This window comes from Hesperophylax consimilis, chromosome 14 (genome assembly GCF_061612785.1).
Source record: "Hesperophylax consimilis isolate HC1 chromosome 14, BYU_Hcon_1.0, whole genome shotgun sequence".
Taxonomy (NCBI): Eukaryota; Metazoa; Arthropoda; class Insecta; order Trichoptera; family Limnephilidae; genus Hesperophylax; species Hesperophylax consimilis.
The window spans coordinates 7,108,881-8,208,714 of record NC_142849.1 but is presented as its reverse complement, the minus strand read 5'-3'; the positions used below and the strand labels follow the sequence as shown (position 1 = coordinate 8,208,714).

General features: G+C 34.3%; 15 protein-coding genes, 2 long non-coding RNA genes and 1 other non-coding gene across 24 annotated transcripts; 9 read left to right on the top strand and 9 right to left on the bottom strand.

Moving 5' to 3' along the window:
• Positions 1-21,248: 21,248 nt before the first annotated feature.
• On the top strand, positions 21,249-22,377 carry mRpS24 (mitochondrial ribosomal protein S24). Its single transcript, XM_089639481.1, has 3 exons — positions 21,249-21,390; positions 21,515-21,707; positions 22,066-22,377. The coding sequence occupies exons 1-3, from the start codon at positions 21,358-21,360 to the stop codon at positions 22,353-22,355; spliced, it is 516 nt and encodes a 171-aa protein (XP_089495607.1). The 5' UTR covers positions 21,249-21,357; the 3' UTR covers positions 22,356-22,377.
• Positions 22,378-22,403: 26 nt separating this feature from the next.
• On the bottom strand, positions 22,404-500,472 carry twin (CCR4-NOT transcription complex subunit 6-like twin). The gene is made up of 11 exons (XM_089639480.1): positions 500,356-500,472; positions 494,507-494,816; positions 493,873-494,048; positions 44,003-44,071; positions 38,265-38,422; positions 35,738-35,892; positions 35,426-35,577; positions 34,656-34,904; positions 33,325-33,502; positions 31,621-31,760; positions 22,404-30,603 (listed from the first exon to the last, which is right to left on the bottom strand). The coding sequence occupies exons 2-11, from the start codon at positions 494,806-494,808 to the stop codon at positions 30,527-30,529; spliced, it is 1,656 nt and encodes a 551-aa protein (XP_089495606.1). The 5' UTR covers positions 494,809-494,816; positions 500,356-500,472; the 3' UTR covers positions 22,404-30,526.
• On the bottom strand, positions 188,678-189,421 carry LOC149417852 (uncharacterized). Its single transcript, XR_016303108.1, has 2 exons — positions 189,202-189,421; positions 188,678-188,997 (listed from the first exon to the last, which is right to left on the bottom strand). It is a non-coding gene; the product is annotated as an uncharacterized LOC149417852 (long non-coding RNA).
• On the top strand, positions 221,159-222,172 carry LOC149417851 (uncharacterized). The gene is made up of 3 exons (XR_016303107.1): positions 221,159-221,191; positions 221,508-221,729; positions 221,822-222,172. It is a non-coding gene; the product is annotated as an uncharacterized LOC149417851 (long non-coding RNA).
• Positions 402,939-408,975, bottom strand: LOC149417850 (uncharacterized). Its single transcript, XM_089639479.1, has one exon. The coding sequence runs from the start codon at positions 408,564-408,566 to the stop codon at positions 406,758-406,760; it is 1,809 nt and encodes a 602-aa protein (XP_089495605.1). The 5' UTR covers positions 408,567-408,975; the 3' UTR covers positions 402,939-406,757.
• A 10,620-nt stretch (positions 500,473-511,092) lies between the features above and the next one.
• EMC8-9 (ER membrane protein complex subunit 8/9) lies at positions 511,093-516,780 on the bottom strand. The gene is made up of 4 exons (XM_089639204.1): positions 516,349-516,780; positions 515,156-515,305; positions 512,692-512,797; positions 511,093-511,306 (listed from the first exon to the last, which is right to left on the bottom strand). The coding sequence occupies exons 1-4, from the start codon at positions 516,559-516,561 to the stop codon at positions 511,152-511,154; spliced, it is 624 nt and encodes a 207-aa protein (XP_089495330.1). The 5' UTR covers positions 516,562-516,780; the 3' UTR covers positions 511,093-511,151.
• Positions 516,781-518,505: 1,725 nt separating this feature from the next.
• Positions 518,506-523,035, top strand: LOC149417847 (leukocyte receptor cluster member 1 homolog). Its single transcript, XM_089639203.1, has 3 exons — positions 518,506-518,655; positions 521,500-521,592; positions 522,119-523,035. Exons 2-3 carry the CDS (start codon positions 521,570-521,572, stop codon positions 522,882-522,884), a joined length of 789 nt encoding a protein of 262 aa, XP_089495329.1. The 5' UTR covers positions 518,506-518,655; positions 521,500-521,569; the 3' UTR covers positions 522,885-523,035.
• Positions 523,036-530,199: 7,164 nt separating this feature from the next.
• Positions 530,200-539,978, bottom strand: mRpL1 (mitochondrial ribosomal protein L1). Its single transcript, XM_089639202.1, has 8 exons — positions 539,868-539,978; positions 539,679-539,743; positions 539,446-539,573; positions 538,594-538,807; positions 534,736-534,903; positions 532,840-533,073; positions 532,386-532,483; positions 530,200-530,445 (listed from the first exon to the last, which is right to left on the bottom strand). Exons 1-8 carry the CDS (start codon positions 539,884-539,886, stop codon positions 530,292-530,294), a joined length of 1,080 nt encoding a protein of 359 aa, XP_089495328.1. The 5' UTR covers positions 539,887-539,978; the 3' UTR covers positions 530,200-530,291.
• Positions 539,979-540,885: 907 nt separating this feature from the next.
• Bet5 (blocked early in transport 5) lies at positions 540,886-542,791 on the top strand. The gene is made up of 2 exons (XM_089639201.1): positions 540,886-541,099; positions 542,347-542,791. Exons 1-2 carry the CDS (start codon positions 541,001-541,003, stop codon positions 542,683-542,685), a joined length of 438 nt encoding a protein of 145 aa, XP_089495327.1. The 5' UTR covers positions 540,886-541,000; the 3' UTR covers positions 542,686-542,791.
• An 11,833-nt stretch (positions 542,792-554,624) lies between these two features.
• LOC149417841 (uncharacterized) lies at positions 554,625-965,569 on the top strand. Its single transcript, XM_089639478.1, has 5 exons — positions 554,625-554,742; positions 780,374-780,459; positions 955,189-955,539; positions 961,097-961,184; positions 962,482-965,569. Exons 2-5 carry the CDS (start codon positions 780,405-780,407, stop codon positions 962,642-962,644), a joined length of 657 nt encoding a protein of 218 aa, XP_089495604.1. The 5' UTR covers positions 554,625-554,742; positions 780,374-780,404; the 3' UTR covers positions 962,645-965,569.
• Positions 626,146-626,218, bottom strand: TRNAR-ACG (transfer RNA arginine (anticodon ACG)). Its single transcript has one exon. It is a non-coding gene; the product is annotated as a tRNA-Arg (tRNA).
• Positions 707,129-713,365, top strand: LOC149417843 (uncharacterized). The gene is made up of 2 exons (XM_089639857.1): positions 707,129-707,801; positions 708,150-713,365. Exons 1-2 carry the CDS (start codon positions 707,129-707,131, stop codon positions 713,363-713,365), a joined length of 5,889 nt encoding a protein of 1,962 aa, XP_089495983.1.
• LOC149417842 (vesicle transport protein SFT2B) lies at positions 956,164-959,965 on the top strand. The gene is made up of 3 exons (XM_089639199.1): positions 956,164-956,444; positions 956,563-956,714; positions 957,703-959,965. Exons 1-3 carry the CDS (start codon positions 956,262-956,264, stop codon positions 957,971-957,973), a joined length of 606 nt encoding a protein of 201 aa, XP_089495325.1. The 5' UTR covers positions 956,164-956,261; the 3' UTR covers positions 957,974-959,965.
• A 42-nt stretch (positions 965,570-965,611) lies between the features above and the next one.
• Positions 965,612-1,014,892, bottom strand: Fmr1 (synaptic functional regulator FMR1). 7 transcript variants are annotated; one of them, XM_089639471.1, is made up of 16 exons: positions 1,014,803-1,014,892; positions 1,014,364-1,014,416; positions 1,014,122-1,014,272; positions 997,581-997,747; positions 996,852-997,010; positions 996,318-996,407; positions 996,048-996,195; positions 989,867-990,019; positions 987,375-987,512; positions 980,357-980,564; positions 978,905-979,055; positions 976,579-976,729; positions 974,062-974,158; positions 972,689-972,775; positions 969,652-969,861; positions 965,612-967,281 (listed from the first exon to the last, which is right to left on the bottom strand). In XM_089639471.1, the coding sequence occupies exons 1-16, from the start codon at positions 1,014,851-1,014,853 to the stop codon at positions 967,199-967,201; spliced, it is 2,097 nt and encodes a 698-aa protein (XP_089495597.1). In that variant the 5' UTR covers positions 1,014,854-1,014,892; the 3' UTR covers positions 965,612-967,198. The 7 variants fall into 7 exon arrangements, with proteins under 7 accessions (XP_089495597.1, XP_089495598.1, XP_089495599.1 ...); XM_089639472.1 differs by having other exon boundaries at positions 976,579-976,726; XM_089639473.1 differs by having other exon boundaries at positions 989,876-990,019.
• A 932-nt stretch (positions 1,014,893-1,015,824) lies between these two features.
• Cnb (centriole duplication and spindle assembly protein centrobin) lies at positions 1,015,825-1,031,363 on the top strand. The gene is made up of 9 exons (XM_089639470.1): positions 1,015,825-1,018,130; positions 1,022,519-1,022,752; positions 1,024,643-1,024,897; positions 1,025,131-1,025,334; positions 1,027,576-1,027,802; positions 1,027,903-1,028,005; positions 1,028,784-1,028,928; positions 1,029,108-1,029,370; positions 1,029,611-1,031,363. Exons 1-9 carry the CDS (start codon positions 1,015,974-1,015,976, stop codon positions 1,029,794-1,029,796), a joined length of 3,774 nt encoding a protein of 1,257 aa, XP_089495596.1. The 5' UTR covers positions 1,015,825-1,015,973; the 3' UTR covers positions 1,029,797-1,031,363.
• Positions 1,031,364-1,039,896: 8,533 nt separating this feature from the next.
• On the bottom strand, positions 1,039,897-1,077,332 carry LOC149417838 (WD repeat-containing protein 44). The gene is made up of 17 exons (XM_089639469.1): positions 1,077,168-1,077,332; positions 1,076,923-1,077,088; positions 1,076,628-1,076,782; positions 1,075,074-1,075,162; positions 1,074,752-1,074,871; positions 1,073,621-1,073,907; positions 1,071,748-1,071,877; positions 1,068,455-1,068,667; positions 1,063,653-1,063,833; positions 1,063,305-1,063,465; positions 1,059,771-1,059,900; positions 1,055,487-1,055,627; positions 1,051,515-1,051,716; positions 1,044,453-1,044,584; positions 1,043,360-1,043,758; positions 1,042,169-1,042,756; positions 1,039,897-1,041,928 (listed from the first exon to the last, which is right to left on the bottom strand). Exons 1-17 carry the CDS (start codon positions 1,077,233-1,077,235, stop codon positions 1,041,785-1,041,787), a joined length of 3,306 nt encoding a protein of 1,101 aa, XP_089495595.1. The 5' UTR covers positions 1,077,236-1,077,332; the 3' UTR covers positions 1,039,897-1,041,784.
• Positions 1,077,333-1,077,535: 203 nt separating this feature from the next.
• On the top strand, positions 1,077,536-1,089,223 carry LOC149417837 (RING finger and transmembrane domain-containing protein 2). Its single transcript, XM_089639198.1, has 5 exons — positions 1,077,536-1,078,020; positions 1,078,767-1,079,120; positions 1,085,702-1,086,127; positions 1,087,602-1,087,817; positions 1,088,523-1,089,223. Exons 1-5 carry the CDS (start codon positions 1,077,820-1,077,822, stop codon positions 1,088,754-1,088,756), a joined length of 1,431 nt encoding a protein of 476 aa, XP_089495324.1. The 5' UTR covers positions 1,077,536-1,077,819; the 3' UTR covers positions 1,088,757-1,089,223.
• A 2,095-nt stretch (positions 1,089,224-1,091,318) lies between these two features.
• LOC149417836 (uncharacterized) lies at positions 1,091,319-1,095,929 on the bottom strand. Its single transcript, XM_089639197.1, has 3 exons — positions 1,095,400-1,095,929; positions 1,094,851-1,094,956; positions 1,091,319-1,092,201 (listed from the first exon to the last, which is right to left on the bottom strand). Exons 1-3 carry the CDS (start codon positions 1,095,737-1,095,739, stop codon positions 1,092,072-1,092,074), a joined length of 576 nt encoding a protein of 191 aa, XP_089495323.1. The 5' UTR covers positions 1,095,740-1,095,929; the 3' UTR covers positions 1,091,319-1,092,071.
• Positions 1,095,930-1,099,834: the final 3,905 nt, after the last annotated feature.

Genomic DNA, 1,099,834 nt, shown 5'->3' with positions numbered 1-1,099,834 from the left:
ATTCTGCGTATTTACATGAGAAAATCGCATGACCCGAGTAGATTCTGTTGGTTCTGTGTGTGTTTTCATTTTATTATAAGTTTTTTTTATACCTAAGTTCATCCTAATATTATTTAAAAAAAATATGAGTTATCGGGTGTTTAAACATAAACCCCCTTACTTATAAACGCGGTGTAAATATTACGCGACGCGTAACGTAAGAATAGTGAAAATCTTGACTCGAAAACGGTCTTGAACCATGCTCAAGGCCGGCTTTATCACACCAATGTTGAACCGGCGGTTAAGAATCTAATTATTTAGACGGAATAAATATTTTTAAAAAAACATTATCTCCCCACACCACACTAACCCATGAAAATAAACTGACGCCAAACAAACAATACGCCAAAAAAATAATTGACAACTTGAACACAAAAACGACATAATTTTTACTAATTAATCCTCTCTCTGTCTTTTTTAATAAACGTATTACTCTCTTATTGCGATTTTTCTGTAGGTACCTAAACTATAAATACATAATTTCATTCAAATAAATAAATGATTATCAAAGATCCAATCGAAATGGATCTGTGGTCGGCCCCTGTCCCAGTTGGTCGCCTGGTCTTGTTGGTAGACATTTGGTAGTTGACTGGTTGCTAGTTTTACCTTCCGCCTTCAGAGCTCTCAGCTCTCGGCTCTCAGATTCCCGCTCTCAACTCTCAGGTGTCAGCTCTCAAACCAGCGCAGGAGATGTGGATTGACTCCCACAGGGTAAGTCGGCTACACCGGCTGTACCAGAGTTTCCAAAAGTGAGTGTCTATAAATTAAAAAAAAAAAACAATTACACAAAGTGTGGGTATCACCCTCAAGTGAAGTAATATTATGTTAACACTGTAGCTCAATCACCAATCAATCAATCAGGTAAGCAAATGAAATAGAATAATGTACCTATAGTAAATTTGACACGTTTCGGAGTGGAAGATACTCTCAGTATCGATCTGGTATAAGACCACTATTCAGAATTGAAACGTTGCTTGAAATGGCTTTAGCCGTGTTTGGTGACCAGATCTGAACAGCCAGATACTTCCCCACCTTCCTCTTCCTTATCTCTCTCCCCTCCCACTACATTCAGCCTCACAACATACTCGATTGGGGATGCCATAGTGTCACTTTCTCTTGTGCAATACTCACTTTTATTTTTAAAAGGTTATATCTGGGAAAAATATTTCCAGTTTTTTCGCCGAGAAATCGACTTTGGTTTAATTTTTATTTAGTTATATGTATATTTTAGTCTACGTTTTATATTTTGATAGAACTATCAACCAATGTCATGTTAGTTCAATAAATAAATAATTCTACGTATCCTTCAAACTATTTTTAATGAACGCCCCTTTCAAGGTATGCTAGTGTCCCTTCTAAATGGTGTTTATGAAAGTTTTTTTATTCAAATGCGGTTTTTGAAGCATTTGTGATACATAATGAATATTTATTGCTTAAATGTATCATAGATTAAAATAAAGTTGACTTTTCCCAATTTACCTTTGACACAAAAATTATGAAGGTTAACAGAAAAATGTCCCTTTCATAGGAATCCTCCGCAAAAAAATTTAATTTTCGCAACTCTACCTACAAATATATAAAATTTACCTACCGAGGTATTTAAAACATAAAGCAAGTGTTTGTTAAATTGATCGATAAAACATCAGTTTTATTTTGCATATATTTTGTTATCAGATAAACACCGCGACTGATCGTACATATATGGTTATTTGTAAACTATCTTGTATTTGTCTCGATACAAGACATCCCTAGGGAAACAGGCGTACTAAAACTATGTATAATCCCTTCTTTACCTTTAAATGAATACGCAGATTTTGCGCGTAACACCATTTGACATTCTCTGGGAAGTAGGTACGGTTTATATCAAAGTAGTATTGAGAATTGTGAAATGAGAATGCACATGATATTACGACAGTTTAATTGGAAAATAGCATTTTTTGCGTAATATTGATTGTTCCGCCAATACAATAAGTAGGTACCTACTCGGCGCAAGTGCGTGCAATGTGCAATGCACTTAGGGGGCAATTCACAGATAAATGTTTTGATAAGTATCGTTAAACAGTCCTGACATTTAAGAAGATAACTTATTTAAAGGTCTGAAGGAAGATATTTACTAAAACGTGTCTCTAAAGACCTGCATTTCGTCATTAAAAATTGCGTTACTATTAAAATGATTTTTTCAATGTTTTTAAATTCAACTTATAAACAAAATAATTTTCCCTGTTCCCCATAAAAATTGAAATTATTCCTTGTGCGCGGTTCAATATGTTTTTTGGCCTTCCAGTGCTGTTAAAACACTTATTGGGTTATGAAATTGGACAGCCGCTTTATTCTCTGTATTTTATTCAATCTACCACATTAATAAAAAAAAGTGAAATCGTTAATCGTTATCTTTGAAGTTTGCCAGAGGGCTGTCAATAAAATTACGTTAAATCATCTTTGAAGTTTCTCAGAGGGCTGTCAATAAAATTACGTTAAATCATCTTTGAAGTTTTTCAGAGGGCTGATAATAAAATTACGTTAAATCATCTTTGAAGTTTGCCAGAGGGCTGTCAATAAAATTACGTTAAATCATCTTTGAAGTTTGCCAGAGGGCTGTCAATAAAATTACGTTAAATCATCTTTGAAGTTTTTCAGAGGGCTGATAATAAAATTACGTTAAATCATCTTTGAAGTTTGCCAGAGGGCTGTCAATAAAATTACGTTAAATCATCTTTGAAGTTTGCCAGAGGGCTGTCAATAAAATTACGTTAAATCATCTTTGAAGTTTTTCAGAGGGCTGTCAATAAAATTACATTATATCATCTTTGTAGTTTTTCAGAGGGCTGTCAATAAAATTACGTTATTTATCTTTGAAGTTTTGTCAGAGGGCTGTCAATAAAATTACGTTATATCATCTCTGAAGTTTTATCAGAGGGCTGTCAATAAAATTACGTTATATCATCTTTGAAGTTTTGTCAGAGGGCTATCAATAAAATTACGACATCTAATCAGGAATATTTGCTGCTTTGAAATCCGATTAGTTCAATTATCATTTAATGGTCGTTTAAGTGCCGGATAGAGCTAATCAAAGGTGAAGAAATACAGTCTGTATCTGTAGCAATAAACAAGTGCCTGTCTCAGTTTTTGCTAATTTGATTTAGGTTCCAGAAAGTACTCTAAGACAGTGCCTTATTTTTGAAAGATATGAATACCTTCCAGATGCTCTAGATTAATAAAAATGTTGGTCAAGAAATCGATAAAAAATTGTCATTCCTGTGTGATTCAAAAATTTAACACAATAGCTAATTCCGGCTTAGTGCCACAGGCGTTATTTATTAGTGAAAATAGCGAAGGATCATTGCAAATCGGGACCTTAATGGGATTTAAATAAATATTCCCAAAGTATAAAGTATGAATATGGGATTGGGATTAGGGGTTCAACCCTCCCTCACCCACCCATCGGCCGTATTTCGTTTGAAAAAATATAGATTCCTAAAAAATATAATAATATTATAAGCACCTTATTCTTTTTGTAATGTGTTTTTTCTACATTAAGTCAATACAGGAGATCCTGGGAAAAATAATTTCTAACGGAGCCTATGTTATCTTTGAGGACGCTGTGTGGAGGATCGTTTTAAGGAAAGGAAGGAGAGGAAGTTCTGGGAAGGAAAGGGGAATGAATGATTTGTAGGAACCTGTTGCTGAACGTTCTCCAATAAATGATTCGATGATGTGGTGTTGTAATGATAGATGAATAGAGGTCTCAAAAACTTTCTGTAAAATGTTCCCCATGTACCATTTGGATAGGCAGTCAATAGTTCAATTTCGATTATTAATCAATAGGTTTCTATTCATCTGCCGTGGTAAGCGAGATTCAATCGCAGAGTCAGCATTAAGTAGCCAATTATATTAATTATTTTTACATAAGAAGTCTCTTAGTAAAGCGAGTTCATCTTCCCCTGAAAAACATAGGCATGTATAAAAAACGTATCTAAAAGGGATGACTCGAAAAATTGAAGTCATTCCCCCGATGCAGTGAATAATACCCAGTAATTGACTGGTGCGGAAAAAACGAATCATTCTTCTTTTCGTATAATTTTCATTTTTTGCGAAGGTACAATCCATGTGATAATTGCGAATTCACCAAAACAGGAAAAACATTGCAAAATCTTGGCTCGTCAGAATCTTGGTGAAACTGAAAAATAATTCGTGAATCCGAAATTGAGGATAAATACATTTACAGTATTGTTTTTAAACATTATTTAAAAACTCCTAGTTTTAACGGTAATTAATCGACGAAAACGTTACAAACCATGACAGCTAATATAATATCAACAGTGAATCCTTTGAGGAGGCCTGTAAGAGGAAGAATTAATATTACCTTTTAGACTTTAAGCTGTCAAAATTCGGTAGGATATAATTATTGTATGCGCAAATAGTTCCGCGGATTGACTGGATTGACTGTATGTAGTAGCATTAGCACTGATTTTCAACGTACACTATTATGTTTTCTACTCCCATCTATACTACGCAATAAAAAAACGATAAGCGTAGGTATGATCCTGTTCGGTGGATACAGAATATTATTAAGTCGTCATATGTGTCTAACATCACCGGTCAGATTTAAAAACCGGTTTTCCTGTAAATCAACTGTCGTAAAATTGAGGCTAATTTTCTGTCAAGTGTTGTATGGCTTTCGAGGGTGTGCGCTGTACAAATATTCCTCAAATGTACATATTTAGTTTATTCAACCTGTCTGCACTCGCGGTTGTTATGCAAACTACATATTTTCTGATAACTATCTATCTATCTATAACATAAAGAAGGGCCTCTATTGATGTATTTCTTTTGTTACACAAATCTACATCTTTATTACGAGATTGGTGACATTTTGCACACTTGATCTTCAAAAGAAGAGTGTTGTAATGATTGTAGGCTGTACCACTATTTTATTAAAGTTCCGGGATTATTCATAGAATGGTACTTAATATTTGGTTTATTGGTAACAGGCTACTAACTGCAAGCTGGGGTGGGAGAGAGATCAAACTAATACATGGGCTTTTACACTACTATAATATATCTGTCTCGCTCTACATTTACGGAGTCAAACACCTGACCTTATGATCCCACAAAGAAGATCGCACTTTCTATCACCAACACTTTTCCCACCCCTTGCTCCTAATGAAATGTTGCACACTTGACATTCAAAATAAGAGAAAATAACCGTCTACATCAGATTCAGTAAAACCGGGCATGATGGAGATTTCAGCAATGATATACAAATGTGTATATTTAATTAAAGATTTTGAATTACAAATCGCAAATATTAATTCTAAACAAAAGTGTGTAGACCATAGTAAAAGGTTTCCGAAAAAACTATAGTAATTACCTTTGACACCATCTAAGTTTGCGATCTAGAATCTCCATACCGAGTTCTCTCTTATAGAAAAATAAATATGGATGGTAAATTGAAACTATACCTATTAGTGATTTTCGAGAAAAATGTGATAGATAAACGCGACACCATGAGGTTCGGTAAAAATGTGATAGATAAACGCGACAACATGAGGTTCGGTAAAAATGTGATAGATAAACGCGACACCATGAGGTTCGGTAAAAATATGATAGATAAACGCGACACCATGAGGTTCGGTAAAAATATGATAGATAAACGCGACACCATGAGGTTCGGTAAAAATGTGATAGATAAACGCGACACCATGAGGTTCGGTAAAAATGTGATAGATAAACGCGACACCATGAGGTTCGGTAAAAATGTGATAGATAAACGCGACACCATGAGGTTCGGTAAAAATGTGATAGATAAATTATAAATTATATTAATATGATTTGACTGTCCTAGAACGGGAGACCTTCCTAGTTGGACAGTCAAAATCTATGCTGTAATATTTTTGTAACAAACAAATAAATAAATAAATAAATAAAATTAAATAAACGCGACAACATGAGGTTCGGTAAAAATGTGATAGATAAACGCGACACCATGAGGTTCGGTAAAAATGTGATAGATAAACGCGACACCATGAGGTTCGGTAAAAATGTGATAGATAAATTATAAATTATATTAATATGATTTGACTGTCCTAGAACGGGAGACCTTCCTAGTTGGACAGTCAAAATCTATGCTGTAATATTTTTGTAACAAACAAATAAATAAATAAATAAAAATAAATAAACGCGACAACATGAGGTTCGGTAAAAATGTGATAGATAAACGCGACAACATGAGGTTCGGTAAAAATTTGATAGATAAACGCGACACCATGAGGTTCGGTAAAAATATGATAGATAAACGCGACACCATGAGGTTCGGTAAAAATGTGATAGATAAACGCGACACCATGAGGTTCGGTAAAAATGTGATAGATAAACGCGACACCATGAGGTTCGGTAAAAATGTGATAGATAAACGCGACACCATGAGGTTCGGTAAAAATGGTAGCACCCGCTTAGTAAGCGGATTGTTCCGGGTTGGATATTTTTGATAATTTTCACCTTTCTTCCGCACATCGAAAATCAACATGTTCTGTTTGTCTAAAATCCGCAAATAACTACGCTTTAAAACATAATCATATAAATGAATTCCCTTATTTCGTAACGATATAAATTAGTCAATAATTCAAGACAGGTATATTAAACGCTTTGTGATTGGCCGTCGTTAATCGATAGTATCCATGGATAAACATAATAATATCCGGACATTCACCGTCTCGTTACGGTGAGGTTGATATTACCTACAAAGTAGTCGATAAAGGTTTAACCGACTGCTATACCTAAGATTATGTAGTTTTAACAGCTTGAAGGGAATGATTTCAACAGTTTGGGATACGAAACGACTGTGTGAAGAGAAGTAAAACAAGATTTACGAGAGTTCATCTATTATTATCCATTAATATCTGCTTATCGCCGACAAATATATATTTTTTATTCAAAAACAGGCTCCAGAAAACATTTTCTTTAATATCTTGAGTAAAACCTCAAATTGTAATATTTAATTATTGAAGACAATATTAGAGACACTCAAAACGAATATTTGGAACAGAAAAAAAAGATTCGGTCGCATCTAGGGATTGAACCAAGAGCAAAGCCCCGGCAAATATGAGGTTCGATTCTTATCTTTTTCTGTTTCAAATTTTCGGAAGAATCACTCAATACATAAAAATAAAAATTGATGCATTTATCGAAGACACTATCTAGATTACAATTTATTCACTAAAAGATCTTGCTAATATAAAAAATGTTAGCAGCCATTAAAAATATGCGTAAAGAAAATGAATATGTCTGATACAGTTAAATATGACCGAAGGGGATTGGTTAGATTAGCTTAGTGGTTGCTGGTTCTGGGTTGAATTTCTAGATGCTACCGAATCTTTTTCTAATTTTTCTTTTTCAAATTTTCGTTTGAGAGTCGCTAATATTGCATTTATTTATTAATTGATTCTTATAGAATATAAAGCATAAATTTTCGCAAAATAAACAACCTAACTAGGGGTACACATTTGAGTGAAGCATTTGACAGGAACCTTTCAACTGTCAAAAAACAAATGCCATTTGACGACTTTGGCACACGTGAATTTCTGCGAAAGAACCAGGAACTTATTACTTTATAGTATTTATTATTTATTGCACTTATTACCTACTTTATAGTATTCACATTATGATGTTTTGATTATGTTTTCCTTTAATCACGGTCTTTAATTAGCATATTACCTACATTAACTGACTTCTATAATTTTTACGAAATAATGAAACGTAATAGGTGAGCGACTTGCAACTACGAGTACCTTCTTATAATTTTTTTAAAACTTTTGTATTATTTCCACGGAGGGATACTATGTGGGTAAAAAATGTACTTTCTTTGTCCTTTGTGTAATGGCCCTTTATTATTGGACTAGCGGAATAATAATCAAGAGAATTTTAATTAACATTGCAGTGCATTTAACCAAAATATTTTGATTTATTTCGATTGGCAGGAGATAATAAAGGGAGGCCGAACAACAATATAATAAAATACATACCATACAATGGTTATCAGGCTTTACACATTCTCTCTCGTAAAAAAACCTTTAAATTGGCCCATTGAGGAAAACATTGTTACCAATAACAAAAAATATGTTTTTCGACACTTTCATAATCTTCGTAAAATCGGAAAGGACCATAGACATATGAATATTAGTAGACCTGCCCTAAGTGATTAAAAGCGTATTATTCCCCACTCCCCATACCGGTTCCATTGGAGCCGGCTGGGCTCGCGTATGGCTTCCCGTGAATCTTGAGAATGTGACGTCATCATTCTTGTTTGAACTAGCGTCGAGCTATGGTCGAGGCATTTTATGAAATAACACGGCAAAATAGTGGCTTGTGATATGAAAACTTGTAAAAATATATGTGAAAAAGAGAATAAACCCAATTGTCGTATTACATTCCATATGTAAGCATCATTTTAAGCTTATTCACGTCGTATAATATGAATCAGTTGTAGAAACATATACTATCACATCGAGCCAACATTGGTCGAATGTAGCGATTCTCAAGTGTGCGCATCGTTGTTACTGGGAAGTAAATTATGAACACTTATAAAAGTGTCTTAACTAAATACGTAAACAAAATATTCGACTCTGAAAATAGAAGAAATTTTTTTTTGCCGAATTTGGACTTCGCAAATTTGTTCATAACGTGGCGAGTAATTTGCGCTCCCATGTAAAAATGTCTATTCATTCAAAAGCAGATTTTACTTTTAAGAACTAAATGGTGATATTATAATGCGAGATACCTATATACTGTCAGATTGATATATTGACGAATCAGAGTCAGCTTTACCCCCTTCGTTCTTCAACAGTTGATTTTACCCATCACCTTTAATTTCTAGTCTATATATTCATATGTCTGTGGAAAGGACTAATTAATCACTGTCAATAATTTACTGATTAAATTTTAGCAGAGTAAGGTGCAAAATTAATTTTGTGGAAGATAGAAGAAGTCAGGGATGTCTCGGGTAGATATTGCCTTGTGTAACTGAGTTGGCATCGTGTCTGCGTTCCACCCTGGCGTCGTGAGTTCAATTCCTCATAAGCAACATTTTCTGCCTGTTTGTGCATGTAGAACAGATGAACGAAGAAAGGAGTGTAAGGAGAATATATGACACAAATGTGAATAGCAGAAGAAGTCATGGCAGGATGAAGTGAACTACTTGAGTCGATGCTTGACGTCAAGATGAATAGAACAGAATAATAGAAGAGTATGTATTATACGATGTATGTATGTGAATGAGGCAAGGAGTGTGTGCCAAGACCGAGTGTGCCTACCCCTGCGGGGAAACGGCGTGATGTGACGTTAGTTCGTAGGATATTTTCAAATTTTTGCCAGGTTATTCGGGAATGTTTTTCTTTCTTAAAAAAACATTTGAATCTGATCGTGTCAAAATTATAAATGTAAATCTAAGGATAGATATCTATATAGAAATCTGGATGAAACAAATAGTCAATTTCAGGATTGTACACTAGTATGTGAAGTTCAATCCTTTCGAAATAAAGAATTTAATATTTTTTGGTTTTCATAATATTGAACGTAACAAACATGCAATATCTATGTAATTAATAACGCATCATCTGAACAAATTATTTAGATAGTTTTCTGTATTAAGTCAAATCATTCAACGTTTCATACGTAATAATGATCAAAATCATTAATTATCATGATATAAAATATATTGGCATACTTTTCTGTTGCCTTCCTGAACGAACGTGTCAGTTTTTTGGTAGACACTTTACCTTTACATTTCTTCTACGCTACATCTAAAAACTGTACTAACGGGTTTTCTCCGATTCAATAATTAGATATGTTTTAAACGGATTAAATAATATTTAATTTAATGACTACTATATATTATTATGTGTGAGATGGAAACTCAGTGGGTAGACTTTTAGACTCATTTCCTTAGATTACACCAAACAGATTGTGGTCGTGTGAATTTGTGGGTGGAATCATTTATCATTTAGATGTTCACATTGTTTGCAATTCCAACTGCGAAACTCGACGAACGGAACACCCGTTCCCAATAAACCGATGCCGACTTCCTGGAACTGGTCGTTTCTCTAATCTTTTTGGGTCACACATGATATTAATGTTACATATACTATCGTTTTCATTACGAACATTGTGGTACCTATTGACTGCATTTGAAAGTTCGTGGTTCTTGAAATTCGTTCCTCCCACTGGTGTGCACAAGATAACAAAGGAAAAAATCTTAATTTTCTTTCTTTTTCCTTTTCTTACAGATTTGCAATTTTATTTTATTTATTTATTAAAATTCTTATTTCAGTTTTTTAACTAAATTTTCTGGTTTTGTATATCAGAGTGTCCTTTGTTAGCGCATAGTTATATTTGATTGTTCTCTGTATAGTTATCAGTAAAATTAATAAATCAATTTTTAAAAATTATAAAGTAAATCAACTGTTCCAGACGATTCGGCTCGACTCTGACATCATCCGATACCGTTTACAATGAACGAGATGACTTAGAGATGTGACGTCATCTGATTCCTAAATATCACTTCAAATCATAGAGATTTAATGATCAATGCTTAAAATAGAACCCGTTTTATGGTTATTTTCTTTAAATCCACCTGAAAACGTGTTGCGGTGTGTTTCATTTGAACAAAATTAACACAAATTACCGGAATACCCGGTATCTTCTTCAAACTCATCCCACTATTATCATATTTCAGACTTTTTCATTTAAAATTCTTGTTAGATATGATCTGGTAGGTTGTTAGTACATAGATATTGCATACAATAACACACTACGGGTGTAAAGTGTCCTACTTGAGAGGCTCAAAGACGATACTGTGGTTTTACCTATTGACAGCAGAATAACACTTACGGCCGTTGTTCCCAATCCTACTGATCAACAGTTGAACCGAAATTTTGGCTCAACACTGCTCATACGCACAACTACGCCTCTTTCCAACGGAAAAGTGACGACTGAGCGATCACCCAATTTAAGGAAGCCAAACTACTGGATTTAGTCTGGCTCAGTAAATGAATCGTTATAAAAAGTGTCGACAGAGTGAAAAATATTCGCGACGCCTTGGCGTCGCGAATATTTTTATCCCGTGTCTTGACACGGTGGCATTAAAGTCAAACTAACACTTTATTTTGAACACATTACATAAGTATGTTTAAAAAATATAAAATAACGGGTAATGTATTATAGTATTTAAAAAATATATATGCATTTATAATAAATACAATAATTAATTCGTCAATATTAATTTAAAATTCAAAGTTTTTACTTTGATGTCATTTTATTGTCTATGAAAGTGGGCAGGGCTACTTAAGATAATCAACCGTAAAGATGTTTGGAAAGAGGCGAATTCAACGTTACTGTACAAATCACTTGGCTGATCGGAGCCCGAGATTGATCGTTCCGAAAGTTGGGAACAACGGCCGTTAATCTCAAAACATGCGAACACCTCAGCACAGGTTCTCCGAGTGAGGCGTTCACAAAATACAACTACCAACCTATTTACATTCAGTTACTGATTTTTTTATTACTGGAACTCACTATGTACGTAAACTGTAATAATTTGTAAAATGTATGTACCTACCAGTATTTGAAATTTACGAGTAACAGTTTGTTGTCAAAAATAAATGCGTTGTTATGAGTAGGTACTTAAGCTTACTATTTAGGTAGTAAAATATGATTGGTTCGTGTTAGATTTATTTAATAATAAAAATAAAAAAATAATAATTTTTCCGATTTTATGTCCGGGTTAAATCTTCCCCACAGGCTAAACTAAACCCTTCCATACACTTTTCCACAAATGATCATCTAGTCCAGGGGTCCCCAAACTACGGCCCGCGGGCCGTATCCGGCCCGCCAGTGTCTTCCATCCGGCCCGCGACATCTTATGACCAGTGTCATCAAGGACCCACGACAGCTAATGGCTAAGACCTTGCTCAGAAGGGGCGAAAACTCCGCGAATTTTTTCGTGCGAATAAATAAATATGCTCGTTGGCGAGGTACTTGGCACCAATACATTGCGTCCACAAGTATCGCGCGAATATATCAAGAGGATTTTTTTGAAAAATCTTTATTTGATTCGCAATGATATCAAGGTCTAAGAAACGAGTATCAAAAATTATCTTCAAAGCTACGTTATCTAAAGCTATATTTTCATCCCTGAAAATTCTATTGTCTGCCCCCCCCCCCCCCTAGGACAGAAAATATGGGTGTCTAGAAATTAAAACGGTTTTGGCCCTCCGAACTCACTGGAGTAGTCAATGTGGCCCTCCGGCTGAAAAGTTTGGAGACCCCTGATCTAGTCAATTCACACTATGAAAGTGCATTATATAAGCATAATAAATACAAGAGAACAACACGTCAACTCACCAGAGATCAAATGGGAAAATAATTCACCACTCCAGATGTTTTCATATCAGAGGGTTCGGATCGATTATTAATATAACAATAATTTTGTTTATTTATATAGCGCCTTTTTCGAGAAAAATAGCCTTAAAGGCGCTTTACAAATATATATTTTTTTATTACACATAATGCAAAGTGCCTTAAGTGTGATTTTTTTTAAAAACACCAATGATAAAATGATTATAATAATATTGTTATTATTCTGGTTGATTAGTCATACAATGATCCAGATCTATCCAAAAACCTAATATGGATATCGCTACACTAAAATCATAGATTTACATACTTGCAAAACGCAACCGGTTTGCTACCGTTAAAATCACTCGTACAACGCGACGTTATTTATCTACATAGCTGCAGACGTTGCAATAGAACTAAATGCAAATATTCATATTATTGAAAGTTACATGTAGTGTTCATGTTCCGTTATTCCAAAATGAATCAGGATATATTTGAAACCTATTCAGATTTGGGGCAAGCCGACAATCACTTCCTTTTAGTGGTTTAAGAGTTGACTTTTGGTCGGGTTTCGTATTTGCGGGTCGGGTTCCCACCATGTACCATCATGAATTAAATTTTTGTTATTTGTTTTTGGGGTGTTATGCTGTGTTGCGCTAACTCCTTCTTTAGCCAACGTTTCGGACAGCATTGCAGTGTCCATCATCAGGGCAGATGTGTTATTTGGATGGATTCAGATGTGTTTTTTTAAATAACACATCTGCCCTGATGATGGACACTGCAATGCTGTCCGAAACGTTGGCTAAAGAAGGAGTTAGCGCAACACGGCATAACACCCCAAAAACAAAAAACAAAAATACTTTTGGCCGTGAAAATCTTAGATCATATTTGATGAATTAAATTGTTGATATTTTTGTCAAAAGTACGAAAATGATAAATAAACGTGGGGTTTATTTGGGTCAGTAGTCATACAACACAAATCTAACCTAACATAAAATGACATTTTTTTCGAAATGGTTATAATAATAATAATAAATGTTTCACACTCTTCCTCTTTTGTAACAAATAGAGATAGTGATATCCTAACTGGGATCTCCCGTGCTGAGGATTTAATTTAAAAATTATTAAAATTAGTACAATGTATGGACAATATGAAATAATTATAAATATTTTATTTATAATTATTAGTGTTTTTTTCTAAAATAACTATAAATATATTACACGGTGTTTTAGCGCAGTTTTGTGTTTTCGGTTTCGGTCTATAATTGGTGTCAGTGTATTTTCAATTACTAATATGTTGTGTATCCAGCTTTTTATTAGAGATTTAAATGTTATAATATTGTTGTAAGTTTTGAATGAGAGTGGGATTTTGTTGTAGAGTTTAGTACCGTAGTATAGGAGGCTTTTTTGCTCAAATGATGTATTTGTAGTTGCTCGTTGGATATGTTTATGTAAGACCCTGAGATCTCGTGTTTCTAATATACGAGTTAGTTTTTTTTCTTGTATTTTGTATTTATGGATATGAAGGAGTATCGTTTTAGAACAGGGTTGTTTATTTGACATGAATTTAAGATTGTTGAAAAATTCTTCAGTGCACTAGCACTGATTATTATAAAAACAATCTTACGGGGACTTTCAGAATAATTTTCATTTTGGCTTTTTGGGTTAGTGGTCAAGAGTATATTATAAAATATTTTAAAAGTCCGAAAAAAACAATAAAAGCTTTCGTATGTATAATGATATATTATATTACGTCCTTGAGAAGGAACTATCGTGTTGTCACTGGCGGTGAACGAAACAAACCAGATCCAATAATCGTGCGAAGCTCAAAATGATAATTATTTTCAAAGTCCACTTTTTTAACGGACGGTTTCCGCTAGACGAAATTGGGTGATAGTAATTGGGCTAGCATTTTTTGTCTCAGCGGCCACACCTCGAAAGAAATTCCCGCAAAAAAAGGTCTGACGACCATCTCAGAGAATCTCGAACGAGGGCAGTGGCTGTAAAATCCATGTAAGAAGTAGCCAGGTGTGTTCATAATCACTAAAACAAGGTAGGTACTACTCAGTGGCGGAACTGAATGGGGGGAAGGGCAAGGGACCATTTAAAAATAAATGCATTTTTAACATATACATATATATTATTAAATGAAATTATAAAGCAAAGATACACATTAATGTTATGTTACATAATATGAATAATTAACTAATTACCCAGTTACTAGAAAAATGTTATGTTACATTATATGAATAATTAACTAATTACCCAGTTAGTAGAAAAAATATTCTCGGGTCGAACTGGAGAGTTTGCATATTTTTAATACTTAAAAATAAAGGTATAATATAATCTAGCTATAGTTACAAACATTTTCCAGTAAATTTCTAAAATATTTGAAGCATTGGACAATTAATAAATAAGTGACAAGTAAATCATTTAAATATTCAAATACAATGCATTAAAACATTTTAAAAAGTACAATGCAGGTAGCTATGTGTCACTTCTTTAATGATCACAAATTCACTTCGTGGCGTCGTTTTAATACTCACTTTGAAAACATCACTATTTTATCTAAATAATCGAAGTGTGAATAATGCAAATTATTCGTTCCAAATTTCTAACGGTTTATAACACTTTAAGTTTTAAAGTTCCTTAAAAATATATGTTATTTTTTAAGATAATATGTACACATTGTAAAGCCCTGACTTTAATTATATGAAATAACGTCGATAGAAAAAAACATCGCAAACTAAGCTCCGAAAATTATGAAAACACGTTTTGTTTTCTTATCTAATATGTTGTAGGTATAAAAAAATCACATTGTGTCTTTAAATGCAACTTAAGAATTTGTCGAGAGGTTTTTACTCTATTTCAAACTAGCATTAAGGCGAAGGTTAATGCCAAATCACTATTTTGATTAATCTTTATAACGAATTGGTGTACATTATGAATACCAAAGCTTTAGATAAATTGAAGGTTTTCCTATCTTTTCGCTTGAGAAGAATACAAATAAAAAAATAAATTACTCAATAAAAAATATAAATGTAAGCTACTAAAAAAAAATTTTTTTCATTAGAAATGTACGAACCCATAAATGAAACAATTTTTTTTTTAAATAACGTATTATAGCTAGGATTATCTGTGACAGCTTCACTTAATTAACTTTTCTGTTTTCTTATAAAATTATTTATAAAATAAATAAAAACCAGTTTTGTGCTTGAAATCTAACGTTTGTAGACTCCGTTTGTCAAGCGATTTTAATATCTATTACCTACAATATAAGGTATAGGTACCAAGAATATACACATTTTTGGCTTGTAGCTTCCTCTTAAGCCTGTGACAGACCACGCTATATTCTCGTGGTTTGGCCTATTTCAGTATATCGCTCGCCATACATTCCCATTGGGATTGGGATCATTGGGATTGTATGGCGAGCAATACTGTGAAATGGGCAAAGCCATGATATGTGTAGAGTGTAATCTGTCAGCCCCATTATCCTAACGAAAACATGTCAATTATTTTGATTAAATAGTGTTTACAGAGTGGTTTATTTTCATTAAAAGCTATTTATCAGCCCGTCAAAATGCTTATTATATTGTTTGGGTTAATTTTACCAGAAAAGACTAAGCTAATTGACTGATTGGAGCGAGGTCCTATTATAACTCGACCATTTGTTTCTTACTTACCGTTTCAGGTTTCGGTTCTATACTACCTTTTTATCCCGCCAGAGTTCGCATGATAGTGGTTCCTACTACGAGCTGTCATCGGAATAGTGATAATTAGTGGTCAAAAGCATCGAATTTACACGCAGACGTCGCTGGTGCAAGTCCTCTACTGGTGAATCTACATCACATTTGGAGTCGATTTTGTAGTATATTTTTTTTTAATTTGAGCTTTCGTTATCGAGTAAATCGAGTTTGAAGTTGATTTTTTTTTTTTTTTTTAATCAAATTCTTATAAATTATTACTGAATATCAAAGTACCCAACTAATTAAAACTATTTGAAAGTAAAACAAATGAAGAAACTCGGATTTGAAGCATTATTTTGAAATCACCCTTCATTTAACCCGGTGTAATCATAAAATATTTCTGCTCTGCAGGGTTAAAACATCTGTTATTCAACCCTAAACACCAGAAAAAACTTTAACCCTAAAATAGCCGAAAAATATTTTTTTTTTTTTGAAAATGCTCAAATCAAAAAACTTTATGTTTTTTTGGGTTCCCCATGTGGTGTAGATTCTCCAGTTTCCCGCTTGTACTACGAGTTTCCGGACACCGTGTATATACTTTTGTTATGTATAACTAGCGAATTTTCTGTTGGGTTGTATAATAAAAAAGAAATACAGTCCTTCTGGAGTATGCAAAACGTACTACATATTTAAAAAAAAAAGTTTTGTGTCAAGAGAAGCAAATTTTTGAGTTCCGCCACTGGCAACTGACCACAGAGTATATAGACAGATCGGTACCAAACTCATAAAATAAAACTCTTCACAGGTAGTTAGATAGACATGTACCTCTCATACAGTAAACGAAGTAGGTACCCACCTGTTACAGGTTACAGATGGCTAGACATTCTGATGTGTGATTTGATTTATCCGATAATTAATACCAGAATAATTTGGCCCCGACTTGTTTATGGTACCTCATTCCGTATTTATGGCTGCCGGATAAATCCTTTTCGTTATATATTTTTCAAAGTACTCGAAATTACGGGTTATCAGTCCTAAAAAGTGCAGCGTTTCTTAATTAATCTTCGGAAATAAAATTGAATATTAAAGACATTCATTTAAGTGTCGTGAGACTAATGTCCCATGATCTCACGACAATAATTCATGGCTGAGCTGTGGGATATGTTACGCCTTAGCTTAATAATGTTACTATAAATATATAAAATTGTAGGCTCGGAAGAATAAAAGGTATAATCCGATAATGAAAAAAAACATCGATTTACCCTCGGTGCCACACCCACTAAACCGTATAGGCTACAAAAAATATGACCTTGCCCCGAAATCTAAAATATATATGAGATTTATAAATATGATTGTAGATAATACATAATAAAAGAAGCTAGGGTTCGCTGGTTCAGATGTAGGTAAAAAGATTCAGCGATGAGATTTTTTTGACAAGGGTGTATCGTAAACTCACTTTCAGTTTACATTTTAATATCTAATTAATCTAATTATGAATAAACTAAAAGTAGGTATAGCATTACAACGTTGATTCCCTACGCATCTTTGCGCTAGTGGAAAACTCTGGACAAGAGAGGAATATTCGCTCATATTTGATGTCGGTAGTCCAGGAAAGAGTCGTTTCTCCGACATCGTTAGTTATACACTCGATCCGCAGCTAACGTCCGCATTTAGCAACAATAGACTGGAAATATTACTGAGAGTTCCATAAAAACCACAATGCCAAAATTGCATCGCGTTACTACATTGTGAATGAGACTTTAGGGTTTTTTGTCACGCCGTCTCCAAATTAAATAACCATCTTAACTAACCATCATGCTGTGTCTGCAGGGGTAGGCAGAGATGGCGGACGCCAAATAACTCGATCGTGGCACACACTTCTTGTCTCATTCACATTCATACATACTCTTCTATTATTCTGACTTTTGACATGGCCCATCTTGTTGCCTTAAAAAATACAAAAGTCCTACCCAGCTATGCAGTAAAAAAACCATGTCAACCAATTTTGATCAATCAATAATAATTCATATTCCCCACAAGAGTCACGCTGCACGCCCAGTATCCGTGCTAGCGTGTTTGTAAAAACTTGCAAATCGTCATTTTTCTGAGCCTCCCATTTAGACGACTGACGCTTTATCACTGGGCTGTATCTATATTTACTTATTTTCCAATATTTACCTTTTGTTTGAAAGCTGTGTTTGTTCTACTGGTATTTCAAGATAAAGTTCTTCGACGAAACCTCCCAAGAGCATGCCAAAATAATAATAAACTGATTAAAAATGGGTTGTTTTAACGACTACCCACTTGAGATACCACCAACAGGTCGGCTGTGAAACGACATGAATTTTTATGGCAACTTGCCACATGGTATCGCCATAAACATCCAAATCGATAGACTTGCCCGAACATGAAATCTAGGTATCGTTTCGACACGCTGGAAGCAAACCACGTGACCGTATTGTTGGCACCAGGAGGTACCTTACTGTTCTCATCTCCTTCCCCTCTCCACTACCTTCGACCTCACAACATACCCCAGTTGGGGATGCCATAGTCTAACTGGCTCCAGGTGGTTGGGAGCAGTTGGGACTCTTGTGCGATATTCACACAAAAAACTGCTTTAATTAAATCTTGGAAACCTCTTTGACAGCAAAAGGACATTCAACCAAGACGTTAGGTAAGACAAGAGTTACTAAGCTTTAAAAAATCCAAGCAGCCTCATTATTCTGTACAATTCACTGGTTCGCACCATTTTGGAATACGGAACAATTGTTTGGACTCCACCAAGGGCGTATATAAGAAAGAGGGGTTTAGGAAATTCAACACCTCCCCCCCCTCTCACTCAAAAACATAAAATACTACTCGTAGATTATATTAGTGGAAAATACTATTTGCACCATTTATTTTTAACAATGTGATGTAAATAATAAGTTCTGGTAAGTCCCAAAAATCCTTCTGATAAATTTTCCAACGAGATACGACAATCGATTTTCCAAGAAAAATCTATTGTCTATGACAATCAGCGTTGCCAGGTCCAGATTGCAATATTTCCCTAGATTGGGAGTCGAAATTTCCCTAATTTTCCCTAGATTCCGGGGGTACCACCTTGGCAAGTTAAAAACGTCTGTCCGTCGGGGGGGGGGGAGCTTTGAAAAAAAGTACTTGGTTTTTGTTGATAACTTTCATATATTATTTGTAGTAATAAAAATACACGAATACCCAAATACGCCACATATACACCAGTACGTAGTCACTGTTGTTTTTTATTCTCTTTCTTATATGGCAATTTTTCTTATATGGCAACAGTGGCCGACAGTGGCAACACTGACACAACAAATTTGACATTGACATTTGAATTGATAATTATAAAATACTTATCATTTAAAATGATGATTATAAAATACATGATATTTACAAAGATCAGGTAATTATGGACTATTCCGACACACAAAATATCTACTATTTAACATGAATTTATTCATTATCCCATTCACATATTCATTATTTCTTAATTCAATTGAATCGAAGTATTGTTTTCGATAAGTGTGACGGAATAGGCAATATTTACGAAAATACATGTGCATGGAGTAAATTGTTAAGGTCAAATAATAATAGCAATGCCTTAATCTGAAATTTTGTGTTTTACCGGGTAAGTAGAAGATTACAACGCCAATAATAATTTGTCAAATAACATATTTTAATGATAATAATATTTGGATAATTTGTAAGGCGCTGTTTTTGTGAAAAAACACCTCCAAACTTTGGAAATGTACGCTTTGCACCTGAACCTGTACTATTACATGCCGAACAAAACCCAGAAGTTTAGTTAAAATCATAAATAGTAGTATCCAATTTGTCAACCAATGTTTTCTCTATTTTAAAATTCAAGCAAGTACTTGAAGACATTGATGTTTTGGAATGCAATATTCCGGATAATGTTTTGGTTGACAAACGGTTTCGGATTTTAGTTTTATTTAGATTAATTGCTGAAAACAATCTCTCCGCTGTTGCACTTGAGTGTGGCAAACACAGGATTGTTAAAATAAATTTTGAAAGCCTAGGAAATTTAAGGGTGTCGCCGCCCAATGTAGTGTGACTGATTCTCAACCAAAATTGTAGTATTGAATGGTCTATGGGCGACGGGTCAAAATCAAAACATTTCAACTCTCTCCACTCTCTATCAAGGTCATTTAAATCTCTCTCTCTTACCAGATTTGGAAATTGGAAATAACATTGCCAGAGGAGCGATCGAGCTGCATTGTTTCGACTTGACATTAACTGGATCTATTACTTTTAAATGTTTTAATATTTGAACTGTTCTATCTCTAAAATTAAATCTTTTAAAAATTTTACTAACACCTTCAATATAAAATTCTAAACATCGTCTTCTTAAATCATCTAGGCTTTCAGAATCTATTTCAACCAGTCCGTTTGCTATTTTACCAGTCAGCACACCACCCAAGTACACATCTTCTAATCTAAGAAAAAAGCGGGGATTATTATGTTCAACGTCTACTAGCTGGGTCCGGCTTAAATAATTCGGTTCAATATGACAAACTAAAATGGTTTTTAAAGTTGATTCTACTCGGCTATATAGGAGATGCATTTTATTTTTTTCTGACTGCATCTCTAAATTGAGATCGTAGAAAAAAGGTAAAGTCAATCCCAATAATATTGTCATGTAAAAAATTTTTTTTGCCAAAAAGTACGAAATTTCCCTAGATTTGTGCTGATTTCGTGAAAATTTCCCTTTTCCCTAGATTTTTTTTTCTCCCCTAGATCTAGGGAAATTTCCCTAGACCTGGCAACGCTGATGACAATGAAATATTCGATTGTCGAAATATTTAGATTGTCAAAAAGATCGAGCGAATCGTCGATTATTCATCGATTGTGCCAATCGCTACTCGAAACCGAATTCGTAAAACAAACTCTTCCTATGAAGGGGATAAAAAATAAAAGTCGAATTTTATAGATAATCGCGAAACTAGGTTAGTAAAAACGAGTTTTGATTACGAATGATTTTATAATATATGCATTATCATTTCAAACAAATAAGTAGGTACCTATTTCCTAACGGTTCTTTTTTAAATTATTCATTTTTCGAAAGTAGCAACACAGTCCGTGTTGTTTGACACTTCAATTTTTAGGTTAAGGCGCTGTGATATTTTACAAGTTGGATTGTACATAAAAGCGTTTTAACACTGAAAACCAATTACATATAATAATTTATACTTTAGAAGTTAATATGTCACTTCTACTATCCAACCTCACAAAGGCTGTAAGTAAAACGACCGAATTGACAAAAGTTTGTTTGAAATATGTAGAATTGAAAGTATCGTTGAAGTGGAACATAAAGTTCCATCATATACATCAGTCATATCAACATTTGTGCTTATTTACAGGCGTTAATGTCACAGATGGTTTCACATTATGCAGAACCCTTAAAGTGTGCAATTCACACAACGGCAGTTTCCTGCAGAGTTACTTCGGGCAAATACCGAATTACCCCAAAGCGAAACAGGCCTCTCACTTACGAAATGGCCAACCCACCGCATTTTATCGCCCATAGAAAGTCTTGGAACTCATGGAATACTAGTAAGTAAAAAAACAATTGTATCTTCTTACTCGCCGTTTCTTATTTGCTGTATACTTTCAATGGCATTATCTTCTCGGACAAATCAAATAGTCTAATCTAGAAGTGCCTTCCATACAAATTTAGATGGAAATAAATGTTCGATTTATCCCAATAGCTCAGTGCTGTCTCACTTACGTGGTTAGTCTCCATCCCATTAGAATTTCCTAAACACAGTTTTGTATTGGGAATTTAAGCCCGGTTAGGAAAATATGCCTAAATCATGAAAAATTCCCACAAGGTACATCTTGATTGATTCTATATTCTTACCGAATGCAGTGAAGTGTTCAGTAGTAAGTTATTTATTTGTTATTATTTTAGCAAATATGACTGGAGGCTTGCGCCGCTCAGAAATAGCTTGTGAAGATGTATTCATCAGAAGGTTTGTAACTGGAACATGGCACAACCTGTGCTTGTCTGAAATCATTATCAAAAGGCAGCACAATCACATCAGAGTGGCTTCCATCATCAAGCGAGGAATTAGCCCCAGTAAGATGTATTTCCTCATCGGGTACACGGAGGAGCTACTCTCCAACTGGCTGCAATGCCCTGTAACGCTGGAGCTTCAAACCATCGAGAACCCCAAGGACGTCATCTTCAAATATGTTTAGTCATAGGTATAGGTGTAGGTTGTTTCATAGTAGAATAAAGCGAGTCAATTGAATTCATCCATATTATTTTATTTTTCCTTTCATATGAGAGATGTAAGTGTACATAATGGTTACCAACACGTCGACACATGAGAGTGCATAAAACTTGTTTGTTTGTATTGTGACAAAACACAGGTAAAAGAAAAGCACCACTATAATGGTTGTTCAGAGACAAGTCATAAAGGAGGCCAACATACATGCTAGGAATCAGGAATCACAGACAGTTTTCAGCATCCCACGATAACATTCTCTTACTCTAATTGGAATTATTATTAAGAAAGAAAGAGCATTTCTACATTAAACGTCGGCCAGACACCTATTAAAAGTATAATTATTTTGTACTTTTTGGTAGATGAAAAGTTAATTAGATGATTTAGACAAAATACAAATAGTAAGTTTTTTTTTGTTTTATCACTTTTTGATTAAATTTAATATGGTGTGTATTCAGGTAATCGTGTATATTGTCTTTATCACAGTGGTCTAAAGCATTTTCTCATGCGCCCCTTTAGGACACTACTCATTTACATTATGTATTAAGGTTGTGCAGTCTTATTCTTGAGCTAACTTATGAACGTCCCTGGAATATGTTATGTTAACTGTTCAGAAAACCCTGGCATGTTCGCCCAATGTTGCCGTTACCAATATGTAATAATACCCCTATCTTTTAATGAACATTAATTTAACTAATATACACCTTTATAAGTTGAATGGCCAAAATGCTGTGTTAACATTATTGAAATAATCACAGATGTCTGGTCGACTTACAACATAACTTCAAATAATACAGGATTTATAATTAATCTTTTGTTATACACTATTTTTTTCCAGTTATTTTTTTTACAAATTTGAAGTGATATTTAAAAGAAATGTTTTACAATTAAAATATTCTAGAATATTAAGTTAACCAAACTATAGAGAACATAATTATTACCCTGCTTTTTTGTTAGATTTGTTAGATTGACCATCTAAAGCATATATGGAGTCTTTGTGCAGCCGGAATTAACTTAAACAAACAGGACATTCATAGTTTGTGCAATGACTCCCTATTAGATTAATCTAAAATGTAACCATGAGATCCTTTTCAAATATGCAACGGTAAGTTAATATTCGAGTAGTAATAAATTAAAAGTATGTTATATTAGAAAGAAGCAGTGGTAAATAAAAGAATCTTTACAAGTTGGTCAATGAAAGATGAGAGAACAGGATACTAGAATAATTCCAAACATTGACAGAGCAGTAACAATTCATTGGTACGAGAACAAGCACTAAGACGAGACGTAAAGTCTATATTATTTAAAAGTACAAGTACAATACAATATAATTATTTGAGTGCATAACAGTCTGTTTATAAACCTATCAAAAATAGAATCTTATTCCGCTCAAGTAAGTTTATTCACAGATATTTTGCTAAGGGAGGTAAATTCGTTAACGAAGTCCATATATATTATTCCTGATTCATCATTATGTGGCATTTTTATGAGATTTAATATAATTCAACGTTTCGATCTACTATTCTATTTTACCAAAATATACGCGCTAAGATTAAAAGGTAGGTATATATTCTGTGCACGTTTCAACGATTTGTGAGTTATCATGTAAGGCGAAACAGGTCTTTTAAACCTAAGTAGGTACTACTAGATTTATTCCATTCATTATATAATACTTGTCAGTGGTACTTTGGGAACAAACACCTCATACTGGATAAACCAAATCTATTATGACTCTTTCTGCCGAGTTCAACATCAAATTGCACTAATTATTTATTCAATTGCGGTGTACACACATTATATGATCATTTATATTTTTCAATTAAAGCCTCGAGGTTTTGCCTGGTCAATACGTTAAGTGCAGTCAACATAAACACCCAGTGAAAGGTCCACGCAATACTGTAAAGTAACAAGTTTTTAATTCAGTTCCAGAAAAGTTGATTTCATATATTGATAATACCAGTACATATTGTATTTCACTGAGCATTTGATAAAATTTAACAATATAAGAATATTTTGCACCCCGTGTGAGAGTTTCCTTGTGGAAGTAACCATTACATTCATATAATATTTATACATCAACATTTTCCATTATAAACACTTAATAAGCACATTTTCCGAGTTATTTTACAACTAAGACCAATCATAATAACTAATCTTCTCTAAATGAATATTCGTCGTGCAACATGTAGGTAATTTAATTAATACACATTATATTTCATTTCAAACGTCCAACAAATCCTCCTCATTCAAATGAAGTCAATCTCTTTTGAACATTGTACGTCACTAGTTACTAAACATCTTTGAAGTACAATTGTAAAATTGTGCAAGAGACCTCAAGAAGTTAAGGACTAATCTCAACGCATAGATTTCTATTTAAAAACCGTCAAGGAATTAACCAAATTTATTGTTATTTCAAGACAGTATCACAATTTTTTTTTTAAATATTCGAGTCTCTGAATGCAACTTTAACGATTAAATTAACTCCCCGAAAGTGATTTTCACAAATTGAAAGGATTTGCAGTATTGCATTAACATCTAAGTAGCTATCTCGTGCGAAAACCATTGAATTTGACAACACAATCATAATTTATTGTAAGTAACCAACCTACAACTGCACATTGATCATCAAACGTCCCGCCACGGCCTGCTACTCGTGTCTTGCCTCGACAAGTGAGAGTAAGTGGCCTTGCACCATATCACATATATCCTTCTGTAACAAACATGTTCATCGTAACAGGAGGTTTGGTGAATTGTGTTCAAATCTTATCATAAACGATTATTTACAGATGACTAAACATTGTCTTTTGGACTAACACAATACTGACATTAAATATTAAATTCACAAAATTAATCACAACTATTTGTCAATTATTGAATATGGCCGAAAATTTTACAGTTTTAATAAATTAGTGATATGCACATAAAGTGAAATAAGTTGATACAATATCATTTGCGAGAAAATAACAGTTAACGAAATCTATGTCTACCAAGGCAAGGAAATTCAAAAATTTATCTAAACAGAGTCAAATTGTGCACACGAATATTTTACAAGATTTATTGTAACGATTTATCACACAGATTTCACTACAATCAAACAGCATTTCACTTGACGGATACAGGAAAAAGAAAGTTGATGGAAAAATTCAATAGTAATCAATGTTATAACCAAAAATGACTGAATGAAAAATATTATTAGATTAGAAATAAAATGACCAAAACTGTGTCTTTATTTGCCACTGTTTGTTGATGTCCAAGGACAGAGGCGGGTTTTTTAAATGTTGGGGATAGAGGGTTAGTGTAAAATCATAAAAAAGATTAGTTTGCAAGATATTATTAAATTTGATAAGAATCGAATCAAGTGAAATGAATTTTACAAATTTTTTAATGGTCGTTAGCAGCAATAAATAATTAACGTGATGCAATGAGAATATTAATTATTAACATTCTCCAAACGTAGACGTAATTCAGTGAAGATGTAAAGGTAAGACTTAACCATTTCAAATGCAGGATATGATCTTAGTAAATGTACATAATAATTAGCATACATCACAGGTGACCTACATCATATTACTTCATTTATTAATTACTCTCTTATAAATAACAAAAATATCCAATATTTCTCCATGTAATTCATATAATGTTATCATATAATCAAAAAGACTTAAAACAATTTATTACGGAAACTTTAATTCATTAATTTAGTAAATAAAGCATTATTAAGTTATCTAACGGATGCATTGTTTTAAATGATTAAATTTACAATTTCAATTAAAACAATTATTTTCAATAATTTGTCCTGTTTTCCGAATATTGTTTAAATTATAAATAGGCTCTGTGATCAAAAATTTAAAAAAAAAAACTGATTTTATAACAAAATTGGCAAAAAATAATTTAACATCGAGTTTTAATCTGAAAATTTTAAGTGAATCAGCACCGTTATTATTTACAAAATTTTTGTTAATCAGTAGTGTTTTATTGTAATAACTATGTATATCTAAGATGAAAACAATTTCCAACTTGAAACAAAATCAGTCTTTTTTTCTTAATTTTCCTCAGTAAATGGAAACATAATATTAAAAGTAGTATTATGCAACATAAAAAATTTTAGCCTCTCTGCCATAATTTTGACATCAATATATCAAAGAAACTATTAAAGTAGATATCCAATTATACATAAATTATGTTACTATTTGATTTTTAATACATAACCAATAATTTGGACAAATTAGACAGGCATTAATATATTGCAACAAACGAGAAGGAGTGAAAATACCATTATAAACTAATTTTTGCAATTGGCAAATCACCCACATAAATAATTGCACAATGAAATCATATAATTTTGATTGCGTTAAAAATTGCTTCCAAATAAAAAGCTAGATTATTAACCCTCTGGATTCAAACACATTAACATTCAAGAATTTTATCCAAATATGCACAGTACACAATGAATTTTATTGTGCTTTTTCTGTAATGTTAGTAACTACCAGGCACATACTGTTACTGTTACTGTCACGAGTTGATTTAATGTAATTTAGGAAAATTGTTATGATGTTTCTAGAGATAAAATATATTTACTTTAAATGTCGTGGTTATCAACAAAGGAATTAATTTGGTTCACAGATGGTTAAGATTTGTTATAAATACCTCAATTTACAGCAAAGGTATTGAAATTATATTACGAACAGTAATAATCTCAACACCGTAATATTAGGAATGACACAGACTATTAATTGTAAATGTTATCTTCATTTCTGGAATAACTTAATGAGTAAAACCTCAAATTGTAATATTTAATTACTGAAGACAATATAAGTCATTTTTAAACAAAAATTTGAAACAGAAAAATCAGAAAAAGATATTTCCACATCTAGGACTTGAACCCAAGACCCTGGAATTGTCGGGGAGCGCCATTTTCCTGTTTCAAATTTTCGTTTAAAAATCACTAATTTTGTCTTCAATAAGTAAATGTAATCTTTAAAAAGGATTGGCAAATGATTTTTTCTAACAGATTCAAAGTTGTTGAAGTTAATAATTACTTCCGCTAGTGATCTAATCTTGTTAGTAGGGAATCTAAATAAATTCCTGATAAATAAATAGAGTTACATCATTAATCTGTAGATACATTATAAAGTATGTATTGAAATTGTATTTGGCACTATAATTTTGGTTTTTCATCTCAAAACAGTGAAAATAAAAATTGACATTCTGTGAATTTAGATTTTAAATTTATATTAGAAGAATATGAAACATTTTGTTAATTAATTAATTATTACAGAGAGTAACAAATTGAATAACCCGTAAATTTAATGTTAGATTAATTCACTCTTAAAATATTGAACGTTAAATTGCTGAAACACCAGCATTAAATATATCCTACACAGATTTATACAATATCCAATTCTAAGTGTTTTTATATAACTCGTTGATTTCGCACGCCATTAAAATAACATGTAAATTTTTTTACGTTATTGTTTTTTTTATTATTAAAAATACATTTGATTTATGTTTGGTTTATTTTTGAGTCACAAAATATTGATGGTAAATATATTTTGGCCGGATCAGATAATTTACTATGTATAATAATATATTTATTTGTAGGAGACGTCCAAGTCTACCTTCGCTTTACGTATCACATCTACATTTGATTACACCACCAAATCGTCAATTGTACGCAAAATCAGGATTTCTAACATTTACTGTTCTTTTCCTTACCTAAAAACCATAAACATCTAAATTATACGGGGAGATAATAGGGCACATCATGGGGGCCACTACTTAATATGTGACGACTGGACAGTGGACAGTGGGCAGCGAATTGACCGTGTGAATTCAATGAAATATAAATGAGATAACAAAATAACATAACTAATTTAAATTAAATACATTAGATTATTACAAAATATTATTATACTATTCCAAAGACAACGATCAAATGATTAAATAACTAACTAGCTTTTTAAATTTTCTTCTTCAACTGGTGAAATAAAGAATGGATAATAATATCAGTGAACACATTTTTAAAAGTGAAAAAATTACTCTATTCCGATATTGAAAAAATTATAAATAAGGAAGGAATTTATTATAACATCAACACACCCTGCGTAAAAACAACTCTGTCTGCAAAACTGTACATCACAGGAGTGTACTTGGAAGTTTCAATTCATAATTTCGGCAATGATCACCCTGAACTAAGTGTTATTTAAAATAGTATTGCATTTTCTTAAATTACCATAAATTTTAATTTTTCAGGAGAATGGCCAAACATAAAAAAAAGTTAGTTTGCTGATGTAAAGATACAGAATTGCTAGAGTATTCAACATAGGGTATGTACATTGATATTTTAAAAATATTTGTTTCATAATTGACATTACTTGAAAAGTTGCATAAGATATGTAAATGATAATTTTATTCAATCGGGAAAATTGATAGAAAAATATAAAATTGTGAAATGTCAAAAGATAGCAGCACTCTAATGGTTGTATTGTATTTCTTCATTTTAAGCAGTTTTTCAATGATATTTTTTCTTAGTTATAAAAAACCAAATAAAAAATGAGATATAAATTACCAAAATACCTTTGTTGTTGAAAGAAGGGTTTTAAATGAATTACATATGCATGTATTATATTATTATGCAAGATTGGTATAGGTAGATTTAACATTTAACTGTTCCTAATCCGGGAAGCTAAGTGTTATGTATTAAAATATATATTATTAAAAAGACTACTTACTCCCATATGAAAAAAAATACAAAATGTCAAATGGATGAAACAATTGTATGAGAGGTGAATAAATCGCCTATTCTAAAAATCTTATACATTAAAATCAATAAACTACAATGCGAATCCTAGTTAAAAAATTCAAAGAGATTTCGCGTGCGCAAAAAATAACAATTTGCGCACAAAATAATTAAGAAAGGGTCAGTATTTCATCGCCCTTAATTTTCCTCCAAAACATGATTTAGTTTTAAATAAACATTTATAAAATCGAATCATAGTTCTGAGTAGAAAATGGATTTACATAAAAAGACACAAAAAATAAGAGAACACAATTACCACAATGACAGCTTCACACCGCCGAGGAAATGGGGAGGGGGAAGGGGGTATGCACGCATCTCTGTCAAGCTTATCATTTAATATAATAATAATAATATCCTTATCAAATTCATTTAAATACCGATTATATTACTATGTTTATTCATAAAAATATATGTTACTATCTCGGGAGCATTATTTATTACTTCACGGGTGTTTATTTTTGTACCAGTTTCTTACATTTACAACTTGAAACAATTCCAACCAAATTATAATCTGCACAAATTTACAAGAGCAAAAGTAAAATCACGCAGTGACCGATAAAATCAGTAAACATTTTCATATAAATTCATTTAAAACAATTCAGTAAAATTACAATTTCATTTAAAATTCATATCAAACCAAACAACCACAGTCCCAAATGAAACTGTGATTTAAAAAATATATATTTACATACAAATAAAGGATGAGAGCAGAAAAAGACATTCAATCTCTGGTGGGGAACTCAACTGAGCTACTGAGTTGAGTTGACTAAATCAAGATACGAGTCATATTGAAGAAACATAATACATATGATAATGAAACATAGTAATACGGCAGCATTCACAATATACATTAAAAAAAATACAAACATATATATATACAAATCATACGATGTATACTTTAAAAAGACCTATTAAATGCAGAGTCAAACACATTTCAAAATAAAGATATACATATTAAAAAATGTATATCAAATATTGAATAAATTGGATGCAAAGCATACGTTGTTCCCCTTCTCGTCTGTATCCGATGGACGGGGATATGACGCGGGAGTTGTTGTTCAACAGAAACCAAGTGTTCTGTTAGCGGGTGACATCTTTCACAATAATTAACCGAGAGTCCTTAAATGTTCTCCTACCACTGACGCTCCTTGCTCCTCACCTCACTACTGCACTGATCGGAACCACCTTGCATACCCATCTAAAGAACTAACACGCAGCCATTAGTGGTATCGCCCAAGTGGGTGTATCTGGTGCAGCGTGGAGACGCAGCGTGTGAGATCAGGGGGGAGCGAGGGGGGCTTCTGGGGCCGGGGGGGAGAGCTGGGGGGAGGGGCGAGGCTCTGCTACCGCCGGGAGATGAGTCCATTGGAGGGAGAGCTGCCGGGGGCCATTTCCAGCTCCACCAGCAACGGGAAGTGATCTGGAAACAACAAATTTACTATTTAACAAATGTGGCTCGAGTAGGACTACCCCGAACTCTCTCGGGCATATATTATTGTACCTTGTATGGTCGAGACAGTGTGAAAGAGAGATAACAATATAGGTAGGTACATATATAAGAGCCTGCACTGCATGTCCAGTGTCTCTTCATTACCACCTGTCGCCTATCATTCCAACACATACCACAGTAACAAATGTAGAATGCCATTATACAAAAGGCAAAGACCATCGATGCATAATAATAATACATTGGCCCTCTTATACCTAATTCCAATCTAAAAATAACACAAACTAAGAGTAATTTCATAATACAACTCCCTATCGTAATCCAATGCCTCGCTTTCAAGGTCTAGATATAAATGCAAGTTCTCTACAATATAAAACAGCGCACAAAGTTATTGCTCAATCCCGTGTTGTAATTTGTTAATGTTAATGCTAAAAGGCATCGAGTCACAAGATATAGAAATGAACTTCAACCCAATATGATATAAACTTATAGTTCAAGCTTCTAAAAACGTATGCGAAACCAGCAAAGATCATTCATTTTGTGGTTAAAGTGTTTTCATTTGTCGTCATTTGTTACGTGACGTAGTTGTTTTGCTAGAAAGAAATGTAAGATTTATACATATCTATTGTTAATGCAATCGATATGCCGCCTCAAAGCTATCTATGAAGCATTTATATATTTTTTAATTATTCGTGTAGTTGATTAAAATGTTAATAACAAAGACTGCGAAAGCCCCGATCAAAAATATTGTTAACAGCCTCAAATTCGTGTTTGAAAAGTTATTTTCACAACACTCATGGGATGAACTCGCTGGAAGACGAATTAGCTCCGTTCAGACCAACAGAACAAAAAAAGCAATGCTTCTTTCGACTGCGAGATGCACTTTCTTTTTGCTAAACATTTTGTTTCGGTGTAAATTTTAAGGTTCACACTCGCCGTCTAGATAATACTTGGTTGACGTCAAGTGAACCGTGAGGGAGGGAGTGTTACCTGAGGGAATGTGCGGATGCGGGCAGCCAACAATCTTGTGTTCCCGGAACCAGTCCGCCGACAGCGGCCCCAGCAGGCCCAGGGGGGTCATGCTCTGCTTCGAGTAGAATATGTAGTCTATTATCCCTTTGAAATCAAACCTGCAAACAAAAAATAACATTATTGATAACAATTTCACTTAGTTGTCAGGTGTTAGTATAATATTATATGGTGACGAAATGATGAACTAAAGAAATAATAAATCAAGAAAGTGTAGAATTAAAAAGAAGGGTGCTGCAATCGTTTTAAACTTTTCAAGGTTTAATTTTAAGATATTTCAAGGAAAAATAACGCAACATTAAAAAAGCACTCTGATCCAAGTGAATTTTTTCGTAACAATATTTTTTCGTAGATATTGATGAAGGACTTTCAGAAAATGGTACTTCCTGAGAGGAGACGAGTTTTTCGTATTTTTGAAATTTTATGTATTAAAGAAGTCACATATTAGATACATGTGTCATGGGAGTGACAGATTACGCCATAAGATCAAGCGTTTTATATAACTATATATCGCTTGCCATACAATCCCATACAGACCTGTCACATCTGAAAGGTGTGTTATAAGTGTGGGCGTGGCGACGATGATGCGCTGTGATTTGCTAGCCAGGCGATATTTGAAAATTATGTAACCCCCTCTTCTGCCTACGGCAGGGTCAGAACAATTTACAGAGCGCCGTAATTACGCGGCTGTCATCTGTCAAGGTGACAAGATCCCATACAAATAAATGGTATTCCGTGGCAGTTCCCCAGTTTATCTGACCTCCTCTCCTGAGGAAGATTATAGTGTAGTGTGATACCTCAGAATGCAATACGTGTAGGCCATGCCCAAACTATGCGTTATGCATGTAGCGGAATGTGTCTAAGGCTTAAATCAAAATATATACTATTTGGATAGAACGCACACTGTAAGCAAATTTTATCAAAAAAAAAAAAAATGTTGGAATATACCATTTTTCCTGTTCACTATCAAACTTGTAACACCTGCAATTTCCGTCCCATACCTATCAATAATTACTGTTAAATCTCATTTTGAATATTGATATCTACACTCGGCCTAGCTTTTCATAGCAAACAAAAGAAATGCGATCCAAAATATAAGAACTTCAGTCTTTATTTAGTATCCAGTGCATTGATGATAGGGACGTTGTGCCTATTTTTACGGGCACGATAGAATGGCGACTTCTTCTTCTGACTTCTGCAGAGATTCACGGACATTGAACAGAAGATATACTTTATAGATTAATGGTTACCACTGTAAACTCATTGATTTGCAGTAATTTAGATTAATAATGTGCACAAGCAATTAATAAGGTTTTTAAACTCATGAACTTAAGATGTCGCTTATCTATATAATACTTGCATTTACTCTCAGAGTGATCCACATGCTTTGTGTTATTAAATTAGTGTCTCTTGTTATAAATTTGAATAACATAATTGAATGATGAAATTAAATATGCATAAATACATATTTATTATTTGACTAATTTACTTTTCAAGTTGATGTTCTTTTGTTTATCAACTTGTTTTGTTTTTCTTCATTTGTATCATTCCTGAGGTTAGTAATGGAATTGAAGATGCCACACTGTTACAATCCCTCTTATTCTGGAGTCAATCTTATTTAATCTGTTTGAAGATGACGTGTAATTGGTGAAATAATGATCCTACGTGTAGTTGGTGTAAGGCATGATGTCTTCACTGTAGGCCGAGGCTAGCTTGAAGGGGTGTGTGAACTCGTTGGGCCTCTCGGTGCCGGAGATGCGCTGCAGACTGGAGGCATATCCCAGCTCCTTGAAGTCCCGGTGGTCTGTGGGCACGCGTCCAGATGACAGATATTCTATAACACCTGGAAGACAGAACAAATGTAAGTAAATGATTAACAACGGCCCGGAGCCAATGGGATAGTGGAACCCCCAAACGGGGAATTTCGTAAGAGAGATGTTGGGAAGTGCCTGTCAAGTCACTGGTTAAAATAAGCCAAGTACGTTCCTGTAATTACCTGAATTTCTGAACTGAAATAAATCCCAACTTCTAGTATTACTTATTTACTCGAGCGATTAGTTGTATACAGGGTGTTAAGGGACGCACTTGACATAATTAACCAGTGATTCCTGACATTATTTGGAGTCAAAAATGTGAATGAATTTTGGTTTCCGGCGACTCTATTTATGTTTTCTCTACAAAAATAGAAAATCAGTAGGAATTGGACAGCTAGTGTCGATGTGAGGGGTTGGGATGTTACTCGACTGAGTGACCGGTATTGACATGTGGAAGAATTTTTAGAATATATATATTTTTTTAATTTTTACATTTTTTATCCCAAATAATGTCAGGAATCACTGGTTAAAGAAAGTCAAGTATGTCCGTTAACACCCTGTATAAATACTATTACAAATTTATTTAATTAATATAATTCTTCAAAATATTAATATGGAAACAACATATTAACTGCTTTAAAGCCAATGAATCCACCTAGATTTCGTTATTTATCCCCTATTTTTAGGTTCTATAAATTTGGCTAATTATGACAAACAATTCTCTCAAAACGTTTTTGCAAATTTGCCATAATATGCAAAAAATCGCTTGAGTGGATAATGGAATCCGAAAACTTAGCAATTCAAGTGATTCTGGACTACCAAATGGATCATTTAGAAATACCAAGTCAGTGAAAATTTTTCTGTCTGACAATTAAACATATTCAGATCATTTATGTAAAAGTGTTTTAGTTAACAAAATTGCTTGAATACCCATTTTAAAACTTTTAAAGCAGAATTCATTTTGTATTGTTTCAAAGCTCGTACATGAATATTGTAATATGGGTTCCAGATGAAACCACAGCTGTGTCAGTACATTAATCTGGGGCAGTGAGAACTCAGGCTTCTGTCTCTCAGTAGGGTCTTCTGGAGTGAGATCCAACCGTATAATTCTCTCCCTTCAGCAAAGGTGGATTTTTAGGATATACATAATACATAATATATGATAGGGCTACATGTACTGACCACTGTCGGGCAGAGAGTTGAAGTCCCCGCAGAGCAGCAGCTGCACAGGCGGGCTGGACTCGTGTCCCCCGCCGCCGGGCCCCTTGCCGCTGCGGGTCAGCTGCACCGCCTCGTCTAGGATGGACTTGAGCTCGTTGCTGAGCATCATGGTCTGTATGAGCTTCACGTCGCAGTACTCGGGGTCCCAGTGGATGTGCGCCGTACACACCAGCAGGGGCTGGTTCACTTGCCCCGGTTCCGTTGGTAGACCTGCAAATTTATAACAACCATGGTAAATTTGATGAACATATTATGTCAGTTTTCTTTTTGAAAATTTGTTCTTTCATAAAATCGGCAAAGGCACTCGTTTACTGTGAAATGAATAAGGTGAACAATGGACAATAGCACAATCGGCCTATAGCCTTGAGTGCTGCTTACAGGAGCTTTCAAAAATAAGTATTATTTCTAAATACATAACAACTGTGAATGTGGAATGATTTTCCAGCCTCTGTGTTTCCTCCTTCATAAAATATGGACCTCTTCAGTACCCAGGTCCACTCATTCCTTTCCTCAAATTCCTTCCTTTTAGTTTTGCAAGTAAACGTTGTAGAAATTTATTTAGTGACGATTTACATGACATACCAAAACAAGTTTACTTTTGGTATAGTAAGTAAATTCTGTTTTTCTTCATTTCCCTTTCTGCAAAAAGAGGATGCTATAATATTTTAAAAATAGTCATTGCCTGATTAGCGATTAGTTGTGATTTTACTATGAAAAAATGTGAATAATACCATTTTCCCACGCAGCTTCCTTAGTTTTGAGCAGAGCAGCCAATCCGATGTTGTCCTTGGGCATGACTCTGTTAAGCATGTTGTCTGATCCTTCCGAATTCGCCATCGCCAACTGGTTGAACTCTATGAGTTGTTCCTTTATCAACGCAAACCTGGAATATGTTCATACTAAATTAGGTATCTACATGTAGATGTATCAATGCCATATAATTCTGCAATTCAAGCCAAAATGCATTTAAAAAAAAGATAGAACTATCTGAACAAGAAGTTGGCTAAGACTTTATAAACATGGGATTGGTTGTGGATACTTACTTTGCTGACCGAAAAAAAATAGCACAGCCATCAACGTATTTCCTCTCATTCTCAGCCATAGTCTTTGCTCGGGACTTGGGGGAGAAAATTCCGTCATAGCCATCTTGCTTCAACTCGGGGAGGAAGAAATTATAAAACTGGTCCGTCTCCACTTCCTGCAAAAGAAAATAAATCATTAATCTCCTAGATCTAATAAAAGTGTGTTCTTTGAGTTTCTATTCAATCACTGTGCATTCTTTCACCCCTCTCTCTCTCTCTCTCTCTTGGTAAAAACCAAGTGTTAACCAAAAGTTAAGGTGTAAGTAATCAGGTGCCCTATTCTGGATATGTGATTGGTTGAATTCATATAAATTATAATTCTTGAATGGACAAATTTTTATCACTGGATACCAACATGAAAATTGAATTTTAGGAAAGCTATATCAGTAGACCTGTCGCTAATATCAGATACCATAGAATATGCTTGTTTTAAATCAATAATTAATAGAATATGCTCAACATGTTTTTTCATAGTCAATTTGTTTTCACATTATTCGTAGTTTAAAAATATTAATTCAAGTCAAACAAAGCCTAACCAACAAAAGTGACAGATGACAGAAACTAGGGGAATTATATCGATGAATACTGAATACATTAAAAAAAATTATATATTATGTTTTGCCGTCTTTTTCATTCAAAGAATATGAAAACTAAAATTAACAGAAAGCTGAGTTTGTATGTGGGAAATATTAACAAAATCTGAGGAGGAAAAAGGATATTTTTTATTTTATCAGTAAATATGTAAACTTTGTGAACTATTTAAGCATTTGCTTGTAACAGAGGAAAATAAATAATAAAAAATTTACTGGACAAGATCAATTATAATTGTTGTTTCCATAATGATGGTGTTTGAGGTCATAATGACATCATCATATTATGAAAATTTATTATTACAGGGTAAAGGAACAATTGTTGCTGTTGAAATATCAAGCAGATACTTGCGTGTGGTTTGGAGCTTGTGGTCACAGGACATGACCCGCATACTAGTTGCCTGAAAAGGGCAGTGACTCCATCAGGATGGGCCACATGGCCGGGCATTTGGCCATTCGGTCCCAGTCACCAAGAGCCGATTCCCAGAAAGTGTCTCAAACCTTGTGACTTTTCAATGCCAAATGTGTCCGGAATCACAAACATTTTTTTCATTGAAAAATTCAACGGACACGACATGTGAAAAAATTGTTGAGGTAAGGAAGGCATTTACTATCTTGTAAATTTTGCGTATATATTTTATCGGGTAAAACTATTTTGGACATTGTGGTGGAAACCACAAACTTAGTATCGGTTTTGCCAAAGTAAATAAAAATGGTTCTGGTGAACCGGAATGTGCATTTATGAAAACAGAGTAAAAGGTGAAAAAGTATTAAGTGTCCTTGAGGTGATTTTTTTACAAAACGCTTTAACCTTTGGCAGGTACAATGTTAAATAATTAATAGAAGAATTAACTATTCGTTTTTAGACAACCGTTGTGGCAGAGAAGAAAGTCCCTTCGCTCTGGACTAATAAGTAGGTATTTGGGTGATTTTTCACATTTTTTTTAGTAAACCAAAATATAGGAAATACCAGAAGAAGACTACAGGGAACAAATTATCAGACTGGTCATGTCGACAAATGATAGATGATAATGTTGAATAGGATCTTAACGAAATGTTGACAAAATCCAAGTAGTCCAATTCAGAATGCAGCTGTTGGCGCTGGTGTAATCGGATATCCTATACAATGGCGAAATTTTAATAATAAAAGAAATTAAAATGTCTTAATGTTGAACTATGCCTTTATGCTCATCGAGAAGGTCTGGGCAAAGACATCCAAGTGAAGAAGAGTTAAGAAAAAAGAGGATTGTGCCTTAAAAATACATAATATAAACCAATAAAAATTCTCATATAATTGGCAATAAACATTTTGTTCCATCAGACTGTGATGGCTCTGACATCTGTTATAATCGCAAGTATAGGCTAATAATTGCAATAGAAATATAAATAACCACTATTTCAAAACTTGAATTAACCTTACTTTCCAACATTTTGGCTCAGAAAATTGTCTGAATATTGTTATTTCTTTCGTAAGCCGCCAATTTAAAACTAAACAGCAAAACTTATTTCTCACCTTACTTTGTTAAACCTACGTATAGGTACATACACATACACTCACACAAATAGGCTGTGGTTAATAAACATAACAATTCTTTCTTTTTCCCAATTACTTTTGAATTTATATTTCTCAATACATTTTATTTTATTTGACACTCCAACCACCAAACTTGTAAAGGTTTTTTTTTTAATTTTGTATATGTATATTCATGACTAGAGTGATTCTAGAATATATCTATTATTAACATTAAGCTGCGAGCACTTCAAGTGTCACCAAAATCGTTAACCCGTACTTCTGCAAAACGCACTCCCCGCCTACAGTCGGTACGCTTCAACGCCGCATGTCTATTTGTTTCTACTATCTATAGTTGGCCTCTTCACTTGAGTGATTCTGTACATACCTGCAGGCTGATGATGTCCGCAGCATAGTGCCTGATCTCGTCCAGGATGCCCTTCTTCCTGTACTCCCAATCGAGGGCCCAGCTTGGGCAGTAGCCGTACATTTGCCGGGTGGCATACTTGTCGCACAGCACGTTGTAACACATCACCGTGAAAATGCCTGCAACAATGCATAAAATAATCATTTGATATATAAATTTTTATATATTCAAGTTTAATCCACTTTTACAAAAAGAAGTATCCTGCTGACCAACTACATAAGTAGTTTAGCAGGTTTAAATATTAACAAATAAATAAAAAAAAAAAAAATTAAAAAAATAAATAAAAAAAAAAATTAAAATCTGAGCCTCAAAGAAAAAAATTCAATAATATTTTTTTTTATGTGAAACCGCACAAATTCCCAACTGCTCCCAACCATCTGGAGCCAGCGAGACTATGGCATCCCCAATAAGAGTACGTAATGAGGAAATCGAAGAAAAAAAGTTTGTATTATCTGTGGGATATATTATTATAGTCAAGGTTTCAACACCTAAAAAGTTTGTATTATCTGTGGGAGATATTAGTATAGTCAAGGTTTCAACACCTAAAAAGTTTGTATTATCTGTGGGAGATATTAGTATAGTCAAGGTTTCGACACCTAAAAAGTTTGTATTATCTGTGGGAGATATTATTATAGTCAAGGTTTCAACACCTAAAAAGATTGTTTTATCTGTGGGAGATATTATTATAGTCAAGGTTTCAACACCTAAAAAGTTTGAATTATCTGTGGGAGATATTATTATAGTCAATGTTTCAACACCTAAAAAGTTTGTATTATCTGTGGGAGATATTATTATAGTCAAGGTTTCAACACATAAAAAGATAGATTCAATACAAGCCATATTTTATAATTTTTAGGAAGTTGAATAAACATTTCAAAGCGCCATAACTTTTTATGGAAATGATATTCGGAGTTGAAAATAGTAGGGTTGATTGAAAATTTCACGACTGATTAAATATTCTTTTTTCTATATTTTGGAGGTCCATTATTATTACACAACCATTTAAAAAAAATTAAAATAATAGATTACTATAAAAATAGACGCAGCTACATTAAGATTTTGCAAACTCATTTTCAAAGACCACCATGCTATCTATATACAGTCACCCTCCCGAACCCAGGACCGGCCCTATTCGGGCGCAATTGGAGCAGTTCGCTCCGAGCGCCGAATTAACCAGGCGTTGAGGCGCTGATAATACCTAACGCCTAACAGTCCTAATACGTCGCTCTTGAAAATATTTTTCATAAAAACGGCGCTACCCAAAAATACAAGTCATCCGAATATTATTGATTACAGTGATCCAACTACCTAGGCGTCTACTTGTTTTGACAGGGGCGCCAAATTTTTTCTCGCGCCAGGCGCCGTTTGGCTCAGGACCGGTAATACACATACCCAAAGGAGAGTTTTGTGCGATATCTAATTTGTTTTTACTTCACATACTATAATTTTGGATTACAGCAAGGGTAAATAAGAAGGGTAAGTAAGAGACACGATCCCTCCGCGATATATGAGGGACCTAGTGACTCCCCTTCGGGTGATACGTGATTTTTACCTTCGGGTAAGTAAAGGTTAACAATGTTATACTTACTAAATTCCGCACCAATGCGTTAAAAGGCGCCGATAAACATGAGACCACTACAACAAAACACTGTTGTTAACAACAAAAATCCCAATAAGTATAAAATAAATTTATTGGCAGCAATGAAAATATTTTATTAAATTCATTTACATAATAAATTGGAGTTGTCGTAATAAAAAAAATGCTGACGAAATATTCCAACGAATTATATTATAAGGACCTAATAATGAAAATAAGGATAACCTTTATCAGACAATATTAAAAGCTAGCTGGAGACATCAAGGACATTCATAAATTATGTTGTGTTGAAAATAATAAATCGTATTAATGAAAAAAATACTGAAATTAATCTATTAAAGTAAAAAAGTTTTTCCCAAAATCAGCTCAACCGATTGATGAATTTCCATTGCCGGGTGTGTGTTGTTATTCAAATAAGTAAATCAGCTTAGAAACAACATAAAACTGATTTAATAACCTACATATTTCAAAGTATTCCACACCGTCTTTCAAATATATTTTAATAGGACTTATATAAGAAAAGTCAAGATTTCAGACAGCAAATCGGAACGGTCTATTGAATTCAATGCCAATGAATGCCGGATTATTAAAAATCAGAGTCGGAGAACAAATTCGGAAATGAAATATATTTTATTGAAATCATTTTTATTATTTGGTGCTCGGAAACAAAAATAACAAGCAGAAAACTATAAACAATATACAATAAGTCCATTGCAGCACAAATCGGAAATTAAAAATAATAATAATAATAAAAACGATTTTTATTCATTACGTCATTCAATAATTGTGTTTTATGGCCATAAAAAACAAAGCAAAAACATACGTACTTACCGTAAAATTTGTAATAATTTGAATTAGAAAAACAAGTACGTCATCTAAAAAAGTGTTGTTCTGAGATTAGGTACGATCTATAAAAAAGTTCCCTGCAGAATTTAGGAAAGCGATGGATCAGGAAAAACATTGGAAGGTCACGAAATGTAGGCAATGAAGGCAATTTTCAATTTCTTTTAAATGCTATAACGTTACATGGTCAAAATACCTCACCAAACAGATTGAAAACAAAACTCATGCTTTAGAAAGACAAAAATGATTGATTATTTATTCTAATAATTAGATTACGGTCCTGGCAGCGGCTCGATAAATAATGGCTGTTATAAAATTACGTATAGCTTGTACGAAATTCCGTGAAGTTGAACAAACAAAAAAACTACTTTCGTATGCAAGCATTCTGGCCGGTGATAAACTCTCGGATGAACAAGGCACAAGGCAAGGCGTTATCCCGGTGATATTACCATTTACCAGCCGATTCAATAGATATTGATCATAAAGCTGCCTGTCTTGGAATATCTCATAAATATTATGTAGATTCGCTGGCGAATCGCAGTTCGTGAACTTGGTGTTGCCAATGTCAGACAAAAATGATAAATGACATTGAAATAGATTGTTATTGCAATGAAAATAATTATAATTAGCAATTCTTTTGTAAATATTGATAGTTACTTGGGAGCTATTTCAATAACATGATATTATTTACCTGCAATGGGTTAACTTGTGTCCAACAGTTGTCAAAGCCAAAATATTTACCCATCAATTTAATTCGTATTTAAGAAGGAATTTTACACTTCATTCAAACAAAGCGTTAGTAACAACACTTGGTTCACTAGACTAGTAGCATAAATGAATTCATTCTCAAGTTCAGAACGAAAAGGTTACATTTTGATTGAATTGATTGATTTGATTGCATCAATCGATTTGATTGCATTCAAAGGAAATTGAGACTTCACTAGTATTATTTCAGCTGTTTTTCAATTTCCTCTCAAATACGTCTATAAATAATTAGTGCTTCAGCTTAGTGCTCGAATGTTTTATATTACAAATAATAATAATTTAGAATCAAAAAGTTTCTTGAAACGGCTGTAGCTACCCATCTTTCCTACATCCCCCAATAATTTGCGGGTTCCATAATTATTCTAAAGGCAAAGAGAATAAGCGACCAGTAATCACACATCTATATAAAGGCAAAGAGAATAAGCGACCAGTAATCACACATCTATATAAAGGCAAAGAGAATAAGCGACCAGTAATCACACATCTATATAAAGGCAAAGAGAATAAGCGACCAGTAATCACACATCTATATAAATAAAAATGTTAATAAATCTTAAATCTCAAAAAGTTGTTCCCCGATTGCTTTGAAATGTTACATTCGAATACGCGTGTGTTTTTATATACCTATATTATACAGATGTCACCTGTGACAGGTAAACAATATCTGTTGTGGAAAAACAGCGCCATATGTTGGACTAATCTGTTGTTTATCTATCTGCACAGACAGACTGAGTCACTGAAACGCATGGTGGGGTACAGCTAGTATTACATAAAAATGAAACATTATTTGAACAAAATTTATGTAATTAATAAGTAATGTTTGCATAATTGAATGACTATGAATTACATCCCCGGAAAATCGTCAATAATCCACGTAACAGGCTAATGATGGGATAATAATGAAGAGAGGCATTCCAACGCCAGAAAAGCCGATCAAACAAATAATGGGCTTTTGTTGTCCTCAGTGAATAGCCAATACGTGTTACGCGCTAATTGTATTGATCATGAGCAATCGCTACACTATTCATGGCTAATGGAACAACTAAACAGTTCGTTCAGTGAGCATCACACAATGGCGATTATATCGACTAACAAACAATTTCTTACTTATATTATGAAAATGTACAAGATACGTAAGCACTACACCGTACGGTCAAATTAATAGAGCCACTGTGCAAAATTCGTATACTTTAGTTTATGATGAAATTAAGATAAAGATGCTCCCCCAGACTCGGGAGTGGCTTCTGGATGGGGACTACACATTTATGCACGCCTCGGTAACTTGCCACAAAGCGAAAAGTGTGACGAAATTCATCCAGGACCAACAAGTGAATGATCTTGACTGGCCTGGAAATTCGCCAGACCCTAACACAATAGAGAACCTATGGTAGCTGATGAAAGGGGGATCATATACAAGCGCTATCTGATCGAGCGCTTGGTAGAGGTCTGACGGTCTGACCAACAAGTGAATGATCTTGACTGGCCTGGAAATTCGCCAGACCCTAACCCAATAGAGAACCTATTTTAGCTCATGAAAAGATGATCATATACAAGCGCTATCTGATAGAGCGCTTGGTAGAGGTCTGCCATAGAAGGGAAAATATAAGAAAACTTCGAAAAATGCGTAGAAAGCATGCCAAGAAGAATCGGGGCACGCATGTGTTATTAGGCATTTTTTTTTAAAGAAAGACAAACATTCCCGGGATACGAATAACCTGACAATATTTGAAAATCTCCTACTACCACCACAGTAAGCTGAAAATGTTGCTTGTGTTGTGACGGAGGACTTAGCCAGCTGAGAAATTGAACACACTACGCCTGGGTGGGACCCAAACGCGATGTCAACTCGGCCACCGACCGGTCAAAACATTTGAACTTTAGTTTTTTTTTAAAGTAGTAAATGTAAATAAAATTACATTTCTTAATCTTTCTAAAATATTTAATGCAAAAATAAAATAAAGTAAAATGTGGCTCTAATAATTGGAACACCGTTGTATGCACCTAAAAAAACTACTTTTGAAAACAATGATTGCTAGTAAGAAACAATATAATATTCATTCTTCATCTTGAAGAGATTACATATTATGTAGTAGTATATCTAAGTACGGATTTAAATTGAAATTGAAATGGATTTATTAAAAAAAATGTACATCCATTCTGTTCATAATAAACATACGGAACGCTGTTCACGATATTCAGTAACAATATTTATTTTACAAGATAAAAGTCAACATATACATATAACTACTTAACTCCATTCGCATATCAGTTTCATGGAGGCTAAAAGGTACAGGGTTGAAGTTTAACTTTTCCTATTCTCGACGAATAAGGGGACAGATGTTATTTTATTGATTTTAATATTACGAATTGATATTCAGAATCCGTCCCTAAGGGTGAATGTTCACTTAACTTGGCGTTGGCACATGTTAGCTGATGAACGTGGCCGTTAGAGTACCAATACGATGAGGTTAATGAGAAGAGTGATGTAACTTACATGTTGGTCTTGTCCTGTTGGGTCTGGTGAGGGGGATCCAGGGGCGTTGGGGCGGGTGGGCAGCCGTTACTGAAACAAATAAATAATACTTTAGATAAGACATAGTCACACAAACCCTGCAGAAAATTACATAATTATTGATCCATAGGTACCTATTATATTTTTGTCGAATTCGATTTGACCAACTTATTACCTATATAGTTTCAATGTCACATGGAGATTTGTTTACCTCAATGCCAGACCCTTCTTTATTCCTCTATGCTTTTACATTTAGGTTCTTTTTTTGGTTCGACAAATCTTGGTTTTCAGTGGCGCATAAAAATAACCAAACCACGAGAACTCAAGGCCGCCCTCGTTACATCAAACAGACAATTTTACCATGGAAACACGTGGCATCGAAAAAACAGAGAACTTACTATTTGCTATATATTTTGTAGAAAACTTTATCGGCATGACAAAACAATTATTTATTTAAGCGTTGAAATGTGACAGTATCTTAATACGGTAACTGACGATAAACACATGTATTTAATTTAAAATAAATAAAATATAAAGATAAGTCCCGTGTTAGGGTTAACGATTTTTTTAAGTTCTACAAAATAAACCTAAACGCTGTTAAAAACATATTGTTTTCGAACACCCGGTTGACGTCTTCTGGCCACCAAAGCTGCTGTCATGGTCAGATATTTCGTAGAAGCTCGTTATAAATTACAACTTCTTCTTCTGGTGTTCCACCCACAGCATATTTCGACTTACCGAGGAAATACGTGTTTTCATACGGATTAGAATCTGCAAATGTCAAAAAAGCTATGCAACCAAATGGCATTAAATATCAAATTAATCATGGTGGCTCTCACTTTCGTTTTTTGTGTCAAAACCCCATCTCTGCATCATCGTACATATTATTACTCACCATACTTACGTGGTAGTGGGTACCTATTATTTCACAGTCGTTATTGTATCTAAGAAATCAAGTTAATTTCATTCATTCGGAGATGAACAAAAAACCGACAGAAATGCGAATATATTACAATGAAGGATGTCAAAACATGTTTTAAACCTGATTTTACTATAAGAAGTCGCCTTCCGCTTCAAAGTTACTACAAACTATCATTTCATTGGAATGAATATAGTGGATTTTCATTTATTATTATTACTGTACAATTCCATGGTCCGAAGAAGTTTGTAGTTTTGCAGTAGAGCTGTTTAAAGTATGGTTTCTGTATTTTACTGTTTTTGAGATCAAAATATAAATTTATACTGTTTAATATTTTGCATTAACCCCTATTTATTTGGAGAAATATATTATCAAAAACAGTTAAAATGCAGAAACGAAACTTTAAACAGCTCTGCTGCAAAACTACAAATTTGCACATCCGACATTGTTCTTCGAGACCGTCGATTGATAGAGAAAATTGTAAGTTACAGAATCAGGCCAAATAAGGTATTCATGCATATTGGATATATGCACAATTATATGTAATAATAAGAAAAGTAGATGTACGTCGAGGATAGGCTGCAAAACAGATGTGATTACATGATGGACGAGTCAACATTAGTTTGTAACTAGGCAGTGCCTGTTCTAAGAAACTATCACGATATCAATATTTGTTGTTTGGTACGTAATATCAAATTTAAATATTTATAAAAAATTTATTTGTATAGGTTTATTTAATTTTAACAGAAAATAATTAAAGGCCAATATACAAGAAGGTGCGCAATAAATTATCAAATGACATTTTTTTTATTAATAATTCAGAATCTGTCCTGCCGAAATAAATCTAATAACCATTTTACTATTTTTGGACCGAAGGATGAGAATTCATACACGAATCGCAAAATTTAATAATGTCACCAAATATAAGGCATAATATTATCAGTCAAAATTAATTTGTAAATGGCTTATTAGTTTCCAATGCCGGAGTACGTATTTTTATTTATCCATAATAAGAAGCTAAAAAGAAATAAAATGTTAATTTATACTATTTCTAAATTATGAAACCATTTTCGCAATTCTTCAATCAACTTTTCGGTCAAAAAATGCAAAGCACTCGAGGGTAAAAAAACCTACATCAAATTAAAACTTGAAGATTTTCAAGTTATTTTTTGAATAATAACATTGTTGATACCAGAAAAGAATTCTTTGGAATAACTTATTTAAAAAAAAAGGAAAAGTTTTATTTTCCGAGGGATAATAAATGGAAATAAGAGAAAAAATAAATGGCCGCTAAAATATTATTTAAAAATTGTTTGGTTTAGAGAAGCTTTAGCTATCCGCGAATTTGATGATAACTTTTTCAAATGTTGTAATAAATTACAATGGGATTAATTCAGGCTTTATCATATATTCTGTTTATCAACAGACGTTGCAAGAACAGATCAAGGATGTAGATAGCCGGTTCCCAACTTTTGGGAGTTACAAATCTATAACCCTCTTTTATAATAGCCACGTGACCTGCGATCCCAATATAATAGAAACTGAATTTAATAAGGTAAAAAAAACATTGAAAATAGATTTATTTATTTATTAAAAAAATGTATAACAAAAGCAAAAACAAAGTCGCTAATCTCAGTGGACCAGATAGTTAGTTCTATAGAAGATAATTCTACATTTAGTATTAGTGTTGTTTTGAAATAAGCAAGCGTTGCAAATATGCAAACGAAAAATCGCAGAGTATGTAGAAGCAAGTGGAAGACAAACAAGAAAGATAAACATGGAGACCGTATACATCCAAATTGATAGAGCTGCTAAAAAAATTTAATCATTTCGACGAGGTGACGGGGCATACTATGTGACCATATTTTTGGCACCAGGAGGAGAGTTCAAATGTTCAACTTTGGAAATAAGCCCGAACTTTTGATAACCCAATTTGGAATTGGTAGTTAAGTTTTTGCCGCAGTCGGCAATTTGCGCGCCATTGTGAAAAGGACCAGAAATTCTTAGGCAGATTTTATTTTCGAGGACTAAATAGTGATTATTACAATGCGAGTAACCTGTATACTACCAGATTAATTTATGAACAAATCACGGGAAGAGAGACGATAAAGCCGCCTTCCCGCAACTCAACTCGTTTACCTTTCCCTGATGGGCTGATCTATGTCTACGATGAAGACATTCAAACCTCAAGATACTGACTAAAAACCAAAATTAGAACGTAGTCAATTGAGCCAATGGGGTTGCCACCTGTAATCATAAATCACATCATTCATATTTGGTAACCATATAAAAATAAACGGTACAAAATACTTGTAGATAGGTCATGAATCGTGAAGCAACTTGTGTTTCAATTTTCGCGAACACTTGAACTCAAATTTGGCGTGTAATTCAAAAACACGGATCGTGATTCTAGCTAAACAAAAGGACGTGAGTTCGTAGCTAAACGCAGACAATTTTTATTTGTTCATTTTCAATTTACTGCACGGAATGCCCCAGGGCCCGTGGCGGTACCACAGCCTGGAGAAGAAAATGCACTTTTAAAAGTCAAGGATTACGGCTAAAACACGCGGAACGACGTTCACAGACAAATTATTACTATTTTACCGATACCTAATACCACCGAACAGAGAATCCCAAGAAGAGTATTGTATGTATTTATAAGTGCATTTACTTTATATTTTATTTTATTATTATTTTACAAATGTTGAAAAGAATATGACCTTACCCCGTTCTAAGGTCACATGGTTTTGTGGGTGAATTGTAAATTAGGTAAAGTATTTTTGTAAATGTGTTCATTTTTTAAATTATTTTTTTGTGAGTGTGATGGAATATTACAAGAGAAAAATTATAAGGCAGTATCTAGAAGAAAAACATAACAAAGCGGTAATCTTTGTTATGTTTTTTAAGGTAAGGTTGCAACATTTTATCTACATTCTTCCTTCCCGTGTCCATAATTCATATCTTAATACTTATTTTGAAGTCGGTAATTGTTTGTATGGTTATATTGCAAGATAGAGGATTATAAATAATTTCGTACAGAAATATTGCAAATTTCTTTGTCCAAAGGTCGTTTTTGTTGTAGGTTGGTGGAATGTACGTTGTAATGAGGATCTTGTGAATCGACTCGAGTTTGTATGTGCAAAGTTATTCTGGTTTTTTAATATAAAAATGAAGTGAAATAACTTTTGAATATAATTGTTTCAGAGACATTAAATTCAGGACTTTAAAAACATAGTATGTAGGGGTTCTGATGGAGACTTTAAGTATAATTTAAAAAATTGCTTTTTGTGCTGTGAGGACTGGTTTTAGGGTGGAGACGTCATGATACATGGTTCCACGACAAAACAGAACAATGGCAAAACAAAACATACAACAATAGTGATTCTTTTTTGTAATTGTTCTGTTTTATCGGGTTGCGTTGCGAGGGAAACAATAATTTAAAACAAAACAATAACTTTGTAAACATCAATAATAACTAATGTAGCGTTGTGTGAATTTAAAATACTTTTTTTTTTCTAAAATACGACTGGAAACATCACTAAAGAGACAAACTGAACAGAAATTTTTTGTCGGTGTAACAAAAGAAAGGTCAAATTTATTTCACATTTTTCTTTCTTTTACAGCTGATCAAATTAATTATTTCACAATGTCTACATAAATAAAACCTCAAAATGAAGGTAATTACCATTAAACTATACCGATTTGAAAGAAAGTTGATGTGGCCGATTTGCATAAGACTTTTCGAAAGAAAGTTTCGATCACACACTGGCCAATGAAATTTGTTATTTATTTAAGAAAGAATGTCGATATTTGAATTCGTTATCAATTTCGCCAGTTGAAAATTGAGCTAACTTCGGTAACACGGACACGCTCATAACACACTTCTATCAGTTTACCTCATCAGTGCCTAATACATAATAATTGACTCACCATAATTATAATAATAACGTATAAGTATCCGAACATGTTCGCTAATAAAATTTAACCAGGTTTAAACCATCAACACGAGATGTTTGATTTATTGGGTAACCAGTTTTAAAATCATGTAAAACTGGTAGTTTTGTACACACACCCATGTAAATAATACTAATTATAAGTAGGTACGTAATTACTTCTATCTATACTGCCAAAAAGAAAACCATATGAACCCTTCAAATAAAACAGCTCGACCAAATCTCGCTTCCTACTGTATTCTGGGTTACTGTGCCGTTATGTATTTCCTATTTAAACTATTTTTATTTGGACCTGATAATAAACCTGTCTGGATAGGAAATAGATTCACGCCTTTTCGGAAGGTCCTCTTTTGTACAGAAAACAAATTTAATTCGGTCACAGAAACATGTGATTTATCCGGAAGCCTTTTATTTATGTACGAATAGATGAAATTCTAAATAAAGAAAACAATTTCAATCGGCAAAAAGTTTTTTTCCAGATTTCTTAAAGTTAGTATTCGGTTCCTAAACATTCTACCAAAAATTTTATAATATAATATGGGATGATCAAGAAAGGTAGAATAACTCGTAAATTGCTGACAAAAATTTCGTGCTCAAATAATATTTTTGGTAGCAAAAGATACCTAAAATTTTGGGCATCAAATCACTATTGATTTGGTGTTCGATTTAATAAATCGATAAGCAAATATCCACGTTGCGCAGATCTGAATAATGAAATCGTCTCATGTAGGAAAACGTGTTCATTTATAATGTTCAAGCAATCTGAAATGTATATTTTCCCCGTTGAACACTGGTGTGCTCTAGAAATCGCAGTAAACTCTCGATTAAACAAATTTGTCGGTTAATTAAAATGATATTATATAGAAATCTAAACCCACATAAAAACCTTAAAGACGATTATTCCTTGATTTATGTGCCAGAAGATTTGCTTTAATGAGATCATCGTACAAGAGTTCTGCTTGCCCGGAGCCAGTGGGGCTACGGCATGATGTGAGGCTTCATCGGAAGATGAATGTTGGAAACTATCTAGTTATTCGAGTACCTGCCTATCTACCACTCACATAAATGCACATTTTCGCAAATCTCCACAGAAATTTTTTTTTTTTAAAACTCCATAAATGATCAAGTCACAGTCATAAACTTCCTTCAAGTCACAGATATAAAGGAAGTCGAATATTTATATAATTTACAAAATTATTTTTATCAGTACAATTTTATTCTTTTAAAAATATGTTTTGGGTATTTGAAACCTCCCGGTTAAGCCACATCCCGGTTAAACCGAACCTGACAAGACGAGATTCAGCCACATTTGTACCAAATTCCTCCAAGTCACGACTTTGGCTCATCTCTTAGCCTAAAAAGCCACACGTACCACATCGGAGGTTTTTTTGCATTAGCCAATAGCCCTAACAGTAAAATGTTCCGCGTCCCGATATTATTCTATAAATCACCATTATTACGATACCATCACTAATCATAACGCAAACATGAAACTTTGGGCGCTATTCTTGACGAAATTACCTACACCAAACGTGACGGGGATTCGTAACGCTATTTGAGAAATTGAAAAATTAGCAATGCTAACTATAATTTAATTTTTCAATTATGATTTGATATAAACTCCATGTTATCTTGAAAAACAAACGATTATTATGTCAATCAGTAGGTCCCTAGTTTTTATAATTTTGTGGATCGAGAGAAAGCTTGATTGGTTAAAATGAAGAATATGGAACACACCATTTACATAATGCCTTGTCAGCTCATGGCGGAAGTTAAAACGTGAGATTGTTATTTAGAGTTAAATGGAAATGGATAGGTAATTTTATTAATTATGTTCTGTTGTGGCTTACCATGAATATAATATAAAATCATGCACGCTAAAGATAATTTTTTATCTGATTCTCAAATCATAACCTCAAAAATGCGGATTGGGATTTTCAATTACACGGAAAAATGGAATCGATTGCGCATTATATTTACACTTCGGTACACTGCAGAACAAAAGTGAGGAGAAGCCGACATTTTACATTGTATTCTTCAAATAAAAGCAGTTAAATTTATGAATAAAAAGCGTCTCGAATTTGGCACACAAAATCCAGTAGGTACTGAGTATAACATATATATATAATATCGATTTTCAAAAAAAAAGTACTGGACCTTATTGAAATTATTAAACAACATCGAATTTTGTCCTTGCAAAACTTTTCGATGATCCATGGGGAACAGAATGACTAACCCACAGTCGAATGTTTGGTGACTAACGAAAACTTTGTATTCCAGATATTTTGTTGACTCAATACTGATTCATGAGAGCATAATAAGATCACGTAACTACAAAAACATACAGAACTACATTATACATAAATAAAAATGCATTAACAATGGGAACGCGAATGAGTCATATACGAAAACGTGGAACAAATATTAAAAAACATATAGTTTTCCTTTTATGCCATTTATTCGTTTATTGAAGTTATGAAAATCTATACCAGGAGAATTTTAGAGTTAAGACCTATTTTTACAAACATTTCTAGATGACACAGTGGTGTGTACACAGTCTCCTGTCAGTATCGCCTTCGTGAAAGAACACCATTTTTCCTAGGTATCGCACACCTCTAATTTACAACCCGGCTAGCGGCTGTTGCAGATTTAATTCAAAACTATGTGATTAAAAGCAAGACTAAAATTCGTTAAAATACTTATAAAAATTTTCCGGCTGTTCAAAAATTTGGCGACATAACGACATGACGATTGCGCAAATCGATGTGCAATGAGAACTTTAAGTGTCGATTAGTTTATCCGTTAATTAACGATGATATACCTACGTGCCGGATGATTTATTTTGGGACAACTATTAATCGAACCACTAATGAAACTTCAGAAAAGCTTCGAAACAAGCTCCAAATAAAGTTCAATTGTATTTACAGGTACACAAAATATTTGCTATACAAAATTTTGTTTAAATCATTATAAAAATGTAACTTGTACATTAACTAGAAACGTGAGCACGATAGCATTACAATATTTTTTTTATGTAAACGACAGATAGGAGCTTTTTTATTAGACATTAGATCAGAAGTACCGTTATGTTTGAAATTCTTGAGAACGGAATTCGAGAACCTTGCGAACAATTAGTTGACGTAAATAGTAAAACCTGCGATGCATTTATGGAAGATGCGGTAAAAATAATCACGAAAAAATTTATTGAAGATGCAAATTTAAAAAAATCTGCAATAATTTTTTTTTCTCTTGTTTACCGTTGTCTCAAGTTGTTGGAACTAAATTAGTTTTGATGGGTACAAGTTCGCTAGTAATAAATTATATAGCTTGAGCACAAATATTACATTTAAATAGTTTGGAAACAATAATTTAAATATGAAAAAATTAGGGAAGCCAAATTTGTAAATAGTTAATGATTGGATTATTTGTATAGCGCCATTTTCGTGAGAAAATCACTTCAAGGGCGCTTAATTAGTTATATAATTAAAACAAGTCTTTTAACATACCGAGGGGAAAAATAATCTGTTCAACGTTTTGTTATTAATTAATCTAAAAGAAAATCCAAATGACGTGCTAAGCCGGGTAATAAAACTGGTAAACACATACAGATACAACAGAATTACAACAAAACGTGAGTCAACTACTTAGTAATGAACACATCTTTACCGATTCTGGTCAAACTGTTATACATGTAAGCACCTTTGCCGCATCGATTCCTCGTACTGAAGAATAATAAGGATCATCGCCTAATAAATAATGATTGCGCTGCACACGGCAAGAAATGGCGCCCGTAGTCCCTATCGATCCTGGGCTCGATTCTCGACGAAGTCATTCCACTCGAAGAACGAGTGGTTCGAACCACTCGTTGTTCGAGTGGAATGACTTTTGACGTTTGGCGTATGTAAATATATACCGTCGACGAGACTCAAGAATAAGAATGTCGACCAATGTATGTACTTTCGACGGCGATTGCGAGCGGCGCGGTTTGGAGAATCGCTACCCTGGGCCGACCAAAGTGGTCGTCTAGTCTAGGAATCAATAGAACCGCACAACTGGTATCACTCTGAATAATGAATTGATTGCCAGTGATATTATGCAGTATGCAATGAGACCGATGGCAATTATTGGAAAAGCGGAACCATTTCCTCGGATAACTAAATTAAAGCTTAGAAAATGTACATGTGTTTGGTTTTACAATTTTCCATGATTATTGTGTAGGAGAATGGATGGCGTCCCCGATATAAAGGATTCGATGTACCAGTAAACCCACTAGTCATATATACATAAGTATAAAAACTTCAATGATATCGTTTGGTATGGGCGGTTTGGCCTTATTCCTGGCACGTTAGATTGAAAAGTATAAAAGAATTTGGACATTTGATTTCAATATGTAAATATACTCCGAGTAACAGCGACATGTCTATATTACTACAATGCATGTCGCGTGAATAAACTTTATCGGCTTGTACCTTATTGGATTTGAACATCCACCTTGAGTAGTAAACACACAAAATGAAAATTGAATTTCAAATGGGATGGCCGAACAAGTCTATGAAATGTTAAACATGCTATATTCGTATTGCGATTCATGTAAAATGGAAACTATAGTGGCGTAGCTAGCGCTCGGGCACATAAAAGGAAAATAAATACGGAATAACGCGGAAAAATAAGTGTTTATGTTCAAATAATACATTTAGGAACTCTTCTTTCTACGGTTGACCGAAAATAAGGATGCAAGAACAATGGCTATTATCACATCCACGTGTGTTTCTGTATAAATATATCTAGCTTATTCTAGACCTTTATTTCTTTATATCGAAGTCAGGAAAGGGGGTAATATGTCTCAACTTCTCTTACACTATTTAATGTCTACATAGACGACCTTACACGGATAAATAAAGTCAACTACGCGAATGACACGATACTGCTGGTAACCTCGATTAAAGAGTTCTCAAACTCACATAACCTATTGTACAATTCTAAAAACCAATCATCGTCGTATTCAAATACAACAAGGGGCCACTAAATATTCCACCAATCTGATTTTAAGGAAATAAACTGCTTATGGCCTCACGGGTTAAATGCGTGGGACACATCCTTACAGAAGATTGGAAATATATATTAAATACGGAACGACAAAGAAGAGCCACCAATATAAGGGCTGAAATGCTCCCAAGGCGATTACTTTTAAATACTTTTAAAAACATAATGCACTGCCATGTACCCGTCTGAGTTGTGGACACAATATCCAGCAGCGCAATGGTACAAGCAGAGACGAGAGGGTGTGCTACAACAATGCATACACGCAACTTTCCAACTTCACCACCTTACTTCGGCACCGACTAGCCTAGCTTCTGGGGCAGGACATGGAAGTCAAACTATGTCACTGTGGTGGCTGCATTCGAATGGCTCAGCTCCCTACTCAATGAGAGATGGCTGCAAATAATGTGGCGACCTACCTGATAGACGATCCTTTAATTTAAATTAAATTAAAATTGTAATTTGACTTATTTATACGATATTTTTATCTTATGTTATTATTAGGTACCTAAAAACGTCTTTAATTTTTTTTCTCTCTTTGAATTTAATAATTGTGAATATATCTGATACACCCTCCCAGTCTTGTTGGATTAAAAACTTAATAAAAATAACAAATGTTTTATTAATTAACAGAAAAAGACTATTGGGATGGGCAAATTTTACAACCACAAAAATACAGATGATGAACACGTTTGTTTTAAGAATACATCATGCCAAAAGTCATTTGGAACGAAAATCATTTTTTATAACCATATGACAAAAAACGCATGTTAGGCGTCTCCTTGCGATACTGTCAAAACGAGCGAGTGAATTAAAAACAAGGCGAAGCAAGTAAAATGGTCCCATTAACGGACAGGTGGAATTAAAAACCTTTTAAGGGTTCCGTATTGGAGTAAGCGAAACGGGGATCAAACGAAGGAGACAAATAAAATGGACTGATAGCGCAAAGAAAACTGCAAAACATCTGAGAAAGAGCTCTGAAGCCTAACGGCGAAGAAAAAGAATATGATTAAAACATCGTATGTGCAAAAGGTTTGTTTTTCGCCCGGGTCCGGAATATCTCTCCCTACGCCATTTGGCAATATACGTGAGCATGTATTGGTGTCAGGTCATTAAATAAATATAGCCTTTGCGACCCCGAGAATAAGTAAAGATTGCAAAGGCTGCAGGTCCCGTTTTGTATTGTCTAACACAAATATAGTAAGATGCACACGACAATCTGTAACGCCCCCTCCTTCCGATTTCACATCCAAAGTTGGCAATGACGACATCCTTTGAACTATGTTAAAACCTGCTCTGTAGTACTCGATTTACCGAGAAGACATCTTGTTATAATATGGCTAAATAGATAAATAATACAGAAAGTGCATTGAATAATATCGGAAATATAACTTTACTACAAAACAAACAAACGATTGGGTAAAAAAATCACCAAACCAACTTTTTTTGATAATAACATTGATATTGAAAAGCAGGATTTCATGGCTCGTAGTGGGAGAGCTGAAGTTGTTGCGTTCACCTAAAAATTCGAGACAGATTAATCTATATAAGCTTCTCGTCGCTAGAGCTCGCGGTGTGTTGATGTTTCAGACAAAACAGAAATTTCTGCTTTGAATTAATTAGTGGTATTAATAAATTCTGCACTAATTCATTGTTGGTCCCTATTATCCTACTGGCATTTATAATGAGTTATAATAATAGAATATTACCTTATAAAATGGTTGCAAGAGCCAGTTGGGGGTGCACGATAAAATTAATCGAAGTGAAAAACAGAAGTAGGTGCAAGATAGATTCTAAAGTTTCGAGTTTTGGGTGAGAGTTTCCGAAACCTCGTTTAACATATTCTATAGGTAATCATTTCAGGAATAGGGATATAAAATAATAAAACTCAGCTGCGGTTCGAGCGGTGATCATAATGTTGAGAAATTTGCATGGAAAATGGAGCTATTCAACGCGCCGCAGGTCCACTTATACTTGGGTCATAACTATATTTTATAACATTATTGAAATTCCTCGTCGCGGAAAATTTAATTAAACCCTTACTGATACAATTTTAGTATTCAATAACTATAAGGACGAGTACAATTCATCTATCAATAAATGCAAAATTGCGACTCTTGATGTTATTTTCGTTTATTGGATTTCGTCTCATACATGTTATTTTGTAATAACGACACATGTCATAACTCAAATGATTAACTTGAATTTGGCGCTCCTTTCTCCACCTGTCATCTCTACATGTCTAAAACGTTTAAGGATGCTGTGATGTGATGCTGCCCCCCTCCCCATTCATAATAGCTCTACCATGGCTTTTTACCACACAGTCCGATTTACAAGCGTCCCTTTTAATCCAATTAATTTAACTCACAGAGCCTTGCATTATCTTCATATTTCCTCACTCAAAATCTGATATTCCCCTAGTCAGAATATACGAGTGATATATTATCTTTCGAAGAGCTTCATCCCGTAGGTATATAATGTAACTTGTATAAAATAAGTGGTGCTATGTCCGATGACGTCCTGAGGTCCCAGGTGTCGCGACGTCACGAGGAGTGATTTAGCCAGTGGTTCTGGTCAATCCCATATTCATATCCCGCATCTACAGCGCGCAGTGTCACGTCCATAAAATAGTTAAATAAAATTTTAGAAAACCACGAAATGCCCTCGGCGGCCGGTGGATATTTCCAGGCAAAATTACCATTTATAATTAACGGGAAACGCTTTCCGGAAAGTCTAGTGTGTTAACTAAGTCCTGTAAAGTTAACTGGATATAATTCATGGGAATTATGCATTAGAACAGTTTAGTGGGGCTAACATGTCATAGACATAAAGTTCATTGACACAATAAAAGTTTACGCTTTACGCTTATTTATCTATATTTTTTAACGTAAAAGGAAAAAATCATGCAACATACTTAATGTTTTATGTTTACAAATTATTATTTTATACCATAATTGGACAGTTAGTAATTATCATTTGCATTTTTTCAATGTTAACCCCATTTGTCCCTTGTGTAGGTACATAAACTAAAAAAAATAATATAAAAACCCTCCAATATAACTAAAACAATGACAGACAACATACGTCAAATATCGTCCGCCATATTTCAATAACTGTATCAAAATCGGTACAAAAACAGAAGATTTCATTTTTTTCCACCCCGATTACATAAGATTCCAAAAGATGACCCACATGGAAATTGGACGACAAAATTACCGTGTAAAACGGTAACCGGACAACTCAGGACAGTGACTATTCAACATACTTTTGAAAAGTGATATAAAGTCATGAAAAGTGATGAAAAAAATAGGTTACGTAAGGTTAGGTTTATATGGTAGTTTTTTTTCATCGCTTAATGACTTTGTATCACTATTCAAAAGTGTGTTGATTTGTCACTGTCCCGAATTGTCATAGAACCGTGTTTAGCTTCACGGAATTTAGATACAAGAAGGCAATAATAAGAAAACCCATAAATACATATTATTTTACTTTTGTTATTATTTTGCATATTTTATTTTATAATTTCTTAAACAAAATTTACTTCTTTAATAATGTTCCACTAAATTATTATATACATATATCACGTGTTTGTAAGAGCCCGTATGGGAGTATAATGTAAATAAATATGTAATAGTTGTACACAATGGAAAACAAGTACGAAAAAGTTTGAGAATCACAGCTTGAAAAATGGTAAGTGAGTAAAAATGCTACACGTTTTTATTTTTATTTTATCATTTAGTCGAATGCGCAGATTGCAGATTGCAGATTGCAGATTGCAGATTGCACACCGCACACCCCAACAGCGAGACTTTAAATAAGCATTTAGGATCGGTTTCGCCTACTTGGAGAGGCTTATATTGTCACTGCATTGTCGGGCGAGCTTTGAGCTTAGAGCCTTCCTCCCTGGCAGAAAAGACCGGGAGAAAAAGAATGAGACTACCGGAAGATAAAGCCGTGGTTTATAGGTCAACGGGAGATTTGCCGCACCCTCTTCCTCGAACCAACAGGAACAGAGTACGTCCCATTTCCTATCTTAAATGAGATCTCGAAGTGGCGGCTGAAGAATTGCTTTGAATACCGGGAATATTATAATCAACTCGGGAATAACAATCAGAAAATATGTCTCGCTATAATTATAGCGGAGGGTAATGGGAGGAGGAATATTATGATACGATGGAAATTTTGTTGACGTTAAGATTGTGGCTTTCAATTTGATTATGCATTATTCAACAAAATGACATATTATTAAATGAAAATTGCTGGTTGGTTCTTAAACATTTTTTGAATCTTTATTATTAAAAAGTGTGTTTTTTTATATGTGTAGGTCGTGCACAAGTGTCCCAACAGCTACCAATAGGGAAATGTTGTGATTCTTAAGGTAGTGGGGAGGGGCAGGTGAGACCTGGCTATTCAGAGATGGTCACCAAATACGGCTAAAGCCTTTGAAATGTAACAACGCTTCGATTCTGAATTGTGGCATTTCTTCGGGGCGACACTGAAAGAATATACCACTCTCGAACAATTTAATATTAAACCAACAATTACAAAAATACTAAGTATTATTTTTAATGATTAAATTGTGAAATAATACGAATTAATTAAATAAAATGTACTTGGCATCTATTATCATAATTAAAATGGAGCCATACAGTTATTTTACAATGTGGTTATCAAACACATATTATTTTTCACAAAAGAAATGCCTCATTCATTATGTAAATATAAATTAAAAATCAACCCGTCATTAGGTTTACCTAATTTTTTTTTTTTGGTTTGACTGACGATTGAACCTTCCTTCCCAGGGACTGGAGTCAACTGCGCAAACAACAGTGTGAAATCCCAATTGGGTAAGACAGACATTTGCTTCTTATATTAACTGCTGTAATGCCATCCAATTTCAGAGAAAACATAGTCGTCGACAGCGAGTCTATCTGCCGAGTTCCAGCTCGCTCGGATGTCGGAAAGTGGGTTAATTTCCACTTCCAATATTTGCTTGCGTTCATTCCCGAAAACAAATTCTAAATTGAAATAGGATGACATACATGATGCATAACATACACGACATACATGTATACATAACACTAGATGTATTTAATAAAAATATGTACATTTTGTTTCCCATTTAATTAATTTACACGTACTTACAACGTGATTACTTGCTTAAAATAAGAAATGGATATTAACAAGTCAGAATACATAAGTAGAAAACTCGAACGGAGAGTTGTGGCATCTCTTCCAGGTCAAGTGAGGTTTTCAGAAAGGAGTGTATTTTCCAACATTAATTATGAAGTTTTGAAATATCGGTGTGGCAATATTTGTTTCATACTTTTCAATCCAAATTTCGGACGAAGACGGGTAGTAAAGTTGTCATAAGATAATCCCAACGTTGTAATAATATACATAAGAATAAGAAAAAAGTGCCTATATACAGAATATAAATAATATCTTCTTGATCATCATCCGAAGAAGTGTGCGTTGGAAGATGAAAACGTGCTGGTAACGCAATACTGGATCAAAACGAAACGCAATAAGCCTTCAGATTACACAACTGTATCACTGACATAATGAAATCATATTATCCGATAATAATTCAAGGGTGATTGGTTTTGGTACACATGTGGTGTTAATTGGAAATACGATATTGTGACGGACCAGCCCACTTGTAGCTGGGGCAAGGCAACATTTCCAAGGCGCTTCCACTCGCATGACAGCTTGTGCCCGGCGTTAATAGTGCCAAACAGATTAAGTCGCTGTGGGCTCTAATATATATGCCCAAAATTGCCAAACAAATCCACGGCGAGGACGAGGTCCTGAGTTCATTTCCTAGATGCGTCCGATTTTTTTATGATTTTTTTCTGTCAAATTTTGGTTTGAGAGTCGCTAATATTATCGTCAATGATTAAATATAACATTTTGAGGTTTTACTCATTAAATTAATACGAAAAAAAATTATAGATTGGTCAGTTTAAAAAAAAGGCGTACAGTACAACTCTCAAAATCCGAGATGAGGTGGGTCGGGCATACCCAGGACACAAGCAGGACGATTGCCGTACATAAATCTATGTATCGGATACTGCAGAGGGAAGACGGAAGACCTCTAGTTGGTTGCCCCAGATACTGCTGGGGAAACAAATGCAGAGGCTGAATGAGAAATGAGAATGTGTCTGAGAGATAGAGAACGATGTAAATGACATAGATCAATGATTAACTTGGGTCATTTTCCCTTTACAACTACATTGCGCATTTTGCTTTTTGAAGAATTGATGCACGTAAGGATAAATGGTGCAAATCATTAATCGATCAAATAATTTTTAAAAAATTAGTTAAGTGTAGCTAATTTTTTAACTTAATTCACAAAAATATAGTTTTCCTTGGAAGAATTTAAAAAATAAACGCTAACGATTGAGGGCAGTAAAAATCTTAAGCAAATTTTCATACAAATATATAAATGATAATTTATTTGTAAAACTCTTACAGGAAATTCAAAACCTCGAGATAAGAGGAATATTGAATCCATCAAATGATATATTATACCTACTATGAATTCTTAACCATTAAGGAGTGACCTGGTACCCGGAAAGGCTCCGTTTTCTATTGTATAAATAATATTCATTATTGTACCATAATAAAAATGGACATAGGAAATGGCGAATGGGGCAAGATAGCATCAAAGTATAAACTTAGCTTAATGGTAATATTCGGATTAAACGTCATGATTTATTGGATGATATTCAAACCCAAGAACGAGGCTTATCCTCCCACGCTTTGAAAGTCTCTACTAGAATGTTTTGTTCGTCTCAACTTGCAGTTCCAATAAAACAATATTACGAAGGACTTCTTGTCGTTTCCCATTGAAAAGCTCACATAAAATTCGAACCACTTTACTAAAATGGTAAAACTAGTTGTATGATGATCGCAATGCTTAGTATAAATACAAATCATTTTTGAGGAATTGGACTCTGTTTTAAAGTATCAGAGATCGATCACGTTCCATTGTGAATCGGCACTTGCTCCTGAAGCTAGTCGTGATAAAGCCGCACCTAATTCCAATTGGCCGAGGATAAGATTACACAATCACGTTCAATATCATTAAGAAATCATTGATAAAGAATGCAAAGATATATCGCTTTAAGTTGTGAGGGGCTCTGGGCTCTGGGTCAGGTGCGGTTTGGTGATTCGATCTGATTAATGTATGTACGGGATACGAAACAATCCTAACATTCTTGTCGATGGTAAACGGCAACAAACTGGTCCAACAAAACAAAAAGTTTCAAGGATGCTGGAGATTGGAGTCGGGTTACAGTCAGTACTGAATACTGAACCACCATCGTGAGAATTATTGTAGAATTCTTACCATGCCTAGCATAGGTACAACTGCTGGTACTTGGTAAAGCAAACGTTTCACGTAATGATATGTACAAAGATTGATTGTTTTATACACGCGAATAATAAGCCATACGATTAAATGTCAAATGTTTAGTCCTAGATTATTCTGAAGTATCAATTACTCACTAGACACAAAACAATGGATGTATTTTTATAATAATATTTATTATTATAGATTCCAATTTGAAAGCTATAATATAGGGCACCGGTGAGAATCATTGTTTTTTTATCCATCCTAGGCTTAAATATTAAATTTCGTAATTATTGTTTTTTTAAATATTTTTTCTTTTACAAAATTAGACTAGGTTCAATAACTTATTGAAGACTTATTCCAATGTCCCGAGGGCAAGATTACTCAATCACGCGATCATGCTATGTAATCCTCATTGTAATATTCATAATCGACGAAAATAAAATTTTCAACAACTCCCAATGAAAATATGAAACAGATAGGCACCTTAAAAATCTTTTTTCTTCTTTGATATTTTCATCGAGAGTTATTGACACGTAAGGTTACATCTGACAGAATACATAGATTTTAATAATATAATGTAGTAGGTATATTGCGATGAGTACTTATAAATTAAATACAATTTCCACAAGTATTGGACACATAACTAGATAACTGTATAATAACTAGATAATATAAATAATAATAGATAACTGTCTTGACGTTACAGAGATCTTAATAAACAAATAATTTAAATAAAGGACTGATTTAGGCGCATTAAATTTATTTTAGATTTTTAGACAACAGACGTATTTACTATTTCCTTTCATTAAACAGACTCTCCGGACAACATCTCCAAATATGGCTCTACGACTTTACGTTCTCATCATGAAGTCAGTATCATTTTTTTTTTTAATCAGCTAAAACGAAGGTGGGCACATAATGCTGCGTATAGACAGAAAAACGCGCGAGTCGGGTCACGAATTACGGGAAAGGAACAAATCAACCGCAAGCGACGTTTCGCGCCATCAGCATTTGTTTCATTCCTTTCACATGAGTCGTGATTCAGCTCGGCAGTTCGGCTCGTGTGTTTATACGCACTCTAATATATAATGCTTACTGATATAAAGTATTGCTGATTTATTAAAAATCTTGCCAAACCATTCGTATTCCTGTTAAAAACGGGACTTAAGGCCTTTAACGAATGAAGTGGCAGATTTCCTAACAAGCTGTCGGTAAATAACGAATATGTTATTAAGATGTCGGAACACGTGTTCCGATATATTCTGAATGTAATAATATTTTACTAGGAAATGGATTTTAATCACGTTTTTAACAGTATTTTAATAAATCAGCCATACTCATTTTTCTCCGTATGTACCTACACGTTAAAAGAAACTATATAAATAATCGCTATATACAGAATTCATGTATAAAAAAAGAGACCTTTAAAAAAAAATCTTTGATGGATACCGAAATGGTTACCAATAAGGAAGCGTATGGAGAACGTGAACGATGAATTCATTTCCCCTGCACCTTGCGGTAGGTATTTGTATCAAGGACTCGTTGGCCGTGCGATTATGGGCATATTCCGTTTCACATAATAAATATAAATAAATAAAAACAACTGGTTAATTCAGCTGCCGGCCTGACGGCCGGCGTGGTCTAGTGGTATACGCTTTTGACTACAGATCCGAAGGTCGCGGGTTCGAACCCGGCGTGCGCAAATAAATTTTATTTGATTAATTTGTGTTATTTCACAATTAATTAATTAAAAATAATATATAGTATATTTGCGGCACGTTCCAGAGTGGAAGATACTCTCAGTATCGCCCTGGTGTAAGACCACCATTCAGAATTGAAACGTTGCTTGAAATGGCTTTAGCCGTGTTTGGTGACCAGATCTGAATAGCCAGGTACTTCCCCACCTTCCTCTTCCCCATCTCCCTCCCCTCCCCAATACCCTCAGCCTCACAACATACCCCAATTGGGGATGCCATAGTCTCACTGGCTCCAGACGGGAGCAGTTGGGACTCTTGTGCGGTAATACTGTAAAAAAAAAAAAAAAAAAAAAAAGCTAATGCACGTATCTAATACATGCATGTAATACGTTTTAATATATGTAATATGTATTTTTATATGTAAGTAGGTTCGTCTGATATTAATTTGAAGAAAACCTTGGAATATCACGCACACTGTAATGTGAACACTAATGATAAAAAGTAGGAATCAGGTTGTTTGTTAAACGTACTTATGAGGTTAGATACTAGCTATTATTCCGACGAGGTATTCCTCGTCGGAATAATAGCTTCAATTGAAAAATCTGCCCGAGGTTATCGGTTATCAAACGTAACAATTAACATCATACAATATGTATATATTTTTTTTTTTTTTAATATTTTAATTTTTATTTAATATTAAATTTACAATTACATGTTATTACATTACATTAAGTTTATTTTCTTTTTATTACAGTACATCGTGATACACCTTTTTTTAGAGCAAATGCTCGTGTTAAAAAGGCGGAGAAACGCGTGTAAATAGTAATTTAACATATTTTTTCAGAGAGTGTAATGATAATGAAAAGAATTTTTATTTTTTAATATAACAAAATAAAAATTTTATATGTAACAAAATTTTATCAAATAGAAAAGAGAAAAGGATGTAAAAGAAAGAAAGAGATAAGAATAAGAAATAAGAGAAAAGGATTTCAATATAATAATAATTGAGAGATTATATTGTCTTTATTAAACATAAACGATTTTAATATGCTATTGATATAGTGCTTTTATTGAGCTTTTGAATTTTTTATAATTCATTTCCAATCTTAAGTTAAGAGGTAATTGATTAAACCATTTGACACCAAAATATTTATAAAATTGTTGGGCTGTGGTGGTGTTACAGCGCGGAGTAGTTATAGAGCCAAGAATACTTTGTCTATTGCTGTTCGAAAAAGTTATTGAGTTGTCAATGTTGAAACAATATTAATATACTTGCGTTGTGGCGGGAACCGATCTCCAGACTAAAGATCAAATATGTGGACAGTAGGTAATTAATTAACGAGGATCAGGTTCGATTGAATTTGATTGGATATCTTGGAACAAACATATGTTTATTAAAATTGGTAATGATAGTAAACACAAAAGCTAGATAATAAATAAACAGTAAATTAATCTAAAAAACCGAGGTAAATTATGTCTACTCGTAATAACCAAATAATTAGAAATTCATTTAAGAAGAATGTAATACTAATAAATCTAAAGAAAACAGGAATCTCTGTTTTACCGGGACAACGCCTCACTCGCCATTAGGACCTAATTGTTTTACGTCATTATTGTTGGTCTCATTTCTAACTAACTAACCATCACGCCATTTCCCCGCAGGGGTAGGCAGAGAGGACGGATCGCCAAACAACTCGGTCTTGGCACACACTCCTTGCCTCACTCACATTCATACATCGTCTCGTACATACTATTATTCTGACTGTTCACATGGCCCGAATCAAGTATCTGATTCACTTGGTCGTGCAAAGTCTTCCTCGGGCGTCTCCGACTTCTGCTACCATTCACATTTGCGTCATATATTCTCCTTACACTCCTTTATTCGCTCATTCGCTCTACATGCCCTCTACATGTCCCTTTCTTAATCTTACTCATTACGCTTACATCAGCCTTGCATGATCATACATGGTTTTACTTCAGAATGAACGATATAGTGTTCGACTAATTTTTGGCATTTTTCCGAGTGGTTTCCGAAAGTCAGAGATGATGGGTTCGATTACCAGTTGAGACCGTTACCTTTATATTTTTCTATGTCTTGTTCATGTTCATGTTTAGATTTAGTTGTATTATCTTCTTCTTCACTGATAAATTACATAGATGATATAACCTTCAAAAGTTAAAAGAAGTTATTCCAAAAAAATCAAATCAGCTGTGAAACACTACAAGGCAACGAAGATGGGAAATTCAGATAATTGTAATAAACTCATTGAATACCCCCACCGTCAAAAAAGTTTAAAATTGTTTAATATATCACAAAAGCCAGAATTTCTCAGCCAGCGAAGCTTTTACTTCGTACGAATAAAATTCTAGAAACGTTCTTCCAATAAATAAGACACCGAGTTGATCAGGATCAATCGATCAGATCGCGAGAACTCGGAATAAGTGTATTTATAAATTCTCTTTCGTAACCGAATGGTTTCTTCTCAAAGATTGCTTTTGTAAAACTTCTTCTAGCCCGCCGAGATTAATGGTGGAAATATTAGATTAACAGAAATCAAAGAAATGATAACTTTCACGTTGGTGCTGGCATACAAATCAAAATGTTTTGACGAATGTATTGATGGAATATAAATCGAATTTCGACCGTGAATGGAATTACTTTTTCTTGAGTTTTCACTTTTTTTCGCAAACCGCGCAAAACTTTAATATAAATTTCCCTTCAAACACACAGGTACGATTGAGATAAGACTAAAAAATAAGGGAACAGGTATATATTTAAATACCACCCACACACAATAAATCGGTAAAAAATACAGCACAAGCAAATGTAGACTAAAATAACATAGGGGTTACACCATCTTGAGATTTAAAAAAAATAGTTTTCTTTGCTACATAAATTGTTTATACTTTTAATAATATTTTAGATGTTTAATCATTTCAAAATTCGGACTATTTACAAAGTTATAGCAATAAGAATTGAGAGCGGCAGAGTCGGTCCAAAACTGAAAAAAACCAAAGGTAGCGATCGGTCGAATTTCTATAGCCAACATGAGACTAAAGAGGCCAGGAAATTGAAAAGAGCTGCTTAAAAGAAGTCGGAGACCCCATGTTCTTCCGCGTTTTATTCGAAACTACTTTTTTCAAAGTGATATATAAGATATCTCAAGATCTACTTAACCGATTTAAACATCTAAGATGTTTCGTAGGATTTTGTGATTGAATGAAACCATCATTCATCAGCCATCTAGTGACCAGATTTGAATAGCCAGGTACTTCCCCTCAATCACTTTATCCTCACAATAAACCACAAGCGGTAGTCGGCATAGACACACTGGCTCCAGATGGTTGGGTCTTTTGTTCGATTTACACATAAAAAATCGATAAATGTATTTATATGATGTTGTGGTTTATTATATTTATACATTAGGTAGTACTTAACTAGAACTACCTTTAGGTAGTTGGTAGGCGGCCTCCGGCGGCTTCGTCGGAACTCACTGAACACATACCAACGAGACGCCCATTTCAATAACTTACAGGCTAATGAATGAAAGGTTGCCTTGACGAGTAATTCATTATTTTATCGAAATTTTCTCTATTTTGAAAATCTAACACCGGTCTACCACGCTATAGCACAATCAAATCACCAATACGCTGTAGTCAGCTGGGGAGCTGCATACAAAACAAATCTACTAACTGTTGAATTTGTTCAACGTCTAATTATAAAAACAATATTGAAAAAACCAAGAGATTATCCAACACACCTATTTTTTAAAGAATTTAAAGTATTTAAATTTAATGATCTTGTCCGAAAAAATATAATAATTCAAATAATAAAAGATAAACAAAATCACAGCTTTTTAACTGAAAGTCATACTCGTCAAAAACATATATTTCCAACACAAAAATGTAATACCACTTTTGCTCAACATCATTACATATATCCAGGGAAAAAATACTTCAACAGCCTACCCGAAAATATCAGAACAATCGAAAACGATAAACAACTACTAAAAGCGATTAAAGAGAAGTTCAATGTAAAAATACGAAAATGACGAAACTTATCTTCTTAATAAATTTTAATTTGTTTAATCACATATATTTTTTAATATTCACATTTCCTTAAATCATTATTACAAACACTAAGGACGGGATGTTTCGGAGAATTTGAAAAATTCATCAAATTTCAACTTTCATTTTCGGGTTCTGTGAAAGTCCTATTCAAGTTCTGTTATTATATCATTGTAGGCTAGTTGCTTGAAAAAACTGAAATAAAAACAGAACTTGAAAAAATCATTCACAGAACTTGAAAATGAACTTTGAAATTTGATGAATTGTTCAAATTCTCCGAAACAACCCGTCCTAAATATTCTGCATATGATACTCACCACTCTTTTAAACACAAGCGACAACTTCTATGTAAGAGAAACATTAAATACCTAATCAAAAGCAGTGAAAACCGATTTTATGAACTATTTTAGTTAACATAAATGATTATACTCTGTAAATTGAAAAAAAAATAGTAATTATTTTTTGTAATTATTGAATATAAACAGTAAAAATGATTGCCTGATTACTTTCGCCGTCGCTACAGCCAAGAATCCCTTACTAACAGAAAGACGTCAAAGCCTTTCCTGTTCTAATAAGCCCTTGGGTAAACAACCCTCTAGAAAAGCAAAAGCTTCGCAATCGCCCAATCTAAACAGAACCTCCCTTCGTGAATAATTAAGGAAATGACAAATAACATTAAATTACCCACCCTTGGTTCGGTGATATTTTTATAGGTTTTCAGCCACTGAATGGATTGTAGACACACACCTTCATAGAAATGCGTTCCATGCAGGTTTAAATGGAAATCAATGTCGCCACTGACTTAGTTTTCCCAATTTGAGAGGTGGGTTTGGGTACCGCCGCCCCGGGAACCATCTATCGGATAACCAACACTTCTGTCATAGATCAACCCAAGTGGTAGGCTATGTTTGGTGACTTATCAGGGGTGCCCGAGTTCATGTGGTGAGGTTTTTCCGGGTCTTGGTGGCAGATGTGTCAACCCACAAACTGCATGACAGGCCAGATCGCGAGATACTAGTTGAGGGAGACCTTTTGACCTCTCCAACAGAACTCTCATACGCCCGTCACTCCTTTGAACACTGACCCCCCAGCTTCCTACCCACCCCTCATGCCTCTATCCTTCCCGGAACTTCCTCCTTCTTTCCCTAAAAATACCCCCACACAGCATCCCAAAAGAGGAATTCTTTTTCTTAAGACCTCATGTGTGGAGCTAATGTAAAAAGTATTTTTTGACTATTAAATCAAGACAGTCAATCAACATTGCGTGCTCTGTCTCTCTTACACTGCATGACCATATAATATCGCCATTTTATTTGATTTTGAATTTGTACTTAGAGACCGAATTTCTGATTTTGAATTCACATCCGATCAATAATCATTGAAGACAATATTAACGACTCTCAAACGTATGTTGACTGGGTAGAATTAGGTCAGTGGTCAAAGCACTACCCCGACAAGAGAGAGGTTCTGGGTTCAATTCCTAGATGCGATTGAATTTATTTCTGTCTTTTCTGTTTGAAATCTTTCGTTTGAGAGTCGTTAATATTGTCTTCATTGATTAAAAATATATACGTTTTTAACAATGAGTGAGTTAATGACCAGATTGACACAAAACAATATTTATTATAAAGGTTTGAAAATGTTCAATGAACTCCCTTTAAATGTTAAGGAAGTCAAAAAGTTTTACGTGGATTATGTCTCAATGTTGTGAAGTTCAAATATTAGTACGTAGGTAATGGAATATTTTTATAGTAGTTTTAGAATAGATGTAAAATGTAAAATTTTATGACTAAATAAAATATACCGTTTAATAAAATCTCGGAAACGAAGTTGCCTTATATTCTAATTTTTGAGGTGTTATTATGTCATTATCAGCATAATAATACAATACATAAATATAATTTCAAATATTCAACACACTTAGATGCGAATGAATCACATTCCAAGAAAACAAACAGAAGGCGTGATTTTACGGAAACCTAAGATATGAGAACGCCATAATAATAATTTATGTTCCAAGAGTTGTTATATTTCAATCAAAATAAAAGTCAAAGGAAAATGCAATAATCTTCTCTGTCTGCTTGAGTTAGAGAAACAAATAATAAAACACAGAGAAGCTTTATTAACTAGTAACTGGAGATACTGACATTTATTTCGATTTGATCGTAAAATCACAGAAAGGAATTGTTTGAGAAATACGGATATTTAATAGTATCGTAGACGCTGCTCGCAAAAACATTAGCTAAAATTAATATTGCAGAAAGACTCTTCATAATCGTTATTGTTAACTTATGTAGATAACATCTAGAAAATACATTCGAAATCGTTCACAATTTAAATGAAGCTTGAATAAATAAATAAAGTATAGAAAGTAAACCAGATACTTCGCAACTTTCCTCTTCCCGGTCCTTTTCGTCTGGTCACTACCGGCCTCAGAACATACCCCAATTGGGAATGCCGTAGTGTCATTGGTTTCAGACGGTTGGGAACAGTTGGGACTCTTGTGCGGTATTCACATAAAAAAGTAGATTTTACACATGTTTTCGGAAAAGGATGTTAGGTTAGGTTAGGCTAGGTTTGGTTGGATTAGATGTTAGACCGATGTTGATCAAGTAGCAACTTGTACATTTTGTTAGACGACATCATGGCTAAAAAAACATTTTTTTTAGAATCTCTCTAAAACGAACTAAATATACGCATCAGGGGGTCTAGCACGGCAATATTCACAAAGGTTTTATCGATAATGTCTGGAACTTGTCATCGATGCAAAGCACGATTGCAGATCGCCAACGAACAAATAACAGTAAACGTCGATTTAATTAGGCAGTCTTAGTAAACCTTTATCAATCAATGACTTGACCAAGTGCTAGGGTGTCAGATTTTGGAACAAAGGAAGCAATGAATTCATTTGATTAGTAACTAACTACCTACAATATAATACACCCTAGTCACTAGTGACTAGTCACCGTGTGATATATGCCCGCGCGGCATCGGATTCCCGCCCTTGAGCGGCCGGGGCCGAGTGGGGGACGCGGTGTCGGGTGACTCGAACGCGACACCGTCCCACGGTGTCCGGTGTCCGGTGATCGGTGTCCGGCCGTAACCAAACTACCCGCATGGACAAGGACTACGGACTACGCAGGCTGCGCAGATTCCTAAACATTAGTTGATAATAATCACGTAATTAAAAATGCAAGGGCTTATCTAAATACTGTATTATATCCCGTAAATCAGTTGGTCAACCCTAACACATGCCCAATACAAGGGTCTAGCTAGACAACCAACCAAGAGCTGCAATGGGCGGTGTGGCTTGTGTAGATTTGATGGATTCAAAAATCAATATATTTAAAAAAAATGTTTTTAGTACCTTCTTTGGCGGCTTTCAAATATGCCCAGTTGTACATGGTGGGATTCTTATCTGTAATATATTTAATAATTTATTATTTGTAAGAATGAAACACTCCAGGGTTACGAATAACTTGATCATATTTCAATTCTTCCTACTTTTGAAGCGGAAAATACTGCTTGATGATGGAGGACTTCGGGGATTGAACTCGCAACACGACGCCTAATTGGGATGGTGAGACGCATTGCTCACTCGGCTACTAACCCATAAGGCGTCTGGGGGAAAAGTGCACTAAGTTCGGGAGGTGATTCTACATAGTAGGTACAATGTTTAAAGGTAGTTTTCACACGGAGAAAACTTACCGATATAAAAGATTGCTAATTTATTAAAAATATGGTGAAATTATTCGTATTCCTGTTAAAAACGGGACAGCAGACTTTTAACGAATGAAGTGACCGATTTCCTAACAAACTATCAGTAAAACACGTATATGTTATGATGCTGTCGGAACACGTATTCATATATTTTCGCTATTCGTTATTATATTTTACCAGGATAAGCGCGCCTGCATGGACACGTGTTCCGATGTATTCTGAATGTGCTAATATCTTTTTAGGAAACGCCCTACAATCAAATTTTTAACGGGATTTAAAAAAATCAGTCATACTCATTTTTCTCCGTGCAGGTTAGAAAAAAGTTTGTAATTGGTTTGAAACACAAAAAAAAAATTCTCACAGGAACAAATATTTTTGTACGGAAAAAACAATGGAATTTCTAAAAAAGTATTTCACCTTTTTTACTTCTACCATCATATAGAATCACTTTCCGAAGTTAGTGCACTTTACCCCCGGACATACTGTAATACAGCAGCTAAATGTGGGAATTTATTTTTAAAAATCAGTTAAATCGAAAATGTTTTGTAATATTTTCAAATGTTTTGGTTTGATTAAGGAATGAACCCAGGAAATGGAGTCGACAATTCTACCAACCTCGCCAAAAGCAGATCGGGTAGGGCCGACATTTATTTCGTATATAAACTACTGTAATGTCATCCGGTTTCAGATAAATGCGTATATGTCCGCATGTATTTACGTGATTGCAACCAAAATTTGATCGACAACGAATCTGTAGATTTTCAGTTCGATCGGTTGTCGAGAAATGTGTTAATTTTCGCTTCCAAGATTTGCTTCATTCATGTACGAGTATTTAACAAAACAACTACACATTGATAAAACAAATGCTAAAGGTAATTTAAATTTATGAATTCGAACAAGCTAAGCTACCGCTGGAGACGCTGTCAGTTTTCAGGCATTTACAAAGAAAGGCGTTTGTTACACGGGCAACCTGAATTTAGCAGATTTTCTGGAACTTTTAGTTTCAATAATATATATATACACATTCTAGCATCATCAAGTGCATTGTATATATGGCTTTGTATTGGTGATGACGACGAAACGGTGGATGCAGTCTGTAATTGATAATAATAATGATTTGATTGAAGTCAAAAATTGATAATAGTTTGATAAGAGTTAGTAATGACATTTAGGTTGTTTTGCACAAAAACGCCGCTATACAAATATTATTAATTATTATTTCCCTTACTGGCTTTTATTTATGATAAATACATATTTTAGTTCATTTACACCTTCCATTAAGTTCCCATTCCTGATCACGGCTTGTATATATGGCTTGTATATAAGGCTTTGTATTGGTGATGACGACAAAACGGTGGATGCAGTCTGTAATTGATAATAATTATTATTTGATTGAAGTCAAAAATTGATAATAGTTTGATAAGAGTTAGTAATGAGATAGATAATTGTAGAAATGTATCATTTATTTGTACACAGCCCTTTAGGTTGTTTTGCACAAAAACGGCGCTATACAAATATTATTAATTATTATTTCCCTTTTTGGATTTTATTTATGATAAATACATATTTTAGTTCATTTACACCTTCCATTAAGTACCCATTCCTGATCTCCAACTCGTCAATATAATAGATGATTACATAACAGAGCTTCGTTATTATAATTCCCAAGTAATCAGTCGAATAAATCATCGTGAACAATTAATCAGTGTCTTAAGATCAAATATATTGTTCCAACCTATTGTTCGCCACCGTCGAGACGATTTGAGAGACAAGGACATGCCTCACGGGCAAAACCTTGCAGCCTCGAGGAAGAGTGATATTAATTACTTGGCTAATTTCTAAAGTGCTAACTTTTAGAACTATCTATTACTTCAGGGGCGATGTATAAATAAAGTGGAATTAAAAAACAATTAAATTATGTGAAACCGCACAAGAGTCCCGACTGCTCCCAACCGTCTGAAGCAAGTGAGTCCATGGCATCCTAATTAGTGTATGTTCTAAGGCTGAAGATAGCGGGGAGGGGAAGGAAATGGGGAAGAGGAAGTAGCTAACTATTCAGATCTGGTCACCAAACACGACCAAAGCCATTTCAAACAAAATTTCAATTTTGAATGGTGGTCTTACTACACCAGGGCGATACTGAGAGTATATTCCCCTCTGGTATTTACCGTAAATATAATATATATAATAATTTGTGAAATAACACAAATTAATAAATAAAATTTATTTGCGCACGCCGGGATTTGAACCAGCGACCTCCCGCTTGCTAGTCGAGAACTTTACCCTTCGACCACGGAGGTTGGAATAATAATAATAAGTAAAGTAAAATGATGATGAAAACGAAATTTCACGAATTAAATAACATTGAAAAGTTCAGACTAGCGGAAAAAATAAAAACTGAGAGAATCAAATTTTTAATATGCCAAAGGTTTTTTATATAACTCTGAAGTTTGGAGGGCAAGCTTTGAAATTTAAAAAAAGGTTTACTATTTATTGAAGAATATGTGACTTTGTGAAGAGACTTTTGAGTTTGAATTTTGAGTTTATCCGTTCTAGCTCTTGTGGAAATTTATTTAAAGTTCTAATTGTAAATATAAATAAGTATGTTTAGTCGTTAATCTTAAGTTTTAAGCGATAATTATAAGTCACAAACTATCAATCTTAGTTATAAGCCACCAGTAACAAATCGAAGGTATAAGTGAAAGAGTGTAGGATAAATGTATAAATTGTCATGCTGTGCTTAAGTGATTTTCCCAATAAAACGACGCTATATAAATGATCCAAGCATGATTATTATTATTACTAACTGATGTTCCGGAAGCGCGATCTGTTACTATTTTTGTATAAAAAGATGGTTTAATATTATTTATAAATAATTATTTATTAAACAAGCTTTTTACACAAGAAATAATACCGGCCATTTTTTGAGGAACGCTAAGGATAAAGACCGTAAACTGACTAACTCCGATACACTTAAACTAAAAGTAATGACTGTTCCCCATTTTAAGGTAAGATTTTAATTGCTAAGATAACTTTGAAGTCTTAAAAATTAAGAAATCCGTTTATAATAATGAGTATAATCTTACAGCCCATCTCAGGTATGTTCCCATTCACCGACCGTTCTATCTCCTCCCCTACTCTTAATAAGTCCCTAGCCATGCCACCACCCCCACTTCAACACCTAATAATATTTATTCACTCGTTAATAATAATATGCCCTGAAGAAGGAACGGTTGTTCCGAAACCGGTCGGCGTTGATATAAAATAATATAATGGTTCAAACAAAGTTGTATTGCTACATTAATTGATAATAATAAGTTATAGCTACATTCAAAAATATATCTGAATAGTATTCTTCATAACATTTCTCCATCCTTTGAACCGATGACTCAAAAAACGTTGTTTTAAAGATGGATACCAAAAACAAAATTTTCCACATTTTAGAATGAAAAATTAAAATTCATTAATATTATTTTTGTAATACTAAAATGTTTTTTTTTCAACAGATTTTTCTGGCCCTGTATCTCCTGCTGCTAGTCCCGGTGGTGTCATTTTATACACGGGGGCGCGCGGGACGCCGCACTCGATCTAGTTACTGTTGCGGCTTCGCGGTGTGGACCCCGGCCCAAAAACTACATTTATATTATAATACATTTAATTATATATTATAATACATTTCAAACTCGAGAAGTCGAGCGTAAACTTATCTAAACATTAATCGCTTGCTGCAAGTAGTTTCGCTAGTTTATATGACCCTACTTATGGCGCGGTGTGGGCATAAAGAAATTTTTTTTTTTTTTTTTTTATATTTACTCCACACAGGAGGCCCTGAAGAGAATAATTTCCCTCAGGGCCTATGTCATCTTTGGGGATGCTGTGTGGAGGGTCTTTTTGTGGAGAGGAAGGAGTGAACATGGGTCTTGAAGAGTCCCATGTTGTAGGAGGGAGGAAACACAGAGGCCGGCAGTTCGTTCCACAGCCGAGCTGTTGAACTTAAGAACGAATCGTAGAAGCGACCCGTTCTCATGTGACAAGTGTCAACTGTGTACAAATGTTGGGCGCGCGTTTGGCGTGTATCCCGACTACGCACCGGTGCCGAAGGGATCAATGACGCTAGTTCCTCAGAGCATCTTCCATTGTAATACCGATAGAACAAGGACAGCATACCTACCTGACGCCTGTGCTCTAAAGATTGCAGTCCGTTTGTTAAGATTGGGGAATCTATCAAACGGACCGCCCGTTTCTGCACAGAGTCAAGGGTTTTTTTTCAGGTATTTTGGGGCTCCAGACCAGAGATGGCTGCCAAATTCGACAGTAGGGCGCACTTGCGATTTGTACAGGGTGAGCAGTTGTGTACTATTAAAGTATCTGCGGGCCCTGTACAGTACGCCCAGCTTCTGAGAGGCCAACTTTACTCTAGCTTCGATGGAGCCCCCGTACCTGAGCTGGTCACTTATAGTTACACCAAGCATATCAATGGAAGGCCTGTTCGGAAGATTGCTTCCGTTGAAGGAGACTAGATTATCATTTGGATCCCTTTTAGACGTAATCAGACAGGATTGGGTCTTTGAAACATTAAATTCGACGAGATTATTTTTACCCCAGGAGGAAATACTCTCGAGATAACCGTCCATTCTCTGCTTCAAAGCCCTCCGAGCCGTTGGAGTTTGTGTGCCCTTTGGGGGCTTGTCAAACAAAAAGCTATCATGAACTGTACTGTCATCCGCGTAACAATGAATCGGTGCACATGTCAAAAGGTCATTGATCTGCAACAAAAACAAAGTCGGAGACAGAACCGATCCCTGTGGGACGCCAGCATTTATGGAGTGCGAGGAAGAGGTGAAACCGTCAGCAACCGCCTGAATCGACCTATCCCTTAAAAAGTCAGCAATCCACGTACACAGGGATGCGGGAAGTCCGTAAGAATGCAATTTGTTGACAAGTCCTCGGTGCCAGACCCGGTCAAAGGCCTTGGATATGTCTAGTGCGACCGTTTGGGTCTCACCGTGACGTTCCAGGCACCGCCCCCAAACATGCGTCACATACGCGAGAAGATCACTGCACGAGCACGAGAAATAATATAATTATCTTGAATCAATTACAGTTCAAAAATATAGAGATAACAGAATCATTCACGATGTGGGCGTTGTTATAACTGTAGTCAACAGCGAGGTTGTTACGCCACACTAGTAACTGGTTACCCTCTAGCTGGAACTAATGCAACTATTGAGTATTTTGTGTAAGGGAATGAATGCGAGAGGAGAAGAGTGAGGGCAAAATAAGGTTAATAAAGATTTTCCTGGTAACAAATCTCCTCCACAGGATCCTTTTCCCAGCTATTATTCTACAGTCCTCAGGCCTTCCTGCTTCAATCTTCTTCCACGCTATCAGTGATGAACGACCACACGGAGAGAAATTTTCGACGATTTTTTCCCTCACGATAAATTAACAGACCTTATTAAGAAAACAAAAATTTAAGAATGTTTAATCGATTTGTCTTGCTATCATGACGATACAAGTTTTTGAAGTGAAACTTCTTTACGCGCGTTATGCATTTTCGAGGACCGGAGTAAAACCGACGCATGACCGTCACGAAAAACCGTGATCATTTCGCTATAGGAGCCTAGCTAATATTATATACCTAGTTTAGGTCACTCTCCAAACTCAGCTTCGCGGTCTAGAGGCAGAGCGCCCGACTCTCGTCGTGAAGAACCGAGGTTCGATCCCCGCTATAACAATTTTTTTTTTCTTTTTGTGATTTTTTTAATACGAGAAAAAGTGATAAAATGCTCTCGTGCTGCGACTTTGTCAAGCATACATATAAGAAGATATCTACATGATTGTTGTCAAAAATGCACTTTTATATTTTTTTTATTGAGTAATTTATTTTTTAGAATTTTTGCGATCGAACCTTCTAATTCTGTTTGAAACGATCGATTGAAGGAAGCGAATTTTGTATCGTAATATAATATCATATACAAACTCCGTTATAAAAATAAGCGCGGGACAAGTCAATTGAGGAGTACACGTTGTATACGCGGTTCTCGTCGCGCGAGATACCTCTCCTCGCGGTCTAGAGGGAGAGCGTTCGACACTCGTTATGCAGGACCCGGGTTCGAATCCCATATTTTTATAACTTTTAATTTTTTTTATCACATGCTACTTATAAATATGTCAATATTAGGAATCTAGTTAAGCGTTCATTTGTTAACAACACGCCTATAAATAAATTTATGCTTTTTAAAACTATAATGTACAGCATTCTGAATAATAATAATATGAAATGAAAAGAGAGAGAGAAGAATACTAAAAGTTTCACTTCCGTCGTGCGTAGGCTTGCCACACACTGTATTTTTTTTTGTTGTAATGCAAAAATATTCGGATTTTTATGTTCCAACATCAAAATTCATTCGTAAGGCCTGAAATTCCATTTTTAACCGGAAGAACGAATAATTTGAAGAGATTTTTAGTAAATTAGCAATAGCATTCTTCTCCGTGCACAATTCAGAATCGAAACGTCAACGGAAACAAGGAGAAAACTTACTGATATGAAATATTGTTAATTTATTAAATATCTGGTCAAATTATTTGATTTCCTGTTCAAAACGTGACTAGAGGCCTACAACGAATGATTTCACAAATTTCATAACAAACTAACAGTAAAGCGCGAATGTGTTATGAGGACGTCATTGTATTTATTCGGACAAGGCCACCTGCGTTGAACACTTGTTCAGATATATTCTGAATGAGCAATATTTTATCAGGATATGGTCATGCAGTCATATTTTTAAAAGTTTCTTGACAAAAAAGCCGAACTAATTTTTCTCCGTGTACTTGGAATGGCAAATAGTCGTGTTTATCAACAGTCAGATTCTTTCAACCTGCCTCTTCCCACTCTCTTCAGCATCACACCATACTCCAATTGAAGATGCTTGGACTTGTTGTGAATACTGTGCGGAATTCACATGAAAAAGTCCTCATGATTTTCTTTGCCCAGCCATCTGGCATTATTTCCACATAACAAGCGCATCCAAGTCTTTGAGACCATCAGAATCTTGAATTTTCATCCACAGTTAGAATCTCTAGTTTATGGTTCATCTTCTAGCCTATGCAGATATGATGATTGAAGGGTAAATATTAAAATAAGTCCTGTCGTGAGCAAAACGTCATTGCAGATATAAGGGAAATTTTCTGCGACGCAGAGAAGGATTGATCAATCAGGGATATTTTTATTTGTGAAACACGCAGAAGCACGTGAAATGACTGCGACACGCGCCCCATCCCACTATCTAACCACCACACAATCCTACTAACATAAATTGTGCTCAAAGACAACTAGTATATACCTATCTGAAGGGGATTTGGAGAGGAAGTGGATGACTTCAACGCTTCAGCCGCAATTGAGTAGATACCTAATTAAAAAACTCCACGAAACTAAGCACTTCACTAACCTAACCTAACCTAACTGTTATTATTGGACCTAAAAGTACATGGCGCTAAATAATAAAAACTAATGCCTCACTAACAACCCTTGAACTGTGAGCTCTTGTATCACGAAAACTGCAATTTTTTTTTTTTTTAATTTCAAACAAATATTTTCACCTGGCAACGTAATTTATATTGGAAATACTTAGTGAACTGTAAAAAAGTCAAGTATTGTTTGTTCTATACACGGTGTCCGGAAACTCGAAGTACAAATGGGAAACTGGTGAATCTACATCGCATAGCCCAAAGATATATTTTTTCGACCCGAGCATTTCGATTTTTTTTAAATCTTTATCCATTTTTTTCGGAAACTAAAGCGACAAAAAACTTTTTGAGCAGGATCGACGCAATTTTAAAAGACGTTAAGCAGCTGATATTAACCGCGAGCTACCGATTTATTTCTAATTTTATAATCTGACCTAAAATCTAATCTTTAGAATTTGACCTAACAAATACGACCTAATTAAAACAAAAAGTAAAAAAGTAGGTACCACAAAATCGACTCCAAATGTGATGTACATACAAGAGTTTCCCGCTTGTACTACAAGTTTCCGAACACCGTGTATTTATGATGTTCAAATATGTTTTTCAGGCTCCTTGCATTCCATAGCAAAATTGTGGCATGAAATGGTTTTAAATATGTTTAGCAACCAGATCTGAATAGCCAGGAATGTTCCAGACGTCCTCTTATTCAAGCACACTTCCTTAAGCCACATAACAAATAAGGGAAATGTTATGAGGGATGTTAATGTTAATTACAGGGATGATCCGACGCCCCGTTGGAAACCCGCTTACACATCGCAGGTGTAAACTATGCGCCCCAAAGTTAACGTTTAGACTTACAGAATTTAATACTTCTGTGCCATAAAATACTTTGGCTTCTCATGGTCAAGGGGTAAGGCTTTTGCCTAGCAATCCACAGGTCGCGGGTTCAAATCTCAGCGGGCAAAAGCATTTTTTATTTGATTAATTTGTGTTATTTGACAATTTATTCAATTAAAATTAAATATATATAGTATATTTGTGGCACGTTACAGATTAGAAGACACTACCAGTATCGCCCTGGTGTAAGAGTGCCATTGAAATGTTGCTTTATTAAAGTGAGGGACTCTTGCACGGTATTCTTATAAAAAAAGAGCTATGAAACAGTGCATGATTAAATAGGGATGTGATAATCCCACTGGCTCCGGGCAGACTCTTGTGAGGTATCACAAAAAACAAACAACCTCCATATCATCATTTCTCCGTGTATAGTTGTACGAATGTTGTATAGATATACGAATTTATCATTTCTTTCGTAAACAAGTCGAAGGTAATGTTTGGGCCGATAAGAAAGGGGAGTTGGATGAGAGGGGGTTAAGGATGAAGGTACCACCAAAGGGAGGAAGAGAAGCATTTATTTAACGTGATTCATTGAACTATCAACAACAACAGCAGATACGCAGTTAAAGGTTCACGTGCCGAACTTGGGGACCCGATAGGCCGGATATAGCTATTTGTTAGGCCGCTCGCCCCTCGACCCCAGCCGGCTGTGGAGGGTGAGGATTTTTTGTATTATGTGAATACCGCACAAGAGTTCCAACTGCTCCCAACTGTCTGGAGCCAGTAAAACTACGGCATCTCCTATTGAGGTATGCAGTGAGGCTGAAGAAAGAGAGGATGGGAGGGAAATGGATAAGTTTGGAAGTACTTGGCTGGTCAGATCTGGTCACTAAACACGGCTATTGCCATTTCAAGCAACGTGTTAATTCTGAATGGGGACTTTCACGAGAGCGATACTGAGAGTATCTTCCACTCTGGATGGTACAGGAAGGTTTCAATATGAAGGTTTTTGCAAAGTTTACGATTGTTTTTTTTTAATTTTTTTTTTAAAGCGACTATTTAAACATTGCCCTAATATCATCGGGCACCAACAAAATGACATCTTCATTTTTTACTGCAAATAGGCTCACGAATCGCTGGTTAAAATACTTCGGGTATGTGCTGTCACACCCTGTACAGGGCAATACAGTTTTTATTTTTAAGCAGTTTAGATGTATGAGCAGGAAATAAGATGTATACAAAGGGAGTCGTGGTGTTAATTATTGAGTATGGCGGACCTAAGTGTCCATAAAAATGGCATTGCAGCTGTGGTGAGGAACAATAATTAAATATATATATATTTTTTTTTTTTTTATTCATTCATTTAAATTTACACACAGTACAATATGTTATATACAAGATATAATGAAAATATATTTTGTGATTATTGATTATTGTACCTTATCAGGTCGAAATTATTGGTTCCTAACTAGGCAAATTGCCCGTTCCAAGAAACCAAAAAATATGTGAAAGTAAGTGTGTGATTTGTCTATGTCTATAATATATCTCATTAATGTTTTAATTTGTGATGTTTAATCGTTACAATCTTATGATAGAGTCGAACTTGAGCTGTTGTGTATGTTTCGAATGTGTATGAGCAATAATTAGAATAATTAGAATAATGGGAGATATATATAGTGTGTGATTAGTCTATTTATTACGTGACGTTTTTTAACATTTTTTCACATTCTCCTCTGCCCAGTCCAATCAACCATTTAGTTATTATTGGGCCTATGTATGAAATATTACAAGTTTTTATGTTTAATTCAGGGGGGATTTTGTTGTACAATTTAGGTCCCAAGTATGTGTGTGTCTTTTGGTACTTTGCCGTATTGCTCGTTGGGATCATAAGGTCATTTCTGGTGTGGCTTCTTGTGATGTGTTTATGGTCAATTTTATTAAAATTGTCTAGATTTTTATGTACATGGATAATAATCTTTTTTATATAGTTTTGACGAACATCAAGTACATTAAATTGTTTAAAGAGCTCATCGCTAGAGAACCTATATGGTTTGCGCATTATGACTTTAATTATTGATTTCTGGGCCTTCATAAGCGGATCTAGAATTGTTCTTCCTGATGCTCCCCAGCCAATGCAACCATACATTAAGAGGGGGTTGCACAGTCCGAAATATATTTTTCTTAGATCTACTTGTCTAATTATGTTTCGCACTGCAAAGAAAATGTGAGTAAGTTTTCTTACCCTAGTTGTAAGATTGTCGATGTGATAATTCCACTTAAGATGATTGTCTATTATGACACCTAGGTACTTGATGTTTTTCACACATTCAAGATCTTCACAATTGCAGTTAGGTTCAGTATTATAGGAGTTACAGTCATGATTATGTGTTTTTATTGTGTGTGTTGTACTAGGTTGTCCCTTTATGGTTGAGCTGAATCTCATGTATTTGGTTTTAGAAGTGTTCAGTGTTAGTAGATTTTTGTTGAGCCATTGTTTTATCACGTTAATTCCACTTTCAGCAAGTTTGTGTGTGTCAGTCCAGTCATCTCCTTCAAAGATAGCTACCGTATCATCTGCGAATGTAATAATTTTACCACCGATTGGTAGCTCGCACAACTCATTGATATAGATTATAAATAGAAGGGGTCCCAATGTGCTTCCTTGTGGTACACCAAAGTTAGTGCCTAGTGAGTTACTCAAAGTTTTACCAGTTTTGAGTTGCTGGCTTCTACCTGCTAGGTAATTCTTTAGCCATTCGTATGGCATACCTACAATTCCAATATTTTGTAGTCTTTTGAGGAGTATTTTGTGAGAAATCGTGTCAAAAGCCTTGGCTAGGTCTAAGAATATTGCGATGTTTTTCTTTCCACGATCTATATTATTAGAAATATGTTCTGTGAGTTGTGCTATGGCGTCGTCCGTACCTCTCCCCGATCGAAAGCCGAACTGATTTTTGCTTAAAAGTTTTCTGTTCTCTATGTAATTACTTAATCTATTTTTAAAGATTTTTTCAATAATTTTTGAGATAGCGCTCAACAGAGATATTGGTCTATAATTGTTAACTTGGTTTTTGGGTCCACTTTTGTGGATTGGTACTACTATAGATTTTTTAAGATGATCGGGAAAAATCCCAGAGGAAAAGCTTTTATTGATAATGTTTGAAAGAGGCGTTGCTACATTGTGTTTAATGATTTTAAGTATAAATGTGTTTAGATTGTCAGGACCTTTAGAGTGTGTAGTGTTAAGACTGTCAATGATTTTTAAAACCTCTTCGTTTGTCGTAGGTGTGAGTTTAAATGAAAAAGGATTTTGTTTTGATTCTATTGACAATGCCAGTGAGTCTTCAGTTTCCTTGGTGACACTTAAGATGTTTTCTGCAAGCTTAGACCCAACCATCGTAAAGTATTGGTTTGTGTGGCACGCAATTATGTCCGAATCAATGATGGATGTATTCCCAATTTGTAATTTGTTAATATTGAGTTCAGTTTTATGTTTAGTGTATGTAATTTGTTTAACGATTTTCCACATATTTTTGCTAGATGTATCTCGGTCGAGTTGTTGCTTATAGTACCGTTCTTTAGCATTACGCATAACATTTTTACAAATGTTACGGTACCTACGGTAAATCTGTTGTTTGAGAGTATCCTGTGGGTCTTTTGTCGCCAGTCTGTGTAAGTGATTTCTTTTGTGTATGGCTTTTACAATACCCCTGCTGATCCAAGGAGTAAGTTGTTTTTTTTTATGTGCAGTGAGATTATCTGTTAAATTTTTAGTTATGTACTTGTCGATTTTGTTAATAAATAAATTGAGTGCACTGTTAACTTCAGTCATTTCACACAAATCTTGCCATGTTTCACCATTCAGATCTTTAATTAGTCCCTCATAACAGATAGTTGATATACAGTGGTTATTTTTTACTTGGTTTTTATGGGATGTGTCCGGAATGCTTATTGCTGTTGTGTAGTGATCGGTTATTGTATTGTGGATAATAAATGCGGTGGAGTCCGTAATATTTCTGGTATTTATGTGGTCTAAACATGACCTGCTATTACCTTGAATCCTGGTAGGAGCTTTAATATTTAATGCGAAGTTGTTTTCTGCCATGGCGCATAGGTAATCGTGACATTGTCTGTGTATATTTCCGTAGGTGTTGATGTTTATATCCCCCATTACTATTTGTTGTTTGAATTCGCTACATTTTTTAAGTTCAGATACGAGATTATCCAGAAATTCCTGAATGTCAGTGAATGATGGTGATCTGTAAATGGCTAAAATACAAAGATGTCCATTAATTACTATTTTTAGACAGTTTGATTGACTGATATGAATTTCTTGAACTTGAGAGTGAATATCATCGCTAATGTAGGCTACCACTCCACTGTTTTGATTCAAATGTTGTGTTGTGTGGTATTCATGATAACCCTATTACATTCGCTATTACGAACGCGCCCATTTAGAATACATTTTATAACGCTAACAAATTATTAGATATTCTGGTTTCTGTAATGTGTTTAGCCATATCCATAAATGAACCTGTCCACAATGAACGTGCGCAATTGCAATTTTTCAAGTGACATCAAATTTGCACGGGAATTAAATTTGCAACAGAACATCAATTTTCTCTTTGGCGGCTCGGTTCGATACCTTTATACATTTTGATTAGAACCTTATCTAATACTGCACACATACCAAACAAGATTAAAGGATAATAGTTAAAAGAGATAGATACACATGAACACAGAATCTATAAATGTGGCAACGCGTAAGATTCGCCACTTTTTATGGAGCTACGCATTAGAGAAGGCAAAAAGACACCCAATATCTATGAAAATCTATGAAAGTTAAAAGTTGTTATTTTTGTTAGAGGGTACATAATTTGCTATCTGACCGTTTGATTATGTTGATACCTTACGCCATCTTCCGGGCAAGGCATTACCTATGTTAAATGTGAAAGTTCCTCACGAAGTACGGAAGGTAGTTTAGATTGTGGGTAGTTTTAGCGAGGGTGAAATACCACTAAAGTTTCACAATACTTACCCTACAGTTACAGGAGACAAAGTAAATTGGCAAAAAGAGACTCAAAGTAAAATAATTTCATAATTCATAATATCCAGGATATAACAGAACCACAAAGGAGATAATCATTTTTCTCTCGTCATCGATTTGACCGACTTTTCAGGCTGTGGTTTTGAGGTCAACGTAATGACATTTTCATCAGGAGCTTGGAGGTTTGAAATACGCTTTAAAATTAAAAAAGAGATATATTATTTGTTATTTTTTTTTCTTAATTATTAATAAAGATTTCGAAAAAGATCTGAAAAAAGTCGTATAGCAAAGCTCGTAATATTATAAAACGTAAGCAAACACAGAATTAAACCAAGAGAAAGCAGTTTTCTAAACAGCAAAGCGACTGAAAGGAGCGTTGAAATCTACGTTAAAAGCTTTGAACTGAACCTGCGGTGTTTACCTACATTTCAACCCCTTCTGATGTAAACACCGGTCTGATGTGTTTGAACTTCTTTAGCGTTCACCCATTGATGAAGATGTTTGTTCAAAAGCAATACTAGTGGAAAAAACAGTATAACGACGTTTCACAAATGGTTTTTATCTCACATTAATTATTATTATATTAAAAAAAAAAAAACAAAGGTATTTTAAATGCTTATTTTCATTTCGCGATCCAGGGCGGAAAATCTGATTTTGTTAAAATATAAATTAAAGATGTAATCTGAGTATATAATAAATAATGTAAACAAGTGATAAAGTGATTCTATTTCAGTAACCATTTCGCAAAAATACTTTTAAGGCCCCGCAGTAAGCGTTCAAAGCTAGTTTGAAAGGGAGATATGTAAATACGAATATTAGAGGGAGCGGCTAATATTAAAAAAAACTAATAATAATTCAGTGGTGAAAATATTTAATAAAACACGACTCGTTTGAATTAGAGCAAATATCTCTCGACAAATGATTAAGTTGCATTTAAAAATACACTGTGTAATTTTTCACGCCTATAACATATTAAATAACGGAACAAAATGTGTTTTTAATAATTTTCGGAGCTTACTTTGAGATTGTTTTAGTATAAAGGGAATTTCGTGTAATTAACGTTTTTGCATAACAAATGTCTAGATATTATCTTCAAAAATAACATAAATGTACTCTTTAACATAAAAGTTTAAAGAGTTAATGAGAAACTTATTATAAACCGGTAGAAATTGGATATGCAGGGCTTAAAGTTCAAATTGAGGAACGCTTTCACAATATCTACTCCAAACAGAATTTTTATTTTATTTTTATTCTCTATGTAGGTGTCTACGAAATGGCTGATTAGGATTTTCAAAAAAGAATATATTTACCTGCTTCATGTTTAATAAACATCTACACGCAAAAATGTATGTAAATGTGAAATTACTAGGTAGGTACATAATGTATATAATTATTGTTTCGGTGTAAGTAAGTAGGTACTTTGAAAGACAAAGCAAACAAACACTTTTTATTAAAAACAATGATCTTATTGTAGAACTGAAATACATTGGTATTTCGCTTTCTTTCATATTGATACTCTTGTCAAAATTCGCAATTTTCTACTTTTTAAAATAAAGATAGCTTTTCACAAATGAATTGAGTTTTCTTATTATCCATCATGTCTAACCGTTAATCGAATTTGCATTAAAAAAAATCAAGAAATATTTAATTTCAATATTTATATAGCGACTAATTATTCATCTAAAAGTGTGTTTTTGTGAAGTCTCCTTGATTATTCCACCTGCAATTTGCAAAAAGGGCGACATTTAATAAAATTAAGAGTCTTTTGCTACTACGTACTGTACACAGCACAGACACAGACGCAGTGTACGCCCGAGCAATTTGTGGGATGCGCAGCGCGGGGACGGGCATTGACGCAAGCAGAGCTTACCAGGCCAGGGGCTGGGGGTGGTAAGAAGATCGGGGGCATAGGGCAAGGAAAGTCATTCAATGGATTACTGGGAGACTCGTAAAGAGTGGGGAGAAACAGCAGTCGGTTTATTATGACTCACGGCTGCTAAGACGCATTGAACTAAATTAACTCTGGGCTCTAAGCTATGAACCTAAAAGGCCATGGACGGAGCTATTCGAGAAAAAATTGAAGCAGCGGGGTGAGGGGAAAATGTAATGCCTACTTAATTTTTTTAATGACATCCCATTCCCTGTCTCACCAAATACCCAAAAAATATAAACCGTTATAAATTAGCGATATGAAAATAAAATTTAAATAGTACCAATTATACCAATTATTCAACAAATCATTCCAATAGTTTTGTCATGATGGCTGCCAGTGAATATAAATGTCATTCATACAAAATCGCTAATTCTTATTCGTTATAGTTGTATTAATAATATGAAAATAAAATTAAGAAAATACTCAACAATACCACTTTGTATACAAATCATTTTATATTTATCGTACAAGGCAAATTCTCCTCACCCTAGATTTTAATTCAACGTCTGTTGACGCAACTATATGCACCTCCCTTTAACATATGTTCCTAAATTCCTCCACTCATTGAATTGCCTTTCCTGTCCGACAGTGTGGAGAAAATACCTACGTCAGTGACATTGCAACCGTTTATCGTACAAACGAGTCAGTTAAGTGATCCCTTAGTGTGTACAATATCGAATCTATTACGGAAACTTGTGCAGTGATTACCACCCGCGGTTTTCCCCAGGGCCATAATATCGATTCGTAACAAGACGTGTATCAGTGGTAAGTCAGAATCCCTTCCCCATTCTAACCATTGTTAACCAGCCATTCTAAAATAGTTGGGACAATTTATTGATTATGGTCAACTTTATTAATAGCACCACAAATTGATTCGCAGACAATATTTGTCATTAGTATAAAATTGTACTAATGCTCTGTCCAGGGCTTTGTAGTTTCATGCTCTAAACAAATTGATCATAGAAAGGCGAATTCTTAATGTGAAAGTAACAAAAAGAAAATGCACGACTAGGGGCTCAGGACAAAAACAATGTTGTATTTTCAGTGTGTTACACACAAAAGTAAAAAAATTAAAAGAATGCCGAGAAAATTTGTCGAGAAAAGATGCATTACTATAGTTTCTCACAATTCACGGCAGAAACTATCTCGCAGATTTTCGGAGAAAGATAACAATTATATTTGTAAGAAAATTTATGTGAACTTACCAAGGCAGGTACCATTATTCGAATTGAAGCCAAATTATGAGGGAGCTTACCTGCAAAAAGGAAAAAGCATACATTGCAAAAAAACTCTATTTGAGTAAACACTCAGGGCTTTACTAACAAACGTGTTAATGTAATAAATAACCAATTGAAAATAATATTAGCGATTCTTAAAACGAAAATCTGAAACAGAAAAATCAGAAAAAGATACAGTCACATCTAGGACTTCAATCCAGGACCCTCGTCTTAGCGGGACGCAGCTTTACCAACTGAGCTAATGAGACCCTAATCTCCTTCCGTTTAAGAATCGCCAATATCGTTTTCAACAATTAAATATTATACTCATTAAGTTATTCCAAAAAATATAAATAATAATTAACCATTAATGTACATATTATCGCAATTGATTGATTGTTTATAAGTCGTGTAAAATTTAAAACACGTTCATTAGTAAGGCGGTTATTCTTTAATTTACATTCGTACACCATCTAATGGAGCGTTACTCGATACGAAAGTTTACATATAATAGCTGTATTTGCATTCCAGGATGTGCAATATTAAAAAAATCCCAATAAGTACCATAGTCATTGTGTGCTGATGAGATTATTCAAATGTTTTATGTTAACAGAATATTTTATGTCTATTGAGTGAACGCTCACTCAAAAACATCCCAGTGAAAAGAAAAAGAGTAACACCAAGTGTTTAGGGCTAAAGTTCAAATTACAGCAAACAATATAAAACATTCACTAAAGCATGGGAAGAAGGAGATGAAAACTACAGAAAAGAGATTTGAAAAAGTGATATGTTCTAGTCGACAATATTTTAGTAAATAATACACTTTCGAGAACACAATAAAGTACGTGGTAACCAGCTTTTTTTACCCCTTTTAGTCCATATTTCTTTAAATAAAAGAGGTAGGTATTTTCTTTTGGGTTCCAAATTCTTTTATTTTTACGTAATGTAAGATAATATATTTCAAATTTAGTCGTGCTTACTTTTATTCTGTTGAAATTGGCCACCTTATGTTGTTATCGTGATCAAACCAATAACGAAACAAGGTATCTATTATTCAAAAACTAATCCAAGCATCGAGGAAAAAGAAAATGTTACCAAGCAAACATTTTTTAATAAATTTAATATGCAAAAGAATTCAAATGGTATTCAGAATTTTCCGATGGCCGTGGTGGAGAATCTTGAAATATCTTTAATTGAACAGAAATTATCATATTATGCCTTCTAACGTGAGCGTGCGCAGCAAAAAACAGATCCATTATGTGATCATTGAACTTTGGGAGATTTAATACGCCGTGATGACGATATTTTTTGTTTACATAAGAAATTTGAGGAATCCACGATAACAATGAAGCAAGTCATTAAAATGTAGAAATTCGCAAGAAAAACTTATGTGTCGACTAAATTATGTATATCAAATTTATTTACCAAATCATTCACAGTATTTAAGATCTCTTATATATATATATATTTTCAAAATTGTTCAAGATATACGGTATTTAAATGATCAATTGATATTATTTTGTCCGTTATTATTCAGAGGTTTTCTTATGTGGGTTGCGTAGGCACGACAGTGTATGGTCAAGTTCATGGGCACACGCGAAGATCCTTTTGTAAGATAAATCCATTGAAGATTGTTTGACTCCTCAGATCTAAGCCTCGCGTTATGCGAATAAGAATATTAATACTACCTAAATGGAGGACAAGTCATATTTAGTTTATAAGGTATTCAATCACAGTTCATTATCATTACATGTCACGATGGTATTTTTTTTAATATCATACTGCGGGTCTTAATCAATGATGACCCACGGAAAATAGTGAGGATTTCTTAGTGCATTATATAAAAAAACAGGTATTGTTTGAAAATGTTGTGTTTGATAAGTTGTTGGGACGTCCTGGTATATTAGGTACCTGGAGTACGAAATAAGTACGAAATAAAACGTATCCCGCAGCAATGACCAGAATGACCACACGCCACTGATACTGGAATTACAATAATTGAAAATATACTACTATTAATATATCGAAATATACCGCAAATCAAAAATCAACGTGGTGGTTGAACTAAAAGTAGAATGACACACTTACACAAATATTTATAATTTCAATATTCAATATCTAATTTAATTACAACGATTATCCATGGCTTGCATAATAATGCCTAGACAAATAGAAAATATAAAAAGGACAATACCGAATTAGATTCATTCTAATTCAAGAAAGCCTAAAGGCTGAGTAATGCAATTATACTAATTATTACGTTCTGCGAATTTCGATAAGCACTAGAAACTAGAGCATTTATTCATATTTGAGATTGGTTTGACAGTAATTATGATTTTTTGCGGGCCAATTACATGCATGAAAAAAACCTTGAGTTAAATCCTTGATTAAAATTTAAAACTCAATATTCTGTATGTTTTAAATGATTTCAATTGGGTCACTTTGTACCACAGAAGAGATAAGAGTATTGTTGGCGTGTCTGTGTGCTCGAAATAAACTCACCTTTTTCTTACTTTAGGTGAAATTGATCAAAAACTCTGTCTTATCAGGATAATCAATTCAATGTATTGGCCTATCCTTGGCCCAGGAGTCGACAATCATAATCGTATAAAAAATATACTTTATTCGAAATGGGTTTTAAGTTGGTTTTAACGAGGGTTCTTCAAATTGAAAAGCATATTTTTACATTCACAAGTCATTCAATAGTTAACATTTTTAATTTAATTCTTAGATTCAATAGTTGCAGTAAAGGCCACCAACGTGCTGCGTATGCTCAAACATTTTTAAAATGAAGCCAATAAAAGAGCCGATTACATCATGCAGTTAAAGACCTGTTATTGGTTTGCCATTTTAATTCTATGATTTTGATCTGTATCGGGCAATTACGTTTCCATTCGCATATGCAAGAAGTAATGAGCCGCTTACATTAATTTTCAATTAGCTTATAAAAAGCAAAAGAGAAAAACATTTAGGGTATTCATTTTAAAAAAAAGGTCACACTATTATTAAATCCATAAAATGTTCTTTTGAAATACTAATACAGAAATATTTCAAATTTGATAATAATATTGACAATTTTAGGTAGAGCGCATGTTGTTTTAACGAAATCTCATTATTTGATTTATTAATAAAAAAATAAGGATATTAGATTTAATAATTTGGCAGATGGTAGAGCAAAAAAAGAGCTCACGTAGACTGGTAAAAAAAACTTACGTGGCTATTCAAATTCTGTCAAAACAACAGGGAGGTTTCCGTATATATGTGATTTCTAAAATCTCTGTGTTAAGTCCGGGCCACGCCGGAACTTCAGCTAGTATTTATATACATTCCTGTAATACCGTCATAGGTTTAAAGTAATACTTACCAGCGGAATGCCAAAGAATCATTCTGATTGTAAAAAAATTCACCTTGCAAGTGGCTCATTCAAGAACAGAAGAGCGATACGACACACATTCTAAAAAGACTATGAAACCAGAGGTACAAAATACTATTTTGCGCACGGCCATGATGATGTCACCAACTAGCCATTGCCGAAACGTAGAACATTAGATATCAGAATCTACACTAATTTATCAGCAGTTTTGTGGTTAAAACAAGATGGATGTGCACGTAAAAAAACATAAGGCAAAATAAAGAATGTCATGAGATGACTGCTGCCACATAAAGACGTGATTAAATTACAATTTGGTAAAAAAAATACAAACTTGTTTCTTTACAAATTATTCGGTAGGTAACCAGAAAAATCAGAACAGTGACAAATCAGAAGACTTGAGAAAAAATGGTAAAAAGTCAGGGAGTCATTTAAAAAAAACTAGACTAACTAGGTTAAGTTACGATTTTAGGATGGTTTTTCAGGGCACTTTTTTCTGACAGCCTTCATGGTCGAGGGGTAAGGCTTTCGACTAGCAAGCCAGAGGTCGAGGGTTCAAATCCCGTCGTGCGCAAGTAAATTTCATTTTTTTATTTTTTATATATACAATACAATATATACAAAAAAAAAAAAAAAAAAAAAAAAAAAAAAAATGGAGTTCTACAAATTAAACTTAATAACAATAAATAAATTTCATTTGATTAACTTGTGTTATTTTACAATTTACCTATTTGAAATAATATACAGGATGTCCGGGGGTAAGGTGCGCTAACTTCGGGGGGTGATTCTTCATAATTTTAGAATTAAAAAAGATAAATAACTTTTTTCGAAATTACAGTGTTTTATGGTAGTCTCAAAATAAAAAAGTTGTATTCTTTAATAATAATGATTTCGATGATTTGTATAGCGCCGTTTTTGTGCAAAATCACATCAAAGGCGCTGTACAAATTTATAATACATTTCTACAATGATCTATATTATTACTAACTATAGGTATATGGAGGTAATATACAGTACGATACTTACCTGGCAAGTCACTTGAGATTAAAATATAATTAAGATTAACTAATTGTTTATTAGAGAAATTTATTTACAAGATTTATGACATAATTGGAAAATTGGATATAATTGGACTCTCTCTCAGGAATGGTATATTTAATTTAAGGGTATTTGTACTGTTTTATTTTTATTTTTTTTTATTTTTTTTGTAAGAAACAAACAGCTTTTATATAATATACAATGATAGATATAAATATACAAGTTAACTGAAGCCAAGCCACAGAAGTTTCTTATGTTAAAGTTCATTAGAAGTGAAGTTTTAGTATCTTAAAATTAATTTGGTGTTAAAAGAAGGGGAGAGGACGAGGAAAATAGGAAGAGGATAGGAGATGCTGCCGATACATTCCATACTCTCATATTAATAATTATAATCGATCGTACACATTACTTCATATCGATATTTCTTTAGGTTATTACCAAAAATGTCAATGCTGTAAAATTTTGTATTATATTGTGCACATATACGAGGAATTGGGGATTTTTTTCGAATGTTTGTTCTGCACGAGGGTAGATAAAATAAATCAGATTGTCGGGTTGATCTAGACGGAATATGAAGATTTATTAAATTGGTAAGTTCTGGTGAGTCCAAACCATTATTTCGGATTTTAAATAATAAAATTTGATCAAAAATTAGACGTCGTGTTTGGAGGGAGTTAAAATTATGAAATTTAATGGATTCGGTATAATAAAGTGTAAGTTTAGCTTATAATTTATGTGTTTAAATTTTTTTTTTTGAATTCTTTCTATTCTTTCGATATGGGCTTGGTATAAAGGAGTCCAGATCGGTGTACAGTGTTCCAGGTGCGGGCGAATATATGAGGTGTAAAGGGAATATAGAGTGTTTATGTTGTGGAAGGGTTTTGCTATGCGAATTATAAATCCCAGCATTTTATTGGCTTTGTTAATGATGTCATCAGTGTGTTGGATAAAGTTTAATTTAACATCCAGTGTTACCCCAAGGTCCCTGATATATTTTACTTCATTGATGTGTGTGCCGTTTAGTGTATATAAAAGGTATATTTTATTTTTATTACGTGTAAATGTTAATTTATTGCATTTTGCGATGTTAATAACAAGTTTGTTTAATTCGCAATAGACAAAGAGACGATTGAGGTCCTCTTGAAGTTTAATGCAGTCGTTGATTGATTTAATAACTAAGTATATTTTTTTATCATCTGCATATGCTAGGTAATTAGCATGTAAAAAACATTTGTGAATATCGTATAAATATATACACATTAAATAATAATGGGCCTAAATGAGAATCTTGAGGTACACCGGAGGGCACAGAGAAGAAGCTGGACTTTGTTCCCTCAACTAAGACACTTTTAAGTCTACTCAAAAGGTATGAAGTGAGCCACCGGAGTAAGTAACCATGGATGCCTAATTATTTTAATTTTTTAATTAGAATGAATGGTTTACCTTATCGAAGGCCTTAGAGTAATCAGTGTAGATTACATTTACTTGGTATACCTGTTATGGATCTTAGTTCCTGAGGAAGATTATTCCAAGCCTTCGGCCCAGATGCTCCGAAAATGCAATCACCAAACTTAGTATTTGGCTTGCGCTTAGGTTCCATCAGTCTGCCTACCGCTGATGATGTTGCTGATCTAAGAGTTGACTGCCTCGGACCAGTGTTTTCCGGGACGCATAGTTCAGAGATGTAGGGTGGGGCCATTTCATTGATGGATTTAAACACCATCCAACACAATTTGTACTGGATTCTTTCAGGGCACTTGAGCCAAGGCTCTTTGTACCATTTCTATAGAAAAATATTTTTTATATGGGAAAATAAACATTGGAATTGGAGTTGATTCACAGAACTTGTAGTTAATTAAGTTGTGTGAAAGTTCTAATCAAGTTCTGTTTTTATTCAAGTACTGAAACAACTGGTCCATAACGGAATAATAACAAAACTTGAATAGAACTTTCACAGAACTTGACATAAACTTTTGACATTTTATGAATCGTTCTGTGAACTAACTGGCCCTTAATATCACTTTTCGAAAGTGTTCTGATTTGTCATGGAACCGGATAATTCTACACCTCCTTTGTATGGTGACGTGTGATTAATTGGTCACAGACAAGCTTAATCCGAGTAATCAAGAGCAACATGACTTGGTAATTAATACGAAAGAAGCAGTGTTTTATCGTATGGCAGATGAAACATCCGTCACAGTCAGAAAATATGTTATTATTGTGATAACCTTCGTACTTTGAGGGCAATAAGACCTTCATTAAAAATTAAAAGCCGTCGCGTCAGTTTGGCATGAAAGGGTTTAAAAATATCAACGAATTTTAAAAGAAACTCGGATTCAGATGCCGGGTACCCGTATAAAAGAAAATGCTGTGCACATGAACAAAATTATGAACATTCTTTCTATTCAACAGCCAATGGAACTCACTTATAAAGACTATACCGTCTTGCTAATTAGATTCTTGCACGCCCGTTCAACGTTGTAAAGCCGACCTAGAGCCTGGTTTACGGCCGTTTAAACCAAACAAACGTGGCAACAACTACTACTACCACTGAGCAATAACTGTTTATAATAATAACCAAATGGAATATATCATTATATTTCTGAGCTCCTGGTATTTTGTTCTTATCGGCAGGTTCACGTTAAATTTATTATAATTTTGAAGTTGAAAAGTTAATTATAATTTTGTACATTATATATAATTGTGACAAAGGCGTCATTGCGGAAATTAAAACAATTCATTCAAACTTCATGACATATCTGTGCTCCAGGTATTTTTTTTGCTGATAACAGGTTCACGTTTTGACATTTATTGCGCAGAACCGTAAAAAATCACGGATAGTCTAATTATCTTCCCATCTGTTAAGAGTGTAAGAATGAGACGGTTGTACTGTAATTGGATTAACAATCTGCTGAGACAGTAGTTATAGGCCTTAGTCGTAAGTCACTATATATAAGTCTTAGATGTAAGTCACTAGTTTTAAGTGAGCCTTAGTCGTAAGTCAATAGAAATAAAACTAAGATATAAGTTACTAGTTAATATCCTAGTCGTAGGCCAGCTGTATTCATTATTAAATAAATATATTTGTACAGCACCCTTGTGGTGATTTTTCACGAAAACAGCGCTATATAAATTAGGCAAATATTATATGTATTTTTTATTGTACTACAGATTGTATGCATACATACTGTTTCTGAAAGTTATATATGGGTTATTTATGGCTCGACTAAATTCTCCACACAAACAATTGGAAATGACACTAAAATTCTAATGCATCCAAGTTCTAGAGTTCATTGAACCGGAGTTGTAGACAGTCACAATGGAAATTAGTAGTTTTAATAACTAAAGCAGTTTAAAAAAACGACTTTTTTATATGATATATAGGTCCTAGGTCGAAAGACTGCTTTCTTTTTATTATATCACTCTTAAGATGGGGTACAATGGTAGAATTTTACGCCCCCCATATACATATAATATCTCATCGTTATAGCGAACGAAAAATAAACTGAAAATAATAAAGTAAAAAAAGTTAAATAAACGGTTTCAGGTTCAACAGATGGACATAAATCTGCATTAAAAATCAACATTTTTGAATATTCGGTACAGTTCGTGCAGCAATCCAATCTGTGATAATTTATATCAATGGTACGAAGTCAAGCAGTATCAGTTTCATTAAAACTGACGAAATGTGCTATCACAAGCTGCTCTGAAAAATCTAATTAGGTTCTACGCAATAAGATTAAGGGGCTCGTGTTTTTGAAATGGGACTTATTTGTAGGAGACTGACGATTTGATTCCTGACTTAAATTATATTCGTGCCAGTAGCGCAGCGACGCCCCCCCGGGCCAGGATTTATTTCTTATATATAGTAACAAAAAGTTTCTAACCATTTATCTACCTAGGAAAGAAAAAGAGAGTCACCTCAAGCGAAAGAGACTTTATCAGAATCAAATGACTTTATTTCAATGTATTTTTTTTTATTTTTAAATTACCCTATTCCAATTTAATGCATCCATGGAAAAAACGGATTGGCACAAAGTTATAGGATTGCTTATAAATAGATAGATAATTGGAATAACTGGGAGTTTTTCTGTGATGCAGTCTGCAGGGTGGATATTTTATTTATTAATTTTACAGAAATTAAATTATTATGTAAACAGAAATTTTTTAACATCGTAGCTCTGATAATAGCCAACTTCGATAAGAGAGGCACTAAAAGAAGTATAAAAAATTGAATTAATACTATCTTCCTACATATAACTATTTATTGGCATTATGCCTAATTCGTAGACCTCAATATAATATATTTTTTTAAGTAAATGTATTTTAATAATGTTAATATTAAACTCTGCATTCATTTATTTTATTTATTTAAAAAATAATTACATAGAAAAAAGCGTTTTCGTAAATAATAATATAGATTTCTTCAATAACGCTAACTCACTCTGTGGTATTATTTTAATTGAATGAAAATAAAACACTTTCTCCTGCTTACTAATAAACGTGTTATTTACACAACGGATAAACAGCCATTTATGTACGGTAAACAGTTGTTCACCAATTATGTAAAAAAAAAATAAAAAATAAACTAATTAGTAAAGCCCTCGGCGTACACCACTATTTAATCAAAATAATAATAATAACTACTACACGATGTATTCATTATTTTGATTAAATATTGGTGTGCACAAAGTGTTTTATTTTAATTAAATTTTAGTTTTATTTGAGATAAATTAAAATAATATTTATTTTTTGGAATAACTTTATTGAGTAAAACCTCAAATTTTAGTATTTAATTATTGAAGACAATATTAGCGATTTCTAAACGAAAATTTAAAACATAAAAATCAGAATCTTGCGATCATACATAAAGATGGTTGCCAGTAAAAATGTGCGGTGAAAAAATGAAGACAATGTGGTAGTTCTTATTCGAAGTATGATACAGTTAAAAGTGACCGAAGGGGATAGGGTCCCATTAGCTCAGTGGTAGAGCGGTGCCCCGGCAAGGCAAGGGTCCTGGGTTCGAGTCCTAGATGTGACCGTATCCTTTTCCGATTTTTCAGTTTCAAATTTTCGTTTAGAAATCGCTAATATTGTCTTCAATAATTGAAATAAGATAGATGTTTTTCAAGGCGTGGGTCCAAGGACACCGAGGACAGAACCTCCTGGCGGCTGTCCGGCCGGCCGCTAAGCCACTGGTAAAAACGCTTTTATCTTGGATACAAATGAACTACCCACTCAGCAAAAGTCACGTCATGCTTTCAAACACCAATCGCGAATTACATTTATTTTTAAACAAAGAAAGAAGCCACATTCTTCGCCTTTATTTGGGTCAGCCCATGATATTCGGATTGCGGATGTTTTATGATACATAGTAAAATTAGATTTTGTCGGCATCGAAGCATTACATTTCGATATAAAAACAATATATTTATTTAAGTAATCATACTATCGTCGAACAAAATTGACTCTCTGATAAGTAATCTGAACCGCCCAGGCAATAAAAAACTAAGTAGCTTGCCGGTAACAATATCTGAAGCAAAGAAAAATTAGGTCCACGATACTGTTATTTAACAATTTTCTGCTTACATTATATCACTGCTAAATTGTTTCTGACATCGATATACTTTGCGACAGTAAGGAGAGATTCAAAAGATAAATTATTTTGCTTATTGAAAGAGCCTCTCACACTCAATCAATCTAGATAGTCTTGTCATATTGACACGAGACACGACCTTTACTGCTGCTTGCAAGTGTTCCGAGTTTAAAAAAAAATCATTATTATTATTTTTTTAAGTATTTACTTATACTCGTATGTCCATTGGGCTTTTAAATACATATGATACAAAAATAATATAAGTATATATTAGTTATAATAATCATACAATCATAATTACAAACAAAAGGGTACAGTTTTCTTGCAAATTTGCATGAATAAACATGCATTGAATGTTTGAAAAAAGAAATCAATATTCATGTTCGTAATGCACTTGAACCCATTATAATTATGGACCTATTTATAGTTATTCGTGGTACTTTCATTATTCCGATCAATCTAAACAAAAATAACGATCTATATGTATAATATTGTAAATTGTTTATTCTCGTCTCATTTTATAAACAGAAAAATGAGCATATAGGACTCAAACTACCTTCTATGGCTATATAAAATATAATCTCTCAAAATCACATTAAATTTAGCAAAGATGCTTTGTTCGTTATAAATACTTAAACCTACATACATTCAGGTAGCGCACAGATACCTAATACATTAATCGATTTTATGTAAGCTACCCTTAAGATAATAAACTCTCGAAAGCTACCCTTACATAAAACACTTCGATAGTATAAAGTGTACAAAAAAAATCGAACAAAGGTCAGAACATTTAAGCCCCCACATTCCCAATTTCTATCGATTTATAACACATTTCTCTTAACACTTGAGTTCATAAAAAAATGTATGTTATTTTTTAAGATAATATCTATACATTTGTAATGCCGAAGCGGTAATTATAATAAATTTGTTCGATAGAAAAAAAATTGAAGTAAACTACGAAAATTATTTAATATGTCATAGGCATGAACAAATTCACAGTGTATCTTTAAATCCAAGTTAAGCATTTGTCATTATTTCAAACAAGTCGTGTTTTATTAAATATTACCATTTTCGCTTAATGATAATCGTTTTTTTTTAAATTAGCGCGGTTCGTCTAACATTCGTATTTACATATCTATCTTTCAAACCATCATATACGCATAATATCTACTCGTGAGGAAAGGAAATCATCCATTTTCTAAGTATTGACGTCTGGAGTTCAAACAATATCTCTTCGCGACGATCAAAGTGAAATGGGGATCAACCCGTAAGCCGGGGATAAGATGAGACGCTGACACAAATTGATCCGAAAGCATTTTCAAAAATCCCTCGCTGCGAGAGTAGGAAGCCGGCTTTCAGAACCAATCACAATATGAAAACTCGATATTGAGTTATTTGCCAAAATACATTGAATTGGATTCATTTTACACACATATATTTATGAAATTTAAATATATTTATAGTGACGTTTCTTACGACAGTTTTCGCGCCATTTTTTGTCTACGTCTATCATATATTATTATAAAGTATTATTGTGACAATTATACTATGGTTTCAGGCTGCAATTGTGTTATTATAGATTACACACAACTCTTATGCTATGTGTTAGCTGATGTTTTAATATGCCTCTATTGAAGTTTAAAGCTGAAATAATTATTTAATACTTTAACGAGATCACCGCATAACAGTTTTTTGTCTTGGTTTTTGTTTCTTCATTTCTTCCATTAACTTTTTATAATTTATAATAATCTTATAATTTTTATTTTCTCTCTATATTGTACTATCACTGTCAATAAATATCGCGTATGTAATTTATTCTAAATAAAAAATAATAATTTCTATATTGCGCGAGAATAAGGAAAAATGACTCAAAAGATAAATGCGTAGACCAATAATATATAGAATATGGAAGTCGCGCGTTAGCAGAATTGAATAATTATTCTCAACAGATTCAATGCATTTCAAACATTTGCTCAAGTCTCTGTTTGCTCGCAGAGGATATTTGAAATGCAATTGGCAAACTGAAAGAAAACTAAATGCAGTAGAATTGAGATTCCCAAAACCCAATACGACTGAAAATGGTAATCATAAAAATGTAAGGCCGATGAACAAAATTAAAAATAATACGCTTTGGTGGTAAGGGAGGAGTGTCAGAAAAACGGCGAACAAAGGGATTGAAGGAGTCAGTGACGTCCCAAGAAGTAGAAAACAAAAAAAACATTAATGGAATGCAGGACAGAATTGTGTGACACTATCCAGCATCCATAATAATCATAATAATTCGATAATTTGTACAGCACCATTTTTGTAAAAAAAATCACCTCAAGGGTGCTGTGTACCCATACGTTCTTATGGCACCTCTACCATGAGAATTTTGTTTGAAATGAAAAAAAAAACAGTGCGATATTTTAAGAAGCTACTGAGTCTTCAACCTTGGATCTTATTAAGTAAAAACATACCTGTTTAGTTTTAACGTAAACACACATCATGAACATCATTATTTGTCTAAAATGGCTACACCAAAGTCATTAGTCACAAGAAACTATTCGGTTCAGTTGAGACATTTTAGCATGATAATACAATGACATTATTTGGTCTTGACATTGAAAAAACAAAACACACCTCGCAGGTGACATTGACACGGAGATGAATAGCGAATAGTGAATAACTCAATGCGCCATTAGCTGTCTCAGGCTCCGCTCGGCCAGAAGCGAAGAGTAAACAAATCAAAGAGGAAATTTGTATGACAATATGTATATCTGCTAACGCGCATTATATTGTATCTCATCGTTGTATTGTAGACTTGCAGAAGTATGCTCAAATGGATTCATTTGTGTAAGAGAAGTAAATGACAAAAACAATCATCAGATTTTAGGTAGGTACATTCATTTGACGTTATTCATTTTTACACAGTGTTTCAGGCTGGAAACGCATAAATAAACTTCAGGGGGTAATTAAAAATAGGTTCAAAGTTTATTTTATTTTTTTAAATGAAAACTCTTTTCATCTGACCTTCTAGATATTTTGCGAACACGTGCTAATAATGCAAGGTTAACACGCGCAACCTTAGTATGAAAAAAAGTTAATCGCGGCTCAACACATTTGTTTTACAATTTACAACATAATAGGAATTTTTGAATAAAAAACATTAATAACTTATGTTATTTTTTCTTATAAAAAAACATTAATAGTAGTAGTTTCGCGGTACTAGCGTAAACTGCGTATTATATCCACATAAACAGGACTATAAATTACGGGAATTACGAAATTAACATATTAATAATAAAAAATATGTTAAATTTGATTAAATCATTTTATGCACTCCTCCTCGATCCCTCAGGTTAATTTATACGCTTTTGGGAACAGCTCATATAGGTCTCGTAGAAATCGTCATATCTCCCTCACTATCGTGGTGAGAAATGGTGAAAAAAGTTATGGTGTTAGAAAGAGAAAACACCACGCTTTATATTCAAATTTAAAAGTTATAATACATTTGTCTAATAAAATGAGAGCGGGTTGTTTTTGTTATCAGTAATTTAAGGAAAGAAAAACATTAAAAAAACATGTTTGCATGAAAGAATGTTAAATTTCAAAAACATTTATTTTTTAAATAATAAAACTTGAAATCGTATTTCACCACCTTTCAAAAACAGTTCTCAGTTTTCGGATACGTTCAGATATATTATCTTCATTTGGATTTTATTGCAAAGCGGAAATACTCTGACTTTCCTGCAGAATATGCCAGAGGCCTGGGGGGTTAATTAAGATGAAGAACTCCAACCCTGTAGCTTTATTGATTCTAATGATTGCTAAATCCACAAAATGCCAAGCCAGCTAAATAAACGCAAAATTATCCAGAAATAGGTGTTTTTTCTTGAAACTAATCTTCGGCAAACATTTAGGCTGTGCCCTAATGTAAAACGCCTTTGGTCCAATCATCACCGGCTAACAGCTAGCAGCTAACGCGCCTAATGTATCTCATCTCGTTAGCGACATCACAAGTGGCCGTCGCACGTCCGCGTCGGCCACTCGCTCGTTAATAGTCCCGGCAAATATTAACCTAGCCGAAACAATGTTTTCCAACTCATTTGCGCCCACTGAACACTAAATCCAAAGACGTGTGATTTGAAAGAAAACCTATGTCACCAATTTACACAAGACCTTTCGACTCCTGGGAGGCTAGAGTCTAGCACAGCTGGCTTCATGACAAAGCAGAACATTTAAGAAACGTGAAGAGAAAAAAACATGGATTTTTTTTCGGAAGTTCGGATTTTTGTACAAAGATTTTCAAGAAACCGGTGCGGCGCACCGCCAAACTGAAATTTCCTGAAAATCTTCATAAAAAATAGAATTTTTGAAAAAAAATTAAAAAATCGTTTCGGAATAGACAACATGAAAAATTCTTTAAACTTAGCACTCTATCACACTCAAAAGTCACACGTCGCCACTGAATGTAAGTGATGTTATTCAATTATGCTGTTATTTAATTATGCTGTTATTCAAACATATTTTATTCAATTCAAACAGAAATCAAAACAGGCAAAAAAAGGGAAAAAAATATCCATAAAATAATAAGTTTTCTGGCATACTCAATCAAATGTTAATTTTTTAAAAATGTTATGAATTTAGAGAGTTCGTTTTAAACGCGGTGGGCGATTTGTGGTCGTGCTAGTAAGTGTTGACTAAGCAGGAATGTTCGTGCTCGGTCCCTGGGCCTCGGACAGGCTAACTAACTAACTAGCTATCACGCCGTTTCTACGCAGGGGTAGGCAGAGATGACGGACTGCAAAACAATTCGGTCTTGGCACACACTCCTTGCTTCATTAATATTGATACATCGTCTCATACATACTGTTCTGTTATTCCGACTCTTGACATGGCCCGACTCAAGTAGGTATCTGGTTCACTTGATCGTGTCGTGTCTTCCTTGGATATCCCCGACATTTCTACCATTCGCATTCGGAACATATATTCTCCTTACAATGCTTTCTTCGTTCATTCGCTTTAGATGCCCAAACCGTCTAAGCATCCCGTTCTTAATCTTATACTACTCATTACATCATCATTGCATTCTTTGCGAATTTCCACATTTCTCATACACGGTTTTACCACTCTCATTTTCTGATTTCGTCCTTCCTCTTCTAGTTCTATGCCTCATGGACTGCTAGATTCGCTTCTTTGGACAAGAAAATCACATTTTTACTAGCCGTTCATCAATTTAACCAGAAACGAGAAAAAAAATAGTTTCCTTCGGACACACAGATACGCCCACAACACACTTCTACCGGTTTATCTCTTCAGTGTTTGCGCCACTTGCGGCGTGGATCGCAATATAATTACGGCCCTGCGAACTGTTCGCAGTGTTCACCTAGGAATAACATCGTTCAGTTCGGTTTACACGTGCAAAATAGTTGAGGAGTAAACAACGTGATAATAATAATATGAAATGTGTTAAAAGGTAGAGCACACGGCGGTAGGGTAGAAGCCTTCAAGGTATGTTGTTACCATGAAGGCTCCGTACTCAGTGCTTTGAAGTTATATTAAATGGAATGTCGAGATTACATTTAAATTAAAGTAATTAGATTCACCACAACATTAAGAACTCAAGTACATGAGGTAGGCGAAAAAGGTTTACAATTTTACGCAATTAAACATTGTAAAAAATATATTTTGTAACACCGTATACTACGGTCCCAATCGATAGCGCGTAGTCTATATGAAGGCTGAATAGATTTGATTATCCTAATAATAAAAAAATAACAAGTTATAACTGTCTGAATATAAGTAGATACCTACCCCTGGCCGCAAGAAACAAAGCAAGGTCATAAAAATATAAGACATTTTCAAATATTCAACGCACAACTAATAATTAATTCGTACCCGAAAATAAGGAGCTGAAGACAGGCAGGGGGAATCACTAAATATCGATTAACGATTAACGAGGTCGTCTCTCACCCTGCATGCAGTTTGAAGTCCGGAAACCCTTCTCAATGGAAGGAGAGAGGCTCCTCCGATTATCTCTCCATAAATGTGAATTTTTGAATGCGGTGCAGACCACCTAACGTGTGGTCAACGAATGCCCGCTACATTCATTCCCAGGCGGGATTGATGAGGTTCACAGGGCGACGCCTCAGACCCTAGACTGGCTCACTGGGATAGATGTTCCCATCTGATCCCCCTAACATACGAAAGAAGAAGACCTGAACTTGAAAACTACGTACCTTTCCTTTGGTCATAGAGCAATACATGCCACTGGTCCAGTGGAATATGGCATCTCCAATTAGAGAAATGTTGTGATAAATTATGAAAGCGAACTATCTCTTTCACACATTCCAGGCATCGTATATCGCCATCTCATTGGAATTTCATAATGACCGTGAAACACAGTAGTTGTTCCGCATTTACGAAATTTAAGCAATTAATGGTCAGACTTTTGGATCACGAACCACGCCCGCATGGTATTTCAGTATGCCAACATTGAAATATTTAATAATATAATCAGTAATCACGATCTCAATGGACAATCTCTCTATCGAATCTCTATCAATGAAATCAATAATTGGTTGGAAAAAGGACTATAAAAAAGCGACAGTCTAATTAAAAATTGACGATACAATATTATTTCATAGTGCTATTAATTAAATCAACACTCAAAGAGTTGCAAATAAACATGTGCTTGTATAAATAAAACGTAAATTTAGTTAGATAGTATTTTTGTTATGACAGCACGGGTTTAAAGTCTAGCAAACGAAATAGACGTGTTTTTCTCGTCTTTCACGCAGAGACTCGTAAAAAAAACTTAAGAAGTAGTTTCGAGCGTTTTCATGTTACTTTACCTTCTCAGTTTATAGCAAGGCAAATAATAAACGCAAACAATGCCATTCCCGGAGCAATTCACGGAATAGGCAAATACATATTTGCATTCATTGTTTCCGTATAGTTGGAGCGGATAGAATGCTGTTGTACATTGTGGTGTGATGTTGTTTGGTTTCCAACGTATACAGTCACATCCTCTCGCAGGCTTTGAGTTTGTCTATCATCCATTTTTTATAAACTAAAAAACCATCACGCCATTCCTCGAAGGGATATGCAAAAATAATGAATTGAATAGCCGCACAACTTCAAGACCATACAATAAATCGCACTACATATAAGGTACAGTGCACAAACCTTAACATTCAACTAGTGCTTTATTATGGATAATTTTTTTACAGTTAGTATTGGTCGACTGGTTAGACTGGTGAAGTACGTTTTTTTTTTTAAAATAAACTTCACGCACGAGGCCCTGAGGAGAGGAAGGAGTGAACATGGGGTTTGAAGAGATCCATATTGTAAACAAATAAATATATGATAGACAAGGATCAAGGGATGCATTTTTTCTTCTGTCTTCTTCCACAGCTAAATTGCACATTGTTTTAGTATTTAAATAACATTTCAACATTCTTGGGATAATAATTTTTCCTCGTATCCCTACACATCTATATAAACAAACGCAGCGCGATACGGACAATATCACATTCAGCTGTAGACATAGCCGCGCGCAGTTATGGTTGCACCGAGCCGCCCTGCGATACGAATCATGCATCTCGAACACCTCGATGCTTCGAACAACAGACGTCTTATGATAAATGATGCATTATCATGGCAGCGTTCGCGGAAGAGTTAAAGTGACCCGGCCGTAGATGGCGGCAAGGTGGCTGAATGTCATACCCGCCAAGCTAACCCCTCACTGATCGATGGGCAATGGGAAAATAATAAATACTCCATTTTTAACAGCGTCCAATGAGCAAAAGCCGAGAATATTTTACATGCTACAACATTTCATCATAGTTTCAATTTTAAACATAGACATATTTCAGAAAACTGTAGTAAGAGGTTCAAAATTCAAAAAGACGAAGCCAGAAAACCAAATAAATTCTAGTGTTTTGGGTGGAAAATGCGAGAAATAATATTATTTGTAAAACTAGAATATATTAAATTCTAAATAAAGTAAAATTTAATTGTTTTTAAGATAAATAAACAATAATTGTTGTAATTTACTGTAAAAGTTTGCGTTGCGAGGTAAAATATAAAAATTGAAGTACGTACACAGAAAATCCATAATTTTCACATAAGCGCCAAAAGAAAATGTAATATTATTATGAATTATACGTAGGTACTTAGAAAAATTGGAATGGTGTACAACTATTTTATCTCTGATAACTCTTTTATTATCTCTTTCTCCATTATTTTTTGTATGGTCTCCACACAACAGTTGTACACCGAACGAACAGTTGTACAACAGATAAGATTCAGAAGACATAAAGGTACAGGTAAAAAATATATATTAACAAGTAGTAGACGTAAGTAAATGACATGTGTATATTGAAAGATTTAATAATATATATGATAATATCAAATGAACATGCAAGAAGTGACAATGTTTTGTTATGTTACGGTGGTACAACTAGAAAAGGTTGTTGGAAATAAAGAAAAGTAGAAGAATAAAAATGTCATGATGGCAGTTTTAATATTTTGTGACATGCGTCAAAATGCTAAAAAAAAGTGCACGACATCACCCACGGGTGTATTTGTTTTTTCCTATTATTTCCGAGGAGACAAGTTTTGGATTTTATGCCTCTGTGAGATAGTATAATAATTTAAAAGAATAAGCGATATCACTTGATCTTCGCTTAAACACCGATGACTGACGGATCGCTGACTAAGCACATGGACAAAAATGAGTACGGCGATTTTTTTTATCAAGTTAACTGTTAAAAATGTGACTGCATGACCATCATCTACTAAAATATTTGTGATTCAGAATATATCTGAACACTTGTTCACGCAGGTGCCCTTGTCCGAATAAATATAATGGACGAGATGCGAAAATATTATTATTTTGAAGAACACTGGTTCCGACTTCCTCATAATTTTTCCTCAACATTTTCTTGCTTTACTGATAGTTTGTTATGAAATTTTTCAAATCATTCGCTATATGCTTCCTCCAACCCGTTTTTAATAGGAAAACGAATAATTCGACCAGATTTTTAATAAATTAACGTTTTATAATAAATTTTCTCCGTGTACTATTCTTTTTACGAAAGAAAACGTCAAAAAGTGTAAACAAGCCATGAACTATCAACGTTAAAACTTGGTTGCAATGCCGCTTCTACCCTCCCTGTGACCTTTAATAGCCTACGTGCAAACGCAAATACCCAGTATTTTTTATGAAATTTTATCAATCATAACTTTGAAAAGCCCTGGTCTCAGATCCATCATACTCTGACAGATCTATTATTATTTGATGAAAACATTCCTGAAAATACTCGCTGAAAATGTATCGGAAAACCCCCACGTCTTTGTCATAAATGGGAATAACATATTTGTTAGACACGCACGAGTGCCCGATAAATCTGATCAAAAAGACTTAATTCGGATCGGTTGAATAATAACTACGGAGTTAGCTGGAAAACCTAAACTTAGAAGATTACGTGGACATATTTTGATGAAATTATTCTTCATTAACGTAAAATAAAATAAGGAAACTGTAATCGAAAAGTTCTCCCAAGAACTAGGAGTCGTTATTGATCCTATAGGCCCAGTCTGAATAAGCCAAACGTCTGCCCAACAAAGTAGAGACTTTATAAATATTACATTTATTGGGATTAACTTATGGAAGCTTATAAACCTCATTTTATATATGAAAATATTTTAAAAACGTAACGGTCGAAACACAAAAAAGGTAGCGTACAAAAATATGGAAAATAATTGAAGATAATGTTAGTAATCTGAAAAAAAAGTATGACTTTGATAAAAAAATTATGGAATGTAATTAGGTGGCAATAGCTCAATTGGTGGAGACGCTAATTCCAGAAAGACTAACTGGGTTCGAGTCCCGTCGACCGTTTTATCTCTGTCATATTTTCAATGAGAGTTGTTTATATTATTTTCTTCAATTTTCAAATTTTATTAAGGTTAAATAATTGTTGTAGTTTGTTTAAGTCTAGGACCAGCTGTTTCACGGAATATCACGTGTGACAAAGTCATCAAATGTTATAATTGTTGTATTTTGTGAAAGAGTAGACCAAGTTGTTTCGAAGATATTCACGAGTGACAAAGTCATCAAATGCCCACTCAGCGATATGATAACTATGATAACTATATGATAACTCTTCTGCTGATCACAATTTGTTCAAAAGCTGAAACGGACTTTTTAATGATAACGATTGAATCAAAAGCTGACTTTGTTTTGCATTTCCCACCTCGATGACCTCAACCTCACTAGTTTTACCACATCTTTTCCTCAGAGCCTCACACAGCATCCACAAAAATGACAAAGAGCTTGTGCGTGAAAACATAAAAATAATAAACTTCGAATAATTACTAGGTACCTGAAAATTGTAGTTATTTTCATGCTGAGTACATCCCCCCTCCACCTCCCAATCCGTTTTAGGAAAAGGGGGGAATATTGACAGTAGACTTCCGCAACAACTCACGGAGAAAAATAACTTTTGCTAATTTATTAATAATCTCTTCGAGTTATTGCTAATTCGAGTTAAAAACAGGATTGCAGCCTTTACGAATGAATTAACAGGTTTCCTGATAAACTTTTAGCAAATTGAAAATATTATCATGATTTCGGAACACGTGTTCATGAAGATACGAATAATTTTGCATTACAACGAAAATTTTTTGTATTTTTATGATATATTTATAATCGAGGAAACTCGATTAAACATTTTTAAATTGATGTTTTATTACTAAGGCTCGTTAATTTATAGTGAGGGAAAAATCGATGTCTCTCGGTACACTAAAATTGACTATAATATAACTATTAAAAACTAATTATTGAGTGTCTTTTTGAAGTAATTTACCTACTCCCACGCCTAAAGGTAAAGAGGAAGGACATTAGAATGAAATAATAATGTTCGTGTATTTATAATGATTACGGCTGGTTGAGTCAGTGGTACTGGGAAGGTGAGGTGTTAACGTGTGTTTGTTTACCCACCCACAATGTCACAGAGTACGGCCGTGTAAAGCGATACGGGACCGTGTAACGCCGGTCATTTGCAAATCGGCCGCAGGATCCGATCTGGACACGGGTTGTGGTAGCTGTTTCAAACTAACATACCCATGATGAGGAATTGTAGGCAATGGCATTGTATTGACGGTCGACGTGCTTTATTGACGCGCATTAATGTCCTATCGAGGCGATCAGTCATGCGATACGCAAGAAAATACAAACCAACCTCATTCAGGGACTAAATCGAAAATTATTTATTTATTTACTTGACTTTGTGCGATATCTATCTACATATCTATTAATAGAAAGATTGTATGTGGCGGCAAATGGGCACACCGGGCGAGCGGCCTAGATTTGGTTTGCATACAAATCTACAGTTTTATTCCGAGATTTTCGCAAACTTGATCTTCAAAATAAGAGGAAGGTCACTGTCTATGTTTATTAAATTTCGGAAAATTCTGCGTAAAACGCTGGGAACTTCAGCTAGTTTTTTTAAAATTTTATTTATTAATTAATTGTATTTTTTAATGTGAAACCGCACAGGGGTCCCAAATGCTCCCAACCAGTGAGGAACCAACCAAGGGAAGGGAAGCAGATGAGCTAGAGGAAGGTGGGAAATAATTACAAAGTGATTTTTTAGCACTCGTTTTTATTAGAATGTGTCATACTTGCAGTATTCGTAATTTTGATATTGCTAAGTAATATGGGAAAAAAGTCGATTGTATTTTTTGTATAAATCTGGCTACTCTTTCATATCCATATGAAGCTTTTGCTTGTGTGTAGGTAGATAAAAAATAACGTGTATGAAAGTGGTTTACACGTAGATATTCAGAATAGATATTGTTAACAAGCGTAAAAGATACTCTCGATGAAAGACGAGGAGGTTTCAAGTACATTATATCCATGAAACCGGTTTAATTGCAAGTAATTTAGAACGGAATTATGGATGGTTATTAGTATTGTGGATACTAAGGCGGCAATTTTCGTAAAAAATAGAAACGTGCTGGGGATTAGATCTCAGGCAAATACTTAGACAAGCGGGTCCATTAATCAATACGAATTCGGCAAACAATCTTCCTATCTTCTATATACATTTCTGGAGCCAAAAAGCATGTGGTCCAAATTTTCTCATCAAATGGACATTGGCTTGGGCATTACAAAAGTTTATTGATATTAGTTTTTAAATATCTATCTCTGCCTCTTCGGCTCTATAGAGAGGAAACCGGTTGGCATGTTCGTACATAAAAGTAGTAAAATGCTTTGCAAAAATTTTCAAAATTTCTAATGTCCTATCACCGAATTACTAATAAATTAAAAATAGTGCTAATGTTCAAATAATATAGGTACATCAGTCACCGAAGACACAAACCGAGAGAAGTATGATCTACAGTGGTTTGCAAGGAAACTGTCGTCGCCAATTTGCATAAACTTTTCGGCTCCTAGGTCACAGATAAACCAAGGAAACTGATTATCTGTTAAATACTTCGTACACAGAGATGCTTACAAGACACCGACTGTGATGCAACCACAAGTAGCCTGCACGGAGAAAAATGAGTACGGCTTTTTTTATCAAGATTAAAAATGTCACTACATGATCATTTCCCAGTAAAATCGGTCGGTGGCCGAGTTGACATCGCGCTTGGGTCCCACTCAGGCGTAGTGTGTTCAATTCCTCGGCTGGCTAAGTCCTCCATCACAACACAAGCATCATTTTCAGCTTACTGTGGTGGTAGTAGGAGATTTTTAAATATTGTCAGTTTATTCGTAACCCGGGAATGTTTGTATTTCTTTAAAAAAAACACGTGTTCACGCAGATTGTCTAAATAAATATAATGAACGAGATGCGAAACTATTATTATTTTAAAGAACACGTGTTCCGATTTCCTCATTACATATTCGTGCTTTACTGATAGTTTGTTGTGAAAATTTTCAAATTATTCGTTACAGGCCTCCAGTTGTATTTTCAACTTGAAAACGAATAATATGAGCAGTTTTTTTATAAGGTTTCCCATACACAGCGCTACCCGAAATATACTGAACTATCATTCAATTCTATCAAAGATCATTATTTAAAGTGCAGTCGTGGAATTAATACGATCTCAAGTGACTCTAGCTACGAAGACAACTATATTGTTGTAGTGGTACGCCACTACTTCATTCGAACGGAATTCTAGAAGTTTCGATTTTTCCAAACAAGCTTCTTGGATGTTCTTTTATCTTTTATTTATTTGTTTGGAAAATTCTACATAGCAACCAAATTGTTCCAGAAGCTTCTTCACCTTTTTAAATCGACAGCATGAAGAAGTCAGTCAGTCATCAATCTGCCATCAGTTAACAAGGTGCTCAACGAGTGATAATCCGCGCACCTCACTTGCGCGAAGGACATTCTTCCCGGCTCTCATCATGGACTCCATCGGGACATCATCATAGCGCTTTGACCCAGATCGCCGTTCCTGGCCAACGCTACGTGGATTACAGCGCCCTGGTTCCAGCGTCTCTGACCAGCGCTTCATCCACTCACCATGACCACCACGAGGACACGCAGCATCCTCACTGGTCTACTCAGTTCCCGTTCAACCGCCTAAAAGGTCCACCGTACCTTCGGCCTTCTCGTCAGCACTGGAGTACTGATTGCCAAGATCGCCAGTGCCTGACAGTCGACGAGTCTGGTCACTAGCGCCCGGCGTCGACTCACAGACCCGCGCTTGACCAGCCATCACAGCCAGCATCCGGAGAATACAACATCAGTCCTACGCCCACTCTCATCACGGCCCTGACTCACAAAATAAACACTCTGACCTTCACAACATCTTTCATTCCGTGCCTCCTCACCAGATCACCAAAGTGGTGACCCCGACGTGATTGTGTTACCCCGACTCACCGGTAACCCCGTCTCAAAATGGGTGATCGGTTGAGGAACCATGGAGCTGCGTGCACCAGACTATCTTCGCACCAGCGCGGATAATAGTGCCCACCATGGTTACCTTGAGTGTATCCTCAGCTTGTGTTGTGAACAGTGTTTGTAATTTATAATAATTTTGTTTTTCTAACCATTTTTCTTTGATTATATAAATGTCTAGATTGAGCGTTCGAGCGACGAAACGCCAAAAAAAAGATCAGCCAACTGTTGGCTGACAAGCTCGTTCAGTCCGCTCAGTTGCGAAACTATCGCTGTGCGGTAAACACGTGTTGTGTGACATTTGAAAATGACGATTTGCGCTATAAAAGTGTGCAGAAATTACAAAGGACGATTGAAAACAACTAAAAAGGTTACTTATCATAGGTAAATTACCTTTTCAAAGCCATATAATAACCATTTACTTAAAGAAACAATTCAGTTTTAATAGTGTAATTTAGTCTTACCGTAGTCTTGACAACGCCATATTTTGACGCATTGTTTACAGGGTTGCCTGTTCTTCAAATTAAAATACCCACATAAGGTAAAAATTGCAAGGCGCAAATGACGCCGTTCTTTTTATAAAGAACATTAACTTTAAATTCAGTAAATTTAAATGATTCATCCCTTTAAGAAATATAAGAATCTAGTAAATAAAAAAATTTCCCATGAGTGCGTTGTTAATTTTAAAATAGGTTTTAATAATTACCCAAAGTACACTATATATAATAATATTATAAATGTGAAAGTTTGTCTTTGTGTTTAAGTGTTTGTAAATTCTTCGCGTTGACACTATATTTTAAAAAGTTATGAATTCGAAATTTGTTTATCCAGAGTGGAAGATACTACCAGTATCGCCCTGGTGTAAGACCACCATTCAGAATTGAAACGTTGCTCCAAATGATTTTATAATGACGCCCATAACTTATGCAAAAATAGTATCCGCTGTTATGAAACAATTTGTTGGAGGTGATAATTATTTCGAAGTAAAAACTGAACATATTTGCGGTCTTCTGCATCAAGTTAATTTGATAAGATTGGTCGTGGAAAAATATTTGACCTTAAGATATCACTATAAGACAAAATTGGAAAATATTAACCGGAATGTAAAATCTAAACGAAATCTGTTTAAAAAACAAATTCAAAGGGAAGGTCATTAAGAATAAATAATAACTATCGATAGATTTAGTTTTAAAAAGTTGCACTGTCTTTTTTAGTGTGACATGTTTTATTATTATTTTGTACAACAGACAGGTAGGTCCAATATTGGTACAATTTTCTTACAACTAACAATACATATACATAATTTATTTTAAACATGGTATAGTGATATTAAACACATCTATATTTGCTGGTAGGGCATTAAGCAATGTCATACCTCTTGTCATGCTATGTTGAGCCATGACATCTGTGCGGTATGCAGAATAGGGCGTGGCTACGAGTTCGACAGTGTTTATCAGGAGCGAATAAGCCACAGCATGACAGGAGATATGGACAATCGATAAGATGTTTTAATAACTTTAATTCAAATACCATGAGTCCGGCATTACGCATGGTCTCCAGGCTTTGATAATTTGTCTCCTTTAGCATTTCCACGTGATGCATGAATTTCGGATATATTCCGTATGATCACATGTAAACGTACCTTAGGAATTTTTTTTGAATTTGGTCGATCATATTTATGTATTTAAGTTGATAAGGTATCCAGACACTACTTTTTAGGTAGGTATAGATTTACCTGGTTGTGGGCCACCTTCTTTAATTGATGATGATAAAAATTTAAATTTAGACACAGCGATACCTGCCGGCCTTTTGGCAGCGTCTAGGAATGTATCTTTCTTATTTTCCGTATTTCTTGTTTATTTGTTAAAAATAATCAAATAAAAATAAATCTCTTTTAACAATGATTTTCTTTTCATTTATACTTTCATTTATATCATTATATTTATGTAGAAAACTATCTTACTTAAATGAATTCAAAATTAAACGAATTATAGGTCCCGCAAAATCGAAACATATTTTTTCCCAACTTTTTTGGGAAATACTAGGTAGCTGGTATCACTCAATACGCCTACAGTGACGTTAAGCGCTTACGTCAACGATATAATTTGCGTATACTTGTGTGCGTGACACGCACACAAGTATTTCAAATCTGGCCTGTTCTTTCTGTCGGAATAACAGTGCGACACTCTATCTAGACATTTATATAATCAAAGCCATTTTTATATATATATATATATATATTTAAAAAAAAAAATAAAAAAAAAAATATATATATAAAAATTATAAAAAAAATATATATATATATATATAAAAATGGTTAGAAAAACAAAATTATTATAAATTACAAACACTGTTCACAACACAAGCTGAGGATACACTCAAGGTAACCATGGTGGGCACTATTATCCGCGCTGGTGCGAAGATAGTCTGGTGCACGCAGCTCCATGGTGCCTCAACCGATCACCCATTTTGAGACGGGGTTACCGGTGAGTCGGGGTAACACAATCACGTCGGGGTCACCACTTTGGTGATCTGGTGAGGAGGCACGGAATGAAAGATGTTGTGAAGGTCAGAGTGTTTATTTTGTGAGTCAGGGCCGTGATGAGAGTGGGCGTAGGACTGATGTTGTATTCTCCGGATGCTGGCTGTGATGGCTGGTCAAGCGCGGGTCTGTGAGTCGACGCCGGGCGCTAGTGACCAGACTCGTCGACTGTCAGGCACTGGCGATCTTGGCAATCAGTACTCCAGTGCTGACGAGAAGGCCGAAGGTACGGTGGACCTTTTAGGCGGTTGAACGGGAACTGAGTAGACCAGTGAGGATGCTGCGTGTCCTCGTGGTGGTCATGGTGAGTGGATGAAGCGCTGGTCAGAGACGCTGGAACCAGGGCGCTGTAATCCACGTAGCGTTGGCCAGGAACGGCGATCTGGGTCAAAGCGCTATGATGATGTCCCGATGGAGTCCATGATGAGAGCCGGGAAGAATGTCCTTCGCGCAAGTGAGGTGCGCGGATTATCACTCGTTGAGCACCTTGTTAACTGATGGCAGATTGATGACTGACTGACTTCTTCATGCTGTCGATTTAAAAAGGTGAAGAAGCTTCTGGAACAATTTGGTTGCTATGTAGAATTTTCCAAACAAATAAATAAAAGATAAAAGAACATCCAAGAAGCTTGTTTGGAAAAATCGAAACTTCTAGAATTCCGTTCGAATGAAGTAGTGGCGTACCACTACATTGTTATTCATTATACTTTTAAGCATAAAAACACTAGCAAAATAGTATGGCGGATACTCACAAGCGGCGCGTTTTTCGCGAACCAAACTTGAGTCGCTTGTAAGTATCTCCATGTACGAATGGCCCTAAAGAAGAAATTGTATTTTTAAATTTTATTTATTTATTATCCGAAGAAAAGTAAAATTGACCTTTCTTCGGGCACATAGACAAGCCCGCAATACAATCAGTTTATTAGTTCAAAGATCACAGTCGACGATATTACAAGAAGGTACCGACGCCATTCCTTTAAAACTTTCATAAAAGACAAATAATAGTTGTAATAATTAACTCTCGCTGAGCATAAATCATTTTACGATTTGAAATATAATGATCTTGAATATTTACATTGCCAGATTTATCGCACACAAAAACACTAGCAGTAAAAAGAAAGCAAAAAGACTTGAATGGACTTCTTAAAATAGAAAAGGCTCCCGGCCCGCGACTGTTTCCTTTGTAAGCGTTCCTTTATTCAGACTGAAAATAATATACCCACCGCGAAAGCTTTACATCCGTGACATCGATCGAGTGTGAAATACTTTCCTTTCTACGTCCGCAAAAAGATTAAATGCCCTCTCACGTAGGAGTATTCACGTGGTAACGTGGTACAGTATGTCAACAAACTTTTAAACTTAAGTCCGTTTTGGCTTTTGAACAAATTGTGAAGCAGCAAAAGAGGATAACCGTAATTTTGTTAAGTTTGTCAGCTTATTAAAATTTGCAGCTAGAATCGACGTTTAACGGGGACCTTTCAAATGTAAAAAAAACAACAAGGCGCTAAATGGCTATTCGATAAAAATTTTACGTTTGATTTTCTAGGAAAAAACTGGGCCATAGAGAGATAATTGCATCAGAAAGTGTTTTTTTTTGTATTTTGAAATGTACATATTTTATCAAATAACTTATTTGAATGAGCCATTTATAAAAACTACGTGGAAGAATCCGCGCTATTTTTAAGTGATCTACAGAGATATGATAGGAAATTGTCGTCTCCAATTTGCATAATTCTTTCGACTTCTAGGCCCCAGATAAACATATGAATTTAAGAAATTGGATGTATGAATAAAAATGTTAAAAATAATTATCGATTTTCTCAACCAAGCCAACCTGTTAGATTCGGAACTCAAACATAGCCTCACATTTGAATCTTCCACTCTTTTGTTCTAAAATCGGTGTTTCTCGATGTTGCCATATTAAAGAAAAACGTTAGTTTCATTTTATTAAATTTCTAGCATTTGTTGACAAGTTGTAGGTACCTACACGGTGTTTGTTAAAAGTCTCTCCCACATATGCCTTTCCGCTGATGCGCAGTGTGGACCTACCAATCCTACCTACCTGCCTGCTACGTGTGGCTGACAAATTACACGGCAATTATTTACCAACTTCGGCAGGTACTCGTGTTTTAAAGGTATGCTTATATGGAAATAAAATATCCGAACTGTGGGTTGATGTATACGCAATGACCGGGAATCACCAATATAAGAAGATACAACGCAGTGTCATCCGAAATATATATTTTTATTATTATTAAAACGAGTTGCCTTCTGACATCGAAAAAAAAAACAAAAAGTTTTTTAAAACAATGTGTACGGAAAAAGTTCTACCTTCTGACAGGCATAAGTTTAGAAAACATAAATTAAAAACAAAACTTTAGATGCCCCAAACTCTAACAATTCGAAAATTGTATGAAAAAGTGATAAATATAAAAGCAATTTGCCAAAAGATTTTCATTATAAGTATTTACATAGAAAAAATATAAATATCTCCTCTGTAAATGGCTTCAGCACAGATAATGACTTCTGAAGTCGACAAAACTGGTGTGCGTAATAAATAATAAATGACGAATAAAAAATAAATTATGCGTAGGAACCCAGGGCCGGCCCTGTGCAGGTGCAACTGGACCAGTCCGCTCCGGGCGCCAACTTGTCAAGCTGACTAGCCAAGGAGCCTACGAGGGGACTCTCTCGACTAGGAAGCTGGAGGTCACGAATTCATATCCCGTCGTGCGCAAGAAAAATTTAATTAATAAATTTGTGTAATTTCACAAATTACTTATTTAAAATCATATATAGTGTATTTGCGGCACGATCCAGAGTGGAAAGATACTTTCAGTACCGCCCTGGTTTAAGAAAACCTTTCAAAATTGAAACATTGCTTTAAATGGCTTTGGCCGTGTTTGATGACCAGATCTACATAGTCAAGTACTTTCCCACCTTCCTCTTCCCCATTTCCTTCCTATCTCCGCTATCTTCATCCTTACAACATACCCCAATTGGGGGTGCCGTAGTCTCACTGGCTCCAGGCGATTGGGAGCGGCCAACTCTTGTGCGGTTTCACATTTAAAAAAAGGCGCTGATAGTGCACACCACCTAATACAAAGCCCTAGAGGTTTCACTAGCGCCAGGCGGCTTTTGAGGTTTGAACCACATATTTCATATAAATAATATCAACTAACTAACCATCACGCCGTTTCCCCGCAGGAGTGGGCAGATAACTCGGTCTTGGCACACACTTCTTGCCTCATTCACATTCATACATCGTCTCATACATACTCTTCTATTATTCTGACTCTTGACATAATAATATCAATAATGATAATAAATAAAATAACCTATTCCCGTAGCGAGGAATTGTTAAAATCGAACCCAGCCAACGCGAATCCTCTAACACCGTTATCATCAATAATATTGATGAGTTCGACCATTCGGTGGTTACATTATGAAGGATGACCCCAAAATAATACGGATCGTATCGCGCGCGCAAGACAATCTTCTCAATTCGCAAAACAAGACAATAGTCTCAGAATAGCCAAATGCGAACGTTTGGACGTGACAAAAAAAGGCTTCCTCGTCAAAAAAACACGGTCAACCATTGTCGCAAGTTACCGTCAAGCGTGACCGTTTTTTCCCATTCGATAATTCAAGGTAAATAGAGAATAACAATGATAATAATGTGTTCAGGCTATATTATTAGTTAACGTTAGATGAAATTTATTTGTACTGCTCTATATTATAAACTAGCTAACTTGTACCCGTCAATGCTCGGGGACTTATAAATGGTTTGGGGAAATATGTTTTGAGGTTGTGAGTACCTGACAACTGGGTGCATTTGTAAGATGGAAATAATATTATTGTATTGTAATAAATATTTTTTTTCACCTGATGGTGTTATATCTTCCTCTTCAACCATTCACTTTCGTGTAAAACATTCTCCGTACACCTCTTTCTTCGTTCATCATTTATGTCTTGATTCATGTCTTCCTCAAGCATCCCCAACCTTTTCTACCATTCACTTAATGTAGTGAAATCATGAAATCCACATTGTTAGTGTTGAAAAACTAGTTAGTTCGACTCCATAACTCATTCCAGTGCAGAGATAATGCGTTAAGTCTTTATCGAGCGTCCCCGACTTATTCTACCATTAATTGACCATTAACATTGAAATTTTCAACGAAATCGGATGAATGGTATAGGAACGCGATCAGGACAAACAAAGAAACATTCTTTTATATATATATATATACAGGGTATATCGGCACGTACCCGACAAACTTTAACCAGCTATTCCTTAGCACATTTGGAGTAAAAAATGTTATGGGCACTTTGCTGTCCGGTAACATTTTTTTTAATAAAAAATTTATTATTCATATTTTCACCACATGTCACCAATGTTTTATCCTTTGTCAAAGTTTGAAAACCCGTCTGGCAATATTTTGTTCGAGTTTCGTTGAATAATGCACGTACGTACCTACGTTGGCGCGCTTTTACAATCACAACGAAATGGCACGGCACCATTCGTCTCATTTTTAACTATTATTATTTAGTGTGTACGAAAGAGCGAGGACACTTTTTGACACACTTGCTAATGACAGTGACGGAGTGTGGATTTTTTATTTATTTTTTGTTTTTAATGGAAAAAAAAGTTACCAGACAGCAAAGCGCAAATAACATTTTTTTACTCCAAATGTGCTGAGGAATAGCTGGTTAAAGTTTGTCGGGTACGTGCCGATACACCCTGTATATAGATAATACAAAATGCAATGCTATTTTTGCATTTTGATTTAGGAATTCGACAACGGCCCAGTAGTAAGAGTTCAAAGATGGTTTGAAAGGAAGATATGTAAAAGGTAAATATGTTAGAGGGAGTGCGCTAATATTAAAAAAACGATAATAATCAAGCGAAAATATTTAATAAAATACGACTCGTTTGAAATAGAGCTTTTCATGCTTACAATAGAACAAAACGTGTGTTAATAATTTTCGGAGCTTACTTTGGGATTTTTTTTCTATCAAGGGAATTTTATATAATTAACGTTACGGCATAACAAATGTATAGATCTTAGGAAAATATATATTTTTAAACTTGATAAATCGGTAGAAATCGCGTATGACGATCGCGAAATGGCCGTAATGACGATCGCGAAATGGCCGTAATGACGATCGCGAAATGGCCGTAATGACTATTATATGCTATATTTGATTGAAAAACTTCACGAATATTTTTTTAATTTTGCAGATATCTTCGTACAATTTTTCGCTTCATTTAGGTACAAATGTTTATATTTCATACGGCGATAAAATAACTATAGTAACGGAAAACTAATCATAATTACTTCCTATTATTGGAGGTAATAAATATTGTCCATTCAAGTGACTAATTCATGATACCTATCACAAGATATGTCTAATGTATTGAATGAATCGGAAATCGTGTCACAATTTATTAATTTGTCATACGTTGACATGAGTCAAGCAGTCAAGGTATTCAGCGTGTAGCAAAGATATAAAACACGCTAGAAGAAATATTGTAAAGAAAATCGAATAAATTAAGTCGGCTGATATTTATTCATCAATCAAATACAAAAAAAAACATGTAGGTGACATCAATTAAGTTGACATCTAATTAATAATTATGAACTTTAGTAACTACAACGGTATTAAATTTGTAAACGTAGCATACATCATGGTTTCAATTTTATTCAATAAAATAGCCTGAAGCTGTAAGAAATTTTTCTCATAAATTATATTATTTAGACATATTGGCTGTAGACTTCATCGAAACAGTTTCAGAAACTTTCGTATATTTCTTCAAACGTGGTATCATTCTCATTGGTTTTTCTTTTCTTTGTATTCGGCGCTTCGGCCGAGAGCGCTGCTGACGCAGGGTCGGCCCTACGCGGGCGCAGTTGAAGCAGTTCGCTCCGGGCGCCGATTTGCCTAGGCGCCAAGGCTCTGATAATACCTAACACCTAACACATCGCCCTTAAGAATATTTTTTCATAAAAAACGGCGCTAAACAAAAATACAAATTATTTAAATTTTTTTTAATACAGTGATCAACTGCATAGGTTTTCAAAAGGTGTGTCAAAATTTTATTCGCGCCAGGCACCGCGGAATTTGGCTCAGGACTGGCTCTGGGTATTCGGCCAAATCACTATTCATTGCATCTCTAGTATATTTTTTTATTGAAGAACTGTAAGTTAGAAGCTTTAGGTTAACTAATAAACAATTTTATGTAATTAATTAGGAATTTGCTAAAAGTTTATCAGGAAACGGCCTGCAATCCCGTTTTTAACGAGATTTCCAATAAATTGAAGCGATTCCTAATAAATTAGCAATACTATTTTTTCTCTTTGCAGAGGCCAATGTTGCGTTTTCTATAGCAATGAGTTTTTGTCATAAATAACACTAATTAACCGTAGGTGTAAGCTCTTACGTTATATTATATTCAGCGTTTTGCGTATTACAATCTTAATAATGAAACTGAAAGCTAGCACATTCAATTGGCACCGGAGTTTAACATTATTTATCGGATGATATTCAGACTAAAGCTTTGTTTACGTCACAAATGATATTACGCACCGGTTGTTTCATATTGTATATAAATTCGCAATAATTTACATACGTACCGTAAAACCGGGATATTTTGTCGCTTAGGGTGTTACTTTGGCCAACCCCGATAAAATGATTTCGTGAATTATGCAAAATAGCCGTAATAGTTTCTACTTTAGTGATCGTTGATAATCGGCATTGATAGTTTTATATACTGTCCATCATTTTAGAGCAAACAACGGCTGTTTGTTTATAATATTGGTTTTTACAGATTGTTGACATGAGAAAAATCTAATTGTTGTGAGTGAGAAAAATCCAATTATAAAATCGGTTAAAAGAATCATGTTATTATTCAGGTACTTGAAGAGTGGGTGGTGTTTTCTTTCCATTTTTTGCTCTCAAGACGTGAAACTTAACCTTAAATCACTGGTGGCGTTAGTATAAAGCATTAAAACTGTCTGAGAGAATAAAGTAGCCCAGTACTTCGTCCCATTTAAATACGATTCTTAGAAAAAGATTCTCATACAGAAAAAATAATACTCAAGGAAACACAGGCATGAATGAATCAAAAAAAAAATTGAACATTTTGGACAAAAGAAACCCTGGTCTACGGTACTGAACCAAATAAATTATTATTACTGTTACTTCCCCTGTCAAAGTTATCAAGATATCTAAATAATATAAATTATTGTAATGATGTCGATAAATTTGTTTGGTAACGGAACAATAGGCGATATTTCATTGCGCTATCAAAACAATATAATAATCGTTCAGCTTGCTTCAACCTAAGAGATAAATAGACATTCATAGATTGGGGTAAACACGAGAGAATTATTAATTCATTTCTGAGAATGTTTTATATATTAAACGATGAGCATGCATTTGTGTGATTCTGGTGTTGACCTGTTCGAAAGTATTAAAAATAAAATCACTAGATATAAACCGACACGACACGACTGTCATAGAAAAAGTTAAGAATCGAACAATTAAGCATTAATTATTAATCATTTAGATCTACTTTATTAAGCAATGAATCATTTAGATCTACTTGTCCATCTCGGCTTTCGAAGACCACCCGGTGCTTTTTCTAGTCGAAGTTGAAGTATTTCAGCTTTGCATTATAATTTAAATAATGGAATATTCATGAACGTATGCGAAAACAAAAAAAAAACTTTTTTGAAATGTGATAAAATACGCTTTCAAATTTTAAACTTTATTATAAATAAAAATATAATTTTTGATATACTAAAATTTTTAATGCGAACATACAAATGGCTCACAAATTTTTTTGTAATTAAAATTTCTAAACAAAAATCTAAGAACCCATGTATTTTATAAGAGAAACGTATTACAAACGATAACGTTACCTTACTTTTTTATCGTTTTATATGAAAATAATTAGTAAGAAATCAAAATAATTTTTATTTCAAGTTGCGTTCGAAACTTTTGGTTTCGTAAAAGAGCACATTTAATAATAATAACATAGTCTTCGCTTTCTAATCTCGTTTAGATCACATGTCTCACCATGGCAGCAAGGGAGATACAACGATTTCTGTGATACTATATGAGTTGTTCCCAAAAGCGAACAAATAAGCCTGAAAGGTTAAGAGGTCGTTTATTATTGTGACAATACCGAAAAAGGGTTATATTTGAGGTAAAGAAAATTGTTCATCCATCTAGTAATAGTAATCCATCGGTGCATAGTAGGGAAACACGCCAAACGCGCGGCCAACATATGTACACGGTTGCCATTTGTCACATGAGAACGGCTGGCTTCTACGATTCGTTCTGAGTTCAACAGCTCGGCTGTGGAACGATTTGTCGGCGTCTGTTTCCTCCCTCCTACAATATGGGTCTCTTCAAGAACCATGTTCACTCCTTCTTCTCCTCGAAAAGACCCTCCACACAGCATACCCTAAGATGACATAGGCCGAGAGTTAATGTAAAAAAAGTAATATGCACCCGGGAATATTCCCCGACCTAATATGAATTCCCCAAAGTAGAGAATTTTTTGTTTGTTTGAGAAAGTTATTCCCAAAAAAGTATTTTTTGATGAAATGCATTAAAGAGGTAATAACGACAGGAAAATTAGGTTTTGATATCTGCAAACCTTTTAAGTGAACTCGGGTAAAAATGTTAACAAACGTGACTCGTGACCCTACACGAGCTACAATTCATGAATCGTGACATCACAAACTTATCGGCCGGTCGCAAATATGACATTTTGTATAATAAAACTAATGAATTTAAATTCTGATGATTACTTTAGAAGAAAATTACATTAAAAATGTATTAGCTAACATCGAGGAAATCTCCACCCCGCAGGCTCCAGACGTAACGATTCTGCTGAACAACACTCGTACCAGTAAAGTAGATTTTGAAATGCAAAGAAGTGCAGCTTTTTCTTTTGCCACGTCTAAGAATCATTTACTGATGTAAAACCCATCGACATTCGTAGACCACCCTTCTACTTCTCCGTCAGTAATTTATTTATTTGCCTATTTTTTCATATTTTTTACTACGGGGCACAAAAAAAGCATTGTTGTAATTGTACTAGAATGGTTTCTAGTAGTTTTTCATTCGTTGTAAAAACTTGCTTAAGTTACGAATGCGGCCTAGTAGGTAGTTGGTTAGTTGTGATTTTAAATCACATATTCATCGCAGTTCGAGTGTCACGTCCGAGTCGTGACGGCTTTTGATCAATGGTGATTTTGTGAGGGCAGTGATGACTGAACCAGAATCGTAAATCAATCATCGCGCAAGACCCGCGCGTGCTTTTTATTGAGTAACCATCCATAAATCAAATTGCCCGATTCTGCTTTCGAACAGTCTCTCGCCAATCAAAAAGCAGTAGTAATATTTAAATCTATCAATAAGTTTGTGAAAGTTCTGACGACTATGTAGGACTTTGATGAAAAAAAAATATTTTGCCTTTAAGTTGTATCGAAACTAGTTAGAAAGTGATGCAGGTAAACAAAGTTATAGTGTTTCATTTAAATAATAATAAACAAACAAAAAACTTACTGACAATAAAGCGGTCGAACGTACCAACAGGAAGAAAGCAGCACGAACTTACCTGCAAAGAAAGGGAAAAAAATGTTAATGAATTATTACAAATAAAAAAAATCTTTTTAAATTACAGTGTAATTTCTGAATCAAAAAAAATAATTAAAAATATATGGTGGAAAAAACTGTTCACACCATGACGAATAACAAGATAACCCAAGTGAAAATAAGAGAATAAGGAATACAAGGAAAATACAATGAAGAAATAGAAGGACGCCGCACCTCAAGGCATCGAAACATACATATTATGTGATTGGCATGAGTGCAGTTTCCTTGACTTTTGTTGCGTAGTCTGCGGTAGAGAAAATACTGTCCAAATGTTATCCAACATCCGAAAGGAGAAGGCGATGGAAAATTCTGATGATCTGAATTCGGGTTAGCGATAGCACAAATTTTTAGGCGAAATTCATATTTTTTACGCGAATTTTGCTATTCCCACGAATAATAAAAGGTAAAAGAATGTTCTATAACTTCTGGGATTTTAAAGTAAAATATTAATATTACACATTCTAAATATTTCATTGTACATATATGGTTTTGACTAACTTGAATAGTAATAAAATGGAAAACAGCTAAATTCATGTTGAAAACTTCGTTCCGCCACTTTTTGGTGCAAAATAGCAAAAAGTTAACATATTATTATCATTTTTATTGCAAAATACCACGGCTTTTGCAGGAAAATAACACCGCTTTTACAAAAACAAATAACGCATATTTCGCCAAAATAATTTTCAGGTCCCTATGAATTTGATATAAAAAACCGTTGTTAATATATATTTATTTTGCAGATATTTATTGGAAGATATAAGAATTCATTTTAAGACTGCTTCAAACGATGCGGTTGCTTAAGAATGTTGGCCGAGCCCGGAACGTATTGTTTGATCATGGCTTTAAATTTGGCAGAAAATCGGCGGAACTAATTCGTCAATTCATTCAAGGGGATTAATGGTGTTCGTTAAAACCAAAGAGTATGGATACTAGAGAGACAGCATGTGAAGTGTGCCCGCGCGCTCCAAGTGTGAATTTTGTGGAATTTTACGGAGACGGCTGACATTAGCTTTTACACCTCGGTCGCGTATTGAGCTCCTAGTAAAACGTTGATAAAACATAGAAAAATGGTCAACTGCGCCGTAAAATTGTGTAAAAGCAATTCTGTGAAGAAAATTAAGAAGAAAGACGGCCTTACCTTTCACATATAAGTATTTAAACACCGCTCAATTAGACATTTTATAGTTAATTTTTTGACGAGTTCATTTCAACCGCCATCACACCAGCACGGCCATCTCGGAATCACGCGGCGGACGAATGTCAATGGGCCGAATCAGTCAACTTATTTTATAATAATTAAAAATTACCAACAAACCTTTATTTTTTATTAATTATAACACACGTTTATAATGATTTGTCTTGTATGGTGACCTGATAAATCAACACATCGACGATTCAACACGAATTTTAAAAGTGGTATAAAGTCATGGAAAGTGATGAAACAAAAACTTTATTAACTGGGTTAAGTAGGTTAGGTTAGGTTTTTTTTCCTTCCTTTTTAATGACTTTATAATGTACTTTTAAAATGTGTGTTGAATTGTCGATGTGTTGATCAGGGAACCGTCTGTATATATAAATACCTAGGTCGTACTTTAAATCCTAGTTTTGTGAACAATCGCGCATGTGCGCGCGTCGGTACGACGAGATGTGTGTCACTATTTTAGGTTTTCGATAAATAACTCTTAAAAGTTCACTCGTATCACATTTTATTTTTTTCCGGTGTAGATAAATATTCTAAGATATTCCGTGTTTTTTTATCGTATTTTTGGAACCATGGCTTGATGTTTATATTTATTCATTTTGTATCATGCATATAAATTGTCTTTATAACATAATATTTTATTAATAAATTTAAAATTGTTATTCATATCTCCTGTACTTATCTTTAATTTGATTTTTTTTTTCTTCTTTTTTTTTGTTATCACTGTAAAACTGTAGAGTTGTTTTCTTATATTATTTACGACCACTCCTTTCCTTAAAGTCAAGCACCAGCTTCCATAGGGAAATAATAATGCACAAAATTGTACTATGCAAATCTGTTGACTAAATAAAATAATACTACCTAACTCTATATTATCAAGTTATTCGTAATCCGGAAATTTTTGTCTTTCTTTGAAAATAAATCTTTATATATGTATATATAAGAAATCTCGTGTCATGGTGTTTGTGGTCGCACTCCTCCGAAACGGCTCGACCGATTTTTATGAAATTTTGTATGTATATTTTTTAGGTATGAGAATAGGTCGTAAAGTATATTTCTTACCAATAGGTGATTATGTGTCCCTATTCAGAAAAAATAGGGTGTCCCTATCTAAAAATAATTTATATGGCAGAACAACGTTTCCGGGTCAGCTAGTATATATATAGTTGATACACTGTAAAACTGTAAAGTTATTTAATTTGACTTTTATGTCGTTTTTAGTGTTTTTATTAGAGTTTTTTCATCGAACTCTTTCAGCCAGATTTTTATTTTTGATTTGTATTCATGAAACTTTTCCAATATTTTTTTTTATCTGGAGGAAGGATGTTGTCAATTTTTGTTACAAAATAAATTAAGTTTCTTCATCGCAATATGGGTTTATAACTTGCAATGTTTTCTGTCTTTTTGATTCGTCTAGTGTGATGGATGAGTTTTAAGTTTTTTCTTATATTATTAACGACAACTCCTTTCCTAAAAGTCAAGCACCAGTTTACATAAAAAAAGAATATAATAATGCACAAAATTGTACTCTGCAAATCTGTTGATTATTTAAAATAATTCTACCTAATACAAAAAAAAATCTATTCAAACTGATGAATTGCGCAATATTAGCACCAAGTAATGGCGCTGCGAGTTTCAGCAAGTTCATAACATTAGTTTTTCACCCAATTGCACTTGCTATACATTCCCTGAAGATTGATACCGATTTATTTGGACGCGCACTACACGATTCGATCATAATCTTGATTTGGCAAAAAAAAAGTTACGTGAAATCAGATTTAGGTAATTTACAATAACATGTATGGTACAATAAATAAATAAACAATATGTATGTCTTTTTTTACTTCCCTTTCTGCACTAGTTAATTTTATATTTTTACCACCATTCTTTGTTTGGCAAATAATGCGTAATGCGCTGTATGCCCAAAATGTGATAAAAAATTAAGGATGTTTTTTTAATAAAAAATAAATAAAATAATGTGCAGCCCGTTCACAGTTCGGCCCTTAACTCTGGCCCACGGCCCCCTCCGCGCTCGCTTACCGCTCTTCCCCGTCTCTATCCCCTCCCACAAGGGCGTTGACAATTATGGGAGCTTCATTGGTTTTGCGTATTATTTAATACATCTCGACAAATTATGCCGCTTCCATTGATCCTAGTTCCATGGTTAAAACAAACGATCATCAATTTGTCGTACCTCTTTTGGTTTAGAAACGATAACAAAATGTTTTCTGCGGGCTACAGGTACAGAGGTTGACAACCTTTAAAAAAAACAAGGATGCTTGTTGAGGCCTTCATTATATTAATGAAAATGGCGCGAAATTGATTTGTCTTAAGAAAAATTACCCTAAACTTATTAAAAGCATATTTGTAAATATTTGTTTATATGTCCTGTACCAATACCAACCCGATTTAATCTTATCAAATATTAAAAATTAAATTAAACTCATATAATGTTGAGACAGACAACACTGTGACACAAGCACAGAAAAAAAATGTATGTAAACCTTACTCACATAGATGAATCTAATTAATAAATAGTATCAGGTCCAGGATAGTGGAGTTATGAGTTTTGAAACGAATGTTGTGATCGGTTTGCAGGCTATTTTTTCAATTTACTTTTGTCAATTTTGCCCATCGACCGGGTAATGATGATGAAGAAATGTTTATAATCAATTCGAAACACGAAGCATTAGAAATCATTAAATAATCACCGAATGAGAGATGGTTACCACCCGACTGAAGATTTAAAAAAACTGTTACAAAATTAATTTATACTTATGATTGTAAAGTAAACGATTAAATATAAACCCACAATAATTGATTTATAACGAATTTACAGCCAAGCCGAAGTTTGTGCAAAAACGCAATAACTTACTAAATAACTAACCATCATACAAATCGGCAGGGGAAGCCAGATATAATGGAATGCCGTATAAATCTGTATTGGACACTCATCCACATTAATAATAATAATAATAACATGGCATTTATATAGCGCAGTTTAGTGTCATTTCACTTCAAGTGCGCTTTACTATAACAAACTTAAAAATGGTAATTCAGTATTAATGGTTCTTAAAATTATTCCTACAGGGTGCCTCACCCAATACAGATCTAATATTATAACACTAAATACACTGTTATACACACTGTTCTTTAATTCTGACTAGTATGATGTGTCCGACTTGGCGTCGTACATTATTGCCACAACTATCATTCGCTCTACATTTTCAAAACATCTAAGCATTCCTTTCTTATTCTTGTTCACTACGCTAAAATACGGTACCTACACATGGTTTCTTAAGACAAACGCTCAGGAGCAAGGTCAGCCATGAGCCAAACGGCGCCTGGCGCTAGTAAAAACCGAAAGGGCGCTGAATAACGTGTCAGGTATTATCAGCGCCTTGACTTCTTGGCAGCTTTGCGCCTTAGCGAGTCAGCGACTGGAGCCGACTGCTCCAATTGCGCCAGCATTAAGCCGGCCATGCTCAGGAGTATCATTTATTCTGCATTCCGTTTTTGTATTTCTGCACTTTCTTTGCCAGTTTAATGTGTCACAACCCATACCTTACTAATAATAATATTAATATTTGGCTAATTTGTATAGCGCCGTTAGCGTTAAAAATTACCTCAAGGGCACTGTACAAATATATTTCTTACCTTATGTATATTTCAAGATTGGAATCAGAAATCCATTATGAACGAATTTCTAAAAATACAACGAAAATAAACCGACAAAATTAGCCATTGCTCTAAAAATACAGCCGCACAACCTAATCGGACTTCCTAACGAGGCTTTATTCTAGAAAAACCCAAGTAGGCCACTTGTAAAAGCTGCCAAACTAACAAGGAACCAGCGGTGAGGTGTTTGTTTACTTACCAGTCGATTTGTCACACGGAAAGCATAATGAAAAGTGTGAAAGGTTCACGTAACCCGAAGTATTGATTTACGCGTACGCCGGTTCCCACTACAATAGATACTCGCTAATATGAACAATCCACACGGAACAAGTTACACGCTCGTGGGCTCGTGTGCCAACAGCCTTTTTGCACAAACAGCGGGTATTTTGAAGTGCGCAGAGCTAAATATAAGCAATATAAGGCGTGTTTGATCTGTACGTGTTTTCACGGTGTCTTTTCACTGAGTAAAGTGGAGTATCGGCTTTGTGATGAGGCGAATAATTGGCTGGTAAGAAAACTTGTACTATTTATAATAGAATTGTATTATGCCGTGCCATTTTGAGATAAGGTTTTTTTTTGAGAGTAAAAAAACAATATTCGTATTCAAAAAAGATTAACTTACGTCGTCATGTAACGTAAGTTGTTTGGATTAAAATAAGTTATGTCTAGGATAATAGATAAACACAGAAGCATTTTATGATTAATTTAAGTCCAACAAAGCCATGACATTTGAAGAGAGGATAGTAAAAATCTGTGCACTATAGGTGTGTTCTTGGGAAGTATGTGGACTAAAAAGGGAAGGCTGATACGGACATTGACAGAAGGCTAAACGCAGGAAACGCTCTGAAAGGTGAACTAAATGCAGTAGCAGCTAGCAAAAAGTTGTCAAAGGAAGCAAAGCTAGCAGTCCATAATAAACCATGACCTATAAGGAATGAGAAGATACCGATACAAGCGCAAAGAACACGGGAAGAGTCGCTTAGATGATTCAGAACAATACATAGTAAAATAAGCGCCAGGGGAGTATTAAGACGAACAAGTCTATAAAATAAATAAAAAATCGGGGAGGCACTGGAAAGACATGGCAAAATTTGATTAATCAAATTTTTGTGTAGTGTCATGTCAAGAATCGATAAAACAAAGTATGGATTATGCAAGGTATGATGCTAAAATATGAGTTGTGTTGCGTTGCTGGTTAGTTCAGTTTCAAAATAAGCTCGTCAGTTTTCACAATAAATATTGAATTTCAAAGTGTCGATAACGTGGCACAAAATCAATACAAATATGTAGATTTTGAGGACAATTCGGGTACTGACACTTTCAGAATATTTTCGCCGTGTCGTGATAATTGGAACAACACGAGAGATTGCACCAACCTCAACACCTAACGTGAGATAAACAAGACAGACAGGGGCCTGCTAACATACACACATACATACATACCGCATAAGTTCGGCCTTCCGGTTCAATATTGACAAGGCTATTTCAACCGTGTCAATCAAATGAGATGAAAATTAACAAAGTTTCTATTTTATCCGACGATCTGTATTCAGTTTCGAACTCGGCAACAGTATAAAAACATTTCTCGGTTTACTCACGTTACATGCTTTGATGTTTTTTAGAACTGAATGTCAATAGGCATGGCGTCAAATGCTGTCATTAAATTATTTGTCCATATAGAAATGCATATTTCATCACATTAATATGTTCATGGTGACGTTGTGCAATCATGACAAAGAGATATTTTTTATTATTTCCAATCGTCTTCTGGATTATTGATTGGGTCATCTTGTATTGTAGTCCCTCATGATGTGACCAAGGATTGAAGTCTCACGGGTTGTTTCGGAGAATTTGAACAACTCTTCAAATTTCAAGTTCTGTGAAAGATGTTTTTAAGTGCTATTATTATTTTTATTCTATAATGATATATTAACAGAACTTGAATAGGACTTTCACAGAACCTGAAAATGAACGTTGAAATTTTATAAATTGTTCAAATTCTTCGAAACAACCCGTCCATAGTATTTTTTTTTTAATTAAGTGCGTCTACAACAGTTCGTGCAAAAGTTTGCGGCTAAAACGCGGTACACCGTGCGGCGTCCATACGACAGCAATTTTCATGCCGAAATCATTGGAAGTGCATGTTTTGCCATCTTAACGTAGATGCTTACTTGTACAAAATAGAGCAAATTTAGTTTGCGCAGATTAACGATTGTGCAAGCCGTTTGCGCGGTATAACCTTTTGCCGTCTTAAAGTACATGCTTACTAGTGCAAATTAGAGATTGTGGAAATGAGATTGAGCGTGTAGACGGAGCTGTAGTTACTTATCTTTATAGGGTCTAGGGTATTTTGAAGATGTATCTAGATAGATCTACACCAGATCTCCGAAACCGTCAAAACATTATTTTAAAATTCCTAATAAATTTTAAGAAACAAACTCGAAACCCCTCGCCTTAAAGGCAAATATTTAGACCACTACTGTGTAGAAATCATGATGAATTTTTAAAGTGAAACTGAAACTAAATGTATTTCTTTGAACCTATCGGTAGACGGGAATCGTTTCCGCGATCTCTGGATCGAATTGAACACCGATTTGATCTGCTAGACCACATACGAAGCTGAACAAATATAGGAAATAGAAAGGAAGCGATCGAAATGCTCACAAATTATAAATCCTACTACCTACTACATATTACTGGCGCTCTCCTAGAACCGTGAACCTGTATTATTATTGATGGTCGGTGTTTTCCTGATGTGGTAAATAATAATAGCAATTAATTTGTACAGCGCAATTAAGTGATATTTCACGTCAAAGCCGATTTACTCTAATTGTTAGAGTAATAAGTCGTTGAAGTCTAGAACCTAAACCCATATTAAACAATACATTTTCTGAAGTAATAATCTATTCAGTGTCGGTGCTCCCCGTGCTTTAATTTAATACGACGGATAATGAAAGCAACATTACATATGAAAGTTTAGATCAAATTAAACAATAAAAGAAGAAAAAAAATAATAATACACGGAGAAAACTTAATGATAAAAATATTGCTAATTTATTAAGAATATCTTAAAATTATTCGTTGTCCGGTTGAAAAAATACCAATAAATTGAGAGGACATCGGAACACGTCATATTATATTATTATATATTAAGACAAACGCATAGGCATGAACACGTGTTCTGATATTTTTATGAATTTACTAAAAGTTTATCGGGAAGCGGGATGCAGTCCCGTTTTTAACTCATTCTTCCGTCATACTCATTTTTCTCCGTGTAGTTAGTTCGATTGCAGATTTTAATATAGATTATTTTGTTATAAAAATTAAAGTAAATAGGTTGGAATTAAAGCAATTATTAATACACAGGAAAATAAAATAATACCCTACGCAGTAAATAAAACCAATAAATTCAAAATAATTGAAATACCTAACTAAAACAGCGTTCCACAAAACATGCACAATAAATAAGATATAAAAGACGTAAAACAAAAACTCTTTCAATATAATGAATTTCAATTTGACAGTAGGACCCAAAGATTAGACAGCTATCAATATGCGCAATATCACTGTTAATTATTCTGCTTGCTTCATCAAATTAATTTGAAATTAATACGAAATGACACCTAACAATACCATTGTTCGTCGGGTCCATAGACAGCCAAATTGATAGACTTGCCCTAACATGAAATCTGGATATCATTTCGACAAGCTGGTGACAAACCACGTGATAATATTTGTGACACCAGGAGGGTTCGATAATGCTTTGAATAATCTGAGTGCATTGAAATAACCAGATACTGCGCAGAAAAGTAAAATTCGGTTAGAAAGACAACGGTTTGCAGCGCAATCCATTGTGGAACTTTACTGCGCAGGATCGGAATGTTCGTCAAAACTGTTAAAAAACCGAACCGCTTTCACGTCGGGTTGCGTAGCGACCCTAAAAATGGATGAGGTGGGCAAATTATAAGACATTTGTAAAAGTGGATAGCTAAATAGTGTAACAAAATATTCAGCTTTGGAAACAAGCCCGATATTTTGTTCACCCGATTCGGGATTTGTAGTTTTTTACAGTCAGCGATTTGCGCGACTTTGTAAAAAGGACTAGTAATTAGTGAGCATATTTTATTTTCGCGGATTAAAAGGTGATATTGCAATGCGAGATGCCTGTATATTGTCATATTCATTTATTGACAACTTACAGAAAGGGAGACGGTCACGCCCCCTCCGCGCTCCGTGCAACTTTGTTCCTTTTTCCATTGTGGGCTAGTCTATCAATTTGGATGTCTATGGTCGGGTCTCAAGTAAGGACGGGTGATTTCTCCACCCTCATGTGCGTGGATCTCTCTGAAAATCAAATAAAATAACACCCAGCTTCACATATTTACATTAAATAATAATCTAATGGTTTCTGAGAAATCAAGACCAATTTCCGCAGGAGGACCGATAAACATCCTAATGGGGATACGCCTAGTAACCTCAATTGTAATATATCAAGAACGGAAAGTGAATAGCTTTGCCTTTAGTTCTGTCTTTTATGCGTTTTCCTTTGATAACAGACACCGAGTAGAAGTTATAGATATATTTATAATTATTAAATATGTGAGTAAAAAATAACAGTTAATTAACGTTTCAAGTTTTTTTTTAAATAAAACAATACGAACAATACGAAAATATAAATATTATTTTGACATAATTCACATAAGAGTAAGTCAGTATTAAACCTGGGGAGAGATTATCATTCAGAATCGAAAGGTTGATTGAACTCGCTTCAGATTTATATAAACATATATATATAGTTAAACACAGCACAAAAGCCCCAACTGCCCGAAGCCATTGTGGAATCCTCACTCGCGGAATGTCACGAGGCTAAATAGGGTGGGAGGGGAAGAAGGTGAGTAAAGAGAGGTTGGGATGTCTATTCAGATCGGGTCACTTAACACGGCTAAAGCCATTTCAAGCAACGTTTCGATTCGGATAGTGGTCTTATACCAGAGAGATTAAAGTTGTGTTATTTTAGGTTTAATTCCTATCACACAAACCCTAAAAACTGAAGAATTTAAATACATTTAATGATAAATTATAAGGAAATGAGATATTTATCTCTAAGATAATCCATCACTTGGTAAGGTGTTTTCCCGTGTAATGCCAGAGTGCGACGCGGCCCGGTGGTGCGCAGAGTGCAGACACAGACTGCGCAGTGCGCGTGGGCCGCCCCATTGTCAAGGTATATAACATCTCCGCCCACGGGGATCAGTGGAATCCGATTGCGCTCAGTCCGACACATTTCCTTGATTTGTTTTTAGAGCGTCAATTCTTCCGGAAATTAACGTATGAATACGAAACGAAAATACCTAATTGAATAGCGTCGGAGCCTGAATTTAGGAAAGTGAATTTATTATGAAATGGCATAATTTATTTGAATATGGCCCAACTTTTGTGTGTTAAAGTCGAGTCTATGAAAGTAGATGGGAAAATTAATAAAGACTTTCTGCAAAATTGCAAGTTAAACAAATATCCTATTTGGACACGTTTATCTTGCCGGAAGCAAAATGGCAGGTAGACGAAATTGTATTTTTATTGAAAATATTTTTTTGTATGAAGAAGAGTATGAAAAGTTGAATAAGAAGGATTCGGTGGAGACCTACAAATAACGTTAGAAAGATATAAGGCTCTCTACGGCTTTGCTATCTACACGGACTAAAATGAACCTGTTCAAAAAGTTATAGCATGCCAATTTCCCGATAAAATATCAATCATTCAGAATATATCGAAATACGTGTTCACGCACGTGATTTTTCCTGTTAAATATAATGACGGAATGCGACGATGTCAGTATTTGTATGAACCCGTATTCCGCCGTCCTCATAAAACATTCGCTTTTAACTGATACTTTGTGAGGAACTCTTTCAATTCTTTCATTAAAAGCCTGCAGTCCCGTTTTTAGCAGTAAAACGAATAATTTCATCAGATTTTTAATAAATGAACAGTATTTTATGTAAAGTTTTCTCCGTGTAGACATTGCGGTGCGGGTTTATCATATTTGTATTGAATTCCACAACCTAAGGGGTCCGAAGAGTGAACATGAAAGGGCGAACATTTAAGTACGTACCGCGTCTGTTTTACCCAGCGATTCTATCCCATGAGAGAATGGGAAGAATACGAGAAGTGTATCAATATCGACGCGAAATCCGACGCCGAATCAACCCCTATCAAAAATAATAACTGGCAGGTTAGGTATACCAAATACTTCCCTTAGATCAAAACAGATTTATGCTAATTCACGTTCGTTGATAGCGTTACGCTTTCCCCGTCACGCGCAGCACGTCTAACTATATATTATAAAGGCAAAAGTATATCTACATTTCTTTGTAGATTTCCAGGAAGAATATTTAACCCACTTTAACCCACGGCGAGCCAATTCTACCCACCTTATGCGGAATGGATATTATACACTTTATTCGGGTCGATACTTTGTCTACAGAATTGAGTAAACACACTACAAATCTAAAACGATTACGTAATGTAATATTTTAGCAAAGTGAGTTTACTGAATCTAATTTTATGGTACGAAAATATAAGTTGACCGGCACGTCGCGTCACCTCGATTCAAGAGAAATAAATAATCATGATTCTCCTAGTGGTTTACTAATTTGACTGTCAGAGAGTTGGCGGATCCTATAGAAACCCAAAAAAATATAATGCTAAAGCATTTTAAAAATAATTTTGAAATGCAGGAAAGATAATATGTAAATCTACGATGATTCACACTTCATTAATTTAATATCTAATGTGTGTTGACTACTTTAAAAAAAATTCAGGCGAAATGCCATTTAAATAAAATAAAAACTTTGAGCACATGAAAAAGTTATAAAGATTTTTGATAAAAAAAGTAAAATTAATGTTCGTTTGAAAAAAATACAAATTACAAATTTACAAGCAATACCTTGAAGTTGCGTTTTAATTGGATAGGTAGAGACTTTGAAAAAATATATTTTGCTATAAATGAAATTCACCATGTATGCATCTATACCCAAACTTTCAAAATTAAACTTACCAAGTTCTAAAGAAAAAAAATGTTCTTTATAAGGGCTAGGCATACAACCTAATGAGCGATAATGAGGGAAATACAATTTTACCATCGCTATGATTATATTCCTTTCAAGTCAACGTAAAACTGGAGTTTACCTAATTCTCTTACTTTCATGGTTATTTTCTTTACTTTTCTCTAACACATCCCAACGAATCTCAAAATTCCCCTCCGAAAATTCTACTTTCCTTCCGATAATCCATTTGTCAAAACAACTTCTTTGCTTTTCTTGAGTACACTTCAAAAGTGGAAGGGATTCAAATGTGAAGTAAATTTTACAATAAATTCTCCAAACTTTGTTAGTCTACGAAAGCACCAGAGTGAATATGAGATTTAAAAGCAGCAACATTTACATAGAAATTAATTATTTTAGAATGATAAACAGCCATGACGAGCTCACTTCACTATTTTAGTTTATTTTTGTAGTTGTACATCTAAAAAATCGCACAGAAAAGTCTAGCTTAAAAATAAACACTTTAGAAATCTAGTAATACCCATGAAAGAAGAAAGAAGATAATTGCGTTTTTCAATGAAAACATCTAGCACGGTATTATGTTGGCTTAGCTCCGAAGTGCAGCACGAGTGAGGGGAAGTGGAAACTTCTAGGTAATTTGCAGAGGAAAATATTAGATGGTAGACTTAAATTATTATGATGAGAAATACATTGGAGCTTTCATGCTAGGCTTTTATGAGTGACGGGTTTTATTACAAAGGCAAGTGAAATTTTATACAACTTGATACCTACTCTTCTTTACAATTTTATAGAACTTGATAAATACTCTTCTTTACAATTTTTTACCTTCTTTATAATAGGTGAAACGATTTTATTTTGTGATAGAAAATTAAGATCGTGCTCAAACTGTCGACGGAGTTATTCTAGTAACAATTATTAGGGAATGAAGAGGGTTAGTTTATTTCAACAAGTTGAAGTCACAGTTCAACCCGTTCAAAACAATAGTCTTGGTCTCTTGAGACATCTCAAAAGTGGCCTCTTAAGGTCATCTGATTTAACCTTACAACTTTTACGTCTGGAAGAAAAATAATAAGCGACCAACATGGTGAAAGTCGAGTATCATATTATAGAGATTAATGCTACTTGCAAAATGTCGTGCAGAATGTAGGTACAGTGAGATAAATAAGTAGCTGATTTACTAAAATCCTGTTAAAAACGTGATGGTAAGCAGTTTCCTAATAAAATATTAGTCCATTCAGAATGTATCGGAATATATGTTCATGTATCTGCGCTTTTCCTGATAAATATAATGACGAAATGCGGCAATATTAGATTTTTTATGAACACGTGTTTTGACATCCTCATAACACATTCGTGTATAATTGATAGTTTGTTAGGATTTCTGTCAATTAATTCAATAAAGGCCTGCAGTCCCGTTTTTAACAGGAATACGAATAATTTCACAAGATTTTAAATAAATTAGCGATATTTCTCAAGAAAACAAGAATTTACCCACGCGCAATGTGGGTTAATGAAAACAATAAATTTTTCCGTACATAGTTTAAAAAAACACAGTGCATTAAACTAAAAAAATAAATAGTTACTACATGGCTTCGCTGGAATTTCAACAACCTTTCAGAGAATCTAATTTCTTATTGAACAAACGGAACGGCATCAGATCATACAGTTAAATTAATAATTCGAAACTGCATTGAAAATAGTTAGGTAAGTTAACTGCTCACAAATACCAAACTGGCAGGAAAAGCGGTGCAAATGTTCCGGAGTCTTTATTGTTTTTATGCCCATAGAATATCTACATTAAAATTAAGAAAACGTAAACGTTTTTCGTCGCACCCTGTATTGAGAGTGTGTTGTGTGATATTTTTCAATTTGTCACAGATTACTTCGTATCCCGGCGAAGCGGGAACAGAAATAACACGGAGACGACTTATTTCCAAATCCAGCCATCAAGGAGCGTCACTCCCGCAGTACAATATACCCCCAATGCCCCGATAGGTTGGAGATAGCAACCCCGAACGTAATTGGACGAAGTAGGGGTGTACGAAGAACGGCCGAGAACCGAACACGTCTTGTTACATCAATAGGGATGACGGTCGAATCACTCCTCGCCTTTATTTGCTCCTGGTAATCTGACTCTGAAGAGACGTTATGTGCTCCCTTCGTATTAGAGACAAAGGATTTTTTAGGACGTAACCCAAATCTGTAGAGAAAATCGGCAAATTAACTTTTATCACTTAAAACAAGTTTTGAAAGACTTGGTTTCAGATGGTGCTGCTTTTTGAATGCATTATAAACACACTAGCTGACGTGTACCCGGCGTTTCTGGGGGTTATTATTAGAAGATGGACAAATACCACGGGGCACCACGGCAGACTTTTCTGTAGTCCTTTTTAAGATATACAATTCCGTAGAACATTATGTTGATGTATCTCATGAGGTTAGCTGTTAAAATATTTTTTTACAACAATTTTTTGATAAAAAAATATCGACTTTTCTCTACTTTCTAAAATCTTATCAACATCCATTTCGTAGTTTAGGTGAACTAAGCGCACAAACGGACAGGCGCATAAAACAAGCTTATATTTATTATGCACTAGCTGACGAGAAGCCGGCCTTACTCGGGGACTTATGAATGGTTTGGGGTATAATTTTGAGGTTGTGAATTTTAGTGTACCTGTGAACTGAGTGCATTTTAAAGAAATGTGGAAAATACTATTATTATTCCAGCTCAAAATAACATTAATATCTGTGAGGTAATCCACGAAATGAACGAAATTACGGAGGGGTCGAAAAACATAATTTTGTGCAATGTACCTGAAAGTGAAAAGGCTACTGACAAAATCTTGGATGACCAAACTGCAGTAACGGAAATGATTTCCAATATAGATATACTCACAAAAAATAAAATTATTGAAGTTTACCGATTTGGTAATAATAACAATAACAAACCAATACCAATTAAAATCCAGTTTGAAGACTCCCAGACAGCTAGAATACTACAAGGAAAAAAACATCTCTTAAAGAATGATGTACGCATTTACTCTGGCTCGACCCCGGCACAGCAAAAGCACCTAATGGACTTACGGACAGAACTTGAAAAACGAAAAGCCAACGGAGAAACGGACATAACTATAAAGTATATAAATTCGTCACCTAAAATAGTCAAAACCGAGTATAACGAAACTGAAAATATTCTACCAAAACATCCGTGGACTACGAACAAAACTAGACGATCTACACGCAGCTCTTCCGTCCCATCATCATGACGTATATGCGCCTACGGAAACCTGGCTTGACCCCGCAATAAAGTCATCTGAACTTGGACTCACTAAGTTAGTGAGTCCAAGTTGTTTTGTAGTTAGTGACACTAACTACAAAATTTTTCGTTGTGACAGAAATGCCAGATCAAGTTTGAAGTCAAGGAAGGGGTGGAGGAGTTTTAAAGCAACTAAACGAAAGTACTCATCTAGGAAGTTACAGACGAAAAATCACAACATTGAACATTTATTTTTGCAAATATCTACTGGACTGGAAAAAATATTATTGGAACCTACCACCACTCTCTGACATTCAAACATATAGAAACCATTGTGAAGACGTTGAACACCTCCTGTCAAAATATCCAAACTCAAAACTTATTAATCTGAGACTACAACCTTCCAAATCTAAAATGAGAATCCAACGACAGCGGCTATATCACAAACGAAAGCGAAAATGACCGGGCACGAGAAATCTTGGACACAGCAATTTTTTTAAACCTGTACCAGCACAGTTTCATCTATAATAATAACGATAGCTTACTAGACTTGGTACTATCAAACATCCCTAAAATATCTGTAGAACTGTCTAATGATCCGCTCCTACCTGCCGACAATCACCATCCTCCCCTATACACGAAATTAAACATACTATGTGATAACGAAACCAAACCTGAACAAAAAACTCTGAACTTTAAACAAGCAGACTTTGACTCAATTGACTGCAATCTCTCAAATATAGACTGGTATTTTTTGTCTGATGAAAATATTGATAAATCTTTAGATATCCTTTATTTTACATTTTCTAAGACTATTAAATCATATGTACCATTTTACACGCCGAAAAAGTATACTTACCCAGTTTGGTTCTAATCGGAGCTAACTGCCTCTCTTCAGCAAAAAAAGGTCAACACAAAAAATACAAACAAAGCAAATCCATAGCTGATTATATAAACTTTAGGGAAACTAGGAAAAAATGTCAAGATCTTTCTAAACATTGCTACAAAATGTACATAACTACCATTGAGAATAATGTTTTTAAATCCAAAAATCTATGGAAATTTCTTAAAAAAATAAACAATGAAAACACGGATTACCCACCAATAATGCAAATGAATGGAATCAGTGACAACAATACACAGGACATTGTAAACTTTTTTTCAGATTTCTTCAAAAACGTATACGATGACGAAACCCCCGATGATAAAATACCCGAATACAAATTTAGTAATACTACACACTTAACAAATTGCCATATCACACAAAAATCTTGCGAACAGAAATTACTTTCCTTAGACACTGACAAATCTGCTGGCCCAGACAACATTCCACCAATATTTCATTAAGCTTCATTACACCTATCCTCAAAAAGGAGACGACACTGACATAGTCAATTATCGCCCCATTTGTATACAGTCAGTACTTCCTAAGCTTTTTGAATCACTGGTCCATGATGAAATCTATCCCAAATTAATAAAACTAATTTACCAAAAACAACACGGTTTCATCAAAGGTAGATCAACCGCAACTAACGTAACAATATTTCAAAACTGTATATTAGAATCTTTTGCAAAAAATAAACAAGTCGACTGCATATATACAGACTTTTTGAAAGCATTCGACCAAGTATCCCATAAACTACTAACCCGAAAACTATTTGCCCTAGGAGTAAGAGATAATATGCTAAAATGGTTTACTAGCTATTTATCAAATCGTAAACTATTTGTTAAAATAAAATCTTTGCTATCGAAAGCTTTCTGTGCGACCAGTGGCCTACCGCAAGGTAGTCACCTTGGTCCGGTTTTGTTTCTCATTTTCATTAACGATATAACAAATTGCTTCGACGATGTAGAGGTATTGCTCTTTGCTGATGACATCAAGCTATACAAAAAAATAACTGATGTAAATCATGCCAAATAAAGTTTAAAGATTGGTGTGTACAAAATAATCTGTTTTTAAATGCAGACAAATGCAAAACCCTGACTTTCTGCCGAAAAAAAAATCCTGTTTTATTTGAATATTTCATTAACAATACAGCTTTAGAAAGAGTCACGGAAATGAGAGATATCGGAATTATTTTGGATGAAAAACTAAGTTTCGCCAATCATATCCACAAAATTGTAAACAAAGGCATGAAAACACTAGGCTTCGTATTAAGAACAAATAAAAACTTTAACTCCATACAAGCCATTAAACTGTTATAGATATCTCTAGTTAGAAGCATAATTGAATACAACTCAGTAGTTTGGTCTCCCTCTTACAAAATTCACATTAATAACATTGAGTGAATGCAAAAAAAATGTCCACGTTTTATAAATTTGAAATTAAATATCCCACTAGAAGACTTACAATATCATTTCTTATTAAATACTCTAAAAATACACACATTGGAAGACAAGCCTAAAATAAACGAATCAACTTTTTTATTCAAGATTCTAAACTCTACATTCGACTGTTGCGAACTTCTGCAACTCATAAACTTACGAATACCTACAATAACAACACGACAAAATACACTATTCCACTGCAAACACATAAGCGCAATTACTTTGCGAACTCCCCAATACAACGGTTTCACACTATGGGAAACCAATACTTAGGTGATGTCGATATATTTAATATTAACTTTGCGAATTTTGTGGATTACGTAAACGACTTATTTCAACACTATTCCTAAATGGAAGTTATATTTTTGTAAACTAGTCAAAACGCTGTTTAAATTTATGTTCTTGTTATTATAGACGGCCGGCATAGTCCAGTGGTAACGCATTGGACTGCCATTCCGAAGGTCGCGGGTTCGAACCCGGCGTGCGCAAATAAATTTTATTTGATTGATTTGTGTTATTTCACAATTAATTAATTAAAATAATATATAGTATATTTGCGGCACGTTCCAGAGTGGAAGATACTACCAGTATCGCCCTGGTGTAAGACCACCATTCAGAATTGAAACGTTGCTCCAAATGGCTTAGCCGTGTTTAGTGACTAGATCTGAATAGCCAGGTACTTCCCCACCTTCCTCTTCCCCTTCCCCACTTACCTTCAGCCTCACAACATCCCCCAATTGGGGATGCCAGTCTCACTGGCTCCAGACGGGAGCAGTTGGGACTCTTGTGAGGTATTAACTATAAAAAAAAAAATAATAATTTTTAATTTTGTTTCTTGCATATATTATTTTTTAAAGTAATTTTATTTTTATTATTTTTTTCTCATGTTTCAAAACTGTCTGTCATTAAAATTGTACCGTCTACATGTAAAAGCCCTCTGGGCGTTAAATAAATAAATAAATAACGAGTATTTTGTTTCACTTAATCGTACCATGTTTTCCTTGGGTGTCTACGACTTCTTTCTTCGTTCATCGCTTACGCCTCGTATTATCACAAAAATATTTAATTCGTTTCTTTTCTTCCATTTTATTCACGTAATGTCATGAAATCTACATTTTACTATTAAAAACTACATCATTACGACATAATATATATCATTTCAGTGCAGAAATAGGAGTTAAGTCCCCGACTTTCTACCATTCCTGTATACAACATGGTTGCTTTAGAAAATGTACATTATATCGCCTTTAATTCGACTCTCTATTCATTCCAGTGCAGAGATAATGCGGTTAGTCTTCCTTGGGCGTCACCGACTTCTTCTACAATTCACTAACTACTCTCTAAACACTGGCAAGAGATTTCAAATAAATTTTACAAACAAAGAAAAAATCATTTATATAATTACATATTTATAGAATATATATAATTAATTGCAATGTCAACGCAAATTATCATTAATTATATTAAAACACCCCCTTAATTACATTCAAATAAAGCAATCAAAAAGAAAAATAATAATATTTTGCCTTTTTTTCGTAAAAGGTATATTAAGAAAACCGTTTGTGCCTTGAAAAAAAAATATTTAAAATTAATGTAACCAAACAATTACCAAGATCTCCTAGAACTCAGGCTAACAAAAAAACCTATCAAGTAGAACGCCCGAAAACATAACGCTGTTTTACGGGTTATTTAGCGACCGCGTGTTCCACCTTGTATTATACACAAGAACCAAATTACACGCTTCTTGTTAATTCATTTGTTAATACAAAAAATAAATAAATAATTACACACTTCCACGCGCCATAAATCAGTATGCGGCGGCCTGTGCCTGTGGCGGGTAAAGGTTTTTATTTGCGGCTAGCTTTTTGCGCAGCCAAAACTACCAAGTGAAACAACTGAAGACGGCTGCTGACAGCTTTATCGCCGCCTAACAAGGTGATAACTCTTTATACTACGTACAGCTTGACACAGTTAACTTTTCAGATAATCAAAAAGGGGACTACGGATGCCATGTTTTTTTTTGTTTTGTAATTTGGATACCAAAAAAAAAATCACTGGACTTCTTCAATTTTTGTTTGTTTTTTTTCCGGAGGCTACCAAATTAGGAGGCGGGTATGGGTACCACCGCCCCAGGAACCATTTATTGGATAACCAACACCTCTGCCATAAGTCGCCCCAAGTGGTGCGCCACTTTTGGTGACTTAGCAGCGGTGCCCGGGTCCGTGGAGGTGAGGTTTGTCCAGGTCTTGACGGCGGATGCATCTGCCCACCAACTGCGCGACGGGTTGAATTCATAAATCACTCCTTGACATACTAACCCCATATTCCAACCCAACCCTCATATCTTTTTCCTTCCCAGAACTACCTGTACCTATCTTCCCTAAAAAGACCTACCACACAGCATCCCCAAAGATGACAGGTCCTGGGGGAACAAAAATTCCTAAGGGCCTCATGTGTGGGGTTAATGTAAAAAAAAGTTTTCATGAAAGCGATACGGATGGAGATACCAATGAAAAGTGATGAACGATCCTTTAATTTCAGGGTTTTGGAAATCGTTTTGTAAAAGCATAAAAATATCCGATTGTTGCCGGAAATTTAAATATTGTTGTCAACTTCGTAGAATTACCCATGATAAAATAATTATTGTAACCTAACTCAAGAACACATTTATTAACACATTTATGAACAAAATTTAAACTAACAGTGAGCAAGGAATAAATAATAAGTATTATTTTTTTAAAGTTATAATTAAATCAAAATATAAAGAAAATAATAATTTAGTTCCAGGAGTTATTTAGCACCAACAACATAATACCCACGGGACGCCACCGACTGCAAAGTTAAGCATGTCAATCAGTAGCTTTTATTTTCGAACCTGCTTTTGAAACGTCAAGCAAGACAAAGGGAAAAATTACGAACGAACAAAAACAAAATACCCACTACCTACGTCATAGCTGATGAATTGTTATATTATATTATAATATTTTACCCATCACTCCCCCGAATTCGGAACGTCTAAAAGAATAAATTGGTTCAGATATGTTGTGATGAAAAATAAATTTCCAAATTGTTTCCGGTAAAGTGAGGTTTTGACGGCAGTGCCGACATTTGCTTCCGCTCTAACAAATGTCACTGCTGACTGCGTGTGTTTGACTTTTTAGCCGAACTTCACGTGGCATTTGGCCCGACGATTTACCAAACTGAAGCCTCCACGTGCTGGGAAGTAGGTACAAATAAATTTCAGGACGCTGAAATAGACGGGCAATCACGTGTGCTTATACTGAGAATGTCAATTTCAAATGTGTTAACAATAACGTGACATATAAATAGAGTAATTAAGCGTAAATTCACCTCCAGTGAGTTTTAACATAAACCTATCCATAATATCACTCCCATTCAAGGGAATTTAAAATACTCTCAGTGAGTTTACATAGTATAACGACCTCTATCTACAACTATATTAATAATCAACCAAACCACGCCGCAACATCTAAAAACAATTGTCATTGTTACCATGTCTACGAAAATAAATAAAATATACAAAAGCAAAAGATCTTAAGTTATTATTAAAGCACTTTTATTAGAAAGGCCAATTAGGTACGTTTACCCAATAATAATAATAATAACATGGCATTTATATAGCGCAGTTTAGTGTCATTTCACTTCAAGTGCGCTTAACTATAACAAACTTAAAAACGGTAATTCAGTATTAGTGGCTATGTTCTTAATATTATTTATACAGTGTGCCTTACCCAATACAGATCTAATATTATAACACTAAATATAATGTTTATACAAAGTGATGACAAAGCTTAGAATAACAATAACAGCAGGACAGGACAAAACAAGAATATTAAAACTAAAACATAATATAAAACAGGAGGCAACCGAAACTAAACAATTACCGGAAGTTTTAGAATATGGTTTGTTTTAAAATATTGTATAGAAATTAAGATTTAATGGTAAGATTTATTAAATAATTTTGTTTTTAAAGCTCGTTTAGATTCAGCCAAATTCTGGAGATTAGTAAGAACTGAGGGACGTCTATTTCAGATGAGCGGGCCTGTTACACTAAAAGAGCGATCACAGTAAACGGCTCGATTTGACCTAGAAAGTTCGATTAGACGATTACTAACTTCTAGATCTGCTGACCTCAGAGAAAGCTGTCTATTGCTTAAGTTTTGTCGGACACATAGTTCCGATATATAGGCTGGCGCCATTCCTTGCAATGCTTTGAAGGTCATTAAACAGATCTTAAACTCTATTCTTTCAGGCCATTGAATCCAGTGAAGACGATCCCTTAGAAGTGGGGTTAAAATAATAAGTAAATAGAACAAATAAATAATAAGAGCACAAGAGCTACTATTCATAATAAAATAATTATATGAATACGTTCAGATTCATTAAAAAGTTTTTTGATTGGAAAACGAACAACGTTTTTTACCTACGCTTTATATCTGGTTATCAAGTTGCAATCTATAGGGCGATCATATAATTTTATAAATCTAAATGACTGCACATCCACTGACGTAACATGAATATTCGACGCAGACTAATAACACCGGCATAATAAATTGAAGAATTCAATCTAAATGTACGAGTAGGTGCCACGAAATGTCAGCTTCGATAGACTTCTTGAATTTTTAAATAATCATTCTGACGAAGTATGATTGTAACGAATAATTAGGCTTGACAAGTTAATTGATCCAAGGAAAGATTAAGTAACTCTAAAAGAAACTACGATGTTATTTTACCTCTAGGTTCCGATTGCTTGTCCATTTCTTTCATTATCAAAAACTTTTAAACGATTTACGGTACCATTTGCAGTTTTAACTGGAATAGAAATTTCAACCTTGAAAGGTTTAAGCTGTTTTCTTCATCTTGCAGCGTCATTTAAAATTTTTATTTGAAATATTCATGAAAAATAAATAGTCAAAAAATTAAATAGCGCGTCTGTTTATTTGAATTATAATTTCATATTTCCGGTGATACGGTACCACTACTACACAAATCAACTTACATTTTTCTACACTATACACATCATCCCTGCTGGTGCTGATGCCCTGATTATTACACTGAAACGCGGTACGAAAATAATATGGTCCAAGGAGAAGGAAACAAAAAAGTTCCTCGTATTAAAAGAGAACAGCTGGGCGGCCTTTTTCAAACAAAACTTACATTTTGATTTGAGGCCAAAATCTCAAACCAAAATGAATATAATTATTTTTAATTGAAAGATATAGAAAATATCTACGGATATTCTCTGTTTTATTTATTTATTTTTTTTAATTATAAAATTTGGTCATTAAAGAAGTTAAGTTTTAACAATTATTTGTGGGTTGCGATATGTATTTAAAATAAGTTAGCTATATTTACTAAGTACACAAATGATAAAGGATTTTGGATGGGTGTAAACATACATTACAAACGACTGAATTACGTTGAAACACAAATTTGTCGAATATAAATTAAAATGTCTACAACAAAAACGCTTCTTCACGATATTAACAAAGGGTAGAGCAAGATTATTTTTTAATAATTACGAATAACTAACTCTATAGCTAAAATTCAAATGTTGTCGCTAAAACCATGCAAAATTGAATTCTTTAATGGCCCATATAGTATATAAAATAGCACATAGGTACAAGTGAACTTTATTTGCTTTCCTTTTGATTATAACAAATAATAATTTCAATTTCCAAATATAAGTTTGTACAAATAAGGCCTGTATAAGGTTTGTACAGTTAATTGTCACGGTTTGCCAGGGCAACTCAGTTTATTGAATATTGTCAGTATTGGAACTAATAGACGCTGCGGTTACTGCACCATGTCATCTAGTGGTACCTGATGGTACGTATACACCTGCGAACCAAAACGCGAGTCGAACTACGAATAACGGGAAAGGAACGAAGCAACTTCAAGCGGCGTTTCGCGCCATTTGCGGTTGATTCGTCCCCTTTCCCATAAGTTAAGGTTCAGCTCGGCAGTTCGGTTCGCGTACATATACGTAGCATAATACCGCGCGTGTGGCCCGCCGTTACTACTGGAACCTGCCCGTGCAAATTATGTTGTCAATCTTCATCAAATCACCATAATTCAAGTATCGGCGATGCGATGGATACATTCTTTATTAATTAATAATGTAAATCACTGCGCCTATACAACCCAACCATGCTATCGCTCATGCACGCTTCAAACTGAACTAATGGTGGAACCTAACATTAAACTTGTCGGCCTCCGTGATTGAGTGGTTACGATCCTGGCTACGAATCCGGAGATGGCGGGTTCAAATAAAGTTAAATTATGCGCAAGTAAAGTTTATTTGATTTATTTGTAATATCACAACTTTTAAATAATATATATTACAGTACTTTCGCGGCACGTTCCAGAGTGGTAAAAAACTTTCAGTGTCGCCCTGGTGAAAGAGCATCATTCAGAATCGAAACGAGATGGTATTACCGTATTCGGTGACCAGATCTAAACAGCCAGTTACTTCCCCACTCACGGAACGAGTGAGTGGGGAAGTTAAGTTAAGGAGTTAAGGTGAAAGAGAAAGGAACGATTTATCTTTGCAGGTGAGAACGAGTAGGTTTATAGGATGTTGACTTACTTTAACCAGTAATTCCTAACATTACTTGGAGTGAAAAATATAAATTAAATTTTGGTCTCTGGAGTATTTATTTTTTCTCAAAAACGAACAATTTTTTCTTCTACGTGTCGTCACTGGTCAGTTAACGGAGGCATTTTTCAAAAAATTCCATTTATATTTTTTACCCAAAATAATGTCAGCAATACCTGGTTCAAGTAAGACAAGTATGTCCTTTAGCACCCTGTATTATATGTCTCCGCATCTGGAAAAAGTTGTTTCTTAGTTTTCATAGAATTTTTTAATCTGAAGTGGATGGAGCTAGTGAAACTTTTGCATCCCCTTTTGCAGAGTGTCGTAAGACTGATGGGGACAGAGGATTCTTGCTGCAGAGTCTCCATCTTCTATATTCGTGTCACCTGTTCCTGTAATTCATTTTAATTAAATTAACTTCACTTTATTCTTCAATAAATAAATAAATAAATAATGGATAAGGAGTGTAACACAATTGGGAAACAGCCTGTAATCACTGAACAGGTCGAATGCTATTTAAAACTACCGCGGCGAAATTCAGGCAAAGAACCAAATTGTCAAAACTAAAAAAGTTGAATAAAATTTACGCATCTTTTGTGGACAAGGAAAACATATTGATGGGTTTAAGACCACTTCAAGAATATTAAACAGTATCTAACAAAGTAGATTTTATAGCAACCGAATTCGATTTCCTGATAATCTTTCCGGGCAACAAAACATCTAAATATTATTAATATAAATTAACATTTGATAATAATAAAAAATAAAATAAGTTTATTTTTAGAATAACGTAATTTTAGAGTTAAACCTTATTGTAATATTTAAACACCGAATATACTAATTTCGTCTTACTAACTAGATTCTTACACGCCGGTTCAACGTTGGTGCGGTAATAACGGTCTTGAGCCTGGTTTAAGACCGTTAACGCCAAGTCAAGTTTTTCACTGTTCTGAACTAAGCGCCGCGTAATATTTACACCACGTTTATAAGTAAGATGGTTTCAGTTTTACCCATTAAGTTATTCCAAAAATATATTTTTTTAAATCATCCCAGAAAAGTCAGTAAATGTAACAAATACAGTTAAAATAAAAAAATGCACATATTTATCCAAGACACTATCTAGATTACATTTAGTTCGGGAAGAATCTTGGAAACATAAATAAAGATAGCAGTTAATAAAAATTTGCGTTGAGAAAATGAAGATAATGTCGGTAGTTCTTTTAGTAGGTCGAAGGGGGTAGGGGTAGGTCTTTGGGTAGGTCGAAGTATAAGGTTAAATATGACCGAAGGGGGTAGGGTCGAATTAGCAAAGTGGTAGATCAAAGCCCCGGCAAGGCTGAAGTCCCGGGTTCAATTCCTAGATGCGACCGAAACTTCTTCTGAATTTTGTCTTTAAAATTTTCAATAAAAACACATAAATTTGTTTTTGACCACTATTGTTTTATTTTCACTCTACCGGTTTCGGAAGAACCCTTCCTTCGTCAGGAGAATATTAAAAACATCAATTTTTAATAATAAATAAATATTTAATTTCAAAATATCAGTTTTTAATATTCTCCTGACGATGGAAGGGTTCTTCCGAAACCGGTAGAGTGAAAATAAAACAATAGTGGTCAAAAACAAATTTATGTGTTTTTATTGTAAATTATGATGAGCCAGAAAGTGAATGCTTTTTACAATTAAAATTTAAAATTTTCGTTCAAGTCTCAAATATTGTCTTCAATGATTAAAAATGTAATGCCTTAACATATCAAAATCCTTGACTTATCAAACAAAACAAATACGTCAAACAGTAACGTAATTCGGCGAAAGCGAACACACTGTGTAAAATGATATTGAACAAATGTTGTGAATCGCATCATTAGTAGTATAGTAGCGGCACCGTACAATGTGGTGTAAGAAATTAAATTACTCTCCGGTAACTAAGCAAAGTTACGTGAACTCGAATAATATAATTTAACTTCTCACTGTGTTCGGTAGACATCCGAGTAGTAACAACCTGCGCCTAATGAACTTTCTAAAATTAATTCTAACTTATAGGTTTAACATGTAACCCACTACCTTCTGGTATAAATTAAAAATGGAACATGAATCCACTAGAATCACCAAAATTCAACTAAAAGAAAAATACACCCTAAATTTGAGAATATTGAATATATGGGACAGTAATTTATATTAAAAGAAGAAGCTTAATACACTAATCTGTCTATTTATATATTCATCTAGAGAAGTTGTTTGTCGGTCCGTGCTCTTTGCTTACCCGTGTGTTAGATAGTTATGTATAGAAGATTGTCTATGACGGACGGGCGGACGGACATAGAGCGGGAGGCGTTTGTTTGATTTGTACATAAATCTACAGTTCTATTTCGAGATTGATGAAATTTTGAACACTTGACCTTCAAAATAGAGATGTCCGGGCTTTACACGGTGTTTTTACCGCGTAAAGCTCGAGCAACGCCAGCTATTACTAAATGTACGTTGTAAGCCTAGCTTTACTTTTTTTAAACTTTATTTACTAAAGTTATGCTCGTCAAACGTTATACAGTGTTATAGGAGGTTTGGAAACGTTCATATAAACTTTTTACTAATATAAAATAAATAAAAAAGTTACCATGTCTTTTACCTTAGTAGTTCCTTAAATTCTTATGAATGATCGTCACCCCTTGGAGTGCACAACAATCTAGCAATTAGAAAGGTATCAAAGTCAGAATGTAACACAATGATTACTGAAATGATATTTAAAAATGTATCGCTCATCCCCGCACTGTTCGATCCTATCAGAGAGTGGAAGGGGAGTGAGAACTAGCGTCGAAAGGCTGTGAACTCTGCCCGGGGAGCAAAAGAGCGTCCGGGTGCTTCAACTAATACCTGAAGGATGTCGGACAATGTCGGTGCTGCGTAAAGTATATAATAATGCCATACTTCGGTGGGACGCTTAACCGCCCACTGCTCAGCGATAATAATTACACGCTGTCAGGTGACGGGACACGCTCGGTAAACGCTCTCATCTCGGAGCACCTTTCATATTTTAACGTAAACAACCAACCAACCCTCGGACGTTCCCTATTCAGTCTGATCATTTCAGGCTTGTGGTAAATGCGTTGCACGCTTCGATATATAATAACAATAGATTAGCCCTCTCATACCTAATTTCATTCTAAAAATAAAACCTCCTAAGAGTTATTCATAATACAATTCCACATCGAATTCCTATGCCTCGTTTCGAAAACCTAGATTTAAATGCAAGTTCTCTACAATATAAAACAGCGCAAAGTTATAGCTAAAATCCCAAATAATAAATGATAAATATTTTCTTAAACTAATATTTTTGTTTTCTGTGTAAATTTTAAGGTTCGCACGTCTTGTCTAGATAATGCTTGGTCGATGGTTGCAGGGTATACAGAAGGTGGTCACTTAATTAGGAAAGTCATTAGTGATTATTCTTATCGCAACGTATGTATGTAACTAATAATTATAAGAATTAGTTGAAATAACGTCAATATTGACGGGAACCTCAAGTGAACATGATCATGGATGATTAATGAATTCCAAATCTGCTTGGATACGACTCATATGCAAGGGATTATAAAAATGATGACACGTCGTGTGCAAGAACGTTCAGAAAAAAACACGATGCTTAAAAATGCCGGTGGGTGAAAAAAATACGATACTCTGCTTCAAGAATTTTTGAGTAAAGCAAGGAAGATCTTAAGTAATTCTTCACATTTGAACTAACAAACCCTTTACCGCTCCCTTGTCTATTTTCGTACATTTTGCATTCTTTGATCGTTTACAATTTTCAAACTGTTAATTCGTGTTGGAATTCCAGATCATTATGACTTTAAAAAAATTAAAAACCGTAAACTTTTTTCTACTTGTTTATTTTTGACCGGACCCGTTTCATCTTACAACTGGCAAATTCTGATGATCGTTGTAAGTAATTGTTCTTTTGAAACGTAGGTATTTGTTTAATTAAGTCTAATGATAGTAAGCCACAATGCTTAACTTAACTGCTTATTATGAACAGGCATTACTTTAAACATTACCAGGAACATTTAATTAATGATAAAATATGCGAAAAGTTAAACCTACAATTAGCAGACAAGCAAACATGGGTTGAAGCTAATTTGTTCGTTGTTATTGCGCAGGCAACGAAAACCTCCTCAAACAACTTACCCTGATAAATTCACACTCCTGCATCAACAAGCTCAAACTGAACTTCTAATAATTACTTCTGGTTGCAAGTTATCCAATGGCCATTGCCTGTACGCCCAGCAACCATAATTCTTCGTCTCCCGAGACAGACGTATTGATGATTTGGAAGATTTATAATAATTATTGTTGCAAACAAAGCCAACTCTGGGAGATGCTGATACTAAAGTAATAGAAATAGTAATAATGCGAACACGCTCGGATGCGCGAAGTTTCCCCGGGGGTATTGAACTGGCGTGAAAACATCTCCAAGCAGATTACGCTCTAGGAGGGCGATACGGGAGGTCAAAGGCCTGACTGGCTATCGACAAAGTAAACATGTCAGTATTTTCCTGCGAATATATCAGTGAATGAACCAAAAGCTATACAGCATGGGGTCAGGGCAGAATGACTCATTTATGCAATATCTAAGAACGCTGAATCAAGGGGTACAAACTATGACTGTTTAATGATTATATCAAGTTGATCGGGTAAACAAAAAAAACATTCGCTCAGGTCATTAAAATAAGTACGTAAATGTATGTACATCGTCAAAGGAGAGCAAGGGCGCTGTAATAGAGAAAACATGCCAACTTGTAGTACTTTAACATTTAAAGTAGATTTCAATAAAATTATACATAACCAACTGAAGTACCCGGCGTCCCCCGGGCCTTATTCTGCTCTAAGGGGTGGGAAAAGGGGATGGATGGTTTTTCTAAATCTTACGAAGACAGAGACCTTCCTCTCGTTTGGAAGTGTCAAATAAAAAAAAACATTTGTTCAGGACTTTTAGATCGTAAAAATATGATATATTTTTATACGTTTGTACATCGCCGAGAGCAAAGGTGATGAAATAGCGAAAGCACGCGTTTTACACAAAGGTAAAAGAACTTGTGTTACTTTAATTAACATTTAAAAAGTAGATTTCAATAAATATATACATAACTAGCTGGAGTACTCGGCGTTGCCCAGGCAATATTCTGCGTCAAGGGGTGGAAAGGGGGAATGGGGGTGGTTTTTCGAAATCACACGTAAGTGACAAATGTCCAAAATGTCTTTAATGAGAGTTACCGTTTATCACAAGAGAGAACTATAGAATTATAGGGTTACTAGTCACGGTAAAGCGCAGTAAAAGAGGAGAAGACCCTCGGGGTTGGCTACTAAACTGAATATAAGTGATGTGAGATGTCATTATAACTTCGCACTACGATAGATCAACTTTCTAGATTAATGTCAACTGTGTTAGAGCTAGCCCGGAACACCAAAAACTAGTTTCACGAACTCATACATAAATATGTATATACCTACCGCTCATTTCATTAAAATAACATGCGACTGAGTAATTTATAAGCCATTTTCCAACACCTCGTAAACATGCGAGCTAACTATGTTCAATAAAGCTTGTCACTTTTTAATTATGTGTTTAAATAACTTACGGAAATGGTAAGCTACAGATTTAAAATATAAAGAGGAAAAGCTGTTCACACAGCAAAAACTATCGAACAGCGAACAGCGCAGCAATTTCTGCCTGGAACTTCTAGTTCAACGAAATAAAAGTAAGTTCTAACTTTTGGAAATAGAAACCTAAAGATTAGAGATAGGAATAATCGAACGTTATCTTATTGATGGCCTCCGTGGTTGAGGGGTGAGGCTCTTGACTAGCAAGCCGAAGGTTGCGGGTTCAAATCCCGGCGGGCGCAAGTAAATTTTATGTAATTAATTTGTGTTATTTCACAATTTATTGGTTAAAAATAATATATATAGTATACTTTCAGCACGTTCCATAGTGGAAGATACTCTCAGTATTGCCCTGGTATAAGACCACCATTAAGTACTGAAACTTTGCTTGCAATGTCTTCAGCCGTGTTCGGTGACCAGATTTGAATAACCATATACTCCCCCGCCTTCTACTTCTTCATCTCCTTCCCCTCCCCACTTCCTTCAGCCTCACAACATACCCCAATTGGGGATGCCATAGTCTCACTGGCTCCAGATGGTTGGGAGCAGTCGACTCTTGTGCGGTATTCATATTTTTTTTAAATATGTGAGGTAAGCCTCTGAATCGATGTGCATAATAAATTTTGCACGAACAGTTTGAAGGTACGTTATAAATGGTGTAGGTAAATAAAATAGCCTCGTATCTTCTATCATACATCTTCAGGGCGTCACACAACGAAATAATACTATTAAAGAGTAGATAATAATTGGGTAAGTAATTTTAAAAATAACTATGTTGCAAATTTTTTTGGGAAAATCTAAAATATTTTGGAAATGACCGGCTGTGTTATGAAACTTTTATACCTGCCTTGACGAAGGTATTACTGACCCGAAACCGGTTAGCGAACGCTTATAAAATAAAGCGTTGTACACAAAGTTTCAAAATATTTTAGCGAAATATTTTCTTGAGGTCTCACCATTCAATTAGGGGATTCGAATAACATATAACTCCCATTACAAATTTAATATGCAGGATACATTTTTTAAACAGACATAAACCGATTATAATCACCGTTGTCTTATTTAAATGGTCATGCGTACCCAATGTCGTCTTTAAATTCAGGCAGATACATCTTCATCTCAAATTATAAATCTACGATATCTTCCACAGGTAAGATTTCTCATTCGTCTTGGCTTCTATTATTTTTGTGATTTTGATTGACGTGCCGATTAATTAAATTAGGCATCAACGAATAAAAATAAAATGTGCTGAACGATCATTAATAATTAAATAATTACCTATTACTTCTGTTGGAATCAAATCCGGTTGCTGTGTACAAAGTAATAAAGTGATCAGTTCTTCTGATTTTGATATCGATTTATGAAGGGTAATCTTTCATTTAGTTACCGAAGAACTAATCAATTAAGGTTATCCAAACACGCTTTTCCAATTTTGCTGTCATCGGATTAACAAAATAAGTCAATTATTGCTTGAACAACCACTTTCTGCGGGGGAATTTTCTATTGCATTTTTTTTATTTATTTATTTATTCAAACGCCATAAAATGACTTTTGCAATACAGTGATAATCGAATTACAAGCGTACAGTGGGTAAACAGGATAATAATAACAATTAATTAAAGAACAATTAATGCTTTTTTTTTTTTTTTGCATAGTTAAATCATATTTAACAATTAATGCGTACACAAAAACTCAATTGCAAGTGCAGTAAGACAAGGCATAATTCAAAACAAATATATACCAGCGTAACAGTAGTTATAGTATGAGGTGTTTATGATAATAATCAGTAGTGAGTTTATTGTTACCCACAAAATTAATTGTACTTGGAATAGCTGAATAGGCATCGCAACTTAGCCTTAACAATTCAGGGCTGTCAGCGATTGAATGATACTTATGGATAAGAAATAATATTTGTTTAATAAAATAATACATATGTTAGCTAACACCATAAGATATCTGAAGTAAATAGTTTAGATGTAGTAAAATATGATATAGGAGCCATGCAGAAGAATATTATCATTCCTAACATTGATTACTTTGTTTGAGGTATGTTATTATAGCCTTCTTATAACTATATTCCGTGCAGTTGAACACATATTTTTTTTAATTTTTTATTTTTTTTATAGTGAATACCTCACAAGAGTCCCAACTGCTACCGTCTGGAGCCAGTGAGACTATGGCATCCCCAATTGGGGGATGTTGTGAGGCTGAAGGTAAGTGGGGAAGGGAAAGAGGAAGGTGGGGAAGTACCTGGCTATTCAGATCTAGTCACTAAACACGGCTAAAGCCATTTGGAGCAACGTTTCAATTCTGAATGGTGGTCTTACACCAGGGCGATACTGGTAGTATCTTCCACTCTGGAACGTGCCGCAAATATACTATATATTATTTTAATTAATTAATTGTGAAATAACACAAATTAATCAAATAAAATTTATTTGCGCATGCCGGGTTCGAACCCGCGACCTTCGGAATGGCAGTCCAATGCGTTACCACTGGACTATGCCGGCCGTCATATACATATACTACTTCTGAGAAAACATTGCCTGCAATGTTGCAATGTTTGCAAACTGCATGCAATCTAGGTAAAAGCGAGTATCTAAATGACTCAGTCCTGATATTGTTGTTGCAATTAAAAAGAGTTTTGGATCGACTAGTTCTTATAGGTATATGGAATGTAATTAGACTTAATAAATCAGGGCTGTCTCTAATACTTCTATATTATCTTAGAAGAATAAATTATCTTTAAAAAGTAAACATAGAATCTTGAATTACGCAGGATGGATAAAAGAAACATTGTGATAGTAATAAGGTAAAATAATTCATTTTGGTTTAAAATGTGTTAAGTATGAGTCTATACATGATTGCTAAATGTATAATTAAATGGAATTAAAGTTGGAAGATTAATAAATCAATTGCCACTATCACGCCTTGCAAATTATCACATATCCATCGCAAAGCCCTGTCCAGATGTATTGCCAGGTAATCAATTAAAACAGAGCTAAAAAACTGGCGTCACGACAAGAAGAAAGGTGATAAATTAATGTTTTTGCAACCGCTTAACTTATTTTACTCTGTGCAGAACTGCAGAGTCAACAACACTAGGTATAATAAGTGAACGTAAGGCATACAAAAGGAAAGGTACCGCCGATTTTCAAAATCAAAATACATATCTATACAAAAATGTAAAAAAAGTTTTGTAAAAAAAGCTAGTAAATTACACACATTAATAGTAGAAAATAAATACAGGTAGAGTATAATAATTAAAATGGGGACGCCCGAGGAAGACATGGCACGATCAAGTGAATCAGAGTCTTAATACTTGAGTCGGGCCATGTCAAGAGTCAGAATAATATAAGAGTATATATGAGACGATGTATGAATGTGAATCAGGCAAGGAGTGAATGCCAAGACCGAGTTGTTTGGCGGTCCGTCTTCTCTTCCTACCCTTGCGGAGAAACGGTGTGATAGTTAGTTAGTTAGTTAGTTGCGAAGGAGGTTTTGTGTAAATCTTGTTTCGTGTTGACGTTGTCAGTATTTTAACGGAGAGCACTCAAAAATATACATTTTATAGTCTGCTAATTAATAATGATGTCCGTAAATTATATAAGGGTAGTTAGGAAAATGTATAAGGTTTCCACTGAAAAAACTTCTTACTGTAAGCTTTTAAGTTCTATATTATATGAAATATGTACCGTAATTTTAGGTAAAACGTTCAAACGAACATTCACTGTTTTTTTTAAATTGCATCTATTACAAAAAATTTGGTATGTACACTTCCTAGAATTCACAAGATAACAGATTGAGGATTTTTGTCACTGGAGACATCATTTTCCAAACTATCGGTATAGGATTTACATATAAATAATTTATAGTACCTATTGCCCGATTACATTGTAATGATTAGGGCCAGTATTTAGTGCTGAATCGTAAGAGGATTTTTTAAATATCACAAAACAACGCATTTATCAGAAAAAAAGACAGGTTACGACGGAGCTCTCAGCGGCAAGGCTACGGTATGCTGAAATCAACAAGGCAATCTGTTCAAGCGACGAAAAGAAGAAAGATTGTTTAAATATAATAAATGAGGTATCCCTAAAGTCTACAGTAGCGATACCCGACTGCATAGATAAGTAGGTACTGTTAGTGGGTATTTTGTTTAGTGATCTTGCAGCCGGGTTGATTACTGATGACTTTGTGTTGTATGTTGTCATGCTGGCGATGGCGGATGACTTTAGTTGGTGTGCCTTTGACACCGGAGGAGGCTATTAATCTCAGGGCGTGATGTATGCGGCGGGACCGCGCCCCCAGAGGAATGCGACCAGTCCGAGGGGGCGTGGAGGGGTGTACCATGATTGTACACTCCACCCAACAAACTGTACATTTTTTTTATTTTTATTTTTTATTTTTTTTATTTATTAAGTTAAAAGAAATTTACATTTCACTTTCTTAACTTAAATATATAACATTAAATAAATAGTATTCTAATATTGTTCTAATAACTTAAGATTAAAAAGTTTTTTTTTAAATACATTTATACTCTCCGTTTTAAGTTTATCTGGAAGGAGATTGTATATTTGTACACCCTCGTGGCCAATGCCTCTTTTGCCACTTTCAGTCCTTACAGCATGTGTGCACAATTTGTTATGTTGCCTAGTATAATGTTCGTGTACTTGTGACGTTTGTTTAAATGTTGTGTTTGTGTGTATAAGTCCATTTTGGATTTTGTAGATTAGGAGGCATATGTTGTATTCGTACAATTTTCTTATTTTCAAAAGTTTCATTTCCTGATACAGTTTTTTTGTGGGAGTGTCCGGGTTATAATTGAAGAGTTTTTTAATAACTTTGTTCTGTATTGTTTGTAAATCATTTAGGTATGTAATGTATGTGTTTCCCCATATTTCTATTAAATAATTTAGATGGGACTGGATTAAACTAAAATATAAGCCCCTCTTTACCACCGTTGGTAGGAGATGGGCAATTCTACCAAATACACCAATTAATGGGATGATTTTTGCTTTTAATTTTTCTACGTGTTGTTTAAATGTCAGATGTTTATCAATATGTAAGACAAGGTATTTTTCGCTGTCTAGAATAAGCAAGTCCCTTTCTTCTATTTGTAGAGGTTTATGCGACGGTATTATTATTTTAGGTGAGCTTAGGATCATGTAGCCGGTTTTATTAATATTTATTGTTAATATATTTTTTATTAGCCAACTGTTTAGAATATTAAGATCCTCTTGAGATTGTTCTAATAGAGTTTCTAAGTTTTTTCCGAAGTAAAATATTGCAGTGTCATCTGCGTATAGAAATATTTCACCATGTAGTTTCAACTGGCAGATGTCATTTATATATATTTGGAATAGGAGGGGCCCCAGTATAGATCCTTGCGGAACTCCATAGTTTATACTCTCTAACTGACTGTTATTATCTTCTATGCTAACATATTGTTTTCTGTTTGATAGATATGATTTAATTAATTTGATAGCTGGACCAGTTACTCCTGTTTTTTCTATTTTTTTAATCAGTATTTCATGACTTACGGTGTCAAAGGCTTTTTGAAGGTCTACAAGAATTGCTATGACATAGTTTCTATTATCTATGCTAGCTCTAAGTTTACATTGAGGTAGACTATTGAACATTGTACATTGTTCACAGGGAGGGTGAAATTTATTTCATGTAAAACAAAAATTAAAAATTTCATTAACCTATATACCTATACCTATCCTTGCTGTTTCACACCATCATTTGATACTTGTACACTCTACTGTACCTTTCTACATTGATGTAGACCGTACACTGCATGTACCTACATTGTACATATGTTGTTCACAAGGAATGTAAATAACAATGACGTGGAAATGTTTTGAGAATTACAAAGAATCAAAGGACGGAAAAGCGAAAAGGGAGTCAAGAGTGGAAATTACTCCAACGAGTATTTGGCAAAAGCCGTGGTTATGTAATGAAAATTTACCAAATTTACAACGTTCAAAGAACCTTTCACAATTGCTACTCTTGGCAATATTCAGTGACTCTAATTTTCCCATAAACATTGCAGCAACTGAGAGTATGGATAGGCGGCATTATAGTAATATTATTCGAAGTGACTAACCGGTTTCGCCCGACTTACAAAACTCATTTTTACTATGGAAAAATTACTTGTATTTTTGACAGATAAATTGTCTTTCAAATGTCTATAGCTCACGGTGGGTTTAACTGTGCGAGCTGACAATAGTCGCGCGTGCCCAATCCTAGCTGAAAAAGATGTAAGAATTTCACGACGCCAGTCCTCAGTGTTAAATAATTTTCTTCAACTTTACAGTTATAATTTCTTAAAGTCGTAATCTTTCAAAATTTCTAAACGAAAGATTAAATAAAATCGACTAATCTAATGAAGGAATTTAAAATAAATCCGGCTTAAATATACATTTCACGGTAAAAAAAGGTTTAGGATTTGAAGTCGAAATCGTCAATCAGTATTAAATAACTATGCCCATAAATCTAGATTATGCACAACCTCCAATTACTGCATAATGAAATTGATTTCAAATCCCTTTACATTATTATTTAATATTATACAGGGTGGCCACAAAAAACGGATTTCAAAATTCCCTGATAATTCCAGGTTTTCCAGGGCAGTTTCTATATTTTTCCCTGATATGTTTTATTAGGTATAAGGACATACCGGTCAAAATTTTATTTTTGAAACAAGATTTTCATCTACGACAGAATATTAGAACAGATACATAAATAAAGGGAATTCCGTCATCTAAAGCATTTATTATTTCCTTGCACCACAATGATCTATTCAAAACAAAATACACTTATTACAAATTTATGATATTTCGCCTGAAGACAATTTGTGTACAAATGAAAAGACCAGACAAAAATAGACAAATAAACAAAAGTAAGTACAGTAGAACCCCGATAATTCGAAAAAACGCGTAATTCGAAATTTTCGCCAAAAAAAATTTCCGCAGAAAAAATTTTTCATACAAATTTTTTTTAAATTCGAAATTCGTTAATTCGTAATTCGAAATTTATTTTTGTCCGCGCACGAAAATTTGTTCGTGAAATTCGAAAAAAATTGATTTTTGCGAAAATAAATCATAATATTTCGTAAATCTGAATCTAAAAGTCAGCCGTGGCGGTAAAACGCCGAAAAATGTATTTTTACGTGGTTATACATCGTCCTAATTAGTATTATTATTTTGTAAATCTGAATCGATTTACACTGGAATGTTGTATTTTTTCAAATTTATTTCGAATATCCGAGTTTGAAGGGCCGAGAAAATACGTTTTACGCGGATATATGTCGTAGTTTTACGAGTTTACACCAAATATCTGAATTTAAAGGGTCGGCCGCGATGAAACTCGGCCGCGAAATTTCGATTTACGCGTAAATGTATCGTATATTTACGAATTTATTTCGAATATTTGAATTTAAATAGCCCGCTGCGACGGAAATCGGCCGCGAAATCTCGATTTACGCGTAAATATATCGTATTTTTACCAATTTATTTCGAATATCTGAATTTTAAAGGGCCCGCCGCGACGGAAATCGGACGCGAAATTTCAATTTACGCGGAAATATATCGTATTTTTACTAACTTTACTTCGAATATCCGAGTTAAAAAATACGGCGCGACGGAAATCGGCCGAAAAATTTCGATTCACACCGAAATATGACATATTTTTACGAATTTACTTCAAATATCTGAACTTAAAAGGCCGACCGCGACGAAAAACTACCGATAAAATTCGATTTACACGGAAATATTTCATGTTTTTACGAATTTACATCAAATATCTTAATTTAAAGAGTCGGCCGCGACGGAAATCGGCCGCGCATTCTCGATTTACACGGAAATATATCATATTTTTGCGATTTTTTTTCGAATCTGAATTTTAAGAGCCGGCCGCGACGGAATACGGCCGCGAATTTTCGTTTAACGCGGAAATATATCGTATTTTTACCAATTTAAATTCAGATATTTGAAATAATGGGCCGGCTGCGACGGAAAATTACCGCGAAATCTCGATTTACGCGGAAATATATCGTATTTTTACGAATATCTCAATTTAAAGGGTAGGCCGCGGCCGAAATCAGAAGCGAAATCTCGATATACGGGTAAATATATAGCATTTTTACGAATTTATTGCGAATATCTGAATTTAAAGGGCCCGCCGCTACGGTAATCGGCTGCGAAAATAAAGAAATAATTGGTATTAATACGAAATTACAACTAAAATACCACCCGGATTTGAAGAGGCGGCCGAGAAAATCGATTTTCGGCGTATTTTTTTTTTTTCATAAAAATTCGAATTACGTGGGAATTCGTTAATTCGAAATTTGATTTTTGATGTCCCGTGGATTTCGAATTAACGAGGTTCTACTGTATTGACACTTTGTAAAAATGTTGATAATGATGATCTTTAAATTTTATTACGACCGTACTGGGTGTCCGACCCTTTTGACACTTTGTTGTAACTTTGCTAGCTTTATCTTTACAGATTTCGCACCTACATAGTATAGGGGAAAAACCAAGGCGGGTGGTTTAGGACATGATTGTGTTGCAAGGGCTATTTACGAAAATAATAATAAAAAAATACCTACTTATCTAGTTTGTCTTTGTCGGCATATCTTTTGTTACACACGCCGCAAGTAAAAGTAATAAAACACAACTTTGGGACTTCACAAATCGTAAATAACGAATTTCGTTTTATTTTTGGAATTCCCTGATATTTTAAGAATATTTTAAAATTCCCTGACATTTCCCTGATAATTCCCGGTTTTCCCGGTTTTCCAGGTCTGTGGCCACCCTGAATAAATAGAGGCATATGAACGGAAAGTACAGATAAAATTGACATAATTGGAAAAACACTAAATTACGCGCTAAAAAATCATTCAATATAAGATATATTTCACGTTTAAGACACAAGACTAATCAATATTATTACGAAGAAAAATTATTTTAGGTAATGTACCACCTAATATCGGAATAATCTAAAGATTCCTCCATCCTATCAAAATTTAAGTCATAAAAATCCCAAAAACACAAAAGAATAAAGTATTTAATATTAAATCAAATAAAACACTTTGTTTATTAACCACGACTTTTTTATTATTACATCTACCGGTTTCGCTATAGTCGAGCTTAGTCGAGTCGAGTTATATTTCACATCCTGATGAAGCTCGACTGTAGCGAAACCGGTAGATGTAATAGTAAAAAAGTCGTGGTTAATAAACAATGTGTTTTATTTGATTTAATATATAATGTCTAACCACAAAGTGATTGCTTCCTACGAAAAAAAAAGTATTTAATAAATTAGTAAAAAAAAAAAATAAAAGAAGAAAAACAAGTAACCAAAAGATTTCAAGAGGTAGCAAGCACAAATTATAACCAATACAAATTAAAGAAAAAATAGCAATTAAAAAGTTAGCAATTTGAAAATACATTTAGCAGGGATTTTGCGACGCGCTTTTCACAGAAAATAAATAATTTTGCAAATGACAAAACGACGAGCTAGAATAATATTAAAAACGTAATTTCCTTGCCAACCGAATAAAATTTATTTTAGTATGCTGGAGAATTTTTCCTAGCATATACTCAACGGATTCGCTGGCATTACAAGGGTTAAGAAGCAAAACGCTGTATGTTCCGTTAGGGGCCACCTCCTACCGAAGGCACACACACAGTGTATGTCGTGGTACAAACAGCCCGCGTGTGATTATCCTTGTGTTTACCTATTGAAATGAACGCAGAATCCGCATCATCTGCTATCAGTCACGTCCCTCCCCTGATTGGCTGCAGACTGGCTGTGTTATAATACACTGCTCCACGGATTAATTGATGTGAACTGTTGTTATCAGCAGAGAGGATGATATTTATTTCATCTAAATAAAAATTAAATTAAATTTTAATGAAATTCTACTTAACACACATCATTATATAGAAGAATGATGTCCTTCGTGGTGATACTACATAATCTCAATAAAATGGGTACATTTTAAAAAGACCAAGCACTACTCAGTAATAGAAAAACATGTGTTTTTTGTTTGAAAATTTGATGGCTTAGAAATATTGTAGATGCTTTAATTAAATAATGCGAGTAGAATGCATCTTGGCCATTGAAATAATTGGGAATTTTTTTGTCTTTTTATAAGCCCAGAAAAATTAAAGCATCAGGTCTTTAAAAACTGTTTTAATTGTATAACGTGTTGAATCAAGTTCTTTAGAAAATGATCGTAAAACATTTAAATATTTGTGTACGAAATTCGCACAGTAAAGTAAAACACACTTTTCGGAGATGTTTTTTATTGCATAAATGAAAACCGGCGGCTGGTGTTAATCTGGAATTTAAACCATTTCGCTATTTACATGAGGAACATTTAGCAACAACCGCAACGCCCATACGCTCTGGAGGAATAAAATGGTACCATCAAAAACGGAGGCCATCTTGACACGGAACACACAAACAAATTTACAGACAGACGGAATGGAAAGTGGTCAGGTCAAACAGGACTTGGCCACGCTCAGTCAATTAGCAAACAGTTCAAAGGTGGGTTCTAGTGAACATTTGAGTGGATGCTGGTTAAAGGTTCGTTATCAACCGACCACATAAAGGTAGGTATACATTATCTATTCTATGCCATTGCGGTTAACTAATTAATATAAATTATACGAATTTGGTTTAGCATTTTAATTATTGCGTTGTATAAAGCTCACATTGAACAGGATAATAATCAATTCTACCCGATTATTTGGACGTCATTTTAATTATAAATATGTAGGCTCATCCGTTCACAAATCGCATCCATTTTTTAATTATTGAAATCCACCTTATTTAAAAAATACGACAAGTTAAATAATTGGAAGTATTTGAAGTGGAAACTTCGAAATTTTATTTTAAATTAGTTTGTTCTCTTTTGTCAACAGTTGACGAAAGAGAACTTTTAATAAGTGAGCTGTCGGAAAAAAGCAAGCGTATAATCTAAACCCATTGCACATAATTTTTTTACAGCTACTAAAAATACTTTAACTAAAATATTTGTGTTGACCTAGAAAGTCCATACAAAATGCTTTGCAAATTTCATGACATCAGAGCCCACGGTTCGAGAGATTTGATTGCTTCACATATCATACAAACAGATTTTCTACTGTACAGTGAATGAATGATATTCAATGTGACCTTATAATTATTCCTTAGAATAGCTATTATCGTCCATAAAAAATATTTAAAGCCGCAACAAAAAAGACTAAAGGAATTAGGCTTAGCGATCTCGCTACGACGACAAACGAGAGGCAGAGGGCGTGCTGTCTGGTTGAAAGCGATGTTTATTGTTATGTTTATTACTAAATCCATGTTTATATTTTTGTGTGAGATTCGATACCAATCTCGTGACTGAGAAGCTGAATACCACTGAAGAGATAAATAGATAGAAGTATGTTGTGAGCGTATCCGTGTGCCAGGAGTAAGAACTTTTGGATTAATTAATTAGTAAGCTTGAAATTAAATCAATTTAATCATTAAGACAATATTAGCGACCCTCAAAAGAAAATTAGAAACAGAAAAAGATTCAGTCACATCTAGAAATTAAACCCAGGACCCCAGCCCTGCCTGGGGGTTTGCTCTACAACTGAGCTTATTCGAACCTATCCCATTCGGTCATATTTAACTGTATCATACTTCGACTAAGAACTAACTAACATTATCTATATTTTTTAACGCATATTTTTATTGGCGGCTTTCAGATTATATTTTTTCATACTTCTGGTGAAATTGAACATACCTTTTGAAATATCGAAAATCTTTCTTGAACGGATTTTATCGATTTTATTGGTATTGGGGTCGAAAGGTCTCTCTGTCGGTATAAATCAGTCGGTATACTTCTTGGGATTATCTGTTCGGTGCTGGACACAAACAATAATAATTATTGAATATAACAAGTAAAAATATGAGTATAAATTATTTTTTAGTAAACTTAATAGATTCGCGATAGTGCGGGCAGTTTTCGTAAGGCGATTAAAATTCCTTAGTCGGCCCAGCGCCCAAGGAAGATCGTTAAAACTGATTTAGATTGGAAGAATTCTTTACAGCTTGAAAGACAGCTCCCCTCCCTGTCAATTAAGAGTGAAGTGTAGTTCAATTAATTGGAGTGTTCCGGGAAGGTCCTTTGAATGAAGGGATGTGGGTAACACAGCGGGTAACGGATGTCCTTGCGTAACATTTCCACTTTCCTCGTCCTTTTATTTACTCTCTTTTACAATTTATCCCCCGGGGAGAAGAGAGAGAGAGAGTAGTGTACAGACTACAGACGTACAGAACATGCCTCTACATAATAATCGCTATAAGAATATAAGATGCGGGGACGCGAGTTTGACACGCTTCAAAGAGAAGCGGGTTGCGTGACCTAGACAAATATTTGATGTGTATTTTTTTTATCATGTATTTTTATAAAATTTGGTTTATTTAGAAAATCTAACTAACTTTATGAATGCGGAAGTCTTTTTGTTTATTTGTTTCACCTTCTTTCACGTCGCAACGGAGCGACCGATCGACTTCGATTCTTTGAATAGGGATAGTTGGAGGATCGGGAAGTAACATAGGATAACTTTAATCCCAGAAAAACATTTAATTCGCTTGGAAAAATTCATTGTAGATCAATGTACCTATGCCTAATACCACGCAAGCGAAGCCGCGGGTTAAAGCTACTATAAAAATAAGTGATGTAAACAAAGTCATTTGTATTTTTTTATAAAATTTTTATTATTTAAAAAATTAAAGAAGTAAGGCGATACAAGACTCTAATAAAGGGGGTTTGTACGAAGCTCACATTTTAAATAATTCCGACGAATTCGAAACAATATTATCCTTTTTTCCAGATCAATTACCCACGGATATAAGTTATTTATATTGATGATTAATAAAAACAGTACCTGGCCATTACAATATTTTACATGAAAGGTTTGAAACATTTAGAAAACGTTTTTTAACCATAAAATTAGCGGTAAGCACCAGATTTAATTTTTGTAGAAAATGAAGTAGTAACTTCCCGAGGCAATTATTTAGAAATATCATAATTTTTTGTAATAAGTTTATCAGAAATAATTTAAATAAAACCCGCGGAAAGATCAAGACATTGATTTTTTATGGCCGGAATTGGATGGTATTGATCTGGACAACGTTTACTTTCATCAAGACGGCGCTACGTGCCACACAAGCAACGAAAGCATTGATCTTTTACGATTGAACATCAAAATAACACCTCTTATTGGAAAACCCTGAATAACATAATTAATGAAAAGCTCTTATAGTAACTGTAAAGCCACGATTGTAAGGTTTATCACATTCAACAATCAATATCGAAACAGCCAGAAAGAAGCGTTCATATACCTAAGAAAAAAAAATCTAGCGAAAAAAATCGGACGAGCAACTTCTTGAAGTCACTGAACTTTCTAGTTAAATGCATAGAGCTTTGAGTTACACTAAGGTCGGTGTAGTAAAATTTTCCATATTACTATTAAATTATTGGTATCACATTATTGTACACATACACGGAGCCATCTGCAACTCGGATATATATTACATTTGAAAAATTCCCCTCGATGAATAAATGTATGAAATGACATCAACAGATGATGAAGTAAATGCACCGCGATAAGGCGCCACGAATAACAGGCCCCGCCGTAATTGGCTCCTGCCTGAAAAGCGGATCACCACAAATATCATTAGCTGCATTCAGCGGGACCACCGGGATTACCATTTAGATGGAGTGTTCCGTCTTTGGCGGCGGATCTCCCCGCTACCCGATCAGGGGCGCGGAAATCGCACAAGCCAGTGGGGAAACATATCAGTAAATTTCATTTTTGGCGCATCCCTAAATTTCAACTTACAGAAAGTATACAGCTGGATCTGATGTTAAGGACTGTCAGATAATCCGTGAATAGAACGCAAATTCCTTTGCTTTGCGGTTTTATTAGTTTTACTGATAATGGGCACTGTAAAGCTGTCCGAAACGTTGGATAAAGAAGTAGGTAGCGCAACACGGCATAATAACCCAAAGTAAATCACTATAATACTTTTGGCTGTGAAAATCTCAAATCATATCACATATTTATTGAGTTTGTGAGGTAGTGCATTGTTATGTAATTTAGAACATATAGATACGGCACTGTGCCATCCGCTTTCAGGTCATCTCATCGATGAGATACCGCTATGCACTCCAAATCCAGACATTACAGGTATCAAAAATACGAACATGGAAACTAAAATGGATATTGGAAATCCGTAGCGTACAGATTTTTTTTATTACGAATTTAAAATATATATATATATTATTTTATTTTATTTTATTGGGCGAATCGATACTGTAACGTACTACAGTTGACGGGTATGTACGAAAATAAAATGAAATGAATATTAGGGTATTTTTAATATCGTAATTTAATATTTAATATCATTAGGTTGTATGTTGGCAATCGGGATACGAAAAATAAGCAATCCTAGGTGTATATACAGCTGAGCAGTTGCCCTTTTGACAATATAATCATCTAAATGTATGTGTACAAACTATATGCAAACATGTAAAAAATTATTGTCAAATAAACGTTTTTATTATTATTATTATTATTATATATATATATAGACTTATATTGCTACCAGAAACATTATTTCATACCAAACGATAAGTTTGGCATAAGAATACCCATCTTAAACCTTTTGCTATGGAAAATTGGATATAATGCACGCCACTGCCAGAGAATCATTACTACAGAATTGCCCGGAGAATGTAAAATACTCACACTCGTCAACACCACGTAGGAAGTCTTATTAGACCACAGATTATTGGAGCCGAGGCATCAACGAGGAGAGAAAATCCTATTTTGTATGCAGCCAGCACTGCACATGCTATGTTCAAGTAAACACTGCGAAGACGACAATCCAAAATGTAATTTAAGCAGCGCTTTAAAACCGCACGATCCTCCAAATATCTTTTCAACTAGACAATATTTATGTGCAGAATCGATAACATGTCGCAATGCACGGGCCAGCTACGTGCTGTGTTGTGACATTGAGAATCCTTGAACACAAATGATGATCAAAAGAAAAGAATGGCGTAATTTATTCATCAACACATCACAACACGTGCTTTATGTTAGACAGAACACACGCCATGTCATAATAAAACGTCATTATCGATTTGTATTGTGCCGCTTTGGTGGTTGGATACAAGTGCATTATTAACAACTCCTATGCCATCAATATTTCAAGGGTTTAAGCTGTACGTGCACAATGTAGCCAATTACCAACCAGAAAAGGTTCACTGAAGGAAATATTCATGAATGACTAATTCCTAGGGATTATCTGCTACTAAATCCACGAATTTACCGACGTGAAGCAGAAGGGATAAACATTCGTGGAAGCGGTTTAACTTGGATCAATTTTATTAATTATTCCCAACTGAAATGTCTAATTTCCTAAGAAAAAAGCTTCCAAAACTCGGTCGATTTTAAAAGGGCGCTTGACTGATTCGAGCAATGTTGGGAAAGTACCCTCCTAACTACCCTGGGATACTTAAGCCTCTGTTATCGACGGTAGAAGGTTTTGTGTTCTAATCTTAATCTTGCGAACCGCAAAAGGTCAAAGACATTCTAAAAATAGCTACTTGCGCTATGGCCAAAGCTCATAAAATTGCTGGCGGAAATTGGACAATCGCCGGTCTATTTTCGAACATCTATTTATACACCCCTATTTTGGACGGAAAGTCGGAAGCGATGGCATGTCATAATCCCGTCGGGATTAGTGGTTTAGGCTTAAAAACAGCAAAGCTCAAAAGAGGCTTAAAGTCTCATCATTAAGAGTTAGAATTGCAGCGAATGAAGATGTTCCTTTAGTCGCCGGGACACGTTATTCACTCGTTGTAATCCCCCGCTCCTATGAACGATAGTTCCCCCAACAAGATTTTCAAGAATGATAAACGAACAAAGCGGTGCCAGTCGCGCTGTCAGTTCTGGTTCATCAGACAGAAGGCCAAAGAAAAAAAGCAGAGTGAAACGAAGTTGTAAAATAGGAAGGGAAAGCTTTTGGGGTTACCTAATGATCGATGAATATAATTAGTGAAATTAAAATGTGCGGCAACGAACAACGGACTAAAATCCTAGCATGATTCATTATTTTCAGACTATTAACTAAAAGCTAAATTGAATAGTGACAAACTACTGGAGACAATATTTTATTATCACTGTGAGTTTGGCATCACTCAACCTTGGCTTAAGGATGAACATGAACATGTAGCATATTTCACCGCTTTCCCCACAGCTTGGGCGAATCGATACTGTAACGTACTACAGTTGACGGGTATGTACGAAAATAAAATGAAATGAATATTAGGGTATTTTTAATATCGTAATGTATCGCTGCCCCACCGCATTAGGTTGTATGTTGGCAATAGGGATACGAAAAATAAGCAATCCTAGGTATCCGTAACTAGCGCTATCAAATTATACCCAAGGCATCATAAAGTATTATGACTTTTACTGCGTTCGAAGAGCTTTTTATAGTACTGAAATATACGTAATACAATATGTTATTAGGCATTGGATTAAACGCAATTGCGTATTACGTAATCTATTATTATATTTGAGACCTTTTATTAATATTTCAGCTTTTTGTGATAAAATAATGTATGTGAGTTGTTCAAATTAGAGATGGTCGATATTCCTGTCCGGTTAAATAAATTTAAAAATTCGAACCCAAAAGTGCAAAGAGAAATAAAAGAATTTCTCACATTTAATTTTGTTCAAATATATTTACCTAGTAGAATCACTTTAAAGAGATTCTTGCTTTATTAGTGGTGTACTATATCGTAAGACCACTACGGGGTAAGAGGGGACTGCGGGCGGTTTTTTACCAACTAGTTCGAATAAATTTGAACCATTATCTGAGAACACAAACACATTCAAACATTGACTCAAAATTATTTGCATGCACCTACTTGAGTAGGTACCTACAGAATTCCCATAGTACGAAGGGTGGTGTATTGTGTATTGCACATTTAACGAATAAATTGTTTACTGTATTAAGACCGGCAAAGAAAACATTTTATTACCACAAAATAAAGAGAAAACATAACATACCGTATTGCAAAGGCATTAGTCGTGGCTCAAATGTGTCCGAATAATCCATAGTGAACAAATTTGAACTATTTTAGAATTGTTGTCCTGTGCGCGAATAGGCGAGAAGGAAACAAACTTACTAAGGAAACACTATGGGGCTTAGAGACTCGAGTACTGAAATAATTCAAAGGATTAATAATAATTTTTATTATTATGGTAGTCGAGACAAAACACATGACAATATGTCATATGTACAGAGCGCGACGAATGATCGGTCTGAATGCACGACAACTTTCATACTGAGGTGCGCGCAGTGGTTCTTTTATATATTTAAAAAACAATAATACAAAAAACAATAATACTGATAATGTCTCTGCACTAACTGCACGAAGTATTTATCCACAAAGGAAAACAAATGACGTTTGTCCACGTAGGATAAATATTATGATAAAACTATGCAATATTTTTGCAAGCTCAGTGGTGGTGTTATATGCATGGAGATAATAAAGACTATCTTATTAGAGTTCACATAATAAATAAACTCGCAAAAAATTATGTTTTTTTTACCATAATACAAATATTTTGAAATGTCTTTTAAAAATTAAAAAATAAATTTGGCTTGGCTGAGGAATGAACTGTCCTTCCCAGAGACCGGAGTCAACCGCGCTACCGACCTTGCAAAATACCGATCGTGTAAGACCGACATTTATTGTGTATATTAACTGCTGTAATGTTATCGAATTTCAGGTGCGTTTATGTCCGCATGTGTATGCATGATTGCCACAATCAGTTTCATTGTCATCGACAACGAGTATATTTGCAGAGATTCAGCTCTATCGGATGTCGGGAAGTTGGTTAATTTCCGCTCCCAAGATTGGCATACAGGGAAATTCAAATAGATGTATTCAATTTTTTTTGCCTTTTACTACATAGGTATTAGTAAAATAAATGAATGAATAATTTTAAAATAATAATTAAGAGACTATATTATCCATTCGTCGATTCCGAATGTCTTATCCAGATAATTCATTCTCACATGAGAGCACACATAATAGAAATATAATTTATTATCGTGACGTTTCGGACAGTGTTACAGTGTCCTTTATCAGGGCTTGACGTTGGCTAAAGAAGGAGAAGGCGCATCAAGGCATAGTAATCCAAAACAAATCAGGATAATGCTTCAGGCAGTGAAAATCTAAAATGATATACCTAACATAATATCATAATGTAATCGACAAAAACCGAGTGCTGTCAGGAAGCGGTATATCGAGAGCCCACCGATCCATACATTGTGTTGGGACCTGCAAACGGGTCGGGGCGAAGGCGGGAGCAATGCGACGTACTGCTAGCTAGCAGGTTCGCGGTTTCAGTGGACGATCGATAACTATCGCGTCACCTCCGATATGACTTATAGAATTTCTAATTATCATTTTTATCAATAAAATTTGTGTTAGTTGCAAAATGGTTTTAAAATATTCTAACAAGTTCATTAATTAGACACTTCAACAATATTACAAAAAAATTCCACGACCTCATCGTCAGTTGATGACTGACTGAACACACAGACATTTATTATTGTTTACATGTTTATCAGTCTTCTGTCAAATTACAATTTATATACGTATATTAAATTTTCGGTTATAAAAGTACCCATAATAATAGTAGACGTGAATCAATTTGATAGATGATACGATAATGTCATTCAGCATAAAGGCGGCAAATGCGAAAACTTATATCTGCAATACCGAAAATTTACTGGGCTACAATCCGCAAAAGAACAATTAGTAGAATACGTAACTCTTAATCACGTGCATGCTTCCTGCATGTACAGGCCTTAATACGAAAGTATTACAAGTTGACAGTTAATTTGACAAAAATCGATCGGTCGCGCAATGAAAATGTAAAAAGGCAGTAATACCCATTTTACCCAGCACAATCAAAGGTATATTTTAAATCGAAATATCGATTTATCAAAGCAAATACGAACGCGTAATCTGAAGAAACGTGAAGTTGGCAACTAAACGCGAAATGCGAATATGACCGTGTTTTTGAGGATTGGAAATGCCAGTCTAAAAAAATCTTGTATGAATATTATTATAGGTAAAGATTTTAACCTGAGCAGTACACGGCCGTCTTCAACGTATAGCTATATACCAACGCTGCAGCCGTGTATTAGGAAATCTTTATAAGTAAGACTACTTTTGTTTAGTTTGTTTATTATGCGTGAAAATAATTTAGATAGTATCACTGATCCGTTTTGGCTACCAATAATAATTAGTGATCGAGCTCGACAACCCAAGAACGGCAGGCATCCGTCATTCCATCTGACTGCAGCGCGCATTAAATCCTCAAGTCATTCAGTTGTTGAACCCGCGCTCATGTTCATGTAGGATGCATGCCAACTTTGAACATTTCATTTGCATAATTCAGCGTTATATTAGCATCAAACTGTCATGGACAGTCGGGCGAGATAAGGTGCCAGGCAAACATGAAATCACGTCGGATTTGATACACGGCCTAACAGGTAATCACGTTGTACCGATATACGAAAACAATGAAAGATGCCTTTCCATTGTTCCCCATGTACAGTTGTTGTTTTTAATCCTGAATGTCTCTTCGGAGGATTATTCGATACCAGACTTGGCTCTTGCGTGAATTAAAACGTTACTTGTATTCGAGGCAGATATTGGATGATGCAAATCGTTAGCGAGAAATGGTTACATTTAATCTTTGAATATTATCGAATGTTAATAAATAACATACATAATATGAACACAAGGACACGGTACAGCGGTAGGATACTGCAGATAAAAATCACGGGATCATCATTGAGTTACACAGGACACACAGACAGACAAAAATAGTATTTTTAAAGAATCACGGGATAATCTGATTTCTCGACATATCTGTTTCAATTTTTAAAATGCCAATTAAAATAATTTTCTGGTCAAATATTATAGTTTAGGTAAGTACCTACTTTAACGCTTGTTTGAATTCATCAAACAATCAGTTACAAAAATTTTAAAACGACACATAAATTCAAATCAACAAGGTCAGACAATCGTTATTAGTATGTTTGATTATATTATTGATATCTAAATTGCATGTGATACCACAAGAGAAATCCAGTTGCCCAATGCCATTGAAACTACGATCCCCATATGCCGGGATAAATTTTAAGGCTGAATGAAATGGTTGTAAATTATCTACCGGTTCAGGTCTAGTGCACAGCTAAAGCCAATCTCAGAAAAAATGATTTTGGTGGTCTTACAGAGACCGATTAAATAATTTGCCTGCGTCAGGATTTCAACCCTCGCCCCGTTGGTCCGGGATACAGGAGTCTACCGTTGCCATAGAGGTAATAAAAATGTGAATGTAAAAGAAGACCGAGAAGATTTTCTGGATGTGATATCCAAGATATTGAAGATTACCCATGGATGGCACATAACTGTAGGTAATGCAGGGATTGAGACATTAACAAATACGATTGCAACCTCAAGGTCGAGGCCCAGAACGATTCCTACCGCCTGCTAATAATAATCCGAGCTAAGTTTTCTATCGCAAATAAAGTCCATGGTGTAAGCTGAAAGTGTTTTGCTGACCCCGGAGTTTTTGTTTAAAGAGTTTGTGAGACAAACCCGGAGTTACAACAATATCTATGTCTGATATTCACAGCAGTTCTCCTGTAGCCTGTAGGTTTTCCGAGAAATAATACAACAATGAACAATTGTTTTTGTAAGGAACTTACCAAGCTGGATGCAATTATTCGAAGTGAAGTCTATTATGAGGAAACTTACCTGCAAAAAGAGAAAACATGCATTATAATTAATGGATGGCAAATTAAAAATACAGACGATTTTTAAGCAATCAACACTAAAATAATATAAAATAAAACACTGTAACTATGTGACAATCATCGCAAAGGAATAAAGATCGAAATGTACAAGTCGCAGTGTTTAATGTGAAATTGTGCGATGTGGCTGTCGTTCATGATCTAAAAGTCTGACCATTCTTTGGTTAAATTTCTAATACAAAAAAAAAGTTTTATCATAAGAATTTTTAATTTAGATTCAATAGAATGGCTATATAAGATGTCAGGCAGTGTATAGATAAGGCTAGAACCAAAAAGAACTAAGTCAGTGGCGATATTTCATTCAAATCTAGGTGGAAGGAATTTCTGTAATGTATTATCTATTCATTACTTATTGCATAATACGAGGCGTATCCAGAAAGTAAGTGTACTGAATTTTTGTAGGTTACAAATTTTTTTATTTAAACAAAAAAATTACATGGTTACCGTAGTACATATGTAAGCTATTTTTCGACATAGTCGCCATTCCTCTCAATGCAGGTGGTGAAGCGGGGGATCAACTTTTTGATGCCTTCCTCGAAGTAGTGTCCCGCCAACCCCTTCGTCCACTTTTCCACCTCCTCCTTTACCTCCTCGTCGGTTGAAAACCTTTTTCCACCCATGTACAGCTTCAGGAAGGTAAAGAGATAATAATCTGAAGGTGCTAGGTTAGGGGAATGCGCGGGGTGGTTCAGGACATCCCATTTAAACGAAGCAAGCAGTTCCTTCGTGGCGTTGGCCGTGTGTGGTCTGGCATTGTCGTTCAGCAGGCTGACTCCCTTTATCAGCATGCCTCTCCTCTTGTTATGAATCGCCTTCCGCAATTTTTTTAGGGTCTCACAGTATTTTGCAGAGTTGATGGTCTCCCCTTGAGGCAGATATTCAATCAAAATTATGCCTTGACAGTCCCAAAACACGGATGCCACGATTTTCTTGGCTGAAATTGTGGTTTTGAACTTTTTGACGGAGGGTGAAGAGGTGAGAACCGTTTTTAAACTCGCGATACCACTTGTGCACACTCGTACAATTGGTAGCTTTATCACCATATGCAGTTTTAACCTCATTATAAACCTCGAACGGAGGTTTTTCCTTCCAAACGAGATAACGGATGACGCCGCGTATTTCGCACTTGGCGGGAGATTGGATTGACATTTTTTACGAAACGCGTTGTCGCGTCGACACTTCTCAACGTACTGACCTTGAACAGGTCTCGTTTCGGAGGGGAAGAGCCAGGCTACACGTAAGTGTAGCCAACATATCGAAAATAAAATTCATTCGGTCGTGAGAGCCTCAGTACACTTACTTTCTGGATACGCCTCGTATATACAAATTCAATGAAGAATATTTTAACTGATATAATGTTTTTTCCGAAAAACAGACGTCAGTCGGATTTTTATTTGTATGAAGATGTGGGTTTATCGACCTGCGATGATAGAATGAACCACCGATGTAATTGTTGAATTGATTTCAAATTTAAATTGTATACCATGTCACCATACAAAGTTAATAAATTATGCGTGCGTGGGTAATCAACGATGGGTTCAACTACTTGATCGCTAGACCGGTGATGAAGGGAGTTGGCTGAAATCCAGAAAACCAAGGAATATCTAAGCAGAGTCTTGCCGAAGAAAATCATTTCAAAATAATAGCGTGTAAGTTTAACGTACGGATTCCAAGTTTAAAATTGAAATTTATTATATCTGGTTTGCGATATGTAAATCATGTCAACGTACCGTATGCGTGCGGTTGTCAGATATTTACTAAACGAACCAGACTGACAAATTATTAAAACGAAAAATGTTACCATAGATTCTTATAAGAAATGTATGGATTAGATACTTACAAAAATAGACAATTTTACCGTAGAAAGGAGGAATAGGTATTTAAGTTTCATACATTTGGCAAGAAGGCTGAGGTAAAAGACGCAATTCTCCTTCTTAAGTTTTAACTACGTTGATTTTAATACGTGTTCATCATCTTCTCTCAGCATATATCCAGAGTAACTATTACCTTGCGTGCAACATTGCAGCTATTCGAGACAATTGAACTGCCGACATATGCCATTTTCTTCACTTTGGTGGGACAGGGTTCTAACGTCCCTTTACCTTGTTCTGAGATGTGAGTGTCAAATAAATCAAAGTTTGCAAGACGATTTCTCATAATCTATTTACCGATTTCTGATTTTGAGGTTGTAACTTGTAAAGTAATTTTGTTTAATATATTTTAAAGGAAAGTATTTAAATAGGACGTATACTTAGAACATATTTAAACATGTGAATAGAACCATATGCAACTAACTAGGGTATAATAATTAATTTCATAAGATTCTAACCTATTTCCCTAATGCCATACCAAGATAGGGCCAGGTTCTAAAGAAAAATTAAGACGAAGCTTAGTGCCAAATCACTATTTTATAACGAATTGGTGTACATTATGAATACAAAAAATATGATTTGGATAAATTGATGGTTTTGCTATCGTTTCGCTTGAGTAGAATACAAATAAATAAAAAAATTACTAGATAAAAAATATAAATGTAAACTACTAATTTTTTTTTCAATAGAAATGTATGAACGCATAAAGGAAACAACTTTTTAAAAATACAGTATTATAGCTATGATTATCTGTGACAGTTTCACTTAATTAACTTTTTTGTTTTCATATTTATTTTATTTTATTTTATTTTGTTTATTGCAGAAACAAACAGTACATAATTACATAGATGACAATAGTTACAAAGTTATAAAAGTTAGTATAATAATTGGTACCAATGACATGTCGCTGAGATATATACATAGGAGGAATATTATACATTTACGGTTAAGTTACATTTTTAAGTTAAGTTAATTAGTGTGCTGGGGAAGGAGAGAGGTGTGTGTGAGTGTTTGTGTGTGTGTACGTGTGCGTGTGTGTCTGTGTGTGGTTGTATGTGTTATGTTGGCGAATTTAGTGTGCTAAAAAAGTTTTTCTTAAATAGAGGGAGAGAATCAAAAAATATATCGGTACTTGTGCTTGTTTGAATTGAGTTGAATGTTTGAAGGATGCGAGAAATAGGGGAATTGGCTGCAGCGTTTGTATTATTACTAGTTGTGTAAAAAAGGTTGGTATAAATTTATTTCAAAAATAAATAATTCCAGTTTTGTGCATTAAATTGAACGTTTCTAGACTCCTTTTGCTAAGCAATTTTAATGCCTTCAATATAATGTAAACCAAGAATATACACATTTTTGGCTTGTAGCTTCCTCTTAAGCAGAAATATGTTTTTTTCTGAAGTAGCATAAACTCTCAAACGGTAAGCCCTTCCATCATAAAATTACGTAGAGTAAGATTTTGCAGAGTATGTTTATGATTTTCTAAAACACACGGAGAAAAATGACTATTGCTAATTTATTAAGAATCTCTTCAAATTATTGGTAATTCCGGTGTAAAATCGAATAGCAGGCCTTACGAACGAATTAATAGGTTTCCTGATAAACCTTTTAGTAAATTACGAATATATTATCATGATGTCGGAACACGTGTTCATGAAAATCCGAATATTTTTGCATTACAACCAAAATTCTTTGAATCGTCATGATATATCAAGGCAAATCGATAAAACCATTTCTCAAATTATTTGTTTATTAATAAGGCCAGTTAATTTATCGTGAGGGTTAAAATCGATTACTCTCCGTGTACTATTTTTAGCACGCGACATCATTTATCCTCATGAGATTTGGACCTTTGAAATTTCAAACCAAACCTGATATTACAGTTATTTAGTGAATAAATAATAAAAATAATCATGTACTAGCTGTACCCCATCACACGTTGTAATGGCTCAGTCTGTCTGTGCAAATAACAAATAATAATAATTCCAGATTCTGAATTCTGGGACTAACTACCATTAGTATTCCTCTTTGCCCAGAATACTAATGGAGGAAAACAATTATACCAAGTCAGTGGACATCTTCAATTTATCTTTAAACAAATATAAAATGTTGTTAATGAAGCAATTCAGTTATGTACAATAAATAATGTATATTTCTTAATATTCACATGACAAAAGTCCCGAAAAAGGGGAGGAAATTAATAATAAATAGAGAAACAATAGCGCGTGTTGCTTTTACGTCCAAGAGATGGCGGTTTTTTTTAAAATATATATTTAACCTCTGTATAATATATCTTAATAAAAAAAATCACGTGTCACTGTAATCGTACACAATAATCTCCGAAACCGCCCAACCGATTTCAATGAAATTTTGTGAATGTGTATGGTTGATTCCAGTTTGAAATATATGATAGTTTTAGACCTGATAGGTGGCGCTGTTGTTGATGTATAAAAAAAATAACGATTTCATCAACAGATCATTTCCGTTGTAAAGAGCATGTAAGGGGTTGTAAAACCGTGGCCATTGCAAGAAATACAACCAGGAGAAATCAAATAGTTTTTACAAATTTTTACAATAGAATAATTTACAATTTGGGAGGCGGGTTTGGGTACTGACGCCCCGAGAACTATTTATTGGATAACCAACACCTCTGCCATATGTCACCCCAAGTGGTTTACTACGTTTGGTGATTTAGTAGGGGTGCCCGGGTTCATCTGGTGAGGTGTGTTCAGGATTCGCCTGCCCACCCTGATATATTTATACGTCACTCCTGGACACATTGATCCCTAGATTCTTACCCTCACCTCATACCCTTTTCCTTCCCAACTTCTTCACCTTAAAATAACCTCCACAAAGCATCCCCAGAGATGACATAGGCCCTGAGGGAAATTATTTTCCTCAGGGCCTCCTGTGTGGGATTAATGTAAAAAAATAGGTTCTCACTTCTTGGCAAACCGCTAAACCCTTGGTTATTTCTAATAAGAACAGAGGTAACAGAGGAGCTCTCAGTGGTAAGACTTTATCAACGTGTGGCTGACGCAACTCACTTCGAGGCACGTGCAAACATCCTTCGAAGTTGATAGAGCACGTGAACAGACGATCCGCGAATGCTAATACAAGTAGTTGTTGATGCAATTCAGATTGTTTATGCTCAGCGCCATAATTAAGATGGAACGAACAAAGGGATAACTTCTCAGGCAACAATAACAGCGTTACTTCATAAATTACATTACAGATTTCTTCAAGTGAAATTTTTAAGACTCTCGCTTTAATTCTTACGTAAAATGATAAGTTTAAAGCCGAGGAGAAAATATTATATTACAAAAGTAAACAAAAGAAAATTCTGTGAAGGTTTATGAAGGTACAGAGAAGATGATATACCGGTAAGGAGTTAACAACACAACTTAGAACAGGATATTTATATTAAGTACCAATTTATGGAATATTGTGAAGGTAAATTAGGGTAATTTGAGTCACCTAAATAATTTTTTATAAAAGCGAGATCATTCACATTAAAATAATCGACAAACGAAATCGTGTTCCTGGCATTGATGTAGGGGAGAGAAGGGCTAGTTGTAACATTTTTACCCTCTTTCGATTTAGTGACTAAACTATTGAGTATTTTAATTGAAAAAAGCTTTTAAATGAGAAATCATATATTTGAAAATATATTCCCCCTATATTTTTTCCTGAATCTATAGTAAATTTGTATTTATAACACTTTTTGTGGAAAGAGTCGCTTGTTACAACTTACCCCGTTTTTGGGGCAAGTTGTAACTAGTGTGGGGCAAGTAGTAACGTCATATTAAAACAACAGGTTTCATTATTTGAGGCTTGTATTATAAAACCAACGAACACACAGTAAGACAATTGTATTTCTTACGAACTAATGAGGTGAATACTTATCGTTTTCTTTAACAACAATAGTCATCTTTGGACTCGTATAGCATATACTTAGGTTAATTAAACTTATTAATAAACTCAATCATCAGTGAAAACATTTTTAATAAATTGCACTTATAATCGACATTAAACAACTTTTTATAAGAATTCTTTAATTTTTGTATTTACTCAACTATCACAATCGGCATGCTACCTGGGCTTAAAAAATGAAAACAAACAAATCTTACATTATTTTTGGTCAAAAGTTTAAAGAAATTAATTCAAACAACCAATTTCCTCATCCTTCGCTGCTTATGCTTCGTCTTCATCAGATTCACAGTTTATACAAATGTACGAAACAGGATCACCTCTTACACATTTAACGTGTGACCACAGTTTACAGATCATACAATCGACCCAATCTTCTTTGTCTGATTTGCTATATTCTTCTCCGCAAATCAAACATAACCACTCTTCTTCTTTAGAATCTGAGTCTTCATTGAAAACTTTTTTCTTCACTTTATTAATCTTGGTCTTTTCAGGTCTATTCGCCTTTGCTTTACCTTTGCCCTTTCCTGTTCCTTTATTAACTGCTTTAGCTTCTTGTTTCTGTTTTTTTATCATTTTTTCTTCAAATTCTTTCTCCAGAGCTTCCTTCTCTGGAGTGAAAAACATTAATGTGCAGGCTTGGGGCAAGTTGTAACAGGTTACTACTTGCCCCTTAAATTTTGCTACAACTAGCCCCAAACGGAAATTACTGAAATTTGTATTTATAAAAAAAAAATGATTGGCTTAGGTTATGTGAAAGTACCACTACACGATGGCTTAATAAATGCTTAACAAAATTTAATAGAAATATTTTTCAATTTGACACAGTGTGATCTTGAAATCAAAATTTACGAAATCATATTTTTTAGGTTACCTGTAAAAAAAACGCACTCCTGCAGAAACCGGTCACGGCGCTCTCCCGCACTGTACTGACTACGCTTACGTCGTAAACCGTATCTTAAAGGGCACGTTGAGTTCAAAATCGAAACAAAATATTTGAAACCGGCTGAGTTATTAAGCTGTTACTACTTACCCCCGTTACAACAAGCCCCTGGCTCCCCTACTATATTTAGATTGGACATGAATCGAAAAAATTGGTTCCGCTTTTTAACCGCCAACTGACCTCCAACTCTCCCAACGCTTTAACTACTAAAACTAGCGAATACGGTCTACGCGCACTGCTTATCGCGGTCTAATAGTGAAACAAGTTTCGAAGAGATATTGTATGCGGTAGCGCCTCTATTTGTCGCTCTATGGTTCCAGACAAAGATATTAGAAGAACGAGATGTGCTATGCGCAGTTCGTACTGAGTGGAATTGTTTTGCCGAGTGTCGCCGGTTTTGTTCACCAATACTACTGCACACCTTCGCTTGCGCTAAGGTATCCGCACTAATACATAGAATAGATTTCTGTGCGTACACGTCCCGATACCGTTCAAAGTACCCTAATTAGGTAGTACTCCGGCTACGGTCCGGCGGCCAACATAGCATATCTCGTTCTTCTAATATCTTTGGTTCCAGAGGACTGACAATATTACAATTTTTCATAAAAATATGCAAGTGTTCAGTTTTGAATCGGCAGTATTGCAATATTGTTTTAAAGGGTTCATACAATATTTCTAAATAGGATAAAATAGTGTATGTCTGTTTGTGCGCTTAGTCCTTCTAAAGTACGCAACGGATCTTAATAGGGGTTTCACTAACATTTAGAGAGTTTCTTCCGGAAGGGTTATATTATTTTATAAATTTTAAATTAAATATCCCTGTCGAAGACTTAAAATACAATTTCTTATAAAATACTCTAAAAATACATACATTAGAAGATAGACGTAAAATAAATGATTTAACGTTCTCTATATGGAATGTGTGGGACTGCACTAACCTCCCCACATACCGGAATAAACACTTTATTATTATTATTATTCAAAATACTTAACTCTAAATTCGAGTGTTGTGAACTCCTGCAACTTATAAACATACATACACCCACAGTAACAACACGACAAAATACAATATTCTACAGCAGCACACATAAGCGTAACTACATTGCCCACTCTCCGATACAACGACTTCACACCATGGGAAATCATTACTTGGGTGATGTTGACATATTCAATACCAACTTGGCAAGTTTTGTGGATCATTTAAAACATTTATTTCAACAATACTCCTAAACACATCATGTAAACCTACAAATAGCTGTAGTTTTCTGTTTTTGTTTCTTGTGTTTGTATGACTTGTTGCATAGCTTTTATCAAATGTAATTTTATTCTTATTTTTTATGTTTCAAAGTATTTGTCAAATTAAAATTATACTACCAACCATGTAAAAGCCCTCTGGGCGTTAAATAAATAAATTATATAGAAAGTAGAAAAAATCAAGGTGGTAAAATAAATATTTTTGAGCGCTTACATTGCTAACGCTGGCTAAGCCTACATTAGGAAATATATCAAAATAATGTATTACGGAATTGTATATGTTGAAAAGGCTATCCGAAGGATAACTAAATAATGTATTACGGAATTGTATATCTTGAAAAGGCTATCCGAAGGATAACTAAATAATGTATTACGGAATTGTATATCTTGAAAAGGCTATCCGAAGGATAACTAAATAATGTATTACGGAATTGTATATGTTGAAAAGGCTATCCGAAGGATAACTAAATAATGTATTACGGAATTGTATATCTTGAAAAGGCTATCCGAAGGATAACTAAATAATGTATTACGGAATTGTATATCTTGAAAAGGCTATCCGAAGGATAACTAAATAATGTATTACGGAATTGTATATCTTGAAAAGGCTATCCGAAGGATAACTAAATAATGTATTACGGAATTGTATATCTCGAAAAGGCTATCCGAAGGATAACTAAAATAATAAGGATAATTCCCAGCAACGCCGGGTACACGTCATAACAATATAAGTTTTTTACGATAATTTGATTTACTTCACTAGGTGTAACATGTTTAGAGGTATTTAGGTACATTTAATTATTTAAGAAAAAAATCTAAATAAAGTATAAACAATAGCAAAACTAATTCTTACCAAAATTCAAAATCTCCGATTTGACTTAATCTCGCTAGTCAATGTTCGAACCACTCTCGATGATATTATTTATGCATCAAATTAAATTAAAAGAATTTTTTAAATTCTGTAATGCTACGTATACATACGCAAGCTGAACTGCCGAACTGAATCTCAACTTATGGGAAAAGAACTAAGCAACCGCAATGGCGCGAAACGCCGCTTGCAGTTACTTTGTTCCTTTCTCGTAATTCGAGGCTCGGTTCGCGTTTCGGATCGCAAATGTATACGTACCATAAGATAATGATATCTCTGTGGGAATATCCAATACCGAATGTTGTACTGTACAATTTTCTAATCAAAATGTGTTTTTGTTATAATTATCTCTTAAGCCTCGTTTTACCACACATAATTATTTTGTTCATTTTTTTCCTTTTATTCACTATTTATTTACTTCAAGTTGTATAATGAAATTCACAATTTTAACGTTAAAAACAACGTTAAAACGATTTTTATTCGACTACGTATCTCATTCCAGTGTGGAGAATGAAGCTTTTATGATACTACATGAAGTGAATGGTAGAAAAAGTCTTGGATGCTTGAGGAAGACGGAATCAAATAATTATTTGTGGTAAAATAAGACGTAAATGATGAACAAGGAAATGGGTGTAAAGAGGATGTATGACTTGGAAGTGAGAGATCGAGGACGCCCGAGGAAGACATGGCACGATCAGGTGAAACAAATATTTATTTCAATATAATAAATTTATTTCCACCTTAAAATGCTTTAAAAGAACCAAAAATAAACGATATTAGCCCTTTCAGAAGTAATACTGTACAAAAATGGCCATCATAAGGCATTTGGATAAATAAAATAATTTGTAAGAGATCTGTATTTAGGTTTTATAATAATAATAATTTGATTGTTTGCGATAGCTCGGGAGGGTAATTTATCAAAAATTAAAATTATAGCAGTTTTGATGAATGGCTGCCAGACATAAATAATTAAAGATGAGTTACTAGTTTACACATACTGGTAGTTACCGACGGAAATAATATTAGCTTGTCTTGCAGGTGTTCAAATTGGCGGGACTCGTCGGTAGATAAATATAAACGAGCTGTACATTGGGAAGACATCATGTTGTGCTGGACCACGTAAAGTTGGCAAAATTATGAAGTGTATTTTATACGTAAATCTCTGCTAAGCACCACAGTCTTTCTTCTTATTATTATTATACTCGTAGGTATACCTGATTTTTATTAATCTTTTTATCTCTGTTTTTTACAACCCTAATTTAGTAAAGGAATTTCTTAAAAACGCATTGAAATGTTTAATTTTTGTAATGTTTTAAAAATAATAAAAAAAAAATACATGTGACAATTATTACTTCGACGCAAGAAAAACTTACAGTAAAATAATATCTAACTTCTTCATCTGGTGCGGGGTCGACTACCCTCACAGAAATTTATTAGTATAAACTATTTATTTCTTGAAATGTCTCTTTTTCATGTGAGTCCAAGAGACCCTACTGCCCCCAACCATCTGGAGCCAGCGAGTCTAGCATCTCCAATTGGGGTATGTTTGAGGCTAAATGTAATGGGAAGGGGAAGGAGATGGGGGAGAGGAGAGTGGGGTTGTACACAGCTATTTATATGTGGTCACAAAATACGTCTAAAGCCATTTCAGACAACGTTTCGATTCTGAATGGTGGTCGGGCGTTTACTGAACCAAAAACCTCGCGCTTTGTCTCTTCGAAATTGACGTGACTGGTACGAGTGCAGTTCCGCATAGTTCTTCCGGAGACTGCAGGGTGAAGATTGCCCTGAAGATAGTCAACCTCATACAGCAGACACTACCAGAAGAAGGGGAATATTAATAGATACGTAGATCGAGGAGGTATACAAGCTCAGTGGAAGAATTTGGGAAAGCTTTCATTCAGCATTGGATATACAATACCCGATGATGATGATGATGACTTAATTAGTTACATCCATAGACATATGAATATTAGTAGACCTGCCCTAAGTGATTAAAAGCGTATTATCCCCACTCCCCATACCGGTTCCATTGGAGCCGGCTGGGCTCGCGTATGGCCTCAAGTGAAATTTGAAAACGTGACGTCATCATTCTTGTGCGAACTATGGTCGAGGCATCATCGGTTCATTTTACGAAATAACACGGCAAAATGTTGACTTGTGATATGAAAACTTGTAAAAATAGATGTGAAAAAGAGAATAAACCCAATTGTCGTATTACATTCCATAAGTAAGCATTATTTTACTTTATTTTAAGCTTATTCACACCGTATTATATGGATCAGTTTTAGAAACATATACTATCACATCACAATGTAGCGATTCTCAAGTGTGCTCATCGTTGTTTACTGGGGTAAGTAAATTATGAAACATTTGTAAAAGTGTCTTAACTAAATACTCTGAAACTAACTACGACTCTGCAAACAGAAGAAATTTACTTTGCCGAATTTGGACTTCGCAAATTAGTTCATAACGTGGCGAGTAATTTGCGCTCCCATGTAAAAATGTCTATTCATTCAAAAGCAGATTTTACTTTTAAGAACTAAATGGTGATATTATAATGCGAGATGCCTATTTACTGTCAGATTGATTTATTGACGAATCACAGTCAGCTTAACCCCCTTCGTTCTTCAACAGTTGATTTTACCCCTCGCCATTATCTTCTCGTCTATTAATTCCTATATCTGTGGTTACATCTATTAAGATGTAGGTACATGTTATTACTCTGCTAAATCCATCGCGTTTCATTAAACTAGACCAATAGACCTACCAATCCACGTAAATACCTGATTTGCAGGTATGTGTATTTGATAAGTAAAGTGGCATATTCTTGCATAATCTAATAACGGTTCACTGGCATTTTACTTGTAGTATTTGTAAAACAGCGCACGCTGGCGTATTGCAATTTTAGAAATAAACGCAGGAAATTAAACGCATTCTCATGATAAGTGGCTGCATACAACGTTGCGATCAAGCGAATTCCAGTGCGGATATAAAATAAGTACGGTCAGGCAAAAACGTAACATAAATAGCAAATCAAACCATAAACTTAATAATTAATGCACACGCCTACCAGTGGCGGCCGGTGACTTTTTGTAGAAGGGATGCTGGACATCAAATGATTATACTCGTACTTACTACGTACTTGACATCAAATATGCACATCTATACGCTAGCCCACGAACAAGATACAATTAGGTACCGTCTAAAATTATCTCCATAAATCCATTAAGCTCCATAAATCCATTAAGCTCCATAACTGATAATTGTTTTGTATTTATTTTGCTTATATAATGCACTTGCATAATGTTGATTAACTAGATGATCATTTGTGGAAAAGTGTGTGGAAGGGTTTAGTTTTTCCTATGGGGAAGAAATAACAAGGACATAAAATCGGAAAGAAGTAAATAAAGTAAATAATAATGTATTATTCCCAGCTGCATGAACGGGATTTGCAATTCAATTTTTACATTTTGGCATTATGTAGGTACAGCAACAAAATATTATATAAAAAATAAGATAGGACAAAATTAACTAACGTAATATACATCAATACAACAAATACAAAAAAGAGAGAAAAAATGTATTCATGTTATTTTTTTATTATTAACTAGGTACGTAACCATATAACGGTTTTAATAAAACATTAATTTTTTAAATAATTGGTAATAACAATTATTTTAACTTCAGTAGGCGATAATGTCTGGTTGAAATTTCATTACCATGAAGGTTTTGCAATACGATTATAAATGATATCCGCGAAGATGGGTAATAAATTTGGTCCGCATTCTTTAACTCCTTGAGGTACGAACTTTTTTTTCTTATTTTTTACCTTTTTTTTTTTTTTAATCAATTGATGTAACTTATAATAACGAGGAAAAAATATTTAAAAAAAAATTGGACTGAAGGCTTTTCAGGAATGAGGTGGTCAAAATTTTATACCACAGTACACATGGGAAAAAAATATTAGGTTCAAATCAAAAGTTTATTAGAAATAAAAAAAGGCCATTTTATATGACTAATTGTGGAAATTTTATTAAAAAGATAAAACAGTTTTTATCTTTTTTTACACAAATGGGTACTTTGCAAACACAACATATCCAGTTGGAATGTATGGGCCTGTCTTTTGTACTACAATTCGCACAACGACGTGAAGTAGTATGTTCTGGCCGGTGGGCGCTATTTTTCAGACGTATTTCAGGGTCCACGTAAGGCTTATGTCTCTTAATTTCCACCACCTCCGATGTGGACCCACGCTTTTTGGTGCATTTCAGCTCCTCTTCAGCCAAAAGTCCTCTGTAAACTTGCCTCCGGAAATCTTTGAGCCTCAATGGATTGTCTTTGTCAGCCTTACCCAACTTGCAGAGCTCTGTGTAAACAATGTAAGAATTTACAATTGTTGCATCTAAAAAGTGGAAAAATAAACGATGCCACCATTTTTTAGACTTTCTGTTTATCGAGTAAACCGCCTTCTTTTGATCAAACTTGTCCACATAATTCATGCAGTTGTTATAATAAATAATAATAATAATGTTATAATAAATTCTTAAATTATAAAATGGGGGCCTCAGCACGGGTAAAAGTTTGAAAGGAGGTGTACAGCTCTTCTATCTCTCCATTTTATCATGGAAATTCCAGTATCACTCACGTACCAGTCATATTCACCTCTTTTTAGGTTTTTATCATCCTTCATCTTAGGCAAATATTTTCTGGTTGATTGGACAGTTCCACATGAGCGAATATTCATATCTTTCAGCTGTTTTTGTAGGGGGTAGCAATTAAAATAATTATCAAAGTAAACTGTGTAGTTACGACCTTGAATAGATTGACAAAAATTTAAGACAACTCTTGGCCCTAAGTTAGACTCAGCGTAGTCACCAATTTTTCCTGTGTATATTTCAAATTTTAAGTTGTATCCATTTTCTGCACACATCATCCAGATCTTATAGCCTCTTTTAATGGGTTTTTTGGGCATGTATTGCTTCAATGTGCTGCGGCCTTTGAATTTGACCATGCTCTCGTCAATTGCCAAAGTAGGTGATGGCTTGTAATTTCGATCAAAGGTGTCTGACAAGCAGTTCAACAAAGGCCTTATTTTATATAATTTATCGAAATTAAGTTGACCTCTAGCAGGCATCAATGAATTGTCGTTGAGATGAAGGTTTGACAACAGCCAGCCAAACCTATGGACTGTCATAAATCTTGAAATATAGGGGTCGTGTAAATCAGGGGACGATGACCAATAGTCTCTATAACTGGGGGATTTTTTAATTCCCATTACTAAATTTAGTGCAATGAATTTTTTAATTTCCTGAACGGTTGTGGGTTGGTGATTTTTCCCGACTTGTTGTGCGTATAGATTGGTCTGGAAGCAGATATTTTCAATCAAACTAGGAGTCCAAAATTTCAGAAAAATTTCCAAAGGTGTGGGATTTTCCATCGTAAGAAAGTCATTATGTAGTCCTGTTTCTTCACGGAATTCACCAGGGAGGGCGGTATTGAACGTACGGCTCCATTTAGGCACGACTATAATCGCAGGTATGACAGGTGTAGATGCAGTTGTGCCTGGAACAGCAGCGGTGGATGACAAAACGGACATTGAGATATTAGGACTATACTGGGCAGATGGAGAAGACGATACTGGTCGGTTACGCGTACGCGAAAGATGAACATCAAAAGTAGATGGTGATTGTGAACCAGAAGGGCTGGATGTGCCTGCTATAGGGTGATCGAGTGTGGTAGATGAAGAAGACGCCGGGATTTGATTCCTCACACAAGATAGAGGCAGTTCATCATCATCATCGTCCGAAGAGGCGCTAACTGTGACATTTGCTAGATGCTCCTCCTGTAGATCCTCTTCCTCATTGTCTGAGCACCCATAACAACTGTCATCATCAGAAGGTATCTCTTCTAAAAGTATTCCTGCGATTTCTTCTTGGCGAAGACCTTTCTTCGGCATGGTGTATCTGTAAAATTATAAAATCAGAATAACCATGTTGTAAGACTAAAAAAATTACCTCAAGTACGGTGGTCGAAAAGCAAAACCACCAAAAAATTTCGATTTTACAAAAAAATATTATATTTATAGACATTTCTTATTGATAATTCAACAAATGAAATACAAGGGCACTAGAATTCATAAGAAATGGACAAAAATTCGAAATACATACCGTTATATTTCACTTTAAAGTCGGAGATCACAAAAAACCACAATTCGCTGGCAATTGTCAAACACATAACCAAACCGTGCAAAGCCACCTATTATCGCTATTGGAAACTAAATAGTAGAGAATCTATGTCTCACATGGCATTTAAAAAACTTGTCAATAGATGGCCGTTTTAGCATAATTATTTATTTTCAAGGTGGCCGAATTTTGAAACCACAGTACTTCAAAGAGTTAAAAACTCGTGATGAACAATAATACAATCATAAACAGGTATTCCTCGGCACTTAGTAAAAATGGTAACTCGTTTGCAGGAGTACTATAGAAATAGTATAAAAATGAATAACCCCTTTGTAGCGGTGATTGAGTTTTACCAATATAGTAATGGCGTTGTGTTCTGGCGGAGCTGAACAGAGCGCGCCATGCTGTCTGTCGTGAAAATATGGCTCCATTTTTCTGAACGTTTCTGACAACAGTATTTGTTTGATTATTTGAAAACAAAATGAATTATACAAATTTGGAAGGCGAGTATAGGTACCGCCGCCCGGGAAGTATTTATTGGTTAACCAACACCTCTGCTATTGGTCATTAGGGCAGATGTGGATTGTAGAAAAACGTAAGTTTATACGTTTAGTAGCATAGACTAAAAATACAACCATGTCTAGCAGTGATATCGTGTCACGTTAGTCAATCTTCGTTGCGAACATTAGTTTGGTGATGTGGAATGTGAGTTACAGCCAAAGATATTAGAAGAACGAGATATGCTATGTTGGCCGCCGGACCGTAGCCGGAGTACTACCTAATTAGGGTACTTTGAACGGTATCGGGACGTGTACGCACAGAAATCTGTTCTATGTATTAGTGCGGATACCTTAGCGCAAGCGAAGGTGTGCAGTAGTATTGGTGAACAAAACCGGCGACACTGGGCAAAACAATTCCACTCAGTACGAACTGCGCATAGCACATCTCGTTCTTCTAATATCTTTGGTTACAGCGGTTACCTCTGGAAATACTCTCTAAAGGGGTTCCTAACCCGTATTCGAACGATTCGTACGTGCCAGCCACTATTCGACGGTGAAATAATTTTTTCATAAAGATTAATTAAAAATGTGAATTATTTTTATTTATTTGTTAGAGTTGTAATTTTGAGTGCCAAGGTTTATTACATACGTTCGCATGTTTGTAATATTGTATGTATGAGTGGTTCCTTTGCTGACAGTACTTGTCGCGACCTGTCTGGCGACGAGCCAGACTGCACTCTTCACGCTAGCCTGGAACGGAGAGTTCTATTTACACATCACTCCTTGTACACGCAGAAAACCCGAAGTGAACGAACGCCACTAACTGAGCCGATGAACGCCGAAGGCGCCAAAACACATGGCACATGACTCTGCCAGAGCTGTCTGTCAGTGAAAGCAATAAGCATGACCCCGACAGCCAAACTGACAGTAGTCACGTGCTCGTACCGTCCCGATCGGTTCGGCGATCATCGGCTCACTTCGGGTTTTCGGCGTGTACAAGGAGTGATATGCAAATAGCATTCCCCGCCTGGAACCGCGTTGTTGTCATTTTGATTGCGATTGCTGCCCCGAGTTTGTCGATTAAAAATAGACGGTGCCCGCCACCCTACCGATATTTTAAAATATGCTCTAAGGTACAAAAAGGTTGGGAACCCCTGCTCTAAAGCATACAGATACACAAACATGTTAAAACCCCGCATTCCCAATTTATACCGATTTACAACATATTTCTCTTAAAATATTTAAGTTTTAAGTTCCCAAAAAATTTAAAAAAAATATATTTTTTAAGATAATATCTATACATTTGTCGAAACATTAATTATATGAAATTCTCTCGATGGAAAAAAATTCGGAAAGTAAGCTCCGAAATTATAAAAACACGTTGTGTTCAGTTATTTAATATGTTATAGGTATGAAAAAATGTAGTGTATCGTTAAATGCAACTAAAGCATTTGTCGAGAGATTTTTGCTCTATTTCAAACGAGTCGTGTTTTACATTTACCATTTTCGCTTAGTGATTATAGTTTTTTTAATATTAGCGCGGTCCCTCTAACATTCGTATTTACATATCTCCCTTTCAAACCATCTTTGAACGCTTACTACGGGGCCTGTTCCGATTAATGTGGATTCACGATAAACTTGTTAAAATGTTTGAAACGTGTAGTGCCTACACACACTTGTTTTTAGGTTTATTTTGAAGGTCAGAACCTCCAGAGAATATACCGACGCCCACCTTACGTAAGAAAACTAGCAATGTTTCCTTGCATTACTCCCGGCCAAAAAAGAGTGCTCCAAGTCCGTTCTTGCGTGACGGACCCAACGACAGTTAGTCGGCTATTTAAGGGTTCCTCCCCAACCAAACGGCCCAAGTCTATTTATACACCCACGCAACTCCCACACTTACGCAAACCGAATAAGGCTCAGAATGGCCCGCCCGGAAAAGTAAAGAACGACGTAAGCCGTCTTACATTTACAGAGGGTTTATTTTTTGCGTTCGATACTTTTTCTACGTCATTAAATTGTAATAAATCCATCAAATCCACTCTAGAGGCGTATCCTTCAACGGCAAAGCTAAGGGAGGGATTGGGTTTATGAGAAGAGGTCTGTAGTAAGATGTAGAAAATACTAGATGAGCCCTCAAGTGAAATAGGTCAGTTTTATTAAAAATACATTCAATAAATCGACTAAATTATTTTGCCGTCATTCTTGGATTTTTGTTTTGAAAAGCATGAAGCGATGATATTCTCCTGTTTTTTTTAAACTTATTTTTTATCAATTTTGAGAAACGTAATGGTTCTATAAATATTATTAAGTTTATGCAATATTTCAACGAAGCTTTGAGGGTCAAGAAATTTTACAAACTATGATGGAAAGAGTTATTTTATAAAAGGGGAAAATAATACAAAGGTTAACAAAGAAAACTAATTGTGCAGAGCAGTATTTACAAAATGGTCTGATATTTTAAATTTCTCCTTTAAAAAATGGTATTAACATTCCATGAATTACAAACTGCCTTCTGGGTAAAATAAATACGAATAAAAAAAAATCGTTAATTTTTATAAGATATCAAGGTCAAAGTTCATGGAGAAAAAATAACGTTGGATAAAGAAACGCAGAAATTACGAATAACGAATTATTTTTGGTTTATATATTTTTAACTATACCAACGGGTCGCAATTTTAAGATCATGTAATTAACATTATTATTAAATTTCCACGGTACGTGGCAGCTTAAATTGGGTACACCATACAAATAGTTAACACTAGTGAAAAATCACGGGATGGTATGAATTCTTCACAAATCAGTTCCAGTTTGAAAGCGAATTATTAATTTTGATGATAATTTAATTACATAGCAGGCTTCTCGGTGTTTGCTGTCATTTTCAGCGCTACACATGCCAATCGTGTTTATTTTTTATCAATGCTATTTTGCTACCTTCGTAATATAATAAAATATAATGGGAGAGTTAGGAAACAATTATTGTTATGTAAGGGGCTGGTGGCGGGTTGGTTGCAAGGAGAAAAGTTTTTTTCATTATGAGCCTCCCGCCGCGGCGGGGGGGAAATAACTTTTCCCTTCCGTTAAAGTTTCACTTCAAAGAAAAATTCTCTTACAAAACACTTAACCTAACCCGATTACGTAAAAGTCAAAATCCTTTTTTTAAGCAGAGGGATGGATGCATCCTCTAAAAAGCGGGCAGTTGTTCCAAAAAATAAAAGCTTTTGATTAATGAGTTCTTTGTGAGAAGGTGACCTTTTATTATTTAAATAATCTATTATTGAATATCATAAGTAAGATTTTTTTCAAATTCCTTTTTATTCCGAAAGCTATTTTAAAATCTCCGTATGAAGAATCTCGAACTAAAACTTGCATTAAAGTTTTTTTTTCATTTTTCAAGAATTTTATTATCTCGTGATAAAATCTGGAATAAAAACTTTTAATCGTAGCATAAAAAATGGTTCTAACTAAAACGAAGTTCTCGTGATTCTTTTGACTACTAGGAACTGGCGATCCGAACTACGAAGATACGATAAACTTATTGCAGGATGGCGGTGTTAGCACTGAACCCGCGACCTTTGAAAACATAAACTTACTAACAAATCTGCTACAAAGTTTATTCGATACCCGTAATCGTAAAAGGGATTCTAACAATGAAACGGTATAGACGATATTAAAGCTGGTGCCGACTCATTAATAAAAATACAATTGGAAAGAAGGCAATAAAATTTTATTGATCTGTTATGTTCGCAATAGTATAACACTGTATTAAAATTCAAGGAAATCTCAGATTTAAATATCAAAATCGGATTATATTCGTAATATTATCCTATTCGAAAGAACGATGGCATCAGGAACGTGTCGTAGAAATAAAAACCTTGACAAAATGAACAAACAAGTTTTTCAGGTTTGACGAGATACGCGACAGAATTGAAAAGTAAAATCGTTTCCGAATAGTAAATAGGGATATTTGCTCTGAAAAGGAGCTGCGAAAAATATTTAACACGAAACTGTTAAAAACACGAATTGTGTGATTTTATTTAGTCAATTGATATTATAGAAACAAACAGTAGATGAGTTACAGTGATGAAACAATTTACAGATATTAAATATTTGGTGTTGGGTACCTACCTATGATATGTTTCCTTGTAATGTCTTTTATGTGGTATGTATATTACTTAATTACCAGTTGACTTATGTTGTGTATACGGTGTGCGTGTATTTATATGTGAGTGTGTGTATATGTATGCGCATTAAACAGTTTATATTATTGACATGATGCCACGTTTGAATTTGAGAAGTGAGTCCGAAAAAATGTCAATGTTTTAGTTTAGACCAATATTATTGAGAGTATGAAGAGCACGGTTAATTGGCGAATTAGATGCTGAATTGTTTTGTAATTAAGCGCACTAATTACAAAACAAATGCAATTAATAGCACTGTATCTCGTGTACGTCTCAGGTATGTTAAAATTAATAAGTGACAGAAGTTCGGTACAGTCGATGTTATTGTTTAAAATTCTATGTATAAATGTTACATCAGCCTTTGCTGCAAAGTTTGAAATGTGCGTTCAAAGTTATTGTTGAATTTGGAGGTAAAGATATTTTATAAATTTGTTTTGAATACGTTCTATACCATCTATGTAAAGTTTATATTGTGATGTTTAAATATTACCATATTTTAGAGGAATAATACCTAGTTATGAATATAAGCTACTTGAATAATACTAACTTTGCAATTCAAATAGATTCACGAATCTACAATAAATTCCGCCGCAAAGGTTGTGTTCTCGGAAGATTCGCATTTTTTAAACTGTTTAAAGTCGTGGAGTAGTTAGTCCGCTAACCTCGAGAATAGAGTGTAAATGTAATCTGATTTATGCCATAAATATAGTAATAATTCAATACGCGCCAAACGTACAAGTCGAAATAAATTACGTTTTATTGTTCTTGGGATTGATTTTATAAGTATAGTACATAGGTATTATAATTTGCAATTAATTTCCCAGAGACTGGGGATTACCCATTCTTATGGAGTAATAGATTGTGGATAAACACTGCGGATATATTTCTTGTTCCATTTTTTTTAAAATATTATTTTATACATACATATGGACCCCTCAGGCTAATATGTTCGCATTTGTTTCGCAGCACTTATGGTCTCACAGAAATTGTTGAATCTCCCTTACTGTCATAGTTATAAATATGATCGAAAAGGTGTTAGAAAGAGAAAACACCACGCTTTATATTAAAATCTAAAGTTAACCACAGAATAATTCAAATAAACCAAATGAAACCAAAAGATCCGAACACAATTTGAAAAAAATTAAAGAAACGGAAAAAATGAGGTACTGATAATGTTTATTTATTTATTAATTAACGCCCTTTTTCGGGGCTTTTACATATGATTATTAAGAAATATACATTATTTATTGTACATAACTGAATTGTTTATAATATATTTTTCTAATAAAATGTGTCTTTTTAAATAAAAAAATCAGTAATTTTGGTTCAGTGTTTAGATGATCAAAACGTAAGGTGAGCAATTTAACTAAATTATGTTTGCGTTAAAAATGTTTAAAAAATTATATGTATTTTTCTAATAATAAAATCTGTAAGCGTATTTCATCACCTTTTAAGAACAGTTTTTAACTTTTCAAAATCTTTGGATTCTATTGCAAAGCGGAAATACCCCGATTTTTTAACAGAATATGCCAGAGGCCTGAGTGGTTAATAACAATGAAATACTTTAACACCTTTGTGATTTCAGCCACGTTTTTTAGGTCAGAAAAAAATATCCTTGTGCTACGAGGATATTATGAGCAGCACAAACTAAATACTGGGTCTATAAATAGACAAGGTATAAAAAAATATGTCAATTGCATTCAAAAAAATATTAAGAAGTCAATGATCTTTGAGTAGAGCGAATTGGCTCACTACAAGAGCGTAATTGGAAAAAAAAACTGACTGGTTAATTTGAATTAGAATTTGAGAAAAAAAAATCACCTTTGATATTTTTAAGAAAAAATAATTCGTTTTAGATTGCAGGACATAACTGATTGTGCCACTGATTTCTGACATTACTAGGAGTAAAATTGTAAATGCAATTTTGGTCTCCGGTGACATTTTTGATATTTATATTTTTTAAAACAAACAAAAACAATTTTTTTCACATGCCGTCACCTCGACTCGTCTACTGTTTTTGGTTGAAAACAAAATTCACAGGGGACCAAAATATCACCTACATTTTTTGCTCCCAAATAACAAATAATAATAATATTTGGATGATATCTATCATAACTATCAAAATCACCTCAAGGGCGCTGTACAAATATGTAATAAATTTCTACAAATGTACATATGTTATTATTCTTATTTATTTATATTTTGTACAGGAAGATAATATACAATACCATACTTAACTGGTAGGTCACATGAGATTAACACTGTTTATTCTTTATTATAAAGACTTAGACACGGTTCGCACGCACAGGACATAATTGACTTTACGGTATTTATTTTAATAATATGTATTTATGTTCTTTAATGAGCGTGTTTAGGAAAGGAAAAGCAAATGTTATGCTAGGCGGTACTACAGTACAAGGTTTTGATCAGTATTAATCTTCCTATACGTGATTAGTCCCTCGGTATAAGACAGATTTCAATAATGTAAATCCAATAAGAAAAGTGTGATTAGGATGTATTATAGGCAATACAAGAATACTACTCTCAGATGTATATTTTATTTAAGGGTATGAGAGCTTGAAGAGGTAAGTTTTAGTTTAGATCTGAATTCTGTTGGAATCACCTCGGCAATCATTGGTTAAAGTAAGTCAGGTGCGTCTCTCAATACCCTCTATAGAAAAACATGTTTGTTTAGTTTCTGAAGTGGCAAAACAGTACAGTGTACAGTGAGCAGAAGCGTCAAAATATTCGCCTTGCATTTTCGGTAGCCACCGAATTTCGGGTCAGTGAAAAATATTTTTCAATAGCTTTTACAAAGCACTGGCATCAATTTAATATTCAAAAGATATATCGCCGAAATGCGAGTGCCATAATTTTTTGTATCCGAATATCGAACGAATTCGGGAGGTGTTAAACAATAATATACGACAACAGCCATAAACTAGAAGTGCAAAAAAAATACTGAATTCTAACTCGCAATAACCGGATTCAAAACGAAAGGCTATACGACAAATAGTAACAATCTGTGTAATTAAGTTTTTGTCGAACACAAAAACAGACAGATTTATCACATGTTACTACTTGATAAATGAATACTAGCAGTTCTATGAACAGTAGACCTCCCGTTCAAATAAGTTATGTTTCCAATTTTCTCTTATTTAATAAATCAAAATTTCCTGTGAAATCAAAAGATTTGCAAGTAGGTACTTAAATACCAACCCACATAACTATACACCATTGAATATTTAATGTAACATTTAATTAATTAATAATTATTTAACTGTCCAAAGAAACGTCACTATTTTAATGACAATTATTTTTTCAAATAATAATATAAAAAAATGCGAAAAAGCCCAAATAAGTATGACGATTTCACATTTGAAAAAATAATCATTACTGAACCATTAAAACGGCCTTTATCTTGAAACGGAAACGGGGCGTACAAATAAATTTACAGACAGACGAAATTCAAAAAGATCGAGATAAAACATCGCTCAGTCAATTAATAGGGGACACCTGTTTACAGTTGATGCTTGAAATTTGATTGAAATTTAATGGATTCGATGTATTTTAAGTGTAAGTTAAGTTTATAATTTATGAGTCGAAACATTTTTTTAAATTAACAAAAATACTGTAATCTCCTGGCGTGGTTGGTTGGTAGGGCAAGAAAAATTGGTTAAGACAGTAATATGGTGGAGTTACTTTTTGCGAGCGATATCACAGTTTCTTCGGCGGCAGTTGCGGACATCGGGGACCAATAAGAAATGAATAGGCTATTTTTCTCGCGGCGCAAGGCTAATGGCCGATTTCAAGAACAAACCACTTTGGTGGCTTAGGAAGGCTTTGAACGAAGATAATGAAGAAAATAAAGAAAACTATGTTCTTTTTTTCGAAATTTAAAAGGGTTAAGGGCGTCAAGGGTACCGAAATTTAATCACATGCACGGAGAAAAATGATCCTTAAAAAAGTGACAGCATGCCAACTTCCTGATAAAATATTAGTAATTCAGAATATATCGAGAGCACGTGTTCTTTTTCTAATACATATCACGATGGAATGCGACAATATCAGTATTTGTATGAACACGTGCTCCGCCGTCCTCATAAAACATTTGCCTTTGAGTGAGACTTTGTTAGAAACTCTTTCAATTCATTCGTTATAGACCTGCAGTCCCATTTTTACCAGGAAATGAATAATTCGACCAGATTTTTAATTAATTAACATTATTTCATATCAGTAAGTTTTCTCCGCGTGTACTGACAAATAAATAACATTGCCGCTCTTATGTAACATCAACCTCGAACAGTTGAACAGTTATATAACTGAATACTATGAAATTGTTATAGGCCTAAATGTACATAAAGATTCCAAAATATCAACAGCTATAATGGTTAAATGAACCAAAGCGCAGTCCAGATACTAAATTTAGAGACAAAAGCTTTCGGAGTAGCAGGCCCTAAAGGCCTTGCATGTGCACGGAATAAATTGCCAAGTGAAAACAAAACAGTTCAAAACGGAAATCATAACAACCTAAATTCTACATAATACAAAAATTTCTTTTGGCACTATGTATACACAATTTGGTTCTTCTGTGTCTTTTTCTTTATCTCATTCTCGACAGATCACAAATCCAAATCTCACAGTCCGCTGTAAATATCAGTTATCGGTTCGATTTATTAATTAACGTAAATAAACTGAGATGATATTCCACAAAAAAATCCTACAGATCCTACATTTTGTTCATCGCAGTTCCATATTCTCTACGGGGATACAATCCAAGCTTACTAACGGGTGGCGCAGATGGATCGGGTGGTTTTAAAATACTTGTCAAACTGTCAATTTTAAAGGTATTGGATTGAAATAAAGTGCAAAACGTGTAGTTACAATGGAAATTTATTAAAAAAAATTGTAAAGTTAGATTTTAAAAATTACATCCATCAAATGCCCTCCTTCTCAAGCGACGCATTCTTGGAGTCGGTCCTTAACGTTCCGCATTGCCCGCTCAAGCACATTACCAGGAATTAATGTGATTTCGTTGTGAATTGCTGCCTTCAACTCCAGGAGTTGAAGGCAGCAATTGAAGCAAATTGAAGCAAGAGGCAGGAGTTGAAGGCAGCAATTGAAGCAAATTGAAGCAAGAGGCAGGAGTTGAAGGCAGCAATTGAAGCAAATTGAAGCAAGAGGCAGGAGTTGAAGGCAGCAATTGAAGCAAATTGAAGCAAGAGGCAGGAGTTGAAGGCAGCAATTGAAGCAAATTGAAGCAAGAGGCAGGAGTTGAAGGCAGCAATTGAAGCAAATTGAAGCAAGAGGCAGGAGTTGAAGGCAGCAATTGAAGCAAATTGAAGCAAGAGGCAGGAGTTGAAGGCAGCAATTGAAGCAAATTGAAGCAAGAGGCAGGAGTTGAAGGCAGCAATTGAAGCAAATTGAAGCAAGAGGCAGGAGTTGAAGGCAGCAATTGAAGCAAATTGAAGCAAGAGGCAGGAGTTGAAGGCAGCAATTGAAGCAAATTGAAGCAAGAGGCAGGAGTTGAAGGCAGCAATTGAAGCAAATTGAAGCAAGAGGCAGGAGTTGAAGGCAGCAATTGAAGCAAATTGAAGCAAGAGGCAGGAGTTGAAGGCAGCAATTGAAGCAAATTGAAGCAAGAGGCAGGAGTTGAAGGCAGCAATTGAAGCAAATTGAAGCAAGAGGCAGGAGTTGAAGGCAGCAATTGAAGCAAATTGAAGCAAGAGGCAGGAGTTGAAGGCAGCAATTGAAGCAAATTGAAGCAAGAGGCAGGAGTTGAAGGCAGCAATTGAAGCAAATTGAAGCAAGAGGCAGGAGTTGAAGGCAGCAATTGAAGCAAATTGAAGCAAGAGGCAGGAGTTGAAGGCAGCAATTGAAGCAAATTGAAGCAAGAGGCAGGAGTTGAAGGCAGCAATTGAAGCAAATTGAAGCAAGAGGCAGGAGTTGAAGGCAGCAATTGAAGCAAATTGAAGCAAGAGGCAAGAGTTGAAGGCAGCAATTCACAACGAAATCACATTAATTCCTGGTGATGTGCTTGAGCGGGCAATGCGGAACGTTAAGGACCGACTCCAAGAATGCGTCGCTTGAGAAGGAGGGCATTTGATGGATGTAATTTTTAAAATCTAACTTTACAATTTTTTTTTAATAAATTTCCATTGTAACTACACGTTTTGCACTTTATCTCAATCCAATACCTTTAAAATTGACAGTTTGACAAGTATTTTAAAACCACCCGATCCATCTGCGCCACCCGTTACATTGTAGCACCGAACACGCCTGTCATAATAGCACTTGTGTCCTGCGCGTTTGGACCAATTAGATCGAAGGACGAAGGGGTTCGGCTGGCCAGGTTCATCGCTTCGAACCCGCGGCTAATCTCTGCCGAGGTCGGCACGAGCTTCGATATTTGACATAACTAACTACCGATGTATATCGCATGTTCTACATCTCGGTAGGTATACCGACAACAGTTTATGAACCCAACACGTTCAAATTGATGGTAACGTGTAATGGCTCTATCGTATAACATTATCTCCGGGCGAATGGAGATATGAACAAGGCGTGTTTTGACCTGGGAATTGAAAGATGATGGGCTTTAATGTAATTTGTCTTGTGGGCTTACACCGTTTATTATTAATGGGTTCCTTATTTAATTGTAAAGTTAACAGAATTTTTTATTATATTAAAACATAAATAACTTGGTGTACATCACTTTAATATACCTACGGATTGAGATTCGGCAAATTTATCGCAGAAAAAAAATGAATCAATAAAATTTTACAGGCTTATTAACGTTTTTAATGAATTTTATTAGGCATTTAATTCTCAGTGTGTTTTAATATAATAAATAATGTCATCACAAAGTGATAGCTTTAAGAAGAAATTTTCTTCGAAAAATTGAATTTATTAAGACATACACAGTAGATTATAGTATAAGGTTAACCTATTACGTAGGTAATAGGTCCATACAATATCAGCAATGTTGCCTAGGATGAGAACGGTTCTTAATCTTAAGCAATGAATACAAACATTAAAATCGCTAATATATATTTTGAGTCAATCGATCTGCGTATGACAGCGTAAAGGGATAGCGCCACTGTGGGGGAAAAGTTTTGTAATACTGTGGTACGGACGAATTTTATGCCATTAAAATGAATAAAGATTTTAAAGACCGGTCGGTGGCCGAGTTGACATTGATATTGGAGTTTGGGTCCCACACAGGCGTAGTGTGTTCAATTCCTCGGCTGGCTAAGTCCTCCATCGCAACACAAGCAACATTTTCAGCTTACTGTGGTGGTAGTAGGAGATTTTCAAATATTGTCAGGTTATTCCGTAACCTGGGAATGTTTGACTATCTTTTAAAAAAAAGTCAATAAATGTCGAAAAATAAAATTATTTATTTATCATTTTGGCTACAAGTCGAGTTTGGGCTCCTTTTCGAAGTGGTTAGTAAGGTTAAAATTTCGTAGAAAAATCAGTGTAGACAATCCACAAAATACTGCTTTTTACTATTGAATAGGCCCATATTTATATAGCTACTACGAATTCCTGTTTACGCAAACTGGTTAAAATTCTCTTTCGAAATTGAGAATTAAATACGTAATAAAATTCATTAAGAACGTTAATAAGCCCGTATAATTTAATTGATTAATTTTTTTACTGCGAAAAATTTGCTGAATCTCACTCCGTTTATCGTGAACACCATTAAACATTTATACACATTAAAAGACGATATAATAACTATAATTCAGAGATTACCCAGCATCTGTATTGTTATACCAATCAACGATCGCATAAATCGTGTCTATAGATTCCATCACTTACAATGTTAAAACAACTAGTTAAAATAATAACAGGTTTGTGTTTAATTTATAGAAACGTGTATTTCTTACAAATAAATTAATATAAACTCTTTTCTGCTATTCAAATCTACATTATCAGTACGCTTTATTTTTGTTTCGCCTTTTGAACCGTTTCGTCTTTTGAACCGTTTCGTCTTTTGAACTGTTTCGTCTTTTGAACCGTTTTGTTTTTTGAACCGTTTCGCTTTTGAAGAAGAACGACTGCGAGGCCTTTTCATATAAAACTTAAATTTTGAGGCCAAAATACTAAAATACAAAATCAAACTGAATAATATAATATAATGTGCTACTTTGGAACCCGACGCATTTTTCACAAGATTTGTAATGCGTGTTTACATAAGACCTTTTGAGTCTGAGACCCCAGACAGGTCAATGAAATTGATTATCTAGTAAAGAAATATTTAAAAATCTAGTAAAGAAATATCTAAACTTGATTCAATTCACAATTTCAGCGCCTGAGGTGATACAAGTTATCCAATTATTATTATGTAAGGAAAATTGAGCTTACTTTGGGGAAACGGATACGCCCGTTTTCAACACATTTTCATCGATTTATCTCTGCGAAATAATGACAAGCGGAAAAGTTGAACATTATAATTACGCAGGTAATAAGAGGAAAAACAGTACGAGGACAAGATACACACAAACGCAGCATAAACAAGCCTGTTCTTCAGAGTTAACGAAGGTGTGTCGGAAGGAGGGCGATGGGCGACTCATCGGCGATTCTGCCCGCTCCGCCGCATCTGCTGGCTACTCTCACTTTTCCAATGACACCTGTGTGCTTCCAGCATGTCTTCTATAATGACACACGTAACTCACGTGCTCGGCCGCAGAACTGAGAGGATGCCAGAAGGCAGGGTTTTTAATTCAAGTTTCCGTAATCACGACACATTCATTTTTACTCATTAACTCCTCAAACTATTTTTTTCGGGTTTGGAACAAACAGTTACTACCCGTAGAGTCAATTTGTTTGTTTTTTGGAACAGCTCATATGGTCTCACAGACATCGTTGTTTCTCCCTTACCATCATAGTTAGAAATATAAACTGAACGGTGTTAGAAAGAATAAACACCAAGCTTTATATTAGAATATAGAAGTTAACCACAGAACAATTAAAATGTACACCTCTAAACAAATTCTCCGACTTTCTGAAAGCATTAAAAAATATATATATAACGGTCATGGCAGAGACCTAAAGGGTTAACATATAAATAGCAGACACTCTTTCACAATTTTTTATGCTTGTTTCATGAGAAAGGGTCGTTTTTTCGACTCGTTTTATGTGAAAGTCGGTTGAATGTTGAACGAGCTACCGGCATGTGTTGTTCCTCCTTCATGTAATTCGTTAAATAGTTGAGTGGTACAAAGCATCGGGTTCTCGCAACAAACCGCAATCGGGGTCAAGTAGTAAACCGTTAGTTATATCACGGAGGTCGTTTGTAAAGTTATTCAAGTTAATAATAATGAAAAGAAAAGCACTCAAGTTGGCAAATAAAACAATGTAGTTTCTGATATTTACAGCAGTTGTCCTGCAGTTTTTCCGAGAAATGAGAAAACAATGACAATGATTTTACAAGGAACTTACCAAGAAGGGTCCATTACTCAAGTGAAGTTAAATTATGAGGGAGCTTACCTGCAAAAAAGAGAAAATGAGAATTTTTTTTTTATTTTTTTTTTATTGTTGATACATTTTTTTTACAATATTTCATATTTCAATTTAGTAATGTTGGCCTCACTGGGTTGTTTACCCGTGCTGAGGCCCCCATTTTATAATTTAAGAATTTATACATTTAAAAAAATAAAAGAAAAACAACATTAAAATAAAGATAAATTAAAAATAAAAAATAAAGATTAAAAATTAAAATATAATTATAACACTAAAAGAAAAATATCAAAAGAGAGTGTAAATCGGCATTTATAATGATATATGTGTTTGTGCGTGTTGCGTGTTTTTTTTTTTTTTTTTTGTGTTGCGTGTATATGTTTTATTCTTTTATGTTATAGTATTTTGGTAATATTGTCTTTTTGTTCTTTAATCCATTTTTTTATTTTGTGTTTGAATTTATTTTTATTTTCCTCAATTTTTGTTTCAAGTGGAAGACTGTTGAATGCTTTAATAGCGTGGTATTTATGGTGTCTTTGTCCAAAGGTAGTGTTTACCGTCGGAGTTTTTATGTTTTCTTTGTACGCTTGTCTGACCGGTCTATTAGTGATATTTTGTGTTTGTTGGGGTTTGTTTTTTTGGTCGAAAATGTAGTTTAGTAGTGTTTTAACATATAATAAAATTAATAAAATATAAAATCAATGTTTAATCAAAAAAAAATTCTGATGCCAGAGTCAAGGAGCTCATCTCTCCGCAGGTCGTCAAATAGCTTTAGGTTAGTATTAGGTGTGCAAATTTCTATAAACTTATTGATCAAGAGACTGATAAACCTTTGTGGCTATTTCAAATATAAAATTACGTGTTAATATAGCGTAAATCCTATCGATTCCACGAAAATCCAGTGAATCATTTAAAATGTTATGAACTTGATTTGGCTTATAAGCTAAAAACAGATAATTTTAAAAAAATCAATATATACTATACAGGTAGGTGAGACATACGAGATGATATTTTAATAAAATAGGATTAAATATAATGGTTCTCAATTACCTACCTAAGACATCGATGAAGATAATGTTATAGTTAGGACATTAATCACATTTTGGCCATGGTCTTTAATTAACGAGGTAAATTCTAGCTCCAGATCGAGGGTACTTTTTATCTATGGTGCGTAATTGTACATAATCTAACGACATAATCACTGACCGCCGAAGTGTTCATGGCCATATATATTTTTAGTTGCCCCTATAAAACTATAATAAGAGTTGTGATCTTGTGACATGTTATAATATGTTGTAACCTTGTGTTAAAGCAAAAACTAAAATGACAAGAGCACCTCTAACGGCAGGTATCTACGTAGCCATCTTGTTCGAATTGAAACATTTGCATAACGTTTCGTAGGTATTTTACCAACGCAAAATTCGATATTTATGTTCTAGATCAGAGGTTCCCAAAGTGGTCTAAATAGGCCCCCGGGGGTCGATATCGGCTTGATGGGGGTTTATGTCAGCGAGAAAAAAATTTGGGGGTCCACGAGATTCAAATGGGGGTACATACGAGCGGACCCCCATTTACCTTAAGTCAACATTTAGGAGTTCCGTAGAAGACCCAATACACCTAACACAAATAACACAGTTTACGTAATACTAAAAATAGACTGAGAAATTACTTATTTGATATTTGTATTTTTATATTTCGTTAAGTTGTTTATTGAGGTATATAAATAAAATTTTAAGTTTCTTTTCTCGTCAGTATTAATATATTGAAGCAAAACATTGCACATCGGAAGCCGAGAATTTTCCTAAATTCCCAACTTGTTTTTGAAAAACGTCCAGTGTAATAATGACGTTCAACATTTAAATGTACTTCACACAGACTTCAAAACTAAGTTTGAGGACATTTTGACTGTGGAAGTGGAATGTTGAAGAATCGGATATCATATGACAAGAAGAACCAATCGGAATAAGCGCTAAAAAAGAACTTAAGGAGCAGTTCTGTAGGGCCAGCTACAGAAAGAAATTCCCGATGCTGATCTTGCTCCATTTTCATTTGGTGTAATACCTCACAAGGGCGTCCCTGTATGCACAATGTAAAGACAGAGGAACTATACCGCCACCGGGTTGTTAGGACAGGCAAGGGAAGTTAATAAGGACGTTAATAGTTTTAGGAAAATTCAATATTCGGCAGGCAGGGGGTCTACGGAAAATAATATATTTGGCAAGTGGTCTATGGGGCAAAAAAGTTTGGGAACCTCTGTTCTAGATGCTACTAGGTTGTATTAAATGTGGTAAAGATTTACTACTAGGTTCGAAATTGATTGATTATAATAAAAATAAACTAATACAGAAAATTGCTTACGACAACAATGCTAATTTATTGAAACATGAACAGAGATGCCCTTTTTTGTTTAGAAGTTTGAAATGATGACCATCTCACTCACAGCTTAATTTTTCGAAGAATAGTTCTTCTGGAGGTAGGTTTTTACTTTGTGATGATATAATCTATTTTACTAAGGAGAGTGTCCATGTGTTCGTGGCGGCGGACATCGGGCGGGCCTTTTGGGACATTTGATTTGTACACAAATCTATAGTTTTATTCTGAGACTAACGAAATTTTGCACACTTGACCTTCAAAACAAAAGGAAGGTCACTGATTTTTAAAAACTATGCTTAAAGCCCGGGTAACATCGGGGACTTCGTTTAGTTATACAAAGTAATTTGATTTTCTTCAATAATTGCAAATTCACATTGTGGCGTCATTAAATTTTTGTTCTGGATTGATTAAAAAAATACTTGGTGTATACAATGTTATTTATATAATTTTTGATTAAATAGTGGTGTATACAAAATTAGTTATTTTTTAATTTTATTTAAAGTAAATTTACTTTAATTCATCTCTCACAGTTAATGTGTGTTCAAGCATGCAGCATATAATTAAGTTACTAATAACGGTTAAAATATGGATATAAAATTAAGTATGGACATTAAAAAATAGATTGTAAAGATCGGCGGCCATTTTGGCTATAAATTTCTAGACATTATTATGGGAAGATTTTGGTTCAAGACGCAAAAATTATATAACTCTATTTGTAAAACGCGTCTTTCCAAGATTGAAGTACTCAAAGGTGTTGGTAAATACCAGGCAGTGTGGAAACGTGCAGGGCAATTTATGGTACGATAACCGCTCAGTCCGCCCTCCACGAAACATATCGCCTATAAACTCTCCCCCTCGCGCTTCTGCCGCCCCAATACTCCTGGCATCTCTCGTAGGTACGCTTTACTCATCTGGAGGAGAACTACTCGCCCACGAGGACACGACACGAGGGATCAATTACCAACACATAACGAGGTGGGACACTCTTAGAAATAAGTTAATATGTACTTACCTAGTTGATGATTGAAGACGTTTTTGTAAGCGTAAATAGGACATATAATGAGAATTGGTCATTAAAGGTGTAAAGCTCTGTGCAAAAACGGGCGGTCCGTTTGATAGATTCCCCAATCTTAACAAACGGACTGCAATCTTTAGAGCACAGGCGTCAGGTAGGTATGCTGTCCTTGTTCTATCGGTATTACAATGGAAGATGCTCTGGGGAACTAGCGTCATTGATCCCTTCGGCACCGGTGCGTAGTCGGGATACACGCCAAACGCGCGCCCAACATTTGTACACGGTTGACATTTGTCACATGAGAACGGGTCGCTTCTACGATTCGTTCTTAAGTTCAACAGCTCGGCTGTAGAACGAACTGCCTCTGTGTTTCCTCCCTCCTACAACATGGGACTCTTCAAGACCCATGTTCACTCCTTCTTCTCCACAAAAAGACCCACCACACAGCATCCCCAAAGATGACATAGGCCCTGAGGGAAATTATTTTCTTCAGGGCCTCCTGTATGGAGTTAATATAAAAAAAAGCCCCTAGAACACGTTGGGCCAAAATTGGAGCCAATCCGTTAACGTTTCAACGCTCTTGGCGGGTTGGCAACAAGATCCAATGATGAATGCACGAAAAACCGACAATAATCGGGTTGGTCGGCCAAAGTTGGCAGCAAACGCTTGCAACGGCCAATATACGCTAAGTGGTCCTGTAGACATTAGGCCAGAGTGTATTGGCAGCATTACGAATGTTACGTGATTTGAAATAAAAAAAACCATAATTGCATTTATCAGAAAAAATGATTGTATGAAAGCAAAAAAAATCTTAAAATTACAGCCCTGTCGTCATAAAATATGCCTTAATTTTTCTTTATGGAAATTCTAGTGCAACGCAGTTTTAAGCTCATAGTGTAATTTCTATCATGCCACTAGGTTTCGCTACAACCGAAGAAGTATCGTCAGGGCGGTATAATACTTTGCTAAAAGCTACAAGTAACATGTGTTATAAACATTTTATGCTCCTATGGAGGAGACAGGGGTAGGTGGACGATTGGAATGAGTTCTCTTTGTAAAATCACAATCTTGTTTGCTCTGCTCATATCAAGTATTTGCTTCACATGAACAGGAGACCTTGTTTTTTCCTATATAAAAAAAAATCTATTTGGCGAAACCGGGTATAAAAGGTGGTAGTTTCGTAAAAGTTTGTTTTGAATGTCTTTGCAAAGATGTTTTCGTAGTAGATATGCAATTATAAAGAGAACAATATAACAATTCGCTTACGTAAATAGATAAAACATGAGTGTCATAAGTCGTTTCTCTTGGAAAAAAACATGTTCGATTACCTGTAAAATACTACAAATGAAGCCATTCTCTATCTATTAATATTAACGTGCGTAATATAATACAAACAAAATAAACTGAATAATAAAAACCCACGATATTATGTAAATCAGCAATAAGAATAACGAAATTATAAATAAGAGGCGTACATAAAAATGTTTGAATAACATAAATGAACGAAACTGAAGACGCTTGAATGACTCTACAAGAAGTGTGTTTCAAAGGTCGGCTCATTCTTACTAAAACGTGGTAAAAAGTCAAACCGATCATAGATATGTTGTAACCTCTCATTCTTTCTCATAAATAGCGCACGTAAAAGACAGCAGTCCTCTCATTGGAAGAACCACAATAATATATGCATAATATATGAATTAGCCAAACGATAAAAGGAACATATGTAGTAGGGTGGGTCCTTGAGGTTTTTTCGTATGTTGATATTAAAGGTATGTACCTTTAATTGCATTCGGATAACGATAACATAAAACAAATCTCAAAGTAGTAGAGGCCTATATTTTCAAAACAATACTTTTTTTTTGTAAGCAATAATTATTAGCCTGAAACACTCACCCACATGCTTATTAATTTCAACTAAATAAAAAGTAAAATTTCAATTTGATAAACTCACATGTCAATAATTTTTTACTATATAGCTATTTTTGAATTATCATATTTGAATATTCTTTTAGTCTATTCTCTACGTTTATATTATTTAAAATTTGTATTATTTAAAATATATAGTTAGCAACTTCTTGTATCAACCAAGAAAACTTTTCAAATCATTTATAAAGAGCAATAATTAAGTAAAAGTCAATACACTAGACAAAACAAGAATCGCATTTAATAAATCTGCCTATTTCTGACTGTCCTAAAACAGGTTAATCTCCTAATTGGACAGCCAAAGATCACTGTAATATGTAATGTTTTTTTTTTTTAAATTAATAAATAAACTTTGAAAAATCTCCTGATAAAAGATACATGACGCCAACGGGACTTGAACCCGTGTCCTTTCGATTTCCGGTCGACAGCTCTGACCACTGAGCTATGGCGGCTTATCTCTTATCCGCGAAATAATTCAATATATACTAGTGTTTCATTCAACAATTACTGCTTGTTACATTTTTTCACTAAACAACCAACTTTATTTTATTTTTATCAGGAGATTTTTCAATGTGGATGAGTGTTTCAGGCTAATAATTATTGCTTATAAAAATAATTGTTACCCTTTGTGCTATGCATAAAAAATCTTGTCTTAAACATTAGTTTACCAAAAAAATAATAATTAATACATTTTTGTTTGACAGACCCAAGTTAATAAGAGATATGTGCTGGGTTCAAGTCCTATGATGCGACTTAATCTATTTTTCTGTCTTTTGTGTTTCACATCTTGTTTGAGAGTCATTAATATATATATATATATATATATATATATATATATATATATATATATATACAACGATTACATAATATATAAGGAATAGCATGTACTACTTCCTTGTCTTTTTAAGTACATTCGATCGCATTGTCAGTCCTTTGACCTTTGATTACAGCTAGCAACTAGAGTTTTTGAACGGAACCGAGGAAATATGGGGAAAAACGACTGTGTGTCACACTCGAGTCAAACGGCCGAAAATGAAAACTTTATTTATTAAATCACACAAATTGCCCCACTAGCCACATGGGCCAAACATAATATAATATGGTTTTAATACATCGTGTCTAGAGAGTTCTACTTTAGAGTTCATTGTAGCGTAACATTGACTAGTCAGATGAAACCTTAGGCACGATATGTAGTCATTCGCATCTTTTTAGACCCCCCGCCCCCCTGAAAGATCGACATCTCAAACAAAATATCGTCGATACATTGAGGGCCAACCCTAATGTGTAGGCAATATTATTTGATATGCGTAAATATTTAAATGTCAAATTCATATACATACGAATTCCGCATACGGTGTGAAGATTCTTAACAGGTATGTTCAAGAGTATTATGGCGATCGTTCAAATTACAGGTGTGCCAAGGTTAGGGGAATGCCAAAAGGCCACAATCAAAAGCAAATAGGTACTTAGTTTTAGCTCAACCATTTATTCTATGTGTACACTAATTGATTTACTAATAAAGCTTCTAGCATGTTCTCTGTCCACTGTTAAGCATTCAACGCAAAAGTAATGCTTTGTTACGAGGCACGAAGGTTATTTACCAGCGCTAGGATCCGTTGACAGGATTAATTAACACAAATTAATATACTGCCGCCATAATAGTAATAAATTAACAGAGATTCCTAGAAGAATAAATATGGGCTAGTCATATTGAATTACTTTGATTGACGAGCGGTGTTGGACGTGGAACTATTAACAGCCCGGAAAAAATAATATTTGCAGAAACAAAGTAAATACTATACTAAAATTAGCTACATGCTACATCACTTACGACCGCTTACATCAATCAAAACTAAGCGAATGCTAAGCTTTAATTACTGAGCGTTTGTTCAACAACAAACATATTTCCGAAGTAAAACTTTTCAATACTAAACTACTGTGTAAAGAAGGTGGCGGATCATATGATGTGGATTTTTATAAGTTCTTCTTTCGTATGGTGGGGGGTCAGGCGGGAACACCCTTCTGGATGGAAGGAGAAAGGCTCCTCCTATTTTTGTAAGTGAAACATAACATCATAATATAAATAACACAATGACATAACTATAAAATATAAAAATACAAAAACAGTTTCAGGTTAACCCTTTTACCAGGCCAACTGCTTTCGTAGTCAATTAAATGATATAATGCAAATGTTACGACGCACTGCATATTATGCAGTGCTGGAATCAATACATTAAGAAATAAAGTTAATTATTTGTGTTCTTTTTTATTCTTGGAAAGAAAACAACAAAATAATGTTGGAGAAGCAAGTTTTATATTTATATTATTTGTGAGTAGGGCTGAAGGAAGAAAATATCAGACAGGATGTGTACGATCTCACGGATAGCGATTCCCTATTCCAGCACCTCGCGTTTAGTTATTTATTGAGATATTGACACCAAGTGGGCGAGTGGAACTGAAGATGTACGGACATCGGACATAAATACATGTATACGTATCATATCTAAATCAATAGGCCTATACGCTCATAGGCCTATTGATTTAGCAACCTTTCAAATATCCAAGTGCAATGAAAGGGGGAAATAAATCACTGCAACAGTAATGGAAATTTGAGTTCATTTATTATCTTTGATTTATACAGGTCTCGGTGCTGATGTATTGAATACGAATGAAGTGTTGAAATAAATTCTAAAGGTACACAAAGTTGTGTGATAGTTGTTAAACGTATAGGCATGGAAATCAGGTGTTTATTATACTTCAATCAGATGAGGGAAAACCACAAAGCGGAAAATAACTCTAATATTTGTATGTGTTTTTTTAACTTCCTCGTGTAAACCATAAGCGGGTAAATGTCTAGAAAATATCAAAAGTCGGTTGATACCTATAAATAGGCACGTTTTTTAGATATAACACTAGCTTCTTAACTAGAATAAGGGAATTTTTGAATTCATAGAAATATACAAACAGATTCATTAATCTGATAATCGGAAAATGTTAGAAGGTTATTTATTGATATTCATTATTTTAACCGGCTAAACAGGAAACAGCACTAAAACACGCGGTCAAGGCCAATTGATCTCACGGTCAATTTAATGTTTGCAGTGTCACGAAGGAGGCCTCCATAACGCTTACAAATTCTTGAAAAAAAAACACTCTTCGCCCTATGGTCAGGTGTTGAAGGATTAGGATAACGTTAGAACCTTTGTCAAAATAAATGAAAATTAAAAGTGTCTGATGTTAGAACTTTAAACTTCAAAATTATTTTGAATGTAGATATAAGTTAAACAAAAGGTTTCGCATTCAAAGGTCATTTTGGACTAAAATGTCAGTTACAACCTTGTCAAACCAAAGTAACGATTAGTTAGGATATCTATCGAGGATGTTAGCAGTAGATTATATTATTACCTAAATGAAATAAATAACTTCCCCTTTTGAGGGGCCCGTTCTAGTTTATTTGACACCAACGGCTAAGAAGAAATAATAAACCAATTCTAGTGTCTACCAGCGAGCATTGTGTTAAGGTAGTCAACGTGCCTATTTACCCAGGATTTCTAAGATTTCCCTTCTCCGGATTCGAGAGTGGTCGTGCCCACGTGGTTTAATTATCTTAAGGACATAATCAATAAATTGATTAAGACGGGGAAGAAGTTGATGGGGGTAAAGCAGGGTCGGGACAAGCAGGCACGTGGAGAATTGATTGCTATTTCACAAGAACCGGGCACTGTTTAATTAAGAAGGTTTCATCGGTGAAAAACAATTATTTGTTTTTTTCTGTGTTTTGCGTAGGGCCGTCGAAGTTAGCGCTCTTCTTGATGCGAAGATCGATGTATGGCGAAGATAGTTTCGTAAAAGAGATCACAAATCACGTTCAATTTGATGATTGATGACAGAATTTTGAATCTTAGTTCTTCGGTTAAAATCCAGGGAGTAGCGAAAACTCTGGACTGATAAGCTCTAGCTTCTTAAAATCTGCACTTGTTTTACTGTCTGGAATTTGTAAGTCGACGTAAAACAACACTAAGTACCGTACGTATTATTTCGTATTTTTCAAATGGATTTCATAAGATTTTCTTTCGATTAACGAATGTTAAAGATTGGGCGAAGCCGGGTAGGAAAACTAGTATGTAGGTAGGTACGGTACGATATGTTGGGTTAGGTTAGATAGAAAAACTAGTATGCAAATAGGTACGGTTCGATATGTTGGGTTCTGTAGACAATTCAGATAATATATTAAATTTATAACATCGTATTCAAATCAGAGTGGACTGTTTCTATTTTTTTGGAAATCTTAGTTTTTATTCGTTTTGTAACCACTCTGAGCTGATATATCTCAAAAATGGCACTATTCAAATTATGCAAGCATTATTATTATCATTATTCGGAATCTATTGAGAGGAGATATCACCACCTTTGTTGAGGGTTTGCACGAGGCTCACATTCATTCCGACTAATTCGTAACTACATTATCTGAAACAAAACTAATGCACATGGGATGGAATTTATTGATATTTGATTAGTAAAAAACAGTATACACATACCTTATATAAATATTTTAGTAATATATTCATCAAAATTAATTAAAACATACCCCTCAGAAACATCTATTTTTTGGGCATGCTAGGGCAAATTGACCGTAGGTTCGTCCAATACGACGGGGCCGCTTACGTAGTTAAGATTCCGACTTTATTTTAGAATATTGTGCCATCTTAAGTACATTATGATAAAAAAAAGTATCATTCGGTCAGCAGAGCATAAAATCAGTTAACCTGCCACGTATGCATTTAGTTGCGTAAATCACATTAACATGTTATGAGAGCCAGTAATAAGCACCAACAAGAGAATGAAAAACATTTATTTACTCACGGAGCACATTAGCAAGCCGGGGCCTTCCCTGCAAACTGCAAAACTTGGCCAATTTTCAACAAACACAAAACATAAACATAAACACGACTGCGCGCTAATTTAATGCGCGAGAAAAGTTGTTCAGCGGCAGCTTTCTTTACAACTATGTTGCGAGCAAAACATTCATACTAAGTTGATGCTGAGTACTTTAAAATTATTTTAAGAATGGTTTAGACTCCGTAATATGAGAAAGTTTCAATAACATCAACTCAAGTTATATAGACAAAACTAGAGAACTCTACTAATTTTAAAGTAAAATTTAATAATAATAATAAGAGAAAAAAGTAAAAAAAATAAAAATACCTTTGAAAAGTATAAAATACAAATTAGAAATAATCTATCGATTAACGAGTACTTTTGTGATTGTGAGCAAAAAATTTCAAATTTTTAATAAGTGACCACATCAGAAGAGCTAGTTATTTAATACTTCCCTCAGCTTCAACAACATCATCCAAAATAATGTGTTGGTTTCAAGCATTTCGGACTCATGTGCACCACACAAAAAATAAATTAACTAACCAACAACTATGCAGGTACTTAAAAACGAAACGAAACATCCTAAAGGTAATAAATTAATTTGAACATCGATCCAACATTATTTCCATTAAGGGTTCATCAAGAGTTTAGTAAGCCGTGTGCTAGTCTGCAATTTTATTATGAAGAAGTGCACATTCACACGTTCTAATCCAGAAATACTCACTGTTTACGCACCAATTACTTATTCACACCCCTCGAACTCGTATTATTCACAGTGAGAGGAAGGCGTTCCGTTGCTATGGACGTGTCATTATCGGTTCACACCTCTCTTATCTCGAACATGATGTGAAGGAGTGCAAAGAGTGTACAAATAGGAGGCTGGTTGTGTGGCTGTGGCACGCTAGCAGGATAGAAGGCTACGTTCGCGGGGGTCGGCTGCGAGAGAAACTAGTTCTGACTTTATAATCATCGTAACTTTCACAGCCTGATAAGATTAATGTGCCGTCATAAATTTAAACTGAATCACTGCATGCTTTCAACAACATGCGAGGGTGTGAACTGCGAATATTATGATAATGTATTTAAAGGATTAAAAAAATACACAGCGCGTTGGAAAACAGCGTTTGGAGGGGGACCTTCAGTTTTAATGGCAGCTAATTTAACAAACTTTCATGAAAATTTAATAAATCCACATGAATACATTGCTAATTCACTACGAAAATAAAAGCTTGTTTCATCGTGTTGATTTTTTAAGCATACATATATTATTTTCTTAATGATTGCAGCACTTTACAAGGCAACAATTAATTAACACATTTCGATTTTGGAAGGCCATAACAATTGACAATGAGAATAAGAATGAAAATAAAATACAGATATAAATGAACTGAGAAATGATACATTTCTGCAAAACAAGAAACAACCTTCAATAAATTTACAATGAAAAGTTTCACGAGCTGAAACTAATAAATTGTACGAAACTTTTCGTATCATTTTTATTCAGAAACTTCTACTAAGGATTTTCTATCGAGATAAGAAAAATCGACGCAAACACAGAAAGAACACGCAATAAATAATTGTGTGTTCTATCTGTAAATATAATTGTGTAAATATCTTTAATTCTATCACATAAATCACCTAGATAAGTTATAAAGAGCTGGATGTGAATACAATGCATCATTTCCAATTGGCTAAGAGCGCAATATCACCCAATATGGCTATTGATAGCACCTAGGTAAGAAGCCACAACATGACGACGACAAACTAATTGGCCACTAATAAGGCCTGCATACTCATTGGAGCCTAAGAGCGCACTTTCACTGATGTGCGATCAGCGTTGTTTGCACTTACTAACTAGACCTATGACTAAGCACTGGGCAGGTACTCTATTCGCGCTGACTCCGCTGTGGACTAAGAATTAAGGCGATGCACCCAGTGTTACCAGCTCCTTTAGAGCTAGTTTTAGCTCTAAATTGAAGTTGTTAGCTCCAAAAAGTGGTTTAGCTTCTCAGCTTGTTTTTTTCTAGCTCTCTTTTTCACACAAACGTGGTAGTCATCAACGAAAAGTGACAATTTAAGAGTTATTCTATTATGAGCCGAAATATTTTAAATTTTCAATTTTCTGAATGCACCACGTCGTGTAACATTTGGAATCGGTCCGTTAACGATAACAATCTTTATGTAGATGGCGATAAGGTTTAAATTCCCGCTTAACCAATCGCCTGTTTTGATTTATGCAAGTAAAAAACATCGCCAAAAAGTGTATTTTATTTTGTTTTGCGAAGTTCAGGCACAAATATTAAGTGTATTACGATCATTTTCTAAAGAACCTCATTTGCCACATTATACAATAAAATCATAACCAAAAAGGGGTTTGTAAGCAGGTGATTTATTTACTGCAGTTTTCATAGGCCTGACACTCATTTTTTTCTGAGCTTATAAGGCCAAGGTGTATTCCAATAACAGCATTTAATTAAAGCATCTAAAATCCAAGCGATCAAATTTTCAAACCAAAAACGATTTTGATGATTTTGCATTACTTCGTGGTGATTCGCCTATTTAAAGTTAAGCGAGGAATATAGAAAAAGCAATCCCTGCATACCCCAGATCGTAGGTATAGAATGAATCATTATTATTATGTTTCCTGTTGTATGGAAGATCTACAGTCGTCTAGGATTAACGAAGTAGGTACGAAGAATTTGTTAATGATGAGTGTAAGTCAGACTAACATCATTGTGATTGAAAGAGAGAATACGAAGAGATCGAGTCGTAAGTGTATAATTTGATGAAATACTAATAAGATTTAGGACTAATAACCACGCGATGATGAATGACTAACTGACGAAATGTGAAAATAATTTTTAAAATCCCCGCAAACAGGATCATCATTATTTATGACCGCAAATGAGACCCCTCTGCCGCCATCAAAAAATCCTATGCATTTAAAATGGTAGATATGTGCAAACGAAACCGAAAGTGCGACGCCATTTGCGCAATACGTTATTATTTACGATACACGCGAATGGTGACGCGGCACGAAGAAAGTTGTTTATTTTTTAGAGCGACCCCTAATTAGCAGGCTCATTAATCTGATTCGGCATTCAATCAATACTTCAGCAGAACTCCAACACGTAACAACACTGAATCTGAAAGGCCAGGGTCAGAGGAGTTACGAATTCAATCATTACGGCCGAGTTGGTACGTGGAAGCACCTTCTTGATAGATCTATATTGTTGTGATGGAGCATAAATGGAAAACAATAATTCAATTCGCAGAACTGTTTATCTATCAATAAAACCATATAATCAGAAGTAAGCACATTGTTCGAATATTAGTTTCTTAGTAATATTTTTATTATTGGGTTCGGACTAGCGATGGACAAAATCGATAAAAAAAATAGATAATCATTCGAAATAATTGATTATTTAACCTCTGGAAAACCGTTCGTGCACCAGTGACAAGAATTTTCCCGCAGACAAACCGATTGTGCGCTGGTGGCTTTGGAATTTAGCACTAGCTGATTTAAACCGCTAGGCCATGAGAAAAGCATAAACATTTTTTACAGAATCATTTTTGATTTCACGGATCTAGTCCCTCAGAAAGGGTCTGGTGTTCCAAAGGTTAATAAGAAATGTGTAGCCGTCTAAAACATAGAAATTTTCAACGCAAGCGATAGTAAAACAAAACAGTTTTCTTTGGGGGAAGGGTAAGATAAAAAAGCGTCAATCCCACAGACATATGAATATTAATAGACGAGAAGATAATGGCGAGGGGTAAAATCAACTGTTGAAGAACGAAGGGGGTAAAGCTGACTGTGATTCGTCAATAAATCAATCTGACAGTAAATAGGCATCTCGCATTATGATATCACCATTTAGTTCTTAAAAGTAAAATCTGCTTTTGAATGAATAGACATTTTTACATGGGAGCGCAAATTACTCGCCACGTTATGAACAAATTTGCGAAGCCCAAATTCGGCAAAAAAAAAACTTCTATTTTCAGAGTCGAATATTTTGTTTCCTTATTGAGTCAAGACACTTTTACGAATGTTCATAATTTACTTACCCCAGTAAACAGCGACAAGCACACTTGACAGTATATTTGATAGTATATGTTTCTAAAACTGATCCATATTATACGATGTGAATCAGCTTACAACAAATTAAAATAATGCTTACCTATGGAATGTAATACGACAATTGGGTTTATTCTCTTTTTCACTTCTATTTTTATAAGTTTTCATAGCGCAAGCCACTATTTTGCCGTGTTATTTCGTAAAATGAACCGATGATGCCTCGACCATAGTTCGCACAAGAATGATGACGTCACGTTTTCTAAATTCACTTGAGGCCATACGCGAGCCCAGCCGGCTCCAATGGAACCGGTATGGGGAGTGGGGAATAATACGCTTTTAATCACTTAGGGCAGGTCTACTAATATTCATATGTCTATGGTCAATCCTTTTTTTATTTTCTTTGATCTATTAAATCATTTTTTATTATTTATTTTCTTTATTGTATTTAATTTAATTCAAAGAACTTCATTTAGTTTTAAATAAATTTATAGTAAATAAAATTTAATAATGTACATAAACTAAATGCACCAACGCAATTGCAACAATGCGCTTGCGCTTTAACTAAGTAACACTTCCAAATTTAAAGAAAGAATTATCAGGGACTTTTTACTATCGAAACAAATTAAGATAAATACTACAATAATGAAGGTGTTTTTTTTTAATTTTTACATTGCCGTATAAATTTTCTATAACTATTTTTTTAATAATTATAGAAAAATGTTCAAAACAACATGTTAGTTTTTATTCGTGAATTCAGCGGCGTTGCGTCATGCCGGGCGACGTTGGTGGCAGCCGTCTACAAGACAATGACGTTTGATGTCATAATGACGTTGTAGGTAGTTGGAACCGTTTCGGATGAGCGGTTTAAGATCGTTTTTGAATTCATTAATTATGAATGAAAATATTAAAAATAAATATTTTTAGTACGATAATCATATTCAGAAAATCAAACTTTATCTTCTTTGTATTTATTTCTTCGATATATTTTTATTCATAGTTCGTGAAAATAGCCAATTCTATTCAAACATTTAGTTTCTGTCATATTTGTATACTTCTATTTGTATACTAATACTTCACCTTTTGTAGGGCAAAACTTCCAATGACTGGACTAGCTCCACGATCAATCGAAATATACCCCATATATAAGTAGTCCCACGATGCATAAACCACTACACAACCAAAAATCTCTTAAATGATTCTACTGTAGTAACCAATAATTTTTAAATTTTTTAAGAGTATAATAACAAGACTGAATAAATCGTTAGGTGTAAAAATTATTGGGAATTATATGACAGAGAACGTTATTTATGTCTGCTTTCATATCATACAAATGATTAGAAAATAGAGTAAAACAAATAAAAAAGATTCAACACATATTATTTATTCCCGGAAACTGCCTGTCTGTCCGTCTGGTTTATGAATGAAATAATTATTGATAAAATCCGGCAATACCGGAAGGCGTGACTCGAACACTGCTGTAAAAAAATACAATATCGGGTGAAATTCGTCCAAAAAAACCGGTTCCATTATTTAAAAATGCCCGTATATATTGACACATAACGGAGCAGGCTCACCCAGAATCATCGCCCATTGTTTAGTTTTGCCAGCCGTTGTTTATAATTTAATTAGGTACCTACCTAAAAACAATAGGCACGCTGATGACAAAGGACGTAACAATACATAGGCGAATTATAACATGTGAGAATGGGTGTCTGAAATTCGGGAATCGAATTGTTGGAATGTGGTGTAGAATACATACTTGGTGACGCTTGGCACTGAAGAGACAGGCCGATAGTGTGTGGTGGGCGTGTCTAGTGAGCCCGAAGTATGCTCAAGTTTTGCTTAACTAACTAAAAATTACACTGATTCCCGGCAGGGGTAGGTAGAGAACGGATCGACAAACAACTCGGTCTTCACACACACTTACAACATTCACATTCGTACATCGTTTCACACATACTCTTCTATTATCCTGACTCCTGACTCCTGACATGGCCCAACTCAAGTATCTCGTACGCTTGTTCGTGCCATATCTTGATCGAGCAGATTGACTTCTTCTGCCATTTGCGTCATATATTGTCCTTACACTCATTTATTCGTTTATTCGCTCTACATGCCCAAACCATATGAGCGTCCCTTTATTACTCATTACGCTTACATAGTCTTGCATTCTTTGCGGATCTCTACATGATCGTACATGGTTTTACCACATTCGCCTCAGGGATCCCATTTCTACAGCATTCGGTCATTTTACTGTCACTTTAGCCATAGCTGTATACATTTTACCAATGTTTACTTCGAAAGCTCATAACTTCGTTATTTTTTGATATATCTAAAAACTAATTTTAATGTCATTATTAATTCATTAAAGATAATAAATTTTCATTACAAAAACATTACAAGACAACCTCATTGGGGTTATTTTTATTTCAAATCTGTGTAAATCTCACTTCTAGGGAATGTCTATTCGGAGGCGTTTTCTAACAGGTATGGCGGTCTAATTAGACATTGTGTACGGACTGGTTTGCCAATCATGTTTATTATTAGTGTTTGCAAGTCAACTGTCATCATTATCTCGTGAAATAACAATGTACGTAGATGGAATATATTGACCTGTTCGAATTGATTTTGAGTTCATCAATAATTTATTCAAGGCGCAAATATGAATGACAAAGTATCTAAATTACGCGAAGGAACTTAAATAATGCAATCAAAACAATCTAGACTAAGGTTCTCAAACTTTGGAACACCTCTACCCACTCGTTTGTTAAATTACTCAATACATTGTAGACGTTCGCGAAATGTTTGGATGTTGATATTTTCTAACCACTCTTATACTAACCGTTGCTTTAAGTTCATGTTAATTTAACTATAAAGCATAAATCTGATTGGGAAAACAATCATATGATGAGCTCTGGAGGCTTGAAATTTTTCCAGCATTTTCTGGCTGGAATTTTCAAAAACATCGTGAATCGTAAAGTCAGTTTAAAAACCATATTAACAGTTTAAAAAGTATCACGCCTATAATAAGAAATAAGTGACGAATTCAGGTATCTACCAGATCTAAATATAAAGAAGATTACGTAATTCGTTATTGCAACAAACAGATTTAGAACCCCTGATCGTACAGGAATTATTCTTAACCCTATCGGACCGTGTGTATATTTGAAAATAAATTTATAAAGAATTTTTTTCTTCCTCTCTAGAGCGAATAAAAAATGGTGGTTTACGTTATTTTGAAAATCAAAAAGCTGTCAGATTTTTCAAGTGCATTTAATAATATAACATTATCGAAGAAAACTTTGTACGTGCGGGTGAGGCAGATTTCCCCATAACTCGGGTATTTTTTTCTACCAATATACTGGGCCTAGGTTACTTCATAATTGAAGAACCTAGGTAGAGTCACGTGGGGTAACCGTACGCGGAGTGTAAGTGTTCGCAGTGATGTTTCCGACAAGATTGTGCCTGTTAAGCGCCCGCGCGTTCCTTAATTCAGTAGCCTTCTGGATCGCGCCGAAGCGGGACATGTGTACAGTGGATGCTGATTTGTCAATAAAAACTGGTAGGTAAATTACTTTTTTTCGGGCTTTTCTTAAATTTTTCATCTCTGTTACCGATGTGTGCTATTGTGTAACCAGCTGTGTCAGAGTGACGTGGTCTATGATAATTATTAGTGAAATATTGTTAGTTAGACGGGTGCAAAGTGATAATTCTAATAAAGATAACCACTAATCTGATTTTTAAAGTTTATTGAATTTTGGTGTGATGGGGTAAGTGTGCTGGGGTAAGCGTTCGCAGTTGGACGAGTGCGAACACTTACCCCGATAGATAAAATTGATTTTATAGCATAATATTTCAACTCTCGTTATTTTTTACAGTGAAATATGCCACGTGTGTACGTGAGAAAGCACCCGGAGAGGTCGGTTTGCACTCAAGAGCAAAAATAAACTGCAAAAAGGCTTATGAAAGAGGGGAAGAGTCAGCGGGCTGCTGCAGATATTGTTGGGATCAGTGAAGCCACTCTGCGTAAACGCCTAAAACTAAAATTAATAGCAACTTCAATTTGGAGATATCGTCCGACATTTACACCAGATAAAGAAGTAGATTTTTAAATAAATAGATACTCAATTTATCGTGCATATGTCATTTTTTTGTGAAACTATTGATCTAATAATTATTCATTTATTTTCAGGCCGAAATCGTTGATTATTGTAAAAAAAACTGACTTAATGTTCTACGGCCTGACTATGCAGACAATGAGAAAAATTGTTTACGAGTATGCTGAAATCAACAAGATCGAGAACAGATTTGACAACATTACAAAAACGGCTGGCAAGGATTGGGTGTATGGATTTCTAAAACGTAACCCTGTTTTAGCTTTAAGACAGACTACTCCCACAAGTATTGCGAGAGCTATTGGGTTTAACGTTGTTCAAGTTCGGCGGTTTTACGCAAACTGAAAAATGCTTGCAAGTCTGAAATAATTATCTCTAGTCCCTATAAAAAGAAACTTCAGCAGAAGCAGACAGATGCAGATGCAAAAATCGTCCGAAAGCCAATATTTAAAACTATGGAAACCAGACGACCACCTCTTTTCAAGAAAGTCACACCACAAAGCGTAATGCGGGAAATTCCAGCGTGCATAACTGTTTAAAGAGCGCACAAAAACAGGCTTCTAAGGACTATTTTTGCCCACAATGCAAGGAGAAATATCGAGATCCACCAACAGAAGATTGGATAGAATGTACCTATTGTGTAAAGCATGGTGGCATGAGAACTGCACAGACTACGATAAGGGGCAATTTAAGTGTGATAATTGCAATGGGGGGTTACTCTTCGCAGTGCGAACACTTACCCTACGGTATGCGTATACTTACCCCGCACACGGGGTAAGTATACGCAATCGACATGCATGTAAACTTTTTTATATAACTGTTTGATTTATGAACCATATGAGGTTTTTATGGTTGTTTGAGATGCCTTAACAATCGATCATATTAATAAACGAAAAAATTGAGTAAAATACCTAAAGCTTTTTAATACAAAAATCCCAATGTAAAAATTGCGCACGGTTACCCCACGTGACTCTACGCTGCTTACTACATAGGAATGAAAGTACACACAAATAAAGGTGTACCGCTGATAGCACCGCCGCAACCTTCCGCTATTACTCATAAACGATGCGTGTAATATAACGAGAGGTTACAACGAATCTGTTGATACCTTTTTACAACATGATCAACATGAGGTATATGTTGTTGTAACCTCACTTTCCGTGACATGCCTCGTATATGGGAAAGAGGTGGGTAATACAATGAATCCCTCTGGAGCATGTGAATGTGTCATAAGATCCGTTGTAGCCCCTCTTTCCGATATATCCCCCGTTTATGAGAAAGAGGGAGAAGTTAAAGTGGATCTGATGATACCTCCGCTGATACGGATAGATATGTAAAATATATTTTCGTGGCAAACCTCGTTTGTGAAAAAGAGGTACAAGTTTACGGATCTCTCAGTATATTATTAAGGTAGCCAGGAACATAATAAGGAAAGGAGAGAGGGGAGGAAGAAGGAATAATGATATAAACTTCTGACTTTATGGATAATATCACACTATCCATGATCGGAGTGGATTGAAAAGCACACGCAGGTCTAGATAAGGGAGACTGCTTTATGTGGTCGTATTATGGGAGGATTCCGCCGGAGAAGACAGGAACACGTAGAGATGTAAAGAAACCGATTTAACATGGAATACTTATTAATGTAATGGCATTTCGCGATTCTAAAATAGATTAAATTGGTTACGAATGGCGTGAAAGACATGATGTATTTCGTAGAGCTTATTTAAACGGAGTAAAATAAAGTTTTTCAGTAAAAAATAAAATAAAATCTAAGAAACACAAATCCAGTAAATTTTATTGTTTACCACGATTATTCGAGGCACAAAACTGGCTAAAATTGAAACAAGATTTGATGGTTTGTATTTAACCCCAAACGACCATTGCCAGAAGCGATCGGGATCCCGAAGGGGGATGAGGTAGGAAAAGGAGAAAGGGGCAGTGACATGGCAATTCAGCTCTAGACACAAATGACAGCAAGTTTTTGATTCTGAATGGGGCTTTACCAGAGTGATGTGAAAAATACTTGGGCCAGTTTCACAGAACTTGAACAATTCATCAAATTTCAAAGTTAATGTTGAAATTCTGTGTATTATAACATAACTCGAATATTAACTATGTAATTTGATGAATTGTTCAAGTTTTGTGACACAAATGGCCCTTAATATATGCCATGTATGTATATGCCATGTCTGGGTTTACATTTATGACCTCCGTGGCATTACAAGAACCTGAATTTCCGCGGAAAGCGTAAAACGTATTTTGACAGTATTACCGTTATTGATAGGTATGATTGCCTGATATTCATGCATTTCCCCGACTATGAACTTCAAATGTGATCTGGATAAGGCTGACATACGACCGAATGATTTGCATAATATTCAATTATTTTTCGCTCAGCCGTCATGAACGTGGTTAGAATTGCATGCGAATTCATCATGACGAAATGGATAGTGATACAATATCTCCCATGTTGCGGTCAAATGTGGAAACAACGTGGGAACCAGTCACTACCAGTATCTGGGAGTTGCAACAGAATGGACATTAATTAGCCGCCCGGGAAGATAAGAAATATGCAACGCAAATGTCGGCTGAAATATTATCATATTTCATCCGACCTACGGAGTGAAGTGGATACATGTTGTTGCAATAACATTAATCATGAACCTCAAAAAATTAACAACCAAACACCATGTGTAAAAATACTCAAGAGCGTGTCATCATTAACGTGTAAAATAATACTATTATCATAACTTTTATCATTTAAAATTCGTAAAAAGTGAGCTTTGAGATTTGAGAATTAAATAAGCTGTAGAAGATCATGCAAGCACGCTTAATATGAAATTGAATTTTCAATAAACATGATGGTGAGGTTAGGTTAAGTCAGGTTTAATTTAGCATAAAAAAGAATTCCCGAAAGTAATTTCATTTAAACAAATTATATTCAAAAACATTAACAATAATTTGGTTGGTATAAATGAAATCTTTTGCATGCTTATAAAAAAAATAGATGATACTAAAATCAGAGAAGAATATGAATTTACTATAAATTAGTCAACGGTATTACAAAAAAACTAAAAGGTTTAATTTATAATGAAAAAAGAATGTTATCTAAACACTTTAAATCCACGAAGCCACGAGAAATATCAATGAAAATATCAAAATTCATTTTCAACGATATCAAAGTTTTTCGAAACTTTTCCAAGCTTTTGCAATTTTCAACACCCCGTACAAAGCGTCAGACTGCACGCGCAACTGTCATACAAATACCTTAAATTATTTACCATCGATAAAACATGTGACTACCGGAACGATTCAAGTAGCTGCTACTAAAACAAGCATGAATTCAGAATATCCATATTTAGGGCTGCGTAGGACACAACTACTGCCCACTTAAAGCTGCCACATGCGATAATGGTTTGAAAAGCTCCGTTTCCCCTTCGAATATTTGCTTTCCCAATAGCTTCCTTTTACGAGTGTTGCCAGCATTAAGTTTCAGGGGACTTATTCAGAACATCTCGATAAAAAAAATAACCCTCAACCTATTGCGAAGGCACGCGGGACCCGTTCTATTTTATGGAAATTTATAGTACAGTATTGCGTCGTAACGCGGCTGCATGTTGTTTATAACGTAATTGGAATAAGACCGCTGCAGTCTGTAATGGATGCACCCTACCCAGCTGAACTCCACTGTAAGTAGAATTTCACGACGATGCAGGTGTTAAGGGCTTTTTAATGAGAGGTCTAAAGTAAAGTGAATTATGATACACTATCACTAAAATAACAGGTTAATAATAAACTTTAATTTTTATGTGTAATGTGACCGATAAAGATTTTATCCTGGGTGTTGTAATCCAAGATATCTCACAACATTACCCACGACTGTGAGACATGTGAGCTTTCATAAAAAATGTCTTTCTTACTAGAAGCTCGTATAAATGATTAAATAGTAAAGAGAAGCATTTTGAGTACAACACGAAAAATATCAAAAAAAGTTATATTTATGTCTGTTAGGGAATTCATTATAATAAATTATAGACTAATGTGAAGATTTTAATTGACATACATTATCTGGTTACGCATCCAACAAGTGGACCAGTTCGATTGTTGGGAATAATCAAAAACCGGTTTGACATTAAATTGAATCCCATCCACACCAACAATTGAATTACCTTTATAGGTAGGCAAGCTTTCGGTTGAAGGGAGAAGAGATTCTGCAGACATTTAAATAATTAATAGTTCATTAAGGACAATCGTTCGATCGATTAAGTGTTTATTGGATTCTCGGAGAATTAAAACTATGAGAAAAGTAATTCAGCAAAGTCAATAGAATTTAAGGGGAGTCTTCCATATTTGGCACATAGGTTCGATGAATTCCTGTCAGATGTTAAAATCGTTGTTTTAATCGAAACGAATCAAATCATAATGGCTAATTTTGTATCAATAGAACTATTATTACTAAAAGGTAGACCTTTGGGATATATTACGAATGTGCCTATAAATAAATTCAATTTCCGTGAAACTATTCACCATCAATTTTTTTTTTCTCGTAATTTTGCGTTTTATCATTTCGACAATGTTCTTTGTTTTCTTACGCCCAACTGAGCTTTTACAATTAAACGCTAATAATGAAATCATTGAGAGCTAAGACATACCTATATAAAATGTATATACGCAACAGAGATATTATGTTCACTGACACATTGTAAATGGTAAATGGACAACTCAACACAGTGACAACTCAACATACCTTTAAAAAAAAAAAAATTTGGATGATTTATATAGCGCCGTTTTTGTGTGAAATCACCTCAAGGGCGCTGTACAAATATAAGTGAACATTGATGAAACAAAATCTAGGTAAATTTTTTTATGACTATATCACCTCTTAAAGGTCGTTGTCATTGTGTTTAGTTATCATGGAACCATTTTAAATATGCAAAAAGAAAAAAGGACTCCAGATAAGTGAGTTCATAATGTATTACCAGCTAGTTCTAAAGAGTCTTAGATGAATGGAGTTGGCGAAACGGTATCATATCTACATAAAAAGCACACACTTCACCACAATTTTTATACATCTGCCCTGATGATGGACACTGTAATGCTGTTCGAAATGTTGGCTAAAGGAGGTAGCGCAACAAGGCATAATACCCCAAAATAAATCATTACAATACTTTTAGCCCTGAAAATCTCTAATCATATAAGATGTGATATATTCTTTAATAAATGCAATAATTATAACATCCTGTGAATTTTCACGGGTCTATGATTATTATAAAGAAGCAAAAAAAATTCCAGAACACCGGATTAATTTCCATTCCGTATCTCTGTTTTATCTTTTAATTTATAATGTCACACCAAAAAGTGTTTGCTTTGACGAAATAAAACAAGAACATGTTTTAAAGGGTGTGCAAATTTTAATTGCTCCATAGAATTATTGGAGTATTGAGCAAAAGAGTTATCGTAATTTTATAAAACCATATAAACAAGAACTAAGCAAATTAATAAAAAAAACATAAACTGTCAGTAGGATACGCAATATTAATTAAATACACACGTCATTAAGGAGTGTTCTCACATTATAACAGATTGCAGAATACGTTCTCTCGGCAATGGCGGTTAAGAGCATATTTGCGAGAGCCAGGACATAGGACTTCAATCCACTTAAGATTCCACATTCCTCTAGCGAATATCATCCCGGGATGCTGCGGCAGGGAGAGATCTGCATAGGATTTCAATGCCCATTCCGCGTGTAAATGCAACGCCACCGGAGACGCCATTAGCGCAGAGTGACTGAAATAGAAAAGGCACGATGGGCTACCTAAGAATAAGTTGTTGAATTAGTGCCACTGAGCTATTTTGAAAAATTGATTGGATAATTTATAGTAATGCTTTCATCGATTAACAACACTCTGACGTTAGAATTTTATAGTTGGCAGTAATGATTGTGAAGCAAAGTGAGGGAGTGAGTAAGCGATTGCTAATAAGGGGGTAAAGGTAGTCTACATAATCGTGTATTATCAAATAAAAATATTATATCAAACTGCTAAACAACTAGTTAGGGGGTATTAACTAAGGGCCAGATGACTGGAGGACAATAGGGTATTTTCACTGTTTTTTTTAAACTGGAAAAAAAATAAGGAAAATTACGACAACGAAGGTATTTTTATAATATTTTATAACGATTTAAAATGTGTCATTTTCGCTTTGCAGCCAAAACGACTGTGACGGCCGTCTTCCCAGTCAGGTGCGTTTTCCATATCATAATGACATTGTAGCCAGACGGAACCGTTTCGGGATGTGCGGTTTTTCCAAATCAATAATTATGAATGAAAATAATATATTTAAATTACACATTTTTAGTACAATGATAAGAATCAGAATCAGAAAAATAAACTTAAAATCTTCCGCACATTTTTAACGGTATTTATATTTGGTAAATACCCAATTGACCTGATAAGTTAACAGCCTTGTTTAAATACTAATAGATTTACACAGTTGACAGTTTTATCAATCAACATAAGCGATTGTAGAGCACCAACGCACAAACTGAGAATCGCAAAGCGACTGAGAGTTATTTTCGCTGATCGGCAAACTAAACTTCAAGAGTCAAGCCATCTAAAAATTGAATTTGAATGAATTGACACCCGCTTAGCGTTGAACTATCACAGTGTCGTTTTTACGCCATGGACGAAGAATGAATGATATGTAAAACACATTTTTTGATCACATTTTTATTGCGTAAACTCAGAAACACAACATTTTAATATATATTCTTGCGTAACATAACTTTCAATCAGTTAGGTTTGGTGAAAGCCACTGGATTGCCGGTAAGGCCATTCTAGTTTAATATCTGTCGATAGAAACCCTCAAGTAGCTCGTTACGGCAGTAAACATAGTAAATTTGTAACATAAATATTTTGTGGCGAGCTGTTAACACCACCGTGGAGGCGGAACCCTATCGTTAAACGGACGTAATGGAAAATAGATTACACGAAGTACTGAATTATATTATATGGAAGGTTGAACCATAACACACTTCAGATAATATGTTGCAGAAGGCGCATTCTAAGTAACACGCCCTAAAACTACCTCCTAAACTATAAACAGACCAAAAAAACTAGAATTATTTTCGAGGAAAAATAAAAAATATTCTCTTGGGTATACTGGGTATACCTACTTTTCCGATAACCCATTATACTTTTTTTATATACTGAATGGTTGGTCGTTATCGTATTATTGAAAATATACGAATTTCGATTGTGACTCCGTCTGTCTGTGTGTAAGTCTCGTTCAATGAATTAAAAACTTTTGCTTTGAATTTAAGTGCCATTTTTAAAGAAAATAATTCCCATTTTCAAAATTGGAAGTGTATTATGGAGAATTCAGACAAGCGATAGAGTACCTACCTATAAATTGATTCAGCTATGTTTAGTCATATTACCGATTGATTTTCAAATAACGATTCGTTCTCTTTATCTTCCACACCACCAAGTCCTCTAATTAAGGGGTGCCAAAATCGTTCTTCCTTTTTTCAAGGGGACAGTGTTTGCGATGTTTTCCATCGACAAATGATGTTTACGATGCAACATTCATCCTTATTAGCCTTCTTCTCACATTGCGCTGCATGCATTGCGTGCATTCTCGCTTTTCATCAAAACAACACTACTAAAGAAATGTAAATGCACATTGTTCTTAAATCGTATGCTTGTATCTTTTATCGGTTCCATGGCAACATAGACAGTTGCAATTCAACACACTTTGTGATAAAAAGTTATTAAAAGTGAAGAAAAAAATCTGTGTTATAAACCTAACCTAACGTAACCTAGTTATGTTTTCATGATTATTTATCACTTTGAAGGTACACCCACCCTGTCCCACCCCGGTATAGGTGACTTATGGTCACCCCTTCGGAGCTCTCGCATGAATCTAATTTTTTTGAATAAAAGGCTCTACAATTTATATAAATGAAGCTAGGCCTTCAAAGTCCCCGCATACGGTGTTATGAAGCGGTATGCAAGCGCTTACAAGTACTAAACTAAGGACAACACAGAAAAATAAACAACAAAAAAATCAAGATTAAGTGTCAGGCAGATAGTTGGTGGAGGGGACCCACACTCCAGTACCTGTAAACACATAAAAGTAAAATAAACAATAGAGTGAAGGGGGAGTTTCGCCGAACCACGACTGGCAGTCCTGTTGAGAAATTGGTGGTGGTTGGGGCGACTGGTGCAGGTCAGGACTTCCACACCCCTTAGCCGACCACCCGGTGGTGCCCTGAAGATAAGTATTGGAAAAAGAGGGATAAAACCCTAAAGAACCTAGGGGAAAGAAGCGTCAGGAGGTCGGAGGCAGGGTGGAGGTTACCCCAGCCCGCACAGTCACCCCTCTGACCACCAACGCTCATCAGGGGTGGCGCAGGTGATTGGCGGAGTCCCCCGGTAAGAAAGAATAATAAGAAGCTCCAGCCGTGCATGCGGGGACGAGGCCCGTTATCCAACCCCTAATGGGGAAAATAAACAAAACAAAACAGACAACGGAGTTCAGTTCTCGCCTGTAAACTCGTTGCTGTTACTAAAAAAAAAAGAAAAGAGAACCGGAAAAAATACATGTAAAAAGAAGAGAAAATAAGAGGAAAAATGAAAAACAATAATCAATCCAAAAAGTGCCACATAAGGGCAACGGTAAATAAGTAAAAACAAAAGTAAAGGTGTAAAAAATAAGATCTGCATGGTCTGTAAAGAGGACAGTAAGTATTGAATAAGATAACAAAATAAAGTAAGAGAGATAATCAAATTATGAAACACAGATATATAAGAGTGCTTACAGTGTCTGTAAAAAGAAAAACAGTGTGTTAACCTTAGATAGGGAAAAAGAAACATATGAAAAGAAAACAGAAAATAAGAATTAAAAAGTACAAGACAAGTTAATTAAAAAAAAAAAAAACAAAATATAAACGAATGGAAATCATCTGCAACAGCTGGTACAGTAAAAAAAAAGAAATAAGATAAGAATAATAAAATAAGAAAAACAGAATAGCATATACAATAATGAAAGAGTTGTAAAATAATAAGTCATGGAGCAGGAGCAGTACACCGGGGGTTCCCAATTATTACACTAGTCAACGACTCTAAGCACAGGCCATCTCTCAACCCAGATCCTAGTAAACTTCCTCAAACATTCGAAATTCACACTGTTAGAAACAAGATCGGTGTTCCACACCGGTCTAATGGGGACATTCAGACCGTCTATCATTTCGTCTCTGGCATCCTTCAAAATCTCACAGTGCCACAGAATGTGCTCGGCCGACTGGTAATTATTGCCACAAGCGCAATTGGGGTGGGTGGACAGGGCAAGGCTGTGAAGCCTTCCCCTGAATTCCCCATGTCCTGAAAGGAGCTGCGTAACGTGATGGTCCAGTTTGAGGAAGGCCCCTTCTATTCTGAGTTTAACTGAAGGGAAGAAGGAGAAGGTCCATCTTCCCTTGCTCGACCTATCCCAACGGACCTGCCACTCTTTGAGCGACAGGTCCCTCATCGTTCGGAGCAGTCCTGGGAGAGTTCCTGGTCCACCCGGTGTCAGGACGACACCAAGGTGGTTGGCCGGGGATCCACGGATTAATCGCTGCTTCGTTAACACCTCCCTAATTTCTAGATCGATTGGTAATATACCAGCCAAAATTGGCAAAGCGTCCGAAGCAACGGTTCGATATGCCCCAGATAGTGCCAGCAGGGGAGTGCGCTGACCCCTAGTGAGAGCAAGAAGTATTAAACAGTTATCCAGGCGATGCTCCCAAACAGAGGCGGCATATGCGACTTGCGCAACATATACCCCCTTGTAGAGAGCGTGCAAAGCCGGTCTGCGAAGTCCCCACTCTGCCGTGGAGATTCTTCGAAGCTTCAGAAACAGCGACTGAGCCCTGCAGGATACATCTTTGACATGAGCCAGAAAGGAGGACGAACGATCTAGAGTGACACCTAAATATTTAACGTTATCCACAAATTTGATATTAGTGTCTCCCATACGGATGGTAGGGTTTCTTGTCTTATTGAAAGAACCCTTCATCAGGAGGCCCATAGTCTTCTGGGGAGCGAAGGTCATTTTATTCCTCTCCCCCCATTTAAGGAGGGTGTCCAAACCTTCACCAGCCTTACATTCGACTTCTCTTCTACTGTCCCCAGAGACAAGATACATTTTATCATCCGCATAGTCGATCATGATACATCCTTCAGGTAAGGGTAACCTAGAGGAGTCATCGAAGGTTATATTCCAAAATTTAGGAGCTAGGACGGAGCCTTGAGGACACCCCATATCGGTCTCGCGTTCAATAACAGTGTCACCATGAGAAATAATGACAGTTCGGCCCGATAAATAGTTGTCTACTGATTTAAATAGGGTTTTTGGGCAGTTCCTATTTTTAACCTTGATACGTATCATGTCCCACCATGCGTAGTCGAAGGCACCAGTAATATCGAGGAAGATTGCAACTACATACCTCTTTGTACAAACCTTCACCCAGTTAAGCGCAAACGAAATGGCGTGCACGGTGGATCTACCGGAGACGAAGCCAAATTGGAGATCACTAGACGGGGAGAGTGATTGTTGTAGCCTATGCCGGATAAGTTTTTCCAGGATCTTGCCAAGCACTGGAAGTAAGGTGATGGGCCGATAGGCCTTGACATCAGTTAGTGGCTTACCATTCCCCTTTGGTATGACCCTGAGCACGCCTCTCTTCCATTCAGAAGGGAAAATTCCTCTTCTCAAACACGTTTCCATCACTTGGAAGAGCTCCTCCCTAGCGTGGATCCAGACTTGCTTCGCTATCACGCCATTAAGTCTGTCATGCCCTGGTGCCTTCTTAGGACCCAAACCCTTAATTATTTGGTCGATTTCTGCTCTAGTGACTGGAATGACTCTATCCTCTTGGGCGAGGTCTCTAGGTGGAAGCCGTGCCAGGAGTCTAACCTGTTTATGGTGGTCACTTTCCCCAATTACTGATTCTACAGGAACTAACTTGCCCAAAAGTGTATTGAGAGTAGAGGCCACATCTATCGTCTCAGCATTCCTACCTTCTGTGATCCCAATGAGACTAGACAAAAACCGATCCGATCCTTTCCCGGATTTTTCAATTGCGCTGTGGATTTCCCACGGGTTGGCGTTTCCCACATTATTAACCCAGTCATGCCAAGCAGCTCGTTTCGCAAGGAGAACCGCCTGTTTGAAAGTTGCCCTGGATCTCCTGAGAGCTGCCTGAAGGGTAGCTGTCTCCTCCTCCGTACAGCATCCCCTCCTGGACAGTCCCAAGGCCCTATAGGCTCCTTTATAGGCCCCCTTTAGCGAAGTCAGCTCAGGTGACCACCACGGCGTTCTAATTTTCGTCTTTGGGTTTGATCTGCCCAGAGAGGAATCAGCCGCAGATACAACGGCAGAATTGAAAAAGTTCCCCAAATTGTCCGGATCACTAGCTGCTACGTGATGAAAATCCCTTAATGTATCTCGTAGCGCCTCCTCAAAGTTATCCCAATTCGCCCTAGAGGTGTTGAAATTCCAGGAGGATCTCGGAGTTTCAGTTTTCTTAACACCTATTGTAAATGTGATTAATCTATGATCCGAGACTATTGCGCATTCATGGACCCTCCATTTAGATATCCTGGCCGCAACTGATCCAGAGCAAAGAGTTAGATCAATGTTGCTCTCTCCCATTGTGTTTGAAAAGGTAAAGAACGAACTCTGTTCCATTAAATTATTTATCACTATTCAAAATTATGTTGAAGTGTGTTGAATTGTGATGCTCTATCTATGCTAACAGGGCAGTCGAAGTGACCCAGCGATTTCCGGCCCTTTTTTAAGAAACAGGGGTTACTCTTCCAGGGCGCTCTCAAGTTTTTTCTCAATAGTTTTGTTAGGAAACTACATTTATATGGAAAGAATCTAAATCCTCGAGTGTCGCACGGCCGGAAATAGTAGTACGGAAGATGAATTAGTACTTGTACAGGATCAAAGAATAAAGTAGAAAACTGGCAAGTGCAAAAACTTTAAAGTAAACAAACGTAGACACTGATTGGTACCTTTTGATACTAAAGCATTTAACACCCGATTGGTCAAATATTTGGATCACGAAACACGTGCACAAGGTATTTTTTGTGTTCCTGTTTATTCTACGGTAGAGATCATCACTGATGGATGAAGGTAGACAAATTAATGAAAGAAATATAATAATATAGAAATATACTCCAGAAAATTTAAGGCTGAAAAAAGGAAAACATACATAATATGAATATAATAAAAATAAAATCAACTCAGGTGGTGGAGAAAAGGTCAACATGGCAACTTAACCCCGCAGAAACAACTCTTCGGAACTGCATTCGTACCAGTCGTGTAGAATACGAAACAATGAAGTGCGCCGTCAAAGTTTTCTGCCGGAAGAGGGACGATGTTGTATTATTTTGAACAATTATTAAAACCACACCCATTATAATATAGCAGAGGCTTTAATAAGTTTCGCTCGCGGTTCCCTATTATACTACCTTCTGGAAAGTTTATTATTACGTTTCGAGTTCAAAGGTTTCGCTTCTGATCCGACATTTCACGACGGTCGAGACCCGGAGAGGAGCAGGAGAGAATAAACGAGCGTGAATTTGTACTTGTCCATACAAGTAGGTATAATAAATACTATTATACGGTATCAGTGCCCGGGCTAGGAGTTGATCACGAGGTTCGCTAATTTAGAGTCTTCTGTTTGATCGGTATTGAAACTGAGAGTAGTGAAACTGTAAAGGGGATTTAAAGAATGATTTTTATTGAAGGAAATGAAAATGAAAGTCAAAAAGAGAGGGCAAAATCATTGTTTTATTATTATTAAAATATAAACAATATTTACAAATCAAAAATACATACATTTATACAATGTGGTTAAATAGAATCGTCAGATATACCGTAAACGAATCATTTTTCAACAAGAAATACTACAATTTACTAGAAAAAATATTGATGATTTTTGTGAAAATATGGATATTGAAGAAAGCCTTACTGCACAACAACAAATTTTACTTTGGAATCAAGAAAAATATTTGGGAATAGTTCTATGGAAACGAGACAACTCCCAAAGTTTGCTCTTCGATGAGACGACCCCGAAGAGGCATGAGCGTCTTGCCACTCTTTCTACGCAAAAGTCGATTTCATCCCCCCTAGGCGAACAAAAAGATGTTTCACATACAAAATTCAAACTTACGCCCATTGGTTGCATCGAGATTGAGCTCAATTTTGATTTTTTTTTAATATTAACTCCACACAGAACTCTCCAGCCGGATTCTCTCGACCCATCGCCTGACATCGCAGTAGGGGGATGGATTCATACATCGTCACTCCTGGACACACTGAGTCCCAGACTCCTACCCACCCTTCATACTTTTCCTTCCCAGAATTTCACTGAAAAGACTCTTCGCATAGCATTCCTAAAGATGACAGGCCCTGAGAAAAAATATTTTCCTCTACGCCTCCACTCCAGTTTGGAGTTAATGTAAAAAAAAAATCATCGAAGAAAGCAAAAACTTTGTGGCTTGACATTATAAAAATGAAATTTTAAACTTTCTTTCAGTTTTACACAGTTATATTTCCATTGTCCTCTGACCGTCGACTGGTCGACCTACATAATATATAACTCAAATAAAGTGGTTTATAACAAAGTTAAAAAAAATATATTTTTAAAAAAAAACATTCGCTCCGATTGATTGACGAAAAGGGCAAAAAGTATCGATTGTTTGAAAGCCAACGAGGAATTTTCATATTTTTCTAAGAAGTTGGGGCGGGCGTCACGAAAATGCAATTATGTCCATTACCAATCACCATTTCAAGCACAGATAAATTCATATTGCAGACTACCTTACTAAGCATTAAACATTGCCCGGCCCAAGCGAATCGTGCGTAACTGTTTGAGGTTCCGAAAATTTAAGATTTCCAATTGATCAATTTATAAATTTTCACAATTAATTACAAAATCTGGATAATTCATATTAATCTCGCCCAAAATCACATCGACACCGTAATAACGCGAAGGCGGGCCGCTCCAATCTCAGCATTGTAGTATTTTCATTGCTGGCTTGAGCAACTACCACTAACTTGAATAGTACAGGGTTTTTCAATAAGAGGTGTTATTTTGATATTAAATCGTAAAAGATCAATGTTTTCGTTGCTTGTGTGGCACGTAGCGCCGTCTTGTTGAAAATAAACGTTGTCCAGATCAATACTATCCAATTCCGGCCATGAAAATCATTAATCATCTCTCGATAGCTCAATCCATTCACCGTAACTGTTGCTCCAGCCTCATTTTGAAAAAGTAAGGTCCAATGACTCCGCCGGACCATAAACAGCACCAAACAGTCACACGTTGAGGATAGAGAGGCTTTTCAACAATAACTCTTGGGTTTTCCGAGCCAGAGATGCGACAATTTTGCTTGTTGACGAAGCCACCGAGGTGGAAATGGGCCTCATCACTCAAGATGATTTGCATTTGATTCACTCAAGTGAATTTTAATAATTTCAATGCGTTGTTGAAGCGTGTATCGTTCCATTTTTATTAATGGCGTAGTTTCTACTTGTCAAATGTCAAAAAATGACAGCTTTAAAAGTAACATCTACCGAAATAGCGGGCTATTCAAAATAACACCTCTTATTGGAAAACCCTGTATAGTCCTGCCAACGAAAATCTTCCTTTACCTCCTGCCAATTAGAGGCGCTACTATGGCGTGAGATCTAACGCAGTTGACGTAGTGAACAGGTCCGTAATTATACGGTCTGTCGAGACCTCATCTGACCCGATTAGAGAACCCTGCCCAGAATTCCAAGCATTTCCTTTTCTTACCCACGTCAGTAGCAGTGACGTGCAGTCCATAAATGCTAAAAAATCTGTACCTACCCTAAGAAAAACGAATCATGTAAAGAAATTAATTTAAAAAAAAACAAACAAAATTTTGACCTAAATGATTTTTTCCATGCATTTGAAGTACAAGGTGCAGCAAAACAAACAGTGCAGTTATGAAGGTCCGGTACATCCGGTGTAGTGGGGGTAGGAATCTGTGTCGGGAGGGTCGTGTCGTTTTTAGTCGTTATAATAATTTGGTCCGGACAACACTGGGGCTTCGCCGTCGGCATACTTCTTGAAAAATTACGTTTTTTTCAAGAAAGCCTTCTTCCTGTGGGGCCAATCTGAAGAAAAATGTTTTTAAAATCGGCCTCACATCTGGATCGAATTCGGGGGGAAATCGCGGCCATACCTGCCGAGATACGCGAGTATGCGAAAATGCGGCCGAAAACTTCAGAAATCGCCTTCATCGATGTATCGCCTGCTGGGGGGCATTATTTTTCTGATCTTCAGGACTATATGCATAAAACGGCATCATTTAATAATCGGAAAATAATTTCCCTCAGGGCCTATAAAATCTTAGAAGACGCTGTGTGGAGAGCCTTTTAAGGAAAGGAAAGGGAGGAAGTTCTGGGAAGGAAAAGGTTTTGAGGGGTGGGTAGGAATCTGGGGTCAATGTGTCCAGGAGTGACTGATGTATGAATCCATCCCTCACACTGAGGGCAAGGCGATGGGTGGAGAGAACGGGTGGAAAGGTCAAAAGGTCTCCCGAAACCAGTCTCTACCGATCCGAACGGCCACGCAGTAGCAGGGCAAACTCATCAGCCGCAAAGACCTAGACAAACTTCATCCCATGAACCCGGGCACCCTTGCTAAGTCACCAAATTTAGCGACTCACTTGGGGTGAGTAAGGGTGTTGGTTATATAATAAATAGTTCCCGGGGTGGCGGCACTCATATCCGCCTCCCAAATTGATAACTTACAACATTTCATAAATGTTAGCGGTTGGACCATAATATTATATATTGCCGTGCCTTCCGTGAACTTAAATAATACACAAAAAAGAGTAGACACCTACTTTACCCTAACATGTTAGAGCTAAAATGCTACGAACATTTTAGTTGAAAGACATTAGAAATTTAAAACGACTTAACAATATTGAATATTTTAGCGTCGGACGTATCTCTCAGTAGTAAGGTTCTACCTGTTGTACGCCATTCACGAGTGCACCACGACCAGTGACCAGTGACCACGCCCGATTGCTTACAAGTCCCGCGGCTTCCATGAAGCGTGTTATTTCAGAATTCGTTCGAATTATCTTAACACATAATAATAAACAGCTTTCATCCCGGCACGGCCATGTTACATTATTTTCAGCAAATATATAATTCGTATACTTACATCTTACAGCACGGAATACAGCATCTAAAAGCGGGGTTTATCAAACCTTTCGACTCTCAGTTTGCGCCGAGGAGCTTTAGCGCCGTTGACTTAAGCCCCCGAATACCCAATTTCTACTGATTTATAAAAAGTTTCTTGTAAACTCCTTAAGTTTTCCAAAAAATATATTTATTTTTGAAGATAATATCTATACGTTTGTTATGCCGAAACGTTAATTATAAGAAATTTCCTCGATAGAATAAAATCGCAAAGTAAGCTCCAAAATTTAAAAAACACGTTTTGTTCTGTTAATTAATGTTACAGGCATGAAAAAAATCACAGTATATCTTTAAATGCAACTACAGCATTTGTCGAGAGATTTTCGCTCCAATTCAAAAGTCGTGTTTTATAAAACATTATCACCATTTTCGCTTAAATATAATAGTTTTTAAATATTAGCGCGCTCCCTCTAACATTTGTATTTACGTATTTCCCTTTCAAACAACCTTGGAACGCTAACTATGTGGCCTTAACGTTACACTGGCACTCATAAACTAGATGAACTCGTTAATTTGTTTTCAAAAAATTTAATTTATTCAAAAATATAATATAATTGATTCAAATAATATTTAAAGAAATATTATTACGTTTATTTATATATTATAAAAATGTAAATACAGAAACAGAGTATAATTAATTGCATATTTATTTATTTATTAATTTTCAGGAATCGACAGTTTACATTTATATCAGTTTGTACATAAGTATTATACAGCCAAAATAAAACCATTTATGGATTTCGTCCTTTGATTAATTGATTTGATTTAATCATTTTGGCAATAAATTTGGGAATATTGTAGACATGCTTAAAGATTCCGTATTAGTTATAAAACGAAATCTTTTCAATCATTTTACTGAGATGTATGAATTCACAACTCCGTAGTGAATACACTTTTGTTTTTATATATGTACCTTAATACATATTTAGCTTTCCGTAATCCACACTATTAATTTGAATTTACCTTAATTAATCAAAAATAATAATTTATTGTAAACTATGTAACACAACTGTATTACTTGTTAACTACTTTTGTAAAAGCCCATTAGGGCGTAAATAAATAAAGTAGATACTAGAAAAAGTTAAGCGTGTTTGTATGGGGGGTGCTATTTATAAGAAGCTTTTTACTATTTTTTTCAAGTTCTCAATATACTTATTAGTTATGTTGACCAAAAACTTTGTACGTATCGTAATTAGTAAGCATTTATTTGACGGCCTCCGTGATCGAGGGGTAAATCTTTCGACTAGCAAGCTGGAGGTGTGTGCAAATAAATTTGATTTGATTAATTTGTGTTATTCCACAAATTGGGTCAAGACGGTTAGGAGCAGTTGGAACTCTTGCGCGGTTTCACATAAAAAATGTGTATATTTTTTTATATAGAAATTAATAAATATGTACAAGAGCGCCAAATAGGGCAGGGTACCAAAACGTCATACACACAGACATGGTGACTTTCCACAAAACCAAATATGTATGGTTTTCCCAAAATACCTCATGTTATAACACATATAACACGCGGTTTGCGCGAACCGTCCGGGAGACATTTGCCGCATCGCGTCCACCGGCGTCTTCACCATATTTGCTGACATGATTTGTATTCGACTTTTTTCGCAATGATATTATTTATTGTACTATCTCGAACTCGCATCTAATACACGTTGGGTAATACCGCAGAGATCCGATGTGACTTTACGCTTAATGGTAGATAACTAGATACTTCTTCTCATGTTTACGTCATCTCAAAACGAAACTATGGTCCGGTCATATTTAGACCTATGTGTGTGGTATTATGATTACCTAACTAAATTAACTTGTTTGTATATCTCGGCAATAAAATTGATAGGAATTTCTAGGTAAATGCAACAACGAGAGCAGCAAATGACTTATATATTCATTTAGTACTCAAAAACGTTTCTATTCGTTAGGTATTAATTTAATACTAAAAAAAACAATAAAAGTGAACGAAACTCCGGCAAATCCCTTGAAGTAAAAAATAAATAATATATATATATCTACTGTTCAAATATTAAAAAGAATATTTTTACGCCTTTTAAAGTAGAGGAAGTTTCGCGAAGGAAAAATAAAGTGGGAAAATGTAGTACGAAAAAGGAGTAAGAAAAAGGGGTGGGGGTAAGTTGGTCCAGGAGTGGTTGACCTATGAATCCATCCTGTTGGAGAGGTCTAAAGGCCTCCCTCAACCAGTCTCTCTTGATCCGGCCCGCCACGCATCAGGTGGGCAGACGTATCAGCCCCCAAGACCTAGACAAACCTCACCCCATGAATACGGGCATCCCTGCTAAGTAACCAAACGTAGCGAACCACTTGTGGTGACTATGGTAGAGGTGTTAGTTATCCAATAAATGGTTCCAGGGGCAGCGCTACCCGTACCCGTCTCCCGCAGAAAAAAAACATTGATACCCTACGTTAGCTAAATCTGTGATTTTTCAGGCGTGAACCCCTGAAGAAATTAATTTCAAACTTGTAGCGTAAAAATATCATAGAAATTCGATTTTCGAAACTAATTTCGAATATTATTTAATAAATATACTGATATATTATACGCACCTATGCCATAAGCACGAACATTACTATACAGTTCGTGTAGCAATTTACAGATAAAATACTGTACGTATTGTAATACTAGTATCTACATACAAGCTGCCGAAATGTTTCTAAAAAAGAAAAAAAAAGATTCTGGCTTCACTAAAACATAAATCCTAAAAATATTACAGAATTTCTAAAATAAAGCTACTTTTTCTGCGAAATATCTTCATGTTGCCATGTTTTTCTCATTCAAGACATATTAATTTTCGGCTTTAACAGACACCTAAGATAGATATGTAATTTTAAATGTAGGCTGCAAAAATAGGCAAAGCAATTGTGTTATATCTCCATTATCAGATCGGCAAGTGAAGCAAGAGTGTGGGAGATTAAACGTTTGGTAACCAACCTGCTTCTTCTAATCTCAAATCAAATCGCGCTTGAAGAGGTGGTGTGGCAATCTGCGAAACAATCTAAATTAGATTTATTTCCCTCAAAAATATTAAGAATGAGTCGGCTAAGGGTTTACGTTTCCGTTGAGCGGATTATATTTTTTCACTTACTAAAAGGAAATTTCATTTAGTAAAATTCTCACAAAACATTCTATATTTTAATATTTATTGGAGCAATTTTTTCTTTTAAAATCGACAATATGATAATAATTAGGTCCCATTGGTCGAGTGATTAAAACATTGTCCCGGTAAGACAGAGATCCCGAATTCGTTATCTTTTTCTGCGTCTTGTTCGGAGTAACAAAGCGAGTGACATATTTGGCCATAAAAGCAATACACGCTATTGTTTCTCTACCTCCACAGCAACGCGTGTACAGCTATTGCCAAATAAAAACACGAGTTCCAAACTCTTTAGCTATTAAAAGAATCTATTTCTTTATGGGAATAGCTTCTTAGCAAAATAGTCCTAACTTCCAGGAGGAATCAGTGGGGATTATTCCATCCCCAAATCGAATATGTTGCGGGGCTCAAAGGAGTGGGGAGAGAAATGAGATAAGGAAAAGGAAGGTTGAGAAGTACCTGGCTATTCGGATTCACTTGACCCATCTTTGGTGATGTGTAAAAATAATTTTAATGTATTTATATTGTAAAGGGACGGCAACTCAACGGCGCTAGTTCTTGAAATGCCGGTAAAACAAACACAACATTCCCAACTGATTACAAAATATGATGCTACAAAAATATCAATGTATCCGTTAAAACAAAGGGCAAAAAAGTAGATAAAACATCGGCCAAAACAACAACCAATCAATTTTGTGAAACTAAATACACGTTTGGCAATAATAATTATTTTGCCATGCAAATAATCTTGGTTTGGGATTTTCCCAAATATCAAAAAGAGTAGAGTGCCTGTTTTTAGTGGGATTTATAGACCGCATGAAGACCTGTCGCCCGGACTTCGGGCTTTGTCGTTACCTAAAACCATTGCCTCAAACAAATAGTTATACCGTAGTATTTTAGAGTATGGTAGAAGATTACCGCAAAGCCCTAGATTAAAATGATTTAACTACGAAGGAAAAGTAGGATATAGAAATGAAATAGGAGCATTTTTCCAGCTTAGTAAACCTAAACATTGTTATCTCGTGTACATCGTTTTATTCATATAAATAAATAAGCAGATATTGTTTTATATCTGCCCAGATGAGCTACAATTGAGCCGAAACTATTAGGCTTGTGCATATAAATAAATTGATTTGCACATCTACCCTGTAGAACACTGCAAACACTGCGAACACTGCTGTCCGAAACGTTAGCAAAGAGAAAAGGAATCGCACCACGGCTTAGTAACCCCAAAATACCACAGTACTTTATAAATATCTAATGTTCACAAATTTACAAGGTTTTATTAAAAAGTTTTCATCACAAAGATACTAATTTTACACAGTACATCCGTGTCCTCCTTCTCCGTAGTAAAGTTTTGTTTATTGTCACTGTGTTTATTTCGTAGAAATCTATTTAATTTAAAGTAAATAACATTTTAATAATGTTCCGCAACTATTTTCGTTTTTGTTATTGTGACAGCTGTTTCGGCATTCGAGGCCATTATCAAATTGTGGTTATTGTCACATCACTGTGTTAATGCCATCACTATTATTATTGTCAGGTGTATATAGTGAATCTCCGTGTGTATTGTCAGCGAACAAGCTCGCATCTCTAAAATGTCTCCTGTATAACAAACAAGTCTAAATAAAGTCATTAAACAGTGCCAAGTGTTTAATATAAAGACCAAAGATCACATGAAACAGTTATGTCCCATTGAGACATCTTATTTCCAATACGATTTAATTTATCGCTACCCTGTTTTTATTTGCATGATTCATTAAAAAAAAAAGTTTTACATTTTTGTATTAAAATAACTTGTAGGGTAACGAAAAAGATCAAACGCGATTCCGCCGGATATTTGTACGATCCTGTTAAAAAAGTTATGCCCATTTCCTGATAAAATATTAGTCATTCAGAATATATTGAGAACACGTGTTATTTTCCTAATAAATAGCATGATGGAAGGCGACAATATCAGTAATTGTATGAACACGTATTGTCAGTCAGTTTTCTCCGTGAGGGTGAAACTATAACTCCACCAATTCCGCCTGGGTATTTTTTAGGTTATTTTGCGAAACAGGCGCTATCGCTATCCATTTCAATAATAAGATTTTTTCGTTGGTCACGCACAATTACAGGGTTTGTATATATTCACGGACGGCACGAACGTGACTGACTAGATAGGCGAAAATCAACAAAGTTTCGGTACCCATAGGAGAAGCGAAATCCGCCTAGGTTTGAAAAGTGAGAATACCGCAAATTTACTTGGTTTTCGCTGACAACAGCGGTAGCGAATATCGCCTGTATGTGAATAGGTCTTTACTTTGAACTTTATAATGTGATTTTAATAGATCAAATGCGAAAAAAAAAAAATTTTATAAATTTTGAGGCATAACAAAGATGTGGATATATTGTTAAGTATGATTTTTTATTACATGTGTGGTTCCCAGATGAATGTATGATGGTTATCACACAGTGCGTAGGAACAATAAACAGCGTCGGAGTAAGAATGCTTGTTTCAGCGAGATCAACAATGAAAATCATGTTCGCAGCGCGGGCAAGATAAAGCAGGTTAATAAAGCCTCTTGGGAATGGGGGGCGCGGAGGTAGTAATCGACAAAGCCTTTTTTCGTCATAGCCAAGCGTTCACCACTCACCAGCGGGACAGTGAACTTTAGTTGTAGCCGAAACTAATACATAGTGATGTACAGATTTGAAAGAGAACTGATGTCGCCAATTATATAAGCCATACGACATTTTCACTTCTAGGCTATAGGCAGACAATGAAATCTGTTGAAGAAAAACTTTCGATATTTGCACATTGATTTAACATTTAATGTCGAATCAATTTCACTCAGTTTTATGATTTCTGTGTTTAAATACTTGCAGAACTTAATAATAATATTATAAAATTCATATAACTTATATTTTTTTTAAATCTATCAGTGTTAGATAAAATTGGCCTTACTTTGGGCATACAACACACTTCCGCCATTTATCTCTTCAGTGGGTACCGTGGATCCAATTTCTGGAGATGGTCCTGGTGACTTTTGAGGAGAGGGGGATTTCATAAGCAAAAAAAAATTAGAATTTTCACCCCACCCCCCGCATCTCTACCAATGTCTCGTTTTAAAGTAACACCTCAGCACAGGTTCTCCTAGTGAAGTGTTCACGAAACATACAATATTACTCACATACAGTTTCACCTTCTCAAACCTACCTTACACCCAGCATATTATAGTTATAAGTTTGAAATATATCATGTACAAATATAAATAATTATGTGACACTGTAAATATTATATAGAAATAAATAAAAAATATATATAAAAAGTCAAAAATCTGGTCACCTTACAGATAACCCCAAAGAGGACAATACTGTAAAAATTTCGACGTCATTTACGCCAACAATACAAATATGCCTGTACTCCATAGACTAAAAATGCACCTAGCTTATCTCAACTTGACGAAGATAATATCAACAACTCTCAAAGAAAGTATGAAAATATGAAAAAATAAAACGAAAACGGTCGCAACTGGTACTCGAACTGAGGTCTAGACTTACCGGGACTGACACTCTACCAACTGCCAACTAATTACATTCTGTCATTTTCATTACTCTTAGGACGGGTTGTTTCGGAGAATTTGAACAATTCATCAAATTTCAACGTTCATTTTCGGGTTCTGTGAAAGACTTATTCAAGTTCTGTTTTTATATCATTGTAGGCTAGTTGCTTGAAAAAACCGAAATAAAAACAGAACTTGAAAAAATCTTTCACAGAACTTGAAAATGAACGTTGAAATTTGATGAATTGTTCAGATTCTCCGAAACAACCCGTCCTAATACTTCCAATTTTGAATTACTAAGATATTCAATTTTTTCCCATATTTTTGTTATGGATGATATTATTACTAAATGATTAAATATTACAATGAGGTTTATAAGCTTCAACAAGTAATCACTAAAAAAGGTAAGAAATAATGTTGGCCCCACTTTGCACATATTTGAATGTTGCATAAAATAACCATCGAACTATAAAAGTAATAAAAAAAGTTTTTGTGGTGGAAAAATATTGGTTGAAAAATTACGAATTTCGGAGGAACAAATTGAAAAACACCGAAAATATTAAATTTGGACTTCTTGGATTCAGTGACAAATAATTAGCCTGAAACACAAATATAAATTTAAACTTGTTTTATATTTGTGTTTCAGTCTAATAATTATTGCTTATAATAATATGTTATCCTTTGTGCTTTGCATAAAACCTTGTCTTGTAAACATATGTTTACTTTTAATAAATGTTAACAAATAATATACTAGTAGGTATCGAAACGTGCATTTTTTACGAAGTTTTAAGCCCTAGACCTTTTTAAAACGTTTTTGTGAAAAGCAACACAAAAAACTTTGGTATCTTGTGGTGTTGATGAAAAGTGGGTGTTCGTTCTTGCTCAGGTAATAATGAATCCCGCTGTATGAACTAGGCTTGGTGTCGATCCCATTATCATGATATTTGCGTGGAGCGTTTCGCGTGAATAAATAAACTGCATTCACAATAGAGCGCTAAGTGCAAGCAACGCAGTGGGAGTGGCTTAATGGACGTACTAGAAATTCTCCGAGGGAACGGGCGTACTAAAGCGACATAATATCATACTAATATTGTTTACCGGGTTCGTTCTGTGGTGATAATCGCGGTTATGGGAGGTGTATAGTAGGGTGGGTCGTCAGAGCCGTTTTTTTCACTTGATTGTCATTTCGTCCCATATTCAAGCCACAATAGAGAAACAAAATAATCATAGAAAAAATGTTATAATCTATATAGACTTTGCAGCTTTTGACACCCCCGAGAGAATAATATCCAATTAAAATTCAACCTACATTGGACGGCCCACCCTAGTGAATAATGCGGACAATGTGAACTCGCCGGGATTGATGTATCAATGAATGGGAAACGGATCGTGTAATAGTTCTGACGGCTTAGAATGTCTCGGGAGTGCTTATCTGGAACAAGGGTGTGCATAGTGCGGATTTGCGTGGATGTTGGAACCTACATGGCATGGAATAGATGAAGATATTTGGAGTTGAAGTTGATAATAAGGTATTTATGACGATCAATATCATACGGATAGAGCCAAAATTTCAGTTGTTTTTCAGAAATTCAAATGTAACATTATCATCAAACTGCATTTCAGCGCAGTTTCGTTTTTTTACATTTGAAAGGTCCCCGTTAAACGCCGAATCTAGGTGCGTTTCAGCTCTCTATCAAAATATAATAAGCCGAAAAGCTTAACAACAGTATTGTTGTCGTTCGATCTGATGATCAAAATTCGTCCAAAAGCGGAAACTTACTTAGATTCAGCATTTAACGGGACTCTTTCGACTGTCAAAAACGAAATGGTGCTGAACGGCCATTTAATGACTTTGTTTCACCATATGCATTTCTGCGAAACAACTTGGCCTAACTAACGCTCGACTGTGATGTAGATATTTCAATACTAAATTCATATAAAACCTACATAGTGCAAGAGGCAATGAAATAATAACAAGATTATTTTTCTAAATTGTTGAACTCCCTGTAGTGAGTGAAATCTCTAAAGTATAAATATAAAGCCTGATTGTTCAGGAGAGACAAAAAAGAGATTTGGTGAAAGGAAATCGTCTCCTACAATACATGCATTTTTTTAGAAATGTATCATTGATTGGTGAATGGAGGACAGTGCTTTTTGGTTATTTGTAAAATACCCAATATTACACGCAGACAAATGAGTGCGGCTTTTTTTTAAGATACTGTTAAAAATTTGACTGCATGACCATTTTCTCATAAAATATTAGTCATTCAGAATATATCTGAAAACGTATTCACGCAGGCGGCCTTGTTCAAATATATATATAGGCATATTATAGGTTTATCGTTTGTTGAATTTACATTCGTATTATTATTTTTCATATTTGCTGCTTTATTCTGTTTTTTTTTTCTTTCTATTTTTATTAAATATTCTAGTTTACAGGTTATTTTTATGTTTCTGAATATCTATCTGTGAACATTAATAATTGGTCTGTTTTTTTGTTATCCTCTTATGTGTATTGTATTACTAAGACTGTTTATGTTCCTCAAATAAATAAAAAAATAAAAAATATAATGGACGAGATGTGAAAATGTTATAACACGATATAAACACGTGTTCCGTCTTCCTCATGCATTCGTACTTCACATACATTTTGCCAAAGTTCAATAATTTGTCATTTTTCGAGATACGACACACCAATTTTTTGCCGTTATGACTCTTTGAATGTTCAGTTTAGCTCAGTTCATTTTCATCAAAATACAAAGGAATAAATTAGGAGACGATGTCATTCTTAGTAGATCAGTGGTTATACTAATCTTAACTAGCATTCTTACCCAAAAATGTTAATTGGCGGTTACGCCCATCGAAAAATAAAAATATATTTAATATATACATTTTTATAATTTGGTAAATTTTTTTTTGTAATTATTGGGCTCGGTTTCAGGTATTTATGGCGTGACAACCGTTTCGCCTGATTTGACTACATTTTAAATCGATTTGATATAGTGCATAGTATGTATGTACCCACTCATAATATAAAGTGAGAGTCGATCGCAATGCGAGCGATCCATTTATGTCAATCACGAACGGTCCCAAAACGCAGCCGTTTCAATTGTCAAAACGTGAGCTATAAATTGAAAAATCGTCCATTAAAATCATGTCGATTAACACACGATTGACAATTCGACCAGGGGTCCGGATTGCTTTCCATTATCCCAGAGTTTCACTACACGATAAACATGATTCGCTGATTTTGGCATACAATAAGTCAGGAATATATTATTCAAAATAATGTTTAAAAAAATTGTAGGTAAGAAATCATCTTTTTTGTGGTGAAATTAACCGCGGATTAAAATCCAACAAGGAATGGGCCGAAGACAATCAAATCTACAAATCAATACATACCTACCTACCATGCATAAAATAAATAAAAATAAAAAATATAAGAAATTTGAAATGAAATAAAGATGTTAAGCGCCCCTGATTTCACATAAAACTGTGTTATACACGGTGTCCGGAAAGTTGTGGTACATGCTGGAAACTGGTGAATCTTCATCACATTTCTGTCGATTTTGTGGTATAACATTTTTTCATTAAACGTTTCGTTTTAGGGAAATGTAGAAGGACGTCGGAAATTTTAAGTCAACATTGAAAATATCGATCGCTTGACTGTAGCGTGGAAGATTAGACCCGGCTCCAAAAGTTTTTTTAACCATTTTGTTGTTGCACACCGTGAATGATATTGATATAAATATTAATAACATGCAAAGATAAGAACAGCGAAAATTTTCGAAAATACCGCAAGGCGAAACTATACTTGATTTAATCTCTCAAAAGCAATAACTAATTAGTTTAGTTAGTATCGAAATTACGCAATAAAAGGAATATTTATAAAAAAAGGTGTAAAAGATTCCACCTATGTCCGTGTAAAATGAAAGGGAAATGCCTCGGTTGAATGTCCTTTCCCCACGTTTATCTCATAACTGAATAAAATATTCATAACAGAAGTTACCTAAAGAAGGTTTGTAACCTTTGAATAAGTCTATATTTACGGGTTAAGGAACGTGATCACAATACGAAAACAAGCGTTTTGGCCTTACAGTTCTTGATATCGTACGATTTTTACGGCGATAAAATACGCGCGAAGGCTGGATATAAGTATTGTATTTTCAATTTTCCGAGAATTCAAGACGTGCCATACATTCAGAGTGGAATACAGAGAAATATGTTCAGATTAGGCACGCATCAAAAACAAAAACACAGGAGAGACGGGCACCACCAATCCCACAAATAATGAAGCACAAATCTGACGAGAAAAATATCTTATCGTGGCGTTGTTCGGAATGCAAATTAGCAAATAATGTGACATATTAATCAAATTGTTTAAGAGAGTTTCAAAACTAAATACAATGTAAATTACTCCTACAATGTACTCCTCATTGCCTAATAGAAAGTAATAAAGTGGATTCTTCAGTGGACAACTTCAATTTATCACTTTCGTAATATAATTGTACATAATTTTATAAACTATTCCTATGTAAAAGCCCTTAAAAGGGCCGTAAAAAGTAAATGTGGTCACGTAATGGAACTAGAACCAGATGTGTTGAACTATTTTTTTTTTCAAATTTATGTAAGAACTGTATATTTAAAATATATAAATTATGCAAGCTATTTAAGAAGCCACAAAATGAATCTTAGAGATCTAAAATACAAATCAGACTTTGTTTAATTGAATGTAGAAATGGGACTTGGTAAAACCGTACCTCCTTTTGGTCTATGTATTTAGATCAAAATGAAGAGTTTTGTTTATCATGTCTTATTAATATTCAATCAACTAAAAATATCAACTGACTGAATAAAGTAAAATATATATAAGTTTTAAATATATTATATAATACCTAAGCATGAAAAACCAATAAAAACCGTGGGACATGACAAAAACGAAACGTACAAATTTTGGCGAAAATGCCCATTTACTGGAAGCAGGAACTTAAGCAGAAACCTAATTGTCTAGGATAAAATAAAGATAAAATACTCTAACGATGAACTTTGGCGTCATGAAATTTTAACTTGTTCTGCATATATCGGTATAAAGCAATGTTTTTTTTAGATCGCAGTCTTGTGAGCCGCCAACCTTAATTAAACTAGTTCTTCGTAAACCAACATCTTTCTTTAGTAGATTTGTAGTTTAATTTAAGTTTCAAGCAAGACGACAGAGGTAAAGAAAATAATACAAACACAGTGGAAAACAAGGAGCAAAAAATACAAGACACTAATTTGAAAAAGTCGCAGCCGAGACAAGCAAGTAAATAAAAACGAAGGTTGCGAAAGATTCTTTGCAGAGGTAAAGAATGTAAGGGTTTATTTATTATTTACGGGGAACGATTTTGGAAAATTGCCAACACATATAAAATTTGGTGAATTTTCGGATGCTCTGTTACGAAATCAGTTGGTAAATAACACAGCACAAATCACTTATTTAGGTACAAGTTACAAGTGCTGCCTGGTTCACTGGAGCTCTGTCGTAATGCTGCTGACGAAATCGCACTTAACGACAATCAGCCGAAAAATCACCAACGGCATCACGAAAATTCAGTAATACTTACGCCCGAGAATGCGTCATTATAATTTATAGCAGTAGGTACTGTCCATTGATATAGAACAAGATTGGCCTATGCTCAAGAAACCAAGAAATAGTGTGCCCATCTCAGATGATCCGCAAGAGCCAGTTAGACTATGGCACTATCGATTGACAAAAGTTGTGACGTGAGAGAGGTAAAGAAAGGAATGGGCAAGACCGAAGGAGAGAGAATAATGTAAAATCTAGTTACTAAACAAAACTAAGTCATGTTAAGCACCGCTGCAAATCTGAAAGGTTTCTGACTTTTGTAATGTGGAATATTGACAAAAGCACTACTATCCATACTATACGAGGGGGTACCCAAAAGAAATCGAACTGATGTTGCGGGGGGCTTAGTTTTTGTATTACCGGCTGGTAGAGCCGTGTTCACCTACCTAGTATTCCAAGCACTGCGATTTCGGGGTCCTTTCGGCTGGTGTGATTTTTTTTTGGTAATGGTCGTTTTATGTGCTCTTCGTTTGGCGATGACTGATTCTCGACAATAGCGCGCGGCAATTTTGAAAACTGGCATAGAAACTCTTGAAATATTAAAAACGGTGAACCACAAATTTTCGTTCCCTAATTTAGAACAAGCTCTGAATGGATGACTCTTCTCACATCGAAATAAACAAATCAGCATTGTCTTGATGTTTAATCTCACATAACTTTTTTGGGGCGAGGCGAATTTGGAGTCTTCCATTGGATTGATTGATTTGGAGTCTTCCGTTGGATTGTCGCTTTGTTTCAGGTTCTTATCCATGATTCGTCACCTGACGACCTTGGATACAAAGTTTGGGTCATTTGGAACTCTGTTCACAAAAATCGCATCACAAAACGAAGAGCACACAACACAACAATCGCCAAAAAAACTTCTCCAGCGTAGTGCTTGGCATACTGACTGGGAAAAGGTAGATGTACACGGTTCTACAGGCAAAATCCGGTACTACAAAAACTAAGCCCCCAACAACATCAGTTCGGTTTCTTTTGGGCACCCCCTTGTACAATGTTCAACCAAGAGAACTACAAGTAAGTGTATCGCCAGGAAGGAGTTGTAGGAAGGAATTTGGTAATAAGGGTCTTGAAGAGGCCCAGATCACAAGAACCATGTTCCACTTGAAATATTATGATACTCAATTTGAGCACTACCAGTGTTTATATTACAATGATCCAAACAATAAAGTAATGACAAAACTTACCTTAAGTTCTTAACGACCGTGGGAATCACAATAGCCAAAAAATATTGTGAACTTACCTGAAACAACAAAAAATACAAAATTAGACGAGAATTAATCTTCCTAAGTCCAAACGACACACAAATAATAACATAGTTTGATATAAGTCGACAAAGAACCAAAAGGTTTTAAAATGATTTAAACATGCACAAAGTTTGTGTGGCATAATATCTACGTAAGAATTACAACGTGTAATAAAGTTCCCACACGTACAATTTCAGTCTTAATGATTTCATTGTTTGGTAAAGTTGTTGCCTTGATGGTGTAAATTGCCATACCTTGGTAATAAACTCAAATCAAGGTGGGTATAGTAGTGTTAAAACGAATAATAATTATGTTGCCAGCAGGTTTTAAGTTGTGTCCATAATGAAACTTCAACTTAATTACAACCAAAGAATCAAAGGTTGAAATTTGTTATGTCAAAGCCTAAAGCGAAACTGTGCGACGGAATGGTGTCATTATTTACCTTGAAAATAAAATACCTTTCAAATGGCCACTAATTATAATAATTAGCGAATACTTGTGAATCGATCAATGACTTAATTGTGTTATCATCATCATACCAACAGTGTCAGATACTTTGGGTCCAGTTTCGGACCAAACGAGGGTCACGCCAAGTCTCCCAATGAAAATATAAGTAGGTATAGTAAGGTAGTTTTAAGAGGAACTGCTACGCGGCCTTCTTCATACAAAACTTAAATTTGGATTTGAGGCAAAAATACTTGACTGAACTGAATAATTTTTTTTGATAAATAGGTGTAGAAAATATCTAGTACTGTTATGTGCTGTTTTATTTATTTGTGTTTTGAATTAGCAAATATAGGCCATTAAAGTATTCAATTTTTCACAATTTTAGAGGCAACTTGACAATTTTTTGCGAGTTAATGATAATTATTTTTAAAAATAACAATAAAATATAAATTAAAAAATAAAACATCGTAAAAGAAGCGTTTTTTGGCGGAATTTATTTACGACATATTTGTGTTTCAACGTAAATCGATCGTTTGAAATTTAAATCTATAAAAAGATTTTTTTAAAATTCATATTTTATTATATTTACATAGCAAAAATTAAAAGATTTTTTTTTAATACCATAAAATCACAAATAATTGCTAAACTTGCCTCTAAAATCATTAAAAATCGTTCTTTAACAAATAAAAAAGTAGCACATTTCCGTACTAGTTTTTAGCAACACCCTTCGAATAAAAAATATAATTACTAAGTTTGGTTAGGTTTTTTGGCATCAAATCCAAATTTAAGTTTGTATGAAAAAGGCCGCTCAGCCGTTCCTCTTAAGAAATTCACCCTTTGCAGGGCCCACTGAAGGGGGTCCAAAGAAACGAATTACGATTTTTTAAAAATAGCACATAACAAGTTGTCGGTGTGATTATGAAACTTGTCCATTTGGCTTCCTTATTGCCATACTAATATGTATGCTAATTCATTGTATTTCACCGGCATCACAGAAAAGGTTAATAAACAAACCGCAAGTCAATACAAAGTGTAAGAAAGGGTAGGTACAACTATGAACACAAAACCCTCTGCGACCCGGGAAACAGAAATGCGGTGGGACTTTAGTGTTACTTAGGGTTAGGGGTCACATCGCTCTGAATCTCAGAACCGACATCTCAGAATATTAAAGACTCAAATTGTTCATTTCACAAGTACGGAAAAGCGACACTAGCGTGGCGTCACGTAAATATCGTTCGGCCGTCACGTACGCAAACATATAAAAAAAACTGGATACAGCAGGCACAGCACGATAAAATAATACAATAATTATATTTTTATGAAGCCTTATTATGTCAAAAACGTAACCTGCTGCCCAGGTAGTAGATACTTCATTAAAATAACTACAATTTGTAGCACGAATAAAATTAGCATGTAAAACATACTGATTTGAGAACAGGTTTGTTTATATTTAAAGTGGTTGCATTTTGAGACGGTTTAGTCGAATCAATTCGTAATAGTAGTCGGTGTAAAACGTGTACCTATTTTGATACGCCGTTTTTTCGGTACAAGTAATGTATGAATGATTCCATCAACATCAGGTACTTCCACTCCATGGACTCGTATAAATGTAGGTACAACATTTTTACGGATTTATGTTAATTAACGTGACAGTGCTAAGGCCCCCATTTTACAATTTTATAAGACATGGTAAGTTTTTAGATTTTCACGGTCAAAAGCATTTTTGTTGTTTGTTTTTGGGGTGTTATGCCGTGTTGCGCTAACTCCTTCAAAGATGTGGATCTTCGGATCTACCGGATCTGCCCTGATGATGGACACTGCAACGCTGTCCGAAACGTCGGCTAAAGAAGGAGTTAGCGCAACACAGCATAACACCCCAAAAACAAACAACAAAAAAGACATAATATATGTATGTAAATAAAATGGACGTATTGAAATTAAATCAACTTAATGAAATATACAGATATAAAATAATAAAGGCAGTAATAAAAAAGACAAAATGTGTATAATTATGAGATATTGTGAAAAATAAGTCTAAGTGGTACTACGTATCTGTTTTATTTTTGTAATATCGCTTTTTGTTCTCCAACCCACATCTTAATTTTGTATGTTAAATGTTTTTGTTTACCTCACTTTGGAATCAAGTGTAAGATTGTTGAACGTTTTTTTTATTGCTTGGTGATATCAACAGGTATACAATTACAACGACAGTGTATGTACAGTGACGTAGATTCTACCTATTGACGTTTAAAATTAACATCGTATTATTTATACATATCCTCTCCGAATTACCTTGGTGGGAAACGTGAAAATGTACGCTGAAAATCACAGCCAAGAAAATGCATCGCTTATCAAACTGTGAGACATACTTACTTACAGATAAGGGTCATGATAGTATCTAAACAATAGTAAGGCGGCATAACAACCTTTTACGTTTATAATTAAAGAGAAAACGTGTGCTACAGGACAATAGAGCCATCAAAATTCAGTTAAAGGAAGGTTAAAAAATGTCGAGAGAAAGACGGTCACGCGCAGCGTCTGCGAGTACTGAACTCTCGGAGGGTAATAAAAGTTTTATGAGTTCTCTGGTGAGTTCACAGAAAGGGCTTCTTCAGCTAATGAAGGCCGAAATGTATTTGGATGTTTAACCCTTCGCATGCCAAAACAAAATTTTGAAAACAATTTTTTTTAAAGATTTGCCAAAAATGGTAAGAAAGAGACGAAAGCTTAAAATCGTCCAGTAAATGACAGGATAGGTCATGTTGGCACACGATTTTACTCTCAACCCACCAAAACAATGCCAGGTTGTTGCACAAACGTGATGTGATAAGTTTCGTGGGCAAACTTCTGAAGCTATAATTTATAAGACCGGATCTTTACAGTTGCGCTCTTAATTATGAGGTTTGCTGCGTTAAATCTCGAAACAATGATCATACGAGGGGCAGAAGGTAGACAAATACCAAGAGGTCACGGTAAGCTTAAATCAAGACACTGCAGTTCCAAAGTATCTTGCATGTGCCACTTAACCTGTTTCTGCGTACAATAGACGATTTGAATTATTTTATTATCTTTTTGAAAAGCCTTTCGGTGTCTATCAACATGGTTCAATAAAAGTCAACATCAACAAGTTCACAAGTCCTTCATAAAACTGAGCGTGAGAATCTTAAAATATACATAATTCACAAAAGTTTAAATACTGAGAACGGGAAATGTATGGCACAAATCGTGGGCGTTGTAGACGATCACGACAAAACGCAATGACCATTTTAATAGTAAAATCAGAACACAGAAGTTCAGCGATCGCTGTTCGTCAGATTAAATCTCCTGAAAGTGCCGGGGCATGATAATGAACACTTAATTATAAAGTACCCGCAGCAAGAAGCGTAGAAATGTACTATTTCATTATAATATGAAGAGTTATAAACTGAGCGACGGGCATGGGAAGTATGCAACAGGTTAGGCTATTCATTCTTCAGTCGCAGAGCGGCAGCATGTCTAAATAGGCCACGTAACAGATAATAAAAAGACGACAATTCCGAGATTTGAGGGGGTGATAGCTTTGCTTTGGGTTTCTCACGCGCATTCGGTGCATCCTACTGCATACTGCACACTGCACTACAGCCAGCGGCTTAGATCGTGCGCAGGAATGGGCTAGAACCAACGGACCAGAAATATATCTACTTTACGTGCATTTTTATTTGGTATTGTAATAGAAAGTTTAAATTATCAACTTAATTAGGTAAAAGCTTTCTTCATAACTTGTTTTTATCTAGTGGTTTTTAGGTATCACTATGTATAACCAATTCAAGCAGAAGTTTATGGTATATTTATACCGTTGATATTAAATAAATAAATGTATCAGTTCTCGTAGCCTAAACGTCTGTTAAAACTAGTATTTCTGTTACAAATGGCTTATGTAAAAAGTAGAGTAATAATAATAGTAATAAATTTTGTGAAATATCGCCTAAAGGGAGCATAACAAAGCAGGAAATCGACTAAAAACTATAGCTAAATTACAATAAATATATTGTAACACTTCGCCCAGATTTAAATACGATAGTATTAAAATAATAACTACTGCAGAGAAAGTTAACTTTTAAAAACTTACGCGCTTTTAGATTTAAAGGTGAAATAATAATAATACGAGAGAATTATTAGGTAATTTAGATTGTTAACAAATGTCGCGGGATATGAAGTTTCCTTTTGGAATAAGAGTAGCCTCAGAATTAGCGCATTACTAAAAATAAAATAGATAAGTGAATATTTAGGTACAAGCGAGCTAAACTAGCTATGAAAATGGGTTTGCTATTCTATTACCTACCCATTTATGGATACGACTTTCAGTTTCGGCAAGACTTTGGGAGGTCCTCAAAGGTTTTAATTAAAATTAAGATCATTTACAGATACAATTGTAAGAACGACATACAGAAAAGGAAATTGAAAACAATCACAGAACCCGAGGAACTAAACCTTCTAGAAATAGAGTACAGTAATACATTTGCATAAAAGGCTAGAAAAGACGCCACGAGCATTTTCACTTATAATATGAGCAGAGAAATAATAAAACGCTAGAATTATTGCTCTATTGCCTCAATTTATTGGCTTGTATAAGACACAACTGTAAAGGCTGTTATTGGCTTGTGTAAGATAAAACGGTAAACATAACCCTTTTTATTACGTATTGTCCAATACCCTTATGGCCTTCAATATGAAAAGCGTCCACTTGTTAAAACAAACAAGATACCGACATAAACCAGAGATCATTACTTGAACCTTCAATGGCATTTGGATAAGGACACTAAAATAATATGAGTACCGCACGATGATTTGATTTACCGGTGGAAATCAGAAAGCTATGATAAAAGTTTGAAAGAACCAATTTTTGGAGATAAAACTCATGACTAAAATAGAGACCATTTAAGAAACATGTTCGTCAAAGTTTTTGGTAATCCATGTTCCGACATCGGAACACGTGCATTTTCATTGAGCATTGACGAAATCATGACGAAATGCGAAAATATTCGGATTTTCATGAAAACGTGTTCCGACATCGTGATAATATACATATATATGTATTTTACTCAAAATTATAACAACAAACATGTTATTTCACTCGTAAGGCCTGCAATCCCGTTTTTAACTGAATTTCCAATAATTTTAAGAGATTCTCAATAAATTAGTAGTACTCATTTTTCTCTGTGCAGAGGTAACAAGATACCAAAAAGGCCCGTAACGCTGTTTGTATACTATATTTTATTTTAGATGATATTGAAGAGTCTAACGCTGTTTGACAGGGGGAATCCACTCTCTATCCGTATTATGAATCCACGTATGGTATTAACAGTTCACAGGTCACAGAGATAAATTAGCCGAACCATAAACTGTAAAGTTTACCGGACAAGCAAACAATTAAGCTGATTTAATATTTCACGGCGGAATGAAGTATCGGCTATTAATTATGACGCTTAATGAATGGGAACGAATCGACGAACCCTTTGATTAAATCCTATAGAAAGCTAACCGTAAAGTTAACAATTTAGAAAATTGAGATTTTAACGTTATATGGACATAGACACTAATCACATTTAGCTATTTATGTAAATCGTTAGGTCCTACATACCTATGGGTTTTTACTTTGAAACGTGAGTATATTTACTTGCTTTGAGTTGGTGCCGCGTTGATATAAGTGGGTAAAGCAACATTAAAGGGTGTTAATTGGTAAAAAAATTTCCGACAAATCACGCGGAAGTAGGAATCATAATAATGGTAAATAAAAGATATTGCTGAATTTATTGATACGTGTACTTTGTATTCTATTATGTTAGCTCAGTAATTTAACAGCGTTCAATTACTACGCGACATTTATATCGAATTCGTGCTGCAACCGGCTCTACGTTAAACATTATTTAATGTGTACCTTAAAATAAATAATGGAACAATTTCGATAATTAAGAAGATTACAGAAATTGTAACAAAATAACAATCACGTAATTTCCCACCTCATATGCATTGATTCATCCACATACATAAATCGCTCACGACCTCCGAGGTCGAGGGGTAAGGCTATCGACTAGCAATCCGAAGGTCGCGGGTTCAAATCCAGGGGTGCGCAAGTAAATTTTAAATGATGAATTTGTGTTATTTAACTAAAAATAATGTATAGTATACTTGCGATACGTTCCATAGAGGAAGTTACTCTCAGTATCGCACTGGTGTGAGACCATTCAGAATTGAAACGTTGCTTGAAATGGCTTTAGCCGTGCTTGGTGATCTAATCTAAATTGCCTCACTGCCTTCAGCCTTACTACAAACCCCAATTGGGGATGCCATAGTTTCACTGGCTCCAGACGGTTAGGAGGATTCTTATGCGGTTTACGATATTTTAAAAATGAAGAAACATATGGAACATTTAAAATACCTTGGAAATTCGATGAGAAATTATTATTATTTGAAGTTTACACCACAGATAAACTACCCCCTGTGACTGGATAAGCAATTTATCCATGAAGTATTTTATGTCAGTTTCTATTTTACTTTTCATTAAGTAAGATTTTCACATAACGGTCGTTTATCAATTGAATAAAATTTTCACCACGTTATTTAGTAAAACGGAATAATGCTTTTGTATATTTTATTCTGCTATATATTTTTTTACATTTCACCAGTAGTGCACATCTTTTCTAAGACTACTATAATAATATTATTCAATGTAAATTAATTTGACAGTTGAATGCCAAGCAACTCTTTCACATTAATTCATCATTTCTGTTATTTAGATTCTTAACATGACCCGATTCAATTGATCGTGCTATGTTTACATGGGATATCCGAGACTTCTTCTAACTATTTTGGCGTTGGATTCTCCCGACACTCCCGTCTGTAGGTATTTGTCTGTAAATCTGAAGCCATAAAAGCCGAATCGCCAAGTATATATCAACATTTTGAGGCACCAAATAATTAAATGAAAATCCGGTGAATTAGAGACAATCACGACTTCAGAGGGAGAGCGTTTCAAAAGATCTTAAAAATGTAACAGATTAGTTTCAAAACAACATGTCAAGTTTCAACAAAGAAACACTAGGCTGGTAACAACACTTGGTTGAAGTGATTTTGAGAAAGTTAATTACTAACAAAATGATAAAATCATCTTCTATTAGGCAATTCCGTTGTTACATTGCGAAAATATTATCTGCAGGGACTAAGGAAAATAACGGACGGCACGAATAAATAATTAAAAATAATTTATATATTTAAATTTTTTATATAAAAAAATAAGTGTTTCTGTTTCCCATCGTCTTGAGATCGGGTTTATTGGTTAGTTCAAAGTTTTCGAACTAGTTTGAAATATTAGAATATTAAAAGTGTCCTTATTAAAACAAACGTGTATTTCTTAAAAAGGCTCTTTACTAAAATTAACACGAATAAAAAGTAAATAAAAGTTTGTAATTGTTTAGATGAATCATGAATTTGCTGATTGCTTGTAGATATTATTATAATTTACGTATTTCAAATCATATCATTAATTCAACATTAAACGCCTTCGAGGTTATTTTTACAAAGCAGCTCTATTAAAGTGAATTATTCTAATTTTAAATATTCATAGATATGAATCTTGCAAAACTCATATTTTTTTCATTCGACCTCAGTTGTGCCATTCAACCCATCTCCAGCGTCCCCAAGGAAGCCAGGTAAATCGACCACTGTTTTGAATCATAGGTTTACAATATGTAATATTTTTTTGACATTGGGAATCGCGTGAGCACTACTAGAAAACACCAAGTCACTTAGAACCTCGCGCAATGCAACGCAATTGTAATAATTTCTATTTAATTTGGCTGTTAGCGCAAGCTTCGTGCAACTAGGAAGTAGTGCTCATCGGAGTATTAAAATCGGATTTAGTGAACAAATTGCAGATGGAGTTTTGCAATAGTCACACTCGGCGGCTGCGGCAGCCAGCTTGCGTAAGCAGGATGGGTAAGATACTACACGAGATATGATTTTCTACTATTGGGTAAGCCACTTATGGCACGATGACTGCGGTTCCCTCGCAATTTCGTGTATTACCGAAGACGGAATTACATGAAATTGGTAATCTTTAGCCCGTGTTTACACAAAATACTGTGTAATCATTGAAACAGACTTGTAAATTGAAAATAAATACGATTCAATTAAATCCGTAGGATGCCGAGTCTTTTTAGGGTAACCTTTAGGCAGAAGCTTTTTCCATCATTTATAAATAACGGCTGTCCACTTTCAAAAGCTGGCACATTCGACACACATTCGCTTTTCATTATTATTCAACCTTACCCTTAAACGAATATATTTCATACAAAATTTCAACAGCAATATATGGATTGTCACATAATAACCACGGAATAGCAAAATAAATGGTAATTCAAATATTAGTCCCTTACTATGTTTTGAAATTGGACAGCAGATATGGCTGCCTTGGCCAATTTTAAAAGGTACATAAGCGTAGTTTCGACTAATTTCCTACGAAACCCAATATTTTGATTCGATACTTATTACGTAAACTTCCAGCATTGCATTACGTTAAAGATTAACGATTATTAACAGAAACGTGTAACGTGATTACTTCGCCCTACGCATATAATACACGATGCATCAGAATGAGAAATCTGCCTACTTAGGTTAGAATATATATATACCAAAGACAGCGTACCGTAAAATATTTGACAATGTATCTTGTGAGCTACCTAACCTTATGTTGATAAATTGATGTCATCTTGCACACTTTTTGGCCTTATTCAAAAATAAGAAGCAACCAGATTTGGTGTCCACAATATATTTAAGTACTTAGCTAAAGTCTACCTAAACGCGTCATTATTGACGTTTCTAGACAGTACCTAATACAAACGACGATTAATCAATTCTTGGCATTCTAAGGTTAGGTAACATTTGAAATATATCAGCATGCAAACATCAAACTCTTTACGACTATTTAAAGCAATACTGTTATTACCCGTATAACTAGCTACAGACGTCCCGAATGTTTCCTTTCACTTTCCGAGCGATAGTACAACAAGTAGCTAAGAATAACCGTGTGAATGTGAATATATCCAACGAGTACAATCATAAAAACAACATTTATTATTACATGTTTAACTTCGCCTCCAACAAGGAGAGCGTTCATTGATTAACGCAGTCGTGTTATTTTGCCGCGAACGATTACTGCGTAATGAAGAGCGTTGCCGTCGTAAAGCATTAATGACAAGCAAATTTAACACACAAATTGAAATAATTATTATTTGTACACAGACGATTCTGGTCCGTGGCGGCTGTGGGTCGAAATCGATTAAATTTCACCGGGGAACAAAACGCAGCGATTATAAAATTAATTAACTCCGCGCCCAACGACGGAGAGAACAAAACAACGTTAAAACTATTTGCGTGTGAAAAGCTGCGAGATTGTGTTGCTATTGTGAGAGTGAAGCCCTTCGTTACGGCAGAGATGTCGACAAGGCAAAGGGGGGATAATATTAAATAAATCATAAATGTCATTAATTTAAAAGCCGAGTGAAAGTTTTCATGGAGCCAAAGGTCAAAAGTCTTCATTACGTTATTAAATTTAATCAACAGAAGAGACCTAGGTTGTCTCGTAGGTTTTAAGTCATCTATGGGGGGTGTAGTGTTTGGGATCTTTTTAAAATACGATGTTGAAGCAGGGAGGAAACGCAAGATCTGGCAGGTTCTTCCTCGAAAGGGCTATTATGCATAATAAGTCGTAAAATCATGCGGAATATCAACCGTGTATAGGTTTTGGGCAAGCCTCCAGATAATACCAGTGCCCTAAGTGTACACGAAGTCAGTTTCTCAGAGGGTCTTTCAATGAAATACCAGTAAAACAAACACGACATTCCTACTTGTCGCCTGTGTTGGTAGAGCGTCAAATTACGCGTGCTAAACAGGGCGCACTAAATACACGGCTCAATTAAAAAAAATGCAAATTTGACTAACAATCCTTACATAAAATCACTGTAAAAGATTTGAAGAAATGGTACAATGCGATAAAAATAATCTAAACAACTCAAAATTATTTAAAATCGAAGGCGTGAATTTGGGTTTTCTATTGTCTTAGTATTCAACAAAACGGATATTGGATAAGAAAACAAAATCGAGGCTTCTTGGTGAAAACCTTGGAAAAGCAAAATCAATCAGAATTTTCCACATAATCATCCTTGCATCCTGTTTGTCCAAAGGCGGACGCAGATACAACAACCAGTCAATCAATCGATTGTCTTCAATAATCGCAGAAAAAAGTCAATAAAAACGCTAATTCAACAAGATATTCTTGCTCAATGCGGAGAAAACTGCAAACATCGATTTGCGAAATTGAGGCATTTCAATAAATAATGATCGTTTAATAAAATAAACAAAAACACAATAAAGGCACAAAATGTAACCCAATAATTAATCAAGATGAAATAAATGACGCAGATCGAATATCTTTCAGTACCCGGGTAAGGTTACGAAGCGGCAAATGAAAAACGAGATTTACATTTGTGGTCCCTTTCATAGGTATACATAAAATTTGCATACACACGGAAGGATTAAATAATTTGAAAAACTTTCCATAAATAACACGGCCTCTCCCCAATTTAAAAATCGAAAAGCCTTCAATCGATAATATTGCTTCGCGCACTGAACACGACACGTAAAACCTGTCATAAACACGAACAAATTTAATCTACGAACTCATTGTTCAGCGCCTTTCCAAACAGTGTAAAATATCGTAGGTACTGTCGAATTAATATTCATTTGTGCAAATGCTTTTACCTACGGGTAGTACTATGAATACTCCGTTTAAGTGATAAGGTAAACGGTGCTGGAGATCGCCGTAAATGGTGAGCATTTAACCTTATGCCGGTGAGACAGCAAAACGTAAGCGCGCTGTAATAAGCGCTATCTATTATACTAGACATTCAGGCAGACCATCACTCTTCTGGTGGGCATATTATCATTTGCCGGCCGCTTAAATGGTATAAATAATTCTCAACTATCTAAATGCATGCTTTGTAAGCTATTGTGGTGGTTTGGAGTCTGCACCAGGTGAGAAGGTTCAGAATTTTTTTTGAGATTTCTCTACCTGAGGGAGTATGGCTACTACCCGTGGCTCTATCCTAGTAACTTTCTCTTGGGTGTACTCGGAATGAACCATATACGGGATAGAAGGGACGTGCACATTGCATCACATTTCTTAAGACAGATTCGTGAATTGTTCGAAAACTCTATCATGGCTATATAGCGTGTGCAGTGTGTGCACCTCAGGGTAGATTTTAGAACGGTATTAATTATTGTGCCAATTATTAGAAAAAATAAACACGATGCGGTCGGTTATAAACAATTGGGAGGTAATAGGATTCAACAACCAAATAAAAAATATAACATTTAAAAAATAAAACTCCACAAATCAAAAGAAGATTTTGCATAACGTAATGAACTATTGTCGACATACATTATATATAATATACTTCCATATTGTTTTATATTATACAAGCCAAGGGTTTAACAATACCGATGTAAGGGAGAAAATTTTTGAGCTACATAAATGAATTGAATGCGGAATGTGCTGGATTAATCAATCAAAATAATAAAATTCAATTCTAAATGAAAAGGAAAGTAAGACCACAATTCAGAATTGAAACGTTGCTTGAAATTAATTTGGACAGATCTGAACAGCCAGGTACTTCCTCATCTCCTTCCCCTCCCCACGACCCTCGGGCCTCACAACACACCCTAATTGGGGATGCCATAGTCTCACTGGCTCCAGACGGTTGGAGTAGTTGGGACTCTTGTGCGGCTTCCCATAAAAAAGTAAAGTAACAACTACAAACTTAGCGAAGGCATGAAATTAACATAATTTGTAACTCTAGAAAAGCAAACAACATTTAACATCAGATTTCAACATTACAAGCAAAATTCTCACCTCTCACGCGAGCTATCGAAAATATCAACTCAAGCTACTGACACGACATTTTCGTCCGCCGATTAAAATATTAAAGGATAGAATCACTGCACCGAGGTAGCGGTATTGTCATCCCATCATGTCAATGCATTCTATTCAGAAAAGTGAACGAATAGTGAAGTTGACATGAGAAACGAACGAAACAAAGTGTGCGCGTTGTTGGTAGCGCAATTTAACAATTAGTTAATAAACGCAGTTTGCGACACAAAGGGACACAATGAATGACAAACATAACGCAATTATCGCAACAAGGAATTCCGGAATGCAACCGAACGAGGAAAATGCATATCATTTAATTGAATTGAAAGCTGCATTTAGTAAACATTACAAAATAGCTCTTCTACATATGTATCGAGATGAGGAACTATGCAGCGTTTTTATACGCATTTTAGATTTAGATTAACGCAGTGTAGAAAAATTATATTGTAGAATTGGTACTGGTCTTACCATAGCGGGATTTTAAGGACATACTAAATGAGATTCCAAACACTTATATGGCATGCAATTTTCAATTTAGTACATAAAACAACTTGCACCAAAAATAATGTTACTCAATTGGTAGCACTGGTAACTGGAATTCTAGAAATTTGGTTCCTAGAAAATAGATTCGCTTGTTCAAGGTCAGTCAAACATTTCGCAAGTGCAGAAATTAACAATCGCAAAAGCCGTTAAAATTTGCATAAAAATTGGAGCATGTTTGTATCGGACAGCTAATATAAAGATTGTGATAAGAATAAGACTGGGGAAAAGGCACTTACGATGAATCTTTGTTGTTCCGCTTCTCACGAAGATGGGAGATGGGAAACCATTACGCCGGCCGGTTCACTTAGGAACGCACAATGGCTGTGGCTGATAGACAGATATGGGTGAACAGAAACGAACAGCGCTCCAGATCCACTGTAACTTCTGTTTCGCCAATACAATACATACTGGATGCACATAATTAGACAAATAAGGAAGTAAAAAGTCCTCATCGAAGATAGCAATCCACCTTAAACGCGGAGATATAAAACGCTGGGTGCCACTGCCGACTTTAAGATCATCAATTAAAATTGAAAGAGTATTGGATGGCTGTCAATTAACCGGTAATGCAAGATGTTGGCGGAGAAAAGTTGCAGACACATTACGGCCTATTATGTGTAGATAAAGGAAGTTTTATTGAGAATATAACATTCAGATAGAGATTGATAATTACCGATTTAGTAATCGATGATGTTTCGGTCAGTAGTGATTAAACTAAATACAGAATGTAGTTAAATCGATGACTTTGGGACTACAGTTGACCATTGGATGATGTTGATGCGACCAAATATATCGCTTCCGTATCTGGCAGAACTAAGATTATGGTGTCGCTTAATGATGGGGTCTAATCAATACTTTGACGACTTTATCAATGGTTGTGGTGGATTCGGACGATACAGGTGTCTAAATGAAGGAATTGTTAAAATAGGTACACATTACGCGGCGCGTAGGGTCAGAACAATAAAAAACTTGACTTATTACCAGGTCTTAAACCAAGCTCGAGGACGGCTTTACCAAACCAACATTGAACGGACGTGTAAGATTCTAATTAGTAAGACGGATATACTAATCTATACACTATCCGCGAAAAAGTCAGAGGTTAAAATTTATATTTTACTTAAGGAGAAAGATAACATAAGTTTTCTGCGTTTACGGAGTGCAGAATGTCATGATTTCTCTTGAACCATGTACATTGAAGGTGAAAATTTACTAGGCAGGCGATCATGGTAAACGGAAGATCAGATCCGAGAGAGGTGGAGGGGGAAATGGTGACGATTCGTACAATGATGCTGCAGAAACAAGCACTGACGTTTCTATCAATGCCGGAGATTGGACAAGTCCCTTTCTAAATGCGATTCTGCTTATCAATCTGAGTATCAATGGAAGCAATTAACTTGTAATTACGTGTCTAACAGAATATGCAACAAGGTAACCAACATACGTCCATATCTGCCGTATGGACGACTGTTTCCACCGGGAGAGAAAGCGTGAGACGCAGCATGTTTGGTTCAGCCACTGAACTATAGTGTACTACTCCATAGCGAGGTACTGAGTACAGTACATGGTCACATTGTATATTACAGGCATGATAATTACCCCACCGGCCGTAAGCAAGAGAGCCAGCAAGAAGTGAGGCCCATTCCCACACGATCTCTAACGAGCTGGATAACATTGTCATTAATCTTGTATGCGCTTATTGTGTACATAGGAACGTATTTTATTCATGTTGTTTACGTAGACCATGCAATAGGCATACTCCATCGACAATGCAACAAAGGGACTTTGCGAATAATTAATCGCACACAAACACAATCTGATAGAAAATGTCAATCACTCGATCGCTTGAAAATTAAGAAGGCTATTTATCATAAAAGCTGGACAACATGAAGAATAAAAACAAAACTTACAGAAGATACGGTCTGCATAGCTCAAGTAAGGACTCGGGAAATATTTATTTACTCCTTTCTTACGCCCATGTGGTTTTTACTTTCGGTAGGTACATTGAAATGTTTACAATTTTTTACATAAGGGTTACAAACAATGGTTCCAAAAAATAGTTTCTTACATTACAGTGGTTTACAACTGGATAAGATAAAAATAAAATTTCAAAAATAATATTTTGACATAATTTTTTTTTGTAGAGGTATCGAATTTGTACATTAAAAAATTTGATATCATTGGTGTATTCATTTGCTTAAACTATGTAGGCGAGCAAACGGCGAGTTTGCTCCTTTTTTTTGTAAATGGTGACGTTTCAAAAGGTCCTTACGCCTAGTTTGTCGAGTAGGTACTCTTAAATTGACTAGTCCCAGAAGTTTAGAAGCAATAGTCGAGCTCCGAATTTACCATTTAAAAAACCAATCATAGATCGCTTATCCTACGCCGATCCTAAAGTGTATGAATGTTTAATGTATTTAATACAAAAAATGTAGTTAATTTGTTATATGGATGTATTAAACTTTAAATTAATAAATTTACATATTCTTCGATAATTGCAATATATAAATTATTAATTTAAATAAAATAAATAAATTTGTAAACACCATTATTTAATCAATAAGGATCGACATGCTTCAAAACCAATGGTTTCTTCGTCGGAACAAACGTATTAGTATACCTATATAAAAATGTCTCCATTACACTTTTATCTTGACGAAGAAACCATTGGTTTTGAAACATGTCGATCCTGATTGATTAAATAGCGGTGTTTACAAAGTTATTTATTTTATTTAAATTAGTATATGCCTATACTGTGCTTTCTCCCATATTTCGTCAAAAATAAATTAACCACAGTGAAAGGGCAGTAATAAAACCCCTGTAAATTCGCAAAATAATAATTCCTCAACAGAAAACAACTAGACGCACTGAATAAATAATACACACTAGAAATGCCTTCCACATAGATCAGAACGGAAACAAATGTCCTTTTGGTCCTAGCCCATTTAGCAAGCGCTCAATCTCTCACACTTGCCTGACATGGTGACATGATATTATATTACTATCCAATTTGATCGTAATGAAAATTTCACAATGATGATGAAACACAGTTTAGTTCAATTAAGTAAGATTTGTCAGAATTTTGTATCACGAAACACGGCAAAATTGCATTCATTGTGTTTTTTTTATTCTAGGATTAGGCGCCTAAAATTGCTTAAATTAATTACTTAATAGTATTTTCTGGAGATTTTTTATAACAGTGCATTCCTTATTAAATCAAAGTACCTACCTAATAAAATAGAATACTTTCCTCAATTTGAAATACGCATGCCAAATTTATTTGAGAGTTAAAATTAAGGCCAAAGAGGAAGTAAAATCAGCGTAGCGGAAGGAAAATTCACTTTCAGTCGATTATTCAGTACGAAATTAATATCCGGTTTCTTTCAACCCTCCGAAGGTTTCTGTCCGTTGCACGACTAACGGAACACCCCCCAAATGGTCGCAATATCCACACTACCCTGGTAACAGTCTACCTCCTGAGAGGAAGCAGGAATCGCAGTCAGCCCATCTTGGTGCGGTTATAATTACTTTAATTAACATTAGAAGCGGTTATTTGTGTTCATAATTGATAACTACGTGATTATTCCCCCTTGTAAAAGTGCATCTGAAAAGAATCCTTAAAAAAGAGATTCATCAATTGACTGTGGGCGGAATGCGATCTCTGAATCACGTGTTTCAGGCGGGAGATCTGTGTTTGTCCTACCAGTATTTCAAAGAAGGCGGTGCTTTGAAGAACTAGAGTCATTCATTCTCTCGGCGCCGACGTATAGTTGGGAGACACGCCAAACGGCTCATTTTTCCTTGTTCTTAGTTTCTTGTTACTCAGCAGGTAACGACTTGCCGAATTTTGTCTCCTCTTCTTCCAATATGGGTATTTTTTTAGGAACCAGGTTCAATTTTGTTAATCTTCAAACAGCAACCCCAGAAAATATATAGTTTCATGAATAATACAGCCGTCGTAAAGTCGTAGACTAAAAAACGTTCTACAAACATCAAAGTGACATTTTTTATCTTCACAATCAACACAGCTGTTTTACTGGATATTTGATAGCCAGGTAGGTGCCTACTCGGTTAGCACCTGCGGCCCGGATCTGTTGATTGATTTCAATATTAGATGTCGGCATGATTATCTTTTGCTAAAAATGCTCGTATTACAGGACAGGGACAAAATGGGGATAAGGCATATTTGCAATAAGAAGAGAATTAACATAAAAAATTATTCGAAGTAATGCTTTGCATTATGTGATGATTCGTGCAAACATTGATCCGGTGATTTCCTCCCGTCCAGCAGTATTTTTAATCGAGGACATTTCAGTTTCCGTTCTGTATTTTAATAAGGTTATTTCCTTTCATAAATCTACCCAAACAATGAATTTCCTTCTAACAATAATAATAAAATTTGTGTAGCGCAGTTTTGTGTTATTTTACTTCATGTGTGTTTTATATCCATTAACATAAAGCAAAGTGAATGCGGCGGTCGGAAACCTGGCGAGCGGCTGATTTTAATACAAAACCACAGTTTTATCCCGAGATTGATGAAATTTTGCACACATGTCCTTCAAACCAAGTAGAAGGTCATTGTCTACATCAGATTTTTTTTTTTTTTTTTAAATAGGGACTAACATTTCCGGGTCACGAATAACCTGGTAATATTTGAAAATATCGAACTACTACCATAATAAGCGGAAAATGTTGCTTGTGTAGTGATGGAGGACTTAGTCAGCCGAGGAATTGAACTCACAACTCCTGGGTGGGATCCAAACGCGATGTCAACTCAGCCAATACCCTTCAATTAAAAATCTCTGTGTAAAACCAGGGCAACGCCGAGGACTTATTAAACATTAAAATAATGATTTAGTAACCCTACTCCAATGGTCATGTTCTTAAAATGTCTTCCACAGGATTGATAAAATAAAATGACATAATATAAAGAACATACAAAGCAATAAGAAGAGAACAAATCAGCAATAACAGTACTATTATTATTATGGCACAGGAGAAAACAACAACGTTAAAATTTACAGGTGTCCGGGGGTACAGGGCGCTAACTGCGGGGGGTGATTCAAGAAACAAGTAAAAATGTTAAATAACTTAAAATGTAATTTTCCAACGTTTTAAGGTAGATTTTAAGTAAAAAAAAAGATGGATTTTTTTGTATGTGAAAATAAATGTTCTATTAAAAAATATTTTTGTACGGGAAAATATATTTTTTTCTTTTTTTACTACTTCCAACATGCAGAATCACCTCTTGAAGAGCGTACTTTACCCGCGGACATAAAACTAGAGTCAGTTTATAACCAGCCTTTTATTGTGCAAGGACAATAATTTAGGGCACAGAGTAATTCAAATATTAGGCTTCACTAGTAGCATTAAAAGTTATATTTACGAATCGTCTTCAAACTGTAAAATACAATTTTTTTAACATATTCTGACTCAAGGAGTAAGAAGAGGTAAATAACTTGTACCTCTGAAGCAAAATGAATGCTTAGTCGCGTTGGTGATACCGAGAGTGCGATTGAGCAAAATTTCCACCAAGCTGTACGTACCTACCTCAGTTTGATTAGTAAAAGGGGCCGTTAGAGACTGAATAAATAAAAAATCCTAAATACATAGATCTGAACCATCTGATTCAAAACTTGACAAGACTTGAAAAAATGTTTATTTTTCGGTAGGTTATATATATAGTATATTTTATAATTTAAGACATTTGTATTAGAGACAGAATCAGAGTGTCCCTGGGACTGTTGCTAAGCGTAATGGTTATTAGTTTAGTAGAAACCGATGACACAGAATTCACTAGTTTGTCTGAACGGGTTTAAAGATGATGATCGAAAGTGATATTGTATCAGTGGCATTATGGTTATAATAATAATACTCTTATCAGTTTCCAGAGCTCACAGATTTTATTACTCTCGCATAAAAGGTAATTATTACGTGATATTAAATATCAAGTGGAAAAAACACATTAAGAATAGTTGAAGTACTGTAAGTTTGGTAGGATGAACATAAAACAAAAAAGCAAAAAAAAATTGCCGAGTTTCAGCTCGATCAAATGCCGTGAAGTCATTTATGAAAAAAAAGTGAATTTCAAATAGATGTACTTAAAAATTCATTCTCTGATCATTTCTTTGATTATCATTTTGTATTTTAATTAACACCCAGGTTCGTTTATAACGAAATTGATAGTAAACAAAGTTGTTATGGGTGAATGTAGTAATAAGCGCGAAAAAATAATTAGCCGCCAGTAGTACCTAAATGCTATCGGCGGAATAAAATTCTTAAGCGTCTCTTCGGTATATTATTTTTACGCGTGTTGGCAGCTAAACAAAAACCTGTTATTTTTAAACAACACGAGGATGCCTTAAGAAGGCCAAACTATTACATTATGTAAAGGTAACAACCATAAAGAATTTTATTTAGAAACTTAATAAAAATAATGTAAAACACTACAAATATTATGTCAAAATCCAGAAAACAGATTCATTTGATTTGTGCAGAGGAGGGTTACTCTAGCATAATTCATTTTCATGGCGGGCCACTTAGGCGGTATTTATTTTCCCGGTAAGTTATTTGCATAAGCGAGCGTTGTCACTTAACTAAGCAGAGGGTAGGGCCTCTGCCTCTGCCTACCGCGGTAAGGTAAAGCGTAAACCTGTGCGAACTCTGCCTTTATCGCGTACCTTGCACGTGCCTGTCTGCACACCGTACACCCTACGTCCATCATCTACGTGACGTAACGCTAAGTAGACGTGAGGCTTTAAGCTGAAATCTACGTGAGAGTGGCAAATTTTCACGGGAATAAAGACAGACAATTTTTCAAAGAGACCAAACAGCTGTTTAAAATCTTAACTAAAAATTATCGAACGGTGAGGTTGCCGATGACGTCATCAAATTTACAGCTTCGTAACTTGATAAGTTTGACGAGTACATATTCAATTATACAGGATTTTCCAATAAGAGGTGTTATTTTGAATAGCCCGCTATTTCGGTAGATGTTACTTTTGAAGCTGTACATTTTTGACATTTGACAAGTAGAAACTACGCCATTAATAAAAATGGAACGATACACGCTTCAACAACGCATTGAAATTATTAAAATTCACTTGAGTGAATCAAATGCAAATCATCTTGAGTGATGAGGCCCATTTCCACCTCGGTGGCTTCGTCAACAAGCAAAATTGTCGCATCTGGGGCTCGGAAAACCCAAGAGTTATTGTTGAAAAGCCTCTCTATCCTCAACGTGTGACTGTTTGGTGCGGTTTATGGTGCGGTTTATGGTCCGGCGGAGTCATTGGACCTTACTTTTTCGAAAATGAGGCTGGAGCAACAGTTACAGTGAATGGATTGCGCTATCGAGAGACGATTAATGATTTTTTTATGGCCGGAATTGGATGGTATTGATCTGGACAACGTTTACTTTCAACAAGACGGCGCTATGTGCCACACAAGCAACGAAACCATCGACCTTTTACGATTGGATATCAAAATAACACATCTTATTAGAAAACCATATATTAATGGTGTTTTAACTATAGAGCACTCCTTCTGTTTGTCGCCAGCACTCTATCTCAGTTGGGGCAGGGAAATCACGTCATGAAATGTACACAGTTTTTCTAGGCCAACAGCTACCAATTTCAGGTCCCAATCTGTCAAGAGTGATAAAGTATCGAAACATCCATCTGACTGTAACCAATATTACCTTTATTTTTTATTAATTAAAATTTCACACTATGCAAATAAATTATTTTACATACTAGTTACCCGTGTACTCGGCGTTATTCAGGGACTTATAAATGGTTTGGGGTAAAGTTTTGAGGATGTGAACTGTGGGTGCATTTTAAAGGTGGAAATAATATTATTGTATTGTAATTAGTATTTGTTTCACTTGATCGTACCGTGTTTTCCTCGGGCATTCCCAACCTCTTCAACCATTCACATACAATTCATATATTCTCTTTGGTGACCGGGTATCTCATCAAAATGACAGTTAAACACACTTTTAAAATGTGATATAGAGTCATGAAAAATGATGAAACAAAAACTAGGTTAAATAGGTAACTATTTAACCTAGTTTTTGTTTCATCACTTTTAATGAATCTATATCACTTTTTAAATTAAAAAAAAAAACTTTGAAATTCTCAGCGAAATCAGATGAATGGTATAGGAGCGCGTACGGGAAAACAAAGAAGCATTCATTTTTATATATAGATATATAAGAGGCGGTTTAATTTCCGGGTGAAAGTGTCTTGAAACCGACCCATCTGTTTGTCGAAATTGTCTTCTTTCGAATAATAAGACCTACTAAATTCCAAAGCAATAAAGTCGATAGTATAAAGGTAAGTTGGGCGATGTAGCCAGCCCTAGTCCGAACCTGTCTGTAATGAAAGCACTCTTAAATTTTATAGACGCAATGTGAATTTGATTGAGAGGGAATACTCGATAATTTCCTGCGATCGGAATGCCGGATTCAATTATTTTTAATTGAAATTTTGTTGAAGTTAAAAGAATCACAACATGCCTACTTTCAGCATTACAAATTAAATAAAAACATATCACATTACTGATTTTCGCAAGAAAAATAAATAGATATTAGAGTGCGGAAAGATTGTGTTATTTTGTTTTTTTTTTTAAATTGACTACTGCACAAGGGTCCCAACTGATCCCAACCGTCTGATGCCAGTGAGACTGCGGCATCCCCAATTGTGGTACGTTGGCAGGCTGAAGGCTGGAGGTAGTGGGGAGGGGAAGGAGATGGGGAAGAGGAAGGTAGGGGAGTACCTGGCTATTCAGATCTGCTCACAAAACACGGCTAAAGCTATTTGAAGTAACGTTTCAAATCTGGTAGTCTTACACAAGGGCTATACTAAGGATGGGTTGTTTCATAGAATTTTAACAGTTCATAAAATTTCATCGTTTATTTTCTGGGTTCTGTGAAAATCCTATTCAAGTTCTGTTATTATATCATTCTAGGCCAGTTACTCGACAGAACTGAAATAATAACAGAACTTAAAAATTAACTTTTAAATTTGAAGAATTGTTTAAATTCCCTGAAACAACCCGTCTTAGGAGTATCTTCCACTCTGGAACGAGCCGCAAGCATACTCTATATTATTTTAAATTAATAAATTGTGAAATAACACAAATTCAACAAATAAAATTTATTTGCGCACCCCAGGATACACGCAAGTCAAGAGCCTTACTCCCCACGGAGGCCGTCAAAGTGGTATGTTTATGTTTAAATTGATATTTTCTTTAAAATTTCAAATGTAATTACAGGAAATTAAGACAAATAATAAAATTGTCGTTACAAAGAGTGGATGGTAAAAACTTCACATATGGGAAAAACATAAATAAATAATAGTGGTGAATGCCTAGTTCACAAGAGGACAGGACAATATTATCGTAATGTCCTAGCTCCGGACCAATTGTCCTCGTGTAAAAGAAGTTCGGAGGACGTAACAACGAACCGAGACATTGTCCTATAGATAGACAGGCAGGCTATCTCCGAAGGCCAATGTCTTACACCCTCCACAGAGTCCGACAGCATTATCCGCGTGTAAACCCGCTTGGACAATAGACAATCACTCACCGCGTACGTATCTCGGCTCTCGTATTTTGTTTATTAATATTTAGTTCGTGCTCCGAAAATTGTAATACATCTTGGTATAAAATACCAAATATTTATCGTGAATTCGCTCGTAACGCACGTCGCCGTGTATCCATTTTCGCAGCGTTCCACGGTCGAATTTTTATATTGTCCCATTGTCCTGTTCTGCGCAGTTGAGGCTATTCACGAAGCTGGGACAATATTGTTTTATTCTCATGTGAACTCGACATAACAAAAATCATAAAGTATCTATTCAACCGCCACAATTTATTAGATAAGATTTATGCAAAAAAACATTTTTTACTTATGGTGTTAAGTGAATTTCAAGAGGACGACTAATGCTTGTCTTTGCCTCTACTAACAGCCAGTTTAATTAAATTAACAACGGAATAAATCCTTCAAGCTTACCTAAAAAATATGAGAAAAACAGATTGCGTACGTATTACATGAGGATTTCCTACGTACGTTTCGTATCACTAGAATAAACTTTTATTCGTTTCGATGTTTCCCTTTTATGTGTAAAACAGAAATAATATTTATTATAAATGGATTGGAAAGTTCATAGTTGGACTGAAATAACGTTAAAATGTATTACATACCGGTAAAAACACGTCCTGGAAAGATGATATGTAATTTTAAACTAAAAAACTCATCATGAGGAAGAATGTTACAATTTGCGAGGCGGGAAATGGTACCGCCGCCCCGGGAATCATTTATTGGATAACCAACACTCCTGCCATAGGTCATCCCAAGTGCTTGGCTACGTTTGGTGACTTAGCAGGGATGCTCGGGCTCATGGGTAAGGTTTGAGTAGGTTTTGGCGGCGGATACGTTTACCCACCTAGAGACTGGTTGAGGGAGACCTTTTGACCTCTCCCGCGGGACTCTCATCGCCTTGCACCGCAGTGGGAGGGATGGATTCATATGTCCGTTACTCCTGGACACATTTATGCCCAGAATCCTACCGAACCTTCGTACCTTTTACTATCCCAGAACTTCCTATCCGCCTTTCCTTAAAAAAGACCCTCCACACAGCAAAATTGGACATAGGCCATTTTCCTCGGAGCCTTCTGTGTGGGGTGAACAAATTGTTTAAAAATGCAGAATTAACTAATATCTGAAATTAAAGTTTACTTTTTTCCATTTACTCATTTAACCGGTTTGTCATTTACCTTTGCGTAACTTTTACTAAGCTTATTCTTGTTGTTTAGTATACACATTAATTATTATTATTCTTTAAACATTGATGGTAAAACCATGTACGATCGTGTGAGAAATGTGGAGATTGGGTGAATAATGTAAGCGTAATGAGTAAGTTTAAGAAAGGGACGCTCAAATTGTTGGGCATGTAGAGCGAATGAACAAAGGAAGGAGCGTTAAGAGAATATATGACGAAGTATATGGAATGTAGAATTCGGGGACGCCTGAAGAAGACATGGCACAATCGAATGAACCTGCCTACCCTTAAACATTTGCGTATGTAAATTTTGGACATCATGCCTGTTTTATGTTACTTATCTTACTAAAAAAAAATCTCGTTTTGTAAATTAGGTTAAATCAAAACTAGGCTATTATGGTGTAAGTAAGTACTTACACATTTTAAAATTAAAACGTCCTTTCATATTAATATTGTGCATTACTCTAATTCTAAAAAGATGATGTACATGTTCATGTTATTTCCAAGTACTTAAAATAGATGCTAAACACCGCATCTAGCACTCCCAGCGACTTGTTAGGTAATAAAGGGAAAGTCAGGTATTTGAAATATGACCTCGGCGAGTTCGCGTTTCGTTTCAATAGCGGAGCCGGCAACTGAATTCGCGTCACTCGGAAAGGCTGAAGTTGTAGTAAGGCAAGTATTATTATTGACTAGACGTGGTACAAAAATGCATTCAATTCGATAAAGCTAACATTTTATAAGGTTACTCATTGTTCAAAGAAAATCTCTTGGTAATAAATGCATAACAATGCTATAAAATATGATTAAAAAGTCAGCGATCTAAAGATTTTATAGCAAACATAAACCATAATAGAAAATCAAGAAATATAAAACGCGCAAAAATAATAGTAAGAAAATTCAAAAAAAAATGTCGATCTTTGTAGCAAAACGGTAAACTAATTGCATTGGTCTCGAATCCATGGTGGCAAATAATAATTACATACTGTTTATGGGTTATTTTAAACATAATATATAAATTTAATAAGACGTTGTAAATTTGCATCTCATACCGGTGTGAAAGATACTATCAGTATCGCCCTAAAAATATTCTACTTTCGATCGCCGACGTGGAGAACAAGCACCTTGCTGTGGATTGTGGATCCCATTATTTAAACGCTGCACTGTGCGATGTACAAACCCAAAAGATTCTGAATTGTGTGAATGAGAATAAATTCAAACAACAGACTCATCATAGACCTCAATTCTTAAAACTGTATACTACGCTCTCTGCCAATCCCTACTAGCTTACGGCATTATAATCTGGGGTGGCTGTGCACAATCTACCATCGAACCTCTTCTAAAAGCCCAAAATATGGTAATACATGTCATTAACAAGCGACCGATAAGATACCCTTCCACTCGACCTCTCATAGAGTATAAGGTCTTAAACATACGACAACTCCACCTAAAATTTTCGCTAATACATTTCCTGTTAAAATATAAAAACAAAACTCTTTTACAACACAACATCGCCACCAGAACAATAACCAACGGTCACTACAAAGTACCTTCACTACAAACCACGTCAGCTCAAAGACAATTTTTCTTCCTAGCTCCTAAAATCTTTAATCTTATCCCTGAAAACCTAGAAACCGCGAGTCAACCCCATTCCTTTAAAAAACAAATTACGATGTACATAATTAATTTGTGTGATCTATTTACTAATAATTTCTCAAATTTTTCATCTTCTTATAATTCTCTAACTGCTCAATTCTCTTCTTGCAACCCAAACTAGCTTTACATCATTTTTCTTTTTCATATTATAGTAATGTATAGATTCTGTACAAACTGTAAAATTCACCAGCCATAACACAGGGTTATCCCTAGCATGGAGGGTGAAATATCACAAAAACCATATGTACCCTCTAAATCGTGTAGTAATAAAATAAAAATAAATAAATAGAAAAATGTCGCCTTCGTGAATTAGTTTCCCGGAAGTTGCGACCGGCTGAATAACTTCAGCATCCCAGATTGACCTCCGTCAACTTTCTTTTACCATACAAAGCGGTGAGAGGCCATTATGTAGAAATGTGGCTTGAAATGGCTTTAATAATATTGTATTCAGTGATCATACCAAATCTGACGGTATTTCCCAGCCGTCATTTTCCTCTTCCACACTTTTCTACTCTCTGTAACTTCACAACACTCCACCTATAAGGATGCTTGCTATAGTTGCTCCATGATTTTTTTAATAACTCTCTGGAGCCTGTGGTGCAATTTAAAGTACTAAAGTAACACTAGTAAAACCTCAATACGAAACGCCTGAACCTACGTAATAACTAAGTTCTAACAAAGTATTGCAGTAAAGTAATTACAGTAAATCTTTTAATTGGCATTTGCAAGAAATCCTTTTGCGCAGAATGTGAAGGCGAAATAATAATAGGTAATAAAGCAGGTGGCGCAAAAGTCTTCACCCGATTTCCGAATTTATTTGTAAACGAAAATAAAAAAGAATTGGTTTGACACAATTATTCGGCGTTCTTGAGGAGTACAGCGATTCATGGTTTGTCAACGTTTATTCTGCTTCTGTTTTCTTTAGAAACATGAAATTCGTGATAGCAAGATTTCATTTGCAAAAATGAGAGCATCTCCCGATAGCGTTATGACTTTTGCGCCACCTGTTAGGTGTTTAAGTTAAATAGACAGTATAAACACAATAGACATCGACGTTTAATGTGTAATGACTCCGCAGAGAGAGAGAGAAAGGGAAATTCGATCCGGCCAGTAACGGCGGAGGAGAGAGTTGATGATGGTGGTGCTTCCATCTCGAATTGGTTTGATCGCGGCTCTTCTCGGAATGGCTAAATTGTCTCGATCATTGTGGCTTAACGATATTACTGTTGGCAACCGGCATCGGGGTTATAAGGGTCAATGAATGAGAAGAAATCGTAGAGACGAAGAAGAATTTGATGATGTGGAATTGTTGAAAATTATTATTTACTTATATGGGAGACCATAGAATAAAGAATAATATAAGAAGTGCCTTGTGAGCGTGACCCAAATATAAACCCAATTTGGGCCCATATTTCCATAGAAAACAGTGTTTCACCATGATTAGAAATTCAAATTGGGATTGGGATGACGGTATACAATTTTAGGCAAGTGTAAGACCGCGTGCTAAATGGTCTAGAGACAAAAGAACTAAGTCAGTGGCACATTTCTTTCCATTAAAATTTGTATAATTTCTAGTTTTTCTTTCTTATTATTTGTAATTCTTCTAGTTTTCTTCTTTATCCTAGGTGGGAGAGCAACGGAATAATGATAAGTTTAAGTACATTAAAGAAACAAATAAAATGGAACAAATTAACGGTCCCGCTTTTCTAAATACCATAAAACAACGTCACTATCCGCGTATGTCTGTTTGTGCGCTTAGTTCTTCTAAACTATGCAACGGAGTTGTAAAGGGTTTTCACTATTGTTGTTTCGACTTCCATAATACGGACATGTGTCTGTGGTAGTCGAAAAGCATGTAAAAAAAACTGTATACAAATATATTTGACGAATAAAGGAAAGAAAAAAAAACATTTAGAAAATTTTATCCGGAAGGTTTATATATATTATAAATGGATATTACATTTATTGAAAGTAAAGTCGAGTAACGCCGGGTACACGTCAGCTTGTAAAAAATAAAGTAATTAAAAAATTACCACTAATTGGTTTCATCAATTAGATAGAAAGGAGGATGAACTTTTACTACACATAAAATGTAATCAAACACAAACCAAAAACAACAACAAAAACTCCAACAAAAAATAAACCATGTAAAAGAGACCTTTATGTTCTAATCTTTATCATTAGTGTATATATGTACCTACCTAGTACTTTTAAATTAGAATGCTACCCAAGCAGCAGTTAATCTTATGTTTAATTGGATATTTTATTTTATTCTATTTCTTCTCTTTATAATAATAATAACATCGCATTTATATAGCGCAGTTTTGTGTTGTTTCACTTCAAGTGCTTTGTTATTCATATTTATACAAAATATGTTAGTAGGCTTAGGCACCAGTTAAAAGTACATATACCTATTATTTCATTATTATTTTAATACTATACTTATCAAACAACTTATCAAAATGTTAATACTCATCCTAATTTGACTGTCCTAAAACGGGAATCCTCCTAGTTGGGCGGTCAAAACATTTCTTAAATAATGTATATAAATGTATAATCTTTTTACTAAATAAAAAGTAAATAAATAAAACAAAATTTAAAAATAAAAACACCCCCTAAACAACGGCGTGCTAGCGAAGAGCTCCAGAGAACATTTTCATAGCCTTCACTCTCTGGAATACATAAACATTTCTCTGTCTTGGAGCGTCCATATTCATCAACGTTGGATCCTTGAAATATTAATTTTAAATACATAAATGTATTTATTTTTTTGAATAATGTTCATCCTTCATATTTAAGAATATTATCCAAAAATAAAGTTCCACAATATGATACCGAATTTATTAAGTGCTGTAACAGTCTGCCACGCGGAATAATTAGGCAGCAGCGCTTAATTATCAACGAAATTATAAATATGATAAATTGCTTAACAGTTTCAAGTATTATTAAAATGAGTATTCCATGGCGGAACTAAAAATCTTTAAATTTATTAAAATGTTCTCATTCGCCGCATTCTTTTCAGATTCCAGTTATTATCAATCAGGTATCATAGGCGCCCTTCTAACGATTGTACACGTTATAAAAATACGTAAGCAATATTAAAAATTACTACTGCTGATGATAAATTATATTTATTTTCAACGGATCTTTTTTACACCTTTGATATTATCTTGATTAAAGCTATAAATCAGACTTCAATGCAACCCAGCATGTATTCAACTCCAATATTTTAAAAAACCTGAGGCAAAATGGTAATGTTTAACCTTACAACGTGCCTACATAGGCAGGTATTAGATAAGTACCCATGCGGTAGGTATTGGTTGGTTATTTATTATACTCTGTTCATCGAGAAGAAATCAATTTTTAAAAACAAAGAATTTAATAAATAACAAGTTTTTGCAACGTCAAGAGAATCATCACATCAAGTTATATAAAGTCATGGAAAGTGATGAAACAAAAACTTTATTAACTGGGTTAAGTAGGTTAGGTTAGGTTAAAAAAATGTTTTTTCATCGTTTTTAATGACTTTATATCACTTTTTAAAAGTGTGTTGAATAGTCACTGTGTTGAGTTAGCATGGAACCATCTGGCATATCTTATCAAGAAATAAAAGAATCTTATTTATGTGAAAGAAGCACAATGTGTGTAAGTATTAGGACACGATGCCTACCCGTAGTGTGAAATAGCTTGATGGTAGGTTATTTTATTACTTTGTTGTAAAAGTAATTAGAAAGATAGTAAATAAATTTCAAGACGGCAACATAATTGCCAGATAAAGTTCCAACATGAAGTGGGTAATAAAATTAATACTAACTCCTTCTTTAGCCAAGGTAACGTAACGTTGTTACGTTGTAGACACTGTAACGTTGTCCGACACGTTGGCTAAAGGAGTTAGCGCAACACGGCATAACACCCCAAAAACAAATAACAACAATACTTTTGGCCGTGAAAATTTAAATCATTATTGGTAATCAGGTTAAAAACGGGATTGATAAAATTTTAGTAAATTCGTAAGATTATCATAACACGTGTTCATGCTTCTGCGTTTGTCTTAATAATACATAATGACGAAATGTGCAAATTTTAGGATTTGCATGAATACTAATGTATTGTCACGACAATACATTAGTATTTTAGTAAAAGTTTATCAGGAAACAAATTCATTCGTTAAGAGTCTGCAATCCCGTTTTTAACAGGATACCGAATAATTTGAAGAGATTCTTAATATATTAGCAATATTTTTCATAGTATTTTTTCTCGGTGTATGTACGTATATAGCCCCTGAACAGAGAATCCTTAGAAATGTGATATATCTATTCGAAAGGAAGCGGATGTCGGCAGTTTACAATTTTACAAGACCTCCGACTCCTAGGACCCAGACAGGCCGTAGAAATTGGTTTTACGTTTAAGGAAGAAATTCTATGCATAAACGTGTTTGATTTATTTTGATAGTACTTCAACAGTAATAAAACAAGAAATTTGTACAAATGGTCTTCACAGTTCCTTAGTTAAGTTTATGGTCTACAATCGTTCTAAAAATGACACCTTTCAAACGAACAGAGTACAATAAATTGGCCGTAATATTATGATATAGTATCCACTTATTTTCATAATATAACCTGTTAGTATTTTATACAATCATGCGTCTGATATTCTCACTCGAGATGCACTGAGCTGTTCGTGCGGAATTTGTACGTTTGCCTAGGTCACTTCACAATGGCGGTAAACACACATAGGTAATAGTTACCGACATATATAATCGCAGATAAATAATTAATAAAGAACCAACCTTCGATAATGGCCAAACAACAAACTGCATGGCATAATAATTAAAACCCATAGACATATGAATATTAGTAGACCTGCCCTAAGTGATTAAAAGCGTATTATCCCCACTCCCCATACCGGTTCCATTGGAGCCGGCTGGGCTCGCGTATGGCCTCAAGTGAAATTTGAAAACGTGACGTCATCATTCTTGTGCGAACTATGGTCGAGGCATCATCGGTTCATTTTACGAAATAACACGGCAAAATGTTGACTTGTGATATGAAAACTTGTAAAAATAGATGTGAAAAAGAGAATAAACCCAATTGTAGTATTACATTCCATAAGTAAGCATTATTTTACTTTATTTTAAGCTTATTCACACCGTATTATATGGATCAGTTTTAGAAACATATACTATCACATCACAATGTAGCGATTCTCAAGTGTGCTCATCGTTGTTTACTGGGGTAAGTAAATTATGAAACATTTGTAAAAGTGTCTTAAATAAATACTCTGAAACTAACTACGACTCTGCAAACAGAAGAAATTTACTTTGCCGAATTTGGACTTCGCAAATTAGTTCATAACGTGGCGAGTAATTTGCGCTCCCATGTAAAAATGTCTATTCATTCAAAAGCAGATTTTACTTTTAAGAACTAAATGGTGATATTATAATGCGAGATGCCTATTTACTGTCAGATTGATTTATTGACGAATCACAGTCAGCTTTACCCCCTACGTTCTTCAACAGTTGATTTTACCCCTCGCCATTATCTTCTCGTCTATTAATTCCTATGTCTGTGTTAAAACCGTACCTGGCTGCATAGAGATATGGTGGGAAATAAATTCTTGGGGAATAGAGAAGAATTCGTTGACATGTAAATGTGGATATTAACAGAATATTTCTCGATCACTCGAGGTTGGAGACAGTCGTCAAATGGCAGGGAGGGAAACATGCAAGCCATTTGCAAGTATCGCACAAGTTATAAAGATACGTAATTGGAAAGTACTAACGACAATGATTTAAAACAGTACGTACGAGTAGGTAGGTATATGTATAGAATTTCGCAAGAAAAACAAAATACGTGCTCTTGAGATAGAAATGAACCTTCTGCCATTTGTATGAAACTGAGATATTGAGGTTCAAATCCCTAATGAAATACTAAATATGGGTTGTTTCGAAAAATTTGATCAATTCATCAAATTTCAACGTTAATTTTCGGGTTCTGTGAAAGTCTTATCCAAGTTCTGTTATTATATCACTATAGGCTAGTAGCTTTACAGAACTGAAATAATAACAGAAATAAAAAAAAATCTTTCACAGAACTTAAAAAATTAACTTTTAAATTTGAAGAATTGTTCAAATTCTCCAAAACAACCCGTCCTTTAACACAACATTTTTGAAAAGTGAATATGAAGAACTAATCGTAATTTAATTTTCATCATGTTTAAATACATTCTATGTAAAAAAACACGTCGCATTTAGCCAAAAAACTGAGTAAAAAAAAACAAATAGAACCTTGAGGCTTTGAAAATCGACCGAAAGGAACAGATCTGACACGTATTCCGATATCGTGATGATATATTTGGCGTTGGCTGAAATTTTATCAGGAAACCAGTTAATTCAATCGTAAAAACCTGCAATCTCGTTTTTAATCGGATTACCAATTATTTGAAGACATTTTAATAAATTAGTATATAAATCAATCATTAGTAAAAAACATTCATTTTTTCCGAGTACTGATCAAAAACTGAACCGGCTAAGGACGGGTTGTTTTAGAAAATTTGAACAATTCATCAAATTTCAAAGTTGATTTTTAAGTTCTGTGTAAGTCCTATTGAAGTTCTGTTATTATATCAACATGGGCCAGTTACTTCACAGTACTGAAATGACAATAGAACTTGAATAGAACTTTCACAGTCCTTGAAAATTAACTGTAAAATTTGATGAATTGTTCGAATTTTCTGAAACGACATGTCCTAAGAATCAGTATTCAACGGGAACCTTTCAGCGGTCAATAAAACAAAATGGCGCAGATTGGCCATTCGATGACAATGTTACATTTATTTTTTTTGTGAAACAACCCGTCCTAAGACATGCGAGAAGCCGTCCAGAAGGAAAAAGGCAAAGAAGAGTCTATGTAGGAAGACACTATAGCAAAGTGTAGTACTACTATAGTAGTACTGTACTACTGTACACTGCTGTACTACACAGGAGGTTTAAGAACAGTTAAGTTTTGTATGATATTCAAAATATCTCTTTTTCATGCAGTAAAATGTTTAAACCTATAAATTTGTTTTAGTAGTTTTTATGGATGTCCCTGTGATATGAAGGACGTAGTTCGCATGTACTATAAGAGAATTATTACATAGTCGTTGTGAAAAATAAACGATTATAATAATTGATTAATCTATTTTGATTTGAATGATTTCGTAGATCGTCTAACTAAACCACGCTTGGCCAATCTCACACAAGAACCGAAAAACATCAAAAGTGCCAATGCGATTTCCATTTAATACCGGTAATTTGCCGGCAATTCTATTTGGTATTAATATACATCACAGCTGAAAGAAATGGAATAAAAAACGGTATATAGATGCGCCGACTAATAATTGTAGTTCTCGAGACATGAACGCTTTGAGTAGTAATTCCAATTGAGATAAGTAGTAGTCAGTCAGCGAGGTATGAATACCGTAATGTCGTTGGAAAGAATGGATTGAATCGTTCGAAGAATGCGTGTGGCGCTGTGGACAAGAACTGAGCACTGACCGGGTGACGAAGGAGGATATCTATAAGGATGCGATGCAAGGTCACTGGTATACTGGTCGACATTGAGAAAGGGAATCTCTCAAGGTAAAGAAACTAATAATAATAATAATAAGCCTTTTATTCTGAACTTCTGTTAGGTACATTAATATTAGAAATATTTTGTTTGTTATAATATATCCCGAAGCTCAGTTTGCCTCTTGGCATAGGCCTCCTCTAACAATTTCCATTGGGACCTGTCACGCGCTACTCTTCTCCATTGATGTCCAGCCGTGAGTTTTAGGTCGTCTTCCCATCTCATGTGTTGACGTCCTCTACTTCTCTTGCCATCTCTGGGATACCAGTCAGTGACATTTTTACACCATTTCTCTTGTGGGTCTCGGATCATATGACCTGTCCATCTCCATTTTTGTTGGTCTATTCGGGTAACTATATCGGCAACATTAGTTATCTCCCTTATTTTGCTACATCTCACTCTGTCCTGTTTTCTTATTCCTGTCAAACTTCTCTCCATGGCTCTCTGGCAGCGTTCCAAATTTTCTCTGTGGCGTTTGGTGAGTGCCCAAGTTTCGCATCCATAGGTGATGACTGGAATTATACACGTGTTGAAGAATTTCCTTTTTATTTGCATACTTAGTTCCTTGGATTTCAAGACTTCTTTCAAAGACCAGTATTTCTTCCATCCATTTGCTAGAAATTTTAAAGAAACTAACTGTTCCTTAATTGATCGATGTTATCAATGTTTAGAAATACCACATAAGAGACGTAGGTACAGCCCAAATCCAGAGACCTACAGCACCTCAAATATAATTGTGAGATTGAGGGGGGGGGAAAAGAGAGTGGTTTGGAGAGCCGGGTTAATCAAATAAATTAAACAGAAAGAGGGGAAGACAACGGCTAGGAAGTACTTGGTACTTTACGATGTACAGGTAAATGCCCTCGAGTTGATTTTCACACTAAAACGGCGCTATAGAAATGATCTCAACAATATTATTATCATTACCAACGTAGATACCTAAGCGCTATGGAAATGATTCCAACAATATTATTATTATTATCTATTATTATTGATACCTAATAACAATGTCTTCAAGCAATCAATGTCTCTCGTAAAACCTCTACTGTGGTACCTGCATCATAAACCCTGGAACAAAACACAGATGTAACTGGTACTAATTAATTATAATGGATGAAAGAACAAAAAAGGCTATACTACAAAATAAATTTATTTTAAAAGAATAAAAAATATAGCTGCATAGTACACATATTATACACAAACGACCATCAATTATATACATACCGCAAAGTTTTAATAACTGCCTTAATTATTTTATTTTTATTACGTTACTTTATTTTATTTCTTAATATTTCATTTAAATTCGTTTAATTAACATAATTTCAATACAGTAAATTTTTATTTACCTACATAATTTTTCACTTAAAATTGTAAAATGGGGGCCTCAGCACGGGTAAAGCACCCCGGTGAGGCTCATATTACAAAATCATATTTATTAAAAACATATATTCTAAGGTATCAATAAAAAAACAAGTTTCGGTCATGTCACGTATTTATTGTTTTGGATTTAATTCGTACAACTCAATTTAATCAAAAAACATACATAAATAAAAAAGAACATTTTATTTGGGTAGGTACATTTATCTACAAAAGTCATTGTTTATTTTTGGGGACACATGCCACAGCAGAAAGGATTTTTTAAATCTTTAAAAAATTTATGATTTAATTTTAATTTAGATTATGAAAAGTGAATCGGCTTGATAAGGTAAATTAAGCTTACAACTCAGAACCACCAATAGATATCACCTGGCCTGATGATGGACACTGTAATGCTGTCCAAAACGTGGAGTGTAGAAGGAGGAAGCATAATCAATCACCCTATAAGGAATAGATACCTATGTAGAAACAGTTTGAAACCAAATAAATTTTATACATTTTAAATAAAATATCCCGGTATACTCAGATAAATTATTATAGTTTTTATTAAATACTTTGAAAATCAATATACATTGGAGTGATTAGAGGATAGCCGTAAAAGAAACAATTAAACTTTTAAAGTACTAAATTTAAATAAAAATACTTAACTACAAATTCGACTGTTCCGAACACCTGTATGTATAAACCTAAGGATTTCCACAAGACTAACCAGACAAAATACACAATTCTGCTGCAGCATGCCTAAGCTCAACTACATTGCTCATTCCCCGATACTATGGGAAACCAGTACTAACGTTCATTTGGTGAATTTAGTGCACCATACAAAATACTTATTCCAACCCTAGTCCTAAACTTTCTTTCTGTAAACCTCTACGTGATCACTTTATTTTTAAAATATATTTATTCAAAAAAGTAATTTTACAGCATAAAAATAACTTTATATAATGCATATAGTATCAAATAATATAAGTCCCATAATTAATCTGAGCTTTTGTGTATGGGAGTATGTTAAGTATGTATAGCATCGTTATTTGTTCATTTATATGTTACGAGTATTCAGTTTACATTTTCAGTGTATTTTTTAAGGTGAATTAAAAAATATTTAAAAATGTTATTTATATTTCTGAATCTTACTGATAATGAATTAAAAAAAACTAATAAGATATTTATAATTGTGTTTCTTGTTTTTTGTCAATTTCATTTTTATTATTTTCTTTTCTTATGTTCAAACTTATTATTTCTCGCGTTAAAGATGTAAAAGCTCACTGGGCGTGAAATAAATAAAATGGCATTGTATTATCGATCGTTAAATTTGACGAACCTTTCAAAAATGGCGTATAGATCATTGAAAATCAAAATGATTAATGCAATAACTGAGAATCGAACCCTCGACTTGCACAGCCGCAAGCGGCCGAGGCATCCATCTGTATCGTTCAGTTTGCGATGTTTCCGGTCCACGACCCTCACCGGTTATTTAGAGTCCCACAAACACCGGCGAGCATTAGTTAATTGGATACAATATTATTATGTAGTACCAAAGAAAATATTAAAAATTTATCCACAACTGGTGGAACCGTTGCGGGCCGGTTTTGAGAGAGAGACGGAGAGATCGGAGGAGGGAGATGGCGTATGGTGTTGAAGTTAGGTGTCCCTTGCCGGAGATGCTCCGTCTTCGGCGATGACACCGTAATGTTTATCAGTAGGGTGACCAGATGTCAAATTTAATGATTGATGCGAAGTACGAGAATTACAAATGCGGATATATTATAAAATATTCATAGCAAATAGGTAGGTACCTATCAACATAAAAAAATACATTATTACCGTGAGACAAGGAAAATGTATAAAAATGTATATATATAAAATTAATGTTTTTGTACAGTTTTAAATGTAAATTATTGATTTGTAAACGCCATGGAACTTAGAAAAGAGGAAAAGGTAACTATGGTATAGAAAGAAACATCAAGTACCTACCTGCCTACCATTGGCGGTCGGTAATTTTTTGTACAAGGGATGCTGAAGTATATAGGTACCTACTATCAAATATACAAATCTATCGGCGATACCACGAACAAGATGCAATTACTGACAAAAACTGTATATCATATCAGCTCTATAAATCCTTTATGCTCCACATCACCAATTACAGATCCAAAATTAAATAGGTAGATGATGAAAAGATATTTAATGTTTCAATCGGTTTCAGTTAATCGAGCCAAACTGTCAACAATCATCACGTGGAGAAAATTATAATCGTACTAAAAATAATTCACAATTCAACATTAAAAAAGTTTAAAAAATGGCTCATCTTACGTTCGTCTCTAAACACTGAACAAAAATTACTAATGAAAAAATCACATATTTTATTAGACAAATGTACTATAAACATTAGAGTCACGTGGGGTAACCGTGCGTAATTTTTACATTGGGATTTTTGTATTAAAAAGCTTTATGTATTTTACTCAATTTTTTTGTTTATTAATATGATCGATTATTAGGGCATCTCAAACAACCATAAAAACCTCATATGGTTCATAAATCAAACAGTTATATAAAAAAGTTTACATGCATGTCGATTGCGTACACTTACCCCGTATGCGGGGTAAGTATACGCATACCGTAGGGTAAGTGTTCGCACCGCGAAGAGTTACCCCCCATTGCAATTATCACACTTAAATTTCCCCTTATCGTAGTCTGTGCAGTTCTCATGCCACCATGCTTTACACACAATACATTCTATCCAATCTTCTTTTGGTGGATCTCGATATTTCTCCTTGCATTGTAGGCAAAAATAGTCCATAGAAGCCTGTTTTTGTGTTCTCTCTAAACAGTTATGCACGCTGGAATCTCCCGCCTTACGCTTTGTGGTGATTCTTTGTGGTGCGACTTTCTTGAAAAGAGGTGGTCGTCCGATTTCCATGGTTTTAATTATTGCTTTTCGGACCATTTTTGCATCTGCATCTCTCTGTTTCTGTTGAAGTTTCTTTTTATGGGGACTTGAGGTAATTATTTCAGACTTGCAAGCATTTTTTCGTCGTTTTTGTGTATGTGTTGCTTTTGACAGAGGACTTATAACAAATATTGGGACGTGAAGGACTGATGTTGCATCTTGTGGTGGGGAGCTGGCCTGAACTTCAATTACATCTTCAATCGGAGTAGTAAGAAGCTGACGAATAATATTTTTATCAGGTCTGACAGACGTTTGTGGGTTGCTCGGTGCCGCATGTATTTCGGCATAGCAAGAGATCTGAGTGTTCAGAATATCTGTGCTAATTATTGATCCTATGTCACTTTGATTTTGATTAGCTAATGAAGAGATAATGGATATGTCAGGTTGGGGCTCGAACATATCAGTAACAGAAGCAGCTGCAAAATCAGTTTCGGTGAAGAATTCATTGTCTAAAGGATGTATTCCGCTTACTTTAAAACCTGATACCGCATTCCCCACAATTGCAACTTTCTTGAAGGCTTTATCGAAAATCGAGATAACTTGGTATTGGTTGATTGCTCTCCCAGGATGCTGACCCATCCATCTTTTGCATTCCACTGCATATTGACCTTTAAAAGGACTTAAAAATGCCCTGTCTAGTAGCTGCATTTTATGGCTACTATGAGGCGGTAATGTCAGGACTACTATTCCGTGGTCCCTACAAAATGTGATTGCTTCAAAACTGATATGAGATAAATGGTTATCAATAATCAAAAGGTCAGGGTTGTTGGGACTTGCCCCTACATTGTCTTTAAAATGCATATTTCACTGTAAAAAAATAACGAGAGTTGAAATATTATGCTATAAAATCAATTTCACCAATCGGGGTAAGTGTTCGCACTCGTCCAACTGCGAACGCTTACCCCAGCACACTTACCCCATCACACCAAAATTCAATAAATTTTAAAAATCAGATTAGTGGTTATCTTTATTAGAATTATCACTTTGCACCCGTCTAACTAACAATATTTCACTAAAAATTATCGTAGACCACGTTGCTCTGACACAGCTGGTTACATAATAGCACACATCGGTAACGGAGATGAAAATTTTAAGAAAAGCACGAAAAAAAGTAATTTACGTACCATTTTTTATTGACAAATCAGCATCCACTGTATACATGTCCTGCTTCGGCGCGATCCAGAACGCTAATGAATTAAGGAACGCGCGGGCGCTTAACAGGCACAATCTTGTCGGAAACATCACTGCGAACACTTACACTCCGCGTACGGTTACCCCACGTGACTCTACAGCCCCTTTTTTTGTCGTTTTATATAAGAATAATTATTAAAATACTGACAAGTTTCATGTTTTTTTCTCAAATTGCGGTCGGAACTTTTGGTTTCATAGAGGTGTACATTTTGATTGTTCTGTGGTTAACTTCTATATTTGAATATAAAGCTTGGTATTTTCTCTTTCTAACGCCGTTTAGTTCATATTTCTAACGATGACGGTAAGAGAGACACAACGATTTTTATGAGAAGATATGAGCTGTTTCAAAAAGCGAACAAATTGACAGGGAATTTGCTCCACGGACCGGTACCGAACCGCGGACCGGGGGTTGGGGACCACTGTACTAGAGAACTAATATTACAAAAAATGGCATTATTGATGTTGTTGTAGCTAAAAACGTGTTCTTTTTTTCGGTTTTTTATGAAGTTTTCAGGAAATTTAAGTTTGGCTTGATGATTTCCTGAAAATACAAATAATCGAATTTCCTAAAAAAAAGGTTTTTGACTAATAACATAAAAATGAAGAATTTTTCAAACTTAGCACTCTATCACACTTAAAAGTCACGAGTCGATACTGCTGTCGAGTTGAATATTTTCTCATGTGAACAATTTCATATTAAAAATGGCTTCGTTATTTAAATATTAGAAAGAGTTCCGTAATCTCTCCTCCGACGTTGTCACCCCTTGCGGGTATCGCTCTGTGAAGACGATCTGCCCCACTGACACACTAACCCTGCGAGGTTTCCTACTCTACCGCGCGTCGGAGTCTCCGCGGTCTTATCCGCCGGTCCGGCCCGCTCTACCATTATACCATACTAAACCAACCGGTGTAATTACCTTCAATCTTTATTATTGAGACTATTTAAATAAATTATTTTTTTGTCACCTAATAGCTGAAAATTAATTTAGTAATCCGTCACCTAAATGGTGAAAATAAGTGCACTCGCTGCCGATATTTCACAATTCAATAACCATTCACACTACATACAACATTCATTGGACGCGCACAATATACAATAACATCTTTTCAGACACTGATATTTTACATTTATCCAAGGGTCAATTTACTAAATGCAAGTACTAGAAAAAATTTCATCAAAAAGTTAATTAGATCGTATTGTTTGCGGCACGTTCCAGACTCCAGAGTGGAAGACACTCTCAGTATCGACCGTAACCAGTAACCGAAAACATTTCCGAATTCTTTCAACATTCTGTAAATGGAGATATATAGTCCTACTAATTCCGGACTGACGAAACTCTTGTACTCGCCCAAAAAGCGCGTGAGATGATTTTTACAAAAAACAACCATATAAAAAGATAAAGAAAGATGGATTATACTAAATTATTATAAGCAATAATTAGTCTTCTGAAATAACAATACAAATTTAAAATATCTCCCGAGTAAAAATAAGTGCCCCCAATGGGAATTGAACCCGCACCTTCCGATGTCCGGTCAGATGCTCTGGACCATTGAGCCACGTCGGCTATTTCCAATACGCCAAATAATTCAATATGTACTAGTACTTCAATCAACAATTACTGCTTATTATATTTTTTCCACCTGTAAACAACCAACTTTATTTTTGTAGGAAAGGTTTAAACATAAGCAGGCTGAATTTTTATTTCTTAAGATTACTTTGTGATTCGATTGAACAAATTAAGCCTCAATGTTAAAAAAAAACCAATTACCTTACTTTCGGAAAAAAAGATAACATGGGTATGAATATCATTCTTGGAAATGAAAAGCCACAACATGTTCAAGTAACAAAATATTTGGGGTTACTCATAGACTCTAACCTTTCGTGGAACTCCCATGTTGAGAATGTAAAATCCAAAATTTCCCCTATAACCGGTGTATTCTTTCGACTCCAAGGTGTGCTCCCCACATCTTTACTGCGTGCAACATATTATGCTATGATCTACTCCCACCTGAGTTATCTAGTTAGTATCTGGGGCACCATTACCAAAAAAAAGTTCCGAAACACAAGTCATTCAAAATAGAGCCGTACGTAATATACATAATCTGCCATGGGATAAACATGTAAAAGATATATACTCACAGACACAAATACTTCCTTTTACGGTCCTGCCAAAGTATAACATCACAACTGCCATTCTACAAATAATTCAACACTCCTTACACACCAACACTAAACCAGTTTTTAATTCTGACATACACCAGCACAAAACACGATCACAAAATCAAGTACACTCGTCATCTACATACACGACTAAATTTGAAATTAACTCCTTACAATACATTGCACATAAGCAATATAACGCATTACCTAGTAATTTAAAACTTAAGGCAAAGAACCAAAAATCATTGGCAAAAGCTCTTAAAAGCTATTTCCTCAGCAGTTTCATTAATGACTAACACAATCTTTCTCTGGAACTCCATAATAACATCTGCGTCTATTTATTTTAATGTATTTATGTTGTCTTGTCCTTAATCTAATTTTGTCTTTCACGAAATGAGTTTTGTAAACTCACTGGGAATAATACATTATAACTTTGTTATCATTTTGTAATTTATTATCTTGTAATACTTTTTTTTAAATGTCTAACTAATGTACCTACTCCCATTTTTGCCTTATTTTTGTTTCATATGAGGTAATATGTTTGTAAAGGCCCTACAGGCGTTCAATAAATTAATATTTAAAAGGGTCATATAAAGATCAATCGGTATGATTGGATGTAATTTTCATAAGCTGATGCGGATAGCATAAATAACTTTGATATAAAGTTCCTATACAATAGCATTACGCATTTGTTAGAAGGTAATATATAAAAGATAATGGCAGCTTCTTTGCGATGCCTCCGTAATAGTACCTAATTGGTGTTGATATCCAAGAGACGAAGAGTAATCAACGTGATTATTTTTAAGTTCTTGGCGGAAAAGCACTACCTACTCGTTTATCGTGTTACATGGGAGTTATTTTAATATTACCACAGTGTTTAGCGAGTTGTTAAAGTCATTATTTTAAATTAAAGTTGATTGAAACCTCGGTAGGTGCAGCAAAAACGGATTCCAGTTTAGAAGGTATCTAACATCATATTATTTAACTCAAACCAGGAAATAGCAATAGCGCACGTAACTGCCATAAAAAGTATAATACTTACTTACTTAATTGAATTATTATAAAAGGTGCCTAAATTCGAACAGAACTCTTTAATCTATCTACTTATAAATAAAGAAGAGTGTTCGTGGGTGGGAGGATGTTTTTTTACACGAATTTCAATTTTATTCCGAGATTGATGAAATTTGGCACACTTGGCCTTACCGATCAAGCGACAACATATTAAAAAAATACTCCACAATAAGCGAACAGACCAGAGGAAGTGGGACTATGACACCTCCAAAATTAACCTAAGAACAAATTAATGGAGGGGCTGAAGCAAATTGGGAAAGGTTGGCAAAACCTGTTTTTTTTTCAGATCCTGTTCTTCCAGGAGTAAAGCAACCTACCTATCAAATGCCACAAAACTTTCTTAAAGAATGTCGATATTCGAAGCGATTTGGTTCAATAATAGTCTACCTAGGCTAGTCCTGCAGTCAGAGAGATTTATTTATTTAATAAACCTACTAGGTTTTTCCAAACTGTTCACACGTGGATAATGATACAAAGGAAATAAATAATAGTTGAATAATACAGAGGAAAGATAAAATAAATAGCAGAATAGAATGCAAGACAATACAAGAAGATACAACTAAGCAGAAGAAAAATACAAGCAAATAGCAGAATATAATATAAGCAAGCAGAGATAATGCAACAAAATATCACAAAAGGATACGAACAAGCGGTAGGAGAATATAAACAAATAGTAGAGCAAGCGAAAGAGAATACAAGAAAATTTCAGAAGAGGGAACAAGCAAGCAGAGAATAATATAAGGAAATAGAAAAGAATACAAATATAATTCGCAACAACAAATGTTAAATAGCGGAAGATTTTTCTGAATCATCGATTTATACGCAGCAGAAGTAGAACTTATATTTTATTTATTTTTCTTTTATACAAAATATAACATATTAAAGCACATTTTATACACTCTCCTACAAAAGCTGATGCTTATGGTTAGGAGAGGACAACTTATTAATAACTTAAAAAACTTAAGAATTTAACATATTACAGATTTAGACAAAATATTTTTAAGATTATAAAGGTAATTAAAACATGAAATGTATATAGGATGTACATAAAACATTAGGAATAACAAAACAGTCAAGAATATATCTAAGAGGAAGTTAAAATTATATGGTGGTGCTACAAAAATATGATTTAATTTTTTATTTATATTTGTCGTATTTTTTTCTGTTCGCATATCAGTGGGTAATTGATTGAATAATTTTATTCCTTTATATACGTAGTGATTCTGTTCTGTTGTGGATCGTACGGGTGGTACACTTGGTCCACCAACAGAAGTATTCCTTATGCTAATATTTAGCAGTGGGGTATTATTTTCATTCTCTCCCTCTATTTAAGAAAAACTTTTTTAGCACACTGAATTCGCCCACATAACACACATAACCACACACAGACACACATGCACACGTACACACACACACACACAAACACTCACACACACCTCTCTCCTTCCCCAGCACACTAATTTAACTTAACTTAAAAATGTAACTTAACCGTAAAATGTATAATATACCTCATATGCATATATGTCAGCGACATGTCATTGGTACCAATTATTGTGCTAACTTTTATAATTTTCTAACTATTGTCATCTATGTAATTATGTACTGTTTGTTTCTGCAATAAACAAAAATAAATAAATTAAAAATATCTTTGTGTAGCTGAAGTAGTGCAATTTTGTAGTAAATTTTTGTAAGTGGGGGAACAGCGAATTCTTGGAACTTATTTTTAAAAGAGTATAATGCAGCTGATCAAATAGATATAACAGTCGTAAGCAAACAAACATCGGAGGTAAGGCAAATATTTATTGCATGCATCAATATGATCATCTTAACTTTTGTAAGGGCCTTCAAACATAACAAATCATAATACTGCATCCAGATCTGCAGGTACGAAAATAATTATTCATATGAGTTTTTCTCCGCGCGGGAATCAAACCCGCAACCTTCCATCGAATAGCTAATAAGCAGAGCAATAATTAATCAGTAGAGTAATGTTGTTAATACAATGAATCTCGGAACAAAATAACAATTGTTTTAAAACTAACGCATAAAGTTCATAATTTTAAATCGTAATAAACGTCTTCGCGCGCTGTAATTAACATCAATAAAAAAACTCCAGAAAACTAAAAACTCTTGTTATATTAATATTAAGTGTTATTCACCACGACACCGCATTAAATCGTAACGTTAAGGCAGAAAATCTGTTTGTTTGCGTCTCACTAAAAACTCTCGAACAGTGAGCTCATGGGTAATGAAATGAATAACTGTGCTTTCTATCAGGAGTTTCTACAACGACGTAATGTTAAGCCAAAAAATTATTTCCATCATAAGCTGTGAAGTTCTGAAATGGCAATTAAATTGTTAAAATAGGTTAGTTTGTCACTTGTAATGAAAGATTGTTGAAATGAAATGAAATGAAATTCCGGGTGAAGGCGGGTCGAAAAGCTATTTAATTATAAATTGTGAAATACATAATGCGATAATAATTTAAAACAGCCAAGACCCCAATCATGAAACAAACAGGAATTATAAAATATGCGCATAATAAGAGTAGGTACGTTTAAAAGGCAATAATTAACATTTTTACCGATACGTATTCGTTATAATATAGTCCTCACTTGGGCTTATTTCTAATTGAAAAAATATGAATTGGCAATATCATTCACTACGCGGTAATCCGGAGGAAGTATTATAACTCATTTTGGGTATATTTTTTAAAATGAGAATACCGCACTAGAGTCCCAACTGCTCCCAACCGTCTGGAGCCAGTGAGACTATGGCATACCCGATTGGGGTTGTTATGAGGCCAAATGTAGTGGGAAAGGGAAGGAGATGAAGGAAGAGGAAGGTGGGGAAGTACCTGGCTATCAGATCTGGTCACCAAACACGGTCAAAGCCATTTCAAGGAATGTTTCAATAATTAACGGTGCTCTTGCACCTTTCAATTCAGGGCGATACTGCGAATATCTTTCTCTCTGGAACGTGGCGCAAATATACTACTACCACAATAACAACGCACAATATCACAGGTATCCATCAGATATGCTAATTGAATCAACCGCACGCAAAACTTATGGACTGTGCCAGAACACAACTCCCTGTTTATTGAGAATCACGTTTCTTCTTATTAAATCGCATATGGAGAAATACACATCCTTACAAAAACAAAAAAATCTCAAAATATGATAAAAACATTTTTAATTCTTAAAACTACTTCACCATTGCAAAAAAATCACAGAAAAGCAAAAGGGATTTAGTCGAAAAACACTGTTGTGATGATGCATTTTGCGATAAGATGGGTCATTTAGATTATAATGTTTTTTATTCAAAGAACTCATAACAATAAACAGAAATAGTTATATGTATCACAAATCACAAGTTGTGTTTTATTCACCGCAAACGAAAATAAAAACTAATCTTACCTCTCCATTTAAAAAAGGCGTGAACAATAAATAAAACCCCAAGAGTTTATTTAAGTGATAAATAAATAATATGTTTTATTCATATGGAAGTCAATGGTTTTACTCCACTCGATGCGAAAAGTATTAATTTTCAGAAAGCACAGCTACACATAAGATCGTTATTGCTAAAAGCCTTTGAAGTAATCAATAAAGCATAATAGCTTCCTTTACAATTCAATGTGAAATCCTTTATAGTTGTCCCGGTGTAAGGGTATGGAACGAACATGACATATCACGCTCCGTCACGCGAATACCGAGACGTAATAACAGCATAAACTTTCGATAAAGCGAGCTTTGCAAAATCAACAACAGTCGGTTGCATTCACCGTAGGAACGTACCATTGTACCCGTAGCCGTATATCCCGCCGTATCGGGCCCACCGAGCTGGTGAGCTTTACAGAACCACTCGTGATATTCTCCAAATGTAATTCGTGTTCGTATTTCAAGCGAAATAAAGGCGCCGGACTTTAATACTACCCAGGTCGACGATACAAAACGTACAGAGTATAAAGACGGTAGGTAATAGCATTATAGGATACTTGTCAAATGATTTATTAGAGTGGAGCTTAGTGTGGTAAGGAGCTTAAAATAGATTTGTAAATAATGTGAGTTAGGTGGTTTTAGTTCTGTAAGTAATAAGTTTTGTATAAAATTGTGAGGGCTCCATTGGATAGGAGTAGAAAGGTTGAGTGATCAAAAAATGACATAATATTTCCTAAAAATATCTGCATGACCAAGGAAACATGTTGGGGAAAAGTGGCTGTACTTAGGACGGTGAGGAGGCGAAAAAGTCCCTTAGGTATAAGAAACTGGAGGGAGACAACGGAATACCGGTAAGAACGAAATAGTTTCTTAAACTCAGTCAAGACTCTTGGAAAAGAGAGGAATATTGTTGTAGTTCCGATGATGGTGAAAATTTCAGGAGCAATTTACATGAGAACGACTACCGAAAAATAACTTTAAATAATAAATATTCAATTACAGACATGCACTTTTAGAGGATAAATACACCTGCAAACTTAAGTGCTATTTTATTTTACGTGAGAAATTTGTAGTTGTAAGTAATTAATTTCATAATATAGCAAGTGGATGAATAAAAACAGTAAGTTATCAATATTAAAAACGAAATAAATGACATTGCAATCGGAAAACTGAAAAAACAGTCGTTGTTAATTATAAAAATAAATTACTAGGTATCCCAGCAGAACTAACAAAATATTTTATGCATTTGTTCAAAATCATATTATAAATTTGAAATATAAATAGATAATGGGACACCATTTTCATAGCACATATAATGAAACTTCATTGTGATCAGTTAACAGAAAAGGTCGAGGCGAATCAAACGCAGGGGTCTGTCGGATTTGCTTCAAATCTTTGGGAATAAGCTATGGACATTATTCAAATTACACGCACTGAGTACCTGAGTGGAGTACATATTGTATCCAACAGGGTGCTGGTTAAATAATAAGTCGTGAATAAGTAAACGAGCTCGTATTAGAAAATGTTGCAAATGACCTTACATAGTGGTAAACGTGCAGAAACTGAATTAATTGAAATTCCTAATATTATTATTGAAGACAATTAGGAAGGGAATTTAACAAAGCGTTCACTAGGCAGACTGAAACTATACATCTACCTGTATAATAATAAATAACAAATATTAACAAAACTAATATTAAAAAAACTATATTCCACTTACTTACAAATACCATGGTTTTAAGTAAAAGTGTAGCGGTCTGAAATGCACGCGATTGTCTGAAACCGGTCCTATAATACATTATTACAAGTACCTATTAGGAGTCGAAAAATAGGAATTCTGAAAAACAAGTAATTTAGGAATGTGTTTTTTATTCACGCCTTGAACGCATGTGTAATAAAAAAATATTCTGGTGAAGACGATCCATGTCATAATTAAAAAAATCAAAGGAAGAGAGTCACATTATTAGAGGATAGTGTAAAATGGTATGTGTTTAAGATTCAAAGAATTCTTTAATATATTTATATAGGTAGGAAGTGATGGCGGAGTTTCAAGCCATAGTAGGATTGAACACAAACGTGCCTTCTTCAGGGCAGATGTTGTAACACGGAATATAACAAAGCGGAGTATATGCAATGTTATAGTTTTAATCTTTAGTATAGTAGTAGTTGCAATGCGTTTCAAAAAGATAAAAAGATTGTACAAACAATCAATGGCTAAGGGCGTGTTCTAAAAAAAAAATAATGAAAATCACGACCATGATGATGATAGCGATATTGAAAGGGATTGGCATTTATAATAGTGGAAGGTTGCAACACTATCGTTTTTATCATCCGATACCTTTGTTCGGATTGATTCTAGATGAAAAATCGCTTTCGTGATTTGAACATGATTGTTCCTCACGATTCTATGAAAGCACTAATTATCATAAAATAATATAACATGGTCTGAGAATTAACATTCAGAATCCATTCAATGAGGAAGTTTCAACTGACCAGAGTGGTAGTCCCATCTCCCAAGATCAGTTAATTGGCTTCTTTTCATGCGAGATATTATGCCAGTCAAAAGCTACGAAGGTTGAAGTTCAAATTGCTATTGAGTGTTCATCGTTGACTAGTCAAAGATATTGATTCATCGTCATCATTTCCCTGCGAGATATTAATTGTGTGCGTTTATTTAGGATAGGACTCTTATCACATCACCCATCATTGCTTTTTTACACACAACCGTAACTGTAAATGAAGTCGATTAATATCTATCCATAATAACAAATGCAACAATAAAAATCTCACATGATTTGTGATTTTCACGGCAGTACCGTATCGTGATTGATTTTTCAGTGTTATGCCTTGTTGCGCACCACTTTCTATCGCCAAAGTTTCGGACAGAGTTACAAGTCTAAAATCACATGTAATCTGCCGTCGAAACGTTAGCTACAGGAGGAGGAAGGCGTAGTGCCCCAAAATCTAAATAAACTAAGTATCACGGCTTTTCCTCGCAGTGGTAGGCAGAGAGGATTGACCGCCAAAAATGTCGGTATTTGGCTCACACTTGTTGCTTCATTCACATTCATATACCGTCTCATAAATACCCTTCTGTTACTCTGACGCTTGACATGGCCCGATTCAAATACCCATTTGGTTCACTTGATCGTTCTATGTCTTTCTCGGGCGTCCCTGATTTATTCTACCATTCATATTCGCTTCATATATTCTCCTTACTCCTTTCTTCGTTCAATCGCTTGACATCTCACTCATTACGCTTACATCAGCCTTGTATTTTTTGCGAATCTCCTCATTTCTCGCACGATCATACATGGTTTTACCACACATGCACCTCGTTGATCTCAATTCTATAACATTCAGCCAAAATCAATCATGGTAATGAAAAAAATGTACGAAATATTTAATAAAAAATACTCTACTTGGGTAGGTAGGTTCCAGTATAATAACACACATTGATTTGAAATAATGATTTTATTATGAGTAATAAAAAGAGATTTAAATTTTATTTTTCCGTGAAAGCGAAGATAAATCCGGTTGTAATAAAATCCGCGAAGAGCACCGCAAAATCAGATCGCAGTAATAGTTTATGACTTGCATTCTTTTTTATGGTTTCGTTGCAAATATTTATCCACTGCGAACCGCCATGATGAAGCCAGGGCACCATAAACAATGCCGGATAAAAGCAAACGCTGACACGTACAAATAATAAATTGCCGGAGAACCATGGTCATAGGGTTTCGATGCTTTATTCCATTATGGTCGTGGTCGGCACGCGGCGGCCTTGCGGGTCTCGGGCTCGGCACGTTCCTCAAATGGAACTCAAACCAAGCTCAGATCTATTCAATTACTGACCCGATCAAATTGCATAGTCTGTCAATTATTGTTGCGGATTTGTCATCATTGATGAAATGTATTGGTGTTCGAGACGAACTTTAAAACTCTCCCACATACCAACTGTTAACTATTAAAGACGTTCCGCAATCTATTCGGTCTAATAAATATATCATTATCCATATCGGAGTATCATTAGAACTACCATACTAGGCAGCCACACTAAACATACTAAGACAACACCTATTTTAAATCAAAATATAGTAGATTCAAATGTGCGATTATGCTTGAATTCCGAGCTTGACACATTGACAACGGACAGTAAAATGGCATAACTCAATTAATCTAAATATTTTTTATTATTTCGTAGCCCTCGCAGCAATTATTACTGATCCGATCTAATTGATCAGTATTGTCTGTCAAAAAAGAATGGATATTTAATAATATGGAGCAATTTTGTTTTTATTACTATGACAACAACGAATTTAACACAAAATACAGAAGCTTCAAAGGTGCGGTTATGCTTGACTTCCGAGCCTGACAGATTTACAACGAGTAGGAAAAATTGAATAACTCAATATTATCGAAAGTTCGCGTTTCTTCCACATTCTCCGTCCTGCATCAAAGTAAACATAATAAGTTATGAAAGTAACTGATATGTATTTCTGTATTAACATATTTAGTATTTATTGTACTGATATATTTAAAGGTAATATAGAAAAAGAAAATCTTTCATAAAAACACAGATTATAAAGTTACGATTACGAGGATACGATTATATTGTGGAAGTGTTTCGTGATCCCAATATTTGCCTAAAGGACTCTTAAATTTCCATTACAAAACTATGTTTAAGAAATTCAAATGGGATGGAGATCTACGATGTTAGGCGAGTGTAAGTGAGATAGATGGAACAACGCGGAATTGAGCTAAATGGAACGTTTTCTTCCGTTCAAAAATGTATGGAAGGAAATTCCGGTGTTATTATCTATTCTATGGATTAAAATTATATATGGAGATATAATGTTAAAATTAAACTATTATTAAAATAATAATAACAAAAAGATCAAAGATTGAAGAAAATAAAACAACAATTGCAGCACCCTCCATTTTTGCCTGCAATTTCTTGTCAGACCCATGTTCGATTGCTGCAATAATTAGTTATTTAATTGATTAATTGATCGCGTGGACAGTGCGTGTATCGAACGTGAGAAATGTGGATAGTAACCGAGAGAATGCACTTTGAATGGCCACGATATAATTCAACAATGCGTTTAGTTAGATAGGCGAGGTGTAAAAATGCGCGCCGTTAATGAAAAGGTCGTAAATCCATCGCTGAAATGCGGAGGTAGGTACAAATAATAATAATTACTGACGCAAACCTGTTAACGCTTTTAAGGGGATGGAATATATTACCAGAAATAGACTTGACCCCTTTACAAGCGTAATACGGAATAATTTAAGGGAAATGCAATAAATGAAAAACCGAACGTATTGGGTAGGTACTTCACTATAATTTATAAAAAGATGTAAACCGTTTCGGTTCAACCGTGTCTTTGCCAACTAATATAATGTACTGTCATTGTTTTACTTTTAGAAAAAAGTTTTTTTTTTATATTAACTCCACACAGGAGGCCCTTAAGAAAATAATTTCCCTCAGGGCCTATGTCATCTTTGGGGATGCTGTGTGGTGGGTCTTTTTTTGGAGAGGAAGGAGTGAACATGGGTCTTGAAGAGTCCCATGTTGTAGGAGGGAGGAAACACAGAGGCCGGCAGTTCGTTCCACAGCCGAGCTGTTGAACTTAAGAACAAATCGTAGAAGCGACCCGTTCTCATGTGACAAATGTCAACCGTGTACAAATGTTGGGCGCGCGTTTGGCGTGTATCCCGACTACGCACCGGTGCCGAAGGGATCAATGACGGTAGTTCCTCAGAGCATCTTCCATTGTAATACCGATAGAACAAGGACAGCATACCTACCTGACGCCTGTGCTCTAAAGATTGCAGTCCGTTTGTTAAGATTGGGGAATCTATCAAACGGACCGCCCAGTGAAGTGAAAAGGGTGACGAAGACACGTTGAGAATAAATCGGTTGCCGTGTTGTTATAAAAAGTGCTAAATACAAAGTTGTATTATTTTCTATATCCATGTTAAAATATCTGATAAACAAACTTTCTTTGATTTTGTTTAAATGTGAAGTCACAAATGATCCCAATGTCCAGAGCCAGTGGGGCTATGGAATCCCCTATTGGTGTATTTGTTGTGAGGTAGGAACGGAGTGGGGATGGGAAGGGAATAGGGAACGGGAAAGATTAAAGTAGCGATTGAAAGTATCTACCCATCTGGGGACTTATTTAACTGTATTCCATGACAACATTATAAAGGGAAGGTATACATATTTTGAATAATGTATGACAGTGACACGCTTGTAAGTCGTTTTAATATTATTATACCACAAACTCGCAGAAGCGATTAGTTCCGTTTAACAAAACGTATGAAATTTATGCTTTTATGCGTTAATTACTATTATTTACAACGTACACTGTGGTCACAAGTTCTTAGAAGGAATCGCAGTGGAAATAAATACCATTAATTATTGCTGTCCGGCAATCATTGATTGATGACATAGATCCCTTGTATTAATGACTCGAGATAGCTTATATCTCTCACGTAAGAAAATTATATTAAAGGGAACATATTTAAAAATTAAAATACGAATGCACGATAAAACAGATCGATGGATAGAACAGTTCAATTGACATGATAAATAGTTGGGAAATGCTGCAGGCATTATGCAGTGATTACATTCCAATTACAGGAGATTATCAATCGGCTTCGTGGTAGGAATAATACGATATTATAAACAATACACTTAATAAAATTGTTAACGTAATCCAAACACATTAATAATAAAATGCTCTTATCTGCAATATTCATCTTTTATAGAACGCCATTTTTGACTAATAAAGGGCGTTTGAATAAAATTCTTACATTTATTTATGTGAATACCGAACAAGAGTCCCAATTGCTCCGAACTGCCTAGAGCCAATGGGACTATGTCAACCCCAATAAAAGGGGTATGTTGTGAGGCTGAAGGGAGCAGGTGAGGCGGGCGACGTCGTATATAATTTATTTTGAAACACTTACCTACTGGAACTGACTATAAAGCACGCGAAAGCTGCTAATGAAGGAAAATAGCAGAAACTTACCTGTAAACAAAAGAAAAACATTTTTTAAATTTAGGTTGAACTGCTAGAATCTGAAAATTAATAATGCATAAGACAAAGATTGGGAAGAAGATGAATATTCATGTCTGGTCAACAAACACGGTTAAGACGAAGCTTAACGTTAAAATCACTAATTTCGATTAATTTTTACTACTAATCGGTTTTAATGAATATCAAAAATAATGCATTAGATAAATTAAAGATTTTCTACCGTTTCCCTTAAATAGAATTAAAATAAAATTGTTAATTATTTTATCATACGTTTTTTCATTAGAAATGTATAAACGCATTTTAAAACCTTTGAAAAAAACATGCAATTCTATGGCTAAGGTTTTCTGAGATAGTTTCCCTTGATAAACACTTTTCTTTATTCTAAAATTATAAATAAAATAAATTTTAAAAACACTTTTGCGCGAAAAATCGACTGTTTCTCAACTCAGTTTGCTAAGCGAATTTTGCATATGTTCATAAGACCACTAAGAATATTCACATTTTTGCTTGTTTATTTCCCAAAGTCGTTTCAAGTTGTTTCGATTCTGAATGGTGGCATTTCACCAGAGCGATACTGAGAGTAGGTATCCACCACTCTGGAGCTTACTGCAAATATACTACAGATAGCCGTCAAAATCATATGGCACCGAAGTTTATTTATATCGAGAATAGTCGCATAATAATAGCAGAAAAAATTATAAAAAACGTTTTTATAACTTTTTTCGATCAAACTAACTTGAAAGAAATCTGTTAAGTATTGTTTCAACGTACGAGGGAAAGATTTACGCGCTTAATGGAGAAACGTGGGTGGAAGAGAACAGTCAATACACAGAAGAGATTGTTTGCAGATATTCTGTATTGAGATCGGATTTTATTACGCTCGATCGAAGGAACGTTAAACTCAAACCGGAGCCGAATCTAAGGAAATCTCTCATCTCTAACTGCCGGTTAGATTTGACGTTCCGTCGAACGAACGGGGCTAAGTGTCACGGTGTCGGAAAATAACGATTTCTCCGACGATAAATCACTTGTATCTTTTGTTTCTCATCTCAACAAAACAGCGATGCTGCAAACTAACTGGGCTATGACGAGCAATAAATTTATGTCGCAAAGAGAGACGGTATCTATTTATCCAATATCAAACAATTCAACAGAAAAAACTGTTCGATAACCCTGGAGCTATAGTTATAACTTCATAACAGAGAGCAATGCTCATAAATATTCATCGATTTCTAAATCTTTATGGGTTACATTGACATATTTACTTAACAGGTCACTTCAGATAAAAAAAAACAAACAAACTCTTATTTGAAAGTTAAAGCTTGAAAAAGATATGTCTTTGCACGCAGAAGACCCTAAACTAAAAAAAAACTATGGACATTGCACGATTAGTGGCAAAAGCAGAGTTGATATTTATTCAAATACTAGCTGTCCCGGCCATGTGTTGCTGTGGCTCGGTCTGTTTTTGCGGATATAAAGATTGCCTTGTTTCTGACTCTAGAACACGCGACATATAAATCCACGTGAAAAGCAATCCGTGTCTAGATCTAAACCGTACAATTCTAAAGATTGGCCCTGAGCTTTGTTGATAGTGATTGTAAACGCCAATCGAATTGGGAATTGCCATCAATCTAATTAGAAGGGTTTTGCCAGTTCCTCCTGGCACATTTAAGAAGATTTCTCCAACCCCGTTATTGACAGTAACACGCTTAGGACGGGTTGTTTCACAGAATTTGAACGATTCATCAAGTTTCAACGTTAAAATTCGAGATCTGTGAAAGTTTTATTCATGTTCTGTTATCATTTCACCATGGGCCGGTTGTTTTAGATTACTTGGATAAAGCAGAACTCGAACAGGACTTTCGCCGAACTAGAATATTAACATTGAAATTTGATGAATTGTTCAAATTCTATGAAACAACCCATCCTTAGAAATTCTAAATTAAATGTGAAAATATCAACAGTCATTTACAGTTTTTTACAATAACTGTGAAGGGGACAGGTTTCCAACTTTGTAGATATGATAAGAGTAAAGCATTGAAATTCTGAATGCTCAAACAGTCATTATAACAACACTGCAGATCGTTAGGGTATGGATGAAACCTATTCACTTTAAATATAGGAAAACAACCCACTATGAAAAAAAGATTGTATTTTGGTTTAAGTAATAGCGAGATGTATTACACAAAGCATCCTTAATAAGGAGAGCACCAGCAAACTGTTAATGGCATTAATATCCTCATTATAAGAAAATATTGCACCGAGAGGATAAGTTGGTTGGGAGAGAATATTAAAATAGACCTCTCCTAGTTCAATCTGGACGGCTTTGGTGAGATATATAAAATAACTAATGCACAGCCGAGGCGGGAAGAGGTATTAAATTATTTACCGATAATTAGATAACCGACGTTTTGATCATAATCAAATGTTAGCAAAAACGTATGAAAAATATCGTATTTATAATGTGATCGTAAATTACCATTGAACCGAAAACTGTACATTATCTTATAAAATTAAGTAGCTTACTTGTACCCGGCATTGCTAGACTTTTTATAAATCTAATATAATAATTTCTGTAAACATAAACCTGCCGGAAGAAATTCTCTGAATAGTAGTGAAAACCCTATCAAAATCCATTTTGTAGTTAAGAAGAACTAAGCGTACAAACAAACAGACGCGGGTAGCGACATTGTTTCGTACTATTTTGAGATGATTACACTTTACACGTAAACAATATCAAATCTGTTTACTTTAACATGACACACAGACACTATTATTTGCCTACGACCTTTTTGCTTACGATCATTTCGCATAAGATCATTTTACTTATAACCGATAATTAATAGCAACTTGATAATGAGCTTTTTTCCATAGAAAATTTATTTATTTTTTGTTTTCAAATATTTACAGTAGAGTATTAACATGAAATTACCATAAAATTTACAAGGGAAGGACGTAAGTGATAATAATCCAGCTAAAAATATTCACAGTATGCATACTTTACGAATTATTTTCACTATGTAGAGATGCTTAACAATAATTAGAAATAGCAAACAACAGAAATAAAAATAAGAAAAATAAAACAAAGAATAAAATAAGACATCCAAGAGAATAAAAAATAAAGCTAATTACAACAATTCGTGTTAACATCAAAATACAACAAATCACATTAAAATCACACCAACATTAATTTTCCATGACATGTCATGTTAGTACTAATTTTCTTTTTAAAACATTTGAGACTGTGTGTATAGATGTCTATGTACGTAGCCGCATTCAATGGTATTATGCAACGGTAATATTAATATAAGAAGGTGTATTTTGTCGCTTTGTTTTTGGCATACAGATATAAATTTTCTGTAAAGCGTAAAATGTATTTGAATTTTTTAATTAAAATAAACTTGGGGGGGTCCCTACTTGCCGGGATAATCAATATTTTTAATTTCCTTGATGAACGACTTCTAATTTATATTTATAGCAAATGAATTTACATATAAAAGTCTAAGCATTAATTTGCCATCACAAAGATTAATCAGTTATTTACAAAAGAGTATAGTTACAATAGAGATCGTACATTTAAATACAATTAAAACGTTGCTTGAAACGGCCTGTGCCGTGTTTGGTGCCTGATCGGGAGAGCCAGGTACTACCCTTCCACCCTAATTTACTCTTCCCCATCTCCTTCCTCCTCCCAACAACATACCCCAATTGGGAATGTCATAGTCTCACCAACTCCAGACGGATGGGAGCAGTTAGGACACTTGTGCGGTATTCACATAATAAAAAAAACCATACCAAAAAAATTGTAAAACAGTAATTTCTAAACGTCAATATTTGAGAGAAGAAATCTCAAAACCATTCTAGTTCCCGATCAATTAAAAACTTCAAATTGAAATATGTGTATACGCTAGATAAGGCTTCGTCGCCTCGCGTCGGAGGTTCTGCGGGGAGAAGGGCAAGGTGAAGGAGAACGCGAGGGGAGGAGAGGCGACAGAGCGCAAAAAGCAATAAGCGGGTTAGCGGGCCACTCCACCGCCTAAATTGGCTAACTACAAACTGTGGTGCTTCAAATATAAAATTAAATAACTTTATATTAGTGCCCCGGGGCAAGGGTTCTTCAATCATTCAGTTTCAAACAACTTTTATAACGAACGGAATGTTTCTTGGCGATGTAATAAAAACTTTAAAGTTATTTTATCAAATTAGAGAAACGTTAAAGAATGCCCGTAAAGATTTCAATATAAAACTTTAAAATAAAAACTGGTTCATGAAAATAGTTCGATAGCAATAAAACCATAGATAATTAATAACAACATGGGGAGATATACAGCGCCCTTGAGGTGATTTTGCACAAAAACGGCGCTATACAAATCATTCACATATTTTTATTATTATTATATGGCATGGAAGCGAACCGAGTGCCGCTGAGCTGCACGCGTAATGAAAATTAAGCGTTTGATGTGGAGGTAAAAACAAAGGAAAGAAGTAAACGTAAATAACTAATAATTTATAAGCTTTTTAAGGTCATTTCATAAAAAAATCTCCGATCCCAAAGACTCCTAAATTCTCCAGTCTTTTAAAATAAATATCAACTCTACGTATGCCACTAATCATAATAGTTAATGGGGGGTAAAATAGCAAACGTTAAATCAATGTCCAGTATTTTTACTATAGTTTCCTCTGCGTGCAAAGAGTTGTCTGAAGTGACATGCTTATGAAGAGAAGTGAAGTGACATATCTATTTGTAAATAATAAAATAAGATAGAGCCTAGGAACTCATAATTAATTGTACAGCGCCCCGGGGGTGATTTTTCACTAAAACAACGCTATAAAAATTATCCAATTATTTTTTTTTTAATAGGGCGGCAAATGGGATTGCAGTATAATGAATGAATGATGTTGGTGACGCTTGTGCGCGCGGTTGTTAAATAATAACGGTTGATAACCCTTCTCCATTTTTTTCTATTATACATGAAAACATACCTCAATAACTGTAGTATGATGAAATAATTTGATAAAGCTATTGACCGTTTGGGAACCGCACTGTTTGAGATTCATCTGTGGAGATTTCTTGCGTTCGGGCTTACAAAATATCGATATGCAAAATACGTTAAGAGGTATCAACTTGTTACTAGGCACCGCGATAGAGTTCTTATTCGGGTCATACCAAACTCAAGAGCTAGTTCTCTTCGTTGGTGTAGAAATACTGAAAAACATATTTTTCACTATTTTGTTTTTTTTTGTTTTTTTCACTATGTTTCACTATTCACTGTGTATTTTTGAAACAATATTATAAATGTTCTATATGTTATGTATTCTAGAAGAATAAGTTGTGAAAAAAACATATTTACATATTTGTAATTCGCTTAAATAATAAACTGTGTGCGTATAATGTTACTACGGCTTAAACAGATTTATCACGAGAGTACTATACTTTTATTTTTAATGTGTAGGTACATATATATTTTGTGAATTTTAAGTTAGGATTTTTAAGTTACGCACGCTGACGCAAATGTGAATGGTAGCGGAAGTCGGGAATGCCCGAGGAAGACATGGCACGATCAAGTGAATCAGATACTTGTGCCGGGCCATGTCAAGAGTTAGAATAATATAAGAGTATGTATGAGTATGAATGTGAATGAGGCAGTGTGAGGAGTGTGTGCCAAGACCGAGTTGTTTGGCGGTCCGTCCTCTTTGCCTACCCCTGCGAAGAAATGACGTGATGGTTAGTAAGTTAGTTAGTTATTTTTAAGCTTCATACTTGAGGCTAAACAAAAACTGGAGCTTACATTTTAATTACTTTTATATATAACTTTATGTGGAATTGTCATTTGACTAGAAATATATTTTAGGGTTTAAACTATAATGTAATAAACTATGTAAACCTGTTATTTTTGTAATTCTCGTTCCACTGGAAAATCTAGTAGTTTCTTTATAATAAAATAAATATGTTTAAAGTGAAGCACCACGAATTAATGCCAAATTATGTGTTGTTTGTTTGAAAAATGGATCGTTTAGAAATATTATAGATGATTTAATTAAATACTGCGAGTAGAACATATCTTGGCTTTTCAAGTAAATGTCTTTTTATAAGCCGAGAAAAAATGAATTATATCAGGCCTATAATAATTGCTTTAAAGTAAAAAAAAACTCCTATTTATGAAACCCTTTTCGGTTATGAAAAGAAAATGATTTTAAAACAATTTTAAAACAATAAAACAATACAAAATATTTGGCCTGAACTTTTTGGCGATGTTTTTTTTTTGCAAAAATCAAAGCAGGCGGCTGATGTTAGTAGCGAATATAAACCTTATCGCCATGCACAGAAGAAGTGTTATCGTTAACGGTCAGTTTCTAAATGCTACACGACGTGGTGAATTGCCTTAATAAATAAGTTCCAATATCAAAGCGTATCTGAAAACTAGCGTGTTTTAAGAAATCATTTACTTTGAAGATTGCCACAATTACAATAAAAAACAAATTTAAGTGTCTATATCTTTATCACCAAATCATGTTTTCATTGTTTGAACAGGCGGGTTTGAATTGTAAATGCATATTTAATAACATTGACAGAATAAATGTGAGTGCATTAACAAATATTATAGTATTGAGTAATCATAATAATGGGTTATTAGGAGATTGGTTAATGCCACAGTTGATTATGAAATAATCTAGATAATTAATTCACATGTCCAAAGCAAAACAACATGTCAATTACTTCCTTGACAATTTACCAAATAACATTTGGCAAATACAATTTGCTTCTAATCTACTACTGGCAAATACACATGTCAAATAAATGTAGGCGGGTACTTTCCTGAAACATAAAAAGGATCAACAAACTTGTAAATTAAGACTTGAAATTGAAAAAAAAAACACAAAAGGTAAAGACAAGGTCGGATCTGAAAGTTGTTTCGTTAAGCGGATCCTTTAGTTGTCAAGTTAAAGAACCGAAGAGATATTCATACTTAGCGGAGGTAAGTCGTGCAAGGAGAAAAATCGCAAGCTGTCGAGAAGTTTGGCCGATGACGAGGCAGTTTCCGTGAAACGAGTCTTCAAACGAACTCCCGTACCAGTAGCATATAGGTACTTATTATAGCTAGCACAGGAAATTCACGAGTTAGTAGTACATCCATGCGAGTGACGTCAAAAAGAAAGTTCAGCCGTTAGTTTGACAGCTGCCATTGGATGGTGTGGGCACAGACTAAACGCCGACCGAAAAGTTCAACGGCACCACACTAAAAAGTCAATATCAATGACATAATAGTTCAATAGTGAGTATTAAGGGTAGTGAATTTATTTGGTGAGGTGTCTTTGTTTTGACGATCGTTAATATTGTGCAGTTTAATATGGACTAAGTTCGCACCGGACGGTGTGACAAGCTTACGCGAAAGTTTCAACAGACAGGGTTTTCGAACTGGACGATAAAAAGGAATCAGCTGTTGGAAGTGTCGCGCAAAAGAAATGGGAAAGAAAAATGAACGAATGGTGGCGAAGACAGGGTGACAGACGTAAACAAATTATGCATGAATACTTCTAGGTGAGGGGGGAGTAAATTAACGACTGGGAGAAAACAAGATTTCGGGAATAATATCTATATCTCCAGCCACAAGCTAATGCTTCTATGGAAGAGGGGTCTTGAAATATTCGATCATATATTGTAACAAATAAACATAAATGTACTTATATAATAAAAAATAAAAAAATATTTGTAAATAATATTTATTATTTATATCTAACGAGTATATATTAAAAACGAATCTAGCCCGATAAGAAATCATTTAGAAGTAATAAAAACAAAACAATGTATAAACTAACATTTATGACTGCTAAATTGGTACAATAACGATATTCTGGAGTTGTGAAGCGTTTTCCCCTTCAATCTACACATAAAACCGATTATTTTTTTTAACTCCGATAGAAGAAATTACACGAAGAAAAATGAATTCAATAAAACGAATATAAACTCTAAAATATACCACTTACTGCCAGTCATTTTATGTATTATAAAGTTAAACTCTACAATCACATGCCTATATCCTTGAAACAATTCACACAGAATACATCAGTACATATATAATCAAACGTAATCAGTCTGGATAAAAATATCACTTACAACGTAGCACTATAACATAATTATCGATAAATTATCACCATTATCTGCATTTTTATGCCCTTCTTATAATATATTTAATAACATTTTTTAACATAATAATACAATCAATCCACAGCAATACTATATCAAAAAGGCCTCACTAGGAGAACCTGTTCTGAGGTTTTCACCAAACACTATGATATAAATCATACAAAATACGTAATATTATCATCCTTACTTGACAGTAAATAATATTTTACTTTTTCTACATGAAATATTATTAATTGAACTTGTACAGGGTGCTAAGGGACGTACTTGACTTACGTTAACAAGTGATTCTTGAAATTATTGACAAAATTGTGACTTTTTTTATTTTAAATGCAAAAAAAATACACTTGTCATCACTGAACTCTAGTAACCAGCCAACCCCTCCTAACTGTCCAATACCTACTGATTTTTTAGGTTTTAAGTTGAAATAAACATAAAAAATGTCACCGGATTCCAAAATTTTATTTCCTATTTTTACTACAAATAATGGCACGACTCACTGGTTAAAGTAAGTCAAGAACGTCCCTTAACACCTGTATATAACACACAATAACTATTATTATTCCATTAATTTAACCGTAAAATAAATAGAAATATGTATTTATAAAAAAAATAAGTGCTAGAATCAATACGATGCAATGGAGAAGATTGAGGTAAAGGGAGTGTGAATGAGCAATCGATTGATAACAAGCCTATAAAGTGGCGTAGTGATATGTGCATTTTCAGATCGCCTTTACGAACTAACTCTAAAATTAGACATCAATACACCATCATGTAATTTCCAAAATTTCATTAGTAAGATGTATTTTTATACTATATTTTACGAAGTGGTGCTCTAGTGAAACTCTCAGTATCACCATGGCGAAAGAGCGCAATTCAGAATCTAAACGTTGTCAGAGCCGGTTTCGTGAACACATCTGGGTAGTTGGAACTCTTAGGTGGAAAGTTCTTGGAAAGCACTGTTGCTGGATATTTGATACGAAATGAATGCTGCCTCACAAGATGAGCGAAATTGAAACCCTACCAACAGCGGGACAGACACAGCGACTCGTGGTGCCCGGGGCTCTGGAACTCTCGGGCCTGCATGCATACTATGTACATAGTTTTCCGTGGCGTGATCCAAAAATTGGGTTACGGGCCACATCGCGTGCGACGCCGACGGGCCCGCCGAAAAAACCACCGACAACCAATACGATGAATAGAAAAGATGGCTCTGCTCGGCAGCTATAGATTATTAACGAGCGCTGATTGTTGTTAATAAAACTAGTAGTTGCTAATGAATAAATAATCAATGGAAACATTGCATGCCAGCGACAGATTACGCTGCAACGAATGGCAATGGCATATTTTGTGAGCACGATGAACATCTCCATATTTTTTAAACGTGTAAAATCATGTCATCACACGATTCAATTTGCCGTTAAATTTGAATCAGGTATATGCTCTGAAATATTCCAATATCATTTATCTTTTGTGTTAGCTAGGCATCACGCCATTTATCCGCAGGGTTAGGCAGAGACGACGAAACGCAACAAAACTACTTGTTTTTAGAATCTTGACACGAAGCGACTCCGGAAAGGATTGGAATAACTCGATCGGGCACAGGGTTTGCGAGTCCCGCACCCTTTTCAAATCCCGCGGGATCGAGGGATAGAATTTATAAATCCGGTGGGATCGAGGGATAGAATTTAGAAATCCCGTGGGATCGATCGAGGGATAGAATTTAGAAATCTCGCGGAATCGGAAGTCCTCGGAAAGAACTATCAAATTAAAGCCATCATTTCATAAATATATATTTTTATTATATGGTATCAAACATCTTTGGTATCATAAAAAGACAAAAATAGGTACATTATAAGTAATTTATGAAGACTTTGGTAAAAAAAGATTGTAAAAAACGTAGACTACACGGAGAAAAAATATCTTGTTAAAAAGTGATAGCATGCTATTTTATTAAAATATTAGTCATTCAGAATATATCGACAATAAGTGTTCTTTTCCTAATAAATATCATTACGGAATGCGACAATATTAATATTTGAATGAACACGTGCTACGCCGTCCTACTAAAACATTCGCTTTTTACTAATACTTTGTTACGAATAACAGTCCCGTTTTTGACCGGAAAACGAATAATTTCATCAGTTTTTTAATAAATTAACAGTATTTCATATCAGTAAGTTTTCTCCGTGGGAGTCCTGTCACCGGTACGTGAACGGACATTAAATTTATGCACAAAAGCCAGCAGCGGAATCTTCCTCTGATAACTCCGTTCTCAAAGAGTGATATATCGTTCTTCAAAATAGTTTCCAGGTCTTTTCTTCAAGTTTCCGAGCTTGAGATGCGGCTCTCTGCTCTCTTCCTAGCATCAAGATGTGTTTATCTTTCATTGTTACATAATTGACATCAATATTGCTAATCGCAAACTTGTGCACATCAAAATAGCATGTTTTGATGTAAATACAGTTTTTTTCAATCCCACAATCCCGAAAATATCGCAAATCTACAGGATCAAATAAATATTGCTGAAATCCCGTGGGATTGCGGGATTGCAAACCCTTCATCGGGCCATATCTTCCCGAGAGCCCGAATACTTCTACTATCAAAGTCATGTATTTCGCTCATTTTTTTTTCAGCCCACCGCTTTTGAAATGTTGTATATTTTTCAAGCATCGGCCTTGCACCATTTTTCCAACTCAGCCAGAATTCGATCATAGATGGTTCTACAAACATCGAGTCTTATTTCGTCCTTCCTCCATAAGTGGTATGCCTCACTGCCATACAAGGTTGGCATCGGAACTCCATTATGGACTGCTAGCCGCGCTTCCTTTGACAACTTTTTATTAGCGACCACAGCATTCATTGATTGAACTTCCTGCGTTCACCCTTCCGTCGATGTCCATAATATGAGCTATTCCGTATCTCGCAAACATACCATACTACCATACTATTAAAACTCATCGACTTCCTCCAGGATTTATTTATTTATTTATTTATTTTCACATATACGGCACAACATGTGCCATTCACATACTAAATTACAAAGAATAGTACAGCAACATAAGGAATGCAACAATATAAATCTAAGTATAATGGTTATAGTTAATATTATGATAGAATAATGGAAACAACCATGTTTGTGTTTAAATGATTCTGGCTTTCACCCTTCAAGGGTGTTCTAGGCCATAATTTAAAATTACTGAGAGAGGGAAGGTGAATTTATACATTCATTTTGTTTAAATTGGCAAATTTAAAAATTGTATGGAAGATTGGAGTCGAATTCGGGCTTTGGAATGATTAAAAATTAAAATGATTTATGACCGGTTAAACCGATTTAAATTGAGAGGGGGTAAAATAGAATCATATAAATAAGTCGTCTAAACGTGGCTAAAACCACAGTTTGAAAATGGCCTTGAAAGCCGAAACAGTTGTAATAATAACAAAAACCAAAAAATACTTGCATAACTTAATGATTATATTATTAAATATGATTTTAATTAAATTAAAGAAAAAATTAAATGGAGTTCTACGAACGAAACACAAAAACAATAGATGGGTATATTAATTTCATGCTACCAACTAAATTAATTGAGACAAGAACATTGTGAATGGCACAGGTTGTGCCGTATATATATGTGAAAAATAAATAAATAAATGCGAATGAGCAAAGAAAGAAGTGTAAGGAGAATATATGCCGCAAATGCGAATGGTAGCAGAAATCGGGGACGCCCCAGGAAGACACGGCACGATCAAGTGAATCAGATACTTAAACAAATTTTAATTAAAATGAGATAGCACTTTACTTAATTGAAATCGTTAATTTTTTATTGTTATAAATTTTTGGCAATTCCTCGCGAAAAGTAAAAGCTTTTCAATATCCGAATCGCCAGGCTTCATAAATTAAATGTAACACCCCTTTCGGGGAACAGCCATTGTTTGGCTTTTATTAACGAGAGGATAGAGTGATAAATCTTTCAGTTTAGCTCGATCCAGTTCCGGTGAGATATAGAAATTTGCTCTCGGCCGCTAAACTAAAAATGTACGCCGGAGAAAGCGAACGTTACAAAAAAGGAGTCAAAACACACCCAAGCATTAAAAAGTTTTAACTGTCTTCAAAATTTTGATAACTTTGGAATAGTAATGTTAATGATTTTTTGGTTAAATGCCCACTTTTTGGTTAAATGCACTCGGCGTCACACGGGGGCCGGGCCGTTAAAAATGTATGCAGGGGAAAGCGGTCGTTACAAAATCGGGAATCAAAACAACCCCACGCATCAAAAGGCTTTGATCGATTTAAAAGGGTTGATTATTTGGGAATAAATATTGTTTTGACTTGTTGTTGAAGTGACCGGTTTTCCGGATGCATCGCGGCGGTGTCCGTTATGGTCCGAGTGACTGGTGTTTTTTATCGGACACGGTTGAAAACGAAAACGTTTTCTATCGCGGGAGGTGAAGGAGGGAGTGGAAATTACCGTGCGGCGTGTTATAAAACTAATGAGCCTAACATTAATAAAGTTTTGTTATAGGCGAATGGTAAAAATGTTTTTTTAAAGTTGATACTAATAATAAAAGGATGATTTGTATAGCGCTGTTTTCAGAAAAATAAAATTTTACCAATTATTACGTTCTAGAAATTCAAGTCGCGGCAGGATGTATGACAGCCTTAAAGGGGGCTTTACACTGCTAAAAAAATACTTAAGCCCCCGCATTCCGAATTTCTAGCGATTTTCTCTTAAACACTTTTAAGTTAATTAAAAAAATATATGTTGTTTCTGAAGATCTATCAATACATTTACACATCCGAAACGTTAATTACGTAAAATTCACTAGATAGAAAAGTATTCTGCGAAATTTGTTGAAAACACATTTTGTTTTGTTATTTAACATGTTGTAGGCATGAAAAGATTCACAGTGTATCTTTAAAAACAATTTTATATTTACTCCACACAGGAGGCCCTGAAGAAAATAATTTCCCTCAGGGCCTATGTCACCTTTGGGGATGCTGTGTGGAGGGTCTTTTTGTGGAGAGGAAGGAGTGAATATGGGTCTTGAAGAGTCCCATGTTGTAGGAGGGAGGAAACACAGAGGCCGGCAGTTCGTTCCACAGCCGAGCTGTTGAACTTAAGAACGAATCGTAGAAGCGACCCGTTCTCATGTGACAAATGTCAACTGTGTACAAATGTTGGGCGCGTGTTTGGCGTGTATTCCGACTACGCACCGGTACCGAAGGGATCAATGACGCTAGTTTCTCAGAGCATCTTCCATTGTAATACCGATAGAACAAGGACAGCATACCTACCTGACGCCTGTGCTCTAAAGATTGCAGTCCGTTTGTTAAGATTGGGGAATCTATCAAACGGACCGCCCGTTTTTGCACAGAGTCAAGGGTTTTTTTCAGGTATTTAGGGGCTCCGGACCAGAGATGGCTGCCAAATTCGACAGTAGGGCGCACTTGCGATTTGTACAGGGTCAGCAGTTGTGTATTATTAAAGTATCTGCGGGCCCTGTACAGTACGCCCAGCTTCTGAGAGGCCAACTTTACTCTGGCTTCGATGGAGCCCCCGTACCTGAGCTGGTCACTTATAGTTATACCAAGCATATCAATGGAAGGCCTGTTCGGAAGATTGCTTCCGCTAAAGGAGACTAGATTGTCATTTAGATCCCTTTTAGACGTAATCAGACAGGATTGGGTCTTTGAAACATTAAATTCGACGAGATTATTTTTACCCCAGGAGGAAATACTCTCGAGATAACCGTCCATTCTCTGCTTCAAAGCCCTCCGAGCCGTTGGAGTTTCTGTGCCCTTTGTGGGCTTGTCAAACAAAAAGCTATCATAAACTGTACTGTCATCCGCGTAGCAATGAATCGGTGCACATGTCAAAAGGTCATTGATGTGCAACAAAAACAAAGTCGGAGACAGAACCGATCCCTGTGGGACGCCAGCATTTATGGAGTGCGAGGAAGAGGTGAAACCGTCAGCAACCGCCTGAATCGACCTATCCCTTAAAAAGTCAGCAATCCACGAACACAGGGATGCGGGAAGTCCGTAAGAAGGCAATTTGTTGACAAGTCCTCGGTGCCAGACCCGGTCAAAGGCCTTGGATATGTCTAGTGCAGTGATGGGCAAAGTACGGCCCGCCGGCCAAGTCCGGCCCGCCAGGCTAGTCAATCCGGCCCGCGACATTGTTTTGAATTACCACAATTTACCAATTGAACAAAATGTATTTTCTACGTAGATAGAATAGAATACTTAACGGTTTCCTTCTCATTGTGTTTTAAGTACGGTATTATTGCTTCTAATATTAGTTTGCACACAACCTCGCGCTTTGCAGATCGGTAGCATGGCGAATGCATCGCGATGTGAAGTGCAATGCGTGTGTTGCTCGGCTAAGTTCGGGACGAATCGGGCGCTACCATTTTCGTTTCCTCTGTTGTCAAGGTCAGTGTTCAATCGTTCAATGTTCATCAGTGTAGTTCGGACAGTCACAACGCGACGTCGCGTGCGTAGTCAGTGTCAAGTCACCTCTGCGGCTGTATACCTGGCTTGTGTTTCTATGGTTGTGCTTTTTCGGTAGTGTTTTTGACATTTTTGATCGTTACAATGGCAAGTAAAAACGTAAAGTTGATTCAGAATGTCGTATTTTTAAAGATGAGTGGACTTGGAAATACTTTTTTACACATATTAAGGATAAACCTGTGTGCCTCATATGCAATGAAGCTGTAGCGGTATTTAAGGAATTCAACCTCTCACGACACTTCATGACAAAACATAACAACGCCACTTATGAAACTATGACCGAAGAGGAACGGAAGCAAAAAACAGAAGCTCTACGTAAGAAACTGTCAGGTCAGCAAAATATTTTTAAAAAACAAAGCTGTTCTCAAAAGCTAGCTACACATGCCAGTTACGTAGTAGCATACAATATTGCAAAAAGTAACAAAGCATTTTCTGATGGTGAATTTCTAAAAACTTGTATGATCCAAGTATGTGACATTTTGTGTCCTGACAAAACAAAGGATTTTGAGACAGTAAGTTTGTCTCGAAAAACAATTTTTTCTAGAATTGAAGTAATTGATAAGCAGTTTGTCTCACAACTAGAGTCAAAGATAAGCGAGTTTAAATTCTGTTCTTTTGCGTTGGATGAAAGTACGGACATAATTGACACAGCTCAGTTACTGATATTTATAAGAGGTGTTGATGACAACTTTTGTGTTACTGAAGAATTAGTTTGCATGCGTTCATTAAAGGGAACGACCAAAGGATCAGACATTTTTCAAGAATTTCAAGAAACTATTACGTCTTTGAAAGTACCTTTGACCAAAATTTGTAACATCACTACTGATGGAGCACCGAATATGACAGGGACGAAATCTGGTTTCGTAGGCATGTTTAAGGAATCATTTCCTGGGAACGAAGCTGTGTTTCTTCATTGTATCATACATCAAGAAGCTCTGTGTAAATCTGCTCTAGACATGAAACATGTGCTTGATGTTGTTATTAAGCTTGTTAATAGCATTCGTTCACGAGCACTCAATCATAGACAATTTCGAGAGTTTCTTGACTCATTGCAGTCTGAGTATTCTGATGTACTTTACTACACTAAAGTAAGGTGGTTCAGTGCAGGACGAGTTTTCGAACGAGTTTGGGATTTAAAAGACGAAATAATCTCTTTCATGGAAGAAAAAGGAATGGACGAATGTGAACATATGAAAGATATTGTATGGCTTTCAGACTTTGCATTTTTTACAGATCTTCTCAGTCACATCAATAAATTGAACCGGGAAGGGAAGAAATCAATTAATCAATAATATTTGGGGTCATATCAGGAGTTTCAAAATGCAATTGAATCTATTTTCTAAACAACTAAAGACTTTACCCATTTTCCAAGACTAAAAACTATTGCAGTTAGGGATGACCAACTTAAGAACTATGAGAAAAGCGTGAAATATCTTTATGAAGAATTTGAACGAAGATTCCAAGACTTCAAAGTTATAGAACAGGACCTGGACATTTTTAGCATGCCGTTTAATATGGATTGTGAATCAGTCAAACCGGAATTGCAGCTCAAATCGATTGAGTTGCAATGTAATACTGAATTGAAGCAACTGTTTCTCAACGTTTCCAAAATTGAGTTCTACAAGGCCCTGTCAAAATTAAGTTTCCCAAACCTGAAATCTCACGCTCAGAAGATAATTGCGATGTTTGCATCTTCCTACATCTGTGAACAGGTGTTTTCTACTATGAAGCTTCGCAAAAACAGTGTTAGAAACCGATTGACTGACCACCATTTAGCTTCACTACTGTGAATCAGCTCATCCCAGTTTTTACCAGATTATTATAAACTTTTAGAAGCTCAGCAACAGTTTCATCTGTCACATACGCCTTCATACTCTTCTAAAGAATAATCAATTTTGTTACTTTTTTACCATTTTAGCATATAATGTACTCAATATTATGCATGATTAATAAAAATTAAAAAATAAAGTACTTATATCACTTATAAAAAATTATTTTATTAAATTTTTTTTCCGGCCCGCCTAGATAATTTTTTTATTTTATCTGGCCCTTTCCTTTAAAAGTTTGCCCACCTCTGGTCTAGTGCGACCGTTTGGGTCTCACCGTGACGTTTCAGGCACCGCCCCCAAACATGCGTCACATACGCGAGAAGATCACCGCACGAGCGGTTCCGCCGGAATCCGTATTGACGGTCGTTGATAATTTTGTTCTTCTCGAGGTATGTGAGCGTATTAAATATTTTTCACAATATTCGCTAATTATTATAGAATTTTTATTTTATCGCGCTCCCTCTAACATTAGTATTTACACATCTCCCTTTCAAACCATCTTATTCTTTTTTTGAACGCTTATTTACTTAGACTTAATTTATGATCAGAAATTAACACTTTTTTAGTATCACATAATAATTATATGGCAATTTTACCCGGATCCTGATTGAAGACATTTGGGACAAACTTTAAAAAATTTACAAAATAAAAATAAATGAAAGTGTGAAATAAATGGGAAGTGAACTATAAATTCAAACTCCATTTTACACTGGAAAAATAAAGGGCAAGGACACGAAACTCTCTCCCACATCTGATATTAAACAAAAAAATAAAGGTAGGTAGGTGAGTAAGGCATAACAATAATGCAAATCTGCAAAGCATCAATCATAGGCAAACTCACAAATACAAAATTTAGGTTTCATTGTTTCATATCACACAACAGAAAGCTGGAACGAGTGAAGAATACGAAATAAAACAAAAGCGTGAAAACGAAAATACATTTTACAAACTACACAATCTTTTGAAAGATTTATTATTGCGTAGCTGTACTGAAACTCGTCGAGGAAGTATTTGAAAAGTTTTTTTTTTTTTTTTTTTTTAATTAGTATCAATAGCAAGTTTGGAAAGGAATAACGTGTTAGATAGGAAGGGACAACAATCAAACATACAAATATAGGTTGGCGGTGCACGGGTGCATGCGTGAAGTGATGCGTGCGATTTTAATTTTTAAAAAATTGGAACTGATAAATATAAAACATATCAGACAAGTGATAAAAATGGTAATTTTTTTTTTTTATCTGAAATGTATATTTCTTTGGTTTAATTGTTTGACAAATGTCGTAATTTTTCGAGTTTACTAACATTCGAGAGGTAAATTCTTTTGAAATGAAATATTCGGAATTTTTGTTGTACATACTTTCAGCTCCACAAATTATAATAAACCATGTTTTTTGCAGTCTGCGCTAGTAATACAAAATTTGACAATTTGTATTGCGTAATTTTTACGAAAATCACCTCAAGGACACTGTATAAATAGGACTTTTAGTTTGGTTCTGAGTTTGGTTCTGAGGTTCTGAGATCTGTCGATTATATTTCACGGGTCATGTGGTAAAATTAAGGGCAAAATAAATTCAAGCATACAAAACAGACTCCGCGTGTTTAGGCGAATAAACGTGTGTGATTACAGGCGTTTTACGCTTGGGATGACGTTGAATTTTTTTTTACTTAACGGGAATATTTTCGCATTTGGCAAGATCAATAATTCCCGTCAAATATTCTCTCGCTAAACGAATCCACGAGGCAAAGTTTATTCCGAGAAATTGAATTTCGAATCCGCGGTGAAAATTATTGGTGATGTCTGGTAAGTGCTGATCGGCGGTGGAAATTAAATCACTTTTCAATGCCACAGTTTTCTCAGTAGTCAGTGTTGGAAAATACGGATAAATTGGAATTCTATTCAACAATTAAACAAAGGGTTAACCCTTTAAAACCCAAAGCGCTTGTTTAGTAAAATAAACATAACGTTTGTTCGATTTTTTTAATCGGTCTTTTTTTAAATTTTTAATGTGAAACCGCACAAGAATCCCAACCGTCTGGAGGCAGTGCGGCTATGGCATCGCCAATTGGGGTATGTTGTGAGGCTGAAGGTAATGGGGAGAGGATGAATACGGGGAAGATGAAGGAGGGGAAGAACCTGGCTATTCTTATCTGGTCACAGAACACGGCCAAAGCCATTTAAAGCAACGTTTCAATTCTGAATGGTGGTTTTACCCCGGGCGATACTGAAAGTATCTTCCACAAATGTACTATACATTATTTATTTACTATATATTATTTTTAATGAGTGAATTGTGAAATAACACAAAATAACCAAATAAAATCTATACAAAAATATTTTGTAAGTTGTAAAGCGTTATATGTATAGTAATTTAATTAACAGAAGGAATTACTTTAATTAATTAAAATCACCATAAAGCGTAATATTAACCGTAAGAGATTATTTGAAGCATGAATATTAATCAAGATTCAAACCTTAATCCCCTTGCAGCCAAGGTCGATTAGAATATTAATAATTTTAAAAAAAAATCCAAATATAGAAGGTACCTACATCCCATGAAGTTTTTCGTAAACGCTATACCTACCTATATATTTTACACCTAACATTATTATTATTACTAATCTCGCGGCTAAACGAAGAGAAATCAAGCATAAATTTTGTGTTACTTTCTTGAGACTACAGTATTTACTAAACGGAACTGAAACCGCACCAAAATCAACACGAAAACAAGAAATCATAATATAATCCAAGCCAACTTGTTTTTAATACATTTGTAACATAATTCTAAATAGAAAGATTTGATATTGCAATTAACGTAGAAGAGAATGGATATAACAAGTAGGTAGAAAATTACACCTACAGAAAAATAAGATAATCAAACATATTGTGCGTGATTTGAAATATTCCTGCGTAATTTAATTGTAAGACGTAAAATTATTCACATTCCATGTATTGTAATTTTCAAAATTGTAACTGTTTGTGGGAAGCAAGCGATAAAGTTGGTACCATTTTTTAAATAATTATTTATTTTAAATATACATTTGTTTTCTTAAAATCTGAATCATCTGATATTTGAAGTACTAACGGTGTTCATTCAGAAGGTGAATATTTGAAGTTTACTAACGGTGTTCATTCGGAAGGTGAATTTCTGATCTTCTATCTAATTATTTTTTTGATAGGCAATGATCCTGAGGCAAATCCCAACTATTGTTATAAATGCGAAAGTGCGTTAATTTGTTTGTCCTTCTTTCACGTTGCAACGGAGGAACCGATCGAAGTGATTTTTTGCATAGTGGAGGGTTGGGAAGTGACATTGACTACTTTTTATTACTTATCGGAAAAACATATCATTCCCGCGGGAAATATTTGTGTACAGTAATGTCTCCATAATAATATGCGATCGAAACCGCGGGCAAAGAATTGAATTTTCTAAATATTTTTAGACTCACAAATACTACAATTAATTCCGTGTTTTTCACGAGTCTGCGCTAGTTGATAACAAAAATTAAACGAACCCTATTCAAGGATAACCACTTTAATTATTACGTATTGAGAAAACACCATTAGGAACAACCGAAATGGTAAATTAATTATGTTGTCACAAAAACAGTCTAATGATTGTTACGTGGATTGAATATCGGCAGAAGATTAACGGAGCCTAAAATATAAATCACTCCGGCAGATTCAAATTCAGAGAGTAGTCGGAAAAAGGGTAGCCCAAAACGATACGAGCCAGAAACACTCTTGTCCCGGTGAGACCGGTACACCAGGGGGCACTCTTTTGTTAGGGCTTTGAATACGTGCTCGGAGGATTGGAAGGAGGTTGGAGTTTTATAGACCGGTATAGATGGCAACCTAATAAGCCAATATTGGAATTTAGGATAGGCAGGAATAAAGCAATTGATTGAGCGTTATTGTTTCTTATTTATGACTTCCATCTTCATGCCTCTTCTTATTGTCTCTTTTTGGCTCTTCCTGGTACATCTTGTCTCGTCTTGTAGGTATATTCTTGTATATTCGTGTCTCTTCTTGTTTCTTCTAGTTCCTCTTGTCTTGTCTTATCTCTTCTAGTTCATCTTGTCTCGTCTTATCTCTTCTTGTTTCTTCAAATTGCCTCTTGTCTCTACTTGTTTCTTCTATTTACTCTCGTCTCGTCTTGTCTCTTCTTGTTTCTTCTAATTGCTCTTGTCTTTTCTTGTTTCTTCTAGTTGCTTTTGTCTCGTCTTGTCTCTTCTCGTTTCTTCTAGTTGCTCTGTCTCGTCTTGTCTCTTCTAACATTTCTTTGCATCTTCTCGCCCGGTAAGAAGGGTAGCCCACAATTGAAAAAATAATCCAGAGATTTGTGACCTATAACGATATAAAAGAAAACTGTTGTCGCCGGTTTATACAAGACCTTTAGACTCAGACAGGCTAATGAAATCGAAAACCTGTTAAAAAATTTCGATATTTGAAAATGTTTGATCAATATCACCTGAAGTAAGGGACAATTGGGAGCTTGAACACGCCCACAACCCAAAGTATCCTATCTATTTATTGTTTTCAAGTAAAATGTCTAGATTAAATAAAATGCCTTATAGCTAAGATAACGTCTTAGGAAGGCGAAACAGCTGTAACTCGTAATAATAAGTACCTAGCGGAACTTTTCTTTACAAATAAACCTTTGTTTTAATTTAGCAATTATATTAACTGTTAAAAATACTGAGTTCGGTTGTGACACTATCTGTAATTCAGTTCAATGAACTTTTACTTTGAATATAAATTTAATTTGTAGAACTCCATTTTTTGTTTTTCTTTTATACATTTAATAGTGTCATTATTCAATTTATAAACACTTTATTTGTAAAAAAATTCTATTTCGTTATTATTACGCATGACAGCTGTTTCACCTTTTGAAGGCATTACAAAACGACAGTTTGATAATAATCAGACAAGCGATAAAGTACCTACCTATAATATAAAATTATATCTGAAAATTATTTTAATTGCCATTTACAAAATTCAGAATTCAGACTATCCCTTTGATGTATTATATTAATTTAGACGAGACAAGAACCAAAAACATTGGTTCCACTTTGTAACTCCAATTAGTCCGATTTGAGCTACAACGCTCCCAACGCTCTAACGCCGAACGACCGGACACTACCGAATACGGTCCCCGCGAACTGCAACTCGCGATTTAATAGTGAAACACGTTTGGACGAGATATCTTAACTTAACTTTTGATTATCCCTTGATTTTTCACGGTAACTAAAAACGTTAAATGTATCTAATATCTATCTGTTAATGCATTCAGTGGTAGCAACCCATATTAACCCTTTCGATCAGTAGCTTCACATTGTTCGGTATTTAAATAATTTAATCGGCCGCCAGGTGCGTCCGCTTCCTCTCTCCACTTATCAGGGCTGTTGACAATGTGCACTGGTAGACTCGGGGGGTGGCATAGGCCTACCGCTGATAGGACCGTTGGAACTATGTCCCCCTTTATCTCATAAATGATTCATGTAACGGAAAGAGAGGTCACGACAGAGTTTCCCGTAGCAGTACTCGGGGGTAGTATAGGCGTACCGCTGATAGTGCCGTTGTTATGACCTCTCCCTCTGCCTCATAAACGATGCATCTAACGGAAAGAGAGGTCGCAACATAATTCTCAGTGGCAGGATGCAAAATGGACCAGGCCGGAAGTCGTGCATTATGTCATGATAAAAGAGTTAAAAAGAGCGTAAAATACAATTTTGTGATAGGAACAGGTTCGCTTTTGGGAAAATGTGATTAAACTCGAAATTCAGAACAAATTTGTAGCTAAACGTACACCACTTTTAGCTACATTGTAAACTCTCAGTCTTTCCCGTAAAAAACGTATTCAACGGAGGTCTCAGCGGTAGGACCATACACGAAATAGAAATAGTTGACACAGCGAACATCCTCTTCAATAGTGTTACAATGTTAGCACAGGCATGCCAGGTACATACTGTGGTATGAGAAACCAAAAAGTGTCACAACCTATTCACGGCACGAAAATTTCTTAATTTAAAATTCCTCAAATGGTAACATGAATACAAGATTTGACCAGAGTCCATAGTGTATAAACCACGTGTTGTGATTAATGAACGTTCGCTAAAATTCACAACGGTAGAAACCGTTTAAATAATTAAGAAATAATAAAAACAAAATTAAGAAATAGATTAAAGAACAAAAAAGGCTGTTTTTATAACAAAAAAAATCTAAAAGTTAAATGTTACCGGATTATATGCTAAAAAGTGTTAGCATTAATAACAGCGGCGGCTCATGACTTTTGGGTTACTTGAATGATAATTTTTTTTTTAAATGGCGTTATTGATGATGTTGCAGGTGAAACAGATTTTTTTTTTAAATCGAAAAATTGATTTTTTGTATGAAGATTTTCAGGAAATCCGTGCGGCGGCTAAACTGAAATTTCCTGAAAATCTACATATAAAAAAACGATTTTTAGAAAAATAATGAAAAATCGTTTTCAGCTGCAACATCAGAAATTCCATTTGTATAATATTAGCACTCGAGTACACCCAAAAGTCACGATCTGCCACTGATTAATAGTACATCTAGGTTATCCTACAAGAAGCTGCAACGATATTAGGCTTCCCAAGACAAATTTATCGGCAACACAAAGCAATATTTATTATAAAGGTTTCAAAATGTTCAATGAACTCCCTTTAAATGTTAAGGAAGCCAGAAGTTTTGTAGTTTTTCGTGAGCATACAATTATATATATATATATATATTGGAGGATATTGGCAGATCATATATTTTTATTTCATTTACTTAAATTTCATGTTACCTAAGTTTCGTAAACTCTTGTTCCATGTTACCTATATTTTGTTAACCTATGCATTGTTAAATCTTATATTTTATGTAATCTGTATATTCTTATATATAATGTAAACTCTTTACTGTTATTGTATTTAAAAAACATAATTGCATTGTATGTAAAAGCCCTATGGGCGTTTAAATGAAATAAATAAATAAATATATATATATATATATTATTTATATATATTTATTGCTTAGTTTTTTAAAACTAAATTAATTAATTTAATTCAATTACTGTATTTTATTTCTTTTACTTTGTTTCTTTTATTTTATTTACATACAATCTGTCACATAAAATGGGGACCTCGAATTAAAAAATGCGGCTGAAAAAAAGTGAGGTTCACATTACCAAGTAATATTTTATTAAAACAATTTCAATAAAGGAATAAATAAAAAATATATATATATTTAAAATTAAAATTTTAAGTGTCTCAAAAGATGCCAATCGAAACATCTCGATTGAAGCGAATTACATCCAAACTCTACGCTATCACAGATAAAATTACGATTTATTGTAGTTTTAACCGGCTCGTTATAATACAATACCGACGAAAATTAATTAATTACTTCAACACTCTTTACTAGGTACCTATTGTAAGTGTTAATCCGAGTCATGGCGCGTGCGTTAGCTGTTAATCGTGAAACGAATGAATTTGAACGATAAATATCTACAAACATTTTTATTCCTATGGAATATTCTAACACAATCAAAATTATTATCTGAGTAGGTTCCAGAGAGCAAAGATCTTAAGCGCTGACATAAGCAATCGTTAAATTTTACCGCTATCATAATGCAGTTTTTTTCCGCAAAAATGTTCATTACAAAAAGAGTTGGCGTACTTTTTGCACAAGTCGAACTAGTAAGGATGTCTGAATTACACGCATAATAATTCTTAATACTTCATCTATATAAATAAAAATGTAAATTTTCGTTTATTTTTTTTATTTTATTTATTATTATTACATTTATTACATACAAGATATACAAATATAAAAGGAAGCTTTGACTGTCCAACTAGGAAGTTTCCCGTTTTAGGACAGTCAAATTGGCAGGTTGCGTGTACATAATTCCAGGTAGGTACATGTAAAATATAAAATTAAATTAAAATATAACATATAAATGTAAGAAAGAAAAATAGAAAGAAAATATTTTTTTAGGAAAATACAATTTAGCAGTAATAAACAATAAAATCCAGATAGGTACATGTAAAAAATAAATTAAAAATATAATATATCAATGTAAGAAAGAAAAATAAAAAAATATTTTTTAGGTAAATACAAAATACAAAATCGAAGAAATCAACTCAGACTACGTTTTTTAATAATTTTTCGGAATCTGTCCCACCTAAGTCTAATAACCATTTAGTAATTTTAGTACCGAAGGCTGATAATTCACATAGTTTAAATTGAGAGGGGATTTTGTTGTATATTTTTGGTCCCAGGTATGAGAAAACTTTTGAAATCAAAATCTTAAATCTCCGACAGTTATTCACAGATTGCTTTGAAAATTTAACACAACGCTGCATTTGAATAATGGCATGTAGTTATATACTGTATTGGATATATCCTGTGACAGGTAAAACTAGATTTTTTTAAACAGCGCCATCTGTTGGACTTAAAAGCAACACGCGCTATTGTTTATTTATCTGCACTGACAGACTGAGCCACAGTAACGCATGGCGGGGTACAGCTAGTTTAAAAGATTATTAAACATCTCTGGTTGAATAATAACCTTCCATGTTTTGTTTGCTCATCGTTTATACCTAGGTAGAAAACTTAAGGATGATTAAAGGGAGGAGAATTAAAATACAAGAAATAAGTGTTTTTTCAGAGACTGTAAATGTACTCTGTACTCTTTTTAGGGGAGAATTAAGGGCACATCTTTGCCTTCCCACTTTCAAGGTCTTTGAATTTAATTAGCTCCAAACAAAATAAAATACGAGGAAAATAATATGACACGGATATAAACTTACAGCCTCTGAGAAAATGAAATATTGCGCCAGTGACACAGACATAGGAATTAATAGACGAGAAGATAAAGGCGAGGGGTAAAATCAACTGTTGAAGAACGAAGGGAGTGAAGATGACTGTGATTCGTCAATAAATCAATCTGACAGTAAATAGGCATCTCGCATTATAATATCACCATTTACTTCTTAAAAGTAAAATCTGCTTTGAATGAATAGACATTTTTACATGGGAGCGCAAATTACTCGCCACGTTATGAACAAATTTGCGAAGTCCAAATTCGGCAAAGTAAGGCAGCTTCTATATTCAGAGTCGTAGTTAGTTTCAGAGTATTTAGTTAAGACACTTTTATAAATGTTCATAATTTACTTCCCAGCAACCAACCAGCTTTGTGTTTCGCGTCCAGACGTTTCTCGATGTGATAGTAACAACTGATTCATATTATACGATGTGAATATGCTTAAAATAAAATAAAATAATGCTTATATATGGAATGTAATACGACAATTGGGTTTATTCTCTTTTTTCGCATCTATTTTTACCAGTTTTCATAGTACAAGTAAACATTTTGCCGTGTTATTTCGTAAAATGAACCGATGATGCCTCGACCATAGTTCGCACAAGAATGATGACGTCACGTTTTCAAATATCACTTGAGGCCGTACGCGAGCCCAGCCGGCTCAATGGAACCGGTATGGGGAGTGGGGATAATACGCTTTTAATTACTTAGGGCAGGTCTACCTAATATTCATATGTCTATGGCCAGTGAGTAATTTCGCGAAAGTAGGCTGCGACTGACAGTAGTTAATAACGTGCTAAGCTCAATTAGAAGAAAAATATATAAAAAAAAACTTCAACACTCTAATCCAAAAGAGAGCTGAATAGTATATGGTAAAAACAGGAAAGATTAAGAGATTACATACTTTGAATACATATAAAACTAAATTATAAAAGTAAAATATTTAATATTGTAAATTGACCCACCTTTTGGTGTCTTTGAAAGCCTTCTATTTTATGGGTAACATACAAATAAGTATACAATCAAGCTACCCAAAAAAAATTTCACAAAAGACAACACCACGGATTTTCAAATTGACTGTAAATGGTTCATACAGTTTATAGGTAGGTAGGTATTCAACTATAATTCTGGCACAAGAATATTGTAGATAAATGATATGATTTTAGATTTTCGGAGCCATTATGGTGATTTATTTTTGGGGTATTATGCAGTGTTGCGCTACCTCCTTCTTTAGCCAATGTTTTGGACAGCATTACAGTGTCCATCATCAGGGCAGATGTGTAACAAATCTGACATAATACCCCAAAAATAAATCACTACAATTGCAGAAAATGTTAATATTTCAGGAAAATTTATGTTTTCTTGTTAGCGTTTTTGGTAGGTAATGAGTTGTATTAGATGATTATTTTTAATTACATTCGGATTTCGATCTTTTCGATCATTCACGATTCGATCTTTCTGGATTTCGGTTTTCAGGACCATGACTAGAAAAGTTTGATAGGAAGTGTTGGCCGAACAGTGCTTGCTTAAATAATGAAATATCGCAGTATTTCCACTGCATAAAGACGATAGCAAGGCATACTTACATTTGAATCTGTAATATTCAAGTCGCATTGCAGTTGCAGCAGTAGGTATTATACATTATAACAGGTGTGCATAAGGCTACCTGCTATACAGGTACACTCACGTGTTAGTATAATCGGATGCCGCTATCGAAAATGCGGGTCAACAAAATGTTACAAAAGATTATAGGGAGAGAGAACCGGTATTATGTCCCTTTCATGGCTCAATGTTTATGTGGTCATTTGTTATCCTCGTTGATTGGGATAAGCCTGTGGGATTAACATGGAAGCCGAGTATTAATGATGTTAGCTGATCGTCTGTTACGCGAACAGATGTTACATAATATATAATAATGGATGCCATGTCCATAGAGCCTTCTTTAACATTCCTACATCAAAGTATACAAGCTGATTAACAAAACGTAGAAACAAAGAAAGAATGTATTATAAAAGCTACGTACCACAAGTTGCATAAAGATGTTGGCCATTGATAAAAAGTGTAGCGCTTACCTGAAAAAAAAACATGAATAAATATAGGGTTGAACAATGAGTATACATTATACCTAATAATAAAATAAAAACATCGCGATTTCTCCAGAAGAACATGAATTATTATTAATAAATTATAAACATTGTAACGTATTATTTTTAAACATATGTTTAAGAAACAAGTTTTTTATGTATAGCACAAAAGATATAAGGTGTTTCAGGCTAATTATTATTGCTTAAAAATAATACGTTATCCTTTGTGCTAGGCATAAAAAACCTTGTTTCATAAACATTAGTGAGTTTATCATTAAAAATATAACTATTATATTCGATGAAACAATCTACCTAAACAAAGCGTTATTTCGTTCTATATCTTACCAAGAGACTAGAATTTTAGAAACATTTTTACGATGTGTCGAAATACAACAAGGGATCTGACAACTAATGATAGTGCGTTTCTCCGGTAGATAAAAAAATCTTCAAAGAGCAAAGTCATTGAAAAACCGGTTTTGCAAGAAAAGAGCCTTGATTCCAATAGAATGACCCACAAACTCGACTAAAAACCTGACAAATAAGCAATGGGCGCTGCTCCTAATGACCGAGAAACAAAAAAGGAAAAAAAATAATGCACACCTGCAAAAAAATATGATTCATAGTTTTGAATGCGAAGTAAAAAATGCAGTAGGTGTTTATTGTTTATTGTCCAGGATGGTAAAACGTATGTAGGTACATTGTACGGCCGTGACTTTCGCTCGGTCAGTCCGAAATCGCATTAAGCGATGATTTTACAGCTGCCTTTGTCGTCCGCAGATGAATAAACCATTTGACAATAAAACAATGAAGAGATGCAGAGTACGGTTAATAACAACGGTTAATCCTTTTGAATTACGGCAGCGCGTAATGTATGCACGTGTTAATGCGATGCTTAATTAAAATTGACACATTTCGGCTGGCGAGCGGCAACAGTAGCATCAAACAGCGGTAACGAGCCTTTAGCGCTAACGGACAGTTATGTTCATTCACCATTACATTGTACTAATCTGTTGCTACGGATACATTCAAATAATGTTCCATGCGAAGATGTTACGCGGTTAATTCATCGGTAAACTGTGATTTTAGACATGAAACTATGAATACTCCATAATTCTAATGAATAATCTGAAAGTATATTGCTAATGATTCAGTGCTTATAACAGTTTCGAAGATCTGTAGTCTCTCGTCGTTTATATGAACGAAGTACGTAAGTCGAATAATTTAGTGATGATTGTAAAAAAAGTCATCGTAGTGAAAAAAAATCGTGTAATATCCTTGCAGCAAGTGGATAAGTCGATAAATGTCCGGTGGTAAAGTGCAAGTAAAAAAGATAAAATAATATTCTTCTACGGAAAAATATTTTTGTATGGATATGCCATCATGTCGAATTGCATCCAGAAGTTTATGCACTTTACTCCCGAACAACCTATATACAATATTAAGGAAGGGTTGTTTCGGAGAATTTGAACAATTCATCAAATTTCAAAGTTCATTTTCAAGTTCTGTGAGATATTTTTTCAAGTTCTGTTTTTATTTCAGTTTTGTCAAGCAACTAGCCTATAATGATATTATAACAGAACTTGAATAGGACTTTCACAGAACCCGGAAATGAACATTGAAATTTGATGAATTGTTCAAATTCTCCGAACAACCCGTCCTAAGTGTATGCATACAGGCCACGTGTCTAAAGGTTTAAGGATCAAATATTCAATGTTTATTACTACTAAAGATGAACAAAATGAAGTTATGTGCTTACTATAAATATATTTTTAAAAAATATTATAAAAAATTGTATGTATTATTTTAATACATATTATTTTTTTATAAGGATGATTAGTATCAACAGTTTGTTTAGTCGATAATAGTGATCCATTACTCATTCATTACGAATGTCTTTTCCAGCTCTATTGATGCCCGTGGAATCTAACAAATAAAAAATGTGCGCATTAAAAAAATGAGAATAGTGAACATCTATCATGTTACAAGCAAATTAATATGTCACGATAAAAAGAAGAGCGATTGACTAATAATAAGCAACTGACATTCGTGTCGCAAGCTATGCTCACTAACCAGGCAAAGTATTATAATAATTCAAATATTTTATCGAAGAAAATGTACGTTTCGTAAATTCGCATCGGTTCATTAAACATTCCTAAAATGGATTCAAGAATTGATTGCAAAAAAACAACGAGCGTAAATATTATTAACAGTTTTTTCTTCACGGCAACAACGGTTAGTAGCTTTCCCCGTTGCTAAAATTAGCATATATCTTTTGTAACTGAAGTTAACAAACCCTGAAATTCATATTACAAACCATTTCACAAAGCAAATGTCGCCTTGAAAGAGATAATGTAATAAGCACCCGCTATAGGATTCAAACTCGAACCATCCGAGTACCAGCCAAACGCCTTACCAACCTGATTCCTCGATTATTATCATCACAACAGAATTCGATGATTAGTTCTCTGAGAATGTGTCCTAAAAAGTACGAGAGAACCGCTCTCGGTGACCATTCAAAATCGAAATGACTTTAGCTATACTTTGTATTGAGATCTGAATAGCAAAGTAATAGCAAACCTTTCCATCTCACTTTTTCTTCCCTCTGTTTACTTAAGTTATTAGAACACTCTGTCCAATGTTGCAAAGATTTTTTAAAACCCAATTTAACAGTTGGTACTTATTTTCTAGTTGTGTACACTATACACTATACAGTGCCCTTGAGGTGACATTTTACAAAAACGGCGCTTTAAAAAATTTCAAGTATTATTACCAAGCGAAGATAAACGTTCAATTTGAACTACTGTTGCAACACAATGCTTAAAATTAACGCTCAACCTCAGTGCATTCATAAAAAATGCCCTTGTAAAGCAAAACAGCGCAATGACCAATCAAAACGAATTACACCCACGCTACTTTTGCAATCTCTCACAGAACCAAGAACAAATAAGCCGATGAAAACATTTCCACGATTTCTCGATCGGTAATACATTATTTGTTTTGTCTAATAAAAAAACTTTTCCCGCATTCGTTAACTTCGATATTTTACGATTCTATTTCAGTACGGGCGAAGGCTTTTAGTTAAAAGAAAATACCAATTCTAGAATTTCCGTGATTAATGGCCCCAAAATGATATGTCTAAGCTTTTCGTCGCAACTTTCAGTAATACGTAATACCTTCGTTGGATTTGCCCTTATTTTTAATATCCATGTTCGAAACATTCGTTTTGAGCTTAATATATTTTGTAAACATGTATTTTTCTCTTGCATAATTATCTGGATTACCCGCTATTAGGGTGGGGGAATCAAGAATTCGGATAAAATTATAATTTAAGTTCAAATCTCATAAAAAATAGCCTCAGCAGTTTGTCAATCTTCAATATTACCCCTTGAAATAAGTTTCGATGCATAATTTTAACAAAACTACGTTATTTGTAATTTTTCAACGAAACACTTTTAAGTAAGAACGGTACCAATGATATATGTGTACATGCTTGGTTTGTGTCACTAAACCGAGAATGATACATTATTATTTAAAGACGGAAATAGTTATAAATTGTTTTTTTTTTTAAAGAAAGACAAACATTCCCGGGTTACGAATAACCTGACAATATTTGAAAATCTCCTACTACCACCACAGTAAGCTGAAAATGTTGCTTGTGTTGTGATGGAGGACTTAGCCAGCCGAGGAATTGAACACACTACGCTAGGGTGGGACCCAAACGCGATGTCAACTCGGCCACCGACCGGTCGGTAAATAAACTGGTAAAATTCAAGTGACATAGTGTTTAACAACGACACAATCAGGAAGTGGATGAAGTAGAAGTAATATACTTAGCAAGTAGGTAAAGTAGAAAAAAAAACAATATACGGCCAAAAATAACTTATATAGATACAGTGTTTATGTATGTAAAGACTCATTTAATTTTGTTCCTCTGTTTTGGGTTAGGTTAGGTTGACTCAGGTTAGGTATTTTCGACCCCAGTAATTAGTTGGCCAGAGCAAATCAATAGCAGTTTACGCGTAGTGAAATTTTTCAATTCATAAGCAACCTGATAATATTGAGGAGTACGTAACTTGTGGAGCAAACTTGTTCACTCCATCGATCCTTGAAAGTTGCTCACATCCGGTTTGCTAGAAGGATGTTCCGGGCATTATCTAAATTATCCCGGCCCGTCTTCCCCGTGATGGCGTCCGGGACACGATTTGCAAATATCCCCAGGATAAGATAAAGACGGGGCGGCAGGACGGGCAGGACGGGCAGGACTTCCGCGACCAGCTTCCGACCCGGGGCGAGATTAACCCGGCGATGGATGGCCCAAAAATTACACGCATTTACGTCATGTCCACGCTTTCCAAATACCCGCATTTTCAATGATACATTGTATTAAATAGGAGGCTTAAAAGACCCACGTTTTGAATGGTGTGTCAGCCCAACACTTGACGTGAGATTAGAGACACATGTGGTAGTGTGATGTAATGCTGTTAAACACGACTATGTCATCTGTCAACATTTTCAAACGAGACGAGTTGTGAGGCATACCTAATACACATAAACATAATTCAGTACAATTCTGCTTTAAACACGTATTCGTACAAGTTAAAAAGTAATGAAAGAGCACACACGGCAAGCAATGTCTTCGTATTTATCTATCCCTGGGGACCAATACCTCAACCTTCAACGCGCGTTACGGTGGCAATTAACCGTTTTTTGCTCACATATTGGTACTATTAATAGTCATAAAAATGCAGGTTAAAAGATAGACACTTAGTTCCCTCTTCAAATATTAACATAAACAAAATTAAGGTAAGGTACAACTCAACACACACATTTTTACGGTTTTCCGAGAACTAAGAAAAATCCTTGCTATTATCCTGATATTTGCTTCAGAAACAAACATTGTATCTTCTTCACAGTTAGGATGTAGAACAAATCACGATTTCATAGAAATCATACCGTTTGGCTGGAATAAGCAGTTATGACTGGAAAATCAAATTAGAGATAAAAATAAGAACATAAAACAGTACATGCGTAAGAACGCTACACTATCGTTGATTAAAACCTTATAAACAAAGTCACCTGTGTCTTTCCATAGATATACCTGGTACTAACCAGCATCCCTGGGGTCTTATAAATTAATGATAGATAGACCCGTCATCCTTTACTTTTATTACAGGGAAGATGTAACTATTATACTTCGCGTAGAAGACAGATAAATTAGCATCCGAATAGTGGCTCGTGGCTACTCGACGAGATGATCTCGATCTAGAGTCGTTATCATCCCTTCTCTTCCCTTGTCCCTCCCTCACCTTCACCCCCGCCCCCGACAAGACCACTTTACAGCCCGGAGCGGAAGATGGCAATGTGTCATTAGAACCTGTTTTGTACCGGGCGGTAGCGAGTCAGCTTGAAAAATAGGCAACGTAAAATAATGCTATGGTAACTGGTTGCATAAATAATAACCAAAGTCTAAATCATTTTAATACGGGTTCTGGATTAAGTAGATTTCGTAAAATCTAAAACCTGGACATTGAAAAATCGATAATAAACTTTCCAATAAAGAAGATTAACGGCAGCTTTCGTCAACAAGCGAAGCGATCGATAAATTAAAATTTAATCTCAACGCGCAATCTTCGTGATACAAACAATATTTGAACTGTTTCGAAATGTGCAAATTTGGATCGTTTTTAAAACAAATAATAATCAATTAAAATATATAAATTACACGTTTTCAGTATAATGATCGGAATCAGATAAATAAACTTCCACACATTTTTAACGGTATTCACAGTTTTGAGTAAAATTACTTCTGTAATGTAAACCGGTGTATCTAACCTTTTGAATAAGTCAAAATCATTGATAAGTGTACGAAAACTTAGGTTTAATAAATGCCAGAAAGGGAAGCGGATTGCACGAAACTTTTACATGTAAAACTAATACGGGGTGTTATAAGGCTAAATTTAGACTGGATCGTTTCATTTAACGATTGAACAAAAACATTTGATTCGACTTTACGACGGTAATAATAGTATATATAGGGGGGTTGAAAACACAATCTTCCGATCGTCTGCAGTCGGGCATAAAAACCATGATTTTATGTTCAACGAAGAGTTTCATTTGAAACGACAATCTTAATATCAGAGTAATCAATAAAAGGATTTATTAAATCCATAATAATTCTTTGAAAGTACTTGAGTAAAACCAAAACCTTAATTTTTTTTTCTCCTTATATGCTCTTTAAAAATATTGAAAATTCAATGTTGTCACCAGTAATTACTTTGAAGCAGAAAATCAGTTTATCTGTAATATTAACATAGAATCATAAAATTTGCACGGCCTTTCGTTCACAAAGTTCTAGGTAGGTACTGTTTTCAGCTTGCTTTAAAGCTTTGAAAAATCCATTTAAAGCTACACAAGACTAATAACGGGGGTTTGCATGAGGCTCACATTTTAATTAATTCCGACGAATTCGCAACGATAAAATAAATATATTTAACAACAAAGTTTTTAATATTCTCCTGACGAAGGAAGGGTGCTTCCGAAACCGGTAGAGTGTAATTAAAATTTAAGTGGTCTAAAACAAATTGATATATTTTATTGTAAATTATGACGAGCCACAAAGTAAATGCTTATTACAAATATGAAATATATTTAAGACCGATACCGATATCTACGGATGTAGTTATAAGTTATTTATATTTAAGATTAATAAAAACAGTTCCTTACTATTAAAATATTTTATGCAAAACGGTTTTAAAATTTTATAAAACGTTTTTCAACTATGAAATTAGCGGTAAGTACCAAATTTTATTTTTGGCGATGAATTAGTAACTTCCTGAGAGATTTTAGTAATACGTTCATCAGAAAAAAAAAACACGGAAAGATCAAATTTTTAGGCCTTCTTGGGCAAATTCGACCGTAGGTCCGTCTATTACGCCGAGCCGCGCGCCGTATATTTTTTGACACGACTTCTGCACTCACGTTGTTAAGATTCCAACTTTACTTTAGAGATTTGCTAGGACAAATTCAACCGTAGGTCTGTCAATAGACCAGGGCCGCGCGTTGCATATTTTTGTGCATGGCTTTTTCACTTACGTCGTTAAGATTCGGACTTTGTTTTAGGGTACTGTCCCCCGTCTTAACTATCAAAAGATGAGACAAAACGCCATAAGGTTTATTCTATGTTTTACAACTAACGGTTAAATAATCCTTAAACTTGGTTGAAGTCGGGTAGTATAGTAAGAATTCATTTATATTATAAGACGAGAACCAATTGATACATAAAATGATCGACCCTGTATCACTTCTGCATACATAAACACTCACTGCATCACAATTAATACATAACACGACACTGTATGACTTCTACATACATAAACACACACATCATCACAATTAATACGTAACACGACACTGTATCACTTCTACACACATAAAATCACACTGCATGACAATTAATACATAACACGACACTGTATCACTTCTTCATACATAAAATCACACTGCATCACAATAAATACATAACACGATACTGTATCACTTCTGCTAACAAAAACACAGACTTCATCAGCCCTGATGGACACTATAACGCTGTCCGAACGTTGGCTAAGGGAGGAAGGTCAAAGCTGCATAATAACCCAAAAATGAATTGGGGATAATATTTAACACGTTGCTTTTATAGTACGTAAATTTACGAACAAAAGTAAAAATGAGAAAATCTGTTCAACACAACTGAAGTATTCAATATAACAACATCATGTGTACACCAACATTTTTAGAAAGGCTGGGCCACTTCTCCAGAAATAACAAAACATTACGAATTAATGGTATACCAGAAGCCAATAAATAAACAAGTTGACAGAAATACGTATTTACATGGCGTGGAAATAGCCAATTTAAAATGTACTGGATATTTTATTCGATAGTTGAAATGCAAACAAAAAATAATTACGATAAGAAATTTATTGGTGTATGTAAATTTGTAAGAAAAACAGGAAATAAATACGTTAGTTTATTTGTGACCGACTAGGGTTGTTTTTCAATTCTGAAACTATTCACTGGTACAAGTACCGACTTATATGGACATTCCGAAGCCACAAAATGGTTAACTAATGCTTTTATTTTTATGTCAACTCCGTGATTTATGGAACAATGAAGAGATTTGCCTAAGGAGATACTTACGCGGGGAAATTAGAGATATACTTATAAAATATTATTGATAAAATCAAGAAAATGATTTATAGTACAAGAAAATGGTGTAAGTTTAAATAAGCCCATATTTTATATATAATTATGTACACCCATTATATTATAAGTTGGATACTAAATAAAAAAATAAAAGGGACAAGCAATAAGCGAATCGTAAAAAAAATCGTTTATGATTTCAACGTCGACCATTTATTACAAAATATAACTGAATATTTAAACAAAAAATCAAAACTGTCTTCCTTATATCTCACCCTATTCTCGGAAAGACAGGGATAAGGTTTCAACATTCGACATGATAAAAAGAAACGGCGAATTCATATTTTTCCATTTCGGTTAGACGCGGCAAAGGGGCGAAGAACGAGTATGCCCGGCCGTATAAGGTACATAATATAGGGGTGTAGGGGAAGGAACTGAAGGGTGGAAACAAACGCGGTAAACAGGTCGATCGGCGATATTTAAAGCACGAGGAAGGGAATAAAACGCAGGGTTTATACGATGAAGGTACGTTTCAGAGATTTAGGGGCACATCACCGTACTACCTAACCATTGTTTAACGGAATTTAAAGTGGTTAATGTGTTAGAACATTGTTAGTAGGTATACTCTAATATTTTTAGGTGCATTGTTATTATTTGGTAGATATTGGGAGTAGTAAGTAATTAGTTTTGAACTTGATAAGTTCCGACCGCTAGCCGAGCGTTCTACCTATTGGGCTACCGACCACCTCTAAACTAGTTATCACTGATTTATTTACATGTCTAATAATACCAAACATGATTAATACATACCTGCATAATATGGGAATTCGTTCAAATAATTATGATGACTAACAAAAACACAATGCGAGGAAGTGATTTCTGCATAAGCGGTCGTTTATAGGAAATTTAGCTTAAGTACACAAACAATGTCACTATAACTAAGGTGACATTGGTTAAAATATGATTTTATATTAAGAAACACTAATATAATTGAAACAATAAATGCAATTTATAAAAAAAAAACTATTCAGTATTTCATGTAATGAAAAATGCGATAAATCCAATGTCACCTTCTTAAGCTTTTCAGTTTGAAAATATCCTATCAAAGAACAAATCAATAATAAAGTGTTACTATTCAAATAACGTAGAATCTTAAACAGTTTTACATCGAACAAAAATATTGCAATGAACGCGTGAAGTACACGTCCTTATAACAATATTTAAATCTTGAATTTGTCCAATTGGGCAATGGCAAAACAACAAAATCGAAATTATGAAAGAATCGAATGGTGCTGGTATAAATTATGAATAAACCTTCGAACACTGAGGAAAACGGCCTAATTTTGAATAGTATTATTTTACATGAAAAGTGTTAAGGTGGAAACACATTATTAAAACCCGACGCGACCCGATGAAACGCGATGCGTGTTTACTCGAATCAAATGTATTGTTTTCTTATGACCAGAATCACACTATGAACATCCGACATGGCGTCGCGTCGGATGCTCATAGTGTGATTCTAGTCATAAGAAAACAATACATTTGATTCGACTCAACACGCATCGCGTTTCATCGGGTCGCGTCGGGTTTTAATAATGTGTTTCCACCTTTATTCTTTATTCAACGAACATATATAAAATAATAGGATCAAACATATTTTCAAGGCATCAAAATGAGTCCAAGATAAACATCACTCGGTTGAACTGTAAAAGTCGACTATTCAATCGAATGAATTTTAATCGATTATTATTCTGTACTGACTTTTTTTTTTAAATATTAACGTGATCGACCATTACGTCGAAATTGATATTTACATTAAATATGACGAAAAGTCAACAAACAGAGCGAGAGAATAATTTTATGTCAAATACTGTGAAACACAGGTCTGTAATAATATATATTTGCATTCTATGGATTTCAGTTACGTACGATACTCGCATTAAACTAGATTCACGTTTCGCGTTACGTACACGGACCGTATTACGGAATCTGTTGGTGACGTATTCGGATTATGAGATTCCGTGAATTTGTATTACAGAACAAGAAGCGAATGTCACAGCAATGCGAGGCAAAGCTGATATTGTGATGAGAGTTATGCAGAGAGTAGACTTTCTGGTAACTTATTTCAGCTTCCAGTAGGAACTACTAGAGCGTAACAATGCAAAGAAATTATTAAATTGATATAGGTCGAAGCTTTTTCTAGGATATCAGTGGCCCGAAAAACTAAACTCACTTTAAAACTAGGTTTATCTTAAAACTGCTACCGAAAACCAAGAACTATCAACAAGTTACTAATTACGATAAACTATACAACAGATAATCATTATTCTAAATACCTTTAATATATAGTTTTTCAACTGCAACTCAATACTTGGTGTAACTCCATATTATTAAGTAAGTGCGTCTTATAAAACCATTTAAACATTATTCCACATTTCTTTCAAACCGGACTGATTTCAGACAATCACGTATATCTGGTTCATTGGTCCATTTCGGACAATCTTCAGACGGACAACAATAACAACTGGTTATACATATTATATATTTATCTCTTGAAAAATATAAGATAAGATGTCTTTCCTTGGAACAATTAGGAAAAAAATATTATATTTTGTTTAATATAATGTTTCTAAACTAAAAACTTACTTTTTAAGCTGTCATACCCTTACATTAAATCATGAGAGAAAGTACAATTTTATCCAATTTTCCAATTATGTGCTAAATCCTGTATCTAAATTTCGCTAATAAACAATTAGTTTCTGTTAATTAAGAGTTAATCTCAGGTGACCTACCAGGTAAGTATTGCACTGTATATTATCTCCATATATAGTTAGTAATAACATAGATCATTGTAGAAATGTATTATATATTTGTACAGCGCCCTTGAGGTGATTTTGCACAAAAACGAATCATCCAATTATTATTATTAGTCATATTAGCTTTATGATTAACAAGTGTCAATCTAATATAATAAATAATAATGCATGATATGTATAAAGCATTACTTCCATTATACGTACTTTCAGATGGTAACTAATGTCTTACTATAACGTTAAAAATTCAAGTATATTGGTCGTCTTTATGTAACCCATATTTAAAAAACGGCGAAGAAACCCACATAGCAGTTAGCAATGCTAGTAGTACGCCAAATATAAAAAAATACAATCACCTTCCGCTGATCAGTTTGTTACGCAAACCGATATTCGCTGCTACCGGTTATTCAATGCAGAATAATAACTTCAAACAATCAAATTCCTGCCGCTCTCGGCCTGAGATAATAACTCTCGCAGCGTGGCACCTGTAGCTGTGTAACTGCGGAGGATGCTGAATTGATACATGAACCAGACACGAGAACGATACACGGAGAAAACTTACTGATATGAAATATTGTTAATTTATTAAAAATCTGGTAAAATTATTCGTTTTCCTGTTAAAAAAGGGACTAGAGGCCATTCATGAATGATTTAACAAATTACATGATAAACTATAGTTATGATGATCTCGGAACACGTGTTCTTTAAAATAATAATATTTTCGCATTTCGTCCATTATATTTATTCGAACAAGGCCACCTGCTTTGAACGTGTGTTCAGATATATTCTGAATGACTAATATTTTATTAGGAAATGGTCATGCAGTCACATTTTAACAGTATCCCAAAAAAGCGGTACTCATTTTTCTCCGTGTGTGGTTTAAGAATATATACACAAAGTAATTTAGGTACTAATTTTAATAAATTTCAAAAAAGTGAAGTCAGCAGTCCACAGTGGAGTTCTGATGCCAACCCTGATGTACGCAGTGAAGAATGGAACTGAATGAGGATGAAGAAAGTAGATTGAATGCTGTAGAGATGAGATTCCTGAGGCGTACGCGCGTAGTCATGGGCAGATTTATTCACAGTAGTGAATCGATTTAATCTGATTCCCCTAGCCTTGTGGATCGATTCGTTTTATTCATCCCTTTTAATTAATTTAAAAAAAAAAGATAAGACATGTTTTTCAATTGCAAACTGTGTTAGTGCAAATAACGCTATTTCATGTTTTAAAAACTTTGCGTATAATTTTCGATAATTGGCTAGGTATATTCTGTTCTTATAATCTATGTAAAAGCCCGGCTGAGCGTAAAACCAAATAAAATATAAATTATTTAAAATTAAATGAGAGCATTGAATTATTATAATAGGATATTTTTGTGTGACAATCCTAAATATATCTTTCATTAAAAACAAAGGCGTTCACTCAGCGTGTATGTGTTTGTTATTGCGGTAAGTAATTATAACTCTTTTGTAAAGTGTCTTAACTAAATACGGTGAAAAAATATTCGATTTCGGAAACAAGCGTAACTGTTTCGCGAGGTTTGGAATTTGCAATAACGTGTACTACTGCAGCTAGCAATTCGCGCTATTGTAAAAAGGACTAGTAATTCGTAAGCCGATTTCATTTTCGAATACTTTAAACTGTCAGATAAATTTAAGGACCAGTAATTGAAATGTTGACGCCTACGCCACCTTCCCGCTCTTCGCAACTTGGTTCGTTTCCCTCATCGTTATCGGCATGTCGATGGTCATCAAAAACTCAACAAGCCTGATTTTTACCCGTTTTCTACTCGTAGCATTTTAGAATGGTCACAACGAACCAGTGTTCATAAGATTTTCCCGAAGATAGCCACCATCTGATAGGAAAAGACGCCAGAAGAAGATGAATTAAGTAATCAGAGATGAGAAGGAAATTTATTTAAGCACTTTTTCAGAATCCGAACTGCTACATGTGTTTCGTTACAGTATTTACTTTGAATACAATAAATTGATCGCAACCGGTAAAGCTCTTGCATCGCCGTGTTGTGGCACAGTAACCCACACTTGCCGCTGTTAACAAGTTCATGAAATACGAAGTCGAGGAATTATTTCCCACAATGCGTCCCTCGCTAAATGGCATTTCAACTATGAAATAGTAAGACTTGCAGTAATTATTATGAATTGATAGCCATTATTCGCCGTCGATGAGAGATTTGCAAATACCCGCTGGCTATACTTGCGGGCAGATTCAGAAGGAGGCTGCGATATTCTTAAAGGCCAATTTTATATTGTGATTATGTTTTTCTAACAATCTATTGAATCTAGTCAATCGGGTTGTTATATATACCAGTTTATATAGTCAGGTTTACTCGTGGTTAGGTATTACTAAGTTTTAAACTACTGATTCGTGATAGAGTTCAATTGAAAAAAATATTTTCGGATACTGGGCTGATATCATCTCATATCAGATACTCTGAACATCGTTCTGGGTAAAGACCGCCATTCAATATGTTGCTCGAAATTACTTTAACCATAGCGAATCAGCAAAATCTGAAAATCCAGGTACTTCTCAACCTTCCTCTTGCCCATTTCCGTAGCCTCCCGCTCCCATCAGTCTAAAAACTAACCTAAATTAAATTAGGCGTGTTAAAGTCCGGCTGGCTGTAGACCGTAGATTCATTCAAACTTAAGAAAGTACATTCAAATTTAAGAAAGTAATTCTTCGTAATTAAATTATTAAATACGCGTAACAGCTGTTTCGCCATCAGAAGGCATTATTAAATTATGGTGAAGCCTTTTACAGAAGATCTACTTACATTATTTCTATATAGATAGGTACTTATAGTGAAAATTACTGTTATTTTTATTGCCAATGCCCTTATTAATTACCCAGTAAATTGTCAGAAATTATTAATGGTTATTGTTATTAGTTATTACCCTGTAAAGTTTCGCTAAAGTGTAGTGTTATTGTACTGTTTAAAATTGACTAAGGGTCGTTAAAGTGGAGCAATTGGCGTTTCGAAATTAACAATTTGGAAGAAGCAGGGTTTTATTCCCTGCCTACTTAATTATATTGTATTACGTTTAACAATTATAAAAAATACTGTAAAGGCCCACCAGGGCGTTGACAGCAAATAAAATATTAATGGAACTCCGCTTAAACATAGCTACAATCACAGAACTATACAATTAGAGGCGCTATTACATACTAATATACACTAACGCGATAAGCTGAGCGGATATACCGGATTAGGTAGTTTTAGTCAGAGTGTTTGAAGCGTTGGAGGTCACTTGGAGGTAAAAAATGTTAAACCTATTTTTTTGGTTCGTGTTTAATCTAAATATAATAACATCTATGGTTATAATATTTTTATCGAGGTGTGGCTGACAAATTATATTATTTTGTTAATTTATGAAATTAAAATAGTAATATAAAAATAAAATTAATAAAATTTAAGAAAGTATATGAAATCGGTCCGATCAAATATATAAAAATAAAGAATAAGGACGGGTTGTTTCGGAGAATTTGAACAATTCATCAAATTTCAACGTTCATTTCCGGGTTCTGTGAAAGTCCTATTCAAGTTCTGTTATTATATCATTATAGGCTAGTTGCTTGACAAAACTGAAATTAAAACAGAACTTGAAAAAATCTTTCACAGAACTGGAAAATGAACGTTGAAATTTGATGAATTGTTCGAATTCTCCGAAACAACCCGTCCTAAGTGGTCAAAATTCATAAGTTACGGAATTATTATTTATAATAATAAAATGGAATTAAAATAACAGTTTATTGGAGGTGCTAAATACCTTTCTATTTGGTTAGTTCTCATACGGCAATGCCGCGGGAAACGAGCTCAATACTTGTTTTGTTGCTACATGTTATTAATTGTTTGCCATTGTTCTTTCAACGCTTTTTTAGTAATACCATTTTGACGCGTGTGCTTCCATACCCTACTGCCACATATCGTTTAAATTAATTTGAATTTTCCCCTCTTTACGAATACGTGGAAGTTTTTGTACCTTTCAGCGAAAATTCCTTGGCTAAACCTTCTTTTCAAAATCAACAAGGGTCCGCCACTCTCATCTTTCACTTTAAAATGCCGGAAAATGGCCCTAACAAATTTGTTTTCCGCGAAACTATTTGAAATAGGGGAGAGCACAATAAAAAACCATCTAATTATTTTTTAGTGCGAAATTCTAAAACATAAACATTCAAAATTAACCCGTAAAAAACAAAGTTATTCAAATGTCAAATATAATTTATGCAATAAAAATATAATTTTTCGAAGAAAACTTCTTCTAACTGCTTTTCACTTTGTGATGGCATTATTTATTTTTTATTAAAACACAAATAATTTAGTTTACATCACTTTATTTCGATACAAAATCTCAACATGTTTCGTGAACCAAGTTCACATCATCAGGAGCAACAAGCAACAAGGAGCAATAGCATCAAGCTATTCAACCGGCGTTTTATACGGATAACAAATTAAAAATATATATTCTTAATAATAAAGATATTGATAGTCAAACTAAAAAATCAGGTGTTTATAAACTCAACTGTAATTCCTTTTATATAGGAAAAACTAATAGAAACTTTGAGATCAGAATTAAAGAACATCTTAGGGCTTTAAAGGGAAACTGTGAATCAGAATTTGCGGATCATTTATTAAATAACGACCATACTTTCGATATTAATTCAGGTTTTAAAATACTACATTCTGGTTACAAGGTATCTCAAATCAATAATTTTGAAATCTTAGAAATAAGAAAACACGTGAATATGAAAGCAGATATTATTAATAAACAAAAAAAATTTATAAACCCCATTTTAAATATTTTCCCAATTACCCGGTCTATCACGTCTAATGACATTTTAATTCCTACTTTGAATAACCCTCCCCCACTCTTACCCCTCCCCGCTCCTTCTACCTCTTCTTTCTAGACCTAATTTTTAATTATAACTTTAGTATACTTGTGCTCCTGATGATGTGAACTTGGTTCACGAAACATGTTGAGATTTTGTATCGAAATAAAGTGATGTAAACTAAGTTATTTGTGTTTTAATAAAAAATAAAAAAAAATATGTTTTTTTGTTTGACTGAACTTTCCTAGAGTCGACAACTCTACCAACTGAACCAAACCGCGATTGGATAATACTGACATTTATTGCGTATATCAACTACTGTTAAGTCATACAATTTGTGTCCTTGTGTATGCGCGTGATTTCCATCAAAAGTTGTTAGAATGAATTGTGATCGACAACTAGTACATCTGCTGAGTTTCAGCTCGATCGGATGTCGGGAAGTGCGTTAATTTCCACTTCCAATATTTGCATTCATTCAATATCGAAAATAAAAGTAAAATTCAAATAGAAGTATTTTAAAAAAACCTAATTAAGCTCAAGTTTTTTTTTATTGTTATTAAGTTTAATTTGTAGAACTCCATTTTATTTTTTTATATATTCAATAATATTGTTATTGGGTTTATAAAAACAGTTTATTTTTAAACAAGTTCTGCTGTGTAATTATTATTACGCGTGACAGCTGTTTCGCCTTCTGAAGGCATTATCAAACTGTCTTCTTCTGAAGGCATTATCAAACTGTCAAACTGCCTTCAGAAGGCGAAACAGCTGTCACGCGTAATAATAATTACACAGCAGAACTTGTTTAAAAATAAACTGTTTTTATAAACCCAATAACAATATTATTGAATATATAAAAAAAAAAAATTAAATAAAAAAAAAAAAAAAAAAAAGCTCAAGTTATTCGAACTGTTGTCACAATAATATGATGTTTGGTAAATTAAACAAAGTAAATAATTATTTACTTTTACCGACGCATGCAATATTAGGTATATATTGCAATAGGAAATGTAAATTTACATCAAACGGGAGTATGTTTTTTATCGGTAATGACCTGTTGTTTGACTCGAGTATTAACATCCTGAAGATAAAAATTATTACGCTCAATAAAGCGTGTGCAATGCGTATTACAGCGAACGCTTGCATAAAACGTTATATGGAATGAATAAAACATATTATTATTAAGAATTGATCAAACATAAATAGGGGAAATAAATCAAGGATTCGAATATCACGCAGTGAGCTGATATTGACAAGAAAGACTTGAAAAGAAAAAGCAGGAATAAGTAAATACGTATACCGTCGACTATATTATTATTTTTGTGTATTTCTCGGTACTATTGACGAATTGCTTTAGCTTTTTTTCAATAACCTTTTGAATGAAATACATTTCTTCGACTATAAAATATCTCATGTCTACCCGGGAGGAAATAATATTTTTCTCCAAGTTCGAACCGTTTGCAACGAACTGATTCAAAAAATAATATGTCTTCCGTGGATTTCCGTTCTCAGATTTTCATGTTTGTCGGGATTTCTGATGTAACTTTCTGGCTAGTAGTCACGTTTATTTTGTGATAATCTGTATACGTCCACAATTGCCTTCCAGCATGTGGATACCGTCTATGTGGCTAAATGTCACCTTAGTTAAAACTAGTAGTCACGTTACTTTGTGATAATCTGTATACGTTTACAATTGTCCTCCAGCATGTGGATACCGTACCTGTATAAAAATAGAAAAATTCTATTAATATTTTACAAATTTAAGTTTTTGTCATAGATATTTCGGTGACCGGATAACTCATCAAAATGACAATTCATCAAATCTTTAAAAAGTTATATAAAGTCATGGAAAGTGATGAAACAAAAACTTTATTAACTGGGTTAAGTAGGTTAGGTTAGGTTTTAAAATATTTTTTTTCATCGTTTCTAATGATTTTATATAACTTTTTAAAAGTGTGTTGAATTGTCACTGTGTTGAGTTATCATGGAACCAGATATTTCTACCAAAAAAGTCTTGAGGCAGTCACAGTGCTCTGCTTTACAAATACTTTGGTTTCAAACCATGGCCTGAAAGTGCAAGAATATCAAGATATTATCAATAAGGGTAATCACAACAAGAACAAACTCTAAAGCTGCCGCCAATGATCCCATCTCTAAAACTCAGAAACTAATTTTAAAGATTATTCTAAAACACCGATCACGAACGAACTTTAGAAGAATCTATATTTGGATATTAGGAACTTTACGCCAAAAACATACTATATTTCATACACCTCTTTAAATAAAGAACTCTACCTGACAACTTCCAAACTGCTCGCGATACTAAATCGTAAGGGCACAATCTCTTTATTATCCCTTTGGCTAAAACAACATTTTGGCCAAATAAATTTTTATAAACCCTCCAACAATGCACTTCCACTGTCCATTAGACAGAAGACAAATTACGATAAATATAAATTGGATCGAAGTCTTGGATCACAAGCCAAGACAGATCAAACATTAATGTTTTTTTAAAAATCTCATTATAAGTAACCAATGATAGATAATATTTTATCTACTTTGTTATTTTAATTATAATAGGTGTATTGTAAACTGTGCTTGCTCACAACACAAGATTGCCTAGCGGAACAGGCACAGTACATAGCTCACACAATAATGTTTATTTTTATTTTTAATATGAATAAATAAGTAAAGAACAGAGCCGACTTCTAAACGCACCAGAACTTTTATGCTCTTTATAACTCTTAAAACGACTTAAAAACAACACGACAGTGCGAATGTTTCCAATTTATATAAAAGTTTTATTTATTGCAAACAGTTTCCTGATAAACTTTTAGCGAATTCATAACAACATCGCAACACGTGTTCATGCACCTGCGTTTGTCATGATAATATATAATGACGAAATGCGAAAATTATAGGATTAGGAATCGACATCGTGACATTATTTGTTGATTGTCGAGACATTGATACCTCGAAGGAAACTGAAACTGGTATGTTCGTATGTTGTGCACCAAGCAGAAAAGACATGCGAGTGCTCTTATAAGGAATAAAGACCCAGAATACAATGCCGCGAATAATACCTCTCGGTTATTACAATATAATAAGCTATAAATATACAGTGGCTATATTTAATCACCGGGTACAGGCGACCATGTGGCGGCCCAATATGGTATCGGAGTCAGTATCGAGGATTCAATGCCAGAGCAGCTGACAAGTCAAGGGCTAGTCTACTATACCCTCTGATTGCCTGGTACCTAGTCTCCTGGAAGACTTATATATTTCACGGCATTCAGGTTAGTGGGGGACAAAATGCGCAGAGTGAATACGAAATGCCATGCGTATAAAGCCATGTAGTCTTTGCAGCCTAATGACTTGAATGGGTAATGCGTACGCGCAGCCTTGTGATTCATCTTGCTGATAAAGCACTTCGTAGTCCGAAGGTAATTCCAAATAATTATTAACTTAACGAAGACACGGCCATGCAGCCAAAATTGAAAAACTGCAAAAAATCTAAAAACACGAGAGTACGAGTACGAAAGTACGAGTTAAATAAACTTGACTAAGGTTAGGTATCTTAATTTTATGAAAATATATCTGTTTCCAAATTTAACACTAAGTACCGTTAATACCTAGAAACTACATAATAAAATCAACTTAATGGATATGACTTCAAACTGTTCTCACAATACATAATTTCAACATAGTTGAAGAATAGCAAAACCTTTGAATTGCGTTCCTGTAAAACATGTTATGCAGTTTTCGCTGCATGGACGGAAATGAAGTACCGACGAATGGGTTAACGAGGTAGGTTTTCAAGAAAAAATAAAAAATCGAAATTTTAAATAACACTTACATGGCCATTTGTATGTCTTCGAAACATTGGGTCATTAATTGCTTACATTTATTCGTCATATCTTATTATTAAGCCGGTTTTCGTGTAGACCATTTTATTAATTACACAAACGTCATAATAATAATAATAATATAATAATAATAATAATGATTTATTGTCTTCTTTTCTTATTAACACATAGATATAATGATATCCTCACTGGGATCTCCCGTGCTGAGGATGTCATTTACATATTATAATTTAATTATAAGAAATTAATATTACAACAAAGTATAATGTAGTATATATATATTTTTTAAGTAATTTTAAAATAAGTAAGGTACTGTTTTTTGGTATAGTTCAGTTGATTCTGTTTTAGTCTGTGTTTGATTTCAGTAAATTTTCTATTTCAGATCTTCCTATGTTAAGTATCCAGCTTTTTATTTCAGATTTAAATGTTAAAGTGTTGAGGTTTTTGAGTGTGAGTGGTATTTTGTTGTAGAGTTTAATACTGTGATATAAGAAGCTTTTTTGCCCAAAAGTTGTATTTGTAATTATTTGTTGGATAAGTTTTTGATCATGAGATCTAGTGTTTCTATTGTACGTGTTTGTTGTTATTTCTTGTGTTTTGTGTTTATGAATGTAAATGAGTATAGTTTTAGAATATAGTTGTTTAATAGACATGATGTTAAGATTGGTGAAGATTTCGTTAGTGCTAGTTCTTACAGGAACTTTCAGTATAATTTTCATTATGGCTTTTTGAGATTTAATAAGTGGATTTAGTATGTTTTTATTTGCACTGCCCCATCCGATAATACCGTATTCTAACAGTGATTGGCAGAGAGCCATGTAAATTTTGATTAAGTCTTTTTTAATGAGCACATTCCTGATAGTTTTGAAAAAATAACTAAGTTTTTTAATTTTATTATCTAAATAGCTAATGTGATTGGTCCATTTTAAATTTCCATCTATTTTTAGACCTAGATACGTTATATGGTCAACATTTTCTAATGAGGGACAATTACAATGCTCATTTAAGTGATGCGGGCTATGAATTTTCAAGTTATGGTTTTCTTCAGAGTTTTTTGTATTTTTTATTTTGAAAGTGATGAATTTGGTTTTATTAGCATTTAGTGTAAGTGAATAGTAGTCTAGCCATTTTTTAATCCTGTTTAGTGTGTCTTCTGCTTTCTTAAATGTTTCTGTCCAATTATTCCCATTTATAAGGAGAACAGTATCATCCGCAAAACTTATGATTTCTCCGTCACATTCTATGTGGCATAGATCATTAATGTAAATTAGGAACAGAATCGGACCCAGAATACTTCCTTGAGGCACCCCGCATTTGACATCAATACACTCACTGGTTATGTTGTTAAGTTTCACAGTTTGCTTTCTATTTCCCATGTAGCTTTTAAAGAATATCAGTTCATTATCAGTGATCCCTATGTTAACTAGTTTTTCAAAAAGATGTTGGTGATTTATTGTGTCGAAGGCTTTAGAAAGGTCGAGAAATACTCCAATGCATTTTTTATGTGAATCTAGAGAATTTTTAATATATTCAATTACTAAAGCTATGGCGTTGGATGTTCCTAGATTTTTTCTGAAACCAAATTGTTTTGGTGATAATAGTTTATTTGATTCTAGGTAATCGATGAGTTGAGTTTTAACTGTTATTTCTAAGATTTTAGATAATGTGTTCAGAATTGTGATTGGTCTGTAGTTATTGATATCTGTACGATTTCCTGATTTAAAGATTGGTGTAATAGTCCCTATTTTGAGTTGTGATGGAAATCTGCTTTCCGTAATAGATTTGTTTATTAGAAAGAGTATCGGTTCGGTAATTTCATCTTGTATAAATTTTAATGTTTTCATTGTGATTTCATCACTACCAGATGAAGATGTTGGTTTGAATTTAGAAAATATTAGTATTAGTTCTTGTTTAGTGATTTGTTTTAGAGCAAATTTAAACCTTTGTGGATTTGGGTGTTTGTTTATTTTTGGGTTATAGTGTTGGGGTTTGGTTATTTTATTCGCTAAGTTCGAGCCTATGTTTGCAAAAAAGTTGTTTGTGTAGTTAATTAGTTGATGTACGTTTTTGTTGAGCGAGAGTGTGCCGTTCTCTGTGTTGATTTCTTCCAATGGGTTTGCTTTGTTTTGATTTGTGTAGGTGATTTCTTTAATTATTTGCCAGAGAAGTTTTGGATTATTATTGGATTGATGAATTTTAGATCTGTAGTAATTTTGTTTGGCCGATTTAGTAAGATTGGAGCAGATGTTTCTATAATTTTTGTAAAATAGTTTTAAGGAAAGGTCGTATGGATAGTTTTTTACTTGCTGATGGAGCTTGTCTCTTTTTCTTATACATTTTAGTAGGCCAGGTGTGATCCATGCTTTTTTGATAATTTTATTGTGTGGATATGTGTAAGTTTTTATTGAGGTGTGGTTATGTATTTTTAATTGCAATAGTTTAATAAATAATTTCCAAGCATCTTCAAGGTCTTCAGCTTTATATATTAATTCCCAGGTTTCAGTTTTTAGTGAATTTTTTAGTTCGTTGTAGTCTATAACATGTCTATTCCCCGTTAAACTTTGAGTCGATGGTCGATTTTCCTTTGCATGGATGTTAAAAATTAAAGTGTAGTGATCAGTGATAGTGGATTGATGTATGATTGTGGAATATTTTTTATTTGTTTTTGTCATTATGTGGTCAATGCAGGTTTGCGAGGGGATTGATTTATTAATTTTGTGATCCACTCTTGTTGGTTCCCTTACAGCGGCAGTCATCCCGTGGGAGAGGAGTAGTAATTGGTATTCCTGTGTTTGTGGATGTTGGCTTCCGGTATCCAATATGTTAATGTTGATGTCCCCTATGATGAACAAGTTCCTGATGTTTCGTTCTTGAAGTAGAATGGAGTCTAGTGATTCAAGAAATGGTGACAAATTTGTAGATGAAGGGGATCTGTAGATAGCGAAGATGCATGTGTCTTGATCAAGTTTTACTTTCAAACAGTTTGCGTCTTGTAGTTCGATTTCTTCTATTTTGCATTCCATCTTATTTTTACAATATACAATTACTCCATCGTTTTGATGTTTGTGAAGTTTAGTATTGAAGACTTTGTAGTTGTTGATGTTTTCATGCACATATGTTGAGGAATTTATCCAACATTCTGTAAGGATTAATAGGTCAGGTTCTAAATATAATTCATTTATCAGCACAGTGAAATCTTCGAAGTTTTTGTTAATACTTCGAATGTTTTGATGAATTATGTTCAGGATCGGTAACTCGTCCTGGATTATACGGTTTAACATGCAGGTATTTGTGGTGATTATTGGGTTAGGTATCAGTTTTTCAAGTGTTTCCGTTGTGAAAGAGGCCATTATAAAGATATAGAGTAGATGAAGTGTCTATAGGTTTTTTTTTTTTGATTTGTTTAAATCATCTTAGTAGGTATATCGTTAAGATGTTTTATTTCGACAACCTTTGAATCTTTAGTTTTTCTTATAAGTATTTTTCCCGATTTCACCCAAACATATTTATATTCTTTTATTAGGGCTCTTTGTTTGGTGTTCCAAAGTAAATTTTTGTAATACTGGGTTAATGCCGGATTAAGATAGACGTATTGGTCTTCTTTCCCGTTGAATTTTTTTATCGGGTCAGTATGTTTCGCTGCTAACATGATGTGAACTTTTTTGCTGTCTGCAAAATTAATTGTAATTTTTTTTTGGTTATTTGGTTTGGTAGTTGTAATTTTAAATGAATCCTCAGGTGATATGGTGACTCCTGCGAGCTCAGCAATCTGGGTTACAGTATGGGCTGGGGGTATGTTTTCTTGTAATTTAAGGCCGCTTATTTCGATACTATTTAATAGGCCTGATTGTTCAATATCTGCCAGGTGAATCTCCATCGCAGCCAATCTTTTCTCCTTTTCTGCCATTTCTTCCTTAAGTTTGTTTATTTGTTTTGGTGAGTCCATGATTTGTGACAGTTTGAGAATGATGTCATCATATTTATCGTTAATAAAGTTGTTAAACGTTTTTATTTCTTGAAGCTCAGTTTCTATTTTTTTAAACATAATTGTTTTCATTTCTTCGAATTTTGAGTTGATGAATTCGAATATTGGGTCATCTTTGGTATTTTTGTTAGACCTTGTTTCCATGTTTTTAGTTGGTTTGGACATAAGGTTAGTAAATGATCCAATGTGCAATAAAAACTTTGATTTCTATTTTTTATAAAAATAAAATAAAATTTTATTTTGATGTTTATAAACACTATCACCATCTATTGGGCAATAGTTGAATTAAAAATATTTTCCTTCACAAGTGTGCAAACATTGCCATCTATTGATTCGTAGGCGTAACTCAGTTTATTTTATAATTTTAATGCATGTAGGTATTTACTGACATCTATTGACTAGTAGAATAAATATGCCATATGTAGGTAGTGTATCCAAATAATTTGTTAAAATCTCAGTTTTTAAATTTTTTTAAGTGAGTTTCTCTTAAGAATGCAGTTCAGTACATACATAAAATTAGTTCCAGAATTTCCGCCGCACTATGATGCACAGATACACAAGTTATATAATGTTTAAAATAAACTTTTTGCGTGTTATTCCACTATTTCATACGGAGCAAAATTATACTTGACATCTGTCATTGACTTTGTTGTAATGATGATAATATTATGTGTGTTTATATAACACATAGAAGTACGAAATCATTAAACAGATCTATAAAGCGCCGCTTCGCAGGTTAATTACCGGCGAATAAAAATGATTATAGTTGGCCGCCCCCGTTTCCAGTGCGGCAATTAGATCCGATGAGAGACAATGAATGGAGTAACAGATGGGTCCACTAACTGCACCACCTCTGTTCTGATGCAGGTATTGCCGCTGCTGAGGGGTTCAAAAGAAGCGGGGAGCGGGAGGAGAGGTGAGAGCTGGCAGCGCCTACTTATTATTTGATTTGCCGATAATATTGTCGGCATAGGTTATTTAGGTATGCATTCCTAGGGTCTAGATTTTAAACAAACACTTTTAGAATCAAGAACAATGGTTATTTCAATATGGTATTTGAATTCAAAAGTAGATTTCCCATAGACTTTTAGGAATAGGTATATACATATTTTATTTGATTTATTTATAAAATAATTTGTATAAAATATTTACATATTTTGTAAGTGTTTAATTTTATTTATTTGGTCTTTAATATAGCGCAATTTAGTACAGAGTTTAATGTACTTTTTATGGTGTTTTGTAATAGTGGTTTGAATATGGGTTGTTTAAAAATTAATTGTTATAAATTGGTTTCCATAACTCATTAGTTTGTAGTATTCCTGATTACATTTGATATTTAGAAAACTTGCTTAATAAAAAATATGTCATCGACATTTAGTACTGAATTCAGTTTAAAAGATCATTTTGTCGAAAAGGTAGAATTTTTAAGAATAAATACATACATCTTTAATCAAAATTCTATTTGATATTATGAAGGGAATTTAAAGAATCATAAAAAAATACCGTTTGGCAACCACTCGAGGGATTGGTTGTGTATATAAAAATTTGTAATATTATTTAAATAATAGCATTCCTTTAAATATTAATACGGAACATATTATGAACTACTTACTGAGGTTTACAGCTAATGAATCCACCTAGATTTGGCCTAGATATTTAGGTTCTATAAATTTGGCACATTATGGACAAGGGATCGTTCAAAACTTTTCTGCAATATGCCAAAAATCGCTCGAGTGGATATCTGAAGGGGAAAAAACTCAATTTCGCCGATATTTTCAGGTGATATTTCGATACCTACACAGCAAATTTCAGGCCTAAATATCATTTAGACCGTGATAATGATAATGTATTATTTCTATATGAGGTCTCAATTATTCAAAAGAAAATTAGTGTTGAAACAAGGACGAAGCCGGGCGGTAACTACCTAATAACATAAAATTCGACTTTAATGCCATGAATTAAAGTGCTAAGAACTAACAATTAAATTTGTACAATATTCAAAATTGTAATGAACTTTTATAAAAAAGAAAAACGAAGCCTTTACGCAAATAGTAATTACAAGTAGTTTCCACGGACTGATATTTGATTCGAAACTTATTAATTACTTACCATTTCCTCGGTACAAATTCTCAACGCTCTATAACTGATGCCAAATGAATATTTCAGCATTGTTGAGATTGTCGAATAGTTTGGCCTGTTCGAGAATGGTCGGCCCATTATTATCGATGGGCGAAGGACCCTTCACACTGCCGGCGTTCTCCAGATACAATGTGGGAAGTATCGGGTCTTCCCTAGAAACTGGGAAGGTATTGGAAGTATTGGAGGTAGAGGCGAGCCACGACACGGCAAATAATAATTCAGCTAATACCTAGTTTATTTATTGGACAACGACGCCATTACAGCGACGATTTATACCGTAAACGCCAAATAAGACAGCTTTCGATTATCCATTTGTCGGGCGGAGATATTCCCCCGGAGTAATTCTCGATAACGGTCGGGGCCCGATATGAAATATGCAACTGAAAACTTATCGTACAATATAAAGTGTGGAAAATAAATAGCGACAGACAGACGGAGGAAATATTATTAATGCTGCGGAAGATAATATACTGTTTCGTGATGCTGCAGACGCATTAATCTCAACACCGCGATGGAGAAAAACGAAATAATGAGAAAATCGCGTAGGACGGAATTACGGAGCTGGCTTCTAAAATTGTTTATGGCTTTCATTCAGAAGTGCAGCAATTTAGATTGATCTACAAGCAAACTGATACCCTGGTCTCGTGTGTTTACAGACCATTGATGTTTGGTATCCTTCTAGCTCAACAATAATAATAACCGCAACGGCGCTTCATAATAAGCTAGGATATAAGTGTCAATATGAAAAAAAATTAAGTATAAAAATTGAGGTACTTGCTATAAATTGCAATATATAGTTGTCGCAAACAGTGAAAGCTGATAAAATTAAAAATAAAATCGAAGATCGTAGATACACAAAAAAAAATAATTTCGGTACTGACGAGAAAGATCCCAACTCCGGCTGATGAATATCAAAAGATAAGAGTTTTGAGTTTGGCTGTGAAATCTGTTGAGTCTTACAAGCTGTGATTACTCAATAACATTTTTTAGATTGATTAAACTGTTTTTATTCGTTCGTGAATAAACTTGATTCAATCTTCGGTAAAATTAAACCTGAATTAGGCTGTCGTAGATGCCTAACAATGTTTTCATCGATTTTTTTTCTCACAAGAGATTAAAATCTCAATCAGAATCAACGCGTGGCAGATTCCTCTGAATATTATCTAATTAGATAAAATAGCTGTGGTTACCCGATACATTTTTTTCAATTAATTAAGCAGATTTTTTTTAAACCTGTCTTCGCCACAATATGTTATTTTCAGCGAGTAAAATAAACTGACGGAACACTGCAATCAATCACCCGATACAACAAACTGAAAGCGTTCATCACCTCCACCTCCTACAGATAGGTACTAAATATACTAAGTATCACCTGTGCTTCAAGTAAACCGTGAAATGTGACAAGCTCGAAGTGGAATAGTTGTTTGTGCTGTTCAAAATTACGTTTTTTTTCGAAGGACATGTTTAATTAGTGATTAATTATCGTTTACAAATTTCAGCATCTACGTACGAGTATGTCAAGGTAGAGATATTTTTGTCATGCGCAATTGTTTTACTGATTTTAGAAGCGCACAAAGAACAGTTACATAGTTACATGTATTTTTTGCTTGTTTCCATTATATTTACTCGTAACTGATGTATAGGGAACAAACAGAATAGGGTTTTCGAAAGTGCGAATGTATTCACGATACTCTCTGCGGTTGTGTTTAAGCTAAATTGAACGTGTTACAAATTGCTTCTTGTATGTTTAGTGCTAATTGAAGTATCGCTGTTTAGAAGGTGAAGCACATTATTTTAATGAAAGAAACATTCAATTGTAGCAAACCGGTCATAAATAATTAAATTGGAAGAAATAAAACGTTAGGTACCTATCTACCTTTTATTGACACTGGGACATAACATTGCGATACATAGTTTTGTTTTATTTGAATACCACACTTGTCTCCGCTGACCGGAGATAGTGGGACTACGGCATCCCCAATTGGGGTATGTTGTGAGGATAAAGAGTGGAAGAGGGACGAGAATGGAAGGGATTCCAAGCAATATTTCCATTGGGAATGTTGATGTTTCACGGCGTCGATATTGAGAGCGTATGTATCTAGTAGCTATCCCTCTGGAAAGAGCCGCAAAGATACAATATCTTAATAATTCATTTATTTATTTGAGTATGCCGTAATTCGAACATGCGACCTCTGGATTTCTAGCTTAGGATATTAACCTTTTCAGTCCGCGAGTATATTTGAAAATACATAGATTTCCAATTTTTTTCATCAATATCTAGAGCGAATAAAATTTGGCGGGTTTTTGTCTTCCAATTGCTGATATTTAAGCTATTTTTTTATTGAATTTTAGCTTTTAGCTCAGGCGGTAGATATTTTATTAAAAAAAACTCCCGATTTATTTTGATGTAAGTTTTTAAATACCTAATTTTATTTGCAATGTTTTATTTAGATATTTTTTTTATTGAATAAAATGTTATATTTTTGGTACACCTACTTAGGCATTATATTTTTTCAAATGTAAGTATCAATAACTTAAATTATTGAAAAATTAAAATTATAAAAAACACTAAAGATTTCAAACAACCTATGGCTACGGAGGTTATCAAATTATATATTTTATTAAATATGAACATAATAATGCATGCTTGTATAAATATTAAGTTACCTACGAAATTTATTGTTCTGTTGGCATTTTCGCCAAGGAAGGTTATCAAAGATAAATAAATATTATGAAGAATCACACCAGCACACTAAAATAAGACCGAATCCATTGAAAATGATATTGGGATTAAAAGATTGTAACAAAGCAAGGCTGCAGATATTCGGCAAGGGAACGAATGAATGAAAACTCGGAAAATAATATATTTTTAATTAGCCGAGAAAGACCTTAGAAAACGGAACGGAAAAAACGTTTCCTCTCTAGGTCCAAGGACAATGAAAACACTAACAAGCAATTAACATCAATCTTGTCAATTGTTCGACAACGGCGCGAGGAATTGATGGCCGGTTAGAGAGCAATTATGTATATACGAGGGTGGTCTGAAAAGTTTCCGACATAACAATGAAACAAGGTTTTTTTTCCTAAGTTTTTTTTATTTATTTTTCTACAGTATAGTAGTCTCCTTGTAACTCTACACTCTTCTCCCAGCGATGCTCCCATCTCTCTAATCCATTCAAATAGTACTTGGCGTTTTTCTCTGCAAAATAATTGTTCTCAAAGGTGATTGCCTCCTCATTTGGCGTAAATCTCTGTTTTCCGAGCGCAGTTTTTAGATTAGGGAACAAAAATAAGTCCAACTCATCTTTGATTTGCGTAGGCGTATTGCCTTTCAAAACAAAAAATTTTATAACAGCACGATACTTAATTTTTACCATTTTCACAAAAACACACACATCGACTCACTCAAACGACTGTCATCTAAAAACTGCGCGTCCAAAATGGCCGAAACTTTGGCGAGTAACTGTCAAAAGATGCACAACTATATTCACTAGCTTTTATTGACGAGTACCGCCATCTTTGCGTTGTGGTCGGAAACTTTTCAAACCACCCTCTTATTTACGCACATTCTATTGGGCACATTAAACATAAGATACTTAATGCAAACTCGAATTTAAAGATTAATAACACAATAATATATTTTTAGTTATCTTCATTTTTTGTAGCAAATAGAGATAATGATGTCCTCACCGGGATCTCACGTGCTGACGATTTCATTTACAAATATTATAGTATGAATAATATCAAGAAATTATAAATAATTTATTATGCAGTCTTTTAACGAAAAAAAAAACAAAAAAATTATAATAAATATATGTACTGTTTTTAGTGCAGTTGAGTGGTTTCGGTTTCAGTCTGCATTTACACAACCAAGTTAACCAAATACCTGAGACGGGTCATGTCAAGAGTCAGAATAACAGAAGAGGATGTATAAGACTATGCGCCCTTGAGGTGGCACAAAAATGGCGCTATACAAATCATTCATATATTATTACTATTTATGCGTGAGTTTGTGCCAAGACCGAGTTGATTGGCGGTTCATCCCCTGCAGGGGAAAATAATTTCCCTTAGGGCATGGGAAATATTTGGGGATACAAGGATAAAACGAAGGAAAGGAAGTTTTGGAAAGGAAAAAGTTAGAAGGGGTGGTTAGGAATGCGGGGGTCAGTATAAGACAATCCGGCTAGAGAGTTCAAAAGTTCTTCATTAACAGGCCTCTCCCTATCGGGAGCCACGTAGCTGGTGGACAGGCGCATCTGCCACCAAGACCTGACCTGGACAAACCTCACCCCATAAACCCCTGCTAAGACGCTAAACGTAGCGAAGCACTTAGAGTGATCGATGACGAAGGTGATGGTTATCCAATAAATGGTTCTCGGAGCTGCAGTACCCATACCCGCCTTCTAATTGAATTGTTGACATTCGAATAACGAGACTATAATTCATGGAAGGTAAAAAGCGTGCATACCATTTAAAACAATTAGATGCGGGGGAATATTGTGTAGATACATTACGAGCTTTCAAAATGCTATCATTATCACAATACCACTCAAATCAGTACTAGCATGCAATCATCTATCAGCATGATCCAAAAAAGCAAAGGAAAACTATAAGGTCATAATATGTGTGCTGCTCAAAGCGATGCTGCTTCTTAATCTATTTAAAAAAACATATATATTTAATCTCAGAGATATTATCACTGTTCGATTTCGAGAAGTTACAACAATGACCATGAAATGCCATTGAAGTAACAATATGAAAAGTAAAATCAATAAATTGATAAAGCATAATCATCAACTGTAACCTTGTCTTGTATTTTTCATGCTGCTAAAAAGCAGGAAGGAATATTTGGATCAGCAAAAAATGATGACCAAAAAAATATTTTTAAGTGCTTCATAACATCGAAATGATAAATTGTTAGACAATTGTTATACAACATTACAATACATAATTAATAGATACAAAAGCTACAAAAATAAAAATCAAATAAAAGATTTTTTATTTCAAGTGCAAAAGGTTAACGAACTGATAATCCCATACAAAATAATATATATGCTTAACAAAGAATTTATTTAAAGATTAAATTTGAAACTGCGGTGTTTTTTCGGCAAAAAACTAGAAACTCATCGTCAGTGGAGCACTGCAGCGACATGAAATTCTCATTGAGCGTTCTGCGGCGAATTTCTAAGTCAAAGAAAAACTCTTCACATCTAAGGCATTTCCATCATGCGCTATGAAGTATGAATTATGCGGCTTCAGATGAACTTGAAAGTGTACTATAAATACTTTAAACGAAACGAAATGGTGGAATTGGGTGATAGTATGCGTGGGAAATAACAAGGAATGTAAGGAAAAACAGGATGAACAATCACTTAGCACTGTATATGTAGCGAAGGAGCACGCAACACAATCACAATATATTGTAGTTCCACCGCAAAACCTCGAGGTAATAACCAAAAGATATTACTTACACAAAAAACGGCGCAACCTGCTTCCGTGATAAGTCAAATTCCTTCTTTATACTTAAAAACTAATTTATATACACGAGAAACGCCAACAACTTGCTTCCAAGTTTTTTTCTATTTTCAAAACAACCGCACTCGAACTTATACAATTTTCTTGCAATTGTTCCAAATTCAAACAGTTTTCCAGCAAGGTTATGGTTATGGAGAGTTAGGAACTGGACAAGTGACATTCCGGTAGGAACCAAGCAAATTCATATTTTAAGACCAAACGACACCAATGGTTGGTTGGGTACGATAATTTATTATATGATTTATAATGAAAAAAATCAATTAAGTGAGAAGAGGTAGGAAAATTATTAAACAAACTGTTCAGTTAACAGTTCACTTATAATAATATAAATCAGTAGAGTTCCCGCTATTCAGCCCATATATCGTGTTAATTGCTAACGATCACGTGTTGTGTAGGTACTTAGCGATTCCAATAAGACAATAATTATTATTTACAATGGAAATGGAACTTGCATTAGCCGCGACGTTAGTCTGCCGTGGAAAGCATCACGTTGCATTAGGTTTACCTACTGACAATAATTGATTATGTAGATTGTAGATGTTATGGATTACAAGCGAGACGCAAGACGCTCGCACCGACGGAGGGAGGTAGCTCTAATCGGGTACATATGATATTAAGTAAAACTGTAAATGACGCAAGTAACAATAAGGTAATAAAACAATAACAACACACGCCTACCTAATTAGGATTGTGTGTATTGGTACATATTTTTACACTTTCGACAATCCTTAGGAGACGTCACTGAGAAACTGCATTTCGTATTGCATTTGCGAAAAACTGACAAGTAGAAAATAATATTATGTAGGTACGTCCAATTAGAATATTCGAAAAAAAATTATATTTGTTCGAAAAGCTTCACGCTTGTTTTAAATTGTCACAGAAATTATCTTTTCTGCACGGAGAAAAACGAGTATTGCTAATTTGTTAAAATCCTGTTATAAACGGGCCACCGGGCCGTTTCCTAATAAAATGTTAGTGCTTTCCGAAAATAACGGAACACGTGTTCATGCAACTGCGTTTGCCCTATTACTATAAAATGACGAAATGCGAAAATATAATGATTTTTATCATCCCTTTTTTACAAAAGGTCTAACATGAAACTTATCAATTCATGCGTTAAGGGCCCGCATTCCTATTTTGAACAGGATTTCGAATACTTTGAAGAGATTTTTAATAAAATAGCAATATTTTATATCATTAAGTCCGTGTGAAATCACATGATAAGTTTGAAACATGAAATATGCCAGAAATGCATACGTGTGTTTGACTCAAATCTGGTTGTGATAGGTAGGTACATATCATTTTTTTGTGTTACATTTGTTTGCATTAGCTTATTGGTCACAAAAATAAAATTAATGTAGATATTATGAAATAGGTGTAAATTGGACTTTCTGTGTAAATTGCAAGCACTAATCAGGAATTAACGGTCAAATAAAACTAGTTAGAAATATGTAAATGAAAATTGTGTGCACGTCACATTTCGATTGTTGCTATTCCTGTTAGCCGGTTTACAAAAATTATCTCCTCACAGTAAATAGTTTAGGGTTTCATGCCATTATATTGTTGATAACATATTAAATTTGGTCAAACGTTAATGTTTCTCTCTTCGTCACAAAGGAAAGATATTTCAATCCGGGTTATTGAACTTAGTGGGAGTTTCACAGGAAAATGCGTGGGTATTCTTATCTCTAACCCATTTTCCCAAACATCTGCTTCTCTATTCATGAAATGGTGCGACTCGTTGCCAAATACGTCATAGCCCACACGTAGATATTATCATGTCTTGACGATCGTCCCCAGCCCTTGTTCTGAATAAAGGAAACCCAACGAGCTTAATCCCAAAATAAAGCAGTCGTGCAATCAACTCGATTCACATTTCAAACTTCGGGCCATTGTGAAAAATAATGGAAAATCTGCTCATCGTCAGTCAATCCGCGGGCAATCGGACCGTTTCACTTCGTGCCGGGGGAGCGGGATGAGCCGGAAGGCTAATGCGTAAATTGTACCTTCGTCTATCGATTTTGAGCATGTGTGGAGTCACCCGCAAAATTATTTTGACAACGACGAGAGTGGAAGAAATGTTTTGTTTCGTACTAGTAAAAGATCGCCATTCACAATTGAATGAAACAGTTTTAGTTACTTAAGGTTGGTCCAATCTACCTACATTTTGCCCTATACTTTGGACGTCTTGACCCAACTAGCCATAACTTGAAGAAGGTTGACTACGGCTGAGATAAAGTAAGTCGTTTTCCAGGACGTTTGTTTCTTTTAGTTTATCTGGCTAGTACTATCTCACATCAAAAGTACTAACCATCAATTAATAAGGGGTTTAATGGGAGTAATAGACCTGTTAAAGGATTTTTATTAGTCACGTGACTTAAACATTAGCGGCTTTTAATATCGCATGCACTACACGTAATTAACCACTTTAAAAATAACATCACCTGAACACGCTTCGAGTATTTAAGTAAGGCAAAGCGTATCGGTCCAATAAGTATTCACATCGCGGCGTATCAGATGGAATAGATGGAGTTGGTTGACGCCTGCAGTCAGCATTAGTGGTGCATATAGCACCGGGCTGACCTAACCTCAGCTGGTCCATATAGGAGATCGCGCGTACCGAGATAACAGATGCTGGTATTGCTGGTAGCGGCTGCCCCACTGGGGCCGGTGGGGCTCCGGGTACCGCCAGCAAACGACGGATGGTAACCAGGTCAGTGGATGCGGTTTTTGTCGATTGTACGAGAGGCAATTGATACGGTTTATCGTACGTTTGTCGTTAACCGAGAAATAATGAGGGACGTAACAATGGAGAAAGGAAAAATATGATAATCATGTGTACGCGGCTGGAGGGACGACTGAATGTTGACATAGTCTAACGATGGGCATAATCGAGATGTATATTTTCAAATCGTCAATTCGTTAGAATGAAATAGTTACCTAAATAACTTTTATATGGGTTTAACAATACGAATGTAAATAATTCATTTGAAATAACGAGTAGGGGTGTATGTATAGTCATAAAATGTGCAAATATTTGTCAATCAACCGACATGCAAACTATTTTGTTTGGGTTTACTAATATCGGTTTGCTGTTAGGGAAGCACTGAAAAAACCAAATTTGAATTCGATAAATTCGCAAACTCTTTTAATATTTTGTTGTCTGCCTTTTATATATAAAAATGCTTTTGTTGACACAATATTATGACTTTATGACAGCATGTTTTACAAAAGTATTTTGTTGGCAGTGTGAATTAAAAATAATATTTTTTAAGTTGCAGTTAGATAATAAATATGTTCTATCTAGTATCGACATTGGTGTTGAATTCGTGCTTCATTCAAACATCTGTCGACTTTTTTTTTTTCAAATATATATTTTATTAGTAAATTATTAGTCGCCTGTAATATTAATACAATATGAAAATATCTCCCGAGTAAAAATAAATGCCGCCGACGGGAATTGAACCTGAGCCTTCTGATGTCCGGTCAGACGCTCTGAACCACTAAGCCACGTCGGCTTATTTCCAACCCGCCAAATAATTCAACATGTACTAGTACCTACTTCAATCAACAATTACCGCTTTTTTTTCACTTGTAAACAACCATTTGTGCTACGCATAAAAACTTTGTCTTATAAACATTAGTTTATCATTAAAATATATATATATATTTTATAATTGAAATTTTTAAGAATTACTGCAGAGAAATATCAATTGAGATAACATTTAAACGGTAAACTGGTTTGCTTAAAAATAGGTTTAGAACCATGAAATTATTGCGAGTAGGTGCCTTCGTATTATTAAACTATCTGTAGTTAAAATTAAGATGTTTTGTCAAGCCATAACGTTTACATAATTAATAAAGAGATTTTTTTTATTAATTTATAAAAAAACATAATTAAATAATTAGTTGCATTCCGTAGTTATCTCAAAGACAAAGATAAAAAGCAATGTCTTTCTCCGTGGAATTGGACCGAAACATTCAAAACGGTTCATTTATGTACTGTTAAAAATATTGATAAGGTTCATGAACAACCTTTTGGGAAAACTCGATCTTTTAATTCGTTCTAAAAATATTTAAAAATTAATCTAAATCAAATGACATAACTAAAGATAGGTGTGCTAAGGACGGGTTGTTTCGGAGAATTTGAACAATTCATCACGTTAGTGTATAATAATTAAGAACTGGTTCAATATTATACACGATGTAGTACGTTTTTTTAAATTATAAAAAGTAATAAATGAAAGAATTTTAAATTGTGTGTTTTGACCAGAAATTAAAACATGCATAAAATATGAAAGTACCTAACAAATACAAAATCAAATTGACTATCGAATTGTGTGATGTATTTAAAATACCCTAAAACTTCATAAGATTAATAATATGTAAATAGACATATTCGTATTTAAAAAAATTTATTATTAGCAAGTTCCCATCATTATTCGCAAGGAACGTTCAGAAATAGAAATCGCTCATTAGGTCTCTCATTATTTTACGACAGGTTTAAATGTATCTATCTATTCATTTAATCCGAGAAGAGTACTCGCACAAAATAGAACGAATCGCGCTGCTCATTAGTGTAATTATTGGAGAGCAGGATTAATTATTATTTAAAGCCACGACCTTTGGGACCGTGATCTGAAATACAGCCCACTCTGCAAGCACTTCGATCTGCTCATTATTTGAACACAAACCATAAATTCGATCATTATTTTAAAACAGCATGACTTCTTACTTATAAAAGACATAATTCATTAAAACTTACAAGTAAAAACGCTTGCGAAAAAACAGCGACAAAGTGCCCCGCCAGCGACATAAATCAATAATAATGATTTAGTTTGCTTATTTAATTGTTTAAACATCTAAATCATCAAGCGGAACATCGTGAGATCAAGACGTAATAACTCCTACACCTTGAACTGTATAAGATAAAAAATTTCTGCAGTTGAGAGATCTCTTGGATAATTTGGATCAAGGTATTTAATCTTAAGATTAATGAGAGATAATGGGGAGAAATCAAAGATAAAAAATAAATCATTGTCTTGTTTAATATTACAACAATAATAAAAAATCATTATTAATAAACTGCCTGAGATAAAGCGTACTTTTACCTCTAAACAAAAACATTCCCCACAGTTAGAAATCATTTTTCCTAATTAAAACTGATTGATTGACTAACTACCTCTGTTAAAGAGCAGTAATCTCGTTGGCTAACGGGCCAGAGAACGCGGGTTCAAATGGACACAAAAAGGGGTATTTTAAACTCATTGAAATACAGTACCTATTTTATTTCTCGTCTGGATCACGCCGGTGAGGGTTAAAATTTGTTATTTTAAATCGCTTTAGATAATTTAAACAACTTAATACCTATTACCTACATCTTCCCATAAAGATATAGTTTCACAGTCTGCAAGCAGTCGAGACTCTTGTGCGGTATTTACAAAAAATGGAACTATCTCCAAAAGGATATCAGAATACTTTCGACCATGTAAACTCGGCAACCCTGACAAATCGGCAATTGCATTTGTTTGAAACCGGCCAATACTTTGGAATTGTCCCTGAAGTCCTGGGAAGACCCAAAACACATGGGGCACGCCTAATTACGGAGGCAATTTAAATTCATAAAAATCCCATTAATTTTAATAAAGACGAAGGGTCTAAGTTCAATATTATTTCTTGGTATGCGGTAATTGACGGCGACACCAAAACCAAACGCAAAATGCCACTTTAAATTATACTGTAATACCAGCTCTTAAAGGATTGGAGTTGGCAACATGGCATCACATCTACATACATAAGCACACACTTCTCCACAATCTTCGATTACACATCTGCCTTCATGATTAGGGTTGCCATATTCGGCCAGGGTCTCGTCGGGACGTTGCAGGATGGAGCAAATAAAAATTTTGTAATACTTAAACAATTTCTTTATTTTATAATAAGTAAGTAAATATGTTTGTTTTATGGGTTACTTTAATTGGTACTAGCAGAAGTACTTGGCTGGCCATACTTTTCAGAAGATTTCGCTTTTCTCAACAACTCTGGGTACCTTTTAACATAATTGTAGAACTCTGTAAAAGTCATGTTATAATTGACTTGACATTGTAAAATTGACTCCACAGTCTCTGGGCTATTGGACGCACGGAAAATTAAAATTTGCATTGCGTAATTTCAATCGGGACATTTAAGGCTTTTGTCGGGACGTCGGGACAGACAGCTCAATAAAGGTGACAGTCCCGATATATCAGGACGGATGGCAACCCTATTCATGATGGACACTGTAATGCTGTCCGAAACGTTATCTAAAGAAGGAGGTAGCGCACATGTCATAATAACAAAAAAATAAATCAATGAAGTGGTTTATTACAGTGTGAAATTCCACATCCCGAACATAATAATGCAGTTGGTATGAATTAAAAACATGGGTACTTTCAACTCTTTACGGCTACACCAAATTAAATTAACTTAAATTAAGCATCCAGTGTTATTTATATGGAATCGCAATAGCACCTGCGATATTACCATGGTGATGAAAGGTTGCCATGAATCACCGCAAGGATGATGTAGTACGTCGGCGCTAGTCGGGCGGGAGATCATTCATCAGGAGATTCGATAACAGCACTAAGAAACAGCGGATTGACGAAATAAGGTATGTTTTCAAAGAGCAAAAAGATTTAAACTCTAAAAGTCTTCAACCATAATTCATAAGAATAAATAATTGTAAGTAAGCTAGTATTTTAAGAAAGCTCCATTATTCCCTGAGAAAGGTATTATCGAACTTTTTATTAGTTTAGTTTATAAACTAAATTAATAATTTTTCAGCATTCACTGTATAAAATTCGTTCGAATTTCTCCGAATTTCCTCCCCTTTCCACCAATGTACTACTTCTGTCCTTCCTTTGTCATCTTAAGTCCTTTATCTGTACCTAACTCAGAAGTTAAAGCAGCAACCGACAAATATATTAACCTAAATACTAGTTTGATAGGGTACGCGACGCAAGAGTTTCATAATTTCTTTTTACTGAATAGTTAGTTTTATCTTCATTTTACAATGGTATTTTGAACATCCACAGTTCAAGATGAAAATGACCTAGAAAATTCCGACAAACCAATTTTTTTTATGACGTTAAAGCCATTCGAGAAGTCTTGCTGCAACTACAAAAGAATATCTGCTTTAAGGGTATGATTAAAAGAATTCATAATCTGCTATTCCATAGATGGCGCTAATTTAATTATTTTATGAAAAAACACTATATTTTTATCCGTATACAAACTCAGTTCTTTCAAGAATGGCCTACGAGTACAAAAATGGATTGAATCACAGAATTTACCGAATCTAATTAAACAAAAAATGAAGTCTCTATCCGCGTCTGTCCATTTGTGCGCTTAGTTCTTCTAAACCACTAAGCGGATTTTGATAGGGTTTTCACTAACATTTAGAGAATTTCTTCCGGAAGGGTTATGTATCCATATAATATATGCATATTATATTTGTAGAAAGTAGGGAAAAGTGTTTATCCAAGAATTCGAATCCCCTAAATTTTTCTCCAAACCATTGACATCCCCGAGCAACACCGGGTAGACGTATTGTATTACAACTAGTATTGTATTATTTGAATGCCCTTCTTGAAAGAATTGAGTTTGTATTTGGAAAAAATATTAATATTGGATATGTATGGGGAGCAAACAAACAAGTCATCTTAATATTTTAAACCATTACCTGCAAAAAGTGTTTTAACCCTAAAATAATTTAATTAGCGCCATCTATAAAATAGCAGATTATGAATTATTTTACGTATACACTTAAAAATAAGTTTAGATAATTTTTTAAGAAATATTTCAAGAGCGATGCAGTTTACGAACCCTAGTTGTACGAAGCAATACGCGCCCAATAAATAAATGATAGATATCAGTGGGCTAACTGAGTAGGTTTTTTAGGCGCCAACACCGAGCGGTTTTCTTTACCAAACCTACGGCACAAGGCAAGCAATACCCGCTGAATAATGTACGATACTATGTACTACCATAACTACTCGCTGTACGTCTAACCACTATACAACGAGCCTTCGGGCGTTCAGAGAGATTGGCACACATCGATCTCAGCAAGTTCTCAGATGGGCGGCTGAAGAAATCGGTAATTAATTGGTAATTTTCAAGTTGCAGTTAATGAGATTTATTTACAACCATGTAACCAGGTTTTTGCCTAATCTTTTTTTGCTCTGTGTTGGAAGAGCATCTTTAAATTGTATTTTTTGCAATCTCTACTCTTCCTATGATGATGCATTCAAGAGGTTATTGCAAACCGTTTTAATGAATAAATACATTTCTCACAATTAAGATGAGAGAATGATTTCATAGTGTGAAGGAAAGGATTTAGAATGTAAAGAAATGCAGTATTTTAGGGGTTTTTAGAGAGACGTGTGAGTGTTTTGGACTTTCTCTTGCTTCTTTGAAGTATCCTTTATCAAGTCAGGTCACAAATTACAATATCACATTCTGCTTTGATGGTAGATACTGAAAGACTGTTAGAAACGATGGTTAGGGAGGAACATGAACAACTGAATTCAAAACCCTTCAATCAACGGCCGTGAGAACCGCTGAGGTATCGAGGGAAACAATGATTTTGAAATCTCAACTTATAGGTATATTGGTATATAGGCTTAATTATATGGTTACAAATACAAACAAATTCAGAGAGAAAACATTCAGTGATGGATTCAAAGTACTCGCGCTAATATTATATTTATATTTGTAAAGTAGGTAACTTTCAACTTAACAAAACATGCACGTGAATTAGGCTCCCCACTCAAATGAGTGATTATTTCAACAGAACCCACGACCTTGTCTCATATTTGGTTTAATGAGTCATGTCAGACTTCTACAATGCGATAAAAAATCTATTTGTCGAAACGACAATACGAAGAACCGCTGTTATAAATGGCGTTTAACTGTCACAAAAAACACACTAAATCGGAATTATCGCCGCCTCCGACACGTATCAAAGTTAGCATTACAGAACGATACAACATGCCCAAGTCGGAAGGCGCCACGTGTAACGGATTTAGTATTTTTATAAAGTGCATTTCTAAATAAGAACATAGTTATTCTTTAATGTATTAGAAATAACTTCTTGAAGCTTATAAACCTCATTGTAATATTAATTTAATCAATAAGAAGTTCATTTTAGTAACTCTCCGAAGCCGGCAGTTGTTCTCTTCAAGTCGTCAGCTCATCCTATATCACGTAGGCGTAATAACCAAGTGACTATTCGCAATTTATTGATCTATACATATAATATTCTATTAATATAGAAGAATGTTTGTGGCGGACGGGGTGGATTTGATTTGTACACAAATCTAGATATTCCTTCCGAGATGAGGAAATTTTGCACACTGGACCTTCAAAACGAGAGGAAGGTCACTGTCTATATGAAATTTCGAAAAACCATCGACTTCCCCCTTTCGAACCCCAAAAATAAAAGGAAAAATAAGAAGAAAATTACTGTCTGATTTCGAAAAACTCTGCGTAAAGCTAGGGCAACGCCGGGAACTTCAGCTAGTAATGTATAAGTAATAAAACAACAGGTCTTCTATCTATCTGTAAGTGTCTTTCTTTATGGGAGCCACACTTGAAGAATTTTATTTCGTAGTATTGACATCATATATTACATAAATGCTAGCATTGACGGAATACTAGAAGTCGGGATTTATTTCAGTGCAGAAATTCCGGGATTAACTACCATATGTATTCCTCATTGCTCGGAGTACTAACTGAGACAAATAATTATTTACAACAAATATTTTGAAATAATAAATACTGTATAATTTTCACTATTCTTAATGTAAAAGCCCATAAAAACCAATAAATAAAAATCTACCCGAAAATACGCATTTACCACGGACAAATACTTGAGGAGGGGGCTTATGTCAAGATTCGCAATTATTTAAGAGACTTTTCAGGTAGTTTGTATACCTCTTAAATTAACGCCAATCGCGTCAATTTGAAATCCAGATTAGCATGACAAAAGCGAGACTCGGTAGAGTTTCGTGTTTGCAGCTCGCCTGCATTTCCAAATCGGACAATCGACTGTCGCATTAGCTGACATTTCATCAGACTGCTCTCGCGACGATGTTTACCGGCGACAAAAGACTGACAAAAAGTACTACTGTCCGAGTGCACGACGACGGCCCAAATTGACATACATTTAGGTGGTGGCCACTGCCTAGTGTGGTCATCGGGCCTTTGTTCTGCTGCAGCGTTTGTGCAATCAACGCCTGACGAGTTTGCCGACTTTCGCAACAGTTATTAACATTAGTTCTTCGTTAAGATTGACATTTTTATAATGTGTGATGATCTGACTACAACTCGCCTAAAACCGTCAATCAATCAACACGGGACAGGTCAATAGCTCTTTGGGACATAGATTTGATATACATATATCGAATTTGCATCTGTCATTTAGAATCTTCAATACCAAACTAATAAAGAGCGAATTGGAAATTTTGAAAACACTTATCGTATCGTTTTGATAATCAAAAGGAGAGAAAAAATCAAATTAACCTTAGAATGCACCTTGATAAAAACTATTATTTCTTCATAGTATTTATTAATATTCATTTTGCTCATACTATGTAATATTATAACTTTTAATCTACTTGCTTCCTAATCTGTAACCATAACAGAATGGATGCTGGTTTATTTTATATCCAACGTTAAATGTAAAGTTAATATGTGTATATAAAAAAATTACAATAAAGCGAGAATAGCAAAAGTAGTAACCCTGATGAATGGTTACCTTAGTGGGATACCCTGAGGAGTGTCAGAAGAATATATGTGGTGAAAGTGAACGGTAGACGTCGAGGAAGACAAGGCATGATCAAGTGAATTAAATAATTTAGTCGGGCCATGTCTACAATCGGAATAACAGAAGAGTATGTATGGGACGATGTGTGAATGCTAATTAATAAGGAGTGTGTGCCAAGACAGGATCGCGGTGGTTCATCATATCTGCCTACCTTGGCGGTGAAGATAGCTAATTATTTTCTTTTATGTTTGATCAAACGCAAACAAAGATTATTTTCTTTTATGTTTGATCAAACGCACACAAAGAATGTATATATTTCCATATATTGTTTAATAGCGTAATAATGATAAATTGTAATACTATTTAGATAATTTTCATAGCGCCGTTTTCATGTACAAATACACGGTGCAGCAAAACAGACAGTGCAGTTTTGAAGAACTGGTACATCCCGTGTGGTGGGGTAGGAACCTGGGAGAGGTCCCATTCTGTCGGGAGGGTCGTGCCGTTTTTAGTCGTTATCATGGTTTGGTCCGGACAACTCTGAGGATTCGCCGTCCGCACGTTTATTGAAAATGCTGGATGCAATTTGCGACTTCTTCCTGTGGGGCTAACTGAAGGAAAATATTTTTAAACATCGGCCGGTATTCCCGTAGAGATGTGCAAACTTTAGAAATGGAAATAGCTGTGAAAACTTCAGAAATCGCCTTCATTAATGTATCGCGGCCATCATCTTTGTGATGTCATCTTCAGGACCAGATGCATAAAACGGTATGACGTACCGAATAAAATAAACCCCATTTCAGTAAGTTGTGCCTATTTTTTAACAGCCCTTCAAAACTGCACTGTCTATTTTTGCCGCACCCTATATACAGATATTTTTTGCTAACACATTGCATCTACCAGTTCATCGATCAATAATACAAAACAATATGTACAATATATTTGACCAATGAACGAGATGCTGCGTTACTGTATGTATTATTTATATAATGTAAAGGCAGATAATATACTGGACCATACTTACTTACCTGGCATGTCACTTGAGATTAACACTGTTTATTAGAGAAATTCATTTACAGTTTTGCACGCAGAGTAGAATCATTACTTAATCCAGGTACATCTTTTATTACAAGTATTTGATTAGAATTAACTTCCTAAATGTGATTCGTCCTTCGAGAAGGTACAGATTGAGGTGTAAGTAAGGCTTCGAATAATGTAAATCCAATAAGAAAAGGTAAACTTAGGATATTTAGAGAATACAAGAATGGTACTCGCCGTTACGTACATTAAATTTGAGGATATGAAAGTATGAAAAGATAAGTTCTTAGTTTGGACGGAAAATCTATTGGGCTTGTTATGCATCTTAGTTCCGGGGAGTTTTTCGGCCCTGACATAAGTATGAGCCTTGCCCACGGAGTTAAGAAATGGAAGTAATTCAGTCATATGTTTGACAGCTTCGATAATAGCAAAACAAACTAAAGTATTAAAGGTCAAGTAACTACTAGGCTTAACCAGATACGCGATTGCCTTCTGGATACCTTATAGGAGAGAGAACATAATTACACAATTAACCTAGATTGGAGATGCATATGTGGTCACTCGCGAGTTTATTTTTGACCAAACACAGAATGCATGTATTCTTAAGTGGTTCGTATGTTGGTAAATTCCTCGCTACGAAATATAAGAAAAGTTTTTTGTTAACTGTTAATTTCAACTTTATCAATTGAATGGATCCGTGAATCCTACCGTAAAGCTGAAAAATAAAAGGGAAAATAGGGTCATCGCGCATAGTAATGATATCCGTCCCGGAGTCACGGTGCACAAACGGCTGCACTCGAACCATAAACCAGCCGTCCCTAAAAATGAGGCAAGAAATTGGTAATAAACGAAGGACTTGTTACACCTTGTCACAAAATTTTTCGAAAAGACATTTGGAAAGAAAGGTTGAGGTAAAAAATAGGCAAGATGGCTGCGGATCATGTTCTGACACATATTTCATAAATATGACTATTATTCATTAAGTTATAAGCCCTAATAACAAAGACAACAAATAAAGTAAAAATTCTGGAAGAGATCGAAAAATGTGCATTTACCGCAAATGACGATATCATGTCAAAGCATTTGCATAGGGAAGGGTCGGTGGAGCAAATCCAATTGAAGGTGAAATGGTGCCAAGCCTTCAGTGCCGATAACCAAAGCGCTAGATTTTAAAAATGAGTCGGGTTTTGGAAGTTTCAGCCGGGATGTTTAAAAAATCGAGTATTATTTGACGTAGATAATAATTATCTTTTATCAGATCCTGCTTCAGACAAAGGCATCCGAATATTTAGATGCCCAAAATTTGCGTTCAAAATATCAAACATAAAATGCCGCCATCTTGATTTTTTTATTTATTGAAGCAGAACCATCATAATCCTTCATCCTTCTGTAGCAACATAATCCCAAGTTCCTCCAACGAATCCATTCCTTACCCATGGGAGACGAATGCGGTGGCTAGCGAGCTCAGAGCTCACGCCTCAGAGAACACCAACCGAAGATAATGCTACCAGATAGTTAGACGGCGGTGGTCTTGCTTGAGCAAAGATTTAAAAAAGTTCTGGATGTAGCGTAATTATGAAAGAACACAGATTAGAAAGTACCTACTTCAAAGTACCCATTCCTATGTATAATTTGTGTAAATAAGTGGCTTAATTTCAACAGTTATAGGCTTGAAATTTTGTGAAAATATATCAGATATAGCTTATAAATAACAACAATACTGTAATAAGTGTAGTAGAAAATTCATTCATACTTATATAATTGAAGATACACCTCGAAAAGTATATAAAAACAGTGATTTTCTACAGAGTAGTTGAATATTAATGATCAAACCATTTAAAATTAATTGCGTCTTACGAAAAATTAACGAGAAAATGTTTTTTTTTTAGAAATCCACCTTTCACTATTGACAATATTAAATTTAATATTTTATTGCAATGTATAATAAATAGCCTACGTTGTGTATTAAAAAAATTACGGTACGTTTGCTTCGTCCTTAGGAAGAATAAGCGAGAGAAATTAGAAAATATTATTACAAACCGAATAACAGCCAAGACAAACTTAAAAAGGATTTAACTGAATTACACTTCAACTATATTGAATTAAATTGATAAGTAACTTGGGTTTTGAGAACATCTCGTAATATACTAACCCCTAGTATGGAAATAATATCTAAATCCCTCATTATGAGTTCAGACTTTTAAATCATATTAAAAGTAAGAAGGAACACATCTTTTGGTAACAGATCTATCTTCCATCACCCGGAGAGATTAGTAAGAGAGAAAACGCTTTCTCCCCGTGGACACTGTTCTCGTTACCGGTAGTAAAAATGAAAGCAAACTGGTCGTAAGTAATAATATCGAATCCGAGATCGAAGAAGTAATTATTGAGATTGATACAAGGTAGAATTTACTACTGGCCAGCTCACAAGGAGGCGATTTAATAACCTGCGTGCGGCGAAGAAGAAAACACGAGATTGCCATTTTCACTATCGACAGTAAAAAATAAACAATATTAATCGAAAAAGCATGAACACTGACAACTGAGACTGTACTTAGTGGGATCGTAATTAATATTGATTACCGTCATTTTACGATTATTTTAATACCATCATTATTTACAACGTAAATCGAGAAGCTAGAAATTTATTATGGCTCGAATGAAATTTTAAAGTGATTATTTAACAAATATTGTATATTATTTATATAAATATTTAAGTATTTTCCTGCAGTTTTCCGAGGAACAAGACAAAGAACAATAATTAATTTTGTGAAAAACTTACCAAGCAGAATATCAATATTAGAAGTGAAGTCAAAATGAATCTTACCTGCAAACAGAGAAAACATATATTAAAAACATATTTATGGAGATTTAACATGCAAAAGTAATAATCACATGCTGGCAGGAAAAGGCAGGGTTGATGCTATAGTCTACACTTAAATCCATCACATACATACATCATCTGATACAAAATGCTCTTTTATTCCGACTTTTGACAAGATCTGAGAGGGTAGGATTACCATAAGTGGCTATGGTCTCGTCAAGACGGGGGTGAATGATGCTGTGCCAAAAAAATAGATGCCAAATTTATCAAAATAAAAAAAATATGGAGGTAAAACAGGCGCAACAGCTATCGACAAGCGGGGTCGGGGGTTATATTAAATACGTATTTTTTCCGAGCACATAGAAGTACAAGGATCCGAATGGACAAATAGAAAGACGTAAATGTGAAAGAAACAAAAAGGACACGCAGTAGAGATCGCCAGATAGCTAAGGACGGACATAAATATTGGTAGTCAGCTCAGTATGGCCACAGAAAAGATTTGTTAGTAAATAGCATTGCTGCATTGTGCTGGATTTCAAATCGGGACATTATAGGTTTGTTAAGACAGAGGGCTCGATAACGGTGAAATAGACACCGACTTCCTCTTGAATATACTTGTTCTGTGCTGTCTCATTTCAACAAAATACATTAACTTACAACGGCAGTACCACATAAATAACAAAATAACAAAACTGGAATGAAATTTAAAAAAAAAGATATATAATCTAATGCTCATATATTGGAATCTCGAATAATCTTTAGATATATCATAATTATAATTTGATATGAAGTTTAAATGAGAAAGATTAAAAACACAAGAGTTGGAATTCTCATTTTAGTACCGTGCGGAAATTAGAAATTGAAAAGTCTGCAAAACTGCATAAAAAGAATAATAATAATAATAATAAGACTGTCACATTTTACTGCCGCACCCATAAAGTTTCTGATTGTGCCTATCAAACTGTCATTAAAAAAGGTATCGAAGATCAGAGCACGCTCCCTCTCTTATAAGATATTATCTTTACGACGGGAATTAATTAAGTTGATGGAGCAGTAAAAATAACCACAAAATACCGTATTTGTTGATAGTAAATATAATCACTGACTGCAAAAATAATCTCATCTACGAATTTATTTCGACCAATCCCCCTTACAGTCCTAAACTATAAATCTTAGGTGATCCATTAAATATTACAATGAAAATGATTTCACGAGTGTTATTGCGTGGCATCGAAAAGGAGTGCTAAATTCATGAAGCAAAGCAATAATTTACGCAGAAAAAATAAACCCAAAGTTTACTTTTTATTTATGTTTTCGGAATAACTTTATTGAGTAAAACCTCAAATTGTAATATTTAATTATTGAAGACAATATTAGCGATTTCTAAACGAAAATCTGAAAATCCCGGCAAGACAAGGGTCCTGGGTTCGAGTCCTAGATGTGACCGTATCCTTTTCTGATTTCCCTTTAGAAATCGCTAATATTGTCTTCAATAATTAAACAAACTTTACTGTAGTATCTGTATGTATTTTTATTAATAGATGTATTAAAAAAAACATTTGTTTAGTTTGACTGAGGATTGAACTTTCTTCCCCAGGATTAGCTTAAATGAGTAAACACCGCTATCACTTAAGCCAAATCCTAATTTTATGGTAACGAGATTTATTTCGTATAACAACTCAGGTATGATTTAAGATTTTCACGGCCAAAAGTATTATAGTGATTTGTTTTTGGGGTATTATGCCGTGTTGGGCTACATTCTTCTTTAGCCAACGTTTCGGACAGCATTGAAGTGTCCATAATCAGGGCAGATGTGTAATTAAAGCTAAAGAAGGAGGTAGCGCAACACGGCATAATACCCCAAAAACAAATCACGTATAATAACAACTGCTGTAAATTTATAAAAAGTCGTACAATTTCAGAATAAAAACCAAAAGTTGATAGAATGAATTATCATCGACAATTTGTTTATCTGTTGAGTTTCAGCTCGACCGGATGTTCTGAAGTGGGGTAATTTTCACTTCCAAGATTCCATTTCATTGATTCAGTTATTCATTCAATCACGAAAACAAAATCGAAATTCAAATACATGGATTTAAAAATTACCAAAATATTAATTTTCACAGTTAAAATATTAATTTAAAACCCATTAGAGAGGGTTATACGTTATAATTATTTGAAGCAGCAAATGGCTAAATTTATTTAAGTGTTTTTCGACCGAGGTCTCTATTCGCCAGCAGTAAATAACCTACGACCTTATGATTTTAATTAACAAAGTTTATCCAACAATTTCGGCAACAAACAATAAAATTAAATTTTATATGCCGGGGTTAGAGCGAGATTTGGATTAGGCTGAACGCCGAATAAACATAGTGACAGGATTAAATACTTCGTACCCCACTCATGTAAGAGAAATAAAAATATGTAGATATCGTGAACAAATAATTATTTATTGTAACTTCTGGGAATTTTAACGAAATCGACAAGATTTAAGAACTAGCGTTTAAATGGTTTGCACATGAATAGCGGATTGACGGAGAGTTAGAAAAGGTACACGGAGAAAGGCCACTACTGACAAAAAACTCTTTTACATTTTATTCAGAATCTCTTCAAATTATCCGGTTAAAAACAGGATTGCAGGCCATTAACGAATGAATTGATAGGTTTCCTGGTAAACTTTTAGAAAAAAAAAACAATAAATTGTCACGATGACGGAACACGTGTTCGTAAAAAACATTTTCGCGTTTAGTCATTTATTAAGTCAAACGCAGGTGCATGTACACGTGTTCCGATATTATTACGAATTTACAAAAATATTATCAGGAAGCGGCCTGCAGTCCCATTTTTAACAGGACTACCAATAATCTGAAGAGATTTTTTTAAATAAATCAACAATACCTACTCATTTCTCTCCGTGCGGAAAGTTGAAAGGGGTAGAAACTAGAAAAGTAATTGAATAGATAACTTAGTCCAGAATTTCAATGCAACGAATTTTTTTTAATATCCTTGAATTATGTCAAGATCTTGAATAATTAAGAGTATGTACGAGACGATATATTATGAATGTGCCTAGACAGAATTATGCGACGGTCCATTATCACTGCATACACCTACGGGGAAATGGTGTGGTAGTTAGTTAAATATCCTTGAAATGATGTGATTTAGAAATATAACTCCGTAACTCATTTTCGTCTAAGAGTGGAGATACTCCAATGTCTGTGCTAAGTCATCGATATGTGGGTTCGACTAACTGTGATACTTTACAAAGTAAGGTAGGTCAATCTTTTGTTTGGATGAAGGTGAATAATAATATTCTTCTTAGCACCATGTCCCTCTACATATCGGCCAACGAGTGTGAGATCAAAGAAAAAGCCACCTTTTAAATTATGTTAAATACTTCTGCCGTATTATACATCTTGAACAGTTGTATGATACAAGCACGCGTAGTTCATTTAATACTTTTCACCACACACGTTTTTCATCATCACACTTTGAAATTACGTTATTCGAAGCCTTGCTCTTCAATCTGTCTCATACAGAAGGACGAATAGATTTAGGAAGATAAATTCTAATCAAATCCGTGTACTGTTGTACCGCCCAATATCAAATTTGGTTTTCCTCTCCTAAACACGCTCATTAAAGAGCATACATATATGTTTTATTAAAATAAATACCAGCATCACAACACAAGCAACATTTTCAGCTTACTGTGGTGGTAGTAGGAGATTTTCAAATATTGTCAGGTTATTCGTAACCTGGGAATGTTACTTTCTTTAGGTGACTTTCTTTTAAAAAAAATAATTTTGCATTGTACGTTTAGTTTTGTATTAGTGATGAATCTGTTGATAACAGGATGTCTAGTAGGATTGTATATTATATATTTGTCCAACGCCATTGGGGTGATTTTTTCATTTTACAGCGCCATACAAATCATCGAAATATTATTTCTAAACCCCTCGATACGTAGGCACGCACGAAATTATATATAAGGTTACCGGATATAAGTGCAGTAACTTCAGGATATGATGTTGGTAGAAAAAAGCTATCAAATAACTTATTTCGAATTTCCGTTTATTTTTAACACAAAAATATTTTTCACGTGAAGATTTTTTTTACTTGTAGTTTCTTTAGAATCAGCTCCCGAAAATGTTACTTCACTTTGTCCCGAACACTTTGTATTTTTTATTTGTTTAAAAAAAACACAGTACATTTTACTGTAAGATATAAGGTTCTTAAGGCGATGCCATACGTAGTAATGCAAAATCATGTGTTTTTGGTTTGAAAATTTGGTCGCCTAGAAATGTTTCAGATGTTTTAATTAAATACTGCGAGTAGAATACATCTTGGCCCTTGAAATAATCGAGTACTTTTTAGATATTTTAGATAAGTATTTTTATACGCCCAGAAAAAAATTATGTAAAGGCCTATGAAAACTGCTTTAAAATTCAAAATCTCCAACTTACGAACCCATTTTCGGTTATGATTGTATAATGTGGCAAATTAAGTTATTTATAAAATGAACGAAAAAAAAAAATTATGCCTGAACATCCACAAAATAAAATAAAGGCACTTTTTGGCCACGTTTTTTTCTTGCATAAATCAAAACAGGCGCATGGTGTTAAGCGGGAATTTAAACCTTATCGCCATCTGCGTAAGAGTTGTTATTGATAGCGGCCCTATTTAAAATATTACACGACGTAGTGCATCGCCTTAACATATTTATACATACGTAATGTACCAAATTACGAATGTTTTTAAAATCTATGGGATAGAAATTATTGTTCTTAATACTTACTAATGATAAAGGTATTAGTAATAATAACAAAACACTAACACGAAGAAAGTGTGTGGAAAGATGAAGACATTTTTTTAAATCAATAACTACACAAAGTTCACGAATTGTAAGCGACTATTAATACATGTTTTTTTCTCAAAACACAAAGAAACTCAACCATTCGTCGTTCCACTGGTTCGCTCGATGATCCATTTTCTTCAAGCTAAATAAGAGCCAACTGCTCGACCAGTCAGGGTTACAGTATAAGCTTGGAGTTTCTTGTTCTGACTTGCTTTTATTTAAGGAAAATCTAGAACGTTCATTTATTTTTGGGCTATCGTTATTGTCATTTTGTACAATTTTGCGAGGGCAAGTGACGACAAAGCTGTAGATGATGCTGCCAAAACGGTGGCCAATGTAACTGCGAATGACGCCAAAAAAGCTTATTCGGTCATATCGTTAACACGTGTGTATGGCCGATAAAGAACACATAAAAAACAGTAAAACGGAGAGATTTAGAGAAAGAATTAAATAAAATTGATAGTGTAAGTTGAACGTTGTACAACAATAAAAAAATAAGGAAATAAAAATAGAATATTTGACCCGTTTGTAAAAACATGTTTGTAAATACATTTGTGTCACTTGCTTGTTGTAATAAACAAGCAAGTGACACAAAAGGCCATAAATAAACAACACATGCTAACCTAGTGGGGCAGGTTATGAGAATCCTCAACTTTATCTAATTGTTATATATTCTATCTATTTACATGATTATAGTTGCAAATTTATAAAATAAAGATATTAATATTATTATTATAAGATTAAAAATGAGACAAATATGTTTTTTGTGATGAAACCTAACAAAATGGTAAATACTCTCGGTATCGTCCGGCTGATAGATCACCATTCAGAATGTAAGAATCGCTTATAATAAATAGCATGGCTAGGCGTGTATCCAGACCTGAACAGTCAGGTACTTCCCTAATTCCTCCCCATTTCCTTCAGCCTCTCGACATACTCAAATTAAGGATTCAATAGATTCACTGGATCCGGGCAATTCGGGATTCTTGAGCGCAAAACCATTTTTATTTTTTCGTAGAACAATGGCATGATGTATTAATATTTTTTTATTTGAGTATCGCACAAGATTCCCAATTGCTCTCAACCCTCTGGAGCCAGTGAGACTATGACATTCCCAATTGGAGTATGCTGTGAGGCTGGAGGGAGTGGGGAGGGGAAGGAGATGAAAAGAGGCGAGGAAATATCTGGCTATTCAGATCTGGTTATCAAACAGGCCAAAATCCATTTCACGCAACGTCTTTCGGCAGGGCGATATTGAAAGCATCTACCACTCTGGAACTCGCAATTACGCTACAAATTATTTTTAATTGGTAAATTGTTAAATTTCACAAATTAACCAAATAAAATTTTCTTGCGCAGGCCCGGAATTTGAACCCGTGACCTCCAGGTTCGCAATCAAGGATCGTAACCGCTCAACCACGGAGGCCGTCAATTACTAGGGTTCTTTCGAAACTGTTGAGAGTACGAACCAGACGAAATGGTTTCAAACATTTGTTTAAACCACTGTTTGTAATTAAAACATTAACGACAGCAATTTCGTATACCAGATTAATAAAAACTGTGGCAACCCTGGCAAAAGTTAATTACTGAGTGCATCTGGTACAAACGTACGCCATTAAGACAAACCAGCGAGGGCAAAGTGGAATTTGAAAATATTAATATTGAAACAAAAAACTATTATCTACCAGCCACAGAAATCTGCAGATAAATAATATCTAGAGCCATCTGGCCAATAAAACAGCAGGTGATTTGGGATCACGCGTTTTATCCGAGAATTCAAGATTCAAGTAGAATTTTCGATTTCATTTTGAGTGAGTAGCATGCGAGTTTGCTAATTTTATTACCTCGTGTCCTTGTGGCTTCCATAATTTAACTTGCCAACCGGTACAGTCCCGGCATACCATTACAATATGCCACGCACCTTGAACTACTAGGGTGGGCCGCCAGTTTTTTTCTCTGTAATTTGTATTAAATTAGAGGTTTCAAAAGAATGCAATTTAAAATTGAATAATAACGGAGCATATTATAGTTATAATCTGCGTTTTCATAGAAGGCGCTAATTGAATTATTTTGAAAAAAATACTTTTTGCAAGTTATGCTTAAAATATTAAGATGAATATTGTTTGAGCATGTATCTACATACGGAATATTAACATGAATTAATAGTTTTGGCCGTATAAAAACGCAATTCTTTCAAGAATGAAAACAAACACATTATTGGATTGAATTACCGATAAAATATTATATTTCTATGACTTTCTCGAAAGAATTGAGTTTTTTTAGGGATTTTAGCTATGAGCGCGTAGATTATAATGTTTTCCGTTTACCGTGAACAATTGTTTTTTGTTTGAATGCCCCAAGTTCAATAATAATTTTATGGAGATGTCTGCAATTACAACGAGCACATACATAAAATTGGAAAAAACAATTGTTTGTCATTCTGTACAGTAAAAAGTATATTATATGTTTTAAATTTCCCAAAATCAGTATTTTTTGTTGTTGTCAATCACCTGGGCATTCTTAACTCTGCATTCTGAGAACAGCACTCGTACCAGTTGCGTAGATTTCGTTTGCATCTTCCTCTGCTACGTCTACCATCAATCTCCCTTGGATTATTAACTGGGAAATATTATAATTTTGATTTCTTATATTAATATGACCAAGATATTGGCGTTTTATTATTTTTATAGCTAGTACATCTTCACCATTTTACTCATCCACATTTCAAAGGTTTTATCTTTCGTGTTAATTTAAGTTTAGTTTAGTGCTCATGTTTTCAGGCCGTACGTAAGTACGAAGAATATAGGAAGACACTCTAAATTACACAATATTACTATATTAAATAAAGCCTCGGAATAGGGCCAAAACTGATGTTGAATCTGAAACGTTAAAAAAATACGTTTCAATCCAAATAGTCTAGCAACTTTAGCAACCCCTGATAAAACGATATGTATTATATATTGTTGGCCCATCCTAACATACCACGGCTCCGCTGCATTTCTGCTAATGAACTTTACTTACAACTTCCAACCTGTTAATGGCCATAACTTGTTTCAGTTACATTTAAATACACGCCAGTGAGTGAAAGCATCTAATTTGATAACCGACATAATATTAGGTACCTACTATTAAGGCGGAGGAAGTTACATGATGGTGTTCGCAACACCGTGGAACTGTTACAAGTTACGTACAACTGCAATATTCTACTCTGAATAATATCAATCGTGCTGGATTAGCAGAAACAAGTTGCAAACAGCTAATCTAATCAATTACTAGGTCTCGTAAATCAGAAATATACATTAGTAGCTTTACTACCCGGTTCCGCAGGCGTTTTGGATGGCCGTTCTTCCCAATCCTACTGATCAACTACTGAGCCGAAATTTTGGCTCAACACTGCTCAAACGCACAACTATGCTCTTTCCAACGTAAAAGTGACAACTGAGTGATCAACCAATTTAAGGAAGCCAAACTACTGGATTAAGCTTGCCTCAGTAAATGATTACTTATAAAAAGTGTCAACAGAGTGAAACATATTTGCGAGGCCAAGGCACGGTGGCATTAAAGTCAAGCTAATACTTTATTTTTAACATATTTCATACGCTTAAATATTAAATATCGGTTTACGTATTACAGTACTTAAAAAAATATATGCATTAATAACAAATACAATAATTAATTCTTCACTGTTAATTTAGCATCGAAAGTTTTAACTTTGAAGTCATTTTATCGTCTTTGAAAGTGGGCATGGCCACTTAAGATAATCAACAGTAAAGATGTTTGGAAACAGGCGAATCGAATGTTACTGAATAAATCACTTGGCTGATCGAACCCTGAGATTGATCGTTCGAAATGTTGGGAACAACGGCCGTTAATTGTTAAAGTTAAGTCATTTTAACGTAACTTAAACCATATTAAAGTTCAACCCCTAGAAAACCGTTCAAGAAATTTTTCCACTGTTTTATCAATTTTTGACAAATCGTTCATGCGCTGCTGTCATTGGAATTTCGCCGTAGCTGGAATTGATTTACTATCTAAACCTGTATGCCATGATAAGTGCATATATTTTTAACAGAATCGCTTGCACTTGAAACACTTGAGAGTTAATTTTTGATTTCCCTCAAAAAGGGTCTGGTGTTCCACAGATTAAAATGATTTTCTAGCTTTGTAAAACTCCTTTGGCGTGACATATTTCAAAAAGGTGCAATGAAAAATTGACAAAATTCATCATTATGTATTCATTTGACATTTATTGTTATCACTGTTGTCATATTGTTATCACTGTTGTCATATTGTTATCACTGTTGTCATTAAGTAAAATAAGTTTTAACTTTTTTTAATATTAACATTTTATGTGAAAAGTTGCCATCGACAAACTACTGAAAAGTAGTTTGTCGATGGCAACTTTTCTGTTTTTTTCTGTATTTTATTTTATTATTTACTGTAATATATATTTTTGTCTTGCTTTCTTTAAATTAAAAAATTAAAAAAACTTATTGATATTCTGATTCATATTTCAACACTCTTTTTTCGGAATCTTCTTAAACAATTGAAAAACATTTACCAAATAAGAAGGCGTTAAAAGCTAAACACATTCGGGTGTCAAAATCCGACGGCAAATTTGACGACTTTCAAGCTCATCGATTGCAATTTTTCTGCTATACAAAGTAAGGATATTTTAGGTTTTTCATGAATGAATTTTCATTACTTATTGACACAATTTTTTTTAATTGATATTTTTCAGATTTATTAATATTTATGAATATAAGAATTAAGATAAATTACGAAATATTTTAGAAGCTAAAAAATTACGAAAATTTTTGAAAAATAATATTTTTTATTCTATGTCCAATTGGAGAATTATTCCAATATGAAAAATATCATCTAATTCTTTGTCCTATCGAACCATTTTAATGTTCAAAATATCATTAATTTTTTTTTCATTTTGACAGCGTCCTTAGGTGATTTTTTCAATATAAAATAATCAGGCAGAAATATATTCATAGCGTTTCTGCCTCGAAGACTCGTGTTCCCATACTTACATTTGATCTGGCCTACTAGGTCCTTGACTCCTGTTAAACCTCTCAGTTTGAAGGTTTTACGCCACCTCAGCAATACTAGTTCGATATTCCGAGTGGCACTTTAGGACGCAGCGATGCGACACGCACACACCCTCGAGGGGAGCCACTGGAAGCAGTCCGCCCGTTAGATTCACCCTCTTTATTAACTTAAAGGGACTCGTTTGAAATTTACTATTTCGCTGGTTGGTATCTTTGGATGCGGTGGTATCAATTTGCTCATCTTCCATATAATTAATTAACTAAGTTCTTGAATCCCATGGGTTATGGTAATGGAAGTCAAACACTTCGGTTAGTGCCTACCACATTATATATGTAAAAAAATTATTATATGTAATACGCAGATTATGAATGGAACAATCAAAAGATTCTTCGGGCATGCCATAAAAAGTAAACGAAGATCTTTTTAGGGATATTATGTTCATTATCTAAGACCACCATTCACAATTGAAGCGTTGTTTGAAATGGCTTTAGCAGTGTTTGGTGACCAGCTCTGAATAGCCATGTATTTATCTACCTTTCACCTTACAGAAGAGCAGTTGGGACTCTCTTAAAAAAATAGTGATGGTCATTCGCATAAGAAACTTACGAAACTTCTACAACATCTGATAGCATTATTATCTTAATGACTGTACAGTTTAGGATTGTTGTTAACGGAAGTGGCGCTCTCTGTCATTTTTAAAAGGAACCGTTAAATTTTTTAAAACACAATTCACCAAAGCATATTTTTATTTTTAAAAAAAATGTTATTAACACTTTATGAAAATGTCGTAATGCTACGAGTTACAGATTTTTTAAACAATAAAATGACGCACCCAGACAATGTGTTGCTAAAACAATATTCAAACAATTCCTGATTCTTACAATTTGGATATATGTGGACAATAGGTGAATACTAAATATTGACTGTGAATAAACAGGTAGTCAGTCCATTGGCTTTTTATATCAACAAAACGAAATGCGGAACATTGGCGGTGAACGTTATTTTTAATGTCATAATATCAGCGATATTTCGAATTCAGGGAAATATTTACATACGGCACGAAATTGGAAGAAAAACAGATCGTGTTTGCTCAGTGTCAGCAACACGCACTTCCTTCCTTCTTTTGATTATTTGGCTTGTTCTTTTCAAATAGCTTTATTCATATTCTATATTCGACCCACATTACATAAAATAATATTAATATCTTAACTCCGAAATAATAAAACAGTATGCATCCAGAAAATATCATTTGGGTACACCGTTTTTCATGCTCATACCACGAACCATTAGGCTATGATCATCATCTAAAGTGTAGAGGATGAGTTTTCATATAATCTAAGAAAAATCCTAATACATAATATACAGTTTATGCGCAAGTCATTGTATCTATGTATTGTAATGAGAGTTAACACGAACACACTACCTACCTACTGACGCAGATGTTTCAAACTTGTTATTTTTTTTAAATGACAACACTGAAAGTAGGAGTAAGCAAGACAAAATGCTGTTTCTTAGGATGGGTTGTTTCAAAGAATTTGATCAATTCATCAAATTTCAAAGTTGATTTTCAGGTTCTGTGAAGGTTCTATTCAAGTTCTGTTGTGATATCATTATGGGCCAGTTGTTTCACAAAACTGAAATGATAAAATAACTTGAATAGAACCTTCAGAGAACTTGAAAATCAACTTCGAAATTTGAAGAATTGTTCAATTCTGTGAAAGAACCCGTCCCTAAATTCAAGTTCTGTGAAAGTTCTATTCAAATTCAAAGAAATATCCATTGCACAAAAATTCAAATTCAAGATAGATCTTCCTGTGTAGTTTCCACAATGTATTATTTGAATAAGACACCTTAAGAAATCGAATATTTTTAGGCACATGAATGTAATATAGATAACATTCATGTGCCTAAAATAATGGATCTAAATATATTTTTAAAAAATACTGGGACCATGACAACTCTAGATGGTAACAAATCAATACACGAAAATTGAAAATAAAACTAAATCATAAACATAACCTGACTTATGTCACTTTTAAAAGCACGTTGATTCGTTACTGTGTTGAGTTGTCCGGTTACCAAAATTATCAGCTAAAATATTATTTAATGCAACGTAAATTGCAGCGTGGCCTCGCAACTGTGCTCGACGCTTTTGTATTTCATGAATTTAACACGCTACATGGGTAAATATTGATTATTTTGCACTTCGATTCTTTCTGAACGACTTGGTCAATATTAAAGTCAAGTTTATGAACGTTGATGTTATCCACAGAAGTAGCATGAGATATTGATTCTCCATTCAGTTGTTTTGTGGCGCATTAAAGAAATGTTTAGACATGTCGCTGCCCTATTCTAAGACATCTTGGAAGTCCTTGGTTTTGATATAGTTCTAAACAAAGGTTTGGATGAATAAATTTTCAGCTTATTTCTTCATCGTTACGAGTTGCAGTGTTCTTCAAACTTTCGCAGCCTTTAGAAACCTTCAAATTGAGTAGGTATATTCTTCAAGAAATCTTAATTTAGTAGGTTCTGTGCGAAGTTAAAATAATGTAAGTAATAACAAAGCATAAAAATATTTTGGAAAACCATAAAAAAATTACGTCCACATCCAGTTTAAAAAAAGACAATATAATTTAACGAACGTTCGCTTAAATCAGTAATCATAATCTTATGTAAATAATGTTGTTTAACCCAAATATCTTAAATTAATAGAGACAAATAGATAGTACTGACCTAATAAGCGTTTAATTTTATTTGATATAAATAACTTGGGAATAGATTAAAAAAAATATGTACTATGCATACGTAAATAAATTGTAATTAATGGTTTTTTATTATTTAAATTATCAAGAAATTATATATGATACATAACATTCTTATGAACTAATTTAATTACCCAGTTAGTAGAGAAATATTCGCAGGTCTAACTGGGGAGCTAAGTAGTCTATTTACTTATAAATAATAGAGGTGCAAGTACAAAATAGTAGGTATGTTAAGAATAACCTTACGAATATATTTTTTATGATTTCTATCGGATACAAATTAGTCTTATAAATGCTTCCCCATGCAATTACACCATACTGCAAAACCGACTGTACCAGAGCAAAGTAAACAATTTTAATATGTGAAAGTTTTAGAACATTTCTTATTCTTATAAATACGTAAGTACGTTTTCTAATTATTTTAACGCAGCTATCTATGGTTACCGAAAGAAATTAATTCGGTACCCTCGAACTCGAACCGTCCGATGTCCAGCCGAGTATCAAGCGATCAACACTTCTTAAATGTTCACAAAAACTTTGACAGCTTTCGGATTGCACTTGTAAGGCATATTGTTTGTCGTTATTAATAACGAAAAAAAATACGAAGAGTCTGACGAACGAAACGCTTATATGAGCAGAGAAAGTTAATTCAAAATCCACGAGAAAAAAAGAGAAACCGACACGTTCACGATGCCTTTTATTCAATTGTCTTCTTGCATGCGACAGCGAGTCCGCCGAAAAAAATGCGTCACAACACTTTACGGAATCGGAGAAAAGTGAAAGAACCCATCTGAAGTTATGTGAGACTGCAAAAAGAAAAAAATACCAACAAGCGCAACGATGAAAAGACGAAAAAATAAAGACACGCGATGAAATTGCGATCGAGAGTGTTTGGGCCGTTGACAAACTGTACAATGAAAACGTACACCACCAAGAACCTACCTAAGAAAAGGTAGAGCACTTCAATATTTATGATATGATTTAAGATGTTCACGTCCAATAATATTTTATTATGTGTGTTGCGTTTCGTGCTGCTTCTTGAGCCAAAGTTTTGGAACGCTTCGAATTCAATTAATTTATTGTTTTTCAAAAACACAAAATTGTTGATTTTGCGTTTAACTGTTTTTAAACAAATTTATAAAGCACAATAACGAATAAAAATATTTTAAAAAAACGTAGGAATCACCTATAATACTAGTAGCAACAATGCTTGCGTACTAAAACAATGTAAGTTTATTAGTGTAGAAATAAGTATGGCAACAGGCCTCTTTCGACGTTTTGATAAATTGCCATGCAGGTAGGTACCTACTTACCGGCCAATTAGGCTCCCTGACCATACAAAACGGTGAATTGTTACAGGGTGTCCGTGATAGTCGTGTCGGGCTTTTAAAATGATGTTAGAAATCCCAAACAATCATCCAGGAATGAACAGCCCCCTGCTGCCATGACCGGAATTTAGTATGGGATATTCTTTCTCGTGATGTAAATTTCTAAAAGATCCAGTAGGTACCTACTCTGTATGCCAATTTATCCAATATGTCAAAAACGTCCATAATGTGGACTACAGCACTTAATTCTTGAGATACGTTTCGAATATTCCTGGCGAGAGATGAAGTTAACCCGTCGACCCTAGTGTTGATTGGTTTAAGTTTGTATGGTTGCACCAAACTTTGGATAAAAAAAGAAGAGGAATTAGAACACGAGACAGTACCTCAAAACTAAAACAACATTGAACCAAAAGAGATTATGATTCTTTAAATGGCGTACATACAAAACATGGGATGGGAGATATAGATGAATGAGAAAAAAACACAATTATGAAACAAAATAAAAACTAATCGCGTAAAATGTGGAGCGGTAACACAACTTTCTAAATACGTGAGCGAGAAATCGACCCGGGAGGTGAGAGAGCGACGTTTGGCGGGAAATGCTTCAGCTAGAACTAGAGAAACAGCCGAGATCGGCCGGGCCGGGCGGGAGCAGACCAGTTATATAGTGTATCTAATGATTCTCAAAATGGCACTGAGAGAGCCCCTACTCGTCCAGGGCGGCAAGGGGCGGCGAGGGCAATAAGAATCCATTCATAACATTTGGTTGGCTAAAATATTTAAAATTATTTTTGTTCTCAGCGTCAAATGGGGTGCACTAAAGTACAGTAATATGCCCAAATATTTTAATATTTTTTAGTCAACAAATTCTATTTGGTCTTAGATGTAACAGGGGGCACCGGCGGACACCAATTGCAGAGAGGCGTTGAAAAAATGAACACAAAATATTCTTCGACATAGTCGATCAATTCTATTTGGCCTTAGAGGGCAACAACGAGGAATTTCAGGGCAATAAGAAGACGGCGAGGGTAATATGAAGGTGTTGAAAAATGTTTTTTCAAAATTCTGTTATTAAATTTAAAAAAAAAAATTTAAGTTCTTAAATTTTACTGCTAAACTTAACAGATCTAAAGTCATGCACCACCGTGAACGGTTCATGTATGTTTTAAAATGCACTACGAAGGAAAAAATATTAAACCTAATACTAATGTTTGGTTGTACGATGAGAGTGGGTTTTAAGAAAAAAAATCTTAAAAAGTTATCGGTTAGCCGAATATGTTTGGGAAACTTCGTAATAGAGCAACCAACTTTATTATTTTATTTGTAGACTTGTAGAAATCAACAAGGCAAGGGCTGAGAGCGCTGATATCTGCTTTCATAACGTAGAACGCTCGCACAGACTCGCCGGCATCCAGATAACGAGAATTGGTAATTAGCAAAGCAGAAACAACAACTATCTCTCAAATAAACTTTGAAGAATAACACAAATAATAATGAAACTTTTTATCCATCTAACGAAAATTTCCTCTCTTTGTGATTGTCCTCGGTTTTGATAGCGGTGCAATTATCTGAATTGAAATGTCATATATATTCGTGACCGACGTTCGCCACAAGTTATTTTCCAGATTGGCAAGCGAACAGACAAACTAATAAAGCAGAATATCTTCGAATTAAACAAAATCTCGGAATACAGTCGGCCATTATGCCGACAAGCGTTACGATTCATAAGATTTACGTAGTTTTACATGGGAATCTAATTATATATGAACGGGACTATACGTGTACAATGCAGTGGCAGTTGGCTCAGGGTAGGCATAATGGAAACCAGCGAATTAGTTGAAAACAACTTACCAAAGACAACCACTCCCCCTTCGTGTCAATTTTCGCTAAGAACGGCTAAGTTGTTGGCACTAGCCGATTTGGTGTGGATTCCATAATCGAAATCTATGCATATTACAATCGTATTACTGGAAATATATAAAACTATTTAATAAATTATTTACTATTTTATTAATATTTTTTTTAGACAATCACACACGATTTTGAAATAAAGCCAACATACAAAATATTCTAATTATTTCGTTAGTAAAGTTGTACTAAATAAAATAGGTACCGACAGAGCACTAATTGCTATATTTGCTGGCCGTTGCAATTTGTTCTGAAAAGCTCTGCCTATTTAGACCGAACACAAATGAGTCGTCTCTTGAATGCTCACACAGCACATATTTTGTGTAGCATAAAGTAAACACTAAATTATATTCGTGAGCGGCATTTGGAATATTTAGTTTCTGCTTTTGACACTTTATAGTGTGCGTTCGGTATGGTGCGTGCAGCACTGCGATTCTTAATTGTAACTTAACGCAATTTTTAAAGTATATAGTGATTTCATGCAATAAGTTTATAAATGTCGATATAATTTATATTTGTATGCGAGTAAGGCAGGGTAGGTAGGTAGTGCTTATGTTCCTAATGGAATTAACGCCTCTGGTGGGGAGGGGAATGAGAATGAAGGTTAAAATGTATATAAACCATGGTCAAATGAATTAAGCTGAATTAAAGCAATATAGTATCCCAGCTATGCAATAATACAATAAGGTATATAAGTTACCTAATATGCTTTGACTTTCGGCTCGAACGCATCGGTGGATTTGCAGGAATATAAGGTAAGTTAGTCATGGCGAGGTGACACACACTAAGCGCACCTAATACTTACACAAAAGAATAGTGCGAGTTGATAAAAATGTTTCAGTGGCAGAAGATTATAAAACTACTAAAAAGATATCTTGTTTACTAGGATATCTCATTTTTGAACAACTTATACTTGACTTTTACAAACTTTTTACTGCCATGCAAATGTGCCTCTTATACCTCTCATGTTACTCTAATTTACACTTTTGGGCAACTCCGTTAACCTTAATTATACTATGTTATAAACACCATACATGATGTAATACAATAATTCCATACCAAAATTGGGAGAGCAGATACATTACATTTCATTAAACAAACTGGTGTCCATGTAACAAACTTAAATGTTTTGGTCTTATTCTGTGCCCAATCGGCAAACGGCAGACATATTGACATCGATCTTTACCAAACAATGAACCTTAGTCTGCCCGTATCCAACACCAAGTCCGTGTTTGACAAAGATATTTTCCCAAGCACCAGCAGATAAACGGCCAGAGAATTGTGTTGCGAAGACTATGCGCAGATTTAGAAGGACGCAAAGTAGCGAATATTGGATCGGAATGGCACACAAATACACACCATGCGTCGTCTCTCTGGAAGGTGGATGACCAAGCACGTGAATAGCGCCAACAAAGGAAGGCCTGTCCTTGAAAATGCCTCTAACGAAGGGGAAAATAGGCACTGCAAGTTTGGGTATCATTCCAAGCCTTTTCTGTTTGGAAATAAGACGTCTATGCGAGAACAATGGGTGATTGTTTACTAAACTTTCATTGAGGATTGATATGAATAATAATACTTGATTGATTTTTATAGAGCTATTTTTTGTGGAATATCACCTCAAGGGCATCTAAACCAGCGAAATAAGCGTACTTCACAATGAAAATAAGTCATGAGGTTTTACTGTTCATAGCTCGAGTACCATGACTGAAAATGATAAATTATTACATTTGAAACAGAAATAGTCGCGCTTTTTCACAGATAAAAAAATTATGTTTGCAAAATAAGATAAAATGCGGTGAGTTCCTATAAAAAGCTATGGATTCGCTGGCTTTCCAAGGGTTAAAAAATCTAGAAAGTAACTATGGTTTCAAACACATTAAAATGCTTAAAACAAGGTGTATGAAATGCAAGCTCTGAAAATAAGGAATTCTATTGTAATATGATTTTCAAGAGAGATGAGTTTGGAGTTCCACGTGGTCACATCAATCATAGGTCACCCAGTTCATGTGGTAGTTCATTCCAAGCTTTGGGGCCTGATACTCCGAAAGCATGATCTCGGAACATGTTGTGTGGTCTGCGGTTTAGTTCCTGCAACCTTACGATATCTAATGACGTCGCCAGTAGAGCATTATAATCGAATTAGTTTATGATTATCTGCAGGGCAGTATTTTAATGGAGAGAGCACATAACACAGAGCAGGTGTTGGAAGAACAGTGCCAGTCCCCAGGCAACAATCAATAGTATTAAAATACAGAGAGTTCTTGTTCTTGGTGATTTAAAGCAACTAACAGAGTCACAAAGCGAGTAGTGTACAAATTATAAATACGTACTTTAGACCAAAAGCAGCCAGTATCGAGCCCAAAGTAAATAAGTATATTGTGTTTCTTGTTCCTACATTGTACTGAGTTAGAAAGTTGTAGTTCATGAGATTAAGATACGGAGACAGATGGTAGAACAGTGAATAGGTAGGTGCGTATGTCAGTAAATTCAAATAATGTAGGTAATGGTGGAGATGTAACCAATGTTCACTCAAATACTTGGGAAAGGATTGGATTATTTACATAACAAACAAACAACAACACTTTACTGAAAGCAGCAAATCTGACATGATAGACTTATTGTAATATCGAAACGGAATATTATGGAACAAGAAAATACGTAACATGAAGCCTGCAAGAAACTGAAAATTACTGATCATCTCAGAGCGGAGATATCCTCCGCCATGTAGAAAGGTCACCATTCAGAATTTAATGGGGATGCTGTGTGGAGGGTCTTGAAGGAAGGATGGGAAGTTCTTCGAATGAAAAGGGTACGAGGGGTGGGTTGGAATCTGGGGGTCAGTATGTCCAGGAGTGACGGACGTACGAATTATCCCTCCCACTGCGATGCAAGGCGATGAGAGGTCAAAAGGTCTTCCACAACCAGTCTCTCCCGATCCGGTCCGCCACGCAGTTGGTGGACAGACGCATCACCGCTAAGACCCGGATACACCTCACTCCATGAACTCAGGCACCCCTGCTAAGTCAACAAACTTAGCGGACCACTTGGGGTGACCTATAACAGAGGTGTTGGTTATCCAATAAATGGTTCCTGGGGCGACGGTACCCATACTCGCCTCCCAAATAAAGAGATAATTGAGCTTGTCCAGATTTGAATAGCCTCTCAGTTTTTCTCTGACTTCTCTCTTTATTTTTATATACACAATCTACATGTTTCGCAAATGATGTTCGCTTATTAACAGGAGAAATGTACACTTTTATTGTTACAATTACACATTACGTTAAAATGTGTTCATTTACTCCTGATGAAGCGAACATTGTTCGTGAAACATGTGGATTGTGTATATAAGAATAAAAACTAAGTTATTTATACAATAAAATAAATTAAACTAATATTTTTCGGTGACGGTTTGATTAATAAAGAAAGACAGTTCATTCATTAAATAAAAATAAATAAAAAATAAAACACGTAGTCGTGTTGTCGTTGTACCACAAACGACTTTCGTGTCTCATCGCAATTACTTAGCCAATCGAATGAAAATAAAATAAACTTTAAAATGCTGCTGCTATTTTTACTTGACCCTTAGCATAACAGTTGGCAAGTCAACACCTAAAGGCAAATTGGATTGATTAACGATTTAGCAATTTAGATCCATTAGACATGACATGAATGTTATCGCTTATACCTTATACGAATTGGCCAACATTCTTCTTTGGCAACTTGGAGATAACCTACAGATAGCAGGAACGTGAATGTATTGGAATGAGTTTGATAGGTACTAGGTATATTTAAATGGCAAATGCATTATTTATATTGATATGTAAGAAACCGTCCGAATAAAATAGTACAGGTATTTTAAAAGGGGGTTGGAGCAAAAATATCAAAATATTTATCCAGCCTCGCTCCATTCCCCAGCTCGTATATATATATTAACTCCACACAGGAGGCCCTGAGGTCCTGAGCTGGGTGAATGGTCTTTATGAGGAGAGAAAGGAGTGAACATGGGTCTTGAAGAAATGCATGTTGTAGGAGGGAGGAAACACAGAGGCAGAAACATATTTAAATAAAATAACAATGGAATAAGAAAACCAGTGTTTCTAACTACATAATATATTTTTTTACCAAAATCTTTACTATAAAGTAGATAACCTGTAAAACGATGAATGAAGCACTAAATACATCAGAACGGTGAGTTGTGGTGCGATGAAATTTGTTGAGTTTTCTGTTGGATAATTTCTAAGCCAATACCATTATTTTAAACTCGCAATGACAATCATGGGCGCAGCTCCGAAATATCGATAAAACTGTAAAAGTAATGAGATTTCCTTTGGTTCAGTAAGAATTTTTAACTTGAGCGAAGCCGGGAAAACTACAAAATGTACTTAAAATAAGTCAGTCTCTATCAAACGTATTCTATTTTTTTTTTTGTAATTTTTAAAATCGTAAAAATTAGCTTTGCTATAGCAAAATACCACAGCTCCTTGCTAAAAGCCCTGTTTTTTTTAATGTAATTAATTTGCCATGGGACAAAGGCGTATCAAACTAATCTCAGCCACTAAATATTGTGATTTAAAATTCTATTAACTCTTTAAACTCGGGTGCGCACGGGTGACCTAATTAGCGACGGTAAGTAAGCTCTATAATCTTTTAAATTTGTAACCACGGTTTTAGTCCCTTATTTGTATAATAATAGAGAAAATGTGGTAAGGAAACGCGCCTTACACATAATCAAAATCTAAATAATGTCATGATTAAAAAACGTTTAAACTTTTCATTTATTTATCTGCGATCGCAAAACTTTCACCATCTTACGAACATCATTCCGGAACACGATTTTACTCGTAAATGAATTTGTTGTGATATCTAAATCTATTTTTATCGTAAACGAGGCACGTGTCAGAAATAGGCGTTCCAAAGGAGTTCTCAGCGGCAGGACAATATACAATGGGATGAAAACCTTGATTCCATCCAATTAGTTTCATATTATTCTATTTGTATCATGTTAACACCGTAATATGGACATTCGCCTAGTTTAGGGTATTTTAATAAATAAATAAAAGTAGAAACTTTTATGTATTTACAATTTTTTTGATTTTTTTAAACTAAATCGTTGAGAATATCGCTTGTATAATTGAAAAGAACAAGAAGCGCGAAATTCGCGATTATAAGTTAAAAAAATGAAGTAAAATATACGTGAATACACATACTTTTTGTGTAAATAGACCACTTCTGCTATTTGGATAATTTCACCGTAATTGTTAGGTGCAATTATATCAAATTTAATATTACATGTTTAAAGTCAAACATATACTTTTATTGAAAAAAAAACACTAAACTGGTTACAGAAAAAACATTTAGGTAGGTATATTTCAGTTGTTTATACGGGGTGTATCGGCACGTACCCGACAAACTTTAACCAGCTATTCCTTAGCACATTTGGAGTAAAAAATGTTATGGGCACTTTGCTGTCCGGTAACATTTTTTTAATAAAAATATTTACTATTCATATTTGCACCAGATGTCACCAATGTTTTATCCTTTGTCAAAGTTTGAAAACCCGTCTGGCAATATTTTGTTCGAGTTTCGTTGAATAATGTACGTACGTACCTACGTTGGTGCGCTTTTACAATCACAACGAAATGGCACGGCACCATTCGTCTCATTTTTAACTATTATTATTTAGTGTGTACGAAAGAGCGAGGACACTTTTTGACACAATTGCTAATAACAGCTGTTGAACACGAGAAACAATGCAAATGACAGTGACGGAGTGTGGATTTTTTTTATTTATTTTTTGTTTTTAATGGAAAAAAAAATGTTGCCGGACAGCAAAGCGCACATAACATTTTTTACTCCAAATGTGCTGAGGAATAGCTGGTTAAAGTTTGTCGGGTACTTGCCGATACACCCTGTACAAATATTTAAAAAATCTTCAAGTAATTTTCAGACACCGTTTTCTCAAAACTTGAAAAATGCAGACACGTGTCATTTGCATTACATATGCTCCTAGCAGGTAGCTCATAACTAGCTCGAAACCAGTTTGGCCATAAATAATTAAGTGGAATAACCGTTTAACCGGTTAGTAGCCGAGTTAAAAGATGCATCGGGTTCCCACCTACCTATACGTCGTAGGTACAATTCCGAAGTCCCCTATTATTGCACAAGTAACATTTTCAGCTTATAATTGATGGTAGTAGACGTTTTTCAAATATTGACAGGTTATTTATAACTCGGGAATGTATGTCTTTCAACACGAAAGAATTAATTTAATTCCACGATGAAAGAACAAATAGTTTTTTAATAGAAATCTAAGTCTAAGTAGAAAATGGTATTATTTTGTATTATGTGCTTGGATACAACATATTAAGATTCCGAAGTTTTTTCTTCCGCGACGATGCATCGATGCACATCGCATTTTTTAAAGTTGTTAGAAAAGGCTGAGAGAAAATTATAGTCGGTTCAACAGAAGAGCTCCTCGATTAAGACATTAAAATAAACGAGTTGTGGAAGAGATTTCTCGAGCGAGTGAAAGCGGACCAATTAACAGAACCTTACTTCGTGCAGGAAAATATACCTACGTGAAATCTGCTGCACTACAACCACCTGCAGTATTCTGACGTGCAGAACGTAAACCAGTAACATTTACCTGCTGGTTATTTTAATGTCATGGTCATCATGAGAAACCCTTTACGTGCGAGCTCAACATGCGCAATACAAGCTGTAATAGGACATACTCCACGGTACTAACCAGCGATTCCTCAGCGAATTTGGAGTAAAAAATGTAGATTTTGGTTTCCTTTAAAAAAAACGGTTACCCTCCAATGATGCAGGAAAAGCAGGGTGTTATGGTAACACGTGACATAAGATAAAATAATAACTTTTATATTTATAAAATTTTAAATATATTTAAAAATTTATAACAAACTGTCCATGTTTATTTCTGCTCTTCTGGATATCAAGAAGCTAAATAAACATGAACAGTTTCAATTAGTACACATTTCAGTTACTACACATTGCTCTGCAATTACTTGTATTGATTTTACTGTTATTGTAATTTGAACACAACCAAAATTATTCTACAAATCTTTCTCAGTTTCAATGTAGAAATTTGATCCGTAAACATTGACATTAAATCTTTCACACGCGCACCTTAAACTCCAAATGAAAAGTATACCATTAACCACACTATTAATTTGCATTATGTCGATAGTATCAGTTTAGAATTTTGGTGATTAACCTTGACAGTAACTCGTTTACAAACTAACCGAACTTCACAACAATGCACTCATTCGTTAGTAATCCGTGTTACGTTTTTAATTTAATTGATTATTTCTATAAATATTATTACCATATGTATGTAAATAAATAAATTATGCTGAAGTTCTTCTTTTATATATTCAAAAATATTATTATTCAATTAACAAAAACAGTTAATTTATAAACAAATTCTGCTGTGTAATTTATGTGTGCTGTGTAACTATTATTATTACGCGTATCGCCTTCTGAAGGCATCATTAAACTGTGGTGAGACCGCTTACAGATGATATATTTATATTATTTGCATAGTGATATTTACAATGAAAAATATATTGATTTTATTTTGGTGATGATTATAAATAATAATAACCCTTTATAAAGTTTCCCCCAATAATTATTGTTTAAATTTGACTGAATGTCGTTAAAGTACAAATAATAATAAATATACGCTGACACTGATGACAGGACTATCATATAATTTCTTTTGATATCGGGACACCTGTATTATTTATGAATGCACAGAGAAAATACACATACGTAAAACATTATGTCTAAAAATAATGTTCAGGCCCAGAAGCGTCCCCTTTACGCGAGAAATGGGGCATTATTAACGAAGACTTAAGCCTTATAAGGCGGTTATTTGTGGGAAATTCTTCCTCTGCAGTGCAAAAAAGGGGCTCGTACACGCGCATGACACACCTGTGACAAAGGGGATTTATGAAAGTAATGTAACGTATTTTTAAGGTTATCACGAATTATTATTACATCAACAGCGAGAAGTTCCGCATTATTTATGAACGAGTATGATTCTTCATTGAACATTTCACACAATTTATGAAGTATACAAATTGCGTGAAATGTTCACTAGCAGAGATGCGAATCAAATTGCTGGAAAAATGATTAATAGATTAAGACTATTCATATTGATATTTTTTATAAATATCGTACGTATACATTTGCGAACCGAGCCACGAATTACGGGAAAGGAACGAAGCAACAGCAAGCGGCGTTTCTCGCCATTTGCGGTTTCTTAGTTTCTTTCCCTAAGTTGAGGTTCAGTTCGGCTCGCGTATGTATACGTAGCATTATATATTTCTTATGTATTTTATGCCTTTGTATTGTACTCACTTGATATGTTATTCTTCTGTATCTATTTTCTATATTGTGGTTTCTCGTTATGTGTATGCTTTGGGTTATGATGAATACAATCAAAATAACCTCTCGAAAAAATGCTTTGGCAGTTTACCGGGTGCTTATAATAATATAAAATAATAAAAAAGATTGTTTACTCAAAAAGCAAAACGTTTAAATTAATAGTGCATTCTTATTTACTAATTTTGAACTGAACTGCTGACAAACTGCTTTGGCAGTTTAGCGGGTATAAATAAAAAAAAATAAAAATAAAAGTTAATTAACTCAATCCTTCCATCTACTAGCAGAGCATCATACCTACAGGGTTATGGATTACCTTCAATTATATGGAATATACGGTGGCAAAAACGACTGTAACAATATCAGTAGTTAAATTAGTAATTATATTTTAAGGCCAAACGTAACGTATGTTATAATCTACGGGTTCATATATGGCGTTAATTTGATTTCTTTTGTGAAAACACACTTTTCGAATGCGTTAAAATGTTAAGACGTTGTATCAGTGATTCAATTCAATATTTTATTTGTATGCCTTTCTTTGAAAAATTTTGTTTTAATACGGACAAAACTATCTATTCATATTCTCATTGCGTATGTACGGGCGCAAACAAATAATTCGTCTTAATATTTCAAAGCATAACTTGCAAAAATTGTATTTTCATAAAATAATTAAATTAAGCCATCTATGGACGCGTAACGTACGTTAGGATTACCCTTAAAAAGAAACACAGTTACTTAGCATACATCACTTAAATAAAGTACACTGCCATGAAGAAAGCGTGGTTGCACTGAAACCGGTTTGCAATTAGTTATGAATTGAAGAGGTACACACAGTTCAAGTGTTTCATTAAACTTCTTCAATTTACTCTTTTACACTCATGTAAATTCTTTAATTGTCTTTGATACAATTACAGAAATTATATATTTTTAAACATCAAATGAATACATGTTATCAGTAGATGCGTGTGTAGGTATATGGATAAAAATTAGTATTGCGAATTTATTGAGAATCTCTCCAAATTATGGGCTGCCGATTAAAAACGGGATTGCAGGCCTTTTTTGATAAACTTATAGTAAATTTCTAATATGTCGTGAACACGTGGAACCTGCATTTGCCTTGATGATATTAGAATATTTATGGTGACGTGTTCCGACATCGTGATAACAGATTCGTATTTTACTAAAAGTACATCATTCGTTAAGGGCCTGAAATTCCGCTTTTAACCGGATTACCAATGATTTGAAGAGAATCTTAATAAATTAGCAATGCTCATTTTTCTCCATGTACAAGAATGTTTAAATATTGAGATCGTTTCATGTTGTGTCAGGGAAAAGTTCACAATGGTGGGAATGAAAAAGCCATAAATATTATAAACGAGTTTATTTTCAACAATCGTAGGCAGCTCTGCACCGCCACAGTAAAAACATCAAGAAACAAGTTACCTACTTTCGAAACACGGCGAACTAACATAATTTCTACATAAATCATCGTTTGAACAAATTAAAAGCAAGTGGGTATCTATCTTGCCTTTCTAGAACGTTTTATACAATGATTTCTTGCAAAACACGTAAAATAAAGTTGTACTACACATATTGGTAATTTATTATATAAAATAGTTAGATCGAACGTTTCGAAACTAGGCACCTTGTTCAATAAATAACATGACTTACTATAAAAAAGATATTGAAACTATATAAAAAAAAACATTCACCATAATACGCCTGCCTAATTGCTTAAGACAATCCTTTTAAATTTATGGAAATTAAAAATAAACAAAACCGTGAAAATGGAGGCTAATAAAACATAGAAACTAATGGCTCATATCAAAATTTACTCGTGCATAATTATAAGACAAAAGCTTAAAGCAACAAATCATTACACATAATTGGGATGCCAATCAATTAAATCATAATTTCCAATTCGTTATATTATAACCGAGTAATTAATTCACCCAAATAATAATTTTAACTTCGGCAAACAAGTATTCGTAGTCCTGTCCCTTTCATACACATTACAATAAGACGAGTGGAAAGAGACAGAGATACGAACGAGACAATTATTTATCACGAAGAAATAATAAAAAAATAAAAAAAATAAAAAAAAACAATAACCCCATCACAATGGTAAGTTAGTTATTCGAATATATTATTAATATCGAATGCATAGATGTGTTTATCTACCTATCAACATTTGAGTATCAAAAATGAGTATTGCTAATTTATTAAAAATCTCTTGGAAATGTTGGTTTTACCTAGATTAGGTAAATAATTCGTAATATGTCAGAAAACGTGTTCACGCACCTGCATTTGCATTGATAATATATAATTACAAAATGCGAAAATATTATGATTTTTATGAACACGTGTTCCGAAATCAGTTTGTCGGGAAACCCATTAAATCATTATTTAATGGCCCGCAATCCTGTTTTTAGCCGGATTACCAATAATTTGAAGAGATTCTCAATAAATTAGCAATACTCATTTTTCTCCGTGTAGGGTCAAAAATATACCAGGATTTTGTCTTAGCAAGAGGCTGTTTCATTCATAATAACCAATTTAAGTTCACAAAGGAAAAGAACGCTAACGAATTTCGACGATCACAATAATTATTACACAAACATGTCAAGAATTAATGTTGTGCGGGTCGCTGGTGCAATCACGTCTCTGTTGCAACGTATATAGTACACAATTTAAATAATATTACCAAGCCAATGCAGACATTTTTAGAATAACGGATACATTTCCATTGCGCAATGTAACAAGAACGCCGACCCAACTGGGATGAGCAATGAGTAATATGTGATGGGCGATAGCCTAAAATAATAGCGATGCAAGTTAATGCACGAATGTTGCAGGCTCATGCCAAATGTTACAAAGATAATGACAATTAAAAAGAGTGAAACATACATAATAGTTATTTGTTTCAATTTTTGTGTATCAAATAAAGAAAGTTGGTTACACTGCTATTATTTGGCACATGTATTTGTAGAATAGCTTAATAAGTTCCAGTGAAAGGGATTAAATAAACCAAACCGTAAATATCATCTCGTTAAGCGATTTAAGAAATTTGGTTCGTGGGAACTGTAACAAAGCACTACTTGACATTTCGATAAGAGAAAGTTGTGTATTAAAAAATTACAGTTTAATTCAAAGAGTTCCCATAGCAAAAGAATATAAAGAATAAAAAGACCCCATCAACTCCGATATTTTTGTAAGTCGAAACCTAGAAAGTTGTACCGGAGGATATGACGACATAAGGAAACGTATCCGCTGTTCCTAATCAACTCGACATCAGTATTTAACAATAGCCAGCAAGCATCACTCAATAATCTCTAGGTTAGTTGAAGAGTATTCGCAGAATTATGAGGGAGATCATACCGCGGTGAACGCGAGTTTTAAATTAAATAGGAAAATTGGCCTCCGTAAACTTATTTATACACGTGACAAACAAAAAGCCAACAAAAAGATTCTAAGTCATAAAATTAAAACACATAGATAATATAATACCAGTACATTACATACAATTGTACGATGGGACAAAAAAAACTACAAAAGTTTTTTATAATAAAATAATAAGCTACTGGTTTGAGGCCCAAGTAGAATTGTGTAAGAAAAAAACATTATTTATGTAAAGTATGGGTACATTTATATTTTTTACAGTATCACGATGAATTGCTACGTGGGAATGTCACCATTTAAATTTTCAACAACATTTGTGATTTAACGTTCACCTATTGAAAGTCTTCTCAGAAAGGTAGAAAGAATTTATTCCGAATGACAAGGAGACTCCCTACTCAATGCTCGATCAACATGTAGATTCCTTTGAAACTTTAATTATACCAAACTACTAAGGTACTTTCGTTTTTATATTATTTGGATGAAGCATAAACAGGTCATAATTGACGATAAATGGGAGATGCCCAGAATTTATCAAATATAATATATTATTTGACTGATATTGAAAATTCTCGATTACGTTCAGACAAAGAGAAAAAAGTTTATTGATCATTAAAATTTACTCTGGTCTTTACGTGGCCGTATTAATAATTCAGTAATTTTCGATGATAATAATGTTTCATTGTATCAATATCGTGTAACATTTGTTTTTAAGTTATCGAACGTTGGAATAAATGCCTATACTCATCTCAATCGGTCAATATTTGTTGACGATAATCTAGTAACGCACGATATCTGCAAGAAGTTCTCTGGAATTATGATAAGTCTACTTACTGATGGTATGGTCAAAGACGATACATCTAAAGTTTTACTCGTAAAGAAAAACTCGTTTTTCGCACATTTTACGATCTCTGACGAATATTACATTGGCTCAGAGTCAAAGGCGATAAACTACAAGGCGACCTCAAAAACAGTAAAACAATGTGAGGCGATTATTATTAATGGGTAATAATTAAAAAATAAATAACAAAACTAACTCTAAAAATGAAAATATAAAAATAAGTAATATAAATAAAAAATGTTATTACTTAGGTTTTTTTAACGACTTTCTGCACCTTTACAAAATTCAATCATTATCGATGCATAATTTGTGTGAATGCAATATTGTTTAAACACAAAATAGGCACAATTCGGCGAATCCATATTTTCGCTTTATCGGCTCTGTAAATAATTGATATAAACCTATCACTGCATTGTCGGTGTTAATCACACATGAAAGTGAAATGTCCGAATAAAATATAGAAATTCTTCAATTCGTTTAAAATGAAGTAATTTATTTCCCAAATGAGGAACAGCCGACTAGGCTTGCAAAGCAGGACGAATGGCTCAATGCATTTCTATTCCGAAACCTTTACGCACACAACAATTGCCTGGAGCTATTCGTTTACAAATTAAATACATTCATTTATTGTACATCACCACCCATCTGACAGCAAAATATCGAGATAATCTGAAATGACCCGCGATCGCTATACATTTCACAATGTAACTGCGTTAACATTAATGTTATTTACGGATAGCTAAGTTTAGATAGCCGAGCGAGGAATAACACCAGCTCTGTTAAAAGATAATGCATTTTAGGTTAGTCGATAATATAATAAGCGTTGTCAGATTCTCAATTATTCCATTAACGGATAATAATACCCATCAAGACACCACGTGAATATGTGGAGACCGGCCTTTCTGAAAGCATAGCTGATGATCCAAAGCACCCGAGTAACAATGAAACCTATTGGACAATCACTGACTGCTCATTTGTTGTACCGCACTTAACATTGTCCTCGAATACTTCACTATTGCAAGATTTCTCATCACTTTCCTTACGATTAGGATAAACAAAAGAATCTGCATCGGAAACCACAGCTGGTGGAGATGTTGAAAAGAACTTTATCTCCAAGTCCCTGTGACCGTTCAATGAAGTCACAATAGCTGACGACACCTCCAAACTAACTCCGCAAGACGAAGAAGACTTGAACAGGGTTTCTGGAACGAGCTGCGATTGTGGAGAGGTGTTTTCCTTCCAATCCAATGTGCTGGGCGAATCGAGTGACTTTGTGATTCTCCTTCCAGCTCCAATCACACCAACTGATCTCGAAGCACTGTTATCTCCGGAGTGCTCCTGATGGCCCGAAGCACTTGTGATATTGGGGTCAGACCGATGGGGCGTCGAACGTTTATCGTAATCGGAAATACGCAAATTTTCAACTGAATATCCAGGACAGGGCTCGCTCCAACTTCTTCTTAGAAGGGAATCTTTGTCCACGAAAGGATTCTTGTCGCCGGATATATCAAGGCCCATGGGAGCAGTCAGCAACGGAGAATAACAGTGCTGATCAATGTCCCATGTTTGTCCAGACGGGTCACAATAACGACACTGACAAATTGTAGGAGAACATCTGCTGATTGCTTCGAATAATGACGACGAATCATCGGACTCATTATCATCAATATCTTCTACTCTGTGAATAGTCCGGGTTTCCGAGATCTCGGAAGATTTCTGAGAGATGTCTCTAACAGACTTGAAATTTCCATCTTCTATTTTACTATTAACTACGTCATTATTTGCACTATACAATTTCATATAGTCCAACAAATTAGAGTTGACCGTAACTGGTTTATAATGAATGGTCGCATTATGATTGATGTCTACTCTCTCGTGACATTTGGAAACAAAAGGATTCAATGAGAGAAGAGTTGCGTCAGGTGTAAGTTCGATGGACTCGTGTTTTCCGTCACTTGCCGCCCCCTTTTCCTGTATATTGTTTATCAGCGGTTTTCTATCCTTTTTTCTTCTTTTTCTGGGTTTGATGATTCGGGGTAAGCATGTCTCAGAATGCGCTGATCCTGAGCTTTCATCGCTTGTCACGCTGAGAGAATCCATGTTCGATACTAAATGAGCATTCTGTATCGGAGTTCTCGAGACGACCGGATGATCTTTGTATTCATAACGATTTTCTTTGGGGATGTCCTTCATCTTTTTCACCATGTCGGGAACAATGGGCGCACGTTGGTTAGGACCGAAGGGCGTAAATTGGCGAGTGTTGTTTTGATATTGCGTTTGTTTACGGCTTCCATTGTTATTGTATCTTCGGGAAAGAATCAAGGGAGCTCCTCGGGTATGTAAGGCCAGTTTAGATAGGGGGATTTGTTGCCCGTCTCCGTATTCCAGATTGCAGGAACCATTGTTTACAATAGGAACCCTCTGCTGGTGGAACGGAGGAGAATGGGGCGCGGGCAGGTGGGGCTTCCCGCTCCTCCTGTGGTTGGCTGTGGAGATAAGCGGCACTCCGGCCCAGTTGTTCCTGTTCTGACAGAAGGGTGGCGGACAGAAGAGACCATCTGCGGGAACGTATCCCCCGCGGTACACGTTGTGGCCGCCGAGGTAGTGGGGAGGTTTCGGGGACGCCTTCCCGTTTCCCCCGCAACCATCATAGTCGGGATGAATCTTGTGCTGGCCGTTCCTTGCGGAGTTGGAGATGAGGTAGCTGCCGATGTATCTTTCAACGTGGAGCCCGCCGGTCTGGGAGGCTGGGCTCATGGTTCGCCAGACACGTCAGGAGTCCGCTCTGCCGCACTCGGGAAGCGCTGGTCGAGGTGTTGCGGTGCGAGACACTTAACCCATTTTCTTCCGAGCGCATCCGTCAGCGGGACCGGTGAGCGGCCGGCGCGCGGCGCCTGACCCACTGAGCGTCCCGTTCCCGTTCACTTTCGCGCGCGACTCGACGCAGCACACGGATTTCACTAATTCCAGTTTATCGCGTGCAACGAACAGGTGTTATTTATTAATCCTTATTTTACATGTCCATTAGAAGTTCCATATAATTCTGCGAATGTAATGGAACAACAAAATGTAGAGCGAGCGGAAAAAGTTTCACGATTTGGTAATGAGTTCGCGAGCCGAAGTTATTTGTCAGTCGGCTGTGAGGTATGAATCTGAAAGAGACAGCTCACCGCGCGGCGGCTGAACACTGACTGACTGAATAGAGTAGCGGGTAGCGGTGCTGGCGGCGCGCGGCGGTAAGTGGGCCTGTCAGGCGGCGGCGGCACACTTTCCGCCTCCCCCCACAATCACACTTTCTTGCCTCTGCCTCTGCTGACTGCCAGCCAGCCAGCCAGCCTGCTAGCCTGCCTAGTGTTTGTGCCTAGGACAAGACGAGAAACATGCTCCACGAACCACGGCGAAGATCAATCCGATCACGACAGAAACAAATCCAAACTTTTGCGTTTTTAAGGAAAACCGACGACATCAACAATATTTTAAAATAAGAAACTTTCGATGGTTTTCTCTCAGAACCTTATATGATTTTTTGTGTTTAGTTATTAACCCTCTTACTATAATAAACCTTTTTTAATTTTACGCAACTGTATATGATAATGATAATTTACACATTTGTGTATGATAAATCAGTTGTGTTGAATTTAAGACACGTTTATTGGAAAGCTCAAAATAAATAATAACACACATATATAAACACAATTATGCCTTAGCTAATGAAATGAACACAATCGGAGCGTCTTTCTCTAATACTTTCTCTCGTCGATCTAAAGGTCGAAACAAAAAAATGTTGAGAGAGGGATTGTGGATATAATTTGTAGAAACGCGGCGATCGGAAATCTTTCATTGGAAAGTTTAAGACAAAAAACCACAGAGAAAGGACTGCTTAAAATTTTAATGGACAAGTACGTATTTGTGTAAAGAAAAATTATCTTAAAAGAACCAAACTTAGTTTCTCACTTTTAAACCATTTTACAGAAATAAAGTATGATAACCGGGAGGCATTAGAAAGGCCTAACTAATTAAGTATTACCAATTCAACATAGTGCTGGTGACATAGTCCTAATTTGTTGCGACATAAAAAATATGATCATTTCGATGGCTTACAGTTTAATTATTGTATCTCCAATTTTGGTCGAAAATGAGATAAGTACTGAAATGTACCAAAGATAACCTATATTTTTATGGGTTCAAATATTGGTTCTCCTAAATATGCTGTCCCAAAGATATAAACATATTTAAATATATTGTAATGTTGTCATGAGCACAGATTTTGTATCTCCTTAAAAATTATATTTATCTTTATGCTAAACGAAAATTCATGACAAAATATTGTATTTACATAAGTTACAGATACTGTGAAATGTAACTAAATCTAATGTTTCCAGGTTTGCAAATCTTCAAACTCTTTTTTCTGAGATTTATGTTATACAATATTTTAACTCTTAGCCATCGATTTATAAATAATTTTGTGTTATAATATCTATGAAATTGAAAATAAATAAATTAATTAAACACACTAAATCAAGCCCCTTTCTAATATTGTTTAATTTATTTCCCATAAACCGCTGTGTTCCATCCGAGCCCCGGGCGGTTCTGGGATATATACCCCTTCTCCCTATTCTACTTTCTTACTCTTGATTACTACTAAACTAATACCTATTTCTATTTGATACATACATAAGAGTCCCAATTACCCGTAGCCAGTGGGAATGTTATTCCTTTCTCAATTTAAATATGTTGTGAGGCTGAAAAGGGAGAAGACGGGTTAATTAATTATTAATCTTGAGTTAGTTCCAATCATCGTAGGTAAAAGGATAAAAGTGACTAATATTGAATATTAGTAACTTATTAACAATCTCTACAAATTATTCTTAATACGGTTAAAAACGGGATTTCAGGCCCTTAATAAATGAATTGACAGATAATAAAGAATAAAATTAGTAAAATAGGAAAATATTATCACAATGTCGGAACACGTGTTCATTAAAATTCATTCAAAATGATTTTCAATAAATTAGCAACACTTATTTTTCTCCGTGTGTTTTGATTGATTTGAAAGTTTTGTATTCTAATAATTTGGAAAGACTTTTATTCTAAATATTGGAAAAGATTTTATATTGATCGATTGGAAAATTTGTGTTCAAATCGATTGGAAACATTTGTGAACTAATCGATTGGAAAGATTTGTGATCTAATCGATTAGAAAGATTTTTGAACTAATAGATGGGAAAGAGGAAGCTTGGGAAATATCTGGTTGTACAGATCTGGTCTGGTCCAAAAACGGCTAAAGCCATTGCAAGCTACGCTTCGATTCTATTTTGTCAGTATAACTATCCTCCTAGCGAAAGAAGGGTTCATCGAAACCTTTCGACAGGTGAAATAAATGTTGTGGTTTAAAAGGAAGTAGGTTTCTTTGTCCCCTGGGGTGCAACATTAGCCTACCACGTTAGTATTAGAAAGGATCTTGAACGGTGCGGTGATGTTACTACCTAACCCCACATCACTGATTGCATTAATATTGTAAGGAAACTGTGAACGGGACAAAATAACCCAATGCGGCTCCTATTTTCTCCAAACTTTTAACTTTTTTTTTCAGATAGACAGTTTTTTAAGTAATCTTACTTGTTAAACATATGTACTATCCTTAAGTATTGATAAAAAATATAACCCAAATTACATCTATTACTCATTTCTTTATGTGACACCTCACACGAGCGCCCCTGTCTGTACAGTGTAAAGGCAGGGGAGCAATGCGACACCCGGTTGGGCAGCGTTGCGAGGCGGGTTTAGGTAGAGGCTGTAGGAAGGGAAATCTGACGTAAATATGGTAATATAAGAGTGGGAAACTAAATATTATGAGTCAAAGAAACCCTGGTTTACGGTATTTATTTATTCAAATTAGTCTAAGAATGTAAGTAGTTCTTTATATCGGGTGAAATCCAAGGGAGTGCCCTTTATTGTGGATTAATGGTATTCAATGACTATGCGAGATATAAAATAATTAATCAAAAATCTATTTACGCCCAGGAAACCGTTAGAAAAGAAGGCGTACAAAAATAATGTTTAGTAAAAATACAAACACACCAAACATCACGAGCATTGTCTTTTTACGGCCATATTTCACAATGCTCTCTGGGGGCATAAATCACTTGTTGGAGAATGATTAGGCACAATATTATTATTAACAATAACACGAAAGGTTTAAGTTACAATAGAGGCGGGACAGGGTCTTACAGTACCGAGTCGAGCAAGTGGCTTACCATCCTCCCACGGATCTGATATTATTAAACTGGTGTTGAAATTAAGAACCGACCGAGAGCCTCAATGAACATTAAACACTGCCTTGATTTTAGAGAATGTGATCATAATCATTAGAACTTCAACTATGACTACACAATACTTCAATTCAAACAAATATCTTGAACTGATTCGTAATTTTTGAGTTAAAAAGTTATATCAAATTACATCTTAAATCGAATAGACAGGTATCGTAAAATTCATGTTAAGGTTAAACGCAACGCTCGTTGTATTCTACCTGTTCACAGATGGCGTTAATTAATTAATTTTGTTTAAATACGCTTTTGCAAGGTATTGCTTTACAATATTAAGACAAATCATTTGTTTGCGCCCGTATATACGCAATATGAATATGAATCAATAGTTTTGTTCGTTTAAAGACTTAATTCTTTCGAGAAAGGCACACAAATACAATATTTTACCGATGATTCAATCCAATATTGTATTTGTATGCCTTTCTCGATAGAATTGAGTTTTTATATGGACAAAACTATTTATTCATATTCATATTGCGTATATGAGGGCGCAAACAAATAATTTGTCTTAATACTGTAAAGCAATACCTTGCAAAAGCGTATTTAAACAAAATTAATTAATTAACGCCATCTGTGAACACGTAGAATACAACGAGCGTTGCGTTTAACCTTAAGGTTAAATGTAACATACGTTATTATCTACGCGTTCACAGGTGGCGTTAATTTAATTATTTTATGAAAATATACTTTTTACAAGTTATGCTTTAAAATATTAAGAATTATTTGTTTGCGCCAATAATATGAATACGACTGAATAGTTTTGTCCGTATAAAAACTCAATTCTTTCAAGAGATACTATATAAATACATGATTGAATCGTCGATCTATTAACGCGTAGATTATAATGCTACGTATACATACGCGAGCCGAACTACCGAACTGAACCTCGACTTATGGGAAAGGAACCAACCAACTGCAAGTGGCGCGAAACGAAAATTGCAGTTGCTTCGATCCTTTGCCGTAATTCGTGGCTCGGTTCGCGTTTCGGTTCGCAAATGTATACGTACCATTACGTACGTTATTTTTAAACTTAAGGCAGCCCGTTACTTTTGAGTGGGCTAGAGTGCAAAAATAAAAAAAGGTATTAATAATGTTGTCGTAGTCGAAATCGATTTGAAGTAAATTATAAACTGAAACCGCTAAACTGAAAATTCCTGAAAATCTTCAGACAAAAAACCCTTTCGAAAAAATGTATTCAATAAACAACTTTAATAATGTCGTATTTTTATTCTTAGCACTCTTATCAAAATCAAGAGTCACGAGCCGCCACTGGCATTAATTCGGGGCGAAGACGGAGTCTCCATTTTTGGCAGTCATTGTATAAATAGGATAAGCATCTAAAACCAATATTTCGATATGGATTACGATTAGAGATGATTTAATTGAGAATTGACACAATATTCTTAAGAATTAATTTATTTATTATTAAAAACATCACAGGATTATAAACACACGTACTATTCTTGTTAACATTAGATAGATAAGAACAGTAATAGAAAATGTGTATAACGGCTCAGTAATGAAGATACAATAATAGTAGGTATATTTATGTTGGATGTAACCTGCCTCACTAGGTGAACCTGTATTGAGGCAGAATTTAAAAAAAATGGTACATTTTCCTTCAATATTTAATATAACATAACAGAAATCTCTAATAAGGGCTTAAAAATGTTGGGATTTATAACTAGGCTAACCAGAAATTTGAACAATATAAAGTGTATTAAATTGTTATATTTTGCCTATGTAAGAAGTCAACTTGATTACAATTCTCCTGTCTGGAATCCACATTATAATATACATGTACAAGCTGTTGAAAGAATACAAAACAAATTCTTACGTTTTATAAATTTTAAAATAAGTATTCTAGCAATTATGTTAAACTACAAAACTCTGTTAAATTATGTGAATATGCGCAAATTGTCAGACAGAAGAATTTTCACTGACTTGGTATTTCTATATGAAATTCTAAATGATTTAGTTGATAGTCCGGTATTTCTAAAATTGATAAGTTTTCGGATTCCACAACGTAATACTAGAAGTCAGGATTTATTTCAGTGCAGAAATTTTGGGACTAACTACCATATGTATTCCTCTTTGCCCAGAATACTAACGGAGGGAAACAATTATACCAAGTCAGTGGACATCTTCAATTTATCTTTAAACAAATATAAAATGTTGTTAATGAAGCAATTCAGTTATATACAATAAATAGTGTGTATTTCTTATTATTCACATGTAAAAGCCCCGAAAAAAGGCCGTTAATTAGTAAATACATAAATAAACTTAATAGTCAAGCTGTATACTGGGATCCCCTTAGAACGAAGTTTTCGTAAGTAGCCCCACAAATACGTGGGTATTTATATATACAAAAGTTCAACATAAAATATACAAATCTTTTTGATAGAATCTCCAGCGCAGGCACGGCCCACAGCAAAAATAGGGCAAATACAAACCTATTGATTCGAATCTTAATGCCGGTGCGTTTTGTGTTTAGTTTTACCTTACCAGCCATTTGATATACCTAAGGGTACGTATACATTTTCGAACCGAAACGCGAACCGTACCACGAATTATGGGAAAGGAACGAATCAACTGTAAGCTGCGTTTCGCGCCATGTGCGATTGCTTCGTTTCTTTCCCATAAGTAGAGATTCAGTTCAGCAGTTCGGCTCGTGGATGTATACGTAACATAAGGTGAACACCAGGGTGGGCTATAACTTTATATTCGAATTTGGATTCCTTAGGGTTCAGAAAAGTGGCTTATTCTGATACCGATAAAATATTTCATACTACTTTTGGCCCTGTTCGAGAGACCAAAGTTTTCATAACCATATAATTTGTTGTTATTCACGAAAAAAAACACTACATTTATAATATAATAAAAATATTACATCCTCCACAACCAGGTCATATAATCACGTAAAATTCAGTTATTTGTCTTTTTTAGTACGTTAGAACGCATTTCATTAAAAGTGAGTAGAGTTGTTGACTAAAGACTGCGAGTACAGAAAACACGTGGAAAACCTTTTCTTTGTGAAAATCTGGTGTTTATTGACTTCCTCTATCCCATCTCCTTCCCCTACCGCTTCCTTTAGCTTCTCAACATACATACACCAAATAGAGGGAGTCATAGACCCACCTGCTCTGGCCAGCTGGGAAAATCACTCTAGTCGGAATATTAAATACCCCATTAAACGCTCGGTTTAGGGCCAGAAGGCTTTCGAGACTCCTCAGAGAGATCAATATCTTAATCACAAAAATACTCCATAAATTGACCTTTTCACATTTAAATCTAAGTAGAGTCTAGACATTTCAATGTCATTTTAGATAAAGTTTTTAGTTATTTTCTATAATTGTTATTGTTATTTCACAGAAATGCGCCATCAAAATAATGCATTATTATTATTGACGGCCCACCCTGGTGAACACATTCCTTATCTTGCTCAATAATCGCGCGTTGGCGGTAAATTCTCACCTATATTAAATACGCTTCAATTAACGCAACTCCATTATAATAATACACCGTTTCCGAAATATTCACTCACCGGAGATTATCCATCGAGCACAATGCAAACGAACCATGCATGAGCGTATTTTAGTTTTAGAAAGTAATATTATCTGAAATGATTAATGCCTAGACATTGAAATGTGGGTACAACAGAAGCTGGAATCTGGTACGCGATAATCTTAAACTGAACACATTATACATTGCAATAAGAATATTTGGAAAGTCAGATTAATAAATAAATAAAATGATTCCAAATAGAATCACTTGTCAACGCTAACGTTAAAAACGAGGTGTGGTGACGGAACTGTTTGAAATTATGGAAACCTTTTAACCTATTGTGATTTATTTTTGGGATATTATGCCGTGTCAGACACATCTGCCCTGGTGATGGACACTGTAATGCTGTCCGAACCATTGGAAATAGGTAGCGCAACACGGCATAATACCCCAAAAATAAATGACTAATACCGTGAAAATCTCAAATCAACTTCTAACCTATTTCCGTTTAAACAATTTTCGAGTATTAAAGATCTTATTTTTTCTGTGAACGAAAACATTTTTTATTTTTCACTAGACACAAAACTATCCCAATTGCAGTATAAAATTATACTACAATCGCAATTTCTTTACGGTTTTGCCTCCCTAAAGATATAATTTGTGTTTTTTTCTGCGTTTTATCGTTTCACGCCGCAGTAACAATATTGCTGTTCAACTCGCGCAGAAGTTATACACGAGTCGTTGAGGCACTCCCTATTACCGTCACCTTTGGTCAAACCCCCCACAGAATAGCGAAGCATTGACTTGTGCCTAGAGGTTGCGAGTTTGATTCCAGCATAGCGAAAAAGCAATTTAAAAACCATTGTTAGTGGATAAAAAAACGTTGAACGTTCCAATATCGTACCTGATATACCAGGTAACGTACAATAAAATAAATATTGTACCGCACAAAAGTTAACGGAAATCCAACCCCTTTAGAAATAAGACAGCGCAGGCATTTAGAAAAGCGTAAGGAATATTTAGAAACAGGTCAGTACAAGCATACAATCACTTATACGTTGCATATTATTATACACAATACATGTACATTCACAAACATTCTGTAGGGGAGGTGTTCCCAGAGTGAGAAATTCACCCCGACGAAGTCGGGACAGGAATTGGATCAATGCGTTCAGACTTCATAGAAACGGAACGGGACACCTGACCGCGCAATGTCATCGGAAAATTGAACAGGATCAGGTTTGCATTGTTTGGAATAAGTCTCGGAAAAATCTCGGATAAAATTCAAAGGAAAGTTATTTCTACTGTAATAGTATTAGTAGCTTTAATTACTAACCGACTTGGTTAATCCGCAGCATTAAAAAAAAAAACCTTTTCTCATTTTTTATTATTAAACTAGCTGTACCCAGCCACACCCTGCTGTGGCTCAGTCTTTCTGTGCAGATAGAGAAACAGATGGCGCGGTTTTTCAAAACAGCATGTTTGTCCGAAAGATGACGCGGTTTAAAAAAAATGTTTTTGGCTGTCACAGGTGACATTTATACATTATAAGTACTAATACTATAATAGGTCAACTCAAGTCAAAACCTTAACTTTTTTGGGATAAGTCTGAATGATTTTTGCCGGTCGCTAAATAAGTGACGGAATATTATAAGTGTTCCGTGGTCCTGACCCACGGTGTAGTCTTGACTTGATTCGACTTGTCACTTTATTTTCTTATATTATATCTGCCTTATGCCTTTGCTTTCATGTACCTTTGTCTAATCCTGTATTTTTCATTTTAATGTATTCGTGTTATTATTTTGTAATTTGGACGATGTCCGTTAATAAATAAATAAATACTGGTCGGTGACTAACGTGCGTTTGGGTCCTACCCAGGAGTAGTGTGTTCAATTCCTCGGGTGGCTAATTCCTCCATCACAACACAAGCAACATTTTCCGCTTACTCTGGTGGTAGTAGGAGATTTTCAAATACTGTCAGATTATTCGTAAACCGGGAATGTTTGTCTTTCTTTAAAAAAAACAAAAATGTTCTATGTGCTTAGTAGCACCACTGTTCACTTGCATATGGTAATACTCGCGGTTAAAAAAAACGAATTAGGTAACACGTTCCGAATGATTTACGATATGAATTTCACAGAACAATAAAACGTAAAATACCATTAAAAGATATTTTTTGTTTAATTAAGCAATTTTGTAATGTTAAAAATTATACTAGCGTACGAGAGAACGTCCTCTGGCCATAGAAACGCCTGTGATTTACAGTTTTGCGTTTCGGCTAACTTTTGTACTAAAATGCTGTAAAAAATCGCTAATCGTACCATTCCACTGAACAGACAATTGCCTAGAAGTGTTATCTTTACCAATTTGAAAGACTACGATGTCGCCAATTAACACATGTTTAACTAATAAAAAATGATGATTTGTTCGCGAAAGGATTTCGGTATTTGAAAAATATTTTATTAATTTTATCCGAAATAAGGTAAGATTAACCTAACTTCAGGCACATAGACACGCCCACAATAGAATTTTATCGTTTGTTTTTCTCTTCAGTGTACCATTCATTGCACACCGCACCCGTCGTGTGAAACGGATCAATGGATTCCGAAATGGTGCTTAACTTGGCGATTATAAGACAATGAAAGGTTCGGCGTAGGTGTTTTTGTGCACAGAAATGCATTCAGACATGAGATCTAAAAGTGTATTGTGCAAGCCAAACAAACGACGGTGATCTTATCTGAACTCATTATGAATAAGGTCACTCAGAATCTATTTTAAAAGCTAAGCAAATCTTTTTTATTGCAACGCATTGAATGATCTGGAAATGGATAATGTGGCATCGAAAACAATAAGGTATCATAATAGATAATAACAATATTATCCAAATACGATAAATTTATCAATAACTACATAAGTTTAAAAAATCAACCCATACAAACAAAGTTTCAAATGTCTGTTAAAACTTAAAATAAATGGTTTAATTGAAGACTGAACCTTTCATCTCAGGGACTGGAGTCTACAACTCTAAAGCGGCCGCTACACTACTCGCTTCGGCGCTTCCACGAAGTCCTCGACGAAGTTAGCCGAAGTCCGAAGTGCGTGCCCACACACTCGTGCAACTTCGCGAGTAGCTCAGTCCAGGGGCATTTAACTAAGCTTTGGCCGTGAAACTCATTTGAAACCGCCACGCCCACCTCAAAATTCTTATAGAAAACGAATAATATGGCTAAAAGCTCAGATCTCATTGGTGAGAACAGAAGGATTGGTTTGATCTCTCGCTCTCTACCATAATGACTCGTGTAACAGAAAGAGATGACGGAATTATGCCGTTTGACAGTTTTCAAATCATTCAAACAAAATGACAGTGGTTTATTTATACACGCGGGTTGTCATTTGCTGCCGAAATACTATCATTTCCGTCGAAAATATTGCGTGTTAAAGTTGTTCGTGATAAAAATACAATATAAGCCAGTATAGTGTTAGCGAGTTATAAACATATTATATTCAACCTACCTACGTAAGTTCAAGTTTAAAGTGAATTAACAGTTTTAGGTTATTCGTTCGGTTTTTTGAACAATGCTTGATACTTGACATATGTCTTCCTCCACAACGTATAAATGTTATTTATTATATCGATAAACTTATTCATGTTATTGATTAGTGTTATCCTGTATTATCTTATTGTTTTGGTGAAATTAAAGATTTTTAAACATATGTAACCATGAGTTCACGAGGCTGAAAAATGTCGGAATTTTTCGTCGTACTGTCGGACAATCATGTTTTGGAAATTTTCTTCAGTGTTTTTGCAAATTTCTTGTCATTTTGGGTGTCTTCTTCTCAGATTAACAAGTTTCATCTTAAGGAAATGCACTGTAAAAGTTTATTTTCTTAGTCAGATGAACCTTGCCCTTGGAAAACATTTCGACATTTTTCTGCTTCAAGGACATTTTTATTTTTATAATAGTTTTTTTGGGCTAGTGAGTGAATAGAGTAGGCTGAGAGCAATTATGTTGTCTATGGTCGCATCTTTTTTTTAAATGGCCTTGAGTTTCCTCTACCTTGTCTACTGCTCTGCTCCGCACGGTAGGTACTGCTTGTATATGTGTGGTTAAGTACTGTATAATTCTGTTCGATACAAAAAGCCGGAAGATATCGATCTAGAGAGTGGTATATTTATGGCTCAGTCTCTCGGAGTCCGTGCACTAGGCAACATGGACGTTCAAGTGGCAAATAAAGGATGAAAGTAGATTAAATGCTGTTGAAATGAGATCCCTAAGGCGTATAATAATAATAATAATAATAATTGGATAATTTGTAAAGCGCCGTTTTTGTAAAAAATCACCTCAAGGGCGTATGTGTGGTAAAACCATGTTTGATCGTGTGAGGAATGTGGAGATCCGCAAAGAGTGCAAGGCTGATGTAAGCGTAATGAGTAAGATTAAGTAAGGGACGCTTAGATGGTTTGGGCATGTAGAGCGAATGAGCGAAGATAGGAGTGTGACGGCCGACATAGTCCAGTGGTAACGCATTGGACTGCCATTCCGAAGGTCGCGGGTTCGAACCCGGCGTGCGCAAATAAATTTTATTTGATTAATTTGTGTTATTTCACAATTAATTAATTAAAATAATATATAGTATATTTGCGGCACGTTCCAGAGTGGAAGATACTACCAGTATCGCCCTGGTGTAAGACCACCATTCAGAATTGAAACGTTGCTCCAAATGGCTTTAGCCGTGTTTAGTGACTAGATCTGAATAGCCAGGTACTTCCCCACCTTCCTCTTTCCCTTCCCCACTTACCTTCAGCCTCACAACATCCCCCAATTGGGGATGCCATAGTCTCACTGGCTCCAGACGGGAGCAGTTGGGACTCTTGTGAGGTATTCACTATAAAAAAAATATTAAAAAAAGGAGGATATATGATGCAAATGTGAATGGTAGCAGAAGTCGGGGACGCCCGAGGAAGACATGGCACGATCAAGTGAATCAGATACTCGAGTCGGGCCATGTCAAGAGTCAGAATAATAGAAGAGTATGTATGAGACGATGTATGAATGTGAATCAGGAAAGGAGTGTGTGCCAAGACCGAGTTGTTTGGCGGTCCGTCCTCTCTGCCTACCCCTGCGGGGAAACGGCGTGATGGTTAGTTAGTTATCTTTATAGTCCCTTTCAATTGGGTCCCAAATAACCGCCTCGGATTGGAGTGTTTCTAGAAACAAAAAAATTGGGTCCTGTGACCACAGTGTAGAAGCCATATTTTATTACGTATAGTCACTATGACTCTGCGCACGCACAACCACCAAACACGACGTCTCGAAGCGAACTGAAGTGAACCGAGTAGTGTGGGCAGACACTTCGTGTTCGAACTTCGAGTCCTTTGACTCGGGCGCATTTACCGACAACAATCGGAAGTCGGGCCAAGCGAAGCGAAGATGCCCGAAGCGAAGCGAAGTTCGTGCCCACACTATCGTATTAGGTCAACTTCGATCAACTTCGCGAGTAGTGTAGCTGGGCTTTAACAACCGAGCCAAATGCCGATTGGATAAGACCGACATTTATATATTAACTGTTGTAATGTCATCGAATTTCAGAGAAATGCATATATGCCCGCATACGTGTGCGTGATTTCCACATCAACAATGAGTATCTGCCGAGTTTTAGCTCGATCCGATGTCAGCAAGTGGGATAATTACCACTTCCAAGAAAATTCATTTCTGAAAATAAAAATGAAATTCAAAGAAATGTATTGAAAAATATCGAGTTCTGTAAAATAAACGCAAAACTAATAAATTATTGAAATATTAATTTATTAAATTAATAAATGACAAACAACATGGCTTCATTAGAGGTAGATCAACTACAACAAATTTACTACTGTTTCAAAACTATATATTGGAGTCTTTTTCTAAAAATAAACAAGTTGACTGTATATATACTGATTTTTCGAAAGCCTTTGATAAAGTGTCTCACAAAGTACTGATCCAAAAACTTCATGCTATAGGAATCAGAGCAAATATGTTAAGCTGGTTAAGTAGCTACATATCTGGTAGAACTTTACTTGTTAAAATAAAATCTTTTTTATCTAAACCATTTTTGGCCACTAGTGGCGTACCGCAAGGTAGTCATCTTGGCCCAATTTTATTTATTGTTTTTATAAATGACATAGTCAACTGCTTTGAAAATGTCAATGTACTGCTATTCGCCGACGATATTAAATTATATAAAGAAATAACCTCATTAAACGACTGTCAAGTTCTTCAATCTAATATAGACATGCTAAATAAGTGGTGTTCACAAAACAATTTATATTTAAATGTAGAAAAATGCAAAATTTTGACCTTTTCCAGAAAAAAAACATCACAATTTTTTGGCTATTCAATAAATAAAACAAATTTAGAAAGAGTAAAGGAAATGCGAGATCTTGGCATAATAATGGATGAGAAACTAGACTTTACGGCCCACATTCAACAAACTGTGAATAAGGGTATGAAAACTTTAGGTTTTATATTAAGAACAATTAAAAACTTTAAATCTTTACAAATCATAAAACTATTGTACATATCCCTTGTTAGAAGCCTGATAGAACATAACTCCATAGTTTGGTCACCCTTCTACAATGTACATATTCATAATGTTGAAAGAATTCAAAGAAAATTTCTACGCTTCGTCAATTTTAAACTTAACATCCCTTTAGAACACATAAATTACCAGTCATTATTGAATCATTTAAATATTCCGACATTAGAAAACAGAAGAAAAATAAACGACCTAACCTTTTTATTAAAATTATTGAACTCTAAATTCGATTGTTGTGAACTCCTGCATTTAATAAATCTACACATACCTACACGAACAACTAGGCAAATATCAACATTTTACATACATACATCTCATTCCAACTATAGTTTTCACTCTCCAATACAACGTTTACACAGTCTTGGTAACAAATACTTAAATAATATAAATGTATTTGACAATAATTTGAACTTGGCCAACTTTAAACGGAGTATGTGCGAACTATTTTTACATACTTTGTAAACTATTGTTATCAACTAATTTTATACCTTCTTATTAACATTATCGTTGATTTGGAGGATTTTGGCAAATTTTATATTTTTTGTCGCACTTATTTGCACTCTATCATACCTAATTTTTTAAACTCTTATATTTTATGTAACCTATATTTTGCTAAATCTGACATTTTTATATGTAATCTATATGTATTTTTTTTTATATAAAATGTATAACTAAAAAATAAAGATGTACATTATTATATGTAAAAGCCCTATGGGCGTTTAAATGAAATAAAATAAAATAAAAATAAAAATAAAATAAAACCATAAATTACAAATGTGTGAAATATTTGTTGAAGTTAAGCAAAATGCAAAGCGATGTTGAAATAAAAGTTCAATTTCACAAAAAATGGTAAATTGTTATTTTATAATATATCTAGCCATAAAAAATAGATATTTTTTTTCAATAACGTATTAAAATTATAACTAAATACACTACCTATAACATAGTTCTGAAGGACTACAGCGAAAGTTCTCCGATTCGTCATGCAAGCGAAAGTACGGTCAAACCTGTTTCCTCGCTAGAAACCCTTTCGGAGGTAAACACAAAGAAGAGATAACGTCGGATTAACCCTTTCAGACACGCAATTAAAATCTTAAAATTTTCAAAAAGGGGTCGTTGTAATTCAAGCAGTTAAATAAGTATGGGTTATTCGAAGTTTTTAAAAAAATAAGGCAGCGTAATCTACATACATAGAGTCGTGCAAACCTACAATAAATAAAGAAATAGGTGTTTGCACAAAATTATAATATATTTAAAACAAGAAAAACATGAACAACTTAAGAAATTATATTACATGGATGCCTTGTTATCAGAAAACCCAATGTATTTGACGGAATATCGGAATACAGTAACATAATAATATATTATAGGGAACCCACGCTACGAAACGGTATTATTCGAGGCAACGAATTCTTATCGGGCAATCAGTGGGCCAACCAAACAAACTGGCGTGTCGCTTAGCATTATTTGCATAAAAATGGTAAGCACAATAATATTATACATATTCCCATACGAGTCTCTGCGCTCCTAATAGCTCGCGGACTAAAAGCGAAAAACTGTTAAGGGAAAATAAAGCGAAAACTTTTGAATATAAAGGTATTATTAGCTGTTTTAATACTCGAGAGGAATTGTTTACTCTACAAAGTTAAACCCGGAAAACGCAACAGAAACACAATATGATAAAGCAAACATTTAAAATATCTACGCATTTCTAACATATTCAAAATATAAACATTTAAAAAATATTATTTTTAATAACTTTGTTTTATTTTTGGAATAACTTATAATTAACCAGTCGACGTATATTAAAAAAATACAGTGGTTCAAACAAAGTTAACACTGTTTCATTTATTTAAAAAAAATGTTTAATGATGCAAGATTCATTTTTATAGTGAGTGAGTTGAAACGCCATCAAGGAATTATTATAGCAATATGTCTGAAGTTATGAATACTAAAAGAATAGTTTTCAGTTTACTTTACCTAAACAACGCGTATATTAGAAATACTAGATCTCAAGGTCAAAAACATATCCAACAAGCAACTACAACTACTACATTTGGGTAAAAAGCTTCCTATACTATAATACTAAACTCTACAAGAAAATCCTACTCTCATTCAAAATTCACAACAATATTATAACATTTATATCAATATTATAATACATATATATATATAAGACAGGTGTGATAGTCAAATAAATTATTCATCTTAAATAAGGAAATAGAATTTCAGCAAAACGCTGAAAAAAAGCGGCAAACAGGGCGTTGTACGATTGTGTGAAATTAGCATTATCATGTTAGTGTTTCTGACAGAGATTATTGGCCGCTCGCCAACAAGTGGATAGAGATAATAATTCAGATGCATCTCACAGAATGTCAGTGAATACCACGAGTGTGGTGCACAGACGTAATAATTTACCCGAGTAATGAGATACCACATAAATTACTTACAAGTTATAATGTTAAGAGTTAGTTGGGCGTGCGAGCAGAGATCAGCTCCATTATACAACCGAGACGTCAACACATCGTACGAATGGGGAAAGTTAGACATATCTCCATAGAATCTTGGAGAAAAGACGCGTTTCCACAAATAAAACTACAGTCCACTTTACTGTAAAATTGTCAGACGCGGCGGGGGCGGAATACAAACTGCTTCCTTTTACGTGCAGAGCTGATGCCAAGAGATTTATTTAACAGTTACGTTAATGTCGTAGGTAGAAAGAAAAACTTGCTAGGACCATAAAAGAAGCTCGAAATTGGACCGAAAAAAACTAGGTCTAGTACAAATTGATAAATAAATTAAAGCAAAACTATGGGAACGGGAGATCAGCGGAAGGTGTATGACATCATGTCAAAGATAAGCTAACTTCAATTTAATCATTTTGTTGATCGTCTTTTTGGTATTGAACCGACTTGCGCTTCCTCCTACTTCTTGATTAAAAGTGACCTATTAAGCCCACATTGAAAAAGATTGTTGATATACTAGTCACAGCAAGAGGTCGTGCGTGGCGTCATCGTTCTAGTACATTCTGTATTTTTCGTTTTCATACTAGACGTGTGAGAAGGAAGAGGAAGATCTTCGATGACGTACGTACGAGCTCTCGCTACGACCAGCTGTGACACTATGTGGAGCTATGCAAATAAGTTAACAGTTTTTAACACTCTGCCCCGATGATGGACACTGCAAGACTGTGGGAAATGCAAACCACAAATATGCCTAATACGTATATATTTGCTAACCGAAACGCGAGCCGTACCACGAATTACGAGAAAGGAACGAATCAACTGCGAGCAGCGTTTCACACCATTTGCGGTTGCTTCGTTTCTTTCCCATAAGTTGAGGTTCAGTTAGGCAGTTCGGCTCGCCGATGTATACGTAGCATAAGATATTGATGGGTAATCTAATCTATTCAAATGATTCAATTTTTTTTTAAATTTAATAAAACTATTTTTAGTTCTGCTAGTGTAGCATAATTGATTAAGTGACAGCCGTTTCGACCATCGAAATTATTATCAAACTGTTATATGTAATGGAATCGGTAGACTTTCGTAGAATGGGCTGATTTTAGCAATGAATGTGCTTCGCCCAATTTGAAAGCTTATTAATAATTATATGTCTGCCAAGTTTTCCTAAGAAACTGGTATATTTTTGGCCAACATGTGCGAGTTGTCTCTTGAACACTGGTACAACAGTGACAGAAGCAAATCAGCGTTCCATATCCAAGCTCTAGCACATAAGAGTTTTCACCAATTTGATCATCAATAAATCAGTACGTAGTACGTTGTGGGGCCGATGGTTTGCTAAAGGCTTTTGTCGCGTGTCAATCAGAGAGACGAATCTAGCTGCTCAGTTAAACGCGAAGTTGAGGGGACCGAGCATGTGTGCCTCCAGTAATTAACTGCACATGACATTAGCCATAAATAGGACGCGGGTCTTGCATGAATCGCGAACCAGGTTGACGTAGGAGGCACACTTTTCGGTCCATAACATATGTTATCTTCAGGGCTGTTGGAGTGAAGAGAGCCCATCAAAACGATAAATAACACTGCCTACCTGTTAATCTAGGCTATTTTATGGCAAGTGCTTAAACGGGGCATCCACGCCAGCTAAAGCGCAATTGAATCCATAAAACAGTGGTCATTCGACGTTTACAGATATTTTGGCAGACAAAAGGCATCAACTTAATATTTGAAGAGATCAGCAGCTACGCAAATACTAAAATATACAATATTAACGTAGTCTCAGGTATGCATGCATGCGTGCATAAAACTCACGAAGGCTGTGCTCTAAACATGATGAAATTAACGCAGTTTTTTCAGCTCGCAAAGCCAATTAACTACATCGTGCAATTAGAAGCATTCAAATAATTATTTTAAAAGCTGTGCAAATGTCACTACGCTCACCGCTTGTAAGTTTTTGCTTGGACGAACAACATGAACAGATATTATTTTACATAGCTCAAATTAAATTTCTAAAAAGGTATAAGCGTTGGTCTTCGTTCTGACAAAAAAACGTAAACTTACTCTTACTAGTATTTCTGTGAACAGCAGACCTCGTGTAATGGTTATTTTTCCGATTTGATATCTCGTAACGCTCATGCAAACTCTGGATAGTAAAAGGGTACTTAATATCCAACACGGCTACCACCTTGACAGGATTGACCGGACATAAAAAGATCATATGATAATTTTTATAAAATAGTGGTTTAAACTGGTTATTATTATTTTCATTTAATTTAAAATTATGCCACATAGTGAATTTTAAATTATTATTAAAGAGATTATTATTATTATGCTTCCAATGCTCCAATAACCAACTCGTCGAGAACAGATCTTATCAAAGTCTGACAAAAATAAGACAACCGAAAAAGCACATGTAGACATAATCTCTACACAACTGATTCTGATAGTGTAGACAAAATATAATTAGAATATGATTAGATAATACCGATACATCAAGACACACGAACCATTTTAAAAGTTTAAAAAAAATTATCACTTTAAATATCAGTGATAGAAATTTGACCATTAACCCTTAGAATGCCGAAGTCCCACGACCTTGTATTCCTTAGCATGCCAGGGGTAAAATGCCAAGAGGCCTCCGTAAGCTGGATGACACTATTTTCTTAATAAATAACTTTTTTTTTTAAAATGATGTTTTTGTAAATTGTACCGTCTTACCAGATAATTTTCTATACATTTATAAAAAATATGATTTAAGATTTTCACGGCCAAAAGTATTTTTGTTATTTGTTTTTGGGGTGTTATGCCGTGTTGCGCTAACTCCTTCTTTAGCCAACGTTTCGGACAGCATTGCAGTGTCCATCATCAGGGCAGATGTGTTATTTAACACATATATACCAAATATATATACCAAAATAACACATCTGCCCTGATGATGGACACTGCAATGCTGTCCGAAACGTTGGCTAAAGAAGGAGTTAGCGCAACACGGCATAACACCCCAAAAACAAATAACAAAAATTTATAAAAAATGTAAATCTGTCTGTGAAATGTTTTTTTTCCTCTTTAATTATATGAAAAATATATAATAAAGCAACACGAAAATATTCTTTAGTTTTATTACATTTCCCAGAAAGCGAAATCTTCACAATTTAAAAAATTGTTCCGAGTCTTTACTCTAAATAACTACGGTAAAATGGCTTTCAAATTAGGAAAAAAAATTATCGCAAATGCAAAATTTCAAAGTTAAAATGAATATATTTGCGCTTGACGAAACGAGTGTCTAGAATAATTATGATAAATAATTTCCCTGCCAGGCGAATAAGAAATATTTTGGTACGCCATTATGTTACAAAATACAATAAAACTGGAGAAAGTGCGGTTAACTACAAAGCGAATCCACGGTGGATTCGTCGGCACACTACGGGTGCAAACTTCAGAAATGCACGGTGGATTTCTCGGCACATTAGGGGTTAAAAGTCTCGTATCTTGGCAGCGAACGGCAATATCGTTCGTTGGAAGTAATCCACTAACTATCAAGTTTGATTTCTTGACAGGTGGGTTGGGTTGATCTCAAAGCTGGTCCATCAACTCTGAGCGGAGGCTGTCCGTTGCGACGAGTGAAATGCACACGAGATGAAAATGTGAAGTTATTAAAGAAGATGACGATTTCCAATGGAAGCACTTAACCAGGGGACGGGTCCAAAAAAAACATCGCAGCGTCAATCAACACATTTCTCACTTAATAAAAAGTATTATTAGAACATTATGAGGCGGTGATGGAATATAAACATTAGCGAAGATATTAAAGTCGCCAGATCGAGAGATGAACAGTCATTTAAAAATATTCAAGTAAAATAACCACTGAAGAAAACGTAGTCTAGGCAGGGACGGAGAAATCTTGAAAATCTTCATACAACAAAATTTTAAAAATATATTTATATTTTCAAGAACATCTAGAACGGTGATTAGATTCAGGGCGGGTTGTTTCACAGAATTTGAACAATTCATCAAATTTCAAAGTTAATTTTCAATAATAGAACGTTCACAGAACTTGAAAATTAACTGTGAAATGTGCCGAATTGTTCAAATTTTGTGAAACAATTTGTCCTAAATCTTATCACCGTTCTAGATATTGTCGTAAATATATTTTTTAAATTTTAATTATCACCTCACTGAAAAGTCACGAGGCGCCCCTGCGCATAGGTATCGCAGTCAGAGTCTGGTCGAATGCAGTACTTACTCACACAGGTGCATTGCTTGCATACAGCATGTTTCAAACATTACTTCAGAAAAGAGTATTACAGTGAAAGTGAAAAGTTAATTTTTAATAAAAATAAAAAGAACACACGGTAAAACTTTTCGAATATTCAAATTTGATTAAATCACTATTTTCGTTGTCCCCTTATGGTTATTAGCAATTAGTAGACGTAAGCAAAATAAAAGTCTATTTCTCAGTGATGATTGGAAAGGCATCGTCGTCAGAAGTGAATACATATACACAATACTATGTTTGTGTTGCTTAGTCAACTCTAATTGCGCAACCTGTAATAAAATACTTATTAGTTAATTAATAAGTATTTTGAATAATTTCAATAATTTTACCTTACGTCTTGATTATCGATTTTGGCGTAACCATGTTACCTGGGAGGATCGGGAAGACCAAATATAAACAACTTTTTCTTTTCGTATAAAAACCAGTGTTGCAAAACAACGTTAGAAAATTTCGCAGTAAATTAAATCACAATTTTTATGATTATTTTCACAAGCAAACCTTTCAAACCAATATATCCCTTCCAGTTTCTGGAGGATTTCTTTGAAGTAATACTTCTACAACTTCTCTCCAATGGAGCAAAAGAATTTCCATCAGCACTTAACTAGACGATTAATAATTACGGATATGAAACTGCCGCTTGTTTGAAGATTAATGTCAAAGTCTTTCAAAGGTTAAACAGTCGAGCGATCTGTGACATTTACACTGAAATTCGAATTCAGATATTTTACTCGTTTTTGAAAATTTGCCAAAAACAACGCGCTATCCAAATTATTTTAAAAATATAGTGGTATAATATTTTCCTCAGTTAATGCTAAAGGCTAATTTTTAATAATACTTTTAGTGTTATAATCTGTTTGAATAATAAATAACCTTCCACAACATGTATTTTATATTTATAGTATGAGATCTTGAACGGTTAGCAAAACGATCTTAACGTGTTGGCAAAAAAAGCAATGAACTAAGTACTTTACAAAAAGTGCAGTAAAAACCAACGACAAGTTGTTCAATTTTTTCAATACATGAAAAGCCCTACGGTAAGGCCTTGCAATTAATGGCCACAAGTAGTATTCTCCAATGTCTAATGCAGGGGTTGAAAACTTTTCTACTTAAGAGATTTTCGGGAGACAACATTATAATTATCGATTTTATCTTAATTGTTTTCGGCAATTAAAAAAAGAAGAAAACTTCAAACCTTGTCTGCGCTTCTAGACATTTAAAAAAAATACAGTGTGTGGCAAGCCTACGCACGACGGAAGTGAAACTTTTAGTATTCTTCTCTCTCTCTCTTTTCATTTCATATTATTATTATTCAGAATGCTGTACATTAGTTTTAAAAAGCATAAATTTATTTATAGGCGTGTTGTTAACAAATGAACGTTTAGCTAGATTCCTAATATTGACATATTTATAAGTAGCATGTGATAAAAAAAAATTAAAAGTTATAAAAATGTGGGATTCGAACCCGGGTCCTGCATAACGAGTGTCGAACGCTCTGCCTCTAGACCGCGAGGAGAAGTATCTCGCGCGACGAGAACCGCGTATACAACGTGTACTCCTCAATTGACTTGTCCCGCGCTTATTTTTATAACGGAGTTTGTATATGATATTATATTACGATACAAAATTCGCTTCCTTCAATCGATCGTTTCAAACAGAATTAGAAGGTATGATCGCGAAAATTCTAAAAATAAATTACTCAATAAAAAAATATAAATGTGCATTTTTGACAACAATCATGTAGATATATTTTTATATGTATGCCTGACAAAGTCGCAGCACGAGAGCATTTTATCACTTTTCCTCGTATTAAAAAAATCACAAAAAGATTTTTTTTTTTAGTTAAAGCGGGGATCGAAACTCGGTTCTTCACGACGAGAGTCGGGCGCTCTGCCTCTAGACCGCGAAGCTGAGTTTGGAGAGTGACCTAAACTAGGTATATAATATTAGCTAGGCTCCTATAGCGAAATGATCACGGTTTTTCGTGACGGTTATGAGTCGGTTTTACTGCGGTCCTCGAAAATGCATAACGCGCGTAAAGAAGTTTCACTTCAAAAAAAACCGTTCATAGTAGAAACCCCGTAGCGATCAATATTTTCAAATTTGCGCTAAAAACTTCGGACTCGATTTACTCGAAAACGAAAGGTCAAATCAAAAAGTTTTACCACAAAATCTAGTCGAAATGTAATGTATATTCGCCAGTTTCCTGCTTGTATCAATGTTTCCGGACACCGTGTATAAGAAATAGACCAATCCAAAAAAACTCCAAATCCAATCCAAAGAATAATACTATATATTATACTCAATGTGCAATCGATATCATTTTTAGAAATCAAAGCTTGTTTGTCACCCAAGTGATTAATCCGAAACATCAAGAAAGGGTACAGAAGCCAATATTTCGATTACGTATGCTCATCGCTGTTTCAAAGGCGCTCGAGATAACTTCGGTATCTCCGATCAGTGCTCTCAACAGAGCTGCGCAACCAGCGTGTATAATATAGCCCAATCAATCACCAAAATGATAACAGTAATGGGGTGAAAATTTCTCACAAAAGAAATACTTATTTAGATGAGGTGTTTAGTAGACCGACTTCGCAAATTCAAGTGAGCAACAAAACATGCAGGAAAAGTTTTATTTATTTTTCTTAGTAGATATTATTGGTATAAATTCATGATTCATCAATCTCGTAGATGTCACAAATTCATGATTCATCCAACAATGATTGACTGCTGGGGGATATCTGGAAAGCACAAAAATAGTAAGAGAGACACCTTCGTTCCGCGATATATGGGGGACCAAAATGATCTACCTTCGGGTAATATGTGATTTTTACTTTCAGGTATGTAAAGGTTAAAAATATTTATGGTGTGGCGTGGTTGAGAAATAGTTGCGGAGCACTGCTCTACGGAGCGCCTGGGCTTCATTCCCCTCAGTCTCGCATGATGGATGTAGCGGGCAAAACTTTGTGCCTTTAACACTATTATAAGAAAAGAGAAGTATTATTATTGTTTGGCTTCACCCACGCCGTTCCGTTCCGTAAATGGTCGCAGTTTATCATCGTTGATACGTGTTCGAGAGGCGCAATCAAAAGCAAATTGCCCGGCAATAAAACGCACTGAGCCGCGGTCGAGACTGCGCGGTAACGTGAAGTTAGGAGGACTGTGCGAAAGGGTTATATCAACAAAAATAAACACAGCCTAACCATTTATTCAGCAATACGAAACCCAGTGAGAAGAATCTAGAAGCAACGAGTTAGATTCCCGGCGTGGGGAAATAAAAGCACGGGTATTTAAACAGAGTTAAATTAATTATTTTTAGTTTTGAAACCTTTATGTCATGATGGAATTCAATTTGAACGTTACTTTTTTATGGATTGAAATAACTTTCTTGCACTTTTTCTATGAATGACAGGACCGGTTTCACCTAATTACGAGGGTCTGGAATTTCGAAAAAGTTAATCATCTTTCTTACTTCTACTATCATGTAGAATCACCTCCCGAAGTTAGCGCACTTTACCCCCGGACATCCTGTGTATATATTCAGCTACAATAATACCGTATTTTTTCAATCTCACCATTCTAGCTCACTGTAAACTCCCGGACTGATATTGGTATCTACCTTAGATTTAGTTCAAATTGTAACAGTCTGAAGATTTTCTTAATAAGGAAAGCTAGGTGCATCACTCAATTTAAATTTACTAATAATATATATAGAAAAGGGTCGAAAGAGATATACAGCTAAAACAATTATTACAGTATACTAAGTTACAATAACACACGATGGACAATAATTCAGAGTGCAGTCAGGAAAACAGTTTTCCCAGTTCAGGTTACCATCCCTCCCGCAACGAGCTGCTTTCAAACTGAGTCAATATCGTGTATTATGCAGCCGCGTGCATTTCCCAGAAATTTCATTTCCATTGCAAACGTTGACAAGCAAGTTTCTATGGAATTGATGCACGTTATTGGATTGAAGTTCTCAGTGTGAGGAGGACTTTAATATATCAACTTACGAATCCAATTCAATTAAATCTGTGTATTGTACTTGAAGACGGATAACTTGTACAAAAGGGTTTTCTCATTAATTTTGTAAGATGACTTACCAATTTTCAGCAGGGTTTTTTTCAGAGATGACACAACTTACCTGTAATAAAAGAAAAAACAGAATTAATATATTGTACATTGTATAATATACAATGTTATGGTAGAATAAAACTGTGTAAATTTGTGATCATCAAAGCATCATTTGTACTTTGCAGTTTAATTTGTTTGTAAAATTTTAATTTAATTGCGGGCGAAAAGTGACACGAAAATAAACGGTTTAATTTTAATGCCCTGTTTTTAATGTTTTAAATAAAAATTTCAATTTGATTAGGGATTTTAATGTTCATTTTTCGTTTTGGATAAAGCAGGGAGCGAAAGCACGACGACCCAACACCCCAAAAGTCAAACAAACATAAAAAACATTAACAAGATTCTGCTTTTGTAAATAAATGCAATAATGACGTAACGCGATCAGGCTCAGCTAAAAACAGTTTTATTTTTCAAGTCCAACCACTTTTAAATAAACGTTTTGATGTTCAGACCTAGCATTTTACTAAATTAACGTTTTAATGTTCATGTTCGACATTTAGTAGCAAAACAAAGTTTAAATGTTCAGATCCAACGTTTTGTATATAAAGGAAGCAATGTTCAGATACCACCTTTTGGTCAATATGCATGGCCAATAAAAGAAAAAACAGAATTTGACATTTTGTAAACAAAACTATCAGTGTTTCAGATCCCAGCTCAATAAACATTTAAACGTTTAATTAAAAAAAAATGCAATTTAAACCTTAGTTATTAAGGCCTCGTTTTACATTCAGATTAACATTTTCGTAAATAAACGTTTTAATGTTCAAGTTCAGCATTGTGTAAATAAACATTTAAGTGTTCGGGCTCTGCTTTTAGATTGCGACTCGAGTATCGGACGGAGTTAATCTTGTATTGAATAATATTGTACATTCATATTGATTGAAACCGGCAACGGCCGTAGGAGGCCATTGTTAATATGCCGGGGAACACACAACACACTACACCACTTTTAATTCCCAGAACCTAATAGATCCAATGGTTGCATTGTGTTGGAACGAGGTAGGTACTAGAGTAGCCCACGACCGAACATAACAAAAATAAGTTCCTACGTAGGCTCCTAAGTGTAACGGAAATAAATAATTATCTACTAAATCTTTTCAAAGGGTATTTAATTAACGATATCACGCTTAAAAGAGTTTATTTCAGAATTAATTCAATCATCATCTTGATTCTTCGTGTGATGTGTGCAGTCATGTAGCGTCATTTTTCAATATTTTAATTACATTATATTATATTTTTTTTAAATATTACTTCATCCTTATTAATCCAATCACGTTACGACCGCTTGCTAATGATGATGCTAAAGACACATTAAAATATATTATAACCTAAGTTATAATTATTTTATTTTATTTGAAACATTACCGGCAAAATTGTAAAAATTAATTGAATAATTTCGACAAGAAAATTACCACGATGACTGATGAAATCTATCAAAATATTATTGCCTAAGCACGAGTATCGCATGACTTTTCATGGATTTTGTAAAAAAATATATGGTTGTTATTTTGACTCCCGAAAACCCACTAGTTCCTTTTTTTTATTGAAAATCTAATTTTAGACAAGATTCATAAAAACAACTTACTTTGTATTTAACCTAACTAATTTAACATTTACAATTTTAAAACTCCTTTCGGCGTACCTGTACACGTTATTCGTGGAATCAGTTAATATATTATTTTTAGTTATTTGCCCACACAAAACATTCAAGTATGAAAAAATGATGTCGGCCTGGAGTAACGTTTCATATTGACTAATCGTGCGGAAAGCCGACGCGTCACCGAGTTACGTGTGTACTCACCAAATGATAAGTACTATTACTTTCTAATAAACAATCATAACTGGCGTTTTCGAAGAAGAGAAATTAATAATATGTTCACGGCGATTCGAGAACGTTACGAAATCGCAACAATTTACGGCTTCCGCCAGAGACAAACATAAAATATAAAACGTTTATTTATTCATAATTCTAGATTGACAACCTAATAAATTATATTCAAATCAGGATTAACTTATTGAAGCTTAACTTTTACTATAATTATTAAACTTAAAATGTGAAACAGAAGACATAGAAAGTCACGATTGTGCCTTTTTATTTTCTGTGTGAGACAAACATAAAATATAAAACGTTTATTTATTCATAATTCGAGATTGACAACCTAATAAATTATATTCAAATTAGGATTAACTTATTGAAGCTTAACTTTTACTATAATTTTAAACTTAAAATGTGAAACAGAAGACATAGACACAGCGATTGTGCCTTTTTATTTTCTGTGGAGGCATTCTTCTGTTTCATATTTTCATTGAGAGTCGTTTTTTTTTAATTATTTATTTATCAATATTTACAAGCACCATGGCAGAGTGCGACTTTTTTAAATATCTTTGTGCATTTGAAATAGCTAATTGAGAGTTGTTAATTTTAATTAAATTTAATTAATGAAGTGGTGACAGCTGTTTCGGCGTTCAAAGCTATTTATTATCAAACTAAAATACTCAATAATAACATCGTTAAATTTTATTACACTTTAAAAAAAAATAAAAAAATTGTATTTATATTAAATGGACGAAAACACAATAATAATAAGGAATGGATTTAATTTTTTTTCTTACTAATATACACAGATAGATAGATATAAAGACAATGGTTCCATGATAACTCAACACAGGGACAATTCAACACACTTTTAGAAAGTGATATAAATACAAAACGATTAAAAAAAATAATTTAAACCTAACCCAACCTACTTAACCCAGTTAATAAAGTTTTTGTTTCATCACTTTCCATGACTTTATATAAATTTTTAAAGATGTGATGATTTATCCGGTCACCATAGACAATATTAGCGATTTCTAAACGAAAATCTGAAACAGAAAAATCAGAAAAGGATACGGTCACATCTAGGACTCGAACCCAGGACCCTTGCCTTGCCGGGGCACCGCTCTACCACTGAGCTAATGGGACCCTATCCCCTTCGGTCATATTTAACTGTATCATACTTCGAATAAGAACTACCAACATTGTCTTCATTTTTTCACCGCAATTTTTTTATTGGCAACTATCTTTATGTATTAATGAAGAGTTAAATATTACAATTTGAGGTTTTACTCAATAAAGTTATTCCAAAAAATAAAGATAGATATATATTTTATAATACAGGTTTGTTTTTTGTCAAAAAAAACAAGGTGGTCCAGCAAAGCTGTCATATTTTTGTTATTTGTTTTTGGGGTGTTATGCCGTGTTGCGCAAAATCCTTCTTTAGACAACGTTTCGGACAGCATTGCAGTGTCCATCATCAGGGCAGATGTGTTATTTATTTATAGTTAATAACGTGAAAATCTTAAATCATAAGCTGTCATATGTCTGTTTGTCTGCAGGTTAAATATCTGTCTATTTAATTGTGTACCTCTCCTTTATGAATAATCCAATAAGTACTGAGGCATATTGAGATATGGCCACAGCATCTCGGATTGAATGCAGGTCAATGCGACCTACGGGTAACAGAAACCTTTGTGAATCCACAATGTACCCTTCAAATCGTACCCACGCCACTCGACTGTATAGTTGGGTTCGGTTCAAATATCAAAAAACCACGTTCATTTCGATTGTGATTTGCTTCAATAAACATACTGATTTCGACAATAATTCTACCACATACAAAATTGGATATAAATTTGTTCGAGTAAAGTAAAGCAAGTTGTTTGCCGGATAAATTCAGAGAATTCCACGACTTCAATTGATTCTACATGAGTTCACATAATGGTGACAATTTATTATTTCATCTTACAGGACCCTTTCTTATTATAATGAATGTATGCATTTATATATTTGTATTAGGTAAAGTAATTGGCGAAAATTGTTGTTTTCTTGGTTGTTTTACTAATATTTTATATAAATTATTATTTTATTGATAAATTAATGTTTTTAAGACAAGATTTTATTTATGCATAGCACAAAGGATAACAATTATTTTTATAAGCAATAATTGTTCGCCTGAAACATTGGCGTCATGTATTTTTTATCAGGAGATTTTTCAATGTGGATGAGTGTTTCAGGCGAACAATTATTGCTTATAAAAATAATATTTTATATGTTATAGAAGACGGCAATATTTCTTATGCACAGATTTTCTACATATCTCTGTGTAGAAAATGTCCACACAAATCGAAAAAAAAGTGTTAAAATTTTATACATATTTTTAAAGAAAGTAAAAAATTCCCAGGTTAAAAATGAACTGACAATATTTATAAAATATCTCCCATTACCATCAAATTAAGTGGAAATGTTGCTTGTGTTTTGTCAGCCGAGAAATTGAACTCACGACGCATGGCTGGGAAACTGATGCATTTCCAACAGAGCCACTGACAGGTCATCAAAACAGCATTAAGATATATCAGCAATAACCACACTTTTTCTTTAAATATCCGATATTCCGGAAACATTTTGATTTACACAGAATCAATTAAATGTGTTAAAAACGGCTTGATCTATATAATTATTATTTCTCATTCAGGCACTGAGCAAATAATTCCTTAAGGCGAATCTTAATGCTAAATCACTATTTTGATTAATCTTTATAACGAATAGGTGTACATTATGAATACCAAAAAATATGCTTTAGATAAATTGAAGGTTTTCCTATCGTTTCGCTTTAGTAGAATACAAATAAAAAATAAATTACTCAATAAAAAATATAAATGTAAACTATTAAAAAAATTTTTTTTTCAATAGAAATGTATGCACGCGTAAAGGAAACAACTTTAAAAAATACAGTATTAGATATAGCTAAGATTATCTGTGACAATTTCAATTGATTAGCTTTTTTGCTTTCTTATAAAATTATTTACAACATAAATAAAAATCAGTTTTGTGCTTGAAATCGAACGCTTGTCAAGCGATTTTAATGCCTATTACCTGCAATATAAGGCATACCAAGAATATACACGTTTTTGACTTGTAGCTTCCTCTTAAAGTGTCGATCTCTGCATGATTTGGTAGAAAATAATAGCGCTAATTGTGAGACATTTCGACTCCTAGGCACCAGACAGGCGAAATAAAATGATTTTCTGCTCACGAAATAACTTCGATATTTGAAAAAAAATGATCCATTTCACCGTAAGAAAAAAAAAGCAAATCTTCGGGGACACCATACCAGAAAACAATTATGTTTGTTCAATTTCACCATAAGTAGGGAAAAATTTAACCCACTTCGGACACGCGGACAAACCCACAACACACCTCTATTGGTTATGTATCGGTACTCGGTACAGCACCAGCTCGTTAGAACCACATAGTCCAGATCTGCCGCTCGCTAGACCCCAAAAGCGAGATCATTAGGTTATCGGAACACACTGGCCCGAAAAGATTTTATATCTAGTGCTCCGAGCTGCTCGTATCGCTTCCCACGCCGAAATAATAACACACAGCTGAGATATTATTTGTCTATTGTGGATTATGGCTGCGGATAACTCATGGCGGAACTGGGCCACGCACCAGTCCATTACTTTCAATATACATGGTTTTCTTGGTGTTTCTCAATCTCTCTTGTGATAGAAATACGTTAAATAAACAAATTAAGATTAAATTATAAGCGCCAAGGTTACCGCCAAATAAAATCTCCAATCTCAATAGGTGGTAGACCACGAAGTTAGGCTTTTCCTGGCCGGGATATCTTTCAAGCTTCGACTACGTCAATAATAATAAAAATATTTGGATGGTTTGTATAACGCCGTTTTTGTGCAAAATCACCTCAAGGGCGGCGGTGATATTTATTACAGACGATTGATTATCACTTTGGTATTGGTATTATCCAACATTTTCGATGATATTCCCCCCAAACACGTTTTTTCCTTATTTTATGTTTACTCTAATATACGAAAAAAAACATAAAATTGAAAATATTATAATATTTACAAGGGCCCACAATAATAAAAAATTACTACGTAACAATATCACTACGAAACCTTTTACAAAGTTTTCGCGTAAATCCTCATTAGAACACAAGACATAATCCGTCTTACTAATTACTTACACGCCCGTTCAACGTTGGTGTGGTAAAGCTGGCCTCGAGTCTGGTTTAAGCCCGTTTTAACCAAACGGTAATATAAGTGAAGTCTTTCACTGTTCTGACCTTACGCGCTACGTAATTTTTACACCACTTTTAATAAGGCTGAACATACTTAGGATTATTGATGATATGGTTTTTAGATTAATATATACCTACGTAAATTATTATAAGCAATAATTAGTCGCTTAAAATATTCATACAAATTGAAAATATCTCCCGAGTAAAAATAAATGCCGCCGACGGAAATTGAACCCGCACCTTTCCAACACGCCAAATAATTATTTGGCGTGTTGGAAATAAGCCGACGTAGCTCAGTGGTCTCAGAGCACCTCACCCAACATCAGAAGGTGCGGGTTAAATTCCGAGATGTTTTCAATTTGTATGAATATTTCAAGCGACTTATTATTACTTTACGCAGAAGTGTCGATTTGCCCACTAGAAATCTTTAAGAACAATGGTGACAAAAATTACACACAATTATTTATTGTTGACGAAATAAATAGCCATATTGAATACATTCCAAGTAATATTTCATTGAAATATTTATGTTCATTCATACGAAAGGGATCTAGTTTGTACTACGATTTTATGAATGCATAATGATCGAGTCATAATAATTATCTTCCGAGGGAAAGGTAACATAGCCCTGAAGGCGGATTTAAATGTCCCACATAGGTGAAGTTACATTCAAGTTCTTTTAGTACACCGTGTACCTAACATTATGAGTATTGTAAGTTAGTTTAGTTCACGGAAAAGAGACGGAAGACTACGCCTTGTTCCGGAACCAAAGAAGGTAATACCAGCCCAAATATAATGCGAGGCGAGGTGAGAAAGGTGGCGGCACACTTTCCCGGACCGAACTGTGAACCGATCTCAAATCTCAGCAAGCCGTACAGAGGTGTAATTATTCTTAACATGAGATGAATTTATTTTATTTACTTAGGCAATTAAACGTCAAATATTAAATGAACCTATGAATAAAACTTTTACAGCTTAAAAAGATATTTTTAACAGTTTGTCTGATACCACACATATATATTTTAGATTATTAAGGACGGGTTGTTTCGGAGAATGTGAACAATTCATCAAATTTCAACGTTCTTTTTCGGGTTCTGTGAAAGTCTTTTTCAAGTTCTGTTGTAATAATAAATAACCCGTCCTAAGACAGTGTTTTCGGAAAGCGAAACCTACTTATTTACTATATCGCACTGATTAACATCTGTACGAGATAATATTGAATTGAATCACCGTTACAATATTGTATTTGTATGCCTTTCTTGAAAGAATTGAGTTAATACACAGATAAAGCTATTTATTCACAAGTACGGGGGCAAACAAATAATTCATTCTTATATGCAAAACATAATAATTAAATTATCGCCACCAGTGAAAGAACAGATTATGAATTTTTAAGTATATCCTTAAAGTCGCGAAGTAAATAATATATCATTATTTTATATAATACCATATTTGTTTCCAAAAGATACGAGCAGGGGTTGTATTGCAATACCTTCCATAAAAAAGGTGATTTTTCCATTCGAGGTTATATAGGGTATTATTTCATCGTCCCTGTCTCAAATTTCTGAAGATTGAAAAGTTTAACATTTTCAAAACTAGGATTATAACTTATAAGTAAACTTTTCAAATAAAACAAATTGAAATAGCATTAAGGTACTACTTGCTTTAAACGCTTATTCTCTCTCGTAAATAACTCCAGATTTAAACGAATTAAAATACGCTTATACAATCGTTGGCAACACGCAATTACGGATGCTTCGTTACAAAGCCAACGGTCTTTGGTTTATTAGAACATTACAGTAGTATAAGAATAACAATATTAATAATCGCCCAATTAGAGCCTATCAACACAATAACATTTATACAGTATAGTAAAATTATAACTTGTGGTTAGAATCGACTTACTTTTGCGAGATTAGATGGTAATAATGGCTTAGCTACCTACATTTACTAATCCATTTATTTTAGACAAGATCAATGAAGACTACGGAAACTTAATAGATTGATAAAAGTCTCGGGTTTGAAATCCATAAAACTGTTGAAAATCTTGGTGCATTTTCTTATCAGAGGGTATCCATCATTAGGGTAATCCTCATCCTGCAAATTGCAACCCAGAAGGAAGGAGCATGAGAACGGGCCGCTTCTTCAACTCGTTTGTGTAAGACGGCTCGTATTTGGAACGAGCTAAAGGCATCTGTTTTTCCTGATGCATAATACCGTAACCCGCCTCATAACGCTTCCCAACCGATTGGCGACACAGCTCCCCTGCCTTTACACCGTACAGTCAAGGGCGATCTCGTGAGGTGTCACATAAAACAAAATTATTATTTTTTGTGAGAAAAACAGAAAAAAAAATAGAATAGATTTGTAAACAAGTTTCGTAGTTTGTGGCGTACTCCACAAAAAAAGAGGCTGGCTGTTGTGCTTGGTGTGGGACTTTAAATTTGCTTACAAATGCTTTTAATATTATGCTTTCGTACATGGTGTTTTTTTTTAAATAGCACAATATTAAGTCGTATGAAAATAACTTCATTTAAAAAATCAATTAGATATGTTCGAGTAAAAGTACATTTTCAAACCATGCTTTCATTTTTCAATGTCATTCATGTATTTTAAAATTTTAATTTCTATATTTCCTAGCTTATAATACTGCAATAATAAAAGCAGAAAAAAGCGTCATATGGTTTTTTTGTCTTTCTTTGGGAGTAGCATATCGGAAAATACTATAATAATATTTTACAGTAACAACTTAACTACAAAGGAGAAAATTAAAGCATCAAAAACCCTCTAAAAGTGAGACCTGGCGTTATAAAATTAACACAGATTTGTAGGTACGAACTTTCTCGGTCAACATCCATCTACCCACACCCATATTATGGTTACATATTTTGTATTTGTAATTTTTAATAAGAAAAAAAGATTTCCAAAAAGGAATGTTTAAATTCCACGAATCTGAATAGCGAATATTTTTACAAAGAAAAAATATAATGATATTTTTTAAACTTGATATATAAGACCTCAGGTCCAAATTCAAAAAAGAGCCTTACAAATTAACGTGGTTTAATTTTACACAACTGATAAACAACCACTAGTGTATGGTAAATGGTTGTTTATCAATTGTGTATAATTTAAAACACGTTTTTTTGTGTGCTTAATTAAAGTATGATAAATGTTGTTTATCAGTTGTGTAAAATTTAAAACACGTTTTTAGTTAAGGGGTCACCCTATATCAAAGATTGTTTATTAGTTGCGTTAATTTTAAAACAGGTCTATTAGTAAGGGGAATGCATTTAACCGAATGCAACGATGGACGGGTTGGACATAGTATAATACAAAACGCTACTTTAAACAGAAGGCCCCATTAGCGGCTCTGCGAGGAGGACGAGCACACAAAATAAAAAGAAAGCTGGAACCTGTTGAGAGTGGTCACGAGCGTCAATTTGGTGGTAAGTTATCTGTCTCGAATGTCGTTTTTCTAAGTGCAAAGTTGGATCAGACAACTCGAAACGTGAAGCATTATCACGAAAAACTTACGTATTCAATTTTTATTAGATCTACGTTATAATATTAAAAAAAAGTTATAAATTTTGTTTGTTGATTCACCAAGGAAAAATCATTGCATTCTACAAAATGCTGATCTCAAAAGAAATATTTCCGCATAATGGATAATCTGAGAAAATTAAAATTTTCAGTTAAATAACATCAATGGATTACCGATGAATAGGTAATTACTTTTCAAAAGACATTGGGTGTATAAAAATTATTGGTTTATTAAATTATTTATGATTCGATTCTAAGTAATTACCGTTCGAGTTCGTGTTTTCAGTCCCTTCTTTATCGAATATTTTCGTAATTAATAGAAAAAAATAAGGTGCAAACAAATTTTTCAGCATCTTCTCCCTTTTTACAGTTCAATTGCTATATCAATCATAGCTCGAAAACTCGTGATGGAGATTTTGCTGGAAGCTAAAGATAATTACATTAAAGTAGAAATTTCAGACGAAAAAACCAGTGCACATTTCATGATGCCCGACTTTTCTATTCGAGAGTTTTTACAGCTTCATACATTCGTATTACTGCTACATAAATAAAAATATCATCTAAATCTCAAAAAAATCTTGAATTATAGCAAAAAAAAGATTAATAAGACGATATACCAGGCATTACAAATCCTCCAATAATAGTTTCATCGTTGAGTGGTGAATGTACACAAGTATTGTGTGAGTGGTGTGAGTGACTTGAGAGTGACGAGGCAGTGTTCCCCATCCGACACTCAGTGATAATTGCGACTGCACTATTTAGGTTCGCCTGCAGTCCTTACTAGTCTTCTGTTCATAGGCTCGCACCGAAGCAGTTACAAGGGAATCCGCAAGGATGGGACTTAGGACCTGTGTTATTAGAAGTCTACGCTTCTTGATGATGATGATTCTCGATTGATGATGGGTACTAAATGCAAAAAACCTTGTTGCTTCGAGGCAACTTTTACGAGACAAAACTAAGTGACAAGTGAAAGATACAGGTAGTTAAAATAAGTCTAAAAAAGTTGCAATTTCTAAATAAGTTTACACATGACAAATCGATCTCCTAACATGCTAGACATCAAAATGTAATGGTACAAAGAAAACTCACATAAAATAGGTTCATTCATTCGAGAAGAAAAATCTCACTTACACAGTAGATAATTAACAGAATCGTTAAACCACACAAACACAAATACAGAACACCTTCTAGCATTTATTTATTAGACATACTTCGGGCCTGTCTCATTGAGTCAGGAATTGAGCCCGTCTTGCAATTGGAGCCCAAATCTCGGGTCATTACGACTAAGACCAAAACCACCTTTCCGCCGAGGAAGACAGTTGCGCATGCTCACTGCACAGCTCCAAAACAACTTTCTTTGTTCGCATCGAGTTCGGCCCGGCGCGATGCTTTCCGGTTGAAGCCGTAATTTAGAAAGTTTCGTGCGAGTACTTATGAACACACATGAGATACGAGATACAATATTTACTGTGGTCATAACACGATTGCTGCAGCGAGAGAAATGGATGTCGTTCTCACTCGAAAACAACTAGTATGAACTAGAACGGAATGGACACGAAAAGTCTGTAGGGAATTATGACAATAACATGTTTTAAACGTCAACAAATTATATTAATAGCCAACTAGGACTTTTGATGTCAACGATTTTGGAGGCAATTATGAAGAAGCAAAAAGAGAGAATAATAAATTGGCGATCAGCAGTAATATTTATCTTAAAATGTGACTCCTCGAAGAATACTCGCCGATGGTAAAATGATTTCGAGTTTATTACGGTACTAGCTGAAACACCCTGCGTTGCCAGGGTTTTATTCTGTTTTAAAGGGTTGCAAAAGGAGATATTGTTTTTTTGAGAGTTGGTTTTTATAAATAAACCTTCCTCATGTTTTGAAAGTCAAGTGTGCAAAATTGCATCAATCTCTGAATAAAACTGTAGATTTGTGTACAAATAAAACGCCGTCCGACCGCCCAGGGTCCGCCACAGACATTCATCTTTATATTAACAGATAGATAGATAACCCTAAACCTCTACTTAAATATTACCGCCGAGAATTCGCTTTTCATATTTTCTTTTCAATAAGAAAGATCAGAGATCTGCACAAAAGAATATTGAAGTGATCAAAATAAGTTCTTATATATTGATTAAAAATAAGGCCTGCAAGTTTTATTGCAAAGCTAAAAACAATCTAAGCACTCCATTAGAGAAATCATAAGAAATTAATTCCACTAAGTGCTACAAACGATGTTAATGAATATTTGTGAAATAAAAGAGTGGAAGGTGGAAAAATACAAGTTCCGAAGAATGAAAATTTTTGCGATTCAAAATTTATCACGATCTAATGAAGTGTTTACGATCTCGAAAGAAAGCTTATGTTTATCAATGGAAATTCTAAATTTATTGATATGAGAAAACGGTTCCAACAACAACACACTTTTAAAGAGTGATATAAAGTTATTGTAAGCGATGAAAGAAAACTAACATAAACCTAAGCTATTTAATCTAGTTTTTGTTTAATCACTTTTCAATACTTTATATCACTTTTTATTTGTCATTTTGATGAGTTATCCGATAAACTGAGAAAACCTAGAAAGAATATTATTTTTTAATACATCATTATACACCCACTGTGCTGTTCTGTTAATAAGAAACCACAAGTCTAATATTTTTATTTTAACTATACGCACTTTAAAATACAGTTTTAAGATTAATTTTTTCCCAGCTGCTGTCGAATTTTGAGTTCCAACTTCCAACTGGCCAGAGCCCGTGGGACTATCAAGTCCCCCATTTGGAGTATGTTGTTAAGGTGAAAAAGGGAAGGGTGGGGAAGGAGGATGTTAAGTATCTGGTTATTCATACCAGGTCACTAAACTTGTCTTTAAAGAGAGTTACGTCTACAATGCATCTTTAATATTTATACATGGTGTCTGGAAACTAGTGGTACAGGCGGGAAACTGGTGGTTCTATATTTCAAATTTGGAGTTGATTTTGTGATATAACTTTTTGATATGAGCTTTCGTTTTCGAGTAAATCGAGTCGGAGAAGGTGGAATTTTGAAAAAAAAAAATCGGTTACTAGGGTTAGTTAATAAAAATAACTGTTGAATGTATTTTAAGCGTAAACCCGGCTCCAAAAGTGTTTTAACCCATTAAGTTATCGAAAAAATAATTCCAAAAGTAAAAAATCTTAATGTACAGATAGAAAATAAATATTTGTTTTTTTTTGTTTTGTATGTGACGTAGATTCAGCAGTTCCCGTTTGTATTGCGAATTTCCGGACACCGTGACATCAAAATAACTTTTTTCTTTATAAAATTATACATTTTATTTTTTTATTAAAACGGTTATTTACAAGTATTGGATTTTAAGTATCACAAAACTTGGCATTATTCAATTTGATCATCCAGATAAATTTAAAAAAAAATAACTTAAAAAAATTAGTATCAGAGTGGAAGATACTACCAGTATCGCCCTGGTGTAAGACCACCATTCAGAATTGAAACGTTGCTCCAAATGGCTTTAGCCGTGTTTAGTGACTAGATCTGAATAGCCAGGTACTTCCCCACCTTCCTCTTTCCCTTCCCCACTTACCTTCAGCCTCACAACATCCCCCAATTGGGGATGCCATAGTCTCACTGGCTCCAGACGGGAGCAGTTGGGACTCTTGTGAGGTATTCACTATAGTATAGGTTTGTTGTTTGATCTTTTTCTTTACTTTTTTAAAGTTCAGTTTTTTTATGGAACCATGCAGAGAAAGTGAGAAAAACTCCAGAGAAAGTTAAATGACATATAAATCATACCAGTGAAAATACAACTTGGCATTAAAACGAAGCGACGGCCAAGAAAAAAGGAATAAAAAATGATGTATAAATATGGAGTACGTACGGAGCGAGCTGCCCACGTTGCAACGGTGACCTTTCTCCGAGATTTCACGTGTATGATGCATTTTGGGCCACAAGTTCAAGGATAATGCCTGCTCAGAGCGCAGTGCGGCCCGGTCGGCCCGCTGATTCACTCGGTGCAGGGAAAGCGTGTCAGTGCATGCGCCCGAGACAGCCGAAATCGTAGGGTTAAATGGGGCACTGGGATTAATGTAAGGCAACCAAGTAAATATTTAAGACGAATTTGGATTACTTGGATGATGCTCTGTGGGATAACGGTTTGGTACCTACTCACCGAAGTAATAATTCGAATACGTTTTTCTTTGGAGTCTGTGAATTGTAATGTTGTCACTAGACTGGCCGCAGAAATATTGGTTAAATAAAAAGAAGTGATGATTTAAAAAAAAAATTATATCAACCCTTCAGTCGGTGGTGGCTCGCAATTTTTGAGCATGATAGAGTGCTAATTTTGAAAGATTCGACATTATCGATATCGTTTAGTCCAAAACCATTTTTTTCGAGGAAATTTCAGTTTGGCCGTTTTAATATTAGCAAAAGTCACGAGCCGCCACTGCTTAGAGTAGGTAAATACTTGTTTAGTTAGATTTTATTTATATATAATCGTCTTTTTTCATCGATTATACGTTACATATTATTACATAAATTCAAGGATCTTACAACTCTTACGAAATTTGTTCGTACAGCGGCGATAACTCTCAACGGTGAGCTCTGGGGTCATGAAATTTACACGACTGTTTCTGTCCGGATTTCAACTTTTTCCGAAGTCCAACGTTCAGCTCAGCGTATTTTCAATTGTCTAAAAGGATGAAATCTTAGGCGATTTACTTACTAGTTTTATTACCTGGAATCAGGTAATAAAACTAAAACTTAAAAAAAACACTATCTTAAATTAAAATATAGAAGAAGCTTAAAAAGGGTCTTTCTGTAATTAAATATAACATGACCGATGAAAGCGAATATACCACGTCTGTTCCTCCAATTCACAATGTACACCTAATCTTTGTCCGATTCCCGAGAATGTTGATGACAATTTGTAAGAATAATCTAAGTACGGTCAGATAACAAAGGACACCGCTACTCCCCACAGAAGATATCGAGTGCCATTGAACAATCCGTGCTTCGAATGACTCATATAATAATAGAATGAGAGGTACTCTCCGGTACCTGATGCCATACCGGCAAGTCCAACGAGAGGTACTCCCAGTACCCGATGCCATTACCGGCAAGACCATTGGCAACCAGTTTGATTTTTGTTTCGATCGAAGGTCAGTATCATGACAATAGGCTGACATGTACCTTCTGCACAATCAATAAATATATATATATATATATTATAAAGGTCAGAAGAGAGTGGACGCTGAACCATTAAGAGAGTATCTAATTTCACGCTCAATCTTGGGCAATGGAAACGGTAGAATGAAAAGTTTGAATAGTAAAGGTTCGTTCTTATTTAGTCGCTTGTGGCTCTGCCACACGTACCCTGATTGGCTCGTCTATTTATTTGAATGTCCATGGTAATTCTAGTTAAAAACTCCAACTACTGCAGTGTGTACATAAATATTATCGCTGTCTGTCTGTGTCTATCTTTCTATGTATTCAAAAATTTGATTATAAAATAGTCTATTGAAAATAATAAAACGTGGTTCTTGTAAATTGCATGACCAATCAATCTGGATGACGTCTTAAAATGCAACATTGTACAACGCCTTATCTGAGTTTCTGTATCAATAAGCAGGAAGCCAACATAATGATACGTGTTGTAGCTAAGGCAAACCATCTTAACCCAACCCAGTTTATTATAATGACAGTTATCCACGAACTTAAAACAATTCTGCCCAAGCGCCCCACGCTCTAAATTTTGCATAAATTTCAGATCTACGTTTGAAGACCCGAAGTTAGTAAGAGCCAAAAACAGTTCCAGCAATGAAGGAATTGGAATGTAGAAATGAAAATACAATATTTTTCTTATTAAGTTCTCAACGACACGCAATACAGCAATATAATGATTGTGTTTTATAAAGGTTTTTACCTTGTTGCAGAATACATGATATAGAAACGTGTGGAATAATTGCAGGGAAACTAATACAGCGAAAATAAAATGGCCCATCGATGAAAAACACACATCTAATAATCGAATAAATAACGCTATAATTGGCACTAATTGCGTTAAAATGTGGGGAATAAAATGAATACTACACGTTTCAATTAACTATGGCGCAGATAAAATCTCACGGGCTTATTAAAATTAATTAGAAACAAAGTAAATATTCGGAATGATTTTACAACACGCCATCAAAAACACGAACTGCTGCTTTACACATAATGAAGTAACTCTGTATTGAGTAGGTACTTGGTATTTGGTTATAGGCTTCAGAATTCTTACTGCTGCAATCAATTAAATATTGTAATTGAATTTCAATCTCTTCACTTAGAAAAATAAATTTCAAAGAACAATAATTATTGTAATGGACATATTACAGGAAGAACTGATAATTAAACTGACTTATTAAACCGACACATTAAACTTACACATTAAACTGACACATTACGAATATTGAAACAATCAAAATATACTTACATGTGTAAAAAACAAACAAGAAAGGGGATTAAGGAATATCTGATAATTATTTTTTTTTTTTTTTTTTTTTTATTTAATTATTTTAATATTACATATAAACAGAGTGATCAAGTATTGCCCATCTCACTAGGTGTGAAAACGCCTGTGTTGAGATGCCAATTTACAGAGCGGTTGTTAGCATACTATGAAACATGACACAATAATAAAATAAAATAAAATCTTTTTTTTTTAAATTATACAATTCAAGTATTATAAGACAATATATTTAAAATTACTCAATGGATATGTTTATTGGAGGTAATCGATGATTTTACTTTTAAATGAACTTTTTGTTTGCGTATTTCTAATGTCAGTAGGTAAAGAATTGAATAGTTTAGTAGCATTGTATTTAAAAAATAATAATACTATTATAAGTCTATATCTATGAAACTTAGTTATAAGTCAAAAGTAATAAGTTATAAGACTAAGTGATCAATGCATAAATTAAGTTGTTAAGCGCCCTTGAGGTGATTTTCTCAAGAAAACGGCTAGATATCATTATATCCAGACGACTGCAAACTGAGTGCAACAAACAAAGGAAATGGAGGAACCGTCATTATTAAAATGTAAGTTTATTATGGATGTTTGAGTCATTTACTGTTTTAAGTTTACTCAAAATTAAATAATGTTGTAGCCGCAATATTTTTTTTTCTATTTTGTCAGTTTTATGCACTAGGTCAGGGGTCTCCAAACTTTTCAGCCGGAGGGCCACATTGACTACTCCAGTGAGTTCATAGGGCCAAAACCGTTTTAATTTCTAGACACCCATATTTTCTGTCCTAGGGAGGCGGGGTGGGGGGGGGGGGTAGACAATAGAATTTTCAGGGATGAAAATATAGATTTAGATAACGTAGCTTTGAAGATAATTTTTGATACTCGTTTCTCAGACCTTGATATCATTGCGAATCAAATAAAGATTTTTCAAAAGAATCCTCTCGATATATTCGCACGATACTTTTGGACGCAATGTATTGGTGCTAGGGAATGCAATCCCGCAAGAAAATGTCAATCCAGGTATTTGCGGGACTGAACAATCTTAGTCCCGCTGGATCCAGGTATTTGCGGGATCCAGCAGAGTGGACTTAGATATCTAATCAATCGTATAATAAAGACCTCAATCTACCAGCCTTGTTTTTACAGTTTTAAATTTATACCTATAATAAAACAAGTTCTTTGGGACATTTTAAATGATTTATTAATAGGCATACCTTTAGTTAGACATAGGTAAAGTTTAAGTCATAAATTGGCAAATAATAAGATAAGACATAAATTTACATAACATACCCGCCTCGGAACGGACTTTGTCTAGTGAGGTGGGTAAAAGAAATCTATGAACACAAATGAAAATAAAATAAACGCCCGGATTGCCAGCACTGAAACTGAAACTGAACTGAAACTTAAATTTAAATAATAACGTTCACACGATAAACAATATTCTTGTACAGTGAGCATCATAAGTTTAATTAAACATTATTTAGGAAATAGCTTCGTAAAAAAGAAGTATTAATTGTGTCATCTGATAAACGGCTTCTGATATTGGACACAAGGTAGCCAGCGGCTGAAAAAGCTCCTTCAGCTTCCACGCTGGAGAGTAACACGTATGAGCTGCGCTTCTCTGTAATCCCGCCAGTCCAGCGGGATCCCGCAAAATTTTCGACCGAGATTAGTCCCGCAAAATGTCTGCGGGATCTCGGTATTTCGGGATCCCGATCAGCAGATGCAGATCAGCATACAACAGAGAATCATCAATAGGTCAAAATTCGAACACGACCTGCAGATCAGCAAAAAGCTGGCTGCCTGCCCGCATGGCAGCAGAGCATTCTGGTCGCTTGCGGGCTCAATAGGTCGAAATTTTTGCAAACCCAGTTTGCCACCTCTTACCAGACCTGACGGCTCACTAGCAAACACCGCCACCGAAAAGGCAAACCTTTTAGGGAAAATGTTTGCGGAAAACTCGACCCTCGACGACGGGGGTGCTGTTCCGCCGTCGGTTCCTCACTGCGGCTTCTATATGAAAAAGCTGAGGATCCGGCATCGGGATGTACTCCACGTCATACGGGGGCTCGATGTTAACAAAGCTAGTGGACCTGATGGAATACCTGCCCTGGTATTGCAGAGGTGTGCTGCGGAAATAGTTCCAGTTTTGACAAAGCTCTTCAAAATGTCCCTGAAGTGTGGCACTGTGCCCTCTGGTTGGAAAAAAGCGGTAATTCACCCTATTCCCAAGAAAGGTGACCGCTCCAACCCGGCCAACTACCGCCCCATAGCGATCACATCAGTTCTGTCCAAAGTGATGGAACGTGTGATCAACGACAAACTGCTCACATACCTCGAGAAGAACAAAATTATCAACGACCGTCAATACGGATTCCGGCGGAACCGCTCGTGCGGTGATCTTCTCGCGTATGTGACGCATGTTTGGGGGCGGTGCCTGGAACGTCACGGTGAGACCCAAACGGTCGCACTAGACATATCCAAGGCCTTTGACCGGGTCTGGCACCGAGGACTTGTCAACAAATTGCATTCTTACGGACTTCCCGCATCCCTGTGTACGTGGATTGCTGACTTTTTAAGGGATAGGTCGATTCAGGCGGTTGCTGACGGTTTCACCTCTTCCTCGCACTCCATAAATGCTGGCGTCCCACAGGGATCGGTTCTGTCTCCGACTTTGTTTTTGTTGCACATCAATGACCTTTTGACATGTGCACCGATTCATTGTTACGCGGATGACAGTACAGTTCATGATAGCTTTTTGTTTGACAAGCCCCCAAAGGGCACACAAACTCCAACGGCTCGGAGGGCTTTGAAGCAGAGAATGGACGGTTATCTCGAGAGTATTTCCTCCTGGGGTAAAAATAATCTCGTCGAATTTAATGTTTCAAAGACCCAATCCTGTCTGATTACGTCTAAAAGGGATCCAAATGATAATCTAGTCTCCTTCAACGGAAGCAATCTTCCGAACAGGCCTTCCATTGATATGCTTGGTGTAACTATAAGTGACCAGCTCAGGTACGGGGGCTCCATCGAAGCTAGAGTAAAGTTGGCCTCTCAGAAGCTGGGCGTACTGTACAGGGCCCGCAGATACTTTAATAGTACACAACTGCTGACCCTGTACAAATCGCAAGTGCGCCCTACTGTCGAATTTGGCAGCCATCTCTGGTCTGGAGCCCCAAAATACCTGAAAAAAACCCTTGACTCTGTGCAGAAACGGGCGGTCCGTTTGATAGATTCCCCAATCTTAACAAACGGACTGCAATCTTTAGAGCACAGGCGTCAGGTAGGTATGCTGTCCTTGTTCTATCGGTATTACAATGGAAGATGCTCTGAGGAACTAGCGTCATTGATCCCTTCGGCACCGGTGCGTAGTCGGGATACACGCCAAACGCGCGCCCAACATTTGTACACAGTTGACACTTGTCACATGAGAACGGGTCGCTTCTATGATTCGTTCTTAAGTTCAACAGCTCGGCTGTGGAACGAACTGCCGGCCTCTGTGTTTCCTCCCTCCTACAACATGGGACTCTTCAAGACCCATGTTCACTCCTTCCTCTCCACAAAAAGACCCTCCACACAGCATCCCCAAAGATGACATAGGCCCTGAGGGAAATTATTTTCTTCAGGGCCTCCTGTGTGGAGTAAATATAAAAATAAAAAAAAATACCGGGATTGCATTCCCTAATTGGTGCCAAGTACCTCGCCAACGAGCATATTTATTTATTCGCACGAAAAAATTCGCGGAGTTTTCGCCCCTTCTGAGCAAGGTCTTAGCCATTAGCTGTCGCGGGTCCTTGATGACACTGGTCATAAGATGTCGCGGGCCGGATGGAAGACACTGGCGGGCGGGATGCGGCCCGCGGGCCGTAGTTTGGAGACCCCTGCACTAGGTTATACAATTCCTATGAATTATACTTAAAAGATGGTTCATTTCGATGTTCAAATAAAATATTGTTATAGAAGAGTAGAGCAATAAAACGTAAAAAAGTCAGGAGTTGAAATAAGTCCGAGAAAAGACGAAACGTAGAAGATAACAACATCTTATGTTGTAAAGTAACCATAGTATGGTTTAATACGCGAGATAACATATTAAACAGGAAGATCTATAATTTTAATACGAACTACAATGATTGAAAACAATAATTACTAAAGAGAAAGTCTAATAAATGTTAACTTCGTGTATTTTACCTCAACGCCCGCATTTATAACTCTGTTCAGTATGTAGGTATGCACCGACGGTCATAAAACTCTGAATTTATGTGATTCGTCCGACATAACAATACGATCACGTCCGTTGTTCAAACAAATTGGAAAGATTTCCGATATGAGCAAAGGAGGACAAAACTTGTTTGAATTAACAATAATATGAATCATGCAAGTAGTAGTGGATACCCGGTAAAGGTTGGTTTCGGGGCCGGCGAACGAAAGAGAAACAGCCAGGGAAAGTGAGCGGTGCACGGCGCGCGGTTCGCAGGCGATAGAGCGGCCGCAAGGCGCAAGGATGTGCATACTGATTAGCTATAGGTACCTACTCCGTCCACTGGGAAATATCTGGACTTACACTTTAACGTCATGAACGTGTTTTTGTAATAGTGCACTAAGGTCAGCGATGGAAAACTTTAAGATGTTGGCACTGTTCGGATTTATACTGATAATATCACTTTTATCACAATACTATAATCGCAATTCAAAAGTTATATACTACTTTATTGCTTGTCTAAATCTTTCATACAATGAGTTTCAATTTAAAAAATTACACTACGTTCAAGGCAAATTTGAGTTGAAGAAAAATGAGTATTACTAATTGATTAAAAATCTCTTCAAATTATTGGTAATCCAGTTAAAAACTAAACAGATTAACTATTAGTTAGTTGCTAAAATATCGGAAAACGTGTTCATGCACCTGCACTTGCCTTGATAATATACAATGACGAAATGCGGAAATATTATCACATCGTGATAATACGTTACTGTTTTACTAAAAGTTTATTAGGAATCCTATCATTTCATTAGTTAAGGTCCTGCAATCCCGTTTTTAACCGGATTAAGAATAATTTGAAGAGAGTCTTAAAAAATTAGCAATATTCAATATTAGTAATTTTTCAGTGTGGTTCTGCTCTGCTTTTGGGAGCGCCATTGGCCTTTATTCATTGCAGTCTCACTTGCGTATGTGCAAGCAGAATGCAAGTGCAAGCGTCAGTTTGCCCCTATTTATTATGAATAAAATACAGCCTTCCCACTCCCTTAAGTTTCACAACACACCCCTATTGAGGAAAGTCCATAGTTTCATTGTAACGCACAGAATTTTGTCGAAATGTGCATGTGTCTTAAATTCCAGTGTCTTTTTGGGACTTATTGTTGACACCATCGAAATCAGGTATAAGGGCACACTCAAAGAAGGTCCAGTGCTTTGGGAAATGATGCGACATGTGATTTTTAAGACTAGAGCAGGGCGGTAGTCAAGAAAATAATAATGTAAAGCAAATGGTGATCAGCAGAATATGGTCGAATCCAGCAGGTCTAAACCTAAACTGGCATACTATAATATCCCTTTAAGCATTTTTTACAGTCATCAGCGGTCAGTGTTAATAAATCTGATTTTGCTAACGAAAAAGTTAACAGCCGCCACTGACTTAGGACTTACTTGTATGTTGTTCGTGTCGGTTATGAAAAAATACAATGTGATATCATCAACGGTGTACGGCTCATAAAGTACTTCCAAATTGAAGAAAGTTTTTGGCGAAAGGAGCATGATGCAGTCATGAATAAGAATGGTGATACAACAGAAAGGGAAAATACGTACAGATATAATATATAAAACAAACAAATTAAGAATGTGTCATTTTACAAGACTAGGTTTTCATTATAAACATTACCAAAAAAATAATATTAATAATAATTAATATATTTGGCTGATTTATATAGTTTTCGCGAAAAATCACCTCAAGGGCGATATGGTTAGGAGTTACCTAAATCTTTTACAAGGAGAAAATGAGTATTGCTAATTTTATTAAAAATGTCTTCAAATTATTGGTAATCCGGACAATAACGGGATTACATGCCTTTTCCTGATAATGTAATGACGAAATATTAGGATTTTGGTGAAGACGTGTTTCGACATCGTGAGAGTATGCTAATCGTATTTTACTAAAAGTTTGTCAGGAAACCTGTTAATCCATTCGTCAAGGGCCTGCAATCCCGTTTTTAACTGGATAACCAATAATTTAAAGAGACTTTTAATACATTAGGAATGCTCATTATCCATGTGTAAGTGATACCTGCTTCCTTATCATGTTTGACGCAAAAATATGAAAGCTAAAATACCTACAGAAGAAATCTCTCCCGATCTATTTTTTAAGCAGATAATAATGCGTACCTAGATGTGTGGATTTCCACAGGCGTAATGTAAATAAGGTAACAAAGAAAATTCAGAGCAAGAAATGATTGGTAGCGAGCAAAAGACGACAGAAAGCTTGTATAATAATATTTTCAGATTGAAAAAGCAAATAATAATAATAATTGACAAACGTTTCTTTACCTTACGCTGAAATGAAAACTCAACGAATGAAACCATTATTTTCCTAGCAAACAATGCGAACGAAAAGGTCATCGGGGAATGCAAAAAAGACAGCATTCAACAAGGGTTATTGTAATCAGCACAAACGTCAGGTCCTTCTTAGAGCCGTTGAACGGGAAGAGACGTTTAATCAATTTGTAAGAATTCAATTAAACGGGGCTTTGAAATTCATGGAAAGTAGTAAATCCCTTGTTCCCGCGAAGGCAGCTATTCGAAATTGCTTTGAATACTTGCGTTTACTATCCGTCTCTTACCCCAACGCCATTTTTAAAGGGAATAATTGTAAATGTCGTCAGAGAAACAAACAACGTCACGGGTAACTCAACGTGACCGAACAAAATAATTAAAGTTATATACGCTGTCGAAGTTTTAATTAGAATTTCATGAATTTTAATAGGAAACAATGGAATAAACGCGTCTGTCCATGATGGAGAATTCAATGAAACATGAATTCAATGAAAAATATTCTTATATGACTGCTCTTTAAATTCGTAAATAAAAACAATTTGTTGACCTGAAATGCTAAATTATGTGAGTATGCTTCCGATCTAGGTAAGTCGAGAGCGGAAAACTGATTATTTAAAACAGGTTCCACTACGAACATAAATACGAAGGTACGATGAAACATACAAATGTTAAGGCGATGCACTACGTCGTAATATTTTAAATTGAGCCGCTATCAATAACAACCCTTACGTAGATGGCGATAAGTTTTAAATTCCCGCTTAACACCATCCGCCTGTTTTGATTTATGCAAGAAAAAAACATGGCCAAAAAGTGCCTTTTATTTTATTTTGTGGATGTTCAGGCATAAATATTTAATTTTTTTCGATCAATTTATAAATAACATAATTTGCCACATTATACAATAAAATCATAACCGAAAATGGGTTCGCATGTAGGAGATTTAGAACTTTAAAGCAGTTTTCATAAGCCTTGTACATTAGTTTTTTCTGGGCTTATAAAAAGTCTTATCTAAAAAATACTCGATTATTTCAAAGGTCAAGATATATTCTACTCGCAGTATTTAATTAAAGCATCTGAAACATTTCTAGGCGACCAAATTTTCAAACCAAAAACACATGATTTTGCATTACTACGTATGGCATCGCTTTAAACTGGTAACTAGGGTGGCAAAATAAAATAAAAAAGTTATATAGCAACGAAATTGTATCAATGAATAACTAAGAGTGATAAAAACGATACACGGGCTTGTTTCACAGAATTTGAATAATTCATAAAATATCAAAGTTAATATAGTAAGTCGTAATATTAACATATGTTACTGAGACTATAAACACCAACTATACTGTGAATATACACGGTGTCCGGAAACTCGTAGTACAAGCGGGAAACTGGAGAATCTACACCACATGGGGAACCCAAAAAAACAAAGTTTTTTGATTTGAGCATTTTCAAAAAAAAAAAAAAAAAACCAAAAAAAAATATTTTTCGGCTATTTTAGGGTTAAAGTTTTTTCTGGTGTTTGGGGTTGCATAACAGATGTTTTAACCCTGCAGAGCAGAAATATTTTATGATTACACCGGGTTAAATGAAGGGTGATTTCAAAATAATGCTTCAAATCCGAGTTTCTTCATTTGTTTTACTTTCAAATAGTTTTAATTAGTTGGGTACTTTGATCTTCAGTAATAATTTATAAGAATTTGATTAAAAAAAAAAAAAAAAAAAAAAAAATCAACTTCAAACTCGATTTACTCGATAACGAAAGCTCAAATAAAAAAAAATATACTACAAAATCGACTCCAAATGTGATGTAGATTCACCAGTTTCCCGCTTGTACTACGAGTTTCCGGACACCCTGTATATATAGAGGAAACATTAACATGTGTTACTGAGACTAAGTAGTAAAAAGAAAGACGCCATTATTCTGGACACGAACATAAAAAGAGAAGACAGGTAAAATATCAAACGCGACCACAATAATAAGCTGCATTAAAATGCAGACAAAAGCTACTACAATTACAAATATTAGAACGCTATCCAGCTTTAGTCACTACAGTTAAGTAATAAAGACACACGACATAAAAAAGGTGATAACAAAAGTTAAAGACCTAATTAAGAGAATATTGGTAATAAACAAACTTGTTCTTTAGTGCCGTGTTCTACATTTATTTCTTTATTTATTAACGCCTTTTTCGGGGCTTTTACATGAGAATATTATACATTATTTATTGTATATACCTAACTGAATTGCTTCATTAACAACATTTTATATTTGTTTAAAGATAAATTGAAGATTTCCACTGACTTGGTATAATTGTTTCCCTCCATTAGTATTCTGGGCAAAGAGGAATACACATGGTAGTTAGTCCCAGAATTTCTGCACTGAAATAAATCCTGATTTCTAGTATGTATTACGTTGTGGAATCCGAAAGCTTATCAATTCTAGCAATACTGGACTATCAACCGAATTTTATATAGAAATACCAAGTCAGTGAAAATTCTTCTGTCTGACAATTTGAGGATATTCATATAATTTAACAGAGTGTTGTAGTTCAACATAATTACTGGAATACCCATTTTAAAATTTATAAAACGTAAGAATTTGTTTTGTATTCTTTCAACAGCTTGTACATGTATATTATAATGTGGGTTCCAGACAGGAGAATTGTACTCGAGTTGACTTCTTACGTAGGCAAAATATAACAATTTAATAAAGTTAATAAATAAAGTAATAAAAACTAAAAAATAAAAACCAAACCTAATCTAGCCTTAAATTTCATTGTATTCTGTTTTGTCCCTATGTATTCTGTTTCACCCGGTTACCATTTCGGAGAGATAATTATTTAAGTAATATTAAGACCGGTTTACAACGGACGGAGTAACCTGATGGCCCGAAAGTCCTTGAGGATGATGAACACACGCCCCAGGTGAAACGTTAATTGTCCGGTGTCATTCCGGAACCAGAATCAGCCGATTCTTCGCGAGAGCCGTCATTAAAATATTAACTGTAATGTCAAAGTTTCACTTTTGGAAGATGACGAAAATTGACCACGTCGAAAAAGGTTTAAAAGAATCGTAATTCGTAATAAAAGTGGAGGTTTTATGATAAAACCAGTCATTATACTACCTGGCTGGGTCATAGTTTCAACATAAAGAATTTAGCAAATGTCTTATAATGTTGAAAGAAAAATGGATATTGGAACACTCCGTAGGTCATGATAGAAATGACGCTTGGAGCTAAAAAAACAGTTACATTAGTTTAAAACCACGTGATTAGTTTAAAACATCATATCACTTGTGACATGTAAAAATATATGTTTTAAACACCGCCAGCTGTAGTTTATCTATCTGCACAGACAGACTTAGCCACAGAAACGCGTGGCGGGGTAAAGCCAGTAAAATAATGTAAAATTACAAAAAAATGAATAGAAGAGTTCGAATGTTACAATAAAACTCAATTGTGATAATATTTGATTAAAAAACTTTTGCGGAATGGACGGTGATTCAATAAAAATCATCCTCGAAGGATTTTCAAAGTTGTTGAATAATAATATCTACAATGTAAATATAAAGTGAATATGATATCTTTATGCCCTTTCTTTTACTGCCAGCAAATCTGTTCGGCATAAAATAGAGCGATATAAAAGCGAGAATCTGCGAAAAATAGCCTCAGTCTGTGAGAATAAATAAGAACAATAATAATAATAAAAAACATAATGTCGTGAAGTATTCGGTGCCGTTTCCATGGGGCGAGTCGTTCCTGGTACGGAAAGAAAGTATGGAGTGCTTAACAGCCGAGCAAGCAAGTAACCAACCAACCAACCAAGCAACCGGCCTGACTGTCATTTTATCAGATAGTAAAAACCAGATAAATTAACAAGCGAGAGTGCGAATCTACCATATTCCCGATGTTATTATTTTCGAATTCCATTCTGAATTACGCTTTATGAATTACAGACTGCAACTTTGAATGGATCTTGAAGTTGGTGAAATGCTGAATAAAAACAAAAACCTGTATATATTATCTGTTATGTGCGTTTTTAAAATGTCAAGGACTATTATAATAAAGATTAATATATGGAAAAGAAACTTTTTTAAATACATCTATTTGAATTTCGCTTTCGTTTTCGGCATTGAATGAATGCAAATCTTGAAGCGGAAATTAACCCACTTATCGAGAGCTTAAAATTGGCAGGTAGACTCGTTGCCGATGACAATGCGTTCACATCACACTCGTGGATATAACCGAATTTCTTTGAAATCGGAAGACATTACAACAGTTAATATACGAAATAAATGTCGGTCGGATCGGCATTTGGCGTGGTTGGTAGAATTGTCTACTCCAGTTGTTCCTGGGTAGGAAGGTTAAATCGTCAGTCAAACCAATAATATATATACAGGGTGTTAAGGGACGTACTTGACTTACTTTAACCAATAATTCTTGACATTCGATTCATTCCGGTGACATTTTTGATTTTATTATTTTTTTTTATCTTAAAACATAGAAAAATCAGTAGGTATTGGACAGTTAGGATCGGGGTGAGGGGTTGGTCGGTTTCTCGGCTGAGTGACATGTGGAATTTATTTGAATGGTTGTGAAAAAAAAAACATCAAAAAAGTCAGCGGTTTCCAAAATTTCATTTACATTTTTTTCTTCAAATAATGTCAGGAATCACTGTTTAAAGTTAAGTCAAGTACGTCCCTTAACACCATGTTTAAATATATTTATTTTTCATAAATTTATTTGAATTTGTAACACTTCTTATCTTTGAGTAGCACTTGCGTATTTTAACAACCTACTCATTTAGAGCGGGAGCACACAGAGAGCGGTCAGAGTTCTGCGTTCTAGTGACCGTTGACCGCTCAAGAGTTCCAAAGCACACAAGCGGCGTTCAAATTCTCGCGTTCTAGTTTCGTTTGGGTCTTTGCATATGCAACATGTCACTAGAAAATTCATCATCCGATGAAGAATTATTGCTCTTGTGGAGCTTAGCAGCTTCTAAAAAGAAAAGGAAGTATTGGGTGAACCCAATCAACACAACGCGAGAAGAACAAGGCGAATTTACTAGTATATTTCAGGATTTATTTAAAGATGAACAACGATTCTATATTTATTTTCGAATGTCGATTAATAGTTTTAATGAATTGTATAACATCATACAACCCGATATCGAAAAACAAAATACTAACTGAAGGAACTGAGTTTCATCAAAAGAAAGGCTGGCTGTATTTTTAAGGTATGTATTTATTTATTAAGGATAAGAAAATACATTAGAATATTTAGAAATAATAACAAAATATACGAATAAATAATGTACATCACTCAAATCGTATAATAAACTCCTTTCCCTAACCAATTCAATTAACTTATCCGTGTTTGTAACCTCAGACATCGCGGCGTTCTGGCGTTCTCTGCCTCGGCGGGAAAAGAACTCTTAGAACGCGACGTTCCGTTTTGACCGGCGCGTTCTGACTGCCCGCTGTGTGCGTTGTTGTTATAGTATCAGTACATTCTAATGAACGCCGAACTCGGAACTCCTGACCGCTCTCTGTGTGCTCCCGCTCTTAAGTATACAAATTTATATCACACACATTTCAACAAAATACGACAAGAATATAATATTTAGGGAAGATTAGCTTTTATACTGTTTTTTTATATAATGGACATATCATATCCCACATAAAATCTTTACAGTTAAGTATTATATTTTATAACAATGACATCGCCATTAATTAGCATATTTAATATAATATATTAAAAATCTCATGTTATTATTTACCTCCAATCCTAATATACTATATGTTTGAACATTGGCCAGGCCGTCGAGTTAATTAACACCGATTATAATATTAACTAACTTATTCATTTTTCATAATCAAATCAGACTAATAATATACGAATTGAACAGTAATTTAAGCATATTATAATCCACGATATTGTTATGTAATCAATCATTGTTATGCAAATATGATTATAAACATAGTATTTAAAAGCAAAGACGACCAAAGAATATTTGCAAAAGTACTACCGTTCTTGTTATAATTGGTCTTCTAATAATTTAATGTGTGAGAAAAAGTCCTATTCAGATGCAAAACGATTTGCGAAACGAATAATTAAAATGATTTTGAATGAATCAGCAAAATGTTAAGGTCAGGACCAAGGATATGCGACGAATATATCGAAACTTAAGATTTAAAAACGTTCTTGTAATTTATTGCTTACTTTTAATTAATTAATTCGAACGAACGCCATTCGATGCAAATCAATTTAAATTTAAACTTATTTTTTTTTTTTTAAATAAAATGGAGTTCTACAAATTAAACTTAATAACAATAAATAAAAATTTAAACTTATGTTGAAATGCGTTCATGAAAATGTTCAAATGTGAGAAACATGGATACGAAAAGACAAATACCGTCGATTTACGTTTTTTATTAGTTGGCCAGTTTAACCTATCCGACATGAGAAGTTCTGGTGTACGCAATCAATTTAAGCCCTTATAGGTAGTTGGATTTTATACATGCCACTAAACTTGTCTATCAAATTCCATAATTGTGCTCTATAAAGGGTTTAAAATATAGAAGAAAGATTAACACAAGAAGTCAAGTTTTGTGATCCAAATCGAGGCATAAATTACCAAAACCAAACTGTGTTTACGAACTTCCAATGGGATGGATATCTACGATGTCAAGAGAATGTAAGTGAGATGGAGCGCTGGACTATTGGGATAAATGCTAACATTTGTTTTCATTAGCATAGATAGTATTATTTTTTATATTATGATCTTAAATGATACATTTGACATTGAATTGTAATAACTTTAAGACAAAAAATATTTATTCGATTCAAAACATAGAACATTTAAGTTTTTTTGCATACATACATGATAAAATCTTAAAGTGGTCGCTAGCTTGACTAAATTATGAAAATATTAACAAAATGCGAATTCACATCCGTGAAACTCCATGTATCATATTTGCGACAGCCATGCGTGGAGCTTTTCATAGAAATCATATAATTGATACAGCAGCTTCGAACAGGTTGGTCAGTTTTTATCAAATGTTTTACAACCGTCCCATTCAGATGCAAATTTAATTACAAAAGCCAACACTGAATGCGTTAATGAAAAGTCTCAAAGGTTAGGACCTCGGAAAGAAGGTGACGACGATCTTGTAGTTGGTGATTTAAAGATTTAGTGTGTCAGGCAACTGCTTGTTGGTCGCAAGCCACCAGCCTACCGCAACGCCCGGATATTTTCGGTAAGAGGAGAAATTAGGTGGTCACGTGGTCGCGGTGGGATGGAGAGGTCCGTGGGAGGGAGAGGTCACGGCTAATGAATTCATTTCCGGCAAAGTAACACAATGGGGAACGGGAGAGATGTTTTCAGGTAACACAGCCCCCTTTAGATTGAAACTATCATACACAACGTAATTGGGTCGATTTCTGTTGTTGGTTGGGAGTAGGTATTTAATAAAAACGATATATTTTTGACCGGTGACACATCACACGATTTATATTATATTGTAAATGCAAAATAGAAGAAGATTAGGATTGTGAAAAAATTATAAATTTAACAGTGTTGTGGGTTCTTTGTGGGACTTTTTGAATAATCTTATTTATTTACGGCCATAGGTTGTGATTTTTAACCTAATAATTCAATTTAGACAACGGGGTTCCATGATAAATTAACACATCGACAATTCAACACATCTTTAAAAAGTGATATAAAGTCATTACAAACGATAAATTTTTTTAAACCTAACCTAACCTAACCTACTTAAACCAGTTAATAAAGTTTTTGTTTCATCACTTTCCATGAGTTTATATAACTTTTTAAAGATGTGATGAATTATCATTTTGATGATTTATCCGGTCACCAAATCGGCAGGCAAGTATAAAAATACTTACTAGTCTTTGGAAAAGAGTTAATGTGGGATATGTGAGAAGTTGTTATGTAATATATGTTGATATAACAGTAGATACCAATGCATTATACACAGTGTCCGGAAACTCGTGGTACAAACGGGAAACTGGTGAACCTACTGCACATAAGAGAACCCATTTTTTACCTGAGCACTAATAATAATTTAATACTTTTTATCAGGCTATTTTTGATACATTTAAAAAAAAAATTTTTTTCGGCAAATAAAGGGTTTAAAATTTTATGACGCTTCGAAGTGCCTATTTTAAAAGACATTAAACAGCTGATATAAACCCTCTAGTGACAAATTTTTTTCAAATTCTATTTGAAAAATTCCAACATACGGCTCGATTTACTCGAAGACGAAAGCAAATTTTAAAAAAAATGTGATGTAGATTCGCCAGTTTCCCGCTTGTACCAACAGTTTCCGGACAATATTAATTAAAAAAATAAATAAATTTGGCATGGTATGATATTATAATACATGGTAGTATAAAATCGTGATACAGAATTGGTGTATTTAATTTGCACTCTGAAGATAATGCCATTTTACGCGAAAGAGGGGTCTGGTAGTCAAACCGTAGATTGAAAATGGATGTGGAAGGCGTTACCTTCAATAATAAGTAGAGATTTCATTGCTACGAAAAAACGTTAATATGTATGTAGTTAGTTAAGAAGGAATACTCTTATTTACCAATTTACAAGCTCACTGTACATGCATACTGCCTTTAATGAAGGAAATGGTTACTTAGATTAATGTTTAGGTATGCAATTAATACGCCAGACTAAACGTACCCACTGGTAGCCAGTGTAGGTACTGGAGGCATAACATAATAAAATGATTAATCCGGTCTTTCAACTGAACGGTAATGGGTTGTTTGGAATCGTGTAAAAGGAAATGTGTGAGGTTGGGTTACTCAGATCGATGGAGTAGAAAGTTTGATAGATTAACAAACAGTTTAAAATTAAATTATAATGAATAAATAGGCATGGCCTAGTTTTGTTAGCGAATTGCGCCATTACATCTGTAACTTACAACACTAGTTTATTATGAAGAGGAACGGCCGGGCGGCCTTTTTCAAACAAAACCTAAATTAAGATTTGAGGCCAAAATACCTAACTAAACTTTAATTTTTTTTTAATCAAACATCTAGTATCGATGTGAGGAATTCTATGTATATAGTATTTCAAATCATCAAATACAGGTCATTAAAAAAAACGATTTTCATGATTTTAGGTGCAATTTCGACCTATATTTTAAAATTAAAAACACAAATAAAATAGCTCATATCCGTCGTAGATATTTGCTGCACCTTTTACTAAAAATAATTATTCAGTTTGCTGAATATATAATTATTTTGGCCTCAAATGCAAAATTAAGTTTTGTAAGAAAAAGGCCGCGCAGCCTTTCCCCTTAACATGTTTATGTTTAAAATTATTATATTGCCGTGAAAATGTAGTAAAAATAATTGAATACGTAAGATTGTGATAATAATATAATATATCCACAGGGTTAATTCTGTAGGTGCTGGTCAGAATTATTACACATACATATATTTGAAATATATAAATTTAAAGTCAATAAAGAGTTAATATAGGTTTGTGTTAAGAGGAAATTTAAATTAGCTGCCTTGGCGGCCATGTTTCAAATACATACATAATCAAAATAAAGTAAATATTCCAATCCAATCGCAAAATTAAATCCAGCAGAGCTTCCTACAATGTGAAGGAAATAATTATGTTTCTGTTTATTTTGTAGAATTCCATTTGGTTTATTTTTAATAACAAATACACATTATTATTTCAATCAAATACGATTTATAATGACGATATCATCTGGATGGTGATTCAGGGCATCGAAAAGAAAGATAAACAATAGCGCGTGTTGCTTTTATGTCCAACAGATGGCGTGGTTTTAAAAAAGTATGTTTATCCAACAGATGGCGCTGTTTTTCAAAATGGGTATTTCTATGAAATCTATATAGGTACATAAAAACACACGCGTTTTCGAATGCAATGTTGTATCAAAATTTCAAAGCAATCCGTGAAGAACTTTCGGAGATTTGAGATTTCGAACAAACGAACATTTACATTTTTATTTATATAGGTTAATTGATGGGAATTATTTATATTTTCGATAAATAGATTATATGCCAGGGGATACAGTGCAATAAATATGACAAAACCTTTTGAAATCAAAATAGCTACAACTATTTAACAGAACTTTTAAAAACCTATAAGATTCAGATAACTAATTAAAAAATATATACATATTTCATAGTTTTTGAGATACAATTTCAGAGACAGTGCGAGGAGACTTGGTCTGAAATATTCCAACAGACGCCAAGAGTATTAGACTTAGAAAAGGGATTGAAAAATACGATAACATCAATAACTGGTAACTCAAAAGTTAGAAATCAAAGCACGCCACGAGTTTCTACGAAACAGAGAGCAAGTAAAATACATAAGTTAGTATGTAGGCACGATGTAAGAGCGACCAAATGCACGGATTTACCGACTTTGAGATCTGTGTGATGAATAATAATTCGGCTGGGATGCAAATCAGGCGCTCGTGATCGGACGTTAAGCAGTTTCATCAATTCGCCTATCAGCCTGCGCTCTGCTCCACTTAAGTCGGTAGCCAGCGAGCACACGGCACACGAATGGACACTTGAAGGTTTGCTTAAAGCTTATCCTCAATTTCCAAAGCTTTCGGGCTTACCGGCGTTACGCTCGAAGGGAAACTCAATAGTTTTGAGGCTTATGTTGAATTTGTAATTGGACAAGTAGTCAAAATGACAGTGAAAGCGGAAACGCCCAATTGAAACAGGTTACAATGGTTATAATTACAAGTAAAGTGGAAGACGTTTAACACATTCGCTGCCAGGAGCTTCTGTTACTATTAAAATTACATATGATTGGTCCTCCCATGGAAGTCATAGGCACTGAACCGGTTAATATGAAAACGCTTTACTTAAAAAGTCGGTTAACGATACGATACGAATGTACCACCCCAGCCAGGAGCACTCCTGTCCCGGAGAGACCGGTACACCAGGGGACACTGATTTGTTAGGAACACGTGATCTGAGGAGTGGAAGGCTGTTGGAGTTCAGTCGACAGATATACATGGCAACCTAATAAGCGAATATTGGAATTAAGGATGGGCAGGAATAATGGAATAGATTGAGTTTTTCGATGAATAGATGTTTTCTTCTTCTTATGTCTTAATTCTTTTTGGCTCGCCTTGACTCTTCTTGTCTCTTTTTAGTTATTCTTGCCTCTTCTTGGTTCGCCTTGACTTTTCTAGCATCTTCTTGCATCTATTCGCCCCTTCATTTAGGCTCTTCTTGGCTGAATAAATTTTCTGGTTCCAGGGCAATTTCCACACAGGAGGCCCACAGGGTAGTCATTTATGCTGTGTGGAGGGTATTTTTAAAGTAAGGGTGGAGTGAACATTGGTCTTAGGAAACACAGAAGCTGACGTCCTTTACTAGGACCTTAGAAACTAAAATGTTTGTTCAATTTTTAATTGTGGAATGCGAAAGAGAGATTAGTGGACGAGTATATTTCGAGTAAAAATAAATAATTACAAAACAATGTCTGTGAAGAAGTAATGAGCAATACTTTTAGGGGCCTGTTTATTTTAACACTTTATCAAGCTCAATGAGTGATTATTTTACTTTAAAAAAACCTAATTTTAAAAGTAAACGTTGGTGGGTTACTACCAAATAACAGCACACAATACTTATGTTAAATGTGTATGCACTAAAAGTGTGGCGAAAGAATGAATAAGAAAATATCTTAATAAGCTTTAACCCTTTCACACCCGCATTATTGTTTCCACGTATATAAAATATGTAATGCTTGATAATAACCTCAGAAAATTATCTGTAATTTTTTGCTATTTAATTTTTTTTGTCAGAACTTATTTTACGTTAATTTGGCTTAATACTGGACGTCAGAGGGTATTTTTTTTAAATAGTAAGGTAAAATAAACAGAACACAAAAGTAATACAAATAACTGTTTCATGTCAAAAAGGCACATTTACAATGTAGTGTTAGTGTCTTAGGTTTGAAACAAATAATATTTTAACTGAAATAAAGAAATAATCTAGGATAATAATCTTAAAAAATTCGCCATACTAGTCGAAAATATGTGCGTCCCTAGTAATGAACATTGAAATTCATTTACATTATTCTGGCAAATGACTGTGAATAGATAATTGAACTAATGTTATTACTATAGAACACAACCTTTTGCGTAAAAATATTTGTAATTCGAGGGGAAAATATTGATATCTCACCTTAAATTAAGTAATCAATGACGGCAGAAATTCGATGAAACTCACAATCAGCAGATGTTTAAATGTTAAAATATGTATCGTTTTTGTGGCGGTAATAAGGATTTCAACCGAGCGGAAAAAATAGACGTCCCAGAAAAGACTACAAGCTATAAGAAAACAAAAACATGGCTTTTGTAATAGCTACAGTTAGGGTAAAAAAAAATCACAAAGTTCGTGTTAGTTTGAATTAACCCCCGGGACGAAAGGGTTAAGCGCTTCCCTGTACATTGCCGCCCGGTGTGGGACAATTATTTAACTAAAAAAACATTTTTTATTAGCGGTCAAACTGCTACTGACATTGAATACGCTTCCTCAGAATTTAAAACGGAATATAAAAAAAATTACATATTTAAATAATTTATCTGCCATTTCGCATCACTCCATCCAGCCTGCCCACGGGAGCCGTTTAACAGCCATCCATCTGCCGACGCCCGTGAGCGTCAGTCACTCCATCAGCACGCAGCCTCCCCGCAGACAGCGAAGTGGGACAGCGCACTTTCCACGGGGCACGACGCGCGCCGGAGCGCAAATCTGCATCCAGCGCGGTGTCGGATTGGCTCAACACAGCGGGTATCAGAGCACTAAAAATTGAGTTTTATGCCACGCATTGATGGCATAAACGATTTTTTTAATGTGAATACCACATACCGATTCTCAAGTGTCTGGAGCCAGTGAGACTATGGCATCCCCATTTGGTAATGGGTGGGGGAGAAGAACATAAGGCCCGGCTATTCAGATCTGGTCACAAAACATAGCTAAAGCCTTTTCAAGCAACGTTTCAATTCTGAATTGTGGTCTTACACCAGGGTGATACTGACATTATCTTGGACTCTGGAATGTGACGAAAATATAAATTAAATTATTTTAAATGATTAAATTGTAAAATAAAACCAATTTATTTGCGTAGGATGGGATTTGAACCTGCAACCTCCGGATTGCCAGTCGGGAACCTTACCCCTCGACCACGGAGGCCGTCTTGATGTAAACATCCCCTAATTTATACAACACTTACCCTATTATATAAAAAAAAAAAACACAAAATTGGCTGTGCGTCAACTTTTTTAGCAATATTAATAAATGCTTGAAAAATTTGACACATTTTTTTTCAAAATAAATGGTGATTCGAAAACTACCTAGCTCATAGTGGAATGGTGTTGCTAGTCGAAGTTGCTAATACGTTTAAGTGGTAGTCATTCCAGTCTATGGCTAGAACAAAACTGTGCAAATTTCGTGCAATGTTCAGAGTGAGTATTCAGTGAAAAAATCTTTGTAAATGTTATTAAACGTTTCTCTTGCAAAATTATGATATTGTTTACTAATACTTTCTACAAAATACCAACGGTACCTACGTATTTATTTTAGAAATGAGTCTACAGTAAGCAATGACATTATAAACATACTAGACACGTTATATTCATACTAATCTAACAAAAAATATAGCACCGCATATGAAAATGATAGCCACTCAAAGAATATGTGTGTAAGAATGATATATCTATATGAACGGCCCGCTAAAATATGTCCACTGGATCTAGTTAAGGTTAAACGCAACGCTCGTTGTATTCTACGTGTTCACAGATGGCGTTAATGAATTAATTTTGTTTAAATACGCTTTTGCAAAGTATTGCTTTACAATATTAAGACAAATCATTTGTTTGCGCCCGTATATACGCAATATGAATATGAATCAATAGTTTTGTTCGTTTAAAGACTTAATTCTTTCGAGAAAGGCACACAAATACAATATTTTACCGATGATTCAATCCAATATTGTATTTGTATGCCTTTCTCGATAGAATTGAGTTTTTATATGGACAAAACTATTTATTCATATTCATATTGCGTATATGAGGGCGCAAACAAATAATTTGTCTTAATACTGTAAAGCAATACCTTGCAAAAGCGTATTTAAACAAAATTAATTCATTAACGCCATCTGTGAACACGTAGTATACAACGAGCGTTGCGTTTAACCTTAAGTGAAACCAGGCGCGTGGGCTCCGTAATGTATCTTCACTATATTAATTTATCTATATTTGTATGCTTATAAGATATTAAATTGATGAAATCACAGAGCATTTTGTCGGAGCCAGAAACTAGTTCCACTGTATTTAAAATTGATAAAATCGATAGTTAAATCGAACAAGTGAAAGTGACGCCTTCGATACAGGGGTCAATAAAGTATATAATATTTTTAATACTTGCAAACAGAGAGTAGTGACCTAAGTAGGAACCTACTTAGATGGCCCTTGGGTAAAGAAACTAATCACGTTAACAACCTATGAAAGATTGATCGATTCTAAGCACAATCGAAGGAAAAGAAAAAAAAAGAGAAAATATCCCGGCCCTATCTTGTCGCAAGCCAGAATCGAATGTGCAAGTCACGAAGTTATGTGATGTGCCTATTGCCTATCCCATTTCAAGCCTAACCCACGATGAATAGGAAGAATGCAGCGCCATTGAAGACGGGAAAAGGTTTGAAGTTGATACCCGATCGAATCAAATCAATTGAATTAAATCTAAGCTTAAATAACTCGGATGATTTATGTTGCATTCCAGACAACGAAGCAATACCGGTTTTATAATAAAAGTAGATTATTTCTCTGTTGGAATGAAGCGGTGTGGCATCTTGCGGAATTTTTACAAACTATTAGTAATGTAGTGGTTCGATTCTTTGATAACTTTGTAGGAAGAAAACTATTTGAACGAGAGGTACCGCGGTATGCAGGTTTTCTACGAAGAAAATTACGAAAATACCTACGAAGGAAATAATATTATTATTACTAATTACAAATGACAAAAAGTAGTTTGAACAATATTGAGATAGAATTAATTATGGCGACCTTGATCCAGACGTCACGGGTTTTGCGTGCGCATTTATTAATCCCAACTAATATTATAAAAGCGAAAGTGTGTTTGTTTGTTCTTTTTTCACGTCGCAAAGAAGTGATTTTTCGCATAAGAGTAGTTGCAGGATTGGGAAGTGACGTAGGCTACATTTCATCCAGGAAAAAAAATTATTCGCTTGGGAAAGTTCTTTGTACAGTAATTTCTCCCCAATACCACGCGAGCGAAGCAGCGGATAAAATTTAGTATCTATACAGGGTGTATCGGCACGTACCCGACAAACTTTAACCTGCTATTCCGTAGCACATTTGGAGTAAAAAATGTTATGGGCACTTTGCTGTCCGGTAACATTATTTTTTAATAAAAAAATTATCATTCATATTTTACCACAGTTTTATCCTTTGTCACAGTTTGAAAACCCATCTGGCAATATTTTATTCGAGTTTCGTTGAATAATATACGTACGTACCTACATTGGCGCGCTTTTACAATCACAACGAAATGGCAAGGCACCATTCGTCTCATTTTTAACTATTATTATTTAGTGTGTATGAAAGAGCGAAGACGCTTTTCGACACACTTGCTAATAACAGCTGTTGAACACGAGAAACAATGCCAATGACAGTGACGGAGTGTGGATTTTTTTTATAATTTTTTGTTTTTAATTGAAAAAAAATGTTACCGGACAGCAAAGTGCCCATAACATTTTTTACTCCAAATGTGCTAAGGAAAAGCTGGTTAAAGTTTGTCGGGTACGTGCCGATAAGTATTATAATTGACAAAAAATAATACAACAGTACATTTCCGGCACGTCCCAGAGTGGTATAGCTCTGGTGAACGCACTTTTAAGGACCATAAACGTTGTTTGAAATGGCTTTAGCCGTGTTTAGTGACCAGATCGTGATCCTGTCTCCTTCCCCTCCACAATGAATTAAGCCTCACAAAATACGCCATGCCTAACCTGACCATACGTTCCGTTTTCAACGGACCGTCCCGTTTTTCGGTACTCTCTCACGTTGTCCCAGAGGAGACAACAAGGATGCCAAAATGTCCACGTTTGAAATGAGATATCAAATAATTAATAGAAAAACAATCACATTCTCTCATGCGGTATTCACCTAAACTAATATAAATAAATTAATGAAATTCTTAATTCAATACTTAGGTTCAGAACAACTTTGAACCGTTCAACATCAGATAAGACAACATTATTGGTTAAAATTTAAAGGGAAAATTGATCAATTCAAGTGGAAATCGCACAATAGATTCGTCCACAATTCACGATCTGATTGTGGCGTATAATGGAGCGAAAGCGATGCAACAAGACGTCGCCGTCAGACGGCAAACACCGCCTATCTAATACCAATCTACGCCAATTTTGTTGTTCAGCGCGCGTTAAGCCCAGTCAAATTATATTCAGATCAACTAAATGTGAAAGATCGGAATTACAATCAAAATAAAAATAAAATTAAACATTAATTTCTCAATATTCACAATTTCGTAATCGCATGCATCTGAAAGTTAAATTACTTAAGTAAAAATCTTTTTTCGGCAATTAATATTGACAATTAAAAATACTAATTATTTATTCATATCAGTTGAAAGATATAAAATAATTAAAAATGTAGTACGGGCAGGCGTTATGAAATTTTCACAACTTTTGCTATCGAAAATATTTCTATTAAGCATAAAGATCACAAGTAAACAAAAAAAACTTTTCAGGAGAACGATTTCTCGAATTATAAACTGTGGTTACTTCTATTGGGTATTTTCTTGAATAAGGTAAATTATAGATTAAATTAAATTCGGTTTATATACAGGGTTTTCCAATAAGAGGTGAGTAGGATCAATGGTTTCGTTGCTTGTGTGGCACGTAGCGCCGTCTTGTTGAAAGTAAACGTTGTCCAGATCAATACCAACCAATTCCGGCCATAAAAAATCATTAATCATCTCTCGATAGCGCAATCCATTCACCGTAACTGTTGCTCCAGCCTCATTTTCGAAAAAGTAAGGTCAAAAAGTAAGGTCGACTCCGCCGGACCATAAACCGCACCAAACACGTCACACGTTGAGTATAGAGAGGCTTTTCAACAATAATTCTTGGGTTTTCCGAGCCCCAGATGCGACAATTTTGCTTGATGACGAAGCCAGCGAGGTGGAAATGGGCCTCATCACTCAAGATGATTTTTCGATGGAATTCTAATAATTAATAATAGTGAATTTTAATAAATTCAATGCGTTGTTGAAGCGTGTATCATTCCATTTTTAACGGCCTAGTTTCTACTTGTCAAATGTCAAAAATAACAGCTTCAAAAGTAACATCTACAGAAATAGCGGGCTATTCAAAATAACACCTCTTATTAGAAAACCCTGTATTATGTATATGATTAATGTAACACATCTCCCATACATTTTTAACGTTTAGATTATTATTCCGCTTGTGTTGAACCGAGCTTTCTTTTGTAACTTTCTTTTGACCCGGTTAGATGGGAATTGTGATCAGTGATCGCTTTGCGGTGTGCGCATGGGCATTACGAAAAAGAAAATCGAGAGCAATACTAATGGTGGGGCAATTTGCATAATTTATGTATAAATAATAACTTCAGAGGTGTTCAATTAAATTTCAATTTAATTTCTAAGTTTTCCATCAGAAAATGGTACGCTAGTAAGACTTTATGCGTTAAATATCCAGAAAGATGTATTTTTATTATATTAGGAGGAAAAAATAATCCCCAATTGACATTAATCCAAAAACACAACAAACTAAAATTGAAAAGAATACATAGTAAAGGCAACTAGTTTAAGAGTGGAAGATAAACTCAGTATCGCCCTGGTGATTATGGCACCTTTCAGAATCGAAACATTGGTAAGAATGGCTTTAGCTATTTGAGCCAGTGAGAGTATGGAAGAGTTGGAGAGGGGAAGGAGATGGGGAAGAGTAAGTTGGGGAAGTGCTTGACTATTTAGATCTTGTCACCAAATACGGCCAAAGCTGTTTAAAGCAACTTTTCAATTCTGAATGGTGGTCTTAACACCAGTGCGATACTGAGAGTATCTTCCACTCTGGAACGTGCCGCAAATATACTATATATTATTTGAAATGAGTAAATAAACCCTCGACCTCCAGCTTGCCAGCCGAGAGCCTTACCCCTCGACCAAGTAGGCCGTCATCAGCTGTGCTCGGTATTCATTCTAATCCCCCTCCACTCCCCACCTCCTTTATTGTGCCACAGTGATCCACACATCCAAGTGATTGGAAATCTTACCTCTCTATGCCAATAGCAATATCTATGCAAAATGAAAATAATGATATGATGTAGGTACGTTTAGTTTGGTTCTCAGAATAATAAACTTGACATCGTTTTAGTATATCGTATCATTTGCGCAATGGGATACTATTAAATATAAAGAAATCAACATCAATTCAACTCAGTCTTTTTCAACTTTTTTATTAAGGTGTTTCGCAACTTTTATAGTTATTAATTTATCTAACGCAGTTGTAGTTGCTCTAACGAAGGGCCTTGGTTTCAGATTGTACGATGAACACATTCTACTTGTAAAAAATAATACAATCTAATAACATTGGTACCTAAGGTATTGCCTTCGTTGCCTATTCAGTTGTGAATATAAAAAAAAAGTTAATAGGATTTCTCTAGTCGCAAGGTCCAGATAGACTTACAAGTTGCAAGAATTATGGGTACACCATACCTGCACAGTTTCTTTAACAGAATAATCATAAAACAATTGAAAAGATCGAGCTTAACGATAATTACTTGAATAAGAAATTTAATACCAGCATAATTTATATATTTTAATTGGCTCACCTCGTAAGAGCTTCTCTGACTGTACAGGGAAAGTTTTATGAACTGTATTGTCGCCCGCTTGGACGGAGTTATATGATGATACGGTGTTAAGGTTATTCGTGTTTTTTTACTTCGAAAGGGATTTGTTAATGCGTGTCTTGCAAAGGCCCTATTTAAATTAGGGATATAAGACGAATTTGACACCGATCGTCATAAAAAAAACTATTACGCGCTTTTACTTGAAAAAAACAAGTTAAAGAAAACAGGCGTGAGAAAAGTATGAGAAATTAACGCTTAACTTAATTAACGTTTTTTGCCATTCAAATTAAGTACCTGTACCTTCGGAAGACGAAACATCTTTCAAGCTTTAATGTAACCTATACAATGCCGAAAAAAGAGTATAATAGAGTTTAACAAAATAAATAATTTTTAAAAAATGTATTTGGAGGTTTCGCAAAAGAATAATATTGAATACTTTACGTTAAATGAACTATATTTTCTGCTTATCCTCTCTCAGAAATCTCAGATAAAGAGCAAGTAATACTTTCAGGTGCAATCCACACCTGGGATTCTGTTCCATTCCCACGCAGTATTTTCACGTCCAGCTTACCTAATATAAACGGACTTAGCCGAACAAAAAGTCTTTTCACTTTCAGGAATAGATTTGGAGCAGGCCAATTTTATAACAGTTCCACTCCTAATCAAAATAGCTGCAATATATATAGTTCGATACTCCAAAATTAATATATTGATTTTCGACTACAAATTTAAATGGTGACTGATAACTAACCCAGTTCTTTTAAAAATACTAATAATGCCGGAATCACACGAGGACAATAAGATGTGTCCTGTCCCTACTCTGTGTACAGCCTCGATCGCGCTGGGCAGGATAAGGGGACAATACAAAAATTCTACCGTAGTTCAAACGCGGAATGCTATCAACGTGGATACACGACGAAGCGTATTACGAGAGAGTTCGCGAAAAATATTATCTTTATATCGGTATTTTATACCAAGTTGTATTGTACTGTGTTCCACGCGGACAACGCGGCCGGGCGCGTCGGTGTGGAAATATCCTGCGCCAGTCTATCTCTGGGACAGTGTCTTGGTTCATTGTATTGTCTTCTAAACTACTGTTCACACTAGGACATCGGGTCCGGAGCTGGGACAAAACAGTATTGTACTGTCTTCGTGTGGTCGCTGCCTAAAGCAGAAAGTCTCTTTGTTATTTCTGAAGCGACAAAAACTTTCTAACAGTGAGCTCTGGCGTAATACATTTGCTAAGCTTTTCCTGTCTGAAATATACAGGTAAACGTAACTATTTTAAATTTACAAAACCAGTTTCACCAGCTATGGAGATCTGAAACATGCACTTCACTGCAAAAATAAAAAAATAAAAAAGACGTTATTTTTTTTTGTTCTATAATTTTCAATTGAGCAATGTGTCCATCTTCGGGTTTTGCTCACATAGATGTGACTGAAATTACATAATTACTCCCGTGACTTTTCAGGGATAAAAGCATACCATAAAGTTGTGTAGTTGGCTGCGACCTCGTACATACGAGATCCAACTTTACACTTCTAGTGTCAAACATTTGTTAAAATGTGTGTCATGTTGACATTATTTATGCGATATCGTACAACACTTCCAACTTGTCGCAGCCAATGGAACTGTGACATCTCCATTTGGAAGTGTTGTGATGCTGTGAGGGAGAAATTAGGGAAGGGAGATGAGTATTGGAAGGTTGGCTATTCAGATCTGGTAACTGAATAGAGGTGGCTTTTTGTGTAAGTACCGCACAAGAGTCCCAATTGATCCTAACTGTCTGCAGTCAGTGAGACTATGGAATCTCTGCTGTGAGGCTGAAGGTAGTAAAGAGGTGGAGAAGATGGAGGTGGGAAAGAGGAAGTTGGGGGAGTACCTGGCTATTCCGACCTGGTCACCAAACACGGCTGAACATTTGAAGCAAACGTTTCAATGCTGAATGATGGACTTACCCAGGGTCATAGTTCCACTCTGGAACGTGCTGCAAGTATACTAGATATAAATTATTTTTAATGAATTAATTGTGAAAAATTCATCAAATAAAATGTAATTGCGCACGCCGGGATTTGAACCCGCGACCTTCGGATTGCTAGTATTTTTTTCTTCCAATTTTCACACGCCGAATTTTGAACCCGCAAACACTGGTTTCAGAGCAAAGAAGCATGTCTCTCTGCCAAGCAGTCGTCCAATTTGGCATTAAAAAAAAACGAAAATTTTGAATGCTTCCACCAGGAAAAACATAGAACGGTGGACTCATCAGGATCGACGTTTAATTTAGTGGAAGGTATATTATCAAATGTACTTTTTATAGTTGGTTAACGATAAATAAGAGAATGGCCGCCACTCCTCAATGTAAAGAAATATCAAACACGTCGAGGAGAACAAAAAATAACCACTTGTATGGGTAAAAAAAACCTACCGTAGTAATTAACTGTTCGATTCATACATTCGATGAACCGAATAAAGTAACGAAAAAAACGACAGATAACCAAACGTCGAATGCCTGCTTTTGATCGAAAACAATTATTTATGTAAGGCGAAAACCTTAATTATTTTCAGGGCAACGAAGCATTACGAAAACAAGCAACTATAAATTAATGATAGGGGAATTAATTGACCCAAGCGTTTCCACAAACATTATTTAAACGGATCCGAAGCTTCGAAAAATAATATGTACCTATACAAAAACCAAACAACGTTTTCCGTATTTAATAATTAATTAAGGTAATAATTGAGATATTTTAGCTAAGAGGTTTTTATAAGCCGATAAAAAAGTCGTGCAGGAGTTTTTTTGAAGCATTCAATTGTATTAAAATATACTTCTATTTGAAGTTTTGTAATTTAGTCCCATTTTTTGTATAGGCAAGCGAAAGTACATAATACATATAATCTATATAAATAAAAATGTAAATGTTTGTTTGTTCAAAATCTTAAATCTCAGAAAGTTTGTGTTTTATTTACATATATTATATAGATGTCACCTGTGACAAGTAAAAACTTTATTTTTAAACAGCGCCATCGGACGTAATAGCAAAACGTGCTATTGTTTCTTTATCTGCACAGGTAGACTGAGCCACAGACACGTGTGGCGGGGGACAGCTAGTTTCCAATAAAAATATCGGACGATACATACATTCTGGGTTTATGAAACTTATATACAGTAAACTGGAAATCTTCCTAAAGCAGCAATAATGCTCTCAAACCGTGGGTCCTTGAGTCATGAATTTTACATTTCTTTTCTGATTAGAATTTATAGGCCAACGAAACAATAATAAACAATAATAAGATTCTAATGTAATTCATACCATGAGCTACAAACCTTTGAAATGTCAATTTAACTGTTAAAAAGCCATATTAGGAATTAAAGGCAGGAGATGTTGAAGGGCATGGTAGGTAATAATAGGAACTAATAATCAGAAATACTAATTTCGGTTGCCAGTGCTTTAAGTGAAAAATTATTCACGTTTAACGAACTCAAATTTGCTTTTATATTTTCAAAATTCAGATAATCGATAACATGGGTACCAACGTTATTTTTTTTAAATATTTATCAATTAATAATTCTAAATTTGAAATGTGTATTTTATCTGTTTAAATTTTTGACAGATTTCGTGATTTTTCAAGTTAACTAACGGTGTTCCCTCGAAAGGTAAATTTCTGACCAAATCTAAATAAAAATTGGCAATATTTTATTGTTTTCGATTGGCAATGTTCCCGAGGCAAATATTTTATAAATGCTTTCTGCTTTATTATAATATACCATATTTTTTTAACGAGTCTGTGCTAGTTTAATGATAATACTAAAAACCTTATTTTTCAAACATATTATTGTTAGTGCGCTTTCATCTCAAGCACAGCTAGTGCATTAATTATCGAAATTTGCATTTTGATTTACACACTATTTAAATTAGTTTTGCTTGGCAACTATTAAAAGTGGAAACCAAAAGCATCACTGCCACCGTGACTAAAAAATAAAAAGATGCGATGCGGGCGTACTTTGTAAATAACTCAAATTGTCAAGTCGGTGATTACAGATGATTATTCAACTCTTGTTTCTGAAGCAGTTTTGCATCATTATTATTTCCAATGACTCGACAAGAACTTACGAACCACCCACCACCCGCTCGGTTCTAGTAATCCCCTTTTCTATGGATTGAATTAGAGAGACGATGACATCTTGGACGTGTTGTCCGTAGATAAATGAATATACTAGAGATGAGTGTTTACGGTGGAGGTATTTAGAATATTGTAAAATAACAGCCCACAGAACTATGCACATTGTGTCCGAAGACAAATTCTTGAAACGTGATCAAGGAGGCTTTTATTTTGTCGTGATAGTAGGTAGGTATGGACTGATGATCACATCTCGGAGTACGTGGATTCTTAAATGAGCTACCTACATATGAACAAAATTCAAAAGATAAGCTAAATAACTCGAGTGTGCAAATAGTAGCACCAACAACCAGAACGTGTGATTCAATTGCCACATTGCTATTGGGGAATGTCGTTTTATTTTATAATACTCAGTAGTGGAATCCGTGAAATATCGGTCTATATTATTTTAACTCTTTTTATGGGGAGGAATAAAATAATCTGGCTCTCGAAGGCACCATGTTGTAGGATGGAAGAAATAGAAGCTGGCAGAGCGTTCCGAAGTCAGGATAAATGAAAGAAGAATGTAGGGCCCTCTGGAGATTTATTGGGCTTTTTTCGGTGCGCTTCAAGAAGTCAGGATTCAAAAGATACTGGTTCTAGTTCTCGCGTGAGTTGGCCATTTTCACAAGCTTACTTGCTTATTGAACGGTTTCGTCTGGGCTTTGTTTTCACTTTCGCGATTTTAAGAATTTGGTGGGCTACTTCATCAGGCGTTACGTACGATCTCGACTTCTTTAGCATTTATGTGACTTCAAGTTTTCCAAGCAGGCTAGAGTGAGTAAAATCGATGGTTTCAGCAAAATCGTTCCATCTCTGTTTGCGGCCTTCGTCCAGGAATTGAGGGAGCCGTAGTATCTGGCTTATTTTTTTCTTCCTATTTCCTGAAACTGAAGTGATCAGTACAGATGTTGTAATGATTTTACGGAATAGAACTTTTTGTTTGTATTTTTTATAAGCGAAAGTTTTGTGTGAGGAAAGCGCTAAATTGAGAATGTTCGTTTAGAAAGGAGATTAATTGTACCAATTAATTTTATTTTCAAAAGAAAAACAATAGACCAAAAAAACTATAAAACTGCGAAAATACGGAAAGACGTGTCACGACACGCTCCTGGTAATTAGGTCTCGTCTATTCGTAAAATTACATTCATACGCGGCAAATTAAACTTGATATTCATAAAGAATATATAATTTTCCTTAGAAAAGGTTGTAGAGAAACGATCCTACGCACACGAACAATAACGCTGATGACAATGGCAATAAAAATAAACGACGGCAGGAATCGAACCGCGAACTTTCTTCTGCAATGACATGGCAGTGACTAAGCCTCGTGATGACTTTGGCCGTTTTTCGTCACAAATCACCTGAATAATGTGGGTCAAGCTTTCAAAAGACCCGGTGAAAAAAAAATAGCACCGTGACAAAAGACGTAGTTAGCGATTAATATTGTTTGTCGTCTGTGGGCATTTTAATGTAACAATTTTGCTTGATAATGAAACAAAATAAAAACAATTTCACTTCTTGACACTTCGCGCTCGGCGGGATCGCGGAACGCCAGGGGCTCTCAATGGACACTCAACGAACAAACAACTAATGATAAATTATCCTCGCTTTTCAGAATGTAAAAAACAAAACACGGATGCCCACGCAACGGTGGTTAATTTATTTATTAGGTACATCCATATAGTGGGGTTTACGCATATATTTTACAGTGCCTGTCTCACATATCCCGTGTCGAGAAAGGCTAGTAAAATATTTTATTTTAATAATAGATACATTTTCGATAAGGTCAATTAAGGTCAGTTAATTGAGTAGAAAGTTTGAACGATTCGTTATTTGCAACAATTTTTTGGCGGCAAAAAATACTAAAACCAAATAGCCCCCCGTACCTGGTACCTACTGTATGCTGAAATAAACCAAACGATCCATACTACTGTCAAACTATGAATCCCCGCCGGAATAAACTAATTTATGCAAGGGGATGTTACAGTTTGACAAATTTTACGGCAGCTGCGAATAGCATTAGGTACCGTGGGTCATGGGTCGTTTCTTCTTTCTCTTTATTTCCGAAGTGGAATTGCATATTTGTGTAGAAATTTTTTCAGTATTATTCGGATAACTTAAAAAGAAAATTGATTCACGTCATAAACGAATCTTAGCAATATTGTTTTAACAAAACGCTTCCCCGAGAAGTATCGGACTTGATACCATTATTTGAAAATTAAACTCGTACGACATAATACACTATTCCACTGCAACACACATAAGCGCAAATACATTGCGAACTCCCCAATACAACGGTTTCACACTATGGGAAACCAATACTTAGGTGATGTCGATATATTTAATATTGACTTTGCGAATTTTGTGGATTACGTAAAAGATTTATTTCAACACTATTCCTAAATGGAAGTTTTATTTTTATAAACCAGTCAAATCGCTGTATTTTTTAATATTTGTTCTTGTTATTTTTCATTTTGTTTCTTGCATATATTATTTTTTAATGTAATTTTATTTTTACTATTTCTTTCTCATGTTTCAAAACTGTCATTAAAATTGTACCACTTACATGTAAAAGCCCTCTGGGCGTTAAATAAATAAATTAAAAACAGCTTAATTGAAATAAACACGACTTATCTATTGTCAGTTTTAGTAAATTCAATTTCATTGTAACGTTACAAATGCGACCTTTCTGTCCACAGTTTCTAAGAACGTTTTCTAATGTGCGGACAAAGGTTATAACTTTCAGGTGTCTTTTCCAAATCGGTTGGCTAAACAATGAAAGGCACGACTTATTATTTGCCTAATTGCAAGGAAATGATTACGGAAGCCAAGTAGACCGGATAATCGGGGTCGAATGCAGCAACGGATGACACAACTAGACCAACCTTAATTTACTGTCACGTCTCATTTGGATTTATCATTAAAATGGCACGTTAAATAGGGCTTCGGATAAACAGTGTACAGTCGCAATTTTCAACACAAGTCTTGCAATAATATTTATGTAGATCTTAGAAAATACCTCAATGTCAAATTCTATCACATGACAATGAAATAATGACATTTTGAGATGTAACTAAAGTCTTCAGCAAAACTTGTGTTAACATGTTTGATAAATAATAAAGAGCAGCATAGTCAAAATAAGCATTATCAAAAACCTGTTTCTCCTGGTAGGAGACAAATGTCTTGGCTGCGAAACATACGAGAGTGGACCGGCATTAGAAGTGTGGAGGAGCTATTCCGGGCAGCGCAAGACAAAGAGACATTTTCAAGAGTGATCGCCAACGTCGGGGGGACCTGATACGGCACATAAAGAAGAAGAAGAAGAAAAACCTGTTGAATTTCACTTTCGAATTAGGCTGCTTTAACTAATCAGTTTGTGTGGGAGGCTAAACATTTTAGAATGTAAAATATATCAATTTTGATTACTAGCTGACGTGTACCCGGCGTTGATCGGGGTTGTGAACGATTTGGAGTAAAGTTTTGAGGTTGTTAATTCTAGGATAAATATCGACTTTTGTCTACTTTCTATAAATATAATAAGAATGTTTCATATACACAAACCTTTATTTTATTCTATTTAGAGATTAATCGACGTTTAGTTTTAACCACTTACGAGTATAAAAGTGGTTTAAACTGAAGTGTTGATCAATTTTAAATTAAAATGGTGCCACAAAATAAGTTTGCTATATTTGAAGTATATTCGGTGTGTTTGTCTGATAAGCCTAACATGATTTGTATTATTTTGTCATTAACCTACAACTAAAACTACTTTTGGACAAAGAAATATGTTAAATTAGCTGACGTGTACCCTTCATTTATAGACCATCGCGGACTTTTCTGTAGGCCTTTTTAAGATACACAATTCCGTAGTACATTATTTGGATGTATCTCATAAGGTTGAGCCAGCACTAACAATGTAGTTCCTTAAAAAAAAATGTTTACGACTTGATTATAAAACATCGACTTTTCTCTAATTTCTATAAATATATTGCATGTTTTATGTGTATAAACCTCCCGGAAGAAATTCTCTAAATGATAGTGAAAACCCTATCAAACTCCGTTGCATAGTTTAGAAGAACTAAGCGCACAAACAGACAGACGCGGATAGTAACTTTGTTTTATACTATTTAGAGATTTCCATATAAAATTATTTAATATCCTCCCCCTTGAAATAAAAACCATTAAACAAATAACTAAATTAAAAAGAAGTTTTAAGATATGGATTATGGACACGGGAAGGAAGAATATACATATATATATAGTTATAGTTGCAACCTAACAAAGATTAACGCTTTTTTTCTAGATACTGCTTTATAATTTTCTTTGACCACATTTGCAGTACAGAATAAATTAAATGGAGCAAGGAGAAACATATTTAATTAGCAAAACAATTATAAATTATGCACACTTATTATATTTTATCTGACGAGGTCGAAATATGAGATGTCATCATAATAAAAAAAGCATGCCTCAACAATAAACAATAATAAATTAATCTTATAAAATAATAACAAAGCTAATTCAACTGATAAGGACTGCATGTGCAATTTTATGTGCATTGTAAACTTATCACAAGTGACATTGTACTAATATGTACAAAGGGCATGGAAAAAGATAACAACATGATAACTTTTAACCAGACAAAAAAATATGTGCCAAGTGCAAATGGCTTGGAATTGAGAATATACCATATAATGTAAGTGGAGAGAAATGGACGGTTAAGTCAAAAGCGCAAAGATTTGCAAAGTTTTAGGTTCGCTCCAGAGTACTCATATTTCACTAAGTTGGAAATAGAAAGAATTAAGTACTCTATCATAGCACAAGCTAGACTAGATTTGGAAATAGAAAGAATCAAGTATTTAATCATAGCACAAGCTAGACTAGAGTTGGAAAAAGAAAGAATCAAGTACTCTATCATAGCACAAGCTAGACTAGATTTGGAAATAGAAAGAATCAAGTACTTTATCATAGCACAAGCTAGACTAGATTTGGAAATAGAAAGAATCAAGTACTCTATCATAGCACAAGCTAGACTAGATTTGGAAATAGAAAGAATCAAGTACTTTATCATAGCACAAGCTAGACTAGAGTTGGAAATAGAAAGAATCAAGTACTCTATCATAGCACAAGCAAGACTAGAATACAGATATGTACTTATTTTATCTCAGGTAACAGACAAACAGGTAAAGCACAATAATATGTCATAGATTTAATCAGTGGCTGAACTAAAATATAGGTATGCATCCAAATGCATGTATTTAAAATAATATGAACTACACTTAAAAAAATACTACACCTTGAAAATTCTTTAAATTTGAATGCACCGATAAAGGGTGGGAGTTTGTTGTGGAGCCAATGAAGTAAATATATTTCGTTAATTAAATATTATGAATTATAATTTAGGCACCGTCAAGGTTCATTCAACTTATCTGAGTTCAACAACCAAAACGTACTATGGATCTGTTGCTAATAAACAAAAAACACAACACATGATTATGCAACAGTATATAAAAATGGTTCAAAGGCTTTAATTTACTGAGAAATTCATTAGAAATCAACAAATGGATAATGTAATTCAGTATTGTGAATTCCGGGAATTAGATAAACCCAAATAAATATTAGGTACTTCATTACAATAACATATCTACATTTTGCAACGATGATTTCAATCTCAGAATAATATTCTTCACCCTTGGTTTGCTCGCAACTCCAATTTAAGTCATATGCAATGATGGATTTTATAGAATTGTTGGAACAGGACTAACATCAATTAAATGAAGAATTTTTACTGGCCAATCTTTATAAGTTTTATAAAAAGAAATCATTCCATTTTCTTATAGTTTCTGTATTTACAATCTTTGTAAAACTAAGGACGGGTTGTTTCGGAGAATTTGAACAATTCATCAAATTGCAACGTTCATTTTCGGGTTCTGTGAAAGACTTTCTGTTTCTGTTTTTATATTATTGTAGGCTAGTTGCTTGACAAGACTGAAATAAAAACAGAACTTGAAAAAATCTTTCACAGAACTTGAAAATGAATGTTGAAATTTGATGAATTGTTCAGATTCTCCGAAACAACCCGTCCTTATTATTTTGATCGTCTAGTTATAGAATTTAATTGATATAAGTAAATTTTACTAATTTTACTAAAACATAATTTTTCGATTTTCCATTTTCGTCTAGTTATTTCTAGCTAGGTACATAACTACCATAGTCAATGTACTATAATACTTGTCTATTAATATGCATCCAATTTTTATAAACTTTTAGTATAAAAAAATCGTATATGTTTATCTTTTTATCCATAGCGACGTACGCTGTGATTACCAGACAGTGGGTTAACACAATATTACATGAGAATAGCTGTATTTACGGTTTGATTGTGAGAGATAAAGAATTAAATTACACAATATTTTTTTTTAAATGACAAATCATGTATAATATAATTTAAATGAACCTCAAAAAAAATTGTATTACATAGTTTAAGAATCGCTGCTCCAAATTCAGATTCAACTGGAATTTCTTTTTCTGACATTGTCGGTACTTAATAGATTGACCAAAATGAAATCTCATTTTCAGTCACAATAATATATGAGCGGGTGCTGATATCATTGAGTAAAATTGAAAATAATAACAAAAATCATTAATTCTTTTATGTGGATGCTTCAAATATTTTTAATTTATTTATTGACTTTACTAATATACTTCTAGTATAATACTTTTTATGAAAAAAGGTATTCATACTAACAAATAAAAGATGTATAATGTAAGTTTAATACTGCATCTGATCCAATAATTTAACGCCGCGATTGGTGCATTCAAATTTACAATAGTCTGCTTGCTATCATGTGCGAAAATTCTCACAACCGAGATAACTCGGGCAAAATTTACCAGCAGAATTGATTGATTATCGATAATCCTTAAAATATAATTAAAAGACATTATTATTTAATTACGATGAATATTTTGTTTATGAATTTCTTTTATTTCTTGGTCCATACTATGCACCAAATCAGCATTCAGTCCCATTTTGATCCCGTAATGGCTTTTATGAAGGATATGTTCAGTAAATAAAATTCATTCATAAAAAAAAGTTTTTTTCCATTTCATTATTATTTGATAATTACTGCAGGGGTTAAAGTCAATACTGCAAATGAATTGTGTCTACTAAAGAAGCAAGCCAGACCGCGATATGTCCCTAGAACCAATACAGCGGGTACAATACAAATAATCCGACAGCAATATCACGTATAAGCCACCACAACTAATTTTGCGTAGAAGCATATGAAAGTAATATATATATATAAATATAATATTTTTTTTATAAAGAACAGGAACACCAAATAAATCGAATTTAAATGTATTTTAATATATTTTATCAACAAAATTGCAAAGGTTTTTATCCCACCTGAACATATAGACAAACGGTTCTTGCGCAGTATTGGACTAACATCGACGATATATATCAGAATAACATCAACGATATATTATGTATTACATAATAATTATTTGAAGAAAATATCAATTAATATTTGGTACTTTCCCTCCGCTGCCTGTCACTGTCAATTGTGTGCAATTTGTTGATTGCCAAATGTTCAACAAAAGATTGCAGTGTCACATTCAATAAAGGAAAGAGTTATATTTTGGAATACGTTCAAGATATGAGATAAAAAATGTTGTTGTTATATTTATCAGCATTGAGTAAATGATTTGTTTTGCATTGTGGACCTAGGGGACATTATAAAGACAAGCAAATGATTAAAATCAATAAGTGAAATTGAGATAATACTTGTCTTATCCAAATCCATTTGTTTACAAAATTCGGTACATATATTTATATTTCAATCTAAGATTAAAGTACAATGACCTCCAATGCGTAATAGTCTATGAAGGTTATCGGTTTGATTCTTGAGCAGCTTAAAAAACAATAATGTAGATTTTTTTATTTAACTATCCCGCAGCCAATGGGGGAGTAGGTAGTACCCAAAATTACTATCCTCCTTATATTAGCTTAAATACTTGACATATCATGTTAGTATTTTTCGTACTTCTGTGCAATTACTTAAGTTATCATTAATAACTGACTGAATAATTGGGATTTCTATAGCTTAAAAGCCCATAAGACAGAAAAATGCGTGGGGTCATCAGAAGACCCACTTGGTTATAGATATTTTGTTTGGCATCTTGGCCTGTCAAGAGTTAATGTATGGGTGCTGCTAGGTTTGGGTTTTCCGATGTTGATGGTAAGGAACTAATAATAATAGCTTCACAGCAATGGTAACGAAAATAGACATTGGATTTGTGTCTTTATGCAGTTTTGAGTGTGCATTCAAAGCTAGTATGAATTTCATATTTTTAAATTTGAAACAAAAAAAATATATATCAAAGAATGCGGTTTTCAAGAAACAGATTTACTACTTTATCTTCGGCTCGTCGAAATTGTAGAACAAACAAATGGATCGTATTATCAGATGGATTGTATTAGAAATGAGACCATTGAGAACATGTATTAAAAGACAATAGGGTAATCATCTCAGAATGCTTTCGAAGGCAACACACTTTTCACGCGTCATAATAAATATAGCAAGCAGTCATAACTGATTTTTAAAAAGCAACTAGTACCAGTTGATCGTGGAAGAAAAACTTTAATATAATCATCTATATGGAATTATGTAAATTGGAAAAAAATATCATCGGATACCAAAATGACATCTACATTTTCTTTACTCGGACTATGCTTAGGAATCGCTGGTTAAAATCCTTCAGGTACGTGCTGTTACATCATGTATAAATAAGGAAAATAATATACATGGTGTCCAGAAACTGGTAAAATGGCGGGAAACTGGTGAATCTATATCACATTTGGATTTAATTTTGTGGTATAACTTTTTTGATTTGAGCTTGCGACTAAACCTAGTCTGAAGCAGGAATTTTTTAATCAAATATTTTTAAAAACCAGTAGTTACGGGGTCAACTCTCTAGTTACCGAAACGAAGAAAAATTTCAAAATGCGAGACAGAAAAAAAAAGTTTCCTTGGATTATTTGTGTGATCTAGATTTACCATTATCCCGTTTGTACCACTGGTTTCCGGACACCGTGTATACCAGTACCAGTGGAGGTGATAATAGTTGACAACTGCATGCTGTTTTTATCAGTATGACATGTACATAAACAATATAGCTATCAAGCATAATTTAAACTTGACACATTAAACCAGACAGCAAGGAGGGTTACAAAAAATGATATGATGTGCGAATAAAATAAATATAATGCATTTCAAGGTTATAAACTGAGGAGAGATTTCATGCACACAATAATTTATATACGTAAGATGTAAACAGAAGAGACACATTGCAAATGTGGTATGTGTGTATTTGGACTGAAACACTGCGACAACTTCCTCCTACTCAAAAATTCCTTTCATAAACAATCAAAATTTAAATTGCAGATTAGCAATTGGATGCTAAACGTTCTAGACCTAACATTATCTATCACTAGCTGACTTGTACCTGGCGTTACTGGGGGTTATCCTTAGGAGATAAGCATATACCAAAGTGGACTTTTCTGTACACTTTTTTAAGATATACAATTCCATTCCATTTTAAGGTATCTCATAAGATTTAGCCAGCGTTAGCAATGTAAGCGTCCGAAAATATTTTTTGTTTACAATTTGATTACAAAACATCAACTTTTCTCTACTTTATATAAATATAATATGTATGGATTATATATATAAACCTCCCGGAAGAAATTCTCTGAATGATAGTGAAAACCCTATCAAAATCCGTTGTGTTGTTTAGAAAAACTAAGCACACAAACAGACAGACAGACTAATAGCGACTTTATTTTATACTATTTAGAGATTAACCAGTGGAATGCCAATGGTTCTCTAGAGAACATGCAAGCATTCTAATATATTCCTTTTTAGAATAATTTGCGATGCGATTTTGACCTTAAGAGGAACAGTCATGCATCCCAAAATTTGGATTTGTGGCCGAAATACTTAACCAAAAAGAAAAATTATTTTTTTAATCTAAAGGTATAGCAAATGTCTAGTATGGATGTGTGCTACTTTATTTATTTGTTGTTTTAAATCATAAAATATAGGCCATAAGAAAATCCAATTTTTCATGATTTTAGAGGCAACTTTGGCAATTATTTGTGAGTTAATGGTAATTATTTTAAAAAAAGTGCTCTATTTACTATACTAATATGATGAAATATAAAACAAAAAATTAATATGATTAAAAAAAGCATTTTGATGGGCGAAAACTCAAATTCCAAATGTAAATCGTTCGATTTACATTGGAACACTAATTTGTCATATATAAATTGAAATTTCCTCCCAAAAAAAGTCTTTTTTACAATATGCTATTTTTAATTTTCATTATATTTGAAGGGTAGGTATGGGAAGATAATTTGTCCGTGTGTGTGTATGTGATTACCACCCAAAGTTTATAGAATGCATTGTCATCAACAACGAGTTTATCTGCCAAGTTTCAGCTCAATCGAATGTCGCGAAGTGGGTTAGTTTCCGTTCCAAGATTTGCATTCATTCATTACCGAAAACAAAAATGAAATTCAAATAGATGCATTTAAAAATAACTCAATACTTAGCAAAAAAAAAAAAAACAATTTTTAACAATATTCCATTACAATACATAATACAGTGTATTAACGACCATCCTAGTTTACATTAACATTCCATCGGTCGCTTAAATATTCACTGACTAGTTTCAGTTCCTTTGTTTAATATAACAAATTTAAAAATTATAATAATAATAGCAGATATATACACCCTTACTAATAATTTTTTTTGAAATTTTACACACCTGATAAACAACCATTTACTCTAAATTAATTTTTGTTTATCAGTTGTGTAAAATTGAAAATATGTTTTATTAGCAAAGCCCCAAGTTTAAAAAACACCCAGCATATTTCCTAAATGACAACCATTAACCTCTTGCATGCCGTCGTATCCAATAGGCAGAATAAAAAAAATCATTTCTCCAAGCCATTCTGGGGAAACTACGTATGGTAGATTATATACAATTTTTATAAATATATAAACACATTATCTGGTAAGACAGTACAATATATAAAAACATCCATTTGCAAAAAAAAAAAAAGTTAAAACGTAAATATCGGCTTGCGGACGGCGACAATTTTGCATCGGCTTACCCAGAGTTAAAAATGGCGCCATTGTTATCGGTAGCAACTTTTTTAGTGGTTTTTTACTCCCAATATCAGAGCAGGGCATTAAAAATATTTTTGTAAAGATTGGCCTCAATTAAATTGGTTAATTTTATTGATAACATGTACACAATTATATTGTTTTCATTAAAACACTAAAATATCCATATTTCGATTTGGTTCAAATGAAATTCTAATATGCAGAATTTATCTATTTCTTATACATGGTGCTACTAAGCACTGACCAAAACAAAATTTTACAGGCATTTGATTTATATATTAGTATTGATTTACAACGTGAGTAGTACCACCCCCAAGGGGGGCCAAACGCACTGTGGGGGGGCACTGCCTAACTATGAAGACAGCAGGGGGCACTAGAAGCTGTGTGGAATATTCATATTACTTATGGAAATGTATACAAAATTATTGCAAATAATGATTTCATAGTTATGGGCACTATCGGTAAATGTTTCAGTTAGAATACAAGTCAGTTAATCCTGGGCTTATGGGATCCATTGGAGGTGACCGAAATTATGACTCGTTCCATTTTTGGAAGAGCTCACTACTTTAATAAAAACGTAGGGTTAAAAGTAGATCATAAAAATGCCATTAGAGGTTCAAAATAGAATGAGAACACCTGAGATAAGTTAAAACATCAGAATACTTTGATTTTAAACAAATTTGTACGTCCATTCAATTTTAATTTATACAACTACAACTGTTGTATAGTAATATATTGCGATTCTATTTAAAACACGATAATAATCAGCTCTCCGTACCTGCGAGCGATGGGTCTTATTGGTGACACAAATTCTTATTTCGGAAAGCACCTGAGGTTTTACATTTGCATACGGATAATCCAAGATTAAGATCGATCAAGAAAATGAAAAATTATAAGGATTGAACTAATTTTCAGATTTCAATAACAAAACAAAAAAGTTGTTTTGCCTAATAAGTAATATTGCATGAATTAGATATATGTCAAATTTAAAAATACATTTTATGTATAGTAAAATGGGGGCAAACTAGAATATGTCAACGCTGATGACACAAAACACACATATTATGTGGTAACTCCTAATATATTCTTGTGAAATGTATTTTACTGTTGTTGAGCCAGCAACAATTTCCGCTGGTGTTAAAAAAGCAATGTGTTCCAAATTTAGGGAAATCTGAATCCGAAGTACAAAGGTAAACAATATTCAAATCAAATGCAATAATAACAATGGTGGTATGTTCAGATAACGAGCAAAGTAGATTATGATGGCTTATCAATCAAGTTAATTAACTAATCTATGTTCTCAGTACTCAAAGACCACTGCGGATTATATTCTAATTATGCACAATTAAGTACATAAGTTTCTGCATAGAACGGTTGGATATATTTTATGCATCATATTTGTAACATGGAGAGATTAGGAATAAACCATTGTGATGATCATGTAATGCACATTGACCAGAAACATCTATTTAATGAACTGTGGGGATGGTAAATGAGTTGTGGAGTTGCAAAACCCGCTCTGAAATTTTTGAGAAATCTGGAGATTTTCATGAAAAACTGTTTGGAACTAGCTACGGTACCAGCTTAATATTTTCGTAAAGCTCAAAGAGTCGACTCAATTGAATGATGGCTCAATTGAACGACGGCTCAACTGAATCATGGCTCAATTGAACGAAGGCTCAATTGAATGATGACTCAATTGATCGACGGCTCAATTGAAAGATGGCTCAATTGAACGAAGGCTCAATTTAACGGGAGCCGTGAGCTCAGAGCATATGAGCAATGAGAATACTGTGCTCGTCCGATACGACTCGCCCGATACGACTCGCCAGGTACGGCTCCTCTGCTACGGCTCCCCCGATATGGTTCTCGGCTCCCAGCGTAAGCATATGAATGATATTATGACTCTGGGTACTGGTATGCCGCTTCACACCATGAGAAAAATAAGATGCTAGGTAGTAGGTGTTTCTGTCGGACTGTCAGAAACCGTTCAAGTCTCTTTGAGTATGTAATAACAATTAATACTAGGATAATTTTAATGGCGTCTGTTGTCTAAAATATAATAAGTACTTTTTGTGAGTGTATTAAAACCAGCAGAAATTTCCAGAGCGGGTTTTGCATCTCCACGACTCAAATGCTTTGTGAAACAAACCAAAAGGGTGAACTGCCGGCATTGGCAAAATTTTGTTACGCACTGTGCGAAAATAATTACTGCATCCCAGGATGGTGGCAAAGGACGTATACAAGGTAACCTGTATGTATACCGCTTCAACAAGAACTCCACTAACTCTAATAAACACTTTCAATATTAAAATGAACTAACAAAAGTTTGTATTAGCATCACGCATCCTTCCAGTAGGTAGGTGAAGAGAGGTCCTCAACACAGATATCAAATTTTAAACTTATCCAATATAAACTACGATTCATTAGTGAAATTATGTAAACATACAATAAAGTTTTAATGAGTTTTAAGGATTAGAATTTGCGAAGATGTAAAGCATTGTATGAAGATTTGTTAATATGTAAATAAACTTATGTTTCAAGGTCATAGAAACAATATTAGCAAAATTGTAAATAACAATTTTTTAGGACACTATTACAATAATACTGTTGAGGCTAGTTAAACCTGTTAAAAGTATGACAGACGACGATTTTACATCACAGTTTCAAGGTAGACCAGATTTAAAAATATTACATTTGTCGCATTAAATACATCCTTCCGCTGATAGACCATAGTCTTCCATAAAAACATAATAAACCAATTATTTAAGTGCTATTTTAGTAAAGAATGTATCTATCTTGTATTTATAGAGAAAAGAAACCATAATTACATTAGGTGGTATGGACAAATCAGACTGGCACACATTGAAACTTATAAATAATAATAATATGAAATTATAAATAAAATTCACAGTTAAATCACATTACATAACAGACGTGAGCTATCTCTTAGTGAAAATAAAATGAAGAGCAATTTGTTTACCTTATTAGTTCTTTGTCAATTTCTAAGAAGTGAAAACAATTTAATTCCAACAAACCTTGAACACATACATACAAAATCCGCAGAGTAATGTTTCCGATTACAATTCAATGTGTTGGATACAGATATTATGTCTCGTTCAAAAAAAGCGGTAATTGTAGATGGTAATAAAATACCGGTGTTCACAAATTAAAAATATTTTTAAAATACATGTATCACTTATTTTACAGTTTCTTCATTACGTTTTATAGAATCGTCCCATCATCAAACAATAAATGGGAAAAAATCTGTTGGATGTATATAGAATTACAATATCACAAAAAAACTGTAAAAAAAAAGAGGATAAAAATACTAATAAACACAATAGAAACTCCACTCGAGCGATGGGGTATTTACAAAATAAATGCTTTGAGCGATCGAGATTTCCCGGCATTCGGCAGCCATTTTAAAAATTCATACTTCCGAATATTAATATTGAAACATATAAACTACTTACTGCAGTTTAAATCCAAAGAATCCGTCTATATTTCAATGTTTATCCTAAATGTGTAGGTTTTATAATTGAGCTGTTTGCGGAAATTTTAAAATAAATTTGAAAAAATCGTCTACCTAAATTTAGGCAGCCATCGCTCAAGGCCTAAAGCGATGAGACCTAAATATGGGTAGCCATCGTTCAACTGTTTATGAATAAAGCACAAAAAGAAGCACATAACAAATTGCTAAAAACAAAAGATCACTGATGAATACTGAAAACTTGGCAAAAGAAATGATTCCATAAAAATAACGCAATGCAGTGGTTAATGATAGATGGGGGACTTACCTTGCAGGTTGTCTAGCATGTAGGTGAGCAGCTTGTGGGTGCCGTTGTTCTCCCCGTAGATGGAGAAGATCTCCTTGGACAGCGGGTTGCCGTGCAGGCCGAGGATCTGCAGGTGGAATAGCTTGCCCAGCTCGTACGGGAGCACTCGCAGGTAGTTGTGGTGGAGGAGCAACTCTCTGGAAAGTCATTATCAAATCATTAGTCATGATTTATGTTCAAAGATTTATAATGATCACAGTTTGGAGGGCATATTATTATTGTTAAAATTGGTATGAAACTGAGATAGATTTTGATTTTTTGTATATAGGTAATCAAACATCATTTTATAGTTGGGCAACTTGTTACTCTGCATAGTAAGTATACTAAAAAAGACACACTTATCTAGCGTTGCAGGCAGTTATCCTTAGGTAGGGACCAGTAAGTAAATAATGTCCAGGGAATTTAGTAAAACCAGGTGGTCAATGTCTGTGGACAGGCGTTTCAGCAAGTTGTCTCGAGGGATAGGCCAGGGTAATGCTACAACCATGTGCTGAGATACAGATCAAGGGGATGATTTACCACTACAGCAAGCCTTGGCATCCAATGTCCGGGGGCAGGAACTGAAAAGAAGGCAGCAGACTGACTGGTGTATTACCTGAGTTGGATGAGGTCGCCCAGCTCGGCGGGCAGGCTGCGCAGCTTGTTGCTGGACACGTCCAGGGTGCGCAGCGAGCCCAGGCGGCCGATGTCGGCGGGCAGGCGTTGCAGGCAGTTGTCGTTAAGGTAGAGCGCCGTGAGGTGCGCCAGACCCCAGAGGGCGGGCGCCAGGCTGCGCACGCCGCCCGTCACCTCCAGGGCCGACCACTGGCCGCGCCGCCCGCCCGCCCGCTCCGATTCCGACATGATGGTGTGTGCCCGACGGTTGCCCACCTCATATTTGTCTTTGTTGCGGGACATAGTAGTACCTGAGAGAACAACAAACTGGTCAAACTCATCATACATCATGTTTCAGTGATTCTAAATGGTTGAATTCGATCTACTGTTAATGAGCATCAAACTCGAGAATCTAATCATAAGATTTTGTAGGTCCCAAAACTGCAATGGACTTGCTTTGTGGAAAGGAATGCCAGATGAAGGAATACCAAACATCAAGAACAATATCAAGAACAAAAATATCTAAACTTCATCTACTGTTGAAGAGCGATGAATTCGAGAATCTAATTGACAATAAAACTATTGTGATATTCTGTGGATTCCAAAGACTTCGATGGGCTGGGCATGTGGTAAGAATGTCAAATGGCAGGACACCGTAAAGTAAGACCAAATAGGTATCCCATTGTAAGAGACCGAGGAGAGATACAGAAAGTAAGAACAAATGGGTATCCCAGTGTAAGAAATCCAAAGGCAGACCGAGGAGAGATACAGAAAGTAAGACCAAACGGGTATCAGAGTGTAAGAAACCCAGAGGCAGACCGAGGAGAGTATGGAAAGAGAAGATCTGCAAACTGACAAATAGCTAGGACCTAGTGCTGGCAGAGAGCACTGGTGGAGAAGGTCAAACCCTACCCTGTTAATCATGTTAATGAGAAAATCTACTCATTAACATGAATACATACATGGCAGCCTGAAAGGTATCTTCGCAAATAGCATCTTTTCAAGGTCAAATATGTCCTATGGTAAGAACTGTCCCATATCAGTCAGCATAATCAACATCTGAGGTATTTTAATAATATTGACAAGCTCTCCATGCTGGAAATGACTGGAGGTTTATATGAATCAGTAATTGATTAGGCTTATCAAGAACACATGTAGACTCATACCTATTTAAACTCTCATTATTTTATGTAGGTCAAGGATTTACGTACTACTCTCTGTCAAGTCAATATTTGCGGGGCATGTTTATGAGTAAGAAAGATGGCACAGTTACAATAATAGAGGCTGTAAAATAATTCATAAAAAGATAATTTTTGAAAACACTAGGGATCATGCAGGATAACCTGGAGTCCATATCTTTACAGTGTCACAATTTTTGCCAGCCGAACAATAGGGGTTAAGGGTATACTTAAAAGAATTCATAATTTGCTCTTTCACAAATGGCACTAATTTAATTATTTTAAAAAAAACCACCATTTGCAAGTTATGCTTTAATATCAATGGTCCCAAAGAACAGTGTCGGATGTGCAAATTTGTAGTTTTGCAGTATAACTGTTTAAAGTTTTGTTTCTGAAATTTTTCTGTTTTCGATAATATATTTATCAAATTAAATAAACAGGGGTTAATGCAAAATATCAAACAACACTATAATTCTTGATCTCAAAAATAGTAAAAATGCAGAAACAAACCTTAAACAGCTCTACCGGAAAACTAAAAATCTGCACATCCGACATTGTTCTTCGGGACCGTAAATATATTAAGATGAATTATTTGTTTGTTCCCGTACATAGGCAATATGAATAAATAGTTTTGTCCATATACAAACTCAATTCGTTCAAGAAAGGCATACAAATACAATATTGGATTGAACCATCGATACCATATTGTATTTGTATGCCTTTCATGATAGAATTGAGTTTTGATACAAACAAAACTATTTATTCATATTTATATACCGTATTCATAGGTGCAAACAAAATTAATTTAAATATTTTAAAGCACAACTTGCAAAAAGTATTTTTTTCCCAAAATAATTAAATTAAATAATCTGTGAAAGAGCAGTTTATGAATATTTTTAAGTTTACCATTGAAACCTTTTTGCAACAAGTTTCCCAAAACCCTGTCCTAAAACTGTCCTTTTACGGCAAATCCTAATCATTTTTATGAAGATTTCAAACAGGATTTTCACTATTATGTATTTACCAAAATATACATAAATAAATAATTAACTGGTCAAAATATGCTGCATGTAACATATGTTGTGAAATGCAATTTATGTTTGTCAGTTCTGGTTTGCAATGCATTTTTTCTGTCAATTTGTATATTAATACTTTATTTAGGTTATCAAAACAAATACTGTCCAAACATTCAATTTTTGAGTAAGGGGGTAAATATTTGGTGTATTCAATACAACAATTAGACTTTGGCTCTAGCAACATTACAGGATTATCAACGGCATTCAACATTCAAATTAGTTCATTGAAAATCTTCCAATTAGTACTAGATATTTTTGTAGTGGAAAGATAACAGTTATGATGCAAATGGAAAGGAGCTGAGCAATCACATAACAGGCCATGCAATGTGCTTCTTGTAAGATAGAAAGACTAATGAGCGAATTTAAGGCAATATAAACGGAGGTGAATAATAGTTACAAATGCCACACTCAAGAGGGACTATGCCCATCGGATGGAGTCCACAATTGGGAAAACAGAGGTTGCCGACAGATGACGAGGGCTGACGACTTAAAGACAACTGACTTCAGATGGATGAGAGCCACAAAGAATCGGCAAAACTGGTTTGTGAAAGTAAACATCTCTAAATAATTTGTTAAATTTTGTATATTTCCTTAATATTTTAAGTAAACCTAATAATAGCTCCAGGAGAATTTTGTTCAGAATAACAGATTTAATTTGCAGATAATGTTAAAAAAAATGTATAAATACAGGACATAATAATGATGATAGAATTAACCTTTTTTTAAACATGGAAAGAGAAATGGTTGATTGTACTAATTTTGACTACTTTCTGTCATCCTTTCATGCCCAAAATTCACAATGCTGCCTTCTCGATCAAAAGATAGCATGGGCTGTTATAAGCCATAAGGCCGCTACAAATGACTATTTTGCTCACTAGTTTAGCTATGTTTTTTTAAGAAAACATGTGGGAAGGGATCGAAGTTGACTATACGAACTATCGGCTTGACTTAACCCGTGGCGTGCGTGTCCTTCGAATCCGAGTATTAAATTTTGCCCTGTTGCGTGCGCCGCCCCTCGAATCCAAGATCTAGATAAGTACTGATGCATTTCTTTGATTGATTCAAAGATATGGCCAGTGAAACAGAGCATCATTATTAGCCAATGATGTTCAAATTCATGAAACTAGAGTCAAGAAAAAAAAAATAATTTCAAGTGATTTATTCAAGATGTCAGTCTGTTTTGTGAGGCCGCAAGGTTTAGAGTGTAATATCTAATTATTTTAATAATAAAACATGCTTTTTTAAACAAATGTCTTATGTAAGTACTTTAAGTGTTTTCTTGCAATACAAACCAAGAAAAAAAAACAGGAAATTTACACTATTTTTACCTTTTATCCCGATTTCGGTAAAATATATTTTATTATTCCAGTACTCCGTATTCACCTTTTCATTTCTTTATTAAATTGAGTGGTTTTATACATAAAAGTCTATCCATCCTAATTTTTATATACATTTACCAAATTCAGACCGAAATACCTTAATTCTATACAAAAAAGAAAAATCTAACACAATACACATTTACCCTTCAACGGGGATCGAACCCGCATCGTCCAGATACAAACACAGTGCTTTTACTAACACACCACGTAGGCCATCTGCATCGGATAATTTTGTTCACAAACCGTAAAACTACATTCAATATCAATAACTCTGAAGGCCAGGTTGACGAAATAAAACTTTCAACAAGTCGCCCAGTTGCAGGTTACAAAATATGACCAAAGATCGTTTGTTTTTTGTGTCCTTGAGTTACATAGATACTGAGATTTGCAACAATGGTATGGCTAACTAAATGCATTTAACTACTGTGCAACATCACAATAACAAACGAGCCAAAGATGTTATTGGTTATTGTCGATGTGACAGTTTGGTTTTGTCGGTGAATTCACAATAACACACTGAAAAAGATACATTTTAAAATGGAAATTTTCAGAAAATAACAATTAATCGTAGCATTTGATTTTTGACATTTCTTAGGAAATCCAATAAATTTATTATCGATGAGATAACACATAGTGTTTACGATAAATGGTAAAATTTCACAGTTTTGTTGTAGAACATAATTTACCAAAATACAGCGAGTGAAACCTAACCTCAAAACTAAACTCGTCTACCATGACGGTGAGTCAACATGTTCCGAAACAATGGCTTCACATCTTTAACATGAAATTATTCTAAGAAAATGTAGAGAACACCATTTTTTTCAATTCTTATGTGGCTTTAATAGAATTCAGTTATTGCGAGTACAAACTAAAATGTGTTGTATATTTTCTTAAAAATGCCAATAGGTTTGGTTTTGTTTCATGGGAACCAGGAATGGTTGAAACAAAAGAAGAAAGAAGAATAAATAACCGATTTGGTCACAGAGGATAGAAAAGCATTAGAAAGTGATGTTGTGCTAGTAATTGGTTGTTTTACTAGTTTTTAATCTGTGTTCAAGGGAAATAGAGAATCGTCCCATTTCTTGCTGCTAATGACATTTGATGAATGTAATATAATTTAACTTCATACAGTAGATATTACTTAGAAACTGGTACTAGACCAATAACAAAAGAGCCAACAATAACCAACAATTATTATGAGCGCTCATATTTAGTTTACTAATAATGTTCTGTCAATCACTAAATGTGGTCTTATAAAAATATAAACAAAGTTTTCTAATGACAAAAAATTGTCTAGACTCAATCATTTTAATAGAAGCAACAAGCTTGCATTACCTTCTATAACTTTTATACAACTACAGGAACATGAAATGCTACATTGAGTAATGAGTTGTAAAGATTCAAAATAATGTATGGATTTTAGTCAATGGTCTCGTAATATACACATTCAAGTGTAAATATTGGCCAGCTTTAACATAAATATTGCGCATGTTTACCAAATAATTTATTGTAAACACACACGAATTAAAACATCACGAATCAAACTTCAGATATATGCAATCAAGTTGTTGGCTTGTGGTTGTGTGCAAAAATTGGCAAAGATGCTTCACCTGAATACTGTGTGTAGGCGAGCAAAACATAACATGAGTTGTTATATCTGGAGAAAAACAAAATGAGCCACAATCATTGTTTTTTATGCATAAATCTTAATACGAATAAATGCTTGCCTGAGGCACATACTGATAGAGACCAATGACCTGCAAGAGAAAGGTTAAGGACAGACAACATAACAAACTGTTGTCAAAAGTGTTAATGGAAGATAGAGGACCGAGACATACCTGGTGCGAGCACCCAACCTCTAGCTCGACCCTACAATACTTTCCAGGTCAAGGGATGGCATAACCAGCTGAAGGATGGGATGTGGAGCATTCCATAACCTCTGACAGGAGATGGCCGTTCCAAACATACGAGGGGCAATTAGCGGACAAGCGACTTGTTGGATGCAGCAACCCGACATCTGGCTTGACACCAATTATGTTTCTTTTCAGTGAAGCACTAAATGCTGAGGGCTACAGAAAGTGCGTATCCACCGAAACCGTACTACAGCTGACAAGAACTCCAACAAACCAACACTGTTTTGGCCGAGGTTTTGCAGATCATGCGAGTGATTTCTTTCAAAACAGAGTTTCGAAACACGTTTTATAATATTTAACATACCTTCATCTACCCCTTAAATGCTTAAAACTTTTGTTCGGGAGGATATTATACAGAAATTGACACAGTAAACACACAACGGCACTGCCTTGACAAACACTACGCTAAACGTCCATTTACAGACTGGCGCGCCGCTCGGCCGGCGGGAGAACTACCTCGGCTGTGCGATCCACAATCGTTCTGAAAAAGTTCGCTTGTCTCTGAAATTATTTTTGCGAATTTAAATTTAATTAAATTACCATTCCTATACAATTCACAATATTTCTATAAATTATAAACCTATTTTCTTATGAGATATTGGGAATGCGTAAGTACTGGATCTGATGTGAGAAATCGGAATACCTTTCAGTCTTTTCATTTTAGGTTTTTTTGATTCTCCTTAGTAAATTTAGTAGGTCAACGAAAATATTTATTTTTGATCGTGATTAAATAGTATAATTTTTTAATAATTTTTGCTGTCCAATAAAACACGGGAAAAGTAAAAAAAAAGTCTTTTATCCCTTTCAGTGACAACAAGTAGGTAGCGTAGTGGTACTTTTGGTAGGTAGGTGAACATTATTTTTGAATTGGGTATTTTTATTCACCCTTGTTTTCGTAATAGTGTATTGGATGGAAGGATGATGGATGGATGGATAAAAAAAAGATTATTTGCCTTTTTAAAGTTTAGGTGCAAATTTTAATTGAAAAATCTTTATTGTAAAAATAAAACAAGTAGAAGGGGTACAGTAGGAACATCATAATATGTCTGACAGTTTTTTTTTTATGCGAATAACACACAAGAGTCCCAACTGTTTTCAACTGCCTGTAGTCAGTGAGACTATGTTGTAAGGCTGGAGGTAGTGGGGAGGGGAAGGAGATGGGAACGAGGAAGGTGGGGAAGTAACTGGATAACAAATTATTTATAAGCAATAATTACTCACCAGAAATATCCATACAAATTGAAAATATCTCCAGAGTAAAAATAAATGCCGCCTACGGGAATTGAACCTGCACCTTCTGATTGCCGGTTAGGTGCTATAATAACTTCTAATCCTTTGTACCAAGCATAAAAAAACCTTGTCTTCATTAGTTTATCACTAAAAAATAATAATTAACTGGATATTCAGATCTGGTCGCTAAAGCCAGTGGCTTTTTGAAAAGTTGCTCGAAATGTCAAGCAATGTTTTAATTCTGAATGGTGGTTTTACACCATGGCGATATTGACAGTATATTCCACTCTGGAACGCGCTACAAATACTTATACTAAATATCATTTTAATGAATAAATTGTAAAATAACACAAATTAATGAAATAAAATTTAATTGCACACGCTGAGATTTGTACCAGCGACATCCAGATTACTGTCTTTTCATTTGATTTGATTGCCTTACCCCTCGACCACGGAGACCGTCAAACATGTAACGTATCAAAATTAATATGAATATATGTTATAATAAGGAGATGATAATCTTAAATAAAAGATTCATATTACGGAATATAATTTATTGTAAAACAAAAGATAGCAAGAGACTCGATGAATGATTTAAATATAAATAATCTCAGGGTGCGACTAACCTCGAAGAAACGTTAGTAGGGCGGTATATTATTACGTAAAAATAATTAACATGGTGATTGAAAGTTATGCTACATTGTAGGTAGTAAAATGAATTATAATTTTAAATATCATTACTATAAATATTAAGGGCGCCAGTTCCATATAACGATAGAACAAAATTTATTAAATTATAGTAAACCAATATTGCAAACAGAAAGAAACTAAATATTGAATATTTGAAATGAATATTGAAAGTTGAAATGCATAATGATAAACTAAAAACTTCCCGATTTCGTGTTGACCGCCATCCGCGAAGAGTCCTTTCTTCCCCGTACGTGTGATTGCTGGATCCGCCACCCGAATACTGAAGACGAAGCTCCTCTTGTTCCGTCAGCCAAACACCGCTCCTTGTCTCATGGTGTCGCCAGTTGTCGGATATCCACACCAAATAATGTAAATCAACGGGTACTTAATTTATCCCGTTACATTACCCCTTTCCGTTGAGAAAAAAAAATTATGTTTATGTTATATTATAATTTTTTTTTGTAGTGCCTCCTGGCACTTCCTTAAAGTCCATTTTGGGTACAGTGCAGCCCTCCGGTTATAAGAAGTTTGAAGAGAATATCCAACTCCGCATGAAGCCTTTAGAGCCAGGCTATTCCATAATTTCTTCTGAGATGAATGCCAAAGGGTATATAGTTCCTTATGAAGTAGAAGGCTGATAGTCGTTGAATGTGGGGTTGAGAAGAATCCAAGTAGTTTACGTCTTGATGATGAGATTGCCCGTAGGAGATGCGAAGTAAAGCCATGCGATGTTCATAGCCTCTGTAGTAGTCAATTGCTTCTATGTTGAGATCCTTGGTTCCGCTTCTTTTTTCCAAGTCTTCTTAAAGTCCCATATTTTCTAACCCCTAACTAATTTATTGGTTTACTTTACAAAGAAAGGCAAGAAGAAATTATAATTAATCATATTAATAATATAATCATAAAAAATAGAAGTGATGATAAACACTAACAAAAGTTATAATTTTGATTGAAACATACTGGCCCCAATAATCATGATATAATGAAATTGTCATAACCAATTATATGGAATTTCCTAAATTTCCAAAAAAATAAAATAGAAATGTATGAGCATCAGAAGCGATCAAACTGCAATGCCAGTTATTATAGAAAAAAAACTAAATGTGTCAATTAGTTCTACTTATGTACGAACATTTAAAAAAAATTAGGTAAACAGTGTAAAATAGAATTAAACACCTATTTAAAATTCAATGGTATTTTCTAAAAAAATATATAACCAATATTAATATCAATTAATGTCAACATCCTATCCAAGGTGCGAACCTTTTAGTTAAAAGTGAGCTCGAAGTTTAGAACAATTTCCAAAAGATGGCAGTTAATATTATTAAATTTCAAAATAATAATTATGAAAATCACAAATCTAAAGTGTGAAAATGTGTAAAGATTACATCATAAGTTCCTATATTATGTATCTATAAGTTGAAATAAAGACCAAAATAATTTATTGTTAAGTCAAGCGATAAATGTTGTCATATTTGAGCTACCCTGCAAAATTCGAATGCGAGATCATTTATGTATGAATTTAAAATTAATATTTAAATCATCATTAATTATTATCAATGAATGAAAATGTAAGCTGAATATTAAATTTTAGTTTTACTATAGATAAACTGCACGAGCTCAAAAACTCAAAATTACTGATAGATTGTATAAAATTGTACTTCGATTGCCATCAAATTGAACTTATTTTAAAATAACAAATTCAATTGTATTTGTTTCTACCTGATATGAATATCTCAGGAATATTATTATGTAAATAATAATAACCATATTACGTTATTAATTACTTTTGAAATCCAAAAACAAAGTTTCCGATAAATCCTCTATAATGGAGAAGAAAAATGACCAAAATAGTCCGAATTTATAAAAAAAATTCAAAACAATGGACAATTAAACATAAAAACACTGTTTATGAGTTTCCAACAAATCCTCTATATCAGAGATGGAAATAGTATGAATTACTGAATTTAAAGCAATTAAAAAAGAAATTGACAAATAATATCTTATATATCCTCTGTAATAGAGATGGAAAATAGTAAGAATTGTCTAAGATTTACTGAATTTACAGCAATAAAAAAAAATTCAAATAATATCCAAAAGATCCTCTGTAATAGAGATGGAAATAGTATGAATTACTGAATTTACAGCAATTAAAAAAAAATTGCCAAATAATATCCTACATATCCTCTGTAATAGAGATGGAAATTAGCGTTTGAAAAAAAAATTGCCAAATAATAACCAACATATCCTCTGTAATAGAGATGGAAATTAGCATTTGAACAAAAATTTATTCCTTTTCTTTTTATTTAAAAAAAAGAAGAAAACACAAAACAAAAACACGCTCTCACAAGGAAATTAACGTTATGATTTTCTATTTTAAAATTATTAACTTCCAAAAATGTGACAAAACACTATCTACAATTTCATCAGGTGCACACTCAGAGGCTTATAAAAGCATGGCGGCATTAAAGAAAATGTACTCTCAGAGGCTAAAAAGCATGTAGTACTTTTCTCCCGAGGAAAATTGCAACAAAAGCCAATTGCTTTCACTATATCACATAGAACATAGTTCCCCTGTCTCATGTGGGCAAAAACCTCCACACGCTACAGGCCCTCTATGCCCTATGGACATTAGATGTAAATATATACATCATTCCCACCCTTACAGTCAACCCTTACGAGCTGTACAAAGCCTCAGCGGTTTTATATTAAAAACATGTGCAATGTAAAAGAAAAATTCACTTTCAGAGGCTACCCAAGCATGAAGTGACATTCCCACTGTAAGATACAGGCTACATATATTTTTATTTTTTTTTTAAGTTGAAAATCATACGTTAAGACCTACCCAAACAAAACTTAAACAATACGACAAGACTACCGAACAGTACACAACAAAACATACATTTAATGTGTAAACATACGCGTTACGTTTACGCATCCAATGTAAGCGAACAAATTGTCATTTCTCGTTTGTGGCGTTCAAACGATTACGAGAATTTGTTGAACGAATAATATAAATATTTATAGTTAGATAGACAACATTATTTTACCATGTTGTAGTAAAATATTCAAGTGTATTTTAGTAAATTTTACTTGAAAAATCATCAACATCAAATATGTGTTGTGAAAAGAAAAAAATATATGCATGAAAATAATAATTGTGTGTGTGTGTGACGTTATTTTTTTTTATAGATAATATTGACATTATAAATCTTTCCTCGAATAAATATGTAACATTGTTCTGTATGTAAAATGTTAAAAGAACCATTCTGATTAAAAAAAGTGATTTTATTTTAATCATTTAATAATCTCCTTTAGAAATAAAATAACGCAAAATTAAATGTCTGACTTCAAGAAAAAATTCTTCAGAAAATTCAAAATATCAAACTAGGCAAACTATGTGTTACATCCACAATATAGCAATAAGTTAATTATATCGAAATTCTAATGGACTTCCATGTCATGATCTAAATTAAGCATGTAACATTGACTATCAATTAATCCCAGATGATGCAATACCAATTATAAATTTAAAGTACCCACAATAAAAATTAAAGGTTTCACAGTTAAAAAATAATTATTGAGATTTATTTTTTTTTGTTTTTACTTGAGTCAACTCCTCCGAAACCAATTGAACCGATAAAATGACTTTAAATCCTTCCTAGAAGATATCATTATATCACCTCGCATAGCCCCAAAGAAAATCAACAAAATAAACAAACAATATAACCTCTTTATGCAATGATTATACAGGCAAACCGCAATATACAGGAGTCGTCTGCCGCAGTGATGAAAGACGTCTCCTCCAAAACTACCAGCAAGCGATCCCGTGATACTTGACTGCATTGATGTAGAAATCTGAAATTCACATTTATATATTTCATTATCTTATCGAAAAATAAATAAAAATAACTCCCTTTTGTCATTGATGGAAAGTTTAATTATTTCCTATAACAGGAAAATATATTTCAAAAATAAATAAATTATTAATTTAAAAATAATTTCTATGTATGCCTTATAACAGGAAGATTTAAGTCTATGTCAATTGAAATGAAAATGACAAAGAAGTATCATATTATAATGTTATTATTCCAATTATACAGGATGTGAAATGGTATGCAAATGTAATTCAACATAACCTGAAAAGGAATATTAATATATCTTGAGGGAATTTAGCACAAAACGGCGCTATATAAATGAAATAATAAAAGTAATAATCATTATTATTATACATTTGTGAGAAGAAAAAAATCCATTATAACAATAAGAATGTAACTTACTTCGTTTGATCAATTAGTTTTGTTGCAATAAATAGTCACCAAAATTGCGACGCATGTTGTTCACGAATATTGTGAAAAAAATAAACTACCGGTGCACTGAGGAAATAAAATAATAATTAGTTTACCCACACACAATCATTATACATATTTAAATAATAATATTTGCCAGTGAATCAAGTATTCTGATTCAGAATGTTTTAAATAATGCGATGACGCCTTACTAAATACGTCACGGATTCAAAACGGTAACAATTAAAATAAAATATATGACGAAATAGAATTTTACGTCACAAAGAAAAAAAATAATGAACGCTTGGCGTTCTGAGTATTTGGTGGCGGACTGCAAAAAAATGTTCAAATTAAAATTAAACCCCCGATTGCAATGATAACGACGGAAGAACAAAAAACTCTCGCGAATCAACACGAACTCGTGAAGCTTCATTTATGCATTTCATTACTCAAAAATTTAAAAAAATACATGAAATTAACATGAAACTATTCAAACTACCCACAACAGCACATTAAATCACCATGAAACAACAAAAAAAACCCGGTTTAACCACGTTGGGTCGCCAAATGTAACGTATCAAAATTAATATGAATATATGTTATAATAAGGAGATGATAATCTTAAATAAAAGATTCATATTACGGAATATAATTTATTGTAAAACAAAAGATAGCAAGAGACTCGATGAATGATTTAAATATAAATAATCTCAGGGTGCGACTAACCTCGAAGAAACGTTAGTAGGGCGGTATATTATTACGTAAAAATAATTAACATGGTGATTGAAAGTTATGCTACATTGTAGGTAGTAAAATGAATTATAATTTTAAATATCATTACTATAAATATTAAGGGCGCCAGTTCCATATAACGATAGAACAAAATTTATTAAATTATAGTAAACCAATATTGCAAACAGAAAGAAACTAAATATTGAATATTTGAAATGAATATTGAAAGTTGAAATGCATAATGATAAACTAAAAACTTCCCGATTTCGTGTTGACCGCCATCCGCGAAGAGTCCTTTCTTCCCCGTACGCGTGATTGCTGGATCCGCCACCCGAATACTGAAGACGAAGCTCCTCTTGTTCCGTCAGCCAAACACCGCTCCTTGTCTCATGGTGTCGCCAGTTGTCGGATATCCACACCAAATAATGTAAATCAACGGGTACTTAATTTATCCCGTTACATACAGTTACCCCGATAATACGTATACTCATGATGTGGACATTATAAATATATCTAAATCGCAAGTCTAAATATAAACAGTTTACTTCTATAAATAGGTACTTGAGTACTGATTATAGGTGAAAATAATTATTTGAAATTCAGTTATTATATTTTTAGTAAATATAATATTTAATAAACGTCGCTACGCACCCAGTAACTTTGGTCATTTGCAGGGCTTACCCGAGGATGGAGGAAAAGATTAAGGGACTGCATGCACATGTTCCAAACTACATAGGTCAACAAACTTTTTTGAAACATTCAATACTATCAGTATGCGCAAAAACTTCAGACATGTCCTCTTTAAAATGATTTGCCTCTGCATGGTATTTTTTTGACAGTGAAAAATTATTTTAAAATTTATTATATTTACTTACCTACTCATCTACTCACCTACTCCAATACTCTTACTTTTAATTATGTTGATGATCCAAACTTCATTCAACGGGATTTAATACAAAGAGATTAAAATATATTATTAATTATTTTTTTTAATGTCAAATTTTTTGTATATAGAGGTACAATTAGTAATCAGAACTTTATAGTAATGTGTTTAAAGTGCAGTGTAAAAATGAATAATCGAAAATTCTGCTAAAAAATATTTCACTGAAGTTGAACTTGCTACGAGGATCGGTAACTGTAGGTATGCCATATGTTTTCAACGGAATTCTCGGAAACTCTGAAGGCCCTAACAGGTGTTTCGTTAAGCCCAAGGTAATTTATTATCCCGACTGTCGCCTTTTATTGCGGGCACAATGCACCACTAACACAATCACCAGGAACAAGATTACATGGAGATGAATGATGGAATTGTGGAGCGTCACAGAGGTGCTGCCAAGGTCTGTTATCCATGTGAGGATACTGTGTCAGTGCTTAATTAGCAGCAGACACATACCTGGACGGATGACGAACCTCGTGACGGCACTGTTGGTGGACGCGGTTGACTCTTTCGCTGCAGCAGCTGGTCCAGTTTCCTCACCACCTAGGATTCTTGCTGCAGAGTCTCCATCTTCTATCTTCGTGTCACCTGTTCCTGTACTTCATTTTATTTAACTTAATTTCACTTTATTTTTTGTAATATGTATTTATATTTTTTTGTGATACCTGCATCAACTGTAAAGCGCCCTTGAGGTGATATCTCACAAAAGCGGCGCTATACAAATTGTCCAATAAATAAATAAATAGTACCGGTCGCATATTCGTGTTATCCATTCGGGATATCTCTGCAGCGATCGGGGGCTTGCGCGCCCGACGTCTCGTGACGATACGTTGCCTCTCTCTTAATCAGTATTGTTTTTTAAACCGAAGCACATGCTGAACTACAAATTACGGGGAAGGAACTTCGGTTCGCAAATGTACACGTAGCATTAGTTATAAACAGACAAACATTGCTCGTTTCATATGCAAGTACCTGCAGTCAATCGACAAAAATAAGTGATTATTTCAGAAAAAACAATAAGGAGATATTTAGGCACACTATATTAAAATAGGCATTCAATCATGTGATTTTTTTAAATTTACTTTTACGTTAAAACAACAAATAATAATAATATTTTGATGATTTGTTTAGAGCCGTTTTTGTGAACAACACCTACAACAATACTGATAGAGAGAGGTAAATAGCTGACGTATTGTCACGAGATGTCGGGCGCCAGAGCCAGAATGCCCGAGCGCTGCTGAAATATCTGGAATGAATAATGCGTCTGGTATTTACGAATAAGCATATCTGTTAGTGTTCACTTTATTGGGGGAGTTTCTTTATTTTATAATTGTTACGGGTTATCAAGTATCACAAAAATAATGCAATCTGCTCTAGGCTATGGAATAAAAAACAAAACCTCACAAAAATTCCGCATTGATTGAGCATGATGGTTCCTATTTATTTACCCTACCAAACGTTGCTGTGGCTCAGTCTGTCTGTGCAGATAGAAAAATAATAGCGCATGTTGCTTTCACGTTCAACAGATGGCGCTGATAAAAAAAAAATCGTCTCACATGTGACATCTCTATAATATAGGTATATAAAAACTCACTCATATGTCAAAATTTTAAAGTAATCGGCAAAGAACTTTCTGAGATTAAAGATTTTTAACAGATGAACATTAAATTTTTTATTTATATAGATAAACGCCTTGATGGGCTTTTACATGATATATATATTTAGATTCATTATATATAATATGTAATTTGGAAGTGAACAATAAGAAGATTAAAATATATGCAATCGCTTGATGCTACGCATTGCTCCTAAATAATAATATTATGCTACAGTAAAATATCATTCAGGTATCTCAAGTACTGATAAACTTATATTAAATATGTCAATATATGAGGTGAATTTGTTTATATTATGGTGTGTTGTGAGAGTAGCGAAGTCCTGTTTTAACTCGGACCACTCGTGCGTATTCTCTTTCTGTAAATTTGATTGATACATTCCGGTTCCGGTTAAATATGGTGGTCGTTTTAACCTGTCGTACGCCACAGTAGCTGATAAGACACAATCGAAAAAATCGTTTCTCTGTATACATGTAGCTATTTGGGGGAAAATACTTATGGTTGATTATATACTACTTTTATAAAAAATGTACAAACACATTATCTAAAACCACCGTTTTGCAAAAAAAAAACTTATAACAAAATAGAATCAGTTGACGCCCGGCGAAAATTTAGCATCAGCGAACTGCCGGCCTCTGTGTTTCCTCCCTCCTACAACATGGGACTCTTCAAGACCCATGTTCACTCCTTCCTCTCCACAAAAAGACCCTCCACACAGCATCCCCAAAGATGACATAGGCCCTGAAGGAAATTATTTTCTTCAGGGCCTCCTGTGTGGAGTAAATATAAAAAAAAAAAAATAAATAAAAAAAAATCAGCACACATCACACACGGGTTAATGGTTCAGTAAATATTATTTTTTCAAATGTGGTCTTTCGTCGGGTTTTTTAATTAAGTACTTATGTATTTAAGTACCTATTTACAAATTTTATGATTTCAGAGCAATGTTTGTAGAAAATGTATTTAACAAGGTTGGATCGTCCAGGGGGTAAAGCGGTGATTAGGTAGGAAGTTGTGACGTATCTAGAAACCCATTTTCCGCTGGGAGATTTGAATTTACGGCAATACGAGTGACGGCATGCGACTCAGAATGCATTGGCTGTTTGATTTATAATGCGTTGGTAATATTATACTAAAACTAATATTCGGAATAAAAGGGACAAATCCCAGGAATATTTGCAGTGTTACTTTATGGATTGATGATGTAGAATCGATGTTATTTATTAGCGCCTTGTACGTATTGCCTTTGATGACATTCAAATTTTCAAATCGAAAGTCTCATTTAGCAAACTATCATGTCAAGGATATGATGGGGAAAGGGTTGCGGTCTTGAAGAGACCCATGCTGCAGAAGGGAGGAAACACGAACATCTTTCTACAGCCGAACTGTTGAACTCAATCATCACCGCACTAAAAGCCTTTTTTAAATAATTTGTTCATAATATAAACAAATATAAGCAAATATGTTCATAATATAAACAAGTATTTATAAAATAATAATCTTCTCCTTTTCTTTAATTTTCCCTCCTTATAAATATAAACAAGAGATTGTGTGTGAAATAAATTTATTTTGATAAGGATAAGCTTAACAGAAGAGTGGGGGATGTTCAGCCATCCATGGCCATGAGCTGGTCTATCTGCACATTGATAGCGGAGTTGGTCCAGTCCTGCGTGATGTCGTCCAAATGATTGTCATAGTCCACCAGGGACTTGAAGGCTGAGGACTTCAGCAGCTGGGAGACGCAGTCCAAGATATTTTCATCTACAACAAGTAACATACAAGTACAGAATTTATTTTTTCCTCTCACCATTAATTTGAGGTACGTTAAGGCTGTGAAGCAGGGGGGGGGGAAGGAGAAAGGAAAGTGGCAGGTTGAGAAGTACATAGTAAGATTTGGTCGCTAAACAGCTATTGCTAATGCTATTTCAAGCAATATTTTGATTTTAATTGGTGGTCTTTGTAGCGTTGCGTTTTAGGTAGTGAGTTGAAAATATACCGTCAGCTGCATCGTGGAGGGGGATTATGCGTCAGCTGCTGGCATGAACTTGTAAAAATACACATAAATTAATAATACGCCAGATGAAATTTAACTAGGTGATTGTTTTCATAATTAATAGTACGAAAACAACAATTTGCTGCGTGTGTAGCGGTGGAGAGGCCGGCAGCTGACGCAGTGAAGGTAAAGGTTATTCGAGCAATGCACAATGTTTGCGTAAATTATCAGTCAGCTGGGTGCGGGCAGGGGGAATTCTGTCAGCTGTACACTGAAAGACTCCGTACATTGCATGAATAATCTTCACCTTTTATGCGTCAGCTGAAAGTCTTTCCACCGCTACACACGCAGCTGATTGTTGTTTTCGTACGTTTAATTATGTAAACAACCACGTAGTTAAATTTCATCCAGCGTACTATTACTTTATAAGTAATAATTACTTTAAGTGTTTTTTACAAGTTCATGCGAACAGCTGACGCACAATCCCCCTCTGCGATGCTGATGACTATTTTTTTTCAACTCACTATGATGTCAACTATTGTGTGCTACTACGTGCATTGCTCGAATAAGTTTCACCTTTACTGCGTCAGCTGTCGGCCTTTCCACTGTTACACAAGCAGCTGATTGTTATTTCATACTTTTGATTGTGTAAACAATCACTTAGTTAAATTTCATCCGGTGTACTAGTACTGTACTTTACGTGATTTTTACAAGATCATGCGAGTTGCTGATTCATAATCCCCCCTCCAAGATGCAGCTGGCGGTATTTTTTTTGATCTCACTATAATGTCTGCTTTTTATAAAATATAGTTTGTTTCCCATTTTATTTTCTTAACACTTTTGCAACCTACTACACCCACAGCTACTTGGGCAGCTGAGGGTCGGTTCAATGATTAGTAGTACAAAATCAACTATCGATATCAAAATCAGCCGGCTTACTATGACTTTTTCATTTGCAATGCTACCTTTCGGACTAGTACTCTTTTACTGTGTCAAATAAAAGAGTATGATTTAAAAACAATAATATTGTTAACCTTATCAAGCTGTGACATAATACGATGGACACGTTATGGCTAAGGACAGATTTCTCACGGGGTTCTGATATATATAGTTAAGTTGATTGCTCTGTCTACTAATCTTAATATTAACTTACCGATTACGATGTGACTGGCTTCTTTCATACGCCACTTCCCATCATGGAACTGGGCGACCCTCAGAGATGGATTCTCCAGGTCCAAGGAGATCTTACGATTATCCACCTGTACAAGAATAGCACAGCGTTATAATATTATTACTTTTATTTTATTTGTATACATAGTAATTATTACATTACAAGTATTTTATCTAATACATTGCAAAAGTACCATCGATAGAGTGATAAAAACATTTCAAACTCGAGTAACATCGAGTTTTACGTCCACCATGTTCGGTAGCAGGTTGCTCCTCCTATGACCGAATTCGGGTACAGATTTGTGCAACTTGCTTGACAATACAATATGTTGTGGGTACGTCCCCGAGTGCGAGACTCAGGCACAAATATTTGTATTTGTGCCGGAATCCCACTATTACATACGTGGCAGTTGATATTAGAACATTCACGAAGTTCTAGTGAGTGATAGGTTGTTATACCTAAAATAAAATTAGATGGGTACAAATAAGGGTACGTTCCACAGAGGGGGCGAAAATAAAATACTAAAGAATTTTTTATGAATTCTTTCAATCTTCAAAATGTAAGATGGTTCATACGGGGCCCAGATAATAGAGTTCAACTCCAATACACTATAGTGAGTTGTAAAGTAGCAGTCCTAATATTAGTGGGTTTGAAATGAAAGAGAATTACAAATGACTAAGCCCAGCAGTTTGTATGCTCTGCTGCACAAGTCATTTACATGCTGGTGAGGGAGAAATGTAATTTTGTTGTCGAAAATTACCCCTATCCTTACCTGGATCAGAAGATAAGAAATTTACCCCTCCAGCGTTTTAGGATCATATATGACCGGGAATCCATATTTTATAAAAGTATTTTTAACTTTTTTCTATCATGCGGAAATATGTAATTTTTTTGACGTTAGACAGAGAAATAATAATACTTTTCAGTTTGCCTGAAATATTTATAATGGATGCTATTAATAAAATCTTAAAAATAGCCAAAATGAATAAATCATATTTCGCGCCGCTATCGCAACAATTGGTTTAACTTAAAAAATATTTTCTTATTTAGTTTGAACATTTTTCACGTTTGATATTAAAATTTTATTATTTAGAAATAGTAATGTTTATTTTAAATGCGTACACCGGAAAGATAATTTTATCTAGTAAAACAGTATTTGTTTTTACGGAAAATAAAAAAATAAGATATATATAGGGCATTTGAAACACTCATAAAATATTGCAAACTGATCAAATATGTGGAAAGTACTGAAGGGTGTTGCGTTCGACGCTCGTTGGTAGTGTACATACAGAGCGCTTAGCATGGCATTCAACGATCGTAAGTGATTGATTGATTGGATATGATTGTTCTCCATTTCGGCTAACATGCATCCACTCTACCCGAAAGGGCGTGATCAAAAATGTACAACAAAATGGCGGCGCATGTTTTTCGAAGCGCGCAGCTGAAGCCTGCACAATCGTGTTCTAACCAAAATCTGACAATGCGTGCTTGGCCAGAACCGCGTGTTTGCGTGTGTATACCTAATGGAATCTCTTGGTTCTTAAAACACGTGTTACCAAATGTGCGCCTTAAAACGTGTAATGTGTACTAGCTTTTAAACGTGATCGGCTGTTTCACTCTTTTGTAAGAGATGAATATTGCATTTTGGTGCACTGAATCGACAGTTTGCGATATAGTCTATCAATTTGCAGAAGGATACAGTTTTAGGTCCATCAGCAAACAATAAATAAGAAGAATGATGAATGAACCAATACCATTAATAAACAGCAGCGGTCCTAGGATAGATCCTTGCGGGACCTTGAGAAAACTAGGAATTCAGTAGAATGAGAACCTTTATAAAATACATATTGTGTGTGGTTTGTGAAGTACGAAACAAAACAAAAAGTCTTGTGGAGAAATTAAGCATTGCTAGTTTACTCAATACGACATTCATATCAACCTTCTCGAAACCCTTTTCAAGGTCAAAGTATATAGCATCTGTTTGATTTCCTTGGTCGAGAGTTCTTAATAGTAAGTCAGAAATGCATAGTAGATTAGATGATACCAACAGGGGTCTGAAACCACGTTGATGATTGTCAAGAAGAGGTTTAACATGGTTATATAAAAATTTACGGAGGATTCAAAAATTTTAGCTATAAAACACAGAATTGCAAATTGAAATTGAACTGTGCCCGGCAGGTGTCAGTTCCTGCAGAGCCGGTTAAGAAGGAGACTCATGGTTGAATCAAGTCCACGATGATTTATGATTCTAGACAGTACGTCAAACACATAAGCCATGTATAAAAAGCAACAAAATACAACAAACCACTTAGAATCAAAGTAACGAAATAAAAGAAAGATTGTAGAATTAAAGCAATGAAATGAAACAATGCATGCAGAAAAGTAAAGTAATGCTAAGAAACAAGGAACGTAGATAGTAAGTAATAAAATGAAAAGAGATTCTCACCATAACGAAGAGGGCAGAGGGGAAGACCTCGGCTATCTTGTCAGCAATACGAGCGGCCGGCGCTTTGTCCAGGGAATTGTGGGAGAAGTTATCAGTGGCCGAGTAGTAGCCCACCACACGCAGTCCTGCCCCTAGACACAGGCCGTCTATCTACAAAACAAGTTAGGTATCATTCGTCAACCAAATTAATAAGGTTTAAGTCGACTGGACTCATCATGAGGGCCTATTCTGGTTCAATGTCTTTTTCTTGCACCGAGAATATAGAGTCGAGGATATCTAGAGTTACGATTGTCTTACATGATCAACACATCATCTCATACCTCCAGATGAAAAAAAAAAAAAAAAACAATTTTAAAGCAGGAAAATGAAGGTGGACATCAAAATAATATGTATTTATATCAATAATAATGATTATTAATGCATACAATAAATAAAAATAAAAGGCTCCCTTCACTTAATGTAAGTTAATTATAAATCTAACAATTCACATCAATCTAGAAATCATATTTTACAAAACGTAAAGTAGAAACAACATGAACTATATTATATTTGCAGCATGATTTTTTAAAAGTTAATCCTTTGCTGCATTTGACAACTCTTACATGTAAGTTATAGAAGTTGGCATCAGAATTTTAGTCTCCAGTGGACCGCAAATGGAATAAGGCACATGCTCAGTTGAAATGCCTAAATTTGAGTACTGCTCAGTGATAAAATCATAACATATGCTGCATTCAGAACAAGAGAATGGTTTTTCGCCAGAATTCGTCAATATGTTAAGTCAAAAAGTCTCTTTGTACGAAAGCGTTCCTTTGAAGGAGAAGCCTAACAAAATAAACAATAATGAATGAAAATTAAATATTTTACCTCAAACCTTAAAATACATCTAAGCCCGTCGTCCCACGGATTGGTAAGTAATCGACATAAACCAAATACTGTAAGACCCTGCGCAGAAAAGTTCCACACTGAACTGCGCTGCAGACCGTTACCTTACTACAGGGAACATAATTTTCTGCGCAAGGTCTTGCAGCATTTGGTTTATGTCGATTGCTTACTGACCCATGGAACGATGGTCTAAGATATGCAAACTTTGAACTTGGGTTTATTAAATTAATGTTGAAACTATAACTGTGTTTTGAGTCATAGGTAGGAGAACATGTCTATAATAATCACAGTATAAATGGGATGATTATAACCTGTGAAAGAGCAATTTCCACCATGGGTGTGACGTTCAAGCATTGGTGAAAGAGAGGAATAGCATCAACCACAGTGATTTTCTGGTTCTTGCTGCTCTCCTTCGTTTTGTCGCTTTCCGCCAGTAAAACACCGTTCAGCGCGCAGTGTGGATATTTTGTAGCGTGCATTATTATTTTAGCGTAAGCTTTGCAAGAGAATATTACATCCGCCATGGTAATTAGTTAACTATGCGCTTCGAGGAAACTTGTAAAATACTCTAGTAGTAAAGACGACTAGTCTGCAAAGATAAAGAATTCAATTTTGAATTAAATATTGTACTACAAACACTTAACAACTTAACCAAACTAGAATCCGAGTGACGAGGTAGAAATTGGCTGATTAGAATATTGACATGATTTTGACGTTTCGGTTCACGCCAGACAAAAAAGTTTAATTACTTTGGTTGCGTTTAAAAACAAGAAATATTTGTAAACACCCGAAGATTGATCGCTTTCATTTATTCTATCGCTCTTCGTGTTATAACCCCTTCAGTAATCATTTAAAAAATAAAAATTGAAAAAAACACATTTTTTTTATCAATGAATTTTATTTACTCAAAATATATATCCTCGTATTAAAGCCATTTCGGGCCCAAAATGGGACTGAATATTGATGTTGTGGTGCATAGTGTGAAAAAATAATTAAAATTTTTCTTTAGTATGAATTCTGAATATAGCCGCCCAAGTATACTCGGGCGTGGTCCTTTAGAGGTTAAGGGCCAAGTAGCAAATATTGTTTACACCTAATCAAAAAGGACATTAAAATTTTCTTCAAATGAAAGTTTTTCATTCCTAAATTTGACTGACACCATTAGACATGGACCTAAAAAGCCTTGGATGGAGTCTTTCGAGATCAATTTGAAGTCGCATGGTGAGGGGAAGGATGTATGGAAATGCTAAAACCTACTTAACTTTTTTAATTATGTTTCCCATTAATTTTCTTCCCCAAATACTCAAAAAAATCATAAGCGGATATAACTGCATTAACACAAAATAAAATAATAAAAGTTCACCACTATGCACCACTTCAAATCAGTTCAAAAGTAGTCATACAAGATGGCTGCCAGGCAATTTCCCCTCACCGTATACTAGGCTTCAGTGCCATTCATACAAAATTGCACTTATGTTCTGTCCAAATTTATGTCAATTTTTTTTTTCTTTATTCAAAAAAATAAATATATTTGAATACAGTTTTTTACATGCTTTTCGACTACCTCACTAGACACATGTCCGTATTATGGTAGTCAAAATTTGTGTTTAATTATATAAATGTTAGATATACATGATCGTTTGTACAACATATTATTTTGTGAAATGCAATGTATTTGTAAAATAGGTAATACTTTAACTGAAAATTGAAAAGAGATGAAAATAAAGATAAATTATTTAAAAAATAAATTTTAAACAGGAATCATATTAGGTAGTACGTAACACAATGTACCCACGGGTATATCTCGTTTGAAAACCAATTTTTGAAAAGCGGATTTGGGAAACGATGAATTCCGACCAATGACGTGACGGCTGTGATTTCGAATGATTTTTGACAGAATCGATTCCTTGTTCGATGACGTTTCAAAACGATTGTTTCGGACTGTGATTTCGAATGATTTTTGATGGAATCAATTTGTCAATGAAAATGAGTAGAAATATTTCGATGGTCAAAAAGATTGAGTAAATCATTGATGATCGATGAAAGACCTGTATTATTTCTTCTATTGAAGAATACCTTCAAGGAAGAATAAGCAATATTAGCATTCAAAATCTTAGTCTTAAAAAACTATAGATTGGGCCATATAAAAAGTAAACAATAAATATTTCACCATAAGTATGTTTGGTTTTTCCTATTTTTTGCAAAATAAGGACTTAGCTACCAAAATGTTGCCACACCAATGTAGTATATTTTGCCGACAACCATCCAAAAGTAAAACCCCCAGCAAAAAATGCTGCCTCTGTCCGCAGCTATGCCGCAGCTATTGTTTCCGCTGAAATCTGAGCGATTATTCGACTATTTTTAAGTTTCGATTAAAATATTTTGATCATGCCATCACTAATCCTGATAACCTATTTGACAGCACAATCATAGATGAAGCTATTGTCAATTTGTCACATTTTGTCACCTGTCACTTGTCAATCTTGTAATGTTGTTTTGTGATTTTCGATTTCTTTAAAAACTCCATAATCAAACAATGGCTCTCTAAAATGTTGTGTCAATACATTAAGCACGCATTCGATGTTTACGTAAAGTTTCTCGTGGAGTAAAAGATTAAGGTTAGTCGTTCAAATCAAAAAAAGGGTTATTAATTTCTTATCGCGGACGAAGCCATCGTTTTTTAAAAAACACTTGTAGCAGTTAGATAATAACGAGAAGTATGTGTTAAGTTTTCTGAAATGGAAATAATGCATTTTAGTAGCTATTTCGTTTAAAAAAACAGATAATTTGACATCTTTTCTTCATGCATTTGACATAATAATGACAAACATTTAAACCCAAAATAATGTGCCCTACGGACGACTCAATAGGGGTTGTATCAATCTGATTGAGTTGAACCGTGTGGAGATGCATTGTATGCGATAAGGGGGCGAGGCTATCAAGTTGAACGTTTGTACCGCCAGAGCATGCGACCACCATCTAACCAGCTAACCATTCAACCAGCTTGAATCCTCTGTAGTGTGGTTGAGCGCATAAATAAACCACTCACGTTGAGCGGTTGACTGAACTTTACCCAGTCTGCCTAGGGAGCCGTCGTGCGTAGTTGTTTGAGAGAGTAAATTTAACTAATAAAAATAAATAAAATTACAGTCATCTAATGGAAGTGAAGTTTTGACAGATTTTTTTAACATTATATGAGGATTTAACTTGCTTGTGGGATAGTACAAGCACAATGTACTCGGATAGAGATATCAAGAATGAAACTCTTGTGATCCTTTCGGAGCAGTTCAAATGTATTGAAAGGGATGCAGGGAATGAAACTGTAAAAGGCAATTTTTTTATTCTTTCAGTAGTATTTAGTAGTATCATAATATGACTTTTTTTTTCACCCCATGACCAATTTTTTTTACCACGTTTATCTTTTTCTTTTCATGTTAATAGTTAAAGAAGCTACTAGACAAATAATTTTTTTTACATTAGCTCCACAAAGGAGGCCCTGCGGAAAATAATTTCCTCTAGGGCCTATGTCATCTTTGGGGATGCTGTGTGAATGTTTTTTTTAAGGAAAGGAAGGAAAAGAAGGATAGGAAGATTTGGGAAGAAAAAAGGTAGTAGGAGTGGGTAGGAATCTGGGGGTCTGTGTGTCCAGGAGTGACGGGCGTTTGAATTCATCCCTCCCACTGCGGTGCAAAGCGATTGGTCAAAACAGTCCTGCTGGATAAGTAAAACAATCTCCCTCAACTAGTCTCCAAATCTGGCCCGCCACACATTAGGTGGCCAGACACATTTGCCGCCAAGACCTAGGCAATCCTCACCCCATGAACCCGGGCAGCCCTGCTAAGTCACCAAACGTATCGAAGCACTTGGGATGACCTATGGCAGAGGTGTTGGTTATCCTATGAATGGCTCCCGGGGCGGTGGTACCCATACCTGCCTCCCAAATTGATGAAGTAGGAGGCATGCTGCGCATGTTTCCCAGAGGAGCAACAGACGAAATTGAATCAATCATCTCATTGTCTGTATGCAACACTCAACGGCTAAACGAACCAAATTGAGTGGTCTAAAGGGGATTTAAGAACATATTTTAGGATCGTAGGTTCATATTTCAATTAAATAAGAGAATTAATTGTTTAACTCCATTTAATTTTTATAATAAAATAATGTAAAACAATAATGTAAGTATTAGGTTAGTATGTATTTTAGTTTTTGTTAGTATTAGTATTTTAGTTTTTATTATTGTGACAGCTGTTTCGGCATTTAAAGCCGTTTTCAAACTGTGGTTAGGGCACGTTGAGCCTTATTTGTATGATCTTATTTCAATTTCAATTTTTATGATGTCTAAAATTATTTATTGCCGGTTAAAGCGATTCATTGAGAAAGTATTAGTGACTATAGATTTTCTACTCTGTGGGGTATTTCGAGGTCTGTTTTCCCCACATTTTTTTATTTTTATTATTTGGTACAATATTTTACATTTCATAGTATAATCCAGTAATGTTGGCCTCACTGGGTGGCTTACCCGTGCTGATCCATACATTAAATGGCAATGATTTTTTTTTTTTTTAAATTGTTGAATAATGATGTGACTGATATTTATTTAAATGAGTTATATTGTTTAGGTCTCGTGAACTTACCGAGAAGTGGGGAATACATAATTTTCCTTACAATGGCCGCTAAGAGAACAATCGATTTAATTATTAATGCTTATTTATGGGGGTACATCGAATACTTATATTATGTAATTAATAACCTACTATATTGTGTAATTATATTATGTAATTGTTATATTATGTAATTCGTGTATCTTTTTTTTACTAATAAAAAAAACTAAAAAAAAAAAAAAAAAAAATTTTATTGAAGTAACTTTTAAATGCATTATTTTCTTTTTTTTTTCATAAGAAGCAATTACTTTGTGGTTAGACATTATATTTTTTAAAATAAAACAAACACTTTGTATTTAACCACGAATATTTATTATTTTACACATCGACCGGTTTCGCTTAGACCATGCTTCATCAGGATATAATAATAACAATATTCAATAAATATTCGTGGTTAAATACAAAGTGTTTGTTTTATTTAAAAAAAAAAAAGCATTTTTTTCTATTTTCAGAAACTGAAATACTTTCTTCACATTTTTCTTTTTATTTTTAAAGTGCGTATTAAGCGTGTCCATAATTTCTATTATTTTTTTAATATGTAGGTACATTTAAAAAATCATTAATGAACAAATACTTACGTTTTCTTTGATCATTTAGCTTGTCCATTTTTCAACATATTTCTTCTTTTATTCACCATTTTTTATTAATTTCTGTTCTTACTAATTTAACTCTTTTTACTTATTGGTATTGGTAAGTATTTACTTAACCTCCGCACTCTTTAGGAACAGATTATGGAAATTACACTTATTTGAAATAATTTTGGGGTAAATTTCTTAAAATTTAATTTTCCTTGTTTTTCAGATACAACTATAACCAAAAGTTAATACGAGGAAAGGATTTCATTTGCATGTAGATAACGATAAAATAAATTATGAATATTCTTCCGAAAAAAAGGTAAGTTCTTTTTTTCTCTAGGTGAAGTATTATTTTGTATAATTACAAAATAATACTTAACAATAATTTGTGAATATATCCTGATGTTGGTTTGGTAGCCACCTCTAGTCTGTCCTCACTCTACAAAAAAGGGCAATCTGTTTGATAGATTTCCCTACCTTAATCCGTACACTGTAATCTTTAAGAGCATTTTCAGGCGAGAATGCTGTGTTTGTTCTACTTGTATTTAGATGGAAGGCGCTCCAAAGAATTAGCGTCATTGATGCCTTTGAATTAATTTTACTGTAATTTGCACACAAATGACATTTGTCGCATGAGAAGGGATTATTATTACAACTCGCTTTTGTGCACAAAAACTTGGCTATGAAATCACTTGCTGGGTTTTGAAATTTGTCTCCTCAAGATCCAGGTTCACTCCTTCATTTCCATAAATAGGCCGTCTGTAGAACACAGATGACATAGGGAAACCTCAGGGTCTCTTGTGTGGTGTTATTAGAGTGATGACCTGACCTGTGTAATTTTTCAGTTGGCATGTGCGCACCAAGGACAACATCGCCCGAGTTCGGAAGGACGAGGCGAAGGCCGCTGCAGAGGAGAAGGAACGGGCCTCGCGTGCCGCCCGGGCAGAACGCGAGGCGGCCCTAGCGGCGCTCAGGGGAGCCCTGCCGCCTCCTCCATCCACAGGCCCCGCCCCTGCCCCCCTCCCCAATAAGGAACACGAGCGCCAGGCCAAGGAAGAAAAAGAAAAGTATGAAAAACAGATAGGGTTTCTAACCTACCTTGGTCAGGACACCAACGAGGCACTCGGAAAGAAAAACTGGTATGATGTTGCTCCAGATAGACCACGCCCCGGAGACCCTGAGCTGATCACAAAAGATAAACCGACTAACGACCCTCTTACGGGGATAAAACGCAAACTTGCCGCACCCTCGCAACACAGCACTAAAACTATTAGTCTCCCCGTGTTAAAGCCGTCCGTCATTACCGAAATCATGAGAAAAACCACAAAGAAGGAAAGCAGCAGATCCAAGAAGCATTCCAAGAAAAAGAAGAAGAGGTCTCGGCGATCTTCGACGAGTTCCGGCGATGAAAGCGGGGGCAAGGCGGGGTTGGATGAACTTCGTCGGGCCCGTCTGCTGCGGGAAGCCGTGGAGCGGGAGCGAGAGGCGGCCTTACTGCGGGGGCCCGCGCCCCCCTCGTCCCCTCCGCCCATCTCCACCACCCACACCCGCAAATACAACTCACAGTTTAACCCGGAGCTTGCCAAACAAAATTATAACAATAAATACTAGTTAGCAGTTAAACTATTGACATCCCTGCAGTGATAACCCCTAGAAGTGTGAAATCTATTTCGATTTAACCCATAGGGGCTGGCAAAAAACTTTAATAAATAAATAAAAAAATTTATAAAGCCAACACGTAGACATACGATACTTTATAAAGTGATATTTTTGTCTTTAAGTAAACCAGTAGAGGTAATATCCGAAGGCAAAATGAATGTATAAGATGGAGATAATCTTCGTACCATGCACAGGCACGATTCTTTAACACTGCAAATGCAGGGCTCCAGTCCGTAGGGGTTGAAAGAAAACTGATCACCAATTTACTTACTTTTCGACTCCAAGGCAATGACATTACAAACACATAGACACGTTATTGCCTCACAAAATGTGTCAAGTAATGGACAAAACATGTTTCTGTTAAATTCTTAATTCAAACATTCAGTCATGTATGACAAAGATGGTAACCGGATAAATCGTCACAATGATAATTCATCACATCTTAAAAAAGTTATATAAAGTCATGGAAAGTGATGAAACAAAAACTTTATTAACTGGGTTATGTAGGTTAGGTTAGGTTGGGTTAAAAAAAAAAAAATTTCATCGTGTCTAATGACTTTATATCACTTTTTAAAAGTGTGTTGAATTGTCACTGTGTTGAGTTATCATGGAACCGACAAAGATAGATAATTAAAGAATATGCGTGTATCAATGAAATAGGTTTAGGACTGGCCAGTGTTTACGCACTTAAAAATGGTGTCGACTACTACATTCTACATCACGGCTGTGATTGAGATGACAATACGGTTACTCGCTTACACTAAAATAAATACGGAAATCTTTAGTAACTTTCCCAAAAATATGGCTTTAAGGATTTTACCAAAACACAGTCGATATATACATGATACTACAAAAATTATGTTAGTGTCCCCCCTGTTAGTATAAAGAATTGATTAAAACCGAGTGCGGTGTACTGAGAGTATCACCGTTCCATATGGCCTGCAAACAGTGTAAAGGGGTCGGGGGGCGAGAGAGAGCGATTCAATGTACTTCCCGTACACAGTCAGTGGTACCATGTTTCAGTGGGCGCTTGATATTAAACAGCACACAACGAACTTCTAATTACAGTTTTTACTTAACCCGTGACATCTGCGCCGCCAGAATTTAGAGCGGCTATCTTGGAAGGCCTTCCCTCATTACGTCATTTTTTTTTTTAAATTTAAAAAAATCGTTTAATTTGTTTTATACTATTATTAATAAATAAATACAAAAACAAAAAGTTAAGAAATTTTTTCTACATTAATAAATTCAGGACAATTTCGCACAACAATTAACTCAGTTGCTGTGGTCAGTTTTAGACAAAATAACTTCAGATGGGAAGGGTTAAAAATGATTTTAAAATATTCTAAAGAATTTATTATTTAGGCACATTAATAATATCACAAAAAATTCCTCAATCTGGTCGTCACTTGGTAACTGACTTGATTCACAATCATTTGTTATTGTTTACATGTTTACGCGTCATTCGGCCGTCTCCTCAATCTATTATCAAATTACAATTTATATTATTCTTTTAAATTACCTGTTACAATGGTACCCCTGAGTCCATTTGACAATGATAAGATATGCCATTCAGCATAAAGGCGGTAAACGCGAAAGAAATCTGCAATACTGACAGTTTTCTAAGCTACACGCTACTGCAATCTACATAGCTTATCTGCCGTGCGCAGGATCATGCAACATAGCATTCTGTTTTTGTCGATTCTTTACCGACCCGTAAGACAACTGCCTAAATCAATGTCAACTACCATATCTGTTGCTTGCCACTTTGAGTTCTCTACAACAAGTCTATAAGTTTGTAATGTCATTACTCCTAGCACCGCCATCTTTTATTAAAACAGGCCTTGCTGTAGAAAATGAACTGACGGTTAGAGACCTGTTTTTGGACTTTTGCACTGGGTTTAGCAGGGTTTGGTACTAATGGTGACCGAATAAATATCACAATGATAATTCACCACATCTTTAAAAATTTATATAAAGTCAGGGAAAGTTATGAAACAAAAACTTTATTATTTGTAATAACATAAGCATTTACTTTCTGGCTCGTCATAATTTACAATAAAAGATATAAATTTATTTAGACCACTTTAATTTTAATTGTAAAGATTGGATAACTTAGAAGCTCTTGAAACCAAAAAATCCCTAAATAATAACGCTAGTATATTGAATAACCAAATTAATTTATTGTTTAGTCCCATTCTAGATATATTTCCAGTAAACCGCTCTGTTATTGCTGGAATTCCCCCAATTACCCGTCCCCCTTTGTTAACCTCCCACTCAAACACCTAAATTATATTTTTTGTGTATATATCTGTCAATATTTTGTAGCATAGGTTAGTTTTAATATTCTCCTGACGAAGGAAGGGTGCTTCCGAAACCGGTAGAGGACAATTAAAATTAAAGTGGTCTAAAACAAATTTATATCTTTTATTGTAAATTATGACGAGCCAAAAAGTAAATGCTTATTACAAATATGTTATATCGGCGAGTACGGCCTACAAAGCAATATTATATAAAAACTTTTCTATTAAATATAGAATGTTGACTTTGGATATATATTTCTACCATCGGTGTATAATGTGTAAAGTGTTCCCTAATTATATTAACGGTAAATTCAATAAAATGTGCGGTTCTTCTTCAATTTCGAATGGTTCCGTATACCGAGCTAAAGTTGCTTGGTTAAAAGAAGATTTGAAAAGTGCTTTTAAACATAGAAACGAGATAAAACTCAAAATCAATCTCCTTCACACTGAGCTAGTGCACGATCTACATCCCATTGAGTGAGATTTATTCGACGATAAAGTAAGGTCGTATACCTCGGAAAATGCATTCAAAAAACAAGTTAAATTAAATAAGAAACTGCAAAATCTTTGTAAATCTAATATCAATATTCGGTGTCCAGATAAACCGGAACATACATTTTTCGATCGTGTACAGAATCTCTCTTCCCATGTTTTCCTCCCGGAAGAGATGAGTTTATTATCTAAAGGACTAAAATATAACCTAAACTACACTAAAAATAACATACAAAGTGCTATTGAAAATGTGGCAGTGGACATTGAAACAGCGCTTTCCTACCAACCTAGACCTTTCCTGTATAAAAGTGCCGAAACTATTAAATATGAAATAGTAAAAAACAAAATTAAAAACGTCATCCATCCAGAGATTTTATGTGCTAATAACATTCTAAAAACGTTAGCTGAATAAGATTTAGTGCTGACTAGGGCGGACAAAGGAAACACAGTAATTATAATGAATAGAATGGACTACCAGTGTAAAATGGAAGACTTTGTAAAAAGTGACGATTTGGTAATTTTAACGAGAGACCCCACTAGTAAATTTCAAACAGATGTAAAAAATTCAATAAAAGCATGTAAGTCCCGAATCTTCAAAGATGATTATCCTAATCAAAATAAATTTTTACAATCTAATCCTAAAATCCCGAAGTTGTATGGGTTCTTAAAGATACATAAGAACAATAAACCAATTAGGCCCGTGACTGCATGTTGTGCTTCCCCGAAGTTCAAAATAGCGTCTCATGTAACAAATGTTTTCAATAATACAAATGTGTTTTCCCCTAAATATACCATTAGGAACTCATTTAAGTTGGTAGATGCACTTAAGGACTTGGTTATCCCTAATAATGCTAAATTAATTTCTTTTGATGTCGTTAATTTGTTTCCAAATGTTCCAACAACTGATTGTAAAGAAATAATTACAGATATTCTAAATTCCTCTAATTTGGATAAAGATTTGATTGATGACCTATCTCGTCTATTAAATATGTGCCTTAACCAAAACTATTTCCAATATAACAACAGTGTCTACCAACAGAATCAAGGGTTACCCATGGGTAGTCCAACGAGTCCCCTATTAGCAGACATTTTTTTGAATAACCTAGAAAATAAGATTTTTAATTGTAAATCGGAACTTTTAAAGAATGTTCTTACCTGGAAGAGATACGTTGATGATATCTTCGGTATTTGGACTGGGACAGAGCGGCAACTAACTAAATTCCTTCTTCTTATAAATTCATTCCATAAAAATATCCAATTCACTTTAGAGATAGGCAGTAATGCATCGATTAATTTTTTAGATTTAACGCTAACTTCAGTAAATAATAAAATTGATTTTAACATTTATCGTAAATCCACATACACGGATACAACCATACATAGCATGTCAAACCATCCGGTAACACATAAACATTCTGCCTATCATTCGATGGTACACCGACTAGTAAAAATCCCCTTATCATCTGTTAATTTCACAATTGAACTATCTAAAATTAAACAAATTGCTCTTAATAATGGTTACTCCACACACTTAATTGATAAAATCCTGAATAAGAAACTTAAGCTCATTTCAACTAATAATTTTTTATTTGGTACAGCCGAAACTAATAATAAAATCACAAATCCCTTTCAATGGCGTAGAATCTTATATATATCCAATTTTTCTTCAGTTAGTATAAAAAAATTACCTTCCCACATTAAACCAGCGTTCTATACTGATAACACCTTAGGTAAATTATTAAAAAACACTAAAGATAAAGATCATAAATTGAGCCACTCAGGCATTTACCAACTATGTTGCAATGACTGTTCATCATTCTACATAGGTAAGACAACCAGAAATATAAATATTAGAATCATGGAACATTTAAATAACAATAATTTTTCAGAGTTTGCCAATCATCTTATTTCCACCAATCATACTTTTAATAAGGACACAGGGGTTAAAATTCTTCACCGTAATAATAAAAGCAAAAGATTGGATAACTTAGAAGCTCTTGAAATCAAAAAATCCCTAAATAATAACGCTAGTATATTGAATAACCAAATTAATTTATCGTTTAGTCACATTCTAGATATATTTCCAGTAAACCGCTCTGTTATTGCTGGAATTCCCCCAATTACCCGTCCCCCTTTGTTAACCTCCCACTCAAACACCTAAATTATATTTTTTGTGTATATATCTGCCAATATTTTGTATCATAGGTTAGTTTTAATATTCTCCTGATGAAGGAAGGGTGCTTCCGAAACCGGTAGAGTACAATTAAAATTAAAGTGGTCTAAAACAAATTTATATCTTTTATTGTAAAAACTTTATTAACTGGGTTAAGTAGGTTAGGTTAGGTTAAAACAAAAAAAAATTTCATCGTTTCTAATGACTTTATATCACTTTTTAAAAGTGTGTTGAATTGTCACTGTGTTGAGTTATCATGGAACCGGTACTAATCCCTGCTACTAACCTATACTACTATATATACTAAGTGAGTGGTTTATTTATGGCACAGCCCATATTAATACAAAGGCAGGCATCAGACAGGCCAATGAAGTTTGTTGATTCAAAGAAGATTTTCAATGTTATTATTTGAATATGTTTATCAATTCCACCAGCAGTAAGGAAATATGGAGCTTACACGTAACAAATCAGATAGTGGAAGTGATATCGAAGCGCGACCAAGTAAAAGAAGGCGAGTTGTTTTTTCTGAAAGTGTGTTCAGATAAAAAACAACAAAAAAGGACCATATATTTTTGTAAAACTTGTGACAATAAACCTGCTATGTGAGTTGGAGTGTGTTATGAAAAATATCATACCTTAAAAATGTATTAAGTGATTAATTTTAATATGACATTAGACATTTATAGTGTTAAGTTATACAATATATATATTTTTTAATTTTTTCAAATGTGTGTAAAACTGTTTATACTTGGCTCTTCAAAAACACCGCGTATCTGTTGAGATTCTTCTACCTACTGGTCCGCCTTCTAATTTTACCAGCTCCGCCTCCTGGGACGATCTATCTTTTGTTTTCGGTGCCATTTTCAAGTAAGTAACACCAACTAATCCAAAACTAGAGCCAATGAATTCTTTAGGAGGGTAGGTATTCCCGGAATACAAAGACCTAGTAAACCATTGATTTACAACCTTAGCCGGACAAGCAATAGGGTGCTCACGAAAACATCCTTACAAATATATTTCAAACAAAAAAGACACCTCTTTTACGAAATAAGTACCTTTGTAAGAAATATATTACTCATAATTTAAATGGTTTACTAATTATCTTGACTTTAAATAATTGTGTTTTGTGACTTTCTTCGAATAATGTCGTTCTAATATATTATCCCGCTGCAATGGTCACCATATAGGAGAAACAGGTTGTCCAAAAAGAATGAGTAAAATAATGTATTTTTTTAATCTTCTAAGGAAAGTATGTTTATTTTTTTCAACCCCAGAGTAGACTACTGGTCATTAGTGAATCCAATAGGAGTGCAAAGTGTTAATATTTTCTCACCATAATTATTTATTTATGATAATATGGGTTCCATGATGTTTCATCAAAATTTCAAAGACGCTAAAAAGTGATGAAACAAAAACTAGGTTAAATAGTTGCCTATGTAACCTAGTTTTTGTTTTATCACTTTTCATGACTTTATATCACTTTTTGTAGGTGTGTTGAACTGTCATGTTTGTGAGATACCCAGTCACCGATAATATGTATATAATAATTCAGTGGAACAATAATCAAAAGTAAAATTTGCTTTTAAATTGCTTAGCTGTTATTTACTAGTACAAAGTTCTGTGAACAGTAGTAGACCTTGCATCCAAAAAGTATGTTTCTAATTTTCGCATATTCAAATCAAAACTGAAATTATTAATATTCATTAATTGAAATTATTATTATACATATTCAATTCAAATTTCCTCTGAAATCAAGGTTCATAGAAAACATATAAACAAGGTTGTCTCACACAGGCACTTTTCGGCAAAAAAATGTATCAGGCCGCTCGCAAGCTCATGTCCAGTAGCTCCAAGTCTAGTTGAAGTCTGAAATGAACGATCTCTTTCACTTTTCGCTAGGTATATAATATTATTTTTTGGTTAACCTACTTTAATTTCCTCGCACTTATGTTTGGCCTGATCAAGTGAAACGAATATGTATGTATGGTAAGAATATTAATTTTTGAATCTTGATTTTTAACAGTTTGAAAATGGTCTTGAAAGCCGAAACAGCTGTAACAATAACAAAAACCAAAAAATACTTGCAGAACTATATTATTAAATTTGATTTGAATTAAATTTAAAAAAAAATTTAATGGAGTTCTACGAATTAAACACAAAAACAATAAATAAATTGAATTTATGTCAAATACAGTTCTCACCCATAAAATCAAAATGCAAGATTTACCCCCTCCTTATTAAAGCTGTTATTTGGAGTGGCAATATTTATGAAATATCTCATTTTTAAGAACTATCAAATTGAAACACAGGGTAGGTTATTTTAACTATGTCTATATTTTATTCTTATTACAATAAAAATGAATGCAGCTCGTTCCTAGTTTTGGCCCCGATCTACATGGCACTCTTTTCCAATTCTGCCTTTTCATCGTCCTCAGAGTCGCTGTCTTCAACTTTAGTATCAGCGTTTTCTCTCACTCCGGAGTCAATATACACAAATGGATTAATTTTGTATTGCTGGGTGCAGGGTTCACTCGACAAAAATACTCTGAAAATAAATAATAATAATTAATCTACCTAGATTATAATAAGGAAGTTGAGTCCATTTTTTTTATTTTTTTTTATCAATGTTCGCATTCAAACTTAAATACTGGTATTTTTTTTTTTTTTTTTAAAGTTTGTTTTCATAGTTAAATTAATTCTCAAAGTTTAAATTTTATTAAGCCCGCCAAAACGAGCGGAATCCGAGCGGTAACAGGCGGGGTGTAGTGTGACGTCATTAGAACTGTGAAAACCACGTCGCTTAAGCATTATGTATGGAAAAAAATTTAATTCTTCAACAAGGAATTCCAGTAATTTTTTTACCAATGTTAACCGTCTATTATAATTGATGTTATTAAAAAAAAAAGAAAATTGATTAAGATTTCATAGTTAAATTAATATTTTAAGTTAGAATATTTGCTTTTCACGCCCGATACGGTACTTGTACGGTATCGCCGTCGCTACTTGTTGACGTTCCCCGCGCGAATTCAGGACCACCGCGCAGAAAAGTAAAGACCAAAAGTAAAATAACGGTTTACAGCCCAGTTCACTGTGAGACTTTTCTGAGCGGCCGGCGGCCTGAAGTGTATCACATGCTATGTGACATGTATAATAATAAAAACATCTAAGTTATGCAATAAACAACATATTATTATAAAGCACTATACGAATATGTATCTTTAGAAATCCATTTCATATAATAATAATAACAAATACGTACATATATTTGACAAACCCAAATAAACCTTTGGCCTATACACCTCTCTCATCTAAATCGACCATCTCTCATGTAATAGAAAGAGATGCACCATAGGTGTTCCGTTGTACGTACAAGTCACGACACATGTGACGACAGAATTCTTTCGACCAATCGTGGAGCGTATACAGTCTTTTGCTATTGAATGCTTTTTCAAGAACGTTTAACTAATTCTAAGAATAATAATATAGAAATATATTTATAAATTTAGAATCGATATTTTTTGATCTACATGAACATATTTTTTATAAGTCAAAATATTTTTCACTCAACTTCCTTATTATGTAGGTACACAAGAGAGCTACACATATTATTGTGTTAGTCGTCTTTGACTCCCATAGAAATCCACATAACCAAGGATCATTTATAATCAAGTCTGATAAATAAATAAATACAAGGGCTGTTCGGAAAGTAACCGCTGTTTTGCTATAGATAAAAAAACCCACATAAATACAATTTTTTTATTACTTGCCCCTTAAAACTACTTAGCTTTCCACTATTTTTAAACACAGTCGCCACTTAAATTGCAAACTCTTTCTGATTAACACTCGGCTGTTGAGGATTCATCATCTCCGTAGATCCTGAACTTGGCTCCATCTGTTCACTCCTATGAAGAAGTGGCTTGAGGACCGGCACTTCGATGACATGACGATCTTCAAAATACAGGTTGGCTACATTCCTCGGTGGTCGAGTTTTATGCAGAAGGAATTGGCAAATTGGTGACACACTATGACAAGTGCTTGAATTTAAATGGTGAATTTGTTGAAAAATAGTGGAAATCTGTGGTTTTAACCCCTCAAGCTAATTTGTTCGCATTTGGGAACAGTTCATATAGTCTCATAGAATTCGTTTGCTCCCTTACTGTCATGGTGAGAAATATGATCTAAACTGTGTTAGAAAGAGAAAACACTATGCTTTATATTCAAATCTAGAAGTTAACCTACACTACGATGCATTTTAAAAGACATTAAAAAGCTTATATTGACCCCATAGCAACCAACTTTTATAAATTTGACCACAAAAATATCGAACTCTATTTACTCGAAAACGAAAGCTCAAATCAAAAAAGTTGTACAGCAAAATCGACTCCAAATGTGGTGTAGATTCACCAGTTTCCCGCTTATGTCACTAGTTTCCAGACACCATGAATTTTAAACTCTTTTTGGATTGAAAAACAATGTCCTTAGTACCTTTTTATAAACAAACCATCTCGCTTTGGTCTCATAGAATCAACATCTTTTAGTAAAGACACCAAGTTTTCCTCCAACTGTTGTGTCTCCATTGTCAACTAGAAACAAGACAAGTCGTTAAGTAGTTTGTTCAATATTTTTCAACTGTTCAATAGGAAGAATAAACTGAGCGTAAAAGAACCAAGTAGTAATTAATAAAAAAATTGAGTATAAGTTGTCACAAATGAAGTGGCTTGGACGTCATATCATAAGATACAAGACTGACTTCCGCTTCAAATACTGAGTGCCATCCCAGAGGAAAGATGTACAATAGGCTGCTCTGGGCAAGCTTGAACTCCAGGAGGCGCCTTGTCGAGGCAGTGGGTCGCCGACCAGAATAAGACAAGGTGAAGTTAAAATAAGACTGAAAATAATTATCAGGAAAAATTTATAAAAATAATTTAATACAACATACTCTTCCGATGGCCGTGCTGATGGTACCAAAGGTTTGGTCGTATTCGTGTTTGGTTGCTTTGTATTCGACACCGTCAATATGCTTTCGCAAAATTTTTAAAAGGTCTGCGTCTATAGATCCGTTTCTAGGATTTGGAAATTTCTTCTTCAGGATTCCTCTGACAGGAACGATGTCCAGTAAGATGTTGGGGTGTGCAAGGACATAGTCATAGTCCGTGATATTGAGATCACCACTCTGAAACACAAAAATTTAAAGATAAAACCACAGGACATAATTTCTTTATGTAGGTAATTGAAGCCAGTGGAAGTATGGGGTCCTCATTTCGGGGGTTATTGTGAGGCTGAAGGAGAAGAGAATGGTTAGGAAGTACCTGACTATCAAATTTGATCACTAAACATAGCTAAAACCATTCGAGTGGTGTTTAAACCATTAAATACTGAGAGTATCTTCCACAAACTATTGCTTTGTAAGAAGTACTAAATGTTTCTGTGAACAGCAGACCTCGAGCCCAAAAAGTATATTTTTTTTCATTTTCTCTTATTTAATAAATCAAAACCAAAATTTTATGTGAAATCATAAGATATCACGAAAATCATAAGAATTTGTAAGTACTTAATTATAAACCATGTATTTTACTTAACATTTTTTTTAAAATTTCTAATACGGAATTATACAATTTGTCGAAAGAAAGGTCACTACCTCAATGACAATTCTTTTTTTCAAACTTTCTTCAGACAGGTAGGTACCATAATAACATAGTCAAATTAAGGTTTGCTTGAATAATAAAGTGCAAACGCAAATCAGTCAACTATATATTATCAGTCGTAATTATCAAAGTTATTAGGCATAATACCATTCTATTCATAAGTTATCACAGAACCTAAACTATGCACTTACATCAGATATCAGACAGAAGAGTGTTATCTAATAATTTTATATACTTAATCAAAACTATAATTTTTCCCAAAATTGTTATGAGATGTCTTACTGACAGCCCTGTTTCAATAGAGCTAACTCTTAGTTCTCAGCAAATTCAACCAAATCCAATATTGAAGGTAACAATAACCTCAATACTAAACTACTGTACGGATTGAAAATAAAAATGCTATTGTACCTATGTATACCAGATGTTATTCTTGTTTAATTTTCAACATAATTTCTCAGTAATTATTCTGTTTAACATAATACTGTTTCGCTCCTGTGAACCACTGTAAACATAACTCATGTATATTGTAAAAGCCTTTTACGGCGTCTAAATAAATAAATAAATAAATATCTAATCAAAGTTAATCATCTAGTCAACGTAAGGCTTGCTTGAATAATAAAGTGCAAACGCAAATCAGTCAACTATGTATCTAATCAAAGTTAATCATCTAGTCAACGTAAGGCTTGCTTGAATAATAAAGTGCAAACGCAAATCAGTCAACTATGTATCTAAACAAAGTTAATCATCTAGTCAACGTAAGGCTTGCTTGAATAATAAAGTGCAAACGCAAATCAGTCAACTATGTATCTAATCAAAGTTAATCATCTAGTCAACGTAAGGTTTGCTTGAATAATAAAGTGGATGAAGCAGATTTTCGAGACCGGAAAAGTAACATACAAACAAATTTACAGATAGGTGAATGCCAAACGGTCGAGTTTTTTAATTTTATTATTATTGAAAGTTTAGATATACATATTATATAGACATATTATATAGATATAAAATTATGGCATAGTGTGTAGCAAAAAATCCAACAAAGGCAAAGCCAAAATTAAGGTGTAGATTTTATTTGAAGATAAATAATATAAAATTAAGTTATGAAAAGAGAAACAAAATTCAAACATGCGATCTCTTAATCCAGAGCCAAGGAACTTAATGAAATTTAGTGCAATTGGTGTGAATTAGCTAACCTGTATTTTCTTCACCAACTCCACGCCACCTACAAGAAGGGCACCGGCATCAATAAGGGCATGGTGCTTCTCCTGCTCCTTGCAGAGCACCAGAATGCTTCTTTTCTCCTTGCGTTCGAATCCGTGTGGGACCAAACAAATTCGGCTGAAGTTGTCCACAAACTTTGTCTGGAAGAATAAAATATATTATTTAAGCGTACATGAAATATTTATAATCAATTTATTTATATTATACAGGGTGTAACAGCACATACCTGAAGGATTTTAACTGGCGATTCCTAAGCATATTTGGAGTAAAAAATGTATATGTCATTTTGCTCTCCGATGATATTGTTTTTCAATTAAAAACAACAATAATTTTTTTTCATCAAATTGCGCAACTGAGTAGTTGGGTACAGCCTAAAGTGTCATAATACGCACTACGTTTCGTTTCAGACGTACCGTAACATAGGAGAGAGAGCACTTAACACTTGGTCCCGTCGCAAGCGTAACAGTGGGAAAGTGTGATAGAAACATATTTTTTGTGTTTATTGAAAAATAATATCATACGACAGCAAAATGACATCTACGTTTTTTACTCCAAATATGCTCAGGAATCGCTTGTTCAAACCCTTCAGTTAAGAGCTGTTATACCCTGTATAACTATTTGCGGTACATTATAATAAGTATAAAAATAACTACATAATAATTTGAAGTACCCAAACCCCAAATGAACCAGGCAACTTTGTATCAACGTGGGAACTCTTCCCATTGCGACAGACATAGTAAAAACCATCATAACATTTGTTATCAAGATAAATAAATAAAGAAAATAAAATCAATATTAATAGAAACTCACTGAGGGATCTGTAGTTATCGTGGTGTATAAATGAAAAGATCTCTCACTCAGGTATAACGTTTATTGATAAGTTGTCAGCTGATTTTACAATCACAATATTTCACGTTTGTTATGTACAAATACTATGAATGCGCGCGCTACTAAGCCGTAGTAATCGCAGGTAGGTGCAGCCGACGATAGTAATTACTGAACACTGATAATATGCTCGCTGCGTCGGGCCTATTTATACTAGACGGCCGACGGTAGCAGTAGGTAGATGGATGGCAACTAAATTCTAGGCGCTCGCACAGACTGTGTGTTTCGGGAACTTTCGACAGCGTGGCAATTATGCATAGGCGGAAGACTCGAACCTTCTGGCGAGTTCTCGTAGTATCCCAGACTGAGTGCGCGATAGTATTGTTGCGAGTAGGCAAGTAGGTCTTGTAGTACGTAGGTTGTTTACGTTGCGGTTTGGACTGCAGGTACATAATTCGGGAGTAGGTCGAGCGGTTTATTATTAATTATTTAATGTAGATTTTTCTCGACGCTACAGATCTATTAAAACTATTGCAAGGACACTAACACCTCAGGAGACACATAGTCGTTGGGAGTTACTGGTTGTAAACACATGCGTGTGAAGGTACCCTAACGCCGGTGTCGTTCCCAAAAACATTTTGTGTCAGGATTTTTTCAAAGACAAACTCACGCTCATGTGAAGCCGATTGTAAAGGGCTTTGGTTTCAATTTCACGTCTCAATGGAAAGAAGACTCAAATCTAGAAGATACATTGAGAATATAAGAGACATATCCAAATGCCAAATGATAACCCAGGTGAATTTTGTTTGAGGGATTGGGCAAGGGAATAAAGCAAAGAAAGAGAGATTGAAAAATGTGCCTATTGCCTGAATGCAAACTATGTACCTATCTCCACGGTAAGTTGTTAAGTTGAACCCAAAAATAAACTAACATATGTACTATAATGCTTTAATAATTTTATTACATCTTCTCCCATTCGAAACCTTTCAAGTAAATTATATCCATATTTGTTTGTTTTTTATTTGCTCTACTATACACTTATAATTGTATGCATATACCTACTAACTACTTTTTATACATAACACTATGTTCCATCTCAGATCTTATTATTTCTTATTCATGTCGATATTGCTAAATTCTATTAGTTTTTGCTTTTTACAGGTGCAACTCTTATTTTGTTATTTTTTTTTTATTTTTTTTTATTTTTATTTTTATTTTTTTTTTTAAAATCTCTGTTATAATGTTCTTTACCTCACGAGTAAGTTACACTCTAATTTATATTGGTTTATCGATTTGTTAAACTCACAATTAATACTGGGTTTAAACACACCCACTTACTTACTTTTTATGTTGAACTTTCTTTTACTTACTATTTCATGCTTGGGTATATTTTATATTGAATCCATCTTATTAGTGTTTTGCTAATTTGCACAAAATTTTATTATATGTGTTGCTATCATACAATTAACTCCATTTATCTTCTTATGTTCAATTATTGTAATCAATGTAAATGTATATTTTCATGTAAAAGCCCATTAGGGCGTAAATAAAATAATAAATAAATAAATAAATAAATAATTAAGTCAAAATCCAGCTCTAAAATGAACATTGTACGAATTTGACAATGACACATTGGGAAGGTTAACCCATACTGCGTCAAAGTGAGTGTGTACTGACACTGCCACGAGGGCACATTTAATACCGGTCAGTGGCTGAGTTGACATCGCGTTTGGGTCCCACCCAGGCGTAGTGTGTTCAATTCCTTGGCTGGCTAAGTCTTCCATCACAACACAAGCAACATTTTCCACTTTCTGTGGTGGTAGTAGATTTTCAAATATTGTTAGGTTATTCGTAACCCGGGAAAGATTGTCTTAATAAAAAAATAAAATTGATAGACGTACAATATTACTTTTTAAATTTGTCATTAGACGAATTTTAAGTGATTGTTATTGGTTTGAATTCATGTCAATAAACTCGTCCATGCTTTAACTATTGACAAATAAATCTGAATGTTGTTTTAGAACAATGTTAACCCATCCCGTATACCTACCCGCCGCTAAGATTGGGCGGATGCATTTCTTTTGCAGCGGTATATTGAGTCGCTAAAACTCACCCTACGTACTTGGGTAGATTATAATAAATTTTTTATGAAATCTATATAAAAGTAGGAAAAGTGATTCCTTTGAGGTGCAAAAAGAATCAGTAAGAATGCAATAAGAATCAGTCCTAAGTATGCACAGATGTAACAAATAAAAATTAGTATGCCGATGGGTTAATGTAAAAAAAAATTATTTTACAAAAGTCAGACGTAAACATTACAGTGGGAGGTGCTTACGTCCTACTTAGTCTGCCGTTAGCAGCGTCTCCAATTACAAAGAACCGATTTCGTAACGTAGAAACGTAGTCATAATATTATGAAGTATTATATAAACATACTTTTAAATCAGTTTTTTATTCACTTTACAAAAAAAAAAATTTGTTAATAAATCTTTCTAACGTGGAAATCTTTAAAACTAACTGAACTACACATAGTACAACGTTTTAAGCATATATGTAAATATATCATGGAAATTTTTCCCTCTTAACCCCCAAGTGTTGTATTTGCACAAATGTGACATTGGCGATTTGGATTTGACAATTAATTTACTTGTAGTAAAATACGAATAAAAGTTTTATTGAATTACACATGACTAAATCTTATAAGAATAATGAAATATTTCTTAGTTCACAGAATTGACTAGTACACTATAACATAAAATGTCTATATTGTAAAATAATATTTCGGGATAAATTTAGACAGATGTTGCTAGAGATACGATTGGAGATTTTCCACATGTGGAATTTGGCCCTGTAACCTGCATGTAAACAATACAGCAAGGATTCAAACCTAGAAACAACTAAAGTCGGCTGCCGTGAGAGGCAAGCGCGTTGAAATGACTTAGATGCATCTTGCCGGCTGGGCTTCAAGTGTGAGCCAGAACCTTCCCAACTCTGTCAGTTCTTACCTTTTTGGCCAATGCCATATTTAGTTCAATGGAAACATTCAACAAGGAATTAGGTAGATTGAACATTGTTGGATGGTGGCTTTCTTTGAAACAGTTGATAGCTTCCGCGGCAGAGTAAACCTTCCATTGGTAATATTTAAGGGGCCAAACATCATCCGGTGACACAAGCTTGCGAGAGTCCTCTATGGGCCTTATTATCCTTGTATTTTGAACTCTGTAAAAATAAGATTTACAAATGCATTAGTACACTTGACGTTTGAGAAGGAGAACCCTTGATAAAATGCTCAAATGCTAGCGGTAAGCAAATAGGTGTAACAAGTTGCCAAGTAAAAATAATATATATTATATTTGCGGCAAGTTCCAGAGTGGAAGACAATCTCAGTATCGCCCTAGTTTAAGACCACCATTCAGAATTGAAACATTGCATGAAATGGCTTTAGCCTTGTTTTGTGACCAGATCTGAATAGCCAGGTACTCCCCCACCTTCCTTATCCTTATCTCCTTCCCCTTCTACCACCTTCAGCCTCACAACATACCCCAATTGGGGATGCCAATGTCTCACTGGCTCTAGACGGTTGGGACTCTTGTGCGGTGTTCACATTTAAAAAATGGTAAAGATTTCCCTAACCGCTGCACTTTTAATAGGCACAAATTATGGAAATACACTTCCATTCAATTACTTAATTAACACAAATTAAGTACAAATATCCTATGTTGTAGGTACATGTAAATAGAATGAAATGCAATTTCCATAATCTGTACCTAAAAGTACGGTCGTTGGGTAAATAATTACTCCAATCATTCATAAGAATTAGATTAAGTAAACAAGGTAAAAACATTTTTTGAACGCACTTTTTATTTCTTTGATTGTGCGGGATGAATCCAACTTTTTTGATTTCAACTTTCACTTTCTTCTTTTTAGCTTTCTCCCTTGTTCCCTTTCTGGCAGCGAAATCGACAGCTGAGATATTAAGTAACCTCTAAGGAAAAATAAATCAAATGTAGTAAATAAACACTATAATTTTTTAGAAAAATTTACAGTACTATCAAAAATTACAATTAATTTTTTTTTTATTGTAGCGCACCTGGCATGTTAATTGTGGTGTTGAAGAAACAGCAAAAGCCGATCTCAGTAATGACGGAAATGTTGCTGAAAAATAAACTTATTACTATTAAATTCGACACCCTAGGGCTAATGATTTCAGTGTCTAATTGTGTGATTTAATGCAGTATAATAAATAATGCGGATTAATATACAGATTTTAATCAATTACCTAGTAATACTGAAGTCATTTCTGTTTTTATTCAGTCAAATAGACTTTTTTATTTTTTCAGGAAAAGCAAGAGGTTATGTATGTTTTTGACGTTCTGTTTCTTAAATAATTATATGGCTGTTGGCGATGCTGGCAGCATTGGCTACCAAATAATAACGGTTTGGTACCTACGTGACGATTTTTTGTCGGCGGATCATCTTGCATGCTATTTCCATTTAGGTGATTATTGCAAATTATTTTTTTACGTAGGTAGGTAATCTACTCTACAAATATTTCTGTTGGCCAAACCCAAAGTTCGTAGAAAATTTATTGTTTTATCACAGTATATCTCATTTGTTTTACAGCTTACGAAACCATGTATTCACCTATTAATAATTTGTTGAGTTTAAGAATTGAACTTATTGCATTACAAAATCCATTTGAAAAACAACTATAGTTGAAAGCCGTCTACTTTTGTCGTTGAAAGTTGAGTCATTGTTCGAGTTTTACGCCGAATCTACATGTGTGAACTCAATATGTTTCAACCCACTTGAGATTTTTAGTTCCTTTCGTCCCCTGACGAAAGAAAACGTTTCTATTTAGAAACATGGCATCTTCGAGAAAAAATGTCTGTAGTTGTGGGATGACATAATATTCATTAAGGACCTCTATCAGAGCGATGCCTGTCTTTGGGATCAAAACTAAGAAATATTAAAAAACATGAATGCAAAGTAAAAAATTTCCAAGGAAGTAATTCTCTATTTTTTTTCGTGTTCTCTGATGCGTTTGCTTTACGAGTGTTCCAAGTATTTGTATAGAGAAAACACTTCTCATTAAGCGTCTTGCACGTCTTGCGTGCTTGCGAGCAGATAGTTGATTTATGCTTGCGAGTATTGCGTACACGGTACGCGCAAGACACGCAATACTCGCAAAACGCGCGATACTTAATAACAAATACTAAGTACGAAAGTATCTTTGACATATTATAATAGTGTATACGCTCTATCTCTAGTTCATTCAATTTATGATCTATGGTCAATATTGTCAAGATCGAGTGATCGCAGCTGTCATATTATTATTGTCGAAATAAGTATTCGGTTTCGTTTACAATCATAACCGATAATACTTAGTAATTAATTAATACATTATTTAAAATGACCATTTACAACTTGTACATTTTTGATCGTTACGGAACGCTTTTATACTATGCTGAATGGAATCGAATTAAAGAATCTGGAATACCAAGAGAGGAGGTAATGAAATATCAAATGAAGTAGTTAGTTAAAAAAATTATTATTGCTTTTTATTTGTACATGTTCAAAAGTAGAGCTTTTGTTTGGTAAATATGCATCTGTCCAACTAATATAATAATGTAGCAACAACGTTTTTATTAGTATGCGGAATACCTTGTATTTGTAAATGTGTCTGAAACTGCCCCAACCTGCTTATTGTTTTGCTTCCTTTGGTGGTTGCCAAAAATCTTGGACACTTGTACCCTTGACAATGCAACCCCGAATAAATGTTTTTGCTGTTTGTTTGTAAATTGAACCACAAAAATATTTTCATGTATTTTTTAAATCAAAATTGATCAAAATATAAATTATAAAGCGCAAAATACCGCCACCAAATACTAAATAAATTCAATTTTCTGCTATTGAATGGAATGTCAAAGTTAACATGCAAACTAGCTCCCTCTAGCGGCTAGAGTTGTTGATGTTGCCACTAGTTCACTGGAGTTGGACGCATTATTAATATTATGGCGTATTTGCCGATACACAGTGATTTTTCTATTAAATTATTAAAATATTAAGCGTGTCCCTATTTTCTGTATTTTTACCACTGTTATGAATTATTTATTTAGATTAATTAATGTAAGTATGTTTTATTTGTGTTTACCAGCACTTTTCAAGTATTATTATTGAACAATAAAGAGTTTTGTGTGCTAAAAGAGTACGATAAATTTCGACATAATTATTTTTATTTATCAAGATACTCAGTAAAATTTTACTATTCCGTTGCATTCTTAATATGAATAGATTATTCAAATAACACTTCAAAAGTGAATTGTTCAAAGCAAAGTTAGGACGGGTTGTTTCACAGAATTTGAACAATTCATTAAATTTCAAGTTAATTTTCAAGTTCTACGAAGGTTCTATTCATGTTCTATTTTACATCATTATTGACCGGTTGCTTCACAAAACTGAAATAGTAACAAAATATGGACAGAACCTTCACCGAACTTGAAATCAATTTTGAAATTTGATGGATTGTTCAAATTCTATGAAATATTCTACAAAATTTAAAAGTGTTATTTATAAAATTTAAATTATTTATAGTAAAAACTTGGTTTTTTTGTAATACTTCTCATCTCACTTTTTTCCACTTATCATATTCGGGTCGGAATTCCATCGCTTCGAGTGTCCATTTTTTAGGCTATGTCCCATCTCGGTCTATTGCAAGTCCGCCCTCTCTATTTAATAAATAAAATGAATATTTTCAGGAAGCAAAGCTGATGTATGGAATGCTGTTCTCCATCAAGTCTTTTGTGGCCAAAATATCGCCGTTAGACCCAAAGGAAGGATTCCTCAACTACAAAACCAACAAATATACCCTCAACTACATGGAGACTCCTTCAGGACTGAAGTTTGTTTTAAACACGGATAACCAAGCCAATGGCGTCAGAGATTTATTGCAAAAGATCTACAGTCAAGTTTACGTAGAGTACGTTGTAAAGAATCCACTGTGCAATACTCTAGAACCAATCAAAAGTGAATTGTTCAAAGCAAAGTTAGATTCTTTCATTAAACAGACACCAATATTTGCTTTAAGGGCAGCATGATAAAGAGTTAATAAATAAACATAAGTGAATTTTACGATAATATGTACCTCTTATATTATATTTATCTAAATATGTAAGCTAAGAAACTTAAAATACAAATCATTATGTAATAAAAAATAATGGATTATTTATATTCTGCCGTCTTTTGTGAATAATCTCTTCAAAGATCTCCTCCCGGAAGAAGGTTAGAGCAGGACTGGAGAGGAATGGCGAGCGAAAAGCCTCAGCCAGTGGAGAACATTTGTGGAGACCAAATCCCATCCCGGGACGTAGGGCTGTGATGATGATGAGACATTTGAACTAATAAGCTGAATTTTTTTTTCATACAGCTTAACAATTATATCTTTGCAGGCGGACGACAGAAGAGGAACTAACGAAACCATGTTTTTTGTTTGTCAGAAAATGAAACATTATTCTTTTTTTTGAATATTTTTATTTTTTATTTATTAACCAATATACATATAATACATAATTAAACAATATATATAATATATAATATTAGTGGTAACAATACCTTCAATACCAATAACAATCTCATTCATGGAATATTAAATGTCCCGATAATTCCAATATTCGAGGTTAACTACTACCAGTTTAAGGTTAAACGCGACATGCGTTATAATCTAGGTATTTGTAGATGGCGTTAATTTAATTATTTTATTAAAATACGCTTTTTACAAAGTATGCTTTACAATATTAAGACAAATTTTTTGTCTGCGCCCTTACGCAATATAGAGTTTGAATAAATAGTTTTTTCTGTATAAAAACCTAATTTACAACAACAACAAATAAAACTACTAAACAACTAAAACCAGATCTACAACACTCTGTTAAATTATATGAATATGTTCAAATTGTCAGACAGAAGAATTTTCACTGACTTGGTATTTCTATATAAAATTCTAAATGATTTAGTTGATAAAATGGTGTTGCTAGAATTGATAAACTTTCGGACTCCACAACGTAATACTAGAAGTCAGGATTTATTTCAGTACAGAATTTCTGGGACTAACTACTATATGTATTCCTCTTTGCCCAGAATACTAATGGAAAGAAACAATTATGCCGAGTCAGTGAACCTCTTCAATTTATCTTTAAACAAATATAAAATGTTGTTAATGAAGCAATTCAGTTATGTACAATAAATAATGTATATTTCTTAATATTCTCATCTAAAAGCCCTGAAAAAGGGCATTAATAAATAAATAAATAATAAATATATAATAAATAAATAAATAATAAAAATAAATAATTTATTTATTTTCGGGAAATCGACAGTTTACATTTAATCATTTTGTTTAAGTATTATATAGCCAAAATAAAAGCAATTATGGATTTCCTCTACTGAGACAGCATAATATGGAATAAGTAAATTATATTGTAAGAAAGGAATATGAATTAAAAAATTTAATCAAAACAAAAGATTATATGAAACGAAAAATTTACAAAACAATACATTTATAGCCTAATTCAATACATCTATAGCCTAATTCCTTCAAGAAAGGCATACAAAAACAAAATTGGATTGAATCACCGATACAATATTGTATTTGTATTCCTATCCTGAAAGAATTGAGTTTTTATATGGACAAAACTATTTATTCATATTCATATTGCGGAAGTACGAGTGCAAACACAAAATTCATTGTAATATTGTAAAGCATAACTTGCAAAAAGCGTATTATAATAAAATAATTAAATTAACACCATGTATGAACACATAGGTTATAACAAACGTTGCGTTTATCCTTAAATTGTGTTGTCAGCATTATTGAAAATAATTACCCACAAAAGATATTATTTTTAATCAGTTGCTGCGTTTTAATTCCCCTTTGTGATGTTAGTAAAAAAATTATAATTATTAATTGTTACAAAAAAGCCAACGTCTAGTGTTTTATTTTCCTCTGGCATCACCAATATTTATGGCTACGATGCTACCGACTACAATGTTAACGTTGTAAATCTGTACCAGTTTCTACTTTTTTCATACATTTCGAGAAAACTCTAGTAATCTATTCTGCTAAATTATTCTTATTATTGCACATAATGTTTAGATCAGAACATTGTAGAAAATCATTGGCAATCTTCCGTATAAATAAATATGTTTGTTTGTTCAGAATCTTAAATCTCCGAAAGTTCTTGACCGATTGCTTTGAAATTTTGACAATGCATTTATTCGAATACGCATGTGTTTTTGTATACCTATATTATATAGATGTCACCTGTGAGGTAAAAACAAGTTTTTTTTAAAAAACAGCACCATCTATTGGACGTAAAAGCAACAGGTGCTATTGTTTTTCTATCTACTTACACAGTAACGCGTGGCGGGGTACAGCTAGTAATTAATGTACAGCAAATTTAATAATATTATTAAGTTCTGCAAGTATTTTAGTTTTTTATTTGTGCTAGGCCGCTTTGAGACGACTTATTTATATAATTCCATTTACCCCCGCTCACTTATAATTTTTATGATGTCTAAAATGATTTATTACCGGCAAAACCGATTTACTCAGAAAGTAATAGTGACTATAGATTCTTTATTCTGTGGGGTACTTTGAAATCTGTTTTCCTCACATTAAATGGTAATGTTTTCTGAATTGTTTAATGACGTGACTGCTATTATTAGTTTATTTAAATATGTTATATTGTTTAGGTCTTGTGAACATACTGAGAAGAAGGGAATAAATAATTTTTCTTACTTTACTAATTAATTGTATATTAGGATCATTCATTCGTTTGTTGATTTACATTTTTTCAACTTCTTCAAAATTCGCAGCCCTTAGTGAATAATCACGTTCTGCTTGACAACCTAAACTAAACCATTAGATATAGAAAGTAAGGGTCTTAGATAAATATACTTGAACTTGAACAACAAATCAAAAAAATACCAGAAACATGGAATGAGAATGTTCTTTCTTACTGAATGAAGTGAAGATGGGTCACAACTTGTTTTATTAAGAGCAAGAGCCACGGTACCAGCTAACGACTCAAAGAGTCGACTCAATTGAACGGGAGCCGCGAGCTCAGAACGTATGACAATACTGTGCTCGTCCGATACGACTCGCTCAATACGGCCCTCCCGATATGGCTCCCACCTCCCAGTGTATGAATGGTCGTACGGCTTTTGGTATCAGTGCGCCGCCCAATACCACGAGAAAAGTAAGATGGTAAGTACTTAATAGGTGTACATATATTCAAGTCCAGATGTCAGACGCCTTTCACGTCTCTGAGTATGTAATCACAATTAATACTTGGATAATTTTAATGGCTCTGTTTTTCTAAAATAGCTCCTGATAAAAAAGAGTAAACGTTCAATTGAGCCGTGGTACAGTTTACCGGGAGTCGTACGTAATATGGCTCATCAAAAAGAGCTAACTCAATTGTACGGCTGGCTCACGAATGTCTCGTCGCTGATATGAACAGAAAGCTTTAATTTATTCGTGATTAAACTGTTTAAAAATTTTAATAAAATAAAATCACAAGATACCTTACACCTACCCTTTACCAAAATTCAAAAAAATTAATACGTTTCATACTTATAGTTACTTATAATATGGGTACTCATATAGGGCAATTCTATAAATTTAAATGCTTACCATTGCCATCAACAGGTGGCAGTAGTAACAGTTAAAAAGGGACTCTCGCATTTCTGTTTCATTTTCAGTTGGAATTTGGAATGTTGTTTTTTTCCAAAGGTATAGCCAGAGCCACCACAGCAAATGTTTAGAATGTCTAGGACGTATATGGGCTAGTTTATTTATTTTAATTACTAAATAATGAGTAATCTGAAAGTGTGTTGCCTGTTGTATGCTGATGATGTGGTGCTGATTGCTAACAGGATGGAAGATATATAGTCTCTTGTGTCTAGAATGAACGAAGTATGTATGAAGAATGTGTTAATGATGAATGTAAGTAAGTCTAAAGTCATGGTGTTTGGAAGAGAGAGTACGAAAACAATGTGCAATATAGCTGTGAATGAGGAATACTTATAGCAGGTGGATGAGTTTGTTTATTTAGAAAGTATGTTGGGAAGGGTGACAGAGATATTGAAATAAGGGTAAATGCAGGTAACTCCATTAATAGAGGACAGAACGCAGTTGGCGCTAAAAAAAATTGTCCAAAAAACCGAAGCCAACATTCCACAATGGAGTGCTGTTACCTACCATGATGTATGGAAGTGATGCACGGAACTGGCAGAGAAAGGATGAAAGTAGACTAAATGCTATGGAAATGAGATCCCTGAGGCGAATGTGTAGTAAAACCATGTATGATTGTGTGAGAAATGTGGAGATCCGCAAAGAGTGCAAGGCTGATATAAGCGTAATGAGTAACATTAAGAAAGGGACGCTTAGATGGTTTGGGTATGTAGAGCGAATTAACGAAGAAAGGAGTGTAAGGAGAATATATGATGCAAATGTGAATGGTAGCAGAAGTAGGGGACGCCCGAGGAAGACATGGCACGACCAAGTGAATCAGATACTTGAGTCAGGCCATGTCAAGAGTCAGAATAATAATAATCGTCTCAGACAAGTATGTATGAGACGATGTATGAATGTGAATGAGGCAAGGAGTGTGTGCCAAGACCGAGTTTTTTTTGGCGGTCGGTCCTCTCTGCCTACTCCTGTGAAGAAACGGCGTGATGGTTAGTTAGTAAAGAAACCGAATTTTTATGATTTTATAGGAAAAAATAAAAATAAAATTATAAAGGCTTTTTGATTGATGTAAATTTAAATTACAAAATTACCAATTTAAATTATTATTTCCACAAAATAACGCTTCTTTTTATATTTTAATATATTGACATAGTAGGTTGGGTAAGATTATTTCTTTAATAATTACTAATATAACTCACAAAAAAATGCCAAAAGAAGCCTCAAAAATCACGGAAACTCAAATTATTTAATGGCCCATAAATATTTCATAATTTAAAACATAAATAGATAAAATAGCACATATACGTACTATGTAATTCGCCATAACTTTAGATTAAAATAATAAATATTCAGTTTTGATGGGTATTTTGGCCTCCAATCCAAATTTAAGTTTTGTATGAAAGAGGCCGCGCAGCGGTTCCTGTAACAGCCCGAAATTTCAGTGTTGCTCTAAGTTAGATATTTACATCTGTCAAGTTGCTCTCTGGTAGGAGGAGCTCGGAGCTCTGCATAGCTCTGACACAGCAACCAAAAAAGCCATTATTAGGCTTATTAGGTCCATGCTCTGACAACTAAAAAGTATTGATACCGGCTATGAGAATTATTTATTTATCTGACTTTTTGAAAATAAAAACTTTTTTTTTTCTGAACTGAAATTATGTTAATACCTTCACTAGGTAGGACGTTAATGAATGACAATTTTTTACCAGACTTGGTAGATAATTTTCAAAAGAGAATTCCCAAAGTTGATTCCTTCATTTCCAATATCTACCGATTTATAACAAGTTTCTTTTAACTCTGTAAATTTTTCTCTTTAAATTTTTAAGTTAAAAAAAAGATGTTTTTGAAGATAATATATATGCAATTTTTCTGTCAGTTCTAATGTATTTAATTTTTTTAAGACAAACAATCCCTGGTTACGAATAACCTGAAAATATTTGAAAACCTACTACTATCACCACTGTAAGCGAAAAATGTTGCTTGTGTTGTGATGGAGGACTTAGCCAGCCGAGGAATTCAACACACTACGTCTGGGTGGAACCCAAATGCGATGTCAACTCAGCCACCGACTGGTAAAATTTGTACGTAATATTAACTCTAAAAAAGATTAAGTTTTGCAATAATTTTTTGGTTCAACCAAATAAAATAAAAGTTCAGGAATTTTTCTCTAATCCAATTCCAATTCTATTCTATCCAACATTTTCAGAAAAGTTTATGAATACATAAATATGTAATAAAAATCGAATATGCAGTTAAAATTTTTTTTAATTCGGTTTTTATGTGAAGGCTATCATTGGAAGTGAATACAATTCATTGCACCAATCCACACACAGTGATGTTTCGAAGTCATTGCTCGACATATTTGTACCTACCTACACTTTTGAGCAACACCTTAATAAAAGTTATTTTATGATTATGGGCATCCTGTATTGTCGTGGATATCTTGTGACTTTAAGTTTTCAGTCTGGGTGAATTGACGAGGATTTAAAATTTATTGACCTTTAAGTAAACAGCATCACCTGCTGCGTACAGGATAATAGTACCTAATTATGGTACATTTTAATCGAAAATCCCGCGGAAGGACTGAAAAAGAGGAGAATTTAATGGTTAGGCAGTTGCTTTATCTTGGCCTATTTATGAGTAGGTAAACTAACACCGCCAAGAAGTCCGTTTTTGGAACTAATCAAAAACAGTAATTTCTGTCGTCTGTGGTTACATGAACTCAATTTGCTTTAAATTTAAGCCCCGCATACCCAATATATACCAATTCATAACAAGTTTCTCGTTAACTCTTTAAGTTTTTAAGTTCAGTTATTTTTGAATATAATATCTATACATTTGTTATGGCGAAACGTTAATTATATGAAATTCCCTTGATAGATGAAAATCGCAAAGTAAGCTCCGAAAATTATTAAAAACACATTTTTTCTATTATTTAATTATTGTTATTTAATATGTTATAGGCATGAAAAAATTCACAGTGTATCTTTCAATGCAACTAAAGTATTTTAGAGAGATTTTTGCTCTAGTTAAAGCGAGTCGTGTTTTATTGAATATTTTAACCATTTTCGCTTAATTTTTATGGTTTTTTAATATAAGCGCGCTCCGTCTAACATTGGTATTTAATTACTACGGGGCTTTAAGGGTGAATTTAAAAATTGGAACTGATTGTGTGAAAATTTCAGACAAGCGATAAATAACCTACCTACAGTATAATATTTTAGGAGAAAATTATTTTTACTGCCATTTTCAAAATTGGAACTGATTGTCCAGAAGTCAAAGCATCCCGTGATTTTTCACGAGTCTGCGCTAGTATTAAATATTATCAGTATGGTCAGGGATTCGGAATCGTTATCTAGTTAGTAGGTATCTGGGGCACCATTATCAAAAAACAAACATCCGAAAGACATGTCATTCAAAATAGAGCCGTAAGGAATATACGAGTTGTATCGAACATGAAAACACGAATTTATTGCATTTAATATTATAAAATTTACGAGTTGAAAAATGCACCAAAATAATCGGTTACTAGGCGAATCGAGCCGGAGAAAAATCAAAATATTGACAAACCAGTCGCTGTGCGAAATTATTATTCTCACCTAGAAACACCTGCGTCTGAAACGTAAACAAGTTGTGGTAAAGATATTGACGTCACAAGAGGGCTTGCTAGAGAAATTATAAATAGCTAAAAACACTACAATATTCGTCAGTCAAATTTAAAAAATTAACACGAGTGGACGGAACACCTCCAGTTAAAACGCGATCTGTTAATTATAATTATAAATTCCTGAGTGTTAACTGAAATCTGTAGTCGCTTCTGTTCCTCCATCACGGAACAATCATTTTAAAGATTACAACTATTTCTAACGAGCTGTTTACGGCCGGCACTCTATCAGCTGAGCCAGACGCATCTGTCATCATTACAATAATGGGGCGTCTCCGTGTGCCGGCTCTTATAATCAAACGACTGAACTGCCCACTGCCGGTGATCACCTAGAGGCTGGCCAATCCCTGCTGTATTGATGCTGACAACCTAGAGGCTGATGAATTCCTCCTGGCTACCGACTGAACCAGCCACAGATGCTGACAACCTAAAGGCTGACGAATACCTGCTGGCTACCGACCGAACTGCCCACTGCCAGTGATCACCTAGAGGCTGGCTAATCCCTGCTGCATTGATGCTGATAACCTAGAGGCTGGACAATTCTTCCTGGCTACCAACTGAATTAGCCATGGATGCTGAACACCTAGAAGCCGGCCGATTCTTCCTGACTACCAACTGAATTAGCCATTGATGCTGAAAACCTAGAGGCTAGCCAATTCTTCCTGGCTACCAACTGAATTAGCCATTGGTGCTGAAAACCTAGAAGCCGGCCAATTCTTCCTGGCTACCAACTGAATTAGCCATTGATGCTGAAACCCTAGAAGCCGGCCAATTCTTCCTGGCTACCAACTGAATAAGCCATTGATGCTGAAACCCTAGAAGCCGGCCAATTCTTCCTGGCTACCAACTGAATTAGCCATTGATGCTGAAACCCTAGAAGCCGGCCAATTCTTCCTGGCTACCAACTGAATTAGCCATTGATGCTGAAAACCTAGAGGCTGGCCAATTCTTCCTGGCTACCAACTGAATTAGCCATTGATGCTGAAAACCTAGAAGCCGGCCAATTCTTCCTGGCTACCAACTGAATTAGCCATTGATGCTGAAACCCTAGAAGCCGGCCAATTCTTCCTGGCTACCAACTGAATTAGCCATTGATGCTGAAACCCTAGAAGCCGGCCAATTCTTCCTGGCTACCAACTGAATTAGCCATTGATGCTGAAACCCTAGAAGCCGGCCAATTCTTCCTGGCTACCAACTGAATTAGCCATTGATGCTGAAAACCTAGAGGCTGGCCAATTCTTCCTGGCTACCAACTGAATTAGCCATTGATGCTGAAAACCTAGAAGCCGGCCAATTCTTCCTGGCTACCAACTGAATTAGCCATTGATGCTGAACACCTAGACGCTGGCCAATTCTTCCTGGCTACCGACTAAATTAGCCATTGATGCTGACAACCTAGAAGCTGGCCAATTCCTGCTGGCTACCAATTGAACTGGCCACTGCTGCAGCAGTCGCCCACGCCATTTACTGTATCGTATGGCGTGATGATGCACAATGTGCTCCAATCTGAAATTATCGCTGAAAGGATTCCGGTTGTATCAGTTTTCTATCTGTGTTTTTTAATCCCAGTTGTATTGAAACATATATAGGTAACTATTTCTTGTAAATTGGGCTGGCTGTAAAAATAGGAAGTACTTATAAGCTACACCCCTTTGTACGTTCTGTATACCAATACAATACCTACTTGTAATTAAAATGTGAATTTTGATTCGAATCTTCTTTCTTTTATGATGGTTTGGATAGAACACCTCACGGTGTTTTACTTAAATCATTACCCAGGATGAGGACTGATGTGTGCCGGTGCTTATTATTTACAGTTTTTTCTTGTGCAGGCAAACACGTCCCGTACACAAGTATTATCATGGGATACACATGTCAAATATACTCACAGACACAAATACTTCCTTTTACGATTCTGCCAAAATATAACATCACAACTCCCATTTTACAAATAATTCAATACTCCTCACACACCAACACTAAACCAGTTTTTAATTCCGAAATACTCCAGCAAAAAATCAAATACACTTATCGTCATCTACTTACACGACTAAATTTGGACTTAACTCCTTATAATACATCGCATATAAGCAATACAACGCATTACCTAGTAACTTAAAACTTCCAGCAACGAACAAAAACACATTGGCAAAAGGTCTTAAAAGAGCTTTTATTAATGATTAACACATTCTTTCATTAGAACTCTAAAAGAACTTCTGTGTTTATTTATTTTAGTGTATTTATTAAATATTTTTCATTTAACTGTGTCAAGTCTGTCTAGTCTGTTTTATAATCTACTTACACTGTTCGTTGAACTCCCTTTTAAATTCGTTTTCTTATGTAAAATAAGTTTATTTTATTTTATTAATGTTGTCTTTCCCGAAATGAGTTTTTTTTACAACTCACTGGGAATAATATATAATATTTTAATAATATATAATATTTTAATAATATATAATATTTTAATAATATATAATATTTTAATAATATATTATTTTGTAATGTATTATCATTAAATAAATAAAAATAAATAGTTCTAAGAAAGTTTTGCAACAATCTTCAGGTTACGAAAGTATATAAAGCTGTAAAATGGTGAAATTATTACGTGTAAAAATGAAAAACATAAAATAATTTATTATTTACAAACTATTTTTGTTGAATTGTACTGAGGCAGGTTTAACCAACAATTTTCTACAGACACCTCAAGTTTTACGTGGTCGCAAAGTATATACATAACTAGGCCACGTTTTGATTCGAACACAGAGACAATATTACAAAATATACATATTTTTTCTTAAGAAGAAAATACTTTGTGATGTGACACTATAATTTAAAACAAAATATTAATTTAGTGATACACCACAAGTTCTTTTATTATTTAAAAAAATGGATACATAGGTAAGTATCCCAGCCTAGTTTTGCTTTATACTTACTAAGATTACGTGCGTCAGTCGTATTACCATTCTGCCCACAGACATAGGAATTAATAGACGAGAAGATAATGGCGAGGGGTAAAATCAACTGTTGAAGAACGAAGGGCGTAAGGCTGACTGTGATTCGTCAATAAATCAATCTGACAGTAAATAGGCATCTCGCATTATAATATCACCATTTACTTCTTAAAAGTAAAATCTGCTTTTGAATGAATAGACATTTTTACATGGGAGCGCAAATTACTCGCCACGTTGTGAACAAATTTGCGAAGTCCGAATTCGGCAAAAAAATTCGGTTGTATTTTCAGAGTCGAATATTTGGTTTAAGTATTTAGTTAAGACACTTTTATAAATGTTCATAATTTACTTCCCAGCAACCAACCAGCTTTGTGTTTCGCGTCCAGACGTTTCTCGATGTGATAGTATAATATGTTTCTAAAACTGATCTATATTATACGATGTGAATATGCTTAAAATAAAGTAAAATAATGCTTATATATGGAATGTAATACGACAATTGGGTTTATTCTCTTTTTCACATCTATTTTTACAAGTTTTCATAGTACAAGTCAACATTTTGCCGTGTTATTTCGTAAAATGAACCGATGATGCCTCAACCATAGTTCGCACAAGAATGATGACGTCACGTTTTCAAATTTCACTTGAGGCCATACGCGAGCCCAGCCGGCTCCAATGGAACCGGTATGGGGAGTCGGGATAATACGCTTTTAATCACTTAGGGCAGGTCTACTAATATTCATATGTCTATGATTCTGCCATATGTTGTAGAAGAGCGCGCTTTGTACCGACTCTTCTTCAACCTGACGAAATGAAATGAATTACTAATGCAAGCAATAATAAGGAACTCCAGTAAAAAAAACATTTCTTTAAAAAAAAACAAAAAAAAGAAGTATATATATTTGTACAACATTAGTATAGTATAGTATAGTATAGTACGACAGAAGGATAGTACGACATAGTACGATAGTACATTAGGATAGTACGACAGAATTTCCTGATTCTGAAATGTTCTAGCATCACAACCAGTCTACATGAGTATTATATCTATGGTCCACAGTCAACATCTGAAGCGATTTTACACAATTTCTTGCATTACTATACAAGTTTTTAAACAACGATAAATTGTTTATCAGGGGCGGTCATGGATGTATTTTTGCAAATTCGTTCAATAAAATTATATTAGTGACGAGATGCTAACATTTTATTCAGTATTCTAGAATGTTAAAATCTCGTAATCTTAAGAAATATTATATTAAAACTAAGTGTAACAATAAAAAAATTTACTGATATTTAAGTAACTGAGATAATTTACGGCCTTAGCTTAAAACAAAACGATTAGTTGACGGATTATACTCTACCACGCCATTGCACTGTGCAATGCGCAGAAGTTATGAAACAAATATTAGCCGGTCTAATAATTTAACATGTCACGAACCATAAAAGTGATTTCTTAAGGCTAAAGTGTATAAAACAATGTATTTCCACGGTTTTCACATGCAATCGTCAAGCATTTGAGAGTTCAAACTAATTCAAACAATCGCGTGAGGTGTAAACTCCAGCGCAGTGGGATAGGACGAATCGTCAGTCAAGGGCGGGAATATTATGTATTTCACAATTCATGCGCGTGCGCCTGAAATACCGTGTTCAGGCAATCCGCAATACATCGCTGTCAGTCGTGTTGCCTAAGCTACCGGAGTCGCGTCTTTGGCAGTGAAATCCCGAAGATTTCCCTCGTTTTCAAACAGTTAAAGTTTTCCGACGAGCTGTCATTTCTCCGAATTAAAAAGTAAGTCTTTAATACTATTTTATTATATAATATAGGTATAAAGTAAGCACATAAAAGTTATCGCGACTTTAAAAGTTTGCGAAGAAACCTGTTGTGATTTATTTTTGATTGATCGAATACAATAATATTTATGCACAAATGCAGCAAAACACGGTACCTTCTAAGAAAATACTGAAACATTATGAATTTGTCTTCAAACCGTGAAAATACTTGGAAACTCTTTTTATTTTCGAAATTGGGTTATGTACTTATTGGAAAGATTTTTCATTAAGTTTAAAAGTGTTCCATTTTTAAGTATAATAAAAAAAAGCGAAGCAGTTGTTTTGCCAGAAACAATAATGGAGGGAAAATGTGAGGTTAAGAGGGAAATCAGCGGGGGTTTGAGAAAGTTTTTACCTGGTTATAATTAAAAGCAATGCGTTACAAAACGTTGTTCGATTTTATCCAGTATGCATGTGGTTAATTATTTAAGTATTACACAAAATTATGCACTAACTTTTATTCGCCGAAATTAAAAAAAAAAAACTGAATAAAATCGAAAAAAATTGCATATAGAAGTAAAGGGTTGACTATTATCGTTGAAAAACAATTATATTTAAAATAAATTGTAACTTATTTTAACACCAATAGTTCGTCGAAATATTTTATACTATTATTACACTATATATATATTTATACAATGTAAAAGCCAAGCTGGGAATAAAACCAAACAATTAAATGTTTATATATTTTTAGTTTAACAAGTAATTCCAGCTTTCCTCGTCGAGTAAGTAATACATTAAGCTGATAACTTGCATACGGAACACTCCAGAAAAATAGAATATTTCGACACAAATTCAAACAAAATATGTTTCTGACAATCGAATAAGTCACAAGGACGTTCGCTCAACCTCACAAGTATTATTTATTTAGTAGATAATTTGTATGTTTCAATATCACGAAAGGAACATCTGAAATAACTACGGCAGATGAAAATAATTAAAATAAATTAAAATCTATGGTTTGTATACTGCTGAAGAATATAATACATTTGAGAATAAAACACGAAAATGTTGGTTATGTTGGTCGTTCTACTTAATGAATTAATAACAGAAATTAGGTATCTACATATATTTATTATTTCACGTGATATATACATGTATTTATATTAACCCTTCAGTACTTTCATCACATTTGTTCAGTTCGCATTATTTGCTGTGTATTTCAAATACGCTATGTACATATTATTTATTTAATTTTCTGTGTAAAAATACTGTTTTAGAAACAAGATAAAATTATCTTTCCGGTGTATTTATTTCCGGTGTGTTTATGTAATAAAAAAAAATAAGAAATCATTTTTAAAGTTAAACCGATTGTTACGATAGCGGCGTGAAAATGAATTATTCATTTTGGATATTTTTAGGATTTTATTAATGGATTCCAGTTCAAATATTTGAAGTAAACTGGAAAGAGTAATTATTTCTCTTTCAAACGTCAAAAAAAATTATGAAAAAGATAAAAATACTTTTATAAAATATGGACGCCAGGTTATATATGACCCTAAAATGCTGGATGACCCTATAAGCGGATAAATACGTAAAAAGGTTATGTTATTGCCCCTTGTTGATCAATAATTACATTATGAAATGAAAATCGTTATTCGTTCAAACGTAAAGCATCGATTGAAATGAAAATAAATAAACTTTTTTTATGTCGCCAGGAAAATTATGTTAAAACTTTAACTGTTTATGAGTTTCGCATTCGTTTAGATAAACAAAATTATTTTGCCAAACTAAAGTAGTTACTTTTTGCCGACAGATGTCAACTCTTGTACATGCGTTTAGAATCAAATGTCAGAAGACTTCGAGAGCAAAATAAAGTTGAATTGAATTTGGAAAACTTCTCGGCAAGTGAAACGTATTTTAAATTACAGATATGAGATACAAACATTGACAAAGTACCTACGAGAATAAAACATATGGCTACAAAATATTCGCAAGCTGCGCTACGACCCATTAACGTAGGTACCAACCTGTAAATAAATTTCTTATGTTTAATTTTTTTCCCAAACGATTATTTGTATGTTTTTACGAGCTTATGAAAGCAAATGAAAAGTTTCCCACACAAAAAGAATTGAAGATCACCATTCGCTATTGTGTTACCCACTCCTTGTAAGATTTTTAAATTGTAGAACGGGAGCTTGGACAGTGAAAAATAAAATCTACATTATATACAATAATGTCTAAATTTGAGTCCATTTAAAATTGTGTAATAAGTAACTTTAATCTACAATCTAAATTCATATAATGTAATACTATTTGACAGCAATGATCCCTACTAAAAGAGATGATGGCAAGAACATTTTATATGTTAACGTATCACAGAATAAAAAATCATTATACGTGGATTATATTTAGGCTCTCTATCAAAAGCTCTATCTTACAATCACAATGTCTTCAAGCTACTTCTGAGAACTACATAAATATGTGGATACAAAAAGTTTTTCACCGTTTATGTATTTTACAAAACAGTTAAATAATTATAGGCATTTCGTGAAATTCATGCGTTCCTTTTACGACCAAAGACTGAGTAACTACGTACGTTATAATAACATTGTTTTATTCATAACAGTTTAGTACCTACTTGAAGGCATTTTACGTATACAGACATTGTACGTAAATGCTTTACTTCTTTAGAAACAGGACACAAAGCTTGTTTACAACTATTAATTCATTGTTTTGAAAAGTTTTGAATATTCTGAGTGAAGCAGTAAGGGTTACAAAGACGTAAGGAATTCTAGAAATGATTGCTTCTTTGAATTTATTAAATATTATTAGGATGTGCCTACGTAAGTATTTATATATTTTTTTATAAATTAATTCTGTTCTGTTAATATTCGTTCTTCTTCTGGTACCCTTTCCTATCGGAAGTTGGCTATCATTACCCGGAGAAAAATGAGTATTGCTAATTTATTAAGAATCTCTTCATATCATAGTAATCCGGTAAAAAACGGAATTGTAGGCCTTTAACGAATGAATAAACTGGTTACCTGATAAACTTTTAGTAAATGATGATTATATTATAACGCTGTCCAATAATTTGAAGAGATAAGCAATACTAATTTTGGTTCCATGATAACTCAACACAGTGACAATTCAACACACTTTTAAAAAGTGATATAAAGTCATTAGAAACGATGAAAAAAATATTTTTTTAACCTAACTTAACCTACTTAACCCAGTTAATAAAGTTTTTTTCATCACTTTCCATGACTTTATATAACTTTTTAAAGATGTGATGAATTATCATGTGACCTGTAAATTAGAGGCAGTATTGTGTAGTTGTAGTTAGTCTCATATAAATATTGTGATACATCGATGCCATCCATCCACTTTTAAAGATCGATATCTCCATTTATACACTAATATACTCATTTTATAAACATGTATCATTTCAAGCAAACAGATCTCATCTAAGAGATAATGTTAGCAGTGTAGTGATAGTAGGTATGGGGATTATATTGAGTACAATAATAGGATTGCGGATTGAAGCAAATTGTACACAATAGGTTTAGTACTGCTGTAGAATGTGCTAAATCCAAATTCGGGGAGATTAAGCCTTATTGAATACGCCAATGAATCGGGAATTTCCCGAGCCTACTCAGTTGAATGATTTGACGTACGTGTTGGGGTGACGACAGGCGATACCCTAACATTGTTTCCTCTTTATCACGTTTCGCGTTTAACACGTTTCAATATCAAATAATTCACGATGGTTTTATGATAAGTTGAAGAAGTACATTTGCACACAACACACACACACACGGAGAAAACTTTCTGTTACAGAATATTGCTAATTTATTAAAACATTTGCTCTTTAAAATGTTGTAACGCGTTCTGTAGTAAAAGTCAAACTGGTCATGTATTTTGTATCTTCTTAAAATGAATACAGAAATAAAATAAAATGAAAATGTAAAAAAACAGCAAGATAGAATACAGGTGCAAAAGCTCTCATAAGGAAAGTTTAGAGTGCGTTTGGTACTTTCACCGATGTGTTTGGTCGCTGTTCCGTGGAAGTCAGATGGAAAATATATTGCCAAATATGTTTTGGAGAACTAGCTTCTAAGAAAATAAGATTGATAGTACAAGTGAGCATGTGTGTGCAAAATTGCTAATGAAAAATACATCAAATTATCAAAAACCTACGCATTGAATAAATTGGAAGAAAAATCCGCATCTATTTTGATACATCTGAAAAACTATTGGCTAACACAGACAGTGAGAAAGAAGAACAAAATAATATTTGAAAACCCAAATCAAGACCAGAAACTCTCGCGTAAATTACATAGATCGGTACACGATACTGTAGTTTTCAAATGAAATGGTCCACATCAGCGCGAAGCATAGACGTTCTTTGCTTCTTGAATAAGTTAATAGTTCACGAAACCAACAGACCTGACTCAACAGCAAGGCAAGTCATAAAGAGATTCCCGCAGATATGCTCAACAAATTATTCAAACAGTTACCAAACAAAGGAAAGATGCCAGACGAATTGCAGTTTCGATCATTCCAACTATCGCCCAACGGATATCACCTCAAAGCTTTTTAAAGAACTGGACATAGTTATAAATAACAGGTTGCTCACATACCTGGAAAATAAAACGATTTGTACCAAACGGCAATAAGGTTATCTGGTTATCGCTGGAACCGATCGCGTGCTGATCTACCGGTGTATATGACATATTATGGTTAGGGGCGCTTCTGGGAACGTTTCGGAGGAACCCTTATCGTTCGGATCGGATAGATAATTCTAATGTCCTTTGATAATGTCTTTGTAGGGCGAAACGGTCACACGATGTGATAAAGAATAAACTTGCTGAAGTTAGTATTCACGATACCCAAAATTCTAATAATCTCATTTTAATTTTTTATTTTTTTATATATTCAATAATATTATTATTGGGTTTATAAAAACAGTTTATTTTTAAACAAGTTCTGCTGTGTAATTATTACTAAGCGTGACAGCTGTTTCGCCCTCTGAAGGCATTATCAAACTGTTCGTTTATTTTGTACATTATCAAACTATCACAGTTTGATAATGCCTTCAGAGGGCGAAACAGCTGTCACGCGTAATAATAATTACACAGCAGAACTTAAAAATACACTGTTTTTATAAACCCAATAATAATATTATTGAATATATAAAAAATAAAAAAATTAAAATGAGTTCTACAAATTAAACTTAATAACAATAAATAAAAAAATCTCATTTTACTACCCAGCTGAGCCCGGGATTAGAATTACCGCTAATTTCACTGAAAATCACAAACATCTACTCGAGTGATAGCTACCAAAATTTAGGCAGCTGATTTTTATCAATTGAAATGAATATTTTTGATTTTTTCATAAATATTTAAAATATGGGATAAACGATAAAATCCGGGTGGTTTCAGAAGTAAACAGTTTATATTTCCAAATTGGTATTTGGAGGTATTATATTTATTAAATCGAATGGCTGAATCGAAAACCGAAAACCCGCGAATCTGCATCGCTCGATTGGTTTAAGAAAGAAAGAAAATTACAAACATCACGGTCTAAGTATATTTCATTACTATGTTTTTATTGCCATAAGTTTTTGTATTTGGCAGTAGGCGCTTGACAAATAGCATCCATCCAACCCTTTATTTATGTAAATACCGCACAAGAGTCCCAACCTCTCCCAACCGTCAGGAGCCAGTGAGACTAAGTCATCCATATTAGGGGTATGTTGTGAGACTGAAGGCAATGGAGAGGGGAAGGAGATAGGAAGGAAGGTGGGGAAGTACCTGACCTGAAGACCTCACCGGGCCTCCATATTATGGACAGAGTGAATTTTCCGGTCTTGCGACTATCGGTCATGATTTTAATAATGGTGAATGTAAAAAAAATACTATTTCCGTTATGGTAGAGAATTATACAATGTTTAAATGACCCCCCTTTGCCTGAATATGACTTCTCCATTACGTCCTACGCCAATCACCTTAAATATTTGATAAGGAACATAATATTCACTTTGAAGTTTTTGAAGTTATGTCACTTGTTGAGACCGAGTCTTGAGTTATTTGATACTTTAACAAGTTTCCGGAATATCATGAATGTTTTTAAATTAAGCTCCGACTCGGCAAAATTGTAATATCCTTCAACTTATGATTCGATTTACCCTCTAATCAAAATGTATATAGTCGGGACTGACCACATTTCGTCTGGACCAAAGTTCCCGACGAAGTGAAAATGGGAATCTTCAACAATTTATAAATTTTGACCTAAATTTTAAACAGACACTGAGCTGAGAAATATAATAAAACCTAAGAAAAGTATTTTCGCGATATGAAGACGGTATATGAAGAAGATGATATATAATAATAGACACCTGCAATTTTCAGTTATATCTATCCCTAACCAAAAGTTATAAACATAGTTTTAATACTATGTCAATACTACGTCTAATCTTTATTAGCTACCCTTGGACCGGAGTCTTAAGGTACTAGTTGACTCTAGGTGTAGGATGCAGTTTGTATGAATAATAATTCATTACAACTAAACCAATTGCAACACTGACAATCAAAATTTAAGCACGCTGAGCGTGTTTTACCGTTTGTTTGGTGAATCTAGCGGTATTGATCTACTGCACTGAGATGGCGACAAAACCTAAACTATTGTTATTTATAGTACAGTTTTATGGTACCGTCGAAGAGCCAGGGTATCAAAAACATACTAGAAATAATTTGAAAAATCAAGAGATTTCTAAAAGAAATGTAATTAATATTTGGAAATTTTACACGATATTATTTATAAATATATATAAAGAACACAATTTTAAACTTTTTTCCACTTGTTTTTATTTGACCGTGACCGGTTTCAGCCTGTTAGGGCCATCTTCAGACCATCTTCAGACCAGTCTGAAGATGGCCCTAACAGGCTGAAACCGGTCACGGTCAAATAAAAACAAGTGGAAAAAAGTTTAAAATTGTGTTCTTTATATATATTTATAATGGAATTCCACCACGAAATAACAGTTTCAAATATTACGATATTATTTATCCTTATTAAAGATTCAACCATAATTAAAACAACTCAGAATATTAAAAATAGCAAATATAAAATAAAACATTTAATGAAGTATTCATTTGAATTAGAAAAACTTTCACTGAAGGATTCGTTTAACTTTAGGTTTATGGCAGGTAAATAAGTGCTTGAATATTTTGATTATGTTAAACTGCTAAATTATACGGACGGGTTTTTTTCAGAGAATTTAAACAATTCGTCAAATTTCAAAGTTGATTTACACGTTCTGTGAAGGTTCTATTCAAGTTCTGTTGTGATTTCAGTTTTGTGAAGCAACTGGCCAGTGATGATGTAATAATAGAACTTGAATATAACCTTCACAGAACTTGAAAATCAACTTTGAAATTTGATGAATTTTTCGAATTCCGTGAAACAACCCCTCTTAAGTGTAGTTTGCTACTTCTCTCACAACTTACACGGAGAGCACAAACGAAAATAAATTTGTAAACAGGCACTAATTTCCTTAACAGTTTTAAGATGGATGTTTGCTAAGAGGTTGAAATGAATAAATCTCCATAGGTACTTCAACCCACCTCTTCGTCATCTCCTTCTCTTGCCTACTACCTTCAGCCTCCCAGCATGCCTTAAGTTTAAGTTGCTTTAAATTCCACTGGCATCAAACAGTTGGGAGTAGTTACGATTCACAAATTGAAATATAGGTAGGCACGAGTAATTAATTTATTTAATCCATTTAATATCTACAGTACACATATTAAATAAACAATAATGGGATGACACAATTAATACAAGCGCACGAACCTAATAATAAAAATATTAAGTGTGGCATTTGATCATCAAATTACATCAAATAGTATAAAATGAAAACAAGCTCTAGAAAGATATAAAAAGTAAGACATACAAGTACATAAATAATATAATATATAAGTATACTTAGGTTAAATTAATATTGATTAAAATGTATGATAGTGTAGCCTTATTGTGCCTAGCTTCCGTGCAGTTCAATAGACCTTCTGTATCTACGTTTCTATTAATAACTTCATGTAATATAGGTACAAGCGTTTGAAATGCTCAGTCCTGGTATTGTTACCTTCAAACAGGATTTTAGAACGAGTAGCTCTCCTATGCATATGAAATTTAAGAAGGTTAATTAAATAGGTTAAAAAAATGTAAGGCATGTGTCTCATGAAAATATGCTAATTTTGCTGCAATTAAATGTTCTAACAAATTTCACTTAACAGAAAAAAATATCCGATTTACGGAATGATATGTATTTTTTAAATTGGCGGTAAGCGATGAGGCTTGCATAAATAAATATCACGCCAGGAATCACAGCGGAAAATAATTCTCAAACCCTATCTCGGATATTTATGTATTTATAAGAAACATTTGAGCTCCATGATTTAACAGAATCTGATGATGTAAATCCATGAGTTAGAGAAGCTCTACTAATGATGATTTGAGCGTAAGGTAATCAACCTTTAGAAACACGGAAGACAAAACAAACGATTTCTAGTGAATAGATTACAGCATTGGAGGATTGCTTTCGACATTTCGAGGAACGGATTTATAAAGTCTTTTGAAAAATGATTCCAATATTACCAATGAAGACAGGACTTTTAAAAAATAAACGGCTTGACATAATAATAATACTCTTTAATAAGATGAGCAGCCCAGCTTCCTGATCAAAAAAATCTCAATTTATCCAAGATAAAAAAATATTTCTAATTGTATTTCATTTTATAAATACAACCGATGTGATTATTTTAATTTCAATGATAGACTAATGTTTATAGACAACGTTTTTATGCATAGCATAAAGGATAACAAATTATTACAAGCAATAATTACTACCATGAAACACCCGTACAAATTTAAATGAAAATCGTTGAATGAAAAATACTAGTACACATTGAATTATTTGGCGGGTTTAAAATTAAGCCGGCGCGGCGCAGCACAATGATAGAGCAGCTGACCAGCCATCAGAAGGGTGCGGGTTAAATTCCCTTTAGCGGCATTTATTTTTTCTCGGAAGATTTTAAGTGTTTCAGGTTAATAATTATTGCTTGTAATAATTTGTTATATATGACGTAATTTGAGAAATTCTCGGCCAAAAGTATTAAAGTGATTTATTTTTTTAGAATCGGGGCTCCCTTATCAGGCACAAGAGCTCCTCTTTTCTGATAAGGTATACATGACCAATTATGAACCTAAATATTATATTTCGCAAAATATGTATGTATTAATGTAACCCATATGATCTATATTAAAATAATAATAAAAAAAAAATTAGGAGAAAAATTGCTGACATAAAATATTACTATTTATATATATTATAAAATTTATTAAGAAATTCTTCAAATTATTCGTAATCCGGTTAAGAACGCATTTAACGAATGAATAGGTTTCCTAATAAAATTTCAGTAAAACACGAATGTGTTATCACGATGTCAGAACATGAGTTCATAAAAATTCTAATATTTTCGCATTTCGTCATTGTATAAAATCAGGACAAATGCAGGTGTATGATCACGTATTTCGATATTTTAGGAATGTATTAAAAGTTTAACAAGAAAGGCCTGCAATCCCGTTTTTGTCCGGATTTTAACAAATCAGTCACAATCATTTTTCCAGAAAATTCCAGATAGAAGAAAAAAACAGCACGAGTTTATGCCAAGGCCTACGGTTCGATAATTTTTGCTGAATTGGAGAATAAAACTTTCTGCTTTACAGTTGTTATGATTCACTCAGGAAACATATTCGATTCTGACGGAAAATTGATTCACGTACAATTTTTCAAGAGACTTATCTCGGCAATAGAGGTATTGTTGTATATGTTTGTGTATTGGTGTTGATTTCCTCGCTTCGTAACACGCTTTAGCTGGTGGCATTATAATACCTTCAATCCAACATTAAATACGAAACATTATTTACATATAAACTGCCAATTTAATACAGTGGTGTGCCTTCAATTTTACAGCGCGGGGAAGACGTACGGAATAACAAAACAACCATTATAATATTATTGAATTGGTTAATCATAATCGATAATCCTCAACATGAATATTATTTATTATTCTCGCAGTCAATCGAAAAGCTTAGTTACTGTAGATCAGTTTCCAGTTTCGGATCTATTATTTTGAATACGAGGAATATAATAACGAGGTAGCTTATAAATAATATAACTTATGCTAGTAACGCAGGTGCGATACCATAATTTTAAAAAATCTTCTGCGTACATAGAATGTGCGTTTACCTTCATACGGTGAATATACTAGTTTATTATTTTTTAATGATAAACAAATGTTTATAAGACAAGGTTTTATGCATAGCATAAAGGATAACAAATAAGCAATAATTAGTTGCCTGAAATACTAATACAAATTGAAAATATCTCCCGAGTAAAAATAAATGCCGCTAACGGGAATTGAACCCGTGCCTTCTGATGTCCGGTCAGGTGCTCTGTAACCACTGAGCTATGTCGGCTCATATTTGGCTGCTCAGTTTCCTCTTAAGAGCTCTACTCACGTTCTAGCGTCTATCAATTCATTATCTAAGTAATTCATATCCGTAAACAAAAGTTTAGAATGAATCAATACCGTAATGTTAACACATATAATTCTGTTTTAGTTTGGTAATACTTTGTAACGATTTTTTTATGTTTTCCAGCTCTCCACTTAATGAGCGATGGGTGCATATTATGTAGAGAACTCCCTCTACACACGGATAAAATTTACTGATATAAAAATTACGACTGTACAACCCCAGCTAGGAGTACTCCTATTCCGGTGCGACCGGTACACAGGGGGTTCTGTTTTGTCAGGACTTGGAACACGTGCTCTAAGGATTGGAAGGAGATTAGAGTTTAATCGACTGGATGGCAACTAATAAGCTGTTTCGTAATTGTATATTACAGAAGGACAAACGCGGGTGTATGAGCACGTGTTCCGAAATTTGATGAATTTGATTAGGTTGATTAGGTTACGGCCTGCGATCCCGTTTTTAACAAGATTTTAATAAATCAGCAGTACACATTTTTTTCCGTGTGGACTGTCCTTTAATTTTAATATTACTTAAATTTTTACTATTTATAAGATGTTTTTATTGTATTTTATAATTAGGTAGGTACCTATTATTTTTTTTATTTAAATTTTTATTTTAATCTTTAATTAAAAAGTTGTATTATAGATCTCAAGTAATATGGCAGACTAGGATTGCGCTACCTTCCCAAACCTCCTAGATTAAAAACATAAATAAATAATCTTTCTTAAACTATTATTAATATGAAATTAGTGTTAAATTCTTATTTTTATTATTAACTAAATTTAATTACCTTTTCTTCCGTTGATGAAATATTTGGCCAAAACCATACTTCGTTATAAAAGGTAGACGTGTATATTGTCCGAGGTAAAACTATTTACGATTTATTTATTATTGAATCACGTTTCATAATTATTACCTCGAACTACAGATATGTACTCAATTAATTTCTGCTATAAAGTGGTCAGATATCGGTAATATGATACTGATCTAATTTTCCAATTTAATAGGGACTTATCCTTCAATATAATCATAGACATTCAAATTGTTTATAGTTTTCAGCCCGGCATTCCCAATTTGTACCGATTTATAACACGTTTCTCTTTAACTCTTTTAAAGTTATTTTAAAAGGCAATTTTTGAAGATAATACCCATACATCTATAATGCCAATACAATAATTATATGAAATTAAATCGATAGAAAAAAAATCGCAAAGTAAGCTCAGAAAATTATTAAAAACACGCTTTGTTCTGTCAATTAATATGTTATAGGTATGAAAAAATTCACAGTGTATCTTTAAATGCAACTAAAGAGTTTGTCGAGAGAATTTTGCTCTATTTCAAACGAGTCGTGTTTTATTAAATATTTTCACAATTTTCGCTTAATTATTATCGTATTAATAGCGCTCTCCCTCTAACATTTGTATGTACATATCTCCTTTTCAAACCATCTTTGAACGCTTTCTACGGGGCCTTAATTAAAAGGTTTAATGTATATGAGAGATCCATTAGATACCAACGAATATTAAGCCACATTTTAAGAGTAATATTTGAATCTTACCTTCAACCATTGCATAAAATATTACATCTCGGACTTAATATACCTGTATGAGTATAAAGCTATATTTTGATGATTTGTATAGCGTCGTTTTTGTGCAAAATCACCTCAAGGACATCGTGTATTTGTAAAGTAGGTAGGTACATATATGAAATGATAAATATATTATTATATCGCTTAGATCCCAACATTGATTAAAAAAAATGATAACCTCTATTTTCTTAGGATATTAGTATTCTAATCGTGTAGGTAGTTTTTTTAAAAGAAAAGTTTTAACAATAACCAATTTAAAACAGTCTTGAGGTAACTCGATAATTAAATGGCGCTGTGTAAAGTTTACTAAAGTATATGGGCCTTACTAATAAACACATTTATTAGTAATGGAAAATAATAAGTGAGTCTTGTATGAGGTGAAGACAATAATCATTTGACTGTGTTTAGGTTCAATTGGAATTTTGTTTTTAATAAAATCCTACTATTTATTATAGTCGATGATTTACTGTATCGAGAAATGTTTTGGAATACTTATCATAAGAGACGTGTGATTCCTGACATTATTTGGAGTAAAAAATATTTTTTAAATTTTTGGTCTGCGATGACTTTTTTGAAGTGTTTTTTTTTTTTGATTTACAAATCAATTAAAAAAAACTTTCACATGTCATCAATGGTCACACAGTCAAGTAACCGCCCGATCCCTCACATCGACCCTAGCTGTTCAATTCCTACCGATTTTCTGCGTTTTTAAATGAGAAAAAAATGTCATGGGAAAACTAAATTTCATTAAAATTTTTTACTCCAAATAATGCCAGGAATCACTGGTTAAAGTTAGTCAAGTACGTCCCTGAACACCGTGTATATATTTATCATACGTCCGTTGATACATTATTATTTGTACATGAACCCGTGCATGGGTCAGGTCATGTTCAACGTACCGTTAAATAAATATAATTAACGAAATAAAGATGCTTGTTCTCTGTTGCCACACGGAAATAAAAACGTTACCTAATAACTGTTAGCCCCAATTTATGCAAAAAAGTAGGTACTCCGAAATCACTCTTAAATGAGAGAATGAACCTTTTTCCTCATCTGATTATTTGAGGATCTCTTTTTTTCCATACAATATTACGTGTTTGTTAATAAAAAATTATAACGTGATATGACTGAATATTGTAAAAGAACTATTTTTATAAGAAGCAAAAATGTGCATGATGTTTTTAATAAGGCCAAAGTGCTACGTTACTAAATTTAATTCAGAAGAAAACACAATTTTCTTCGAGGTACTTAAACCACCAGAAAATTATTAAGGTGAAAAAATAAACAGTTAAGAAAATACAAAAAAATTCAGACAGTGAACCCCACGACGCTATACAAAAAATCCAACTATTATTATTATTAAAACCATTTTTCTCGACAATTTATCGTTTAAACATATATGAGTAAATACTTCAAACATCACAGCCACAACTGATTGCATTCTAGATGAGTGAATGAATTTTTACACAATATTCTAAATAAAAATTATTTTTCAACGAATTTTGTATTTTGCTCAGTTTTTCATTAAAAATTCCAGCCTTTATTCCGAAGTATTTATACCGGGCATTGATAACGTCTCTTTTGACATTAACAAATAAATCTTCTGTCAATTTTCTCTCGTTTTCCAGAAGAGTCTCTCAACACCAATTTTCCAATTCGGGCGTTTATTTCGGAAATAGGGCAATCAATGTTAGCCAGTAGCCAGAAGCCAGTAACCTCGCTTCGCTAGTATTCTCATTGAGAATAGAACGTTTCGTAGCAGATTACTCTGGAAGTAATGATTCCTCGCCTCGGAGAACTAATTAAATAGATTTTCGAGGGCCGATAAGGCTTAAATTTGAGGTGTTAAAATCAAACCATTCTCATTGTTAAGACAGTTATGACTAGGCTTATTTCACGCAATATTGTGTTTAACAGCAAAACCTGTTTTTAAATCTTATTATTTTTTTAAGATTAGGTTTAAGATTATTTATCGAGAAAGGGTTTTCTATGAGTCCAAATTTTAGATAATTTTGAAATTGAAGTACTGCTTCGGCCACTCTAATTATGATGGCTTACGTGGTCAGGGGGTAAGGCTCTCGACAAGCGACTCGAATGTCGCGGGTTCAAACCCCTGCGTGCGCAAGTCAATTTTATTTGATGAATTTGTGGTATTTCATAACTTATTCAATTAAAATAATATACTGTATACTTGAGTGGATGATACTCTCAGTATCGCACTGGTGTAATGTGTAACCTTTCAGAATTGAAATGTTGCTTGAAATGTCTTTAGCCGTGTTTGGTGACCAGATCTGAATGGCAAGGTACTCCACCACCTTCCCCATCTCCTTTTTTCCCTCAACACTAACTCACTGCCTCACAACATACATAACATGGGGATGCTATAGTATCACTGACTCCAGACAGTTGGGAGCAGTTGGGACTCTTGTGCGGTATTCACATAAACAAATTCTTTCTTGCGACTTAACAAAGTTTCCGACGGAGAGCGCTATTTTACCGGGAGAGAAATACTCAAAAATTTATTCTACGATTTGGTAATAAAATATGTTTTTTCTCAACGCCAAAAAGCGAATTTTATTTAATTGGTGAGGTTTAGGGCCAAATATTAAAAAAATGTCTTAATCCAAAATCTATATTTTTTTTAGATATTAAGATGAATTCTATTGCAAGTATTACTGCCAATTCTAGGTATTATTTTGGAAGATTAAAACATCTTGTCATTACGTATATTATTTTGTTGTAAAATATCATTTGCCTAAAACAATCAATTTCAACAGCGACAACGCGGGCGTTTATTTTATTGTAATATTTATTTACATAGATTATTTATTCGCCTCAATAGACAAAGTCTGTTCCAATACTTGCCATTTCGCCCACATTAATTCAAAGCAATAAGGATGGACAATAAATCTGTGTCAATTTTAGCGCTGAGTTACTACGCAATGAATAGATTGTTTCTATTATCACAATAATTGACTTCTGACCAGTGGCGTAGCTAGGTAACCAAGGGCCCTGGGGCAAATTAAAAAATGGGGCCCCACTGCTATGTAAACTGATTAGGTTTTATCAAATAAAAATATGAAATATACAAACACTTTAAAAATGCTAAGCTACTTAAGCTCTTTTTTGTGCACTGCAGACTGCAGGGCAGGTAATAAAAATATTAAACAGTAACAACATAAATTACAATTAATACTTGGTGTAGGTTTGGCTAATAAAACGAAATAGAGAAGATTCAAGGGTTAATTATAAAAAGGTCGGGCCTACCAACTGACTAAATAACAATTATATTTACAATTTTTTCCTAGTTTTAGTTTTCGCAAAAGTATCAATGACTTCGTTTAAATCCAGGCTTTATGCGGTTTTGTTTTCAATTTCTATTAGCGATAAATGTCGGAGTCGAGTTTGGCCCATCTTATTTCTTAAATTATTTTTTATTGTTTTTAATTTGCTAAATGGCCTTTCAGCTGCTGCAGAAGTGACAGGAATTGTAAAGAATAATAACATTGCTGTAAATACTTCCGTTAGGTCGCATTCTAACACTCCATATTTGCTCATTATTTCCTTACATAATTGGTGAAGAGTCCATGCTTGAGTTAGTTGAGGTAAAACTAGATGGTAAATATTAATAAATTGAAGTGAAAAACTAGGGCCTATTATATCTGAATATTTTCTTTGGAATTCGTCACACTTTTGTAATAAAGCTGCTTCATCAACATGTAATAAAAATGTTGGTGTTAGAAAATCGAATATATGACAGACTGCGCTCATACCAATAAAGCGTGTATCTAATTGAGATATTACTGTGTCTAGTACATTATTGAAAATCTCAATTTTAAATATTTTTTCTCGGTTTGGAAATCGGTGATCAGCAGCTAATTCATCAAAATTTAGAGTTCCTTGTCGATAGTATTAGTATCGTTTTTTTTTCCAAAATTCATACACAGCACATGCTTCCGAATGGCCACTCGAACAACTGTGTTGTTTAATTCTTTCTGATAAATGCTTCCAATCTCGAATTCACGTACACCAAACATTATTCCTTTGTGAAACAAATAACCAGCAGGGTTGACAATAGGCAGCGTCTAGTATTTTGGAATAATACAACGAAAAACGATTAACTGGCCCATATTTAGAACACGAAAAGTAGTACGATTTTGAAAAACACCTATTGTTCTGGTTGATGTCTGTTAGAAAAGGTCCTGAAGGCTGTAAAGGCCCCATATCAAGAATTTGACGTTTTTCGTTATCACTTAATATTTTGTTCGTGAAGTTTCAAGTCATAAGAAGATTTGTCGTATACATTTTCGAAAAATGTAGAGGTCTGTGGTTCTTCCAAACCCTCCGCTCTTATGTGTGTCATGCAAACATCATCCACGCTCACATGATCGGCGGCGGAGGTATCTCCAACTGCAATAATTGTCGAATCTTCTTCAGTAGGCTTCTCAACCAACACTGCAGTTACCACATTATTTGAGTCACTATCAATAGAAATATTTTGGCCATATGTACTTGAAGAAGGCTGACTAAAAAATTTGTCAATTTTGTGCAATTTTTGTTTACTATCTTCTCTTTCTTGGCGTTGTTTGCGTTTAAATGCACCACTGGGTTTCTTCTTTTTATCCATATTTTAATACGCTACAAGTGTCGTTGGGGAATGACGCACATATCACTATCCGTCAAATTGACAACACTGCCAACCTACAGAAAGAATTTAGGGGAATTCCCTAGGCATAACTTTTGAATTTCTCTCAACTGAGTTGTCATGATTAAAGTGGGGTTGCAAGTTGCAACCTGTCATATTTATTTTTAAAATGGGAGAAATTTCCAAAAGTTCAGTTCGATCGAGATTTCTGGTAAGGATTCGAGGGCCCCCTGAGCTTGAGGGCCCCGGGGCACTGCCCCGCGTAGCCCCTATGTAGCTACGCCGCTGCTTCTGACTATTGTTCAATTCCAGAATATTCTCTATTTATTCCAGAGTCAGTATCATTCAACGGTCAACTATGGAATAGATGAATAAGTATTGAAGTAGGGTGTAACAAAAGAGAAAATCATTTTTCCAAAGGAAGGAAATAAGTTAGTGTGAATTAGGGAGAGAGAAGTTGGATGAGGGTTGAAACAGCAGACCAATTGTGGTTGATATGGGCAATCGATGGTAAAGTTTAGATGCATTTTGTAGCAGTTATACTTGCGACCCCGGTAATTTGAATGATGACACGAGTATTTACTTATACTGGATGTTGGCTTATAGCGGGAGTATTTTTCAGAGTTCGTGGAACATTTAATTAATAAAGACCATACTTTTAACCGTGATACGGGAATTAAAGTACTACATAAAAATAGAATAGGTTTAAGACTAAACAATTTAGAAACTTTGGAAATAAAAAAAATCGGCAAATTCAAAGGTTGAAATTATTTAATAACCAATTAAATTTAACCGTCAGCCCAATACCTACTTAGTATGTTCCCCATTACTTCACTTATCCCAAGTTCCCCTCCTCCACCTCTCTCCCACAACTGTCGCACTGTCCCACTCTAGTATACTGTCTCTTTCCTTTTTGATGATTTATGTATTTATATGTGTACTTTTGTATTTAATAGCATAATATATATATATACTCTCCTGATGATGGTACGGAGGTACTGAAATCGGTAGACAATAAAATTTATCAATAAAGTGACCTAAAACCAAGTATTTTCATTTCGTTCCCCACATATGCATATTAAATTATTGGAAATGGGTGAAACGTTACAACTTTTAAATGAAAATTGCATTATTGTCCGATATATGAAGACTTCAAACAAAGAAGACGAATTTTACGCGAATTATTAGGTTTATTTGTCATTTCCAACCACCTCCAACAATATTCAAGCAAATAATTGAGTAAAACCTCAAATTAGACTTTTTACAATTGTTACAAAAAATAATATGTAATTTCTAAAGTAAAACTTATAACTAAATAACTTTAGTACTTATAACGATGGTAATCGAGCAGTTCTATGTAATGTGACATATCTATGTGTTTATCACACCTTCTCCTTTTATTTCCACAAGATATCCGATAAGCTGTAGTTTTGATTAAATGTATTTGACCACTGAGTGTAGGGTGTTGGTACTGTACTACCATCATCCAATAACTACCTAATTATATAAGATTCGTAAGTTTACATGTTGTCAAAGCACGTGTACTAAAATTACACCCCATACGCCTGCTAAACAAACATTCTTGGAACTTTAATTACAGATCAAAATCAAATGATCCACGATAATTAACTGATAAATGATTGGTTATTGGGGCGCAAAGTTGACAAACATCAAGGAAATGAAGATTTGTATATTGGTTAAAACGGCTTTATGATTTTAACTTATTAATCTGGGGTTAAACAAAGTAAGAACATTTTTTTTACGAATCAGAAAGTATAGTTTTGATAATATAAATACAAAATACGTTTTGTTTGTTATTTTTGTTTGTTGATAAATTAATTTGTGTGTAAATATATATGTATACATATATGTATGTGTTATAGTTTAGGTTTTCACGGGTGTAATGTGTAGAATAATTTTCTCGGTATACCCGGGTAACGTTGTCCTAGCGTAGTCGTAACATATCTGTCCGAAACTTCAGGAGTTAAAAAGTCCTTTTAAGGACTACGTTACGCGTGTAAACCGAGAAAATTATTATACATACACACTTGCATAGTTATTTTATTCTTTTCTCAGAAAAAAAATATTTTAATCGCACTAAAATATTCTACGATTACCCACATTATCAATTATTTACTTTGGAAAATTTGGAGGTTTTCAATATTCTTACAATAGTTATTCGCTGTGGGGAGCGCAAATTTTTGAATGTATTTGTAGACATCTGAGTAATAACTTCGTCCAATTTACTTTGCCTTATTCGCGGCATTTTATTACCCTTTACAAATCAGTGATTTCATCCAACGACACTCCGAGGGATCATTGCCTATTACTCAGCGCCGCTTAACTCAAACGAATTTTACTCAGAATTCCCATTATGACTGCTGATTCTAATTAGATTCCCTTCCATAAGAAATGGCACCTCCTCCATATAAACGGTCTAAAGCTTATTCCCGTGTGAGACGATGTTAATTATAATGCCAAAGGAGTCAATCAAAAAATTAATCTCAAACATATTTACTACACATGTATTTTATTTAATATTTTAGATTTAATTCAGCAATTAAGCAACTAATTAAACAATTTATATTTGTTGGTTGTTATGTTTGTATTTTGGAAGTCCACTTAAAAATATTATCTACACGTGTGTCCTATGGACTCGAAAACTACTGTTTGTTCATATTAGTACCAGGTTTACTGTTTGTTCATATTAGTATTTATAGTGTGGTTTGAATGCGAGAAGAAGTCTGCGACGCTCGATGATGACTTAAGTAATATGTATGAACAGTAATAATATGGTATACAGTAGTGAACGGAAGAAAAGGTCGGGGACGCCCGAGGAAATCTTAACGCATTGTCTCTGCACTGAATGGGATACGGAGTAGAATAAACATCGATAAAACGTAGTTTTTCAATGCTAACAATATGGCCAATTAAATAGAAGTGAATGATAAAAGATGTCAGTGACGCCCAAGAAAGACACATCACGATAAAGTTAATAAAATACTTAAAATTGTAACATTTTTTTAAAATTCTTTACGATAATATTATTTCCAACTTAAAAATTGACCCAGTGTTCAGGTACACTATAATTCACAAACTCAAAACTTTACTACAAACTATTAACCCAAGCAACGCCGGGTACATGTCCGCTAGTATTATATATATTGAGAAATAAACTTTATATATATAAAGATAAATAACGTAATTGTTTTGTGGAGAGAGGAGGTCCGGACTTTCAAACACAAACGTGTGACAGGTGAAAGTTGGTCTCCCATTCGTATTTTTAGAAGTTAAAGACGTTATCTTAATTGCCAAACCGCACCTATATTTGACTGTTTATTCGGTACGTTCCGCGGGTATTTCCAATTAATTATTTTGGTATTCGTAAATGAAAAAGATTTCCATTCTTGAAAACAAGGGCTATTGAAAATATAATTGATTTTTTATTGTTGTAGCGCTAGCGCGAACTCATGAAAGATCACGGGACACTATAATTGTAGATTTTGTGTAAGATTAAGATTGTATCTTTAAAACAAATACTTGCCTCAAGATCATTGCCTTTCAAACAAATGTTTACCTCAGGATCATTTATTTTTATTTATTTATTGCATCTCACTATACATAAAACACTTCAACCTCACTAGGACTAAGCCTGTATCGAGGTTAACAATTTATATTTAATTATCATTATTATTAGTATTATAGCGATGCACTACGTCGTGTAATATTTTTAATGGAGCCGCTATCAATAACAGCTCTTACGTAGATGGCGATAAGGTTTAAATTCTCGCTCAACATCATCCGCCTGTTTTGATTTATGCAAGAAAAAAAAAAGTACCTTTTTATTTTATTTTGTGAATATTCAGGCATAAATATTTAATTTTTTCCTATCATTTTATAAACAACTTAATTTGCCACATTATACAATAAAATCATAACCGAAAATGGGTTCGTAAGTAGGGGATTTTGAACTTTAAAGTAGTTTTCATAGGCCTTATACATTTTTTTTCTGGGCTTATAAAAAGACTTATCTAACAAATACTCGATTATTTCAAAGGCCAAGATGTATTCTACTCGCAGTATTTAATTAAAGAATCAACATTTTTAGGCGACCAAATTTTCAAACCAAAAACACATGATTTTGCATTACTACGTAGTGCATCTTTATTAAAAGATCATTGTAGACGTTAGAATGTACATATTTTATTATTATTTATTTATATTTTGTACAGGCAGATAATATGCAGGACCATTCATACCCTGTACTAGTATTAGTAGTTATAAAAATAAACATTTCTACAAGACATGGTTTATTTACGTACGTATTTAAAATATTTACCTAATTCATGAATATAATATATCACGTTTTTGCTAGGAACATATTAATAATGTGGGTAGCTTATGCGCTTAGTCCATTAGAGTATCATCTCACTTTCCAGCTTGCTCGCTGCTGGGAACATGTCACGTTAAAGCCGAGGCCATGAAATATTTTGTCGCCGCATTAAAGCTCAAAATATCAAGAGGAATAAAATATTCAGAATTACATATTTTCGCTCTCGGTAGGTATTCGTGGATAGGGATTGAAAATCCGGAGCCGTTGTGGAAAATCCGGATATTCAGATAACTTGCGAATTTTTAAAAATCTTTATTATTTACTTAGTACCCACTGAGGTTTTGGATCTTCTAACAATAGTATCCGCTGTGGGGAGGGCAAATTTTTAAATTTATTTGTTGACATCTGAGTGATGTCAACAAATGAAAAAGAAATATATTCCAATTTACTTTGCCTTATTCGCGGCGGTTTATTACCCATTACAAATCAGTAATTTCAGCAAACGACACTCCAAGCGATCATTGCCTATTGCTGGAACCGTTATGGAAAATCCGGATATTCAGATAAATTGCGTATTCAGGCATGTGTTGTTATTTCTTTACATATATTTTTCTCCTTTCTTAAATCTTTTTAATATTTATCTTTGTAACGTTTTCTTTTTTTCTTTCTTAATCAGGTTAAATATTTTTCTAACTACTAAATTTAGCACACTTTTATACGAAATCTATGCCAATAGCTGATGTTAATATTTGGTTATTTTAAAATATTATTTTTTACATGATACAATAACGTTTTTTGTCACATTATTCGATAACATGGGCTTCACTAAGCTCAGTCAGTGGCGGCTCGTGATTTTTGGGTTTACTAGAGTGCTAATATTACAATAAATGGTTTAAATTCAGCTACAACAACATCAATATTTTTTGTGAGATTAGCACTCCAGTACACACAAACTGGAGCTCACCCGTGCTAATTGGGCTAGTAATCAAAAAATTACATATTTATAAATTCCATGTCTTAGAATGGTTTAAATATTCTTTGATTGTAGGACTTCGAGTTGTAAATAACTTTTTTATATAAAAGTTCAATTTCCGGATAATCCATTTGATAATTTCATATTAAATACCGAATTCTGTATCCGGAAATCCGGAATTTCCGAAATCCGGATTATATATATTGCAATCTCTAGTCATGGGTGTCTACAAAATCTGTCGTCAATCTCATGTTCCTCACAGTTAATATGTATCTCAATTTTAAGGACGCTAATGGTGACGTACGAGTGAAAAAATAAAATATATCTACGCCTCAGTTTATTAAATGAAAGCTTTTTTTCTAGCATTTACTTACTGTCTACGCCATTACGCTAATTTAAAATGAATGTACGAAAAATAAATTTACATAATATAAGTACCTCGCATTAAAACCTTTCTCGAATTTCAAGCTTTTTGTGTACGTATACTTTTATCCAGTTTTGTGTAGGTAATTATTTATGAATTTGTGTTTCGTTTGTAGAAATCTCTACCTCTGTGAAATAAATGATTTAATACAACGGTTTCCATATAGTAGCGAGTTACGCAATTTCACTCTGATTCTAAAGGTCACGGGTTCGATTCTGAATGGATTATAATATTTAATTATGCAGGCATGTTTGCAAGAACTATTTTATCTTATATATTATGGCCAATGACGGTCTGGGCGTTATAAAGTATTACAAATACTAACATTGTGTATTTCTTACCAAAGTGTTGAAAAGCAAAAGATGTTTCTGTTTAGTAATTATTAGATATATAATCTGTTTCACTACTGCAAATAAATTTATGTAATGTTTTTAAACCTTAATACACGTTATGTTCTTAAAGTCAATTTTGGACAATCACATGTAATCGTTAAAATGTAGTAGATTTGTAGCGCCATTTATTTAGCACACAGATTGCAAATCCAATTAAAGATTTAATCTATCCATTACTTACAAAATAATGCAATTTATATCCAATAAAGAGGATGGAAACCTCGTTAATAACACGGTTCTCACTCCGGAAACAGTATGTTGTAATTACGGCATAGGTTCAATAGGCCTTGCAAGTTACATTACAACTCTTTGTCTTGTTTCTAAAAGATCTCTTTAGCGCCAACCAGTGTAGTTCACCGCGAAGAGATTGGTTATGGTCCATTTTTATATAAACACCTCATGAGAGTCCGAAATGCCCGAAGTTTGCTGAACTATGCACGTTATTTTTTATTTTATTTTTTATATTAACTCCACACAGGAGGCCCTGAAGAAAATAATTTCCCTCAGGGCCTATGTCATCTTTGGGGATGCTGTGTGGAGGGTCTTTTTGTGGAGAGGAAGGAGTGAACATGGGTCTTGAAGAGTCCCATGTTGTAGGAGGGAGGAAACACAGAGGCCGGCAGTTCGTTCCACAGCCGAGCTGTTGAACTTAAAAACGAATCGTAGAAGCGACCCGTTCTCATGTGACAAATGTCAACTGTGTACAAATGTTGGGCACGCGTTTGGCGTGTATCCCGACTACGCACCGGTGTCAAAGGGATCAATGACGCTAGTTCCTCAGAGCATCTTCCATCACCACGTTATAAAATATTGCTAATTTATTTAAAATCTCGTCAAATTATTCGTAGGTATTCCTGTTAAAAACATGACCTTTAATGAATAAATTGACAGATTTCATGACAAAGTATCAGTAAAACGAAAATGTATTATGAGGACGGCGGAACACGTGTTCATAAATGTACTAATATTGTCGCGTTTCGTCATAATGTTTATCACAAAAAGGACACCCGCATGAACACGTGTTCCGATGGATTCTGAAAGGAGTTGTATTTTATCAGGAAATAAATGGACATTACTTTTTGAAGGGGATTTCAATGTAGCAGCTATACTCAATTAACTAAAAACATACTATTTACTTCCCAATGGGGTAGGTTGTGATGGGAAGGTGATAGGGAGGGGACCATTGTAAAGTACCAGACTATTCAGAGCTGCTCACGAAAATGGCTAATGCAATTTTAAGTATCGTTTTAACCTACAAATCTAATAATACAAGTAAACAATCAATATGTCGACATTTGTAAGCAAGCAATCAAAATGTTATCATTCATTTTCTTATTCAAAACTACCAACTTTGTGTTGCAACCGGAATCGAACAAGCAACTCTCCGACTAAAAGTCAAATGTCTAGAAGTCTAAAATTATTCACGAAACATTTACGTCACAACTCTTCAAAGTTTTCACGTTAATTTTAGCGACGTCGAAGGTTTAACTAAAGAGCGAGCCTTAAACCACACAGTAATTATTATGGTCAAACTTTATCCCATATCAAAACGAGGGAACTCAAGTCTACGCCTTTAACATAATTTTAATATTTCTTCGCAAAACTTTCTAGACTTTAGCGGAAAAAAACTGCTTGGTATTAATTTATATTCTAACGTATTAAAATAGGTTAAAAAATTGCAGTCAAAAGTTGGTTATGTACATAGCTGAAATATCAAAATATATTCATGGACACTTCACATATACTACAGAATTCTGTGACGTTATTTAGTGCGCTATTTTTTTCGATTCAGGGTTTTTCAATTACATATTACTATTGCCATGTAACACAAAAGGTTTCCCTGCAAACTTAACGTGGGTTTTCACGAACTAAAGGTAAAAAGAAAATAAGATTAACGAAATTAGTGAGGTTTGGAGAAATAGAGTTTAGTATAGAAAAATGGAACATGAGCACAATAATAGGTTCACAAGGAATGAAGGCATGCTAGTACTAAAAACAAAAATAAATGCGGACAGCGAACCCTCGAATATATTAAGTTCCATAATTTTAACAGTAACATAATAAAGTTTTTTATGTAAAGTATGATGTACCACCATAATAAAGCTAGGCTTGTTGTATGGGGGAGTTTTTATTTTGTGCGTTAATCTTTTTAAAATTTTTATAAATCAACAGATTTCAGTTGTGTTTTTTAAAAAGACGTTTATTGTTATTTATATTTCTGATACTTTCTGGTAATGAATTAAAATTAATTTCTCTAAGATATTTATAGTCAAATGGCGAATTGTTTACTTACATTTTGGAGTTTGGAGAATTGACTTTTGTCTGAGTTTTCTATTATTTTTAAAATGTGCAAAATACATCAGTCACGTGTAAAATATTGAGTGGGCTTGAGGGAGCAACGCGTGGTTGAGCAGCGGAAAATAGAAAATGAAGAATGTCGTGGCTGCACCATCCTCGTCTTCGATTTCTCCCATGACCTCGAGACCTTGAAAAAGGTGAATAAAAAATACAGCATCTTTTATTATTTTTCCTTGGAGAAATTAAAAAAATATATTATTTGATCACGATGGAAATTAGTTTGCAATCTGAAAATATTGACGGTAGCGTATAAATTATAGACAATAAACCTGTGTGAATTCAATAACAAAAGAGCTAACTTTTCGACGGTTTTTATTACAACATATATCACACAAACAGAATTTGTACTCTCGAAGGAACCTAAAATTTTATTGCACGAGGAAATATTAAAACAACTTTTTAATAAGGGGATGCCCTCACAACGTTTATTCATATAAAAAATGTATCAACAGTTTAATCGTGATTCAATTAAACGAAATCAAAATCTCTTATTATTCTCGTACATATTTGAATACGAAATTGTTCTCAACTTTGTTATTCCTCAGTAATTCAATCAAAAACACCACCAAATCCCCCCATTTAACGGGCCATCTCGGTGTTTGATTTTTCCACACGAAAACGCAAAAGGAATCGATCAATCTGATTTTTTTGCTTAGAAAATCTACGTGGGGTGAATATATATGTATATATACCGTTACCTGTTGCCCGTGGCTTTCTGGGTAAATAGAGAGATTCCATTATTGCTGAACCCTTCAAATAAGGGTTTGATCACGTCACACGTGTAGGTATTTCGGTCCCGATGTGGGAAAAAGGCTTTACCAAAACTTGATACCCTCGTATAGAAATACACGAGTTTGGCTCTTGCGATAAAACCAAAAAGAACGCATTAAAATACATTCAGGTAAAATAATACGTGTTCTAATAGTAAAAATTAATGTATAATTTCATGTTGATAATGTTTGAAGTGTGTTCATTTGTTCGGCTAATGATAACTTTGTTATTAATCCCGACTACAGTAATTTGAAATTTCTGTACCTGGTTAGTTTACTGAATATTGTAAGAAGTTTTGTAAACATTATCATGTTATCCGTAAAACATGAATATATTTGTCTTTCAACAAATTCAAGGTACCTACCTGCCTACCTAATTATGATTGATGATATTACTTGATATAGTTTGTTATTTTTAATTTCCACTCAGCAAATAATACTTTTTAACAAAATGTCATTTTTTTTTAAATTTGTTTTAAGCATGTTTCCAAAGCAGTAGGAGCGAGAATTTTACAAATATTTTTGTCATTTAGTCACGAATAATTGCCAAATTTGCTTCTAAAATCATGAAAAATCGACACTTTTCATCGCCCATAATCCATGTATGTATAGTCATATATATGTTATATAGGCATCGAAATATATGTGCGACTATACGTAAAGGAATGTATCTTGTTTGTCACGTACGCGTTCCTATATACCATTCATACGATTGCGATGAAAATTTCAAAGATTGTTCTTATTAGTGCCAGCAGTGTTTAGAGTGTTGTAGGAGGGTTTGAATGGTATAATACAAATTATTTCTATCATGGAATGAGATACGTGGTCGAATTATAGTAGATATAATGTAGTTTTTAATAGTAACAATGCGGTTACAGTAGTAAATGGTGTAAAAATTCGGGGACGCCGAGGAAGACTTAAGGCGAAGCTTAATGCTTAACCACTTTTTACGATTAATCTTTTCTACGAATCGGTTTATATCGTAAATATGCTTTGGATAGATTGACGTTTTTCCTATCGTTTGCCTTGAGTAGAATTAAAATACCATTGTTAGTATTTTTTTTTAATATAAGCGAAAACTACTAGAATATGTACATTTTCATTAGAAATGTATGAATGTATAAAATAAACAACTTAAAAAAAATATGATTTTATTACTAAGATTATCTGTGACAGTTTCCCATGATTACATTTTTTTTCTTATAAAATTATTCACAAAATAAAATCGACCGTTTCTGGACTTTGGACTTTTGCCCAGCGATTTGCATGCCTATTACATATATTTGTTGTTATATAAGGCACACAAAGAATACACACATTTTTGTCTTGTGTATTCCTCTTAACGCATTATCTCTGCACTGGAATACGATATGGAGTCTAGTGAAAGTATAAGAAAATAATGCGCTTTTCAAGATACTACATGGAGTGAAAAGTATATAAAGTCTTGGACGCCCGCGGAGAACATGAATCACATAATTATTTGCGTTAAAATGAGATTTAAGTGAAGAACGAAGAAAGAGGTGTAAGGAGAATGTATGACTTAGAAGAGAATGTCGGGTACTTGCGGTACCCCCGAGACGTATTAGTACACGTCAGGTAGTTAAACATGAAAGTAAAACAATTCCCAGTATATATAAGCCATTCATTTTGATTAAAAAAAACATCATTAGGATTTGTAAGGCAGTTAAGCCTAAAATTCAAAATGGAATTTAGTATGAAACGAAACGAGCCATGGTCATCACTCTTACTAGTTACATTAAGTAAATATGTAAGATATATATTATTTTAATTGATTATTTTTGAGAATGGACAAAAATTAATGATCAAATGTTTTCAAATAACAAAAATCTTTCTGATTTATTAAAATCCGGTTAAAAATGGGATTGCAGCCCTTTCCTGTTAGTGTTACTTTAATACATTCAATATATATATCAGAATAAGTATTCATTCTTCTGCATTTGACCTGATAATATGAAAAACGAATTCCGAAAATATAGAATTTTTATGAACACGTATTCCGGCATCGCGATTACACATTCGTGTTTTGCTGAAAGTTTATTAGGAAACGTCAATTCATTCGTTAAAGGCCTGCAATCCCGTTTTTAACCGGATTATGAATAATTTGAAGAGATTCTTAATAAATTAGCAATATTTTACTTCGGTAAGTTTTCTCTAACTGGCTTTAAGGGCATTTTGTAACTTTTCGCCATCTGTTTAATTTCAAATTGGCATAGTTACTATGAATATTGAAGTCACCTGTTCAAATCCTGGCGTGTAAGTAAATTTAATTGGATTAAATTGTGTTATTTCTCAATTAATTAATTTGAAATTGCATGTAGTACACATAATTGCGGCCCGTTCCAGTGTGGTAGATGCTTTCATTATCACCCTGTTAAAAGACCGCTATTAAAAATTGAAACGTCGCTTAAAATGGATTTAACCGTATTTGGTGACTTTCAGCTACACAACATACCCTAATTGTGGATGTAATAGTCTGACTAGTTTTAGACAGTAGCGAGTAGTTGATTACTCGCATAAAAAAATAGCACACCCAGTGATAATAGTTAATAAAGAAACTTAATTCGAAATTACTGTGATAACTCAGGTGTACATAAAATTCGATAGTAATGACAAAACAGAACATGTTAAAATAATATGTTAAGTAAGGTTAGGTTAGGTATGGCTGGTTGTTTGTGTTTTTTCTTCACTTTTCTTAAATGTTTTCCTTTGTCATTGTTCTGTTTCATCATGGAAACATAAAATTCATATCAAATATTTTCTTGAACAAAAAATCAGTCCTTAGTTAATTTATATGAGTGTGTACCTAAACACATTTTTTGTAGCTACTTACTCAAAGTCGATAATGTACACCATTACGGAGTATGCCAGGGTGTGTTAGATCTAAGAAAATTCACCATCAACACAAATTAGGAGCACATAAGAAGTAATGTCCGTGGAAAAGATCAAAAGATTTTCAAATTTTTTACTAAATTGTTTGCGCAAGATAGCGAAGGACTCGAGAGTGAGTATTTCGTATTTATAATATTCTGTTATGTTCGTTATTTCCAGGCATTATGTTCCGTTTAATTTCGTTGTGATGTCTATCTTGAGGGACTTCTAAGGATATTTGAAAAGATCCTGACAGACAGGAGATGGGAGATTGTGTGTTATAAATGATATCTCTAGTAATGAGGTATTTTCATGAGAATTGCTAATCTTTATTACATTGTTACTCAATCTGGTAAAAAATAATTCATTTCGTCTGTAGTAAAATATACTTGAATCTTTACTGAAAAAAATGTTACAAAAGCACCATAATGTTGGTAGTTTCGTGATCTTATACATGTAAATCATAATTTTAATAACTGAAAGTAGAAAAAATTCTCGAACTGTTTGTACTAGGCGTCATGAATTTATCACATATTTACATATTTTTGAATCTACAAAACTTATGTTATGAAGGTTTAAAGTATTTTTTGAGAGTAAATAAATATATTTTTTACATAACAATTCAGGATTTACAATGGGTTATTTTAAAACATTTGATTTTTAATGCTCTTCCAATAGAATCATTTGCTTGTGGATGGAAGCGGAGTGTTCATGTATATTTATATTATTGTGAAATTTATAAAAAAAACAGAACAGTTTATTTGTGAACAAGTTCTGCTACGTAATTATAATGTCCAGCATCGTGACAGCTGTTTTGTTCTCTGAAGGCATTGTTAAACTATCAGAAGGCGAAGCAGCTGTCACGCCTAGTGACAGCTGCTTCGCTGAACATATTGTGAAAGAAAAACTTAAAATTAAAATGGAGTTTTACAAATTATACTTTATCAATATAAGTAGAAAATAAGACAAAACATATTGTATATTGGTCATTATTTTTTTGATAAAAAAATGTTACTTAAAGATTTTGTTGAAATCTGTGAGTGAGAGCAGGTAAAAAAGTTAGTTCTAACGTAGTCCTTAAAATATTTAAATATTTTTACGAATATGAAGAACGCGCACTACCTGTATATTATATAATAAAAGGTATATTTTTCGTGTTCAATAAGCCAATTCGAGTTTAGTCTACCGAGAAAACAAACAAAAATAATAATGTTTACCAACGGTACATTATATGGAAACAAATATTTTTCTTCCACGAGCTTTATTATTATTAGACGCAAGAAAGTAATAAGCCAACAATAAAATCACCATCAAATCAATCCACCGAGAGTATTCTGCTTAAACCATTAAATCAAATTTGGCTTACGAAAAACACTAAGAAGAAGGTTCAATTTTCTAGTAGGTACTTGACGTCTACTCAGGAAAAATTGTATTCACCTTGAGCCTAATACACATAATAATATAGTTAACCCTTACCTTTTCATACTATTACATCTCCGATTCACAGAATTCCTGATAATACAGCCCTGAAAAATCACTCGAGGTCCTTGTGAGGGTTGTATCTGGGGTTTGCGTATCCCGCACTTTTTTAAAATCCCGTGGGATTGCGGTATAAAATTAAGAAATTCCGCGGGATTCTGAAGAATTTATAAGATTTTTTAAAATAATAATAATAATAATAATTGGATAATTTGTAGAGCGCCGTTTTTGTGAAAAATCACCTCAAGGGCGCTGTACAATTTATTTCCTAGGATCTACATTTGTTATTTAGAAATGATACCAAAACATACTTACCTGGCAAGTCACTTCCAACAAACACACTTATATTAAAAAGTTTATGCTTATAAAAGATAGAACTGCACGCAGAGGACACTATATCAAAAAACACTGATCGTCGCATGATCTTAAGTCTGCTATAGTTTTTTTTTATTTTAATTTAAATGTATTTTAACTGTCTTAAAAGCCTACAAATTGTTATCATTTTTATTTATTTATTTTTAATTATTATTTTTATTTATTTTATTTTATTTTTAGTATTTTTTACATTTTGTTAATTTAAATTTAAATTGCCGTCAACTGTGAAAGTTTAGGTTTCTGAAATTATGGATACGACTGTCTGAAAAGGTGCGTTTTAAGTTTAGACCTAAATTCTGTCGAGTCTGCGATCATTCTCAAATCATGTGGCAGTCCATTCCAGGCTTTAGGTCCTGACACGGCAAAAGCACGCTCACCGAACTTAGTATCTGGTGTGCGCTTTGGTTCCTTCAACCTTCCGATAGCTGATGACGTTGCTGACCTAAGGGTTGACTGTCGGGAGTTGGAATCTTCTGGAATACACAATTCTGATAAATAAGCCGGAGCCATTCCGTTAAGTGACTTAAATACCATCCAGCATACCTTGAACTGGATTCTTTCAGGACATTTGAGCCAGTGCAGATTTTTGAGATGCTCTGAAATGTGGGAGTATTTAGATACTCCGGTGATAAGCCTTGCCGCGGCGTTGAAAACGGATTGTAATTTGTTGATTTGACATTTAGGGAGACTTGCATATATTCCGTTGCAATAATCTAGACGTGAAACAACATAGGAATTGACTAGCAATTTAGTCGCCTCTGTTGGCAGGTTTCTCCGCACTGCTTTAATTTGCCTTAATTGAAAGAACCCCGTGCTTACAGTTCTGTTCACCTGAGTTTTAAGGGAAAAATTAGCATCCAGATTGACACCCAGTAATTTGATGCACGTTTTTGGAGTGATGTCACTTCCGGAAATGGTTATTGGGGAGTTTTCAATGTTATGCTGACGTCTGCTTGTAGCAGTCCACAGAAACTCAGTCTTTGTGGGATTCAGTTTCAATCTATTTGAGGTCATCCAGCGAGTAATTGCTTCTATACACTCAGTTATACGAATTTTTAGACTGTTTATTTCTTCTGGTAAGCAGTAAAAATAAGCTTGCTGGTCATCAGCGTAGCAGTGAGATAGAAGGCCGAATGATTCTATTATTTTAGCGACATCATTTGTGAAGAGGATGAAGAGTAGTGGGCCCAGAACGGACCCTTGGGGTACTCCAGATGATAGTATGTTAAATTGAAATATTCCAAACAATTTATTTTATTTGGAATCAACTTTTTTGATACTATATATCACATGTGACAGGTAAAAACATCCTTTAAAAAACAGCACCTACATCAGTTGAACGTCAAAGCAAAACGCGTTATTGTTTCTCTATCTGCACAGACGGACTGAGCCACAGCAACGCATGGCGGGGTACCTCTACAAAACAAAAATATACGGAAGATAATCTAGAGTCAAAGCCTGAGCAAGGTTTCGATATAGTTCAAGAATTGAGTCTAATTAAAGAATTTTTGTTTTTCATGGAAAATCATCGCCTTATGCCAAAAAATTCCATGCTTTGTTTTGATTTGACAAGTCTCAACGTTCTGGACAAAGATAAAAGTATACATGATTAGTAAAAATGTTGATTAGACGGTTATTTATTATTTACGCAGTACACGGGAATGGGTGTTGAACAGGATGAGTTGTAACAAAGAACGTCAATAATACTGATGATAATCTTGAATATGTAAATTAGACAAATGTTTTTTCTACGTTTTTGTAAAAAATAAAGGTTGAAAGTTCGTTCAATGTCATATCTTGAGTACTTGCCTCTTTCAAGTTACAATAAAATTCAGTTAAATACAGTTATCGGGAATCCCGTAGTGCTCGGCCAAGTGAGACATGCCATCCACAATTTTGGAAATTTTGTGAAGTTGAAACGAGTGCGGAGGAGAAGGAGGTGAGGAAAGCATGTTTGGGAAGTACCTGCCTATTCAGATTCGGTCACTAAACACAGCTAACGAAATTTGATGCATTGTTTCGTGTGTTATTGGTGTTCTAACACCAGAACGATACTGAGTGTAAATGTGTAAAGTTGTGTTTTTTTAGTGTGCAATTACAAATTTTATTTAGTTGAGTCGCTTTGAACGAAAAAAACACCAGAAAAACTTGACTTCATGTCTTTTTCCAACGCTTTCTTTGTTGGGTTGATTTGATAAAGGAATCTGATATATTACATGAGTAAAGTCTCAATTTCCTTCGAAATGTGAATTAAATTGTTATGTCGTCGGCGAAATACTTAGTAGGAAACGAAGTAGGAAAAATTTTCTGCCATCTGTAATTTGTGAAAAATTCACATTCAAATCCAGCACATTTTTTTGGTAAATACGACAACCTGGTTACGAATAAACTGACAAAATTTGAAAATCTCCTACTACCACCACAGTAAGCAGAAAATTGTGCTCGTATCGTGATAGAGGTCTTGAACGACAGCAGAGGAATTGAACTCTTGGCGTCTCGGTGGGACCCTATCGCGATGCAAGTAATAAACAACAAATTTTATATAATTATTCCCCTACTAGAATCGTTTATAACCATGCTTCCATTGAAAAAAGTAGGTGGATATACCTACTGCCCCGTTGAACCTTGTTAAAATGTCACGCCACAAAGAAAAAATATTTTTTCCTGGACTGGACATTTTTTTAAATAAAGTTTAAAATAATGTATTATATAAAATAATTTGTCTGATGAAATTACGTTTTTAGCGTTTTTTCAAAAGATCGACGTTGAAAAATTTTGGTTCTGACGACGGGTAAAGCTACAGTTTTTAAAATGGACGAGTTTTCAAGTGTGTCCAAATAAATTACGTTGATTCTAATTCTTTTCTTTTTATATAACGTGGGCATATAAATAAAAAAAACATTCCCCAAATTCTAACACATGTCAATTTCCCCCATTAGGGCTAATGTCAACATAAACCCTCAGCCTTGAAGGAGAAAACATATATTTATTTTCCTTCAGAAGCCGTTATTTTCTAGCGTAAATACATAAAAGATTTAATTTTACATCAGTGCCTACGCACTTCGTTATTTTAGCGTCATTTGAATGGCAACGTTAAAAGTATTATACTGAAATTACGGTTAAAACAACAAAAAATATTCTACAGGCTTTTCTGATCAGCTTCTAAAAAATTTTTTAATAGTTGCAATTGAAAAGTCGAATCAAACTGTCACACAATTTCGGAGTAGGGTTCTCAGTGGATGGAACGGCAGACAATTATTATATTTCGACATGCAATCCTGGATTCACTCACATTCATACATAGTTTGAAACATACTCTCCTGCTATGCCAACTTCTGCACGATGATAACTGATGCAAATAAAAATATTGCCAATTTATTAGCAATATTCATAATCTCTTCAAATTATTCGTAATCTATTTAAAAACGGAATTGCAAATGATTCCATTAACGAATGAATTTTTAGGTTTTATAATAAACTCTCAGTAAAACACGAATGTGTTACCGCGTTGTCGGAACATCGATTCGTAAAAATTCTAATACTATCGCATTTCGTCATTGTATATTATGAGGACAAATGCAGGAGTATGAACACGTGTTCCGATATATTGGGAATATACTAAAAGTTTAACAGGAGAGGGCTACAATCCCGTTTGTAAAATACTGATATTTCTAAATACGACTACATCTTCTCGTAGTAAGCGTTCAAAGATGGTTTGAAAGGGAGAAATGAAATACGAATGTTAGAGGGAGCGCGCCAATATTAAAAAAAACTATAATAATTGAGCAAAAATGGTTAAAATATTTAATAAAATACGACTCATTTGAAATAAATCAAAAACCTGCCCATAAATGATTTAGTTGCATTTAAAGATACACTGTAAACTTTTTCATGCCTATAACATATTATATAACAGAAAAAATATGTTTTTAATAATTTTCGGAGCTTACCTTGCGATTGTTTTAGGGGATTTCACATAATTAACGTTTCGGCATAACGAATGTATACATATTATCTTCAAATAAAACATTTTTTTTAAATTATAATTTTTTTTTGGTAAAATAATGTTTAAGACAAGATTTAAAGTTGGTTGTTTCCAGGTGAAAAAATGTAACAAGCAGTAATTGTTGAATGAAACAATAGTATATATTGAATTATTTCGCGGATAAGAGATAAGCCGCCATAGCTCAGTGGTCAGAGCTGTCGACCGGAAATCGAAGGGACACGGGTTCGAGTCCCGTTGGCGTCATGTATCTTTTATCAGGAGATTTTTTAATGTGTATGAGTGTTTCAGGCGAATAATTATTGCTTGTAAAATATTTTTTTTTAAACTTAAAAACTTATAGAGTCAACTAGAAACTTGTTATAAATCGGTAGAAATTGGCTATGCTGGGTCTTGGTGACACAATGAAACCCCTTTCTTGATAACGTACAATAATATATAATTATTTACATAAAATTATAGTTGTTATTAGAATTTATTCCACAAATTCCACATTCCAATTCCATATTCCACAAATTCAGGCTCAATTAATAAACTGTAATGATTTTTTTTTACTAAGACTATAAGTGGAATGAGTAGAACGGAAAACAAAGGAAAGACGCGAAAGAAAACGTAACAAGCTTTTACTTATTCATGTTGACTACTACTGCTTCTGTGAAGAAATGATTACAATAAAGCAGGATGCCAAAACAATGGAAATGCCCCAGTCATTAAGGAAAATAAAATGCCCATGTATTTGACAGTTACTATTCAAGAATAATTGGAGAGGGCTGAATGTATTTGGAAACATTGTAATTAGGTAGCCTTTATTGCGCTTGCAATGTAACAATAAAGGTTATATTAATTTTTTTTATCTCGAAAAATTATTTTCACCATTTATTCTTTTAAACTGCATAAGATAAAAATACATAATATTTTTACAAAAATACGCACTGAATGGCATAAGAAAAAAGTGAAAAAAAAGTTTTTTCGTATTTCTACATCAATGAAGAAAACTAGCTCTTGAGTTTGGTGTAGGAGTAAAGAAGATGACATAATTTATGACTTTGAAATATGCACGAACGTACGAGTGCAGTTCCGGGCTACAGCTTGCAAGGCGAATATTGCCCTGATGATAGTCAACCTCCAATAAGAGAGAGTGCAGAGGAGAAAAGGTCCGAGAGCGAATCACTAGTACCTCTTATCTTCAAAACACAGCAAAACTGTTTGTCGTTATTCATTGTCTTGACAAGCTCATTTTCATTTTACTGCATTCTACTTGTAGGAGATTCCGAGATTGCGCGGTATAAAGCACAAGCGTTTATTGACATAAGATTCCGCAGTGCCTGACATGTTATATTTGTGTGATGTATATCTCTAGCCCTTAGTTGTGTGAGTTTCTGAAGGACGAGATGTGATATGCATGTCAAATATTAACTCTATTATATTATACACCTCTCCTTAGTTGTACGGGCTTCTACGTTCTATTTAAAACTTTCAATTTGTGAATAAAACATTCTTATCTGTATGACTTTTTAACGTCTCTCCATTCTCATCTTTCCGTCGTTTTCCAGCGATCTAATTAGGAGTTTTAGGCCCCTGGTTTCCTGGCAATGGTACGCCAATGTGGTGTAACATGAAGACGATAAAATTATGAGCATTTTTTAAAACATATAAAACCATCGTTCCACATTTTTCATGAGTGAGGTACTTTAAAATACATAATAACTTCATTGTTATGTATATCCATTACATGGTTCAAAACTTGACGATGATATTTGTAATGAACGTATGTCTAAATGTATGAAAGAGAAATTCACGTATGAAAGAGCATGATTATGCCGACACCTATAAATGAGTATGTCTGCTTTAGTATTAGTCTTTTCACGAGTAAGCTTCCTTGAAGTAACTTGTGCCAATAGTGCGACAATAAACAGTAATTAGTGTACCTACACTCTATTATGTCTACCCGTCCTGAATTACTCAAAAATCATCCAAATCTCTGCCAGAAATATTACACGGAGGAACCAGGCTACCACAAGTTGGTGCTGTTGAGATCACCACAAAGTTATAATACACTGGGCTCGAAATCCTAGTGTTGCCTCGTGACTTGGCCTCCCTTGAGAGCAGTGTACGGTTATTGTAGGGCAATTGCAATGAGATATTTCTTGTTATAATGATGCTGAGTTTATTTGGATAATAAACCTTTAAGCCGTCCACGGGAACATGCAATTTTGGATTAATCAGAACCCGAGCGATAGATACTGACCGTACGACTAGATACCGAAAACGGTATCTAGTCTCCGTAGTTAGCATACAAAAAGAAGAAGAAGATGTTTTGAAATGGATATGTAAATACAAGCGTTAAAGGGAGCGTTGCGTTGCAGATATTGAAAACAACGATTATAATTGATAGGCGCAGGCGAAAATAATCGATTAAGCATGACATTTTAAAAGAGTGCAACAATCTCTACACAAATGTCGCGACTACCATCATAATTTTATTCATTCCTACAACATGTTAAGGCGATGCCATACGTAATAATGGAAAATCATGTGTTTTTGGTTTGAAAATTTCGTCGCCTAGAAATGTTTCAGATGCTTTAATTAAATACTGCGAGTAGAATACATCTTGGCCTTTGAAATAATCGAGTATTTTTTAGATAAGTCTTTTCATAAGCCCAGAAAAAAATAGTGTAAAGGCCTATGAAAACTGCTTTAAAGTTAAAAATGTCCTACTTACGAACCCATTTTCGGTTATGATTTTATTGTATAATGTGGAAAATTAAGTTATTTATAAAATGATCGAAAAATAATTAAATATTAATGCCTGAACATCCACAAAATAAAATAAAAGGCACTTTTTGGCCATGTTTTTTTCTTGCATAAATCAAAACAGGCGGATGGTGTTAAGCGGGAATTTAAACCTTATCGTCATCTACGTAAGGGTTGTTATTGATAGCGGCTCAATTTAAAATACTACACGACGTAGTGCATCGCCTTAAATAACAGAACCAGACATGTTTTAAATAATTTGCGGTTTTTATCGAGGGAATTTCATATACATAATTCCTTTTTAGGTTCGGCAAATGTACAGAGATTTTCTTAAAAAATAACATGTGTTTTTTTAAGAGCTTCAAATTCAGAGTTCCAGGGGAATGTATTTTAAATCTTGGGGTCTTAAACCTGCTTATTAGAGACTTGTAGAAAGAAAAATCTCAAAGGGATATTTGACGAAATAGATATTGATATATATTTATATAAGATGTATCTCTATGACTCGTTCTTGAGTTCAATCGCTCATCTATGGAACGATTTTCCTGCCTTTATGTTTCATCCCTCCAACAACATGTACAATCCTTCCCATCCCCAAAAAACTGTATGCATGGAGTTGACGTAAAAACACTTATTGACTCTCGGTATATGATTATTACATTATTTATTTACAAAATGATTCCATTTATTTTAATATTTTGACAAATTTCGACTTTACATTAATAAATCCCATGTTTTTGTAAAATTATTTATTAATGCGTAGTGTGTTGTGTAATTAGGCACAGTACAGTAATGGTTGGGTTAGGCAGGGTTTACACTTGAGGTCCCCGCTAATCCGAGTCGCCGCGTCGCGCGTGTGATCGATCCGCCTCCGGCGCGACGAACTTCGCTTAGCCGGAGTCTAATGGAACAAAACAAACATATTTCGGATTTGGAGTGCTCCGCATCGGTTAATGTATCACTTAGTAAACAGGAAGCTCGGAGGTACGCAAGCTTTCCGTATATCTAAAGGTGTTGGGGTCGTTGTTTATATGTAACACACAGATTTAAAAAATTGTTTTGTTTTGTAAAATATTGACACTGTGTTGGGATTTTATTAAAAAAAGGATCAATACTCACCCTAAGATAATCGGGAATGACGTTTCATGTATTAAGATACTTTGTCAGAACCATAATATATTATAATATATCATAATATATTATAACATATCATAATATATGATAATATACCATTATATATTATAATATATTATTGTGTGATATTGCGATGATAAGGGTTAGGGGATTCTAGGCAGGTATGTGAGTATGTAAATTAACGCTTTGTTCGCTGAACCAAAAATATAGGTATTCGCAAATGTGACTTACGGAAGAGTTGGTTATGATGTTAGATGATATGGTTCTTTTGATAGCGCTCGTATGGTGGAGGAATTCATAGCCACGCGTATAAGATTGAGCTAATTATAACTCCGGCTAAAATTCGAATTAATACATCGGTTGTTTCCTCGGTACGGTGTTTCTTTTAACTGTCATTAGATGACGTTTTCGCTACGACGCCGGCGCGGGCGGATAGATTCAACGCAAAGCAACACTGCGCAGATTTAAACCATTAAAATTTGAATCCTAGCCTCCTTATTGGTTTCAGAAAAAAAAGCGTCTAGCGTCACGAAATAATATATTATAATATAACTTAATATATTATAATATAGTATAATAAATTATAATATATCATAATATATGATAATATATCATAACATAATAAATCATAATATATTAACTGAGACCGTAAAACGTAATTGTTGTCCCCTTCATATCAAATCAGTTTTAGTTTCAGTTTAACGTTAAATTTGTCGGCAAACATTACTGAAACTTTTAGAATGTAAACCGTCCTTAAAAAGTTTCTCTAAGAATAAGGTAAAGTTTCTTTAATTTTGAAAGAAATATAACAATGTTTTCATTGTGTAATTTGCTCCACATACATAGTAATACAGACGACCAATAAACGCTGGAAGAATTCTTGAACACAGAATTCAAAAAACCTGTGAACCCCAACTACCCTAGAGGCATAAATGTTTAAAACTAATAAATCATAAAATGTATACGGAGAAAGAGGCATAAAATTCCTGAAATTTAACGTATTACTCGGAGACATAAAAAGATACATCTTATTTCTAAATTAAAACAAAAATCAGTTCTTTTTACCTCCGTAGAACATAGAAACAAATACTTATGTATCCATAATATTACACCGTACCGTACAACTACATACCGTAGAAATTAGTAGTTGGAAATAAAACGTAATTTTGATATATTAGCATTACACATCACATAAAATTTTAGTTGCCTAGTTATACATGTTATTTAAATAAACCTAATTTTAATTCACACTGCAACATGTATCAAGTAAAACTATGAAATTAAGTATTAGGACCAAAACTTACTGATAATAACTTAGGTATAAAATGATATGATGGATCTATATTTATGTCAATATGCACAACGATAATAGTGAAGGTAAAAAGGCGTTGTAAAGAAAACATTTAATTTCTTTACAAAGAAAATAATAAGAAAACATTTAATTTCTTTACAACGTCTTTTTACCTTCACTATTATCGTTGTGCATATTGACATAAATATAGATACATCAAATTAAGTATTAGGACCAAAACTTACTGATAATAACTTATGTATAAAATAATATAATGTATCTATATTTATGTCAATGTGCACAGCGATAATAGTGAAGGTAAAAAGACGTTGTAAAGAAAATAAATGTTTCGATAGATAAATTTCTTCGTAATTTTGTTCAGGAACGATATTTCATATCTAAATTGATATTTGAAAAAATACGTTTACTTCAATTTTAGGCATCCATTACATTTGGTACATACGCATAAAGCTATTTTTGTTTAAATTTCTCTATTTATGTAAAACTCGCTGAAGTCTTCGGCATTTCCCCGGGAATTTTTTAGAGAAAAGAGAGAGAGCGAGAGAAAAATGAGAAGTAGACAGTAATTTTTATCTCATTTTGAAGTCAAATGTGCATAATTTCATCGAGAAGCATCAAAGTTCTGCTTTAAGGAGTGCGAAAATGGAATGGTGGTAGTGTTTGGAAATATGATGTAGACAGTCAACTTCACCTTGTTTTGAAGCTCAGGTTTGCAAAATTTCATCAATCTCGGAATAAAACTGTAAATTTGTATAAATGACAAAGCAACGCCAATACAGACACTCTTCGTTATACACCCGTAGATTTGTATAACAATCAAATCCATAGTAGGTACCCACTCTTACTTGCCATACAATTGTATATAATTATGTCAAAACACTTATAATTGATATACTACATCTAGACTTCTGAAATCTTTGTGAATGTAAGATGGATTTTTAATCGCGGTTTTTCCATTTTTTTTAAACGATAATAAATTGATAATTTATGTATCTTCGCTTTCATCGAAAATCACCTCAAGGACGCATCTACCTAACGCGAATTTACAATCTCTCAGTGTGTACCTAAATTATAATAATATGTAAATAGGATAAAATGAATGAGCTAAATCTTCTTCAAACAATCTCGAGATAAAGATGTACGAGGAAATGCTCCAACAATTTAAATATTTAAATTTCCCAGTGCGATCGTGTTTTTAATATAATTTGTGCTATTTTTCATAGCTGTTTTAGAAAATCTGTACGCTGGAGTAACAAAACCTTCTTTCTAAAGGTGAGCTCTAGCATCAGGATTTTTTTAGTAATATAACACTGGTCGAAATTTATTTTTTTTAAGTGCAGTCCCTTAAGCAAAGCTAATTTTTTTATATGTATTTAGTATCCATAAACACGTAATGAAATAAAAAAAAATGTATAGGTCAGGTTTTTTTTATTATTTAACAATGTTCTTTTACATAATTCTTCCATAGTATGACGGGTATTACTTAACAAAATTTCAAAACTAATTCAATTTAATTTTTTTCGCTCCTGATTTGCGTTTGTGATTCTTGAGAGTCTCTCTCTGCAGGGTCCAGCAATAGTCTGCTAGCATAGATGGACTCCACTTCCTTGGTATCGCTTTTCCATAGCCGCAATGTCCTGGTGAAATCGTTCGCCGTGCTCGTCACTGACATCTCCCATATTTGCAGGGAAAAAGTTCAAATGAGAGGGAAGGAAGTGTATTTTTAGTGACATGTTACATCCCATATTTTATAGGCCATGAGCATTTCAGACACAATGCTGATATAGTCTTCACTTTTATGACTTCCAAGAAAGTTCTCGACAACATTCTTGAAGGCTGACCAAGCGGCTAGCTCGACTGTTCTCAACACTGTTATAAAATTCGGATCAGTCAAGACCTCCCTTATTTGTGGTCCCACGAATATTCCTTCTTTAATTTTTGCATCGCTGATCATAGGAAACTTTTGCTTTAAGTAAATCATGCCATTTCCATCCTTAGACAAGCCTTTAAAAAAATTTCATCAAACCCAATTTAATGTGTAAGGGTGGAAGTAAGATATCTTTAGATTTTACTAAGGGAGCATGTTGAACATTCTTCGTGCCAGGTTTAAGGTGCTTTCTAATAGGCCAGTCCTTCTTGGCATAATGGTTTTTCCTGTCTCTGCTGTCCCACTCACACAGAAAACAACAATACTTTGTGTATCCCGCTTGCAGTCCTAGTAGGAGCCGTATTACTTTTAGATCACCACATATTTTCCATTCGTATTTTCATATTTAATTTTTGTTAACAGCAGCTTCATGTTGTCATAGTTCTCTTTCATGTTTGTGAGATTCAAATGACATTCGAGCCTAGTGTTGCCATATTATAAAAAATCAATGATAACTCACGAATAGATATGAATTAATACACATTTTAGTAAAACTTAAAACCCATAAAAACCTGACGTGATAAAAAAAAACTTATCACATATCTGAAATCAGCGTGAAATTTCCTGTCAGATTTGGCTACTTTCGTTAAAGGGACAAAAAATGTGTTGACCAGTGTAATCAAGAGTTATGAAGCTCTGACATGTACATTTATATAGCAAAATTAAGATATTGTGCGATACATACTTTTTTAATATTCTTTTGTTATCGTATACAGGGAGTTAAGCGACGTATTCGACTTACTTTAACCAGTGATTCCTGATATAATTTGGATTAAAATTATTAATGAAATTTTGATATCAGGTGACATTTTTTATGTATTTAAAACAAATAAAAACAATAAACATCGGTAGGCATTGGGCATTTACAGTCTTACTAAAAACGTGGTGAAAGTTTTATTCATTTGTCTTACTAATATAGACACATACAAAAAATAGTTCATAGAAAGATATTGTATACAATTTTTATATATTCAGATAAAAGGAGTGGTTTAAATGTTCTAAAGAGTTGAAATTTCTCATCGAATTTCAAAATATTTGCAAGGTATTTAAAGTGTGCATATGTATCTTCTTTTTGAAGAAGTAAAAATAAATACTATTTTAAGAAGCTAGATAAAATTACCATTTAGACATTTGTATTTGAAATAGATTTATAAATTGGAATATTTTAGTTTCAAACGTGAAAAAAGTTTTGAAAAAAAGACATAAAAAGTCACCGGAGACAAAAATTTCGTAAACATTTTTTACTCAAAATAATTTCAGGAATCACGGGTTAAAGTAAGTCAAGTGCGTCCCTTAACACCCTGTATAATCAAATTTGCAGTTATTCTGGGGTGACATTGTTCAAACGATTATCTCTGTTTTTTTTTAAAACATTCTTCAGTTCGTTTTTCTTTTTCGATTCCATTATGAGCAATTGAGCTTTGAAATATCACAATTGCACAAATATTTTTTTATGATTTACATATTTTTTATGATTTAATAGTTTAAAAGAGAAAAAATGGTTTTGAAATCTCGCACGAAACATAATGAGAAACTTCCAGAAATATTGCTAATTTATTAAAAAGTATCCACATTCCTGTTAAAAATGGGATTGTAGGTCATTAACGAATGAATAAGTATCCTAAAAAAAATTAATGACTTTTATGAATACGTGTTCATAAAAGTCCTCACTTTTTTGCATTTCGTCCTGATGTATTATTAAGACCAACGCAGGTGTATGAACACGTGTTCCGATATGATTAGAAATTTACCAACATTTTATCAGGAAGCGGCTTACAGCCCAGTTTTTAACCGAATGACGATTTGAAGAGATTTTCAATCAATCAACATTACTCTCCGTGCAGGGAAGAAACATTTAACAATAATAATTTATTCATGAAATTAATTTTCATCGCATAAAAGTTATTTTATTTGCCGGAATTTACCTATTGTAATTTCAGGGGAGTGTTTTTTTCAATTTGGTTTCAGTCGGGTCAGGAAATGCCATTGCGCAGCAAATAGGAACTCAATGACCCTCTGATTGGACAATGGACAATTCGGTATCTAGTCCATGCGACTGTCCATTTCACTGGTCAACAATGATAAACAAAATTAAAGTGCAGTATTTCACTGGGAAATGGCATTTTGAAAGCTTTTGTTGGCTATTTTAAGCTTTTCGCGTCGGCCAACCCTTTCACTGGTTTTCACAGCCGAGGTCACTGAGCTTTTTTGTACGTCTACACCACACGAGTTTATCTGTTTAAAGCCGGTGATCCGTTCCTTTGTGTCCGTTCATGTGCGGCGGGGAAAGCCACGACAGATAAATAAATAATAAAGACAACAGCAAAGCCTTACAGCTGATTAAGAATTAGTAACTCTGTGGTGAAACGTTATTAGAAAACATTGAAGCTTTGTGTATATCGCTTTATTTGTATGTTTTATTTCCGTTTACATTCTTGGGTCACGTTTTAAAATCAATTTTGATAGTACGCCGTCTTCAATATTGTTTAAAAAATATTTTTTATAAAACTATTGAACACGGCGTACAATAAATGTGAATCTGCATAAGCGTCCCAACTTTTCCCAGCCGTCTGGAGACAGTAAGATTATGGCATCCCTAATTGGGGTAAGTTGTGAGGTTGAAGGTAGTGGGGAGAGGAAGGAAATGGGGAATAGGAAGGAGATGGGAGAGAGGAAGATGGGGAAGTACCTGGCTATTCAGATCTGATCAAACACGGTCAAAGCCATCTTAAGCAATTTGTACATAATATTTTGATTTCGTTTTAGAAAATAGGGTTATCGAACTGTTTCAGGTGAGATTCAGTCTTTTTGCGGCCTGGTAACAAGATTTTTCAACTGGTAAATATTATGATTTGGAAAAGGGGTCATCAAACTTGCAGGTGTTCAACTTTAGTCGCAATTAAAATTAAATGCAATAAAATCATGTTTTCATGTTCGATACACAATGTTTTAATTTAGAATTATGGTCTTACATCAGGGTGATACTGAGAGTATCTTGAACACTGGAAGTAGGTACTCTTCGTATTATAACATTTTATCTGATTTTCAATTTAATGGAGTCACATATTGATTGAAAACTTTTTGTAGTCGGAACGCTTTATATCTAAACTATTTAAAAGTTTGTTAAAAAAATGTTTAGTATTACATTATTATCTTCCTGTCAATTTTGTAGAGCTCCCCGTCTGTCCCCGGACGTTAAACGTGACACTAAAAGTTTTCTAGCGTTTTATTGGGAAAAGATCGTGAGATTTATCTCACCATCGACTAAAGACGTCAGAATCGGAATGTAAACTTTTTAACTGGGGAAATTGCCAGAACGTAAGGGTTGGTATAGGGTGTTTCTAAATGTATTCAACAAATTAGCAAAAATATCTCTAAATACGTTTACTATAGACGATTCCTACCAGATATTCCTGAATTTTATTTTTGCATTTGAATCTGCATTGCATCAATAGTATATAACAGTAAACATCAACAGTAAAAAGTAAAGAAAAAATCGTATGAACCGAATATATATTTTTCATCAACAAACTGAAAAAAATGGGTGGTTCCTTTTTCTACACTACCGTTACTTCCTTATTGAGTGAAAACATATTTCGTTCGTCACCGGGAAAAATTTATGAAGAAAATGAAAGTCATTTTCATTAATGTATCTATTTATTTATTTTTTTATTTTTTATTGTGTTTATTTCTTGCTAGAGCAATCCCGATGAGTTACAGAACTCATTTTAGGGCAGGAGGAACTTACAATTCATATGCAGGAGGTAGTAGGTACAATTTTACAACGGTATTTTGATATTTTATTTTGTGTGAATCTAAAAATCACCTTAAATTAAGTGCAGGGTAGTAAAATATAATTCAAATCATCTGAACAGACAATTTTATAACGTTTTGTTAACTGTCACTCGGCACAATTTTTCACTTTATGCTCAACTCACTTTATAGAGATCCTTAACTCTTGACAGGCCAAGATACCAAACAAAACTTCTGTAACCAACTGGGTCTTCCGACAACCCCATGCATTTTTCTATCTTATTTTTTTACTTTTTATTTTTTTAAAAGAAAGACAAACATTCCCAGGTTACAAATAATCCAACAATGTTTGAAAATCTCCTACTACCACCACAGAAAGCCGAAAATGTTGCTTGTGTTGTGATGGAGGACTTAGCCAGCCGACGAATCGAACACGCGACGCTCGGGTGAGACCCAAGCGCTATGCCCACTCAACCACTGACCGGTCATAGGCTTTTAAACTATAGAAATCCCAATTATTCAGTCAATTATTAATGGTAACTTAGTAATTGCACAGAAATACGTAAAATACTAAAATGATATGTCAAGTATTTAAGCTAATATAAGGAGGATAGTAATTTTGGGTACTAACTGCTCCCCCACTTGGCACAAATAACTTATACAACCGGAAGTGTACGTATAACTGATTCTTTGTCGACCAGAGTGAGTTTCGAGGCTCTTATCTGACCACTTCCCCGCTCAATGACGTAAGCGTACTAACAATAAACGGACAATGGTCTATTTTTAGAATATACAAGCCACTTGGCGCCGCAACCCTTGGGCCACGAGATGTATTGAAATATTTTGCGACAGCAAAAACGATTTATTTATTACAAACACAACTACTAAACTTTCTTCTTATCACTTCTAAGAAATATATAATATATGATAAAAAGTCAGTGTGACGGTTCACAGAAAGGATCAATAAAAACTTTTTTTTTAAAATATTTGACCATTTGTACTTTCATTTAAGATTTTTAGGACTCAAAGTTAAATTTGTTATTAACACTTTTCTTAAAATGGAAGATTGCAGAGATAGTAAAATGTCACTTTATTCGCTCTCCCTTCTGTTAATATTCGTTGTATTCGATTCAAATTTTCAAACAAACATCCATCATCAAATCATGTATTTCCATGATTCAAGCTCTTAAATACATCAAACGTAAAGTACGCAGATAACTAACAGATTAAAACTTGTAACTTAGTTGTACGCCTACAGGTTTTGTATTGTGAAAATCTTGAATCAGAGGGGGACTGCAAAATTATATCTCTGTAAAGAATTTGTCTACCCGCTCTCTTTTGACCCGCAAATGCCATAGTTACGTCGGAATATGTTTTTTAGTTCAATTTTCTTGTAAGTAATAAGACTAATAAGGAACTCAATTCATGTAGATAAATAATCCGTCCAAGTTTAATCCTTGTTAAATAAAATCTCAGAGTTAAAAAGGGTTTTAAAATAGGCAGTAAATTGGATATCTCATTCCAACGCTGATCGCTGGTATAATATATCAGTGAGTGAGTGGACCATCTCTACCCGGACATGTTGGTTGAACAGTTAGTTGTTAAAATATAATACTTAATTTGAGAAACAATTTTTTACCAAAGCCTTTTGGGCTACAGTCTGCCCTCATACGAAGTCGTGTATGTAGTAAATCTTTACGTATCTCCCCTAAAGTAATCCCGAATACAATAAGTAGTGTGAGTCAAAATAAGCATGGTTCAGAAAATGAACAAGACAACCACGATGAAAATCGTTTATCGTTAACTTTTTTACTTCGTGCCTTCTGGAGAGGGGTGGTAGATAATGGCAGTAAAAAGATATCTTTCTGAAAGTTTCTCCGAACAAACGGCGGGACTCCGAGCGCACTAAGCAAGGTAATAATTCAAAGGTATCAATTCTTCTTGACAGTCGCCGGAGATATATGAGATGGGAATATTAAAAGTTTAGCTCTTTGCTGTCGCAGATTTTATCTCTAAATCATGGCAACACCGGGAAGAGATTTTAATAGGATACTTATATTGATAGAGAATTACACTTGCAGGAAATTATTCTAATTATAAGGGAGAGATACCGTACCGTAATGACACATACCGTAAGTGCTATCTTGTTATGAATAAGTATTGGGCACAATGTTATCAATATGTTAGGATACTTACTTAGCCCATAGATGTGTTTATAGGCTGTTATTGTGTTTGGTTTTTTTAAGTACATTATTGACTGTTATTATGATTGAATAGTGGGTGGCCAAGTTTGACTTTGTTGGTCTTTGAAGGCCAACGCGCCAGAGTCCCTTCCAGTGGTTGAACTGGAAAAGAGCTCGCCAAACCGACCTACCGACGGTAGAGCATAATTCTCCATTCAGGGCGGGGAAAAATATATCCCATCTACATGATGTTTGAAAGGAAGTTGCAAGGTTACAGAATGAAAATAATTTGGTTAAACTTTGGACTGGCCGTAACAAGTTATATTTGATAAATTTCACAGAGAAATACAAAAAGGTGAAAACTTACCCCCATCGACCAGAACGTAGAATCTATCTACCCTGTCTAAAATAATATGAACGTACGTAGTTATGAGGAACGAACACTGAGTGCCGCGAATGGCGGAGTAGATGAATCAGCCAAGTAGCTAGAGGACGGCAGCATCAGGAGGTGGCTGGCCAACGGCCCAGTGTGGTCCAGCCAGGAGGAGTAGACGACATCAGGATGTGGCTGGCCAACGGCCCAGTGTGGTCCAGCCAAGAGGAGTAGACGACAGCATCAAGATGTGGCTGGCCAACGGCCCAGTGTGGTCCAGCCAAGAGGAGTAGACGGCAGCTTCAGTATGTGGCTGGCCAACGGCCCAGTGTGGTCCAGCCAAGTGCCGGTTTCACGGTGCTAGGTTATGGTTAACCAACTGGAATCGAACCAGATTATGAATTGGCTAGCTCAGTAAAAGGGTAGGCAGATGAAAACTCGTGTACTATCAGGGGTGAGCAGCTCCTTTAATCATCAGCTCGTCCATCGGTTAGGAGGTTGGAAAGGCTGACACACAATAATAACACATGGGTAAAAAAGCACAAGGTATATTAATCATCTCGAGAAATACAGGGTTGACATGGATCTCTACTCTCTCTCTAAAACTTGACGACCGGATGAAACGAGGATTTTACATGAATTTATCTGATTTGAACACAAGAAAGGGGTATACTGAAAGCTTACGATTCGCCTTGAGATGTGGTAAGGTACATCATGCTGAGCCGGTTCTTCCCGCGCTCAAAAAGGGGCGGCGGTACTGTGCTGATGTTGTGAAACACAAGATGGCTGACGGAAGCGTGGTCTCGACGAACAAAGGTTAACTTAGAATGTTGAATCATGTTAGTGACTTGGGTGCGCGTGGTATTAATTGCAAACTGGCACGAGAACACGTCGGTTCCTATCATTTCGTAATCCGCGCGATTGAACATTGCGAGTGTTTGCGGTCCGCTTCGCAAAAGACTCTGTTGCTACCACCGAGGTCGGTTCTGGACTGGCGGGGCGGCCAGTAGTGACCAGTGTTGAGCCGAAGACGCTGTGTGTGGTCCGTGCCGAACACGCGGCGGCTAGCTGCGTGAGTAAGGAGGGGTAACCAAGCCCCATTTAATTTAGGGTGATCATCCTTCTAATTTATAGGGAGACTGTATTACGTAACAACGGTTAATCCGTAAGTTGCCCTTCCACGAGGCAAGGTGGAACTTAATAATGCTCCGAATCAAAATGCACACGGCGAAAACAGTCTAACGGCAGAAATAATCACCGATCGCTTGGATAAACTCTGATTACCCCCATGGCCACACATGGTGAAATACGTTTTCATTATCCACGCCACCCGGGGCAAATTCCACTCGCGGGAAATATTACTAGACTTCTAATCTTGAAGCACAAACTGAACATTTCAGTATTAATCACAAATCCATGAAATAAATTTCGATTAGATCCTCAGACCTACAGAAATAATAATTGACCCCCGGCCGGACACCCTGTCTCTCCTCTGTCCGCCGGGAAGTGAAGCCATCTTGAATTTCTTGTCACTTCCTGTTAGAGTTCCAAGTTGCCAGAGCATAAACAATAGACAAGATCAATCACAGATTTGACAGGTTCTTACTTAGTGTAATAATCGTATGTTATTTTCATAACATTTCCCCGGTCGCCCCCAACGTGTTTGCCCTCAAACACAAGGAGAACAAAATAAAAGCCTGAGCTAAGAGATACCCTAACTTGGTCTGATGGGTTCCTAAAACATACATGATATAATAACATAAAAAATGAGTTATATAGCAGAAATGTACTAAAAGTAATAGTATGCTTGCAAATGGGTGTGTCACAAAATCAGTCGCGCCCATCATGCGTAAGACATGATGGATGAGTTTGCGGCGCATCCAATTGAAGTTCAGAGTATTAGATATAACAAAATCAGAACTTAGAAATAAAGACCTTAAATTGTACACAATTAGCAGTAAGAAAATACGTGGACGGGGCCCGTAATCACCCGCAGCATGTAAGACGCTGGGTGATGTATTCTGACTCTCATCTGGGACTACCGTAGACGTAGCATCTATAACAGAATAGAACTTTAAATAAGTATACAAATATTATCACTAAAGCATGACATCAATATACATCAAAACATTAAATATGCACAAAGCATCACTGTTCAGATCCACTTTTGAAATAAGCCAAAGTAGGCTACACTCGTAGATGGTGTACCATCTGCACATTATCACTGATTCTAAATCCATTTTGGAAAAGAAGAGTTCCTCTATAGAAGAGTATTCCTATCTAACTCCCTAAACTGGTCAAGTGGGTTTAGTTTTCTGACAGTTATACAATAGAAAACAACATATAAGTTAATTTTACCATTGGTATATGAAATACAGGATATAACCAATCACTGTAAATGATTGGTGTTAAGAATAGTCTTACAATCATTGCAAGAATGATGCCACATTATTTAGTAAACAACCATCGTTAAAAATGGTGCCAATAGAATTGTTAGCGACCATCGTAAATAAATGGTGCTATAAATAGTCTACAACCATCGTTAAAAATGGTGCCAATTAATTAAGTATTCGCCTTTTGTCCCCGATGGTACAATTGTAAATTGTATTATTAGTGTAACTAATTACTGAGGTTCTCACAGGAACCAATCAATCACTAACTTATTTTTAGGATTGATTTTAATTCTTCAAATGATGAAGTTTTAATATTATATAAATTTATTAATATTAGTTCAGTAGTAACTTGTTTATAGAAACTTAACAAGAATTTTTTTTGTAATAGTAAAGATACTTACATAGAAAAATGGGCAATGAGACCTATGTAAGCACAATATATTTAAACTCGGAACATCTTGAAATACTGGGCGAATAACTCCATATGTTCTTACTTAAAGTAATACTATATAAAGGTATATGAACACAGATCATTTGATATTAAGCTTAGAATACAAGAGGATATGCGGGTTCATATCGTCGTATAATCCAAGTTGACATAAAAAATAAACTTAAAAATAAATATGAGCTAAGTTGAACTGATCGTGACCATAAATATAAATGTAGTTGTATTTCGAAGCATCTTACATTTGTACCCATATAATCTACAAAATTTTAACTTATTATTCTAATGAGAAATTATACTCGCATAATCAACTGGAGTAAAATTAATTTTCCGTAAAGGACAAACTTAAAAAAATATATATTTTATAATCTACAAAATTTTAACTTATTATTTTAATGAGAAATTATACTCGAGTAATCAACTGGAGTAAAATTAATTTTCCGTAAAGGACGAACTTAAAAATATGTATATTTTATAATCTACAAAATTTTAACTTATTATTCTAAAGTAGCAAACCACTCTACCACGGAGTTCGTCCTGCGTCATTTCGTTTACTCTGCGAGTTTTCTTATTAAAAACAAATACACCGATAGATACCCAACATTTTTAATTGTCAGAAACGTTTCACACTTGCTGAAATTTAAACGAGATACGTAAATTTGACAAGAAAAAATAATTAATTAAAAATGCTTTTAGAAAACAAACGGTTATGAAATATTTTCACAGACTAATTAAAAACGTAACGACCTGTGATTTTTAAAAAACAATTACATTCCAAAATGAAAATGAAAATATTATCCAGGCGGATGATTGTGTACCGGGATGAAACCAATGAAATAAAATAAACTAGATTGTTCCCTACTAAAAATAGCGGAATATATGTGTCCACTGTACTAATTTCAGCTTCCACGATAAGAAGATTATGATTATTTCGAATGAAGATTGACAAGTCTTGGGATGTTTATCTTTACTTTCTAAATAGTATAAAGCAATGTCACTATCCGCGTCTGTCTGCTTGTGCGATTAGTTCTTCTAAACTATACAACGGATTTTGATTTTCACTATCATTTAAAGAATTTCTTCCGAAAGGTTTATTTTTATAATATATGCATATAATATTTATAGAAAGTAGAGAAAAGTCGAGCAACGCTGGGTAAACGTTAGCTAGTATAGTACCAATCAGGAGTATTATTCGCTAGCGATACTTCTCGGTGGATCAATGCCTTGATTCCATAGAATCATTCAAACCAATCATCATTATTCGCTTAGGACAACATTTTTCTTTTCAAAATTTCCAAGGTTCATATGTTTTTGATGTGAAGTTGAAGTTCTAGCTTATGTGTACTCGGCCTTGCTCGGGTGTGAATGATTCCGTGTAATGTTTTGAGGTTGTGATTTCAAGGATAATTTTCTCCACTAAATATAAATATAATATGCGTGTATTAAATATATAAGTCTTCCGAAAGAAATTCTCTAGATGATAAAAACCTATCAAAATTTGTGTAGTTTATTTATTTTATTTATGTATTATTCACTAACGCCCTATCGGGCTTTTAAAAAGTAAATTGACAGTATATGTATGTAAGTGTAACATAATACATGAATAAAATAGCATAACTAAATACAAAAAAATAAAAAACAAATGATATTACTTAGATTAACATAAATCTAAATAAAGTAATATTGTAAATAAAGTAAAGTTTCAAGTATAAAATATGTATGTACATTCGTATATGCATATAATTATTCATGTTTATTTATTGTTATTAAGTTTAATTTGTAGAACTCCATTTTATTTTTTTTTAAATTTTTTTATATATACAATAATATTATTATTGGGTTTAAAAAAAAAAAAAAAATTATTCATGTTTGTTGCAAAACCAGTAAGACTGAAAACAGAAAAATAATTTACTCGTAAGGTAACTTTAGAAGAACTAATCCCAGAAAAAGACAGAAACGGATAGAGACTTTATTTTATACTATTTAGAGATAACCATATTGGCGTCAACCTTGTTAAAAAAACTAAAATTAAGCTAAGTCTAACCAATCAAGTTAGGTAGCTGTAACCAATCTTCTTCTTTCGTTTTGTGGGGGGTCAGAGAGGGACATCTAAGTCTGAGAGTCATTCTAGGGCCTCAGGCCTCGCCACGTGAATATCATCAATCCTGCCCGGGAATGAATGGAGCGAGAATTCGTTGATCACATGTTCTATGGTCTGCACCGCACCACATTCACACATCGCCGACTCTTTAAGGCCCCATCTGTACATCATGGCTTTTTGTGTTTGTTATCGCCATCAATAGGTTAAGGTGCTCCCATAGCCGCTGTAACCAATTCCTGCTGAGCTTTTCAAATAATCGTTATCAAATAACAAATCGATCTAATTCGAATAGCACCGTAAAATACCGCATATAAAGATTAGTAGATTAATTGGTTAAAAATACAAAACCAGTGATATGTAATAACATATTCCTCGCGTCTGACGTGTAATCCCACATTAATGTCAGCTGGCGTGCATTTCCAATAATATTTTACGGCTAACAATATAATTACAGACCTGTTTGATCACGGAATAACAATTTGACCCGTAATGTCGTAAGGTCAAATGATAGCGCACATTAAAATAATTGCTTTTATTGATTTACTGTGATGAAATGGCATTATTCGTTGTAGAATAGTTGGAAACTTTGAATTCATAAAAATGTTTTTGTGTTTAATTTCGTCATTTAATCATATTAGCCTGTATTTTTTATTGTTAAATGTGAAAAATGACAGCATTTAAGTAAATATATTCAGTACTTTTGCACGTTCCTACAAATAACATTCATGGTCATCAATACTTTAAATAAGGAATTCTGCATGTAAAAAGAAAATAACATTATTTTTTTTATGTGAATACCTACTCAATTATGTGAGTCCCAACTGTTCCAAACCGTCTGGATCTAGTGAGGATTGGGATATGAAGGGTGATCTTCACTCTGGAACGTGCCGCAAATACACTGTGTATCATTTTTTATATGAATACCGCACAAGAGGAAACGAATTTTTGCGATATCATTGGAACGGGGTATGACCTCATACACATTGGTAAGTCTAAAAGACACACAAATTGATCTGAAGCAAAAAACAGTGAACAGACCACGAATAATATTCAATAATACCTACCGTCATTGATTACACAGATAGTGAATACGCTCCACATTAAAACTTCCAAAACATTAGAAAATTGCAAGTAAACACAACATAAAGTGTCGAAGTAGTTAAATCACTTCATCTTCGAAATATTCAATCAGTTAGATTTTTAAATTATCGTGTGTGCTGTGCAGTGCTGTGTTTTAAAAATATTAAAATAACAATTTTCAACTGGTAAACATACCAAACGCGCAGGCGCATTATCAGTCCGTCATTACTATCGCCATTGGTCGAAAGTGTCGTCACTTTTGAATAGTGCTAAACAGTTTGCGGGAAACAGGCGTTTGTGTATAAACTAATTACGAATAAAGTTAACATATTTTTAACTCTTTTTAAATAAATTTTAATATGGATTTAAACGAGAACTCTCTTAACTATATGACCAAGGCCAAGGATCTACTCTGTTCGCTGATAAAAATTATTAATGACCCCGGCAACAAATTTACGAAGGAGCAAATGGGTAAAATTACCCCGATAACAACGGATCTGTTAGGAACCACAGGATTGATGGCTGTTCGTATGGGAATGTTGGAAGGAGAATTGTCAACATTAAAAAGTGTAACGGATACTCAGTCTATTGTTACTAACCCGACAAATACTTCATCTTCAATAAATGATTTGCTCGCAGAGGCCGAGGAAAGAAAAACCCGGTCAAAGAACATTATTTTATTTAATGTTCCCGAAAGTATTTCAGAATCAACAACAACAATTATTAAAATGGACAGCGATAAAGTAGTTTCAGCGATTAGTGATATAAATAATGAATTAATACCGAGTGTGGTTAAGTCGTACAGACTTGGTGTAAAAAAGTCCAACAAAATTAGACCGATTAAGGTCGAATTCAATGACTCTGTCTCGGCTCGTGAGGTTTTGACCAGGAACGCAAAACTGAAAAACGGTATAAAGGCCAGTAACGACCAAACACCATTGCAGAGGACTCAACTTCTAGATTTACGCCAACAACTCGAGACGAGGAAGAACAACGGTGAAACCAATATAACTATCAAATATGTGAACTCTGTACCTAAAATTATTGAATGTGCGCCAAAAAACTGAAACAACAAAAAATAAAATGCTACTACCAAAATGTGAGAGGGATCCGCACTAAACTTCCCATGTTGCTGACTTCGGCGGCAACTATCAGTAGTGATATCTTCATTTTAACCGAAACATGGCTCGACTCAGGAATCAATTCCGCCGAATTAGGCTTCCCTAATTTCAACATCTACCGTATGGATAGGAATTCTAAAACAAGTGCCAAAACGAGAGGAGGTGGTGTAGCCATTGCTATCTCAAAAAATCTCAGTTCTTCAAAAATATCCACAAAAAACACATCCATCGAGCAACTATTTGTCAATGTGAACACTTCTAGAGGTAAAATAATAGTGGGATGTGCATACTTACCTCCGAATTCTGATGTCCAAAGCTACAGCAATCACTGCGACGAGGTTGAATCAATTTGTGCTAAATATCCTAATACTAAACTACTTCTAGTTGGTGATTACAATCTGCCACATTATGATTGGTGTAATATGAATTCTGTCAATTCTTGTTCTAATGTTAATATTCGTGTTATTAGAGATATGGCACTGTTCTTAGGTCTAACACAGTGTAATAATGTTCTTAATATAGGAGGTCGTACGTTGGATTTGGCACTGTCAAATGTGTCTGACATCTGTGTTGTGAGAAGTACCGAAATTCTATTACCTGTCGATGTTTACCATCCACCACTAGAAATATGCATGTCCAATCTTAAACCAATTCCTATCGTAAAAAAGGTAGTAGAAACTCGAAATTTCAAAAAAGCTGACTATGTTAAAATTTCAAATTTCCTTAAACAGACTGACTGGTCATTCTTTGATAGCGACGATGATATTAATGTACACCTTAAAAAATTTTACTTCATCGTTAATTCTGCAATTGAACAATTTGTTCCTTTAACGACTTACAGAGAAACTCTATACCCAAAATGGTTCTCAAAAGACCTGATAGACTTAATTTACCTCAAAAAATTATCTCATAAGAGATTCAAACAAAGTCGCCTGGCCATCGATTATACTGCGTTTCAAAAATTGAGGGCAGAGTGCAATAAGCTCTCCGCAAAATGTTACAAAAATTACATTAGTGATGTCGAAGGCTCTATCATGGACGACTCAAATTTCTTTTGGAAATATGTTAAATCCCAAAAAGAAAATGGTACTTACATACCTAGTAGTGTGTCATTCGATTCTAAATTATCCCAAAATCTTCAGGAAACTGTTAATCTTTTTGCTGATTTTTTTAGCGGCGTTTACATTAATGCAAGTGAAGACAGCAATATTTCGTGCTTTGATTTGGTTGAAACTCTTGATATATCTGACTGTAATGTAACCATAGACGATATTATATCTAAGCTGAAGAGTCTTGATTCCCGAAAATCCGCAGGACCTGATAATGTTCCGCCCAGGTTTTTAGTAAATTGTATGCATACATTGTCATATCCTATTCATAAGTTATTTACAAAGTCACTCTCATCAGGTGTATTCCCGGACCTTTGGAAGTTTAGTCTTTTAACGCCCATTTTCAAAAAAGGTAATAAGAGCGAAGTAACAAATTATAGGCCAATATGTATAATGTCTACTTTACCCAAACTTTTTGAAAGCCTAGTACTAGATAAGTTGATATCCCGAATCAATCGAACCATCTCTCCCCTTCAACATGGATTCATTAAAGGTAGATCTACTCTTACCAATTTGATATTGTACACGAATGATATTGTTAATGCCCTTAATGCATCACATCAAACTGATTCCATATATACTGACTTCAGTAAGGCATTTGATAAAGTAAACCACAAAATATTATTACGTAAACTAAAATTGTTGGGAATAAGAGGGAGCATGTTGGAATGGTTTAAGAGTTATCTATTAGGAAGGTACTTAGCAGTCAAGATAGATTCGTTTACTTCTTATACATTTGCTGCCTCGAGCGGAGTACCACAGGGATCTCACTTGGGCCCAATATTATTTTGTTTGTTTATCAATGATATTGTTAATATTTTTACTAATGTTAAAGTCCTGTTATTTGCCGACGATCTGAAGATATACAGAATAATCAAAGACGATGACGATCGCGCAATTTTGCAGTTGAACCTTAATAAACTATGTGCGTGGTGTTCTGTCAATGATTTGCAACTAAATTTAGGTAAATGCCAGATTATCAGTTTTTACAAAGGCAAAAATCCACTTAATTTTTCCTATTTTATGAATGGTGCTAATCTTCTTCGTGTATCACAGATTCGTGATCTTGGTGTTATATTCCACGAGAGTCTACAGTTTAACGAACACATCGATGAAATAACAAGCGATGCGATGAGAATACTAGGTTTTATTTTGAGAATGGGAGCAAATTTTAAAAGTATGTCAACATTAAAACATCTGTATTGCTCGTTAGTACGAAGCAAATTAGAATACAATTCCACCGTATGGTCACCGTACTACAAGGTCCATTCTCAATCATTAGAAAAGGTACAAAATAAATTCCTTCGGTACATTAATTTTAAAATGAAAATTCCAATCGAATTTATAAATTACAATAACTTGCTTGCTGAAACTAAACTTCTTAAATTATCTGATAGAAGAGTGTTAATTGATTTGCTATTTTTATTCAAAATTATTAAATCTTTAATTGACAGCCCTAATTTGTTGGAACTTATTTGTATTAATGTTCCTGCTAGGCAAACTCGCAGTAAAGATACTTTTAAATTTAACAAGAACCTCAACACTAATTATTCTATTTTTTCACCAATTCCTAGAATTCACAACCTTGCGAATAAATACTGTGAACTTATAGATATGTTTGGTTTTGACAATTTTGTGAGCTTTAAAAGGCAACTTATTTCGATTCTATCGGCTAATAATTAACTTTTATAGCTTTAATAATTTTATTACATCTTCTCCCATTCGAAACCTTTCAAGTAAATTATATCCATATTTGTTTGTTTTTTATTTGCTCTACTATACACTTATAATTGTATGCATATACCTACTAACTACTTTTTATACATAACACTATGTTCCATCTCAGATCTTATTATTTCTTATTCATGTCGATATTGCTAAATTCTATTAGTTTTTGCTTTTTACAGGTGCAACTCTTATTTTGTTATTTTTTTTTTTTTTTTTTTTTTTTTATCTCTGTTATAATGTTCTTTACCTCACGAGTAAGTTACACTCTAATTTATATTGGTTTATCGATTTGTTAAACTCACAATTAATACTGGGTTTAAACACACCCACTTACTTACTTTTTATGTTGAACTTTCTTTTACTTACTATTTCATGCTTGGGTATATTTTATATTGAATCCATCTTATTAGTGTTTTGCTAATTTGCACAAAATTTTATTATATGTGTTGCTTTCTTACAATTAACTCCATTTATCTTCTTATGTTCAATTATTGTAATCAATGTAAATGTATATTTTCATGTAAAAGCCCATTAGGGCGTAAATAAAATAATAAATAAATAAATAAATAAATAAATAACAGGAAAGCTTTTAAAATAGAGTTCCTTTGCCCATGCTATCATTAGATATGCATAAAGAATGAAGACAACACCCAAAATGAAAGCAATTTCCAATAAAGGGTAATATGCAAGGGAGGATTACATGGTACACGGAGCAAAACGATACTATTAAAAAAAGTGACAGCATGCCAACTTTCTGATAAAATACTGGTCATTCAGAATATATCGAGAACACGCGTTCTTTTCCAAATAGATATCATGGTGGACTGCAACAATATCAGTATGTCAATATCAATATCAGTATTTGTATGAACACGTGTTTCGCCGTCCTCATAAAACATTCGCTTTTGACTCTGTTAGGAACTCATTCAATTCATATGTTGAAGGCCTGCAATCACGTATTTTAACAGGAAAACGAATAATTTCACCAGATTTTTAATAAATTGACAGTATTTCATATCAGTAAGTTTCACGCAACTCGGGTGGCCGGAAAATGGCATGCTTGGAGAATATGCAACGCATAAGTGAATGGACGAAGAGTTTCTGAACGTCCGAGAAAGATATGTTATAATGAAGTGAATAAATTACTTGAATCGAATCAAGAGCTGAATTTGAAGAAGATTTAAGAGCGAGTTGTTTCACAATTCACAATTTTCAATGTTAATTGTCACGTTCTGTGAAAGTTCCATTCATTTTCTGTTCAGTGTGGGTCAGCTTAACAGAACTAACATAATAACAGAACTTGAATAGGGCTCTCTAAGGACGGGGTGTTTTACAGATATGAACAATTCATCAAATTTCAAAGTTAATTTTTAAGTTCTGTGAAAGTTCTATTCACATTCTGTTATTATATTATTATGAGCCAGTTGCTTCGCAGGACTGAAATTATAACAGATCTTGAATAGAGCTTCCATGGAGCTGGAATGTAACCATTAAATTTGATGAATTCTGAAACAACCGTACGAGAAGATACAAGATTGTATTTTTACAGAATCGTCTGTCTTTTCATATATTGTATGGAACATTAGCATAGAGCCGTTTGACAAAAAAAATACGTTAAAACTAAATGAATAAAATTCTAGAAAAGTCATTCTCTTTTTGTATTATTCTACCGGTTGTTAAAAGAAGACGTCCATCGTTTCGCTATCAATAAATTCAAATTCATCTGGTACCACTCGCGGTCCTTGCGGAGTCCATTGCGTAAAATTACTTAATCAGGGATATTTTTCAGAGAATTCACTTCTAGCCCCGATTTTGTAGTAATTATCACTTCACAACCAAGCCATCTCGTCGTAGAGTCTGCTACTCTATTTTTAGTTGATGGCGTTGTTTAAGAAATAAAGTTATGTCCGAACTTTCTTGACCATCCTTTCGGGCCATTGATCTAAAGTCAATGTCTTAACCACCTTGATAACAAGAGCTAACCTGGTATATTCTAACTCACTGGTGTGACTATAATACTACCCTCATGAACTTGAACAAGCCCAACAAGAGCTACGGTATCCCTATATGTGTACAGAGAGTGGTATGACATTGAAAAGGGAATGATTATTGACTTGACAGAGTGTCGGAACGTCGCTTTGGATTGAATTCTTCATTCAGTCTCCCTTGATCACACGCCCCTGAAAACAAACAACTTTTTCATCGGGTAAATATACCTATAGAGTTACTGACTTAGTTAATTTATGAAACGAGATGAACTAATGTTATAAATAAATAAACAACGTATATTTATTACCACGAAACCGTGGATTTATATCGAATACAATATTACTGGGAATGTTGTGAGAGCATTTCGCTCAAACACACTCAAAGCAACAGACAGAAGTTGAAGATGTGTGTGAACTTGGCAGTATGGTTAGATCTCTTAGCCTATAGGTTGCAGGTACAAATCCCAGAAAGGCAAACAAAAACAAATAAATATAACGCATTTTTCTTGAGGTGGATCTTTATATATACCTAGAATTTTAGATGCTAAAATAACATTAAATATATAATTTAAATTATTTGATAATTTTGGCCTCACTAGGTGCTTTACACGAGCTGAGGCCAATAAAATAGAATATTGAATATTTACAACACATTACTAGGTTTCTCTAAGCGTGCCCTGGCTGGAATTCACCAAGAAGAGTCAGAACGTTGGTTAATTTTAATTTTTTTTTAATTTTTTTTTTATAGTGAATACCTCACAAGAGTCCCAACTGCTCCCGTCTGGAGCCAGTGAGACTATGTCATCCCCAATTGGGGGATGTTGTGAGGCTGAAGGTAAGTGGGGAAGTGAAAGAGGAAGGTGGGGAAGTACCTGGCTATTCAGATCTAGTCACTAAACACGGCTAAAGCCATTTGGAGCAACGTTTCAATTCTGAATGGTGGTCTTACACCAGGGCGATACTGGTAGTATCTTCCACTCTGGAACGTGCCGCAAATATACTATATATTATTTTAATTAATTAATTGTGAAATAACACAAATCAATCAAATAAAATTTATTTGCGCACGCCGGGTTCGAACCCGCGACCTTCGGAATGGCAGTCCAATGCGTTACCACTGGACTATGCCGGCCGTCATAGTCCAGTGGTAGTCCAAATGTCTACATTATACGTCTTATCCTTCCCGTTCCTTGTATCCTTCCCACGTCCGGGCAGTAGCGACTCTTGAGCTGACGCCCATCGGCTTAAACAAACTGGTTCAACCGTAAGATAAACTTTTTTAAGGTCATTTGGTACAAAAAAAAATATCGCAAAATATTGGAATTGGAATGAAATGGAATTTCATTAGCAGGAAAAATAGCTGCTGTATAAAAACATATTCCATAAAATGCTTTTTATATTAAAATTTTAGGAAAGTCGGATTTTTTGCACAAAAGCTAATTTTTTAACTCAAATTAATTTAATAATTTATTCCTCGTTGAAGCCAAAATTCCTGTTGGGACCAGGTAAAGTAGATTGCTTTTAAGCCTGACATTTACCCCACAAAGGTTTTATTTTAAACTTTGGATGAATTATAAACAATTAATCACAAAAAATCCATTACTTTGCATCTTCCAACGAGTCAACCATCAACAGCAGAGCTAATTTATTACAAAAACCTTTGTGAATTTCGTAAATAAATACATTTTTATTTCTGTTAATTTAACAATGGTATATTTTGAAATTTAAATCAAATAAAATCTGTAAAAAATGTAAGATGTTTTCTTTGAAAATGAAAATGGTTTAGATGGAAAGTGCTTACTTTGGGTTAATTAATAAATAATTTTCACAGGAAGAGTGATCAGAATAGGAAAATAAATTTAAGTATATCGGGAGGCGATTTTCATTTTATCTGGTGACGAGCGTAATGCAAATTTATTTTATACACGAATGATTTCAAAAGAAAGTAATATATATATTAGCTATCATTTTAATCAATCCAAGCCCGTCGTTCCATTGGGTTGGTATCGGGTAAGCAATCGACAAAAACCGAAGACACTGCGCAGCAAAGAAAAAAGTTCGCTACGGTTTGCAGCGCAGCTATTGTGGGAATTTTCTGCGCATGGTCTTCGGGTCATGTCGATTGCTCACCAACACCGACCCGTGTGTGAGGACGGCTTAAGTCTTTTTTTTGTGGGCCGCAAAAGCTATAATATTTTTCACTCAAGTTCCTTATTTTAAAGTCCAGAGTTTTTTAACACAATTTGTGGATTGTCGAATAAGTCTGACTACATCTTTAATTTCTTAAAATCATATAACAAAGTGATTACATTTTTTATATTGTGTTTGTTTCGTGCTCTTTCAATATTAATTTTAAATGTGGTATGCTGCTCAAATAGTAAGTTAATAAAATCCGATTCAAGCACAGCTTCTATGTATTTATTCCTTATAAATTATCTAAACATCTGGCCATTTTTCAGCAGTGTGATAGGCAGACACATAATATATTTATATTGGAATGTTGCACACATCTGTTTTGGCATACAATTCTTGCATCATTTATACATCTTCTCATACATACTTAACATTTTAGACTCCCTTTCCCATTCACTGGCCCGTTATATGAATATAATATGACAGTAAGACAATTCCTGATAAATCTGATGTACGTGTATTTTGCCAAGTCGTAAATATTAATATAAGCGTAAATATTTAATTATGAAGACAATATTAGCGATTCATAGACAAAAATTTGATACAGAAAAATCAGAAAAGCTACGGTTACATCTAAGACTTGAACCTAGTATTGTCTTCAATAATTAAATATGTATTATCATTAAGTTATTCCAAAAAAGTATTACGTAAATATTTACTTACATATTGATGGATGAACGCTTTCAACTTTCGCTTTGAAACTGTTGGGTTACATTATCATTACTACTCTTATGAAAAGTGTGTTTCATGGCACAGCAGAATTCCTTAACCATTTAATTTATATCATGATAATCGTTATGTGATATAAATATGGGACATTGTAAAATTCATTACAATGTCCCATATAGTCATTTGGGTCATGCTAGCTAAGACATGCTGTAACATCTGATTACCCTTAAAGAGATGTTTCACCTCCAACTTATACATTCAAAGTTTGCAAGAAACATACAAATTTAAAAATCATCACAATACCTTAACAAATATCTACGTAACCCCATAAACACCACACTAATGATGTCACCTTCCAGGAATGCAATAGCGGTTCTTATTAAAGCATTTTGGAATTGAACGAATGGCCCTATCAGTATTCTGCGGCCGGGGTTGGCCACGCAACCTTTGATTACATTCTGTGGGTGGCTAGGAGAGGAGGTAAGGGTGGGTTAAGGGTAGGTGAGCCATTCGGCCTCCCAGGGCTTCAGGTAAGGTTCATTGGACCCACAGATATTTTCAATCAGAATTCGGGCAGGTATTTGTCTTAATGGACTTGTTCGCATCGCTGAGCATATTATTTTATTAGATTTGATGTATTTAATGGAGTTACAGATCAAAAATTATAGGCATAAAAAAAAACTTGGTTCAATATCCGGTATTCCATACTATCAAGGTTGAGCAAAAAAAGATTGTCAAATAATAAATAAATTAGTATTTAAAAAACCGAGTAAAATAAATATGATATCGTTTTGGAGTGGATAGGTAATTATTTATTCTTACCATACCATTCAGAAATGATTGAGTTGATTTAAATAGATCTATATACGAGTAGATATGCTAAGAGTCCAGCTGATTGGGCAGGTATAGGAAAATCATTAAAAAATCTATCAAAAAGAGAACACGGTTGAATGCATTGGTGCATACCGATAGTATCGAAAGATTAAAAAAAATATTTGGAAATATTTTAGAACACCCGCTCGTAGTCCCCCATTACCGATTCCGGGTGCTTAGCGACGTAGAACGTATTTATTCAAAATATAATAATTGAAATTAAAATACATTCATTAAAGTTCAATTCGTTATTCACAACGTTTTTGTTTCATTCTATGAATTTCATAAAAAAATAAAATATTCTTCTAGACAAAATTAAACTTGGAAGAAATATAGATATTATTCCTAAAATTATCCCCAAAAAAAAATAATTAAATTAATCTTCACTTTAGCTTCTCGATAAAGTAAGGTTGTTCTATTTATAATGGGCTGACTGTAAGAAATATGATGTACCTATAAGCTCCAACCCTCGTACTTTCTTTTTCGATCTATCTTTTTTCCATCAGTTTTCCCAACTAACTCCCTTCAGCCTTATACTGGGGATGAGGAATATTTTTTACAACCTTGGTATTTTGTGGAATCGTAATAATATAATGTAAATTAATTATCGACCACCATATGAGGGTCATGTGCGTAGTTTAGTAGGTCACAATAGATTGTATTTTCTGAATTTTGTTACGTGGCAAAAACACTCCCAATAAGTACGTCCCGAGTCCAAAAAATAATTGAAAGCAAGTCAGAACTCTAATATCGATTAGATTAGCACATCTCAACGTGTACACCGTCTAAGTGCACCAGTTGTAGATACCTACATACACTTCTTTTATGAACTAGCCCCCACTGGATCCGTACAAACCGGACAATGTTTGCGACTCACTTCGTCAACTTGGTTACTCCAGTTTAAGATATTCAATACGCTAGTGGTCGATGGGTAAGGCTCTCGACTAGCGAGCTGAAGGTGGAGGGTTCAAATCCCGGCATGCGAAAGTAAATTTTATTTGATTAATTTGTGTTATTTCACAATTTATTCATTTAAAATAATATGTAGTATACTTGCGGCAGGTTCTATAGTGGAAGATACTCTGAGTTTCACCCTGGTGTAAGAACACCAGATCTAAATAGCCAGGTACTCTCCTACCTTCTTCTTCCCCATCTAGTTCCCCTCCCTTCTAACTCACAACATACCCCAATTGGGGTTGTCATAGTCTCACCGGCTCCAGACGGTTGGGAGCAGTTGGGACTCATGTGCGGTGTTCATACAAAAAAATGCTTAAAGAATTCTTGGAATAATAAACGATTTTTCGATTTGTCAAAATATTCTAGGAACTATCATATAAATAATAAAGATGATTTCCAATTCAAATAACGTCTAGAATCTGACTGGGGACGCCCAGCAATTTAGGATAACGTATTCAAACCTCGACGAAAAATCCAAATAATATTGAGATTTTTCAATACCTGCTATCATTAAAAAATATTTGGTTTTCGTTCATAGAAAGGAGATATTGAATAATTTGAATATTGTAATGGTGGTTATTTGAAGTGGTGGAATAAGGATTCAAATAATTCAAAATAAATTATATTCCATGAAGATGATGTATGGATACTTTGGGAAAAATGTGAAGACCAATATGGCCGATTAATTTTTATTGTTATTTATTTGTGATGATAAATAACAGCGTGGTCGTTAGTTATGTTAGTTAACAGTTAATATTGGAAGAGATTCTGACTTTCCCTTTGCCTTATCGATCGATATTATGGACTTGAGGGACACTGCTTGGTCATCAGACTCATTACTGCGCAAACTTCCGTAACAAACTCGAATTAAAGTACTAAAGAAACTTGTTTACTGTACAGACTGGTCATGTTTAAAAAAAGTTGTTGCAATATTACTGAATGTAGGTACTCCAAACTGTCAGACATGTACAGGTAAATGGATAAGAGGTAATTTTTTGGAGGAATTCAGACACATAATTTGTTAACGGGAGGTGCATATACGAGTAGTTTCGTCAACAGATACCAACTTTCTTGAACTATGAACTTAAACTTTATAAATTCCTTCCCAATCAATTGGTGATTCTAGATAATGATGTGATTGATGAATAGATCGCACATCCACAAGATGCTGTAGTAAGTCAAATTGGGATTTTCAAGTCCATTATTTTGACGTATTTTGACTTGTGATTACCTCAAGGGTTCATAAATCACGTAAGACTGACACAATACGTGCACTAGCCTAGTATGGTTGTTGAGAGTACACCAAAAGTATAATTTTTTTTTAATTTTATAAAATGAAAATAAAAAGGGTGCCATTATTGATAATACATTGGTGTATTCTAATCTTTGTAAATTTTGGTAAATCATTACAAATTGGTTGTCCTTCAGAATTGTACTACAATTATATTTTTTTTTTGATAGTAATTATGCATCCTCAAAAAAAATCATTTTAAAATAACATAAGACATAAAAACTCTTGGGTTACAGAAGAAATTAAGAGCATAATTTTTACTTACGGGAGTGTGACAAGCAAAGCTGTTTTCTAGTTGATAATATTAACAAGATGAGTTTAGATGATCGTAGCTATAATGCGTTGAAGCATAGCTTTTTTTCTTCACTTAGTATCAATGTAATTTTATTGCCATAGAATTTGTTCTAGTGAAAATGTCTTTAATTTTTTAAGTTGGATCAAACTTGTGTTAATTATTAATGAAAATGAAGTATCAGGAACAAATTCCTGAAATATCCATTCTATCCTTTGTTGGAGTATAATCGGGAGGTTAAGACATATGAGGCCATCATAACCATTAATATCGTTTACGAGTAGAAAGCTACATGTCTGCTAACATTATAAAATCCACTATTCAAGAGATTGGTTGGAAGATATGTTCCACATTTTCCCCATTTTCCTAATCTTCTATAACTATATTTTCATATTTTCTGATATCTATCCAACAATTCGCATGTCTAAATTGGCTTGACGATTTTTTCACCTCCAAACCACGAGATTTCTTCAGTCATGAAATTTAAAATCTGACAGTACGCTGAGAGTCAATCATAAATAATAAGAGTAACTTTAATGATCACTTCATATGTATGTGTGTATATAAATAATACCCAGGATCTTTTACATGAATCCATTACTAATTAAACTATGTTGAGTACAACAAATCGCAATTCTATATTTTTCGCAGCGCAAATACATTATTTTGTTATTTTTTATTTTTTTTATTTTTATTTTTATTTTTATTTTTTTTTTTATATATACAATAATATTATTATTGGGTTTATAAAAACAGTTTATATTTAAACAAGTTCTGCTGTGTAATTATTATTACGCGTGACAGCTGTTTCGCCCTCTAAAGGCATTATCAAACTGTGGGTAGCCCACTTACAGACGATACATTTATATTATTTCTATGTAGGTATTTTAATTTAAATTACTGATTTCTGTGTAAAAATGTTAGAAATTATTGATGGTTATTACCCAAGTAAAGTTTCCCCAATTAGTGTAATGTTTAAATTTGACTGAATGTCTTAATGTTAGTTATTCCCAAACGATGACTCATAGGGTTATTTTAATAGTATAATTAAGTTTTTGTTTGTTTTGTTTTTGAATCTTTATTTAGATGTATGCAAATTTTTTCATACATCTAGTAGGAAAATATAAAAAATACAAGAAATAACAATTACATTTGAAAATAAAAAGATAAATACACAAAATTATATTATATAAGATATCTAGGTGACTAAAATAATATTGGTGAGCTCAACAATCAAAAATTATTTTTCACATATAAAGCACATGTCCTACGAAAAGTGCTAAGGCTTGGGGCTTCCTTTATGACATTTGGTAGGTTATTATAAAGTTTTTGCCCTTTATAAAACGCGCTGTTTTGTGTGCATGAAAGTTTAGTTTTGGGAAGCCTAAAATCTCTGCGTCTTCTCGTAGGATAATTGTGAACATTTTCATGGTACATAACATTTGTTTGCAGATAATTTGGGAGCATATTATTTTGAAGTTTATACATCATTGTTAACGTATTATATATTATATGTTGTTTGGTTGTCATCATATTTAAATTTTGTAACATAATTTTAACTCTAGTAAAAATGTTGCATTTTAAAATCATCCTCATCCCCCTATTTTGTATAACCTGGAGTTTATTATTTTGGGCTTCGTTACATAAGAATAAAACACTAGAACAATAATTTAAATGCGGAGTAACAATAGAATTGTAAACAAGGCGCGTTGTCTTTAGATCCAAGTTATTTCTGATCCTTTTTAGGAATCCAACTTTTTTAGCAATTTTCTTTGTTATGTATTCTAAGTGTTCATCAAATTTTAATTTTTCATCTAATATTACACCCAGATATTTAATACTACTCGTATTTGCACTAGGTTTGAAGATAAAAGTTCGTACGTGTAACCGTACGTACCGTACGTACGTACGTACGTACCGTAAGGCCGTAAACTGAATCTTTTAGAGCAGTTAGAAATTAACAAAAATTCTAATAATCCGAAAGCTATTCTAATTAATGAACAAACCAATATAATTCGTTCACCCCTACTAGATATCTTCAAACCTAGTGCAAATACGAGTGCACATTGAAGTACTTAATTATACTATTAAAATAACCCTATGAGTCATCGTTTGGGAATAACTAACATTAAGACATTCAGTCAAATTTAAACATTACACTAATTGGGGAAACTTTACTTGGGTAATAACCATCAATAATTTCTAACATTTTTACACAGAAATCAATTAAGAAATCAGTAATTTAAATTAAAATACCTACAAAGAAATAATATAAATGTATCGTCTGTAAGTGGGCTACCCACAGTTTGATAATGCCTTTAGAGGGCGAAACAGCTGTCACGCGTAATAATAATTACACAGCAGAACTTGTTTAAATATAAACTGTTTTTATAAACCCAATAATAATATTATTGTATATATAAAAAAATAAAAAAATAAAATGGAGTTCTACAAATTAAACTTAATAACAATAAATACATTATTTTGTCAAAGTTTTTTCGTTTCATACAGGCGCTGCCAGTCTGGGTGTCACAAGGAACATTGATACATAATAAATAATGTTCTGGATTCTGAAAGGTTGTTGAATATTTCAGATTTTTTTATTACGCGATTTAAGAACGCCCCTCTTTGATCGACGTCTCAAGTTGCATGTTCTCAGAAAAATGTAAATATAATTCACGGTGGAGATAATTTCCAAAGTTTTTTGTGAAAAATATAAGAAAGATATTATCATTATTAGAAAGATTAAATTTTTAATTCTCTTCAGCTTTACCATCGATTCCCTTCTTTCACTGTTGCAACCAAACAAAGGGTTAATTAAAGTTAAAATATAGGTATTTTATGTATCATTTGTAAAAACCTACTTATATAATGTCAATATCAGCAAACCACCAGTTATTTTGCTGTTGCAATATTGTACGCGACTCAGTTTGCGGTTTTATTGTGGACTGAAATCAATATTTTACACAACTGTTGGGGTAGCCATGGTCAACAGTTAGAATTGGAAAGGATTTTGACTTACCCTCGGTCTTTTCGATCAATAATATGAACTTGATCGAAACTGCTTGGTCATCACTAGACATCGGATTATATGCACTAACAAAGTGCCAAAATATGCATGCAAATATGCACTAAAAAAGGCCGAAATATGAACTAAAAACTCTTGATTTGCCCAAAATAGGCACAATGCAAAATCAAAAAACCATTTATATATTTTAATTAAAGACCGTATAAAAACAGCGAAATATTCTTAAAAGTATGCATAGTTTTTGTGACAATATACAACTAAGTATTTTTCCAAATTTTCGAGCTCAAATTTGTGACGTTTGTCACCCAGTATTAATTTGTACGCCGAAAACGACCTCTCTACGTCAACTGACGTCATTGGACAAAATTTAAAATTTGGCGCCATTTCTGGAGATCTGTTTAGGCAGGGTATGACCTGTGCCGTTGATGTAGGCATTAATGTTCTTCATATCTTTAAGACTAGGGTTTTTAAGCAAAATAGATTCTAACTGTTTACGAATCTTTTCTGATATTGAATTAGGAAGGGCGTTGGCGAGTTCGATCATTGTTTCCAGTATTTCTATTGCTTTAATTAGAGGAAGGTTCTTTGTTTCAAATTTTTTATAGTATCTGGTAACTTGTGGAAATGTGTTGAGATGAGGGCGATATTCTGTTTAATGGATGCGTCTTCAAATGCTAGCTTGCTTGAATGAATTGCAATGGCCTCAGAACTGTCAAATTGCCCAACTACTTGTTTTACGGCCTCAAAATTTTCAGCATAGAATAATACTGCCTTTAGCCAAGTACCCCATCGAGTAATTATGGGTTCTGGCGGCAATGCTAGATTTGGCAATTGCTCTTTATAAGACTGCACACGCGACGGTGCTTTTAAAAACACTTTTTTTGTAGAGGAAATCAATTTATTAACATTCCCATACTCTTGCCGTATCTCTTCTGCAAGGCGATGAAACCCGTGAGCTAAGCAGGTAATGTGTAGTAAATTTGGATAAAAAGTTTGCAAGGCTTGGCCAGCTTTCACCATGTATGGCGCAGCATCAGAAACAAACATGCAGATTTTTTCATCCACAGAACAATCGGGAAACAAAGATCTTATGGAATCATTTATGAAACGAGCAACAGTTGAATGATTTGTTTTTTCTAGGATTTTACAGGCAACCAAGTCACCTAGCTCCCTATACGTAGATGATACCTCCCGCTATTAAACGAAATATGCACGATTTGGGAAAAAAGGCTGAAATATGCATTAACGTCGTAATTAGAGAGTTATATGCATTTGCATATGCAAATATGCAAATGCATATAATCCGATGTCTAGTCATCACTGTACAAGCTTGCGTAACAGACTCGATATAAACGCGCTAAAGGAACATGTTCACTTTACCGGTTTTCTTAACAGACTGGTCATGTACATTATCAGACAGGGACAGGTAATTGGATGGAGAAATGAAGACACAAATGTTAAAGGGAGGTGCATATATAATTTCGTCAACCGAAACTTACTTTATAAGCTTCGAACTTAAACTAATTATTTACTTGCTATTTAAAATGATGATCGAAAAAAACTGCAAAATGTTGATGTTTTTTGGCATGGCATTTTTTTCACATTCGAAGCGCCGATTCTAGGTGCGTTTCAGCTATTCATCATATTGTAATAAGCCGACAAGCTTCAGTCAGTTGCCCTCTTCTGCTGATCACATTTTGTTCAAAATCTGAAAAGTACTTAAAACGGCATTTACCTGGAACCTTCCAACTACAAAAAAGCGAAATGGTGCTGCATGGTAATTTGATGCCTTTGTCAAATGTGAATTTTAGCGAATAATTCAAAATTTATATTAACGTTCAAGTGTATAACTTTACTTTTTTTTTCATTTAAATGATAAAAAAAATTCGATCTTGCCAGGATTCGAACCTGGAATCTTCTGATCCGTAGTCAGACGCGTTATCCGTTGCGCCACAAGACCATGCGGAAGAGCGTGTTATATTAGGTAAGCAAACAGAGAACCCGTATCGATATATTATCATCTATATCTATATGATACCGTGTGGTTTTGATCTATATCTGTAAAATACACAGAAATACGTGTAGACGTTAATAGTTATTTACATCATATATATGTGACTTTACCCAGATTTAAAAAAAATCTTATTTAGCAATGAATAGAAATGTGTCGAATATAGACATAATAGAGAGAAAAAGTTGAACAAATCCCATGATTCCAGAACTCACCATTTAAGATGTTCAACCTCAATTGTAACATTAGTTATAATTAGAAATCTTAGTTTTAAACCAATTATATACAAAAACGGCGTTTTACAAATCAGTCAAATATTATTATTATTATTTAGAATTGAGCAAAATCACACACCCCTTAAGCAGATGGCGATAAAGTTGAAATTTCCGCAACACCATAAATTTTTGAATCATAGGTACCTAGCTAAAATAAATGTTTTATTTTATTACGTGAAGTTCAAGCAAAAATATTTTTCTAACCTAAACTAAAGAACTTAATTTTCCACATTATACGATATTTTCATATACAAAAAGGGGTTCGTAAGTAAAAGAGTTTACTCTTCAAAGATTGTTTTTGGGCTTGATACCTTATTTTTGTCTAGGCTCATAAAAATACTAAAAATGGTTTATTGAAGTAAACGCCAATGTGTAATATACTCGCAGTATTTAATTAAAGCATCTGTAATATTTCTAGGCAAACAAATTTCAAACCGAAAACACAGGATTTATCATAATATCGTTGCTTTGCATCTGCTTTAGCATGCATACAGATTTACGGAGTGTTGCTGTATGGAATAATACTCGTATGTTCATATAAATAGGTACCTCGAAAGCCAGACGTTTTCCAATCCCGCTTATTTATTTATATTATTTTGTCGAGTATTCGGCAAACACAATTCACGGAGGATTGTGATTGGGAACGGCTGAGCCCATTTCAAGCTAAAATAATTTATAAGACGAGCTCATTTAAATAGTACAAAACAGACAAATGACAGACATCTTGAATAAAAATATCGCAAGGCTCAGAAAGTAGGCACTTTAGAATTAATATCTTTTTTACAAATTACTTTGAAACCGAAAACCAATAATAGCGATACGCTAAAAAATTCAATTAAAGAGGTAAATATATTTATTCAACTTTCCGGTTCTTTGTTAAATCTACGACGCATCTAATATTATTGGTAACTAGAAAAAACTGTTTTTAATCGCAATTCTAAATTTGAGTGGTTTATTGAAGTCAATACATCACTTATGTTAAGCAATTGAGCGTGTTATTATTTAATATATTTTTATTTTTTTACACCTACACAGACAATTTTACGTTTTCTAATGTTTTAAATGCAATTGCTAACATTTTTCCTACTTATTTTTACTTTTAAATACAACTTTACTCTATACATATGATAAGTTTTAATGGGTTACTCCATCTCAATAAGAACTCTCACACTAAAGTTTGTTCAATTTTTTGTATTTACACACGTATGTAATATTTTATATCTACAATATTTTATGAATTCTTTTGTATATTTATTAAACCCTGATTTGTATACAAAATATATGTAATCATACTGCTACCCGGCTCAGAACAGATATTATCTAGTTCGGATTGTATTCTATTTGTCGGGTAGCGCACATGATTTTGTTAATAACCTTAAATAAAAATTAATAAAAAATAAAAACAAGTTTTAAAAATTTTTTTTTATAAGATTTTAATTTCTTCCTTTAAGTTTTCATTGATTTAAAAAAAACTTTTATGTAGGGTAGAACTACAGCTAATTTCTGTAAACTCAGGATCTCAATTAGAGGACATCAATGTGCACCATTACAATATTATGAATGTCTAGACATTCAGTATGTAAACATTTCTTCTAACTCCTCAGGCCTCAGGTATATGCTGTCAGAAGGTTGGAGTATTTCTGTTTTGCAATAAAAATGGAATATTTCTAAATGTATCCAAAAAATAAAAAACTGTTTTTGAAAGATAATGAAAAACGCTTTCAAATTTTATTATTAGATTTTTTTTAATATTAATTTTTTTAATGTAAACATAAAACATAAATAAAAATGGCTAACTTTACGGATTTTGTAACTAAAATCACTGATAACACAAAAAATAAAAACGTTTTGTAACCTCACTTTTTTGACGTTTCATATAAAAATTCTCGAAGTCGGAACCTTTGATTTCATAAAGGTGCACATTTTAATTTCTAGATTTAAATATAAAGCATGATGTTTTCTCTTTTTAACACCGTTTAGATCATATTTCTCACTATGACAGCAAGGGAGATAAAACGATTTCTGTGAGAACACGTGAGTTGTTCCCAAAAGCGAACAAATTAGCTTGAAGGGCTAAATTTTATTCCATAAATTTAACGTGAAAGTTTCTCTTTATAAGAAATTTTTATTGGTAAAAAACTAAAACCAATCCAATCTGAGATATTCAGCATTACATTTTAAAGCTACGTGAAAGAACTTCTCTTCAACAAAATCCCATTATCAAATACATAGCTGAGTGTAACCTGATAATGTTTATAATATAGATTTTAGTTTATCTTTAGTAAAGTCATCCCTTACATTATTTGTAGATACATCAAATACGGAACCTTACACTAATTAGGCATATAGTATTACATTATACATCTATGTAAAAACGTAGAAAAGCGTAGTTTTTGAGACAGTCTAGCATTGAACTTTTATACATTTCAACATTAGGTATCTATATCGGACGTGACAGGCTTTTGTGTACTGATTAAAAAATATCTAAAAATTGACTATTGATGTGTGTTAATTCTGTTTAGTAATTATTTCTCCCATTCCTAAGATTTCACATCTTTGATAAAACAATGTCACTCTACAAGGGTGGGACAAACGCATTTTATTTTAATATCTTTTTGGTCTTATCGGGCATTTTTTTAATAATGTGCTTACTCCATTAAGTACATCATAATTTGGCCCTATAATTAAAGAAGCGACTGGTACAAGCAGTCATTCCTCATCCGACAGTACTCGGGAAAAGTAATTCGTTGTTTTATAGAATATCTTCCTACTTTTTCCACAAAGCTGCCATTACAAGCTAGACTTTACCTGAACAATTCTGGGATCAAGATATCCATGTGTGTCGGTGTTATGTTGAATTTACATTATTTGTGCGGGCCCCACGTGTCCCATAAAGTATGGTTATGTTAATATATTTTTATTAGTAGTTCATTGGATGTTAAATAAATTTTTCTTTTTAGGGGAACTGTCTGAATTCTGGGAAATACAAAATTTCGCTACGAGTTATTTAGATGAACGTGTCGAAGAAAAAAATCCTTACGAAATTATCAAGAAGCTATCTAATTTACTTTATTACTAACTTGTCGGAATATTCTTGCTATTTCTTTTATATATTTTGAACTCTTCAAATTTACGATCCCTCAAAAATGCCTTCAATAATCTATGGAGCAATGAATGAAGATCTTTCTAATCTGTTTTCCTCGGTTCTTTACCGTGACAAACATTCGTTCCTTGCATTTTTCTTATGTAGGTGCGAATTAATGACGACATTTGTCCGGTCTCGGTGTGATGCATCGTGTTTATTGCCATTGACCTTTTTGCCGTACTAGTATTTAGAATATCGACGTCAGGTGGTAATGCTGGGTCTATTTTAGCGGAATTTCATCGGAATGTTATCCGAAAAACTAGCATTCTTGATATTAGTTCCTTCCCGACTCATGTGTTTCCACATCCCCTTGCTACAACATATGGGCTAAAACAAGGTTAGCTCCTTCATTCCTTAAAACGTCCCCTGCACAGCATACTCAAAGGCGACATACATCGCATTGACGAAGCTCACAGAGATATAATTATTTTCGATTAATCTTTATTACAAATCGGTTTACATTATAAATACCAATAATGTGGTAATAATTTGAAGCGTTTCCTACGTTTCGCGTGAGTAGAAAAATACAAAATTGTTAATATCAATAATTGTAATTAATACAAACTTTAAAAAAATAAGCGCACTAAATAAACAAATAAATAATGTATTTTTCTTTCGATAACAATTATTATTTTTTTTTATTTTTTTTATTGAATAAATAGTTAATACATATAAACAAAAAAGTCCTGCTAAGCCAATTAATTGGCTTGTCAACAGGTGCTTAAAGTTTAGTAACATATTATATACATTTTCATAAGTTATAATTTACATCTTATATCTACAGAATCAACAATTTTTCATACATATTAAAGTAAATTTTTTTTTCCGATAGCCAATTTTTCACCATATATTTATCCTTATTCATAGACTAACATTGCTTTAAAGTGTCAGGTAATAAATTAAATATCTTCGGTATATTGTATTCAAACGTTCTCTGTCCGTATTTATTATTAAATTTCGGAACTATTAACCCGTCATTGCACGTGAATCTAGTACTGTATTTAAGTTCTAATTTTTCTTTATGCTGCGGGGTAAATATATACTGAATTATGATATTTTGCCATAGAATAGCCTTAACAGGTAAAATTTTGGCACTCTGAAAAAACAACGGTGTATTATGTCTCTGTTAAAAAATATTGATGTATAAGATAAAGAACTTTTAAAAATACTACTTTATTTGTGACAGTTCTCTTGATTAACTTTCTTATGTTTTATAGAATTATTCACAAAATAAATAAAAACCACATTTGCGCTTAAATCGAGCGTTTCTAGTTTTTGTTTAGCCAATTACCTATATTTCTTTATTTTTATTATTGGAATAACTTCAAATTTCAAACCTCAGATTGTAATAGCCCCCCGGCAAGGCTATGGTCAATATGGTCATGGGTTTAATTCTAAGTAGCGACCGTATATTTTCCTTATGTTTTTTGTTTCAATTTTTTGTTTGAGAATTGCTCATATTGTCTTTAATGATTGAAATTTATAAGACACTAAGAATATACAAACTTTAAAGCCTCCCGTGTCGAGATGTTTATGCAATACACAAACATAAGTTTTATTAAAAAGGTTGCTACATGTTCACACCGGATCCGTTAATCATTAACAAATTGATAGTTAAATACACATTTCAAAGATTATTAGTGATGATTTTATTATTTGTAAGCAGATTGCGTTTCATTTTATTTTCCCTGTGACCTCATTTTGAAAAGATATCACCGATATTTTTTTCGTAATTTTCTCGATTTCGTTTCACATATTTCCGTACAGGTATCTGCTACGTACAAGCACCTACATTCGTCATGAATAAATTAGGTTGAGGAGGAAGAATGCGATCAAGAATATTTGGTAGGAGCGCTCCTATCGCTGAAATAAATTATTTATTTCTTTGTGTGGAAAATAAATGAGTAACAACAAAAGACTTCAAGAAGAATAGTATCATTAAAGAACTGAAAGAAATTATACAAAAATAATTATTATTTCACCAACGAAACACCTTTATTATTTTGATAGCCAAAAGCATATTATGAGGCTGTTTTTTGAGTCCACTTTCATGTAGCTATTAAAATAGTTTCAATCATTTTTGGAAGCCACATTTGGACTGGATCCCTGATTTATTTGATAAACCTACCAACATGATTTTGTGCAAAGGAGGGCAGTCCGCCTGATTGACTGCCTTGGTAATAACAATAATGATTGTATTATTTTTATAGCGCCATTTTTCGCGAGAAAGTCACCTCAAGGGCGCTTTACAACTTAATTTATGCATTTAATGTATTCTTATCACATAAACTTATAACGTATTACCTGTAACTTATTACCATGTTTAATAGCTAGTGACTTATAACTAAGAATAATGTCTTTTGATTTACAACTAAAACTTAAAACTATAAATATTTTTATGACCGATTGGGTATTTACACAATACCGCTATAATATGACCTAAAACTACGGGTTAAACTGGAGATTTACGACTCACATACAAATTTACGTTAACAAATACAGATTTTTATGATTTCTGCCGGTGGTCTCAGTGGTAAGGTATAAAATTATACAAAAATAGCTTACGCATAATAAATGGTTATTATATTAAAGTGGGTTGTCAAGAAGAAAAATCCCCTGGACTGAGCAATGAAATACTACTAAAAAAATGCGGTCATTATTCTGGATACGACAAGTTGAAAAGGTGAGTCTTTAGTTTTTCTCTGAGCTCAGATAAGCTGTCGATTTTTCGCAAATGTGAAGGGAGTTTTAATGGTATTAATAGTTCTAAGGTTTTTCGTTAAATAATTTGGCCCTGCTTTACGAAATTGTATTATACTAATTAAATTAAATTCCAGAAAGCTCTAAATTAAGATAATTGCTTCATATTTCAAGTAGAATCAATATTAAATCAGTTTTCCTATCCATGGGGATGTCCGCCAATTTAATGAGAACTGTGTCAACTGCATCGACATGATTCTAATCATTAAATAGTCATTGTAATAGTTATTGCCCGGGGAAAAGCAAATTCAACTACACCACTGTCTTCACAATGGACTTATTACTTGCGATTATAAAACACTAAAGGATAATACAGCTTATCCAAGAAACCGAGAATCTAACTAATAAGTGTTGTAAATTAATGTGAATAGTCCTAACTGTTCCCAACCTTCTGAAGCCAGTGAAACTACGGTATCCTCAATTGTGTTTAGGTAGGTGGGGAGTACACGGCTATTCCGATCTTGTCACCAAACACGGCTAGAGCCATTCAAGCAACGTTTGAATTCTGAATGGTGGTATTAAATTAATTAAACATGTCGTATTTATAATATATAATATTTAAATTAATAAATTGTGAATAACAACAAACTCATCAAATAAAATTAAAAGAAATTAAATTAAGAATGAATTATCATTGATGTAATTATCATTCGTCAATGCACAGTATAAATTATAATATGAACAAAAACAGCATCTAATTTATGACGAATGTTTTTTTGTAAAGTTTGTTTACCTAGATTACATTTTTTCTAATTGTATAAGGCAATTATTTATTTTATAATCCACAATGATGAATTTGTTTTTTATACCGAGAACTTAATTCTCAGACTAAGAACGAAAACTCAGTAAAAAACATATAATGGATAAAACGAGAATGACCTTCGAATAACGAAAACTTGCTAGATTTTTATGTTGGAATATAACAGCACACAATCATAACAGTATACACATATATACAATCTCTTACACCATTCGATATACTGTCTGTTGTCTTAGTCTTTTCTTTTTGATATCAGAGATCAGACAGAAGATACTATTGTTTGCTTTCACTTATTACGCGTAACTCAATCATTACTCTCACCGATTTCATCCTTATAAAGGATATTTTTTCGAAGGTTAAAGAATTTGTAAAGAGCTTAATGTTATTTTTTCAATGTATCTGGCTTTCACCCTTTAAGGGTGTTCAAGGCCATCATTTCAACTTTTTTAGACAGGGAAGGTGAATTTATATATTAATTTTGTAAATTGATAAATTTATAAATTATACGGAAAATTGTAATCGAATTCAGACTAAGAAGAGATGAGATGTTAAATGGAGGGATGCAATTTTAGATAAGGCTTAATAGAAGAGAGGATATTTGTTTAGAGAGGGACAACCAAAACTATGTGATCTAAAGTTCCCACTTCTAGACCACAAAATGTACAATCCGAAAAGTAAAGCACGTGAATTTTAAAGGGTCAGAAGGAACGGAACAATGTCCAATTCTCCATGAGTAAATTTATTTTTTGAAGAAATGGTGGAACTGTTGAAACCAAGGTTTTGATGGGATAGTCCTTTGTATTCAGGTATAGCAGGCTCCCTTGGTTGACTAGCAATGTGCCATTACTCTTTCCAAACATTGCGTGATCTTTCTTTGAGGATGGAAAAAATGCCAAAGAGGGGAATGTGGTCTGCGGGGGTAACAATATGGTTAGATGCTCCTCGTTTTGCCAAGGAATCTGTTATATCGTTACCCACGATACCAACATATCCAGAAATCCAGATCAGATTTACGATTTTCCCAAACTTTGAATGGAATGCTCATAGGAGCACTCGAATAAGGCATACAAAGTCATCATCAGGTTGAAGAATTGGGCTGGATTTAAATTTTTTGAGGAAACTGAGATACTTAGGGAAAACAAGGGAATGTTTAAAATTCAAATGAAAAAATAAGTAATATAAACCAAGCTAAGGACAATTAATCCTTATTGATAAAAGTTATTCCGCATATGTTACGACTTTGGAGACATTTACAATAAAATTGGCATAGAGATTGGGCATTGATCCGTTCCTTGACACCTTTTTTAAATTCGAGCACTTAATATTATTCTCCTCTATGGACTGAAATAAGAACTTTATTAGCAAATTATTTGTTTGCTAACCAAATAATGCCCTATTTTCTATCAAGCTTTGTCTGAAGATTCCTTCGCCCCTTCCTGCATTATTCAAAATTAACTACAGTTGCAATATTAAATACAGTTTAACGACAATGGAATATGATCGATGGTTGAAAACTCTTGAACACCAAAATTTCAATATACGTTTAATGAAAATAGAAATAGGTGGGTGTTTTATAGTAAGGCAACATAATAAATTCGTGTAATGTCTTTTATCCTCTAATAAAAATATATTCAATAGAGCGAAATAAAGTTAACCGATTTCACAATACCGTTTTTTCATTTCACCATGTTTGCGTATTCAGTGATTCTTCCTTCTTAGTACCAACTCCCACGTTTATTAAAATGGTCGGTTTAGAATATTATTTAACCCTTGAATTAATTTACGTATTTCCAATCATCTTCTAAGAATGTTAGACTCGTGTAGCATAGATTGACGATAACAATTTGGCTGAAGTTGGTAACTGCGTAGACAGAATCGCTTTAGGAAAAATAATTCGCAAAGTTATTATATAACCAATAAAATTCTAAGAAACCTTAATTTCTGTTTGTCTTCTTCCAGTTACTTATGCCCAAGGATTTGATTTGCTCCTCCACACTATTCAGCCATCTAAGTTTGTCTCCCAACACTCCTTCCTCCTGCAGGCGTATTATAAAGAAACCACTTGGTGGTTTGATGTTTCTTGTTTGCTACATGTCTTGTCCGCATATTTCCTTTTCCATGTTCAATAGGAGGCAGAACTAACTATAAAACACACGCACGGGTTTGTTACGCTAATTCTCTTACTAAACTCGTGTTCAATTGAAGGCGCGCGTCCTCGGTCCTCGCGTGCACGGGTTTGCGACGCAAACTGTGACACGCTCGATCGATGCGCATATATATTATAACCCCGTTCTCGGTTGGAGTACGCGCGCCTTGAATTGAACCCGAGTTTAGAAAGAGAATTAACGTAACAAACCCGTGCGTGTTTTAAGGCAGTACTGCCTCCCATTGAACATGGAAAATGAAATACGCCTCCTGCCCAGTGTAACTGTACCAAGCAGTAAATAAATATCTTGTTATTGACGTACATATATTACATAATTTATTTATTTATATATTACAATACTTATTTGTCTCGAAAACTTCCATAATTGATATTTACTGTGGTTAATTGTCAGACACGTGAAATAAGTCCATTGAGACAAGTTCATACATTTACCAATTATTAATCAAAACAATGTTTTCCATAGTTTTTCAGCCATAATGTAATCCCTACATATCCAGTATTAAATTCAGGCTTCGTATTCGTGAATACAGTTGTTTGATTTACGAGGAAGGAGCTTTCAGAAGTCTGCCATGTTTGGGTGTTTCTGCGGGAGAAATATCTCTCTGGGGTCCTTACTATTACCTTATTTATTAGGGCATCGGGAAGCCGTTCAAGGGCAGGTCCCTCCGGGTACAAACTATGAAATTACATTCCACGAATACAAGGAAATCAAATATGCTGACAAATACAGCTAATTTATGCGAGTTGTTAGTAAAATAATAATATTTAGAATTATCTATTTAATAATCATTTTCATGTTAGTCGGTTTATTTATAAATAGAAATAAGATAAATACGGACTAACCGGTTGATAACTAAGCGGTAAAAAGTGTCAAGTTTCTACCCAGGCGTCGCGGGTTTAATCTTCTGCTAGCTAATTTCATCATTGCTCAAGCAACATTTTTTGCTTAAAATGATGGTAGCACCTGGGAGGAATCAAAATATTTTCCGGTTATTCGTAATCCGGGATGAAACTATGTAGTTCCGAAGTTATAGAAATAAATATTTGTAATTGTTGTTTTATTGTATTTTTTTAATTTTTGTATTATCAAACAGTACATTGCTTACAGTTACGAAACAATTTACAGTTATTAAATATTTTACCTATGATATGTTTTATTGTAATGTCTCATTTGTATATTCAATAATTACGGTGACGAGTGTAGTGTATACGTGTGTGTATGTGTAAGTGTGTGTATATGCATGCGCATTTAACAGTTTATAATATTATTGACATGAGGTAACTTTTAAATTTGGGCAGTGAATCCGAAAAAATTTCGATGTTAGAACTAAGACAAAATTAAATGTATGAAGAGCACAGTTTATTAGGGAATTAGATGCTGTATTTGTTTTATAACTAAGCGTGTGGAATAGCGCTGTTTATCGCCTACGTCTCAAATGTATTTGAATTTTATTATGATTTTGGATTTTTTTACATTTTCAACCAATGCAATGTGGTTAAAACTCGTAAGATTTGGCGTTTAAAATCTCACTTTATATTTACAATAAAATGATTCACGAAGTTCGTTCTCTTTAAATTAGATAATGATGGTAAAATCCACTTAAAACTTTTCAAGAGTATTACAATGATTGTCATCATCAATCTGTCAAAATATCACAGAAACAATGAGAACTTTTGTGATTTTAACACTGTTAAAAAAATTGGAGTGATACTTATTGCGACTTATATAATTTAGTATTTTCAAAATACAATTATTTCTTACACCACAATTATCGTAAAATCACTTTTATGGCGTTATTTTAATTAAAGGAAAATAGTTGATTGCAAAATTATTATTATTATTCTTTTTTAAATTAAATTTAAAAATAATTAATAATCTTCTCCCAATGCTTATCATTATATTTTTTCAGTTAAGATGTTTTTTACATTAACGCCACACAGGAGACATCAGGATATTATCTTTGGCGATGCTGTTAGGAAGAATAGGAAGTTCTAGGAAGGAAAAAGGTATGAAGGATGAGTAGAAATCTAGGGGTTAGTATGTCCAGTAGTGACGTATGAATCCATTCCTCCTACTGCGATACAAGGCGGTGGGTTGAGAGAGTCTGATTGAAGACGTCAAAAAGTGTCTTCCTCAACCGGCCTCACCCGATCCCACCTGTCACGTAGTTGGTGGGTAGATGCATCCTCCGTCAAAACCTGGACAAACCTCACCACATGAACCCGAGCACCCCTGCTAAGTCACTTGGGACGAAATATATCAGAGGTTTTGTTTATTCAATAACAGTACCCATACCGCCTCCCAAATTGAGAATATACTTTGTATCCTGATGAAGAAACCTCTGGTTCTGAAACAAGTAGATCATTTTTATTAAAATGGTGGTGCGAAAACAATTATTTTTGTTTAATTTAAATCATTATTACACAGGGTTTTCCAATAAGAGGTGTTATTTTGATATTCAATCGTAAAAGATCAATGGTTTCGTTGCTTGTGTGGCACGTAGTGCCGTCTTGTTGAAAGTAAACGTTGTCCAGATCCATACCATCCAATTCCGGCCATAAAAAATCATTAATCATCTCTCGATAGCGCAATCCATTCACCGTAACTGTTGCTCCAGCCTCATTTTCGAAAAAGTAAGGTCCAATGACTCCGCCAGACCATAAACCGCACCAAACAGTCACACTTTGAGGATAGAGAGGCTTTTCAACAATAACTCTTGGGTTTTCCGAGCCCCAGATGCGACAATTTTGCTTGTTGACGAAGCCACCGAGGTGGAAATGGGCCTCATCACTCAAGATGATTTGCATTTGATTCACTCAAGTGAATTTTAATAATTTCAATGCGTTGTTGAAGCTTGTATTTACTTGTATCACATATTTAGCTCATATGACTCTTTTGGATTTTACCTCTCAACTTTCGAGTTGAGAGGTAAAATCCAAAAAAAAGAAATTCAAAAGAACGAACTAAAAACTATAATATATACTAGGCGACAAAGTCATTGCGAAACTGTAATTACTATTTTTTCTATTATTCATTTCAATGCTCTTCAATATCTATTTGCAGCCTTTGAAATGATTTTAATCCCATCAAAAACAGAACATTCTAATTAAATAATAAATTAACTACTACGTGTTCTATATCACTTTCGACTAAACGTAATTAAAAATCTTGAGCTGCAATAGACCTAATGCAAATGTTCTTTGTTGTCTGAACTGAACATCTAGCTATTAAATTTTTCTGTTTTCAATTTTGATCAATTTTCCCAATTATATTAAAAAAGGTAATTTACGATAGAAATTTATATTCTTTTTATAATTTTCACGTGTTAACAATGATCTTCGCAGCGTGGTAATGTATGCATTTTGAATACAGTCAAAGGACCGAGAGTTTGATTCCCGCTTGGTTTTCTCATTTAATTAAATGGTTTTATATGACGTACCGCAGCGAAGAATCATATACAAAAACTAACATACACGTAGGACTTGTTGTTTCACAGAATTTGAATAATTCATCAAATTTCAACGTCGATTAACAATTTCTGTGAAGGTTCTTTTGAAGTTCTTTTATTATTTCAGTTTTTTGAAGCCCTTAGCTAATAATTATATGATAATAGAACGTGAATAGTACCTTCACAAAACTTGAAAATCAACTTTCAAATTTATTGAATTGTTCAAATTCCGTAAAACAACCCGTACTTAGTGAATACTTTTTTTATCTTAAAAAAAAGTTGTCTTCATAAATCGCTGATGAAAAATGGTAAGTTCAGATTTTTAAATAAATTAAGTTAGAAATTTTTTTATTGATCATATAATAAAGAAGAAAACTAGAAGCGCCTTCCATAAAAATTTGAATGAAAACAAATAGTCAATTTAGCACGCGTCCTGTCTCACTTCCACTCACCTGACATCGAAAATCTCGAATCGAAGTAATTCAATAATTTTCAGGAATCATTTTTTTTTTACATAAAATGAATAATTCAAACATTCCACCCACGAATACAAATCACGAAAATTTATACCTTGCTAACATTATACTGTACTTCATAAATTTAATGTTATAAAGCCGGAAGGCGTCAATAGCACACATACGAGTTTGTAGAATGAAAAATACGCAAATAAAATAAATATTGTGCAACATTCTTCATAGCACTGCGATGTTAAGGCCTCCAGAGAATGAACAATACATTCAACCAACATGCAAATTGCATTTTAAACCCGTAAATTTTCCTTTTTTACTGTTTATTTTATTTTATCTTAATATATTGTTTATTTGAAAAGATAGTATATTGTCCTACACCAGTCATTCTCAAAGTGGTCTATATCGACCCCCAGGGTTCAATTTCAATTTCCACCTGCCGGAGGTTCATGTCAGTGAAAGAAATTGGGGGTGCAAGAGATGTTAACACAAGAGTCATTTAAGACACATTTCTTTGGAATGTCACTTTTATGGTTTCACGTGGAATAGTTTTCAAATTACAAATATTGTAGTGAAAATCTCAGATTATAAACATTCAAATTATCTCGCAATTTTTTTGTAGGGAATTAATTATTACGAAATTCCTTAGCCATCCCCACATTGGTTTTGAAAATATTTAGGGGAATGAGGGAATTAGTGTCTTCTCTGAAATTCTCTAGCCACCCACTCAATCAAAAACAAATTGGCAATTGGTCTACAGGACAAAAAAGTTTGGGGACCTTTGTCATTTATTCTTTGAGTATTATATACAGATGGATCTTAGAGTATTATTTACTATACGAATGGATCAATAAGACGAAAAAAAATTTTTTGAGAGGTTATTAACATAGGTGTGAGAAATTGCATTAATATTTTAAATTTTGTTTGGTTTTAAATGATCTTACTTAATGATTAAAAATTATTACTTCTTCATGCACTAATGTTATAAATTTATAATTATAATTCGATTACTGTCACGGATAGATGGACCGAAACTCCAAAGTCATAAAACAGTACACATACCAGCTATATGTAAGGACGAAACAAATATTTGTTAAAAGTTACAAGAAATGTTTATACCATAATTCACAAAAAATATACAAAAAAGGTAAAAGTTTTCCACAGAAATAATATAACTATATTTCAAGGCAGAATATATAAGAAAAAAATTCTGAGGAAACTGAAGTTTTTTAACTGAACAATTTACAAACTCGAACTTCGTAAATATTTATTGATGATCAATAAAATGGTATTATAGTTCTTCGAAAAAAAGTTGAGTAAATTTATTTTTTTAGTTTTTGGATGTTTATGCTGATAAAAATCATTTTACTATCTTGTATAAACAATAGATGAAGTTTTTTCCAGGTACGTAGAAAAAAAAACGCTAGAAATTTTATGAAATTCTTACTATAGAAATATGTATTACTGTTGCGTATTATCAGTATATATCAGTTTATTTTGATAAAAGTAATATCCAAATGTTTACACACTAAGCGCTTTATATCGCGAAAACCTGATGCGTGCGCATAGTTTGCGGAAAGGAAAATATTGTGTTTATTTTGTACATCAAACACAATATGTATTTCTGTATACATTGTTTTTTTTGGAAATGTGAAATGAACATTGGAAACAAAATAAAGACCCTATTTCTAGTGAAAACTACAAATTTCACATAAAATTATCCTTCCTATACATACGAAAGTTTTTTGGTTTTACCGTAGTTTGATAATGGCTTCGAAATAAGTCAATAAGGTGAACTGTAACGGACGTACTGCTCCAATATCAGCCGACGTCACCTCATATTAAAATCTGCCATTTGCCTTAACTTTGCCTGTCCTTTAATTGAATAAACTGCCCTCTATGTATGTGAAATTTGTAAAATTGCTATGTAAAATTGTTATGTAAAATGTAAAATTGTTACAATAAACGAAACGTCGGAGCTTGGCTAGAGGTATACGGGCAGAGAAGTATTGTGAGAGCTGGTACAATCATAATCATATTTTAATTCGGGCACGATTGTTAGAACCGTGCCAAAACGTAGTGGGAAGCCGTGCCGTGCGCCATGCGCCGTCATAGCGTCACAAATGACCGGTGGTACGCCGTCATTACGTCCCACGGGCGCGGTTCTGAGGATCGTGCCCAAACAAAGAAACTACCGGCCGAGCGGCGGTAGACGGCCCGGGGGGGCGCCGCGATAGCGTCGCTACACGGCTCACGGATTCCAGGAATCAAAGAGAAAGTGGGCCCGTGTGAGCGTCCGCGCGCCCGCCGGTGGCCTATAAAACGTGCAACATGTCCTCAAAACGTCAGATATCCAGCAACCACCACCAGCTCAACACCTCTCTCTCTGCTCTGCCTTCTACCTCGCTCCGACTTCTGCTTCTACTCGCCTTCTTTCACTCTGACCCCCGCTTCACCCTGGACCACGGATTTGCCTACCCCTTCGGACCAGACCCGGACTCAGCATCAAGGACGCGAAAACAGCATTCGGACCAGCTACAACGGCATCAGAGACGGCCCCGTTCTACCCCTCCACGCCACTGAAGGAAGACATCTTACGCCTCCACAGATTGGGATCACCGGCCCTATCTACAGTCTTGTGTGTCACGATTACGTCTGATACATAAGTGGTCCTTCGAAGCCGGATCTTTCTGTGGATAAGATGTCACCTTCACTGCGCTCTGGGAAGAACAGCGCTGACGGGGATTCATCGCAGGGAAGCGATGATCCCACACCAACCGGGGCGGCCACAGCCGCGCCCCCCGGACTCCGGCCAACCGCCCCCCTGGCCCCCTCTGATCCCCGAGCGGACCTACTGCCTGGTCCCTCTGGCGCATCACCACCACAGACGCCCCCTGCCGCGGCCGACGTCTCGCCAAGAAGCGAGGCTTCCAGCGAGGACACGCTCCGGCAGGCGCAGCTCGAGCTGAGAGCTGAGAGGCGGCGCACCCAGAAGCTGCAGGACGACCACGCCCGACAGATGGCAGAACTTGTCGCCATGCTGAAGGGCCTCACGCGGACCGCTTCACCTGCAGCCTGGCAACCGGACGGAGCCTATCCCGGAAGCCAGCCATCTAGCGGCCCCGGGCAAAGCTGGGGCTACGCACCCGAGGCGCACACCACTGGCCCACGGGTGGGCCCTCCACAGACTGCGGCGCCCCCGAGTGGCCCCAGTCACAGCCTTGCCTACACAGTGGGAGAGCCCACTGTTTCGCAAGCTACAGAACCACGGGTGGAGAACCAGCCGACGCCGGCGCCCCCGGGCGTACCTAGTCAGGGGTACGCAGCGGAGGCGCAAACCACTGGCCCACGGGTGGGCCTGCCACAGACTGCGGCGCCCTCTAGCGGCCCCAGTTACAGCCTTGCCTACACAGTGGGGGGAGAGCCCACTGTTTGGCAAGCTACAGAACCACGGGTGGAATACCTACCGACGCCGACGCTGGCGCCCCCGGGCGTACCTACTCAGAGCTACGCACCCGAGGCGCACACCACTGGCCCACGGGTGGGCCTGCCACAGACTGCGGCGCCCTCTAGCGGCCCCAGTCACAGCCTTGCCTACACAGTGGGGAGAGAACCCACTGTTCCGCAAGCTACAGCACCACAGGTGGGTCTTCCACAGACTGCGGCGCCCCCGAGCGGCCCCAGTTACAGCCTTACCTACACAGTGGGGGGAGAGCCCACTGTTTGGCAAGCTACAAAACCACGGGTGGAATACCTACCGACGCCGACGCCGGCGCCCCCGGGCGTACCTACTCAGAGCTACGCAGCGGAGGCGCAAACCACTGGCCCACGGGTGGGCCTGCTACAGACTGCAGCGCCCTCTAGCGGCTCCAGTCGCAGCCTTGCCTATACAGTGGGGGGAGAGCCCACTGTTCCGCAAGCTACAGAACCACGAGCGAACTACCAACTGACGGCGGCGCCATCTAGCGGCTTCACCCACGGCTTCGGGTATGCAGCGGAGGCGCGAACCACTGCGCCGCGGCTGGATTACAGACCGACGCCAACGCCGGCGCCCCTGGGCGTACCTACTCAGAGCTACGCAGCGGAGGCGCAAACCACTGGCCTTCCGCAGACTGCGGCGCCCCCTTGCGGCCCCGGTCACAGCCTTACGTACACAGTGGGGGGAGAACCCACTGTGCCACAAACTACAGCCCAGCCTAGCGATGTTTTCGGGAGCTCGCGCCGCGCCGCGAGGGCTCACACCGGGACGGAGAGAAACCATGCTGCGGATCCACTCACGGACGGCGCTTCCCCAGGTGCCGCGACGCTGCGAGGTGGACCAGAGCCGCAGTACGGCTATCCCGGTGTGACCCGCGGGCCCGCCCAGTTCCCAGCATTTGCCCCGAGCGGAAACTCGCCATCGCAGCCCCCCGCTGACGGATACGGGGCCTGCAACCGAGCGGATGAGGCAGCGAGGCAGACACGAGAGTGGGTGCATCAAGGGAGTGTCCCTCTCGTCCAGGTGACGGCCATGTTTGCCGACGCCCTCCGGCAGTCCCAGGCCGGTGGCACACCTCGCTACCATCCCGAAAATGAGCGGATGGCATCCCTCATCGCCCGGCAGTCCAGCGCCAAGGACTTGCCGCCCGACGCCATAGAGTGGCAAGCCTGGAAGGCGCAATTCCTCCAGTCGACGGCCACCTGCGGGATGACGGCGGCCGAGAATCTGATGCGGCTGCAGCGTGCCCTGAAGGGAAAGGCACGAGAAGCCGTCAGCCTTCTCCTTCTGGACCCGGCGCAGGTGCCGGAAATTATGGATGTCCTGGAGCACCGCTTTGGGGGCGCGCACTCTGTCGCGGTTGTCATGTTCGATAGGATAAAGCGGCTGACCCGACTACAAGAAGACGCATCGACCGAGCTTCTGGTGGAGTTCTCGGGCACGGTGCAGAACATCGTGGCTTCGCTGGGGAACCTGCGGGGTGATTACCTCTCTAACCCGGCCCTCCTCAGCGAGATCGCCTCGAAGATGCCGTTAGCCCTACGCCTCATGTGGTTGGGTAAGGTGGCCGACCAGACGCACGCGGCCACCGTGGTGCAGCCTGCCGCGTTCCTGAAGCGGCTGACCAACGCGGTGCCGTGGTCGGGCCTCACCGAAAATAGCCGAGCAGCGCGGCCGAGCAGCTCGGTCGAACATCAGCGGGCCGCCCGCCAGCTCGGGACAACACTGAGGATGGCTTGTCCGGACACCGCCCCACCAGCCTCGCTGCCAACGCCCTGGACCATGCCGCCGGGGACCATGCCACCGGGGACCATGCCGCCGGGGACCATAACGCCGGGAACCATACCGCCGGGGACCATGCCACCGGGGACCATGCCACCGGAAATGCCGCCGGGGACCATGTCGCAGCACGCCGCTTGCAAAGAGTGTAGCCGAGCTCCACGGGGGGAGTGTAACGGACGTACTGCTCCAATATCAGCCGACGTCACCTCATATTAAAATCTGCCATTTGCCTTAACTTTGCCTGTCCTTTAATTGAATAAACTGCCCTCTATGTATGTGAAATTTGTAAAATTGCTATGTAAAATTGTTATGTAAAATGTAAAATTGTTACAATAAACGAAACGTCGGAGCTTGGCTAGAGGTATACGGGCAGAGAAGTATTGTGAGAGCTGGTACAATCATAATCATATTTTAATTCGGGCACGATTGTTAGAACCGTGCCAAAACGTAGTGGGAAGCCGTGCCGTGCGCCATGCGCCGTCATAGCGTCACAAATGACCGGTGGTACGCCGTCATTACGTCCCACGGGCGCGGTTCTGAGGATCGTGCCCAAACAAAGAAACTACCGGCCGAGCGGCGGTAGACGGCCCGGGGGGGCGCCGCGATAGCGTCGCTACACGGCTCACGGATTCCAGGAATCAAAGAGAAAGTGGGCCCGTGTGAGCGTCCGCGCGCCCGCCGGTGGCCTATAAAACGTGCAACATGTCCTCAAAACGTCAGATATCCAGCAACCACCACCAGCTCAACACCTCTCTCTCTGCTCTGCCTTCTACCTCGCTCCGACTTCTGCTTCTACTCGCCTTCTTTCACTCTGACCCCCGCTTCACCCTGGACCACGGATTTGCCTACCCCTTCGGACCAGACCCGGACTCAGCATCAAGGACGCGAAAACAGCATTCGGACCAGCTACAACGGCATCAGAGACGGCCCCGTTCTACCCCTCCACGCCACTGAAGGAAGACATCTTACGCCTCCACAGATTGGGATCACCGGCCCTATCTACAGTCTTGTGTGTCACGATTACGTCTGATACAGTGAACCAACAGCTTGATTGGCACTTACCTACTTTCAACCAAAACCTGAAAATAAATGCATACATTTTAGCTATTGTAATATATTTTATCATGTATCTATACTATCATATATTTCAATCAATACTAATCTAACCTAGTCTACCTATAAGTTTTGCATGTACTTGTATCTCTAACTTTTTATATCCATCTAGAGTTTCTGTTAATTGTATATTTTCTGATGTCACTGTTTATAATTTACTGTATATTGTATATTTTATACCGTTGATTTAAAAAATAAATAAAATAGAAATGCGAAACAAAAGTCAGACAAAAAAATAAACATAACTCGCAGTTGGATTACAATAAACCTTAGTAGAAATATTCCTAAGTCAAATTTATTTAGAATTTAAATGATTTTTTCACAAATGAAACTGATTATTCAGACCTAAACCAGATTTTATGAAATTAAAAAAATGAAATAATTCGATTTTAGAAATTTTTTATGTGTTTTGTATAAATTTTTGACAGATTTATCTGGCAATTCTATTCAAGTGTTACAAAACTGTTATTAGAAAGTTTAAGCGTGGATATGACACTATATTTAAAACATGCTTGATTTACAATTGCTATATGATCCTCCGTCACTTTTGGTATTATTGCATTTATTATTTATCTATCAAAAATAACATTTGTTTAAGTCAATGAAATTAAGTAATCCTGCAATGACATGCTATTGTCTCGTATCTGCGCTTGTTTTAAAATAACTACTTTACATTTTGGAGGCATGGTGTTTGTACTCAATAATTGTAATCAATAATCATAATACGAACATATCGATTTTCAGCATTCAATCAGATAACATATGGTCGTACTACATATTTGGGTTTATACGTAATTTATATCGGTTTATATCGTAGCATTGAAACTAAAAAACTTTCCAACAAATTCATTGTACATGAGAGTACATCCAACGATGGCGCCAACATAACCCATCACCTGAAAACGTATTTACGAAGTTCGAAAGTGTTTCAGATACAAGATTGATTCTGGAGCAAGTGTTATGTTAATTGCTTTGCCAACAGTAATCTATTACGGTGGTTTTCGGATATATAGGTATACAAATTTCAAACTCGGCGCAACGTCGTCAACTCTGGTACCGTGGATTAGTTTCATTATGAAGATTCTAAAGTGAATAATATTTAGATATTTTATACAGGAAGTAAAGATGCTTTTTCACGATGCGATAGGGTTTAAAAAAAGAAAAGTTCTTTGTTTGAGAAAAGATCTAGTAAGAGGTTGCCGTTAAAGTGATGGAAATTTATAAATTTTTTTAAGAATATTAAATTAAATAAAATTTTTTTAGAGTGTAACAACAATTTATTCTGTTCATAGCCAGTGGCACTATACCATCCCCATCTGAGATTGTTTTGATGTTAGGGGAATTAGTATAGGGAAGGGTAAAGATGTAAGAAAAAAAAATATATATGTATATATGCAAATACCGCACAAGAGTCCCGACTGCTCCCAACAGAATAGCCAGTGAGACTATGCCATCCCCAATTGGAGTATGTTGTGAGGTTGAAGGTAGTAGGGAGGGGAAGGAGATCGGGAGGAGGACGGTAGGGAGGTACCTGGCTATTCAGACCTGGTCACCAAAGATGGCTAAAGCCATTTCAAGCAACATTTCAATTCTAAATCGTCGTCTTAGACGATACAGAGAGTCTCTTCCACTCTCGAACGTGCTGTAAATATGTCTCATATTATTTAATAATGATTAAATGATGATATAAAATCAATCCAATAAAATTTACATGCGTACGCCGAGATTTGAAGCCGTGAACTTCAGGTTGCTAGTCGAGAACCTTACCCCATGACCACGGAGGCCATAAGAATAAAAATAAGATTGGAAAATTCCTGGCTATTTAGATCTGCTCAGAAAATAAACAAATCTACAGCCAGAGAAGATGTAAAACGCATCGAACACGCCTAATTACGGAGGCAATTGAAATCCACAAAAAAATTACCTACTATTTTTATTTTTTTATTTAAAGAAAGCAAGACAAAAATATATATTACAGTAAATAATAAAATAAATATTGTTACAATACAATACAATAAAATACAGAAAAGAAAAACAGAAAAGTTCCAATAAACTACTTTTCAGTGGTTTGTTGATGGCAACTTTTCACATAAAAAATATCAAAAAAAGATAAAAACTTATTTTACTTAATGACAACAGTGATAACAATAAAAAATAACAATTTGTTTTAAAAATATAAAAACATATACACAACAGTGATAGTATCTACCTATAGTTTGTAATTTCAATCGTGCTGTTTTTGTACAAGTCATCAAAATAATTTTTAATTTTTAAATAAATAACAGAACATTCGGTTTCCTTTAGAAGCGATTTCCAATCATAATTACAAATATTTGTATCGATCAGTTTTTGCGAAAGAATTTTCACGTCATTAGAATCAGAAGATTTGAAATTATCTATCGAGTTATAGTGTATACTAACAGCCGTTGTATTGTGGTCTGCGATGTTATAGTCACACACGCACGCAGATATTGTACTGGATAATCCAGCTGGTAGCTTTCCACTTAAACGCACATAAAAATGATCGATACATGAACGGTTTATTTTCTGAAGAACTATTACTTCCCTAGTAGCGACATCTATACATTTTTTTAAATAGTTATTAGTAAATATATTTTCATAATTTATTATGATAGCATCATTTTTATTTAATAAATTAAAATTTATATCGCCGAAAAATATAACACTTTCATTTGATTTAAATATTGTTATCAAACATATTTAAAAACATAGGAGGATATTTCTGACAAGAATGCTTGCTTATTTAAATTCGGAGGTCGGTATATTGCTAAGACATTAAAAGTGCTGTTATTTGGAAGTATCAATATTCCAAAAACATTCTCAAAATATTTTGTGTCCAGAACTATTTGCGAGAAGGAGAGGTTATTCTTTACATATAACAAAATTCCTCCACCGGATTTATGGCTTCTACAATAGTGATACGAATTGTATCCGGGAATATCATACTGATTAATAAGTTCCGAACGAATTGCAATTTCGCAAAGCATGAGTATATCAATTTGATTTAAACAGTCTTTAAAATAAACATGAAATAGGTCCCGATACTTACATATTGATCTAATGTTTAGTTCCACAAAATTAAGTTTACTCGTTTTACATTTTATTGTATCTTGTTTTTGAAACCATTCATGCAGGTTATTTACCTTACAAAAATTAATATCATTTTCATCATCTATGTAACTAAAAGACAATGTTTGTGAAGAGAGTACTTAATAACTAAGATATTTTTTTTCACAAGTATTTGTATCTCATGTCGGTACAAGCCATTGTTATAAATAATTGTCAAAACTGAATTTGATTTTGATGACAAACTATAAATTAGCAGAATATGTACACGGATAATATCAAGGTTGACTTGAAATAGTTTTGGTGACAATATTGAACAACTTAGCATTATATTACTAGTGATAATATTATAAAGATGATATATACTATGTAGTATATTAATTTTTTGTATAAATAATATTTTACAAACATTAACACTTTGAGAGTAGGCTAATATTTTAATGCTTTGTTTTTGTCTTAAAATTTTACAGAAATAGATAATTAAATATTTGTTGGATATTTCTGATAAATCGTTAGCTCTTCGATGGCAGATTAATAATATTAAAATGTTTCTCAATTGTTTTAAAGTTTTAATATTTATAGCTAAATTGTGTGAAATGTCAGAAAACAAGCGTATTTGAAACAAAAAAATAAATTTGGGTATTGAGTTTTTAGTATTGTTAAGAATTTTAAAGTTAGTTATTAAGAATGTTAAAGTAGGTACATACCTATTCATAATTTATACGCCCTTGGGCAATAGTCATCATTTTTTTTAAATACGTACAATTTTTGCTATTTGCTTTATGATTTGTATCGTTTGTTAACTTAAAAGTGTTGTTTTGGAAATCACAATTTTTGCATTTTTCTTCTTTGTTTTTATTGGGACAGTCTTTCGAAGGATGATCCATGGCGCAGTGCAGGCACAAAGCATTCTTGTCCTTATTAAAGCAGTTGACGGCTGAATGACCAAATCTCAGGCAATGGAAGCATTGCATTATTGGATTAGCATCCTCCAACCGCACTATGTGGTATCCAATATTAATTTTCTCTTTAGATATGAGATATTTCCTAAGTTTTCCACTTGTTTCAATTATATAGTTTGTAAGATTATTTTGTCCTTTTGGTTTAAGCATTTTTACTAATTTTACTGAGTTTTTTGGATTTTCATCCATGATTATTTTAATTCCATCATTTTGGGTTTTTAATGATTCTATTATTTCTTCTTCTGATAGGTCGATAGGTAGATTTCTGATGAATAGTTTGGCATTTTTTTTTCTAATTATTTCGCGATCATATTATTTTTGAAGACCATATTTATTTGTTCTGTTAGTTTTTTTGCGTGATCCTTATTGGGGCAAGAGATGATTAGTTTCTTATTTGATACTTTTTGCACTCCATTTACTGCAATCCCCAAATGCGATGTTTTAATTTTTTTAACTATCATGTCTCGAATATCATCAGATGTTGTATTAGTATTTTCACTTGCAATTATTAATGAGTATTTGGTCTCTGGTATAGGTATTGAGAGGGTTGACTTGTTGTACGTTGTATTAATTGATTCATTCGTTTCCTTTAAATATATATTTTTTTTTTAATGTTTTTCTTCATTTAATATAAGTTTATTTTGTAGCTAAATTATTTTTTCTTGTAGTTGAAGTTTTTCCTTGCACCATATTTCCTCTAGCTGGTGTATATCTTGTTCTATGTTACTCCTTTGTTTTGCCTCTTTGACAGATGAGCATTTTCCTATTTCAATTTTAATTGAGTCAATTAATGATTGGACACTTCGGTCCATAATGAGTTATTTTTTTTTGCGGGCTGTCTGGCGACACAGCCAGCCTGCTTTATTTTTGCAACAACAATATGATAAACCAGGTATCACTGTGATTTGTGGTTACTGAGTTTATCGAAATTTCTGAAACGTGCGAGCTGCACAGCGACAGAAACTAGACTATTAATAGAGTTTTTGGTATTCGGTACTCGTTGACCACACTAAAACTAAACGCAGAAAACCACACTAATAAAACTAATTACTTAAAATTCGGCTCTAAGAGGTTACCTGGTATCTTATATATTTATATAATGTTCTAATAATGCTAATATTATAATAATCATATTTATCTGTATCATACTTTGACTAAGAACTATGAACTACCAACATTAGTTTCATTTTCTTAAAACATATTGATAATACTTATAACTAGGTTTTTTATACGAAGGAGATAGGATTGGCTTAGCCGTAGAGAAAATCTCCAGCAAGGCTTAAGTCCTGGGTTCAATTCCTAGATGAGATCGAATATTTTTTCTGATTTTTCCATTTCACATTTTTCATTTGAGAATTGTTAAAATTATCTTTAATGATAAAATTTCCAATACTTTTAAGTAATGAAATGATATGTGATTAAAATAATTTGATAAACTTACATCCTGTACTTGCGAAACAACTTTAATTACTCATAGTAAGTAAGTATCATATTATTAATGAATGTATCCATTACGTATTCAATTAAGTATAAAGTGATGTGTATTAATATATACTTTTTCAAACAGTGCATAAAAATGAAAGTGTTTTTATGAAACTATTTAAATGCGCAGTTCAAAAGCGCCAAAAATCAATCATTAATTCCTCAATCTTCCATGTATAAAGCTAAATTGGCGTGGTTGAAAGAGGATCTAAAATGTGAATACAAACGACGTAATAATATAAAACTTAATTTAAAACTATTACATACTGAACTAGTGTATGAGTTGCACCCAGTCGAATGGGACTTATTTGACGACAAAGTGAGATACCTAGTGTCAGTTAAATCTTTTAATAAACTTAATACAGTAAATAAAAAAAACTCAAGAACTTGTGCCGTATAAATAATCCAGATATTAATATTAATAACCCGGAGTCGGTCCATACATTTTTTGACCGTGTACAGAACCTGTCTTCTGTACATTTTCTTCCTGAGGAGATATCCCTATTGGCAAAGGGATTAAAATATAACCTTAAATACTCGAATAATAATTTTAATGCTGCAATAGAAGAGGTAGCAGTGGATATAGACACAGCTCTATGTGGTAAACCGAAAAAATTCTGTTACCAAAGTGCTGAAACTTTACAAAAAATAATACCTAAATTTAAACCTAACCCAAATCCTGAGTTGACTATAATGAAGAATATTCGTGCCAAACTAACAGATGAAGATTTGATCCTCACGAAAGCGGACAAGGGAAATACAGTGATCATACTCCCTCGAAATGAATATAATTCTAAAGTGGCGGACTTCATTGACAGTGACAATTTCGCAATACTTGCGAAAGACCCAACCAATAAGTTCCAAGAAAATGTGAAACACACACTTCAAGCATGTAAAACCAAAATATTCAAAGATGAATCATATCACAAAGTTAAATTTTTAACTAAAAATCCCAAAACTCCTAAATTATATGGGTTCCTTAAAATACACAAGAATAATTGCCCCGTCAGGCCAGTAGTTTCATGTTGTAATGCCCCAAATTTTAAAATATCATCCGTTATTACTAATGTGTTTCAAAATGCCAATGTTTTTTCACCTAAACATACCCTTAAAAACTCTTTTTCATTAGTAGAAGAATTGAAAGATATGATTCTCCCTAGTAATTCTACACTAATTTCTTTTGACGTTGTAAATTTGTTCCCCAATGTTCCCATAGAAGTGAGTAAATGTTTAATTTCTGATTTATTAAATAGTTTCGATCTCTCTATAGATTTTATAAAAGATTTAACTTCCTTGTTTAATATATGCCTGAATCAAAATTATTTTCAATTCAATAATGTTATATATCAGCAACGTGACGGCCTAGCTATGGGGAGCCCTACCAGTCCTCTGATTGCTGATATATTCATGGATAACTTAGAGAATAAAATTTTATCTAGTACCTCACATCTTATTAAAAATGTCTTGTACTGGAAAAGATACGTTGATGATGTTTTGTGTATATGGACAGGGACTAAGCGTCAACTGAATTCCTTCCTCAACCTTATAAACTCTTTTCATAATAAGATTAAATTCACATAAAAATAGGCATAAATTCAACCTTAAATTTTTTAGACCTTACCTTATCGATCGTTAATAACAGAATTAATTTTAACATTTTTCGTAAACCCTCCTATACTGACGTTGTCATACACAGCACCTCCAATCACCCTATTTCACATAAGCACTCCGCATTCCATTCGATGGTCCATCGTTTAGTCACAATTCCAATGTCCGATAGTAATTTTGATAGTGAACTAAAACTAATTAAAAACATAGCAGTAAATAATGGCTATGAATCAAATTTTATAGATTTAATCTTAAATAAAAAGCTAAAACAAATAGCCATTAATCGCTTCCTCTTTGCTAGCCCTTGTCCTCAAATCAATGATAATAATATTAATTATCAATGGCGGCGAATTTTATTTATTAATCACTTTTCTACCTTCAGTGTAAAAAACCTTCCTTCTGAAGTCAAACCGGCCTTTTATACCAATAACAATATAGGTAAATTTCTAATTAATTCTAAGGATAAGGACGATAAATTAAGTCATTCGGGGATTTATAAATTAAATTGCAATAATTGTTCGGCTTTCTATATCGGTAAGACATCACGTAATGTTAATATTAGGATAAAGGAGCATCTTCGTTGCCTCAATAATAACGGGTTTTCCGAATTCGCAAATCATTTGATCGATAAAGATCATACATTCTGTCATAGCACCGGTGCTAACATCTTACATAAAAACGGGCATGGTAACAGACTAAACAACTTAGAGGCACTAGAAATTAAAAAAAGCTGTAAAAACCAAAAGTCAGATACTTAATAATCAATTAGACATATCAAGTAGTCCAATATTAGGGCTGTTTCCAATAAACCCATAAAAAAATCCCAGTTCTCCTTACCTCCTTACCACCATGCCAGTTGATGCTTTGTTTTTCCCGATTTATTGATATAACCCATTAGTCTACATAATTATCTAGCGGTTTTTCCATTACTTGTGCACTTATGTTAATTTATTTTATGACCGTCTTTATGTTGCTTATTTTTGTATCATGTTGTCTCCCTCTATATTTTGTTATATACAGGGTGTCCGGAAACTCGTAGTACAAGCGGGAAACTGGTGAATTTACATCACATTTGGAGTCGATTTTGTAGTATATATTTTTTTTATTTATTTGAGCTTTCGTTATCGAGTAAATCGAGTTTGAAGTTGATTTTTTTGTTTAATTTTTTTTTTTTAACCAAATTCTTATAAATTATTACTGAAGATCAAAGTACCCAACTAATTAAAACTATTTGAAAGTAAAACAAATGAAGAAACTCGGATTTGAAGCATTATTTTGAAATCACCCTTCATTTAACCCGGTGTAATCATAAAATATTTCTGCTCTGCAGGGTTAAAACATCTGTTATTCAACCCTAAACACCAGAAAAAACTTTAACCCTAAAATAGCCGAAAAATATTTTTTTTTGGTTTTTTTTTTTTTTTTTTGAAAATGCTCAAATCAAAAAACTTTATGTTTTTTTGGGTTCCCCATGTGGTGTAGATTCTCCAGTTTCCCGCTTGTACTACGAGTTTCCGGACACCGTGTATATACACACATTATGTACTTCTTGTTTAGTATTAATTTGTACCCTGATGATGCTTAAGTAAAGCGAAACCGGTCGGTTCTAAATTAATAAATATCGTGGTTTTAAAACAAAAAAGTATTTTATTTTATTACAGATTTTCTCTTAAAATTAGTTACATACAACTACAGTAAAAAGATTATAATACATGCACAATTTTACCAATCATTTTAGATTCAAATTTTATACGCAGTTTAATCGTGGTAGGTACTTATCTAGAAGAGGATATGTTTATGATTTTTCATTATTAATTTAAAAAAAAGCTTATTTACGAATACGTTCCGCGGAGTAATCATTGTGGCGATCGATAGTTCCAATAATAATTATTACAAGTTACCTTTGAAGGAAGATTACTGGTAAAAAGACGCAATATGACGAACTCATATTATGTCGGTGCAATCATGCTATCTCTTTCATACGCGAATGTCTCTTCCATACATTTAGACATACGTTCATTATCAAACTTTAGTGAGGCCACTTACTCCATTTATATTACTTCTATTAATCTATTTATATTACTTCTAGATGGGTACTTAAAAAAATTCCTTCTAATTATATTACGAATGCCAATAAATTGATTAAAAAATATTTATAGTATAAAAAATACAAATACCAACCTTTCCTTCATCATTGTTTGAACAATATTTAACAAATAAGGAATTCATTTAAGGCGATGCCATACGTAGTAATGCAAAATAATGTGTTTTTGGTTTGAAAATTTGGTCGCCTAGAAATGTTTTAGATGCTTTATGAATACATCTTGGCCTTTAAAATAATCGAGTATTTTTAAGATAAGTCTTTTTATAAGCCCAGAAAAAAAATGTATAAGGCCTATGAAAACTGCTTTAAAGTTCAAAATCTCCTACTTACGAACCCATTTTCGGTTATGATTTTATTGTATAATATGAAAAATTAAGTTATTTATTATAAAATGATCGAAAAAAAAAAATTATGCATGAACATCCACAAAATAAAATAAAAGGCCCTTTTTGGCCATGTTTTTTCTCGCATAAATCAAAACAGGCGGATGGTGTTAAGCGGGAATTTAAACCTTATCGCCATCTACGTAAGGGTTGTTATTGATAGCGGCTCAATCTGATAGTATTATTGTCCCAGCGTCTGGACGATGTAGGCCCTCTTATTGGTCAAATTAAAATTGTCTGTTTCGGGTAACTTGAAAATTAAGACACGATTTCATACTAAAATAGGATCGCCTCATAATAATACGAGATTTCTTCAAAAACATCGTTTCTGCTCATATAATTTTAGGATAATATCGAAGAAAATATGTTTTAGAAAGTTCATAATCCATTGGATTAATTACATTACAGTTAAAATTATCCACAGTTACGTGATTATGTTTGACGTTTATAAAAAAAATCACGCGTTCCTTCAATGGCCGATACGCACGGCTATATATTAGATGGCCGACAGAGCGCACCTCTGGCGGTATAAAAACCAACCAAATGAATAGCGCGAATATTTAAATATGCAGCTCACAATATTTGACTACTTACGATTAACAAGCGTTTAATAAGAAGATTTTTTCTGGAACTTATCACTTTGTAATGGAATTTTTCATTATTATTTATATTTTTTTGTTTATTAATTATATCTGATTTTATATTGACATGTTTTCTAATTTCTAAAATTTCAAAATTATTTATTTGCGATGCTTTATATCCTGAGTGAAGTATTTTAAGACTTGAATTTTTATCGAAAGTGTGATCATTATTCAAACTCAGATTCAATATTTCCATTTAGAGCCCTGCGATATTCTTTAGTTCTGACTTCAAAGTTTCTATTGGTTCTACCTTTGTAAAAGAAATTACAATCATCCCAATTGAGTTTTTAAACTCCGGATTTCTTTGTTTGAATTTTGCTATCTTTTTTATTAAGAATATATTTCTTCATTGTTATTAGTGTAAAACGCCAGTTGAATAGTACCAGGATTGTTTTTATATATAATTTTAGAAGTATCGTTATCCACAAACAGAATTCAACTCCATTGTTTATTTCTATCTTTAGAAAGACCGTTTGAAGAGAATATGTTTAATTTTTTTATTTAGTATTTCAACTATCAATTTATTAGAATAACCGTTATTAAATGCTATTTGTCTTATAAATATATTGTTTTATGGTTATATGCTATTTGTTTTTTTCAGGTCTTAAAATACTTCACTGTAAATAGTTTTGAAATTTTAGAAATGAGGAAACATGTTAATATAAAAGCAGATTTAATTAACAAGAATTTTTTTATAAACTTTCTTTTAAATATTTTCCCACTCAACTGGTCTTTCCCGTCTAACGATATTGTGATTCCTAATTATTATAAACCCAGCCTACTCTTACCCCTCCCCCCTCCTTCCACTTCATCTTTCCCAATTGCAATTTATATTTAATTTTTGACTTCGGTGTATACACGTTAAAATGTAAACATTATATTTATTATTTATTTATTTATTGGACAATTTGCATAGCGCCGTTTTTGTGAGATATCACCTCAGGGGCGCTATATTGTAATAATCTACCTTTATAAATAGATTTTTACTCTCCTGATGAAGTGTATATATAATCTTACTTTAAACTTTATTAGATACAGTAACAGTTGTAGGTAAAGAATTACCACCAGTTGGAGTAAAATTAACACATTTTAATTAAACCGCCTGCTAATCTCATCGCACAATTACCCTCCTTTTATTCATAAATACGGGTACAATTAATCAATATGTAATAATCTATTATTTAAGTCAATTTTGTTATAACTATCTTTAATTGTGACAAACTAAACGATATTGATTCAACTTATAGACATTGACGGTTGTAACACATATTTAAGCACTGCAAGTCTCCTATGAGCCAATTATATTAGGTACGATAACAGTTAATATCAGTTGTAGACATGTATTCAATAAAAGTGTTTCATTTGAAATAATCCATCACAAATAAGTAAAATTTCATTTATTCAAACAACTGTCATTCTTATTATGCGTAAATTTAGCATGTTATTATTAATTAACTCCTTCCTGTTCCGTGTTTAACAATATATATATACTCACCCTCTCTCTGTGAATGTCCTAATATCTATCTATTAAATGTAACTGTTTTTAATATCACTTAAAATGGGCGAAGCTCAACGAAGAGCCGCCCGCAGGGCCTAGCAGAAAAAACCCGTGGAGCAGGTTTTTAACTGCTAGTTTAAAATATTACACGACGTAGTGCATCGTCTTAAGAATTATATGTTATATTCCTTGAGTTTGTACACCTACTGTTTCCAGTATTCCTCCTTCATTAGCGAAGTGTCACAAATTAAAGATTTTGGCACACTTCTGCCACACAACCATACAATAACAAGCTGCATAATTAATGGTAGACAACCATGGTATTCTTGATTTATTGACCTTTTCACCGGAAATAATAATTTTTTTACTCTCTATATTCACTTCTCCATCCATTTTAACATGTTGCACAATGACAGATGTAGGATTATTAATTAGCCAATCGAATGTATAAATAGTAGATTGACCTTAGATAGAACAGATGTGTGTAGGCGGTATTTGTGCAAATCTGTATCGAGGGAACTCAGGCTTGAATCTTTTGCAGCACATGAAAAAATAGAATCACTTACCGTTTGGTCGTCTTTGTTATTTTTAAGGGTATCGATTCTCCAATCCAGGTGGCTCGCAATCGCCATCGAAAGTACATACATTGGTCGAAGTTCTTATTCTAAAGTTTCAACATACGCCAAACTTCAAAGTCATTCTCTTCTCTTCTCTTCTCTTCTCTTCTAATGTTTTTATTTTGGTGTGAGAATTGGATTTTGATTTCTAATCTTTATTTTTGATGTAAATTTATCTTTATTTTAATGTTGTTTTTTGTTTGAATGTATAAATTCGCATATTTTAAAATGGGGGCCTCAGCACGGGTGAACAACCCAGTGAGGCCAACGTTGCTGAATTGAAATGTAAAGTACTGTAGAGTAATGTATCAATAAATAAAATTCCACTCGAACAACTAGTGGGTCGAACCACTCGTTGTTCGAGTGGAATGACTTCGTCGAGAATCGAGGCCCAGGATCGATCAACTGCCACACGATGCACTTTTACAATCATTAAATCATAATTTCTCTTTTAGCGATGATTATCTTTGATAATTAGTGGAGTTTTAAGTTTTATGATGCAATAATACCGGGCGGCTGTAGAGCAAAACAGGTATCTGGTGTTAATCTTTCTGCGATTTAATTTGAACAACACTTTGATCTTACAGATTTGTGGACATATACGAGTACCTACGTTTGTCATAAAATTATTTTGAAAATCATCATTCCGACATTTTGCAGGGATATTAAACTAATCTGTTTTCTTTGTTACCTCTGGTGAAAGCCTGGTTCAGCTTACAACAGGAAAATTGGCACCTTCCTCGATTTGTTTTCCCATTCCAACAAATTATTAAATTTCCCTAACAATGAATAACAAAGTGAGTTTCGAACCCAAGTTACTGAGGTGTAATTTAAAGTTCTGTGACAGATCCGTTACTGTTTTACAATGTACATAGAAACTTAGCAGAGTGAACCAGTTTGGTGTTTGTTTGTGTTGAGACATTTTCTAAACAATGTTCGCAGTAATTAAGAATTTCGCCCCAAAGGAAAAGTTTCTGTTTGATTATAGTCAATAAACATAGGCAGCCTTTCCGCTTAATTGTTGTAAAATACATGACCTGCGTTCTAACACTAAATAACGGAGAAAAGATTTGCCTTAAAACATTGTGGTTAGTCTAATACGCACAAGACACAAGACTTTATATATTATTTTTATTTTAGTTTTCGTCTTTTGAAAGTATCTTTTTAAATGATTTATTTTATATATAGGTAACAAGAATTAAGCACTGCTATTTAAGTAATAATCCATTCGCCTTTAAAAAAATATATGTGGGAGTTTAATAAATTGGTATTAATTGTTTACGGCTTTCGTGGTCGAGGGGTAAAGCTCTCAACAAGCAATTCGAAGGTCGCGGGTTCAAATCCCGGCGTGTGCAAGTAAATTTTATTTTAATAAATTTGCGTTATTTAACCATTTATTAATTAAAAATATATTCAGTATACTTGCGCCACGTGTCAAAGTGGAAGATACTATCAGTATCGCTCTGGTGTAAGACCACCATTCAGAATTGAAAAGTTGCTTGAAATGGCTTTGGCCGTGTTTGGTGTCCAGAATTGAGTTGCCAGGTTCTCTTCCACCTTCCTCTTCCCCATCTCACTCCCCTCCTCACTACTTTTAACTTCACAACGTACCCCAATAGGGGATGCCATAGTATCATTGGCTCCCGACGGTAAGGAGCAGTTGGGACAGGAGGAGTTGTGAAAATGTTTTCGTTTTTATTGTAGTTTTTATTTTTATTTGAATACCGCAAATGAGTCTCGGCTCCCCGGAAAGAGTGGGACTATGTCATCTCCAACTGAGACAAGCTGTGAGGCTCAATCTATCTCACCCTTCCACAGTACCCACCAGCATAGCACTTCATATCTCATTAGTTTTACATTTCCTGAAATCTATTTGATACGAAAGTACAGAACGTAATTGTACAAAGCCGCATACCATACATATTAGATTTTTTTTGCAAACAGAGAATATTAATTACAATTTTTGCTGACAACAGCATGTTTATTAGTGGTTTATGATTCACTAATAAATTAAAAGCTTTGAAAAGTTTTCTACTATTGAAGGTTCACGTCTGAAAACACGGGGTTAAAATATGACATCTATAATATTCATACTCCACACAGATTCTTCATTAGCACAGTGGTAGACACTTTCAATGTCACCGTAGTGAAAACCATAATTCGGAAAAGATATATTGCTTGAAATGGCATTAGCCGTAACAAGAAGATTCCTTCTAACTTTCCTCTACCCCACCTTACCCCCTTCAGCCATTCAACAAACTGCAAATGGGGATGCAATAGTCCCACTGGCCTTCCACAGTTGGTAGGTACTTTGCTTCAGTGTTAACAACAAAAAACTAATACTTAATTTAAATTTCCAACGCTTAAATTGTAGTTTTAATGTTTTTTTCTGTTCAAATCCCATTAATTATCAACATTAAAAAAAAAATTACCAAGCTGAAGAAGATATGCTTGGGCTCGAAACGAATTCACTTTAAATTCAAAGGTTTCCTAACTACATAAAATAAAGTTATTATCTCCATTATCTAGAATCTAGAAATACGATTTAATAAATGAATTCCTTTAATAGCTACAAGAAAATAACAACACATTTATTATTTTTACTATTTACATTCATTTTACTTGGTTTCGTTATTACTTCTTTTCCAATATTTTGTTTTTCTTTTTACGTATATTTTTTTTGCACAGCAAAAATGTTTATGATTATTTTTTACTCTTTCAATAAACAAGTTTATTTTGTCCTAAGCAAATAAATAATACCCTGATAGAAGGAAATAGAATTCGATGAAATACTGATTCCGAGGCTTGATTTTATATATGTACGCAAACTATCAAGAATGTCTCAAATAAATAAGTCGGGATACAGTTGTTTAGTAAAACAGTAAAAAAATCTATATATACAATTTTTTATTTGTTTGATTGAATGTTTGTTTGTTTTTCCCTTATAGACAAACAAACTACTGGACCGATTTCGCAGAAATTTTGTTATTATTATTGCTAGGAGTGTTTTGATATTTGTTTGAATGATAGAAGAAATGGGGGAGGCGTGGGGAAGACACTATCTCTGCGCTGGAATAAGATACGGAGTCGAATAAATGCCGATATAATCTAGTTTTTTATTAGTAACAATGTGGTACATAGTAAGTCGGGCAAGTCCGAAAAAATCGTGACACAGATTAAGTGAAACCAAAACTCACAATAAGTTAATTTTTCAATTTTTAAAAGTAATATTATCTCCACCTTAAAAATAAATCCAATTTTCAGGTACATTAGAATTCACAACATCAAAACTTTAATCCAAATCATTCATAACCCCATAAGAAATAAATAGAGAGACTATTTGAATTTCACAAAAAAACAACACTAAAAAGGTAAGATTGGATTTCCGATATTTAACAAAATATGAATTTAAATAAATCGGAACTGTTTTTGAGTTTTAACGTGAATAATAATTTGTCGGAGTCAATTATTTTAATTATGCGTATTTTGATTTGGCTGCAAAAACGATAAATTATGTTCGTTTACGTTCGTGCGGAAGGCGTCTGTGACGTCAGACCGGCCAACGTTTGTAGGCAGTCCGGAGTCCTGATTTGTTAGCAATCAGTAGCGGTATCTACGTCATAATTTCTAATTGTCTCTTATTTAATAATTCAAAAACAAAATCTCCTCTGAAATTATTTTTTTTTAAGCAGGTCCTTAAATACATTCCCACTTAATTATAAACGACATTTTTTTAATATCAAATAAGGAATTATACAATTTGTCCAAAAAAACGTCACTCTCTCAATGACAATGATAAGGTACGATAATATTGAAAAGCTCATTCAATGTTGCCAACTAGTCAAAGAAAGGCTTGCTTGAATCTAAAGTGGACCGAAAACGGCACGTACAAAAAAAATTACAGACAGGAGACATGGCAAACGGTTGAGTTAAAACAGGACTTTGCTACGCTCAGCCCATTAGCGATTTTGAAGTTTTTTTAAAATCAGCAATTATTTATGAAAATATAATTTAAATTTATAATTTTAGTGAGGCGACTAGAATTAGAAAAATAATCCTAAATTTTCCTCGCGTTTTTGACATAAGTATCCCTCATTTCTGAAAATACCCAATTACAGGCAAAAAAATATATTTTACGCCACAAGCCTTACAAAAGTCGTTTAAAATATCTTAAGATTTAAAAGTTTTATCTCTGCATCGTATTTAAATGTGTCTACAACATACATATTATACTCTCAGGAAGCTTGATCTCCGAGGAGTATTATTACGGATCATTTAAAGGGGTCGGTGTAACGGGGCGTGAGCTAATGGAAGTCTTTCCTAGAGCCCTTAGGTGCTTGCCAGGAGAAACGTATGCCTCTTATGTTTCCACATGTATACTGAGAGTGATATTACGACATTAGTGCTTCATTCCGTGTGTCATACAGTTGTATTATTGTAATTTAATAATATTATACAAATAGGCAGCTCAAAAATCTTCTTACACATACGAGACGATGTATAAATATGAATAAGAAAAGAAGTGTGTGGCGGTCCGTCTTTTCTGCCTACCCTACTGAGAAGCAGCGGATGGTTACCGAGTTTTGTTTTATGCAGCTCTAAAATGCAATGATTGCTTTCGTTTTTATTTTACCTTCAGGGTATCTAGCCAAAACCTCCTAGATCACAAGGCCGGGATACTGAATCAAATAACTCCTAACTTGTATGGAAACCTCCAAAAAATGTATTATTTTTTTGTGAAATCCCATACAAGTTAGGAAGCTGCTTTGAATGAGTATGCCGGCCTTGTGATCTTGGAGGTTTTGATCTAGCAAGGGCGATCGTTTTATTATTATTATTTTTATCGATAATGTCGACAACTTTTCATCTTGTTCTCTGCACATATTTTACATACATATTGCATGTTTAACGGGTTTCTTAAACCAATTATATTTCCATATAAAAAAACATGTAACTCTTACATGTTCATTAATTTTTGAATTAAAATATAAATAAGAACGAAAAAAGCAGCTCAAAAACATGACCGATATCCGCTGCAGGCAAATTCAAACTTAGTAAAATACATCGCTAACTTTCACGAGCGTTACTCGCAGCAAAAAATAGCAAATTTCGCAGCAAGTCGAAACCGGCGAGCGTCACTCGGGCTAGCAGAAATTGGAACGCATCTAGCGCGCGAGCGCGACTCGTTTAAGAGCATTGAGTGGTTAATAAAACCACTGTAAATTGCACAAGAATCAAATTTCAAAAATATGTACCATAAAATCTATAATCTAACCTATCCCTCAAAACAATTGTTCCGAGAAAGTGATATTTTGTACCCGATTTCACATAAGATTTAAATCGTTCTAGCCAAAGATGTGGCACTTGTGTCATTGTGTGTACGCAGTATATCGCTGCAACACTAGATTTAACCAAAGATATGAATTTTATTAACCCTAAAATGAAAAATTTATTTATTTATTATTGTATACTTGTTGCAGAAAAAAGTTACAGTATTAGTTCATTACTTACAACCTTCGAAGAGACCATGTTGCGTCAAAACATTAACTATTATAAAAAATATATCAAATCATCATTAAAATTCAAATTTTAAGACTTAAGTCATCATCCATGTAGTATTTACTCCGAAACAGAATTTTATCTCGCTTGTAACGCTGTTTCATAAAAAAATCTCTAGATACCAAGATTTGATGTAATATTTAATACTCTATGTATATTTTATATTGCTAAATCATAGAAACATGTTAAAATATACGCACTCGCTACTAAAGCAATACCGATTTTAGTACGGCGTAGTAAGGAAAAGTCAAAAGTCAAATGAGGTCGTTTTGGACAGTTAATTTTATGATTTTTTTTAATGTTTAACCCTATAACAAAGAAGCATTTTTATTTTAACATATTTCTGTATGGTAACAGGTACCTGCTTATAAAACCTAAAAAGAGAGACAGTTCGAAATTCATAAGAATACCTTTAATTTTTTTATTGTAGGTATTGTATGTGCCACATTATATTGGTAAATAATTTTCTATTTATAAATAATAAATATGAAGGAATTCAAAAAATATAACATTTAATGTGCTTGATTTAAAAACTTATTTTCATCGTTGAAAGAAGCAACGCTCGAATTAACCTACAAATAAAGACGACGACCATGAACATTCAAATTGATATACCAGCCAATCAGCGCAAAAGGCGACGTTAAGGCGATGCACTACGTCGTGTAATATTTTAAATTGAGCCGCTATCAATAACAACCCTTACGTAGATGGCGATAAGGTTTAAATTCCCGCTTAACACCATCTGCCTGTTTTGATTTATGCATGAAAAAAACATGGCCAAAAAGTGCCTTTTATTTTATTTTGTGGATGTTCAGGCATAAATATTAAAAAAATTTTAAGATCATTTTATAAATAACTTAATTTGCCACATTATACAATAAAATCGTAAATGAAAATGGGTTCGTAAGTAGGAGATTTTGAACTTTAAAGCAGTTTTCATAGGCCTATACATTATTTTTTTCTGGGCTTATAAAAAGACTTATCTAAAAAATACTCGATTATTTCAAAGGTCAAGATGTATTCTACTCGCAGTATTTAATTAAAGCATCTGAAACATTTCTAGGCGACCAAATTTTCAAACCAAAAACAAATGATTTTGAATTACTACGTATGGCATCGCCTCAACGTCTCCCCTTCTGTGATTTGTAAATTTGTCAAATGAAGTCAGTATATGGGCAATTTGTATTATAAAATCACTATTACTGCACTGGTTCGAAAATAAAATCTGCTTACGAATTACTAGCCCTATTTAAAATGACGAGCAAATTGCTGATTGCGTAAAAAACTTAACCACATATCCCTAATCGGGCAAATAAAAGTTCGGCCTTGTTTCGAAAATTTAATATTTTGTTAAACTATTTATTTAGACATTTACAAATCTGTTATAATTTAGCCACCTCACTCATATATAGCGTCGCCTTGCCAGGCGATTCATTTAAAAAATGAACATTCAGAAAAGTTCTACAATGGACCTTTCCTTTCTTCGGCGAACTTCTGCTGGTGCCAAAAATAAGGTCACGTGGTTTGCCTCCAGCTTGTCGAAACGAAACCCAGATTTCATTTTAGAGCAAGTCTATCAATTTGGATGTCTATGCACTTGACCTTTAAAGAGGCAAATTTATTGTGGTTAACTACAAAAAACCTATATTATCAATGACATACGATCATTATACAGGGTTTTCCAATAAAAAGCGTTATTTTAAATAGCCCGCTATTTCGGTAGATGTTTCTTTTGAAGCTGTCAGTTTTTGAAATTTGATAAGTAAAAACTATGCCATAAATAAAAATTGAACGATACATGCTTCAACAACGCATTGAAATTATTAAAATTCACTTGAGTGAATCAAATGCAAATCATCTTGAGTGATGAAGCCCATTTCCACCGCGGTGGCTTCGTCAACAAGCAAAATTGTCGCATCTGGGGCTCTGAAAAACCAAGAGTTATTGTTGAAAAGCCTCTCTATCCTAAACGTGTGACTGTTTGGTGCGGTTTATGGTCCGGCGGAGTCATTGGACCTTACTTTTTCGAAAATGAGGCTGGAGCAACAGTTACGGTGAATGGATTGCGCTATCGAGAGATGATTAATGGTTTTTTATGGCTGGAATTGGATGGTATTGATCTGGACAACGTTTACTTACAACAAAACGGCGCAACGTGCCACACAAGCAACGAAACTTATTGGAAAACCCTGTAGATTATAATTAAATATATTATAGAAAAGTATTTTAAAGAACTCTGAAGAGCAAACAAATATACCTATCACTTAATCGTGTTAAATTTCAGACATTATTCCCAAACAGTACCCTTTTACCATCTGTTTCTCTTCACGGTCATTATCGTTATAAATTCATGCAGTTTCAGACTGCCAAGGCGTGCTCCCTATGAAATTATTTCGCGTGGGTGGCCGCGTTTATCATTTTTAGAAGCCAAAACAAATTCGCAAAATATTTCGACGCTGTCTAAATAATTCATCTTTTCAAAGACAAACAAATATTTAAATTTTAATTTGATGACATTTCGGAAATTTTGCGTTCGTCGTCAATTCTGTGAATTGAAAATAAATCCAGGATTCATTTTCATTTGATTCTGAAGTCCGTAACAGATTTGTCCTTTAGATGGAAAAAACGATACACGAGAAAATTGTTGAACCTTGTTCATTCAATGCATTCAATATATTTTAAATATTACGTTTTTCGTTTAGATGGGGATATACAGATTCAATATAAGTAGGTATTTCCCATTTAAGCATATACCTGTTCGTGTGTGGCTGAGAACGCGAATTATCTATATCTAAAAATGGACGTAAAACTCCGTGCATTATCTCACTTGGCTAGTTTTCATTTTGATTTAAAAAACACGTCCCAACTTTTAGATTTTGTGATGTGAATACAGCACAAGAGTTGCGATTGCTTGTGCTTGCAGTGGGGCTATGGCATTCCCAACTGGGATATGTTGTGAGGCTGATGGTAGTGGGGAGAGAAAGAAAACGGGGGAGAGGAAATCTCTTTATAATATCCTTAAGTGGCCAGTCAATTACGAAAAGCAAACTGGAAGAGCTAAGTGACCAAGCAATTAACGCAGTGTTGGCAATAATAGAAACTTCTCGTGCTTTAACGGTAAATTTCCAGTGAAATTGATATACAAGAGTTATCGATGACAGATCAAGATTGTGAGATAAGATCAAATTTTACCCCGGGGACTTGAGACAACAGAAATGATCAAAACATATCACACCGTTTTGTCAACAAGCTTTTTTTGAGGGTGTGATTTAATATTTTCATTACCATTGCTAAAGATAGATTTTGTTGTGTTCCAACCATTTCTTGATAAGTTAGTCCGGAACGTAGGTTCAAGAGCAGGAGAAAGTGTACTTAAAAAATATACTTAGCTATAGGTAGTACAAAAATATGCAGAAATGTAGAAAGTCACCTAGCATCTATTTTCTTGATTTCGTAACATAGGAACGTAAGAAAAAAACTTACTGGGTTGGAATTGGGTTAAAAAAATAATACACCTGGTAATAATGTACTGATATAATATAGTTTATAAATAAAGTTTATGATTAAATCGACAGTAAAAGTGTATTTTACTATCGATATAAACTCAGTGGGTGACAATTTTGATTCATAAATCGAATCCATATTTATATTTTTATATTTATTTATTTATTTAGACGCCGTAAAAGGCTTTTACAATATACATGATTTATGTTTACAGTGGTTCACAGGAGCGAAACAGTATTATGTTTAACAGAATAATTACTGAGAAATTATGTTGAAAATTAAACAAGAATAACATCTGGTATACATAGGTACAATAGCATTTTTATTTTCAATCCGTACAGTAGTTTAGTATTGAGGTTATTGTTACCTTCAATATTGAATTTGGTTGAATTTGCTGAGAACTAAGAGTTAGCTCTATTGAATCAGGGCTGTCGGTAAGACATCTCATAACAATTTTGGGAAAAATTATAGTTTTGATTAAGTATATAAAATTATTAGATAACACTCATCTGTCTGATATCTGATGTAAGTGCATAGTTTAGGTTCTGTGATAACTTATGAATAGAATGGTATTATGCCTAATAACATTGATAATTACGACAGAGGTATGTTATTATAGCCTTCTTATAACTATATTCCGTGCAGCTGAACACATCTACTACTTCTGAGAAAGCATTGCCAACTGCATGCAATCTAGGTATAAGCGAGTTTCTAAATGACTCAGTCCTGATATTGTTATTGAAATTAAAAAGAATTTTGGATCGAGTGGTTCTAGTGGGTATATGGAAGGTAATTAGACTTAATATATCAGGGCTGTCTATAATACCATTGACAATTTTAAAAATAAAAGTCAAATCGGAAATAACTCTTCTATCTGAGAGTTTAAGTAAGTTTAATTCTTTCATCAAGTGATTGTAATTTATTGATTCTATAGGTAGACCTAGTTTATAGTTAATGTATCTTAGGAATTTATGCTGAATTTTTTCAATAGAGTCGGAGTGGATTTTAAAGTAAGGACACCAAATAGGAGAATTATATTCGATTTGACTTCGAACAAGTGAGGAATATGAGATTTTTAGTGTTGAAATATTTTTAAAGTCTCTGCCATTTTGGAGAATGAAGCCAAGCATTTTTAATCCTTTGTTGGTGATTGTTTCTACATGTGAAAGAAAGTTAAATTTTGAATCGAAAATAATGCCGAGATCGTTAATTTCACTTACAGAGGCGAGAGAAACATTATTAATTTTGTATTGATAGTTAAGGGGTTGTGTTGTTCTGAAAAATCTTATAATGTGGCATTTACTAATATTGAGATAAAGTTTGTTAGTTTTGCACCAATCTTGAAGTTTATTTAAATTTAATTGAATTTGAATACAGTCATTTATTGTTTTTATAATTTTAAATAGTTTAAGGTCATCGGCAAAAAGTAGCACTTCAACATTTTTATCAAATACAGTAACAATATCGTTTATGAAAAGGAGAAACAGTATTGGGCCTAAATGTGACCCTTGGGGTACACCGCTAGTAGATATGAATTTGTGTGAAAGGTTAGAGTTATTTTTTACTTGTAGATTTCTATTTGTTAAGTAGCTTTTTATCCATTCCAATAGTTTACCCTTAATTCCGATTTGACTAAGTTTATTGAGAAGAATTTTATGGTTAACTTTGTCAAACGCTTTTACAAAGTCTGTATATATTGAGTCGACTTGGGTTTTGTTTTCGAGTGAACATGCTATAAAATTTTCATATAAGGAGAGATTTGTTAGTGTGGATCTGCCTGGCATAAATCCATGTTGATTAGTTACAATGATGTTGTTAATATGTATGCAGATTTTATCGAGAATAAGTTTTTCAAACAGTTTGGGGATAGTTGAGAGCATGCAGATGGGTCGGTAATTAGTGACATCATGAATATCGCCTTTTTTAAATACAGGTGTTAGATAGCAATTTTTCCATAGGTCGGGGAAGCAGCCAGAATTTAATGATTGGTTAAATATATGACATAGTGGATTGGCTATTATTGATGCACAGTTAATTAGAAAGGCAGGACTAATTTTGTCAGGACCCGCTTTTTTCTTTAAGTCGAGTGTTTTTATTTTGCGTATAACATCAGGAACATTTATATGTAAAGTGGGAATGTGGACCGATTCCTTTGGATGAAAGGGTGGAAGTTGAACATTTGGGATATCATTATCGTAAACATTTTTGAAGAAGTCGGCAAACAAATTAACGATGTCATTAGTATCACTACTACTTTTCCCTTCGAAATACATGTATGTTGGTAGGCTAGGTTTGTTTTTTCTTAGTGAGTTTACATGTGTAAAAAAGTTTTTGGTATTTGAAGGAATAGACTTTTCTGTGTTGAGTATGTATGTTTGATATAATTTTTTGGAGAGCTTTTTACAGTCAGTTCCATATTTATGAAATATTTTGTAGTCTGAGATAGAGTTGTTCTCTTTGAAATTTTTGTGCCAGATTTTTTTGTTAATTATTAAGTGTTTTAAGTCATTATTAAACCATTTGGGGAACTTTGATGGTTTGAATTGAATTAAGCGAACATATTTTTCAATAGCCGTGTTGATGATGGAGTAAAAAGATTCAAGATTTTGGTTAACATTTGTGTTTTTGTCTAAAAAGGACCAGTCTGTACTTTCTAAGTATTTTGTTATCAGTGGATAATCTGCCCTTGCAAAATTGTATGAATATTTAGGAACACTATTAGAGTAAATGTTTAGGAAGTTGTTAGTAATGGTGATGTTTAAGGGAGGATGGTGGGAATCTTCGGGAAGAAGGGGGTCTATGGATTTACATAATTTTACTGAAGGATCGCTACTAAATGCAAGATCTAGTAAGTGGTGATTAGAGTTGTATACGTTATTAATTTGTTTAAGACCTAGGAAATTTGACATATTTATAATTTCACGAGCATTAGCAGATATATTAAAATGAGTTGTTGAGTTATCGCTATGGGTAATCCAGTCTATATTGGGAGTATTGTAGTCGCCGATTAGCAGCATTCTAGCTTCCGGATATTTGAGCTTGAGGGCCTCTACATCTTCAATGTGGTTTACGTAAATTTGTGTAATTGATCCGGGAGGAATATAAACACATCCAAGAATGATTTTTCCTAGGTTCGTCTTGAGTAGTAGGAAAATTTGTTCTATATTTTTGTGTTTGCATTTTAGCCTGGATGAAGTTATAGATTTGGTGACTGATATTAATACACCTCCTCCTCTTGATTTGGTGCTGGTGGCGGTACTTCTATCTAAGCGGTAGGTGTTGTGTGAAGTGAAGCCTAGTTCTTCTGTGTTAAAGGACGGATCCAACCAAGTTTCAGTCAGGAAATATATATGAAAGGGATGGATTGGAATCGATGATCTTAGCTCATTAAGTTTTGTGCGGCAGCCTCTGATATTCTGATAGTAGGCCATGATAGGTTTTAGTTTTTTGGGTTACTAGTTACAATAACAGGTTTATTATTTTTGTATTTTATTGTGAGTCCAATCTCACCATCTTTGGTTCTTTGTTCTAGTGTTAAACGTAGCTTGGTGAGATAGTTTCTTTGAGCTGGGGTTTGGTCTGAATAAATTTTAATACCGGGGTATTCGGTTATGTTGTTCTTTTTCTTCAGTATGTCTATTGTTTGGATGAAACTGTCAAGGATGACTTTAAGAGGTCGTGGTTTTGTGATTCCCAGACGAAAAGTTGTTATGTTGGCTCGGGTGATGGATGAGTTAAGAGTTGTTAGTGTGGTTAAGATTCTCGTTGTATCATCAGTATTTTTTTCTATATGGGAACTGGCTGAGCTTTCAGGGAAGTTAAAAATAATTATGTTTTTTGACCGTTTTTTCTTCTCTTCGAGCTCATCGGCAGCTTCACACATTGATACAGTTGATGAGTTTGTGGATTCTTGTGATGAGTTTGAATCTATCAATTTTGAAGAGACCATGTGCTCGTACGACTTGACCTGTCCCTCGAGAATTCCAACTTTTACACCTACATCCAACATAGTGCCAGAGAGGTTGGACAGTTTATTGAGTAGTTTGGTCATCTGATCTTTAGTTAGTTTTAAAGCGGGATCCGTTATGTTACTGTATAGAGCACTAATTTCTTCTTTCGCTTTATTGATATAAGAAAGAGCATCTGTGGCACTCATCTTGCAAGTTGGAATTTATAAAGTTATTTTAATTTTATTTTATATAATATAGCGGTGACAACCCTGCACTTGAGTTGTCTGTGACAAGTTAGATGGGCAATTCACTTGCACACTTCGATACTCTGAATGTGTATGTCAGTAGTACTTCCTTCTGTATGGCGTTTGTTTGTGTGTGTCTAATGCGCTCTGGTGACAGTTGAGATTTGAGATATTAAGTTATAAATAAAGAGTTACCAGTTAGGCAGCTGCCACTATTATTTCACTGTTTAAGTTTAGATTTTAGTTGAGTTTTTGTAATAAAAATCACTACATAGAGTCCTTAGATTAATGTTTACTGTTAAATTTTGTGGAGCAAAAAAAGTATGTGTTCACTGTGACACTTGGTATTGTTGTATATATTCTATTTTTATAAAACTAAATCTATATATTCCATTTTTATAAAAATAAAGTGCATGTTTTTACAACTGGCTTTTTACAAATAAGTCTAAAATGTCCTATCAACGTAAATCTGATATTGATTAAAAATAAACCAGCGAATTTTTTTTTTCAATATTTCTTTATCATCCAATGCGTAAAAAAAGTGAAAAATTAAAATTGAAGGTCAGGTCAAAAGTTCACCCAAAGTTTCATGTTGTCATTTTTATTATATTTTTTAACCATATATGATCTTAATGTAATGAGATAGATTACGAAACGGACGCCTAGAAAGCTTGGACAGTAGAGCGAATGAACAAAGGAGTTAAGGAGAATGACGTGAACGTGTATGATACAAGAAGTAGGGGACGCCCAAGGAAGACACAAGTGAACCAAAAACTTGGTCAGGCAATGTCAAGAGTCAGGCCAGAAACAACAGGCAACAGAAGGATGTGTATGAGACGATCTACAATCATGAATGAAGCAAAGATTATATGATCGGGGAAACGGCGTAATGGTTAGTTAGTTATAAAACTATGGAACAAATAATATGGTTTCTTGTCTTATTATATTCATATTTCATAGTTTAAAGGATCATCCCACTTTATCAACTTTAAAAAATATTCTGTATAAATTTCTTAAAGATCAAAGCGTCCTAAGTATTATTTTTTCTGATTTATTTGAGGGCGCTCTCCTGCTTTTACTTGAGAGAGCAGGTACGTTATACGTTAGCCTAGCTGATCTGCCCCTTTCCGCTTTATATACACAGACAGAACAAGCCGAAGAGATGCAAGAAAATGAACCGTTTGAACAAGCGGAAGACATCCTACACGGTGTGAGCATCGCTGATTAGCTTATTCGCTTTCTTTCTTGCTTCGTTGATTTTTTCTCCGGAACTACTAAACCGATCGTTACGAAGTTTTAACTGCAAATTTCTCATATATATGGCTAGTGCTCAAATAAGATTTATTTTATATTTAAGATTTTAAAGTACTTTTTAAAATAAAAATGGAGATTTTTTTTCAACTGCCGCCATTTTATTATTTTTTTTAAAGTTAATAATTCTAGTTTAAACAGTAGCCACAACTTTAATAAATTCAATATTTTTACTATTATTTTATTTCAGATTAATTTAATCAGAAATAACTTCAACGAAGCTGACATAGTTTTTTTCGAAGGGCTATGCGGATGCTGCTACCAGGGATTATGTAAAATAAATTAAATAAAAAAGTAAATTAAACAAAAAGATGAACATTAATATATTTAATATGAACCATAAAAAATCTCAAAAATACTTAATTTTCAGCCATCTAATGTGGGATGATCTTTTAAGCTTAGCGGATACTTCACAACTTATGATCGACAAAACATTGCTGAAAATAGTTGCGATGAATTAGAAATTTCCAGTCGGGAAAAGCCGTGTAAATATCATGACGCCAGAGCTCACCATCCAAAATTTATTTTCCGCATCTGAAAATAACTTTGTTTTATGGTAATGTCAACGTTATGTATGACAAAAAAAAATAATTTTGAAACGGAAATTTATGCATACCCAAATCTCCACGTACAAATATTGTTGTACTACCTTCAAAACGTGAGATTACTCATATACGAGTATATATAAGTAGGTAAAAAGAAAAGGTCTTCCCTATTATCGACCCTCTTCACTTCCAAGAAGTATAAGTATGTCTATGTATCTATTCTTGTGTGAACCGTAAAACTAGTCTATTTTGGTTGTTGTCTAAAAATGAATTCTTGACGTTCAAAATTCTCAAAATAGAAGCCTCGTTGTCGGATGGTAATAATTATGATGTATTTTTAGTTCAATATAGCTGTTTACATTTACGTTACTAATTTATCTTATAATTTTGGGATAGTCCATTTAATTATTTTAAGATAAGGTTTATAACGCAAACAACTTGAAAGTTATTGTTTACATTCTTTCAATAGTGCGTCTACGTACTCGTATTATCTAATGGCAGATAGGTATACCCTTGACATATAAATAGTAAGTACTTTTTGTTGGTGTTTAGTCAATACATCTATTTGAATTTAGAATTTATTTTCTTGATTGAATTGGAATCGAGGATGCGGAAATTAATCCATTTCCCGACATCCTATTGAAATGAAACTCGTAGATAGACCCGTTGTCGATGACAATGTTCTAATTCTATGAACCTTTTTGTGCGCATTTCTCTGAAATCGGATGACATTACAACAGTTAATATACGAAATAAATGTCAGTCCCACCCGATCGGCATTTAAAATAGATGTATTATAATACTAAAAAAATCTTTTTTTTAGGTAAATTTTTTAAAAAGTCTATCAATTTAAGCGGTCCACGTAATAATTCCGAAATATTAAGCGCATCTTGAAAAATATTCGATGTGTTCTTTATGATTCCGCCTAAGATTTCCAAGTTTTCGTAGACAATAATTAATCAAAGCTATTTCAAGCAACGTTTGGATTCCAAGTAGTGGTCACATTTTGGAAATAGGTTCAAATGTACCTGTGTTATTTTGTCTTTATTTAGATTTTTTATTTTCTATTTAACATCCCTTTACAAAACATGAATAGATTTAATATCTCTAAGTACTTTGTTCATGCTCACTATTTGAACCTACTAACTATGTACACAGTATACATGTATATTCTGGCATCACGTTCAACAATCAAATGCATTGTACAAAAGGATTTGTATTGGTGATCGATGAACCGGTAGATGCAATAAATTGATAATAGGTATAATAATTGATAATTGTGACTAGTCTACAATTAGTAATAAAATAGAAAAATGTATCATAAATTTGTACAGCGCCCATGAGGTAATTTTGAACAAAAACGGTTATATAAAAAGCATCCAAATATCATTATTATTAATCTATCGACCTCCTACCTATGTATACAGAATACATGTTATTCGATGTTTCGGGTTGCACTAATATCACGAATTCCGGAATAAAAAATACACTTTTAGAAAATGTATGAAGAGTTTAAGTTGAAAGAATCTTATTATACATTAGAGGTAAAATAGTAAAAAATCACATCAAAATCAAAAGGGACAGGATTTTAAATTATAGTTTAACGATAGCGATTTTCATGATAAGATAGTGATTATATATATAGTGTTCGCGCTAAAAATCCGCAGATCTATATAAGATCCTTGATTTTAATACGTTTGGAAGGGTAGTTCTTATACTAGTTTCTTAAGCGCACTTGAAGTGAAATGACACTAAACTGAGCTATAATGTGTAAATGCCACGTTATGATTATTATTATTAACACCTCGGAAAACGTTAACATTGTTTTTAAATGCTTATCTCAAAAGTGACCAAAATTAAGTAAGTACCTATTTTAATAAACAGAAACAGATAAAAAAATGTGCTATGTTGAGTAAAGATAATAGTAGATTCCTTATCGACTAATGGACCAAGTAACACGTGACTGATCTCTCCCATTGTCAGGAGATGTGCAAAACCCTACAGAGATACAATGATTAATCCCGAGAGCTCAGACGGGGATAAGACATAAGAAAAGAACAGTTCGAGTTAGAACGCGACTAGCTAACTCAGGAGAACTTCCAAGGATAGACTAATGGAAATAAATACCTCGGGTGCCTACTGCCTGGACTGAAGGTGAAGTGTTCCGTGAAGGCAGCAGACAGTCTAAATCTGAATGCAAACTCTAACTTTAAGGCCCAATGTTTTTCTTAATGGTTTGCCTTGGCGCTTAACAGAAGTTTGGGAGCTAACAAAATTATGTTCTAGTAAAAATGAGCGTAAACTTTACATTAGCGAAGCCTAATTTGGGCGTTTCATCTCGCTAAAAGCCACCATAATTCCGGGATATACCTAATCAAGAACGACGTGATTCAAACGATTTACTCAGCATAAACTTTTACCCAATTAGAGAGAATAAGTCATGTAATATTTACCTATCAAAAAGCCAAAAAAGAAAGAGACAATGTTTAGATAGTATAATATAATTTTGTAGCGGTACAAAAATCCTGTGAAGGTACAAGATGTGTCCTTTGAAGAATTTTAATTTATTTATTTATTGATTGCATCTCACTTTACATAAAACACTTTTTTCACATAAAAATCAACCTCACTAGAACTGAGCCTGTATCGAGAATTCCAATTCAATCGGAAGATTTAAAAAGTAAAGAACGTCCGATCTCCTACGCATTTCCTACCCAAATATGTACCTACTTCATACCCAAACAATAAAATGAAGGGTGCGATTATGTGGTTTCCAATCTATTAGCAATCTCCACGTTTATTAGGCGCATGTTTCGATAAGGCCCGAACCCTCAAACTTCTTGTAAATATTTGCCTTGGTATCTATTGGGAGGTCTTACGTTAAGAAAATAACTTGCATGATCTATCTTTGTGCTTGACACAACCTGAAAGGATTCTGCGTTGAGTACTACGTTTTCTGGAGAGATAACAGAATTTTTCTTTTGTGTGTTATTATCTGATTGGGTTACTTCTAGTCTGAATAAGTGTGCGTCAGATATTAAATACCATATTTCAGCAAGACACAAACTGGAAACTTTATTGTTTCCTCTTTCATACCTCTGAATTAGAAATTATCTTATTTCACAAGACTGTAAGCTGTAAAAATTAACAAAATAGTTATAATATCAAGACACTTAAAAACTGTTGTGTCATGAAAAAGGATATTTGATTGTCAGTAAACAGGACAATATTTGTCCCAGATGCTCCCAATGTGAGACAGTGAGACTATAGCTTCTCCATTGGAGTATGTTGTGAGGCTGAAAGTAGTGGGGGAGATGGGGAAGAGGAAGGTGGGGAAGTACATGGCTATTCAGATCTGGTCACCAAACACGGCCAGAGCCATTTCAAGCAACGTTTCATTTCTGAATGGTGATTTTGCACCAGGAAAATCTGCGGATATCTTCCATTCTGGTACGTACCGAAAATATAATATATATCATTGGTGATGATCTGGCTGGTAATAACACAGACCATCAGGGAATATTTTAATTCCCTATAAAAAAAGGATTGATTATTGAATTCACTCTGCAGGAGAAGCAACAACTTATAAACCAGCCACAAAAATACATATACACAGAAAGACTCATCAGAGAATACCACTCGCAATTGAGTTCCGCTCCTTGATCTCCAGATTCGGCAGCAGACGGCAAATCAGCACAATAATATATTTGAATTCGCACTATAAGATTATAAAATGTCAACCAGCTCTCAAGAGAGTAGAATTTGTAATAATGATGAATCAGCACATTGTAATTCCAAACGTACTGCACATTATTGTGACAAAAAAATATTTTTAATCAGTTTAGTCTTAAATAGACCTCTTTTGACAAACGATACAATCCGGATGAATCCATCTGATCAATGCAAAGGTGACTGTAATTCGCTATCACTCACCTGCAGAGCAAAATCTATCCAAAACTGACCAGAGATGTCTTTTTCGTCCATTATTTATAAAAATTAATTCACACTAATTTTAAATTGACTGCTTCTCCAATCATTTTAAATTAATAATTTGTGAAATAACACAAATAATCAAATAAAATTTACTTGCTCACACCGGGAATTGAGCCCGCGATCTCCAGCTTGCTAGTTGAGAGCCTTAACCTTCGGCAACGGATGGATTGAACATAATACCTGTCTGCTGTAGTTGATGGTTACTTGATGTTATTATGACCAACTTAAAACCAGATACCTTCAAATGAATATTATAATTCAAACAAACTCCTGACAGTGACAAAGAACAAATTATTTATTTAACGAAGTAAAGGAACGATGGAGCAATTTCATGTACGTCGTAAATAGTTTATTCCACTTGAAAATCTGTTCTATTAACATTACAGTAGCATTAGTAATTAAGGTAGTACCTTCGAAAGCACCTATCCAGGTAATATTAACTTTAGATTATCTCGAAAACAGGTTTAGTATATTGTTACATTAGAGCTTATTAACGTAACTTATAGTTATAAGTTGTTACATTAGCATTCAAGCCAAGTAATATGCTATGAGTGAGTACACAAGCTGAGCTTGTACTCCAATCTCCAGGGTGTGGATTATATATAGTCAATTTCCCCAAATGAAACAAGTCTCTTGATATGAGTTTTTATTGTACAGGTAATACAGGTAATACAGGTTATCAACAGATCTACAAAAGGTACATAGCTCTTTAAGGCCTGACTTGTTTCTAGCAATCTATTGACTCTAAGGGCTCTGATTGACAAAGGTATAATATTAGCTCACGTGTACTTTACGGTGGATGCGGTGAGACGGTCAGCAGGTGCCAGGGCTGGTGCCATGGCAGGGTGCTGGATGGAAGCCGAAGGGTTGCCACGTGGGCACGCCACGCTGGACGACAAAGGACGCCAGAGCGGCGGCTGGAGGCGCAGAGACGATGGAGCAGGGCGGGGGCACTGATTGGAGGGCCAAGGGGCTCCACACAAACAGGCTGGAGCGGCAGACGCCCAGGACTGAGGCAGGGGTCTATGAGTTCACTGTTCTCAGCCTGGCGTGGACGGTAGGAAGGGCGGCCGGCATCAACAGGCGAGGAAGAGCTGGAGCACGGGTCGGTTCGCCAAAGGGGTACTTCACGACCCGGCTGTGGTGAGCAGAGGTGTCTGGGCCGTAGACAGCATGTGGCCCGGACGGAGGAGACATGACCCAATTATATAATGTTACGTGCTGGTGGGCCTCAGGCAGAGGGAGACATGACACAGCTCTACAACGTATGGGGCTGGTGGCCAGCGGCCGATGGAGACAGGACACAGCTCTATAATGTAATGGTGCTGGTGATTCTGGGGATCCCTTTGAAGTGGAAAACTGGTACTCGAGAGGCGACACGCAAGGTGAAACAATTCCGCCGGTCCATTTTTACGGCGTCACAGATTTGAGCGGCAAAAGTTAACTCGGAACCAACACAGCATGTTGCAATCCACGCGCTTCCCAGGGAACTGAAGCGTGGGTAGCTGGCCGCGAGTACTTGACCTGCGTTGGTCGCTCGCGGGGGGGGGCTTGTCCCACTCTTTGGCGCGTGCCCCATGCCCTTATAAGGACACGTTTTGCATCTTAGCCATATGATTGGTTGTAGGTACTTATAGGCCTACGTGACCAATATCAGGTCGGAGACATCGCGGATGTACGTGTATGTATTGGTGTTCACCCGATTGTAGACATGCCGAGATGCGTATATACTAGTGTGTTTACACGCTCTGGGTGTATGATCGAATTCCGGCAACGCGTGAGCATATACTTAACTTTGCAGTTAGCTCTTGCAAGCTTTGTGCAAACATAACACTACCCTCCTTGTCGATGAAACAAGATCCCAGGCAACGTGGCTGAAGCAGGGCAACGTCCTCTTGTTTGCCGTACGAGAGGTACAAAGCTACCTCATTTCACAAAGATTTAAACACTCCCTAACGAGCCAAAACAAAAATTTAACTACCTGAGAGCCAAGTTGAACAATCCTAACAAGTACACTGAACAAGGGTTGCCAAACCTCTTTCAAAAATAATTGCAGAAATGATCTCCAAGGCGCGATACAAAACACGCTATGATTTACATACACAACTTTTTTCCAAACAAAAGAAAACACATGGCCTTCTTCCCAAACAGAAAAGAATACATACGATTTTTCCAAACAGAAAAGACTACACATCACCTTCTTTCCAAACAAAAAGAATACACCTGGCTTCCTTTTTTTTTCTTAAAAAAAAGACAATACCAAAACAACCAATGTAGCATACAATGTGGTATTACCGAATGGATGTACACAATTTACCACCAGGCCTACACTTTCCATCAAACCACAAAAGAAGAACAATTAACAATGTTCACAATTGTACAATGTTATACAAAATGATATTCTGGTTAGAGAATATTATACGCTTATGCGATTGACCAAAATCAACCCATATTTCGCGTTTTTTACAATGAAATTCTTAAACTAGACATGTTTTTTTTATACACAAAATTCCTGTTATGGAATGTGTACGCTGATTATATCATGCGATTGATCGAAATCAACCCATATTTGCGTCTTTAACAATGAAATTCTTGACACTATACAACACAAGTATCAATACACATGTTATGTTATTTCTTATTATCCATTGATAATTTTGAAAAACGGAAAACAACAAAAATTCTACTCAAGATTTTAACAATATATTCTCATTTAGTCATGGTTTGTCTGGTTGCTAATAATTCTTAGGCATATAGACCAATCCTCTCGTATCGCATATTGATTATACAGGTCAACGCTACCAAGACCTCCCATGTAATTAATTATAAGGCTAATATTATCCTATGACATTTAACGATTTATTTCCTATAAACCGTACAGCGCTGTACCAGGTGTTAACAAGAAACACCAGCACGTCGTAACGAAAACGTTCGACAAAATTTTCAGAACACTCATAAAGTGTTCTCACCAAATGACCAGACAAAACCCAAAATGACCCTAAGTGCAATTATCAACCCAATTCTTTGGTTAAGATTCAATAATGTCCCAAAATGACATAAATATGCAACCACCATTTGTCCTTAATGACCAACAATTTTAGATTTCCAAATCTAAGACATAATTACGTTATCTTTACAAAACTATTTCTTCTTATCGGGTATATATTATAATTCCTCTTCCTATGAGAACATACACACCACACTTGACATGGCGTAACACATATTACAATTACACAATTTTTATTTCGTCTCAACTTTATGAAGGACTTTACACGTTATTTCTTTTTATTGATACCGAAGCAATCAAATACGTGTTTATAATTAAAAAAAATTTACACCATAATTGACATGGCATAACATATAATACAATTACACAATTTTATTTCGTCTCAACTTTATGAAGGACTTTACACGCTATTTCTTTTTATTGATACCGAAGCAATCAAATACGTGTTTATAATTAAAAAAAATTTACACCATAATTGACATGGCATAACATATAATACAATTACACAATTTTATTTCGTCTCAACTTTATGAAGGACTTTACACGCTATTTCTTTTTATTGATACCGAGGCAATCAAATACGTGTTTACAAAAAAAAATTCACACCATAATTGACATGGTGTAGCATATAATACAAAAACACAATTTTATTTTGTCTCAACTTTATGAAGGACTTTACACGCTGGTTTTTTACCATATTGATACCGAGGCAATCAATTACGTGTTTACAAGAAATTACAATACACAACCCATAACTAATTAATAATTAGTTAGGGAACAATTACACAATTTTTATTTACAAACATATTACATACCACTCAACAACTACTGTGTGTGATAATTCAATTTCTGTTATATAAGACTTATTCGAGTCTTTTTAATTTAAAAATCGAGAACTACATAATCCGATTTCTAGAGATTGACTTCCTTAAAAATAACGACACGTATTCACTGCGCAAGAAGGAGAAAAGAAAAAAAAATTCCAGAAAAAAAAACAAATAATTGGTATGTAACCAATTAAATACAAAAACATTTGACATAATTTTCTATATAAGAGAATGTCTGAACAAAAACCACATACGGGGTTTCTCATTTGAACTATACTATTTATAACACAAGATATTTGAGTTATATTTACAAAATGGGTTCCTAATCTACCACTGATAACTTTAAGTGATGAAGAACGAAATCATCACTTCAAAAGTACAGGACATTTCTTACGCCGTTTCCTGTCAACGAAAAGAAGATTATATATACAAATATAACCTTAATTTGTACTAAAAATTGGTATATATTCTTAGTACAATAATTCCACGAAATATAAATTAAGTTTATTTTTCGGTCCCGGGCAGGATATTGAATGCTTAAGGCGGTTTTTTCCTTACTAACATAAAAAAAATTCCACTAAAACTTAAGGTTCTTGAATTTAACCCTCAATCAATGTAACGTGTCGTGTTTCGTAACGAAATATATACAAAAATGTATATTTTTAAATATAATTTTATATAACTTATGTAGTTACTTCATAACTACAACTTATATCTCCTATATCACAATACTCACTTACTGTGATATAAATGTCTGAGTTTTGATTTATTGTTATTATTACTTTAAAACGAGTTATAGTTATGGAAGAGAGAGATGAAAAGAGAGGAAAAAAAAATAATTATATATTGTATTTCTATAAGATGTCTGCTAGCTAGTCAGAATCTCACAGAAACATAATAAAATAAACAGAGTGGCTACTATGTCAGCCAAAATAAATGTACTCAAAGATTCATGACGTCTTTGAGTTATAAACATTGGATGACACATAGCACCTTGTTTATTTAAATAATATTATTAGAAATGCACGAAATATGTATTATAGTTTACATATTATATCGCCTTAAACTGGGTGCGAGAATAAACAAATATACGTAACAACATGAAAGCGGCGACCTTTGACGAATTCATATTTATTATTATTATGCGTAAATATTGTCTGTTGCGACGCGGGAATGGATCCTTTGTCGGTATTTTTAATAGTCGTGAATTATTAAGATATATCAAGTTACTGCTCGTAGCGTGTTTTATTTTTGACCAAACATTTATTTTCTGTGTAATATTTTTCTGTTGCGAGTTTTTATTCTGATCAATGATTTTATTTTCTGTAATATTACTTTTGCGGCAAGTTAATAATAATAATAATTCCCTTGACGGCATATTATTACCAGTGAAATTGTTAACGATATTTATTCTCAGACCGGATGAGCAAAGTGATTGTATTTGTAATGACCGCCGTTGCCTTTTCAAAATTTAAAATTCTATCAATATTGTGAGGATCCATGATTTAATAATGGGAACGACCGGTAAAGTCTATGGATCTTAATTTACAAACAACCAATACGATATTTATTAAGGAATGTGAATTAAACAATAACTGTATTTAATCCTATCGCAAATTGACACTTGGAAGTTCTTTATAGTATTTGAATTATTTCAACTTATTATAATGAAACAGATAAGCAAAGCTTAACCTGACAAAAAGAATCATTTCTATATGAAACAATTAAATTGCATTTCAAAATTGAAATAACACCTCTATCTCTTGGAAACAACCACATTTAATGTTTATTACGCCGTAATTTCTCGTATTTGTTTATTGCGTATTTAGAAATTGGAACTGCGCATTACGTACATGCGTAACCCGGCGGACAAAGCGCGTATTACTACGTATGTGTACCGTTCGACGGAACAAACACTCCCGAATCAGAAATGAATTATAACACACAGCTGTGGATAAAAACATTAATAGACAAGAATATTACAGTAACACATTACAAGAAAAGACACACTCCATCGGGTAATTGACTATCCAGTTGTGGCGCCAGTGTTACATTAGAGCTTATTAACGTAACTTATAGTTATAAGTTGTTACATTAGCATTCAAGCCAAGTAATATGCTATGAGTGAGTACACAAGCTGAGCTTGTACTCCAATCTCCAGGGTGTGGATTATATATAGTCAATTTCCCCAAATGAAACAAGTCTCTTGATATGAGTTTTTATTGTACAGGTAATACAGGTAATACAGGTTATCAACAGATCTACAAAAGGTACATAGCTCTTTAAGGCCTGACTTGTTTCTAGCAATCTATTGACTCTAAGGGCTCTGATTGACAAAGGTATAATATTAGCTCACGTGTACTTTACGGTGGATGCGGTGAGACGGTCAGCAGGTGCCAGGGCTGGTGCCATGGCAGGGTGCTGGATGGAAGCCGAAGGGTTGCCACGTGGGCACGCCACGCTGGACGACAAAGGACGCCAGAGCGGCGGCTGGAGGCGCAGAGACGATGGAGCAGGGCGGGGGCACTGATTGGAGGGCCAAAGGGCTCCACACAAACAGGCTGGAGCGGCAGACGCCCAGGACTGAGGCAGGGGTCTATGAGTTCACTGTTCTCAGCCTGGCGTGGACGGTAGGAAGGGCGGCCGGCATCAACAGGCGAGGAAGAGCTGGAGCACGGGTCGGTTCGCCAAAGGGGTACTTCACGACCCGGCTGTGGTGAGCAGAGGTGTCTGGGCCGTAGACAGCATGTGGCCCGGACGGAGGAGACATGACCCAATTATATAATGTTACGTGCTGGTGGGCCTCAGGCAGAGGGAGACATGACACAGCTCTACAACGTATGGGGCTGGTGGCCAGCGGCCGATGGAGACAGGACACAGCTCTATAATGTAATGGTGCTGGTGATTCTGGGGATCCCTTTGAAGTGGAGAACTGGTACTCGAGAGGCGACACGCAAGGTGAAACAATTCCGCCGGTCCATTTTTACGGCGTCACAGATTTGAGCGGCAAAAGTTAACTCGGAACCAACACAGCATGTTGCAATCCACGCGCTTCCCAGGGAACTGAAGCGTGGGTAGCTGGCCGCGAGTACTTGACCTGCGTTGGTCGCTCGCGGGGGGGGGCTTGTCCCACTCTTTGGCGCGTGCCCCATGCCCTTATAAGGACACGTTTTGCATCTTAGCCATATGATTGGTTGTAGGTACTTATAGGCCTACGTGACCAATATCAGGTCGGAGACATCGCGGATGTACGTGTATGTATTGGTGTTCACCCGATTGTAGACATGCCGAGATGCGTATATACTAGTGTGTTTACACGCTCTGGGTGTATGATCGAATTCCGGCAACGCGTGAGCATATACTTAACTTTGCAGTTAGCTCTTGCAAGCTTTGTGCAAACATAACAATATTCATTATCTGGATAGTGTGTGTTTCCAGAATTCATTTTCGGCCATGAGCAATTAAAGATTTTTAAAACTACTCATGTGGTAAGCAGATACATTTTCATTTGGTATATATGTATGAAAATAATAATAATAATATAATATGATTTTGGCATTTGTAAATTATGTTATTTATATATTTTTACTTCTATCTACGCATGTATTCTAATTTTGCGGGTTGTCATTTTATTACTCTGGTTAAGATTCCAATGTACAATTTAGCTTTGTGTTTTCGCTTTCCACTTTCCACGCGATCTATAAATCTACATAACCCAGTGTCTTCCATCCTGAGAATAATAATAATTGTGAACTTTAACCTCACTATTGTGAGTTAGGACTATAGCATAATGTATTTCTAATTACGTGGTTTGATGGTAAATTAAATTATCACGGAGGAAACATTGAAATATATACCAGTTCCACAGCGAGATTCTGAAACATGATAACGTGAAATTCGTGACATCAGCACACATTTAAGTTAAAATAGGCTACAGTTATAATATCTTGTTCAGTTTAATGTTTGAAGCTCTCGAGTCATGCTGAATTCTGTATCCATGGCAAAAGTAAAGCATAATGTTAAAAGATATATACATTTGCTACAGGATGGTCTGTCTGAAGAAATCTTTAAGTACGGCACGTAGACGACGTAGAATTTTTTATAGCAGGGGACGAACATGACCAAATTTGTAACATTTAGAATACTTCAAAAAGAAAGGAAATTAGTCGGAAAAGAAGGCAAAGTATTAATAGATTATTTTAATTTTTTGAAATTTAATGAGTAAAACCTCGAATTGTAATATTTAATTATAGAAAACAAGATAAGCGATTCCTAAACGAATATTTGAAACAGAAAATCAGAAAAAGATACGGTCACATCTAGGACTCAAACCCAGGACACTTGCCTTGCCGGGGCACCGCTCTACCAACTGAGCTAATGGGACCCTATCTCCTTCGGTCATAGTTAACTGTATCATACTTCGAATAAGAAATACCGACGTTTCTTTCATTTTTCTCACCGCACATTTTTATTGGCTGCTATATTTATGCATGATCGAAATATTCAACCCGATCTAAATGCAATCTAGAGACAGTGTCTTAGATATATATAGGAATTGCACTTAGCAACTCCATACATCATGAACATCGTAATCAGATTTCGAAATGACAAATATATGATCATTTTTTTTAAATTTCATAGCCGGCAACCCGGAGCATCATTTGTTTGAACATTATTTGAATATTACCTCCCTCACTATAAAATGTCTCGTCTAGGACGGGTACTAATATTAAAAAAATACATAAAAAAAGTTTCCTTTGATTTCTCTATTCCTCCAAGATTTACGCTTTAAGTGATAAGTATGTACAGTAGGTACTATGCTACCTTAGAGGAATGCTATCTTTAATTGAACACGAAAAATACATTTCTTAGAATTTGTAACTTTGCAGCGTAACGACAAGAACAAACAAATTAATAATAGAATTGCAACTTTGTTTACACGTTATTTGTAAACCTTTATCACTGCTACCACTTTATTCAAAGTTTGTAAAATGGAATGGAATTGCTTTTAAATACTTAAGCACGATCTTTAATTGAACTTCTACACCGTCAACAGTTTTTTAATACTTTAAGTACTTATTGAACTAACTTGCGAATTAAATTTATTCCATAAAACCATATGCCTACTGCTTTTTTTCCAGTGACAGTTTGATAATGAAATACAAATATCCCAAAAGAAATAATTAAAAACATGTTTTTTCCACATTTAAGTCCCAAAACAGAACATTTTTAGTGAAAAAAATTTCAACGAGTAAACACTGTAAAGAAGAAGAGGTGGCGATGAACAGCAAATACCTAGGCAGGCCATCACTCAGCAGTGGATGATAATATTGGTATTACAAATATTCTATAAATAAATAAATGAAATTGTACCCCATGTTTTCGAGAATTTTAGCGATTAAATCTATAATACTTTTGCAGCTGTAAATGTGTAAATATAAATACAATACTAAACCACCAAATAGATTGATGTAGTCAATGACGTTACAATACGTATAGACGCGTTCTAGAGCAAGCAAAAGAAACTCTAATTGTCTTGCTTTTGATTTCGTAGTTTTAGTGCTAAACTGTCACGCGTCGCGTAAGGTGCGTACATCTAACTAAATTTGCATAAAAAGTGCCAAAACATCCTCGTACGTTTTGTAAAAAGGGTTTGCAAAAACTAGACAAAGCCAAAGAACAACATTTTATTCGTAAATACAAGCAAATTATTTATTATATTAAATACGATTATTTCAATGGCTTCCCGAAGATTTTTAGCGCTATTAGACAAAGTGAGACAGCGAACGTAGCAAATACATAAGTATAATAAGGACAACCGACTTGCAGTTAGTCTTCTTTTATAAAATATTCGGTATTCATCTTAGTGTAAGCGATTAGCTTCATCTCAGTCACATCCGTGATGTAGAATGTAGTATTCGACGCAAGTTTTAAATACGAAAACGCCGCCGGTCCTATCGTTTATTTCGTGAATTCACACATATTTCTTGATTGTTCATCTTTGTCATGCATGAACAAAGTTTGACTTAAGAATTTACTGGAAACATAAGTGTATCTTACTTACCACATTTTGTGAAACAAACAAGTCTATTTGTATTGTAAAGTCATTGGATATAGTGATGAAAATCACTACAAGCTAACAAAAATCACACATCAGTGGATGGACAGGGTGGATGTATGTTGTTGTTTAGACTAAGGGTACACAAGTACTAGAATTTATGGATAAGGTCTGCCGAGTCTAGTTTCAGTTTTAATTAACACACAAGTCGAGCAAAGAGGCTTATGTCGCTTGTGTTCTTTTAGCTACTTCACACAGGCTGCCTGACCGCCAAACTGGGCTTGAATGAACCAATGATTATAGAAATGCAAAGGATACGACTCACACATAAGAAATGATATACTTCAAACGGAATAGGTATATAGAAAAACTAGCGCAGTCCCTTGAAAAATCATTGGATACGAAAAAAAAGGCATTTTAGAAAACAAAAATGAACAAACTCCAACCAACTGACCAATCACCAAAATGTTAATAACGGCGTCATACATTCATAAGAAAATACTTATTATTGAATTTTAAAATTTCACATCTCAAATTTTACGTACAAACCACCGACCTTATATTTTTAGTAATTTCTATTCTCTTACATACAGTTTACATAATAAGTACCGGTCATACAAAAATTGTTAGTGCAAATGTTATGCATAGTGTTTAATGAATACCTAACTAGGAGGTGTTCGCATGTCTTAGGTAAAGTGTTATTATACCGTCATAAGTAAAATACAGCATCCTCCTTGAGATTCTTAAAGAGGATGCTGTGGTACCCATGGCGGAAATATTTTATACAAATCAGGTTAGTAGCAGTTAAAGTAGTACCTACATCATAATATTACATAGACACAATGTAGTAACAATTTAATGTAAAGAAAAGGATGCTGCATGAAGTATGCTGAATGATGTAGTTAAGACAAAAAGAGAATAAGTAAAACAAAAGTAAATGATAATTTCATGGTGCAAGTATTTAATAAAATTAAAATTAAATAATAATGTATTCAGAAGAACAATAAAATATTATATACATGCTAATTAAATTGTGTTATATTTGGTTTGGAGTGAATAAGTTTTGAAAAAATTCCAGCCGATTTTTCACCTTTAGTTGCCAAAAAAAAAGGAATTGAAATGCTCCGATCGTTTTTGTTGGATCCTCTTTGTGATGTAAATTCACTAGTTTGCCGTTTTGTAGTTTGCCACTCGTACTACGAGTTTCCAGATACCGTGTATATTATTTTTTTGGTATTTACCTGAATGGTAGATACTTTCAGTATCACCCTAGTGAAAGACCACCCTTCAGAATCGAATCGTTGCTTGAAATGGCTACCTAGATCTAAAGAGCTAGATACTTCCACAGCTCCCTCTTCCCCATTGTCTTCCCTCCCCGATATCTTTATCTTCACAACATACCCCAAATGGGAATGCCATAGTCTCACCGACATACAAAAACCTTCAGCCTATATTCCCTTATTTACTTTTTTTTTATTCGTGTACACAAAGTATTATGATACATTACAGAATATTAACACAAGTTTTTAACAATAGTTGTAGCAGTTCACTTTTGCCCCGCCACGGTTCAAGAATACTTCACGAAACTCTATCCAAAGACCGTCTTCATCTATGGCACTCTTGGTCTATGGTTGGTCGAGAAGGAACGCAGCTGACGATTTATAGATAGGCCAGTCAATAAAGGTTCAAAATGAGGCTAACCCAAGCATTAATTCCCCCGTCGATGCAATTTTTGCAGTCACGTGGAGTATCATTTAGGGATGACGAATGACAAGAGATCCAACAAAATATTTAACGGGAAGTTAGTTATTTTTAGCAAAAACTGAAAAAAAATTATAACTCTCGCTGGAAAAGTATTTCTTTCGAGAACTCTTCACATATTGTTAGTATTAATTAATATCCACCTGATTAAATAGAAATCCAACAATATTTTTGTAGGGAAAGTGTTTTTTTTAAAGAGATTTGTTTTTTAATTCTATTGTTACCGGGAAAATTATTCCCTCCAATTTTTGATCACGGAGTGTCTTTATATTGGTGTTTGCTTTATTTAATCAAGAGATCCAACATTTTTTTCTTTTGGAACATGCTTTTTTGATATCAGTCAAAAATATCGCTCCGGAAAAATCACCCGTCCAATTTTTTTACGCCAAGTTGATGGGATAGCTATGTAAAAACGATTTCTGCAAAGATCCAACAAAATTTTGAACGGCAACCTATTTTTTTAAATTAATTTCGAACGCACGCTCATTTCGCGTGATTTTTTGATGAACGGGAGCCCGCGGGGTAAGGGGAGGGGTGGGGCTAGTCGCACGGGGGGATAGCGAGCCGTTCGGCGCGGGATATAGCTGACCGCTGCCCGCGGGGTAAGGGGAGGGGTAGGGCTAGTTCCATTCGGGACTACGCTACGCGTTTGACGGCCGCTTCTAGAGTCTGTGTAAAATTAACAAAGGGCAAATTGCATGGTTTATTGACAACGCTTCGTATATCTGCTTTCGATTCGAGCTTTTAAAACCACAATTCCTTATGGATTAATAAATCCAATATGGACTTTTTGTAAATTCCATTTTTATTCGAAAAAGAATCTGAACTCATCAATTTTATCAATAAATTGATTACACTTTTCAAAAAACTTTTTTTACATAGTTACATTGAAAAGAAAAAAAACATGACAATACTTCTATTAAAATCGAAAATAAAGTTGGCAGTTAATAAGTTAATAATTAATAACACAATTCTGAAACGAATTGATATTTGCCCTGAAACCGGGTAAAAACCATAACAAAATGTTGCTTTATGATAAGGGTTGGCACATTCAACGATAATTAAAATACATTTTTATTAATAATTTAATTCATAACAAAACATAACACACTTTGGTAAATTTGATTTGATTTGGTAAAAGTTGGTAAATTTGGAATTCCGCTTCACGGTAAATATGGAATGTTTATTTGAATTGATACTTGAATTTAGTTATATTATTACTAAAAGTGACTCTTAATGTTAAGGAAAACCTAAAAAAATATACACTTCAAATTTTTATTTCGTTTTAATTATTTCACATATACGATAATACACCGGTCGTCAACCAAAATCATAACGCCATATTACATTTGTTCGCGAGATTTCAAAGCAACTACAAAGTAATATGTCATTTGCTGGAAATACCAACCAAACAAAATAAATCTGAATCCTAGTAAAAAAGCGAAAGTATCTCCTATATTCTTCTCCCTTCCAATTATTGCAATACGCCTAGAAACAAAACGATGTTTACGTTATTGTTCCTATAAGTATGTTTTTTATGTACCTGCCTACTTGTAGACGTAAAACGAGATCAGTTGACTGTCGAATTGTGTGTGATGATAACAAGTAATATGTTTTGATTTCTGTATTTTTGTACTGAATTGTATGCCACTCAATTTCAGACTTTCAATCAGTTTTTATTTGGCGCATGGATTTAAAATTACCATTGAGGCAAGTACCTGCAAACATTAAAATAAATAAATATAATATATATTTATTTCAAGCTTATTCCAGGTGAACGGGTCGGATATACAAAAGTGGGATAATAATAATGTAGTTCTTATAATTTCTTTAAGAACGTATCTCATTGCCCCTAAAATAATATATTTTACCTAATTTTGGAGTAAATATGTAGATAGTTTTACGAAGAAAGATAATAATAATTTTTATTCTGGGATTCAGTTTGCCAGCAAAAAATTTCTATGCAAAAAAAAGAAAAATCGAGTGGGACTTTTTATTTTTGGTATTGTTTAATGATGTTTGTCGTTTTTTATAGGAAAAAGCAACATATTGAATAGCCAAGATGTCTTCCAGAAAAAGGACCGAACTTTGGTGTTACTTTTCTGAAGTAGATGGAGGGATGCATTGCTCCACAATTTAGAAATGGGAGTTAAAAAATAAACATCCGACTATTCCTCTCCAGGTCCAGCACCCTGCGCCTTCCGTGTCCTTTGCGGCACCCATCTCAACGATTTTATTAGTGACTTGTAAAATTACTTTTTATTTTTGTTCGTAAAATAACATATTTATTATAAAGTTTGTAATATGTTTATTTTGTGTAACGACATATTGTTTTTTACTAAAGTTACTCCAAAGCTCTCCTCGCTTTAAGAACTCTGTGCTATAAAGTGTAAAGCTTACAAATACAGGTTTTCTAAGTAAAGTTATAAATGTACTTCTGCAATGTACAAAATAAATCCCTATATTTGATATTTTTTGTGTGTTTATTTAAAATGTTTTTTTCAAAACGAACACATTTATGTGAATGCGAAAAAATGGTTCATTATTGCTTTCTTTAAGTTTCCTAAATGTGAGCAATCTAGGTACAAAACCAAAATGAAGTGTCGAATCAAGGAATTAAATGAATAAATTCGATGAATTAGTTCACTTGACCAGGTGAATAAGAATGAATTGATTCATTATTGTGAATGAATCTGCCCATGTCTAGTACTAACCGAAGCCACCGCGTGGAAAGGCTCGGTCATTAGTCCGCCGTTTCCCATAGTCAAGCCTATTATTCGATCCCCTCCCATATGTTTTCTTAAATACATTGGCATCAATATTTTAAATTATGACAATAGTAGTGAAAATGATTTGCAAAGTGAACAACCATCTTCTTCAAAAAAATCCAAGTTTGCAGCGTAATTATTTCATCCGAATTAATTCAACAAACCTTTTTTGAAACACAGATTTTTTTTTAATATTAAAAGCTAATTTAATTTTTTTCCTCGCAATTAACACATTATGTGGGACATGTTATTTGTTTTATCTAGATTCTAGATAGTATGAAAATATTTCTTATGATCTTATTGTGAAAAAAATGTGTATTTTAAAATGTAGTTCTATTTCTATATTTTTTCTATCTTCTGTTTCTATAATAACAAAAATAATATCAACCTTTGTACCTTATTTTATTGTATTTTTGTTTTATTTTTTGGTCAGTTAGTAAATGATCTCTAATTTTAGTTTCGCAGAGTAATGTTTTTAAGGTGTAAAACTTTTTTTCATATTATAATAGATTTTGATTCAACAATAAAACGTTAAAAATAAGAACTGATCCCAATTGTTGTCATTGTATTGTAGTTACCTATAATGTCTTATAATTAATATTATTATTCCACACTAACTACACCCATTTAATTTTCTGTCACATAAATAGGCAGTTGTCAAAATAATGAATTGGTTAAAATAACATTATATTATGCAAGTATTTTAAAATTAAAATTGATGTTATAGAAGCTTTACGTCTCTTTCATTGGTTTTAACAACGCTTTCGGAAATGCCTGTTTGTGTTGCTTTTTATTGAGAATTTGAGAATTATGAAACAACCTCATTTACAATGCCACAATAATTTAAAAATATATATTGAGTTTGTTTATATTGCACTTCGCATATAAACCACTAGTAAAATTTAATTTAATTCTATGGTTACTATAAAACACCTTTACAGTAATAGAAACAGATTTTGTTTAAAACATTCATTCTTCCATTGAGGTATAATATTCAATGCATTTTTCACATTTTCGGACAACCAAACACAAAAAACATCAAGTCGGCTTCCCACCCCTCCCCAAGTCCCCACCGCGGCTTACTCGGCGGGCAGCGGTCAGCTATATCTCGCGCCGAACGGCTCGCTTGCCCCCCGTGCGACTAGTCCCACCCCTCCCCTTACCCCGCGGGCTCCCGTTTATCAAAAAATCACGCGAAATGAGCGTGCGTTCGAAATTAATTTTAAAAAATAGGTTGCCGTTCAAAATTTTGTTGGATCTTTGCAGAAATCGTTTTTACATAGCTATCCCATCAACTTGGCGTAAAAAAATTGGACGGGTGATTTTTCCGGAGCGATATTTTTGACTGATATCAAAAAAGCATGTTCCAAAAGAAAAAAATGTTGGATCTCTTGATTAAATAAAGCAAACACCAATATAAAGACACTCCGTGATCAAAAATTGGAGGGAATAATTTTCCCGGTAACAATAGAATTAAAAAACAAATCTCTTTTAAAAAAAACACTTTCCCTACAAAAATATTGTTGTATTTCTATTTAATCAGGTGGATATTAATTAATACTAACAATATGTGAAGAGTTCTCGAAAGAAATACTTTTCCAGCGAGAGTTATAATTTTTTTTCAGTTTTTGCTAAAAATAACTAACTTCCCGTTAAATATTTTGTTGGATCTCTTGTCATTTGTCATCCCTAAATGATACTCCACGTGACTGCAAAAATTTCATCGACGGGGGAATTTTTGCATACCTCAAACTCTTTATTGATTGGCCTAAGAGCGCCAGTATCATTTGGACAGCCTTGGAGCGAGGTCGCGTCAGCAGAAAGGATTCGGGCAACTGCTCCAGACGACAAAATTTACGGGAGATGCTGATGGCGGATTTAGCTAGTTTGAAGTAATCAGTGGTCATCACGTTTATTTTTACAAATTTTACGGTTCTTTCCTAATAGCTGTATGTCGCCCATTTCTGTGAATCACGTCAGACATTTATCTTTGTACACAATGTCACATTTTTAACTGTTTATTGCTACCATTTAAATTCCTCCCGTGAGTGCAATCTTCGACTGCCGCTCACCCCTTGAGAATATGTTAATTTGAGAGTCTCTTTTTCTATTTGATTTGAATAAATGTAATTGATCATCGTCTATCTTTTTTATTCAAGATCAAAGCAATCCTTTCTGTCACAAAAATACCCATAATACATAGTGCCGTTGATAAATAGAGTGTGTATTGCCTTGCAAAATCTTTTTGTTGTTGCGAAGAATACGTGCAATTTTATCTTACACCGTAATCAAATAGAAAGACAATCTTCTTACGGGCAAATTTAGGTACAGATTTATGCGGCTTGCTCGACAATACTTCCATGCAATAGTTCCACTGGATACGGGCATTTGCGACTCTTCTTCTTCGGGAACATCTTGGGCTGCGAACCAATCTAGTGTCTCAGACGTCGCCTCGACCTCATAAAAATCCCACCGGGGAATGAATGCAGCAGGCATTCGTTGACCACATGTTATCATGGTAATCTGCACCGCAATGCAATCATAAATCACGACTCTTTAAGCCACCGCATTCAGAATTTCTGCCAATGTACAACATATTTTTCATTTCAACTTTAAGTTTTTAAGTTCTAAAAAATAAATGTTATTTTTGATAATATCCATATAGAGTAGAGCCGAAACGATAATTATATGAAATTCCCTCGAGAGAAATAAAAATCGTAAGGTATCCTCCGAAAACTATTAAAAACACTATTCTATTATACCTAAGTATGAAAAAATCACATTTTATCTGTAAATGCAACTTAGGCATTTGATGAGAGATTTTCGGTTTATTTTAAATATTTTCACAATTTTCGCTTAATTATTATCGTTTTTTTTTATATTAGTGAGCGCTCTCTAATTTTCAAGCCATCTTCTTCTTCTTTTTGAACGCTTACTACGGAGTCGGCCCCACCCTTTGAATTCTAAGAACTCATTGTACAATAAAACTAAAAGAGGGTTAATAATAATATAAATATCCACTAGAGCTCTTTCATCATTTAGCCCAGGACCTAACGGGTGTAGGGTGTACGTTAGCCGCCCATCAATCGAAGCCTTTTAATTACTCTTCAGCCAATACAAGCGACGCCAGATTAATTGATATTTCCATTAGGGTGGGCTTTAAAAGTTCCCGGCCTGACGGACAACGTACACCGGACAGCTAGGCTGGGATTTGCTGCGGTCTCCACAGATTATAGTTACTTTGGGATGTACATTAGCCAGATTAGTACACCGTGAACAAAAGCTAGTGATTGACGGCTTTTGTATCGATTTAATCAACACTCTGTAATGAACTGTAAATTTTATCTATCTAAATTCTTTTTGAATTTATGTATTTTTTTTCGGTAATGAAAGACTGCAAATCTTGAAAGTGGAAATTAACCCACTTCCCTACTTTCGATTGAGTTGAAACTCGGCATAAAAACTCGTCATTGATGATTATGCATTCTATCAACTACTGGTGGCAATCACGTACGCAAATGCAGACATATGCGCATTTCTCTGAAATCATTTGACGTTACAGCAGTAAATAAAATAAATGTCAGTACCTACTACCCGATCGCAATTCGGCGGGGTTGTTAGCGAGGTTGACTTAAATCCCTTAGAAGGAAGGAACAATTTTTAGTCAACACAAAAAAAAAAACAGTTTAAAAAAAATTTTGAAAGTTGATTTTCTAGTTGATTTTGTAAAATGAATGAATGCAAATCTCGTAAGCGGAAATTTGTTGTTAGCGCGGTTGACTCCAGCTCCTGGAGAGGAAGGTTCAATCCTTATTCTAACCAAAAAAACTAAATCTTTGAAATTGGCTATTAGCCGGCCCAAGAGATGGCGCAACTAGATCAAAAATTGAAAATAGTTAAATTGTTTATATATATATATGTATATAATAGTGTATCCTAGTAAAAAAACTATAAAGTATATAATTGAAGAGTATTTCTTTAAAAACTCATCCCAAACTTACCTAATGTAATACATTAAATACGATTATTTTTTAAACCATGGCAAAGTTCATCATTGGGAATGCGGTGTGGAGTTTTTTTTAAGGGGAAGAAGGGGTTGAAGAAGTGGACTGTTGTAAGAAAGAGGAAACACAAAAACAGTCAATTCACCAAACAAACTAGCTTTAGAGTATTAGAAAGAATCGTAAAAACGACTCGCTGCTATCATAAATTTATGTCAACCGTGTAGTTCGTGTACAGATGTTGTCTAGTTATTTGAAGCATCTTCCGTTAAAATACCGGTAAAAATACATGATTTTCCCATTACGATTCCATCTATATTCTAAATACTAAGAAAGGGTATCTGTTATCTGTGTATACTCATTTATCACGGAACACTAAAGGCCAGTGGTTTCACAGAACTTGAATAATAACAGAACTTGTATTATTTGTATATATATTTATATTACAGTACAGAGTACAGAGCCCTTGAGGTGATTTGCACAAAAAACAGCGCTATACAAATCATCCTAATATTATTCTTATGAAATTTGATCATTAATAGTTAAAGTTCTCGGAAACGACTGACACTGTGTTAAATAGGTTCCTTTACCCAATACCTAGTAAGTGGGTAGTTGCGTCTTATTTGCTGGAAAATAAAAAATAGTGATTTTTACTACAGAACTTGTTGGTGCCAATCTATTATTGTACGAAACGACTTGGTGATGTTGAAAACGAAAAATTGCTTTTTTATCAAGCAATTTCGAGAAATGATTTAATCCTCATACGGCCTTAATAATAATAATAAATTCTTTATTCCAGGATGTGGGGAGGTTAGTGCAGTCCCACACATCCCATATAGGGTATAAGTACAGATAGTATTTACATATAGTAAAATAAATAAAAAGAGATTAAATTTAAAATTAAAAATAAAATTTAAGCAGAGAAGCACGGGAATCCATCGGACCTAAGATTGTGGGAGCAAGTATCTTTCTCCAATGGTCTTCAATGCTCGATCCTGAAGTCAGACGGGATTCTATGATAACAATGTTTTTGGAATGGTTTATCCTTCCCCTCAGTCCTGCAATTCTGGTTCTTAACAGAGCTGTAAATCCTGGAACTCGCCCTTCTGTAAACATTGAGGAGGCACTGCAGTGCCTGGGGAGTCCGAACATCAATCGGTAAGCGTTGTTATATTGCACCCGAAGCCTTTCCATTGTTCTTTTCTTGAAATTAGCCCAGAGTTCGCATGTGTACAGGGTGGTGCAAAAGGCTAAGAAGAGCGTCCTTTTCACTCATAGACTACAGAGCCGAAATCTTCTACTGAGCATGTTACATTTTATACTCAGTACACGTCTCTGCCTGTCAATATCTTCATCATCCGTTAACTTGTTATTGATGACATGTCCTAGATATTTTGTGATTTCTACTGTTTTTCAGAATCTCACCATTCAAAAAGTCGGGGGAATGTTTTTTGGGCCTTCCTCATGTTTTATGACCAACAGTGCTGTTTTTTTCGCATTATAGATCATGTTGGTTGCGTGAGCAAATTCTTCGCAGATTTTCAGGAGAATTCTTAATCCCCGTATTGACGATGCCATCAGAACCATATCATCTGCGTAACTGATATCAGTAGAGATTTTAATGAACCAAAAGCTCGGCATGTTTCCATTGCGTATTTTTTTCAGGCTACTTCGTCTTCTGTCTGTAATTCTATTAAAATATATTTATAAGGGAAATTAGGTTATACCATTAAAAGATTACATAACAAAACTTGTGGATAATCTGACATATTTTTCGTCTTTTTTAACATCTAACATCGTGATGTAGTGGGAATTGGAGAAATAAAAGATCAAGGATTGGGAGAACTTGCCTATGCAGATCTGATTACTAAGCACGACCACAACTACTAACAACTAGCTAAAGTAGAACGACTCAAATGCCAGAAATGATGTTTTCAAGGCATTATTTGTCTTACTTATTGTATAGATTTTTAAAAATTTCAAGTTATTTGGTATTATGCGATGGTTGAATGAACTGAAGAAAAAAATAAAGAAGATCGCGTAAGGCAAGTGTTAGTTTTAAAATGAAAAATAATCAAGCGTAACTCAAAATTCAAAACCACAGAAACGTAAATATGTTTTATTGTCTCCCCTCCCTTTTATAGGGGGTTGCAAGAATACTAATTTAGTCCCTTCTCCCCCAAGAAGATGGGCATTAACATTGGCACAAAACATTTACACAACATAAACTTAATTCATTGAAGACAATATAGGAAATGAACCCAGGACATCAGCCTTGCCAGGGCTTTGGTCTAGCACTGAACTAATCCGACCTACCTCCTTCGATAATATTTAACTGTATTAAACTTCGACCAAGAACTGCCCACATTATATTCATTTTTTTAACGCATATCTTTATGTATGGTTGCAAGATTCTTCCCGAACTAAATGCAATCTAAGTAGTGTCATGGATAAATATATCAATTTTATTTTAATGTGCGATATCTATTGACTTTTATGGAAGTCTAGGATGCATATTTTTTAATTTACTATTTTAATAGGTACCTACCTACTGTTAACAAAGCGTTTACACATTCTATCGCTGGCTTTAACGGTTGTTGCTCAACTTTTATCATTTAACTAGCGTAGTTTTTCCTTAGGGCATGGACATGATGTAACGCAAAATATAATGGCTTACATCAGTTCGCTTGATCAATAAATACCTACACAATTAAATAAACGCAAAGTCCCACATAACAAATCCCTTTTAAGTGCCAATGGTCCCTCACTCAACGTTTTGTAAAAAAGGACAGTTTCTTTGAAAATGTAAATCTGCTTTTCTGTAAAAAATTTTTGTCTACCAATTTGGGTAAGTGCTTCAACAACCTTTTTTGTACCAAAATTCGTAAGTTTTCGACAATACATTAACTTTTTTCAAAAAATCTCCTCAATGTTTGACATTCAATTTCGCCATTGTATGTCTCTTCATCGAAATTCCCAATTTCTTGAAAACTAAAAATTTTAGGTGTATCATTCATACATAGCCTGATAAATTGAGCCGTTCTTTTTATACCATTAAAACGTGGTTTTGTCGGGATAAACTGGAAATTTAATTTTGAGAAAAGTCTGTTGGGTATTATAGTTTTATCTCCATACCTACAGAGAAGCATTATGCGTTACAAATTTACATAGATAGAGAAAGAGAATAATCTCCGACAAGTTATTGTCATTTATTCTTGGTTTCAGTCGGTAGCTTATGAAATGGTCGCCCGAGACAATGTTCCCCGCGAACCACAAAGAGACATAAATATTAACTTATTATTTCTCCGCTGAGCTCTCTTCACTACTTGTGTTTCACTTATCTGGCTGATAGATGAATTGCGGAGGTTGTGTTAGATATTATTTTTTATTTTAAATAATTTGAGCGCTGCACTGTTCATAGGAACTACTAACGAAATTTAAAAAAAATGGACCGCTTAAGTGTTCATCGGAACTATTAATGAGATTTTAAATCTTCCGTAAGCTATCTATGAGTTGGGATTGAATTTTCGTTTAAGATCTGGTTGTCACTTCAAATAATCATTGATTCTCGACCTGTGCCAGCTTTTGAGTTGTGAGCCAATTAGCCGTCAAACATAACGGAAATGCTGTGAAAGCATTGTTGAAAAAGGTAAAAAAACATCGTAGAAATTGTCTGGTTTTATTTATAAGTGAGAAATTTTTTACTTGTAACGAAGGTATTTACTTGTAACGAAGTTTCCTTTCTTTGTCAACTTTCTCATGACAATATCGAAGAGTTTTAATTTGTTCTTCAAATTGCAAATTCTCTTTGTGACGTCTTTTTAATTTAAATAATATAAATAACTTTGTACATACAACTATTTTTAATTATTTTGTTTCAAAACCAAAATGTTTGAAAACCAGTGGTTTCTTCGTCAGGATAGTGAAACATAATAAAAACAAGAATAGACAAATTAGTAACCATACACAAAAATATTACAATGAGCGGTGATTAATGAGTAATTAGTATTATTTTTTTAAATGTTTAAAATTTGAAAAAAATAGGAAATAATTGAATTTGTGTACGTCTATACCAGAAACTTTTATAAAGTAACAAATTTATGTATTTAACAAAAATTTTTAATAATTACCACAACAGAACTGTTTATTATTTATTATTTTTTCTATTCTTATATTTGCTAATTTCCATCATCCCGACGAAGAAAACATTCTTTTTGAAACATGTCGATTATTTTAATTAAATAGTGGTGGGCATAAAGTAATAATTTTTATTTAAACATTTGAATCCGATGGGACACACACTTGTAGCGTCTCAGTAACAGCCTTAACCATAGTGCAATAGATAAGTCCATATTGCGAATGGCTTAGCCGTCCTTTAGAAAAACTTATAAAATTACTCAGTTTTGAAAATATTTCAAGCGGTGACCATGGTAAGCCATGTTTTGTCTTATCGGTTTCATTGTTGTGCTGTCTTCTCTGGAGTTATGTGGTCAAAAGCTTTCTGCTTACTGTATTATTCATTGCAACGCTCTGATCTTTGTGTTTACATTACTCTCACTTTACGTTGTACGAACATTCAGCGTTATAATTTGCTGAGCACAAATAATATCATAACGAGCCAGATAAGCTTAATGTAATACAGTAAAATACAACCAATGGACAAGATTTAACTAAAAAACTTACATTATTAAATTAATTAATTATTTCTTCCACTAAGTATTATTAGAAGTCGAAATTTATTTCAGTACAAACATTTTGGGACTAAATACCATGTATGTATTCCTCATTACCCAGAATACTAATGGAGGGAAATTTTTATACAGAGTCAGTGAATATCTTCATTGTATAACAAAACAAATACAAAAGATTATTATTTAGGCAGTTCGGATATAGATAAACCTACGCTTACAAGTCAAGGTTTTTTAGCGAAGCATAAAGGATAATAAATTATTATAAACAATAATTATTATCTTAAAATATGAAATAAATGCCTCAGACGGGAATTGAACCCGTAGCCTTCCGATTGCCAGTTGAGAGCGCTAAGCGACTATGCTACGTCGGCTTATTTAAACCCACCGAATAATTAAAAAAATACTAGTATTTTATTCAACAATTATTGCTTAATAGATCTTTTCACCCGGAAACAACGAATTTCGTATTTTTTCTTAGAAGATTATTTAATTTTATATGTGTCTTTCAGGCTTATAATTATTGTTTATAATAATTACTTATTTTGTTGTATTTTAAATAGGTAAATAGTTATCTTCCTAAGGATTGTATTCAAACCAAGCTTAAGCATTATTTTTTTAATTTTTTTCATTTTCTTTATTCATAAAAATATATTTGGATACAGGTTTTTTACATGCTTTTCGACTACCACACTAGACACATGTCCGTATTATGGCAATCAATCACATATTTTCGTTATTTATGTTTTATTCGAATTTTAGTTCTTCTGGTACTCGTAATTAGCCACACAACTTCATCGCTCCGTACATCAAAGATTTTTAACTGGATTTTTTTTTATACAGCAAAATTTTTACAATTCAAATGTAAAAGCTCCTAAAAAAGGTGTTAATAAATAAATAATTAAATAAATGGGTGAAACACCCTACATAGTTACAAATTAAGAAAAGTATTAATAAAAAAGTAATATTTAGAGATAATCACAAATTATCATAATCAGTGTGAAGATTAATTTTAGATACAAATGTCTTATTATGTAATTGGTTAAAAATTTCAAAGTAATTGAGAAACACGCTATTTTTGTTACATTTGATAATAATATATACACAATATAGCAGGTGCTGCCCAAATATAACGTGTTGTGTTATTTATTATATTTTGCAAAATAAAGCGATTGTTTGTGTATTAAAGTGTGACATAACATGTTTTAATTGATAAAATTTAGGCACGAAGTCTAAATCTATGTTGAAATGACTTATTACTCAACCAGCAAACTTTGTTGACTGCTGTAAATTTAAAAAGTCGATCGATTTTCCGCAATATGCCTGCAAAACGTCGGTCATATTCTAAAATTTATGAAATAATAATCATCTTGAGTTGCAGATGTCTGTAATCTCAAAAGGGTTGTTTTAATTTGTTAACTTGTGGTTAAATGGTATTAACGTTTCATCCAAATCCAGTAAAAAAACTTTTTTTAATTATTTGAAACACGCGGCCCTGGCGATTGGATTAAACGAAACATGAAAGGCTGAGGTTTTATTGTTTTAGGGCATAAGGGATTAATACAAAATTCTGTGGAATGCCAAAATTGAAAGTACACAAGGATTTAATACCAGAAGTTTGTTTTTTCAAGGCAGTAAGTAGCTTCCAGCTATTTCGGTTGGGAGATGTCTTGTTGTTTTATGTGGCCGCCATAGTTTGGAAATAAAATGAAATAGGTCGTTTGTGTTTCTTGCGAAATGTCTTTTTTTAACCGTGATATATTTAATACGAATTTCAGATTGAGGGCTGAGCTGAGCAATCCGTTCGGTGTTGTAATAATTTAGGCCACTATGAAGGATATAAATAACATAGTAAATAGGAAAAATCTCAAAATACAAATTGGTAGGAGATATTTACCTCAAAACAGGCTTGTCATTGTATAGTGAGGTTATAAATTCTAACGTAAAAAAGTTAGGATGTATTTCTATACAATAAACAATATCGAGATATTTTAACGCGGAACCAGGCAGTGATTTTGTAACTGCTGTAGGAACAGCTTCCCAACTGCTCCCAACCATCTAGAGACAGTGAGACCATGGCATCCCCAATAATTGGGGTATGTTGTGAAGCTAAATGTAGAGGGAGGGGAAGGAGATGGGATAGGTGAACCTAAGGAAGTACCTGACTATTCAGATCTCATCACCAAACACGGCAAAAGCAAGGAAGGTTTCGATTCTGAATGGTGGCCTTTCACCAGGGCGATACTGAAAGTATCTACTACTTTGGAAATAAATTATGAAATAACACAAATTAAATTTACTTGCGCACGCCGGCATTTGAATCCGCGACCTTCGGCCGTTTTATCAGGCTATATAGACCGGTCAGTGGTTGAGTGGGCATAGCGCTTGGGTCTCACCCGAGCGTCGCGTGTTCGATTCCTCGGCTGGCTAAGTCCTCCATCACAACACAAGCAACATTTTCGGCTTTCTGTGGTGGTAGTAGGAGATTTTCAAACATTGTTGGGTTATTCGTAACCCGGGAATGTTTGTCTTTCTTTAAAAAAAAAAAAAAAAAATATGGCGACGAACGGACTGAAATTTTGTAATCGTACTAAGAATTATGGTGTGAAGTGGACTTAATGAAAAGAATTGTGTAAAGTAGCATTTCAATTTAAACATCATCATTCTTGCGAGCATAATAAATGCACGGCTTGGGTTCGAACTTTGAAAGCCATTTTCACAGACTCTATGGCGTCGTTCGGACTGACATTTATAGATCGTTCTCGGAATAATGTCTGAAGAAGATTCAATAACAAAATTATTACGGACATAAATGCAAGGCTTGGGCTATGTATCGTACCCATAGATAATTAAAATGAGTATCACAAAGCAGGGTCTTAAATTGGGTTGCTACGAATATGTATTGTCGGAAGAACAGTTATTTTTAAATGGTTCAAAGTGTCACCACGTCATATTCACAAGATATTTCAAAACAATGTGCCATATATTATGATATCATAACAATTGATGTATAACGATTGATGTATAACAATTGATGTATAACAATTGATGTTTAACAATTAATGCATAACAATTTATGTATAACACTTGATGTAGAACAATTGATGTATAACAATTAATGTATAACAATGTATGTATAAAAATTGATGTATAAAATTTTAGCTAAGGTTAGGTTAAATATGACCTGCATAAGCTAACCACATTATTAATATCGAATTTCAATAAAAAAAAATTTTCATGAATTCTTCTGAATTTTCTTCATCTTCTAATTTAAATCCCAGTTTTTTTTTTCAAATGTCTTTTTCAGTTTGTATTTTTCAAAGCCCGCCAAATCCGTCAAAATCTGGAGAGGTACGCGTGACGTCGTAAGTACCTCGGTTTGGTCGGTTAACACTAAGGTCAATTCCACTAGGGTCGGTATGATCCCGATTTAAATATTTGCCATAATTTCCAAATAAAATTAATTCTTTTTAAATAATTTGTACACGATTTTTGTGTGCGAATCTACGAAGAGTTATTTCACACAAAAATGTCCGCATTATTAATGCACACCGCCGACCGACCATGAGGTAGCCATTAAAATTTTTGTCAGAGATCGCCAACCAATGACATGGAGTTTAACTCTATTTCGGTTTATTATGACGATTTATTGATTCTACGTACAATAATATATAATAAACCTTATATATTCAGAATCAGTATTTGTTTATCTATATCAGTCATTACCAAAGTGGTCTATATTGACCCCGGAGCTATCAAGTATCAAATCCTCATACAAATCCATGGACATAAAAAATGGGTAAAAAAGGTTTGGGAGCCTCTGAACTATATGAATATGATATTTTTAAGCCATAATATTCTTATGTTCCTTTTTGCGGTATTTTGTGAGACATTTTTACATTACCACCACACAAGAGGCCCGGAGGAAAATAATTTACCTCAGGGCCTATGTCATCTTTGGGGATGCTATGTGGAGGGTATTTATTGAGGAAAGGAAGTTTTGGGAAAGTAAAATGAGAGGGTTCACTGGTGATATAGGGATCAATGTGTCCATGAGTGACGGAAGTGGGGACTTGGGGTGACCTATGGCAGAGGTGTTAGTTTTCCAATAAATGGTTCCCGGGGCGGCGGTACCCATACCCACTTCCCAAACTGATGGGAGTGGGGAAATAAATGGGAAAGCTGAAGGATGGGAAGTGAAAAATTACATTATAACACGTTTACATTCTTGTTCACATTAGAACCGAAGAACTGTGGCCTAATTAGGAGAACACTGAAATAAGATCAGAAAAAGATGGGAACAGATTTTTCTTATCCTTCTTCTCTTAGAAGACTTTTCCGCTAAAAAACTTTGATATTAAAGTATGTAGGTTAAGATTTAGAGATAAAAACAACTTTTTTTTAAATCTGTCTTCTCTAAAAAGACTTTACGTAAAAGCGAATTCAGTGAGTCTTTGCAAGTTTGTCATAACCGTTTTCTCATTACAACACACAACCTCTTAAAACTTGTAGCAAATTAAACCATCGCCGGTAGAGGGTTCCAAGTAGCAGTTGAGTAGGGACCAGGTAACTAGAGGTAAAAAGATCTCTCACCTTCCGCAAAACAAAACTTCCTCAATCAGAGCAAATGAGCCAACTTTTCCAGATACTTGGCTTTTAAAGACGAACGAAGTTCGATATGTGTTTTAGTTTTCTAAGAAATAACGTTCTCACGAAAAATAGTATTACATACACTTATTTATTTATTGGAGAATATATTACATAAGCATTATAATGGTCGTAGAAATTTTAAATTACGTAGGGCTTATTAATTGCTTACTGGCTATTTTTTCAGCTGTATCCAGGATCCATTGTTTCTTCCGCGTGGTTTGAATATAATTATCTTATTTCATATAAATAAAGTATTTCATATAAATAAAGTATTTCGAATAAATAAGTATTTCATATAAATACTACATATTAAAGTTTAAATTTAAGCCTAATAACAAAGTTCATCGTCGTAGACCTACTGGATCCGAACGGGATTGGGTTGGGATTCTAGGGCAGTGTTCACAACAACAAAAAAGGTGGTGGGTCGGGTTTTTAAGGTTACCGATCTCTCCACTTGAGGGATGAGATAGCAAAAATGTTTCTTCGATGCGCAGGTGTAATGAAATTTATATTTTATTTGAGTGAAGAAGAAGAAAAACGTATATGTTTGATTTTTAAAGAGTATTTACCTATATTGCATCATATTTTGATTGGATACAAGAGTAATCGAGTGTAATATTCGAAGATGTGATCGAATTTGCTAAGGTCGAAAATTTATCAATAATACTATTTTGCAGGCACCCCAGTTTGCCCCCAAGGTCAATGATAATATTTGAATAACTCTCTCACGTTCACGAGATATATGGAAAGCAATAACATAATATTACAGGCCATAAATAAAGGAATACTTTCTGCAGTCAAAGGTTTAGTCTTCGCACGTAGTCTGGGAACAAATCTACTAAACGTATTGATGCATCTATCATGTCACATTTTTAGTACCTAAATAAATCGACTTTCGATAGTGTTTAGTTAGTTAATTAAAATGAAGTAGAAATTTTCGTCGATAATTTATATGGATTCAGAAACAAATGTTCTGCTATTGCTAAAAAATATGTTGCACTGATTATATTATGTATTACTTGCGTCTCTATTTGTGTCTCTTGTGTCTCTATTTGTGTCCCTATTTGTGCTTCTATCTGTGTCTCTTGTGTCTCTATTTGTGTCCCTATTTGTGCTTCTATCTGTGTCTCGTGTGTCTCTATTTGTGTCCCTATTTGTGCTTCTATCTGTGTCTCGTGTGTCTCTATTTGTGTCCCTATTTGTGCTTCTATCTGTGTCTCGTGTGTCTCTATTTGTGTCTCTTTTGGCTCTTACTTCTCTGTACTGTGACGGACGTACTGCTCCGGGCTCGGCCGCGGTCACCCACGATTAAGATAAATATAGAATTGTGGAATAAAATTAAATGAATCCTAACTGTCCTAAAGAAATAAAATTGTATAAAATGTATGTAATAATGTAAAGATGTAAATGTATGAAGCAATGTAAAATGAAAATCTTATCAATAAATGAAACGTCGGAGCTTGGATAGAGGTATACGGGCAGAGAAGTATTGTTAGAGCTGGTACAATCATGAGATCATTTAATTCGGGCACGATTATTAGAGTCGTGCTTATACGAGAGGGAACGTTCGGCCCCGGCCCGAAGCAAGGGGCCGTGCGCCGTCGTGGCGTGCGAGGTGCTTCGCCGTCAGAACGTTCCCCAAGCGCGATTCTGAAGATCGTGTCTGAACAAAGAGAGGCCGTGGTCGCGTTCGACCACGAGCCCGAAATTACCGGCCGAGAGGCGGTAGCCAACCCGGCGGCGAGCCGCGGGCGCGCCACAAACACGGGCTTCGATTCCAGGAATCAAAGAGAAAGCGGGCCCGTGTGAGCGTCGCTCAGCCAGCGAAGGCCGCCGGGGTCCTATAAAACGGGCAACGGTCCCTTGAAAAATTAGATATCCAGCAACCACCACCAGCTCTACACTTCTCTCTGCTCTGCCTTCTACCTCGCTCCGACTTCTGACTCTACTCGCCTTCTCTTCTTCTTCTGACCCTCGCCTCACCCCGGACCTCTCTGCCCCTACGAAAGACCCGGACTCTACAGCAAGGACGAGTACTAGCATCGGACCAGCTACAACGGCTACAGAGACGCCCCGTTCTACCCCTCCACGCCACTGAAGGAAGGCATCACACGCCTCCACGGATTGGGATCACCGCCCTGTTTACAGTCTTGTGTGTCACACATTACGTCTGGCACATAAGTGGTCCTTCGCCGCCGGATCTCTCCGTGGAAGATGTCACCTTCACTGCGCTCTGGGAAGAACAGCGCTGACGGGGACTCATCGCAAGGAAGCGATGATCCCACACCAACCGGGGCGGCCGCAGCCGCGCCCCCCGGACTCCGGCCTACCGCCCCCCTGGCCCCCTCTGACCCCCAAGCGGAACTTCTGGCTGGCCCCTCCGACGCGTCACCACCACAGACGCCCCCTGCCATGGCCGACGCCTCGTCGAGAAGCGAAGCTTCGAGCGAGGACACGCTCCGGCAGGTGAAGCTCGAGCTACGAGCTGAGAGGCGGCGCGACCAGAAGCTGCAGGAGGACAGCGCCCGACAGATTGCCGAATTGATCGCCACGCTGAAGGGCCTCCCGCGGACCGCTTCCCCTGCAGCCTGGCAACCGGAGACGCACGCCCCAGCTCCACGGGCGGAGTACCCGATGACGGCGGCGCCATCTAGCGGCTTCGGGCGAGATCCGGACTACGCAGCGGAGACGCGCGCCCCAGCTCCACGGGCGGAGTACCGGACGACGGCGGCGCCATCTAGCGGCTTCGGGCGAGACCCGGACCACGCAGCGGAGACGCGCGCCACAGCTCCACGGGCAGAGTACCCACCGACGGCGGCGCCATCTAGCGGCCTCGGGCGGAACCTGGGCTACTCAGCGGAGACACACACCGCTGCGCCGCGTCCTGGCTACTCAGCGGAGGCGCACACCACTGCGCCGCGCCCTGGCTACTCAGCGGAGACGCACACCGCTGCGCCGCGTCCTGGCTACTCAGCGGAGGCGCACACCACTGCGCCGCGTCCTGGCTACTCAGCGGAGGCGCACACCACTGCGCCGCGCCCTGGCTACTCAGCGGAGACACACACCACTGCGCCGCGTCCTGGCTACTCAGCGGAGACGCACACCACTGCGCCGCGTCCTGGCCACTCAGCGGAGACGCACACCACTGCGCCGCGTCCTGGCCACTCAGCGGAGACGCACACCACTGCGCCGCGTCCTGGCTACTCAGCGGAGGCGCAAACCACTGGCCATGCAGTGAGGGCTCAAACCGGGACGGACAACCAGGCGGTGCATCCACTCACGGACGGCGCTTCCCCAGGCGTCGCGACGCTGCGAGGTGGGCCGGAGCCGCAGTATGGCTATCCCGGTGTGACCCGCGGGCCCGCCCAGTTCCCAGCATTTCCCCCGAGTGCAGACTCGCCACCGCAGCCCCACATGGACGGATACGGGGCGTTCAACCGCGCAGACGAGGCAGCAAGGCAGACGCGGGACTGGGTGAACCAGGGGAGTGTCCCTCTCGCCCAGGTGACGGCCATGTTTGCCGACGCCCTCCGGCAGTCCCAGGCCGGCGGTACACCCCGCTCCCACCCCGAGGATGAGCGGATGGCGTCGCTCATCGCCCGGCAGTCCAGCGCCAAGGACCTGCCGCCTTACGCGGGCGACGCCATAGAGTGGCAGGCCTGGAAGGCACAGTTCCTGCAGTCGACGGCTACCTGCGGGATGACGGCGGCCGAGAATTTGATGCGGCTGCAGCGTGCCTTGAAGGGAAAGGCGCGCGAAGCCGTCAGCCCTCTCCTACTGGACCCGGCGCAGGTGCCAGAAATCATGGACGTCCTGGAGCACCGATTTGGGGGCGCGCACTCCATCGCCACTGTCATGTTTGACAAAATACGGCGGCTGACTCGGCTGCCGGAGGATGCGTCTACCGAAGCTCTGGTAGAGTTCTCCGGGGCGGTACAGAACGTGGTCGCCTCACTGGGAAATCTGAGGAGCGACTACCTCTCCAACCCCGCCCTACTCAGCGAGATCGCGTCGAAGATGCCTCTCGCCCTCCGCCTCTCATGGTTGGACAGGGTGGCCGACCAGGCCCAGGCCGCCACCGTGGTGCAGCTCGCCGGGTTCCTGAAGCGGCTGACCAACGCGGTGCCGCGGTCGGGCCTCACCGATAGCGGCCGAGCAGCGCGTCCGAGCATGGCCGAGCATCCGCGGGCCGCCCGCCCGCACCGCGACAACGTTTTCGTTACCGACGAGCGGCCGGAACCCCGCAGTGAAGTGAAGTGCACACTGTGCAAAGACGCTACGCACAAGTTATTCCGGTGCCCCAAGTTCACGAGTGAAACAGTGGGTGCGCGATGGGAGTTGGTGAAAGGGGCCCGGATATGTTTTAAGTGCTTGGACGGTGTGCACCAAACTAAAACGTGTAAATACCGTGTCAACTGCGGGGTGGGAACGTGCCGGGTTCCCCACCATCGCCTACTGCACGACGCCGCTTACGCTCGCGGCCCCGAGGCGCAGACAGTGACAAACACCTGGGACCAATCGGGAAAGGTGCTGCTTAAAGTGTTACCTGTGACATTGTGCGGCCCCGGGGGCCAAGTGACCGTGCACGCGCTGCTCGACGAGGGCTCGACGGTGACCGTCGTTGACGCCGAAGTGGCAGACATTGTTGGGGCCGCGGGGCCGATCCGCGGCCTGCGCATTCACGGCGCCAACGGCATGTGTTCGTCGGATGCCAAGTCGCAGCGGGTCAAGTTGTCAGTGCGCGGTGACGGCTGTGAATACGCGATGGTGGCTCACACAGTGTCCGACCTAGACCTCCCGCGACAAACAGTGGCCGGCCGCCGGCAAGTGAAACCACGGCTATTAATCGGCCAGGACAATGTTCATTTGATCGTGTCACGGGAGGTCCAAGAAGAGGATGGCGGCCGCATGACGTCGCGGACGGCGCTCGGCTGGATTCAACATGGGGGCACCCGGCGGGACGTGGATAGCGGTACCACGCTAAACGTGATCGGCGAGACGGCTGAAATGGGCGAAATCAGCGAGCTCATACGAAGGCACTTTTCCGTTGACTCGCTGGGCGTGACCGCAGTCAGCCGGGTGTCCGCCGACATACGCCGCGCCGAGCGCATAATGGAACAAACAACGCGCCCGCTGGACTCGGGTCGGTGGGAGACCGGGCTGCTGTGGAGAGAGGACGACGTGTGGCTGCCCGACAACCGGCAGTGCGCCGTAAACCGCCTCAACGCCCTCGAGAAGCGCTTGAAAAGCGACCCCGAACTGGCGGCAGCGTACGCGGCCAAAATTTCGCACCTGATAGAGCGCGGGTACGCAGTAAAGGTACCCGACGCCGAGGCTAGCGTACCGTCACGGCGGAGGTGGTACCTGCCCCACTTCGCGGTCACCAACCCGAACAGCCCCGGGAAATTGCGAGTTGTTTTTGACGCCGCCAGCCGCTGCCGGGGAACCTCCTTGAACGACCGGCTGTTAACCGGGCCCGACCTGCTGTCATCCCTGTTGGGCAACCTGTTGAGGTTCCGGGAGGGCAAGATCGCCATAGCCGCCGACATAGAGGAGATGTTCCTCCGCATCAAAATAAAAGCGGAGGACCAAATAGCGCAATACTTCTTATGGCGAGCCGGCCCACTAGAGGCAGCGACCACATACAAGCTGTCCTCAATGATGTTTGGGGCCACTTGCTCTCCCAGCAGCGCGCAATATGTCCGCAACAGGGTGGCCGACCAAGGCGCCGCAGAATTCCCCGCCACCGCCGCAGCAGTGCGTTCTAAATTCTACATGGACGACTACCTGGACGCCGCCGATTCCGTGAGCGAGGCTGCGGCGCTGGTACAAGGCGTCAGCACCCTCCTATCCCGGGGAGGCTTCCACCTGGCAAGCTGGGCCTCCAACGCACCCGCTGCAATCCAAAGCGTGCCGGCAGAGAAGAGGGCCAAGGCGGCCATAGCCATCAGCAGCGGCGCCTGTGAAACCGAGAAGGTGCTCGGCCTGTCGTGGGATCCCGTCAACGATACATTCATGTATGAGTTCAAGGAGACGGAGAAGGCCGAGCTCATCCGGCACCCAACCAAGAGGCAGCTGCTGAGCACGGTCATGAGGGTGTTTGACCCCGTGGGCTTCGTGGCCTGCCTCACGGTGCGGTCAAAAATTCTCCTGCAGGATGTCTGGAGGTCCAGCGTCGGCTGGGATGAGCGCATCCACGAGGCGCACGCAGCAAGGTGGGCCGAGTGGATCAAAATGCTCCAAGGCCTGAGCATCCGCATACCGCGGCGTTGCCTGCTGAGCAAGGCCCACTCCTTCGCTCTACACCTCTTCTGCGATGCGTCTGAGGCAGCCTGCTGTACCGTGGCCTATCTAGTGGAGACTACGGGAGAGGGAAGCAGCACCGCCACATTTTTGTCCAGCAAGTGCAAGGTGGCACCGCTGAAACCGCTCTCCATTCCCCGCCTCGAGCTGCAGGCTGCGCTCATGGCTGCCCGCCTGGCTGACACTCTTCGAAGGGAATGCCAGGCTCCTATCACCTCCACCTCATACTGGACTGACTCCACCACGGTGCTGTGCTGGCTCCGTACGGACCCCCGCAGCTACTCAACCTTTGTGGCAAACAGGTTGGGGGAGATTGACGAGCTGTGCGACATCGCCAGCTGGCGCTGGGTCCCAACCAAGCTGAACCCAGCCGACATCGGAACCCGGGACCTGGAGGAACCGGACCTCACCCAGAGTGGAAGGTGGTTCACCGGCCCTTCCTTCCTGACAGCGCCGAGTAACCAATGGCCCCAGGAACGGCAGAGCCAACAGCCGGGTGACGAGATTTTGGAAAGGCGGCCAAATTTTGTGGGCCTTACTCTCGCCGTGGAGGACGGGCTGCCCTCCATCCTGCGGTTCTCGTCCTGGAACCGATTGATCCGGGCCACAGCATGGATGCTGCGGTTCATTCGGCGATGCCACCAGGGACCCGCTAGGCCAGCCGAGGGCCCCCTAGTCCTGCAGGAGCTCCGGGCCGCAGAATGGCGGTGGATAAGGCACTCCCAGGGAGCAACCTTTGGAGCAGAGCTACGCCAGCTCCACTCGGGGCAGGCCGTGCCCAGCAGCAGTCGCCTCGTCTCCCTCGCACCCCACATCCACAACGGGGTGCTCAGAATGGGCTCGAGAGTCAAGGGAGTGAAGGGAGTACCCGAGTCACCCATAATCCTGGACGGTGGTGACAGCTACACCCGGCTGCTTGTGCAACAATACCACACCCGAGCCGATCATGCGAGTGTGGAGACGACGATGGCCGAACTGCGCACCAGCTTCCACATCTTAAAGCTGCGCTCAGTTCTCCGCCGCATAAAACACATGTGCCCCGCTTGTAAAATGCGGCGGGGCAAGCCGTCTCCCCCGATGATGGCACCCCTACCAGCATCCCGGCTTGCACGGCATGTGCGGCCCTTCACCAACTGTGGGATGGACTACTTTGGGCCCCTGGAGGTAACCATCGGGCGCCGGAAGGAAAAGCGATACGTCGCCCTCTTCACGTGCCTATCGACGAGGGCGGTGCATCTGGAGTTGGCCACCGCACTAAGTGCCGACTCTGCCATAATGGCAATTCAAAGAATGTCGGCAAGGCGAGGCCAGCCGGCGACCCTGATGTCCGACAACGGAACCAACTTCCACGGCGCGGACAAGGAACTGAGGGACGCCGTGGAAGACATCTGTCGGGACCCAAGGGTCCAAAACTATGCGACCACCCAAGGGATGGAGTGGAGCTTCATCCCGCCCCGCAGTCCCCACATGGGGGGAGCTTGGGAGCGGCTCGTACGCTCTGTTAAGCGGGCGCTCTCAGCTACGCTCAAGGCGAGAGCGCCAAGAGAGGAGACCCTCCTAACGGCGCTGGCTGAAGCGGAGTACACCGTTAACTCCCGACCGCTCACCCACCTATCGGTCGACCCCAGAGACGAGGAACCGCTGACGCCCAATCACTTCCTCATGGGCTCAACGGGGAGGCGGCCCCACCTGGCCATGTACGGGGCGGCCGAGGAAGAGGTCTGCCTCAGGAAGCAGTGGAGGATCGGCCAACAGCTCGCGGACATGTTTTGGAGGCGTTGGGTCCGCGAGTATCTGCCTACTCTCGCCGCCAGGAAGCAGTGGCAGCAGCCAGTGCAGCCCCTACAAAAGGACGACCTGGTGCTGATTGCGGACCCGGCGCTGCCCCGCAACAGCTGGCCACGGGGACGGATCCTCGAGGCCACTCCAGCCCCGGACGGACAGGTCAGGACCGTGAAGGTCAAAACCAGCACGGGGACCTATGTCAGACCGGCAGTTAAGATCGCGGTCCTCCTGCCGGCCTGTGATCCCGCCTCCAAGGACACATACAAAGGACCTGTCCAGACGCCGCCCCGACGAACTCGCCACCTCAGGGGGACTGGACGCCGGGGACCACGCCGCACCAAGTCGCAGCACGCCTCCCGCTAAAATGGGTGTAGCCGAGCTCCACGGGGGGAGTGTGACGGACGTACTGCTCCGGGCTCGGCCGCGGTCACCCACGATTAAGATAAATATAGAATTGTGGAATAAAATTAAATGAATCCTAACTGTCCTAAAGAAATAAAATTGTATAAAATGTATGTAATAATGTAAAGATGTAAATGTATGAAGCAATGTAAAATGAAAATCTTATCAATAAATGAAACGTCGGAGCTTGGATAGAGGTATACGGGCAGAGAAGTATTGTTAGAGCTGGTACAATCATGAGATCATTTAATTCGGGCACGATTATTAGAGTCGTGCTTATACGAGAGGGAACGTTCGGCCCCGGCCCGAAGCAAGGGGCCGTGCGCCGTCGTGGCGTGCGAGGTGCTTCGCCGTCAGAACGTTCCCCAAGCGCGATTCTGAAGATCGTGTCTGAACAAAGAGAGGCCGTGGTCGCGTTCGACCACGAGCCCGAAATTACCGGCCGAGAGGCGGTAGCCAACCCGGCGGCGAGCCGCGGGCGCGCCACAAACACGGGCTTCGATTCCAGGAATCAAAGAGAAAGCGGGCCCGTGTGAGCGTCGCTCAGCCAGCGAAGGCCGCCGGGGTCCTATAAAACGGGCAACGGTCCCTTGAAAAATTAGATATCCAGCAACCACCACCAGCTCTACACTTCTCTCTGCTCTGCCTTCTACCTCGCTCCGACTTCTGACTCTACTCGCCTTCTCTTCTTCTTCTGACCCTCGCCTCACCCCGGACCTCTCTGCCCCTACGAAAGACCCGGACTCTACAGCAAGGACGAGTACTAGCATCGGACCAGCTACAACGGCTACAGAGACGCCCCGTTCTACCCCTCCACGCCACTGAAGGAAGGCATCACACGCCTCCACGGATTGGGATCACCGCCCTGTTTACAGTCTTGTGTGTCACACATTACGTCTGGCACACTGTACTATAATTCGTTATTTTTATTTTTTGTACATTTTAATCTTTATTTAGCGTAAGAAAATGAATACACCCTACGTCTAATTAAATTTGTGTAATTGTTTTACCTAATCGTATATTAAATGAGTTTTTATAACTGGATTGTTCTCACGTAAGTAAAGATCGTCTGTATAAACCCAGAATAAATAAATAAAATGATTAGTTAGTTGGGCAAAGTTCAGTATTTGAATTTAGGTAATTGTATTTTCAAATTAAATATCATGTATTTTATATAAGCTTAACTGGAAAGACATTTTTTCTGTGTTTTTTCAATAAAGCCCGTAAGCTTTAGATGTGGATGAAGCGTACTACAAAAATACGTATAATTGTAATACAATTATTTTGTACAAAATAAATTAAAAATAGGTATATGACATCTCACAGGACGTGATATATTTTAATTGTATGTATGAACAAACACTACAAACAACTAACGGAACTAACTATATACTTACGCTTCATAAAGTCGCCAATCGGGTAGTATATAGCTATGGGGGTTTCGGATCACAAGGGCGTATTTTCAAAAACATAGTTTGTAGATAAACGCAAATAAAGATTAAAATTCTCATATATACCCTACTGTATCTCTCGAACGGCTCTATATATGAGATAGAGCTTCCTGTCACAAATAAATATGATTATGGCATTACCGAAACCAAGCTTAACTCAAAACACCAGTGTTGGTAGGAAGGCCCTTGTAATCCTAAGTCCCAGTTAGTAATCTTAGTTTTTTGAAGTGTTTTTTTTTTCAATAAAGATAGATGAGGTCATGTTAGATTTAAAAACTGACGTTTAATTTATTTTTACAGTATAATTACTATTACAAAACAGCTTCGACAAAAGCAAAATTTCGTTATGGATCGCGAGTATTTTAGAAGTATGCTCGATCAGCATCTGAAGCTTAAGCGTTTTAGTGAAAACACATAGAAAAAATGTGTTGCAAAGATATTGTTAATTATTATAACGTCTTTTCCATACGTTTTTAAAGTCTCCTATGTGTAATTTAAAATTTATTTAAGTGTGTTAAAATGATGGAAACAGTTTTCAAACAATAAAATAGTTTCATAAGTAACTTAAAATTCCCTTATTGTGGCGTCATTGTAATTTAAATAAAATAAATAACTTTGTATTCTCCGCTATTTAATCAAAAGAATCGACATGTTACAAAATCAATAGTTTCTTACTTTTATCCCGACGAAGACTATTTTGTTTATGATTCGATTAGTGTGACATTTATATTTTTAATTACTATGATTTTGATTTAACAGAAAATTGATTTACGATTTTTTCGTCATTGCTTGCATAATTAAAATTAATATGATATTCTGACAATATATGTATTGTCAGAAAAGTAAATGGCTAGCCCCCGCATTCAGAATTTCTGGATATTCTGACAATATATAGTTAGCCCCCGCATTCCGAAAGTAACCGCATGCCCTGAAAATTATTAAGTTCTGTTATTTAACGTGTTACAGGTACGAAAAATTCACAGTGATTCTTTAAATGCAACATCAGCGTTTTACGAGAGATTTTTTCTTTATTTTATGAGTCGTGTTTTATTAAATATTTTTATTTCTCTTTTTAATATTAGAGCGCTCCCTCTAAAATCCGCATTTACGTATCTTCCTTTCAAATCATATTCTTCTTCTCTTTGAGCGTTAACTACGGAACATTAAGTCGCCATGTAATTTGGTAATGGCATTTAGGTTATTTATGGGTTTATACAGTTTCGCATCATCGGCAATCAATTATATTTGGGATAATTATAGTGTTATTATATTTTTTTCCACTTTGTGTCTGGGTTAAATCTTTCCCACAGGAAAAAACTAAACCCTTTCTCCCACTTTTCCACAAATGATCATCTAGTCAATCCACACTATGCAAGTGCATTATATAAGCATAGTAATTATTTTCCGACTTTATGTCCGGGTTAAATCTTCTTCACAGGAAAAACTAAGCCCTTCCACACACTTTTACACAAATGATCATCTAGTCAATCAACATTGTGCAAGTGCATTATATAAGCAAAATAAATACAAAACAATAGAAGAACTAAAAACAATCAACTCACCAGAGATCAAATGGGAAAATAATTCACCGACTCCAGATATTTTCATATCAGAGGGTTCGGCTCGGTAGAACTCCTAACTGGACCTATAAATCCTACTGATCCCTGAGTATAAATATTTAAAATAAATAAAATTTTTTAAACTTCCGATTTAGTTGTCCGGGTTAAATCTTCCCCAAAGGAAAAACTTAACCCTTCCACTCACTTTTCCACAAATGATCATCTAGTCAATCAACATTATTAATTTAAGTGCATTATATAAGCAAAATAAATACAAAACAATACAAGAACAACACGTCAAATCACCAGAGATCAAATGGGAAAATAATTCACCGTCTCCAGATATTTTCATATCAGAGGGTTCGGCTCGGTAGAACTTCTAACAGGGCCTATAAATCCTACTGATCCCTCAACATAAATATTTAAAAAATCTTTTGTTATCCTACATGTATTCAAAATGACCGACTTTTGCATCTTTATATATAATTTTTTTGATAGATCTAATACGCCTAAATTTTTAATTAGAGAGCTAGGTATAATGCCAGTAGCCGAAATAACGAATGGTAATATTTTTATAGTCTGAGAATGCCAAATTCTTTTTATTTCATTTCCTAAATCTGTGTATTTTCTTATTTTTTCACTAACAGATTTTTGAATATTACAGGAATTTGGAATAGCGACATCAATGATATAAGTTATTTTTTTAATTTTGTCATGTAAAACTATATCGGGTCTATTATGACTAATCGCTCGGTCTGTTAGTATAGTTTTATCATAATATATTTTATAAAATTCGTTTTCTAAAAATGAATTTGGTTCGTATTCATAATATGGTACTACATTACGGCAGTCAATCAAGTTATGTTTAATTACCAAATTTTGGTGAATTATTTTTAAAACTTGATTGTGCCTAAATGTATACTCGGACGGTGCTAATATAGAACATCCCGATATAATATGTTCTATAGTTTCCGGAAAAGTCAAACATTTTCTACACAAATCATCAATTTGATTTGTATCTTTGATTATATGCTTTCTATAATTTTTAGTATTAATGACTCTATCCTGAATGGCAAGCATAAATCCTTCTATTTCTGCGCTCAACTCTCCAATACTCAACCATTTGTTTGACGAAATTTTGTCAACATACGTTTGGTTGAGATAATTGAAGTGTTTTGCGTGTAAAATTTTATTTGACCAGGAATCTAATAATTCCTGGTTGGGATTTATAAAAATGTTGGCATTCTCATCGTATAAATTTAAAGGTGTAATATTTCTATCTGCCTTGCAAATTATTTTGTGCATTTCTGAGCTATGAGCTTTCCTATGGAAAAAAGTTCTTAGCATTTCTACCTGATTATGTTTCAAAGAAGTTATTTTGACTATACCTCTACCTCCTAAATTTCTAGGTAAATTAACTCGTTCTATAGCTGAATTTGGATGATGGCAATTAAACTTTGTTAGCGTAGTTCTAATTAATCTTTCTAAGTTATCTAAATCTGTATTAGACCATTTAATTATGCCAAATGAGTACGTTAATAGAGGTATTGCCCAAGTATTTATTGCTTTTACTAAATTTTTAGCAGATAGATTGCATTTTAAAATTTTCCTGATCCTAGTTTGAAATTTAATCCTAATATCATTTTTAATACTACTATGGTCTAATCTATTTGATTGTGGGTATCCTAAATACTTATAAACCTCATCCCTTTTCATACTAGTAATTTGGAAATTTCTAAATATACTCTCGTCCCCATCTACAATTTTGCCTTTCTCTATATGGATCGTTCTACATTTATCTAAACCAAAAGTCATTTTGATATCATCTGAAAAGTTTTTAACTACCTCGATCATTTTCTCTAAATTTTGTTCAGAATTCGAAAATAATTTTATGTCATCCATATATAATAAATGCGAAATTGTACTACTCTCCCTTGTATTACCCTTAACTTTTATTCCAAACTTGCTTTTAATTAACATTTTAGATAGAGGATTCAATGCTAAACAAAACCAAAGAGGACTCAATGAGTCTCCTTGAAAAATTCCTCTTTTAATTGAAATGCCCGGTATTACTATTTTCTTACCTTTTAAATTGATAAGTAAATTGGTATTCCAAAAGGACATAATATTTTCCAGAAAGCTAATAATAATGGGGTTAATTTTATATATATTTAATACTTTGATCAGCCACGAGTGCGGGACACTATCGAAAGCCTTTTGGTAGTCTATATAGCAAGTATGTAAATTACGTTTTCGAGTTTGAATCTGTTTTAGAATTACAGAATCAATAACTAATTGTTCTTTACATCCCATATGTTTTCTGCGACAACCTTTTTGTTGTTCAGATAAAATATTTTTTTCATCTAAATGAGTATATATTAAATCTGTCAAGCAAGAGGTTAATATTTTGTATATTGTCGGTAAACATGTAATGGGTCTGTACTGAGAGGGATTATTAATATTTTCGCTTTTGGGCAACATATAAGTAATGCCCTTAGTTAGAAAATTTGGAAAATTTTGTGGTTGACTGACAAATTTTGAAAGATTTTTTGCCAAAAGAGGATGTAAAGTAGTTAGACGTTTGTACCAAAAATTATGTATCCAATCGCAACCCGTGGCTTTCCAATTATGAGTATTTTTAATAATTTTGGTTAATAATTCAACCGATATATTAGAAAAACTCATTTGTTCAATGCCTGAAAAATTGAGTTCGAAAATATTCCTAAAATTTTTTATTATTATTATTGTATTATACATTAATATTTTGAAATATTATTTATAGTAATAATAAATTTTTATCTTTTTAATCATTCTATATTCAAAACTTTTATACACTTTACCCTTTTTATCTTTATATTTATGTTAATGTCACATATCGTGTCTTTTGTATTGTAAATAAATACGAAATAATTAACTGAATTTAAAAAATATAATCACACACATCATTCCTCTTTCCTAAATCTGTAAAAATTAAAATCGATGGGAAAAGATAAATTAATGATTAACTGTTATAATTAATATTATAAATGGATTAATAATTCGGCCGTAATATGTTTTGTCATTTAAAAATACTCTGTGTCCTTAAATAATACAGAAAGCAGATTTTTTATTTAAAGCAAAATGAATTTGTAAAAAAAGGGAAATGACTCAAATTTCAGCAAATATTTTATCGATACCATTGAAAAAACTTAATAGTTTGGAATTTCTCTTCCGATGATATTTCCGTAAGACCAAATATGTTAGAGATTTCAGATTACGCTTGAGTTAAGGGCCTTCCTTACTAGCGATCTCAATCGTTGTATGAAGAATCATGAATTGTCAGATTCAAACGACAATCTAAGTTATTAATCGTCAAAATATCGATAATGTAGCCACGCTTGGATATCGTAAATACATTTTTCTGTCGAGATATATGTTTTTACTAACAATTTATTTTCGTTAAATACTATATAATGAACATCTAAGAATTCTCCTACTCATTCGGCTCTATGAGGTGGCCGTGAATGCACGCTTTCTACGGTCCGTCGTGTCAATATTTTTTCAAAGTTCGAAATTCCGCGTAATTATTACACTTCCATGAGACGTTTCAACAATATTCCACTCTATGCGTTGCGCGTAGGGACTATAATAGTGTGTCGCCTTTTTTTATGTTTCATCTGTGCGTTTCCGTCGAAGCTGTGTAGTGTCAAATAGTATTATTAAGAATCAATTTATTGTTAACATTTTTTTGGGTTTCTAGGTAATAAACAATTTAATATTATTAAGAATTAATATATTGTTAACATTTTTTCGGGTTTATAGGTAATAAACAATTTTATATTATTAAGAATTAATTTATTGTTAACTTTTTTTCGGGTTTCTAATAAATATAGTAATAAACAATTTGATGTTTTTAAAATATAAAAGTATATAAAATATTCCAGTACTTACAATAAAATAAAAGAAGCACATCGTATAAAAATGTTTCAGTCGAAAAGATCGAATGCCGAAATCACTTACTTCGAAATTATTGCAAAAAACTTAAATCACTGTTAGAAGTATCCCTTAGCATTGAGGAAGATTGTGTCAAGCCGTATTTTACGCCTGAGAACGGCTGTACGTTGTGCAATAACGTACCGGAAGACTATGAATTAGGAAAAATAAAACAGTTTTATTTGAATATATTGAATGGTCCAAAACATGTATTTGGAGACCACTCACTATGCAAGGAACGGGCATACTTTTGCAAACGGGATACTGGCGACACTAATTACGTACCCAATATGACTTCGAGCTTGATAATGTCAAGAAACGCTTTTACAATTTTTGCATGATACCCGAATTAATTGATCCTCGACATAATCGCTGCATGCCTATTAAAAATCCTGAGTATTTAGAAAAGTGCATAATAGCGAAAAGAAACAAAGTAAAATTGGTTTCAGCTAAAACCAAAACATGTAAAAAGGAATTGTTTCGAAGAAATCAATAACATTTTATTTCATTGAAGTGTCTTCAGAAGAAATTTCATTTATATTCCTAATGTATGTAGTCCACATTTTTAGAAATAGGGAAAAGGAGGGTTGGAAAGTTCCTGGCTATTCAGATCTAGTCACTAAACAACTAAAGAAACAAACTACCTTAAAAAATTGAAAATTAATAGTATTATTACTTCAATAGAAGAGAGTTCAAATATAATTACTAATCATATAAATTACTTCTTCAGTGACATTGATCCAAGCTTCGCTAGTAATTTGTGCAGTGCTAATAAAACTATTGAGATGTGTCTGGTGAATGATTTTAAATCTGAACTTCACGTTGCAGGGGACAATTTTTATTTTAAACCAACTAGCATTTCTGAAATCACAAATGTGATAAATGATTTAAAAATGTCTTTCTCGTGCGGTATTGATTCTTTAAGTGTTATGGTGTATAAAATGCATGTATCCGAATTAGCTTGTCTCATATCTCACCTTGTAAATACAGGAGTTTTCCAATAAGAGGTGAAATTTTGATATTTAATCGTAAAATATCAATGGTTTCGTTGCTTGTGTGGCACGTAGCGCCGTCTTGTTGAAAGTAAACGTTGTCCAGATTAATACCATCCGATTCCGGCCATAAAACATCATTCATTTTTTTCGGTAGCGCAGTCCATTCACTGTTGTCCATTCTGTTGCTCCAGCCTCATTTTCAAAAAAGTAAGGTCCAATGACTCCGCCGGACCATAAACCGCACCAAACAGTCACACGTTGAGTGTAAAGAGGCTTTTTAACAATAACTCTTGGGTTTTTCGAGCCTCAGATGCGACGATTTTGCTTGTTGACGAAGCCACCGAGGTGGAAATGGGCCTCATCACTCAAAATGATTTGCATTTGATTCACTCAAGTGAATTTTAATAAGTTCAATGCGTTGTTGAAGCGTGTATCGTTCCATTTTATTAATGGCGTTGTTTCTACTTGTCAAATGTCAAAAAATGACAGCTTCAAAAGTAACATCTACCGAAATAGCGGGCTATTCAAAATAACACCTCTTATTGGAAAACACTGTATTAGCTTCGAGAGTGGGATGTTCCCTTCTCATTCTAAGTAATTCCCCTTTTTAAATATGGAGATCGTCTAGATGTTAATAATTACAGACCTATATTCTTACTCAATACTCTTTCAAAAGTAATAGAGAGATTAGCTATGTCGAGATTGGTATCATTCTTAGAAACATATAATATACTCTCTAGCAATCAGTTTGGTTTCAGAGAGAATACAGGAACAAGTGATGTAGTGTTGAGGGTATTGTCCAAAGTCAAAGTCAAACATGAATACAATGTCCTGAAGGAGCTTGCAGAACTAGAAAGCATTACCATAGAAAAGTGTGGTCTTTTCATACATGAAGAGTATCCGTATATGGGTGCGACACCAGATGGAATTTCTTCTGAATACACCGTGATTGAAATTAAATGTCCTTTCGCAGCACGCAGCATGCTCATATAAGAAGCAGTAAAATCCAAAAAAATTATGTTAGCAAAAATGGAGAAATTCTGGTAAATACATCTCACGATTGGTTTTACCAGGTTCAGGGCCAATTACATGTAACAAAAAAAGCTATTTGTATGTTTGTTGTATGGACTGAACTCGGATAAAAATCGAAAAAATTTTACGGGATGACGAATTTCGGCAGACTAATATGGTTGAACAGCTGAATCGCTTTTAAAATTTTTGCATGCTACCCGAATTAATTGATCCTGGACATAATCGCTGCATGCCTATTATAAATCCTGAGTAATTCAAAGTGCATAATACCGAAAAGAAGTAAAGTAAAATTGGTTTCAGCTAAAACCAAAACATGTAAGAATTTTTAAGAAGATCAATAACATTTTCATTGAAGTGTCCTCAAAAGAAATTTCATTTATATTCCTTATGTATGTGGTCTACATTTTTAGAGATAGGGAGGATGGGGGGTTGGAAAGTTCCAGGCTATTCAGATCTAGTCACTAAACATATCTACGCCGTTCTCAAGCAACTTTCAATCCTGAATTATGGGTGATACTGAACGTATCTTCCACTTTTGAACGAGGTACAGATTCATTATATGTAACTATATAAAATTGATTTTAATTCTATAATATGACATACTTATATAAATTAAATTAAATTTGTTTTGTCCTCGCCGGCTTTTGAACCCGTGACCTCAAATTAAACTATACAATTTAGTATTAACAGTGCCCCGCCGCACTGCGAAACCAGTCTGGAACAAAGGGAAGCCTTTTGTAACTCTTTATAATTGTATTTATCAAAAAAAAAATCCAAATAAAAAGTTATATTAAATGTTGTTACTGAGAACCTCCTCCATGAATCAAGCTATTGTAATATTGCATTACATTCTAAAATATATTTTAACATAATTTTCATAATCACAATATCTTTAATTAATAATAATTTGTTTTGCTCTGTGCGTGTCTTGTATTGAATGGAACGCACCGGCCAGCTGCCAGGTGCAGCGAGTTAGATATTCGAATTCGCGCTAGAAACATTTAGTAGCGAGGGCCGTTAAGCCAAGGAAAACTTCATTGATAGTTAATAATGCGAGCAACGAACGTGTGAGGGTGAAGAATGTATTATTATCGACGAATGATATCAAAGATGGAAAGTTTATTGCTAGGATGTCTTTTATTTCTGGAATGTATGGATACAGAAATAGACATAGGCTTTTAGCTTTCACGTATCAAAAGTTTTATAATTCTTCCTTTCAGAGAATTCTTCCTACGGAAGGAACTTCGTACTTGTTGTTGTCAATTTAAGTGTTTGGCTTTCGCCCTTCAAACTTGTTTCAGTTCTTAACCATCGATATTAAGGGTAAAAGTTAAAGACAATGACTATCTCCACTTTAATACTAATTGATTCTGAATAGATACTAACACATATAATGGTTATAAATTAAAACAACCTTTAAGCTTCAACCAAGCTTTAACTTTTACGTTTTACATGTTTGACAGTCAATCTTCAATTGTGTTGTAGTTCTTAACCATCAATATTAAGGGTGAAAGTTAAAGACAATGACTATCTCCACAATAATTTTAATTGATTCTGGGTAGGTTCTTGTATTTGTAAAAATGTTTACATAAAATTCAACTTTTACGAACTTATATGGGCCAGTTTATCAGGAAAAAAGTTTATAGCAATATATGTATATAAATATAACTATCCTGACCCCCATAGAAATTGTTCAAAAAGTCATAGTAAAAATAATACTAAAAAACCTCCAAAAACTTCCCCACTGAACGCGTATTCGAAGAATTCAAAGTTCCTACATGAACACTTATTTATGAAAAATTCAATTATTCAAATTATAAAAGAAAAATATAAATACTCATTCATAGCTGACAATCGAACCAGGCTTAAATATATATTTGCATGCCCTAAACTACACACTTCTTTTGCCCAGCACCATTATACCCACCAATGAAAACATTTCTTTAATAAATTACCTTGATAAAAAAAAAACAAATATTGAACTATATAAAAAAATATTTTAGGGAAAACGTTAACAAAAAAACTGATTACCCTAGTTTCACTTGAAAATCTCACAAATTATCCTACGATACTCTATTTATCCTCCATAATATATATTTTTTCTTCCTTCCAAATACAATAATTTGTATGGATTTTAATTTTGTATTTTTTTTACTTTGTAACCTAGTTATATTATTTTTTCCCAAATGTACACTCCTCTTCCATCCATAAGCAATTGCTTTTAATGGAAGTGTAGTATAAATTAAAACAGTATGACTTGTGAACATTGTAACATAACATAACATAACATAACATAACATAACATAACATTATATTGTAAAAAAAATACAAATAATTAACAAATACAAATATATATATTTTTTAACTTTGTCAGTAGGTATGGGTATATGCATCCAATACCTCAAAAGCTTGGTAAGTTAATTAATTTCTATAGTTTCACACTGATAAAATGAATATTCCGAACACGTTACTAGCCATACATTTCATTAAAAAAACAATACAACCCGTTTTTTCCAATCACGAAAAGTATGATAGAACGGATGTCGAACTGTCCAATCAATATTCTGAACTCAAATACCTTTTTTCCCACGTTTGTTGGCAAAACAAGGTTTCAGTTATTTCGGAATCGCATATTCAAACGGTATCTCTATCCAATATCCAAACAGATTGGAATTCGATCAGATCCATCAAATAAATTTAACCAGACGGTCCGACAGCACATTAATATTAATGAGGGTTTGTTTTGTATTCTCGATATACCGGGTCCCTAATAAATCAGCGGTAATTTGAAGTATTCGGACTTGTTGGGCTATACAATCACTTAAAATGAAACCCGATATGATGTACTACAATAGCGGTACAAATACATAAGAGATTATGTACCCACGTCCATAAAGTGAAAGATGGCGTATTGCGAGATAGGTTCGCAGTAATTGTCTGGATACAATGTGTGTTATATATATTAGCAATCTTAACACTTATATATACATAAAGGGGTGATATTAACTTGGTTTACTAATGACTAATGACTGAATAAGGACTTATATTAATAGTCTAAGATAACTAACAATAAATTTTAGCAATCATTTTAGTTCATGGGAGTTTTGCTAGGCCTTGGAGTTTGTAAAAGATAATAATAACAACAATTTAATAGATATTGACAAGAAAAACCATATTATTAATTTTTTTCCAGAGTGTAACTTAGTGAGTCGTGTACTAGAGTGCTAATATTACACAAATGTCTTTAGTTTTTGTTGCTGCCAACGTCTTCTTTTTTTTCAAAAATTCGGTTATTTGTATAAAGATTTTCAGGAAATTCGTGAACTGAAATTTCCTGAAAATCTTCATGCAAAAAATGGAATTTTTAGAAAAATAATATAGTAGTGTAGAATTTTTCAAAGTTAGCACTCTATCATGCTCAAAAGTTACGAGCCGCCACTAAGATACTCTTAGTATCGGTCTGGTGTAAGACCACGAAATTGAAACGTTTCTTGAAATGGCTTTTGCTGTATTTGGTGACCAGATCCGAATAGTCAGATACTTCTGCACCTTTCTCTATCCATCTCCTTCCTACTACCTTCAGTCTTACAACATACCCCAATTGGCGAAGTCATAGTTTTACTGGCTCCAGACAACGTTAAATCAAACCTAGAAACGTGGAATCAAACATAGAAACATTTGCAGCTTACTTACAAAAACAGAACTACCCACAGATTGGTATGAAATGTAAAACCCTCCATGATTTATATATTTATATTTAATTACATATCGATTGATGCTATTATCATAGTGCTATTTTAAAATTTCGTATTGGCATTTAGATTTACAAATATTGTTAAAAAAATTTAAAAAAATAATATCCCAAAATACATAAAACTATTTTCTTAAATATCTCAAGTCGATCGATTCCGGAGAGTTCTGTCTTTGGTATAATTTTAATAATTTCCTAAAATTCTATCTAAGCTATAGAAAACTTATAACACAATTACAAACGTGTTAACCCTAATACAAATTATAACTGATTAATGATTACGAACATAATATGTATAATATTATACATAACCAATTGTTTAATTAATTACAAACCCACTAATCAAAATTTGATTACACAGCAATGCAGTTGATTAATGATTTTGGCATTGAACGCAAATTGGTGCATTATTCCAATTATTCGCAGTTAGATTATCGAGACATATAATCTTACAGTCTAGCAGATCAATATACAATTGGAGAGCCAAATTAAAAAGCCAGGACACAAAATACTAGTAATTTATGATTATAAATTTCGTGTTTCGTGATCCAAAAATCTGACAATTTGGTTATTTCGAATACAGAAATTCGTTTAATTTTCATTATTAGATTAGTTTTATATAGGAGGAACTGAGGAGAAAATCTCTCAGGGCCTATGAAATCTTTAAGAATGCTGTGTGGAGGGTCTTTTTAGGGAAAGGAAGGAGAAGATGTTCTCACAACCAGTCTCTCCCGATTTGGCCCACCACGCATTAGGTAGGCAAACGCACCCCCTCCAGAATACTGGGCGAAAGGGACAACAGCGCCACTAGCTGATTATACCTTAATACAATTGTTAAGATCGAGGTTTTGTATTCCCCTGTTTTCTCCTTCGAAACTGAAAGTATTAGAAGAAAATATTCTATGTCTGTACGTTTTGATTTTTTATAAATATACACTGTCGAATTTGTATAATAATCTAATATAATAATCTGTTGACGGCGTTTACACTACCTAACTTATATTAGAAGTAACTGATAAAGAAATAACAGAACGCAAGGAAATGCCAGTGGTACATATCTATAATTTTTTTTAAAGTATTTACACTAGTGTCAAAAAGCCGCCCGCGTTTCCTCTTAAAACACGCGACAATATCTGACGGGTTCGTTTTCCAAGGTAGCGAATTTACCGCAAGATAATAAATAACTCGCTTCAAAAAGTAAATTCTTTGTCAAAGATCAAAACCAGAAATTCTCAATTTATTTAAAATCTTTTAAAATCGCGGCCAATTGTTCGATCTTCCAAATAACCGTTCAATGAACAAAGTAGATACCTAATAACAATATGCTATTTATTTGAGAAAACTTTCTGCCTCGAGTGGTGAACAACAATAATTCCCATGCCACAAAGTCACGCTTTCTTTGAAATATTATATTGCTTATAGCTTTTTTAAAAAGTTGTATTAAAGTTGAAAATAACTTAAGAAGTAAATAAAAAATAACTTAATAACTTGAAGTTGATAAGTAATAACGCGTGCTTAGAATTTGAAAATTAATAACGTGCGTATTATTCTCTTCTTCACTGCAAAAAATGAGTATTGCTGATTTATTGAAAATCGCTTAAAATATTTGGTAATCCGGTTAAAACAGGACTGCAGGCCGCTTCCTGATAAACTTTTAGTACATTCGTAATAATATCGGAACACGTGTTCATGCACCTGTGTTTGTCTTAATAATACATAATGACAAAATGCAAAAATGTGAAATGAAATGATTTTTATCGGTACTCGTCGTTAAACATAATTATTTGCAACAATGGAACGCAGATTGTGTGTTCATTAATTTATGTTTGTAAAGTCTTTACTCATTATCGAACATAAGTAGTGCGAAGCCTACTTGACTTTCAGCATACCAGCATACAGATGAATCATCAAACATGGAAAGTGCAGAAATCTTGGGTTATTTAACGGCCGGCATAGTCCAGTGGTAACGCATTGGACTGCCATTCCGAAGGTCGCGGGTTCGAACCCGGCGTGCGCAAATAAATTTTATTTGATTAATTTGTGTTATTTCACAATTAATTAATTAAAATAATATATAGTATATTTGCGGCACGTTCCAGAGTGGAAGATACTACCAGTATCGCCCTGGTGTAAGACCACCATTCAGAATTGAAACGTTGCTCCAAATGGCTTTAGCCGTGTTTAGTGACTAGATCTGAATAGCTAGGTACTTCCCCACCTTCCTCTTTCCCTTCCCCACTTACCTTCAGCCTCACAACATCCCCCAATTGGGGATGCCATAGTCTCACTGGCTCCAGACGGGAGCAGTTGGGACTCTTGTGAGGTATTCACTGTAAAAAAAAAAAAAAGAACGTCATCGTACGTTTAAGATATAATGAACTTTCTTTATAAATTAAGTCGGCTTAATTAATCGATTGAAAAATGGCATAAGCATGAAACATTTAAAAATCATTTTATTTGCAATATAAAATATATACCAATAAGCTTACAAGAAATGTAAATGTTTTATGATATCACTCTCCATTCTATATATTTCCTTTTACTTTTTCTTATGTTTTATTTGCTCTTACATTTTATATTATTTGTACTTACTTGAATTTCTGTATATAACATTTTAGTTATATTTTATGGAATGTGTGGGATTGCACTAACCTCCCCACATTCTGGAATAAACAATTTATTATTATTATTATTATTTGCGCTATTGCGCAAAACAGTAATATATTTGTTTGATCTAGTCATGGATTGGCTCTGAAACAAGGTTTTGCAATTTATTATTTATTTATGGAATAGCGCAAACCAGTGAAAAATCACGTTTATAAATGTAAAACTAAAATAAAAAAATCATGAAATTTTATGTATAAACAAAAAGATATCACGGCTTAGAAACGAACCCTTACCAACTTCTTAGGAAGCAACTATGCTGACCATTACACCACTAATTATTTTAAGAAAGGCTGCATAAATTCATATGTTTTCTGAATAAGAATAATGTAAAATTGAATTTTTGAATTTAACGTTGTTACCAAATGAAAAATCACCTGATATTATAATTGTAATTTTGAAAAAGAGACTTAAAATAAATTCATACATGCTTTTCTGGACTTTTCATACGATCTGTTTCATTTTTGAGGTACAATGCTTGTCTGAATTATTTAACCAATCAGTTTCAATTTTGAAAATGACACTAAAATTCAAAGCAAATTAGGATTCATTGAAATGGATTTTTATCAGGATTAACTAACGCATATCACAGACAAGTAAAATTAGTATGTTTGATAAATAAATTAATAATATTTTTGAATTATTTAATTAAAATAAACTATTATACCTAGATTAAGTCAGTATTATCTGTATTATTTTAAGCGCACGTGCTTCATAATATAAACTGAATAATTAACACGATACTATCTTCCATTCCAAGAAAACAAGAACAAACGAAATTCTCGTGTAACTGAAAATTTAAATCCGTAGTAATTACAATTTGCATTCAGAACGCGTTTGAAATTAAATCAAAGATTTATTTCATATGCTTAGAGGGCTAATATAAAATTTTCTATTTTAATAATTTAAACAGAAGTTTACGCATTTTAAACAATCGCAGTTATCGTCTCCCTCCAGTTACTTATGCCCATAACTAAAGTAGGATATGTGTCACACTGTCGAACCTTTTTTTTTTTTAAAGACAAACATTCCCGGGTTACGGATAACCAGACAATATTTGAAAATCTCCTACTACCACAAAACTAAGAAGAAATTTTATTTTATTTATTTATTTATTTAATTCAAAAAACAGTTTTTACATAAAAAGCATACTCTGCACATCTCACTAGGGCATTCCTGTATCAAGATGTGCAGCTTTACAATAATATCATTTAAAAAAATACATATATGTAAATTTAAAATAATAACAACATTAAATTAAATTTAAACAAAAAAGAAAAGTTTATGACACGGACGTTTCGAGACCGGTAGACAAAAATAAACAAAATTTTAGTAACAAATGTATGAAAAAAATAAAAACAAAAAACAAAAAAGTCAACAAAAGAAGCATTATTAAGTAAGTTGGCAACAATAATATTCTTCTGTTAACTAAAGTACAAGGTACCTGTGCTGGCTTATCAGACACAAGCATAGGGAAACCATACTGACAATTACAACATGGATAGTATGAATAATAGATTATAAGAAAAAATAAAAAATAACTAAATAAAAAAAGGTAAATAATAACCGATAGGTAAGTAGATGATATTATAATAAAAAGTAAGTAAGTAAATATTTTAGCTAGACTAAAGTAAATATTAATACGATAATTAAGTAGATAATAATAATAATAAGTAACATAATAATAAATAACCAAAAGTTATTTTAGAAGTAAATAAGTGCATGCGCAGTAAGTAAATAAGGATTGTATCGAAACAGAGCTTCCACAAGGAATTATGATATAAGCGACAACATGGGTGATCCAAAATCATCATTCTCAGCTAGTACGGAGATTTTGACCATACAAAAATGTGTCTTGTGTTGTGATGGAGGACTTAGCCAGCCGAGGAATTGAACACACCACGCCTGGTTGGGACCCAAACGCGATGGTTACTCAGCCACCGACATGTTAACTTAAATTCTGTTTATTCTTTTTAAATAGGTCGTGGTCAGCTATTATTTACTATACTTGCTCATACGCTGCCTAGTGAAGCCGTCCCAGTTTTTATAATCTTATTATTGACGGTTACTTAAGCAATTGGTATTCGAAAAATCTATCAGCTATCAAATTTTATTTATATAGATAACATAATATATGAGCAAACTACAAGATGTTAAGCCCCGTACTTAAGAGGAACCTTTGCGAACCTTTTCATAGCCAAAATACTTGACCAAACTGAATTAAAAAAAATTATTCAAATATTGTGTAGCAAATACCTAGTACGGATGTCTGCTATTGAATTTATGTATTTTTCAAATTATAAAATACAGGCCAGTAAAAAAAACGATTTCACTATTTTAATTATAAAAAATCAATGTGGCTTTAATTCAAATCACAAACGTCTGATTTACTTTTTAATTCAAATTTTTCGTAGATAAAAAAAAAATCGACTGAAAAATCGCCTTCTCAAAAATATATTTTTTTAAATTTTATATTTTGTTATAGTTATATTGTAGGTTACGCCAGATATATATTTTTTAATAATTACCGTTAACTCACAAAACTGGTCTAGTTGCTATTATAATTTAAAACATAAACAAATAAAGAAGCCCATATCAGTAATAAATATTTCCTTTACCATTTGATAAAAAAAAATATTTGTATATAATATTTTGAACATAAATCCAAACATAAGTTTTGTATGAAAAATACCGTGCAGCCGTTCCCCTTAAATGATGGAATACCTTATTGTCCAATCGAAAAATCTGTGTCTTAAAATATCGGAAAAAATTGTGACGTCAAAGTCAGAAAACCATCTCCATTTTTCCTTTTCGTAATTGGTCATCCTTTTTAAATATCACTTACGCGGGAGCTAATCGCTTGACTTTTCCAACAATGTGATTTCTGAAATTCATTCTACGCCATTGCTTTTTCATACACTATGTAATATTAATACACGGGTGAGGAGGATTAATCACACCACGTGACCCGCCCAGTGGCGTACGATCTTCGCACGATAAGGGGGCAATCACGGAAAATATGGGTCAGTGACGTAGAAGGTAATAAATTATACGGTAAAAACGTGCATTACTGATTCTTCTCCTAATTGAGTTTCGGAAATTCATTTTTGGCCGTCTTTCCGAGCGAAAGGCCGATTGTGATAATGATGCTACGAGGTCAGCTGCCGAAGATTGGATTATTTATATTTTTTTGATAAAAATTAAGCTTTTACATCAAATCAAAATAAATGGTGGCAACGAAGTTGGTAGGAAAGGTTTTTGAATTTGGTAACTAAGAATAAACAAAAGCTAAAGAATTTATAGATTTAAAAAAATCAATTTGCGAAAATTGAATGTAAATATTAGTTTTATTAAATATGTAGGTATACGTGATCTGAAGTGACACTTTGGTTGTTCACGAATTTAAATAGATTTATTTTAATAATTTTATTATAGAACACAGCTAGTCCAAGGAGCTTAAACAGGAACGTAGAAGCAAATCCATTATTAATTCATTTGTGGCAAATAGTAGGTATCTACATAACTAACAAACCATCACGATGTTTCCCCGCAAGGGTAATCAGCGAGGACGGACCGCCAAACAACTCGGTCTTGGCACAATCCTTGCCTCATTTTCATTCCTTACATCGACTCATACATACTCTTCTGTTATTCTGACTCTTGACATGGTCCGACACAAGAATCTGAATCACTTGATCGTGCCCTGTCTTCCTCGGGCGTCTCCAATTTCTTCTACCATTCACATTTGCGTGATATATTCTCCTTACACTCGTTTCTCCATTCATTTGCTCTACATGCCAAATCCATATGAGCGAACCTTTCTTAATGTTACTCATTACGCTGGCAGATGAAGGTTTAGACTAGCTGTAAAAATGAAATCCCTGAGGCATAGGTATGGTAATGTGGAGATCCGCGAAGAATGCAAGGCTGATGTATCTACTTTTAAAAATAATATCACAATTTTATCCCTCTGATACAAATGTGTCCACTAGGTACATCATAAGGTAGAGTGTGCTGAAGTAGACATTTTTGTCGATGATTCGTACGGATTCAGAAAAAATTGAGCAAGTTGAGCTAATTATGTTATGTACCTACTCGTATTACTTGTGTCTCTATTTGTGTCTTCTGAGTTTTTGTGAAATGTTATGGTTTTATTTGTTTTTGAATCTTTATTTAGATATATGCAAATAAATGAATCCTATGTCTGATTATGCTTTTGTAATTTTATGTAAATATTTGTGTATTAATTTAGTTAACATAACTGGATTGTTCTCACGTAAGTGAGTTCATCTGTAAAAACCCAGTTTAAATAAATCTAAAAAATTGAGAAATATAACACAGAAGTCAATATTTCTGAAAAACATTTAGTAAAATGCCGATATAAAGGAACAAATGTTCATGCATCTGCATTTTTCATGATAATAAAGGAATGTGAAAATATAAGGATTTTTATGAACATGTGTTCCAACATCGTGATAATATATTCGTATTTTACTAAAAATGAGCTTAACATGAAACCTATTAATTCATTCGTTAAGGGCCTGCAATCCCGTTTTTAACCAGATTACCAATAATTTGAAGATATTCTTAATAAATTAGAAATAATTATTTTTCTCCGTGTACCTAAAATTTTAAACTGAACGCCTCTGAACATTTCATTTCGTAGGTACCTACAAAATGTCGTTTTTGCTAAACTCATTTATTTATTTACGAGTAAAAAAATTATTGTTTCATAAAATGTGACAACATAATACATGAGTGTTTCTGGTTAATTTAAACAAAGCGCGTGAAACCATATTTAATTCAAAAAAATTATAAAGTTAAAATGTGATTTGAGATTTTCACGGCCAAAAATATTACTGTGATTTATTTTTGTACTTACGAAACTAGATCTTATCCAACATCAGGACAGAGGTGAAATGGGGTCCTGAACTCCTGATGATGGACATGTAACGATTTCCGAAACGTTTTCTAAGAAAGGAGTTGGCGCACCACGGCATAATACCCCAAAAATAAATAACAAAAGTGATTTCATCTCATATGTATTTACAATTACCTCACACAAATACACGTCCGATAATCTCTAGTCTTATTTGGTAAAGCAATGAAACTGGACACATTTATTAATCACAAGCTCTGTTGGCTCATTTTATTTGTAATGTTCGACTTATTTTGAAATCGATTTACAAGGATTACCGATAATCTTAAAACAATATTATTCTTCCCAATCCTATCTAACCGCTTAACCACCAAACTAAAAGGATCAGGGAATGATTTATACTAAACGCTAATAAAATTAAAAGATTTAAAGAGGAAATTTCAAGGAGAGGTGTTGGAAGCTAATTGGAATATTATCAGAAATAGTTTACCCTAATCTGTAGAAATTATCTGCCAGAACCATTAAATTAAGCTAAGCTTAGCCAGAAAGCTTACACGCCCGAATATACTCCACTATAGCTATAGCTATAGCAGATCCCAAGATATAATCCCTCTGAATAAACTAATGCGCATACACGGATAGATTTATCAAGCATGTTAGGAAAATAGAACAATAGATGGGAAAGTTCTGATAAGATAGCGTTTGCTCTTTCTTTGAGCCAAAATTGTTCGTTGAATGGAAGTTTTGGTACCTACTTATCTTATATTGCATTATAGTAGCGTCATGGTGTTTTCTATACCAAATATTTTCATAGTTTTCATTCAATAACTTTTAAAAGTTTTTGGTGGATTTATGAAATATTGTTTTCGATTTTACACTTTCAATAATTAATGGGAAATTGCATAAACAATCATTATTCATTTTTTAATGTGATTACACGGATCGAAAAATGAGTATGGCTGATTTGTTCAAATCCTTGAAATTGATTGCAATCCACTCCCTAATAAAATATCAGTCCATTCAGAATATACCGGAACACGTTTTCATGCAGGTACCCTTTTCCTGATAAATATAATGACGAAATGCCACAATATTAGAATTTTTACTAACACGTGTTCCGCCGTCCTCATAACACAATAGCGTTTTACTGATACTTTGTTAGGAAATCTGTCAATTCATTCGTAACCGGTTTTCAACAGGAATACAAATAATTATAGTGAATTTTAATGACAGGATTTATAATAAATCAACTATATTTCATAACTTACTGCATTCTCCGTATACTGCACAAGAGTATCTACAAACTGCTCACGACCGTCTGCCGACATTGATACCACGGCATCCCCATAAATTGGGGTATGTTGTGAGGTGAATGTAATGGGGTGGGGAAAGAGGAAGGTTGGGAATTACCTGGCCATTCATATCTGTTCATCAAACAGGGATAAATCCACATAAAGTAACGGAATATTTAATGAATGTTGGACTTTGAACGAGGCCGCGCAGTCATTCCTATATAACATCAACAATCTATAGTTCAAGCGCGAAAAAAATTTTTTATCAACATCAAATTTTTTCGTTTTTGAAATCGAGTTTGAAATTTTTAGGTCAAATTTGAAAAATCAGTCGCTAGGGGTTTAATATCAGCTGTTTAAGTTTTTCAATGAAGCCTAAACCTGGCTCCAAAAATTTTCTTCCTGCTAGTGCAAAGTCGACCGGAGGTCCGTTCATTATGCCGGACCGCGCGCCCAATAGTGTTTTTACACGACTCCATCACTTATGTCATTAAATTTCCACTTTATTTTGGAGATTTTGTAGGGCAAATTCAGCCGCAGATCTGTCCAATACACAAGGGCCGCTCGTCGCATATTTTTGTGCACGGCTGCTTCACTTACGTCGTTAAGATTCTGGCTTCTGGATTTTAGATTATTGTCGGGTCTTAACGACGTACGAGGGGCCCACTTATTTCAGACATAGATAAACATAAAAACCTAAAATGTTGTTTCCAACGTTTGGCATTAACACCACGATATATATATCTGTACACAAATATACATAATTACTAGGAAAAAAGTTCAAATACACGATGTATTCGAAGCAACAGCAAAAACTTACTACAAATACCGATAACGCAAACTACTTTTGGTGAACGAAACTTTAAATACTTTGCGACAAGACTCTACAACATTCTTCCAGACAATATAAAACAATATAAAAAAGTGATTCACAAAAAAATTTCAAAGACCATGTAAAAACTTGAATAAAAAATAAAATAAGCAGTTTTTAAAATAACCACAGTATTGAGCGAATACATCTTAATAAAAGTATAGGTATGTTCAAAGGTATTTTTTTTTTTTTTTTTTTTATTTATTTATTAAACGCCATAAAAGGCTTTTACAGTAATGTGAAACATGGGATTATAAGTACACAGTTCAGGGCTGTCAGAGACTTGACAATTAGAAATAGCATTTTTCATTAAAATAATACATCCACAAGCAGTTTTTATTGATGCTATACATATACATTTCACATATATGTATATATGTGGAATGTATATGTATAGAACACCATATATATGTTACACATAAAGAAGAACACAACAGTCAGTATGATGCAGTACAAACAGACATTTAACATTTCACAAACATATCAATTACATTCATAACCAAGTATTTTTGCCTTGATGCAAGACGGTGAGGTTTTGAAAATATCAAAAAGGTCTGTATACGTGTTGGCAGTGCGGTGAAAACGCGCCAACGGTGAATGATACAAATAGTTAGTGCTATGATTGTCACTGTGGAAAAGATGGTGGAGTCGAGTTGATTTAACAGGGACACGAAAATTTATAACACTTAACATTTGAGGGCAGTCTATGAGATTGTTCAGTAATTTAAAAAGTATAAGAATGTCATTAATAGTTCGCCGGGTAGAAAGAAGTGGTAGATTTAGACCAGACATTAATGTATTATAGCAGATATCAATTACAGGCTGTCTCAATTTGAATTGAACGTATCGAAGAAATTTTCTTTGTACTTTCTCCAAGCGGTGTAAGTTACAGGTATAAATCGGAGACCATACAGGAGATGCATATTCTAGGTGCGATCTCACAAGAGAGCAGTAGAGTAATTTAATTGACTCAATGTTTTGAAAAGTCCTTGTGTTACGCATTACAAAACCTAGAATTTGCATGGCCTTATTGGAAATTGTTTCACAGTGACGATCAAAGGTAAGTTTTCTGTCAAAAATAACACCAAGGTCTTTGATAAATGGTACTAATGCAATTTCATTATTGTTAATTGAATACGATATGGTTATTGGAGTCCGTGAACGGTAAAAACACATGTGGAAACACTTTTTTACGTTTAGGAATAATTTGTTTATTTCACACCAGCTAGCAAGTCTATCTATATTATGCTGAAGGATAAGTGCATCATTTAAACATTTTATAATCTTAAAAAGCTTTAGGTCATCTGCAAATAGAATGAATTTGACATTTTCGAAACATAAAGATAAATCATTTATAAACAATACGAAGAGAAGTGGGCCCAGATGAGAGCCTTGAGGAACTCCAGATGTTACTTTAAATTTATATGAGACTTTATTATTTAATTTTACCATCAGTTCGCGGTTACAGAGGTAACTATTCAACCATTTTAGGAATGATCCATGTATACCAAGGGCTTGCAGTTTCGCGAGAAGGATATTAATATTTAACTTATCAAAGGCTTTTGAAAAGTCAGTATATATTGAATCTACTTGTGCACGAGACGTGAAAGCTTCACAGATATAGTGTTCATACAATAGAAGATTGGTTGTGGTAGACCGACCGGTCACAAAACCATGCTGTTCTGGAGTAATAATATGCCTAAACTTAACAGCAATTTTATCTAAGACAATACTTTCAAACATTTTCGGGGTGGTAGACAGTATGCAAATTGGTCTATAATTTAAAACACAATTTTTATCACCTGATTTAAATACAGGTGTCAAGTGATTAAGTTTCCAAGGATCAGGATATATTCCAGTTTGAAGTGACAGATTGAATATGTGTTGAAGTGGAGCTGCTATAAACTGAGCGCATTCCTTTATGAATACCGGTGGAATTTTGTCAGAACCTGACCCCTTCTTACAATCTAGAGATCTGATCTTTGTATTAACATCATCCAGAGAAATGTGGCATGTTGATATGTCAGTTACATTGGTGTATTTAAATTCAGGTATAGTTACATTATCATTTTTCTGTTCATAAACACTTGAGAAATGATCAGCAAAGAGGTCAACTATTTCTTGATCACTGTCAGCATGTTTTCGCCCTGAATACATTGATCGAGGACAGCCGTTGTTGTCTTTAAGAGAATTCACATAATTCCGAAGATGTTTTGGATTTGACTTGATAGTCTGCTCTACATCTGTAATATAATCTGAATAGCATTTTTTAGATAGACTTTTACATTTATTTCGTAAAACAGAAAAAATTTTATAGCAGTCAGTGGAGTTATCGGATTTAAAGTTAATGTGGGCAATTTTTTTACATTGAATGAGTTTTTTTAGTTCAGTACTAACCCATTTTGGGTAACAGTCGTTACGTTTTACAATAGAAGTTGGTATGCAATTTTCAATAGTATCATAAAGGTTTGAATTGAACACATTTGTTGCTTCTTCTACGTTTGTAGACATAAAAATGCGGGACCAATTGAGCGAAGAAAGATATAACCGCACTTGATTATAATCGGCTTTCTTGTAGTTTAGTTCGTGAACGGGAGGTTGGGGACTAAGGAGTTCAATGGGTGCCAAATAAATGGTCGCTTGTAAAGGGGGATGATGAGAGTCAATGGATACTATTGATTCACGCGATTCGCTGACATTACTATTATTTATGTTTGATATGACAAGGTCAAGTATTCTGTCATTTATATTTTTAACATGATTTAATTGTTTAAGGTTGAGAAAGTTGATGATATCAATGATTAATTGGGCTTTAGCAGAAATGGGATTTGAAGACTCGGTGGGTTGTACCCAGTTTACATTTGGGAGATTTAGGAAGTAACTTGAAAAATTCTGCCTCAACACAGACTAGCCTAGTGAGGCGGTATTTGAGAAACCTCAACTCACTGCACTTTTATCTTCTTTTTTACCTTCATCATATTATTTTTGTATTTTTCTGATATTTTTGTATTTTTCTGTTAATTTTATAACCTTAAAAATGGTTACAAAGCGATGTACAATATACATCATAATATGCATTTTTAGTTGTTATGTGCAAGCTTTCTTAAATGAAGATATATATTATAGTACAACGAGATTTTTGGGTACAATCAGCGTTTCAACATTTTGCACAAAAAAGAACTTCAATTTCATAAAATTAACGACATTTTTCACTTGACACACTTTTTGGATATGAAAAAATTTGAACGGAAATATTTTGCATTAATTAATGGTCTTTATATTACTCTTGACACATCGGCCGTGTTGTAAGTAATGAAATTACCAAACCCTTTGTAGCGGGGAGAAATTTTAAACTCATGTGAACGTTCGAAAGGGGTGGATTTGTATTTAGGCGTTCAATTTGACCTTCGCAAGGGTTCGTTTTAAATTTGTCGTGGAACCCAAGGAAACTGGATTGTTATAGTTAGTTCTAGAACTAGATGACACCATCATTAAAACATTTTCAAGAAGCTTTTGACTAAACTTATCGGGCATATAATATGTAAATGTTGTAAGTCTAGTTGGTTGAACTCTCATAACATTTGACGTGGTCGCAAATAGTCCGATTATATCTAATACACCATTTTTTTTTCTTCACATTAGCTATACACCTGAGGAAAATAATTTCCTCCAGAGCCCATGTCATCTATGGAGAGTCTTTTTAGGGAAAGGAAGGAGATGAGAAGTTCAGGAAAGAAAAAGAAGTGAGGGGTTTGTAGGAATCTGGGGGTCTATGTGTCCAAAAGTGACGGACTTATGATGGGTGGAGAGAGTCCGGCTGGAGAGGTCAAAAGGTCTTCCTCAATCAGTCTCTCCCGATCGAGCCCGCCACGCAGTAGGTGGCTAAATGCAACCACCGCCAAGACTTAGACAAACCTCACCCCTTGAACCCGGGCACCCCTTTGACTTACACAAAAGGTAGCGAACCACTTGGGGTTTCCTATGGCAGAAGTGTTGGTTATCCAATAAATGATTCCCGGGGCGGCGTTACCCAACCCATGCCCGCCTCCTAAATCGTGATATAGTATAGAAGATATATATATATATATATATATTTTAGTCGGATCAGATAAAATTCGGCCCTATTTTCTAAATTTCTACCGACGTATAACATATTTACCTTGAACACGTAAAGTTTTTAAGCTATTAAAAATATAGGTTATTTTTGAAGTAATCTCCATTCAGTTGTCAAGTTGAAAGAGTAATTACAAAATATATAATATTAATTATATGAAATTCAATGTACAGAAAAAAAAAACCGCAAAGCATGCTCCGAAAATTAAATAAAAACAGATCTGGTTCTGTTATTTAACATGATATTGGAATTGAAAAATTCACAGTGTTTCTATAAATGTTACAGTCGCTTGCGAAAATTCATAGTTTTTTTATAAACAGCTCGCTTCCTTTATCATTCATATTTACATGTCTCCCTTTCAAAACGTCTTCAGTAATCTTCTTCATTGTTTTGAACTCTTATAACGGAGCCTTAACGAGTTGATAAACGTAAAACGGTAAGGAGCATTAAATGTAAAAAAATTATCGGTCAATTTAATTACGACATCAAATATGACGGGGGCCAAACAAATAACCCTTTAAGGGTTTGAATAGGAGATTGGACCGTTTCGGGTTCGATTAAACACAAGATTCGTACTGGCCAGCTCAACTGCGGCCTCATCCAATATTGGACAATTATTAGGTTAAACGAATTAGAGATGGATAGAAGAAGGAGAAGAAAGGGTAAATAAAGAAGAAATTAATTACAGATTTTGATTCTACGTTAGCTGTTCTCGGAAGGAGGATAGATACTGAAATATATCTCTTTGACTCTGAAACAAATCGTTAATGTACTGTTTCGAATTAGGTTGATTGTAGTGATGCTTAGTGAATTTCACAAAAACGAATTAAAATGTATGGTAACGTCCCTCTAATAAATGTTCTCTCATATGCATAGCTTTTAAATAATTCAAATTCATTCCAAAACTCTCCTTCATAGAACGAAATAATCCACAAAATTAATTAAAATGGTAATGGGATAATTTATATCATCTCTCTTACCTAATGTAATGCAACCCTATAAATCCAAGCTACGTGATAATATCTTACATGCATGTTACATATCATCGCGGCTTAATCTCTGGAGATAATGGAATAATAATCCTCATTGAAAAACTAGCTCGCAGGTTAAGCGCACGAAAATTGACGAATAATCCATATTCATCGCGCAGAGGGTCGGCCTTATTTCAGTCAAGGGCCAGGCGCCACACAGAATGGCGAATTTCATAGATGAACAGAGGAAAACACCGCATTAGACATTATATGAACTAATTCACTTCATATCTACCAAGTCTGGGTTACGTGTTAAAATGAAAGGTAGAACGAACGTTGATTGGAGCCATTTATGAGAAACTAAAATAATATTGGACAGAGAACAGATCCCTAATGAACGCCAGCATGTGTTAAGCGTGGGAAGATATAAAACCTTTAGCAAACCATTTGACTTTGTTTATCTATTGAAGCTACTTTTAATAAATTTGTGAAAATATGAGCCATTGCTGTATCACATCTATATACGTTTAATACCAGGACAGGTATTCTGTCTATATGGCTTGGTCAACTTATAGATTAATGTCTTATCTAACCACGAAATATTGAAATGCTGCGCACGGAATCTAGTGTCCTATCCGTAGTACTAGGTGTAGTGTGTACTGAGCAAGCAGCACGATTTAGTTGACAGTTGTAATTTTAGTATCATCTAATAACATTCAAGGTTGAGAAAGAAAAAGTGAGATGGCCGTCTGATAACTCAAAGAAAACGGTTGGCTTTAGCTGAATGAATTCACGAAGAAGAAGACGAAAAATTCTGCCTATCATTAATAATTTATAACTAAGGCAATTACTTTTTTTTCGCTTTACAAATTTGTGAATATGATAGTACTGAAATTAAAAGTATAATAATGGCTCGGAGGTTTAAATTTCCATTTCCTTTCTATAAGTTTCATAGCCCTAGGTGCGAAACCTCTAACATGAATATGGGAACCCTAATTGAATACAACCGTAAATATAATCAAACGGGAAAGTTATGCTAAAATTATTGGATTCTATTTGAATTCCAGCATCACAATAACATTCAGTTTATAGCCAGTTATGCTATCCGCTAAAATATTATCATTTTAACTAATACCTTTATCAGGGGTTTTATTATGATGCATATAAGCAACTGGAATAGAAATCTAGGTTTATGGGGTTGATTTAATTAGTCTCATCGTTTGTAATAAAATCCTCCCGGGAAGGACCGAATGCAAACCCATAAAATGCTCATCAGACCGGTAGGTACTTGTCCATGAATTTATGTATTTGGTCCTAAAAATAATAACCAATTGGTACTGGACAATTTGGACGTTAAGAGTCTTTATTGGTTGTAGATTGCAGACCTTTAACGAATGAATTAAGAGGTTTTCAGATATTTTTTTAGTAGACTCACCTCCAATTCGATATTTATTGAAAGTTTGTTTGTTATTTAAAGAAACTTGTTAAATCATTTGTTAAAGACCTGTAGTCTCGTTTTTAACGTGATTACCAATCATTTGAAGAGATTCTTAATAAATTAGCAATACTCAATTTTCTCCGTGTATAGTACCTGACCGTATAAGGTACAGTACAGGAGTTGTTTTAAAAATCAATAAACAGTTAACAAGATCAAGTGAACCAAATACTTAAGTCAGGTCATGTCAAGAGTCGTAATAACAGAACATGATGTATGAATGTGAATGAAGCAAGAAGTGTTTGGCGGACCCTACTCTCTTCCTACCCGGGTGGAGAAACGGCATAATGGTTAGTTAGGTTCTAGCTCACTGCTCCGTTCAGGAGATGTTCATACTAGGGTTTGAAAAAGCTAGAATTTAACTCATAACTCATCGGCAATAATTAATCGTTTTTGATACTGTTTAATGTATGCTGATCTAGGCAATCATTACTTAGAGATGGGAGAGACAAGATATTAGAGATGGGAGAATCATAAGCGAATTTAGATATTAGAAATGGAAGAATCAATATATTAGAGATGGGAAAATAAATGTATTTGAGATGGGAGAATCATTAGAGAATCACGAAATTAGAGATGGGAGAATTAATAGGAAATCACGATATTGGTAATAATTAAACGTTATTGATACCGTTTTCTCGTTTATATTAAGAGATGGGAAAATCATTAGGGAAACACGGTATTGGCAAAAAATAAACATTTCCTGTCATTCAGATGAATAAAGAACATTTAAGGTTGTATTGTACATTCCATGTGTATCGGAAATGATTTAGTTAATGTTTTTTTCAGTTTAAAACAATCTAAAAATGTTACGCTATATCCTACGGATCGCATAAATGCTTACATTATTTTAAATTAAACTAGGCATTTAACAAATATATCGAATACAATTAGGAATAATTAATTATCGTGGGAGTATTATAAGAGTACGGTTGGATAAACCTAATGCTTCAGAGACAAATCCCTGAAAATGAGGAAATTTTACAAAGATTATTTATGGCAATCATAGTGCAAGAGTAGATTTTTAAAAATCCATTCTCTAAGGAAGGAAGAGTTAGTAGTTTTGGTCGTGTAAACAAATGAGATATTTTATAATTGTTTAATCTAATTGTATCAAGCGCAATGTAACTGCTTTTTCAAGGCATGTTTTCGAGCGCCAGTGCACCACGTGTGTCCATAATTTCATTCTCAACCATACCTACGACAAACAGAATTAGAACTAAGGAACGTGCACATAATAAATACCATAAAATTATACCATCCTTATTCTTATTACAATCGGAGTGTTTTCCGTCCTCTTCTAAACATAATCAGTTTTACTAATAAACGCGGTGAAAATTTTATACAATTGATAAACAACCGTGTATGTGAAAATATTACTAAGATAGAAACTGGCATGAAATACACTCGGTTCATGGGTTCATAAGTTCATGGAAAGATATATACATTGCTTATCCAGCCAAAAAGGGTTGCAGAGCAGTGCTAATAAAAGCATTCTAGATTATTTTTTAAGCCAGAACAGAATATTTTGTTCATATTAAATTAATTTACCGATACTCGAAAATTTCAAATAATTGGGAAGTTATCCCTTAAAACAAAACTTTTTTTATAATTCAAATTTCTGTTACCCGCAGATTTATGATTAACAACGTCACATTTATTTTGGGAAACATTTTGGAATTTAGTTCCTGAATGTATCTGAAAAAAAAAATCAATGATGATTCTTTAAAAAATATTCAGTAATTCGTTTCAGCGTAATAATAAAATAACAGAAAAATTTAATCGCTGAAATAATACGAAAGATTCATTTCCATTAAAAATAGCCAAATAAAAATAATAATCAAGATCTAACAAGTTTTTCCAGAAATAACGAATAAATGAATTAATTACTTTTTTTTTCAGTATTTTACAAGAGAACAATTATTTTTAATTTATTATTCAGGGTAGATCTTGAAATGTTTCTGTTTGAAAAGTTATTAACTGTTTATTAACGTTAAAATTAGGTACTCAATATTAAGAAAAACTACGCCTTTAAGTATTGCTTGCATTTCTTTGTAATTCCCAGTGATAATTTGAGTGTTAGCAAATTATTGATTACTTCTTGTAATTGATGAATTTTTATTTTTTTATTATATAAGTACATTTTTGTTTATTTGTTACAATATATGATCAAATATTTCAAAACCCCTCTTCCATAGAAGCATTAGCTTGTGGCTGGAAATGGAGTGTACATTGTTTTATTACAGTATGGTCATTAAAAATAAAATGATTTTAAACTTATTTGAAGAATGGAATGTTACTTAAGGAAACTAATTGAGATGAGTTATTCTTAAGATTAATTCAATTGGAAACATTTTTATTTTTTGTAAGTTTGTCTTTAAAATATTTTTTCACAGTGTTTATTATTTGGATGTTATCATTAATGTTTCTAATTTTTTTATCATGTGGCTCCAAAACTGACATCAGATTTTATTTTACGGGTCTACGTGCAAAAAACCAAAAGAATGTTTTTTTTCTTTAAAAAGCATCAAAATTCTAGCTGTTCCGGGCGCCTTTTGACTAAGGGCCGGCGCTGCCCCAAATTCCACAATTCACTGCGACTATGGAAATGCCGCCATTGTTGTGGTTGGGTTGAGCATACTCGGTTGTTGAGCACGGAGCTATAAAAGCAAAGGCCTATATAAAGCCTCCAAAGTACAGGGTGTAACGCAGCAAAAAAAGATATAAGCCTTTTTCGGAAAAGTTGTGAATTTTACTCTTGAACCGGATAAGATACTTTCTAAAATATATAGAGAAACTTTCCAATCAGTTTATTATAATATTTGTAACAGGTTTATAATATTTTTCATGTGCACATTTTATGTATATATATTAATTTTTCTATGTTATGTAAAACACCCCATCGGGCGTAAGAAGGGTTTGTTAATTACAGACGTGCTTTAAAACACACTGTTCATGTTTATTTTTATAACTATGTTAACAAACTTGTTTTGACTATATTACTATAAAACACTTACCAAACTCCTTCGTACAACTTTCGATGTGTGGTTTATACTTTTTCATGTGCACCTTTTATCGTTATATTAATTTAGCTATGTTCTGTAAATCACCCAATCTGGTATAATAAATGTTTGCTAAATACAAACATGCTTAACAAAAAACTATTAATGTTTCTATTAATAAATTGTTACCGTGGGATTAAGTGGCAACAAATAAAAGGGTAAAATAAAAAATAAGGATGTATTATTATCTAGAAATAAAAAATATTTAAGAATACTAAAATGTATTTCCACAAAAAAGACATAATAATAAATTAATTAATTAGCATCCTACTATATAATCTGTCTGGCGCTGGGCTTGCATAGGTAAAATGAAGGTGTGATACCAGTTCGTTCTTGATGCGAAGTAGTAGATTCCGGTTCTTCACAGCAACTCCCAGTTTATAATTTATCCAAAAAATAATGTTGTAGTCCAATGCAAAACAGCCTCACGCTGCTGGTCTTCAAAAGGGTCCCTCTTAACCAATGAGGATCGGCAGATGCCATCCGATTCCATCAATCCAATCAATGCTCCATATGCAAAGCTGATGCTCACGAAAATTGGCGAATGTGTTTGTCGAACCTCAGCCAAGAGGAATGCCAGCCGCTCTTGGCTGGTGATCAAAAAATGGCCACTGCTTCCAATGCAAATCACATATCCTTGCTCCCTCAGGTTTGCCAACTCTCCAAGTCAGAATTCCATGGCTGTCAATTTGACCAATAGCAAAACGACAATTTGTATGTACTTAAAGGTCCCACACACCACGACCATAAATGCGATGTAAGTAAAGTGATGCACACACACCTTGTTACAAATATGTAACAAAATATCAACAATTGCTCTGTAACTACTAACTACTAAGTTACCGCTAATTGCTCTGTAACTACTTTCACACTAACTTTAGTACATATTTTTTGCTCTTGTTATTATATACAATTATTGAACTTTTTATCTTTTGGAAAAACTTAGTGAGTAATAGCTCAAATTGTAATATTTAATTATTGTAGACAATTTTAAATTCTCCTACGTACCATCATTACAAGCGGAAAATGTTGTTGGTGCAATGTTGGAGGACTGGCCGAGTTTTACGCAAAAAACATTGAAAATTCCTAAAACGCTATGACAGGTGCTCGAATTTAAACAGCGACTATGTTGAAAAATAGTGGAAAGCTGTATGTACTTTTAAGATGCGTGTAATAAAATATCTGTGTCTTTGCGAGTTTTTTAAATTTATTTATAGCCGAACAACGGTAACTTTCCTAAAAGCCCTCATATCTTTTTTATCATAATTCACAGGTTAGTCAGTAACAGGCACATATTTCTTTCTCGTAAGAGCTGGCGAAAATATTCAATAAATAAAAATACACTTTATTTAAGGCCAACATGCAGACAATACCATACTTGATGAAGTGACACATTATTTTTTGGGTTTAACACAACAGAAGTAATATCCATAGGCAAAATGAATGTATAAGATCGACAGTGCAATTAAAGCGCTTCGTGACGGGCGTGGTCACAATTATGGTCAATAATATTCAAAACGATGAACCAACAGCTTGATTGGCACTTACCTACTTTCAACCAAAACCTGAAAATAAATGCATACATTTTAGCTATTGTAATATATTATATCATGTATCTATACTGTCAGATATTTCAATCAATACTAATCTAACCTAGTCTACCCATAAGTTTTGCATGTACTTGTATCTCTAACTTTTTATATCCATCTAGAGTTTCTGTTAATTGTATATTTTCTGATGTCACTGTTTATAATTTACTGTATATAGTATATTTTATACCTTTCATATTAAAATAAATAAATAAATAAATTCTTCAACACTATAAACGCAGGGCTTCGGCTCCTAGGGGTTAAAAAACGAAGAAAAATTGTGAATTACTGTCTACATTACACATAATAAGATTGTTGTTGAAAATTGCTCCGAGTTTCAAACCAATTATAATTTAAAAGACTTACTGATTTACAATATAGATGTCGCTAGTTTGCACCTTAAAGGCAGCGAAACTAGGGTATTAAAGTTCCAATTTTAATTAGGGAACTCACTTCTCTTCGATAGTTTCTAGCTAAAGGAACCCAAAGTGACAATTATATTTCGCTCTCCGTTGGTGGAGTGATCTCCATAGAGTGTCGGTAGCAATATAAACTTTGAAAAAAACAACAATAAATTCGGTGTAATTTCAACTTCCACAAAGTGTTTTATTTAAAGAGGAATCTTCCCTTTTGTGCTTAAGCCTAATTTAAACAACAATCTTCATTAATAAGAATAATAAACATTATTATATATATTTAAAAAAAAAACTTTTTCCGGGAAACCCATAAGAATAATTGATGAACATGGAAAAGTGGAACTTTAATATTAATAGATAAAATCTTGCATTTAAAAGAAGCTCAGTACCTGCTTCATAATTCTAAAGTCTAGTTTCATTCCCTGGCAACGACATTAAATTTATTGAAGTGATCCTAACCCACAGTTGACACTCGCATTGTAGATGTACATTCTCCCTTCACTCAGCACTGTGTCGCCCCCATACTCCACACTCTTCAGAGCCCTTTGTAACTCGAGCCTGACACAATGAGAATGCAATTAATTTTGAATAAACTAATTGAGAGTCAATAATTAAACTTGTTAATTTTGGTGACTCTGTCAGTAACTCCGGTTCAATGAAAACAAGAACTTTGCTTTGAATTGAAGTATCATTTTCAAAATTGGAAGTGTTTGTTTGAAGAATTATAGCATTATGCCTATAATATAATATTGTTAAAAGAATTTTTTTAAATGCCATTTTAGAAATCGGAACTGATTTGTAGAGAATTCAGACTACGCGTCATTTTTCGCGGATCTGCGCTAGGTATAAAAAATAACCTCAAAAAGTGATCTTGTTTCCAGGAACAAAATACATATTAGGTATAATAGAACAAAGTTAAAATTGTATATAGTATTATATAAAACCGCCGACAAGAATATAATACAAGGAGCACAGAAACTTAATTGGGTTTTTCCCATTTGGTTTATGATTATGAACATTTTTTATTGTTCGGTGACAGAAGTAAAAAATCACATAATGAGGAAACCATTAATTTATTAAAAAATATGTATTTAATTATTTTTTTAATTTTCCCATGACTTTTTACAGCACTAGAAACTGATCTGAGAACTTTAAATTACGAAAAGTTCGAAAATTACGAAAAACTAGTACAGCTCGTAGAATTTCACTCCGAATGAAAAAAAAACATTTCATAGAAATAGCAGTGCGTTTTACCAAAGACTACATAAAATATATTTTATTCAATTAATTTTACCAAGTCGCGTCGTATAGAAAGGATTGAATATAATTTACGTAGCTCGGAAAGAAACGATGCAGGCTTCGATAGTGACTGTAATGTATTATTATTATCATATCTATACAGTACATAATCAGTTTTGAGTCCCCATTAAATCTCTGAAACAGCGTGTCGTATGATTTGAACAGATTTTCTGTCCGGATTTTACAGATTATAGTATTTCAATGTAAAATAAAATATGGCGAGGTAATATTGTTAGTTCCATACGAGTACTTTTCATTTAGAAACTGAGTCAGAGTTGGGTAGTACAACGGCACAAAAATGTTGGCAATTAATAATAAATAAACTAAAAAAACCTAAGCCTTAAAAATTATTATAGCAAGGAGCAACTGTAAGTGAGCTGGCTACCTAGGAATCGGCTAGAATCGGCTGTGCTCGTAACCACTTGGGTACAACTGACATGCTATCTCTGTCACGTGGCGTAAGTACCGCTATCTATGGAAATACCTTAAAACTACGTTAACTGGATAATAATAACTTAGATCTACACATTCTACCGACATTTGGTGGGCGGTATCGAAACTACAACCAAATAACAACACTACAATAGTGATTCAAGGTGAGCTTTTTTTGAATTCGTAATGAATAATTCGGAAGTTTTAATGTCTGAAGATTTTCGCTAATGCTGCAGGACAGACGTTAAACTGGATCATTTCGCATATACAGCGGAAAGCTCTACTTTATACTGAACTGCAAACGAAAGCCTCGCTTCATTCGTTTATGAAAAACAGATGGAAATGTATGAATAAAACCTTCACAGTAATTAAAAGCCCGATCCGCACTATTCCAGCAGCTATTTTCGACACTTAGCAAAAAAAAACACTAGTCTTTGAAAAACTTTCAAAGCCTGCCTATTTTCGGCTTAATGCTTTTCGACCATTCACCACAGAAATTTGATATCATCTGCAGTCTTGCTGAAGAGAGTTAAATCATTTGTGACAAAAATATTACTCTTTTCAACACACTTCAAGAAACGAATCGCGGGCTTTTATTTTGCTAGCAGCAATAATTCTGTGAGTTTCAATTTTAAATTTAAATATCTCCTCATAACGTTGCAAACAGTTATTTAGCTCTGTATTTCAAAGAATCCCTGCAGGTTTCATGAAATATGTATTCTTTCCTAAATGAAATTTGTAAGAAAAAAACATTTTTTAATAGAAAAAGCTTTAATCAAAAAGTGAAAAACTATATTCATTTTGGTTCAGATGGAAGAATTGAGTAGAACCGTTGAAATATTCAATGGATTCGCGTAAAACTTGGCAAACAATTACTTTGAAGTCTTAGAGATATCGTGTTTTCAATGGTAATGAATATCTTTGTTTTCACATGCTGCAAACACTTTGTGGATATACATAATTATAATAATAAGAATAAAAATAACTTTGTTTTGAATACCATTTTATTGTATATATTTTTAATATACAAAACCAACCGGTTTCGGTTCACTCTGAAACTTCCTCAGGGTTTTACTAAAAAACATATTAATTCAATAACAGAGTTACAGTGTATTTATAGGTCAGATAGAAAAGGGAGAAAGAACATTTATCTAGACACTATCTAGATTACAAAACAATTTCATTAGAAACTTTGTTTCCATTCACAAAAGGTAGATGCCAAAAATATGAGTTAAATTAGTCGTAAGTGATATTGTTAATTCTGAATTTGAAATATGAGACCGATAAATATGACGCATGATAAATAGATTCCAATGGTCGAGTGGTTTAAGACGCCTGTTCCGTTAAGACAAGATATCCTGGGTTGGTTTCCTAGTTGTGATCGATATCTTATTATTTTTCTGTGTCTTGTTCTGTTTCATGTTTCTTTAAGATTTCTTAGAATTATCCACTTCTTCAATGATATATTACATTGAAGGGTACAACCTTACAATAAGTGAAAAAGAAAAAGTTGTTCCTGATTATTATTTACAGGTTGTTTCAGAGAATTTGAAGAATTCATCAAATTTCAAAGTTAATTTCCAAGTTCTGTGAAAGTCCTATTGAAGTTCTAAAATTATTTCAACATGGGCCAGTTGCTTCACAAAACTGAGATAATAATAAAAATTGAATAGAACTTTCACAGTCCTTGAAAATTAACTGTGAAATTTGATGAATGGTTCAAATTCTCTGAAACAACCCGTCCTTAGAATATTTAAAAAGTAATAAATATTGCAGGTAAAGTAAAGAAATAATAAAAATATTCCAGATAATGTAAAGAAAAATATGACTGATAAAAATATTATTTAAACGGGTAATTAAATGGGTACTTACCGATGAATATGTAACTAAAATTACATACTCTCGGAGCAAAAGTTAGCATTTGAAAATATGCTACAAGTAGAGAATTGTCGAAAATACCCCAAATAAGGTATATTGTAAAATAATATAATAATGACAAATTTTTAAACATTTTATTAATTCTGCACATGTTACAATAGAGTAATATATACATAGTGATATAGAGGTAATTACAATTTATAAGTTTAGCGAGAAGCATAACACGGTGTAAATTTGATACATTGCACCGCGAAACCTCGCAATTCCACTTTCTGCGACTCGCTGTATCTTCAGCGAGCTTAATTCTTGCAGCTTCGTATATATATTCAAAGAAGTTCTCGTTTCTAATTCAGTTGGCAGCTATTCATTAGGTTTTGCCAATTAGGCTGCCTAAAGTAAGTTAGTAGAGTCACGTGGGGTAACCGTGCGCAATTTTTACATTTGAATTTTTGTATTAAAAAGCTTTAGGTATTTTAATCAATTTTTTTGTTTATTAATATGATCGATTATTAAGGCATCTCAAACAACCATAAAAACCTCATATAGTTCATAAATCAAACAGTTATATAAAAAAGTTTACATGCATTTCGATTGCGTACACTTACCCCGTGTGCGGGGTAAGTATACGCTTACCGTAGGGTAAGTGTTCGCACCGCAAAGAGTTACCCCCCATTGCAATTATCACACTTAAATTGCCCCTTATCGTAGTCTGTGCAGTCCTCATGCCACCATGCTTTACACACAATACATTCTATCCAATCTTCGTTGGTGAATCTCGATATTTCTCCTTGCATTGTGGGCAAAAATAGTCCTTAGAAACCTGTGTTTGTGCGCACTAAACAGTTATGCACGCTGGAATCTCCCGCCTTACGCTTTGTGGTGATTCTTTGTGGTGTGACTTTCTTGAAAAGAGGTGGTCGTCCGATTTCCATGGTTTTAAATATTGGTTTTCGGACGATTTTCGCATCTGCATTTGTCTGCTTCTGCTGAAGTTTCTTTTTACTTTGACTTGAGATAATTATTTCAGACTTGCAAGCATTTTTCAGTTTGCGTAAAACCGCCGAACTTGAACAACGTTAAACCCAATAGCTCTCGCAATACTTGTGGGAGTAGTCTGTCTTAAAGCTAAAACAGGGTTGCGTTTTAGAAATCCATACACCCAATCCTTGCCAGCCGTTTTTGTAATGTTGTCAAATCTGTTCTCGATCTTGTTGATTTCAGCACACTCGTAAACAATTTTTCTCACTGTCTGCATAGTCAGGACGTAGAAAATTTCATCAGTTTTTTTACAATAATCAACGATTTCGGCCTGAAAATAAATGAATAATTATTAGATCAATAGTTTCACAAATAAATGACATCTGCACGATAAATTGAGTATCTATTTATCTAAAAATCTACCTCTTTATCTGGTGTAAATGTCGGACGATATCTCCCCATTGAAGTTGCTATTAATTTTAGTTTTAGGCGTTTACGCAGAGTGTCTTCACTGATCCCAACAATATCTGCAGCAGCCCGCTGACTCTTACCCTCTTTCATAAGCCTTTTTGCAGTTTCTTTTTGCTCTTGAGTGCAAGATGACCTCTCCAGGTGCTTTCTCACGTACACACGTGGCATATTTCACTGTAAAAAAATAAAATGAGTTGAAATATTATGCTATAAAATCAATTTTATCTATCGGGGTAAGTGTTCGCACTCGTCCAACTGCGAACGCTTACCCCAGCACACTTACCCCCTCACACCAAAATTCAATAAACTTTAAAAATCAGATTAGTGTTTATCTTTATTAGAATTATCACTTTGCACCCGTCTAACTAACAATATTTCACTAAAAATTATCATAGACCACGTCGCTCTGACACAGCTGGTTACACAATAGCACACATCGGTAACGGAGATGAAAAATTTAATAAAAGCACGAAAAAAAGTAATTTACCTACCAGTTTTTATTGATAAATCAGCATCCACTGTACACATGTCCTGCTTCGGCGCAATCCAGAACGCTACTGAATTAAGGAACGCGCGGGCGCTTAACAGGCACAATCTTGTCGGAAACATCACTGCAAACACTTACACTCCGCGTACGGTTACCCCACGTGACTCTACATTGTTTCCAGTCTGCCTCCACACTGCGCCGCATGCCTCACTTGACACATCTGCTGGGACTATGATAAATAATATGATATAAAAGCATTTTATCCATTATTCGATTCAGGCTAGGCACAAACTTAACTCTAACTCTAAAGCAATCAAATTACATTGCGTTAACGATGTATTTTTGAATCTTCTATCGTAAATATAAAAGTTGTGAAAATTAGTAAATATTATTACTACTTTTAAACAACGATTTTTTTATTAGATAAACTTATTGCCTGGTGTTTTTCTTTCTCCGAAGCTTGTGTTTACCGTCGGAGTTTTTACGCTTGTCTAACTGGTCTATAAACGATATTTGTATTTGTATTTGTTGATATTTTCTTTTTTTTTTATGAAAAATGTAGTTTAGGTGTAATTGAATATTTGGTCTGTGTCTGTGTGAAAAAGGAATGTCAGTTGAATGTTATTATGCATAATGACCGAATCACGAATGAGAATATTCAAACACAAAATAAGGCCGATGTTAGCCTAATGAACAGTAATGAGATATTGATGCTTGAATACGCAGAGGCACAAAGCAAGGCCGATGTTAGCGTAATGAACAGTAATGAGAAATTGATGCTTGGATACGCAGAGGCACAAAGCAAGGCCGATGTTAGCGTAATGAACAGTAATGAGATATTGATGCTTGGATACGCAGAGGCACAAAGCAAGGCCGATGTTAGCGTAATGAACAGTAATGACAAATTGATGCTTGGATACGCAGAGGCACAAAGCAAGGCCGATGTTAGCGTAATGAACAGTAATGAGAAATTGATGCTTGGATACGCAGAGGCACAAAGCAAGGCCGATGTTAGTGTAATGAACAGTAATGAGAAATTGATGCTTGGATTCGCAGAGGCATAAAGCAAGGCCGATGTTAGCGTAATGAACAGTAATAAGAAATGGATGCTTGGATACGTAGGGTGATTAGAGACACGGATAGCAGTTGAATTTTATTGTAAATATTGACCGAATCCCGAACGAGAATATTCGGACACAAAGTATGGCCGATGTTAACGTAATGAACAGTAGGAAGAAATGGGTACTTAGATACATAGAGCAAACGATTAGAGAAATGAATGGCAGTTGAATATTATTGTGAATAATGACGCACAAATAGATGTAAGAAGAAGGCGTTACTACAAAAAATTTATGATTTTTCTTTAGATGTTGTTTTTATAATCTATTTTTTTTAGATGCCAATTTATGGTAGAAAACCGCATTAACCTTCAGACAGCTTTATCAATATATTATGTAGGCAATTGGAATTTAAAAAAAAACTTTGCCTATAAAAATTCCAATATTTTGCTTCGAGAGATCAGTCAAAGTCGCAGAAGGTCAATCCTCCAAGAATAGTTGTTTGTATATATAAAATAATATTATTATTTAATTTATAAATAAAAGACATCATTTATTAACTAGTTTTGCTGTGTAATTATTAGTACGCGTGTCTGCTGTATAATAATATTCTAAAATACACAAAAAAAACCTTAAAATTAAAACAGTGTCTTACAAATTAAACTCCATAACAAAACATCAGTTATTTAATTTTCATTATATATAACGTCAATTACGATGTAAAATGGATATGTGAGGATTATAATATTATTACTTGTTATTAATACATATTTCGCTCCAGTTTCCGATACATTTAAAAAAAAAACAGTTGAAAAATAAAATAAAATTTGAATCATCATTTTTTCGACAAGTTAAAGAATATTTTCAAGAACACGAACTATACAGATTATCTTTGAAACCTCGAATAAGATCTAAAGACATATTTATTCACTCTCGAGTCTATAAAATCAATGTAAAGACAAAAAGATTCTCTGATAATGTACGGGGATGTAAACACAGTCATCCGGACAAATAATCCATGATAGCTACGCAAATCACAAATTCTTGTTATTTCTTTGGAGTATACCGAATACAGAGTAAAATTCTTGGAAGGTTAACAACTTACTTAGTCACCATATTACATAAGCTTTTGAGTGAACAGACCCCCAATCAACATTAATAGGGACAATGGGTTAACTGGGTGTTAACTCTTCTTGGAAGTCTGCTTTGAGTGGTAGGCATACGAGTATAATGCGTATTAACAGATAATATATGGTAGGGTATCACAGCCACACATATAAACTAACATGTTTCTACCACCTACACATTTCCCTGATTTTATTATAAAAACTGAGATTGATTAAGGCAATGCACTACGTCGTGTAATATTTTAAATTGAGCCGCTATCAATAACAACCCTTACGTAGATGGCGATAAGGTTTAAATTCCCGCTTAACACCATCCGCCTGTTTTGATTTATGCAAGAAAAAAACATGGCCAAAAAGTGCCTTTTATTTTATTTTGTGAATGTTCAGGCATAAATATATTTTTTTTTTCAATCATTTTATAAATAACTTAATTTGCCACATTATACAATAAAATAATAACCAAAAATACGTTCGTAAGTAGGAGATTTTGAACTTTAAAGCAGTTTTCATAGGCCCTTACATTATTTTTTTCTGGGCTTATAAAAAGACTTATCTAAAAAATACTCGATTATTTTAAAGACCAAAATGTATTCTACTCGCAGTATTTAATTGAAGCATCTGAAAAATTTCTAGGCGACCAAATTTTTAAACCAAAAACACATGATTTTGAATTACTACGTATGGCATCGCCTTAAAACACACCATTCAAGTTCATATTACAAACATAACTATCATTCAATTTGGGAGGCGAGTTCGGGTACCGCCTCCCAGGGATCCATTTATCGGATAAACAACACGTCTGCCATAGGTCACCCCAAGTAGTTAGCTACGTTTGGTGACTTAGCAGGGGTGCTCGGGTTCATCGGGTGAGGTGTGTTCAGGATGCTCCTGCCCAGCACCTGCGTGGCGTGATCGATAGAGGCCGGTTTGGGGAGACCCTTTGACCTCTCTAACTGGTCTCTCTTGAATCATCGCCTTGTGCCGCAGGAAGGATAGATTCATACGTCCGTTACTCCTGGACACACTACTAGATTCCTTCCCACCCCTCATACCTTTTTCCTAACCAGAAATAAAAAACAAGAAAAAAGAAATCTTATTCCTTTCCTTAAAAAGATCCTCCACACAGCCTCCCCAAAGATGACATAGGCCCTGAGAAAAAAATATTTTTCTGATGGCTTCCTGTGTGGGGTTAATGTACCAAAAAATGGAACAAATTAAGCTTTTTCGACAAAAAAGTTTCAAACATAATGGCTTCGAGTTTGAACACACTACACTTCAATGAAACTCTTCATGAAACAACACCCATCCCCAAGGCTATGCAGTCTTTGAATGGACTAATTTGCATCTTAGTTTCTTCATTATAGGGTGATTCGTTTAAGTTACACACAATTTAAAAATGAGACAGTTGAAAAAAAAAATCTACTATCTGCCCAGAATCAGTGAACAAATTTAATGATTTTATGAGGCTGACAAAAGTAGAGAAGGGAAGCAGATGGTAGGGAAAAGATGGGAAGTACCTAGCTATTCCGATCTGGTCACTAAACACAAAGTTATATCAGGCAACGTTTTAATACTGTTTATCTTTAGTCTGATATTGAGAGTATCTACCACTCTGCAACAAGATTATATCATAATATGTATATCGATTTATTTGTTTGAAATAATCCATGTTAATTTACTAAATAGAGTTTGATTTTTCCCCATCGGGTATAAATTTGCGAAGCTTATGGCTCTGCCACGGAGGTCATTGATTTGTGATATCTCACCAAGGCGAAACTGAGAGTACACTTAATTTCATGCAAGTTGCACAGAGAGAAAAACAACAAAAATGTTTTTTGCATAGCCGTTTATTTTCTTTTGCGTTCATCTAACGTCTTAAATTGGTTATGTCAACCTTGTGAGTAATTTATTTTGCCTTATTTGTCGGCAGAGCGGGTTCAATCCCGGCAGCGCGCCTTAAACCCATTTCTCAAACTGTAAGGACCATAAAACGCGACTCGGTCATAATTTACCTGACTTTTTGGTATTACCTATTTGCTACTGGAACCGTATTTATCATGCCCGCTATACGGGTAAGGTGGAACTCAGGAGAGATCTTCCATAAGCCATCGCGTGCACAGCATATGTCACACCCATAACAGGGACCATTTATAAATCAAACTATTTTATTGTTGAAAAATATAAGATGTTGTATTGATTGTCAACATTCGATATTACTTTATTTTCTGTCACTTTCGTTTTCATGCAATACGTATGAGAAGGTAGATATGGGGACTAATAATTTGCATGATACACAGAGAAAAATAAGTATTCCTGATTTATTTAAAAAATCTCTTCAAATTATTGGTAATCCGATTAAAAACGGGACTGCACGTCGCTTCCTGAAAAACTTGTAGTAAATTCGTAATAATTTCGAAAAACGTGTTCATGCGCCTGCGTTTGTTTTAATAATACATAATGACGAAATGCAAAAATTTTAAGATATTTATGAACACGGTTCCGACATCCTGACAAAACATTGGGAATTTACTAAAAGTTTTTCAGGATATCCATCAACTCATTTGTTAATGGCTTGCACCCCGTCTTTATAAATAATTCTTAATAAATTAACATTTTTTTATTAGTATCTTTTCTCCGTGTAGCTAAATTATTGTTTGTCGATGACCCAAAAAGGTCATCTGCCGGGACTTGTGATTAAATTTTGATTTATTTTCTATATATGGTACCCAATTGAAAGAAGCTGAGGTAAAGAAGCTGATCATGGGCTTGTACTTCTGCAAAAATGGCTTAAACAAAACTCACTTACACTAAATGTCAACAAAACGAAATACTTTACATTTTCTATAACGACCAGAGGACAACCAGCTGAGGATTATGCTCTCAAAATACACGATTGTCAAGGAAAAAAACTTAACGCAATCATGTCACTGCCCCACCATAACACACTCCAGAAATATAAAATATCTCGGCGTTGAAAACGATGAAAATCTTTGATGGGACACTCACATAAATAACATTACAAAGAAACTTACAAAACTCATGCACTACTTTAGAAACGTACGCAATATACTAAATAAAAATGATCTATATAAAGTCTACTATGCTCTTTGCTAATCACGCTTAGAATATGGGATTATTGGATGGGGATCTGCCTCAAACTTTCACATGAAGGAGCTAAACACAAAAAGTAATAATAAAAATAATCCTGAAAGTACCGATAAGGGCTCCATCAAAAGAAATTTTTTAAAAATTTAACGTGTTCAGCATTATAAAACTGTACTAAAAAAATGCACTGCTCAATTTTACAGAAAAATATGAACACCTTTCTCAACAACACACCTACACTACAAGAACGAAATCCTCAAATCTACTTAACATTCCAAAATTAAATACATCTTTCGTCCAGAAGAACCACTATTTCCATGCTATAAAATTATATAATACCCCTATTTAAATCAAAAACATGGATAAAGAAAAGTTTAAACAAGACATCAAATTATGGCTAACTAAACATGAAGATGAGGAAATCATTAAATTTATGAAGTAACCTCAACGCAACCTACAGACAACAAACATAAATACGTTTTGCTTGTGTTATTCTTTATCAATACTTTACCAATGCCCTATACTGAAAACAACCGTACTTCAGTTCCTTGTAATTTACCTGAAACAAGAATTTGAATTTTTACGTGTATTTGATTTGAATCATCCGACATTCCGTTATTTTCTGTCTCTTTCGTTTTCATGCAAGAATCGCGAGAAGAAGGAAAATTATAGAAGAATTCAGCATGCCATAATATATTCTTTCTCGATGAGTCACAAAGGACTTATACTGGATATACCCGTACTTGGTTTCCTCGTGATTTCCTTCAATTCTGTATGAACGAAGCCCCAGTGTAGAGCGGGCAAAGTGTTCCATTCGTTGACTCGGCGAGATGACGCAGACGTGAGGAGTAAAGGACGGACCCGAGGGAGAAACTTCGTTAGCTTATTTTTTCTCTCTTTTTATATTTAAGCTACTTTAAAAATTAGGAATTAATAAAAAGGCAAAAAAACAAGAGTTTCCTTTATGTTAATATTACGTGTGTTTAAATGTAACATACTTACAGATTTGATGACCTACCTACGCGGAGAAAAATGAGTATTGCCGATGTATTCAAATATTGTTAAAAACGGAACAGCAATAAAAAATAAAAAAATAAAAAAACAGCGCTTCGTAATAAAATGTTAGTACTTTCCGAATATACAAGGAGAAAACTTACTGACATGAAATATTGTTAATTTGTTAAGCGACTGGTCAAATTATTAGTTTTCCTGTTAAAATGAGACTGGAGGCCTATAATGAATGAATTGACAAATTTCATATCAAACTCAATTGACAATTTTCATCAGTAAAGCATGAATATGTTATTTGTTCAGATATATTCTGAATGACTAATATTTTACTAGGAAATGGTCATGCTGTCACATTTTTAAAATTATTTTGATAAATAAAATCCGTATTCATTTTTCTACGCGTTTCGGAACACGTGTTCATGCATTAACATATAATGACGATATGCGAAAATCTAATGATTTTTGTAAACACGTGTTGCAACGTCGCGTTAATACATTCCTTATATACTAATAGTTTAACAAGAAACCTATCAATTTATTTGGTAAGGACCTGCAGTCTTGTTGTCAACAGGAATACGAATAATTTGAAGAGATTCTTAATAAAATTGCAACTTTTCTCCGTGTACAATTTCAATAAATTTGCAATATTTTATGTAAGTAAGTATATAAAAATCTCCGTGTATATAAAACAACTACGCAGAATTATATATGAATCAATTTATTATACTATCAGTTAAATTATTTATTAAAATTTAAAAAAATAACACTAGTTTAATTCCCGTTACGTGTAAACGTTTTTCTTTTTTAATGTGAGTACTGCACCAAAGTCCCTAACAGTCTGAAATCAGTGAGACTATGGCATCCCAAATTGGGGTATTTGGTGAGGCTGAAGGTAGCGGGAAGGGCAGGAGATGTTGAAAAGGAGGGTGAGGAAGTACCCAGCTATTTAGATCTGGACATCAAACACCGCTAAAGCTTTTGGAGCAAAAAAATATAGGTCCATTAAAAATTCATCAATTTTTTTCGTAAAACCGTAAATAAAAAAAATAAAAACAGTTTTATTGCGAACGTTCGCAGTCGGGATTAAGAAAATAAATGCGCCTTGGTAAACGGTACAAAGATAAAAGTTTATATACCAGACGTGACGGAATAAGAGGTCAACGTCAATAAAACGTGTGGCGACAAAATAAACCAAATATTGGACCCCAAACCACTACCTTATTATTTGTGGATGGACCCGAGACTGTATTCCACTGTTCACACATTGTGTCCGCTTGGGGCGAGGCGAAGAAAGGAAACCTATTATGGGAAAATAGTGTTTACCGTTGTCACTTCACCATAATGAAGATCAAGCAAATAAGGTTTCCATTTATGTTAATGGAATTATGAATTCAGAATTGAATATACTATTTTATTTTTGAGGTATAATGCCAAATTTCGGACAGAATTACAGTGTAATGCCGTCCAAAACGTTGGCTAAAGAAGGACATAGCTCAACTTGACATAATATCCCCTAAAAAAACACTATAATTCTTTTGGCCGTGAAAATCTTAAATCATATTTGAATAAAATGTGTCTAAAGTTAGGTTATATGAAAAGTGTACTAGCTTGATTATTAAATCAGTGTTTTTGTTTTTTTTAATCATTTATATGAAGGAGAAAACTTGCTATTTTATTAAGGGCCTGCAATTTTAAAACCAGATTTTAGCAAATCAGCAATACTCATTGTTCTTCGTGTACATTATTACTAAAAAAGCTTACATTGTTACGAAATCTCATTTGTGTTGCTTATGAGTAATATTTCTCGTGGTTTTACCTAAGACGTCGGAATCGGGGCCTATGTCATCTTTGAACATGCTGTGTGGAACGATTTTTTTAAAAGGAAGGTAAGGATGGAACAAAGGTCTTGATGAGACCTATGTTGTAGGCGGGGGATCAAAAAAGCAGGCAGTCAATCCACAGCCGAGGATTGACTGCCTTGTTGAGGATGAAAACGGGTCGTAAAAATTACCTAACGTTTTTGTTTGAATATACTTGTCTTTGTTTTGCACTGACGGCCTTCGTGGTCGAGAATTAAGGCTTTCTTAAATAATATGTTGCATATTTGAAACACGTTCCAGATCGGTGTCTCTCAGTATCGTCCTGGCGTGAGACAACAATTCAGAATCGAAACGTTGCTTGAAACGGCTTTGGCTGTGTTTGGTGACCTGAATAGCCAAGTACTTCTCAGCCTTCCTCTTCCCAAGTCTCTCCCACTCCCTCCCCATTACCTTCACCTTACAACATACGTACACATGGCGGGACTCTTGTTCGGTTTCACATAAATTTATTTAAATACATAATACGAATAAATAAATCCGTGGGGATGCTTTGTGAAGGACCTTTTAGAGCAATGGTTGTGAACCTGGGTCTTGAGAAAGAAAAAAAGCATAGAATATATTTTGAAATCAAGCAAAATGTAGACACAAGACTGTATTTAGTAATTTAGAATTTTTAAATTTCTTCAGTTACAGAAAACTTTGCAGACAAACTCGTTCTATGTAGCTGACTTTAGGCATTAACGCTGACCTCTATTTATAGCCTGCCAGACCTGGGACCAATATTAGGCAATCGTGTCGGAATATTTCCAGGGAAGTGGACTTAAATAAACGTGAAAGAATAATGTCAGTCAAAGAAAGGCGACGTTTTAACGGAAAAGTCGCGTTTCAAAGGAAAACGTTGACTTTTCAGATCAATTCCTCGGAACGGGCAATAAATCACATGTGGCAAGTTGGATGGAAAGAAGTAAAAATGTGCTGAAAAACCTTTCTTCAGGAATTTCTTCAAAGCATTCACTTAAAACTGTAACGTTAGTTATAATTTGAGTCGTTTGTGTGTTTGATTCCCGCAACAGTTGAAAAATAAATTGTTACGAAATTATTAATTTCAATTTTGGGCAATGTCATTCTGCATGTTGGAATGTTAAGATGTTGATGGCTATGTTTAGTGTGTCTTACGAAAATTATACAATATCTTTCACCCGCCACACTGTTCTCTTTATATAAAAGTATTTTTTTGAGACTATTAAATTTCCGGCATATAGCAAAAATACTATTATTTAACTCTTGGATGATACATTTTCGATAGAGTTGTAGGAAAGACGAGGAGTGGGAATGGTTTAAGCATTAGTTGAAAATTCTCAGCTTTCTCTCGCTTTATCTCTTTTTCTGCCTTTTCCTTAATCCATTGTCTTTTTGCTGACAATAAGCTGATTTTTTAGTCTTTTTCACTGACTAAAAAAATATGATTTTTCTTTCAAATGTTAAGAAGAACGTTATATAACAGCCACGCAGCTCTTCCTCTTAATACTAACCAAGATATAATCACAGCTTCCAAACTGTTTGAGGTTGGGAGCTACTTTTTACATCAATTTTTATAGTGATCCACTTCTAACAAGAATCTTACAAGAATGTTTGTTTTGTTCTTCAAAACATTGACAATTAAACGAGTTTAATTTGTCTTACGACCAGGACAATATTTTTGTCATCAGCGGTTGTAAATTTAAAAATTTGGAAATAACAATTGTTCTAAAAATTCTCAATAATTGTAATTGTTGGAATTTCAAATTTTGCCCTGCGATCGACCTGTTTTTGTGATTGAGAAATTGAGAACCTTTGGCTTAGTTTAAAGATCATTAAATTAACCACATGTGGTACACTTGGCGTTATTATTTTTTTACGTATGGATAGTTTTTAATATGGTAGATGATTTGTTATTATGACGATTTTCCTATTCCTTAAGAGTTGTGGTAAATATTTGCATAACAGAATTGAGACATTAATAATTCACGTAACATACGTCAACAAAGGGGTTTTAAATAAAATCAAACAGACATCGTCGTTTTAAATAGATATTTGTCTTAATTGGTGAATTGTCTTGTTTAATTTACTTTACTCAATCAATTATGTGTGTATCTCATAGTATAGTCCCAGTTGTCCACAAAGTCTAAAGGTTTTTGTAAAAAGACATGGGTTTCAGATAAGTATAAATATTACTGAAATATTTCACTCGATATATTTAGAATTATAGAACTGACAGGTGACATTGAGAAAATGAGCAAAAGAATTTGCTACGTCAGTTACAGAAAAAAAACTGTCTGAAGATCAAGAATTTACTGTCTAGAAAACTATCGAAATAATGTTTTAAATGTCAATTGAAAGACAAGCACAATATATTTAATAATAATGGATTCAGTGAAATTACAGTACGTGTCTAGTATTTGAATTGAGATTGCTATAAATATGTTTACTGAGTCACTTGTAGGTATACCAATTAAACCAATTTAGACCACATATATATAAGAGTTGCGAAAGGTATTGTGACTGTGAAATACAAATATTTTCAATGTTGAAATGCTTTTAAAACTAACAACTAACGACTTTTGACGGTACATAAAATGCACAAAATATTATAACGCCGTTGAATTTTGTACAATTTTTATGACTACACTCGATATTGTGGACTGTATTCGAAAGCTCGAATGAACGACTGTGTATTTTTGCCTGCTGAAAAGAGTAAAAAAAGGCAATTTTTAAATGCGATTTTTCTACGTAAGAGAAAATTTTAGCTTAGTTAAGGCATATTAAAAAAATAGGAAAAACTTTTACACGTCCAATAATAAGATTGAAGAGCTTTAAGTTACTTATATTAAGGTTAAAAATGTTAATTTGAAACACATTTCATCACGCTTAAAATCACATCAGAAACGAGCCCCGCGCCGGCTGGGGATTTTTTGTTATGGAAAAAATATTGAGAAAACGTAATATATTTAGGCGATAGTATTTTATGCGACATACAAAGGCAATATGATTAGGAACAACACTAATAATTGTCCAGCATTTCTGTATTAAGGCGGGAACACATTATTAAAACCCGACGCGACCCGATGAAACGCGATGCGTGTTGAGTCGAATCAAATGTATGGTTTTCTTATGACCAGAATCACACTATGAACATCCGACGCGACGCCATGCGCGCACACGCCACCCGATCTAGACGTGCCAGGTCGGCGTGTTGCCCATGGTGGGGGTAAACACGCCACCCGACGCGGCCTGCGCAGTGTGTTTCTAGACAACACCCGACGCCACGCGTCAGTCGTTCGAGAACTGTCACCGAGCATATACGAAATTTTGGCCAATTTAATATTATTTTTGCATTTATTTAGCGAAATGACCGACGAACAATTAATTGAGTTGGTAAAACGATATCCTGTTCTATTTGACATGAGTTTAGCTATATACAGGAATCATACTGTGAGAATATCCTGTTCTATATGACATGAGTTTAGCTATATACAGGGATCATACTGTGAGAAATAATCTTGTGTATGTCACTTTGAATAAATTCGGGTATTTCTTCAAATTGTGTTTTAGTAACCCGAAAATACATATGAAATCTTTCAATATCTTAAAGTAAGTCTGGATACAGAATATGATATTCACCACACATACTCCTCTTTTGATTTATTTCATGAACCCAGTAACGCCTAGTTATTCTCTTTTTCTTGAGTCATTAAAATATCATATATGTACCCATAATTTGCATCAAATCTTCTTCAAAGTCTTCATCTGACTCGTTATTTATTAAATCCATTGTACAAAACCATTCACTTCCACTGCTGTTAGCTAACTGTATTCAGAAATTGCTAGTATGTCGTGGCGTCGTGTGTTGGTAATGTGCACGGTGCACATCGGGTGTCGAGACGTGGCGTCGCGTCGCGTTTTAATAATGTGTTTCCTCCATTAATCTCTCCGATTGTGTTTCATGTTTTTTTATTGGGTTGGCAGTGACTACACTTCCTACAAACAAACGCGTATTATCGGTGTTCTGTCAAAATGGTGCGAAATTATTATTTACGTAAATAATATTAAATATCAATATTTTTCAAAATCGTAAATGGAAAGAGTTGTTGTTTATTGTCAATAAGTTAAATCAAATGTTTGTTATTTTTAATGCGTATTAATACGGTAGTTGTAGGTAAAGAATTGTAAAGAAAGGTAAAGAGCCAGAGGTGTGCTCTGTCGGCCAATAGGGAAACTACTCCCGAGGCAGGTAAAGCACGATTTATTTATTTTGCGCTAAGATTTTTGCGGAATTTACTCGAAACATAAGATTTGAATTCGACCAATCAGAGGGCCGAAACCGTCCAGACGTTGACGTAATAATACTATCAGATACTCAAATGGGACTGCGTTGGGTATATAGCACGACCAAAACATGATTTAATTTCATCGGTTTCATATTCATCGTTGAGTATGAAAAACAAAGGTGACCCACATTGGAAATGGACTAAAAAATCAAAGTAAACTGCGGGTTCAGGTTAAATTGCGAAAAATTGGCAAAATTTCAACATTTTTGGTCGGTTATTTGCTGGAAACCATGAAGCTGTTGACGAAGATTGTTTCCTCTTTAAAATTTCCTTACCCAACCCATTTGAACCAGCCTCATAACAATATCAAATAGATACTTACTATAATTCCACCTACTCCAGACAATTCAGACTCTTATGCGGTATCACATAAAATTTAAAAGGCTTTTAAAGCTGTCCCCAGCTTCCGGAGTTGGAAATTCTTCGCTAGCGTGTTTTTCGGTGGAAACAATTAATTTTATTGGGTAATGCAGCTTTACTAACAACCTTTTAACTTTCATGTTTTTACTCTTCTTATTTTGATGTACTCTTGTCTCGGAAGTTGGCTACCATCAGTGAAATCTTCATCTTGAAATCTTTAGCCCAAAACTACTAATACTAATACGAACATTTTCTCACCCAGGAATTAATTCATAGATATTAAAACAACTCAAAAATAAATTAAATAAACTAAATTAACATCAGAATATGTCATCGTAATATTAAAAAGAATGATGGTAACATGCAAAAATTTGATTCTCCCTCTAGGGAAATAATGTGTCGAATTTTTTTCATCACCAGTCATTTACAAGAATTAAAGGACTAAGAATCATAGCTCATGCTAAGCAGTTTGTTCGCGAAAAGGTTAACAGTCTAGACCCTTATCATTTGGTGACAAGAACAGCACTTTTGCAAAGGGGATGCTATTAAACAAGGGAAGCAATGTCTTTGCCACGTATTTTGTGTAGGCATCAAGTTAATGGCTAAATCAGAATATAGTGAAGTTGGAAATAGTCGAATATCAAAATGTGTACTGTTTTGTCATCTTAGTTTTATTTTTGCTTTGTTCATCTTTAATTTTACCTTTACAATAATGTTATGTTTTCTCGGTCACCAAACTAGACACAGTCCATATTATGGACACGGTGTCATATCAGTGACTTTTTTCCAGCCCTCGAGGGTGTTATTCATCATCATTTTATTGAAAGGACGGAGAAAGGGAAGAGGAATTTACATTTTGAGATTATTTTGAAAACCTATATATTGTAATGTGAAGCGTGCTACAAAGTTTACCGATTGACTGGAAACCTTTGTTTACATTATCGGATGAAGTTTACACAGTAACTGAATAGGTTTTTTGATATTACAGGATGTATGCAGGGGTAGTGCAGTGAATTGCAATACATTCCATATTTGTTATAATGGATTATTACCTACTGTTATTATTTTTTATATAATACAGATATTCTCCGATGTACACCGCATCGTACATCATTTTTATATAAAAGATTTTTAGGCGTATAAATAAATAAATAAAAATAGTTAATCCTCCTTCATGACACAACCAACACTTTTAGGAGATTTTCAAATATTGTCAGGTTATTCGTAACCCGGGAATGTTTGTCTAACTTTAATAAAAATAAATTAAACACATGATGTAATGGAACAATGCATAGGTCTGATTAATGCAGATACGAATTGATCAAATTTCAGAACTTACCTCGTTATAGTCAAAATGTTATTACGTAAGCCCTAAACCCCTAAAAGCACGTAAAGAATTCCTATTGAGGTGAATTAATTAATCACATACAATCTCATTGTATGCTCGCGGCTTTAGGAAAGGCAGATCATTAATATGACCGACTCTTTAGGACACTCCCAGCGGTACTTTTGCTTCAAACACTTTCCGACATATATAATAAAACGTATGTAGAAGGTGATTCAACCATAAAATAAAATGAATAGGTGAAATTAATTTATTTTTGGATTCTTTGGGGAGGTACACGACCCCGTTTCGGGCAATAAATCTTTCCGTACAAACCCTAAGCTTATTTTTTGAGTGTTTTCACAGATAAGAGCGGAATCTTTAGAGCCAGATTTGAGATAAAAGGATGTGCGGTAGGTTCGGACCAGCGCTTACTCAGTATACAGGGAGAATACGACCGGGTTGAATTTATTCGTTCAAGCCCAGTTTTTGCCCGAAGGTTGTGTGATAACTTTTTGTTGCTATTCGCATTAACATTATTTATAACGGTACCTAATAAAGCATAGTATTACAAAATCTGGTCCATGAAAGAAAATTAAACGACGTGAGATCTTTTAAATTAATTTTTTATTACATTTTCAATAATAATTTACAAAAAGCAGTTTATTTACAAATAAGTTCCGAACCGAGTTCTATTGTTATGCGTGACAGCTTTTTTGCTTTCGAAAGGCATTATCAAACTGTGGCAAAACCATTTACAGATGTTATATTTATATTATTTTCACATAGTCAATAATATTTATATTATTGACGGCCGGCATAGTCCAGTGGTAACGCATTGGACTGCCATTCCGAAGGTCGCGGGTTCGAACCCGGCGTGCGCAAATAAATTTTATTTGATTAATTTGTGTTATTTCACAATTAATTAATTAAAATAATATATAGTATATTTGCGGCACGTTCCAGAGTGGAAGATACTACCAGTATCGCCCTGGTGTAAGACCATCATTCAGAATTAAAACGTTGCTCCAAATGGCTTTAGCCGTGTTTAGTGACTAGATCTGAATAGCCAGGTACTTCCCCACCTTCCTCTTTCCCTTCCCCACTTACCTTCAGCCTCACAACATCCCCCAATGGGGGATGCCATAGTCTCATTGGCTCCAGACTGGAGCAGTTGAGACTCTTGTGAGGTATTCACTATAAAAAAAAAAATACAAGGACTCTAACTTCGGGAGGTGAAAATGCAATAATTAAAAAAAGACAAATAACTGTTTTCGACTCTGAATAAGATGAATTGCTTAATTGCTGAAAAGTAGTTTATTATTATTTTTTTTTTTATAATATAATATTGATAACATTTTATGATTTTGACTGTCCAACTACGAAGGATTCCCGTTTCAGGACAGTCAAATTTACAGGTTTCAAGTTATCCTAGACCAAAGCTGCCCAACCCCAGGCCCGCGGGCCACAATGTGGCCCGCGAACGAATTATAAGTGGCCCGCGTGAAACATTCTCAAAAAACCCGCCAATCCGCCAATTTGAAAAAGTGTCGCGGGCCCGCGGTAAAACACAATGCAGCTTGCGCGCGGTCACCAGTGTTGGCAACGACGGCGATTTATCGCTATTTAGGCTACTCAGGACGAGAATCAGCGACGAAAAAATCTAACCTGTTGAACTTACTTTTGAAACAAAAATACACCGGTTTTCGACGTAATATTTTTTGCGTCGAAATGGAATCATGTAGCCACCCCCCCCCCCATGGAATTCGAAAAATTGCTGTGGGGTATCACATATGATGTTCGGGTGTGCGGAATTTTTTCTCAGCGAAGTTCCGTAACAACCCCCCCCCCATGGATTTCAAATATTTTGTGGGGAGCACTTATTAAGATTTTTTTTTGTGGGGAATTATGTTTTATAGGCCCGCCAGTGATTCAAAATCGTCGATCGTCGAATACAGAATTTAAGACTAGCTAACATAAGTATGTTAAAACGAAGATACATAAAAAAGATACATAGAGACGTTCGTGATTTCACATTTTTTAGTATCATTAATTATGGAGAATCATTTTGTAATGGAAAAATGCAATGGAATTTGGAATAAAGTAATTTACCTTTTTTACTTCCATCACGAAATCTGAGCAATTTACCCCCAAACACCCTGAATAGGTATATGAAAATAAATTGATTTTATTTATTACATTCGTATATACGAGTATATAGTCCGCAAGTGGCCTCGCCACGATTTGATAATGCCTTCCGAAGGTGAAACAGCTATCACGCGTAATAATAATTACACGGCAGAACATGTTTATAAGTATATTATTTTTTTTGGAAATTTAATAATAATAAAATAAAGCATAAACTAAAAAAATAAATTAAATGAAGTTCTAAAAACTAAACTTGTTAACAATAAATAAGACGTGAGATAGTTTCGAAAGGAACGGTTATGTCGATTTTCGCCAAACAAACATTTATCTAATATGGTGAAATACAGGGTGCAGCAAAACAGACAGTGCAGTTTTGAAAGACCGGTACATCCCGCGGTGGGGGTAGGAACCTGGGAGGGGTCTCGTTGTGTCGGGAGGGTCGTGCCGTTTTCAGTCGTTACCACGGTTTCGTCCGGACAAACACCCTGGCTTAGACGTCAAAAATAGCAGTTCTTTCATCGCCACCCAGCGGGCCTTTTGGATGCAATTTGTGACTTTTTTCTGTGGGGCCACCTGGAGGAAAATGTTTTTAAAATCGGCCTCAAACCTTGCAAGAACTCAAAGATCGAATTTGGGAAGAAATTCATCGAGATGTGGCAAAATGCGACCTAAAACTTCAGAAATCACCTTCCTCAATGTATCGCTGCTGGGGGTCTTCATCTTTCTGAACTCATCATCAGAACTTGATGAATAAAACGGCATCATAAAATGAATAAAATAAAATAAACTCTATTTCTGTCTGTTTTGCCACACCCTATACAACTTCATAGCGTTTAAATAAATACCACTAAATGATTGTAATGTATATATAGCATACCGGTATGGCTTATCTTCCTCGGAGAAACGTATATTCTCAACTAATATTAGTTATTGCTTTCTACGAACTTGGCTAACACTGGCATATCGTGTTTTTCCTAGAACCAGTTAGTTAGCCTCCAAACGCGTTTTCCACAATGTTTCTCTAAATGTATTTAAAGTATTTTTCTTCAAATGATTCTCACTCTTCTCAGAAGGTGACTATTTAAATCGAAAAGTCTGACACCCGTTCAATTCACGAATTTTTCAAGAAGATGTAAAATTAAGAAATGTGCTAGTAAAGAAATCAAAAAATTAAATTTTAGCAGTAAATTACACTTTTTCGCTGGAATTGTCATTTTATTTATTGTTTATATGTTTATCTTAATCTTCATTTGCCTGTAAATTTGTTTGTTAGGTTCCGATTGCGATTCAAGATGGTTGCCGTGTTGGGGATAATCGTGGTTCCTACTACGAGATGTCAATAATAATGTCTGAATAATAAATATTATAGTGCTTACCGGCCTGAAGAAAGTTCGAAAAAAAAATTGACGTTGAGATAGTCACGTTCAAGGTTCCTTGAATTATTGTAAGAACCCTGGGTGACGTTTCTTTGGAAAAATTGCATATTTATGATTTCAAATTAAGTAGGTACCTACTTACAAATCTTATGATTACAGAGGAAATTTTGGTTTTGATTTTATTAAATAGGAGAAAATTAGACACACATTTTGGACGCGAGGTGTATTGTTTATGGGATTAATAGTACTATCACCAATTGTAGCTCTGCAAGTAGGTAAAGGCGTTTATTTCTACGCCTAGAACCTTATTTCCTCTTCTAAAGGCACTGCCAAACTGTAGAACTGCCATATCTGATTGAATTGTTCTGCCTGATTAAATTGTCCTGTCTGACTGAATGATAGTCCTGAAAAATTAGACTGTCAAATTGTCAAGTGGAAATAAATGTGTGTAGTTTTCAATCAAACACACTTTTAATATGTCAAGTACACTCAGAGTAATTTGAAACACCTTGTGCTCGCATTTGCAATTTAGTCAAATTTTCTGAAAGCTTTTTATATTGATTTGGAAATACTGACCTTTTCATCCAAACAAACGACACTTGCGTGTAACACCGATAACACGTGAAAAAATACCTATGTCCATTGAGTAGGTATCATTTTCACCGAGCATTTGAGATGAATAGGGCACTCTAGAAAAAGCTCGGAAATTGTGGTTATATGTCCTCGGTTACGTGTCTGCTTTTGGCATCTCAAGTAGAGAGTATAGGAGCAGTGAAGCACGCGAAATTATGTGAGGTAATTTAACTGAAAAGTTACCAGCTGCCAACATTTTACATGACCCACTGAAAGACCATTTAATTGTGGCAAACTAAGAGGATTTATGACTAATAATAACTTTATATCCATTCAGAATATACAAAGAAAAAAAAATCGGTTTGGATAAAAACAAATTTCGGTCTGGATAAAAACAAAAGGTACAGAAATTTTCCATAACTTTATAACACTATGCAATAACAATAAAATTAAATATAATGGTCGGTTTTATTTTCTTTCTTGTAATCAAACATACTAATTTCGGCTGTATCTGCTGTGCGTTAGACTGAGTGAAAAATGGTTCAATGAACTTTGCTTTGAATTTAAGTGTTATTTTCAAAATAGGAACTGATTTTTCCAATTTTGAAGAAGAATTCAGACTACGCGGAGAAACATGAGTATTGCTAATTATTAATAATCTCTTTAAATTATTGTTAATCCAGTTAAAAACGGGATTGCAATACCTTAACTAATGTATTAATAGGTTTCCTGATAATTTTCAGTAAAATGCGATATATTATTAGGAAGTCGGAACAGTCCTCAGAAAAATAAATCCTAATATTTTCGAATTTCATCATTGTAAATTATCAAGGTAATTGCAGATGTATAAACACATGTTCCGATATATTAGGAATTTTAGAAAACATTATGTACCTACCTGTGATACAATATTTTTTTACATAAAATTATTTAACTGTCATTTTCTAAATTTGAACCGATCTTTCAACATTTCAAACTATCCTCGATAGTATGTGATAGTATTATCTTAATGACTGTACTATTTAGGATTTTTGTAAACGGAAGTGGCGCCCTCTGTTGTTTTCAAAAAGAACCGTTGAAATTTTCAAACAGCACCCCCATTGAGAAATATGTTTTTTTTATCTGCTACTTTTAGAAAAAAAAAAAAATTATGAACACCTCAGCACAGGTTCTCTTGATAACGCAGCAAAGTGGTTCCGTGCACCTGACCGGCAGTCAGGAGATGCGGGTTCGATTCCCGTCAGCGGCATAGATTTTCCAAAGTTTATTTGTGTTTCAGGCTATTCATTATTGCTTATTATTATTTACCACTATAATAGGTGTTTGTGCAATCCCACACATCCTATAATATAAATCATTTACACTACATTCTCACTTGACATAATACAAAGGAAATTCTATATAAATAATAATATTGTGGAGTAACACTATAAATACTTAACTGTAACTAAATAGAAAACAAAAATACTTACGGCCATGCCAAAAACTTGGCCCATATTGCCGGAGTCTCAAATAGAGTAGTTTTTATACGATAATGCACACGAGTCCCATCTGCCTATTGTCCAGTGGGACTATGCCATTCCCAATTTGGGGCTCGTTGCGAGCCTGAAGGAAGTGGAGACCCACTCCACTAAAGGAGAAAAAAAGTACTTACCCAGATTAGGTTGAATGTTGTTTTTTCAAATACTTTAACATTTTTTTGCGAAAGTGGTATCTTCAAATTAGGCACTGCACAAGAGTCTCAGTAAATACATTATATAATTTGTTGTGGTAGAATACCAAAATTTTAAAAATATACCTATATCTACTTTTCTATATAAATAATAATGTAAATGTTCGTTTGTTCAATATCTTAAATCTCCGAAAGTTCTTCAATGATTGCTTTGAAATTTTGATACAATGTTGCATTTGAATAAACGTGTGTTTTTATAAATTGTGTTTTTATGTCTATCGCTATTTTTTCTCTATCTGCACAGTCTGACTGAGCCACAGCAACGCATGAAAGAGATGTAGAATAATTTCCTAGTCCCCCTCACTAGGAGATCCTGTACTGAGGGAAGCTTCTATGACAATCTTTTTAAAATACTAGTCGGTTCTTTTCCGATAATTCCTTAAGCCAAGCTTTGAAGTACTTAATAAAAATATTTTTTGTTTTATATTTTAATTTATTTGATACTGGGTGGAGGTTTGTTATATAAGTTTACAGCTAAAATTCATAGCTTCTTTTTCCAAAGGTAGAATTACTCTTAGAGCGCCCTTGACGTATATCTAGCTTGTCTATTTACTTTGCTCTGGTTGTGTGATTATGTAAGTTGTTCCTTTTTGGGGGTGATGAACAATATTTTTAGTGTGAGCTGAAATTTAAAGACTTCTTTCTCATAGGTATACGTAATATATGATACAGAAAAATTATTCTTCTACGATTTTTTATATGAAAATCATAAACATTTCGAGTAAACCGCAGGTATATCCCAAATATTTGTTAAAAAAATATTCGCAAGCTTTCGTGAAAAGTTTTCTGGCAACCCATGTTTTTCCTTTCAAAATTACTTTCTCCTATTCCTCTCAGTGAAAAAAGGACTTGCGGTAATAAAGATCCTTAGTTATGGTCAGTTGAATTGTTGCGGGGTGCTGTTAGCTAGAGACCCTACAGTATTTTAACATTTCTGTACATGACCTGACCGCTGGTTGAGAATTCCTACACGTTAAAACTAAACGTGCAAAATAACAAAACTAACCCTTCAGTAAACACGTGTTAAATTAAAAATTTAATAACAAAATAAAAAAGCCTTGTTGTGTTGTAAAAACCACACAACTTTATAAGCACGTCGGTCGTTAAGAGGAATGTCGGCGCTGCCTTTTTCATACAAAACTTTCAGTTGGATTTGGGGCCAAAATACACAACCAAATTACATAAATAAAATTTGTTATGCCTTAATTAGAAGTAAACTTAAATATGGAAGCATTATTTGGAATCCATATTATTACAAGTATGAAAACATTATAGAATCGGTTAAAAAAAAAAGACTATTATCTTTCAAATGTAGACTACATGTCCATCTTATATCATACGACGCACGTCGTGAAGACTTTAAGATTAATACACTAAGTAGGCAATTGATTACCTAATATGTTTGCATAAAGTTATTCACGGCAATCTTGATACCACATAATGTCTTAGGAATATTGAAATAAATGTCCCCAATTTCCATTGTTTTAGACACCTTTTTTTCGCTTGAATATATTCAAAAATAATATCGCCTATTTTAGCCCTCTGACCCAAATGTGTCGACTGATTAATAAGATTGAGTGTGCTGAAGTAGATATTTTCGTCGATAATCTATACAGATTCAAAAAACATGTTCTGCTGCTGATAAATAATATGTTTAGATAATTATATTATGTATCACTGTAACTCTCGTGTCTCTTGTCTCTCCTAGTATTATTTGTCATTTTACTGAACTTATGTATAATTTTATATTATTATTTGTTTGGTTTCTTAATTGTACGTAACCTGTATTTAATTGCATTTTTACCTGTATGTATGTAATGTATAGATGTTTGCCTGTAACTTAAATGAGTTTTTGTAACTGGATAGTTCTCACGTAAGTGAGAACATCTATAAAAACCCAGTATAAATAAATTAATCAAAAGGTATTGCAAAAATCTAATAAAGATATGTGCTACTTTATTTATTATTAAAATACATGACATTATGGTACGACAATTTTTTATTTATTTTAGAGGCAACTTTGGCAATGATTTGCGAGTTAATGATAAATACAAAAAAAATCCTCGCTCTAATTACCATAAAAACATGTCCAATTAAAATTAAAATAAAATATTATTATTAAAAAAAAACTTTTGATGGTCGTTAATTTAAATTGATAACGAACGATTAATGTCGGATTTTTTAAAAATTTCTTGTCTAAAAAAACGCACTTTTACGATGATTTAAATTTTTTTTTTTCATTATATTGGCACAGTAGGTAGGGCAAGATATTTTTTCTAATAATTACTGTCAAATTATGCATATTTTATATCTTTCATTGGCTTTATATTATAATTTAAAACACAAATAAATAAAATTGCACATATCCATACTAGATATTTGTTATATCCTTTGAATAAAAATAAAATTATATAGTTTGGTTGAGTATTTTCGCCTCAAATCCAAATTTAAAGTATGTATGAAAAAGGCCGCACAGCGGGTCCTCTCATGCTACTCGTGCTTGTCGCTGCTGTAGTTCATATTTAAGGGGTTGAAAATAGCTCCCACTTACAAATGTCTGTTTGTGACTTGAATTTATGGAATGCGATCAATTTAGATTCGAAGCCTGACAAGGTTTGACACGCATCCCGTTCCGGTACTCAAGTAACGATGCTGAAAAATGTGTCAGCTTTAATGATCCGGTAAACGCCGGGTTGCTGATTTGCATGCTGTCAGATTATTATTTAGAAAAGTCAAACATTACCACAGAGCTGTAAAATTAGAGGCGCATTTCTTTTCAAAATGTGTTCCACTATTAGAACGAGTTAAGCGGTGGCGAGTAGACCGAATTCGATAGTTTTAGTAAGAGCGTTGGGAGGTCAATTGGAGAGAAAAATGTAGAACCTTTATTTTCGCTTCATGTCTCAAGATTAAATTTTTTTTTTATTAATCTTGAAAATACAAATAAACATATAAAATAAATCGTTCTCGTGTTAAAAGGCGGTGGATCTTATAAAGGTAAAAAATGTATTTCCATAAAATTTTTATGAAACTTTTTTCTTTCTGAAAAGATCTGCCTTTTTTTTGCTCTCTTTATCTTATTTTAGGGTGACCGGATAACTCACCAAAATGATAATTCATCACATCTTTTAAAATTTATATAAAGTCATGGAAAGTGATGTGACAAAAACTTTATGAACTAGGTTAAGTAGGTTAGGTTAGGTTTAAATTTTTTTTTTCATCGTCTCTAATGACTTTATATCACTTTTTAAAAGTGTGTTGAATTGTCACTCTGTTGAGTTATCATACAACCTTATATTAGATATGAAAGTAATAGATACGAAACAGGACTGTTAAAAGAGAAGAAAAAATATAATATCTAATATTATTATTGAGAAATAATAAAATGATTTTTCATAGAGTAATAATACTGAAAGAATTTTTTAAATATTTTAATGATTTTTTTCCAATCTTATGTTAACCGGTAATTGGTTAAACCATTTCACTGAACATTATCTACTTTAAAGTTTTTTACTTCTTCAATGATTTTCTGCTACTTTCGGAAGTTTAACGCCATTATAGTCAAATAACTCTTAATAATGGAGCATTTAATAGAGATGTGCTACGGAGAAACTCTTTCATAAGCCAGCCTCCGTAAAATATCTCACATTTTGCTGATTCTTACAGTACACACTCACACGGACGTTTCTCCAGAAAAAAGCCGCTTGTGGACGGCTGTACATGTTTATGGGACAACAAGATATTTGAGTTTTCTTCTTTTTATAATTATTATAATTTTAAAAATTAAACCGTGTGGTTAAAAACGTTGTCGCCATAAGACAGAGATCCTGAGTTTTTTTCTGTGTGTTGTTCTGTTTCATGTTTCATTATGTATTATCTTCTTCAATTAAATATTAAACTAATGCTAATATCACTGTCTTCAAAAAGTAAATATTACTGAGGCATTATTCAAAAAGTTTTTCCTAAATTTAAAAAAAAAAAACTATTTAATTTTGCTTGTAAGTTTTTTTTATGTAATTCGATAATACATGGAGGTAGGATATATGTAATTTTAACTTAAAAATTAACTTTGAAATTGTTAAAATTCTCCAAAACAACCCGTCCTTAGTGTTATGTTTTATATAATGTATTTTAATATTTATAACGACGTGCCAGCGATTCAATCAATAAAACATAGGGAAACTATAAATAAAACATTTTTATTTGATTTTTATACAAAGAAAAGAAATAAAACATAACAGGGTGTACATTTATAACCTAAAAAGGGTTCTTTATGAGATTAAATTCCCATTTCTAAGGGTACTGAGGGACCATCTGTCTTATGTGCTGACGTTGTATATTGATTAAAAGAACTGAAGTATCACCAGCACTTTAACGAGAAAACATAAAGCATCGCCTGATAAATTTCATTTTATACCCAGTTTTACGGGAATAAAATAAATTGGTTCAAATAAAATAATCACTTAAGTTTTTGTTATTAATGCAATCCTCTTTCAATGTAAGAAACGTACGCAAAGCACACTGGGTTAGTTCTATCACATTATTGAATTTTTACCAAATACTTTTTTTGATTTTTTGTTAATGCTTTGCATATTGACAAATAATAAGCTCTGGCGTCACGATATTTGAACATCTATTTATGCCGGAAATTTCTAGGTCGGTTCAACTCTTTTTATTGAACTTTGGAACTGTCGCAAATTCGGTACTTTGAAATGTTAATTTAAACTGTAAAATAATACGACATATTGTTGGTACATGTACAAGATGTCCGAGTGTCCAGGTGTAAAGTGCAGGAACTTCGGGATGCGATTTTGCATGATGGTAGAAGTAAAAAAGATGAACAACTTTTATCGAAATTCCGTTTTTTTTTCATACAAAAATTATTTTTCCAGAGAAGAATATTATTATTTCCACAAAAACAATTCAATTTCAGCACCTGAAAACTATCTTAAAAAGTTGATTTCGAAAAAAGTTTTTTTTTTTTTTACTTTTACTTATATGGAATGATCTCCCGTTTGTGCACTCAATTCACGGACACCCTGTATTAAAAAAAACCTGTATGAAAAGAGCACGAAAATAGTAGACAGAAAAAATATAAAAACTCGAAGTACTCAAATGACTCTTTAATGAAGGTTCTTCATTTTTTAAATTTAATCCTAGCTCTAGTAGCCTGTGAACATATTAAATGCATTGCACATTGAAAAACATAGGTATTCAGGAAGGTTTTTTACAGTAACTACGCCTCCAACATATAAGATAATTAATTAGACCCTTCAACATCCATGGATCGTTATCTTAATCGTATTTTCAACGATTCTTAACGAGGAGTTTTCCCAAGGTCAGAAAAACTCTCCTAAACAACCCGGGTATTCTTGACTTAGGAATAACGATTCAACATAGAAGAGGTCGGATAGTGTAGGAACCTTTGAAAGCTAACAACCTCTTTATAGTTCACGATACAATGCTCCAAGTGCTCGTTCAAAAAACATCTTGGATTTGAGAAGCGCGTATGAATAAATGTTTTATTTATAAGATCAAAAAAACGCCAAGACATAAAATTTTGCGATCAATGGCTTTAAATTTTTGATATATATGAATACTTGGGAAGCGTGCAGACATCTTCATAAATTTTGTAATAATAAGAACAGTTTTATTTTTGGAATAACTTAATAAGTAAAACCTCTTTTGTAGTATTTAATTTTAATTTTAATAAAGATTATTTATTTTCATTTATTTAATATTTAATTATTGAAAGAGCCCCATCAAGGCGAAGCTCCTGGGTTCAAGTCCTAGATGCGATCCTATCTTTTTGTGTTTAAAATTTTCGTACATTATTTTGAATAATTTAAATAAAAAACAGTTTAATTATTACAGAGAAAAATAAATCTTTAAAATTAAATGCTATTTTTTAACAGGATATATAAGTAATATAGTATTTTATAACAATATAAACACATACATTTGTTTTTGACCACTTTAATTTTATTACACTCTACCGGTTTCTGTAGAACCCTTCCTTCGTCAATAGAATATTGAAATACACAGTACCGACAGATATATAAAATCTATTTGTTGAAGTGGAATATGAATAAAGAAGAAAGGGTTTTTAGGGGATGTCTGGGAAGAACAGAGTGGCTTACTGGAAATATATCTAGAATATTCTAATAGAATTCTGGAATACATCTCAAAAATAATCTAATAGAATTGTAGAAATATTTCCAGTAAGCCGCTCTGTTCTTCCAGGACATCCCCTAATTATCGTTTCCCTTTGTTCACCTCTCACTCCAACACCAGGAATTTCTTTTACATATATTAGCATTGTGCTTTTTTTAATATTCTCCTGACCAAGGAAGGGTTCTGCCGAAACCGGTTGAGTGTAATAAAATGAAAGTGTTCAAAACAATTTTACGTCTTTATATTGTAAATTATACAGAGCCATAAAGTTAATGCTAATTAGTTAATACTGTTAATTATACAAACGGATAATAAAATACCTGACACCATCAGCATATATAAAAAATTCAAGAAGTTGAAGTGGAATGTGAACAAAGAGGAAGGGGTAATTAGGGGATGTCTGAGAAGAACAGAGCGGCTTACTGTAAATATATCTCGAATTAATCTAATGGGATTCTGTAATATATGTCTAAAATAATCTAATAGAAATGTAGACATACTCTACTTTCGGTGTGTTTCGTATAAAACGACCAATAATTAAAATCACAGAAAAAATAACTTCACGAATTCCATAAGCTTTAATGTTGTAAGAAGCCATCAGCCATTCAAATGTGTTTCTGTTCCTTCTAACTAAGATCAAAATATAATAAGTGACATTCCTAACGAGAATAGTTTTAGTTTTTAAAATAAACTGAAAAATACTAAGTTTGACTATCGTTAGTAGTTGTTTTGGTTTTAGGGAACAAAAATAGTTGTTGTGTGTTATATTCAAAGATAATAGATTTGTATTTTATCACCTTTGGTTATATGAAATTATAAAAGACACGCGTAATGCAATGAAAAAATTATAACAGAATTATAAATAAACTAGCTGTACCCCGTCACGCATTGCTGTGGCGCAGTCGGTCTGTGCATATCAAGAAACAATTGCGCGTGTTGCTTTTAAGTCCAAAAAATAGCGCTGTTATTCAAAAAACATGTTTTTAATATAAAATAATATATAAAAATGAAAGTTGAACAACAGTTGAAAAACTGGACATAACGTACTAAATAACAGTAAGCCCCGAAAGGTTGTCGCTAAGGAGTTTATATAAAATGATATGTTATCTAAAACTGTTTTTGTTGGTTTGTTGCAGGATTTGGAAAGGCTTGGACCACTCCAGAATCATGCTGTGGATAATGAGACTGAGGGGAAGCAACAACAACAGGGTGGCGAGCGCTGGTAAGATTACATTTACTATGGCTTACTTCGCTTTGCACACACGGCTCTGTAGCAATATACCAAGTACAAATGTTACATCACTTATTCATGCGCGTGGGATTTGCCTGTAATTACGCGCTAAATTAAATATACGATGAAGATTTTAATATAAGAAAGCTAAAACATGAATTATGTAACTATCATAATATTGGCTAGTAACATTGTTTGATTTATTATTACCATGTGCAACTGTGTCAACTGTAGTTTTAACCATCATTGTCCATCAATGGCTTAGTGTTAAAATCTTATATCTCAAAAAATTATTATACTGAAAGATTTTTAAATAAGACTTTGTGATATAAAACAATGTTTTTAGTTCTATATTATAGTATAATATTGATGACTTAGAGTTAAAAAATCGTATCTCCAATTTTGACCGAAATGACTTAAGTACTGAAATGTACCAAAGATAGCCTATATTTTTATACGTTCAAATATTGCATCTCCTAAACCTACCGTCCCAAAGATATAAATATAAACATATTAAAAGATATTGTAAATTTTCCAGGCAATGTTTTTATGGTCACATATTATATTGTATCCCATTAACAATAATATTTATATTTATACTGAATGAAAGTCCATGCCAAAATATTTTATATACATAAGATACAGATTCTATAATATGATGTAACTAAGAACTTGTTTTTAAGTCATATAAAATAATGTTTTCAGGTGTGCAAATCTAAGTTCAAATATTGTGTTTTATGGAGACACAATATTTTAACACCAAGTCCTAGAAATATAAAATTACGTAAATACGATATTTAGGAATGAACTTTAATTTAGCGAAAAGATAAAATACTCAGTTAAGGAGCAATATCTGTGCTCATTAGAACATCGCCTGGAGGATTTATAATATATCATATTACGTTTATTTTGCGATTTTGGGGATGCAATATTTAATTTGATAAACATATAGTTTATTTTTCGCACAGTTCTTTTTCGATCAAAATTGGAGATATATTTATAATTATAATATTTTAACTCTAATGCATCACTGTATCCAGTCTACTAAAACTATATCACAATTAGTAATTAAATTAACTTTTTTATGTAGTTAAGCCATCATTACGTCCACACAATATGCAGTAAAGTTCACCGTATACGCATATTGATTTTTACAGATATTGGTACTTCTGCTACTGACCAATCACTAACCACTCTAACACATTATCATATTTTCCAAATAATAAATTTTTCGTAGAAATGCTTGGACGTTAGAACATGAAATCTATGGAATTACCAACAATACCCAGTAACTCTAGAATCTAATGACCTATCACGAATTCATTGTAAAATTCCATGGGGCCGTGATGATTACAAAGACGTATTAAATTGTTATAAAATTATTCGTTTACTGAACCTTCTAGGAAAAAGTGAGGTTTTTGCTGAGGGGTTTGAACCCAGAAATGTGTTAAATATTTTGAATGAGTCATCCAATTAGTCCGACACGACAAGGTATACTATTAGATATAGGTATGTAACGATTTTAGCAATTATAGCTATAATCCTAATCTAGAATGATCTGGACATCGATTCTCGATGTAGTTATTCCACTTAAACCACGAGTGGTTCGACCCACTCGTTGTTCGAGTGAAATGTATTTTGAAGTTTGTCGTATGTAGGTTCTTAACTTTGATGAGACTCAAGAATAAGAATGTCGACCAATGTATGTACATTCGATGGCGATTGCGAGTGGCCTGGATTGGAGAATCGATACCCTGATCAGTTTAAAGTCGTTTACTAAGGCGACGCACTTCTAAATAATTCATAATCATTTGTTTATGGATTGAAAATTTGATCGATTAGAAATATTGCTTAAATATTTAAATTAAATGCTTTAATTAAATCACACTTTGCCTTTAAAATAACGGAGCAGTTTTTTAAATGTCTTTTAATAAGTTATTCAAATAAAGCATCGGGCCCATAAAAACTGTTTTAAAATCTCCAACTTACGAAGCCTCTTTGGTTTATGGTTTAATTGTATAATGTGACAAATTAAGTTATTTAGAAAATGGTTGTAAAACATTTTAATAAGTGTGCCTAAACTCCGCAAAATTAAATAAAACACACTTTTAACACCAAGTTTTTTCTTGCATAACTCTCGGGCGGTTTGTTAAGCGGGAATTTAAACCCTATCGCCATCTACTAAGTAGTGTTTTTGTTAGCGTCCCGATTCCAAATGTTACACGACGTGGTGCATGGCCAGCAATAAGGTATTTAAAAAGGCTTGTTAGAATATTGTAAATTAATTAAGTAGGTGACAACAACTCTGAAGCAGAAATCTGTTTGTTTAATTGACCCGAATTGAACAAACAAATTGAATGAACAAAAATTTTTTACTGAATTTAATATTTTAAATCTCAGCCGTTCGTAGTACACGCCAACTATACATAAAATACCACTCAGGTTAAACGCGATGCTCGTTATATTCTATGTGTTCAATGTTCATAGATGGCGTTGGTTAAATTATTTTACTAAAGTACGCTTTTTGCAAGGTTTGCTTTACAATATTAAGACTAATTATTTGTATTTTTTTTTGATTTTTTTTTTAAACTTAGTGAGTTAGACCTCAAATTGTAATATTTAATTATTGAAGGCAATATCAGCGATTCCTTAACAAAAATCTGAAACAGAAAAATCAGAAAAATATACGGTCACATCTAGGACACGAACCATTAAGAAAAAGATACGGTCACATCAAGGACACGAACCCTTTACGTATCCTAGATGTGACCTATTTGTATGCCTTTCTTGAAAGAATCGAGTTTTTTTACGAATTACATTACCGTCTTAATTGCCGTATGTTATTTTTATATCACCTCAGTTTTATTTTATTTCATTTCATATCATCTCGTTATAAAAATTTATCAAATTGTGAAATTTGGGCCTCAGCAGAGAGGCCCACATTGTAATATATTATTTGAAAATACTATTGTCTCAATAATATATAATAATAACCCGAAACTGGTCAGATTGGTTTGAATAAGCGACCTGTCAAATTCCTATTTACCGAACAAAAATGTATCTCCAGAACAAATATCCAAATTCTGTTGGTATAGGCTTGTCACGTGTTTACTGAAATCAGGCCGACTGTAAAAAACAAGTACCAAAGCCAACAGAGGGGATGCCAAATGAAAATATAGTAAAAAATGTAGAGTAGAGAGAGAGAGAGAGTCGTGCAAAGCGATAACTGCCAAACAGAATTGCAGAGTATTTTTACCAGATTTCTTTTTTCCCCTTTTCAATCGACCATAAAATTGTTGAGATTAGATTTTTCAAATTAGAATGGCCAAGTTTCTTCAATCTTTTAAAGCAACCTTAAAGCTTTCGTCTTAAAGCTCGGCTTCACAAACTTTTTAGGTCAAGTTTCAACATCAAATTTGCGACCACGTACAACTATCAACTTTTATACTCCTAAAACTGGGAAAAGAAGACACTTAACGAAATTGATACGTTTTCTTTATACAAATTTGTACAGAGCATTTTACTAGAGGGGTTAAATGTTTGTGATGAACTTTTAATTAATCCCGAGAGATTCTATTAACTTTATACCAAACGGCCAAAGTCTAGATGGAACTTTAAGTAAATAAACATGTTATTTTTCTTTTTAACGTTTCCCAAAGGATATAAACATAACATTTTGAGTCTCTGAATGTTTTGGGTCTTGTATTCATAGGACACTCATCCTTTAGTGTAAATCGTATTATTGTTGATCCATAATACGATTTACACTGTTCTAATTTAAACAAGGCTTCTTATATAATAATTTTATCGTTATAGAGCACTAAATCGATTTTAAAATTAGATAAATATTATAAGATTTCTAGGGAGCCTTTAATGAACACGTTCTTTGCTCAGACCCGACTATATTATCCTCTCACCTTCTCGTAAAACGTGTCAATATTGTCTCAACACTTTCCTGTCCATGTATCTCTTTCGTGCTAACTACCTACCCCATCCCAGGTGACAATTTGCTTTCTATTCTGCCACAAAGAGAAGTAGCTTCTAGAAAACTCACCGCCAACACCACTCTATTAAATGTCCAAATTGTTCTACCAAGAGTTCTAAAGTTCACAATAATAGTGTGAAGTAGACATTATAAACACATAATATAATCTTGCTCTTCGTTATATGAAACTATTCACTTATAAATCTTACAATTGTCCTCTGTCTTCTCACACGTTTTGTATGAAAACGAAAAATATAGAAGACACTAGATCGATGATGTCACGTAAGGGAGTCTCGTTAGAAGTACAAAGTGTACCGGGTGTAATTTTTTTTAAAATATGCATCTATTTGAATTACACTTTTGTTTTCGGCAATGAATGAATTCAAATCTTGGAAGCGGAAATTAACCCACTTCCAGACTTCTGAGTTGCTGTCGATGACAATGCATTATATCAATTTTGGTGGCAATCACGTACACACACGCGGAGATCCACGCATTTCTCTGAAATCGGGTGAAATTACAGCAGATAATATACTAAATAAATGTAAGTGCCACTGGATCGGTATTTGGCGAGTTGGGTAGAGTTATCGACTCCATTTCCTACGTAGGAAGGTTTAATCCTAAATCAAACAAAAAAAAATACATAGATGTACTAAAGTTAAAAAAATATTTTTAACTTTAATACATTTAAACAATAGAAATAAATTATTCGCACAACTGTACAGTAAGAAATGTCGACAAAGATTCCTTATTAGATGTATTTAAGTTTTAAAAAAACTTACTTTTTACCGGTTGATTTGTGTATGAAATTAATTTACACAATAAAAATAAATTATTCGTACACATGTACAGTAAGAAATTTCGACAAAGATTCCTTATCCTTACATGGAGGATAATCAGTATATATGTACATTTTTCTCATTTTTAAAGAGAGGTAAGCCCTTCAATCATGTTCAAATCTCCATGATAAGCGTAAAAATGACATCCTTTTATACAAAAAAACATGTTAACCTACATTTCTTTAAACACTTATTTGATAAAAACATTTTGTGATACCTTTTGAAGGTTACAAAATGCGTCCTTTACTTTGCACGAGTGTCAAAATGAGATTATAACCTTTTGTAGGTAACAAAATGAATCCATTGATTTTCAAAAGAAAGCCTTTAACTATTCAGATGAACAATGTGAGTTTATTAGAAGTAAATTATTGCATAATTTTTCATAACGTAGGTAACAAAATGAGAAAACTACATCTTACGGAAAAAAAAATTAATTCTTAATTTCTTAGAGGTACCGTGGGCACAAAATGAGACAATAACTTACATAAATAATTCAAGACAATATATTTTTAGATATTTTGAAAATCTTTCCCGGAGAAAATCCTGATTTGTCCCACGTGAATTTGTACGTGAGAGAATATACCATTTGCTCAAGGATTATTTGTTTATAGATAGACCCGCTTTCATTCTATCCGTAGAAGTTGATGTTTTGTCCGTGGGAAGAAGTACAATCAACAACAGAATCCAATTATACTGTTATCATATTTGTATTGAAACTATCTTACCCGTAATGTTGTCACGCACCCACTTTAATTCTTAGAGAAGCGACCTCGTCGGATAAAACAGCACACAGAGACAGAGAGAACGAGACTCTAATGCCAAATTGTGAAAAATATTTAAGAGAAACGTGTAGCAGATAGTCAAGTTAATCCAATAAATATAAACGATGCTGGATCAAAAATGAATGAAAAATATTTAAATGCGGTGTAAGTTATTCGAGTCAGGTTTCACCTGTAACAAAATAGGCCATAACACTGTGTTTTACTGCGACATTTTTACGACTGAACAAATTTAATTTGTAGGTACCTACTCGGTGTTTTTTGCTTTCCGGCCGCAAAATTGCGTTTTCATTTTTTTATATTTACATTTCTAAATTAAACTTCTCGTACCTAAGAATATTTTGTTGTGAAATTCAATTCATATTTCAATCATTCTGCCATAGTCCTAACATTAGGGATATAATAAATAATAGGGGAGACACGATACGACCATACCAATCAAATGACCGGTCGGTGGCCGAGTTGACATCGCGTTTGGGTCCCACCCAGGCGTAGTGTGTTCAATTCCTCGGCTGGCTAAGTCCTCCATCACAACACAAGCAACATTTTCAGCTTACTGTGGTGGTAGTAGGAGATTTTCAAATATTGTCAGGTTATTCGTAACCCGGGTTTGTCTTTCTTTTTAAAATTTAAAAAAAAAATACTTAAAAATAATCTCAAGGGTGGTAGATAGTCTCAATATATCCCAGGTGATATTAAATGAATGAGACCAGATCTGAATAGCCAGGTAATTATCAGCCTTCACATAAAAAATAAAATGTTGAAAATTTTTTAAACCTTTTTTCACTTATTTTAATTTTATTACCGTAGTACCATTATACATCCCCTTATGATGAACACTGTAATGCTGACCGAAACGCTACTAAAGAAAGGGCATAATACCTCATAAATAAATCAATCTAAGAGTCTGAAGATGGCTATAATAAGCTGCAACAGTCAATAAATAAAATTAATGGAAAACAAGTTTTACATTGGTTCAAAATATCATCATAATAAAATTATACCACGAATTGTCAGTATCGAAAACCGAAAAGCATAAAAAAATAGAATACTATACATATTTACACACAAATCTTGAAAATAATGAGACTGTCTAGAAGTCTAGAGCTAGAGAGAAGCTTTCAATGGGGCAATTTGTTATTGTTTTTTTTTTCCAAATATTACCTTCTAAATATTTTTTTTTCAATATTTTAGAATGTTCAATAATCACTAGTTTTGCGGACTCGCAAATAGCCAGGTAGAAGATAAAATAAACTGAACGATTATCATTAAAAAGGAATATTTATTATCTAAGCCTCGCTTAGTATTCGCCAACTGTCACCGATTCGCAGAGATGATAATAAAAGGATTACTGATAATTGATACAATGGGACTTCTAGATTATACTGAATTCGGTCCAGCTTATCTTAGACTTATCTACTTAGGAACTAAAATGAATTCTAACTTGATTCAATTTAAGGAATAGAACAAATATTATTTTTATAGCACAAAACTGTTAAAATATACTACATACCTACATGTATAATAATAATAATGATAAAAATTCATAAAAGAACGGTAATTATGTGAATAAAACCATTTTTTAAGACATAGAAGAGATCTAAAAATAAAACAAAAAAAACGTGAATACAACGAACTACGAGATACAAGAAAATATAAAATAGATAAAAAAAACAATTAGCAATTAAGGGCAACTATATAGGGCGTGGTCTTGAGTGAGTTTGGGCCCAGGGCTCACTCAGGAGTGGCGCTTGGTGCTGCTAGGCTGCGGTCACAACCGTGTTGGCGGAGGCCATTAGGCGCATCCTGGCTGCAGTGACCCGGTGTCTCATCAGGCCTGCAAATCCATTTAGTCCTAATTCCGTTATTGTTAATTATCGATGCGCTGCTGGATCTTCTGTATCCAAATATGATTCTACAGGCGTCATTATATTGGATTCGGAATCGTTCTATCGAGCAAGTTCGGTAGTGACACCATGTCTCACACGTATACAGGCCGGTACAGAATGCCTTGAACAGTGATTTTTAATGGTATTGCTGCATTTGCAAAATCTGCGGGCAATCACATTAGACACTATGCTTAGGCTTCTCCTCTGTCGTTCGATATCACCATCGTTCGATAGATCTTGATTAATAATATGATTAATAAGTATTTTAAGTTCGTACATGTATTTATTCTTGCATCGTTAAGGTGTACGGGGAGCATCTTACTCGTATCAGTATTTTGGTGGTGGATCGCAATCAATTCCGTGTTCTTCGTGTTGAACAGCATATTGTGCTGTTTTCCATATTCTTTACAAATATTTAGCAGTAATCTCAATCCCCCGATCGACGGAGCTGGGAGGAACATGTCGTCCGCGTTGCTCATGTGGTTAATGCTTACATTGTTAATACGACAGTCTGCTCTGATGATCAAATATATAAAATTATATGATTAAAATAGATTTTGAATTGAAATAACTAAATCCTTTAAATAAAGATTTATTTATTTTATTTTAATATTACATTTTGTGACGTATTGCCCATCTCACTAGGTGTGGAACGCCTGTGTGGAGATGGCAGTTTACATAGTGGTTGTTTATTAGGTTTTAGCTAATACAATATTGTGAAAATGCCAGATAAAATAAAATCAGTATTTTTTTGTTTTTTTTTTTTTAATTACACAATTCAAGAATGAATGTAGAAGGTTGAGGCGAAGCGATAATAATTTTAAGTAATTAATTAATAATGTTTCAGTTTGACCAAAAGACAAATTATTATTACTAGTTGGAGTTCTCTTTTATTTTACAGGATTCAGGACAATAAAATATATTTGAATGGTTATTTATACACCGATATAAATTTGGATCACAAAATTATTGGATGAGTATAAGTAGTGTTTGTAATTTCCGAGCCATAATGTGTTTTTTTATTAGTTGTGTCATATATCATTGATATTCATATCAATGATATAATGTGAAGTATTGTTTTATAATACTTATTAGGTTGTATATAGTTTTTTTAATTGTTTTATTGGCCTACATTACCTACCAAATAATTTATTACTAATTATTGAAATGTCTCAATAAAAAAATGAATAGAAAATAGTACACATCTTTTAACTTTCAAATTGTAAATTTTTCCGTTAGTAATTATTGGGAAATAAAATCAACTATTTGTACAAAAATAAACCCTTCTAATATACTCGTTTCAGTTTAACCTAGGAATTTCGTCATCGGATGGTCGATTGAACATATTTTCGGATTGAGGAATTGTCATCCGATGCTATCATTACAAAAGCGACTATTCATAACTTAGTTTAGTGGTTATTTCACGCACGCGCTTTTGTCCGATTGCTGTTTTATCGAAAAAAAAAATTGAAACAAAAAAGTTCTTATCGAACAATCGACCAAAACAATTCGTCTAAGTTTTTTACAGATAATGGATACTGTGAAGCCATACAAATTTCATGACGCTAAGGATCAGCATTTAAGGGTTTGCTTCTTAATACAATCAAACATCTGTTTTTTGTTAAAACAAAACTATATATTGAACGGTGGGTCAAATCCCAGCATTAAAATAATGGGAAATGGCACCCGGAATGAGATAATTCAAAGTACTCATAAACTGACTAGACCCCAGCTAAACGAATCAGGTAACTGTTCAATATGGAGAGAAACTCACTGAAGGAACTCGTAGGACTACTAACGGGACACAGCCACCTCAGGAGACACATGCAGGGGAGTGGACAACACCGATAGATTCAGGAAATGTGAAGAGATGAAGAGACTCCAATTCACTTATGGTGCCAATGTCCCGCCCTGATGGGAATAAGGCTCGTCTACCTGGGAAGACCTTGTGGAACCAGGAGACAAGCGAATATCCAATGACAACTCTAGTAAACTTTATCAAAGGGACTGCGGGGTTTCTGTCAGTAGAATGAGGTATAATTGGAGATGCAGAACGGGCCCATGGCCTGAGGACTCACGGGATCTATGTAAATCGTCAAAAATGGTAAAAAAAAATCATAAAAAATGTTCAAAAAGCATTTCTCTTAATATTTTCATATAATCTATTCTAACTCCAAATTCTAGGTATTATAAAATGATCCGTCCATTTACATTCGCCTTCAACCAGCACACTGGTAAAAATATCATTATGCTGGAGTGTGATTGGATTATGAATGTGGTGTTTTGCATACAAAGTAACAAGTTTCCCTCATAACAATGGCACTTTGACCTTTAGAAAATCACACCATTTCCATTTGGACTGAACCGCGTGCCTTTTATCATTCGGTAGTTTCGTACTGAATGGAAAGCTTTGTCAATTTTCGGTCACCGCCTATAAAAGGGAATTAATACAGACAATCACCCTGTATTTAGTGTTCATGGAAACAGGACACGACCTGCAACAATTTCAGCCCGGTGCGGAAGGAACTACTGACCCCTCCTACGCCCATTTACCCACCCTTTGCCAAAACTCGAGCTTTCACAAAAATTTCATAGTCACACGATATTTTTTAAGTTAACCCATTTACATGTGATTTGTTAGGGGTCATAAAGAATCCAACACTATTTTGATTCGAAATTGCCTGTTAGAAGTTCCATTTCACGTGTTAAAATGCGTTATTTTAAAACCGCTTATTGATGTTTCTATGAAAATTTGCAGGCGGCCAACAAAATCATGCCTTTTTATATGTTCGTGAAAATCATTTGCTCTGTGACACGCCATAATATATCTGAAAGTTTGTATTAATCACTAAATTTAATTAAACTCTCTACCGGTTTTGGTAATGCCCCTCCTTCGTCAGGACAAAACTTAAATGACACTGAATATAACTAAGAATCGTTCAGTGTTGGTTCGGTGGTTTGGGAAATAAATATCAGAAATTAAAGTTAATAGACTAAAATGCAATAATTTTTCACAATTTCAAATGGGAAAAATCACTATATGATCAGCAGAATTTCTGAATATTTAAGATTTTTTTAGATTAAATATTACGTCTATTGTACTTTAAGTGGAAGGTCCATTCTGTATCGCCTTCCTTTTAGAATCAATATTTCACTTAAAATCAATCTAGCGAAGTTAATCTTAACTTTTCTCAAACTTCGTCTCTTTTTTTCTACCGTATCCTACCGCCTCATAATATTCCACAATTGGCGAGAGTTTTTAGTCCCACAGGCTCCAGGCTGTGAAAATTTTATGTGCCACTAACATGAGTACCTAATTTCAAATGTGTCGGAATGCCAAAAAACGACGAATTCGCTAAGGTAGAAGAAAATTTATTGCCATTCCTTTCTCAATTTTTGTCCAAAATGGATATTACTTAAATAAAATCAAAGTAAACGTTTCGAAGCATATGAAGTTTTCATGTTTATTTATGTTTTCTCGAAAGAGATCTACACGATTTGTTTAGTGTATATGTAAAAAGGGTCTTCATTTTATTTCTCCGCACTAAGCGTCGCTTTTGTCTTTAACCAAAACAATACCAACGTGCTTGGAAATATGATATATTTACTGAGCCGAGATAAAACGTATGATTTATTTTTATTCCAAGAAATATGTTTGTATTCATAATGGTGTAAAGTAGATACTTTAGGGCTTATTGATGTACGGCTCGAGAGGAGTGTTAGGCTTCTTTTTTCTGTGGCGCAATATTATATAAGCTTCCTAACGATAAGGGAACACAGATAAGAAGTTCCTCTTCTAATATTTTTTTGGCGTCCAGCTTTGGACAAAGGCCTGACTCAAATGTCTCCAGTTTTGACAATCCTTGACTTCTCTCCGCCATTCTTGGCTTGCAGTTCTATTTAGGTCGTTAGTCAATTACATATAATTTTATTTATTTGTTTTACACCAGTAGGGTTTTTACAGACAGAATAAAAATCAAAATTTTACATAATGCAGAAATATAATATATTTATGAGAACATGTAATAAATATCATTAGATACACTAAGGACGAGTTGTTTCGGAGAATCTGAACAATTCATCAAATTTCAACGTTCATTTTCAAGTTCTGTGAAAGATTTTTCAAGTTCTGTTTTTATTTCAGTTTTTTCAAGCAACTAGCCTACAGTGATATAAAAACAGAACTTGAATAAGTCTTTCACAGAACCCGAAAATGAACGTTGAAATTTGATGAATTGTTCAAATTCTCCGAAACAACCCGTCCTAAGGATTTTTTGTTTTGAATAATTTGAACAATTCTTCAAATTTCAAAGATAATTTTCAACTTCTGTGAAAGTTCTTTTTGAGTTCTGTTATTATTTCAATTCTGTAAAGTAACCGGCTTATAATTATATAATAACAGAACTTGAATAGGACATTCATAGAACTCGCAAATGAACGTTGAGATTTGACGAATTATTCAAATTCTATGAAACAAAAAATCCTAAATACTCTTCTTGTTACTTCGTGGTAACATTATCATATAATTTGCATAGAGGAGTTCGAAAACTTTTTACGAAAATTTTTATTTATTTATTTTTACTCCTGTTTAATAGAACTTTACACATACATTTGTATATTTTATAAAATACTAGCGGATCTCCCGCAATGCTTCGCTATTGTGGCTCAAACATTTGGAATGCATTTTGTAATATAACACTTATTCCTGCCACTAACCACCTTCTATTTAGGGAAGTTAAAATTTGTGGAATTACAGTGTAAGAAATCTGAAAAAAAATCGTTGAAACAGCGACACCTATCAGGTCCAAAACTCTCCTATATTTGAAATTGGAACCAGCCAAACACATACAATTTTTTTTATTGTAATTGGTTAGGCGGTTTCGGAGAGTAGCGTGTACGAACACAGTGACATGTGATTTTTACATATTAATATATTAACAAATATACACAAGAAAAAAAATATTTCTATTTTATCAAACATCAACCAAATTTATTTGTACATTCAGAGTTAACAATATCACTGCATAAATCAGCTCTATTCGAAGACAAAAAACGTAAGCCAACTTATAATGCTATAATAAACAATATGGTCTTATTAACTTGTAACTGTCCTGCTAGGAACTTAGAACGAAATAGAATATAGCATTTCAGGGGTATTCAACATCGAATGAATAATTTTAAACAAACATATTTAATCGAAAATACTTCTTTGTTCCAATAATTTAAATTAATTTGCAGAGTAAAGAAGGTAGCCATTATCTCTATTTGGCATTTTCTATTCTCTAGGAACACTTACTCCGAAATTAACATATCTCAAGAATATATTAAGGATTCTTTCAATCGCGTGTGAATAAACTTCATCATTTGCAGACAGAACTGAATTATACTCGATATTACCCCTTACTAGTGACATATACAATGTATTGAAAGTGTTGATATTATGAAAGTCATTAGATACAAAAATAAAGCCCAACATTTGAAAAGCTTTCTTGGATATGAAAATATCCAAGAAAGCTTCCTGCGAAAGAAAAATTCCTATCAAACCATATGCCAAAGTCATTCTTTTCTAAGACAAAAACGAATGACTTGGGTATGTGGTTTCATAAAATTGAGTTTCCTATCAAACCATATACCCAAGTCATTCATTTCTAAGACAGAAACGAATGACTTTGGTATGTGGTTTGATAAAATTGAGTTTCCTATCAAACCATATGCCAAAGTCATTCTTTTCAAAGACAAAAACGATTGACTTGGGTATGTGGTTTGATAAAATTGAGTTTCCTATCAAACCATATACCCAAGTCATTCATTTCTAAGACAGAAACGAATGACTTTGGTATGTGGTTTGATAAAATTGAGTTTCCTATCAAACCATATGCCAAAGTCATTCTTTTCAAAGACAAAAACGATTGACTTGGGTATGTGGTTTGATAAAATTGAGTTTCCTATCAAACCATATACCCAAGTCATTCATTTCTAAGACAGAAACGAATGACTTTGGTATGTGGTTTGATAAAATTGAGTTTCCTATCAAACCATATACCCAAGTCATTCATATCTAAGATAGAAACGAATGACTTGTGTATATGGTTTCATAAAATTTCCTTTCAAACTATTCGATTAAGTATTCTATCTTAGAAATAAATAATTTGGATATATGGTGTGATAAAATTGAGTTTCTTATCAAACCATATAACCAAGTAATTCATTTCTAAGATAGAAACAAACGAAATATTACTAATGAAATTATTAAAAATGATTGGATTAATTATTTGATAAAACCTCATAAATTAACATTTGTTTATGTTCAGTTATAAGTAATTATCTTGACGCCGTGTAAAAAGTTTATTTATTTATTTATAAGTTATTTGACAATATATGGCAATCATTCACGTAACACGAGCGACCTCCATTGTTTTTTTTTCAAATATGATTTGATGGTCCTTTTGATAGACTTTCCAAACTCTTAACAAACGAATACCAATATTTCGAGCACAGGAGACAGTTGGAAATGTTGTCTGTATTCTACCGGTATTTGGATGATTCTCCGAGGACCTACCGTCATCATACTTAACATCAGTTTTGGGTCCGTGGTGATTCTCTAATTTAAAACAAAACCCCAAATGCACATTCATAAGAAACATCAATATATTAAATAAAAATCCAAGTCTTCAAACTTATAAATTTACTACTTACGTTTTACACAGGCAAAAATAAGTAACACGCACACTTGAGAGACACGTATAGCAAATTTCTAGTACGGATACGTGCTGCTGTATTTATTTATAATTTAAATTATAAAACATATGATATTAAAGAATTCATTTTTTCATAATTCTAGATGCAACTTTGATAATTTAATGTGAGTCAATTGCAATAACTTCAAAGAAAATCTTGCCCTAATTACAATCTAAAAATAAAACAAAATTAAAAGTAAAAAAGCGATTTTTGGGTCAATATTTTAAATTTATTTACCATAAATTTGCGTTCAAAAGCAAATTTGTAGCTTGTAATTTAAATTTAAGCCCATCAAAATGCTTTGGTATTAATTTATATTTTCGTAGTACGTAGGACAAAGTTATTTTTCAAAATAATCGTCATTATTTCACAAACAATTGCCTCTGAAATCGTGAAAATCGATTTATTTAATAGCCTATATTATATAATCTGAAACACAAATACATAAAGAAACACGTAAACGTACGTGTTAGATATTTGCTACAACGTTGAATTTAAAAACATGATTCAGTTTGGTTAGGTACTATGGCATCAAATCCAAATGAAAGTTTCGTATGAAAAAGGCCGCGCAGCCCGATTCACAATGTTTAAAGCTAATGGAACAATCCGGCCCTAAAGTATTTCAACCCCGCGGGGTTATTCCCTGTTGTAGTCCACCGCGAATGGCCTCAATATATTATTATCCTAGAGGTGAGTTCATTTTTCAATCCCTTATACCACGTTTCGTCGGCTAGTAATTCTGTATTTGTATGTATGTATTTAAAAAGGTTTTTTGTTTTGTTTAAATTGAATCACAGGGTTAAAGTTCGAAAAGAAAGTTATTAAATGTTTGCGGGGTGAACTTTGCAATGTGATTTTAAAGTTGGTCTGAGATCGGAAAACAAATTAAACAAACTTTCCCTTTAACAAGAGGGAATTTAACATTGTTCGCGTTACAAACAGGAGAATTGTGCGTAAGATTGAAAGCTCATCCTATTTTCGTTTTAACTTAAATTAAACTTCGACAATAACCACGGGGGAAATAGCACTAGTTGCATTATTATTGTAAAGAACATATAGACTTTAAACCCATACAATTTTCATATTTTTATTTTATATAAATAAATATCTATTTTTTAATTTTTTATGTGAATAATTTTAAGTGAGACTATGGCATTCCCAAAGGGGTATGTGGTGAAGCTAAAGGTATTGAAGAGGAGAAGGAGATCGGAAAGAGGAAGGTGATGGAGTACCTGGATATTCAGATCTGGTCACCAAAAACGGATAAAGCCATTTTAAGGAACGATTCAATGATACAAAGATTTACTTGCTGTAACATCTGACCTGCTTAACATCTGATCATGTTTCTTAACATTTTTCTTTTCTTTTTGTATATATTTTTCTAATCATCTTAATGTACGTATGTGAGTAAAATTTTTAACTTTTACAAATGGTTGGTTTTTTTGTGTTTATGGTTATTTTGTTAAATGAGTTTTACATTACTTTTTAACTGTTTGATGAATCATTTTGAGTCTTTGATAAATACCATTGATACAAACATTTACTAACATCCGACCTGCTGTAACATCTGACCTGATGTAACTTAACATTTTTTTATATTTCTCAATGATTTATTTTGAATTGTAATTCAGTAAACACTGATTTTTTTTTTTTTTTTCAATTTTATTTTCAAATCTTCTACAAAGATAATGTATGAATGTGAGTAAAATTTTAATTGTTAATAAACACAAGTATACCCACAAACTGGCGATGCCTATGTGGGATTTTTTTGGTTAATCTGCTAAATGTATTATTCTTTAATTTTTAACTGTTTATATAAAAAAAATGTTTCCTTTATTGTAAAATTATACCAATGTATGTATCAGAAAAATTATTAATAAAAAAAATTAAAAAAAAACGGTAGGTAAAGAAAAGTTAAATAAAAATTGAGTTTTCAAATTTAACCTTCAGATCCTTTGATTATTTAAAAAAAAATCGGAGACACTAAAACTAATTTTTTTACTGTTTTGTATTTTCACTATGTGTATATTCTGAAAAAAAAGTGTTATTGGTTTCTCAGGAACCAAAACATGATGTTGAAAATGATTTCTAAAAGAATAAACAAATTTAGGCATCATTTATTTTAAGGAATTCAAATACCGCCTGGTTGACAAGAGAGTAAGTAAATAAATCTGAATTTTAAAAAATACCTTTTCCCTAACGGGTACTTCACTCTGAGTAATAAAACTTCTTCTAATGTACCTTCTTCTAAATTTGGTTTCTACCGAAATTTCACAATAAAATAATTTGAATCTCCAGAAAGTAGAATAATTATCTGGCATTGTCAAGCCTTAGAATTTATTAATTACCGAGAATGAGACGGGCGTTTTATAAATTCCTACTCGAATTTTATTTTACAATTTAAATATTCTCAGATTTGAATACTTCTCAGAAAAGCTTGACGAAATTTTCAAATTAAATTAGGGCGTTGACTATTTGGTGGATTCAATGGGTTTTTTAATATAGGAACATTTGGTTCAATTTTCGAATTATGGCTAAGGTGTTTAATGATCGGCATTACTTTTAGGAAGGTAATGAGTTATAAATAATAGGATGGAATAGGTCTTTTGGCCTCTGCGTTTAAATTGCAGAAACGTTTTCCATTGTTATTTTTAGAAATTCTAACTACAAAGCGGAATACTTGTGTGCCGAAGCAGAAAAAACTCTTAAAAGGCGAAAATTATGAAATCTGCGAAAATTCTGGTTGTATATAATTTTTAGTATTTTCTTTAATAAGTTTTTAAAAATTATGAAACAAAACTTAATAATAACATTTCGTTGATTTATTTAATTTTAAATTTAACGAAATTTGAAAAAATACAAACTGAACACGAAAAACATTAAAAATAGTGAAGATGGGCGCTGATTGGACGGATTGGATAGATGAATTACAAATACAACATTTAAAAAAAAGCTTCTTGCACCCTGGTACTAATCTACAAAAAAATCCCACTCTCTTTCAAAAAACATAATGATTTTGTGAAATTTAAAATTCAAATAAAATCTGGATACAACACACAAATAGATCAGAAATAGAAAACACACTAACACCAAATACAGACTGTTACAAACACCACTCAACCGCACTAAAAAAAAACACTACGTAATATGAGGTCATTTTTCACGGAAACGGCGCTATATAAATTATCCAAATATTATTATTTGTATTTATATCGTAACTTCATATTATTAATTTAATTACATTTTAGTTTCAGTAAATGAAATCCTCAGCACGGTAGATCTCGGTTAGGATATCAATATCTCTACTTGTAATAAAAAAGGAAGATAATAAAACATTTATTATTCAGCTTCGAGCAAATAATGATCACGCCGTGCCATCTACGTCTAATACTAATTTTTTTATGAATTTCTTCAAATTATTTGTAATCCGACTTAAAACGGGATTGCAGGCCCCTAACGAATGAATTAATAGGTTTCCTGATAAACTTTTAGTAAAATATTAATGTATTTTTTCGATGTTGAAACACGTATTCATAAAAATCCTAACATTTTCGCATTTCGTAATTAAATATTTTTAATACAAAAGCAGGTGCATAAACAGGTATTCCAATATTATTACGAATTTACTAAAAGGTTATTATTTTTAGCCGGATTATCAAAAATTCTATGTTATATTGAATTTTATGAGACCGATTGGGTTATCAAGATTACTATAATCTGACAAACATACACATTTTTCAAGCCGAACTTAAACATCAATTGAAATACCGGCCCTAACAAAGAGTGCACCAGTCATTAATGAAAGTGTATTTTTATATTGTAAGCGAATGGAAACGTATTTCTTACTCTGTTTTTAGGGCAATTGCTCCCTTATTCCACATTCAACGTAAAAGGTTACAACCCACTTTTCCTATCTTCAGTTATTATTTTTTCGTCCGAATTACAAACAAAGATTCTACAATACAAACATCTTTCCAGCGTCTTTTATGTTTCCAGTTCAGCAAAAATCTTCCACCCATATTGGTAATAAAAGATTTTTCAAGAGCGGAAAAAAATACTCAAGCCAAAGAAAACTCTTTAAATGTGAAAAATCTCCGTATATTTTTTTTACATAAATGTAATTCGAATCTTTTCCAAACCGGTATTTTTGCAAAACTGGCACCAGACCAACGTAATTGAATATGTATTATAGCTTACCAAAATCTTCGGGTATAATAACACTGGAGTAAGAAAATCGCTACTGAAAATATAAATTTTCTTATTTAAATGAATATTTAAACATTATGAGAAAATGTGGTGTTCTGATGAAATGTAAAACGATGAAGACGAGTAGGAAGTGCCTACAGAAGATTGGATAACAAACTGACACGATACGTATGTGGTATTCACAATATCGAATCTGTGACATAAAATATGAGGATGTTTTTATTAACTATCCTGGAAACTTTCCTGTATTTTTATTATATGATGTAACGCCATTAAATTATGCACTCGTCAAAAAACCTTGATTAAATCGGATTTACATGTCGACATTTTAATTCATATTTAATTTCCACTTGCATTCATTCACTTCGCACCATACATTTTACTGTAAAATCTCTCTCCGACCATGTCCCCTATTTGTCAACAAGTCCAACCAAGTGTCCTAATTTTTACGCATACAATGGTCATGTATTATTTTGGAGATATCTTAATTCATAATAGAGTCGTGTATGATGTCACCATTCATTATTAAGGCAAGAAAATTGATTTATTTAAACGAACGCAAAAACACAAATGTCTTATGTGAACTCGACTAAAGCTTTGAACATAAGACCGGGACATTCAATTCTTATTCAAGGTTTCTAAAGCGTGTACAATTTCCCTACATTAGTTCATTGAAACACTGTCATATTAGCATTTCACGTAAAGTTAATCCACCTCTGTCAACTTCAAAGCTTAACCGAGAAAAGGCTTACTTGTAAAGGACGAGAGAGGCGGAGCGGGGTGGCGACTTGTTTAAATTGAATACAATATGCAAATATATATAAATAAATAAGAAAATAATAACGAACGACATTGTAGCTTATTCGCAAAGCATATATAAGAAAAGTCATGTACTATTTGAACATATCAACACAACAAAGAGTGACAAAGAAAAGTTAATGGAACATGGCACTTTGTATTGACTTTTCTAACCTTTCCCCTCAGACAGGAGGAAGAATGTTTTAGCCTTTTGGCTGGAATTTTCTTTGGCTGGTTTAACGCTCTCTTATTAAGAAAGTTTTTCACGTACTAAACTTCAAACATTAATAAACGAAGGCTCTGCTTGCTCTCAAGTCCCAACTTTCGCCAGCCTGTCCTTCTCCGTACTTTGAATCAAGGATTCCAATAAATAAGATGAGGCGGCTTAACCCACTATATTAAGTATTTATGGTACAAGTTAACTCGTAAATTATCCACAATAGATACCCATTTAAAACTCGCCTCTCTTTAATCCGTGCGAAAATAAATATACAGCTTTTCGGACTTTTACGAGAACATTTTTTTTATTTTATTTATGTTAGATGTTGATTAGAAAAAAAATATCTTAAGTGATTACAGATAGAGTTATGTTGGCCTCTCTGAAGCTAGTTTTATTGTTCGGATCCTGCAGATAACATTATAGCGCCCTGACCCTGTACAAATTGCAATTTCCGCCCTACTGTTGACTTTGTTAGTTACCTCTTTTTGATTCCCCTGGACATCTGAATAAAACTTCTAAATCAACGCAGAGTGGCATATTATTTTATTGATACTCCTTTCTTATTAGCAGTCTTTAAATCATACCCCTCAGGTGAAAATATTTTACAAATTCTACCGATATTTTAATAGATGGTGCTCCAAAAAAGAAAATTTATTGTTTTCCTCGAAAATCAATATGTCCTATTCATTCAATTATAAATTCACTTCAAAATCTTGGTACATTTCAACTTAATGCAAATAAAATAACTAAAGCAAAGCGATTTTAGCTCTCTCACAATTTAAATGAAATAGTCGCGACGCGTATTTAAGTGAATAAATTACTTTTAAAAACAAACTAACTTAATATACAAAATTATTCCGGTTGGTGGATTAAAAGTTACATAAATCCTGAACATCTTCTCATTAGAAATGTGCCGCGCAAGCGGAATCAGGAATCTTGGCCGTTGCTTTTAATTGCTTACTTTTTGAGTGGGAGCGTTTCAAAAACGGCGCCAAATTCTAGAGGTGATAAGATATCCCTTCACGGGAGTTATTAGACTAAAGACATTTACCCGGAGTTCAGGTTGTCGGAGAGGTAATTTGCAGAGAGAGGGAGCAGAGAATTGTCTCATTCTCCCTGGCTTTATCACGAAAGTTGCGGGGGCCATTATTAAGTATATTTCCTTTTGCCTTGTTTACGGTTCTCCAAATTAACTTGATGAATTAGCATGCCCTAACCTTACTCTATTTCAAAACTTAATCTTGCTAATGTGACGCAGAAGTAGGATGCTCTAATAATAAATGTTGTTGTTAGGTTTCAGTCAAAACACTAACTTAACTAACGAGTTATTAAACGATCGATCCTTAGAGCTCAGCATAGACATATGAATATTAGTAGACCTGCCCTAAGTGATTAAAAGCGTATTATTTCCCACTCCCCATACCGGTTCCATTGGAACCGGCTGGGCTCGCGTATGGCCTCCCGTGAATTTAGAAAACGTGACGTCATCATTCTTGTACGAACTATGGTCGAGGCATCATCGGTTCATTTTACGAAATAACACGGCAAAATGGTGGCTTGTGCTATGAAAACTTGTAAAAATAGTTGTGAAAAAGAGAATAAACCCAATTGTCGTATTACATTCCATAGGTAAGCATTATTTTACTTTGTTTTAAGCTTATTCACATCGTATAATATGGATCAGTTTTAGAAACATATACTCTCACGCGAAAGTAAATTATGAAACATTTATAAAAGTGTCTTAACTAAATACTCTGAAACTAACTACGACTCTGAAAATAGAAGAAATTTATTTTGGCGAATTTGGACTTCGCAAATTTGTTAATAACGTGGCGAGTAATTTGCGCTCCCATGTAAAAATGTCTATACATTCAAAAGCAGATTTTACTTTTAAGAACTAAATGGTGATATTATAATGCGAGATTCCTATATACTGTCAGATTGATTTATTCACGAATCACAGTCAGCTTTACCCTCCGCGTTCTTCAACGGTTGATTTTACCCCTCATCTTTAAGTTCTAGTCTATTAATATTCATATGTCTGTGGAGCTCAGATATTTTTTTCATAACTACATGTCATACCTGCATCGAAAATTATTTACTTTTACTCATTAAATGAATCATTTGACTACCGTTTATCACGTTAAAATGTTCAATTATTCTACAGCAATAACAATTATGTACGAACTGTGTATCGACGTTTACAGGAAGATCACGGTCAATTTAATCATTCTACTGAGCGAAAATTTGAACAATGAACCAAGATCGTGCTATTTAACGCTATTGGGGTTTTAGGAAGAGTCGCGTCTACACCAACAAACATGAACGTTGTAAACAACAAGATAACCCCGAAACTTGCGAAAAATTCACCGAAAATTATCTCAAACTAATCAAGAACTGCAGAAGGTGAAAATGCGACCATTTTTTTGACATCATTTCCAATCAATGATATCAAATATTCGATTAATTAAAATATATGTATTTATTTAAATGTTAAATTTAATTTGTTTTTTTTTTCTCCATAAATACAAGTTAGGAGACTGAAGTACTACTTTGTGAACTTGCCAGAACTACAGACTGCTAGCTTTGCTTCCTTCGAAAATTTTTTAAACATAAAATTAAAACCTTTCAAATATTTTGTGCTTATAATTATTGCACCTGATACCGGCGTACACCGTACTTCTATACAACAAGTCACATAAAACTCTAAAGGTCAGCTCCGTTATTAACTTTAAGCATCAAACCCAAAGCCCTCATATATTACGTGTCGGTAATGGAGCTTCGGATACGTTTAGAGTTTGGCTTACAAACAGCTTATAATACGGATAAACCCTTTATAGGGCATATTCAATAATGTTCATAATTATCTTTACTATAGATTATAAAATATTCTCTACCTAAGCATGCCTAAGTGCCTAAACTAAGCTAAAGTGGTTTTAGTTTAGTAGATTGAAATAATAAAAAGCATAACCTACAACCAACTTCTAGTAGCTTTGAAAAGACCCGCACATACGGCGAATTCAGTAATTAATTAACAACGAACCATTAGAAGTACTTATTTCTTTAATAAGAATTTCGTTAATATTAAAGGAATCTTTCTCGTTAATAAGGGGTTGCTTTGAGACACGCCTTCAATGCTTATAATCTCTATATAGTATAACACAAAGTCGCTATCCGCGTCTGTCTGTTTGTGCGCTTAGTTCTTCTTAAATACGCAACGGATTTTGATGGAGTATATAATACATGCATATTATATTTAATATCTCCTAAGGATAACTTCCAGCAACCCCGGGTACACCTCATCTAGTGTATAATATAACCTAAAACTCAAATTAAGTATCCGAATGGTTCGTTATACGTATTCTCTAATATTTTGTGCGGCTTGGATACCTGGACGCTAAACCACGCTTTAGTACAAAAGATGTAGGCTCCTGAAATTCAAATCTGTAGGTGCATTCTCTAAATACCCTGGAAGGATGAGTGACTAAAATAGAAGATATTTATTATTACTTTTTAATTCGTAGAACTCCATTTAATAATTGAAAAAACGGAAACCGAAAACAAAAACAACATAAAAAAGAGAAAACAAAAATCAAAATGCTAAAATATATTAAAAAAAGTGGGGTTTTTCATTTGAATTACAAAAACATACTAGAAATAAAAAAAATAATATCTAAAAGAATATAAGAATTGGGCATATCATGTAACTGCACCCAACCATCTGTAGCTAGTGAGATCATGGCATCCCCAATTGGGGTATTTTTTGAGGATGAAGGTAATGTAGAGGGGAAGAAGATGAAGAAGAGGAAGGTGGGGAAGTGACCACGGGAAGAGAGTGACACGGCCATTTCAAGCAACGTTTCAATTCAGAATTGTCGTCTTACACCGGGCGATAATGAGAGTATCTTCCACTCTTTGATTGGTACTAAACACTGTAGAGGAAGATGGTGCTGCCGTCCCTCACGATTACAAAATATACGAGACTGGTATGAATGGGTTAACCCAAAGTGCAGTCTGAAGGATGTTAGTAGACTTCGCTCATGATAATCAACCTCCGGTGGAAGAGGGCACAAAATAAGGACAGTGAAAAACATCAACGGAAAAAAAGACAACTAACAGGATATAACATAATTTCATATTAGTATGCTTGTCATAATGACGATATGAATTATTCAGTTGAGAGCAAAAGAAAAAGTAATTGAGTCCAATATATTACGTTTGTTTGTTTTCTTGAATGCTAATTCATTCAAATGTTGTTTTGTTTGTGTGCTCATTCATTGTTTCACTGTATTTTTTTAAACGGTGAAAAAAATATTTCAGTGCAAAGAATTTGCTTAAATAAGCAAAGAACAAATTAAAGCCACGTTCCTGAATTAAATTTACGAGATAATAGATAATTTCACAATTCGGTATAAAAAACGGTATTTGGATTCTCCTCAGAATCTGTTGTTTTACTGTATAAAAATGATAATATTATACATAGTTGATTTTACAGAACCTTAATTTTAACGCGAGGTAAGTTTTATTTTTTTTTTAATTTTCAGCTTTACAAGAGAAGGAATAAACTAATTTCTTAGAAAGTTTCTTCTCCACATAGTATCTGTTTAGTATTGAAACAATTGTATGATTATTCCACATCCCAGTTCATACACAAATTCATTTTTCCTTGTTTTTTGTTTCGTTCCTAAAAGTCTAACCTTGGAAGAAAGAAGATTGAAAAAAGCAGACTGACGCCAGTGTCATATGTTTTATGGTTCGAATTTTTGTCGTTATTGAAAGTGCTTGTTATTTTCACTCCTCGTATCAATAACCCAGTAAAAAGTCCGTAAAACAGTGCAAGTATAATTCCCAAGTTCATTATTGTTGTTTCGTGAATTGTAAAGAGAGTTCATGTTGTGAAAATCTCTAACATTAATAGTGCTTATAAGATGTACATACATCCATGAACATGGAAACCCACGTAATCTTCCAAAAACCAGCTAGCTCCAAAAGAAAGAAACATCATCAACAGGTAAAGCCTTCCTTTCCTCTCTCCTAGTTTTCCTTGTAATAATAAACACAAACGCTTGAATTTTTCTTCTCGTTTAAATACAGTCCATTTCAAATACCAAACGGGTATAAACCAGTATCCAATGCTACGGAAAATAGTAAATATGCTCAATATTCTAATGTTCCCCAATCAATCCATTTATACCAAGAAAATTACACGCGCTATCGCTATTTGATATAAAATAAGGCCACCCACAACAATGGCTGAGGACCCGTCAAGGCACAAAATAGGTCCTCAAAGGTAGAAAGATAATCTTAAAAGTTTTCTTGAATGGGGAATTTTCTTTATTTTCCCTGCACACACGGCGCTTGTACGCGTCTCGTATATTAAGCAAAATTCTAATAAAATTATTGAGACGCTTGAAAATATCTGAATAATACGGGTGTTTTATTGTCCTTGAAGGGAAATATTTTTTTGAAGGACGAGGAAGTATATCTACTAGAAGCAAATATTCTAAAATAATAATACTTCCAGAATTTCACATTTTCCATACATTGAGTTGGAAACATGCTACACAAACGCCTCTAGCGATATACGGCTTCGAAGTTTTGCGGGTTGGTTTTCTTCAACACATTTTAAAGGATTTATATAAAATATGTACCAGCATTCTTTAGTTTAGGTTAGAAAAACTCATTTAAAAATATACGATAATCAACACGTAGTTCTGTGAACGGTAGACCTTGCGCCCAAAAAAGTATGTTTTATAATTTATAATAAGAGATATTATAAATTTAATAAATCAATATCAGATGCTTACCTAAGGTTACGTTGTTTCATAAAATTTGAACAATTCATCAAATTTTAACGTTCATTTGCGAGTTCTGTGAATGTCATATTCAAGCTCTGTTATTATATCATTTTAGGCCAGTTACTTGACAGAACTGAAATTATAACAGAACTTGAAAATAACTTTCACGGAACTTGAAAATTAACTTTGAAATTTGAAGAATTGTTCAAATTCTCTGAAACAACCCGTCCTTAGTAATTATAAGCAATAAGTATGTCGTAACATTTAAATATATTTTTTTAAATAAGTAATTATGCAATTTGCAAATTTAATGATGTTATTACATAATTTATTGAAAAAAACCTCATTTATAAACAAGTTCCGCTTTGTACTTATTATTATTAAGCGTGACAGCGGTTTCGCCTTCCAGAGGAAATTTCATAATGTTATTTACATTACGTATACTATCAACACTTTGATAATGCAGTCGGAAGGCGAAACAGCTGTCATGAAATGTGTCATGTAATAATAGTTATAAAGCAGAACTTGTCGTAAGTGAAGTGTTTTTTTTTTTATAAAATAAATAATAATTTTATTGAATAGTGGGGTGATAGATCATTCTCCCGTCACTCCTGAACTGGATTTTTACCCACCCCTCATAAATATTTCCTTCCCACAACTTCCTCTCCTAAAAAAGACCCCCCCCCCCACACAGCATCTAAGCCCGTCGTTCCACTGGTTGGTAAGCAATCAACATAAACCAAATGCTGTTAGACCTAACGCAGAAGAGTTCCATACTGAACTGCACTGCAGACCGTTACCTTACTATTATAGCAAACTTAATTATCTGCACAGAGTCTTGCAGCATTCGTTTATATTATATTATTTTATAAATATCGATACATGCTAAGATTATAGATATTATAATCTTAGATAGTCGATTGGTAACCGACCCGTGGGACGAAGGACTAACTAAAAAAATGTTTGAATGTAACCGTGAGAGAATAAATACAGTTGTCTGGTAATTGAGGACGAAAAACATTACTGCTCTTCTCCACAGCATCGCCGAATAAGTTAAAGGCCCCGAGGGAGATTATTTTCCTCAGGGCCTACTGTGTGGAGTTATTGTGAAATATTTTTTTTATTTAAATTATTATTTAGCAACATTGTACTTAAAGTAAATTAAAGAGATATATCTACTACTTATATTTATCGTTATCAAGTTTAATTTGTGAGACTCGATTTAAATTAATGATATTTCTTCTATATATTCAATAATATTATTATTAAATTTACAAAAAAATATATTTAAATTATTTATTTATAGGTTATCTACGCTATTATCGATTTCCGAGTTTCCGATATGTACTCGTATATAATGTATCTACATTCTCGTAGTTTAATGACAGATCCCATGCATTTATGCTTAGTATTTAGATGAGACATGAAGCGAACAAATAGGTTCCGCTTTTTTACCTCCAACTGACCTCCGACTCTCTCACTCTAACTATATAAAACTACCGATATGTACTCCTATATAATATATCTACATTCTCGTAGTTTCATAACAGATCCCATGCTTTTATGTATTATATTTAGATGAGACGTGAAGCGAACAAATATGTTCCGCTTTTTGACCTCCAACTCTATCAACGCTCTAACTATGTAAAACTACCGATTCCGGTCTAGGTGCACTGCTTAGCGCGTTTTAATAGTGGAACAAGTTTAGAAGAGATATTAGTATGCAGTAGCGCCTCTAATTGTAGCTCTATGATCCCTTGCAGAAAATCAGCAGAGTATAATTATGTTCTATCACAGCCTAACTTAAAATGGAATGGTGCTTTCAAATGATTTTTCAAAAATAGTCGAAATATTTAATTACTCTCTAAATAGTATTTAAACTTATTTGCACCTATCTTTCCAAATATTATAGGAACTTTGAAATTAATAATTTACCCGTCGTACAATGATTTGAATAAAATAGTGTTGAGAGTAATAATTACAATATTATGTTGTTCCTGTGATGGCATAAAAACACTCATTATATTATTACTGTGGTTACCGAATCCGTGCGTCTGTTTATTTCGGGGTAGGTGCCCGTATTATTATTCAATAAAAGTTATACTCGGAGCAAAACCACCCTGAGGAAATGATAATACCAACCTTAGAATATTGAGCATAAACAAAAAGGGATAAACTTCAAACGAAACATAAAGCGATGTATTGAGTTACTTCGAGTATAAGTTTAATATTTTATCCCACGAGTTCAATATTCCTCCAGTCTTTTTTGAAATTTCCATAAATTCAAAGGTAAAGTTTGTACGAAAATAATAAGTTTTACTAAAGCTTCAAAGTTTTATTGCCTTGTAAATATAACTATATCGGTTTTCCGCCCGAGGCCGGGGTGCTAATGTGATCATTTCAAAGGTTTATATCATGTTTACGGTGGTTTTTTCAGATTTCACAGCTCAGAAAAGATGAAAACCGTTGTTATTACGGATAAGCGATAAAAAGTTATCGCGAAAGCACAACAAAGTGTCGGTCGTGTTCGGAATACTTATAACTTCATTTATTTTTTTAAATATGAATACAATAAACAGAACTACCCTGAGATGTGTCCCGAAGAGGTGAGAGGTTAGTAAAAGGAGTCAGAAATGGATACATCTACTTAAACATGCCAATCCGTCTCAGACCATGTGTGGTTTATTTCTGTCCAGTTCAAATTACAATATTCGACCTATACCTTCAGAAATATTATATTAACCCCTCCAGCGTTTCAGGGTCATATATGACCGGGCGTCCATATTTTATAAAAGTATTGTTATCTTTTTTCTATCATGCAGAAATAAATATTTTTTGACGTTAGAAAAAGAAATAATAATTCTTTCCAGTTTGCCTCAAATATTTATACTAGATTCCATAAATAAAATACTAAAAATAGCCAAAATAAAAAAAAATCATATTTTGCGCCGCTATTGTAACAATCGATTTAACTTTAAAAAATTTATTTTTATTTTTTAATATATAAACGAGATAAAAGTGAACATACAGTTTTCTTACAAATATTCCAAGCAAAACGAATGTGTATACGAAATATGGAGTTCTCTCATCTATGATTGGAGTAAAAATGTGGTTAGCGTTTTTGACAACATTTTTCATGTTTAATATTAAAATTTATTATAAAATTATTTATTAATGTTAATGTTTATTTTAAATGCATACACCGAAAGGATAATTTTATCTAGTTTCTAAAACTGTATTTGTTCTTACGAAAAATTCTTAATCTGAATTCATAATCTGTGTTTTCATAGATGGCGCTAATTCAATTATATCACTTAATATAATTTTTTTTAAAATACACGTTTTGCAAGTTATGCTTTAAAATAATAATATGAATTATTTGTTTGCGCCCATACAAAGGCAATAATAAAGCCCTAATTGGGCGTGTATAAACAAACAAACAAATAAACATATCTGAATATGAATAAATAGTTCTGACGGTATAAAAAGTCGATTCTTTCAAGAGAAGCATACAATTAAGGTAATTTATATTAGTTAATGTAATAATTTTACAATTGGTGATAATGATAGGTACATATAAAAATATAGATCAACCACAAGAGGTTCGATTTTTTTATTTGGCAAAATAATAATTGACTTCAATGTCCGCATTTCACAGAACATTAATGGTGGTTTAAAAAGCTTTTGGTAAAAGGTAAATTCTTCATTAAAAATTTGAGCAATGAATTATTTCTTAAGTCATTAATAACTCTTCTTCTTCTTCTTTATGTGCCGTATCAGGTCCCCCCGACGTTGGCGATCACTCTTGAAAATGTCTCTTTGTCTTGCGCTGCCCGGAATAGCTCCTCCACACTAATAACTCTGATAAACCCTAACCTCTAACACAACCTTCAAAACATTTCAAATAAAAACCAAAATAAAGTGTGGATCCTTTTTAAGATTTTTATCTTAAAAGCTTAAAGGTATAATACTCGTGACTTTCAGGTGTATATTACAAAAAATATATATTGATGTTGTTGTAGCTGAAAACGATTCTTACGGCCACGGCCAAACTGAAATTTCCTGAAAATCTTCACAAAATCAAGTTTTCGAAAAAAATTAAAAATAGTTTTCAGCTACAACAACATCAATAATGCCATTTTTTCCAATATTTGCACTCTGGTATGTACACGGAAAACAACCGAACCGCCATTGGTAATAAGCGTAGCTTTTTGTACTCAAAAACCTTTTTCATTTTATCAAAATATGATATTATATTTATTTGACATGATAACATATTTTTCTATTATTTCTTTAGAAACGAGTACGTATGCAGTTGCTGTCCTACCACAAAATATTAAATTTAATGATATTCTCATCCCTTTTAAAAAAATAATTATACTATGCATGACTAGCAAGCACCTTAAGACTTTTGTTAGCATAAATTTGTACCTATTACATACTTAATTTAAATTTAATGCTACTCTGGAAAATACGAGTAAAAATAATCACCGAGTGTAAAGTGCTAAAACCATCATACTTTCATCTCTTGTTTTTTCAGTAAATTTATCTCTTGAGAGTTCAGTTGATTACATTTTGTAGAAAAAATCATATTAGGCGAATCCACCTGACACAAAATTACTCCGAGAAAATTCAGAATTTGACTTTTTATTATATGATCATAAAAATACGGACTCATCGTCAGACGGGGTAATTCAACAAGAAACACCCGGCTAGAATTTTTAATAAATTATATCTCCAATGAGCGTGGTTAAGTCCTGTATTCCAACTCGACCACTTTGCACTTCGTGTGTCTGTACATTTGTTTGTGCTATCCCGTTCCGGTCAATCTATCAAGATGGTAGCTGTGTTTGATAGTACCGTTTTATTCCGCTAGAGCACGCTCACGCTCTCTGGCGCACAAGCTGTCAAATCGGAATAATCAACATTACGCGAAGTCTACTAAATATTCACAGAACTACTGGTTTATTACTAAGCATATTCGGGTTAACCTGTTGCATAATTTAAAAGTGTGAGTGTTAGTAAATTGGTACATAAAGGTGATTAAAACAATGCAAAAAATGCCCAGATATCTTGGTATAAACATGCTCATTCTCAAATTCGTTTCATGGACCGCAACTTTTCATCATCCGCGACTATCTGCGATATACTTTTATCTGCGACCGTCTCATCCACCTGTTATCCTGAAGTACCTACACGTATTGTAATATCCCCAGCCCAAGATCATTTTTTGATCTTGGCCATCTGTTACGTTGAATCATTTAGTTTGTCGACATATCCATTTTTTACAAATATAATATATATTTATAATGCACAATGTACAAGGGCCTCACTCAAATGTCTTCAATTTTGAAGATTTTATGTGGCCCTCAACCTTTTAAAGTCATTACAATTTTTTTGTAAAATAGTTACATTTAAAAAGCCTTTACTAGTATTGCAAAAACTCATCTAAATGCGGCGATGAATAGTGTGCAAAAATATACCAGACAACCTTAAAATCACCATGTGATTCTACGGTTTTACGTTATCCCATATCATTGTTAATTGCCCGAACGAATCGTATGCTTTATCACTTCAGATCCAAAAAAAAAATTGATTAAACTAGTTGGGTCAAAATATAATTTTTACTGTATATTCCATTTCTAATATGGTAAGTTATACCACGGTAAGCGGAAAATGTTATTTGTGTCATGATGGAGGACAGCCAGCTGAGGAATTGAACTTACGACGCCTGGGTGGGGCCCAGAGGCGATGATAACTCAGCCACTGATCGATTATTATTATTTACCAGCCCAGATCCATGAAAAATCACGGCATAGTACTTGATTGTTAATATTAATATTCTTGACTCTTGATAAATCAGTTTCAATTTTTGAAATAAAAAATAACACTATAGGTAGGTACTTTATCGCACAACTGATTCAAATTTCAAATATGACACTTAGGACGGGTTGTTTTACAGAAATTGGACAATTCATCAAATTTCACAGTTAATTTTCAAGGACTGTGAAAATTTTATTATTATTTCAGTTCTGGGAAGCAACTGGCCCATATTGATAAAAAATCAGAACTTGAAAAGAACTTGGAAATTTGACGAATTGTTGAAATTCTCTGAAAAAACCGTTCTTAAAAGCAAATTTGTAAAGCAAATTTCACGCAGGCCTATCTAATTCATGCACAGACAATTGAAATTAGTATGTTTCATGATACGCAGACCCTTAAAAAATCACGGAATAGTTTGAATTCTCGACAAATCTGTTTTTCCAAACAATTTTTTTCTAAATTTCGATAAAAATATTTTTCTGTTAAAACATTATATTACAGGTAGGTAGGTAGGTGCCTTATTTATTGCTTGTCTAAATTCTTGAGATGATCAGTTCCAATTTTGAAAATGACGCATTAATTGAGCTGATTTAACCAGATTTAGCGCGCAGCTTAGACTGGAATTAGTATGTTTGATTATTAAAATGATTTCAATTTAATTTTAATTAAGTTTGTTTGACACTAGTTAATGGCGTAGATTTTTGGGTCAAAGGGTATTTGTAGATAGAATAGATTACTGTATGCTCACACAAATCACCAAACCACCTCAAATAGCGGCAATCAATTATCGTCAAAGTGGAGTGTCCGATTTCACTGCTACCTATTTCGTGTGCACGTGACACTGTCCAAACATTCGATTATTCGTAAAAAATAATTCATATGGAAGAACAGATTTTTTCAGAAATTGGCTTAATAGGAAACGCGGGTGGCATATTGTCTATACAAACGTGTTCCCCTAATTACTCTCTGGATTTGACACTAGTGCAAATATTTTTATTACAAGTTGTTGAAAAAAATCTTAAATGTCTGTCAGGTATACATTACATACAAATAAATCTTTAAAATGGGTTCAGTTTACATTGGTCATCCAAAGCCTCGATTTTGATGATTTTATTTGGGTATAATCCGCGTGAGGTGCAGCTTTCACTTTCGCTTATTATTCATGGGGATAACAGAGAGAGTGACGGCAACAGTTTTGTAATTTACCCATTACTTATAATCCAAATTTCTCAGCGCCCGCGTTTCCTCTTAAAGTACAATCATATTACATAATGTATTACTTAAGTGAAGTTAAGTTAAGTAAAATGAAAAACAGGAACAGGTGACACGAAGTTAGAAGATGGATACTCTGCAGCAAGAATCCTAGGTGGTGAAGAAACTGGACCAGCTGCTTCAGTGAGAGAGTCCATCGCGTCCACCAACAGTGCCACCACGAGGTTTGTCGTCCGTCCAGGTATGTGTCTGCTGCTAATAAAGCGCTGACACAATATTCTCACATAGATAACAGACCTTGGCAGCACCGCTGTGACGTTCGGCAAGTCCATCATTCTAGGGTCTATTAATAATAAAATTTGGATGATTTACATAGCGCCGTATTTGTGCAAAATCACATCATCTCTCCTAGTCTATTTTAGTCTCTGCTAGTCACTTCTTAGCTATTCATGCCACTCACTGCATCTTCTCGACCCTCTTGTGTCATATTATGACAAAAATAACTTATCACCTATTCATTCAAATAAATGTGGAATCAACTTATTAAAACACTAACTAAAATAATAGTATATAGTGCATTTATATATATTAACTAATATATTAGTTATATTGAACACTGTTTTCGTACTCTCTCTTTCAAACAAATTTTAGACTTCAATTCATCATTAACTCATTTTTCATACATAATCAGCACCGCATCATTAGCATACAACAGGCTGCATACTTTCAGATAACTCAATTTTGCGCCCAATCCCACCTCTGTCAATTTTCAAATATAATTATCAATGTATAGCTTGAATAACCACGGTGACATTATGCAACCTTGCTAAACACTCTTTCTAATGTCAAACCACCCCGTAAAACCGTCGTTCAACCTAGCAATGCTACTCTTCCCTCGTACGGAGATGTAATCGCCTGTATTAGATTCACATTCACTCCATACTTGAACAACACCTTACGTAGCTTTTTCCTATCGACTCGGTAGTATGCTTTTTGTCGATCTACAAAGGCAAAGAAAAGTTTATTTATTTTTTTACCAGAAACTTCTGCGTGAGCATACTCAGTGAGAAAATCTGATCAATTCACCCTCTTCCACTCATGAGCACTTTCCATATTTTATCTTTTGTTTCCATGCTAACCCTTTCAATCAATATTCTACCATACAGCTTGCCAACTCAACTCAGCTGGCTAATAGCCCTGTGATTCCCGCATTCTATACGTGACCCTTTACCTTTGTATAAAGATATGCTGATCATACTAATATTTCTGAACAGAGCTGATGATGTCAGTCTTTTATTTTTGTTTTTATTCTTAATTGTATTACTTTTACATACTATGGAATATAGATTTTAATTATTTGTTTCACGTTGTGAAATATTTTTGTAATAAAATAAGCTACATTTTCTGCCCGAAGTCTAGCCTAGCATAGCCTAAACTAGTCCGAAACTCAGCGTTATTATTTATATAGCTTGGTAACTCTCGATGGAAATTGTGTTACAAGGTAAAAAAAACGTTGTCCTCACAATTTCAGTGAGAATAAGCTGAGTAAATTTACAGACGTACGAGCTCACCCTTAGAGAGTTTTTAGTGGGAAACCCACAGCTTAAAATTATGCTTTGTTGTTAATATTTATATATTAACAACAAAATATTATATATATAATAAAATATATATATATATAATTATTATTAAGGCATAATTACTATTGACCTAATAAAAAAACGCTTTTTTTATTTTTCGCCAAATGGAAACACTTGCACACATTTCAACATATTTTCTGACTTATGTCTAAACCCGTTAAAAATGTTTAATCTTTCGTGCTTTAGGAAAAATGCATTAAAACACATAAAATAAATAAATATACAAAGGATCAGATTGTTTGCTTCATATTACCTCCAGCTAATGCATTTCCAAGCCGCGTTTCAGTTACGAACGCTCTTTCACCGGGCGATTTTGAGAACATACTCTATTTTACTCTCACTTTAAAGAGATCCTATTCATGAAACGAAAACCTTCCATTCCCCCCAAATACTTCCACCTCCACTGAAGAGACAAGCCAGTAGAAGTTTGGACCGTCTACAAAAGTAAGCTCTATTTTACCCTTATAAATTGAAATTGATTAAAAAAATATCAAACATCGAAATTATTTCTTGAGCAGATACATAAATTCGTCGGCCTGGCCGGAGCAGGTATTTTGTAAATTGATAGAACTGTGTTGTGGACATGTCCAAATTCCAGAAGTGAGCTAAATTTTTACTTACATTATTGAATTTTAAATATATGACATGTTTTAAAATATCGAATTCTTTCTTGAGCAGATAAACATTTAATTGGACGGTCTAGGTTCCCGGCACGTACATTCAACATTGAAACGATAACAGTTTTTTCATAAACAATATAACAACATATTGGTCGACATTCTCTAACACAACGGTAAATTTTCCAATTAAATTTGACAGTTTACAGACTAAAATATTGCCATTTTATCGAGCCGTGATTAATACTATTAAAAAAATGAATGATGAGTCAAATGATTAATATAATCAATTTCGCAAAACGTGGTCGTTTGAATTTGACGTTTCTAAACGACACAAAACGTTATACGTAATAAAGTTTTAATTGTTGCCCACGTAGTTCGATGTCTTTCACGACATTGATAAAATTATCGAAAGATCAGCGTCGTGCGTGCCAGGGATTTTTGTTATATAACACCTCACTAGAGCGCCTTTGCCCGCTAGACACTCGTGGTCGTGTGAACTACATGGCCACCCGGTTGGGTAGCATTGCGAGCCAGTTTAGGGTGGAGGCTTTAGAAAGGGATTTATTATTTCCAGATCTTGGAGAGATCCGGATCATACGAAGGAGGAAAAGCAGCTTCGGCAGCAGGAAATGCCGGTAGCTTGTTCCACGTGCACAAAAATGAGTCCATGAAACCACCCGTTCTCATGACGACAATATCAACTGTGAACTCATGAAGCTAACATTAAGTTTTGCGTTCGTGCACCGGTGCAATGGAGATCAATTCTGCTAGCTCCTTCGAGTAGGCTCCATTGTAATACCCGTAGAATAGACTCCGCATGCCTACATCACGTCTGTTCATTAGAGATGACAATCGTTCTGCTAACAACAGATTGTCAAGCGGACAAACCGGTCATCTTTGCACAAAATCAAGTAAATTATGTAGCATCACGACGGCCTCCGTAGTCGAGGGGTAAGGCTCTTGACCACCAAGCCAATGGTGGTGGATTCAAATCCCGGCGTGCGCAACAAAATTTATTTGATTGATTTGTGTTATTTCACTATTTATTAATTAAAAAATATGTATAGTATACTTGCGAGTGGAAGATACTCTCAGTATCATCCTGGTGAAAGACCACCATTCAAACTTTGCTTGAAATGGCTTTGGCCGTGTTTGGTGACTAGAACTGAATATCCAGTTGTTCCCCACTACCCTCATCCTCACAAAATAACCTAATTGGGGATATAAATAAGTCTCACTGGCTCCATACTGTTCGTAGTTTATCAAGTGTTTTGGGACTGAAACCCAGAGGTGGCTCCCTATTTGAGGAATATTGTTAAACAAACGTCTATTGCCTATTTTATCGTTTCGGTTCTGCTTAGTTATTGTCGATGTGGCTGTGTAACGTCAGTTTTATTTAATATTGGCAAAGAACATACTTCTACGGGTACGCTAATTTAAGGGATATTGTTAAACAAACGTCTATTGCCTAGTTTATCGTTTCGGTTCTGCTTAGTTGTCGATGTGGCTGTGTAACGAAATTGTTTTATTTTAAATTGGCACAGAACACACTTCTAGGGGTACGCTATTCCGTGTTCAGCATATAATATATGTGTTACTTTAGCATAGTGGGTAAAGTGAGTATCCACCGCTAATAAATCGATATTCCGCCGTAGGTAGTAACGCGGTCACCGCTTCCATGGGATGCGCTCCGCAGCTGTTTACGGCCATACCTGCTAAACTAGGGGTCGGACACGGATAGCGGACACCCTTTTCCATCAATCTGCTTTCCAATATGTCAGAAGGTGTAATGCAGAGTAAACGTTTTTCCTACCAGAGGTATGGTATGTTTTTCTGATGTCAACCTACCATTTTTTAAGATAAACATAAATATCTAAAAAACTGGTAACTGTCAACTCTTAGGACAGTGGCAATTCAACACAGTCTTGAAAAGTGATGAGAAGTCATGAAAAATGATGAATAAAAGTAGGTTACGTTATTTTAGGTTCAAATGCCTTTTTTCATCACATTTAATGGCTTTTGAAAGTGTGTTGCATTACCACTGTCTTGAGATGTCATGGAACAACAAAAACTATTCTGCCCAAAGCAGATAGAATTTTAACATCCAAATACGGGGAGTGATAAGAGATTTACGGATGTGGTGACGTAGATGGGGATGAGGAATATTAGAAAGTTGTCATTATTTGCCGAGCTAATATCAATTCAAACAATGTTAATCTAAATAGCAGTTTCTCACTAGAAAATTTAATTAAACTTATAGCTCCACAGCTCTTTATGGTAAAATACGTCAACCTGAAAAATAATTGTTACAGCATTGTGATGTTTGGTAATAAGTTGGGTTTTCAAGCGATAGATGGCACCAGTCATAAAGCTTACTCCAGAGTCTGACAGAGTCGCTAGAGTGTAGCAATTGCCTGTGGGATATTATTGCCAGACAACAAGCTTCTAGAATCAGAGAATTACCAACCTTCGGGTAATGAACAGTGTAGCTATATCCAGACTTATTTATTTTAACGTAAATAAACGCAATTATAGTAAAGAACCTTTTACTATTTCAAAGAGTTCCTAACACAGAAATCTGCAAGTAAGCAGAGATATAACAAGCATTGAAATTTCAACCTGAAAAATATTCGCTAATTTAATAATGCCAGATAACCGTTTGAGCTGCTCCATACAAACAGATTTGTTAGTGAATATTTATCGAACAAAATGTATGTGTGATTTTGTTGTCCACCCCTGAACTTCCATGTTCAAAGCGTGCATACGGAGAGTACTCCTGATGTTTGCCCATGTTCAGTACTGTACTGGCGTCAGACTGAACTGTTTATCAAATGATGGTGCAACATTATAAGGGTGTGTGCCTTCTGCCAATGCCTGCAAACATCGCATTACCGGTAATGGCCGTTACCGCACGGTTTACATTACCCAGGGCCGGGAAGTCAATCAATGAGTACGGATAATCGGATAAGACGATAATTAATGGAATTGGACGCTTTGTAATGTACATTGGCCATGGTCATAATTAGAAGATGACTATACACAGATTTATTTCATTGTAAACAATTTGATAAGTGACAGTGATCAATTTCAAGTAAATGAAGCCTTGAGATGTACGTGCGTTAAAAATCACGTAAAACAATATTAATAATGTGGATGTCAAGTTTTGTTTTTAATTATAATTTTTTTTTTCTTTCCCATTATATTTTATTAATAGTATTTTACAATTCGTTAGCTTCGTGTACTTCTCTCAAAAAAAAATCTCTTCATCTCTACACAATTCTTCAGGATTAAAATTTTTTTCTTCGTCGTAAGTGAGGTTTAGTTTATGTCTTCATTTAGTTATTTCCCAAGTAATTGAAATTGTTGTTGTGTAGACATAATATTATGGTAAAACATTCAACGACCGTATAACGTATGATGATATCTGAAAATAATGCTAGGATGGTGAAAACATGATTCAGAAAGTTACACTGTTGTTGCACAGATAATTTTTAAAGAGATAATGTAATATACACATAGGTAATGAAAAATACACCTTAAAAATAAGTAATACAAGGAAGAAAGTCCGAAAAAAGAGCCACTGTAAAACGAATATATTAAGAAGAACAATTGGTGGTGAAAACGACACATTTTAATAAACAGAACCTTTGTAATCTTTTTAAGGCGATGCACTACGTCGTGTAATATTTTAAATTGAGCCACTATCAATAACAACCCTTACTTAGATGGCGATAAGGTTTAAATTTCCGCTTAACACCATTCGCCTGTTTTGATTTATGCAAGAAAAAAACATGGCCAAAAAGTGCCTTTTATTTTATTTTGAGGATGTTCAGGCATAAATATTTAATTTTTTTCGATCATTTTATAAATAACTTAATTTGCCGCATTATACAATAAAATTATAACCGAAAATGGGTTCGTGAGTAGGAGATTTTGAACTTTAAAGCAGTTTTCATAGGCCTATACATTATTTTTTTCTGGGCTTATAAAAAGACTTATCTAAAAAATGCTCGATTATTTCAAAGGTCAAGATGTATTCTACTCGCAGTATTTAATTAAAGCATCTGAAACATTTATAGGCGACCATATTTTCAAACCAAAAACACATGATTTTGCATTACTACGTATTGCATTGCCTTAAGTTACTTATTTTGTTATTTTAAACTACGAAGTTATAGAGACGTTCCGATGAATAGAACATAAAATCTCGTTCTTTCCAAATTTATTTGAACCATTGCTACCCAGCCGCCCTTGTCGAATGCGCAACGGTAGTAATTATTATTTAACAAATCCAGGTGACCTCTCAGCCATGTTGAGTCGTAGTGAGATGCGAGTTTTAATTTCCTGAGTAACTTTCTGACCAATAATTAATTTCCTGAGTAACAATTATGCAGCATCAAAGCTTTGAAATAGACGCTTTATTTACACAGCTTTAAGTAACATTACAGAGTAGTTAACGCAAACTGAATTTCAGAACTCACTCTAGCCAAATACACATCAAGAATTTCTGAAATTATGTTGTTGAGAGTTTTGTTAGATTTTGTTGCATTATTTCAGCGATCTTTAAACGCAAATTAATATCTTAATTTTGTAATGTGCAGTTTAAAGAGGCGATTTACTCTTTATCTCTTCCTCCTTTTTTAATTATTCAGGTGCATGAACCTATTTTTGCTATCCGTTGATTGTCAAAAATAAAATTGTATTCATTTTCCAAGGATACAAATATAATTTTTGTATTTTCATAAAAATACGCTGAATTTGACCATAATTTTACAAGGAATGTCTTATTTTCATAAAAATACGCTAAATTTTAACATTACTTTACACGGAATATCTTAGTTTCATAAAAATACGCTGAATTTGAACATAATTTCACAAAGAATTTCTTATTTTGAATCTAAACGCTTTTTTGGATGCCTTTATTCTAGCGTCCTAATTAGCTTATGATATACACTCTTTACCTGTGCCAAAGTGTGTTGTGTGTTGACAGAGTGTTAGAAAGTTGCGGGTGCAATTCCCGCCTCTGGGCCAGAACACAGTAAAATGAAAATGATTTTTCTATTTCATAAATGCCCAACGTTATTAATCATTACCGATGTAATTATGTGTATCAAAGGACCGTTTGTGAGACTGAAATAAGTGTGAACAGAAAAGTGGAAGGAACTCACAGCGTATTTTGTAGCAAAATTCTCGTCTTGTTACTGGTTGATTTCACAGCCTTTATTTGGGATAGCGAAGCGGAAAGCGGATTACGGATCACGTATGTAATAACACAAAACAATTTTGTTGAAAGCTGATGGACAGAAACGGGCGGCGAAATGTCGGCGCGAGGAACATGGGGAACAAGGCTTTGTGGGATTACGATAATACGACAATATTCCTCCAAAATATATTGGTTTTGCATGTGTAAAACCAGTGGTATATTGTGTGAATGGCGAAACAAATTACTATATCTCAGGAATTAAACACAAGACCTCTGGGTTCAGATTCACTTATTTGACCAGTCTGCCACGGAGGACTTTAGTTTGTACATTATGTAGGTACAAAGAATAATATAGAATAATAAGTATAAATTATTTTTTTACAGTCCTCCTCACTAGGTTTTCCTGTTCTGATCTTTACTTAGTATATAAAATGCTTCATCAGGTAATTATTATTTTCCAAAATATAATGGTATTTTTCTTATGTACCTAACGGTCCAAACATGCCCGAGCAGGGCGAAACCGATCTAAAAACATGCTAAAGAACCTCTTAGGGTTATCCAATAAATTGTTCGTGGGGCGGCGGTACTTAAACCCGCCTTCCAAATTGATAATTATTTTCTTAGAGATTTCCTTGCAACTTGTAATCGATCCCTGACAAGCATGCTTTATGTACCCTTAAAAAACTACTCACGAACTGTTTTCTGAATTTAAAACCAAACAATAAAACGGTAAATGCATCTATTTTGAAAACTCATGAACGGTGAGCTCTGACGTCTTAAATTGGCAAATATATCTTGTTCGGGATTTTCAGTCCGGGACAGCAACGTCATTTCCATCAAGCGCTAAGGATCTTTGAAATATCAATTTAACTGACCGGTTAGTAGCTAGGTGGATAAAAACATCGGGTCCATCATCGCACAAGCAATAAAATTTCCATTATAGGAGTTTTTAAAATATTGTCAATACTGTTAGGTTATTCGCAACCCGGGATCTTTGTCTTTACTTTAAAAAATAATGAATGAAAATCTAAAGATTTGTATATGTTGTTGTTGGTTTCATTTTATGCTCATTGAAAAATATTGAATCAATGATAAGAATACTTCACCAAAAAAACTGTATTGAAATATCGGGCGAAGAAAGGCGGAATATTAAAGTTCCAATATAAATAAAATATTACACTATAATCGAACGAATAAACAAATGTCAAAAAGCCGATTGTTCGGAAGATATAAAAAACTTTATTTGTATGAGAATCCTATACATTGTTTGTTTGGTTTTGTGTACATACAATCACTTGTTCGAAAAAGTAAATAATTTCCAAGGCAAGAAAGGTTAGACGTTGATGGAGATGGGCACAATTTCATACAATGTTTTGTTCCTTTGGTGCTGAAAAAGGATTATACAATTTATGTATTTTTACGGTTTTTTTTTCAATATCCAAAACAATTTTAATAAAAATGACAATTGATAATGAAGACATTTTTTTGTTGGACGTTATTTTTTCTATAACAATGTAAAATTAGCCATTTTTTATTTGCCGCCAAACGACGTGTTTGTTTTAGTTCGTTTTTATGGCGTTGATGACGTTACATCGTCGAATGCCTGTGACAGCCGTCTTACCAGCCAGTAGCGTTTTTCACGTCATATTGACGTTGTAGCCAGTTGGAATGTGCGGTCTTAGATCGTTTTTAAAATCAATAATTATGAATGAAAATATTTTAATTAAGTACATATTTTTAGTACGATATCAAAAAATAAATAAAAATTGTGGACTCCACAATCTTATCAGGCAGGAATTTTGTTTACAACCCGTTTAACCTGTGCTTCACGTTGAGTACATAGAATTTAATTATATGTGTTAATTTAGCTAAAACTTTATTAACTATTTGACCAATTTTAATTTAACCAAATCGACGATTTTTGCCACATAGATTTTTTTTTATTTGAACAGTCCCTTTTTAACACGCTGATTTCTAGGCTCTGAAACGGGCCCATGAATGTGTCGTGATCTGCTGAAAATCATTACTGCATGACCGCTATACTTGACTTCTGATCACAATTTGATCCAGAGCTAAAACGGAGAGGGCTTTAAATTGAGACAATACATTTTTAATTTAAACCTTCCCCGCTCCCCGCAAAATCATTCCCCAAAGCGAGCTGTCGGGAGTAATACCGCGCTGAGCGGCGTACTAGCACAGGAAAAATAGAAAATGAAGACGGTAGTAGCCATAACATCCTCGTCTTCGATTTCCCCGACAACCCGTTCCGGTACATGGAATTAAAACAGAAAATAAGCGAAAATTATTAAATACAAAAATTCATGATCACGGGGGATATTTGTTCGTATCCCGTGTCCAGAGGAACATCGGGGTCTCCATCCATAATTAAAATTTAGTTTCGTTTATTCACATTTTATTTGGGCTTTAGCTTACGATGAACGAAATTGGTTATGCAGGTACTAAAATTTACAGTCCAAATTTCTCTATTAGAACAAAATATTGACTATGACGTAATTAACAAGTTTATTAAAAAAATAATTCAGAGAACAGGTAAATGTTTGTATTTTGGGTGAACGTAGTTTTTCATACTAAATTGTAGGTACAGTTCATTTGCTTGTTCTGATTCTGTCTGTGCATATATAATTTGGTTTTACAGTGGGTGTTATGGGAAGGTAAAATGGAATTTTATATGACCAGTTGTTGGATATTCTGTTTTACCCTGAAGCATTTACTACTTAATTTCACTTTTTTTAATTAAAAAATGGAAAGAAAAATTGTTCGATTATTTGAGCAGAACTCGACCAGCTTAACTTTGAAATCGTTAATGAGTTGATGGAGTAAATTTTGCGGAAATGTCTTATTTTCTCACAGAGTGACAGATATATTCAATTTTTAAATGAATAAGAAATATACTGTAGTTACTGACCTTGACTGGATTAATAATTAAAAAATAATTAAATTCAGTTTTTTTTTCATGAAAAAAAAAAATGTTTTAATTGCCGCGGTAGAGAATCGAACCCCTATCAAATGCTTTTAAGGGTACCATGCTGACCATTTTACCACCAATTATTTAAATAGTGGCTGCATAAATTTGGGGATAATATAATTCCAATTTAAAAAAACGGAAAAAAATCCACGCATAATACAATATTTTTGGTAGGTACCTGCTTTATCGCATGTCTGAATTTTTTCATTGAGTTCATTGAACGTAAATAAAATTTCTCATGGAAATATGTAGATACCCACAACCGAAATTGGTACGTTTGATAATGTTTAAAAAACCCACCTATATTTCGTGTACTCAATATTATTTTTGAACGTTTGAATTTTTAATATTCTGCAGAAACTATTTTTTTAGGAAGCATAATATAAAATATCGCATTTATTAATACAAGCAACATTATGTTTTATCAAAATTTAAATTGACTGTGCTATTTTTTCATAAGTTTAATTATAACTTTGTCCCATAGAAGTAATACATGCATCCCTTAGCAACGAAACAGTGAAACTTCGCTTGTAGGTAGTTTGTTTAATTTTGTTGATGGAAGTTTCAAGTTGATGTGTGCCGGGAGAAATTTACAATCGTTGGCTTAGCCTTTACCACACTTTACTAAACTTTGTTTACATATTTAACTTTAAGTCTTAGTAGAAGGGTGCAATAAACAGTAAACTTAGGGCGGAAGTTAACTACAGTGAAATAATTCTTTCAAAAAGTTCTCCAGGAACGTTAGGTTTAAACTGACAACGAGTTAATGAATGCCAATTTGCTCTAATTAATATTCCATGTAATTAATATAAAATTTAATTTGTTAACTCTGGCATATTGATATCTACACTTCTAAAAGATGCTACCAGAAAGAATTTGTGTGTATTTGCGGTTCTCAACCAAGTAAATGGGAAATTTCTGAACGTATCCAAAAACTAATATATAATAAGTTTTTTTTTTAACACCGTTTAGTTTGTTTTAGTAAAGAATACATACCAATTTTTATATGAGACCATAATTTTACGCATTAAATTACGCTGCAATACACAGCAATATTTTACATGAGCTGTTCCAAAATGCGAACAAATTGATAGAAACTTTATTTCAAATAAGCTTTAAAAATACCATTTTGGTGGAACTTTCAATATTCCAGTAGCTATATTTCTCTATTTTATTGTTCAATAATATGAGAGAGTTCTAAAACTCCGACGAAGTTGGGCAGTTACTAGTAACTGTAGGTAAAAAAAAAATTTCGCTCTGTGGAAAAAAATGTACCATCCGTATGTGAGCGAGAGTAATAATAGTTGAAAAATATATTTTCTCTCCCTTAAAAATATGTTATTTGTAGTCCAACGCCTATAGAATATTTTACAGAGAAATAGAGTTATATCTTTCCATATCGGTAATGGTCTAAATCAATTTCGCCAGTTTTTTTTTCCTTCCATTAAATACGGTAACTTTTGTCTTCTTCTTCTTCTGTATGTTCCCGAAAAGAAACCGTTTATCGGATTTTCCGTTCGAATGAATGATAATAGTAAGATAAAATGGCTATCACTGAAAACGGCCGTCGTGGCTGTATTAGGGAATGTTTTTTTTCTTATTTCGTGAATATCTGTCAATAGGAATAATTGCAAATAGTTTTCATAACATCAAACATACTATTTCCGATTTTCTGTGATGATGATGTAAAATATTGCTGTGTATTGCAGTGTAATTTAATGCGTAAAATTATTTAGCGATTTGGAAATTATTGTTGGAACCAAGCCATAAAATTGGTAGCAAAATGATTTTATTTTGGTTATAAGTCTGATATTTAAAATTTATAATTATTAACCCTTCAGGTGCCTTCGGTTGCTTTTGGGAAAAACTCATTTGGTCTCAAAGAAATCGTTGTATATCCCTTACTATCATGGTGAGAAATATGATAAAAACAGCGAAAGCACCACGTTTTATATTCAAAAAAGGAACATTTTGTTAATTATTTTTAAATGAAAAAAAAATGAGGTGACAGTAACGTTTATATAACATTTTTCCAATAAATTGCATGTGTTTTTTGTATATTTTTTCGTTATACGTAATTTCAGGTACAAATAACGTAAGGTTAACCATTTTTTTTATTTTAAAATATCAAAAAATATATTTTTACTTATGTAAAAGCGTATTTTATCACCTTTCTATAACAGTTTTTAGTTTTCGAATAAGTTCAGAAATATTTAGTTTATTTGAATTTTATTGCAAAGCGGAATACTCTGACTGCCTCTATATGTCGGAGGCCTAAAAAAAAAAATTTTTAATGTGTAAATTTTTAACAGAAAAATTCTGTTTAAATTGAGAGACCTATATCTGAGTCAGTAATGATTTTTTAAGTTTGGCTAGGTACTAACGGTGTTCATTCAAAAGATAACTTTCTGATCGTCTCTCTAATTATATTGTTGTAAGGTAATAATCCTAAGGCAAATATTTTGTAAATACTAATTAAGTAGCTTCCAAAATTTCTCAAGGGTCTGCGCTAGTATTTATTAATGTTAGTGGTAAGTTTTATGATTCTGGTGGGGAAAGGAAACGAAAATAGTTCTAATAGTTTTATTAGATTTATAACAATAATACGTCGTTATCTTAAATGTGAATACACTTAAATGTAGTTAGATTTCGAGTACCGCATTTTGATTTGCAACAGCCTCGTCTGAAGATCTTTACGATTTTTTGAATTGTGAGCTGATAGTTCTGTGATCAGATTTAGTGAAAACGATAGCTTCTACGAAACCAAAAAAGTATTTTCCAGCTCTAAATGACGTCTAAATATACTAGAGGTAATTCAATTCGTAGTATATTTAGACGTCATTTAGAAATTTTCCATTTCTAAATGACGTCTAAATATACTAGAGGTAATTCAATTCGAAATGTCGTCATAAAAAGGATACATTAACTCTGCAATACAGATTTAGCCTCTTGAAGAAGTTCGTCCTCGTTTTCGATTAGCTGTCAAAAGCTGTAAGGAGATTAGTCCTGTTTTACTTCACCTGGAGTTAATACCGGGCCTCAAGGGGGTTGTGAAAAGGGGTTGTAATAATGGCAGGCAGACAAAAGGCTTCTCGGGAAATCGAAGGGGCGGTCCTCCCGATTTTATGGCCAACCCTCATAAAAATAAGGGACAAGAAGATTGAAAACGGAAATATGTACAAGCCTCGCTGTCAGCAGACATCAATACGTACCCACAGATCGGTTTTTCACTACAGAGAGCTGGGTATTGTTGCGTAATTACAAACTGTTCAAAATGTGCTAAGATTTTGGGTTTTCAAGGATAACGGATTTATACAGTGAGGGCTGTTAGCGTTTTGAGCTTGAACGCTAAAATAACGGAATACACACATACAAATTCACTTTATGGCGTCATTATAATTTGATTTAAAAAAATAACTTTGTTTGAACCACTATTTAAAAAAAATATCTACCTGTTACAGAACCTTTGGTTCCTTCATCGGGATATAGAATTTACTGAAAATTAAGTCGTATAAGATAAGATAAATAAGCATACTCGACAATATTATTAAAAGCGATTGGAAACGATAGTGAATTACGTATTATTGTAAAAATAATTAAATAAAATGAATACATTATTTATAAAATAATTGCAGTATTTATAACTTATTTTTCTTAGAAATTCCAACAACAGTATTAATGAGCAACCAATGTGCCTAAATAACTTCCTGCTTTTTGTAAGGAATAAGTTTCGTTTGCGAGAAACTTGTTTCGAATTGTCGGAACAAAATATTTCATTACTGATGAATAAAAAACTGTGGTAGCAAGTAATTGGTTTTAACTGGGTTTCTAGATGTTTCCCAAAACAACTTGTGTTATAGCCATTTCTATAGAGCCCTGGAGATCATACTACAATTAAAATTAGTTTACAGGGGGGGTCTCATTTGTGGAATTAAACCCGAGAAAAACCCATTTGAACATTGGGAACATTATGGTTGAAAAATAAACTGGTTGCCACAGCCATTTTTTTAAGGAAGTATAAAAACCAACATTGTATTTTAATATAACGTGGGTATATTTACTTATAAACAGTAGTAATAAATCGGTCGAATTAGGTGTTTTAAAACTATTATTGAATGTGTAAACTTATTATTGAGGAAATAGGATAACACCACCTCGTAGAAGTGAAAAATGGAAACATTACCCGTATTACAACAGAAGCCTATAATAATTACAGAGACATAGAGATGCTCTAGTGAGCCCTACCAAGGTCCAATCTGAAGTAGATTATAAATATTCATACGCTCTAGAAACTCCTTGCTTATCTCGCTCTGTCACTTCAAAAGACATTCCTGAATTGCGGTGTCAGGAATATGACACCGCAAGTCCACAAATCACAATCCTTACCCGCAAGGTATTATTACATCAAACATAGCAGAGAAGGAAGAGTAATTTGAGTTACAATTGGTTTTCACATTTACCATATTATTTAATTAACACCATTTCTCAAAATTTAATATGGAAACTTATAAAATTGCTTACTGCGGTTTGACGCTAATGAATCCACCTAGATTTCATAGTTTATCCCATATTTTTAGGTTCTATAAATTTGGCATATTATGGCAAGCAATCGCTTAAAACTTTGTTGAAATCTTGGCATAATATGCCAGAAATTGCTCGAGTTCAATAACGCGTTTAAAATTATGACTTTTTTTAGCACTTTTTACAAATATTTTTCACACTAAAATCTTTAAAATTTGATGTATTTTTGACGAATGATCGATGCGAACTAAAAAAACAGCTCTATACCTAACAAAATTGTATTCGATTTTTAGTGCTTTTCGAACTCAGTTTGATGTTTTTCCTTAAATAGCCCCACCTCCTCGCTCGAGAAACTACATAATTTTTATCGATTTTATAATGATGAATGATTTCTCCGTTGCTCACAATTCAATCTCGAGCTGGAAATAGTTGCGCTGAAAAAGAAATACAGCCAAAAAAGCCTATTAAAATTACATAAATTTCGTAGTATTTTGAAGATGTTTTTTTCGATTTAGCGACCATTCACGGAGAGAGTTTAAATAAAATGACAAAATAATATCACACAAAAAAACGGTAAAATTCATCGTGGTTTAACATTTTCGCAAGCGGACTTAAGTTTAAAAACTGTGCAGCAGTTGAGCAATGTTATTTTGTGAATCTCCCCTTGGTAGCAGGCAGGTTTAGGTAGCTACATTTTATTCCCTGGCCTAAGTCCTTTCAATCCCCACCTTATCGCTGCATGATTTAATGTTTAAATTATTAACATTTTTGAGAGCGGAAGCTTAGCCAGGATATAAGTTTCACGAATCTCCCAATTTATCACGTAAATTCAAGTCTACCCCAGAAGTTCACTCATTCAATAGAATCATTATGAAAATTTATGTAATTAGGGACTTAATATGTTTACGGTGTTATGTCAGCGGACTTATAAAATACATGAGACCCAAGGTGCGTAGGGAAGGGCCTAATTAGTGTTTAATTAGGGTGTTTGTTTTGGCACTTTTATATTGTGAGTAAATAGGGGATGCGGTTAGCTTGGTTACTTTAATAGTCTTTAATAATATATTTCACCAAAAAATATATAACCGTATCGCTTAGTTTAATTTATTTGTCTTATATTTTGGAAATGAGTGCTTTTGCGAAATATAGATATTTGCAAGCATTATATAATTTTGTATCTCAATATGAACATGCCAACAGGTTTCGTTTTCAGAAATGCTGACTTTTGTATTATGAAGAACTTTGTGACAAGCTAAGCCAAGCTTTGACTGCGCAAATAAAATGTATTTCAAAGTATGCCTTATTTTACGTAATTAAAATAACATGTATTATAACATTGATATAATAACATTGACATTTTTTCGGATTCACTGCCCAAATTCAAACGTGGCATCATGTCAATAATTTAAACTGTTAAACTGCACACACACACACACACACACACACACACACACACACACACCCTCCCTCATACCTTACACACACACACACCTATATACTACACACCTCACCTGGTAATTAAGGAATAAACATAGCAGACATTACAAGGAAACATATCGTAGGTACCCAACATTAAGTATCTCATTACTGTATATTGCTACATCTCTGTAAATCATGTACTGTGTGTTTCTATAATATAAAATAAATAAATGGCAATGAGTTATATCTATTTGATATTTTCATAATGTTGTAAAGTGTACTCTCAGTATCACTTTGGAGAAAGGCTTCCCCTTTCTGATTTTCCAAACCATCCCAGCTTCCACTACCTTCAGCCGAACAATATTCTCCAAAATAAGGGATCCCAGTAATCCACTGACTTTGGCTTGTAGTAATTAGCTCCATACATGACGCGTTTCGATAAAACCCCGTAATTCTATCTCGTTATCTCCTTTTTACTTGTCTATCTTCAACTGAGAAGCTGCCTCTCCCCTGAGTTGCTATAACCTTTTAATTATGCCACTTATGTTTAATTTCTAATAACTTTTTAAAAATATGTCAGCTCTTAGGAAATCAAGTAATCAACCAACAGAATTTCATTTTAATTTATCTTTTTTTTGTATGTTTTTATTTAGTTATAAAACATTACATTTTATATCTAGTATAAACCTTTGAACAACTTATTTCTATGACATTAAGGACACTTTACAATACATCTTAAACTTGTTCTTTATAGTATTTAGGCATAACCCACGAAAAGCAGCAAGGCTTTTAGCTTCTTTAACACTTGTCGGTAGTTCATTATAAATCATAAATCCTTTAAAATAGAGATTATTTTGGTTCCCGAAAAATATGTTTTTGGAAGTCTAAAATCTCCACAGTTTCTCGAGGGGTAGTCATGTATTGCGAAATTAAAATTTACATTCATATGTATATTGGCAGTATCTTATATATTAGCTTAAATATAAACATTAAGGAATTGTAAAATACCTTTATAAATAATTGATAAATTGACCTTTCTCCGTGGATAAAAGCAACCAACTTTATTAAAAGAGTACATCATTCATCCCATTTAAAAATAATACTTGATATTCCGAGAGGCTAGGTAATTACAACCCCTATTCCATCACTCGAATCACTTCAGAGTAAAAAGTAACATTAACCCTTGAGGGAATAAAATATTCATTTTGAGTTGAAATGCATTTTTAATAACATGATTTTTTTTGTTAGAAATTCGCTTTCAAATATAATATATTTTAAAAATGGAATATATGTATTGCAAAAAAAGTTGTACAGTGCCAAGGAACATTTCTCCCTCTTCGTGTGTCAACTGTGTGCAAAGATACATAAATGAGGAGATAATCTTTTCTACCCGGTGTGCAGGTAGAAAAGATTATCTCACATATTTACATATATATTTACTCACTACTTTACATACCTACCTACACTTTAAATACCACTCCATTAAGCCTTATAATCACAAATGCTTATCTTATTGAAATAACCTGCAGAGATACACCAACACACAAATCAAGATACCCAGATACCCATTGCATTTGTGGGATTTTTCGTTCAATTGATTTTTAACTTTTTATTTGTTAACTACATTTGTTTCTTAAAAAATAAAAACCTTTCAGTCCGGATCAAAACAAAAGGTACACAAATTTTACTCAACTAAACATGAGGAACTCAAGTCAACCTAACTTAACCTAAACCTAACCTAACCAAACATAACGCATTACCAATCAAGTATACATAGTGTGTAACCTACCTAAAATATCTACCGTATTATTGCCACAGCTCCAACACGGAATCACGATTGGGTATGTACTCCCGTTCACCGTATACAAAATGTGTGTAATGATTATTGTAAGGATGTTGTTGACATATTTAACGCATCAATCACTAAATATAAACAGGTTTTAGTAGAATGTATATCGGCAAGCAGAACAACAAATATAATTAAACAAACTGCCTTAGTATAGCTCTGCTTCGACTTTTTAAAAATATTTATTGTAATATTCCAATTCCACTATAACCTATTAGCAGCAATACAAATATCTCTTATATTTACTAGACTCAGGAGTTCACAACAGTCGACGTCTGAATTTACAATTTTAAGTTTTTTTTTACCCTCAAGTGTGTGTATTTTTAAGGTATTTAATTAAAAATGTGTACTTTTATGTTCTAACGGAATATTCCTCTAAAATTAATAACTTTCGCTGAATTCTCACAACAATTTTAAATTGAATTGTATGGTAGGATGACCAAACTACGGAATTATGCAAACAACGCTACAAACAAATGAGACAAATAAAATACACATGACAAAAATGATTTTTTTTCAGTGGGAACTTATCATTCCTACCTTATATACCACAATATAAATACAGTAAAATTATGTTTTGTTATTTTTTTTCCTGTAAACGGAGTTGTAAAAATGTAATAAACCATTCAACGTAACCGAACTAAAAGGATGCAACTTTTCGAAAACTAAACTTATATAACGAGATCCCTTCAAACCCGAGGGCACCTATTGAGAATGGAATTCCTAAATGCTTTCTCCGTTCGAACGGATTTCTCGCGAATGCACCATTCCACGCAAAGGAATGACAGATGGTGCAACGTTGCCCAGTTTCCCTAGTTAAAGCTGGAACCTTATTTAAGATTAGCTCAATCTCAATTTGAGATCTGAAGTTTTAAAATTCAAATCCATTAGCCCCTGACTCGCTAACACTTAGTTTTAATTAAGTATTATATTACTTCAAAAGTAATACTGCGATAATAGGGCTTTGGAATAAATGGAATCAGAGTTTTGTTTGAATATTTTCGAGTATCAGCGGCTCATCCATCATTCATTTTTCTCAAAATTTACATTATTTAGTTACATATTCTACTTGTAATGTCCGTTTAATATCTTTATAACATTTTGCAATGGCTTGGCAGGAATTTTCTGGGTCAAGGCTGTTAGTGATGTTATTCTGAGTCAGATCTAAGATTGCAGGCTCTGTATTATTTAGTTTTTAAGGCGATGCACTACGTCGTGTAATATTTTAAATTGAGCCGCTATCAATAACAACCTTTAAGTAGATGGCGATAAGGTTTAAATTCCCGCTTAACACCATCCGCCTGTTTTGATTAATGCAAGAAAAAAACATGGCCAAAAAGTGCTTTTTATTTTATTTTGTGGATGTTCAGGCATGAATATTTAATTTTTTTCCGATCATTTTATAAATAACTTAATTTTCCACATTATAACAATGTACAATAAAATAAAATACAATAAAATCTTAACCGAAAATGGGTTCGTAAGTAGGAGATTTTGAACTTTAAAGCAGTTTTCATAGGCCTATACATTATTTTTTTCTGGGCTTATAAAAAGACTTATCTAAAAAATACTCGATTATTTCAAAGGTCAAGATGTATTCTACCCGTAGTATTTAATTAAAGCATCTGGAACATTTTTAGGCGACCAAATTTTCAAACCAAAAACACATGATTTTGCATTACTACGTATGGCATCGCCTTAAGCCAAACTGACTAGGCAAAATAATCTTCTGGCTTCACAAATTCAGAAAAATCTACTTTTACAATTTTTTTACAAAAAATGGACCTATACAGGGTGTCCGGGGGTAAAGTGCGCTAACTTCGGAAGATGATTCTGCATGATAGTACTGTGTTGGAAAATAAATATTCTTCTGTTGAAAAATATTTTTGCATAGGAAAAAAACTCGGAATTTCTTTTTTTTTCTTCTACCATCATGTAAAATCACCTCCCGAAGTTAGCGCACTTTACCCCCGGACACCCTGTATATTTCGATAGGTACTTGTTTTAGCGACACCGGGAATATTAATTTTACTACAATTTGGGATAATAGTCAATAGACTGTAATAACTACAATGTGTAAGTATCTTGAGTAACAGGTGATGAAAAAGATACATGGGACAACCATTTATACACATTCTCTTCTCACTCCCTCACTTCGTCACTTTCACGAAACTACACTGGCGTGAATTTCACTTACCAATATTAGACTGCTAGAATTACACACGAACGGAATAACATATGGATGGAATTACACACGGAGAGAATTATACCTACCTACCCATTGATGTATTATACTAGATTAGCCCGGTCTAGTTAAATTCATTTTAAAAATAACGCCACTTAGCGTATGTCACAAATATGGAGATGAACTTAACAACCCAACTCTGTTTAAACTCCTTGTACAAGCGTTCAAACTCCTAAGCGAAACCACGGAGAATTTGTTGTCAGAGGTGTTGTAATATGGACATATTTCAAATTAAAATATTTGGAACTGGGTTATTTTTGTGATTGATAAAATGAACTTGCCCAGCATGGCTGATAAGCAAAATAGCTTACTCTAGACCTAGACCAACAAAGGGAAAAACGCAATGCACAATGCCCATTTCGCATTGCGACACAATGCGTGGGCCTTTTCATAAATGTGCACGTGAACCAAACCAAAATTGTGTTGGGGTTATTTTTAAATGAATATGCCGTGTCTAGTCTAATTTAGTCTATGTACCTACCTATTTAATAAATAAACTCAAAATAACCTAACTTTTGTTTTTATTATGTGAAATTTATTTACACTTGAACACTTAATAAATAATTTAAATATATATTTTTGACGTGTTTAATTTAAGGACGTGTAATCTACATGTGTATTTTCTCCAAGATGTAATTTGGTCCGTGTGTTATTCTGGTAGTGTATAACATTGGTAGATACTCGAAATTCAACCCTGCGTTATTTCGTCTTGGCACCAGTCGCACGGTGGTCAAGCAAGAGTTCTTCTGACCGGGGGAATGGGTTTCCACGCTGCAGTTTCCCCAAATTGGAGAGTGATGTTGGTGGAAGAAATTGAGGGATGAGAAGGCGGAAGGTTTTGAAATTCTTAGTAAATCTTGTTACTGATCACAGGAAATGCCATTTCAAAGAACGTTTCGTTTCTGAATTGTGGTCTCGCGTCGATTCAGAATGGCGATTCGAATTAATAAATTTTCCATCTTAATGGTATAATAATAGTTTGATATACCCTGAAATGAAAAAAATCTCAGTGAACGATAAATTTTTTTTTTTAATTAAGCCCACATAGGATGCTCTTAGGAAAATATTTTCGCTCAGAGCCTATTTCATATCTGAGGATGCTGCGTGGAGGGACTTTTTAAAGAAAGGAAAGATAGGAAGTTCTGGGAAGGAAAAAAGGTATGAGGGGTGGGTAGGAATCTAGGGATCAGTGTTTCCAGGAGTGACCGACGAATGATCTATCCCTCCTCCTGCCCAAACCAGCCTCTCCCGATCCTGCATGCCACGCAGCTGATGGTCAGGCGCATCCTGAACACACCTCGCCTGATGAACCCGGGCACCCCTACTAAATCACCAAACGTGCGAACCATTTGGGGTGACCTATGGCACAGGTGTTGGTAATCCAATAATTGGTTTCTGGGGCGGCGGTACCTAAACTCGCCTCCCAAATTGGACAGTGATACATCATATCTAAAAAAAAATAATATTCAAAGGTCCGCTGCTCACAAAGAAAAAAAAGTCGATTCAAACAGATTGTAATTCGGTATGTGTAACGATTCAGACAGAATTAATGTAATAATTATATGTAATTCTCCTTTACAAATGTCGGACTAAAATGGAAAATTTTGTATCGTTTTTAAAATCGTAAACTGTACTGAATTAAGAAAGGCTGTGCAAACTGCGTGGTGGCAGAACTTGGAATTTTTTTTTTACAGTTTTGACACGCACTTTTACTGTCCAGATGTCGTAAATATATTCTACTCTGAGTATTGCGCTTCCTCATTATAGCCTTACAGGAAGCCTCACGATATCCATCATCAGGGCAGATGGGTAGATTATGGTGAAGTATATATTTACATGGATTTAACCGCTCGGCAATTGCCGATTTATCAGGATGGCTGAGTTTACATTCTCAAAAATGTTCCGAGATCAATTTGCTACTGAGAAATCTAAGCCTACTGTTGTGTATTAACTTTTACTGTATTTATTTCCATTTAATCCTTACAAAAATAAGATACCATAATTCAATACTATTGAAGTATATCTCTTAATTCAGTATTTCTAAACTTACACAAATTGTATATCTTTTAAGGCTAAGATTTTCTTTATGTTTCTGGTCAGAGACCAGACAAACTTCTTCTCTTTTACAAATCGTTAGGTGTAAGGCGAAAGCACGATAAAATATATTAGTAATTTTCTTCTGCCATTGCCTATGAGCATAGATACCAAGGACTTAATCCAACCATAAAAAGCTCTCGCTAAAACTATTTTCATAACTTTAGCGCCTTTGGAATGGTGACCGTACTTAAGAATATTTATTATTTTATAAAAACTTATGCTTAATTAATTTAGAACTTTGGGCGTCTGGAATAAAACTACCATTATAGAATTTATATAATTTTGTAATTACCTTCATGCTAAATGGTACACATTTTGTGTAGCGAAAAATCTCGTTTGTATTGACGTTATTTAAAAGTTAAAACTAGTTTATTAATTTTATAAAATAATTGATTTCCGATATTTAGATATTATTACAAATTAATTAAATTTTCGTAATGGCACAACCTATTAAATAAAGCTTCAAATAGCAATATTTATTAATTGAAGTCAAAAATAATCACTCTCAAACGAAAAATGTTAAACAGAAAAAGATTGGTTGACACTGGGAAATTGACTCTGAAACACAGGCTTGTCCTAGTGAGGTTAAAAATTCCAACGTAAAAAAAATACAATTTAAAGAAACAATAAACAATGTCCATTTCGACCACATCAATTTCGATCATTTTTAACTAAGGACGGGTTGTTTCGGAGAATTTGAACAATTCATCAAATTTCAACGTTCATTTTCGGGTTCTGTGAAAGTCCTATTCAAGTTCTGTTTTTATATAATTATAGGCTAGTTGCTTGACAGAACTGAAATAAAAACAGAACTTGAAAAAATCTTTCACAGAACTTGAAAATGAACGTTGAAATTTGATGAATTGTTCAAATTCTAAGAAACAACCCGTCCTAAGTCGTACTCCGACTAAGAACTACCAACATTGTTTTCATTTTTTTAACCCATATTTTTTGGCTGCTATCACTATGTACGATTTCATCTCCTTTTTTGACTTTTCTATATAAACTTGGTCACGGCTTTTAATGTTGTACCGTCGCCCCAGGAACCATTTATTGGATAACTAATACCATTGTTATGGGTCACCCCAAGTGATTTTACAGGAGTCCCCGGGTTTATCGGGTGAGGTGTGTTTAGGATGCGCCTGCCCACCAGCTGTTCTAGTTCTGTTCAAGTTCTGTTATTATTTCAGTTCCATCAAGCAACTAGCCTATTATGTTATAATAACAGGACATGAATAGGACTTTCACAGAACCCAGAAATCAACGTTGAAATTTGATGAATTGTTCAAATTCTCTGAAACAACCTTTCCTTAATATCGCTACTACTAAAGATTTTTACTGAACACTTGATCAATAATTTTGAACGCCTTTCATCTTAATTTTAGGAATCAATCAACCGTGAAGAGTCTCGGGGACATTTTAATTATCCGCTTCTTCTTAGCTCAACTCTTTGTAATCGAATATCCAACTTAAAATATGTAATTAGCTCATCGACGATTCGACAGCTGAAGAACCAATCAACTCGAGGAGGCACGTCCTCAAAGCTATCCGGGAAAGCCACCTCTAAATTCTGGGAATTTCGGAAGCACGTGAAAAACTGCGACATCCTTTGATACGGAATTCAATTAATTATTGAACCGATCGCGTTGTCGGGAGTGGGAGATCCATCGTAGCAACACATTTTCCGGTGATTGAAATTGGGGATGTAATCATTGGCTAGGTCGCACTATAAGGCAGTTAAACCTAACACTACATGGAATACATGTTCAGATACATGTTACAAAGGTTAATAATTATTGCAGTATGCTTTACAGATAAAATTGACCCAACATAAATCAATTGCTTTACAAATAAGTTCAATCCAAAAAAAGTTTTTTTTTACTAGACTCATTCAGATCGATCAGATATCGGGAAGTTGGTTAATTTCCGCCTCCAAAATTTGCATTCATTAATTATCAAAAACAAGTGAAATTCAAATAGATTAATTGGGTACCCAATAGATTCACTAGCTCCAGACGGTTTGGAGCAGTTCTCAGGGACTCTTGTGCAATTTCACATAAAATAAAATAATAATAATTATTATTATCTATAGGTATATCATTTAAATCTACTTTTGAAAAATATCTAACTTTGGGGATCTGGTAACGAGACAATGAAATATGATAGCTGTGTTGCAGCGTTTATTCTGAGTCAGCGGTGATGGAAATAGTATTTCAAAATATAATTGCTAAAAAGGGTCACTGTTCGAGAGCTTTTACTGCTGCAGCACACAGATTTTCTTTTTTATGGTAAACTTTAGATTTTAAAGCTGCTTACCTCAATACATTATATTATATTATGCTCCCAGGCCTTAATAAAGCACCTACACCGTTGAATTTTATCACCACCTTGTTGTTAGTACTTTGTTATTTCTTGGCGTTGATACCACCATTCCAGCGGAACGATAAGGATCTCTGGAACCGCAATATTAGACACGCCGATCCATCACAGCCAATACGAAATGTAAATGACCCATTAGCATAATAATACCAAGACTTCGATTTTTATGCCACACCATACATTACTAAAATATTCAATTATCTTTTGAGACCCTAATGGATTTTCGAAATATAAATTTTCTATACGATATTATTATAACGATAAAACATTGTATTCACATTTTCCTTTAAATTCACTGCTTTGTTTTTCTCGGAATTTATTTAGTTTGATAATTCAGTAAGCCTTTCAGTAGGTAATATTATACTTTAGTATCTAACTAAATGTTTTTATTTATCTAAATTGTTGTTGCTAATTATCTGTTTTCAGTATACTTCTTGGAATTTGTATTTGCTTAAAATATTTTTTATTTGTTTTGAAATTTAAGGCGAAATTGAATAAGATTTTTTATTATAAATAATCTAATGATAAACTGTTTATATACAAGGTTTTTATGCATATCAATAATTATTATTTGTAATAATTTGTTATAAATTTATTTATTTATTTACGGTTCATGTTTCTTTACGTACAAAATAAAACATTTCTTAAGAAAAAAAATGATTACAAACAATAATTATAAACATACTAACATGATAACTAAATTTTACAACGAAAATTTACAATGAAAAAAACACAATGTTTCAGTCTGGATGAAAAAAAAGGTATAGATTTTTGTATAATAATACATTTTTAATAACATTAACATTGAGTATATTTTTTTGGTAGTTTTTTTGTATTTCTTACAATATTTTATAATATTCTTTAATATAATAATGTAATTAATATACAACAAATTATATTAAAAAAAACTTCAGTACAGGTTCTTTTAGTGAGGTTTTAATTAAACACTATAATATATAAATCATTTATAGTACACAGCGGATTATAGTTGGATATTTTAACTGTTACATAAATTGATTCGGCTTAACATGATTTTACCAACCGTAGAGATAACAATTCTCCTGCATCTGCATGCAGATACATAGATGAGAAAATAGACTGATATACTTTTTTATCATTTCTATGAAAGTTGCATGCTTCACTGCATGAATGTATATGGATTGGAAGGTTGCTCACGATTCACCATCCCATCAAACACGTACCTAATACATATATTACGTAGTTTCTGAAATCCTAACAATGAAAGTTGGCCAAATAGTAAAAAATATTGACAAACTTTGACCTGACAGAAGATAATGTCAAGAGAACGAAACATCCTCGAAGATTTGAATGTGATAAAATCATAAAAATATTTACATATTTCTAGCCATTTACAAGTGTACCATCTGCAAATAACGAGATGACCACATCATAAAAAGTAATAGAAGACTATTTTGCAAAATACGAAAATATTCACCCTCGAAAACCTTTTACGATTATGCCAGTAAAAATATTTCCAAACCGTGTCGGAGAACCCTTTTAAAATTTCCATGCATAGTAATATTCAGATAAAACCCAATGGCTCTAATATTGTTTCGCCTAATCGTATTAGTTATTCAGACAGTATACAGTAGACACAGTTCATTTAAAACTATTGTCCTCCGTAATTGTAATTCCGATTTTGAAAAAGATATTTAAAATCATTTTATCCACTCGAGTGTTCGCGTCAACAACTGGAATTCGAGTTGAGTGATCTTTACTCTAAGCACCATATAACTAAGACATATAAAAATCTTAAGTAGTGCTATACAGCCAACGAATTAATAATGATTGGATTGTTTGTATAGCGCCGTTTTTGTGAGAAAATCACCTCAAAGGTGCTTAACAACTAAATTTATGCATTTAATTTATTCCTTACTTATTGAATTCATCTATATTTTACCGTTTATCGTATATTTTTAGGATTTATAAAAAAATATAAAAAAATCGTGAATGCGCGAATTATGTGAGTCAAAAACGCCATATTATGGCGTGCGATCATTGATTTAGTCTATGCGTGCGATCATTCAAGACGTATTGCAAACTCGGCAAATATGCCGAAAGTCACTCGAGTGAAAACATTATAAAGTGTGATCCAATTCGAGTTTCCTATATTGGCGACACTTTAAATTAGACAGCTGTCATCAATGGCCACATTATGTGTAATGTTTGATGACACATTTACTAAATTGGGCGTTTGACCTCCGCTCAACTCGCTAAAATTGTTCAATTATTCTAAAGCAATAACACGGCACAGCAATGACGGCCGGCATAGTCCAGTGGTAACGCATTGGACTGCCATTCCGAAGGTCGCGGGTTCGAACCCGGCGTGCGCAAATAAATTTTATTTGATTAATTTGTGTTATTTCACAATTAATTAATTAAAAAAATAATATATAGTATATTTGCGGCACGTTCCAGAGTGGAAGATACTACCAGTATCGCCCTGGTGTAAGACCACCATTCAGAATTGAAACGTTGCTCCAAATGGCTTTAGCCGTGTTTAGTGACTAGATCTGAATAGCCAGGTACTTCCCCACCTTCCTCTTTCCCTTCCCCACTTACCTTCAGCCTCACAACATCCCCCAATTGGGGATGTCTCACTGGCTCCAGACGGGAGCAGTTGGGACTCTTGTGAGGTATTCTCTAAAAAAAAAAAAAAAACAATTTTGTACGAACTAGGTATCGACGTTTATTGGATGATTATTATTTTTTTATGTGAAACCGAACAAGAGTCCCAACTGCTCCCAATCGTCTGGAGCCAGTTAGACTATGGCATCCCCAATTATTGGGGTATGTTGTGAGTCTGAAAGTAGTGGGGAGGGGAAGGAGAGGAAAAAGAGGAAGGCAAGGAAGTGCCTGGCAATTTAGATCTTGTCACCAAATACGGCCAAAGCGAAAACGAGTAACGTTTCACCTTCCTCCTCTCCATCTCCTCCCCCTCTCCACTACCTTCAGCCACATTTTGTGTTTTCCTAGCTGACTTTGTAAACAGCATATTGACACGTTTATTTATTACGAAATGCTTTTATCGTAACTTTCACGCTCGTTTTGTTTTGACCATTATTTATGCAGAAGACAAACGTCAAACTTCGCGTTAACGCGATCAACATAAAGAGGCATCCCTCAAGGAATCCCCACTGTTGGAGTGTTCCGTTTTTCTCTACACTTCCGTGGTGACAAGCTTATAATGCGGCTTTTATGAACAACTACTGTTTTTGGTTACCAAACTATCCCTACAATGATAATCCTATCTCAATATCAATATATAATAGAATACCCTAAAGCATTAGGATATATAGCAATATAGCGGTGAGCCATTAGCTATTCCCGATTAAAGCGAAGAACTACTAAGTATTGCAAAATCTGGCGTTTTTGGTTTAAAAATTGGATCGCTTAAAAATATTTCCGTTACTTTAATTAAATAGTGCGAGTAGTACACATCTTGGCCTTTGAAATAATTTAAGAATTTTTTGAATAAATCTTTTTGTAAGCCCAGAAGTATCAGGCCTATAAAAAGTGCTTTAAGGTTCAAAATCTCCTACTTATGAACCCTCTTTCGGTTAAAGTTTTATTGCGTAAGGTGGAAAATTAATTTCTTTAAATAATTATAAAAAATTATCGTAAAACATTTAATTATTTGTGCCACGTGTGCCCTATGCGCACATTTTGACGATGTTTTTTTAGCGGGAACTTTACCTTATTATCATCTATAAGTAGTGTTATTTGTTAGCAACCCGAGTCCGAAAACGTTTCAGTTATCAATCGATTAGTAAGAGTTCAATCATAGCATTGTTTCATTACAATCCCGAACCGTGAGTTTTCACCGGTTCGCGGTCTTGGAGCGTGTAAATAGCCCCAATAAAGGCGGGCTTTATACTCTAGAAAATATAACAAATGATAAATTATTACGCTGCGTTCTCACCTCAAAGATTATGTCAAGAATTGCCAAAACGTATAATTAAAAATGTGCACTTACCTGATGGACATCCCTTCCTACAATAGTAAGGCTTCGTCTGGCCCATGCAATATGGGCAGCAGATTATTCTCTTATCAGGTGGCACATCAAACTATTTTATTTTATTATGGTGGTCAGGAGAATAAATTATTATCTTAAATTCAATCTCGCAGATGCCAAATTATCCAAACGACGACTGTAAAAATAAAACAAATTCGTTGTGCATTCTGGTAAGCACCTACCAGATTAGTGAACATTATAAATACATAATGGCATGAAACACAATCTTTGAGGTACTTATTTAAAATACAAGGAAATTATAAACTAACCGAAACAAAAATAAATTATTTTACGGTTCTTAACCATGCTCCCCTTTGGAAGTTCGCAGAACTTTTAAAGAAAATAAAATGAAATCTGCACAGAAAATACGTGAACATCTAGTTGTATTTTCCGGTATATTTTAATGAACTGAATACTTCCATTCCCACGTCCACACAGCGCATTGAGCCGCTCCCAACTAGCAAGTCAGTTTATAACTACTTGAACATTGATTTTGCCCTTTGTTCATTAAGAGCGGCTCAGTACGGGGTGCCGGCGTCGTGTGGACTGAACCATCAATTGATAAGTATTCTAATTTTTTTATGAATTAATACTCTAAATAGCATTATTAGAAATAACTAACACTAGTAAGAATGTAATACACAGAACATATAAGGTGTCTATTGAAGAGGTTCTTCATCGACGCCATACGCTGTACTATGTATTAAAAAAACTTTATATCAGTGATATGTAGAGGAATACGCTGCGCGTCGTGGTTTCGAACCTTACGTACGAGTGAGGTTGTATGGGCAATGCGTGTGGGTACAGGTTGCCCCTATGAATAATGTTCGTTTCGAGTGCAGACTTTACACCAAATAATAAAAAATCAACCCGTTTCCATGGATATAGGTAAACACATCATCACGACGGTAAATATGCTGGCTTCAAGTAAACAGTTTATTTACTCAAAACATTTTTTTAAATTCAAATAGCAATACAGCATTATAAAAACACCCATCTAGAAATATCCTAAAAATATGTTTGTCGACGGCTGAAATGAATTTGTTGTCATTTTTACAAGCAGACCGATAAAAAATATACAGCAAATATCACATAAATAATAGAAACCTACCACTGAAATATAGAGAAAATATCACATAAATAATAAATATTTACCACTGAAATCTACCAAATATTTTTTATTAAGTTTTTGGTCTCACTTAGAAAAACATATTTTTATTACTGAACTTTTGATCTGACAAATATTTATAACGTGTTGGAATAAAAATCGAACTATTGGTACCTACAATAAATTATTGTTATACCTTATACCTTTCATTTGATTCCTACCTACAAAATTATTGTTATTCACCTACTTAATTCCTACCTTCCTATGCCGACTATAACGTGTGTGTGTAGTTCAGTCAGAAATTCACAATTCTTCGTATCAACATCTATCCAGTGTTGCATTTCGGAGCCCCCTTTGCGACCGTGTCGATATTGAAAAGCCATTTAGCTCGGAAGTTGGGTTGAGTTGGTTGTGAACTGTGATGATCCAGCGCAATTAAGAAAAGCGGAAGAAGATAAAAAAAACGGTAAGTCGGCATTTTAGTGATCCAATCCTCTTCTATCCGCTGTGCTATTCTCATACATAATAGTACTATATACTACATTATATTAAAATGAATTGGCCAGGTATTGATTAGCTCAGTAGGTGTTAGAAATAACTGAGGGAAATTTAGAACAGGAGGATGGAATAAAACTATATTGAAGGTACTTACAGTTCTCAGGGCAATGTCACTGATCTTATAGACGTAAGGGCAGTTCCAGTTTACTTCGGCACATCACAAATCACAACACACTTATTAACCCACGCGTAGTTTTCCCGTTCACGATGAAGATTTGCATAAGAAGGTTATTACGGCAATGTTACCCATATGAATGTGATTTTTACACAAGTGAAATTTTGAAGACGAATACTGCGCAGCGATTTAACTCATTAGAAGGTTAAGAACACTGCCGATGCTACTATTGCTATTACAGACTTTCTTGTTTCAAATTTAGATAAGGGAAAAAATGCATTTCTATTTTCCTAGACCTCTCAAAATCTTTTGATACTATCTCCCTTGACATTCTTATTAATAAACTAAATGCCATTGGTATAAGAGAGAAAGGCTTAGAATTTTTTCAAAGTTACTTAACTAATCGAACGCAAAGTGTCAAAATCGAAAACAAATTCAGCCAACCCCTCCCTATAACTTACGGAGTTCCCCAAGTAAGCGTCTTAGGCCCTACTTTGTTTCTCATTTACATAAACGATCTTTGTAGCCTAATGATAGGTGGAAAATTGTAAGTTTTGCTGACTTTACTGCGCTACTCATTCAATCCGACATTTGGTTAGACGCATACGAAATGGCTGAGAAATCAATTAACTCCGTTAAAAAATGGCTAGATATTAACTCTCTTGCACTAAATACTTCCAAAACAAAATACATTACTTTTCAAAGCCAAAAAAATATATGTAAGCCTTTTTATAAAGATGCACATAAATAAATAAATTATTGCACTTTTGAAGACGAATACTGCGCAGCGATGTAACTCATTTGATGGTTATTATTGCACCATGTATTGCAATAAAAACTTTGTGACACTTATAGGTATTGAACTTGCAATTTTTGTTACACGTTTTGTAGATATTTCTCATGCCCATGTAGGTAAATAGGAAAGGAAAAATTAATCTCTAACAATTAGAAACATTAATATTGTATGTATTAATATATTAATCTCTCTATATACAATCTTTGTGTTATTTTGTAAAATTATTAACCTCAACACAGGTTCGTCTTGGTGAGGTTAAAAATTCTAATTAAGACAAAGATATAATGTAAAGTAACAATAAACAACAGTAATAGATAATGGTTAAATCAAACACCAAAAACCGTTCTAAATATTTTGCATGTTTAATGAAATTCAAAATGGAAAACGGTACCGGCTGAATATTTTAAGTCGACCGTCGATTTAAGAGAAGTAATAATTTTAAAAACCTATCTTCCCGTACCCTATGGGAAGTACTGTTATTTCTCAAGTGTTTCCGTTAGTTTTATTTTACCTTGTCTGTCACGAAATTTGAAAAGATACATGTCCCTTATGTCGGAGAGTCGGTTTCAAACTAAAAACTAAATCAAACTAAATTATCATTTTGTGAAACGTATTTATATATATATGTATATATATCCCGTTAATCTTTTAAATTTAAAAAAATACCATTCATGCCACAAAATGAAAATTTTACAAGAGACACTAAAAACTAATATTTAAAAATTCGTAAAACTAATAAAAAATTCTTGAATTTTATATATTATATACAAAATTGGTTCGTGAAATGTTTAAATTGTTTAGGTTATTAAAAAAGTTTTGAGGGCTGAGAAATTCCATGTACGGTTTTATGGAAATAACGTTAAAAAATAAGAGCTTTCAGAAATTTAAGATTTTTATCAAACGAACACGAACATTTTTATAAATATAGATGTTCTCAATGAGACTATTTATTATTCACTAAGCTTGTAAAAATATTAAAAGTGTACAGGAAGAGAAGAAGAGAAATGGTACAATATATATAAACAAGTAGTAAGTTTTGTGATATGATTGTGCATATTAAAAAAAAAATTAATAGGAAAATACAACAACGTAGAGATACACGAGGATCACAGAGTCAACTACTTTACGACTACTTTGTGAGATGCGTCAAAATATGGTCGATAAACTGTCTGTAAGTGATGTTAAAAATGTTAACGGTCAAAGTAAGTAAGATAAGCGTTCAAAAAGAAGAAGAAGACGGTTTTAAAGGTTAAGGCTCCTTCTAACAAGTGTTAGAAGGAGCGCGCTAATATTAAAAAAGGATAATAATATGACGAAATCGGTGTAAATATATTTATTAAAACACCACTCGTTTAAAATAAAGCAAACATACTTCAACCAACGCCTAATTGTGGATATTTTTTCATACCTATAACATGTTAAATAATAGAACGAAATGTATTTTAATAAACTTTGCGATTTTTTTATCGTGTGAATTTCATACAACTACCAGTTTGGCTCTACAAATGCATACATGTTATCTTCAAAAACAACATACATTTTGTTAGTGTTCAAAGAAAACGTGTTATTAATCGGTAGAAATTCAGTATGCGGGGGCTTAACAGTTGAACCACTCTATTGGAAGTGGAATAATACGTCTATTATTCCAAATTTTGACTATACCCATATCGGTAAGTATTTGATTCCGTGTCATGTCAGAATATGTTAACCATAAAGTGATTGCTTTCAACGAAATATACAATGTAATACTTAAGCTAATTGCTATGGCGTAACATAGGCCACGACATCACAAAAGAAGTACATGATATTATTTTACGACTCTTTTTCTTCGTATTGCGATATCATTTTCAGAAGTTCCCAGTCATGGACGTTAAATGATTTCCGGTACTTTCGCAAAGCTGCACCGGTAGCTTTCGTTTTATGGAGTCGACACAAAGCTGCTTACGAATGTTTATGAGTATACTCATTATTCATTGATGTGAAAAAATACTAGATGATCCCTTGGTCAATAAAGTGGATAAAGACATTTTCGTATTTAAAAAATATTTCTTGCTAGAGCAATCCCGATAAGTTACAAAACTCATTGTAGGAAGGGAAGAACTTACAATAAATAGGTGGGAGTTAATAGGAGAGGTACTGTGATTGGAAGGATACCGGACCCTGAATAGATGTTATTGACATGTGTGTCCCATGGAAGACAAAGCACATTTTCAAGATTAAGGGATGGATTGTATCATCAATAATCGTGAAGCGATTCATTTTAACAAATGGTCACAATAGCGACGGACCGCAGAGGTAATAAATATACATTAAGTACAAAGCCCGATGGAAATTGTCTTTTTTCAATTATTCTCGTCAGGATTCGTTCATTTTACGCTGTGTTTTTTCCAAAAAAAAAATTTTTTGTGTGAATAAGGGTAACTAGTTATAACTGCTCGAAGCTTATAGAACTATTTCATCCCTGATTGGGGGATGTTAAATTCAGTGGTGGCTCGTGACTTTTGGACACACTTAAAAGTCACGAACCACTGGTTGTATGGCTAAATAAGGTACGGAAGGAAAGGACGAAGATTATATTTAGCTATCAGTTAAAATCTATTCGCTAAATACCTTACCGCCACCCCGGGAACCATTCGCTACCTCTCTCCTCTCTGCCATAGGTCTCCCCAAGTGATTCGCTACGTACCCGGGTTCATGGGATGAGGTTTTACTAGATATTGGCCGTGGATGCGCCTGCCCACTTACTATGTGGCTGGCTGGATCTGGAGAGGCTGGCTGAGGGAGACCATTTTACCTCTCCAGCAAGATTCTCGACCCATTGCCTTGCACCGCAGTGGGAGGGATGGATTCGTACGTCCGGTATTACTGGACACACTGACCCCCCAGATTCCTCCCCACCCCTCATGCCTTTTTCCTTCCCTGAACTACCTATCTTACCTTGCCCTGAAAATACCCTTCACACAGCATTCCCAAAGATAAGTTAACTATAATATTAAACATCAAAAGTCAAAGTCAGGCTTGCTTGAATAGCGTAGTGGTTGCAGCAGACTTTAAAAACCGGAAGTATGTGGATTATGATTTTGTGTTAAAAATCTTTCAAGCGATAACATAATAAATAGTAGGTTTACTTAAGTTAGGTTAGGTTAGGTTAGGTCGGGTTAGGTTGGTTTAGATTTGGTTAGTTAAGATAATATTAGGTGTTTTTTTACTTTACTTTTCTTCCGTGTTCTGTTTTGCAATGGAACCTTTTCAGACATACAGCAGGTATTGTTCAAAACACGTAAACCCTCATTTATACTTCATATATATTTTGTATACCAATACCTGAATCTGACATAGGTATGTAATCTATCTACAAATAAAAATCAAAATTTTGTCAGACTATCTGTCTCCGTTTTCTAGAAGGTTTTCTTGGATACGTTACGAGAAACATCTTAACTTTTTTACGTCAAGTTGTCATTTTCATTGTTACGTTTGTCAATTGTCATTGACTATTTACATCTCTGTAAGCTTGGCATAGTGACAGGGTTCACATGTCTCTAACGAATTGTCGTGTTGTCATTTTCTTTCTGCGTTCGTCATTCTCGTGAAATCTATGTCAACGGCAAATATTTCATTCCGCTTGTGCTGTTAAAATCATGACAGGTTACGACCGTCCGGACATTATTTTGCCCTGGGAACAAAGGATCATTCAAACCTTCTCCCTGTTTAGTTTGTTGAGTTGTTATGCCGTTAGCTTATCAACCGTATGACGGTATTACTCTGTTTACCTAAGCCTTCAGATATGACAAAACTTACCTTGATTTACAAATTAGATCTGTTTCATTGATTTAGCATGTATATGATTCTAAGCCGCATAAAAATAACGTTATTTTTACTGTTGTAGTACATAACTATTTTTTTTAATTCAATGGCTGTTGGGTTTACAAATAAAGCGTAATATCTTATCTCTTTATCTTTCTAAGAATATGTAGGTAATTCAATAAGCGGTATAAGGGTAGCACTCACGAGGGGGTTGGGAGTTGTAAGGCAAGGGTAGATTGGGTTCTTACTGTAGACGGCATAAAATGCCGAAGCAAACGCAACCACGGAAATTGCACGAGACCTGATACGCTGAGGCAATTTCCGCTTCAACAGCTTTCAAAGTGTGGAACAAAATTAGGTAATTAAACAACTTTCCTTCGTAAGAACGTCCTTAACCCTAGATTCATAACCTTATCTAAGAGGAACATTATTCATAAACATTCGTCTCACAGACGACTAAATTTAAGTGACGAGTTTTGGGGTACTTGTAAATAAAATAAATAAATTAAGTATGGCACACTTTAATATGTTTAATTAGGTAACAAAAAAAATAATAAACGAGTCAAAATTAAATTTCATCGGTACATTCCACACACATGAGGCCGCGATGGTCCATGCACATATACTTTTTGCATTGCTTGCATTGGAACCTTGTCATATGCCGTTTTTTATAATCACAATAACCACAAACCTTTTTTGAGTACCACTTGGACCAGGTGTTGCAATGGTAGGCATTTCATCTAAAACTTCGGCGATTTTCCTTTTTAGGCATCTCTTCAAAGTTGGCATTTCGTTTCTTTTACGTAACCATGTCGTTATCACTGTCGGAATCTGTCGGGACCATTTCATCTAATTCAACATGATCTTAGACATCACTGATTTCTACGTCCTTTTGCTGACTGGTAAAATCATCATCACCAGAATCAGATAAACGATTCAAATAGTCATCAATTTGCCGATCATCCATTCTTAAATAAAATAAAAAGATTTGATGTAAAATACACATAATAATACATTATTAACGATAAAATAAGATGTAACTATAAATAATAACTCATATAGAATAATATAATATACTTATTTTTACTCTGTATAACCAGAACTCATCAAAAACAATGTTTTCAAAATAACTTGCAGTGTAGTCAAAAATTACACTATTCATGAACATTCGTCTCTCAGACGTTCAAAGGTCTATAACTTGTCCACAAGACTTCACTGCGAGGCAAGCACACCCGCGTTACTAATGAACAAGCGATCTAGGAAGGTACTTGAGAGATCATCATTCTATCTCTTTCACTCGAGACACTAGAAACAAATTTACGTTTTGTGCGGTCTGTGGGACGAATGGTTATGAATCTAGGGTTAAGAGCGTAATCTTTTCAAAATTGGAACCTGGAAATTGTGAAAGTAAAAAAGTTTTTTTTCAAAGTCACTCAAGCGATTAAGTAGATACCAAAGTAACTACCTATAACATATTTTAGCAAATAAAGATTGTTTCCATTTTTACAATGTTCATACATAATATACACGATGTCCAGAAACTCTTAGTACAAGCAAGAAAACCGGTGAATCTACGTCACATTTGGATTCGAATTTATGGCACAATGTTTCTTGATTTCAGTTCTTTTTTAATTGTAAATCGATGTAAATTTGGAATTTTTTAGGTCAAACAAATTCAAAATTAATTGGATTAATAAACATGGGATTAATTGTGGTTTTTAAAATGCGTCAATGCGGAAAAAAAAAACAATTATAATTTTGAAATGTCAAAATTTGTAAAAAATTAAAACGTAAAACCACCAAAGTTGACAAACACTGATTTGCCGACGACAACGTTTATAAAGGGGTAATAAACTGTTGGACCTTGGCCAATTTTATTCCTCTTCACGGTTGGCAGAGTGGAACAATTTCAGAGCATCATTTGTAAAGAATATACCTACTTTACTTTTTGCAGCGATTTCCCTGATTGGTTCGCTTTTCTTTGGCCATATTTTTTTACTAATGTCTAAACTACATCACTTTTATTTCATGGTGAAATATTTCTCGGTGGTATGTTTGTTTCATACATAAATTATGATAGCACGTCGCTTTAAGTTATCGTAAAGAGATATACGGGGTGTTATTAAAGTGACTACTTATTTTATTAAAAATTAATGGTTCCATTGTAAGTAAAATTACTACGCACAGTACTTATTTTTACAGCTTTTTAGGTAGGTACTAAAATAATCATAAATTTAATAACTTACCCCCGTTTTTTCCGTAGGGGTAGGCAAAAAGGATGAACCGCCACGCAACTCTGTCTGGGCACACACACCTTGCTTCATTACTTCATACTCTTTTATTTTATTTGAAAAATCAATAATTATATAGCAGTAGTAACAAAATAATCATGGGTACACAAAGAAAAAATCTCTTCTGTTAACATGACTCTTGGCATGGACCAAATCGTGTATTTAATTCAATTTAAGAGATAAAACGGAGGTCTACAAAATGCGCGAATAAGATATTTAATTTAATAATAATCGACTAAGGCCTTTACTAATAAATGCGGTGTAAATGGTTTTTTAACAGTTGTGTTAAATTTTAAACACGTTCATTAGTAAAAGAGTATACATTTAAATCATCTGCGGTATATGGTAAGTATAGAGGGAAATTTAACTCTACCCTTCTTTAAAAGCATTACGTAAGTCACCTGTTTTTTCTCAGAGCGAGCATGTCTAAGGTACAAAAACTTTCCACGTAGCATCCATCAAACCCGCGGCGCTTTCCCGGGAGTGTTGTGGAACATACGAGTACGGGCATCGGAGCTCCCGTAACCGTCAGGCTCCAACGGGTAACCTGACCGCTTGATTACAGTCAGCCCTTTTCGCTTCTCTCCTCGCCTCTCTGCGCTCCGGGCAAGGATGCTCCTACGTAGAGATTGCAATCCGGATAACCGACTTTCTAAAAATTCGTGATTTCGGATTATTAACAGTGGAATCAAAATCCGTATTTTTTAAATATTGAAGCTCGATTTTCTGGATTTTAATTATATTCAATGCAATGTTCTGTGAAATTAATGCATCCCAACAGTATTTCGTAAGATGATGAGTTTACAGAGTTTGTTTTAAACATATTATATTTAACACGTTATGTTATCTTATCGTTAAAAATAATTCAAAATATTAACTCTTGGAGTGAAAGCTGATTCTATTTTAGTAACACCTTACATGTTTTTTTGAAAAATTATGCTTCTGTAAATTGTACCATCGATGCATATAAAGGAGTTACATATTGATAAAAATATATATAATCGGCCATAAGTATCTTCTCCAGAAGAGCTCAGAAAAATGATTTGTTTATTGTACAGCGGTATCCATGTGTACAGGTCGGTGATCAAACAATTAAATAAAATAAAAATTAATCCGAATCTTCGAATTTTGAGTCACAATAAATATAAATATCCGGATTTTCAAAACAACTCCGGATTTGCAATCCCTACTCCTAGGTGCTGTGGATATATGATTTTCTTAACCTTTGCTACTCTCGGGAAACCAATTTCACGGATATTCTAGTTCAAACAATAGGGCGATGGTGCCCGGAGAACGCTGCTCAAATAACGTTACGCTGATTAAGTGTGACGGGTTTACGTTAAGAAACGTGCATGAAAATATCGACCGAGTTTTTTGTATATCATGTGGGGAAGAAATAGAATCTGAACATAAAGCATTTCCGCTTCACAGTTTGTTGAATTTTTTTAAAGCTAAGTTCAGTGTAATAATACGCAACTCTGAGAGTAAATATTTAAACCAACCTTAAATAATTTTGAAGTGTCTATTCAAAAAACTGTTTAATGGAATCTATGTATGTGACTGGTATGCATGCAGTTCCGCAGAACTGTTGCAGTATGTAGGATGAAGATTTAACTGATGATCACAAACCTCAGCAGGGAAGTCTGAAACTGGACTTAATTCCTAGGGCTGTTTCGGGAGATATTCCTCCCTCTCTCAGTCAAACACCCTCAGATTGTTTGTGTCCGTATTAGACTGAGAGAAATATCACTCAAACACCCTCAAAGTATTCGTTCGTGCTATCTCATGTTATATTACGGAGAGATATACGATTTTAACAGTGTTATGAAGAGAAAATACCACGCTTAGTATTTCGATTTCAAAGTTGACAATGGTCTCTCATCTGCTTTCAAAAACAATATTTTATTATTAAATACGAGTATGTTAAAAATGACATTTTTCTTGGATCGAATGTAATGCGTAAATATTTGCTGCGCAATCAGAATATTGACAGTTCGCTTATGAGAAATATACTGCAAAATATCAGTGCATCTAGAGGTAAAGAGTACGCACAATATTTTTACTACGAAGCAGAAAATCTGTTCATATAAGGTTTAAAGCGGGAAAAACTCTCAAAAGATGAACTCTAGTGTCATGAAATGTGCACTTTCTTCTGCCCTGGAAATTTTAGGTTAAATTATTGCTAGAATAATTTTTGGAATATTCATTCACATTTCTCTGTTCGATTAATTGTCACTTATTTTTCATTGTTCAAAAAGAAAAAAGAGATTGTCAAAAATATATTGAACAATAAGGAAAAACATACCTTCATTCATAAACACAAAAAGGGTTTACTGAGAATGTGAAAGAAAACTGAGAAAACCTTCAAAAGCAAAAAAAAATAGTTCATATTTAAAAATATATTCTTAAAGTTCCCATTCCTCAAAAAAACATAAATTTTTTTGCAGGAATGCGTAGGTAAATACCGCATAGTATTACGTAAATATTTTCATCGCCAAATTGTTGACGCATTAGATTTTAAATCATTTGACAGTCTGTCCCACTGCGACAGACATTTCAAATTTTTTTCCGTTTCATATAAGACAGTTTTCACTGTTTTATGATGACGTGATTTTTAAGACAAACCTGCCACCATTTAAGAGGGAAAACAACAAAATCATCCTCATAAAATTGATTTTCTAAGTTAATTTAAGTACAATCATACAAATAAAAACAGGGGAGGGGAAAATGAAATCATTTAAATGTGTCGTCTCAATGTGGCGTAACCATAGTTTGATAGTGGGCCATGAATACCGAACCAGCTGTCACAATTATAAAAAACTAAAATACATGATGATCTTAATTAAATTTCATTTCCTAAATAAAAGAATACATAAATGGAGTTCCACGAATTAAACACAATAAGAACAAATAGTACATTGTTGTTCTCTAATAAGAAACTAGTGTAAGCAAGATAATAAATGCCAGTTTAGCGATAACAAATCTTGATTTAATGCAGATATTTAATTAAAGATAGTGAAATTATTGTGTGTCATGGTATAAATCTCTGTGGAAGTTTTATTGATTTAAATTAATATAATATCAAAGTGAAAATGTATCAAATTCTGACACATCTGTTAACTAGATCACGTATTTCGGTTAATTGTTTATATTTTTATGGGGAATTATTCATAATATCTAGAATAATAATTCATTTATAAATTGGGAAATGTTGATAATATTACAACAGTACAAGTACAATCAATTAATACATTTCTTAAGGTAATACGATATAGTTAAAATATATAATATAATATTTTACTTACTAATATATAGGTAGAAAATACTAAATCAACATTTAACTCAATGGAACTTAATTGGTCTAGAACATATGAATGTTTGTTGTTATAATTTTTTACTGTACGACTGTTTGCTTCCTAAATAAAAAGAAATAAATAAATAAATAAATAAATAAAATAGTTCTTCTGTCCATATTTTGAAACAATGGATATTATTAGCAAAGTTGTGTATATACATATTATTACTATATAAATTAAGTACTATTTAACACTGGACTGCTGTGGGAACCCTTTAGAACTCCGCTAATTGCATTGAAAGTTCTTGATAAAACCATTTTTTGCACTCCGTTTCTAACTCGTAGGTCTTAAGTTATAAGTTAGCTTTATAGCCATTGCGGAAATTTCCGTCTAACAGCAATATATTTAGCTAAGTGAAATTTTATGATACACTTTGTTAAATTCCCCAATGAAGACAGTGTAAATGGTGTCCACTTGTTTTATCTGAAAAATAATTGCTGTGAATTCTACTTTGTGAACTTTTGATGGTTTAATGATGTTAATTTTTTACATGCATTTATTATTTCAGTTCATATTATTATTATTTTTCATGAAGTTAATACAAGGGTACATGTTACAATACAGGAAAGTTCAAAAAATTATTTCTATGACAAAAATAGGACACATAAACAGTTGAAATAATGAAGTCAAGACAGGAACCAGGTTTTGATGGAGTTTACGACTTTTGCCACATCGATATAAAATATTACTTGCGTAATGACTGACGAAAATCATTAAGGCTGACACCAAAAAATTCATGGTCCTGACTTGAGTTGACAAGTCTTGCCGTTCTGGACATTGGTGAATGGTATCCATAATTTAAAAAATGAGGAAAATATAAAGACCAAGTAGAGAGAACTTCTGGATATTTATAATTTTTTAAATAAATACAATATACTATCTACGTATGTTCGTAACAGATTCAAATCAAATGTCAAACTATAGAAAAATGTAATATTGTTTCGAATTTGATATTATTTATTGAGATGGAAAAAGGGAAAATATTATTATTTTTGTATCTGAAAATGAGTCTGACTCACCCCAGTAGCTACCCAATAATTTTACGGGTACCAGCTACAAAATAAATAAAACAGATCAATTCTCAGTTTACTAAGTTGAAAAAGAAAAGAATAGACACAAAATGGCTTGCAATATTCTGTAGGTACACAATTTTTTTTTTTAGATTTCACTGCCAAAAGTGATTTATTTTTGTGGTATTCTGCCGTGTTGCGCTACCTAAAGAGGTAACGCAAAGAAAGGCTAAAGAAAGAGGTAACGCAACCGGCATAGTAGCCCAAAAATAAATTACTATAAGAAATATAACTTATATAGATTAGTATTTTTTGGTGTATTTGGTTTCAATTTTCAAAACAGTTTTCTCCTTTAATTCGAAAAGGTTCCAACCTCTTTAATTATTCTTCTGTGAAATCGAGTCAAAACAAATGTACGTCCTGTAGCATAAAGATCCCTGAACTCGACGCTCATTAATTTCGAAAGCACCCCATCAACTCGCGTTCCACCCCGGCCCGTTCCAACCCAACCCGGGATGAAAGACAACAGAGGGCATTGCCTTCCAAATATCTGTAATTCTGCGTCTCAACAAGATTATTAGCTACAAATACAGCTAAAAACAGCTGACAAGAAGGTCAATGAAATTATTTTACATAACCATTCATCAGATAGCTCTAATTTTGACCTTACAATAATACAGCTTAGTGATGGTATCAATGATGGAATTATTGAGGAGTTGAAGGTGTAACCGGAGTAAATAAGTATGAATTAAGATCGAGGGATGGGGAAACATAAGATGGAAGAGGGTAAAGACTAAAGACATATTGGCACGGAAAAAGTATTAACTCATCGAAATGAAATCCCTCAGTAAACAAGACGTACATTTTTCCAATAATTGTGCGCGAATTGAATTTCGTTTCTCCTTTCGATATCTCTAGCAGAATAATACAAACTGGGAAATAAGTTTATTTACTTATTTTTAGAGAGAAAGAAAAAGAACTGTCTGCAGATAATATAGTCCCGGAAACCTGCTACGTAGAAGTCTTTCTGCAGGTTTCGCAAATTCGCATTGTGTATTTTATACTAATTGAATATTTTGATGATTGTTGCCATTAATTTTTTAAATAAATTATTATATTATAAAATTTGTGGAACGAGTAACGAAAAAGTTGTTAATTTTTTTGTTAACATACTTAATAATAATAACATGGAATTTTTATAGCGCAGTTTAGTGTCATTTCACTTCAAGTGAGCTTTACTATAGCAAAATTAAAAACGGTAATTTAGTATTAGTGGTCATGTTCTTAAAATTATCCCTACAGTGTGCCTTACTACTTACTAACACTAAATACTTTGTAGTGATGACAAAACTTAACAAAAATAACAAAACAGCAGTACAGGACAAAACAAGAACATTAAAACTAAAAAATAATATAAAACAGGAGGCAGTTTGTGCTCAGGAATGAGAATCTTCTGAACAGACATTTTAAAAAGGTACAATAATGAGGCAGCCGATACCAAACAATTACCGGAAGTTTTAGAATATGGCTTATAATAAAATATTGAAAAGAAGTTAAGATTTATGAATGGTAAGATTTTTTAAATAATTTTATTTTTAAAGCATCATCATAGTAAACGGCTCGATTTGACCTAGAAAGTTCTATAAGACGATTACTAATATCTAGATCTGCTGACTTTAGAGTAAGCTGTCTATTGCTTAAGTTTTGTCGGACACATAGTTCCGATATATAGGCTGGCGCCATTCCTTGCAATGCTTTGAAGGTCATTAAGCAGAACATAACCACTTATATAAAATTTGTTTATCAAAGAGCCGCCAGGCTTCTCTCATTATTTATTAAGTCTAGGTAATTTTTGTTTAAAAAAAGCAATGGTCCTGTCGGAAGCTGGCTGTCATAAGCGTTTCTTCATATCTTCTCCCTGTAAGCAAGTGTTTTTTTTAAGGGGAATTTTCGAACCCCTTTAGTAGTAAAATCTTGTGCTGTTGCACTGGATCTTTTTTCTTATTACTCTGTGTTACTTAGTTTATGAATTCTAGTCGTAAGCCAGCTGTATTTATTATTCAATATAAACATTTGAACAGCGCCCTTTAGGTGATTTTCTACGAAAACGGCGCTATACAAATCGGCCAAGTACTATTATTAAGTAACATAATAGAACGCTCTTGCGGCGATTTTTCACAAGAACGACTCTATACAAAATGCACAATATGTAATTATTTTTACTTTTTTATCTTACATTAGCTCCACACAGCATCCCCATACAAAGAGGGAAAATAATTTCCCTAAGGCCATGTCGTTTTTGGGGCTGCTGTGTGAATGGCCTTTAAAGATAATGAAATAATTGAGGTTCTGGGAAGGGAAAAGTTATATGAGGGGTGGTTAGAAAACTAAGTGTCAATGTTTATAGGAGTGGCATACGAATGAATTTAACTACGGTTAAAGGCGATGCATCGAGACAGCCGGCAGAAGAGGCGAAAGGATCTCCCTCAACCAGTCTCTCGCAATCCGGACCACCACAGAACTGGACAAACTTCACCCCATGAACCCGGACATCCCTAATAAGTCACCAAATGAAACCAATGACAGAAATTTTATTACCCGATGAGTGGTTCACGGGGCGACGGTAGCTATACTCACATCCCAAAATGAAAATAGATTTAACCTTTAATTGAACAAAATATCCAACAAATGCCTCAGACCGACAGACAGCAACTTTGGTAAGCAAACATAAACCTAGTAGAGTAATATTTGATTTGTGCAAAGATATCATATTTTTGTTATTGTTTGTTAAAGCTGATAGCTGGAATGTATTTAATATCACAATAGAATATAATATATTGTGTGAAACAATAAAATCGACTGCCAAAACAATGGTTTAATCGAAACTAAATCCATCTTGGCTAATTGCCTAGCCATTGTGCCATGATTAATTCGCAACTTTACCCAACGCATTTCAGAGACGGAGCAATTAATTCGAAATAGATTCTCTCGAATTTCAACTGCTTCTACTAGTATCGATTACCTTCTATTACCTTCAGGCCGGAATCAAAAATAATTCATTGGATTTGCCGAAGAATCAAATAAAGTTTTTTTTCTTCGTGTGATGAAATGTTATGACATTCATAAAATTTTTTTAAAAATAACTGGTTCGATGCATATTGTTGCTAACGTTTTGCGTTTCTAATCAAAAAGGGCTTTGACATTTTATTTTACCTATTTCAATATAATTTTAACATGTTTAGAACGTTTAGTTTTGTAAAAAGCTACTACCTATTCAATTGGGTGGTTAAATAAAATTGATTGTTAAGCAGGAAAAAGTTTTACAACTTTTTTACAAATCCTCTTCTCTCTTGTTTATTATCCTTAAACTTATGACACTAATTACATCGCTTCTAAGATGCATTACTTCAACCTCCACCTAATTTTCTTTCCCCCTAGGTTTTTAATATTAAAAAGATGGCATTCCATTCCTTAAAATCATATCTGTCAAAACCAACTTCTTTGCGTGTAATAATGAAAATTTATCCGAAGTATCCTATCTCATTTTCTACGAATGAATTAAACAGTTTTCTCGAATTTTTCAGGGCGAATATTTAATTTTTTTAAATTGAAATCCATATGGGAAAAAACTACTTCGACTGGTTTGTACGTGATCACTTATTGAAATAATAAACTCAACAGGCTGCTAGAAAAATTCTGAAATCTCGTGCTTACCAAAGCTTCTACAACTTTTTAAATCATGGAATAAATAAGAACATCGCGTAAGTGATTCATAACAAGCTTATATCAATATTACCTTTTTTATGCTCATATTATTTGGTTACGTGTGTTTTGTTAATATAATTAAAATATTTTATGAAAAACTAGTAGTTTTTACCTCTTTTTACCACACTTTTTACCGCCCTTTCACCAAAGCAAATTCGTAAAAGTTTTTTTGTTTAATTTTTAGAACTCCATTTTATTTTTGAAATATAGAAATCCGAGCTTCAAAAATCCTTTTTTGAAAAATAAAAAGCAAATTGCTAAAAAAATAACATTGTTTCTTCTCATTGGAATGGTTTAGCTAGAAGAGAACCGGAGGAGTTAGCGTTGTAGGAAATATTAATTTTCAAAACTGGCAATTTCTAGGATTGCAACACTGTGACGCACGCGCGTACCAGCGATCCAGCCAGTGATTTAGGCAAGTCTCCGAGAAACATATTTCTGTCTCGAGTGCCTGGGTCACTAGGTGTTCCACACGTAATTCCTACATTACGACGTAAGTATGTAATTCGTGTGTTGAATGAAATCAATCTTTAGAAAATAATCGCTTAATTTAAGAACGCAACCTCAGTACTGCATTAACCACATGATCCCATTACACGCGATAGCATTTATAACAATCTCGTAATCAAAAGAACTAAACATAGTATGAATAAATTCATCATTATTTGTCAATAGTTTCACTTCAGCTTGGAAATATATTCTAAATGCGCAACAGCTTTCATATAGAAAACAAATATACATTAGAGGCTGCAAATATATATGCATATGTGGGAGTACGACACGGTAAAAACAAAAACATTTTCGAATTTTTGGGATCGGTGGGTGATTCTTTCTTTTTAGTAAACACAATAATACAAAGTAAACTTATCATTTGAAAAACGTATGATTGAATGAGACTTTGTGACCTTTTAAAGTATGCTCCCATTCATCTCTGTCACAGGAGAAGGGAAAGCGCCACCTCGTGCATGTTACTTACCAGACTTGACTTACGAGTATATTCTGACAGCAGATTGATTGCTTATTCCGCGTGTCAGTAAGCAAACATCTCTCACTTAACACTTTTTTCAAAAATAAAAAAAATATTTCTGAAAATAAACATAATAAAAAATTTAACCTAGCGAAATTTTTTGAAAAATCTTAAATAATTTTCAAAAATTCCTTTTTTTACACTGATCTATTTGCTGTTGCTAGGAGCTGTTCTGCCCGGATCCAGTAGAACTACATCTGTCCCAATTTGTAGAAGGTTGTGCGACTAAATAAAGTAAAAAATGAACATAAATAATACTTTAAAATGTTCAAAAAATAAGATTGGCAATTGAAAGAAATTCAATAACATGGACAGTATCTATCTACCTGGAGATTTATAACAATAAGTTCGTTCGCTATATTTGTATTTTTCTTTATTTCGCAATACGGAGACGAAAAGTGCCTACATAGGATCTGCCTGGCGGATTCATTCATTCAATTTGGATTCTGAGATTTCTTGTCGTTTATTGAAATTCCGAGCCAGACTTGGGCACTCCAATATCTACAACGGTCTGTAGTATCTACATGGATACTAATACATTCGTGGTCCCCCCTTAGAAATGCGGATTGAAAAATCATATTTCGTTTGGCCGCTGTTTGTCAATCTGAAAATTTACCTACGTCCTTCTAAAAAGACATTTGACATTGTAAAAAGTGACATTTGAAATATTATTTTAGATTGTGTATAGATTCTTGGAAGTAAAAAACATATTGGACAAACCTACAAAGCGTTTCTAAAAATGTATGTACCTACTCTTCAGAAAAGGATTGGATTTCTCTGGAAAATTTATGTTCACTTATTGATACTATTTTATGGAGCGATGGTATTTGGCAATTTATCGACTTTACTAATATATGATCTCTCCTTATTCCACCTGCTAAGCTTCTTCGAGTATATTGTAGTCTTGTTGGCATGAGCGTATCTTTAAGATTTAAGACGGAAATTTCATTAAAAAGATGATTCAGCGAAGATCAACAATATCATCGAACGAATTACTGGAAATTTTTGTAGGTATTATTTAACCAGGCATTAAACCTATTCTAATTGAAATGTGCAAGTCGTTTTCATCTCCGCCCTGGTTCGTCTCCAGCATGTTATTTTTACTGGACCACACTGTTACTTACACCTTCAGACCATTCAGATGTTTTTATAAATATACCTGTTTTAATCGTATTATTTTTCAAATACTTTAATTGTGTTAAAAAAAGAACAGGGTTACGTTTTCAGTCAAAACAAAATACTCGTAGCTAATCACTCAAACCTCAAGAGCTATTATTGTAGGTACAGTAATCCAAATTCCCAATTCCTTTGAAATTAGGGGTTGCTATTCCAAGGGTTGAGGTGATCAATTGAGTTTCACACGTGTATCGTATCGCTGTGTGGAGGAGGGTTTTATGTAACTTATTTCGGAAATCTGTGGCTGATTGCATTTAATCTGTGTTAACTTCACGGACTAAAGCAAAGAGGAACCGCCGTTCTCTGAAATTTATTTTGCCACGTACAACGTACAAAGCCAGTACAAAGGATCCAATGAAAGATAGGTAACACGAACTATGGTCAATGTGTTTCTTTTCATAACGTTGTGTTTGAATTGAAGATTGATTAACTATTTAACTTTTTTTTTCAGCTTTTTGTTTCTTCTCCCGCTCACCCACTAATAAAAACATATTATATATTTATTAATTAACGCCCTTCTCTGGGCTTTTACATATGAATATTAAGAAATATTGTCAATAACTACAGGAATATTTTCACTAATAAATCAAATCCGCCTTCAGATTCATCATCTATCAAGCAAAAAATACCTGTACTCTCTAAGGCTGCGTACGTAATACAAGAAGTCGGGATTTATTTCTGTGCTAAAATTTTGGTAATAACTACCATATGTATTCCTTATTGCCCAAGGAGGAGAGTGGAAGATGGAGGGAAATAATTATACTGAGTCAGTGGACATCTTTAATTTATCACTAAACAAATACAAAAGATTACTACAGTTTAGATATGTATAATAAATATGTACTGTATTAAAATATATTTTTTACTATTTATAAGTAAAATCCTCTAAACATTAAAATTATCTTAATAAAGTAATAATAATAAAGACTGCCATGACGAAAATGGACGTTGTGGTGGAGTAGATCAGCTAGCAATATGTGGCCGAATCACTGCATCAAGCCACATATCATCGTGTTCAGATATTTGTGGCGGGCTAAAGTGTGGTACACTTTGGTGTCACATATTCTTATTGTGACCTTCTCTTAGACTACTCTAGAAGTAACAATTTTTTTTGGTACAATCGATATCGTAAGCTTTATTACCACCTTTAATCGTGTATTTTAGGCCTCGCATTTTTATCAAACGGTTATTCTGATCAATTGTTGGGAACTGTTAACAACCTTTATATATTTTTGATCTTCATGAGTTATTCAAACATACGTTTTTTTTAATTTTTTAGAACATATACAAATTTAGCCCGTGTTCAAGATTAGTTCTGCCAACAAAGTTAAACATTTATAAACTAAATAGTTTAACAAACCTTATTTCAATAGCAGACAGTAAATCAAAGATGTCATGTATCAAATTCCCACTGACCGATGTTGTTCAGTTTTAATAAATGACAGAATATTAAAAATGGTTATAATGACTATTTTAAAATTTCGATGTAATAAACTCACCGTCAAATTAAAAAGGCAACTAATACCATAAAATTGATCTTAAACACAATGAAAATTTTAAAAAATATATCTGAACGTGGGCACATAATGAAAAATATCAGATGTAATTAAGAACATACTCAAATATTGAACATAATAGTTTTACTTGTGAATAATAACATATTATTCCAGTGGGATTTTAAATATTAACAGCAGACAAAAACTACTGCTTACCTACTAAATTCATTTTAAAATAGAAGAATAGGGTGGGTACGTAATATTAGTCTATAATATGTACCCAACCTATTCTTATTAGTCTAATAATATTATTGGTAGCTAGTATTAATTGTTACATTACATGACTACATCAATCGTAAGTTCTCAGACCTCCGGTTTGGCATTTTCTTTTGTATTCGGGGCCAACGTTGAAGATATTGATATGCCATTGTTCTAGCAAGTTTGCGATAGTCCATCCACCTGTGAAGCGGACTGAACTAAGGTCGTATTAAATAAATAATTACTCTAGTTACATTCAGCTTAATTAGAGAACCGTTTCAATGGCTTTTACGGTAGAACTACCTGATTAGAAGTAAGTACAGATGTACATTGTACCTACAAACGCCGCGAGTCTAGTCCACGCTTTGGGAATTAATATTTCTCGTAAAAAATCAATAAATATTTCAGTTCGAGACTTCCTCAGTTCAATGAACTATATTTATGTTAAACTTGCAAATAAATCCACCGAATACAAAATACGGGGAAAACATGCTTCGATGTCTCTTCGGAACGGCGAAAAAACATTTTTTCTCCCACACTTAAGATATTGTATTACTAATATTATTATGTATTTCCTTAAAAAATAAACAGTTTTTGAAAACCACTAATATTTCCACCTGATATACCTACATTAACACTGCGCCAGAATTTAAGAAGTATTTTTTCGGTGCAAAAATAGAGTAAACACTTATTTTTTCATGCGAAGCAGATACTTTGTGATACATTATAATTTAAAATAAAACAATATTTTATTTTACTCTTATTTTTTATACCTTTTGCAAAAAAGGTTTCGCTACAAAGCGTAGCTCCGTCAGGGTAGTATTATGATGGTAGAAACGCACTGGGTCGAATCGAAGATATCTGGACTAAATACAATCCATATATTTTCTATGGAAATAGATACTTTAGAAACACACTTGTAAAGATGGAGGAGGTAGCGTCACGCCTCCAAAGATTGATTTTTATATGAAGAGTTTTATATGAATCTATTGTTATGTTTGGTAAATCTGTAGCGGTAATAACTTTATTGGCCTCGCATTATCTCATATATTTAAAAAATATATTTTATTTAAAATTTCAAAAAAATATATATCTAAATACTCCACTGCCCAACCAGAGCAATAAGCGAAAATATACTGGTTACTTCCAGCTTGAACATATCTTTTGGATAGAGAAATATTAAATTCTATGCTATGAAGTTGTACAATGCTCTACCAAATCAAACAAAACAAAGTAACAGATATTAATATATTTATAACAAAAGTAAAAATGCGGCTGAAAGAACAAAGTGATATTCAACTTACAAACATTGTGAAGACGGTGTAAAGACAACTTGACAATAAATACAAAAGTTTAAAAACTACAGGCCACCTCAGAACAGGAAACCCTAGTGAGAAGGACTGTGAAAAAATATATATTTTATACCTACATCATGTACAAACTTTCCAATTCCAACCAATAAAAAAATTAAAATAAATATAAAGTGGAGTTTCAATCAATTTTGTAAACTTCAAATGTAAGGAGCACTAAGGGGTTATCTGTATCAACGTAATAAGTTTACACTGTCGATATCATTTTAGTTTAAGCTACTTAGTGTATAGCGCACCTGTTAAATAATTTTCCGTGAAAGTGATGGTAGACATACTCGGTATGCCCAATGCTTCCAAAGTGACGATGGCGAATTGGAATCTAACGTAATCCTTAAGCTTGTAGTCGCTTTCCGAGTCTCTGTGGAATCTCAGCTGATGTTCCTCGATGTCGAGTTTGAGTATAATAACGGTGTTTGGGCTAGCATATCTATTGCGCACTCCAGGGCTGTAATTTATTAGCATAGCATCCGGTAAGCATTATGGTAACATACGTTCCGCCGGTAAATTTCTTCCTTCCTGTTATACCGCAATGATCCCAATGATCCCATGTACTCATGTATGAGGGTGCAGGATGTCCTAAATAGCGTATCTTCCAGATATCCACCTACCTACTTATTGCATCTTTGAAATTGCTTTAAAGCATGTTCACTCTTATCATTGAAGAAATAAACCGATACAAGTGTTTTGGGCGTCTCTGGTATCCTTTAAGTAATTTCAATGTTTCCTTACTTCGAGGGAAGTTAATTTTACTTTTCCAGAACAGTTTTATTTCCAATTATTATAGATCTCTCTCCAATGGATTTTTTTAAATTTTCATTCTTTACTATGCGATATCAAGCGTGCTTATAAGATTAATACAGTTCATCTTACTTCGTTTGACATTTTAATTCTTTACTTTATGTTGAAAGTACCTACTATTTCGGTAGATACTTCCAAGGCTGGGAGAATTTTCACGCAATATATATGGGATTGGTAGATATGCATTCTCCAAAAATAAATAGGAAACCTCAAAACCTGTAATTTTCTTACCTACCCAATGTACCCATCCCAAAATTTCACCATGACCGGTTATTGTTGCAAGATGTCAATAAGCTCAGTATAAAATAGTACCTCAGGCAGGGAGAATCGACGCATAACATAATCACAACAATGTAATAAATTAATATGAATATAATTTAATATTCATATTTCGAGTGCATCCAGAATCTAGCAGACTGGCTCCAACTGCGACGGGTGAGTACCTTTTTATCCTTTTTAAGCTTTTATTATGTTCCAGAAGCCCAGGTTTAAACATTGAGCAATACTGTCTATCAAGTTTAGCGGATGCATTAAAAATAAATGGTCCCATATATTATTGCAATTAACATAGTTCTGGCACTGGTCCTTCGGGTGTGTTGCGTGGGGCTTATTCCAGCAACACCAACTAATAAAGTGGATTCGTAGATTCGCGAAACCACTATGTTAACTGATGTTTTTCAATATGACTTGAAGAAAAAAATTGTAAATATTAAACATTTGAGCAGTGCATATTTTAACGAGGGTACTGCGTGGCAGGTTTTTGTTTCTTCTTCTTTAACTTGCACTAATATATATAATATTTTTCTTTTGTCTTGTTTAATCATACCGTCTTATTTTTATGTTTTTTCTGCTTTCTGTATTATACTATGACTGTCAATAACTATGGTGTATATAAATGAAATTTCGGACAAAGCGATGGATACAATTTATTTTAAATTTTCAAGAACAGCGTTAATATTTTCGAAAAAAACACAACACAAAAGTCCTCCCAAAAATTGTAATATCTCAACATACACTCTGTTACCAAAGTGCGGAAAGCTGTTTTTGCCAGGAAAGTGTGTACGTTACTCCTTGCTTTATAAAATTTATCTCTAGAAGAATCTTATGTCTTATCCCGGTTTTATACTTTATTACACCACACAAACTTCACTGCTTTATTTGTAAACAGTTTTTACACTGAAAACTTTTTACCACTACCGGCCGAGCGGAAAAAAATTTATAAAAGTATAAAATCTCAATGCTTAGTTTTGTAGTACGTAAGTATTAAGTATACAGTATTTAATAAGCGATGACATTGTATTCCTACCATGCCAAGAATATTGATTCATGGAAATAAAAACAGATATTTAGGGAACATTAAAATATGTGTAGGCACATATTACAATAAAATATTTATTGATCTTTTTCTATCTGGACAATTGTTGATAATGTTTGATAAACCGTATTCCGGAAAGTATTTAATTTTTTTTATAAATATATGAATTATACACCCCACTCTTCATATTTTAAAATTCGTATTACACTTGATTTAAATGCACATGCCGTCTGGAGCCAGTGATAATATGGCATCCCTGATCGGGGTATGTTGTGAGGCTCAAGTTAGTGGGGATGGTAAGGAGATGGGTAAGAGGAGGGTGGGGAAGTACCTGGCTATTCAGATGTGTTCAAACACGGCCAAAGCCATTTCAATCAATGTTTCGATTCTGAATGGTGGTCTTATACGAGGGCGATACTTAGAGCATCTTCCACTCTGGAACGTGCGGCAAATATAATACATACTATTTTAAAAGATTAAATTGTAAAATAACATAAATTAACCAAACAACATTTTGAACCCGCGACCTTCAATTTGGTAGTCGAGAGCCAACATGCACGGTGTCCGGAAATTTGCAGGAGAAGCGGAAAACTGGGGAATCTCCATCAAATAGAGAACTCATAATACCTACTTTTTTTGATTTGAGCATTTTGAATTTTTTAAACTTCTTCCCCTTTTTTTCGGCAACTAAAGGGTTCAAAATACTTTCGGAGCAAGGTCAACGCTTCGACGCACCATAAAAGACATTAAAAAATTACTTTTAACCCCCCCAACGACCGATTTATATTCAAATTTGGATCGATTTACTCGAAAACGAAAGCTTAAATAAAAAGTTACACCAAAATTCGACTTATACTAACGGCCGTTGTTCCCAACTTTTCGAACGATCAATCGAGTGATGAATCAAGTGATTTTTTCAGTACCGTCCAATTTGGCCGTTTCCAAACATCTTTACGATGGATCTTATATGACCCCGCCCACTTTCATAGACAATAAAATGACATCAAAGTAAAAACTTTCAATGTTAAATCAATATTGACGAATTAATTATTGTATTTATTATATTAATGGATATATTTTTTAAATACCATAATACATAAACCTTTATAAAATATTTTTTTATACAAACGTATGTAATAAGTTAAAAATAAAGTGTTAGCTTGACTTTAATGTCACCTTGTCTTGGAATATTTTTCACTCTGTCGATACTTTTATTACTATTCATTTACTGAGGCAGGCTTAATCCAGTAATTTGGCTTTCTTAAATTGGTTGATCGCTCAGTCGTCACCTTTACATTGGAAATAGCTTAGTTGTGCGTTTGAGCAGTGTTAAGCAAAAATTTTGGCTCAACTTTTAATCAGTAGGATTGGGAACAACTGACGTTAGAGTTTTCGGACACCGTGTATATGTGTCTTACTGTCTTACTAATTAGATTATTATATTGGTGTGGTAAAGCCGGCCTTAATCCCGATTTCAGGCAATTTTAATAATAAAAACGCCGTCTAAATAAGTCATGTTTTTCACTGTTCTGACCTGCACCACGTATTCACGGCGTTTATTAGAAATGGTGTACATTTTGACGGTTCTTTGGGCATCACAAAGTTTTATAACCCAAATCAATAAATTCTTTATGAGTTGGGTAAACCTAAAATTTGCAGTTCATGACTATTGAGCATACCGTTCGAAAATATATAATTCTTGATAAAATCAAAAAAGGTTAACGCTTCATAGTCAATATTTACGTTTTCTTTCTTGTTTAATTTTTTGTTAGAGGAAATATTTTTTACAATACCAATTGTAAAAAATATTAAAATAAATTTTCTTGAATTATGTCATTGAAAAATTAATATCATTAACATGTTGATTTTCATTCCTCTTATTCATATTTTAAATCTATATTTCACAGTAGGTTTTTTTAAGTTTCCTGGCGGCCTACGTGGTCGAGGGGTAAGGCTCTCGACTAGAAAGCTGGAGGTCGGGGGTTAAATCCCGGCGTGTTTAGTTGATTAATTTGTGTTATTTCACAAATTACTCATTTAAAATAATATATAGTATGTTTGCGGCACGTTCTAGAATGAAAGATACTATCGGTATCACCATGGTGTAAGACCACCATTCAGAATTGAAACGTTGATTGAAATGGTTTTGGATATTTAATATTGCCAGCCATTCTGTACTTACATTTTTTTTATTTAAATTTAATTTCGTTATGAAATAATTAATCGATTTCCAGGGTATAATCATTTATGTAAACTAAAATAATTCATAAAATTAATTTTCACTGCTTTTGATTTTTTAATGTTTCTCTTTATATATATATATATATATATATATATTTTTTTTTTTTTTTTTAGTAAAAAAAAAGATACACGAATTACATAATATAACAATTACATAATATAATTACACAATATAGTACAGTTATTAATTACATAATATTAGTATTTGATGTATATAATAATATAATTATATTTAATATAATATATTTAATATAATCTTGGGCTTGCGTTTAGAAGAGTTTGTAGTTATGATTTAAGGAAATATGAATATTAAAACAATATATGTAAATAAACAAATCGAAATAAAAAATTAATTAAGAAGATAGTTTTATCATTTTGGTAATAAATACAAACAAAAAAAATCATATTAGAATTAACGAAATAAATCAACAGATAAAAAAATAGCTTGTTTTCCATTGGAAACTTCTAAAAATTTAATGCCTTATCGAGGGGAACAAATAATTTTAAAGTGACAAGCAGAGTATCCAATGAAAAACGCCAAAACTTTTTTCCGATAAAAACTTAGTTCTAAACTGATGAAAGTGAGTGATGAACCTTAACTTTTAAGCTTTTTTGGCAAAAAAGTGCGATTTTGAAAAATCTAAATTATTCCGCTCTCTTAAAATTGCTAATTTAAATTTTTTATTGCTCTAGGTTAACGATTTTTAAAAAATCAGCACTCAAAGTTATATTTTTGAAATAATTTAAAGTCAGAAAATAATTAGATTCCAAATAACTCATTAAAGAATGTATTTATGATTAAAATATTCATTTAAGTACCTACATGTGTATAGGTTATTTAGCTTTTTAATAAAAATTATAGATAGTTTAGCTTTTCTCTTTTTAACACCTCCATGATTATTTTTAAATCATTGAGGTGTTAATAGGTGGCAAAATATTGTTATGATGTTAGTTATTTTTAAAAAGATAATTATTTCTCTTTTTTCTTTTCACGGGAATAAATAATATTCACCAGAATTCAAAGACATTCTTGCTCATCATAACGAGGGGGCTTAGTGATATATTTTTGCGGTACTATCAAAGATATTAGAAGAACTCTAATATCTCTGGGTACTATGATGTGTTGCGCTACCTCCTTCTTTGGCCAGACAAATCTTCCCTGATGATGGACACTGTAATTCTGTCCGAAACTTTGGCTGAAGAGGTTGCGCAATATGGCAGGATACCCAAAAATAAATCACTATAGTAATTTTGCGAAAATCTCAAATCATATAGGTTTTTCATTTATGTCAACAATATCAGTTGGAAGAAAATTATTTCTTTATTTAGATAAACTTTGAGTTAGAAATAATCATTACGTTTTTTTTAATGTCCACCTAATATTTTTTAAAAGGCTTACTTTATGCTTTTTGTGACTTTTTTTAATTTTTTTTATAGTGAATACCTCACAAGAGTCCCAACTGCTCCCGTCTGGAGCCAGTGAGACTATGGCATCCCCAATTGGGGGATGTTGTGAGGCTGAAGGTAAGTGGGGAAGGGAAAGAGGAAGGTGGGGAAGTACCTGGCTATTCAGATCTAGTCACTAAACACGGCTAAAGCCATTTGGAGTAACGTTTCAATTCTGAATGGTGGTCTTACACCAGGGCGATACTGGTAGTATCTTCCACTCTGGAACGTGCCGCAAATATACTATATATTATTTTAATTAATTAATTGTGAAATAACACTAATTAATCAAATAAAATTTATTTGCGCACGCCGGGTTCGAACCCGCGACCTTCGGAATGGCAGTCCAATGCGTTACCACTGGACTATGCCGGCCGTCGACTAAAATTACTCTTAACGAAAAACTAAATAAAATTTTTTAAAAATTAAATGTTACAAACGTTATTGTAACCTTACTTTTTTTGTCGTTTCAAATAAAAATAGGTAATAAAAATTATTATTTTTTTGGTAAACTAATGTTTTTATTCAAGATTTTTTATGCATAGCACAAAGGGTAACAATTATTTTACAAGCAATAATTATTCTCCTGAAACATTCATCCACATTGAAAAATCTCCTGATAAAAGATACATGACGCCAACGGGACACGAACCCGTGTCCCTTCGATTTCCGGTCGACAGCTCTGACCACTGAGCTATGGCGGCTTATCTCTTACCCGCAAAATTATTCAATATATACTAGTGTTTCATTCAACAATTACTGCTTGTTACATTTTTCACCTGAAAACAACCAACTTTATTTTATATGAGAAAGGCATTGTAAGTGCTAACTCTCTCACTAGATGGCGTCGAGACAAATTGTCTACATTTTTAGGTCTAGTGTCTACATTTACTACTACATAATGTCTACATTTTTAGGTTTAGGTATCCCGTTGGCGTCATGTATCTTTTATCAGGAGATTTTTCACTGTGGATGAGTGTTTCAGGCGAATAATTATTGCTTGTAATAAAAAATTCACGAAGATTATTATTTTTTAATTGCGGTCGGAATCTTTGGTTTGCCATTTGCACATTTTATTTATTCTGTGGTTAACTTCTAGATTTGAATATAAAACAAGGTGTTTACTCTTTCTAACACCATTTAGATCATGTTTCTCACCATGATAGTAAGGGAGATGCAATTATTTCTATGAGACCGTAGGAGCTGTTCCCAAAAGCGAACAAATCAGCGTGAGGGGTTAATTATTTTAACTATCAAAGCATAAGATAAGATGCTATTTGTTTTTTGTTATTGTTTTTCAATTGTTCAATCAAAAAATATATTGTTGAAACTTGAAGTAAAAATAACCATTTGATTTGTCTATTATAAAATATTTGTTTAGGTTAGGTTGTCTTATTATATATTATACTATTTCAAATAACTTTTATCCACCGCACGAACACAGTTACCAATCGATAAGTCAAGAATACTCGTGGATCGTGGAAAATGTTTTAATCCCTTCATCTAATTTCATGATAATTAATATAGCCAATTATTTGTATTATTTTGTATAATTACTAACCTCAAAACAGGCTTGTCTTAGTGAGGTTAAAAATTCTAACGTAAAAAAGATACAATGTATAGGAAAAATACTGGATTAGTACTGGATTTTCAGAGAGAGAAATTGTAACTCCTGTTGAAAGTGCTTTCGCCAAATTATGGCCATAAAGAATTTTAATTACAAGAACCCTTCAAGGAAAGCGTAAGACGACAGGTAATTGTCCAATAAAAGGTTTTTGGGGTCTTAATATTAAATATATTATATTAACTAGCCATCTATTTCCTCCGGTAAAATGATGAGATAAATATTTATACGTTCTTTTATATTCTTCTCATGGTTATAAAATATGGTTGAATAACATTAATTCTGACAATCAATCCGTTAGAAAGGGGACCTAATCTTTTAAGAAGGTCTTAAGATATCCGAGAAAATAGCCTGTAAAATGATTTGTAAAATTTAATTTTAAAATTGTAGGTTTATATAAACACGTCCTTGTTACCTGAGATTTTAGTTCTGAAAAAAAAACTTGTATATTATGTAATTGTCATAAATGTTATTTGTTTTCAATGAAACCCATATTCTCAGCCACTTCTAATATAATTTTTTTATTTTATAAATATATTATTTAAATTTTACTTTCATAATGCGGCAGTTAGAAAGTCTAAAATTGTCGTTTGGTGTTGTCTATACTAATAAACCAATTAAATGATGTAACATGTATTTAATTATTCACGCCGTGAAGGCTTTTACATGTTTACAGTGTTTAAGGTAAGCTGATCAGGAATACAATAATGATTATATTACATAGCATGATAGGCTAAGTACGGAACATACGAGAATAAGCAGGTACAATACTAGTTATCGTTGCGAATAGTTGTACATTCAAGTAATAGTTGTTCGATAAATAAATATAAAAATAAGATTACTTATGCTGCCACAAGTAGTAGAGGAACAATATTTAATAACATTGTTGATGTTAATAAAATAAATATGAAATGTTTATTTTTAAGTATGTTAGTATTTAGCAAACCTTTTTAATGCCACATTGGGTATTACACAGAACATAGCTTAACATTAGTATAAGAATAAACAAGAACGGTTTGTTGTAAAGCAAATTTGTAATCAAAAAACATTTATTAAGACCGATTGGGTATTTTATGGAAGTTAGAAAACATTATATAAACACAAAGTATGCATTTAAGAAAAGAGAAAATTAGTTGATCATTTACAAATATTCGAATATATTGTTTTTTAGTTTGATCAATGAGTGGTAGCGGTAAACATCGATTAAACTATAATTATTACATAGTTTGTGTTGCCTCTGAATGGGCGAATTTTCGAAATAATTATTAGCAGACTTTGAAACACTATATTATATTGTCTGTCTTATCTTACGCGTGGGTACACGCAAAGTAATAAGTTTCGTTAAATCCATGGCGTCTAATCTGCCATTCGCTATTTTGAAAAGACAAACTAAATCAGTCATTGTGAGCCTTGATGATAAGTCTGTTAGGTTTAGTAAGTTCTATAAAGGGTGTAATTAAGATCTTCGAATGGAATTCCTAATTTATAGTTAATAAATCTTAGAATTTTGTGCTGCACTCTTTCTATTTTTAGTTGGTGAATCTTATACAATGGTGCCAAGATTGTCGAATTATACTCTTGATTGCTTTTCAGCAACCCGGTGAATATTAATTTAAATGAATGAATTCATTCAAAATCTTTCTCCTTTCTCATAATAAACACCAAACATTTCATGGCCTTGTTTGTTATTTAATTTATATGAGGAACAAAGTTAATTTACCATAAAAAATAACACCGAGGTCCTTAATTTGCACGACTCTTTTTAGAAATTTGGATTTTTAGAATGATGAATTTTTAGAATCATTTGGCATTTTTCAATTTTTGAATAATTTCCTTACGGGTTTACGACTCTCGAAACTTCGCAAGATTTAATTGTAATACACAACAGTCAATTGAGATTAGTGATAGTTTTGTAATTTTTAAGACCATAAGCAAATAGGAGTATTATAGCTTTATCAAAAAAGGTAGTTATGTCGTTGATATTTTCATTTCTTCGCAGTTATCAATGCACTTTATATAAGATAGCTTAGACATCGTTTTAGTAGTTGTTCTTAAATTTAGCTATTTTTTTTTATTTTAAGTGATAATTTGTACAATTTATGGGCATTTTTTTTTCTTTAATAATTTTGATAAAATTTTTACTAAACCATTTTGGGTAATTATGTTCTGTGGTTTTAGAAACGGGTACAAATATATAAATAGCATTGTTTCAAGTTCAATTTTGTTGATGCTGATGGATTTTTTATTGTTATTGAACTGTAATATTCAAGGTGGGGTGATACTCATTGATTGGATGAATCAGATGCGGAAGCTTTTACAGAAGAAGAATTGATTAATACTAGATCGAGAAGACTGGAGTCAACATTGTATACATAGTTTAACTGCTGGAGACTTAGAAGAAATTGACATCTCGATTATTTCGTGAGAACCGGTCGGTCGGTCCAATAAGTTGTTATAATATAGTTGTTGTTATCTATGTCCTATACCTCTTATAATATTTCACCATTCCTAAAATCAATTAATAACTGTTTAACTGAATTATGTAATATTAAAAATTGTATTATTGCTGGTGACCTCAACATAAATATTCTGCCCACAAACGAACATTCTCAGTGCCAAGAATACTTAAATACGCTCACATACCATGGATTCCAAAGCACCATAAACACTCCCACACGTGCTACATTAGACTCCATTTCATGCATTGACCACATCATGGTCAAATCCAACTGCCCAGTAATATCTATTGTATATGAATCTACACTTACCGACCACTACACCACTATTCTTTCCATACAAACATGCAACAGAAAAGACAAACATAAAAACACAAAAAATAAGAAAAAAATCATTCAAATCAATTATGATTGTGTTTGTCAATCTCTGATGAGTAAATCGTGGTCAGAATTACTTAACACCATAAATCCAAAAGACCCTGGACGTACTTTATCAATTACTTACAGACTACCATTAACGAACATACAAACATAATTATAAAACATATACCAAATAATATTTTACCAATTAAGCCATGGATTAACCACACTATTATTAAATCTATCCGTAAACGTAACAAACTCCACAAAAACGTTATTAACAATCCTTATGATATACAACTTCGAAACTTTTATAAAAAAATAATCTCCGATATCGATATATCGACAGCGAACCTTGACCTAAATATCTATAGATTGTTAGATATAGGATCTCTAATAATTTTCCATGAAAATTAAGAAAATTAACTGCGGTCACGGGTGACCGTCATGGCGTTATGGGAGAAAAATGACGATTTTCGTTATGAGGTCACCGGTGACCTACATGGCGTTCAACGTGTTAATGAACTGTTAATCCGCCCTCAAGATACGCCATTTTAACAGCCATTTAGCCAATTGTTCCTAATACATATGTCATCGGTTTTGGCTATTATATTGACGATATGGTCTTTGGTGAATTTATTATTAGGGTCTATGATCATGTCGGTCAATAAGTTAACTACGTCCTTAGCCAGAGAAATATATGCTTAAGCATCCATTTTGGAAATTTTGTAAAAAAAAAAATATTTAAAAATTCTTTCAAATGTGGCTAATAGGACAGCCACTCTGTACTAGTAAGAAGTGGGTACTACGATAGCAGTTCTGACACTGGGCACCAAGCACTGCGGTGGCGATGAGGACGAGTACCTACACCGTTAACGAACAACAATGTCACCAAATTTAATCACACTTGGCGTTTTAGTTTATTACGCGATAATTTATGTTAAATGTTTGATGCAAATAATTACAGTTTAACACTTCAAGAAACACTAGACTATAATTTTCGGTAAAACATTTTGAATCAGGTATCTTTGTCAAGACAAAAGATTATACGTCTGAACAGCTTTTCACTTTTTATAATAATCAAATAACATTCAGATGGCAATTAACTACTAACTAACTAACCATGACTCTCATTGAAGGGGTAAGCAAAAAGGATAGAATTTCACACAGTTCTGCATTATTTATTTTATAATTAACTGAGAACAATTCTTTTAAAACGTGTGCCTCTTTATATTTTACCAGGGAAGTTAATAAGTAGCGTGGCGTTCTGTCTGCTTCAAACGTTACTTCAGATCTACTATCTACTGAAATAATTTGCTTAAGAAATCTAGAATGAATGGAACTACACTTTTCTTAAGCTTTTGTACTTACAGGGGATTCCATCGTTGAAAAGCTAGCTAATTATATTTATTCTTTTCATAAGCATAGAGGCGGACCAGAGGAGTTTTTCGTAATATTGGTATCTATTCTAAGAGATTCACGTGGTAGTAGAGAAAATTATATTAAATAGTTTTTCGTAATGTTGGTATCTATTCTAAGAGATTCACGTGGTAGTAGAGAAAATTATATTAAATATTTTTGCAGACTTTCCACCAGATTCATACTCGCCACCATTTTAATGACGTCCTTTCAAAGGCAAACTCTATCAGTAGAATACATTTCTCTTTTCAACGTTTTAACGAACGTGCTACTTATCGCGCAGTGATATTTAAAAAAAATATAACACTGTAAATAATACAGCTGATAAAATTTCAGAGGAATCGACAAATAATACAAATTTTCAATATTATTTTAAAGGTTGAAATCATATATTACGCAATAAGAAACAGGTGTCTAAATGACGCATGTCTTTAAAGGGAAATTTTAAGATCTCCACTTATAACGCTCTACATTTTGTCTGATCAACACAAAATTCTTAAACGAGGTGTTCAAATATTCAATCTGTATTTACAGCGTTTGGAAAATATGTTCTCAAATGAGGTGATGGAAGAATTATTTCTGAAAAGAGGACACTGAACATGGGGTGGATTGGTAGTAACCTGGAAAGCAGGAATTTCACAGGAGCAATGAAGGCGAAGGGAGGGAGTTAAGCAGTAAAGTATGACGCAAATAATCTAAGAAGTTCCATAAACTAATGGCGTGGAATCTGCGGTTGTTGCCATGGAGACAGGACACATGTGCGAAAACCCAGATGTTCTGTTATGATTATCATTTCTCTCTCAACTCGATGGGAAATATTCTGCTTTGTTTCATAATCAAAGATAAACACGAACTAAAAGCGCACAAACTTGTGTGATTTAATACTGTGGTTTCATATGTCTACAGTTAACATATTACAGTTTTAGGATTGTTCATTATTGACCCCAAAAGTTCAAGCGGGCTTTCGTTTGTATTCAGTAATTGTTTTCATAGCTATTTTTTGTGGTACTAATATTATTATTAGGCCTCAACATACTTCGGTTTGTGATGTTTTGAACATAAATAAACGATAAATAATAAACGAACGTGCTCAAAAAAAATTTTTTGTTTGGACAACGACGGAAGATTTATTGACAGACAGGCCTGGAGTAAACAGATTCACACGGGACAGGGCGCAGGTACAGGCAGTCGAGTCTTGAACTTAGATACGTTGACAGCTCCAAGAAATCAATACAAGTCAGAAGTGATATGTGAAATTACAGTTAATTATTGGATCCAAATGGTATTAGAGAATATTGTGGAATATTGAATTAAAGAGAAAGATTATTGATCCGGTGTTTGTGTGAAGTGAAAGTGTGTTAGATTAAACGTGATTTCGTAAATATGTAGTTCAAACTAAGTGACTTGTCTTAAAACCATGGAAATGATAAAAATAATGATTGCGTTTTTAAAACAGAGTGAACGTATAAAGGCAGGAAGTGTTTAATCGGGCTAAGTTATAGATTTGGCGAGATGGCATTCTATCCACGGAGACCGAAAACCAGAGAATCAAATAGATTATTAACTGTGGGTTCGAATCCTGACAGATTAGGGAGGTACAATTTTATTTACAGGAATATTTAATTACCCTTTTATAAGCGTAGGGAGGAGGTCGAAAATTAAAGTGATTTAGCTATATAGTGTAACCAGGTAAGCTTCACGCTGAGAATGAGAGGTGACTAACTGGGTGAGTTTTTTTATATTATTTATTAAATTTCAGAGAACCCTTTTAAAAGACGGATACAACCGAGGTACAGGAACTAAGTTTACGACACCTGCCGCCCAAATAATGTTATCATTAAAAGGGATGTGCTAGGCGAAATGTCAATCAGCCGTGAGCGAGAGACGAGCCAATGACCTTTTCATATATAGGCCGAGAGGCGCGGTGTACAGTCGGTCAAAGGGGAAGTTTTGCTGGCGTATGCCCTCCCGAATTGAAAGCGATCGGATGCAACCAGACGGAACAAAATGAAAACTTTTCTTCCGTTATTTGACTTTTCTAATTTAATACTTTTCATCTATTGTTTGACTTTCTAAGTTACGAATTGGGATGCACAAAAACAAATCTAAAGTCGAAAGAGGGAGATGGTAATCTCCGAAATAAAACTACCAACCGAACAACTTTTCTCAACAGGTACCTTTCGAGAGGTAGGCAGCCTCTTTAAATTAAATGCAAAAATCAAACCAATTATCCGTTTATACCTACCTGAGAGGATAGGTATTCAGTAGGAGTTACCCATACCTAATACACGAGGATGCTAGTAACCTCATAAAATAATTACTAGAACCGAATATTAAAATACAGACAGTCCTCATCCTAAATTTGGCATTTCGAGTAGACCTTACATATATCTCACATGATAATTGGCTAAATGGGTAGGCACACAACCTATCGTTAAAAAGCAGGCTAAATGTCGACAAGATCGTCGTGTGTTATCTATGTATTGACCTAGAAAGGGATGTAAATCCCCGACGGCGAGGGAGTTACAACGTTTTCTAGAGGTGGCACGTAACTTAGGACCTTGCGTGTCACATTTTCGCGACTAGATTCGTGACAAGGGATGTCATGGCTTTCCCCTTCTACACTCAGTAAAGTAGGTTATCCTGGAGGTGTATGAGATTGGGGCAATTCTGAAATTGGTGATGAGACCTGGTTTTCTTTATTCTGGCGTGACGGTTGCCGATTTGGAACAAGGGGAGACCCGGCCGGTTGTGATATCCAGACACGCAGATATCGATCGCCTTGCTCAAATTATCATCCATCAGTTTTGTTTGGTAAGAGGAGGAGTCAATCTTAGCTTGAAAAAAATTCATTTCCTTTCCTCTCCTTCCCCTCCCAAAATATATACATGGATGGCGCCGACAACTAACACCATAAATTTATCGTATGTATATCACATATATAAAACCTAACACTTTATTATACTCACATAATCCTATGACAGGTAGACTCACGTAGCTAGTTTGAAGAGCGGGCGACTCAGAAAAATCAGGTTTATGAGATGGCTTTAAAACACAGCGGTAATGAATTCAACTCACTCTATCTCAAAAGAACCAAGGGATACCACACATACATAGATAACTAGGTTTCTAAACCGAGAAACAAAAAAAACCAACACAACGTTCGGTGAAGCCTTTTTATACTGATCCGTCACGTGAAATGAGTACGTTCAAGGTCGTACGTCACGTAGACAAACTAGGATGTACACACTTGAAGGGGTGTGTAATAAAGAGAGAGGCAAGGGATTGAAAGACGGCAGGGAGGACCTTCCTACCCCGGATATATACATAACCAAAGCCTTATGGAAAAGTTACCTATGGGACTTAAAGAAAATTTATCGTAGAAAGAAGAGAAGAAATAGTTTGAAGTAGAAAGGGCAGATCATTACAGGTTTGATCAAATCACACCAACATACATTGTATATTACTACAAAGATAAATGGCAATTATGTCACATGTCCTCTATCAATATCTGAATGACGTAAAGAGCGAAATAATTTATTAACATACCCCAATTAGAGATGCCATAGTCTCACTGACTACAAACGGTTGGGAGCAGTTAAGAAATTTGGGAGGCGAGTTTGCATACCGCTGCCCCAGGAACAATTAATTGAATAACCAACACTTCTTCCATAGGTCACCCCAAGTGGTTCGTTACGATCGGTGATTTAGCAGGGGTGCCCGGGTCCATCGGGTAAGATTGACGGCAGCATGCCAGATTGGGAGAGGCTGGTTTGGGGATACCCTTTGACCTCTCCAACTAGTCTCTTGATACACGCTATGAGAGGGGTATATTTATATGTCCGTCACTCCTGGACACACTGACCTCTAGATTCCATCCATTCCATACCTTTTACCTTCCCAGAACTTCCTCTCCTTCCTTTCGTCCAAAAAGACCCTCCACACAGTACTATATGCTATCCTATTTTTACGAATGAAAAAAAAAATATATATATGTATATATAACCATATATATATTAATTGTGTTTCTAAAAAAATACTGTACATGGTCGAAAATAATATTTAAAAAAAAAATGAATATTTTTCATTTAAAACAAATATTCTTGAGTCCCTCTTTTACTTACAAAACATAATTTATTATTATAACTGTCTGCCTCGGGATGACAACTAAACAGGCACTTTATTTACTTTAAAATGTCAAAATGTTAAATGTAGAATAACAAAAATAATGGACAGTGTATTTGTATTTAGATAAATGGTACTAAGCATTAAAATAAATTAATTGACCAAAGATAACACATTTTACGTTGAGCTTGTGCATTTTCACAGAAAAAAATATTTACGTAAAATATACAAATCTGCAAACTATTTAGCAATAGCACAACAAAATGGGCTCCGTATCCACCACACAACATTCACTGTCGAGAAGATTGGTTATTAAAGCTCTATTTCACTGCAAAAATATGTGTTATTTGCTATCGAGCTTTGGAGTTTTCTAATAAAATTCTTATACTGTTTTTAAATTAGAGGCTTTACAATAGCAATACAACAATGACTACGAATCCACCACGTAAACAAATGGTAGGTATTTAATTACAAAAAAAATATGTGTCTTTATTTTTCGTCGAGCTTAGGAAGTTTTTTGAAAACATAGTCAAATAAAAAAAAACAACCATCTAGAGCCAGGAGGCTATGTCATCCCCAATTGGAGTATTCATTGCTCCAGCTTGCTAGTTGAGAGCCTTATGGTGGCCATCAGTGCTCGCTAATTGGCAATAGCACAACAATGGAAAATATACATCACTTCTACAGTATTCACCGTTGAGAAAATTGAAAATGAAAGCTCTATTAAATTTCAAAAATATATTTAACGTCGAGCTTTGGAAACGTCGCGACGCCCTCGACCCACGGAGAAACATGACGGAGAGAGCCCTCGTGGCTCATGGTTTTCTAGGGCCTCTTCATCTGTTCCGACCCTTCAACATTAATTAAAACATACAGGGCCGGCGCTAAACCAGCCAGTCCACCCGAGAAACAACATGGTAGAGAGAGCTCTATGAGAGGAGTTTTTTATTTTAATTATTAGAGTGCTTTTTCCGGTATAACTAGCCTTACTAAATATCCATTATTAAGCTTTTTTACAGGGTAGTGACTGTAGAGAGGGTTTACGCTTTACACCTTTGCCGTTACGATAGGTACTCCTACATGAATTTTTCATATTGATATATATGTCGTCTCGTATATACACTTCTGTTATATTGACTCTTGACGTGACCAGTTTAAAATATTTGAGTCATGCTATAACGTTCTGAGACGTCTCCGAAGTAGGTATTTTTCCATTTTTAATTGTTTTCTCTTATACTCACATTTCAATGTACCCAATTTTATACTGTGTACATTAAAATTTTAACATTTTTTTACAAAAGGGTTATAAACAATGGTTGCGAAAAATAATTTCTTACATTACACGGATAAAAATGAGTATAGCTAATTTATAGAAATCTTGTTAAAAACGTGATGGCAATCCATTTAAAGACAAAATATGAATCCATTCAGAATATATCGTAACACGTGTTAATGAAGGTGTTCTTTTTCTTGTAAATTTAACGATGAAATGCGACAATAATAGTATTTTTATGAACACGAGTTCCACCGTCCTCATAACGTATTCGTGTTTTACTGATACTTCATGAGGAAATCTTTCAATTCATTCGTTTAAAGCCTACAGACCCGTTTTTAACAGGAAAACGAATAATTTGTCCTGATTTTTAATGAATTAGCAATATTTTATGCCAGTGAGTTTTGTCCTTGTGCAGTGGTTTACATCCATATGAGTCCATTCAGAATATATCGGAACACGTGTTAAAGCAGGTGTTCTATTTCTAATAAATTTAACGATGAAATGCGAATATTAGTATTTTCACGAACACGTGTTCCACCGTCCTCATAACACATTCATGTCGTGTCGTCGGCGGCATTTATTTTTACCCGGGAGATATTTTCAATTTGTATGGATATTTCGGGCGACTAATTATTGTTAACAATATTATGAGTCCGTCTCAGTTTAGTACAGAGGTGACCCTGTTGATATAAATAGTAAGCTTCTTGTGACGTCACGTGGCTACTTGTCACGTGCCATTACGCGGGAATTGGTAAGTTAAAACTTTGATATTTATTTACACTATTAAAAAAAACAACAACAAAGTTTTTTTTAAATATTGTATAAGGATTGTATTGGGACACTATTTAAAAACTATAAATAAAGGTGATATATTTATTAGTTTTTATTAGGACACTAGTTCAAAACTATAAATAAAGGTGATATCTCGATGGCAATACTGGGAGAATCTTCACTTCTAAAAGAATTATATGCTATGCTAACAGCATATCGACTTAAGCGTGGTCTTTTTTATCTGCGCAATAACGTTTTCCCTGGGTTACTAAAAAAATAGTTTTTTTATAAAAAAAAAAATTATACCGACTTACCTCAAAAAGTGAGTTTGCTGTCTAGTAAAAATAAACCGTATAGTCTTCCCACTTGGGAGGCAGAATGGTCGCTTTTCGCGGGCAAGAAGTTCCTAATTTGCCCTTAAACAAAAATGAACCGTGTAGTTTTCTAATTTCGAGGGGCGGAGAGGTCATTTTTCCCCGAATGACAAAAGTGAGTTTGCCTACGAGCAAGAAAGAACCTCACGATAGTCTGCACGTAAGGAAAATCTAGATCGTTTTTCCCAGACAGGATTTCCTTAAAAATAGCAACTATAAAAATAAATTATGCTAACAGTATGTATGTATCTACAGTATCTTGTGCCTAGGATGAACGAAGTATGTGTGAAGAAAGAGTTAATGATGAATGCAAGTAAATCTAAAGTCATGGTGTTTGAAAGAGAGAATACGAAAAAGTGTGCAATATACATAGTTGTGAATGAGGAATAATTGGAGCACGTGGATGAGTTTGTGTATTTAGGAAGTATGTTTACGAGAGATGGGAAGGCTGACAAAGATGTTGAAGAAAGGGTAGATGCAGAACTCTATTGATAGAGGATTGAACGTTGTTAAAGCTAACAAAAATGTGCAAAGAAGCGAAGCTAGGAGTCCACAATGGAGTGCTGGTACTTACCCTGTTGTATGGAAGTGAGGCACAAAACTGGCAGAGAAAGGATGAAAGTAGACTGAATGCTGTAGAAATGAGATCCCTGAGGCGTAAGAGTGGTAAAACCATGTATGATCGTGTGAATAATGTGGAGATCCGCAAAAATGCAAGGTTGATGTATGTGTAATGAGTAAGATTAAGAAAGGGACACTTAGATGTTTAGGGCATGTAGGTCAAAGGAACGAAGAAAGGAGTGTAAGGAGAATAAATGACGCAAATGTGAATGGGAGAAGATGCTCGAAGAAAACACGCCACGATCAAGTGAATCAGATACTTGAGTTGGGCCATGTCAAGATTTGGAATAACAGAATAGTATATTGTATGAGATGATGTATGTGTGTGAATGAGGCAAGGAGAGTGTGCCAAGACCGAGTTGTTGGCGGTCCGTCTTCTCTGCATATCTCTCCGGGGAAACGGCCAGACGGGTAGTTTGTTAGTTTGTTTAAATTTTTTAACGTGTGTTTATACTTACCTAAATAAATTAAATTACATTTTACCCTCCCACTCCCCTGTCATCCATGTCCAGATTCAATGAGCCTACCACTCTGCCACGGGGATCGTTAGCAGTCATAACCAAGAGTTATTTAATTCGAAATGGCCTGGCGCAAATTTATTGTTTTCATTGTTAAATCTCGGGATACAATACACATGGTTCCCTTTCAACGCTTGAAGCACAAAATTTTAATTAACTCACTTGCAGTAGGTATTATAAAGCCACTACAGCACTCCCTTGCGCCAGTACTGCCTTGTTTTAAGAACGAAAGTTTCATTAAAATACGGGAACTGAGCAAGCCATATTACTCTGCAAATGGAATGGTTACTATGAACATTCCGAGATCAATCCGTAGCTATTTTATATTCGTATACACTATACATATGTACAATTTACAATTCCGTTATATTATTTTTCATTTAAAGAAAGGCAACGATATTTCAAATATTTAATTGAAAAATGTGATGTATGGTAATAAAGTTGAGTATTTAAGCGATAGATGGCGCTAGTCATAAAGCTTACTCCAGAGTCCGACAAATGTCGCTACAGTGTAACAATTACTTGTGAGATGAGATTGACAGGGAACAAGCTTCTCGAATCAGAGAATTACCAATCCACGGGTAATGAATGAACAGTGTAGCTAAATCCAGACCTATTATTTGTAACGTAAATAAACACAATTATATGTTGAACTTTTTACTTTTTATAAAGAGTTCCCAACATTTAAACCTGCAAAGTAAGGCAGATGTAACAAAAAACAATTTTAAGTATTAGATATTAACGAATAATTCAATTAACTTTACGTTAGGTCAAATTAATTGTCCGAAAAACAACTCGCCAGCACAAGCTTTTCGAATTCTGAATTCTAAGTTTATTCTGCGAGCTTCTGAAACGAATATCAAAAATTGATGCCGGTGGGCTTTACCGTATTGAAATTACCTTTTATTGAAACATGATCGTCTCTGGTAACAAATGACCTCTGGGAAGGCACTGAAGGCAAATATGGTAATCTCCTACGATAAGATTTGAATTTTTCGCACAGCCTCTCTTTCGGTTATCTCATTTTCGTCCTATAACGCGAATATCGAATTTCCATTTTGATTTTACTTAACAAATGACTTTAGATTTCTTCTCACGGAGGTTTGGGGTAAAGTTTTTCGAGCTTCGATCCAATCCGAATTGTCTCATTTTTTATGCGCGGAGTTACCCGTAAAAGTGATTCGCGTTTAGAATTAGTTTTATTTTATTTTAGTACGTAAAACAGGCATGATGTCTTACACTTAAATGCATACATTTATTAGTTTTTCTTGTACTTTATTCAAGATAAAAGAATTTGACTTTCAATGATTTTATTTTCAAAGTTTTTTATTTATTTTTTACACCCGCTAAGCTGCCAAAGCAGTTTGTCAGCAGGGAATAGATTATTTAAAAAATGGGTTTTGAAATTATTTCTGGTTAAACGAATAAAAGAAAAATATGTTCATCAGAGAACTAAAAGTAACGACATTTACACTATTTGGCATCCGCCCACAACCAAAAGACCCGCCAAGCACGTGCCTAACAGGTGTACAATGACTGAAATTCTGTTCTTGCGAATAGGTTTTTTTGAAAACCTTGTCGGTTTTAGTGTATTTCCTACCAACAATTTGGGTCTCCTCAAATTCAAAGTTCCTTTCTTGATTTATTTTTAAATACACGATACTCCCTCTACCTACCACAAGAGAAACCTCAAAACCTCCAGCACGGTACGTTAATCTAAATATATAAATTAAAAGACGATCGCTGGAAAATTAAATTAGCCTTTTATACTAAAAATCAGGTACAAAACGTAATTGATGTTCTCAAAAGCTCTTATAATAAGAAAAACACGCGGAACAATTTGTAAAGCTCTCTGTTTTACATGGTGTGTCTTGTAGCTTAGCTTAATGTAATGTATCTTAAACCCTTTATCTGAAAGAATTTTGAAAAATTTAACAAACTCTCGCCTTTTGATTTATGACATAGTGTTCGAGAGTTTCTGCGAATATTTCCGTGTGATGAAGGGTCCGGAAGATTAAGAACAATTTATCAAATAGTCCTTAAATTGCTTAACTTTTCGAAGGACGTTATGAAGTTTTTGATGGATGAATTTACTAGAACATATCCTTCAGAAGTTTACGCACTAAACCCGATACTACGCAGTGGAAAACTTCCCCTGATCGATCCTTTGAACGGCTTCGGACAATAGAATACCTTACCTTAGGAGATTATGGAATGACCTGTAAACGATGAAAGATTTAACACGTTGAATATTGCTTGTATTTGTTTCATTAGATTTAATTATTCAATATTACTTATTTTAATTACTTTTTAGTTCCTTAACTTCAACTGAGTTGAATATTGAGCGTATGAAAAATATGGAACTCGTCACAAAGTCTTGTTTACTGGTGATTCTCTATGTTTTCATTGAATCGTAAGATATGGAACACGTCGCAAAGTCTTGTTTAATGGTGATTCTCTATGTTTTCATTGAATCGTAAAATATGGAACACGTCACAAAGTTTTGTTTAATGGTGATTCTCTATGTTTTCATTGAATCGTAAAATATTGAACTCGTCGCAAAGTCTTGTTTAATGGTGATTCTGTATGTTTTCATTGATTGGATTGGGGGCTTTCGGTCGGGCTCTCGGGACAGCCTGACGTGTTCTTCGTCGGTCTCACTATCCTTCCCTAATTTATAGGGATATTTAATATATTTCGCCGTTAAAAGTACACGTAAATGTGCCTTATTGTCTGTCAGTTACGTTAGTGCAGTTATAATAATTTTATGGTGACAGGTATGGAAGAATGACGAGTTTTAAGAATAATTAGCAAGATTGTTTATCCCAAGGGATAGTGTAATTCAGTGTTTGTGAGCCCGAGTCCGGAATTTTGACCAGATGTGGACATCTCATCGGCGGTCGCAGCAACCTACCCGTGTCTCTCGTCACCCCGTACCGATACGTCAACCCCCGGTGCCGCAAAAAAATGCAGTGTCAGTGAGCCCGAGTTTGGCATTTGATAATTTCTACCAGATGTGGAGACCTCATCGACCGTCACATACCGATATTTCAACCCCCGCTGCCGCCACCATGCTCGCCGTTACCTTTACCGGCTCCGTTATAGACGTCTGTCGGCTATACGACCTGTCCGTGGTTCGGTCACTGATTCGCTCACGACCATCGCCCCTACAAGATGACCCATACAAAACAATCATCTGGCAATTTCTACACCCCCGCTGCACCGCCCCCGTGCCCCTACGCCCTAGGAAGGACGAAATCGAAATGAAGCCGCGTCTTTTGTCTTCTGCCAATATGAACTATTACAAACAATTATGCAGTTTTTTTTTTTTATTTTTTTTTATTTATTCACATTTAAACCCGCTAAACTACTTATGTAGTTTGTCAGCAGGGACATAGAGACAACATTTATACATTCATAAGATACAATTTGAACGGTACATAATTACATAAATTGGTTACATTGCAGAAAAGTTTAAATAGCAGCATAAAAGCCTTATATAATAAGCAAGTAAAAATAAATGTATGAACAAATTAGTATTATCAACATAAAACATAAAAGCCTTATAAAATAAGCAAGTAAAAATAAATGTTTGAACAAATTAGTATTATCAACAAGTACATCAATAGTTTCATAAATAGAGGTAGGTAGTCAGGTATTACAAAATAATTGTTTTTCCATTTTCTAAGAATATGAATTCCATTTTAGGGGCATCAGTATAGATCATTATTATCCAATAACCACTTCCTTAGATTATATTTAACATTAGCAGTATACATGTTATTATTTTTAATTGTCATTGGTAATAAGTTAAACATTTTGGGTATTATATAGTTTAAAGTTCTTTCACCATATTTATTAGTACATTTCGGAACTACCAGTCCTTCATTTTGAGTGAATCTTGTGTTATGTTTATGGCAAACTCTTTCCCTATACAATGAATCAGACAATATAACATGTTGACTTACAATATTATAAAACAATAATCCTCTGACAGGTAAAATATTCAGAGACTTGTATATTAATTTAATGTTACTTCTGTGTTGATTGTCATATTTATGGATTAACAATTTTATAATGGAGTTTTGTAATGTTTGTATATAGCTTATATTAGTTTTACAAGAATGTCCCCAAGAAGTAATTCCATAACGTATAGTGGATTCAGCCAGAGATAAGTAGATTAACTTTAAAGTACTTATAGGCACGAAATATTTTATTTTATAAATCCTACCCACAATAGCTCGTAGACGTTTACAAACATTAGCAATTTGTACATCCCATTTCATGTAGCAGTCAATAGTAACACCCAAATATACATAACTTTTGACAAAATCAATGGTTTCACATGAACAGGGCTGTGCAACATTTTTATGTATGCAGTCAAATGTGTGTGTATATAATGAAGGAATTACATTACATCTGGCGTGTGGAGATCTGATGTGCATAATTTTAGTTTTTTTGGCGTTTATAAAGAGGCCTGCATCATGCGACCATTTCAGTAGGGCAATAAAATCATGTTGCATAAGGTTCATTGCAGTAACCAGATCTTCGTGCGATATTACGAGCGCCGTATCGTCTGCATATACAAAATGTTTAGCAAATGAAAACAATTTTCTCATAATTGAGACATAAATAATATAAAGGGTTGGCCCTAGAATTGACCCCTGTGCAACACCTGTTGAGATATATTTTCTTTTGCTAAATTTTTTAAGAATTTTTACTCTTATTTGTCGATCAGTTAGTAAATTTTTTAATAAAACTAGCAGCTTTCCTCTAATTCCTATTGCCTCCAGTGTTTCTAATAGTTTATTTGTATCAATGGTATCAAATGCCTTAGAGTTATCTATGAATAAAACCAAAACTTGTTTTTTTAGATTTAATTTATAATTTATGTGATTTGAAAATTCCTGAAGCAGCATTTCCGTACTTTTTTTCTTTTGAAATCCATATTGGTTGGGATCCAACAAAGAGAAAGATTCTAAATATTTATTAAGTTTTATGGAAATGTATTTTTCAAGTATTTTTTCTAGGGCTGGCAATATGCTTATTGGCCTATAATTTTGAATATCTGTATGTTTGCCCCCTTTGTAAATTGGCCTAATGATGCTACTTTTTAGTTCATCTGGTATTACTGCTTGCGATAAAATTAAATTGATAAAGTGTGTTATAACAGGCCCTAAAATATTTTTTTTTTATTTTTTTTTATTGTTGATACATTTTTTTTACAATATTTCATATTTCAATTTAGTAATGTTGGCCTCACTGGGTTGTTTACCCGTGCTGAGGCCCCCATTTTATAATTTAAGAATTTATACAATTAAAAGAAAATAAAAGAAAAACAACATTAAAATAAAGATAAATTTAAAATAAAAAATAAAGATTAAAAATTAAAATATAATTATAACACTAAAAGAAAAATATCAAAGGAGAATGTAAATCGGCATTTATAATGATATATGTGTTTGTGCGTGTTGCGTGTTTTATATATTTTTTTTGTGTTGCGTGTATATGTTTTATTCTTTTATGTTATAGTATTTTGGTAATATTGTCTTTTTGTTCTTTAATCCATTTTTTTATTTTGTGTTTGAATTTATTTTTATTTTTCTCAATTTTTGTTTCAAGTGGAAGACTGTTGAATGCTTTAATAGCGTGGTATTTATGGTGTCTTTGTCCAAAGGTAGTGTTTACCGTCGGAGTTTTTATGTTTTCTTTGTACGCTTGTCTGACCGGTCTATTAGTGATATTTTGTGTTTGTTGGAGTTTGTTTTTTTGGTCAAAAATGTAGTTTAGTAGTGTTTTAACATACAATTGGCGTATATCAAGTACGTCACAGCTTTTAAATATTTGGTCTGTGTCGGTTAGTTTATGTTTTTTGAGTATTACCTTTAATATCGTTTTCTGTGCGATTTCTATTTGAGCGATAGCTGCGTTTGTTGCTCCTCCCCAAGCAATTATTCCATATTCTATTATTGATTGGCATAGTGCATAATATATTGTTTTCAATTGTTTTATTTTATATATGTTTCTTATGTTTAGGAAAATGTGTATTGTTCTGAGGAGTCTATTTGTGATTTGTTTGATGTGATGTGTCCATCTAAGATTATGGTCAATTAGGATTCCTAGATACTTTATTTGTTCTGTTTTTTCTAGAGGGGGGCAATCGCAGATGTTGGTGTTTATGCATTCGTGTATTTTTATGGTGTTTGTATTGTTTTTTGGCTGTCCTGTGTTAGTTATGCTGTACGTTGTGAATTTTGTTTTCGATATGTTTAGTGTGAGTGTATTTGAGTCCAACCATTTTTTCACTTGCGTGATTCCTAGATTCGCATTGTTATAAACCTTATTCCAATCCTTAGATTTAAATAATAAAACTGTGTTGTCTGCGTAACTAATTATTTCTCCATCTATTTCCATGCTGCAAAGTTCATTTATGTAAATTATGAAAAGAACGGGCCCTAGTATGCTTCCTTGTGGAACTCCGTGTGTAATCGGCAGTGGTTTGCTAGTATAGTTATTAATTTTGACTTGTTGTGTTCTGTCGCTCATGTAGCTTATTAATAGTTGTAGTTCTTTGTCTTTGATACCCATATTTTCTAATTTTTTAAAAAGTGTTTTGTGGCATATTGAATCAAAGGCTTTAGCCAAATCTAAATATATCGCTATGCATTTAAACCCTTGATCTAAGTTGCTATGTATATAATCTATTGTACTTGCTAAAGCTTCTTTTGTGCTTCTTTTTTCTCTAAATCCATATTGTTTGTCCGAGATTAATTTGTTTTCTTCCAGGTATTTTATTATTTGGTTTTTTAATAGTCTTTCGAAAATCTTTGATAGAGAGTGTCTAAAATATGTGTCTTAATGTCAAACATTCGAATGTTGTCAATCCCCGGTGACTTTGAATTGTTTAATTTGCTAACAATAATATTGATTTCTTGGCAGGTAGCTCTGGGTAGGTACATACTATGTTGCACTTCATTCGGCCTGACGGTCGATGCTAAATAATCACATTTATGTATCATAGAGCTAACACTATTGGTAAAATATTCAACAAACTTATCTGCTACGGTTTCTTCATTATTCGTATTTAACATATATTTCGAGATTATTTCGTCACAACTACTTTTGGACTTGCGTCCTAATAATTTATTTATTTCATCCCAAGTTTTTTTTGTATTTCCAAAATAATTTTTGAATTTATTGTTAAAAAAGGTAGACTTACATTTAATAATTTCTTTTGTCACCTTATTTCTGAAAGTTTTATATTCCAATTCAAAGAATTGATTGCTAGGAAAATTCTTCCACCTTCTGTACAATGAATCTTTTTTTTTTTATGTTTTCTAAGATATTAGAAGTTATCCAAGGTTTTATTGACAGAGGTCTTTTTTTGGGTATATAATTCATAACGATTTTACTCTGTTCATACAAATTCTTAAAGTTGTTTTTAATTTTACTATATAGTATATTGCAATCTTGTTCCTCAAGCAAGGAGTGCCACTTAAAATTATGAATGTTTTTGTCGATTTTGTTTTGCGATAAAAACGAAATTCTTTCCCCGTGTTCTAGGGCTTCTTTCCTTGCACTATATTTAATATTAACTGCAGTTAAAAAGTGATCCGCTATAGTAATATTATTACATACACATGAGGAAAGAGAATCGCTTTGTTTACATCCACTGTTAAATCGGACAAATATGTGGTCTAAACAAGTACGAGTAACTTTTCCTGCTAAAACTGCTTCTCTAGTTACGTCACAAATACATTTGATTAAATAATTATCCGACATTATATTTTCATATGCCATAATAATAGGGTTTTGACAATTTAACAAGTCTAGATTAATATCTCCTATAAGTAAAACATTTTCTTTGGGGCTTATAGTATGCAGAATGGCAGATATTTCATTAAGAAATTGTGGTTGGCTAGAGTTGGGGGGGCGGTATATTGCTATGATGTTTAAAATACTCTTGTTTGGAAGTGTCATAGAGCCAAGCACACATTCAAAATGATTTGTTTCTATTGTTTTCTGTTGAAATGTGAATTCATTTCTAACATATAGCAATATACCTCCTCCAGATTTTTTAGTTCGGCAATAGTTGTAACAATTAAATCCAGGAATATTATACAGGCAGACAAGATTCGGTGTTATAGCCGTTTCACATAACATTAACACATGAATATGCTTCCAACAAGTATTTAAGTAGACATTCAAAGTATCCCAGTATTTATAAATCGATCTAACATTCAACTGAACAATATTAATATTTTCCATATTGTAGTTGCTATGAAACTTTAGCCAATCACAGAAATTATGAGTATTTTCGTAATCTACCTCGTCATCTTCTTCAATGTAATTAGACGCCATAATCAATGGTTGCAAAGTCCTTGGCAAGGGCAGCCTTGTAGGCCGGGCAGGAGTCCTTGTCTCCAGTCGGATGTGCAGCGGGCTTCCCAAATCTTGTACAGGTGGCGCAGACAGGCTCGGCGGCGGCTTTTGGGCAGTTTATCCGGGCGTGACCTTCGCCTGCGCAGTGTCCACATCTTTGCTGGTCCTTGCAAAACTTGAAGGAATGTCCGATCATTTGGCACTTGGAGCACACTGTAAGTCCAATGAAGTCACGAACACGGCACACATTCCAGTCCACAAAGACTTTCCCCTGCTCCACCAGCACGTGACGAATGTGGGCAGGAACCTCGAAGACCCGGTGGCAAGTTGATCCAGTTCGAGCGCCAGCAAGGTGACTTAGCTTGCAACTTTTTACTGCGAAATCTAGGCCTGCTTTGTCCTGGGCTCCTGCTAAGGCATTTTTTAGGAAGCACTTGTCCGTTAGGTTACGAGGAACGTTGAAGAAAATCACCCTTGGAAGCCGTTTTGTTGGTAATCGAGCGCTTAGAGTGTCCGAGTTTGCTAGACATGGGGTTTTCAGTATTTTATCCTGATCTTCTTGTGTTGCAGTATGGATTACAACGCCTTTGTTTCGGATACTCCTAATGCCCGTCACACGGATTCCAAGTTCTGATGGTCGTAATGTATCTTTTAGTAGCTGTTTCGTATCGTCGCTATCTTTTGTAGAATCCAGCTTTGGGAAGATGCATACAGCAGGTTTGGGGGTCCCAACGTTAAGTCCTGAGCGGTTGATTGATGGTATCATCTTCTGTGGGCCATTTTTCACAATATCGGCAAACGATAGGCTTGCTTCCGTGGCATCGGCTACTCTACGCATCACTGGTCCTAGATCTGACTCCAACTGCAATATTTTTTCTAACCTGTGTTGGTTTTCTGCTTTTTCAATCTCGATCTCTCCCTTTGCCACTATTAATTTGGCATTGACTGTTGCCAGATCAGCTTTGAAGCCCTCTCGTTCCAATAACAGCTGTGAAACTGATCTGAATACAGCGGATACATATGCGCTTATCCGCAGTTGTTGATCCTTTGAGACTCTTGACTGCTTTTCAGCAAGGACATCTTGGAGTGCTCTTAGACTTGCTTCAGTGTCGTTCAGTATCTGGACTGAGGACACTGGGATTTCACTCTCATTTTCAGACACGTCGGAATAGTCCGATGCTCCGTCAGATTCCTCATCTTCAACCACTGGAGAAATCATTTCCGAGGCCTTTTTTTGTGATGGGGACGTCATCTTATCCAGCATTCTTTTTTTACGCCGATGGCAGCATTCATCAGGCATCGGTGGGATGGACATTTCAATGAGAACAAACACACAATCTTAGGTTGTTTTAAAACTTTCGATAAAAATGTTTAGAATCCGCTAGAATAGTATTATTTTATAACTGTTTTATCAAATAAACTTTTTTGGCACTTAAATTTTCCATATAAATACTGTTTGCACACGAATTCGGAGGTTTTTTTTTTTGATTGTGATTAGTGTATTGTTATAGTGATTATAATACTTTTTGTTTTAGAATTAAGTTTTTTCATTTGGACATCTGGAATAGTTTTGATGGCGTTAGGATTAAGTTAAATATTATACTAATTTGTATGTTAGTGATTTATACCTAAGTATCATTATGTTAGACTAGATAAGCAGTTCGTAGAAGGGAATGGCCGACACAGGTGTCGATGAGGCTCGCTATCCATCACATCGCCAACCCTTCGGTGGCGCAAAGAGGAGGAAGGAACTCGAACAATGTCGAATTGGTACGTGGAATATTAGAGGAGGTATGGAAAGAAAGATAAATGAATTGTGTGACACGATGGTTAGCAAATGTTTGGACATACTTTGTGTAACAGAGAGTATGAAAAAAGGGAGCGGTACAATGCAGCATAATGATAGGCTCGTCATTTGGTCTGGGAGACCAGATACAGAGAGGGCGTGTCAGGGTGTTGCAGCACTACTGTCTCCCAGAATGATTGAATGTATGTTGCAGTATGAATGTGTAAGTCCGAGAATAATGTGGATTAGGTTCAAAATCGGTTTGACAAGGGTGTTTCTTGTTGTTTGTTATGCCCCTGTCAATTCTGAGAGTGACGAAGAGAAAGATGATTTTTGGAGTGGTGTGAATGATGTGATGAGACTGAAAAATATTAATGAAAGGATTATAATGGCAGGCGATTTGAATGGGTGGGTAGGAATTAGACGTGACGGATTTGAATCGGCCTTAGGTATGTTTGGGGATAAAAGAACGAATGACAACGGGAACAGAATACTTGAAGTATGTTTAGAGTGGAACCTGTTTGTGTCCAATACTTTTTTCGATCATAAAGGTATCCACCAATATACGTGGGAAAGAGGAAATGAGAGGTCAATTATCGATTTTGTAGTAATTGACTCTAGGTTGAGAGCTGTTACCGAGGACACGAGAGTTTTCAGAGGGGCAGAGGTTGAAACTGACCACTTTCTGGTGGTGTCGAGAGTAAACCTCTTTCGCGGTTGGCGCTCTAAAGTGAAAATGGTACTAACTCCAACAAGAATCAAAATAGAAAAACTACAAAACGATAATGAGAGAAGTAAGTATGTGAATTGTGCAGAGATGAGATTGAATGAGAAAAAAATGGATGGTCTAAGCATAGACGAAACATGGAACCACATAAAAGTGAGTCTTTGTGAATCTGCTAGAGAGGTGTGTGGAATAAGTACGCAAGGTAGAAAGAAAGGTGATGCATGGTGGGATGATGATATTAAAGCACTGGTCTCAGAGAAGAAGAAAGCATGGTTATGTCTGATTGCGGCTGGCAGTGCTTCCAGCGAAGAGAAGGATCGAGCGAAAGAAGTATATAAGGAATGTAAGAAAAAAGTAAGAGTTGGAGTGAAAGAACGAAAGAAACGCCTGGAAGAGGAAGAAGGAATGAAAATGACAAACCATTTCCAAGAAAACATTAAGTTGTTTTGGAAGGAAGTCAAAAGGTCCCGGTGTGGCCCTGAAAACGGAAGCATGAAAGTAATAAAATCGAAAGATGGAAAAATGTTGACGAATGAGGAAAAAATAAAAGAGAGATGGATGAAGTATTTCGAGGAAGTCTTTGAAAGCGAAGTGAGTGACAGTGATTCTAGCGGCGAATCAGATATGAACGATGATGGACTGAATGTTACCGAAATTAGCATGGATGAGATAGAAAGATCAATTAAGTGTATGAAGAATGGTAAGGCTGTCGGTTTCGACAATATTGCTGCTGAATATTTTAAAGGAGGTAGCCGTATAATTCTCACATGGTTGTGCAATCTTTTTAACCAATGTTTAAAGGAAGGTTACACGCCTTTAGATTGGAGAAGGGCAGTGATCATGCCATTATACAAAGGTAAAGGGTCACGTATGGAATGTGGGAATCATAGGGCTATTAGCCTGCTAAGTTCAGTTGGCAAGCTGTATGGTAGAATTTTGATTGAAAGGGTAAGAAAGGAAACAAAGGATAAAATATGGGATGTGCAAGGTGCTTTTATGAGTGGAAGGGGGTGCATGGACCAGATCTTCTCATTGCGTATGCTAACCGAGAAGTTTCTGGCAAAAAACCAGAAACTTTTCTGTGCCTTTGTAGATCTACAAAAAGCATACGACCGAGTCGACAGGAAAAAGCTATGGAAGGTGTTGTCCAAGTATGGAGTGAATGCGAATCTGACTCAGGCAATTGCGTCTCTATATGAGGGAAGCGTTGCATGTGTTAGGGTGAACGGTGGTTTTACGGGGTGGTTTGATATCACAAAAGGTGTTAAACAAGGCTGCGTAATGTCACCGTGGTTATTCAATCTATACATGGATAATTGTATGCAAGAATTGAAAGATGTGGGATTGGGCGCGAATTTGAGTAATCTGAAAGTATGTTGCCTGTTGTATGCTGATGATGCGGTGCTGATTGCTAATAGTATGGATGATCTGCAGTCTCTCGTGTCTAGGATGAACGAAGTATGCGTGAAGAATGAGTTAATGATGAATGTAAGTAAGTCTAAAGTAATGGTGTTTGAAAGAGAAAGTACGAAAACAGTGTGTAATATAGCTGTGAATGAGGAATACTTGGAGCAGGTGGATGAATTTGTGTATTTAGGAAGCATGTTTACGAGGGATGGTAAGGCTGACAGAGATATTGAAAGAAGAGTAAATGCAGGTAACTCCATTAATGGAGGACTGAACGCAGTTGGCGCTAACAAAAAATTGTCCAAAGAAGCGAAGTTAGCAGTCCACAATGGAGTGCTGGTACCTACTCTGATGTATGGAAGTGAGGCATGGAACTGGCAAAGAAAGGATGAAAGTAGATTGAATGCTGTTGAAATGAGATCCCTGAGGCGTATGTGTGGTAAAACCATGTATGATCGTGTGAGGAATGTGGATATCCGCAAAGAGTGCAAGGCTGATGTAAGCGTAATGAGTAAGATCAAGAAAGGGACGCTTAGATGGTTTGGGCATGTAGAGCGAATGAGCGAATAAAGGAGTGTAAGGAGAACATACGATGCAAATGTGAATGGTAGCAGAAGTCGGGGACGCCCGAGGAAGACATGGCACGACCAAGTGAATCAGATACTTGAGTCGGGCCATGTCAAGAGTCAGAACAATAGAAGAGTATGTATGAGACGATGTATGAATGTGAATGAGGCAAGGAGTGTGTGCCAAGACCGAGTTGTTTGGCGGTCCGTCCTCTCTGCCTACTCCTGCGGGGAAACGGCGTGATGGTTAGTTAGTTAGTTAGTTAGGTAAAATATGGAACACGTCACAAAGTCTTGTTTAATGGTGATTCTGTATATTTTCATTGAATCGTAAAATATGGAACTCTTCACAAAGCCTTTTTTAATGCTACGAGGGAAATTTGGATTAACTTTATGAGTAAAACCTCAAATTGTAATATATAATTATTGAAGATAATATTAGCGATTCTCAAAGGAAAATTTGAAACACTAAAATCAGTAAAACGATCGTATCTAGACGGTCGTATCTAGGACTTCAATACAGGACCTTCTCCTTGCCGGGGCGCTGCTTTTACCGACTGGGCTATTCCTATCCTATTTCCTTCGGTCATATTTAACTGCATCATACAGCAAATAAGAACTACCAACAATATCTTCATTTTCTTAATGAATATTTTAATTGGCTTGATTCATCTCGAACCAAATGCAATCTAGATAATGAAAGTGTCTATAATTAAATATTATAATTTTGGGATTTACTCATTTATTACAAAAATAAACAATATACATCATAGACTTGTAGAAAATTCAATAGATGTCGCACATTAAAATTAAAAAAAGATATATTTGTCCAGGACACTATCTAGATTGCATTTATTAAATCTTGCGATCATACATAAAGATAACAGCCAGAAAAAATATTTGTTAAGATAATGAAGAATATATTGGTAGTTCTTATTCGAAGTATGATGCAGTTATATCTATATGACTAAAGTAAATAGGATTGAATTATCTCAGTTGGTAGAGTAGCGCCCCGGCAACACCTAGGTCCTAAGTTCAAGTCCTAGATGCGTGCGTATCTTTTTCTGTTTCAAATATTCGTTTGAGAATCACTATTATCTTTAATGGAAATAATTTACTTTAAAGTGTGTATATTCTATTCATCTGATAGAAAGGGATATTATTTGTGTTCTGTTCCTTTACTTTACAGTATGTTGCTTTAATAATACATTATTATTGAGCATTTAATTTCCGATACTATTATGAGTTAGTTTGAAGAAATTCTTTAGAATTATTAAACTATGTAGAATATTTAATAAGGTTTCTTGTGGGTTAAATTATTATTATGCTCATATAATTTCAAGTAATTCTTGTGGTTTCAAGTTAAAGTTATACCGTAGTCCTTCTACATAGGCACAACTTCTCAGTAAGGACTCTGTAGAGAAGTGGATCGCTAAGACAGGAGTAATTTTCAGGAAAGCCTCTAATAACACCAATATTTCAGCTTAAACCATTTGCGAGTTAATGGGAATGTAAGTGCTGCTCGCTCGCCAGTTAATCGACTTTTCGATTCGTTTTTAATTAAATAATTTTATCCACATTCTTTTGTACCAGGCTTTAAGATATTTTAACCTATCACATATCACCTTCATTAAACATTTATATATGTTCACTTTTGCACAAATTTTTAAAGTGTTAAAAGAAACGTTTGAAAATAACATCAATAAAATTAAAATAGGAAATAAATCAAATTTCTCGACTTCAGACCCCACCTTTTCCCGAGGCAAACAACTTATTAATTAATAATCTCTTTAAATTATTGTTAATTCCGGTTAAAAATGGGATTGCAGGCCTTACGAATGAATGAACAGGTTACCTGATAAACTTTAAGGAAATTACAAGTATGTTATCATGATGTCGGTACACTTGTTCATGAAAATACGAATATTTTTGCAGTACAATGAAAATTATTGGATCGTTATTTGTTATCAAGGCAAATAAAACATTATTAAATTGATTTTTTATTAATAAGCCCTGTTAACAAGAAAGAATAAAAATAATACTACATGTAAAAATAATTAGCTAGACGAGGATTTAAAATGGTGTCTGCCATAAATATCATACACAGGAAATTCGCAAAGCAAAGGCGTTCGCAGTAAATCATACCCGCGAATTTACCATCTCATGTTCAGTATTATTAAATTAATATATATATCTTTTCAAGTAAAATGTTTTTAAAGGGTTAAAACTATGCAATGAATTGATATGGCTAGTTATGCGAATTAGAATTATTGCGTAAGAGAGACAGCATGAAAGAGGTACAGCGATGTAGGTATATAAGAGCGTTCAAGGTTTTTCCAGTCTCTCTTCGTAATCAGCTGTAATCTAAGATAATACATTGTGATTTACAGCCTAAAACTTAGCTATTATTCCGAGATTTGTATATTTAAGAAAAATCGTAAATATAAAAGGAGGCTATCATACAAGATAATAATATAGGATAACTAATAAAATGGTTCATTGTTTAGTGTTTATTTCTTTGAAAAAAATAAGTGTTGATATCTAACATATTATTTGCAAGATGCGTGAAAAATCGCGGGATTTGTGAAGCCGAATTTATATTCATAAAATATTTGCATCAGCATCACATCGACTTTCAAATACAAATATTTGCCAATTTTTTTAGTAATATAACTAGCTAAAGTCCCCGGCGTTGCCCGAGATTTGCAGTGAGTTTTTTCAAAATCTAACGAATCCTCTCGTTTAAAGGCCATGTGATCAAAAATTTCATCAATCGGAATGAAACTGTTGATTTGTATTAACATTAAATCCACCCCGCCACGTGTCCGCCATGACACTATCCTTTGTATAAATCTAAAAAATAATTTTTTTGTTGACAAATTGTCAGAAATTTACCTTTCGAATGAACACACTGTCAGTAAACTTGAAAAATGATCTGACAAAAAATTTTACAAAATAAATACATTTAAAATATGGGATTTTCACATAAATAAAAATAAAACAATTTATTTGATTACATATGGGTATGTAGGATGTAGGAACATACTTCTGTTTCGTCTAATTTGACACAATCCTCGGTTCCAATTTTTAAATTTTAGTATCAAATATTCATTACGCAGGAATATTTCACATTACGCACAACATTACAGACATCCAAAATTAGTATGTTTCAATTATTCCCTTAATCTGACCGAGTTCGGAGAATAAATAATAATAATGTTTGTTTTTTTTTAAATTAGCAGGGTGGTGATTGCAATACTCTGCCAAATGAGAGTATACATAATATAAATTAATTACAAGATACAAAATTAAAGTAAAGCCAGTAGTAACCCCTATTTAAAAAAAACTATTGCGTGTCGATCTCATCTAAATTTCAGCGAATTCATTTTCCCATATTAGATTTCAAATTATTATACAATCACCCTTTCATAATTACAGTTTTGTACATTTTCTGTATTGGTCACTGGTGGGTTTTTAACATAAAACCTCTCGACAACCTTAAGTGGAAATTTCGTTGTTGTTTTACATAATGCGAAAGGTTTTTTTATGTAATGTTGTTTTCTTTCATAACACGCAACTTTCAATAAGTAATCTATATTTAGTACCTACGGCGTCCAAAGGAGAAATGCGTCACCATTAATCGCGTAAAATGAACACAATAGAAATAAAATCCCTGTGGCATATGTGTTGTTAAACCATTTATTAAATGAGATGATTTGCCAGGAATAGAAGGCTGATTTAAGCGAAATTAATATGATTAGTAAAGGGGCGAATTGAATCAGTAGTTTCGTATGTGGGTAACGGTGGGTAGGTACAAATGATACATGGTATGATGAATCACTTTGTCTTTATTACATAGACTGTGTAGGTCACATCACGGCTAGATGTGGATGCAAAGGCGAAAGCCTCTGAGATGATGTTGTTGTTTGTGTGCATCACGATGGAAAGCGTATAGTGTAGATCACACTACGCTCGGCGGGCGGAGACTTCTCATGATGATGATGGTCAGCTGGTGGGGAAGATCACGAATCTTCCTGGTCCTCCAGTAAGATTCTCGACACCGTGGTTGGTGGAGATGAAGGATGATGAACTCCTCTAGGCCGATGCTCACACCATGGTGGTGGAGATAAGCGATGGTAACAGATAGTCGGTCCTCGACGCCATGAGGGCGGAGACTGGAAGAAAGACCGCACGAATTCCATAATAATAGATCAGTATGTATGAGACGATGTAAGTAGGTTTATATATTTGTTGTGATTATTGCGCAAGAATATCAACTGCCCGAAGGCAGTGGGACCATGGAATCCCACCCAAATTTGGAAAAGGTAGTTTTATTTAAATTTAGTCTGCGGTAATGAAGTGAGGAGAGTGAGATAGGAATTATGAAGCATATGAAGTACGTATCTACCTGAGTTTTCTGGTCTAGTCGCTGAATATAGCTTATCCACTTAAAATTATAGATATTTTATAACCATTTTTTTCATAATATTTGAGGTTTTTACATTACTTTGATGTGAATACTGCAAAATAGTCCCGACTGCTCCCAATCATCAGTCAGTGAGACTATGGCATCCCCAATTGAGGCTGAAGTTAGTGGGGAGAGGAAGGAGACGGGGAAGAGGAGTTTCAATTCTGAATTATGGTCAGGGTACTGAGAGTATGTTCCACTCTGTAATGCCGCAAATATGCTAGAATTAAATGTGAAATAACACCAATTTATTTACCCGGGATTTAAACCCGCGATCTCTAGACTTCAATATATACAGGGTACATAGATATACAAGGATCGTAACCACTCAACCACGAAGACTTTTAAACCCCACAGGGGTTACAAGTACTTGATTGGTGTATTGAGTTTTTTAGCGTTTAGCTTGTATGAAATGAAACAGCGTTTCCATTCTAAATGGTCGTCTTTCACCAAGGCAACACTAGCAGTATGTACCTCTCTGATAGTTATAAAGCAAGTAATGTTTACCAAAACAGAGTTGTGGGAGTTAACTTATCTGCCAATGGGGAAAAAGTAGGTTAGTTATGTAATAAACTTATGTCTAAATGTATGAAAGAGACATTCGTGTATGAAAATGATAGCATGATTATGGCAACTTGTATAAATGGGTATGTCTGCTTTTGTTTCAATAATTTTTACCAGTAGCTTCCTTCAAAGTAACATGTACCAGTAGTGTGACAATACAGTGTAAATAGTATACCTATACTCTGTACTCTTATAAATCTACCCATCATTATATTACTAAAGATCTTCCACTAATCTCTACCAGAATAACACACTAAGTATTACAAAGAGGAACCAGTCCACCAAAAGTTGGTGCAGTTTGGATCATCATCATTTGAAATTAATGTATATTATATGGAATACATAAAGTCATTACTTTGTTAGTGCGTAAATATTGAATTCCCATTACCTGAAAATTTTCAACAAAACCTTCCCTCGTTAGTCGTTTTCCGTGGAATATTTACAATCGGTATATTGGAACGTAAATATTGTAGGCTGGTACCAAAGAAAATGAATTCGCGGTTTTTGCAAAATACTGGGATGATGATAAATTTGGCGACGTAGGTTTTTTTAACTCATTCAAATAGAAATGTTAAGTTTTTTTAATGTGAATACAACGTAAGACCTCCGATTGAGGAGCGGTTTCACAAATAGGTATATAATATTTCATAATAATCTTTAAATGCGAATTCAATGAACTGTTAGACATGATGAATAATCTACAAAACTTTATGAATAATCAGTCAGGGTAAATATTTCATAATAATCTTTAAATTCAAATACAATGAACTGTTAGACATGATAAATAATAAGAAAACTCAATTCATTTGTGAAAAGTCACATTTATTAAAGAAGTCCAAAATTACAAATTTTATAAAAAAAGTTTTCGCAAAGCTAAATACCAATACATTTTATTTCTACAAGAAAATCTTTTTTTGAATTCAAAAAAATATTATGTTTGCTGTATCTTTTAAAGTACCTACTTCCATAAAACAATAAATATTTAAATATGTAATTAAAAATTTAAAATATTATACCTACCGTCGATACGTACGTACAAAAATGCATAAGTAAGACGAGACAATACCTAAAATAAAGCTAGAATCTACAACGTAAGTTATGCACCTGTGCACAAAAATATGCAACCCGCGGCCCTGGTGTATTGGACAGACCTGCGATTGAGTTCACCCTATCAAATCTCTAAAATAAAGTGGGAATCTTAACGACATAAGTGATGTAGTCATTTGAAAACAATATTCAGCACGCGGCCCAGCGCAATGGACGGCCCTATGGTCGTCTTTGCCCTATCAGGCCTACAAAATCGATCTTTCATTAACATACTCGTATTACTAAAACCTCAAATGTTTCTAAAGGTCTCGGGAAGTTACTAATTTACCGATAATTGTATAGTTGAAAAACGTTTTAGATAAAACATTTTAATGGTTAGGTCCTGTTTTAATTAATCATAAATAATTTACATCAGTAGCATCCCTCTAGAAACATTAGAGATTTTAGTAAAACGTTCATCAGAAATAATATTTATTTTTTATATAAGTGGTGGCCTTCTCCGTTACATTGAAATAAGATAATAATGGCTCTTTTACATAATATACCTACCTAGTTATGTCACTTTTACATATATAAAGAATTAATTAATTAGTGTGTAGATGTTTCTATTATACGTGTTGCAGGTATATATTGATTTTCTAAAATCTAAAATGGCTGTTTCTAAGACACTCACACCAACATAGAGAATAATACTGGCCACCATAATACGGGCATGTGCATAGTATGGTGGCTGTAGAAAACAAAAAACTGTAATCATTTAAATTTTACAAAAAGATACACCAAAAAAAAATAAGATTCACAACAATAAAAAACAGTTTAAGGGAGATATTTATTTCTCTTTGTGAAAACGCTTCTCAATTACTCCCTAATAACTAGTGTCAGATTGCATACTCAGTTGAGGTGTGCTGTGAGGCTGGAAAGAAATTGAGGCAGAAGAAGGTTGGGAAATGTCTGGCTATTCAGGACTGGTCAACACACACGGTTAAAGACATTTAGAACCACGTTTCGATTTCGAATGGCGGTCTTTCACCAGGGCGATACTGAGTATCCACCACTCTAAAATCTTCCGCAAATGTATCAACCATAAATTATATTTGTTAATTTAATATGAAACAACACTATGTATTGAATAAAATCTTTTTTTATGCGCCAGGATTCGAGGACGCCACCTCTAGATTCGTAGTCGAAGATCTTAACCACTCGACGACAGAGAATGTCAGTTCTGAATGATTAAGCCATTTCACCCTTTAACTCTTAAACCCTACCTGGGGTACTGGAGTAATCCACTGGTGTTTAAAATATCAACAATTTTAACAATATTGCACTGTTACAAAAATCGCTCTAGCTAATCTACTCTCGATAGTTGGCGCGTAAGTACGTCAGTAAGCCGTGACCGCCCGGCAAGTGCATTCGCGTCCACAGGGGTTCCGGGGTACCCAAGTACCCCGTGGTAGGAATAGTGTTAGTTCTTCCTTCCAGTTATACTTGAATTACTGAAGTTGTTTTTCGACATCTCTCTGGTAAGTTTACACATTATTTATGATTTACTTTACTTTGTAATAATGGTTAGAGCACAATGTTGATAGGCAGGGCTTGCGCCCAATAACGAGACATTCATTGACTAATAATGTGTTATGAATGTAATGAGAGTGTATGCAGTGTAATGAGGTGTTGTATTGTTTTCAGATATGGCAACCCAGACTTGAAGTCTTGGGGGGGGGGGGTGAAATTGCAGCTGCTTTGTTGGTTTCTGACGACGAAGAGCTAAACCTAGGGGAAGATTCAGAAGATGAGCCCGACGTTGTTATCGAGGATTTCCGGGACCGTTCTGAAATCGCATCTCACGAAAACGGTGATCAAGATAGTGTGGAAGGAGATGAAGAGTATTTAGTGCCTGACAATGACGGGGCTGGTTTGCTAGATTCTCCATTAGTTCTGTACGGAAAAGGTCATAATAATCGACATAAGTGGACTAGTGTTAAGACTTCTCGCTCAAGAATGTCTCGCCGCAATATTTTGTTGCACCCACCTGGTGACGTCTTAACAGAAACCTGACATGTGACAAATGGTTCGCGTCTATACCCACAGCCAAGAAGTTACTGGAAAAAGGTATAACATTAGTTGGAACTGTAAAGAAGAATAACCGAGAAATTCCTCCTGTTTTTTTGGACACTAAAAATCGAGAGAGATGCACATCAATGTTTGCCTACGACGGACCTCTCACACTTTTGTCGTATTTTCCTCTGAAGTCAGCTAAGAAGAAAGTTGTAATCATGCTGTCCACCATGCATGACAGCCCTGACAAGGATATTGAAGGGTACCTTCCAGAAATAATACATTTCTATAGTAAAACCAAATGCGGGGAGGATGTGTTCGACCAACTTTGTAAGAAGTACTCGACGTCCAGGAAGATCAAAAGGTGGCCCGTGTGTCTCTTCTACGGGTTGCTTAATGCCGTTGGTGTCAACTCTTGGGTCTTATTCAAGCTGTCAACTAACATTGATAAATAGAAAATAACCAGGCGGCGTAAATTTCTTAAGAGTTTGTCAATGGCACTCATAAAGCCTCATATGAGAGCAAAACTACAATAGCCAAATTTACCCCGGGATATCAGAAAAACTATACGTGCAGTCTTGAATATTCATAGTGAAGATCATAGGCCGGTCTCTGATAATCCCAAACCTGGTCGCTGCTGCTTTTGTCCGCGCAAAAGGGACAGAAAATCTCGATCTGTCTGTAACACTTGTCGCCGCCATATTTGTGTTGACCATCAATACAAAATCTGTCCTTCATGTAACGAAAAAAATGTCTATTAGTTTTGTATTAATAAATTTTATTGTCTTTTCTTATTACTTTGCCATAATAAAAATAATTTTCAAAAAAATATCAAAGACTTTTATTTTATTCATTTTATTGCGTGGGGTACTTCAGTACCCCGTGGTAGGCATAATTACATTCCCAGAGTGGTAGGGTTTAAGAGTTAAAGGCATTATCATTCTGTGGCTAAACCAAAAACAGGCGATCACTTCATATAATTTTCTTATTACCACACAATTTTACCTTTATCTACACACTTTTAGTATTTTCCTGAAAACTTTGAGGAAGTTATGATTCAATATAAAGTTTGCTTAAATAATTTTCAAATTATGCCGTGTAAATATACGTGTTGTGCGTTCAGCTTGCTGCTGCTGGTTTTAGTGAGTAGTGCTGCCTCCAAAAATGTGGATAATTCCGATAGAACCTTCGAGGAAAGCAATTGCAGTAAGGTGAGACAGTTCCTCGAGACCAGGAACATCTCGGCTGTACCGGCTCGAGGCGCAGACGACAAAGGTAAGAAACCGACAAACCAACAGAACCCACATTCATAAATTGTGGTTCATACGGTTTGGTACAGAATTTCAGTGTTAAAAATGAGTAGTGACGAGATATTTAATTGTAATATTGTTATTTATGTAATATTGTATACTTGTGAATAAATTGAAAATTTTTGGAACTATACATTAATCGAACGTCATTCATCTATAAGAAAATATTAGAAAAAGCAAATCCATGCTTCGTCGTTGAATTATTTAACCTCTAATTTTCAAAATAACCTAAGAGAGAAAATAGAGATGATGAAATGAAAATAGAGAGAGAGGAATACTAGAAGTTTCACTTCTGTCTTGCGTAGGCTTGACACACCCACTTTTTTTATTTTTTATATATTCAATAATATTGTTATTGGGTTTATAAAAACAGTTTATTTTTAAACAAGTTCTGCTGTGTAATTATTATTACTCGTGACAGCTGTTTCGACCTCTGAAGGCATTATCAAACTGTCAGTTTAAATAAAATATATAAAAGAGTTGATTGTTTTTTTTTTAAATTGTATAAAATACTATTATATTTTATATAACATAAAGAAGATATTGATTTTTTTACGATATTGTCTCTTTACACAAATAGTTAGCGAAATCATGGATATTTCTATATTCTTAACTCAAAATCGTGATTTTCCCTCATGTAAAATACTGCTCAATATAATACTATTGTACAATACATGAGCGATATATTCAGAACAGGCGTTAGTTGATTAACTTCGATATGCCACGCTGTTTAATATAAAAATGATTCTATTGCAAAATATTTTTAAATACAAAAATTTACGACAGGTCTTTTAAGAAAACTTATTTATACCCAACTACTAGACTGAAAACTATCAAAGAAGATCCTTTCAGCCAAGAAATCAAAAACAATTGAAATCTCATTTGGAAAGTTCAAGTGAGATTAAACTAATGAAAAACCCATGACGCCTGATAAGCCATCATAAAACGTCCTAATTGCGCTGTAAATTAAGAGTATTTAGGTGAAATACTTTGAAAACCATAAGGTGGCCAGCTTCATTAGGGGGTGATTAGTGCCGGCTCGTAATTACGGCGGCAAAAACAGATAAACTTTGTTCGTATTGAAAGGGAAAGGTAGAAAGGATACAAATCAAATTCGTACTTCACTAATGATACAAAAAACAATAAATTGTATAAATACAAACAAAGTGTTATTAAAATTAAATGAATATACATTTTATATATAAAAATAAGATGTAATTGTAACATGAATATTTTATTCACATGTTTCCCAGTAAAACCAAGATTAAAGATTAAGGCGATGCCATACGTAGTAATGCAAAATCATGTGTTTTTGGTTTGAAAATTTGGTCGCCTAGAAATGTTTCAGATGCTTTAATTAAATACTGCGAGTAGAATACATCTTGGCCTTTGAAATAATCGGGTAATTTTTAGACAAGTCTTTTTATATGCCAAGAAAAAAAATAATGTAAAGGCCTATGAAAACTTCTTTAAAGTTCAAAATCTCCTACTTACGAACCCATTTTCGGTTATGATTTTATTGTATAATGTGGAAAATTAAGTTATTTATAAAATGATCAAAAAAATTTTTAAATATTTATGCCTGAACGTCCAAAAAATAAAATAAAAGGCACTTTTTGGCTATGTTTTTTTCTTGCATAAATCAAAACAGGCGGATGGTGTTAAGCGGGAATTTAAACCTTATCGCCATCTACGTAAGGGTGGTTATTGATGGCGGCTCAATTTAAAATTTTGCACGACGTAGTGCATCGCCTTAAAAAAGTATACACGGTGTCCAGAAACTAGTAGTAGGTACAAGCGGAAAATTGGTGAATCTACATATTTACACAGAACACAAAAAAAAATTATCGATGACCATTTCGAATTTTTTTGACGCATTTTAAAAGACAGTAAACAGCTGATATTATTAACCCCCTAGAAACCAAGCGTGTTCATTTCAGAGCTACAAAAGATGTAGCTCAGATTAGAAAGTCGAAACAATCTTCACATAATGTGGAACATTTCCCCATCCCTTCAGTCTCTTTGAAACTCTCAGCTCCCACAAAAGCTATAATCTTGACCTTTTTTCGACACTGACCATTTTGAATGCTTTATTTCAGTATTGATAGCCTTCTTTTATAGGTCTGGAAAATCCGTAACACTTCTTTGGATCTCTGGAATAACTACCGGCATTCCACGAAATGAAATTCCAAACTCCATGGCAAAAGCAAGGCGTTTCCGGTTCGATCGTCACTCTAACCAATTCCCACACTTTCCCAAAGAATATTATTTTAAATGATCAATGAAGTAACCCGTTCAGGATGGGTTGTCTTCTTTGAAATTTTATTTTTATTTTTTTATTTATATTTTAAATGCATATTCACAGACTAAAAAAATCAATAACAAATACACAATCATAATTGCCTAATTAGCGATTTAAATTTATTAATGCTCAAGTAGAAAATGTCGATGTCAGAGGCTAGTGAGTTAAGAACTATCATTCTTCTGAAAGGCATTGCTAATGGTAAGTTAGTCCTACATCTCGGAAGAATTAATGGTTTGTGTCTACGCGCTCTTGCGAAGTTATCAGGGACGTAAAATAAAATTTTATTCAATATTTCTGGATTGTTGATGTGACCGTTCAACAAGTTATAGGCCATCATCAGCAACGAAGCTTTCCGCCTGTTGACAAAACTATCTATACCCAGCATTCCGAAAAGGAAGGCTGATGGGTATAAATATGGATAGTACCCAAAGTCTATGAGATAAAGATAACGTAGAAACTTCTTTTGTACTTCTTTTTGTAATGTGTAATAATTGGCTGAATATGTCTGCAAGTTAGGTTCTTTGGTTAAATACTCTTTGGATGCCCAACTATAATAAAAAAATATTCCCCACTAATGCTCAGAATTTATTTTTTGACATCCTAGCTCTATTTCTCAGCCTCGCCTGAGTTTGAACAACATTTTTTCGAATTATTTTTCTAATAGAACCATTTGAAAAATTATATCAAACAATCATCAGTCTAAAGAACGATCGTCCAAGTGCATAAAAGGGACAATATTAATATTAGCGTACGGCAGGTTGTTTCGTCCTTTTTGTCGTATCCAGATAATTTACTTGTAACACTACGACGAAAATTATACCAACCACCTACCTACCAAAAGTTTCCTTCGAATCCTCATCATCGAGCACTTTATAAGTACCTAACGTAAACGCCGTTATCAGCAGCTTGGCGAAGTCATCACACTTGGTCAAATTGATTTTCTAAGACGGTTTGTTTCGGAGAATTTGAAAAATTCATCAAATTTCAATGTTCATTTTTAAGCTACTATACTAGCCTATAATGATAAAACAACAGAACTTGAATAGGGCTTTCACAGAACCCGAAAATGAACGCTGAAATTTTATGAATTGTTCACATTCTCCGAAACAACCCGTTCTAAGGCTGGATAGCTCTGAATGAAAATAGCATTGACAGCTGAAAATTAACCATTGACTGATAAATTACAAACAAAAAAAATAAATTGAAATATAACGACACTATCAACCCACAGGTCAAGTAAATTTTATTTGATTAATTTGTGTTATTTCACAACTTATTCAATTGAGGTAAACGTATTATGTTGACATCAGAGTTTTAGCAGTATCAGACAAACAGATTATTTGCTTTTGTGAAAACTTATAGATTTATGTTTTTATTTAAAAATGCATTGTTTACATTCTTACTAATAACGCCCTTGATTGGTAAAAACCAAAACAATTTAAAAACAACAATCATTCCGTTTAAAAGAAACGCGTTAATTCAATAAAAAAACATTTTGCTATTCGCTAGACAAATAATAATTTCCTCAAATGTTTTCTCTCTAATTTCGACACGAGAAATTGTTTGAACGGCCTCCATAGCAATGGAAATAAACATGAGAATGTTTAAGAACAAAAATAAAGAACGTTGAAAACTTTAAAGATGAATGAGATGCCTCAGATAAAATTCAACCTTTTCAGGTGAATATTAGACTCGTATCTTTGAGGGCTTATTTATAGGCGGAGAATATTCTGAATACATATTTTTTTTATTTGATATTTGAACTGGAAACATAAACCATTCCATAATTTGATATTCATATATTCCTTGAACATTCATTACTCTCTTTTCTATAGATCTTTGAAATGAAATGTAAAACAACGACCTTCTGAAACGTCTTTTTATTGGGTTTTACAAAGAGTATTCCAGGAAACCATTTAGTCCAATAATTTTAAAACTCCGGAACCCACATTTTGAATTAATGGTAATGTAATATTACCGAGATACAAGTAGTAAGTAGCACGTCCTTTGGCTTTAATTGGAGATTTAGACCTCGAAGTTTCGCTTATTACCCCTAAAACAAACTTGTGCTATACCTTTACATTTCTACACGTCCCTAATGACCATAGATAAACTTATTATAAATTGAACCCGATGAAGATCCTGTTAAATATCATCAGTAAAAAAACACGTTGCCAGGGATTATACATAAAGACTAAAGTATTTTATTTCAAATACAGTAATTTATCTTATAAACAAATGTTTTGAATGCTTGCAAATTGTTTAGTAAATAGAGAATTTTTTCAAGCACAGCCAAGATATAAAAATGAATTAGCAACATTTAATAATCACTAAGTTTTATTGTTTACATAGGTACAACCTACATGTGTGGTGAGCGATGTTCCATCTCATCTTTCTCGGATTTTTAAAATCATTTATTGAACACAATTTTGATTTTAATAATGGTGTAGAGATTTCACAATGTAATTAACTGTGCTTAGTAAATAAAATAAAATCCCATCTCCTCAAAAATCTCAACCCTCAAAAACCCATATCCTGAAAATCCAAACTCCTCAAAAATCTCAATCCTCAATGATCCTTATCCTGAAAATCCCAACTCCTCAAAAATCTCAATCCTCAATAATCCTTATCCTGAAATCCCAACACCTCATAAACTCAACCCTCAAAAATAATTATCCTTATAATCCCAACTCCTCAAAAAACTCAACACTGAAAAATCCTTATCCTGAAAATCCCACGTCCTCAAAAATCTCAATTCTCAACTATCATTATCCTGAAAATACCAACACCTCAAAGACTCAACTCTCAAAAATCCTTATCCTTAAAATCTCAACTCCTCAGAAATCTCAACAATCAAATTCCTTATCCTGAAAATCCCACGTCCTCAAAAATCTCAATTCTCAACTATCCTTATCCTGAAAATACCAACACCTCAAAAACTCAACTCTCAAAAATCCTTATCCTGAAAATCCCAACTCCTCAAAAATCTCAATCCTCAAATATTCCTCCTCCTTATCGCAAAATTTGTTTGTGTGTTCTGTGTCCGAGCAATCCAGATAACATGTAAGCGTTGCGACAGTTCGTAGTCGAGGAATCAACACTAAGCAACGTCTTTCACAAAACTACCAGTACTATTGGTTTCCGTTTAGATAAATAGGAAATTTAGAAAATTAGAAAGGGTATAAAGAAGAATTTAAATATTATTAATAATCAGGAAACCTTTTTAAATAATCCTCTGTTGAATTTTTTCCCATTGTACATTCCCCCTCCCATTCCTTCTACCACTACATCTTAAAGTTATACTACATCTTACAGTTACCACTATATCCTTAAGTTATATTTCTACAACTATAAATAACTATTACATATTATTAATTACCGTGCATTACACAAATTTTATTATTGAAAAGCAAAAACTTTGATATTTTCTCGTACAAAATTCCATCGTCTTTTATCGGAATAAACTCAAGAACATACAAAGAGAATAATCTCCAGAGTACTCTTCAGAAAAGAGGAAAAAGAGAACTAAATAAATAATAAGGTTCTCCTTTAAACGGTCTTTAAGGTTTAGATATTTTAGTATGCGCTTATAAGATGAGCGAAATTCGTCCCTTTTTATGTCCCCAAAAAAATGCTGAGCGGTACCTTGTCCCCAACTTAAGTACTATTTAACCCTCGCGATTATACCTTCTCCAGGACTAAATATAAATAGACGCTACAGAAAAAAAGACGTCTTGACTCAATTGTATTGGCTAAAATTTTTAAAAGATTTTAAGATGTTTCTTAAAATAGATGGGAAATTTTGATAAAGAATGGAATTGAGTTACGTTTAAAAATAGTAATATTTTCATGTTTTGTGTAGCGCCGTTTTGTGAAAAATCACCTCAAGGGCGCTGTACAAATATATAATATACATTGCTCTATCTTATGACTAACTACAGACTATTTAGTTTAACTATTATCAACTTATGACTAACATATTGCATCCACCAGTTCGTCAATCACTAATAATAATTTAATCAATAAACGTGATGCTGAATAAACGTATGTTATTTATTTATATTTTGTGTACTGTTTATTGTTTATTAGAAAAATTTAGATAGAGTTCGCACGCAGAGGACATAATTGTAACACATGTAATTAAAATGCCACTATTAATTCAGGTATTAATTTTAATAATATGTTCTTTAATGAGCGTGTTTAGAAGAGGTAGAGCAAATTTTTTGTTGGGTGGTGCTACAGTGAAAGGATTTGATTAAAATTTATCTACCTAAATGTGATTCGTCTCTCTGTATGAGATACATTTTTCAGACAGATATTGTTAATTTTCATATTCCTTTCTTCATCCACATTCATATATTCTCAACCAAGAAAATAAAACATGACCCGAAAGTGAATGCTAGAAGTCAGGGACGCTCTAGGAAGAATGCCGCGATCAAGTAATACTAACATTAATAATATTGATCTTTATTGACATATTCTTTACAATAAAATCACTAACTCCGTATATAATAAGATTAAAAAAATGATGTGACTCTGTTGTACGTAGCTCCGGTTCAATGAACTAAAAAACTTGAATTTGTTTTGATTTTTAAAATTGGAACTGATTGTGGGAACAATTCAGACAAGCGACAAAGTAGGTAAAACATTTTCTGTTTTGGAAATATCTGTCAGTAGTAGGTCGGAGAATTTGTGCGTATTTCCTCTTTGCAATAAAATCCAATTAAATGGAATATTTCTGAATGTATCAGAAAAACAAAAAAATGTTTTGAAAAGTGATAAAATGCGCTTTTAAATTTTATTTTTTTATTAGAAATAAACTTTTTTTTAAATATTCATATTTTGAATGTTAACATAAATTTTTTTTTTAAATGGCCTACCTTACGTTTTTCGTCTAAAAACTAAAATAAAATTACTGATCACGAAAAAAGTTTTAGACATATTTATTATAAACTTTACTATCACCTTACTTTTTGGCATTTCATGTAAAAATAATAAATAAATAAATCACAAAGTTTCATAATTTCTTTATTGAATTGCGATCGGAACCAACCTTTGTAGAGGGGTAAAATTTTATTTTTCTGTTGTTAACTTCTTAATTTGAATATAAAGCGTGTTTTTATTTCTCTTTATAACATCCTTTAGGTCATATTTCTCACCATGACAGTAATGGACATACAACGATTTCTGTAAGACCGTATGAGCAAATTGACTCTACGGGTAATATCAGTTTGTTCCCAAAACCGAACAAATTAGCAAGACGACACAATATCCTAAAATAAATTCAGAATCTTAACGTCATATGTGAAGAAGGCGTGTATAGAAATATGCGACGCACGCTCCTGGATGAATGAACAGACCTACGGTCGAATTTGCCCTAGCAAAAACTCTTGAATATAGTGGGAATTTTAACGACGTAAATGAAGAAAGAATAAATCAAATCAGTTTCAAGTATATTTTTTATATGTATACATGTTATAAATATATATGTTATAAGTATAAATGTTATATGTATATATGATATAAGATAAGTATACATGTTATAAATATATATGTACATATGATATAAGTATATATGTCATACGTTACTAGGGAGGAAGTATAACAGAAGTATTCCTTTGAGGAATCAAGTGTCCAACTAAAGGATTAACTGGCAGAGAGATCAACTGTCCTGGGATCAACTTTCCGGGTGGACATCTGTTCGGGGGATCAACTATCAGGGGATCAACTGTGTGTGGATCGAAAGTCGGGTCACCATTTAAAAAAAATCTAACTCGACTGTGATTTGGTCATACCCTTCAACAACGAAAAAAAAATTTAAGATGAAACCAAAAAAAATCGTTTACATGAAAGTGGTTATTTGGTTTTTTCAAAATAACTTTTTTTTATAATTAATAAGTTTTTATAATTAAAAATGTCTTAAAAAGCAAAAAATATTTTGCCATGTTGTACTTTGAAGACTATTCTATATGAAACCACTGAAAAGTATAATTTCCAAAAAATGTGGCTTGAAGGGTTTTACCAAAACACAGTCGATTTGCATAAATATACATATTTAAATTGTAGACTAAATAAATATTAGAATAGTTTATATAATTAATTAGGACTATGGAAGACAACTTCAACAAAATTAAATAATATTTGATCCACTCACCTCACAAGGCAAACGTTAACGTTTACTGAGGCCCGGTGGTTATGTTTTTATATCCCAAAATAAAGGTCTAATTACGATGAGAACAGCACAAAGACAACCCTTATAATCGTAAACCTTTTCTTTGAAGTGGGTATTAGCATTATTATTAGAGTGTATGTTTTATTTTTCTCCCTTTACAACAAAAACAATTCCTAAGAAATTATTTATGTTTATTCCTTTAGCACCGATCTACTGATGTGATGTTTGATGAACCTCCCTTTGAATGTTGTTTTTATTTGAACACGTAATAATATATACTCTGGAACAGTAAAAGTGGAAATATCCAACTACCCAGCTTCGTCCGAGATTTTGGCAGAAAGAAAAAAATTGGCATACTTTTCCGTTCGCTTTGGCTGGAAAAACAATTCTTTAGAAAGTCAACTTTATTATTGCTATGTTAAAGAATTTTCTGCATTCTCTTGAGAATAGGCCGAGTTTTAGCACTATATTATTTTTATTTCATTATGCTAATTTTTGTCTGTTTAATAAACATCTCTAAACTTAATAGTTAATTATTTTTATTTTATTTGTTTAATGATAAACTAATGTTTAAGATACAAGGTTTTTTATGCATTGCACAAAGATAACGTATTATTTTTAATCAATTATTATTAGCCTGAAACACCTGAAGTAAGCGCAATTGATAGAGCATCTGACCGCCAGTCAGAAGGCTGCGGATTGAATTCCCGTCTTTTTTCGAAAAATTTTCATATATGTTTCAGGCTATTAATTATTGCTTAAAAATAATACATTCTTTATTAAAAAATAGTATAATACAATAAAATCATAAGCCGCTCATCTCATTAGGGAATTCCTGTGTCGAGATTTACAGCTTTACGTAAACCTCTCATATCAAAGGGGAATTACTGTGTCAAGATTTGCAGCTTTACATAAGCCGCTCATTTCACTAGGAAATTCCTGTGTCGAGATGTGCAGCTTTACATAAACTGCTCATCTCACTAGATAATTCCTTGGTCGAGATTTGCAGCTTTACGTAAGCCGCTCATCTCACTAGGAAATTCCTGTGTCGAGATGTGCAGCTTTACATAAGCCGCTCATCTCACTAGGGAATTGCTGTGTCAAGATGGGCAGCTTTACATAAGCCGCTCATCTCACTAGGAAATTCCTGTGTCGATATGTGCAGCATTAAAATTATAGTAAATAATACAAAAATAAAAATAACTTAATATTATAATATTGCAAATATAAACCTAAACAAATATTTCTAAAATAAACACTATGGTTATTCAAAGTAAACTTACAGGTGAGCGGTACGTTGGAAACAATAACATTAGCTTACTAAATAAGTATTACAAAGTAACAGTGTTGGCTTAGTATAGTTGGTAAAGATCTATTGCCTTTACCTTAAAGTTCCAGTTTTGCTGCTTCAGGTATTATCTAACAAAATGAATTTTGTTTTATAATATAATATTTATTTACTTAATTTATAAACTTACTTATTTACTGTAATTTTTTTTATAATCGGAAAAACTTTAGCCATATTGGGGTTACCCCATGTTAAGGTGACATTTTAGATGATTTTGTACATCAAACACGTGTCTGTGCTAGTGTTAATTCCTTAGCGAAATTATTCACGTTCGATGAATTCAAATTTGCTTTAAATTTGAGTGCAATTTTAAAAATTGGAACTGATTGTGCATGAAGAATAATGCATACAAGCGATTCTATGAATTATTCTTCACACAATCAATGCGAGTGACTCCGTATATGTAGATTGTGCAGGACATTCATGTATCACGTGCCTTTAAGAAGAAAGAGTTCGCTGTTATCAGTTATCAGTTAGCTGCCGACGTCCGTGACCGATGTACGTATGTTGTTAATTTATGGCCAGTCATCTTGAGTTTGCATAAAACTTCACATTTATTGAGTTTTTAAAATTGTGATTTTTTTATAATCGTGGTGTTTTTTGGCGTATTCTTTATTTATCAACAAGAATTCTTATTTAATTTAAATGTTTCATTAATTTATGACGCTTTTATCCCCCCTCTGAATACTAATTTAATAAATCAATAAAAAATGAATACGGAATACCAACTGTCAGAATCTAATCTGTCGATATCTAAAGTCTAGTACGCTTTACAGATATAATTGCATAGCTGTTTTCTTTCTAATTATCTTTTTAATAAGTTACTATAGTTATACACATAAATAAACATAATTCAGATAACATAATATTTTTACAGAAATTTATTTTATTTGCTTTTTAAAAATTAATATCCCAGGATTATTGACTGCTCTGCGCTAGTATGTACATAAATGTATCCAATTATTTTGTGATTATTCGAGAAAGGGGAAAGGCTTAAATAATATTTTAAGGTGTTAAATGTACCTACTTCATATATTTAAAATCGCAATGTTTCATCACCCAAATTCGAGAATTTAGTAAAGGGCTGATCCCCGTGTCAAGCAATTTTTCTGGATTTCGCGCCGTAAATTTATGGTGTTATTCACTGTATGGGGTTTATGACGCCCATAAATATGAAGGATTTATCTATATTTTTATGGTATATCTACCACCCGCCAAGTACCTATTAACAAAACGTCAGGTTTCAGATTTTTTACGACTTTGAAAAACGTATTTATTTTACGTTACGAAAAGTCGCGATCGAGTCTATATAATGTATTTATATACTCACTCTATCACTTTAAAAAAATGATCTATTTTGGTAAGTAGGTAATAATTAGTATTTAACTGGTATCTAGTTACTACCCGGTTTCGACCAAGTTTCTAGATTGGAAATCATCTTTTATTGTGGAAATATATTATGATGAACAATATATATGGTTTAATTTGAGATGAATTTATTTTTATTTTTATGTGAATACCGCACAATAATCCCAACTGCTCTCAACCGTATGGAGTCAGTGAGAGTATGGCATCCCTAATTAGGGTATGTAGTAGGGCTGAAGACAGTGGGAAGGGGAAGAAAATGGGGAAGATGAAGCTGGGTAGTACATAACTATTCAGATCTGGTCACAAAACACAGCTAAAGGCATTTCAATCAAAGTTTAAATTTTGAATGGTGGTCTTACACCAGGACGATACTTAGAGTATCTTCCACTCTGTAACGTGCCGCAAGTATACTGAATGTTTTTAATATCTTGGTACGAGAACACCAAAATAGAAAGCAGGAAAAGACTTTCTTCGATTTTTCTTCACATCAAATTATTATAATAAAATTCATTATGAAAACGGGACTAATTTCCCTTAGCCTTTAGGTACGTAACTACCTATAAGCTAACCAGACTACTCTTTGATCTTCCATGATCACAGAACTCAGATTAAGGGTTTAATTCCCCTTAATCTGTGGGTACTTTAATACCTATTGGATTTAACCACACTACTCCAGATACTGGGGGTACCTATCCTTTTAAACTAAAAAATATTGAATAATGATTTAAACACAGAAAGTTGACCTCAGTAGGACCTTTTCCTCCCACGACTTGCCCGGTGTGTAAATTAAATATTTTTCTTAAGATTTCAAGAGTTTTACAGTGGATCTTTGAAATACATTTGAAGGTTGCAAATTTCATTTGTGTTTTTTTATAATTCGTTTAATATTAGCGTTGCCCTTTGTCAAAATCATCATTGCAATTATTACACTCCGGTTAGAGCTTACTACTATTGGATTTAAAATAAACAAATAATAACAAAGGGCTTCGGGAAGTAGGTACTTAAGGGTACAACACTTAAACATGAATTTACAGTAAGAAATAATTTTAAAAATTCATGACTTCGTTGAAGGACATTGCGATCATAAATACCAGACTGTTAGATAAATACTTTAATTTGGAGAATTGGATCTTATTTGCACATTTGGGGGAAAATATAATATTTTTACTACAATTTTAAAGTATGAAACGGTGAGAAAATATGGATCTGATGATTGAATTATTTGTAATAGGTATTGTCGCAATCTGGAACGAACAATATATTTTATTTTAAATGAATGAATTGTGAAATAACACAATTGCTAGTCAAAGCTTCATAAATCACAATGGAAATGAGCTTTCGGGCTAAATATAGTTATATTCTTAAAAGCTGCGCATGTTTCACGTGACCAGTACTAATCATTCGAAGAATTATGCTGCTTCATATAATCAGATTAATGCTTTATCTACTGTTATGGTCAAATTGAATACATCTGTGTTAACAATAGAAATGTAGTTACACAGCTGTTGAAAATGTTGAATTAAAGTAGCTAAAATTGTGTAAGCAATTCAAAATTGCGCGTAGGAGGAATTTTAACTACTTTTTAAGTCTTTTTTATTCTACTTTCCGACGTAAAACGCCTAAATTCTCCCACAAAGAAACACAATATCTCTGTAAACCGCAGTTACGGCAAACATCAAAAAGAAGGTAAACATCGGAGTAATTAAGCCATAAAGAAAAATCCTCCCATTAAACAGTCGCCTCTTGATTATCTGGGTGCGCATTAACTGAGTTGCAAATTAACCGGTAGGGTTGGCTAAAGAAGGAGTTAGCGCAACACGGCATAACACCCCAAAAACAAATAACAAAAATACTTTTGGCCGTGAAAATCTTAAATCATATTTAACCGGGAGGGGTTTAAAAACTGATGTTATTTATTAAACATACATGCGTGTATACATACCGGCTGCGCCAGTTTGTTGTAATTTCCGGAATCTGCTAGGAGAAAACTTATCATTATGAAATATTTCTAAATTATTAAGAATCTCTTCAAATTATTCGTAATATGGTTAAAAACTGGATTGCAGGCCTTTAACGAATCAATTTTAAAGTTTCCAAAAAAACTTTCAGTAAAACACGAATGTGTTATCGCGACCTGGGAAGACGTGTTCATAGAAATTCTAATATTTTCGCATTTCGTCATTGTATATTATCAGGACAAACGCAGGTGTATGGACACGTTGTGTTACTAAAAGTTTATTCGGAAATCCTGTTTTTAACAAAATCAAATCAGCAATACTAATTTTTCTCCGTGTGGTTACCCTTCCAAATAAAATTCTGGGATCGACAAAATACTGTAGACTTTTATTTTGATCATTATTATTGGAGCCATTAGGCCAATGTCCTAAATGAGGATTAACCTGAGCTTAATCCTTAAGCTTAATACTTAAATAAAATCTAAATCTCTGAATTACCGGCAGTTTTACATTACCGCTACCACCGCCATCAGTGATGAGCACCAGTTACTATAATCTAAGATATTATATGTAAAGTAAAGGTCAATAAAGGAAAGATATATATGTATACATTTTAGAGTAGGTATTCCTAGAGAAGGCCTTGAATACGGCTGCCTACTTTACTCATTTAAATTATCGGAACAAAGAATTATTTGCGATTTAATGTATTTGTTTATAATTATTAATTCGATGTTGAATATCCTTGAGTTGTTATTTTGTGCCGATCAATGTTCCTGGCAGGACAGTTACAAGACAGAACGACAACTTCTTCTTCTTCAACATCACAATATTATACGCCTAGGAGGCGAATCCAAAACTTGGGAAATATGTACTCCGATATTGTCATTGTGTAAATATACATAAATCGAGCCCGCCTTGGCATTCGAAGTATGGGCCAAGCATATCGGATCATTGTCCGATGTAGATATCACGGGCATCATTCAGTTACGATAACTTCAAAATGCCGCCATACACGCTTAGATTTTTCGTCAGGAGTCGTATTTGAAAATATAGAGAAAGCAATGGTAAAACCTATCATCGGTAAGTAGGGTTTTATCATAATCAGTCGTCGTTTAAATTAACATATTTGTGATACCCCTTGTTTACAATCGAAACTATCTAAATTCACTGTATTAAATCCTTTTAAAGTGACAATTGTGCGTCGAAAGAGATTACTCTTATCTCGCAAAATACTTTTTAGTATACATTTGTGTACTTTTTCTTTTAAATAAAATTATCCAGAACCTACAAAAAAACATATCCGATAATTTCGTGAATAAAACAGAAACTTTTCGGTAAAACCGATAGTGGATTTCGTAGATACATTCATAGTGATAAACTGTTTAAAGTTATTTGTGCTCAATTAGTGCAAATATAAAAAAAATCGTGATATAAAAACTCGATACGGCGACTTTTGTTTTGATTTACATAGAGCTAGACCGATTGCCCACCTACGAATTTTCAGGCGCAAAGCTGAACAGAACTAATACTTTGTTTCAAACATTGTTTTTTTTATGTGTCCTTATAAAGTAGTGTTTAATAATGAATCGTCCTAAAAAACGACACATAAGCACCATGATGTCTCCTAGTCCAGAGGATATAGGAGGAAAGTGCGTCACGATTGAGGATGCGGATGAAAACAGCTCGGTTACGTCATCCAAAGGCTCGGACGTCACCGAAGCGGAATATCCTTGCGCTTCAGGAGTAGATGTGCTCAATGAAACCCAAGCACATTTGACAGCTCTTCAACTTGTGTTAGCAGAGAAGCAATCTAAGGTCTCAAAAGACCAGCAGCTGAGGATCGCTAGAAACGTATCGGAAGTTTTCAGATCCGTATCTCAGCTGTTGTTGGAGCGAGAGACGATGCGTGCGGATTTAGCTACACTTACAGCACAACTTAGAATGGCAGAAATAAAAATACGCCACGAGAAGAGGGAAAAAAGGCACCTTGAGCAAAAAATCATACAATTAGAGTCTGATCTCGGGCCTGTAATGCGGAGAGTGGCAGTGGCAACGGAGGCTACCCTCTCTTTTGCTGACATCGCCCGAAAACAGCCATACGATGCTCACCAACCCCCACCAATCACTCAACAAGGACATCGCGTCGGACCACCAAGACCTGCCGTTTGCATCTTTCCAACGGATGCGGACGCCACAAAGGACAGTGACGGTACGAAAAAAATGATTGAAGATACAATTCGGCCATCTGAACTAGGCGTTCGGGTCACGGGAATAAAAAAAATAAGAAATAAAGGCATCCTGATCAATACGGCAACCACGGGCGAACAACAAAAGCTATTAAATGCACCTTGCTTCGACAACTCGAGCAAACTGAAGGCCCGACTACCGTCAAAGCGTCTACCGAGACTGATATTCTTTAATGTTCCCCGGGACCTGACCGACGAAGATTTTTTAAGGATGGCTCTCACTGGTATTTCCAACGTTGAAGACATTGAAGAAACTATTGCAGGCTGTAAACTAAGTCACCTGGCTGGTGCTCGCACAGGTAACGCTTGTCACCGTATCTACGCAGTACCCGCTACCGTACGTAAATTTCTAGTCGAGTAAGAGAAAGTATTTATAAGCTGGACTATTTGTCGCGTCCGAGATTTTATTGGCCTTACTGTCTGCACCAAATGCTACATGATTGGTCACTCATACAAGTATTGCAGAGATACCAAACCCACATGTGGACATTGTGCTCAACAGAATCATACTGGTGAGTCCTGCCCAAATTCCACCATCAAACCAGTTTGCGCGACATGCACCGTATTTGGTAAGCCTGCTGATCACTCAACTGGAGATAGGGACAACTGCCCGGCCTACATCGCTGCACTCAAGAACGACCTTGCAACTATAGATTATGGAGTGTAACATACATGAGCATAAGTGCCTCACCATTGAGAATTATAATCCCGTGACGAACTGTCTACGAATAATGTATATGAACGCGAGAAGCATCCGTAATAAGTTTGATGAGATCGAAGAAAAAGTAAGAAGTTCGCGGTACATTGTACACGTGCTCGTCATTACGGAAACGTGGCTTAAGATTGGAGAGGAAAAGTTTTACTCCCTGAATGGTTACAAAAGTGTTTTTGCTTCTCGCCCCAACGAAGGAGGAGGCGGCGTAGCAATATATGTGATTGATACTATGAAGTGTGCAATTATTGAAAATTTCTCAAATGAAAATTCCTTTTTAAGTATAACGCTTAGTAGCAGTGATAGGAAAACAGTTAACATCTATGCTATCTATCGAAAACCCAACACAAATATGCAGGATTTTCTAATACATCTAGAAAAAATACTGAACGAAAGTAGACAAGATACATTAATATTCGGAGACTTTAACATTGACATATCCATATCCACACACTCTTCATTAAATTTTTGCAACATCTTACAATCTTACAATTTTTCAATACATAACAAAACATTTCCCACGAGAGTCACTGATACAAGCTGCACCTTAATAGATCACATCTTATCAAATAGGCAAAACATTCAGACTACTATATCGAATATTGATGATCCACTTAGTGACCATAACATACTTATTGTTGATTATAAAAACAACTTTAAAAAATGTTTTAATAATAGAACCAAATCCCGGATTACGAGACCTATCATCAACAGTATGTCAGTAAAATCCTATCTTCTTGATAACAATTTCACGATCAACTTAAGCAACTCAGAAGACCCTTTTAAAAGTTTCAATTATCACATTAAAAAGGCAATAGAATCAGGTACAACTACACCAAAAACAGGATTAAGAAGTCGGGTACAACTGAATACTCCGTGGTTTGATTCCAAATTAAATACATTAATCAAAGAACGAAACCAGATTCACAAGCAGTGGAAACAAGACCCTGGTAATCTTACTCTTGTAACACTTAAAAAGAGATTGAGAAAAAACCATTACTAATTATAGGCGAAATCTAAAACACAAATATTATGCGAACAGCTTTCAACAAAACCAAAATAACCCCACTAAAACCTGGAAAATCATAAACTCTATTCTATCAAACCGAACACATAAACCAACTAACGAAATAGAATCCCTCGTGGTAAATGACTGCGTAATTAAGGATCCGAGCCAAATAGCATCCGCATTTAAAGAGTTTTTTCTCTCAATAGGAAAAAAGCTAGCAGCTACCATTCCGTCATTCCCGGATGACTGTAATACCGTATTTGTGGAACCGAAGGCTTGCCAATCCTTGTACATGGCTAGGACAAACAAAGATGAGGTACTGAGGATCATCTCTAAAACTAAGCTGAAAGCAGCACCGGGACTCGATGGTGTAACACCATCAGTTCTTAAGACTTGTAAAGAAGAATTAGCGGGTCACCTTACAGAACTTTTTAATTGGTCACTGTCCTCGGGAAAGTTTCCAAATGAATTAAAGTTAGCGAAGATAATACCTATACACTAGGGTGTATCGATTTTTAACTTTTTTTTTGTTTTCAAATTCCAAGTTGAAAAAAAGTTGCTACTAGGTACCACAACTTACCACAAAAAAATTTGGATTTTTAAAAAAATGTTTAGGTCTCCCGCACAAGGCCCAAAGTTTTAATTTTTTTCAAAAAAATTTCAAATTTTTTTAAAATTAAAAAAAATAAAATCGTAACTTTTGTGTTTATTCTAAGTTAAAAAACAGTAATATTAGGGAATAAAAATAAATAGGTAGTTTAAACTTAAAAAAAAAATGTTTTTTATTTGTACACAAAATTACAAAATTTCATCAAAATTAACAAACTTTAGGGCTTGTGCGGGAGACCTAAAATCCATTTTTTATAAAAAAAAATCGTTTCTTACTTATTTTTATGCCCTAATATTACTGTTTTTTAACTTGGAATAAACACAAAAGTTACGATTTAATTTTTTTAAATTAAAAAAAAATTGATATTTTTTGAAAAAAGTTAAAACTTTAGGCCTTGTGCGGGAGACCTAAACATTTTTTTAAAAATCGAAAACTTTTTGTGGTAAGTTGTGGTACCTAGTAGCAACTTTTTTTCAACTTGGAATTTGAAAACAAAAAAAAAGTTAAAAATCGATACACCCTACTATACACAAAGGAGACTGTAAAACTTGTATCTCTAACTACCGTCCTATATCACTTCTATCGGTTTTTTCAAAAGTATTTGAGACCATAATCAAAGATAGACTCCTAAAATACATATCTGCGAATAATATCCTTACACCACAACAATATGGCTTTCGGAAAAATTCTAGTACTCAATGTGCCGCCTTTGATTTTATCTCGAACCTTCAACAGTATATAGACCAGGGTGAATATGTGGCAGCCATATTTATAGATCTCAAAAAAGCCTTTGATACGGTCGATCATGAAATACTCTTAAAGAAATTGGAATATTTGGGAATTGTTGGGAAGCCCCTAAATCTCCTCCGAAGCTACTTAGATGATAGATTTTGTCTTGTTGAAGTCAAAGGTGTCTCGAGTGGCTTAGGTAAAATCACATGTGGAGTGCCACAGGGATCAATTCTTGGGCCTCTGCTTTTCTTGCTATATGTCAATGGCATAACTAAATGTGGTATCTCTGGAAACCTCCAACTTTATGCGGATGACACTGTAATCTATTATCACAGTACAAGCCTGAGTGACCTGGAGTCTCAAATGAATGTAGATGTCTCAATTCTAGCTAATTGGCTGCGTATTAATAAATTGAGCCTCAATATAAAAAAACGCACTACCTAACTTTCGGTAATAAGGATTATGTGCCCATGAATATCACACTTGGAACTGAGAAGCTCCAAAATATAGAAGTCACGAAATATTTAGGGCTATTAATAGACTCTAAACTTTCGTGGAATTCCCATGTTGAGCATGTGAAATCTAAAATATCCCCAATAACCGGCGTACTGTACCGACTCCAAGGTCTTCTCTCTACATCTCTACTAAGGGCCACATACTATGCGATGATTCACTCCCATCTGAGTTATTTAGTTAGTATCTGGGGCACTATTACTAAAAAACAAATATCAGAAATACAAGTGATTCAAAATCGAGCAATAAGGAATATCTACCGTCTACCGTGGGATATACATATCAAAGATATATATTTAAAGACAAACATACTTCCTTTTACAGTTCTACCTAAATACAATATCACTTGTACAATATTACAAATCATACATAGATCCTCACACACTAACATCAAACCAGCATTTAATTCAGACATACACCAGCACAAAACACGGTCCCAAAATCTAATACACCTAGCATCGTCTACCCACACAACAAAATTTGGTATTAACTCATTACAATATATTGCATATAGACAATACAATGCATTACCTAATGAAATAAAGCAATCAGTAACTAACAAAAAAATATTAGTTAAAACGCTTAAAGATTATTTCCTGAAAATGTTTTTAAACCAGTGAATTTTCGCTCGCTTTCATATGTTGGTTTACTATGTTTCATGTGTATAGATGTCTCTCAGTATTTCTAAAATCTCTATTCTTAACAATGTATTTTTCCTTTTTTATTTGTTTTTCTTTTCCTTTTCAATATGTTGTATTTTTTTAAAAGTGTAATATCCTTGTAAAATGTATTTTATGTGTCTGTACTTCCCGTAATGAGTTTTATCTCAACTTATTGGGAATAATGTGTTACTTACCATGTTTTTTGTAATACATTATAAATAAATAAATAAATAAAATAAAAAATAAATGTTAAAAAATCGTGGAGCATTTACTCGGTGGCGCGCGGTTGCCAGTTATCTTTAACTTGTTCGTTGAGTTCGTTCGCGGTCGGAAGGATTCGGGCGACATTGACAGCTGCCACACCCTTCTCAAATATCTTGCTTAAAATATATATTTAAAAGTCTATTTAACGGGAGTAAAACGATAAATAAATAAAATTATGAACTTGTTAAACTCCTTTATGCAAATCTACGATAATGTAACTACAAAGTGTCATGAAAAATATATATATACATATATTGTAACTACTGATATTTATTTTATGTCCTTATAAGTATTCTATTTCTCTATTATGTTTGTAAAATCCCTAAGGCCTTTCAATAAATAAATAATTAAATAGTGTGAATATATATATATAAAAAATAAAAATAAAATATATATATATATATATATATTGAGAAACGTTATAACAAGCTTTTTTTAAATTACTGTGTCGTTAATGAATGAAAGTTAAAAAAATATATTATTTGGAAAAACTATCGAACGTATGTCAAGAAGATTTTTGATTAAGGTTTTTTTAATTAATCTTGATTAAACTTTTTTTTAATGCAAACCATCGATTTTTGGAGATGGTTGGGGTATTTTTTCTTTAAATCTAGATTAAAGTTTTTTCTCTTTCATACAAGATAATTGGAATTCTACTGTATGCTAGCTAAAAAACTATATATATTTAGATACTCGTGTTTATTCACAGTATGCTTTTACCAATTTTCTGGAATCTTCGGCAATAAAGCTGAAACGACATAAATAATATTACTCAATATTATCAGTACAGACTTCGATGAGAACCATACAAATAATGATAATTTCATGACCTACTTTCTTTACTCGGCTTTCATAATATTATCAAAAGAAGAAATCAATACTCATGATAATAATTAGGAACATATTTTGTAACGCCGGTCGTATTTTATTTTACTGATTGCTTATTAAAAATATATACAATTATAATGATACAACTATACAATTCCAGGGGTAAAATGCCAATCTTACGCCGCTCGCCGGCTGACACTATTTTCATAATAATTTACAAAACTTTTTTTTTTGTAAATTGTACCAGATAATTTATTTAAAATTTTTTTACTATCTTTAGTTACAGTTTCCCCGGGATAGCAACTTAACGGAAGCGAGAATTCAGAGAAATTTTTTGTTTTTCTCTCTATTTTCAGAAATATAATATTATGAAGCAATAACAAAATATTCTAGGGTTTTATTATATTTTCCAGCTAAATAAGCGTTCTTCACAAGAAAAAAACTAATAACAAGATTTCCTGTAAATAAATACAGTACCTTTTAAAAATCTGAATTACGAAATTTGACTGGAATTTTAAACGGGTTATGCATAGATAAATTAAACATATTTGCAAGTGACACAACTAGAATAAAATTAACAAAAATTATTTCCTTGCCGGGCAAATAAAATATATTTTAGTATGCCAGTACAAAATACCGTACAATTGAGGCAAGCGATGTGAGCTACAAGGAAATACACGGTGGATTTCTTGGCACACTGGGGGTTATAGGTTTAAACAATCTGTATCTTATATCGATTATATTTTGGCACATTTTATGTTATCGGTTCGAACAATCTGTAACTTATATCGACTATATTTTGGCACACTTTAAGTTATCGGTTCGAACAATCTGTAACTTATATCGACTGTATTTTGGCACACTGGAGGTTATCGGTTCGAATAATCTCTAACTTATATCGACTGAATTTTGGTACACTAGGGGTTATCGGTGCGAGCAAATTTGAAAATTTTCGTTTTTGCTGTGTCCTTTAAAGTTTTCATTTTATGGCTTGAAGGGTTTTACCAAATAACAGTCGATGTGAACTTTTTTGTGTGTTTGTTTTATCGTAGCAACATTTAATGGGAAATCGGAGGAGATTAATGATTTATAATACTGAGAACCATTTATAATTAAATTTCACTTTGTTATTCTCCCACCGATATAGGGGGGTATACAGAGGCGGATTAACTGTTGAGAGCGCCCTAGGCAAGCACCTCATCGGCGCCCCTCTAGCGACCACATATTATAAATTTTAACAAGTACCTAAAGTAGCCGAATTTGTAGTTAGGTGGGTTTTACGTGAAAATAAAAATTTCGTGGGAGGGGGGGGGGGGGTGGCTAGAGAATTTCAAGAAAATAAAATTTGTCCCGAAAAAAAAAATTCATGGGGGGGGGGGGGGTGGCTAGAGAATTGTTTCTGTTGTCTCGTTCTGAGTAGCCTAAATGGCGATATATCGCCCTCGTTGGCAACACTGTTAGTAACATACTACCACTATTTTGAACTTCTTCGGTGTTCAAATTGACCAAATTGCTTAAAAACGAAAATTTGGTATAAAAATTGCTGTACGCTTCTCGTCTCTTTTGAAGTTCAACGACAAGTCTGTCTATAATTACTAAATATACTGTCACTCTAAATGTTTCCCGACCAGATAATGAAAAAGTAATATCTTCGGCAGATTCATCTGCTGTGAGTTTTCTCTTCCGTATCCTCTTGATGTCCTTTTCATATTCTCTGACTAATACGAATTCTAAGGCTTGCTCTTCATATTTATTAAAATTTTCCCTTTCTGAAGAAATTATTAGAATCAGACTGTCATACATTTGAATAACTGTACAAATATCAATATCAACGGACTGTAATTTTTTATTGGTTTTATTCATGTGAACTAAAATAAAACCCCAAAACACGATCATGAAAGCAGTTTCTAGTCGTTCTAATTTCAATCTTATGCCTTTAGCTTCACATACAACAGAACGTTTTTGCTCTGTATTGCTCTCGATAGCAATTAAAGCATTGCAAATTTCTGGAAATGACTCTTTCAAACTTTTGCAAGCATCTGCTCGAGCTGACCAGCGTGTGTCAGATGGATTTTTGACAGTAGTTTTATTTTTTTTATCATTACCTAGGATTATTTGTGCTTGTAGAGTTTGCCATCTTTGAGTTGAAGCTGTAAAAAATGTGTAGATTTCTTGAAGGAGACCAAAGAACCAACAAGCTTCTTGAGCGCATTCAGCGGCACATTCACCCACTAGGTTAAGCGAATGTGCAGAGCAGGGTATATATTCTGCTAGGGGACATAGTTCTTTTATTTTGGCCTGTAATCCATTGTAAATGCCTGACATATTTGCGGCATTATCATACGACTGGCCTCTACAGTCTAATATATTAATTTCAATCATGTCCAATGTTTTAATAATAGCATTTGCTATGTCTTGTGATTTGTGACCGACATTTGCGATAAACTTAAGAAAACGTTCAACGGGCGTACCGTCGGTTTGAATGTATCGGATCACGAAAGTTAATTGGTCAATGTGGGAAATATCTGGTGTTGAATCCAATATTATTGAATAGTATTTTGATATCTTGATTTCATGTTTTATTTGTGTTAGTATTTTGTTTGCCATCAATTCAATAAATTCGTCACACGTTGTAGAACTTAAGTAATTGGTATATCCCTTTCCCTTGCCGCCATATTGAGCAATATGTTTACTTAAAAACGGATCAAACTCCGCTATGAGTTCCAGCGTCATTAAGTAATTTCCGTTATGAAGAGAGCCAAGTTTTTCGTCATGTCCTCTAAAAGGTAAACCACGCGATGCTAAAGATTTTACAGTGGCAACCACTCGTTTTAAAACTTCACGCCAATAAGTCATCTCTTATAGAAATTGAGTGGCGAGCTCATGATCGACACGACCGTCAATGTTAGATCTACGTTGCAAGCTCAAAATACATGTTTTATGTTCACATGAGTTTTCGTGGCTTTCTAATCTATTCGATGCGTTCTTCCAATCATTAAAACCAACATCTTGTTTTCCCAAACTAGTTCCACCACCGAATAATAAACAAGGTCCACAATAAACTTTACCTGTGCTTGGAGAGTAAATAAGCCATTTCCTTGGAAGTTTTTCTCTATTTAACAACTTTCTTTCAAACATTGTTTTTGTTAAAAAACGTGAGATTTTATCTTCATATATTCTCTTACTCAATGAAAAATCTGCATTTTGATTTTGATTAAATCCATTAATTGCAATGTATTCTTGTGTTTCGTTATTGATATCCCACTTGACTGGGTCACATCCCACGATAAACAGTCTATTTTGCGACTGCCTCACAACTTCTACGGCTGACGGAGTAGGCAGCATGGACAAATCGTGTTGTTTAGAACTAGTAGGAATTTCACATTGAATAGACTCGGTAGAAGACGCACTGTGAATTGCGTTAGAAAATTCCGAATCATCACTTTTTAATTTAGAAAAAAATGTCTCAATATGTTTCGTATGCTTTATAATATTTTGATTTTTTTCTTCTTTTTCCTTAGCCTTCCTTTTATAAGCTGCACCACTAGGTTTCTTCTTCAATTCACTCATTATTTGGGTAATGAACTAAAACGCAATGTACTAATTAATTCACACAAATACCGCTGCGAGTACGTAATCAATAGAAGCGCGCGTAACCGGCGACATCCAAGCTGAAAGTGATGAGTGTGACTGTCACCCCGTCATCCGTTCGGAAGTCCGGTGCCGGCCGCTTAGCCCCTGCCCCCGCTGCGCCCTTTGCCCTGCAATCTAGCAACGCCCGCGAACGAATCCACGAGCGAGCGGTCTTCTATTAAAAAATCATGCGATGGAGGCATGGAGGAATAATCAAGAAGGCGAGTATGCTTTGGAAGCTCTGCATCTCTACAGAAGTAAATAATCTTTTATATTGTGTAAGCAGGTGCATACTAACTTACAAAATTAAGTTTATATATTTATTTTTTTTAATTCTAGGGGCGCCTGCCGGCGCCCCTTTGTAACTGGCGCCCCTAGGCACGTGCCTACTTTGCCTTAGGGTTAATCCGCCACTGGGGGTATATTATAGGGTATAAGGTATGATAACACTCTTAATCGACTAAAAAGATATCTGATGCCTAAGTACAACCTATTTCAACCCTCCGAAATAACATAGTAGATAATCCCTTATCTTTCGGATAAGTTTTGTGTATTATTCAAGTGGTGAGAAAAAACTCAACTTTGGTAAAATTACGTATCTCTATAGACTGCGGGTATATTCATCCCATGAAGTTTGATTTTTTATCCAAATTTTTAGTTGTTAATTTCCTCAACAAGTTTAGTGTATTTGATTAGAAACGTGAATTGAGATTAAACAGCATAGAAGAAACTAGTTCTGTAACTGTGGGCACACAACTACAAACCACAACATGGCTACAATTCTCAAGGAAGACCGAATAGCAAATGTTGAGATTATGAAAGGAATATTCATAGTAAGGAAATTCTTAACCTCGCCAAAAAACGCATCCCGCAGTACTTTTCACGTACAAATTATAATAAGAAGAAAAACAATAATATAACATAATATGATTTAAGATTTTCACGGCCAAAAGTAATTTTTTTTTGTTTTAATTTTTTTTAAAAGAAATACAAACATTCCCGGGTTACGAATAACCTGACAATATTTGAAAAACTCCTACTACCACCACAGTAAGCTGAAAATGTTGCTTGTGTTGTGATGGAGGACTTAGCTAGCCGAGGAATTGAACACACTACGCCTAGGTGGGACGCAAACGCGATGTCAACTCGGCCACCGACCGGTCGATTTATTAGTATTTTATTTTTGTTATTTGTTTTTGGGGGTTATAAATAACACCCGTGAACACTCAGTGAACTCCCGTGATCATGCCCTGATGGTGGACACTGCAATGCTGTCCGAAACGTTGGCTAAAGAAGGAGCTAGCGCAACACGGCATAACACCCCAAAAACAAATAGCAAAATATCATAACATCTCTGTTTCAGACTTCATCTTCGAGGGTTCATGTGTGAATGATGTTGGTCAACATCCAATGGGGACGAGACGAGAATGGAAAAAAAATCCTTTAAATTATTTCTGTGCCTTTAGTTGGTAAAAAAATGTGAAGTTGCTACAGAAATTATTTAAGAAAACTTTAATATTTTTTGCGTAAATAGCAAAATAGTTATTTTCCCTGATTTTCAAATTGTGTTGAACATTTTTTGTGTGATATACTGGTTTATTTTTCGGGTATTATGCCGTGTTGTGATGTGCCCTAATGATGGACTCTGTAACGCTGTCCAAACGTTTACCAAAAAAAGGTGGAATCGCAACACGGCATAACACCCCCAAAATATATCTCTGTACTACTTTTGGCCTTGAATATCTGCAATGTATGTGTGTTGTATATTATCATATGTACCTACCTATATCAACTGAAAGATACGACACAAAGAAAATTGAACATTTAGTGAAATGACATACCTGCTTATAATAAAATTTAAAATTTTTGCTCTATTCAACTAATCATTTTATTCACGGAAAAAAATGAGTTTTGCTAATTTTTTAAGAATCTCTTAAAATTATAGGCAATCCGGTTAAAAACGGGATTGCATACCTTACGAATGAACGGGTTTCATGATAAACTTTAAGTAAATTACGAATATATTATCACGATGTCATTTGCGAGAGATAGATTAATATTTGAGGGTTTCAAATATTAATCTATTATCTAGGGTCGTGGTTTCAATTCAACCACAATTTAAATATTCACGAGCCTAAAATTACTTACCTATTCTTACCTTCTATTATTTTATGACAGCAATATAAATTTAGGTATACGGTTACAGTTTGAAGAATATTCGTGAAGTGTTCTAATCATGTTAAGTTAATACTAACAGTAATACAATATGCAGAGCCGGTCCTGTGCAGGCTCAATTGAAGCAGTCCACTCCGGGCGCCGACTTGCCAAGGCGCCAAGGAGCAAAGGATTCGAGGGCTGATAATACCTAATACGGCGCTCTGGAGGTTATTACTGGCGCCGAGCGCCGTTTGGCTCAGGGCCGGCAAATTGTCAAAGGGCAGGTGTCGAAGTGTATTATGATCAGATTTAGTAACACGAATGTAATACAATACTGTTTCGAATTTTAATATTACCGCATATATTGATTTTCAACTAATTTACGCCTGTCTGCGGAACATTACCATAATGGTAACTTTAAAAGAGTGAAATTGTTGTACTCAAAATAAATAGGCCAATTATCATTAAATTATCAATTATCTAATGGCCTCCGTAGTTGAGGGGTAAGGTTCTCGGCTAGGTCACGGGTTCAAATCCCGGCGTTCGTAAATAAATTTCATTTTAGTTATTTAACAATTGTAATGATCTGCACTTTTCAAACTTTTCTTTCTCTTCTTTCTACGACAAATTTTCTTTAAGTTCCATAGGTAACTTTTCCATAAGGCTTTGATTATGTATATATCCGGGGTAGGAATATCCTCCCTGCCGTCTGTACAACCCTTTGCTTCTCTCTCTCTTTATTACACACCCCTTCAAGTGTGTGCATCCAAGTTTGTCTACGTGTTTTACGACCTTGAACGTAATTATTTCACGTGACGGTTCAGTATAAAAAGGTCTCACCGAACGTTGTGTTGGTTTTTTGTTTCTCGGTATAGAGACCTGATTATCTATGTATGTGGTATCCCTTGGTTCTTTTGATATAGAGTGAGTTTAATCCACTACCGCTGTGTTTTAAAGCCATTTCATAAACCTTATTTTCTGTCTCGCCTGCTCTCCAACTAGCTACGTGATTCTACCTGTCGTAGGGTAATGTGAGTATGATAAAGTGTTAGATTTTATATATGTGATTTACATACGATAAATTTATGGTGTTATTTGTCGGCGCCATCCATATGTATATTTTGGGAGGGAAAGGAGAGGAACGGAAATGACTTTGTTCAAGCTAAGTTGGCTCCTCCGCTTTACCAAACAAATTTGATGGATTATAATTAGAACAAGGCAATCGATATCTACGTGTCTGAATATCCGAACCGGCCAGGTCTGACGGGCTTTCGCGGGGTCTCCCCTTGTTCCAAATTGGCAACCTTCACGCCAGAATAAAGAAAACCAGGTCTTCTTACCAATTTCAGAAATTCCCCCACCTCATTACACCTCCAGGAAAATCTACTTTACTGAATGTAGAAGGGGAAAGCCATGACATCCCTTGTCACGAATCTAGTCGCGAAAATGTGACACGTAAGGTCTCAAGTTACATGCCACCTCCAGAAAACGCTGTAAATTCCACGTCGTCGGGAACTTACATCCCTTTCTAGGTCAATAACACAGATAACACACGACGATCTTGTCGAAATTATGTCTGCTTCTATGGATAAGTTGTGTGCTTACCCATTCAGCCAATTATCATGTGAGATATATGTAAGGTTTACTCGAGATGTTAAATTTAGGATGAGGACTGTCTGTATTTTAATATTTAGTTCTAGTAATTATTTTATGAGGTTACTAGTTCCCTCGTGTATTGGGTATGGATATCTTCTATTGAATACCTATCCTCTCAGGTAGGTTTAAACGGATAATTGGTTTGATTTTGGCATTTAATTTTATGAGGCTGCCTACCTCTCGAAAGGGAACCTGTTGAGAAAAGTTGTTCGGTTAGTAGTTTTATTTCGGAGATTACCATCTCCCCTTTTTGATTCTAGATTTGTTCTTGTGTATCCCAATTTGTAAATTAAAAAGTCAAATAACAGATGATAAGTATTCATTTTTGTTCTGTTTGGTTGCATCCGATCGCTTTCTATTCAGGCGGTCATACGCTAGCAAAAACTCTGTTATGGATCGCCCATAAAATCAAGCTAACTGCACAGTTATGTATATTCTCACGCGTTGCCGGAAATCGATCACGCACTGAGTACATGTCAAGACACTAATACATACACGTACATCCGCGACGTCTCTGCATGACACGGGTCACGCGAGCTATCAACCAATCCGATATCGTAGATTATCCCTTCCACTTGCGCCCGAAGCAGGTCAAGTACTTGCGGCTAGCTGCCCACGCGCCAGTTCCCTGGGAGACGCGTAGAACGCAACATGCTGTAAGAGTCGGAGTTAACATTTGCCGCCAAATTGGTGTCGCCGTAAATATGGACCGGCGTGCATTCGTTTTATAATGTGCCGCGTCTCTAGATTCAGTTTATCAATGTCAGGGCAATCTTCAGCCGACCACACCATCATGGATATGATTGTGTCATATCCCTGGGCCGCGGCCGTGCACCCGCTGCCGCCCACGGGGTTCAAACCCAGGCCGCCCACCACCGCTCAAGGCCGCCTCTGTGCCGCCCTTCGCCGTGAGCCGCCCACCACCGCTCCCGGCTGCTTCTGTGCCGCCCTTCGCCGTGAGCCGCCCACCACCGCTCCAGGCTGTTTCTGCGCCGCCCTGTAGGAGTCGTATTCCCGCCCTGCATCAGCCTAGGCATTCCGCTTATGGCATCAGCACCATCGTTCACCGCATCCGCCGCAAACTACACGTGAGCTAATAATGTACTTGTGTCCTTCAGAGCCTAAAGATTCAATAGATTGCCTAGTAACAAGTTAGGCCTTAAAAAGCTATGTACCTTTTGTAGATCTGTCTGTTAACCTGTTTAATATGTACAATAAACACTCACATCCGAAGACTTGTTTCATTGGGAGACTGACTATAATCCACACCCTGAAAGATTAGAGTATCAAGCTCTGCTGCCTGCCTTGTGCGGCGATGGCTATTTGTGTAACTCACCTGTAATATATTACATGGCTTAAACGCTAATGTAACACCTCCCTCCCTATTCGACTGAGTGTACCCTGCGTCTTGTCCCGGCTGGTGGTGTTCGCTGTTTCAATTGTACGCCAGTGTTGTGATAGGTACTCTGTAGATAGGTATTTTTATACTGCAAATTTATATTGGTTAGCCTAATTTGTAATAGGTATTTAATGTTTTCGTCGGCAATTCAATACCTATCGCAGGGACAACGCCACAATTTGATTCGTAATGTTTTAAAAGAATAACAGATCGGCAGATAGGTAAATTTTTAATATGAACCCCGGACCGAGGCATTCCCTAATTCAAATGTTATCGGCCTACATATGAAAGGTCATTGGCCCGTCTCCTTCTTACAGCTGATATATAATCTTGTCTGGCGCATTCCTTTAATGAAAAGATTATTTGGGTGGCAGGTGTTGTAAACCTGGTTCCTGTTCTTCGGTTGCATCCGTCTTTTAAAGGGTCTTCTGGAATTTAATAAATAATATTAAAAAAAACTCACCATGTTAGCCATCTCCCAATCTCAGTATGAAGCTTACTTGGTTCCACCCTACATAGCTGAATCAGTTTAGTTTAACTTCTCTCTCTCTCTCGGCATTCCTTCCTCCTTTTAGCGAAGTCCTTGCAATTTGTTCAGTTTTGGTCTCCTCCCTATGTCTATAGAAGAGTAATTAAATAATTCTCTAAATAAAATTGTACCTCCCTAAAACTTCTGTCAGGATTCGAACCCGCAGTCTTTTGATTTATCTCAGAGCTACATAACTTCCTGTTTAATGATTTGTCTGGTTCTTTGGTTTACGGTCTCTGAAGATAGAACGCCATCTCGCCAATTATTAATTCCTCCCTAGCTCGATTAACCGACATGGTAAACACTTCCTGCCGCTAAATACGTTCACTCTGTTTTAAAACGCAATTATTATTATTATTATTTCCATGTTTTTAAGGCAAGTAATTTAGTTTGAACTGTTTACGAAATCACGTTTAAATTAACACATTTTATAATATAATCGCGATCGCACAACACTTAGCGCCCTTGAGGTGATTTTTCACAAAACGGCGCTCTACAAATTATCCAATTATTATAATTGTTATTATTATTATTTCTATCCTCACTGAGTTCAACCACTTTCACTTCACCGGTTCAATAATATTTCACTTTAATTTAATATTTAACAATCATTTTTAACACCATCTGAATTCACTAACTAAGTGTAATTTAACATCATCACCACTGATTTTAATTGATTTCTCGGAGCTCTCTTCATATCCAAATTCAAACCCCGACTGTCCTACGTCCCGCAATCTTCTCCCTCGGCATTCCTTCCCGTGGAAATGTGTTTATTTTAAAGCACTTTAATCAATTCTCTCAACTCACGTATAAAAGAGTTCATCTTATAATCAAACACGCTGCAAAGGTCTATAATCCCGTGGTAAAGAACTCATAACTCTCTTTGAAGGGCCTGCCTGTTGTATTTTATGTTGTTAATCTAAAAAAAAAATTTTTTGGAGTACGTTCGTCTCGTTTATATTATGTAAGTGTTCAAACCATCACACAATTCATTAATTTAAAACAATGTATAATATACTTGCCTCACGTTCCAGAGTGGAAGGTACTCTCAGTATCGCCCTGGTGTAAGACCACCATTCAAAATTGAAACGTTGTTTTAAATGGCTTTAGTGTTTGGTGATTTTGACCAGATCTGAATAGCCAGGTACCACCACCTTCCACTTCTCCATCTCATCCCCCTCCCCAATAACCCAATTGGGGATTTCATAGTCTCACTGGCTCCAGACGGTTGGGGGCTGTTGGGTATTTTATTCACGTTTTTGGGGTTTGACGCTTTCTGCGTCGAATTAATAAACGGAAAAATAATCCAACCCTCAAAACCACAAGAGTCTGAGCGTGGCTTATAATAAGTAGACAAATTTTTGCAATCTTGATGTCGCTCTGTATTTTTGACACAAAAAGTATGGATTACCAAATGATTAAAATCTGTGAAAAAGTTTTGTTTGGAAGGAACATTTTTATCTCATATTAATGTTTCTGGCTGCCATTTAATCACTTTTACACGCCGAAGAGATATACCGACAGAAGTGTGTTGTTGGCGCCCAAATTAAGGTCAGTTTCTTGTAAAATTGATCATATTTTAAAATTTCCAAAATCCTTTTTGGACAAATGGCCTGTCCGGAGGCTCCATGCAGGGAACTAATTTATCCAAAATATTGCTAATATATTCAAAAATCTCTTCAAATTATACGTTTTACTGTCAAAACGGGACTGTAGGCCTTTAAGGAATGACTTGACAATATTCCTAATAAACTATCAGTAAAACACGAGTATGTTAAGGCGATGTCGGAACAAGTTTTAAAAATGTAAAAATTGTAATATTATTGCTTTTTGTCATTGCGTAGCATCAGTAAAAAGGTGCCTGAACGCGTGTTCAGATATCTTATGAAAAAAAAATTAACATGATTTTAATAAATCAGCAATACTCATTTTTCTCCTTTTAGAAGCTAAAATGTCTGATGTAAAATCGCGACGCTAGTTTTATTTCAAATCGTACAGATCACACTTCTATGTAATATCTGTTCAGTGTTTCACGCGTCCTAAAATATCAGGACTATCATCGTAGATAATTACTGGAAGCAAATTACTCCCAAAGTAATTAGAGCCTGCTTATAGTAATTTGAGAGGGTCTCTTGTAATTAAAGAGCTGGTGATAACTGATAACACATTCAAATTACAGAAATTATTTCGGTTCTCGCATAAAACGTAGGGCTTTTGTAAGTAAGTATGGAGGCTGTTAAATAACGTACTTGACTTACTTTAATCAGATTCCTGACATTATTTGGAGTAAAAAATGCAAGTCTAGTTTTGGAATCCGATTACTTTTTTTATATATTTTTGACCAACCCCTCACCCCGACCCTAACAGTCTAATACCTACTGATTTTTTTTTATATTAGTTGAAAAAAAACATCAAAAGTTTCACGAGAAATCTAAATTTCATACACGTTATTTACTCCATATAATGTCAAGAATCACTAAGTAAGTCAAGTAAGTCCCTAACATACAGCATTTAGCATCATAAGTACCCACGCGCTATCTACGTATTATTTATTTACTAAAGAAGGGTCTTTATTAAGGTTAACCGTGAACTTTGCGGGAGAACAGGAGAAGGGGTCAGAAAAATTTACGGAGCGCCGTAATTACGCAGCTGTCATCTGTGTACGTGACAGATCCCATACAAAGAAATGATATTCCGCGGCAGTCCCTGAATTAATCTGACTCTCTCTCATGAGTAAGGTTATATGTGTCTCTCTAAAATATAATACGTATATGCCACACTCAAATTATGCGCGCATATTATAGAGTAATGTTTCTAAGCCTTAAAGTGCCGCGGATGAGAATGAAACATGTTTCAAAATGTCATAACCGACCGGTTGTCAGCTATAAGTTGGTTATTAGTTCCCACGCGGGCGATACCGGTTCGGTACTAAACTAGTTTAGTCCTACATCATTGCATAAGCCACATTTTCCCTTTATAATAATGGAGTTGGGTGGATTTTCAACATTCTGAGATTATTAATAACCCGGAAATGTTGTTTCTATATTAAAAATAATGATTTTCAAACAATATTATCAAAATAAATAAAAAATAATATCAATAACATATGATCACTAATTGAATGGTTCACATGCAAGATTCCTGCAATGGTGTACTTACGACTTATATGAATTCAAGAAAATATACTTTTTGTAATTCCTCTGACCGCCATTTCAGTCTTTCACTGCCCCACATTTGCCCTCGAGGCCACTACCGCCCCTCTGGATCTTACCAACGCCCCCAGGGGGCCAGCACCACCCCCGTTCGGAACCACTAGTCTAGATTAAACTAGACTAGACTAGCAAAATCCATGAAACTGGAAAGGAAGGAAGATACAACCTACTACTAAAGGTTTAATTTTTCAGGGCTCACCAAAACGCACCGAAACTATGGAGTGTCGGTATGTCACTGTTGTTATTGAATTGGACTAATGTGTAAAAATTTTCAGAACTCGATTAATTTTTTTCGTGTAGTTGAAACTCTTGATCCGCATTTTTAAGGTTTTTAAAAAAATTAGCTTTACCGTACATAATTTTACATTACATTAATAGAAACCCTAACTTAGCAAATAAATTAAATTATGTACCTATTTAGAAACTCTAACTCCACGAATGAAAACAATTTTTATAATACATTTTTATTATTTTCAGTGGTTGGTTATCGATTTTAATATTTCCGATGTTAATATTTGTTATTTATGTTTAACAATTATGGGCTTAAAGTCACCCAAACTATTTTTCAATTTCGTCAAAACTAAAGAAACTCTCGTCGTGATGCCAGAAACTCCCGATTTCGTCAACCAAGCAAAACGTTTCGAAGTGATGATATTTTATTCGGTGACCGGATAAATCATCAAAATGATAATTCATCACATTTTTAAAAAATTATATAAAGTCATGGAAAGTGATAAAACAATAACTTTTTTAACTGGGTTAAGTAGGTTAGGTTAGGTTAGGTTATGTTAGGTTAGGTTAGGTTTAAAAAAAATTCATCGTTTTTAATGACTTTATATCATTTTTTAAATGTGTTTTGAATAATCACTGTGTTGAGTTATCATGGAACCATTTTTCACTGGAGTTTCTTATTACAATAAAATTGGAACATAATTGTAACATATTTGGAATATAATAACATAATTGTAACATAAATTGGAATAATGATTGGAACATATTTAGAGCATCATTGAAACATATTTGAAATATAATTGGAAATAACAAGAATATAATTGAAACATACTTGTTCTTAATTGTTACCTAACTGTGACGTATCCTTTATCTAATTATTGCCCATTTATTGATCCTGACCCTGACCTAACTTTAACCAGTTATCTCTTTTAATTTCTCCTACGCATTTTTTTCAAGAAATAATTTTATTTTTCTTGATTAAAAAACCGACATCAATATTAAGAGAAAATAAAAATATGTTAGCTTTAATTTTCCAAGAAAACTTAATTTCAGAAGTACAATTTAAAAGCCAAATTTCGTCTTCAAACTGTGTATTTTTCGGAGAGGTGAACATTTAAAATACAGTTTTTCCGGAAAATACATATACGATACAGGTAAAGTGAGAAGTTATATTTTCTTAGAACTGTTATCGGTAATATGGTTTTGAAATGAAGTAATGAACTTTTCTTGCTGATTAGACAATATCCAATATTCTAGCCAGCGTAGTTTATCAAATTTTATTATAAATTTAATATTATTGAAGGAATCGTGCAATTTTTCATGCAAACTTATCTTTTCAAAAGCTTCTCGACAAGTCAAAACTTTGCGTAAAGTTTGTCCCCAGAATAATTTTCTGCGAGTCTGAATTGATCATAATAACGGATTAGTCGCGATTGTTATTCTTTTTGGTAAGTTTGACGAAGTTAAGTCTGGCAATGTTTATCCATTTCTAATTGGTATTCACACAATTTTACGAAGTTAAATCAATTAAACAAAACAAACCTAAAAATATAAATACCTTAAAACGAGAATACAATGTGAGAATGTGCAAGTAGGAGTTTTTTTTATTTAGTTGGCAACCGCCAAATTAGAATTATTAGCACTTGTATTCACAGAACTAAAACAGCATCTGTATAGATTAATATGATCCATTCCTTAAAAATAGCTTACATTGAAAATGAAAAATGAATACGTTTACAAAAATTACCCATCCTATTACCTTTGTGTATTTTTCATTATTCGTCGATTGTAATATTGCCCTGTCTCAGCAAATCCCTAATGCATATGGGCTTATAGCTTTGTAAGCCGTTCCAAAAAGGGGATGTAAATTAATTCAAATTTAAAGAATTACGGATCATTGGTATTGCGGATAAACAAATAAACGATAGATAGTGATAAGTGAGAGCACAAATAAATGAGATAAATGAAAGCACATATATATATATTATGCTTAAGGTTTTCACGGGTGTAAGATGTAGAATAATTTTCTCGGTTTACCCGCGTAACGTAGTCCTTAAAAGGACTTTTTAACTCCTGAAGTTTCGAACAGATCTCACTGTCCATCTTCAGAGGCCTTACTGATCACTTTCGCGCGTCTGTTCGATCCAGAAATCAAAACCTAAGTACGTTAGGTTAGGTTAGGTTAAGGCCTCTGAAGATGAACAGTGAGATCTGTCCGGAACCTCATGAGTTAAAAAGTCCTTTTAAAGACTACGTTACACGGGTACACCGAGAAAATTATTCGAATAATTATTCGAATTACAAGAATAAATTATTTATTATTTAATTTATAAGTTTGTAATTTTATTTGAATAAACGTTAAAAAAGGTATGTTTTGGCACGGAATGCATTATAGTATTTTACATTGATTTATATGGGAAAAATTGTTTCGCTTAGCGAGTGCTTCACATAACACGTAAGATTCTGGAACGAGTTAAACTCGTTATGAGAAGTTCCACTGTATATTTTAAATTGATGGTCTCATCTTTTGCCCAAGAAAAATATTTCTTCCACGACCGGCGCTTTGGCTATAGGGTGACTGCTTTAACCACGTAGCTATCGAAGCAACCTCCAAACCCGCCGTTTACGCTCAATTCTTAATTAAGGTGTTTCGAATACGTAAAAAAAATTATCTCGATTTATATTCGCAATAGGTAAGCTGAATTTATTTATGAAATACAGATTAACAGTCTTTTTTATTAATTTGTTCATTATTATCGACTTAGATTCGGAGAGATCAAAATAAAGATTCATTTTACACAAAATAAAAATTGATAATTCGTTATATTTCATGTATTATTGTGCTCACTTCATTAAATATAACGTATCATATTATGTTTTTTTATATATTATATATTTTTTAGTATATAAAGTATCAACGTCCAAGTTTAAAAACGAAAAAAAAATAATTTGGAAAATATCAATAGAAATTTTAACCCGAATGAACGATTTCAATGTCGTCTGTAACTTCCTGGAACTTGCTGAAACTGTCTGGAACATGTCCCTGTCAAGCAGAAATTATTTGAGATCTTCCAGTTGGTAAATTTTCACATCTGGGTAATGTTCTAGTTTCAATATTGCGGTGGAAACAGACACTGGTCAACTTACAATATTCCCCGTGTGTAAAAATATACGAGTATATGTTTTTTATTTGTTATATTTACCTATCTACACCTGGTCAACTAAATATCTGCTAAAAAAAGTATTTATTTGCCTTTTAAATCACGCTTTAAGTTTTTTTTTGTAAAATCCATGATAAAGGCTAGAGTTTTATTACGCCCTCGAATTTAAGAGTAGGATGTATTTTAGTGGGTACAGGCAAATTATTTTTAAGAGATTATTATTATTTTAAAGGATCCGTTTGCATATTTGGGTGCACACTTATTGTATCAAAAGTTTTTCGAACTAGTTGCAAATTCAACGTTGCATTTAATATTTTTTTCCAACAACATAAAGCAAACACCGTTCAAAAGCACGCCAAAGTTTTATTTCAAAAGCATAACATTTCCCAGATAACCTACTTCTAAAACTGTTTTTCTAACAACACCGTCAGCGCAATTATAAATTTGCGCGCAGCTTTGAGTAGTACGTATAATATATTTCCGTAGCTCTTTTCAAATTAAATCAGAATAAGCACTGCAACTCGGCGCTTTCGCAAACCCCCACTAAGAGAACACGGTACCAAAGGAATATATAGGTGAGGGGCGAAAAAAAACTGTATCTTAATAATCTAACAATTTCTTTTTTCTAATTATTTTTCATTTTCTATTATACCTACATTCTACGTGTTATTTTTAATTATAGAACATACAATGTCCATTTATTTCTTACATGTCGGTGACGTTAAAATATGTAAAAAATCATTGAAATAAATTTTAAAAAATTATTGTGAAGTTTCGCACATAAAACATGTGTCTGCACGAGCTGCAACCGAATCGTAAAAGGCGTAACTCCAAAGGCGGGACGAACAAATCATGTTTGTCGCACAGCGTATAGAAGGGGAGTAGGTCGAGTTTGCTGTAGCAGGCCTAGAAAGGTGATGATCAGCTCTAGGTGTAAATTTATTAAATTCTGATGAACATAATTACTATAAACTCTAATATTTTCAACGTAAGCTCTCCGGAAGTAAATAATAAATCGTATAAAAAAATAAAATCCTCTCATTAAGGAAAATTTGAGTGCTAAAAAACCATTTGGATTATTTGTAAATCGTTTTACGGTAAGAATTTGAATGGCAAGGGTAAGTTTTTTATTAATTTAAATAATTAATTACTTACATCTCGAGTGTATCCGTTGAAAACATTTTATATTATTGTTAGAGATTTTTCAGAATTGATTCAAATCTGAATCACGCGCAAAGTCCTCTTAAGTTTGTCACACTTTCATGTTGAATAGAACCAAGTCTGCAGTCCTCCCACACTTTTCCACTGCGAGAGGAAATGGGCTATATGGAACGGGATTACAGTTTTCTTCTGAGTGGTTTCGAACTTGGAAACTTCTCTTTGAATAGGAGGTGATCAATATTGGCAAACTGATAGTTCTGAGAATATACTTCCTGAGGGTAGAAGTTTTGGTTGACCTAAACCTAGGTGATGCCGGATTATAAATAATTTTAACTATGACGCAGAAACTATGTGTGTATGTAGCAGTAAAAAAAATCCAACGGGGAAATGAAATTTGGAATTTCAGTGCTACAGTTTTCTGGTACCATAATGAGCTACCACGGAGCTAAATATTCATGACTAATTAAGTAGGTACATGCACATAATTTATTGTTATTGTGTACATAATTTATTGTACATGAATTATTATTGTGTAGAATTTGTAGAAATCCGTTTAATCTTTTTTAAATTTAAAGTAGGTAAATCAAATTTAATAATAAGGCAATTAAGCACCATAATATAATTTACTTTTGTTTCGGTTAGTTTATAAATTCCTAATATTTTAAATAAGTACCTCAAAGGTTGTGTTTCATGCCTCTAGGTATTTATGATGTGGAATAATCTGGTAAATAATGCAAAACAAATGGTTTTAGTCTTTGCTTTATAAATGGAACCACTTTTCATCGTGCTATTCCAGCGTTCTATTGTCTCTTACTACTGTTTTTGGAAATTTGGCATCGGCAAAATTGAATAATTTTCTTCTCCTCACCAACATAGAATAAATTAAATAACGTGCCACCTGATAAGATAATAATCTGCTGCGCATATTGCATGGGCCAGACGAAGCCTTACTATTGCAGGAAGCGATATACATCTTGGGTATAAAGGCCCCCCCCCTTTTTGGGGGCTATTTTACACGCTCCAACAATGGCCTTAAACATCGAAACAGCTGTCACGATTACAAAAACTAAAATATTTCCAGCACTCTTTTGGACAGAGAAATATAAAATTTCATTCTACGAAACTTTGAATTTATACTTATATTATGCTTTATACTTACATCATGTACAAACTTCAATTTTCATCAACAGCAATCTTCCCAACATGCCTTCCATTGACATGTTTGGTGTAAATACAAGTGATCAGCTCTGGCACGGTGGCTCCATCGAAGCCAGAGTCAAGTTAGCCTCTCAGAAACTAGGCCACAAATCGCAAGCTTGGCAGCCACCTCTGGTCTGGAGCCCCAAAAAAACCCTTTGCAAAATCAAATAGATTTCAATATTTATGGTATTTACCTGTATTAGAATAGACGATGCCCCGAGGAACAAGAGTCATTGGTACCGGGAAATACGCCATATGCGCGCCCAACACGCCCATTTCACACGAGAATGGGTCGTTTTTAGGACTCATTCTTGAGTTCAACCACTCGAAAGCAAAACGATTTGATGGCCTCTGTGTTTTCTTCCTACTACAACATGGGTTTCTTCGAGACCCATGTCCACTCGTTCCTCTCCTCGAAAAGACCCTCCACACAGGCCCTGAGGGAAATTATTTTCCTTAAGGCCTCCTGTGTAGAATTAACGTAAAAAAAGAAACAAAAAAAAATTTCATTCAAACTTATTAAAAAAAAAAGTGGGTGTGTCAAGCCTACGCAAGACAGAAGTGAAACTTCTAGTATTCCTCTCTCTCTATTTTCAAATTTAATTTATTCCTCTCTCTCTATTTTCAAATTAACCGTATGAACCACAATCAATTACGTATTTCACTCGTATTACACTCACGACGCAGTATACTAACCAAGCAGCTGATGCTTGGCGTGGCGCAGTTCGCTGGTGTCTGAGAGAGAGGAAAGAAGAGAAGAGAGAGAACGTTCGTGAGCGGCTCCCCCACCTCAACAAGCGCATATGGTGAGAGAGGGACAGTGAACGGTGAGCGGTGGTGGGGGTACCCGCATTTTCGTGTCGATTCTGACTCGGTTTTACTCCGTCCCCGAAAATCCATTACGCGCCTAAAGAAGTTTCACTTCAATAGATAATAATAACATTATAAAATTTGATTTAGGAAATTATTAATCGGCTGATTAAGTTTCAGCTAAATACAAATTGAAATTAAGCGAACTGAATACACATTCAGTAAATAACTATTTTTTTTACACAAACACAATAATTACGTGAATAATCTGGGCACTAAATGAATTCTGTTGATACACCCCCCATGTCTGGGCAAAATCGTTTAATCAGATTATTTTCTAGAAAAGTTTCAGTTTGCCTGAAAAACTATGAAAAGTTCCGTAAATAGATATAATTTAATGACGAATCCCGTAACTTTCCCATAAGAACCCTTTCGTCTATAGCCGAGGCCTATAATACCTGATGTTCTCTTTGATGATATTACCATCCCCTATTTGTGTGTCAACCTCCCCTGTGCCCATTTTTCGTCCCTTACAAAAGGGATGGCCAACTACTAATTATACCTCAGCGATTTTCATAGAACGTTTAGTCTTCGAAAAACAATGCAAAAAGGTTATATGTGCTCACTTCGTTAGTTTTGACTTCTTTTTTACTTTTGACAAATACCATACCCTTTGCTTAAAATAACTGTTTTTATTATCATTTTACTTCCAGCGTCTGTGTGAAATACAATAAATTAAACTCTCAAACCACACGGATAAAACTTACTGATAAAAAATATTGCTAATTTATTAAAAAATCTTTTCAAAATATTGGTAAACCGGTTAAAAACACGATTGCAGGCCTTTAACGAATGCATTTATAATGCTTTATCACGATGTTGGAACATGTGTTCATAAAATCCTAACATTTTAGTATTTCGTCACTATATATCATAAAGACAAACGCAGGTGCCTGAACACATGTTTTGACATTATTACGAATTTATTAAAAGTTTATCGGGAAACGGCATGCAATCCCGTTTTTAACCGTCCAATAATTTGAAGAGATTCTTAATGAATTAAAAACACTTATTTGGCAAATAACTGGTAGTAAAATGTACTGCGAATGTCCAAATAAATAAATACTCATTTTTCTCCGTGCAATAACAGTTTTACCAAAATACAGAGTTCTACGAAAGGTGTCAATTAACTTACTGTTGGTTGATTTTGAGTTGCACATACGAGGGCAATAAAGCGATCAAAAAGAAGAAGAATATGGTTTGAAAAGGAAATACATTAATACGAATGTTGGAGGTAAAGCGCTGATATAAAAAATATATAATAAAATAAAGCTAATATCTCAAGACTCAAATAGTATTTAAAGAAACAATGCGATTTTTTTCATGCCTGCAACATGTTAAATAACAGAACCAAATGTGTTTTTTATAACTTTTGGAGGATACTTTGTGATTTTTTCAACCGAGGGAATTTCATATTAAAAAATACATCTCTTTGAATTTCTCTTTTATTCCGTGAGTGAATTCAAATCTTTGAAGTAGACTCCAGTCCCCGGGGAGGAAGATTCAATCCTCAGGCAATTTTTTTTAAGTTTTAAGGGGAACGGTTGCGCGGCCTTTTTCATACAAAACTTAAATTCAGATTTGAGACCAAAATATCCAACCAATATGAATAATATTTTTTTTAATCAAAGGGTGTAGCAAAAATAGTTTATTTATTTTTATATCGAATTGTAAAAGATGAGCAATAAGAAATTGATTTTTCACGATTTTAAAGACAAGTTTAGCAACTATGCGTGACTTAATAGTAATTAATAAATAATAATCTTGCCTTTTTTAGTAACCAAATATAATGAAACATGAAATGTCAAATATGAATTATTAAAAATTATTTTAACGGGTTTAAATTTGTTTTTAAAGTGACCGATTTATGTTGGAGCACAAATTTTAAATCATACATGAAATAACAAATACGAATTATTAAAAAACTATTTTGGTGGATTTAAATTTATTTCTCGAACAGCCGATTTACGTTGCAAAACATTTTTTATAACAAATATACAACAAGTATATTTTATTTAGTTATACATCTTATCTGTAATATATTCCTTTCTATTACTACTATTATTTACGTACTAAAATTTTGACTTCGCAACATTGAGACATAATCATAATTTGGCTTATGTAAATTTTAAATTCCAATAAAAAAACGCCTTTTTTACGATGTGTTCATTTTTTATTTATATTTCATTGTATTTACATAATAAGATGGGAAAGATATTTTTTTAATAATTACCATTAACTCAGAAGAAACATGAACAATTGAATTCCTTAATGGCGTATATTAATAAAGCAGCACATGTTAGGTATACTTTTTTATTTAAAAAATAAATATTTGGCCTGAAATCTAAATTTACGGGTTGAGTTTTTGCTTTTACATCTCGGCAAAAGTTTAGATATGATCTTAAAAAATAACATACATAAATATATATATATTTTTTTAAAGAGCTTAAAAATGTTACGTGTTCTATGAAAATGTGTTATAAAGGGGATGATTTCAGAAAATCATCCCTTTTCATTTTGATACAACAAGAGTAAGATCTCCTTAAAAGGTTTCTTCGGAATAACACCTCCGTTGGTGTGGGCAAAAAACTCCATCATGATTATGAAGTGTTAATGTATAAAGCAAATAATGAATTGGCTACATGCGAATAGCCTATAAAATAGCAATGGTTATAGTTATAACTCATTTTATTAAGAGCGAGAGTAACGGTACCAGCTCAATATTTTCGTACGACCCTCACGACCGTTGTTCCAAACTTTTCGAACGATCAATCTCAGACTCCGATCAGCCAAGTGATTTGTACAGCAACGTTCAATTCGCCTGTTTCAAACATCTTTGCGGTTATTATCTTAAGTGACCCTGCCCACTTTCATAGACAATAAAATGATATCAAAGTAAAAACTTTCAATGTTTTAACATTGAAAGTTTATATTAATTTATTAATATTGACGAATTAATTATTAATGAATGTATTTTTTATAAATACTGTAATACATTAACCGATATTTTATACTTTTTTAAACGTACATACGTAATATGTTAAAAATAAAGTGTTAGCTTGACTTTAATGTCACCTTGTCTTGGCGTCGCGAATATTTATCACTCTGTCGACACTTTTTAGAACTTTTCATTTACTGAGGCAGGGTTAATCCAGTCGTCACCTTTTTATTTTGAAATAGCGTATTTGTGCGTTTGAGCAGTGTTGAGCCAAAATTTCGGCTCAACTGTTAATAAGTAAGATTGGGAATAACGACCGACAGAGTCGACTAAATTGATCGGTATCCGTGAGCTTAAAAGAGAATGAGCAATAAGCATACTGTGCTCCCCCGATACAACTTCCAACTCCCCAGCGTAAGTGTGTGAATAATCGTACGACTCTTGGTACCGGTACGCTGCCTCGTACCACAAGAAAAATAATATGCCAAATAGTAGGTGTAGGTATATATGTCTAAGTCCAGATGTCGGACTGTCAGAAGTCCTTCACGTCTACGAATATATAATGATAATTAATACTTGGATAATTTCAATGGAACTATTTTTATAAAAGGTCTCAAAATATAAAAGAGTTACAATTCTTTTGAACTGTGGTATGGTTTATCCGTGCGAAAAGAGCTAGCTCAATTGCGCGGCTCGTACGTGAATGACTTATCGCTACTATAAAACCTCTACCTGCTGATAAAACACAAAGAGCCCAAAACTTATCACATCACCCTTCTTTACGTATTTCTAATCAAAGAAAACTGGGTAAAATTAACAGAAAAAATAATAGTGTTGCTAAAGTGATCTACATCGATTTAAAAGTAAACTGATGTCGCTAATTTATAAAAGAGCTTTCGACTCCTTGGCTCCAGATATGCCAAAGAAATTTATCAATCAATTGATCAAGCAGGAATTTCGATGTTTGAAAACGTTTGATCGATTTCACCTTAATTAAGAGAAATTATTAATTAAGGGAAATTGACTTTACTTACGAGTACTTACTTACCCACAATACACGCCCACAACACATAGGGTATTTTCGTTATTTTTTTATTCTCTAAAAAAATTACAATAGTATAAACATAAAATAACATAAGACAACATAAAATAACATAAAATAATAACATAAGATAACATAAAATAAAATAAAATAAAAAAAACATAAAATAAAAACATAAAAATAAAATAAATTTGCCTTCACGGCATATTTATTTTATTTTTATGTTGACGAATAAATTTAGTATAACGATTTAAAAAGTGCCATTTTCGATTTGCCACCAAAACAACATAAAGAAGACATTTATTCGTGAATTCGGCGGTGTTGACGTCACACCGGGCAACGTTGGTAACAGCCGTCTCACCAGACATTGGCAGTTTTTATGCCATAAAAACGTTGTCGACAGTTGGAACCATTTCAGAAAGTGCGGTTTTCAAATCAATAAAATATTCAAATTACACATTTTAGTACAATAATCACAAAAGGAAACTTTGAATCTTCCATACATTTTTAACGGTATTCCTGTTTTGTGATAATACCCCATTCTATCAACTTAACCCTTCAACGGTAAATGAGAATATATTATAATGTTGGTACTGATCAAAGATATTAGAAGAATGAGATATGCTATGTTGTCCGTCGGACCGTAGCCGGAGTACTACCTAATTAGGGTACTTTGAACGGTATCGGGACGTGTACGCACAGAAATCTGTTCTATGTATTAGTGCGGCTACCTTAGCGTAAGCGAAGGTGTGCAGTAGTATTGGTGAACAAAACCGGCGACACTGGGCAAAACAATTCCACACAGTACGAACCGCTCATAGCACATCTCGTTCTTCTAATATCTTTGGTACTGATGCTTTTATTGCAAATCAAATCGGGTGGAGCGGCGACAAGATAATCGCTGTTAGTTGCTGAAGACGTCACGTGACTGGTTTATTTATGGACGACGTCAACAATCCTTGTTGAGCAAAATGAAATTGAATTCTTAAAGTCCGCCTTTATAAAAGCCACGTAAACCAGAATTCTACTACCACGTTTAGAAAAGTTACACCTGTTGAAATTTTTAACAATTATTACAATTGAATTAATTCAGTGAATTGACAAAAAAGTGCTACGAGTTTTAACTATCAAAATTGTTCAGGGCATTGTCCGCTATTTTTAAGATATTAAACAATAAATTAATCGTCAGCCACGACAAATTTACAACAAACTTTTTAAATGTCTTTTGTTTCCACTCTTAATTAAGTTTTCATAACATTATTTTATTGTGAGAAAAGAACAATTACTTAAAACGCGTCTTAATTTAATGAAACCTTTGTAATAGGAAAGGAAATTCAGCGCCACTAAAATGGTTTGATGATAATGCGACGTTTTAATTTAGCGGCGGCTGAATTTTATCGTGCAATTTGAAACAATTTTACATACATCGGCATTTCGATAGCGCATGTTAATAATTGACTGCAATTTTGTTTGTACGTTCTGTTTCCGGTTTCGAAAATCTACTGAATTCACCTTATTATTCAAGCAACCCTTATTTTGACTAGAAGACTAACTATGACTGAGCTTTTCAATACGATGGTACCTACCTTCCCGAAGAAAGTTTGAAAAAAGAATTTTCACTGAGATAGTAAACTTTTTTGGAACAAATTGTATAATTTCTTATTTGAAATTCAAAAAATGTTTCACGAAATATTGAATGGTTTCATTAGTAGGTGGGTATTTAAGTGCCTACTTTCAGAAAAAATAATTGAACAGTTTTTTTTTATTAATAAATAAAATAAGAAACATGCTTTTTTGGACGCAAGGTCTACAGTTTACAGAACTACTAGTAATGCTGATATGATTTGGGATTTTAACGAAGAAAAGTATTATGGTAATTTATTTTTGGGTTACTATTGCTGTCTTGCGATAAGTCCTCCTTTAGCCAACGTTTCGGACAGCATTGCAGTGTCCATCATCGGGGTAGAAGTGTATGATGAACACTGCAATGCTGTCAATTTAAAGACACTCGTAATACTGTTTCGTATTTCCCTATATCTCTAAAAATAGTCGGAAAGGTTGTCGCTCCCTGGTTTATGATTTGGGTACTCATGGCTACCATAGATCTACGGTAGGTATCACCACAAGTCGGGCTTATTTGCATATTTGTGACGACCCTCATAAATTTCGTCAAACATAAATTTAAAGTCAAAGACACGCATCAGATATAATGTGGTCGGCCAAACTTACCCCACCATTTCTACCTTACCCAACATATTGAGCATAATTACAAACTGGACTAAAATTTATACCTACTGTCTGTATACAAAACGAGGCTAACTACCAAATAAATTTAAACCATAAAGCAGATTATAATCATTTGACGAAATAACTTAATTTGATTCAACTGTTGGGAGTTGGGATAGCGGAAAAACTATTTGATTGATTTCAAAACGTTTTTAGGCAACCAGTATTATTGACTTTCTTGAAGTTTTGGAGTTGGTGTGTTTCTGACTCAATTGTTAACCATTAAGTTGACGATCGGCGCCATTTTGAATTTTTGATGTGGTGCTATGATTATGATATTTATGAATTGAATTAATTAACATGTATCAGAAGTTTTCCCATTTATTAAATAATGTAGGTATTATGAAAACCGTTAAAAAATTAGATACACAAAATTAATGAGATCAAAACCGTTCAACGAAATCTAACATACTTTTTGCGGTTGTGGGTCTGTCTGTGATTGTAACTCTGGTTCTGAACTTATTTAAATTTAAATGTCATTTTCAGATTAGTAGTTGAGTAGACAGATGCTTCGGGTTCCCGGTATCATGAGTTAAATCTTCTGCTAGCTAAGTCATCCATTATTGCACAAGCAACATGCTTATAATTATAAAAAATAGTGGTATTTAAAATATGTTCAGTTTATTCCTAAAAGCCCCGCCACACGATTCGACTTGTAGAACCCGACATGTTGAACAGCCGCACCGCGCCGACCGAATTATAATTAATATTCCGACGGCCCAACAATGGGATGATGATGATTTGGTCGCCTGTTTGGCCTACACGCGAAACAACTTTTGCAAATCGGATCATTGAAGGACCTAAACCCGTGCATGTTTGTCTCTCTAAAAAAGAAGAAGAAAAAAAAGTTCAATTCGTTAAAGTTGGTATTGAAGGATTATCTGATGTTCTTGTTTAATTTCACGGTGGATTTGAAATTTGTTATTGAGATCTAAATGGAGGTGAGAGATTACCTAAGGGGCTTTAACTTATCTTTGAATACCTAAATCATTAATTATGTTTGTATTCAGTACCGAGTTCTTTGATGAATAAAAAATTAGATATCGACATAGTCCAGTGGGAATGTTTGGTTGGGATTAGACAGGTGGTATAGGTTTGGGCAGAGTTAAACTTTCAAGGGTAGTTAACTAGTTAAGTTTCGGGGTAGGTCCTTCAACCCCCTTTGGCGATTAGTTATGTGAGGTGGTGAAGTAATTATTAATTAACAATTAGCAGCCCAACAGTTTATCCAGGGGCGGATTTACAGTAAAGGGGGACCGTCTCACTGAACATTTTGGGGGCCTCCCGTCTTGTGGCAGGGGAGCCCCAAGTAAAACAGTTAGAAATTGTATGTTTTGTCTCTGTAAACATTAAGTTTCCCAAAACAGAATTTAAAAAAAAAACAGTCTACTAACCATCGCAAAATTTCTCCTTAGGTTTGCAGATTAGATTTATTCACGTCTATACTCTTTCGTTAAATCAAATTATGCTTATAAACTCTCTTCAGAATCTTGACATGAACCGACACAACTATTGTATTGCATGCAGTGAGTGAGTGAGTATATTAAAAATCAAGCCGCGAAAAAACAAAGTTTTATTTTTCTATTTTCACTTTTCGACCTAATTGAGCCGGCTATTTTTTTTTAGTTTGACTGCGAATTGCACTTTCCTCCCCAGGGAATAGTTCTTACTGCTGTGAACTTTTAAAACAAACAAAAATATACATATTTTGATTTGACTTCCATTGTACCTTCCTTCCCAGATACTGGAGACAACCGTGCTAACAAGTAGGACCGACATTTATTTCGTATATTAACTGCTGTAATGTCATCCGTACGTGATTGCCACCAAAACTTGATAGAATGCAATGTCATTCATATAATACGGTATGGGGCTTTTCCTTGTACACGTCTATAATTTTTTTACCGTGTCCAAATGGATTCAGCCACCGCCATCTTTATAGGCCGTACAGTAGAAAATAAACTGACAGTTAAAGATATCTGTTTTCGGACTTCTTGCACTGGGTTTAGTACTAAACTATCCGATTTCTTTAATTATCCGTTTATTTACTACTGCACGGCCTGTAATAATAAAGATGGCGGTGATTCAGCCAATCAGTTCTGGACCAAATGGCTCTGCCGTGTGTGTCCAGCTTAAAACCTTGTACATACAAAATATTGTGGTGTGTTTAAATAAAGTAATGATATTTCTAAGTCCGCCCAACTCTGGATCTTATGCTGATATAGACTAAAGTTATTTAATTGTCTTCTATGTCGTTTTTAGTGCTTTTTTGCAAAATTTCCAACGTTGGCTAGAGTTTATGTACCCCTCATAAAAAACATCACTAAACCAACCTCATACACAATCCCAAAGCACGAAATCCTGTGTTCCATACAAAAAAATGTTAAATCAAATACATAATTTATCTGTATTGCATACATCATCGAAGGGTGTGCGAGGCGGGTTGGTGTTTCAATCCATAGCTCGTTGGATTTATATGGAAATTGCTAGGAACGGGCAGCGGGTACTACCCACATCTGTTTTTGTAACATACGAGTACATTCCCATTGTTTGAGCGAATATTCCTATGCGGTGCGCGATACGCCACTATTTTACACCCAACCCGTTGAAATATCGACGGTCTAACTTTATTTGACATGAAAAATATTTTAAAAATAAATACAACCTTCAAACATGAAGCTTTTCACTATTAAGGTACCTATAAAAAAATTTCGGGAAAGGTAGGTACCCACATAAATCGCTAATATTACCAATTTCCTAAGAATTTATAAAAACCGCGTGTTAATTTTACTAGTCTTGAAGAAATGAATATGTTTTTTCCAGTATTTTGCGCTTGTTCTTTCATCAGCTTGGAGTTACTTGCTTAGCGCAAAAAACAGGCTTTCTCTTTCTCCCTTTGAACAATATTTTGTATCTGTAATGTGAAATACCGCAACCACAAATAATAATATTGCACGAGTTTCCAAGGAATTTGATAAATAATAATTATTATAGGTATTATGCAGGAACCGAAGTCTTGAAAATATTTCAGGTAATAGATGCCAATAATTCAGATATATGATATTATATGTGAATTATTTTATAATTCTAATTTTAAATAACTACAACAGAAAACAACAATGAAGCAGTATAATCGGACGGAGAGCTTTTGGGTCAATAACAAAAATGCAAAGTTCAAAAACAGCACAGCTATTTGAGCTCACAGTAGCATTATTCCAATCATAAGCTAATATCGAAAAGATAAATGTGATAGTGTGGTTTAATGTGGAACTATGGCATTCCCAATTGTGGTATATTGTGAAACTGAAGGTAGTGGGGAGGGGAAAGAGATGGGAAAGAGAAGGGTGCGGATGTACCTGGCTATCTTTCACCAGGGCGATACTGAAACGAAAGTATCTACCTGCCGTTTTTTCAATAAGAAAAAATAATCTATTTGTGTATCTTCTTTCTTTGCAGATACTCGACCAGCCCGCAAAGAATACAACCAGCTCTTATCGAAGGGCGGGGTGGACTCCCACAACACCTATATCGCGAGGGACAACAGGACGTTCCTAGAGGCCAACAACGGCAACGGTTCCTGTTCAGAATCCGATGCTAACTGCACAGACATCGAGGACTCTAACGACGACGTCGAAGACCAAGGTCGCCGCAACAACTGGAAGAAAATTGGACAAAGGAATTCAAGCGAGAATGAGTCAATTATTCAAGAAAGCTCTCAATCTAACCCCGCCTCTAAATCTCACAACAGCCCTCGACATAACAGGTCTAACTCTCAACACGACATCTTCAGCGATGATTCAGATTGCGGTAAGTTTTTTGTGGCGATTATCAATTTAGGAAACTTAAAAATCTTTATATTCTTATATGAAATTTGCGTATATCCCTGTATATAACTGTTTTTTTAATCAATATTAATTCTTCTTAGGATATGTGTAATGCGATTTTGGTAAGGTTCACAAAACTAAGCTATCAACAACCAGGTTGGCAATGCTCACATAATGATATGCAAATGAAAAAAAAATGGGAATCGAATGTGTGACCTCCAGAATCAAGGATTTTTTTAGAAATTTATAATCGATCAATATTGTAAATAATGTGAAGTAAAACCTTTAGCAGTTTTTTTGGATGGTGCGTTTCTGTGGTCAAAACGAATATTTACTGACGAAGCGCACATCTTTCTGCGCATATAAAACAACGCCCTTCTAGTTGAGTCACAGAGAGTGGCGTAGGTAGTATTCCAATCGACAGTTTTATTTCGTCCTACAATCATTGAACCCCGCAAAAAATACTTTCATAATAACGCTCATCGAATAGTGTGCATGAGCATTTTCCATTCAACAAGTACTTTACCAGCAAAAAGTAAATTGTCTATGGATTATTGTTATATATAGTTCTATGGTTGAGCTGTCATTTGGCCCTGTTTCATTCATGCCTGTTTCGTTGGCTGTCAGGAATGCAAAGTTCGGTTTTTGTTTATAGTGCAATGTTCTAAAACTATATTTACTGAGATAACGCGTGCTTAATAAATCATGGCGAATCTAAAGTCGGATTTGGATGATTATCTCCTGCAAAATGACACCGCGAGGCGCAGTTTCAAAATCACCCTTCCTACAATATCGAAGCCGAAATGGTTTTCTAGAGGTGAAGATGAATCACCGTCAAGCACGAATACATGGTTTTCTGAAACTCAAAAAGAATGGTGTCCAGCTCTAGTAAGTAACTTCTTCAGTATCTTATTATGAAATTGATAATTTTATTACAAACTTAAACTTATTTTGCTATTGTTTTGGTGCCAATTATTATATAAACTTATTTGTTTTAACTTTCCAGAGCCGAACACAAAGGCTGATTGGATTCGCTACTTGTATGATGTTGGGACTCCTGTGTTTAATTCTGTCCACCCTTTATATTCCGGTACTACTTTTGAAAGCAAGAAAGTTTGCTCTACTTTATACTTTGGGTAGCTGTTTCTTCATATCTAGGTAAGTGTACAGTTATTAATGAATTGCTGTTCAATCTTCGTATGAAACTAATAGAAACAAAGCCGTCGGTGTTAGACAATCACAGATAAACGACAACAATTTTTTTTTTTTAAATTACACTTCGTTTCAGCTTCGTTACGATTATTAACTTCGTTGCGGTAAAAGATGCATTAAAGTTTATTTTTTTAAATATCATTTTGTTTCAGCTTCATTACGATTATTAACTTCGTCACGGTAAAAGACGCATTAAAGTTTCCTTTTTTTAGCATAAGTTAAAAATTTTACATGTATTTAACCTTTTCGACCAATCAATACAACTTTTCGTAATTTTAGTTTGAACGTTATGAAATACGCATAAATTATTAATATTCCCAAACAAACAAAGCACCTAATAACCTATTCTGTATCTCCCTACATAAATAGTTAATTCTAGTAGTAATTAAGTTGGAACCGAGTGTTATTTTATAAAATTTTGCACAAAGTATGCAGCGGAGTAATCAACTTCACCCAATTTTTTTTAAATTGTGAAGAACGGCTACAATTTACTCAAATTTTATTACCTGGCATGATTTATCTTCTTATTTATCTGCTTTTTTTATTATGAACACATCGGTTTTTGTTACAAATACATAATGATTTTACATTCCATAGTTTGTTATAAACAATATATAATATTTACCAATTTGGAATTTCTACAGAATAGCAGTGCATTTTCTCGCATTCTGGTTGGTTTATTTGATAACTGCACGGTTTTTTTTTAATCTCGTTTTAAAAAATCATAAAAATGTATGGGTTTATTTAAAACCCAACTTGCTCTAAGATTGAAATTAATCTGTTCACACAGATTTTACTTGACACCTCCAAACAATCATTCTTGTTGAATTTTGCTGTGATCCAATGTAATGCCATTAAAGCAGAATTTTTTTAACTAATTAGCTACCTCCTTCCAAAACTGCTACATAATTTAATTTCTTTAAATTTTTTCTAGCTTTTCGTTTTTGTACGGTCCATGGAACCACATCAAACAGATGTTCTCCAAGGAAAGAATTCTGACCACAATAGTCTATGGGGGTGCGTTGGTCGGCACTCTGTACTGCGCCCTCCACCTTCAGAGCACCATTCTAACCATTGTCTTCGCCGTGCTCCAGATTTTCGCCTTGGTCTGGATAACAATGGGATCCATTCCCGGAGGTTCAGCTGGAATGAGGTTCTTCGGCAGTATGTTCAAGTCATCTGTGTCAAGCACCTTGCCTATTTGATGTCACTCAGTATCGACATTGATAACTATTTATTTTCTCAAGTGCGTTAATTGTAATACCTACATCAGATATTAAGTGTCTTCAATTTAATCTTTAAGTGTTTAGTTTTAAATTTGTATATATGTAATAATACGAATTTTAGATTTTCTAAGATGTATTTTTATTCCACAATTTTTTCACAGTTTTGAATCCTTATTCACAATGTTATCGTATAACTTCTTCATCAATCTTACCAAAATTTGGATATTCATATTATCTCCCTCAAATGTGTCTAGTTTTGCCATTTATTTGCAGCTCCGGCTGTTTGTTTTAGGCATTATACATGCCTGTAAATATCGATAATAATTTTATCTTATGCTGTCATCGTGTCACTCAGTAACCCATTTTTATTAAGGTTGTATCACATAACCACACTATAAAAGTTAGCCATTTACTAATATTATTTGTTTTACGTTATTATTACATAATAATTTTCATTTTATTGTTTATTTGTGAACAAACAGTAATTCCAATAACATTTCACGGCATTTACAATTAATTATATGCCTATGAGTACATTAATCTATTATAAACATTTATTAAATCAGTTGCCATGCATCATCATGTTGAAAAAAAATACTTTGCGTAACGTTTGGTTTCTTGGCTAAATCTATTCGTTGCTTTAAGTAAGGTACACCATATTCCGGTCGGTGGCTGAGTTGGAATCGCGTTTGGGTCCCACCCAGGCGTAGTGAATTCTATTCTTGAATTCATTGAGCTTTGACTGAAACATGTATGAAGGATGTTGGTTTGAAATCGATTAGAAAATGCAATCAGAAACAAAGGATTACTTTATCATTGATACAATCTAGTTGACAAGCGTTGCTGTAGAATATTTTTGAAGAATTATTGTAACTTCAATTTATTTGAGACACACATTATGTAACAAGACTGTGGGATTAGTTAGAATCTCTATATTTATAATAACTAACTTCACACAAATATCAATAACTTATGTTAAGAAATGACAACAGCTGGTGTACAAAAAATGTCACAATAAAGTTCTTATTTAATACATACCTACATAAAACATTTAATTGATAGCATGTTTGTTTATCTCAATGACCAAATGCTTAATTACATAGTTTTTTCTCCATAATTAATTTTTTGATAGCGTTATGATTAGTTTTACAATGATATTCACTACATTCAATTTTTAAAAATAACACCACCCTTTGAAATTTGAGAGCTTGTTAAAAAATATAAATCGTTTAATCTGTTAAATGAAATATCATCAATTAAAATAGTACATATCATGAAGTGTGTAGACGTAGATTGCTGACATTATTAAGACCTATTTTAAAAACATTGTATTATTTTTTCCGTGACCAAACTTTAAAATGCACAAATCTTTTCATCTTTAGATTTAATTTTTTTAAACTTATGTAGTATTATGTGAGGGATTATATTATAATTCCTATGTGAGGGATTTTCACTATAGTGGATCACCACTTAAGGCTGATAATAAACGTAAAAGACCAGGGATGATATTATCCTGTATCTACCCATTCTTAACTTAAGCCAAAATAAAATTGACTAAAAACAATTTATTACAAAAGAGTGTCTAAAAAAAATTTAATTCAAAAATAATTTATACTTATTAACTAATTTTCCTTTCTAATTTATTTTACTGCTTTACTTAAAATTGACAATTTTTTTGTCATTGTATGATCAATATTATTATTAACAATTAAATGCTACGACGCCCATTTCAAATGTAATTTAAGTAGCCGAAAATTCTTTTAATAAAATTAATCTGCCAATACCTCACCGATAAAACCCTTCCAAATGCTTTTGGCATAATTTTGTAAAACTTTTTTTTGATAAAAATCTATTTTCTGTATCCGCTGAACTGAAGAGTGATTTTTGGTGCGCTAAACTATTTTTACTATTGTGATAATAATGACTATAGCTCCTTTCACATTTTTTATAATAAAATAATGAAAAACTCAATTATGTACTTTTATTTTAACCTCTTGGGGGGGTGGCTTTTTTATTGTTGCTTCCTGCAACCTTTTTCAACTGTATTCCATAATGAGTGATTTTTTTGAACTGTACTAATTTCAATCTTTTAAAATACTCTATCACAGTTTTCTCAAAATCAAAAAATGTATTTGTAAGTATTTCTACAAATTAGAAGAACATTTTTATTTTAATAGCCTTTTGAAGGGTTCGTAAACCATTGGAGCCGAACTATGAACTAGAACATTAAAATCAAATAATAAAATTATGAGTTTTTTTCTGGCCGTAATATGATGGCCATATTTGCCAAGAGGTTTACCATCCAATTTGTATAAGAATGTGCGCAAATTTCTGAACAAGTTGATTTTAAAGAATATTCGCATATATCAGTTATTTTCGGTCAGTCTATAAGTTTCCCTAATGTCTCAGTGGGTCGTTGAGCAGTTGTCGCCTGGTTGTAGGGCACGAATCGCAGTAATGGCAATAATTCTCATATGATTTTTTTTTATGTGGCACCTTACAAGAGCACCCAACTCAAGGCAAGTACAAGTACTGTACAAGGCAGGGGAGCTATGGCCATAAATAAACTTCTATAGTTTGATAACATTAGGACTTTTGTATGAAACAAATTGGACCTAAAAAACCATAGATATGCCAATATATAGACAAAAATTCTTATTCGGAGCCTACTTATTATACTATACACCAATGAAAAACTTTGAAAGTTTATTCCATAGATTTTCAGAGTTTTTCACTAGGCAAACATATGACGTCACAATATTTCGGTTCAAATTTTCGATTATAGTTATACCCCCCTGGCTATGGCGCCTCCCGGTTGGGCAGCATTGTGAGGCGGGTTAAGGTCTTGAAAAACAGATGCTGGTAGCTCGTTTCACATACTTGCACAAAAACGAGTCGAAGAAGCGGCCCATTCTCATGATGACAAGATGACTCTTCATGTATACTTCAGCCAATCGTAAAGAGAGTCATAGTGCATTCTCTGAGGTTGTTGTGGAATCTTCACAATTATTAAACAGTATTGGCAATGTAGATAGTACAATATCATATATGTACACCTCACATACAATTTCTTTTTTGAACATGCAAATTTTCTTTTCTCAGATGAAGCCCTGACTTGCAACGTCTGCGATAGATCCTTCCCCTGTCAGCGCCAACTGGACTCCCATCAGCAGAAAAAGCGGCACTTTGGGTAATACTAAATATATGACTTCTTATTCCTCGTGATCACTTTTACCCCTTTTGCTCCATTCCACAAATTTTTCCAATATTTTTGGCAGCTACCTTTTTAAATGATCACAAAGTTTCTAATGAAATTGGTTTGTAACCTAGATAGTGTCTCAGATAAACATATCCGATTTTTATTTACATGGGTTACCTTTGAATTTAATTCAAAATGAATAATCAGGAACAACTTATTTTGAAGGTTATTTTTTTATCCGATACACTATCTAGGTTACAAACCAATTTCATTAGAAACTTTGTAATCATTTAAAAGGGTAGCTGCCAAATACATATATGGTTAAATTAGTTGGAAGATGATATTTTTAATTCTGAATTTGAAATGTGAGATTACCAAATATGACGTTAAATAAATAGCACTCAAAGAGATCCTGGGTTCGCTTCCTAGTTATGAATGTTATCTTTTCATTTTCTTTATTTAGTTCTAGTTAATGTTTCGTATAGATTTATTAGTATTGTCTTCTTCTGCAATGATATATTACATTGATGGGGGATAACCTTCAAAATAAGCTAACAAAGAAAAAGTTGTTCCTATTTTATTGACACAACAATATATCCATGCGACCAGACCATTTTAGCAAAAATTTACTCACGCTCCACAACATTGCTCCTAAATGTATCTAAACCTTTTTCAATTCAATTCTGTTTATTAATTTCAAAATTGTTAATTTCAATGCGTTTTTAAAATATTTTTGTAATAAGAATTCTTAGATTAACATTGTGTATATCAACTATGTATACCAGTAATAATAGAACTCGCCTTTTAAAGGAAGCTTCATTGATGCTAAAAATGTCGATATCCAAATTGAGTTTTTTTTTGATTTGCAAATTTGATTTTCCCTGTCGAGACGGGATCTTGGCATCAAAGATGAATTGGATTTTCTTTATCCTCTTGCAATTCTTACACCTTATTTGTGCATTTCGCTCCCAACAAAAAAATATCTCCTACAAGCTCCCTCGGTTAGTTTATTTCCATATTCAGTAGATGCCTGTCTCTTTTTGACTCTATAAATACTTAAGATTGTGTCCTACTGCGTAATTGTTTTTTCCATACATTTTAATCTCTAACATTCGCTACTGTTGAAAGCTAATATTATACTATTATACCTATTCCAAAAGCTCCATGGCAACTTTGGCCTTATGTTCAAAAGTTCAAAACACAACAGTGATAAAAATGAGGATGATCGAGGCTGTCCTGTCACATCTTAGAATGGAACTCAAATAATATTTTTTATGAATATTTTCAGATGTTCCGCATGCGACAGTCTTTACCTGTCCTTGATGGCCCTGGAGCACCACAAGGAAGAATTCCAACACTGGAGCGATGATGAGGAATACTGCTCGGCGGGCTACGACAGCGAGTCTAGCGAAGACACGGCCCCGAGTGAAGATTGCGAAAGACTACTGTAATGCTAAAGTACAACCTGTACAAAAATTAGGACCCACTTCAATATTATTCTTTCTCCTGTTGATATAGAAGATAATGCACAGATGGTAATGCTCTGATTCAACTATACCAAGCGGAATAGCATTTCTTATTTCAATGAGGCATTAACTACCTCCAACGAACTTGAAGAAAAATGTATTTAAACCTATACTCATTTTTTTCTGTGAAAAGGAACTGACATAGGATGAGTTTTTAACATCAATATGGCAAAAATGTTATATTATGTACTATTTATTAGACTTCTCATATTATGTTTTAACATTTGACACAAAGAGGAACGGTAAGACTAATGAAATTTATGAATTAGAACTATATCCATTTTACTCTGATAGATTCCAAGTACCGACAGATATAGCGCTTGGTTAAAATATCAAATTATGATGTTCACCTAGTCAATGTATGTTTTTTGAAAACACCAACTTGTTTTTATCTCAAATTCTGATTAACTACATAAACATAGAACTTTAAATAAGAAATGTTCTATGCTATGTCCTGTCAGTTCTTCTGTAATTTAGAAACATGCAATAAGATTGAAGCATTCTACAGAAGGTTTTTTGTATCTGGGGTGTTACACATAGACATTATAAAAGAGTAGACTTGCCCTAACGTAAAATCTGGGTATCATTTCAACAAGCTGGAAGCAAACCACGTGACCATTTTTTTGGCACCAGAAGGATTCGAGAATGCTTTGAATAAACTACGACATCAGTCTTACGTTGACTGCCAAATAGCGCACATTGAAATAAGCATATCCTGCGCAAATTAGGAAAATTTTCCAAAAATAAAGTAACGGTTTGCAGTGCTGTCCATTGTGGGACTCTTCTGCGAAAGGTCTAAATATTCGTTTTTAAGCAAACACATTTCTAAAAGTGTCTTGACTAAATGGTGTAACAAATTCGATTTTGGAAACAAGCCTAAACTTTTGTTTACCTGATTTGGGATTTGCAGTTATGCAGCCTGCAATCTGAACACCATTGTAAAAAGGACTACTTATTCGTAAGCAGATTTAAATTTTGAAGTCTAGATACTGAAAGGACAATGCAAGTTGCCTGTATACTGTCAGATTAATTTATTGACAAATCACTTAAGAGGATGCCCGAGGAAACATGACACGATCAAGTGAATCAGATACTCGAGTCGGGCCATGTAAGAATAATGAAGAAATAATGCCATGAGTCAGAATAATAGAAGAGTATGTATGAATGTGAATGAGCCAAGAAGTGTGTGCCAAGACAGAGTTTTTTGGCAGCATGTCCTCACTGCCTACCCCTGCAGGAAAAAAGGCTTGATGGTTAGTTAGTTTAATCACTTAAGAGACGTTCACGCCACTTCCCCGCTCCACGCACTTGGTTTGTTCCCCTTTCCCTCATGGGCAGGTCTATCGTTTTGTATGTCTTTAGTTTTACAGAATGAAAGCACTCTTCTGAATTTTATTTTAAGGAGGCAATCTTCCAATAGAAGTAACCTAAAGAAGAATAATGACACGGTAACCTTAAACCAAAACATTCTTACCACAAAGGGCATTCAATAAAATTTATTGTATGTGTAGGTATTCAAGATTATCCTCCAATTTAAACATAGAAAGTAAGGCTAACCCTTTAAAGTACCCTTTATCAAACCTGTGTCTAACTTACTTGACTAAACATATTTTTTTAAGAATTTATGTATGGTATAAGTCATGCTTATACATATTATTATAAAGAATATCGAATAAGCTCTATAAATTAGAATTTAGCGAGCAAGTCATGGTCCTAAGTGGATGGCACAATTCCATATTAAAAAAATTGGTGTTTTTAGACCATTTTATATTACTTATGTAATTGAGAATTTGTGTAATTTAGAATAGATTATATAAGTAATTCAAAGACATTAATATAACCTATTCATATACTGATCTATTTTCTGCTGTGTATTGTTGAACAGGACTCGTTAATTTGTACGGACAAATTTGCAATCTCCAAGTGAAAAAACCATCCACACGAAGCCCACACAACGCAGAGCCACTCCCAACTCGAAAAAAGGGCAAAATAAAGCATGTTTACAAACCTTACCATCAATGTTCAAGTGTTCATAACTTACTTGCTATTTGGGAGTGGCCCTGTGCATTGTGCGGGCGTGGTGTGGACGGAACCAATAATTCAATATGTATTTCCTTTGTCAAAATTCCTTAACCTTATAAATTTTTCATTAGTTTGTTTATTATAACATGATGTTTCATGTGTAGATAAAAATACCGCACAAATTCAATAAAATATCACGCCATATCACCAATTTTTTTCAATTATTGGAAAGAAGATCATATCTGTTCAAACATTCATATCAAACGAGACATGTTTACTGTACACCTTTGATTGTCACAATGAGCTTAAATTTTTCCATAAATTAATATAAATAACTTTCAAACGTACAGAGTTACGTTACTAATTAAATGTTACAATGTAATAAAATTCCCACTAATCCTGTTAGTACAACTTCCACGGCTTCAAACAATTACTATATTTGTGTATTGTCACTAAAACAAAGGTTTGAAGAATATTACGTAATCTTAATTATTGTTAATTTTAGAAATGCATTTTTGTATGTATTTTACGTGAAGAAAAGATACTGGACACTTTTATCGAGTCATTTCATTAGAATAATAAAGCCTCCTTATTCAAGTGATTGCACAAAGTGTTTCAAAATATCAAAAGAGATCGCATTTGGATTAGTTTGAAATATTTTCCAGGTTAAGTTTTATTGAATAATAAATATTTGATTATAAAATACAGAACAGTAATCAAATGTGGACTCTCCAGCAATGGCAATCCAGGTATAGTATGGGTGTCAATAATATGTATGCATTTCTTATCAATGTAATATTATGTGTAACCAATAAATATGTATGTGAAACGGACAATTATTTTGTTTATATGAATGAAATAAAACAAGTATTTGAAATATGTACAGAAATCTTTATTTTTAGGAAATTACATAACCCCTAAATTAATATAAATGGAGCATTCTTTTACGTCATTTCGTGAGGTAAGTCCATATCCGTTGAGAAAGCAGGGCCCGAGTGGTACAGTCAGTAGACTAGTACTGGTACCGAGTACAGGGTACAGTCAGTACACTACACTAGTGTACCCGTGTGTTTCCCGGGCCGATGGAGGGTCCACTGAACTATCCACTGAACGTTCTCACTTCTCTGCTTCGTTCACTGCTCACTTCATGTTTCATAATAGGGACAATATGCACACATTTTGTTTAAGATTACATATTCTGGTAATACAAATTGTATTTCAAATTCGTAAAAAAGCAATTATGATAAGTCTAGTTTTATATGTATGTATTGCTTCATTAGTGACAAATGGGATTGATACAGTTTATGTATTAGGTTAATGTAAATAATATACATCCACTGGGTTTATCTTTCTATAGCAAAGACATACAAACTTTTACTACAAGTTTTAGTAAATAAAAATGCAATGTTCAATCTAAAAAATATCCAAAACAAACTTAGTAAGCCATTAGCGCGAGTATTGGAAAAATAACTAAAAGTGAAGGATAAACGCTAAAGCAAATGAATCACAAACAATATTAATAAGTTGTTTGTTTAATGAACACAAGAGATAAAACCACGGCAAAGGTTTCAACATAAAGAAAGGGCTATTTTAGTATGAAAGTATGTATGTATGTTACGAATAGTAGCAAGTATTAAAATCTATAATATATAGTGCTCGTCAGCCAAATACTGTAATCCTACGGCCGGTCCACGACCCCGAGAAACAAAATTTTATACTTGAAAACTTGGTTACACATTCCATATTTATGAAATCCCAATGAAAAAATATTAAAATTAAACTCAATTGAGACTTAAAAATATATTATTACTTTAAACATCCACTTTATCATTCAAAATGGTGATTTCTCGAGAACTACTTAATAAATCATGTGGAAAATGTGACAGTTTGTCAATATGTGGTGCTTGCTTGTAGCTTTTGGGATATATCTAGCTACATTAGATAGATGATTAGACATATATCTTGCTCGAGACATTCAACAAACTGACTGAATATACAATATGTCAGCCGCGGTGCACATTCCCTGCATAATGCATAATGCTCGATGCACCGTCGCTGATAATACATAATATATTATAAAGAATTCAATTTGGACAATGTCTTAAAAGGTATTTACTCGAACGAGGGAGATGTTCTCCTCTGTGTTATATGGGTAGTCTCTGTCATGTGGTGCGCAGCGCAGGCTGTCTGCGCCCCCACTTGAGAAGGGTTGATTTAGCTGTTGGTTTAGCCACTACTGGCTCCTCGCGACATTGATGTTAATTGTTAATGTTCTCCACCTAGTTCATCATATTGTGGACAGCATATTAAAAGACAAACACAAACTTTAACTTGCAGAACACAACCTTCCACATTGATCATAGGCGAAAAAATTTAGTACTTTTAAAACGGAATCTATGATCTATAGTGCCGAAAAATATGCTTCCTCATTGGGCAGCTGATCCACCGCTGATGTCTTTAAGCTGTTCCATTCAGGATAGCTTCCTTGGGCTTCGTCACCGTCTCTTGGCGCTTGGGGGCCATCTTGGGGCCTGGCAGAGCTGCACACAAACAAAACAATACTGTCATTGTCAATCTCGCAAGCTGGTAACATTTTACTCAATTTCAGTTAAATAATTCAATAAAAGCTAGCAAATGCAATTATTACTTAAACTTTATTGTAATGAAATCCATCAAAGGCTGAATCTTATTTGTTTGGTTGATTGATTCGATTGGTCGATTAAATGCAATGGATTGCATTGGTATATTAAATTCAATGGGTTGGATTGATAGATTAAATTCAATTGATTGATTTGATCGGTGGATTAAATTCAATTGATTGATTGGAGGACTGGCAGAATAAATTCAATTGATTGATTTGATCGGTGAATTAAATTCAATTGATTGATTTGATTGGTGGATTAAATTCAATTGATTGATTGGAGGACTGGCAGAATAAATTCAATTGATTGATTTGATCGGTGAATTAAATTCAATTGATTGATTTGATTGGTGGATTAAATTCAATTGATTGATTGGAGGACTGGCAGAATAAATTCAATTGATTGATTTGATCAGTGAATTAAATTCAATTGATTGATTTGATTGGTGGATTAAATTCAATTGATTGATTGGAGGACTGGCAGAATAAATTCAATTGACTGATTGATTAATTGGACTGGTAGATTAAAGTAATTGATTGATTGGACTGGTAGAATAAATTCAATTGACTGATTGATTGGCAGATTAAATTCAAGCGATTGATTAAATTGGATTGGTAGATTAAATTCAATTGGATTGATCTGCTAGATGCTTTAAATCTGCTAGAGAGGTATGTGGAATAAGTACGCAAGGTAGGAAGAAAGGTGATGCATGGTGCGATGATGATATTAAAGCACTGGTCTCAGAGGAGAAGAAGAAAGGACAATATTGCTGCTGAATATTTTAAAGGAGATAGTCGTATAATTCTCACATGGTTGTGCAATACTTTTAACCAATGTTTAAAGGAGGGTTACACGCCTTTAGATTGGAGAAAGGCTGTGATCATGTCGTTATACAAAGGTTAAAGGTCACGTATGGAATGTCGGAATCATAGGGCTATTAGCCTGCTAAGCTCAGTTGGCAAGCTGTATTGGATAATTTTGATTGAAAGGGTAAGAAAGGAAACAAAGGATAAAATATGGGATGTGCAAGGTGCTTTTATGAGTGGAAGGGGGTGCATGGACCAGATCTTCTCTTTGCGTATGGTCACTGAGAAGTTTCTGGTAAAAAACCAAAAACTTTTCTGTGCCTTTGTAGATCTACAAAAATCATATGACCGAGTCGACAGAAAAAGCTATGGAAGGTGTTTTCCAAGTATGGAGTGAATACAAATCTCATTCAGGTAATTGCGTCTCTGTATGAGGGAAGCATTGCATGTGTTAGGGTGAACGGTGGTTTTACAGGGTGGTTTGATATCACAAAAGGTGTTAAACAAGGCTGCGTAATGTCACCGTGGATAATTGTGTGCAAGAATTGAAAGAGGTAGGATTGGGCGCGAATTTGAGTAATCTGAAAGTATGTTGCCTGTTGATGATGCGGTGCTGATTGTTACTAGTATGGAAGATCTACAGTCTCTCGTGTCTAGGATGAACGAAGTATATATGAAGAATGAGGTAACGATGAATGTAAGTAAGTCTAAAGTAATGGTGTTTGAAAGAGAGAGTACGAAAACAGTGTGCAATATAGTTGTGAATGAGGAATACTTGGAGCAGGTGGATGAGTTTGTGTATTTAGGAAGTATGTTGGGAAGGCTGACAGATATTGAAAGAAGGGTAAATGCAGGTAACTCCATTAATGAAGGACTGAATGCAGTTGGTGCTAACAAAAAATTGTCCAAAGAAGCGAAGTGAACAGTCCACAATGAAGTGCTGGTACCTACCCTGATGTTTGGAAATGTGGCATAACTGGCAGAGAAAGGATGAAAGTAGACTGAATGCTGTTAAAATCAGATCCCTGAGGGGAATGTGTGGTAAAACCATGTCTGATAGTGTGAGAATGTGGAGATCCGCAAAGAGTGCAAGGCTGATGTAAGCATAATGAGTAAGATTAATAAAGAGACACTTAGATGGTTTGGGCATGTAGAGCGAATGAGCGAAGAAAGGAGTGTAAGGAAAATATATGATGCAAATGCGAATGGTAGCAGAAGTCGGGGACACCCGAGGAAGACATGGCACGATCAAGTGAATCAGATACTCCAGACGGGCCATGTAAAGACTAAGAATAATAGAAGAGAATGTATGAGACAATGTATGAATGTGAATGAGGCAAGAAGTGTGTACCAAGACCGAGTTGTTTGGCGGTCCGTCCTCTCTGCCTACCCCTGCATGGAAACGACGTGATGGTTAGTTAGTTTGGATTGATCAATGAAATAGGATTGAATGAATGCTCACCCTTAGGCTTGTGTTCACGCGGTCCCTTGGCATTATTGATAGCAGGCAGCGCATTGGCGGCTCCGTCAGCGGCCGGGGGTGCGTCTCCCCAGGAGCCAGACACCCACTCGGGACCGGCCTCTGCCTCCGCCCCCGCCCCGCCTCCTGCCACAGCCCAACTCTCCAGGGCCCCGGGACCTCCGCTGCCGCTCACAGACCCATTCTTTACGCCTGGAACAAGGAAGATGGACAAATTAAAGGGCGATGATGCACTCAATTAAACAATAAGATCATTTGAAATTTTGAGGCAAAATTACATACAATATTATTATACTTGAAATTACTAGAGTTGTTTCTCGTTTTAAGTTATTTATGAAAATACATAAATGGATTTGACATCATTTTGAGACTTATTGCTGTCCAAGTTTGGACTAGAATAGGAATATTCACTAGAATTATTGTGAGAGAATAATTAGTATTGTATTTATAATATGTTTGTAATGGCATGCACTATCAAACGAAAATCTTATGTAAGATATTACCGAATAAAAGTTTTTTCTATTTTTTTTTTCTTTATTAAATAATTAATCAATCTACAGAGTATAATCATTAATGTTAACTAAAATAATTCACAAAAATTAGTTTTCACTACTTTTGATTTTTCAATGTTCCTGTTCTATTACTTTGGTTAGCTCTCTTGGTCAATTAACTAAATGGCAGTTCAATCAACTCAACATTTTGAAGAAATGGAAACTTTGTCAGTTACCGCCGCTGAAGCATTACTAATTAAAATAACAGTTAAGGATTTTCCATTCCCTTTATGGGCACTACCAGTCTGGGGGTGTAGTAACGTTGACTCTTAAGTTTGATGCACTTTACAAAAAATGACTTTAAGGTACCAACACATAATGATTCATTAATAAATTATATTTCAGAGTGAACACCAAGTTGTTTATAAATTTCATATAACAACCAATAGTGGCAAGGTAAACTTCTGTTGAGTTGTATATAAATATTTTTAAAATATTCAAGAATCTAAATGGGTTTATAAAATAATAAGCATGCTTATTGTCTGAATACATTATAATATGTAAATAAAAGCCAGAACAAAATATGTATCAGTGGCGGACTGTGACTTTTCAGTGAGCTAGAGTGGTAAGATTGAAAAAAAAAATACAACATTAATTATTTAGTTCTAGCTGATATATATATATTTTTTTATTATTTTTATATTCTATTTTTTATATGTAGATATTTATGTAAAAAAATTTAAACGAATCCTGAAAATCTTCATATAAACATTTGAAATGATGAAAAAACTAATAACATTTTTAGCTGCAACTACATCAATAATGTTGTATTTTTCCATCTTACTACTGCTGCAACAACATCAATAATGTTGTGTTTTTCTATCTTACTACTGCTGCAACAACATCAATAATGTTTAATGTTGTGTTTTTCTATCTTACTACTGCTGCAACAACATCAATAATGTTGTGTTTTTCTATCTTACTACTGCTGCAACAACATCAATAATGTTGTGTTTTTCCATCTTACTACTGCTGCAACAACATCAATAATGTTGTGTTTTTCTATCTTACTACTGCTGCAACATCAATAATGTTTTATTTTTCTATCTTACTACTGCTGCAACAACATCAATAATGTTGTGTTTTTCTATCTTACTACTGCTGCAACAACATCAATAATGTTGTGTTTTTCCATCTTACTACTGCTGCAACAACATCAATAATGTTGTGTTTTTCTATCTTACTACTGCTGCAACATCAATAATGTTTTATTTTTCTATCTTACTACTGCTGCAACAACATCAATAATGTTGTGTTTTTCTATCTTACTACTGCTGCAACAACATCAATAATGTTGTGTTTTTCTATCTTACTACTGCTGCAACATCAATAATGTTTTATTTTCCTATCTTACTACTGCTGCAACAACATCAATAATGTTGTGTTTTTCTATCTTACTACTGCTGCAACATCAATAATGTTTTATTTTTCTATCTTACTACTGCTGCAACAACATCAATAATGTTGTGTTTTTCTATCTTACTACTGCTGCAACATCAATAATGTATTATTTTTCTATCTTACTACTGCTGCAACAACATCAATAATGTTGTGTTTTTCTATCTTACTACTCTAGATCACTTAAAAGTCACAGACCACCACTGACATGTTTTTGTATTTGATAAATTTACTAAATAATATTAGTACACAATGTTATGATATGGTAGAACAAAACAAAAGCAGAATTGTATAAATATATATCATTTATTAAAATAAAATGGTTTGAAAATGAGAATAAAAAAAATACCCTTTAATTTCCCTAAAAAAACTTTAGGGTGGATCTCAAACACTTGGTGAAGTTGAACATTATATAAATCAATATTGTTAAATCTGATGTACAAGCACATGTTAGAGAATATAATAATAGCGCAACGGCTGATTTTACATGATCCACAAGAAGGCAAATGTCTGGGAATGAAAGCAACTGTTGTGTGATTTAATGAGCTTGGAAAATGTAGTAAGTCAGATACTAAATTATTTATTATATTCTTATTGTAATTGTAAAGTGGGAATGGACAATAGTTGATGTCCCCTCCAAAAAAATGTGATTTCTTAAAGGTAGAATTAATAGAATTGAATCTGTGACACCACTGAATAGATTATACACACTAGAAATGCCTTCCGTGTAGATTTGAATGGAAACCAATGTCGCAACTGACTTGTACATTATAGTTCTAGCCCATTTATCATGCGCTCTGTCTCTCTCACATTTGCCTGACATCGTATATCGCCATTGAATATGAATTTCATAATGAAGACGATGAAACACAGTTGTATATTTGAAATTTGGCCAGACTTTGGGATCATAAAACACATCCACATGGCATTTCTGGTGTTCTTCTTTATAATATGGTGATTAGGTAATACGATTAGTTATAATGATTTTCAATGTAAATGATAGCAACTAACCGGATCGACACCATTATTGCCATCATTCCCAGACAGAGTCTGTTGTCTCTGGTTTGTACCTTGTTGTCTCTGGCGACGTCGCCGGCGCGCGCTGCTTCCACCCGTCCCGCGTCCACCTGCCGCCGCATCCACAGACGACACTGACTCTGCGCGTGCCAGGGAGCGGAGTGACCAAGTGAACAAGAACGCCGCACGCAAACAACACCAAGTATTCGTTACCGTCATGTTTCACCGTTGGGCAATCAAGCAACCAACCGGCCACACGCATCAGTGGGAGTTGTATAAATCATCTCAACCACACATAAAAAAAACAAGCTTTGACATTTGATTTGCCATCAATTTCGTTGATTATAAATTTTTTTTATCTCTGTAAAATAAGTTTATTGCAAGGCAGGAAAGAAATTACATTTTCTGGAGTGACAACTGTAAAGTATCGAGAGAAGAAAGGAATATCACTCTATTTTGGACTGGATAATTTTAAAACACAATGTGACTATCCAACAGAATATAACAGAATTGATATGGTATGATCTCCTTATAATGCTGCTTATATATTTACAAACCGAAAGGTGAGGCCAACCACGAATTATAGGAAAGTTTCCCATTCATGGTTCGGCTCGCGCCTCTGTTCCCTATGTATATGTAGCATAATAAATGTGCACAAGACATATTCCAACAAGGTATTAAAATGTTTAAGTATTTTTCGTCTCCTAAATGTGAATTATTCCCTCTGCCTTACCAATATGAAAAATATTTAGTGTCAATAATTACATACATTTGTTATCTTATTTGCGTAACTAAGTATCTACATAAGATCTAGTTAAGTATATTATATACTATATTCTATCAAATGTCAAAGCTTTAAATCAAACCAAAAATACACACTAAATTCATTAGATTGGCAAAAAAATACCCTTCAACCGTGACTAAATCCATTGCTAGTATAAATAAATAATAAATATAATTTTACTAATAATAATAATTAATAAAGTCAATGCAAATGAGATCAATGTCACTGAAGTTAGATACTATAATAATTGGATAATTTATATAGCGCAATTTTTGTGAAAATCACCTTAAGGACGCTATGTATGTTTGTACATTAGGCTGAATCGATTTAAAATGGGGAATTAAAATCAAATGTATTTTTAATGAGGTATGTTCAAATCATGATATTTGACAATTTATCCCATTCAACATCAGTCTACCTACCATAATGAATAATAAATGCAGTGAGAATTGCTTTTTTTAAATGAGCTAATTAATAAGCTAAATAGTTATTGAACTTGAAAAAGAAAAGATAACCATATTATAAAATTCTAATAAAAAAAAAAGTTATGAAATTTCATGCAAATAAAAAAGAAACGGGTAAAAAAATTGCAGATTAAATAAGTAATAAATAGAAAAGTGGGATGGATTGTGGAAGGCTTACCTCGATCTGCACTGGACACATCGTGACTGTCAAGAACGGAGCTCTCGTCATCTGTTTGTCGGCGCCTTTCGTCTCTACGGTTCGGTCTCCCTCCATACTGGAACAATCATTTAGCAGGTTAGTCGAGCTAACCACTTGACAACGCTCCATGAGAGATGCTTATGTCAGTAGAGAACCATGTAGTCCATCCAGTTTTTACACGAGGTTGATGTAACAGGTCAAAAAAGTGTAAGGACGGGTTGTTTCGGAGAATCTGAACAATTCATCAAATTTCAACGTTCATTTTCAAGTTCTATGAAAGATTTTTTCAAATTCTGTTTTCATTTCAGTTTTGTCAAGCAACTAGCCTACAATGATATAAAAACAGAACTTGAATAAGTCTTTCACAGAACCCGAAAATGAACGTTGAAATTTGATGAATTGTTCAAATTCTCCGAAACAACCCGTCCTAAGAAGTGTGTTCTTAGAATTCTCCCACCCTCGTGCATACAATACTCAGTGCAGAGGGGGTGTGAGGGAGCAATAGGGTAAGAATAAACAACATGCATTTTTAAAGAACATTTCTAGGTTTACGAATAACCTGACAATATTTGACAAACTCTTACTACCGCTATTATAAACGGAAAATGTTGCTTGGGCAATGATAGAGGCTTTAGCTTGCAGAGGAAATAAACCCACAGCACATGGGTGGGAACTGAACGCATTCATCCACTCGACTACTAATCGGTCGAATGGAACCTATCTCCCCTTTTCCTATACTTTCACAGAATTACTAATAAAAAAAAAAATTAAAAACACATCAACCATTTAACGGTGATTTGTTTACACATTGAATTGAGACTATACAAGGGCTTTGTTTTGAATTCCCACTAATAAAAAATGTGAACTGCGCTGTGAAAGAACTGTTAACATCACGTTTGGCGGACTGACACATGCTTATGTGTCAGTACGCCCTGTCAAAATTCACAATGACAGTTTTGATGCGTGATTCACTATCCATATTGCGTTTTTGTTCATAAGTTCTATTCTAATGGCCAATTCACCATTATATTAGTATAATTCAATTTTTATTTTAGAATTTTTTCTTTATTTTTTCTTTTCTTTCTTCAATAATATTATTATTCAATTTATAAAAATATCAACCCTTGCCTTAAAACGCAAACTTGCTCTGTGTCTATCAGTATCACCAACTTAAAAGATAATTTTATCTTGTTTCTAAAATGGTGTTTTTACGGCGACTTCAAAAAGAAGAAATACATGGCACATTTAAATTACCTTGGAAATATTACAAATAAACTACGCTCTTCTGCTGTATAAACAATGTGTAATACTTTTTATTTCTGTTAAATATCAGTTTAGTCAATTTTAGTTTATTACGAAGGTAAATATAAAACTTACCTATTTATTAGTAAGGCTGTAAACACAAAGTTTGCGGGGGGTTTTTTAATCCATCTACACCGTAAAGAGGGAAATTTATATCAGGTTCAAGCGCGAAATTAAGTTTCACGTAAAATGGCTAGAACTTCTGAACTATTGATCAAATTTAAATAAAATTTTCAGTATTTTACCTTATTCGAAATATTTTATTATGATCTGGTCACAAATTTTTATATTTTTGGATAAACAATTATGATATTTTAGTTTAAATTTAAAATTTTTGAAAATACTGAACTTTTGTCGTATTGTCGATTTAGTCATTTTATGTTAAGTTCAACATAATACATATTATATTTTGTAAAATACAAAACAATAAACACTAATATTGTTTGAAAGTATGCAATCGTTGGAAATAATTTCCTTTATGTAAAGGTACATCACAGAATTTACACATATACCGGGTTTCGCTACGTACTTTGTGACATTTTTTTTTTATGAAAAAATATCCCATTATTATGAAAACAATATGTAACAAATAACTTTTCAATATACATTACAAATACATCATACAATGATAGAAATTTTTAAAGTGGAATGTAGGCAGAAATGAAAATAGAGAACGTCTTGAACAAAACAATATCGCTATAACGCTGAAGAAATGTGAAGATTAAAAAAACGAAATGTTTATCTTACAGCTATAATATTTCAAGTGCAACACAATACCCGACCCTAATTCCACGAATTGCCGGGTACCTAGTACACATGTCACGAGAGCTGATGCCTAATTTTTACTTCACAGAGTAACCAATCATATGTTTCTCGTAATATATTGTTACTCTAAATATACAATGCGTTTTGACGTCTCCCGCGCTTTACCAATAGTGTACAAATACAAAAAAAACGTTTTTAAGCATCTCCCGCTCTCTACTAACAGTTTGTAAAAGACACGTTTAAGCGTCTCCCGCCAACTATGTGTTAATATACTGTATTTTTTTCACACGGTGTTGTGTGGAACGTATCCCCCTGCATAAAAACAGAATTAAGTGTATATAGATATAATCAAATCATTCAAATGAAATCACAAAATCATATTGGAAAAAAGTATTTATGGTTCTATACATAATATTGGAAAGTACTTACTCTCTGCATACGGGGGCCCCCGTTTTCAGTAGCGGGCTGTGTGCCGTTGGGGCCTGCCTCCCCCCGGTTGCCTCCCTCTCCGCGGCCGCCCCCGGGTCTTCCACCCCCGCCCTCTTCACGGTTTCTGTGCATCATGCCACCGTCACGACTTCTGCGGGAAATGTTTACACCAATCAAGATCTCCACAACATCGAAAGTGGAAATGTGCATTTAAACTAAGCAAGATCGTGATTCAAATAGGGAAGTGCTTACACCAATCAAGCTCTGTACAACTTAGTTAAGTGGAAATCGGGGGTTGGGGGGGCAATGCAATACATAGAGGCTGTAAAACTCTTCATGTCCCAAAAAAGAGCAAAAATACATTTTTATAAATACAGTAGAACCCCCGTTAATTCGAATCCCGATAATTCTAAAAAACGCGTAATTAGAAATTATTGCCAAAAAAAATTTAATTTAATTCGAAATTGGTTAATTCGTAATTCGATGTATATTTTTGTCCGCACACGAAAATTTGTTTGTGTAATTCGAAAAAATTCGATTTTTGCGAAAATAAATCATGAAATTTCAAAAATCTGATTTTAAGACATCCGTGGCGGTAAAACGTCAAAAATGTATTTTTACGTGGTTATACATCGTCCTAATTAGTATTATTATTTTATAAATCTGAATCGATTTACACTGGAATGTCATACTTTTTTCAATTTATTCGGAATATGCGAGTTTGAAGGGCCGAGAAAATGAAAAACGTTTTATGCGGAAATATGTCGTAGTTTTATGAATTTATTTTGAATATCTGAATATAAAGAGTAGGCCGCGACTGATATCAGCCGTGAATTCTCGATAGATGCGGAAACATATCGTATTTTTACAATATTTACTTAGAATATCTGCTGAGGTAAAAGCTCCGGCTCGCCGGAAATCGGCCGAAAAGATTCGATTCACGCGGAAATATGACATATATTTACGAATTTACATCAAATATCTGAATTTAAAGGGTCGGCCGCGAAATCTCGATTTACGCGGAAATATATCGTATTTTTACAAATATACATTCAGATATTCTAAATAAAGGGCCGGCTGCGACGGAAATCGGCCGCGAAATCTCGATTTACGCGTAAATATATCGCATTTTCACAAATCTATTTTGAATATCTGAATTTAAAGGGCCAGCCGCGACGGTAATCGGCCGCGAAAATAAAGGAATAATTCATATTAATACGAATTTACTCCTACGATACTACCCGGATTTGAAGGGGCGGCCGAGAAACTCGATTTTCGGCGCCTTTTTTTATTCATAAAATTTCGAATTAGGTGGGAATTCATTAATTCGAAATTTGATTTTTGATGTCCCGTAGATTTCAAATTAACGAGGTTCTACAGTACTCAACTTATAAATCAATTTTTTTCATAAATCTATTGTAATTTACTATCATTCTTATTTTCATGAGCCATCAACAGTTTTACAGCCTCTACGGACTGAACTACCTTGACGGAAATGTCAATAGACAAAATATCACAATATATAATAACAATCAAAATATCAATACCTTCGAACAGGTGTAAATATTTACACTAATCAATATTACCGTAGCTTCAAACAGGTACAGAGTGACAGTAATTTAGATTGATTAATCGACTCAAGAGGTTAAAAATAAAACTGTGAGGTTTGAACTAAAAAGCAGGTTCAACAACCTGACCTAGTAATGCTGGAAGTAATCTAAAGGTCGAGCCACGTTTTGAAGCTTACTGAAATGCCAGAAGGTATTATGAAAATAAAAAATAAATAAGCATTCAATGATAGGGGGTTTCAACTGTTTTGCCTTTAGTAAAAGCATCTAAATATTGCCATGAAACAGTAGTTAAGTAGTTACACAATAGATATCATTACAATGCATGATCCATTTATCTTTTATTTATTACTAATACAATTTTGTGTTTAGTTTTAAATAACAGAAAAAAATTATACTAGAACAGTAATAAAGAAATAACATAACTGATAAACACTAATAGATTTGCACCACGAGATTAAGTAATATAGTCCTGCCACTGAGAGTCGCATATTAACCGATCTTTCTGTTACATAAGTTTGTTCACTTGGTTTATAAGATGGAGAAGTGACAAAGCAGCCATCAGCGGTATAGCTGTAGAGTACCGTGTGTAGAACAGAGGTTAAAAGAGAGTTCTCAGCAGCAGGACTACTGGTTATATGGCCCTGCCAGCGAGTGTTCCGTTGTTAACCTAATTTTCTGTTGGATATTTAGATATGCGGTATGACAGTTAGAGTAGGTACCGAAGGATGGAGAATGGTTGGTTGAGTATAACTGACCTGTCCTGTGGAGGCCGCGTGTTGGGCCTGCCACCCCCCCTGCCGCCCCGATAGCCGCTGCCAGAGGAGGTGTACTGCTGCGGGTGGTGGTGCGGGGGGCCCCCTCCGCGGGAGCGTTCCTCTGACACCTCGGGGGTCACGCGCCGGGAGCCTAAGGAACATAACACATACATCACTAAACAGTCTGCCAATTATTATTATAATATAAAGTCACTAAATGAGGGGAAATTAGAATTTTCTGATTGAGGTGATTCACACTCTGTAACATTTCGCCCTTGACAACTGTTTTATTATTTATTTTATTTAGGTGATTTTTCATAAAAACTCTACCATCCAAATTAGTATTATTTGATGATTATCAAATCGACGATCAGCACCAATTTGAATTTATAACATGATGCAAACAAAACACTGGTACTCGGCCCGTTTTAACTTTTGATAAAATCGTGATCTGTTATCAAGCTTAAAAAAAAATAGTCATTTCCAACAAACTTCCTGTGTCTGTTACTACAAAAAATGTGAACAAGCAAGTCGGAAATAAGTAACTCTGGTTTTATCTCCCTTCACTAGTTCAGAGTACAGTAATCCCAATTGAATCCTATAATTTCTATACCCGCTATATCCGATTTTTTGACAAAATGATCTGAGTATGACATCTTGTTCACATTTTTGCGAGCAACAAGAGGAGCCTAAAATTGAGTTTCAAAACCCTCCTTATCATGACCAAAAACCATGTTAAAACTGCGAGTGAGAAACCAAATCCGCTATATCATACAGAAAGTCACTATCAAAACCCGCTATATCGGATTCAACGAATCACAAGCAGTTATTTTGCCAAAATACAATATGGCCGCCGCTCTGACGCCACGCTCGTGTGTCAAAATGATCTACGCGTGAGTTTCTAAACCCGCCATGTCGCCTCAGTTGACTTTCAAAATCACGAAGTGAGTATCAAAATCCGCTATATCCATTTTATTTATCGAAATTACTTAATTATTGCTAGACATATATAGAAAATAAATGCTTTTCGAAATTTTATTACTCCAATTCATTATATAAAATTTTTTAATGCATTTACTTATGTACGCTAGAGATGTGACAGTTTTTTGCGGTTTTCTCCAAATCAATGAAAGTTGATATAGCGGGTATAGAAATTACACGACTCAATTCACCACCACTAAATAGATAATAAAAGTTCTTCTTTATGCTGTGGTTCCTGGCAATAAACATTTTGTTTTGTCCAGTCTCTGGAAAATTTTAATTTAGTGTATATATTCATTATTATTCCACCATCAGGTTCATGGCATAAGTTTAGACCTTATCTATAGACATGTTTGCGATTCTGGCAAATTACAAGCTGACCAAAGAAAAACCCTCTATAACTCTATAAGGTTTTGGTCTTTTGAAAAGTATAATAGTTTTACATATAAAATAAAAGAAATGTGTTCTTACCGGAGTTGTTATACCGGGCAGAGGGCGGTGGCCTGGCCCGGCGAGCCCTGTCGTCCCCGGTGCGCCGCGGCTGCTGCGGGCCTCCGTAGCCCATGCCCGAGGAGCCGGCCCCCCCGCTGCCGCCCGCGCCCCCACCCGCAGCGCCACTTGACATGACACGCAGCTGCTGGTCGATCTCCGACTTCTCCTGTCTTAGTTGCTCCACTTCCTAAAAGTAGAGCGGTCATGTGCAATCCGGGGACTAGGTTCTGCATATTTTTTTATAGTTAAGGAAGTTACACTGCTTCTCTAAATAGTATAAAATAAAGTTGCTATCCGCATCTGTCTGTTTGTGCACTTAGTTCTTCTAAACTATGCTATGGATTTTGATAGGGATTTTACTATCATTTAGAGAATTTCTTCCGGAAGGTTTATTATATAATACATATTATATATATACAGTAGAACCCCGTTAATTCGAACCCCGATAATTCGAAAAAATGCATGATTCGAAATATTCGCCAAAAAAATATACATAGAAATTTTTTTTCATACAAATGATTTTTTAATTCGAAATTCATTAATTCGTAATTCGAAATTTATTTTTTTGAAATATACCGCATTTTTACGAATTTATTTTGAATATCTGAATTTAAAGAATCGGCCGCGAAATTTCGGTTTACGCATAAATATATCGTAGTTTTCGAATATCCGAGTTTAAAGGACCGGCCGCGACGTTAATCGGCTGCGAAAATTTGATTTGCGCGGAAATGTATGGTATTTTTATGAATTTGCTTAGAATAACTTAACTTGAAGGGCCAATCGCGACGTAAATCGGCTGCAAAAATTCGATTTAAACGGGAATAATTGGTATTAACCGTTCGATTGCCAATCGTCGACTTCCGTCGATTCGTGTTTTAACAAAGATTGCCGATTGTCGATTTCTGTCGATTGCGTCAGTCGTGTTCTGATTCGCGCGTACGTCGGGTGTGGTGCTGCGGCGTTGGTAAATATTATTCTAATATTATCTTAATAGTTGTAAGATCGTAGTAAACCGTTTAAATTTCAGATTCATTTATTATTTTTTTTATTTTAGTTAATTGAAAAAATATAACGTCGAGGGCGTCCTCTGAAATGTCTGACAGCGGGAGCGACGATTTCCACTCCTCTAATTCAAGTTCAAGTAAGAGTAGCTCCGATGAGAGTGATGTCATACCTGTGTTTCCCAACCGCAGGATGCGAATTTCCAGTAATTCTTCGGATCGTGACTAAGAAATGGAGAGTAACACCGGAAATTACTCATTTTCAAATGTACCTCCCGGAACCAATTTTTCTACCGAAAATTCTCATTTTTTCGAAACGCCTGGACTTCGGGATCCTCCTACGCGTGATTCTAAACCAATATCATATTTTGATTTATCGAAATCCTTGAAAATTCAAAGAATTTATGGGGTTTTAAAAAAATATATAGTTTCATAAAAAATAATGTTTTTTTGGTGGCATTTTACAAGCAAATGTATGAATTTTTTGGCACTCAAACGGTTAATAAGAGTTTACTCCAAAGATACCACTCGAATTAGAAGGGGTGTCGGAGGAACTCGATTTTCGCCGTTTTTTTTTTTTTGTTCATAAAATTTCGAATTACGTGGGAATTCGTAAATTCAAAATTAGATTTTTGATGTCCTCTGGATTTCAAATTAACAAGGTTCTACTGTATATGGAAAAAGTCGAGCAACGCCGGTACACGCCAGCTAGTTAAATAATAAAGTTAACCTATCACATCTGAATGAAACTCTGTACCCGAGAGGTCAATAGTCCTATGTCCAAAAAATATCAAAAATGAGTTTTGGCAATCGCTTTGCAAAAAATGACTCCTGTCACAATTAATTTAGAGGTACATACATACCAATTTTGAGAACTGTCTTGTAAAAATTTTTTTAAAAAAGGACCATCTACCTTTATAGTGTGGAACCATAGACATATGAATATTAGTAGACCTGCCCTAAGTGATTAAAAGCGTATTATTCCCCACTCCCCATACCGGTTCCATTGGAGCCGGCTGGGCTCGCGTATGGCTTCCAGTGAATCTTGAGAATGTGACGTCATCATTCTTGTTCGAACTAGCGTCGAGCTATGGTCGAGGCATTTTATGAAATAACACGGCAAAATAGTGGCTTGTGATATGAAAACTTGTAAAAATAGATGTGAAAAAGAGAATAAACCCAATTGTCGTATTACATTCCATATGAAAGCATCATTTTAAGCTTATTCACATCGTATAATATGAATCAGTTGTAGAAACATATACTATTACATCGAGATACATCTGGTCGAATGTAGCGATTCTCAAGTGTGCGCATCGTTGTTACTGGGAAGTAAATTATGAACACTTATAAAAGTGTCTTAACTAAATAAGTAAACAAAATATTCGACTCTGAAAATAGAAGAAATTTTTTTTGCCGAATTTAGACTTCGCAAATTTGTTCATAACGTGGCGAGTAATTTGCGCTCCCATGTAAAAATGTCTATTCATTCAAAAGCAGATTTTACTTTAAAGAACTAAATGGTGATATTAAAATGCGAGATGCCTATATACTGTCAGATTGATTTATTGACGAATCACAGTCAGCTTTACCCCCTTCGTTCTTCAACAGTTGATTTTACCCCTCACCTTTAATTTCTAGTCTATATATTCTTATGTCTGTGTGTGGAACTAATATATGATAGACTTAAAATGTATTGTAATGTATAAATCTATTAAATACCATGATGAACTTGCCCTGGGATGAATTTTTTTTCGTTTATTGTAGGAATTAATGAATTCTGGTTTCTCCAATCAAAACGTGGTTAGAGGTCTATTGGAGGTACTAGGTAAATGGAGGGGACCCGGGCGTGTCGTTTTTTTTTTGATCAACGCCAAAGGGTAAAGGCAACTAATCAGAGGGGTTGATGAAAGTTCGAAGTAGGCAGGCAACACCTACCTTATTGATTTATTATCATGAGAAAGAATTTTTGAGTTGATTTCACGAAATAGTGACGGTACCAGATGTTGAAGTTAAAGCTATTTTAAAACAAGTGGTTGAATTTATGATGCTAACAAAAAACTAGAAACATGCACTGCGTTTATCAGAGACCTCCGTGATGGTATTTTGAATTCTTAGATTTAGTTCAGTGCAGTCGCAATGAGTTTGGCAGGTTGGGGCAGACAGGAAAAAAAACCCCTAACAAAGACAATAAAAAAACTAAACTCCGCTAAGCAATGTTACTAAGTGACTTATTACATAGGGAATGTGCCGCGAAATATAGTAACGTAATTTTGTTAAGGATTTGGACGAATTATAATCATGATTAACGAGGTAAATCACATTTTAACAGGACGAGTTTGGAAGTTGCTTAATTAAATTAAAATCTCGCAAGAAGATTTAAAAATAAAACCCCTTAGATAATATATAAGGGGTTTTATTTTTCATAAGAATATCTCCTTCCTCAGTCTTAACTTTTTATGGAGAAGTTTGAAGAAGTGGCACTCGACACGGCTTCGGCTGTCCCTAAAGTATAAGTAAGCTACGTCGACGATGTCTTCGCCATTTGGACTCATGGAACGGAGAAACTAAACGAATTCCTGGACCATCTTAATTCTCTCAACAGCAAAATTAAATTCACAATGGAACTGGAAAACGAAGATAAAATCCTGCCTTTTCTAGATGTGGAGGTGATGCGAAAACACGATGGTAGCCTAGGGCATACCGTATATAGGAAACCAACCCATACGAATCGGTACTTACACGCTGATTTGCACCACCACCCAGCGCAGAAGAGAGGACTTATCCATACATTGGTGACCCGAGCGACCAGAATATGTGAAGAACATAAAATCGGAGCGGAACTTACGAAGCTGACCGATGCACTGGGGCGTAACGGTTACCCAGCAAGTCAGACAAGGCAAATCATAAGAGCCAAATCTGCACCAAACGAAGACAGAATTGAACAAGAGTCGAAAGGCTGTGCCTTCCTGCCTTATGTGCACAATGTGACAGACAGAATTGCCAGCCTATTGAGAAAGGAAAGTATCAAGACTGTCTTCGGAACAATGACAAAGATACAGGACTTACTGAGGTCTGCAAAGACTAAGTTTCCTCTGGAAACAGATGGAGTGTATAAACTCAGCTGTTCCGGATGTGACAAGGTCTATGTAGGCCAGACAGAGCGGACTATTTCCAAAAGGATTTCAGAACACTTCAGAGGTTGTAAACTCGGCCACCCTGACAAATCGGCAATTGCCGAGCATTTGATTGACACCGGGCATTACTTTGGATTTGTTCCTGAAGTCCTGGGGAGACCCAAAACTTACAGAGCACGGCTGATTACGGAAGCCATTAAAATTCATAAAAATCCCGTAAACATTAATAGAGACGATGGAGCTAAGCTCAATAGTTCTGGGTATCCGGTAATTGACGGCTACACCAGAGCTAAACGAAGAAAACCACTTTAAATAAAAAAATGATATGTTAATGTTAGCTCAGAGGGTTGGAGCAGCCAACACGGTATCACAACCTCATACGTAAGCTCACATTTCACCACAACCTCAAATAACACATCTGCCCTGATGATGGACACTGCAATGCTATCCGAAACGTTGGCTAAGGAGTTAGCGCAACACGGCATAACACCCCAAAAACAAATAACAAAAATACTTTTGGCCGTGAAAATCTTAAATCATATTTGCGGTTAAAATCATTTAACCTTTCCTTATCTGTGATGTGTATTTACTACACATTGCTTCTAATAACTTTAATAACTCTATAAATATAATATATTCTGGGTTCAGATTTTAGGTATTCCTCCGTTATCCATTTATGCACTGAATCAAAAAATAATATATTACATAATTTTCAAATTCAATTAAAAATCAGAGTTTTTTTGTTAAAAATCGGGAACAAATACACCAATAAATCAACCGTGTGATACTAATACGCGAAGAGTGTGCGAGGAAATGACACACTATTGATGTCCCGCTTTAATTCGCAATGAGGGAACATGAGACATCCACACTTCTGCAGTTGTAGTTTTTGATTTAGACCATCGATACCTACGACCGCACAGCTGTTTGTACCAGCCGCTAGCCAGTTGGCCGCGAACCGTCGTTAGAAGTGGACTCCTCGCACGTTTCTTTAGCATCTGCCGATGGTTTTTTCATGTTTTCAGCAATTAAATTACAATTATTATCACTTTTGATATAAAATATAATAAACATAAGCGATTAGCTATGAATATTCATATTTTTCCGATATTAAATCGCTTATTTTGAGATGTGTATTGACTACACAGCACCGGAACGCATGTATTTTTTTAGCACAGTAAGGGAAAGGTTAATGTAACAACAGCATGAGTATCTTACTGCATGTGCGTGTGTTTGGGTTGTATAATTATTTGGAATGCACTGAGATGATGAATTGGTAAGTCATATTATAAACTAATTACTAACCCTTATTTCCTGTAGATTTCTCAGAGAGGTGAATGCGTTCCAATACGTGGTAAACAAAATAATTCAATTGTGTTTTGAAGTTAGGGTATTTAAATTAAATAAAATCACTTATCCCCGGGATTAAGAAAAGAGTTTACATAAATATATTCAGTACTCCTGAGATGTAATAATATTAAAATCTTGAACAGAAGAATTCGTGACAATATGTAATGGTTGGAGTCCGGACCCTTTAACAAAAGAGGTCATAAATTATGAGACTTGACCATTTCAAAACAAAAAAAGATGACGAACGGTTAATTTTAACACGTTAGATTACTAAACAATAGGCATTAGTTGGGTTGCGGGTTAGTGTATTTTTCGTAATTTAATATGATTTAATAATTCTTCAATTTAACATCTAGGTATACAGAATTCATAAAATATAAACCATTGTATTTATGCGATGTCTAGGATAATACGAGAAATCGGTTCAGAACCCGACGAACGGTTATTAGTCAAAACAATCCATAGTCAAATCATTAACCTAAAATCTTATGCACCTTGAATTGAATTTGTCTATAGAGAATTTCACGTACTTGTATTTAATTGTCCCATTGTATTAGCACATCATCGACTGCAGTAACCAGAAACGTTTGGTGAGCAAACAAGGTAGGGAAAAGGTAGTTAAAACTAGGGTAATCGGTCATTGTCTTATTTTAAAACCATACAGAATGTAACACGCCTCATCTAAAAGAACCAAAGTTACCACAACCAACTAAAAAGATCCTTCAATGAATTAATCACTGTCGAAACAAAAAATTGACACAACGTGACATATTAATTCGATAAGATTGAAGGGTTGACGTACCGCGAGAAGCGTTAAGGTTAAAAGCTACAACGCGTAGAAACCTAAACGCGAGGATCGGCCTTGAAAAATTACAAGGCGTAGATCGCAACAACTACAGAAGAAAACGTATACACAATATAAATACGGAGGTAGGATCATTACAGTGGCAGCCGTGACCAGGAGCCTACGGAAGAAAATATACACGAAATACCAATATAAAAAACTAGGGTCATCTCAATACTTTATATTAATGTAAAAGTAAACATTGATTGTTTTTTTGTAGCTTCGTCATATAAATATCCTGAAACTTTTTAATTCAAAGGTCATCTAAAACAGGCTCACTTCGACACTGAAAACATCTAAGCGGGACAGGCAGTCAATTCCAATGTAATGATTTTAGCTAGATATGCTGAACAGGCAATTCTTTCATTTCAAATCCATTATTTCAGCATAATTCATAACAAAATAACATCAAAATTTAAAAAAGACGTTTGATTTATGATTTAATCCATATGCATCATTTTACCTATAAGTCATATACCTAACCTCCTAACCTTTACAAGTTCTCTAGCATTGTATAAGAGCTTTGGCTATGGGTTGTATGGTCCAAAAACAAGAGCAAAAGTACAAGTAATATTTTTTTAAATTTATACCAAAATGCAATGTACTCAGAAATAATCTAATCTGCTTTATTATTAAAATGATGTTTTATGACTGTATTCGCTTACCTTGAGATGTGACAAATAGTACTCCAAGAGAATCTTAGCATTGGCGATACTTTCCATGGTACCGACAAACACAAAGGGCACGTGACCTTCCTCACGAGGTATGGTGGGATGAGGTTCATTATCTCCTTCAATTTTGACCTACAACAATCAAACAGCAATGAATATAAATTTCAACACCCGGGCAATACCAACAACTCGATAAACATTCTTTTCTGACAAGATTTTAATTACTTTTTAAAATATTAAAATTTCTTTATACACAGTAAGATGTGTTAAAAACCAACTAATTAAGATTGTGCCCAAGCAACTGTAGGATATACAATAACCACTCAAGCGATTTTTGGCATATTATGGCAATTTTGCAAAACGCTTTGAGCCGCTTGCCATAATGTGCCAAATTCATCTATCTTTCGTATAACTTTTTATTTTTTCAAACCTCTCAATCTACAGTTTGTGTTAGTAGAAAGCCGATATAATACTTTCCCATTTAATGGATATATATCTCAAATCGATATCCTGTGGCTGATTCTATATGCGTCTAAATTCCAATATTGTTTATTATCAACCTTATTATCAAAAGTTTGTTCTCGAAAGCACGCTTGTTAAAATGGTGTAAGTGTAAGTTTTATTTGATTTGTTAACATATTTATATACCAATGTATTCGTAATTGAATTATCTATCTATTTAACCAGTTTTCAACTCATGTGAATAAAAAATGTGACTTTTTTCCATTTTTTTCTAAACAAAGTTTGGATTCTCCACCTCATGACTTTAACATTGTGAAATAGGCTGTCTGTGAAAAACGATTTATTGAACTAATATTATTCTTATTGATAATAATTGTAGACGGTGAATGTATCTTTTTAATGTAATAACAGTTCTTTGTGGTAAATGTATTAGATATCCTAATTTAGTGCATTCAATTGCATTCAAGTTGGTGGCCCAATTTAAAAATATATTTTTTCATACAATACTTTTGATCAGCTGTTTGTTAACAATTAAAAATTGGGTCTTCTAATATATATTTGTATCTGTGATTATTAAGTACGCCATAAACAGACAGAAATAGAAAATAACCAATCTTGACCCAAGAGTACCTCACAATACAAAATTTCAAAAGAACTAAAATAAAGTTTATGATTTTTTAATAAATCTTTAAAATAATATTATAATCATCGGCTAAATAGCACTATAAACAGTTTATATGTCTCCATATTACAATTCGAGGGTATGATTTTATTAAATCTAGATGGGAAATGTCGAAATCAAATGCTCAGAAATCACTATCGCTCAATTCATTTTTCAATTATTAACGCGATCGCTCGAGTGGATATGTAAAAATGCTGAAAACAAATCAATATATTTTTTTATATGAATTACACACATAATTTTTTCAAGGGGTTATTTCACTCAGGTGATCAAGAGATGAACAGATTTGGTTTTTATAATGTTGTGATTAATAAAGTGTTTTGTAAATGATGTTAAGGAATAATATGAATGGTATGGAGACTTGAAGGTATGGGAATAGTTAACAAATAAATAAATAAAAAAAACAACCATTACTGCTCTGTTTTACATACAACAGTCATATTGAAGAGTTTCCTGGACATCTTCTGGAATAGGAACAAGCGGCCATCTCAATAGCAAAGCGTTTCTTTCACCGACAGGAAGATTATATATTTAAAAAAACACAAATGTGGAACACACGGCCAACCTACCATCAGCCGCTGTCGTATGGTGGCTAGAGCTGTTTGTGAAAAGGTCGGCCACTGGATCATCAAACTGATGCTGTTAATGATTTAGGAAAAGCTCACAAAAAAATATTCCAAGCGTAACATGACCTATCTCAACATTTTGACAATCACTTTTTGGGTATTTTTAAGTGGGAACAACATACTGCTGAAATAAAAAGGAGTTTGGATCATTATTTTATGATCACTAAGTTCTACTGATAATTTTATCAATACGATAGTCTTTGTATTCGGAACCCACTATAGTCCCAAACATTGGACTGAACATGGGTCAGTGCAAAACACAAGTCTCTAAAAAAAAAAATAATTTTAAAGAGACTTGAAAGCGGAGAGTTCTACGAAGTTAGAGAGGGAATATAACATTGATAAATCCAGTGTTCAATTTGAAAGCTTAAAATAATAAAATTTTTAAGTCCCGGAAAACGCCAGTTTCAAATTTTCTGAAAATCCAGCATATATTCAAAATTCCAGTAATCTGAAAATTCATTTTCAATTGTTCGGATTACAAAGACTGTACAGTACTGCTTTATCAGAGATATATTTTTAGTCATACTGACATGACTGGAGTGCTTTTAGAATACAGGGCAATTTGGTCAAAAATGTGATAGATCATAACAACTTTTAAATCAATCAATCAAAACGAAAATGTTCACAAACGCCTCTATGTCCACAAAAAAAATATTAATCCTATTTTAAAATTAGTAAAAAAGAAATAGATACAAACGTATCTTAGCGCTCACACTACTCACTCTAACTACGCCGCTCTTGTCCACCATCTCCTGGATGGTGCGACCGTTCTTGCCAATCACTTTCCCCACCAGGTCACGCGGCACCTGCAGCAGGTCCTCGCTGTACTCCAGCATGGAGCGGGCGCGCTTCACTGCCTCGTCACTCTGCAACACATACAAAACATGTTAACCCTAGGAATGCGGGACTATTGCACAAGCAAAGTACTGTGAATATCATTTCAATTGTTGCCAAGTAAATTCCCAAATAGATTCAGATATATGCTGAAAACATGGCTCATAAGTAGAAATACTTTATACGAGCCATCATTATCAATCAATAGTTGTAATTCATTACATGTAGATTTGGTGTTATTTTAGTTTATGTGTGCCAATAATAATAATAATCTGAATACAGTAGAACCTCGTTAATTCGAAATCCAGCGGACATCAAAAATCAAATTTCGAATTAACGAATTCCCACGTAATTCGAAATTTTATGAAAAAAAAAAAAAAAAAATACGCCGAAAATCGATTTTCTCGGCCGCCTCTTCAAATCCGGGTGGTATTTTAGTTGTAAATTCGTATTAATACCAATTATTTCTTTATTTTCGCGGTCGATTACCGTAGCGGCCGGCCCTGTAAATTCAGATATTCGCAATAAATTCGTAAAAATGCTATATATTTACGCGTAAATCGAGATTTTGCTGCCGATTTCGGTCGCGGCCTACCCTTTAAATTGAGATATTCGTAAAAAATACGATATATTTCCGCGTAAATCGAGATTTCGCGGTAATTTTCCGTCGCGGCCGGCCCTTTATTTCAAATATCTGAATTTGAATTCGTAAAAATACGATATATTTCCGCATAAAACGAGGATTCGCGGCAGTATTCCGTCGCGGCCGGCTCTTCAAATTCAGATATTCGAAATAAATTCATAAAAATGCTATATATTTACGCGTAAATCGAGATTTCGCTGCAGATTTCGGTGGCGGCCCACCCTTTAAATTGAGATATTCGTAAAAATACGATATATTTCCGCGTAAATCGAGATTTCGCGGTAATTTTCTGTCGCGGCCGGCCTTTTATTTCAAATATCTGAATTTGAATTCGTAAAAATACGATATATTTCCCCGTAAAACGAGAATTCGCGGCCGTATTCCGTCGCGGCCGGCTCTTCAAATTCAGATATTCGAAATAAATTCGTAAAAATATGATATATTTCCGCGTAAATCGAATTTTGTCGGCAGTTTTTCGTCGCGGCCGGCCTTTTAAGTTCAGATATTTGAAGTAAATTCGTAAAAATATGTCATATTTCGGCATGGATCGAAATTTTTCGGCCGATTTCCGTCGCGCCGTATTTTTTCAACGCGAATATTCTAAGTAAAGTTAGTAAAAATACGATATATTTACGCGTAAATCGAAATTACGCGGCCGAGTTTCGTCGCGGCCGACCCTTTAAATGCAGATATTTGGCGTAAACTCGTAAAACTACGACATATATCCGCGTAAAATGTATTTTCTCGGCCCTTTAAACTCGGATATTCGAAATAAATTTGAAAAAATACGACATTCCAGTGTAAATCGATTCAGATTTACAAAATAATAATACTAATTAGGACGATGTATAACCACGTAAAAATACATTTTTCGGCGTTTTACCGCCACGGCTGACTTTTAGATTCAGATTTACGAAATATTATGATTTATTTTCGCAAAAATCAAATTTTTTCGAATTACACGAACAAATTTTCGTGCGCGGACAAAAATAAATTTCGAATTACGAATTAACGAATTTCGAATTAAAAAAAATTTTGTATGAAAAAATTTTTCAGCGGAAATTTTTTTTGCGAAAATTTCGAATTACGCGTTTTTTCGAATTATCGGGGTTCGAATTAACGGGGTTCTACTGTATCTCATAAGTAGTAACAATGTTATGTATATTTATAAATTGTATTAATATTATCTATACATATTTACATTGTACATCCTGTTGATAAACTGCATAATTGTAGTTTAACAGGTTAATACCTTGAAGAACAATAAAAAAATATATTAAAATAGACAACAAAGATGCATTATTTCATTGGCCACATTTCTTAACCAATCATTACTTTAAAAAATCATCACTAATTTCAACAAAGGACTCACAATTTGAATCATTCGCTATCTATGGAGACTTTTATTGGGATTTGAATTCGGGCTGAGCGCATACTAAGGGTCACAGACAAGGTTCACTCACATAACAAGTTTTCATACTTTAAGCCTTGGGAGCCGGAGCCCTGCAATTGCAGTGCTGAACAATTGTGCCTACAAACGTCACGAAGCACTGCAATTGCAGTGCTGAACAATTGTGCCTACAAACGTCACGAAGCACTGCAATTGCAGTGCTGAACAATTGTGCCTACAAACGTCACGAAGCACTGCAATTGCAGTGTCGACCTTATACATTCATTTTGCTGTCGGATATTACATCTACTGGGTTTGTTAAAGACAAAAACAAAATGTCACTTGATCAAGTATGGTATTGTCTTCATGGTGGCCTTAACAAAAATGTATTTTTATTTATTGAATATTCTTAACGGCTCCTACGGGATAAGAAATATTTATTGGTTCCTTAACCTCTCAGAAAAAGACTTTTATTTACTTTGTGTTCCTTTGCGAACTGTCAAAACGTGAAAATTTTTGTGTTATTCACGAGTTTTGTTAAAAGCTTCATAACTCACGTTTTGGGAAACGTAGCCTCATTCTAAAAAATGTTTTGGAAAGATTATGAAATTCACTATCGTATTGTTTTGTTATACCTAAATATTTGCGTTTCTAAATATACATTTTCTGAAAACGTCAAAAATATGTAAAAATCGCTGACCATTATTTCAAAGCTGTGAAAAATGTACTTTTTTCTGAGTATCATAAAGAAATAACACTTTATATATTGAAGAAATATAATTAAAAACTATTAGTCACCTCAAAATATTAACCGTCCAAACTAAAATATTTTTAATAAATTATTTAGAAACGCAATAAATTATGAACGAACAAGATGACAGATCCAATCGACTTAGATAATGCACCTCTACATTCCATAGATATTCTTGAATACAGACGCGTAGCGTTATTCATTATCGATACTCTGTTTTTTAAATCATGGGAATCCGTATACTAGTGATGGAAATAAATCGATTTTTGTAAAATCTCGCGCGTTTACGTGAAAAGACGTTCTAATGTCTTGACCGCTATTATCATATTTACGTCTTTTGACGTTCTAATGTTCTGAGTGGTTAAACCTAATAAGTTTCAATATAATATCAACAGATTGTTACATACAGTAGAATCCCGTTAATTCGAACCCCGATAATTCGAAAAAAAGCGTAATTCGAATTTTCGCCAAAAAAATTTCCGCAAAAATTTTTTTTCATACAAAATGGTTTTTTAATTCGAAATCCGTTAAATCGTAATTCGAAATTTATTTTTGTCCGCACACGAAAATTTGTTCGTGTAATTCGAAAAAAATTGATTTTTGCGAAAATAAATCATAATATTTCTTAAATCTGAATCTAAAAGTCAGCTGTGGCGGTAAAACGCCGAAAAATGTATTTTTACGTGGTTATACATCGCCCTAATTAGTAGTATTATTTTGTAAATCTGAATCGATTTACACTGGAGTGTCGTATTTTTTCAAATTTATTTCGAATATCCGAGTTTGAAGGGCCGAGAAAATACGTTTTACGCGGATATATGTCGTAGTTTTACGAGTTTACACCAAATATCTGAATTTAAAGGGTCGGCCGCGAAATTTCGATTTACGCGTAAATGTATCGTATATTCACGAACTTATTTCAAATATTTAAATTTCAAATATTTGAATTTCAAATGGCCCGCCGCGACGGATATCGGCCGCGAAATCTCGATTTACGAGTAAATATATCGTATTTTTACAAATTTATTTCGAATATCTGAATTTTAAATGGCCCGCCGTGATGGAAATCGGACGCGGAAATATATCGTATTATTACTAACTTTACTTCGAATATCCGAGTTAAAAAATACGGCGAGACGGAAATCGGCCGAAAAATTTCGATTCACGCCGAAATATGACATATTATCACGAATTTACTTGAAATATCTGAACTTAAAAGGCCGACCGCGACGAAAAATTGCCGATAAAATTCGATTTACGCAGAAATATATCATATTTATACGAATTTACATCAAATATCCGAATTTAAATGGTCGGCTGCGTATTCTCGATTTACATGGAAATCGAAAATGGAGTATTTTTACGAATATCTCAATTTAAAGGGTAGGCCGCGACCGAAATCGGCCGCGAAATCTCGATTTACGCGTAAATATATAGCAATTTTACGAATATCTGAATTTAAAGAGCCGGCCGCTACGGTAATCGGCCGCGAAAATAAAGAAATAATTGGTATTACTACGAATTTACTGCTAAAATACCACCCGGATTTGAAGAGGCGGCCGAGAAAATCTATTTTCGGCGTATTTTTTTTTTTTTTCATAAAATTTATATTACGTGGGAATTCGTTAATTCGAAATTTGATTATTGATGTTCGGTGGATTTCGAATTAACGAGGTTCTACTGTATTTAATATTTGTACATCTTATTTTCTATCATTATACAGGGTGTCCGGAAACTCGTAGTACAAGCGGGAAACTGGTGAATCTACATCACATTTGGAGTCGATTTTGTAGTATTTTTTTTTTTTATTTGAGCTTTCGTTATCGAGTAAATCGAGTTTGAAGTTGATTTTTTTTTTTTTATTTTTTTTTTTTTTTAATCAAATTCTTATAAATTATTACTGAAGATCAAAGTACCCAACTAATTAAAACTATTTGAAAGTAAAACAAATGAAGAAACTCGGATTTGAAGCATTATTTTGAAATCACCCTTCATTTAACCCGGTGTAATCATAAAATATTTCTGCTCTGCAGGGTTAAAACATCTGTTGTTCAACCCTAAACACCAGAAAAAACTTTAACCCTAAAATAGCCGAAAAATATTTTTTTTTGTTTTTTTTTTTTTTTTTGAAAATGCTCAAATCAAAAAACTTTATGTTTTTTTGGGTTCCCCATGTGGTGTAGATTCTCCAGTTTCCCGCTTGTACTACGAGTTTCCGGACACCGTGTATATTGATTCTATTGATAAAAAGGTTATTGCTCGGCTGTGCATTCCGGATTTCTCCGGGAATGCAGCTGGTTTTCAGCAGTGCCTCCAACATACACATAGATAATAAAATTAAATAAAATAATCAAAAATTAAATAAAATATTCAAAAATTAAATAAAATATTCAAAAATTAAATAAAATATTCAAAATTCAAATTAAATAATACAATCACAAACACAAGGTATCTCTTTCATTGGGTATTTATAGATTCTAAGTATGTTAATAAGTCATAATTAGGACCAAGTGTATTTAGATTCAATGATGCGTTATTGAATATTTTTAAATCACAAAGTTGTTCAATAATATTATATCTCATTTGAAATACATATCAAATATTATCAGATATTTTATGTTATTGATTATTATGAATAAATACGGCTGTTTGCCAAGTTCAATAAACTGATTTAGGGGTATAGAAAGCAATCTTCAAAACACTTATACTGGCATTTTCAATATTTTAAAAGAAACTGAGGACTTTGAAACAGTATTCTTAAAATTCAACATAACTGGAAAGGAAGGTGAAAAAACATTTCTCCCTATTTACAGATAATGACTGAGGTTGGTGGAGTTTGAGGTCTTAGGTTAAACCCCTCAATGAACCTTATCTAAGTGACTGTCGCGTATATAATATATCAGTGGTTAAGCCAGTACGCGGATGTCGCGTACCGTCCATTAAGCGGCAACGTGATCTCTCATTTTTTTTTACTTTACGGGAAATACAAAAAACTGAATTAGTTCCCAAGGAAGTTGTTCATATGCCATATTAATATGAGTAGATTTATGGTACCTCAAGTGGGAGTTTATTGAAACTGACTATACAGATCAGAAGGAATCTACAAAATAATTATCTCAATTTGCAATGATAATATGATCCATGAAGTTTCATATACACATGCATTGTGTCAAAACACGCCGTTTGATGGAATAGATTGCATTTAAAGGGTTAATGTTAAAATTGCATTAATAGGCAGTTATTGGAAGTGGATAGTTGATTGGTAAGTGAACCCACCTCGCCGCAGATCTTGAATGTACATGTGTTTTCCTCCAGCTCGATGTTGGTGATGCCGTCCACTTTGCGAGCCTGCTGGATGTTAGCTCCGTGTGCTCCAATGGCCAGCCCCATCAGATCCTCGCGCACCACAAACTCGTCTGTGTATCTGCAATGGAAATACACATAATTTAAATTTGAATATTCCTAGTCAGACAGGACAACACTAAAACATATGATTATGGTGTTGCCAATACATATACTGTTGATTGATGTGTGGTTGGTACTTACCCTCCCTGAGTGTGCTGTAGCTTTGTGGATTCCAACTGCCTTGCTGCTTCCTCAGTGCGTTTCAGCAGCAAAACTTTTTGTGATAGATTCCTACAAAAATATTAACAGACTTAGCCAGGTTACAAAAATATTTACTTGGCTTAAAGATAATATTATAATAATTGGCTCTTTTTGCAGCTTCTGGTTAAATTATAGACACTTCCCTATCCAAGAATAGCTTATGAAACAAGAAACTAGAATGGAACAAAATAAATTGTGCTTATAAAGGAGGGACAAAAACTTAATTATAGCAAAGAGTTGAGGGTAAAGGTGAGGGTTAAGGGCATTTACACACGGCTGGTTTGCCTAGGTACTAAATGAAGTACTGAAGCCACCGCGTTGAAAGGTTCGGTTGTCCAACCGCCCTTTACTTAATTCAAGCCTGTTGTTCGATCCCTTTCCATCTATTTTTGTAAAACCATAGGTAAAACTACTAGAAATAATAATTAAGTACTGTTGTAAAAAAAACTAAATGTTATGGGGGTTTGCACTCACCTAAAGTACATTTCTTGGAGCATGTCTGCTCTATGCCTACTGGTGTCATGGCGGGAGATAACTGCTAGAACATTTTTGTCTGGAATGTGGCGACAAATGGCAGCGCCAATCGCCTTTTGGAATTCCTTGTGTGCATTCTCCACTTTTGCACTGGAAATACTGAAGTTTTAGATAAATCACCAATTAGTCATCGATACATTACTATTGTGGTCTTTACATGTCTGCCAAATTGAAATTACGTAGCATTCAAAATCTATAAATTCACATAAAGCCAAACTGAGAAAATAACTTTTCAATTGGAAATTTGTTTATTTTCCATAAATCTTCCCTACGCTTGGCTTACATCATGACTTTATACATGTAGAGTAAAAACAGTTTCTACTCTTTTACTGTAATCACAACACACGTGATTAACGAGCTTTATCAATAAAATTCATATCCTCTTCAAAAAGTAAAAATGAAATGAGTCAGTGAACTCCGCGATAATTTAGTTTCTAAATGAAATACAAGCACTATATATTTAATATTCACACTCAAAGTTGTACACTAGCCTCCAGTTCTGTATAGAAAGACTTCAGTTTCATGTCTCCTAGATTAGTCTGTGATGCACTAAAGCATTATATTTTTGAGAGCACCAGGAGTTTTACATAATGTGGGTGAGGTAGCAGTTGAGGGCGCAAGTGGTGAATATTTAGATTAAGAAGAAGAAATAAGGCAATAATGACTCACTATTCCTTAAGGTCATCAGGCACAGTTATCTCAAACTTGTGAAAGGTGGTTTTGTCTATGGGCTGGTGGTTTGATCTTTTGGGCCGGACTCTCTCTGATGATACGATTTCTGTGTATGGTGTGTCCAGGCCCATGTATTCTAATACGAGGAAATCTCCCCTTATCATCTGCGGAACAAACAAACATCGCAATCAATACACCTAAATATTCTTAGCAGAAACCAGAAAAGCCATATAGCTTAAGTATCGCCAAATTATGGAGATATTATATTTATTTAATTACTGGCTGTACCCCGCCACGCGTTGCTGTGGCTCAGTCTGTCTATGCAGATGTACAAACAATAATGCGTGTTACGTTTATGTCAAACAGATTGAGCTGTTTTAAAAAAGAAAAATGTTTTTCCCTATCACAGGTGACTTCTATAGCATATAGTACATAAAAACACGCATATTTGAATGCAATGTTGTGTTAAAATTTTAAAGCAATTGGTGAAGACTTTCAGTGATTTAAGATTTTGAACAAATGAACATTTACGTTTTTATTTTATTATTGAAGACAATGTTAGCGATTCCTAAATGAAAATTTAAAACAGAAAAATCCGAAAAGATAACAAGATTGATGAAGACGATGTTGGTAGTTCTTATTCGAAGTATGATACAGTTAAATATGACCTAAGGAGATAGGGTCCCATTAGCTCAGTTGGTAGAGCGTTACCACGGCAAGGCAAGGGTTCTGGGTTCATGCTCTAGATGTGACCGTATCTTTTTCTGATTTTTCATCGCTAATATTGTCTATCCAAAAATAAAAAAAATTTATCTAAAAAATTGTGCAGATTAATTATTGTGTTACATCATTTTTGTCAATCTCATATTTCAAATTCATAATAATTATGAATTTTTATAATAATTAGGTCCCAATGACCAAGTGGTTAGAGGCGTTGTCCCAACAAGATAGAGATCCTGGGTTCGATTCCCAGTTGAGACCGTTACCTTTTTATTTTTCTGTGTCTTGTTCTATTTCATATTTAATTTAGACTTATTAGTATTATCTTCTTCTTCAATGATATATTACATTGAAGAGTATAACCTTTAAAAGTTATTAAAGAAAAGTTATTCCAAAAATTATTATTTGAATTTGGTGTTATTTTTTCAAAGAAACATTCCCGGGTCACGAATAACCTAATATTTGAAAAACTCCTACTATCGTCGTTTTATGATGAAGATGTTGTTTCACAATTTGGAAGACTTGCAAGACCAGGAGAGGAATTGAACCCATGACGCCTGGGTGAGAACCAGACGCATTTGTCAACTCAGTCACTAATCGGATTATTAGAATATTTAGATAAATTAACTTAAGATGGCGGAATTACCAAAACAAGGTTTAAAAAACCGGGATTATACAGCCAAGGTAAATTATAAAGTTTTATTGAGTGGCCTTGATTTCAACAACAAAAAATAACAATAAAATTAATAATTTTTAAAAGTAACATTACATAAATAACGAGATTTGGGAGTGTTGCCTACCAAAAATGTCTTTATTATCCTTTTAAAGACATCTGATAAGTCAATCATTTTCAACGACGAAATAGAGATGTTACCCGAAATAGTTTGTTGTGAAATAAAATGCAGTTATGCTGTCAGTAAATATGTAGATTGGAAATTTCAGTTGTGATAACAACACCCACACACTCTTGCAATCCACAAACAAGGAAAGGGAAAGCACATATTTGTATTTATTTATCAAATTAAATACACTGTTACCAGAGGTAGTCAGAGACAATAGAGCGCCACAAACTAGTATGGGGTATAAATCTTTCGGTCTGTTTGTGCGCTTAGTTCTTCTAAACTATGCAACAGAGTTGCAAAAATTGCTGTTTCTCAATCAACACTAATAATAATTATGGATACTATTCTCCTTTGTCCAAAATGTCGAGAATTGTCAACTCAAGCCATGGCATTAATTTTTTGGTAAGTCTAAATGATTATTTTTTTGTCATTTGTGCAAATAATTATATATATATATATATATATATATATATTTATCCCCTCTCGTACTATGTTGATCTCGCGCGACGGTACGCCAGGTATATGTTGATCCGTTTGCATTTGTTGATCCACCCCGGATATGTTGATCCATTACCCAAGCTGGCATACATATGTAAATCCCTACAGATCAACTTGTGTCATCGAGATTTAGCTGTAAGCCACGCCCATTTTTCGGTCGCATATACATTTTACACGATTTATTTTGTTGATCTATATATTTCAGACAAACTTGACCGCTTGTATGTGTTGTAACTTGTAACCGCCAATTTCGCGCGCGTTGTGGTACTTTTTAGATTCCGTTAGAACATCCATATTCTATGAAAATGACTCTGTACTTAAAGAGGATAGACTGCCTCACGCGTATTTATATTGAAATGGAACTTTCGCAAACGTCAAATCCATGCTTAAAAAACCTTTTGAACTTGATTAAACAAAAATGTAACTTTAATGCATCATTTACTACGTTTCGTGACTTAGCAGGGGTGCCCGGGTTCATGGGGTGAGATTTGTGTAAGTCATTTTATAAGAGAAGTTTTGAACATTGATTGAATCAAATTTTATCATAATGTATCTTTTACCATCTCTCCCGACGTAAGTTTCTTGTAATGATTAAGTTGAAACAAAGCGTAATATCCATAATATGTGCCTATTAAAATTGCGGCGATTAGATTGGTGAGAATTTAATCTTTCAAATTTTAAATTGAAATTGCTGAAAAATTAATTCCAATTTGTTTTTTACTAAACATGGCTAAAGTCATTTCAAGCACCGATTCCAACCAACGATGTTTTAGTATATGTTCGTCAATCAACAGGAGCCATAATGTCTGTACATCAGAGCCCTCGAGAACTATTACAATTATGTGTACCGCCGCCCCGGGAACCATTTATTAGATAACCAATACCCCTACCATTAGTCACCGCCAACGATTTAGCGAGAAAGTTGTTTATTTTTTGTATTTTTTTACATCGTCTCCACACAGGAGGCCCTAAGGAAAATCGTAACCCTCAAGGCCTATGTCATCTTTGTGAATGCTGTGTTGGGGGTATTTTGAAAGAAAGGAATGAGTGAGTTCTGGGAAGGAAATAGGTATGATGGGTGGGTAGTAATCTGGGGGTCAGTGTGTTCGAGTGATAAACATAAGAATCCAAGTCTCCTACTGCGTTGCAAGGCGATGCGTTGAAAGAGGATTAATCGATCCGGCCCACCACGCATTTGGTAGGCAAGCGCATCCGCCGCCAAGAACCGAACAAACCTCACCCCATAAACCCGGGCACTCCTGCTAAGTCACCAAACATATCAAACTACTTGAGGTGGCTCTCGACTAGCAATCCGAAGGTCGCGGGTTCAAATAAATTTTACTAAAATTAATTTGCACTATTTTACAATTAGTGTTTGGTTATATCTGAATAGCTAGGTACTCTCCCACCTTCCTCCTCGTCATCTCCTTTGAGGTCTCCTTTGAGGATGCCATAGTCTCACTGGCTCCAGACGGGAGCGGTTAGGACTGTATGACTCTGGTGCGGTATTCACACAAGTTTTTATTTGTAAAAAATGAAAAAAGAAATATTGACAATATTATAATCAGATATCATATTTCCTACAAAAAGCTACAGCTTGCTTCGAGAAGTTGAATAAAGTATTTTTAGCACAAACATGGCAGAAGATGAACTAACACGTGCAGTTTATAGTAATACCAACTAAAAGCACTTCAATATATTTTATTTAAATTTTGTAATTCCTTCATGCCTCATATTAGTGTTTCATAAAAAAATACAAATCATATCACACCACATCTTAACCAAAAAGCCGATATGTTTTTATACACAAAAAAGGGTTATTTGGATATTCTCTGTATGAAAACTAATTTCATACAGAGAATTTCATATATTTAATTGTTTTGTCTTTGATAATCAACGGCTATGGAATTCTACGTCTTGCCACCGCGTTTCCCGATACTATTGATTACTAAACACGGCGAAATATTTCAAAATGACTTATTAACGATTCCAGAATGTACTTTATTCATAATTGTTTTAAAAATTTATCTGTTTCTTTAGACATTTTTTTTTATAAAGTGCCTATAAACTTCGTTTTATTACTTATCCACTGGAGCGATTTCTGCCATATTTTGCCAATATTGTGCAATATCTTAGTTTTACCTCTAGGTACACAATAGAGTGGGTACTTATGGAATCTAGAAATATGGGATTATTGATTAAATCTAGGTGGATTCGTTAGCTTTAAACCGCATTTAGTAGTTTATATGGTTTCTGTGTTAATGTTTTTGGGGGATGATTATACCGGTACAATTGACCCCGTATTACAACTAAACTCCAGTTTCTGTGAGTACAGCTCCCAAGTTTTATAAACTCAAGTGCATGTCCGTCCGTAACACTTAGTCAATGTACTTATTTGTTCGTTGTCCTCTCTTTTCTAATGTGAAGTTGCTATTTTAATTTAAAGGAATATATATATACACATTGTTTGGGAATTAAATGACAAAATTGATTTAATATAATAGTATTTGTAACCACCTTGTAGCTGTTTTTTTAGTTCAGCTGATTTCCGGTCATATTGTTTTATAATATTAAATATGGGATGATTTTAAAAGAATCATCTTTAGAGCTATTCGAAACATTCGCAAAAATCAAATCCATAAAAAAATCATAACTTAGCAGGGGTACACTGTTGCGTTTGCTCAGCTACTACGTGGCGGGCCGGATCGAAAGAGACTGGTTGAGGGATACCTTTTGGCCATAAAAATCTAAAATGGCGGCAAAAGGAAATTATTCCATATTCAAATTCGGCGGTATGATTTTTTTATGTGACACCTCTCGATAGAGCGCCCCTATCTTTACACGTTAAATACAGAGAAACTATGTCGCCAACCGGTTGGGCAGCGTTATGAGGCAGGTTAAGGTAGGGGCTGTAGGAATGAATTTATTAATGCTGGTCTTAAATAGGCGCGAATTATATGGAGGAGGAAAAACAGATGCTGATAGCTCGTTCCACATGCGAGCCGACTTACGGTAAAACGAGTCGGAGAAACGACCCGTTCATATATGTATAGATAACATCAACTTAACTGTGAACGTGTATTCCGCTCGGACCGTCGAGTATCAAGCACGTGCACAGTGCAACGGGGATCAATGCTGCTAGCTCCTTTTAACAGGCTCTAATAAAATATCTGTAGAATAGACACAGCATACGCACATTTCGTCATACATGATTTTACTGCACATATGCCTCAGGGATCTCATTTCTACAGTATTCAGTCTACTTTCAGCCTTCTTCTGCCAGTTCCATGCCTCACTTCCATATATTAGGGTAGGTACCAGCACTCCATTGTGGACTGCTAGCTTCGCTTCTTTGGACAGTTTTTTCTTAGCTCCAACCTCGTCCAATCATCCATTAATTACCCATTATAATCAAGAACCCGGCCTCCCCTACTAAGTCACGAAGCGTAATCAGGGGAGATGGTAAAAGATACAGGTTCAAAATTTCCTACATAACATTATTCCTTTTGCCGCCATTTCGGATTTTTATGGTCGAAAGGTATCCCTCAACCAGTTTCTTTCGATCCGGCCCGCCACGCAGTAGATGGGCAAACGCATCCGCCGCCAGGACCTAGACAAACCTCACCCTATGAACCCGTGTACCCCTGCTAAGTTATGATTTTTTTATGGATTTTGTTTTTGCGAAATTTTCGTTTCAATCTAAATACGCATACATTTCTTATAAACAATTGATCGAAGTTGACCTAATACGATAGTGTGGGCACGAACTTCGCTTCGCTTCGGGCATCTTCGCTTCGCGTCGCCCGACTTCCGATTGTTGTCGGTAAATGCGCCCGAGTCAAAGGACTCGAAGCGTCCGTCTCTAGCCGCCGGCCGGGATATAACGACACCCTGATTAGAATACATTTAATTTTTTTGTCTTTGATATCATAAATATTTTTAATAAATTAAAAACGGCTATGGAATTCCACGTTTTGCCACCGCGATACTATTGATTACTTAACACGGCTAAATATTTCATAACGACTTATTAACGATTCCAGAATGTATTTTATTTATTACTGTTTTAAAAAATTTTCTGTTTCTTTAGACGATTTTTTTTTATAAAGTGCCTATAAACTACATTTTATTATTTATCCACTGGAGGATTTCTGCAATATTTTAGACCGGTCGGTGGCCGAGTTGACATCGCGTTTGGGTCCCACCCAGGCATAGTGTGTTCAATTCCTGGGCTGGCTAAGTCCCCCATCACAACACAAGCAACATTTTCAGCTGACTGTGGTGGTAGTAGGAGATTTTCAAATATTGCCAGGTTATTCTTAACCCGGGAATGTTTGTCTTTCTTTTCAAAAATTAGTTTATATTGTTTATGTTTTTATGTTTTCGGGGGATACCAGAACAATTGACCCAGTACTACAACTAAACGTCAGTTATTTTTTTAAAGTTTCTGTGAATACAGCTCCCAAGTCTTGCTCAAGTGCATGTCCGTCCGTAACACTTAGTCAATGTACTTATTTGTTCGTTCCTAATGTGAAGTTGCTATTTTAATTTTAATTCATAAATGAGATCCCTGAGGCGTATGTGTGGTTAAGATTAAGAAAGGGACGCTTAGATGGTTTGGGCATGTAGAGCGAATGAGCGAAGATAGGAGTGTGTAAAGAGGATATATGATGCAAATGTGAATGGTAGCAGAAGTCGGGGAAGACCGAGGAAGACATGGCACGATCAAGTGAATCAGATACTCGAGTCGGGTCATGTCAAGAGTCAGAATAATAGAAGAGTATTATGAGACGATGTATGAATGTGAATGAGGCAAGAAGTGTGTGCCAAGACCGAGTTGTTTGGCGGTCCGTCCTCTCTGTCTACCCCTGCGGGGAAACGGCGTGATCGTTAATTAGTTAGTTAGTTAAATATACACGTTGTTTGGGGGAAAGTTTTATCTCATTCATAAAAAAAAAACTTTTTTCCTTCTTTTTTATTGAGATTAAAGCAAACTATGATATAAACATAATTTTATTTTTTTATTTTATTACACTAAATAGTTACGGTTCGTGACTAGACTGATTTTTTTGATGCCAGATAGTGTATTACGTTAAACATAATTGAAATTTTGAAAAATTATTATTCAACTAATTAAAAAACTTCTTTTCCTCGTCGAAGTTATTAAAATTGGACAACTTTGGTTGAATTGGTTCAATTGGCCACATATAGAATTCATTTGGCCCACTGTAAAAAAAACTTCATATAAAATATAATCGAACAAATTGATTAAATATAATTGCATTTGTAACCACCTTGTAGCTGTTTTTTAGTTTATGATTTATTTATTTCAAAGAAAGATGCCGACTTCCGGTCATATTGTTGTATAATATTAAATATGAGATGTTTCTTTTAAGAGCATTTCATTTTATTTAGAGAACTTTAAAATATAAACATTTCCGGTAAGGGTTCCATGATAACTCAACACAGTGACAATTCAACACACCTTTAAAAAGTGATGTAAAGTCATTAGAAACGATGAATAAAAAATTTAAACCTAACCGAACCTAACCTACTTAACCCAGTTAATAATGTTTTTGTTTCATCACTTTCCATGACTTTACATAACTTTTTAAAGATGTGATGAATTATCATTTTGATGATTTATCTGGTCATCTCCGGTAAGATGTAACAATCGTTTATACAGAATATTAATATTTGAAGTTGAGTTGAGTTCTGCGATTATTAAGCTTACGAGTTTTTTTAAATTCTAAAATAATGTGATAATCGATAAAAGATGGGTGGATTCATTGCTTATAATATAGATCATTTTGTATGTCTCTATATTCAAATTCGGAGGTATGACTTTTTTATGTGACACCTCTCACAAGAGTGCCCTTGTCTTTATACGTTAAATACATAGAAACTATGTCTCCACCCAGTTGGGCAGCGTTATGGGGCGGATTAAGATAGGGTCTGTAGGAATGAATTTATTAATGCGGGTCTTAAAGAGGCCCGGATTATATTGAGGAAGAAAAACAGATGCCGATAGCTCGTTCCACATACGAGCCGACTTACGATAAAACGAGTCGGAGAAACGACCCGTTCATATATGTATCGATAACATCAATCCGCTCGTGTCCGTCGAGTTGTCGAGTATCAAGCAGTTGTCGAGTATCAAGCACGTGCACGGTGCACTGGGGATCAATGCTGCTAGCTCCTTTTAACAGGCTCTAATAAAATATCTGTAGAATAGACACAGCATACGCACATTTCGTCATACATGATTTTACCGTACATATGCCTCAGGGATCTCATTTCTACAGTATTCAGTCTACTTTCAGCCTTCTTCTGCCAGTTCCATGCCTCACTTCCATATATTAGGGTAGGTACCAGCACTCCATTGTGGACTGCTAGCTTCGCTTCTTTGGACAGTTTTTTCTTAGCTCCAACCTCGTCCAATCATCCATTAATTACCCATTATAACCAAGAACCCGGCCACCCCTACTAAGTCACGAAGCGTAATCAGGAGAGATGGTAATAGATGCAAGTTCAATATTTCCCATATAACATTATGCCTTTTGCCGCCATTTTGGATTTTGATGGTCAAAAGGTATCCCTCAACCAGTCTCTTTCGATCCGGCCCGCCACGCAGTAGGTATTTTTTTAATGGATTTGATTTTTGCGAAAGTTTCGTTTCAATCTAAATACGCATACATTTCTTATAAACAATTCAAGCAACAAACAGTCGAATGAACACGTCATTTTGATTTGAAACGGTACCATCTCACAGTCATTTCATGCGATATCCGACTCTAGAGACTAATACTTTGAGTTCAATATCACAAAAGATTACGGAATCAGATAAAACCTTGTGATGAACAGTCCACCGATTGCTCTTGATTGGTTCATTTAGTAAAACCATATATAGGGACACAGATCAACTTTGTCCAATAACTTCTTACCTGGATCAACATACTACGGGAATAGATCAATATATTTGAGATCAACATAAGTATGCCAATTTAGGTAGATCAACATAAATTATGCATCCGATTTCCATACAAATTTAGAAAATTTTATGAACAGTATATCAAATGGTTTTTCTGGCAAACTGGCAACATTGATAATTATTGTACCACTGTTGTCAATTCATTCAGATGTATTCCACAATAGCCGAGTTATATGGTGTTAAAGGTGGATCAACATAGTCTAACAACTTCTTACTGGATCAACATACTACGGGAAGAGGTCAATATATATATATATATATATATATAATTTTTTTTTTATTATAAGACTCAATTCTTGGAGACCTTGTTTAGGCTTTAACTTGACATTCATTATCTTCTTAATGTACATTTTTGTCATTGCTCTATTCATGTAATGTGCTCTCTTTCGAAGATATCTGTTTTTTTTTCTATTTGCGTGATGTTATATTATTAACTAGCTGTACCCCGCCGCACGTTGCTGTGGTTCAGTCTGTCTGTGCAGATAAAGAAACAATAGCGCATGTTGCTTTTACGTCCAACAGATGGCGCTGTTAAAAAAAAACAAACATGTTTGTTCAACAGATGGCACTATTTTTCAAAAAAAGCACTTGTTTACCTTACACAGGTGACGTCTATATAATATAATACACACAGGTATTCGAAAGCAGCGTTGTGTCAAAATTTCAAAGCAATTGGTGAAGAACTTTTGGAGATTTAAGATTTTGAAAAAATGAACATTTACATTTTTATTTATATAGGTGTACAAATTGTCGGTAAAAAATAAATAAAATTGTAGCTTCAAATTATTAAATTATCACATCCACACATCTTATCTATCGTATACCCCCTTCATCCAGATAAGTCGTATTTATACGTATACGGTGTCCAGAAACTAGTAGTACAAACGTGAAACTGGTGAATCTACATCACATAGGTAATGATAAAAAAAATCTGCAATTAAAGGGTCAAAAAAAACTTTTCGAGCCGGGTCTACGCTTCAAAGCATTTTAAAAGAGAATAAAGAATTTTCTTTTTTTATTATAAACTAATGTTTATAAGACAAGGTTTTTATGCATAGCACAAAGGATAATAAATTATTATAAGCAATAATTAGTCGCCTTTAATATCAATACAAATTGAAAATATCTTTCTGATGTCATCATAAGGCGAGGGTTCAATTCCCGTCGGCGGCATTTATTTTTCCTCGTGAGATATTTTCAATTTGTATTGATATTACAGGCTAATTATTGCTTATAATAGAGAATGAAAGAGCTAATATTTTAATTTACATTTTAAAAAATCTAACTTCGGGCTTGATTTACTTGAAAACGAAAGCTCAAATAAAAAAAATTATACCAATAAATCAACTCCAAATATTATAGATTCACAAGTTTCCCGCTTGTACCACTAGATTCCGGACACCATGTCAAGAGAAACAGTCATACATTTTCTTTTAAAATATGTGCATAAATAACCTAATATATTATGCACTTTGGAGGCGTTAGTATTACGCATTATTCAATCATAATATTATTATCTCTGATTAGTCTATATATTATAATATTGAGACATTCAATGGTATGACCAGTAGCTGCAATATCAAGTGGTTGATCAATGCCCTCTGTGGTGGTGCCAATATAGACGAGGATATTGGATAAAAAACCTCTGGATTCAAAAAAATAATCCTGCCTGCAGAGATAAGAATGTCAATTTGTGCCTAAGTTTCAGCATTCTTTTTTCTAAATCTTTTTATTAGAAAACAAGCGGCAAAACAAGATGATGTTGTTATTTTTTTAAAGTTTAATGTAATGAGTATAGTTACATAAACCTAGAATTTCCAGATGGAAAGGGGTTACTTTTAATCTTAGATGATTTTTTTTTTGGTCTTTATTCATAAAAATTTAAATGATTACAGTTTTTTGTTTTCTACTGCCACCATACTAGGCACATGCCCGTATTATGGTAGCCATATTTCTTTAGATTACAATCTTAAGATGTTAGGATATACAGAAATAAGAGAGAGAAAAAAAGATATAAAAATAAGAAGAAAACAAATAATATAATGGAATAAAAGAGCAGTTAATTTAATTTAATGACACGAGATATTCTTTGCAATAGTTCCTTCCTTTTACCAATAGCCAATTCTGAATATTTTTTTATATAAAGATGTCCAGTTTTCGATTTTCTGGTATCTATATTAAGTGAATTAAATATCTTTGGAGCAATATAGGAAAATTTTCGCTGGGCAAATGCTGTTTTTGTTATGAGGAATTACACATTTTAGGTGAATTAAACGAGAAGATAGGTTATTGAGACAACGCACGTGGTTGCACTGAACTAGGTCCAGTGGAGAGACTGGTGATTTACTGCATTTAGTTTCGCACATAAGCCTGTCGGGCAGACAAGTTGTCACCAGCTGCCACAAACACGTCACTCTAAGCTCTTTTTTGTGAAAAAAAATGCCTTCGTGTGCTTTTAAGAGGTGTACAAATCATTCTCGGGCAAAAACCAAATCTAATAAAGGTTCATATCATTCTAAAATACTCAAAAAGATGAATGTAGGTACTTAACACAAACATTATTTTACAAAGTTTTCCTATCGATGAATTACACAGATCTATGGGGTGGCTATTGTTCGAAAGGGGCCGTTCAAGTATTATGTAAGCACTATAGGGGGGCAGGGGGGTCTTTGCTTTGCTTATTTTTGATGACATGGGGGGGTGGGGGGGGTCGAGATAGTGATTACGTCAGCACTGCTCAGCAGTAGTTATTTTTTTTACACATTGGCAACTCACACATTATCTATGTTTGAAAACCGAATACATATTCGGGGATTCCCACAAATAATTAATACGTTTAGGTACTCGCTTAAAAAACAGAATACATTAACAGAAAAATGAATATAGGTACCAATTTTTAAGTAAGCATGGGGGGGGGGGGGGTAAGAGCTTTGCTTACTTTTGGTGACAAGAGGGAAGAGGGGGTAAATAATTGTAATAAATCTGCTTAGGTAATACTTGAACGGCCCCAAAGCAAAGACAAGAATATGACTGGACACCAACGAAATATAGTCGATTGTGCTCAGTGCACTTCAATCCAGAAGATATGTATACTACTAGCAAAGGATGGGGAAAAATTAAAGAGGCAGTACCCTTTTTCAAGGTATTTAATTTGTTAGACCTACTTTTTGGATCAAATAGAGCAGCGGTCGGGGAACCGGGGTAAATTACCCCAAATGGGGTAAAAATGTTTTTTTGGGGTAATAAGGAAATTTTTCTAGTTTTCTATTTTGGAAGACTGTGAAAACATTAGTTTTGATGACATCAAGGATACAGTTATAAAACATCTTACCAAACTCAGTGAGCGGTTCTCTGACTACTTTCCAGATCTTGATATACATACTTTCAATTGGGTTGTAGATCCTTTTAAATGTGAAATTGCTAACATACCAGAAAAACCTCCGGGTTTGGCAGAAACAATACTTGAACTTCAATCTAATACTGAAGCATGTATTCAATTTGAGAGCAAAGCCAATCTGTCGTCTTTTTGGATGTCAAAAGCTACGAAGGCTTTCTAAATTGCACATGAGGAGGCGGTATAAAAGTTTCTGCCATTTGCAACAACCTATTTTTGTGAACAAGGCTTTTCCACTCTAATGAACATAAAAACGAAGAACACAAATAGATTATAGGCCGAAGACTGTATTCAAATTGCTTCGTAAATTAATTCAATAAATAATGTTTATTTAAATATACATCGATTGTATTCTTTTCAAAATGGGGGGAAGGGGTAATATCGACTTACGCAAAAATATTTTGGGGTAATGGTTAAAAAAAGTTCCCCGACCGCTGAAATAGAGCATGTAAATTTATTAGTTTTTTGGTTTTTATATGTACTTGTGCGTTAACAACTATTAGAATCACATTAATAGATTAAATAGATGTTCAACAATGTAAAAATGCAATTGATTTATATTTTAGGCACCAATTGACCATTTTCGCCATGCTGATACATTGGAAAAAAACTTTCCGAAATCGTTGCAGAATGAGAGAATTTCTGATTTGGAATTCGTCTTCGACACACCGATAGAGGCATTTCTAAAATAAAAAATAACGAAAGTCATGAGAGAAGAGAAGAAAATATCTCTAAAAAATCAGAATTTGAAATGGAGAAATAAAAGGCTCTCAAATAAATGCAACTCTCTAAAGGAAGCAATTAATAAACTAAAGACAAAGATTTCCATACCAGAAGATCGGTTTAGAGAAATAGTTTACTTGTACCAGAGAATGGCTGCACAACATAAATCAAAAAATAACATCAGAATTAAATGTACGCCAAGTTTAACCTAACCTAACCTAACCTTAAATTATTATTCTCCAGCTAAATATAAATATATGAGGAAAATTTTCAATACTGCTCTCCCTCACTCGTACCCTGGGAAAATGGTATGAAAATACTGATGAAACACTCGGATTTACAGCTGAATTTGATGTGCTAAAGAAAAAACATGTAGCGTCTGGGAATAGAATATTATGTACGCTTGTTGCAGATGAAATGGCTTTACGTCAACAAACTCTAAAGAATGGAAAACAAAAAAACTTTAGGGCTAGTCAAAGTATTGGTTTGGCTCTTTAGGCATTGACAAGACCGCTTCGCAGGTATTTGTGATGTTGCTTGTATGCTTAAATGAAAATTGAAAGTTGCCGATAGGGTTAATGTTTCATTAATGGACTCACTGTAGAGTGCAATGCTAATTTATTTAAAATGTATTTTAAAAAATATTGGGAAATAGGGGTTGACATAGTTGCCTTGACATTTGATGGATGTTCGTCAAATATTAATGCATCAAATTTATTAGGATATCAGCTTACTGAAGTAGACACTTTGAAAACAACTTTCAGACATTAGTCTTGTGACAAGGATGTAGCCAGTTTACTGGATCCCCATTATTCCCATTCAAAATATATTTTTTGAAGAATATTTATTTTCCATGCAAACAATTCAACTCTACTACCTGAAAACTACCTTAAAGCGTTGAACTCTCGAAAATAGTTAATACTACTCGGAAGAGATTTATATTGCTTTTTTGTCACGATTAACACTTTTAATGCTACTGTTTTATTAATATAACATGTTTGTAATGTATAACAAATAAAATAATTCACATAATTAAAACCAATATTTAATATTCCATTGTATTTGGTTTGACCGACATTCCCCTTGCGCGGGTGTCGCAATATATGTCACGGCATTGGCTCTCATTTCATTAACACGGGTGAGCGAGATACGTCTTTGCATCTTTAAATGACTATCCCTTTCTAACGTGTTCTCTTCCATAGCTATAAAGGATATTATTTGTAGCTATTTCATTCATTGACACATATTCTTTGAGACTATCCTATTCTTATGCGTTTCGTTATTCACCCGCAATCTCGTAACAGGAATGTGATATATTTTTTATTAGATCAGTAATGAACATAACGCGTCTTTGTATTTATGTCAACGCTCACAATCACACCAGCCCCCCTAGCACAAGTACATCGATAACGGTTTAACTATCTAACCATCACGCCGTTTCACCGCAGGGTTAAGCAGAGAAAACAGACCACCAAGCAACTCTGTTTTAGCATACATCGTCTCATAAATACCCTTCTGTTATTCTGACTCTTGACATGGCCTGACCCAAGTATTTGGTTCACTTGATCGTGCCATGTCTTCCTCGGGCTTCCCCAACTTCTTCTACCATTCACATTCGCGTCATATATATTCTCCTTACACTCCTATCTTCGTTCATTCGTTCTAAATGCCCAAACCGTCCAAGCGTCCCATTCTTAATCTTACTCATTACGCTTAGATAGCATATTAAGTGGATGTGAACTGTTATTTGTTCATTGGTGATCTCTGCTCACTTGAACGACGATCGATGCTCGGGAACGATGACAGGTTACCGACATTATAAAATAAAACCCATCAGCCAGAGCTCTCACCATTCTCAAGATTTTCGTGAGTCACGAAAATTTTCTATTTTATAGGTGTGATTGAAGCTGGGCTATTAAGTCATTATACAAATCATAACAAAAATTATGTGGTCACATTTGTTAGTGTGATAGCAACATTAAACTTTAAGTACTAAAACAGGAGTCATAGCAGGTAGGTACTTAAAAATAGTTTATTGGTAGGTATATCACAATGTGTAAATTACTCTACACGACAATAGCAGTCAATTCACTGCTAATATCACAATAGTTAAAGTTTGATTTTGTTTTAATTACAAATTCATTGTAGTTCTGCAGAAATCTTAACTTTAAAGGCAGCAAAAATCTTGAACAGTAGGTCTGGCATCATGAAATTTGCTCAGTCTTTGCAGTCTGGAAATTCTATGTTAGTTTCAGCTCAGTATCAATTCCATTGTGAGCTATGGAACTTTGAAATATGCATTTAAAACCGTCAAAAAAATACAACAAGACCCCATAATATTGTTTGTTCCATACCGGTAAACTAGTCGATTCCGCTGCATGCAAAGGCTCTTTAAAAAAACAACACTTGATTTCAACTTAAATATCGAATGGATACCACTATTTAGGTCGGGGGTTTAAGTTGCACAATTTTTAGGGTTTAATTTGGGTTGTTTGATAATTTGTGCGTATTTCCTAACCTTCAAACTTAACTTGGAGAAAAAATGGCACTTAAATGCATCTTTTACCATCTCCCACCACATATGCAGTTATTTATTGTAGAAATTAAGTTGAAAACAAGTGGTTTATAATTTTTTTGCATATTAAGCGTGCAGCGGCATTCGACAAGATTAATGTTTTTTTTTTATCCCAATCGATTGAAATGAGATAGTAAATTATAAAAGAAAAAAACGTCTTTGGCCCAGCTGTAAGAGTGCTGACTTTGATCAAAAGGTTGCTAGTACAAAGAAAAATGCTTGCTATTTACTATGACAAAATTATATATGGGGTGAATTCATTTGTAATGTCATTTGTTAGGTAATTAGTCAACCAATTTGGAGTTCCCCTTGATTGGGAATAAAAAATAATCTCACTACTAGGTGTGGGCCCTATGGTTAATTTGGTGGAATGACTAATCTGTTAATGAATAGATAAAAACACGAAGCAAGTGCACATTGCAAATTAAAAACATCAGACTGCTTTTTTCCATTTAAGTTTGTATGTGGTAAGCAATACATGGATATTATATTTATTGAAAGTCAAAGCAACACCGGGTACACGTCAGCAAATAGAATATTATAATTGACAGTATTTTTTATAAACCAAATAAAAACAGCCATAATCTGATAAGTTTGCAATTTGGTCATTTGAACACAAAGCAAATTATGTGAAATTTGATCCTTCTTCAAAAATGGAACAATATTATTATTTGTCAAGTATTATTGGAAAGTGATTGAAGATTGAACTTGTGTTTTAAAGATTCTGAGTGGAATATTCGAAGACACTCTCACATGTTCACATTGTTGGGGTAATGTTAGAAGCTGTGTACATACCTGAACCTTGGCAGTCCACCAGCCACAGTCCTCCCGCACATTAGCTCTGGAGTATACTTCAACATCTTGTTTTTCTGTGAACTCCGTCTTGGGCGCTTCTTTGGGAGGCAAAAAGACACGAGAGAACGGAAACTTCGCTTCTGGACTCCAGCTGAAAAAAAAAAACAAAATGGTAGAAAAGAATAACAATCGAATGTATGTTCAAAAACATTTCAAACAAACAAAATTGGGTAAAAACTTACTCGTTTTCAAAGGAAACTAGAACTTCCCCATCTATCACGTCCATAACATACGCCTGGAACAAATAATTTAACATTTTTACGAGCACAGCTTATAATAGGAATGTGGAAGCATGATGGAACCAGACGACTTTTTGACAATCGTTTACGCGCGAGTTTCTGCATCTTATTGCACAAATTAAGTAGAAACATAAAGAAATAAAAGTTCGGCACCGATATGAACTACAACAAGCGCGATCGAGAGTCTGCACATGGAAAAAATCACGCCCTGTCAAATGGACATGGCGTCCATCCTTGCCGCGGATGTATTTTTATATCGAAATAATTTTGCAAGTATGGCTCAAAAGTTTAAACAAAGACGATCAAAACATGCACACATAAATCATATGCCGATTTATTGGGGAAATTGAATTTAAAATGTCGTACTTCAACTACAACAGACCTTATAATATGCCCCATTTTCACCATACACTTCGACCGCTAGATCCTCCATCTTGGTTTGCGAGAGACAACGCTCTGAAAGCTAAAATCCCGAAAGTTCGGAATTTCAACACATTTTTAGCAAGTGAGCGCTATTTTTACTGCGTAGGTACAATTATTATAGATATTCTAGACAAGAACTGAGAATAGTAACGATATTGTGAAAAATTTTAGTGTCATTTTTTTAGAAAGTAATATCAATTTATTCAAGGGATGATCTTTTCAACAAATATATTTATATTGTGAAGTAACAATTTTATTTCAACGTTTGGAGCTATCTAGATTTAAATCTGAGGAACCTTACTTATTTCTGGGATGAAAAGCAAACGGTGATGAACTATTTTAATAAATGAGAAAATACATCAAAATAAAATAACCGAATAGAAAGCCCTTGAAGTAAATTCAAAGAAAATAAAACACTTTCCACCTTTTCTGGCGACATTTTCTTGCTATTTTTTATCAGCTGCTACAAAGATCACCATTGATGCCGTGGTTACAAACTATTATTGGCGATATATTTTTTTAAATGTATATAGGTATATCATAATTATTTACAAATAATGCTTTGTTTCCATCTGAATTCAGCTAACAAGATGACGTATTTAGATTACTCTGCCTAGACGTAATATAATACGGTGTGTTAATAAAAATAGGAATTAAAGATGGAGTCTGGAAGCGAAACAGATTTCATGACTGAATTTATTTATTTTTAGACCTGTGTTTCATTCCAGTATTATGGTTCAAAATGTCTATATACAAAAACTAACGATTGCGAAGTACTTCGAAAACAATTATGACGGCAAAAACATTTTGAAAAAGTCGAACAAGAATAAGATGATATTTTCAACATTACACATTCAAATCGCGCAATGCGGTTTTTTTTGTCTCGTGTGTGAATACTTTATCAGATGCAATATTTTTTAAAGAATTGTTTTTGGTTTGAAAGAATTTTGTTTATGGTTAACTAAACAAATCACACTTGGTAACTGTCATTTAGGTTGAATTGTTTTGTTGTTTTTATTTATATTGGTTGATATTTTGATAATCAATGATCTTATACGTTTGAATCTCTCTCCTTTTTATTCTAGTTAATTTTTGGACGATGTGTTTTTGTTTACGTAAAAATATTTGGAATGAGTGATACAGACGACACTGAAAAGCTTTTGCTTATACCGCCAGATCATTTTCGTGTGTTTACTTCGGATTCGGACAATTCAACGGAAATATGCGAAGATCTGTTAGGTCTCAAGAAATCAAAGAAACATTTCGTTGACAATATTACTGAAAAAGTGGATAAACTTAAATTCTGTTTGGAGAAGTTGGAAATTGCTTCCATTTCAGAACCTTCTTCCAGGATTGATTTGATAAATCCTCAGTACTCTAATTCATCCCTTAACACCCCAGTCAAGGAGAATACTAATACTTGTTTATTTATTGATACGCTCTGTCAAACAACACCCAAAACATCTGTTAACCTACTTTTTGATTTCAATACATCACATTTTAAAGCGTCAAGCAGTTGCTTTCATCCCGATGCTCGGTATTTGAGTGAGCGTCGAAAAAGTGACCTTTACAAACAGTCTCTTCAAAGAACGCCTTTTGGTTACCGAGGTAAAGCATTTTTACCAGTGAATTTACAAAGTCGATTCTCTGTCTCTTCATTTGAAAGTGACTCGGCTAGTGACTGTTCCATCGACTCATGTACCCTCATTGCACCATTCAAAATGGAATCTGATACTAGCAGTATATTCCCAACACCACAGAAAAGGCAAGATTCTTTCATGTTATCAGAAATTGATGCATTTTTGGATAGTATTTGTAAAAATGATGGCAGAGACAATTTGGATGAATCTGTTTATTTAAAAACTCCCACATTTGATAAATGGTATGAAAATAAACATGAGTCTTTTCGAAGCAACGAAAGAAATAATGTACTCCAATTTAAATCACCCGATGATTCAACTGTTGATCCTCTAACAAAGTGTTTTGATTGGCAAGAAAGTCAAGTAAGGAGTAAATCGAAAGAGTTATTTCCTGAAGCAATTAAGGACTGTGAAATCAGTCATTATTCTGAGCTAGGAACTTTGAGAAATTCCGTACCAGACTTAGGTTTTGGAATGAGGGATATCATGTACCCAAAAGATATTTCCCAATCAACAGAAAAACCTTCAACCAAGCAATTTTTGAAGAATGTGTCACCTGAATCATGTGTGAAACCTAACACAGTGGTTAACAATAAACTCAGGAGATCACAAGAAGAGTTTGATTTGAGAGAGAAAATTGCAACACACCGATTTCAAGATATTCAATCAGGTGCATTCTTTAAAAATACAACCGCTACACCTGCTTTTGCTGATCATATTAAAGACAGTCAAAATAATTTCCAATTTAAAGGTAATCAGAGTAATACGGGTGAAACAGACCATTTGAAAGATGATCAAAATACTGTGGGCAGAAGAGATCAAATTAAAGATGATCAAAATACTGTGGGCAGAAGAGATCAAATTAAAGATGGTCAAAATACTATGGGCAGAAGGGATCAAATTAAAGATGATCAAAATACTATGGGCAGAAGGGATCAATTTAAAGATGATCAAAATACCATGGTCAGAAGAGATCAATTTAAAGATGATCAAAATACTATTAGCAGAGGTGATCAATTTAAAGGTTATCATAAAACATCCGACAAACTGGATCATTTTAAAAATGATGCGGGTAAAATAAATCTTCACAAAGTCGGCCAAACCATCGTAGATGCAAGAGATCATTTAAGAGACGTTCAAAAGTCCGCAGACGAAAGAGTTTATCAAAATATTTTACACCGAAGGGATCATTTTGAAGATAATCAAAATACTGTAGACAGAATTGATCACTTTAAAGATACCCAAAATACTTATAATGCAGATAAACATGATCATTATAAAGGTGTTCAAAAAACCCCTATTAAAAGGGATCAATCTACAAATATTCAAAATAGCGGTGATGAAAAAGTTAAAACATATCAAAGCAAAGAATATACCTATGGAACTACAAGCCCAAAACGAAATTATCCATCAGAAAATGAAAATACAAGGCAAGGTAAAGCAAGCGAAGGTAGAGCGATAAATCATCACAAAGTCGGATTGGATAATACTGAGAATGCTTTCGATTTTAACAAACCCAATTATAATCCAGATCAATCTCTCAATACTCTTCCAAGCCTTTCAAATATGTGGGGTTCTTCTGCAGAATTCAAGGGGGGGAACATTGTAGATTCTCAAAGGTTTGAAGAAGAAAAACTCCGAAGAGAGGTGAGTTTTTATTTATAATAAAGCAATTTTTGTACCACAAATGTTATTATAGTTTCATTCAGGATCTATGTACATGTCAGCTTTTCCTTCTGAAGCCAATGTCGAACTAGTGAAGCCAATGTCGAACTAGTGAAGCCAATGTCGAACTAGTGAAGCCAATGTCGAACTAGTGAAGCCAATGTCGAACTAGTGAAGCCAATGCCGAACTAGAGAAGCCACTGGCAGATGATTTTTAACCCCTCGACCTAATTGGTTTCCTGTTGGGAACAGCTCATATGGTCTCACAGAAATCGCTTTGTTTCCCTTACTATCATGGTTAGCAGTGGCGGTTCTTCCCTTAGGTCAATTGGTGTTTGACCCCCCAAAATTATAAGACAACAATAATAATAAATTATGTGCATCAAAACAACTGATCTTATTCTTAATTTATTTGAAATGTCCCGCAAATCAGGCGCGAGCGGCGGCGGTGAGTGACGAGCGGTGACATCTGTTGTATCTTATAGAAGCTTTCATTCACAAGTCCACACGATTCGCTGGGTCAATTTAAAGAATGTCCCCTTTGGCATCTTCTGATCCTATGCTCACCATAGAATAAACGAGATAGCACTATGTCTTTCGTCGAAGTAAAAATTAGGTACCGAAGAAAGCTTAGGGACGCTCAGGTCATGGCCGTGGGGGGACAATACGATGAATATTATATGTTTTAAAGAGATGGTGACATAAACATGTCAGTTTTTCATTTTACACGCTTGTTGTGTGTAGAACATTGGTTGTTTTTCAATTGCTTCGAACCCAGTATCTTTGGATACTGCGGGCGGGCGTTTCAAACACTTTAAGGTTGTGCACAACCACATTAAAATGTAATCTCTTAAAAATGATTTGCCATAAGATTGTGTAGTTATTTCCAATTTACTATATTAACATAATATGTATTTGGAATCGTGGAGTTACAAATTGATATAGATAATTATGTATAAGCATTTTTCACAATATCAAATAAAGATTTTTTTTTTTTTTTTTTTTTTTTTTTTAATTCCTTTATTTTTCCCAATTTTTACATTTATTACATACAATATTATATAAATCAATAAGAATAATGGGAACCCACTAAGGCGCAGCCTGTGCGTGGGTAATATATTTAAGTTATTATTTTATTGTACCTAGAAATAAACAAATTGTGGGCATATAAAATAAAAACAAGATTACATTTTGTATAAGCGTTTTGTATAAAAAGTGTTTATAATAGTGTATAGTGAAGTTATAAGTGTTTATTGTAATATATGTAATATATGGTGAATATTTTATGAGAAACATAAATTGATACAAATTAAATAAAAAAAGTTTCAACTGCTGTGTCGAAAAGCCATAATTTTAATTCTTTTAAATATTGAGGAAGTTTAGTTATCACTTGAATATTTTTCGGTAAAAGATTGAAAGTACGAGGTCCAATGAAACTGCAGTGTGTTTGCATTTGTTTTGTGTTCGTTTGGGGAGTATAAAATACATTATTATTTCTAATGTTGGTTCTGTTTTCATTTATTTCGAATTTATTTTTGTTTTTAAAGATGTATTTCATAGTTTGCAAAATAAATAGTTTACGGAGACAGAATAGTTTAGATTCTTTGTATAACTCATCCGTTGAAAATGTTCTTTTCCGACTATACATAACTTTGATGATATAATTTTGAATTATTTGTAAAGGTTTGATATGTGCATTAAGCGCACCGCCCCATCCTATTATTCCGTATATGAGTGAAGATTGCACCAAAGAAAAATAAATAATTTTCAGTTTTTCAACATTGAGCACTTCTTTTAGTCTGTAAAATGTGTATGTAAGATATCTTAATTTACAGACGGTATTATTAATTTGTGACTGCCAATTTAATTTTGTATCAATAACAATACCTAAATATTTAATCTTTTCAACTTTTCCGAGTTCAAAGCAAGATGAGCATATTTCTTGATTACAGTTAACGTTATGTATTCGAATTTTAAGGTTATTAGGGGGTTTATTTTTACTATTTTTAGAAAAGGTTAGGTAAAATGTTTTATTATAGTTTAAGAAGAGTCTATTACTTTCTAGCCATGATGAGACATATGTAATACATTTTGTTGCCTTCAAAAAAGTTTCAGGCCAGGATTTTCCATTCACTATTATTACTGTATCATCTGCGTAAGATACAATTTTACCAGGGATTATAACATCACATAAATCGTTTATGTATATTAGAAAGAGAATTGGGCCAAGCACAGTTCCCTGTGGTACTCCATTTTTTATTCCTGTTTCAGTACTATAAAAATCCCCTATTTTTGTTTTTTGTTTTCTGTCTTTGAGATAGCTAGTAAGAATTTTTAGTGTATCATTTTTTAAACCTATTTGATTCATTTTTTTAATAAGTAGATAGTGATTTACCGTATCAAAAGCTTTTCTTAAGTCTAGGAATATAGCTAAACTCTTTTTATTTTGATCAACAGATGTGTATAATTTTTTAGTCAGATCGAATATTGCATCTTCAGTGCTTAGTTTTGTTCTGAAGCCATATTGATTTTGGGACAGAATTTTGTTTTGTTCTAGGTAATTCATTATTCTATTTTTGATACATTTTTCAAATATTTTTGAGAGGTTTGAGACCAAGGAAATAGGTCTGTAGTTGTCTAATATGTGCGTTTCTCCTGATTTGTGAATTGGTATTATGATAGAGGTTTTTAATTGTTCGGGAAAATGTCCTTCTTTTAAGGATATATTAAAAATATGTAGCAATGGAGTTAAAATGTAATGTTTTTTTTTTTTTAGTGTGTTACCTGATAAACCATCAATTCCTGTAGAATTTGTTGATTTTAGACCGTCAATGTGTTTATCAATTTCATCTGTTGTGATGGGTGAAAAATATTCTAAGGAGTTAATTGAATCGTTAGTTGAGTCTAAGTGTAAAGATGAGTCTACGGGTATTGTATTATCAATTTTGCTAGAAGATTCAAGTATTTGATCTACTACATTTGTAAAAAAGTTGTTAAAGTTTTCTGCAATAGTCGATTTGTCAGTTATAATATTTTCATTTATTATAATCTCATTGACATTGGTTGATACTTTTTTTTTTTTTTTCGTGATTTCATTAATAATATTCCATGTTTTTTTGGTATTATTTTTTGCACTATCAATTTTTTCACAATAATACTTCTTTTTGCAATTTCTTATTAACCTATTTAGTAAATTTCTGTACATTAAATATTTCGTTTTCATGAAAGGCATAATTCTTGTGAAGATTAGTCACACATTTTTTTCAAATGACCTACCACACCTCGATCCCTAGAGCCGCCCCTGATGATTAGAAATATGATCTAAACGGTGTTAGAAAGACAAAACTTATAGCTTTATATTCAAATCTAGAAGTTAACCACTCAATAATTAAAATGTACACCTCCGTGAAAGAAAAGGTTCTGACTACAATTTGAGAAAAAATTGTGAAATTTCATTAATTTTTAATGAATAATTTTTATATGAAACAAAAAACTGAGGTGAAAATAACCTTCATAATATATTTTTCTAATAAAGTGTGTGTTTTTTCGTTATCAGTATTTTTAGTTCAGTGTTTAGATGAAGATTTTTAAAACTTTTATGTTCGCATTCAAAATTTTAGTATTTCAATAATTATATATTTTTTTTTGTAATTAAATTTGAATTTAAAGTGTATTTCATCACCTTTCTAAAGCAGTTGTTAGTTTTAGGATACTTTCAGAATTATTCCTTTTATTTGGATTTCATTGCAAAGCAGAAATTTGCTCACATTCTCCAACCTTCTGACAGCGGTTTTAAGATATATGACGGTCAATATGCCAGAGGCCTGAGGGGCTGAAGCCATATTCAATAGTATTTAAAAAGGAATTTTTGTTTAATTTAGTTTTTTAATTGTACTGTCAAATGAATATCATTTAGGACGGGTTGTTTCGGAAAATTTGAACAATTCATCAAATTTCAACGTTCATTTTCAAGTTCTGTGAAAGATTTTTTCAAGTTCTGTTTTTATTTCAGTTTTGTCAAGCAACTAGCCTACAATGATATAATGACAGAACTTGAATAGGACTTTCACAGAACCCGAAAATGAACGTTGAAATTTGATGAATTGTTCAAATTCTCCGAAACAACCCGTCCTTAATGTTGTAATGTTGTCTATGAACAGATCTATGTATATCACTTAGAACATTGTGAATGCTATGTCAGGCATGAACCGCTAGTTAATTATAATTAATAATACAGTTGGCATATCAATTACAAGAGGAGGCATTTTTCACTAAAGTTCACATAGATCAATTGACAGTCGAAATTATAAATACTTATATCATTAATTCTTATTATGATAGATGACCAAATTCATTTTATTTTTTTTCAGCACTGTGAAGACATAATTCAGCAGCTGCAGAAAAAACTTCTGGAACAGCAACAGAAATTGGCCATTGCGTTCAATGTCGATAAATCTAAAGACGGCGCTTTGCTAAAAATGAAAACAGCGCTCATTGGAATTACAAATAAAGTTTCTTCCATCGAAAATACACATTCGCAGCAAATTGAGAAAATTAACTCGAATTTTAATAGTGTTGTCCGAGAAAACGAAGAGCTGAAAAAGGTTAATTATTATTCTAATTCATAATATTTATATCAAAGAATTTTTTAAATTCTAGTTAGCCATTCGGGCGATAGCGTATTTAAAATTTTCGGGTGGTTTTGGATTTGGCTGGCCACACGCAGACTGTATGGTACAAAACATAACTAACTAACTAACCATCACGCCGTTTCCCCGCAGGGGTAGCCAGAGAGGACGGACCGCCAAACAACTCGGTCTTGGCACACACTCCTTGCCTCATTCACATTCATACATCGTCTCATACATACTCTTCTATTGTTCTGACTCTTGACATGGCCCGACTCAAGTATCTGATTCACTTGGTCGTGCCATGTCTTCCTCGGGCGTCCCCGACTTCTGCTACCATTCACATTTGCATCGTATATTCTCCTTACACTCCTTTCTTCGCTCATTCGCTCTACATGCCCAAACCATCTGAGCGTCCCTTTCTTGATCTTACTCATTACGCTTACATCAGCCTTGCACTCTTTGCAGATCTCCACATTCCTCACACGAACATACATGGTTTTACCACACATACGCCTCAGGGATCTCATTTCAACAGCATTCAATCTACTTTCATCCTTTCTTTGCCAGTTCCATGCCTCACTTCCATAAATCAGGGTAGTTACCAGCACTCCATTGTGGACTGCTAACTTCGCTTCTTTGGACAATTTTTTGTTAGCGCCAACTGCGTTCAGTCCTCCATTAATGGAGTTACCTGCATTTACTCTTCTTTCAATATCTCTGTCAGCCTTCCCATCTCTCGTAAACATGCTTCCCAAATACACAAATTCACCCACCTGTTCCAAGTATTCCTCATTCACAGCTATATTGCACACTGTTTTCGTATTCTCTCTTTCAAACACCATTACTTTAGATTTACTTAAATTCATCATTAACAAAACATCATCTGGAATATTCCATTAGAGGAACATTAGTGACATCTTTTGGTAATTGATAGAAGCTTAACCTCTCAGACAAAGACATTTTTTTACTATGTGTTCCTTTGATAACTGTCAAAACGTAATAATTTTTGTGTTATTTTCGAGTTTTGCTAAAAGCTTCATAACTCACGTTTTGGGAAACATAGCCTCATTCTAAAAAATGTTTTGGAAAGATTATGAAATCCACTATCGCATTATGTTGTAATACGTAAATATTTGCGTTTCTAAATATACATTTTATGAAAACGTAAAAAATATGTAAGAATCGCTTAGCATTATTTCAAACCCGTGAAAAATGTACTTTTTTCTGAGTATCATAAAGAAATAACATTTTATATATTGAAGAAATATAATTAAAAACTATTAGTCACCTCAAAATATTAACCGTTCAAACTAAAATATTTTTAATAAATTATTTAGAAACGCAATAAATTATGAACGAACAAGATGACAGATCCAATCGGCTTAGATAATGCACCTCTACTTTCCATAGATATACAGACGCGTAGCGTTATTCATTATCGATACTCTGTTTTTTAAATCATGGCAATCCGTATACTAGTGATGGAAATAAATCGATTTTTGTAAAATCTCGCGCGTTTACGTGAAAAGACATTCTAATGTCTTGACCGCTATTATCATATTTACGTCTTTTGACGTTCTAATGTTCTGAGTGGTTAATCAAGCTAGTTACTAACCATATTAGCTGATTATGGGAAGTAGTAAATAAATTCATTTTAATTCATAAAAATACCGCTACCCCAATTCCGTTATCTATCGCTCAACGGTATTAGCGGTTCTACCCAAATTTAGACAGCTATTGTTCGTGTGGTCATAAAAACAAATTATAAATTTAATAAAGCCTTTTTGTTTATTTATTTTTGTTATCTAATAGATCTCATTATTATAATTTTTGTTTTCTAATATTGATTCAAATCCTTTCTAGAAAGCCGAAGTTCACAAATCTGATATCGCTAAAGCTCTTCAATTTGCTCACGATTGTCAAGAAAAGTCTAGAGTTGCATTCGGGGAGAAAGATAATGTAATTTCCAACTTAAAGACAGCGATTGAAAAATGTAAAGAAGGACTTAAAGACAAAGATGAACGCTATGCAGAATTGAAGGAATCTAATACTATGGTAGTACAACTGAATAGACAGATATCTGACAATTTAACCAATCTACAAAATAATATTGATAAGGTACATACATATAAATTATTTTTATATCAATGTTTCTGTTGTGGAACAAATCATTTTGTGTTATTGAGATGTGATGAGTGAAGTGTTATAAATGCCGTACTGAAAGAACACACAATTTATTATCACTAAAATAATCAAAATAAGTTGTTTGCTTTTTTTTCTTCTACTGTGAGAGTATGATTTGCTGTCGGCACACTGTAACAACACTGATCTATTGATTGTTCTTGTTTCAGTTAAAACAAGATCACATTCTTGAAAATGAAGAGTTGATGAATTTGAAAAAAGTCCGTGAGACTCTTGAAGAGGAATCCATTGTCATCAAAAACGAAAGGAATGATCTGCGGCTCATAATATCTGAAGAAAAATCCAGAAACACACATCTGGATGCTCAGAAAAAGAAATTACAGGCATTGTTGGACAGTTCGAATAAGAAAATGGTATGTAAATATAATATTGAAGAACATTAGAGAAATATATTGGCCCTTACAATCCTCCGTCCGATGGATCAGTTCTTACTTGAATCCCGGTATGTATGTATTTATACTCTCTATGGGATGTGTGGGATTGCACTAACCTCGTGATAACACTGACCACCATGCACAAGCTAACACGACGCAACCTAACATTGTATTACCTACACCTTTCCTTTGATTTCCTTGATGAATCTTATTGTTGCCCACCTACCCAATTCCTACCTTTCCTATGCCGACTTAGTGTAACTTCAGTTCAGTTGAAAAAATCGCCCTGTCAACATCTAAGCTGTGTCTGATTACGGAGCCCCCTTTTTCGACTGTGTCGAAACTTGAAAAGCTATCGTGAGCTCACGCATTTTGGTGAAAATTAGTGTATTGTGTTTGAACCAGCGCAAAGGAGAGAAAACGCGGAAGAATAGAAAAAAGGTAAGTCGGCATATCGGGTGCGACGGTGCTGTTCCGTTCCCAACAGTAGCAGTGCGTCGGATTCGCCGCAAGTCAGTAACTTCAAAGGTGCGGCACGAGATTGTGCGAGGCGGTCCGAGGTGATCTGAATGAGCACAGACAATATATCTTTGATGGGCGGACATAAGAGTATAACTGCAAAAGTGTAACTTTTCAGGAGAGCAAAAAAACATTATTATGAACCCAATTATCTCAAGTATTTTAAGTTAGTTTAATAGGCACAAAGTTGTTTATTTATGTTTTGAGTACTGGTGTAACTATACTGTTAATACCATTGATGCCGGCATACACAAGACACATTTTCTCATATAAATCGTTTTTTTTTTTTTTTGGTTTTAGGCATTTCACCCTGAAAATATAAATCGTTAAATGGTCAAAAATGCAATTATACTGTTATGTCCGCCCATCAAAGATATATTAGAGCCAATTTTATTCAGAAGGTATTCAAAGTCACTTGCAGTCATCCTAAAAAAAATTAAAATTTTTAATTTTATAGTTGCATACCTTAACCCAGTGGTTGGCAAAGTGCGGCTCCGGAGCCGCATGCGGCTCTTTGGCTCCTTGAGTGCGGCTCTGGCACAAATATCCACGGCCAGCAGGTTTCAGGAGTTAAAAACAGCAGAGCGACCTTAGAATTCGTCAAAAATCCTCTTAATGCTACGATAACTGAGTTGACATTTTCTCCTTTTGGCATTGACATTGGTAACTTTGAAATTCAATTGCAGAATTTAAAAAAACAAGGAAATATGGAGCTCTAAATTTCAACGTCTTTTTATTGGTTTTGTAATATTGGAGAAGAAAAAACGTGATCTTAGTTTGTATCACAAGTGGTCTGCTTTGAAAGACCTAGAGAAGGAAGACATGATCATTTTCAATGTCTGCAATAGTATTCCTGACTCAGTTACGATCAGTTGAAAAAACTCCCATTTGCTGTTCTTTCCCTTTTGGCTTCTAGATATTCATGCGCACAATCTCTTTAAAGCATGGAGTCATCATTATCAAGAGTAAACTGAGAAGTCGTCTTATTGATGAGAACCTGAAATCATGCTTAAAATTAAAAACAACTACATACAAACCTGACTTACTCAAACTTTCCAAGGAGATGCTATGACATTGTTCGCATTAAGTGTTTATCAGTCATTGTCATGATTTAAATTTATGGACTTACTTTTATATTATTGTTTATCAACAAATAAAATTTTATGTGTAAAATCAAGTTTTTTTCAGTGTACTCGTAATTTAATGAAGGTCTAAAATTATAATAAAGGTTTACCAAATTAAAAAACAGATTTGGCTCTCATAATTTTTTTTAATCGTTGTAATGTACATATTTGGCTGTTGGGCCAATAAGTTTGCCGACCACTGCCTTAACCGACTCTCTTTGTATGCTGACATTCACCAGCATTGTTTTTTTCTTCACTACCTTTCAATTTAAGCACGTATAGTAGTTATGACTCAATAATACCACTGGAGCTGCATTTTGGAATGAAAAAATGAAGCATCGAATCTTGCACCACATAGACCGACACTCACCGTGGGAGGGGCCTCGGTGCGTTACGCAGCTCTCCGGCTGTCGCAAGCCGTGCGTGGTATCATCCGTAAAATCATGCATTTTGGGAAGCCACCTTTATAGGCTATTACTTAAACTGGGGGATTGTCATTGCACTATGAACAGAACGGTTTTGATGTGATTTGTTAGTTTTTTATATTGTTTTTTTTTTTTACTTTTTTCCTTTGTAGGAATCGCTGCAATCAGAATTTGAGCAATTCAAGCAGCAGTCCACGGAGAAACAGAACGATCAGAAGACATTCTATCAAAAGCAAGTGGAAAATATTGTGATTGGCAAACTAAATGAGTTTCAGAAGCAACTCAGCGCTGCTGAGAGTTTGATGGAAAATGAGATGCAAAACAAGCAGAAAGAAATAGCCGTGCAGTTTGCCAAACAGCTACATAAAGTTGAACAACAGTTAGTATTTTTGTTGTGCCTTGTTTTATGAAATGATAAGTCCAATTTTAGTGAGTGACACTGTAAAGAAATTAATTTAACCATTCATTTTTATTTTCAGGCATAAATTGGAAGTTGAAATCATCGAAGAGAAACACAAGGAAGAAATAAAGCTGTACAGAATTCAGCTGGCTCAATTGAGTCAGACAATTCAGCAATTAGAGGTAAATGAACAGACACCCAAATTAATAGACGAACCAATCAGGTAAAGGGGAACAAACCAAGATGCACGGAGCGCGGCAGGCGTTGTGACCATCCCATTTTCGGTGATTTGTCAATAAATGAATTTTACAATATACAGGCAACTTGCATTTTAATATCACCATTCGATCCTCGAAAATAAAATCTGCTTATGAATAAATTACTAGTCCTTTTTACAATGGCATGCAAATTGCTGGCTGCATAAAAAACTTCATATTCCATTGCATGTAAACAAGAGTTTGGACTTGTTTCCAAAATTTAATATTTTGTTACACTATTTAGTTTGACACTTCACCTCAATATTAGCGTCGCTACGCTAGGCGATTCATTTAAGAACGAACATTCAGATATACTTTGCAGAAAAAAACCACAATGGACAGTGCTGCAAACCTTTGCCCTGCTTTAGTGTACTCTACTTTTATGCGCATGGTCCGTTTATTTCAATGTGCGCTTCTTGGTGGTCAATGTATGACTGATTTCATGGTTTATTCAAAGCATTTTCAAACCCACCTGGTGCCAAAAATATGGTCACATGGTTTGCCTCCAGCTCGTCCAAATGTTACGCAGATTTCATGTTAGGGCAAGTCTATTCATTTGAATGTCTGTGGGTAAATTATACATGCGTGCATAAATACAATCTATTACATATACATATTATGATTTTCATATCTTACCCAAAATGGGTGAAATTTTGGCATCAGAAATAGAAACATTAATTATTATGAATGTGTTCTTCTTTAGGAAAAGCTGTCCTCGTATAAAAATCGTAGAGGCCTTATTGCTGCCCAACTGCACAGCGTCATGGAGAATCAATGGCAGCAAGCACTCAAAATCATCACTAATGGAGCCCCTTCCTCTGAGAATCATCATTTACAGAGAGATGCAGGTCAGTACAAAATATTTAAAAAATTATATGAGCAATGTAAAAACTTGTCCAATTGCTTTATTACATACAACAGAAAATTATTTCGACTGCGGTAATCATTAAAAATCATGCAATAATAATTTATTAAAAATAAAACATGTGAATAATATAATTCAATAATCAATGGTGCCTTTTTTTAGAATCTCAGGTCTCTGTCGGGTTTCAGCAAATAGCACCCAGCAGAAATCCAAAACTACCTGATGCAAATTCAATGAACACATTTTGTGATATGAGGTCTAATAGCCATGCTTACAGTAACCCAAATCAAGTGCTGAATGCCAACTATGAACACTTCCAAAAACCCATTAAAGTACAGACAAATAGAGAACCATCTTCCACAAATATCCAATCAGGTGGAGCAGTTCCCCTAAAAGAAGATGACATTCAACGTTATGTGAAATTGGTGAGTGTTAAAATGATGAAAATAACACATTTCTCTAATGATTTTTATATATATCAAGTATCGTAAAGGTCTCCTTGATGGTGGCTTATGTATTATTTTTTATTGTAAAATTCTCACATTTGCGTAAATAGAAATTACATTAAATAGTAAAGATAGAATACAGGCAATTTTTAGTATTAGCAGAACCGTACAAGTGAAAATTAATAAATGTGACAACATCTTTTTTTATTTGTATTGCAGCTTCTTCAAAAAACCCCCGGTGTAAGTGATATAAATAATGGAGAAAAGGGAGTGAAATCCCAGCAAGTTGAACATCAAAACTCTTTCAAGATTGAAGACGATGAATATCCAACAAGCGATAGAAATAATGATCTAAATGATAGAAAACTAGACCGAAATTCTCATTTCAAACCTCCTTGGAAATAATTACATATCGTTGCTGGGCACGTAATACCTCAAATGTTGAAAAAAATTATATTTTACAGGAGAGTGAAAAAACCAATTTTGAAGCAGGAAAATGAAGGTGGACCTCCAAATAATATTTATGTACATATTATATTAGTAATGCTTACTAACCATTTGGCCTTCGAATTGAAAAGCTAAAAATTGGCCATCATCTCTGAAATAATTTTGTACCAAAAATTTAAAATTTGTGTACTAAATGTAATATAGCTTTTAAACCATGTGTTTAAACGTAATATATTTAAAAAAAAATATATATTTAAATAAAAAATATATTGAATTTAAAAAAATAAATAATAATATGAGTAAATGTGGACATAAAAATTGAAAAAAGTTTTCTTCTTTTTTTATTTAGATACAAAAAGGTTGAACATTGGTAAATCTTATTGGCATAATTTTTTGTTTTTTCATGTATACAGGGTGTCTGGAGGTAAAGTGTGCTAACTTCGGGAGGTGATTCTACATGATGTTAGAAGTAATAAAGATAAATAACTTTTTTCGAAATTCTGTTGTTTTTTTCCATAGAAGAATATTATTTTTTTCCATACAAATCGAAGTCTTTCATCATTTTCCTAATTTTTTTTCACTCCTATAAAATATAATTTTTTCACATTGGAGGTATCATTTATGTATAATATTTTTTTAATAAACTGTGCTACAAAAAGAATTATATTATTTTGTTAAGTTTAATAGATTGTTTAATAATATATAGTATATTTGCGGCACGTTCCAGAGTGGAAGATACTACCAGTATCGCCCTGGTGTAAGACCACCATTCAGAATTGAAACGTTGCTCCAAATGGCTTTAGCTGTGTTTAGTGACTAGATCTGAATAGCCAGGTACTTCCCCACCTTCCTCTTTCCCTTCCCCACTTACCTTCAGCCTCACAACATCCCCCAATTGGGGATGCCATAGTCTCACTGGCTCCAGACGGGAGCAGTTGGGACTCTTGTGAGGTATTCACTATAAAAAAAAAAAAAAAGATCTTTATGATATATGTACAAGCATGATATCAATCATAATATGAACTTTAAATGTCCTAACTTTTAATATAGTACATACAATATAAATTATTTGAATTTTTGTAAATACATATATAATAATATTGTATTGGGGTATATACTATCAGACAATAATCTTGACATAATATTGTATTGGGTTATGGAATATCAGACAATAATCTTAAAATAATATTGTATTGGGGTATAGAATATCAGACAATAATCTTAAAATAATATTGTATAGGGGTGTAGAATATCAGACAATAATCTTAAAATAATATTATATTGGGGTATAGAATATCAGACATTAAAACTACATTTCTAAGGACTCTTGCGAACTGATTTGCTGTGTCAGCTTTTTATTTATTTATTATATTGACAAATTCCAATAAAAGTACAAATATTAAGCTAAGCTTTAAATGTTTATGGACTTTTTAATGTTAGTTATTGCAACCCGTGCCTATTAATTTTAAATTGAATGTGAACTATTTTTGATACTTGTATTATACTAAAACTTGAGTGCCTAAATAAATACACATAAAAATTTACTAAGCTTTCTTATTATTTATTAATTAGTAATTACTATCCAGGTTTGCCTGAGCTTGAATGCTCTTTTTCCTCTAGAAAATATAATATTATTTTTTGTCAGTTAAACTGCTATTTAAACGCTCCATAGCTCGTGATAGAAAGGACGTGTTGAGCTGAAAACAGTTGTTTAATCCAAGAAATACCATACAGAATAAAACTGCGAATTTCATGATGTTAGAGAGAATTGAAGCTTCATACAATTGGATTTCTGCCTTGCATTAAGGTTTTACATTTTGAAAAGGGTAGTTCATCACATCAACCTTCATATTGTGTGGTAATTACAAGTGGCGGTTAGCGCTAAGGAGCGTTGGAGCTGCGCACTCTATATTTCGGTCAATCGAAAAATAATAATTACCAACCAATAACAATACAACCAAAAATCAAAGTGAATAACAGTAATAATAAAAGAAATACTTTTTCACATGTAGAAAACACTTTGTGGATATACATAATAATAATAAAATAATATAACATTTTTAATATATACAATAAAGTGGTATAAAAGTGTGTGTAGAGTTAGTAAAGTTAAAAGTGGTGTAAAGTTATTTTATAAAAGTAATACTATAAAAATATTAAGTTAAATTCAATCCGGCGTGAGAGCAGATTCCATATTGCTCTCCCACTAATATCACCTGGGAATATCAATTATCGCCATTCGCAGAGCTTGGGTATTGATCATTATGTTGAAATTTCTCCAAAACAAGTGGCACTCATCAATACCTCGGAACTCTTCGGTTAGGCAGAAATACCCAAAAACACAATACATTTATTTGTCGGCCGAGATGGCACCACTTTAGTCCACAGTTCGCATATGGATAATTCCAGCAGGCCGGTATAGGCTTGAAAATAGCTAGAATTATGTACCTGGCGTAGGGGATAGACTGACAATGTTGTAGCACAACACCCATTTTATGTGTTCGTGGCGTACATATATTCCACTAACACATATTTTAGCACACATGGGCGTATAAGTAATCCACTAATACAGGGCTTCCCTAACTGTGAGTCGCGACGCCCCGGGGCGCCGCGGGATCATCACAGGGGCGTCGTGAGGCAATCTTTATAGCGTCTTCCACACGCACACTTCGGAGAAAAATTAAATAATCTCAATAAGTCCTTGCAAGGAAATAATACTCACATATTACAACTGGCAGATAAAATCACTTGGTTTCAGAAGAAGTTGCTCTTATGGAAAAGAAAATTATAAGAACATCAAGTAAGTTCCAAATGTTCCCTGCTTTACAAGGCATTCTACAAGAACAATCGACAGAAATTCTCGATCCTTCTATAAATATAATATTTACACAGCACTTGTCATCTTTGAGCGAACATTTTGAAAAATGTTTTCCCGAAAATCTAGAGCAATATGACTGGGTTAGAAACCCTTTCCAGTCGACCTCATCATCAACACTTTCGACAGCAGAAGAAGAACAGTTAATAGAATTGTCCTGTGACTCCAGCCTTAAACTGCAATATAATAAGGATAAGCTACTTGAATTTTGGAGCTCAGTTTATCAAGAATATCGTTCTATCAGCACTGCAGCGTTAAGGGTTTTATTATCGTTTGCGACATCATACTTGTGTGAGACAGGTTTCTCTGCAGTTGCAGTAATTAAGAATAAGTACAGATCAAAAATAAATTTAGAGGCAGAGACGAGAGTGGCGATTTCGAAACTTCAACCTCATTTTGAGAAACTATGCCCAGAAAAGCAAGCACATCCTTCTCATTAATACCAAAGAAAAAAATTGCTTTTTTATCTTTTTTGTTTGTTTCCATTTTTGTTTTTATTTTGTGATCTTTATTTTCTAATAAAAAATTTAGATACTATTTGGAGTTTTTCTGACAAATTGTTATTAGGTAACGTAGAGGTATTGCTCCGGTTAAATATTTTTATTTTTTACTGAACGGATACTTATCTAACAATGAGATTCTGGCTCAAATAAATTTCTTTGTACCAGAGTCGAACGTCACCATAACATCCTTTACTAAAGCCAGCCACACCAATTTGTTCATGAACTCGCCTGTGGAGAGAGCCGCGTACTTCCTAAATGCAGTAGATGGTCTTCTTCTTCTTTCGTATGGTGGAGGGGTCAGAGGAGGACATCTAGGTCTGCGAGCCAGTCTAGGGCCTCAGGCGTCGCCATTTGAACCTCATCAATCCCGCCGGGAAATGGATGGAGCAAGCATTCGTTGACCACATGTTCGGTGGTCTGCACCGCACCACATTCACACATTGCCGACTCTTTAAGGCCCTGTACTGGACATCTACGCCAGTGACATTGACTGTAAATGCCGGTTTCCTCTGGGGGTACCTTGGGTAAGGATTTGAAAAGAAACACAACATGCGAATGTCGTCGGACAACTGACTGATTGTGCCAGCTGTTTGCATATTTATTGAGTTCAAATTCAACACGTGTTAATGTACTGCAATTATATTACTTATCTCTAAACAGGATGCATGAGAGCATTAAGGAACCAAGAAAAATAACCAAATTTTAATTACTACGGTTAAATCCCATTTGATACATGATACGTGTCCGGTGATAAGCTTCAAAAGGGATTCGGCATCGTTAATTGCATGATAACAGTAAATATTCATTTCTTTAATTATTTTAATGATTATGTCCATCCGCCTGCTGTCCGGTACAGGCCCCATCTGTGCATCATGTGGGCACAGCGGCTATGGGAGCACCTTAACCTATTGTTGGCGGACCAGGTTTTGCAAGGCTATGAGAACCCAGGTTGTCTCTCGGTGGGGTCCTCTATGAGATGGGCATTTCCCACATTGGCCATTTGCCACTCAAATTTCCACCTATCTTCTGGGGTGAGAGGTAATCGGAGGAGCTCCTCTCCTTCCACCCAGAAAGGCTTTCGGGACTTCAAGCGGCATGCCGGGTGGAAGACGACATCTTCGTGCAAAGGTATTGAGCTTTTTTGCAACGCCTTCTTGTATTCCCTCAGTGTTGCAATTTCTCGCCTGATGTTTGGCGGGGTTATGTTTGCAAGTACAGGAAGCCAAGGGAAAGGAGTAGATTTTAAAGTCCCGCTGATGGTTCGCATTGTGGCATTAAGCTGAACGTCTACCATGGAAGTGTGGGTGCTTCTAGCCCTTACTGGAGCACAGTATGAATACGCTGAAGCTGTTGAGAAAACCAGGGCAATGGATGCTGTTCTGAGCGTGTTGGCGTCGCATCCCTAGCTAGTCCCAGCTAGCTTATTAACTAAGTTAAGCCTTGTTCTAGTTTTTTTACCCACTGTTTCCATGTATTGCCGGTAGTTCAAGCTCCTGTCCAAAGGAACTCCAAGATAGCGGGGGTGGGGTTATGGTAAATATTTTTTTCATCAAAATGAACACAGAGTTTGGCATTCGCTTGTGAATTGTTAAGATGGAAAGCTGTTGCAAGTAGATAGTGTGATATGTTTTTCATGTCCTATAATGCACTTACAAGATTTTTGGCACTGCAAATACATTGTTTATGTTTATTTTTGCGTCACCGCTGCTAGGATCATCATATCGTAGATCAGACACCACGTGTAGGAAGGTGAAGAATAGCTGAATCAACAATTATGAAACATTAATGGAAATATCGACCTTTGACACCGCGATAAGTAAACTGCTGATAAGACGAACGTGAAGGAATGCAGGGTGATGCAAAACATTCATACAATGAACCGAGTCAGCGATCCTGCATGTTCGATGTCCAGACGCTTTGCTCCAACCCGTGGAAGACAAGAACAAAAGAATCACCATCTATATAAGTGGAGGAGGACCTAAGAACTTGCATCATTCCACTCAAGTCCGACTCAGCCGTAACAGAGGAGTCGGCTACTATGGCCGGTTCCCCCAGCGTCGCGCCTTGCTCTTTCTTCACCACACCGCTACAGGACCTACTCACCTACTCCCGGTTCTGCACGGACTACAATTATGGACTCCTTGGGATCACCTCAGCGCCCTGGCCCCGGCTATCATTCCTGCCCAGCGCTGACTTCACGCGCCTAGACCCTGCGATCACTTTGCCGGTCTGTGCCTCGGCCCCGCGGCATCGTCGCCGGCCTGCATCTCCCGCTCATCTGCCGACCAGGTTCATCATACCTTCGGCTACCTCATTCACGCTGGAGTACCTGGAAAACTCCACATCTTCACCAGTCCGGTCTCCACTCCGGACTCACTGACCCACGTCTCGACCATTCTACCGCCGTCATCACCGTCTACACCTGGTGTCATCGTCATTGGTGCAGAGCCATCTCCCAAATGCGTAATTATACTGACTCGCAATAAACGCTATGATACAACAACAATATCATCTTTCATTGTCTCACTACCAGATCGCCACAAATGGTACAATTATAACAACTTACCCTAATTCTGTAATGTTATAAAATAAATTGTACAAATTGAATTGAATATTTACTAATTAAATTTATTCAATACTTGAAAATTCACTTTGTGGAGTCACTTTAAATTAAATACAACCTATGGTTTCTTCCTCAGGATGAAGGTATAAAATTGGTTTTGTCAAAAGTGATTTATTTTCTTTAAATCAAAATTTTTTTAAATCGGAAAAACAGCGCCTTCTGTTGGATCTAAAAGCAACACGCACTATTGTTTCTCTATCTGCACAGACAGACTGAGTCACAGCAAAGCGTGGCGGAGTACAGCCAGTCTATCTGTCTATATAAATAAAAATGTTTGTTCAAAATCTTAAATCTCTGAAATTTCTTCACCAATTGCTTTGAAATTCAAATACGCATGTGTTTTTATATACCTATGTATATTATATAGATGTCACCTGTGACAGGTAAAGACATTATTTTCTTTTAAAAGAGCATCAAATGTTGGAAAAACAGCACCATCTGATCGACGTAAAAGCAACACATACTATTCTTTTTCTATTAACAGACAGACTGATCCAAAGCGACGCGTGGCGGGGTACAGCTAGTCTATCTATCTATACATGGTGTCCGGAAACTCGTAGTACAAGCGGGAAACTGGTGAATCTACATCACATTTGGAGTCGATTTTGTAGTATATTTTTTTTTGATTTGATTTTTCGTTTTCGAGTAAATCGAGTCAGAAGTTGATTTTTTTTTTGATCAAATTCTTATAAATTATTACTGAAGATCAAAGTACCCAACTAATTAAAACTATTTAAAAATTTAAAAGTAAAACAAATAATGACGAAAAAATTTGAACCCTGAAATAGCCGAAAAATATATTTTTTTGGTTTTTTTTTTTTTATAAAAATGCTCAAATCAAAAAACTTTGTTTATTTGGGTTCCCCGTGTGGTATACATTCTCCAGTTTCCGGCTTGTACTACGAGTTTCCGGACACCATGTATAAATAAAAATGTAAATGTTCATTTGTTCAAAATATTAAATGTCCAAAAGATCTACACTACATTTATTGTTATTAAGTTTAATTTGTAGAACTCCATTTCAATTTTTATTTTTTATATATTCAATAAAATTGTTATTGGGTTTATAAAAACAGTTTATTTTTAAACAAGTTCTGCAAGTGTAATTATTACTCCGCGTGACAGCTGTTTCGACCTCTGAAGGCATTATCAAACTGACAGTTAGTCAAACAATGAGTTATAAACTGAAAGTTTGATAATGCCTTCAGAGGGCGAAACAGCTATCACGCGTAATAATAATTACCCAGCAAAACTTGTTTAAAAATAAACTGTTTTTATAAACCCAATAACAATATTATTGAATATATAAAATAAAAATAAAACAAATCTAATTGTTTTGAAATTTTGACACAACTTTGCATTCATATACGCATGTTTTTTATGGTAAAAAACATGCTTCTTTTTAAAAAGACAAAAGATGTTGGTAAAACATGTTTTTTTGAAAAACAGCGCCATCCATCTGTTGGAGAAAAGCAACACGCGCTTTTGTCTCTCTGTCTGCACAAACAGACTGTACAGCTAGTTTAAAATAAAAAATGTTAGGATTATAAATAAAACTTACCATTTTTAAAATACATAATATAATATTTTAATCATTATCATTAAATCATCATGCTTCAAGTACGTAATTATTTAGGCAAATTTATTTCCAACATGCCATCTAAAATAGCCTACAGAATATTATATGTATGTGTAGTTATTCCTCTATTGATACATTATGATTAGTAATAAGTTACAACCTTTGATGTCTAGTATAATAATGTATACAATTTCTTTTCATTAAATAAGGCAGATTTATTATTCTAACTGATACATATACAACTAAGGACATAATAATTTATTGCGAATATATAAAAAATCAATTTTGACGCGTCTGACAAGCCCCAGGTATTTAATATTTTGAAAATACATTGTTTAATTTATATAATATTAGCTGAAGTCAGATGTCTGCGTAAAGCCGGCGTTGCCTGGACTTTATGCAGACATCGGACGTAAACAGTGACTTACCTCTTGTTTTGAAGGTAAATAGAACAAGATACAGAAAAAAAGGTAACGGTTCCAACTGGTAATCGAACCCAGGATCTTTGTCTTACCTGGTCAACACCTCTAACCACCCGGTCGTTGTGCCTGATTTTGTTTTTATCATTTTGTTAAGAACGGGTTGTTCAACAGAATTTGAACAATTCATCAAATTCCATAGTTAAAATTTAAGTTCTGTGAAAGTCTTATTCAAGTTCTATTATTATTTCAACATGGGCCAGTTGCTTCACGGTACTTAGATAATAACATAACTTGAATATTAACCGTTTGAGTGCCAATCGTCGATTTTCGTGGATTCGTGTTTTAACGAAGATTGCCGATCGTCGATTTCCGTCGATTGCGTCAGTCGTGTTCTGATTCGCGCGTACGTCGGTACGTAAAATTCTCATTTTTTCGAAACGCCTGGACTTCGGGATCCTCCTCCGCGTGATTCTAAACCAATATTCTTTAATAAAACACCGAAAAAATCATCGAAATCCTTGAAAATTCAAAGAATTTTTGGGGTTTTAAAAAAATACATAGTTTCATAAAAAATAATATTTTTTGGTGGCATTTTACAAGCAACTGTATGAATTTTTTTGGCACTCAGACGGTTAAATTTGATGAATTGTTCAAATTCTGTGAAAAAATATACAGTTGATGGCTTTTTGGTAAAAATGAGTTATGAACTAGACTCTACCAAGGAGAAACCAATTTTGTAAGAGTAGAAATATAGGATATCTTCTTCACACCATTTCAAGAATATTGACATATTTCAACTCGTTAAAGTCAATTTATCTAAGAGATTCAAATTTTTAACGTTTATCTTGTAATAATAGTTTGAGATACAATAATTAGGCTTTAACCATCGAGATATGTAAAAAGATTGCATTTATGAAATAAGAAGTAAACCATTTTTAACGGTCGTTGAATTGTCAAATTCGGAAGCACTTTTGAAATAATACAATTTTCTAAATTTCCAGTGTTCTAGAATACAGTATATTTGACTGAGCTCTTCTAGTTCTTTTACGAAATGATTAGTGACTCTACTTGCTTCTGACAGTTAGTAAGTTATTAATTTGTGCCAAAAATAGCACAAAAGCTTATTTTGTAAAAAAATGTAGTTCAAATAAAAAGCACATATGTAATAACCTATTTGGGGATTTAAAAAAATTTGAAAAAGGGGATGGGAAAAAATTATGGCATCTCTTATTATTTTCTGTTCAAAAATAATGGAAACAAATAAGTATATTTTCAGAATAACAATGTTGAGCAAACTTTGAAGTTTTTAAAATTTTAGGTCCTAAGAAATTCGTAAACTATTGATTCAAAATCTTTACCCGCAACCAGGTTTTATGCATCGAGCCTGATAAAATCTTAAAATAAATAGAATGTCTGGGAGTGCAATTTGAGCATTTTAAAAATCTAAGTGACAATTAATTAAATTTTCAATCGATTATTAATTTTATTTGAAATATGGCTTACAGGGGCATTTACATTTCAGGGGCCATTATTAAAAGCGGGATGTTCTAATAATCAGAAAAATGAAATAATATTATGAATTGGAACCACTAATAATTAAGTCAACTAATTTTGAACTTGACTTGGATATAATTATTGCGCTAATAAAGTAAATGCAGAGGTACTAAAATGATCATAATGTAGCCAAGATTAAATTATTGTGTTATGAAAATACATACTTTCAAAAATAAATGCAATATTCACAACAATGCACTAATCATAACAAATGATGAAACAATCACATTTTTGAACATAGTTTTTTTTAAATAATATTTGAATATAATATCTACATACATTTTATAATTAATATTTTGGAGCATGAAATAATATTATCACTACAAAAAATAAACCATGTATATTTGATGTCAAAAGCAATTATGATAATCTTCAAATGTTTTACAATTTTTACAGGTTGAACCTGATATTTTATAATTTATTTATGATATACAAACCTCAAAAAATATTCATTTATAGATTTAAAATACAAATTTTAGTAGACAATAAAAAAAATGGTAACTATATTTTTCATAAATCTATTTTCACATAAGTATTGCATTCTTATAGAAAAAAATGAAATGTTGTTTTTATCGATCTGGGATAATGTTTTTAATAGCAGTGCTAATAATGAGAAATCACTTTTTTGGCACTTTATGTTTTAAATTTTTTACAGAAATAACACATTATGTAACTGGTTGAACAGATTTTTTAATTTTTCAAAAAAATAAGTTGGATGAACACCGTTAAATATGTGCACATTACGATAAAAAGTGATTTACTGAAATTGTTTGTACTCTATGTTGTTTGAATATAAATATATTCTGGTGTTTGTTTCATAAGTGTTTTTTTTGTGATTTATACGTAAATCACAATTTTTACCTTCAAACCTTCATTAACATGAAAAGTAGAATCTCTGATAATAATAAACGGAGGCATATAAAAACAACGGTGGCAGTTTTCAAACAGACCAATGAAAATTCAAGAAACTCTTAAAAATATGATTCTAAAAGAAATGGCTTTTCCACATCACGTCAAAAGTTTACGTAACAAAAAAATACATGAGACAATTATAGAAAATCAGATATCTAAGAAAATAAAACAGGCAAAGTAATAAAATTTATATTGTTACAGCAAAGATTTAAAATTTCAAAATTACTGAATCAACAGGTTTCTATCAGTAATATTGTCCGACAATGTCGCCAATGTTTCTATATACCTCAATCGTATCATTATCTTCAACTGCAGTAAATATGGCTTGGTACACAAAATGCATGAAATCACGTTAAAATATTTCAACGTACAACACTAAATATTTTGGGAAAAATAGCACGGCGTTGCGAAATTCACTTCATCTATCAATAATTCATATGAAAATACATTCACAGCTCTAAGACTATAATAATTACATACAATTACATTTTAATATGCCACACAAAATAGTAAATATGCATAATATCTAAAAGCACCAAATCCTCAAACAGGTTTTTTTTACCAAAAAATAAATAAAGTCCATATTCCAATAAATACCTACATGGAATTTGCATTTGACCAATCATTGAAATAATTTTGACAGATATAAAAATGATAGCGTAATACATTTTATATTACCAATAATTGTCAAAACAGTGTTTACAAAGATGCGATAAAAATGGAGGAATCTCGATTCTACAATATTAATACATGCAAAGATGTTTTATCTGTGATAGTAAAAACAATCCAGTATTGACATAAATAAAAAGGTGCATTAATTAAATGGTTTCTGAGAATCTTTGCCTTAAGAATATTTATTTGAAAAACGTTCCTCTCATGAAAATTAAAAACAAGTAACACTAATAATTATATACAATGAATAGATAATGATGTATGTAATTCTCTTACAAATAATTTAAAATATCATTTTACCAAATTCATATATTTTGGCCCCATTTATATAGCAAATTTGAATGACAATGGATCATTCTTAAAATGAGTCAAAAAGTTTTGCTTATGGTTAATAGTTTAGTATTTTTAATGAATTAATCTTTATTTTGTCAAAAAAGGATTAATTTTTATTAATATGTAGTTCCTTTTGCATGGAATTTTGGAAGTAGATTTTTTCAAATAGACTGTGAGGAGCCTAAGTCCAGGTGCACACAAGCAACTTTAGTTGCGCCGACAGTTGGCGACTATTTAAAAATCCATACAAATACAAAAAAAAGTCTCCCTAGTGTTGTGTCGCCTCATGTGCGTGCCTCCATACACTATAATGGATTTGGATGCAGCAACGTAACTGTTATTGCCCGCAACTAAAGTTGCCCTGGACTTATATGTGTTTTGGTTTAAAAAAAGATATGATTCAATGAATATAGAATATTTGTTAACATACTATTTGAAAAAGTATTGAAATCGCAAATGAAGGGAGGGGAAGGTTAGACTAGGGCGGATGCGGGTAAAGAACTATGTTTGGGTTTTGTCTTGTTAACGAACACTTTGATGCAGCCATTGAAGTCGGCACTGACTAGCACATGGCCGCCACAACCTTTGGTATGTTGCTCCACAACTGGGTCCTCCACCTAAAATCACATAATAGTTGAATGAATTGCACAATCATTCTGTAGAAATATGCATCCAAGTGCCAATTATCATTTTATGGGTTATAAAGAAATGACCCTTTCAAACTTGAGGTTGACGGTGTCGGGAGCTAATTTTTGATAGTTAAAATGATAATATTCCACCCATCACCAATTAAAACACTTTATATCTGTGTGATTTTTTGATCTTATTGTGATTAAATTATTTTTAAAATATCTAACCTTATCTGGATCCGTAGCAGTTTTAGTCCCCTTTGCAGCTTGTTCCCTTTCTTCAATCATCCTGATGATATTATCTGGGTTAGGCGCAAACACCGCACAAGTAACCACGGCGTTGTGAGCTTTGATGCCCTCCCAGAAGTCATTGCGATCTCTCCTCACGGAGCTAAACTTAGAGTAGTCATGATGGGTCTTCCAAATGTAGATACACTGATTCTCAGATCCACTGACTATGTATTTACCATCATGACTAAAAGAGGCTTTTATCTGACTTGACACATTGACATAACCTTTATATTTGCAGGAGAGACTTAGATCTCTCAGATCATACAACCTTATTCTGCTGTCATTTGACGTAACGAGAATCTTATCTTCCCCTGGCATCGGTTCAATGCCGCTTATTTTCCTTCCTGTTGAGTTCTTTCCTCTAGTTGATCTTACGTCAATTTGTGTGTGATATTTCAGTTGGTCTGTCGTGTAGAATATGCAACGGCCGTCGTATGAGCCAACCACGGCAAACTTTCCATTTTGGCAGAAGTTTGCAGCGGTAATCAGTTTTGTTTGGCCGTCCACTTCATTCCACACCGCAACCTAAAAGGAAAATTTCATAAAATTATGTACCAAGCACCAGACCTAAGTAGAATTATGTGAAGAAGATGAAAATACACTGTTTCATCTATGATGTCAATTATGGTGCCAAGAGGTTATGGTACTAGGGGGTATGTAACCCCACTATGGTACCAGGGGGCCTAGTCCGTATCTTCCATAATGTTTGTACAGCGGGTTTAGCTAAGTTACAAACTCATATTATGCTAAAAACTTCCTCGCCCTCCGGTGCTGTATACTCAGTTAATATTATATTATGATTATTATAGACCATATCCACTCAGTTATAGCACCGGCAAGGAAAGGCTAAATCACGAACTTACTGGTTTGTTAACCCGAAAGATATAGACTAGGCCCCTGGAGACATCGCGAAATACCCAACGGCAACCCTAGTGAACTTTATTAAAGGGACTGGGCTATTGTTATAGGAATAAGGTAAAAAACATAGGAGATGCCAAATTTTCTCCTAACAACAATAATAATAATGTCACAAGCAAAGAGGTTAGAATAACAAGGTAATGGTGATTAGATGACAAATTGATTAAACATTTCCATAGTTGAAGTGGGAAGCCCAAAACAAATTCTTACCTTTTTATCTGGAATATTCCAAAGTCTCAATTTACCGTCTAAGCTTCCAGAGAGGAAATAGCGGTCATCTCTCGGGTGGAACACAATGGCAGTCACAAAGTCGATATGTTGGAAGCAGCAAAGACACTCCTTTCTTGATATGTGCCACAGCCGGACGGTCTTGTCCATGGAACTGGACAAGACAAAGTAATTCTTGGACCACGAGACGTCCAACAGATCTGAAGTGTGGCCGGTATAGGTGCAGAAGGGTCTGGGCATGAACGGGGTATTCGGGGCATCATTCTGGTTCATGGGGTTGTTTGGATCCTCGGCAGAATGGACAGAATGATGAGACACCAATGACTCCTGGGAAGGAGTCGGTGAAGCTTTCTGATCTGCATTGTACTTGGTGCGCATGTCCTAAAAAATAAATACTTAATCAAAATAATGCCACATTCTGAAATTTTATTGTAAATTGTTCAATATCTAGCAACTTTAATCAAAATAATACAAAGGGGTCTGGAGACGATCAACGTCAATTTTTTGTCAATATGCTTACGTCATTGACAATGTGCACTGTGCGATCGAAGAAACTTCAATCGATGTGTCAATATTTTTATTCCAGTTGCTTTTTTGATGTCTGTGGAAACAATACTTAAATACAGTGATAATCTTTTGATTTTACTTTTCATAACTCTGGACAATCGCGATTTGCAGGTAAAACAAATCTTATTTTGCAATAAAACTGAATTCAGAAGAATTCGATAGATAGAAAAATTTAACGAACGATTGTCAATCGGACAGCGAAACGATCATTCCGATGCATCAATGGCGGTAGTCTATGGCGTCGCGCTCTATCAAAATACACATCATTCCCCTGTCAATGGGAAGTCACAATTATCGATCGCTTCAATTGCCTCAGTAAATGATCAATAAGCAATATTTTCAATCATATCAATGATGTAACTATTGACAATTGATATTGATTGTCGCCGGAGCGTTTTAGATGTACAAAATATTACTGCTTTGAATTTACTTACATTCATAATTATTTACAGTTTAAACAAAAAAAAATATTGTATTTATTATCATGACACTGTAATCCATAACAAACCTGGAAGAATGAATATGCATCTCGGACAACCCAGATTCTAAGCACTTTATCTTGTCCCGCTGTGGCTAACAACCTTCCACATTGAGAGAACTTCATGCACCACACTGGACCAACATGTTCTCCAGAAAATTCCTGAAACAAAGGAAATATTCAATACTTACTCCAAAACATATATTTCAATTCATATATCACAAATACTACAAATTCACATACTAAGCAGATGTTTCTACACCTGTAAGGTTCTGGAGGTTGAAAACATGAAATACGAACTAATAAAACAAAGTTGTAAGGTCCTGTTCCTGACCCAAAACTAAAAAGTAATCCTTGAAAGCAACACTAAAATTTTAGAACCTACGCTACAAAAGCAACCTATAGAATAAAAAACCAACCATGAACTTGTGATTGACACATGAAGTCATCGTAAAGTTTTGTAATTCCTAAAAACTGCGATGGCTTGGCCACGTGCAAAGAATTTTCATGAATTTCAGAACGGCAGACCAAGAAGAGGTATTGTAATATACTTACAACACCTCTTACAACTCAATACTGCTTTGAAATATTGTAGCACAACGATTGTCTATGGATCATTCCTCAACGAGTGACTCTTCATACCGCTCAAGCAAAATATATGTTTTATAGTTTAAATATAACATGTTTTAAATAAAATGTAATATCATAAAGTGCGCGATCTCAAACTATAAATAACACAATAATAATAAATTAAAAACACTTTCATAAATCGTATTATCCAGTGATATTTAAATTCCAGATAGTGACAGTTACTAAATTCAAACATACCCACAATACTAAATCAACATGTCGCTCGAAGAACTTAACCAAAAATTCGTGGTAACGATGAATGAATTTGAAAATCGGCTCGATAAAGTCAACAAAAAACCCGGCAACCCGAATTGTGACCTCACAAGTCTCCGTGGAGACTTCAATGCATTTAAGTTGAAAATTACATCGGAGATGACGGCTCTTCAAGAGAGTATTGCGCAACTTGAGCTTCGTGTGGATGCCATCGACGCTGCTTCTAGAAAAAATCTGTTACTTCTACATGGCGTGAAAGAAGATGGACCAGAAGACACGAGATCCCTTGTGACTGCGGCGTTGACCGGCCTAGGGTGCCACGAAGACGCCATCAGGGGTATCGTCTCCACCAGAAGACTTGGTCGCATGAAACCAAATAAGAATCGACCCATTCTTATTGAATTCCAGCGCCAAATCGACCGTCGATCTGTATGGGAGAGGAAGAAAGGGCTGAAAAACTCCTCTCGTCTATTAACTGAATCCCTAACAAAAACACGACAAAAACTCTTTTCCTCTGCACGTTCAATCTTTTCAAACAACAAGTGTTGGACCAGCGACGGCACAATTGTGGTTCTGCTCCCTGATGGCAGCAAGCACGCCATCAGTACCCAAAAGCAGCTGCATGTCGCTGCCGCCCTTGTGACCAAACTATCAGCCAGCACCAGCACCAGCACCAACACCGGCTCCAGCGCCAGCACCAACACCAGCACCAGCACCAGCACCAGCACCAGCTCATCCAACACCTCATCCATCACACTCGGTCCCCATCCTCAACACGATGGCTCCAAGTCTATTGGCCTGCGCCCCAGAACAAATACTAAAAAATAAGTGTATAAAAAAATATGTTTATATTCGCAAAGCATTTATTTCTACCAATGAGTTGCTTTCATGCATTATTATCTATTTGGCTAATTATTGGCTAATTGGAAATAATTTTCTCCCAAGGAAATAATAATAAATTGTGTTGGGTAGGCAGATAATTAATTTTATTGCAAAATAACTTATCCAAATGCTACTTCCATAACCACATTAAGTCATTGAGGTATGTATAACCCATTGTAATTAATAACAACTAATTATATTGCATTTGGGTGGGTATTTCGATACTAGGAATTTGGCCTGCTTATTATTCTTATTTCGATAAAATTTTCTTAAACTCATTATATTTTATTATTTATTATCCTGTTTCTTCTATAACACGGGTATTTATCCCTTATGTTCTACACAAACCTATAGTATCAATTGTATATTATTATGCGCTTGTGGCCATAATCTATTTACTTACCTCTTTATTATTTACTGTGCGCAATAATTAGAGACACATGCCTATATTAATATATTAATATATCAACAAAATAGTAGTGACTGCACCCACAGACGTGAACTATAGTTCGCGGCGTCTCGGTACCTACATTTCATTTGTAATTTATAATATGATATGAAGATTTTCATTCATATTATGATGTTATAAATTGAATGTAAATCTATCTTTGTACTCTTTTTAACGCACGTGTACAGTTTTTATTGATACATTTAGCATTAAAATTAAGATTGCCTCTATCTGCTGTGACTTCTTTTTATGATTTGAAGTTTTATATATACCTATACCATTATATATTTTTAAACATATTGTCGCCTCCAATTAACTTCATATATACCTTTGTAATTTGTAATTGCTTTGAAAAACTTATATAGGTATGTGACGTATTGAACACTGCACATACCTACTAGAAATATTATTATATTTCACTATCCATAAAAATAAAAAAAAAATTAAAAAATATGTTCATATATAAATGTATATGTACGTATCTCTTACCTGTTTATTATTTACTCAGCGCAACAGAGACACAAAACATATATTAATTTACGTACTTTTATAAATAAGTGAACTACACCGCGAACTATACACACAGACTTTTAACTTAGCGTTTCGGTACCTACATTTCGTTTACAATATGATATTATGAAGATTTACATTTTTTTTTTTTTTTTTTTTTTTTTTTTCTTTATTCATGAAATATTAATGTGTACAGTTTTTACATGCTTTTCGACTACCACACTAGACACACGCCCGTATTATGGTATTCGTATTGTGATATTATTATGTGAATGTAAGTCTATCTTTCTACTCTATTTTACTCTATTTTTCATATTATGATGTTATTATATAAATGTAAGTCTATCTTTCAACTCTATTTTACGCACGTAAACAGTTTTTATTGATAAATTTAGTTTGCCTTTATCTGCTCTAACTTTTTTTTTTTTTTTTGATTTGAAGTTTTATATATACCTGTACCATTATAAATTTTTTAATCATATTGTCACCTTCTATTAACTTCATAGATGTCGTTGTAATTTGTAATTGATTTGAAAAAAAGTATGTAGGTATATGACGTATTGAACTTTGCGTATATTAAAAATATTATAATATTTCACCAATGATTAAAAAATATATAAACATATGTGTGTATGTGTATGTATATGTATAATATTTACGTGTATTTCACAAGTAACTCACGACTCACATATACCAACAATTCACTTAGGTATCTATGATGTAATTTTAGACATGTTTATATATCCTATATATCTTATAAATTAATATTTTGTTTATGCTAAAAATATTTCTTTTAACATACAACCGTACTATTAAGATCATCGCGCACTTCTTGCATTTTTATCATTTTTATTTTTATTTAACCTTCCGTTGAATATAGTAATTTATATGTTTTCTTTTTTTTTAATTAGTTTTTTCTATTTTGTTATCTTCTTATATTTTTTATAATCATATGTTTTGTAATTCTATAATTCGTCGAGTAATCGACGTATTATTTATCCACAACCTTATACCATTCCCCCATTCCACTCTCACTCCCCCCCTCTTTCCTAACATGCTCTCCGTACTTGCTGCTCACATTTATATTTCACTATTTCACCAGTATAGTATAACATCATGCGTGTCCTTCATAAAACTCTGCATTTATTATTTGTTTTTTTATCTCTTATCTTTACCAAAATTATTTACACTTATAGAAAAACTTACATAATTCACGATGATTACTATTATGTATCAAAACTGTAGAGGACTACGCACTAAAACAGACATATTTCACAATAATATTTTATTGAATGACGATTGTTACATATTCGGTATTTCTGAAACTTGGCTAATTAATTCTATTTTAGATCCGGAACTGGCACCAACAGAATTTTACAGCGTTTTCAGACGGGATAGATCAAATAACATTACAATTAATAGCATAAACAACCAAGAAGATTCTCGTCGAGGTGGTGGAGTGATGATCATAACACATAACAATCTTAACGCTTACCCTCGCGAAGAATTGGTCTGCAATGCTGAATGTATCTGGGTAACTATTCCCCCTTCTAACTATACCTCCAAACGTACTATCCATGTAGCCTGTGTTTATCTCCCACAGGGACAAGGGTATGAAACTGCACTCAATTCATTCCTTTGCTTACTTGCTAACGTAAAAGATCAACATCCCGATGACATTTTACTTGTAATTGGAGATTTTAATATGCCCACCGTAACATGGAATATACATAACAATGATTTACACTTGACACCTGAAAACTTGAACACAATTAGTTCCTCACTTGCTGACACAATCCATTATTCTGAATTAAAACAATATAATTACATAAAAAATGCAAATAACAGAATCCTGGATTTAGTTATCTGTAATGAGGAATGCCAAGTATATCGTGCATGCGATCCTCTTGTCAGCGAAGACTCGCACCACCCATCACTCAAAATTATGCTAAAAATCGATATACTTCCTATTATTCACGCCCCACCTAAAGAAATTTATCAGTTTACAAAAGCCAATTACGAGTTAATCAACCAACATCTATCAATGACAGACTGGTCATTTACTCAGGAAAATTCGGATATTGACGTAGTAGTCGATTCTTTCTACAACATTTTAAACAGTACCATCAACCAGTTTGTCCCTAAACGTATCATCAAAAAGAGAAAATTTCCAAACTGGTATTCAGCTTCTCTAATTAAAATCATTAAAGATAAACAAAAACTCCATCAAAAATGGAAATCCAATAATAATCCAGTAGACTACATAGAGTTTTCAATCAAACGTACCCAACAAAAAAACTTACAGAAGCATTGCTTTATTCAGTACATAAATTCAGTTGAATCTAATATTCTTATAAATAATAAACAACTTTGGAACTATGCTAAAAGCAAAAGTAAAACAAATGGCATCCCACAAATCATGCACCTTAAAGATGAGTCAGGCACCGGTGCTCAACAAGTGTGTCAACTTTTCTCTAAACACTTTCAGTCCACCTACGTTAATGATAAGGACACGAATGATCCCAGTATAGTCGATAGTTTTACCTATATGAATAATCATAACCCGATTGGGAACGTACAAATAAACAATTTTTTGATCAATAAATACCTGAAGAATTTAGACATTAGTAAGGGTGCTGGCAGTGATGGTATATCGCCATACTTTATCTCAAAATGTGCAAAAAATCTTTCATACCCCCTAACTAATATATTTAGAATGTCACTAAAAGCAGGAAAATTTCCTACAAAGTTTAAAGAAGCAACTATAATCCCTATTCATAAAACAGGTTCTAAAAGCAACATTGTAAACTACCGCCCAATCTCAATTCTAACTGTATTTAGTAAACTCTTTGAAAAAATTGTCTACGATCAAATTTATACAACAATTGTTCGCAACATACAAAACCAACAACACGGATTTCTACAAAAAAGATCGGTACTAACAAATTTGGTAAATTTCACGGAATATTTAACGAGCAATATGGACAATAGAAACCAAGTAGATGTAATCTACACTGATTACTCTAAGGCCTTCGATAAAGTAAACCATTTCATTTTAATTAAAAAATTAAGTCAAATAGGCATCCATGGTGATTTACTTCGGTGGCTCACTTCATACCTTCGGAGCAGACTTCAATGTGTATCAGTTGCGGGAACTAAGTCCAGTTTCTTTTCCGTGCCCTCCGGTGTACCTCAAGGTTCTCATTTAGGGCCATTATTATTTAATGTGTATATTTATGATATTCACAAATGTTTTTTACATGCCAATTACCTAGCATATGCAGACGATAAAAAAATCTACTTAGTTATCAAATCAATCGAAGATTGCATTAAACTTCAAGAGGATCTCAATCGTCTTTTTAACTACTGTGAATCAAATAAACTTGTTGTAAATACCTCAAAGTGCAATAAATTATCATTTACACGTAACAAAAATAAAATTTCCTTTGATTATACATTAAACGGGACACAAATCAAAGAAGTAGATTCTATCAGAGACCTTGGGGTAATACTGGATGTGAAATTAAACTTCATTCAACACACTGATGCAATCATCAACAAAGCCAACAAAATGCTAGGATTTATAATACGTTTAACGAAACCTTTCCGCAACCTTAAGACTCTATATTCCCTTTACACAGCGTTCATCCGTCCCCACCTAGAACACTGCACACCGATCTGGACTCCTTTTTACCAAGCCCACATTGAAAGAATCGAAAGAATTCAAAAAAAATTTTTTAAACACATTAATTATAAACAAAACTTACATTTCTCAAATTACGCCGATTCTATTAATTACCACAACTTCAACTCACTTCATACACGACGTTTGGTTTTTGACCAAATTTTATTATTTAAAATTCTTAACAATGGCCTCGACTCACCAGAGCTAATGAATTTAATAAATATTCATATTCCAACAAGATCAACACGGCAATCCCATTTGTTTCATTTACCTACATGTAGAACTAACTTTAGAAAAAATTCACCAATTCCACGTATATGTGCCCAATATAATTCTAAATTTCAAAACATAGATATTTTTAGCAATACACTTCACAAATATCGATTAGAAGTAACTCGTACGATCGAAAATTAATACTGTAGTATGGAATGTATCCTGAGCATCTCCTATCCTCATCCTAAATTCCTATTCCTCCCCTCCTCACCTAAAATATATATATATATATATATTTTTTTTTTATGTAATAAAACTCCATCTCCAATCAATATTAATATAGGAGACTTTTTTGGCTTGACTGTTTTTAACATGTATATATTTATATTTGTATTTTATGTATAAGCTGTTTGTCTCTTACCTTCACCAATAAATAAATAAATAAATAATATGTACTTGAAGACTGGATACAAATGGCTAGGGATTGGAACCAAAGAAAATTTAATTTTACCTGGACATGTCTGACGCAGCCATCAAAGTCATACGGTCCTTTGTGTGAATTGGACGCCTTCAACTTGATATTCTGTTCCCCCCTGACTTCGTCCACAATGTCCGCCACATCCTCTCTGTGCCGGGCATGAGACACTTCTTGAGCGATAGACTTTGCCTTGTCCATTGTCTTCTTGACGGTCGAACCCAGGAAACGTTTGAACCTGAACAATTAATAAAATAATCTTTACTAGACAAGTACTGAGTCAAATATTTCAGTCAGGCCATGCAAAGAATCATAATAACAGAAGAATATGAGACAATGTAGTAATGTGAATAAAGCAAGGAGTGTGTGCTAAGACCAAGGCGTTTGGCGGTTCCTTTCTGCCTATCCTGTGGAAAATGGTGTGATTTAATGATTTAATAAAATATTTTTTTATTAACTGCACACAGGAGAATCTGAGGAAAATTATTTCCCTGAGTGTCTATATCATCTTTGGTAATGTTGTGCGGAGGGTCTTTTTGAGGAAAGGAAGGAGTGAATATTTTGTAGGATGGAGGAAACACAGAGGCTGGCAAATTATTCCACAGCTGAGATGTTAAACTCAAGAACGAGTCGTAGAAATGACCCGTTCTAATATTAGCATTGGTTGGATTACACAAAATTGTTTAGATTTTTTCCACTTTTTAACATAACAATCACGAACTAAAATATATATATATATAATAGCATTGGTTAGATGTTACACAAAATTGTTTAGATTTTTTCCACTTTTTAACATAACAATCACGAACTAAAATATATATATATAATAGCATTGGTTAGATGTTACACAAAATTGTTTAGATTTTTTCCACTTTTTAACATAACAATCACGAACTAAAATATATATATATAATAGCATTGGTTAGATGTTACACAAAATTGTTTAGATTTTTTCCACTTTTTAACATAACAATCACGAACTAAAATATATATAAGAGCATTGGTTAGAGGTTAGATGTTACACAAAATTGTTTAGATTTTTTTTCCATTTTTTAACACAACTAAAATATTTAACGATTACAAATGATCACAGATGTTAACGACAACACAGAAGAATTTCTACGAAAAGCTAGGGCCTAACTAATAAATGTGTTTTAAATTTTACACAACTGATAAGCAATCATTTGAATCGTAAATAGTTGTTTTATCAGTTGTATAAAAATTAATACACGTTTATTAGTTAGGGGGTTAGTAATTAGGTATTGTATATATACACGGTGTCCGGAAACTCGTAGTACAAGCGGGAAACTGGAGAATCTACACCACATGGGGAACCCAAAAAAACATAAAGTTTTTTTATTTGAGCATTTTCAAAAAAAAAAAAAACCAAAAAAAAATATTTTTCGGCTATTTTAGGGTTAAAGTTTTTTTCTGGTGTTTAGGGTTGAATAACAGATGCTTTAACCCTGCAGAGCAGAAATATTTTATGATTACACCGGGTTAAATGAAGGGTGATTTCAAAATAATGCTTCAAATCCGAGTTTCTTCATTTGTTTTACTTTCAAATAGTTTTAATTAGTTGGGTACTTTGATCTTCAGTAATAATTTATAAGAATTTGATTAAAAAAAAAATAAAAAAAAAAAAAAAAAATCAACTTCAAACTCGATTTACTCGATAACGAAAGCTCAAATAAAAAAAATATATACTACAAAATCGACTCCAAATGTGATGTAGATTCACCAGTTTCCCGCTTGTACTACGAGTTTCCGGACACCCTGTATATAAAATATACGGTTCATCATTATTTATTTTCGATTATAAATTTCTATTTGTCTCTCTATAAACTTTCTTCCCGTTTATTATTATTACTCATATATGTATCAGGGCCGGCCCTATGCGGGCGCAATTGGGGCAGTCCGCTCCAGGTGCCGAATTGTCAAGGTGCCAAGGTGCTGATGATATCTAACACCTAACAGTCCTAACACATCGCTCTTGAGATTATTTTTCACAAAAACAGCGCTACATAAAAATACGAATCATCTGAATAGTATTGATTACAGTGATCACCTACCTAGGCTTCTACTGATTTAGACAAGCGGCATCTTTACTCGCACCAGGTGTCGCATTGGCTCAGGGGCGGCCCTGATATTTATTTATTAGTTAAGATATTTTTTTTGTTAATTTCCGACTTTATGTCTAGGTTAAATCTTCCCCACAGTAATAATTATCTATTATTATTAATTGATAATTTCCCATTTGATCTCTGGTGAGTTGAAGTGTTGTTCTTGTAATGTTTTGTATTTATTATGCTTATATAATGCACTTGCATAATGTGGATTGACTAGATGATCATTTGTGGAAAATTGTGTGGAAGGGTTTAGTTTTTTCTGTGGAGAAGATTTAACCCGGAAAAAAAAAATTCTTTACTCCAGAAAGTGGGGAGGTAAGTGCAATCCCACACATTTATTTATTTATTGGACAATTTATATAGCGCCGCTTTTGTGAGATATCACCTCAGGGGCGCTTTACAGTTGATGCAGGTATTACAAAAAATATAGATATTACAAAAATAAAGTGAAGTTAAGTTAAGTAAAATGAAGTACAGGAACAGGTGACACGAAGAAGATAGAAGATGGAGACTCTGCAGCAAGAATCCTAGGTGGTGAAGAAACTGGACCAGCTGCTGCAGTGAAAGAGTCCACCGTGTCCACCAACAGTGCCAGCACGATTTTCGTCATCCGTCCAGGTATGTCTGCTGCTAATTAAGCACTGACACATTATCATTACATAGATAACATACCTTGGCAGCACCACTGCGACGTTCGGCGAGTCCATCATTCATCTCTATGATTGTTGAAGTGGTGCATTGTGCCCGTAATAAAAAGCGTCAGTTGGGATAGTAAATTACCATGGGCTTAGCGAAACACTTGCTAGGGCCTTCAGAGTTTCCGAGAATTCTGTTGAAAACATCTGGCGTACTCGTCCCAAGTTCAACGTTTTCGATTATTCACTTTTAACACACTCCACTCAAATCAGATATCATAAAGTTCTAATAACTGGTTGTTAAGTTTATTTAAAATGTTTTAAATTTCAAAGGGATGTTGCCTCATTTCCCTTGAAAATAAAAAAATACAAAGCGGTTGGAGGACACGTTAGGACGCGACTGACTGCCACGAAGGGCGCTATACATTCCGTAGAGATTAAGAACCGTTCTCACCCAGGTGAAATTACCAAGATATCATATGGACCTACGCAATAGGTACATTAACCATGTATAATTTAATATACCTTATCACTTGTATCATGATGTATTGTGTATGTCAAAATAAATAAATAATGCTGTCAGCTCATTTATAACAAATAAAAAAATGGCAGTATTTTTTAGTTATTACTAAACCTTAAGGAATAATAAAACTGTAAGTAATGTGAAATTTATCTTTTGCAAGAGTTACACAAAGTATTGACGAGATTTTTTTATGTGAAGCCGCACAAAAAAGGAGTCTGCTCCCAAGCGTCTGGAGCCATTGAGACTATGGCATCCCCAATTGGGGTATGTTGTGAGGTTGAAGGTAATGGGGAGGGGAAGGAGATGGGAAGAGGAAGATGAGGTAGTACATGGCTATTCAGATCTGGTCACCAAATGCCAAAACCATTTCAAGCAACGTTTCAATTCTGAATGGTGGTCTTGGTAAATTAGTTTATTTTCATTTTATGTGAATACCATCCCCAATCGGGGAATGTAATTAGACTGGCAAGAAAGATTGGCAAGTACCTGGCTATTCAGATCTGGTAACAAAACATGGCTAAAGCCATTTCAAGCAATGTTTCATTTCTGAATTGTGGTTTTTCCACAGGGCAACAATCTGCCACTCTGGAATGTGCCATATAATGTTAGATTCAGCTCATAGTAGTGGAACTGCGCTGTATGTTGGTGGGTCCAGTTCAACAGATGTTCAAAGGATTAACAGGTAATATTAGTGCAACGGTATGTATGAAAAGGTACAAACTTGGCAGTTTTCCTTCTCAGGCCTCCGGGAGGGTGGTCCGCCCCCTCGGAGGCTGCCGCCCCTCTCCCCACCCCACCAGCTCCTTCTCCCATAGAGACACCGCAGGACCTACCAACACTCATGGTGTCATCATCAGACTCCCTGAAAACAAACCGTAAAACATAAGCATGTTACAAATAATATTATATGATTTGAAATTCTCACTACCAAAAATATTAATGGGATTGATTAAGATTGATTGATTGACTGATAGAACCTAAGCGCAAGCCAAATACTGAGTTTGGTGATCGCGCTTTCGGAGTATCTGGGCTGAAGGCTTGGAATAAACTCCCTCCGGAACTAAGATCCATAACAAGTCCAACAGAATTCAGGTCTAAACTAAAAACTTACCTTTTTAAGCTGTCGTACCCTTAAATTAAATATGTATACCATTCCTAAGAAAAAGTCCAGTTATATTCAATTTTCCAATTAAGTCCTAAATCCTGTATATAAATTTCGCTAATAAACAATTAGATAATGTTAATTAAGTGTTAATCTCAAGTGACCTACCAGGTAAGTATTGTACTGTATATTATCTCCATAAATAGTTAAGTAATATCATAGATCACTGTAGAAATGTATTATAAGTTTGTACAGCGCCCTTGAGGTGATTTTGCACAAAAACGGCGCTATACAAGTCATCCAATTATTATTATTATTTAATGATTCCTTTGGCCAACGTTTCAGACCGCCTTGCAGTGTTCATCATCAGGGCTGATGGATAGAGTGTGGTGAAGAGTATGTTTAAACGTGTAGAATGCGGGTAAAAGGGCATCACTTCAACATGCATAAACACACTTTACCATCATCTTAACATCTGCCCTGATGATGGACACTGCAAAGCTCTCTGAAAAGTTCGCTGAGGCAGAAGGAAGCGCCACGTTGTAGTTACGGCCGTTCTTCCCAATCCTACTGATCAACTGCTGAGCCGAAATTTTGGCTCAACACTGCTCAAACGCACAACTATGCTCTTTCCAACGGAAAAGTGACTACTGAGTGATCAACCAATTTAAGGAAGCCAAACTACTGGATTAAGCTTGCCTCAGTAAATGACTACTTATAAAAAGTGTCAACAGAGTGAAACTTATTTGCGAGGCCAAGGCACGGTGGCATTAAAGTCAAGCTAATACTTTATTTTTAACATATTTTTTACGCTTAAATATTAAATATCGGTTTACGTATTACAGTACTTAAAAAATATATGCATTAATAATTAATACAATAAATTATTCGCCAATGTTAATTTAGCATTGAAAGTTTTAACTTTGATGTCATTTTATTGTCTATGAAAGTGGAGATGGCCACTTAAGATAATCAACAGTAAAGATGTTTGGAAACAGGTGAATCGAACGTTACTAAATAAATCACTTGGCTGATCGGACCCTGAGATTGATCGTTCGAAATGTTGGGAACAACGGCCGTTAGTACCTCAAAAATTATTCATGATATAATAAGCCCTTTTTGTTTAGTTATTACTTGGAGAATGTTTAGTTATGAAGAATGAAATTTATTATTAACCCTTCAGTACATCACTTTTTTTCAGTTTGCAATGTTTTCTGTGTATTTTAAATGCGCTATATACATATTATATTTTAATTTTTCGTGAAAACAAATACTCTTTTAGAAACTAGATAAAATTATCTTTCCGGTGTATGCATTTAAAATAAACAGTACATTAATATCAAAGGAGAAAAATGTTGTCAAAAACGCTAACATAACCTAAGCACATTTTTACTTCATACTCCTCATAGAAAAATTGAGAGAACTCCATATTTGGAAAATAATTTAGTTTTGTTTGGGGAATTTGTAAGAAAACTTTATCTTCACTTTTATCTCGTTCATATTATAAAAAATAATTTTTAAAGTTAAACTGATTGTTATGGCGCGAAATATGAATTATTCATTTTGGCTATTTTTAGGATTTTATTAATGGATTCCAGTATAAATATTTGAGGCAAACTGGAACGAATTATTATTTATCTTTCTGAAGTCAAAAAATTATGTATTTCTGCATGATAGAAAAAAAGATACTTTTATAAAATATGGACGCCCGGTTATATATGACCCTCAAAGGCTGGAGGGGTTAACCCTTCAGGCCTCTGGCATATTCTGTCAGACGGTCAGAGTATATCCGCTTTGCAATAAAATCCAAATAAATGTTATATTTCTGAACGTATCCGAAAACTAAAAACTGTTGTTGAAACGTGATGAAATATTGTTAAAATATTAATATTTTTATTGCAATGTGAAAATTTGTGGTTTTTCAGTGGAGCTGTTTAAATTTTCGTTTATTCAGTTTTACTGTTTGATTGGATTTTACATTAACATTTTTATTTATATGGATAGTAAAATATGAGAGTGAAACATTTTTTATTTTTGAAGTGAAACTTCTTTACGCGCGTTATGCATTTTCGAGGACCGGAGTAAAACCGACTCATGACCGTCACGAAAAACCGTGATCATTTCGCTATAGGAGCCTAGCTAATATTATATACCTAGTTTAGGTCACTCTCCAAACTCAGCTTCGCAGTCTAGAGGCAGAGCACCCGACTGTCGTCGTGAAGAACCGAGGTTCGATCCCCGCTTTGACTAATTTTTTTTTTCTTTTTGTGATTTTTTTAATATGAGGAAAAGTGATAAAATGCTCTCGTGCTGTGACTTTTAGATATTTTGACTATATGATATTTTTGTCGAAATTTTTTTTGCTTACAAATCGAGCCGATAGAGTCGCTCGGTATTTTGATTAATTATTTTTATTTTGAATCATTAAAATTACTAATCAAGGCCGATAACGCGACTAATTACCCTCGCAGACGTGCGTGACAAGTTTTTTTTAGTAAAAAACACAGCCGTAAGTGAGTTTTTCAAAATTTAGAAATGTTTTTCAAATTCAGACTCCATACGGGTATGAGACTGTTAAAACACGATAGATCTTTTCCAAAACTGACAAATATACGGAAATATTTTGAAAAACGACAGATATGACTTCACACTGCCGATATATCTTCGATTCGACCCTATATAAAGCGTTGACGAGACGTTTTGTGATATTATTCATTTGCCGTGTTTGAAAACGAAAATTTGAGCGAGACAAGTCAATTGAGGAGTACACGATGTATACGCGGTTCTCGTCGCGCGAGATACCTCTCCTCGCGGTCTAGATGCAGAGCGTTCGACACTCGTTATGCAAGACCCGGGTTCGAATCCCATATTTTTATAACTTTTAATTTTTTTTTATCACATGCTACTTATAAATATGTCAATGGACAGAAAAAAAGAGAGAATGAAATGAAAAGAGAGAGAGAAGAATACTAAAAGTTTCACTTCCGTCGTGCGTAGGCTCGCCACACACTGTATTTTTCAGATATGTTCAGAAATATTCCATTTATTTGGATTTTATTGCGAAGCGGAAATACTCGAACCATCTGACAGAATATGGCTGAGGCCTGAGCAGTTAAAAAAAATATTTTTATATCTTACTGCATAGCAATCCTGATGAGTTGTACAACTGTTTTTATTCATATTATATATTATGATTGAAATGTTTCAACAATACATTCTCCAAGTTCATGATAAATAAAATAATATTATTGACCTTTAACCCTTTCAATACCAGAGTTCCTCTTGAGGAACATGAACAAAAAAATAATATCTCTTGATTTTGTCAGAGAAATTTCCCTATTTTGCATATCGCTTATGAAGGATATTCCTCATGGCATCTCTTTTTTAAGCTAGCTTGTAACCATTATTCCAGCAACAAATACTCTAAATAAAATGACAGATCCCGTTTTGGGATTTTTGCTTGGACTGGGAAACATTATTATTTTTATATTATCTTTATATTTATGCATGTTAAATTATAAATAATTTTTTTTTAACTAAACAATTGTTTGTGCGACAGGTTTTTTTTTCTTACTAATAAAAAATAACCCTTTGAGACGTAAAAAATAATAAAAATCAAGTTAGAAAAAAATCTAAATTAGTGAGCAAAAAAAAATTAAAATTTATACACCAAAAAATTGTTTAAGATGTTATCAAGCTTAAAATATGATCTATATTTGGAAATAAAAGTGTCGTGTTGAAAGGGTTAACACAATAATTATTATCATTTAATAATAGAATCAATGAATCATAATAGAACAAGCCTAATTTCAGACAAACATAGATAGTAGTAACATGTGATATTATAAGACGAGATAACAAGATCACATTGAGACAAATGACAAATTACACAATAATATTTACCTTTGCTTATCATCGTCAAACAAGGAAGAGTTGCTCACATACTCTGAGGTGAGTCGCATAATATGCAAACTCAAAGGATTAATGCACTGCGGTAATTTGTCTTCTGCAATACTTAATGGCACTCTTTCTCCTGCAAATAATACATAAAAGGGTATGATTAGAGATTTTCAATTTTTTGGTTGCTATGCCACATTGCGTTTTCTCCGTGTTTAGCAAACCTTTCGGGGTTAAGCTTAGTTACTGAAAACCACACTAATTTATTATAACACTGAAATACCGGCCCTAAGAGGATTAACGCTTGCAACACGGTACCACTTCCACATACATAAAAACACATTTCACCACAATCTAAGTATCTGCTCTGATGATGGATACTGTAACTCTGTCTGAAACGTTGGCTAAAGAAGGGGGAAGCGCAACATGGCGTAATAACCCAAAAATTAAACACAAAAATATAGAAAGGGTTTAAAAATTCACGTAATAAGATAGGTATAGGTTGCGCATATGTATACACTTCCGAAAGCTTTTTGTCTTATGTTTATGCCTACTTAATGTTATTGCAAGAAAGGGACAGCAAGTGTATAATATAATCATTTAATTAGAAAATATAAAAGATTTATATTCATTTAGACTTTTAGAAAAAGTCAATAGGCATCCCATATAAAAAAATCGGATATGTTTATCCGGGACACTAACTAGGTTACAAACCAATTCTTTAGAACTTTGTAATCATTCAAAGAAATAACTGTTAAAAATATGGGAAAAATTAGTTGCAAGATAATATTGTTAATTCCGAATTTGAAATATGAGATGTCATAAAATATGAGATGTCGTGAAACAAAAATGACATATAATAATTAGATTACGATGATCGAGCGGTTAAAGACATTGCCCCGGTATGACAGAGATCCTGGGTTCGATTCCCAGTCGAGACCTTTAACGTTTTATTTTTTTGTCTCTTGTTCTGTTTTATGTTTCGTTTAAATTTATTATTATTATCTTCTTCTTTGACGATGTTTATATTATGTCCATTTATTTTATACAAAATTATTTTTTCTAGTTTACAAGGAAATTTTCTTTTCTGAAGTTGAATAAGGCCCTTCTTTCACATGGATTTGGGGATCCATGGTGAGGCACGAAATGAAAGAAAGTTGTGAAGGTCACATGTGTTTATTGGTGAGTCAGTGTAGCCGTAACGAGAGTTGTCGCTGGACAGAAGAATACACCGGATGCTGGCTGTGATGTGCTGGTCAGGCGCGGGTCAATGAGTCGACGCCGGGCGCTGGTGACCGGGACTCGATGAAGGTCAGGCACTGGCGAAGAACGTAGGTCTTCAGGCACTCCAGTGCTGACGAGACGGCCGAAGGTGCGGCGGACCTTGTAGGCGGTTGAGCGGGAACGATGTGGACCAGTGAGGATGCTGCGTGTCCTCGTGGTGGTCATGGTAGCGTGGAAGAAGCGCTGGTCAGAGACACTGGAACCAGGGCGCTTGTAATCCGAGTAGTGCTTGCCAGGAACGGCGATCTGGACAAGGCACTAAGATGATGTCCCGATAGAGTCCATTGTGGTACGGGCGAAGCCGGGTACGTTGTCCTTCGCGCTAGTAAGATTAGCGCGGGTTATCACTCGTTGATCCTTGTAGACTGACGGCGGAATGATGACTGACTGACTCGCTGCGTCGGGCATATTTATACTACACGGCCGACGGCGGCAGTAGGTAGGTGGATGGCAACTAAATTCTAGGCACTCGCACAGACTGTGTGTTTCGGGAACCTTCGATAGTGCGGCGATTATGCATAGGCCGTAGACTCGAACCTTCTGGCGAGTTCTCGTAGTATCCCAGACGGACTGCAGTATTATTGTCGTCGATAGGCAGGTAGGTACTTGAAGTACGTAGGTTGCTCTGTTTACGAGGCGAATTGGAATGCAGGTACATAATTCGGGAGTAGGTACTAAGTAGGTAGAGCGGTTTATTATTAATTATTTAATTTAGATTTTTCTCGACGCTACATGGATATGGAAGTATCCGATACTCATGTTGTGTACTAAAGTTGCAAACAACTTGTTGCAGACAATCCTACTGAATCGCTACTGAAATCACGAGACCCGCATCACCACCAATTATTGTTGAATCCTTGAAAGTCAAAACTAGAATGCCAATAGAATGAAATTTTCATATCCTGTCATCCTTTACTGACTGTTTTATTCCACGCATTGCCACAATATGTCTGACGCCATGTATAAAGTCTCGACGACATGAGTTGGAACAACCTCGCCCGGCTGGTCACGGGAGACTGGCGTGGCTGGTGAGTATACAAAATGTAGGCAACATATGCCAGTATATGAACCTCCGCGTAGATTTATAGCGGCAGTCGCCAAGATACTTGAATCGTCGAGTATCAGATACTTGCGTACCTGCGGGAGAAAGGTCTTATTACATAAAAATGAACTTATTTAATTTTACTGGAATTTAATTTTCTGAATGTGGAATAACAAATTTGAAAAATGCTGCATGAAAGCAATGCATCTGTGTGAGTACTGTTTTCAACTCAACTCTGGTTGTGATACCTAAAAGTATTAATATTTCTATTTTTTAATCTGTTAATTCCTTCGACCGAACTTTCAAGATGGCTGTAGCAAGCAGTGGCGGCTCGTGACTTTTGGGTGTACTAGAGTGCTAATATTTAAAAAAATGGCATTTCTGATGTTGTTATAGCTGAAAACTATTTTTAATTTTTTTTCGAAAATCGATTTTTTGTATGAAGATTTTCAGGAAATTTCAGTATAGCCGTGCGCCGCACGGAATTCCTGAAAATCTTCATACAAAAAATCAATTTTTCGAAAAAAAAAAAAAATCGTTTTCAGCTACAACAACATCAATAATGTCATTTTTTGTAATATTAGCACTCTAGTAACACAAAAGTCACGAGCCGCCACTGGTAGCAAGGTGAAACCAGTACAAAACTAAATACATAAGTGAAGGAAGGAAGTTTTTTTAAAACATAATATTTAGGCAACACCTTGGCGTATTGTAATCGGAATCGGGTGAAATCAAACACTCCTTACTCACATGGTGATAAGGTTGAAATTCCCATCTAACACCGGCCACCTCTTTCATTTGATTTATGCAAAAAAAAACATAGCCAAAATGAATGCTTTATTTAATTTTGTGAAGTTCAGGCACAAATGTTAAAATGTTTTCCGATCGTAATCTAAAGAACTTAATTTGCCATATTATACAGTAAAACATATGTGAAAAGGTTCATTTAAGTAGGAGATTTTAAACTTCAAAACATTTTTTGTGGGCCTGATACTTTATTTTTGTTTAGGCTTATAAAAAGACTTGCTCAAAAAAATACTCGATTATAGCAAAGGCCAAGATGTGTTCTACTCCCAGTATTTATATAAGGCATTTATAATTTAAATAAGTGATCAAATTTTCAAACCAAAAACACATAGATTTTGTATTACTTCGCATCGCATCGCCTTAATGATGAATTTACAGTCCGTTAATTTGAAACAAAATTTTTGTACCTGTGTCCAAGTTTAAGACAGTAACTTGTTCTAGTATCTCCATGTCAGTTAGCTGCTTTCCAGAATCTGTTCTTGTTCTGACATACATATTAAGTTGCTTTAATAAATCCTCGTCTCCTGCAGATTTTCTTCGGTCCCTTGTTAGTCTATCCGGGTTTCTACTGTAAAAATTCAAAAAAGTCTTGTTAGAGTTTGCACCACATCATAAAGAATTTATAATGAAGTGTAATTTTAAAGCAATGAGTAAACACTTCTGATACAAAAAGTTGTTATGTTTTCTACACTCTTATTATTAGCATTAATATGGAACGTAGAAGCAATTGAAACGTGGATATGTCTTGGACAAACCTGTGCGTGGCTCCTAAACTCGAGTGTCCCATGCTGCTGGTGAAGAAGCCGTGTCCGCTGTGTCCGTCCACTCCGGACTTCAGCAGCTCATTCTTCAACTTCTCGATCCTCTGCAGTTCCTCCTGTGATGGACCAGCAGCTCTGGCCTTCTCCTCATCTTGAGGCTTCACTACATATTGACCTGGAAAAACAAATTAAAATAATAACCCAATTAATGGAAATTTCTACACAATATTGAAGGTAGAATTCAATTTAATTTCCAGCTGTTAATACTAGAAAGATCGTAGCCGTTATATCGACGGCTACTTATTTTTTTTTTCAGTGTTCATGATTCGTGATTTAAAACCCATGGTGATAAAAGTGTGATGGATGGGGTCATTATTAACCTTTACAACGTTGGCATTTTTAACCTAATCTATTCCATCACCCGGCACGTTTTGACACAAATGTGTTTTAGTGTAATTTTATGAATCACATTTGCGACAGCCTCGTAGATAAGGTTAAGCCGAATTAGTTTGCAATGTACTTATTCCAGTTAGCTTGATTACCAGATCTGCATAGCCAGGTACTTCCTCTCCTTTCTCTTACCCACCTCGTTCTCCTCCCTTCTTCCTTCAGCCTTACAGTATTCCCCAATTGGGGATGCCATAAAAATTCCCGAATTTTTAGACTGAAATGGTAGTGTATATAATTGACCAAATTCCTCGTAAATATTCTGTAAGAGCTGGAAGATAAAGGTGGCCTGCGCACTTTTCTACAACATGTTATGTATCTAGTCGCCACAACAGCATGGAAAGTTATAAAAAGATTAGAAGTTATTTTATTTTTTATTTTATATACGAAAAAGCAAATCATTTTGATTAAATTCACATGGTCGCGGTCTTTATTTGTACTGAGCAGTACTGTTCTTTCTAGTGTTAATTAAGTATTTTTAACCCTTTATAGGTCATAAGCTAAAAACGGATAGTTTTGAGACCTGCAACATTAAGGTCTATATTTCTTTATGTTTACAAGTTTACAATTTATGGGTTGTAATTATTCTGAGGTAAAAATAAATTTAAAATCAATTTATTTGTTTCACCACTATTCAAAAGTAACATTGTCATTAAAGGGCCAGTTAACGCTATTTTGAATTTTGACATTTGAATGGTCCCCGTTACCTGAGATGTGCTTTATTTCAAATAAATCCATTTCAAATGGAAATGCAAAATGGGTATTTTCCATTTTGCATTTTAAATGCTTTTCTAAAAACCATTTTGCATTTTAAATGCTTTTCTCAATGCATTTTTCATTTTAAATGCTTTTTTGCAACATTCTTCCTACTATCACCACTCATCTTTTTTTCATAAGCCCCAAATATCAGTCGGTCCTCAACCTCGCTATGAGAGATAATTTACATCTGTCAAGTTGCTCCCTGGTAGGAGCTCTGGCAATTGAGTGATACCATTACAAAAAATACTGATTCAAATACTGAACATGGGGCCATGACACTGTAATATTAAATGTTAGATAGCAGTTTCTATGTTTTAACGTTGGCAACATTAGTCCCGCGCAATTTTTTTGTGGTTTCATAATCTGTAGTCGTGGTGTTTTTGGATTTACCATCATGTAATATGTTTGTTCTACATTGATGTCCATTATTATATGACAAAACTGTTTAAAAATTCTATAATTATTTTAATTGTTTGACCTGAGAAACCATTTTGCATTTTCAATGCATTTTGAAAATAGGTATTTTGCATTTGAAATGCTTTTCTAAAAACCATTTTGCATTTTGCATTTTCAAATGGAAAAGTTTTGACCCATTTCCATTTTGCATTTCAAATGGTTTTGGGTACCCATTTTGCACATCTCTGCCCGTTACACGCTGATTCTTGGCCCGTTTCAGATTTTGAACAAATTGTGATCAATTGACAAGTCAAATCGAGCCGTTTACTATGATCGCTCTTTTCGTGTAACAGGCCTCATTTCTTTGACTTCCCACAGCTTTAAAAACAAAATTAGTTAAAAAATCATACCATTCATAAATCTTAACTTCTTTTCAATATTTTATAATAAGATATATTCTCAAACTTCCGGTTATTATTTGGTTTCAGTTGCCTCCTTTTTGTACCTTTTTTAAATGTCTGCTGAGAAGATTCTCATTTCTGAGCACAAACTGCCTCCTCTTTTATATTATTGACTTGTTTTGTCCTGTCCTGCTGTTATTGTTATTCTAAGTTTTGTCATCACTTTGTATAAACAGAATATTTATTTTATAATATTAGATCTGTATTGGGTAAGGCAAATTATAGAAATAATTTTAAGAACATGACCACTAATCCTAAATTACCGTTTTTAAGTTTGTTATAGTAAAGCGCACTTGAAGTGAAATGACGCTAAACTGCGCTATATGAATGCTGTTAGGCTTATTAGATAAACACAATTGGTTCAAAAGCCGAAACGGGCCTCGAATGGGCAATTAACAGCATTAAATCAAATGTAAAAAGAATAAAATGGCACTTTGATCAAAATGTTACACTTGAATATCGGTGAAATAACTACAGTAAATGTTTGAGTTTGAAACAGAAAAATATAATTTAACATTATACTCACATCTTCGGCACAACCATAAAATCAGTTTGATTGTTTCATAAAGCGTAGGACACATTATTACAAAAAAAATATGAAGGTGACAAATTTTTTTTAACGAAAGCGACATCCCACGTTTGACCATAACAATGAAAACCAAAAACATAAATATATCAAAATACACAAGAGAGTAAATGCATTGGAAATGGAAATAAGGAATAAGTAAGATGGTTGCATTCACATAGGAAAGTGCAATTAGAAAAAATATATATCAAAACACTATAGGTAAATCCATTTTACAAAACAGTTTATTTTTCTTATCTGTTAATAAAAGGCATGACAGCCGCTTCTTCCATCAGACAAACATAGACAAATAGTTTAATATTAAATTAACCCCTCAAGCGTTTGAGGGTCATATATGACCGGGCGACAAAATTTTATAAAAGTATTTTTATCTTTTTTTCTATCATGCGGAAATACATAATTTTTTTGACGTTAGAAAGAGAAATAATAATTCTTTTCAGTTTGCCTCAAATATGTATACTGGAATCCATTAATAAAATCAAAAAAATACCCAAAATGAATAATTAATTTTCGCTCCGCAATCTTACGATCGGTTTAATTTTTAAAATTATTTCTTGTTTTTATTATATGAAAGAGATAAAAGTAAAGGTACTGTTTTCTTACAAAACAAACAAAATGAATGTGTTTTCGAAATATCGAGTTCTCTCAATTTTTCGATGATTGGAGTAAAACATTAAGTAAAAATGTGGTTATCATTTTTGACAACATTTTTCACGTTTGATATTAAAATTGATATTATTTAGAAATAGTAATGTTTATTTTAAATGCGTACACCGGAAAGATAATTTTATCTAGTTTCTAAAATATGTAGTATCTGTTTTTACGGAAAATTAAAAAATAAAATGTGTATAGCGTATTTGAAATACACAGAAAACATTACAAGCTGAACAAATGCGATGAAAGTACTGAAGGGTTAATATGAAGACATAAAAAATATATAAGATTCACTATTCGGAAATGACAATTGAAATAATCACCACACACTCAACAAAAAAATAGCAGGTCAACTCTACTGCATATCTGTACAGAAAAATCTTTTCATTTGACCCGGCAAAAACTCTCAAACGATGAGCTCTGGAGTCATGAAATTTGTCCTGCTTCGTCAGTCAGGAGTTTTTAGATAAATGCAAGTATTTTCTGCTCATAACGTCATTTCCCTCATGAGCTAGGGAGCTTCGAAATATCTATTTAAATTAAAAAATAATAAAAGAAGTCAAAGTGTTCATTGCATTAAATTCAATACGAAAAAAAAAGATTGATCCAGGAAATAACAATGCTTTTAGAAAGGAGAAACAACTGTCTTGCGTAATAATAAACATATTTAGGGATGATAAAAACTGAATACAGTGAAACCCCCTTATAATTTTTTTCGGTCCCTTGAAGACTGACGGCCCAATATATCTAGGTAAAATATAAATAAAATATGCACTTTTAATACAAAAAAAATGTGTATCAGTTAGATAACAATGAGAAGTAAGTATTTCAGTTACTGGAAAATAAATACATTTTAATAGCCGTTTCGTTAAAAAAGTTTTTTTTTAAATTTATTTTTTAATAAAACCCAAACTAAGAACCTTTTTTAAGATCGTAGGTTCATATTTTGAGTTAAATAAAAGAAGAAAACTAACCTTAAAACTTCAATAAAAATGCCCGCCAAGAGTAAAGTCAGTCAATTTAAATTTTAAAAAAATAATTATAAAAATGCTATATTTTCCATTTCCAGAAAATGAAATACTTACTTCTCATTATTATCTAGCTGATACAGAGTGGTTTTTTTTCTATTAAAAGTGTGTATTAAGCAGTAGCCGGATTTCTCATCAAAATGACAATTCAACACACTTTTAAAAAGTGATATAAAGTTGTGAAAAGTGATGAAACAAAAACTAAGTTAAATAGGTTACGTAGATTAGGTTTACTGGCTAGGTTTTTTTTCATTGCTTTTAATGACTTTATACCACATTTTAAAGGTGTATTGAATTGTCATTGCATTGAGTTATCATGGAACTGCATGAAGCTTGTCCCTATTTGCTGTATATTTACATTTATCCCACATATAAGGTTTTAGAATATAAAAAGTTCATTTTGGTTCCTTGGAAAACCTAATAAGAGGGTTTCACTGCAAATAAAGATTGTGTGAAGCGTGAAACCTTTGACAGCAGATCTAATATCGAGCGACGGCCCTTTCATGGAGGAAGTGGTGCTGAGGTGACTGTGCACCGACTTGAGGGTGCTGCTCCTCGAGGAGGCCTCGCTCTTGCTGCTGAGCTTGTCCACGGGCGACGCACGGTGGTCGCTGCCAAACGAATTATTCCTCGCCCCGAAACTCCCACTCACAAACGACTCTTTGGATGAATTGATAACTACAAACATGGAAATTACTGGTGTTCCAGGTGAAAAACAAACAAAACATAAATGCATTATAGACTCACCGCATACAATACATGTAACATCACATCGCCACATAATCAAAATTGAATAACAAAATGTCAAAAATAACAAAAAATTAAAAAATCACATTTAGTTAAACCCCCTTATAAGGTTCTTGCATAAGAAGTTCTGCTGTTTCGGCCCCTTGAAGACAGAAATAAGGAAACATAAAAGTTTTTCCAGTCCCTTGCAGAACCTTATGGTAAATATACAGAAAATAGAAATACTCTTAATACGCACTTTAAAAAACTTTGTAGTAGTTAGACAATAATGAGAAGTAAGTATTTCAGTTTCCGGAAATGGAAAATAATGCATTTTAATAGTTATTTTGATAAAATTAAAATCGATTTATCACTTGGTAGCCATTGTTATTGACATGAAGGTTTTAAGGTTAGTTTTTATTCTCCTCTTATTTAACCCAAAATAAGAACCTATGGTCCAAAAATCATTTCTTAGTTTGGGTTAAAAAACTAGCCTTAAATTTTTTTAATATTATAACATATAATATGTCAAAACATGACGTGATGAAAAGACATCAAATTATGATTTTTTTTACAAAATGGCTACTAAAATGTATTATTTTCTATTACCGGAAAATGAAATACTTACTTCTCAGTAATATCTAACGGTAGAAAGAGTTTTAAAAAAAAAATGTATGTATTAAGCGTGTTTTCTGTATATTTACAAACCTTATAAATTATGTTAATTACGTAGTTACTAAATCAAAAGAGTTATAATAATTTAGAAAAATATAATCCATTTGATCAAGTAAAATCAATTTGTAAAACATAATATGCATTTATAATAGATAATTTTGAAGGAGATATATAACAATAGAAAAAATCTTCGCTCTCCTGTTTATTTGTCATTTTTTAGTTATTCAGTTTTACTGCATGGCGACAATAATATTTAATACAAGAAAAATATAATAGCTGACCAACTGAAGGCATACAAAAATAATATTATCATGTACAGTGATAATAAAAGCTACATCACACAAAATGAATATGTAGAAGGGGTAGAATTCAAGACTTTACAAATTTAAATATTATGATTATGTATACAGCCACAGTAAAACCCGCATATACACCATCACTCAAAGATTTCACATCGAAAAACCTTATAAGAGAGTTTTACTGTAGAAGGATTTTGTAGATAGATTTATATTTGAGGCAATCAAAAAGCAGCTGGCTATATTTCAAAGAATATATATTTCAAAAAGAGGGTAAATTTTAGCCCTATTTTTAAATGGCACGCTTAGCAGAATATGCCTATTAAATAGTTATTATTTTATGTAGTTTATAGGGCCTGCATTGTGGAGATATTCGTAGCATTTTTTTGGAGCTCTGCGTTAACTCGTAGACGATTATAAAAAAAACTATATATTAAAAATAATCATTAATTTATACAGTGTTATTTAGTAAAAGACTATCTCAAGGTGCGATGCTGTTTTTGTAGGTGTAGTTTTTATACCATTATGATAAATTATTGTTGTGGTAAAGAATATCAGATCTGCTGTAATTTTTTTGTAACTGAATTGTGACAATAACAGTCAATTATTATTTGAAGGTTGTCGATTTTATCATAACTGTAAAGAATATTTTGAAATCAGAGTTCTTGCGAAGAAAAAACAATAATGCAATATTTTTTATGTGAATACTGCAAAAGAGTCCCAACTGCTCCCAACCGTCTAGAGCCAGTGAGATAATGGCATCCACATCCACATTTGGGGTATGTTGTGAAGCTAAAGGTAGTGTGGGGGGGAAGGAGATGGGAAAGAGGAAGGTGGGGAAGTACCTGGCTATTCAGATCTAAAGTACCACCGAACATGGCTAAAGTCATTTCAAGGAAAGTTTTAATTCTGAATGGTGGTCTTACACCAGGGTGATCTGACAGTATCTTCCACTCTGGAACGTGCCACAAATAAACCTGATATTATTTTAAATAATTAAATTGTGAGACAACACAAATTAACAGACGCGGCCCGTGACTGTAATTACCAGCAGTGCATTTCACTTTTAAAATGTACCTAGTCTGTAATTTAGGTGGAGCAAATTAATGAATGGGAACACCTACTGCAATTCATTCTATCTTCTAAGTTATATTTGTAAAATAACTGATTAAATAATACAAAATTATCTTGAAAATAAAGGACACTCAATTCATCGTTGAAAATATAGCGAAACCGTTTGATTTCACCGCGAACGAGTTCCAATGTGTTAATGTTGTTGCGTTAACATTGAACATTAGTATTTCTAAGCGAATCCATTCCAAACGCATTGGATTACGCATGATCAAAGTGTTGCAAAATTCACTCGCCGTCAAAGCACTTCGATAATGCACGGATGGGTTATGTATCTGCACTGCTCTAACACGTAATTTGACGTTAAGAGTGTAATCTGTCTCGCTCATGTCACCGTTTCGGCTACTTCGGGCTGTCTCGATACCGCCCAATGCTGTTTTAGTAGTATGGTTAAAGTTGGTTCTGTGCATATTGGGGTATGCCCGACCGCTTGCTCTTGCGCGGGATTTTTTTACTAGAAGATAGCTCAAATAATGACCTGACGGGAATTACGAATTTCTTACATCGATCACTGGGGCACAGATGTCGTTGTAATTTGTTATGTGGAGATTGAAGACAAGCAGTGCAATGCACAAATGCACGTACCAAGGAACCGCCTCTGCAAATTAACCAAATAAAATTGCTAAGCGCATTGACAATTTTTTGTGCTGAGCAGGAACTGAACCTGTAACCTCCAAACCCAAAGTCAAATGCGAAGAAAGCTAATCTAATACCATCTTAAATGAATCAATTTAAAAAACAAAGTTAATATTTGCGCTCAATTAAATATGACTCGCTCTATCTTGTCATTATCTCATTGCGTGACAGCCAGCTGAAATATTGATTGCTACAGATACAAATATAACTATAAAACCTTAAGAATTTCAATGGGGAAACATCACATTTTATTTCATGCATATTATACCAATGATACGGAGTGAATAAGCTAACCTTTTTTATCAGTAAGATCGCTGTTGCCCATATCTAGCGAGTTCTGAAATTCTCTCGTCAGGGATTCAATAGTGCTGGCCGGGCTGGGCAGAGGACCCATAGGATTCAAGATCTCACTCAGAGAAGGTGGCTGAAAAATATATCAAAAGTAAAGTCAGAAAATAATTCTGAAATCACGATTTTCTAAGGCCCAGATGTTTCGCAGAAATTCACACGTGACAAAGTCACAATAACAATCTGGCAATAATATGATAGTTGTTCTCTTTTGCTGATCACAATTTTTTCAAAAGCTGAAACAGACTTGGGACGGGTTGTTTCAAAGAATTTGAATAATTCATCAAATTTCAAAGTTGATTCTATTATTATGTCATTATTGGCCAGTGGCTTCACAAAACTGAAATAATAACAGAACTTGAATAGAACCTTCACAGAACTTGATAAATCTGTGAAACGACCCGTCCTCAAATGTTACATTTGAATTTCTTTGAAACAGCCCGTCCTTAGTGAAGTGATAAAGTTTGTCTTTTTATTTACCAGTTCTCTTGTCAAATTTAAGAAGAAGCTTAATATATATTTTTAAATATAAATATTAATTTCTCTCATTACATTTTTTAAATATACAACTAATTGAATAGAGGTGCTACAGATGGAAATGAAGTTGCAAGTTGAAAATAGTCCATAGATTCTCCTATCTAGCGAGTGTACAGGCGGATTGCAATCGTTAGAGCACAGGCGTAAGGTAGGTATGCTGTCCTTGTTCTACCGGTATTACAATGGAAGATGCTCTGAGGAACTAGCGTCATTGATCCCTTCGACACCGGTACATAATCGGGAAACATGCCAATCGCGCGCCCAACATTTGTACACGGTTGACATTTGTCACATGAGAACGGGTCGCTTTTACGACTCGTTCTTGAGTTCAACAGGTCGGTTATTGAACTATTTGCCGGCCTCTGTGTTTCCTCCCTCCTACAACATGGGTCTATTCAAGACCCATGTTCACTCCTTCCTCTCCTCAAAAAGACCCTAAGGGAAATTATTTTCCTCAGGGACTCCTGTGCTGAGTTTATGAAAAAAAAGCCGTTGCATTGACCAACAAATTTCAGAAACTTTGCAAATGTTATGCCATATCTCACCATTTGTAAGTATTTTTTATGCCACATACAAAAATATTTTCTGCTTTACAGATAACATTATTTGCCCCTGATCTGAAAATGTGCTATTCTGGAGATATTAATAGCAAGATAAAGAAAATATAAAAAATTAATACATACACAACGCTTTGATTATGTATGTTTGCATATTGCACAATGCATGCATGTATTTTAAGCAGATAAAATAAATATCTGTAATAATAATAATATTTTCAATATAATATAATTTGCATTAAACACAATACCTGCAAATTAAGTTATGTGTAGATATTTTGAATGGAACATTAATTGAAAATACATTATTTTATGTTTATAAATGGAATGCACTCCTCCCTCAGCATGAGAACAGCTTGGATTCAAAACCCAATAAAAGTCTACTACTTTCTTAATCATTTGGTGCTCAAATGTGGCCAGTGAAATGGAGCATCCTCATTGGCTAATTATTTGGTGCTCAGATGTGGCCAGTGAAATGGAGCATCCTTATTGGCTAATTATTTGGTGCTCAGATGTGGCCAGTGAAATGGAGCATCCTTATTGGCTAATTATTTGGTGCTCAGATGTGGCCAGTGAAATGGAGCATCCTTATTGGGTAATTATTTGGTGCTCAGATATGGCCAGTGAAATGGAGAATCCTTATTGGCTAATTGAAATGCAATCTGTATTATATACATTGTAATAAAAAAAGTACCACATTCCTAGTGTTAAGATGACCTTCATACCTTGACATTTAAATTCGACAGCAATGGTTTTTCTGTCACGCTTGTTTTTGGACCCCTGCAAGCCTCGGAGAGCATGTGATCATCATCGGGAGAGCCCAGGGACATGGTGGCCGCAACCCTGATCTTTTTTTTCTTCCTGGGGGGTGCCACTGGCAGCTGGGGTTCGGCCAGTCTCGTCGGATTTCCTAACTGGGACATGGAGACGATGGACTGCTCCGAACCCGCTACCCTTGAGTGCTTCAGACTGTTGGCCTTTGTGCTGGCTATCACGTCAGGCTCTTGCATTACTAAAAACATGACAGATGTAGAAATTAGACATCTTTTAACTCTAAAGAATAAGTAAGAGATTTTCTAACACCGTAAGGGAAGGGTTAATAATAACTTTCATGTTTAACTTCTTAATACAATACTACACGCACATTTACATATAATATACTACAATGTCAAAATTTCCATTACATACTTGCTAGTTGTTGTATTTAAAAAAAATTTATAATCATGAATTCTACATAATATCACGTACTTATTCACGTAATTTGTATTTTAGCCTAACTTACTTTAACTCTGTATAACCCTTTGCACATAGCAAAAAAAAAACACACACACACATAGGCAGCGCCTTAGTAGGTTCCAATTTCTTGTCCTCGTTTTGTATTAATATATTAATAGAAGAAGTTCCCCAGCGTTGCCCGGGCTTACCTAGGGTTCTTTGAAATCAGATGTTGACAGTGACCTTATTGTCTTCTTTTGAAGGTCAAGTGTGAAAAATGTAATCAATCTCTGAATAAAACTGTAGATTTGCATTAAAAAAAAGCCAGGCCGCCTGTCCGCCAAGCAGCCGACACTATAGATTATACATTTTTATACTTACAAATATTCATAAATATATATAAATGTAATAAGGTTAACTGCCCTGTAAATTCTAGCACTCTCAGGGCCAGCTCTGTGTAGGCGCGATTGGAGCAGTCCATCATTTAACTATGTCTTAAATATAACTGATCAACATCTAACTATGTGTTAAAGAGTTTCTTTCACAAAACCACGACACTCCCAATTGGTACCTGAAAGTCAAAGTAGTATGTACGCATAATAGATTAAGATATTATGTAAGTAAGTTCTCTCAACACTCGCCTATATTAGTTTCCGGAAGATCTTCTTCATCTCCAGGATTCTCTAGCAATTCTTTAGATCCACTTGTAATGGAGGTGGTTAGTCCTGTTCCCAGATGGCTGTCTCGACCTAAGCTCAGTCCTACAATAATAATAAAATTTAAACACTGAAGTCTTACAAAGAAATAACAGAAATAATTCAGTCACAATTCACAATCATCGCTTTGAGGTGTTTTTTCAGGTAATGGATTCGTGAACTTAAAGGAGAATTGAAGAAAGATTAGTTGAATGTTATTATTACATGACTACAATCAAAATATGTAATTAAATAAAGTAATAATTACCCGATGGATCAACAGTTCCCCCGAGGATACGACCAATTCTCCCCAATGATGTCAAACTTTGAAGACTCATTGTGTCATGCTCGATTATTCTGCAAGTCATGCAAATACATATATTTAAAGGGTTTGGAATAATCCAAACAAAGCTGTGCTTAAACAGTTGGAACTAAATCCTAATCTGTTAGTCCTATGAAGAATGTTATACTAGGGATTTATATATGTGAAAGTCACAATTGTAGGGTCCCCACTATCAGAGTGCCCCGAATTATTGAGAAAAGGGAAGTAAAACTAACAGGAACAGAGAAAGCGAAAAAAAAGTGACAAAAAGCATAGTGACACAATTTTAAGTTCAAAAATAGGTTCACAACACGCCGGTGCGGGACAGAGACAAAAATAAAAACTTTCCTACCTTATTTTTGTAAACAACTTTCAAAACAAATTACACGATTTAAAAAAAAAAAAACCATTAAAGGGCAAAGAATGTCGATCAATAAACATTGAAATATATTTTCAGATTTTAACCATAATCAAAAAATTATCATAAATTCAACATTAAATAAAATTAAATCTATTGCTAAATTGCTAAATTACTATAAGTATAGCTTTACGTGGCAAGTTTTCGAATTGAAAAAATGAATTGAGGTACTTGTGATTGTATTGACAAAAATACTCTTCGATCTGTTATGTTAAATCAAGCGAACATTACACCACAAGAACACATTATAGTGATTTGTTTTTGGGGTATTATGCCGTGTTGCGCTACCTCCTACTTTAGCCAACGTTTCGGACAGCATTGCAGTGTCCATCATCAGATTACACATCTGCCCTGATGATGGACACTGCAATGCTGTCCGAAACGTTGGCTAAAGTAGGAGGTAGCGCAACACAGGATAATACCCCAAAAACAAATCACTATAATACTTTTAGCCATGAAAATCTCAAATTGTACCCACAAGAATACATGTTTAAACAGTGACGGACAGTGCGGCCCTGTCGTCAAGTACATAATCGAATGGCTCCATTTTCCGTCTCCATTTCCAGCTCCTCTCTGATATATAATTTTGTAATAATATATAAAACGGCCTTCACAAAGAGAGTGTGCGGTGTTTAATCAGTTGAATTCGTAATATGTCATTTTTACGATTCAACTTATTTGACATTTTTGGAGGATTTTGATATTATTTTTTAAAATTGCCACAATTTCTCAATTTATCAGGATATTAAGTAACGCCGCTACCTTTATTATAATGGCATGTAACGCTTTTTTGTTGTGACAACTTTCCTAAGATCAACTCAAACATGTACAAGGAATATTATTTATTTCTACCTACCCACATGCATAATTAGCAACAGGAATCCCTGAATATCGGGCAAATCAAATTGGGAATAATATTCAATGAGATACTAAAAACTTTCTTTCACTTTTCTGATTGGAGACAGCATTGAAACAATTATGTGATTCATCAATAGCAATATTTTCTTCAAAATTCAGTTATAACAAAACTAATTTAGTGTGCAAATTGAGGTGCATCAAGTAATTAAGTTGCGGTGAATTACTTGAATGGATGCGCTGTCTTTGAGGTTGCTGGAAAGACTCCCTCAGCAGAACTGTTTTGGGAGTCTGGAGTTGAATTGACTGATGGACCACAGTCGTCATCTTCAGTCTGCATGAACTGACGGAGCTCACGAAATCTGCGTCTCCCTTGGCCCACCTATTCAATAATAAAAAGATAGAGCTTATTACTAAATCTAGTAGTTAATAAAATTAATATGATAAAAAAGTAATATGATGGACGCTAAGGACGGCGATCGAAACTCTTTAAATGTTGTTAATAAATGGATTCATCCTTACGTTTTTCTCTGGTGTTAAATCGACAGCATCTTTCACTTCTTCAGAAAATGTATCTTGAGTGTTTTTTTTTACTGGCTTTGGAACGCGAAATTCACTAGTTTTATCCTTTTCCGAGTGGTGATCGTCTATATGATCCGTTTCCTGCTGATTTTGGTTGGTTAATTTTCTGAAAAATTAACAAAATATATACAAATTCCCAAGTACTAAGTAATTCTGGTGTCATGTTGAATTTTAATAAAACATACGTGTTAATTTTCGACGGCGTAATTTCTTCGGCATCGAAAAATTCGTCGGAATCGCTGCTGTGAGGCATTGTACTTATATTTTGTTAAAAAACCATGAACAGGTATGGAAATAAAGTAATCAATGGTATGTTTGTCAAATAGTGACAAATGTCAAAGATGATTCGTAGGCGGAGCTGTCAGATTTCTTCCTCTTCTTTTTTGATAATAAAAATAAAGATTGCAAGGATGTCGGTAATTTAGTACTTTTCCCGGTAATCTTGTGAAACATGCTCCGTGAATAGGTCGTTTTATGTACAGATAAAGCAAAACTTGTATTAAGTTATTCCATAGAAATTGTATTTTTTTGACATGACGTTATTATTTATGACACTTGCAGTTGGTTTCGCAAATTTCATTGGTTGTTACAAGTTGCAAGTTTTATATTTTTTAATCACGTAAAGTGTAACTATACGCTTATTTTACAAATTGAAACTGATCGGGGGTGTGATATAGATAATAGATATCGGAATTAAGTAAAGTGTTCTTCAATACTATTAAAGTTATAATGATGTAGAAAGCAGGTTTTTTTACACTTATTTTGATACGGTTGCTGAATGAGCAATCAATGATTAGGTTTGAAGCCCAGCTTATAAAAAAAATTTAAAGCATTTAAATGTCGGTATCACCTGGTGATAGAAGTCAAGTGACGTTAGATATTAGTGATGATGTAGAAAATACACATTCCACGGATGATTCGAGGAGAATTCGAGATTGGACAGGCCACACGACATCAAGGTTGATGCCTGAACACGGGCATGGTTTAAGCAATGGATTAAATAGTTTTATACGAGAGATAACACCCTTTCTCGGACAGGTAAATATCGTATTACCAATTCTTTAATTATCACTCTGTATTTTGAAAACATTGTAAATTATGTTGTTGTTTTCTGAGCTAATAGAGAAGATCAAAGTGTTTATTATGTTTTTTGACTTAGGGTATTGATCCACAACACGGCTACTTAATTCCCCGAAGTCAAACAACATAACACAATATTAAGCAAATATATTCAAATACACAAACACACCATTAAAAAAAGCTCTTTATGAAGAAAATTTTTGTAGCTATTTTGTGTATGTATACATAATTTGTATGATATACGTTTTTTATACGAAAATGCCCTGTTATAACAAAATTATTTGTAGCCATTATGTGAACATGTATAAAACAACAGTAATTACGTGAACATGTATAGTACAACCGTAATTACGTGAACATGTATAATACAACAGTCAATAGGTGCATGCGGCTACATGTATAACAGTGCCCTTGAGATGATTTTTTACAAAAACAGCGCTATATAAATTATCCAATTATTATTATTATTATTTCTAATAGAGCTTGACAAACCAAATAATGCTCTTTGTGTACTGCACAGCTTTACTGTATTATTCGGGAATCCAGAATGGTGATTTTTTCTGACTGACTCTGCCTCCTATCAAAATCGGTTATTTCAGTCATCGGTCAGGCGCATTGTCTTGTTTGCCAGACTTTGAATCTACCTTAAAATCGTATCTAATGTTATTACTTTTTTAATGAGTCATAATTTTACATTGTTCCAGGTTAGCAACACAAACACACAGCCACAAAACACAAGCTGGATAAATAGGATAACCTCAAATATTCAGGAAACGGTTCCGAATCAAAATGGCCAGGGTCCGCATATATATAACTATTCTCCGGGTAGCCACCGAACCCACTTAAACCTGACTCCGCTGGCTGAAACCCATTCCCTGAACCATGACCCGCCACTTGCAAACAGGGCTCATGATATATCCTACGATGACCGGGATCCTGTACCACTTGTGAATGTGAACACGGAAAACAATGAGGCTGAGGTGATAGTACCTATTCAGCGAATCAATCGTCAGCCTGATGAAGATGAAGAGAATGAACCAACTGCCCAAACTTCAGCTGTGAGTATTATGTTTTTTTTTCTGTGTTCTAATTTAAGCCAGTAAAATATATTTAGATGTGCTTCATACATGAATATATGTAGATATGCCTCACACATGAATATATGTAGATGTGCTTCACACATGAATATATGTAGATGTGCTTCACGCATGAATTTTTTGTAAACAATTTCAAAATACACATCTGCCTTTTGATTACATATTACATTACTTGATAAGTCTAAGTTTAATCTGAAAAGCGAGTAATCACTGTAATCATTTTTTATTTTAGTTTATTGGGGAAACAAACAGTTTTACAACTTTATATAAAGAATAGAAGTGAAGTTTCCATATAAATATCATAGGCTTTGATTTAATATAAATCTACAATTTAATCCAATATTAATGAAAGATTTTACATTTGATCTTCAAAATGAGAACAAGGTCACTGTATACATGAGATTTCGTAAAACTCTGCGTAAAGCCCGGGTAATGCCGGAGAATTGAGCCAGTCCTAATATACAGTGAAACCCACTTAAACTAGTCCCAGCGAGAGCTCGTACTGACATCATCAACGTTCGTCCTCTTCCTTCTCATGCGCCTTGTTTGAAAACGAAAAAGACAAGATACTAGAATGATGACGTCACATACAATCTCCCATTGGGAATAGTATATGAAGTTTTGTTATTCAGTTCCTCCATTACCGAAATTTAAAATGGCCAAATTTTCCCACATAAGAAGTTTTTATTCCACTCCATTGGAAAACCTTCTAAGAGAATTTCACTGTATTATATATTATTTTATCACGCATTTTTCTTTGTTCTCACAAATTTTCCTTTCGCTTTCTGTTTGTTGTTTTTATCACTTATTATTATTTATAAACTATGTCTCATTATATTACTTGCTTTATCACCATGTCTTATCTGTATAATGATAATAATAATATGTCAAATGGGAAATATTTTTACCCCAGAAGTAACAATGTAAACATCTGTGTAGGTCAGGATTGAATGACAGCTAAAATAGAACACAATTTTTAAAAACTTATTTTATTATTAAAAAAAGTTAAGCGGAAAGGAGCCATCCACAAAAAAACAAACTGAAATAAAAGTACTTTGGTAGATACCAATTTCTGATAACATTACGCTGGATTTTTTTTTTTTTTTTAAAAGAAAGACAAACATTCCCAGGTTACGAATAACCCAACAATGTTTGAAAATCTCCTACTACCACCACAGAAAGCCGAAAATGTTGCTTGTGTTGTGATGGAGGACTTAGCCAGCCGAGGAATCGAACACGCGACGCTCGGGTGAGACCCAAGAGCTATGCCCACTCAGGTCTAGCTATTTCAGGTCTAGCTGTTTTCTGTAAAATACATATTAGTGAATCTAAGCTCTGGAAACAACTGTCCGACCTAACTATGTGAAATATGCATTCTGCAGAAAACAGCCAGAGCTACCAAAAACACTAAATATATGTATGTAATTATTCTGTACTAATTAACATTAAATAGGTGGGTATACAGATATTATAACGAATATCTAGCTAATAATTTAATATTCCTATTGAATTTTTTACTATCACACCGTAAACATATATTTTTTAAACAAAAACAGACGAGCACCGTGTGTAATCGACCAGCTAGGTCTTTTACACAGATTGTATGATAGGGGGCCGGTCAGTCCGTAGTTAGCCGCTAGGTCCGGGTAGAAATCTGCTTTTCCCTTGCTCGGGTCGGTACAGGAATCTACTTTTATCCTTGCTCCGGTCGGTATAGGAATCTGCTTTTATCCTTGCTCCGGTCGGTACAGGAATCTGCTTTATCATTGCTCAGTTTGGGGCCGGAATCTGCTTTATCCTCAGTGCGGGAAGATGCAGGCAGAGGCAGGAATCCAGGGTCAAAGAAGATCCAAGTTGAGATCCAGAGAGAAGCAGTCAGGAAGAGCAGGAGTAGAGTAGCTGGTGGCGGTCCAAGGCAGAGAGAGGCCTGCTGAATCCCCCTCTCCCGACTTTGGGGAGGGCGGGGTCAACTCGCTGCCTTTATTCGCGGGCTGTTGGTGGTCCACGGACTGTGACGTCCACTAAGATTTAATTAGCGGAGGTCACAACCTTTAGAACTACTCTACTCTGTATGCTCTTTTAATTGATCTTAACCACTCCTCTCTGGCATTTTTATTTATCAATCAATTGTACATATATTCATTCAGTGTGGGGGTCCCCGGCCCAACATATTCAGGGGAAATCTTATTTAATTTTCTTAACCCTTAAATGCATGATTTATTTCTTTTTCTGGAAAAAAATATATTTTGTAGATATTTACATGCATATGCAAGGAAATATAAAGAATTTTATTTTTTTGTAATTTTTTAATGATATTTGATTTTAAAAAAAATTGTTGCAGGTTTACAACACCATGTATTTAGTAAAAATTAATATGAACAATTAACGTACGAAAAAAAAATAAAAAATCTAAAAAAAATTCTCAAAACTAATAAGTGTACCGGAAAAATACGAGTTATTACATATAAGTATTGTATTATTGTATCTACTTACCTAAGAAAATCAAAATAATAACAGCAAAACAAAACTGTAATTCTAACCTCCAACCAATTTTCGAGAATCTTCACTTTGTTAAAGAAAAAGTTACATTTAACATTCGCGAAAGAAAAAAAAGGTGATGTCACTCGATAAAATATATTACCGTTAACTTGATAATTCTAAAACGGCATGCATTAAGTATACACCAAAGAGTTAAAGGTGGTTTGAACGGTATGTTGCAGTTTTGCAACAGTATGCATTTAAGGGTTAATTCTAAATTAATACAAATTTTTATTAACTAATTATGCTAAGGAGAGTCCGGCCGTTTTATCAATGTATTTTATTTCGTAATATCTATGGCCGAACTCTCTCAAACTTAGTCTAAACATTTCCATACATCGTAAATTCAAAATATTGTGCCGTACAGCGTTGCTTAGGAGCGCGCGGATTGGTCCCGGGCGGTCGCCTGGGCCGGCCGGGCGCCCGTGGTGAGGAGAAGCAACGCGGGGGCGAGCGGGACTCGAGGTATCGAAGCTCCACGTAAGTTCTAAAACCACGCTCCCGCTCGGTGATTCGACCATACACACCGTCCGGTACACAGTGGATATTTTCAGCTGATTAGGTAAATGTTGTTGTTCAAAAGTAAGGTATATTGCTGAAATTGACGAGTTAACTCAAGCTGTTTTCTGGTAAATATGTTTTGAGAAATAGATACATTTAAAGTGTTTTGAGTGCCGTGGGCGTTTTCTCCACATTTTTAAATGATTTTTTTGCGATCCTGTTGGTTTTAGCAAAACGTATAATTGACCTCACTCTGTCAGATAACAACAATATTTTATTTTAGTTAAAATTGTGGACTGGCTGCTTTCTGAATAACTGCCTTCAATTTATACTGAGCCCGTTCTGAAACATTATCCAAGACAAAAGGTTACATTAAAGTTTAATTAGTTTTTCAGAGGAAAACGAAACATTACTCCAACGTTTTTTATCGTATTTATTTAAAACTAACTGACATGTACCTTGGAGGATTATGTTGCTCGAGGACTTATAAATGGTTTGGGGTAATTTGAGGTAGTGAGGACAAATTATTTTTATGTATCTCATAGCAATGTAAGCACTAGAAAATAAATTTTTTGACTTGATTAGCAAACATGGACTTTTCTCTAATTTCTATAAATATAATATGCATGTATTATTTATATATAAACCTTCCGGAATAAATTCTCTAAATGATAGTGAAAACCCTATCAAAATCCTTTGTGTCGCTAGAAGAATTAAGCGCACAGACAGAAGCGAATAGCGACTTTGTTTTTGTACTATTTAGAGATTTTCCTATAAATTTGACACATAATTATAACTAACTAAACATCACACCGTTTCCCAGTAGGGGTAGGCAGAGAGGACGGACCACCAAACAACTGCTTGCCTCATTCACATTCATACATACTCTTCTATTATTCTGACTCTTGGCATGGCCCGACTCAAGTATCTGATTCACTTGGTCGTGCCATGTCTTCCTCGGGCGTCCCCAACTTCTACTACCATAATTATATGATAATAATAATAATTGGATAATTTGTACAGCGCCGTTTTTTGTGAAAAATCACTTCAAGGGCGCTGCACAATTTATTATGAGTTCCCAGGCCCTATCTAATTTTATCATTTACAAACAGGCATAGAAAAAAACATACTTATCTGGCAGGTAGATCACTTCAGATAAGTGCAATACTATTAAAAGTTTATGAATTTGCACGCAGAGGACACCATAGTAAAAAACGTACATTACTCGATTTTAAATTTGCTATTTTACCCTCCATTACTATTAATGTTACAAATTATTATAAGCAATAATTAGTTGCCTGATATATCAATACAAATTGGAAATATCTCCCGAGTAAAATTAAATAATAATATTTGACAAGTCAAAATATTTCATCAACAAATGAAGATATAATATGTCTCGACGCCATCTAGTGGGAAATTTAGCACTAACAAAGCCTTTCATACAAAAATAAAGTTGTTTACAGGTGAATAAGTATAATAAGCAGTAATTGTTGATTGAAGTACTAGTACATATTGAATTATTTGGCATGTTGGAAATAAGCCGACGTTGCTCAGTAGTCCAGAGCATCTGACCGGACATCAGAAGGGTTCAATTCCCGTCGGTGGCATTTATTTTCAATTTGTATTGATATTTCAGGCGACTAATTATTGCTTATAATAATTTGTTATCCTTTGTGCTATGCATAACACCTTGTCTTATAAACATTAATATATATATATTTTTTTGTTTTGTGCCTTACAGATTGATGTAATCCTATTACAATACACATGAAATATACAAAGCTTTAAATGAAACATTTTACAATAACCAATATTTTAGTTCTTGCCTAAAATTACTTTTGAAATCTTCAAGGCCAATGTTGAAAATGTCAAGAGACCTAGAGGTATCATTTAAAAGCACCATACCTCTTGTCATGCTATGATGGGCCAGAACGTCCGTTCTGCCGTGTGGAATACAGAGCAAGTCGTGTCGTCGACCCTGACGGTAGTAGACGGCTGTCAATGTAATAGTTCATGATTTTAAAAGCTGTTACTTTAAGGTTCCCATTACTCCTAGATTGGAGACTTTCGTAGTGCGTTTCAGAAAGCAAATGTGATGCATAAATCGTGGGTATTCACCATGCATTCTCATATAAAGATATCTTAGAATTTTTTTTTAATTTGTTCTAATAATTCTATGTATTTTTGCTGGTGTGGGGCCTAGACAACATTTATCATTAAAAAAATTATAATATTAATGTTACAGTTTAGGAAATGATATAAAAAGAATTTGGCATTCTCAGAATATAAAAATATTACAATTTGTTATTTCGGCTACTTGCATGATACCTAGCTCTCTCTCTAGATCTATCAAAAAAATTATATATAAAGATGCAAAAGTCCGTCATTTTGAATACATGTAGGATAACGAAAGATTTTTTTAAATATTTATGTTGAGGGATCAGTAGGATTTATAGGCCGGGTTAGCTGATCTCCGAAGCCAACGATTTACAAAGCGTTGCTTGTGTCAGTCCTGCCAGAGATATCTGAGGTTAGGTTACTTAACTTTCTAGAGCAAAACTTGACCTTTTATAGGTCATCACAGGAAAATTTCTTCCTTATCCGTTGTGCAAATATATTTTTTATAAATACTTTCAGCTCTACAAATTCTACAATTATAATATTTTTCACAGGTACTTGGATTCTCTATCACAAAGCAGTGGCTCGCCTGTAGAGGAAAATAATTACCTTTTATTAATAAAATGTGTTTTTTCCACATAAAACACTTTTCTTATTGGTAGTCCGGGATCTAATCATCACAATATATATCTATTAAGTATATAATTAAATTGAATCTTTTCATAACTTGAGCATGTTAACTCATTTCCATGATAATCTTAGTATTTGTTGACCTTTTGTAATGACACTAAAAGATCCCGTACTATTTTTTTATAAGTCACTTAGCATACTATTTCATCACTATGATAATATGAAACTATGTTTACAAACATCAGACAAATCAATAAGTCATACATACATAGTACTGCACGGGAATCTGTATAAGGTAATAACTATGTACTTCTGATAGTAGTGTCCTGTGTTATGACTGGACACACGTATTATATGCATTTTCATATTTCAGCTGATGAGACAAAGACACTTATAACCGTTATATTACCAATATTATTTCATTCAAATTCTCCAGTCCTAAATTCTCCAGTTTTTTTTTTAATGTGGAAAATAATGCTAATAAGTGTGTCTTGATTAGTTCTTTGATCAAACACTTTCTCATTCTCGCATTGCTTCGTCTCGTACTAATTAGGGCGAGGGATACTATTGGTTGGTTTTCGCCCCGCCTCTCAGGCTTACATATATGATCCCTAGAACAAAAAATAATTTTGGTACCTACTTTATTGCTTGTTCATTGAACTTCATACTTATCTTACTATTTCACTTGTCTTACTTACCCGTGCACCAATAACTGAAATTACTATGTTTAATTATCAATTTTTTTGTTTCAGTCTGATTTGCTGGTCCTCCTTCGAGGTGCTTTCAAATATGCCCCCGTGTTTTTAATCCTTCTCGCCAAATTTGTTTACGATTATAGTCTGGGTTTGATCTCACTGTCAGCCATGATCGTTACATTCTTCCACACCAACCAGTTTGTAAAGGAAGAGGCGGCGAAGCATACAAACCGGGACATTCACAGATCTTTCTGGGCGGTTGTCTATACATTGAGCTGTGTTCTACTAGTAGATTACTTAAACGGCTATAGTCAAAAGAATTGGGGATATTTGATCTTCATGGCAGATTATGATAAGCCCACAGATCTGTGGGAGATGCTATGGATGATATGCATCACAGATTTTATTTTAAAATTTATAACCATAAATTTTAAATTATTCTTTTCCTTTTTACCTGAAAGGATTTTACCATATAAGAAAAAGGTGAGTCCTACAAATATCTTTTAAATCCATTATATTTCACACTATTTTCAGGCGTCCCTGGTCGAGGGCTAAGGCTCTCGACTAGCAATCCGGAGTGTCACGGGGTCAAATCATTTACATTGATATGCTTGGTGTAACTATAAGTGACCAGCTCAGGTACGGGGGCTCCATCGAAGCCAGAGTAAAGTTGGCCTCTCAGAAGCTGGGCGTACTGTACAGGGCCCGCAGATACTTTAATAGTACACAACTTCTCACCCTGTACAAATCGCAAGTGCGCCCTACTGTCGAATTTGGCAGCCATCTCTGGTCTGGAGCCCCAAAATACCTGAAAAAAACCCTTGACTCTGTGCAGAAACGGGCGGTCCGTTTGATAGATTCCCCAATCTTAACAAACGGACTGCAATCTTTAGAGCACAGGCGTCAGGTAGGTATGCTGTCCTTGTTCTATCGGTATTACAATGGAAGATGCTCTGAGGAACTAGCGTCATTGATCCCTTCGGCACCGGTGCGTAGTCGGGATACACGCCAAACGCGCGCCCAACATTTGTACACAGTTGACACTTGTCACATGAGAACGGGTCGCTTCTACGATTCGTTCTTAAGTTCAACAGCTCGGCTGTGGAACGAACTGCCGGCCTCTGTGTTTCCTCCCTCCTACAACATGGGACTCTTCAAGACCCATGTTCACTCCTTCCTCTCCAAAAAAAGACCCTCCACACAGCATCCCCAAAGATGACATAGGCCCCGAGGGAAATTATTTTCTTCTGGGCCTCCTGTGTGGAGTAAATATAAAAAAAAAAATAATAAAAAAATCCCGGCGCCCAAACTGGGGTGCTATTGGACTTCGGGCAATATACTTCTTTTATGATATGCATATAAATAAGTAATTTAATATACAATCCAATTGAGCTCTTATGTGGAAAAGGTATGTTATCCGATATTAGCTGCTAAAAATTAAATTGATTGTAGTGATTAATAATAGAAAACACATTTTATGTATTTTAATCAATTTATTCACAAGTTTTGAGTACAATCAACTTAAAAGAAAATTAACGCCATTTTGCCATTAATTTGCGATTTCTTAACGTTGTGTTACCATAAAATCGGTTAATTCAGTGCCAGTTTCACTGCCGAGTTTATCAGGATAATTTTCATGAGTGATTTGACAAAACTGCAATACACTTTACAGCCATTCAGCACTATTCGGCTCCACAGAAGAAGTTCAAAAATGATCAAATTTTAATGACAAATATTCCAAGCGCTGTCTGCACAAACCGATTGTTTCAAACTATCTTGACTCTCACTCTAGGCTTTGTTCCGCTATAATTGAGATTTTAAAACGATTTTTGGTGATAACGTAGGTGGGTAATTTTAATGGCTTTGCATAAAAACAGCGATTTATAAGAGTTTTTACGCATAAGGGCTCAATAATTGCCTAATGAATGATCTATTCATATTTATACCTTTTTTTCAGGGGAAAGTCTATTTCTTCATTGAGGCTTTGTCTCAACTCTACCGATCGATAGTTCCCATTCATCCGTGGCTCCTATATTTGCTGGAATCGTATCAGGGATACGAAAAGTTTCTATCAGTCGCTTTATCCACGGCTTACATTGTCTCCAAGGGATTTGAGATTCTAAAAAAAGCAAATCTACTGAAGACGGCGTCTTCACAACTAATGAAAAGCTCCGTAAGTTCTAGAACAAAATATAATGCATATATTTTTTATGGTACCTACAGTAATACCTGTTTGCAACCTAATTTATTTGGTCCCTTCAATGCTACTTTAACCAAGTAAGTAGTATGTACACGTCAAAGGGTTCAATAAATATTTATTTATACATTTCATGGAAACAAAACAGTTAATTGGTTTCAGCGATGAAACAATTTACAGATATTAAATATTTCGTAGTAGGTACTTGAGTAATTAACAGGTGACATGTGTAGTGTATAAGTGTGTGTGGGTATGTGCTAGTGTGTTTTTAGGTGATCTGTAGAAGTTAAGCGATCTGTATGCACATTGAACAGTTTATATTATCAATTAATTCAGCGTCTGGAAGAGTGCTTTACGGCGGGTACATCGCAAAGGCATGTTAACAGTAACACGCCTCTGTTGCAAATATTGAAAGTTATAATAGACATTGAAGGCAAGATATTTTATAGATTACATTGTATTGATGATATTCTATACTATGTATCAGTATAGTTGGGTTCCAAATCAACGAAGTATATTCCAGTGTACTTCTGACTAATGAGAAATGTTACTTTTGAATTTCTGTGAAACATCCCAACTATAGTGTACTAGAACCTACTACTTTCAAATTACAGAAGTTTGTATCTGCAGTGATAACGAGGTAACTTGTAATGTGTATTAATATTTTCTTGTATTATGCAGAATTTGGGCATCACCCCTAACGAGGATCAGATAAACTCCGCCGGCAAGATGTGTCCGATATGCCACGAAGAGTACCATACCCCGGTACTGCTGAGCTGCTCACACATCTTCTGCGAGACCTGCCTGGTCATGTGGTTTAACAAGGTGCAGACCTGCCCCCTCTGCAGGGCCCAGGTCATAGCCGAATCTTCCTGGCGGGATGGGGGAACTAGTCAGTATTGCCAGCTATACTAGCGGAACATTGTGATAACAAAATAATATGTAAACAGAGTACCTAAATATAAATACCAAAATGTATTACCACGCATATTATTTTTGAAATTTTTTGTATTTTGGGATGCACAGTGCTACAACCTCATACAAGGCTAATAAGTTACATTCCTGCAGGTTGGATTCCGAATGCGTGGCGCCTAGTAAAAAATATTTTTCAGAATTAATGATTTATTTATATTTATGCCTAAAAAGGCTTTTACATAAAAGTGATATATGATGCAGTGTACATAGGAGAATATCTGTATTATACAGGAGATACTGACAGTAAATAGATGTAATCCATTGTAAAGTAGGTACAAAATACACAATTGTAAAATTGTGATTACAAGTATAATGAGAAAATATTAAGAAATAATAAAAAATAAAAAAAAACTAAATATGAAGCAATATTAGTAAAACGTAAGAGTAACATAAAATAAAAAAATAAATTACAACAACACTACATATAAGATAAAACATTAAGGGCGGCTTGCACCATAAGTTAAATTTGATTTAAATATAATTTTAAACACATTATTTGATTTAAGTCGACTTGGCGTCTTGCACCACAAAATTTAAGTCGTTAAATGCGTTTAAAGAACTGTCAAAGTTAAATACCCAAAATGGGCTGTTTAACCGAGTTAAACGCGTTTAGCCCGACTCATAAAGCAGTACCTACTGTCAAAAATTGTTTAGGTTATCCCTTAGATTTTTGATTGTGGTTAAAATCTATATCATTTTAATTTGTATTCACAATGAACATTTGGGATTTGTATTCTGACGATGATGAAGAAATTATAGAGTTTATAAGTAGACCGTTTATAGTCAGAGAAGTAAACACAAGAACAAATTTATTTGAAACACTCAGTGCCAAGAAGATTCAAAGAAGATTTCGTCTCTGTAAAAAAACGACATCATAGTGCAAGAAATTAAACCTCAGTTAAAATTCAACACCAATAAAAACATCAGCGAGGTGCTCGTAACTTGAAGCTAACACTCCTTATCGAGGAGTACTTTGCAAGGTTGTAAACTTCTAATCATACCTACAGCATTCTTATAATACTTTAAAACAATATAATATGTAAAAGAAATAAAAAACAAAATTACTCGGATAATTGTTTTATTTTTAATTCCAACAACAGAAGCTCTTTTTGTCTTATTTCATCATTATGTCTATTTGCTTTAACTTTTTCTTCAAAATAAATGAACACACTATTAAACCACACACACAATCACAAAATATTTTGACACTTCAAGTAAAATGAAACATCGTAGCTGTTTTATTTACGCGTTAATGGCGGTAACCACGCGGTAACTGTTTTACCGACGCGTTAAACACGTTTAACTAAAATTGCCACCGAACTGCGTGGTGCAGGACGCAACTAAACGCATTTAAGTTAAATGTATTTAGGGTCTTAAATACGTTTAGTTAAATACAATTTAAGATAAAATTTGCGATAGTTGGTGCAAGTCGCCCTAAAACTAATTTACCAACGCTACTCTAATTTGTAGGATTCGACAAAGTGTGGGTATAGATTATGCTTAATTGTATAAATGGAGTCAATAAATAAATCAATAGCACCCCCATACTTGTTGCCCAGATCATGCATCCTATTGGTCAGTGAGTGTGTCTGATAGTTGGTTGTGTATGTGTTGCAGAAGAATATTATATTTTGTCTTGTATTCCCAGTCGGCACATGGAATTTGATAGTGGCAACGATGGCAGGACTATCAATTGGCACGTTAACACGTGTAGAAACTGTATTTTAACCCAATAAATACGCAAACAACTGGCCCAACCAGTCAGTTGTCCGACGACATTCGCGAAGTTGTGTTTCATTGCAAATCCTTACCCAAGGTACCCCCAAGAGGAAACCGGCATTTTACAGTCAATGTCACTGGCGTAGGTGTCCAGTACAAATGGCTTACCTTACTTACGTATGTTGTAACAAAAATTACTGATAAATAAAAACACCCTTAAAAACTAAACATCATTAGACGTTAACGCCACCTCACTTTTTGTGGCTTCATATTTTAATTCTGTGGTTACCTTCTACGATGGAATATAAAGTGTGGTGTTTTCTCTTTCTAACACTGTTTAGATCATACTTCTCACCATGACAGTAAGGGAGATACAACGATTTCTATGAGACAATATAAATTGTTCCCAAAAGCTAACAAATTAGACTAAATTAAAAAAAACAATTATTTGATAATTAACACATATATTTCTGAATTTCTCATGCTACGTAATATTACAAATTAGAATCGATTTTGTAATTGACTAAAATTTACAATACTTTAAAAAATATTAGCCTCGTATTTTGATCACGAGTGATAAATTTTTTTTTCTTCCGAACACTTAACACTAATAAGGGAAACTTTGTTAGAACAATAACATTCAAATTTAAAATACATTATATTTGCTATTATCAACAAAAAAAAGTGTGCTTGGCAAAAAAAAACTACTGCCTGCTTCTCTACTGGAAGACCCACCAGTATTGCCATGGTGCAAGACTTGGAAATATAAATAAATCATTTAAATGCCTATTTTTATTTAATTAATAGAGATACAGAAAATCCAGTTCAAACCCACTTCCAATTAATCAGTTATAATATCCTAATCAAATTAAAATAAAAAAAGATAAATAGTAGCTTGTGAATCATTAATTAAGTGGCCCAAAGATGCCCTGATGATGGTCACTGTAAAGCTGTCCGAAATTTTGTCTATAAAAAGGAAGAAGCGCAATACAACATTAAATGTAATTCGAGAATTCTTTTGAAAAAAAGTTTATCAAAGGACCAGTCAATTAAAACTTTTTTAATTTTCTCATAATGTACAAAGTGAACCTGACAATCAAATAAAAATATCTTCATCTTAATGCGTTAGAGGAATAAACCATTTTTTATTTAGTTATTTAAGATATTGCAAATAGCATTTTATTGGACTTTTACAGCTGAAGACACCAAAAGATATCCTTATTGCCACAAAAGGAATTGGCGGCAATTTTATCGGGCTTTGGAAAATATCAAGGAAAGAAAGTTAGTTCTTTTTAGCTATAACACTTATTAAAAGGGTAATGATTACTAGGTGATTATACCTTAAAACTTCTTACACGGGAAATCTCACCACAGGAGTAACATTTTAAAAGGTAACAAAAAAAACTAATTTGTATGGATTTTTTTCAGGGTTAAAAAAATTATGGCGGGAAAAAATATTAAACCAGAACATATATTGAATTTCACTGCATATCAATGCTAAACATATCACATTAAGTTTTAGCTCCGCTTCAGTAACTATTTGCTCCTTGTTTTGGATTTTTTTTGGAAGAAAGCTCCATCCGCCATTGTTGCCTGCTTGTTTATCTCTTTGTGTTTCTTCCAAGGTACAATTTCCTCTAACACCTCGCCATCCCCCTTTATTAATCTGAAAAAGACTACAAAAACTGAATAGGAATGAATACAATGTGAAAACTCTTTACTACGGGTTAGAATCAAATCATCCATGTTATGGAAAAGGGAATACGTACTTCACTTTTCCCAAATACCATATAATATTAATAATACATCCCACTCCAGTGAAATAGTGGCGATATCAATAACTCTAGCCGCTAGAGGGAGCTAGTGTAGCATGTTGTCTTCGACATTCCTTTCAATGGCGGCAAATTGAATTTATTTAATACTTGGTGACGGTGTTTGGTGCTTTCTAATTTTTATTTTGATCAATATAGATTAAAAAATATTTCAAAGTAGGTTACGTGGTTCAGTTTAAGAACAAACAACCAAAAACACCCCCAAGATGCCAAGAAAACGTTGACAGGTAAAATAGTTGGTGAAATGATTTGGTTAAAACCTAGCAAATAAAATTTTCTTGATTATGTAAAACGTTGATTACACCACGAAAATATAATTATATAAAATTTTAAGGTTAATTCAGCAAAGCTCTATTAGTTCCATGTGTTCAAGTTGTAGTTATAAATCATCATCAATGTTGAGTTCAAAAACACATTTTTGTATTTTTTTTATGTGTGTATACATCACATGAGCACCCCTGTCTGTACAGTGTAAAGGCAGGGGATCTATGCCGCCAACTGGTTGGACAGCCTTATGAGGGGGGTTAAGGTAGGGGCTGTACGTAGAAAAGGATTTATTAAAGTGAGTCTTGGAGAGGCCTGGATTATATGAAGGAGGAAAAACAGATTTGGTGTATGTTTCGAATTATCGAATATATTAAATATATTGATATATAATATTAATATAATTAATTTAATATATTGAAATTTATTTGCAAAATTTCTTACAATTATATAAGCATTTTACTACCTTTAATGGGAACATGAGCAAAAAAAAGCAGAAAGGTTCTATGTGGGATATCTAATTTTTCAAATTATTTTTTCGACACCTATAATTTACATTAAAATGTGTGAGAGAAAACCAAGGCGCACAACTCATGCCGCTAGGAGGCGCTATTGTAGCATGTTATTATCAGAATGTATGGAAAACCTCGGAAGTTGGAAGTATTATTGATATTGTAGGGTATTTTCTTTTACCATAAATAATGAATAAAATTATATATTTATCTGAGAATATAATGGATTCACCCACATAGTTTCCGTGTTGCCATAAGGTAGAAAGTGTAGCAAATAGAGAAAAACGTCAAATATGGGGAGTAAATAAGATCAAAATGTAAATGTGGAAAGCGGAAGAGTAGGGTGTCCTATAATGGATTCGAGGCATCAATGGAAACAGAATTATATAATATAATTTAATTGGAAGACTCTAGACAACAGGCTAAATCAAAATGTAAAGGTAGATTTAGCAATTTTCTCACTCTAAAGTGGCACCTAAAAAGTAGTAAGTAGCCATTTTTTCTACGTTGACTAAATTAATAGCATAACAAAAAAGTATTTTATTCAAAAAGGGACTTCAAATGACATAATGCAGACAAATGAAAGTTCAAATGGAAATATATCATTCAAAAATTATTTTTGAAAATCGAAATTTATCAGGAATCAAACCTGAAATATCATCGCACACATAGACATATGAATATTAGTAGACCTGCCCTAAGTGATTAAAAGCGTATTATCCCCACTCCCCATACCGGTTCCATTGGAGCCGGCTGGGCTCGCGTATGGCCTCAAGTGAAATTTGAAAACGTGACGTCATCATTCTTGTGCGAACTATGGTCGAGGCATCATCGGTTCATTTTACGAAATAACACGGCAAAATGTTGACTTGTGATATGAAAACTCTTGTAAAAATAGATGTGAAAAAGAGAATAAACCCAATTGTCGTATTACATTCCATAAGTAAGCATTATTTTACTCTATTTTAAGCTTATTCACACCGTATTATATGGATCAGTTTTAGAAACATATACTATCACATCACAATGTAGCGATTCTCAAGTGTGCTCATCGTTGTTTACTGGGGTAAGTAAATTATGAAACATTTGTAAAAGTGTCTTAACTAAATACTCTGAAACTAACTACGACTCTGCAAACAGAAGAAATTTACTTTGCCGAATTTGGACTTTGCAAATTAGTTCATAACGTGGCGAGTAATTTGCGCTCCCATGTAAAAATGTCTATTCATTCAAAAGCAGATTTTACTTTTAAGAAGTAAATGGTGATATTATAATGCGAGATGCCTATTTACTGTCAGATTGATTTATTGACGAATCACAGTCAGCTTCACCCCCTTCGTTCTTCAACAGTTGATTTTACCCCTCGCCATTATCTTCTCGTCTATTAATTCCTATGTCTGTGATCGCACAGTATTTTGAGACTGAGTTACAGGGTCTATCGATTTTAAAATTTTTCATGTTTACATAATATATAATTCATGTGGTTTAGTAATTACTTAATTTTTCAAAAGAAAGGGATTCTCAATCTTTCAAAAAAATTTGATATATACTGTCAATATGTGCTGCCCATCTCATGAAAATGGCGCTATATAAATCAGCCAATTATTATTATTATGAGATGTTATTCATTTTGTGATAGCATTTACAAGGAAAAACTGAGACAGCTCGGGAATAAGTAATGTAGAGAAGATGGAAGGATAGAGTAACCTGTATCTCCCGGATTCCTCGTCCAGCACTTTCCTCACGACTGATTGTCTCTTCTCCCACTCTTCTTTAGTCATGGGTGCCATGGTCTTAGATCTCTCCATTAATCCTGAAATTGTTGATGTAGTTTTACAGAACACAATTTTAGGCATTTCTTTGATTAGTTTCAATTAAGTGGTTTATCATTTAATTTTGTATAATATCACGCCCGCAAGTTTTTGCTTCTTTCTGAAAAAATTACTTTCTTTTTCCAAATTCATTTTGTAAAAAATATATTATGTAAGGGAAACTTCACTGGTTGGTGCAACCAAGTAAACATTCAATACATCAAAATGTGAGTGCAACTGCATGTTTTCAGGGCCGGCCCTAAGCCAAACGGCACCTGCCGCTAGTAGAACCCCATGGGTGCTGAATTAGGTGTTAGGTATTATCAGCGCTGGCTCTTTGGCGCCTTGGTAAGTCGGCGCCCGGAGCGGCCTGCTTGCTAATTGCCCTAATTGCAGGTGTAATTGGAGTTTTACTGTATTTCCCAAAATATAAACAAACTCTTACCAATTGGAATATTACAAGATTTTTCCGGAGCTGCAGGGTGAATTTCTTCAGGTATTGATACTTGAATTATTGGAACCTCATTCTTTTCATGATTATCTGGAGATTTTTTTGATTTCTTCAGTTTTCTTTTTTCGTTTTTCAATTTCTTTTTGAGTCTCCTCGCCGTTTTGCGCTCTTCCCTCTTAATTTTCTTCTTAAGTTTCTTCATTTCCTTGCGAAATTTTGCAGAATCTGCACTACTACCACTCGAGTTATCGGATTCGCTTTCACTGGATGAAGAACTGTGCTTATTCTTATCATCAAGGCTCCCTTTTGGATCGTTCCGCTCCGATTTTCCCATATTTACGTACTGCCTACTTATCGGAGTTAAATTGTGGTTTTGATACGGACTTAAGTAATAATTAAACTAACTGAAAACGAAGCTTAGTTTGAACACTCCATTGGAATCAAAACTATAGCAGAAGAGGAAAACAAATCAACATCACCAGCCAAAATAACCCATTATAAGAAAAATATAAGTGACAGTTGTTTAAAATCCATTTTCCTTATATTCTATCTCTATGGTTTGGTTTGGGGTAGCAGCATGATATTTACAATCGATATTTTTCGACCAAATTAAAATATTTGAACTCAAGATTTGGAAACCCAACAACAACAAAAAAATTACGACCATCCTCCAAAACCTCATTTACGAAAATGTAAGCGCGATGCAATTTTTCAAACACGATAATTTCATCATTAAAATTTCCCCTGGCGAATGGTGTTTCAGGTTAATCTTGCCAAAGCCACCAATTTGTTGTTTGTTCAAACAAACTCAAGCTCTGACTAAGTCAGAGTACACAAATAATTTTAAAAAAACATTTGAGAAACAGTTTATTTCATTTTGTGATTATACAACAATACAACTCGTGTTCATAACATTAATCGAACCGCAACACTTAAGTAATTAAAAAAAAAAACATTTTTGTCAGTAAACCATACAACTACTCTAGTGTTTTTTTAAAATTAGTTATTGTTGAGAAGTGATATCGTCAGTGGCATCACTTTATATGTTTTAATCATTCAGTAAGTAGTAGGTACCAGAAAAGGATACGCTAGCAAACTAATCGGTTGAGTAAAATACTTTTATCATATTTTACTGTAAAATGCCAAAATAAAGTGAATTAAAATGAGTAGTCCTAGCGACAAAACGTTTAATATAATCTTTGCTACAAAGCCTCTAACTTATTTTTACCTTGTGTTTGGTGTCAAGAATGTTAATACGAATGGCGTAATGATTAAGCCAAGTGGGATATTAACCAAAATATACTCATTAGTGTTCGGCCTTACATTGTTTATTGGACAAATTGTATCATCTTCAAAGAGATTTATAAGATTTTCATCCACAGTTGGTTTGGAAAAGGCTTTTCTTGATGCTTTTATTAATATTCCACCAATTTGTTTCGGGGTTATAATAATATTAATTTCGGTATTCATTTGTGGGCCGGAAACTGTCAACTTGTACAAAAATATTGACTTCATCGATAACAACCTTTCCGTTGACAAAGAGAAATATTACAAGTCTTTGAGAAAATATATCATTTTTGGCGAATGTTTTTACTTAGCGTTCACTTTCTTTGCTTTAGTGTTCGACCATTTAACGTATTCATTAAATCTTGATTTGGTATGCTGGTATTTGTTAAAATTTAATGTAGATTTATATAATTTCCAACTGTCGATAAACTTGACAATTTTGTACCATCGTTTGAAAAAGTTGAACACGCTACTAGAATCCAAAGGTTATTTAAAATTAATCGATGATGGTATTAATTACATAACCAAGTTTGATGAGCATCAAGAGAAGTACTTTGAAACTCACAATTTTAAGGATTCACCGAAGAAAGTTTTATACAGGCCATCAAATAATCGCCCTAATGATAAATGCGCGGAAAGCAATATAACAGCTTTGCGTCTTATGAAAACCTATGACAAAATTTCTGACAACGTACACACATTAAATGCGTGCTATGGACTTTCGGTAAGGATTTTTTTCGTCAAACCTGTGATAGACCACTCAATAAGCGCGCTATATTTTGATGGTTTGGCCTACTTCAGTGTGACGCTGGAATTGGTAGTGTTTAGCGAGCAATATACTGAAATATACCAAGCCATGATGCGTATAGCGTAATATGTCTCTTACCTTAACTGTTATCTTGCAGATAATAATAAAATTATTAATAAATTATTATTAATTAATTATTAAAATTAATAGATAACAATGACATCCCAGTAACATTCCTAATAAAAGTCGATGTGATAATGGTGATTTAAAAAACTTCCAGACCACCTCGGTGAAAGACCACCGTTTTTAATCAAAACTTTGGATGATATAGCTTTAGTTACCTATGCTTGTAAACAGGATCTGAATTTTGGGGTACTTCCCAATCTTCTTATTCCACTTTCTCATTGTCCTAGATAATAATAGTAATAGTATATAATAATATGCGTTATTATTGAATACAATGTTAGCAATTCTTAAACGAATATTTGAAACAGACAAAGATATGATCACATCTAGGACTCGAACCCAGGACCCTTGTCTTGCCGGGGCACCGCTCAACCAACTGAGCTAATGGGACCCTATCTCCTTCGGTTACTAATAATTGGTTTTATTTTGGCTATATAACACTTATGTACAAACTGAAATAAATGTAAGCGGTCGATTTCCCGAAAAATAATTATTGTATATATAGATTATATTAATATCTCAATGAAATATGAAACAGATAAAAGACACAGAAAAAATAAAGGTAGCAACTGGGAATTGATCTCAGGTCCTCTGTCTTACCTGGGCAACACTCTCCCAAATGTGCTATGCTGTACCTAGTTATATTCAGTATTTTTGAACGATTTTTTTAAAGAATTACTATTTATATTAAATCTCCAATCTATCTATCTATCTTCTGTTTATATATATAAATAAAAACGTAAATGTTTGTTCAAAATCTTCTAAGCAGTCTGCAAAACAGATTAAGCTACAGCAACGTATGGCAGAGTACATCCATTTAATCAATAACATCTAGTCTGTTTTTTTCTGTTTCATATTTCATTGAAAATAAAAATTTCATCATTAAATGTGTGAATATGGCATTCCTGATATTGGGTATGGCATGAGATTGAAAGTAGTGGGGAGGAGCAGGAGATGAGAAGGTACCTGGATATTCAGATCTGGTCACCAAATGCGTCCAAAGCATAGACATATGAATATTAGTTGACCTGCCCTAAGTGATTAAAAGCGCATTATTCTCCACTCCCCATACCGGTTCCATTGGAGCCGGCTGGGCTCGCGTATGGCTTCCCGTGAATCTTGAGAATGTGACGTCATCATTCTTGTTCGAACTAGCGTCGAGCTATGGTCGAGGCATTTTACGAAATAACACGGCAAAATGGTTGCTTGTTCTATGAAAATTTGTAAAAATAGATGTGAAAAAGAGAATAAACCCAATTGTCGTATTACATTCCATATGTAAGCATTATTTTAAGCTTATTCACATCGTATAATATGGATCAGTTGCAGAAACATATACTATCACATCGAGATACATCTGGACGCAAAATACAAAGCCGTTTGCATAAGAATCAGGGATGTGCCTTCGCCTTTTGGGCTTTAGGTACCACGTGTTAGGTACGCGCTTGTTTCGTATGTACGGTACTGCTGGAACGAGAAGGAGTGCATATCACGTAATGCGCTAGGTTATAACGAGTGGCGATGTGTGATAGAAAATCATGTTTTTTGTTTTTAATTGAAAAAGTGTCATCGGAAGGCAAAATGATGTCCAATTTTTTTACTTCAAATACTCTTAGGAATCGCTGGTAAAAACTGTGTGTGAATAATTTCATTTGTTTTTTTTGGTTTTTTTAATTTTCTTTCTTAAAGATTTCAATATTTTATTATTAATAGGAACATAGCGGTTGTGACAACCCTCCAACATTGGTTGAATGTAGCGATTCTCAAGTGTGCGCATCGTTGTTACTGGGAAGTAAATTATGAACACTTATAAAAGTGTCTTAACTAAATACGTAAACAAAATATTCGACTCTGAAAATAGAAGAAATTTTTATTGCCGAATTTGGACTTCGCAAATTTTTTCATAACGTGGCGAGTAATTTGCGCTCTCATGTAAAAATGTCTATTCATTCAAAAGCAGATTTTACTTTTAAGAACTAAATGGTGATATTATAATGCGAGATGCCTATATACTGTCAGATTGATTTAATGACGAATCACAGTCAGCTTTACCCCCTTCGTTCTTCAACAGTTGATTTTACCCCTCACCTTTAATTTCTAGTCTATATATTCATATGTCTGTGGTCTAAAGCCATTTCAAGCAACGTTTTAATTCTGAATGGTGGTCTTACTCCAGGACGATGCTGCGAGTATCTTCCACTCTGGAAC

Excerpts from the sequence above, each read along its gene's own strand:
- mRpS24 (XM_089639481.1), top strand. The coding sequence starts at position 21,358 with ATGTCACTTCTACTATCCAACCTCACAAAGGCT. Across the intron at positions 21,391-21,514 it reads TATCCAACCTCACAAAGGCT|GCGTTAATGTCACAGATGGT; the intron begins GTAAGTAAAACG and ends GCTTATTTACAG. Across the intron at positions 21,708-22,065 it reads TTGGAACTCATGGAATACTA|CAAATATGACTGGAGGCTTG; the intron begins GTAAGTAAAAAA and ends TTATTATTTTAG.
- LOC149417850 (XM_089639479.1), bottom strand. The coding sequence starts at position 408,566 with ATGAGCCCAGCCTCCCAGACCGGCGGGCTCCACGTTGAAAGATACATC.
- twin (XM_089639480.1), bottom strand. The coding sequence starts at position 494,808 with ATGTCCCGCAACAAAGACAAATATGAGGTGGGCAACCGTCGGGCACAC. Across the intron at positions 35,893-38,264 it reads CGGACATCATCAGCCTGCAG|GAAGTGGAGACGGACCAGTT; the intron begins GTATGTACAGAA and ends TTTCTTTTGCAG. Across the intron at positions 33,503-34,655 it reads CAACTCTCTGCCCGACAGTG|GTGTTATAGAATATCTGTCA; the intron begins GTCAGTACATGT and ends TCTGTCTTCCAG.
- EMC8-9 (XM_089639204.1), bottom strand. The coding sequence starts at position 516,561 with ATGGCGGATGTAATATTCTCTTGCAAAGCTTACGCTAAAATAATAATG. Across the intron at positions 515,306-516,348 it reads TGGAAATTGCTCTTTCACAG|ATAGACGGCCTGTGTCTAGG; the intron begins GTTATAATCATC and ends CTTGTTTTGTAG. Across the intron at positions 512,798-515,155 it reads CCTCTGCCCTCTTCGTTATG|GTGGATAATCGTAAGATCTC; the intron begins GTGAGAATCTCT and ends ATTCTTGTACAG.
- LOC149417847 (XM_089639203.1), top strand. The coding sequence starts at position 521,570 with ATGAATATTCTTCCGAAAAAAAG. Across the intron at positions 521,593-522,118 it reads AATATTCTTCCGAAAAAAAG|TTGGCATGTGCGCACCAAGG; the intron begins GTAAGTTCTTTT and ends GTAATTTTTCAG.
- mRpL1 (XM_089639202.1), bottom strand. Across the intron at positions 534,904-538,593 it reads ATATGGCATTGGCCAAAAAG|ACAAAGTTTGTGGACAACTT; the intron begins GTAAGAACTGAC and ends TTATTCTTCCAG. Across the intron at positions 530,446-532,385 it reads GATGGTTTGTTTATAAAAAG|AGTATTTTTGTCGAGTGAAC; the intron begins GTACTAAGGACA and ends ATTTATTTTCAG.
- Bet5 (XM_089639201.1), top strand. The coding sequence starts at position 541,001 with ATGACCATTTACAACTTGTACATTTTTGATCGTTACGGAACGCTTTTA. Across the intron at positions 541,100-542,346 it reads CTGGAATACCAAGAGAGGAG|GAAGCAAAGCTGATGTATGG; the intron begins GTAATGAAATAT and ends GAATATTTTCAG.
- LOC149417843 (XM_089639857.1), top strand. The coding sequence starts at position 707,129 with ATGTCACCTTCACTGCGCTCTGGGAAGAACAGCGCTGACGGGGACTCA. Across the intron at positions 707,802-708,149 it reads CACCGCTGCGCCGCGTCCTG|TGAGGGCTCAAACCGGGACG; the intron begins GCTACTCAGCGG and ends CTGGCCATGCAG.
- LOC149417841 (XM_089639478.1), top strand. The coding sequence starts at position 780,405 with ATGCTGTGGATAATGAGACTGAGGGGAAGCAACAACAACAGGGTGGCG. Across the intron at positions 780,460-955,188 it reads CAACAGGGTGGCGAGCGCTG|ATACTCGACCAGCCCGCAAA; the intron begins GTAAGATTACAT and ends CTTTCTTTGCAG. Across the intron at positions 955,540-961,096 it reads CAGCGATGATTCAGATTGCG|ATGAAGCCCTGACTTGCAAC; the intron begins GTAAGTTTTTTG and ends TTCTTTTCTCAG.
- LOC149417842 (XM_089639199.1), top strand. The coding sequence starts at position 956,262 with ATGGCGAATCTAAAGTCGGATTTGGATGATTATCTCCTGCAAAATGAC. Across the intron at positions 956,445-956,562 it reads AAGAATGGTGTCCAGCTCTA|AGCCGAACACAAAGGCTGAT; the intron begins GTAAGTAACTTC and ends TTAACTTTCCAG. Across the intron at positions 956,715-957,702 it reads AGCTGTTTCTTCATATCTAG|CTTTTCGTTTTTGTACGGTC; the intron begins GTAAGTGTACAG and ends AATTTTTTCTAG.
- Fmr1 (XM_089639471.1), bottom strand. The coding sequence starts at position 1,014,853 with ATGGAGGATCTAGCGGTCGAAGTGTATGGTGAAAATGGGGCATATTAT. Across the intron at positions 997,748-1,014,121 it reads GGTGGACTGCCAAGGTTCAG|ATGATAAGGGGAGATTTCCT; the intron begins GTATGTACACAG and ends TTTGTTCCGCAG. Across the intron at positions 996,408-996,851 it reads CTCCAAGAAATGTACTTTAG|GAATCTATCACAAAAAGTTT; the intron begins GTGAGTGCAAAC and ends ATATTTTTGTAG.
- Cnb (XM_089639470.1), top strand. The coding sequence starts at position 1,015,974 with ATGAGTGATACAGACGACACTGAAAAGCTTTTGCTTATACCGCCAGAT. Across the intron at positions 1,027,803-1,027,902 it reads CTACATAAAGTTGAACAACA|GCATAAATTGGAAGTTGAAA; the intron begins GTTAGTATTTTT and ends TTTTATTTTCAG. Across the intron at positions 1,028,929-1,029,107 it reads TCATTTACAGAGAGATGCAG|AATCTCAGGTCTCTGTCGGG; the intron begins GTCAGTACAAAA and ends GCCTTTTTTTAG.
- LOC149417838 (XM_089639469.1), bottom strand. The coding sequence starts at position 1,077,235 with ATGCCTCACAGCAGCGATTCCGACGAATTTTTCGATGCCGAAGAAATT. Across the intron at positions 1,075,163-1,076,627 it reads AAGACAGCGCATCCATTCAA|AATAATCGAGCATGACACAA; the intron begins GTAATTCACCGC and ends CATGACTTGCAG. Across the intron at positions 1,068,668-1,071,747 it reads CGATCTTACTGATAAAAAAG|TTATCAATTCATCCAAAGAG; the intron begins GTTAGCTTATTC and ends CCATGTTTGTAG.
- LOC149417837 (XM_089639198.1), top strand. The coding sequence starts at position 1,077,820 with ATGTCGGTATCACCTGGTGATAGAAGTCAAGTGACGTTAGATATTAGT. Across the intron at positions 1,078,021-1,078,766 it reads TAACACCCTTTCTCGGACAG|GTTAGCAACACAAACACACA; the intron begins GTAAATATCGTA and ends ACATTGTTCCAG. Across the intron at positions 1,079,121-1,085,701 it reads CAACTGCCCAAACTTCAGCT|TCTGATTTGCTGGTCCTCCT; the intron begins GTGAGTATTATG and ends TTTTTGTTTCAG.
- LOC149417836 (XM_089639197.1), bottom strand. The coding sequence starts at position 1,095,739 with ATGGGAAAATCGGAGCGGAACGATCCAAAAGGGAGCCTTGATGATAAG. Across the intron at positions 1,094,957-1,095,399 it reads ATCTTGTAATATTCCAATTG|GATTAATGGAGAGATCTAAG; the intron begins GTAAGAGTTTGT and ends CAACAATTTCAG. Across the intron at positions 1,092,202-1,094,850 it reads GAGGAATCCGGGAGATACAG|ATTAATAAAGGGGGATGGCG; the intron begins GTTACTCTATCC and ends AGTCTTTTTCAG.